The sequence below is a fragment of the Equus asinus genome, chromosome 2, assembly GCF_041296235.1.
Source record: "Equus asinus isolate D_3611 breed Donkey chromosome 2, EquAss-T2T_v2, whole genome shotgun sequence".
In the NCBI taxonomy this organism is placed as follows: domain Eukaryota; kingdom Metazoa; phylum Chordata; class Mammalia; order Perissodactyla; family Equidae; genus Equus; species Equus asinus.
The window spans coordinates 189,247,188-190,400,620 of record NC_091791.1 but is presented as its reverse complement, the minus strand read 5'-3'; the positions used below and the strand labels follow the sequence as shown (position 1 = coordinate 190,400,620).

General features: G+C 37.6%; 1 protein-coding gene and 2 long non-coding RNA genes across 4 annotated transcripts; 1 reads left to right on the top strand and 2 right to left on the bottom strand.

Moving 5' to 3' along the window:
* Positions 1-192,645: 192,645 nt before the first annotated feature.
* On the bottom strand, positions 192,646-237,277 carry LOC139044559 (uncharacterized). Of its 2 annotated transcripts, none has more exons than XR_011501583.1 (3): positions 220,232-237,277; positions 194,680-194,796; positions 192,646-194,423 (listed from the first exon to the last, which is right to left on the bottom strand). It is a non-coding gene; the product is annotated as an uncharacterized lncRNA (long non-coding RNA). The 2 variants fall into 2 exon arrangements; XR_011501582.1 differs by lacking the exons at positions 194,680-194,796; positions 220,232-237,277 and adding exons at positions 201,335-201,486; positions 205,085-205,306 and having other exon boundaries at positions 192,688-194,423.
* Positions 237,278-285,766: 48,489 nt separating this feature from the next.
* On the top strand, positions 285,767-1,066,537 carry MDGA2 (MAM domain containing glycosylphosphatidylinositol anchor 2). The gene is given in 18 exon segments (XM_044765576.2): positions 285,767-286,072; positions 286,074-286,182; positions 617,744-617,883; positions 695,965-696,139; positions 769,563-769,759; positions 784,948-785,080; positions 808,920-809,189; positions 856,937-857,266; positions 881,351-881,644; positions 951,182-951,451; positions 977,472-977,620; positions 1,016,285-1,016,462; positions 1,019,936-1,019,956; positions 1,030,042-1,030,197; positions 1,030,676-1,030,834; positions 1,046,301-1,046,431; positions 1,058,189-1,058,294; positions 1,060,948-1,066,537. Coding segments are annotated over 18 exon segments (3,078 nt in total). The 5' UTR covers positions 285,767-285,901; the 3' UTR covers positions 1,061,037-1,066,537.
* On the bottom strand, positions 916,666-922,639 carry LOC123283121 (uncharacterized). Its single transcript, XR_006523641.2, has 3 exons — positions 922,342-922,639; positions 921,703-921,779; positions 916,666-920,492 (listed from the first exon to the last, which is right to left on the bottom strand). It is a non-coding gene; the product is annotated as an uncharacterized lncRNA (long non-coding RNA).
* Positions 1,066,538-1,153,433: the final 86,896 nt, after the last annotated feature.

Below are 1,153,433 nucleotides of genomic sequence, written 5' to 3'. Positions count from 1 at the left end.
ACTTCACAAGCTCGTTAACGATGCTCTGTGTTAGGCTGGTCAGGAATCGTTTGCTCACACTCCTCAATCTTCAACAGTCACTTTAGCCCTTTTGCATAAATATTAGAGGTACATGTGGTGCAATAAATATTTACCTTATTATAATTTAGACGTTTACACTTTATATCTAGGAACTGAGTCCTAAGAGCATGTATGATAATGTATAGCAACATACCTGTGCAGAAATTAAGAAAAAAAAAGCTTTACTAAGTTGAATTCCATCCGTAATATGTGATGTTCAACTTCTTTGATCCTCTCTTGGAAATAGAATCTTTAATGTAATGATAAGTTAATATCCTCACACCTCAGGTATGTGTAACATGTAATAATACTTGGAGGGTTTTTTTAAGTAGGATTTTATGGGAAAAAAATCCATTTCATTTATGAATTTCCAATTTATCCCCATTAAAGAAATTGTATAAATCCATAGTCAGTGCTTCCATCTTTAAGCTTCTACTTATAAATTTTTTTGGTTCATTCCATCTGATCCATGACGTCTGATCTGAGACTGTCATCCATACTGTCTTCGGAATGATGTTTCTGAAATAGAAATCTTTTCCCAATCTTTCACCACCTTTTCGCAAAATTTCCCAATGATTTCCTTTTGCCATCAGAACAAAATTAATATTTCTTAGCATGCAAACGTGCTAAGATCATGAAGTTTGATAATTAAGTCCTTACCTATCTTTATTGGATTTAATGGTACAACTTTGATACACGAACCCCCATCTCTAGTAACACCACTGCAGTGCTATTCCTTAAACTTGACTTTGTGCTATCTTGCTTCAGTGGCTCAAACTTGCGAATTCCACTGATTATAATGTCTCTCTTTCCTCCTTATTTGTACTTCAGAACTGAAGTTCAAGTAGACTGACAAAAAGTTCTAAAGTAACTAAATCACAAAGTGAATACTCAGCTTGTTGGAAATGTTTGATTTGTTATCCCAGATTGCAGAGTACTCCTCAAAGCTTCTGTTTGAGAATATAACCCACAAAAGATGAGATGGGTCTAGCTTTATTTTACAATGTCTTCAATCACTTCCTTCGTAAGTTAGGAATATTAAACAGAAATATTTCATACAAACTATTTATGCCTTTGGTGTATAGTCATCTTTAAAATTTGAAAAGATTCAGAAAGTTTGAGGACATTTTTCAAATATGAAATCATATTCACACTATTTCAATAGTTGAGACATATTTCAAAGTCATGCAAGAGATTAAAAAACAACAAAAAGAAGAAGAAGAAAACACAATGAGTCCTAAGCTGTAGAAATCTGAAAAGGTCACTGGAAAGCCCCAGGATTTAGAGAAACAAGGCGTTAATGCCGGTAAATCCATTTAATTAAATCAGTGTGCACATACACTCTCTTTTCCATTTGTGGAATTGAATACATCTTCTTAATTTTAAAAGACAAACGAACAAAACATTTTCACTTGACTTCGTTCTCTCTCTGGCTAGCACCATATTTCCATCATTCCTTTTATATTCAAGGTTGTATAAGCGTGTCTCCAATTCTTCAAGCTCTATTCATTTATTAAGCAGCTCCATTCTCAAATGGGCATCCCTGTCTATTGAGTTGCCTCCCCGCCCTGCCACCCCAGGAGTCACCTGTATTCTATTTGCTAAAGCTAAGGCACTTTGTGCACTTTTTATCCTCCTTGACCACTCTCCATCCTTTGACACTATTGTCTCTTCCATCTGTCTGGAAATTCTCTTCTACCTAATCTTCTAGGAGCATGGATTGTTGTGATTCCCATTCTTTCTAACCATTCTTCAATAACTAGTATTATCACTGACATTTTTTTCTACTCCCTGTCTTATTCTTCCCAGGTCTTACACTGAATTCTCTTCTGCATTCTTCTTTTTCATGTGCATATTCTCTTTGAACAATTTTATCCACTCCCATGCTTTCAGCTGTGCTCTTTAAACATAGGCTTTGAAAGCTCTATTTACAATACATGGTCCCTGTAACAAACTAGTTACGTTTTCCAGTTAACTACTGATCACTCAGTTCCCCATCATATCTTTCTATCCAACAAAACCTTAACCTCCCTTCAAGGCCCAACAGAAGTTTAACCTCCTCTATGAAGGCATCCTTAATCAATCCATTTATAATTTGAAAAATCTCTAGAGCTTGAGTTACCGTTAGAAGTTTTATTTCCAATTTTATCCTTACTACTGGAGAAGGTCATCACGTGTCATGCAAGAAACTTTACAATTTTACATTCAAGATTTGTTTAACTCCTCACAGACACCTCCTCAAGGAAAGGTCCTTCTATTTTAAGATTTAGAAATTTAAGCTCACAGTCATTAAGTAATTTCCTTAGAAGACAATCCATCAGTATTATAGATAATTTAAATTAAAGTTCACTTTAGGAAATTTTCAAAACAGTACAAACTGAGAGGTGGCTTGAAATATGAGAACAAGTTAGCCAATAAAATAATGAAGGAAAAAGAAAACAGTTCCAGTAAGAGGATTAATTCGATGTACAGTCATGAAGGCCAAGTTAACGTTCCAATCATAAGATGGCGTATGCGAACAGGCACAAGGAGTGACCCAGAGAAACGTGGACAGGAATTTTATCATAAAGAACGTTTTACGCCACTATACAAATTTTAGATTGTAAAAGAGGGTGCTTTATTGTAGGATTTTAAAATTTGGAGTTACAAGACTGGATTTTAATTTAAATACGCCCGCACACAAACACACCGGTGTCTGAACAGAGGATGAATTTACATGGCTCTGCAAGGTGAAGAAATGAAGCAATGTTAATGTTTTGGTGACAATTACAGTAAATATGTGAAACTCTGAAGGCCTAATCTAGGAGAATAGACACAATGAAGATGAGAAGATAAACTAAGGAAATATGAAAGAATAAATTAAAATTAGGGAAGGAGGAAGGTAGAGATTGGGAGAAGTCTAGAAATACTCTCATGTTTCCGTTTTGTGCCATTCTACTTTCAGCAGTGGGAAAATAGAAAGGAAAGAAGTTGGGGGTGAGGGAGATTGTCCATAGATTTATAGATAGTGACTCTGAGATACTTGAGACAAATGTTGAATATGGAGTGATAAATGTTTAACTCTGGAGTTGAGAAGCAAAATCTAAGGTGGAGATATGAAAATCCTCTACGTGTAAGTAGAGTCGAGTTGAAGACTCCTTCCTCCCCACCATTACGCTGCCTTACCACAAAACTTCTGTTCTCCAACTGTCCCGTGAGCTCTTAGGAGCCCTGTAACTGCATATGCTGTGGTGTGCGGCTTCCAGCTTAGTTCTTCTGCATTAAAATTGCTTTCACTTTTCTATTTCTTTTACTTTCCACACAAAGTTTTTTTTAAGAGCTTGGCAACTCCTAAAACAAAAAAAACCGTACTAGGATTTTGATTGGGATTGCATTCAGTCTGTGGATCAATTTGTGAATACTTGGCCTCTAAGCAATATTGAGTGTTCCAACCTGTTAACACTGCATGTCTCTCTGTTCTTTTTCCTGTTTTTATTACATTGGACAGGACCTCTACCATGATGATATATAGAAGTAATTAGAATGAATATCATTGTCTTGTTTCTGATTTGGGGAAAAGCAGCCTGTCTTTCACCATTAGATGTGTTATATGCAACAGGTTTCTCTCTTCTTCTCCCAGCTGTCACCCTCTCCCCTCTCTCACCGCCCCCCATCTCTATCTCCTCCTCCTCCTCCTCCTCCTTCTCTCCCTCCTTCACCTCTTTCTTCTTTTTGGGAGTTTCTTTTTACCTGGTTAAACATAGCTCATATACTCAAGATTAAATGTACTTAGTCACAATGTATTATCCTTTTTATACATTGCTGGATTTGATTTGCTAATATTTTGTTGAGGATTTTTTGTGCCCACGTCGATGAAGGATATTGGCATGTAGTTTCCTTTTGCTTTAATCACTTTGTAATTTTGATATCAGAATAATATTTTCCAGAGGAGTTTGTGTAGAATTTACATAGTTTCTTCCTTAAATGTTTGGTACAATTCACCAATTAAGTAATCTAGATCAGAAGTTTCCTTTGTTGGAAAGTTTTTAACCACAAATTTAATTTTACTGAAAGAAAGAGGGCTATTTAGATAATCTATTGATTCTTCAGAGAGCTTTGGTATCTGTATCTTTCAAGGAATTCATGGAACACATGGGCATAATGATGTTGGTAACTTTCTCTCATTATATTGATGCCTAGAGCATTAATATTGATGTCTCTGTTCATTATTTACATTGACGATTGTCTTTCTCACTAGAGCTTTATCCATTTTATTGATCTTTTCAAAGAATCAGGGTTTAGTTTCATTGACATTCTTTATTGTTTTGCTTTTATCAAATTCATTAATTTCTTCTCTTATGGTTAAAATGTCCTTCCTTCTGCCTTCTTTGGTTTTAATTTGCTCTTTTTTTTTTTTAAAGATTTTTAAAATGGAATCTTAGATCTTTGATTTGAGAGCTTTATTGTTTTCTATTATAAGCATTAAATATATAAATTTCCCTCTGAGTACTGATTAAGCAGCATACCACAACTTTTAAAATGTTGTATTTCAATTTCTTTAAAATCAAAATATTTTGTAATATTCTCTGAAGTATGCTCATTCCCCAAGGGATTAGAAGTGTTTTGGTTTTTGTAATTTAATTTAGTCTTCAAAACAACCTTAGGGGTTAGATACTATTGTTATTCACATCTTACATAAAGGAGAATTGAAACACAAAGACGTTATATTATTTGCCCAAAGTCACAGAGTTAGTAAGAGGCAGAGTCACATTAAACTCTTGGTATGATCTATAGTCAGTCTCTTAACCATATGCTTAATGGAGAAAATGGAACTTTAATTCTTGACTCTAAGATATTGTGAATAAAAAATAGGATTCCTATGTAGGTATTCACATGTTTTTAAAATGTTATATCTTATTTCTTAAGGAAATTTAATACTGAGAGAGAATGTGTTTGGAGCTCAACACTATAGAAATTATTAGCTATATTTTCTAAAGCCATCTGTAACAATTTCACAGGTAATAGGAAGGACTCACAAAATTTCTCAGAGTGTACTAATGGTTGACTTTAATCAAGGTAGTAAATATGGGGTAGCAGGAAAAAGAAAGCACAGACAAGCATCGGGGGCACAAGAGACTACCAGATACAGCTTCAGAGGCTGCTCCCTTGTTGCACAGAACACATTCTGTCTCTGGAGTATGAACCATGAAGATACGCGGGAGAAATCTTGGTTTCAGGAGAGCTTGAGCAGGGTCTTTTATGTCGCATTGGTTATACAGCTTTGTAACTGGTTAAACTAGGTCTAAGGCATCAATGTACATATCCTTAGCTTTCAAACAGCTGGCCCTGGGGACTGTCTTGGAGGTTCAAACTTTAAGCAGCATTTCATAAATTATTAGATAGTCCATCCCATCTTTATCTTGGGCGAAATTCCACACCATGGCATTCTTGACATAAGCATGGAATGGATCCTGTCTAGCTGTAAGGTAACTTTATCTTACACACCATCAAAATTTACATTCCATTATACATGTTTTTGTTTAAATTGAAGCAGATGTATTCAATAGCTGAATATCATATTTGTCTAAGACGTTGATAAAGTGCTGTTTGAGAGATACTAATAAGGAAAATATGCCATTCAAGTCAGAAATCTGAGACCTCAAATGGCATCTGGAACACAATGAAAAAAAAATCATGTGAAGTATTTAGCTAAAAGATCTTCAGGACTCAATGAAGTAAATAGTCACATCAGAGGAAATGAGACCTGATATTATGGGTGGTTGGAATGTATCCCTGCGTTAGCTTCTGTGGCTTCCCTAACATCGTGTGCAAACAAGCATAATGTCATAAAAGTGCACCGGTCATAGAGTAGAAAGAAAAAAAATAAAGGAATTAGATAAACATATGTATTTAAAGCAGCTCAAGTCCTGGATTATTTTGTTGGAGTCTGAATAGTGATGTTTGTTGAAAAGCAACCATTTTTGCAGTTTTAATTTAATAATGGAATCCAGCACACGCACATTGACGCATTTGCAAAGCAAATAATTGGAAGAAAGTGAATAAGAGTTCCAAAAGTACAGCTAATATTCCTTTCTTCATATCCAAGACAGAATAGAACAGTTCTAAATACTGCTTATCCCAATTAGTCTTTTAAATAGGTAGAAGAATGGATTTTTTAGGCAATTACTATTTTGTTTAGATCATGACCCTTGACAACCCCTCCATCTGTTTCACTATGAGCCTTTTTATGAATAGCCCATTTATTTGGGGGGTGTTTTATATAAAATGACTTAAAATATTAACTATGACTTGTGTATTTAAATCTTACTTTATCATAGGATTATGTTTATTGATTGATTTTTGAAAATAGACTTTTTTTTTAGAGCAGTTTTAGTTTCAGAGCAAAATTGAGTGGAATATAGAGTTCGCATATATCCCCTTTTCCCACACACACACAACCTCCCCCACTGTCAACATCCCCCACCAGGGTGGTACATTTCCTACAGTTGATGAGCCTGTACTGACACATCATTATCACTCAAAGTGCATAGTTTATATTAGGGTTCACTCTTAGCGTTGCACATTCTATGGGTTTGGGAAAATGTATAATGACATGTATCCACCATTATAGTGTCATACACAGTAGTTTCCCTGCCCTAAAAAATCGTCTGTGCTCTGCCTATTCCTCCCTCCGTTCTCTCAACCCCTGGCAACTACTGTCTTCAGAGTTTTGCCTTTTCTAGAATGCCATGTAGTCAGAATCCTACAGTATGTAGCCTTTGCAAATTGGCTTCTTTCCCTTAGTAATATGCATTTAAGTTTCCTCCAGGTCTTTTTATGTGTTGATAGCTCATTTCTTATTAGTGCTGAATAATATCCCATTGTCTAATGTACCACAGTTCATTTATCCATTTCACCTACCGAAGGACATTTTGGTTGCTTCCAAATTTTGATGATTATTAATAAAGCTCCTATAAACATCCATGTACAAGATTTTGTGTTGACATTAATTTTCAGATCTTTTTGGTAAATACCAAGGAGCCCAACTGCTGGATTTCATGGTAAGAGTATGCTTAGTTTTGTAGGAAACTGCCAAGCTATCTTCCAAAGTGTTTGTACTATTTTGCATTCCAACCAGCAATGAATGTGAGTTCTTGTTGCTCCCCATCCTGGCCAGAATGTAGTGTTGTTAGTGTTCTGAATTTTAGCCGTTATAATAGATGCGTAGCGGCATCTCATTGTTTTAATTTGCCATTCCCTAATGACATGATGTTGAGCATCTTTTCATATGCTCATATGCCATCTGTATTTTTTCTTCGGTGAGGCCTCTGTTAAATTCTTTGGCCCATTTTTTAATCAGGTGCTTTGCTTCCTTACTGTTGAGTTTTGAGTTCTTTGTGTATTTTGGATAATAGTTCTTTACCAGATACGTCTTTTGCAAATATTTTCTCTGGCACTTCACTTTGTTTCATGAAGTTTATATTCCCATGCCTATTTTATTTATGACTATCATGATTTCTTTTTATCTACTCTTTTCAAAGAGGTCTTTTTTATGTGAAAAAATACATAAAAATATACTTTTGGGGGATGTATTATATATTAACTGTTCGACTGTGTTTGCTTTAGTTTCCATGACATTCTTATATGAAATGCATTTTTACAATTACACATGTTCTAAAGTAGTATTCTAACACATGATTTATCAAAGAATAGTACTGTAGGCATCATTTGACATTCATGACAGATTTGACATACACACCTACTGAAGATCATTTTGGCAAATTTAGTTAAGTTTTTGAGGATAAAACAAAAATTGCACTACTTCACTACTTCTTAAGAGCTGTATTTAAATATGGCAATATAAAGGATAAAAGTGGCTCTTTTAGTGACAAAGTTAGGGATTAAATATGATCAAAAGTGTAAACCTAATGTGCCATGCAAAATGTACTCAATGTTAAAATTCAACGACACGACACCATAGTATCCTGAACATTTTTCTACTTGACTTTGTCTTAAGACTTTTGTGCATTCCTCCTAGAGTCCTCAACCTCTTAAAACTGAAGTGCCCTGGGGTTTAGTCCTTGGTTCTAATCTATTCTCAAGCTCCACTCACCTTTTTGATGAACTAATTCATTACCATAATGCGAAATGCCATCTATAGGCCAACGATTACACCCATTTTTTTCCAGCTCATACTTCATTCCCAAACTCTGGCCTCATAAATCCAGCTGCTTTCAAGATAGCTCCAATTGGATTTTTAGTAGATAATTCAAATCATCACATAACGAATTGTACTCCTGATCTTTCTGGCCAAACCTGTTCCTCTAGCAACATTCGTCATTTTATTTGACGGTATCTTCATTCTTTCAGTTTAGAGGCCAAAAAGTTTGGAGTTCTCCTTCATTCTTCTTTTCTTTTCATGTTTCATATCCAGTGCATTAGGAAATTCTGCTGCCTTAGTCTTACAAGTGTTAGATGTAGGATGTAACAATTCCTCACCACCCCTACTGCTACCTATCCTTCTCTGAGCCATTATCCTCACTTGCCTGGATTATGAAATAGCCTTCCTACAGCTTCTCCTGGTTTTGCCCTTCCCTTCACACTTTCTGCGAAACACAGCAGCTAGAGTGATCATCTTTAAATGGAAGGCAATTTATCTCACTCCTCTCCTCTTAAGATAGTGCAACATTTTCACTCAGTATAAAAGTCAGATTTCTAATAATGCGCTGCAATGACCCAGTTGCTCTCTCACTTCGTATTTCTCTACTCTCCCTCTTGATCCTTCTGCTTCGTACAAAATGGCACCATTGCTGTCCCTTCCTTCAACACACCAGGAATACCCCAGCCTCAGAGGACTCTGCACTGATTCTTCCTTTCACTGGATCCTTCTTCTCTCAGCCACTTTCGTGTCTACTCTCTTCCTTTAAGTCTTAGTTCAAACGCTGTATTTCTGTTAAGGCTTATCCTGACCGCCCTGTTGAAAATTGCACTCTGCTCCCTCTTTGGCGTTCCAAATGCCCTCTACCCACCTCTACTCTTTCCTTGTTCCACAGCATTTATTGAGAACTCCTGTTTTGTACTGTTCTTATTTTTTGATGTCTGTCTCCTTCCACTGGAATGTAAACTCCACAAGGACAGGGATCTTTGCATTCTGTTCAGTGCTCTGTCCTAAAGAAGACCTAGTTGAGCATCTGGATATATTAGTTTGCTAAAGAAATATTTGCTAAATGAACAAAATATAGAAAGTTTAACAGTAATTGTATCCTCAGCCTGGATCAGAATTGCAGATACAAATAGAATTTTCTTAAATTGTGTTTTATTAATGCACCTTCATATGAAAGCACTGAAATTACTTTGAGTGTGTAATGAACTAACTCCCCACCTGTAAGGAGCCACTCAAGAGCCACTCAAACCACTCAAAGTTGAGTCAAAACTGGTCCTGTATGTAGCAGAGTCTGTGCTGGTTGAATAAAGTAGCAAATGTGCTTGACATAAAGAGATCGTCAAATGGAACCAAGTTAGCTGATAGCTATGGCATCTGTATAGGTGCAAATTGTTGCAAATAAAATATGACACAGGCAAGGCAATATAATTTCATTGCAGAAATACAAAAGCACTCTTTCATTCAAACATATATATTAATACATTTCTTAAACAGCCTTCCCAAAGGATTGTGGAGATAAAGACAGAAAGAAATATACAAGGAGGGTGCTATTCTATAGAAAGAGAATTGCAAAGGGTGAGCACTCATAAGTCATACCATCTTTCCAAGATTATTTTATGATCTTTTTCTCCAGAGCAAAGCTAAAAGTGTCTTATTATAAAATTGTACATGAGAGGTCAAAGAATTAAAAAAAAATTGCTGTTGTCAAAACTCATACCAGTAATTTTTCCTTGTTAACAGAACCTTATCTATCTACTTATGTATCACCTAGCCACATTCCCCATGGCATGCATTTTGATTAGCTCAAGCTAATCTGGTGAATCCATTCCCTTGACAGGGCTAATGATGTTCATGAGAAACTATTCTGGCCAATTATAGAGGAAAGTAATTCCATTGGAATCTTCTGATCCATTTATCTCACTCACTAGATTTTTTACAGTAATAATTTAGTTTAGTTTAAATAAAAATGGAATTGAAGCATACATACAAAATATTCATACTTCGTTGGAGAATAGTAAATTGAATTTTCATAAAGAGAACAAACCCAGGTATCACCAACCATCTCAAAAATCGGAACATTACAAGTATCCTGGAAGTCAGTGGTCTGCCTCCACAGTTGCCAACACATAGAAACTAGACTTCTAACACTATACATTTGTCTTGATGGTGCTTGAACTTATATAAGTAGACTATACATTATTTGTTATTTTGTATCTGTTTTCTTTTGATTAACATTGTGTTTGTGTAATTCATCCATGTTGTTGAACATAAAAATACCTTTGGAAATTTTTTTATTCTCATAGTTGTATTTTATTCTATTATGTTAAAATACCATAATTTACTTATCCAATCTGCCGTTGATGGGTTTTTGGCTATCATGAGTAACATTGCTAACAATAATATTTAAACATGTCTTCTACAAAATATGCATGAATAAGTTCCCCACTGCCTCATTTCCTCATCTTTCTCTATGATCTCACCAAAACTTGGTATATTCAATTTCAGCCATTTTGGTAGTTTTCAAAGAGTTTAATTTGATTTGTTTTCCAAAAAACTTAGTAATATTGAACATTCTTTCTTTTTTTTTCTTTTTTTTGCCATTGGGATATCATCCCATTTTGTATGTTGCCTAATAATTCTTTATATATTCTGGTTGGAACTTATTTATTGTATACATATATAAATATAAATTATATTTAATTTAAATTTATTGTAATGTACATCAAAAATACTTTTCTGACACTGTGACTTGGCTTTTCATTCACATTAAGAATTTTAAACATCGTGAAGTTGGCCTGTAATGCCTTTTTCTATCTTCTTTCATTGTTATTGTATTGTCTTTCCATTTGGATGCACAAGCTATGTCAAATTGATTTTTGCTTATGGTTTGAAGTAGTGGCCCAAGTAAATATTCAAGTCATTCAGCAAAATTATTGAAAAATTATACATTTTCTACTGTACTATAGTGTTTCTTTGCTATAAGCGACTATATCTGTGGATGTTTGTTTCTGGATTCATTATTCTATATGGTTTGTTCATTTATCTACCGTTCCGTTGATACTACACAATCTTAATTATTTTAGCATCATAGTATATTTTATTCTCCAGTTTCGGTTTTTGTATTCAAAGTTATCTTGGATATTCTAGACCAATTTGAATTTCTGTATACATTTTTAGTTGGTTTTTTAATTTCACCAAAAAAAGCCTGGATTTTTTAAAAAGAATCGCATAAATGTAGATCAACATAAATGGGTGAATAATTGGTATCTTGACAATATTGATTGTTCCAATATGGACATATGATATATCACTCTAATACTCTCCAGGCGAAAATTTACAATAGTTTTTTAAGTGTGATGTTTACTATGGATATTTGTAGGTATTCTTAACTAAGTTAAAAGAATTTCTGTTCACAATTTGCTGAGTTTTTTATCATGAATGAGTACTGTGCATTTACTGTGGTTATTATTCTATTTTTCTTACATTGTACTAATGTTATGAATACAAATCTTATATTTCCAAAATAATTGTAATATATTATCATTTTTATATATCAGTGACTTTAATCTGCTAATATTTTGCTTAGATTTTTTAGCATCTAGTTTTATCAGAGAGACCTGCATACATTTTATTTACATGTAAAGTCTTTTTCAGATTTGGTATCAGGTTTATTTAAACCACACAAAATCAGTTGCAAGGATTTTTTCTTTTTCTCTTTCTGGAAAAATTTGTTTGACTTTGGTGTTATGTTTTCTTTACATTTTTGGGATCTATAAGTGAAGATGTGAGGACTTGGGGCAATTTATGGGGAAGATTTTTAGCATGGCTTCAATTCATATAAGAGATAGAAGAGTTTTTCAATGAACTTATCATTCTTGGTTAAATTTTAAAGTTTACTGGCCTGAGGTTGTCGTGATATTATCTATGGGATCCACAATGCTTTTTTTGTCTAACCTTCTTTAAAACTGGGGGCTTTGTTAGCTTGAGTCCTCCGACAGACACTAAGATTAATAAATTCTATGTTGAAATAGAATGAATTGTTTATTATATTGATAATATTTAGTATATAGACTTTTAACAGTAATGTACTGACAATAATTGCATTTGAATTTATTTTGAAATCTAAAGCTAGCATTCTTAGAGACAATTCCTTTCCTCCAGTGACCAACAAAACACTCATTTTCCCAGCCATTCATAGTTACTGTACCCTTGCAGATGCCACTTCCTGCAGAAGAAAATGACGTCTCACTCCATAAAAGTCAGTATGACTTCCTTCTCAGAATGTGGAAAATTTATCATAAACAAACACTAACACAAATCCTCCAAGACATCATCAAGAAGAAATCTACGAGGACTCTAATGCTTCTATCATGGGCCAGTGACTAATGCAGTAACACTTCCTCCTGTTAGATATAGTCTGTTCTACTGTAATCCTTAGAATGATTCCAATTTCTGTATCCACTCCATCTCAGCTAAATCTTTCTTGGCGTCTTTCAGAATTTTTGCTGCAAAAAATTGAAAATTCCCTTTCTTCTCCACTTCTGAATTTTATTTCCATCTCTGAGGCTCAGATGACAATTGGCTTCCACTAACACCATTTACTTTATGCTCCTTCAAGGGTAAGCATTACATTCTTTCCCATCTCATACACATCAAGGTTTTGATTCCAATGTCATTCCGATTATACTAAAGTCCCTCCCCTTGCTCCAATGAGGTTCATGGTTACACAATTACCTTCTCCTTCTTATTTCTGTCATTTACTTAGTTCCTTGTCACTTTTTCTCATTACTTAAAGACTTCCATTCGGGACTCCTATTCTCTTCCTCCCCCCACACAATTTTTCTGCCATCATCCTGGATGTGCTCACATTTCACGCTGATGGTCTATCCAATTCAGACCTTTCATTTCCTTGACCACCTTATTGTCAATGAAGTTATCCTTTCTTTCAGCTTGGCCCCTATCAATATTCAAAACTTGTCACCCACAAAATCACTAGTTAAAATATCACACTCCCCAGAAATGCTCTTTTATTCTTCAAGCTTCCAAAGCATTGCGTACCTTCAAGCCCTTTTTCTCACTCAAGAAGGAATCTGAAGTCCTGAAGAAATCTAGCTCTCTGAGGAATCACACTTGGACAGCTTTCACTGTAGGCCCTGCTCTGCCGCAGAGGTCTTTTCTCCGCGCCTTGGTTCTCACAAGTGGAAATCCTGGTTTAGCTTCAGGCTTAATTGGTTCAAGGACTCAGTGATGTTATCAAGGACTCAGGTTCTTTCCATCTCTTTGCTCTCCCTTGATGTGGCTTCAACCTCGAGCTGGTTGCAGGATGGCTGCAGCTGTTTCGGGTTTCACATCTTGACACAACAGGGGAAATTGAAAGACCATCTTTACCTGCACTTTGTTTAAGGAAAATCCATCATTGCGTTTTTGTAGAGTATTGCAACAACCTGCTAACTAGTTTCTACATTTATAATGTTGTCTTCTCCGTGCCAATAATTGTCCATATAACAACTAGATCCAATTAGTAACATGTGGACATTTCCATCTCACTCACTTGCCTATAGTCTTTAAAGGTCTTCTCGTCACACCTTCCAAATTCTTCAAAGGTCTAAAGATACCTTTAAAACACGCCTCCTGCCAGACAGCCCAGTCTCATCACCAAACAATCTTCCTCTTGCTTTCTATCCTCATGAGCTTTTTTGTTTGTTTACTTATTTGCAGACAAACTCCCTTCTATTTTGTTGTCTTCTTACCTGCTAGACTTTATTGCTGAAATGTTCTTTTCTCCTGTCCCATGGTATTATTTTTACAGCTGGTAATTTTTTCTCACCAGTTTTCAGGAAATTACTCCAGGATTGGTGAAGTACCTGTATTTTATGCTCTCACTATACCCTCAGCCTTTCCTTTGAGATGCTTATCACAACTATAAATGAATAATCATTTGTGTAATTCCTATGCTTAGAAATGTCTATCTCTTCCCATAAATTCTATGCTTCTTGAGAGCAAACACCATCTGTCTGTGTCATTCTTCTGTGTTCTCAGAAATAGTAGTATGTGATACATAGTAAAACATACAGACAAACATACACATATGTTGAAAATAGAGGTGAAAATAGTCAAAGATGATTTGTAGTTTCTACGGTACTAAAAAGATAATTTCTATTTGGTATTTCTAGCATATCTGCTTTCTGTTTACCACACTTCTCACACTGTTTCTACTTTTGCAACAGATAATTTGGCTCCCGTTTCCCACAGAAATGAATGGGCAACTGAAAACACTAATGTGGTTTCCTGTTTCCACAGGCGAGATTATTTGTTTTTAAATCTCTTCTTTATTATTCTCCCCTTTGGGGTTATAAATCTTACTTTTTATAACACCAAGTAAAGATATTGTATAATTTTCTCTGGCTGTATTTAGCATTCGTGTATAAAAGTAGAAATGATGAAACTTAAGTCCATCAGGGATAAAGTTTACCTTGGTGAAATAATGGAAGACCAGAGAGATAAGGAGAATAGGCTATTAGCAAAACAGCCATTGGATTGATGGTACACTGGGGCTTGTGTAGATAAGGAAGAAAAACAGTCCATTAGGAGAGTGTAGGGGATAGTGTACAAGCGTAATTGGAATGAGGGAGAGACTGATAGATACAATGAAACGACCAGAGAGAAGAATAATTTTAGAAATGGATTTTAGTGATAAAATAATTCTGGATGATGACAGGATCTATTATTCTACCATGATGTGTAATGTAGGCTAGAGAGGAGTGGAGTGAAGTGACTAAATGGCTAAACTAGATATAAAATTTATTTATAATATACATAAATTATATTACATATAACACATAATATATTATATATATAATTGAAAGTGTATATGTGTGTGTGTGTATACAATATGGGATGGATTTAGAACATGAAAAAATCACCAAGTCCTTAACATAATATTGAGAATTGACCAATTTGACTATTTGGGGGCATTGGAACTTTATTCTTTAGTTAAGGCAATATTTTCTTCTATAATTAACAAAGTTTTCATTGCACATGGACAGAAAAACTCTCTAGAAACTTCTCTTTTGCCATTATAAAACAAGAAAAAATGTCTTTTTTGGGTTTTGAGGATTTGCAATTGAGAATCCTGCCTTTATGTTGTGATACTCTTTCTGTGCAACAACGTATTTCTCTAGAACTCACCAGGAGAGGGAGTTGGCATGTGTGTAGTGAATAGTGCTACCCTATACCTAATTGTCATTGTATTGACCCAGTTGTGTTATGATGTGAGCTGTCACCATAGAAGAAGAGGAAATTGGAAGAATACTTTGTGTATAAAGACATCAGTATGAAAACATATGAGCTACCTTCTATGGCTAAATTAATACTGTATGGTTGGAAGTATTTGCCTCATAACAAACAGATTCCATTTAATTATCATGTAGTCACATACATCAAATGTCTGAAATCCTCTTTTATGGAAGCACTTCTCAACTACAGTGCCAAAATAACGGATGATTTGTAAATAGTGATGGGGTAAATGGAGGGAAGATTTTCCGCTGCAAGGTCCTAAGGTGAATGGGATGTGGGAAAGCGCATCCTCCTCTTCAGAGGGCTACAGTGGCAGGAGAGACTCAGCCTACAGCCAGGGTTCAGTTAGATCACAAGTGAAGGAAACCTGGGAAAGGAAATTGAGGACAGCTGGTGCCCTTAGTGATGCCAGACCATGCACTGCCCAGGTCAGAGTGAGAAGACGTGGGCTAACAGGAAATGCAGTTTAATAGGACCAGATTAGATAATACATAAAACAGTATAGTGGTAAGCGTCTTTGTGATAATGAATGATCTGGGAAACTTGGACTTCTGATTATAACAAAAGTAAACAGAAATGTAAAGAACCAGCCTTTTAGATCTCTAAGGTAAACATTGTTAATCAGTAAAAATGAGAGAAGGTCCTAGTTTTCACAAACACTTCCGGTTCCAGAGCACCTCTTGAGAAGGACTACTGTCCTTAAATCCTATTCAGCATCGGATACAACCAATGAGCTCTAATTAAATACCTTCCCCACTTTGAAACTGATACTTGGTATAATTTGACAAATAGACTCAAATTTTAAGAGTAATCATGGATCTCTCCCTCTCTGCCTCACACACACACACACACAATATTTAACTTTACTTTTGCTCATGCACACTCACATATGCTTCCTTAAGTGGAATAGAAAGGAATGGGGTACCCTAATACTCTCTTGTGCTCATGGACAGCGGTTTAATTGTGGTGAGAAAACCCATTGGATCTAGAGAACTAGACCGCCTGGGTTCAAATCTGTCTCTGCTACTTAGTAGCTTCATAAATCGGTAACCACACATAACCTTTCAACACCTGATTGAGTTTTCTCTTTTGTAAAATGGTGATGGTATTTCCAACACATTAGCATTGTTGCTACGCTAAACGAGGTAACACACAAAAAACAACTCGAGCAGTGTGGTGCACGTGTCGATGTTCAATGAATATTAGCTCTTTTGTCTTGTTCTTGCATGCTGGGAGAGATTGCGATCTGCTCTCGTTGATACTTTCAGCGACACGGAGGGAGGCTGACAATGACAGAGGCTACCGAGTCAAGGAAGTTATTCTGCCTATTTTCAGCGTGATTTCGTCAGCAGTATAAGGAGCTGAAATAGATGGTTACTTTCAGTTCTAAGATTCTATTATTCCGTCACTAAGTTTTCATCTACAAGTAAAAGAAAAGAGTGATATTAGACAAATTACTGATTTATTATTCAGAATTTGAATATACACATTCAAAGAGAAAAAAATACTAAAGCAAAATACACACAGACACACCTATCTTTTCCAGAATCATGTAGATAACTATCTCAGCTATCATGTTTTTTCACAGGAATAATAAATATCATAGCATTACAGTAAATGATAAAACTTTGGAGAAAATATAGAGTGTATTAATGTACACGTCAGACATAAGAACACCTTTCCATAACTTGCATGTTAGCACGTCCTGAGGCATACCTTATGCTGTCTCAAACCTTTCCTCATCAATTGAGGTGATGTAGGGTGACGTTTTCCTACTATTATTTCAGATTCCTTCTCTCCAAGCTATGTACTAGAAACCATTAATAGACAAGTTTTCATTCCGTTTTTATATACAATAGTTAAGCATTCATATTCAATTTTTCTGTAAGATGAATGTTATTGCCCTTAAGCCATGCCTTGGGCTAGATCTTTTAATATTTTTTAAAATATAATCTTGACAATATTTTTACTTCCCTGGGAAGTATCTTAGGTATTCTGTTATTTAACAGTAATGAATAAATATATATATATATTCACACACACACACACACACACATATATATAATTTAAATGTGTACCAATGCTAAATCTTATCTAATAAACAGATATGAAGGGACTTTTGATAATTATCTTTTAAAAATAAATTACTGCTGTATAGCACAAGGAAACAAATTCATTGTGTATAAATTTATACTGTCTTTTATATGGTAGAACAGTTTTCCAGCTCCCCTACAGCAGTGCTTCCTGAACTCCTGTACATTAGGGCACACGGAGAAAATGATGAAGATTGCTTAACCCTGGATTGAACTGCTAGAGTTGGCTACTTGTGGTTTGTCATTAAAAATCAATTCGTTTTGTGTATATTAAATAACTTTAAGAAGATAAAATATAAAACACATTATTGGGATAGTTGAATATGTGCCATGAACATAGACATAAACCTTTCACATCTGGTTTTATGCTGAAATGGCTATATTCAATGCTTACCCAGATTTTTAAGTGATTATATCTTCAGATTCTTCTTGGCAACTATCTTCAAGAAGCTCTGCATAAGCAGATGATGAAAAAATTATAAACCAATTTTTGCCACCATCCAAAAAATGAGGAAAATTATATTTAAAGAACCCATCATTTCTCTGTATTCTTCAGTTAGAAAAGAAATTTTAAATATTGATAGTATGATTAGACTTTGAATATAATGAAAGTATTTCATATCATTCATTCATTATGTTTACAGTGTTATTATAAAGGATGCAAATCAGGACCAGCCAACTGAAGAGACCTAAAGAGCAGGTCTAGCAGAGTCCTGAACACAGCATCCATGCTGTTTCCCTTTGCAATCAGGGCATATGACCCTCTTGGCACATTGTATGTTTACCCTCAGGAAGATCCCCCAAACTTCAGTGTCCAGAGTCTTTACTGAGGGCTCATTACCCAGGTATGATTGACTAAATCATTGACCATGTGTTTGAACTCAATTTCTAGCCCACACTCTCCCTCCCCAGAGATGGGGAGGCTAGACTGATAGCACATGGCTCAAAGGCCCAAACTTCTGATTATATGGTTGGTCTTTGGGGCATAACCTGCCCCCACTTGGAGTCACCTCTTTGGGATAAATATCAAAAGACCCACCAAGAGTCCCCTCATAGCATAAACTGTCAGAGCCCATGAATAATGAAGCCACTCCTATCACTCAGGAAAGGCCAGGGGTTTGAGGTTCTCCCCCAGGAACCCCAGGCAAAGACCAGACAAATTATTTATTATAACATGCTGACTTTAGGAGTATGGAAGCCAGACAAAACTGCTTCCCTCCAATCACAACTCCAATGTCAACATATCCACCCATCCTGTGTAATAGAGATTTGGGGCCTATAAAGCGGCATGTGCCACTGGATACAGGTAGAGACATTACAATATGCTTCCTCCTGTGGACCAGACAAGAGCCCAGGGGATGTTTTAAAGGGATTGGGGGTGTGTGTCAAGGGGGTTATGATTAGGAGCAGAACATGGCGGATTGTAAGAAGAGCTCAGCCCTGGGAAATTCCTAGGGAAATTAAAGACTGTCTTCAGTGAGCAAGTCCACTTTGTTCTTGCTGCAGTTAGCTGAGGAAGAGCCAAATGAATTAGTTGTCTCCACTTCAGCCCAGAGGAGACTAGGGAAGTAGGGAGCCTCTTTCGGGGGCCTGGGTAGGAAGCTGACAACCTGATTGTGTTGGTTTGCTCCAATAAGGATAACATACCTGGGACACAGCTGAAATTGGAATCGTCACATGATTAAGTTTTCAGTAGTCAATATTATTCTCCAAGACACATCTGTCTCCTCTAAGTATAAATACAGTACTTAAGGTGGATATAAGAATCATTACACCTGCATGTTTCAGTGCTTCAATGCTGATCTCGGTTTCTCTGATTCTCCAACAGAACATGATATATCTTCTGAATGATCATTACAATAGGAGGGGAATGATCCAGGGATTTCCACTTGAGTCTCCCTGTCCTGAAGACCCTCACTCCGTGATTGAGGGAGACAGGGTGAGTACTCTGCCATTTATTGTAAATCTATATGCACTATGCTAACTACTGAGGAAATAACTCAGTAACAGGATGAACAGGACGGGTTCATACTCTCATCTCTGACACTGGAACCAATGTGAGACAAGCTTGGAGCTGCGTCACCATGGCATTCAGAATCTCTCTAATTGTCCCTTAAATTTTGCTTAGTTCTCTTACATCAGTGCATTTACTCTGATAAAGATCACAGCTCTCTTTGAATATGAGTAAGAGGAACATTTACAGAATGCAGCTATGTTATTAAGGCCATATCTCAAGTGTAATTGGTGTCCCCTTCACTCAAAGGAATCTTGATATCTTAAAGATCTGATGGTTTCCTACATACACTGCATCCTTTGTCCAAGTTGAAATCAGTAAATTGATTGCAATGACAACATCTCCCATCTTTATTCCAACTATAGAGAATTAATAGTCTTTTCCATGTCATTGAAGATCCTTTCAAGGATGCTTGTTCTGCCTTCTCTAATGTATTTCACAAGGGTTTAGTAAAGAAAATTTTCTCTGAGTTCCAGAGAACAGAGCAAAGTGGTGGATGAGAAAGTACTTACGATAAATCCAGTGTAACATTTCCATTTATGTACTTCTGCAAATCCATTCTTTAATTGGCACTTCATAACCCTTGTCACATCACAGCAGCACAAATAGAAATGTTAGTATTGTTTGTCACACGGGGCTGCCAGCCACCCCAAGTCTTACATTTACTCCCATTCCATGGTCTGAGAGCACCATTATCCTTGTATACCTGGATACTAATAGGAGCACCCATGTATTCTATGCTAAAACAAAACTCAAATAATTCTATAATCCCAAATTCATTCATCACAGACCATCATGAGGCTAGATTTGACCAATCAACAAAGCAAATGAGACCCATTCTTACCATCTAGGTTAATCCAGAGTCTTGGCTAAGTGCACCCATATTAATAAATTCAGTCTCAAGTAGGACTTCGTTCCATCCTCTTTTGTCTAGCAAATTCAAAATCCATTTTTTGTACATATTCTTCAGGTTCAGAGTGATTTAAGTTAGCAAAATCTCAGTTTTCCTATCCTTAGTGAGAATACCTTGTAGTTTGTGCCTGGGGTATGCGAGCATCTGACCACAGTTATAGATCTAGATGTAATGTAGATGGTAGTCATGGGCCGTGAAGGAAGTTGGTATCTTCTTGCACGGTTACTGACTTAGGTGTGGTTGTTACATGGTCTTCCAGCAAGACAGGACTAGCATCTTCAGATTGCTGAGGAAGGGCCACTTTTGTCACTCATGGGGGCTCAGGGGAGTCTGGGATTGTTGGGTGCCTGGAGTTGTCTCAATTCTTTCAACTGTCATGATTTCAGTTCTATGGATTCCCATATTTCTTATTTATTTCCCATTTTTTTCACATAAGGAAACAGAAGAAGTTGAAAATTAAACTTCATGCACAGAAGATGCAAACTCTCTTTCGGAATTTTGTTCCAATACCTCTGAAACAAGTGATGAGTTTCATTCATTCAGAACTCCATTGTTCTGTGATGACAGTAAGCTAAGTAACTAAAACCCTAAGCCTAGTAATTTCCTCACATAACTTATCCAAGGCAGGTAGCAGTATAAACACTCTGCGGTGGCCAATTTCAATCCATCAACATGACAAAGTAGAGAAGAAATATGCACAATAAGCCCTGGTCGGCTGATGTGAGATGTCTCCAGCATACCACTGAGTGATTCTCAAAACTCCTATTCACCTGGCAAGACCAGAGAGCCATGACCAAGAACTTGAGGAGTCAGGGAGGTGCTGCCAAAGCTGCAAACTCCAGAGCTGACACATGCCTCTGCCCTGCCACACACCAGAAAATGGCTCCTTTACACTCAACTCTTCTGTCTAGAACACAAGCCACAGAGGAGTCAGGAAAACGTAGTGTTGGCTCTTTAGCCTCTTCATTATAAGACATTACACTTGAAATGTGTTAGAATTATTGTGAAACTAACCAGTGTAATTTACCTGTCGCACCCATTATTAGGGGCTTAGACTGTTTTACATAAGGTGTTGTACAGTGAAAAAAAGAAATATGTGTGTTTGTATCCCTGCGTGTAGATATATGAGTGTGTTAAAAAGTACCAAAGAGGGGCTGGCCCCGTGGCCGAGTGATTAAGTTCACGCGCTCCGCTGCAGGCGGCCCAGTGTTTCGTTGGTTCGAATTCTGGGCGCGGACATGGCACTGCTCATCAAACCACGCTGAGGCAGCGTCCCACATGCCACAACTAGAAGGACCCACAACGAAGACTACACAACTATGTACTAGGGGGCTTTGGGGAGAAAAAGGAAAAAAATAAAATCTTTAAAAAAAAAAACGTACCAAAGAATATACATTGAATTAACTCAGGTTAATTGGCTTGAAGGAGGATCAAGACGGATAGAAACAGGAGCCATTTTAAAAAGTAAAGAAAAAAAACAAAACCTGAATTCATTCCCATATGCAATACCTTATATACCTATTTATGTACATAAGGAATTAGAAAATATTGAGCTACATCTATATCTACCGATTTATAAGGATATCCATGAAAAATGTTATAAGATAAAAAATATGTAGTAGTCAGGTGACATTCGTAGTATGATTGAATTTTTGAGGAAACCCACAAACAGAACTCTCCTATAAGTGTATGTGGCTTGAGTATGTTTGTATGAGTAAAGAATGATATAGACTAAAAGTCCTTATCATTAGTTGAATTGTGTTTTATTTTTACTACAACAATATGTTAATTTTATAATTTTAAACATTTTAAGCATAGATAATTTAAATTCAAAAGTCTCTTATGGGATTCGGTCTCCATGATTGGTTGAACCACATAAACGAAATGAATGTTTCCAAGAATTAATATTGCTTGACTATTTCGCAAGCCGAGGTTCAATAGCATATGCATTTTTAGAAGAATGTCTTATTTGAGGCACCAGAGACTAAGAACAGATTGTCAATAGGAAGAAGCAAACAGCATAAATTGCATCGAGAGTTTTGATTAGGTATTGAATGAACATTCTTAGGGTAAGAGAGGTCAACAGCTTCTATTTATGCATAAGAAATATATTCAGCAAATGACACAACTGGAAAAGAACCAAAATTGTTTTTTAGGAAGGACAGTGACATGGGCAATCTTTTCTTTAACTTACTATTTATTGGATTACGTTACATCTTCACTCTATTCAGTGTGACAAGTAGTCATGGGAATGTTTTATTCCGGACTATATGATTCTGCTGAGATTTTTGAATAAAGAAATAAGTAAAATGCTTATAACTAAGGTATACCAGATCCTCTTTTCCATTATTTAGAGAAGGTACAGTTGTAAAAACGTGCCATGGTGTTCTATCTACCTTTCTCAGCATGGTATGGGCAAGGTGTCAGCTTCTCCCCATCTCCTTCTCCCCTCTTTATTATGGCTATGTGAAGTTTAAAGTCTCAGATATGCTGAGGAAAGAATATATCATACTGAACATACCATCTCAACAGGAACACTGGTGTGCCCTTTGGATAGAGGAGCTGTCCTCACCTCTATGACATTCACTTAATGATTCCTATAATATCAGAATCCCACAGGTAAAAAGTCATCCCATTGCATAGGATATATTTGGGATTCTTTAACTTTTAGACTAGCAGGCTATGCGGCATTCTCTGATTCGATTTAAAACCATTAACAAAACATATATCCTTCATTTTATTTTTTCTTCTCTCTTCATACTTTCAATCTGATGCTGGCTTATTAAGAATGTTATGTCTGTGATGCCTCAAAATTTTTGAGGTAAATATATAATAATAACAAAAGGAATTGACAGCCATAATAATGATAAACATAAACACTGTAACAGATTGTGTTTGGGAATCATAAAGGCAGGCATATGTCTGACGTTGTGGCGAAAATACATGTAAACTCCATAGTTTATTATTTTTCAGCAAATAAGGGAAATAGCACAATCTTAATAGAAAGAACTCCAAATATTTCCAGGCAGAACCCAAATGTCATTCATTACAGCTCAGGATACCTGGAAGCCCAAATAAGGGAGCTTCTACAGAATTAAAAAGACGGAAGGCCCCCCGTTGCTAGTCATGTTTTTCATGGGGAAAGAGCTGTTTAGGTACGTTAGATTCAGGCTGTGAGGAAAAGTAGAGTATGAGGCTTTTTATTTAAATGTGATCAAATTTTGAATTCCTTCCTCCTCTTCCAGTGTTCTTGGAGTCTCATCTGCTTAGAGTGTACATTTTAAATATATATATGGGTTTGCAGTCTTCTGTGTTTCTCACCTAATTTGAATGCACTGATTGTGGTTTGTTTAGTGAAACAGATAACTCCCCCTCTGGTTCTTTTACTGTGGCTTTTGATTGGAGAAAATACCCCCATCTGACCCAAGTGAAAAAAATCCATCCAATAGCCCAGAGACCGTTTTAAATCCTCATAGTGAAGAGTGGGGGTCTCATCCATCTAGAACGTTAGTGAAAGCAAAAGGAAAGTTTCCCCACCTCACATGTTTTGGCTAGATGAAACCAACTTTTGATTCCCCCCAAGATGGAAGACTGACGGAACACATATATTCAAGCGCCTATCTGGTTCAATGCCAAGATTCTATAGATAGTTTGAATTCTAAATGAATAAATGAAAAAATAAGTAATATCAAAAATACAAATTAAAGTTTTGAAAAGAGATATGACATTGTAAATACGTCAAGAAAAACAACACTGGCAACTACTGTTGTTGGAGAAGCAGCAGCCTGCTTTTCTGCATCTATTAACATCTCACGCTATAATCAAAGCCAGCAGAGCCCAAAGGAAGTTGGAACACACAGTCTAAATCAGGAAATTTGTCTCCACGTTGAACACGGAGCCTTCTGTCAACCGACAACCATCATACATTCAACAGTGAAGCACCTCACACGGGCTAAGAAAGGTAGTGTTATGCATGAAGGATTCCCAAACCGTGTGAACTGTCATTTTTCATGTAACCTTGTTAGTAAGGAAGTCCCTTTATGTTATCTGTTTGACTAAATTAGGCCAGACGCTTGGAGAGTACTTTTGGTACATATCCAGAATCACAAGATAATCTTCTGAGCCCCAAACAAAAGCTAGCAACTGCTTGCCAAAACATAACATCTGGGGTGTCTCATAGCAGAATCCCCCAAACAGTGAAAATGGGTGCAACGTCCAATTTTCATCTGTTATATATGCTAATTCCGCAAATACATGTGGCCTCATTTGTTACTTCAAATAAAAGTACCAGAGCATCTGTTCAGGTAAATCCCATGTCCAGGGAACTTAACTGTGCCCCTTGGAGCCAGATTTTGTGTTCTTTAAATAAAAGTGATTTCTGCTGGAGAGAGCCTTTTTAACAACAGGATTTGAAGATTTTGCTTTACTAAAATTCTTCATAAGATTTATGTTCTGTAGAATCAGTATTGACAACATAATCTCTGTCTAGAGTGATATTCTGATTACCTATAAATAAATAATTGTGGTTTTGTAACGTTTTTCCATGTGAACAAAGACAATTTGGATGACTTCAACTCCCTTCCATATTTCTAATGGCTTATTCTTTCCTTAGGCTTTACTAACTCTCAGGTTCCTCCTCTCACCATAACCGTGCTTACTCTTGATCCTCCTTTCCCACGAGACAACATCAGAAACTAAACCTCAAGACTAACAAAATATATCGAAGCTATTCAATTGATAGTTACACATATTTTTACATTTGCTTATTTTTGTCATCATAAATCATGTTACAGTACTGTGATTAAAACCATCCTTCCAGTCACTCAGGCTCTCCATTACTGGACCTCCTCACTACCAACTATCTTGTCTCTCTCCATCTTAACTACCATTCACTAGGTCGTATTGTAACTCAATCACCTCAATCTCAATTAATGTGCTTCCTAGGATTCTTCACAAATAATTTTAATTATAGCTCATCTCATAGTCTACAATTTCTTCAGCCCAAACTCCCAAATACCCTTCAAGTTTGGGCAGTTTTTATAAACATTTTTGTGAAATACATGTTCAACAAAGCACAAATAGAGATAATAAGTGACCATTTATTTGGTACTTAATTTAAGCCAAGCATTACATGTTAAGTGCGGAAAAATACAACTGGAGTTCAGTGTTTGTATTCAGTATTTTTAATTTGATTTTTGTTTTTATCTTTATCCTCACAGTATGCAGTCAAAACACTGTTTCCTAGAGTTACTCGGGTTACCTACTTTCTTCTGCATTCACTTCAGTGTGGGTACACAGTTCATTCGTAATGCAGCAACAGCCTGCGTTCCATCTTTGGTCCTGTGTCCTGGTTTATTTTTATTGTTGTTTCTGTTGTTGTTTGCATACACTAAAAGTTGCTCTGTGGTGTACAGGTCCATGGGTTTTGACAAATGACCAGAATCCTGTACCGCCACTGTAGTTACTTTGACAACAGTCCTAACATCAAGGCTGTGTCCTTATAAACAACTCTAACCCTCATTCTCAACCTTTTGTCAGTATTTTAAAGACATTTTATCACTGTTTTCCTACTTGTATTCTTTCTCATGAGAAATATTCCCTCATCTGCATCTTAATTTCTCTGTATACGTCATCTTTCTTTTTGTTCTGGCTGCTTAAAGAGTTTCTTTTCATCGCTGGTTTTGAGCAATTTGATTATGATATGCCTTGGTATAGTTTTCTTTATATTTCTTGTGCTTGGGGCTTGTTGAGGTTCTTGGGTTTGTGGGTTTATAATTTTCATCATGTTTTGAAATTTCCTGGCCGTTATTTATGAACATGTTTTCTGTGCTAGCCCTCCGCACTGAAAGTCTGCGATTACATATAGACCAGTCTGCCTGAAGCTGACCTTCAAGTTACTGAAGCTCATTTCATTTCTTTAAACGTCTTTCTCTCTTTATTTCATTTTGAATAGTTTCTGTTGGTATGTCCTCACAATCATTAATATCTTTATCTGTAACATCTGATATGGCGTTTATCTTATTCAGAATTTTTTCATCTCAGATATAGTTTCCACCTTCGGAAGTTTGATTTTGATCTTTTAAAATTATCTCCCACATCTCTACATTTTTGTTAAAATTTTGATAACTGTTTTTAATGATTTTTTCTGATAGATCAGACCTCTGCATCCGTTCTGGGCCTAGGTTGACTTTTCTCCTCATTGTGGCTTGTCTTTCCCTGCCTCTTTGGATGCCTGCTAATCTTTGAAGGATTCCTCACGTCGTGAATTTTACTTTGTTCCATGCTGGATAATTTTTTCTTCCTAAAATTCTTCTGGAGCTTTGTTCTGAGGTGCAGGTAAGTAACTTGGAAGTGGTTTGTTCTCTAGGGTCTTGCCGTTATGATTTCTTATGTGTGTCTGGTGTGGCACTCACTCCAAGGCTTCTTATTCCCTATTCTGAGTCAAGACCTCCCTGGATACTTTGCCCAATGTTCCATGAATTTTTCCAGTTTGGTAGGAAAAGACACTATTCACAGCTTTGTCTGAACATCAGGTACTATTCCCCTATTGTTTTTATGTTAGATCCTTACTTCCCAGACATCAGGGCCTTTCTTCACAGGCATCTGCTGACCAATCCTTTGATGGAAACTGTAGGAGGGCCTCTGCAAGTCTCCTGGATTCTCTCCGTGATGCTCTCTCCTCTCTGTTACTCTGTCCTGTGAACTCTGGGTTCCTTGGTCTCCCCAGACCCTCAGCTCTGTCCCTTCAACTTCAGGATTGTGCTGGGCTCCACCTCAGTTCCCACTCCCTGCATTGCAGCGTGAAAACGCTTTCAGTGTAGTAAGTCGGGCAATTGTAGGGCTCACCTTGTTTGTTTCCCATCTCCTTTTTCTTCGTTGCTTGATGTCGCCTTTTGAAAATCATTGTTTTGTTATTTTCTGTACTCTTTTGCTGTTTTGTTGTTGTTTTGGTTGTTTCATGTAGGGCAAATCCAGTCTCTGTTACTCCATCTTGGCCGAAAGAGAAATTTTCTGATCATACTTTGATATAGAAAACAAAAGGAAAGGAATCCATTTTTGGCCACGGGCAGAGTATTCTTGATTTGAATTGAATTGAGTTTCTTACTATTTGGGTCATTAAGTATCTCCTGAGGTAAAATTCTAAGCTATCCCCTATTTTTTCCTTGCATAGTACCTACAAGAGGCTGTGGTCGTTGCAGGAGGTTGGCCTCTTGAAGGAAAGAAGATCTTGTGAGGCATTAGCCATATCCCCAGTAATCATAGGAGGCTAAGCCCTAAAGGGTTAAGAATGGAAAAACTGGGGAATATTATTGCTACTTTCATCATATTTTTCATGTGGAGGGCCCTCCCTCAGGATAGCACTCCTTGCCATTCTTCCCAGTTCTGTCTCCTCCTCAAGGCAGGAGGGGTCATTTATTTGATTGATGAGTTTAGATGCTGGAACTCAAACTTCTTTTCTCCTATTCTTTTCCCATTAGCTTGTCTTTGGAGCATACCCATACTCTTGGATCCTCCATGATGTAAGCTTTATAAGGGCAGTCTCTCTGCTCTTATCTTTTCCTGAGTTTTCACTACATGTCTTATTATGCAACTCCCAGAAACATATTTCCTTAAAGGAAAACAACCAGCCGACCTAATTCTCTACCTATATATTGCCTTATTTCATTGATCTTTTCCTCAATGCACTTTAAAAATTCGTATAAATGGAGAAACTGTGTTCTGGGCAAGAAGGTCTGTGAACCAGAAAGTTAGGTGAAGGAGCAGGGGCAGGAGCACTGAACTTAGCCCTCTGCTAGCCCTTGGCTTCTCCCGGGTCTGTTGCTAGAGGGTTTCAAAATCTTCTGAGCCCGTGGGGCATAGAGGCAAGAGGCATAGTTAGTAATAGGTTGACCAAATTTTAGAATAGAATTACATTTTAAAAATTGATTTTAGTGCCTGTTATGAGATTTTTCCTTATTTCAGAGAGCCTAGGGAGCCTCAATGAGTATACTCATTTTTTACAACAGGCAATAAGAAATTCCCACAACCATTCATAGTTATCAAGAGAGCACTCCAAAATTTGAGACAGAGAACACAAATGCAGACGAGGTTTGGAAATCCAAACAGGGATGGAGAGGGATGAGAAAGCAGTTTCTAAGACACTGTGCTTCTATCGAGAGAGAGAAATTCCCTTGCTGGCTGGAATTAGGAAAGACGCTGTCACAGTGGTGTTCCCCAATCCTCCCATTTCCTCCCTTACCTCTCTCCTAGCCTCCCTGGAAGTTAGATTAATCTCCTGTGGCTAGATCTGGCCGATGACATATGAGTAGAAGTGATTTGACCCTTCCTGGCTAAGGCATTGAAAAGCCTGTGCGTGATTCTCCAGGTTTATCTTTCCACACCTACGTGATAGAGAAAGCCACTTGTTCTATAATCACCTCCTACAAGGTTGTGCTGCTGCTGACGCCCTGGGGGTCTGGATGCTCTGTGGACCAGAGCACTGCCTGACCCATGAGAAGCCTGTACTGTGCGGTAGGGCCAACTTTTGCCGTACTGAACCGCTGTTATTTTGGGTTTGTTTCTTGCCATGGCGTCTAATTTGTGCTGACCAATACAGACCTCAAACCTAGAGAGACAGAGGGTACCAAACATATGACTAGCAAGAAAAAAGACAAGGATAAAGCTAACAACACTTGTGCATAAAATCAGAGTTGAATTTAATATTGCATCCCAGAATTCTAGATGCAAGCTCTGTGTATGTTTCCTGTCTACACGTGATATCACTTTAATCGAAATGTGAAACTGAGGTTCAAGGGATCTAAACTGTGAGGGTAGGAACATTACATAAGTTACCAGCAAAACTGGTTAAGAAGAATGCTGCACTACAATAACAATAATAATCAGAACATACATTTTTAGAATGTGTGATTTAGGACAAAAGGAAGTTTCATTTTTATGGGGAATTTTGGAATAAACTTGTTTTGCTGAAGCTTTAATGTGCATACCTCTCTTGAAAATTAAGAAGACTAAATATTGTTTCAGTTGTAACTCATTTAAGTGACCCTTCTAAACAATTCATGAGCATTTTCTTCTTGCAGAATGACCTGCAATGCTTCCAGCCCCACCTGTCCTAGAAAACCAGGGGTACAACACTATTTTTATTTGCTTGTTTAATCTGTAGTACCATAGAATGCTAACCTTGTCAGTTTTCATTTCTCTTTGAGGAAAAACAGGGGCTGAATACTAGAATCTTAATGAGCTCACTTTAATTAAAAGTAGCTTAGAACAGCTACATTTCTATAACCTTTAAGCAATACTTAAAGTTCTCTTTCAGATTTATTAATTGTAAAATTAAACACTAATCAGTAGAGAAAATGTGGTGTGGGTAAGTAGAACTCTTTGGAATAATGAATCTGACGAAGTAGCCAGTGCTGAGGCATTAATTCACAGCTCTTAAGTGCCTTAAAGAGTGGAGTAGTTATGACATAGGAGGGGAAATTACCCCGGGATTAGAATAGCTGAAGAGACACAAAGCTTTCTGAGGATGTGTTTCCTATCACTGTAAACATTCTAAAGAGAAAATAAGGACTCTAATCTTCTCCATCCTCATCTTCACCTAGGTATTCTCATCCCTTCCTAACTTCTTAAGTAGTTATCTAAAAGAAGCTTATCTGAGTTCAGGGAACTATTACACACCTTAGCGTCTTTCACTTCCTTCGCTCCCACTCTGAAATCTTCCCACGACGTGAAATCTATTGTTTCTGTTAATACGAAGGCAGCATTATGTGTGCTTCAGCTGCTGGAGACATATGGGCCGAGGAGGTCGATCTCCAGGGCCAGAGACACAGGCCAAGGGCACCAGTGTCCAATGCCTAGGTCTTGAAGGGCAGTGGTAATGGCACCCTGCCTGCCACCAACTTCCCGCTGACATTGTAACCAACACTACTAAACACACTGGATACTGACTGGTTTTTTTAACACCCCGTGCAACTGTAGATAGTACTCTAGTTCATCTCGTGAGCGTTTTCGTTTGTCCGTGCATTACTATTGTGCAATCCGTGCTACAGCACAGTTAGGGGCTTATCGAATAAAGTGAGCACAGAATCTGAATGATAGGCAGTAATAACGTTGTATCCAGATTACTTTTCCCTGCTGACCCCTCTGATCACAGTTATACACCTCAACTCTTTCTGTCCTTTTAATCAGTTCTTTCCCAGAAAGTGACTAGTTCATTCCTACACATTGAACCGCATAAGCCTACCCTCCTAGCCTGCCAAAGGTACACCAGGCTTCCCTCTGACTTTAGTGACCACAATCTAGGCACGAATTTGTGCACCTGCTATCTCACATATTAAAAATGAATATACACATAAGCAGATTGTAGTATAGAGATAAAAATCATCAATATCTGATTCAAAAATTATCTCTACTAAAATCTCCTTGTCAACATTCGTGTTTACCTAACACAGTTTACCCTTTTATCAGTGGCATTCCTAGCATAGTTGACACCTGAAGAGATCATTTTTTGAATCACCGCCTCTCTATAACAAAGTAATTTTAGTAATAATCACGTAATATTCACTAATAGTGAGTAATTTTTCTCTTGATTCATTTTTTAGTTTCAAAAAAGCAATTTAAAGAGAAGACATTTTACTTTTTGAAGATTATATTCTAATTCAGTAAAAGTTTCCTTAGAATCTAAAGTTTGTGCATATCAAACAAAAATATTGCATCTTACAGTTTGTACTCTATTTCACTGTTTTAAATTTTAAATACTAATAAAATCTCTGAGTGATTGTATTGAGTGACAGAATTGGAGTAAGTTCAGTTTCTTTGTCTTGAAAGTCACTGTGCTATCATTTTTCCTTTAAATTCTAAAACTACTAATTAAACTCAGTAAAATGTAGTACCACAGGAGTTGGAGATACAAACTGTCTCAGACTCAAGCTGAAATGATTCCAGATCATCACCAACGTGTTCTGGAAATGAACACGGGGATCAGAGTCCACCCCAGTTGGGGATTGTCTATATATAGGGGAGAATTCTACATAGTAACTTTCACATAGGATACAAGGTTTCTTAATGGGTAAGACATGAAAGTAAGTATAAAATGTAAAATAAATAAAATATACAGCAATAATAAATTTATACCAAAATTAAGTTTTAAGAATTTAAAAAGCTAATTTGATGTTGCATATTTGCCACTGAAATTCAACAGTAACTGCAGCAACTGTCTTTATAATTTGAATTAAAAATGATCTTTTTCAGGGAGAGTATTTCCTCCTGATGTGTCAGAATCTCTGGTGAACAGTCATAACAAAAAGCAGAGTGACTTATAGTTGATTAGACTATTTTCAAATTCTCCACAGACACGGGAGCACCTTTTTGACTACGCCAAGATACACTACTTTGACTGCCTTGTCTTTGGCACAAAACTGACTTTCATCACATTGCAAAAAAAAAAAAAAATGCAACATTGCTATTGTCAATACAACAATGAAACTTTTGAAAACGGCAGAAATGCCAACAGAATTATAACAGCTTTTATGCTGAAACTCAACAACAGCAACTATACACCAACAGTTTGAATTCTGAAGCTCCATGTATTGCATTTTTCAGCCAATTTGCAGTAATATAACTGGGAATAATGGACAATTGCATTATCCACGCAGCAATGTTCCATATGGTTTAGCTGGTTGTAGACTTCAGGAGGGTGTTTAGCTGATGGCCCATGGGGGATGAAATCCAGCCCACACTCAGTTTGCCAAGCTCGGAGCTCAGGCCCATGTCTATATCCATCCAGAGGATAGCACATTTTTCTAATTAGCATAAAGACGTGTATTTTCTTAAGGTGCATGCCATGGGGTTGCATATACCCTGGAGGAGTACCATTTTCAGCTTTAAACAAACATTCTCTTTAGATTATTGAAATATTTATAACTAGGAGAGTTTATTTCAACCTCCACTTTTCTCCAAGTCAATTTCTTAGGCAAAAATTTACCTAGTATGTTATTAAATATTCCTTCAACTTTTTGTTTCCTATCTAAATCATATATACAGATAAAAAATTAAATAATGCCCTATCCCTCCAATTCTGGAGAGATTTTTAAATCATGATCATGTTTGGTTGACACTTCTAATGAATAACTTCATATCAATAATATTTTCTTCATTTTTGCCATTACTCATTGTATAATAGATGACAACGTGCTTTCTAACATATTAATATTTTGATAGTTATTTTTATACGTTTCTTTGTTTTGCCTCTTGAGTATCTGACCTCTTCCCTATTAAATGAAAGGCATCTATCCAGCTTAGAGAAGATGAGGATTTGTTGCAGAAAAAACAGTAAAGAGAAAGAATAAGGTAACAAACAGTTTCTTATCTGCTTAATACGATTGTCCAAAAAGACTATCATCTTGAGATCCGTGCAATTATCTTAAAAAAATTCTAAATTTATTTAACCTCTTTCTTGTCCTACCTTTGCATTCTTTAGCATGTCAATACAGAGTTCTCCAAATGTATAGAGAAAATACACCTGCTCATCATAACAGCTCAACAGTATAGACGAAGGCAGGAAAAAGGAGAAAATGACTTATGGGAAATCTCCTATTTGGATTCTCGGAGTTAGAAGGCGGGGAACAGTGAGAGGGTGGCAGGAAAGCCAGCTGTCAGACAACCCTGCTTGCTGGGAAGGAGTTACGTTAGAAATGTGGTGCAGAGACTGTCATCCTTGGCTCCCGTAGCAGGGAGAACAGCCTCCCAAAGCTGTCCATGCCTCAATCTCTGGAATCTGTGAGGATGTTAGCTCCCATGGCAAAAAGGACTTTGTACATGTGACTAAATTAAGGATTTTGAGATAGGGGGATTATCCAAAAGTCCTTAGAAGTGGAGGCAGAAAGAAGAGAGCAAATGTGAAAATGTTATGCTGTTGGTTTTGGACATAGAGGAAGGAGCCAAGAGCTGAACAATGCAGATGGCCTCGAAAATGTTGAAAAGGTAACAAAACTTGAGCCTCCAGAACAAATGCAAATCTGCTGACCCCCTGATTTTAATAAAGTGAAACCCGTATTTCAGACATCTGATCTCTAGAATTGTAAGATAACAACTCTGTGTTGTTTTAAAACACTGAGCACGTGGTAATTTGTTACAGCAGCTTTAGAGTACCAATACAGTTCCCTTTAGAACGCTGGCAAGTGATTGCAGCCCCCCACTCACCACATCACCTCCACATGGACCATCTTGTTCAGGCAGATGGAGTGTGAAGTTGGGCTTTCTGAGCCCCCTGCATTTCACTTATGGTACAGATGCTGCATAGAGAGGTAATGGACCCGCCATGAGGACTCCCAGCTGAGGTAATCCACATCAGAGCCTGGGCGTGGTGTGCCCAGTTAGCGGGAAGGACGTGCAGGGTGGCTGTGTCTCAGGGCATTCAGCCAGAGGGACCCAAAGTGAGGCCATTTCAACCAAGAAGAGGTACCAGCCTCTAAACAAGCTGAGAGGGGAAAAGCAGACTTGACATTTAATCAGCCATCTAATCGTGCCAAAAGTAGAATGATAATCAGAAGCTGGGTGGAGGCTCAGGAGTAAAAACAATATTTAAGAAGAGATAAAGATGTCTATTTTTCCCGTATGTGTAAGCTGTGATGCAGATGTGGTTATGACAAAAGTAGAGCTACTCAAATCAACTCCACCTCTTTTGACTCCTACCTCCCCTGCTAGTTATAGTGGCATCCATAGCTCCTCTTCGAATTACCTCTGCTACTTCAAATAGCTTCAGACATTTCTTGTTCTGTTAACCACACACAATATCTTTTGACTCTTTACGTTGTTAGATGAGAACATTAGCATCTTACTCATTCCCTTTGCTTCTCCTCATATCCTTTCATCTTCTAAATTCTTTACTTTCATATCTTCTTCTAGTAAACATAGAGATTTGGTGAGATTGATTCCAGAAACTTAAAATAATAACATTACAGATAACTTTGACCACATAAGATTTTTTAATGTAGCGCCAACCTAAAATATAATCATATTGCATTTTAGTGTGACCCTAGTTCCGAACTCTCATGTTATCCCACAGAGAATGTACATAGCATCAATTTTAGGTGAATTTCCATTTTCACCATCTTTCAGTTGCCTTCATCCTAAATTCAGACTCTTCTAAATTCTCGTCCTGCTAATTCCTTTTCAAGGGCTGCTTTTCTGTATGGTTTTAGAACTTCTCTTTATTTTCTTCTGGGTTTGATCCAAAGTTTGTTTCCATATCTTCTTTCTTGGTTTAATGTCTTGTTTTGTTGGGAATAAATTCTCTGGTCAATTCCTAAGGAAAAGTGAACTCAAGGTAAACAGTGAATATTAGACGGCTGAAAATGCCTTATTTTTCCTTTACAAGTAATTTTTTATTTGGGACAGAATTCTAGGTATAAAATAATTTTCTTACTGTGGGTTAAAATCGTCAGTCCCTTGTCCTGTGACGTCCAGTGGTGTTAGGAGATGTCTGACGCTCTTCTCCTTCCAGTTCACTTGTATTTAAATTTTTCATTTGGTCTGTTAGTGCTCTAGTTTACTTACTTTTAGTACTTTTAATTTCCTTATAAAAGTTTTTAGGTGTTCTCAACATTTTTGTTGTTTTAATTTCACAAAATGCACGTTCATTGCACAAGGCTCTGAGTTGACTCTTTCAATTTGAAATTTCATTTTCTTCAGATTTGGAGATTTCTTTTTTTTCAAATTCTTTGACAATTTTACCTCCTCAAGTTTTTCTGCCTTCTGTCTAGAATTTCAATTAATCTCATTTTTTATTTCCTGACTGATTCCTTGTGTCTCTTTCCTCTCTTATTTATTTTCCCCCTTCTTCTCTCCAAAGCCCCCCAGTACATAGCTGTATATTCTAGCTGCAGGTCCTCCTAGCTGTGCTGTGTGGGACGCAGCCTCAGCATGGCTGGATGAGCAGGGCTAGGTCTGCTCCCAGGATCCGAACCAGCGAAATCCTGGGCTGCTGAAGAGGAGCACATGAACTTAACCACTCGGCCATGGGGCGAGCCCCTTCCTTACTTCGTTTCTGTTTCACCCGTTTTCCCTACTTATCATAGGTTTCCTCAATTTCATGTTCCAATATTTCTATTGGTTAATTAACTTTTTTGTAAAATATATTGCATTTGAGAAATAATTCCTAAGTAGTAAGTGCATAGCTTAATGAATTTTCACAAAATAAATACACCTGTGCAACTATCTTAATAGTCAATAAATAGAATATATGTCCCAACACAGAAGTCCTGATTGTGTCCCTTCCAATCACTAACTACGCTTCTGTAAATGGTCTTACGGTTTCTAGCAGGAAATATTACTTAGATCTGGTTCAGAAATTAACAAATTTGAGTCTTATAACATGTGTTCTCTTCTGTATAGTTTATTTCACTCAATATAATGTGTGTGAAATTAATCCACTTTACCATGTATAGCTGTAGTTTATTACTTTTCTGTTAATAAACTACTTTGGTGAATACTGTGATCAGCATGTGCATGTGAAGGAAGTACCTGAGGGTGGGGAAAGAGCCATCCAAAAAGGCCTGCGGGAGTATCTGCAAACAGGGCTGGGAGCAGTGCCTGTCCCTCTGCACGCTGCCAACACATGATGGGCACTTCACACACACCTGCTGGGAAAGTAGCGAATTTTATATCAGCAACATGGGAAAGATAAAACAAGCTATTTTTGGAAAATCTTAAGTTAGAGCAAATACAACTCAAAAGAAATAGGTCACTATGAGGATAAGTAACCATCAAAGAAATGACATTTGTAGACAAAAGTCAAAATTCTCTTAAAACAAAACGTCTACTAGAATATGGATCAGAAGAACTTTCTTAATCAACTTGGGGAAGGTAAATCAGAATCTCCACTTTGAAAAATAATTTGACATCATCTAATAGACTTGAAATGTGTGCAGCCACGAACTGAGTGACACTGCTCTTAGGTATAAATCTTACAGGAGCCCTGGGTCCTCAAAGATGTGTCACCATCAGGACACAAAGACAGTCTACGTCAATCCAGAATTGTTTCTAATAGGTTGGCATTAGGAAATTAGGTTAATAGATTATGATTTAGTCGAATAGTAAAATGGTGTATAAAAGTAGATTTATTATGCAAACTTGGATAGATCTTAAAAATATTCTGTAAAATGTCAAGTATAAAAGAAGGAAATTTTAGGGGCCTGCCTGGTGGCACAGTGGTTAAGTTCGCACGTTCTGCTTTGCCAGTTTGGATCCCAGGTGTGGACATGGCACCGCTTGGCACATCCTGCTGTGGCAGGCGTCCCACATATAAAGTAGAGGAAGATGGGCACGGATGTTAGCTCAGGGCCAGTCTTCCTCAGCAAAAAGAGGAGGATTGGCAGCAGATGTTAGCTCAGGGCTAATCTTCCTCAAAAAAATAAAAAGAAGGAAAGTTTACACAATTCACATTGCAATGACATTTAAGTAAATTAAATACACACAATGATATATACGTTTCATGGACTCATTTATGTGAAGTGAAATTTATAAAAAGGACTGAAAAAATATGCAGCAAATAGATGACAGTGGTTTATTCTACACAAAAAGGGAAGTGACTGCCTTGGGGAGGAGGGCAGGTAAAAATTAGGGCTTCAACTTTATCTGCAATGTTTTATTTCTATCACATAAAAATTCAAACAATTATAAGGAAAACTGGCAAACTTTTATTGTTTGTTAACTATATTTGAGTACATAGATATTTACTTCATATTTATCTATTTTTATCAATTTTCTCTATTATCCTGTTTTATAACTTAAAATTAAAAACATTTAAAAATAGTGTTCAAAATTGTCCTTTATATTTTTATTATTTGTTTTATTATTTATATTTTTAATAATCTTCACTATATAGAACCAACCTTAACATGTAAGGATAATACAGTTTTTGAATTTCAGTGCAGTCATGCAAGGGTAAACAGCATTTAAATGATGTTGCAAGGAGTCACTCGATATTGAGAGATTTCCACAGTATGTCGTATGGCTGGTCACCCCTCCGAAACTTAGCAAGAAGAGCACTGAGAATTCTGAGTTACTCTTGTGACATTGTTGGCAGATAATATGTGGGAGGTGGGCAGTGGAAGGTGGGTGTAGGACGATGGAACCAAAAGGAAGTTATAGTTATTTCCACGTATTTTCAGGGATGGAAAATCCGTCCTTCAATTTGCGATGCTGTGTCCTTCTCACTGCCTGGATAGATTATACTTTCGCGTTTTCTAAAGCTCTTAATGGACTTTCCAGGTCTATGTGAAAGATTCTTAGAGGAATGGGGTTAAAGGAGGAGGTGGGTACCCTGAAGTGAGACAGGACAAAGGGGAGTCCAGTTTAGGGTTGTTCAAACACATGGCTTCATCACAGAGAGAGAAGAAAAGCTTGTCTGTGGCCAAGGAAATGTCAAGATTAGTGGGGGGGTATCATAAGAGTTGCCACCCAAGACTCCAGGTCCTCTGCCTGGAGCACCAGGCCCTAAAATGATGTCCCAGGGCAGGTGGTGCACACATAAATGTGGTTTGATCCTGGCAGTGATTTCGGACCCAGGCGCCGAGTCCTTGGTCATCTCAGCAGTTGCTTCAACTTCCAGCCTGTTATTTGAGGCTCCGCATGTCGCTCATCCTGCTGCATAGGAAAGATCTACTCGTTAAACCTCAGGATCCTTGTGAGTTCTGGGAAACCACTGTGTACCTCTCCGTAAATTTATTTTTGGGGGAGAGAAACTGCCTACTGCAACACAAGTCCCTTCTTTGGAGAGTCATCTTTCTACTCACTGGGAAAAATTTTGAACTAAATAAAATTAGGACTTTTTTAGTCCTGTATTTCCCATGTTGAAAACTTGCAACAATTATGCATTTTGTATTTTAAGAATTCTCTTCTTTCCTGTTCGTCTGATGATGAATTCAAATTCAATATCTTAAGAGAATTGTGCTTCAGCTACTGGAAATGTGATATGATTCAAAGCAGAAAATTCACAATAGAATATTGTATTAACTCCTATGGATGCAGGTTTATTGACCATACAGAGGAAAGCTTATACTAACTGAACATGACTTGGGGTGCATGACAGGCTTTCAGTAAATGAAATTTCCATGAAAAAGACAGGAATTTGAACTGAATCAGAAACGACGTTGGAAGATATCAGGCATAGACAATACTTGAACAAAAGCGAGACAGAAGGACGCATGTTTGTGAGACCAACAGCTCCAGTTTTCCCGAAGGCAAACAAAAAGAAGTTCCCATTTCTTTTGTATAATCATAGGATTTTAAAGTCTTTCTAATAGTTCTAAAATCTTTAAAAGACGTTTACTGGACCCATCTTAAGCATGTAGCCTTTCTAAATATGTATCGATCTAATTGGCAAATACATCACTTCTCCTTTGTCTAATCAAGCGCTCTATGATTTTTAAAAGACTTATGAACGATTGTTTTTGGGCAATATTATTATTCATGTTATGCATGAGGAAACTGGCATTAAAATATAGTTAGAGATTTATGCCTGTTATTCTACATATCTCTAGTTTGATTATTCTTATTCTTGTGTAGAATTCCATGGCGGAATTCCACGTCAATACCTCCATCCATTCTACTGCTGATTGGCATTGGAATAGTGTCCAGTTTGGGTCAATTACAAATAGCCCTGATACCAAAGCTCTTGTACTAGTGTCCTGGTGTATAGTATTACCAAAGAACGGAATCAGGGAGCCTTCGGGTATTCATATTTTTAACTTTATGCAAAAATGCCACAATTAAAAATGCTTAAAAGGAAAATAATAATTTCAAAACTAAGCCAGGAATTTATGTCAGGGTGTCCCTGAGTTGAAAATTTTAATAATGACTTAGAACGCAACTTTCCTAAGTCACACGACTAACAATTGTCAAAGACTCAGGACTTTTTATTTCAAGTCCAGTAGTAAAATTGGGTCCAATTCTTGTTTAATCAATATGTTATTCAAATGCATGAAAACAGTATCAGGACACAAAGAAAATTGAAATTTACCAATAAATTCAGAGTGGTGGTTGAGCTGTTACAATTCATTTCAATTAATTTTTTAACCTACATATGGATGTACACTGTTTTGGAAGAATAGCACTTAAATGTCAAATTAGTTCCTTTGTCTTATCTAATCATGTTACCTAGGCTGGTAGCATATTTAGAATAAAAAATAGTGAATTGTTCCATTATATAAAGTAATTCCCATCGCTATTGACCCTGGAGAATAAAATCTACTTCGTTTTTGACAATTTTTATTTAAAGTCATAAAGTCACAGGGGTAAAAGAAGGCTATTTTACTTGTGACTGAATTACCAAATAATAAAACACCACAGAGGAATGAAGCCACATTTTAGGTAGGTGAGTCAATGAAACGCAGATTTTTTAATCAGAGTACATTATTTCACTAATTCAAATTTTGATTTTTCAAGCAAGAATGAATTTAAGAACCTGGGAAAAACATGTCACTAGCTTTTACATTTAAAAGGAATATTTGAGGGCTGACCTGGTGGCGTAGTAAAGTTCATGCAATTCTGCTTCAGTGGCCTGGGGTTCATGGGTTTGGATCCCTGGCATGGACCTACACACTGCTCATCAGCTATGCTGTGGCAGCATCCCACATACACAATAGAGGAAGATGGGTGCAGATGTTAGCTCAGGGTTAATCTTCCTCAGCAAAAAGAGGAAGATTGACAATAGATGTTAGCTCAGGGACAATCTTCTTCACCAATAAATAAATAAATAAAAGGCGTAGTTTAGTCTTCAGTCCTTGTCTCATTTTATCTTCATGGAAGAGAGGCTTTCTGGGGACTGGAAAGCCAACATCAGACACGTTGCTCAGGAAGGACTAAGGGCTGACGATGCTTTCTCCTCTCAGATGGCCTTGCTGGTGCCATTTGCTCAAGATTAAGAGAGCCTGATGTTTGTAAACATTTCTATAAAAGGAAGAGAAAGGGATTTGAATTCTTTGTATAGCCTTGGATAAATATACCGAGAACGTAATCTAATTTTACCAAGGATGGATGTCTACAGTGTCTTGTCACCAAACTCTTGCTCATTCAAAATGCTATTTTCTGCTGTAAATTTTCAAGTGTTTATTTTTAAGTTTCTTAACATTCTCCATAAAAAAAAATGCATATTATAAATGCTTGTGAAATATTCACAAAGCTTATAATTAAGGGAGAGAGCTACAAGTGAATTTTAGTAGGCATAGGCATTTGACTCAAATTCTGTTTTCTCAGCAATATTCTGAATGTTTCCAAACTCTCATTAATAGTTTTTCTTCGGTTCCTGCTCCCAATTAACCTTCATAGTTTCTTTAATACAAAAACATTGCACTTTCTACCATTTGCATTTTTATCTTACTAATAGCATTTTTCATCTCCATCTTTTGATTTCAAATCTAATTATTTTGAGATTACTATCACCTAAGTGTTGTAAAACCACTACATTATCAATAAACTTCTTTTCATTAAAAAATAAAAGTTTACCTTATCATTGTTCATTGCTCGACATCCTGTAATATGCTGTGACCCTGACTGGCTTTGTAAACACGTCTGTTATTTTGGAAGCCTTAGCCCATAATTCTCTAAATATATCTTGATGGCACGGAGTCTTTCATTTAATCAAGCTCAAGAGTTTTACACCAAGCAGTATGCACCCAGAATTTAAATCTTTTCCATTTAAATATGTCTATAAATATATATGCCAAAACAAAGCAATAGCATTTGCATGTTTATAAATACACACACACACACACACACACACCACGATAAACATTTAAAGAATAATATTAGTAATACTTAGTAATTTGCCAGGAATTATGCCAAGCTCTTTGAGGTAAAGAGGATTACCTTATTTAATCTTTACAAAACTCCATGCCATAGGCACTAAGATTTGTCCATTTTACGAACAAATGAGCTCTTTACATTATCTGTGCTCACCAGCCCTGCTCAGTTACTTCTCCAAATTGGTCTCCTACTCTCCTTCTCTTTCTCCCCACAACCCATACCCGCCCACTGCCTCTCCATCCCTTCCCAAGGACCCCATCACCAGCACACTGTTCCTCTGACTGTCTAGTCAGGCTCCCACCTCAAGGTCTTGGCACACTTATTCCATTAGTTCAAAATTTAAGCATCTGGAACAAAGTTCACCCCACAAATGTCTCTCATTGAGTTAATATACTTATCATTCCACAGTTTGAAAAAGATATGCCACTGTCAACATATTGCTTTCAAAATGCTATAATGGAGACCTCAAGGTTATCTCCCTCCAACACGAAAGTGGGTTGTTTACTATCAAAAAGTCGTGACAAAGGGGAAACTCAAGTTGAATGGTGAATAGGATCTTATTCTCTGACAATTGCTATGAGTTGACTGATAAAGCTAACTTTAATTTTCCTGTCTAGGGAAAGGGCTTCTCAGTACTTTTTAAAATAAAATTGACAAAATCAATTATTGATCTACATACGATTTAGCTCTTGATAAAAAATAGAATAATTTTATAAATGCACCAACAATGATTAATCAGAAAATCCATTATGTGTAATTTATTTAACATATTACTGTATCTATATTTTTAGAAATAGTTACATTTACATAATTCCTACATCATTTTTACAGCACAACTAGAAAGTGAAGAAACTCCTTTGTCAAAATCACGGCAAGTTTTCTTTGTGCAGTGTTAGCTTGTTAACTGCTCTCTTCAAAGAAATTTGAAAAAACGAGGTGGGTTAACAGGGGGCTACTTTAGAAATGGTTCCACGGCTTTCTGTTGATTTCTTTTTTCATTTTGCAAACTTCTCATATGATTGCACAGGCGATAGAGTTTAATTTACCGATTATGGTAACGACTGGCACAGAATAGAACATATTTTTCCTTCTTGAAACACTCACTTGTAATGGTACAGAATAACAATTTTACATCTGCCGTTAAATGGCATGAACGAATCTTTAATTCCCCTAAAGGTCTCTTCATTTGATCCCGTGTAGAATTATTTTACTGTCAAAACATCTCATATTTGTTTTTAATGCTGGCTAAATGATTTAAAATTATAAATTGCTATTTTGACTCAAAATCAACTGAAACAGATCTTGCAGCCTCAATCAGAGGTACACTTAAAATACATTAAGAATATCCAAATGCTGACATTTTTTAATAAAATAACCCATTCATTTCAATGACACTATTTTTTTCTTTGTAATAAGTGAGAATTTTAAATATTGAATTGGAGTTTCTTTTTAAATAATAACATCAAAATGTATCCATCCAATTGAGAACTGTCCTTTACAGAATTACTCAGAAAAGTGGAAATTCTATTCAAACAATATTGCCGAATCTTAAAACATTTCAGAAGAGCTCTTTTGGAATTTTCACCAGAGCCATAAAATTAACTAATTTTAATTAATTAACAAGAAACAAAACCAGTCCTTTACTTTAAAGGAAGAATACAACTTTCAGTGGTTTTGTTATTTTCTCCTTCCTTCCTGCCAGTAGTTAGTTCAGCTCGATTCTATGCATCCCATTTTCTTCCAGCCTAGGCCCCAAAAGAGGTATGTTGTGAAGTTGTAGGAACTACCTCCTGAAGAAAGTTGATAAACAAACGGTAATTATGTGACAAATGTGGTTAGTTGATAACATGGTGTTAAATAATAAGTAATATAATTAAATTTCCAGACGTAAAAGGCTGCTTCTATGGTCTATAGAAGAGACAACGTAATGTAGTGAATGAGTCACCACATGTATCTGAAATTGTTTAAATAACTTCCGAATGTTTCAGGGTTAAAATTAGAAAACACAAATTAATGTATTTTGCAAACTATAAAAGACAACAATTATCAAAGATAACAGCAATGAAAAGCCAGCACTTACACCTAGAACCACACCTCAGAAGCCATGATTTCACTGCACGAAATGTTTTAGAGGACGTCCCCAAACCTGCTTGAAGTGGAGCAGACTTTGAGGAAAACAAATGCAAAATAACATTTAAAGGAACAGTACTGTAGCCCAGTGAGACTGAGCTCAAAAGATAGAAATAACAAAACAGACTCTTCTGGATCACGTGTGCGGCAGAGTTAGGAGAGCAGGGAAACAAGGTTAGCGGGCACTGTTTATAACCTGTGAACCATTTTTGCATCAGTTTAGATTTTTATTTCTTGAACCAGTGGAATTTGTTCTGGTTTTTGTTTTTTTGCTGAGATTTGCCCTGAGCTAACATCTGTTGCCAATCTTCCTCTTTTTTGTATGTGGGTTGTTGCTACAGCACAGCTGATGAGCGGTGTAAGTCGACGCCCAGCATCCAAATCTGTGAACCTGGGCCACTGAAGCAGATGCATGGACCTTTAACTACTACACACCACTGGGCCGGCCCCATCCAGTGGAATTTTTAAAATTATTTCATTTATATTTATTAGCCTCATCTTGTTCAGCCCTGTCTTCATTACAGGAATTCTTCCCTCCTCAAAAGAAATGTTCTTCCACTCTAAAAATGTTTTTGCAATAGTCTGTTTTCCTCACCTTGAATTTGTAGCTTTCACGTCCTTTCTTGCTCAATTTCTGGCTGACTACAACACTTTACACATATTTATTAATTTGTCTGTCTGACTTGTTATCTAAATATCAGACAAATTTGAAAATGAGGGAGTAATTCTGCTCCTGAGTTCTTGGATAAAATGAAAACCTATCGTCCCATTCCATGTCCCTAGTCTAATTGTGACAAGATTTCACCAGCACACAATGCCTTGCTTTTCCTGCAGAAGAGCCATGCGGTTTCAAACTCATTTTAGTTTAATAAGTGAATCAAAACTATGAAGAAAAATAGACATATTTAAGTTTCAGCTTAGGTTTTATCACAATTGGGAAAGCTTTCCTGACTCACTCAGGATTTGCCCCAAGACCTCTCTGTGTTTCCATAAGGTTTTCTGCATGTCGACGAAAATAATCCATAACCAATCTGTAAATGAAAATTTGGGTGAGTTTTTTCTGAGCTGAAATCTGAGGGTTATAACCCGGGAGAGTCTTTCCACAAAGGAACAGAGCACTCCAAAGAAGTGGGGGTACATAGGGTGGTTATATACCCTCAAAGAGGGTGTTTCACATATGATTGAAATGTCCCTCTCACAATAGTCACAAGATTGCTCTATCAGCACAGCACTTGATGGACACAGCAGGTAGCTGGTCTGCTATCTTGGTGGGCGTAGCAGGAGGCAAGTCTATTGTCTCAAGCTGGGCGGTCACAGGTGAGCACAGCAGTCACCTGTGACCGCCCACCTGTCCTTTCTAGCCTAAGGAAAGATGCTTAATCCTTAAGGAGACTCCAACGTTGGGAGGGGCAGGGAAGTTGCACCTTTATCTCAAGGGCCTTTGTTCTTGCTATAGGGAAAATCTAAAGCAGATATACAATGCATGCTCAACGGCCAGGGTCAGGCCCTTTTGGAAAGACAAGGTCAGGCCGAATTAGGTTTATACCAAATGGCTTCCTCATATTCTCCAATATATCCTATTGCTTGCTATTTTTATTTGTCATGCATAACTAGAGCTTTGTAATGACTCTAGTGTGTTATATTATGTCATTATTTTTGTTTGCATTCATAGATTTGAGTTCCTTTAATATGGAGACTCTTTTATTTATCTTTGTATTTCTGTGCTTGGCGTGGTGCCTGGCTCATCGCAGATGTTAGGCTGATGCTTAGTAAGTGTTGGGTAAATTATAGACATCTCTGAAAATTTTCTAGAGTTCACATAGTTCTTTTATAAATTAGGTTGACACTAAGAATTGACCTGAAGAGAATGCGAGGTGATATTTAACTTATTTTACTACAATAAAATTAAGAACGATGATTTGAGATTCTGGAAAAAATAAATGGATATTTCTTCACAAATGCAATTTTAGTGGAGTATGTGTATTACTAAAAATCAGTTTAACATCACATGGATGTTAAAAAATCGTATTTTTTGTTTTCAACATGAGAAAATGTTTCCAATCCCGAAGAAAACACAAGCCCTGTGTTAAGGCGTTTATATGAACAATGTAGAATTCCTTCCGCTACCCCATAAACACCACATGTTTTAGAAATGTGGAAACATCATATTTCCAGTGGTGCAAGGCGTTTGAAAGTAATAGAGCACATTAAGGCAAGTTTCATGGAATGAAAGATAATGTATATGCCTATCATTACCACAGAAACGAATAAGGTCCCATTGAAAAAAATACATTTGTATATTTAGAAAAACAGTGGTCCTTTTCCATAACCTAAGGGAATTTTCACTAACTGCAAAACCAATGGTAGTGGAAGGAAAAATGCAATTGTAGGACTACATGTGCTATAAAACAGGAAATAACCTCTTGAGAATAAACAGAAAAAGCCTTTCACCCTGCCTCAGTGTCTGTTAGTTCGACTAGATATCGAAGGCCCGTATCATCCAGAAGATGAGTGAGTGGCCATCCATCCTGGTCACTGAGTGAGCCAGAATCTGGAAACAGAATAAGACTTGTTAACAGTTTGTTGTAACTATGATATCAATCTACCCAGAAAGTGAACTGCAATGCTTGCCTAGCAGCACTGTTTTAGATGAGACAGGCAGACAATTGGCAGAAACATGGAAAATGTATTTATTAAAAAATAAATATTGATTTCTGATAAAAACAAAATAATAAGGGACCGGCCAGGTGGCCAGTGGTTAAATTTGTGTACTCCACTTCAGTGGCCTGGGATTTTCAGGCCCAGATCCATGGCGTGGACATAGCATTGCTCATCAACCCACGCTGGGGCAGACATCTCACATAAAGTAGAGGAAGATGGCACAGATGTTAGCTCAGCAACAATCTTCCTCAAGCAAAAAGAAGAAGATTGGCAACAGAGGTTAGCTCACAGCCAATCTTCCTCACACACAAAAATAATAATAATAAAATACTTAATGATATGAGTAGATGTTTTTTGAAAACAATGTATCTCAAGTAATATCAACAATATTAACAGGGAATAAGAAATATTTCATTCAAGTTATGAGCATAAAATCACATTTCCACAAGAAACCCTACCCATTGTATATGACAAGACACAATAGTAAAGTGATTATCTACTGGAAATTATGGCACAGAATCATATTAATATAATATGATATAATTGTCTTCTGGTAATTCTAAAGAGATTCAGTTAGAAATAAGACAAAAGTTCAATTACTTTGCCAATTACTAAATGTACTTAGAAAGATTGATTGCTTTCAAATACACCAGTAAACACAGAAAATATAATAGAACAGTTATTTATTATAACAATAAATTATACATTCTATATAAACAAACTTAAGTAATATCAAGAACCAAACGAACAAAGGAAAACTTCACAAAAAGATAGTATAGAAGATTTGAATAAGTGCAAAGATGCTTCTGGATGGTAAGATTGAAATTACAAAGATCTAAATCATTGTTAATATAAATTATATTTCAAATTTATTTACACACATGCTCAGTGTTTGATTTTTTAAATTTAATGATTAAAGAAGTTTATAAATATTCATAACAAAAGCAACAATTTAGAAATACTTACACAAGTATTGTTGATAAAAATTGTCTCATTATAACATAAGGTTCACACCAGATGAGGCCCAAATGTGTTGGCAAGGTGTTAGTTCTTATGTTGAGTGATGGTTAGTTGGTTACTAATTATATTATGCATCATGCCTGTTATTTTTACTGCACCACACAGTATTTTGTATATATGTATTTAAAGACTGGAACAAAACTTCTCTCTCAGCAAATGGACAAGTGGCATGGCTAGATAAAACTTGAGAGAAGACAGACATCTGGTAAACCTATGCAAAGAGGATCAATCTTGCTAATAATTAAACATATGTAAATGAAAACATCAAGACAATCCACTTTTAACTCATTAAATCATCAAAAGAATAATAATGAAATGTTGGAGGCTAGGATTTAGTAAGAGGTGCACTTTCAAGTGACAAACAGAAATGGCAAGCAATAGGATATACTGGAGTATATGAGGAAGCCCTTTGGTGTAAACCTAATTTCGCCTGACCTTGAGCATGCATTGTATATCTGCTTTAGACATTCCCTATGGCAAGAACAAAGGCCCTTGAGATAAAGGTGCAACTTCCCTCCCCCTCCCAATGTTGGCATTTCCTTAAAGATTAAGCATCTTTCCTTAGGCTAGAAACTGATGGCTGCGCTCACCTGTGACCACCCAGCTCAAGACAATAGACTTGCTTCCTGCTGCGCCTGCTGAGACAGCAGACCCACTACCTGCTGTGTCCATCAAGTTCTGTGCCGACAGGGCAGTCTCGTGACTATTGTAAAAGGGAAATTTCAATCATATGTAAAGCATCTTCTTTGGGGGTATATAACCACACTGTATACCTCACTTTTCTGGTGCTCTTTCTTCCTTTGGAAGAAAGGCCCCAGGCCATGGTCCTCGCATTTTAGCTCAGAATAAACTCACCCAAATTTTCATTTATAGATTGGTTATGGATTATTTTCGTCGACACAAGCATGGCTAGTAGATTATAAATTGGTTCAACATTTCTGAAAAATTACCTTCCAGTATATCTTATGAGTTTTAAAAATATCCATTGTCTTCTAGGGCAGTGACACTTTTTATGAGTCCACTCTCAAGAGGAGAAATAAAACAAATGCAACAGCAACAGGAACAAGTTAGAGGTGCAGTCAAATATTTATGCAGCAGGATGTCAAAAGTGGATGCTTTCTCTGGCAGTTCCTGCTGGGGCATTAGCATAATAAATGCCTGGTTTCAAAAAGGAACCTTAGATTCCTATACATATTTGAAAAGAAGCTGGTGGGAAAAAAAGGTTGTTAATCTTTAGTTGACCTCCTACCTCCCCCCAAAATTGGTTTAGAGAGGCTGAAAAAAGAGTGCTTGGTGATCGGAAGACAAGAGATGGCACCTTAAATGTCATCCTTAAGCATCTGCTAAGACCTGAGGGCATTCATGCCAGCTCACCTGGACATACTCGTCAGGAAAGAACCCTCCTTCTCCCACAGGCTTCCATCCTCAAGTCGTCACAGGTCTGAACACCGGAAACTTTTGAACGTCAACCACACCCTGCTCCCAGCTGGCCCACAGCAGCTCTACCCTGAGGGCTGAGAGAGCCACCATCGAAAATCAAGAGGGAATTTAGAGAATACGTGTGAGTAGACATTTGAATTATTGAACTGAATATTTGTTTTCTGATTCAAAATGAAGTGCAACTTTTTATTATTGAAGAGCAATTATCAAGTCATCACGGACTTGGGGTAGGAAAAGAGCTATTTACTCGAAACAAATATAAAAGGAAAATCACAGACAAAAATTAAGTTACTGCATTACTTTATCTTGCAGGTGATTTAAATGGGAGAAGATACTAAATATTGGACAGTAGAAAAATTTTAAATAAATCATACTTCATCATATGAATATATCAATTTAGCTGTCTATAGAGGCTTTGGAATTCTGATCATTTCTTAAGTTTTAAAGACATCATTTTTTATATACTACTACTATTTGATAACAGACAGTAAAGTTGCAAGACTACAATAGTAAATTCTGATAGAGAATAACAGGATTTTCTATTTCAGCACACTCAAAAGATACTCAAAATTAAAATAAAATTGATGGTAAATGCATTAATCAAATTTACTTTAAACATTTTTGAATATTTATGATTTCTAAAGGGTAGGAACGAGCAGGAAAAGTAAACTAAAGCAAAATAATACAGAAAAGAAATAGAAGACATTGAGCCCAACATCATATCACAGAAAATCATTCTCTATAAAAATTAGGATTGGGGTCCAGTCCCAGTGGCGCAGCAAAGTTCGCTTGTTCTACTTTGACAGCCAGGGGTTCGCTGATTCGGATCCCAGATTTGGACCTAGCACTACTTGTCAAGCCATGCTGTAGCTGGCGTCCCATATATGAAGTAGAGGAAGTTGGGCATGGATGTTAGCTCAGGAGCAGTCTTCCTCAGCAAAATAAGAGAAAGATCAGCAGCAGATGTTATCTCAGGGCTAATCTTACTGAAAAAAACAAAAATTAGGATTGGCATTTTACTAAAGCACGTTTAATAGGAAAAAACAAACTGATCCATTCTCTATGGGAATCAACCATAAATCTGCTCATCAAGAAAAATCATCATTCAGATGCCCCCCAATGCCGAAGAAACGTAAGTTGAAGGGGAAAGGAGAAATGATGCTGGCCAGTGATATGGAACAATTCTCTGGGGTGCTTATCTCTAAAAACATGAACAGGAGAGCAAGATTAAATAAGATATATTAGCAGTAACTCAATTAGAGAGAAACATATTTAAATTATATTTCCACATTTTAGTTCACAATTTACTTGACAAAAAGTTATCGAAGCATTAGGAATAAATATAGAAACTATTAAGTAATTTAAGTCAAACCTGAATTTATTCAGAAACACATAAACAAAGGAAAAAATACATTGAACCCTCCAATTATTCCAACACTCAACCTTTACATTCAATGTCTATTCATAAAAACAGCAGGGTTTTAATCTTCTGTGAATTTTTGCTTACTTTGAAACGTCGCTGGTTGAAACACCTGTAGTATTTCAGGCCTGGTGGGAAAGCAATGTGCTGAGCACAGGGGCGTTTGTCATGCTGCAGACTGTCACAGAGTTACCTGGGCAGGTGGGACATTAGGTCCACCCGTCAGAAAGCCATCAATGTCATGATTAAGGGAAGATCAGCATTTTCAGCTTTATACCACAAAGCCAAATTCAGCTCTATAACTGAGGTACATAAACTTTAATGAGAATGCTTCAGTCTTATCCAATTTGTGGCATTTTACAGACTCAGTCATTTATGCTAGTACACACCATAAAAACAAGCCTCCAAAAGTGAGTAAAAGAGAGGTAGGGACGTGATTGTTTTGTATTAGAATATTGTAGGAGAGAAAATTCAGTGTTGGAATTTTTAGAATTTCTTGGTTGGCATAGAATTTCGCTCTTGGTTGGCATGATTTTTTACTTCTGAACTGACTCTTTCGTTACATATTATAAATAAATGGAATAACATAATTATTTACAAGTGTTGGTGATAGAACTCTCTTTGTGTGCAAATTCTATTTGTTAAAGCAATAACGTAGAGAGTCATCTATTTTAAGGATGGCAGTGAGCAGAATCAAATTTCTGCACATAATGACAATGTCAGTGTAGCTTATGAAACTGTAACAATGTAAGAAGGGACATCTGGTAGGCACCACACACGTAATGGATGGTTAGCTTCAGTGAGCTCTCTTCTCGCTATAACAGACGTGTGGCAGGGTGCCACTCAAAGTGCGCAGAACCATTCAACTGTCTTGAATATGGAGTAAAGAATACAATGCTTGGCTAGGCAGGCTAGCTGCAGATGAATTTTGATGCAGATGCCCAGTAAAAATGTTTCTGATAACTTGCAGTAGAAAACATCCAAAACAATCAATAAAGAAAGGTTTACTTCTAGAGAACATAAAACTGTGTTTATGGTGCAATAATTTCAAACACGAGCACAGGTTGCTACATTGCATCAGTATACTGGGACTGACGGCTACAAGAGGCTTGGGAACCAATACAACCAAAATAAGATGTGGAGTGTTGTATATATATATATGTATATATACATACAAAATCATAAATATGAATTATGTCTGTGTGTACACTTATTTGCATGCATGCTTAGAAATAACACCCCCTTATTTATACAGTCCCCAAAGAGGAAAAAGGCACATGTTTAGACTTTGAGTAAAATGCTATTATTTTTAAGTTATTACTTGATTATAACATGTAGTTTTTCCAATCTCGTATTTTTTCTTCCTAATTAGTGGACTCATGGGTGAGAATCTTTGAGACATGATGAACTTAAATTTTTCTCACTCCCTTCCTTCCCTAATCTGCACTCCTCTCCAGAGCAAAGAAGCTACTGGGCCTGCCTGCTGACTATTGGTTGAAAATAAAGTAGGTCTCTAGGGGAATCCCAAGAGGAAAAGACACTATAGCACTTTCTTCCCTCTTGTTGTTAGTGCCGTGGAGTGGATCCACACTCCTAGCGACCCTCTGGACAGCAGAGGGGAGCCCTGCCCATCTTTCTGCGCCATCCTCTCACCTTCTGGTGCTCTATCAGACACTGCTCTGCTGCTCTCCGTAAGGTTTTCATGGCCAATTTTTTGGGAAGTGAGTGGCAAGGTCCTTCTTCCTAGTCTATTTAGTCTGGAAACTCCACTGAAACCTGCCCACCATGGGTGACCCTGCTGGTATTTGAAGTCCTAGAGGCATAGCTTTCAGCATCACAGCAACATGCAGCTGCCCCAGTGTGACAACCCACGGAAGTGTGGTGTGGTTCCCTGATCAGGAAACAAGCCTGACGGCAGCAATGAGAGCACCGGATCTTAACCACCAGACCACCAGCTCTTCCCTCTAGGTCATCAGATAATTGATTAGAGAACATTTCATTACTAATGAAATCTGAGGTAAAGGTTAGAATGCTGGGGATTCTAGGAAGAGCTTGGCCTATGAAACCATCATCCTTTGTGGGTAAAGTTCCCACTGCCCAACATGAACGGCTCTAGTCTCACAGGCCACCAATAACCCCAGGAAGAACTGAGAGATGGGGCTAGGTCCTTGCTGCTCTTGGGGCTGGGAAAGTCCTAGAAGACTGGGGAGCAGTATGGCATCCTCCTGGTGCCTTCATGAAGGAATAGCAGCCTGTGCATGCATTCCCTTCACTTCCAGTCATCAACCAGACCTGAGTCAATAAACAGTGTTGGCATGATTAACTACTCATCTCAGGGAGAAATTGGGGTTTGTCTCTCACACAATGTACAAAAATAGCTTCACCATTAAACAATCATTGGAAGACAGTAGGAGACTACATGAAAAATAATTGAGTTATACAAACACTTACCCCTAAATCCACAATGTTTATAAAAGTCTTAAGAGGATTATGTGGGCTAGTAGAAAAATACATAAGGATACAGACTAGGTAATTGACATGGTTACTTGGTGTGAGTGGAGGGAAAACAGAGGGAAAGGGGAGAGGAAGGAAAAAGAAAAAGTTTTAACAAAATTCCCTCATATCTGTTAGACTTTCTTAGAATATATTTAAAATTTAAAATTGTGTGTATATATTGATATTAAAGCAAATTAAAGAAAATGGCAATCCTGAATGAAGTATTACAGTGCATTGGTGATTTTTTTAATTACTAAAATAAAATAACATGTTTAAGATTTACTAAGGAAAATATTAATCGAATCACATCCTTGAAAAAAATGGGACCTCAATAGGTATTTGTGATATTGATGAATATACAAGATAATATCTAAAACCTTAATATGGGTATTAATTTCAGAGCAGAAAGTCTTCAAATAGTAACTCCAACATAAGCATTAAGAAGAAAATATTGCAAGGATAAAAGAGCTATAAAGATAAAAGCATGAAAGCAGTCAGAGAGATCTTAAAGACACACTTTACTGCCACAGTTATACCTCTTAATGTGGGTAGTATATTCCAGTTCTTTGAAAGTCCGCTGCACCTTCTCTGGCTCCCTTAGAGGTGCCAACACTGGTAGATATGAAAAAGAAATTTGCCTCCCCACCCTTAATTCTACCTCCACAATTCAAAATAATTCTTTTGGAAATGCTCAGTCGGGAATCCTGCGCTGATTCCTCTCTGGGCAATCACCAAGATGGCTGATGACTTTCAATGTAACTAAAATGAACTTTCAGGAATGCGTTTGTTGGGTTTTCCCTACAAAAATGCTAAGTTCTCTGTGCCATTTAAATTACTAAAACAACAGAATAATTTCCAGTATTGATTTTGAAAGAAAGTTTAACCTCTTTTCTCTTTTTCAGCAGTTTGAAACAATTTTAAACAAAGGTCAGCATGATTCTAATAGTCTCTAAGTCAGAACACAAAAGAGTATGTGTGTTGTTCAGATGTCAACTAAACTCTAGGGTAGAAGAGCAAATTAGATAAACATGCTTTTGGCCTCAGAGAGCTTAGTGGGTTATTCACAGTTAAAAATAAACGTGCACAGTGGTTAAGTTCGCACCTTCTGCTTTGGCAGCCTGGCGTTTGCCAGTTCGGATCCCAGGTGCCGACCTAGACACCACTTGTCAAGCCATGCTGTGGCAGGCATCCCACATATAAAGTAGAGGAAGATGGGCATGCCTGTTAGCTCAGGGTTAATCTTCCTTAAAATAAAGAAAAAATAAATAAAGTTATGGTTACAATAAGGATAATTCTTATTAAAGATTAAAAACAAACAAATGCTGTGATGAGATACAACGGAATGAATGTCAGTGGACTTTGTTTAACTGGGGTGTTCAGAAGTGATGAGCGCCCCAAGGGGTGGGGGATATCCAAAGTAACAGCTGTGCTTAGTAATATCAAGAAGATAAAAGCACTGCACCGAGATCACACAGCAGAGCAGGCACCAGCCTGCAGTTCAATCTTAACAAGTCCCTTAATCTCTAGTCTCAGAAAATTAAAAAATTTGAAGTTAGGAATATGAAATATAATATTACTAATTTCCATAGTAAATGACATATTTTCTAGAATCTCAAGTTAACGTAGTATCACAAACAACATAATTAATAACACTGTTAAATTAAATTTAATATCTAAAAGCTCATTTTTTTAGTTATTTGTATAAATTCAAACTCTAATAAAATCCTAATAAGGAAAAATACTTTAAAATTTTGACACATTTCTAAGTTTACCCCATCTTATAATAATATTCATAGAAAACCCATTATTTTTTCTTAAATTAAATGAAAATTATTATTTGATTTGGCCTAATTCAAATGCTGAAAAAATAGGAAGCATTTTCAATTCTCGTACTTAAGATGTATTTCTTTATTTTAACCATTATTTAGTAAAATCTAATTTATTCACATAGGGAAACCAATAATTCTTAAATTCATAAAGTTAAAATGAAAATTAATCATTTGCCAAAGAAAAAATCAAAGAAATAGTTCATAAATTCATGACAGAAAATGAAACATACTCATGAATCAAATACATGCAAAACACTTCAGAGGGAACAACATATGCCAGAGGGATGGCAACACATTTCTGCTATCTATGACTAATAATTTATTGCCTTTCAATATAAAGATATTTTATTTATTAAGGAAATTTTCCATTCAAATAGGTAATTGTGCAATAGTAACAATAAAGAAATCTATCTATCCATCTATTTACCTATAATTCTTAAAGTCTCAATTTCAAGAAAAAAAGCTCAGTGTAGACAGGAGTACAGAGTATAGAGCTCTCTTAAACTGATTTTGGGTATTGTTTAGTCCAACTTCAGCAAATTGTTTTAAAAATCTTTAAAAGTATCAATTTCCTTTGCTCCAGTAACACCATTTCCGAAAAAGAACACCAAGAAAATAATGTAGGATGGTAACAGTAATTATGTAATGAATAAAAAACAATACAAATGACGAAATGAAATAAATCGTCACACTGTGGGATACTCTTTACCTATTAAAAGTTATTTTGGCCAATAATATCCTTTGACATGGAAAGACCTTCTGCTTCTCCATACACATATGAGATGATCTGTAGTTATACACACCAGCTGTGGCTATCTCTGCACTGAGAATTAAAAGGCTTCTTTCACTGTTTTCAAATTATCTACATCATCTAATTTTTGATAAAATGAACATGTATGGTTTCTAGACTGAGGAAGTTGCTCTTAACTGCACCAAAAGTAATGGGTGATTTCTGATGGTCGTCAAGACCACTGCCCCCTCTTAGATGGGCATATGGTCAATCGTTTCATTGCTTTGTTTATGCCAATGACGATATTTGTCAGTAAATGGTACTGTAATGCATAGGCGATTATTTACAAGCCTGGAAATCAGCTTCGCAGAGAAGAAGTTTCTACACACCTTTTCCTTTGACCAGGAGGAGTGGTGTTCGTTCTTCTTTCCAAAATTTTAAACAAAGGAGGTTGTTACCTTCTGTTTATTTTTGGCCAATTGTTTTTCCTGTCTAATTTCCAAAGAAAGGTTTTCCTACATTATCACGTGTGTTTTATTTGCCACTCCAATTTCCTTTTCAAGTTTTTAAACAATTGTTCAAAATGCTGACATATTTCCTCAAAAAACTTTGCTAAAGGGCCACAGTCTTTAATGGTTCTCTCTGAGAATAATCTTATTTCTCTCTCTCTTTTTCTCTTGAGCCTTAGACACATAGTTCAATTTGCAGTAATTTATCAGTTTGGGTCAGGTACCATTCCCGTTTTGCTATTTTTTTCAGTTAAATTTTTTCGTTGTTAACTTCTACTCCTTCCATTCACAGCTACTATATTTGTTAATTGAAATCCTTGACTATGTATGTACTTTTTGAAACTACATAAGATTGAATCATCTGAATTTTTTCTTTTTTCTTGAATTTATTATAAATTATATCATACACAGAAAATAATTTAAAAGCACAGTTCATTAGGCCAATATAAGAACTACAAAATTGCATTCATGAAATAAATAGTCTAAATATGTATTGCAAAAACTTATAGAAGTATAGTGACTAATCAAGAAATCTCTCATTGTTTTGAGTGTTTTTGACAAAATTATTTCAATTATTGTTCCTTTAAGCATAAAGAAGTAAATATATGGAGGATTTGAACCATGCAATTAAGCAATCCAATTTAATGGGAATTTATAAAACCCTGCATTCAAATATTAGATAATATAACTTTGTCCAAAAGCACATGGAACAGTTAAAGACATTCATATATAAGAAGTAACGGCTTCTGATCTTGAAATATAGGCACCCGAGGGACTTAAAGCAATTCCCTTAAATGGGAACGGATTTAAGACCCAGTACCCACATTAAGAAGATGACAAAATTTTTTTTTTGATGACAAAAATTTTTGCCATAATTAGCATACATTTACTAGTCATCTTTAAAAACCTGGGCCCATTAATCCAATTAGTTTCCCCCAAAGAAGTCATAAAGAAAATCTCAACCAAATTTAAAGAATATGTATCATACACACTGTTTCTCTGACTACAGTGACATCAAATTTAATATTAATAATTAAAAGCCAAAAACAGATAATCATAGTTTTGGAAATTTAAGCACTTATGTTTAAATAGCTCATGTGTTAAACATTTTGAGCTGAACAAAAATAAAATATTATTTATCAAAAGTACAAATTCTGAGTAAGTGACATTTTGAGGAGAAATTATGTCCTTACTTTCTTATGTTAGAAACCAAAAAGCCTGATAACCAATTAGCTGAGCATATAAATAGAGAAATAAGGGGAAAATTGAACCATTATATTCTTAAAGAAAAGTTGAATATGACTTTGAATAGAAAAAATTAAAGAATGGAGCAGTAATTAATGGATAAAAAAATGTGACAATAGAAATGATCAAAATATTCATAGGTTGTTTTCTTGCAGAATAGCAATAATGTCCAATATCTGGTGTTATTGATGAATGATTGAAGGCACAAATAAACCAAGCTGGAAACAGAAAGTTACCAAAGCCGAAATATATATTAGGGACGATATTAGGAGAATCTCTGTGCTAATAAATTTTAAAACATATAAAAATAAATTTCTAGAAAAATATAACTTTTAAAATCTTACAAAGAATTAGAAATTGTAAGTAATTACAGAGACATCAATGAATTGGAGAAATCAGTTAAGAATATCAACTCAGGTGGGTTTGAAGGTGAATTCTAGTAAAATATCAAAGAGGAGACAATTCTAGTCTTATACAAACACTTCCAGATAAGAAAGAAAAAGTAGAAACTCCATTTCAACTCTTTCTAGACTAAAATAGTCTTGATTGCAAAAGAAAAGAAAATTATATGCTAACCTTACTAATGAAGATAGATGGAAAACATTTACCGAATATTAGTCCACTCAATCTAAGATTGCGTAAAAAAACAATAAAACCATTAAAAAATTTGCAATGGATTATATGATAAGCTTAAAGGGAAAAAATCAGTTTGATAGATTTAGAAAAGGCATTTGGTAAATTTCACCATTCATTCTTGAAAATTATCAAACAAATGAAAATTTTAAAAAATAGAGAAGGTAACATTCTTAATCTGATAAAGAGTGGCTACCAAAACCTACAGCAATTACTACCTTAACGAAGAACAATAGAAGCATTCCTTTAAAATCAATAAAAAGTCATTATTTGACATAGTTTCTATTCAACATGTATTGGCAGACTTAGCCAAGTAATAATTTAAGAAAATTAAATGAAAGGTATAAAGGTTGGAAAGGAAGTAACAGAAGTGTCGCTATTCACAGATTATGTCATTTTCTAAATAGAAAACCTCAGAAGAACTATGAATTTTATTTGAAATTATAATAATTTTACAAGTAACTGAATATAAGATGAATATATCTATTTGACGTGTCTAAACACCAACAAATACATTTTAAAAACATAATTAAGAATATATTTTAAATATCAATGAATGTTTTGTGGTATTCTTGGACATGTTTCTCAATTAACAGTCCTCTTAAATCCCTCTAGAAATTATTGTTTCCAATATTTACTTCTTCCAAACCAAAATCCACATAGATGATGCTATTAAGATTTTGAGCAAAGTCCTGTGTGATATGTCTCCTCCCAACAGGATATTATGTCACTCTCTCCCCATGATTAAGGCTGCCTGTGAAAGTGCCCTCATAAATTTCAACTCACCTCTACAGAAATTATAATCCTGGCAATCATTGACTTTTTCCTAAAATGTTGAATAGGATGATAAAAACTTCTGACGGTCGGTAACTCTAGGCTTAGAAAACTCTAAAAGTCCCTTTCTAGTGGGCCAAGCTTACTACCGGAACTTTTCATGAAACAACCAACCATTTGCTGAGGAGCCCATTCCAGTATGGACCATGTCACTTTGGTCCATTCTAAGTATCCTATATTGACAGTCCCAATTTCAGAACTCCTATCACCCTCAAGTATATTCAGTCTGTATTTCACTGTTCTCTTCTGAATCCAGATTTTATGATTCCCTGTTTTGACAACCTTGCTTAACAGTCAGGATTAAAAATAAAAAAGAACTAGAGTGCTCCAGACGGGTTGTTCTTGCCTCATGTTACCACAGATGTCAGTTCAACTCTAGCATCAAGGAAAGCTCACAGTTAATTCTTGAAGGATTTTTAAATGTGCTACAGGCTTCCATGGAGCACATTTAGAAGACTCTTATTAAAAAGAGTCTTAGTGGGGACTGGCCCCGTGGCCGAGTGGTTAGGTTCGCGCGCTCCGCTGCAGGCGGCCCAGTGTTTCGTTAGTTCGAATCCTGGGCGCGGACATGGCACTGCTCATCAGACCACGCTGAGGCAGCGTCCCACATGCCACAACTAGAAGAACCCACAACGAAGAATACACAACTATGTACTAGGGGGCTTTGGGGAGAAAAAGGAAAAAATAAAATCTTTAAAAAAAAAAAAAAAAGGAGTCTTAGTGAATTCAACCTCACTCCCACTCAATGGTTAAATAATTATACTAACCTGTCCATACCGAAGTTCAATGTGTGGGCACCATATTAAAAGCCAGCCTGTGATATATCTCTGCTGGATGAATGACTCAAACTGCTCAGTCGGATTCCTTCCTTGCCCTTGTTCCCACGTTCTTAGATTTCTAGTGCGCTACCTCACTGCTCATTCTGCTATTTGCCTTCTCTCCAGACCTCTTATGTAACTGTCTTTTGATTCCGAATACAGCTCTTCTCTTGAATGAAGCCTTGTGTCTTTGTTTCAGAAATACACTTTTGATTTTCTTTTGGACTGCTACTCCATATCTGACTTTACCCCTGTGAACCTCCAAATCACAAGCAATTCTGAGGCCCATTCAATTGATCTCTTTGTCTCAGTGACAAATCCTAAATAAGGAAGAACATTGCAGCCAGAGGGAAGAAATGTAATAACCAATTGGGAAGAGGAGTGGCGGGAAAGGAAATCAACATTTGATGTCCATTTCTTGCCTTGAGAAGTAACTTGGAGTTTAACCCTGACAGCAACGAGAATAAGGAGGGTTTTGAAAGATGGGGAGTTATTTAGTGAAACGTTTCATAAACTAAGTCACTGTAGAGGAGATGTGGAAAATGACTTAGAAGAGAGAGTTGGAGGAAAATGGAATCAGAAAGACGAATACTTACCAAAGAAATACTTCTGCTTATGAAGGAAGTGTTAGACTTAACAACTCATTGAATTACAAAGAATTAGAGAAATTAAAACTTTCCCAAATCATATTTTAGAGACATGCTACAGTCAATAATGTGTTCTGTGGACTACACATGCCATTGCTTTGAAAAATACCCGCACGTTGTGCCTGATATTTCCACTAGTTAAAAATATGTGGAAATAAAATGGAAATCCATCTTAAGGTTGTGATAATTTTGAGAATTTAAAAATAATAGTGTGTTATTTCGTGTATGATCTCCCGCTGTACCATGTAATTTTTCATTGTCAAGACAATGATTACATGAACGTTAACCAACTCACCCTTGGTATCAAAAAGAAGGTAAACAGAGCTGCATCATTAGAGGGAAAATGAGACATGAATCCTGCCATGCCAGCTAATGACAGAGAGATTCCTGTCACAGAGAAGGTGGCAAGTCGGCAATTACTGCAGTCACTCACTCAGCAAAGTGCACACAGGTTCTAGGATTATGTTCTAGCTCAGAGTTTTTCCTTTCACCAAAGAAACAAGAGTAAGAGAATCTATTGCAAAAAATAGACAGTATCATTCAGTTTTTTGATCACTGCAACAATGTATAAAATCTCTCTCAACAAATATGTTTTCATCTCTATGTATACATACATATAGGCATGCATGTGCATGAATATATGTGCAGGTGTGTCCATTTTTATATGTGTAATTCTGAGAAGTCTTCTAATTGTCTCAGCCTCAACACATTTGTATGAGGACATGATCAACAAATATGTCTTAAAAAGTCAATGATTTGGGGCTAGCCTGGTGGAGTAGTGGTTAAGTTTGTATGCTGTGCCTCCGTGGCCCAGGGTTTGCAGGTTCAGATCCTGGGCACAGACCTACACACTGTTCATCAAGCCATGCTATGGCAGCATCCCACATACAAAATAGAGGAAGATGGGCACCGATGTTAGCTCAGGGCCAATCTTCCTCACCAAAAAGAAAAAAAGAAGAAAGAAAAAGTCAATGTTTAGAACACCAAGAGTGAACCATAGTGTGAACTGTGGACTTCAGGGGATTATAATGCATCAATAGAGGTTTATCGATTGTAACAAATGTACCACTCTGGTAGGGGATGTTAATAACAAGGGAGGCTATGCATGTGTGGGGGCAGAGGGTATATAGGAAATCTCTGTACCCTCTCACTTTTGCTGTGAAGATTAAACTGCTCTAAAAATATAAAGTCTTGATTAAAAAAATTAAATAGAAAAAAAAAGTCAGTGTTCCCGGGACATCACCATATATATCAACTACTCAGCAACCAACAGATCACTCATTTATTCATTAAGTCATTTAAGCATGTCGAATGTCTACGTGCTCTAAGCACAAAGTTAGATGTCTGAATTACAGAGATGGACAAGCATGGTCCCTTTACTTGATGACCTTACAGTCTGTCGATAAAGCCGTTCACTGTGGTACTAAAGTTCAGTGAACAGGCTGATGTCCTGGCTTTGAGTGAATGTATGCAAAGAGAAAACATAGCAGATGGCTTAAAATTATGGATTTTGGAGTCAGACCGCCTGGGCCTACAACCCACCAGCATGGTGGGCTAACTTCAGGAGCACTTTGGGGGTAGTCACTCATCTCCTCACGCTTATATTTCTCTGTCAGTAAAATATGGATGTAACATTAGTATTTCTTCAGCGTGTTTTAAGTACTTAATTACAGCATCTAGGTAAAACTCTTGGAATAATAACCTGATGCATTCTAGTAAAGAACGTTTGCTGTAACTATTAGTAAGAACCGTGTTCCATTTTAGATACTTTTTCTGTCGAAATATCTGACTAGTAATGAAAAAGTAAATGGATATCCTTCTATTGATGAATATCCATATTTCGATTAGAATTCTTTTTAAGAATTCTGATACAGCATACCTCTGATGAATATCCCAAGTGGTCATCAGATATGCTCAAACTCATGACTCCATAACCCATCTGCTTTGGTGTTTATTACTTAATACCAAGTAAACTGTGCTCAAGATCAGAGACAGACTATTGCAATCTGCATCTGCTTGTTCACACACACAAACATAAAATATGTTCTATTGGCGCCATATGTTAGAGCGAGCACCAATCTGTTATGGTAATAATCCCATTGCTGGCTGTATTGCAGAGGCCTGGTCTATAATGTATTTTATTAAGATGAATAGGCTTTAGTTTGTTCAACCAGTCATAGTGAAATAGGTAGCTAATGTTTTTACTGCATGCCATCTGTGTGGGCAGTAAGGTTGTCCAATAACACATGAAATGCCACTGTTTTGAATAGACATCTAATTGAGATTTAATCAGACGGATATTTTACATTAATTAAATGCCAGCTGATTAATGAAAACATATTTTTGATATTTAATAAAGATGTGAAAAAGGAACATGATTAGCTCAAAATTCCATACGTTATGCACAAAATGCAGACTTTCTTGTGAATACACGCATGCAGAATGGAGTGGGTGAATCTAGACGCATGTAAACAGCATCGAAATAAATGTCACCCTGCTAGGTAAGAAATAGCAGCCACTATGCATTTGGAAAGGATTCTCCCTAGTATCTGGAGTTCTTTGACCCCTCTTTGTACTGTCATCAAGCAGCACATTGTTTTTCTCCACAGCCAGGAAGAAATTGAAGTGTACCCACTCCCACTGCGACAAACAATCAGTTCCATATATGCAAACCCCAAGGGAGTGCTAACTATCAAAACGATTATAATAATCACAGGAGAACAAAATCGGGCAGATATTTTGAAAACAAAACAACTTGCTGACATTTAGCTTCTCTCAAGAAAATTTGGAAAAATGGTTCCGCATCACTCTCCATCTGTCCTTCCTAATCATTTTCCATCTTATCTCCTGGAGAAGCCGTTTTTTTTCAGTCTCGCTACGTTTCACCGTAGGTATGCATCTCAAGTTTATCCAAAAATAATGGTGTATGTGCGTGCTCCCTTTTCCCTGAGACGTTTCCTGCCTTGCAATGGTCAGAAAATTCTGTCCAGAAAAGAACACAACCCTTATATGCCATTCTCTTATCACTTATATCAACAAAATTCATTTCTCCCCTCTGCTCGTGTTCGCCCTTGAGACTAAAGAGAGGTCAAGGGATAGGATCAAGAACTGGATGTGTCTCAGACAGAATTAGGCCCAGAGCTTTCCCTGGAGTGGAGCCAGATTGCCAGTGCCTCTGAGCACTCTTCCCTTCCAGGAGACACTCAGTGAAAGGCAATTCTGGGCTCTCACATTTAGTATCTGTAGGCCCTGGTCATGGCAGAAGCCACGGATAAAGGGAGAGATGCGACATACACCTGAACATGTGCCCCATTTAATGTCTGCGTGACTCTTGAGAACCAGAGCAGTTTCTGACTTGTTTTATCTTCAGTGACTAACATACCGAATAATGATTATTTTAAAACTATTGTTTAAATACCCAATATTATCCCAAACCTTTAAGATTGATCTCCCTATCCATATATTTGTGATGAGATGGTAAAATTAGCTATTAGTCCGTATAAATAAATTAGTTAATGGTATCCTGTTTCTAATCAATAATCCATCTAGCCTAGGAAATTTACAAGGTTTTAAGGATTTTCAAACATGGCCAGCTTCGTGTAAAAACTTGCTAACTCATGAATTAATTTCATTGTTTTTGAGTCTCTATTTTTAGCCTTCAGTAGTACTTTGGATAATAACAGTGTTAAGTTTGCCACCTGCTACTATCTTATTTCACTAAAAACTACTTATCTCAGTGTGAAATTTAGTTTTGCTATTGTGCAGTGTGTGTGTGTGTGTGTGTGTGTGTGGGTAAACGCATCTGACAATGACTTCGATGACCTTAAATGTGTCATCTAACCTCCAATACTTTTGAAATTATTTTATACCTGGGATTTTACTATTTGTATTCTATTTTCCTATTAGTGCTTAAAAATAGAGATAAGGCAAGGGAACAGGGTTTACAGGGAAGCATCTCTATTGACACTCTGACATCTGGATGTACGAACTCTTTTCTAATTCCTGTCTCCTAGGAGTACAGAGGATAAAAGTAATCCCCCCTACAGAGAAGTATTTCATAATCTTTGGCAGAAGATAACGCCAAAAAGATTTTTTGAAATTCTGGATAAATTAATTTAAAATAAAATGTTTAGTAAGGTTTATTTTTGCTTATATAATTCAAGTTGCTTTTTTAAAATATTAAAAAGACCTATGACCCACTCTTTTTATATATTCCACCAGCTTGGACACCAAAGAACCGAACCTCAGCATTGTGTTTGCAGAGTGTCTCCTAGACATCAATCACATTGACAGGCTTTTGCACTCTGAGGCTGCAGTTTCTGCTCCAACAGGTAATGCACTTGGGCTAAAGATTTCACAATTTCACCCTTGAATTCTGTCAAAACTCTTGGGGAAATTCCATCGGGTCTTGGGGACTTATTTACATCCAGTTTCTAGATTTTCTTGTGATTTTAATATCTTTTAACTGATTTTCTCCTGTTATTCTTTCTTTCTTTAATACCTATTTATTGGAGAGAAATACTGAAAAACAGACGATGATGGTATCAAAATAATAATTTTCAAAAACATCATTTATCCTAGCAGCATGAAACACTTCGAACTTTAAGGTATATTACTAGTATGTTTTCAAATTTTGGAATTTTTCGAGTGGAAATGGAAAATGCATAAGTATTTTCAGGGAAAAAGAGAATCCCTTCCCCCCATATAGACAGGAGCACACACAGACAGATAGACACAAATTCTAGACAGCTTTCTATAGCAGGTGGAGAGTGGAGATGGTATGATATTTGCAGAGATTAGTAAAAGAAATGTGAATTTAATTAGTGTAATAGCTCTCCAACTTTTAAGTAATTTTCCACTACTTAGTCAATACTTTTAAACAAAGTATATATCAAAGCTCACTTATTAAACCTAGATAATTAATCTTAAAATTAAAATTAAAAGTAATTTTAATTGTTGGACATGTTGGATCTAGAGTGATTTGGACCGTAAATAATTTTTATTGACACTTCCTTTAACAATTTCCCTTTAAGTTTTTAAATCTAATTATCCAAATATGGCACTTAAAGTAAGATTCTGAACTAATAAAGTTACGTTTTACATAAAAAGGTGTGATTTAAGTAAAAACACTCACTGGTATTAACATTGTGCCAAACAATAAAGTTCTCAAAATATTGAGTTAGCATTTGTGTTAGATCAATCATTTTATAAATGTCTCAATTAGCTTATATTTCTTTTTAATATCATTAAATTTAAGATATGTATTTAATTTCACCCACTCACTAACTTTAAAAATTATTTAATATGAGTTCCATTTTATATATTAGGATTATGTATAAAATTAATGCATGACCATCAGCCGCAAAGATCCAGAGTCTAGATGTGAACCCAGATATGTCTGATGCCAAGTTTCACACTCTTTCCATGATGATGCGTTGCCTCCCTCTCTTAATCTCACCCTCCTTGGAGCCATTTACTGCATTAGAGGCCCCTCATCTCCAGGGATGCACAGAACATGTGGAAGAGGAGGCAGCCAGAAAGTTAGAAAGTAGGTAAGATGGAACAGAGTTAGAACAACCAAAGTTGCTTTTGACTTGGGTGGGTGTGAGCACGGATTAAGGTGGACAGTATAACTGTATAACTATGTTGGAAGAAAATGGAAGAAACGTTAAAAGGTCTCTGTCAGAATGTGGTTCTCTACGAAGGGAGACAACTCACTACCCAAGAAGCACATCCAATCTCATCATCCCTTTCGCTTTCCGATAGATTTTGAAACTTTTATTTCATGCATCGTTTTCAATCCTGTGTTTTTGCGGATCAGGTTCCCTCCACGGATTAGAGCCAAGCAAAATTGAAAGATTGATGGTTTGCCTCTAGAAAATGTATTTTGGTTATAGGATCCCCTTGAAATGCTGTACAAGACACTGTCATTCAGAACTTGGTTAGATTATTCAAGTCATCAGCTGTGAAATTAGTGTATTTAGTGCAAACCACTCATTTTCCTGAGAGGCTCCCTCCTTTGATCTTGGAGATTTCTGTAAAGCATGAATACATCACAAGTCCCTTGCAGATCTAAAGTGATTGTCTCTACTGGACCAGTACAACAAACATCAGCACATCACTTCAGAGAAAAGTGTAAGATAGACATCAATTACTAGTTTAAGGAATTAAGAAAAATGTTCTACGTTTCTGAGTCATTGTTGTTTCTCCTCTTGTATTTTTCATCTCAGTGAGTCGCAGAGCCATTCAACCCACAAAAATCAACAACCCGTTGATCTGATCCCATTTCTCCCCTGCCTTGTCTTCCTACATTTAACCGTCAAGTCCAGCAGTTTAAATATTAATTCCTCAAACCCTCACCATCACCCACTCTGTTTCAACTATGGCTGCCTTAGTCTATTTCTTGCTTGGCGTTCTGCCATAGCATGCAGAGTATTTTGTCTTCAAGCACAATCTAAACTGTCTTCGACAGTCTGGTCAGTGAACTTTTAAATTACGTTACTGATAATGTCAAATTTAAAATATTTCCACTGCTTCTTACGAGTTTTTGGATAAATTGCAAGTTTCTAAACATTTCTCACAAAGTGTGGCCTGATCTGGTGCCATTATCTGATATTGTCCAGGTCATGAGTTTTTGTTGAGATATCCCACTGTATTTTTCATGTAAGATACCCACTCTAAACACAGTAAGCACAAAACATCATTTTAGAGAAAAACAGCACATTTATTTTAAAAATAAATATATCTATGTAATTACATATATATATGTAATTTCTTATGAGTTGGTAACACAGCTGTGTTCACCTTGTGATAATTAAATTAAACTGTATCTTTCTGATTTTGGCACTCTTCTGTGTTTGTAGTAAACTTGAATACGTCTTACGTGTATTATTAATTTATTAAAGCATGGTAAAATTCTATTTTATCAATCCCAGTCAATATAAGGACTTTTTAAATTTTTAATTCATTCATATCCTTCTACTTTTTATGCAATTTTATCACATAGTAAGTCTCTCTCCATGTTATACAAAAAATATATCACTGTACCTGTAGAGTGTCATAAATAATTATTTTTATTTATTGCATTTACCCTTTTCATTCTTATTTCATTCCATCCTTCATATTCATGCTGATATCTGATTGCAGAACTGCTTGATATTTTCCTAGTACTTTTATGTTTGTTGATTATCTCATTTTTATATGAAAATTTCCTGACTTCACACTCATTTTTATAGAACTTTGCCAGCTATAGAATTTCTTTCAGAACTTTGAAGATGGTCATTTCATTTCCTTTGGTCTTTTGTTGTCTGTTGAGAAGGCCAAAGTCAGTTTTACTGTTCCTCTTTAAACATAATGCTTTTTCCCTATTTCTGCCCTTTTTTTGTTTTATTGTTGAGGAAGATGATCCTTGAGCTAACATCTGTGCCAGTCTTTCTCTATTTTATATGTGGGATGTGCCACAGCATGGTTTGACGAGCTATATGTGTGTCCGTGCCCAGGATCCGAACCCCCAAACCCTTAGCTGCCGAAGCAGAGCATGTGAACCCAGCCACTACACCACCAGGCCAGCGCTGCTTCTGTCTGCCTTCAATATTTTTATCGTCTTTTGTTTTCAAAAGTTATATTTTCATATGTTTGATGTCATTTTATTGCATTTATCCTGAAGCTATGGCTTAGTATCCCAATTTTGAAATATTTTCAACAATTATCTCTTCAAATATTGCATCTGTCAAATTCTCTGTCTTCTCTTCTCTTTGGATTTCCAATGTATATATGTTAGAAACTTTCACTGTATCTTATATATTTCGTACCCTCTATCTGTACTTTTCACTCTTTTCTCTCAGTGTTATGACTGGGATTTTCTTCTTCTAGCCTATGTTCTAGTTAATTTATTCCCTTTAGATTTTTCTACACTGTTATGAAATGAGGTTTCAATTCTTAATTTTATTCATCATATGTTTCAGTTCTAAAATTTCCATTGGATACCTTTTGTATATTTTCCAACTGAAATTGTCGGTGTTGTTATCCAATTTCTTGAATTCATTAATCACAGTCATGTGTAAGTTGTTGTTTGATAAATTCAAACCTGTTTCTCCTGAGTCTCTTTTATTATTCATTTTTATTATGGCTTATGTCATGAAATTTTGTCTTTTGGCAGTTCTGGAAATTTTGATTGATTGCTGTGCATATAGTATAAAAAGTTATGGAGATAATTGTGCCTCCAATTGATTTTATGTTCCTCCAGAAGAGATTTTTTTTTACTTCTGGCCACAAAACAAAATTTAAAAAATCCCTTAATTTATTCAAAGAGCCAGAAGCCAGCTCAGTTTGAGTCCTTTAGAAGGCTTGTCCATCCTCTGCTCATCTTCCTCCTAGGATGTAGGCCCGCACCTTTGTTGGAGATCCCTAATACAAGCCGGGGTGTCAACCACAGATCCTACTCTTTGGGCGGTCCCCAGTTCCATGTTATTGTCCCTGGTCCTACAAATCTGCCAGCAGATCTACTCTGCTGGTTAGCCTCCGATTCTTCTCAGCCTCTCACTGCAGTTCTCAAATTGACTAATGTCTCAACAGGAGAGAAACTCTAAGTATTTAGTTCACTTCTCTTAAGGTAAGTATTTATCTTCCCTTCTCTAAAAGATCATGGCCTTACAAGAGCTCATTGCCCTAGAAACATTCTGGTGTCTTAAAACTATTTTTTGGTTGAGATTTTTCATGACAGTCATGGTAGGAAGATTTTTTTGTACAAAGTTTACCTGTCACTGCTGGAAGAAGAAGAAAAATGAAATATATATGTATGCGTATATGTATAAAGCTGTAATTTTCCATAGAAATTCCATTAATTTTCACTGAAATGACATTTACTTGTAATAAATCACAAAAGTATTCTTTAGCATGAGAATTTCCCTTGAAGGTATGTCCACTTGCATTTTATTTTCTTTAGTTGGTATTTGTAAGCAGGGAAAGGATATTGTTCTGTCCCCACAACTATGTCATTGCAGAGATGATTTCTAAAAGCTAAAGTAAACATGTACTGCTTAAATATGCCAAACATTTTCTTTAATCCAAGTCTTAATCAATCCTCATTCCTACTTCTGACGTCACCTGTGGTACAAAAAGAACAACTATTCTCATAATTTTTCTGAGGTCTGGAATGTAGCCAAAGTGTCATTTCCTCTCTAATTGTTCGTTGAAATGACCAATGAATAAGTGACAAGGGCCATTTTGAAAGGTAAATTTTTGAGTCTGATTCAAAAAAGAAAGGATAGAAAGTCACAGGCTACAGACTTGCATGGCAACCCACTAACCAAACACCAATTTCTAAATTCCATTTCCTTCCTGAACTCAAGGGCCAGGATATAGAACCCTTGTCAGGGAAGCTACCAAGGGAGAGGAGTACTTGAGACTCTTTCAAGTCTGCAGAAATAGAGGCTTGCTTTCATTTTGATTTGTTGTCATACATAGCATTCATTTTCCAGCAAATGACTTGTTGGAGTTGCAAGTAATTGGGATTATTTTTGTGCTTTTTGACAAATTGAAAAAACTTGAGTCCACATGGTCAGGTGGTGAGTGACGGAGTATAAATCTAATCTTAAAACTGAGGCCTGTTTTCTATGATCTCAGCAGGAATTAGAAGAGAGCATCATTGTTTTTTGTTTGTTTGTTGAGTGAAGACTCATCTAGTAGTTGTAATTAAATGTAACCGATCATAATGGATCATACATTCTAGAGCATGGAAGGCAGTCTCTGTGTCCTCATGGAATAGTCAGCCCCCTTCACAACCTTTGTGAAATGTGATAGAAACCAGTAGGTAGAAGACTCAGTGGACAATGGAGGGATTAGGAGGTGTGAGTGTAATGGAAACAGTAGCTCTAGCTTCAGTGGCAACAGCACCTGGTACTATTTATGGTGTGACTACTATATATGTACAAATACATAACTATACATACACATACATAAATATATACATGGATCTCAAACATTTTTCTCTAAGCATGTAGTTTCCACACAAAGATGAGAAAGCTACAGGTCAGAGAGGTTAACTAATTTCCCCAGGCTAATAGCCACCCATAAAACAGCTAAATATCAAAAGTGTAAGGATTTAAATCCATATTTTCTGCCCCAAAGTCACCACTACTCTCACCATTCAATATTTTACCTAACATTTTACTTCTTACAATATTTCATAAAAGTTGCTCTTTCCCACGTATTATATTTTTCTCATTCTAGCTTCCCCTGAATTATTAATTCCCCCAGACTTTTCCTGGAATAAGTCCAATCCCTTTCTTTCACCACCTGGCTTTATTTTAGGCACCGTTGGGCTCTGATGGCCCGGTGATCCTCATACAAGAGGAAAGCTGCCATTTCTCATCAGCCCCTGCTGTTTATCACAAAAGCAGCTCCGAGGTTAAGCAGTGTCCATGCTGATGGCTGAGGTTTGTCCTTGCTTTTTGCATTTGATGGAACATTTATGAACATGCACCAAAGCTAGGCAGTCACTGTTATCCTACTGTTGTAAACTACAGGAGGATTATCATTTAATAACCAATAAACTAATATGTTTCAGGAATACATGCCATGATAATCTCAATCACACTTCATAAGTTCCTTCAAATCAGAAAGTAAAGGACACTCCTGCATCTTCACAAAGAAAATCAGATTTGTTACAACCACAACCCTGACACAATGAGCGTGTTGCAGTTAAGCAGCCTATTTAACCAGCTGTGGCAGAATTTGGTAAGCCTCAGGGAATCGAGATGATTGCCCACAGGAAGGATGTTGATGGTGAAAGACAGGGAAGAGTAACAAACCTTGGATTACCACTTTACGTGCACATGGAGGCCAAGTGGTCATCAGACACAGAAGACCAAAGCAGGCTGGTCTAGGTCTGCAATAGGGAGTAGTAGAGACTGGAGTAAACTGAGGAGCTCATGCCTCATTAATTTGGCAGTCACAGCTCATGATCAATGTGGTCAGTATGGGGAGAACTCTAAATTTTATGGGAGAAACCAGAAATCCATATTTCTGTTAAGTCTCCCAATTTTTGAATGTTGGAATTGGATTCAATTTTTTTTAGAAAAATGGAGACCAAGTCTGACATTTGTGATCTTTCTACCAGAGTAGTGTGTTGAAGGCATCAAAAAGTGTAGAATATGGCCAATTTTCTTCCAAAACCCACAGATATCTATAGCACATTAGCCAAGGCTTGTGTCTCATATATAAGCTTGAAGTAAATCATAATGCAGAGTCACCTCTGATTTTCTTTGTCATAAAAATTTGTGCAACAGGAGGTATAAACTAAAATATTGATTGTATGCATGGTAGACATACTGGGCTATATCTTTAAAAATAGAAGAAATATTAGACATTTCTTTAAGAGAATTTAAACATCCAATAGTTAGAATTTAAACACTTATATTAAAAGCAGCCACAGCAACGTAACCAGTAGAAAACTCAGGACAAATCAAAGAGAAAAGATTTCAGTATAAGAAGCTAGTTATCTATATGACATATGAAAATTATATTATATATGAAACTTTTATATTAGCAAACTAATGTCTTTAAAATAATATTGTATATTACATGAAAAATAATCTGAAATGACGTGCATGAATTACAATCTCTGTATATAGTATTTGGTGTGTGCATTTTAATTATTTTTCTTGTCTGTATTTACCATTTCTTCTAACCTCATTGCAAAGATTCGTAAATTTTTAAATTGTTTATTTTGTCTATTTTTATTCTGATTGTATATATTTTAAAATAGAGAAAGAAATAAATGAATGAAATTATGCTAAGTGTTTCCAAACTCTGAAAATAAATACTTAGGAAGAGAGTAAAAGCAAACCATTTGAGAATTTGGGAGAATTTTTTTATTTTAAATAGAGTGAATTATACAAACTGAAAGTTATATCATATCATGAAAGACACTTCATAAATACTAAGGCAGAATTTTACATTCAGCATAAAAGGGAACCAGACTAAATTCACGTATGTGCAAGACCATTCATCAGTGCTTCCTCTCAGGTAACCAGAGAACACAGTGAAAATGGAAAGAAGAATTGAATAGAAATTGTCTGGAGAGCCAGACCCCCAGCCAGAGCTCAGCTATGGGAAGTTTCACAATTAAAGGCCAGGAGGAAAATATCATTAGACTGATTATGAAATAATAGGCCAGGTGTTCCTCTATTTCTTCATGGGGCAAGAGAAGAAGCCTGGATTCTGCTCTTAGCCATATTTTGAGAGTTCTTTCATACTTATGGGCCTGTGGTCAAAGGGTGAAGTGAAAATTCCTCCATTAGTTGTGGAATTCTAGTGAGCCCATTGATTATGGAAATCTTCTGGAAAAGCAGAGCTGTCCCACTTTTCTCGGATTCTAAATATGCTTTTGTAAGGAGAGAAGACATTGAGTATAGCTTCCTCAATATCCATGGCCTTTGTACATCAGAAGAATTTCAAAACAGAGCTACCCATAAAGATTCTGCTTGGTATATGATGCCCAGACACAACACTGCAGCCATTCAAGTGGACAATCTGCTGAGGGCATCACAAATCTTTGGAAAAGGTCTTGACGTAGCTAGATTTTCTGTGTAAACCAGGGAAATATTAATTTGTTTTGCTTGCTTGCTTTCTTGCATGAGAGATTTATTGAAGAGCCCTAGATACAGAGCCTAAGGGATTGGATGGGATGGGGGAGAAATGGGTCTTTAAAATTAACCATCCCTAAACCTTTGCTCTTAAATCTCTGCTGACAAGATTTGTGTGCATTTAACAAGAAACATTATTAAGTTCAAAAGTATAGTGAAAAGTAAATACTTCGAACTAAAATACAAAAATCAATGGAAAAAACCAGAAGCTGAAATAATTTTTTAAAAAATAGAACAGTACCAAAAAAGGAAAAATTGTTTTAATGCACAATAGTGAATGAAGATTTTTTAAAGGAAATAAGAGAAATGTTAATGTTACAGAAGAAATAGAATAAAAAATAAAGAAAATGGACTAAAATATTGAGAAAAAACTAAAACAAGACAAAAACATTAAAAATACTTTTTAAAATAATGAAGAAGAAAAAGTAATTTATAAACTTAAAACAGGTGCTAGAGAAAGTTATTGCAAAGTTAAGACCATATGGCCTCTTATGAAATAAGAAGAAGGGATTTTGAAAACGTTATAGAACAGCTCATATTGGCTAACATTTATTGTGTGCTCATTTTGTATTAGGTGTTCTAAGCATTTTACATATTTTACATAGCTTTGGCTAACAAAATCTTAATGATATTGGAACTTTTTACCCATATATTTTAGATTTATCCGTAGACTCATAGATTGTAGCCCAAGGTCACAAAGTGAGTACACTACACGGCACAGCCAATAGTTAGAGTCTGGTCTCTCTTCCTCTATAACATCGACCCTTTCAGAACAGTAAAATAAAGACAGGTGTGGGGGGCGGGGCGGGTGAGGCTTGGCTATGAAGGAAACATTGACAATTCATATCAACCATACATATGGAGACCAGGATGGCATTGGTGACTAGCTATTTATATGTGCTTAAGTTTATTGTTAAGAAGTTTCATGTAAGTCAACTTTCTTTAATTTGCAGCACTTATAAATTTCAGTGTAACACGCACAACGACATTGGCATTGCGGACACTATTCTGGTGCCCTACTGTCTTCATGATGATCTTGACTTGCCCTTCAGAGTCATAGTCCACTCTTAGCACACCTCCTCCTTCCAACTGCATACTTTCAAAATTTTCAATAATTTTGTTTTTATTCATATTTTCCTCTCATTTGGCAGTTATCTTGAGGCTTCTTCCACCCTAACTCTTAGCTGACTCCGACAAAATTTCGTCTTCCCTTCACGTGTGTGTATATGTGTACATACACATTATTTATGTATTTGTAAACCCTCAGGAGGTCCCTGTTCAGACATATGCAATTTCATAAGGTCATCATTGAATCCACCTGCTCCCTTATTTCTAAAACCCTTTCAAATGATTTGGTAAGGATATACAACTCTTCCTGTTCTGCGGAAGAAAAATGCAGCATCAGAGTACTATTCTCGTACTCAGCTTCACAATAAGAGATATTTGGATGGAATTCCATTAAGCAAATTTTTACTGAATACTCAACTTTTAAAGAGACTTTTTATATTAATTATAACAGTGACAATACATTAGAAATAATACAGCATCTTTTACTAGAGATGGATTGGTTTGGGATCCCACATGAAGAAGTTTTATCTACTAGTCTACAATAGAAATAGAAAAAAATATGATTGTTTAGTAAGAGTTCTGTAGGTTTGTTTGTGTCCAAGGAAACCACAGGAAAAGTTTGTGAAAGAGAGTACCTAGCAGTTTTCACGTCTCGTAGTTCCTAGAAGAAAAGAGGTCCAGCAGTTGAGGGGAGACATCTTCCCCAGGGAAGAGCAGTTAGGCCTCATATAGAGTCTAGAGTTGGCCTGAATGCAAATTTGAATTTTTCAAGTGTGATCAAGTCCGTAGATTGGTCTTTTCTGTTTACCATAGAGCAACAATATTGGCTTTCACATTAATGACTACATGCTCTTGAGCTATTTATTTTCACTTTTATTGAATTAAAACTATTGTGCAGATTTCTTTTTCTTTTGACATATGTTTACTAGATCAGTGTTAAGATCTAAAAGGCGACAATTTGTCTTTACAGACCTGGCCTCTTTGATATGAAGATTGTCACATTCTGTTTTGTTTTGTCTTCTCACTATTTCAGTTATGTGAGAGAAGGAGGCAAGGTATGGGGACAAGAGCATCTCTTTCTCCATTCCACAGGAGCTTTTTCTTGCTATTTTCTCTCCTACCCATCTCTCTGCTGCACACAAATATCTTTTTCTCTCTTCCTGAAGCGCAAATCTCTTTGCTTCTCTGTTCATTAATTCATTATCTACTGAATAACACCACAGGGAGTAACACATTGCTCCCCACAGCACTTTTCAATAAGTAATGAAAGTAACCAGAGAACGGGCTCACCAACACCCTGGAGGAGTGAGGAGCTGAGAATTCATGGAAGCCACAGGATTATTTTTTGAAAGGATTTTATCTTTCACCTGTGCAGTGCAGCAGCCTTGAGCTTCCTTATTTCCACTCATGGGGTCCCATCAGCTTTTAGCTCTAGAGTTTCATTGAGAAATGCAGGGATCCACACTGATCTTTTCAGCTGCCTTGCTGGTGAAATTGGTGAGGGAGGAGGGACAGGAGGGCTGTCACCAGCCACGGTGTCAGCTGAAAACAAAGTGACCAGATGCCAGACATGTGAATCAAAGAAGTCATGTTTGTGACTAATATGAACCTTAGACTGATTTTCTAATGTCTTATTCATGGCGCTAAAACAAGGAATAGGTGTTATATTGTCTGGGCTCCACTGGCAATCCATTGAGTGAGCATTTCAACACCAGCTCACATTCTCTAATCGCATCATTCTACTGATAAAAAAAGAGATCAGAACTTGTACAGCCTTAAGCAGAATATATTCTAATATGCTAAATTTGATATATAAAAGACATAGTCACCACATTTTATATCTCTAAAATTTCATCAGAAATTAAGTTAGAATGAAGTAAATAACCTGAAAGGAAATTAAAGGAGCTTCTATATTTGCAAATCCCGATCGCTATGCACAACGTATACTCACCTCTCTGTGTTTTATTTATCATGTTTTATTCATCAAGAGCTGAAAGGAAAAATACAGTAGGAAATTTTGAGAATAAGGCTAACGGAGTTGCTAATATAAACCTTTGTTTTGAGATAAGACTGCACTCAAAACTTACTATGGGAAAAGAGAGCCACCCACTTTTGTTCTGAGAAGCAAGCAGCAATTTAAGGCACTCCCATAATTTCCTGTTGCTACTTAACTTAGCATCTTGCAGCCCTTAAAATCGTGATTTGCTTTTTAAAACTAACAAATAATCTGATGAGTTAAATGAAAGATCTACTTTTCTTGTCTTCTTTTTGGTTGAATTAAAAGAGCCCTGATACCTAGGGTCCCACAAAAGACTATGCCGTGTAGGTCCAGGTGGGTCCTCATCACCCACACCACTGTCACCCGCTCCTCACCTCTTGCCCCTTTAATTTCTCCAGAAAGAGATCTTAGCAAGGATGGAAGTCGCACATCAGTGTAACCTAGGGAGTTTAGAACACCTTCTGGACAGACAATGTTTTGAAATGTTGCCTTGAAAACTCTACCCTTGTTTCTGACTAAAACCCAAAGTGCTCATGTTAGAAAAGATTTGATCCTCTCAGTCTCAGCCATCATTCTCCTAAGTTGCTGGGGATGGGGAGAATATGGGAGGAAGGAAGATAAAGGAGTGAGCATTCTGTTTAATTAAGTTTTAAGGTCATCTGAGATTATGCAATGGTAAAAACATGGGCCTTTAAGAATGTTGACTTGAGTTTGAATTCAGCTTTGCTGTGTCACTTGGGTAAATTACTTAAATTCCGAGTTTCAATTCCCACTATTTAAATGGTGCTAAATCCATCAATCTTAGAGCATGATTCCCGTTGGTACCAGGAATGATTCCTATCAAGCATCTAGCACAGACCTTGGCATTAGTGCATGTTCAATAAATTGTAGCTGACATTATTGTTATTTTTTGTCACCCTTTCAGGATGTTATGAATTCATCTAATTTCAGCTAACAATCTAAAATAGACACTTTTCTTAAATATAAGCTTTAAAATTCTTTATTAATGTATATGTATCTACGTATTTTAGAAATAACAGAAACAGTGATTTCTTTATTCTTAAGATGCCTGCCTCCATTATTGATATTCTGTCAAAGAGCAACTTCCAAGAACAGAGTAAGATGCTTCTGCCTTTGCTCCAAGTGTTTATTATATTTGTCCTTTCAACATTTAGCCATATAAGTGATTTCTGTGAGTGAAAGTTAAAAGCAATAGCTTAATTTCTCAGAATTAAAAAATCACTCAAATCTATGCAAATTAAAATGTCCAAACGTGATGGGAGATGTAAAATGCTACCTGCAAGTGACATTAAAGAGGCTACTAACTGAAGAAACTAAAGACTGATGCTATCAGCACTGTTAACACAGACATCTGAGGACAGATTTTCCACTCTGGGTTCATCTAATCCTGGATGAGGAGTGGCGGGGCCGTGCCCAGCTTCAGCTCGCACCATGTTGCTCCAAAGGGCAGTCACCAGTATCTGAAAAGAGACCCTATAAAAAAGTAACAAATGCTGCAATCATCTGTATATTCCTGTCCTTTTCAATAAGGTTTTAAAATGTACTCCCTCTGGTTCTCATCTGTCCATTTCACGTAGATAACGTAAAGATTTTATGTGACAGCACCATAACAACACTGGGTGAGGGGCAGTTTTATTCATTTCAGTAGCTTATACTGACACCCCTTTTAGGAAAACAGACATTTTAAGGGCTAATGTAAAAAAACCACATCTTGAATATGAACATATGAGCAGCTCAGAGCGAGCTCTTTGTCATGTTTGTCGGGAACCGAGCGCTGCAGTGGGAGTTCTTGGCACTCGGGCAGGTGGAAATTTGCAGTTCCTCAATGAGGAGGTCATTAATAGTCACACCTGTCATGGGTCTTAAGCAACTACAGTCTGAGATTTAGACCATTTGTATCAGAATTAATTTAGATTTTTAAATATTGTCATCAACGGAACGTAGAATATTTTTCTTTTTAGAATCCTGAAGAAATGCATGGGAAGAGAATACCAGAAAAATAAGTTTGAGTTATGCATGTTAAACTTGATCTCCTTTTTGAAGGAAATTTTGTAGCAATTAATCAGTAGATTTTTCAGAGTTGCCAACAGCCTGAGAGAGAGGAACTGAGGAATGTGAACACCTCCCCTACATTTGAGAGGAAGTGTCGCACTCTGATTTCTAGGGGCTTAACTTATAACCAGAAGGTGCTAGTTTGTTGAGTTACTGGAATACAAGTTTTCATAGCCTGGCCTAATGCAGAAGTCAGCCATGCTGGGAAATGGATCATATTTGAGAATACGCACACACGCATTTTGTAGTAATTTAGGACCACTGTTTTAGTGTGTTTCTTCTTAGCTCCTATCATCCACCGCAGTGAGTGCATTCAGGTAGAATCCAGGAATTTTCCATCCTACTGTAGGTTATGCCTAAGAGCAGCGGTGTCAAAGCTTTTCAGTGTACATGCCTAAGAAAAGCCACTGATGTTCATGTGACATCACCAAAGTGATCACAAGAGCAAATGGTAGAATTCTTCATTTGTTTTAAAAAGTAGATTTAAAAAAATGGCCAAGATAATTGCAACAAAAATTAAAATGAAACTTGTATAGGTCAAGTGCTACAGAAAAAAAGATCAAAATATATATGTCATCATTTCCACAACCATCATTCCAAATGTAACCATTATTGAAAGAATAATTGCCTGAAAGACACAGGCATAAGAGAGGTTTTCCAGCCTGTTGACAAAATAATGTAATATTCCCATACATTCTCATAAAAAAGAAACAACACACCGCAGGAAGACATGAGTCGAAGGAGCAAAGTTATAACTAATTATTTTGCACAGTTAAGATAGATTTTTAAAAATTTTTTTGTGTCCAAGTTTTAAAATAATTAAGATCTCGTAGTCAACTTCTGCTCGTACTTAATTGAAACTGCATTCCAGTTTACAGAACCATAGCATAAAGTGTTTTCTGTTATTTGAGGAGAGAATTTGGTGGAAGGGGAGGGGAAGGAAGGAAGGAAAAAAGAAAGAAAAAAATGGAAGTTACCTCCTCACTAAGTACATACGAATAAGAAAGAAAAACCTGTATGTGGGAAAGAAAATGTTAGCTTCAGGCTTTACAAGATTAAATTAAAGGAGAGGTTACACCTTGAATCTTGAAAAATTACTCAACAAGATCTTCCTTTTAGCCCTTTTCTGTATATTATAAAAAATAGGTACAAAATAAATCTTATTTTATAACATTCTTAAAAATAAATGTGATATTTAAAAATATTTGTATCCTACTTTCTCAACCTAACCTGATTGACAATAATTAATATTACAAGCATGTAGTTCCCTCCTATTTCCTCATAATTATCTCTCCTTTCCGTGACATAAAACTATGGACACACACAGACCAGCTGTGCTCTCTTTGTTAATGGCCCATAGATTATACAACTTGGAATTGATCTTGACAGGTTATTTACTGCTGGCTTTACTCCAAGGATGGAAAATATTATAACAGTGTGAAAAAATAATATGCTGAGAAAAAAACAATAAAGCAAAGAAAAAAATAATTATAATTGTATTACCTTTTTAAATGTGCCAGGAACATGCTTTGCAAAAGTAAGTACAACTCATGATAAAAGAATTTTGTTGGAATTTATATTTTAAGCTATTTTCTAAAAATTTAAAGTTGGTTATGAGGTAAATTATATTCATAGTTAATTATTTGGATTAAGTCGAAGGACTATTAATATCTATACTTCAGTAAATAGAATGATTTCCCACAGATTTAAATAAACAATTTTATTTGTTTTTCTCTAATTGAAATTTTAAAATAAAAACCTTGCCTATTTATTCTGACCACTGAGTGAATGATAAATAGCACAAATTATTTTTATTAACTCTGACTTTGTTTCTGTAATTCATTTTTTGGTTCGTTTATTTTTTGAAATTATTTTATTGCGGCCATAATGGTTTATAACCTTGTGTAATTTCAGGTGTACATTATTATTTATCAGTTTCTGTATAGACTGCATTGTGCTCACCACCAGTAGTCTAATTTTTATCCATCAACACGTATATGTGCCCTTTACCCCTTTCACCCACCCCATCCTCCCCAGTAACCACTCATCTGTTCTCTTTGTCCATGTGTTTGTTTATCTTCCAGATACGAGTGAAATCATGCAGTGTTTGGCTTTCTCTGTCTGACTTATTTCACTTAACATAATACGCTCAAGGTCCATGCATGTTGTTGCAAACAGGAAGATTTTGTCTTTTTTTTAAGGCTGAGTGGTATTCCACTGTATATATGTATGTATACCACATTTTCTTTTTCCATTTTTTGGTTTTAACAGGACGACAAGGCTAAGTGTTTTCTGTAGCATGGTCTCCTAAGCTTTTGATAAACTTGGTTTCCTGTCCGTTCGAGTAGTTAAAGTGAAGAGAGATTGCTATCATAATAGAAAATCAAAAAGTATATCAGATTACACACATTGTTTTTATCGTCTACAGTTATTCTTCTCTAGTTGTACTTTTAGATGAATGTAATCATATGAATTCTTGTGTGCCTTTTTATCTGAGAAATGTGAAGTTTCTGAAATTCAACTATAGTTTAGCCTACATTGCTTATTAGTTTTTTTGCTTACTTTTGCATTAAAACAGTATACCATATTGTATTTATCCATTTTACTGATCTATTTCCTAATTCAAATATTATAAAGAAATATACAAAGTAAATTCTTCTTCATGTATCTTGAAGGACACGTACAGAAGATTTGCATAAATGCTTAGGAGGAAAGTTGCCAGATCACAGAGCTCATGTGTCCTCAAAGGTGTTTAAATAATGCCAAACTGTGTTCTAAGATGGTTGAAGCAATTTCCATTCTTAGTGACAGAATATGAAGAGACCAGGTGCCTACGACCTTGCCAGTGGTTATCATCACACTTTTCTAATCAGTGAGTAATGGTAACACATCGTCTTTTTAACTTGCATTTTCCTGATTATCAGGTACTAAAAATTTTTTCACGTGTTCATTAGCCATTTGCATTTCTTCACATGTGAAGTACTTATTCTAGTCCTGCCCACCTTTTTTTCTCATTGATATAGTCATTCCTGATCCATTCTAAGAACTACCTCACTGTCTACTGTCTACTATCTATGTAACAACTCTCTTTTCCCATCTGGAATCTTGCCTTTTCTTTTCGTAAAGTCTCCTTTGGCATTTCCCATTTTTATTAAATTTTTATTCATATTTATTGCTTTTTACCTCTTCTTTCAGAAGTCATTCTTTACCATAAATTATTGGAGATGGCTTTCTATAGCATGTTTTAGACTATGTATAGTTTTGCATTTCTCATTCCAGTCTCCTGGCTAGAAGTGACTTCTTTTGTGTGAGGTAGGGGTCCAATTTCATTTTTTTTTTCTCTATGTGGCTATCCACCTAGATCAGTTCATCTGGTTAAAATGCTATCAGTGTCCCATTGCTTTGCGGTATCACCTCATCCTATTTCAACTGTCCATGAATGTGTGGCTCTATTTCTCAGTTCTCTATTGTATCTGTCGGCCTGTGTGTCTGTCCTCAAACAAAACCCATGCTGTCTTCCTCACTGTCGCTATATCTTTAGTGTCTACATCTGACGCCAAAGTGTAAGTACTCTCTGATCTTCTTCACGACAGGCTTGGCTTCTTTGTCCATTGCATTTCCATGTGAATTTTAGAATCAGCTTTTCAATTCCACAAAAACATGTTGGGGTTTTGAATAGTGCTCTGTTAAATCTAGAATTAAATTATGGAAAATTGGAATTTTTGGAAACTAAAAATCCCAATATATAAACATGCTATATTCTCCATTTATTTTGGTCTTCCTTATGTCTTTCAATAATTTATTTTTTTGTCTTACACATTTTCTTTAAATTAAGTCCTAGATACTTTACATATATGATACTATTAAAAGTGATATTTTTTAATCTTACACTAAAAAAATGGATATATAAAATATAAAATATCTAAAAATAAAGGTCATATAAGGGGCAAGATTTTTCTAGGACCAATAACAGTCTTTCTCTGTCTGAATTTGAACTAATCTCCATGATAGAAAAAGAAATTACTGTGTTATTCCAATTCTCGGGCAACTCTGTTTCTCAGTGCCTAATTTCTCTGGAAATTTCAGCTTAGTTTGAACAATGGAGCTGCAGTGACATATGTAAGAAATGATATAATCTAAAAGTGGAAATGGGTAATTTTGATTATAATGAGGTTGATGGGCAAATTTTAATCATCTCTGGGGTTGACAATTTACAACGATAAATGCGATCATCTTATATTACTAACCTATAAAGTTTCTCATATTGCATATTTGTCTAAATGTATGTATATCAGGCATAGATTTGCTATAGTTTTTTGGTTAATTCTAGCATCTAATTGCTAAAAATCAATTTATAATCTCAATATGTTGTTCTTAATATGGGGTCCTATTAAAGTCAATTATCTTTTATTTAATAAAAATGTATTATATTCTCTTATTGAAGAGGTAGAAATTTCAGGCACACACCTGAGACAAAAAGAAATAAAACAAAATATGTGAAATAAAACAAAATATATGAAACAATGGTTTTCAAGACATTGGACATCAGGTAGCAAAGGACAGTGATTGCTAAGAGATGAGAAACAAATCAGGTCGGGAATGCCCAGCTTCCTGACTTGAATAGTTTACAGGTCCAGGCACTAGGAAGAGGACTCAAGGTGGAGATCAGCTCACTCCTTGAGTTGCGGACATAGAGGTTAGACTTCTCGTAGACCAAGGCAGCCAGAATTTACAAGACAGAGTACTAGAGAGGCGAGAACTTCACAGAGAACCTGGTATCTGCAGAGGACACCCCTTGAGTATTTGGCAGAGTGTTGATCAATACCTGAATGTGAAGAAATTGTTCAAGGCCAGGAAGAGAATCATCCAAAAGGATTAGAGAGAACAGTACTCAGAGATCAAACAGGGACAAGAGTAGTATCTATTCCTCCCAAACCAGAGTAGAAAATCTAACAATTCAGAGTGTTGGTGGAGCATTTAGAAGGGTCTTGCCTTAGCAGTGATGAATATTTAACCTTATACTAAATGCTCCTTTGGTAGCACCTAACAAATTTTAAGAACACCATACTGTTTACAAAAACATAAACAAAAGGATCATCGTTTCCAAATACTAAAATATGTCCCAGAATAAAGCTCAATAATATTTATAGGAATACAAAATATGCAGCACACCACAATGTAAAATTCACAATGTCTAGATCAAACCAAACATTACCAGGAATGCAAAAGAGCAGAAAAACATCTCCCAAAGTGAGGAGAAAAGCAATTGATTGACATTGATGAGAATTGACACAACTATTAAATTTAGTAAGTGAGGACATTTAAAAAGTTATTAGAATTAAATTCCATATGCTCAAAAAGTTAGGTAAAGACATATACAAAAGACCCAATCAAACTACGAGAGTAGAAAATTACAATATCTGAAATAAAACTGTACTACAGGATGGGAGTAATTACAATTAGACATCGCTAGGTAAAAAATTAGTAACTTTAAAAACTAGCAAAAATTAAATACCAAGAGAACTAAAAAACTGAAATAAGCATTAGTGAGTCATGGAGCAATTTTAAGCATCCTCATATATGAAGGGGAGCAAAAATATTTAAAGAAATAAAGACTGAAAGGTGTCCAAATTTGATGAAAACTGTAAACCCAGGAAGCTCAAAAAATCAATCATGAGACACATGAAAAGAGAGACATCATAGTCAAATTGCTCAAAATTGGTGACAGGTAGAAAAATCTGTAAAGCAGCGAGAGACAGACATTATTTACTAAGGAATAAAGATAGCGATGACAGCAGATTTCTCATTGGAAACAATGTAAGTGAGAAGACAGCAGAGCCCCATCTTTAAAGTATTGCAAAGAAGTTCGATTTAGGATTCCATATCCAGAGAAAACATCTTTCAAAAATTTGAGGTAAAATAGACTTTTTTCAGATATACAAAAGTTGAAAGAGTTCATTGCTGGCCGACCAGCGTTACAAAAAAACATTAAACTAAGTCTTTCAGGCAGAATTATATGAGAACAGATTGAAATACAGATCTCCACAATGAAATAAAACACAAAAAAGGATAACTATAGGAGCAGATTTATAGGATATTTTCATTATCATCTAAATCTTTTAAAAATATAATTGATTAAACAAAAATACTGACAACGTCCAGTGGGGTTTATAAATATGTATAAGTAGAATATAAGACAACAGCAATGCCAAAAATCCCCATGAAATATTACTGTAAGTACTCTTCTTGTCCTGCATACTTCCTGTATTTAATAAAGATGAGGAGTCATTATTTCCTGAAATAATTCAGTGTAAATATACTTACGTATAATAAATTTATAATAAATAAATGTTAATGTTAATAAACCAATATTACCAAATGCTTAACGTAAAATTTAACCTATAAAGACGTTTGAAATTGAAGCCGAAATGAAAACTCATTATTGAGAAGTGAATATTAAACCATGTTACTTACTCTAAATGTTTCTCAGACAAAAGTATAAAGAAGTTAGAAGCTGACATGGGAAAAATGATAAACATTGAAAATGATGTATCTATTGTGTTTTCTTTGCATGCTGGGGCAATTATTCTACCTTTGTTAAATCACATAAGAATAAGGTCCTAGTGAAGACGGTCATGAGGGTGTTGTAAGTGCGGGTGATAAAACTATTGTTGGCGATACAGTGAAAATGTGTTTTCTGTTAATTGCTCTCCTAGAACAGCCTGCACTTATCAGGGGGCCAGAGATTCATGGCCATTTGCTCAACTAAAGAGGGGTTACTTAGGCAGGAAACCATGTCAGTGGGCCAGAGAACGATGGAAAAGTCCTTTAAAAAGCTTTTAAATGACTATTGTAGTGTTATTTTATCCCTAAGAAACCTGGTCCATTATTATCGTGAGATGTCCAACTCCAGTTTGATGATAATGGCAATAAACGCTTCAACTCCGATATCTTCAATTATAATAAATGCATACTGAAGGTGTATATACATACAGGTATAATATAATTTGGATCTACATGTTAGAAGTTTTGCTGAACATATTTCTTAAAATAAGAGTTCTAGTAAAGTTTATATTTATCCCACTATTTAATTTATCAATTTAGTAAAATATAATATATGAATAAATGGTAACACAAATAATAGATTTTATCAACTTAGTGTAAATAGTCATACATTTTGTTGGGGAAATATTAACGTTTATTCATAATAGATGTCTGCACTAGACATCAAGAATATTGCATAATATGCAAATATATACTCACTTCTACTCTAAAAATAAAGCAAATGGTAAATCCTAAAACATATCTGGCCTGAAAGCTTTCAGATATGACATTCTAGACTATAATTTCCCTCACAGCTTGAATTCGATGATCCATTGTAGACTTTCATTTTTTCTTCTAGCGTCTGGAAGAATATCTATACAGAAGAGGGTTTTTTATTCTCTGAGGGTTTTGGTAATCTTTATCTGCAAGCATTTAGGGGATTTTTTTTTATTAATGATTCCATTTTTTTCCTTATTATACATTATAAATTTCCCTTGTTCTTCTGGAAACATTTATGCTAATTTATAAACACTAGTAGAAAAATACTTATTTCATCTATCTTCTTTTATCTTAAACACATAGTGACGTTCACAGTTTCCTCCCCTCTCCCCCTCCCTGTCTCTAATGTCTACTCTATCTGCAGAGGAAACTCAGTCAGGCCCTTCCAGGCAGACCTAGTTTTCCCTTCTCATTGTGTCTTCCATATCTCAGTCTTTCTTGAATATATTTCATCTCTTCAGCTGTTTCAGTTATTCTGAATAACTAATTTTCTCTTCAACAATGTCTAGGATTCTGCACACTTATTTTAATCTCCATATTTTCTAGAAATTCTAATTTTTTAGAAATTAGAGATTAAATTAGAAAATAGAATTTAGAAATTAACTTAAAAAATTGCCATTTTTCTCAAATTTGCCTGTTTTTTCTTAATATACTGTTCTTTCTAAAAGCATATAACTATAAATTGTTTATGAACTGATTATAAACTATTATTATTCATAACAGATATTACTATTATAAAAAACAGAAATGACAGATTTCTTTCTCTCCCATGACACACTGCGATATTTTAACTCTTTCTGTTACCTAATCCAATAACCCTTCTCTGACTGCCTGCAGCCTTAAACACATCCTTCTTTCCAGTGGTAAGACTGCAGCAGCCAAGTGTCAAATTCTCTTTGACTGACAGCTCTGCCTGTACCAAGCCTGCATTACACCGATTCTTGGTGTTAGTCCAATGTGATGACATGAAACTAAATATTCTGTCAATAAAAGTGTTTGAGTGTAGGGCAATTAGGACTTTACTTACTAGCAACAAGTTTTTAGACTCGTAGAAATTAGTTTACAGCTCTTCAAAATGTCCGCTCACTTCGTATCTACCAGTTTGTTTGGGGGACGAGTGGTTTGCCAATCAGGTCCTTTGCATGTGTAAAGTCATCGCGTGGACTATCCACGTCTAAAATGTCTAGCATTGGAAACTCTTTGGAAGCACATTAGACGTCATCATAAGTTTCATCTTTCTTTCTCAGAGGAATTGGTTTTAAAGCACAGAGCTACATAGTCATTAATCCCAACTCACACTTCACAATGTTGGTTCTGACAGTATGTGGTGCATTAAATGTCTTATATGTCAACTAGAGCCAACCATTAGGGGTCAACAACATAGCAGGACCAGAATCATCATCTTGATTTGTTTTTAAAGTGACTCCTCTTGGCCTAACTACTATTTCTGGGGAATAAATTTAGTGAACCTATGGTATAATCTCAATGTCATGTTTAAAAATTGTATGATCTTTGTACCAAGAATCGTCTCCTCAATTTTCTATGCCAGTCTTAAAATTATAAGCAGCCCAAATCTAAAACTGGTGTTCTTTTTTTTTTAAGATTGGCACCTGGGCTAACAGCTGTTGCCAATCTTGTTTGTTTTATTTTCCTGCTTTATCTCCCCAAACCCCCCCTGTACACAGTTGTATATCTTAGTTGCCGGTCCATCTAGTCCCATGTGGGACACCGCCTCAACATGGCCTGATGAGCAGGGCCATGTCTGTGCCCAGGATCTGAACCCTGGGCCGCCACAGTGGAGCTCGCGAACTTAACCACTCGGCCACAGAGCCGGCCTCTAAAGGGGTGTTCTTAATCTTAGGTCTTCACTAGCTCTTGGTCCCTGACATTCATTGGCATGCACAGTCTCCTGTTCCCCCTCCTCTACTTCTTTCCTAACCCATCCAGAATGACTCCTTGACCGCTCTCTCTAAGCAAAATATCTTTAAGGGGTTTCTTTCATCAGTATGTCAGTCAAGGTTCCACCAATCTGCACACTCCCAGATGGCTCAGAGATAGTTTCAGATCATTTTAATCACCTGCTTTTCATATCCCCAATGACTTTGAGTTTATAAGAAGATTATCTTTCATGAATAGATTGGGTTAGATAAGAAGAAGCTATTAAAATTACATTATTTCTTTCAACTGTTGTTATAACTATGGCTACCTTTAGAATAAAATGATTTTTTAATCGTTTATGCATGAAACCAGGTTAGGGAAGAGCAGGAGGACAGTAATAATTTACTTTGAAAAATGGAATGATGTTTTATGGTGGAAATGTGATCAATTTTGTGAGGCATTCGTTTGGTTCTCCTGAATCCATCAGCAAGGGCGGGGGTGGGTGCGGCCAGCAGTATTAACCTTGAGGTTAGACTCACAGTAAAGGTTCCAATCTCAGACTTTATATTCTCAGATTTAAATATGCAAATAGAATGGGTTTAGCTCACAGTTTACGTGATAAAATGGCTAAGTCAAGTATATGGCATCATATAGCAGATCAAAAGTGAAGAACACTCTTAGTTTACATATTAACCAAATTTCTAAGATCATAGAGATCCTCATGATGCAGCACATGTTAAGTTTTGGTAGTGAGAGGATAGAAAGAAAAAAAATCATTTAAAATAATAGATACAAGACTACTCAATTGACTGCAGTACTAGTAAATAAGGCAACCAGGAAAAAATTGGAACATAAATTAGTATAATACCAATAAATACATTTTATGTAAACCAACGTTCAATAGAGATCATTTAACAAGAAATTTGTATTACAATTTGACAACCAAAGCTTTTAAAGTTGTTAACTCTCTAAGTAGCTGATTGTCCTGTTAAAATTTAAATGTTCTAAGCATTTTTCTGTAAAGTTTTACAAAATAAAACTATAAGCCAAATCTGAAAAGAAATAGCAGAGGATATTTAAAAATCTAGTTCCCATCTGGTATCTTACAGCTTGGCATTTGTTTCAAGGTGATTTTTTTAAAGTTTATGTTACATGGAGATGTCAGTGAGCAATGATACTTAACCACGCGTGGATTAATTTATGCTATAAACACTCATTTAAGGAGGCAAGAGAGAAACCAATGATGTTATGTTCACTTGTTACAGAATCAACTATTATGTTGACACAGCATCATGTCACACAGTCAAAACAAAAAACATATTCTTTTAAATATTTAATGGAGATAGAGAGAGTCACAGAAATCATATTAGAAATGTTTATTTTAGAAACCTTTAGAAACTTATTATAACATGACAAATTGGAAAAACATTGCTAAATCAGCTATAAAGATCTAGAAATATAATCTTTCTCGTCATCTTTTTAATCATCTCTCATGCCCTATATATTTAACTTGCACACGTATTTACATATATACATATATGTCTAAGTTTGTATACGATATATCCATTGCATCATTTTATTATCCCTGCTTTCATAAAGAATGAAACTTAACATAGAAATCATCACAAAATAAAAATAGAGAAGACTTGATCTGCTAATCCTACAAGTTAGCATATTCTAATTTAGAAGACATATCTGACAGTATTTAAAACTACAGATGACCACACAGTTTCTAAGTAGACAATCTAAAAATTCCAACATTTTATATTCATTCTCCTTAATGGGAAACAAGGATAAATATAGTTTTAACATTTAATAAAATAAAATGACTTATTTACTTGAATAAAGCAATCAACCACTAACACAACCTTTTCATAAACTTCAAAATTGTAGCATATTTGCTTAACATAATGTATTTTTCTCTCCTGTTAAAAACCAAGAAAAAAGTTAACAGTAAAATGTCCAACACTCCCAATAAAATCAGGAAAATAATTAGGGATAGTTCATAATTTAAACAAACAAACAAAATAGGGAGCAATAAATATACATTCAAAGGCTTACCAATAACAAATTGTTAAAAATTTAATATGGGTAATAGGGCACATGTATATAGTGATGGATGGTAAGTAGTCTTTGGTTAGTGAACATGATGTAGTCCACACAGAAATCACAACATAATGATGTACATTTGAAATTTATATAATGTTATAAACCAATGCTACGTCAACAAAATAAAGAAACAATACCCAGAAGATGAAATTAAATTAGTTTAAAAACTAGTGTATATAGAAAATTTGTCAATCTTACTTTTAAGCAAATAATATAAAAATAATATTCAGAAATGACAGATTTTGACACTTTAATGGTGAAAGATAGATAAGCTGTGTTTAAATGTGTGTAATATACGGTTTATGATGGTAAAACCTGAACAATTTTGGGGGAAACTATTTGGCACTATGAATGAAGAGCCTTAAAATCATTTGTTCCTTTTACCCAGTAATTCTAATTCTGAGAACCTAGCCTAAGAAAATAAATATAACCACCTCCTCAAAGTTTAATGCAGAGAGAAAGCCTCAATTCATAAAAATAAATAATTAGAAAGCATAAAGCTCTAATTGTCAAACAATTGGAGAATTGCTAAAGAAATTAAAGTGTTTTCTTCTTTCATTTGACAATACAAGAATCACAAAGTTTATATCAACCAAGAACAAGGGAGAGATTCTAATTCTTAATTCTTAGTGAAGCTGTTGTTGCTCCTTCTCTATACCTACGTGATCCCGAAGCATGGGCATCTCTACCGGTGGCCCCTTTCCCTCTTTATAAAGCTTGATTCTCAGGGCCTTGAGTAAAGTTCCCAAGAGGAATGACAATCTGTACTAACTAAGAATGGAACCCACAATCTTCGTCTCACCCTCATCCCCATCTACCACCTCTATCTCAAGGCCTCCTGGAATTCAAGGAATCTGTGAGGAAAGAGGACACTCTCCGCCCTTCCAAATCTCAAAGTAGCTGGCCTGTGCCCATTCTCCCTAGGAAAAAATCAATTTAATCTGCTCAGTGAATTTAGACACCCAAAAGAAGTCTCCTTAATGCCCAACGATACTAACGGAATTTACGGTTTATTCTTAAATGGCAACTGTCCATATAGTGGTCTCAGATCTGTGAACCTGAAGGAGGAAAGGAAGATTATAATTCATTCAATACATTTCTTCTTGTAGGTTGATAGGTGTCAAGCACTGTTTTGAACATTGTAAATACAATGTTGAACCAAAAAGTATTTACTCACGGAGTTTATCCTAGAGCAGGAAGACACATAATTAACAAGTAAATAAATGCATAACATGGAGGGGTATTTTTCTTTCCCTTGTGATGAGCAGAGAGCTGGAAAAAATAAGATATTTAATTTCCCAAATGATTATTCTGCTATATAAAATTCTGAAATAGGCTTTCTAAGAGTAACACATTAAAAATAAAAACGTGTACACGATTTTCATAATTCTATTAAAGTTGTAGAAATATCATCTTATTTAAAATGATATCTAGTCTTTCTTGCGTAAAGTTCCAATCAAAATATTTTTAAAGACATAGAAGAGATTAAAAAATATTTTGATAGTCACCTTACAGCTGGAAGAAACCATGACAACAGCAAGATCAATAGAACATAATTAAAAATTGCAATCCAATTGCTGACATATGCTTCAATCTAAATTGCAATCTGCCAGATAAAAGAAATGCAAGAGATTTTTCTTCCTTTCTCTGTTGCTTGCAGCTTTGTTCATAGAACCAGTTATACAACAATCAGAAAGCTAGACAGTAAACCTAAGAATGTTGCATTTTGTATATGAATGGCTTTTGAGGAGGTCCATCAAAATTATCCTTTCTATACACATTTATAGAATGAAATTCCTGGAAAACAACTAAACACCAAAATGGGGTGGGGGGGTGGCTGATGGGGCAGTGGTTGGACAGAAGGGAAATTACTATTACTAGCACATTTATCTAGCATTTTTAGTTCACATAAATTAAGACTCAATATAGGACAAAAACAGGACAAGCCTTGGCAGCATTCATGCTAATACTGTCATTTTTGCATGTCCTTCCAGTTTAGTGGCCTAGAATTGAGAATGAAGGTTAAGGAATAGCTCAATTCAACTCAGTCAAGCTATGCAAGCTGAATGCCTGCTAGGTGCAGGACATTGGATAGGATTTTGAAATACCACTCTACAATCTAATTCTAGCCATGATAAACATTTTTATATAACTTAGAAATAAGCAGGGCAAATTACCTGTCTATTGGCAAACTCCTGGTCTGGATAAATCTCTTCTCATTATAGAATAATTAAGTTAAAGAAAACAAAAACAATGAAGATTTTGTTGTTGAAAACTTACTGAAGGACACGGGAAATGGAATGGCTTCCTAATCTTCAAAGGAAGATCTTAACCAAGAAAGAACAGTTAGCTAAGGAACAACTTTTCCAAAACTCAGAAACTCTTAACATGGAGACAACGTGGGGATCACGAAAGACAATCAAAGTCACAGCAAAAGGTGAGCTGAGATTTAAATGTGAAGATATATGGCAACTAACATATTTCAAATTAAAAAAAATGGTTTAAGAAAATTAAATCCTAACAGCAGAATTCACCTTTTAGTGAAGTATCTTCCTGGCATAGAAGAAAAGTTGAGAAATTCTTCTCAAAATTCAAAGTGAGGGAGCAGAGAAATGAAAGTGATAAAACCAATGTAGAAGATAGACATAGGGGACACATAAGAGAAATTCAAAATGAAACAATTTTGGCTAAAAAAATAAGAGACCAGAAACAAAAATGATAAAGTAGCAAAAGTAAAAGCTTCTAAAGTACCCAAAGCTAGAGACTTGAATCTGAGTATTGAGAGGGTATTAGTGATGGCTAGGAAAAAACTGATAAGGAAAGAGAACCTAAAAACTTGTGAACTACAAAGATGAAAACAAAATCTTCAAGCATCCAACTAGAAAATAAAGCAGGATGAACTTATTTTTATCTGTAAGACTACTCTGTAAGTCATAGGGGAATAATCGGGGGGCATAGGAGCTGCTAATCTAAAAACAATCTCCTTAAGATTTAATCAACCAACAACAACTATTTCATTTGTTTTCAAATAATAAGCAGAACTTTGGCTTCCAGGTAAGGTGGAGTAGTTTGCGGCATACCAAGGCTCCTTTTGAGAGGCACTAAAATGGGAAGATACACAAATGCATTTCTTTATAAGCATTGGAGAGCTGAGTCGGCCCAGAGTAGAGGAGACAAGAGTCCCCACAGGAAAGACCTGTGAAGAGATGAACTGACCTTCTGCAGTCTTTTTCCCTTTGGGGTATTTTCTGATTCTGGCCACTATACAATAGTTCAAGAATACAGATTTTGGGGCCAGCCCGGTGGTGCAGCAGTTAAGTTGGCACATTCCACTTTGGCAGCCTGGGGTTCACTGGTTCAGATTCTGGATGCAGACATATGCACTGCTTGGCAAGCCATGCTGTGGCAGGTGTCACACGTATAAAGTTGAGGAAGATGGGCATGGATGTTAGGTCAGGGCCAGTCTTCCTCAGCAAAAAGAGGAGCATTGGTGGCAGGTGTTAGCTCAGGGCTAAACTTCCTCAAAAAAAAAAAAAAAAAAAAAAACAGATTTTGCCGGGCCAGTGCTCACTGCTGGACAGCCAAGACAAAGTAGAGTTTTCACATCACACTGAGGGCTAAAAAGACTTGAGAGGTGACAAAGAGACAAAGAGAGGAATAAGAATGTAGCCTAACGAAATGGAGGAAGGAGAGCTGAGCCATCGCTACATCTGTTTTCCCCTCGACATTTGCTGGAAAGTAGAGATGTGCCGCGGGGTGGGAAGCCAAAAACTAAATCGCCTCTGGAAAGCAAAGCAGAGTTTAGCAGCTTCATTGGGCTAAGACAGGGAGTAGAGTGGGCAACCTTCCCTGTGGAGATGCCCTGGATAAATTACAGGGAAGTCCTGCAAGGGTCGGCCCATACGTGAAGGTGAAGACAAATCAGACAAGACGGTTGTGGGCACGGTTGTGAGCAGCAGAGTCAGGGCAGAATTCCCAATGGTTGATGTCCCTAGGGTTGAGATAGAGGTGCAGTCTACTAATGTTTCACTTGAGTTGTAAATGACAAAAAATCTGTTACATAGTCATTTGTTTAGTTTGGTTTTTCCAAACTGAGGACTTGAATCACCCCCAGAGGGAGTCAAGCGGGGTAACTGTGCATTAGAAAAAGGGACATTCCCAGACTTTTCAGCAATTACTGGATTAGGCTCTGAACTGACATTAATTTCTTAGAACTCAAAGTGCTACTTCGGGTTGCCACAGGTAGGGGCTAGTGGGTTCAATTTATCAATAAAGTTTTGACTTAGCTCAATCTCATGGTAGGCTCGGTGAGGTCCAAACGCATCTGCGGTTATTTTCTCATTTCTAGAATGCACAGGTGCAATAGACATATTCAATAACTAGAAGAGTCCCCTTGCTAGTTCCCTGACGAATAGAGTGAGAGCTATTATGTAGGATCTGCCCAGAGAAAACCACTGGCACTGCTTTCCCTGCAAATACTGTGAACTCAAACCAAAACAACACCCCTAGAAAGACAGCAGAGCTGTGTGCCACCATTAAGACTTAAAGGAGAAAGGTGTGGTGACTCCTACCGCAGCCCCGCTTCACTTGCCCATTTGTGAAGGAGACAGGTGGATATTGCAGAACGACAAGGGACTATGTAAACTTAATCATGGTTTGACTGCATTTGCAGCTCGTTTTGCAGATATAATTTCTTTCCTGGAACAAATCAACACAGCCCTGATACCTGGTATGCAGCTATTATCAAGCAAACACACACGCACACGCATACACACCACCTGTTACTAAAGATAACCAGAATAAGTTTACTTTCACATGACAAAGATAATATACATCAATATGCATTTATTATCATACCTCAGAGCTAAATAAATTCATGTCTAGCCTTGTCATAATTTACTCTGAAGGAATAGATTTTGCACATCATTCTGATCTACTCCATTGATATCATTATTCTGACTGTACAAGGCAAGCACGAAGTAGTGAACACTGGTACACCTTACATGGCACATGCCAGGGACCAGGGCAGGGACCAAGGTGAGGGACTCCCCTCAGGAGCAAAAATTAAGAAGCCACCAAAAACTCATATTTGAAATATTGAAATAAATATTTTAAAGCAACATTTAAAGAAATAAAATTGTTAAAAATTCATGATGAAAAAAACTAAAATTTTTAATAAAAGAATGATCAGTGGTAGAATTTTTTCCTTTTAACTAATGCTCCACTATCATGTGGCATGGCACTGTTATTGATCCTGAAGAGTCAGAGCCAAGCGAAGTCACTACAAAGAGCTTTATCCTAGGAATTTGAGTTGGCACACATAAGGGAGAGACTGGAAGAATAACGATTTGGAAGGCTGCAACCAGAGGATTAGAAAAATAGTCATCTACATCAGGCTTAAGCACTGCAGCAGGATGAAAAGCTACTGCAGATATCCTAGGACTTCTGGTTTCCAGCTCCACAAGCAAGGAACTTAGAAGTTGACGCTCCATCCTAACAACAAGCAAAAAAAAGCTCAACAAACTGAAAAATCAACTCTTCTTAGATTCCTAAGAGATGTGAAGTCACAGGGCAAACCACTGCCCCCAAAATTGGAGAGACAGACAGGCAGATGGAGAGAACAACTTCCCAAAGCAGAAACCTCCACAGGAACCAGGGCTGGCGTAGAGAAACCTGAACTGTAGTTGCCCAATTGCTAGAGATAGCTGTGGACAAGTCTGAGAGTGAGGAACCCCGGAGACCCAGTCATAGACGGGCCTCCATGCATTTTTGAGTTTTACCTCCGGGGGAACTGGACCAGCTTCCCACAGTAACCACAGGAGAAAAAAACCCCTCCTCCTTCTCACAGCGGGAGGGGAAAGGGAACCCTTTTGAAATAATCCCAAGCAGTCTGCTCTCCCTAACAAGGCCTGCCTTCAGGGGAAACTAGTTAACCAGAGCCTGGGGGAGGAGAATTACTCACCTGCAGCCCACACTCGCCTTCCTGTGAGAGAAGGGAAATACCCAGCTCCAGACTACTCCAGCCATCCTGCCCCACCTAAGGGAGGAGAGAAAAGCTGAGAAAGACTGTGAAGTTCACCATCCAGAGGCACAGGCTGGCTAAAAGACTGAGATCTCCTCACAGGACTATAGAATGCTTCTACCCCACACACCTCACCACCGTATTACTAAAGACGTACTTACAGCTTTTACTTGGCACATCGTGTCCAGGTCTCAAGAAAAAATTCCAAAACATACCCCAAAGTGAAAGACGCAATTTGAAGAGACACAGCAAGCATCAGAACCAGACATGGCTGGGATGTTGGAATCATCAAATAAGGAATTTACCACAACTGTAACTAATACGCTAAGGGTTCTAATGGATAAATTAGAAGAGTAGAGATGGGTGTAGTAAGCAGAGAGATGGAAATACTAAGAAAGAATCAAAGACAAATGCTAAAGATAAAAAAAATCTGCAATAGAAATAAAGAAAGCCTTTGATGGGCCTATTATTTGAATGACGTGGCTGAAGAAAGAATCTCTGAGCTTGAAGATAGATCAATAGAAACCTTCAAAACTCAAAAGCAAAAAAAAAAAAAGACTGGAAAAAATAGAAGAGAATATAGAATATCCAGGGACTGTGGGAAAGCCACAAAAGGTGTAAGATACGTGTAATGAGAATATCAGAAGGAAAAGCAAGAGAGAAAGGGACAGAAGAAACGTTTGAAATAATAATGACTGAGACTTTCCCCAAATTAGCATCAGACACCAAACCACAGATCTAGAGATCTCAGAAAATATCAAGAAGGATTAATTCCCAAAGAACTACTCATAGACACATCATTTTCAAATTACCGAGAATCAAAGATGAAGAAAAAGTTCTGAAAGAAGGCACAGGAGGAAAACACCTTACTTACAGAGGAGCAAAGATAAGAATTATATCTGACTTACCCTCAGAAACCACGCAAGCAAAATAAAGTGAAATATTTAGTGTTCACAGAAAAAAATCACCAGCCTAGAATTCTGCACCCTGGGAATTATCCTTCAAAACTGAAGGAGGAGTAAAGACTTTCTCACAGTAACGAAAACTGAGGGCCTTTCTGGCCAGCAGACCTGCTGTGCAAGAAATGTTGAAAGAAGTTCTTTAGTGAGAAGGAAAATAATATCGGTCAGAAACTCAGACCTACACAAAGAAAAGAAGAGAATCGAAGAAAGAATAAGAGAAGGTAAAATGAAAACTTTTATTTTTCTTATTCTTAATTGACCTAACAGATAACAGTTTGTTCAAAATTATAATACCAACAATGTATTCTACTATGCACGCTTGTGTGTGTGTCCACTTATCTATGCTTATACATAACTGAAATGAATGACAGCAATGATACAAGAGTTAGGTGGGAGGAATTAAGATTATTTTCTTATTATAAAGTACCCACACTGCTTGTAAAGTGGTGTAGCTTTATTTGAAGTGGACTTAGATTAGCTGTAAGTGTATATTGCATACTCTAGGGCAACCACTAAAAAAAATAATAAAAAAAAGAAGTGTAACTAATATGGTAAGAAAGGAGAGAAACGGAATCACATAAGATCCTCAATTAAAGCTGGAAAAAAAGTAGAAAACCAATATAGGAACAAAGAACAAAGATAACAAAAGCAGTAACAAATACGGTGAATATTAAACCAACTATATCAATAATCACTTTGAACATCAATGGTCTAAATGCACAAGTTAAAAGACAGAGATTATCAGAGTGAATCAAAAAAATAAGACCCAACTATATGTTATCTACAAGAAAATCACTTCAAGTATGAAGATACATATAGATTAAAAGTAAATGGATGAAGAAAAACATACCCTGCTAACACTAATCAAAAGAAAGCAGGAGTAGCTTTATTAATTTCAGACAGAGCAGACTTCAAAGCAAGGAAAGTTATCAAAGATAATGAGGGACATTACATAATGATGGAGTCAACTTTCTGCTTGAAAAAAAGAAATAATAAAAATTAGAGCAAAAATCAATAAAATTAAAAACTGGAAAGCCATAGAAAAAATCAAGGAAACCAAAAGCTGGTTCTTTGAAAAGCTCAGTCAAATTGATAAGACCAACTAAGCTAAGAAAAAAAGAGAGGGCACAAATTACTAATATTAGAAATGAAAGAGACATCACAGATTCTATGGACTTGAAAGGATAATAAAGTAACAGTATGTACAACTCTGTGTCCCAAATTTGATATCCAGAATAAAGGGACCAATTCCTTGAAAAGCACAATTTACCAACACTCACACAAAAAGAAATAGACAAAATCTGAATAGACCGATCTATTAAAGAAATTTAATGAATAATTAATAAGCTTCCAAAACAGAAAGCACGAGGTCCAGCTGAGTTACTGGCGAATTCTACCAATCATTTAAGAAGAAATTATACCAATTCTTTACAATATTTTTTGAAGATAAAAACACAGGAAATATTTCCTAACTCATTCTTTGAGACCAGCATCACCTTAATACCAAAATCAGACAAAGACGTTACAAGAAAAAAAATCTGCATGGCTTAAAAATCTGTGTCTTGGGAATGTTTTCCAGTTGACTTGCTCTCCATTTTGACATACGGTTTTGAATTAACTCCTCCAACCTCCACACGGTCTTTCTAAGTACCTAACAGAATGGACCAACGGATTTGCTCTATGGTTGGAGTTAACAATACTCATCCATTTTCCTAGATGTATGTTCTCCCAAATCCTAGGTGACTTCCCAGGTCCCTGGAGTCTTTGCTTCTTTCCCATAAATTCCAGCTTTCTGCTGCCCTCTCCTGGCCTATGTGGCATATAAACATTTATAAATTCTGAGGTTGTCACTAAAGGGAAGTAAAACAGTGATTCTAAAAATTTAATGTGCACCAAAATCTGTTGAGAGGCTTGTGAATAAAACGAAGTTACAAAGCCTCCCACTCAGAGATTGTGATTCTGTGTATCTGAGGCAGGGGTTATAGGGCTTCACTTTTCATGGTCACTTAGAGTTATTCTAATTCATGTGAACCGTAAACCACAGTTTAAGAAACTCCAGAATAGGCAAATCTGACTCAAGGTCTTGGGTACAACCCTTTTTTTTTTTTTTTTTTTGAAGATTAGCCCTGAGCTAACATCTGCTGCCAATCCTCCTCTTTTTGCTGAGGAAGACTGGCCCTGAGCTAACATCCATGCCCATCTTCCTCTTCTTTATATGTGGGATGCCTGCCACAGCATGAACTGACAAGCAGTGCGTAAGTCCACACCTGGGATCCAAACTGGCGAACCCAGGGCCAGAATGAACGAACTTAACTGCTGCACCACTGGGCTGGCCCGGCCCCTTGGTTATAACATTTTGATTGCAAGAACAAGACTTGAGCAGATTATGTTAATTTAGAAAAAAAGTTATATGCATGTTTTTTAATTCAATTATTTAAATTTTTTAAATAGCTAAGCAAAAACAATTATTTTAGAATTATGTATTTGATACTCAAAATTAGAGCAAAATTTAAAGGAATATAAACACCTGGGTACAAGAGGAGACAATGGACTCTAACTTTTATGTATTGACTAACTCTGCTTATTTTGAAAGTTATCTACTCTGGCTCAATTTTGAATTTGGTTAGTCTTATGACATATCAACTCTTTTTTGCTAAAATCAAATAATTCTAATAAATTTCACTGATCTTATCTGCTGGCAGTGGATCGATATTCTTTAAGGATTGACTCTATCTAAAAAAATGAGACACATAAAAACCACTCAAATGAGCAAATAATGGGCACAATCTCAAATCCCTTTCTCACTGGTGCATATCAACATTTCTTTGCCTCAGTCTCTAAATGTGCGATTCATAACCTGAGTCCCACATTGGAATTTTCTAGGGACTTTAAGAATATATCCATACTTGGGTCCCACTCCCAGAGATTCTGATTTAATTGATCTGGGTGCAGTGTGGGCATGAGGAGCCTTGAAAGCTCCCCAGGTGAGTTTAATGTGTTCTAAAACTCCGTTGACTTAGACTTCTGGTCAGAACACTGGCTGCTGTTATTCTGTTCTCCCAGGATCTTGGACACCCCTGTGCCTCACCTTCATTTACTGTCATCCTCGTCCCGGAACTACTGATGGAATATATAATCTCTCAACATACAGTAAAACTGACTGGAGGATATTCTCGGTTTTGATACAGCTGGTTGGCTCAGTATTAAGGGGAAAAAAAGATCATCAAAGTAGTCATCTATTCTTTTATCTTTAATCATGGAAGCCCGACATTTTCCCAAAATATTGCCAAGGGATCCTTGAGTCCTTGATTTTCTTTTTCTCAAAAGCAGTTCAGAAAATAAAAAGGTTACTACAATTTTTTTCTGTATCCATGGCTTTTACTAATAAATATGGTTATGTTACATCGGTAATTCTGATTCTGGCATTGAAGTCTATTTCTATGTTAGTCCTAATTCGCATAGCATAACCAATTTGTAGCCATGCTATACAAAAGATCGGAGACAAATGTAGTATCATCTTCTGGAAGAAAATGGAATTCCAAAAAACAATTATAATACAATTAAAGTTTGAATGAATTATCAACAGAATGTAAAATGGCCTTAGATCACAAATGAGCAAAGAGGCTTTTTGAGTTTGGGCTCATCACTATGAATTTGTCTAAATATGGATTTAATATTTGAAAAGAAGTTAGGACTCAGGCATCAGTCTCTAATAAACTGCAATGGAGATAGTGTGAAGGATAATGCTTACCCAAATCTACAACTTGGAAGTTTGGGAGGAACTTTAAAAGGCTGCTCTCGCTTTTTAAATGTTTAGACTGTAAAAGAGAGAAGAAAATTCAGTCAGGCTCGTAGATTTGCACTTAAGTATTTAATGTATATTTGTAATTGAAAGACATACATTTAAGTAGAAATTGGGACTGCCTTTTAAATAAGGTTGAAATCTGGCTGCAAGAAAGACCCTTATCATAAATCCTGTGCCCAATCCTTTCTAGAGAAGAGTGTACACAAACGTAACAAGATACAGAAATTGTTACCCTCTCTCTTAGGGAAAACAAACCCACACTTTTGGGAAAAGTTCTCCAAAAGCACTCTTGTCATGAGGCCATTGGAGAAGTGGGCTTGTTACCCCCAGAGAGTCAGGGAGTCTGTGAAGAGTTAAGGGGAGTAGATTAAGGCTGAATAAAGGAAGGTAGTGGAAAGTCATTATTTCCAGAAAACTGTTACAATCATAAAATTAGTGGCACAAGGACTCTTCTGTGGAAAACAACAAAGCAGCTGCTTACTTTCTGCAGGTGAGTAGAGAGCAAGATGGCAACAGAGAACAACACTGTCCTGTTAGCTACTGGCAATTTTCCAGAAATTACAGGGAGACCTCAAGATTCTTGAAGTTTACAAACCAAGTTTAACTAGATTTCTGAATCACAAAGGGTGCCAGCTTACAACTGGTTTATTAAAAAATTAACAAAAAACTTTTAGAGTTAGTAAAATTCAATTACTTCTGCTGTTTTCTTGTAGGGCACTGTCACTAGTAGAGTAGACAGTCACTGAAAGAAATACTTCCCCACACACGCAGGTCCTAAAGAAGTGTACTCCTAAAAGGGCCGTAGCTCCCTGATGATGGAGTGCTGGGGAAAGAGCTTTGCTGAAACCTGACGTTGTAAGCTGCAGACACAAGACCACCAAGTGCCAAAGCCTGTGGCCTAAGGCCACGAGCACAAGACGAAGCCAGGGGCTTGAAGCAGGAGGGCAAACATGTGACTGCAGACAATCTGGATGGTCCCTTTTACATCCACTTCACATCCACTTTCAGAAAACTCTTCCCTTTCCAGTACATTTCATTTCTGTCCTCCTCTGCACATCTAATTTTCAGGAAAGAGTTATCTGTATTTATAGTGTCCATTGCTCCCCTTTCCACTCTTTCTCCAACCCATTGCAATCTTTCACTCCCCACTGTACCTTTAAAATAGATTTTGACGAGGTGATCAGTGACTACCATGGGGCTAAATCCAATGGAATGTTTTTAATTAAAAAAAAATGTTTTTTTAGAAATCTCTCTTCCATCTGCTTTTCTGATACAACTTTCAATTGGCTTTTTTTTTTTCCCTCCCTCCTCCCGCCACTTCTTTTTCTACTATACCAATTCATTTTCACTTACCTGATATTTAGATTAGGGATCCCAGTTCATGGGCCAGCAAACTATGGCCATGAGTCAAAACCAGCTTACTTCTGATTTTGTAAATAAAGATATATTGGAACACAGTCATTCTCATTCATTTATGTATCACCTATGGCCAAATTTACATAACAATGACAGAGCATAGTTGTGATAGAGAACACATAGCCTGCAAAGCCTAGAATGTTTACTATATATATGACCCGTCACAGAAAAAAATCATTGACCACAGTCCGAAGTATTGGGTTGTAGGTCATTTTCTGTTATTTTTCTAATCTTTTTTATAAGAGATCACATTGACTCCTGTGTTTCCAATCTGTACCTATGAACAGGATGACTTTTAAATTTATACCTTCAGTCTAGAGAACACCTCAGAATTTCACATCTTTATATCCAGCTGCATATTCACTAGTTCTAACAGAATGTCTCACAAATATCTCAAACTTAGATTCAAAACTGAATTTATAGTCTTACACCCACACTTGCACACACACACACACAAACCTGCCCTCGTCAGCTCCCTTTCTTAGTGAACAACGCGGCCACTGATTCAATTACTTAAATCAGAAGTCTTCCATCCACAGCACCGCCCTCTCTCTACTCTACGCCTAAGGTGCCCAGGACGAAGACTAATCAGGTCTACATTTCAATAGCTTCCAAAGCTATCTAACTGTGCCCGTATCTATTGACTCCATCTTCCTATAAGCACCCCTTATCTCTCACCCAGACACCTGCAATACCCTCCTAATTGGTCTCGCTGCATCCACTTGTATTTCTGCTACTCTGTGTTCTCCACATAGAACAAAGGGATGTTTTTTTCAAAAGGTAAGCGTAAGTATTAACTGCCCTCTCTAAGATGTGATTACGGTTGACATAGCTATAGTATGCTGACCCACATGCATTCCGATTTGATCCTTTTTGTGTGTGTGCTTCTGCTATAGGGGAATATATATGGCTTATTGGACTCAGGTATTTAGGCAATCTCTAAAATAATTACACACTGATAATAAACCTTTTAAGCCATTACCTAAGTGGTTAGAGATAGAGAGCTACATAGCAAGTTGTAAGTTCTCTGCAGAGCTTACATCCTAGTCACTGTAAAATGCTTTATTTATAAAGCTGAAATACCACGGCAAACTATTCTAACAAGCATTATAAATTCCCCGAAATTAAACCTTTCTGGATTAACCTTAGTATCCCTTTCAGACCTGTATTTTTGTAATAAGCTACTGTATATCAAATGTGAACGTCAAGGACTTAAAGACCCCAGGCCCAGCATTCTGTCCACAGTAGCGGGCCAGAGTTTCAAATGGCCTAAATCTTGACAACCTGGCCACCCCCTCATTTCCTCTGGATCCTGGCATATAACTTATCTGTGTCAGCCTGTTCCTAAACTCCCACATCATTTTCAGAAAAGGGCAGGTTCTAAATCACATGCTGAGATCTGGGTAAGCCTCTCCAACAATGCCACAAAATAACATTCCATTCCGTGTCTACAATGCAAAGTAAGCAATTGTCAGCTATAAAATGAGTTCAACATTCATCCTTTGGAACCTACTATGCAGCACCTCCCAACACCATCTCCCTTCTCTCTTCGGCTCCAAATTTATCTAGTTCTCACCAGTCCCCTAGGGACTGCGCGATTCAAATGGCAGCAGCTTCTTCCTAGGCCTCCAACGATCAAACCACCTGCCTCTCCAATTGCCTGACTTCAAAAACACAGGACTGATGTTTGGAAAATCCATAGCAGCTACAGGAAATGGGCTGAAGCCAATGAAGCCAGCCACATCAACAGTGGATCAAAGCCTCTATATTGGTTTAATTAGTTAATTATTTGTTCATTCACTCATTCAGTAAGGTTGTCGAGTTCTACTATGTGCCAAACCCTTTTCTAAATTTGAGGAATAGAGCAATGAAGAGGAAAACCAAGAGAAGGAGGAAAAATCCCTTACTTCCACATTGGCAAGGAACAGACAATAAGTACATACAGCATACAAACATGTAGAACGCAAATTGTACGAAATAAAGAGGAATCAAAGATGTTGCTGGCATGAGCAAACCGGAAGGATGGATTGGACAATACCTGAGAAAAGAAAGATTGTGGGAGGGACAGATTTGGGCAGAAGGTAAAGAGTTTTGTTTCGAACTTGAATTTTGAGACAACTGTGAAGTCTCCTTTAGAGATGTTGTGCGTGCCTTCGGATACGAGAGTCTGAAGTTCAGGTGAGAATGTCTATCTGGAGATATATGTTGAAGAGTCACTGGAGTTCAGATAGTATTAGAAGCCATGTGACCAAATGAAATTGCTGAAGGAATTCGTATAAACAGAGGTGATAAGAGGTCCAAGGACTGAGTGCTGGGTCCCTCAGATATTAAGAGTTTGGGGAATAATGAGGAACCAGCCAAGGAAACTAAGAAGGGGCAGCCTACGAGGTAAGAGGAAAACCAGGAAAATGTGGAGCCTCCAGATACAAGAGAGGAACGTGTTTCAAAGAGGAAAGAGTGATCACCTCGTTTAAACTCTCCGATAGGTCCAGTGAGGTAAAGATTAGGCTCACCATCAGATTTAACAATACGGAAGTCATTGGTGATTTTCAGAGGAGCGTTTTCCATAGAATGGTGGATTAAAAGGCCTGATTTAAATAGTTTGTGAGATAGAACTTATAGGCAATACTTTGGAGGAGTTTTTGCTATAAGACAGTAGATAATAAAGGGTCAATAGCTGAAGGGAAATGTGGAGTGTTAAAGAGATTTTTCCTTAAAAAATTGAACCATATTTAATTGCTATTAAAAATGATTTTGTAGAGAGGGAAAATCTATGATGTCAAAGTTAGAGCAAAGAATTGCCTTCAGTAGGTGAGAAGAAGCTAGTGAACTGGTGGGAGTATTGCCCCTAGAGAGGAGCGTGGACACGTCTCGAGCACAGGAGGCACGGCGGCAGTGTGCCAGCTTAAGAACAGGCGCACGTCTCCCATGGGTTAATATATGGGGAACTCTGCAAGCTCCTTTCTCAGTGAAACAGGAACAAAAATCATCAGCTGAAGGCAACAATGGGGGAGAACGTGTTAAAGATCTGAAAATAGGGGATATAATATAAAACAGTTTTCTAAAAGAATGAAGGAATAAGATAGTAATATTGTCTGGCAGCATTAAAAGCCCACTGGTAATTAGTATGTGGTATTCTCTAAGGTTGAGATTTTGCCACATACATACAAAACAGGAAGAACAGGGCAAGGGATTTCAATGACTGCACAGGGAAGTGATTATGATGATGAACCGTGGAAACTAAGTTGTGGGTGATGTTGGGGACGATTCTATTTTTGCTGACCTTTTATAGCAAAGGTTACGCTTAACAATTTTATCAGGTAGTGTCATGGCGCTTGTACTCTAGCAAGTTTCTAACAGGGGAAGCGGAAATTAACAAAATAAACAAAAAATGTACAATTACGATGGCAATAACTACCACAAAGGAAAAAGGCATGTTCCTATGAAATCATATACTAGAGGAATTGGAACCTTTGGAAGACCAGGGAACTCTTAAATCGGGAATTTGGCAATCAAGTTGTGATCTGAAGAAGAAGTGGAAATTAAGTAGGCAAAACAAGGAGGGGTGAGGCAAATGGAGTCCCAGACACGGAAAACACATCTGCAAATACATTGTGGTAGGAGAAAGTGTGGCATGTACAGAGGAATGAAAACACACTGGGGCTGTGAGAGTGAGGAGAAGCAAGTTTCAGGATAAGGCTGAAGACATAGAGAGAGACCAGATAAGAAAGAGCCCTGCTGTTAGGGCAGCATATAATTTATTGTGCAAACCATGTACCCCTGTGAGTTGAAAGGGATGCTACTAACAATTACACTGCCAGGACAACAGATATAAAAGGGGACTGCATCAGGCAATGTAGAGTGTATGGTCACCTTACTCCTGCAGCATGTACAGGACCTATCATTTCACACTAAGAGTAATTGGAAAACATTGAGTTTTTTATGCATGGAGGTTTGGCAACAGATGTTAGCTCAGGTGTCAATCTTTGGGAAAAAAAAGTTCACTGGAAAGTAATCTTCTTAAAAAAATAATAATGAAATGGGTAAAATGTAGATTGGCTTTTTAAAAAGTGGCTTAAGCAGACTATACAATTTTTGGCAATTATTAATAAAGCTTCTACAAACATTAATGTGTAGGTTTTTGTGTGAACATACATTTTCTAATCAGTTGGGTGAACTCCTAGGAGCATGATGGCTGGATGGCACAATAAGACTATGTTTAGCTTTATAAGAAACTGCCATTGTCTTCCAAAGTGTCTGTACCCTTTGCATTCCTATCAGCAATGAATGAGAGCACCTGTTGCCTCATATCCTCACCAAGAATGATTTTGTCAGTTGGGGGAGTTCACCGTTTCTCATAAGTGGTTAGTGGTATCTCATTGATGTTTTAATTTGCATTTCCCTAATTTCAAATGACTTTAAGCATCTTTTCATATGTATGTATACGCTATATGTATATCTTCTTTTATGAGGCACATGTTCAGATATTTACCAATTTTTAATGGGATTATTTGCTGTCTTGTTGAATTTTAAGAGTTCTTTATATATTTTGGATATAGGTCTTTTATCAGATATGTTTTTAGCAAGCATTTTCTCCGTCTGTGTTTTGTCTTTTCATTCTCTTCACAGTGTCTTTCAGAGCACAGACATTTGTAATTTTCATAAAGTCCAACTTATCAGCGTTTCTTCCATTGAACCATGTTTTTGGTGTTGCATCTAAAACTTCATCATCAATCTCCAGATCTCCTTCTGGAAGTCTCAGAGTTTTGCATTTTATACTTAGGTCTTATAATCTATTTTGATTTAATTTGTATGAAAGGTGTAAGATCTGTGTTTAGGTTCAACTTTTGCAAATGAATGTCCATTTGTTTCAACACCATCTGTTGAAAACACTTTCCTGTCTCCACTTTTCAAGGAAATTTCAATTTCCTTGAATTGACTCTACAGTTTTTTGAAGATCAGTTGAATATGTTTGTGTAAGTCTGTTTCTGAGCGCTCTATTCTAGTGCATTGATTATTGCATTAATTCTATTCACACTGTCTTGAATGCTATAGCTTTAAAGGAAGTCTTGAAATCAGGTGTGTGACTCCTCCAACTTGTTTGGGGGTTTTTTTGGGTACGGTGTTTGCTATTCTATGTCTTTTGCTTTCCATATAAACTTTATAATCAGTTTGCTATTAACTACAAACTAGCTTGCTGGGATTTTGGTTAGAATGGTATTGAATCTGTAGATGAAATTAGGAAGAACTGATATTAACAATATGGAGTCTGCCAACTCATTGGAATTATTTATTTGAATCTTATTTGATTTTTTTCTTCAGCATTTTCTAGTTTCCATGTTCTGGTTCTGTACACATTTTGCTACCTTTACACCCTAGAATTTCATTTTTTTGTTGTTATTATGAGTGGTATTATTTTTTAAATTTAAAATCAAATTATAATCATCAATGCTGGTATACAGGGAAGCAATTGACTTTTGTATATTATCTTTGTATCCTTCAAACTTGCTATACTTATTAGTTCCAGGACTTTTTTGTATATACTGTGATATTTCTAGATAGACAATGAATAAAGAAAGTTTTATATCTCCTTTTTCAATCTGCATACCTTTTATTTATTTTTCTATCTTTGTTTACTAGCTAGGATCTCAACAAGGTGTTTAATAGGAGTAGTCAGAGGACACAATGGCCTTGTTCTTGATCTTCACGGGAAGGCATCCAGCTGCTCACCATTAAATACGATATTAACTGTAGTTTTTTGTGGGGGTGTTTTACATGTTCTTTATCAAGATGAGGAAGATTCTCTTTTCCTAGCTGCTAAGAGTTGTCTTTTTAAGTCACATTTATTTATATTGTTGTTAATGCCATCTATATCCTTACTAATTTCCTTCCTGCTCAATCTATCAATTTCTGACAGGAGTACTGGAGTCTCCAACTATAATAGTAGATTTGTCTATTTCTCCTTTCAGTTCTATCAATTTTGCTTCATATGTTTTGATGTGTGGTTATTACGTTCATGCACATTAAAGGTTGTTATTTTTTCTTTGAGAGTTGACTCCTTTATGTACCGCCCCTCTTTATCCCTGAATAATATCCATAGGTCTACTTTTTCTAACATTAATATAGCCACTGCAACTTTCTTTTGCTTTGGGCTGGCATGGCATATCTTTTCTCATCCCTTTACTTTTAACTTGTCCTTGTCTTTACATTTAAATTGAGTTTCTCAAAAACAACATATAATTGTCTTGTCTTTTTTGTCTACTCTGACAATCTCTGTCTTTCAATTGTGTATTTATACCACCCACATTTAAAGTGATTATTAATATATATTTTGATTAATATCTACCATATTTGTAATTGTTTTCTACTTATTCCATTTGTTCTTTGTTTATTTCTCCCTCTCTTTTTCTGCATTCTAGTTTTAATAGATTATTTTATATGATTCTATTTTATCTCCTCTTTGATCATATCAATTATACTTCCTTTTGAAAACAATTAGTGGTTTCCCTAGAGTTTACAATGCACATTTTAATCTAATCTAAGTTCACCTTCAATTAATATTATACCACTTCAAGCATTGTACATTTGCCTTATAACAGAGTTTTTACAATTTCTCCCACCCACCCATAACTTGTAACATTGTTTACATTCATTTCACTTATTTATATGCTGTAATCACCCAGTAAATTATTATCATCATTAAACAGTTACTTTGTAGAATAAGGAAAATTAAAGATTTTATTTTACTTTCATTTATTCTTTGTCCCATATATTTACTCTCTTTATAGATCCAGATTTCTGATCTGTATCATTTTCCTTCTGCCTAAATAACTTCTTTTAACTTTCCTTTCAGGGAAGGTCTGCTGGCCGTGAATCCCCTCAGTTTTTGTTTATCTCAGAAAATATATATTTCTCTTTCACATTTGAAGATAATTTCACTAGATATAGAATTCTAGATTGGTGATTTAAAAAAAAAAAAACGTTTTAAATGTGTTACTCCATACTCTTCTTGCTTGCATTGTTTCTCATGAGAAGTCTGCTATAAGTCATTTTCTTGTTCTTGTATTGGTAACATTCCCTCCCACTCTCCTTTCTGGCTTCTTCCAAGATTTTTCTGTTTGAATAAAATATGCCTAGGTATGAGTTTTTTGGTATCTATCCTGGTTGGTCTTTTATGAGCTTCCTGGATCTGTGGTTTTACATTTTTCATTAATTTTGGAAAGTTTTGTGGCATTATTACTTTGAATATTTCTTCTGCTCCATTCTCTATTGTCTTTCTGGTATTCTGATTATATGCCTGTTACTATGTTGAAGTTGTCCTACAATTCTTGGGTGTTCTCTTTTTTCATTCTTTTTCTCTTTCCATTGCAGTATGAAGAGCTTCCATTGACCTATCTTCCAGCTCACAATTTCTTTTCTCATCTGTGTCAAGTCTACAGTTGAGCCTATTGAAGGCATCCTTCATTTCTCCTTCGATGTTTTTGCTTTCTAACATTTTATTTTGATTATTTCTTAGAGTTCCTATCTCTCTGCTCACATTACCCATTTCTTCTTGTATATTGTGTAGTCTTTCCATCAGAGGCCATTTGTTGACATTCACAAATATTTCTCAGTGATGTGCCCTTCTCTCCTCTGTCCCCTACTCCCTTCCCTGGCTGCAGAATTGCCAATCTATTTCTTTGCAGCCCTGATATCTCTTGACAATATCCCCATGTCACCTGTTAGGTAAGGCAAAAAAGCTAGAGAGGCTGAAGTGGGAAGAATTCCCTTCCTCCAGCTGAGATAAGGTTCTAGCAAAGTCTTTTCTGCTGGACAGTAGTCTTTTGTTAAGCAGAAGGCTCTAGGAAATTTAACAATGATTTCTCTTTCCCTCCTTGAGGGGATCTTTCTTGAATCTTCAGCATGAGAAACTGGTGAGGTTCTTTTGAGAGAAAACCTACAAAAATGTAGGAGCCACCCCAAAACTGAAGTTTATAAGAGCTTCTTGCTCTCATTCTAGTCCACATTCAGTTTCCAGCAAGTCATTAAAATTACCATGTAAGTGCTTATACAAGTTTATGGCACCAGTGGCTTCTGTTACAGGTAAGCAGATCTCGAATATAATTCTTTGGATGTGCCTGTCTTTTGAGAATCTGGGGAGGTAGTTTTATCTGCAAACTAAGTTCTTTTATGGGTCCACAAAAATACTCCTTTTCAGTTGTTCAGCTTTTTCTTGTTATAAGGATGGGAATGATGACTTCCAAGCTTTTTACATGTCAGGACTGAAACTTGAATTTGTAATATTTTTTAATTAACTAAGATGTGTCAAAGTATTGAGTAGCTTTTGGGGCTGGCCCAGTGGTGTAGTGGTTAAGTTTGAGTGCTCTGATTTGGTGGCCCAGGGGTTGTGGGTTCAGATCCCGGGCACAGACCTACACACTGCTCATCAAGCCATCCTGTGGCAGCATCCCATACACAAAATACAGGAAGATTGGCACAGCAACAATCTTCCTCAAGCAAAAAGAAGACTGGCAGCAAATGTTAGCTTAGGGTCAATCTTTCTCACAAAAAAAAAGAAAAAGAAAAAGAAATTATCTCTTTAGTGGTAGATTTTATGGATGTTTTCTACTTGGTTATCTGCATGTTTTAATGCTTTCTCAATTTTCTTCACTGAGCATCTAAAAGCCTTAACCATAGTGGGACAAATAGGACAAATTTATCAAAATAACATAACATGTAAATATCTCTGAGAAAGTGTATTTGAAGCAAATTAACACATAAAAAAGTAATAGGTTGCATTTTAAAGGCAGGATGTTTTAACTTTTTATTATCTCATATAAAAATAAAGGATTTTACACCTTAATTTCTCTCTAGTTTTTCATAAAAAGAGTCTAATATTAATGTATCCTTAGAGGTTGTTTCTACCATTTACCACATCATTGCCCAATTAAAATGTTAGCCAGTTTTATCCATATATTTTATTTTTTTCTTTGTAAACTATTTTTTTTTCCAGAAAGTAAAACTGAGGTCAAAGTTGTTGCACGTACTTGACCAACACACAAGGGAAGACACAGAATACTGAGGAGAAAGCAGAAATCTTATAAACTAATCCATATACTTTATGAAGTCTGACCGCACATGTTGGCTTCTGATTATCACTCTCTTCCTTAACCATCACCTTTGAAGATTGTTCTTATATAATCATGGCCTCTCCATATGAATATCTGACTCCAGCCAGACCTCATTAGCTGTTTGAGACTCTCTACAAGATTAATGATAGTATGTACTGTCCACTGGTGATAATCTGACCATCAACACTCTCGAATTACCAACTCATTATGGGGCTTCTTTTGAAGCAGAGTGGAAATTACAAACAACCAACCAGTTGTTTTGTCATTAGGCACCGCGAGCAGAGTAACCTTCTATGTATGCATTCTATCTTCTCGTGTGGACCATAACCCAGATTAAAAGGTTGCTCAAAGGAGAGTTAGATTTCAGATTGTGGAGTAGATCATTTCCATGTCTCCAACACATGTCTACAATTCATAAAATGCAGCAGTGACCTTAGATAAATCCAATAAAACACTTTATTCTAAATCTTAGTGAGGAAATTGAGAGACCACTGAATCAGGCCCAACTGGTCCATTTCTCATTGCCTCAGCTAATCAGCCACATGAGATTTCCTGAAAATGAAGGTTGTTCACAGATTTAAACATTAACAGCAGTTTAACAGGGATGATATTAAAGGTATATGTGTAACAATAGACTTTACTGGTTTTATATTTGTTCCAATAATTGCCTTAAGGTAAAAATCTTACCATTTGTTCTTTCATTAAATAAATATTGATCATCTAGTAAGTACTAGGTAACATACATTGAGGACATAAGACTTGTCAAAATCAATATAATCTTTTCCCTAAAATTTTACAATCTAGGTTGAAACTAAAAAGGAAATAAGCAGTTAAAATACAGTCTAAGTGCTTTTAAAGGAGAGACAAGAGCTCACCTACAAATGACTTTCATTTTATAAAATATTTCTAATGATGAAGACTGCATAAAAAATCACACAAAATCATATGGAAAAATCTCCTTTTTATTTGCAAAAGTGAAGATATATGTATTATATTATATTGCACTGAAATAGAAAATATATATTAGCAAGCCAGTATAGATTAAAATGATATGTTATCATCCCACTAGATCTTATCTAATTACATAGAAATACTTTAACATAGCAAGATAAAATAATTACATAAATACATAATCAAGATACATGAACAGAGTTGCTGTTCTGAATTTTGTTAGCTAATGGGAAATAGAAGCCAAAGCCAGTTATATATTTTTCAATGTTAGAAAGGAAAAACTGATCAATTTTACAGAAAAAAATGTTATTTTTTTAGGGTTACAGACAATGCATCAAATATTTTTAAAGGACCAAGTGTTTTTTGGTGTAGACATTGCATGAATTTTATGTTTAATCTTTGAATTATATTTAACGCACATTGGTAAAAGTGAGAATAACCTTTAAAAATAGAAAAGTATGGGGCCAGCCCTGTGGCCAAGTGGTGAAGTTTGCAGGTCCCACTTCGGTGGCTTGGGGTTTGTAGGTTCAGATCCCGTGTGCAGACCGACGACCGACACACCACTCATCAAACCATGCTGTGGTTGCATCCCACATAGAGTAACTAGAATGACCTACAACTAGGATATACAACTATGTGCTGGGGCTTTGGGGAGAAAAAAGAAAAAATAGGAAGATCTGTTAGCTCAGGGCCAATATTCTTAAAAAAAATAGAGAAAAATATTTGAGATATTTTGTGTGTCATAGATATTAAAAAATACATATAACAGATATATACAATGTAATATAATGATACAGATTGTGATGAGCTGATGGAAAGAAGTAAATATCGGGCTATAACTGAGAATACAGGAATATGTGCTTGTTTGAGGCTTCTCCACGAAAGTGAATTTTAAACAGAATTTGAAGAATGAGAAGAAACCTGTCTTTGAGACAAATGGTGTAATGTACTAAAGAGTTTAATAGACTTCTGGGAACTAAAAAAACTCAAGCACGTGGGAGAGTGTAGGAGATGCGGTCAGAGAAGTAGAGGAACTTTCGATTATGCAAGGCTGCGTAGGCAAGGAGTTTAGAATCTACTGTGAGTAATACAGAAGTGAATGAGTTTAAGCACAAGTATGACATAATCTTATCCACATACTGTGACAAATGAATAGAAAATAATGGTCATGGGGATGTGGGGAGGAGAAGAATGGATGGTGAAAGATGGTGGTTGCTTGAAGTTGAGTGGTGTCAATGGGGACTGCAAAACTTGTAAGGATTTTTAAATGTATGTGAGGAAACTCCATTATTTCTGACTTTAATAACTGGATAGGAGATGGTTCCATTAATTGAGCTGTGGACTCTTGAGGAAATTCTAGGATTGGAGGTGAGGGAAAGGAGCCTCAAGAGCTTCTCTCTGGGTATAAGTTTAAAATGCTTATGAGAGATTTGATAGTTCAAGCAGGCGAATGTACATAAAGTCTGCAGTTCAAGGGAGACATCAAGGCTGAAGACAGTAAGGTGAACTAATTAGCATATAATTACCACTTAAAGACATGGGAATGGATGATTCCATCCAGAGAAAGAGAGTTAAAGTAGAGAAGAGGGCTCGCAAAGAAGACTTGACAAACTCCAATCAGAGGCCACAAGGGCTTGGAAAAAGAAGAGATTGAGAAGCAGCAGCTGGTGAGCTAGAAGAAAACTAGAGGGAAGGGTGTTCCAGAAACGCAGAAAGGAAAGTATTTCACGAACAAAGGAGTGAATGAATAGGTCAAATGTTCCTTAGTCATTGAGTAGGACAGGACCAAAAGCAGCCACTGGCTTTAGTAACGTGAGGAGTTTTTCCACTTTGCATTCGTCAGTGAAAGAGGAAAAAAGCTTTGAGAGAGAACGGAATGAGTGGAAGTGGTCATGGAGATAGCGGTTCTGAAGAAGGCATTTGTGCATAACTCTCTAAAACGTCTTTTTCTCTAAAGGGAAGGGGAGGTGACATTAGATGGATGAGGATAAAGGATCCAGAAAGTTTTTGTTTTAAGGATTAAAAAAAAAAAGACATTTCTACTTCTTGCAATAAGGGTTCTATGTAGCTACATACAAATGTCATCTTCAATATTATTTTTAGGGATAGATTGAGTAAACCGAGATTGTAATTGAAGTTCTTATATGATAAAATTTGTGAAATGTTAAGCTGCAGTATCTGAAAGTGAAGTATTTCCATTCCTAGAAATTGACTAAAACTATTGTAAAATGAGGCTTCAAGAGCGTCTATCACTTCTGTTTATAAGGAGATTAATTCATTCACTCAACAAATATTTATTGAGCATCTACTGTGGGCACTGTTCTGGATATAGGAAAATATACCATCAAACAACCAAATAAATAAGATAGATATGCTTATCACCCTCAAAAAGTTATACATTTTAATGTGTTTATCAGCCTGAACACACATTAAAATGTGTGTTATGTGCTTATCCTCAATCAGTACAGTTTCCTAGATCACTGATACTCATAAATCCTTCATTAGTATAAAAATGTCATAAATCTGCAATAACAAAGAGGCTATGATTGTTGTGCAATAACTGATAGATCAATGGAACAGAATATTTAGGCAATAAACAATAAAAAATGACCAGTGGAATAGTATATGAAGGCAACATATAGTAAGCAAATAAAATATATAAAAATATGGCAAATGTTAAGAAGCAAATAAAGAACATGAAAAATGAAGAGAGAGAATAACGTATGGATGAGTATTATCATGAAGGAAGCTATTTAACTATGTGTTTAAAAATCTCTCTCTTTTACTTTTTTTTTTTTTTTTTGATGAGGAAGATTGGCCCTGGGGTAACATCCGTGCCCATATTCTTCCATTTTGTATGTGGGACACCACCACAGCATGGCTTGACGAGTAGAGGGTAGGTCCACATGCAGGATCCAAACTTGTGAGCCCTGGGCCACCAAAGTGGAACACACAAACTTAACCACTACGCCACCCGGCCAGCTCCTAAAAGTCTATTTTTAAAATGTTATTTTTATTTACCTAATTAGGATATTATAATTTTATTTCCTATTGATCAAACTGGAACTTCACAAGTAGTTGAAAGAGAGCATTTGCTATATATTCAATGGCAATGGGAAACATCCATCACTCCTCAGCCATGTGTGTGAAAAGAATGAGGCAGAAGTTAAGCCCAATTCACTGTGTATCAGCATTGAGCCATGGTGACCCTACTGATCAAATGTAACAGAAGATGTTCTGATGAGTGTTTACTGAGTAGACGGGAGTGCCATAGATAGGTTGGTGGCAATTTTGCAACTCAGAACTCAAATTTGGAAACAAGTTTTCAAAAATTATATTTGAAAGATCTGGGCATGGTTTCTGTAATAATCCTTTCCATTACTCAATGAATATAAACATCCCTGAATTGATATAATCACAGGATATGTTGCTGTATACACACGGGGTTTAATTTTCTACAGTGTATCATAGACATTTTTGGATCAGGAATTAAAATAGGTATTACATTCTAATAAAAAGCTTAAAAATATTTTACATGGACAAGATAAAATGACCTAAAGTAAGCAACCAATGTAACAAAATACTAATAATAGCTTAAAAAATGAAAGCAAGCAAGAAAGCCATAAAAATTAAAAATCCTTGAGTGACTACTATATATGAGACACTGTGATGAGAGATCTTACTTAAACTAGTACAGCCATACGTTTGGTGTGCCACTCTTGGCTTTTGTGTGTGGCTCCAGCATAAGAAAATAGTACTCCATACACTGCCGAATTTGTCATAGCTTAGATGACAAACTCTTAGCAATCTACATTTAATCCTTATTAGATAGGTACTCTTATAATCATTGTCTTTTATTCATGAGAAATAATTGAGGCGTAGAGAGAACCGATCCAGCGTCCACACAACTGGTAGAGTTGTGAAGAAATAAGTCTGCCCTGGGTTTCCCAGTGCTCCTGTGAAAGCCTGAGCCCAGAGACACTGGACCATCTGTGACATAAAGACAGAGAATGTTTGTCCCCGCTTCACCCAGAAAGATTTTATTTTTTACCTACTAAGAGGATTAGATCTGTAGCCATTTGTTTAGTTAATTATGTTGAACCAAAAGGATAGTAAAATTTCTTTTATCTCCCCAAGAAGGCCAGATGGAAACAGCTTAGAACGGCCCCTTAAATGAGGCTCTCAAGGCACCAGGAACACGGGAGCACCATCTCCTTAGGTATTTGCATTTCAGGGAGGAATGGGGCCCAGGACCTTGCAGACATCTCCAGGTCATAAAACCCAGAGACAGAGATGCGAGAACTTACCTGGACTTTGGAAGGATGTATTTACTTTCCAGAAGGGCAGTGAAAACCCAGGACCCTTTCCATCCTCTCTCCAGGGAGGAAAGGGGAGGACGAGGCAGCTACCTCTCTCCCGTATTTATAAGTGGAGGAAATCCACTGTTCTTCACCCTTTGCCTGTGGAGTGACTTCCACTCAAGTAGGGAATTGTTCCATGTGTCGTCATGTCACCGGAGACGTAAGGACTGGAGCAGGGGACGAGCACAGTTACTGTTATTTACATAATTATAACAACTAATAAGTCTCTTACCCAGAACACTTCATGTGCACAATCAGGATAAAATTAACAAAGATCAATATTAAAAGCTCAACAAATGCAAGCAGTGCAATTCTAGAATTTTTCAAACCACATTCTCTTACAAAACTCTGAAAATGTCGTAAAGCTGCAACATAGAATTAGTGTGGTAATTTAACAGAAAGTGAGAGAGATTAATTAAAACACATGAACAAAAAATAGACATCAGGATAAGAGAGTTTTTAAATGAATGATCTATTTTAAATTGGCTATTTTTTTCATTAATATCTTTGCATTAACTGTTTAACATGTTTGAAAATATCAGTTCTACACTCACTTCATATTTTAGATTATTTTATAATATTTTCTATGAATTAAGCCACAGAAAAAAATTGAGGGCAACTGGGTTGAATACGAATTAAATAAGAAGGAATATGTTTTAAGTTTAGGAGTGATAAAATAAATTGTAAAGATAAAAAATGGTAAATTTGGGGGCCAGCCAGGTGGCACAGCCGTCAAGCGAACACATTCTGCTTCAGCGGCCTGGGGTTCACCGGTTTGGATCCCGGGTGCGGACATGACACTGCTTGGCACGCCATGCTGTGGTAGGCATCCCATGTATAAAGTAGAGGAAGATGTGCACCGATGTTAGCTCAGGGCCAGTCTCCCTCAGCAAAAAGAGGAGGATTGGCGGCAGATGTTAGCTCAGGGCTAATCTTCCTCAAAAAACAAAACAAAGCACAACAAAACAAACACACAAAAATGACAAATTTGGCAGCAGAAAATAATATATAGGAAAATAAAGATATATTAAATATTTTATAACAAGTAAATGTGATAGTAATATTAAATATCTATGCAAATAATATAAAACCATTTTAAGAAAGACAAACAATCCACAAAACAAGTAATAAACAAACTTAGAAAATGGTAAATTTAACTATCGATGTAAATGCAAATTAAAATGTCAATGGAATGATACTGAGTATGGTATAACACACACAAAAATGATAGACCCAAATTTTTCAAAAGTTACAATAGTTACATTAATTGGTACTTACAGAAATATGATCAAAATATTCTTTTGTAAACAAAAAATATAACATTTAAAGATAACTAAAATGTTCATAAAATTTAATCCAGCAATTTAATTTTTCTTACTCCAATAGAATAATAGATCTAAAATATTAAAACTTGAATTCTAAAATTATATGTCATATGTTACTCAAACTTGTTTAGTATATATTGATGTTAACTTTGTGATCTAATACATGGCCACTTTTTATAAATATTTCATGTTCCTTTGAGAAGGACGTGCATTGTCTACTTTGGGGAACAGAATTCCATATCTGTTGTCAGATAGATTTTAATAATGTGTTACTCATTTCCTCCATATATTAGCTTTTTGTCATTTTGAGCTCTCAATTTCTGAGGGAGATAGATTAAAATCTTCTACTATGATGTTTATTTGAGAAAATTCATCTTATAGGAGAATTCTTTTTCTATTTCTTTCTTATTCTTTGCAGAATTCTTATTTTCTCAATGGGAAATCTATATTTCATATGACATATATATAAAACAATGTATTCCTATTTGGAAGCATTTTAGATGTTCTCATTACTCCTTGGTGTTCTGATATTTCAACAGAGAATGTGTTAGTTTTTTAACATGCTTATAACTTAGGAGGCTCCTTTTAATTCGAGGATGTGTCTTACTCAGTTTTAGGCACTTTCCTTCTATTGCTTCCTTGAGTTTTAACCTCATCTTTATTTCCTTTTCTGTCTTTCTGAAAATTCTTTTTACTAGGTGTCATTTCTGGACCCATCTTCCATGGTTGAATCGGGACACCTCTTTCTCCAAAAAATTATGTAAAAGTCTTAACCTCCAGTCCCTCAGAATGTGACCTTATTTGGAAAGAGAGTTGTTGCAGACGTAATTAGTGAAAGTGAGGTCATACTGAGGTAGGATGAGCTCTTAATCCAATATGATGGGTGCCGTTATAAGAAGAAGAGTAACTGGGGCTGGCCCCATGGTCTAGGAGTTAAGTTCGGTGCATTCTGCTTTGGCAGCCCAAGTTTGGCTCCTGGGCACAGACCTACACTACTCCTTGTCAGCCATGCTGAGGCAGCAACCCACGTACAAAATAGAGGAAGACTGGCATAGATGTTAACTCAGGGCAGAGCTTCCTCAACAAAAAAAAAGAGTAGAGACACAGGGACAAATGACAGGGGGCTGGGAGCTGGGAAGAGGCAAGGAAGAAGATTCTCCCCCACAAGTTTCAGAGGGAACTTGGCCCTGTGGACTCCTCGACTTTGGACTTCTAGCCTCCAGGCTGTGAGACAATAAGTTTCTGTTATTTTAAGCCACTCCATTTCTGATAATTTGTTATGGTGGCCCCAGGAAACCAATACATCCATCAATTCCATAACTAGAATAGATCAGATAGAAAAATTATACTAAGAAGCTATTGGAAGTTGTGTCAAAAGTTAACAGTGGGTACAAAGAAAATTGAATAAATCATAAAATAAGGCAATTATTAGCTAAATCAAAAAGAAAGTAATAAAGAATCATAATCATAGCACACTAAAATGTTTAGCTGTGTATAATATTTGAATAAGCATAATAAGATAAGCCTTCAATATTGATTTAACAAAAACTTTATAAAATCACAGTGGGGTGATGGGAAAATAAAAGCAAGAGAACAGCGCTGGGGCCGGCCCCGTGGCTGAGTTGTTAAGTTCAGGCACTCCGCTTCTGTTGCCCAGGGTTTCTCCGGTTGGGATCCTGGGAGTGGACATGTCACAGCTCATCAGGCCATGCTGAGGTAGCGTCCCACATAGCACAACCAGAGCACTCACAAGTAGAATATACAGCTATGCAACGGGGGGCTTTGGGAGAAGAAGAAAAGAAAAGAAAAAAAAATTGACAACAGATGTTAGCTCAGATGCCAATCTCTGAAAAAAAAGAACAGCACTGAGGAAGATCTGAATCCTCATCTACTATAACAGGAAACCAACATTTTCTCCTAAATGGGTGAATCAAAAGATAACAGTGTATGCATATTATTCACATATGGAAATAGGAAAATAGCAAACACTGAGCGAGTCCATGCTCCCGATGAGGCGGGGACAGGGAACCACCTGGGATAGCTGTTTTGTGTCTTTTGTTTCTATTGATTTAAAAACCTACCTTCGTATGTGACTTTGATTGATAAAAGTAAAACAAAGATATAAAAATTTGCAGCATATTTAATGAAAAACAAACCTATAGAGAATAAAAAAGAACTCTTGGAAATTAAAAATATGATAACATCTGTAACAGGATAGAAGATAAGAGAAAAAACTTTGAAAATCTCCCAAAAGATAGAATAGATATTTGAAGACTTTAAGATAAATAATAAGAAACATATATGATTATTTCCGGAAGTTCATCATATAAATTCCAGAAGAAACATAAAATAGATAAGAGGTAGGTGAAAGAGAAGTTGAAGATATCACAGATGAACAGTTTTCCTTTTCGGACCCGTCTCCCCACAGCCTCCCCTCCCACACACAGTCCTATGATCCAACCTCTTTGTTGGCTTGTTTAGTTTTTTAGTTGGTGAAGCTCTCCAGGCTTTCTGCTGTGCATCTTCTCCCACAGCCTCTGCCATGCCTGGCAATGTAACTCTGATCTAGCTCAGGTCTCCATTTTGATGCTGCTTCTCTCTTGAAACTCACTGGTACCTTCCTACTTCCCTGCTTCTGGGTAGGCTTCCTCCTGGCTCTCTCATACCCCTCTCTAAAACCCCTATTTCAGCACTTAGTAAGCTGTCCTATTCATTCTACGTCTTTATGTCTCTCTGACTGTAATCTTCACAAAGGCAAGTGATGTGTCCATACACTATGTCATGATGGTTTCTACTTGTTTTGTTTTCGTTAAACAAATAAATATTCCAGCTGTAACTATGGTGCAGACTTCTATTAGACACTGAGATGATAGATATAAAGCAAACAAATAAAACAGTACTTATACACTGGTGCTTTAATGTACTCATGCTTTGGTTCCAATACCAGATGTGAGAAGTTTATGGATATTTTGCATGTCTGCAAAGCTTTATCAGGTGGCCTGACACCTTTCTTGAAATTTAATATCCAATGATATGTTTAATTTTTGCAAGATTAGTCCTGGTAGCCTAATGTTCTAAATTTCTTACATAGACATTATCATAATCATATAGTATTCCTTGCACCTACAGACTTATTTTTTCCATAATATGAAATAATGTGTTTAGAGCTAAATTATTTTTTAAATCTTTTCAGTAATTTTTCACTTTCATGTTTGCCCAAAGCAGTAGGTTCTCTGTGCTATATAAATAAAAAATAGACTACAATATTTAGGAAAGTTGATTATATATGTGATTTCTGTCTAGTGTTTATTGCTGTAGAAGTGTTTATAGATGCCTTTTACAGAACTGCTACAGGGTATATTTTCTGTATCATTCCTTAATGTTCAAATCAGTAGTTCATGACCATTTGTATACATTTGAAAATAATGCACACATTTTATTTTCTGTTTTTAAAACTATAACACCCATGCACTACTACTGGGAAAAAATATCAGAAGTGACAATATCACATATAGGTGAATCACATTGATTCTTATTCTTCAGTACATAGCACAAAATAATTTTTTTAATTTCTCTTGTAATCTGCACCTAACTCATTTTTGTAAATTATTCAAAGGCTGCACCAAATACCTTAAAAAATATGTTATAGGAAATGTCATTATTATTTTCCTTTTAGGTGATAATATTTTTGTACATGTTAATTTCTTTGAACAAAAAGATATGTAACAAGAATAATATATTTTTGCACTTCTGTCAAAGCTCTTTTAGCCTAGTAGATCAGATTTAAATTCAGCTCAGGTTTTTAGAATGTCTGTTTGCCACCTGGGAATGGCATCCTGGGGATTCTGCAGACCCACTGAGGGAGTGATATACTGAAAAAGTGCTCTGAGGATCTCAGAAAACACTCTTGAATGGAAATAGAAAAAGATAAATATCATTTTGAAAAAAAAGGTATTGAGAATATATTTATATACAAACAGGTAAAATATACTCCAATTATCTAGCATTCTTATGAATCACTATTTGAACAGCTGAAAAATAGCTCAAAGTGAAGATAGTCTAAAATTTCAGATTCCTTCTTCATCAATTTTTTTTTAATAATTACTATCTTCATTTACTTTAAAATTCTGAAAATTCGTTGCTCACAGTTTAAATGGATCCCTAACATGGACATATGAACTTAGCATTTTAAGGAAAGAATAGTTTAGAAATTGGATATATTTTAATGATTTCATTTTAAGATCATTTCTATCAGAAGAAATGAAAGTTTATTCAGTTTAGTCATAAAATTAGTTCTTTATAGATTTATAGATAATGTTGATGCACTGGATGTCCACATTTAGCAGTATTGCCTTCGAACTATTTTAGTTTATGTTTTGAATATACTCGGGTGACACATTTGTTTCCAGGATAAGACATACACGTTCAATACTTAAGACATATTTTTATCAATTATTACTAATTTTTACTAAAAATAACTCTACACTACTTTTTTATCTATGCCTAATAAATACTTTGGGCCACAATTACTACTGTTATATTTTCTCAGTTTAAATAGAACTATACCAATTAATTTTGTACGCTCTCTCTCTTCAGGAAATTCTGGCTGAAACAAGCCATTTTAAAGTTTATACAGTTTTAGATTACCAGGGCGCATCACAGCTCTCTCTTACTTCCGTATTTCATCTTACGGAATATAAAAAGCATCATGAAAAAATACAGATTCTTAAATGTGTGCGTAGCCCTTGTATATTTATCTGAAAGGCAGAGCCAAGTACAAATTAACTCTTAAATGAACCAAGAACCCTGTTTCTTGGGAAAGAAATAGGGACTAACTTCCAATAATAAGAGGTCAAGTTCTCTCAAGGAAATGTGTTTGCTATTCTATATTCTTAAAACTCCCCTTTTAGAAAAGCCTGTTAGATTGAGGAGCAAGTTAAGTGACACGTCAAGTGCAAAATGTGAGAGCTTCTGCTGGAGGCACAGCTAAGAACCGTGACTTCCACGAAATCCACTCAGGGAAGGGAGCCGACATTGCAACCTGCATCGTCGCTCTGACAGGATGCTACATTGTGAAAATGCTGGAAATGCCCAGGGTAAGGTTTACATCAGTGAGAAACAGCGAATCGTTGGAAAACTCTGTATTCTTATTACTGGGAATTTAGTTTAACGCCCAATAATTCTCAAGATTTTGTTTATTAGATTATTTCTGAGTTAAAAAAAAAACCCTCAGACTTAAACGTCATGTCCATTCATATTACCTGGTTAATTAATCTACATTTAGGATAGCATTTCTCATTTTTCAAAGTCATAGTTTGTTTGTTTCCGTGCATTTTGCTTTCCTAAAGATTTAGATGCTACAATGTTTCAAAAAGGGCTTTGCATTTGTGTATGTGACAGTGATAGAATTTGAGGGCCTGCATCCAAACAGCTGCCGGTTCTGGCATTTTCTCCTCTTTTTGGACATTCACATATGCAACACGTCAGTGGGCTATATCTCGGATCACCTTCGCTATCAGATAGATTTTCCATATTATTTTGCTCTTTAGCCAATTGTTTTGCTGATACTGATATTAACCAAGTTCTCATCCAAATATTAACGCCCTTAGCAAACGGCAATTGGGAAATAACTGAGCCGTAATCATTTGTGTTTGCAGTCTCAAGGATAACCCCTTATTTAATAGAGGTTATCTATTGAACACACACATCAAGATCGTGAATGGCTGGTTGATCCTAGTTCCTTTCCTACTGTGGGATGCAAATCACGTGTAGCCCAAATGTTCAAGCCTCGCCAACCTGTGAAGAAATATAAAGTCAGGTTTCCCATGTTATAAAAGCTTGTGTTTCCCCCTCATTAGTGCAGCTTCTCTCCCTTCCCAGCACAAGAGAAGGCCCTCTTGCTATTCCTGGGCCTCTGCAAAAGAGAGGCTCTTCTCACCGCGTCGTGTTTCCCGTCTGGCTGCCACTCAGGCTCTTTCCTTTGCTGCTGCCCGAGCTCCCGCTGCCCGAGTTCCCGCTGCCCATTGCACACTGCCCCTTCAGCCATCTGAAGGGGATGGCCTATTTCCACTTGCCAATGTAATTTCTTAAGAGGTAAGTAATTTCCTTGCCAAGGATGTTTTTCGGGTACCCCAAAATGCCCCACTCTCTGTAATAAGAGAATATTTCGGGGTCTGAGTGGAGCCAGAGAAAATGACTGTCTTCTCAACTCCCAGCTAAAATTGTTTATATGTGCCTCAACCCACAATATTTGGGCCAAAAGTTCAAGACATTTCTCATAAAAGTTTTCCTGATTCTTCTCTCAGCTGCTCATCTCCTGCAAGTAACTCCCAAAAGTAAAAATCACAACAACAAAAATCACCCATGAATAAAAATCAAGAGCAAAAAACCACTCATGACCTCACTATGGAAATAAACGCTCTCCATTTAAGCGCAAACGAAAACGTATTTCTCCCACGTTGTCACTCCACCTCATATACAAATAAGGCAAACTTCCTCAGACACGTAACTCCAGCATACCTACACCTACCAACCTGTATTACACTTGGCATACAAAGTAACTTCTGGTTAACTCTTTCCCTAACCCCTGTTTAAATCCAAAACCCATCAGGGTGATTTGCCTAAAATGAGGAAGCACCTGCCCCAAATACAAATTGAGGTATCTTCCTCTAGAAACAAAAAGAAATACTTTTCTTTTAAATGCTTATTTTACCTACACTGTGTATTGAAAATAATAGGCTACAGTCCGATTCAGAGTGTCCCGCTGCGTGTGGGATTCAGACGCCCTTGTGGAGTTTCAAACAGTTTCATTGGCTGTGACCCCACTTGGTTTAACTCAAGGAGAAGCCTGCCAAACGTGTGTTTACCCTTCAACTAATAAAACACCGGCTCAAATAGTTTATTATAAATTGTTGCATTGGAATACAATATATCTAAAAATTTGATATTTTCAGGAGAACTATACTAAAGAAGGAAAATGGCATTCATCAAATATTTAAGCACGTGTCAAATCCTGTGCTAGTGGCTTCGCAATATTATGAAAAATATATAAAAATTCTGAGCCGAATGGAAATGAGGATTTGCAGGCCCTGAAATTCAGAGGGTATGAGAAATTGGAAGTTGACAGCATTCGAGAAGCAGGAAAAACACACATAGGGTGGCCACAGAAACCAACGGGAAAACAGCATGAATGTCAACGTGTGATTCTTGCCTCTGCCTCAACTGCGCCATCAGCAAATGTACCAAGCCTGATATAGGCTACGGACTTTTCATGATTATTTTTTACTAAATAAATTCCAAACCAGTTCCCTTCCTTGAAGCACCATCTCACACAGCCTAACCTTAAAATACTGGTTTCAATTCGTCCCACAGCTCACTGACACACTGTTCTTTTTTTAAGTCCTGTTTCTCTGTTTCATTTTAGATAGTTTCTATTGCTGTTTTCAATTTCACCAGCCCTTTCTTCTACAATGTCTAATTTGCCTCTAATTGCATCCAGTGCATGTTTTATCTCACCCACTGAAGTTTTCCTCATTAAAAGTTCAATTTGAACCACATTTAAATCTTGCATTTCTCTACTTAACATGTTCAATCATTCCTGAACCTTCTTGAACATATAAAATACAGGAATGCTGTTTTAAAGACCTTTTCTACTAATGCTATCATTGTTATCAGTTTGGGTGGAGTTCTCTCCATGTGAGACTTATGATTTTTTTGCTTAGTTTTTTCATGCCTGTAACTTCATTGGATGCCAGACATTGTAAATTTTGCTTTGTTAAGGTGCTGGAGATTTTTGCATTCCTATAAATATTTTTGAGCTTTATTCTGGGAAATAAGTTACTTGGAAACAGTACAATCTTTTGGGGCCTTATTTTTAAACATTTTTGAATGGGACCATAGCAGCATTTATTTGTGATTTCATTTTTCCCCACTACTGGATATTTCACAGTACATCCTATTTCTGGGCATGTGTGAGCTCTGGGGATTATTCCCTCTAATTCTTTCTGGCAATTCTTTCGCAGCTTTGGGTAGTTTCCCCACATATGAGTCCTCATCAGTGCTAAACTGAATACTCATGGGGTGTTGGCATCTCTGGAGTTCTCTCTCTGAGGGACTCTCTCCTTTCTGGCACTCTACCCTGCAAACTCTGGCCATCTTGGCCTTCCCAGACCCCCAGGGCTATCTCTTATCCTCAAGGAGACTAGCAGCCCCATCTTGCTTACTTTGTGCAATTTGTTTTTACAATTGTAGGGCTCATCTCATTTGTTTTCCATCTCTGAGAGATCGCGGTTCTTCGTTGCCCATTTTCAATGTCTTGAGAACCATTGTTTCACATATTTTTATTGTTTTTTTCAACTGTTTTAGGCAGTGTTGTAGACTGAGTGCCTGCCCCCCAAATTCATATGGTGAAGTCCTAATACTTAACATGGCTGTATTTAGACATAAGACCTCTAAGGAAATATTTAAGGTTAGATGAGGTCCTAAGGATGGGGCTCTGATCCAATAGGATTAGTGTTCTTATAAGAAGAAACACCAGAATGCTCTCTCTTTCTTCCTCTCTTTCTCTCTCCCTCTCTCTCTCTCTTTCTCTCTCCTCTCTCTTCACAGGTGCACAGAGGAGAGGCCATAAGAGGACACAGTGAAAAGGGAGCCCTATGCAAGCCAGAAAGAGAGACCTCACCAGAAACGAAATTTGCTGGCACCTCGATCTTGGACTTCTCTTTTCAAGTGAGAAAATAAATTTCTGTTGTTTAAACCACTCAGTTTGTGGTATTTTGTTACAGCAGCACAAGCAGACTAACACAGGCAGGTAGATAAATCCTGTCTCTGTTACTCTATCTTGGCTGAAAGCAGAAGTCATGGTTAAATAATTCTAATCATGTACCTAGGGTACAAACTTCAGAGGCTTTAGTGATGTAGAGAGCATAGAAGTGAGAGCATGGAGCTTGTATCAGCATGATCCAGTAACAGTAACACAAGAACATTCATCAAGTGTTTAATCACGTGCTTAGTGCTTTCCTTTCATTATGCCATTTGTTTCTCTTCAAAAATCTATAGAGAAATCCAGAACTTCTTCTACTCAGAATAACAGCAATTCTCCTTACACCTCTGCCCACCAAAGGCAGTGGTGAGGAGGAGTCTTGGGAGTTTTCTGTGCCCCAGTAACCTGACAAGATCCTTATGTTTGTTCTTATCTCTCATTCTTAACAACAAAATTCCACCTGGAGACATACAGACTAGTCTCATTAGGCATCCAATTTCACCAAAGAATTGCAATTTATTAAAAAAGAGTCAAGTGAATATGTTAGAACCAAAAACAATATATTTAGAATTAGGAACTCAGCAGACAGAACAACAACAAATTGATTACAGTAAAGGAGAGTGTTAGTAAACTAGAAGTCAGATCAACAGAAAATATTGAAATATCAGTAAAGAGAAAAAGGAACGAAAAATATAGAAAAAGTCATAAGAGACTTGTAGGACACAGTAAAAGTTCTCTATATGTACACAGAAAGAGAGTGAGAGTGGATCAGAAGAAATATATGAAGAGAAAATGTCTGAAAATGTTCCAAAAATCATGAAAGACACCAAGCCACAGATTCAAGAAGGTCTAAAAGTCCTGAGGAGGATAAATACAAAGAAAACCACTCTAAGATGCACCATAGTAAAACTGCTGGAAAGCAAAGACAAAAAGAAAGCATTAAAGCACCAAGAAAAATGGATATATTATCTTCAAAGGAGCAAGAATAATACAGCAACCTTAATTATAGAAATCATGACAGCCAAAGATAATGGAATGTCACTTTATAATGCAGAAAGAAAATAATCACCAATATAAAAAGTCCATGATCAATAAAGTAATCTTCAAATCTGCAGGTGAAAAAAAATACATTTTCAGACAAATGGTGAAAGAATTTTTTGACAGAATACTTGCACTTTAAAGCAAAACAAACAGAAACCCACCATAGTGAATTCTGCGGAAAGAAAGAAAATGGTCCAGAACAAAACAAGGGAATGATGAAGGAAAGAAGAGCATAAGTAATGATAAGTGACTAAATATAGAGAAATGTCCATGGGCAGGTATTGGTCATATTTGTTTATACATAGACCCTCTCCTCCAAAATGAGCACCCATATATCAGACTTTTCTGTCAACATCTCCCATTTTAAATCGAATATACATCTCAAACTTACTATGTACGCAATTGAAATCATGGTTTTCCATCCAAAACTTTTGCTTCTCCCATAGTCGTCAATCTTGGTAAATGGCAACTCCATCTTTCCAATTAATCAGGTAAAATATTTTGGAGTCAACTTTTACTCCCGTAATTTTTCTTACACATGTATATCCAAACTTCCAATAAATTCTATCTTCACACTATTGCCAGAATCAGATGACCCCACCTCCATTGCTCCCATTCTGGTCCTTCTTTTACAATAGCACCCTAAGAGGTATCCCTTCTTTCTACACACAGTCTATTCTCAAAACAATAGCTAGCGACATGCTTTTCCAAACCTAAATCAGATCTTGTCACTACTTAACACCCTCCAGTAAGTTTCCATTGCATTCAGAGCAGAAGTAAAATTCTTTTAATGGTATACAAGGTTCTCATGAAACGCTTACTATCCCGTGACCTATCTGGCCCTCTCTTACGAGTAGCTCTCTTGTGCTAATTCTGCTCCAGGCACAGTGTTCTCCAGCCACAGTGGTCTCTCTGCCTTTTCCTCAAAAATCCAAGACTGTGCCTGACTCAAAGCCTTAGCAACTGCTCTTCCCTCTGCCTAGAACGCTCTTCCCTCAGACGTACACGGAGCTGCCTGCTTCACCTGCTTCGTCTCCTTCAGATCTAGTCTTGAGTATCTTCCTATAGGTCAGGCCTCCTGACCACATCATTTTTAACAGCAGCCACACCCAGCACTCCATATCTTTCCTCTCTGTCCTATTTACACCACAGCACTTATCACCATCTGAGTATCTATGTATTTGACTTGTTTTGTTCTTTTTTGTTTTTCCCAAATTAAACCTAAATTCCATGTAGGCAGGTATTCGATATGTATCTTATCACAACTTGTGTCTCCACGTCGTGAAAATAGAGCCAAGGACATTTTGGCACCCAATCATATTTGTTCAATGAAAAGAAACCCTTAGCAATACTCGAAAGTAAGTATTATTTTTATAATGCACATTTTACAGATGTAGAAAACAAAGTAAATAGTTTTGTCGGGTTTGCCAACAAATAAGTGCTGAAATCAGGAATGACACCCAAAACAGTACAGCTAACAGTCTATTCTTTAACCATTGGACTGTACTCTCTCTCCAAACCTCACTTCAGACTCGTGCTGGGGAGGCCTGAATCAGGCCTTGTTTTCCAGCTGAGAAGACTAGGCTAATGCACACAGGGGGTCTTTGGGACAGCAATGCAGTGCCCATGTATTTCTTTTAATACACTTTATCCCAGAGAGCTGTTCTCTTAGGATATCTCTGCTGAAGTCAATGTCTACACACTGGGGCCTTTTAAGGAGAGAAGCAATAAAAAGTATTTGAGGGACTTGCCAGCCTCTAGCTGATGAATCAGAAATCTTTCCTGGGATTTTTGAGCTTGAGACCTAGTTAATGAAGTCTAAATTTTAAGTGCTGTGTCTTGGGATATATAGTAGCCATGTTCGCCACAAGAGAAGCAAAGAGAGACGGCCTTCAGAAAGAAAGCTGAGATGAGGCTGAATCGGGGCAACAGAGAGAGAGAGAAGAGGGAGAGAGACAAAGTCCTTTGACCATGTTTCTAGTGCACCTTTTTTCCTATCGATTTTCAGCCGAAATTCATAAAAATTTTCTCCCACAATATAGCCTAAATGTTTTCAAGGCTCTCTATTTTTTAAGTTTCTCTTAATTTGAAATCTATTTATTTCCATGGTGTAAATAAAAATGTAACTTTGTATATATATATATATATATATATATATAAACAATTTAATGAATGATATTTTGGCAATTGACTTTCATATATATATATGAAATATCATATATATATATAAATATCATTCATTAAATTGTTTATATTTTCACAGTGATTTGAGATGACACCTTAATCAAAACAATCTATGTAATAAGGTAAGTTTTACCCATTTTAGTGTGATATGCATTCTAGATGAGAGCTGAGCTGTTGGTCAGGAAGCAGCATACTAAAGTTTCCCTTATCGCCGAGCATTCCTATGGCTGTGTGTTGCCCTGAAAACTTCCAAAGATATGTATGTCAGGGCAAAATAGATTTAGAAATTACTGGACAATAATTTACATATTATAACGGTCAATTCATTCTTATGTTTGACCTGTTTAATGACTACATTGTATGATTAAACTTTTCCATCAATATGAATAGGTAGATAGTAAAACAAACATTTTATTTTAAATGTTGCATAGTAACACTTATGCTATATTCTCACAATAAACAGGTAAAACTTAATACTTATTAAAAATGTAAATTATCCAATAATTATATAGAAGTGACAGGCTTGTTTCCTTGTGTGGTATTTCTCATAAAATCCATGTTTTCTTCTGCTGAAAAAAAATTATCTAATTTCTCATTAACCCAGATATGAAATTTGAAAAGTGATCATCATAGAAGGAAATACTAGAGCTGCTTATTTCCACATTTTTAGTATGTATCTGACATAATTTTTTAATAAAATAGAATATAGTTGAATTTCATATCAATATTTCCTTATTTGATAATTACTCTCTATTTTGAACAGCGTTTCTTAGTGTTTAAAAAGAATACCACATTACTAAGAAGGAATTGTCTTTCTAGAGATAATATTACTTCCTACACATCACTCTGGGAAGTATTATTTGACTATATACCCAGTAGTTAGATAATAGTCAACCTGTGGTACCAAACGGAATATGACACATCTCATCTGTGCTTTAGCTCCATCTCTCCTTACTTTATACCACTGCTTACCTATGTTTTATTTTAAACATTGTAGAAGTGTATTTCAATCTTCTCAGTATGAATAACAACTGATATTCCATTCTTATATAATTCGTCTTTCTTTTCTTTCTTTCCTTCTCCTTTTTTTACTTCTCAAAGATTTATGTTTTTCCCTGCTTTTTATACTATTAAATAAATCACTTATTAGCTGAAGATTTGATTAAGTTCCGCTTTCATCACTCCAGATCATTAATACAGGAATGTTAAGATTGATCTTTGTATCAGCTCCTGTCAACCTGTCTGCTACGTTTCATGATTCTTTGTTTACTGTCTTTCAGAATATTGTCAGTCTTGCTGGCGATTCTCATAGGGAAAGTACTGTGAGTTAATTTTTCAAGCAAGTTAATATGAAAAATATGAAACAACTTTAGGTGTCTTATGATAATGGATTCTCTAAGGCAAAATTCTTCCATTGCTTACAAAAGTTATTTATGGAATTATTTATCATTAATGTGAGAAGATGTTATAATAATATTAATCCAATGTATTTTTAGCATTTTCTCCTTTAATATATATGTAGTAAAATAAGTTGGAATATGATTGTAAATTGCATCAAGGCATTTAAACCATTTTACGAAAAGGCTTTACTCTTACTCATTTGTACTTATTCCTGAATACAAAGCTGGCACTCTTTTTGAGTCCAGTTATGAACTAGCCCCAACTAGTTCAATATGATTGTTCAATTGATCCAAAATACTTGCCAATTTGCTAATTGTGTATAAAATTTGCACATCTCACTCCCAGAATTGAGAACCTAAATGAAACACTGTAAACACAGGAGAACGCTCTCATCTAGTTTAGAGGAGGGAATATATTTAATGATTAATGCATTGTCAGCTTCCTCTGGAAATTTCCTATAACCTTCAATCAGTATTCATTAGGCTTATCGGTCAAACAACTTTGTTTAATTTATACAATTTTTCCTAATATTCCCTTAACCATCTGTCTCCTCAAAGATATTTTTTGTTAACTATAAAAGTAGGTCGTTCTTTTCCTTTTTTAGTGATATAAGATTTGTATGAATTTCTGTTTTTTTTTACAGGTAGATGTTTCTACTTTAAATAACCAAAGAGAAGAAACCTGGCTGTATTTAAGTTAACTGTATTTGAATAACAATGCATACAACCTTATGATAATATTGACTCACAGTTACACAGAAATTCCTGAAATCTAAATTACTAATATTAGCCCAGGCATTGCCAAATATTCTTAAGACATAGCACACGTTTTTCAGATAAAGTCATGGGAACCTAAAGACATAACACATGTCCCCATGAAACAGATTCAGGGGAAGGGGTCTGGGGTCCTCCTCCATCCTCATCTCCAGCCCTCCATGCTTCACCTCACACACCCTAAGCTGCCTCCGGAGAACTCTAAAATGGTGAGAAAATCAACTTTGTTCCTTAGAAAAGTGGGCATGGCAGTTTATGGGTTAAGAGATTCACATTCAGAGGCAGGTGAATGGCCTATGACAAGTGTTACTGGAACAGTGCTTCATCACGCACACACACACACACAGTGGTTCTGAAAATCTGGAAGTATTCTATAGACACAGAGCTGATCCCAAGGAAGATTCTGCTCCATTAGCTCTGATGTGCCAAATGTGCTTTTCTAATGGATCTGAAAATCTTCTTTCAGAGAGCCTATTTGTAATTAATTCTATATTGTGGTTTACATATGACATATGAATAATTTTTGTGCTGCATTTATTTTCCAGTTGAATTTAATGTGCTTGACATGATAATAGGTTTCATGTATCATTGGAATAAATTGTTACCCAAAGATGCTTTTTGAACAAAATTTATCTTCCTCATTTTTCAAGTAGCTGTACTACAAAATCTTAAGCCAATACTTGTGCTAATCCAAATAAAGTACACAAAGAAAGGGCATTTTTGAGAGCACTTCTCTAGTATCTTTTGAACTAGAAATATGGAAAATAAATCAATTTTTCATCAAAGTAAAATTAAATCAGAAAATGTATTTATACAATGGCATTGTATAAAAATTTAGTTCATTCTCATATAAAAGTAAAATTGCACTGTTAATAAATAGTGGTATATTCAATGCCTGTTTAGAAATATGCTGTTGATTTCTGGAAAATGTATCTTCGCAAAATTAGGTTGTTAAAAGTATATTTCAATTTTTATTGAAAGTTAAGCACAGCATACCCAGCAACCTAAAAGTGTTCTATTACAATTCACATCATTTTGTATGTTTCTTTCCTGGATACTTGCTTATCATATTTGGCAAAGCTTTGAAATTAGGTGTATTGTCTGCGTACATGCACATATTTAGCTAACGATTTTAATTCTTCAGAATGAAAGGTGAAAATTGTTCTTTCCTTTTAACTGTGGTTGTAATTTGGAAGCGGAACAAATATAACCACTTCATTGAGGGTGACTTGACAGTATTGTTAAGTCTAAGATTTTCAGGTTTGTTACACTCTGCACCTCCTTTGACCCAGGGAAGACAGGCTCCTGGTTGTCCGGGTGCCAGGGCTTTAGAGGGCTCAGATCTGGCTCTCCTTCACCCAAGACTCTTAATGTGTCCCTCTCCACAATGCAAAAAATTTCAAGTGTCGAGGAAATGATGTCCACACCTGAGGCCAAGGCCCCCTTTGTAACGCACTCTGTGGATATCCAGAAATCTGGAATTTCCTGTCCCAAAGGACTGTTGCCAGGGAACTCTGGCTACTGCAAAGGTTTGCACATCTCTAAACCTGAGGATAGTTAGGAGGCAACTGTTGGGGGGGGGGGTAAAGCCCTGGGGGGGTAGAAAAGTGGTGGCGCCACAGCAGAAGGTCAGAGGAATCTGGAAGCAGTTCCCCTCTTAACATCACATTTTGGCACAGAACACTGAGGAGTCCAGGAAGAATAAATTCAAATCTGAACTCCCAGGTTTTTATGAAGATATTTATCAAAGTAGAAGGATAAAGCATATTTTATATTATAAATTGTTGCTTTAATTTGCAACTTTCAAACATTTATAAATAAAGTATGTGAACCTGTATCTGTACTCTGACCCTAGGCACCACAATCTTGAACATGAACCTGATTATGATGACAGTCTACACAGCAAGTAAAGGCAGAAAAATACCATCTTAACTGACAACCAATTTGAATAATTTAGTTTCCAAATATTTGTTTTAGCTTGTTTTCCCCTTTCTGGGTGAGCTGAATTGGCAGTCTACTTGGTCTAATAAAATGACAAAAATAGATACACTAACCAATCTCTCATTTTATTTAAGAATGGATGACAATTAAATGAAAAATACAAAATTATTCTTTATTCCTTTTATCTTTTATAATCACATATCATAGCATATATACTATATATAAACATATGTGAATGCCATAATAGTTAATATATTTGAGACACTAGTATATGTTAAGATGAATTTTTCATAAAGTTTTTAAAGTTCTGAATAAAATTATCTTGATTCAAATGGTAAATGACCCTGAGGAAAAAAAAATCACACTTTACATGAAGTCTTATATACAAAAAGAGAAGATATAAAATAAGGTATTACTCATATGTGCCCCAGCAGATAATGAATTATTCTTCAGAAAATAGAAATTTTTAAAATATTTCCTTAGAAATTATTCATGAGGTAAAAATATTTTATTAACAGAAGAGTGGGACTGCCCCTGTGGCTGAGTGGTTAAGTTCATGCGCTCCGCTGCCTTGACCCAGGGTTTCATCAGTTCGAATCCTGGGCGTGGACATGGCACTGCTCATCAAGCCATGCTGAGGTGGCATCCCACATGCCACAACTAGAAGGACCCACAACTAAAAATATACAACTATGAACTGGGGGCTTTGGGAGAAAAAGGAAAAATAAAGTTAAAAAAAAATAAGAGCTCTGAATGACAGTATAAATACTTCTAGTCTCTTAGTGTATACAAAAATAGAATTTTAATGATCATAATTATATATGATTATATTTTCATGGATATTGTCTGAGCACCAATTTCATGTATGATTGATTTTCAAAATGTGTTGAATGGAATAAATTTTCAAGGTCCATTTATTCAAGACGAGGTCCAAGTCACACGAAATTTAATATCTTATGAATTATAAAGACAAACATAGTCCCATAAAACACTAGAATTCACATGGATTCCTACAGTAGGGTTCTTTTATTAAATGATACAGTATTTTTTAATCAGTTCTTTTTGCAGAGGCTAATACACATCTTTTTAAAAAAGTGTATTCTATAATCCAATTATTCAACTTAATCTCCTCAACCAGCATCCAAGGGGAGACATTTTTCCCATGAACTTTTCTGCACTGAATGGGTGTCCCAACCCACTCCATCTCATTCATTCATTCATTCAAGTATACTTTCATTTCTTCAACAAATTATTAATCAAGACCCTGCCACATACTAGACACTATGTTATACAAACACACTATGGGATATAAACACATATATACCATGTCCACACACACACACAGAAGATTATTACATAAGGAAGTTAACAGTACAGAGAGAAAGATAGGTAAGTACTTGGACTTAATGTACATTGCTAAGCCTTATGATAGAAGAAGGTGCCTCCTTGAATATCTCTATTGGCTAAAAGTAACCAAAGCAGCCTCATCTTCTCTTCAACACGGACAATATAATGTCCTTCAGTATTTCAAAGTTCTTCATGGTTGTGCATATTCTAGACTTAGATTCTGCACTTACATTCACACACCCCAACCCCAAAACAGATGAATCAATTGCAATTAACTGACTCAAAACTGACACGTGTCAAACATGAACAGACAAGGACATTAAAACAGTCATAACTCTATTATTTTCAGAAGTTTCGTAGAAACATGGAAGATATAAAAATAACTTTAAAAGATAAAAATTTCAATGTGTGTTATGAAAAACAAAGTCCTAAATGGGATTAATAGTAGATTAGACATTGCAGAAGAAAGGAAGAATGAACTTGAAGACACAGCACTCCAAAATGAAACATAGATAGAAAAAATACTGAAAGAAAATAAACACAACATTTGTGAGTTGTGGGACAAATTTAAGTGGACTAAAATCTGTGTGATTTGGGATCCTAAGGGTGGAGGGGGGAGGGGGTCAGAGAGAAATACATGAACATTCTTTTAATATGAAGAAAATTATAAATTTAGAGATAGAAACAATCCAACAAACCCCAAGCACAGCAACTAGGAAAAAAACTATACTGAGGCACATCACAATTAAATTACTCAAAACTGGTAATCTGGGAAAATCTTAAGGCAGGAAGAGAAAAAAAAACATACACGAAGTGCATATGTAGAGAAAGACAAAGACAAGGATGACAGCAGCTTTCTTGTGGGAAATGTTACAAGTGAGAAAACAAGAAAGTGGCACTTGTAAAGCAGTGAAATAATCCCCATAAACCTGGACTTCCATACCCCATGAAAACACCTTTCAAAAACAAGGGCGAACCAAAGACATTTTTAGATATTCAAAAGTTGGAGGAATTAATCTCCAGCACGTCTGCACTACAGGAAATATTAACGAGAGTCCTTCGTGCAGAAAGAAAGTTACACCAGTTGGAAAGATAGATCAACACAAAGGAATGCAGAGCACTGAAAATAGTGAGTACGTAGGTAAGTACGTAAGTTTTTTTCCTACTATTTAAAAATCTTTAAAAGATGATTGATTATTACACAAAAATAATAACAATATATTGTGGGACTTAAATATACATAGAATTAAAACGGGTGGCCACAAGAGCGAAAAGGCTGGGAGAAGCGGCCTGGGATCCCACTGGTGTGAGGCTTTGTAACCTGTGCGAAGTGGTACAGCATTATTTGAAGGGAGACTGCAGTAAGCTTAAGATACGTAGGGTAAATCTTAAAGCGACCAGAAAATAACAACACCGAGTTATAGCTAATGGGCCAAGAAAGTTGGTGAAGGGATTAATAACATGTATTCAATCGATCCAGGAAAAACAGAGGGGCAGAGAAAGAGGGAAAAGGAAACAACGAATAGATAGGACAAGTAGAAATCGAATAGCAAGATTATCGATTTAAGCAGAAGCAAATTGATAGTTACTTTAAAGGAAAAAATATCAAACCATCACATTGAAAAGGCAGAAATGATCAAATTGGATAAAAAAGTAAGACCCATCTATATGCTCTCCAGGAAAAAGGAAACACCTTAAGGACACAATTAGACAAAGAGTAGAAGCAATATATATTGCTGGCTCTTCTGAAACTCAATGGTTAGTAAAACTTGCCCTGTTTTCCAACAGCAAAGACGGAATCTGTACTTTACCCTGAAACACATTCCCAGGAGTGAGTGTCAAGCACGTAACTAGCAAGTAGATCAATAGGCCCTTCACTGATTATTACAGGTGGACTTAAGTGGGTTTATGCATGTTCAGGGTTTGGCTCTGCATACCTAGTGATGAAGCCAATGGTGTATGTACTCTGAAGGACTGGAACCAAAAATATTATACAGTTTGGAACTCTTGGGTGCATTTCATCAGATAAAGGAATTCACTTCACTGCTTACTCAGTGCAAAAATGGGAGAAGAAATAGTATACTTGCCAAGGTCCCTTGGAATGCTTGTTCCATGCTTGTGAGAAGCCTGAATCTCAGGAAGAGGCCACACTTGGGATCTCCAGTTGACAGCCCCAACTAGCCTAGCTTCAGCTCATCACAGCCCAGGCACCAGACATTCGAGTACAGTCCCTAGATGATTTCAGCCCCCAGCAATTCAAATCAATTCTGCTACTCAAGTGGGAAGCCACTGAGGGCTCGGACGTCATGGAACAGAGAGAAGCCCCCATCCGTGCCCTGTCTGAATTCTTGACCCGGAGAGTTCCTGAGCATAATATGGTGATGATTTCATATCATTAAGTATGGAGTAGTTTTGAAGGTTCAAGAATTAAAATTAACACATGAAGATACCTACTTTATTAAATAGCCCAATTGTCAGCCTCATTCAGGGTTAGTATCCTTCTATTTCTCCTTAGCTCAAGAGCTCAGATAGCCAAATCAGAGCTGGTGATACACCAAAAACTGTGAAAAGTCCACAGTAGGAACGATAAGATGGCAAAATATACACCTTCGGATGAAGCAATGAACAGTTTTTAAAAATTACTGTCTTAATAGCTGATAAGCCTGTTATTTTGAAGTACGTAGAGTGAATGAAATAAAAATTCAATTTCATATATACTCAACTTTTCTATGTAGTTTTGTTCTTTTTTTTAAGGGAAAGACTTTGCTTTCTTTGGAACGTTGGCCCCCATGGACAAGGACGAGCGTATCAGCTGTGCAGGGAGGAGAGCGAGCCTCAATTCCTGGAAACAGTCGCAGCCTCGCCGAGAGGCTGGCTGCAAGCTTCCCAGCGGGATCCTCGTGTAGTGAACTCTTCAGGACGACATGCAATTTCATTATCTAAGTCATCCTCTTCTAACTAGCTTAATGACTGCTTCCCCACGTGCTTTCCCTAAAAACTCAATCACTCTGCTACTTTCTATTGTATATACTTCTAAATACATAATGTTTTAAGCTTTCCTAAAAAGGCAGATTGGGGGCACCAGTTTTGTTGAGGATAGAGCACTAGTTCTAGGACAAACACGACTGTTCTTTCTGCAAACAGGACTTGACAGCCTGCTCTTCACGCCACTTATATTCTGGAGCCGCGATTAAGTGTGCACTCTCTAGGAGAATGTTACAGCAGATCTGAAAGTATTAACGTTTATTACACTTAAGATTAACATTTATGCATGTTGGAAAGGTTTTAATTTCCTAAATATGGGTAAAATGAAATGGTGAAAAGATTAAAACTTACATAGAAATCTATAATGATTGTTAATAAATATTCACATCAATTTCCCTGGCCCATACCATCTTGGGGATAAAAATGAGACCACGATTAAAAAAATGTATCTTGAACAACTGTGGGAACATTAGCCACCTTAAAATCCTTCCAAATGATTCAGAATGATGCCAAGGCTTCCCGCCTATGATGTGATGTCTCACTTTCCTCCTTAGTCATGTAAGCTGTTATTGTGACATTCAACGATGCTTTTTTCCTAGATTTTGCATCAAGATATTTTTCAACAGATCTAAAAAGAGTCTTTATTGGGAGTATATCACACTCCTCTATTGGACAGAAGGAAAAAGTTGATTTTTCAAAAACCTGAAATAGATTCTTTATTTAGCTCTAGTGTACGCACACCTAGGAGCTCATTTTAAAGTAGTTTAGGTATCAATGAGATGTTTTATCAGGCTAAAGCTCCCTTGAAGAATTTGCCTCTGATTCCTTAGAGAGGCATCCTTCTAGTCTTTTCACACGTCCAGTGACCTTGGTAGATTTGCTTTCCCTGTGTACATGTAACATCTGGAAGGAGTAAAATAGTTTCTGTCCAAATTGTATTGGTTTACACTCAAACTTTTAGGTCACAGTAAGTGGGAAAGGAGACAGACCTCATTTGCTATAATTTCTTTTGCCAGCTAAGAGCTTCAGCTGTCTGTGCATAATAGGACTTGCTTGCAGTTGGAGGTTTCTTTAGCAGGCGGGCCCCCGATGACACAGGTGGCCCTATATTGCTTGTCTGCTTGCTTGTTTGTTTTTCTGTGGGCTCACAGTACGCGAGGCCTGGGCTCCTTTCTGTACTTGGCACTATTGACCGTGTTAGGAGTCACTTCCTCAGCCCTCCCCACGCCTGCCGCCTCACTCCCACATACATATATAATAAATACAGTTAACTTATCCTGCAACCTACACCCTGTCGGAAATTGAGACTGATTCCTTCCACCACTTGTAGTGTTCTTGTTGTTCTGAGTTTCAAGATATCAGTGAGTTTCTGCTGGTAAAATTACAGCTTCAATGCTCAACTTAGAAGAGAAGAAATATCTAAAATCAAAGATCTAAACTTCCACTTTGTCTGAGTCAGTTTGGGCTGCTATATGAAATTACCAACATTTATTTCTCACAGTCCTGGGGCTGGCAAGTCCAAGGTCAAGGCACCAGTAGATTCAGCTGAGGGTGAGTTCAGTCCAGCTGAGGGCTCCACTCTCATGACCTATGTACCTCCCAAAGGCCACATCTTCTAACACCCTTAGCATGGGGGTTAGGATTTCAACAAATGAATTTGGGGGGACACAAGCATTCAGTCCATATTACACCTTAAGTAATTATTAAAAAGAGCAAAATAAGTAAGTGGAAATTGAAGGAAAAAAAAAGAAGAAGAATAGGGCCCAGCCCCATGGCCTAGTGGTTAAGTTCAGCATGCTCTGCTTTGCTGGCCTGGATTCAGTTCCTGAGTGTGGACCCACACCACCTGTCAGCAGCCATGCTGTGGTGGTGACCCAGATAAAAAATAGAGGAAGATTGGCACAGATGTTAGCTCAAGGCAAATATTCCTCAAGCAAAAAGAAGAACACTGGCAACAGATTTTGGCTCAGGGCCAATCTTCCTTAGCCAAAAAAAAAAAAAATTAAATAAATAAATAAAAAAGTGTAAATCAAAAAAACAGAAAACAAAAATGAATAGAGAAAAGCAATGAAACAAAAACTATTTCTTTGAAAGGATTAATAAAATTGATAACTCATTAATAGTACTAATACAGAAAAACAGAAAAAAAGCCTTTTCTTACTAATATCAAGATTGAGAGTTACTACACTTTCTCTAGACATCAAGCAATAATTTATTAATATTATGAACATCTTTATGCCAATAAATTCAGAATCTTTGGTGACTCAGACAAATTTCTTGAAAGACACGAAATAACACAAATTAATGATGATGGTTGGAAGAAGAAACAGAAAATCTAAAAAACTTTACGTATATCAATTAAAAACATTGAATTCATAATTAAAAACTTTCCCACAAACAAGGTATGTCACACAACTTCTATTCTGCATTGTACTAGAGATGCTAGCCAGTGTGATAAAGCACGCAAAGGAAATAGAAGGCATGCAGAAAGGGAAAAAAATAGATAAACTGTCTTATTCACAGATCGCATGACTGACTATGAAATCCCAAGGAATCTACAAAAAAAGCTGCTACCACTGGCATGAATTTAGGAAGGTCACAGTATGCATGATCACTGTGTATGTTTCTGTACTAGAAGAAAAAGTGAAACATAATATTTAGAGGGAAAAATCAGCACTTACAGTAACATAGGAAAGATACATTGGAATGAATTTAACAGGAGACACATGAGTCCCCAAACTGAAAATACAAACAATTTTGCTCTGAGAAATTAAATAACATTTAAATGAATGGATGGTTATACAATGTTCATGGATTAGAAGAATCAATCGTTAATATGTAAATTCTATGCAGATGGTTCTATAGTTTCAATAAAATCTCGATTAAAATATCAACAGACATATCTACAGATCAGGTGATTCTGAAATTTAGATGGCCTTGAAAAGGACTTAGAATAGCTCAAAGAATCTTACAAAATAAAAATGTTGGAAAATATTGGTTGAAAAATATCCTATTTCAAAATTTAAAACTATCTCATTCAAGAGAGTCTAACATTGGCATAAGGATAAATAGATCAATTTATCAGAACAAAGAGTCCCTTAAATGGACCTACATATAAAAAGTAAGTGGATTTCTGACAAAGACTCCAAAGCAACTCAGTGGGGAAAGAAAGTCTCTCAACAAATGTTGCTGGGCCACTTGCATAAATGCAAGGTCATAAACTTCTACTTATAAGGAAATAAAGGGAAATTATTAATTATTAATAACAAAAGGAAATAAATTCAGTAAGAAAATTAAAAATGTCACAGATTGAGAGAAATATTTTCAATGCATATATATAACAAAATGCTTTCATCCAACATATATAAAGAACTCTAACAAATCATTTTTAAAAAATCAAGAAAATTGGGCAAAAATAATTGAAGGGTATTTCATAAAAAAAGATATTTAAATGGGAAATACGTATACGAAAATGTGCTCTAGATCTTTAGTCATCAGTGAAATGACATTAAAAATGCAAACACATACCACTTTACACCTATTAGAATAGTAAAAATTAAATGTCAACACCCATATTGGCAGGGCAGTGGAGCAGCTGCAGCACTCATACATGGCTGGAGCACTATAAAACTGTATTGCAAAGTCATTTTGGAAAACTGGTGGTTTTTTAATCAAACCAAACATATGTCTACATTATGACCCAGCAATTCCACTTGTTGGGTTACCCACCCCCAAGATAAAACATATAAGTAAAATAACTACTTATAAACTATTCTAGTATTTTTATTGATTGCTTAAAAAATATCAATCAACAAGAGAATGGATAAACAACTTCTGATATGTTTATGGAGTGGGATAGTACTTAGAAAAAAATTGATCTGCTGATTCATGCAACAAAGGCATGATTCTCAACATTATGTTAACATTCTGTTAAGCAGGAGAAGCCTGACACAATAAAATGCGTGCAGTATGACTACATTTATATGAATTTTTAGAATTGACTAAATTAATATATTTTAATACTCTCAGAAGGGTGATTGTTTATAGAGGTAGAGATTAATTTGTAGAGACAAAAAGAAAACTTTCTAGGTTGAAAGAATTATTCTATATTGTGACATTTATCAAATCACATCAAATTGTACAATTAAAATATGAGTCATCACTGTAGGTAAATTTTATGTCAAAAAGAAAAGCATCCCAAAAGTGCAAGTGTTGGTGAGGACGTGGAATGGCTGTACTTCTATATGTTAATGGTGGGAGTGTAAAATGGAACAACCACCCTGACCTACTCTTTGCTAGTATGTAATAAAGTTGATCACATATATGGCCTAACATTTCCACACCAAATTATTTATCCAAGAAGTATGAGGGCATACATCCCAAAAAGAGATATAAAAGATGTTCAAACTACTTTTTTTATAATTGACATAAACATGACACAAGCCAAACATCCTCCAAAAGAGAAAGAGAATGGCAATATTTACATGTTCGGCAAAACAATTATTCTTTGTGGGAAATAGCTTGTGCGTTATAGGATGTTCAGCAGCATCCTTTGCCTCTACCCAATAGGTGTCACTAGTAACCCCACAGTTATGACAATCAAAAATATCTCCAGACGTTGCCAAACATACACTGAGGGGGAAAATTACCCCCAGTTGAGAACCACTGGAATAAACAAATATAATATATCTGTTCACTGGAATATTACTCATCAATGAAAAGGAACAAACTATTAACCAACACAACAACATGCATGAATCCGAAACAAAATAGTATGTTGGCAATATTTAGTAACTGTTCTCTGGGGTGGGGTGATGAGAGGCTGATAAATAGCATTTGCCGATTTCCATGGTTTCTACAACTACTTCAAAAGCTACCTTTTGGGTGGTATTAGATTGATATTTTTAGGGAGAAATTCTAATAATCAAGTTGTCCCAAAACATGTGGGAAGATGATATATGTTCATCAGTGAGTTTACAGATACTGTTTGAAAATTTATTGAGGATATTGTTTAAAAACTTGTGAATCATAAACTCGGGGTCTTCTGATTTTCAGATTTTATAATACTAACATTTGTCCTCAATATCTATGGCTCATTTCTTGTTTATGAAAGTAAATGGACCTAAACTTTTAGTGATTTATGTTTTTAAACAAGTTCCCTTTATATTATATTTGTAAATTCTAAATATATCTTTTGCTCTAAGAAGAAATTGCTTTATATTGTTATAAAAGAAATTTATTTGCATACCTATATTTGTATAAAAGAGACCTTTTGTCCTTACAACCAAGTAAAGGTCATAGGAAGAAAGTCTCATTTAGAAGTAAAGGATAACATTGGATCACTGTAATTGTTTTTCTTGATGCTATGGTGCTGGATTGCTGAAAATCAAGATATGAAATGTGACTCTGGATTCATCAATTTGTCAATCAAGCTGAAGGACCAACAAGCCACGCTCCTGCAAATTCTGTAACATGGCTATAATATTTAGATTTTTCTATTTTTGACATTTGACTTTCCCTTTTTCATCTCCATTTCACTATTTCACTACACAAACTCTGCCAAATCTGTAAAGAATTATTTAGCATTCTTTTGGATTTGAAAGGTTCCTGGATTGAGTCTTTAAGTCATTGAAGCTTGTTGTCAGTGCCATGAATTCTGACTCCAAGTGACCCTGTGTACAGCAGAGCGGAACCCTGCCCCCGTTTTTTTGCACCTTTTCTGGCACTCTATCAGAAAATGCTCTGCTGCTATTGGTAGGGTTTTCATGGCCAATTTTTTCAGAAGTGGGTGGCCAGGTCCTTCTTCCTAGTCTGTCCTATTCTGGAAGATCTGCTGAAACCTATCCACCATGGGGGACCCTGCTGGTATTTGGAATCCTGGTGGCCTAGCTTCCAGCATCACAGTAACACACAACCACCACAGTATGACAATCAACAGACAGGTGGTGTGGTTCTCTGACCAGGAAACGAACTCGGCCCTTGCTGTTGAGAGCATCAAATCTTAAGCCCTAGACCACCAGGGCTGGCTGATAGTCATTGAAGCTACCAACATTAACTTGCAAAGTGAGGGGTACTTAGTTATATCACTCCCAATCAATGTCATTCAGTAATTAGGCGAAAAACGTTCTCTGTAGACTGCATTTACTACATCACACCAGGTACAATTTCTTACAAAGGGAGGAAAGTAAATATTGGGCTCCACTCATTTCCTCATGTTAGTTGGAGCATGTAATTAGATTAATATTAGTAAAATACACTTGTGAATGACACTTGAACATCTCTGTTACATCCTTCAGTAGAGTTCACAAATATTTAATTTTAAAAGCATTTCACAAGGCAGCCCAGATAGCCTAGCAGTTAGAGTTCGGTGCGCTTAACTTTGGTGGTCCAGGTTCAGTTCCCCAGCGTGGAACCACATCACTTGTCTGTTAGTAGCCATGTGGTAGTGGCAGCTCACACAGAAGGACTAGAAGGACTTACAACCAGAATATACAAGATAGAGGAAGATTAGCAACAAGACATTAGCTCAGGGCAAATCTTTCCCAGCCAAAAAAAAAAAAAATCATTTCACACCAGTTATTTACACTTTCAATAATAGTTTAGGCAGTGGCTGTATCTATTCTCATATACCTTAATCTTTAAATTCCACTAACTCCTCATTAGCCTTCTGGATTACAATCAGCCTCTTGGGCACTAAATACGATCCAAAATGTTTTGAGAAGGAAGAAACTGACATTGGTCTGAAAGTAACAATCAATATATATGACGTATGGATATTTAAAGATCTCAGTTACAGAAAAGCTAAGTTTGCTGTGAAAGCAGCTCCTTTCAAATAAGGGAACATGAATTATTATACTTGGATATAGATGAAAATATGTGTTCATACCATACTATAACTGTGTTGAGTAGATTGATTTCTTTGAAACACTTAGTGCCAGGTGAAAAGAAATCTTATTTCATGTAACTTATTATGAATTGTAAATATTAATTTACACTTTTGCCTTTGCATACCCAACAATCATTTGGCATTTCTTAAAAGTTTATAATACTCACAATATTAAAACTGTTTCAAAACATTCCCAAAGATATGAAATGTACTGAACTTTCTTATAATTCAGACCTAAATGCAATTTGCTTTTTCAGGGTCTTTCTAACTCAGTTCTTCAGAATACGGCCATAATCTCCTATAATTATGAAGTACTTCATACATTGAGGAGGTTTTACAGCCCACTAAAAAGCTAATTAATGCTAAGTTCAAATTGGTTCTCTCACACTGACGTTGCTGTGAGTAGCTGGCTTGGCTCAAACATCAAGTGCATTTTCCTTTGACCTTATATAAGTGAATGCAAAGTTAGCTCATTAAGAGACTTTCAGCATTTCTCTTGTATGGATGTGTTACCACTGCTTGGCTTTCAGAAGCAAAAAATAAGTGTGGGCAGGGGTGCAACCTTGTGAAAGTTCAGGCAGGGTCAAATACCGCCTGAAGTTTAATGCCTCTCTTACTTTGCTCTTGACAATGGGCAGGAAGCAAGTCTCTAGAAGTCAGGTGTCATAAAAAAAGTACTTATGCCTTCTTACCTGTATTAATCTTTCTAATTTTGGTTTCAGAGGATTCAGCTCAAGGTTTTTGAATCTCACTGAGAATTTACACAAAGTAATATTCTTGCTGTGTCTTCCAAAGAAACGTATTTAATATGTGTACAAGACGCATCTTATAGCCACTTCAATCCTCCTGGCCCCTGTCTTCCTCCAGTCGATGTTCTGGTCATCACTTCCTTGCAGGCTTTGACCAGCTTTGTGAAGATGCCCTTGACACTGCCTTGCCTCATTCCACTGCCCTGCATTTCTTCTCTCCTACTCTAGGATGTGAGGCGTGGGTCACCGAGAAGTGTGAGGTGTTAACATGCATGAAACCACTCTGCCTAATGAAGATAAATTATTTTCCCTTTCTTCCAACTGTAGGGAGTTCTGAGCTAATTTCATAAGACTCTTCAGCTGGTCTACCTGGATGGAGCACAGGTGGCCAGTACCCACTTCCAACTTACTACTGCATCCTTGGATGGTTTTCTCATTCCCCTGTTGTATTCCTTAACTCTTGCTCCCTGGAATCAGTTTCCAAATAAACTACCTGCATATCAAACTTTCTCTCAGCCATGGCTTTCAGGAACTTCAGATAAGACGCAGAGCAGTGGACATAGAGAGTTTTCGTTAAGTAAAATTTTCTCATGCTTTATGATATGATAAATATTCTGGGAGTAGTTGCCAACTACTATTTTAACAGATACATAGATTTAAAAACAAAATAAACATCTTCTAACATCCCAGATTCTAAAATTTTGCCTGCATCTGAATCTGTGCTGCTTGCTAGGGGTGCGACTTTGGCAAGTTGTTAATGTCTCTGAGCCTCAGTTTCCTCATCTGTCAAAAAGGAATAATCATAGCATAGTATAAAGTTATAATAGCAGCATCATAGATAAGGAAGTGTACTAGATATCTCTTCTGCGTAAGAAACCAACCTCAAACTAAGTGGCTTGAAATATTAACCATTTAATTTGCTCACGGTTCTGGAAATCTGGGCTGGGATCACCAGAACGTTTCTTCTGCTGCTCTCTGTTCTGGGATCAGTCACGAACTTGCCATTATGGAAGTTCCACTAGAGTCAGGTAGTTCAAGATGGCCACACTCACACAACAGGTGGTTAGCTGGGGCGTCTTCATCTCCTCCCGTGCCCCTGGGGAGGATGGCTTGAGTCTCTTACATTGAGGTAAGCAGCAGGGGAGAATGGAAACTATAAAACCACCTCGAGGCAAAGGCTGAAGAACGACAAAAATCTTACTTCTGCCACTTTCTATCGGTCATAGCAAAGCACAGGGATTGGAAGGAAAAGCAATAAACTCCACATCTTAATGAGAGATGCAGCAAATACTCTGTGGCCATTTTTTAAGGTACCCACCTCAGGAGTAGTACTTGTAAATAGCTAAGAACAGTGCCTGGCACATAGTCTCTACTAACTAAAAAATATAGCTATTTTCACATAGATTATTACTGTTTTGCTATTATTTTATAGAAGAGCAATTTATTTTTCTTAAAAATGTTGGAAATTCATTATCTGAAAATAAAGAATAATTCTTTATATTTAATACATTTAGTTTATAAAAACTTAGCATAGTTCCTTATTACCTCATTTCACATTTCACACAAAATATTAAGTGCCCGTTCATATGTCTGTGTATATACGTGTACATGCACATAGGTATGTATATATCCCCACACACACAAAACTAACACTAGTCCCAGCTCCACCAGCACCAGTGTTTTGTAATTACTGGTCAAAAGAATCGTTTTTTCTTTTAAAATCCAGTCAGATGGAGTCCAGCTTGCTTAGTTTTTGAACAAAAGTTCTTATCACAACACAGCCATCCCAGGATTTCCATATGATTTTCTGCCCCATCAGACCTATGGCAGACAAGGAGCGCACATCTCTTCTGCCTGCAAGCTGAAACAAATTACAGGGTTGGACGTGCATGGTTTCCTGTTCCACAAGCGTCCCTCAGCTTCATGTGTGAGCTCAGGCATTAACTTAACCGTAGTGATGAGCACAAGACAAGGATGAAGCTTTCACCTCGGAACACTGCCAAGTGTCAAGTTCCACTCTCGTTCTGACTTCTTGTTCCTCTCCTCAATGTAAGAATAACATTTTCCTTGGATAGTTTTAAATATCATATAAAGTAATCAAAATGTGTGATGTCTTCGAAGACATTTGATTATATATAAAGTGATATGTATATAAATGTAAGCTATTTTTACCATACAATAATGATAATACATTCCATGCCTAGCCATAATTGCTAAGTGCTCAGACTCTGATGTGATCTCGTGCCTGAACAAGGCATGCTGGCTCTCCAGTGCCTCCGGTGGGTGTTGATTTCGGCATCACTTGGTTTGCTGAATTCTACACTTCATCTCTGCCTGAGCGCCTGACCACTCCCTCATGTCATGTAGACCCTACCTCTAGCCAAGATCTCCTATTTTACTTGCTAGCTTCCCTTTGGCTAAGTTACACACACCTTCCTGCCCTTTCCATTCCACCAGACGACCTGTCCGTCATGGTGGACCTACGGTGGAAGGATTAGAGTGACTGTGACCGTCAGGGTGGTTGACATTGCAGCTCTACTACTTACCTGTTATACCTTTTCTAGGTGAATAGAATCAACTACACAAAGATTGTCTCTAAACAGCTGTCAACTTCCACCAGACACTCTAATTGCTATCTTAGCATCATGCAGGTTGTGATCTTGGTAGCATTCAGCTAAAATCTTCTCTAACCTGAGAAGCCACCTTTCGATTATATACGATTCGCAATTTTTCCAGGGCATCTGCATCTGCCTTCCAGAATTAATAGAAAACTGGTAATGAATAAACTCCGAATACAGATCTCCATTGACTTACAATGGTGTCACCTCCCAATAAACCCATCATAAATTGAAAATACCGTAAGTTGAAAATGCATTTAACCCACCTAACCTGCTGAACATCGCAGCTTAGCCTAACCCGCCTTAAACGTGCTCAGAACACTTACATTCGCCTGAAGTTGGGCAAAACCATCTAACACAATGCCTATTTTATAATAAGGTGTTGACTCTCTCATGTAATTTATTGAATACTGCACTGGAAGTGAAAACCAGAATGGTTGGCTGGGTACAGAATGGCTGTAAGTGTATCGTTTGTTCACCCTCGTGATGGCGGGCTGACCGGGAGCTGCCCTCGCTGCCCACTGCCCAGCATCACGAGAGAGGATCGCACCGCATATCACCAGCTCACGAAAAGATGAAAATTCAAAATTCCAAGTGCAATTTCTACTGAATGTGTGGTGCTTTTGCACCATTGTAAAGACAAAAATTGTAAGTCAAACCATTGTAAGTCAGAGACCGTCTGTCATGTGTGCCTAATGCACCTGGGTCTTGCAAAAGAAACTGAAAGAGCCAGAGGACTCTGACTCCAGATCAGCCATGCCATTTCCTAAGGTACTCTACACTGTTTACTTTGAGCAGTTACTTAGCAGGATTTGCTTTTACTCAAAAAAAGCAGACTTTGTGAGAAGTCTTTAGAATTCCTACAGTTTTCAATGACATTTTTTCATCTGGTATATATTTTTAAAACTCAAACAAATTATATGGGTCAGATTTTTCTAAGTATAATTTGTATTGATGAGGGAATTTTTTTTTAATATTTAGGCAATATTTATCAAATAACACCTGTTCTAGTGTCTTTACAGAGAACAAATGATGAGCTAAGAATTCAAACCATTTAAACACTCAGTTAAGAAATCTAGCTATTTACAAATTATTCTTAGTAATTAACAGTAAGGTCTTACGTGGGTTTTAGTTATTAAAAACAAATTTATTGAACAGTTGTGTATTATTTTCCAAACATCATTACCAAGGTACAACAAACAGTTTCCACCATGAATAGTCACATAGCCTTACGTAAAGAAGGTGAAGGGTTGCAAATGCAGGTGGATAGCAGAGGAATGAAGAGCAAATTCACCAATTCACCACATTGCCAGTTCCGTTTAACAAACTTTGAACGATGTTCGTAAATGTTCCTGGAGCAGACAGTGGTTTAAATTTGAGGAAGAAAAAAACCCACTTGAGGACATTTGCACTGTCTTTGAGAGAATTTGTTTTCCTCACAGGGCTCACTCGGGAATAAAATGTCTCCTTCTAAACAACAAGGTTTTTAAAGGAAAAGAAAGGATCTTCTACAGGATAACTGGAAACAGAAAATAAAATACTACTACAGGAAGCAAGGGGACAGTGGGAGCAGGTGACTGTCAATGGAAATGCAAGGAATGAGCATGAGTCATAAGTTGTAGAGGAGACAAAGAAAGCAACATGAAAGAGAGATTATGCAGAAGAAAGAAATCAGGAAAAGATAAATCTGGAGGACTGGGGTGCAAGTGTAAGAAAACCTTAGAAATAGTGGCGCTACAAGGACAGTGAGGTATTTGCGGAAGCAGCATGAAGCCCTCTGAAACAGCCGAGAGGAAAGACAAAGATAAATCTGGCCAGTTCTGGAGGGACCGTTACCTCTTCCCCAGGGAGCAGCATTTGGAGGCCAAAATGTGACTCACCCCAAGGTACTTCTGTAATTGGATCTGGAATATTTGTAGTGATAAATAGTCTAGTAAAAATATTGATGGAAGAATGGTACAAAATGGAAAGATCTAGGAATGTACAATATAACCAAAAAAACTAGGGCGTACATTCCAGCTCCAGCTCTTAATAGCAATGTGACCCTGAGCAAATTATTTCAATTTATGCACCTCAATTTTCTTATCTGCGAAATGACATTTTAACTGTCTCATTCTGTTGCGAGGGAAATTATTAAGTCCAATAAACTGTAATAATTAGAAATGCCCTATCCGGGCACTGCTTGGAGGAGAAATACTTATTCTTGAGGAACCATAAATTTCCTTTAAATCACTACTGTGGTGTCCATCACTGTAGTTTTTGTCTTCCCTCTTGTTTCTCAAAAGTAGAAAAGTTTAAATAAAAATGATCAAAGTGACTGAATCTAATATCATTAGCATCATTAGAGTATGGAAATTTATAGAATGATAATGTTATTAAAGAATTCAAAAGAAATTTTAGAAATGTTAGGCAAGAAACTACTTGTCTTTATTCCTTTTATAGTTTAGCCTATAGTATAGCAATTTGCTATTTTATTTTCTCTTTGTTTTATGCAGTATTCTTACAAGACAAGCGAACATACAAAATCCTGTTAAGTAATTGCATAATTAATTTTTGAAGGTTACTGACCTTCTACTGTAAAACTTTTAGAACCATGGCACCTTAACATAATTAGAAAAAGGCATGTTTTTCCAAATTCATAAAGAGATGTTAATCTTATGAAGAGTTTCTTTTTTTTGCTTTTTCTCCCCAAATCCCCCCAGTAGATAGTTGTATACTTTTAGCTGTGGGTCCTTCTAGTCGTGGCAAGTGGGATGCCACCTCAGCGTGGCCTGATGTGTGGTACCATGTCCGCCCCCAGGATCCAAACCAGCGAAACCCTGGGCCGCCGGAGCAGAGCACGAGAACTTAACCACTCGGCCACGGGGCTGGCCCCAAAGAGTTTCTGAGAGCTTCTTTTTCCTTTTGACCCATTTCTATAGGACAATCAAACACCCCAGAGATTTTCCTCCAAGAGAAGTTACTTTCCTTTTTCTGTATTCACTGCCTACTCCTCAGCACTTCCAGTTGAGAAAATAAGAAACATATTAACTTTAGAACAACTCCCAGACTGGTATTCATCGATTTTGGTAATTCAGGAAAGGCACATGTGAAGATTATTACGATGTGACATAATCAGATGTGTATTTTTGGACTGTAACTGGTGGCAATTTTCAGGATAAATTAAACTGGTATGAAAATGGACAAAAGGAGGCCAGAAAGAGATGACTATAGATCATTCGTAGCATAAGCAGCATATTACTCAGCCTTACATTTCCCTGTACACACTTAATATAACAGTTCCTGCATTAATGTAATATTAGAGACAAATAGAATTACTTGAGTGCAATTGCAAAGAATCTAGGAGTCTTAAGAAATGGTAGAATACTTGCCAGCAGCATGTGATAAATGGTTGGCTACAGAGACTCATCAAATGGGAAAGAGCTGATTATGAAGGTTCAGGACAATATGACGAGGAAGACCATGCGAATTAAGAAAGCGAGGTTAAAAAAAAATGGAGATATAGGAGCAAGTTTGGGGATGGAGCGTGAACTATTTTGAAAGGTTGAATTTGAGGGACCGTCAAGACATTGAGCAAAAGTGTCCAGCACAGAGTTGGAAAAGTTTAAGACGGTGGCAATGTCCTTACAAAGTTACTTTATCTGCGGCTAGTGGTTGGGCTCCTTTGCTTTGACTCAGAGCTCTTGGACAATCTCTTCCACTGTCCTGGGGTTAATTTCCCCATTATCGTGATCAGTTTCTGCTACTAGTTCCTAACAGAGAAGTTGAAAGGAAAATGGGAACTCATTCCCAAACAATACAAGGTGGATGGCCTCAAGCCACATAACTTTCCCTTCTGTTTTCATATTGTACCACGTTCAAAGTATAAATGTGACTTTGTTTTCCTATTTAGTACTTTTAAATGTCTCATGCAACTATAAAGTACCTTATAAATGAGCCAAAGTGAACATTTTCTTAACATTTTGTATATATAATATTATATCTATGCCAATAAATTCTACTCCCATTATCCCTCTTCCTAATTATTTTTTTCAGCTTTATTGAGGAATAATTAACAAATAAAATTGCAAGATATTTAAAGTGTAAATCGTGGTGAATTCATATACATACATATTGTGACACAGTTCCCACTACATGGCTAATTAACATACCACCTCACATGTTTATCCTTTTTTGTTGGTGAGAACATTTAATTCTATTCTAGCAAATTTCAGGTATATAATACGGTGCTAACAACTATCATCTCCAGGTTATACATCAGATCCTCAGATCTTATTCATCTTATAGCTGACAGTCTATACCCTTTTACCAACCTCTCCACATATCCTTCACTCCCCAGGCCCTGGCAACCACCATTCTACTCCGTTTCTAAGATTTTGGATTTTATTTTCCATAAAATTTCACATATAAATGATACCATGCAATATTTGTCTTTTTCTGCCTGGCTTATTTCACTTAGCATAATGTCCTCCAGGTTCATCTATGTTGTCACAAACGGCAGGATTTCCTTCTTTATCATGACTGAATAGTATTCCACTGTGTATATACCACACTTTCTTATCCATTCATCCACAGATGGACATTTAGGCTGTTTCCATATCTTTGTTACTGTAAATCAGGCTGCAATGAACATGGGGGTGCAGATATCTCTTTGATATGCTGTTTCCATTTCTTTTGATATATACCCAGAAGTAGGGTTGCTGGATCACATGGTAGTTCTATTTTTAATTTTTTTGAGGAACCTCCATACTGTTTTCCATAGTGGCTGCACCAATTTACATTCCCACCAAGAGAGCACAAGGATTCCCTTTTCCTCACATCCTTGCCAATGCTTGTTATCTTTTGTCTTTTGGATCACAGCCATTCTAACTGATGTGAGGGGATATCTCATTGTGGTTTTGATTTGCATTTCCCTGATAATGCTGATCACCTTCTCATAGACCTGTTAGCCATTTGTATGCCTTTGGAAAAATGTCTATTCGGTCCTCTGCCCATTTTTTAATCAGATTGTTTGAGTTTTTTTGCTAGTAAGTTGTATGAGTTATTTTTATACTTTGGATATTAATCCTTATCAGACATATGATTTGCAAATATCTTCTCCCATTCAGTAGACTGCCTTTTCATTCTGTTGATGGTTTCCTTTGCTGTGCGGAAGCTTTTTAGTTTGATGTAGCCCCATTTGTTTGTTTTTGCTTTTGGTGTGAAATCTAAAAAATCACCTCCAAGATCTATGTCAAGGAGGCTACCACCTTGTTTTTTTCTAGGAGCTGTATGGTTTCAAGCCTTATGTTCAAGTCTTATTCCATTTTGAGTTGACTTTTGTGTGTGGTATAAGATAGGGGTCCAGTTTCATTCTTTTACATGTGGCTGTTTCATTTTCCTACTACCATTTATTGAAGAGATTATCTTTTCCCCATTGTATATTCTTGGCCCATTTGTTGTAAATTAATTGACCATATAGGCGCAGGTTTATTTCCGTGTTCACTATTCTGTTCTATTTATCATTGTCTTTTTTTGTGCCAGTACCATACTGTTTTACTTAATATAGCTTTGTAATAATGTTTGAAATCAGGAAGTGTGATGCTTCCAGCTTTGTTGTTTGTGCTCAAGACTGCTTTGGCTGTTTGGAGTCCTTTGTGGTTCCATACAAGTTTTAGGATTGTTTGTTCGATTTCTGTGAAAAACGTCACTGGAGTTTTAATAGGGATTTTATTGAATCTGTAAACTGCTTTGGGTAGTATGGACATTTTAACACCTTATTTCTTCCAATCCATGAGAATGGAACATCTTTCCATTTATTTATGTCTTCTTCAATTTCTTTCATCAATGTCTTCTAGTTTTCAGTGTTCAGGTCTTATATCTCCTTGGTTAAATTTATTCCTAAGTATTTTATTCTTTTTGAAGCAGTTGTAAATGGGAATCTTTTCTTAATTTCCCTTTTTGATGCTTCGTTGTTAGTGTATAGAAATGCAACTGATTTCTGCATGTTGATTTGGTGTCCTGCAACTTTACTGAATTTGTTTATCAGTACTAGTAGTCTTTTGGTGGAGTCTTCAGGGTTTTCTATATATAATATCATGTTCTCTGAAAATACAGACAATTCTACTTCTTCCTTTCCAATTTAGGGGCCTTTTATTTCCACTTTTTGCCTATTGTTCTGGCTAGGACTTCCACTACTATTTTGAGTGGAAGTGGGACAGTAGGCACTCTTGTCTAGTTCCTGACCTTAGAAGAAGAGCCTTCAGCTTTTCACCATTAAGTCTAATAACTTTTAACTGTAAATTTACAATTTAATTGTTTAATGCCTTCTATTCCTAGTGCAATTTTTTTACCACTTGGATCTTACAATCACTTCTGCTCTGTGGGCCACGTAATGATTTCTATGAGCTCCAAAGCTCTACTTTTCTCAAGTTTCTAACACTTCTACTTCCTCAATCAATTGCCCTTGACTAGTTAAGATAAATTATAGCAGCGACATCTTTCTTGTGACCTCCCTTATTTTCTAAGATAACTCTTCCCAGAAAGAAGAGTGTGGCTTCATCTGATTTCCGCTTTTGCTGAGGGCAAACCCAGTAACACACACTGTGTAGTCTGGCATGTTGTATAAGACCACTGCCTTGGGAGGCAGATTGCCTGGGTTCAAACTTTGATTTCACCGTTTGCTTAGTAGTTGTGGTCCTAGAAAGTATGTAACCTTTCGGGATCTCAGTTTTTTCATCTATACCTGAGTATAACAATAGCGCCTATCCCGTAAGGTTTTGTGCTGTACATCTTACGTTTACCTGCCAGAATCCCTCTCCACTTATCCCTAGCCTGCTCTGTACTCAGAGAGGCCTACATAAATGAATCAAGTCATTGAGTGCTCCTGCCTCCACCTTCACAATGGAGCAAATATGGAGAAGGTGGGATGTGAGATAGGGGTATTCGTTCTCCTCTTCTCTTGCGGGGTTACTGTAGATTGGCTACACCCACTTCTCAAAGACCACAGCTTCTAGCTAGCAACACTCCTCATAAACTCACATGCACTAGGTCCCAGTAGCTCCATTCACTCCTTAAAGCCTAGGGCTGGTAAAGGACCCTCCGCTTTCTCCCCCCATGCTAGCCCTGTGCTATCAATATCCTGTCTTGAGGTAGATTCGATTCTCCTTACATGAGTTGTTTTGAACATGCCATTACTTCCTGTGGGCATCCAGAGAGTCACTGAACGGATTAAATGAGACAACATATGCCAAGTGCCTGGCACAGCATGAGTTCCACAAAAAATGTTAGCTATTATTAAGATTCTTGGATATTTGAAGTGCTTCTCTGACATAATTACACCTGTTATCAATATAGAACTGATCAGTTCTAAGTGTTTAATATAAAATAACTAATTTAATACCATAACCTTATGAGGTAGTTTCTATTATTACCCTTTATCAAAGAAGAAACTGAGCAACAGAGATTCTAAGTAACTTGCCAAAGAGCATACCTCCAGTAAGTGGAGAACCAGAATTTAACCTGGCAGTTCTGCTCCAAAGGACTTGCTCTTAACACTGCCTATATGGTTTCATCTATGTCCTTAAGCAAGCCAGTCACTCGGCCAACATCCTGAGCTGGTTGTTGCAAGCCCCTCTCCACTTCTCCTCACCATTCCTTCCGCAGTGGTCCAGCCCCCAGATTCCCTGCCATCCCTGAGTGGCGAGATCGTGGTAGTGGCACCAAAGGAGTGACTCACAACATTGGGGAAACCAGATGTCAACTCTGGGCTTTCTTGTCTGCCTGGAGGAACCCAGGCTCAGGGGAGACCCTCCACATGGGGCTGCCCGGGCCGGGGGGAAGGGTGATGTGGTCAGCTTGGAGCGCCCCTGTTACCTTCCACTGCCCTCTGGCTACATCTCTGTGGTGCAGGGGGTGCTTCAGCCTCCCCACTGTGTCCCAGGATTCTCTCCGTGGTGTCTTGTCCATGAGCAGCTGCCCTGTGTTCTCCTCGTGAGGGGAGCCAAGTCAGGAGGGACCTGTGTCTCCTGCCCTCTTGGTGACGTCACTCCCCTCGGAACCCGTCATCCTGAAGTCTGTTTCCACACTCAAGAGTCTTTACTTTAATATCACTGTTTTTCCCTTCATTTTTCTACATACAAAACCAAAGCAAAAACACACAAAAAAACTATCTTGTTTCCACCCTCATAGTTAATTTTTGTGCTGATATAAAATTTCTTGACCAAATACCAGATTATCTTGCCTGTTAAAAAATCAGATGACATTAATGTACACTTGTGTGCAGAGTGCACCAAAGCATAGAAGCAAAATGAAGAACTTAAACGCTCATGTTTCAGTGATGGAGCCTGAAAATGAATAAAACAAAAATCACGGGACTTTAAACGATCCTCGGAGAGAGAAAAAGGGATAGTTATGGGGTTAAATCAAGCATCTTAGAGCAAAGTATTGAGGAAAAAACTCCAAATACAAAGCACTTCTTGTCATTTCAAAACGTTAAACACAATAAATGATTTCAGACATAATTCCAAAACTCAATTCTAACACCTTTCTGTTTTGAAATAAAGAATATCATTTAATTTTTATTAGATTTAGTTTAAATAAGGTACAACCATCAAGTAATAACTTACATTTATAGTACTGATTCGGCATGCTATTATTTCAAAGGTATCATTCTTTTATCTCCTACGTTGATTTATACTAAAATTGTATTTTCTAACTATGGTGCTTTTTATGTTTTTCTCAGAAGGAAACAACTCGACATTTTAGATATGAAGGAATAGTTGCTCTTATGAAATAACACTTCACTCAAAATATAATTAATTGTATTTACTTTTAATTTAATGTTTAATACATATAAAAATAAATGTATATTTTAATGAAAATATTTTTAATTTTCACAATTTTCATTTCAATGAAAATATTTTCATATTTTAATGAAAATAAATGTAGTTTAATGAAAATAAATGTGTATTAAAGGCCTATTATATGGAAGATATTTTGCTGGTTACTGTGATAAGAAACAAAAATAAAATTCAGGAACTGCTTCACAAAGCTTACCATCCAGCAGGAGAGATTAGATATAAGAATAAAACATTTCAACAAAGAAAGAATGAAATACCCTGTGGGAAGCCCCACCCTGAGAGACACAAATAGTGATTGGAAATTGTCCTGGAAAGTGTAAAGAATTAATCATTTGAGCTGTGTTTTAAAGTTGAAAATACTTCAAACAGGAGTGAGCATGAGGATGAGGAGAGAAGGTTTCCAGGGAAGAGACCCCCTGAAGAACAATGACAGTGGCGGGGAAGGGAGAGCCTGTTGAGCTTTCCAGCGCCCCTTCCTCCAGGGCACACTGTGTCCAAGTCTAACAGCGAGAGTAAGCCATGAACAGCAGGGTGGTGACAAACCTGTAGATTCTGGAATGCTAGCAAAGGAGTCCAGATGTCCTTGCTGATGCGCCGAGTGTTTCTGTCCTGGAAAATTTATAACGTCATCACTGTGGGAATAAATTGAAGGTAGGAGAAAATGATGGCAGAGAGTCCTGTAAGAAAGCCATTGCAATCACCAAGGTAGGGGGCGACAAGGGGGTGCATTCTTATAAAGTCTGAGAATTTAAAGTAGGGGAAACGCGAGAACCATTTTATGTCCTGTTCAAAATCCTCCGTAGAGACTACACAGTGCAGACCAGCAAATTTCCTCTCAGGAATGAAGCCTATTGTTTGGCCAGAGGACACTCTGCTTTTCATTTGAACACCCTTATGAGTAATAGTTTGTATTTACTAAGGCAAGAGTAAAGAAAAACAGGAGAAGTAGTAGAGAGCAAAGTTTTGGGAACAAGGAATAGGCATAAGTAAAGGGGCAGGTATTACAGGGAAGAATTCTAATGGGCTTTGCTGAGAACTGAGGAGCTCCCCAAAGGAGGCAAAGATGATGCTTTGAGGGAGGCCGAGCGTTTACAAACACTGACTCGCCCTCGGGCACAGAGAGCTCACAGCTTCGCAGATGCTGCTCAGACTCCCACACTTCGGTAGCACCAGCCACTCACCGCTTGACAGCCTAGTGACGCTGGGCCCACACGCCCTGCCGGAGCCCCACCGGCTCGCTACAGTGCCATGTAGCTGCTCAACACCCCCCCCAAAGTTATTTTTTGGGACATCCACTAGCTTGCAGTGTTTCAGGAGTTGGGGTTTTCATGACCCCAGTGGATAGCGTGGGGAATGCCTTGCTCTAGGCAAGTCTTGTTAAGATAACTGGAGCAGGTTGACCCACTCCTTTAAAGCACAGAGGGCAGATAAAAATAGTGTTAGTGTGATTAATGAGCAGATACACTCTTCGCATCCAGGCAAGTCTGTATATCTTAGGAGGGCAGTGTGCTGTGGGAGTTTGAAACCTACTTTAGGAAAAACACCCGCCAAGCCTCCATGCTGTTGTCTCTTTTCCCATGCACATTTGTTAAATCACCCAGCATTTTAATGTTTATGGAAAATTTGTTCTCATTTCTTTATATTCATAGTAATATGATATATGCAGCTGTTTATTCATTAGAGACAGTTGGTTTATGATCAGTTTGGAAAGAAACGTGAAAAACTGTAGCACTGTTTAAGAGCAATAACAGCAAAAGGGTACAACACATAAACGAAATTTATGATAAACGCACACTATGGTTTCTTTATTAAATAACATATTTTAATTAGTCATTTATAATGCAAGAGAATTTAACTTCCCTTTGTTATGGAAATGGACACTCAGAAGATTTCTCATAATTTTGTAAATACTTAACTTCTTTTTCTTAAATGAAAGTCTAACTATCCCCAACTGAGCTATGGTTCTCATAAAGTTCAGAATTCAAACAGCACTCTAAAGAGGAGCTTATTCCCTAAAAAGTAGTTGCAATAATATTTTATTATTACCACCATTATCAAAATTTAATTGCATATATTAAGACAGATGAAAATAACACATCCCGAAAGATCACTCATTTTGAGTCAAAGAGTAGCTCCTCATTTGAAACGAAAGAACAAAGCAAAAGTTCCTAGCCACCAAAAGAAGTATTTGCTAAAATGATAGAAGTAAAAGAACAATAATTTTTACATTGGTTTTAGTCATCATTCTCAAATTTACAGGAATTTGAGACTGGAAAATGGAAGACAGAAATTGTACATATACAATATAGACGTAAGAAAAAAGAATAAAACAATATGTTTCTTAAAAGAGACTAATATACCTTACAGCAGAACCTACTATTTTCTTCAGAATCTCACACACGTAATACAAACATCCATAGTCAATGTAGAAACATAAAAATAAAGTGATTTTTCAAGATCAGAGCAAAACCAAAACATTTTTTATTTCATATTTCTAATTCTCCAGTGATATATTCCAAGACACTGGGCTGTATATAACAGAACTTTATGAATATAATATAGTTTACTAAAATTCTTTGAAAATTAAAAGGAATCATGTTGTTACATAGAGGAGAGATTTTCAGTATGGCACTTTCAGATGAAAGAGTTTACTTTATCTCCCACCTATACTGCACAGTATCAATATTCTGATTCTATTAATTCCATTTTTCTAATGTGGGGGATCAGAATTGGCCACCTCAAAATGTGTCTCTTTGCCTTGATTATTTTTCAGAACAAAAGACTCGAAAAGAAACTTTGAACCTCCCCCTAACTGCCTGAAAGAGATTTAAGATAAAAGGTCTGTCCCCTGGGTGGGCCATCACCATAGGTAACTCTGGGTAGCCATAGACCTGAGGGTCCTTGCTAAGCCCATTCTTATCTACTAAACATTTGCTTTTCCATCTCCATGTGAATTGCCTTCTTCCCCTCTGAAGCCCCAAACCACTACCCCAACATCCTCCTTTGTCTTTAGCTGAAAATGGTATTTAAACCGGCAGCCTCGGCCATTTTGGTGAGTTATTCCGCTCTCCTGGGTTTCTCCCATGTATACACGTAACAAAGCTTTGCTTGATTTTCTCCTGTTATTCTGTCTCTTGTCAATTTAATCTGTAGGCTAGAAGGACCTGGACTGGGAGAGGAATTGTCTTCCACCCCTACAGTAAATGTCCTTGTATGAGTTTGTCTATTGTATGAGATTTACATAATTTTACTCTCTAGAAATAAGCTAGGAAGGAAAAAGTAATACATGATTTTATTTTTTAAAGTGAAAAAATAATAAGGAAAATAGTTTAAATAATGATGTTTAAAAATAGCATAATGCAGTCAGTAAAAGAATATCTTACAAATCATTAGAGGGTAAAATAGAAAAGAAAGTTAATACTTATAGTCAAAGAGAGGAAAAGCGAGAAAATTAAAAAGTCAAATACACGAAACAAAATGACAGAAGACCAACATTAGTTAGAGCAATGAATGTGAATATATGAACTCCCTTACTTAACGGGAAAGGCTCTCAGTTTGATCTAAATACTAATGCTGTACACATTATATAAGAGGTAAACCTGAACAATACAGGAGTACATCACTATGAAACAAGAGGAAATGAAATATCTAATAAAAAGGAGTCAGTTGAATTCATTATGATACGTCCTCAATATATACTTATGAAAATCATGTCCTTGAAGGAGATATAAGTTTATAGAAAAATGCTCAAAATATGAGGAGTAAAAAAGATATTCTAAAATCGTATGTCACATTACATAGAGAGATATTCTAGTTATATACCAATTTGCATCTAGATATTATAGATAGCTCAATATGTAGAGACAGAAACAGATGTAGACATTATCTGCTTACATAACAAGGAGAGCAACAAAGATGCACAGGAAAATATTAATGGTCATCGTATCTGAAAAATGTGTTTGGTGGTAGTCTTCTTCAAATTTTTGGCAATTTCCAAATTATGTTTCCCATCAAATGTTGTTTCTATAAAAGACTAAAGGGGAAGGAAGATACAACACGTTTGTTTTATTTCTTCTTTTTTTTACAAAAAACAAAATGGCTAATCATTTAAAGAAAGAATTATAGAGTTATCTCTTGGACTCAAAATGTATTGACACTATTTTGCTTTGTAGAAAAACATTAGCTAATTAAAACAATTAGAAAGAAACAAATTACATGTTATTTTGCCCCAAATTTTCATTTGTTAATATTCGGGAATGTGAGGTTCCATAATATAAACTGAATTTTCTTTTGGTGAACTTAGACATGCCATAACATATTTCCATCATTATTGGCCCCTATCTATACAGATATCTGATAGATTCTTTGTTTCAAATTTACTATTTACAGCATTTTAGATTTTTCTTGTGGAAGAACATAGTATTTCAGTCTAAGAAGATTGAATTTAATTACAACAGTTTGCTAAAATACCATATGCTTATTAAAGGATAATTTTGTAATGTATTATAGCTTAGATTGCACCTTTAGTTTTAAAATAAGTAGGGTTATTTCCATTTATAAATATCCCTTTAAATCAGAGTTTCTCAATACTGACACTATTGACATTTTGGGCTGGATAGTTCCTTGCTGTGGCTGCTGATTTAAGAGTAGAGTGATAGAGGTGGAAAGGGTTTCTTATACATGAGAGACTGTGGAAGAAGGATTCAAGTGGCTAGGGAATCACGTCATTTACTGAAACATGCAACTGTTTCAAGATCCCAAGAAACCTCATAACCATGCTAGGGTCCTAATCTTGATTTAGGGAACTGAAATCGCCTTGAACATTCCTTCTGACTCCAGACGGGACCCCCATCTGGAAGATCCCAAAGAAAACATGGTAGTGATGGAGGGTCACGTCTGGGAGTGTATTTTAACGTAGACCGTCTTCTTCAGAATCGCCTAGAGAGCAAATAACAGTCTTCCGCACATGGTCGGTCTTCAACATACAATTGATCCGGAATTTTTAACGATGGAAAGATACCCCAAAATTAAAAGTTCTGTATGCCCACTTACATCTACACAAGCGAAGAATCAGTGCAAATGAAGAAATTCCTATGACAAAATATGGTAGCAAGAGAACTTCCTAATAGTTCACCATCTCTTTATTCTCTGCCTGAAGTCAAGTCTCCTTGAGACGAGCGCCGTTACAGGAAGATATGGAGCGTGGCTGCCCACTCTGGATAAGTTGGGAGGAAACACAATGTATCTTTTGCATCTAAATTTCTAAGTCTGTTTTCAGAGAATTTGGATGACTGATGTAAAACTATGAGGCACTTTTGGCAAGGAAAGTAGTTGGTTCTCAGCGTGGGTAAAAATGTGTAGCACAGAAAAGTTGGCTAAATATCCCAGATGGAGAATACTTGGATGGATGTTTTAGTTGTCTTTTCTCTTCCTTATATTTGCTAGGTAGGTCACTGCCTTCTTTTAAAATGGAAAACGTCTGTGATGGTTAACTTTATGTGTCAACTTGGCAAGGCTATAACACCCAGTTGTTGAATCAAACACTCATGTTAAGTGTTGCTTTGAAGGCATTTTGTAGATCTGGTTCACATCGCAACCACTTGACTTTAAGTAAAAGAGATCATCCTCAAACACGTGGCCGTGCCTCATCCAATCAGTTGAAAGACCTTAAGAGGGAAAACTGAGGTTTCCTAAAGAAGAAGACATTCAGCCTCAAGACTGTTGCATCAGCTCCTGCCTGAGTTTCCAGCTGGCTGGCTTGCCCTACAGAGTTTGGACTTGCCAGCCCCGGCAACCTACCGCCCCACAATCATGTGAGCTAATTCTCTCTCTCCCTCTGTGTGTCTGTGTGTGTGTGGGAGTGTATGTCTTACTGATTCTATTTCTCTGGAGAAGACTGACTCATCCAGAATTTGGCATCAAGAGTAGTGGTTCTAGAGGAACAGAATCTTAAGAAGATTTTCTTAATTGGTTCTGTGATTTCTGCAATAAGTTCTCTAATCTGATTAGATTTAAAGGCACTAATGACCATATTTCCAGGGGTAAAGAGGGCACTGATTAGATACAGAGACAGAGATATATAGATATATCCTGTTTGTTCTGTGTCTCTGGAGAACTCTGACTGATACAGTGGCCTGATATCAAGATTGAAGTCAAGCTTTGTTTGGGTTAAAAGTGGATAAAATGGTGCAGGCAGACCCGGTTTAATATCCCCCCACCGCCCACCTCCATACTCTAGATCCGAGTGATTAAAACCCTGGGAAATAACCCTTAGAGAAAAGGAGTTTCCAAGAAGATCAATGAGGAAATTCCATTAGAGACAGGGTCACCTGGATTGTCCGTTTCTATTCCAGAGTCTCACCACTCTGATACAGCTTCACCACCTCCAACTGCAAACTCAGGCAGAAGTGCACCAGCCAGAGATCACACTTCAATCCCTCTTTGCTCTTTTCCTTAAAGGTATATACTCTAACCAGAAAACCTCCTGGGACCTCTGAAGGACCTAACCTCCAGAGAAGAAAGACGACAAACTGAGTAAAAATAAAGGATAAAAAAAAATCAATAAACCAGAGAGAATAAGAATTTAAATAAGAAAAGTAAATATCCTCAAAGAGATCAGGAAAATTATTGTACCATGAAGCAAGGTCAGATCTTTATAAAAAGACACAAATTGTTATGTGTAAAAAACATAATAGCTCAAATGAAAATATCAAATTAGAGCTTAACAGCAGAAAAAGCAAGTTAGTAATTTAAAAGATCAGGTGAAAAAATTCTAGAAAGTATCAGAAACAAGTAAAGATAAATAATGTAAAAAATTAAGGCTATAAATGGTAGAAGTATGACAGAGAAAAAAAAGGGAGGAAATCTTTCAAATAATAAAACTGATAATTTCTAAGAATTAAAGAAAAATAAAGATTTCACACACAAATAGCCAAGTTTCTAGAGAGAGGGTGGACCTACCTTAAAGCCAGCATCTGATTTACATGAGGAGTCACTGACACTGTGAGCAAGAAAATGTTACATCATTTTCAAATTAAAAAATAACTCAAGTAAATTAGTGCCATAATTTTATACTAGCAAATTCTCATTTAAAAAACAGAGAAAATTAAAATATTTTCAACCACACAAAGTCTCAAAATTTATAAAACAAAAGAGGCTACCTAAAATTATACATGGATGAAATGGCCAAATAAGGACAGAAATAAATCCAAAAGCATGCTAATATATAAATAGTATATAAGCCTGAGTAAATAACTGACTGAATTGACTGCTATGTAAATACACAACAAACAAAAAATATATTCAAAAGAATGCACAATGAATCTGAAAGAACCACCAAAATTATGGTTTGGGGAGTTGGGATAGAGAATGAGCAATCAGGAATTAAATGCATACCAGGCATATTAAGAAGGAAGAAAATTTTATGATGTCAAGAAGGTAATAAAGAAAAAGGTTTTAAATGACCTTAATAAGTTAGATACCAAGTGAAGCACAAAAAAGTAGAATTTATAAATTCTGCATACCTGAAGAAAATTATATCTATTCATTTATTAAAATAAATGTAAAATTAATTAAAGTAACTTGCCAACACAGAAATTCTCAGAGTGGATTTATAAAACCAAGATCCAGGGTCTGGCGTGGCGGCATAGTGGTTAAGTTTGCACACTCTACTTCAGGGGCCCAGAGTTTAAGGGTTTGGATCCTGGGGGGCACCTACAGACTGCTCATCAAGCCATGCTTTGGTAGCATCCCACATACAAAGTAGAGGAAGAGTGGCACAGATGTTATCTCAGTGCCACTCTTCCTCACCCAAAAAAAAAAAAAAACCCCAGATCTAGCATTATGTAGTAAACAAAAACACACTTTGAAAGAGGAAGCAGACTTAAAAGCTTGATAGCAAAAGAATGGAAGAAGATACATAAGGAGAAATGAACCAAAGGAAGGCAAGAGCACAAGTTTTATCTCTAAATCACCATAAAAGAACAAAAATATAAGTAGCCCTTAAATACAAAGCTTCTATAAATAAACATCGAGAAAATATTTGTCACAGTTTTCTTCTATAGGCCATAAAAATCACTAATCATTAAATTAAAAATCCAGAGTAGATAAAGAACTCCTGAATTCACCAATAAAATGACAAATTCAATTAAAACAAAATCTTAAATGGAAACTTCAGAAACAAATATGTAGAAATGGCCAGTAAGCATTTGAAATATGCTCAATATCATTATTAATCAGGGAAATCAGTTAAAAGCACAAGGAGATGCTACTTTGGATCAATTAGAATCGCTAAATTTAAAAAGACTGACAAAACCAATTGCTGGCAAGGATTTGGGGCCACAGACTCTTCAATTGTTATCAACCGTACAAGCACTTTGTAACACTCTTTGGCAGTTAAGCACTTATTATTTGCCCAAGCAATTTCATGCCTAGATATTTATGCAAGAGAATGAAAGTATATGTCAAAAGAAGACTCCAAAAGGATATTCATAGCAGCTTTATTCATATTTCCCCAAACTGAAAATAGCCCAAATATCTATCAACAGGAGAATGGATAAGGAATTGTGGTCTATTCATTTAATGGAATATTATTCAGCAATAAATGGGACGAAATACTAACATATGCACCAATATAGACGATTCTCAAAAATATCATATTGAATAAAAAGACAAATAAAATAAAGAACTTATTGTGTAACATCCCTTTGTGTGTCAACTGCCCCAAGTGACAACAGCTTCAGACAGGGCAGGAGCAACTTCTGCAGACAGGGAAGGGCTGCTTTCACCGGCAAGAAAGACTCAGTGGGGTTGAGATTTCAGGTCCTAAGAAATATCTGAATCTACCAAAGAACTCCATTTCAATTCTGAGTCCCACTCTTTTCCAAAAGACACCCAAAATTTAAATAAAATATTTAGAAAGGCTATGAATTCAGCTGACGTTGTAATTCAGCAACCCAGAGGATCAGCCTGTTTCTGGTGTTTGTTGACATGCCTTCAAGGGTCAGGTTCTATTAGCGGGCACAGTGGATGATCGCTTATCTTCTGGTAACTCAATAAGCAGGGATTTTAAATCTCTAAGTTTATCATTTCATTTTTTATATAAGTCCTCTACGGAAGCTAAAAGTATCCAGCCCAACACACAGTCTTTATATTACTTAATAAGCTCTTCATTCTAGGTGATTCCAGGCAATGATATAATTAGATAATTCACAACTATGTAGCACAAACCTCCATTGAATCGTTCCCTGATCTTAAATTCTAGAATCTCGAAGGATATTTACTGTTTTTGAACTCTACCAGAGCAGTTTAGCAATGTCAACCTTCTATTTTCTTGAGGGTCTCTGACCTTCAACATCTCCAGTTAATATTTATGCTGTTAGACTGTCTTCAGTACAAGAAAAAACAAAATTCATTCTAGCCAATTGAACAGAAGGGATTTATCGCAGGGCATTAAGTGGCTTAGAGAATTCGTGGAAGGGCTGATGAGACAGGATGGAGCCCGAACTGGTAGGGTAGACCAAAAAAGCCAGCCTAAAGCATGAGCCCTCCACCTGCAGTTCCAGCCGAGAGCAGGAGGCTGCCAGTCAAACTGGGAAGCCGCCACGACCATATCCTCTGATACAGTGTGTATTTCCATTACGTGAATTAGCTTATATAGTGCGTTAAATAAGGTAATAAGAAGAGTATAGGGTAAAAATTACATTGGTTTATAAGAATTTATCCCAGTTTGTTAACCCTTGATACCAAGTAACATCTGAAGGCAAGCGCTGATACAGTGCAGTGCAGCCAGCACCGATAGGTGGCGCTCTCTCCGTGAGCATATACCACTCACTCCGCCTGCTTTCTCCTCGGTTCAGTTTGCCAGGTATTCCTGGAAGGGCTGCTGTGTAGTTTTCTCCCATCTTTGTGTATGTTGCCCTTACCTCAATAACATAGCATAACACAAGGATTTTGAGGAACACATGCATCACCTTATATCAGAAAATCCTGTCGAACAGCCTCGGTTAGAAAATGCATTATTAAAATGGATGTCACTAGACCCCCCATTCCATTCATTTTTGGTGTGATATGCTTCTGATTGCCGGAACCTAAATCACATCCAGAGCATGAGAAGCAAGACAGCTGGGCTAAGGTAGTTTTAGCTTTTCTTAGTTCTTGCACAGATTGTATCAATCAATCTAAAATATCTCTCAAAGAGGGGGCTGCTGGCAGCTGGAACCAAAGAACTATAGGGAAAGTCACAAGCAGAGAACTCGCAAAAAAACCGACTGAAAGCTTCGCAATAAAAAGAGCAAGAAATTCTGCATTTGCCTCACAAAAGAATCTGATGCCATATTACTACCGTATGGGTCGTTTAAGATGTTTTCTGGCCTCTTCTCCTCTGCGACTTCTTTCAATCCTGAAAGAGCCCGTCACCCACCAAAAACAAAAAAAAACAGCTGTCAATCAAGAGAGAAAATGGGGCAAGAAAGAGAGCAGATGTCAAACATCAACTCTTCCTTCTACTGCAGACTTCTAAGGCCACGGTAGAGTTTCCCCGCTAAGCAGGGGGAAAGATCTGAATTGTGTAGGGTCCAAGTGTCCCATTTACCATCTCAGGTTGACCATAAACTGCATGGGATATGTCTGCTATTTCACCCAGAGCCAGGAAAAAGGTTTCTACATATCGAAATCATAAGACCTGAAGTGAGAAAAAAATTAGTTTTTTGCTTGACTCCTACTGTGTACGTCTCATTCGACAAACCTCTCACCTTACCTTAGATGATACTTACCTTAGATGATAGTCTGTTTCCAGTTCTTCACTTTGCTGTGACATAATTATGCAGCTATGGCCACGGGATAGCTTCATTATGGGCAAAGTGTACTTATTCTCATCTTGACACTGGACTTGAGAATGGAATTTCTTTGGCCAATGGGATGTCAGTGGAAGTTATTGAAGTACAGGCTTGAAATGAGGTTGTGGAGTTTGGCTTGCTTTCCCTAACTCTGGTGATTCACCATAAGAAGAAAATGCCCTCAGCAGGCCACTGTCTTTCAAGCTAGATTGCAGAACAAGACACATGGAGGTGGCCACCTGCACTGCATAATGGCAGGACCCACAAGATTGAGCACCATAAGGAGCAGACCTGAAGCCAATCTGTAGTCTAGAGTTGGGAGCCTGAAGCCTAGTTCCTGGAGTAAAAGTAGACCAGCCACAATGCAGTCATTCCATGACTCATGAGTATGAAAATTAATTTTTGTAAATCACTGAATTTGCAAGTAGTTTCTTATATAGCAACACTGTAGCAATAGCTGGCTGATACACATCAATATTTCAATCAAATAATTTTATTCCTGACTATAATATATTGTTATAACATATTACGCTTAGTAAAATTAACGTAATATATTTTGAGTGAGGAATGTTAAAAGATGTTAAAAGTACTGTGAGAGAAATAATTAGAAAATGACAATTTTCCATAATTAATATAAAACATAGAGTAAGATTTTAGCACACCTGATGATACATTTTCTAACCCTGCACAAATCCTTGTTGCTTTTTGCAGAGAATTTCTCTTTTTGGTTAGCTTGAAGGCTAGGTGAAAATCTCTTCATGGATGGAAAAATCTAAACGAAGAGTAGTAAGTTTATAGGGGGATTCATTGTTTGCTGGGATGAATTTTATCAAAAATAGTCTTTAAATAGAACTCAAATTAATTTTACCAATTATCAAAAATATTTGTGAAATAAAAATATAAGCAAATTTCATGTATAAACTAAATCTCATGTATTATTTCTTTTGATCCTTATTACAATGCTGAGACACTCCTATTTTCATAATTATTCCTCTTTTGCAGGTAAGAAGACTGAGTTTTTTAGCTAAAAATGTTAATAAAATTTATCTGTCTACTACTTAAAGAAAATACGCTTTGAATATGTTTACTAGATGTAATTGAAAACATTTAAAAGTTTTAGAACTGGTAATATTATTTTCCCTCACCATTTAAAACCAGCTATTTCAGCTGCTTTCCTAAACATCAGCACGCTACATGTGTCAAGGTCATGACGGGTAGAATGTGGCCTAGAGTTTCCATCAAAGAATTCTGTAGAAAAATCCTTCAAAGTGAGAATATGATGCCTCACCTGTAAAATGAAGACCCAAAAAAAGCAGCCCATTAAAATTGGTCCCCTCAGAAACATGAGTGTCCCTTAATATGCAGAAAACATTCTAAGGAAACAAATGCTGCTAACATCTTTACTTCCCTCAATGCAGTGTGAGCCAAGTGATCTAAAAAAAAAAAACTAAACGTAGAAATTTATGAGCAAGTTGTCAAACCTAAGAGGCAAATGACTGTGCATGCAAAGAGGAGAGTAACAGCAGAGGGAACAAGAACGGGGAGGTGTGTAGGACCAGTGCAAGCGCTGTGTGTGGCGTCTGAGAAAAGCCGGGCCCTTTGCCTGTGAAATGTAACTGAGCCCCGCCATGCTCCGATGCCCCGCGAGGCAGCAGAATGATGGGAGCCAGTATTAAGTCGGACAGTTCTGGGGAGTCTCAATTTAGCAACAGCTGTGTGACCAGCACAAACCTAATATTGAGGAACGAGATAGATAGTGAAACAACACCTAATCTTGTGGTCACGGGGCCCTGTTACACAAATGTGACGGTGTTGTTCATTTGAGTGCTGCATCCATTGGTTTATTAGATTAAAACAAAGGGCTACAAACTGCACAACGTGCGATTGTCGTAATCTTCTTTACACTCTACACAGGCGTGTGAGTGAGGAGTGTCCATCCGGCTGTTAAAAGCCCGTCTCTGTTTCCTTGTGGGGCAGCATATCATGGTGCTTAGGATCAAAGATGTGGGAAATGGAAGATCTGAGTGCAATTCTCAACTCAGTTGCTTACTACTGAGCTGACCTAAGGCGAGTATCAACGTCCTCAACTGTAAAGGGAGAGGAACAATTGTACATTCTTCAAAGAGTGCTTTGAGATACGTCAACGAATATACGTTAAGCCCTTAACACAGTAACTAAGACTTGGTAAGTACTTGAATATATTTTGCCTCATCGTTTTATTATCAATATTATCATTAATCCATTTTCATATGCGTTTTCTCAGTGTTTGAAGTTTTTCTCGCTTCGTGTTTTGGACCGCTTAATTAGAAGACACATATCTAAGGTATTTAGGAAAAATGTGAGGTGGACAGACACAACGACGAGAGGAGAGAGATACAGAAGAATAGGATAATAAAGGTCGGTGTAACGGCTGGTAAGGTTTTGCTGTGTTCAGAGAGTTGAGCTGGTAGAGTAGCTCAACAAGTCTAGAAATCAATCAGCACAATTCTCTCATTTAAACCCAAGAAAACATGGTTTTTTCTTCCTGCCACAGACAGGAGAAAATCACCATTACTATGTTCATGTAGATCAGTGGTTCTAAACCCTATAACAAATATTTCCTAGAATTCCCTTTACTTCCTAAATACAGCTATAGAAAATCTAAGCTAAAACCACACATTAGAATAATTCAGTCACACGTTATCGATGCAAAATCAATAATGCATTATTGATGCAAAATTGGTTCAAGAGAATCAATATAATAACCTAACCCTAAAGGAAAGACTATGTGGCATATAGTAAAATAATTGGCTACAATAAAAGACCTAAAGATTAGATTCCTGTACCTCCTTATGGTAAGTTTGGATTTAAGAGAAGGAGCTTAATGTAACGAGTGTGGGGGAATGGAATAACAGAGATGTGTGTGGATACTAAAATAAAAACTGGTGTTAAGCTAACAAATAGCTGTTAATTGTTGGTAAGACAACTGGTAACAGTAATAACTGAGCCTATAGACCAGTGATGTCCAGTATGGTAACCACTAGCCCCTAGTGGCTATGGAACACTTGAAATATGGTCAGTTGAAATATGAAGCACTTGAAATATGACGAGTCAGATTTTAAATGTTATTTTAATTAAATTAGGTTTATATTAAAAACTAAATCAGTGTAGAACATCTCAATAATGTTTACATTGATTAATTACAGGTTGAAATAATTGGAAGATGTAGTATATTAAATACAATATATAATTGAAATTAATGTCCCCTGCTTCTGTTTGCTTTTAGTAATATGGCTACTAAAAATTTTAAAATTATATATGTGGCTCAAATTTGTGGCTTCCACTGTATTTCCACAGCACAGTGTTGCTATAGACAAAGTGAGTGGCAAATCTCTGAGGACAGTAGAAGAATAAAATCGTCTAAAAATAAGGAATCTCCCCAATTTGTTTCCATATGTAATTTCTATAACCATGATACATCATTTCAATATGGAATTTCTACAACCTAGATTTATTTCCACATTACAAAAATTAAATTACGTACGTATATAATTTTGAAACCATCTTTAATAATGAAATTCGGTGAGAACCTGAATTTTATACATGCTGTTAAAGTTGTTCAGAGTATTTCAAAGGAATCGCCTGTTTCCTCTGCTACACATACTTATTGGTGGTGGTACTTTTGCCAGAATTGCACTACAGCCCCGACAGCTATTTCAGCTAAATATGTTGCTGGAAATCTAGAATAATTTGCTTCTTTCCAAAAAAGGGTGTATAAGTTTTAACAGCATCCAAAACCTTTCATAATTAGATTCATTAAAGTACACTCTGGCCCCAACATTGGTTTTCAACTCAATTTAATGTTTCTAAAAATTTTGGCTAAAATGTTCTTCATCTGTTGCAGATGGATTAATTACCCAAGCCTGTTTTGTAAATTAAGCCAAATTTTTTAAAAATATAATCATTCCTTCTTTTTAGTAGCCATTAAAATAAAAGCAATCTATTTGCACTTATTTAACTTCCACAAAGATGAAAGCTGTAAAAATATTTGATGCAAAAACTGATTTTAAATAATACATGCTTGTCGACAAGTCCTATGATAATTCTGCTCACTATGAGATCGATCTTCATTTCTAGCATTATAAGGATCCCATTTAATTTAGCAAACATATAATTATATCTGCAAGATATGTCATATCATTTTTGTGTTACATGAATTGTGATGCTTAATTTTTCCTCAAGTGAATCAAAAATTCTTCAGTTATTTTTAAATAAAAATATTTTTAAACTGTACATTGAAAAGTCGCCTTGCTTCCAATTTCAAACTCTTTATTACCATTGCATAGTTTACTCTTAATTTTATTAGTAACACCGACTTCACTTTTCACTGATTTTGAAGTATTTCTTTAACATCCCTGATGTTGGTAAATAATACAATGAATTCCTAAAGCACCTAGAGCTATCAACGCCAGCTCGGAACCCACTCTGTGGACCCATCACAGCTGCTGTTGAAGCAGCGGTGTTTGGAAAGCAACTATGTTTCTGCATGAGGTATTTCTAAGGGCTGTTTGAATTGACAATCTCTGTGTATCCATTCTGAGTCATTTTGAAAGTAACATTTCCTTCATGATTTTTTTAGTCTTTATGAAGCTTACATGTGAGTGATCAGTAATGATGAGTTCTCACATAGGATGCTTTCATCCGTTGTATAAAAATTTGCTTCACTGCGGTTCATTACACAGCTGATCTTCAACATTCTTCACAAACTCATCAAGCCTTCCTGATACAATATCATTGCTCAATGAAACATAAGAATTTTTCTCATTTGAACTTCCTTCCATAAATAAATATAATAACCTTTCAAACACCTGGAAGGATTAATTTTGTTTAATATTTCTGGTTTTACATATCTTGCAATACACTGTGCATTCTGTAAGAAATAATGACACCTTTATCTCTGATTAGGATATATTTAAAACAGTCTGGTGACAGTAATATAGTTTTCAAGTTTTCCTATAAATTTCAAGAAATATGTCCTTGTTAATTTAATCAGTGTGTTTCCTTGTGAAATTTGCCTTAACTTTTGCCACTTTTATTGTTTCATTTAAAAACGTGTTGGAAGATTAGGAATATAAGAAATTGTTCAACTATTGGACAAACTAGAAAATCCAATGTCAAATAATCAGCTGAATACCAGTGATATGTTTTATTTATGTTTGACATTTTTAAATAAGGATTTTAAAAAGTATATATAGACTTATACAAAGAATTTCCATAAATGTAATGGTTATAAATACAAACCGACACAATTCTGTTATGTTAGTGACTCAAATATGACAAGCCCTATTGTCATTGTGACCTAATTGTCCAAAATGAAGAGAGACTTTTGGCAAAATTCAAACAAAACAATGGACAATGTTGGGGCCAGCCCGGTGGCACAGCAGTTAAGTTCACACGTTCCACTTCAGTGGCCCGGGGCTCACCAGTTCGAATACCAGGTACAGACCTACACATTACTTGTCAAGCCTTGCTGTGGCAGGTGTCCCACATATAAAGTAGAGAAAGATGGGCATGGATGTTAGCTCAGGGCCAGTCTTCTTCAGCAAAAAGAGGAGGATTGGTGGCAGATATCAGCTCAGGGCTAATCTTCCTCAAATAAAAAAAAAGAAGAAAAAGAAATGAAAACGATGGACAATGTCACTTTGATTTATAGATGAATTCCAGGAAAATTTGGTGTAAATTACAACCATGGGAAACATTTTGCATATGCATGTAATGGAGTTAATTTCTAGACTCAGATTTTTATTTATTTATTTATTTTTTTTTTGGTGAGGAAGATTGGCCCTGAGCTAACATCTGTTGCCAACGTTCCTCTTTTTGCTGAGGAAGATTGTCACTGAGCTAACATCTGTGCCAATCTTCCTCTATGTTTTATGTGGGATGCCACCACAGCATGGCTTAATGGGTGGTATGTAGGTCCATGCCCAGGATCCAAACTTGCAAACCCTAGGCCGCCAAAGCAGAGCACACAAACTCAACCACTATGCCACAGGGTTTTAAGTTCAGATAACTGTAAATGGCAATGAGACAAGGTTCAAAATTTGTCTCTAGATTGGGAGAATTATTTTTTTTAGTATGCGGAACTTCTCCATGTTTCACAGGATGTCTAGCATTCTTGGTCTCTACCTAGTCATGCAGCAGCAGCACCTCCTAATAATTCAACAAAGACATGCCTCCAATAAATTTCCAAAATGGTCAAAGTGCGTGTGCACCTGCCCCAAAGAGCACTGACTAAGATATACAGAGCAGTGACCTCTGCTGCCCAGGCGAGCATCATCGCCTCCCAGCCAGTCTACCTCCTCTGCTGTTCAATGAGTCATGTCTGCTTTATCTCAATCCCTTTCATAAAAGCAGGTGTTACTAAAAATTTAGCCCTTGAAACTGTTGGGTTTGTCACAGAAAGATGATATCGGGGAACTTCTTAGCAAGTTCCTGAGAATGAATTGTTTTTATTATGAAATCTCTGTAATGTCAGCTACATGTTTTTATACTGTAGCACATAATATATGAGTTCATCTTTACATCTCTATTATCCAAATGTAATAACTTCTAGCAAGTGTTACTGTGATCACTATATATTTTAGCACGAAAAAAATCAACATAGCCTTCCTCCATGACACACATATAAAAAGGAATCATTGACTTGCTTCTGCAGCCGATATAACTAACGTTTATTGCATACCTAATATTGGCAAAATATTAAAATATGTATTTAATCCTTACAACAATTCGAGAAAGCTATTTAAAAAGGAAGAAATAAATCTCAGGAGGTTTAATGAGTTTGACCAAGGCGTGGTGAAAGTCAAGGTTAGTTCGGCCTTCCAGCTCTGCCATCCTATCTTCCCTCTTAGCTTGTATGTGCCGGAGGGCTTCGAATTTTTCCTTTTAAAAGGTCACTTTATTACTTACAATAAACCAGAATTGTTTTCCCCAGAATATCAAAATGATTTTGGAAGTTGTATTTTAGTGCATCAATGATTATTATTTTTATTATTATTATCATTATTCTAATGCCCTGCCCCTTTACTCATCGTCCCTCTTCTCAACTTGTTCCCTGTTGAAGTGTTGTGCTGTCCTTAACTGTGTGCTCTTCAATACCATGAGCATCGAGGTTATGGGGTAAGTGATATATGCATTCTCTCCCCAAAATATAGCTGCTGTAGTCTATGGATTAACAACATGGATTGTGAAAACAAACAAGTCAAGGTTACTGTGTTTTACACTTCCATGGAAATACTGATTCTCCCTTAAACAGGTAAATTTAGAAGTTGTGCTATGATGGAAGGATTTTAAGGATCTTGATGGTTTCATAATCAAAACTGTGGGAAAATCCCATTTCTGAAAGTTCATCAGTGTGGACTAAATCCTTTTACTTCTTCTTAGAACCTTGCTCTTCACTACTGTATTCTCCTGAGATTCTGTCTATCGTCCTAATTTCTTTGGCATAACTGTAAATCGTCTGTTCTGTTCGCATTAGTCTCACTGAGAAGAAGTATTTATGATGAGATAATTTGGAAAGTTATTTATCTTCTTCCTGTGGGCACTCAGGATTTTCTCTCTCTCTCACTTGCATCCACATTTCTTCTCACCTTTAAAGAGACAGTTTCAGTCCGACCAGGTTCTTCATTAGTCCTTGACCTAAACTTAGGTTTTTAAGTGCTTGCTTCTGTGAAGATTTATACAATTTCTCTTGCAGTTTCACTTTGCTAGTTTGTCCAATCAGTGTTTCTTCCCACAGCTTCTTTTCCAACCATCTTCCCTTAACCGTCCCACCACAGAGTAATTTTCCCAGGTTGAAAATAGGCAAATCCTCCCCTGCTTCTGAGTTGGTTTCCTAGTGCCTGAAATGCTCTACGTTACATTCCTGGGCAAAATTCCGTCCTGTAAAAAAGCAGACCTAGATCCATTTGTGGAGAAATTAAAGAGGGTGAAATACTCCCGGCCCGGGCGTGTGGGTGAGAATCAGCTACCTGGAAGAGTTGACGATCGTCTTCGAGACAACTGATGATCTTTATTGTCGTGCTCTCTAGTGGCTCATTTTCCTCTCTTCCACGAACTCGGCGTCACTCCACTGTCTCAAACCCACCTTAGAAATAAAGGTTCCTAATGTCAAGGGGAGGAAAGCTGCATGAAACTGTCCCTGATCCTCACTCTCAGTATTGATACAGCCTCAGTCTCTGTTCATGTGAAATCATGAGGCCAGACGATTGCTTTCTGTCGAATCTTTCTGTCCATCAATTTCTGTCACTCAATGGATGCTCCATAAATGTTTGACTTTTATTAAAAAATTAGTCTGTAGAACAAATACTGGTAAAACTTGAAAACAGCTGCTTTTATTTTCCACCTTAAAAATAAATACTTATAAATTGGATGCTGCATGTGCATTTTGGTTTATGTGACACTAGTTGTGATTAAAGAAGGTGATAGGTGGAAATTGTAAGAAAAAAGGCAACATGTGTAAATTCTAGAGGTAAGAGGAGAAACTAATTGGAAAGGGAGTTGATACTGCCTATTTTGACCATAATTGAAAGCACTTAGCTTGGTTAAAAGAGAGAGAGCAAGAAGAAGAAAATCAAGTTACTGACCTTATAAATGAAGCGTAATATCAAAATCTTTAATAGGAACAAGGAGTTATGCATTTAAGATGTATAGCAGAAAGCAGGTAGAAAATTCTGAAAATTTAACTCACATTTACAATTAAAATCTAATGTAAGGAAACTGAAAGCAGGAATCCAGAAAATTACAAGTTATATCCACTGTACAGAGTAAAGCTCCCCCACCAGAGTACCTTCAATATCAATTCACTTTACATTTGCAAATATGTACATTGGGATACTTGCTTTTGTATAGTTAGAAATAATGACAGGGGCCAGCCCCATGGCTGAGTGGTTAAGTTCGCACGCCCCACTTTGGTGGGCCAGGGTTTTGCCGGTTCGAATCCTGGGCAGGGACATGGCACCGCTCATCAAGCCATGCTGAGGCGGCACCCCACATGCTACAACTAGAAGGACCCACAAATAAAAATACACAACTATGTACGGGGCGGGGGCTTTGGGAGAAAAAGGAAAAGTAAAATCTTAAAAAAAAAAAAATAATAATAATAATAATGGCAGAGGGGCCAGCCTGGTGGTGGAATGGTTAAATTTGCGCACTCCACTTTGGCAGTCCAGAGTTCATAGGTTGGGGTCCCCAGTGTGGACCTACACACGCCCCGTCAAGCCATGCTGTGGCAGCATCCCACATACAAAATAGAGGAAGATGGGTACAGATGTTAGCTCAGGGACAATCTTCCTCACCAAAATAATAACAATAATAATGACTGAAAGGAATTTTAAAACATTTCATACTGCAAACAAAGGGCTTTCCATAAAAAAAGGATCCAAGGAAAACCACCATGCCAGGACAGATCCTCCACAAACACATGTTCTGCTCAATCCTTCCCAGTTCTTGCCTTTACTCCCTGCAGTTTTCATTGATTTTATGGGACAGAGAAACCACACTGCTGCCTGTTAAGGTACATCTTGTTACGGTGACTTCTGGAGAGTAATGTGCTTGAACAACCAAACATAGACAATATACTCAAAATGTGTAATCCCACTAAAAAAAATAGACTAATGTCATTATCACCAAAAATAATAGTAAAGATCTAAGTGTTTAATATGACAAATAAATACATGCACATTAAAACGACGGGATAACATTGTACCCTGTAAAATTAACAAAATTTAAGATAAAAATTATTTAGATTATTTGAATGATTTATTTTATATATGACCCTAAACAATATATGATTTTAAAGTATTATAACACAATATTGCCATTAAAATAAAAATGTAAACTGTTTATATTATCAGAGCAAAAAAAACTTTTGTGTAAACCTACAATAGTGATGCCAATGAAAATAAATAAGCCTGTGCCCAAGGAGGCCACGTGTTCTGGACCGTCTCTGAGTGGCTGGGGACAAGAGCACGCCGATGATCCATTTTGAACATATCCCCTCAGAGGAAATTAAATGTTATGTTGAGACACTGAAATTCTGAAATTTGGGGCTGGCCTGGTATCATAGCAGTTAAGTTTTCGCGTTCTGCTTGGGCAGCCCGGGGTTTGCGGGTTCACTTCCCTGGTGTGGACCTAGCACTGCTTGTCAAGCCACGCTGAGGTGGCATAAAGTAGAGGATTGGCAACAGATGTTAGCTCAGGGTCAATCTTCCTCACAAAAAAAGAAAGAAAGAAATTCTGAGGCTACTACTTATTATAACTCAGACTCCTGAACTGAGGCTAGTTTGAATGCATATGTGGACATGCACTACTTCACGCGCCTCTCCAACAGCAAGCTCCTGGACTCTTCTCTCAAAATACATCCCTTTCATGAACAAGCAGGGCTAAGTGAGACACTGATACTCCGAAAGGGACAGGGTTAGGCTCAGACATGAGATTAGGGTTTAGACTAAGTCTTACTTTAAGGTTCTCACTGCTTAATATGCCCTCAAGGAGCGACAGCCCAGGATGACTTGTAACAATGAAGAAAAGCATAGCTGAGTAGACAGAAGAATAAATTTTGGAGTCAAGGAAATCTGAACTCAATCTCGTCTCATCATTTATTGGCTGTGTGAACATGAACCAGCCATGAAACCTCTTCAACCTGGCTTTGCTTGTCTGGAAAACAGGGACAGCAAACCCGTGCCCCTAGAGCTCTTCTTCGGATTGAATGAAACACAATATCAAAGCTCTGAGCACAGTATCTGGTGTAAACCAGAACTAGCTCTTTCTGTGTGCTGACTCAGTGCTCGATAAATACACTTCCTTATTAACCAGCCCTGATTCTCCACGATGATGTTGTTCTAGAACACATAGTTTATATGTTGTCACCAATCATTGTCTTACTCCTGCCTCTATTTTCTTTTCCTCAAAAGTCCGAGATAATGGTCATATTAATTTTTTTCCTGTAATTCTAATCTATGCCTCTACCTAGATTTTAATATATTTGTGACCAAATATTTAATTTGATAAAGGCTTTTACAAAAATTAACCATTATTTTGGTTATGATCTTAATATAGTGCCTGGCCCACAGGAGGCTTCAAAAAGGATTTCTTTATGATTATTGTAAGCAATCCCTCGATAATTTACGTGGCATGCCATTTTAACACATTGACTGGATGAATGGACACATTTATCCTTCATCATTCTGTCTTTCATCACCCAGCATGACTTCAAAACCTCCACACAGCGAAACACTCACCCTCTGGATTTCAGGGGTTTACGAGCCGAGCCAAGCAGCAGCACTTTTCAAGAAACGAGAAGTAGCTGAAAATATCCCGATTACTGCATTTATGATATCAAATCATTGTCCTGTTTCTCCAACAAACTTCTCCCCCGGCTTGCCCTCGAGCTAGCGACAGCCCCGCTCCACTCAACCCCGCTTTACAAGGAGCGGAGCCGACCCCCGTCTGCCTGCCTCCCACGCAGTTCCCGTTTGTTTCTGAAATTGTCAGTGATCCGTGCCATGTGCTCTCTATGTGACAAACTAGCGCTCTTCTTTCTTACAAAGCTATTTGAATTCTCACATTGTTCTAAACAGTCTTATTTCACTTCCACAAAATGCTTTTCTCATATTTCAAAGGAGGTCCTTGAGAGGGAGAACCACAAAAGTCGTATCCGCCCCCACCCCAACCCCAGCCTTTTTTCCACTATAACAGAGTGCAGGTCCTAGATGGCAGTGCATCATTTCTTGAAAACCCACTCTGTGTTGGAGGAGTTTAACGTCAAATGGTTTGTGGGCAGAATCCGGCACCCGCTGGGCTCTGTGGGTGTCGGTAGGGAGCTGGAGTTCGGAACCGTCGCGGGAAGGCGGGCCCTCTGCGTCCTCTGGCCTGAGGACACCCTCCGCTTCTTCCTCTGCTCCTTGTTCTCACCTGCTGGCTGTCATTTTAAGAAGGGCCTTGATTGCAAGTGGCCTTAGCTGCAGGATAGCTCTGGAGATGTATACTTCTCTGTTTTCAGTCTATTGTTTCCTATCTTCCAGTTTTTCTATATGCTTTTGACTCCTGGGAACAAAAAAATTAGACATTTACGTTATGTTTCATCAGGAATTTAAATTATCATATTTATACATGTTTATATGATCACCGAGATACATTTTACTGGATTTTTTTCCTAATTTTGTAAAACTAATGTTTTATTTTGATTGACCCTCTTCAACCTGAGTTAGCTCACTTCTCTTTTAATGTGTTTAGGAATCACAAAACTTTCCAAATCTCCTTTAACACTTTTTTCAAGAATCGTGTGTAGAAAACACACTCAACAATGTACATTGCAACTAAGTCAGATGGAAACTCTCTGGAGGATGTAGGAAACATATCTATCATTTTCATTTGCTTACTACCAGGGGCTCATCTGAAATCTTATTAGTGCCGAGTGTGGGGATTTTTTATTTCCTCTTCCCTTTGGTAAATGACTTATTTACATATTGACATTCCATTGGGGTTTAGGGGAAAAAAAACAATAAATGGGCACTCAACTGGAGAATAAAACAGCATTCAAAAATGTATTCTTATGAAAATCCTTCCCTTGTTGCATGAACAACTTTGAAATGATCATTGTGAGATGAAATAATCCCAAAATGACATATGGCTCCTTGATCAGCATTGTTCACTGCTGACAGGATCATAGTGTCATTGGACTTGCAAATGCAGGTTTGACTTATGATGGCTTAGTGTAATGTATGAAAATCGGAAATGGGGCGTTTCAAACCAAGAAAATTCAACTCTGATGTTACATGCATGGATAGTACTGGCCTGAATGGCAAAATGAAATCTATTACCTATTTTTTCATGTTTTCTATTTTCGTGACGTGTGCTTTAGATTTTTGTGTGAGATTTTAAATGGAGTGAAAGATACATGTTAAACCTTAGTTTAAATTCTGTAATTTGAAGATAAGGCTGCTAATGATGTGGCTAACACTATTGTGGTGTTGATTCTAAACTATGTTTGTCATATGATTTATAGAAAGGCATCTTGCTCCAGAAAATATTGGTCTGCCATAATGACTAAGGTTATCACAAATAGAAACACTGTTTTTGATTGAAGGCATTATCTCCATAAAATTAAATTTTTACCTGGGTACAATACATATTAGAATAAATTGAAATATAATCCTTCCATAATAACTTGGTGCCAAATACAAGAGTAATGGCAACTATATTACCAATATCAATAGCTTTTACAAATAGATATCATTGTCATACAAGATATATTGAAGATGATTTCAATAAAACGGCATTGCAAATATATTTATTGCAGGTGAATAGAAACTGCCAAACACAACACATATTACCACACAAAATTGGGGTTCTTTTGCCCAATGTGCATAAACGGCCGATTAATTACGGCATCAGACTTTGGGAAAAAGAGATCAGCTTTACTCTGTGAGATCGACCTGCAGGGAGAACAGGGGACATGTGCCTTCAGATCTGTCTCCTCAATTCAGGATTTGGGGCAAAATTTAAGAGGTTTGGGAGAACAGGCTGGAAATGCTAACCGAATGGGTTTTGATTGGTGAGCTTCAAGCATTTATGGTAAGGTTTTAGACATTTATGACAGGGTTCTAAACATTTATGATGCGGTTCTAAACTTTTATGATGGGTTTCTAAACATTTGATGAGGTGGGGAAGCAATGCTAACACCAGACCTTCCTGATTGAGAGACCCCCTCGCTTCTGATAAGAGTACGACTCCAGTTCTGCTCGTGTCCCAGTCATTTAGTTCCTTGCAGGGGGAAGGATTTTTGGTTCCACGGTCATTGCAGGTCCAGATTTCCTCTTCTGCACATGCTCTGGCTACATGACTTTGCACATTTTCTGGAAGGGAATTTGTAATCACTCTGTTGATAAGAGACGGGGTAAGTTGAACTGGTCCTGGAGGGCTTGTGGTTACACACACATAAATTTTGTTTGCTTTACAGATTCAACAAACAAGATGATAATGTAATCTCGAGGTAACCTCAAAGTTGCCTAAATTAAATTGCAGTCAAGAAACATTTTTGAGATAAACTGGGCATTCTGAACATATGCTTGCTTTCACATTATTTAATTTAAATTTTAGTTATAACACTCTAAGATAGTTATCTTCTATTTTTTAGAAAAATAAACTAATGAAAAAAGAGGTTAAGTGACTTTTGGAAGTTCGGACCACTAGTCAATGAAAGAGTGAACATCATAGTTCAGTTCTCCTGTCTTTTATTCTAGTGGATTTTCCCTAAGTCTATTGCAAACTGAAGAGAGTAAAATCAATCCATAGTAAGAATATATCAGCTATGTCTATGATAAACAAAGCCTGTATTTCCGTTGTAATCGCTAAGAAAAATATGTTTGTGTGATAAGACCAATGTTGGCTTGCTGGCTGCCTGATTCCTGGATTACTTTGGGGGAATGGATCTCAAGAACTCAGTCCCTTGCCATGGTTGAGAGTAAATATGTGGAAACGTGTGCTGCTGCCTGGATTTGTTCCAGGGCTACGGTTTGGCAGTCTCAGGCCGCCCTGGGATTGAGAACAAATCAAGAAGGCTATTACGGTAAGCTGTGCTCCCAAGCCTAGGGAAGGGGAAGAAATAAGTTCTGTGAGCTCCGATCCTTGTATTATTATTCTATTTGTTTCTAACTAAGGTTCTTCCAGACACCATAGCTCAAAAAAACTTATCTTATCCCCTGCAGCACTTGTGCACACAAATCATGGAATATTAATCACATGCAACTTACAAAATCTTTCTTTCTGTGTCTTTCATCTCCTCAGTTAGAATATAAGATTTTGATACCAGATATATTTTATTCCCTTTGCTATTGGAAGTACACCAAGGCAATTCCTTTACACAGGAGATTTTGGAATATTTCCTGATATAATTTTAGATTATTTGATTTATGGCGTTTGACAACTCACTTAATTGAAAATGTTACCAACTTTAGAAACGTTGTTATTTTCTTTTTATCATTTATGTCCAGATAAAATTGTTTAAATCATATCACCTATTCTCTCCATCTGAACTAATTTCGATAATTTTCTTTCTTCCTAGTTTTCTTAATTTTAATAATAAAACCTCAATTTATCATTCTTTTGCTTCAGTAGGACTTTATTCATGTAACAATTCATCAAATCCTATCAGAAATGCTTTCTATTAATTTACTGAAACTTTTGTATGTAGTTTTAGGAATCCAATTTCAAATCAATATTTCTATTTTCTTTAAATAGCTCCATGTTTATTTACAAACCATTTCTTACAATTGTATTTTAGGCATAGCTTTGAGCAAATGACGTCTTTTGAATACATTGCCCTGGAAAGAGCTCTGTTCCACTCCAGTGCTTCTATTTCACAAAACGATGAGAGATTCAATTTAGGGAGGCAAAATATCCTGGAATAGTTTTGAGCCTCTACAAATAAAGTCATGAAGATATTCTTCCATTTTTTCCCCCCGAAGCCTTTTCCTTTAGCTCCTATGTTAGGTCTATTGCTCAAATTCTGTTAATTTGTGAGTGTGGTGTGAGATAGAGGTCAAGGTTCTTTTAAAAAACGTTTGGAGACACAGTTGTTCTGGCACGACTTGTTGAAAAGAGTTGTTGTTCCCCTGCTGACTTGCTTTGGCAACTATCTCATTTAAACATATAAGTAGCCTTTTTGTTGTGTTTTATTTTTCACTTTTTCTTCTGTTTCATTTATTTATCATCTATTCTTTCAAAAACACCACATTATCTTGATAGCTATGGTTTTGTAGTTAATCTTGAAGTCAACTAGAGTCTTTAAATCTGTCCTTTCTCAAAATTATTTTGCCTCCTTTCTATATAAATTTTAGAAACCGCAAGTCAGTTTCTTCAAAAATGCTTACTGGGATACTGATTGAAATTATGTTAATTCTATATATCAATTTGGGGGAAATTGAAATACTAATAACATGATGTCCTCTCATCCGTGTACTTGGTATATCTTTCCACTTTACTAAGGCTTCTTGCATTTCTCTTCCATCCCTAAAATATTTTTATTAGAGTCTAAACAATGAGTTTTCAGGGAAGAAGTCTTGTCTACCTTCTAGTAAATATACTATGAAGTATTTTGTGTTTTTGAATGATGCTGTAAATGGTACTTTTTAAAATTTTGTTTTCTAATTGATCATTACTATTATATAGAAATTCAATGAATTTATGAGTATTGACTTAGTGACCTGATTCGTTACTGAATTCATTTACTACTTGTAGTAGATATTTTGTGGACTTCGTTATTTATTTTCCAATTAACGGATAGCATTGAGATCAAACTAACTTTTGTGTATTTATATTGTGCCCTGAAACATTGGTAAATTCACTTCTAATTCTTATAGGTATTTTTTCTTAGATTTCTCAAGATTTCCTACATACACAATAGGTCATGTAAGAAAGACAGTTTGTTCTTTCCTTCTAATCTCTAAGTCCCTTATTTCTTTTCCTTCTATCAAAGATCTCCTTGCAATGTTGAATTCAAAAAGTGAGAGAAACCCTTTGTTGCGTTCCTAATTTCAGGAGGAAAGCATTCACTGTTTCACACTGAGTATGATATTAGCTGCAGAACTTTTTAATTGCTTCATCCATTTAAGAATATTTCTATATCTAGAGATTGATGAAAAGTTTTCCCATGAGCAAATACTGAATTTTGTCGTATCTTTTTAATCAATTGAAGTGACCACATGATATTTTTTCTTTTTCTCTACTAATGTGGTGATTACATTAAATTATTTTGTAGTGCTTTTCTCTATGAGATGCATCTTACAGTTTTGAAGCAAATTACATTTTCTAGTAATGTATTTTATGTATTGCATTCAATTTGCTAATTTTTTAAAAAGAATGTTCACATTGTATTCAAGAGGCATATTTGTCTGTAATTTTCTTCTCTTGTCTATCTTTGTCTGGTTTTGGAATCAAAGATATACTTGCCTAATAAAATAATTTCAAAGTACTCTTCCTCCTCTATTGTCTAAAATAATTTGCATTTTATTGTTATTATTATCACTTCCTTAAATGTTTGGAATTCACAAATGAAGCCCAATGGGTCTGGAGTTATCTTTGTGGGAAGCTTTGATAATTAAAAATTCAATTTCTTTAATATATGTAATGCCATTCAGATTTTGAGTTATTTGTTGTGCCAATTATGTCTTCCAAAGAATGATTCCACTTCACCCAAGTTGTTGAATTTATTCACACAAAGTCGTTTATTATATTCTCTTATTATCCTGTTAGTGTGTATAGAATCTGTGTTGATATCTGTAGTTTCATTCCTTATCTTGGTAATTTATGGCTTCTCACTTCCCGGAGGATTATAAATTGCATTACCTTTTTCAAGAGTCCGCTTTCTCTTTGTTGATATTCTCTACTGCTTTTGTTCATTTTCAATTTCAATGACTTCTACTCTTACCTATTTTTTTCAGCTCATAAATTAGAAGCATAGTTCAAAAATTTTACAAATTTTTAATTTTTAAACATATTTATTTAAAACTTGAAATTACTCTGTAATGAATACTTTAGCAGCACTCTATGAATTTTGATATTTTGTTCTTTTACCACTATTCCTATCTAAATACTTTCTAATTTCCCTTGTAATTTTTCTTTTATTTAATGCGTGGGTCATTTAGAGTGTTTTGTCGAATTCCCATAAAGTTTTTTTCAAAATATCTTTCTGTTAATTGATTTCTATTTTAATTCCCATGGGATCAGAGAACATACTGTATTTATTTTTATCGTTCAAAACTTATATTAACATATTTTGTTAGATTTGTACCTGAGTGCTTCATTTTCGGTACTATTGCAGATGGCATTTCTTTTTCATTTCAAAATACATTTGTTCCTTTCTGGTATACAGCAATGGAGGGAAGAATTGGAATATTCAATAAAGTCTAAGATGACAATTTTTCTCAATTTGCTCTATAGATTCAACAGAATCCTAATTGAAATCCCAGCAAGCTTTCTTGTAGATACCCTGTTAATAAAATGATTCAATATTGATATGGGAACGCAGACATACTAAAATAGCCAGAAGAAAAAAAAGCCAATTCTTCAAAAGAAAACCAGCCTCAGGACTCACATTCCCTGGTTTCAAGACTTACTGTTAAGCTTCAGTAATCAAAACTGTTATTGATGAAGGATAGACACACTGATCAATGGAACAGAATACAGAGCACAGAACTAGACTCATACTAATAGAGTCAACTAATTTTTGCCCAGGTCAATTAGATGTCTATATGCAAAGCAAATGACACACTGCTCACATTTTATACGAAAATTACCCGTAGACCTAAATGCAAAATGGAAAACTATAAAGCTTCTAGGAGAAAACATAGGACAAAATATGCATTACCTTGGGCTTGACGGTGAGCTTTTAGGCATAACCTAAGAGCACGATCCATGAAAGATAAAACTGATAAGTTGGATTTTATAAAAATTTTTTAGAACCTTTGCTCTGTGAAGGACATACTTCCAAGAATGAAAAGAAAAGTGCGAGAAAATATTTTCAAATTACCTGTCTGGTAAAGAACTTGTATCCAGAATATTTAAAAATAAAAGAAACTTAAAACTCAAAAATCTAATTAACAAATGGGCAAAAGATCCAAACAGACACTTCACTGACAATACCAAAGGCTGACAAGGATTCCTAGCAACCGAGACTCTCATTGCTGGCGGGAATACAAAATGGCACACCAATTTTGCAAGGCACTTTGGCAGTTTCTTATAAAATTTCACTTAGACTTTTCATCCAATCTAGCAATCATGCTTCTAGACATTTACCCAACAGATGTGAACACTTATGTCTATGAAAAGAAAAACCTTGCACAGAATGCTTTTAGAAACTTTATTCATAATAACCAAACATTTGAAGCACCTAAGATACCCTTCAACAGTTGAATGGATAAACAAACTGCTGTATATCCACACAATGGAATACTATTCAGTGATAAAGATGAGCAAGTTATTCATTCATGCAACAAGATGGATGACCTTTAAGTGCCAGTTTTTATTTAAAAGAAGCCAGGCTTAAAGGCTGCATGTTAAAGGATTCCATTCATATGACAATTTGGAGCAGTTAAAACTATAGGGATGGAAGACAGGTCAGTGGATGCTAAGGATTTGGGGAAGAGAGAGCGTGTGACCAGGGGAATGGCTGGGGATGTTTTAGCATGATGGAACTAAGCTGTATAATATTATAGTAGTGAATACATGATGATATGCATTTGTCAAAACCCGTAGAACGTCACAGCACAAAAGTAAACTTTAAGATATGCAAATTTTTTTAAACATTAGCCGGAAGAATATATTAAATACTATGAAGACTGACAGAAGGTTTTAGCCATCTTACAAATTCATAGCATGACCTCACTGAAAGGGGTAGGCAGAAAAGGAGCTGATCAAAACTTTGGAAAATGATGTTTGATTGAAAACTGTAAGATAAAAGGAACTATTCCTAAACACCGTACTCCAGTTGTTTCTCTCAGGGGTGTGGGTTACCAATTCTGAAAAAGCTCTATATGTATAGTAGGATTGAACAAATAAGTAAATACATGGTGGATGCAGTAAGCTAGGTGTATCACTGTTGGAGAGGGAAGTTACACGTAATCAAGGGGAATGAACCATGTGGGTCAGAGTCAGAGACAGCTGTATGAACCCATGTTTAGCTTATTACATACAGTTAAGGATGTATAGGTAAGAAATAATTATCAGGACTTGTGTATACAGGAGTTAGTATACATACGTATATTCCCTAGTTCTGTCAGTCGAGAGGGTCTGCAAGCAACAACACTGCAGTAAAGCTGAATCTAGCCAGCTCCAGATTTTTGTTTCTAAAGCCATTCTTCAATAAGAGGTATTAGGGCTCCTTGGAGATATAGCTTCATCTAGGGATGCGGCAGGGAGTATACAGAACGAACCTGGAGCATCTCATAGTGATAGAAAGTAAGGAAATCATCAAAAAACAGAAGGATTGGGGCATGCCCAAGGGACACCAGGGGTCAACCTGAAAGAGCTGCCAGTCGCCAAAGCTGGAACAATTTGAGCAACAAAATAAAGAATGTGGTATTGAATTATAACTCAAAGTATAGAATAAATAGCCATAAGCCCATAATGATGTCAATAAGTAATTGAATGAATAAATAAACGAAGGAGAAGAGACAAATGTACTTTACTTAAAAATTGCAAATAATTTAGGTAGATATTTGTCCCTCAAGGAGGTGGAGCTTAATTCCCCCAGACCCTTTGAATGTGAGTTTTACCAAATAGGATTTGCTTTCCAAAGAACAGAATATGGAAGAGGAAGGGAGAGCCCTTATAGTGGAAAAGCCTGTCAACACGACTCTGGCCAGGTGTTGGAGGTCAACATCATCAATGATAAGTCATGTTGCATGTGCCCCAGTTATGATGTGAAGAAAATAATACTTCAACATCTGAAGCTCTTTCCGTTTTCCTTTTATCTCTAGTTTCCTGGTGTTAAACCTACATTGACAGCATGAAGGTTTTTCTTACTTATTCCTAATGACTCCCCCTTTTATTATTCACGGGGGTTACCGTGAGTAAATATTTTGACCTTCTAACTCTGTCTTGGGTAAATTTTCTGGAGGAACCAAATGACATTTACTTTTAATGAAATAATTGACATGTTTGTGTTTAAGTCACTCAAATGGCATTTGTTTTCTATTTGCTGTCTGCTCTTTCTTACTCTGTTCATCTTTTCCTGCCATCTCTAGAGTGAATTGATATTTTTAGTATTCTATTTTATCTCTTCTGTTGACTTTTTAGTCGTGCCCTTTTGAGTTATTTTGTAGTTCCTTTTATGCATTTTTAATTTATCAAATCCACCTCCAAAAATAATCCATGTTATAAACAAAACAAGAATCTTACAAAAGTCCACTTCAGCTTACACCCTCCTGTCCTTTGCGCCCTCATCATATGTTTACTTCCACATATGCTACAGATCTCACCATCCATTGTCGTCATTAGATTTTAAATACTCTAGAGTATCTTAAACTCAGCTCTCCCGTGCTGCTCACACTCTTTCTCATAAACGCTCAGTGAAGCTTATGGAAGAGAGTTGGCTGGTAGTTGCAGATTTTCCTTGTCTCTGCCTCCCTAGGATTCTAAACTGTCACCCCAGCCCATTATCATTCTTTAACACCTTATTCAAAGTCTAACTGTTTTCTCCTTAGTCACAGCTTGTTGTCTTCTTCGTCCTCCTGCTGCTGTTTCATGAGATATAAACGCAGCCGTGGATCCCTCCTCTTCAAGGTCAGGCTAATCACTTTCTGGGTTAAAATTCTTTGCATGCTCATGAGCTTAAGAAACTGTGACTTTCGGGTTCTTATTGCTGGGGTGGAGGGACATCCTCTTGCAACTCTCTCCATACACCCCAAGTGGAAGCAGAAGTCCTCATCTTTTATTTATTTTATTTTATTTTATTTTATTTTATTTTATTTTATTTGCTGAGGAAGATTTGCCCTGAGCTAACATCTGTGCCAGTCTTCCTCTATTTTGTATGTTGGTCACTGCCACAGCGTGGCTAATGAGTGGTGTAGGTCCACACCCAGGATCTGAACCCACAAACTCGGGCCGCCAAAGTGCAGCACACTAAACTTTTACTTTTTATGGAAGAGTTCCTTCAGTAACATCTTTGAACAATGATTAATAAAAGATGCTTTGAATTTTTTAAATATTTGCAATCAACTTATCTTATTCCTAGAAGTGAATTACTTTTAATTTCTCTAAAAATATTGAGGTGCCCACCGCTGGGATTCTCAAAAGGACATACAATTTCTAGGCCCTAGGTTTGTTAAGGGTCAAGTCATGAATCCAATGGGCAGTAGCTGAAGCAGCTTACATGGCTAACTGCTAGGGGAATATTCTGGTTTCCCACAAGATATAGGAGGGATATTCCCCTATATGTAAAACTAGAACAATGTTGCTATGGAACTGAGAGAAGACTGTGAATTCTGAAGTATAAGTACAAAAGTCCAGGTGAGATTAAGGTAATTGTGGGGACATAAAAAGTCTTGTTGAATACAAAATTTGTCACTTAATCCAAATCCTCAGGATAATAGAAAATTGTGCAATTCACTCCAAATAATAAAGGGCCCATTTCTCCAACCTCATGTAAAACAAAGTTTAAAACTTAAGGGAAGCAAAAAATATGCTTGGCGTAACTTGAATATAAAATGTTATCTGCATTCTGAGATACACTCACCTTGAATACAAGCTTGACAACTTCAGATTGATAAAAATTAATAGTAAATGACTTCATCATCAAAATGGATATTCAATAAATTGCAAAATGCATGTAATCATCCCAATGGAATAACAAATTGATATTATTAAATTTCAACAATGTATTTCCAGTTTAAAAAATGCATAATTGTCCAATTAATCAGGAAAATTCTGAGTTACAAATTAACAACCAGGTAAGTCAGAAACAAAGGGAAGAGAAACAAATACTTGATTAAATATGAGTATAAATGTTGACTGAAAACTACATTTCTTTTGAAAAACCCCTGATGAATGAGTCCTTTAGTACAAAAGGACTACTGATAACTGCACCATGGGGAAAGAGAAGTAGAGAAACTGAGCCTTCAGTGTTTGCAATGTGCCTGGCACAGTTGCATCACCTTATTTACTTATCCCCGTGTATTTTACGGAACTTGTGGCTCAGAGGTCAGTATCATGGCCTAAGTTAAATAATAGTAGGACTTAGTTTCAAAATCAGGTGTGATTGCCTTTCAATTCCATGTTCTGAGGAAAAAAAAAAAAAAGTTCAGGTGAGAGAAGAATCAGTGGAGGAGGCCTGATTTCAAAGATAATCAGTTTTCTGTGAAACTACAGAAAGCAGACACGGGAGTGGGGAGAGCCATCAAACAATCAAATTCTCTCAGGAACCATTAAATCAGTCCCTGGCCACAGAGCAAGGAATACACATATTCTGGCAGCTCTACACACTGGGTATCTAACAGCGAAACAACTTAGCAGGGATTGAAATATTACTAAATCACTGAGAGCTGTGCCTGGAAGCATCAATCAGAGGACGCATAAAATGCCTCAGAGTTGAGCCCAGGGACTCTTTATGAAATAAAGTTTGGTTAAAACATAGCTAGAGATCAGCAAATAGCTTGACTACCCTCCAGCATGCTCAAGGCAGTGAAAGAGCAGACTGTTTATACACACAGCTCTGAGACGTTCAAGAAGAGGTAAGAATGGCCTGTTAAGGATGTAGAATGACCCCGAAATACAAATTCGCTGGAAAAGAAAACGGTCTCCTGCTTTTCTGAACAAATGTCTTCCTTGGGCTACTTATTACCCCTTGAACATTCTTTATGAAATTAATTAAGAATTAACTTTATGCATGTTAACTTTGTAAATTCGGTTCTCTAGTCATAATCCTCGTGATCTGTAGTGGCTCAAAAGAATGTTCTACATTGGATCACACCTTTTATTTATGCCATTTAAATCCAGCTGTTTGAATGAGAAAAATTAAGAGCTTTTTATCTGGGCTCTATCATAAGACAAAGGGCATAATGGGCTAGAAATAGACTTTTGAATACTAGAATTCAAACACAGATAAATACAAAGTCAAGTACCAAATTAAATGGAAATTATCCCATGATGCTGAAAAATTCGTAACATAGCTATGAAATATGTAAGTTTAAATATCATCCTGTAAAGAGGCTAATCCTCTTTAAAAGCTTGGCCTATGAAAATCAGCAATACAGTTCAGTAAGTGCATTTTCAAGCACAATGTTGCTTCAGACTGCATCCCCGCAGAATCAAACCTAATAAGTTATTGGCACTGTTCTTTTTGTTGTGTAGGAAACTTGTTAAGACTGATGACGTCAAGTATCAAAGTCTATGGGTATTTCTGTGAAGCTTTTATTTTTTAACCATGGTGAATGATTTGCCTGCAAGTAACAAAAAAGCCAAGCAAGATGCAAGAAAACATGTGTCATTTCACTAAATGAGAACCAGAAATTAAGCAGTCACTCTTTCCATTATGTGACTCAAAAAATCAGGAATCGGAATGAGCATTGGTATTAGTTTAGTTTTAGATTTAAGGGAGAGGAAACTCAAAATTAAAATGAAGATCAAAATATGGAAATTTAATTCTTTATTACGTAAAAGCTTAGGTACCAGTTCATGGCCAGAAAGGCGCTCCAAAGATCTAGCCTGCTTCTATCTTACTGCACCATTGTTTTGTGGCTTCCATGCCCAATTCACCCTGTAGAATAGATGGATTGTTTTAGCTAGAGCCATATTTTCTGCACTCTGGACAAGAATAGGAGAAAAGGGAGAGAAAGAAACAATCAGAAGTTGCATATCTTTGGTCAGAACTTAATGACCTGATAGCAACTGGCATCAAGAAAAGTTGGCATATATTGGCCTTATTCCAAGCAGCTAAAATTCAGAAAGGCTGCTATGAAGAAAAGGGTGAAATACCTGTTCCTGCTACAATATTTCTGTAATTTTCTGGTTGTTCTGTGAAATATCAAATAAATGCCACAGCTGCAGCAGTCATAACATCAAATTTCTTTCAATGGCTGGAGGCAGGAGAGGCGAGAGCTATCTTCACAGGCCCAGCCCCCATTATCTAAGAGGAAATCCCTTCCTGGTGCTCCCTCAGGAGAGCACCAGTTACAGCTCAGGACAGAACGAGGTCACGTGCCCACCTCCAGCTACAAGGACAGCTGTGAAAGCGAGGATCTGTCCAGGAGAATGAGATGGGCTTGAACCATCAAGACTAATGATCATTAATCTTCTTACACTAGGGACATTGGAGTCAAAACAAAGTTAGAGTTTTGTTAGGAAGCAGAATGGGAGAACAGCGATCTGCTAAGTAAGCCAGTGTTTGCCGTTATAACAACGTTAGGAATATGCTGTTGAAAATGCAATGACATCATAAAGCTGAAAATAAAAATACTTCTACGTACTTTCTGTTTTGGACAGTGGTATTAGTGGAATTAGTGGAATAGAAAAGAAACAAAGAAACAAAGAAAACCAAAGTTTTTTTTGTTTCTAAATATTGCTTGGGTTAAATAGAAAATCAAACATATCATAAAGTATTAGAATTGAATGAAAATGGAAATAAAACATATACAAATAATAAATGATGCAGCTAAAATTTTTCAAAAGAAAATTGCCTTAAATGTTCTAGGAGAAAATAAGAATGATTGAAAAGTAAATAAATATTCGATTTTGGAAGTAACAATAACAATATATCAAATCAAAATAAAAAGATGAAAGTGAAAATGAATTATTTGGAGGTAAAATTCAAGAATCTTTCAAAACTAGACATCTATCAACCTAATTTAATATGTTAGTAGCTTAAAAGATAAAAATATATAAAGATATCCTTAGATACTACAAAAGAATTCGAAATCATCAGTATGCATTCTTGATTTTTAAAAAAACAATCAAGTGACAAACTAAGAATAGGAGAAAATATCTTTAATCTATTAAAATAGTATCAGGAATCAACAGGAAATCCATTATAAAGAGAGAATAAAGTAATGCCAAGTCATCAAATATTATTCACATTATTCTTCTGATAAATACAGTAAGAAGATTAGAGAATTTAGTCATCTAAATAATGGAAAATTAATACAGATGATAATAATAACTGTTATTATCATAATAATAAATAGAAAATATAGGTGCACCAACTAGCATAGTAGCCAAACTTCAGAGAGAACTCAGCAAGATGCAAGACAGATTATACCATGTGCTTGCTCTATCCCACAGGGTTATAATATTATCAGAAATAACTGGCTTTTTAAAATGGTAATGTAAAAGTATTTTGCTCACAATAGAAATAAAATAAAAAGAAAATAAAACAAACTCAACAGTAATCAATAAGACTTTTGTGAAGAAATAATCTTTACTTAAAAAACTTAAAAACTTTTCAGAAACACAAATGAAACAGGTAAATTTTTAGAAGGTTTGACAAACTTCCCGTGGAAGCTTTTCCAGGCATAGATGATCAGAGACAACAGAGGGAATGCAGTTAACGGATGGATGTTACCAGACCTCAGTGCTTTGTCGGAAAGCTCAGGATCAATCCTGGCAGAAGAGAGTTATCATTCCTTTTTTTGTTTTTCCTGAGCATAATAATTTGAAATCCTCATCAAAACCATTTAAAATACATATGAATAAGTTCTTCTTTAAAATTCAGAAATCATTTATTTTTATTTTTTCATCTTGAACTCACATTTCCATTTCACTTTCACACCTAAATTACATGCTGATACAATATCGTTCTATGCTTAAAGCTCTTATATTGAACACCCCATCTTAATTCTATCACTGAATGTGTATAGACACTACAATTTTATATTTTGTTGTATAGGACTTTATTAAATTGTTTTTCTTCTGGATTGAGTCGCATTATAATTGTTATTAGTACACAATTTGTCTCAGCATAAACATATTACAAATTTAATAAGTAATTTTAACACAAAATTCACTTTCTAGAATGCATATCTTAATGAAATTAATAAAGCTATTTTTTGATTACTGAACTTATCCATGGGTAAATATGAATTATTGCTAGACTATGACAGTTTCCAATCCATCCTACTGATATTTTTCATTTTATTACTTGAAGTAGAATGGAAATGCGTTTATATGATTAAATTCATAGGAATGAAAGGGATTTTACTTGAACAATGTCACACAATTCTTTGAACTCCTTCAGAATTACATGCTGAAGTAACATAATAGTCTATGATCAAAAATTATTAATTATAAATCCGTTGGCAAGTTGATTAGGTTATGCTTCAGATTTGTGGAAAGCAAAGAACATGAAATAACCTGAATTACAAATCCCATTTTACCCAGTTATAAACATCATCCATTGTCTTGATTTTGGGGAGGTGTGATGCTTAGTTTTATGTATGAATTTGACTGAGGTAAGGAATGACCAGATAGCTGGTAAAACATTATTTCTGGGTGTGTCTGTGAGGGTGTTTCTGGAAGAGATTAGCATTTGAATCAGTAGACTGAGTAAAGAAGATGGCGCTCCCCAATGCAGGTGGGCTTCATCCAATCCACTGAGCGCTGGAACGGAACCAATGGCAGAGGAAAGGTGACTGTGCTCTCTGCTTGAGCTGGAACGTCCATCTTTGCCCTCTGCCATAGAGTGCTCCTGGTTCTCAGGCCTTCGGGTTTGGGTTTGGACTGGAATACACCATCAGCTCTCCTGGGCCTGCACCTTGCAGACAATAGATCATAAGACTTCTCAGCCTCATTAATCACAATCATAAAAAATCTCTTTCTATGTCTCCATATATATCCTATAGTTGTTTCTCTGGAGAACCCTCACTGCAAAGCAATACTCAAAAACATTTTATCGTTACTGTCAAATGACAATTTATTGTACCTGTTGTTCTTTCTCTTAGATGCGTCTTACTTAGCACACTAAGAAAGGGCTGGTATTGGGTAACTTCTGTGGGCCCCGCTGAACTTACTCTCCTTCTTTTCCCGCTCTCTCCTCTGGTGTGCTGACTTGTATCGTGTAGTCAATGGGCTTCCATGCCTTCTCTCTTCTCTCTGGCTTCAGCTAATAGGAAGCCCTAGCAAAAGATCTGAAGGAGAGAAGTGAGTGAAGTCAGCGTATTCATTCTTCTGGGTCCTTCCACTTCAAGGCTGCCTCCGACTGATTGCGTCCCTAACCAAAGGTCAGTGCTCATTTACAGGCAGCCTTGTCTGTCAGATTCACTCTCTTTCCAGGTTTCAATATGTTCTCCCTTCCCTTGTCCCCTTGGCTAAGTGGCGGTGACAGCTTCACTGCTCTTGGCCCTAGTTACCCTTTTACTTCTTGTGGTTCCTCTATAACCACTACTCTCCTTTAATTAGTCCCTTTGTAAATAAACCATGCTCAAAAATTCTAACTGTAGCATGTCGTCTGTTGAATCTTGACTGATACAGAGCTGCAGTAATGAAGATACTGTAATCCTGTTACAATCTTATAAATTTAATATTCTTAAATGTTCTTATCTTGAACTTTAAAGATATTTTTGCCAGATATTTTGGAGCCGCAGATTAGGCTCATTCAATTTGTAAAGAATGCCCACAAAACAACCCAATTAGCAGAGCCAATTCTCATTTTCAAGCCAAACATCCAATTCTTTCTCTTTGTCACGTAAAGTCCGATTTCATCTATCAATTTGCATTAATGGGTTATACGTTTCGAGGAATATTATTAAAAATTTTGAGAAACACATCGTGGTGCACATCTTGAAAGGTAGGTTAGTAAATGCTGTGCACTCAAGACTAAAATATTGTATATCTGATATAATGAGTTTTTTCATTTTATTGTAAGTTACAAAAATTAGATAATATATCAATATGCTATTTCTCATTATGTAATTGTAATAAGACTATGTAATGTGTGTCACTAAAATCTGTCATTTATAAAGCAAGGTACCTGATAAAATACATAATATTCCTTTGATAAACTTTTAAGAGTGCATATACTTTTGTCTTTCAGCATTATTAAATAAGAATCAAAAATAAAAATGAAAAATAAATTTATTTAGTTTGTTATACAACATGATTCTGTTTTCTCATATATTCAGTGAAAGAAATGATTATCTATTGCTAAAACTAGTAGGTCTGATAGCCAGAATACAATTTGCAAGTTAGAGATAAAAGAAATGAAATCTTTTATAAGTGAAAATAAAATGAGTTGACTGCTTTTGGAGATATATCTTTTGACATGATTTAATAAAATAGGTTTTAACTTCCTTATTAAATAAGGTACAACAACAAATCAAAAAGAACATCTCCCTCTTTCTCTCTCTCACATACACACACAAATACACACACAAGTTTTACATCGAGTTCTTTTTCCTTTAGAAATTCTCTGTAGGCCATAAGGTGTCCACTCGGCCTCCAATGAGCTGAAGACTAAAGGTCAGCCGTGTGCAAAGTCTAACGTGGTGCCGCATTAAAAGCTCTGGACACTAAAGCTCAGATGAGCTTCCCTGGTTGGCAGTATTCTGCCCGTATGGTCACCTGTTGATGCCAGGAGGGTAATACAATCCATTCTAAAGAAAATGAAAGCTTCACATTAGGAACCCTCCCTGACTCGGCCCTATGGATCTCTTTCCTGGGCTGAATTTATTCTGTATTCTTTCCCTGTGATGAACCATACTGTGAGTATAACAGCTTTCAATAAGTTCGTAGATCCTTCTAGTGATTTGTCAAACCTGAGGGTGGTCTTCGGAAACCTCACACTTGCAATCGGTGTTAGAAATAAGGATAGTCTTGAGGACTATGCTTCCTAACTTCACAGAAAGTCTTTCTTATATCTTCCCTTATGGGTATTAATGACATTGGACAAGAGGATGTTGATTGCATGTAAAATCATGCCTACCGTGGATCCTTAACAGGAAGTGAAGAGAGTATTAATGAGCTTTCTGGCTACTGAGAAATCATAGGCCACAAGGAGATTTTCTCAGAGCTTTTACTCCCAAAGGTAGCAGTTAGTGGAGGAAAGAGGACACACTGTGTCAAACAGGGCACCACTGGCGACTGTTGCTTTAACCCGTGCTCCCGGTGGTTATGGGCTGGAGCATCCACTGGGAGGATGTCAAGCTGGAGAGACGTGTGGACTAGAAGAGCCTGGTGGTCTCCACCATCTCAAGGTGTGAAACTGTGAACATCTGGGGAAAAGGGTAAAGATGCTTAGGCTATAAAATATTGCTTTACAGAGGAAAACCTGATCCTCCAGTAAGCCTTGGGATTCTAGAAAATCATAGAAACGAGGTTGTAGCCTAGCATTTGGGTCTCCAGGAGAAGATGTGGAGTGCTGAGAGAGCCCTGCAGTGCTATTTTCCAATTGGATTTTATGTAAAATTAGAAATGCGTTCATCTGGAAAATAATTTCCTCCCAAGAATTGCAAAGTCCTTAACACCTTATAATTAAGCTGGAGTTTAAAATTTATATATACACTTACATGAATACACAAATGTTTGAAAATAATTCTAATAAGTTAGTAATAATATTTAAGTTGCAATGCGAATTGTAATTTACATTTGGCAGAGTGGCTTAAAAGTCTAGGTAAATGGATATAAGCTCAACCAAAAGAAGAAACAAAACGAAGTTCCCTTTAGATTCTTTCACTTGCGTGACACAATGTGCACACGTGGGGCAGTCTCTGGAGGCTGTGTTTAACTTTTTCTACAACGATGGGTTTTCAGTAAGAAACAGGTTACTTTGGACTTTACAGGGGAATCAAAATGCTGTATCAAAAATAAAAGATAGGACTCTACTGTTGTAAGAGAAGTTGAGGAAATCATGGGAGAAACATTTATTAGAATATCTGGGTTATAAATATGTAGTATTAACTCAGGCACTGCATATTGAATCAGTTCACCATTTAAAAATCCCGTGACGGTGAATTTCTGATCATTGTTTCTGTATAGTAAGGTACATTTGTGCCCACTGTTCCCCAAAACATTCAGTGTGGAGACGTACCGATAAAAGTCGTCTCAACTTACTGTTCAAGAATTCCCGGAGTCCCTAGGCTGAGGGGAGAAATTAGCCACTGAACATGGTACATACGCAAGGACATGCCAGGAGCAAAGGAACTGAAAATACATTGGTAGCGCACAGCAATAATTGATCCCTCATTGTAAGCTAAGCGCATCCCATGTGCTGCTTCACAGGAAAAAAAAAAAAAAGCTGTTGTCAGTAATGATATTTGGTCAAACTGGTGAATCATGTGAAATACCATAGAGTGGCACAATCTGATTCTGCCACTCTCCAGTGGCAGGAAGCAGGTGAGGAGCTTGTATTTGCATATTTAGGAGATTTCTGGGAAAATCATCTTTGCCTTTTGATAAAATTAAGAACTGTATAAATTCCTATGATGCTAGGGTTTGCAGCTATCTTTCTTTGGCTTCTAGAAGTTGGCTTATTTTCATTGCAAGGTCATAACCGGGCATAATACATGTTTCTGAATGGGCATAGTAGAGTTTTGTGATGTTCTCACACTTAGAGATATGCTGCCCTGAGTGACAGCAGAATGACAAAGGTGGCTAAAGAATAGCTCACCAGAAGCATTCAAGGCAACCAACTGGTGGAGAAATGTGACCGAGCATTTCCACTGGGTTCTTAAATCATTGCATTTTGGCAGTAGATTGGAGAGGGGCAGGGAGAGGAGAAAGGAAAAAAAAAGGAAAGAGATAATGCAAAGACCAGAAATAATGATGCTCTAGGCATTTCAAGTGAGTTAAATAACTCCCTTTTATCAAATTTCACCTGCATATGCAAGGGAGTGTTGGTTAACATAACAGTCGAGAGGTAACTCTTTATTATTGATGGCTGTTCAGGCTCTTTTGGAGGCAGCCAAAGCTGAGCACTTCTCCAGCGCAGCCTTATCTCTGTGAAGCAGCAGCCCTGAGAACATAGGTGCTCCATCTGTGTTAGAGTCTCTGATCTTAGCAGCTGAGGAACAGCAGGTGATAGACCCCTATCCTCAGGGGAGCTGGAGCAATCAGACAGCAAAGAAATAAATACTTGGCACAAGTAGCTCATTGCATCACCACTGTTTGCCTACCTAGAGGTCTTTGGAAATTATGCATTATCAATTTCAAATCATACACCTTAAGTTGCCTGATGTTTGAAGCTGTTGTAGTATTTGGCTGGAAGCCTGAATTTTAGTGGGTTATAGATTCCAAGTGTTTTATGAATATTGTGCCTTTGATACTTGTTTCATTTCATTATAATGGACAACGCTTGTGTTATCTAATGTATTGCATTTTGCACGATTTTCCCTGTGTGAGTAAGCATGATGTGTGGGTGAACATTTTTGTTAAAGTAGAAGAAAGGACTTTCAAAGAATTCTGTTTTTAAATTGCATATTATTATTTGTTCAGTTGTTATTGTTGCTTTAATGAGCTGTTTTGTTTTTGCTTTTTTGCCTATTTCTGCTTGATGGAAAAGAGGAACAGGTGTTTTTTCTTCACACTTAAGAAGACTGATTAAAGCATCCAAGCAGGAACAGGGAGAAAACACAGAATCCCTTGGGATTGATCAAGGGTCTGTGTAATTACCTTAGGGACTCATGTGACTGATGTTTATGTGGCATATATATATATATATTCGAGACTTTTTAAAGGGATGCAGACTGCTACTTGCGATATAAAAGTCATGAAAAATTGTTGAGTTAATGAGAGAGAGATAAATTGTAAACCATGAGATGGTGATGGTGAGTAAAGAATTTAGAAGGCTACTAAGAATGTGACATGTCAAGGATCTCCCCAAGCTGAGCACACATATCTCACTGGCTTCCCTCTATGTACTAGCTGTGTGAACTTGGACAACTTCCATGATCCTTATATAGCTCCCAGTTTCCTCAGGTGAAAAATATGCAAAAGGAGATTAAATAGGACTGTCGTGAGAAGTAAATGAGTTAACCCATATTAACAACCTAGGCTCACGCCTGGCACATGGTAAGTGCTTAGAAAATGCTACCTATTATCTCCACCCAAATTCCCTTCCCCAGAGTCACCAAATAAAAAACAAGTGATCTAAATTATAAATCCAGTCATTCTATTCTAGGGATTTAGTCACTGGAAAATGTCCATTTTGTTCAGTAAAGTTTGTGTGTTGTGCTGTTCAGAAAATTTGCATAGAATACATAGCACTCTATGTTCCTTCTGGTTTTCAACCACAGTCTTTCAGGTTTCAGGAAATACAGCATGGCATTGATGAGAGAAATAAAATCCGTGTTCAAATTGGGAAACATTTGGCAGATGAAGAGACTTTTGAAGTCTTTTGTAGTGTCAGCACGCATTACCTATTTTGGATTTAATTCAGACTTCAACAATTTAATGTTCTTAGAAGCGGTCTTCTTAATGTCCACATTCAGAGATGTTATTTCATAAACAAAACTCTCAGCCTTGTAGAGTATCAGAATACGCCACCCCAAACTATGCTACTTTGATGTAAGGATTATTTTGAGCTGAAGGAAATTGAAGAGAAGCAGAGGCAAGAAGACCTCTCTGCCTTCCCTCTATTTGCCTAAAAGCAAGACAGAAATTTGCAAATTTGTCCCCCTCTCGTCTCTACCAGGAAGGACAGAAGTTAATTACTGGAGACAATTTCAGACCTTTATGAACCTGGAGACAGCACCAGAGGAATCTCCATGGCAAACCTTGATAAAGGCAGCCCTCATCTACCATTAGTTTTCCTTTTCCGTATATTTGCCTTCCTACAATTTGCCACCCTAGAAACTTGAAGTCCTTTTCCTGTGTCTTCTCACTTCTCTAAGAATTTATTGTTCTTTTGTCAAGATGTTATTCAGCCCAAGTTCTAACCATCCCTTGGAGTTACTCCGTGTCTGGGTATTCTCGTGTGTGTGCACAACACACCTGCTAATAAACTGCTGTCTGCTTTTCTCCTGTTAATCTGTCTTTGGTCAGTTCAATTACAGCTGGAGAACCTGGGAAGATAGAAGGAAAAAGCCTTTTTTCCTCCTCTACAGCCTTTTGGGAAAAGTCATTATGTATTTTCAGTATATTATGTCCTAAAACTGGCTTTATGCACATTTCAAGAAGAGGTAACAGTTACAAAATTTTAAAGTGCTATAGGAAGGCTTCATTCACTCACCCACTGGTTGATACTTGAATTTAATATTTAGTGTTTTATTTTAGCTCGCAAAACTTTTATTTTTGTGAAACAGAAACTCTTTCTGTGCAGAAAATGTAGAGCCCACTCAACTATCTCAGCCTTTTGTACCTCAGAGTGACTGAGTTTACTCCACACGTTCCTTGAGTGTTTAGAGATGATAAAAAGGCAACATACCATTAAAAATGAGTGTCAGGGAGTGGGAAAGGGGCATAATTAGGACTAAAGTGATATAAAAAGGGAATCTGAAGTACTACATCTGTGCCTACTTGGTACTGCCCCAGAGTCTGCCCGTCTATACTCAGAGCCCAGCCAGGACTTACACGCCTGCTCACAGTTGTGGGAGGAAGTGTGCTTCAGGAAAGAGGAATGACTTGGTGTGAGGTATCCTACAGGTGGCGGTACTCCACGGTTCACAGAACAAGAATTAGTTTAGTAAATGGGTGGTGAACCACAACGCCCACTTTAGAATTTAGAACACTCACTTTTAGAATTCATTCTCCTCCAATCCTTCCATGTATATCGGGAACAGCACTTCTCCATGATTCTTGTGTGCTTTTCTGGCTTTTGTTTTTTTCTGTTGGAAATTCATGAAAGAAAGGATCCACAGCCACGGACTCTGCAGCAGGGCTAGAGGCTGCAATGGAAGTTCGGCATCACCCTCTTTGTTGTGGACTGAATGTTTGTGTCCCCCCCAAATTCATATGATGGAGCCCTAACCCCCAATGTGATGGTATTTGGATATGGGGCCTTTGGGAAATAATTAGGTTTAGATGAAGTCATGAGGGCGGGGCCCCATCATGGGGTTAGTATCCTAAGAAGACAAAAAGAGACCAGAGTGCCTGTATGCTTGCTCTCACTCTCTCTCTCTCTCCAGTATATCCAACCTCCATCATATGGGGACTTAGCAAGAAGGCAGATGTCTGCAAACCAGGAAGAGAGCCCTCACTGGGAAACAAACCTGCCAGCCCCTTGCCCGGGACTTCCTAGATTCCAGAACTGTGAGAAGCAACCATTTGTCATTTAAGCCACTCAGTCTATGGTATTTGGTTATTGCAGCCAAGCTGACGAAGACACCCCTCGACTACCCATTTGCATTCTCTTCAGTCTTAATAACACCTCTGGTGATCTGGGCGGCCTGACTTTGGATGACTCAGACCTTCACCCATGAGGATGCTGTAGCCTGGTCACGATGCCCCATGATGCCCCAAACCACTGAACCCCTAAATTTTACTTACTGGCAGCACTCATTCTTTGTAACGTAAGAGAGATTAATTTTTTTCTATGTTGATGTCCAGTTGTTCGGAAAATTTATTTAAAAAACCCAACTCACTGCATGTCCATGCATACATTTCTGGATTATATTCTGTTCTATTAATCTAAATATGTGTCCTTACGCCAGTAGTCTATTCCCTTCATCACTGCTGCCTATGACAAGTCTTAAAATGAAGCACTGTGCATTCTTCAACATTGCTCTTCATTTTTAAAGTCACTTGGACTATTCTGAGTTGTTTGCATTACATAGAAATTTTAGAATTAGCTGATTAATTTCTACAAAAGTTGTGCTGAGATTTTAACGCATTAAAATTAATATTTATTTGTTATATTTGCCCACTTAAATATAAAAAATACAGTTTCATTGTTTCCTGGATTATTATGTTTCAGATGAGAAATGCGCTAATATTCTTATTCTGATTCCTCGGTAAGTCATATGCCATTTTTCCCTAGCTGCCTTTTTTCCCTGGGTTAGGATTAGGGTTAGGGTTAGGGTCAGCTGGATCCTATAAAGGCTGGCTTTTAAGCTTTTTAGGCTGGGCTTAGAGGATTCTTTACCTAAGGATTACTGCAGCCCTCATACTAAGGCGCGAGCCCCTGATGTCTCCCCCGAATGTTCTGGCTATTAGGAAGCCAACGTTTCTCAGCCGTGCTTGAGCTCTGGGAATTGTCCCCCTTAAAGCTCCCAGCTTATTGAGTTTCTCCCATGCAAGAACAACTTCCTCAAGGGGACCCCTGTGCATGTCCCTGGACTCCTCCTCAGATCCCTTCCTTCTCTCCGGTGATGTACTGCACACGTCCTACTTTCTGGATACCTCGGCCCTCCCTTGCTCTGCTCACTGTGTCTGCAGCTCAGGGCGGTCAGGCGCTGGATTATCGCCCGCCCCACAGTTGGAAAATGCTATCAGGCAGACCACGGTGCTCCCCTTGCTTATCTCCTTTTCCCGTGGGCTACAATTCTGTGTTGCCTATTGTCCTATACCTCAAAGCATTTGACTCAGACATTTTCCAAGTTTTCCAGATGTTTAAGATGTTGGGAAAACTCTAGTCCCTGTTATGCATCATGGCCAGAGTGGGATGCTCATTCCAGATCTGCTCATTCTTGACAACATTTTGTTATTTACTGATTTTGTGATTTCACCTATTATTTTTGCTTAAACATTTTACGCACGATCATTTTACATTCCATTTGTGATCATTCCAATATCTGAAGCCCTCAGGAATCTAAATCAGATGTTCTTTATTTCTGCTGTCTCACTCACAGTGGCTGGATTTATTCAATCTCAATTTTCAGTTATTCTAGGATCACCTTTGCCTCCAGGAAGCATTAGAAATGATTTCTGCCTGGAGAACTGGGACCAAGCTCCCTCGAGTGATGCCCGGTTCCCAGGAGGGGCTCCTTCAGGCTCAGTCTCTTGAACACACTGTCGATCTCAACATTCAGCTCAGGGTACCTCTAACTCTCCCTCTGTGTCTTAAAGGCAGTTCACTGTACCTCAATTCTTTCTCAGCATTCAGGTCATTTTTTGCATGTTTATTAGGTTATTTATTCAAGGAGTGCTTAGAGAATTACTTTTTTCCCTGTAAGCACAGCAGTGCATTGAAATGTAGATTTTATGGAGAACCCAGCAGTTTTCCTCATGGGTTATTTATGTTAATTTTAAAGACCTTTATGTCTTGGGTGTTCTGGTTTTCCACAATACATCTATGTGTAATTTTATTTATTTTATTTCACTCTAGATTCAGTGTGCTTCTCAAACCTTAGGATTTATACTATTTATCAATTTTGATAAATTCATAATCTTCATCCTTTCCCCTCTTGCATCTATCCTACTTTAGTTTATGCCTTTTTTTGGTTTTTTTTGGTATCTTTTTTCTCTCTCAAACTTGCTTTGATCTCTATAAAATCGTCAGCCCCTTCTCTCTATCTGTTAATGGTCTCTTGGGAAGCATCTTACCTGCTTTTTAACCATTCTATCAGAGACTGAAATTTGTTCTCTCTATATCCATATTCACCTTTGTACTGATACAGTTTTTAGATGGGTAATTGTCCACCCACCTAAAGATGACATTTCCCAGCCTCCATTGCAACTGCTTATGGCCAGATCAATGGGATATAGGCAAAATTGTTGTGTTCAACTTCTGGATCACTTTCTTAAAAGGAAAGGATCAGGCCCTCCTATTCTTCTTTACCACTGGGTGCAGTGGGGTACAGATGTGATGGCAGGATGTGGTGCAGCCATGGTAGACACAGATGTAAAAGCTTGTTGAGGGTGTTACAAAAAGAAATCTGGCTTTCTGACAATATGGAAATGCCTTATCAGCCACATGAGCCCTGAATTGCTTGCATTTATGAAAGAGAAATAAACATCTATCTTATCTGAACAACTGTTTATTTAGAATTTTATTACAGCCTCCTATATCCTGTTCAGAGTGTATTCCTAACTTATAAACCCATATATTAGAAGCTTTTTCTTTGTTTAATATTTTTCATTTTTACAACTTCTTCTTGGCCTCTTTTCAAATATATCTGCTTTTTCATGCCATCTGATCTCTTATAGTTATTGATTTCTTCTTTCCTGTTTCATTCAATTTAATGCTACTTATTTTATAGTCTCTGTGTCAGTCAGAGTTTGATCTGAGAAGCAGAACCACCAGATTTGTGCATAATAAGGGATTTCTCCTAGGGATTTGCCCTTATGTATCTGTGAGAGCTGGTGAAACAGTCTTTGGGAGGCTACTGTTTCTGTGTCTGGTGCTGAGCCTGAAGTTATCAAGACAAACAGTGAGGAAGAAAAGATGGCATGAAATGGGGGCAGCAGGGACAAATGAGTCCCTGTGAGAATAAGCCGGCGTCCATCAGGACAGCCTGGAGCCCAGGTCGGCCTTGACTGCTTCCCAGTCTCCAACCGCAAAGCTGGGGTGACCTGCAGGAGGAGCTGATCTCAGCTAAAACTCACCTCATTCAGAAGTCAGAGGCTGAAAGGGGAGTCCTGGCAGCTGTGGCATTACTGTGGGCACAGCTACCGTCCCGCTTCAACAAGATGAGATAGCAGTTAGACGACAACAGTGCCTGTGCCCAGCACTGACCTTCTGAGAATGAAAAGAATAGAGCTCTGAATCTCTTCACCCTTCCAAACCCCACAGAAAGCATGTCTTGTGGCCCTCGCTAACACAAGACTGTGCCGGGATGGGAATTCTGGGAAACACGATTGGAGCTTAGCTAATTTGGCACAATGCAAATCTACCACAGTATCTGTGGGAGCCAACCTCCAAGATTTCCCCAACATTCTTTGCCTCCTGGTATCCACGCCCCTGTGTAATCCGTCCCACATTTAACAGGACTGACCTGTGTGACGAATAGGATATTGCAGAAGTAAGAGTGTGTCACTTATGGAGTTAGGTCATTATAGACACTATGGCCTCCTCCTTAGTCCCTTGGGCTGCTCTTTCTGGGGACAGCTGGCCACCACGTTGTGCAGACACACAGCAGCCCCGTAGAGGAGACCGCATAGAGAAGAGCTGAAGCTTCCTGGCCGCCGGAGCAGCAGTTGGCCAGCTGTGTGAGTTTGCCACCTTGGAAGCAGCTCCTGGAGCCCCAGTCAAGGTGCTGTGGTCTTACTGTGTCCTCCCAAAATTCATGTGCTAAAAGCCTAAAGCCCAAGGTGATGATATCAGCAGGTGGGGCATTTGGGAGGGGATTGGGTCATCACGGTGGAACCCTCATGAATGGGATTATTGCCTTATGAAGAGGCTCACAGAGACCCCTTGCCTCTTCCACCATGTGGGGATATGGGGAGAAGGCACAGTCTAGAAAGTGGGCCCTCACCAAATGCCAAATGTGCCGGCACTGTGGTCTCGGACTCGCTAGCCTCCAGAATGGTGAAAAATAAATTCTTAGTGTTTATAAGCCACCCAGTCTATGGTATTTTGTTGCAGCATCCCGAATGGACTAAGACACAAGCATCGGATAGTTTCAGCTAGTCAGCCCTCAAGTCTTGTAGCTGATAGCGCAAATGACAGAGAATCAGAGACAGCCAGCCCCTCCGTGCACTGAGCTCCTGACCAGAGAGACTGAGATGACACAATCAGTGTTGTTTAAGCTGCTACGCAACAGTTAACGAATACAGTCTTCAGCTCTTCTTGCTGCTTTGAATGGATTATTTCTTCTCATGGTTTGAAATGCTGTATTTTAGACTCGTTTTAGAGGGGCTTTGTCTGAAACGATATGAGGCAGTTTGGCTTCAGAGTGTTTACCGCCAGAGCATTTTGCATTTGTTTCTGCCAGGCGAATGATAGATTCACTGATCTAAGTATAGTTTCACATTGATACTTTTAGCCCAAGGAGTCCCAGAGCGTGTGGGTTATATAAATTTGAACCCCAAATTTACATGAGGTGAAAATACATTGTGTTAATTTGTATTTCTCTGAAAGCCTTACTTGATACAACGCCTTGTGTACAGGTGTCATATTTGGGAGGTGATCCCAAGGAAGCAGAATGAGGGAGTAAAGACAGTAAGGCAGGGAAGGTTGTAACACCAACAAGGGGCATGCGTCGAGCTAGTCCACCCTAGAGACGAACGGAGCCCAGCCTTCCTGCGAGTCTTCTGCGAAACACTGTAGGATGTTCCTTCGAGTCTTGCCTTTGAAGGGACAGAGTCAAGAGATGTCTTCCTGGCTCCCACCCTCCATTGACTGAGGATTGTCCAACAGGCATCATGGGCTTCAGAGAAAAGCTGGGGGTGGGAGAGGAATTTGAATTTGGAAGTCTGCTAAATGCTTGGGAACTGTGCACCACAGCTGGAGCTGAAATGGGAGATGGTTCCAGAGCATGTGAGACACAGCCTCAAAAGCATCTACTTTGCATGTGGTTCCAGATTCTAAGGGGGATATATTTTACTCTCCACCCAGAGACCAAGTCACAATAAAAACATTTTTGGATTATCTTACTGAGCGAGTGGGAAGGTTGTTTTTCAATTCCATCATTTCATTGAAGATTTAGCACTTTGTGGATCCCAATTTTACATGGAAGACTCAGTAACAACTCCCTCCCACCATCCCTGCTTCATCTTCTCTTCTGATGCGGACCCTGGAAGCAAGCTGCTAAATTAACTTCCCTTCTTCCCTGAGAGTAAAGCTGCAGCATCAGCTCATAAATTACCACTCTAATGTCATCAACCTGAACTACAGAGATTTTCTTTAATTTACTGAAAGTTCAGCTATATGTTTATGATATTTGTTTTTCAGTATTTTTAGCCAGTATTTTAGGCATTTTACAATAAGAAGGTATCCAGCATATCTAGTCAAACACATGAAAAATGGGAACACCTGGTTCCATTGTTTGATTGCAGTATGGAAATTGTCTGAGGAAAGAGACACTGGCCTGCCCGTCATTAAATCCTAGTCATTCTCCACTGATGAAGAAGGCGCTTTGGATACAAAGATCCTAACGGTATCCCTAAAACATAATTTTGGGAGTAATGAATCTGGGAGGGAGGAGTGGAGGGGGATAGGAGTGACATGCAGGACAAAGCTGTTTGTTTTAGCTGCAAAAGTAATTCCCAAATGTTTAACCTAAGATCGGAGCCATGCCTCATTTCAAAGTAGACGAAGTAGAGCGTTGCAGTGATCACCTAAATAATTCATGCCAAAATAAGACATAAGTATGTTTTGCATATATTATGTAGATACTTTAGGATACTATTTATTTTTAGGGTGTAATGGCACAGGGGTGAAATTGTCTCATCACCCTAAATTTCTACCGTTACGGTCAAAATGTATTGTTATATTTTTTATTCTTCTATCAGGATATAAGCTAAAGAAACTTTCACTCTTCTCCACTTCATTTCATACTTGCCCGAGCGTCTTAGCAGCTGCCCACCTTCCCCTTTTCCTTCTGTAGCTAAGGAAACTGGGGTCTCTTTACTATCTTTGAGATCTTGTTATTACGTGCCATCAAGTCGGCTCCAACTCCTGGTGACCCTATGAGTGAGTGATGTCCACAATGTCTTGTCCTCAACAGCCCTACTCAGCTCCTGTAGACTTGTGCCTCTGGCTTCCTCTATGGAATCAATCCATCTCATATTTCTCATCTCTTCCTACTACCTTCTACTTTTCCCAGCATAATTGTCTTTTCCAAAGAATCCTGCGTTCTCCACGATGGGCCCAAAGTAGGACAGCCTCAGTTTCGTCATTTTTGCCTCCAGCGATAATTCAGCCTTGATGGCTCTAGGACCCACTTGTTCATCTTTCTGGCATTCTCGGGCGTCTGGAGGACTCTCCTCCAACACCATGTTTCTAATGAATCACGTTTCTTCCTGTTCACCTCCTTCACTGTCCAGCTTTTGCACCATACATGGTAACTGGAAATAGGAGGGTGTGGATAATCTTGGCCTTGGTCTCTAATGACACTTCCTTACACTTGATGATCTTTCCTAATTCACTGCTGTCCTTCCAAGACTCAGTCTTCTCTTGTTTTCCGGGCAGCAGTCTCCATTTAAATTGATGACTGAACCAAGGCAAACAAAATCTTTAACAATTTCAGTGATCTCATCATCTACCTTAAAGTGGTGTGGTTCTTCTGTAGTCATGATTTTTGTCTTCTTGAGGTTCAAATGCAGTCCTGCGTGACTCTTTCTTCTTTCGCTTTTGTCAGCAGTTGTTTCCAGTCATTGCTGCTCTCTGCTAGTAAGATGGTGTCATCTGTGTGTCTTAGATTGTTGATATTTCTTCCACCAATATTTGCTCCTTCTTTGTCTGAGTCGAGCCCAGTTTTTCGTATGACACGTTCTGCATACAGATTAAACAAATTGGAAGATAAAATGCCCCCTATCTGACACCTTTGCCTATAGGAAACCATCCTGTCTCTCCATGTTCTGTCCTGACAGTGGCTTCTTGTCCACAATACAGGTTACACATCAGGTCAATCAAGTGCTGAGGCCCGCCCATTTCATTCAGAGCAGCCCACAGCTTTTCGTGATCCACGCAGTCAAAGCCTTTACCTTAGTGTGTAAGACACAGATTAACCTTCTTCTGAAGTTCTTTGGAGCTCCCCGGCAGCCAATGCCTAATCACAATTAGGTCTCACATGCCTCTCCCTTTTCAAAATCCAGATTGGACATCAGGCATTTCTTGCTCCATATAAGGTCAAAGCCTTTTATTGCACAGCCCCTTGAGCATCACTTTACTTACCCGGGGAAATTAGAGCCCCAGTCCTGTTGTTACTGCACTCCTTGGCATCTTCCTGCTTGGGGATTGGGATAGACATCCAGTGATTCCAGTCTGTAGGCCATTGCTTTGTTTTTCATATTTGTTGACATACTCTCGTTATTCTTTGAGAGGTTATCTTATCTAAATTATTAATCACAATTGAGGCTCTCCTTTGAAGAAATGCATCTCCTTGATCCTATAAATTGATGCAAATCCACTTACCAAGATTTTTGTAGTTCTTACTCATTGCTTCTAAAGTCCTGCTGCCTGTGGTTCCCAAGACTGGCCATGCATTATGCATCAGTGCAGAAAGGCTTTTAAAGAATGAAAATTCCCCACCCCTGACCAGAATTAGCATTTACAAGGATGTGGGTCAAGTGCTGATAACTGTAACAAAACTTTCCAGGTGATGCACGTAATTTCTGCTTAGTCCTGATCCTCAGTTTAGCAGTGCGAATCACTGAATTAGAACGGGTAACCTATTGTCCTCGAGAATTCAGACAAAATCAAGTAGCTGTTCTAAAATTAGAGATCTTCTACAGACTTAATGTATCCTGGTATAATGTATTCTTGAATGCACAGGGGAACTATGGCTTAGTGGAAAGGAAGCAAAATTACTACTGTCAGAAAAGGATTCAATCCCTAGAAAAAGTAGATTGTTTAGAACAAAGGCATTTTTAGACAGAATAGTTAATTTGCTGTTTATTTATCTCTACAGTGGTGAGACTTTAAGAAAATTACTTTAAATTAGAGAAAAACATAAGGCAAAAATACTTCCCCAGAGTAAAAGATTGGGATTAGTGTCCATCCATTTTGATATGATCAAGCTGGTTGCATACGTGAGCAAAACATGCGTTTTACTTTAGAATCAAAAGGTTCTATTTTTTTCTTTGTTATTATTTTGAGGAAGATTAGCCCTGAGCTAACATCTGCCGCCAATCCTCCTCTTTTTGCTGAGGAAGACTGGCCCTGAGCTAACATCATGCCCATCTTCCTCTACTTTACATGTGGGACACCTGCCACAGCATGCCTTGGTAAGCGGTCCATACGTCTGCACCAGGGATCCGAACTGGCAAACCCCAGGCCACCAAAGCAGAATGTGCAAACTGAACCACTGTGCCACCAGGCTGGCCCCTTTTTTCTTTGTTTTCAATTGAGGTATAATCAATATACATCAACTGTACATATTTAAAGTTAAAATTTGATGTCCTTTTTTAATTGACATCTGTTTGACATAAGACACTGTCAGTCTAAGGTGTACGACATATTGACTTGATACATTTCTATCACATTCTCTAGAGGAAGCTCCAGTAAGTGCAGATTTGACCACCAGAAACAAGGAAATCTCGCTCAAAAGTGTGCCTGAATAAGTCTGGAAGACGGGCAGTAGAGGAGAGGCTGAGAGCATTAGCACTATCAATACCTTAGTAGGTATTAATTTAATAACTGGACAGAAATTTAGGAGGTTGCATGTTGGATTAAGCTATGAGAAACCTCGGGAAAGAAAAGCAGGGAAACAAGGAAGGGCTGACAGAAATGGATTCTAGAAGATTTGGGTGAACATTATAGTATTTTTAAAGGATCCGTAAGATTTTTGGTACTGTCCTTTCCTAGTAAAGGATGAAGGGAAAAATTGGGTAATTCTTAGAAGTTCCTCATAGTTCAGATATCTGATCTATCTTATTTACAAATTTGCACAAACATGTTCAACAGCATGCGTACTTTACAAAGTATTGTAGCATTTCTTCACTTCCTGTTTGGCATCACAAGATTATTTTGAGCTAGGAATATTCAACACTGTGAGTATGGAGTTTATAGATACATAACCATCTGATATTATGTTTCAATCTTACATGGACACACTTTAGAGATAGAATGTTATTTTTCATTTAAACAATTTTTGAGTTGATCAGTTCACAGGGAATAAAATCTCTTCATCTGCTTAATTATTTGACAACCACTGCAATTGTTTCCTATTAAATTAAAAGGAGATTTTGTCATGTGATTCATCTGTTCTAACTAAACTTTTTATGTAGCAAATATTCAACATATTTCACAACATTAATTTCATTCATTGTCTTCTATTTTTCTTTATCTTTATATTCCACATAACCAATTCAACTATAATAATTTTTCCCCAGCTTATTTTTCCTCATTGAAATAAATAGTCATATAGAGATCCAAAAAACACAGAAAAATGTAAAGAAGAATGTTAAATGTATAAACATAAGACATAATGTTAAAGCCATTCATAAGATCAAAGTAAAGCTTTGAACAATTTTTCTTTGAACAATTTAGTATGTAAACTCTCTCCAGAGTGTTAAGTCTGGCTGAAAACATAGATGTCTTCCTTTACAGTAGTTTTATCGTAGGGACCTCTTGAATTTCCCTGCAATCAAGCACATGTCATTACAACTCTAAATATCAAGTATAATTTGATATATTTGAACCTCTATTGATCTGCAAAGGCGTGGCCATTCCTTAGTCCAGAAGTCTTTTGACTTTCACGGATGCATGGAGACAAATGAGAAGACGAGTGACTCCACGTTGCTTGGCAGGACCGAAGTCACATAATGCCACCTATGCAGAGCGTGTCTGAACCAGGCCTGGGCAGTCCTGGGGAAAGGGCTTTGGGGCGGGGCCGGCACTGGAATCACTGTCCCCTCCTCCACTGCCCATCTCCCTCCACTGCTGACAATCTCTGCACTGAAGTCTCTTGGAGCACCTTCAATGACTTTGAGAGCAAACACATTTGTAAGTTGCAAATTTGAATCTGACATTTAACTGGCATTTTCCTGAAAGGCACCACAGTGGGGCAATCTTCATTTTCTCTGACTGTCTTTAAACAATAATCTTGAACATCGAAAAAACAAGCTCTCTGTTTTGTTCTTAAATTATAACCTGAAAGTTTGGCCAACCTTCCCTAAGGATATTGATTTTCCTAGGAAAATAAAATGAAGGGGTCTTTCTGTTTAGCTATACACATACAATCTGTTATTTAATTTATGTTGAATTTAATGAAGAATTAGCCAATGTGTTATAATACAGTCTGCTGTTAATGGGGAGTGGTGATTCTGTTTAATGATTATTAAATAGCTTTATTGCCAAAATGCATCATTAATACACATTATTATATTGGCTTGGAATCTGAAACACAAGCTGCATCAATCACCTCTTTTCATCTTCCTCATAGTTTCCCTTTGCACCATTGCACACAGACGACACCTACAGAGAGCTGGTTGCCAAATCGCTACCTTCCTCCAAGCAGATGTCCATACAGCTTGGTGGGCACAGTTTCACTCGGGTTCCCCCACAAACCACATTCCAGAAATTAATCAGAGCATGAGAAAGCAGATTATGCGTGTTTTTCCTCCCTGGAAAATTTAAGTTCATAAAGAGAGCCGATACTAACCCTTTGCCCGGTCCTCTCATATGACGAGGGAAGGCTCATAACTCCACACAACTGAGAGCCACGTGAGTCTGCCCTGCAGCATACCTACTGCCAACTCGCAGGGAACGATTTCCAAACTAGAGTCAGAACAAAGTGGAACTGAAATGCTAATTTCTTTCTTTTTCCTGTTGCGTTATTGGTACTCTGTTAGAATTCTTGGTATTTTTTCCCTAGGACTGTCATGCTTATGTACAATGAAAGCAAATATGATTCAATCATAGCAGAACAAGCACAACCACAGAGGGTAACTAAAATGACACGTCAGGAGCGACACGTGATGTGACTTAGAAAAGAACATACTTGCTTTTAAACAGTCATTGCAAAACGTATTAGCAAAGGATGACAGCTCTCCAGTCCCTTCCATGACTCCCATTATGACCTTTATCCGAGCTCTCCAACACTCTAGTAGCACTTCCCAGTTCCTCTTAGAGAATTTCTTTATAATGGGGCAGAGGTTTGAATGCAGACCGTTCTTTATTTTTTCCTAAGATGTAAAAATGCAATGATAAAGTTATAATTCTTTTAAAGAAAATAATATATATAAAGTTGGGAAATGTTTCCTTTGAGAATCTGAACCTGAAGTCTTAGGTCAAAAAAAGCAGTCTAAAATTGATTGCTGGATGATGGTGAATTATAAGATATTTCTCAGGGTGTGTGTGTATGATCTATAAAATTGTTTATAACTTTGTGTTTTTTTTCATTTCCGTATTTCCTTAAAAATAACATAGTATTTTCCCAGAAGACTGTATAGTTTGCTAAATCTCATAAAGTTAGTGACTAGAAGAACTGGAAATGAAATGCGGAGAATCACATTTAGCTCCTCTTTATTGCCTGTAACAGTACCGCCCTCATTTTGATCACTTCAAGTCCTATATGTGCACTGTATCTCAGCTTTGGCAATCATCGTTGTGTTTGCTGAGGATTCATTATGTTCTTCTGAGTAATAAATACTATAATTTCACCTAAAATGTTATTTTGCTCTTATCCAATTCTTATTGTCTTCAGCGATATTTTAAAACCAAAATGGGAAGCTTAACCCTGGGTCACCTGATGCCCAAATGATAGTTTAAAAAATATTAGGCACGCTTGGCCATCAGCTATAGCTCAGTGATTATTATTGAGTTTCAGACTGCAGCACACCTTGTTATACACAAAGCCACTCATAACTTGTAAATGTGAACATTTTGTATCTTGACAGCTTGAATCATTGCCATTTTACACCACAGATACACATTTCTATCTAAAAAACTAAAATTTGTCTCCTTAATAATAGCAACTTACTACCACAAAGTAGTAGAGAAAAACTAAAATGTCCCTTAAGATTAATGATATAGATAAATAAGTTGGATCATATATATACATATACACATATATATTTGGGTTTCTAATTCAGTCTCTCAACCTGGTCACTCTACGTTGCTCTGTCATTTTCTACCTGGGTTTAGGTAACTGACAAATATATTGAGATGAATTGCCGTCCAGTGATCAGAGACCTCTTTTTGCCTATGTCTGCCTTGTTTCTGAGTGGTATCCATTGAGTGAGATCTTCCCTCAGCCCCAGGAAATAAACGCCATCCTGAAAGCACAGTTTTCACAATTGAGGGCCCCAGCACCTGCTACAAAGTCTCTCTTGGTCTAACACATGCACTTCTCTTGTCAGGTCCTGCCATGCTTTTCTCTGCCCATTTTAGGAACATGCTTGTTGCTTACTGATTGATTAGGCCAACCCTAACAGCGGAGATTCCACCTAGAGCTTGGGACTCTCTTCCCCGAGACATGCTCTAGACTTCTGTGTGACATCCATATTACCTTCCATAATTAACTGCCCTGGAGGAGGGGAGAGTTCTCTCTAGACTGTTTTATAGTGATTTCTACTCTGTGTCCTTTACCAGTGTAGCCAATTGGCAAATTGTCTGTTGAGCCTCAATTCTGAAAGAATGTTAGTTTTTTGGTTGAGTTGTGACTACGCTGGTCACTATAGCCTCTTATCTTACAAAGATGTTTGTGGTAACCCTTCTGTTTTAAATTATAATTTATTTTGGAAAAAGAGCTTTTTCGAAGGTATAATCCTATTGCAGGAACGCTTCCTATGTTGTTATGCTTTGTCTCCGTGTTGTACTTCCCCAGTTTAAATATAAACACCTTTAGAGAAGAGACCATAGCAGAAGAACATGAAAATGTACATAGGTTTTGAGTTGGGTCAGATGGAAAGGCAGATTTCAGCTCACATAAGAAGACACTTTTCAACAGCTACAGCTACTTCAGGTGGAATGAGAGGACTCAAGACCAAGTGAGGGAGCTTGAAGGTATTAAAATACAGAGAGCCAATCACTGACTGGTGAGGCTACGTGTGAGTTTTAAAACATCAGAGCTAGAACGGTTCAGGAAGCGATCTCTAAGATAATTCCCAGCTCCATGATTTCATAATATTGTATGATGGTAAAAATGTAACCAAGGCTTCAAACCCAGCTCTTTGCACTGTCATGGACCCTTACCCAATCGGTTAAACTCTTCTGAGCCTCAATAGTTTCACGTGTAAAACTAATAATGTTTTCTCTCAGGGCTGTGGTGAGAATTAAAGAGAGAGTTTGTAAACTTCTTGGACACTTTATTTGTAGGCAATATTATAATTTCATTAAAATTGCTATTAAAAGCGTGTTTCACTAGACTTTGAAGGCCAACTAATTGAACACTCCTTCAAGGGCTTAAATTTTCTTTACAGCACCACTACCAAATGGTTTTATAATTCAGTGGTTGTAAAATTTTAAAACATTTTTTTCTTTTAATATTACAAAAGCTGGATACATAAAATATATAAATGTGGAGCTGTTTTTACTGAGTCAGGGGTGGAGGTCCCTTGTCCTCCCAATTTGCCTCCTGAGCTCTGCAACGTCCTCTGAGCTGGAAAATCACTGACAGTTCACATATTTTCACAGCCCATAACCCTCACTACTTTTTCAGGTAACCCTTTCCTTGTTTGAATAGCTCTTCCTCATAGTGAAAAGGAAAAGAATCTGCCTCTCTTGCACGTCCTCTCCATGATCCAGCTCAATGATTTGGGGCGAGACGAGCAATCTGCATGTTCCTCCAATGGGCATTCTCAACCATTTGCAAACAAAACCGCTTTCCCCCAAGTCTATTTTCCAACAGTAAAATACCCCAGTCTTAAGGAGCATACTTAATATACATTTTCAAATGTTCAAATCTATCAACACTTTTATTTTGTTTTATTTATCTTAACGTTGGGACAAAGTATAACAAGATATGTCCTCCCTCATTCTCAGAATATAACCTAAATGTGTATTTTTCAGCAACCATACACCACTATTGGCTAATTTTGAGATTTCTTCCAACTGAAAGTCCTAAAACCTTTTCACCTCACTCTGCTGCTGAAACCCAGCTGTCTCATCCTGAATAGGCGGGTTATTTTTCACTTCTGACCCAAATCTATGTGATTTTCTCTGGTTAAATCTGTAACTAGTATAATAAGTATGATAAATTATTAATCCAAATTATTGATTAACATTGTTGAACAAGATAGATGCAAGTACAAAGCTCCTGGTGCCAACCTCTCTCCAAGGTGACAAAGAATGATTCATTTGATGTCTTTGAACAGTGTTATTTCAGCCAATCCAAAGCTGCTATGAGCATTCAGCTTCTGTTCCTTCACGTTATGCATGAAGGACATGGGAGGACATGTTTAAAATTTGATAAAAAATTTCATATATTAAACTTGCTGTGCCTTCGTTTACTGGTACTGTGATTGCTGATGACACAAAAGCAAAAGGTCAGCCCCAGTAAAATCTACTACCCATTGTTAAATATTCATATCTTGGACTAGCACCGCATCAGCACATTTAGTATGTGAGTAAAAAATAAGGATGCTGCACTTTGGACATCTGTAGACTCTGCGGCATGATCACTGGATGAGGTAGAAATGCATACCTCACGTTGCAGCAGCGTTCAGCTTCAACCACTTACTCTCGCATTGATAGCTATGATGAGAAAGGGATGCTGTTTATCATATAAGGCAACAATTTTGCGGTTTGTATAACTGTAACAAAAGCTTCATGTAAGACAATTGGACTTGTTATAAAGATGTCTATAAAGTAAAGTCAGGAATAAAAGTTGTTACCAGCACAAAAGGATGAAAAATGCTAGAGAAGATGGTCAACATGCTATAGAAAACAGCATTCAAGTTACCCCTAAGACTGATGAAAATATTGGAAACGTCAGATCTCAGTTTTTGAGGAAGACAGCAGGCTGTGAGAACAATGGCCCATCACTTCAATTTAGATAAATACACTAGTTCAAAACGCTTCACATTTTGAGTGATAAACATTCATTCTCTTCTCAGGGAAGTAAAGCAAAGCATTTCTAAAGAAAACAGTTGTTAGAATGGAAACATAGGTGTCTAGGCTTACGCAAAAGTGTATGTCAAAAGCCAGGGAGAGAAATTGAAGATGTCTGATGCCCAAAAGAATAAATGCTTTAAAATCACAAGTGAAGCCAATGGAGTTTATTTCCCCTGCATTAATGATGATCTTTATGCATAATTCATTTCCAAGATCAAAACGTCAACCAAGCTTAGTATGTAGAAACTCTACATTATTTCTAAAGTTCAGAATGATAAATCTTTCTCATTTTGAATCCCGTTTTTGAAAAGAATAAGTCACAAGTTCTGAATATAATTTCAAAGAAAATACTTAAAACGGTTAGATCAACATCATTTCATAAATGCACTTATGCACAAACACACACATTTAATTTATTCTTGTTTCCTTTTTCAAAAGTCTTCAAATGCAGGAGCAGCATATTTTGAAGAAGTGAATTGTCTCTCAGAGTGACTGATATCTTGAAAAACATTATTTTTTAATTGTACTAACTTCTGGAAAGTTTATTTTTAAAAATCATTGGCTTTATTTGATGAAAACATATGAATTACTTTAAATACAATTTAAAAATAGCAAACACCACAAAGAGAGACAATTTTTTATGGTTGAATTAATATGTATCCATTCTTCTGTCTTACTATAAGCATCAATTTATATTGTCAGTAATTTACTCATATTATTATGAAATTTAAAAAAGAGTTTATGCCATTTAACAATTATGGGGCTTCAATAGCATTTATCTCCCTTTATTTAAATAATTCCTAAAACGGAATTAATTATTTTAACAGACTTCTGTAAAATTAACTTTTAATAATCTTTTTTTTTTTTTTTTGGAGGAAGATTAGCCTTGAGCTAACATCTGCTGCCAATCCTCCTCTTTTTGCTGAGGAAGACTGGCCCTGAGCTAACATCCGTGCCCATCTTCCTCTACTTTATATGTGGGATGCCTACCACAGCATGGCTTGCCAAGCTGTGCCATGTCTGCATCCGGGATCCGAACGGGTGAACCTGGACCGCCAAAGGGGAACACATGCACTTAACTGCTGTGCCACTAGGCCAGCTCCCTTAATAACCTATTTTTTAACTATAACTAAAAAGGTTTTAGTTTTTCGTTTGTTTGTTTTTTTAAAGTCTAAGTTTAATCCCCAATCTCCTCCCTTTTTCTTTTTTAAAGATTGGCACCTGGGCTAACGACTGTTGCCAATCTTCCTATTTTTTTTTTTTAAGGATTGGCACCTGGGCTAACGACTGTTGCCAATCTTTTTTTTTTCTGCTTTATCTCCCCAAACCCCCCTGTACACAGTTGTATATCTTAGATGCATGTCCTTCTAGTTGTGGGATATGGGACGCCATCTCAACGTGGCCTGATGAGCTGTGCCATGTCCGCACCCAGGATCCGAGCCCTGGGCCGCCGCAGCGGAGCGCGCAAACTTAACCACTCGGGCACGGAGCCAGCCCCAAGAGGTTTTAGTTTTTAATAACCCACAAAACAGACTAAAGTTTCAACACAGTAATTATTCATCTCGCATTTCATTATAATTTCCATTTTATAAGAACTGACATTTTATTCTGATGTGCTATTACCATTAGGACAGATAAACTAAGAGTTATTAATAAATGTGTGTATCTCTATGAAAATAGGGGAGATTAAGGAAAAAAAATGTTACAACGTGAACATTTGATACTTTTATGCAATAGGTCCAAGTAAACTATTTTATAACCCAAGTGTTTTAAACTGCTCTCCTTTGTGGTATATCTTTCTTAACCCTATAAGTTACAATATAGTATAATGGAATCTAGAATCATATTTGAATATCAGAGTTCACTTTCTTGAAATCATATAGGATTTGCTAATTGTTTCATTTTAATGATCAACAAGATTATATTTTTAATTCATTCAACAAATCTTATCACTATCCACTCTGTGCCAGGCAATGTTTATGATCTGGAGATTCTCCAGTGAAGAAAACATCTAAAAATATTCTTGCCCTCAATCTTACATTCTAGTGTGTATGTTTGAATAAACAGGCAGGAAGTGGATGTCACTGTCCTTGTCCATGATGAAGGCTTTGATGCTCTTGCCAACTGCACCTTCTTGACAGAGTCTCTCTGGGCGTCCCTTCTCTGCCAAACCCTATTCTGCTTCTCCTCTGCTTGCTTGATGTGAGTCTCCCTTGCTAGTCCTTTAAAAATTGGTTTCTAAAATAATGTACCTTGATTCCTTTGTCCCCTTCTATTCTTCCCCTATTTCCACTCACTCTCAAAGCTTCACCTCCCATTTTCATGTGTATGACGTCCACTTCTAATCTCTGCTGCAGCCCCTGTCCCTGAATTCCAGATCGTTACTTTAACTGCTTGCTGAACTCCTTGCCCTCCACGCCCCAAAGTAAAGGTCAAGGCATGAGTATCGTATGAGGCAAATAGGGTACATAAATAGTAAATTTAAGGAAGCTTAGGTACCTGACAACATAGTTTCAAATGTAAAATGCAAGAATTGTTAGAAATATATACATTTATTAACAAACACAAGGCTGTAAAGATAGCCTTTAATACATCACTTAATTTGTGATAGACTACACTGACAAATGATAAAACAATTACAAAACATCGGAACACATTAATTATTAGAAAGATACATATTTGTCAAACATTGTAATAAAGAGTCCAGATTTTTTCAAGAATTTCCAGTGCTTTTATGAAATTTCAAATGTAGAAAGTGTGCTCAGGCAAAAGTCTGTATCTCCAGCACAACAAAACCAGAAATTAAAAGTGAAAATTAATAACAAAACTCTGTTACTTAGAAAGTTTTAAATATTCTCCTAAACAACACCAGAATCATGATTAGGAAACCAAAACCATTAATATACAGTTGCAAATTGAGCACTACCAAATTTAACTCAACAACAACTTAAAATATTAAGATAACATTACTAGAGTTCATTACTGAAGTCAAAAAAATATATTAATGTTATTCACCATCTCTATTGTGCAAGTAGAATAATTATACAATTTTTTAAATTCTGAAAATGTTTGATTAAATTTATCACCTTTACCTGATAAAACTCTTGACCAACTTGAAATGGAAGGGCACTGCCATAAAATGTTAAAGGATAACATTTAAGACAAATTATTAACATCATACTTAATGCCAAACTTGTTAAGAAATTTTCATTAATATTAAGAGAAAGCAGAGCTCCTAAAGTTCCACAAGAAAACAAAATAAAGCCTACAACTAGAAACAAATGAAGCTGGCTTTTTTTGTCTTTTCTCTATTTTCTTTTGCCTTTTTGTCTTTGTCTTTTTTTCCCTCTTAGTAGAACTGTCTATATGAATCATACAAAATAATCAATTTTAAACTATTAAAGTAATTATAGAATTCTATAATGTATCACCAAAAGCAAATTATAAACATAAACACTGCTTATTATCAGTGACAATTCAACAGAGGATTAAGATTAAATATGCCTTTATAAAAGCAAACAATATTTTTAAATACTTGAGAATAAACTTCAAAAACATTTTGTAAGATCTTTATGAAGAGAAATTTAAACTTAACACGAAAAATACTAAACGAAGATGGCGCAACAGGTTTACCAGGCAGAGATTTTGCCTTCTCATAGGGCGGGTCCCTTTCCCACTCTGGAGACATCTCTAGCTCATGCGCCATGGGGCCTCTGCTCCTGTCTCTGCCTGGGTCACTTCATCCTGACCACATTCGCAGCTGCATCTTGGAAACCAAGTCTGGCCTCAATGTTATCTCCCCAAAGAGGCTTTTCCTGACCATCCAATGTAACCTAGAAACTCCAAATCTCACCCCTACCTCAAATTGCCACCAGTCATTCTCTAGTTTTCCTAGTAATTACCAACATCTACAAGTATCCCGAGTCTAAAGCTATTTTCTGGTCTACTACTTGTTTCATGAACATTATTTTTGTGTTTCCCCAAATTAGAACATGAGTTCTAAGAAAGCAGGCACACGGTCTTGTCTTCTGCTGCATCCTCAAACCTAGAGTAGTGCCCAACCCAAGTAAATCTGGAATAAAAATCTACTGCTGTAGTTGTTGATCAGTATGTCTACACACATCTCATCTCATGACTGGTCGGCGCTGATTTATAGGTTCACTAGTTGAAAGAATATTTGGAATATGCAAGCCTGGGAAGAAAAAGCAGAGACTGGAGAAGAGCAGGACCTGTGTGGGAGACTGTCCCCCAGCCAGCCCTCACTTCTGCAGGAACCTTACGGAGAACTAAGCCGAAACCTAACCTGAGACCTCTATTGCTTTGAGGGACTTGAAACACGGGCGCAGCCCTCCGTGCTTCTATCTGGTGGTGAAAATGTGTGGGTGTGAGAGAGAGGAGCTGTCCGTGTGTATGAAAAAAGAAAAATGCATGTCTTTGGCAGACTGAGAAGTCCCAGTATTTGAAAATTGTCTTAGTATCTTAAGATTTTAAATTTTTCAAGAAATAGTAGACAACATTCCTGGCTTGGAAGTCAATGCTATCAAAGCAAACTTTAGTTGAAATGGGAGTGAACACAGGGAGCAGTTTAACAGCCAACAACAGCTTCCAGGGAGGTAGCGTTAGGGAGAAGAATCTAAGAAAGCTGAAAAACACTGTGCCAAAACATTTAAGTTGGATGAAATTAACCAATTCCTAGAAAAAGCCAAGTTCACAAACCACTTAGAAAAGAAATAATTTGGATAGTCTATAACTACTAAGAAAATTAATTCAGCAAGTTAAACTTTTCCCGCAAAAGTACACCAGGCCTACCTGGTTTTATTGGTGGGTGATACCAAATACTAAATAATAGATGATAAACTTTTCTCTAGAATAGAAGAGGCGAAATATCTCACAACTCACTTACAGGATGACTATAACATTGATACCAAATCAGATTAGGACAGCATGAAAGAGACAATTTTGGGGTCAATTTCATTTTTGAATACAGGTGCAAATATCCAAAAGAAAAATCAGCAAACAATATATAGGGTAATGAAGAATTTGAGTTTAATCCAGAATTTCGGGGTTGGTTTAATACAAAAGTCTATTACTATAATTCACCACATTAAGAAATTAAAGGAGAAAATATAAATAATTATTTTGATAAATGCAGAGAGAAAAATATAAAATAAAAATCCATATTCTTTCAGGTTAAGTCCCTTAACATAAGGAAGCAAAGGAAATTTTCAAAGTATGATAAAGTATATTTACCCAAAACTTACACATGAAATATATTAAAATAATTTCTTCCTTTTAAAATCCAGATTAAGACATTATAAATCTAGACCATGTGTGCCCATTGTGAACAATTTTATTCCATCTTTTACAGAAGGGTCTAGTCAGCGTAAGAGGAGAAGATAAGGATAATACGCAAGAATTTGAAAAGAAGAAACAAATATTTCATAATGGGCACATTATGATTCTCTAAATAGTAAACCTCAAAATCTACAGATAAATAATTATAATTAATACACAACTCAAGGTACAGTCAGGAAAGCAGAAACGACAGAGAGAGATTTCATACCAGTAATCAGGTTACTAAACTGCACGACGACTAGAGAAGTGAAGGGAAGCATCGTGGAGGGACCAGAAAGAGACTATAGGAAGCTGTCACCACTCCAGAAGGAGATCAGATGACCCAACTCAGTGGCAGGCACTACTGCAGGAGACTCCAGTCCTTTGGGGGTCACGAGCTCTGCCAAAACCTACATTCTTCTGAGCCCACGTGCCTCTGCCCTCAGGCCACCACCTAGTCACCACAGAATCAGCATCTGCTTCCAGTTACCACCACCACCACCGCTAGAATGCTCAGTTCCCTAAAGCCACTGCTCCTGCGGCTGCTGCCACCATCAAAGCCCATTGTTGCCTGTGGAAGCCACAGGCCGCACGGCTTCTCCCTTACTCCTCTCACCCCCTCTCTCATCTCCTGAGAGCATTGCCTTTGCCAGAACCTAAACCACCCAGTTCGCAAGGCATTCTGGGAAATGTAGTTTTCAAGCATCTAGCTCCAGCCGCGGAAGGCTACTGTAGAAAGATGTGTGGGCCTCAGAACCAACGAAAAATAACAGGTGAAATTAGTGAGAGATGAGGAAGTTTGCTACATACAAGAGTTAGGTTTAAAATCACTATATAAAAATAAATTGAATTTTCATACTTATCAGAAATTAAATATTAAAGTAGCATTTATAAGATTAATAAAAACAGTATAACTATGAATGATTCTAAAACATTTAAAAGAATAGGACTGAAACTAAAATTACAAAACTTTATTATAAGACATTAAAGAATATCTAGATTAACTTCAAATTCTGGCAAGATTAGAAAGATTCAGTATTGCCAGTACGTCAGATTTCCCGAAACTGATATATAGAATCAGTGCAATTCCAATCATCAGTATACCAACTGCTTTGCTCATTTTGTTTTAGGTTTTTGTAACTCTGAAATTTATATGGAAGATCCAGGTCCAAGCCACACCTGAAAAAGACTGTGTGAAATTGCTCTGTCATACGTTGAGACTTGATATACGCATATGGTAACTAAGACCAAGCAATAAATGGATAAGTGGAACAGACTAAAGTACCCAGACTTACACATATATACCAAATTGATATATTATAGACCTACCATTGCCATTCAATAAGAAAATTACGGACTGTTAAAAAAATCATGCTATCAAAAGTAGTTGACATTATTTTTAAAAATTAAATGGGATTCCTATCTCACATCCTATGCAAAATCATTTCCAGGAAGACCAAATATATAAATAGGAAAAGCAAAATTTAAAACTTTTATAAGGAAACGGGAGGTCAGGAATAATGATGTCTGTCACTCTCAGGACAATGGACACATTGAAGAAATAACAGTTCAACAACAAGAGCTGACAAATATGTGCACCCGGAGACTATAGAGAATTTTTACATTAAATACAGTTAATGTGATAGAAAACGTACAAAAAAACACCAGTATTTCATGGAAGAAAAAATACATCTGTTCCAATAAACACATAAAAAGATGCTCAACCTAATTAATTTTAAATGCCTCACAACCACTGTAGTATACGATTTTACACTCACCAGATGAAAAATATTGAAAAGTCTGACAATACCCAGTGTTTGTGAGGTTGTGGAACAAATGTTGGTGGAATGTAATTTGACAAAATAACTTTGGAAAATGATCTGACCATATCCGGGAGAAGTCATGACACCAAAATCCAATTCCAGGGATAAAACCATCAGAAACTCTTGCCCATAATCACAGAGACATTATGCAGATGTTTACAGAGGTCTGATTTGTTTTAGGAGAACCTGGAAACAACCGAAATGTTTACTGAAAGGAGAATGATGAAGTAAATGATTACACAGTTAATGTATTGAATTACCATAAAGCACAGAAAATTAATAATTAAGAAATATTTCAGAAACCTAAGACACTCAAATGCACGTTTAAAGAAAATATATTTTTCACGCACTGATAGATTTTGGAGAAGCTCCCGTGGTTAAAGAATGAACATGAGATAATTTATCCTGTGGTCTATCCATACCAGATAATTTACCCCAGTTCCATCCCCCAACATACTCCTGTCCTGCTCCCACTCCAAAATGGATTTTTTCACTTGTGCCAGAAACAAATTCCGCCTCAGTTTGCAGAGGAAACCACATTTCCCAGTCTCTCTTGCGGAAGGCTTAGTGGCCGAGTGCATACATTTTTGTCAAAGTCTTCATAATCATTTTCAGGACCACACACAGCCTAACCATTATCTCTCTCTCTTTTCTGATTTCAGCTCTGACTATTTCCTATTTCGCTTTTTCTGTTCTTCATTATTCCTCAAACTCACCAGGCGAGCTGCCAGCTCAGGGCCTTGGAACTGACTGTTTCCCGTGGCTGAAAGCTGTCCACGTGCTCACTCTCTCACTTCATTCAAGTCTTGTCTTCACCACCACAATAATGCTTCCCTGATTACCTGATATAAACCTGCAACCCATCCTCCACTTTCAGCAGTATCTACCCCTCCATCTACACTTTATTTTCTAGAATGCTGACCAACTTCTAACCAACAATTCTGTTTGCTTTTTCTACTTATTTATTTGTTGGCTCTCTCCCCTGGATACAATATACTCTCCATCAAGTCAGGGAGCCCTTTTTTCTTTATGTGTGCTGATGTATCCTCGATCTATTCAAAAAAATGTTTTCATATTGAATGAATGAATGATCCAATAAATGTGAATTTACTCTTATGAATTCTGCTTGTTATTGCCAAGAAATACCCTATTGTCCCTACTCCTGAGCAAATATGAATATTTTATAGGTATATTTAATATCAACCTGTAAACCCAGGGAATATGCTCTTAAAATATAAACCTGGCACAGCTATTTTGGAATCAAAATATCTGTTTGTTTCAGTCCTGCCATGAATCAGACTCTTCATCTGTAAACCTGGGCCACGACTTCCCATCACTACGTGAACTTATTTGCATATTTGTTGAAACAGACACTACTGGGCTACCATACATTCTGTTCACGCAAAGCATTTATTCCAATACCAGAAATAACTACTCTGCTTAAACATTTTAAGATAATAGCTGAATCATCATATGATGTCTATTTTTCATCTATTGGAAAATTCTCACAAAAAGAAAAATTCAGTACAGCTTGCCCATAACAGTGAAAAATATCCTGAGGTTTGTTTATTTTTTATAGATAAGAGAAATGAGACCTATCTAAGTTACCAAAACAGAGATGCTGGAATGACAGGTTGGGAACAAAACGGTAATAAATCTGTGGAAGAGGGTGGCCTTGAGAGTTCTGAAAGTTCTAAAGTACAAACCTCCCACAGAAAATACTTAATATTAAAACTATCCTTTTCCAGAAGCACTGGAAGTTGTCTAACCTTGTCCTGAACTTTAGAGATGTTTGAGTCTCTCCAGGGAATTATGGACCAGGAGAACTTACATTAGAACCCGTCCTCCCCCAAAAAGAATTACAGAGTAACCGAAAGAAAATATCTAGTCATAAAATATATAAACAAGTTTAATTACCCAAGAATAAACCGTTCTTTTTCTACAATAAACTTTGGTCACACTAGGTGAAAATTAGCATGTTAGCTGTCTGAAACTATAAGATATATTTGAAAGAGAGCAAAACAATAATGGGTCAAGGGAGGAAAGTTAGCCTTTTAAAACTTAAAAAAAAATTATAATTCCTTAATGAGAAGATGAGGAAATCATTGACAGTGGCATTATAGAAAAGTCATAGATTGAATACCAAGTGAGAGCTAAAACACCAAACTAAATAATCATCACTCAAACTGAAAAAAAATGGTAACATTGGCGCCATAGTCTCCGTCCTAGGGCTGCAGTTCCTAAATATGATTTTAACAGTTGTACATCTCTCTAAAATGTATATTAGATTTTTTAAACATATATGGTAATATTTGTTTAAAGAGTTAGAGAACATCATATAAAATCATGTAATTTCTCTTTTACGCATCAAAATTACTATACAAAATAGGAAAAATAACGGTTAAATATTTTTTAAGTGCTGATTAGATATACGTGTCATAGCAGACTTTTAAGATGACTCCCAAGGATCCCTGCCTCCTGGTAGTCACATGCTGCTATAATCCCTCTCTGTGAGTGTGGTTGGACCCAGTGACTTGATTTCAAACAATGGAATGCAACAAAGGCAGTGGGATGTCACTTCCATGATTAGGTTACAACATGTGACTTCCAGCTTGCTAGCAGCCTCTCTCTCTGTAGTGCCTCCTTGGTTTGCACACTTTGATGAAGCAGGATGCTGTATTCGAGAGGCCCATGTGGCAAGGAACCAAGGGCAGCCTCAGTCCAACAACCCATGAGGAGCTGACTCCTGTCAACAACCACACAAGTGACATTGGAAGTGGCTCCTTTCCTAGTCATGCCCTTACATGAGACCTCAGCCTTAGCTGACATTGCAGCCTTGTGAGAGAGGCAGATGACCAAGCTAAGAAGTGCTGGGAAGCCTGACCCACAGAAACTGTGAGATATAAATGGGTGTTGATTTAAGGGACTAAGTTTTGGGGTCAGTTGGTATGCTCAATAGATAAGTAATACAATAAAGAATATCTGTTTAGCACTTACACTGTGCCAGGATTTTTCTAAGTGCTTAGCATCTATTAAATTAATTTAATCTTTTAAACAGCCTTATGAGATAGATGCAATTATTATCCCTAACACATGCTGACACAAAGACACATAGATGAAACATCCTCAAAGTTAAGGCATCTTCAGTTAGCAAGCAGAAGATACAGGATGCAAGTTCATGGTCTTAACTGTTCTACACTGCCTTTCACTTAACTCTGACGACGTCTCTCATTTGTATAATGTTTTATGAAAGAGAAAATTATTTAGCTTATCTCATTCAATCCTTGAAATAACTGAGTTTAAAAAAAAAATCCAGTTCAAAACAAGATGGATGGGGGCTGGCTCTGTGGTGTAGTGGGTAAGTTTGCAAGTCTGCATGCTCTGCTTCAGTGGCCGAGGGCTCACCAGTTCAGATCCTGGGTGCGGACCTATGCACTGCTCATCAAGCCATTCTGTGGCAGCATCCCACATACAAAAAACAGAGAAATATTGGCACAGATGTTAGTTCGGGGCAATCTTCCTCACCTAAATGAACAAGTAAAAGAATGGGCTGGCCTGGTGGCACAGCAGTTATGTTCGCACATCCTGCTTCAGTGGCCCAGGGTTCACTGGTTCAGATCCTGGGTGCGGACATGGCACAGCTCGGCAAGCCATGCTGTGGTAGGCATCCCACATATAAAGTAGAGGAAGATGGGCATGGATGTTAGCTCAGGGCCAGTCTTCCTCAGCCAAAAAAAAAAAAAAAAAGGAAAAAAAAGAGGAGGATTGGCAGCAGATGTTAGCTCAGGGATAATCTTTCTCAAAAAGAAAAAAGTAAAAGAGAAGGAAAAAAAGATAGAGGACCTATGCTACCAGATTTCAAAGTTTATTTTAAGCTATAGTAATCAAGACAATGTGGTAATGCTATAAGGATAAATGGGTCAATCAGAAAGAGAGAGCACAGAAATGAGTCCACAGGTATATGTTCAATTGATTTTTCACAAAGGCACCAAAGGAAGTCAATAGGGAGAGGAAAGTCTTTTCCACAAACACATAAAAAAATAGTTGAATAGCTGGATAACACTATAGAAAAAATTTTTCAATTACTATCTCACACCGAACCTAAATATTAATTTAAAATGGATCACTGACCTAACATAAAAGTTAAAAAACCTAGAAATCTTCTAAGAAAAAAAATAGTGAAGAATGTCTTTACAACTTGGGTAGGTAATGATTTCTTAGGACACAAAAGTGGTTACCACATAAATAAAAAGTGGTAAATTGGACCTATCCAAGATGAAACCTTCTACTCATCAAAAGATACAATTAAGAATAAGTAGGGGAGCCACAGACCGAGAGGAACACATTCACAATACATGTGGGTGACAGACGACCCGTCCAGAATATGGAAGAAATCCCTATAACCAAAAATAGAAAGATAAACAATCCCATTTAAAAGCGGGCAAAAGATTTTACGAGAAACATCGCAAGATGTATGAATGACTAACAAGTACATGAAGATGTGTTCAGCATCATTAATAATCAAGAAAATGTAAATTAAAAACAATTAGATACCATTTCATATCTACTAGGTTGGCTACATTTTTAAGCTATTGAAAATACAAAATGTTTCTGGAATGTAGGTCACCTTGAATTCTCATCCATTGTTGGTGGGATCCTACAACGTACAACCACTTTTACAAAGTGTTTGACAGTTCCTTAGAGATTTGGACCTCCACCTACCCCATGACCCAGCAATTCCACTCCTAGATATATATCCAAGAGAAATGAGTGTGTGTGCTTCCCAAATAAAGAAACTGAGCAAGAATGTTTGCGTCAGTTTTATTCATAATATACCCAACTGGAAACAAACCAAACATCTCTTATTTCAGGAGAATGAATTAACAAATTATGGCGTATTTATGAAGCACTACTCAGTAAAGAAAAGGAACAAACTACTGATCACACAACATATATGAATATCAAACACCTTAAGCTGAGTTTAAGAAGCCATATGTAAACTAGTAAATATTGTTTGATTTCATTTGTATGATTTTATCTTTTTAAAGCAAGCTAGTCTATGGGGATAGAAATCAAGCTAGAGGTTGCAGGTGGGTGGAACTCACAGAAAAAGGCCATGAGGAAAGTTTCTGGGATGATGAAAATATTCTCTCTCTCAAATGATGTGGCAGTTACATGGTCAATGCACTTGTCAAAACTTAGTGAAGATTATAGTTAAGGTCCATGAATTTTTCTGTATGTTAATAACATAAAAAAGAAAAAAATCCTTTATGTAGGAAAAAATGAAACTCTGACAGTTTAAGTAACTTGCTGAAGATGGTACTGCTAACACAGGGAAATGTCTGCCCGGGCCCCAGTCTGCTGTTTCTAATTTATTGACTTTTTTTATTGGGCCAGTTGTATTCCATGTTTTAGAATAAATGCTCTTTTTTCAAATGAAATTTTTCTTTTCTTTCTTTCTTTTTTTTTTGTGTTGAGGAAGATTCACCCTGAGCTAACATCTGTTGCCAGTCTTCCTCTTTTTGCTTGAGGAAGGTTGGCCCTGAGCTAACATCTGTGCCAATCTTACTCTATTTTGTATGTGGGTTGCTGCCACAGCATGGCTGCTGATGAGTGTTGTAGGTCTGTGTCCAGGAACCAGACCTGGGCTGCTGAAGCAGAGTGCACTGAACTTAACCACTAGGCCACTGGGCTGGGCCCTCAAATGGAATCTTATTTTAACAGTTTGGTCATTTACAATGTTGGAGAGGAAAAACACGCATTCATATGTGCGTGTATTTCTGTGTGTGAGATGTGTAAGTTAGTGTGACTTTTTGGAGGGCATAGCCACTATACCTATTGACACTAAACCTGCTCAAACATATTAGCTAGAAATTCCACTGTTAGAACTTTATTCCTCAGAGAACAATAAAAAAGACAGTTATCGATTGCGCATTGCAAATAACAGGTGAAGAGCAGAAACAAGCTAAATGTTTGCCAGTGGGGAATTAGTAAATAAATTACATAACAGCAGTACAATAGAAACTAAGAAGTTCCTTGAAACAATGTTATATGTCTATATATGTGATGTAGAAAGATCTCTGAGATGCAATAGGTGTAAAAGCAGGTTCCTAAGGATTTGCATGTTAGTCTGTTCACTGAAAAGATGAGCATACACTTACATGTGTTTATAAGTGCACAGGGCACTTCTGAAAAGATACAAAGTTATTAAGGGAAAAGGACTGTAAGTGAGGCATGGAAAGAAGACTCATTTTTCATTGGATGATTTTTGACCTGTTAAATATTTTTTAGCAGACTGCATACATTTTTTCTTTTGCAACAACAAAAAGAGCACACAAAGTTTATGCCAACTCACAAATAATGGTTTCTTCTGTGTGAGTGAGCCTGTGCTGGGGCGAGCAGAGGGCATGATAGCAAAGGGGTTTCTGACTTTATTCATAAGGACTTACTGTTTTTGAAAACAAATGTGAAATAACGTAAAAGATCGACTATTGTAAATGGCAAGAATAGGAGCGATTGGTATTTAATATTTTATTATTTTACTTTCCTTTTCCGAATTCAGAAAAAGAAGAGAAGGAAGAAATCAGAGAAGAAAAGGAGAGCAAGGACAAGAGGAAAGAGAGCGAACAGAAGAAATTAAAGAAGAAAGGGAGGGAGGGAGGGAGAAATGGAAGGAGAGACACAGGGAGGCACGGAAAGAGCGACTGAGAAAGGAAGGCAGGGAGCAAGAGAGGTGGGGCAAGGATCTTACTGGAGCTCCATTCCAAACAGGAGGAGGAGAGCTGCTTCAGGTGGAGCTGGGGGGGATCTGGGTCCCCAGATGCTTTGCCTTTTGTTCTCTTGCAGCACCTGAGGCAACTTTAAGAATTTTAACACTCTTGAGAAGACAGGAAATAACCCTTGTTCAGAGCTACAGCAGCCTTCCAGCTTTGCAAGTGTTATTACTCACTCACTGGGTGTGCAAACAGGGAGAGCACTGGGCAATACCCCGTGATACTGAGACCTGTTTGCAGGAGTGTTCTACTCTCTGAGCCACACTTGGAATCACTTACCTGCTGCATTTGTTAGGTTTCCTATTTTAAAATTAATAAAAACACAAGGATATACACTCACCTCATGATACTAGGGCTGGGCTGGAGAAGAAATAGAATTAGACGTGATAAAAATTATAAATTCTGTAATATAGCATCTACGGGAAAATCCCATACTGGAAAAAATGGTTGTCTTTTGTGGTGAGGAATACGTAAGTGAGTATTTTTAATCATGCTCAGTTGAGGGGAGAAACCCCAATCAACCGAATTCCTAAACACTGGATAATTGTAGAAAAGTAAAGAGAAACAGAAATAAATCTCAAATAACTGAATTAACTGCTGACTTAGCTGAATCATCACCTGAATAATCCTAGGATGCTGCCATTTTTAGAAAATGTGTAAGAAAGTTTTCCTGGAGTCCAGTTACCTAAGGGTCTGAGAAGTTCCCTGGAAAGAAGTCATTCCAGGAACGTGAATTCAGTTTATACAACACCCTGCAAGGTGAGTAGCTGGCCAGTCAGGGGTGTGGGGGCGATAATTCTGTAATTCCAAATAAAGCACCACTGGTGGCCAGCCAGACCTCATCTGGCCCAACTCCTTATGTTCTCACTTGAGTCTCAGGGCAAAAAGGCTGCAGTAAGAGCACAAGCAAAACTTCTTTACTTTGATATTGAGAAAGCAAAGTATGCAACAACCCCAGATGCAAGCAGCTTCTGTGGCAAGAAGTGATGGCCCTGGCAGAATCTGCTTTGAAAGACATGCGTCCCAAATGGCCCCCAGCACCTGGGCCTCAGTGAAGGACAAGCAGCAGGAGGGTGGGACCAGAGATGGCAGCACCTCTGATGGAATTTGGCAAGAGGAGTTGCCTTCTTGTATCCATGGAAACAGAAAGCATTGCTGCAGGATGTTGGCATAAGAGAGGAATAAAAAGCTAGGTGCTAAAAGGAAATTAAAAGTTCATATTTGGAAGATTTAAAAAAGCCTTAAGCACCATTCCATGGAGGAGAATTAAAGATACATAGATATAGGTATACTCCCTTACTTCACATAAATAAATAACTATCAAGAGAAGAATGGTATACAATAGACAACAAACAATGTTAGAAAATAAAAGTTTGGGTAATAATATAAAAGAAATATTAGTTTCGAGTGCATAGGAAAGAATTTGTTAAGGACTTGTAAGCCATAAAGCATCCGTGAAGGGTGGCATTTCATGTTACCTGCTCTATGTCCTCAAAACAGACAGGGTTTACAGTTAACGTTAGAATTCCTGAGGCTCTGGCCTCCTCATTCTGCACTCTTCACTCTTTCCCCACAGAAATACATCTTTGTCCTGCTTCACTTTCTATCTGGGCTGTGACTTCATTCCAGACCTCTCCTCTGGGCTCTAGACCCATATGTCCAAATATCTATGTTTTGGGTATCTAAAAAGTATCTTAAGATGATGTGTTGAACAACTCACTTAAGATCTCTCCCACACCTTGAACATAGCTATCTTCCAATGTTGCTTCCTGTAGTTACTGATATCACCATATGTCCGATTGTTTATGTCATAAAGCTACAAGTCACTTCTGGCCCCACGATCATTTTCATCCATTATTGACTCCCTCAGTACCTTTCAGTCTGTCTTCATGATGGCATCTTTAGGCTAAGCTATCATCATCTCTCACCAAGAATCTTTCTCCAGCCTCCCTGTTCATCTCCCTCCATCCTTTCTGGCCTCTCTCACCAATTTGTTTTCCATAAATTGTAAGATACAGAATGATATTTTCAAAATGGAGATTTGATGGTGTCATCCTGGTGTTTAAAACCCACCACAGCTTCACACCACTTTTTGGATAAAAACCAAAGTCCTTAACCTGGCATGCAAGGTCTTGATCGCCTGGCCGTGACAAGTGTTCAGGACTCACCACCACTTCCTCTTTACCTGCTTGCTCTGGATGCTCTGACTTTCTTCCAGAACCTCAGAGTCAATACTTTTCTCTACTGTGAGAACTTGCCCAGGCCTTCTCTTCTGCTTGGAACACTCCCCCCTTCCCCAGCGCCGCTCTTGTCCCCTCCATGCCCCTATTCCCAACTAACTCTACGCCTCTTTCAGGTCTTGGCATAAGGGAAACTATTCCCTGAGCCTCCCATTCTAAGCGACCTCTCTAATATACTCTTTCCGAGGACAACAGAACTTTCTTCTTGAGCACTCACAAGCGTGTGAACTGTATGTTTATCAGAGTGACTATTGGTTCAGTGTGGGCCTTCCGCACAAGGATGGAAGATCCACAGAGGGAGACACCTTCCCCGGTGTTTATCTAAGCAACGAATCCTCAACATAGCCTAACATTTTTTATGTAAATTATGGGCAGGTAGCATAGAAACTACTTTGTATTAGTCTTCAAAGCAAGTGGAAGAGTGGACTCATCCAAAAGAGATTCTCTTTCTCTTTCTCTCTCTTTGAACAAGGGCTACACACACAGCCGATCTTTCAGCACAATTCATTCCCACAGACCCTGGTGGCTTTCCTTTACTCCTCTCTCTAAACCAAACACAACATTTTCTGTTTTGTAGATTTATATATTTCTTGAGCCATTCAAAATGAGATGTCCATATAGGGTGATTTGAATGCTGCCCAGCAATTCTTAAAATTCAGACAGACACTTCTGATGAACAATTCATAAGCAACAACGTGCAGTTGGCTGTTAATGATGGCTGTCACTAGACTCAAGCAGAACAGCTATCATGGCTCTGCAGAACAGGCATGACGCAGTGCTAGCTGCCATGACATTGGACGGTCTACAGATGTCTCCAGTTCCCGACACTGAGAAAAACAGTGTAGAGAAACCTCGGTGCCGACTTTGTCTATCTGCGGAGTCACTCAGTTCAGCCCCTTTACTGCCCACCCTACTGACCCCATGATTCTTCTTGCTCCCTCCCAGGCTGATGCTCGCCTACTCTCCCTGCGGTCAGTGTGATCTTGGTCTTATTCTATGCTTAATTCCAATCTATCAGAGAACTTGACTTTTTTATCTTCAAGGATATTTTTTTTCCTCTAATCAAATACTATTTTAGAAAATCAAAAGCCTTGACTTTCAAAATGATTGTACTGATGTGGCTTTCAAAACCTATTTTGGAATTCTGAAACAAAATATTGACTGGCTCTTTCTCTTCCCATTCCTGCCATAACAACTTTATTCTCCTACAAATGTGTGTCTCTGATTGCACAGGGAAAGAAAAGTGCATCCGGAGTATTATAGTATGTCATCTCGCTACACCTGTTAACTAAGCACCCACTCTGTGCCCAGCAGATGGCACATGCATCTCAGGAATTTCCTCTCAATGAGTTCGTCCTCCTTCACCCACATGGTCAACAAAGGAAATAGTTGCATGAGTCACGGGGGAAGTAAGAGCAGCCAGCCTGTGTGTGCCACACTTGCCATACTTACAGTATGAACAAATGGAATCTATCAAGAGAATACCCCTCCAAAGAGAACTCTAAAGACCGTTTAAGCTGCCATAAACAGAAATGACTATAATCACCAAGAATATTTCACTTAGGTTACGAGGTGGTTTGCTTTATGACTTTTTGTATTAGCTTCATTGTAGGTTTCATTTTATGTTCCTGCCTTTGTTGTTTCACATTTTTTCCCATCATGCCTATTTCCAATTTATGTTATTGAGTTATTTTCTCTTTTACTGTAAAATTTTAAATTTCTTTTATATATTTTTGGGACAAGATAGTATATAAATAACTAAGGCTTTGATACGTAAGTGGGTGAGTTCAGAAAAAGGTACGGACATAAGCAGGGGAGTAGCAGATGAGCGGCAAGTCTAATCCAACAAATCTTTGGCATATCTTAGCCGAGTAATGATTGTCCCTGGAGGGGCTATTTACCCTTTCCTAAGGTGTATTCTCAACCAAAAGCTTGCAGTTTGAGTTAAAAGCAGATGTCAACAGATTCACGTGGGCTGAAATGCATGAAATGGGTTGAGGAAGAATGTCTCCATGTTGGGAACCTGGCAGTACGAATATTTGGATGGGAACTTAGGTTGTGGAGAAAGTGAAAGGAATGTTGATATGAGATAATTAACAAGAGGACATCATGTGGGGAATATGCATGGAAAATAAAATAAGATTCCCACACTGCTGGCCAGGAGGATGCACAGAATGTAGTCAGTACTTAAAAGACCAGAATAAGCAGAGAAAAAGCAAGTACAGAGAAGACTAAAATCTCTAGTTCTATATTTTGAATTAAATGGCACAGGGTTAATAAAATGAAAATTAATAACAATTGAAAATATCATAGAGGTGATCTTAGATCAGGCTGCTATAGCAAATAGCATAGACTGGGTGATGTGAATGACAGACATTTATTTCTCACAGTTCTGGAGGTTGAGAAGTCCGAAATTAAGGTGCTGACAGATCCGGATCTGGGTGAGGGTCCTTGTCCTGACTTGCAGAAGCCATCTTCTCACTGTACCCTCACAGGGCCGAGAAAGGAGGCTCTGGTGGCTCTTCCCTTTCTTAAAAGGGCGCTAACCCCATGACAGGGGCTCCACCTACAGGATCTCATCTAATCCTAATAAGTACCTTCCAAAGGCCCTACTTCCTAATACCATCACACTGGAGCTGGGGTTCAACATATGAATTTGGGGGGTGGGGAGACGCAAGCATTCAGTCCATAACAGAGCGTGTCGCAAGAAAATGGGGGAAAGAGAGTGCAGCCAAGGAGAGAAGCCTGTGAGACACTCACAGAAAAGGGCTGGGAGAAGTGCCCAAACCAGGTAAGAGGCCAGAGGATACAGACAGGGCATGTTTTTGTGGCATCAAAGGCCTGACAACACATTGAAGTCTTCCAGTTGGCAAAGAATTCAAGAATGAGAACAATATTTTTGAATTCACACTTTCAGAGGGCATCAAAAGCTTGCTTTAGCAACAATAATTTCCCTGGAGTGACACAGCAAGTAGCCAAGCTGAACAAAATTTAGAAATGAGAAGGAAATGTAGCAGCATGCAGAAGGAAGCTGGGAATGGAGAGGACGACTATTTACTGAGTAACATTGTGTATGAAGTTCTGTGCTGGATGCTCTGCTCAGCTCTCTCATTCAGGGCTACAAAAATTGTGGCAATAACAAGGGAGTGGAATAAAACGAAGCCTTTTACAAGCCATGAGACCTCAGGAATGTTGCCCATCAGGAGGTGTTTTAATCATTTAAAAGAAATTGTCAGACGAGCAAGGTTGAGGGTTTACAAAACAATTGGCCTGGACTTTTCAAAAATGATGAGGCTGGAAAGACAAAGATAGACTGAGGAAGGGTTCTAGATTCAAGGAGACTAAAGAGACGTGATAATTAATAGGATCAAAGTGTTAAATGGAAGTTAAATAACAATTCTGGTATTTTTCTAGATTATGTGATACTCATGGTATTTTTCAACATTTTAAAATTCATAGTTTGCTATAATTTTGTTTTATTTCTAAGCAAATGTTCATTCATGCTTTTTATTTTGTAATGCTGTATTCACTTTCTTCTATGGAGCTCCTGAAAATGTATGTGCTTCAAGCCACACCAAGCCTTAATCTTCTCCTAGAAAAGAAATTTTAAAAAAATAAAAGGGGAAAAAAGTTTTTATAGAGTAGGCATGTGCTGGAGTAAAGAAAAGTGGAGGTGTTCATCTAAAATATGCACTCATCTTCTGGCTGAAGTGATTCCAGACCTTTCCATAGATACATTTAAACTGTAATCTTGAAGATCAACATACAATAATTAAATGATCAGTTAATGTGTACAGCAAACTTATACATGCAATGCTTAGCTTCCCATATATTATAATCAGAGAATAGTTTCACAGAATGACTGGCATTTTCACTGAAGCAGAATGAATCTTTAGGACTCTACTGGAATGTTTAATCTGTGACAGAGAAGAACTGATGTAAGGCATGCAGAAGTTACAAATGAATGACTTTAAAGATGGATTACCCTGGACATTTCTATTTAATCCTCTAGGCTCTTTCTTCATCCTGTTCATCTGGTATTGGCCAACTCTGGGATGACGATGTGAGCATCTACACAAACAGGCCCAAAGCAAAGGATTAGAGACCTAATGTTTAAAAAACTAAAAGTTCCCATCAGAGGGTGCAACTATTTGCTTTCCTCTTTTATATAAGTAATCAAATGAAGGACCTGGCTTTCTTCAAATGTCAGCTATTTTTTTAATATCAGCATATGTCGTCTTTATTTTGGTTCTAAGATTGCTCAGTAACTTTTTATCCATTTGGACTCTCAAGCTGTATCTTGGTGCTATTGTCCTCAAAACTGGGCACAATTTATTATCCATTGACAGAAGCACATATTGTACAATCTATGAAAGTAGGTATGTAATAGATCTTATTCAGTTGTATATTTGTACACAGACCTCTATGTTCCATCCAAGTAAATAAATATTTTGAGTTTCAATGGCCACTTCAGTGCTCCAGAATCACGTCAGCTCCCAAAATAAATTTTTACATGACCTTGTGTCTTAGCCATCTGCAGGAGAGTTCAAAGGATTTGAGTACAGTTTCTTAGTAGCAGTTACTCATTATCTTACATATGTGGTGCTAAACTTTAAAGTCATCAGCCACTCCATGAATGTAGTCTTATTTCAAGAATGTCTTGTTCCTGGCTTTTTCCATGAAGTAAATAAGATACCAACAGGGTGTTAGTTACACTTATCTGTGATATCAGCCATCAAATTCACCAACAAACTGTGACTATGAGGCAAGAGATGAGCCTTTAGAAAAGAGCATTAAAAGCCTGTCAAAGTTCCATTAACCGCTGATTCCTCTGGGAGGGCTGCCTTCTTAGCATCCTCTCCCTGACATTGATGGGAAGCATGAGATCTCAGGGCAGCTCACCGTTACTTAGCCCCAAATTGCACTCTGGAAAGAGACACACAGCACCTGGCTGAATTCTGTCAGAAATTCTTGATAGCAGGGCCAGAAAGAGAGATTCTGTATCTTATTTCTGTGGCCAAGACACTGTTAATTTCTAATCTGGTACAAAGATCGGATTAGTCGATGAACATATTTTGTTGATAAAAGTTTCAGAAAACAATTAAAATGCAAACTACTTTGTTTTGGAAACTATGGATGCTGCCTAAAACACTTGCATCTGGCACTCTAAACACTTCAGCTTTCATCAAACCCTGCATGTCCCAGTTTTTGGCCATTCCAGTTCATGATTATTCTCAAATTTTTTTGGAAATAACCATAGGACTAATTAGGTCACTTGTAGCTCGGCTTCAGTGCCAGGTCCCGGATCCCAGCTGGAAGTGAAGGCACTTAGGAGAGCAATCACCATTCCTAACGCTGCTGCCTGGCTTTGGGGATGATTGACATTTCAAGAGCTGAGCAAGCTTAGCATTGAATGAAATGCATTGAGGCAGAGCTGACACTAGGAAATGAACACATTTGTTCTACAAATATTTGCCAGGCACTTGTGATGTGCTGTCCATTGTGCGAGGCACTGGAGAGAGAAATGTTAAAATTAAATAGCCCATGCCCAAAGAAGCCACAGCCTATGGATCGGACAAGTAGGCAATTGCCAATACAGTACGATAAATGCCACAACTGAGACAAAAAAAAGGGGGGTTACTAGAATACAAAGTCCAAGCATAAATTTAGTTTTAAAGGAAAAAGAAGGAATGCTTTGAGGAGGAAGAAATTAGGGGTCATTAGGGGTAAGAGGTGGCTAGGAAAGAATAGCATAGATAAAGAAGCTTGGTGGTGGAAAACATGGCCCCTTCTGGGAAATCAAACCATGTAGGGCAAGGAGGACAAGCACCTTGCCATGGTCCTTAGTTCTCTGCATTGTCTACCTTCTCACATTTTTAGCATCCTTTACCGTTCATTGTTCTTCAGTAGTTCAGGCCTCTGTTCAGATCCCCCAAAACTCCATGCCCTTTCCTGGCTCGGAGTCTTTGCCCACATGGTTAGGCCATGATTGGGTCAATCTTATCCTTCATCTCAGCCTAAACATCACCTCCTCAGAGACATGATCAAGTGATAACATCTCTTATGTAATTCTCCATCATGGCAACCTGCAGAATCCCCATATTAACACATATCTCATTTTGTAAACACTTCTCTTTGCATTTACTTGTTGATTGCCTGTGTATTGAAAGTCTCTATCTGAACCTCGGCCACTCTGCCTTCTTTCATGTGTCTAACTCAGCGGTACTTAGATGAATTTTGGAATCTGATTTAATGGTCCCAGATGAAAGCGATCTAATGTTTTATTAAGTCTGATACAGATGACATTCTGATATATATTAAGTTTACTTAATATTATGTGTACTTCATCATTATGATAAAGAAGTGATACATTCCCTGAAAACTTATCAATCTTTTAATATCTAGATAAGCATGAAGAGAAAATTATAAGACTCTCAGTCATTTATAATTTCTCTTTAGGAGACCATGTATATATCACTTAAGTGTAGTTTATGACTGGAATTTCATGGCAACTCAGGAGTAGAGCTCAGATTTGAAAACACAATGCTCATACACAGACTTTGGTTTAGTCTGAAACCAGGCTTGGTTTCTCTTTATCTCTCTTTGCTCAATATCCCCCAGATTCATCAGATGAAGGAAAAATAAATGTGTCTTTCAAAGCCATCCTTATTCAAAGAAGTTCTTTTTGCATTGCAGATCTGAAGTTCCTTGTATGAGCATCTTGTATGGGCTGGTGCCTGATTAAGCTGCATAGAACTAGGTATTTATAAATCTCACTGTCTTATAAAAATCCACAAGTCCTTAAACGTGATTCAAAAACAACGGGTAACCAAAGAAAGAAACTTTTAAGTAAAGACTAAGAAAAAGTGACATAGGAAGTGACCAACAAAAAAAAGAGAAATTTGACACTACGAAAGTAAAATAAGATAAAATTAAAAACATCTTTAAGAAGATAATATTATAATAGCTTTTAATGGTTAGAAATCTTCTAGTAACAAAGAATATTTTCTCATTTATTTATCTGTGGTCGTATGATCCATAAAATTGGAATCTGCTTTCCTTAAGCTGAAAAGAAGACCTCAGAGCAAGAAAACGTTACTATTGTGCACTTTTGATGTCCTATGATCTTACTAGAATATCCTAATTCTGAAAAGTAATTTATTTTCATTTATGTCTATTATTTATACATCATTGATTTCACTTGTCAAGATCAAATTCATTGGTAGAGATCTTTGCAGGATGGCAGAACACTCCCCAAGGAACCCGACCCGAAGTTGATCCTGCATTTCTAACACAGCGCGTACACAGCAAAGACTAGACCTGAACGTCGAAATGTCTTTTGCTAGGAAGAAAATATCATAAGGCAGTTTTTCTTGGAGACGAGAACATGATCTATGGAAGCAGTCAGCCAGCCACATCACCCTTTTTACAGACGGTCCGCATTTTATTGTCTGTCAAATATCTCTGGGAACAAGAACCTGGATTGGGATTTATGATGTCTTCCTGTTGCACTTACTATCTGGTTTTTTAATCATCAAATATAAACTTTTAATTCCACTTAATGAATAAGAACCTTCTAACTATTTTCAAGAAAAACATAATTGGTCAAAATATACTAAGCAAGAATGTGGTTTTCATCAGATAATTGTTTTTATATGTTTCCTATAATCCTCAGTTGTTATTACCTCATTGATTATTACATTTAAAAGACATTAGGCAAGGGCCGGCCTGGTGGCATAGAGGTTAAGTTCAGTGCACTCCACTTTGGCAGCCTGGGTTCAGGGGGTCAGATCCCAGGTGTGGACCTGCACCACTCATGAAGCCATGCTGTGGCAGTGTCCCACATACAAAAATAGAGGAAGATGGGAACAGACGTCAGCTTGCTTACAATCTTCCTCAAGCAAAAAGAGCAGGACTGGCAACAGGTGTTACTTCAGGGTCAGTCTTCCTCACCAAATAAATAAATAAATAGATGAAAGACCTTAGGCAAATCAATTGATAATATGGTTTATTTGGGGGGAAAAACATCTCAGTGTTCCTGAAGCCTGTATCATGATGTGCCAGAAGAAAATGTCATGACTGACGCAATTTTTACAACTGTCAGCGGTGGGTTCTACAGTGCCAGAGGGCAACAAATGGCCCAAGGTCTCCATGTGAGGTGTCGGCTCTGTCCTCTTCCTGGGGAGGGCAGAGCCGCCGGCCTCGTGCTTCCTTCCTCAAACACTGGGGCAACTTCAGTCCCAGCTGCTCACCAGCAGAGTGCAGTCAGACACATCTGTGCTGACAAAGTTCTCTGAAAAAACAGCTGATACACCTCTAGCTCTTTCACAACTGCTGGGTTTAGACGCTGGCGTGTTTAGATGGGGTACTGGTGGGATACAAAGGGTTTTATTTTTAACCAAAGGGAGCATTTAACACTATTATTTATATATTGCTTAATATAAACGTATTCCTTTCTTCCCTCCCTACCACCACCAATACCCCTCACCTCCCGACACACACACATACTGTTATTTCGTCACCCATCTCAGATCCCATGAAGCAAAAATTTTAATGGGTTGGGCTGAAATTTTATTGAGGAAATAAAAGTCTGAAGATCACTGCTCCAAACTCTTAATAGACAATAGGTATCTGCTCATATCATTTTAAGAATCTTAATGATCCTTAAAGGGATATTTACTAACAGACATAGCAAACATCGTCATGCTTCCCTACTTAAGCTCTGAGAATATTCTAAAATGTACATAATTAATGAATGACTACAGCAATTTAAGCCATGACAGAACCAAATTTATTATATAATCTTAATAGAAGCACTACATATATTGACTTTATGAAAGTTTTCCCAACATAATAAGATTTAATCACATGTTCTTTTAAGTTATTAGAAATGTGAATGTTTATGTCTGTCCTAAGTACTGACATCTATCAACTAAGTGTATGCAATTTTTTATTTTGCACGTTTAAATGTGATCCCATCCATTTGTCTATTCACTACCCACCATCAGTGCAATACTCTTAAATGAGCAACCTTCAAATATCCTTTTAAATATTTTAACATCACAAAGTTCCTTCTATTTGTAACTAGGTATGTTTTGGGTGGGTATAGAAATAGCTGCTAGCAGAGATTCAGGGTTTCATAAAACACAGAGCAAATGAGAGAAAATGCTTTTAAATTTATTTGATTTAACTTGATTTAGGTAAACAGGATAGATTAAAAAAAAAAAGATGACTTTTATGTTTATGTGCATTGGCAGGAGAGGTGAAAGGTAACTGACCGATTCAACCTCCTCTCTGAAATGGATGGATAAGATGTTGTAGCTGGAATCAATACTTGGCATTCACAAGAGTCTCATAAACCTATAGTGACTCGAGCTGTTCACCTAAAAAAAGTAATGATACTGTAAAAATGATTCTTTTCAGCTTTTAATTTAGACTATATAAAAGATTAAAAAACAAAAAACACTCGTATAGAAAGCAAGCAAGCAATTGCATTCAGAAACAATCTGCCTAAAACCTAAATGGGTAACCCTCCCCAAAAAGAGCCAGATAAGAATTCTCATAAATTCTGTTGGATCAAATAATAACATCGTGTGTTTTATATTTGTATAATGCTACTCGATTATGTACATTTCCTAGCAGTGAACTTGATCTATAAAAGAATTGTCATCTGACTATATTCACCATTATTCCTCGCTTGTTTAGATTTTTGTTTGTACAACTGGGGAAAACGATTGAGAAAATTAAGTCATTCAGATATTCAGTGAAGGAACTAAGAATATCATAGTCTTTACTCTTAGTTTTGTTTTTTGTTTTTTTACTAATCCTTAAAAGGAGTTAAAATTTGGAAATTATATAAGTATAAAAACTGAATTTTTTCTTATGAATTACAAAATCTTAGGCATAACAAAAATTAGCTGTGATGCTAATCACAAAGTCATGTACTAACCAATTTTTGAGAAACTAAATTATAGCAAATAAATGCCCAGCATGAGAATTGCATTTTGGCTTCAAGCCCCACAAATTATGAAGATTCCCAATAAAGATTCGCATTAGCCAATTTGGTCAGCTCATCCTAGGTTTGGGGGATAAGTTTCAGCACCATGAACTTTGATCCCCAGACCTCATCTTCCTGTGAACACAGACTAAATCAGGTTAGCCATTGGTCCCACATTTTGTACCTTCATAATGCACAACTTCAGTCCTATTCCAGAAGGCTCTCTTCTAGCAGAATCTGCAGGGCATTGATTATATACCCGATGAGCCATAGAATCATCAAGACCCAGGCCAGCTCCACTCGGAGTTGCTCCATACTCTGCATGGTCCACTCTTCTATCTCCTTCTGTTTCCCACTTAGGTATTCGGAGCACCATTCAGGCTGATGCTCATGCTGCTACTGAACTGCCCCAGACACTGGTGTCATCTCCATTACCTGAAGAGGACAATGAAATGTCTCCTTTATCTTTATCCTGCTTCTGTGTAGCAGAGTCTCAAATGAATACAGACTTCAGGGTCGTGGCTCTTTGAGAATGTCACACAGCACTTTATGCCCACAGCATACAATGCTTCCAGAAAGTCTAGGTCAAGGCAGCCGGACAGTACCAGGAGCCTCAGGCCCTGTCGCTGAAGCTGCCCCATCGTGCCACACTTCACAACTTCCAAGGTAGAGTTCTCTCTGAAAACTCACAATCTTGCCATCTGTCTCCATTCTCATATCTCAATCTATTCAGCTTATCAGTCTCCATGTGCCACTTTCCCATGAGGCATTTCAACATCCATGTAAATCAGAAGTGATGCATAAACTAGGTGTCAGGAGCATAGGGGAGCACAAGGCATTATCTATTTCTGTGAGCCATGCTTAACATACAGCTACTCAGTACCAAAGAACTCAGTCGCTACAATATAGAGATAATTACAAACAAATGAGTGACATCAACGAGATCTAAGTTGTCATAAATACAATTTCATATTTTTTTATGAATGAAAAAATATTTATCTTTTTTCAAAAATTCACTTGGAAATTATTTTCATGATATAGTACCATGATCATGATTTTATCATACTCTCCAACAACATCAATAAGAAAAACCAGCTCAGGGCAGGCCCTGTGGCATAGTGGTTAAGTCCAGCACACTCTGCTTTGGCAGCCCAGGTTCACAATTTTGGATCCTGGGCATGGACCTACACCACTCGTCAAGCCACACTTTGGTGGTGATCCACATACAAAATAGATGAAGATTAGCAAGGTGTTAGCTCAGAGTAAATTTTCCTCAACGAAAAAAAGAAAAGAAGGCTCTCAAGCTCTGAAGCTTTTCCTATACTCTGCTCTTCTCCCCCAAGGCCCTAACATTCCACACACATTCCATGGTTGCCAGGATGCTCTGCTTTATTCAGCATTACATCACCAGATGCTAGGAACATATCTGGAGTAGAGTGGACTTTTGTGGTAAATATTTGTTGAGTAAATAAATAAATAAGCTCTTTTAGTTTGCTGGGTATGCCACAACAAAATACCATAGACTGGAATGCTGAAGGAACAGAAATTCATTTTCTCACAGGTTTGGTTTCTCCTGGGGCCTCTCTCCTTGGCTTGGCAGCTGCCTTCTCCCTATGTCCTCACGGTCTTTTCTCTGGTGTTCCTTTGTGTGTCCAAATTTCCTCTTCTTACATCACCACCAGTCAGCTCAGATTAGGGCCCATCTTAACAGCCTCATTCTAACTTAATCACCTCTTTAGAGGCCCTATTTCCAAATACAGTCACATTCTGAGGCACTGAGGGTTGGGGTTTCAACATATGAGTTTTAGTTTTAGGATGTGATGGAGCCCATAACTTGAATTAAGAATATTTACACCATCCACTCAAAATTCAAGATTGCAGTAGGAGGGGCAGAGGCTACCTTACTTCTGTGAAAAATTTCATATCTATCTGTTCAGCTAGTAAATATGCATAGGCTACAAGAAATCTAAATTATTTTATTAACAGAGAAGAAATTCAGTAAACACAATGCATTTTAATTGGGAAAAAAATCAAGAAATTACTTCAAATGCCAGTATTTGTACAAGAAAACTTGTTAAGAGTCTGCAGCAGTTCTCCTGAGCGCCCTTTACAAGCATATTGAGCAAGCCATCCTTAGAGAAAGTGTGAAGAATGAAGGGTAGCAGAGAAGAGGGGAAAATGGGAACAAACCTCTGGAGCATCTACACCCAAGGGCAGCCTTCAGACTTTAAAACCTAATTATATAGACAGGCTTAGTAAAAAATTTTCATAAAGTATCATAAAAGAGAAGCAGAATCCTGCAGTGGAGGAAAGCAGATGCCAGAAGAAAGTGGCCCTGTGCCAGAGTACCTGCCCGCCACACCCACCTGTGATCTGGACAAGTTATGTAACCTTTCAGAACCTATTTCTTCTTCTGTAGACAAATAGTAATTGGAGATTAAAAGAAATAAGGTAAGAAGAGAGCTTTGCACAGTGGCTAGAGAACAATAAATATTCAGTACATGGCAGTGAAAAAGAAGGAAATGAATGAAACATGCTAAATATGTGATTGTCTCATGTTAATTTATGATTACAGATCTATGGTTCATTGTCACATAGTTAACTACTGGTTCAGAGCAGGAGATATAACATGGAATCATCATCATCTTCTTGTTCATTATCATTAGCAACCTTGTGTAATTTATATTCATTGAAGATTTATACTGAGAGATGATATACTTGAAGTTTTATACACATGATCTCATTTAATGCCCCCACTACGCACATACACACACACACACATACACTTTATGAGGTAGGTATTACCATTACCCACATTTTACAAATGAGGGAAAGAGATTCTCCCAGTGTCCATATACTTACCTGTAACTTAGGTCTTTATGATTCCAGACTCTGAAGTTTGGCCCAGTGTAGTCACAGTCGATTGCTAGCAATATTCAGATTGAATCCAGAGAAGTCAACTGCAGAGGTATGTTAATGAGATTATTCAAAATATTCTGGGTTAAAATTATCTATTTATTGGAAATCTGACCAAACACAAGTCAAATGTTTTCTCTTGTGTCCTATTTTATAAAGAAGAGATAACTGCCAAGTAGACAAGTTGACTTGGTACACACACTTAAGCAGGTAACTAATCTGTAGGCTCTTTCACTTAATTGATGTGGACCGTGGGCTGATCCTCCCGGAGGAACAGCCTTGGCTCTTCACCCTGAAGAGAACCTCTGCACTGACACAGAACTCACTGCGGGGAAGCCATGCCCTTCTTCTTGCCGGCCCGGGTCACTGATGTGCAAAGACAGGATGCTCGGACCAGCATGGACAATCTTGTCACCATCACAGGAAAGCCCAGAGCCTCTCAGAGGGGTTGAATTCAATAACTCTGGAACAGCAGATAATAGGGCTTCTTGTTATAATTCTTGATTTAATTGTCCTTATTGTTGGTCATGTTTAATTGAGCTTTCTCTTACGGAGAGCTGAAAGGCCCCCTGAATGACCCGGTTTGTTTCCCCACGCAGAAATCTTGAACAATCAAATGTGAATTGACTGCAATAACTTCTATATTCACTGATTTTCTTTCCAGTTCAAATACAAGCTTACTATACTCCTTCCTGGGGAAAAATAGATTATAATTTTAGAATAGAGAATATGGAAAGTTGTTCTTACAGAAAAACTATTTTTATGTATGACTAAATTAACAAAAAAGCCTTGGGCAAAAAAATGAAAAGTTTCAGCAAAAACAATTTCACTGATGATGTGAAAATTTTCCATGCAGCTCTAATTACTAGTATGTTTCCCGTAAAACAATGGTCATTGACCATATTCAGATCAATACCATGCCAAAAAGTAAAAAATAAAGAATGCCTCTTGCCATAATTTTAAATGATAGTTTTGCTAAAAAGAAATTCATTTACATTTTGCACATATTGTTTCATCATCAATAACATAAGAATTCACTCTATCTTTCTGCAAAAATTGTCACACAGCATATTCTCAGTGCACACAATTCAAAATGTGGAGACCTGGGGGCCGGCCCGGTGGCGCAGCGGTTAAGTTCACACACTCCGCTTCTCAGCGGCCTGGGGTTTGCCGGTTCAGATCCTGGCTGTGGACATGGCACCGCTTGGCAGGCCATGCTGTGGTAGGCATCCCACATATAAAGTAGAGGAAGATGGGCACGGATGTTAGCTCAGGGCCAGTCTTCCTCAGCAAAAAGAGGAGGACTGGCAGTTGTTAGCTCAGGGCTAATCTTCCTCAAAAAAAAAAAAAAAAAAGTGGAGACTTGGTTGCCTGTGGACCGTATGTAGAGCTGTTGCTGAGGTCTCCCTGGTCCCTATTACCCCTGACACACTTCCCTAACTTTTCTAACTACCGTCACACAACCACTCACCACTGTGGCCTCCAGTCATCCGGACCATCACTGAAATTTCTTTTAAGGGCAACAGAAACATCAAGAGGAAGCATTCAGAAACCAAAAGACATTTCTCTTCCCCTATAGTTCAATCGCGCAATTGTGATGATACAAACGTAGCCTCCTTTATGTTAAGGATGGCGATAGTAGATGGTCGTCTGAGGCGATTGAGGCCTGCTCATCACACTTGAGTGAGCTCGAAAGCTGACCCTTCAGTCCTGGTCAAGCCAGATGAGATGACTGCAGAGCTGGGAGACAGCTTGACTGCCGAGACCCTGGGCCAGAATCACTCAGCTAGGTGGCTCTAGGATACGGGAACTTCAGAACCTGCACGAGATAAGAAGTATATTAACCTGCTAAATTTTGATGAATTTGTTCACAGCAATAAATAACATACAGCTAGAGACTGAACGAGAACTATTTTCTTGGCCATACTAGTTAAGAATAAGTAAAAAAGAACTTGAAGACTGATGGTAGAATTCACTTTGTGGCATTTGAAATTCATGGTGTATGGGTATTGGTAACAAGTGCTTATTTCAGACTTTAGGTTTGATCATTGTCAATGTGTTGTTTTGCCTTTTATGCAACAAAGTCTCAAGTTAACATGGCCTTATCTGTCTGCTTTCCATCAAATTATAGTTGCCTATCTATCTATCCATCTGCCCATCTATCCACTCATCTACCCATCCAGCCATTCTCTCGTTGATCTATTTTTCTCTCTACAGATTTGGACCAAGCAAACCCCATCTGAACATTAACAGTCAAGATTATTGGGTCTAGAGAGGGCAAAATCTTCTTTCCTGACTTATTCTATCTTCAAGAGCTAAATTTATTTTTTAATGTGCTATTAATTATATAATGATACTTCATGGTGTTAAGAGGTAAAATCATAATATAAAATCTCAGGCAAATAAAATGAAAAAAAATAGTTGAAGGCAGAAAAAAACTAAGTAAATAATAAAAACATGCCTAATACAGTTTAGTCAATCTCTATTGAGACAGGTATACTGTGTGACATTTTGCTAAACAGCTGGATTTACTTTAACCAAATCATATTTTATTAGAACTTCCCCTGTTTGGACAATGTAAAACGAAAGTTTTAGATTTACTGTTAAAAGTGCAGACAACCAAATCCTAAAATTAAAAAATTCTTTTTACTACTAACATAGTAACTCTTTCAGTTATGTATTGCTGCACAGCAAACCAACCCAAAACTTAATTCCTTAAAACAACAACAATGTGGGGGCCGGCCCGGTGGCCCTGCGGTTAGATTCACACATTCTGCTTTGGAGGCCCGGGGTTCTCCAGTTCGGATCCCGGGTGCAGACATGGCACCGCTTGGCAAGCCAATGCTGTGGTAGGCGTCCCACATAGAAAGTAGAGGAAGATGGGCACGGATGTTAGCTCAGGGCCAGTCTTCCTCAGCAAAAAGAGGAGGATTGGTAGCAGATGTTAGCTCAGGGATAATCTTCCTAAAAAAAATTTTTTTTTTAAAACAACAATGTATATATTATTTCTTGTGATTCTGCAACTAAGCCTGGATGTATCTGGATTTTGTGTTTTGTTAGTTAGTTGGTGGTCCATGTAGTCAACATCCAAGATAGTTTTATCATTTAGGATGGGTAGAACAGCTGGGAATTTACAGGACTTCTTGCTTAAAAAGAAAAAAGAGGCTATCATACAGCCTCTCGCTGTGCCTAACCTCACACAACAATGGTCTTCACATGAGACTTTTTACATGATGGCCGACTTCCAACAGAAAGGAAACAGAACCTGTCACTCCTCTTAAAGGCTAGGTCTGAAACTGATAGCTTCATTTTCACTGAATTCTCTTGGTCAAAGAAAGCTACAAAGCCAGACCAGATTCGAGGAGAAGGGTAATAAACTCTACCTCGTGATGTCAGGAGCAGCCTGTACATGCAGGGCAGGAAGGAATGGATGGTAACTGTCTTCAGAGGATACCCACCCCAGTCCTCACCCTCCGGCCACGCAATTCACAACTCTCCTACGTGCAAAATGCATTCTTTCTATGTACACGTAGAGTCTGTTCTAAGACCTCCGAAGCCTCAGCCCATGGGGGCATCAGCCTCAGACACGAAATCCAGTATCTCATTTTCAATGTCAGATCCAGAGACACAGGTGTGCAATTAATTCCTCAAGATCAGAGACCTGGGAAATAAGACAAGTTATCTTTCCTCCACGTACCCAGTGCACAGTAGTAAGACAGCATATTAATGTCCAATTTCTGCTGTAACAAATTACCATAAATTTAGCAGTTTAAAACAATGCAAATATATTTTCTTACCATTCTGGAGATCAGAAGTCCAAAATCAGTTTCCCTGGGCTAAAATCAAGGTATTGGCAGACCTGCATTCCTTACGGGGATGGTAGAAGAGAATCTATTCCCTTGCCTTTTCTGGCCTTGAGAGGCAACTTGCATTTTGTTGACGTTTTCCTCCATCTTCAAGCCAGCAGTGTAAAGTGTGACACGTTCAGATCTTTCTCTCTCTCCTCTCTCTCTCTCCTGTATTCCTCTCATCAAAACCCTTGCTGCTGTTGTCTCATTTCCTTCCCTCTAACTCTGACCTTCTTGCCTCCCTCTTAGAAGGACCCTTGTGGTTACATTGGACTCACCTGGATAATCGAGGCTAGTCTCCTCATCACAGGTGCAAAGCTCCTATTGCCATGTGAAGGAATATGAGGCGCCATGTGGTGGACAGGATAACGCCCATTCAAAAAGGGGAAAACACACGACTTATTTCAGTCATTAGTCCATAGCAATTCTGAAATCCAGCAAGGAGTATTTCTCAAGTCTTCCCTGCCCCAGAGGCAAGGTACAGGTATGTTCCTTGGCTTGGATATATATGTGCTCTCGGAATGGTTTTACATGGTTCATGAGTTCTTCCTACAGGCTCTTAGCCCCACCCTGTGAGTTATCCTTTTTTTTTCCCATAAGAATGGTTAGTGTTTTCAGTTGAGTAGCTTTCTCAGTCTGCTTCCTGCCCACAGAAGTTTGCACACTCAAAGGCCTCTTTTCCTTCTTTTCTGTCTCTGTCTCTTTTTAGTCACATTTGTGGTAATTTTGCTGATAAAATTCTCTTGAAAACATTGTGGGTTTTCTATGAATCTCATTAGGTTGTATTTCATTAGATCAAAGCCACACTCACAAATCTTTTTGAGGCAGGACCCCCTTATACTTCATTTTGTGAGACAGGGTGCTGTGGGGCCATGATCTTAAGATTCATGACCTGAAGATGGTTAGAAATACTTTCATCTAGAGAAGAGGCTCTAATTATAGGCACTGCCTTAAATTTTTTTGAGGTCTTAACTCTCAATTTGGAACAGCAACCCTGGGTCCATGTTTTATTAGCAGTACCGTGGATCTGGTCTTTGCCCTGAGGTCATTTTTACTCTGAAAATCTTTTGCTTTCTGGAAGAGCTGGGAATGTAACCCAGAAAAATTCTTGTTTAGTCTCCTTGAATACCAAAGTATTCCTTCTTTATTTCATCTTTCTCTTGCAATACACTGTCATAGACAGCTTAAGGAAGCCAAATTTAGTTGCCAAAGTCTGCCTGGAAATATATGTATTCACATCCACAACTTCGTTAGGTCCAATTTTTATTTTCCATGTCACGGAAGGTGACCGTCTGACTAATTGTTTTAAGAATACATAGCACAGCTTCACTCTCTAGAATTTCTTCCCTTCCAAGGTCCACAAATTGTCTCTTTGCTTCCCGTCAGGCCTCAGTCTGGTCCCCAAACTAATACCATATGTTTCAGGTTTTTGTCATGGCAGTGTCCCACTTCTAGGTACTAATTTGTATTCCAGTTATCTATCACTAGAGAAACAAACCCAAAATGTGAGGTTTACATGTGAGAAACAAACCCAAAACTGTAGTTCATTTTTTTTATAAGCACAATTTATTATTTCTCATGATTCTGCAATCTGAGGCAGGCCCAGCTGTGCAGCTGGTCTGTTCTACATGGTACCTCCTGGGGCTGGATCATTCAAGAGGCCTTTTTCATTCCCAAGTCTGGTGCCTCAGCTGGAAAGGATGATACAGTTTGTAGTGGACCCGTCATCTTTCTCTCTCCACCTGGATTCTTCACACGGCTAGCTTAGGATCCCTTACGGCACAGTGCTATCAGACTTCTCACATGCAGCTTGACTTCCAAGATTGCAGAAATTGAAACAGCCAACATTCTTAAGGGCTAGGCCCAGGACCAGCACAGCGTTGCTTCCATCTCATACGATTCCTCAAACAAGTCAAAGATCTACTTAGATTCAAGAAGAATAGGAGTAGACTCAACATTTTGGGATGAGGTGCAGCATACACATTGGGGACAGGGAAGGAACTGATAATTGTCCTCTTTGGAAACTAGCATATTCATTTATATTTTGCCCACTTGCGTTATAATTTTCTAATGGAAAATACTTAAAATCACCGCAACTTCAAATCGTGGTAGTAATTTTTTTAATAGCCTTTATTTTTTAGAGCAGGTTTAGGTTCACATCAGTAGTGAGCAGAAGGTACAGAGATTTCCCATCTACCCTGCCGGGAAGGAAAAATTTCCCTTCTCCTCTTCTAGGTTCTTTGGCTAGCCTAATAATTAAATTGACATAGGAGAGTTTAACAGGAGAAAAACAAATAAAAGTTTAATAACATGTTGTGTGAGAGAGACCCAGGAAAACCGAATAACTCTCCAAAATGGCAGAAACCACCACCTTAAATATCCTCTTCAGCTAAAATCAAAAGAAGATGTTGAGGGTGGGGAGTCAGTTACGGGCACTTACCAAGAAGTTGTAATAAACAGGAGTAAGGCTCTTATTCAGATTTAAGTCCTTGCTTTCTTCATTGATAAGAACTAGAGATTTGGTCAACCTCCTCTTTCTGGTATTGAGAGGGAGATACTCTTAGAGATGGAGATTTCCCTTATAAATGTAAATATCTCTTATAAAAGAGTAACTTTTACTCAATTTTCAGAGCTTCTCTTGTGTCTGCAGTTTCTTAAAAACAACAAGCATGAAATAATCCTTATGTCAAAAAGGCATATTTGGGGTGGCAAATTCTCCTCCACCCCTCTATCCCCTGCTCCAACACGTGCAGAGCCTCCCTCACTGTCAACATCCCCTACCAGAGTGGTACATGTGTTACAACCGATGAACTTACATTGACACATCATTATCACCCAAAGCCCATAGTTCACATTAGGGTTCACAGATGCTGTACATTCTATGGATTTGGACAAACTCATGATGATGCATATCCACCATTATAGTATCGCACAGGGTAGTTGCACTACCCTAAAAATCCTCTGTGTTCCACAGTAGCAAATCTTTTCATTTAACATCGTGTGGTTATAATTTACATCTAAAAAATGTTAACTCTAAAAAGCTCCTATGGGCTAGCCATTAGATTCCAAAATCATAATAAATCATATAAAATCAAATGATATGAAAGTAGGATATTTTTCAATATTTTAAATTCTTATTTTAGTAAGTAACTTTTATTATAGTGGGACCTGGAATATATGACCCCCTAATTTCCACAGCTTCTAATTGTCTTAGACTTTATTTAAGAGAAATATATGTGGTGTATGAACAAAACGAAAACCCAATGCACTGATGGCGGAGGTGTTTTTAAGGAACGTCCTGTACGTCATCACATTAGTGCTGCAGCAACGTCCTAACCAAATTATTTCTGTGACAAGGCCTTAAGCACGACCTCTGCTACTGGTCTCCATTGGTCTTGACCTAATTTCTGAATTTAACTCTCAAGTTTTTTTCAGTTTTGCTGAACAACCCAATAATCTTCCAATGAAATGAATTTCTACTTGGGTTACGAGGGATCAGATTTTTTTTAGCTTGCAACCGAGAAGTCTGACTAATACACATGCTTAATCACAGTTTAACCCAATTTTATGTATTAATACATAACCAGAGTACACCCAAGATGTTTCTTTTAATAGCTACACATTGTTCTCCAAATACTGTTAATATGTTCTCCTGCAGGTACTCTATTGTGTCAGCAGAGCTGTTGCTAAATGTGGTGAAGATTCTTTTTTTACAAATTTCAATGATTTTACTTATTTTACAGTGTTCTTAGCTGAAAAACCTCAATTGTTCCTGTAGACTAGTGTTCAACAACCGGAGGTAAAGGAGAGGCTATCTTTTGGCAAGTCACACAAACCCAAACCAATAGCAAAATATCCGTGTTCATCTAGATATTTGAGAAGTTAATCATTTGAATTAGTGGAAATTTCTAGAAAGCTGAGTATTCATCCTTTCAAAAGCCAGCAATAATATGATTTTTATTATTATTACTACTTATCACTTGTTTTCAAGTTTTTATCGAAAAGTACACCAATTAAAAACACTTAGGTCCGTGAAATTTTACAAAATGATCACATCTGTGTAACCAGCATCCAAATAAAAAACAGAGTATTACACCCACATAGTACCCTTCACTTAACCCTTTGTTATTTCCATGTGTGTGGTTTTATTTCTATCGTTGTTTATTTAATTTTGTTCTTTTTTTAAAGATTTTATTTTTTTCCTTTTTCTCTCCAAAGCCCCCCAGTACATAGTTGTATATTCTTAGTTGTGGGTCCTTCTAGTTGTGGCATGTGGGACACCGCCTCAGCATGGTTTGATGAGCAGTGCCACGTCCGCATCCAGGATTCGAACTGAGGAAACACTGGGCCTCCTGCAGCGGAGTGCGTGAACTCAACCACTCGGCCACAGGGCCAGCCCCTAATTTTGTTTTTTTTCTTCTCAGCTTGACTATAATATATTTGAGAAAAATGACATTTTGCCTCAGCAATGTTTTCTTCATTGTCTTTCAAATAGGAAGTGTGCAATAAATTATTAGTAAACGAGTGAAATAGATAAATTAAATGGATAAATTGATGAACGGATGGAAAGTGAATGAATGCTACCAATTCCCTACTACTGTTCAAAGAATGTTTGACTCCCACTTCTCACCTGAGTCCCTAACAACCAAGTGCGATTTCAGCATTTTAAGTGTGGGTGCCCCTGCTTCTCTAGCCATCATAGAGTGTCAGTTGTTCTTTGAAGACAGGATTATGCGGTGTATGAACCTGCTGCTTCTTGGTCGGCAGCAACAACTTCCCCTCCGGCCAGCCCTTGAAAGCCATGCACGGTGGGTGCATTCTAGTTAGTGCTTTTAACCTTCCCCCAGAAAGTTAATATTTTCTTCAGATTTCAACAAGTAGCTGTTTTCTCCAAGGTCTTTTTTTCTTAATCCCTAGATCTTAAGTTACATTGAGAAGAATAGGATGTACGTTAGAAAGCACGCTTCACAGGAAGCACTCTCACTGTAATAAGTAAATAGCAAAATCTGTTACCACTACTGTGACGTTCTTTCCTCTGATACCATTGTACCTTACCTGATTATTTCCAACACTTACGTATTTCATTTCGGTAACAGCATTAAATAGGTATGTTTGTCAAAAGTAAGAGGAGGATAATCCAGGATTTTACACTGTCCACAAAAAAAATTACATAGATTTGCATTGATATCCCTAAAAACAAAACATACTAACATATATCACCCTAAATTATTCAGGATTATATTACTCAATTAATTGTTTACCTAATTAACCTCTTTGGTAGTCAGAACAGGTATACTGGAACCATATAATGCAGTGATTAAGCTACACTTGTGTTAATAAGTGTGGCTAAAGATTTGTTCATACTTTGTTATTTGACTAATAAGCCCATACCTTAGAGATTTGAATAGAATATGTTCTATATTTCTGTAAAACTGTTCCAAAATAAGCATATTATGTGCATAGCAGACATTTTACTATTTGGGGAGCCGCCTTGTCTTGAGCCCGCCTCCTGTGTTTGGAGAATTCTCCACTTGATGAGTCTTGACTGGAGGTAAATTCCTACTCCAATTATGGAAGCTGAAGGCACCAGGTTCTAACTTGCTCGTCTCTTCTGACAGCTTGGATTCAGGACTATGATCTAGATTTGGCTGAGTATACGAAGCCCCAGGTGTGTGAGTGTTGACAACGCAAGGACATGGGCCTGGCAGGGAATCCTCTACGCCAGAGGCAGCAAGTCTAGACTTCTAAGGGCGACCACGTTCAGCGCCCAGTGTTTCCATCGTTGGCAACAAGAATTGCGGAATGATGGTTTCAGCAGTGAAAATAGTAATTGTTAGGAAAGAAGTTAGTCTAATGGGTGTTGATTCTCTTCTTATCAATTTTAGGAGAATAGGCTGCCCCTTTCCTGGTATTTCTGTGAGCAACTATATATTCTCTTAATAAAGTTATTTTGTTGTTTAAATTGTCAAAATAAGATTACGATGGTTGCACATAAGGAACCTAACTGATAAATTAGTACCTAAGGTGTCAAGAGAACTCCAGGAAAATGAGAGCGTCTGGGAATAGGTATTTGGCTGAACATAAGTGAAGTATGGCGGAAGTAACGCTGTTTCAGGCAGAGCCCTTAACTGGCTTGATAGCTTTCATTTCCTTCCCTTTGGAAAGTTTGTTTTTAGGATCATACCTTTAGGAACCCACCTTCCATGCTGGGGGAAACCCAAGACCCACAGGGAGGCCACATGTAGACATTGCAGTTGAGAGCCGTAGGTGAGCTCCCAGCATCAACTACCAGCACATGAGTGAGCCATCTTGGACATCCAGAACAACAAAGCCTCACATAACTACAGCCCCACCTGACATATTGCTACAACTACAGGAGATATTCCAGGAGAGAACCATCCAGCTGACCCAGGTTGAACCACTAAACCATGACAGATAGTAGTAAATCGTTACTGTAAGCTTTAAGTTTGGGGTGTATTGTTACATAGCAATAGATGCCTAGAAGAAATTATGTATTAATCAGGGTCCAGCAGGAGATAGAAACCACAACAGCAAGTTGAACAGGAAAGGGGTAATATAAAAATCTGTTAACTAGTAAGAAGTGGTTAACTGCCAAAAAGTAAACATAGACTCAGGGGGATATCGAAGTGGCAACTACACACAGAAAGCTGTTCCTATGCTAGGACTGAGGGAAGGTGAGCGAAACAATTACATTTCCCACCTAACAAGATGCCGTCATACTTCACGCAAGTAAAGAAGTTCTCCCTCTCCAAGATGAGGTGACACACAGTGCCACAGCCACCGTATGTATGGTTGGTTATATTAATTCATTCATTCTCAAACTCACAGTCCCATTGGAATTACCTTAAGGATTTGTGAAGATGTCTGTATATATTTTATACTTTCTTTCTCCTTATCATTCTATACATGTTTGTTGGAGGTAGACGTCACAAATCTTTAAGACATACATATTTTATATTAGTATTTCTGTAAGTGGTTATTAAGAGGTGTCTGTGACTTCCTTCTCCCTATACCATTTTATATTTAAAATTTCCTTTTAACCTTGGGTGGTTGTAGTGCTTTTTCTAGTAGGGTAAATCACACCATATTTTCTGAACGGTCTGAGTCCTTAATGGTTTTGACTTGTTTCTGTCATTGTCATTTCTGTCATTTTCCAGCGGTCATGGAATTTTATAAAGGCACCTTAGAGAATTTCCTGGGTTCCAGACATGATCCTCTTTGCCCTGCTATGTAGCAGCAAACCAATTCCCCCTTAATAATCAGGATGAATTCAATCACTCCACTCAGTGACGCTAGAAATCCCCAAACGTGCAGGCAACAGTCTTCTCTTCAAAGTGAATGGAAGCATTATTTTGTTCCCTGGCAGAAACCTTCTCTCCTCAGGAACGAAGATCTTTAGACTGGGAGATCTCAAGGTTTTCAGGATGGGAAGCAAACATTCTGTGACTGCGTTACTACAGAAAATAGCGAGAGGAGCCCCTTCCTTCTCTTGATTCCCAGACCCAGTATTCTGGCTCTGGGAGAGATACAACCATATGATGTTGTCTCTAATTCAAAGTATATGCTACATCCCTGAAAAGATATGGTCTCACAGCTGCCATCATGAAATGACTCTTCGCTAAGCCATTCCACCTTTGTATTAGGCCAACTGCTTCTGGGTGAAAGAGTAAGCAGTAAGACCAATTAACTCCATGAGACCATTGCAGCTCATGCTGAGAAATTAGTTTCGTGATCAGAATTCATGGTGTGTAAAATCTCACGACAGTGATTAAAGTACTCTGTGAGTCTGTAGATGGTGGTGCTAGGAGAAGCCTCAGGGGCATGGAAGGCAAATCCATATTCAGAATAAATTTCTACTCCAGTGAAGATAAATCTCTACCTGCTTCCTCATGGCAAAGATCTAATGTGATCAACTTGCTTCCAAGTGGCAGGCTTCCCATGAGGAACGGTGCCATACAGAAAACTCAGTGATAGCCTACGTTACTGGCAGATTGGGCTCCCAAACATAGTGTTAGCAATGTTAACCTTGGTGAAAGGATGTCCATAGTGTTGAAGTCCATATTTCATCCCTACTGCCTTGCCCTCTTTGTTCCTGGGCACACTGAGTAAGCACTGGCAGAGCTTGGGAAGAGGCTACTGACATCCGTAGAGGGAGTCATTTGTCTACCTTATTATTTTGAGTCTCCTCCAAAGTGTACGCCTTTGAGTAGGTACTCACAAGGAAAAAACTCTCTTCACAGTCTGTGCTCATTCAGAGAGGTCCATTCACATACTTCTTCCCAAGAGCTCCTTCTCACCAATCTTCCATTCTTATTTCTTCCAAGTCCCTGTCTATCCAACGAAACCATTAACAACTATTACATCAATCGATGTAATCCAGACCTCTTGTTAACTCTCAGTCCATCCAAAGTAAATAGTAAAATATACTGTTTGAAATTCTGCCTAGTGAGAGGTCACAATTCACTGCTATCTTCCAGGGTCATCTCTGCAGGGACTGTAAATCTGAAGTGTTCGCTTTCAAGCGATATGAGCATATTGTCTCGAACCATCTACAAAACAGTATAAAGTTTTCTTTTTTTACCCTTATTCCATGGATCATAACGAATTCCTCATGAGGCCAGAAGTGTGGATTGAGAAAGAGGAAGCAGTGCAGTAGGAGCTGGTTTCAAACAAGTCTGAGCCCCCTGCTCATGCAACTTCACTGTACTTTGGGATCTGCCCGAGCCCAGTCTCTTGTATCTTATTTCCACTTGATGAACTATTGCTGTTGCTCATGCCCAACCTTTAGTTTGATAGATCAGAAAACAACCCGATGGAAAGCTCCGACTTCGTGGTCACCTGATAACCCACGGTTAGCATTGTTTTTACCAATGCCAAGTAGCAAATCAGAAGCTGTTTCTCAAAAGGAGAATAGTTACCTGCCAAAAAAGGTATGGGTTTTCTCCAAAATCCTTGAAGTTTGCACTGCGATTCTCCTGCAGGTTCTGGCCAGGTGCCCCATACAGCATTCTTATTTCCCACAGATAATTTGAGTATCATTGGATCTCCTGCATCATAAGGTGAAAAGCAGGTGTCCTGAAGCCTGGACTTAATTCACAGCCTTCCATGGGGAGAGCAAACGTACAGGTAATTTGGTGGATAGATTAAAGTAGAACATACAAATGCAATATACATTACTTTCAAATTCCAAAAATAAAGCCTCTTTTTTTTGCGGTAAGTTATATGAAGTACAGTAACCTGTGTTTCACTTTAAAGGATATATCTGTGCTCCAGACCATTGGACCTCCAGAAACTTTATCGAGGTGATAAGCTGTTAAAAATTAGTGGGGTTTCTTTGTGACTCTCTGGCTCAAAGATGAATTGCCAAGGCATCTAAATTATCTACTACTTCCAGCTCATCCTATCCAATCAGAATAGTATCATCAATTTATGGAATCAGTGTGATGTTCCACAGAAGGTCAAGATGATAAGATCTCTGCAGACTATGTTGTGGCAGAGAACCAGAGGGTAGACATGACCCTGAGATATGACTCTGAGGATATACTGTTGATCCTGCCAGAAAAGACAAACTTCCTGGTGATCCTTGCAATTTTTTTTTTATGGAGAAAAATTGATCGGCCAGGTTAATATTTGCAAACCAAGTCCCAAGGGCTGTGTTGATTTGCTCCAGTAAAAATAAGACACTTATATTATTGGCTGCAAACAAAGCCACCAAAGTCATTCTTCAAGATCCATTCAACTTTGGCACAGGCTAAATAGTCAAGTTAAGTGAAGATATGATAATTATCACCACTCTGTATCTTTACAAACTTTGATGACAGTATAAATCTTTGCAATTCCTTCAAGGATATAGTATTATTTCTGGTTTAATACCTGAACAGGAAGGGAGAGGACCAGGGACTTTCTCTTGGATCTTGCTACCATTGTGGCCATTACCTATGGATCACAAAGCTAATATAGAGATTCTGCCAAGTGCCAAGTGTATCTATTCCAGTTACACATTTAAGAACTAGAGAAATAGCTATTGAATCCATCTGTTGACCAACTGGGTGCCTGCTGTGAGTTAAACTTGGGCTAAGATTCTGACTTACTCCTAACTACCAACAGTTTCTGCTTTGACTAGCAAACCACAGTGGCATTTTTGGTGGAGAAGAAATTTCTTGGAGAGTGTAAGGCTTCAAGAGACCCATGAGGGCTGCTGCAATAGAACGGAGAAACTTTCCAGAAGGCATGAACTTCTAATCCCTGAGAGCTGATGCTGTGGTGAATAGTACCAGGCCCCCTGCATAACAATTCACTGGCTGTCATGTTGAACACAGCACATAGGTAAGGGAGAGAAACCCCTTCCTCCTACTCTGATCTTGCAATGGCCTTCCAGTGCCCTCTATTGGCAAAGTCTAACATCAAGCCACCCAGCAAAGGAAAATGTCCAGAAGGTCCAGCTCCAGGATGACAAAGCCAGGCAAGGCAAGGCAAGGTGGATCTGGAGATGAGAAGTAATAAATAAACAACTGACATGGGTGACAAGGTTGACTGAATGAGAGGTATGTGGGTAGGTCTCTCACAATAGATTTTAGAAGGCAAGAACATTTATATCCTTTCTAAGAAATAACCAAAAGGCTCCTGTTGCAGTAATTATCAAGTACACAAAGTAAACTTCTCTGTCTTTTGACCATTCTCCTCTGCCAACATGACATTTTATTAAATTTTAAGTTCTTTGTCTATAATACACAGAAATGGAATTTCTTTTTCAATCCTTTAACTTTCAACCTATTTGCATCTTTGCATGTAAAGTGAGTATCTTATAGACAGCATATAGTTGGATGATGCTTTTTTAATCCATTTTTGCATTTAACTTGGAGAGTTTAATTCACAGACATTTAATACTATTATTGATAAAGGAAAATTTACTGTTACTGCTTTCTTGTGATTGAATAGATATCTTCTAGTGTACTATTTTAATTCCCTTGTCATCCTCCTACTATTTAAGAAACTAGAAAAAAAGAGCAAATTAAACCCAAAACAAGCAGAAGGAAGGCAGCAGTAAAGATGAAAGAATTAAAACCAATCTTTCTCAAACTCTTTCAAAAAAACAGAAGAGAAGGAATGCTTCCTAACTCCTTCTATGAGGACAGTATTACCCTGATATCAAAGTCAGAAAATGACAACAAAAGAAAAAAAACCAGATCAATAATCCTCTTGATGATAATGCAAAAATCATCAATAAAATACTAGGAAACCAAATATAGCAATATATTAAAAGGAGTATACACCATGATCAAGTAGGATTTATTCCAAGTATGCTAGGGTGGTTCAACATATGAAAATCAATGTAACAAACCATGTTAACAGAATGAAGGAAAAATCCACATGATTATCTCAATAGACGCAGAAAATGCATTTTACAAAATATAACATTCTTTCTTGATAAAAACGTCCCACAAATTAGGAATAGCACGGAACTTCTTCAGTTGGACAAAGGGCCTCTAGGAAAATGTTACTAGCGACATACTTACTAGGGGAAAATTGAAAGCTTTCCTTTTAAGACAGGGAACAAGACAGGGATGTCTACTCTCATCACCTCTAGTCAGCATTGTACTAAAAGTTCTAGCTGGGCAATTAGGCAAGTAAAAGATATAAAAGACACCCAGATGGAAAAGGAAGAAAAAAAAAAATCCCTGTTTGCACTGACATGATCTTATTATAGAAAACCCTAAAGAATTCACAAATAAAAATTAAAGTTAATAAATGAGTTTAACAAATTCTTGGGACAAAAGTTCAATATACAAAAGTCAGTCATATTTCTACACAGTTTCAATTAACACTGAAAATGAAATTAAGAAAACAATTCTATTTTCAGTAGCATCAAAAAGAATAAAATACTTGGGAAAAGATTTAACCAAGGAAGTGCAAAACTTGTACATCAAAAACTATAAAACATTGTTGGAAAAAATTAAAGAAAGTTTAAATAAATGGAAAGACATCCCATGTTTTGAAAAAGAACAGGGACTCACACTTCTGATTTCAAAATTTACCGCAAAGCTATAGTAACAAAAACACTGTGACTCTGGTACAAGGATAGATGTATAGGTCACGTGAATAGAAATGAGAGCCTAGAAATAAACCTATATCTCTAAGGTTAATTAATTTTGAAGAAGAATGCTAAGATCATTCAATGAGAAAAGAATATTCTTTTCAGCAAATGGTTAATGGACAACTAGTTATCTACATGCAAAAGAATGAATGTGGATCCCTACTGACACCATATACAAAAATTAACTCATTATGGATCAAAGACCTGAATATAAGAGGTAAAACCATAAAGCTCTTAGTTGGAAACATAGGTGTAAATCTTCACAACTTTGGATTAGGCAATAGTTTCGTTTTTTCTTTCTTTCTTTCTTTTTTTTTTTTTTTTTGAGGAAGACTGGCCCTGAGCTAACATCTGTGCACATCTTCCTCTACTTTATATATGGGATGCCTACCACAGCATGGCTTGCCAAGTGGTGCCATGTCCGCACCTGGGATCCAAACCGGCGAACCTCAGGCCTCCGAAGTGTAATGTGTGCACTTAACTGCTGCGCCACTGGTCCAGCCCCTAGCCAATAGTTTCTTAAATATGAGACCAACGCACCAGCAATGAGAGAAAAAAATAAATAAATTAGACTTCATCAAAATTTAAAACTTTTGTGCATCAAAGCACAAGAAAATGAAAAGAAAATCTTCAGAATGAGAGAAAATATTTGTGAATCATCTATCTTATAAGTGTTTAGTATCCAGCATATATAAAGAACTCTTGCAACTCAACAAAAGACGAACAACCTAATGAAAAAGTGGGCAAATGATCTAAATAGACATTTCTCCAAGGAAGATATACAAATGGTCAATGAGCCCATGAAAAGATGCTCAACATCATTTGACATCAGTGAAATTCAAATCAAGACCATAATGAGATACCATTTATACCCAGTAGGATAGCTATAATTTTTTTTACAGGAAAATAAAAAGTGTTGGTCAGGATTTGGAGAAATTGGAACCCTCATACATTGCTTATTGAATGTAAAATTGTTGAACTTCAGTGGAAAACAGATACTACTCTGGTAGTTCTTCAAAGAGTTAAACACAGAGTTACCAGAGGGCATGGGAATTCTGCACCTACTTATAGCTAGGAGAACTAGAAACATACATGTACACAAAAACATGTTCATAAAGCATCATTCATAACAGTCCCAAAGAGGAAACAACCCAAATGTCCATCAATTGATAAATTTATATTAAAAATGTGGTGTGTCCACAATGGAATATTATTCATCCACAAAAAGGAATGAAGTACTGATGCATGCTGCAATATGGATGAGCCTTGAAAACATTACGCTAACTGAAAGTGAGACACAAACGGCCTCATACTGTATGATGCAATTGATGTGAAATGTCTAGAACAGGCAAATGCGTAGAGACAAAAACTATTAGTGATTTCCAGGGACTGGGGAGAAGGAAGGAATGGGCAGTGACTGCTTAATGTGCATGCGATTTCTTTTGGGGGTGATGAAAACATTCTGGAATTAGATGATGATGGTTGAATAACATTGTGAATATACTAAAAATCATTTAAATGCACACTTTAATATGGTGAACTTTGTTACGTAAATTTTACCTCAATTAAAAAGTGGAAAAAAAACTGATGGAGACAGTTTTTGCTATCTACACAATTATGTTAATAAAGATAGTGTCATTTCTTCTTTACATATTCTTCTATATTTTTAAGTAGACTTTATTTTTTAAAAGTTTTACATTTACAGAAAAACTAAAATATTTTAGAGTGTTCCCATATACCCCACACCTAGTTTCTACTACTATTAACATCTTACATTAGCATAGTACGTTTGTCAGAATTAATAAATGAGATTGATACGTTCTTATTGACTTAAGTGCATATTTTACTCAGGTTTCTTTAGTTTTTACCTAATGTCCTTTTTCTATTCCAGGATCCCATTCAGGACACCATGTGACATTCAGTTGTCATACTTCCTTAGGCTTCTCTTGGCCATACATTTCACAGATTTTCTCTGTTTTTGATTACCTTGACAGCTTTGAGGAATCCTAGTCAGGTATTTTGTAGGATGCCCCACTACTAGAGTTTGCTGATGTTTTTCTCACGATTAGACAGGCAGTGTTTCTGCTGGTATAAAAATTTCAAGAGCTTTCTGTCTCTTGTGTATGTCACAGAATTTCACTCCATTAGATAAGAGGCCGATAGAGAGATTTTTCTTTCAGCTTTATGGAGGTACAAATAAAATTGTAAGCTATTTAAAGGGTACAACGTGATGATTTGATATACATACGCATTGTGAAAGGATTCCCCCAGAGATCTTACTTAAGTGATCCCTTCTCAATTTTTTCCTTCTGCTGACATGGCTGAGGAACATTGCCCATGCCCTTAATCTCTCCAAGAGTCATTTTGTGTGACTAAATACTCTGATCTTTTGATGTTCTGAGATCCAGGGAAGGATTTCTGGGTCACACCCTCAGCATTTTCTCTAGAGCACTTTCCTAATACTGAACTTCCTAATTTTAGCATCTCTCACTATCTGGGTAGACTGAGAATTTCCAAAATCATCAGTTCAGGTCATCTTCTGTTTAAGAGTTTTCCTTCAATTTATCGCTTTCCTTTCAAGTTTTACTCTAAGCAGCAAGAATAAACCAGGCTCCATCTTCAACACTTAGCTGGGAAATCTCCTCAACTAAATATCATGCCATAGTTTCTTTAATCAGTCCCTATTCATGGATATTTGGGTTGTTTCTATTCTTCTGCTAGCACAAATTGTACTGCAATAGACTTCCTTGTACATTTGTCTTTTCACATATTTTGTGACTATATATTTGAGACAGATTCCTAGATGAAGAATTGCTGGACAAAAAGGAAAATGCGTTTGTATTTTGCCAAATTACCTAATTTCTCTCCATAGTTAAGAGTGAATTTGTGCTATCTGAGAGGGCCTGCTCTCCTACTCTTGATAACAGAGCATTTCCAAACTTCAATGTTTACCACTCTGAGAGATGAGAAATGGCATTTCAGTGTGGTTTTATTTTGCATTTTTGTTATTGAGACTAAGAGTGAGCATTTTTTCTGTTTTCAAGCCCTCTTCATTTGTTTTTGGAGAATATTTTCTCTGGGTATAGAATGTTTAACTTCTTTTAATACTTTGAAGATATTAGTCCATTGTCATATGGCTTCAATTCTGTTTTTTTGTTTGACGAGTCTGGCTTCATCCTATTGTAACTTCTTTGTTGGTAATTCATCTTTCTTTCCTGGATAATTTTGTCATTTCTCCCTGTCTTTTTTGTTATTGTTATTTTTAGCACATTTACCTTGTATGTGTAGGTGCATTTTCTTCATTTGCATCTTAATCTGAGGCTTTACATCATTATCAGATTTTTTAAATCTCAGCTTTTAAATCTTTAATATTTGTCTCTTTCCTCCTTGGAATCCAATTATATTTGCATAGAACTTTCTTTCCTTAATCTCTTGTCTCACATTCTCTGTTCTGTATTTTTCATCTTCTTAAATTTTCACAATTTATTCTGGATATTTTCTTCTGACTTTTCATCCAGTTCAACGTTCTTTCTTTATCTGTATCAAATGTGTTATTAAACTCATATTTGACTTCTTGATTTCAGTTTCTGAATTTTTCAGTTGAAGAAATTCCATTTAGTTTATTATAATAGTTTCTATTTCTGTGTCAATCACATCTTTTATTTCCTTGAATATATTAAGCAGAAGCTTGTTTTTTTTTTTTTTAAGTCAATGGTTGATAGCTCTCCTCTCTGGACTCCCTGTAGATATTACTATTTCTTGTTGTTTCTCTTGGACCTCGATCACTGTATTAGTGTGATAGGGCTGCCATAACAAAGTGTCACAGACTAGATGGCTTAAAGAACAGAAATTGATCACTTCATAGTCATAGAGGTTAGAAGTCCAAGATCAAGGTGTTGGCAGGGTTGGTTTCTTTTAAAGGCTCTCTCCTTGGCTTGTAAATGGATGTCTTCCTCTGGCGTCTTCATGTGTTCTTCCTTTTGTATGTGTCTATGTCCTTATCTCCTCTTCTCACAAGGATATAAATCGTTTTGGATTAGGACCCATCCACATGACCTCATTTTAACTTAATTACCTCTTTACAAGTCCTATCTCCAAACTTAGTTACATTCTGAGATACTTGGTGTTAGGACTTTAACATATGAATTTGCAAGGAACACAGTTCAGCCCATAACAATCACTTTGTCTTATTTTCTCATATCTTTGGTTATTTTGGATAAAGTGATCAGTATTATTTATAAAAAACTGTAGGGCTTATTTGAGACCTAAGATGACATGACCATTTTTCAGAGAAGATTTACAGTTCCTTCTTGTGTCAGCCAGTGCATAAGTAATTCTAGATCTCCTTAGTTTAATACGCGCTGGAGTTGATTCAAAGCTGTAATTCAGACCCAGTGAGAGCTGGTCTATTTCAGCTCCACCCTTACTCCTAACTTTCATTCCTCGGGGTTCCAACTCCAACTTGATATTTTACTAGACTCTATTTTTTTTGGTGGGCCCTAAATCACAAATTCTTCCACTCTAGGTCCTCGAATATGTTGAAAGTTTTGCCTTGCTTTTCAGATTCTCAGCCACTTCTTCAGGAATACGCTCATTCTTCTTGGGGGAGAATGGCTGCAAAAGCTGGGCTGGCTGCACTGAGTTTTCATCTTCTCTCAGATCTTGGCTCTGTAATCCTCACTGCACTTTTAGTTCTTTGTTGTCTACATAGACAGACAGACAGATAGATGTAGATAAAGGTGTAGATACACAAAAATTTGTATTTGAGTGTCCTGATTGTGCTTTCAGTGGAAGTGTTGGTCAAAATTAGCTAGACTACCACACTGAGGTTTCTTAACAAGCTCAAACTAACCATGATAGCAATGACATTTGAAAAAGAACAAATAAAGTTAAAAATTAGTTTTATTTTTCATTGATATATAATTCATGTGTTTGGAATTATTATTTGAGAGCTAGAAGATTAATGCTGACCATTTTTACTATATTGCCCTTTCTTTTTGCAACATCCCTGGAAATTCACGCTCTTAAATATTTCTTCAAAGATTGATTTAGACAGATAGATTAGACTTCTTTGAGTAAGTGAATTTGGTAAAGAAATGCACACATTTTAAATGCTTGATAAATTAGAAAAATAAATGGCAAGTGTACGTTATCTGTAGAATAAACAAGGCAGATGAGAGATTTCTTTTTTCCTGCTTTATCTCCCCAATTCCCCCCCGGTACATAGTTGTATATTTTAGTTGCAGGTCCTTCTAGTTGTGGCATGTGTGACACTGCCTCAACATGGCCTGACAAGAGGTGCCATGTCCGCGCCCAGGATCCGAATGGCGAAACCCTGGGCCGCCACAGTGGGGTGCGCAAACTTAACCGCTCGGCCACGGGGCCGGCCCCCGAGAGAATTTTCAATTCTGCATGCTGGAAGTCAGTGTTTCTGAGAATGATGTCTTTAGGTAATTTGAAAAATAAGGTCAAAATAATAGACACTGTAAATTATTTTCAATAATATATCACAACTTTAATATTCTTTTATGTAATTTTATTTTGTACTTATTAATTTTTTAATAATTGGTAAGAAATCAGCATTTTGTGCTTACTTGAGTGTTTTCTTAACTGAATATGATTATGTTATTATTTGAGTAGTCAGAATACATATTTGCTCCAAACTAGTAAAGGGGGAAAAACATGAAAATTTTATTATGAGACTAGAATTTCTCAGACAGATGATTAGCCAGATATGTTTGATCAATTTCCTATTTATAATTTAATTTTTCTTTTAAAAAAATTGTTAATTTAAGATGGAAAATGAACATAAAAGTCATGCATTACTTTGAAATGCAAATAAGAAGCTTGATGAAGTTCACTATTAGCTCTTTATTTCTGTGCTAACAAGAAGAGGGCTACATTTTAGCCGAAAAGATAGTACACTGAGTCAGACACTGCAATAATTGTCTCCTTCAGGCATTTGTCTGTCAAATAAGGAAGTATCTAATGAATATGGAATTCTCTGGTATTGTAGGGAAAGACTGTTCCAAAAGTACATTGCATTGTGTCACTGTTAAAATTAATTACTTTGAGCACTTTATAAATTCAAAACTAGTTTTTTAATCAACAGATGTATCCTGATAAAAAGAAAATTATTCTTAATTGCCTCTAGGCATCCTAAAATAAAATTTTCAACATAGATTATGACTTTAAATCCAAATAAAACAATTACTTGCAAACCTGGATTAAAGTTAGAATGTAACATTTCACTATAAGGATATTATTAATGGAAATGCAGGGTTTCTCAGCAAATTAATCCAGGTCAAGGAGGGGAGGGGTAGGCACTCTCAAAGTCAGTAGGTTTCTTACATGATCTTGGAACCTGGGACACCACTTTCCTACTTAGTCCAAACCCACAGAGTGGAGATATGCCTGCTATTCTCTTATTCTCCGTTTCTCTTTAATTCACTAAATCCAGGTTTTAGTGCATTTCAATTTGAGGAAAGCATTTTATAATGAAATTTTTGGAAAAATTTTGTGTGTGTTTTTAGGTAAACTGTGGTGGAGTTAGGGAGCAGTTTTGTCTTTAGATCAGATTTAATAATATGCAATAAAGCAGGGTACACGTAGGGGTGAAATGATAGGATGTGTGTTATTTGCTTAAAAGGCTCATGCGAGTTAGAATAGTGTTTACTTTTGTTAGTGTGAATAGTAACCTTTGTTAGTGTGAGTAATAACTGAAAAGAAGTGTGCACGTGTGTGTGAGGGGGGCATTTGGGAGTGCTGGTAGCATTCTATTTGTTTTATCTGGAGATGGTTACATGAGTGTGTTCAGTTTGAGAAAATTCATTTTGCTATACACTTACAACATGTGCATTTTTCTGCATGTATATTACAATTCCATGAAGATTTAAAAAAATAAATAGGATAGGATATGTAAAACAAGTATAGTAAAAAGCAATATTTATTGAAATTGGACAGCAGTTCAGCACTATTCACAACAGATATGGAAACAGTCTAAGTGTCCATCAACAGGTGAATGGATAAAAAATTATGGCATTTATATATAATGGAATATTATTCAGTCCTAAAAAAGGAGATCCAGCCATTTACAGCAACATGGATGAACCTAAAGGACACTATGCTATGTGAAATAAGCCAGACACAGAAGGGAAAAAACTGCAAGACCTCACTTGTATGTGGACTCTAAAAGAGTTGACTCTGTAGAAGCAGCGAGTGGAACAGCGGTTAGAGAGGCTAAGGGGTGGGGAGCAGAAATGGGGAGATGTTGGTCAAAGGGCACAAAGTTGCTGTTCTGTAGGACGAATAAGTCTAGAGGTCTAATACACAGCATGATGAACATAGCGGATAATGTTGTATTGACAAATGAAAGTTTGCCATTAGAGTAGATTTCAGGCACTCTCATCACAAGAAAAGAGGGTGCTATGTGAGGAGATAATATGTTAATTAGTTTAACTGTAGCAATCATTTAATTATGTATATGTATATTGAATCATTTGGTACATCTTAACTATATGCAATTATTATTAAAAATAAGATAAAAGAAAATAAGGAGTAAAAAAAGAAATTGGATGACAAGATATGTGGATTTTTATACTCTACATTTAGAATTCTGAAGTATTCTTAAATTTTCAAAATACAAAGACTTTTTAAATGAAGTAAAATGACATGAGGCAGACAGCAGATTCAGCAGCTATCGCTGACTTCCTGACATGAAGCTTTTATTTGGAAAACTAACACTTATAATTATGTAAAACAAAGGGTTAGAACAAGCATTTTGATGAAACATTTAATTGGATAGAATCAATTTCTAATTAAATACTGTCATTTGTCCTTTATGCATTGATTGATTCCTCTCCTTAATTTTTATCTGCCATCCTATAGACTTCTGGGACTTTCCTCCTTTCTTAGATGGGGTTCCCCTAAAAGCAGAACCAGGTCCTAGGAAGCACTATTAAGAAAGGGAGATCAGAAAGGGAGGAAGGCCAATAAAAGATGTGTTAATGCTGGGCTGTGCTGTGGGCAGCTGGGACTCTGACTCGCTGACTATCCACTAAGAGAATTCTCCCCCAAGGGGCGAGGAAGCTGACTTATTTATCTACCAACAAGTGTTCTTCTTGTTTCAGGGTTGCTTCTGGGGGCATTAACTCCTCCCCATCTCTGACCTGCTGCTTGAGCAGACTCCTAATGTGTTTCTAGAGCCAGAGAAAGCCCTCAGACTGAGGCATTTGAGGTAGGAAGCCATTCATTCATCCATTCGTGAATTCTTCACAGAAACAGCAGGTGACCTCCAAGGTGGACCAGGAAAGTAAGGCCAGAGCCTTCTACGAATCCTACACTTGCCTATGTGTGGATTTAACAAATGTTTGAAATGAAGTAATATAACTACCCATATATAACTTTTAATTCATACTTTATGGTATTTATTCCTTTTCTTTCATAGGAAGTTGATTTAAAAAATGAAATAAGAATGCACAATATATTGGGTACAAGGATTTTGTATCCCTCGTGGTTCTGAGCATTTTCTCCAAGATTGTGAAACAAGAATTCTCCTACTTTCAAATCTGATGACATGTGTTGAATCCATCTCAGTTTCATTTTGTTGCTCTAGAGTGCGATTCGTGTTATAAAAGATTTTATTTGTGATTCCATCACTCTCTTTACAGGTCTCTCATAAACAAGGAGGACAGTTTAACAGAATTCAAAATAACCTAAAGAGTACAAACCAAGGAAAATTCTTTATGACTACCAAGTAACAATATGAAGAATGAAACCACTCATGCTGGGTTGCCTACAGATGGAAGTAGAGAGAATAACTTAAACTAAGTACAGAAAGTTAAATAAGATAATCCCCCTTTAAATGACACGTGGCTGATAGACCGCTAATGCAGCCTTCTCCCTATGGACAAAAAAACACAGAAAAAGACAAAAACTAACAGGTAAGTAAAACAGACTCAACCTTGGGCTAGAATCTGGGAGTAACTGACATACTTAAAATATAAACAGAAGTAGTCTGAGAGGGGGAAAAAAAGAAAGGAAGAAATTTACCTGGATTCAGTCCTTGACCAAAGTCAAGAAATTGAAAAAAAAATTCAGGAAGATGCTGTGTATATTCCCCAACTGAACAGCACATTTCAGGCGCCACAATACATACATTCTGGAAAGTACAGCTACTCCAAATGAGCACTAAAAGGGGACAGACATGAAAATCCCGCTGGAGCACCCTGGTAATTATCGTCTTTACCTACCATCTTGGTTTAGAACTAGAAAATCAGATTATGCCAGCAGTAGAAAAATACCTCAAAGTAACAGAGAATTGCACATCCTGCTCCTTGTCAGAGCTCCATCAGTCTATCTTCTACCACGACTCTCAGAAGAGAATGTCACCTTTGCTCAAGGAGAAAGAAAGCAGGACCTAAGACAATCCATACGTTTGGTTAACAAAAATTAAATCCTGATAGAGCCAGCCCTGATGGCCTAGTGGTTAAGTTCGGCAGACTCCACTTTGGCGGCCGGGGTTTGGTTCCCGGGTGCAGAACCACACCACTTGTCTGTCGGCTGCCATGCTCACATAGAAGAACTAAAAGGAGTTACAGCTAGAACACGCAACTATGTACTGGGGCTGGGAGGAAGAAAAAAAATTTAAAAAGTGGGAGATTGGCAACAGATATTAGCTCAGGGCGAAGCTTTCCCAGCAAAATAATAATAATACAAATCTTAAAAAAATAAAAGCAATTAAATCCTGATAGATCTAAACTCTCTTTAAAAAGAAAACTACTCTGCTTTGGGCTAATAAACAAGAACTTCAGCAAAAGAGAATGGGAATGGCATGGAGAAGAGCACACCTCTGAAAATAATTTATTGCAAGAGCTGGAAGAAAATCATAACTACTTACTTGACAAGGCTTATGGCCTTGGGAGCCTTGGGGGAGGACGTTAGAAGAAAATAGAGTAAAGAAAGTAATAAATGAGTTATCAAAGGGCTCCAAGGACAATTACCAATTAGCGATCAAGTTAACATTCCCATTTGACTCTGGTGTGGATATCTACCGCTGTGAAAGTCCAAGCAGTGATATTGGAAGTGAGCATAGTGAGGCCCCAGACCCTCCTCTGTGTGACTACTCGCTGCTCTGCACGTACTCTAAAAAATTCACATGCTCTCCCGATTATTGGCCTCCACTTATGTATGTAATCCCTGAAAGCTTGATAAATTAAAACTTTGTTCTATGAGTTTCTCGCCAGGAACAGGCTGACCACAGGAGTGAAGCACACTTACAAGGTGTCTATCATAGCGGACAGAAGAATGAAAAATGTGATGCCTGGAGCCTGTCAGGCCTGGAGACCAACATCCTTGGACCCCTCCTTACTGCCCATTTTCCCTATATAACTGCCTCAAGATTCTGTAATCCTGGAAGATGGGTTTTGGAGACGTTAGTCACCTGTCTTCTGATCAGCTGGCTAATCTAGTTAAACTTCCTTTCTCCATCTCCAACTCATTGTGTTTAATCGGCTCAGATCCCCGTGAGCAGAGCAAGCCCATTGCTTGGTATCAATTCAGGCCAGAAGCCTGGGAAACTTCCTGAGAACGCAGAGGAAAATGACAGAGTTGAAGTGATAATAGAGAATGAATACACACACAAGTTATACATATCTTGGAACTCATTTCATATGTGTATATGAAATAACTATATAGAGAAAGAGGGGGAGCAAAGAATAAAGATGGAGCAAAGCGTAGTTGTTCCCAAAAGAGTATAGAGAAGAAACAAATACGAGAAAACATTCCAGAGGAGAGAAAGGGCTGACTACATTTAAGGTATAATTACTGGGAAAATCCTTATCTAGAGAAGACCTGATAAAACATGGGAATTACAAACAGGAAGTGAAACACTGAAAGCACATAGGGAGAACAAGCAAATATCTACAGTGAATGAGAAGCCAAGCTGCCTCGGACTGCTCCTCTGCAAGACGGGATGACAAACCACAGCCGTGCAGCAGGTACCAAGATGTTGCCAGGCTGGAGGGCGTGCGAACAATCGAATCAAGAAGGTTGGTTTACATATTTACATATAAAATTTTGTATCTTACATTTAAGACTACACAGTATTTTCAGAGTCCACAAAATATTAACCTGGAAAAAAATGTTCTAAAAGGCCACAAGGAAAATTTCACCAAACATAAAAAAGCAGAAATTGTAGTCTATATATTCTCATTATGTTATAATTAACATGTCAGAAAACTAATCACAAGCAAATAATTTAAAAACTGTCCTTGGCAGCTGCTTAGTTAACAAATAATTCAAAACTACAATTATTTTAGACTATGTTGAAATTAACAAAAAAGACAACATGATATGTCAAAAATATAATGAAACAGCAAATTCTACACTCAGGATAAGAGGCATAAATCTAACTATTTTCATCAACGAATAGGTAGGAATAAAAATAAACTAATTATTCAATCTAAGAGGCTATAGCTAGAATGCCAAAATTATCCCAAGTAAACTGAGAGGAATAATTAGAGATGAAAATTAAAACAAGACTCAATTAGTTAGAAAACATGAAATGGTATAATTGACAAATAAATTTGAAATCTGGTGGATTGAAGACACAAAACAACGATGACACTTGAAAACTCATGGAACATATATACTGATGTACACACACATTAAGACAATAAAAAGACTAAGCTTTGAGAATGAGAAAGTGACATAAACATGGATTTAGAGGAGATGTTTATTAAATTCTAAGACTACTCAATTCATAATACTGGATTTTAGTAAATGTTAAGAAATACATGACTTACTATGATGCCATAAATTGAACAGACCAGCGGGGGAAGCCCTTCAAAACACGCAGGCCCTGATGACGGGTGGGTGAGCTCTTTGGAACCTTTGTGTGACCATATCCATAATATTCTGGAGCTCATAAAAACTACAAGCTTCCCAGTTAACCTAATGAAATGGCACAAAAAAGAAACTTCAGACTAGTTTCAAATAAGAATATAAATATAAGAAAAATATAAATAAAATTATTCGTAATCTAGTACTTTATTAAAACCATAATACCTTATTACAAGTGTGAGTTTTTTCCTGAAACACAAAGATATTTCAACATAATAAGCCCTCTGTGCCTCAGTTTCCTCATCTATAAACTAAATAATGATAGGTTCTACCTCATATGGTGATTTTGAAGGTCAAATTATTAATGTTTAAATGGCTTAGATATTTTGTTACATAATTTCTCAACATCACCTATCCATACTAATATGAATAGGAATTAAAATTGATTAAATACATCAAAATCCGTCAAAGTAGTTTTTGACCGGATAGATTTGGATTTAGAAGTCATTCTCGGCCAAGGAATTTAAGCTCTCTAAATATCAGCATTCTCCAGATGCAAATGGTTAATGATACGTTTCTCCTAGCTTTATTGCGATAATAATTGATATAATACTTAGCATGTTGCCTAATACATCATAAATTTTCACGGTAGTTGTCGTCATTTGTGATGGTTAATTTTATGTGTCAATTTGACTGGGCTAGGATACCGGGATAAATCTGATATTTACCCAGATAGCTGGTAAAGCATTATTTCTGGGTGTGTCTGTGAGGGTGTTTCTGGAATAAATCAGCATTTGAATCAGCACACTGAGTAAAGAAGATGGCGCTCCCCAATGCAGATGGGCGTCATCCAATTCACTGAGTGCTGGAATAGAACCAATGGCAGAGGAAGGGTGAATGCGCTCTTTGCTTGAGCTGGGACATCCACCTCCTGCCCTTGGACACTGGAGCTCCTGGTTCTAGGGCCTTAGGTGTTGGACTGGGAGGCACACCATCGCCCCCCCCCCCCCACCTCAGTTCTCAGGCCTTCAGACTGGAACTGGGACTTACACCATTGGCCCCCCGGTCTCAAGTCTTCAGACTTGGACTGAATTACACCACTGGCTTTCCTGGGTCTCCAGCTTGTAGAGAGCACATATTGGGACTTCTTGGCCTCCATATTCACATGAGCCAATTCCTATAATAAATCTCTTCTTATGTATATCCGTATATATCCTATTGGTTCACTTTCTCTGGATAACCCCAATACATCATTACAATGAACCGAGGTTTAAAATTATCGTAAAATAATTATATTATATGCCAAAAAGGTTATATTTGGTTAAATTTATCATCCATGCAGATTGGGTGAGTTAGATGGGAGAATAACCAGGAAAAGCAACATCAACAACTAGAAGCACCAACACAAACAAACCTTTTATTAAACTAGGAATTGTATATCCATCTGAAACCAACACTCAATGGCATTGTGAACTGTGAAACACCAGAAACATTCCAATTAAAATCTGAACATGTTATCACTAACACTTTTCAGTGTTATAATGGAAGTTCTTGCCAATAGAATCTCACAAAAAGGGAGAAGTGGAGACGCGTTACTACTGGAAAGCAATCAAAATCATCATTACTAGTAGATTATATGATTGTCTCACTAACAGACAAACTCAAGACAATCAAAGAAAAAGAAAAATAGACCTAATAGGCAATTTCAGCTGGTTATCAAATGAGTATACAAAAATTAAATAACTCTCTTACACACCAATAACCAATGAGAAAATATAGTTTTAAAAATTTCTCATTCATAGTAATAAGGTAGAATTTTACCAAAGTGTACAAGACATACACAAACAAAACCACAAAACAGTATTACAAACACGAAAAAACATAATTGAATTCAAAAACAATCCATGTTCCTGGGGGAATATAAATTGTTTGTTTTCTGACCTCTGACATTTAATTTAAGTTTCATATGATCAGTGCCCAGATTCATTCACAGCCGTACCCCATCTATGTGCTGACTATCGGCTCCCTTCTCTTTGGGGATAGTCTGTCTTTCTGTCTGTCTCTCTCTCCCCATCCCTTGCCCCCTGTCTCTCTGAGTTGTCTAGGGCTTACACCAGCACTGAGACTAAAACCTTCTCTTCACATGGCGTCTAGGTTCTCCACAGGCTGCACCCTAACGACTTCTCAGAAAGCCCTCTTCCTGCTCCTTCAACTTTCAAGAACTCGTTTGTCCTTTTGTTTGTAGACCTCTCCCCACCTCTTTGTAGGGTGGGCCTTTTATCCTTCTCAGGTCCATCTCAGAAGTCACTTTCCTGATGATGTTATCTGATCAAATCCCCAACCCTTTCAGATTCCATTGCATCACTGTTTTTTTTAAAGTTCTTATTGCAGTCTGAAGTTATCCTTGTTTGCTTGCTTATTTGTTTATTGTTCATTATTTGTCTCCTCCCCTTAGAATGCAAGCTTTTGAAACAAACCAAATGCCCAGCAAAAGGAGCTTGGTTAAATGAGGACATTGTGTCCACACATTGGGTTGCTGCTCAGTCATTTAAAATGTGGCTGAATGATCACTTATGCCATGGAAAAACGTCATTCTATATCAAATGAAAAAAATGGTATGCAAAGTAGGTAAAGAAGTATGTCATTCCAAATACGTCTTCAACAGTTATCCCTCCTCCAAGGCCTAACCAAGAGATTTATTGTCTCAGGGCAAGAGAGTTCAGGGAAATGCTCTTTTCAGCCTTTTCAGATAGAGAATTTGCTTAAATTTTTTTAAGCAAAATTCAGCACATCAAAAACCAGGCATTTGCACTTGATATGATGCTTGACACATTAAGGAGTTAAGGAACAAATTTAATATCGTCAGACTCTACTTTGTAAAAACAAAATAAGATGGAAGAGAATGGAATGGAACACATCAAAATGCTTTACATGTGGTAAAGATGATTGTGTTATGAGAAAAAACGTGTTTTGTGTGTGTGTATGTTGAGTCATAATATAAAATATATTTATTATTGTGGGTTGAGGTTAAAAAAATGGCAAGAAAGGAAAATTTGAAAACTGCTGCTGTAAGTGAATTTTATTTAAAGGGGATAGATGAGAAGAAGGGGTAAATGCCCATCTTCTGGTTACAAGAGTATAAGAAAAAGAGAGAGAGAAGAAGGGAGAGGCTTCCTCTTTCTAGGCTTCTGCTAACTGCCTGGGCGTTCGTCAGATTCGTGCAGGAGGACACCAAGCACAGAGAACTTCTGCTTTGACCCCTCTCTAGGACACCCACATCCCTGCCTCTTGGGAGCAGCTGCAGCAAAGGGACCTTGGGCATAGGAGTCCTTCAAATCTGCTCTTCTTGGTTCTCTCTGGTTCCCTGAGAGAGGACACCATCACCTATGTTTTAACAGACATTACTCCACCTGACTCTCAATATTCTCCTGAGTAAGTAGTATATCTTACAGATGTGGAAATTCATGCGCCACTAAGGTTATTTGATTTGCCCAACCTAGAGAAGTGTGATTACATAACGATTTAGAAGAAAACTTCCCGATGGCCAGGACCTGGGATGGCGGCTACAGAAGTTTCAGCCAAACGACCTTTGCATAGACTTGTGCCCCAGGGACAGGTGTGAGCTGGTCGCTTCGTTTCCGAGGGCAGCCGTGACAATGTACCACAAACTGGGCAGCTTACGACACCAGGAATTCATTCTCTTCACACTTCTGGAGGCTGGGAATCCTAAATCAAGGTGGCAGCATACCACACTCTCTCTGAAGGGCCTCGGGGAGCCCTCTGATCCTTGCCTTGCTCTCAGCCTTTGGCGCTGTCTCGGCAATCCTTGGCATTCCTTAACTTGTAGGTGCACCACTGCTCTCCCTGCCTTTGTGGCCTCATGGGGTTCTCCCCCACGTGTGTGTATCTCTGTGCCTTCTCCTCCCCTTCTAAGGACATCAGTCACATTGAATTAAGGGCCCACCCTTCTCCAGTATGAACTCATTTTAACCAATAGTATCTGCCATGGCCCTATTTCCAAATAAGGTCATGTTCTGAGATACTGACAACATGACTTTGGGGGGACAATATCCAACCCAGGACAACTCCCTGAGCCCCTTCTCCTCTTCCCTCCACTAGCTTGTATGTTTGCTTATTAACCCACACTGGACAACTCAGCCACAAACATGTGCTTGGCTAGTCTTTTTCCTTTGCCTTTCCAGTTTGGTTGCATGCTGGGAGATTTACTCTCCAATCTCCTAATAATCAGTTTTCTGCCTACAGGATTATTTCTCTTTCCTTCAAGGGACTTCTTCTCATTTTTTTCCCCGGGGAACCTGCCCTCCTTTGGATCTGCTCCTGAACTTTGAACTTCTATATAACGTTTTGCCTTCCTGGGCCACCCCAAATAGGCAGGACCTGGTCCTACCCACTTACTAACTCACTTACAGAGAGTTGGGCTGTGCAGCTGTAACTAATATTTTATAACTAATATTTTGAAATATGATCCTATATTCAATTTGTTTCTGATTCCCTATAATTCTTGTTGCTTTACGGTTCTACACATATAGAAGTTGAACATCCCTTCAGGGAAAGGGCAGAAGCCAGGGAAAAAAGAAGAGTCAGGCATCTGAGAGAAGAAAGGTTTTGTGGGAAGTCCCAGGACCGGGTTTTCAATTATTAAGCTCCAGCTTGGAGAATTCAGACCATAGCAGTTTTTCTATAAACCAGAGAGTGGGGAGAATGCAAGATTGAAATGAGGCTCACTTTCCTTTTAGAAGGAAGGAAAACACCCATCTGGCCTGGTGGGAGGCTTGTGGTCGGCAAAGTGGAGGAACCTAGAGAGAGAGAGGAAGGAGAAAGAGACAGTGGAGTTGGAAAACAGGGATATGCGTGTCCCCGAGTGGGACTTCCCTGCCCCCTCTCATGGTTGCATAGGGAATAGCGATCTTCTTATATTTTCAGAATTCCATGGTATAGAAAGTTTGTTTCTGAATCTCGCTTTACTCAGACGAAATGCCTCACAGGGTGCAAATCAGGGAATCTACAAAGGGGTAGAAAAGTCAACATGATCTATTTATTCAGGTAAAGAGAGAATGAAAAACAGCGCCACTTGGTTTCCCAATGTGAGTGGTGCGTTGAGATCCACACTTTCCTGGTGGCCCCAGAAGAGAATAGGAAAGTGCTTCAATGGCTACAGGTCTGGGAGAAGTCTGAGGTTGGAATGAGGCAGGAGCTGAGTCCTTATGACTCGAAGGCAGTGGGTGCAGATGTGAGCAATGGGCACAGCAGGTAAGTGGCAGACACCCAGAGATCAAGTGGAGGGCAGCAGTGCCGAATGGAAGAAGACATCGCTCTCTATTAGGAGGATGAAACATGAACCAACCACTCGTGGGGTGAGAAGCGCATGTGAGAGAACCCCTGAAAAACTAGGTATTACAGAAAAGAGACTAAATTTTAAACCAGGAAGAGACTGTCCTTCCTTAAATTTTTCCAACCAGTAGCTGACATAAGTAGCTTGTTAGCAGGTTTAGTTACAGAGAATGTTAAAAGTTGCATTTGTATTATATTGTTAAGTTACATTATGTTATATTATATAATGTTAGCGTGTGATGACAAATTTTGAACCCGCCACCTGATTATGACCCAAATTTCTTTTCCTTTATTTCTTATTACATCATATCTGTAAATTGCTCCAAGTAGAAAATCTTGGGGAAAATTTTTGTTCAATTCTCTTCTAGTCCTTTATATCTTATCTGTGGCTTAATCAAATCACTTCTTTGTAAGAAACAGTGGATTTCTTTATATTTCCACCAGGAAATTTCTAATTCAACTTTGATGCTGATCTTTCATCTGGTCTACTGGTGACCTAGCAGTGTAAGCGTCACTCCATACTAATCTGTTTTTAAAAGATAGTAAGCCAAGCATAGTGATAAGCAGAAACCTCTCTGTGTTAATATTTAAGCTGTGGAGCTCTCCCAGGGTACATCCAGGGATGTAGCATTTTCAAAAAAAATCTTGAAGCAGAATTGTACTCTCAAAGTTTCAAAATTTCAAAAGATATTAAGCTATTCCTAAGCACTGAAATGCCAAACTATTACAGACAAACGGTGGCAAGACTTCAGAATTCAATGTGACTGGACAGAAATGGGACAGATGAACTTTGAATTCAAGTGAAGCAACATTTTTAGAGAAAAACACTTCATCATCTTTATAAAACTAAAGGTTCTGAGCTGCCAGATACCCTCCAAATGGAAATCATTCAAGCTATTAGCCCCAATATTAATGCTCTCTAGCGACTAACAAATATTATCAAGAAAAATACTGAGTAATAATAACAATATATTACTTGAGCACTAAGTGCCAGGGGCTGCACTGTGTATCTTACTTGCATCACTTAAAACCCTTAGCAACCTTCTGCTCTTTTCATTTTATGGGATAAGGGAAATGTCAAGGTCACACTGACGTCAGCGATTCAAGCCCAAGGCAGTGTGATGTCAAACCTCAGATGTTTGCCTGCTGTTTTACACTGCCCTGCCCCAAACATCTACTCTGGAACAAATCTGCATTGTGTCTGTTCCTGAAATAGTGTCAGAATTATAATGAGTTCAAGGAGCCACGCCAGAATAAGAGTACACCTAGGGCAGGGCTAATCAAATAAGCGAGGAGATGGTACATGAGGGTAGGTTTCTAAAAAATAATTATGGTTCAGGATACAAACTGTATAGGAAATGTGAGTGGTCCACCATATTCTGGAAGTCTAGAACTAGCCACTAGCACGTCTGTCCTAAAAGAAGGAAGGACTCTGAGACGGAACGCTCTTTACCACAAGAGTCAAAACTCTCAGAAATTCACCGCTTTGAAGCTGGCAATAGAACACCAAGAACACCAGGCCCTTAGCTCATGCTTTCTGCCTTGACCTCTACTTTCTTCCATTTGTCAGACACTCCTCACTGGCAGCCACTCTATATCTGAGAACTTAGCCCCATCATCTGGTAGCAAATTACCTTGGCATCCTCTCAAAGCAGCATCCCTCACTCAGCCTCTCCCGGGCACCTCCTTGTTCACGTGGACCCCGGATCTGCTACTTGCAGGGGTTATTCTTTGAGTCTTTTCTTGCTCCTCAAGCCATGTATCTCTCCTTGACTTCCTCAGGCTGTACGCGGGGATTTGACGTGCTTCCTTGTTCCTAATATTAGCAGCATTGCTCTTCTTCTCACTAAAGCCATGTTGAGGGATAATCCTGTTTCCCAAAACGAAATCCTTGTCTCATACTTAACACCTGTGTCTGGCTTCTGCCGCTTAGGAACAACTGGCCACTGCCTGCCTCTGGGAAATGACCAGCACCTGGGGTCCCCGAGGCTCGGCTCTGTCTGTCGGATGGGAAACGCCATCTCACTGTTGTCCCAAACGGTCAATTCTAAGTGGTGCTGCCTGGACTCTAAGCTTGCAGGATGGAAGCTATTACTAAGTAGGAGGAAATAAAACTAGGCATTTGGCTAGAGAAAATTTACCAGCACAGAAGATTTTGTGCCCTGCAGGAATGCTCCCAATTTAGGGTTTAAGTAAACTTTATTGTAATCTGGGTTAAATTTAAAGAGATCTGGTCCATCCGGCAGAGGTGGAGGGAGTAGGGGTCTCAGGGGCACATCTGGGCCATACAACAATGGAGCTTGCCTTAACAGATTTTGGAAATATCAGAAGTAGATTTAACCTCAGGATAAAAGGACTAGGCCAGGGGTCCAGACACGCAGCCAACCCAGGTATGAATCAGGGTAGGTGACAGTCCCCTGCAAACTGCGATGTGACCAAGAACAAAGTGAGCACAAAGGAGTGAGGAGCAACAGGTCAGACACACAATTCCTCAGTGATGACCTCTGGACCACTGAGGACTTCCACATTCCTGTCGGTTTTCTGAACTGGAAAGGGAATAGCCCATATGGGAGTGAGTTTGAGTTAAACGGCCAGCAGGGGAACAGGGAGTGGCCATAAACAACACACAAGACTTGCTATTTGCTTTGTGGGAAGAGGCTAGATTGGAAAGAAAGGTCACTGATGCCCTGATTTTGCCTTCTCAGCTGCCCTCCAGAGATACCAGTTTTTCTCATTTCTGTCCCATGACCTTGGGTGGCTCTTGTGCCAAGTCGTGACTCCCTTCATGATGTGGTCTCTCTTATGCTGCTGAGGTTGGAACATCATACTCATACTGGAGGATAGAGATAGACATTCAAAATGAAACCATAATCAATAAAACTGTAACAGGTTATTAAGGTAATTAGGGCTGTCAGAAGAGAACCCCTACATTTCCACGGCCCTGTCACCAAAGATGATAAAGTGTCCCTCGCTGCTCCTATTAGAGACAAAAGAACACTCTTGAGTGGGCCCTGCAATGCAGTATGAGATTCCTTTGGGTTCTATGCATCATCCCTATACACTATGCAAAACCCAAGCAGTTGGTGACCCTGAAAGTTACTCACACCGTTCCTGTAGGAAACTGCTCTCATTGGGCATGCAGAGTGCCAAGTCTGATTTCATGACAGCTTCTGGCCCCATCTTCTGGAGGTCCTCCCTTCTCTCTGACAAACCATCCCCCCGCCTGTGCGTGCGGCTCCCCACCTGGAGGCCTGCCATAGGTAGTGCCAAGGTGTGGCTGCATACATCATGTCTGTTTGCTCAGGGCAGCCCCAAAATGTTGAATTCCGAGAAGAAGAAGAAGAAAAAAAAACAACCATGGTTGATTGAACTGGCCAATTGTTTCTGCAAGTAATCTATTCAGCATTTTCACAGAAAGAAAAAAACACTAAACCAGTGCAATTTTTAATCTTACTGTCATATAACCCATTAATGGCTGCATGTAAAACTTGTCACCCTGTGCCTGAGGCTAGTTTATTTACACAGCGAGAGTGTCAATAGATGTAGTGGTGCAGATGTTGACCAACACACGCTGTCCAGCAGACGATGTGTTTCTTAAAGGAAGGAACCGTGTCTTATACATCTTTGACTGTCTGAGGTCTAGGATAAGGCCTGGCCCAGAGTACATACACCTGGCTGTTCTCTCAGTTGAAATAAATTCTAAAATGATGGGTTCTCTAAGTTCTCTACCAGCTCCCCCTAGTTCCCTCAAGAACGGCCGAGGGCTCCCCAGGTGTGTGGTCCTTCCCCAGGCAGAGACATACATTACATGGAAAAGAGGGGCCCTGAGATCCTGGAGCTTATGTCCTAATGTGGAAGGTTGAGAAAAGCAGCCCCTATTGGGGATGTTCACTTCGTCTGGGTTCCTTTGTTAAAGTGATCCACTGACTTTTTGGGATAATGCAATATTTCAATCTAGAGTCATGCAATCATCCAAAGAGCCTATGATCCCATAAACAAGAGTCAAAAAAGGACAGGACACACATGCAGGTGAAGCAGTATTTCAGAACAGGAGCAGCTAAAAGCTGGAAGTGCCTCAGGGACAAGACATCTTCTGAGCTGCCATCTGAGAGAGGAGTTGCAGTCGACCGCCCCCTGAAGCCACTGTGCTGCAGCGAGCAGGAGTGATCTACTGTAAGACGGCTCTCCAGAAATCTAAGACAACCCCTGGCTTCCCCCGCCCCCCACACACAGGTGCCCAGTGACTGAGCCTCATTCATTCCCCTTCAGAAATGCCGCACGTGAGTTTTGCTTCTAGAAGGATAATTAATTCCATCGAAGTGAAAGTGGCGTTTCATAACGCCTCAAGACTATGTGAGGCAGCCTTGGGGAGCCTCTCAACATTCTTGGTTCTTCTTCTCTCCTAAACTCAGAGGGTAAACAGTAGATCACACCCTATAAAAATAATCTGCCTAATTCACTTAAACTAGGAAAGGGACCTCGGTGGAAACAATGGGGACTATTCATTTTCTGCTGCTTGGACTGCCTTCCCCTCAGCGCGAGAACAGCAGGGGGAGAGGGACCCGCAGGGAGTTATACCCATCTATAACGGAGCAGATACATGAATCCTGTGCTCCAGATTTTCCATAGCAAGTACTTTTGTAACACATGTATAGACGCACGTTTTTAGCTATTTTAATCACTATCCGTTGGCTGTTTGAATAGTGAAGAATATATTCAACAAAGTGGATTGCGTGCAGGAAGCACTAATTATTATGGTTACAGAAACAAGTCACAAATCACAACTAGATTCCTAGTTTTCCCCTATTAATTTTCGGTGAAGTATCTCTACACTTGTTTCAACGTAAATTAAAGATGCCTTGCATTTCTCAATCCTTTTGTAACCATGAATTATTTTAGGCTCCTCCAACATGAGACCTAGCTCTGCCCCAACGAGACAGAGAGAGACCCGTCTTTCACAAAAGAGAAAAGATTTTCAAAGCAGTCAACTTTAGCAGGAGACCTTGCACAGAAAATACACTGAACTCTGAATGCCTCCTGTTTCTCCCCAAGAGCCTTCATTGCTGCGATCACCATATTTCCATTTAAAAGGACACAACTGGGGAAGAAACGCTGCGGCTTCCACGGGCTGTGGCCTGTTCTGCTCTCTAGTCAAGCAGAACGGATCCTAGAGACCTTGGGCGGCGGGGAGGGGACCGCGTGTTCTGTAATTACCCGGGTCGGAGGTGGCGCCGGCCCTCTGGCGGGCACTCGCTGCCAGCGGCCGCAGAAACGCTGCGGGGGCCGCCCCGGGGCTCCGGGGGAGAGACCGGACCCCCAGCCGCGCGGGGCCCGGCGCGCTGTCACCCGTGGGGCTGGCCGGGCGGCCGGGCCGGGGCGGCGCGGAGGAGGCGCGGCGGCCGGCGGCTTTGACGTCGCCGGCTGCGGGAGCCGCTCGCGCTCTCGGCACGTAGCGCACAACGTGACCGCCCAGCCTTCCTCCGGGCCGCCGGCCGCCGCTGCCGGCTGCGCCCCACTTCTCCTGCTACTGCTCCTGCTCCTCGCCGCCGCCGCGCTCCCCGCGCCCCCCGCGCACGCCCCGCAGCCCGGCCGGCGTCGAGCCTCTCGGCCGCTGCCCACCGGGGCCCGAGCGGCCGCCGCGCCCGCGTTCGCCTCCGGAGGCCGGCGCCACGTTCGCCCGGGCGGGGAAGCCCTTCTGCGGCGCCCTCCCCCGAACCCCCGCCGGCCGAGCGCCCCCACCCTCCACCTGGCGGGGGCGGCGCGGAGCCGGAGGACGCGCGCGGTGCGGGGCGCGCGGGGACGCGTGCGGACCCCGGCTCTGCCGGGCCGGCTCCTCGTCTGGCACGCGGCGCTGCTGGCCTCGGCTGCGGCCCCGGGATCGCCGCGGCGGCCGGGCCCCTCGCGCTGGCAGCGCGCTGAGGCTCCTTTGGAGAACGGCGGCGGCGGCGGCGGCTGGAGCCCGGGAGCTGCCGACGCGCACTCCGCTCCCTGGCGGTCCTCTGCTCCTCCTTCCCTCCTCCCTTGCCTCTCCCCACCCCCGTCCCCCGGGCCGCTCCTCTTCCTCCTCCTCCTCTGCCTCCTCTCCCCGCTCGGCGCTGCGAGCCTGTGTCGTGTAACGGGATTGGCGTTGCAATGGCAACTGATGGAATGGGGGACGGCAAGACCGCCGGGCCGGGGGCTCCGGACTGCGGGCGCGCGGGCCGCCGCCGCCGCCTGACGCTGCTGCGCGGACCCTCGCGACTTACTTTGTAAAGGCGAAGCCCGGCCAGGCAGCCCTGCTCGCGCCCGCGTCGAGGCCACTTCCTGCCCCCGGCCGCCCGCGCCAGGCTCGCAGCGCCCGGCCCCCGGCCCCTCGCCGCGCCCGCCGCCAGCCGCCCGCCCAGCGCGCCGCCGCTGCGGAGCCGCGAGCCCGCCGCCCTCCGCTCCCTTCCCGCACGCCCCCTGCCCCTCCCCGGTGTCTGCGATTTCCCCAGGCGCCCGGGGTGAGTGCGGCGTGCGTGTGAGTGTGTGTGCGTGTGTGTGCATGAGTGTGGGGTGTGCGGGGCTCCTGCGCTCCGCTCCCGGCCGCCGCCGGACAGGCACGGACGGACCGCGCTGCCTTCCTGGGCGAGCGGCGCCCGGGCACCTGCGCTCGGCCCGGGCGCGAGTGGAGCGCGCGCCGCCGGCCGCCGGCCTCGGGAAGGTCCCGCTGCGTCCCCCCCCGGGCTGGATATGTTCATGTTCACGTGAAGATGGATTTAGTGTACGGGCTCGTGTGGCTGCTGACAGTCCTCCTGGAGGGGATCTCCGGCCAAGGAGTGTACGGTGAGTGGAATCGCGACGCTATCGTGACCTTGTGGTTCTTAGGCGAGAGGGGCGGTGAGCGGAAAGGCACGACTCACGCCGTCCCGGGCCCCTCCCGGCGTGGCATTTGATTTACACTTGATCACGTTATTGGGAGCGATAAGGAGGCGGCGAGCGCGCTGCGGATTGGGCTGCGAGCCGCTCTCCCGGCGCCTCGGCTCGGGCTCGGAGTTGGGGCGAGCCGGCAGCATCGCACTCGCGCGAACCGGTGGCTTTGCGCTTGGTTCATCCCCGCCAGGGACCGAGCTCCAGCAGGCTGTGATTGAATAATGATTTGGTTCCTGGCACGCCGCGTTGTCGGTGCCGCGGTTTCCCCCGAAGGGAAGCTTCGAATGTGACCCCAGTGAGCTCCCCATCGTTCTCCGCCCCCCGCCTCCTCCTCCTCTCCACCTTTTCCTTTTTTTTGTCAATGCCTACATGACTTGATTTTCCGGCTCAGGAAGTGGGGTGACAGTTGAGTTGCGTTCTGCACCAGCCGTTGCCATGAGCACTGACTTGGGGAGGGGAAAATAGCAGGCGAGATTCTCCGTGCCAGACACAATTAAGGGACGTGTTTATGTGAATGGATGAGCAAATGCATGAATGAACGGACGGCCAAGTCCGCGCGTCCCGGCTCCGGGGCAGGACACCAGCTCGCTGCAACAGGAACACGATCTCGGTTCTCCGGAGAACCCAGGTCTGGGCGGGTTAGGGCCAGAGAAGGACGAGCTCGCTAATTGGGAGGTTTTTGAGTCCTCAAGAGCGAATCCAGGTTCCTTTGACTGTCAGCAGTTGGCACCCTTGGCTTTCGGGACTGAAAGATGCACTCACGCGCACCCAGGCTCTGGCTGAATGTGCGTCTTCTCCTGGGACAAGCAGGCGGTGCTGCAAGGGAAAAATAACTTTTGTGTTCTCGAGGTATGGTGGGGAGGTTAGGAGAACAGCCCTTGAGGGGACAGCAGGCCCAGACTGGCCCCCAGCGCCCCGAGGGCCGACATCCAGGGACCGTGTGCTGGAGATGCAGCCACTGCCTTTTGGTCTCGCTCGGAGGGACGGACCCCGATGCTGCAATGCTGGGTCCACGGCTGCCCCGCGCGAAGGGCGTCAGTGTTTGTGGAAGTGTCGGAGCTTTCTCTGCAAACCCGAGAACTGACTGCGGGGCAGGCGCGGGTGCAAGGGGACCTTGAGTCCTCAAACTCTCTGGCACCGTGGGGCGCGCAGGGGGAGGGTGTTGGGGAACCTAGCGAGGAGATCCGACTCAGCCTTTACTCTCTCCACGGTGTTCTGTCCAGGGCTGAGCAGTGCTGGGGGTGGCGGGGAGGGAGGGGGTCCAGAGCACCGAGCTCTGGCCTCTCCTGCGATCCATCTGCTGTCCCCTTTCCTGTCTTCTTAGTTGCCTACTGAGTTCCTCCAGGAAGTCTTCACTCCCTCCCACCTCTAAGCATCTTAATTTCCCTCTCCACTCCCCGTTTCCCAGATGAAAGAGAGCTTGCTTGGTGATGGTGGTGGCAGTGGTGGTGGTGGTGGTGGTGGGTGTATGAGGGAGATGCTGAGACCAGGCAGATCTTACTGCTTGGCTGATAGCAGAAGGGGGGCCTTGAGGAGAGCAGAAATTCATTTGGTGCTCTTTTGGCTTCTGCTGGACTCTGGTGTCCTTGAGCAGCTGACAGTGGCCTGGTGCTAGGGATGGAGGAATGCTGGAGATGAGCCTTTCCAAGGAGCTGTTCCCTGCCTAGTGCGGGAGAGTCTTAATTCCTCTTATCCCGGGTCCACGTCTTTATTTCACTTCTATTGGTTCAGATCATCCTAGCTAAAGGAAGTGTGTGTTTTTTTTTTCATTGTGTGTGTGTGTGTGTGTGTGTGTGTGTGTGTGTGGAGGGGGATAATGAGAAGTGAGAAAGATGGGGGGGAGGAGATGTTGCTCAAACTGTCTGAAGTCCATTTCCCTGTCACTTTTGTCATTCAGATTATTTGTCCCTGTAAGTCTCTTGTTGGGCGGTGGAAAAGGGTAAGATCTGTGCGTGGAGACAGGTAGGAAAGCATTGCATTACACTAATCTTGTGTCCTTGTTGCTTACGCCTGAAGGAGGAGTCAGTTCTGCTCCTGAGCTGATGAAGGTGGTGGTCTTAGGTTGTTTTGTTTTAATATTGATGTGGTTATTAGTCACTTAGCTAGGAATAGAATCAGCTTTGAAAATTAATCAGCATCCCTGCTCGTTATGAATGTCACAGCTCTGAGGTGGGTGTAAAAAATATATTTATATATTACTTTTCAGATATGTCTTATGTATCCCAGAAGTTAGATTCTCAAAGGGAACCCCTCACCTTCCGCGTCAGCATCTCCTGGGAACTTGTTAGAAATGCAGAATCTTGGGCCCCTCCCAGAATTTCTGAATGAGAAATTCATCGTGTGGGACCCACCATCTGCGTTCCTCACCGCAGGTGACGATTCTGCTGCACACTGAGGTCGGAGAGGCAGTGATAGAGACTTTGTGATTCATTGCCCTGACTGCGTAAATCGTGACCCTTCTTCACCTAAAGTAGTTTTATTTTTATTTGTGGAAGCATTCATGAAGAAGACAACAGTTCATTTCTATTTAGTTATAAAAGGTCAATCAATTGTAAAGGACGTAGACATATGAGTTAGTGTGATGTTATAAAGTGTGTTTTGAACATTTTACATGAAGAAACTTGAAAATGATTAATTTTAAAAAGCAGGGCAATTATAAACAGAGACTTCAGAGGCCTAGATAGGAACTTTACTGTGTACCTTTACTTGTCTATATTCGCCAGATGTAAAACCATTCATACTGCACAGAGTATTAGTTCTTAATACTATGTTGTAGTAACTAGGTCCAAGATGAGATAAAAATTATTTTATAGGCAACTCAGGCGAAATCACTTCATTGTAGCCTAAAATTATTTACGAGGTTTAGAAATATATCGTAGTAACCTTTTTTCTTTGAAATGGCTAGTCAGTCCCTTCAGTCTTCCACTTCATGGCTGGAAAACCCCGACCTTGAATCAGATCTTCTCTCTAGTGAATTGGTAACATTTGTTTACTGCATGGATTGTGTTCTTGAGTTACTATTGTGCTCAGTCAGCTTGGCCCCCAGGCTCCGTACTTAAGTGTAAAAGTTTCTGCTATAGACCTGGAACTTATTCTCATGTATGTGGAATATGCTTGGCAGACTGACTGCCCAGGAGCTGAGATTCGTGTGTGGGGGGCTGTTGGGTAAGAGAGATTATCTTTTAATTTGTGCCTGCCTGTTTACTCTCTGCCAGTAATTCTGATGACATTCAAAAAAGTCTTTTAAAAACATGGCATTTTTCCTGTATGTTCCTTATATATGTCGTATCAGAGATAGCAGTACAGTAATATAAATTATCTGAAAACACTTCTGAAAGAAATGTTGCAAAACAAATTCTTTATAATAGAGCAGCATCAAAAAAAGATCATGTGGACTTTCTAAGACATCCATTTTAACTATTTTGATGGATAGTGTCCATTTGGTGTGTTTTTTAAAATCCATTTTCTTAACTTATGGATTCTCCCTTCTCGATTTTTTTTTTTTTTTAAAGATTTTATTTTTTCCTTTTTCTCCCCAAAGCCCCCCGGTACATAGTTGTGTAGCCCCCCGGTACATAGTTGTGTATTCTTCGTTGTGGGTTCCTCTAGTTGTGGCATGTGGGACGCTGCCTCAGCGTGGTCCGACAAGCAGTGCCATGTCCGCGCCCAGGATTCGAACCGACGAAACACTGGGCCGCCTGCAGCGGAGCGCGCGAACTTAACCACTCGGCCACGGGGCCAGCCCCTCTCCCTTCTCGATTTTAAGAAGTTATTTGTACTCAATCTTTTTCCTCGAAATACTCTCAGAATTTCAAAGTTTTAATTTTCTTCCTACTTAATTAAACATCACTGAAAAACCAAAGGGTCATTAAATGAACAAGGAACTGGTATCCATTTGGGCGTTATTCACGTCCTTGAACTCCCGTTGCATTAGGTTTATCTTAACCGGTTACACATAGCATCAGAGGTTGTTGTGTGAAGCCCACCTCCGTGTATACTTTCTGGACTTCCTGGAGCTGAGTGATCCAAAGCATGGTGCTACTTCTGAAGATTTTCTCTATAAGTCCTTCTGTGGCAGTAAACTATTTGGGCTGTTAAACTGTGTTTTTAGAGATCCTGTTGATAATGACATAAAATTGAGATGCACATCTCCTGTAAACTTCTCAGTTGTCTTGCTAAAAAAGGAAAAACTGCTCCATTGCTGCACACTATATTTTTACTTCTGGCTCGTCACACCCTTAGTTTCCAGGGAGGCTAATAAAAGATTGTAACTTCATTAGCACAGGACGAATCGCCACCACAAATGAAGAGCAAAATGTCTGTCCATGTCTGAACAGTTTTTAGTGGGAGCCAAATCAAATAATAACTTGGTCTCGTGACGTAGTGCACTGTCCGTAAATAGCTTCCAGGATGCGCTGGAAACAATAAATAGAGTAAGTTTATCAAACACATGTGTATGACAAATTAGCAAGCTCTATTCACTCAGTTCAAGTAATATCAATTAATCTCATCCAATTTAAGAATGACACCCCAGGGAGTAGTTGGATAGAAAAGACTTGGTGGAATTGAGAACCTTGAGATAAGCTGGACAGGAAGGATCTGGAAGATATTTCAGACTCTCAGTGGGTTGAATCCAGATGGACGGATTGACCCAAATGGATAAGGATGCTATGGAAGGTGAGCATTAAAGCCAGTTCTAGGATGTGGTTATTTTCATGGCAAAGTTATCCCAAGGTATGTTGAATTGTGGTTTTTGTCCAGTTTGAGTTTGGAGAGACCCTGTGGTCACATACTGCTTTTGACTGATTAAATGCTTAGGGTTTCAGCCTGTGGAGGAGAGGAGGAGATGACTTTAATAAATGTTGCTGGGAAAAAATCTGTCTGAAGCTCTCTCACATACAACCAGCTGTAACCTCTTTTCCCCTGCCTCACCCCACTGACCCTACATGCACGTACGGACTCATATCATCACCACACTGGCCACCGTCACAAGGAAAAGTGGGCTGCCCTTATATCTTGGGGTTATTTTTATCCATTCAAGTTTGTCCTTGCTGGTCATATTACTGAGAATTTGCATGCAAAATGGGCAGATTCTTCTATGCAGTTTACTTGCTCATGTCCTGTATGTCCTTGGGGAAGCCCCTAGGCCGACTATTCATTAGTTTAGATTGAGCAGGTTGTACATCAAGTCTAAGAACTCATTTTCTAGAGAGTAAGTCGGCGAGGGTGCCAGGGTTCAGACAATTAAGAGTTAGAAGTAGAAGTTTAAAGAGCAGGCAGTGCTGGTGAATAGATGTCACGAAAGAAATACGAGGAAGGCATTTTTTCATGATCTTGATTTCTTGACTTAATTTTACTGTCTCTGGTTCTGATTCTCCTTATTGATATTGGTAAAATTATTTTAGTTTTTATTTTATAAGGGGAACCACCGTAAACCTTTTTTGAGAAGCAGGGTACGAGCAAACTTTTCTGCAAAAGTATGCTCTGTATTCTTTTAAAACTTACTGTTTTGATGTGATTGGTGTAGGGCACTTGTTGATGTGACTACAGCATGAGCCTTATGGGTCCAGTTCTTGTCATATTAAGACAGTATTGGGAACCCTGGTCTTGGTCACTTTCCACCTACAGAGGTGATTCATCACTCACGTTCTCTGTCCTCATGCTTTGGGAAGAGTCTTGTAAGAGCTAGGCTCAAGGCTTGCAGCCCACAAAGGCAAAGATAAAGAGCCAGATAGACCCTGTCCTCCTGGAGCTGAGCTCCAGGGCTGGTGCTCTTCGGCAGCTGTAGTTAACCTGGAGTGTGTGCTGTCAGCTCGCAGTTAGATTGGGGACGATCTTACTCTCCTTTTTGGCTCTTTTGGAAGGACAAGCAAAATATTATGTGAATGCACGTCAAGTATGAATAGGGTGAACGTTTTAAGCTTCACTATAATTGCCATTAACTGAATAGTCCCGCAACATGAAATTTCATTTCTTTGCTTCACTGACTGTCAATGTAGATATATTACTTAGAGCGGACTGAATAAGTGATTGCATTCATAGAAAACTGTATCCTATTTTTATTTTCAAGTCAAATTAATAAATTTTTCACCATATCGAATCATAAAGTTGTAGGTGAGAAGAGACTCTAAGACGTCATTAAATCATCCCACTAATTTAAGGCAAAGGCTTTCCATTGTGCTGGTGAGATGGTGGTCCTACACTGACTGTGGGGTTTCTTTACAGAAAGAAATGTCACAGCTCTTTTTTCCAGAGTCCAGGCACGTTCGTTGGGTGGATATTTTTTGTCAAGTTACTAAAGTCCCTCATGCTCCATTATTGGGGCATGCACGTTGTTTTCCATTTTGTATCAGTACAATTCTGTTTTCTTTCTTAACTATACTGCTTTGCGCTGTTCCCAGGTAAGCTCTTTTTATATTGGTTTCTTACTAATCTTCCCAGATAACTGTGTCATTCCTAATCTTGTGTTTTAAAACATGTTATTTCATTTCCTGTTGATGTCATTGATTGAATTCAGTGAGAAGGATGATTTCCATTTCATAATCCAAATCATACATTCCCCAGGAGTTTACAATCACAGAAGAGGATTGCAAATCTTAGGAAGATATCTTTTTGGCTATTACACATTTGCAATAAATTTATTGGTTAGAGACAGATGATGGTAGGGTCAAAGGTATTAGAAATTATGAGGTAACTTATTCTTTCTGTCTTGTAGTATGCTGCCTCCACAACTTTGCATAAGAATAGGAGACATCATTTTCTTGCTCTTCCCAGTCGAAGCTACCCTAAGGCCTCTGTGTGGTTGACAGATGGGGTCAAGGATGTGACATGTTACCGTATCTGCAAGCAGCCTATTTCTTGTCTTCTTTTGTTGTAAGGAGAATGGATGGGATAAAAAAATGGAGTGACTTTGTGGAAAGGGAAACTTGTCTGTCTGGAGGAGGAAGGGTGGGTTCGTAGCGAGGCCTCCCAGAGTCCTACAGGACAGCACAGAAGGCAACTGAGATCTCAAAGAGGTGTGCAGGAAATAAGATGCTAGCCTGCAGAGGCTTTTAGGAAAATGTAACTGCCCTTTCAGTAATGGCATAACAGCAAAATAATTTTTTTTGGAAGTAATTAGAACTTTGTTCATGTGTGTCAAAAGAAAGGAAAGTGTCTGCTGTTTGACAGAAGGACATCTTCAGGGAGATTTCTCTGGCCTCCTGACAGGGAAAGATGTGGGGACATAGGAACTCTTAAATAGAGCCTGTGGTCCCCCTGGGCCGGGCGATCCTTCCTGCTAATTAGTTGTGGGACTCGGGTACCTAAGCGAGGCGGGCACAGGCTCAGCATCAGGGCATTCTCTCTGCTACTTCCAGGGACTCTGTGCATTGGGTCCTTGCCTTGCCTCAGGTGGACTTCCTGCAAAGAGGCCGAGGCTCTCATGAGTATCCTGAGAAGGATAGAAAAATCTGAGGGAAATATGTGGTGTCTCAGAAATTGTGACTAGGTGGGAGTTCTGCACAGATTCCGGGCAGGTTTAGTGTAAGTTCTGGTTACTCTAGTCAACAAGTTAATGTACAGTTGATGTGCATAACACATGTAGCTATGGAGTTGGGGCTGTGAATTCAAAGAGTTTACAGGTTAATCGAGGAGATAAAGCCAAATAGAAAGACAAACAAAATGAGGCTATGAGAAACAAGCAAATGTTTGTGCCTAGAGAAGAGAGAGCGATTGCAGTTGGTGTCATGGTTGGAGGAAACTTGAGGAAGCTGGTTCATCATGGAGCCCTGAAAGTGGGTTGGCATGACATAGGCAGAGAGGGCGGAAAGATGTCGTTACAGCATAGATCCCAGTTGTAGGAGTAGTGGTGCAGAGAGAAAAATAGCCCTGGTATGTGTGACCAGCAAAGCCTAAGCAATTTCTCCAAAAGGTACCCTGACTGGAAAGATGTATCTGTCTTTTAGCCTGTGCCATCCCCCACAAGTGTAGGTCTGTGGAGTATAAATGTTACTGTATGATGCTCTCAAGCTTGCTCAGACATCTGTGTCCACCAAGATTCTGGTTTTGTGTGTGTTCAGTTTGAAGCCCCCTGACCTGCTCATCAGAAGATGAGAGAGTTATCTCTAAAGTTCCTGTGGGATGCTGAGCCCTCCGCAATTTTAGGCAAACTTGAGAAGCTTTGAAGCTACGTAGCAGCTCCTTTTGGAGTTAAAGTCAAAGACTTTTCAAAGCATTTTTAGAGTGCCTACTACCTGGAAGCAGCGGACTGTGGGTCCACAATGACTTAAAGCGTCATGTTGTTCTTTACACATGGACAGCTGCTGAGATGAGTGCCCTGCCCTTATCAAGAGAGAGCTATGTGCTTTCCCTCTTGTTTTTTATTTTTGTGCAAGGCAGCAGGATGCAGTTGAAAACTGTTGGGAAACTTGGTCTTTTTTCTTGTTCAGCGGCTGCTTTGCTGTCTGAGCACAGGCAAAAATCATCATCCCTCTCTTCCTCAGTTTCTGCATCTAATAAACCCTAAATAAAACCCTAAATAAAATAGAGGAAATGCAAATAACAGCAAGAATGAAAAGTATGGTTGCATTTTTATATCCGGGATAGGGGGAGAGTGCATGCAGAGTTTCCTCTGTCTTCTTAACAAGGCTCCCTCAAATGCTCTAGCAGTTGGACCTCATATTAGGACTGCCATCGGGGTCTTGGAACAGAGTAAGGGGTGAGGAAGTAACAGAGAGTGAGTAATTTTTTTCTTGAAAAAAAATATTCCAGTGCATATATCTAGCTGAAAACAACTTGTGGCATATTTTAAACAATATATGTGATATTAATACGTGCATGAAAATGTCATCTGATATTACATCTTGTATGCACATATGGTCAGTCTTGCTCCTCAGGCAGCCTCCTTTTCTCAATCCACATAACCCTGGAGTTTCTCCTTCTGCTGCTTAATGGTGGGGGTGGCGGTGGGAGCTGGTAGCCCCCTCATTTAAGAGCTCCAAAGAATATTAGTGTAGCCTACAGCTAATGGTCATGAGTATATTTATATATGTGTGTGGTCAAGTATATCTGTAAGACTTGTTTTTATATCAAGGAGCAAGTATATTCTTTATATCTTGCCATTTCAAGACTAACTGAAAAATAGAAATAAATAAAAATAATCCATCCAAATGGAAAAAATTAGGCATATATTTACAAGAATACAAATATTTGATAATTTAAAAATAAAAACAGAGATAATGAGGGTAAGTCATTAAATGGGGCTGTACAAATTTATCGTGTAACATCTGATTTTGACCCAAAACTGACCAAAATTGCTGTTTCCCACCTACTCCTCCTATCATTTAAAAAAATCTTTAGAATTAACTGAAAAGGCTTGGACTATATTCAGTATTAAACTGCAACAGCTACGTATGTAAGAAAGCATTTTTATACATAATGCATTTTAATTATTCTTGTCAAACACTTACTTTCTACTTTTGAGGGCGAAAAGTAGTTCACATCAATAATCCCTATTCATATAATTAGCTCGATGGAAGAAGTGAATGAGGCTGGTCTTCTGAGTCTCAGAATATTAGCTAGATGTTGGTTGGGAATATTGGTCAGGTAACCAAACCAAAAGGTCATCTTTACCGAGGCTTTAAACAGACAACAAAATTATTAGTTGAGAGTAGGTTTCCCCCTTATGTGGAAGGAACAATAGTGACTTCGCTCGGCAGGTCACCGTAAGCATATACACACAGCGGACTCTGTACCATGCCCACATCTCCCTGCCCTGTAGTTTTGCAGTTGTCAGTCTTCCCTCAGTGTCTCAGAATTGGTGAAGTTATTCTCAAGAAGTGGTGTAGTTAATATTTTTGTCCTGGTCTTGCACTTGTTCCTTGCTTTTCGTGGCTTACTCTGCACCATTATTATGCTTCTTCCCTCGTTCTTGTATTCACTCACATTTTTCATTTGGTTCGTGTTCCACACTGGACTGCCCACCTGGACCCTTGCCTTGTGCAGACCTGCTACATTAATTTTAAAGTTTCCAGTCCTAGACCACAATTAATGAAAGGTCCATCTTTGGCTAATTTTGTTCTTACTTTGTCGCGTGTAGATTCGTTGAGGTATAGTGGTCTAAGGAGGCGCAGCTGTCTTCCGTTAGGACCCTTCCCTGCAATGTTGTAAGCTGCGTGATGACATCATCACTGTGAAGATCGGGGTTTAGAAGCTTCCCGTTCTTTACCCAAGACGAGAATAACTCTCCGGGGGCTGCAGCCTTTTCACTCAGAGGCTATCTCGTATTCTCTGATTATTCCCTGGGCCTCAGAACAACCCTCCTCCAGTGGCAGCAGCCGGGGTTCAAGGTGGCCTTCTTCCTGCTCACTGTGATTCTGGGATTTTACTGTCGGACTGTATGATATTTACTGTATGATTTTGGTTAATATTTCAAAAAGCATTTAAGTTTTTAGTTTTCTATCATCATTGAAAACTCCCTGGTTAACGCCTTAACTCTCCAGGTTTACTTATGCAAAGCAGTCGTCCCTTTGACACCTTGTGCTTAACCACCTCTCTGATTTCAGAGAAAAGCTGAAGAAAATATCTGGAGGTATCTCTCTCTCTCTATATATATATATACACACACACACTACAAATATATATTTGTGTATAGAGTCTGTATGTATATACTCTAGAGCTACATGTTCACATATTGACCCTGTCTTTGAGTGTGTGTGTGTGTGTGTGTGTCTGTGTGTCTGTGTCTGTCTGTGTGTGCTCACAGACGGGGTCTGATGGAGTACCAGCTGAACTTCGGAGTCAGCTGAGGAGTTGCTGGCCTGCCTGCTTCCCTTGCAGAGCTGACTCTGATTCCATGTTGACAGCAGGGCGTGCAGTCTCTCACCTGACATTCGTTTTGTTTTACCATATCTTTTGCAATACCTTCATGTTCGTATCGTTCACTAGTTTACAGCATTATCTTCAGAAACTCACATTACTTCTCTTTTCTTCTATGTTTTGCAATTGACGGAAGAGAGATGTCCCTTAGATGCATGACAGCAGTGCACATGCAGTTCATTTTCCCTGCCTGACAGTGATGGGTGCGCTTGAAGCCCAGCGTTGCGTGTATGCTCAGAAGACCACCCCTCCTGCCCTGTTAGCCGAGTCTTTATGGTGGTCTTTTCTCTTTTGTGGGTGAGCTTTTAGAGCATCTGACATGTCTGTATTCAAGTGTGGGTACTAAAATACATCCTTAAGCCAAATTCAAGTAACTTGGATTATCCGCCTTCTTTTTTCCATCTGTTACTAAGAAATAATCAGACATAGGATATAGTAATTTTTGTATAAATCAGTGCCATTTATCAAGTGCCTACTATATGCCACACCTCGTACTTAGAGTTCTATACACATTATGCCATACTCTAATCTTTGAACGCGATAGGTGAGAAATCTTGAACTCATAACGTTTTAGATAACTACCGTGCTGTTAGTGATGGCTGAATTTGGAATCAGATGTGAAGTGTATGTAAAAATAAATATTTGTATATATTCTTATAGGTATTATTAAATTATATTCATGTATGTGTGTGTTTACTGATTGATTAAAACATGGAAGTTAGCTAGCTCATGTGTGCATATATGAAAGTTACCTCAAACAGTATATATTTGAACTGTAAATTGGGTGGTAAGTTCTAGCTTTTTGCCTGAGAAATATATATAGGTAGCTAATGTCAGCACTTTATATCACACCGTTTTCTTTCTTGGAAGAGAAAGATATGATTTATAATTTTTTTTCTTGTTAGAATTGAAATGTCCGTACTGACGGCTCTCTCTGGTATAATTTATTTTTGGAATGATAGGATATTTTAAGCTTATTCATAATTAGTGACCTGTAAAACTGAAGACCTGGCTCTCCTAAATATTCTGCAGGAGTCGTTCTCTCCCTCCATGTAAAACAGTAGGCACGTGCTTATAAAAAATACCCACTGTCAAGTGTACTACTGTATTTTCCCCTGGGCTGATTAGCAATCACTGGCCTTGGTAAGATTGATAGTTAAATGTCATATTTGGCCTGATTTTTGCCTTGCATTCCCTCTGGGTATTGCTTGAGCATTTTTTGCACAGAGTTAATTGAGGAGACTCTGTCAGTGGGTTTCTTTTCTCTAAAATCTTGTTGTTCTCCACAGGACAGTGGATCGCAAGTTCTGCCCTCTCTCAGCTGCCCGTGAGTTCCTCAAACCTGCAAGCTTACAAATTAGGGCAGTTTAGTGATTTGTTGTAGGCTTTTAGTACAGCATTTGCTGCCATCAGAGTCATTTTTTCCTCTGCGTTTTGAATGCACTTATTGTGTCGTATAGTGTAACGCTGTACCATTCTGGCTATTGTGTGATTGATGCAGAAACGGCTTCGATAGGAAACCATTTCACGAGAGAACAGAAAAGGTATTATGTCCGGCTGCAGTGCTGTGCATTGCTAAGCAGCTGATGTTTTCTTTAACCGGTGACCACCCCCCAAATTTTCAAAGGCAATTGAGCTTTTAGAACTTTAACTCTTAATTCAGTCTGGCTGCAGGAGAGATTCCCTGAGATCGTTATATCTTCACACTTCACACCCGGGAATTCACTAATTCTACGGTATAACTGTGTTGTTATATTTTAGAGTCAGACCTCTTTATTTTAAGAACATGGAGGAACATCGGTTTTGTGGAGTTTTCTCTAAACAGTGACTTCTTCATACCTGAGCCAGATACTTGAAACTTGTGGAATATAACTTTCCACACACTGAAAATTGTGATCATATCGTTGAATGGAGTGGGCCATCATGTATTTTGTCATCTAAGAATCTCAAATTAAACTGCAAGCCTTTGTAAAGGAATACAGTAAAAGATGAGTCAAGTCAAAGTTCAAAAGAGTTTAATCATAGATTTTTTTGTTTTTGCTACCTCACACATTTAATGCTATATTTGGAGTACTTACAGAAAATAGTACGCCCTGTTTTTATTTTTTTTAAAGACTGGCACCTGAGCTAACGTCTGCTGCCAATCTTCTTCCTTTTTTCTTCTTCTTCTTCCCCCCAAAGCCCCCCAGTATATAGTTGTATATTCTAGTTGTGAGTGCCTCTGGTTGTGCTATGTGGGATGCCACCTCAGCATGGCCTGACGAGCAGTGCCATGTCCGCACCCAGGATCTGAACGGGTGAAACCCTGGGCTGCCGAAGCGGAGCGTGAGGAATTAACCACTCAGCCATGGGGCCAGCCCCACGCCCTGTTTTTATTCCTTTCCCTACTTCCAGTTTTTGTGTAATACCGTAGATGCATACTCTGTTTTGCATGAAGGTGGACAGTGTCTTAATGATCGAGGCATAAAATTATATACCTAAGATTTAAGTGGATCTGGATCTATATGTGATGGCTTATCTTTTAATTGACTATTATATTAATACTTCAGTTGCATGTCTAAAAAAGCTAGAATAGAGAATCTTAAACAAAATAAAGGATGAAATATCTTATGAACATGAAAATGCCATTCAAATATCTTTAGTTGTGACAAAAATTAAAAGTCTAGATATTTTTAGTTTATTCTAAAATTAAGAATATTTTCTGGTGGCTTGACTATTGACTGCTTCTCATTCGTTGTACATAGCTGTCATCCTCCCAGCAATCATTGTGACATTGTAGAGGTTTTCTCATTATTACTGAAAGACTCAGCGTTTCTACAGATGGAAAGTTATTGATAAAGTGAATAAATGAAGATTAGCGTAGCAAACTTCCAACATACCGTTGTCCTCTTCTTGGGATTGGAGTTGGGGTTGTGTGGGGAGGAGTAGGTGAGTTAGCCTGGTCATAGTATTGGCCTAGAAATAGCCAGAATCAGCTGGAATCGATTTATTGTATTGCAGAGAAATAGTTGGGCCCAGGTCTCAGGAAGCAGGATGGATCAAGGCAGGATGAGGTGTCCACATGTTAGAGGTTGGCTTCCCAGGAAACGGGCACTGAGAGGAAGATCCGCATGCGATGGTTTATAACCTGGTGGTTATAGCAATACCTGGGGGGAGGCCGCATTGAGCAGAGGGAGAAGTTGGACTGTGGTTCAGTTGCAGCAAAGTCCTAAGCTCAGAGATGGAGTACTGTGATGCTGGGGTGGGCCTTCAGAGATGTCCCAGATAGAGGGAAGGTCCTTCTTACCCACTTTCCTACCAGTCATGGGGTGTGGGCTGCCCCTGGGGAGTGGGCAGTATGTCTCTGGGAGCCGTGGCTCCCTTTGGTGGAAGGCAGGTCCTGGGAGGAACTCACCTGTGAGCAGTCAGCGGGTGACACTCCTAGAGGAGGGGGGAATGCATGTCTCCATGCAGAAGGGTGCTGGACGATGCCTGCCACCTTTAGAGTCACCCGTTATGGTGTTCATATTTACTTATGAGAGTTCCTCCCGTCTGGGAACAGTCCTCAGGGAGCAGCCCTCTTTTCTTAGGAAGCATACAAGAAGGAAGTGCTTGGATGGACTTCAGCCCCTGCAGCTGCGTCTGATCTCAGAACCAGCCTCACGCTCCTCCTCCTCCTCTCCTACCACCCCTTCTCGATCCCCCTTACCCTCAGCTGGCAACTCTGCTGGGCTAGATGGCGAACCTGGTGGGGTGACCCTGTCACCGTGCCCTTATCAGGCTGCCTCCACAGCTGCGGCTGCTGTCAGTTTGCTGTCAGGTTGGTAGGGGAGCACAGGCAATGTTTAGGTGGGTCACCTGGTGCCAGAAGTGTGCTGCCCCCCTCACCCTGCCTTACGGTGGTCTCGCCTTCTCTTAACAGTCAGGTGGAGTATCCCAGCCTGAGGAGCAAGTCCTTTCCTGGCCTGCTTGTCTTTTGGACAAGGAGCTTACAGTGGCTAGGTGGGACTGTCAAAGGAGTTTGAGACTCTTGCTCTTGTCCCTGGGGGCAGTGTTCCTCTCTGGGACCCGGGCCATCTTAGCCACACAGAGTCTAGAATTATGGGGACTGGAAGCACAGATTCCTCATGAGGGTCACTAGGTGTGAAGGTAAATGGAGCTCTGGGACTTGTATATTCTACTTACAAGGGACATGACTCCACATAATGGACATGAAATAAAGGTTATACCATGTCCTGGGGGTGTGGTGCCTCATCCAGTCTGGCATTGTCTCTAAGCTGTTGTATCAGCTACTCCTTCAAAAGACCCGTCTGTCACTCTGTCAGGCCAGCAGCTGTTGAGTGTGCATGATGTGGTAAACCAGTGGATTTTATGATCATATACTCATTGCTATACCTTTTTAGCTCTTCAGCAAATCCTTTTGTCCAGTGCCGTGTTATGAGGGACCCTGTTCGGTTGGATCATGTATTCTGAAATTCCTTGGATTGAGGTGCATGCTGAGGTCCTGTAGGCAGGAAAGATAAACCCGTACCCGGAATATGTGTCAATTCTAATCAAGATGGCTCTCTGCACCTTCGTTTGTGAACAGAATCCAGTGTCGTCAGTCACCTCCAAATGGCTGGTTAGTCTCCGTGAGGAATGGTGGATGTGAGGGTCCGCTCTCTGGTAGGTTGGACATTTAGCGGCAGCAGTAGCTGGAGAAGCCTTGGTAAATGGGAGCCTGTGCTGCTCAGCACTGGGGCTGCTTCCTTCTTGTACCTGTTGAACCAACATTGAGGTGGCTCATGGCAAGCTGACTGCTGTCAGCTAGTCAAGTCGCTCTGTTTGGCTGTTTATTGCTTTACTCTAATTACCATTGGTCTGTAACAAGCCATCCTAACTTAGTGGTATAAAACAGCCATTTTATCATGTTCCTGGATTCCGTGGGCCAGGAATCCATACAAGGGACAGTCAGGATGGCTTATCTTTGCCCTATAATTTCTGGGACCTTACCTGGGATGATTGAAGGCAGAGGCTGACTTGACATCTGGAGACTGGAATCATCTGGAGGCATCTTTGCTCACATGTGTGGTAGTTGATTCCAGCTGTCAGCTGGGACCTCAGCTGGTTGGCAGGTGAAATGCCTACATGTGACCTCTCCATATGGGCTCTCTCACCGCAAGGAGCCTGGATTCTAAGAGCAAGTGTCCTTGGATGGGAGAAGGGCTTTCATGGATTCTTGCCTTGGAAGTCACATGCATCAATTCTACCATACTCTGTTGTTTGAGGGACAAAGGTCCACTCAGGGTGAAAGGAAGCGACTGTAGATCCTACTACTTGATGGGAATAGTGTCAGTTCACATTGAAAGAAGGACTTGTGGGACTGGAGAAGTTGTTGTGGCCTTCTTAGACAATATAGTCGGCCACATGCCTCTTTCACGGTGGATGCTTTCTTGGGGGCAGTAACGTGATAGACAAAGATGTGTCTGCTTCGTGCCCACTCCCGTAGGCATATTTGCATGCCTCTTCCCTTGAGTTATTGCTGCTAAACTTCTGTTAGTTCTCTTTCCAGGCCTCCTACCAACCAGCCAGCTAAGCTATTCACTGCTGCCAATGAGTCTCTTTCTGTCTATATTCTTACCTCAGCCACTTCTCTTTCCACACAAAGTGCATGAAGCTCTGCCCATTGGGTGGATTTCCCCTTATTGCTTTCCTTGAAGTCACTCCTTAGCAGGGCTGCAGGGCAGGGACAGTACCTTTTTAGCTTGTTACCTGTGGAGCCAACCCATGTGTGGGCCATTCTTGGACCTGGTGATTATAAGGGACTTCCCATGCAGTCTGAGTTGAAGATAACGAGTCAGCACAATGGGGTAGATGTAGGGGTCTGGACCACCTTTGTGTGTAGTTTACTTGTGTGTTCTCTGTCTGCTTGTGTTCAGTCCCAGATGTCCCGTTACTACAGGACCTGCTTGATCTTATATGCCTTGGCTGACAGAATCTAGCTTATAATGGATATTTTTGGCTACATGGTCTCTTAATACCTTATGGTTCTGCCTAAACAAGGCCCAGTAGTACATCATAGATTATTTTTTGTATTATTTATAATTCTCCATTGTAAATGGCATGGGCCTGCTCAAAAGCCTTAGGTGCCTACATTGTGATTGTCTTACTGGGACTTGCCATATTCCACCTGGTATCTTCTCCCACCAAAGATACTTCTTATATCATGGAGCGTGTAGGGTTATTTGGCCCAAGCTGCAGGATTTCTTCAGTGCAGTCTGTATGTTCTGTAGAGACTTCGACTGCCCCAGGCCCCAGTCCAGCCCAACATCCTTCTGTCGCACATGGTAAATGTCAGAGTAGTATTCCCAGCATGGGATATGTTCCCTGCTGAATCCAAAGAGGCCTCTTAGGGATTGGGCTTCATTCTTATTCCTGAGCAATATGAGACAGTGATAATTTGTGCTTTGCTTCAGAAGAATTGTCCTCATATTACTGACTCAGGCCTTAGACCCCTAAAATTTTCACTGATATGGCATTTATTTTCCATTCTCTGAGCCACGTGTCTTACCAAGACTTCTGAAGTACATGCTACTTTTTGCTTATTTGGTCCACTTAATAGTATGCTATTGATATAATGGACCAATGTAATATTCTACATCATGTCCAGTAAGTTCAGATCCTTTCAGACTATGTTATGGCTGAGGATGAAAAAAATATTTTAGTCTTGGGTCAGGATGGTAGATGTATACTGTTGTTTGCCCCATGTGGTTAACTGCTTCTGGTGCTCCTTCTTGATAGAGATGCACAAGAAAGCATTTGCTAGATCAATTGCCAGGTACCGTGACCTGAAGTTGGATCAGTCTGCTTTAGCAAAGATGCCACAACCAGCCAAGCATCCACATGGGGCTTCTACTTGGTTGAATTTGCGGTAGTCCACTCTCATCTGCCAGCATCCATCCGGTTGTTGATTGAGTGGACTAGTGAGTAAAATTAGGACATCATGGGGACAACAGCACTGCTGTCTTTGGAGTTTTAAGGGTGGTACTAATATCTCCCATTCTTACCCAAAGGCTGTGCTGTTTGTGACTCACTCTCTCGGTTTAGGGTTGGGGTGAGAGACATTTTAGGAACGCCCTCCCCCTGGCTGCCGCTCCCGCCGTGCTGCTTCTTGTGATTGTGCCAGCATTGCTTCTGATGCTTAAGTACCTCAACATGGCCTCTGTTATTTAGGGATCCTGTCATTCCCTGGATTTCAGAGAATCCAGTTCTGCAGTGACATCTTCTGACTGTCCCTGCCTCCGCGGTGGGGAGGCCCCTCACCAGGACAGACACAGTTGGTTGGTGAGTTTCCTGGCTTTAAGTTCTATATGTACTCAAGCTTTCCTATTTTTTTTAATCTTTTAAAAATATTTTTTGTTAGTCACTCTGTGATAACAATGTATTTGTTCCGGTTAGTCCCATTTTCTAGCGAGCCCAGAGATCATGAAACAGTATTCACACTTGTCTCCTCCTTCCCTGGATGGCCAGTGGTCTTGGTAGAATTTTGAAATGCTCCGTTGTCATACACTGTATTTCTCCATCTGGCCAGTCCAATGTTTGTCTTTCAAGGGAGTTGCTATGGACTGAATTGTGTCCACCAAATTCGTATGTTGAAGCCCTCACCCTTGTGTGACTGTATTTGGAGATGAGGCCTTTAAGGAGGTGATTAGAATTAATGATGTCATAAGGGTGGGACCCTAATCCAATAGGACTGGTGTCCTTATAAGAACAAGAAGAGGCACCAGGAAAGCATGCAGAAAGGGAAGAACACGGCCAGAAGGTGGACCTCTGCGGCCCAAGGTGAGAGGCCCCTGGAGAAACCAACCCTGCCGGCACCTTGGTCTTGGACTTCCAGCCTCCAGAATTGGGAAAAGATAAGTTTTGGTTGTTTAAGCCAGCCAGTGTGTGGTATTTGTTATGGCAGCCCCTGCCCAGTAATATAGGGGTCAAAAAGAGAAGGTGACTACAATAGCACAAATCCATCCCCCTTACCTGGGATAAAACAGAGTCTGTCTTTTAATCCTCTTTCTCCTATGCGCTGCATCATCTCTATGTCCCCTGATAAGGGGGTGTCACTTGCAAGCCGTTTGCAAGGCTGTCCTACCAGTATTATTGCATCATTTTCTGGGGTCCTCACCAGGGTTTTAATACATCCTTTATCATGGGAGAGTGCTCCCATATAAAAAACTCTCCCTTATTCAACTTTCTATCCTTCCCCATTTTATTCCAGCACCCTCTGAATCCATTTCCCCACGTACTCCTCTAGCTTCTGCTTGTACTTATGGCTAAATCCACTTCCTTCAGAGAGTAGTGTCTTTTCTTCCTTGGTGGTTTGAACACCTCTGTGGCTGGGTTATGTTATAACTTAATCCTGGTTATTGGGTTGGCTACCAGTAGGGGGTTTAGGAATAGATTCTAAGGGAGAGCAGTGTTGTCTTGCTCAGCAGATGTCTCTGCATCAGTGAACTCTCAGTTATCTAACTTCATGTTCCATTTCCCGTTGACCCAGCATCCTTGGACTCAGTCCCAGAGTTACTTTACTGACTCTGCTGGCAGAGCTGGCTGGGTCCTGGGGCGTATTGTTTCTTTCCTCTCTTTGAAGCCTCAGCACTTCCCCAGACAGTTGTACCTTACCTCTCATTATGGGCCTGTTAGGACATGGTGGAAAATCCTGAGTGGGGCTCGTGTCCTCTTACAGAGAGTTATCATCTGGATTGTCTTCAAGCTAGGGGGAAGCAACCAGCACCAGTCTCTGACAGAGGAATGTGCCACTTCTGTAGGCGTCCAGGGTCCAGGGGAACCTGATAATCAACATTCTTGAGGGCATCAAACCAGATGTTCATTTCCCAAATCTCCAGGGCTCCATACCTTCCCTTTTGGTCTCCTTACTTTGATGTAGCCAGCTTTTCAAGTCAATTCAACCTCATCCAGAGCTCCTAACCTTATAATTAAATTCCATCTGTAGGAGATGAGATTGTTTTCATTTACTGACAAGGAGGCTCCCTGGCTTTCACACATCACCTTAAATTGGTGATTGTATTGGTTTTCTATTGTTCTTATAACAAATTACCACAAACTTCATGGTTTAAAGCAATAAAAATTCTCTTACAGATCCGTGGGTCAGAAGCTTGACATGGGTCTCACTGGGCTGAAATCAAGGGGTCAGCAGGGCTGTGCTAATTTCTGGAGGCTGTAAGGAAGAATCCATTTCCTTGTCCTTCTGCTTCTAGAGGCTGCCCATATATCTTGCCTCTTGGCCCATTTTCCACCTCCAAGGCTTGCAACATTGCATCTCTCTGTACCTTTCTTCCAGAGTCACATCATCCTCTGACTTTCCTCTTCTGCTGCCCTCTTCCATGTTGAAGGACCTCAGGATTATCTTGGGCCCACCCTGATATCCCAGGATATTCTATTTTAAGCTGGTTAGCAAGCTTAATCACATCTGCAAACTTAATTCCTCTTTGCCATGCAACCTAATATATTCATACTTTCCGGGGAATGGGACATGAGCATCTTTTGGAGGAGGGCAGCAATATTCTGCCAACCATAGTAATAAATCACTGTCAGCCTTCCATTGTCTTTCTCAGGTGCATGGGTCATCCCCAGCAATAACCATCTAATTCTATACTACTTGTAAATACTACTTACCTCAGTCTCTCAAACACCTGAGACATTGCATACACCTGTCTCTATTGTGTCATTCTAGTTCACCTTGGGAAGGCATAGACAAAACTCCATAACTCAAGCAATATCAATCATAGATCTCAGCAAATCTCAGCGAAGAACTGTTGCCTCCACCGTATTCCCTTGATAAATGAAGTCTGTTCTCCTCGGAAATTTGTTGGTACTGTCTTGTTTGTGTTTATTGTATTCTATGGAAAATGAACTTTCTATTCTAAAGAACCTTAGCTATGGCTATTTCAGATCTTCTTAAGGTGAGAATTTTTATTTCTTTTCTTTTTTTTGGTCCATCTGAGATGCTTACTGGATATGAAGGATCTGCCAGGATGGTGTTTATACTCACCAATGGCTCCGTGAATTGGTTGTTGGATGGTAGGAGGATGAAAATGGGGAGAAGATTGTCTGTCAGAAAGTACCTCCTTCTCTTCAGCCCAAGTCTGGCTCAGACTTCTAGCTATTCCGTGTGGCGTGGTAAAAATCTGGGCCACACTTGCCAACTCTGGGGATTTAGGCTTTTGATTTCTGAGCCTGAGTTACAGTCCTTATTCATTTTTACTTTTTGAAAAAATTAAGGGTGATGTATTTTCTTTCGACTATCAATTATCACTTACTGGACAAATGTGTGTATGTATGTGTATGGTATTGGAAAGGTCTTTGCAATTTTAAACGTTGTTGAAGAATTATAAGGTACTGTTTTTTTACCCAACCTCCATCGCCTGGGTTGCTGATGTTTTACGGAACTTGCTTTCCCTCAAAGAATCATTATATAAACCTGAAACAGGTTTAATGTCATCTTTATAAGTTTGTTACACATGAACCAGTCCAATTCTATTTAAAAACATAGTATAAAAGTTATATATTATATATATGTTATATTATAAATGTTGAATAAATTAATATTTGCATATAAAGGAAATTACGTTGTGAGTTTTCCACCTTTGGAGTTAATTTTGTTTATTTAAAATTTAAGAACATTTATGTGTCATCTGATACTTTTATTGGTTGTTATGTGTATATAATGAAAGTTCAGGTTTCTCTGTGAATAATTTATGATGTCTATATAGAACTTTGTTCTCAGGAATGCTAGAAGAGAGAAATATTGGCCATATTTAAATTTTCTGTAAATAACCTTTCTTATTCCAAAAGAATTTGAGATGTTCCAATATTACTTTATGGAAAATTTAAAAAATAATACTTTCTAACAAAGAAATCTGTTTCACAGATAATGCTTCTTTGTCTCCTTTGCTAGTTCTTCCATTTCCCCTTAATTACCGGATATTAGAGATTCTTAGAATTCTGTCCTCCTCCCTCTTTTTTCCCTCGCTCTGCACCCTCTTGCCTTAGGAAGTTTAAATACCATCTCTGTCTGATCTGATGACTTTCAAACTTACACTCCATGTCGGATCTTTGTTCTGAGCTCCAGACCAATATAGGTAACTCTGTCACGTTTCCACTTAGATTGCTCCAAGGCATCAAAATTAATATGTCAAAAACTGAACTCTTGCTCTTTGCCTAAATATTCCTCCTCAGCCTTCCCCTTCTCATGAAAGGTCACCCACGTCTATGCATTGTTCATGTCATCCACCTGGAAGTCATGCTTGACCCTACTCTCTCCTTTGTGCCCATATAAGCTGTCTATCACCTTTATCATGGGTCAGGCCAGCAGAACAGATCTGAGATGGACTGCTGCCCCGACCCTGGTCCACGCCACCTCTCTATTTTGTCTCGATAGATGCAGTAGCTTCTAAACTCGTCTCCCCCCATCTCTGTAGAACAACCCCTCCACCTCCTTCGTACCCTCCATCCACCAAGCCTGCGTGGTTTTTGAAAACATAAGTTGATCATATCACTCTTGTACTTTAAAGACCATTCAGTAGTCTCCCATTCTCTGAAGACAAATTTGAGACTCTCCTGCCATCCCTACACATTTAAGGTGTGGTCCCTGCCCACCACTGTGGCTTCCTCTTGAGTTACTTCTTTCTGTAAGCATTGTTGGGGAGACTCAGTTGTTTTCATTTCACCCCATAAAAGCCCTAAGCTCTTTCTTGCTTCAGCGTTATTGTAGATGCTCATCCCTCGCTCTGAAATTTTCTCTTCTATATTGGTCAGGGTTCTCCAGAGAAACAGAACCAATAGGACATGTGTATATATATATATATATATATATATATATATATATAGTAAGAGGTTTATTATAAGAAATTGGCTCACGTGATATGGAGGCTGACAAGTCCCAAGATCTGCAGTCAGCTTGCTCACCTGGGAGAGCAGATGTTGTAGTTCTAGTCCAAAGCCCAGCAGGCGGGAGACCCAGGAACAGCCAGCGTTTCAGTTCAAGTCCAAAGCCAGGAAGAAACGGATGTCCCAGCTCAATGGCAGTCAAGCAGGCGGCGTTCCCTTTTATTTGGAGGAGGGTCAGCCTTCGTTTTATTTAGGCCTTTACCTGATTGTATTAGGCCCACCAACATCAGGGAGGGCCATCTACTTTATGCAGTGTATTGATTTAAATGTTAAACTCATCTGAAAACACCTTCTTGGAAACACTCAGAATAATGTTTGACCAAATATCTTGGCACCTTGTGACCTGCTCAAGTTTAAACATAAAATTAACCGTCACATTCCCCTTCCCTCTTCCCAGTCCTTTTATGCCTCATTCATCCTGATTTTTCAATTCTCAGATTAAAAATAGAGCAGCCCTCCATGATCACTCCCGTGATGTAAATTTAAGTCCACCGTTAGGCCTCTCATAGCTTGGTGTATTTTATTTCTGAGTGCTTATCATGATTTATTACTCCGTGTTTATCTGTGAGCTAATTTGTTTGATGTGCATCTTCCCCACTAAATTGGGTGACCCAGAAGGACAGGGCCTGCTGTGAGCTGTTCACCATTTATTTATATAGATCACTTTGCAGTTTGCCTGACGCAACAGTTATTTTATTGGGGTTGGGGAATGAATGGATCGATCTGTGAATGGACCCTTTAAGTTTGTCGTGGAAGCAGCCATTAAACTCTCAGGGTAGCAGGCAGGAGGAGGGTGTTCCAGGGCTAGATTACTGTTTTCTCCCTCATCCTTTAAGAAGAACAGATCACCTCATAGGTCTTTTGGTGAAAATTCAAACTTGCTCTGAATCACTATGACTATGGAAATGATGAAACCATTCGATGAATGTATGAACACTTTGTGTAATTAACTTTAGGAATTTTCTAATGTATTGACATTTCTAAATAAGTGAGTGCTCCAGGTACAAGACGTGAGGGCAAAGTACACGGATGAACCATAACCCTTGTTAACGTGATAGCTTCAGGTACATTGTTATTGATATAATTTTAGATAGAAATACATTATCTGTCCTCCATTTCTGTTTGCATTCTAAAGAAGAGGTGTCTAAAGATGGTTTAATAAAGAAGTGTTGAACACACATGAAGAAATCAGAGAATTATGTAGCTGTCTTATATAATCTTCATTTAGGTCAAAACATACTTCTGACATGTATTCTGCTGAGAACATTATGGGATTTTCTGTATCCAGTTTTGTTCTATTTGGAAATGCTTTTGTTTACCAGTTCTGGTACTCTCTCTGCTGTTGGTCTTCCCCTGACGACACCAGCCCCCTCAGATCCCATTCTTCGAAGCTGAGCTTTTCTCCCACTTGTATTTCAATGCGTTATGGTTTCGTACTTCATTGCTCTCTATTTATTTTTGGTTACATTTGTGCACTGAGCAAATTATTATTAGATGGTATGTACAGAGCAAGATACATTCTAGACATTGAGGAAAACATTCAAAGAATTATGAGAATGGTTTTTGTCCTCCAATAACATATGCTCTCATTGAAGAGACAAAGGAATTCCTGGTCAATGCCCATAATAATACCATTTATTAAGAATGAATTATGTGGTAGGAACTTTATTTCATAAATTCTCAAAATACTCCTTTAATAGTATCCCAGAATTCAGAGGAAGAAGCTGAGTCTCAGACAGATTGTGTAATTTGTGAAAAGTTAAGTAGCTAATAAGTGCCAAAACCCAGATTAGAAGCCAGACGTGACTAACTCCACAGTCTGTATTCCTGTGTCTTTAACAACATGAAATAGCACTTCATGATGTGGGTGGAGAATCCGAGGATTCGCATGAAATGTGGCTTCAAGTTGTGTATTTGTGAGTGGATTTTTTTTTTTTGAGGAAGATGAGCACTGAGCTAATATCTGCCAATCCTCCTCTTTTTGCTGAGGAAGATTGGCCCTGCGCTAACATCAATGCCCATCTTCCTCTACTGTATATGTGGGATGCCTGCCACAGCATGGCTTGATGAGCGATGCCATGTCCACATCTGGGATCCGAACCTGCGAAGCCCTGGCCACTGAAGCGGAACGTGCGCACTTAACCGCTGCACCATCAGGCCGTCCCCTGTGAGTGGATATTTGAGGACACAATTTGAAGTGGTTGTCATAGTTCATTGCTGTTTTGCAGCCTTTAAAAAAAGTGTGTGTTTTAATCATAATTACTTTATAGAGTTGAAAAGAAAATAAAATGATTAGAAACATGTCACAATGTGTATAGCTGTTTCATTATATTTCATTTTTATTGTCCTAGAACTTTTCAAACAGCTGTAAAACATGTCTATTTGGGACATCTGGATATTAAATTTCTATGTTATTTTGTGGTATGAGGAAAGAGGCAAGCCACCCTAATAAAATACTCTACTGCATAGGATGGTATAAATTGGCAAAATGGATAATATGATTACTTTTCCACAAAAGGGGATCGTATTGTCTGTAGTGTTTAGAAAAGGTTAAGGTTTGTTTCTCCACTTAGGTTCTGCTCATCCAGGATGAGAAGTCTTATGATAGCCAATCCTAAGCCAAATGGTGAAGTAGAATGTAAAGAAATTGTGAATTTTTTTTACCTTATTAGCTTGTATCTGATGCTATTACATACTCTTATAGAGAAAAGTCATCCCAAAGACATTACAAGGTTGCATGCAGTGCAGTAAAACGAATAATTCAATTGGAACAGGCCTTGTATGTTGCTGCTGATCATCTGCTGTAACGCACTGAAATTAATAAGAAAACTTTGAACCAGATTTCATCAAGTGAGGCTTCAAAGTGTATGTGCACACTCAAAATGCCCTTGAACAATTAAAATTTTAGAGTGTTTTTAATCTTCCCAACTTACGATTAGGGAAAAAAAGAACGCTTTTTGGCAAATGGATAAAACATGAATATATTCATTGAGATATTAGAACATCATATATGATAATAGAGCTAGAGATATGCTATGCGCATCCAGACTTCCTGTGATGGGGCCGTGTGTTTCGCTAGTAAACCATCTCTTAAATGCTCATCTAAATCGCGGTGTGCTAGAGTGCTCCTAAGTAGTTAAGTTAAACTGTCTGATGGAAGCAGAGAATTCAAACATTATTCATCAGCTGTATAAACACTAGAGAAAGTGGACTTAAGGACCTAGTAAATATAAGTTTCAAATTTCAGATTCATGAACAATTGTATTTTACATAAAACTTCTCTCTGATGCAAATTCACCCCTAAAATCAAACTATCAAATACTTGTTGAGCATGAGCCAGCCTTTGTGCTAAGAGTTTTGAGGAATGAAATGGTGTATAATAACTTAAGACATTGAAATTGTACTTGTGGTAGAGCAAGTACGTTATATGTATTGTCAGCTGCACACCATGAGGAAGAGCGTGTATTGTCATCCCCTTTGAGTGTGGTACGGTGGGGGAGGAAGAACTATTCCTGCCCCCTCTAGATCCTTCGGGCTGGCCTAAGAATTAGATTGACATGAGACAGAATAAGAGGAGAAAACCAAACAAAGTTTAATAATATCTATACATGGGAGAAACCCAGGAAAACTGAGTAACTCGCCAAAATGGCAGAAGCCACCACCTTGAGTACCATCTTCAGCTAAAGAGAGAGGAGGATGTTGGGGGTGGTGGGTTGGGACTTCAAAGGGGATGAAGGCAATTCACATGGAGATGGAAAAGCAAATGTTTGATAAACAGATGTTTGCTGGGCCATCTATAGACACTGTGACCAGTGAGAGAGAACTTTGATAAGAGGGGGCTTAGCAAGGATCCCCCTAGTCTACCATACCCACAGTTATCTATGGTGATGGCCTCTCCTGGGACAGATCTTTTTTTTATCTTCAGTTCTTTTCGGCACTTAGGGTAAAGGTCAAAGTTTCAGAGGCTTTTGTCCTTAAAAATAATCAAGCCAAAGAGACACATGTTTGGGTGGCCAAGTCTGATACCCCACAATACCAAGCTTAGGGAGGAAAAATAACATGTCCCATTTTACTCAACTAGTAGAGGGCAGACCAGGGATTCAAACCCAAGTAGAACAACTCTGAAGCAAGCTTTGTCAACTGCTGTGCTATTCCTTTCAGCCTCGGAGTGAAAATTTAAACTGAAAATCTGGAAAGAAGATTTTACATATATAAAGCTTAAAGCTTGTTTTATATTTACAAAAAGCTTAGAGAAGAGAATGTATAGTTTCCTGATGTATGTTTTAAGAAAACTAGTTTGGTAATCTATCCTAGACACATCTTGAGCAAGTAAAAAAATAATAATAAACAAGCTATTGGTATATTGTGTGTATTTATATCTTGATATTTGACATTGAGTGTATTTCAGAAAAGAAAGATTCTGTCTTGAAGGTGATAAAACTGAGAAAATTTTTCTTCTTTTATGTTGTAGGTTAATCTGTTTTGAACCAATTGACGGTTACGTTTTGATTAGATCTTCTTTTGATCAGTTACAGACTCTTTTGTTAGTGTTGATACTTGATTTATGAGAACTTAAAAAAATCGTCTACTTTGAATTAAGTCTTTGAAAGCAATTTTTGTTGTTGTTTAGAATTGTCACTTGCAAGGGAAAATTGAAGATGATCATTCAGAAACTCTGCAGATAGAAAAGAGGCAAAAGATAGTCCCGTTCAAGGTTCAAGAGTGATATGCAGTAGTCTAAGAGAAATATGGCTGTGAGAATTGTTACATTATTTTTAAAAAACAGTACATTAGTTTCCTATTACTGCTCTAACAAATTAGTATAAGTTCAGAGGCTTAAAGCAGCTGGAATTTGTTAGCTCGCATTCCGGAGGCCAGCAGTGTGAATGGGTCCTAGGTGCTGAAATCCGTGTATCTGCAGGGCTGTGTTCTTCCGGAGGCTCTAGGACAGGATCTGTTGGCTTCCTTTTTTCTGGTTTCTAGAGGCTGCCCACATTCTTTGGCTCATGGTCCCTTCCTCCATCTTCAAAATGAGCATCATAGCATCTTCAAATCTTTCTCCTACTCTGACACTCCTGCCTAACTCTTACAAGAACCCTTGTGATTCCATGGGCCCCTTCCATTGGAAGATAATCCACAATAAACTTTACATCTCAGAACTTTTAAATTAATCCCAGCTGCAAAGTCCCTTTTGCTGTGTAAGGTAACATATTCACAGGATTCTGGGATGAGGCTGTGGGCATCTCCGGGGGGCCGTTATTCTGCTTACCACAGCCAGATTCTACAATATAGACTAAAGTGATTCTTTTCATAGGAAAACATGTCTTTATAATTCTTACTGCCTGTGTATAGATGCTCTAATAAAGTAATTTAAAATTAGCCGTGAGAAAACTCACCTGCTCTCCACTCTGATCCACTGAATGACCTTTTAATGGCTCATTTCCTCCTTTTCACTATGTAAATTATACCCAACAAGGAGAGCACTTGGTAATGAGCGTTCAGCAATTACCGCATTGGAAAAAAAAGACTCATTTAATCAGTTTCCCTCACAAAAAGTTTTTTTCCACTTGAATGAAGAAGAGTTGGAGAAGCAAAACCATTTCGTTTTTTAACACTGGTTGTCCCCAAGTTTATCTTTGTGGGTAAAATGAAAAAGTAAAAACATTTTTGTTATTCCACTAAAAAAGATTATTATTACATAAAGGAACTGCCAGTCAAATTATGACTTCTTGATGTTTTTATGTGCACAGCAGAGCTTTTAAGTAGAGATTAAGAGCTTCCATCCTGTAGGTTAACAGTTGGTACTTGCTTTTTTTCTTATGTTTTGAATGGCTGGTGATAAAAAGATGTGGGGTTTTATTTCAGTAACTAAGATGCTATTCCCTTGCTTATTAAACTACTTTTAAGAGATAAGTATTGAGGAATTATTGGGAAGAAATTGCATTTTGCACTGACATCATTAGCCTCCCTGCAGCAAACCTGACAGGCTTAGAGAAATGAGGGATTTGCATGTGCCTGTCCCAAAATGGTGACTGGTAGTTATTTCTGCATCATTTTTATAGTGATTGACAAGAAGTACCAGAGATGCTCAAACAGTCTGCTCCTTAAATATTTTTCCAACTTTTAATAGGCATCTTATTAACATGGTATAATATAGTGCTTTAAGATATTTTCCTTTTCGTCTTTTGTTCATGAACAGAATTTAAAACACATGAACATGCATAGAATCCATGATCAATTTGCCTGTTCCTTTAGGAGCAGAATGTGATTTATCAGCAGCAGAGGGAAGGAGTGTAGTCATTGTGCTTTATCCAGAATAACAATAACAATGATAACAGCAGAAGCTCACCTAGCATTTACTGTTTGCCAGGAATATGCCAAGTGCTTCACACACATGTGTAGGGACCTGCACTGTTGTTATCCTGTTTTCTCTATGAGGAAAAGGAGGCAGAGACAGGTGAAGTTCCAGGGCCATAACCAGTAAACAACAGCTGGGGTTTGAACCCCGTCAATCAATCTCGGGTCTGAACTCATAACAAACTAAATCGTTTTTCTATTTTTAAAAATATTATTAAGTAGTAATCCTGAGGAATATGCAAATAATTCACCCCACATGGAAATCTTCTGGATGTGAAATTTGCGGAGTCAACCTTTTATAGTTAACAGAGGTTGGAGTATAGAATTTACAATGTTTATGATATACTGTAGATGTGTAGGCGTTGTGGCCTTGAGGCCTTTAGGACTTCTGTATGATATCGGTTTAGGGACACAGTTTATATGGAAAGAAGGGTATGAAGCTGTTTGCCCAGCAATGTGTATGAGGTGGAGAAAAGGTGGATTTTCGATTCAGTTATATGTGATGGAGAATGAAAGGGAGCTGAAGCTCTCTCTGAGCCCTCCTTTGAAATGGCTTCTGGATGGAGGTTCTTGTCTGTTTTTCCTCTGTTGGAAAGTCGTGTTTTTGAGCTCATTTTGTTATCTTAAAATGCATACATGGTGGGTCTAGTTTTAGTTTTTTGAGGAATCTCCATACTGTTTTCCATAGTGGTTGCTCCAGTTTGCATTCCCCCCAGCAGTGTGTGAGGGTTCCCTTCTCTCCATATCTTCTCCAACATTTGTTATTTTTAATCTTATGTGGTGACAGTCAAGACATAATGTAGAACTGAAATCTCACATTGATGTAAACTATTATGAACTCAATAAAAAAATTTTAAAAATGCATACATGTTTATTTAACACACATAGTTCTGTAGAGCTTATTATGTACCAGCTCCTGTTCTAAGTGCCTTGAGAGTATTGATTTATTTAACTCTCTTAACCATCCAATGAGATAAGTACCACCACAATCCCCATTTTACTGGTGAGGGGACCGAGTAGGGAGAAAGTAACAAACTGCCCAAGGTCACCAAGATAAGTGGCAGACCCAGGATTCAAATCTAGGCAGCGTGTCTCCAGCGTGCATTGTCTGTTCAGAAATAAAGTAGTCCAAATCTGTGAGAACAGTTCCTCCTAGGAGAGGAGCTCCTCCCTTCCTGATTTTAGCCCAATTCGCACTTTTTCCTGCTTTCCTGTCACAGTTGGGAATAAGGTAATTAAACACTATGGCACCCTACCTCACTTTTCACTCCTTGCGTTCTCGATTGTTCTCATCCACAAATTCTTTTCTCTATCTTCTCTCCTGTCTTCACCTCTCCTTCTCTCCTTCAAATAAGTTAGATAGACTAATGGACTGGTAAATGAATCTATGTACTTCTAAAATGGCATTTTGTGTAAAGTACCTGAGAACCTTAGCTAAAGTTGTTACTTGGGAATGAAGTATTACAGTAAAACTTTCTGATTATTTCATCTCAGTTTGTAGGGTTATCACAATGTTCAACCCAATTGTTTTGAAGAAGGATTAAATCCTTATGATGACAAATAACTTGCTGGAGGATAGCCACTGCCTATCAATCTTTCTCTTGAGCTGTTGTTGACAGTGGTCTGGACTTTTGAACTCTGAGTCATCATTCAACTCTATTGGAATGCTCCTTCCATTCAGTATCACTTTCCTCCTCTGGAGTTTCTCTCCCACTTCCCTTTTTTCTCTTATACTTGGACTCTCAAGATAGTAGTTTCATTAGTCTACCTTTTATAGTCACATTTGCACTTAGAATCAAGTAAGTAGAAATGGTGAAACATCTCTAGAAGCATTCATTGAATCAGGGATTACAACTCCCCACAGGGGGCGGAGTTGATAATATAAGTGAGGAAATGGTTGATCATGCTGTGGCATAGACTTGGCTGAGGGACCTGTTTTATTCTTTAGACTAGGCATGGTGATATAGGCAGCAGGTAGTGGTTGGTATCCCAGATTAGACTGTGGACTTGTTGGCTTGATTCCAAGTATGTCAAGATTAGATGTATTTAATTTGCATTGGATGCATGCATATGTATACATATTTGTGATTTCTTAGTTGAATGAATAAAACAAAAAAATTGAATGCCTGTAGTGTTTCATTCATTGGGAATAATGAGATGAATATTTCTTCTTGCCATTGAGGAGTTACTCGAGTAGGAGAGACAGAAAAGTAAAGAAATAATTGCAAACTTGTTTACTCAAGAAGTATTTGATATTTTCTTTCTAGATGTAAGTTCTCCTAAGCTCTGTCTATTTGGTTGTAAAGCAGAGATGTGGTTCTCCTGCCTCGATTGGGCATATGCTGTGACCTTAGTGATATGTGCAATGAGAGAAATGCACAGAGGGTATGGTGATAGCACGAGACAGGAAACCTTCTTAGGAGAAATGGTGTTTGAGTGAGTCTTCATAAGAGCATCAGTAGGATTGAGGGGGAGAGTGTATTTCAGGCAGGAGGACCAGCATGTGCAATGAGTCAGCCTTTGGAGGACGTAAGTGGGAAAAACTACTGGAAAGTAGATGGATGTGATGGGTGAGAGAGCAGGAAAGAGGTGCAGGAGATAGCTGAAGAAGAGGTGGGCCCTTATGATGTGGGGTTCTCTGTGATATGCTAAAAATAGATTTATATACATTCTAGAGGGATATAGGAAGGCTTTGCAGATTTTTAACAATTAATATGACATAGTCAGTTTTACCTTAAAAAACTGTAGCAACCATAACAACATAAAAGGCAGCCATGTGGAAGACTATTAGGGTCTAACTGAAGGCAAGGAGGACACTTATTATTTCTTACCAGCTTTACTGCAATGACTAAGGATGTGAATTGACATATTCGTGTTGGTGTTAAATGAGGGAGGACTCACTGAAGATACAATGGAAAGAAAGAACCTATGGAAGCTGAAAACTGGATCTGCCTGGTTAGAGAGGAGAAGTGATTCTCAAATGCTTGGCTTGTGTGGATTTCATTTCTCCTGATGTAGAATGTAGAACAAGAGGGCCATTTGGGGTTAAATTTAAGGGTGAGGGAAGAAGAAATGGGGAAATATATGACTTGTTTTGAACATGTTGTGTCTTAAATGTTCAAGGACACTCAGAGTCAAGTGAGCATACTCAGCAGGTGGAGAGAGCCGTGGCTCTAGAAATCTAGGGAGAGGTCTGTTTTAGAGTTACACGTTGACTTGGGAGTCATCATTCATTCAGCAAATATTCACTTACCATCCATTCTGTCTAAGTACTATGCTTAAAGCTAGTGAGTCCATAATAAGTAGGATATGGCCCCTTTTCTCAAGGAGCTCAGAATGAAGGGTCAGTAAAAGGGTGTTTGGGAGTCGAAGCTGTGCAGATAGCTGAGATTTTCCAGGAAGAGTGTTTCAACTGAGAAAATAGTCAAACTAGAGTCTTAGGGGATATTAGCATTTCAATGGATTGGTGATGCTGGAGCAGTCCTTGAATGAGACTGAGAAGCAGCACTCAGAATGGTAGACATTGAACCGGGAAAGGCCTAGAAATATAGAACAGTATACAAATACCATAGAAGTTTTAAACAGAAGAAGGATGAAAGTGACATTTTTATTCAAAATCGAAGAGATTATATATGATCATAATGAGTGGAGTCACAATATAGTTGAGTAGAACTCAGCTTTGCAGTGGTTTGAGGTAAAAATACGAAGCCGACTGGCCACCATGGGTGATTGTGAAAGGAAAGAGGGTTAATCACTTAGACAAAATTTTGGAGAAATGTATTGCTCTCTTAGTTGTATTCAAAAGGGAAGGAGTTGAGGGACAGAGAACGGATTTATGCATGTCCAGGCCTGGGAGATCAGAGGGTGAAGTACTTTGAGGGGGATGATGCACGGTGGTGGCAGCAGTAGTGCTTAATAATGTTTGTTCGTCAAATTTTTAACTGAGTGACATCCTCAAAAGACAAGGGTAGCTGGTCTCATGGAGTCTTCTTTCTGGTGGGGTGAAATGGATCATAAATTTATGTCTATGTCTATCTGTACACAAAATTTACACATATATATATTATTCAGGTGGTAGTAGTGCTACAAAGAATATAAATTAAGATGAGAAGACAGAGGACAATGGCAGGAGTTTCCTATTTAAAGACAGTGACCAGGGAAGACTTCCTGTTGTGACTTTCCCTCAGAAACCTAAAATGCGGGAGGAAGTGAGAACAGAGCATCCCAGGCTGAGCGAACTCTGAGGACCGAGAGCCTGGTGTAGGAGCGTGCCTGGTATGTTCAAGGAATACCGAGGGATTCCACGCAACTGGAGAAAGTAATAGAAGGTGAGACTAGAGGGGTTACCACGGTCAGTCATGTGAGCCTTGAAGATCATTAAATGCATTAAGTATGTAATGAAGACCCTTAAATACGTTAGAATATATTTTAACTGAATGCAGTTGGGACCATAGGGTCTGAATAGAGATATGAGATCATCTATCATAGGTTTAGGAGGATCACAGGTTGCTGGGTGTAGAATAGACTGAAAAGGATTGAATTTGGCTGAGAGAGGCCCATTAGAAGGCATTTGCCTTCTAGTTAAAGAGAAAGAGGACATGGTTTGGACTAGGATAAGAGCTGGTGTGAAGATTCTACTTCCTATTTTGAAAGTGGGGTCTAACAGGATTGGTTATTGGACTGGCTGTGGGCGTGAGAGAAAGAGTGGTGACCAGGACCACCTTGGGAATGTAGCCTGAGTAACTGCAAAATCAGGCTGAATACAGCCGAGGGTGAAATAGTTTGGGAGATTTGGGATTCCTGCTCTACCTAGCATTGGGGATTGCCTCGCACATGGTGGTCTTCTGATGAATATTTGCCGTAGGTAGACCCAGTTCCCTCTTCAAGGAAGCACTGAGAGAAAGTCTTGTTTCAGGTGCTGGAATCACTGTAGCTACCGTTTGTCGCTAAGTTCTCTCATAGCTGAACTCGAATTCTAATTTATCATCTTCCTTTGAATCCTCTCTGCCCCTCACTCCTATTGCTCAAATTAAATGTATTTGGAATGATTTCAACTGTAAAATGGATTTTATGTTGATATCTGGAAATGATGTGTCTGCACACACATCCATAAGCACAGACCTCTTTTGTGGATGCGTACAGATGTATTGGCACGGATTTCTTCCCTGAGCGTTTCTGCCTCAGGATGTCAGGAACTTCATCTAAATGTTTTGTGTTAGGCATCATTAGGCCGGCTTCTTTGACTCAGTTGTAGCTTTGAAGACCATAATCACACGTTCAAAGCCTGGCAGGATTTGATTGAGAGTGATGATGACAAAGGAGGCAGTAGGCAAAAGAATCAGATTGTGTCATTTCATCTCCTTGGGTACCCGCACAGACATTTCATCTGAGCGATGCTGTTTGCCTCGCCAAAGGCCCTGTGGGAACAGAGCTATGCAATTAGCATGATAGTTCATTCAGGAAGAACAATGCAATGAGACCAGCCAGCATTTAGGATTATGTAGACCACATGTGGAATCTGACATTTTGCCCTTTCTGAAACTGTCTTGCAGTCAAAATTTGGATAACGTTTTCTGTGGTGACTTCACACTGGTTTATGTTTCATGTAATATTACTACTTGAGGGCATTTTTGTGCAGAGCTACACTCCTTTAAAATATACTGAATTTTGATTTCTTGGAGGTAGAGTGGAGTGACCTTGCTCTGGAATTTTTTAACCTTCAAAAATGTTTTCCTTAAAGTCTTCACAGGGATGTTATTCTTAGAAAATTACTTAAAATTATACTTTATACTAGTTATTTTAAGTGACCATTTGCCTATGCTATTCCTGAGGGAACTAAACCGTAAAAGAGAAGTAATTTTGTCTCAAAATGTTTAGATATTTCTCTCAAATTAGTTTTCTTTTATTGACATTTATCCCAATTATGGTAAATAATTTACTGCCCAAAGTTAGTTTATCCATAAAATTAACGTTTTTTTATACCAAATTTTTCACTATGGGCATCTTAACCACCATCCTAGTGGCTAGAGTTAGAAGTTCTGGAGTTGTTCCACTTGGATTTGAATGCTGTTCAGACGCTCATCCAGCTCAGTGATCTTGGGCAAGTCATCCAAGTGGACAGGTATGTTTTATGAGACCTTGTTTCCTTACATATGAAATGTGGATATAATACTAGATTTCATAAACTTGTTTTGTAGATTGAAATGAGACAAGACATGTACAATGCATATCATGAAACTTAGTACATTGTAAATACTTCCATTTTTTTAGTTGCTGGAAGTCGTTGAGTTTACCCATGTACACGTTCATTTTTTAATGCTGGTTTCTGGACACAAGATATCTTCAATGATATCTTCAATTGATGTAGCTATCTCTAGCCTCACAACAGTGTTAGTAGATTTTACTCTGATGATTGATTCAAACCTAGAAACCAACAAAAGCCGTCTCCTTCATTTGTATTCAGTGAAGGCAGGTTAGACTGCATTGTGGTTTCATATATTTTCTTAACAATTATACTTAGAAGTTGTTGCTTTTAATGGTAAGTTTAATATTTTATGTTATATTTTTAGGTTCAAGTTATACCTTTAGGAAGATGTCTTTGTTTTAGGAGTTTTTGAGTCTAGGGGGAACAAAATGCTTGAAAGTACTATATTACTATGAAAAGATCAGATGTAGTAATAAGATATTCATGTTGTAAGAAATTATTGTTGTTACTGGCAAGCCTTATTCCCTCAGCAGCGTTTTGAAAAATGTTCTCACTTATCATGCTTCCTCTTACTTGCTCATTGAGAATTTTAAAGAGGATAACTTTTTGAATGAAGATTTGCTGGTGCCTGCAATATTTTGTCAATAGGCTGAGCGTCTGACCTTTATTCCCGTAGATTAGGTCTTGCATCAGGTGTGTCTATTTTTATCTTTTCTAAATTCATACCTTTCCACGGTATGGTGTTCTTGAATATCTCACGTACTGCTCTGTCTGAAACCTACCCTGTCTAGAAGGTGACAACAAGGCATGGATGTTTTTCTTGACACAAAATCCACACTTAAGGGCGTTATTGCTCCTGAAAGTTTGAGTTGCAAGATTACAAAAATTTACACTTCTCATTTCAAGGATCATTGGATTTGGGGCGTTAATTGTTTTCTGTGAAGATAGGTTTAAGTCAAATAATGACCAGAGAACTCTACAGGATATTATTTATATTCTTGTAGAAAGGTGTTTGCATGCTGGCATCAGAATAGATTTAATATGTAAGGGATAATGACAACTCATGACATTTGGTCTGTTGAAGTTATTTTGTATAAATTAACTTCATGTCCCCTTGAGAACTATTTTATTAATAAAATTAATACGAATTATTATTATTTGTAAGCCTTTGATTCTGTTTGATACTACACCAGGCCATAAAAATTTAGGAGAGGATGAATTGATGATATTGCATTGAATTCTGTTATATGTCTCACTTAATCCTGTCTAAAACTTATAATTTGGGTATTTGTCTCATTTTATTAGTGAGGAATCTGATGCTCAGAAAAATAAGTGACCCGCCTAAGGTCAACTTCAAGATAAGCTGATGAAAGTTGAGTGATAATTATGCTAATAATATTTATGTGTTACTGTGTGCCTGTTACTGTTCTAAGTATTTTCGATCTATAAACACATTTAATGCCCACAGCCACTCTATTAGGTAGGCATTATTATTACCCATAAAAATAATCCAGAGAAGGAATTTGAAGCACAGAGATGTTAAGTAACTTGCCTAAGGTCACATGGTTTAGTAAGTGAGGACCTGTGATATGGTTTCAGAATCCGTCCTTAAATTCAATTTTCCTTCACCTTAATCGTGTCTTTTGAAAATGATTAAGTGAAAGGATCCGAACATAATAATGATTCAGATGGAAGAAACTGAGAACAGTGTGCCTTTTACCTACCATCCTACATATTCTTCTTTTGTCACAAAATCAAAAAACAAAAATAGTTTTCATGCTGTCTAAACTGTGGCTGAACAACTCACAAAGTCACATTAATTGCTGTTGACGTCAGTCTTTCCAACTGAAATCTTTGGTTTAAACATGAGATACAGAGGTGACCAATTCATTTAACAAAATATAGTACAAAATATGGTTTATAAAAGGTGAAAAAACCCTTTTGTCTCCTGGAGACCAGGCTCACAAGCAACAGGTTTTGCAGAACAGATAATATTAATAAACTTTTAGGACTAGTTTTTACATTTGGGGAACTTAAAAAATGGACAGAGATTATAACAAATATGCATATTTCATAGAATTTATTAAAAAGTATTCACAATTATACAACTAATAAATTATCACTTATTCATATTCTTATCTTAATATAAATGTCACTTCTACATAATTGAAATCAGTATATATAAAATGTGCTTTTTACTTGGTATTAAATAATATCATAAAAATGCCTATGATATGGGCATAAATATAATTTTAGGGACTACATATCTGTCATAATACACTGAACTAGCTCTTTGCTTTGAATATAGTTTCTAGTTTTTCCCTTCTTTTTTGAGAAATAATACAATAAACATCTTGATGCATTTGGCTTCTTTCTTTCAGAATATTTCTTAAAATGAATTCTCAGGGGAGGAATACTGTGTCAAACTATACTCACGTTTTCCAAATTACATTCCAAGAGACATGTACCTTATTTTCTTTTTAAGAGATCCATTGACTGGTTAGGTGCACATTGTTCCTGAATGGTTTAATTTGCACACATGCACACATTATGGTTATCATTCCTTCAGGAAGCAGCGTGGTGCTTTGAAAAGTACACAGCCCATGCAGTTAGAGTTTTTTTTTCATTCTAAAGCCCCTGTTCTTTATTGAACTAATCTTTAACTGGTGCTATTATAGGCTTGTCTCTGTGCCAGATGTCAGCAATTCAACAATAAATAAAATGGAAATAGTCCTGACCCTCAAACAGCTTTCGTAGAGTAGGAGATACAGAAATGAAAGACCTAGTCATTCCATGTAATGGGGACGGTGATAGGAGCAGGAGAGGGCATGATGAGAGCACTTAGGATGCTGACCCAAAATGTTTCTAGGGTCAGTGGAGGCTTCCCAGCAGCATAATATTTTCAATTAATATGTGCCAAGCAGCGTGCCAGCCACTTTACAAGCATTATTTCATTTCATGTTTACATGGATCTATGAGACGAATATTTCCATTATCCTCATTTTAAAGATGAGGTGAGTGTGAATTGGAGGTTGAACAGCTGTCTTAGGGTTACACAGTGAGAAATGATAGAGTCCTGATTCAAACATGGGCTGAGTCCAAAGTCTGAGCACCTGATGTTGAACTAACACCTGGAAGATGAGTGACGTTGTCCAGATGGGGGTAAAGTTTGGGGAAGGGAGGAAAGAAAAGAGTGTTCTAGACAGAGAAGAGAACCAATGTCAAGCTGAAGAAGCCAGAAAACGCAGGACAAATTCAGGGAACGTTAAGAAGTTCATTGTGGATGTTTCTTTGAATGTGAAAGAGAAAATCAACATGAGATGAAGCTGGAAAGGAAAGTAGTCATCAGTCTACAAAGGACCTTTTAAGCTATACCAGTAAGTTCGCACTTTATTCTTGTTACTGCACAAAATTGGGGTTCTCCTACCCGATGCACATTAAAAAAGCCAATTATTATGGCATCAGCCTTTGGGAAAAGAAAGATAGCTTTATTTGTGAGGTTGACCTACAAGGAGACAGGAGAGAGATGCTCTCAGATCTGTCTCCCTGGTCCAGGACTTGGGGCAAAGTTTATGGGGTGAAGGGCAGGGTGGTCTGAAGTGTGGAGATAGATGATTGGAGGTGAGGATGAGTGGGGTAATTGATGATCTGAGTAAGCATTGTCAAACTTCATGGCTCTTCATAGGAATCATGTTCACAAAACGGTGGTGTTAATATGATGTGAGAGTGGAGTTTTCAGCTCTTTGATGTCAAAAAGGTCACTTATCAGGCATTTGTGCAGACCCAGTTGATGGGTTGGTGGTCTCAACTCACCTGAACTGGACAAGGGATCTCTGTTCCTGAAAAACCACTCTTAATTACTCTTTGGATAAGATGGGGTCAGTTAAACTGGTCCTGGAGGGCCCAGGCTTGCATTCTGAGGGAAATGTGGGGCCATTGGAGGATTTCGTAAAGGAGAGTGACATGATGCGTTTTGCCTTTTGCAGTGATTCCCATGACTGGCATGTGTAGATTGGAGCAGAGGGAACAAAATTAGAAAGAGAGGGATCAGTTAGGAGTAGTAATCTGGGTACTAGACAATGGTAGCCAGGCTATGGGAGTGGCAGTGAGGGTGATGTCAGGAGGATATATTTGAGAATTAAGAGGAGTTATGGTTAGTTTAATGTTCCTATGGGGGAGAGGCTTCAGGCATGTAATTATGTTTCTGGGATGGAATGAATCGCGGCACCCTTCATTGCTGTAGGGAAGAATGGATGATAAGAAAGTTTGTGGGGAAGATTATGACTTCATTTTTGGGCATATTAAGTTTCATAGCTTGGAGATGTCTAATATATAATAGGATATACAAATCCACAGTACAGGAGAGATTAAAACAGGGCATTTTCTGGGAGGAAGGTAATTTTCCTTCTACCCTTGTAGGTTCTCGGCTGAGCATCCCCTGTAATAAAAAGACAGATTAACAAGAGAAAAACAAGCAGAAGTTTAATAATATGTATACCTTCTGTGTATATAGGAGATACTCAGGAAAACTGAGTAATTCTCTGAAATGGCCACAGCCATCACCTTAAATACCATCTTCAGCTAAAGACAAAAGAAGATGTTGGAGGTGGGGAGTCAGCTATGGGAGGTTACCAGGCAAAGCACAGTAAACAAGGGTAGGGTTGTTGAGCAGATTTAAGTCCTTGCCTTCACCACTGATAAGAGTTTCTAGAGATTTAGAGTCATCTTCTTTTCTTGGTACTGCTGGGGAGACACACTTACAAGTGGAGATTTCCCTTATAAATGTGAATGTCTCTTTCAAAAGGGTAATTTCTACTTGGTTCTCAGAGCTTTTGTTGTGTCTTCAGTTTCTTAAAAATAACCAGCTCAAGATAATCCTTATGCCAAAGAGACATATTTCGGGGTGGCAAAATTCTGCTCCCCTTCACTCAAATAAGAAGTTTCACAATCCAGAAGCTGAGTTGATATGTTGTTCCATATCTCATTGAATCACTCTCAGTTTTGAAAGTAGGTTAGTTTAGCACAATAGTTGTTTCTCATTTCAGGAGATGTCTTACAGGTGGGGCCCCGAAGTTAGGCCTGCATTGTGTGAGAAATCAGGTAGTTAATAAGAGCAATTCTGTGGAAACAAAAACAAAAGTTAATGATTAGAGACTATACACCAGTTTCTGAGCCCGGGGGGCAGCCAGTCAAGAAGATTTCTAGATGTCAGGGTGGCAACATGTTTTGCAGTTTGAAACATCTCTGATAATGTCAACAGATGTTCAGGTAAACTTCTGAGTGGCTACACAGCAACAGGCACAGAGGTTGTCCATTTATGAGCTGTTGTGTTAATTTCTCTGAAGTTTATTTCAAAGTTATTCAGCTTCACTTTGCAGAGATGTGAGGAAAGGGCAGTTTTGGTTCTCAGTGATTCTAAGTCAGAAAGATGGGAGAAAATTGGAAACATTAGTTTGGAGAGTTGTAGCCAAATATTGGAGGAAACTAGAAGAATTCAAGAATCCAGTTCAGTTTATAGGTAGAAAACAAAATCTCAGAGACAATTAACAGGACTAGAGTTAATAGGACTAGAATCTGATATCCACACAAGGTAAAACATAATTTTTCTCTACAAAATTACCCCCACTTCTACTAAAGATATTCAAAGTAAGACTAATTTGTTTGTAAAAGAAGTCTAGTTTCAATAAACTTAGCGTGGTTATTTACATAAAGGCAACAAGGATAGTGATTGACTTTTTTAATCTGCTTTGCTGGAACTTTTTTTTTTTGAGGAAGATTAGCTCTGAGCTAACATCTGCTGCCAATCCTCCTCTTTTTGCTGAGGAAGGCTGGCCCTGAGCTAACATCCACGCCCATCTTCCTCTGTTTTATATGTGGGATACCTGCCACAGCATGGCTTGATAAGTGGTGCATGGGTCCACACCTGGGATCTGAACCAGCGAACCCTGGGCTGCTGAAGCAGAACGTATGAACTTAACCGCTATGCCACTGGGCTCGCCCCTGCTGGAACTTTTAATAAGGAATCTGGACTTTAAAATACCTCTTAAGGATAGGAAGCGAAGCCAGAGACTCACCATCCGATTTTGCCTGCAATCCCTGTGGATCTGATTTAATTCCTCTTTTCTTGAGGTCCTCAGAATGTCCTGACGTTCCTGAGCCTGCCAGCAATTGACCTTTCTTACTCACTTGGTAAGGCTACTGGGAACCCCATAAGTCAGGTCCAGGCTGTGTTCTCCAAGGATGATCTGGTGTTTTTTGGCTCCACAAAGTCAACCTTAGTTCCTTAAAGCTGTCTGGCATATCAGATTTTATGCACATCATTCTCAAATATGACATCCAGTCAAAGCCTTGGTAATATAACCAATATTTCCAATTGTGTTCTGTTACAAGGAGAACAGTTTTTTATCAAGCTTATGCAAATGACTATATTGTCATAAAGAATATTCACTAAGTTTCCAAATTCTGTAGGTATCAGGTATGGAGAAAAAGTAATTGTTTCATCCTCATTCACAAAGGTACACTCTACCAAATTGCTCTAAGTTATACGTATCTCAAGAGAAAAAGTTTCCTTAAATCTGAAAAAACAAAACATTAAAGAACTAGCAATATTCCACACAAAAAGTCAAAAATTATAATCATTCTCATCAGGTCATTCAGTCCCATGTTGTTAATTCTTGTTCTTCTTGAATCCAGTTTTTACATTAGTTTTGGAAATTCTTAGTTCCGTTTTATGATCTTAAAGTTATCAGAAACGTGTATTCTATTGTGCTATTCATAAGCCTCCTTGAAGATGAAGCAGTTTTGCAAACATTTTTGCAAAAACATCAAAGTAAAACAATAATTCTCTGTAAATGACAAAGACTTAAAAATGGCCATAGCGTATGATCCTTTTAATGTATTCTTTAATTCAGTTTGTTAATATTTTCCTGAGGATTTTTGCATCTATGATCATCAGTGATATTTGCCAGCTATTTTCTTTTTTTTGTATTGTCCTTGTCTGGTTTAGGTATTAGAATGATGTTGGCCTCAAAATGAGTCATGAAGAATCCCTTTATCCCAAGAATTCAAGGATAGTTCAACATCCACAAATGAATCAACATGATACACCACGTTAGCACAGTGAAGAATAAAAATCATTTGATCATCTCAATAGATGCAGAGAAAACATTTGACAAGATTCAACAGACATTTATGATAAAAACTATCAATGAAATGGTTATAGAAGGAAAGTACCTCAACATAATAAAGGCCATATATGACAGAATCCCAGGTAACGTCACACTTAATGGTAAAAAACTGAAAACTATCCCTATAAGAGTAGAAACAAGACAAGGATGCCCACTCTTGCCACTCTTAGCATTAGAAGTCCTACCCAGAGCAATTAGGCAAGAAAAAGAATTAAAAGGCATCCAGATTGGAAAGGAAGAAGTGAAACTGTCACTATTTGTGGATGTCATGATTTTGTATATAGAAAACCCTAAGGAATCTACCAAAAAACTACTAGAAATAATAAATGGATACAGTAAGGTTGCAGAGTACAAAATCAACATACAAAAATCAGAAACTGCATTTCTGTACACTAATAACAAGCCAGCAGAAAGAGAAATCAAGAAAATAATCTCATTTGTAATTGCAACGAAAAGAATACTTAGGAATAAATTTAACCAAGGAGGTGAAAAGCCTTTACACTGAAAACTATAAAACATTGTTGAAAGAAATTGAAGAAGATTGAAAGAAATGGAAAGATATTCCATGCTCACAAATTGGAATAATTAGCATAGTCAAAATGTCTGTGTTACCTAAGTCAATTTACAGATGCAGTGCAATCCCTGTCAAAATACCAATGACAATTTTTATGGAAATAGAACAAAGAATCCTAAAATTTACGTGGAATGACAAAAGACCCTGAAAAGCCAAACCAATCTTGAGAAAAAAGAACAAAGCTGGAACTATCACACTCCCTGATTTCAAAATATACTACTAAGTTATAGTAATCAAAACAGTGTGGTACTGGCAGAAAAACGGATACACAGATCAGTGGAACAAAATTGAGAGTCCAGAAAAAGACCCACCCATCTATGGACAGCTAATTTTTGACAAAGAGTCAAGAAAATAGAATGGAGAAAGGAAGGTCTCTTAAATAAATTCTGTGGGAATACTGGGCAGCCACATGCAAAAGAAAGCAGGTAGAGCATTATCTCACACTGTATACAAAAATTAACTCAAGATAAATCAAAGACTTGAATATAAGACCTGAAACCACAAAACTTATGGAGGAAAACATAGTGCATTCTTTGATATCAGTCTTAGCAGTGTATTTTTGAATATCATGTCTCCTCACACAAGGGAAAGAAAAGAAAAGGTGAACAAATGGCACTACATCAAACTAAAAAGCTTCTGCATACCAAAAAAAATCATCAACAAAATGAAAACATAACCTAATAATTGGGAGAAGATAGTTGCTATCATTGCTAGGGGTTAGTATGCAAAATATATAAGGGGTTAGTATGCAAAATATATAAACAACTCATATGACTCAACAACAGTAAAACAAACAACCCAATTAAAAAATAGAGGATATGAACAGACATTTTTCCAAAGAAGATGGCTAACAGGCAAATGAAAAGATGTTCAACATCACTAATTTTTAGGGAAATGCAAATCAAGACCACGATGAAATACCAACTCACACCTGTTAGAAAGGCTATTATTGAAAAGACAAGAAATAACAAATGTTGGAGAGGATGTGGAGAAAAGGGAACACTCATACATTGCTGGTGGGAATGCAAACTGGTGCAGCCACTATGGAAAACAGTATGAAGGGTTCTCAAAAAATTAAGACTAGAACTACCACGTTATCCAGCTATTTCACTTCTGGGTATATATCCGAAGAATACAAAAGTATAGTAGAAGAAGATATATACACACACACACACACAATGGAATACTACTCAGCCATAAAAAGATGAAATATTACCATTTGCAACAATGTAGATGGACCTTGAGGGTATTAGGCTAAGTGAAATAAGTCAGATGAAGAAAGACAAATACGGTATGATTCCACTCGTATGTGGAAGATAAATAAACAACCATGTAGATAAAGAGAACAGAATGGTGGTTACCAAAGGAGAAGGGGGGTGGGAGGAGTGTTAAAGGGGTAAAGAGGGTCATTTGTGTGATGACTGATGGAAACTTGACTTTTGGTGGTGAGCACAATGTAATGTGTATGGAAGTCAAATTATAATGATGTACACCTGAAATCTACATAGTGTTATAAACCAGTATTACCTCAATAAAAAAAAAAATGCCCATAGTTAAACATCTGATGAGAGTTCATTATTGACAAGGAAGTTCGGTTGTTTCTGTGGCATATAACATTTTAAGATTATGCTAGGACATATCAAATTTCTAGGAATTTCACACAATTTCTGCAACATTCATATACCTATATAAATACAGCATAAAGAAGGCTTAGTATTAACTTCTTATTTGACAATCCTCCCTATGACAAATAAGCCCAATTAATTTAATATCTCTTCCATAAGGAGAGAGAACAAATCTTTTGAGATGTTCCAGGGGTCCCTGTCTTAAAAACTGTCTTATAAATGGGTGGGAGGAATGACTCTTGGAGGAAGTGTTGTGTGAGGTGAGACCTAGAGACGAGTGAAGACATAAGAGGTGGGAAGGGCGCTTGAGACAAGAGAAGAGAAGGTGCTCAAGCTGGGTAAGAGCCCAGGGTTTCTTCCCCCACCCTTAACTGTGGTGGGTGGTATCGTGGGTGGGAACAAGAATGGCGCCAGGGAGATAAGGCTACAGGCGTGGGCTGGACAAGCTCAGTTAGCACCCATGGGAGCTGTCGTCCAGAATTCAGGAAGCAAATTTGGACTGTTTTTAGTAATATGATTAGGTTTACATTTTAAAAACAACACCCTAAATCGCCGTGTAGAACATGGATTGAAGCCTAGATTACTGACTGAGAGACTGTGACTCTTCAGAGGATATGCTGAGAACACACAGGAGACATCTGATTGACTGAGGGGTAAAGAAATGCCTGAGCAAAGCTGCTGGTACCGGTGAGCTGGGCTGTACCAGTGAGGGGCAGGACAGGGTCCTAGGTGAGGGAATTCACAGAGACGCGGAACTGTCTCGGTCCTGGGTGCTTATAATTAGCTTTATAAGGATAGCAGAGGAGCCTGGAGTGAAAGAAAGGGCAGAAGCTAAGTCTTAGGACCTCGAGGTTGAGGTAAGGGATTTTTCCTTTACTCTGAAAACTGAAGCGCTGGTGAAGGCTATAGAGCAGAAAAATGACAGTCCAGGGAGCATATTAGAAGGATCACTCTGATAGTCTTGTGGAGTAAAGACTGGAGAGTGGGAAGATCAGAGATTACAGTGACGTTTCAGTGATCCGGATGATAAGTGAAGAAGGCTTAGTTTAAGGCACTGAAACTGAAGAGGAAGGAGCAGAACCTAGAAATGTTACTGTGAATGTGTCTATGTGTCTCTTTTCAATGACCAGTTTTATTTCATAGCTAAAAGTCATTGAGCAACTTTGATATTTGGAAACCACAGTTACCCTATTTAAGATGTGAAAATTTAATGTAAATTTTGTGTAGCCTTGCTCTTAGGGGACTATTGTGAGTGTCAGCATTGGTATGTGATTAGGAGGTACAGTCTGAGTTTTAATAGGAGACTAAGTAAAACATTGTTATACAAATCTTTTAGTGCTGCAAAGAATCTTGCACTCTGAAATGAAATGGTTTGGTTTTTTCTTCTTTTTTTTTTTCGCTGATACATTATTTAGGATCATCTGTGTTCTTTGTCTCTACTCTCACTGCAGATATAGGAAGTTTGACCACATTTTAAGAGAGGCTACTGTAGTACTCTGAAATGTATCGTTCGAAGATGAATACAAACCGATTGCAGAAACAACTGTGCTGTAACCTGTTGTTGAAAGAGGAGGCATCGATTTCAGGAGACATGGCTTAAAAGTTTTCAGCTCTTACTAGCAACAAAATCTTGAGCAAATCATTTAATTTTTAGGACCTATGAGTTGGTCAAGGCAAATAAATTACACTTACTCTACAGACAAGGAAACCTAAAAAATGGGAGCTTGAGTGATTTGTTTAATTTCACATCAAGGTGGTGGTCCAACCAGCTCTAAATGAGGGTTCCATTTAATTATGACTTTAATAGAAGTGTCTATATGGGCAAGGGTAAAATCAATCTGTACAAAATCAGCTTATCCAGCATTTCGAAACATGTGGTGCCTCCATACTCTCCCCTTATTTCTGTGTGGTGCAGCCTTTGCTTTATCTGAAAAGCATTTATTTGCTACAAAGAAGATAAGGAGAAGTGTATATTTCCCAGTTTGAGATCAAAGGAACTAAATTGGTTTTGACTTCCACCAGTTTAATGTGACCTCAATTTTAATTTAAAATTAGAAGCACATGGGAAAATTATTTACCATCTATTTCGTAGCCTGGAGCTTTTTTCAACTGACTGGATATAAGAATATTAATTTATTTTCAGGTCCTGGAACCAACCCCTTGGTTCTATTTATATGTTTATAACTTGATAAAATGTATAGATTTTTATTCTCAAGGGTGAATAAAAAGTTCTCCCAAACAAAAGGAACAAGGACTTTCAATCTTGCTAGCTTATAGACGCATCCTTTAAAGTTTGCAGCGATTAAATTAAAACAATATTTGTAACATAAGTGTAGACATTAAAACAGAATCAGTGCCTCAAAGAAGGTGATGTTATGGCTGACATGGATTAATCGCTTCTGAAGATACAATGTGGTGCAACACATTCTCCCTGGAATGAGCAGAAGCAGCCAGCCATTGGCCTATGGCTTGGGAATCACACAAAATAACTTGTTTGAGATGATGGGTAATTTTAGTATATTCTAGGGTTTTGCCATATGGATAATCTGCTTCTGCTTCTGACTTTTCTGTATAGATTGCTTAAGAGAAACATATCAAAGGAGTAGTAAGCTGGGTTCTATTATAATCCATCACAAACTCACCTTGGGACTTTAAGCAAGTTTAAAAACTTGCCCAAACCTCAATTTTTTCCAATTATAAAATGAAGATATTAATACTGGTTTTGCATTCTTCACAACATCGTAATGGCAATCAAATGTGTTGTTTTCAATGAACGTGAAAGCATTTGAAATTAAGGGAAGTGCTCGCAAATAAGGTACTAATAGACTCTTAGATTACTTAAGTCATGCCTGGGTTTGGTGGTTTTCAAAAAGAAGTATTTAATATATCCTGATGGTGCCAGTAGACAGCAACTCCATCAGATATTGTATGGAAACTAAATTAAAAAAAAAAAAATCTCTACTTTAGCTACATTAAGACCTCCAGTCCGTTCAAACCTATGCTTTCACCACATCTATCAGTAGAAGCACCCACCACCATCATTTTATCTTTCTAACTTAGATATCATAGTCCACAGCAGCAGCTGCATCCTTGCCAGTATCCACAATTCGGATTCCTCGTTGGCTACAGTACAACCATCTGGCATCAGAAGCTACTCTGGCACAAGCCACCTGCCTGCTTCCTGCATCTGTAACCAGCGTGAGTGCCGCTGGAGGAAATCTCCCAGTTTGGAAGATCACTGCCGCTCTGCGGCTGTGCTTTCCAGTAAGCCAGCAACAGTGCCGAGGAAACTTTCTTGGTCCCCAGTCAGCTCCCTCACGTGCTGTCTGTAATGGGGACATCAGACCTTGGCCAACTCCCTAAAGATCAGCTTTACTCCTCCACCCGTTTTGGTGACGACAGATGGCTTTATCTATCTTTCCTGGGAAATAACCATCAGCTCTTTGCTCTGCCTGAAACATTCTTTCCATATCCACTTTTTCTCTCCTTCTACCTCCCTCCCGTCCATTCTTGAGGCCACAACCTGAAGCAGACTTCCTTGGCCCCTCCTTGTGTTTCTGAGCCGCTGTACTTTTCCACAGGGAGGGCACATAAATGCTTCTCGCTCTTCATTAGTCCCCAGCTCAGTGAAGGTGGGATTGCCTCATTCGCAGTGTCCCCTTATGCTTATCCCTGCATCTGACTCACAGGTAAGTGTTCAGTAAATATTGCCTGAGTAAAAAGGAGTGACGTCATTGTTCTTCTTTCCTTCCTCCCTCCAAATCTTCTTCTTCTCTCTACTATGGCTCCCTTTAGGTTACCTTTTTGTTATCTTTTCCTTTGACTTTATTTAATACATGTTTATTAAGTATCTGTCGCTCTTCTAGGCATATCAGGAATTGCTATTTGGAAAACACATAGTTCTGTTCTTTGAAGAACGTGAGAAAAAGAAACGGATCCCTGTGGAATGATGCCAACTTGACCCGAGCTCACATGTAATGAATGTTTCCTGTGTCACTAGCACAGTGCCAGTCACAATTCACTTGTTCATGTTTAGTTATCACTACAAACCTACGTGAGAATGTACTAGTTTTCTCTAGGTTATGCTGTGGTAACAGTTAATCCGAGAACTTCAGTGGCTTACAGTAATGCAAGCTTATTTCTCACGATACGTGTTGACTGTGGTTCAGCTGTGACTCTGCCCTTTGACCTCCATGCTTTGGGAACTGGGCAGAGGGAGCAGCCCCCGTCTTTCTTGTGCTCACATTTTATTAGTCAAGGCAGGTCCCATAACCAAGCCTGATGTCCTTGTTTTCATATGTTCTACGTATCAATAAATGCTGTTTGCTAAGGGTACATGGTCAAGAAAATTACATGAAAAGAGGCAAAGATTTGTGATTAATAAGGGGTGGGCAGAAGCTCTTCTGGGTGTCTGAGTATCGAGAAGAGTAAGATGGAAGGAAGAAGGGAGAAGAATAATTCCTAAGAACAAGATCTTAGGTATTTAATAAAGAGTTTAGAAATTTGCAAAGGGATTAGAGACTGTGAACAAAAGGAAAATAAAGTTCTAATAATGGGAGGGTTATGGGTGTTAGGAAAGGAGTTTGGCAGGTAATGAGAGTGGTCAGTAAGGCCAAAAGTATGTGTTCAGACATAAAGATCATTGCATGGTCAAGAGTAGGAGGGGCACCACAATTTCAAAGGATTTGCTCCCTTCGAGTAATCTGCAAATATTTGTTAGATAAAACATGATAGAGGTGAGTGACAGAACCTAATTTTCCGCATTGGGGATGCTCAGTGATTAGAGTCATGATTAGGCTTCAGGTGACAAAGTGGGCAGTTTGGAAGACCTATGGTTTCCATCGTCTCGGTTAGGATGAGGATGCGCCTCGGCCAGCCTGACGCAGTTGGAGTGGACACAGCTGGCCAGTCAGGTGCTCCCGGAGAGTTAGCGTTCGCCGTCCCAGAGACTGAAAGCCGCTGCCTTTAGTTGTTCGTTCTCCCCTCAGAGCTTTGTGTGCAAACCATGACACGGCAACCAGATTCGTATTTCCTTATAGGATATTTTCTTCTTTTGACAGTTTGAAGAGTCAAGTGTGTCTGCTAACCTTATAATTTAGAAACAAGAACATGCAAAATTTTGGAGACCAAGTTTATGGCACAAACAGGCAGGAATCGATGGGCTCTTGTGCCCTCTCGCCGTTATTCGAGGAAGGAGGAAACGCGTTTGTAAGCACATAAAATATACTGACGATGACATGAAATGTACTTACATGTAGTCGGATCTTTATGATTTAAGAATTTAGAAGTCAGATCTTTAAAATTTTTAAAATTTTTCTTACTCATATAGAATTAGTAATGTTTTCCATGTCTTATGGGAAAGAAGTGTACACTGTGTTGATTTCATATGAAATATTGGGAAAATAAGAACTAAATGTGTTATCTTTAAAATTTGGAGACTTTATAGAATAGTTTAATTTGCATTTTCCAAAGATGTCCCTGAAATAAGCAGTTTTCTTGTGGTAACTTTATATATATTGATGGCTTCACTGTGTGTCCCCCATGTACCATTTTGTCCACATGTCTTTGGACAGGCCACAGTATCTTGACTGCTAGTTATTCTAGTTCAAAAACTCCAAGTTGTTCCTATTTATCGTTTGAATCAGAAGCATGATTAGTAGCTTGATGACCCATTAATTGATATTTGCTTATTGATGATTTGTTTCTAAAAGTTGGCATCTATTTGGTGCCTTGGTTCTCTTGATATATATGCACCGTTAGATCTAACTTCCTTCCATTCTTCAGTATCTAGCTCCAGGTCTCAAGTGTCAGCTTTAAGCTGAGGATTGCATGTTTATGTTGTCTGGGGCTTCCTGTGCACCTTTCATCAGAGTAACTTTCTTAGCCAACATGTAAAGGAAGGTTGGGGCCAGCAGAACCAAGTAGAGGTGGCTGTGTGCTGTGAGAGTGATGGTGACAGATCAATCTGTGGGTCAACGTTGCTCCACTGTGGGAGTGGAAGGGCTCTGGCTAACAAAGTAATAAGTTAAATTGCAATCACATTTAGGATCAGTGTTGAGAACCTGTTCAGATGTTGACAGTGTGGAGAAAAGTGTCCAATCAGATGATTGAATTTGTCAAAAGAAACAAAATGTAAAATCGACAGCCTTTGTAAATGTCAGAACCAGGCTTGCAAACGGCAGTGTGGCTCATTAAGGTCAGCTCTCCAGTGCAGGGCGGTACCTGCTCATCGGGGCGCTGGGTTGCCTGGTCTCTTGAGAGCCTTGAGAGCCTCGCCGGCTGTGTCATTGTGAGATTCCATCTCTGCCCACCGAACCCTAGAGTGGTGTCATCCACCTCCTCGTAAGTGTTCTGTTGGAGCACTCAGTCCTGAGGCCTGGCAGCTTCCACCCCTCCCTCGATGTGTGGTTTTAGAGAAGCCTTTGATTTACCTAGGAAATTGTTACTATTAGCTTTAATGTACCTGAAGTTCTTGGCTTACTCATTCAAAAAATCAATCGGCTAGTCCTCTATTAGCACCGTGCTTCATAGTAATGACAATGCACCTAGTCACTCTTCAAAGAAAAGTACAATTCTTATTCATGTGACTTATACTTTGAATATTATTATTAGGCACTAAAGTTATTAGCTCCTATTTATGAGTGTTTATTAGTGTCTAACACAATGCCAGGGGTTTTGCTTACTTTGTTTCCAACCATTTGACCAGGTTAGCAGAGAGAGTACTGGGGTATATATTTAAAATTAAGAAATTGAGGCTCAGAGATGCTATTATGTCAATGTATCAAAAGCAGCATACCCCACAGATTTCCACTCCAGGACTCTGAGCCAAGATCTTGATTCTTCGAGCCTTTGAACCTGCAAAGAGGGACCTAGGAAAGCTGGAGCCCCAGGATGGGTCTCGCCTGACCCCCATGAAAGAATTTGTTATCCCTTCCAGTGTGCCTTACAGATGTGCTCTTTTTTATGAGTGCCATCAGTAGAAAGTGTGCTACGAAGTCATGGAGCTGAAATTTCGACTCAAGCCTGCCTGAATTCAGGGCTGTATTATTGTGCCTCATCATGGCTGACTTTGCTATTTCTTTTGTTTTCAAGCTCAAGCTAACTTTGTTCATGCTCTGAGTTTAAGGCTTTTTGTGGCTGGTTAAAAGTACTGGAATAACAGTTGTGACAAAGCAAATGAAAAGAAGAAACTCAAGTAGATAAAATGGAATATTGTTTGAGGCATTCAGAGGGGCTGTGAAGATGAACAAGCTGGGGTGCTTACTTGCCACAGACTTAGTGCCTTCGATAGAGTGTCTCTTGCAGCAAGAAAGACACAAATGGAGAGCTGTAGAATCTTGAGAAAGGAAGCATTGCTATCAGGGAGGGAGTGGTTGGTGGGAACAACCTGATGGGTATCCACACATGCCTGGATGGATGGGTAGGCTTTTGATAGAGGGGGGGATGCTGATGAACATCTGGAGAAAGGAGCTGAGCAGCACAAATGGAGGGTACAGAGCTGGGAGTGCCTGCTACTTTTGTGGAATTCACTTCTCTTGCATTTTGAATTTTGCATCTGCAAAAGGACACGGAAATGGATCCCCGCTGCTTTACAGGCATCAGAATAGTATTTAAAAATTACCGTGATAATATTTAGGAGTGGAGTATTTTCATTGATTGGAAGAAACGTCTCAACTAGTGTGCTTATGTGTGTGTTTGTTCTTATCTTCTTTTTGGATGTAATAATAATTATTAGTTTGTGTTTTATCAAAAATTGCTGTGGGTTCTGCCATTTTCACCCCTATTGAAGACTGACTGCATTTAGCTAAGAAATTAGAAACTTCTGAATTCTTAGTTGAATTCAAATCTAAGATTCAGCTTATATTAGAAACTTTTTACATTTAATGTTCTTTGGGTTCTTTCCAAATGCTGGCATTGTTTTGATATAAATCTTGTACTAATCCACTCAGTTGTGTACAATGAATATGAAATTACCCACCGTGCCCCAATTATATTGTTTTTCTTCAAGCTGTCACTGTCTCCATTTTTGTCTGTGTATAGTGTTTGGTGTACACATAATACGTTGTATGCAAATATATAAATAATATGCATCTGACCTAAGAAACACACAATAATTACAAGTTACTTTGCACCAAGCAACCCAGCCACATTTACGTGTTTATAAGTTACCCAGAAAGAAACCGTCTTAGGAGAGAGTCAGCAAAGAAGCTGAATATATATCTATGTGTAGTGTTGATTTTTTGTAAGGTCTAGGAACTGTAGTGGCCTGGTAGATCCAGTGCAGAAATAGTTTTTTAAGACTGTAGTGACTTGGTAGCAGCATGCAAGTTGAGCGTTTCCTCATTTAAAAAGGACTGATAAAATTAAATAATCTTAGAAATGCTTTGTAATTTACCAAACTTAGCAGATTATATCCACTCTTGATGATATATAAAACGTTAGCTCGTTTGCAGGCACGTGAGTTGCACTTCTTCCACTCTGGAGCTTGTTCCGCAGTGGTGCTTTGAAATCAGTGCCGTCCAGCAGAACTGACTAGGACGATGAGTAGAGTCTACGTCTGTGCTGTCTAGGGGGGTAGTTTCTGACCACATTTGGCTTTTGAGCGCTTGAAATGAGGCTAGTGCCACTGAGGAGATGACTTTTTAATTTTGTTTAATTTTAATTAATTTAAATTTGAATAATCACGTGATTAGTGACCATTGAGTGGACATTGCAGCTTTAAATGATGGATCAGGTCCTATTTCTAATGTTTTTGGACAAATGTGTTTTGTGAACATTCCATACAGGAGCTCATACAAATATGGAAAAAACCCTTACATTGGTGGTCCATTCTCTTAAAAATTGTTGTGTTTTCATGTTATGGTTACTTAAGTGCAGATTTTAGACATCAGTGGGGTTTCCGTGATCCCATTTGGGTGACAGCCTTGAAGTAACACGAGTCACTGCTGGGCCCATTGCATTGTGCTCAAGCAGATGCAGTAATTAATTAGGAGAGGTGGAGAAATGGGTGTTTGGGCACTGAAACCTGCCTCAAGTGAAAGGTTTCTGGGCTGAAGAACTGCTTGCCTCAAAACCACACTGGCAGGTGGAGAAAGAGGAAGCAAGGATTTAACAGCGTTGCAAAATTTAGATGTTTTTGCCATGTTCAGCCAATATCTAGAACAATAATAAATCACCTGTTATCTCACAAATTATATAAGAGTAGCATAAAGGTGTAAGCAGACACCGTTAAAATAATCCCTCTAACCAGCTAATGCAGAGTCTGCTGCCAGGAACAGCATGATCTGGGAATTTTAGCTGTAGATCAAAGGAGGATCAGACGAGGCACAGACATTCACTTTGATTCTTCTGTCAGATTTGACACTAATGCCCCGTCATATTTTACCGGCTGATTCCAAAGTCAGAGTCAAGTGTGGTTTAGTGATAACATTTCAACTCACTGCTTGTTGATCTTATGCTGAGTTTCAGTCGTCCTGAAGTCGTCACTCCTCTCACTCCCCTCACTCCCTCTCACTCCTCCCTGGGGAGGCAGAGTGACTTTTCTGTTCAGTGTGATGGAAGGAGAATGAGGTCTGCTCTGGTGGTTTCAGCCCTGCTCATGGTGGAGCTGCCAGCCCTGCTGGCGTGCGGGGCTCATGCTGCTCTGGGGCCCTCGCTGTGGACCGGGTCAGCCGTTCCTTCTGGTTTTGGAGTCAGGGAGCTCGTTTACTCACAGGTGTTAGCCACAGTTTACGGTTTTAGTTGTATCAATTGTAAAGATGAGAATTTGTTCTTATTTTCCAGTTCAGAACTCATGTCGGGGAGAGGGGTGCTATTTATTAGGCTCCTTGGAAATTTAATAGTTATCACCCACACTGGGGAGGATGCGGTTGAGGGTTTGAGATTGTCCATTGGAATCACAGGAGTAGCTTTTTCAAAGTACGTTTATCCTCTTCCTTCTCCCTCCAGCTGACCTCACTCCACCTCGCCTCCTGTAAATATCACCCACTGAGAACTGGCCTAGATACTGGAAAGACCCAGTTACAATTTAGCCTAGTGTAGACTCACATAGCCCACATTTCATACTCTGCCTACACGAGGCTACTATACCACGCAATGATGTCCCGACTGTTGGCTCAGGCTAGAGTCACACACTCTAGGATTCTTTTGGGAAGTCTGTCAGTGCTTCATGTAGCCATTGATCTGGATAACTGGAATTATCCTTGATGAATTTCAGATACTGTATTAATTTGTAATAAATATTCATTATTACAAAATGATTGAAGTAGTTATTTTGGTAGGGATTAAAAGCATCGCTAAACCAAATGTTATGTTTTATATTCTCGATAGTATCATTTTATATTAACTCAGCATCTATTCCTGAGAAAATCAAAACAAATAAAATGAATGTGCTGATCTTTTTAATGGCCGTACGTCTATGAAAGAGAGTCTAAAAAAGAGAACAACACACCCAACAATGCGCCAGGAAGATAGATCAACCTTGCTATAGGGCATTTTTTTTTAAATTTCAATGTCATTTTCCCAAAAGCAAGTAAGTTTTTAATCAGCCCACCAGTTGGGAATCTACTTGATGACTGCCAAATAACAACAATAATAGTAATACTAAACTTATGAAATACCTGCTATGTACCAGATGCAGACCTAAAACCCTTAATGGGTATAATCTTTTAAAATCCAAACCCCACTGGAAGTGGGTACTATTACTGGCACCATTGTACAGAAGAGAGACACAGATGAAATATATCATTTCTAAGCCCTAGAGACGCGGGTCTTAACATCTTCCGAATGTTTTGAATGCATTAGTTGATATTTGAGATACATTAAAAAAATTACTATCGTTTCTATTTACCCTTTTCATCTGATTTTATCCAGTTAAGACTATGAGTGAGTAGAGGTTTGGTCTGACTGGGTAGCATTTTAGACCCTTGCTCTACTGGAGAGTTCTAAATCAGGATGTTTGACATGCTTTCACCTATAGCCATTTCAGAGGATCACGTAATGGTGAACCCTTCCAGTTAATATGGATTCATGAAGGAAGATTATATTAGAATTAATCTGTAAATTAATTGGAATTAATCCATTGGTTAGCAAAGTGAGTATGAACATAAATAACATGAATCAGTATGACAAGCTTGATACTGGCCTAAGATGAGTAGGCTTTCTGCCATATAAAACTGAGTGGGATGCATCTGAGGGAAAACATTGATTTAAAAAGTGAATAACGTTTTTCTGGACAAATTTAATGAGAGTTTTTTTTACGGGGAAAAAGTTTTTTGTGGGTCAGAGTTTATCAAAACTTCTAAATAATGTATATAAATTTCCTTGAGAATGGCACAAATTCTGTTCTCAATTCCTCCAATAGATTTATAGAAGGCATATTTAACACAACTCCAAATATAGCAAAGATGTTTTAAATGTGTTCATATCTGATGAAAGAAATTAAAAATATTTCATATAAAAGTGCAAGTGAAATACCCTAATAAGTGCATGAAGGTTTATTTTTAGTGTGGCAAGGGAAATTAACCACATGAGATTGAGATCTTTTGCTAGTAAAGAAAATTATGTTGTCATCTTGTATGATGAATGTTGACATGACAGATGTGTATTCTTCACAGACTCAGTCAGGAGAACTATATATAGACATATATGCAGAAGGCATTCTAGTGCATAGCCTGGAATGTGTGGGTGTTATTAGCCCTCACAGTGCAGAAGGCATTCTAGTGCATAGCCTGGAATGTGTGGGTGTTATTAGCCCTCACAGTTTGAAATGAATCCCTCTTTCATGACAAGTAATATTGAAGCAAGTTCAGGATTTGGTTTTTTGGAGGGGAGGATGAACATATGTGTAATAAATAAAGCTACCTTCGAAGTATGAATTTAGAACCTCTCCCTCAAAATACACATTTCCGTCTCCAGGTGAATGTCTGAAATTCCACCATGCAGCTTTATTGCTTGGGTTTAAGACTTTGCTAATCAGTGAACATGAAAAAATTATTTGGTTAAGAGATGCTTCAAGCAGTTTACCATCTAATGAAAAATAGAGTCTTGGGGTCAGACAGAGCTGAGACTGACCCTTGCCAGTGGCTGGCTGAGTGGCCTTAGGCTAGTTATTTATAGTCTAAGGTCCTCAGTTTTCTCTTCCAGGACAATAAGGTAACAGTAGTTACTTCAGAATTGGTGTGAAAAAGACACGAGAAAACTACAGCAGTTTATTCCAGTTGCAGGTGTATGGAAGGTCCTGGAAACTCTGTGTGAATGGCTGTCGGAAGTTCTTCCCTGACTTCAGTTTTCAAAACTAGGTAACAAAGGAAAGAAAAATGGTGTCAGTAGGTCTCCAGAGGATCCTGGGCATGGGGTGTCCACGTGGCCCAGGAAGGGGACATCCTCCAGACAAACTTGGTCCACTTTTACGTATAATCAGACCTACATTTCAGGAGCACACTTGCCTGACCAGTCATGAACCAGCCCCCTGTTTTAAGCTAGATGTGAATTTTACTTTGTATTTTTTTACCTGTGGAAATAGAATATGTTTAAAGTACACTTCACTTTCTGTATATAACATATTTTCTGAGCTAGAAATTTTATTTTCATTGCTTTGTTTAGAAGAAAACAATAGGGATTGTGCTTAAAGAGTAACAGTTGCCAATTACTTGGAGAAGATATAACGCTTTTCAAATAGAAGCATACCCAAATAGTTTTGTGTAGCCAATAGTGAAAAAAATAGATCATAAATGCTGTTTAAGAAGCTTAAAGACGATTCACTATGAAATGCCAATAAATTTAAAATTCACATGCCAGAAGGTGTAACACTGGGCATCTAGAACTTTAAGTAGCTTAATAAAGTTATAGAATCTAATTTGTTATTTTTGTTGTTAAAGTTTATGTTTGATAAACATTTCCATTTTAAAGTATTAGTGATTTAACAAATAGGTACTTTAAATCTGTGGTCTCTCTATTAGAATGTGTAACCTCCTACATTACTTACCTGGGTTCTATTCAGTGAGTCTTTATTCTCACCTGCTGGGTGTCACACTTCAGGGCAGACACAGGCAATGAGCAGAACACAGAAAGCAGGTCCATAAATATATATTTAAACCCTACAATGAACATGGTGAGTGCAGTGGCAGAGGAATGTTTAGGTACAGATTAGGTGAACCGTAGTTCTTGGACTAAGTAATTATTTGGAAACTTGGGAAGAATTTCCAAATAAGATAGCCACGTTTCTTAAGTCTAAATGCTACCCTCAAGATCCCCAAGTAATTTTTTATAGTGATGGTTCTGTGCTATCTGTGTCTTGCTACACACGTCCTTGCACCTTTGGGAAGTAGTCAGCTGTGGTGCTTCTCTCCTTCCTGAGCAAGGACTGCTCCACCGGGGGGGTCGCTGCTCGCTCCCCGTGGTTGCTGAGGGCCAGACTTTGCTCTGGGCTGTGTTGGGCTGTTGGCCAATAATATGCTTGATCCTTATGCACGGCATCCCCAATATCTCAGTGTTTCTCCTGGCTCTACTGTGCTTTGTTGGGTCAGCTCATAGCTTTCCAAGCACCTGAGATTTGGAACATCTTAAAACTAACATCAGAACTGAATGCCTGATTTCTTCCTCACCGAACCTCTTCTTCTCGAGTTCTTTTCCTTCTTGGTAAATGGCAACTTCCTTCTTCCAGTGGCTCAGGGAAGAAATCTTGATTCCCCTTGTTCTCCCCAAACTGATTTCCAGACTATCAGCATAGCTCTACTTCAACATAGATCCAGAATCTCGTCACTTTCCCTGCTGCCACCCTTATCTGAGCTGAATATCATCCCATCACTTGGATCACAGACCAGCTCCTAGTGAGTCCCCTGTTTCTACCCTTGTGCCCCACAGCCTATTTTCAATACAGCTGGCATGCTGATAAAAATTGTTTGATGTCTTTCTCCTGCTTCAAACTTTCCTGTGACTTCCCATCTCACTGAGGGGAGAAGCGAAATCCTTGCCGTGGCATACCGGGTTTCACCTGTGAGCTTCTCTCTCACAGCCCAGATCCCCTGCTGCACTAGCCACGAGGACCTCCTGTCCGTTGTTCTTCCTATAGGGATGTTCTTTCACCCACTTCTCAGCCATCCTATTGGCTCTTCCCTCTGTTTGGAATGCTCTTCCTCACTTGCACACTGCTCACTCGCTCATCTCTCAAGTCTGCATGTCAAGGTAGGTCTTTCCTAACCACTCATCAAGTGCAGGCTCCTCCATCCCCACCAGTGTAACTGACAGTCCCTGTACCTCATACCTTGTGTTGTTTATCAATATCTGATATACTATATTTTAGCCTGTTGATTTGCTTCTCTCTCCATCACCCACTCATCCAGGCTCCATGAGAGCAGACATTTTCGTATGTTCTGTTCACTGTCTACAGTGCCTGTAATTTTCTCTGGAAAATTATATGCTCTCAGTTAATATTTTTTGCAAGCGTGTATAGATTTGGTGGGATCTAAACAAACACTGGCGTATAAGTTGTCTTGCAGCTATGTGAGGATCATGCTATATCATTAAGATGATTAATTTCTCACAGTTCTGTTCAGCAGAAGGTGGAAAATTCTTAATGAGTGAACTATACTCGGACTCGTTAGGAATTGCTAGCACCTGGCAGCTCCTCCTGGGGCAGCGTCCACGAGCAGTGATTCATTCTATGCTTCCTTCAGTGATGACTTCCCCACCATGGGGTGCAAATATTATTAAATGGCCATTGAAATGTTTATTTTGGGGGCTTACCTTGAGTCTCTCAAACCATTACCAATGTCATTGTGGTCATGGGATCGTAAAAGAAAATCATGTTCATTTTTGGCAAGTCTTTTAGATTTTTGCATTTTTCCCCCGTTGGCGAAAAGCAATCAATGCAGTAGGTGTATCAGAGAAAACATGGCGGTGTTATAATCCAAAGTCTTTCTTCAATACTTGATTGTATCACATTGTAAACACAGTTTTCTCTTGGGGCCGGATTAGGCCATTTCCTGTATACACAAGGCCATTAACCAGTTTTAAGTAATTGAATAACTATTGACTACTTATTTGAACATCATAAGTTTGCTTATTAACTGATTTTCTAAAATAGAAATCCCGAATCCTTTCTGGCCTACACAATGAAGTAAAAAACACTTAGTCAGAGGGCAAGGCCCTTCTTTCTGTGTCCATGGGTCCTGATGACCTCACCAGCCTGTCACTTGCAAGGCCGTCCACCCTCCATGCCCTCTCCATTTGGCTCTTTGAGTTATGTGTTATTGACCAACACTGCTGCCACTGACCTTTGCTTCCCCCCATACAACAGTTTGAACCATTTCCTAGTTAAAAGTGTTTGTCTTAAAATTAAGAGCATAGCAGATTATATTTAAAATTTTATTTTGCTTGAGCACTACTTCTGTTCATAAATAGCAACTCAAATAACTTTATGGTCTTCCCTCTTAGCTGCAGTAAATCTCGAGAAAGGTGAAACCTAAGTGGTGAACGAGGTTCATAAATTATTAATTGTGGTGTCACCTTAGTCCATAGCCACTGAATGCCTATTTTCATACAGGTCCAGATGAAGATAAAATACCTATCTTCATGTGCTTTATTTTCTCCTTTTTCCCACTCTGATCACTATCATGGGAGAGTACAGAAGCTACACAAATTCAGATGCAACACGTATCTGGAGACAAAGGTCAAGCAATTTGTTTTCTACTGAAATATGTGTTATAACAGGGAAGTACATGTTTGTTTTCTTGGGCATGTGCTTCTTATAGGAAATTGTAACTAAAAATAATTTTACTCTTGTGAGGCATTACCCAAGTAATCCTTAGCAAACAATAACAACAAAATATCTTGAAATTAAATTGTTCTACTGCCCCTGTGCCAATTAAAATTTAACACAATTTGGTTACACTAGTGCATGCATTCTTTTCTTTATTCAAGCTTCCTAATGTTATAACCTTTCTCAAAAAACGACATTCTTGCTTATTAGTCATTAAATTGCTAATAAAACTCTGAAGTTTCAGCAGTAGGGAAAACTGGTGAATTATTTACAAAAATAAAAACAAAAACCAATTCGCTGTGGTTCACGGAGTGAGGCATTTCAGTTTTGCACAAGATGCATGCCTTCTGACTCACTCGCAGGGGCTCTGTCTGTGCTACAAACCATTTCTTCCCAGTGGGAAACAAATCGTGTCATCCATCTTTATAAGTGTGCTGTGTGTTGTCGGGGAGGTGGTGTGGGTGGACCTCCTGACACAAGGCGAACAGTTCCTTTACTGTTTGGCCTCAGATGGAAGGTCTGAGCTGGAGGCCGTGATTCTGGTGTGGCCACACAGTCAGGCCTTAATTACCTCAACCAATGGAGAGGGCAGGTGTCTCATGCCCCAACACAGTGGTTACAAAAATACATTTTAAATTTGTAGAATATATATTTAGCTTTTGGATTAAATTATGTTCCTTTCAGTAGATACTATTTAAAAATAGTTTCATGGCCGTATCAAAATTTGGCTTTCGTTTCTGAATGCTGATTTTGTATGGAAAAGGGAAGTGATTCCAAATTGTGTTATGTGGCAGGAATGAACTACATGAGCTTAGGTTTAGCCTGGCTAGGCTGCCAACCCTGTACTTCTTTTCTGGTTCGTTTGTCCATTCACTTGATAAATTCTCCTATTCTAGGTGCTAAGGACGTAGTCCTCAGCCAGAAAAGGAAGGCCCTCATCTCACAGACCGCATACTTCAGTTGGAGAAAATAAATAATAAATAAAAATATAAAATAATTGCAGTTAGTGATTGTGATCTGTAAAAATTTTATAATCAGATTAAACTGGCTGGGGGAGGAGCACCCTAAGAGATAGTGACTGGAACAGGCTTTCGAGATGGCAGCTGAAGGAAGAGACGGCAGCTGAAGGAGGAGGCTTGGATGATGGTCAGGAGACAGTCCCGTGAGTGCCTGGGCATATGTGAGAAAAACCAAGGCCCCATGAGAAGGGGAGAGTTTAAGGGGATGGGAGATATGGGGACGGTGCTGGATTACTTAGGGCCTTACATTTCAAAATTCGTATATACTATATAATCAAACAGCAGTCGAGATGGTGGGAACCTACTGTCAAATCTGTTCTTCTTTTTGTGGGGGATACTTAATCTTCAATTTGTGAGAAGGAGTTTCACAAACGTCCCTCAGAACTCGTGTTAAAGTTATTTTGGGGACATTCGGAGATTCATTTCTTTCATTATAACCGTTGTAAAGCTGACCTATGGGACTATGGGAACAGTGGGTATTAAATTAATTTTGTTCTCTTGAATATTGGCCCCGCTGATTTGATGTGATTTTCCCCATTCTTGTAAATGGTGGTGTTCTATCTGTAATGTCTTATAGAAAACTATGAAGGACACAGAAGTTTCTAGTTTCCTCTCAGTCTCCCAGCTCACTCTTCTGTCCCTGTGGGTCCATGTGCCCCTCCCGTCATTCGGACTTCTTATGTTTTAGTATGTATAATCCTTTTCACTGTAATCAAGAGTGTATGTGCTCTTGCGTGCACATTCAGTCACAAACACACGTGTCTTGCCACTTAACTATTTTGCCTCTTATCTGTAAATGGAAAAGTAATAGTCGACTTCATTCCGTCTCATTGAACTTAAATGACTTGATGGGCTTATGGTTAAATGCTATGTTACTTATTTAAAAAAATGATTACCAAATACAAAGAAATAAACCCAAGGAAACTCTTGTTACTAGACAAATGCCAATAGCACTGATAGCACAAGACATTTTAAATTGTAGAGGAAAAATAGGAAGAGTGAAAGAAAATGAGAGACTGAAATCCGAGGGTGTCACTGAGTATTCCTCCATAACAAACCACGACAACTGAGGGGCGTAAAAACAACGTGTTGTTACTGTGCTTTTGTGAATGGTGTGCTGGTCCTGCCGGTCTTGCCTGGGCTCTCTCCTGCAGAGGCATCAGCAAGTGGCTCGGCTGGGGTGGCTGGGCCTCTCTGCATGTGCTCTTTCAGCTCAAGGAAGCCGGACTGGCTTCTTGAGAGCATGAAGCTCGCAGGGTTGTAAGAGGGTGAGAAGCAGGCCTTGTGGAACTTGTAAAATATCCATGAAAATTATAAGGCTGGCCAGGTTCAAGGGGTGGGGAAATAGATTCTCCTTCTTTATGGGAGGAGTGACAAAGAACGTGTGGCCATTTTTAATCTGAGAGAACTAGGATGAGATCAAGATTGAAAAAGAAGAAGTGGGGGGGGGGGATGAGAATGGCAGAGAAGAGAGGGAAGAAGATGGGAAGGAAGTGAGAAAAATGACATTTAAATACAGAAGGGAAAGTTACATGTGTTCCTTCCACGTTTTATCCCAACTTGGCTCAGGGACTGTCAATCAGTTACATGTACATTCAGCAAAGTCTGAGACAGTGGGCATGGAGCAGAGAAAGGAAATGAGAAAGGGAGGGCGGACAGAGAGAGAGAGAAACAAAAAAGAGACAGAGAGTGACTGAGAGATGAGTGGGGGAACTGCAAATAAACCTACATCTAATTCTAGCTCAGTCATTGGAAAACATCAAAGTATTTGCTAATCGGCATATTTCAGAATATAGGTATTTTGTCATTTCAGAGCAGCAGCCTGGCCCAGGAGCACTTTTCAGTGTGACGTCAGATAGTCCTGCCTGTGGAAGCAGCTCTTTGAGCAGTGTTGAGTTTATAGCTACTGTACATCATTTGAGGATGTACTCTGATGCTTTGGACCAATCCATCGCTGTGCGAAACTAGTACAGACTGATGTATTAGTTTAATAAACATTCAAATGAAATCTTGTAGTTTCATTAATGGCTGGGAAAGGATTGTAAAAGCAAAATCAATTAGTAGTGAGACAGAGGAAAAATTAGGATCCATTAATTTAAATCATTGAAGGTGGAAAGAGCGAAAATATTGCATGTCTGCATCTCGGCAGATGGACTGTGTTGTTGCTTAGAGAGCCGTGGTCTTAATTCTTGTGGGGGCAGATTATATATAGACTCATTAATCTAAACCTCTATGTTGACCAGATGAACTTGTAAGAACAAGCAGGCTCCCCTGGCTTTGTGTGGGCAAATAATTGGATGGAAGTCTTATATAGGTTCTGTTTAATGTGTGACTTAAGGCCCATGTTTTTTTCTTTCTCATTGATAACTTTGAGCTTTCAGACTTCCTAAGTACCCCATTGGACTCCAATGACATACTAACTGAGAACAAAGTTCAGAAGTGTTATGCAGTGTTCAAGCTGACCTTATGCTCTCTGGGGCCGCTTCTGCCCATACCACGTATTTCACATCCCTGGGCCCTGCACAAGGGAAGCGTGGGTATGGGACCAGCTTTTTCCCCCAGACTCTATCTTTCATCAAGTTTTCATACTACAGACAAACTAGTGGTGAGTTTTCCTGCCACTGGAGGCCTCAAGCAAAAAGTCCAAGAGCTTCCTCTGTCACTGTTATTCCCCAAGGGGGCCAAAAGAAATTCCTGGTTAGAGTCTTCTTTACTGGAAATAGTAGAGACGTGGTGGGAAACTAAACTGATGCAAATTTCAGCCTGGTCAGAGAAGACACGTGCGTGGTCTCTTTTTCCTGCTGCTTTTAGAGAATTGTAATTGTTTGTGTTTTATAGTGCTTGGGAGCTCTGTAAACATTCTCAGAAAATAAAGTGGAATTATTCTGCTGTTTTAATGAGTGATTGATCTGCTCAAAGTTACCGTTACTCATCCCTCTTGGCACCGTCTGCTCTAAAGTCAGGCCCTAATTAGCGGTCTGACTGCACTCGTGCTGGGCTGGGCCTCTCGGGCTCCACTGTCCCTTTGGATTTGGAGTAAGTGGTGCTCATGGGACATCTTTTGAGTGGGCCTGTCATTCAGTTGGTTTGTTGTTTAACATGGTCCTTTCATAAAAACATGAAGTTGGTGGTACAAGATGGAAGTGAGGCATGTGCCACTTACTTAAAAGATACTTTCTATTTAGATTTAAAATAGTCATAGGTTTCCACAGTCCTGAGAGGAGCTTTCTTAGATTAAATACTTAGCATACAGTGTGGCATTTCTATTCTTTCTAAGTGAGTGGATTTCCTATGGTGGTCGTACCTAGAACAACGTAGGAGTGACTCCAGGAAAATAAGCCTAAACCCAAACTCCAGAGCTCGGGGAGAGAATCTAGTTTTTGTACTTGCATAGATTCAAGAGATTTCCTCACAATTAAAGCAAGTTCAAGTTTTATTAAAGAATATCTGCTAGTATGGGCCCAGACATACACAGCGTGCTTTCATTCCCAGAGCTACAGATGCACTGGGCTAACACATCCAAGCGCTATTCACTGATGTAGCTGGATCATGACCCTTGACCTTGTCTCGGAGGCCCCTGAAACTGGAACAAAAAATCTTTTACCCACATTTTTTAAGAACAAATTTTGAGTTTCATCTCAACTGTGCATGTAATTCTGACACAGTACTTATTTAAAAGAAAGAATTTTTTATAAAACCATTTAGTTTTCAGTGTTAGATAATGGAAAAGGAAATGAATAGACCTGTTTTATCCTAGACTAGTAGACTAGCAATAGAAGATAGGTTTATATGTGTAAGCATCCTTTATAGTGTAAGGGCCGTACCTTAAACTCTTGCTCCCTAACCTTTTATAGTCTTCCAGAAAAATAACTGCCCTGGATCAATACATTTTTTTAGTTGTTTGTTTCTATATCCAGGATGCAGAGGACTGTTGAAGAAAGTCACAAGTGTTGATTTCTGGTACAGTAGACACGTGGCCTGTCACCTCAAATGGGTCCTTGATCTTGCTGTCTAACTAAGGCTGTCCCACACAGCCTCTCCTGGTTACCTCTGCAGCTGTTGGGGACCTTCGCTGCTTTCTTCATGCCTTCTCTCTGACTCCTCCCATCTAGCTCATGGCATTGACTAGAGTTTATTCTGTAGAGTAAAGGAGGTCATCAATTTACAACATAGTTGGTGCTCAAAAATATTTGCTAAATTAAATGCTTAGTATTCTTGCTTGACTTGATATCAAATATCCTGTCAGCCTGTATTCTCCAAAAGTCTTGTACAGTGAAGACAGAGTTGTGCTGTAATTCTGTGTAGCTACACAGTCTTGTAGCTGGTAGATAGTTTGCGGTGCATATCTCTGCATGGTGTAAGAGGTGCTAGTAGTAACAGCGTATAATTTTGGTATCACTAAATTGAAACATCTTGTTGAAGTTGCCCATTAAATCATGGAGAATTTACTGGCTCACGTGACTTTCTCCAGTGTTTGAAATGGCTTTTATGCAGCTATCAGAAAGACCTGTAATTTAAAGCTGCCTTTAGCAGCGGTGGTAGATTTACTCCAATTGAAGTGTGCTCTCTTCTGCTCTTTTTTGTGATCTGACACACAGAGGCACATCTCTGTTGCAGTTACAATGACGAGGATGGCTGAAGCTGTGGCTGTGGACCCTAAGCATCCCCACCTGTGGGTTTTGATGCATTTCTTTTGTGCCAACGGCTTGAGACTCCAATGAATCAAGACTACTGAGAGCCCTGGAGAAGGTGTGGACACAGTTCCTGTTACATCTAAGGGCAGCCATGTAGTCATTAATTCAATAAGAGTTAGGAAAAGTGTTAAATTATCCTCCTGGGACACTATGTACAGTGTAGAAGAGGAGAAAACCCACCGTAGCCACATAGCCTATACGGCCACAAATCAAACACGTCTCATTTCCTTGCACATTTGAGTTACAGTTCTTTATTCTGTATGGTGGAAGCTAAAAACGAAATCAGTTCTTATTTTCCCCCTGTGGTAGTGATATTACTGAGGATATACAGAACACACAATAGGTTATCCACCTAAACCTATATTAAATCTTTACTTTCATTTGTTTATATTTTATACATTTCAAACAGATTTCTTCTTCATTTCAAAGCAGAGTGAGGTGAGGTTATAATGACATAGAGTAGCTCTTCAATAGACTTGCTGCCTAGCCTGGCTCTATCCTTATTCAGCTAGGTGATTTTGAGAATGAAATTAACCCTCTTCTGGCCTGCTTTATCTGTGAAAGGAGAAGGTGGGAGCAAGCTTATTTTTAAAAATCCATTCCAAATATAATTAGTATAATTTTAGAATACAAATTTGCAAAGTGTATGAAGGAGGTATTGTATTTTCCAGGTGGGGAAATTGAGGCAAACAAAATCAGTTACTTATTTAAAGCCTGTTCTTTTGTATGGGGTTAAACTCATTGATGGAATGAAATGAAAAGCTCGTGACTTCTTATTCCAAGCACATGCCGCTTTCTCCTGCTTCTTGGAAGAAATAGTGAATGCAGTGAAATAGTCAGCTGTGTGTAAGTGCTCTGAGTTCCGTGTATTGCTTTTCTTTTGGTGCTTAAGTGTGTATACATCAGTAATTATCTTAATTTGATTTGCTGCCATTTGAATGAAATGGAAAAAAACCAGCACTTGTCTTAGTTTCCAACTGACTTCATTCTTTCCTGCTACAGATTTTCTGTCTAGTTACGTTTCAGATGGAATGACTTGACAGATTGCTTTTAACTTAAAATCATTGACTCAATTATGGAATATCCTCCTTGTGCTTGATGATATTGTGAAGCATACCAGAGGAGGGCAGGCATGATGTCTTCCCAAAATGGTCTTATTGTCTAGTTTAGGAGATGAAATAAACAGATGGGAAACAGATAGAGAATGACACACGATTGCTGTAGCACCCCAGTTTTGTGATTTGAGTGCAGATTCCTTCTACTAGCCTGTATTCTGCCTAGATATTAAAAATAACCCTTTCTTATCATGTATCTAACAACAGCTGATTCTCATAGTTAATTGTTTCTGTGGAGAGAGGCCTTGAACCACACTTGGGTGAGGAAGAGTCTAGAAATGATTGCAGCTTTCTTTTTTGTATTTATTATTGTGGTAAAATATACATAACATACTATTTATTATTTTAACTATTCGTAAATGTAAAGATTCAATGGCATTAAGTACATTCACAATGTTGTGTAACCATCACCACTACATATACTCCAAACTTTTTATCATCCCCAACACAAAACCTGTACCCATTAAACAATAACTCCTCCTTCTCCTTTCTCCCCAGCCTCCGGTAACCTCTGTTCTGCTTTCTGTCTCTTTAAATTTGTCTATTCTAGGTATTTCATATAAGTGGAATCATACAATATTTGTCCTTTTCTCTCTGTCTCATTTCACTTGTAGCATTGTAGCAGCATGTTTTCAAGGTTCCTCCACGCTATAGCATGGATTAAAATTTCATTCCCCTTTGTGACTGAAAAGTATTCCACTCTATGTATATAGCACATTTTGTTTATCTATTCATCTGTTGACTGACACTTGAGTTGCTTCCATTTTTTGGCTATTATAAATAATACTGCTGTGAACATTGGTATACAAATATCTGTTCAAGTTCATTCTTTCAGTTATTTGGATATATACCTAGGAGTGAAATTTCTGGGTCGTATAGTAGTTCTATGTTCAGCCTTTTGAGAAACCACCAAACTGTTTTCCATAGGGTCTGCACCATTTTGCATTCCTGCCAGCAATGCATGAGGATTGCAGTTTCTAACATCCTCGCCAACACCTATTTTCTGTTTGTTTTTTTACAGCCTTCCTAGTAGATGTGAAGTGGTCTGTCATTGTGGTTTCGCTTTGCATCTTCCTAATGACTAATGATGTTGAGTACCTTTCCATGTGCTTAATAAAGCTCCCTCTTGCAGCATATATACTAAAGCCTACTTCGTGCCTATATTTATAGCTACGTTACTTGGTAAGCTTTATACATACCCTTGATGTCCTAATCAATCACCGTCTGTCCTTTCCCAGGGCTTAGACAATTATATCTGGAGATGGCAAGCCAGGCTCTCTGTTTTTTTCTTGTAAAGGAATTTTTCATATAATTAACTTTCTCTTGACTCTAATCTACTACATTTTTTTTTACAGGAAGCCATTGTAGCAGCTATTGGAGCCAGCCAACCATATGTGAGAGTGTTTTAAAGTTGTTATAGTAATAATGGTTAGGAAGAAGTGTGTTAAGCAAAGCTCATTTTGATTCAAATGACTATTAATTTGTCACATTTATGTTTATATAAGTCTCTCTTTGAAAGGGAAACATTACAAAGTTATTTTTTCAAAGATTTCAGTTTCTGAGATATAAAAATACAAGGTGAAGGGACATAATGAATTCCAAGACATCTCGAAGGCTAGCCATATTATAGTTGGAATAGTTTACAACATGATTATTTTTAGTCCATCAATGAAAAGGAGGTTGGTGCATTTGCTAGAAAAAAGAAAAGAATGTGGGAAAATTTCACCAAGGCTATTTTTCCCTATGGATTTGGGTTTTACTGAGGGAAAAAATATTATATTTAATTAAAATACTCATTTTGCGTAACAAATGGACAGACTACTACATAGATGTTATTTCTTGATTGTGGAAACAGAAAATCTTGGTAAGTTTGTAAGAAATAGCCTTAATGAATTTGTTTATTTTGATGATTCCTTTAGATTTTTCTTAACTGACTACCTAGAAAATTTAACCTTCAAGGGAAGATTTTCATGACCTCAGCTTTATAATGAAAGGGTCTTTTGATTACTTGAGCATGCCCATCTCTCACAGAACATTTCTGTCTTCTGTAAGAAAAGACCTTGAGGAGATTTTAAGCGTGTGGCCTCAGTGTAGGGGCACAGCGAGTCACCGACACATGAGGATGATGCTTTGTTGGAGTAGCTGCCTCCTAATGCAGGGCAGGGCTCTTAGAGGACGGGCTTAGGCACCAGAGCGTGCTGGTTGTAGATCTAGGCTCTTGATCTGGACGTGAATCAAGACTTCATAACTTACTAATTTTGAGAAGTTAGGAAAGTTGCCTAATCTCTATGGGACTAGTTTCTTCATCTGTAAAAGTGGATATAATAAAATTCCGACTTCAGAGGGATATTTTAAAGACTAGATAAATGAACAAAGTAGCAGAATGCCTGGGAAAGATTATGTGTTCAGGACGTATTAGCTGTTGATGATATTGGTGGTAATTTTTGGTAAGGGTATGAGGAGAAGAGAAAAGAGAACAGTGCAGTTTCTAGGCACCTGCTGCTCCTTCAATACACATGGAGCCCTGAGGTCAGCCTGAGGACAGAATGAGTTTCCTGGAGGAGACAGAATGAGGAAAGTGGAGCTGGAATGTCTCAGAAGCAGACTTCACCTGCTTAATAATTTTACCATGGACCTGAACATAGGAAACATCAAAGAGAAACACAAATAAGGAAAGAAGCCAGAGGAAATGACTTTCCAGAATGACTCAGAAGTGCTTTCTGAAGATGATGAAGAGCTGAGTCCATATGTTTTTAGGTTTCAGTTAGAGTGAATCAACTGCATAAATTTCTTTAATTATCAGTAAGTCCTACTTCTTGACTCTAGAATTACTAGCACAAAACTGGAGGCCTTTGGCCTCTCTTTTTTGTCTTTAAACAAATTTTATTGAGGTATATTAAAATACAATAAAATGCACCCATCATAAGTATGTAGGTCAATGAATATTGACAGACATATGCACACGTTAACCTCTCCTACAATCAAGGTATAGGATACCTCCCTAACCCCCCAAATTATCCAGTTTTCCTTTGCAGACAATCGTACTACTATAGCTTCAGGCAACAACTGACTTTTTGGCTTTATAGATTAGGTGGTCTTTGTTCTAGAATTTTAAATAAATGGAATCCTATAGAATATATTCTTTTATATTTGGCTTATTTCATTCAGCATGGGGGTCCTATTAAAGTCAGATTTACTTCTATAAAAAGGGCATCATACCTTATGCAGACTGTCAATTTCTTTAGTTAGGGCTTTGAAAACTACCATATCTTGTAGGCAAGTTGAGTTAAGGGATAGAGATCACGCTATGCCTATGTGCTTCTGCCTGGCGTGGGCCCTGTCTCGGTGACTCACTGCAAGTGATGAGCGTTTAAGGTACATGGCTGAGGGTGGCTTCTTCATGGAGTATAATTAATGCCTCTCTCTCCATTATGCTGTCATGTCCTTGAGGGAATTTTTCACGTGGATTCAACTCAAAACATTGTAGGATGAGTTTCTGTGGGTTGCTTCTCTTTTTATTTCTTAGAGTATATCAGTTTTTATATTTTCCTTTAGTGCTGGGGATCAGCAGGGAAACATGGTTGAAACTCTCTAATGGATCTTTTGAACTTCCCGGTTATTGTGTCAGGTTATGTCTGAAATCATCTGGGCCCTACAGTATGCATGATTTTTTTGTCAGGTGCTTCAGGGGAGTGAGAGAAACTTAAGTTACGGGCCTCACTTGAGGAAAGCATGTATATGTTGGAGTGGGGTTTGTGAAAGAAGTTAGAGATTTAGCTAGACCTTGAAAATGGGTAAGATTTTCATTGTGAGGAGTGAGGAAGCATTCTCAGATGAGGGGGAAGAGTACCAATAAAGGCCAAAAGGTTGGAGGGATATGAGGAAATTGGCCAGATGGGTAATATGTGATGTACACTATATATAATCTGTCTTATCCATTGCACTAGAAGTGACTTGAGAACAGAGATACTGCCTTGCTCCACTCTACTCTCAGCATCTAGCACAGTGCTAGGTACACAGTAGGTACTCAATAAATATTGGTTGAAAAAGCGAAGGGGTGCTTGTAACTTCATGGCAAACCCTCTGCCTGTTGTGGAATGGCTCTGTCTCTACTGTGCCTGCAGAGCTGGGAACCAAGAGCGAGTCCTTGTTGCAGTCATGAGCACAGTTGTGTCTGACTCTTGAGAATACGGAGACCTCTGAGGAAGCAGTGTTTCCCCTCTGGCTCTGAGGAACACTGATCCTAAAATGTCCATTTCAAAAAAGTGACAGAGACCCACTTTTGCTCAACCTGAAACTTAATCTTACTATTAATTTATACTTTTTAATTGAAACAACTTTATAGGTCCTTCAGAGGAATCTGTAGAAGAATCTATATTTTATGGGTGAGATGAATTTATTTACAAGCTCTCAAGACATTTTACTTTCCAACACTTTAAAAGTTAGAAGAGATCAGTTGTCAAAAGCAGTAAGCTACAGTAGAGATATGGGGGAGAATAAGGTAAAGTAGAGAAAGATATCCACATCCATGTCCTCACCATGTCCCCAAAACTGGCTTTTTAAAAGTATGATCACTTTTAATCTAATGTTTATCCTAGACAAAACAACGAATTTCTGGAAAGGGAGCAAGCTTTAATTTAGGAGTTAATTGTCCTTTGTACAAGGGCGGTTGTTCGTGGTCCTCACTGAATCTGAATTCCTTACTGAGGGGACGAAGGGCACTGATTAATTTATTTTGAAAAATTTGTAAGTTTCATTCTAAAAATCCTGGCACTTCTATAATTTCACTAGTGTTTCTAGTCTAATTATATTTTAAATATCATTTAAATGTGCATGACACTGATAAAAATCTCTCCACAACAAACTATTTGGAGTAACTACCCACAAGTGGTGAAGCAGGGTCTTAACTAAACTGCTGCCTGTTCATGGCTCTGAGCTTTTTGGATTGTTTGAATTGGTGCCAAACTTTAGCAAATAAGTGTGAGAGCATGAATGGCAGAAGTCCAATCCCAGCAGTCAAACCTGGGAATTTCCACATCAGAGATTAGCAGTCTCCCATTGCCATAAGGAGAGACAGAAATTTTCTTTTGTAAGACTGGTACTAAAATTTAGTAAGATTCTGTAGAAGAGAGTCCTTTTCTTATGACATATCAGAGTTCTGTTCATTGCCAGTATAAAGATGAAATGTCCTGTTCCAAAATTAGGCAGTAATTGGGTTAAATTGACATTTTATTCCAGCAGTTCATCATTTTTTGTTGATTAATCATGAAATTTCAAAAATATTACTTTGTGAAGGCAATGGAAAAATTTCCTTGTCCTAACTGTGGGTGGTCAGCGAGTATATTACAAAATATCACTCAGTGCAGTATTACTGTAATTGTCTAAGATACTGCTTATGAAAATTTCTTGGTTTAACTGATCTGTATTACCTTCTTGGTATTTTAATAACTAAACCCACAATACCTTCATTTTCTCTGTTCTGTAAAAAAAAAAAAAAAAAAAGTTCAGTTACATCTAGTGTTCATAACGATGCCCCAGGCCTTTCTCCCTAAATGTCTTTGCTTAGACTTTCCCTCTGCCTAGAATGTATCTTATCTTGTCAAGATCCAACTCATCTTTCAAGATCCAGTCCTTTTTCTTTTATTCCTACTAACAACTGGTAACTACGTCTCCTGAAACCTCAGTTATATGCGTTTTTCTTTTGACATTTTTCACATTCTGCTTTTCATTTAAAATATTTTTATTAAACATCAGCTGTTTATTGTACAATGAACTAGGCCACTGCTGAGCTTATATTGTAATGAGGAAGATGGATAATTTAACATACTATTAAAATAAAGGATGATATCTGCTCTTAACACTTCTCTTCAACTGTGAGGTCTAGCCAGAGCAATTAAGCAAGAAAAAGAAATAAAAAGCATCCAGATTGGAAATGAAGAAGTAAAAACTATCTCAATTTGTAAACCACATGATCTTGCTTGTAGAAAACCCTAAGGAATTCGTACATAAAAACTATTAGAACTAATAAACGAATTCAGCAAGGTTGAAAGACACAATGCCAGTAGAGAAAAATCAATTGCATTTCTATATGCTGGCAACGAACAATCTGAAAATGAAATTAAGAAAGCAATTCCATTTATAATACCATCAAAAAAGTATAAAATACTTAGGAATAAATCTAATAAAAGAAGTACAAGACGTGTAGAGTTAAAACTACAAAACAGTATTGAAATAAGTTAAAGAAGACCTAAATAGATGGGAAAATGTCCCATGTTCACATATGAGAAGATATACTGTTGTTAATATGATGTAATCCCTAAATTGATCTGCAGATTCAACACGATTTATATCAAAACCCACATGGCCTTCTTGCAGAAATTGACAAGCTGATTCAAAAGCTTGTATGGGAATTCAAAGGACCCAGAATAGCCAGAACAATCTTGAAAAGGAAGAATGAAGTTGGAGGACTCAACTTACCTAGTACCAAAACTCACTGCCAAGCTACAGTAATCAAGACAATATAGTATGATCTATTGGCATAGATCAATGGAGTAGAGCCTGGCAATAAACCCTTATACTTTTGGTAAATTGATTTTCGAAAAAAGCACTGAGACGATTCTTTGGAGAAAGAATAGTCTTTTGAACTAATGGTGCTAGAACAACTGGATATCCACATGCAAAAGAATGATGTTGAGCCTTTCTCTCATACGATATACAAAAATTAATGCCAAATGAATTATTGACTGAAATGAAAGAGCTAAAACTATAAAACTCTTAGAAGAAAACGTAGTCCTAAATCTTTGCGATATTGGGTTAGGTGATGATTTCTTACAAATGACGCCAAAAGCACAAGTGACAAAAGAAAAATATAAATTGTGGTAGCAGGATAACATCTCCACAAAGATGCTCACCTTCAAATCGCTGTGGTTACCTTCCATGGCAGAAGGGATTCTGCAGATGTGATTAAGTTAAGATGTCAACATGGGACGATTGTCCTGGATTATTTGGGTGGGCCCACTGTCATCGCAAGAGTCCTTTTAAAGGAAAAAAGGGTGTGGGAGAGTCAGAGTCAGAGGAGGAAATGTGAAGACAGAAGCAGGATTCAGAGTGATGAGGGACTGTGAGCCAGGGAACTCACGCAGTCAGTCTCTAGAAGCTGGAATAGGTCAGGAGACAGGTTCTCCCCTAAAACCTCCAGAAGGAATGCAGCCCTACCAGCACCTTGAGTTTTGCCTGCTGAGACCTATTGTGGACTTTTGATGTCTTGAACTGTAATATAATAATTTTGTGTTGGTTTGAGCCATCAAGTTTGTGGTAACTTGTTACAATGCCAGTAGAAACCTAATACATAGATAAATTGGGCTTCATTAAAGGACATCAAATAAGTGAAAAAACAACTTCCAAAATAGGAGAAAATATTTGCAGACCGTGTATCCAATGAGCTGTATCCAGAAAATCTGAAGAAAATTTATATTCAACAAAAAAAAGACAACCCAATTACAAAAAGAATAAATGATTTGAATGCACATTTTTCCAAGGAAGATGTAAAAATTGTCAATAAGCACATGGAAAGATTCTCAACATCATTAGTCATTAAGGAAATTCAAAGGAAAATCACAGTGACATACCACTTCACAAGCACTAGGATGTCTATTTAAAAAAGATGGAGGGGCCGACCCTGTGGCCGAGTATTTAAATTCACGCGCTCAGCTTCGGTGGGCCAGGGTTTCTCTGGTTTGGATCCTGGGCGCGGACATGGTGCCGCTCGTCAGGCCACGGTGAGGTGGCGTCCCACATGCCACAACTAGAAGGACCCACAACTATAAAATATACATGTATGTACTGGGGGGATTTGGGGTAGAAAAAGCAGGAAAAAAAAAAAAGATTGGCAACGGTTGTTAGCTCAGGTGCCAATCTTTAGGAAAAAAAAAAAAGATGGACAATGACAAGTGTTGCAAGGATCCAAGAAATTGGAACCCGTATTCATTGTTGGTGGAAATGTTAAATGAGTTAGCAATTTTGGAGAATAGTTGTTGGTTCCTCAATTAAAAAGAGAGTTACCTTATGGTCCACCAATTCCTTTCTTTGGTATATACCCAAGAGAATTTAAAATAAAATTTTACACAAAAACTTGTGCATGAATGTTTGCAATAGCATTATTAATAATACTCCCCAAATGGAAACAACCCAAATGTCTATCAACTTGTGAATGGATAGATAAAATATGGCATATCCATACGATGGAATATAAAAAGCATAAAAAGTATAAAAAGCAATGGAGTAATGATACCTGCTACTCCATGGATGAACCTTGCAACATGCTAAGTGAAAGAAGCCAGGAACAAAGGGCCACGTATTTAATGATTCCATTTATAAGAAATGTCCAGAATAGACAAATCCTTAGAAAGAGAAAGTAGCTTAGTGGTGCCAGGGGTGGGGAGTGTGCAGGGGAAATAAGGAGTGACTGTTACTGAGTCTAGGGTTTCTTTTGGAAATGATGAAAATGTTCTAGAATTAGTGGTGATAGATGCAGAACTCCGTGAATATATTGAAAACTACTGAGTTGTACACAGTAAAAGGTGAAGTTTATGGTGTGTGAATTCTTTCGATGAAACTGTCATTAAAAATATGAAAAATGAAATAAAATTAAGGGTAATAGGTGCTCTGAGAGGAAAAGTGCAAGGTGCTGCCAGAACCTAGGAGTGCCATCCCAACGTGACATGAGGGTCATGGAAGGCTTCTTTATAAAAGAGATACCTAAGTTGGAACTTAAAGTACTTTGCTTAATCATCTTATTTTCCTTGTAGTCTGTGAACTCCCTGGCAAGGACTACACTTTTGTGAGATGCAGTATCAGCTAGGGTAGGCAGTTGGAGGGAACAGGAATGACACACAGGCAGGCCAGTAGGACTAGCTAGGTGTCATTACTACTGTAGGGGCATACAGCCTAGATTCAGCTGTGTGGCCAAAGTGAGGAATCCACAAAAGATAGCTATCTATAGTTAGAATTAAGGTACTGAGCTCTGAGAGAAGACAATGTGGTGTAGACAGTGACTGTCAGGGAGTTTGAACATGACTGGGGATCAAGGACAGGATGTTCGTTAAGAAAGGGTTATTGAACAGAGCAAAGCAGGTGTCAGTCCTAAGAAGCACCTGGAAGGCCACTTACAGAAGATGCTGTGTGATGCCCAGCGCAGGTCCCCATGGCACTCACCATCCTCATGTTGATGTCTTCCTGCAAGCTCTCTGACTTTTGGCTTGAAGAACTGTCTTTCAGCCCTCATGGGGGGGTGTCAGGAAATGCTTGAGAATGGACAGATCCTCCAGCTGCCCCTACCCACAAATGTCCAAATGGACATTGGAGGATAAATATTCCAAATTCCTCATTTCTTGGGAGAGACAACTCTGAGAACTGTCTCAGACCATCTCTCCCAGAGGTGCCTGGTGGAGTTGCGTCCTGATGCCTGCAGAAATAACCTGTTCTCAGGCTGGCCTCTTGGCCTAGAGGTTAAGTTCAGTGCATTCCACTTCAGCGATCCGGGTTCAGTTACTGGGCACAGAGGTGTACCACTCGTTGGCGGCCAGGCTGTGATGTGACGTACATACAAAATACAGGAATATCAGCTCAGCTGTTAGCTCAGGGTGAATCTTCCTCAGAAAAAAAAAAAAAGAAGGATGTGGCAAAAAAAAAAGAAAGAACCTGTTCTTTGATGCACACTGTGCTGGTCTGCTTCCATTCCATGGCCTGTTTCCCCAGTCCATACTGATGCTTCCTAGAATCATCTTCAAAAAACTCAGTCATACTCATATTTTTATATTTGGGGTGGCATCTGGAAAAAACATCTCAGACACCACTGAAGCAGGGACTATGAGTTAAGACATGAGGGAGCAATGAGAATGATAAACTAAATCTCACTGAGTAGGCGGCTAGAGCATGAAGACGTCGTGTTCTTGGTTAACGTTGTGGCAGAAGTAGTTCTGAGTACAATCTGATGCCAGTGGTTAATGCTGGACACCACTTCTTTACGGAGTAGTCAGTTAAAAGGAAAAATTAAAGCAAGCTTAATTTAGCTAAGATTAGGTGGAAGATGGAAGACAGAAATGTTATCAAGAAGGTGGATGTGATAGCTGTGGTTTTCACCTGCCCAATCTGTCTCCTTCTCTTTTCTGGTGACAGACCTCACCCTCCAAGACTCAGGAGTGAACATGCAGCCTAGGCTGGACCAGTTCTAGTAGCTTCCCCGTCCAGCCACAACTATTGGTTCCAAGCTGACTGTCTTAGTCTGTTCCAGCTGCTATAACAAAATACCATAAACTGGGGTGGCTTATAAACAACAGCAGTTTATTTCTCACAGTTCTGGTTACTGAGAAGTCCAAGGTGATGGTGCTGGCAGATTTTGTGTCTGATGAGAGCCTGGTTCACACATGACCATCTTTTTTGCTGTGTCCTCACATGGTGAAAGGGCAAAGGAGCTTTCTGGATTTTCTTAGTAAGGATGTTCATCTCATACATGAGGTCCCTGCTTTCGTGACCTAGTTACCTCCCAAAGGCTCTGTCTCCAGACACCATCATATTGGGGATTAGGATTCAGTATATGAATTTCGGAGGGACACAGTCAGTCTATAGCAGTGACTAATCAGAGCCTCCCAGAGATGGTGTAAACTGAGGCTAAGAAAACTCATGTCTCTTGTTTTGCTAAGTGGTTTGTGAAAGTTGAATGATGTGAGCCTGGAGCTGTGGGACTGACAAAGGCTGTGTACAGTGGAGGAGAATAGGAGCAATGTACATAGGGATATAATGAAGAGGGAAGGATGAGAGAGGAGAAGGGAGAGAGAAATTGATTCTGAAAGTAAAAGGAAATTAACAAGTAAATTCTGGCCACCTTTTAGACACTCTTTAGTTCCTAGTTATGGGAGCCAATCAGTTGCTCTTTTTTGGGTTCAGTTGGCTTACATTGAGTCCATCAGTTGCAGCTGAGAGTCCTAACTATCAAATAGACATCTTTCCTGAGCACTTACTGTGTGCCAGACTCTGTTCTAAGCACTGTGTATATCTTCTCATTGAATCCTTACAGCATCCTTGTGAGATATGTGTTGTTAGCATCTCCATTTTATTGATAAAAGGACTGAGGTTTAGAGATAAGTAATTTTTTTACTCAAGTTCAGACAGTTGTTGGTGGTGGATGCAGGATCTTAACCATGAACTGTAAGTTCTCTCATAGCCTAGCATTGTTCTGGAAGCTGAGTGTTGCTAATGCTTCAGAGAGGATGTTGGCAGACCTGCATCCGGAGAGTTGGAGAAAAGGCAGCCATCATATTTCATACATAGTTTTGTTCCCTACAGTACCTATATGCTGTCTTCATAGTCATTTATTCTTCAACATATTTTCATTGAATGCCAAAATACCCATTTGGAAAAAGGATTCTGAACTTCAAACAGATTATATTCAACCAGGAAGAGACACACCCATATACAAATGCATTTCTAAAGGTATGTTTGAGTCTGGGCATTATGATTTAAGTCTATATTAACTGTTCTTAGGGGCATTAAGGAGGAAATACGTTTTTACTAGAGTAGGGAAATAGGATTCAGAAAAAGCTTTATAGAATGGAGTCTTGATCTGAATAAATGTGTGCTGTTCAGGGTGAAGAGGAAGGCATTCCATGGAGAGGCAGCCAGTGGCAAAGGCATTAAACCACAGAACAGAATGCGCAGTGTGGGAGCTGTAAGGAGTCAGCTCGGCTGAGTTGCGAGGTATTGATGGGATGTAGGCAATGATTAATTCATAGGAGAACTTCTGTGGGATTCTAAGAAGTTTGAACTCCATCCAGTAGAAAAGAAGGAACCTTTAAAGATTCGTATTCACAAAGGTGGCATAAGAAGATAGATGTTTAAAAATGGAAGATGATTTTGACTTAGGCAAGATGAGAGATGAAGAAGCCATTTAGAAGTCATTTAGGAGACTTTGTGATAATCAGGAGGCTCTTAAGTTTCTGGACCAAGGTTGTAGCAGAGGGAGTGGAGAGGAGGGGATGAATAATAAGAGAGATGTTAAGGCATTTAAATGCATGCACTTATTTCTGAATTGTGGAATTAGTTGTCTGTACTACAGGAATAGAACAATGCTTTCTTCTATATAATACTTGTAAGCAAAGCTATATGTTAGTTATGGTTCTGATACTAAGATTATGTTTACACAGCAAAATATTATTAGTAAGCAAGTACTGATTGAACTGCCATCATGTGCCCGGATTAAAGGTTAATCTGTAACAATTAGATGGTTATGCACAGGTGTGATCATGTTTTACATTTTGTAACATTACATTAAAAATAACAGTGGAGGCCAGCCCGGTGACGTAGTAGTTGGGTTTGCATGCTCCACTTTGGCAGCCCAAGGTGCACAGGTTTGGATCATGGGCGCAGACCTAGCACTGCTCATCAAGCAATGCTGTGGTGGCATCCCACACATAAAACAGGGGAAGATGGGCACAGATGTTAGCTCAGTGACAATCTTCCTCAAGCTAAAAGAGGAAGATTGGCAACAGACGTTAGCTCAGGGCCAATCTTCTTCACACAAATACAAAGGAACAATGATTGCCGGAAGAGAACACATATGATTCACAGTGGTGTCCTCAGGGCTTAGCACCATCTCTAGACAACAGAAAGTGCACAATAAATGCTTGTTCAGTGAGTGAAAGATGAACAAATTTCATGGAATCTCTGGATTAAAAAAATAAAAAGTTTTATAAAAAAATGGGTGATTTTATTATTTAAATAAGATCTGTATGTTTCTCAAATATCCAACCTCTTGGCATCAGGAAGGTAACTAGCTAAGATGGTTACTCTTTATCCAGACACTTTGAGACCCATGAAAATACAGACTACAAGATAATCAAGAATAAATGACTTAATTGCCAAGTGCCTCAGTTTACTCATTAGTATAGTAGGGATAAGACTGTCTTCTCTCTACATCACTAAGATGCCTCGAGGATCATGTGTGTTTAAAGTAATTAAAAATAAAAGTCTAAATGGAAGATAAGCTCTTCAGAGACAATACTGTTTACACACAAGGTAATCATTTTGACTTCCAAAGATGGCTAGTAATGAATTTGTCTTAGAAAGTAATCACATACTATCTGGGGATCGTATTTTGCCTTGAAGACTGATGCAGTTTTATATTATTTTAGTCCCGGATCCAAATACAAGGATTTAAATAAGGAACAGATAGTGATAAAGAAACAGACATACTTAAAATCTACCGTTTTCTCCATCCCCCTGAGAGTTAAAGGCAGATGATTTTGTTGCTGGGACCTAAAATTTTCATCAATTTTTCAAGGTAGAGAGGACTCAACATACACATTTGCAATATAAATGTATTTCAATAAAATCTTGATTATTCCACACCCCAAAGTCTGGTACTCTAAAGTCTCTGAAAATAAGTGAGAAATCAGCTATATCGTTTGAAAGAGAATCGTCAAGATGAGTCAAAGGCTCTAACTCACATTTAAGCCCCCAGTTGCCAAGCTCTGTGTTGAACTCGTTATTCAGAGTTCAGCAGACTCTCACCTCCCAACAGGGGTGTTTTCCCCAGCCGGCCAGTCTAATCCAGTCGCTCTCTCTCACCATTCTGTCTCAAGTCTCTGCATCACACTACATTTATTCATTTGTTTGCTGGCACACGATCTGTTTCCCCTCAAGCTCTGTGTGACTGGAGACCTTGTCGGTCTTGCTTTCCTCTCTCTCTCCAGTGCCCAAAACAATACATTATGGGTTCTCAGTAAAGGTTTATTGAATTAATGAATTAGGAGTAAAAACCACAATTTGGATAGATTGACTTTAGAATAAGTATCTTAAATTTTCACAAGATGGTGTTATTTACCTATCAAAGAGAGAGCTGTGGTGGGCACAGTAAGTACATCTTTGCTCACTTGCCATAGTTAGAAGTTTATGAAAGTGAGGGACTGAGTTGGACATAATGAAGCCGTTGAAGTGGTGACTAATTCTGAATTAAGAGAAAATATTGTGAATAATGCTATAATATCAAAGGGCACTGATAAACAAAATATGATTTTATTAAGAATATAAAAGAACTTCAAAGAAAACCAGTTCATCCTTTGATTTACTAATTTGTTTGGGTAGAATAATGGTCATGGAGCACAAGCCGAGCTACTACCCATCTGCACTCTACTTTTATTTAAACTAAACAAAGGAAAAGATGCTGAGTACACCATATTTAGGAATGCAAATTGTAGTGTTTATCCCATAATCAGTACTGATATCTCAAGTTTCTATTAAAACTACTAAGTATTAAAATTACTAAAAATAAATAAGAAACCAAACATAGAGTCATAGAAAATGTTAAAAAGTTGAAATCCATAGACAGTGGATGGGAAGTTTAACATGTAATTTAGAAACATTTCCATCAAAAGGATTTAAAGTAATTTCAGTGTGAAAGAATTCCTATTTGGTCACATGTAAACGTCATTTATCCTCAACATCACATTTTTAAACTGTGAATTTATTATAATTCACCTTTGCTGTTGCATTTTTTATGGAGAATCTTGAAGGAAGTGTTGAGGTCCATTGTCACTACACTAACATGGGAGGCTGGCCATTGGAGGATGTCCCGTCCCTTCCTTCCTCCTCCTCCTTTCACTTCCTATTTCCTACCCAGCCGTTTAATAGCAGCCTGTGGCATGATGCTGTGTCAATAATGAAGACAGGAGTAATGAAAAACTAATAATACAGTAGCTAACATTTAGTGGATGCTGACTGCATATCAAGCACAGTACAAGGGCTTTCAGTCTTTGATCTTGTTTACTCTTCACAATAACAACATGAGATAGGTACTCTTGTTATGCCAATTTTACAGTTGAACCCCTAGGTGTGCAGAAGTTAGCTTACTGAAGGTCCATCTTATTTCAGAGTTTGTGTGCTTAACTGCCATTGTTCTGCCTATAGTATGAATGTAGCTGTAGGCAAAATGAGGGGAATGAATATGGAAATTAATTTTTGAAATATTATGTGTTCGTCAAGTTTATATAATAATGGGCCTTGCAGAACAATTTCAAAATTTCAGAGACTTGTAATAGCAAAAATGTATTCTCCTTCTTAGGTTCAAGTCACTCCACGAGTTTTCTATTTGGGACCAGTGGCTGCTGGGGCACACTTTTCCCGTGGAGGAGCAAAAGGCAGCAGAATTTGAGGCCAGCTATAGCCTGTGCGATGAGTAGGCAAAATGTCTCTTCTGCTCAGATTCCAATAAGCAACATAAGTCATGTGACCAAGCCCCAAATCAATGAGCAAGAAAGTGTTCTCCCACCACAGGGTGAGGCTGGGGAGTGGGGCTATGCCCTGGGTGTATTTCACGTGGTGGAAGCTTCTATGTTCTTCCCATGTTTCTCAGCTCAATGGATCCCCTAGACTTTCTAATTATTTTTAAAAAAACTCTATTTGAACATATTACCATAAAAACTTGATTGCTCACAATCCCCAATTCTCATGTCCTTAAATAATCAAAATAGTGGCCCTCACCCAGGGACTGGGTTATGGGAAACTTGAGGATTGAGGGAAGTTAGCGGGCAGAGGTCGTGTGGAAGTGCCACCTCCACTTCCTATGCCTACCCCAAATCCTGCTGAGAACTACTTTGCTAAAAACCGGCTTTTCTCTAGTCAGGAAGTAGGCCCCAGTGAAGAAAGTAACACAGGATAGGTTGGAGAGAGAGTTTTCTTTCCTATATGTCCATGACATGTTTAGGGCTTCCATTAGCCTGAAAGCTGAATTAAGGGATAAAGACTTTTAAAAGCGAATTGCTGAAGAGATGTAAGGCATTGTGATGACTTGTAAGTGCTTCCTGATTTCACATGATTAAAATCTTTCTTCACCCGGTGATTGAGCCATCGTGGCTTTAAATTCGTTGGCAATCATTTTCGTTTTCTAAAACCACCTGAATTGGAGAAGGCGGCTCAGCCAGGCAACACCATTGACATGCCCCTTTGACATGCAGCCCATGCAGAGGGCCATTGTCACCAAGTTGGCTGAGAGGCGTCAGGCAGCATGGTCTGTGGCAGAAGCATTATTTCTTATAATTGCAAACCACGGGATAAGAAAACTAGTGCCTTGTTCTGACTTAAAACCTCAGGAAAATATAAAGCCATATTGTTTCAAAGAAAAAAAACAGACTTCCAAGGGCCATGCTGCCATTTCTTTCTTTGTGCTTTTAAATATGTAGAAACCCCATATATTCTACTCTTTCAGAGAAGACTGGCACCTGACTATTTCCTCTCTCCATTCCTTCCCACAATCTCGTCTTGCCTCCCAATAAGGTTTATAACAGTGGGGTGAGAGGGATCCTATCTATGGGGTTACATTTTGCGAAAAGTAACTCACATATGAAAGCTTAAGCTTTGGAGAGTAAAATAAAATGAATAGAAAATAAAATGAATGTAAATAAAAATAAAATAGGCTAAAATAAATGTAAATAAAAATAAAATAGACCTGGGTTCAAATACTTGATCTACCATTTAATTGTGATGTGCATTTAACAGAGAAAAGCAATCTCTTTGGGTCTGCTTCCTCATCTGTAATATGGGAATTATAGGTATAATCGCTCCCTTTTTAACTTACATTGTAAATTAAAAGCATAATGCCTTGTATTTAGTCATGGGTGTGCATAGATTATAGTGATTTCTGTCTTTTTTTAAGAAAAGAAACTGTTTTAAGTAGAAAGTGAACCTGTAGAAATAATTATCTACCTTCTGTATACCATCAGGGTCCATGGGATCCAATTTTAGATTTTAGTGTCTTTTAAGAGTAATTCTAACTCTTTGTAGTGACTGATATATCATGACTTTTATTGTCTCTTAGAGGTCTTCCAAAGGACAAAGAGAACATTTACTTTTTTTTTAATTAGAATAAAACTCATCCTATCTTGAAATTATCACGTGAGTCTATTGAGCCCTTTTATAAATCTAAGTTATTTTATAGGATGTTAGTGATATTATTTTTCCCATATCTTGAAACATTTCCTATTTCATCATCCTAGGAATTATTTCATTTTTTATTCACAACTATTCTAAAAAAAGACTTCCAAAAGAAATAAAATTGAAAGAGAAGATGTTTCACAATTATTAAATGAATCAGAAGATGAGTGACAAGAGCAGTGCTCTCGACTTTAATGATGTTGCGAAATGTGTTATGTAAGTGGAATTTCACACTGTACGTCTTCAGATTATTGTATTCTAGATGAGTTTTTCCAAAATCAAGGATAAGTGATGAATAATACATTTTTAAAGACAAAACTAAGTATGGCATTCTCACCTCATTGATCATTCAACTGTAAGGAATTAACCATGTAATGATTTACTACAAAAACCTGATCCATCCCATTTTGATAAAAGTTTATCTTTTATAATAATTATATCCAAAAATTCACTTTAAAAAGAGGTTGATATGTTTAAATTCTTATTACAAATTATAATAAAATTTATCACTATCTCTTTACACTTCTGTAAGTTATTCATAAAAGTTAAAAATATACATTAAAAATATTTATGTTTTAAAAATTGGATGCAGATGGTGAATGCTGACGATTACTTTTTCTGGCATGATAAGGGTAAAATATTCATACATTTTGACCTGATCCTGCATTCCCAGAAATTTGTCCTAAGAAAATATTTCAACCCAAGCAAGAAGGAATTCACCATAGCACAAAATGGAAGCAAGCTAAATGTCTAACATGTAAACTCCTTTAATAAATTATGATGGATCAACAGGACAGCACCTTATGTAGACTTTGATAATGATGATTTCATGAAGACCATGGAAATTTAGAAAAATGTTTATGATGCTGAATGAAAACAACAGCATATTAATGGATACATAATGATTATGGATGGTTTAAAAAGTGAATCATTAACCATACTTTCCTTCAATTATAAAAAAGAAAGCAAATTATCAAAATTAGCTAAGGTTGGTTCTGCCCTACCCTGGTCAGGTTGTACTATCATTGTTTGGTTGGAGAGCTGAACTCAGATTTTGATAATTTCCACAGAGTAAGGTGGAAATTCACCAGGCTTTTGGGACTTTATGAAGTCATTTTGCATCAACATGTTATTTCTACTCTCTACTTCTTTCTCCTGTCTCATTTAACTTCCTCCTTCCCAGAAGTATACACAGGAGCATGAGTAACTTTACAGCCTTTCTTTGGGAATACTCTGGCTACTGAGGAAAGCGGATTTCCAAGAAGGCCAAGAACATTTATTCTATATATGAGGACCCCCAAAATTTTATTTGATGTTCAATTATATATTCTGGCCTGTTTTTCCCCTTCAGAATTAGGTTGTAATCTTTCTGAAGGCAGAGATGATTTCCCGGTTCATATATGACCTATGATAAAAAACACAAAAACTATTTCTTAGATTGAATGAATTTAAATGCTTCTCTGATAAACCTGATGCAATGAGAACAATACATCCCAAGATAAGGGTAAGTGATTGAAGAAAACAGATTTCTTGAGTAACTGAAATGTGCCAGTCATGTAGATGAAAATCTACATCTATTCTTATAATAATTTTTACTAAAATTTGAAAAATACATATTATCCATATTTTTAATAGATGATACAATTTAGCCTCAAAAGTGTTATATGTTCGGGGCTGGATCCACGGCCTGGTGGTTAAGTTCGTGGCACTCTGCTTTTGTGGCCTGGGTTCAGTTCCTGGGTGCAGACCTACAACACTCCTTGGTGGCCATGTGCTGTGGCAGCGACCCACGAACAAAACAGAGGAAGATTGACACAGATGTTAGCTAGGGGCCAGTATTCCTCAAGCAAAAAGAGGAAGACTGGCAACAGACGTTAGCTCAGGGTGAATCTTTCTCAGCAAAACAAAACAAAACAAAACAAAAGTGTTGTATGTTCAAGATCACAGCGCTGGGAAGTTTCTGAACCAAAATTCCTGTACTGGTCTACAAGCTCTAAACATAGTGTGTGTACTGTATACGACTGCATACCGTTAAAAAGTAGAGTATTGCTCACTGCATAGGTCGTTCTCTAAGACTGGGAACACTTATGCAGTTATCTTTCAGTTGGCTGCCATCTTTTCCTAATGATGAAATTTAGAAAATATGTAATTAATAATTTGACTAGTCTAAGGTTGTACCACAGTCCAGTGGGTAAAGAGGAATGAGTTTTGAGCAGGTTTTGATCTCAGTTTTGTGTCCTATAAAGTAATCTGTTTGGCCTTATTAAACACACTCACACACACATACACAAAACACATGCTACTGTGGTGTCTTCGCAATGAACCACCTTGTTACTACTTGAAGCCGTTTGGCTGGATGTGGAGTTCTGTGGGCATATGTCGCTCTGCAATAAAGTTCAGATAAGTGGGAATGAAAATAGAGCTATAAATAGGTTGCTATGACAAATGTTTCAGGGCTTTTTTTTCCTTCTGTTTTTATTTGGAAAAGGTATAGCAGGTCATGGGTTTGTGTTAGCATTTCTACAGTCTGCACTCCAGAGAAACCAATCGCGAGTTTACAAAAACACTGACCTTGCAGTGGGGTTGGGAAGTACTTTTGTAGAATTTCATTTATAAGGAAAGGAAAGACATTTATGAGTTGAAACAACAGAAGATTGGGAAATAATCATCCTCAGGTTAAGTTAGTGAGCTGGAATTTCTTCCTACTTTGTTAAATCCTGTCTTCCTTTCCCACTGAATTTCATAATGCTTCCCTGCCTCCTCTTTCCATAGATGGAGCTTGCGAGGGGCAGAATCTCTGCACCTTGAGTGCTCTTGTTTTAAGACCACAAGGCTGAAGGTCTGAAAGATGAAGCATACTGATGGAGGGACCAGAGCCAGCAAACGTCTCTTGGATTTTTTGAAGTGGGCTATAAGAGGTTATTTATCAGTTAAATGAGTATTTGGTCCATAGTAAGCTATTAACACTATTCTGATTATTATCAATACTGACGTTTTATTTTTTGCTCTGCAATATCCCGTTAGTATGTTCATGCAAGGCTCTGTTCTCAAGTTAGCTCCTCACTGGCTCTTTTTGGTTTGTAGTCGTTCACTATTGCCAGGTTCACTTTGGGGTTTGACACATGGGAAAAATGCCTCTTTGATTTTTATACAGATTGAAATGATATTTGTGCCATCAAGCATCAGCTGATTTTGTGATAAGACGTAAATATGGAGATGAAGAGCCAAAGTCGCAAAGAAGGAATCCCTCTATTTTTAGTTGTTCTTAAGATCATACCAATGATCCACATTAAGGGTACATCGTAACAGCAGTTTTTAAAATAGTGATCTGTCGTCTAGAAAGATAAATTATTTTTAGGGTTAGCAGTTTTTGCATTTTTTTAATGTTTAAAGCGTACCTGTTTCATGAAAGCTTTGAGACTGATTTAAAAAAATAGGAATCTGTAATGAAATAGTAAAAGAGAAGTTGAATTAGAAAATCTGTTTCAAATATGAAGATACCAAATTATAAGCATACAGATAAACTTCTGTGTTTGACACTAAAATTTGGCCCTCAGCTTCTAGAAAGCTGGAGTTGAGGTTCAGGAAAAAGCAAGCATGACAATTATGTAGTTTATAACACTGAACAGGAATATATATACCAGTTCTTCTGAGGAAATACAGATTTCTTTAGCACTGAGTTTCAGAATGTATCACGTGGGTTTTTATGTGCTGGGTATGAATTTCTATAATAGAAAGAGTCCTAAATTATATTTTTACATAATATTGAATACAATCATGCATCGCTTACCAACTAGGCTATGTTCTGAGAAATGTGTCGTAAGGCAGTGTCATAGTCGCGCTAACATCACAGAGTGTACTTACACAAACCTAGGTGATACAGCCCACTACACACCTGTGCTATATGGTCCTAATCTTATGGGACCACCGTCGTCCATGTGGTCCCTCACTGACTGAGATGTCATTATGCAGCTCATGGCTGCGTTAGATTTCATATATATTCTATATGACCCTCAAAAAAACTAATTAGGGGCACAATATTAAAATGTCTTTTAGTAAAGTTGATTCTGTGAGGGGCAAAACTAAATGTAATTCCGATACATATCCTCATAGTAGCTGATCTTGATCTCTAATAAAATGTACAGAACTGAGGGAAGGATGACTTACACATCTTTTCCCTGAGCATCACTTCTTATCCTTGACAGGTAATGGATGGCGGAACAGCCAAGGTTTTATTTTCTGATGATGACCTGTGATGTTGGCACGACGGAAGTAATTTTTGCCTGAGAGTATTTTAAAGTCTGTATTAATAGTTACGACATTCAGCCAGTTGATCAGTGGTCCCAAGTGGCCTCGTGCACTTTCTGTGTGAGTCTGTGTAGCATTTAAAATAGAGCCAATGATTTTAGTTATTTGCCAAAAATACTGCTTTTGCTTTTGATGGAATTAATGTTGAGCTCTTATTTCTTTGACTATTTAGATATCAGGACCAGGCGGTTGTTGTTTTTTGCTGTTTTATTTGAAAGCTCTCCATTATGATGGTAAAAATTGCATCATTGTTATTTAAAAGGGTATTACTCTTCACTGTGGCCATGGAGTTTGATTTTCACTATTTATTTCATAAAGTGTTCTTTCAATCCTTTCATATACTACAGAGGTGTCTTCTGCGAAGTTAATATATTAATATATTGATTACATGTTGTAAACTGGACATGATGATTGGAAATTATCTTAATCTCCTTACTCAGAAAAATAACTTGGAGTAGTAAACTCAGAAGCACTCTTACTGAAATAACTTGCTTGGGGCGTTCTAACAATAGGAGGGCTGTTAGCCTTGCACACAGACACGTGGACACTCACTCATCTCTGTCAGTAGTGACATGGCGTATCCCCAGTCCCAGCTGCAGTGCCCCAGTACCCCCGGTCCAAGCTGCAGTAACTCCAGTCCCAACTGCAGGACCAGGAAAGAGGGTGTGGGTGCCCAGGGCCACATAGCTGCTGGAATGGAAAGGAGAAAGCACGGACTCTGGCGCCACAATTGCTGGGTTCAAATTCAGCTCTGCTTACATGGCTGCCTGACTTTGGGCAGATTATTTACTCTTCAGTGCCTCAGTTTCCTGATCTGTATGAGGAGACATCAATAGCAACTACCTTAGAGAATTGGTGTCCAGATTAAATATTTAGTATGTGTAAAGTATTTTAAAGTGTTTGATCTGTAGTGAGCACTCAATAAATGTTAGCAATTATTTACGTTAATGGTGATAGGAATGGTGGTGGTACTACAGAGGAATGCAAAGAACATTCTTTATATTATAAGGGAAGAATTTAAATATTACAGTTGCGTTGTCATGGCTAGATTACCTAGAATTGGGGTACAATTCATGGTTAACAGGATCGAAGTAAATTGTTTAATAAAAAGAGTAATAGTAACTTGTAATCAGCTCATCAAACTGGAATCAGAAATACCGAGCTGGGCTTTGGGGTGGGTGAAGTGGGCTGAGAGGTCAAGGACAAAGGAGATGTAAGTCCCGTTGCTGAGCCAAGGTCAAGAAACCAGAGGAGCAGAGAGGCGCTTACAAAGCTGGCCTTTGTATAGGATTTGGGCATGAGGATCTTACCAAGAACCTGGAAAGCGAGACTATGAAGGAGTAGAGAAGCATCTTATCATAGACTCCTGACACGGCCAGGGCAGCAGGCGCCAGTCTTCAGCGGGAACACAGTCCCTGAGTCCCTCATACCTGCTTGTGTTTCAACCACTCTCCTCCTTGGGCACGTCTCCTCTGTAAGAACTTCCACTGACAAGCTAGTGTCTCTCCTTGTACCTGTATATACATCATCTGAGTTTTATCATCAGCAGAACAAAGAGAAAGGAGAACAGTGCAGAAAGGCACGCAGTGTTAATTTGGGTTCAAAAGCACTTTTCATGAAGTCTGTGGAATTCAAAATATTTTCTTCCTATCAGTTTTAAAACTTTACCCTCTACAGTTTCACCTTTCTGGGATTTTTAAAGACAGTGACATCCTACAATGAAATTACTTCTTAATTTTTAAAACAATCTTAGCAAATTCGTGGGTTGTAAAACTCTCCTTCCGTGTCATCCCTCCAGTCAGCTCTTTACATGCTTTTAGCTGATTTTCTACTGCTTATTAAGAGCAGCTGTGTTTAAGCAGCTGGAGCACAAGTTGGCCAGTAAATGCATGCTGTATAGATATTTATTACCACTTAGTGCTTTATAGGGCTGTACAACCTCTAATTAGTTAAACCACAGAACACCCGAGCACATTAGGTAATTATTACTTTTCCCCCATTTCACAGATAAGGAAACTGAGCATGAGCAAGATTCATTATCTACCAGATTCTAATGATTAAATGAAGACAAATATAAGCTGAACATTGAGTTTGTGACAAGACCGGCTGTCTAGTGAGATGGAAAGTCCTTGGGACTCTGGCAATGAGAAGTATCATAACATATTTGCCTGTATCATCCAGGGATTATAATGTGGTTAATAATCTGCTACTTTTCCAGGGCTAGAAATTGTCTGTGTCCGTTATGCTGGATTCTTTACCCAACAGTTCACGCTCAACTGCTTGGAAAACAGTAGCCCAAAGAATAATACTCATTTCTTCAGTGCTGTTATCTTAATCAAGTCTCATAGTATTTCATATTTTCATTGATAATTTGATAGAATTGATGTCTATTAATGTTTCCAGAGATATAAAATAGGCAAAGAAGCAAATGCCTTAATGAATGTGTTTGATTACAGAATTATGTATTAAATTAGAGAAATAATCATTTGCAGGGGGATTGGTCATTGGTCATTGTTTCAAGGGACCTGTTCAAGGAAACACAAGACCATGGTAAATGAGTTAAATTGTTTGAGTCTTAGCATAATTTATGCCTTTAGTTATTGCTTTGCACTGAAGAAACTGTGAAAATAATCAGAAGATCAAGAGCATCTCTATCAAAGTGCTCATCCACGTTGAGTAAATTTGTTTCTTATATGAGATATAAATGAGTCTGCTGGTCTAGTTTGTTGATGCTGTTGAATGGTGCTGCTGAGGCCAGAGTTTCTGGTTCCATTTATCTATGAGCTGGTTGATTTCCGTTGAGAAGAAAGACTTCTCTGCTTCTGTAGTTGTATCCCCAGTTCCTACTAGTCGTCTTTCCTGGAGTTAGACTGGCTGTCTTGAGGATGGAGGTGCTGAGATCTCCCTACCAAGAGACTTAAAGAGATGATATGCTGTCTCTCATAGGTTCTGGTGGAATTCCACCCTAAAATGTTTGTTATTTGGTCCTTTCTGAGCAACTCAGCAAAAAGATGAGTATTAACTGAGGAGTACTGCCAGTGCATCGGGTGAACACGTTAGTGATTGAGTCTAATGTTTCATCAGGTCAGAATTTTGAAAAGTTGCCCCACCAAAGCTTGAATCATAGTCAAGTGATTGTTATAATGAATAACATGATCACAAATATTTCTAATTCAGGTAGGATATTGTATGTCTAGGAATTGTGAGGATTGTGAGGATTTCAGTGCATAAAATATGGCTCATGATATATATAGCTTAAAGTTTACATGAAGATGTTAGAAATATGTGAGTGATTTTTTGTAAAGTAACGAGAGTGGCATATAGAGGTCAAAATTATTGTTCATGGTCACTGTACATATGCATATCTTGTATTTTGTAGAGAAGAAAATTAGCAAAGCAATGAATCATAAATATCAGAGACAGTGTGAGAATTTAGAGGAGCAAGGGATGGGATTGGCTGGCTTAGGATTCTTTTTGACACTTCTTTGTAAAGTAGGAAGAAAATGAAAGATGTGCTATGTAGAGGGGATAACAAGAAGAAATGGTGGAGGCCAACAACCAGATCCTATATTGTTGCTCCATTTACTTTTTAAATTAAACATGAGAAAAGTGTATATGTGTGTGTGTAAGAATATGCTCTGCAGGTGTGTGTGCACTGATGTATGCTGTACATTTTTAGGAGAATATCTGCCTTCAGTGGAAAGTTTGAAATGGAAATGCAGAAAAATACATTTTGTTCCTTACAGTGTGATGTATCATTTACTCTTCTAACAACTCCACAAAAGGGAGTTGTTTTGTGTTATTCTCGTTTTGCACATGAGTATGCTGAGTTTGAGAGGGTAAAGAACTTTCCTAAGGTGAACATATATGTTTAACTCCCAAATCTGTACTACTTGACTTTCACGTGAGTAGCGTATGTTTAGATAAAGCACACACGGAGATAAAATATTTAGCAGAATAAGTATGTGCTAGTATCTATTGTTTCCTTAACATAGGAAAGCACTCTTACTTTGAATTTTAATTTTTCTATTAATTCTGGGGCATATTTAAGAAAGAAGACAACATTTTTAAGGTTAACATTTTAAAGCAATTTAACAAATGAATGCTTTGTAATATATGTGGATAAAACAAACTTTTCCTTTTTTCAGTAAATTTCATCTGTCTATAGAGTTAAACTTAATTTCATTTTAAGCGTTTTTCCATCTTCATAAATAATGTGATTTGTTTTGCCTGAACGTTTTATTCCACACTTCATTAAACTTCTTGCTTTGTGAATATAACCATAAATCTTTAAAAGCACCTTTAGTTTCCCATGCTTAAGGTGAATCTTTTCTTAAAACTGATCTTTTTAAAATTCAGACTTTAGGAGTTATTCCTTGTGCTTCCGTGGACTACTCAACCACAAGAGAGAGACCAGTATCTGAAAGATGCTCAAGTGTGGATTCTCAACTGGATTATTCTTAAAGTATCTTGAATCAGTTAGGATGCTGTGAACTCTAAGTGATGGAAGTTCTGACAGAAATGGCCTAGGCAAGAAGGGTCTTTCTCATCCCCAGAATTTGTTGGTGCTCAAAAGATGGTGTTGACTGAACCACATCACTGGAGCCTTTCTCCCCCTTTGTTCTGCTATCTTTAGGGTCGTAGCTCTTTCCTTAGGCTGGTTTCCATCGTCGTTGCGTGATGGCTGAGTGTGACCTAGGACTGTCTGTTTTTCTGTTTGTATTTGGTGGGAGACAGAGAACCAATACCCCAACTATGAAGTGTAAATCTTCTCTTTTATCTGCCTGGCCCAGATAAATAGCAGTTTTCCTGTTAATGCCGTACACTGGATAGCTCCAGTACTCAAGATCCATCCCCCAGAGGCAGTGACGGCAAGGATGGCTGAACAAAATTGTGGATTGAAAAGAGAAAAACCGCTCTTAGACTTCAGCTCTAAACACCACTATATGCATTTTTTAAAAATTTAGTGTCAGTGTTACTCTGATATCAGCTCTGGTTCTTCCATAGATCTTTGATTACATGAGAGAGTTATTTTGAAAAGCAAATAAAGGCATTAACAACAAAAGCAACACAGGTTACATTTGATTATTTATTTCAGCAATCAGCCAAGTTTATATCAAGACTGACAGTAGTTTTATGCTGTAGTTAAATGTGAGACAAGAGACGTGCGAACCACAAGGAAGTGGTAATCTCTAAAGAGTGGCCGAGTTCATGAACTGCAGTGCTGACGTGAAAAAGTGAAAGCATGTAATTTATTACCAGCAAAGTAAATGCCATCGAAAACTGATCACGTGAAAATTCTGTGTTTTAAAAAATTATTTTGATTTCAGCTACTATTTCAAATATGCTGGACTTCTCTTATTATGTACTGTACTCATTGGTAGAAAGATAATTTTACAAGGTTACAAAGATTTCTCAACAGCAGTTATCTAAACCTTCTTCATCTTTATTCTCCCCAGAGAAATAATAGTTTTGGGAGCAATTTCCATGATTTTGGACATTGGAATAAGTGACCATGTATGTAGACTTTCAGTGTTCTAAATCATCTATGCTACCTTCTCCAAAGACATATTTTGAAGTTTTTCTTTACCATAAAGAGAATATTTTTTTTCTGGTGGTGACTTATTTTTACTAAAAATTGGTGATTAATCCATATCCCATACTATCATATTCAGTATTTAGATGTGGTTGTCGCAAAAAATAATTGGTAAAACAATAATTGGTAAAACAATAAAACAAATAATTGCATTTTGTTAAAGTGAAATGACTCATTCAGTTTTATATTTTATTTTAAAATACAGAGTGGCTGCTGGTGAATGCTATAAGTGGACGGCAGTGAGGGAAGCTGAACAGCCTCAGCGCGGCCTTGGAGCTCGGGAGCAGAGTTCCCCGAGCAGCGATTGGCTGATGACTTAGTCTATATAGACAGCATGAGGTCCAGAAAATCCACATGTGGTTTTCAAACTTTCCTCTTTAATGACCCTCCTTGTGTCATAACTCAGGCAGGCTGGAACACAATCCATGTTGTTAGGGCCCCAGCAGTCCTGACAAACGAGGAAAACAAGGGAACCAGGACACTGTGGAAATGTGGGAGTCAGCCAGGAAGACAGGAGTGCTGGCCTCTTATGGGGGAGGGAGGATGGGAGGACCAGGGAGGCCCACAGATAGTAACCAAGCGTTTGGAGCGTCCCAGCAAGCGGAGAGACAGGAGGGTTTAGAGAGTCCGACAATTTGTAGCAGAATTCCAGCCAGGCCTGGGAGTGCAGCAAATAAAATAGACCTCACCAACAAGAGGGACAAGATTTTGTCTGTTCATATATATAAAATATGTATTGTATATAATATATATAATATGGGTTTATAGTCTATGTGCATTTGCATATAATATATACGAAAACAAAACCGAAAAAGCAGGCACAGTGTAAAGTTCAGCGGGCTACCCTTGGATCGGGCCTCGTGGCCCAGCTGGAAGCAGGGTTGACGGGGAAGAGGAACCAGAAGCCCTGGCTTCTCTGGGTCGAGCAAATGAGGATGGAGCAGCTGCCTCCCAGGCGTGTGACCCTCAGCCCTCCTGCCGATGCTCATGCCTTGAGCACTGGCTCTCATAAACCACAACTCTGGATTTCCCCAGACCCACTGGGGTTTTGCCCAGAGAGGCACTCCCTGTAGTGGTTGGAATGGGCTCCGAAGGTGGATGAGATTTTGCTTCGATTTACTCTCCGTGGAGAGTACTGTTGCTTGGTCTAGCAGATGTTGAGTGGTTGCTCGAGTTTCTGTTGCCCCATTTGGCATCTCCGTGATAATGTGTGACAAGTGTTTGTCTAAGTTGATGGGACCTCATTTCAGCTAGTCATAGGTAAGCTTACCATCTCATTCCATTACAGACACTTGCTTGGGACAGGTCCTGTAATAAGAATACATTGCAAATGCTTGTATATGATGGATGTCTGAATTATCGTTTTAATATTTTAGAATAATGCTTTATTTTAACCTTTTAGTTATCTTATTCATTAGCATTTTAAAGTGCTTAATTATTTGAGACATCTGCATAAAAACTTGAACAATTTCATGCAAAGCTCTTTTGCAAAACCGTATATATACTTATATATGTATATATAATTTTTAAGAAAATAAAATAAAATTTACAGACAATAGCTGATTATTTTACTCCCGTAAAAAGGATAATATCTCCAAGCAGGAAATTCTCGAATCAGAGTTCTGTGAGAAGTTCTCTTATGAAAAATAATCATTTATCTGCATAAGTTCACCCCGGTTTTATTAGAACTGTCATTATATAATGCGTATTCTTGATCTGCCCTAAGGGAAAGAAGTAGTTTATGTGCACTTATGAAAGTACGAGCATGTTTTCATTGACTGGCAGGCAGCACTTATTGTAATAGAGGCGGAAGACTCCTTAAAATGGGCAAGGAAGATGCACATATATATGTTCTCCTTGAGGACTGAGGCTGATTATAAAATTCACAGCTTAAGGGCCTGCTTGCCTTTGTCAGTCCACATCACTTACTCCTGAAATCCAGAGATGTTTACTCATTATTTTTGGAAGCTTGACAGTGTCTTCACTTTGTTTAGGTACAAATAATGCACTCCCCCAGAAAACTGCACAATGAGTCAGTCATTTTCAGTAAACACTTCTTTCCTATTGAAAATATAACCTCCTCCAGCTGCCGGGTTAAAATCAAAGCTGGCGTTGTACCAGCCTAAACCTAAAAATTGAGGAACTCCAAGTGGACTCGTTTTTTCTTACCCTGCTCACTCCCACCACAGATCTTTTTAAACTAGAGTTGGAAGTTCTTTGAGGAATTATGTTGTTTTAAGAACGCGTTACACCTTTATCCACCTGCATGGATGGAATGGTTGGAGACTTCACCAACTGTAAATCTCATTTTCTAGGGCGCTGGAATCTCGGGCTCCTATGCTATCAGTCATGCCTTCTGCCTCACACTGCTCCCCACCTGCCTTCATCTGCCCTGTCAACTATCCTACAGGATTCTATTTAAAAAAAAAATTCAGGGTGACTATTTTTAGAAATTAGAGACTGTTCAGCTTGGTATCTCAGTTATATGAGATAAGTGAAAGAATTTTAATGAAAAATGTGGATAACCCAAAAATCAGTTTACTTTGGCTTATAGATTTGTATGTAACTCTTTTATGTGACAGTGTAGAGAGGTAAGTTTTGCATGTACAAGCTCACAAAGAGAAGCCAAGTCAAAACGTATCAAAACTCACTCATAAATCACACACATACACACACACACACACACACACACACACACACACGCAGAGCCCAGTTATAGACCCAGGGGTAGGCACACTGCTTCCTAACAGACAGATCTTTTGTTCACTGTTACCGCCGTATTGCTTGACATAGAACATGGCACATAATAGGTTCATAGTACTAAGTTTGTTGAGTGACTGAATGAACTAGTCAATAGATTTAGCTGGACACAATGTAACACTTGTGAAGAATTGTCTCTGATTTGAAATTTTGAAGGATAGCTCAAGCTTCCTAGTGTTGTCTCTGCCCTCCCTCCCTCCTCCTCACCGCAGCCTGCCCAGGTGCCGCAAATGCCATCTCTCATTCTCTGGCTCATATGCCAGTTGTGCCAGGGGTCTTTTCTCACAGTTGTTTTGTGAGCCTGGACTATCAGGAAGTTTTACAGACTAAGACTACGAATGAGAGACACTGAAACCAAACCTATTGACTTTGTCTTACAAATGATGCACTTCATGTGAATTTTCCCAGAGATAAGGTGACAAACCATTATCTGAAATGTCACTGATCTTAATTAGGATGTTTCTGATCAGTTAAATACTACAATGTGTCCATCCTCAAAGTTTTGTGAATTTTACTTCCATTCAATTTGTCCCTCTTACTCCATCATGATGCCTTTTTTGTTTCTGTATTGCTGCTGAATCATGTTTCATGAAACGTGTATTATGCAGTTACTTTGGGCAAAACAGTGAGTGAGGTGCTCTGAGGAATGGAAAGATTCAGAAAACATGGTCTCCCCTCCCGCGGAGGCTGTACCGTGTGCAGAGCTCGCTGAGGCTGCTCCGGAGCCTGTGGCGTTTGCTGGGCGTTTGTATCTTTGGAGCAGCCACTTGCCCTCTCAGAGTCTTAATTTTCCTTTATTGGTGGAATTGGGATAATTCACAGTACACAGAGTTATTGTGTGGATAAAACTTTTTCTAAATGTGGAAATTTTAGCGTACTATGAAACATCACATAAAGATATTAAATGTCCCAGAAAAGCTTAGAACAGGAGAGAAGTATTGCATACACATAAAGTGTTTTACTTTCTATTGTAAAAATATCTTAGAGATGTAATATTAACAATAGCAAGTATTTATTGGGCATGCTATTATATACCAGGAACTTTCATTTTCGACTTAAATACTCATCCCCCAAACCCTATGAAACTGGAACTATAATTATCTTTACTCTGTGGATTAGGAAACAGGCTGAAAAAAACTTACATAACTTGATCAGGGTTTTCCAGCTGGAGCTCCAGCGGAGAAGCAGGGATTCAAACCGAGGTTGTCTAGTTTCACTGCTGGTTCTGCTCAAGGCAAAGAAATTTTGGAAAATGAGAGTTTCCTTCAGGCTGTACTCTGGAAAAGTGACCCTTGGCAATCCAGCCTTGGAAAATGTGTAGGATCCCAGCAGTGGAGATGGAGTTCTGACAAGGCCTTTCCTGACTCAGGGACTTGTGTGAGGCCAGCTTCGGAGCGGGGAGCATTGGGCAGGGTTTGGAGTGACTAGTGCATTTGTCATGTGAGAAGTGGAGAGGGAGTGAATTGTAGGTCCTGATAGTTGGGTTAGGTCAGATTGCAGCGTCTTAAATGTCAGTGGATGGAGTTTGTGTTTGATTTAGTGAGCAACAGGGTCCCATAACCTGTGCTGTGTGGCACTTGCAATGACAGAACCAACTTCAAAGCCAGGGATAGGGTGCAACCTAAGGACCGACCCTGGGAAACAGGAGTGAGCCTGCTCACCTGAATGCGGCGGAGTGAAAGCTGACGACCCGAAGTCGGGAAGGAGGTGTCTGGAAGGAAGCCACTCAGCAAGAGGGACTGCAAGATGGGAGGCCCAGAGAGGCTCGGAATTCAGAAATGTCACGATGCGAAGCCAGGAAACCTTGGAGCCCAGACCGCAGTTCTGTTAGGTGCAGCCTGTTTGCAGAGGCAGCGTATGCTCAACGATGGGTCGGGCATGGAGGGGTTTACAACTGGGGCTGACATGCACAGGAGGGTAAAGGGGAGAGCGGTGTTTGTGGAAAAATTAATTGACCCTAGGCTATGAGATGGATGGAAGACACTGGAATGAGAAGGAGCAGTTTGGAAAGAAATCTAGCAAGGTTTTGGGCAACTGAGTTATTTCGCTGTGGGCGGTGGAGAAGAGAGAGTGACTCTCATTTTCACTGGCTCGCTGTTGCTCTGTTTTCTTTAAAAAAACATCTCCTGCAATGTAGAAATAAAAAATTTAAAAATACTTCTCAGAACACGATCTGCTGGATTATTCCTTACACTCCTACTTCCAGTCTTCCTGTGACGATGTAGCGTCAAGTGCCCCAGCGCACGTGTTGGGCAGAATACAAGTGCTGTGTCCTTCCCAGACTTAGGAGTGCGTATTCTTGCCTCCATTTCATGCGTAATTTCATCAGTCTCTTCTACACACAAGTCACAGTCTCTCCACAACTCCACACCCCCATTTTCACAAGCAGAGACCCTAATACCTGAGAATGTGGCAGCGCTGATGATGGAAAGCCAAGGTTTCTGGCTTCTAATTCGGGCGCCAGTGCTGGCTAGCTTCATGACCTTGGTGAAAAATATTAGAGGGATACTTGGCTTCAATTTGCTAATTTAAGGCAGAGAAGGCGTTGGAATCCTTTTTGTTTCAGGCAGTGAGAGTATGCACAATATTAAGCCTCTCATCGCCAGCCTGAGCTCTGACGAAGGCAACAATCTTATTCAAGCAATCTCCTTCCCGTAACACTCGCAGGGCATAAATCAGCACTCAGAATGTTGGTGTTGGCTGAGTTGAACTTATTTATTTGTGTAGATTGGCCTTATTCTGTAATTCTCCTGGGGAAAGTTAGACATGAGACCTCTGGAAACAAGGAAAAGAGAAGTGACAGAGAGAGTGAAATAGTGCCATAGCCGCTGGTGGCTGGTAACTTTCAGCCTCAGTTTCGACATCAATAAAAGAGAGGAACAGAGGGAAGTGATTACTCAGGCCACTTCCAGATGGAAGCTTCTAAGATCCTGTATTTGAATATAACCAAAGTGTCCTGAGGTAGCAGATCAGGATACAAAGAGTCCACTTTCCATCACTGACTCTCAGATAAAGTGGAAAACTAATTTCTTTATCTTTAAAATTAGAAGATTGGGTCAGCTCATTATTAACACACCTGACATTAAAATTTGTTTTTTTTTTTTTATCATGAATAGAGTTAGGGAAACAAAGACTTATTTAAAAAGTACTAGTAATAAAATTAGTCTGCTCCTTGGAAACTTTCCCCAAGAATCCTGAACTCCTCAGCCATCCCACAAACCTGCACGTGCACATCTCCATCCGTCTGGGGGAGTTTCAGTCTAATGCTGCAGGGGTGGTCTATGAAGGCAAGGTGAGTTTTCAAGCTGTTTTTTTCATTCCTTTGAGCTTATGTTTCTCGTCTTTATACACAAACATAGTCAAAAACAAGCAGACATACATTTCAAAAAATAGTGTTCAAAGTTATTTTTTCCTAGCAGCAAACTTTCCCTGCATATCTCCGTTTTCCTGTGAAATAAAATACGGATGCAGTACTAGGTGTGCGATATACTCATCATCGGATGGTCAGATGGCAAATGTCCAGTGCAGCGTGAGGAAAGAATCAATAGCACCTGTAATGGGACGCCCACACGGAGACCTGCGACGCCGGCATCCAGATCAAACGCTCTCCCGTCGTGGAGAATGATTTCAGCAACTGGACACTCGCTGAAAGTAAAACAATTTAAGTGATAACAGAAAATAGGTGGAGGGGTTAAAATAGCAAGACCCAAACTGAAGTATATAGAGCTGCCATATCCCCACCCGAAAGTAAGCAGAACACTGGACGTCATCTGGGACTCTGCTATCAGGAAAGTATAGGGTATTTGCATAGTATCTTCATTATTAATAAAGAGTTATTGAACACGTGATATGTAGGAAACATTGGACAATTCTAGAGATGCAACAAAGTGTGAGAAAACATAGGTCCTCATCTGCCTTGAGCAGGTAAATTACAATTCCAGGAGGGCTTTGATGAATGGTTCTGGGTGAGTGCCATCACTGTGGAATGAATGGGACAGTTAGCAAAATTATGTGGGAGATGCTGGACTTGAACTGGTCCTTCAGATAACTTAAATTTCAATAATTTGGGGTGTCCTAAATAAACTACGTGCATTCAATGGACTATAATAACGCTATGAAAATGTTTTTGACAAATAGTTAATGAGTGGATAAACTGTTTGAAATTCCGTATGTTTTCTTCTTATGTTATAAGTTATATCCTACAGCATTGCTATATGTGTATATATCTCTACTTGTATGTGTATGTGTACACATGGGAAAAATACCAGTAATATTTCAGAATATCAATAACATTGAGATAGAGGTGACATTATCTTTTTACCTTTTGATATTTTTCAAAAACTTTCTAATGATCACATAATTGTTTGAAAAAAGGAGCTACTCAAAAGTTAAACAAATACTAAAGGTATCATTCGTTTCACATATTACTTAATTATTTCTTTTTTTTTTTTTTTCTGAGGAAGATTAGCCCTGAGCTAACTGCTGCCAATCCTCCTCTTTTTGCTGAGGAAGACTGGCCCTGAGCTAACATCCATGCCCATCTTCCTCTACTCTATGTGTGGGATGCCTGCCATGCCAAGCGGTGCCATGTCCGTACCTGGGATCCAAGCCAGCGAACCCCAGGCTGCCAAAGTGGAATGCACACACTTAACCGCTGCACCACTGGGCAGGCCCCAGTTAATTATTTCTATCAAATAATGATATGATTTTTGAATACCCAGCAGGGATTTCAACCGGCTGACCATAATATTCTAGTTAACTTATACTAGGATATTGTGCTATCTAATGTATACTATTACATATAATATTAATGTAACTATTAATATAATAAAACTATTAATATGATATTATTATACCAGTTGACTTCCAGACATCCCATGCCTCTTCCCCACAGTTTAACAGTATCTATGAGGCATCTGCTCTGTCAACCACTTTTCTTGTTACTAGGAACCGGTGAACCAGATCGACAAAGTCCTTTGCCATCGTGGAGTTCACAGTCTAGTGGGGAGAGGGTAGTAATGATGATAAAAACACTCACACACGTAGACCATCAGGAGATAAGTGCATGGATGAGAAAAAGCAATGAGGTGACAAAAAGAGTGCCAGAGAAGAGGTCAGGGCTGCATTTTAGAATGAGGTGGCAAGGGAAGCTCCCACCGCGAGGGTACCATTGGAACAGAGATCTGAATTGTTTGAGGGAGCAGCCCACAGATGCCCGAGGGAGAGTAATCCATGTGGAAGGAGAGTAAGTGCAAAGATCCTGAGGCAGGAGCTTTTGGTGTGTGTGTGGTACAGAAAGGAGTCGAAAGCAGAGGGAAGAAGGCAAGGTGGGGAGTGGTAAGAAATTGGAGAGTGTTTTGTCAGCCAGTGTAAAGAACTGGACTGTTGTTCTGAATAAAAAAATAAGCCATTCCTGGATTTTGACCAAAGGAATGCCATTAGCTGACTTTTTTTTCTTTCTTTCTCTTGTTTTTTTAAATGATAGAAAGATAAAGACCAGTTAGGAGGCTATTGCAGTGACATGGTGGGGAGAGGGGGATGGCGTCTTGGACCAGTGTGGAAGGAGTGGAAATTATGAGATGCGATCAGACTCTGAAATATTTTGACATAACATATAGGATTTGCTGAAAGATTGGATACTATGGTATGAAGGAAAGAAAGGAATTAGTGATTAATATGTTTGGTCTGAACAGCAGAAGGGGTATAGTTCCACTTACTGAGGCAGGTGATGCTGGGGGGAGGTTTTTTTCCCTTGGTTGGGCTATGTCATGCCTGCAGTTTTAGACATACCCATTTGGAAATGCCCCTTTGATATCCAGCTGGAATGAGGAGTAGACAGTTGGAAAGTCAAGTCTGGAATTCAGAGGAGAGGTCCAGGCTGGAGAAATACATTTGGCAATAGTCAGTCAGCGGTGGTATTTAAGGCTTAGATCTAGATAAGACCTCTGTTAGAGTGAGTGCTTATCCGGTGGGAAAGAAGGTCAAAGGCTGACGGTGGAGACACTCTAATATATAGTTCTATACATTAATTTATATATCAATATATAGTCACTGAAATGACACAAAAGCAAAGGAGACTGAGATGGAATGGCCAGGGAGGAGGAAGAAGACTGGGAGAGTTCAAGTCATGAAATACTATTTTTAGTTTAATTTTAACATAAACTCAAAATGACCATAAATCTTTCAAAAATGAGGTATACTTTTCTTACTGGAAAACAGAAAAACAACTTGGGTCCTTTTGTAATTATGTTGCTGATGTTATCTCTACTGCTGCTCTTCCTTTCCTCTTGCACATACAGTAAGTTCTTCCTACTGCTCCATTCATACTCGAGAGAGAATATATTTGGAAAGGACAAATGGGAGCTGACTTTTTATCGCATAAACATTCCTTAAAATGGTAGAAATTTTTAGAAGTATGCTTTCAACTTCTTTTGAGCTTGTTTGTTTTGTTTTCCAGTAAATCAAGGAAGAGATGTGAATGTGTTGTACTATTAAGGTCTTGGGAGATGTGGGTTTGAGTCTATTTCTATTACTTTCTATTTTCCATCTTAATTCTTGGGAGATGCTGGATTGTAAAATATAAAAATGTCTAATGATGCAGAAACCTCTTCCCTGGAGATTAATGAGGTAGGGTTGGAATTGTTACGGTAGGATGCCAAGGATACCCTTTATTTAAATGAAATGCTATCAAGGTGTTCTGTGGCAACTCAGAGGAACAGTCTGCATGTGTTTAGGTTGGGTGTGAAGAACTTAGAACATCACGATATTTAACCTGAACGGCAGCTGCATGTGGTAGAGATGTTTTGATAGAACAGAAAAGCATGGAAAGCAAAAATGTTTATCCCCAGGCAAAGAGCAGGCTCAGTGATTTCCGAGCTGGTAGTCAGAAATCACTCTTGTCGGTTAAAGTCTGGTCTGCGATAAAAGACAAGAGGAAAACTACCTACCTCAGCTGTCTGGAGGCAGAATTTAGAGGTAGGTATGTCTTGCAATATTTTTTGAGTCAAAAAGAACATTCTCCTCTAAATTCTAGTAAATAATAATTATAGTTTTGTTTAGTTTGGAAGATATATTGTTTTGAATTTCTTTATAAACTTGCTTTGATTTATATCTTTACTTAAAATTTAAAATATATATTTTAATAAATTAATATTAAAAATGCATGTTTCTCATTTCAACCAATACTTTAGAGTCTGAAAACACTCCAAAAGCAAAAATGAATGAGACTCTGTCTGTGCTTTAAAAAGGCTGGGTTGCTTTGCCTCCACGATGCTCCATAGGGACCCATTCAGTGGGGTGGCCAAGACTCGGTTTGGAAAGGGTGAGGATTCCGAGAGAGACTCTCCTACCCTCCCAGAGTGCACCTTGGGCCACCCTGTGGGTTTTAAATTCAGGGAGGGAGTGTTTTCTTGGTATGTTGTCTGGTTATCAAAAATGAGATCACAGCTAGAAGAACCCACAACTAAAACGTATACAGCTATGTAATTGGGGGATTTGGGGAGAAAAAGCCAAAAAAAAAAAAAAAAAACAAAGAAGAAGAACATTGGCAACAGTTGTTGGCTCAGGTGCCAAGCTTTAAAAAAAAAAGTGATCATCCTAGGCAGAATTAGATGTAACTTGTAATGGAGGAAAGCCATTGTCCCTTCTGGCAATGCTCACAGAATTCCAGAAATCCTTCTTTGATGTTAAAGGCAGGGACAGAGTCTGTTTACAAAGGCACAGTCTCACGAAGAATATAGTGAAGCAAGAATTCAGTCATATAATTTATTTTTAGAATAGTGAATTAAAAAGTGAAAAAGAGAATCAGTGAGTGAATCATGTGTTGACTCATGTAACATCTAAGAACTGCTGTGGTTTTCCAGTTTTTTTTCACCAAATCGTCATTTTTTACTTGTGGATTGTTTGGAGGTGCTACAGACACAGCTTTAATGTCAAGTCGGCACTCCCTGCAATGTCAGTGGCAGTGGTAGCAGTTTTCTATTTATAGAGCATGGCCTTTATATACTTGATGCTAATGATTCTGAAGAAGGTGGTGGAAGGGTTACCATATCGAGGTGGCTTGCCAAACACGCTGTACTGTATCTCATAGCCAGGGCCACCAACATGGGGGGAGTATAATCAGTTTCTTTACTAAAAAGTCACAAGAAAAGAAATTGCTATGTAGCCTTTAATCTCTTGTTTATAAATAGTCACTAAATAGCTTTGAAAAACATTTTATAAAGTCAGCTCTACTGGAGTATGACTCTGGGTAGCTGGAATTGGGAATCATTAGTCAGATTAGGAAAGGCAGGAAGCGTTGCTGATTTACAATTGTGAGTTCTGCTTGGAACGTGTGAGATTGTGAGGACATCGAGGAAGTGATACACAGCCAGAAGTGAAAAACACATGCTGATAATTTACAAGTGTGTTTAGGAGTTGAGGAATAGACTTGGGAGGTGACAGTTTTGTTCCTCAGGTTGGACTGCCGTAACAAAATACCAGAGCCTGGGTGGCTTATATTCTCACACATCTTCCTCTGAGATCCGGTGCCAGCACAGTCAGTTTCTGGGGAGAGCTCTCTTCCTGGTGTAGGTGGCTACCTTCTCACTTTGTGCTCACATGGCCTTTCCCTCATGCTTATGTGTGGAGAGAGAGATCTCTCTGGTGCCCCTTCTTTTAAGGACACTTCTATCTTATTGGATCAGAGCCCCACCCTTACATTCTCATTTAACCTAATTACGTCCTTATAGACTCTATCTCCTAATACAGTCACATTTGGAGTTAGGGCTTCAACATATGAATTTTAGGGGGACACAATTTAGTCCATAATAGTAGCCAAAGCTAAGAAGTAGGTGGAATCACTGATGCTTTAAGTATATGGAACGAAGACCCAAAGGAAAAGTCTGGTAGCCATGAATGAAGACTAAAGAAGTCCATTGACTTTAGATACTAAAATGTCTTCATGAGAGAAGCACCTCTGGAATGGAGAATAAGGACTTCCAAAAAATCTGCTATCCCATTTAAAAAGAATACTGGCAAAAACTGTCAATATGAACTTTTTCAGAACTCTGGAAATCGATCAAAGAGTCGCAACAATCCAAGGAGTATTTATTTGAGAAAGATCTTTGAATCTCCATAAGAACAGAGAGCTTTGTGGCACATTTTTTACCTTCTCTATATTCATCTTCGTCTCCCTAGCTCCACAGTAGCTGTGAGAGCAAGTAGCCTATCAGCACTGGAGAGGAAGATGGGTTTGAAGTCCCTCAATAAGCTCCATCCCTTAAAACGATAATGAGATACACTACACACATATTAGAATGGCCAAAATCCAGAGCACTGACAAGACCAGATACTACTGAGAATGTGGAGCAACAGGAACTCTCATTCATTGCTGGTAGGAAAGCAAAATGGTGCAACCACTTTGGAAGACAGTTTGGTAGTTTCCTACAAAACTAAACATACTCTTACCATATGATCCAGCAATCTTGCTCTTGGTATTTACCCAAAACACTTGAAAACTTATGTCCACACAAAAACCTGCACATGGATCTTTATAGCAGCTTTATTCATAACTGTGAAAACTTGGAAATACCCAAGATGCCCTTCAGTAGGTGATTGCATAAATAAACTCTGGTACATCCAGATAATGGAATATTATTCAGTGCTAAAAAAAATGTGCTAGCAAACCATGAAAAGATGTGGAGGAATCTTAAATGCATATTAGTAAGTGGGATAAGTCATTCTGAGAAGGCTACATACTGTATGATTCCAATTATATCACATTCTGGGAAAGGCAAAACTATGGAGACAGTAAAGAGATCAGTGGTTGCCAAGGGGCTGTGAAGGAGGGCAGAGAGGGATGAACAGATGGAGCACAGAGGATTTTTAGGGCAGTGAAAATATTCTGTATGATACTATAATGATGGAAATGTCAATATACATTTGTGCAAACCTGTAGAATATACAACACCAAGGGTGAGTCCTAAGGTAAACTATGGATTGGAGGTAATTATGTTGTGTCAATATAGGATCATCCATTGTAACAAATATACCACTTTTGTGAGGGATGTTAATAATAGGGGAGGAAAGCTTCAACTTCACGGAATAGTCACTATGTGACCTGCCTGGCAGATCCCTGGAAGAACCCATTCCTAGGGTCTCTTTATTTGACCTGACTCAGAGCTCACTGACTCAGCACTAACTCAGTGAGGGAAGCTCTGTCACCAAGGAGTTTATTGAAAGGATTCAGTTGCAATTGTTAGCAATTGAAATGGCGATACCAGTTGGGCAAAACAAGAAGTTGACCAAAATCTTAAAAAGAAAATCTGAGGAATGAGAAGTCCTGTCGTGAGTGTGAAAATCTCTGCCATGTTCTTGGGGATCTAGAAGGCAACAGCCATTTGTAGGGCAGTGTGCATATCCGGGAAGTAATTGAGGAGGCCTTAATTTCTTACGTCTAGCTGACCTTGAGGCTTTGCAGAAACAAGAAGTGAAGGCTAAGAGTTTAAAAATCCTGGAGTTTTGAAGGCATGTCACCAACACACACACACACAATTCCCCTTCAAAGGTTTAGAAACTTATTGGTTCACCGCATTTAGGGAAAACTCTGTCCAATTGTTGACTGCTCACTAAGCTACCTATGTAGAAACTTCAGTGGCTGCATATAGCAAAGAATATAGACCTTGCAGAGCTAGTCCACTAGATTCATTTCACAAATAGCAGTAACACAAACTGTGAGGATAGGGGATCTGATTTCTTAAATTGTACAGTTTCAATAAAAAAAAATATGACATATAGAAGGAAACACAAAAGCATGGCCCATACAAAACACAAAACAGAGTCAAATGAAACTGCCCCTGAGGGAACTCAGATGATGGCTTCACTAGAGAAAGACTTGAAACCAGCAATTATAAATATGTTCAAAACTCAAGGAAATCATGTCTAATAAACTGAAAGAAGATTTGAAATGATGTGGCACTGAATAGGGAATATCAACAAAGAGATAAAACCTTAAAAAAAAATAACCAAGTAGAAATTCTTAAGTTGAAAGTATAATAACTAAAGTGAAAAATTCATTAGGGGCTCAACAACAGATTTAAGCTGGTGGAAGAAATAATGTGCAAACTTAAAGATGGAATTGAGTTTATCCAGTCTGAGGAACAGAAAGAAGAAAGAAAGATGAACAGGGCCTTAGGAATCTGTGGGACACCATGGAGTGCTCCAAGATATACAAAATGGGAGTCCTGTGAGGAGAGGAGAAAGGGCAGAAAGAATATTTGAAGAAATGATGGCCTCAAATTCCTCATATTTGATGAAAAACTTTAATCTACACACCAGCTCCAAGTAGGAGCAACTCAGAGAAATCCATACCTAGACATATCGTAGTCAAAGTATCAGAAGCCGAAGACAAGGAGGGAATCTTAATGGCACCAAGAGAAAGCACTCATATCACATATGAGGGAGTCTCTGTGAATTAACAGATGACTTCACAGAAGCCAGAAGAGAGTGGAATGACATGTTCACAGTGCTGAAAGTAAAACGTTGTCAACCAGCAATTCTATATCCAGACAAACGCCCTTTAAAAATAAGGAGAAATTAAGAAATTCCCAGATAGAAAAATTGAGAGACTTTGTCAATAGCAGATGTGTCCTACGAGAACTACAAAATAGAATGCTTTAGGCTGCACTGAAAGGACACTGGACCGTAACCCCAATCCGCGGGAAGATGTGAGAGCACAGAGTACAGGAGACTAGAGCCGTGCGTATGAGAGAGAGTGTGAATGTATTTTTGTTTGTAACTCTTTCCTTCTATCTGATTTAAAACACAAATGCATAAAGCAATAGTTTCAAAACTCTGTTGATGGGTTTATGGTATAGTATAAAGATGTATTCGTATTGCAATAATAGCAGAAGGCCTCGGAGGGGCAAGCAGCCCTGTACTGAAGCAAGTTTTTACATACTGTGAAATGAAGTTGGAGTTAATCCAAACTAGACAAGTTAAGATGTCAATTGCAAACCTCAAGGCAACCGCTGAGAAAATTATTCAAAGAACAGAGTTAAAGAACACCAAGGGAATCAAAATGGTAGACTAGATAATACCTATTTAACACAAAAGAAAGGCATAATGAAAGAATTGAGGAAGAAAAAAGACGTAGATATATAAAAATAAATAGCAGAACGACAGATGTAAGTTTAATCTTACAGGCAATTACATTAAATGTAAGTTGATTAAGACCACATCCAGTCAATAATAAATTTCACAAAGGAAGTTAGAAAATACTGTGAGATGAATGAAATGAAGACAAAGTCTATCAAAATGTAGTGGATGCTGCTAAAGCAGTACTTACAGGAAAACTTACAGCTATATTAAAAAATAAAATATTCTGAAATCAATAACCTAACTTTACCTTAAGTAACTAGAAAAAGAAGTGCAGACCAAACCCAAAGCCACCAGAAGGAGGGAAAAATAAAGATTAGAATGGACGTGAATGAAATAGAGAAGAAAAATAATAGGGAGCATCAACAAAACCAAAAGTTGTTTTGAAAAGATCAACAAAATTGGTAAACTATTAACTAGACCAAGAAAAAAAAAGACTCAAGTTACTGAAGCAAGGAATGAAAAAAGGGATATCACCATCAATTTATCGAAATTAAAGGGATTATAAATGGGTGAATTTTATGGTATATAAATTATACCTGATAAAGCCATTGTTAGACATTTTGCTAAAGGGATAACAGAAAAGGAAAATTACAAAGAGGTTGAGATTGAGGTTGAGATGATAAATGTACTGTTATCCTTTCAAGAACTTTCTCCGTAAACAAACAGAGAGAGAGGACATTAAAATTCAAAGGAGTAAAGGAATCATTGCTAAATCCTATGAGGACTGAAATGTTTGTAGGTAGGTTGGAAGAAACTAAGAAATGGAAAATTTAAGTGAAGGGGAATAATTTGATCATTTTATGTGAAAAAAATGCCACTTTCTTTTAATACAGACACATTGCTTCTAATTGTGATTGATTGCTGATATTATCAAATTAAAACTAATTATCCAATTTATGTACATCACTGCTTTTTCCTTCTCTAAAGTTTACATGACATTCTAACCTGAGCTAGGTCTGCGAGTTAGGTCTATGCCGGTGCTGTGATTAGAAAATATCAGAGTTGAATCTTTTCAACCTTGACCCTTTCAGTCATGAGAGGTGGCTGTGCCTGGCGGAAGCGCTCATGGTTTTCTCATTTGTCAGCCCATTTCAGCCTTTGTTGAAGTGAAAATATTGAAAATGTGTGGATATGTGAACTTGATTCACCTGCTTCAACAATTTGATGTTGGTGCTCAAGCTCATACCCAAGGTGGTGATTATTTTTTTTCATTCTAGTCAAAATACTAAATTTGTATTATCTTATTAGAGAATTTGACTTTCCGATGTTCTGTTTCCTGGTATCTAGAAACCTTAAACTCCTTGAAATCCAAGAAAATATTATTGGGAAGTTCTTAGCCCTATTTTCAGTATATCAAAAAGACTCGTAGAAGCCTACCTTTACCTATCATAAGACTACAGGGAATACCTAAGGAATCAGGATCCTGTGTTTAAATGGAAGATATATCCATGCAATGTGGAAATGCAGTGCTATGGTTAGATCTTGCAGAATGGAAGCCTTGATTGTATGTCTGTCTGTCTGTCTATCTATGGAGACATTAAAAATGGGAAGTTAATATATTATTTCAAAATTAAATAAGTTGCTAAAAAAAGCTCTCTTCAAGACTCTCTCTCTTTTAAGAAGGCAATATAGAAGTCATCAATAAAGACTTCAGATATTACAGTGCCCCCCTTCGGTAGGGTGGATAAAATGTGGACAAATGTATCAATATGTAAATCATATTTCATTTTTAAAGGAATGCTTGGTGTCTACTTTAAAAATTAACAAATGTTCAGCATAATAAGTTCATTAAATGTTTCTAGAGTGTCATGGCAAATTTATAAACAGTACATCTCAGTTAATAGCTTTGGTTTGCATGGGAAGATTTCCAGTTATGGTGTACTTTTTGTTTTGCCTATGTCTAATGATAATGAATAATTATCAAAAAATTGTCCTCCCAAAATCTAAGGAGGTGATAAAAGTTTAAAATAAAAGCCTAAGAGGCAATGGGAGTTAATATACGCATGCCAAACAATAGTTGAAGTGTTTTTCTTTCCTTGTTAACTCAGAAAGTCCTTTCTGCTACCCCATTATCCAGTGAGACACGGGAGAGCAGCGAAGTAGAGGGACGTGCAAAGACACACAGCTAGTGAGTGGCCCAGCTGAGATTCATGTCCAGACAGCCAGACTCCAGTGCCTTCATTCATAATCACTATGGTGCCCTGCAGGGTTTTTTCCTTGTCTTTATTGAGATAAAACACTTTTCTCCATCCCCTGTCTTCGCCCCTTTCCCAGCATCCCCAAAGTAAATGCATTAAAAACAGCTTAAATTGTGGTTATGTATTCTTTTTATTTTTTTAGAAAAAGTGTATCTAGATTTTGTGGCATAAAATTGTTGACAGTTATTCACGTGCTTCCATTTTTTTTCCTTTTTAGTAAAACAGACATTTATTTAATGCTTAAATTACTCAGATGAGCAAGTTCAGACATTTTCTAGAAATATTGTAATGAAAGTGGGACTCAAATATAACAAGAATGATTTCTCATTCTGCACATGAAGATCGACCTCATTATTAGCGTGGCTGTGGCAGTAGTTGACTTGAGAGGGCACCGCTGATTATAGCAGCATCTTTACATTTAGCTTCTGCAAAGAATTACATTTGACACAATTTTAGAGTGTAAAATAATCTTGTTCAAAACTTGTTTAAAAATTACCTTGATCCTTTGAAATCGAAGACATTGTTAGTCAAGGAGATGAGGGCATATTGTTGGCTCTATATTATTATCCTATTTTAAGGACTGTGAATGTGTGTCCTTAATTTATTTAGCAATTAATTTATTTGGCAATTAAAAAAATTAAATAAATTAAATAAACTAATTGCGAAATAAATAATTTAGAAATGAAATATTATGGTTCAAGTTAGGATATGAATTCTTCTTGTATTACTACTAAGATTATTAGTATGAAATTCAGTTTTAGAAAATATATGCAACTATTAACAGTTTGTATTCTATGTATCCAGAATGGGGATTAAACAGAATTTTCTAAAAAGCATAACCATTCTTTAGACCTTTCAAGCTATGATTTCATCTGTAGATGTACCAAAAATTAAGTGAATTGAGGTTCATTTTGTTTGCTTGTTTGTTTATGACCCCTGTTCATTTGCCCTGGTGGCATTCACTTGATGACAGACAAAAACTTCTGAATGTGGAACTAGGGATATGATTGTAACCAATAACTGAACAAAGATTACTGATCCCTCTAATTATGTAATTAGTTTTCACATCAAAACATTTTTTAATGGATATATAAATATATATTTTTTAATTAATTTTTTGGTGAGAAAGATTGGCCCTGAACTAACATCTGTTGCTGGTCTTCCTCCTTTTGCTCAAGGAAGATTGTTGCTGAACTAACAGCTCTTCCAGTCTTCCTCTATATGGATTGATGAGTGATGTGTAGGTCTGTGCTGGGGATCCAAACCTGTGAACCTCGGGCCTCTGAAGCAGAGAGTGAACTTAACCACTACACCACCAGGCTGGCCCCTATAAATATGTTTTTATTAAGAATCTGCCTTATATAAGATAGTATAATATATAAGCTAAACTTTCATTGTCAGATGTGAATCTTCATTTAAAAAGCACTAAGTGCATGTGTTTTCTCATTTTAAACCACAGAATGATTGTATATTTGTGTCAATGGGCAATAATAGCAACAATGTGTGACACTCAGGGGTTAGCGTATTCTCTCTTCAGTGCTCAGTGTTTCAGATTAGTCATATTTATTTATAGCAACCACATGTAAAATCAAGGATATAATTTATATCCATTTACAAGTACTCAACTGACGCTTACAGAACTTAAGGAGCCTGCTCATGGTCATGCCAGGAGTAAGCCCAGCTCCCAATCTTAAATTGAGGAGCTCCACTCCCAATCTTAAATTTCATGTTTTACTCTAGAACCTTTGCATTTAACCTATTTTAAACTTTGAAAGAATTCCATAAAGTAGTAACCAGCTTTCATGCTTTTACCTACATAGACCTGGGAATGTCAAGTAGCTATGAAGATACTGTTTCTCCATCAGCTACAGCCAGTGTATCTCCTACTGTCGTCCTTACTTGGTGTTGCTGATTCCCAACTGCTACTCTCCCCTCTTCATCTTCCCTTCAGGCCACATCCTGGCTGGAAACTCACGATAGCACCCGGGCAAAGAGAAGAAGAACATGAGGCAGGTGAGGAGGGCAAATTCCTTGAGTCTCTCCTTCCGTTGGTGATTGTTTTGAGCACCAACAAAGTGGAGATACAAGGATGAAGAGAAGGGGCCGGTGCGCAAAGGTTCCCAGTCTGTAATCAAGGCAGGCAGCACTGTGGGCTGCAGTTCTGTCCTTGTCACCTCTGCCTTTGTCACAGTCCCACCCCTCTTCTGTGCTGAAATGCCTAGGATACACTGAACCCAATTTTTCTCTAAAAGACAGCTGAATCTTAATTTGTTCTCTAATGTATTAAAGCCAACTACAAGAATTTATATATTATTTGGTTTTCACTATCTACCAATAAAGAGAAGAAGTTAAGTTAGGACTAAAATAGAGCGATTTTATTCTAGATTTCTTTTAATTTTCGTGAGACACCCTCATTAAAAACTTAAGGACCTAGGTGCATACTTCAGGAAAATACACCTTGAGGGGCATTTGTGAAAACAACCGGTACAGTTCCTTCGTGAGTCAGAGATAAATAATTATGTTTCAAGTAAAGGTGAGAACTTCAACTCGTTCAGTTTGCTGTGTACCTGAAAGGAATCAGGTACTGTTGTAGGGGCCAGGCCTTGAGGTGAAGGAGGTTAAAGGCCCTGCCTTTACAGAGGTTCCCTCAAGAAAAGAAAGGCGCTGACCCAGGAACTGGAGGGCCAAGAAACATCCTTGAGGTTCTAAAGAAATATGAAGCCCCAGACACTCAGCCCCTGTCCTGGAGCTCTCCTCCTGCCACTCTGGGACCAGATCCCATGTCAAAACCAAGTGATGTGCTTGCTTTTCCATTTCTAATGGCCTCTAGGTGGACTTGGAGGCAGAGGAGTTCTTCATTTCTCTGGAGTAAATTCTTGATGATCCAAATAGGGGCCTTGAATTTGTTTTCCCATAGAACTATGATGGTTCTCTTCCTATTCAATATTCAATGATGTAAACAGATATGTGCATGTGTGTGCATGTGTGTGTGTGTGTGTCTAAACCTATATGTACATATAGGATATATATATCCTCACAAACTCGTATACACACATTGTGTTTCTATTCTTGGGACCCTATATTCAAATATTACGTAACATTGGTCCACATGATTGATGAATGAATAATCGCGTCTTCTAAGCCCTCCCTGTTGTGACCGCCTGACACCCTGTAGTGCTTTCTGCAGGGACCCGGTTATGTGTACTGTGCTCTGTTAGTTTCCATTTCTTGACTTTGCTAGGTTGTCTTACCTGTTAAGCTCTATCATCTTGCATGAACCGTGTTTTCCAAGTTCACGTTGAAAGGAACATTCTGTATGTTTTCTCTAACAATCTGTAACCTCTCTTCTTTTGAGTAATCATGAAATTCTGTGAATTTATTCAGAGTGCCCATATGCCATTTGGAGTGAGTTTTGTTGTTCCCCTAAACCCAGTACCTTCTCCATTTCACCATCATAGCAGTCATTTCAAAGGCAGGAGTTGTGTTTTAAACACCTAAATATTTCCTCAAAGTGCCTCGCATAGCATTGCATACAGGGGAGCACTTGAAAAACAGTCTATTCATAAGCCGGGCTGCGTTGATCTCAGTAAACTCACACAGTTTTTCAGTCGTTCTCAGTGCCCTTGATGGACGTGGCTTTCAAGCCCCCGCCACTATCCTCTTCTTTACCTCTGTTTGTAGCGTGCTGCTGTACCTGAGGCTGCTGCTGGTTTTCGTTATCATCATTAGTAAATACTCAGGGTAAGGATCCAAGCAGATTTTCTTGTTCCCTTTGACCATGAAAGCGTTGTTAAATGTCACTGATTGACACCGCGGATTTGAAGTGTATTTTAGGGAAGAAGGCCATGTTGGCAGAATGTCACATGTGTGAATAACACCTGAGGAGCACCCTGCATGGTTTGCATCGACTTCTGGTACCTGCGGACCTTTAATCTACGGCTTCCATGCTTGTTTACACTTTAGACCAAATCATGAACATACTCCTTTTTGAAAAATAAAGTGTATTCAGCACGTGATCCCTGCCCCTCTCTCTAATCTTTTCTAATCTCTACAAACACGAGCTGTTTTCAAACCAAATATTGAGTCTATCTGACCACAAAATGGAGATATCCTCTTTAAATGATAATGGGTGCTGATGAATCCTTATCGCGTGCAGTTTAAATTGCTTCCTAATCATTAAATATGGACCCTTACATACATTTAGAGCTTGGCCATCCGCTAATTTTAGTGGCATCAGACATTCTATTTTCTTCTTTTATTTGCACAAATATTTCTAAACACAGCTAACAGTGTCAGAATTAATTCATGGATATGAAACTCATTTGTCACAGAATTTGACAGATTTTTATACCAATACAAGGCCAGAATTTTTCATTTAAATATTGCACTTGTTGTGTAGTTGAATAATTAAACTGATTCTCTTCTGAGAAAAACTACCAATTTTAGATGGCACAGATCATAGAGATGATTATTTTATACACACCCCTCTTAGTACCATTCTGTTGGTGAATTAGATTAAACTTAGAAAAGGTTGGTTTAGCTTTAAACATGAACCCAGCCTGACCCTGCATATCCCTGGTGACCTAAAGTGGTGACAGGGAGCAATTGTTTCATCCTGGCCCTGTGATGTCACTCTCGTGCTATCTTTATTTCTCTCTACAATTTTGATCCATTAGATAGTCGTCTTTGTATTCTCCAGGACGGAGTGGCTGGGAGGACTGGGCTGACTGGCTTTGCTAATTAGTATCACCTCTGGTGGGAAGAGAGAGTCCTAGCAGCCTAATAACCTAGAAGTTATTAACCTGCTGGTTTGGGATTGCATGCACACCAGTAGATCTCTCAGTGACCATCCCTCTGTACAACAAACCAACCAACCTGTGTCATTAGCAACAGAACAACTGCAAAGACACCAACAGCTTAGCTGGAGGAAGGTGTCAGGCTTGCACTTCCAGTGTCCTGATTCACTCAGGCTTGGATTTGAAGTGGCAGTGATTATTTCACGTTGATCTTTTGGGCAATTAAAAAAACACGTACAATTTAGGAAGCATATTTTTTATTATAGTGGTTAGCGTGTGCCTGCATGTTTGAAATATGCAAATCGTACATTTTGCATCCTGAAAGCAACTTAATAAAGGCCACTCTCACCTGCTGATGGTTTTATAAAAGTCACAGGGGATTAAACGCTTGGTCTTAGAATTTGTTAAGCCTGGACGCAGTTAGAATTTTGATAACTGTTATTTTCTCGCTGGTGATATTAACCCCAGAATTTTATCCGTGACATACTTTCTATAATCTTTAAACTTCAAATGTGTGGACATTATCTTTAGTTCTTTTGAATGTATTTGTTATTAGAACTTTATGTGAATCAGTCTCAAACCTTCAAGATATTCATGAGGAGTAGTGAGGAAGTTTGGCTAAATGTTTATGGTAAATATAATGGAAAGATACTGGATTAAACAAAAGTACTCAGGTTTATGTACCACAAGTTTTCTTAGAGCCTGTATGTGTTACTATGCTTTGAGACTCTCGCAGAGATGGTTAATAAGCTGCCCTCCCTCATTTTTCCTGGACTAGGGCTCTGCAGTATTCATTTTGCCAAATGATACTTTAGTGCTTAATATCTTACATAGCATCTTCCAAACCCATCTCCCTTGATGATTTATAGATTTTTATGGAGTCTGGTGGCTAGATTAGATGATTTATGACTGTAACTGTAGCAGAGTACATGAGCGAACTCAAGATATTTTTGAATTATCTGAGTAAATTTACTTGAGGTAGCAAGAATAAGGGTCATTAACTTATTAACCAGGGGGAAAAACTGAAAAATTGATGGTTTCACCTGCTCAGAAGTTATATTCCATTCGCTATTTTGGACCATGCCTATGTCCTTAACTCTCTTAAATTGGAGTGTTAACACCTTGACTAGCCGCTGCCTTGTTTCAGGGTTTGTGCTCACTCTCTGCTTGGCCATCTTAAGGCATTAAGGGTTAATTATAATCACTCAAGACGCAGTGAGCTTTGCGGTGAGGTGATTTGTTACACTTCCATAATTGCAATCATTAATTATGTTATTTTCTGCATATTTTTATGTTTTTCATTTCCCATGCTTTTTAAAAGTGTGCATGCATTACTTTTTATAACCTCAAAAAATACTTTTATAGATCATTTTCTAATTCAGCACAAAGCATGCTACATCTTTGTGTTAGCCGGTTGTCAATATCCAGAAATTAGTTGATAATACAAAATATAAGAAAAACAAAGTAGCACTTTTTATGACAACATTTTAGAAGTTTTGTCTCAAAAATTTTTTTAATCTAATTGATTTATTTTTATTTCAGTTGACTTGTGCATAGATAACAATTTTTCTTAAACTTTTTTTTATCAACACAAATTTACTGCTTTAAAACCTAAATGATGTTATCATGTTTCCAGCCTAGGAATGATTTTTAAATGCTGTCCCTCTTTAAACTACACTATGGTCTAAAGGCTAAAGGAAGTGTTGACTCTGAATTTACCAGTAAGAACATGAAATATCGCCAAAGTTAAAGGAAAGCTGGATAAGCAACAACTACTCCAGTTGTAATCCACCTCTGACTTCCCTTGTGTGCTAGCTTCCCAGAGGTTTTTACGGAACCCACGGAAAGTTTGCTACCTACACATGTTTTCAGAAATAAAGCTGAGTTTTTAAATGTCTGTTAAAGGCATAATTTTTTATGTGAGATTGAGAGTAGATAATCCCTTTCATGAACTCTTAAGGAGAAAGAACTACTTTGTTGAAAATAAATATTTTGGCTCTATAAAATACTCTTTGCTCTCAATTGTTTGTTATGTCCATGTCGTCACAGAACCATGGAACACAAGTAGTGCTTTAAGACTGTCGAATCCATTCCTTTACCTCCAACAAGGGATATTTTTAACAAAATAATGGCTTGTTTCTCAGTTCTCCGCCTCCTTGTCTTCCTTCTCTTTCTTCTCTTCCTTTTCCTTCGCCCTCGTCCTCTCCCCCTCTGCCTCCAACTCCCTCTGCCTCCTTCTCTTCCTCCTCCTCCTCTTTCTCCTTCTTCTCTCTCTCTCTCTCATTAGGCTGAGGAGAGTAGATAAGAATGAATTGAAGGAATAGCTCAGAATATTATGTGATCAACTGAGGTTATAGTACTTGACTTTTTTAATGAGACATGCCTTGTGTGATTCTCCCTGTTAAGCAGAGATGAAGTCAGGACTCTCAAGAGAAGAGCAGCTGGAGGCCTGGGGGAACAGCTCAACGATGGTATTGGGAAGCCATAGAGAGGATTGAGAACAAAATGGTGTGGTTTCAACAGGATTCAAATACTATGAGGAAATCAGAGGTTGGAGATGTAGAAATTTGTCCAAGTTGTTGTAGCAATCAAGAAGTAGAGCTATAATTCAATTTTTTAAGAAATTCCAAAGGATATGTTCCTTCTGACGATTTCCTGTGTAGGCTGTTGGCAGAAAAGAATGAAAGAATAAAAGATATAAAGAGGATGGGGGAGAAACAGTTATGTCTTTTGGGGGGCAAAGTTCATTTGATGAGAGAGGGTTGAAACATTAAGAATTTGACCGTAAGTTCGGCAAGCATGAATTGAGAAATCCAGCATGGAGTTTCCATAACATGCCAGGGAGGGCGTCCTGTGGCCTCTTTGCTGCTGGGGTGGCATTCTGCCTCCAGATATATTTTGTCTGTTTTGGTTTTATTTTTGGTTTGTTTTTGTTCTTAAATTGAATCAGTACACACATTTACAAACTAGGAGATTTACCCCAAAGTCTCTATTTCCTGCCTCTTTTGAAAAGCCTGAAAATGGCGAGGCTTGGTTCTTAGTCCTGTGTGGCCACAGTTTTCAGTAGAGATGATGAATAGCTGCTCCCTCCAGACAGGACGTGCATTTTTCACTTCACCCGGGGACTCACCTCCGTCTGCTTCTGTCATTTGTATTCCTGCTTGGCATATGTAGGCGTTTGAGTTTTTTAACTTGTAAATTAAAGAATGAACAGTAATCTGATCTTAGATGGTAGAATAAAAGTCATTCCGCATATATTTATTGATCACCAAGCGTGTTTCAGGTACTGATCTAGGACCTAAAAGATAGTGCAGTGAAGAGACCAGAAGAGTTCCCCCATGGAGACTGTAGTCCGCTGTGCATGTCAGGCAATAACCAGTATAATCAACTAAAATACATTGTGTGTTGGTGATAAACGCTAAGGAGAAAAATAAAGCAGGAAAGGGGGCAGGGGGTATCTTCAATAGGCTAGTTAGGGAAAGTCTTACTGTGAAGGTGACATTTGCATAAGAGCCTGAAGAAAGCAGGTGAACAATCCTTGTGTCTCTTCGCAGGGAGAGTGTTCCAGGCAGTGGGAAAAACCAAGGGCAGATGCTCTGAATGGATTTGCTAGTGTGTTAAATGAACCTTAAAGAGGCCTGTGGGGGGGGGGGGGGGCGGGGTGGGCATGGGGAACACATGGAGTGAACCAGGTGGAGGGATAACAAGGTTTGGATCTGAAATGCATTATAGATTGTTAGCACCCCAACTTTCACTCTGCATATTAACTGTATGACCATAAATATAAGCCCCTAAAGGAACTGAGGTTTTGCCAGACCTGCTCTAGGCTACACCATGAAGCTGGATATGATTTACCTTATCTAAATATCCCCCAATTCTCTGAAATACAAGTAAGAGTAACCTGTACCCCTTAAAGTGCCTAGAAACTCCATTACAATAGATTCGTTGGAAGAAAGGGTGCAGGTAGGGAGGAAATATGAAAATCAGAATGATCAGATGCTAATATGTGGTCCTTGTTGAGGATAAATTCCTCTTTTGATTGTTGAGTGGTGTTCCGGTTATTGCCTGTTGCCTCTCGGCTCCAAAGCACCCTTCATTACCTGCTCTGCTATAGTGGAGTTAGACCCTTTAGGCATTTTTCCTTTGCAGTAAGCTCAAAATTAAGCATTGTCAGTAGAGGGTGCTAAAGTAACGTGGGAGGAAGCAGAGTGCTTCCTTTATGGGTTCTGGTGTGAATCTGTGTTGCTTCTTGCTTTTCTTGCAAGAATGCAGGGGTGGGAACATCCAGTGGTACCGTGCTCCAACCACACAGCCAGAGCGGGCAGTCTGATGCCCTGCCTGCTGTGCCTCTCCCAGTGGACACCACATGCAGCAGCTTTCCTGCTCAGTGGCTCCAGTGTCCTGATCCATCTGTGTTTCCACCTGCCAGCTTGAAAGCCTGCACCCCAAAGAGTATTTCCTGCTTGCCTAGCAACTGTAGACCAGCTCTGGTCTGGACAACACAGTGGACTTCAGCAAGATCTGAGGCCCAGAATTGGAGAGGTCTTCTCACCATCCAGGTTGTAGCTACCTTGGGTATTCTCCCTTAGCTCTAGAACTTTCTCTGGAGTTCTCATTACACTGTTATAGTTAATTTATGTTTAATAATCTTTGTCATTTAATCATTTAAATATTATTTAATTTTTCTTTGCTGTATATAGTAATTCTTGGTATTGAACTTTGCCTGTTCGAATCATGGTGTGGTTTCTGACTCCTGATTGGACTTTGAGTGATACAGGTGGTAAGAGCAAAAACTGAATTCTGAAACTCACACACATATGTTTATTTTTTTAGTCTTCTCAGGGCTGCATCACATTGAAAAACTTGACAGTTATCAGAGAATTCAAGAGTAAGGCTAGCATGACAGGTGGAGTAAGAGAGGTAACTGACATAAGTGCAAAGCTCTCTTGACCAGCAAAGCGGACTTAATAATGAATAGAATGGTGTGGTTCAACTCAGAGCCATGCACATTTATTGAGCGATTTTTACATGCAAAGTGACTGGGTCACTTGCTCTTAAACTTATTCAATATATATATTTATGGAGCACCAATTAAGTGCAAGCACCAGATAAATGCTCAGTAGTTGAGATGATAATCACATGGAGTAGACAGGAAATTGTTGCCTTCGGGTAACTTAGAGTTTTGTGAGACAGAGAGAGAGTAGAGGGTGGGGGAGAGAGAGTGGGAGAGACAGAAGGAGAGGGGAGAGAGAGAGAGGAGGAGGAGGGAAGAGAGGAGGGAGAGGAGAGGGAGAGAACACGCAATCACATCATGGTGTGGTAAGACCTGTGATGGAGGGGACAGAGTAGACATGTAATTGAAAGATCAAGTGTGTCTGTCATGGAGAGTAGGAGATGTCTTGAGTGTGAGTAACCCTTCTATTAAAGCCTCTAGTCTAGAGATCCTGCATTGTTGTCTTTATGTATAACACTAAACCTCAGGAAGAAGGTAATTTCTAAGACCACTTGGTCTTGTTACAAGACTTAGACGCTTTGACTTACCATTCACTGTTCTTGAACAATAGTTAACTCAATCCTCTGGTAGTTGAATAATGAAGGCAACTTCTTAGATGCTACTCAACACACATGGAATAATTTACTGGCCGGATTCTGCTAATTGGAGTAAAAAATTAGTTCACAAATTTGAAATACTATGCCAACCAATCAGTCAAATTTTAATAAAGCATTAGTGCAGGAAAAGCTCCCAATAATTTTATTTCATCAATAAGCCATGTATATCCAGTACATACATTTGCATATGGTTAAAAGGTGCTAGCACTGATTCAAAACATCATACCTTTGTTTAACTCCTGCTTCTTTTAAATAATTAGGACTCAAAGCAGTCTAACATTGCAATTTACGTTGCAAATAGAAAAACACAGAGGATCTATTTGTCTGAATTTGTATTGTCTTAAACATCAGTGCTGGTAACAGTGCTTTTCACTTAACAGTATTTTTTCCTATCGTATAAATAATACCTTAGGATATAAAACTGCCTACCTGTGCTGTTCATGGTTATTATTCATTATGTTGTCCTTGGGAAGTCTGGTTCCTAAATATTTACTGGTATGAACTCGTCGAGTTGTTTTGGTCCTTGAGGAACATGTTGAAATCTTAATCCTGTTCTTTTGAGACTCAGTGAACCCTGGAATTATTGTGGTAGCTGAAATAGGGGGAAGTTTAAACCACAATTCTTTGGCACAAGATCAATGGATCTGTTCCATTGTAAACAAAGGTTGGTTTAGTCAAATTAGCCATCTGTCTCTGATGAATTTAAACAGTAATGTGACACATTTTAGTACTGTAACAAGCTTTTGCTTATTTTCAAGTTTTTTTTTTTTTTACAGAGGAAAGGTATCAGTGGATAATAGCAGGTTCCAGGTTTCCTCTTTAGATTAATTCGAATAGCATAGTAACATCCCTCTTCCATGTCAACAGCTGGTGCATTTTGTTACAGTTACACATTTGAAGGAACTTCCATTTCTAGATTCTGCGGTCCCTAAATTCTTCCACATTCACTTGACTTCCTTTCAAAGTCTTCTTTCTTTGTGGATTAACCGATAAGTCTGCCATTCTTCTGTGGAGCCGTCTGTGAGCTTTAATTACAAGCTGAAAGTTAGTGCCATACTTAACTTTTTAATACACAGCAAAAGGTGCCTACTTCTTTTACTATGTGACTAACTTTGGGGTGAGATCATATATTTAGGGAAGTTAAACCACTGAAATGTCTTGATGGCCCACCTCTGTGGAGTATTCCTACTGAGCTGTCAATGTTGGTGATTTAAAGCCTTTTAATTCTTAAGTAAAGTTAAGTTAGTTAAGAAGTTATTATTAAGTTAGTATTAAGAAATTAGAAGTCATTGGTAGCTCTGAATTGTCTTGCTGGAACATTTACGCTTTATTCCAGACTCCCAACTATGTCTCACAATGGTATGAATATATTCTGGTATTTATTGTTCTGCAGTGTTTCAGCTGGTAAGATTATTGCCTAGTGTGATTGACTGGTCGGTGGAGTGCTTGTGAACTCACTCTGAATAATAGACACTTAGAAACTTCCATCTGCTCAGCAACATAAGACTCCCAAGAACCTTCAGACTTCACAGTAGACAGAATGTAAGATGATCATTACTTTTTTGCATGTGCTAATGTTTACTTCACATTTATCCACACAGTGCCCAAGGTTACAGATGTCCTCTATGGATATCCAGCCACCAGGTAGAGGGGAAACACATGTCTTAGTCCATTTGGGCTGCTATAACAAAAAACTATAGACTGGGTGAATTGTAAACAACAGAAATTTATTTCTCACAGTTCTGGAGGCTGAGAAGTGCAAGATTTGGTGTCTGGTGAGGAGGGCCCACTTCCCAATTCATAGACAGTTGTCTTGTCACTGTGTCCTTGAATGGTGGAAGGGGCAAGGGAGCTCTCTGGGCCTCTTTTATAAGGGCAAGAATTCCATTCATGTGGGCTCCAGCCTCATGACCTAATCACCTCCCAAAGGGCCCACCTCCAAATGCCATCACATTAGATTGGGTTTCACATTGGATTAGATTCGATTAGATTAGGTTAGATTGGGGGGACACAAGCATTCAGTCTATAGCAACATTAAGTTTTTTTTTAATAATGCATTTGCCCATATTTCATTTGGTAATTATCATTCATTCAACGGTATCTTTGTAGAAGATTGAATTAGCCCCAGTTCTTCACTATGCCTATGTCCAAACCTTTTACCTCCTGTCTTTATAGTTCTTCCAACTAGACAGAGCAATCCATTTGTTGATTTGGGTTTAGCCACATCATTTGCTTGGATCAATGGGATGTTAATAGAGTTTGGGAGTGGTTTGTTTTGCATTATTTTTGTGGCTAAAATGTTAACTGATATAGTAGCTCTTATTATTTATATGCAACAACTTTAGAACTATTGTACCGGAAGTTAAAGATGAAAAATTTCACTCTACATCTATTTCATGCTTACTCTGTCCTCTTTTTTGTCTGTAAGTTGTTTATATATGACATCACCATCCCTAAGACCCATGATCTGTCTCTGTTGTTCAGCCTGTCACTGTTTCACTGAAATCCGCTCCTCCCCAACTCATCACCCCTTCTTCCACTTCCTTGCTAACACGGGGCTGACCAGACCCTGCCCGATAGTCTCATAGTCCCGGGATAACTGCAAACTCTTCACAGTGACCGCGGACTCCTTCGCAAAGTCCCTCAGAAGAGCAGCGTTCCCCTGCCCACTGGGAAGACAGGACTGCTTCCATTCCAGTCAAACTGTGTGCACTTGGCTTCCAAAGTTAGGAGTTCACCTGGAGAAGCTAGTGAGTGCCTGACTTACATCTGCACCCTAGAGAGAGAGAGAAAGACAACGTGGCTCCTTCCAGAACAATGCATCCACGCTAAAAGGGAATTCTGTTTCCATTATTAGAACCACTAAAAGCAAATGTCTGTCAGTTCTAGATAGAGAATGTTGATTTCTGGTTATGGTGTGTTCTTGTATGAGTTCGTCAGTCAGCTGTGGCCACAAGAGGAAACGGAGCAGAGGCTCAGCAAAAAGCACAGTTTGTTCTAGTCACAGGCTCTAGAGACAGGAGGAAAGGTACATCAGTGCTCATGGAGAAACGCTGGGTGGTTGGGAGTCTGGAGACAGGAGTCGGGGCTCCCACAGCCTTTGTTGGGGTTTTTGGAGGAAAGGCAGGGCAGGGTAGGGCAAACAGTTTAGGATTGGCTAGTTTGAATCATTCAATGGGCTTTGGGCCATAAGACTGATCCCTAGTTGTCTGGCACCCCACCCTGGGATGATTAAGGCAGAGAAATATTGCTCCCTGGGTGCATGGGCCAGATAGAGGAGATGCGCTCTGGATGGTTAGTTTGCATACAAAGGCATGCTCCTGGTTGGACTCTTTGCTCTAAGAATCTGTCAGTCCAGGGAGGAGCAGCCAGAAAGATTTTTATAGGTGTCAAAATATCATAATATACAGAAAATTTTAAAAAATGTGCACACACAAAATATGCTAGTTGTCAAGTCTTCAGGAATAAGAAGGTCCCGTTTTAGCACATCCTATTACGTGAAACAAATTGTTTAAGTGATATAAATGGAATTTGTATGACTGCTTTTTAATTTTTTCATTTTGCTAGACAGGAACTAGAGCACAGCCTGAATCAGTGTTTCACACCTGGCAGTGCTAATGATGACAGATAGATTCTGAAGAAACACAAAGAAGAAGCATGTTGTCATGTCATATCAGTTTGGTTATCTGGCACATAAGTTTTCAAAACTCAATTTCTACTTTCGAGACCAACCCTGTTTCCAAGGCTTTCCCTGCGTGACGTTCACACGGTTGTGGCCAGAGCAGCAGTGTTCCGCTGCTTGGGCTCGGTCCACAGTGGCCTGCACACTCAGGTCTGGTTTCTCTGCAGGCAGTTGGGAGTTCCTGGGAGGTTCTGCATTATATGCTTCAGTGTGGTCCTCTAACCCATCACCTGTTGTCCTGCTATTGGTGCCAAGTACATTCTCCAAAAGTTCCCAGCCTGGTTCAGGGAGCCAGGTTCTCGGCAAGACAACCTGTACCCATGAAGCTGCTGTATTTGTTGGTACCAAAGCTGCTGAGCCCAAAGCCAGCCCTTTTCATTGTTACTTGCTATTTTATTGAAGCTACCAGCTGCCCACTCATGCACACCTCCACTCTGGGGTTTATGTACAGGATGTGAAGACTGGACTGTCATGGCTCTGTCACGGTGACAGATGTGCCCCCGGTTTAGAGCAGTCCTAGCTCTTCAGCACTAGCTCACTTCCCTCGAACCTCTGTTGGACCTCACATCTCACCAATAGGTATTTGTTCCCAGTTTTCTCTGTTACAGGAAGCTCCCTAGCATATCCAGACCCGTGTGAATACTATAGGGAAGAGGTTTAGGTTGCTTGAGCCAGGACTTCCTGTGAAATATAAAAACTGTATCCCAGTGATGAATTTGACCACTTCAGCCATATTTACCATGATTAAAGATATGTCAAATTGCACTTTTTGCTGTCTTTACTAAATCAAAGAATAGAATAATAATTAATGCTATTTAACAAATAGATATTTTGGACCATGTCTCTTGCTGAAGTGTGGAGCTAATAAAAAGATCACTAAAAAGGTGTACTCATCTAAACAAGCATACAGTTTCCTAAGGACACATATTCGTTAGAATGTATGGAAGTGTTAGGGGGATATCAGGGCATGAGCCATGTAGTGAGGTCATAATTCTCAAGGTTAGAACATAGGCATGGTCATATATGCTGTTTTCAGCCTATTTTAGATATGTGATCATGTTTTGTGCGTCCTCCCCATGTTTGTGGAGGTGGGAAACTTGAGTAGATGGACACACCCTCTTCTATCTCCTTGTTCTTCCAGGCGTCTCACCTGGTCCTCAGTGGATTTATATAAACCACTTGAGCAGGCCATAAATCCAGCACAGGTGTTAAGAATCAGCTGATGGATCTTCTGTGGTGCTGCATATGGTGGGAATGGAGGAGACGAGGACAGGAGCGAGGATTGGAATATAGGCAACATGACCTGTGCTCCGAGTTCGTGATCTGATTGGCAGCCATCTCAGACGTTTGTTGCTTTCCTTCCCAGCACCTGTTGTCCCTTCTCTCAATGTTGTACCTGATTTTCCTCTGAAGGATTTGTCTGCCTGCATTCTAAGCCTTGTTGTGGGATGGAAGCTATCTCTGACTCAGTAGACCCATCTCTGATCTCAGTGATTGATTTAGAGGTGTACATGTAACCTAAATCAGGCCAAGAGAGAAATAATCCCAGGATTTGTGTGGCAGCTGTCAAAAAAGATGCTAATGCCTGCCATGGAGAATGCAATGTGAGGATTGGAGGACTGGAGCTGATGCAGCCACATTACTACCATGAGGGAAGGGCATGATGTTGTTTTAATGGACACAGTATGAAGGCTAAGATGTAACTCATTCTGTGGAAGATAGAATAGGGAAGTACAGTGAACTCAGATCCTTGATTACATTGCTGAAGATGCTAGATAAAACTTCAAATCACAAATCAAATCAAATCAAAACTAAGTCTGGATTTTAATTTGTCTGAGCCAATGAATTCCCTTAATAAAATGAATTTAGATTGCTTTACTGTTACTTGCAATATAGGAAGTCTTAGCTGACACAAAGAAAACATCTCCAGAGGCATAAATAGTGGGAAAGATGTCAGCAGCAGGAAAGTAGAAGAAAGAAGTACCACTGGCAAGCACAAATTAATTGCAGTGGGTAGGTGCACAGAGATGGGTGTGATGTGGGGAGGTACATGGAGATGAGTGTGATGTAATGGACAGGCTCTAAAGTCAATTTGTTCTGTCAGTCCCTGGAAATAGAGACTGCAGTGGGGTGATGGCAGGGCCAGAGATGAAGATTTGTGGGTAACAATTAGGATGATACTTAATTCATTAGAGATGAGCTCACAGACAATCAACATAGTGCAATTCAGTGGACTTAGGAAACCCCACTGCTGAGGCAAAATTGGAGTGTGAGAAGACCTTGAGGCAAGAAGACAGAAGGCAAAAAGACAAGGTCAAGTCCTGCCAAGGTTGTCAAATCTGAGGAGGGAGGTTTTCATTTCCTGGTAAAATCAAACATTAATGATGCCAATAAAGAGGGATAGAGCTAATCCATGTCTTTAATACAAACAACTCTAATAGTAATTAACTTGTATGATAAAGCTGGAGAGTTTTGTCTGCCTTTAAATGCATGCAGAGGGCTTAGTGATCACCGGTAAGCATTAGAGGTCAGAGGCTGCTGTTTGATGCACAGTTGCATGCTTCTCCAGGTCTCTTCATCACGATGCCTGCAGCCTCACATAGCCTGGAAGGCTCACAGCCTTGGAGCCTCCGCCCCTCCCCATGTGCTAGAGACTCTGGAAGTGGGTTTGTATTCAATAACCCTTGAGCTGGTCCATTTTCTACACCACTTATTTTGATCATAGTAATATGTTGTTGGCCTTTTGTTCATTAAATCTTTCTCAGGATCTATCTCCCTTGATTTTGCAGACTCCTGAATATACATGTACACAGTTCCCTGAACCAACCAGGGGGTTAAATTTCAAACTCAGATGACTTTTACCCACATGGAGAAAAGTACCACCTGTAGGAGACCAGTATTTCCTTAATTTCAAAGTGTAGATACGTTCAGTATTGCCACCAACACTTGACAAGTCTTTACCAACATGGTGAATGTTTGAGGCAGAGCTCCCCATGAAAAAGATGAGGGGGTGCTGCTTAGTTTAATGCTTTAGAAGAACGAACAACACGGGGCATACTGTGGCCCCAGCACTGCTGTAAAGGCCTTCTCTGAATGCGTTCATGCTGTCCTCACAACAGTTCTCTGAGGGGGAGCGATTATTATCCACATTTTATGAGCAAAGGACTGAGGCTCAGATAACCAAGTCCCACACCTAGTAACACTGTATTAGTCTGACAGCTCCTAAAATCCTTCAAATGCTTGCCTCTCCCTCCTGCTGTGGCCTCTGTTAGTACTGGCTTTTGAAGGACAATGTAACATGATATTTTGTGCTCATACGTCTTGGTTCCTCATTCAGAGAGTGATCATATTTGACCTTTTGCTGAATGAGAACTATGGAGCTCCTAAGCTCTGCGTCTTCTCCTCTGGATTGCAATGTTAATTTCCTGGGCATTTTTTAACCTCCTTTGGAAAATTGATTTTACCCTGAAAACTTAATGGAATGTGGATTGCATGGGCTTAATTAACTTATAGTGAACGCTAGAAAAAAATAATTCTTTGTTTTATTTTACCTAACATTTGGACTGCTGCTCCCTCATGTTTCCAACTAGCAAAAGTTGAAACTCAGGAAAATATAAATCCTGTCACATCAATGGGAAATGCTTGGAAATGTGGAAATGTTCACAGTCATACATACCCCACAACCTCTTCTGTGCAACTCTACAACTGATTTGAATGATGATTCCAAAATAGCAAATTCTCCAGCACAACAACATTTGGTGGAACCTGTAGACTTAATCCTACCCAGCAAAAGAAAACACCCTTCCAAGTGTAGTTCTAGTTGAGCATCCTCAGTGTTTTTCGTGAAAGAATTCAGAAATTCAGACCAAGAGTTCAGAAGGCTGGAATAGAGTTCTTTGTTAAAGGTCACTAGGAGTGTGGAAGTAATGAAAAAAGGGAGAAGAATTTTCCATTTCACCTTTACAAAAATACTTCCTTTTTTTATTACTTCATGAAATCTTCGCTACAAAAATGCAAATAAATGTTCATGGTAGATTTTGTAAGAAAGGATGGAGTTAGTAAGTGTCTCTGCTTTGTAGAAGTTTTTCCATGATGGCTATTTGAAAACAGGTTCACTAAGGCCATCCAGGAATGAGCTGCATAGCAGGTGTAGGTTTTTATGAAAAACTCTTTAAAATCTTTCTCATTGATACTGTAGGAGGTGATGATATCTGCCCTTTGTCCAGAAAACTTCCTGAAACGGTTTCATGGAATACATATAGTTTGTACCCAACAGATGATGTTTAGATAAATTATTTTCTCTCTGTGTGTAGTAGATGGATTGTTTTACAAAATAAAATTTATTGACAGTCTTATTCATGAGCTTCCCAATTAGATGTAAAAAGAACGTTTATTTTAGGGTGGGTAAAATTATAAGAGGATTTTTTGGTCAATTCATTCTAAAAGCTTTTTGAAACTCTGTTGTCTTGCTCATGGAGAGTCTTCACATCTCCTCTTGTCTAACTATCCCAGCCTCACTTCTCTCAAGCTTTGTACCTGAGCTTTCTCCAAGCTCTTCCCTCAGGTTTCAGTCCTCTGTGTTCCTCCACACATACTTCATAGATAGTCTTTTCCTCTGATAGTATTTTTCACACAACCTATGTGCTGATGGCTGCCTTTTCCTTTTTTCATACCTCATACCCTCCTTCTTTCATTCTTTCCATGCATCATCCATCAAGGTCTTGATGGATAGACCATGAGACAGTGACTATCTCCTGGTGGGAATCAAGAGGTAGTTTCTAGTCTCTTCTTCATAGCTTTATTCATTTTCTGATTTTTTAAAATGGATATGAATTACTATTTTAATCATAAGTTAAAAAAATTATTTCTGATTAGAAACAAACAAAAACAGTGAATCTGGTCAAGAGTAAATGCTTTCTGTAACTCCCCCACATCACCTTCCTGTTGGCCTTACTCTTGGTGTTGAGTGGAGTGAAGGGTGGGCACCATATCCTGATCATCTTTGTAGGTATAAGGTAGCGCTTAAGAATTAGTAAATACTCAATGAACATCTTTGAACTATGGTAACCTCAACGTACCCTGCACAATTAACATCACACGTTAGAACCTTGAAGACATGAGTGAAAACCCAAAGCAGACAGGACTTGGGCTAACATCCTGGAGGAAACAGACCATCATGGTGATCCTAACAAGTGTTCTACTTTTCCCTCACAGGACCTGTCAGTTTTCAGCCAAGGGAAGAGAGACTGGTGAGAAAATTTCAGCCACAGGCTTGTAACAGACCTGCCAGGCTGGAGAGAGAATTTGGTCTTCAGGATGGCCATTTAGATCAGGACTGGAGGGTGAGGAAGAAGATCTCCAACAGTTGAACCAGAAATGATCTATGTGATTTTCTCTGAAAGCATTTGCCAACTCTGAAGCGACACGTATGCAGGGTGAAACGCCTAGAAATCAGGTAGAAACTTTGTTCCCAGAGACCAAAGAGCTTAGCAAAGACATTAACATGTCAATAGTCTGGTGGTCCTGGAGAGAGAAGTGAGAGTTTAGATCCATGAAAGTGGAGTTGCCCTTGTAAATTCCATGGAATTTTAGTGTTGATTCCAGAAGTACTATTAGCTGGGAACAAAGGCAAACTGGAAAAATGACCAGTGCTAACAAAACCCGAAACCCACACTTAACTGAATATGCCAGGAATCTGCTGGCTTTCCAGAATAAAATAAAATTCAATTTGGAAATGACATCAACCAGAGCTTCTGCAATATTTTATATATGATGTTTAGTAGTCATGTAAGATCACCAAGCATGCACAAAAACAAGTCTAGACAAATAAAAATGAAAACAAAATAATTCTATTGACAGAGACCCAAGAGATGGTTTAGATTAGGGAGTTGTTAGATGGGAACCTCTAAATAACTGTAAGTAATATTTCTGAGAAAAGACAGGAAAAATTGGGTAATTTCCTCAGAGAACTGGAAACTGAAAGATGCAGTGACTGGAAATTAAAGAGTCAATGGATAGGTTCCTAACAGATTAGACATGTCAGAAGAGAGGATTAGTGAACTGGAAGATAAATGATTAGAAATATCTAGATTAAAGCTCAGAAAGGGAAGTGGCTGGAAGACGAAGACGGGTATAAACAAAAAGTGTGACATGCATCTAAAATGCATATAATGCAGAGTTCTAAACGTGAGGAGCGAGAGAATGGGACAGAATCCATGAAAAATTTCAAAAACTGGTGATTAAGCCACAGATCCAAAAATCTTCACACTCCAAGGAGGTAAATACAATGGAAAACCACACCTGGGTACATCTTCCTAAAACTCCTGCAAACAAAAAAGGAAGAGAAAATCTTAAAAGCAGTGAAACTACATTTTAATTTTGTTCATGTTTGAGTTTCACATTTCTAGAAGGTGATTGAAAAACTAGAGCATAGCCAGTGACAAGTACCCAGAGATCATAAAAGACCTAGAGACCGAAAAATAATAAAAAGTTGGGAGAAGTGGGAATGTCAAGCCAGAAAAGAGTAAGTGAGACCATTATGGTAGGTCTTAAAAAATTTGAAGTGTTGTCAGGATGAAAAGGCAGTTTACTTGTTCTGTGCTGTGTGGAGGACAGGGCTGAGATACAAGTGGAAAGGAAGCAATTTGTGACTCAAAGTAGGAAAGTTTAATAAATGGACCTGAACGAAAATGGAACAGTGAGCTCCCAGTTGTTGAGATGTTTAAACCGGGATTTAGATGAGCCAGCTTCAGAGACGTGGAAGGTGTTCTTAAATTGAATGTGAATTTAATGAGCTCTCCTGTAAGACTCCTTGTAACTGCAAGGTTAAGTAATTCTGTATTGTGCATTCCAGTGGATGACTGTTGTGTTTTCAAGACCACAACTGATTTAAGAAGCTGTTCATTTAATCATTAACTCAGCAAATGTTATTGAGTACCCACTTCATGTGAGGCCCCCTCACAGGCAGTGGAGCTACCGAGAGATGATAAGACACAGTCCTGGCATCATCGTGATCATGCACGTGAGAATAGCCTGTTCTGGAGAGTTTATAACTTATTCAGGTCACTATAATATAACTGAGTACAAGGGAAGACAGGACATATATTATTAAAATGGAGCTGAATAGTGTAAAAGAATAATTCATTTCCACTAAATGGCTATTTTATTCCTTTTTACAGAGGAAATTAGACACTGTTTGTCAAATTGAACACAACTGCTGTAAATATAACCTTTTTCATGACATCCAGATGATCTTAGCATCCTATAGCTTCAGTGCTCTTGAAGGCGTGCTTGGAGCCTCAGTGTTGTCAGCTTAAACAAGCCTGAATTCTTCAACAATCCCTAGTTTCTATATTGGTTGTTAATGTAATGATTCCAGTTCTCTGTCAGGAAGTAATCAGATAAGTCTTTATGTAATGGCAGAAGAAAGGTGATAGTCATTTTTAAATGCGTTTTCTGTGCCATTAAATTAAAATCCTCTGGAATTATTTTTCTGCCCCAAACATTTTCTCCTCCTGAGTCTAATGGATTGAGACTCTTTGATCCCATCATTTTAATAACCTAGGCTGTGGGGCCAGCTTACACTGCAGCCTAAAATGACAACAGCATACAGCTTCAAAAACACACTTTTCATACCATACGCTATTTTTAAAAACTATCTTCACAGTAGAAAACATGTTTTACATTTTAAAAGCACCTTTTGACTGCGGGGGAAAAAAAAGAAGGAAATACCACAGATCTCAGGGCTTTTTTATCTGTCCTTGATTTGCCCTCAAGCAATTACTGAAAAATACTGTCAGTTCCACTGCTTGAAGATTGTTTCAGGAGAAAATAAATGCGTCAGCTGTGACACTGTGTTCCCATTTGATATACCTTTCAACTTGTAAGCTACTAAGGCAGACATAGGGACATTTAGTTTCAGTCGGAAACTAAGGCAAAAGCAACTTCTAATATGATGGGCAGCAAAATGAGAATGGAGATGGCCCTTTGTTGGGATCACATGCTGAGGGCTCGATGAACCTATGCAGGGTGGAGCTGTCAGACCATGCAATGACTGCCATGCAGGCCTGGAGTCACTGTGGGACAAAGCCCCATGGACAGAGCTCACGGACAGAACCCCACAGACAGAGCCCCAGGGACAGAGCCCCATGGACAGAGCCCGTGGACAGAGTCCCATGGACAGAGCCCATGGACAGAACCCCATGGACAGAAACCTACAGACAGAGCCCCACAGACAGAGCCTGTGGACAGAGTCCTATGGACAGAGCCCCACGGACAGAGCCCTGCGGACAGAGCCCCACAGACAGAGCCTGTGGACAGAGCCCATGGACAGAGCCCTATGGACAGAGCCCTACAGACAGAGCCCATGGACAGAACCCCATGGACAGAGACCTACAGACAGAGCCCATGGACAGAGCCCTATGGACAGAGCCCACGGACAGAGCCCCATGGACACAGCCCCATGGGCAGAGCCCGTGGACAGGACGTCTGGAGACCAGAGTAGGGCCCAGGCACCCTTGCCTTTTTTGCCTCTCTGAGTGGTCCTGCTCTCTAGTCTTCCCTCCACGTTTCTTGTGAATTTGGGACCAGAGAATCTGAAGATTCGATGGACCTATTACAGATATAACCTCCGTGTGTTTACATTTCAGTCTCTGTCATCTTTTTTTTTTGAGATTTTTTTTATTAAGGTTATGAAAGTTAACATCCTTGTGAAATTACAGTTGTACATCATTATTAGTCATGTTGTAGGTACACCACTTCACCCCTAGTGCCCTCCCCCCACCCCCCTTTCCCCTGGCAACCACTGATCAGTTCTCTTTGTCCATATGTTAACTACCACCTATGAGTGGAGTCATACAGAGTTCGTCTTTCTCTGTCTGGCTTATTTCACTCTACATAATACCCTCAAGGTCTATCCATGTTGTTGTGAATGGGACGACTTTGTCCTTTTTTATGGCTGAGTAGTATTCCATTGTATATATATACCACATCTTCTTTATCCAATCATCAGTTGCTGGGCACTTAGGTTGGTTCCACGACTTGGCTATTGTGAATAATGCTGTGATGAACATAGGGGTGCGTGGAACTTTGGGAATTGCTGATTTCAGGTTCTTAGGATAGATACCCAGTAGTGGGATGGCTGGGTCATGAGGTATTTCTATTCTTAACTTTTTGAGGAATCTCCATATTGTTTTCCATAGTGGCTGCACCAGTTTGCATTCCCACCAACAGTGTATGAGGGTTCCCTTTTCTCCACAGCCTCTCCAACATTTGTCACTCTTGGTTTTGGATATTTTTGCCATTCTAACAGGTGTAAGGTGATATCTTAGTGTAGTTTTGATTTGCATTTCCCTGATGATTAGTGATGATGAGCATCTTTTCATGTGTCTATTGACCATCCATATATCTTCTTTGGAGAAATGTCTGTTCATGTCCCCTGCCCATTTTGTAATTGGGTTGTTTGATTTTTTATTGTTGACTTGTGTGAGTTCTTTGTATATTATGGAGATTAACCCTTTGTCAGATAAATAACTTGTGAATATTTTTTCCCAATTAGTGGGCTGTTTTTCTGTTTCAATCCTGTTTTCCCTTGCCTTGAACAAGCTCTTTAGTCTGATGAAGTCCCATTTGTTTATTCTTTCTATTTTTTCCCTCATGTGAGTGGTTACGGTGTCCGAAAAGATTCTTTTGAAGCTGATGTCAAAGAGCGTACTGCCGATATTCTCTTCTAGAAGACTTCTTGTTTCAGGCCTAATCTTTAGGTCTTTGATCCATTTTGAGTTTATTTTAGTAAATGGTGAAAAAGAATGGTTGATTTTCATTCTTTTACATGGGGCTGTCCAGTTTTCCCAGCACCATTTGTTGAAGAGACTTTCTTTCCTCCATTGTAGGCCCTCAGCTCCTTTGTCAAAGATTAGCTGTCCATAGATGTGTGGTTTTATTTCTGGGCTTTCAGTTCTGTTCCATTGATCTGTGTGTCTGTTTTTGTACCAGTATCATGCTGTTTTGATTACTGTGGCTTTGTGGCATGTTTTGAAGTCAGGGATTGTGATGCCTCCAGCTTTGTTCTTCTTTCTCAGGATTGCTTTAGCAATTCGAGGTCTTTTGTTGCCCCATATGAATTTTAGGATTCTTTGGTCAATTTCTGTAAAGAATGACATTGGAATTCTGATTGGGATAGTGTTGAATCTGTAGATTGCTTTAGGTAGTATGGACATTTTAACTATGTTTATTCTTCCAATCCGTGTGCATGGAATGTCTTTCCATCTCTTTATGTCATCGTCGATTTCTTTCAAGAAGGTCTTGTAGTTTTCATTGTATAGATCTTTTACTTCCTTGGTTAAATTTATCCCAAGGTATTTTATTCTTTTTGTTGTGATCGTGAATGGGATTGAGTTCTTGAGATCTTTTTCTGTTAGTTCATTGTTAGCATATAGAAATGCTACTGATTTATGTATGTTGATTTCATACCCTGCAACTTTGCTGTAGTTGTTGATTGTTTCTAATAGTTTTCCTGTGGATTCTTTGGGGTTTTCTATATATAAGATCATGTCGTCTGCAAACAGTGAGAGTTTTACTTCTTCATTGCCTATTTGGATTCCTTTTATTTCTTTTACCTGCCGAATTGCTCTGGCCAAAACCTCCAGTACTATGTTGAATAAGAGTGGTGAAAGTGGGCACCATTGTCTTGTTCCTGTTCTGAGAGGGATGGGTTTCAGTTTTTCTCCATTGAGTATGATGTTGGCTGTGGGTCTCTCATATATGGCCTTTATTATGTTGAGGCACTTTCCTTCTATACCTATTTTATTGAGGGTTTTTATCATAAATGGATGTTGGATCTTGTGGAATGCTTTCTCTGCATCTATTGAGATGATCATGTGGTTTTTGTTTCTCATTTTGTTAAGGTAGTGAATCACATTGATTGACTTGCGCATGTTGAACCATCCCTCTGTCCCTGATATAAATCCCACTTGATCATGGTGTATAATCTTTTTGATATATTGCTGTATTCGGTTTGCCAAAATTTTGTTGAGGATTTTTGCATCTAAGTTCATCAGTGATATTGGCCTGTAGTTTTCCTTCTTTGTGTTGTCCTTGTCAGGTTTGGGGATGGGGGTGATGTTGGCTTCATAGAATGTATTAGGGAGTGCTCCATCGTCCTCTATTTTCTGGAATAGTTTGAGAAGGATAGGTATTAAATCTTCTTTGAATGTTTGGTAGAATTCACCAGAGAAACCGTCTGGTCCTGGACTCTTATTTTTGGAGAGGTTTTTGATTACTGTTTCTATTTCTTTACATGTGATTGGTCTATTCAGATTCTCTATGTCTTCCTGATTCAGTTTGGGGAGGTTGTAGGAGTCTAGGAATTTATCCATTTCTTCTAGGTTGTTCAATTTGTTGGCATATAGTTTTTCATAGTATTCTCTTATGATCCTTTGTATTTCTTCGGTATCTGTTCTGATTTCTCCTCTCTCGTTTCTAATTTTATTTATTTGAGACTTCTCTCTTTTTTTTTTTTTAGTGAGTCTGGCTAAGGGTTTGTCGATTTTGTTAATTTTTTTGAAGAACTAACTCTTTGTTTCATTGATCCTTTCTACTGTCTTTTTTGTTTCAATATCATTTATTTCTGCTCTAATTTTTATTATTTCTCTCCTTCAACTGACTTTGGGCTTTGTTTGTTCTTCTTTTTCTAATTCCATTAGGTGTCATTTGAGGTTGTTTATGTAAGATTTTTCTTGCTTATTGAGGTGAGCCTGTATTGAAATGAATTTCCCTCTTAGGACTGCCTTTGCTGCGTCCCAAATCATTTGGTACAATGTGTTTTCATTTTCATTTGTCTCCAGATAATGTTTGCAATCTTCTTTAATTTCTTCAATAATCCATTGTTTGTTCAGTAGCATGTTGTTTAGTCTCCACATTTTTGGCCCTTTCCCAGCTTTATTCTTGTAGTTGATTTCTAGTTTCATAGCATTATGATCAGAAAAGATGCTGGATATTGTTTCAACCCTGTTGAACTTATTGATGCTTGCTTTGTTTCCCAAGATATGGTCTATCCTTGAGAATGTTCCATGCACGCTTGAGAAGAATGTGTAACCTGCTGTTTTTGGATGAAGTGTCCTATATATATCTATTAGGTCCATCTGATCTAATTTTTCATTTAATTCTATAATTTCCTTGTTGATTTTCTGTCTGGATGATCTGTCCGTAGGTGTTAATGGGGTGTTGAGGTCCCCTACTATTATTGTATTGCTGTTGATGTCCCCTTTTACTTTTGTTAATAGTTTCTTTACGAATTTTGGTGCTCCTGTTTTAGGGGCGTATATATTTATAAGTGTTATGTCATCTTGGTGGAGCATCCCTTTTATCATTATATACTGCCCCTCTTTGTCTTTCTTTATCTGTTTTGCTTTGACGTCTACTTTGTCTGATATTAGTATAGCGACAACTGCTTTCTTTTGTTCATTATTAGCTTGGAGTACTGTCTTCCATCCCTTCACTTTGAGTCTGTGTTTGTCTTTGGGGCTGAGGTGTGTTTCCTGGAGGCAGCATATTGTTGGATCTTGTTCTTTGATCCATCCTGCCACTCTGTGGCTTTTGATTGGAGAGTTCAATCCATTCACGTTTAGAGTGATTATTGAAACATGGGGGCCTACTGTTGCCATTTTATCACTTGTTTTCCAGTTCTTTTGCATTTTGTCCTGATGGAGAGCTGTTACTTTGTGTTATTGTCCTTCTGCTTATCTCTTTTGTTCTGGATTTTGTAACCCCTTTCCTTTTTTTGATTTTTCAGGAATGAGGTTCTTCCTGAGCATTTCTTGAAGAGGAGGTTTTGTGGCGATGAACTCCCTTAACTTTTGTTTATCTGGGAAAGTTTTTATTTCTCCATCGTATTTGAAGGATATTTTCGCTGGGTAGAGTATTCTTGGCTGCAGGTTTTTGTCCTTCAGAGTTTTGAATATTTCATTCCAATCTCTTCTAGCCTGAAAGGTCTCTCCTGAGAAATCTGCTGATAGCCTTATGGGGTTTCCTTTGTAAGTTATTTTCTTCTGCCTGGCTGCCCTTAGTATTTTCTCTTTGTTGTTGACTTTTGCTAGTTTCACTACTATATGCCTTGGGGTTGGTCTTCATGCATTAATAAAGTTTGGAGATCTATTGGCTTCTGTCACATGAAGTTCCATCTCTCTTCCCAAGTTTGGAAAGTTCTCAGCTATTATGTCTTGGAACAGGCCTTCCGCCCCCTTCTCCTTCTCTTCTCCCTCTGCTATACCTATAATCCTTATGTTGCATCTCCTAATTGAGTCGGATAATTTCTTTTTAGTCTTAGTTCTCTCTCCTCCTCTGTCTGCAGCATTTCTGTGTTCCTATCCTCCAAATTGCTAATTCTCTCCTCCATATTATCGACCCTACTGTTCAGAGAGTCCAGATTTTTCTTAATCTCCTCCATTGTGTTCTTCATCTCCAGTATTTCTAATTGGTTCTTCTTTATAGTGTCAAGCTCTTTTGTGACATAGCTCCTGAACTCATTGAGTTGTCTATCTGAATTCTCTTTTAGCTCATTGAGTTTTTTTAATAATGGCAGTTTTGAAATCATTGTCATTTAGGTTATAGATTTCATTGTCTTTGGGATTGTTTTCTGGGTGCTTATCATTTTCCTTCTGTTCTGGAGATTTAATATACTTTTTCATACTGCTTGATGGCGTGGATTTGTGCCCCCGCATAGAGAGAGAGTTTAGTCACTGCTTCCACTTGTTGTGACTGGTGTTGGGGAGGGGATCAGCTGTTTAGACTGCACCAACCAGGAACCCTGTCAGCTGTTACTGACTGGACCTGGACCCCTCCTCATAGTCACAGTGGTCTTGTGGGGCCCCTCATCGGTTGTGGGGGCAATCGCAAGGGGGCCTCAGGCTGCTGGTGCCTACTGTTGCAGCCCGCTTAGACGTGCTCCCTCCTTGTGGTCTGCAGTGATGTTGTGGGCTTTCCCAGCAGCCAGGAGCAGGATCACCTATAATCGCTGCTTTGTCCCTAACACAGCCCACAAGATCACACTTGTCCACTATAGGTCCCAGCAGAGCTATGGGTATCTTCTGCAGTCTGTCGTTAGCTCACCTAGCTGTGCTACTTTTACCCCAGGGCCTTCCTGCCTTGCCATTGTCAGTCGGGACCTCTCCACTAGTACTGTGCAGAGGCTTTTGCTGAGGCTGCTGTAGGAACCTGGAGTTCCCCTCTGGGCTACATAGCCATTTCACCAGAGCTCCACTCTGCCCCACTCCACTCTCACAGGATCTCTGGGAGCCTCTTGCCTCGTCTGGGACACGGCCAGAGTCCATGGGCCTGGCAGTGGCTTGTAAGCTGCTGCCTTGTGGGGAATTCTGCTCTAGGGAGCTTCCTGGTGTTCCGAATGCTGGGAGGGGCCTCCCTGCCAATGGCAAGCAGAGGCCCTCCCTGCTGGGGGGTTGCGGGACCCTGGAGCATCCCCCCGGGCCACAGAGCCAGGCGTTGGAGCGCCACCCAGTCCTTAAGCACGTCCATGGGAAGTCTGGGCAACCCCTTCACCGACCTGTGTGCTGGAGACCGTGGGCCCAGCAGCAGCTGGCGGTCTGGGGCAGTGCCAGGGAATCCGCCCACCGGGAGCTTCCCTTTGTTCTGGATTCTGCACGAGACCTCCCTGCTAATGGAGAGCGGAGGTCTTCCCTGCCGGTGGGTGCAGGACCCTGGCGATTTCCCCTGGGCTTAGGTATAATCACGAGGGGCTTGAGTAGGGCTGTTGTCACCTGTTTCCACCGTCACTCCACTGGTGAGTGCACACTCCCGCCCTTGGTGTGTGGCGATGCTATCGGGGAGTCCTCTGGAAGAGAGCCTCCTGCAGGAAGTAGGCTGTCCAGGTCGGGGGGTCGGGGGTCGGAGAGTTTTCACCTATTTCCACCTCCTCCTGGGGGGAAGTCCGTCTGCCTTCCGATGTATCGTAGCACGAGACTCTTAGGTGTCTTGAGATGCTATCTGGATATGCAAAAAATGCCGATCCCGATAATGATCCACAGATCGTCAGCGGAACGGGCTGAAGATCTAACAACCTCAAAGGCGTTCTTCCAAGGATTCCCAGCAGGATTTCTCGATCTTTCCCAAAATGTTGGGATGTCCTTTAAGTTAAAGCAAAACAAACAAAACCTCCAAGCGAGGAAGGGGTGCCCACCTGTTCTAGGCTGCCTGGCTTATCTTCCCATGGCTCGGGGTGGGCAGGCGGGGACCACGCTCGGTGCCTACCTCCCTGCTCCTTCTCCAGCCGGGCTCATGGCAGCGGAAGGCTTCACTCTCTGTCATCTTTTATTTCCATTTCAAATAGGAGATTTATGCTAAAAGTGTACTGATCTAAGAGCCTTCTCTAAATTGCTTTAAATTTAAAAAAGTTAAAATTAAAATAATACCCAACAATTTAGGGCCAGTATCAGTTAAATTATATTCAGCCCCTACCGTTTGTGTTAAACCCCTACTGTGTATACAAAACCATCCTGTTCGTTCTGATTAACATAGGCTTTATGTTAATAAAATTGTGTACTTAGGGAGTGCTTTGTCATTTCAAAAGTGAATGAGCAAGATAAATGGACTTGTTGATTGTATTTTCATTATTATTATTTTTTTGCCCTCCCTGTCCCTCGCTTACTTGGCTTTCCAGACCAGGACAATGGGCTGCTTCCTCTTTCACAAGCTGTTCTGAGTGTTTGATAACCAGATAAATGTACACAACAATACTGAGGGGCCAAAGGAATAAGCTGTTTAAAGGGCAGCTTTAATTTGTTGATTTGGAACTTGAGAGTGCGAGTTATTTTGTGACTGAATGACATTCTTGAATGTTTAATGCATGGCTCCATTTACCTTGATTAACTCAGCAATTCGCTGCACATTATTTCCAAAGATGCTGATCAATTTTAAATCGAAATAGATTGAATTGCCTCTGAAATTGTGAAGATTGCCCAAATGTGTCAATCTGTTTGGGAAATTGAAATTCTGGCATCTTGATGAATACAGCCTAATTATGGAAGTACTGTATAAGAATAATGGGTTTTGGAAATACCATAAGCTGGGGATAAATTTCTGAACATAATAGTTACTTTTAAATTAATTTAGCACTAAATTATTATCAATTTCACTCCATTCGTAGGAAATACATATGGTGTTTTTACAGATCTTATTCCTTCTAATGGATAAAAATTGAAACTTAGAAATACCATCTTGCTAGTTATTTGTCACTTTATTCACTTCTTCTGGACTGTTCAAACCATACAATTTTAAATATTCTCCCTGATAAAATGGCAATGACACTGCTCAAAACTGCAGGTATAAAATTATGTAAATCAGAAAGAGAAGACAGTTTCTTTAGTAAACATATCCAACTGAATACATATATATGAACATATTTTGGATATTCAAATATGGGAAGACAACTTACCCTGTTTTTATTAACCTATTTCACACATTAAAGGCAAACCTTTATACTGTGAGACAAAATCATTGGCTTGCCTATAGAAAGAAACTGAGATGCAAAGGCTTCAGGTCATGGATTTATATTGTTCGTTTGTTTATTTTGGTTCAGTGGATTATTTAAAATAAGAGGGGAATAGGAATGGAAAGCGTGTTCCCACTGAAGAGTCGTTGAGAAGCTAAGATGTGAAAAAGTGGAGGAGAGGTTTATTCATCGAAAAAGGGAGTATAAACATATCATATCTCTAGGGAGATAAAGTCCAGATTGTTTAAAACGTGGAGTATCCGGAAGAGGGGTTATAGTGTTTTGGAGGTCAAAGGTCCTGTTTCAGACTTGAGGCTCCCCTTATTACTGCTGTCTTTGTTGCTTTAGTCCCAGTATTAAACTCTGAGCCTCATGTTTTTCACCTATATATTGAGCCTAATTACAGCTGCTGTGTAGTTTTTTGCTTTGTTTTGTCTATGTGGTTTTTCTTTCTTTCTTTTTTTTAAGAATGATGAGTCAGGAACTTTGCAGGGAATGTGAATGAGACTGGAAACAGGACATGAGAGAGCATCCAAGAAATAATTCTCCAAATCCAGCTTCTATTGCCTTATTCAATAATGGAATGTCAAGAATGGCAGTCATGGAACCAGTGATTCAGATGCCCTGGAATGAGGAAGCAAGTCTTTTCATGAGAAGATTGAGACAGGATTGGAGGGAGGTGGGAAATCAATTTTAGGCTCTGTGTATGTGTGTGCCTGCGAAGTGAAAGTTATTTTTGTTAATTATTATATCCATGACAGCTTTTGCTAGTCTTGAATTTAAATCAGTGACAAAGTATCAATGCTTTTCAATAAGCATTATAAAAGAAATAAAATTCTGATGTGACTTGAAATTCGTTCCATATTAATATTGCTTTACAGATTATTTTCCCTTAATTCTGTATGACACCATTCCTATACTTTAGGGATGGTCAATATTAGTTTTAATTTGCATTCATCATTAACTGGAGAGAAATTTGTTTGAGCCTTTCATGTAAAGAATCCAATAGCTTGGAATCATATTTCGAGGAATGCTCACTGATTCCTTCAGTGTTCTGAAGTGCACATTCATTTCCAGCGTGTCAAGTGCTTAATTTAAAACACTTATTGATTCTTGATTTTTGCTTGGCTGTGAACTCATTTATTTTAGTGGAGTTGTTAATAAAATGTCAACTTTCCCCTGTTCTGTGTTCTGTATCTATTTTCTGACCATGCTTACTTGTGATCTGTCATAGAAAAAGATGACTAATATAATTTCTTGGGGCTTGCAAACTACTTACACTTTAATGTCCCTCTTATAGATTTTTATATTAGAAAGTTCACATGGGTTCCTAATATGCAGCTTTACTTATCGTTGACGTCATCCTCTTCTGGGAAATTCATCCCATGAGTTGCTTCTAGTGTGCTAATAGCAGCAACCATGTCGTTGGACATTTTCGGTGTTTTAAGATTTTAGACAGCATTTTGTTGGCAGATACCCTTGAGTGTATTGTGTTTAGCTAGTTTCTGAAAGAGAAAACTCATTGAGTTTGAAACATATGGTGACTTCAGAAAAGAAAGGGTAACACTATTAAAGAGAGAGTAGTCCACGGTGACTGCAGCTCCTCCGGGATTCTTAGTCACACTGAGAAGTGAAGCGCGGTGGCTAAGTGGAGTGGTGCCTCCCAGGGAGCACAGCTGGACGTCTGCACTTCCCAGGATCTGAGACCTGGAATTAGCATATCTATCAAGCCAAGTGCATAACCGTGGAGACAGCCTTTGCCAAATCGGAAATAAATGTTTAAAAAAATGTGGGTGAGTTTCAGGATAGTTCTCCTTGTTCCCAAGCAGGGAGGGCTCCTGATTTCGGATCTAACTTTATGGAGAGGAGAGGATTATTGTCAAGAAGAGTAGTGACCTTCCAACCTAGTGCACTGATTTACCTGAAAGAAATGCTAGAGAGATATGGTTGGAATCTTGTTTCTCCTTTAATTCCAAAAAAGAGTTCTTACTGAGTTGGAAATCATTGTCTCACAAACTGTAGCTGCATGGATACCTGATGGTGAGAAGGCTTGTCTATGATGTAAACTCACAAATTCTTTCCAGCCGACAGGATGACCCAAGGAGATTGTGATGAAGGGACTCGGAAAGTTATCCGGACACATCATGGGGGTGGAATTCTCCCATTGCTCTTCCAGCAGAAGACTCAAATAAACACTTGGGAGAACTTAACCTTTGCCATCTCTAGACTTTCTTTTTACCCCTCATTTTTCAAAGAAAATAGTCAACTATTTCAACTAAATGGAGTTGCAATTTAATTGCCCAAATGAGGAGTATATTTTAAGCTATATGCTGTACATAAAGTTGAAATTTAAAGAAATGCATGAGAAAAACAAAACAAAAAACAGACGGCCTCAAGCATGTCACTCTTCCATCCCATGGACACCTGTGGAGAAGAGTGGATCAGAAAACGAACTCAGCTCCTGAAATTGGAACGGAGCCATGCAGGAAATACAAAATAGGTTAAGAATGAAAGACAAAATTGAAAAAAATATTTTTTTAACTGATAGAGATCTTAAAACTACTATATTAGTTCTTATTTATTTGCTATGTTTTTGAATGTTCTATGTAAAATAAAAATTAATATTCTGTAAAGGTATCAGTACTTGCTAAAATATGAAGCAAACTCACACTAAAACGTTTGGGTTTAACAGCTTGTTTTTCAGTAAAAATGGACATGTGGCCACCAAAATAGGTGACAGTAAGAAAATGAAAATAGTAAAAATGATGGCCTAGCGCTTACCTGGTTCCATGCATCTCCTGAATGTGTGTTTGACAGCTCCCAGTGTCATCAGCCCTTCTGTATAACAGACTGCGGCTGGAGATGGCTTACCGTCTTACTTAAATAGCTATTTGTCAGGTGTTACACAATATCAGATAGAATAACAGAACCACAAAGGCAGGTGTAAAATAACAATGTTTTCTTGGCAAGTGCACTATTGTAAGTGATGGGCACATTCCTGGCCATTTACTGTGTGATGTGTAGATCAATAATAGAAAGCCTAAGTAGTGTTTTGTTTTGTGCTAAACAATTAATTAGTGTCTTCTAACAGCTTATACCAATTTTTATACATATATAAACACACATCTATACATTTATGTAATTTTAGCATATGTTTCCTCCAGAAATTATGTGCGTGTAGATATGCTGAAAATTGTATTATTGTTTTCTTCTTGTTCAAAGGAAATTTAGCAAATCTCTTCTACCTCAGTATCTGTGAAGCCTGTTGACCTTACCACCACCTCCCCATTCTCCACCCTCACAAATTTAGTACATTTTTGTGGGTAGAATTTTCTGCTTCTAGAATTTTGGAGTACCATTTAGTCAGTTGCTGGGGAAGAATTATTTCTTTGCCCACTTTGATGATATACGTATATGTGCTCATTTATATCAGCATACCAGTATCTGCTCCCTCTTTACTGGTCCAGCCACCTGCAAAATACTATCTCCTTAGTTCAACTACATAATCCACCCCTCCACACCACACATACACACATAGGCATGCTTACACACATTTGCTGTCCTCATCATGGGCATTCATCACCTTAATTTTGTACACTGTCGTGTGTTAAAAAAGAATAGCTGAAAAGAAAGAAAAGGAATAAAGTGAGGAAATTCAAGATGCACAATATCTTGAGGCCATCATCTCTTTATAACCAAAATTTTCCAGTTTTCTGGTTGAGAAAACATAGGTTAGTAAATAGGGATCAATGAACTCATATAGTTAAGTTATTAGACATTTTTGTAATTTTTATGTATTCAGGTATGTTATTCTTTGTGATGTGTGCGTGACGTTGTGTCACTTAATAGCCTTCTGTACAAATGTGTGAGGTTTGCAGGTGAGAGGGTGTCTGTGTACTGCTCAAGTTCACCGAGCTGACTGCCTGGCGGGATCTAAATTCGAGTTCATTACCACTGTCTTGCTGGAATGGGCTACTTTTGTTCTGAGTCATCCAATAGAATGTTTTGCGTATAATATAAATTTAACTTATATGTGATTTTTTGGTTCTATGATTTGCATATTTTTTAAATGAAGAGTTAAGAAAAGTTAATATTTTTGAAATTTGTAACCTACTTTCTAAATATTTTGCTCTAACTCTCGTGTTTTCTTCTCCCTTTTTGTGCTCTTGGGATGAATGTGCCCGTGATGATAGACTAACGTCTCTGCGTGAACTTTTGCTGAAGGATATATTTTGACATCATAATTCGCCTTCAGAGCTCTGGGCTGTTTTAAGTGCAACTTCACTCAATTTTAGCCATTGAAAGACTCCTGCTTGCAGTCGGAGTTAAACTGTAAAAGTCAGGCATAAGCATTTTTGGCAGGCTTGATGTTTTCCCCCATGTACTTGTGGAAAAAGCTTCATTCTAAGATTTCTCCTATCTGACTGACATTTTCAGTCTAAAAGGAGGATAAATAGTCATATGTGAAAACATTTGATGTTTGTACGCTATTTGTTAGTATCGCAGCTACGCTGCGTCTCAATCTGGGACTCCTTCTGATTCAACTTCTGACTGTTTCTCTGATGAATAGATTGCCCGAGGCAATTTTTTTTGGTAAATAAAATATCCATTATTTTTGTTCTTATGTATAAGAATATATTTTCTAATTAGTTTCTAGTTTCCTCCTGAATTAGGAATCTTTTGGCTGCCATGTCGTAGAAAACCTAACCCGAATTGGCTTAAAAAAATAATTTGACTTATGTACCTACAAAATAAGAGGTTTTGCTGACTTGAGGCACAGTTTGATGTAAATGTTCGTGGTGCCGTCCAGACTTGGCTTTGTATCTCTGAAGTTCTGTGGCCGTGCACCCTCTGGGGAGGCAGGACATACAGGTCGGCTTCCGACATAGTGGCCACAGAGGGGTCAGACCTCATAACTGCACACCGTGAAGGGCAGAGAAAGAGAAGGCATCTCTTCTGGTAGCTCCCTATAAAAAAGAGGGGGAACTGCTCTCCCGGAACCCCAGCAAGTGCCTCCTTATGGTTCACTGGCTTGGTTTTGGCTGTGTCCTCATCCTGGCACCAAAGTCTACAGCTCAGAGCACGGAATTTACTACCTAGTTCAAGCATTGTGGCTTCCTGAACCTGAGGTTCAAAAGGCTGGGAATGAGGTCAAGAGGATGAACCAGAGGAAAGTCTGGGTGCTGTTGGTGAGAGAAGTGGGGATTAGATTTTGGGGAGGTAACCAACAAGTGTCTGCCATAGGTCTATGCATAGAAGACCTTTTTACAGCACTGCTTATGCAAAGCAATCACTGATTTGTTTTTCATTTCCTATGCACTAATGGTTTTACTCGGGAAAGTGTAATGCAGAGGTAGGATACAGTACCAGTATATGCATCGTGAAGAACTGATGGAAATGCAAATAGGAGTTCCCACACACACAACCATCACCTACAAGACAGTCTGATTTCCAGAAAATTGTGCAAAGATGCAGTCAGTGCATAAGAAAACATCCTGAGTCTTTTGAGTAGAGGGGCTCATGATTGAGCTGTGCTTGTTTTCCATTGACTCTAGGAATGAAGGGTCTCTATCTGCATTTCAGAGAATTCTCTTTAAGTTCCTGACATTGGAATTCAGGCAGTCTTCAACATGGTAACGGGTTGTGATTCCAATATTTATTTGGAATGAACATGTAGATATTGATTCCATACTATTTTTAGATGGGAAGACTGCAGTTCAGATAACTCAGTGAATTTGTCCAGGGTCACACAGCTGGAAAGTGGCAGAAACAGCATTTCCACCACTGCGGTCTGTGCTCCTGTTCACAGCATACACTGTCCTTCAAGCCTGGTGCACTACCTTCTGAAAATTAGTGTGGTGCTTGATGATTCATGTTTCCAGACTTTCCCACTGTGGCTTATATATCTCCTCATGTTGCTGAAGTATAATAGTCTAAGACTTGAAAGTAACCCTCAAACACGAGATTCCTGTCTCTGTCTTGTTGATATTTGGCAGCCAACCACTGAGTATTCTTTCTATTTTTGGTGTGTAGGGGGGATTCCAAGAGTCAGGACACAATGCCCCACTGAACTCTGTGCAAAGAAAGACAGCAGATACTTCATCTATGTCTGCAGAAGTGTTGTTGTGTGTCACAGGCTTGGCGCATCAAATGTGATCTTTACATTTCGATAAGTGCAGGGTATTCACAGGTTATTCACATGGTGGTAACCAAATGGAGGGTCCAGCAGCACTGCTGAAAATGACTGTGATGATGCCAGGGGCACCATCCTAAGTATGCATTCCTGTGGCATCACCTGTCTGTATAATCAGCTACCTCGCCCCTCACCTAATTCTCTCATCTTCCATGCACGTCTGTGAGCCACATTTGTTTTGTGCTCAAGCTCTTCACCATTACTTTCTAACTTGAACTGGCAGAGCCACTTTTTCTACTTCCTGTTCCTAAATTTACATTCTGTTTATTCAATAAACTTTATAAGAAAATGCAAAGTGAGCACAGGTGCAGAGGTGGAACTTTGCGTCCATGAGGAGATAAAGTATAGTTAATCTATATTTCTTGATCACTGTGCTTAGGTTATCCAGTGCATTTCATCACAGGAGACAGAATGGGGCCTCTGGTCTCTTGCTGGCATCAAATCAGAATAAGTACAGGTGTGGGAAAAAAGAAAGAACCTGGGGACAATTTTTAGCATTGTTGTGACTCCTTGTAAACAATAGTTTTGGATGATAAGGGATATCTGAGAGTAACAGAGAAAAAATGGAGAGGAGAGATGAAATCGGGGAGGGAGAGGAAGGTGTCTTAGTTGAGACTGTTATCAGAGGAGGTCATGCAATTATAAGGGAGAATTCACCTTATATGTACTAGTACAAATTAAGTACTGGCTGTGAGGCAGGGGGTCTAATGGGAAAATACTGATGATAGAGTTAGAAGCTATTGTTCAAGACCCAGGATGGTGTGAAGAGGCTTGTGATCTCATGGAAACTTCTTGAGTTTCCAGTTTTCACATTTGTAAAAGAAAGGTTAGAGGGACTCATACATTCTTCCTCCACCAATCATCCTGGAAGACTCAGGAGAAAGATAGAATTCCAGGAGTTGGTTTTAGTCTGGAGGGCTCTTTGATCTAATTTTTCTTGCTTCCTAAGCCCACTGGCAGCTCTCAAATGAAGGACGGCTTGTATGGGTCACGTTTATCAGGAATTTCGGGACGTTACCCATTTCTCTTTTAGACTTTAAACAAGGAGGTGCATTGTTTAGAGGGGAAAAAATGTGTCAGGTGATGTTTTCTCTTAACCTGGGGCTAGTGTGGTAACAGGTATGCCTCTGCCTTTCTGAAGAACAAAACAAAATGACTTAGTAAAGTCGGTTAAGGTGCCATAGCTACAGCCGGCACTCCTGGGTAAGCGTGCTGTTAGTTACTTTGTTGTGACCTCTGAGATGCACCTCCCACTTCAGTGTCGCTGCATTCCACATGGTGCTTTAGCCTGGGAGACTATTCCTAGAAATGAACCAGATTTGTTGAGCATTTACTGTATTTCATATATTACACCTTATCTCAGTGTATCCCAGTAGCATCTGAGTGCTTTAAAAGAAAAGAGAGAAGGTGCATAATAAATGCATGTTGAATTGACTTATGAGTTACTGATTGTTTTAACTTGGACAAGCCATTGAATATTAATTTTTACAGCATTGGAGATAGAGATGAATAAATTTCTAACTCAGGATATAGGGAATGCTAACTTAATATGCTTTTGAGCTCTTTGAGTTTCTAACATTCTGCGGCTATGACTTTAATGTATGGTTATCAGCCTTAGGGACAATATGTATCAGAACTTACATGCTAGGAAATATTGACATTGTAGTTGACTCTGCTCTCTCTTACTGATGAAATGCTCATTTACCCATTCATATTTTAGACCTCCAAATTGTCACTCTATCTCTCTGTGTGGGTAGGAAAAGGATCACCAAAAATTCTAAGTAGGAGAGGGTTCAATGATCCAGCATTTTTTAATATCAGGAGCCATAGCACAAAAGTATTAAATTATCTCATGAGTTTACTATAGTAATTTTTTAGCGTATTTTCTTCATTATAAACCACGCTAGAACATAAACTATACTGTTACTGCTTTGTTCCCTGTTGTATTGGGCATATAGAACATTCTCAATAAATATTTGAAGAATTTGAGTGAATGCTTCTCTTACATAATTTTTTAAAATTTCCTATTTTCAATTAGCTTCACATTCTTTCATCACAAGCCTGACTTTGGTTAACATGACTATCTAAGAAATACCGTTTTTGTAAAATTATTGCAGTATATTAGATTTGTTTGCAAGAAATACATATGCTGTAAACATTGAATGACTGGATGCAATAGGACAAGATAACACAATTCTTATCAAAATGTACATGAAATAAATTATAATAATTAACTTTGGGAACACACAATATTATTAAAATTTTCTTTGGGTGCCATTTAGTCAAATTTTCCATGGCGTTGTGTAGAAACATAGCAGAGTTTCCAAGTTCAGCTCTGAATTGTGGTTGATATTTAGAAAAGAGGATTTGTTAAGTGAGCATAGCTTGGATCATATTTTCTTCCCATTCTTTCATCCAACCCCAAGATGGCTGAAACCCTCACAGTAAGAGAGAGCTGTGGATTTTGAGTGACTCTACAGGGAATCTGCTGTATGAGAGACTGACATCAATAATTTCAACATTATGCTGTCGTCTCTTAAGAAAATCATTGAACTGTGGATTTAAATTAGCATTTCACAGTTGAAGTACTGTTAAGTATGGACCTTGGCATGGACTGCGATAGATTTACGATGTCGATAGAACATGGCATCTCTTCATAACTCATTCGAATCTTTGGCACATGAAAGGTTGATACCATTTCAGTAGGTAAAGTGGAGAATTTGATTTATGGTTTTATAGTCCCCTAATTTGGGAATCTCTCTGAATCTTTATGAGGAATTTTGAACTGTAGTTGGATTGAGATCATATTAAATGTTTATATCTAGTGAATTACTATATATACCAAAATTTTTCGTGACTTTTCTAATGTAGAAAAAGCAGAAGAAAAATTTACAAGGATGCTTTCAAGTCTACCTTTTTTTTTCATCTGACATTTATTTAATTTTGATTCATTGTTGGAAGTCAAAGTCAGATATAAACAAAATATTTTACACTGTAATATTTTTATATGTCCAACCTGAACTTAGAAAGAAAATAAAATATTAAATCAAGATGTGCCTGGTGTTCACTGGGCAGTTTTCAGTAGCTCTCGTGATGTCTCCTGAAACAGTAGCACCTACCTGCTCTGTGACCCTTGGCAAGGACTTCACTTTCTAGCCAAAGTTTTATTATCTGTGAGTTGTTGTGCTTGTGAATTCAAGATGGCCAGAACCATTTGAGGCATGTATGCCTGCAAGTGCTTATCATAGAAAAGAAATGCTTCTTTGAGAAGTAGACCGATGATGTGTAGCCGTAACTTGTTTAGCTACAGACTTGGCCATCATTCTTTTCACTGTCTTCATGCTCTTCCTGCATCCTCGCTGCAGTGGAGATAGACTTCCTCTCTTGAACCAGCCGTTTCATCAGTTCGTTGATGTTTCTACTTTCCAAGTGTGTTTGTGTGTCTGTGGTCTGTGTTTATTTCCTGCCTTTCCTCTCTGTCTCCTATGTGTGCAACACCCAACAATTTTAAAAAATAACTTGATGGCAACGTTTTTATTCTCAGAAAACTATAAGTCACGTTTAGGTTCATTAGAATGGAAACAATCAACAGAAGGACAAAAAAACCACACTCTTGCACGTTAACTGCGCATAAAAGAAAATTTTAAAATATTTAATTATTTGATTAATAGATAATTCTGTATTGAAAATGGTTATTTTTTTTTTCTGTAAATATATTTGATGCTCACTTTGTGGCACAGTGTTTCAAAATTCAATTTCCTTTCCACCAGTATTATGGTCTCCTTTGGTCCACAGAAGAAGTTGTCTTCATTCATTCATTCATGCCTTTTCCTGAGGTTTGTTTACTGAGGACCTTCTTCCTGCTCGGTGTTGCTCCAGGTTCTGAAGATACGCTAATTAATGAAACCTAGTCCCTGCCTTCATGGAGTAACATATGTAGGTGGATTGGCAGACACAGAACAAACCAATAAAAATACAAAAACTGTAAATAATGGTATCTGCCGTAAAGAAATTAAGACTGGGCAGTCGATGGAGAATGACAACTTGTAGAGGGTAGTCTACTTTAGCTAAGAGAGTTAGGGAATTCTGTGCCAGGAAAATAGCATTGGCACTGAGATCCAAACTATGGGAACCAAGCACTCACATTCCAGACTGAGGACACACCACATGCAGAGTCCCTCAGGCGAGAATCAGTTGCAGCACCCCGGAGACTGAAGGAGGGCATATTTGGTGGAAAGGAAAATGTGATGAGGTCAGAGAGGCAGCAGCCGGCTCCTGTAAGGACTTATGGACAACCACAAGGAGTTTGCATTTTATTGGAATAGCAAAGGGAAGTCATTGGAGGCCCTCCCATTTGTCCTTATGTCACTTAGGTGACATCAGTCTTTCATGCCAAAAAGAGGAGGAACGGCTAAAGGAGACATGACTGTCTGAGCCTGTGCGGATTATCTCAGATTTTTTAGAGACATTGACTTAGAAAATAAAAATAAATATGTTTGCACAAAACTCAAGCTAATATCAGAAAGGCTAAAGACCAGAATAAGGTGAAGTTTGCAAAATTGCTAACTAAAAGGGCTTTTTTGGGGTCTTATTTAGAGCAACCAGTTAAACAGGGAGAACTCTGCCTGTCTGTCCTTCTCCCTGTGTACCTCTCACCGTTTCGTCGCCTCCTCCACTCTTGAGGTGCGGCGGCCCCCTGAACTTCCCTCTGCTGTACTTTCACACTGCTTTCCCTGAACTGACCCACTCTCACGGATCACCACTGTGCTTATAACCCCAAACTGATGTCTCTGACTCACTCTCCTTAGTTCCAGAATAAATATTCCAGGATGTTGCTGAATATATGCACACCCAACCCCATCCCACCCCAGCAAAGCCTCTTGTAGCATTCTTTCTTTTCTGTAGGACGATCTACCCAGTTATTCAATGTAGAAGAAAATTCTCTCTCTCCTAGACATTTCTATGTTTCTCAGCCCTCTTGGACAAATGACAACTTCTTTCTTACTTTCTCATTGTTTCTGTCTTGCCCTCAGGGGCTCAACTTTTCTCATAGAAATGTACCTGTATCTGCAGCCATCTTAACTCCTCTGTGTAGTCTTGTGGGAGGTCATGTCCCTTTTTGCCCAAGACCATTATTTGTATATGTGTGTGTCTATCTTCTTTCTCCCTATAGTGTGTAAATTGTAATTCCTAAGCTATCCACCAGATCTCAAATGGATATAAAAATAACCACCCAAGACAAACAAACAATGAAACAACAACAAAATAACCTTCCTTGCCTCGCTCATATTTAGAGATTTTGCTTTTGTACCAACAATTAATGGAAATAAAAAGAAGACCAATGTCATTCTTTTTTTCTTCTAGCTCCCATTCATACTTAAAAAACAGAAAAATCACTGGCAGGAAAGAGAATTGAGGCAGTTGGCAAATTAAGAAATACTTGGCTGGCACTAGTTAATTCTTACATTTCTCAGATATTTTCAGGGGAATTACTGAACCACTGGAGATGCATAAAGTTTATATTTGTATTAAAGAACAAAAAGTATAGCCCAACGATAATGATATTCATTTCATGTTAGATTCTGGCATTGATTATTGCGGCTTATTAATGGATGATTAATAGTTATTGAAGAGATTCATCAGCTGGAGCAGCATCTATGCACTAAAAATGTCATATAACAATAACTCAATTTCTTATTGTTCTTTTTGCTTTTGTTTCTTTGTATTTTCGTTTTAACAAGACTAGAAAAAGTGAAGATGTTTTTTCAGCACTGGTATATTTCTATTTAACAAATTATATAACAACAGCTTTTGAAATAATTTTCACTAATGGAGAAATAATGTCTAAATGACAAAATATATTAAGTTAATCTCATAAATGGATTAAATGGCTGTATATGAATTCTTGTTAATGAAAGTGCATCACTTGAGAGAGAGGTGTCTAGTGGCATTCTACTGGGTTCAATTTTCAATTTGGTCATTTTAAAAATTCTTGTGTATTGTTTTTAAAGGGAGTTTTTTTTAGCCTAATGATAAAATCTTCAGATAAAGCAGTGATGAATAATCTGGGTACAGGATTGGAGTGCACTTATTTTCTGAATAGGTTGGAATAATAGAATGAATCAATCAAGGCGAAACTGAATATGAATATAAAATCTTTTGCTTAGATAAAAACTTAACTGCACATGTGCAAATAGCAGCATATTTTTTAAAAGGCCTGATAATTTTAAATAACAAATTTTCTTGTGGTATTGTTATTTGTTGTTATACAGGAAGGGCCTTTGGTAAGTTTTGAGGATAGCAAAATCTTGAACTGATATTACCATAATGTTTGATCATAATAGATCCATATTGAATCCATAGTGAATGACAACTATGGTCAAAGTAGGGCAAACAGCTACACAAGAGATGGCTTCGTGATGGAAATGTTTAGTCTGGGAAGAAGACTTATAGGAGACGTAACTGTCTTTGAATATTTGAATTGTAGTCATTTGAAAAGGAATTGTCTTTATATTGGGAGCTATCTATAGAGGATTGACATGATTGCACTACTGTATCAGGAAGATTTCTTAACAAATAGAGCCTTTCAAAAATAGGATTCTCTTTGAGTGATGTCCGGAAGGACGTGGTGATGTTTAGACAGAGGCAAGGCTTGTCAAGAGGGGTAGGGGGATTCAAGCCTGAGGAAGAGCTGGGCCACAGCAGACTTACAATCACTGTTTCAATCACTGCTTCAGTTCTCAGATTCTGTGTTGGAATGGAGTAAAGAGCAGCCTGGGCAATAAACTTAGAGATGTTGAGCCAAAATTTAATTTTCTTCAGTTACTGACATCTCAGCAGTGGCAAAATTTTTGTATGAATTATTAAGGCAGTTCTGACAATGAAGATAAGACCCGTGTGAGTAGTCTCTGGAAAGAATCCTTTAGGTACGAAGAAAAACATTAAGAGAATAATGCATTACCTTCATCACTAGGGACAAGTTGAAATCACTGTTCAAAACCTTTCTTCCTCTCATGTCTGATCATCTACAGCTGCCATGTTCTAGCTGCTCGGAGGGACTTAAAGTGAGAGGTTTATCAGTTCTTCTTTATTTGGGATCAAACATGGATGTATGAAGTCCTGTGCTTCCCTTTTCATATCTGGCCTGGCTGTACACTCTTTACAGCTGAGCTTATTTTCTTTTTTTGTGTGTAAATGGCTTTCTAAACTGAAGTTTCAATCCTGCTCTCTTGCTGGTTCCTCTTCTAAATTTTTAACTCACCACTGAATTCTTTTTTCGTAAACTGTATTCATAATTCCCTCTTCTAAATCATTTTTCTTATTCTGTGTTACCTAATTAGAAGGGAGCTCAGTCTCCATTGTCTCCTGGGCTAATATGGCAGCTAGATCCTCTCCTGTTCTAACCACAGTTCTGCATTCTCTGGAATTTACCTCTGTGTTCCCTCTGTGTATTTTCATTTATGGTATTAACTGATTTGATCTTATCATTCCTTCAATCCATTAAATGCACCACTGCCAACAAATGCTTCTCGTCAAATATAATGAAATAACTTGGACAAGCACAGGGATGGCATGTGGCAAGTATGCAAAAAAAGCTAACTACTTTCTTATTTCTTCTTCCTTCCCCTATTGAAGACTGTAAAAACAGGAAAAAAAGTCTAAAGTCAGTGTGGTATCCAAGGCCGTAACATAAAGTCTGGATGTTAGACGTCTAGGCTGGCTCTGCTCCCAGAATCATCCCGGGACCTCAGTACATCTCTCATGGCTCCACACTCTAGAGCATTATTCTCACATGTATTTTGAATCCTCGTCAAATGTCAGAAACTTCCAGCCCATGAGAAAAGGGAAGTGAGAGAAACAAAGAAAATCCAGGGCAAAAATTTCATTTAAAGCAGCAAAACTGGATTTTGCACACGGCACCTGCGTTGGTGGGCCATGACAAGGACTTGGTCACATGGCTACATCTAGCTGCAAGTGAGGCTGGAAAATATAGTTTCTAGATGGGTGGCCGAGGGGAAAATAGATTTCTGATGGGACAGTTAGCTGTGTCCTTCATCAATTCTACTTTCCATATTTTTTTAATTCTATCTCTTATGTGTCAGACCCAGTTCTGTGCCTTTGCTCGTCCTGGTCTATCTATTTGGATGTGTTCTCTGACATCCAAATGCCATTTCCCCAAATACTTCATGCTGAAATGCTGCTTCCTCCACAGAGAATTTGCTGATCCTTCCAGCCAATAGTCATCTACTGAACTCCTGGAGTTCTTTTGCTATCCTCTCTCATCACTAAAGCCTTCTACATTTTATTATTTATGTGCATGTCTTGTCTCTCTTATAAGCTATTTTTTCTACCAGAACCTTTGTCTTATTAATAATTTTCTTCCACTTCACTGAGAAGAGTGTGCTTTGTATATCATTTCTGCTCAGTATTCATTCAATGAATAGATGAATGAAGTAATTATTATTTTTCTAAACTTGGATTCAACAGAATGAAAAATCAGTAAACAAGACGTATAATGGAAATATACAGAAGTGAGGGCTTTGCCAGAGATTAGGAATTATTCTATATATAAATGACTCTGGATTTGAATTCAAATTACATTCCTCCATTAATTTTGTAATAGTGTCACAAGAGACTGCAATGTAAGTTGAAATTTGAAGTTTAATTGAAAATAAGGGCAGGATTAGTCTGCACTTTGCAGATAATGGCATAAAAAGTTTCTAGTGCTTTTTTTTTTTTACTAAAATGGATCATAACCTAGATAACTCACTTACACATTACTTAATGCATTCATTCAACAATGCAACAGGCATTATTCTAGGTCTGCAGATACTGCATGAACAAGACAGATGCCACTGCTGCCCTCCATCTTATCGTATTATAATATAATGTGATGTATGATATGATATGATATGATAGAGGATGGAGATGATGGGCGTTGGAGATACATAGACACAGCCCCACTTTCTGCTGTGAATGTTATCAGAACCAGTGAGCAGTAGCAGTTTCTCAGTTCATAATTCAGTACTCAAAAGTGATTTCCATGCCCAAAGAATAATTTAAGGACTACCTATTAAAAAAAGAATTTTCAGAATGAAAATGTGAAACAATGAATCACTGACCAGTTAAAATAGCAAAGTCTTGAAAGAGTTCCTTTAGACTTTTTTGGAGTAATTTGGTCCTTGGCCTTCCTTAATTTTTAACCTCAGATATATTAGTTTTATCATAGAATAATCATTACATATTGTGTCACTCAGCTGTGTGAAATAGCATCATAAAGTTGCCATGTACAAGAAGTTATCAAAGAGATCTTACACTTACACATTTTTTGCATATCTTTCTAGTGCTAGGCTCTATAAAAGATGAGAACCCATGTTTGCATGCAAAACCTGAGAACTAAGTATTCACAAACTGGATACAGGCTAACCACGTTCTTGAAGAGAGACACAGGTAAGTAATGAAAAAGTAGAGGTGAAGAGTGCATTAAATGTCAGTGCCGCTCAGCCACATTCCAGAGAAAATGCATCAGTGTTGGTGGCCAGAGAGGGACAAAGTGACGGGATGAGAACCTGGGAGACGGTTGAGATAGTGGAGGCTAATGTAGTGGGAAAGTAATGGTCAATTAGTTTTCCTGCTCATATTCCTTATGTAGGACTGTTTTTACTAAGCTACTTAAATGTAGCTTTATAAAAAATGGTATCTAATGCATATTTTTCTCTGACCCATTGGTTTTTCCTGAAACTAATTTTGGACATGGAACCCACCTATCCACTATGTTGATCATCAGTAAATTTTAAAACAGCTTCATATTTAATATATTAAAAAAGAGGTAACAGTCTACTTCTCACTGTAGCCCATTCCACAATCTGGAGAAATGTCAGGTAGCTGAGTGTTACTTTGGAGGTTGAATTTGAATCTTTATACTTTAAAAGGGGCTTATGTTCCCCCCACCACTTGGAGCACCCAGGAATGTTCTTAATAAAATTATATATATATATAGAAAAGTCTCTTTGATATTTCATATTTTATACTATATTCATAAAATATTTAGTTTTTTGCATAGTATTTTTAAAAACCTTTTCAGAGAGGGCCAGCTTGGTGGCGCAGTGGTTAAGTTCGCACGTTCTTCTTCTCGGCACCCGGGGTTTGCCGGTTCGGATCCCGGGTGGGGACATGGCACCGCTTGGCATGCCATGCTGTGGTAGCTGTCTCACATAGAAAGTAGAGGAAGATGGGCACGATGTTACCTCAGGGCCAGGCTTCCTCAGCAAAAAGAGGAGGACTGGCAGTAGTTAGCTCAGGGCTAATCTTCCTCAAAAAAAAAAAAAAAAAAACTTTTTCAGAAAGTTAGAGTGAGCTCATCAACATTGTAAGAGACCTGGATTTGGATATAATCATCATAAAACGAGCAAATGGCATTTCTCTGGCCCCATCCTTTGGTTTTGTGCTTTGGTGCCATACACATGAGTCCCAGTGTGGATCTGGGAGGCAGCCTCAATTCCATCTGTATCTTCATGTTTAATCCCAGACTTTGGTGTTATGCTCTTATTTTCTCTTAAATATTTCTCATGGACCTTTTTAATCACACCAAATTAAGCAGTGTGGTATAATTAACCCTATGTACCCATAACTCAGCTTTAATAATTAGGAAACGTTTTCTAGTTTTATTGCATTTCTTCTCTCAATACGCACTTTTGCTAGATAATTTTAATGGAAATCTCACACATCATGCCATTTCATGTGTAACCACTTCATAATGTATTTCCAACCAATAAGGAAATTGATATTGTGTATTAGTTTGCTAGGACTGGTGTAACAAAGTAACACAGACTGGGTGACATAGAAAACAGAAATTCATTGTCTCACAGTCAGGAGGCTGGAAGTCAGATCTCTCCTGGCTTATAGATGGCCATCTTCTCCGTGTCTTTTTCCGTCATATATTCTCCATGTGTGTCAGTTTCTGTGTCTAAATTTTCCCCTTCATGACATCCGTCATATTGGATTAGGACCCACCCTAAGGACTAATTTTAACTTGATTACCTCTGAAAGGACTCTCTCTAAATAAGGTCACATTCTGAAGTATTGGGGATTAGGACACCAACGTATCATTTTGGGGTACACAGTTCAACCATAATAAGCAGTAATCCATTTAATACCATTATTACACTAACAGAATCCTTAAAAGTGTCTAATCCTCAGTTCCTAATCAGGGTTCCCTGGTTAACTCTAAAATGTCTTTGTAGAGTTTATTTGTTCAAATCAAGAGCCAGACAATGTCCAAACATTACACTTATTTGTGATGGCTTTTTCCTGTAATGGACCCTATCCGTCCTTTTTTTAAGTGCTGTTGATTTCTCAAGAAAGTGAATCATTTGTCCTGCAGCATGTTCCACATTTTAGATTTGATTGAGTCATTTCTCATGGTGTCATGTAACTTATTCTGCCATCACCTGTTACCTATAAACTGGCAATTATATTCAGAGGCTCGATCGTATTCGAGTTCCGATTTTTGATATTGCATCATATCACAAAGGCCACTTTTAGTGACGCTAAAATTCATCAGTGATTTCAGGGGTTGACAAACCCTTATTTCTGCATTATAAATTCCACATCAATATTTAGTCTAGTAAAATTCACTCATGACCACTACTTAGATCTATTATTTTATTAGGGTTGCAAAACAGCAATTTTCTAATTCTGTTGCTCCTTTTGTATTTGTTAGCTGCAATCTCTAAGAAAGAACTCTCCCTCATTATCCAGAAAATCATGATAAATGCTTAATATTTCTCTTTTATTTACCAACTTTCAATGGTTCTAGCTAACTTGAGTTATGATGAGTTGGTTCTGATAACTTCTGTTAGTGTTTTTGTGAATATATGGATTTTTAAATATTTGATGTGTTTTGATCAATTGTAGTCATGATTTCTTTAGATGCGAAAATTATCCCATCTTGCACCATTTGCACCCCTTTTTGCTTGGTTCTGACGACTTCTGTGCTTGCCAGCAAATGTCCCAGGTTCATCATTTATATCCTCCCCTAGTCCAGAAATTGGCTATTTCTCCAAGAAGCTCTGGTTCCTTTCATGGGAATCAGTGTTCAGATAGCGCCACCTTGATACCAGGTGTCGAATTTTGGTTTTACATCAAGTCTCATTTCAGACTTTCTAGCTCAGTTATCTGAATCAGTATATGTTCTCAGCTACCAGTTTCCATCTTCTCTTGTAGTCTTAACTTTCTTATCTCAACAAATAGAGAAGACTTCTGGTTACAATTGTAATATCCAAAATAACCTATATTGAGAAAAAATTTCTGTCACTGGTTTAGGCCTTTAAATGGTCCTTCACTCACAGGATTAACTTAAGTTTTGAAAGAACTTTTAGCATAACCAAGGAGTTCAGTCACTAGAAGGAAATGAGGAAATTTCTGCAACATAGTTTTTGCCCTAAATTCAAAGTGATATGAGCCTCAGACTCATGTGTGGTGACGGTACACGTTTTCATGTATATTTTATCTTGTTGTCTTGTGAACCTCTGCAAATGATTGTTCAGTGGAAGTAGACTTGCAGAGTAAAAACAAAAGCAGACTTTAAACACTTTTAGTGTTGGCATATATTCCAATGTCTGCCACTAAATTTCACATTTTTCTTCACTTCAAATTAAACATAGACACATATATCCCTGTGGTTATCTGGATGAAGGTAAATGCCAGGACACAAAACCAGAGAATGCACAGTTAGTAGACTAAATTAGATCTGATTGAAAAAGAAGATCTATTTGTTAATTCTCAAACATGGGATTGCCGTGCCTGCGGACTGTCCTTCCTCAGGACGCGGAGCCTGGCTGCTCTGACGTAGGAAGTAAAATACTCATCAAAAGATAAGTGGAGGCTCTGCTCCCGTTTTACCTTTTATTCTTCTCATTATCTTTGGAATAGCCAATCTATGCTCATGTCTGTTGCTGGAAGCTATAGGTATATAGGCTGATAGTGGTAGGGAGCTGTAGTACAACACTGTTCAGATCCTAGCCATGCACATTGAAATGGGTAAGTTACCTGCTTACAATTTGTAGAACACTTTCTTGGTCTAGAAGGATAGGAAAAAATAATATTTATGTATATTGTGGCTATAGGCAGAAGGGCATTAATCTGATTGAATGGTTATAATTCTGCATAAATAGAAGGCAGCAAAACTATATTTGCATACTGGACCAGAAATATAAAATAATTTCCCAACAAATGAACTAGATATGCAAAATCTACAGGTAAAGGACAAAGCTTACCTTGATATCCCCAATACTCTAGGATTGGCTGTGGACCTAAGATGTCTCAATCTAGCAAAAACCAGTAAGTGGGAAGAGAGCCAGGTACATTTTATGCAACTTTGTTTCATTACATTATGGACCAGCTCCAGCTGGAATGATTAGGAGGAAATATGCCTCAATAATGAACACACCTTTGGTTTTAAAAATGGACTAGGATTAGCTACCTGGAGAAATATGAACATATCAGCACATGAAACAATGCAAAGAAATTCTGCAGAAAAGAAAAAGTGTCAAATAGTTCAGTGTTAAAATCCTGATGACTGCTTCCCTGCTACGTGACGTGTAAACTGTGGTTTTATAAACTATGAATGGTGATGTCATGACACTGAATAAAGAAACTTTTTCTTTTATTTAAAGTTTTCAGATTCAAATATATAATGATACACAGGATATTTATATGTAGAAAACTATGCTGAAATCCTTCCTGTTACAACTACATTTTTCTGTCTTTCAATGCAAATCTTGACTTGTTTGTTTCTTAATATTTTTATTTTGCTAAGCACTGGGCACCTTTATTTCATATGCTTTGCTACTGTGGGAAAACTAGTCCAGTGCATTTAATAATAATTTAAATAATGCCATTATTTTTTCCTGACTTGAGTGTGTCTTAAACAGATCCGCTGTTGGTGAATTCCAGAAGGGAAGTTTTCTTATGTTCCCTTTCTGAAGCACCGTTTCTCTTGTACCTACCATGATGGGGAAGGCATTGTTAGCGCATGTGTTTGCTAACGCCAGATCATAAGGATGAGGATTCCTTCATAATCGCACTCGTGTGCCTTCAGAAGTAAGGTCTCCTGTGTCTATGTTGTTCCAGTAACAGTTTTATGATAAAAAGAACTTGTTTGCCCTTCGCTCAACATTTTATTGTAGGAATATTAGCTCAGTTAACAAGTGAGCAGCATAAAAAATTAGGGTTGATTAGATGGGGCAACAGCCTCAGGATACCCCATGGAAATTAAGAGAATTACATACAGCACGGGAGAGTACATGCGGGAGATGCCGGCCTCTGGATGTTGGTTGAAAAGTCAGAGGATGACAATTACTCTGTCAGGTTTCCTGCTCTATTGGTCCTGTTTTCATATGTAGTCCTTCTGCCATAGAGCTTGCTGGATAATTACGTAAGCACCCAAAATAGAATGTTGTATCTGATCCTTCGAGAAAAGAATATTTACCAGAAAAGTAATACACAAAACAAATTACTATGAATTACATTGTATTTTTCTATTGATTTGCACTAATAGTTCAGACATATTGGTCAGTATTTGTGACTTCTTTTCAGTTTCAGAAGCCTCTGACCTGTATGTTTTATAGCTTCCCCAGATTTGTATACATCAGAAATTCTGGATCTGCTAATAGATACTTCTTAGATGATAGATAATCACAATATAAAGAGAATGTTCAGATAAAGTAATTATAAAAGGAAAAATACTCCAATAGCACCAGTAATTTTACACTAATATCTTTATTTTTAAATTTCAACTCTAATATCCTATTGTTTTAATTGGAGCATATCCTAGTCATAGAAAATGAAGTCAGTTTTTAAATCCTCTCTTAAATTGAAGCAGAAGCAGATTTCAATGAATTATCCAAAATCCCTCACCAAGCCAATGAGTGGTAATGAGTGACTTGTTTTCTAACTGAATCTGTGTATTGAGAAACTTGATATTGAAAATCTCAAGGTTAGTCAAATCTCGTTCTCAATGAACAACTTTTTAGAGTTGCTAGATTTATGAAAGAAAAATGACTTGTGGAAAAAATACTTGATGCAAACTTCATGCCTTTCATGTTACTGAGATTATTATAATTAATTAAAGGGGATATGTCATTGTATTTAATTTCTAATTAAAATTCAATTCGAATGTCTTTTTTTTAAAATGCCTACACTACATTAATTTTCTATCTTCATTTTTCCAAAACTAAAAGTTAAAATTTTGTAAAAAATAAATAGGTGCTAAGGAAAGTATTTGTTCCACCTGCTGAGGATGCTAAAAATTCCTCACAGGCATTCATTTATTTGTTTGGTTCAAAAATTTTGGGCCAGGTTATTAAAAAAAGTGACAAATTATTGTATATTTAGCATAGAAATATAAGAAATATATTCCAGTTAGCAAATATATTAAGTATATGAAGCGACAATTTACCTAAAATTGCAAATGTCAAATAAACTTTTGAAAAATATGCAGTCCTGCTAATTTTCAAAGAAAGTAAAATTAGGCTGAAATAATTTTTCAGCTAACAAATTAACAGATGTTTAAGACATGAAGTAACCTAATGATTTTGAAAGAACAATGAAGTGAACATTTATCTACAGTGCCACTGAGAATGCAAATCTGCCTACCCTGTTTGAAAAGCCACCTGGAAATATGGCTCTGAAGCAATGATAATGTCCTTGTCCTTCTACTGAATGATCACCATCCTCCTCGTGTGTACTGTAAGGCTACTCCAATAGTTACTCCACTACATTACACATAAAATTATGTTTAATCCTCACTGATGCCAGTATAGTAGGGATAGTAGTTCTGTTCCGTCTTGGAGACAGACAACTGAGGCTAGGAGGAGTAAATACAATTGCACAGAACCATAAGGTGGTAAATAGGGGATATGTGATTTGAAATAGAGTTGTCTGACTCCGAACTTGGTGGATTTGATTTACTAGGCCGTTATCTGTGGAGGACTCAGATAAAGTCAAATCAGCGTGCCACCTAATTTAGCATGGCAATGTTGCCAAAGGTCTTTCTAAAGGTTTTGTTCTGGATCCTCTGAAGGAATGTAGTTTTGCCCATCAGCTACAGGTTAAAAGTAGGAGGATAGTCACAAGATTCTAGTGATTATGGAATGAGTTTCAGGAAAACTGACTTTATGTAGCACCACTTACACAGATTTCTATAAAACTTAGTTACACGCTACACAGTGATCTGTATCTGTATCTTTCTCTTGAATAGCTGCTTGATGCTTCCTTTCCAGAGCTTTGCAGATTATATCTGAAAATTTTAAAACATAAGTACCATTGAATTTATCATGTGCAGTGGTAATGGCAAAAAAGAACCAATAATTTAAGTGTTTTCATTAATTATCTATGGGATAGGAAAATACTCCAAGGTAGAATTTTTAAAATATTTGAGAGTACCTTTTTGAGATATAATATTAAGCAGATACTTAAAATCTGTTTTAGGAGATTTTGATATATCAAAGTTCCAGACACACTTTAATGTAAATTATTATACATGTCTATTAAAGTCTTTCTGAGATGGAGAAATAATTGGATAAATCTTAAGCGCTCTAAATTTGGCTTCTCACTGGAAGTCTTACCTAAAAATATTGAGATAATTATATTAAATATTTCATATTTTAAAATGTAGAATTAACAAATGTTAGTCACATTTATGAAAGCTATCACTGTATTATCTTGATTCTGGTGATAAACTATTATTAGATGAGATATAGTGTTTTCAAAATTTGCTTCAAGAGTATAAAAAATAATTACAAGGTAAAATGCCGGCAGTTTTGGAGAAAATGAAACAGTTTCTCTAGATTCACAGAGTGAGTATTCTTCAAGTTTTGGGTTTAATTCTTTTAAGATATAGTTGATTCACCTTGAATTATGAACTAAAAGACTATTGTGTAAGTCTCGTATCATGGAAATAATAATTTTATTATTGCTCATATAAATCAGTAGGGTTTTGGAGGGGTTCAGAACTTTTTAAAGCAATTTGCCGTATATTTTCGATAATGTTACATATAAAAAGAGTTATATTCAATGCTTATTAGTAGTAAGCTCAGATAATGTGGTCTGAAGTTGATCACATTTTAACTTACCTACAGTGATGACAGATCACCCATAAGCTAACCTTTATTGAAACCAATGAATGAACCCACCCAGCCATAAAAGATCTTTCCCTTCCACTGAAGTACCAAACATATTCTCTGAATCTCTTTTGTCATTTTTCCATTTTCTGTCCTGAGTCATAATTTTGGACATACGTATTGTGACCACTCATATTGTGAACTCGTTGAGAGCATGATCTCTGTCTGATTAATGTATATATTGTCTGAAGGACCAAGTTTGAACACAGTGCTTAAATGGGATTAAGGGGTTTCTAGTACCCGATTCCAACATGTAGAAGGGGATGGGGCTTCCCATACCATCAAGCAAGCAATTCTCCAACACCAGCTGGGTGTCCTACACTTTAACTCAATTCTGACACTATCTAACCAGAGATGAGGGTCAAGGCGTCACTCCCACAGTAAACCCCCACTTCAGATGCCAATTGCAAGCCCAGGTTACCTGTGATTCTGACCGACTGGCTATAAATCAGAGATTCTCACAACCCCATCCTTGAGTTTGATTATTATGCTAGAGTGGCTCACAGAACTCAGAGAAACATTTTACTTACTAGATGGCCAGTTTGTTATAAAAGGATACAACACAGGAACAGCCGGATGGAAGAGATGCATAGGGCAAGGTCTGGGGAAAGGACATAGAGCTTCCGTGCTCTCTAAGAGCACTCCTTTCTCCCCCATCTCCACATGTTCACTAACACAGAAGCTCTCCAAACCCCATCCTTTTGGGTTTTTATGGAGACTTCATTACATAAGCAAAATTGATTAAATTGTGAGCCATGGGTCATTGATTCAACCTCAGCCCTTCTCCCCTTCCTGGAAATCAGAGGATGGGACCAAAGTTTCCAGCCCTCTATCCGTGGTTGCTTCCTCTGCCACCCAGCCCCTGCCATCCTTAGGTGCTTTTCTAAAGTCATCTCATTAACATAAACCCAGTTGTGGTGGAAAGAGTCTTGTTACAAATAATAAGACACCCATTTCACCTTTATAGCTCTGAAGTGATTTCAGGAACTAAGGACAAGAGACCAAATAGTCTAACAAAAGATGTTGCCATTGCTCTTACTGCTCAGGAAATTCCAAGTGTTCTGGGAGCTTTGAGCCAGGAGCACTGGGTGAAGACCGATATGTATGAGAAATATATTTTGGTCATGTCAGTGACCAAATATATATTTCTTATGAATCACAATATTGCAGAGATAGAGACTTAATAAAAGATTTTAAAATAGATAAGTGAAAGATTAAACAATCTTCACCTTCTCTGTTGTGCTAGCTTGGAGACCAGAAACCATAGCAAATTTGATTGGTATCTTGGGTTCATTAAAATAAAATCAACATTATTAATATATTAATACTGGAAAATTAAAGATTAAATGAAAGTTGGAGACAAGTGTGCAATTATTCAGACTCATTTGGGGGTTCTTGGCATAAGGAAGCATTGGAAGGAGAGAGGAATTTATATTTGTAGTTTCTGGTTCAAAGAGGACAAATGTTCTTTTTTTGGTGAGGAAATTTGGCCTTGATCTACCATCTGTGCCAGTCTTCCTCTATTTTGTATGTGGGTCACCATAATAGCATGGCTTGATGAGTGGCATAGGTCCAAGTCTGGGATATGAACCCATGAACCCAGGCCGCTGAAGCGGAGCATGCAGAACTCGGCCATTATGCCAGTGGGCTGGCCCCAGGACACATGTTCTTGAGTGGTCACAGATTGCTGAAGACTCTGTAGACAAACATACTTGCTGGTCTAACTCAGCTTCTAAACAATGTCATTACCATAAACAGAAGAACTATATATCTATTGAATGAAAAATGGATATTATTAAGAATGTTCGAAAGTAGTATAATCATTCTGTGGTCAAATGTGGTAACATTTTGTTAGAGAATTTTTAAAGAGAGATTACTGTGTACTTTGAAAATTAATAGCTTTAAGATGTTTCTCTTGTTACATAGCAACTGTGCTATACACTTAAGATAATAATTGTACAAAGTTAGTATTTGTTGACAAGAGATATTTATCATCCTGGTTTGTATTCCTGGGGAGAAAATAGATCATTGTCTCTTAACCATGGCTATACATCTAGGTCACCAGTTCAACTTAAAAAACCAAGCCAAGAGCAGCTCCTCCTCCCCTGGCCCCCATTTTGACCTCCATGTCGTCATCATGTCTGCTTGTGGAGGCTGATCAGCAAGTCTCTTGCTTAGGCAGAGTTTCTGGGAGATGTGCTAGTCTCTCCTTCCTGTGAGCACCTTTAATCTTCATGATTGATCTGAGTGCCCTTTCTCACTTAGCTTCACGCAGGGAAAAGTTCCTTTCTCCCTTTCTTCCCAGAGAGAAAAGGAAATCTTTCGCACTGTGAAATCTGCATTCCTCTCAAGACCTTCAGAGAAACTCTGGGAGCGGTCTGGGCATTGGTGTTTGGTGGTGGTGGGGCTGCTGTCCCCTACTTAGCAAACTCTGTCTGGCATTTAGTCCTGACTCTTTGAGTTCTTGCACATCTCTTTAGAATGCAGGCTAATTAATGAATTTCATTTTCAGCTATGGATCTTAATCAGAATTCTAGGATGATAGAAAAAATTCTGCTCAACATCCTGTTATAATTATTTCCTTAAAATCAATTTGTGTCTAGAAGGTGATTAGATTTGTTTATCTGACTATCATCTATCTATACATCTACCTCCTGTCAGAATATCAAGGGTCACTTCTCCCACTTCTTTAACAGACAAATAAAAAACAGGTAATGAGTAGTTTCTAAACAAAAAGGACTTTTACAGGGAATCTTGTCACAGGTCCTGTGAAAGGTTCTTCTCCCGTGTTGCATACATGCAGCTTATCTCTGGAAGTGGCACCAGCTCTAGACCTAACCACATGAGTGCTAGAAGAAGGGGGGCATTCTATCAGAGCAGCAGTGGATCCCAGGACCTCAGAGAGGGTTCTGCAGGATCTCCCATAACAAGGTTACATTTTGTTTATTACATCTGTGGGGGCCTGGAATTGGCCACCCCAAGATATGTCTCTTTGGCATGATGATTATTTGGGGCTGGTTACTTTGCAGACAGGAAAGCAACTGGAAAGAAGAATTTACTTACCCTTTGTAAGAGAGATTTACATTGTGAAGGAAATCTCCATCTGTAAAGATGTCTCCCTCTCTGTACCAGGAAGAAGGGGAGATGCCTTATCTCTAGAAACCCTTAATCAATGGGGAAGGCAAGGACTTAAATATGCATTTGTTTATTGTGCTTGTCTGGTAACCTCCTGTAACTGACTTCCCCCACCCCCAACATCCTCCTTTGTCTTTAGCCGGATATGATATTTAAGGTGGTGGTTTCAGCCATTTTGGCGAGTTACTCAGCTTGCCTGAGCCTCTCTCGTGTACACATTGACAAATAGAAATGGCAAGCAATAGGATATTTTGGAGTACATGAGGAAGCCATTTGGTGTAAACCTAATTTGGCCTGACTTTGCTTTGTTTTTCCAAAAGGGCCTGACTGTGGCCATTGAGCACGCATTGTATATCTGCTTTAAAACATTTACTATGGCAAGAACAAAGGCCCTTGAGATAAAGGTGCAACTCCCCCCCCCCCCCGCCCCCCCGCCATTGGCATTTCCTTAAGGATAAGCATCTTTCCTTAGGCTAGGAACTGATTGCTGCACTCACCTTTGACCACCCAGACCACCTGTGACCACCCAGCTCGAGACAACAGACCTGCCATCCTACTGTGTTCACCAAGACAGCAGACCTACCTGCTGTGTCCATCAATCGCTGTGCCGACAGAGCAGTCTCGTGACTATTGTAAAAGGGACATTTCAATCCTATGTGAAACATCCTGTTTGGGGGTATATAACCACTCTGTGCACCCCACTTCTTCGGTGCCCTTTCTTCCTTGAGGAAGAAAGGCCCCGGGCCATTGTCCTCAGATTTTACATAAAGCGTTGTTTAATTTTCTCCTGCTATTCTGTCTCATGTGAATTTAATTTGTTCTCCAGCCAGAAGAACCCAGAGAGGGTAGAGGAAATGTCTTCCTCCCCTACACATCTAATCTAATATTCATCATTACCACTGAACTCATGTTTTTAGATTTTCAAAGTTTCTTCTTTTGTAAATTCTTGTTCCATATTTCCTTTCGCTTAAAATTCTCCAACTTCAATGTTGCTTCTATTGTAGCTTCTTAGCACCTTTTTTTTATTCCCACACACACACAGAACACTGTGAGTTAGATTTGGCAATGATTGAGTTAATGCGGTCTGCAGAGAGGAGGCTGACTGCACCATCTGATTTGGTTTCAAATGAATCTTCATTTAGTCCTCAAAGAGGCATTAGAAGATGCTGTCAGTCACCAGTTATTGAACAGCGGCTTATTTTCTTGAAATGCATTCAGAATAAGATGCTTTTTCGCAATTCTTTCATTTCTTTAGCTTCCCTGATAATATTTGCTTTAAATAAACTGTTTTCAAATTACCGAAGACGATTGCTCTCTACGTGCACAGTATTGTTAGGGTAGTCAGTAGAGTTCAACTTTTCTGCAAGCAGGAAAGTGATTTTGTGTAAATGGCAATAATGACAGAAAACTAAAATTCAAAAACATTTCATATTAGCTAACCCCAAGAGTTGCAATTTTTACACAATTTATGAGCAGAAAGATTCACTAGTCTCATTGTTGTAGACATTCGTTTGGGGAATAGATTTTATCTTGCTGTTGACAGTACTGTGTCTCATCAAAGCAGCCATCACTGTCTCGTTTTCATTTTCCAAATTACAAGTAGGTGCCATATAGTCATTCTTTGTTAGAATCCCTATGGAAAACAACTTTCCACACAAATGTATAGGAGTGTGAGGACCGCTGAGTAATTTCTGATCTTGAAAGTTATGTAGTTTTCAGGAAATAACCCACTAAATTGTACAGAAATGCCGATGATTGACTTGAGCTATATAATCCAGAAGAACCTACTTCAAGTAGAAAAAGAGTGCTGAAGACATAGTGAAGCTTGAGAAGATGTGGAGAGAAGCAAGTGCTCCCCAGCTCTCTTTGAGCGCTTGTATGACTTTGGCAGGATTCCATTTGCTGCCTCAGTTTCCCTTTTCATGATGGAGATGCTAACTGTTCTGAATGCTTACAGAATTTTTATTGGATAAATTGCATAAAAAATTTGAACAATGTAACATTATATTATGCAAATGTTATATATGAAAAATACTGTTTGGATTATCAGGGTCGTTTGTCTCTCTTCTGCTGATGATGTAGGTATTTCGTGGGCCACTGTGACCCCTACCAAAGAGAGGGGGAGCAGAAGTAAAAATGATAACCCCATTAAGGAAACATCTCATCTATTCTTGTCAACTAATTTAGTTATCGGTCAATTCTTTGTGCAAGATGTTCAAGGATGAAGCAAAAACTAAGAAGTTTGTTCAAGTAAGTAGGTACGTGGACCCTTAAAGATATACCAAGAAAAATTATCATGAATTCAATATAAAATCATAACTTAGTGAACTCCATTTATAAATTTGGAGAGAAAAACATTTAAAATGTGTTTCAGTTTTCTAAATGCTACTTCTAGTTAAGGTTATAGTCTTAATTTTTTTCAGTGTCACGTAAGTGCTAGTTTCTCTTCAACCATTTATGTTGTTAAATTCCATCAGTCCTTCAAATCGTCATAACATAACAAGGAGCTTCAATTGTCCACATCTTTAGACATAATTTTAGTTAAACTTACGTCAGAATAAGACCAGGACTAGAAAGCATAACTGAGAGAGTATTCAGATGGTGCACAAGAAGAACCCCACTTCCTAGTTACATTGTTTGGTCAGTGACCAAATCATGGCTTTGTCTTATCCTTTGTATGAGGGACACTTCTTATTAGCTAAGAGGGAATACTCCAGTTATTTGTCTCTTTCAGCTGATTATGATATGTGTTTCTTAAGTTACATTTCTTCTTTATTTTTCGTGTTGAACCTATGCTGTGCAGAAGTAGATTAATTATCATCCTTGGCTCATTACATGCTTTCACTATTGTTTCATGCATAGCTTGCATTTACTTATTGTTTACTAACTGTCTTATTTACTTATGAATCTCTAATAAGCACTCACTAACCATACTTCATGAAAACTGGGACCTTGTACATGACCTACTTGTAATTATGTGGTCCTCTCTCGTCCCATTCCTTCCCTATGTTCATTTTTCTCTTGTTCTTTTTCATATAGTTTTAATTCATTACTATATATGCCTTAAAAGTCTATTTATGTTGTTTTTAACTTTATAAAATGAGTAGCTTGTGTTTTCATGATGCATTGTTAAGAAATTTTTAAACCCATCACAAAGCACACAGGTAAAGTAGTAGAATGATAGGAGGCAGGATGTTAAGAGCCTAATGATTTCCTTGAATTTGATCTATGAACAAAATGCACCAGCCAGTTGCTTCACTGGGAGAAGAAACTCGTCATCTTATGTCTCTTGCTTTGCAAAAGTTGGCTCTGTAAAGAGGTTTTACTTACTGTATGTGTTTTGAAATTTAAGGGGTTCAATTCCTTCTCTGGCTTAAGTACACTCTGTGAAATCTTACATGTCAGTTCACACATTTGACTGACAAGACAGCTCATAAGGTGACCTACTGGATTCACTAAAATACGCATTTATACTTAGAATATGCAAGGATCTAACCAGGGTAGAGGATGAGTGTCCTGGACCACGAAGACAGCCCAGAGTGCCCCCAGGGCTCTGGAGCATTAAAGAATTCCTACAAGGTGATACAGACAGTCTGTATTCAAACAGACATTCCCAACCCCCAATAATTTTATTTTCCTACTGTAGCAATGCTCTGTGGATAAGAAAATCCTTGTATGATATATGAAAATAAATGGTAATTTAAAATCTAATTCATTTTCCAAAAGGCAGTGCAAATTAGACATTTATAATGGACATCTTTGAAGTATTACCAAAACTAAGTTTAAGAAGAGTTGTTAGAAAAAAACTAGGAGGAAAAGTTAATTCTCAGTCAATCCAGATTTATTGAAACAGCAAGTGAAAGGTTGTGCATTTTCTATTTATGGTACTGCTTCTCAATTTAGAAATAAGCAACCAATAAATTTAAAGAGTAACATTAAGCAGTATCAGGCTCATATAATTATCTGATATTCTTTTCCATTCTTCTATTCATTTAGATGACATAATAATGGAGCCAAAGTGCTAGGATTTGTGAATATTAACAGCTGTGGTTATTCAATGAAGAGTGATAATAAAATTCTTCACTTTCTGAGTCTTCCCTGTGCCACAGTTTTTACTTACCTTATTTCATTCGGCCCATACAACTCTGTTGATTATGTTTTATAATTTTTGGTTCATAGATGCAGAAACCAAAGCTCTGAAATATTTAGTAACATACCCAAGGTGTAGGTTTTGATAACGTATTGCCCATAGGCCTTGTTGTAGAAAAATTCTCAGTCTCCTAAAAGTCAGACCCAGATGGTCTAGCCTTGTATCTGCTGTGTCTTTCTTGGGATTGCCCACAGTCGTGTGGCTGTACCTGCACATCTGTTGGGAAGATTTGAATAAAGCAGTGTTGCGTAAGGACTTATGTCCCTTATTTTGAACAGAGTCTGTGATATGGTTTGTTGAGATTTGCTTTAGGAAGCAGTGATTGAGATGACATTAGCAGTCATTCAAACTGAGCAGTCATTTCTCACAGCATATTGTAAACAGAGATTTTTGTGTTCCTAATGTGGTGAATTGATGACGAATGCATAAACCTTCTCAAACACATTTATACGTAAGAGTGATAAAGAGAAAAGACCTTCAGCGTTAATTTGGTATCCCCTTGTAAAATCTGAAGAGCTGTTTTGGACTGCAGAAATCTCCGTGCATTTAACACAAAGCAGGAGAGCAAAATTAACAGAGAGGATTACATCCATTGGCAGTTTGAAGAAAACGTTATCAGACTCTCTTTAAAATGAATAAACATCTCAGCAAGTTGATGATGATCCCCTGCTCAGAAACCATTGGACTCAGAGTCATTCATTTTGATAACCCGTTGCCGTCAAAGGCTGCTCCATTTGATGGATTTGAATGTGGTACTTTATTTTGCAACCATACAAAATATCCCCTATAATTGTGTGAAAACCAAAAACCAACGTGCATTGTTTCACATCTAATTGTGTTCCTGAAAGAAAACTATTTGAAATATATAAATACATTTTTATTTTTGATTCCTGGCCCATAATTTTTTATCACATTTATGATATGGCTTGATATGATAAAGCTGAAACTTTGTTGAAAACAATAGCTAACTCAAAAAACTGTAAAGTGATAAATCTATGTAGCCATATACTTACTCTTCATTTTGATGTTTCTGCCACTCATTTACCCTTGAATTTATCTCATTAAAATAATTAGACAAAATTTGTTTTTAAAATTATGAACACATGATGATGCAGCTGCTGGTTAGAGAAAATTTGTGTCCAAGGGTTTTGACACTAATAGACGTGTACACTTGTCACCAATACTGAGCAGTTAAACTGGAAATTGCTGAGGAGTGGGAACACTCAAATGCTTCTTGGGGGCTGGAATATGTCCTTGGCGCTTTCTTTCTAAAATCACGCTGTTTCGAAAATGGAGATTCAAGAGCTACTACAAGATGGAAATAGATGCCAACTGCTCAGTGCCTGCTGAGATTTGCCAGTGCGAGTGGAGAGTAAAGAGGAGTACTTGTGGGAAAATGAGGTAAATATGAATTGAATATGTGAACAGATGGGAAGCCACTGTTTGCGTGACTCCGTGATGTACTCACGAGCTTTCAGCTTTGTCTGTCACCATCTGTACTTCGCTCTGCACGCATGGGGGACCTCCATGATCTGTGAGACACGATTTAGAGCAGTTCTCTGTTGTGAATGTTTAAAATGTGGGATCTTGGATAATTAGAATGATTCTTAAAAGTGAAGCCTCTCAAAATTGAAGGTCGGCTTTGGATGTGAGAATGGTGGGGCAGGAAGAGGGAAAAGACGTGAAAAAAGCAGCTGCGTTGATCCTGATTATGGTGATTGTGTGTGTCTGTCTGAGGCAGGCGCGTGCTCATCAATATTTCTGATGGAGAGCTTGACAGGGGCGGGACAAGTGGCCCAAAGGGAGGAGGGAGGGCAACATGGACTATCTAGAATATATGGTCACTGGAAGTAAAAGTAATGTGAATAGCAGTAATACAAGTTAGAGGGGTTTAAAAAAAAACACTTGAGAGGTGTTTTAGAATTGAGGAGAGGGAAAGATTGGATCAATAAGGGCACTCAAGACAATGTTCTCATAGTTACAATTGCCATGAGCTGAAAAAATATAAGTGAAAAACTTTTTAAAATGTTACTTTTTTATTTTTCAATATGTAAAAGTATGCCATGAAGCATCATTTCAATATTGCAAGAAAATACTATCATTGTATTTTAAACTTGAAAAGGAAAAATAGGCATGTCTTTAAAGGGGAAGGGCTGGGATTATAGAAAGGGAAATTGCACGTGGTCAATATTATTGAATGGATGAATGGAGAATGAAGAGAAAGATATCATGATATCTAGAAACTTAGATTCAAATTAAATTTTATAAGACAAATCAGAATTACTTTGCATTTAAAAATTAGAGGTATCTAGATTTTTAAGTGTTGGAGTGAACTCTAGTCTGATGCTGTGAGCCTAAGGAGGAAGCTGAGGCCCAGGGAAAGATATAGGTAATATGTTCTAATGTCAAGGTTTTATTAACACCTGGAACTAATTTCCAATCCAGTGTTGTTTCCAATAAACTGTCCACTCCCAATTTGAAAATGAAAACTGTTGGTAAGAAATTGATTGGTGTCCTGTGTCATGCGAACACTGTTTTGTAAATGGTCCTATGGGAGAAACTTTGTAATTCTTCATAGCCTTTTTTATCTTGGGGAAACTTCCTTCTACTCCCCTCTTCCTAAACCTCTGTCATTCCTGAAACCATGTAATTTTCTTCCATACCTGGGAGTCAAAGCTTCTGGAGCTAAAGGCTCTTTTTTGCGTTTCACCTAGAAATTATAGTGCCTTTGAGGACCACCTGTAGAGCTACACTTCACTCACTATTGTAAACCCATGATGAATTCTAGCTGGAAAATCTGGGTTCCATCTACAGACTGTTAATTAATTACAATGGAGGACTAAAACTGTGTCACAGAAGGCCTGCTTCTATATTTCAGTCTCTGTATATCTTTAGCATTGTGAAAATGTGTGGTAACAATCCATTGTAAAACATTATTTATTTTTTTCTGATAATGGGACTTGAGCCATTTGGCCTCTGGTAAGTGATTGTGTGACTTTCTGAGAGTTTGATGACTTTTGACTGTAGGCAAAGACTGGGTATTTTTGGAGCACAGCTATTTTACACTCTGTATGAGGCACAGAGGAATCATTCTGCTGGCAGTTCAGGATGTTAGTGTCTGTTAGAACTCGTTCCTCTTGGCTCTTGATATGTTGGACGAGATACCTTGCATCTATAAACCTCTTTTTGCATTATGGGCAGCCATATTGTTTGCAAATTTCATTTCCTGTGAGCTGATGCGTCAGGTAAATGTGGTCAGACAACACTCTGATGGTCTACTCAGGTAGATGTTGATTTTAAAGTTTCTAAGTTGAAGCTGTTTTCTGCATGCTGGAAATCATACTGCTTCTTTGCTAACTCAGATTTCCTCCTATGCACATCCCTTTGTATGAGGCACAGGAGGAAAAGAGTAGAAAGAAGAAGGTTAGGATCTTGTCTTAGCATCACATTAATGTAGGCATGGAATGGGACCTCCTTAACTCACATTTGCAAAGGCAATGTCGTTACTTATGTGCCTTTTAAGGATATTAGTAGCTCTCTAGAGTTAGGATATTCTAAAATAAAGACTTCTAATGTCTCAGGCATTTTTTTCCCTTCTTTATCCATTTCTCCTCTCATACAATAAGAGATTACCATTATAATAGGGCGATTATTACTATTGGAACAATTCCCTAGGGTGCTTCTCCCTATCAGTGCAAAAATGAATCATATAATCATCCTATAGTTTGAGAGTTTTTACAATAACACATTGTCCTAATTACTACAAGAGAATTTACAATACCTCATTCTTCTTAAAGTTTCCCATTTGGACAAAAAAAATCTTCCCTTTCCTACTTCGTCTTTAATACTAGGTTTCAGAAGCCACAGGGAGTGTTCAGGGACCAGTTTTGGTGGACTAAGTTTCTCTCTTCCTTCCCGTTCTGTGAACAAGAGTTAAAAAATGAACTGTGTCTTCATCGCTTTTGGGAAAAAGGTGATAAAACCGTATTTTTTCTTTTTTATAATATAAATGTCACAGTAAACAATCCAGATTATATTTTTTGATCAAAAAATATTGGATTGTTACTTGCTGCTTGAAATGTTAATTCTTATAATCACTTTTACTGAGTGAAAAAAGAAAATGGGGAGTAAATTTTACTGCTGTTGGCAAAAATCATTTTATTGCAGATAAATGATAAATATTACTTATTAACTTGATATGTTAAAATAGTTACCCAATACTTAAGTTAAATACCACTAGAAACTGTTTTAGGTGAATTCATGCAGTTCTTAGCTCAATTATAAATGCTAATATGTTAGGTTCTTCTCTCTGGAAATGTTTGGTTTTGTGTGTATGTTTATGAATTAATTTTACATGTGCTAAAGTTTGGCTAATTTTTAAAGAGCTGTCCATCAGAAGTTTTTAAATAAATAGAAAGGAGGGAAATGCATTAGGTGTGAAGTAATCTCTAAATAATTTAAAATGTGTAAGCGTTTTTCCTGTAGCGGGACCACATTATTTACAACTGTTTATGCCTAGTTCAGCATACGCAGTTTGAAGACGATGAACCTAGAGGGAGGGGGAGCAGAGAGGATGTTATTGAGTGACCTTTGGAAGAGAAGATGTGGCGTGAACGTTGGCCAGGGCAGCAGAAATGGAGCAGATGTGACTTGATGGGGAGAGACTCTCAGCACTGGAAGGTCTACACTGGCAGTGGGTTAGCTGAGGGCGGGGTACCGTCACTCGGGGAAGGAATATAGGATGTGTTATGAAGAATTGCTATCCGGGACGACGTGTTTTTTATACCATATGAAATCTTTTCCTTACTTGTGAGAGAGTGAATTTACTAGTGGTTATTTGGAAAAACATTTCACCAAAGGTAATGTTTACATCGTTAAATTTTTATGTCCTCTGTAGAGGACAATAATTGCTTCTAGGAAATATGCCTGTAATTAAAATTAGATGCCAAGAGGAGGCAGGAGAGCCTTCATTAGATTGCACAGTTTGCAGCTTTGGGTTTATAGACTAGAGTATTTAAAGTGTTGTCAAAGTGTTCCTTACTGTAAGACCTAGCTTTTGAATTGATTCAAGCCCCATTTGAAAATTAAAGAATCATGTTTAGCATTGTAGGTTATCATTTAAATCATCGTTGTGCTTTGTATCTCAAAAGGGAAGATGTTTTCAGTTTCAAGCTATTTCTGAGTGTATTTGAAGATCTAGCATTCACCTATTTGACTTATAATTAAGGTACAGAATTATGACTGTGTGCAGAGCACCTTGCAAATTCAGTTTAATTGGTAAAACATTATCGTGTTTATAGGATTGCTACCATAAAGGGGCTGCGACTGTTATTCTGAGAAATAATAGTTTTAAGGTGAGCATTGTGGATGTTTTCTTTTGATGGAGCAGAGAACAGGGAACTGGTGCGGAGTCTGACTTGCCTATAAAGAGCTAAAGGTGAAGCTCTCTAGAAATTAGCTGCCATTTCAAAGGCTTCAAGATGTCGAAAGATCTCCAACACTTCAAAGCCATGCCTTTTCCTCGATTTAGCATGATCTGTCATCCACAGGTGAAGCAGTCTTCCCTCAATTCTGAACTCGTGAGGGATTTTTCTCAGTGTATTCTCCTTTATCAGGAAGGGTCATTGGAGTTCATTATTGCTCTTAGATAGGAAAACATGTATAAAATAATATTTATAAATGCAACTGGATTTCAGTAAAATATCACTGAATGCAGTATTCGATATTGCATAACTATCTTTGTTTTGGCCATCCATGTGTCCGTCTAGAATGCAGGCAATATATCTGCATTTTGAAAGATATGCTTCCCACACGAAAGTTCAGCACAGAAATTTGGTCGGTTTAGCATATGGAAAACAAAATTTCTACCAAGTCAACTGCAACTTTTTAAAGCTGAATGAAGTTCTATTTTCTTCAGAAAAAATGTGTAGGGTTTTGCCTTAGGGGCTGTGAACTAAAATACCAGAAGTGCTGTCCATTTTAGAAACAGAAGCACTGTGTCACAGCAGCACTGGGTCTATTTTTAAGTACCTTAAAGCAGCAAGATGTGGTGGGAGGACAATGGCCCTGGAATAGGAAGGCCTGAACTCTCTTCTCTTCCCAATAAGCGGTTTCACCGTGGACAGGTGCCTGACCCTTGGGGGCAGTTTCCCACTCTGTAAGGGACAGGTTGTGCTGAATGGTCCATCAGGGTTCTTGGACTCACATATTTGTGTGAATACCTGTGGTTTTTGTCTTGATTAGACTGAGGCGAGATCCCTCTAACACACAGAGTGTGTTAGGATTTCTCTCTTTTTACTTATGAATGAATGGATATCATTCTCATATCTCAGACAGAAGATTTGCACAGAAAAACAGAAGTTCCTATGATGGAGGAACACTAGTCAACTATCACATACAATTCGGCATGCAGAAATAAAGCCCGAGATGGAAATCCAAGTTGAGAGCCAGTGGTTACTTAAATCAGGTAAAGACGAAAGCCCCGTGGGGCAAAAAATCAGAGTCACAGTCATAAATGGAAACTTGAGTGAGGGCCTGCAAAATCCAAAGGATCGGGATATGGACTCTGGGTAAGACGTTAAAAGTAGCGGGAGTGTACTTTCCACATCATGCATTCTCTCTGCCTTCCATTTCACACTGAATTACTTCATACTTGATACTGCTTTCGGTTCCTAAGATACTCAAATTATAACATCCAGAAGCTTAAAGCTCTTGCACGTCAAATGTCTGAAAACTGAACAATCAAGTATTCATCGAATACTCACCACTGCTGATCATTGTCTCAAGTATGTTACCCATATTACTCATTTACTACGTATGACTTGATAATGTGGATGCTGTTATTAGATTGAAAAAAACAATATTAAAGGGATTAAGAAGGTTATTGTTAGAACTGGCTTCCAGTGCCTGTTTCAACTGTGTCCAAAGGTCATCTTATTACATCTTCAATTATATTTTCCCCATTACAAAACTATGTACCTATGTCTGCATTTGTCGTTGAAAATTTACAAAACATGAATTAGAGAAAAGAAGGTTAATTTAAAACTATATAATCTCATGCTAAACGATAAACTCCATGTCCTTCAGATCTTCTAGGCTCACATTCTTGTAGAATTTACCTGTAAAAAAGTCCTGCTGTGTATGTTTTCTAGTTCCTTTTCTTCACTCAAGGTTATCTTTATATCTTTGTAGACAATAAGTATTTATAAGAGCAAATTCAGTGAACATATGTGCTATTTTATTAATTAATCTCTTATCAGTAAGCATTTATAAAATCCTTAAATTTTTCTAGTGCAAAAAGTTCTAAATATATTTATTACCTTTGTCTTTAAACCTTCGTGAACATCCTTATTTCATTGTTTAGGATATTCTAGAGTAAGGCTTATAGATAATTTTAAGACCTTTGTTCCATTTTGCTAAATTGAGCTCCAGAATATGTTTAACATTTTGTGCTCCTAGCAAGTGGGATGGCCCCCTCTGTACGCCCAACACTAGATTTTATATACATGTGCATATTTTTATACTTTTGACAATTTGCTAGTTTTTATATTCATGGATCTTTGTTACTCAGCTTGAACGTTTTTGTCTATGATTTTTAGCCACTCAAATTTTTTTACGTTAGTTTTGTCCTTGAAGCTTGTCCATTTCTCTTGGAGTTTTGTTTTAGAAATGCACCTGTCCGTCTTTTTACATTTAATGAAGTGCCCCTTTGACCCTTTACCTTGCAGCTCCCATCCCCAGTTTCTTCTTTGCCTTTTAATTTTCTTCGTGATGTTTTTTCACATTTAAATGAGGTTAGTATCAATGTAGTCAGGTCAGTTGGTGCTTTTCATCTTGATTTCTGTTTTTGGTTCCAAAGAGTTTTGTTTTAAAAGATGAAAGGACTCAGTCTCTCGAAAATTGTTCTAGAGTACATGTATATTTTCTTTAGGCACTGGTAAGGCTATTATAAATTCAACTTTTAAAAAAACAAACTATTATTTACAAAACAGGAGAGTTGTTCCGTTGGTGGCTTCTTTTTAAGCTGTCCTGCTCATGACCTGGAGGGAGACCTCTGGAGCTGTCACTCAAAATGAGCAGACTTGGAAGCACAGGGCGGGGCTGCTGACTGGCAGGGCCCATTGGGCCTTTGCCCCGTGTGCCCTGTTCCTTGCCCTCATCGGTGACTCTCCTGGTTTGTAACTGCTTCATCCTATCTTTCCATTTATTCTGTGCTGACGGCCCACCTCGCTTCCCCGTGTCCTCTGTCAGGAGTGGCCTCTCCCCCTTGGGGCGTGCATCTGCATCTCCTCACCCTTCCCAAAATGAACCTCCTGCCTTGTGACGCTCAGGTGTGCAGGCCTAGACTTGGCTCTTGAGTACGCTCAAGAATACTATCAACAACAGTGAGCATTTTTGAGGTTTTTTGTTTTAGAGACTCCAATAAGCACCCTTCATGAATAAACTCATTGGACCTTACAACCTCAATGAAGTAGGTGTTTTAACAATTATTTCCATTCAACAGCTGAGGCAATGGAGGCTCAGGCATTTAAAGTTGCCCAGCTGGTGAGAGAGGGAGCCCCCTCCCCAGCTTCTTGGCCTGAACGTCCTCACCCCTCCTCTCTCCACTCTTCCATGAGGATTAAGTTCCCCAAAACTTGCCTGACCCTTTGCTGCCACCGTTTCTAGGCCATGACTGGCTAATGGTCTGAATCCACCCTAACCGTCCCATCCTTGACCACCACTGGCATGAACGGAACCTAGCCTACTGCGTCAGGGCTGCAGAACTAATGGTCCACTCCCTTACTTTTGTGGGATAAATTACTGATGTGTATTGAGAAGAATTTTGTCTTACAAATTATTACGTCATCCAGTGAATAGCACAGTAAGTCTCACAAAGTAAGCGCTTCATGCCTGTAGGACAGAAATGACACATATACAATGATAAGAATTAAGCCTTCTGTGTTCTAAAATTTAGCTCCACCTTTTATTTAGCCTCTGTGATTTTAGTACGTATCCCTGAAGCTAAGCAGGCTTAGTATATGCATCAGGAGAAAAGGACTGACGGCCGGACAAATGTGAGTGATGCCACATCGTGATTCATAGTTACAAATTATCACGGAACTGCCATTTCCTATATAATGCTCTAAATCGTCATTCCACTTTAAAAAAATCTTGGATATTTTAGTTAAAAAGTTATAGACTAGTTGTCTGATAGAATAGTATGCAGTCATTACTAATGGCATTAAAACATGGAAAAGCATAGAGGTAAATGTTGTCAAAAAAATGAGAAACTCTAAAATTGTAAATATAATATTACTGTGGCTACACATTTGAGAGCTAAAATATACAAACAGGCATTGCCCAAAACTGAATATGCAACAATAAAATCATTGTGTTGAGATAATAGGATTATATATATATTTTTTCCCTTTTCTGGATTATCATTAGTTTTGATGTGTTTCTTTTACAATTCAAAGGAAAAAAGAACCACATTACTTTTTATTTTCTGTTCCCCATTATAGCTTACTTCATTACGTTGAATAAAAAGTATTTTGTTTAATATTCACTGAAAATATAGTAACGCCATAAACATTTTATTTGTGGAAGCCTGGTCTTGGGAAAGTCTAAAAGTTATTTGGAGAGAGATAGAAATGATTTTCAGCTATCATCTTCCAATTTAGTACATTATTATTATAATACAAAATTGGAACTCTTACAGAATGCAAGAATTATTGTACTTGCCAAGCCTTCAATGTTTTCTGCACTCATAGAGTTTATTTCTAAGTTAATTCCCAAAGAGTAAATATGCCACTAAAAAGATTGAGGCAACTTTAAAATTTGGAATTATGAGAACATTAACTGAGCAAAATTATGTAATATTAGTTATTTTATTTGATTGAATAAATAATTTTAACGAAGATTAGGTGTTTCTAAACAGAAAGCAGAAAGCATTTTGCCAGAAAAGATTAGTGCTAAAAATGAGAAAAAAGGCTGCCAATGATAAATAATTGATTTTTGAATAAATAAGCATTTTGCTAAATTATATTTCTTAGACTTGTTCATACAATAACTTTTCCTCCTAGTTTTGCTTTAGTTGATTTTAAAATATGTTCAGTTTAATCCAAAGTAGAAATAAGGTGATACATTTTTAAATAAGACAATTTTACAACTTTCTCACTACCAAGTGGCTTAGCACGGAATGTGTTACAGTCGTAATATGACAATATCCAGAGTCTGTCACTAAAAACACAAAAACAAAACAAACACCCTCTCCATTAATGCCATTAGGCACAGGAAATAGAAGTTTCAGGAATTTCTCCCCTTCACCTCTAGTTCCTATTCTCAGAGCCATCTGACTTCTACCTCGCAAGATAAAAAAGAAAAACACTCACTTGTTTCTTGCACTATCAACCCGTAATATCTGGGATGCTAATACAGTGGTGAGATGGTTTAGAAGGGGCCCCCCCCCCCAAGTGGAGGTGGACGATAACCTTCCCTCACCACCCCTACCCACACCAACCGTGAGAGGAGACTTACTGTGAACAAATTCACTGTTGCTGCTGAAGCGTAACATGAATTCATTCCCTGAAAATGTCTATTGGAAACTTCAGGAAAAATTGCTGTCTTCTTGGCTGAGTATAAAATCCACCTCATTTCCATGCTTTCATTAATTGAAGACAATTTGGCCATTAGACAAGCTACTCCTGGGAGAGTCTTTCATTCTTAATCTTGACAGACATGGTGGATAATCCTTTAGCGGAAGTCCTATTACGCTGGAGGAACTGGTCCCATGGGAAGCCTCATAGAATCCGCGGGCCGACACTGTGGTGGAGCTTAGCCTTCCCAGGGAGCCTGGCTGCGGTGTCGCTGGCTGTTCCAATGTCTTCCACACAGAGGACAGACAGGGGAGTGGGAGGGGGACCCATTTTATCTACCTCTGTAGACATTAGCGTTCAGGTTGCCCATCTAATCTAACAGGAAGGTGCTAATTTCTTCCCAAATCTAATCCAAATTTGTGTTCATACTCCTGTTGAGATAGCGCTTTTTGAGTATTTATGTCCTGCTGTCATGTAGGTCATTGTATGTGATTTTCATATTTCTCTGGGGTATTTTACGTATATAGCAATCAAATACAATAGAGTCATATTTCTTTCCAGAGCCTTCCTATGTAGAAGGTAAAACATGAAGAAAATTCTTTTTTCGAATTTCCAGTCCTCAGTGTGAAGCAGATTTGACATTTCAAAGGCAATTTTAAGTGATTATTATTTGCATAGTAAATTCTCAAAGTCCCTATATGCTCAGACACTTTGCAATGAGCTGAAGTCATTTGAAAAGCAATGCACCTGGCATTTATAACCAAAAGAGGTGCCAAGTTTAACTAAAATACACTCTAAAAAATTTCCCCATTGGTTTAAGCTAGATTTTAATGCTATTTTAACTCCTTGGTTAAAGGAAAAACTAACTGTGAGAAGTTCACTTTATGAGGTCAGGAGCAGCTCTGCGGGGTATGGCGAAGGGCTCCAGTCTACCTTTGTTTTAGCTTATTTATTAAGTATCATTTAGAATTGGATTAATTTTGGCCTCAGCTGCCAACTCTCATCACAATCAGTGTTGCTATCCACATAAGTCTTTCCCTGAAGAGGTTTCAGAAAGAAAAACTATTTATTCCACTCAGCTGTAAGAGTTTTCCCGCATATAGGGACAAATAATTGGTGTCAAGCTTATCAACTTAGCTATAAGATAAAGGGCAACAAGCTCAACGTGAGTGTCTGTGTGTTTTCAAGCTACCCTAATTATATTCACTTTGCAGTTCCCTTAAAGAAGAAAGCTACTCATCTCTTCTCTCTTCCTCCTTTGAGAGATCCTTTGAAGAACATGGATAGGCAGGACCTTCAAAATTTAACCAGGTCTCATGAAGTTGGTTTGAGGCCATCTCAAGACTACCTTTGTCTCTGTCACTCACCTAGAAATGCTTGCATTATTGGGCTTTTTTGCACCCCTCTCCTGATTGCCCCCACTCCTCAGCTCTTCTGTTGTGTGCCTACCTGATAGCAATGAAAACCCACATTGTTTTCACTACGCCACTGCTGCCAGCTTCTGCCCTCCTTGGCCACCCGTTCTTATATCGGGCCAGGTTCCTTAGCCTGTCCTCCAGTTCCCCACACGCTGCTCCATCTTTCTACGAACATTCCATTATATGAGAGATGCTGTGTTAATAAATGAGTTTTTTCTTTAATCATGTTTTAAGTATAGCATTGAAGTTTATTTTATATGGATTGTTATGTATAATATCACTTAAGATTAAAATATTAAATACTGTTAAATGATATACATGGTATTAAACATGCATTAGGCTCTGTTCTAAATACACACTCATTTAGTCAACCTCATTTATCCCTCATTTTACACATAAGAGAACTGAGGCACAGATTGCTGAATGCCTTGCCAAGGTCACAGAGCTGGCATGTAGTGGAGGGAGGATTCATAGCCAAGCAGTGTGGCTCCGAGAGACCATCCATTTACCCGCAACGTTATGCTGCCTCTTCAGCTGCTTCTGAATATTAAAAATTATGCCAAGCTATCAAAACCTGTAAACGATGCCCTCATTCATGCCATTGTAGGACGTGTTAATGGAGGGAGGAGTATGAAAGGTGGCAGTCTCCTTTCCCAGAGCCCGTATCCAGAACCTTTACTGCGGGTCATGCTGCAAGATTTACGTCTCTCCATTCCCAGGTTTCATGTTGCTTGAAACTTTATTGTGTTTTGTTTGCATTCCTGCAACACAAAATAATGCCATTATTTTGATCCCTTAGCTGCCCATAGTCAGCCACTGATACATACAGATGCTTGGTCTTGAGGAGGCTGAAGGAAACCTTTCCCACATACTAAGAAGCTCCGTTTTTGTCCCCTTTCTAACTGCCAGCCTTATTTTGGCTTCAACTCTTTACTGTTTTGGCAGGCATTTGTCATAAATCTTTGTGGCTTTTTGTTGAGAAAGTAGTAATTTGTGATCTTGGTGCCATGTTAAAGAATGGAGTTACTTCCTCAGTGGCACCTTCCCTGCCCCCCTTTGGTTCTAGTTGATCCAGTTCACAGCCTGTGAATTGATGGTAAGGCCCAAACCCTTGGCCTTCGTCCTTCCGGGAATGATTCAATTGCGCCGCCTCCTTCTCTGTAGTTCCCTCACTTATGTCATGCACAGTGAAGCCCAAGCTTCTGACAGTGGAACGGAAGAGAGCTATAGACTGAAGGAATGTGTTTGTGTGTGTGTATATATATAATTTTATATTATAATATTATATTATGAATATATGATATAAATGTATGATAACTAATAAATCATGCTTATGTGTATGTATACACACAGCTGCACACACACATATTTCAAAGGAGGCATTTGAAGACTTTACTTTGAAATAACAGCCCTCTTGGGAGATATCCTTGTTATTCAAAGAACAGAAACCCACTCCTTCTAACATAAGTTGAATGGTGACAGCAAGTTATCTCACGGACGTCCACATCCTGTCAATGAGGCACAGCCTTGTCGCAGAGAAACTGAAACTGAAACTGGAAAATCAGAAGAGCAGCCTCCTCTCTCTCTCTCAAGGATAACACCAGCGCGTGGTCTCTCTCTCCCTCCCTCTCTCTCACCTGCTGGTCTGTGTCTACCTCTCGTCCATCTGTGGTCCCATCAGCTATGGTTCCCGTCTCTGGCCCTGGCAATGCAACAGAGGCTGTGTGTGTGTGTGTGCGTGCGCGTGCGCATAGTAAATTAGAAATGAGTTTTAAAACTAAGCTACCCAGTTTGTTTTGCAGTAATTGTTCTAGGGAGAGCTTGTGAGTATTGGCTATAAAATTCTTAGGCTATGCGCATTGGCGAGCTGTCCTAAGCAGTCCTCTCAACAAGCATTTGGCCATTAAATTGAACTATCAGGTACAATACTGTACTCTAAGTTATACCCTTTACAGACTAAAGGAGTGTCATTAAATAAGGAGCAATCAGAAGAATCCTAGAGTTCCCATGCTATTACGGGAAAGGAGTCAAAAACAGTAATATGAGAATTAAATGAGATGAAAAGTACTTAGCATAATCCATGGCATATGACTGGTGATCAAAAGAGTATAGTTATTGTCCTAACAATACTATTTGTATGTTCCCGTCCCCGGAAGTTTGCTTGGAAATTAAGAACTTGTACTTCCAGAGTACTCCCTGTTCATCTCTTTGTGCATATGAATGTCTCCATTTTTCCAAGTTCACCTCAATCAGTACTTCCTATGTGAACACTTAGCTGATCGATTAGGCTCACATCCATGAAACGTTATTCACTCCATATTTCATTAAGTGCCACATTTGGATGATAGACGATATTTATGTATTGGGTTACACACAATGATTTGGACTCTTGTATATTATTGATTGTTACTGTTGCTTTCATTTTTGGATGTCTGTGCCCCCTCTTTCTCCACCTAAATTATGAACATCCTGAAAACGAGAGCTAAGGCTGATGTCCACACAATACCACCCATGACACCACACGCTTGGGGCAAGCATTCTTGTGATTTCTTTCAGGAATTTGTACATAAATAATTCTCAAAGGAATGTTTTTTCAGTGAAATGGAACAAGGAATTATGAAAGTAATTTTAATAGAAATTCAGTTTGAGCTTTAAATTTGCTGAAAACTGTTGTCTATGACATAATATTTACTTTCCCAAGTTCTGTATTTAGCTTTTCAGGAATTGTAGGACTGCTGAATATTCTTTTCTTTTCCATGTCTTACTTAGAGTTTAATTTATTTCTTCAACATACGCACACATGCACACAGAGTAGAGATTCCTTTTTTTAAAATTATCATTAACTTCTCCAGAATTTTTTATAGCAAACTATAGCTATACATGTTTCAATTTTGCTAGTAAAGTCCAAGGTTTTGTTGTTTGTTTTGTTTTCTTTTAGTTTGATGAAGATTTGCCCTGAACTAACATCTAGTGCCAGTCTTGCTGTATTTTGTATGTGGGATGCCTCCGCAGCATGGCTGACAAGTGGAGTAGGTCCATGCCCCACATCCGAACCTGTGAAACTGGGTCGCTGAGGTGCAGCGTCTAGAAGTTTGAGCACTTGGCCACAGCCTGGCCCCAGTAAAGTCCAGTTTTAAGACTTTGCTCTGTGTGCTCTGAGCATGTGATGTTGATGTGTTGCTAATATGTTCAGTCGTTTTAGTATGAGAGGTCAGAAGAGGAGAAGCCAAAATAATTGTTTAGTGTTGAAATCTCCTAGGCAAAATTGTAACTTACTTTAGTCCATTATTTCCTTTTTTCTGAGGAAGATCAGCCCTGAGCTAACATCTGCTGCCAATCCTCCTCTTTTTGCTGAGGAAGACTGGCCCTGAGCTAACATCTGTGCCCATTTTCCTCTACTTTATATGTTGGACGTCTGCCACAGCATGGCTTGATGATCAGTACCATATCCTCACCTGGGATCCAAACTGGTGGACCCCGGGCCGCCAGAGTGGAACCTGCACATTTAACTGCTGCACCACTGGGCACGCCCCAATTATTTACGTTTTAAAAAGTTCCGTTATTGGCATCACATAAATATTTCCAAACTTCCACGTTGATCATAATCACTCCAGGCACTCAGCATACAGCTTCCTGTCCCTTCCTGGCGATTCTGAGTCAGTGGCTCATAGGTGGAAGTTGTAATTTTAACAAGAATTTGTATTTTGAACCATAATTTCTATTCTGGCAGAATTTTATATTTTTAAAGATTACCACAGGCAATTCTTAACATGCAGGACGTTTGGAAAACATCTGTATGAAACGGCCATGCTTCTTGGCTGCTCCCTTCATTCCTGGTTACAGATCTTTGTGGACGTCACCGACCACTATCACTGATTTGTTGGAATATCTCTTGTGAGCTGGATTTAAAGTGGGCAAAGCAATTCGGATTTACTAAGCTTCTTTTAGTGGCAAAGCAGGTCACTCCCCTTGGAGTGCTGTTAGCTGGTGAGCTGTCTTCATCACTTATAAGATATTTCTAATTAGAACAATTTACTATCCTCAGCCAATTATGTGGGGATCCCCCAAATTTGAATTTAGGGACCATTACTGACAACACATTCCTCACCTTTGAATTTCTCCTGTTATTGTTGTTGTTTCAGTCCTTTCAAACTTGAAATTGGGTTTCCAGGAAAAGCGAATAGGTTTGAACTTCTGTTGTATCCTTCACTTCACATGAAAATAAGAAAACCGAGATGCTCTGTTGTTCAGATACTTTTCATTAAGTATCTACCTTTGGTCTTTATTGTTTTTTCTTTTTTGATGCCTTCCTGTGGTTCAGCCTGTGGTCTGCAATCATTACCAGTATTCGTGGGGCTTGAATGTATTTAAGCCGCTGAGCACGGAGTCTGAGAAGGAGCGATGCTCCCGGTGGGAGGCCACTTTCCTGAGAAATAAACGTACCACAGAAAAATGTAAATTGCTTCCATTTTTTTACGGTGCTATTCTGTTTATAAAAGCAAGACCTGCTCTCTGTTGTTATTTCCAGGTTCGAAGTTGCTCTGTTCTGAGATTTTTACAGTTCTCTTTCCTGCATTTTGAGTAAGAAGTTTGACCCAATGTTGTTCCTGGCACCACTGCCTGGACCCTGCTGGTTTTGTGCTTCCATCCCACAGGGTGTAGATTTCTTAACTTGAGCTGCAAGGGACTATGAAAGTACTTCAATTTGCCTGTATCATGAAATAATTAAGAAATTCAGGGGTTGTGCAGGTGAGACTGCATACTGAGCCTCGGGCGCCATCCTCGGAGCTGGGAGGCGGGACGGCATCGCCACCTGTGTGCGAGTCCCGAGAACACGAGTGTGACTGAGAAGCAGTTGTCCCCTTGCATGACCGAAGTGTCTTCCTTCAGATTCGGAAAGTAAGGTTCAAAGATTTTCTTTCTTTCTTCTTTTAAATCAACTGCCTCAAATTAGAGGCAGTCACTTTGTAGAATATGAAGCGATGGGAAAAGAATTACATTGTCTATCTTTCCTATTTAAATGTTTATAATTAGTGTTTAGACAGCTATGCATATAATGAACATATGCTCTCAATCATGTAATGGAGTAATAATCACTTTCTTGGGCATGTGCATTTCCACTGATGAGACTTGTGGACGTCTGTAGTTAGCCTGGGAGTTGTTCCAAGATGAGCAGATAAAGGTCAGGAATACTCATGTTATCCTTTGTCCAAGTCTATTTGATGGTCCCCATCTAGAACCAGGGGCCTCCTGGGTTCTGTTTTTGGTTTGGTTCAGGCACCCACCTATACCACTTGGTGGGTAGTGACCCACATACAAAGTAGAGGAAGATTGGCATAGATATTAGCTCAGGGTGAATCTTCCTCAGCAAAAGAAAAAAAAAAAAGATGAGATTACATAATAGTGTTTGAGACTTAAGAAACTATGAAATAGTGTACATTTACATTTCGTAGAATTTTCCTTTAATTGGAGTGTATTCACCATTTCACTTTAAGGGTTTGATATACCCTTTCTAACAACTTTCTACTATTGAAACACACACATATACACACGCACAAGAAAGAAGAGAAGAAAGAAAGCAGGAAAGAAAAAAGTAGGAAGGAAGGTGATAGGTCTATATCATAATTCTGGCAAAAAAAAAAAAGAAACCATTAAACAGTGTCACAATCTTGGAGGAAGATTTGCCCTTCACAATGCACAGCCTAGCCACACTTATTCTTGGGGACGCAGGACCTGTTCTGCGGAGGAAACCAGGCCACAGTGCTGCGTCCCAGCTCCCAAGCTCTGCCAGCTTTCTGCAGGTAATTCTTCTTGGGGGGGTCAGAGTCCTTTCCCTTTCGCCCCTCGCCCCTAAGTCAATGATTCCAAGACATCAAGGAGAGTCCTAGAGGGGGGTCCATGGTCAGTTTCCCTTCTGGAGGTCAGTCTCCGCACATAAGGTTCTGTGGAACAGTAGAAATAGGCTAAGCCGTGATGATTTAGAGATTTTTCTGGTCAAAGAATGCAGACTGCCTCAAATTTACTAGGACACAAATATGTCTCCTCCTAGTTGAAGAACCATTGGAGGGCAGAAGAAAATATACCTTCATCCCACAGGACCATAGTAGTTAAATTTCTGGCCGTTACTGGAAATTGAACTGGAAGCTGTGTGTATCAGCCTCGCCAAAAGGTGGGATATTCTTTCCGTCCCAGGGGACAATGGCACGCAAGGATTAATTCGCACATCCTGTCTTTCTGTTAGAAGACTTTCTGAATGTATCTTTCACCCAGGATATCAGAGCAGGATAACAAAAGTTGAGGGATAGAGTCTTATGGAAAAAGGAAATTTAACTGCATAATTAACTGCATCAAAATGAGTAATATCTTTTTAACCACTTGGAAGAAGACTGATCTCAAGAAGGTAATTTACTGTAATAACAGTCGATTATTTTAGGAAATGTCTGCTAACTATTGTCATTTAAAAAATAAAATTCAAATAAAAAGCAAAATAAAACAACAAAAAATGATTGTATGACTGGAGAATATGTAGCCACGATAAAAGATCAAAATTATATTTAAAAAATGTAGACTGAATCACGCTAAGATTTAAAAAAAGGAAATAAGCTAATTTTTTTTATATAGCAGAAAAATTAAGAGTAAAGTAGCATAACTAACTCCAAATACGAGGCAATCAACAGCAGAGTTAACAGGGCAGAAAATCAGGTAACTAGCATAGAGGAATACTATTAGAAGCTGTCTGTCTTCTTCAGAGAAAATATGTTGTCTCCTCTGTCTCCAAATTTTTTTTCTAAATTATTGTTTACACCGTTCCCACACCACTTGACACGTGGCCCCATGAATTGGGATTGCTTATTTTCGTGTATTAGTTTTCAATTGTCTTGTCCTTTGTGGAGGGTAACGAGTTAGCATTAGTGTAGTTCTCACCACATTTATCAAATATTTGCAGAGAGCATGGCTTCTAAAACGCATGTTGATCACTAATATATGATTAATATTTCCTCCTTTGGGAATCCACATACCAACACGAAATACCAAATCTTTTCACTCCAAACTGGTAATGTATGTGTTAAAACACTTAGAGTTAGTACAATGTCTTTACTCCCATAAGTAGTCCATCTTTTTGCCTGCACAGCCCCTTGTCAATGCACACGTGCTTTATCGGAATATTCCTTGCTTCGTCCCCCAACAATCAGATTCAGCCCATTGTTGCAGTGTGACAGCTTTGGTTCTAAATATACTGACCAATCTGGAACATCTGCAGTGCTGACATAGCTTTCTCCAGAGTCTAGGTACAGCATGATGTTTTTTAGTATGTTTTAAGTGCTTCTCTTAAGTACATTTATTCGGTAAGGCTTAGTGCTGTGTTTAACCAGAACACATTCGCAAACTGAGAGGCATCCTATTTCTGTTGCTCCCCTCTAAAACGTGAGCCAAAGAACGCCCTTGAAGTTTTCCGACATCATATGTCTTTCCTAAAAGAGCTTACTCCATTTAATCATTTGCATTTATTTATGTCTGACATAGGGACATTCTAACTTGCATTTGTCTTCTGACTCGTCCCTCACCCGATGGCTTCACATCTAACTCCTTAAAATGTATACAACTTCCTTGCTAAAACTGACTCAGTTGTCCCTTTTAGTATAAGCAATATAATCTGTTCTCAAAAACTTTTCCATGCTCTCTTAATAGTCTAAAATGTCTTTCCTTCCAGAACCTCGTAAAAGGCATTACACTTGAAGGCTTCTCCTCAACTTCCTTTCAATTACAACCTTTGGTACAAACTCATTCCAGCAATTTCACATTTTATTTTCAACAAGCCTGTTCTGACTCATGTTCAAACATTTAACCTGCAATTCACTTTCATCCATAAATGTTAAAAACAAAACGAAAACTACTGTGTTTCTGCGGCTCACATTCAAGATCCTAACTTTGTGCATCAAAGTTCTTCAATAAGTCATTTTATATCATTTCTATTACATTTGTATTATGTAATTATATTATTTTCTCACACTTTCTTAGGTTAATCTGTGTAATGGACCCTTCTTTAACATAGTTAATACTTCTCTGCATTCTCAAAAGCTAGAGAATATATATTCATAAAAACCTTCGTATTCATTTCTGATTTGTTATTTTATACAACAGAAATGTTACAATTTGCTTTATATTCCTGTTTTTGCATAATGTTCATACTTTACATAGTCTAATTTGCATAGTTTTAAAGGTGTTATGTGATACTGTTTCCTCATCTCTTTAAACCATTGACTAAAGCTGAATGAAATGACCTGTGTATGCTCTTCAGTCACGTGATTCCATCCACTTCTCTACTGTCATTATTAGTGCTCATGGGTTGGTGCTGTCTTCCCAGCATTCCCCACTTCTGAGCATTAATGTGTCCTGATTCTTCACATTTGATATTTCCTTGAAATCCTATTTGTTTGGAGCAGTGTGAAATTATCTTACTCAGAAGAGTGAGTTCCAGATCTGAGAGGATCCTGAAAGATAGCATTTTTTATCATTCGTTACTTTAGGTAGTCGTTCAACACACCTTCAGGTCCTCTGATTCCAGGCATCGTAATAGGTGCTCACCAGCTAGCCTCTCAGTTGAAATCTTTCTATCTCGACACCACTACTGAAACTGAGAAATGATTATATAGTTCAGACAATCAGGTTCCTGTGGAGAAGCTTATTCTTACTGAGTGTGGAAACTCTATAATAAAGTTAAAATAAAAACACAATGGGAGAGTGAATAATAATTTTTACTGATCCCTGAAGGACATTACATATTATAGAGTTAGCTTTTAGGTAGTTTTGGTCCTACATTTTATGTATTTAAATTATTAAAGAAATATTGAGCTTATAACTGTACCACTGACCAGTCATTCCTCTTTCTAAAAAGTGGAATGTAAAACTTCATGATTTATGGTAAACAGCACTGCTTTTTTTCACCCAACTTCCCCTTCATCATAAATAAATGTTGGTGCAGTTTGGAGGGAAAAAGAAAGTCTGTCACAGGAATTTCATTTGCTCTGTCAGAAATAAAAAGTTATGGCGTGTGCTGCCTGCGACACTCTTTCCACCTCCCTGGATGAAATAGAAGCTTCCGTCAGTCTTCGGGTCAGTGATCTAAGGAACAAAGCAGCTACATTTATTAGGCTAAAGCTCCCCATTGGGGCCGATTTCACAATTCTAGTAGCAAAGGGAGGACATAGCCTGTAATATGACAAATCAAAGATTTTCAAGTACTGTATGCTATAATTTTAGCATGACATTTAGCATCTGTTACCTCATCTTTTTAAATGTTCACCTGTGTGGCTTGAATTTTCCACGAGATTAAAAGATTTGCAGAAGCAGAGAGAGCCTTTACTCCACACAGCAAAGACGCCAGTTGCTGGAACTCACTGCGCCTGCTGGGCGTCGGCTCTCTCCAACGTCAGGGCTTGTCAGACATTTCCAACTCTTTCCAGCTCTTGAGCTCCTGTCATAAATTGGCTAGGGATTAGCCATTTATTAGTGGTGACCAAAGGACTTCAAATATACTATAATTTTATGACTAAAACAACTCTTATCAGAATGACTGTTCTAAAATTTAGTTAACTAATATTCTGAAGATCTTTACTCTTTTGCTTGAAATGATGTAGAGTGGCAAACCTTGTGCTTTTCAATTTGGCCCGTAGATGAGGATGATAGTTAAATGGAGGAAGGAGAGTAGGAAGCATAGTGAGAGTAGAAGCATAGTGTAAAAACACTTCTAGACAATTGAAGATTGACTCAGTATTCACTACGTGAGGGAGACGATTGTGAAACTTGTTTTAGTTATCTTTTACTGAGTAACAGACCACCCCCAAATATAGTGCCTTAAAAGAACACAAATTTATTATTTTTCAGAATTCCGCAATGCAAGTCTTCAATTTGTCAGAGACAGAAGACTTTAATATGCGTTGAAACTCTACAGCATCCCTTTGAAAGGAAAATTTTTAGATTTAAAAATGAGGAGGCAGAGACAAGAGAATTTAAGTTGTATGAGAAAGCTGGAATAATCCAAAGCTAAACCCCGCCCTGGCCAGCAGCTGATCACACCTGAAGAGAAAAGGTAGCTTTTACTTAAAAGTACTCTTTTGACCTTTCTTCCATTGCCATAAATGTACGTAGTAATAGAGCACCCAATAAATTGTAATAATATTATTACAGAGCAAGACTGTGTGAAATAGTTTAAACTTTATTAGAGAAAGGGAAATTATCATAATTTTTATTACTCAAGGTAGACTAACTGTTATAACAAATTAACCCCAAAATGTTAGTGACATAACATAATAGAACTATATTTCTCACTAATGTAACAGTTGCTATAATGTGCTTGGAAAGGTGGTGGCTTTCCACACTGTGATTCATGGACTTCAATGCCTTCAGTCTTTTGTCTCTCCCATCCCCCATGACATTGGAGTCTTTGCGTCTAGCCAGAGGACAGGAAATGAGAGCATGGTGAAGACACACCAGTTTCCTAGCTATTTCATCTTAGAACTAACATATGTCACTTCTGTTAACATTCCAACAGAGAATTAGTTATATGACCCCTTGTAGGTACAGCGGGCTGGGAAATACACCTTGGGCTGGTGCTTCATAGCAACCATTCTGTTTTTTGGAGGGAGAGCACAGATCTTTAGCAGACCACTGCCCGTCTCTGTTGCAGCGTGATAAAATCTGTTTTAGAAGGGATCCTAAAGGTCATCTAATATAACTATACTTCTGAAACTTGAGTCCTTTCTATGAAACTAAATAGAGCGGTCACCTAGCCCAGAAGTTTTCAGTGTGTCAGAACATACCGGTGTACATCTACCACTTAGGAGATCAGTTGAAATCAATATTGTGAGTAAAAATAGTAAAGTACTGAAGTTTTCGTAGAATTTACTTTTGTTGTAGAATAAGTGGTTGGATTCATGGTTACCTTCGCTCACGTTTGTTTGTGTTCTTTCTTGCTTCAAGTAATGTGGTGGTCATTCTCCATAATAAGCAGGCTGTCGAATCTATACATTGGTTCCCTTCATCAAAATCTGGGGAAGCTTGGGAGAATATTGCAAACATCATCCATCTATGTGTGCGTGGGGGAGAAATACTGAGGAACATTTGCCTACCAATGCATGAACACTGCACATGACAGCATACTTATTACCACCCGAGACTGCTTCTTCCATCTTTAAAGTATCCTGTTGGGAAGTTTTCTCTTTAGGGACTGAAAGCTATGTCTTCTTGAAGCCCCTGGTCCCTAAACGCACACCGTGTTGAGCAAATCTAATACTTCTCCATATAGGCATTCTTCAAACATTCTTCAAACTCAAAGAAATTCTATCTCCATGTTCCTTCAAACTTAGACATGATGTAGCCGCTGAGTGTTCTCATTATTCTCCTCTGAACATTGGCAAGTCTTTCCAAGGTCTTCTGTTATCTCTGAATTCTCCATTTGTTTGGTTTTGCGTCAGTGTGAAAATGGCAAACGTTTTATTATAATATATGTTACTGAGCTTTCATTCGCCTAGGGGAGGATAAATAAAAGCAATAGGCCGGGACCAAAATCTCATTACATTGAAAAAGTAGCTGCCTAATGCATCCACTGTCACTCTATGTAGTTAAAGGATGGCTGTCCAGAGAAATCTGTGACTAACACTGTCTTTATTACTCTAGGTTCTTGGCCCATTTTCTGCATCCATTTCCCCATGCTGGTAGGCTGGTTGACATATATATTAGCCTCAAAAGTTCCTTTAGTCTAGGTTAAAATTAGGAGGAGGTTTCAACAGGAAATTCAGCATTCCCTTTTCCCGAAATCGTGCCTTGCTATCTCTATGGCCTTCCAAAGAGGGAAATCATTCTCAGGCTTCATTTTAACACCAGGTACATAGAGTGGAAATTAGCAGAGTGATTAGAAAAAAGACCAAACACCGAAAATAATATTTGCCCCAATTCAGAGTTATATGATCATGTTATTCTTCCTACAAAACCACTAAAATTTCTTCCTTTATCACAATGGCCCCCCCTTTGAGTATTCTTAAAAAATTCTTGATGGACTTGGTCCCAATCAGAGATCTTCTTTCCTGGGTGGGAGAGTTTGATCTTAAGATTATAAAGTGTGCCGTTTTAGCAAGTCTCTAGAATCCACAGATGGTAAGCCTAACTGCAGTAATTGCTGGAAGGGTGGAACAGTGGCAAGAGATGGTGAAGCATACTTCAGGTGCTTTTCTGGAATGGCTGCCACTTCACCATCCCTTTGTGGTAAGCCACAGATGCTGGTGGATGTGCGTCTCTCTCACATCCCTCTGATGGTAAGAGAGTAAAAGATGTTGGGAGCACCTGCCCTATACAAATGTTAATTCAATAGTGCCCCAGCTAACTAAGAATTTTGAATTTGAATTCTTAAGGTTATTTGAAATGGAAGTCTTTCAGTTCTCTATTCCATTAACCTTTATTATCAATTCCAATAGCAATCGCTGAAAAAGAATTATGCTATTCAGTTTTGTGCAACAGTTGTGCTTCCCTTCAGCTTGAAAATGAGCAGTCCTTATTCATATTCACCAACGCAACATTCCTTCCATCATCATAAGGGCTATACGTAACTGCTCTGAATATTCTTTTTTTTTTTTTTTTTGAGGAAGATTAGCCCTGAGCTAACTGCTACCAATCCTCCTCTTTTCGCTGAGGAAGCCTGGCCCTGAGCTAACATCCATGCCCATCTTCCTCTACTTTATATGTGAGATGCCTACCACAGCATGGCTTTTGCCAAGCTGCGCCATGTCCGAACTTGGGATCCGAACCGGCGAACCCCGGGCTGCCAAGAAGCAGCATGTGTGAACTTAACAGCTGCACCACCGGGCCAGCCCCAGCTCTGAATATTCTAATGCATCACTTCATAGTCTGTTCTTAAAAACATCTTAGTAAATACTGGTAGGTGAAATAAGACTAATCCAAAATGACAGGTGATAAAAAAAGAGCATTAAATTGACACTGGTATTTTTTAATTTTACCCTTATGTTTGTTCTGGAGATTCTCCTCAATTGCTTTAATGGTGATAAGTAATGTCAGTGAAAAATAGCATTGCTTGGAAGTTATTTCCAATTTCTGACCTAGCAGCTCCCCTCTGAAACTTACCTGAGGCTGGAAGTAGTTGGTGGTCCCTTAAGTCTGATCTGTGAGTGAAACCTTTCCTCCAACAGCCTTCGCTTGAGGGAAGTCAGAGTGTCTCGAAGGCCTTTGCCCAGATAAAGTAAAGAGAGAAAAGTGACAGGTCCACAAAGCTGGGTTTAAACATGTTGGGAATCTGATATTTGCTACCAAATGTTAAGAAGCTCATATTTAAGTAAGGTGGGAGTAAACCTCAAAAAAACCCCACAAAGAGCTGTTTCTTCTCAGAAGATCTTCACTGGAAGTTACGAATTAAGATCATATAGGTTGTCTGTCTCTTAGTTAGGACTGCAAAAAACTATGAAACAATTTGAATTTATGAAGTCCCGTTTAGACTAAGTAAATAGTTTTTCAGATTTTTAGGTAGTAATTTTCTTTTAATTTTATTGAGTTCATGTTGACTTATAACTTTGTGTAAATTTCAGGTGTATATTATTGTATTTCAGTTTTTGTGTAGACTGCATTGTGTTCACCACCTGTAGTCTAGTTTTTATCTGTAACCTTACGTATGTGCCTCTTTCACCCTCCTCTGACCCCCTGAGCCCCTGGTAACCACTTATTTTTTCTCCTTATCCACTTGTTTATTTATCTTCCACATATAAGTAAAATCATATGGCATTTGCCTTCCTCTCTCTGGCCATCTGTATATCTTCTTTGGAAAAATGTCTGTTCGTATCGTCTGCCCATTTTTGATCGGGTTGTTCAATTTTTTATTGTTAAGTTGTATGAGTTCTTTATATATTTTGGAAATTAACCCCTTATTGCATATATGATTTGCAAATATTTTCTCTGTGTTGGTTGGCTTTTTGTTTTGTTGATGGTTTTCTTTTGCTATGCAGAAGCTTTTTTAGTCTGATCTGGTGCCACTTATTTATTTTTTCTTTGGTTTCCTTTGTCTAAGTAGACATGGTATTCGAAAATATGCTGCTAAGACTGATGTCAAAGAGTGTACTGCCTATATTTTTTTCTGAGAGTTTTATGGTTTCAGGTCTTACATTTAAGTCTTTAATCCTTTTTGAGTTAATTTTAGTGTATTGTGAAAGATAATGGTCTACCTTCATTCTTTCACATGTGGCTGTCCAGTTTTCCCAACACCATTTATTGCAGAGACTTTTCTTTCTCCATTGTGTGTTCTGGGATCCTTTGTTGAAGATTAGCTCTCTTTATCTTATTTTATAAAAAATAATTTTTGTGATTTTATTTCTAGGCTCTCCATTCTGTTCCACTGACCTGTGTGCCTGTTTTTCTTCCAGTACCGTGCTGTTTTGATTACCAAAGCTTTGTGGTATATTGTGAATTCAGGGCATGTGATCCCTCCATCTTTGTTCTTTTTTCTCAGGATTGTTTTGGCTGTTTTTTCATCTTTCTTGTTATTTTTTGGCTCTGTGATCGTTAATTACAAAATAATGTTAGTGACCTTTCAAGTGTGTTTAACTTCCTCAGCTAAATCTGAATTATTAAAGAAGGTAAACTAGATAATTTCTAAGTTCACTTCAATTTTTTAACAAAAAGTTATGCCCCTTTATAATAATACATCCACTGGAGCTCCCTACTCATTTGTCCCTAGTATATGAAAAGACTATGCTAGGCACAAAAATTAGTTAAAAGCCTGCCACACATACATTTATAATAGGGCTGAGTCTATGATAGGAGGTGTTTCTATAGCAAAGACCTCATTTATTGTTGTTTAAGTCCATATACCACCTGAATTTAAAATATGAAATATTCTTTTGTGGGTATAATAGAATGTTTAGATGGAAATAGACTCTTTTGGATACATATAGGGCTGAGGTTCCAAATGAAAATGTAGGAGAGGAAGAAGCATTCCTCTACCCTCTAGGTCCTTCTGGCTGTTCTAAGAATTAAATTGACGTGAGACAGGATACCAGGAGAAAATCGAACAAAGTTTAATAACAGGTATACATAGGAGAAACCCAGGAAAACAGAATAACTTGCCAAAATCGCCAAAGCCACCATCTTAAATACCATCTTCAGCTAAAGACAAAGGAGCATGTTGGGGGTAGTGGTTTGGGACTTCAGAGAGGAGAAAGGCAATTCACATGGAGATGGAAAAGCAAATGTTTGATTAATAAATGTTGACCATACCTTGCAAAGACAATGAGACATGGAGAGAACCTTGATTAAATGGCCTGCGCTGGGTTCCTCCTGTCTGTCACACCTAGTTTATATTGTACTATAGCTGTCTTAGGGTATTCACGCCTTCCTGGAACAGGCCTGGAATCAAAGAGAGTTAAAATTCCTCCAGAAGGAATTGGAGAGATGCTTCCTTCTCTCCAAGTCAAATGAGAGGAGTTTTAAGCTGTCATTCACAGATCTTGTCATGGGTCACCTGGAGTTTAGAGTAGGCTGACACTCTGGTGTTGTTTCTGTCTGAGCAATTTAGAGGAAATAGACTTTGACCAGAGCTCCTGGCTTGACTGTCTACCAAAGAGGGTCCTTCCTGCTTTGGGGATGAAATTACTTCTACTATGGTGGGAGCAAAACTCCTCATTTCCCATGAACCATGGTGGAATATGGGGGAGGAAGCCAGCCCAGGGTGGATTTAAAGGGGATTTTTCTAGGAGTTCGGTCTGGAGGTACAGACTCTCTGGAGTGGACTGCTCTATGCCTGACAGAGTGCTAAGGATTTACATCAGAAGGCCAACTGGAGACGTGCATTGCCGTATCTCCAGTCACTGTGGGGAATTTCCACGTAACCCACATAAGCATCCAGCAAGATAAAGTCTTAGTACTGAGAAACTGCCATAGACAGGAGCCCCAGAGCCAGATGGAGTCTGAAGCGTTCAAAGCAGTTCTCTTCCTTCCCTTCCCTTGCGTCCTTCTTTCCCCTACTCTAACTTTCTCAATGGATTCAGAAACTGTGACCAGGGAGCAGAGGGAGGCAGTAGGGGTAGGCAAGAGATAAGATTCTGACCTTTCCTTTGTCCTCAACAAAAAACTTCCCAGGCTCAACAGTACCAAGCTGAGCTAGGTGGGTTCTGGGGAAAGCATTAAATTCCATGAGGTGAGGAGTTCCCTGGACTGGATTTTTTAACCCCAAAATGGTAATATTTAGCATGTGAGAGCTACATGAAAATACTTTATTATCTGGGAGTAATAGGAAAATATTTTGTCCAGGGGTTAGGGACGCATGCGTCAGTCCATGGGTCAGGTTTAAGAGAACAGTGTGGGAAGAAAATAAATTGTTTTCTGATTACGTGCCGTGGAGTTCAGCCTGTTCAATATCAGGATTAAAGTCGCTACGAAGATGCATGAAATTCATTTGCAGTATGTGGTGGAATTCTGGTCCACCACACCTAGGCTACAATGGAGGGAGTAAAGTCAATGTGATGGACGTTAACATTGCGTTTTTAAATGTGACTTTGGAGGATGGCTGCCCTCCAATCTGAACCCACTTCATTTACTTTTCTCTTTTGTCCACCCACATACCCTGGCTCAGACTTCATGTAACTTCATACTGGGACAAACTTCACTTCAGTCTTTCAAGTCTCCCTGAAGCGAGAATATTCTCTTTCTCTTTTTCTCCCAGCTCCCAACCACACTCCCTACCTTTCTTTTTACAAAGAATTATCATTTAGAAGAAAGACCAATCAAAGTGTTTCTATTTCTGGTTCTTTCACCATGAGCCACACCCCAAAGGGAGGGCAAACCAGTGATATGTCTGCTTAAGGAGCAGCTTTCTTTTCATGCTTCCAGCCTTAGGGGACCAGGGTGAATTCTGGATCACAAGCACGTTATCATTTTTGCTAATAGCCACCGACTGCATAACCTTTCACTCAGATTTCGTGTATAATCTGCTCACACATGGTCACCAAGGTGTTTTTGCTTTGTTACGGCAAACCAAGCACTCATACACATCTTTGTGTAAAATTTCTCTGTTGGTAAACTCTTTCTCTCAAAAAACCCACACTGGGCTGACAATGTGGTTCAAATTTGTTTTTTTTTTAAGGCAATAAGTATAAAATTATGGACAGTTATTTTTATATTACTACTAACAAAGTTTTTAAAAAAGTCTTAAACAATTACTTCTTCTTCTCTTGACACAGAGACAGAAGCTCTAAGGAGGGCAGGCTTATGAGAGATTTTGGAAAAAATAGCTAAATGATTTTTCAGGTTAAAACTACTAAGCTGTGCACCTGTCGTGTGAACAGAGGATTGACCCAGATCGCTTTCTGTATCCTTCAGGAGCCATGGAAATGAATGATATTTCGTTCCATTGTGCTCCTTTCTTTTCCATTTGTCACCATCATTGCCTTTACTCTTGTGGAATCAAGAAACTGAATTCCGTTTCTGACTCTTTGCTTTGCTTTTCCTATTTGTGCTTATCATTGTCCCAGACCCTGCAGAGGGAGCCACATGGCGTCCATTGAAGATACCATGCTGCTCTCCCCCACCCCATGTCTTCCCATCCCCAGTATCTTCATTTTCTCATTGTCTCTTTTCTTATTGCCATCTCCCTCTGGATTTTTTTTTAAATTTCGTCTTATTATGTTTTGTGATCACAAAGGTTAAGAAAGAATGGGTTAGATTGGCAAACTATGGGGGCCGGCCCGGTGGTGCAGCAGTTAAGTTCACACATTCCGCTTCTCGGCAGCCTGGCGTTCGCCTGTTCAGATCCTGGGTGAGGACATGGCACTGTTTGGCAAAAGTCATGCTGTGGTAGGTGTCCCACATATAAAGTAGAGGAAGATGGGCATGGATGTTAGCTCAGGGCCAGTCTTCCTGAGCAAAGGGAGGAGGGTTGGCAGTAGTTAGCTCAGGGCTATTCTTCTTCAAAAAAAAAAAAAATGATTGGCAAACTAAGGCATTAAAGTTCTTTTTTTTGGTGAAGAAGATTGGCCTTGAGTTGCCATCTGTTGCTAATCTTCCTCTTTTTACTTGAGGAAGATTGTCACTGAGCTGACATCTGTGCCAATCTTCCTCTGTTTTATGTGGGATGCCACCACAGCATGGCTTGATGAGCGGTGCTAGGTCCTCCCCTGGCATCCAAACCTGCGACCCCGGGCCACTGAAGCGGAGCGCATGAACTTAACCACTATGCCACCAAACCGGCTCCAAAAGTTGTTTTTTTAATAATATTTTTCCATGAAGTCTTTCCTTACTATCTAATGATTTAAAAAAAATTTAAGTTGGTGAAAATGAACTCAAGTAATTAAAAAGAAAAAACTCTCTTTTTACAATTTAAATATGATTAGAATATACTAGGTGGGATTTGCGACTTTAAGAGTTGCCCTTGTTCTTTCATATTTAAGGGATATGAGGGAAAACCCTTTCCCTTCAGAACACACAGGTGCTTACTCCCTAACGACGCATGTGAACAGCAGGGCAGCTGCGGTCGAGTGATGGAGGCACCAAAGGCAGATACTCTCTCCAAACTTCCTCTGTTTCAGGTGATCTCTTCCTTCATCTTGGGTGTGGGTGCCAAATGCCCCAACCCTGAACTTCGCTTATCCTCAGAAAGGGAGAAAGCCTAGCAGTAGAGTGAAGAGGCCGCCAGATCTGTGCTTCCTCCCCACCTTTCCCATCTGTCCCCAGACTCAGTGCTCACCATCTTTCCCACCTTCTTCCTCCATGCCTCCCCTGTGGGGGCCTCACTGCAGAACAGATGCTCTGATGAAGGCTGTTTTTATTCTTCAAAGTATTCATCTTCTAGTAGGGAAGTTAGGTATTATTGCAATATTCAATGAAATTATGGTATATAATGATTTCCGTGTATGACTCCTACTGTACATCTGAGAAAACAGCTCTAGCCAATAGATGCAGTCTTGCCGAGCCCTCATCCAGGGCATGATTGACCATATTTTGGTTCACAGCTGGCTTTGACAGAGGGACGATCAGATGAAGTTACAGCTTCTTCAGGGCAGGGAGAGGCAGTAAACTAAGAGTAAGGAGAACCTAAAGCACTCTTTGCCCACTTGAAACTTTGCAAGTTTCATCCGGGCATTTGCAATAGCTCAAAATATAACCAAATAACAAGATATATGGATAAAACATTCTCCTCACAGTAAAGAAGAATAGTAAACATCAGCAATTTATATTACAATTTTTTTCAGACTGCAAAACTCTTCGATATAACAGAATAATTATCAGTTATAAATCATGACAATTTTAGGCAATTAAAACTTGATGAGAAATTATAATCAGAAACAATACCACAGTAGTTTCGTAGCTAATCCAGACTTGAGGAAACTCAAGTTGCATAAACCTCATAAAATCATAGTAATGTAAATTTCTTAAAAAGTTAAATAAATGACTGAAGCAAGGCATTTTTTTGCCCATATGAAGGACTTGTTAGGAAAATTAAGATAAAATCTAATTTTAACTACCAAAATAAGTTTATAAATAAATATTTTGTCAACAAACATATATTAAACACCTATAATATGAGTATTGGAGTTGCCTTGTTGAACCAGACAGACTCCCTTTCCTTTGGACTCTACAGTTTTGTGAAAATCAACCCAATGATGAGTACAACATATGACACCTGGCAGAGTAGCAAAATAGATAATTGGTAGATAAACTATATAAGAGCACATAGGTTATTATGCCAATAGGTAGAATAGTGTTAATAGAAATATAAACCAGCTTGTGAGTTTAAAGGAAACCTGTCAATTAGACACAATACCCTGGGTGCAAAGCTGGGGATGATCAGAGAACAGCTGCCACAGTTTATCCTGGGAGACAATCACAGGGTCACACGCACACGCTCTGTGCCACAGAACGAATGTTTTCCTATCTGATGGCAGAAAATAGGTAAGCCAGTCAAATATATCGATTCAAGGTTCCACTTAGAAAAAAATGAGTACAGTGCAGAAAAGATAAACAGGACTGTGGTGTAGAAATTGTGGAGAATCAAATATGCATTATTCAACCTGTGATTTATCATAGGTAGGCATTGATTTGTAATAATCATATTGATGATAAAGGTAATGGATCACATAGTTGAGTTCTTACTTTATGACAAGCAATCTGTTAAGGGATTCATAAACGTTGACTCCTTTATTCCTTTATTCACTGAAATTATGCTTATTGAGTGTCTTTGAGTGCCAGGCACTGTCCCAGGTGGTGCAGACATGGCGGTGGATAAACGCAAACGTTTCTGTCTCTCTGGGGCTTCCGTTCGAGTGGTGGAGAGACCGCAGGAAATACAGACCGAGGATGGAGGGACTCCGATTCCAGAGAAAAGCGCCCTGAAAGTAAAATTAAGCAGGGGGAAGAGGATGGTGAGTCAGTCGTTAGCTAAGCAGACAAGAAAGGCCTCTGGGGGTATGCGGAGAGACCTAAGAGAGAGCTTAAGGGAGGCGGCTGCCTGGAGGCTCGGCGTCCTTGGCACAGGGAAGAGGTAGGGGACCGCCAGGAGTTAGGGACACTCTTGGCCTCGTCAGACACGCTTTGGTGGCCAGTGCACAGGGATGGGGTGAGCAAGAAGAGTGGCCTGGGAAGTCGGTGGGGAAGGCAGGAGCTGAGCATTAGCGTCTTGATCCTCACGATGATTCTACGCTGATACTACACGGGAAGTGTAACTGTATCCCTGGTTTTCCACTGGGGCAAACAAGCTTAGAGACGTGAAGTAAGTGGGGCACGGTGAATGGCATCAGAGCACACACCCTGATGCCCACCCTCACCACCTCCTCAGACACCGCATCTGCGTATGAGGCACGGGGAGATCTCCAGCCTCAAGATCGAGTTGGAAATGATGATCGTGTTCATGGGCTCACAAAATTCAAAGAACTGCATTTCTATATATCTGTCTCTCTCTCTGTCTCTATGTATACAACGTAAATATGCATTATTCTGAATTTCACTATTTCATAGTTTGGCAATTCTATAGAAACAGTCAACTTTGTACAACGATGTTTAAACGCAGAACAAATCAAGGGTCAAAACTGAGATGCCACTAAGCTACCCCCAGCCGGGGAAGACACTTTCACCTGCAGCTGTCTGGGGGTGCCCTAAAGAGGGCTTTCCCGGGCAGGAGGGAGACCATGAGTGTGGAAGTTGGGCATCCACATGGTAAGAGAGAGGCTCCAAGACCTTGTGCTGTAGGGACTCTGAAGACACTCTGCTGTCCCCGGCAGGCTCACTCTCTCTCCTACATGGGTTCAAAGGTTACCCTTTTTGCTCCATTTCCGTTACATATCCACTGGATGACACCCTCACCGAGGGCAGGTTTTTGTTTTTTGTTTTTTATTTTTCCATAATAGAGGATCCAGCACCTAAGAGACACTGTAGAAGTTCCAGTTTAAATGAGAGGCTGTCTTGCTTCTGATGGTGGTGTCCATTCTGCAGACTCCATGCTACTGAAGATTGAAACTTCTCCTTGGTTTACTGCCCACAAGGCATGCATGTAAGACTTCTGGGGTTTCTAAAGATCATCTTGATTGGAGCCTTGGATATTTACCAGACTTGTTAGAGAAAAGGAAGGGCGAATTTGGTGACAGCAGGTGTTCAGACACACCAGGCACTTAGACTCATGGTCTTCGCTTGTAACAGTACTGTTTCAGAAATCACTCACTCCGACATCAAAATGGTGGCTACACTAAAATTACACTTCTTTCCAAATTTGCATTTCTAGTGACCTAAGGTCAGTGGAATTTCAATCACAATGAAATTCAGCCACTGGGCTTCAGTGCAGTGCTGAGAGTTTACTGCACGCCCCACCCCTACTCCAGTCTTGCTGAAACGCTTTACGCTGCTGCTCCTTGCATCGTGTGCCCTTTCTGTCTCTGTTTTCCACATTTGCCTTCCCCGGCCTGCTGCCCTGTCTCTGTGCATCACAGCCTGTCATGTTGTTCTCAGCTTGGGAGGCCTCCTCCTTGACTGCCCTGGACCAGACCTCTCAGATTAAAGCATCTCATCAGGACCCACCTTGACCATCAGCTTTGTCTGCCTGCCCAGGTCAGAGGTCATCCACCTCACCCTGCAGCTCCCATAAGCCTCTATTTGTAGTTCTCTTTGAGGCGTGTGCTTTCTTCCTTGCTTCGTAGTTGCTGTGCACAGAAGTGTCTTTCCTATTACAGTCATGCTGAGGGGAGGGGATGTTCCAGAATGTGAATGTGCAGTCCCCGCACAGAATCGGGGCTTGCCATATATTCACTTATGAACTGTGACCTTGAATTTACTTCTACCTTTGGAAGGGCTAAGGGGCTGAGATAGGAGAAGTGAAAAACTTCTATAAAGTAACGCTTTGGATTCCAGGGGAAACCATCATGTCTTTCCCTCACCCTCACGATGCTGCGGAGGCAAAGGGCACCCTGAGAGGGAGAGGGAGATCTTTTTATTTTTGATTTTTTTGACATTCTTCCTCCCAGGCGATCTCTGGAAGCCTGCAGAAAGGATGGAATCATGCTGAGCAAAGCCATGGGGTTTATATTAGCTTTTCTTTTATGAACTTGGAGCTACCAAGATACGAACCAGAACAGGTGTTTTTTTCGCTCTTCTCTAGAAGAGAGGGGGCACAAAATTGTCCAGCGATGCTCAGTTCTGCCAGTTCCGGGCTCAACAACCCCTGTGTCTGAGGGGCCCTCGCTCTCCCCAGAGCAGACCCAAGACAAGGTTTCAGGAGGAAGCGGCTTGTTAGAATGTATTCCCAGGGGTGAGGCAGTGGCACAGGGAAGGGAAGGACAACAATTAGGATGTGAGATCCACCAAGAACCAGGGATCTTGGGCTCAGCCCTCCATGGGGTCTGGAGAGAGTGACCGTCACACTTCCTGGTCATCAGGTCAGGGTGTGGTGTTCACATTTGCTCAGTCAGGTCTGCCCCCAAAGGTGTATCTCCTCCTGTGTGCAGGCAAAGCCAAGGCGGCAGCTGCGGGCAGCCCTCCTCCAGGCTGGAGCCAGAGCAGCTGGAGCAGGGCACACCGCGTGAAGGGGACTGAGCAGGTGGCCGGGCAGTGGCCTTGCCTGCAACGCCCAGCCTGCACTCCCACCAGGGGCTTCTGCTGAGAGTCCTGGCCCACGAGGGCCAGCCGATGGGAGCTGTGCCCTCCAACCGCAGGAATAAGGGGGCGTATTGTCTGTTGAGAATTTGCAAACAAAAATAAAATAAAACTGGCTAAAAGTCAGTCTGTTTTTTATCACCACCATGCACCAGCAGTTCTGAATAAATACGTCCGACTCCTTCTCCCCCGTCCCTCACACGTGCTGTGGATGTGCTGCTGTCCCGGTCCACTCTTAGGTGCTCAAGTATATACAATTTTAACCTCGGCCATGCTTAAAAAAATATTATTTGGACAAGATAGATCTTTTTTTAAATGTCGATCTTTATTCCTATAGTTAAAAATTATTTGGTGTTCTTTTTAAACCACACGAAAACCAAAAAACCCATATTTTTCTGTCTCTGTGTGGTGTAGATGTGTCTTTCCACTACTGAGTCATCACGGGCATGGAGGGGGTGGGAGCAGCAGAGGGGGCCGTTTGAATGCGGGAATGTTCCCCTAGTATTTGAATTCATCCATTCCACAAATGTTTCTTGAACAACTGCTGGGTGCTGGGTACTGATTGCTATGCATGTTTTGTGGTAAATGGTTCTGTAAGTATAAATGTGTATAGGATACGCACACACTTGAAGAGTATATACACACCAACGATGTACATATCTCTCTGAACTGTGGTTCATTTCCTTATTTGACTTAGTTGCTGGTGTGTCTCTCAATATGGCCTGCTATATTTATCTCCATTGCGCCCAACTCTTCTAAAGAAAGACTCTTCTTGCCTATGGAATAACTTTTCTTCCTTTTTTATTAACCAGAGCACTACTGCCATTTGTTTCAGCAGCCTGAACAGGACAAAAGGACCTAGTTCACTACAGAAGCCGAATGCAGAGTTAAATTCTGCAGATTATTTGCTAATGAGTCAGCCTATTTACCAAGATAATTCAACTTGCAAATTAGTCATGTAGAAAGATTTAGTTGGCAAAGGTAGAGTAGGCACATTTGCCCTAAAAATAGACACACTATACTTGTTCCTAAAGCAGTACAGTAGCACCACACATCCGAGACAGCGAGGCAGCGAGAGACGTTTTCTTTACTTACCCAAATGATCAATTCCTCCCCCTGATAGAGCTCGGAGCACATTGCCAAGTATCCGTGCCAGATTTTTTCTACCCTGGAAAATAAACCCTGGCCCATGCTAATGAATCAGGCACCAGCAGGCCCAATTGGTCTGGTTCATCTTTTGCTTTTTTGCGTTGCTGACATTTCCTCCTTCCAGCTTGGGCGTCGCAGCTGCACGGAGAGATCTGCAGCATATTTTTGGCTCCTGTCTCTTGAAAATGGCATCATGGAGCTGGGGGAGGGAAGGGGCCACCCCGGCTTAAATATATGAGGAGGGGAAGCTGTTTCAAGCCTGATTAGGAATATTTGAAATCCTTGGTGAAAATGTAATGCCCTGGCTATAAGGTCTGGACACAGTGTCCCCTTATGGGGTATACCCTGTGATCTTTCTTTCAGGGTTGTGGGGTGAATCTGAAACTTGATGCACAGATGTGCCCACCGTTCTTTCTGGAGAGAGACATTTGCTCTTAGTATGCGCTTGGCTATCCATCCTCCCATTGCATCGCTGCAAACTCTTACCTTCCTCTCATCTTGGAGATGAGCTAGAATGTGTAGATTATTCTATTTTTAAGCTTTAACAAAGTTAACAAATGTGGTAGGAAGTTAATACACAACAGCTAATAACAGAGTGCAATTAGTAAATGGATAGATTGTATCCAGTCCGTCCACTGGTATTTCTAGTGTAGATTGAATGTAGCATTCACTCTAGAGGTGCTTCCAATAGATGTTGAGAAATACAGGGCCCCGTGTGTGTTTGTCAAGCTGTCTATAATAGGAGAAGGTTCTTGAAGAAAACGACTGGTATTTTCTGGGGAAAGTCACTGTCCCTAAGACATGACCTCCTGTAGTACTCAGGACAGTGTTGCCTTCGGGAGTGTGTAGCATGACTGCTCAGAATAGACCGGTGGGAGAGCTCATTAATGAGGCTTCTTCAGCAAATTACTCCTACTGTGGATATGCTTGCGTCTTGCTGGACTGAAATACCAAAATTTGCATGTGTTTTTCCAGCTGCGCTTGTTTGTTTAATTTAAAAGATCAGCTGCAAAAGAAATTCTGATCATTTTCTTAAATTATGAGAGTGGCCCGAGTTCCCCGATCGCATTTCAAGCCTGCCTTGTTTCGCACGGTAACTTCCTGTCATTCATTGCCTCCCCTTTGCCCTGTGCTCCATTCGATATCTGTGAACCCATTCTGTCTACAAATGGTGAGTGGATTGAGTGCAAGGCAGGAGGAAATACTCTAGCCACTAAAGAAATGGAGGCATAGTCATTGTCTTCTAGCAACTTGCAGTCTTTCTAAAGTGGCAACATATAAATAATATGGTTGGAACAATTGGAAGCGTATCAAAGATATGAAATAGAACACAAATAATAGGTAATGTTTCCTGAGGTTTACCGTATGCTCTGGAATAGTCTAAGGCTTGGTGCATTATCACATTTAGCTAAGAAAGCTGAAGCACAAAGGGCTTAAATTACGTGCTTTAAATTCCAATGCTGGTAGGCCCATAGAGTCATCCAGTATTCAATATGGTCATGTCCCTAGTCCACTACTATGGAATGGAGAGCTGTTAATCTGCAGTTGTTTCTCATAGAGGAATTGGGAAAAGGCTCAATTCTAGGCGTTAAAGATAGAAAAATGATTAAATAACGTGCCCACTCTGTGTGCAGCTTCCTATGTGGTGGTAAAGATATCCAAGTCAACAGTGCGCTCTGTCATCAACAGGGCAGAGTGAGAAGTGCCGTGGTCGGGTCTGTGCTTGCGACTATGATGTGGACACACAGAGGAGCTCGCAAAACCCAGAGCAGGTTCGGCCCCCCTGCCAGCAGGTGTGGATGGATGCAGGGAGCTTGAATCAGAACTGGGATCCTGAGCCAGGGCTTCCTCAAGAAATGAACTTGCTAGAAGATACTTGCTGTGATTTCCCTGGAAACCTGGGGTATTATAGGGAACTATGTTGGGTTGACCCAGAAGGTATGGAACACTGTAGTTGGGGAATGTGCCCGTTTTCCTGCCTTTCTGCTTCCGACTCCACCCACAGACTCCACTTGGGGCCCCCTCTTTATAGATAGGATATATAAATTTATATAGAGAATTAGATACATAAATACATATTTATATATATGGATGATATATACTATTATATATACCATGTATATTCCATGTATAGTAATATATAGTATATTATAAATAGTATTAAATAAACAAAAAGAAAGTATCTGCTTTCCTTGTCTGCTCTGCTTGTTTAGACTATTAGAAATGTAACGTTTGAAATTCGGTTTATACACAAGCATGAAACAATATAACTTAATGTTAAACATATTTCTGACCCTCATTGCACTAGAAAGCCTAACGTATTCATCCAAAAACTGTAGCCATTTTTAAGAACCTGAAAGTCTTAGCAGCTTCCATTTGTCTCTCTGAGAAGAGCAACCTCTTAAGTAGAGAGAGAGAAGGCTCGGGTCACAGAGATGTGTTTGCGGACGAGCTTCCTGTGAGGTGGCCCAGTCTGAAGACAAGATAAGCTGTGGACTTAACTCCTGAAGTCCTGGGTGCACAGAGTGCAGAGTCGACCTTGAGGAGGGCTTTGCCCCCAAGGATGGACTCTGGCAAGAAGTCACTGGCTTTAAGGAAAGAGAGAGCTGAAAGAAAAGAGCCCTAGAAAAAGGCTGAGGGTTTTGTATAGGTCAGGTAGGAACACTGGATTTTCTAGAAGAAACTGAGTGATGTGATACTGTTTGGTGGGCCATGGTCTGCCAAATTGATGAGGACCGCATTTGAGGGGGCGAGTCCAAAAGCGGGGAGTCCAGGAGGCTTTCTCAGAAACCAGAGGCATAAAGCCGTGTGCGCCTCAGTACAAGAAAGTCTTGGCAGGACAAGTATGTTTCAATAAGCCTTGAATATTTGCCAGTTGGTACCATGAATGCAAATGGCAATTTATGATGACCCTAGAAAGTTTTACGAAACAAATTCAACATTATTGTGAAGGCACGGTACTCGTACTTCATGGGTCGTAGAAAGTGCTAAGGCAGGTTGTTAAGCTGTGAGCAAAGGGGTTTGTGAGTGAAACTACTGGTGCTCCAGAATGCTGATTTCCAGGTTGTGTTGACATGCTGCTCTGGTCCACACTTCTGAGCCCAAACTCTCCCTAATGTGTGGGTCTAGTGAGTGAAAATATGCATAATTCCCCACCCCAGAAATGATGGCAAATCTGGGGAAAAATACACAGCAGCCAAGAAGCACTTGCATTGCAGAAATGCATTCAAGAAATGTCTGGCAGAGCACAAAGAAAATCTTGGCTTAGCTAAAATTTAAGAGAATCTGATCTTTTTAGGAAGGGACAGCCACTCTTCCTCATGGGGGACACTCCCACTAGGGCTAAGTGTGGTAACTGATGACATTGTCCACATAAAGCACCATTTTATATTGGATTGCTTTCAAGTGAGGCATTGGTTTCAGTTTTCTCCCTCACTGAGTCTTGGAGTATCAGGGCCCAGAGTAACCATACCAAAATTTATATACCCTACACTCAGATGTTAATCTTCAAATACTCATCTCTGTGTATGTCATAGATGAGAGAAAGATAGATAGATTGATTGATTGGTTGATTTTCCCTGTAATTGGGGATTACTTTATCTTATTACCGCCCATGAATAGCCAGTTGTTCTCTCTTTTATATATGGGGAGGATATTTTTATGATGAACCTATTTCTTCTCCAGTTTTTAGATATATAGATCCTTATTTTCTCTACTTTTTTTCTTTCGAATGACTCCTACATACATAACACATGCATTAGTCTATATTTATACATTAAATTAATTTTATCCCCATCGATAGAACTGTGAACTAAATTTGAAATTAAACATTTTCTACGTATTATTGAGTAGAAAAATAAGGAAAAAGTAATAAGCATTAGCAAATTGCTTTAAATCCCTAAGTATTTCATCTCTGTGAGTTATTTCCCCCCCCTTCTCCACACTGACCTAAGAATACCCACACCTATCAGTAATGCCTGGGAAACTCACATTTATTAATGCTGGAATCCCTGTCCAGGTATTCTGCTAGGTCCTTTGCGTGCATTGTTCCTCTCATTTGATCATCAGAGTAACTCATTTGACAGGTAAGGAAAGTGAAGCTCAGAATTCCTAAGGGATTTGCACGAGATCACACAGCGACTAACAAATCATTAGAGCCGTGATTTGAACTCACTCTCTCTTGAGGTGGAGGATGTGAGATTCCACAGTGCTCCGCTCTCATTCACAGCGACTAACAAATCATTAGAGCCGTGATTTGAACTCACTCTCTCTTGCTCTTGCTCTCCATAGACGTGGATTTCTGTCTGTGCTGTCCAACGTCAATATGGTGATTATTTGCAAACTGAAAGTTAAGGATGTGTTCTTCATGCATTATGATGCTTTATTTTCCTTCCTGTGTAGTTTTTAAAGAATCATGTCTTAGAACTCAATGTACTGTTTCCTACAGAATTTTTCCAATGACTAAAATTGTTAAAGCCAAAAGATATGCGTATGTATATGTGTGTATGTGTGTGTCTGTGTACGTATGCACGCGCACACAGACACACTCACACAGTGTTCTGAGAACTAACACAATTTATCTCCTTTAATCAATTTAATTCTTATTCCACTTTTAAGAGTGAATATAATTGAAGTCCAGAGAGATTATCCACTTTCCCAAAGATCACCAAGTAAGTGAAGGACACAGGCGGGCAGTTGAACCAGAGCCTCTTGACTTCAGTGCTCTTTCTCATACCCCACATCTTCCCATGTGTGTCAGGACTTCATCATCACTTCAACAATCTAATGATGTACGTGAGAAGTACATCACCCCTAAGCATGTATAATTACGATGGTGGTGATTCTGATTAGTGCTTAAGCACATGGTGAAAGTCAGAGTTTCTTTCATAGGAGCAACACGTATCTTTGTGACTTTACTCGTCTCTGTATTTCTGTTTTCATAGATTAATTTCATGATCTTGTAGACTAACATGGAATCTCACATCCTCCACCTGTCCTCCCATCACCCACTTGTCAATAATCCAAAGCAGACAACACCCAATAATCTCATGGTTTTAGTTTTTGTCACTTTAAAGGAGACAGATGGTGAAGAGGCTTCTTGTGTTGGTGAGTTGCAGGAGTAGGCAAGCTGGAGTGTGGAGCGAGGGGAGGGGTCCAGAATACAGGGAGTCAGGAGGGTCCAGCAGAGAAGTAGCCCAAGTGTGATGGGAACCGCAGCGGCTCCCAAGGTACAAACAAAGATTCTCGTTTAAAGTTACCAGGCAATTTAAATTTAGCTTATCTGATAAGACTCTTAATCCCTTGTGTATGTCTGTAAATTTGTAAAATCCTTGTCCTTGGAAAATATGGTTCAATGTTAAAATATGGTTCAATGTTAAAATATGGCTTAGTATTATTGGGAGACGCTGCCCCCACATTGACATTCGCATTACAAACTTCCGATTTGGGGATATCAATTTTTGGTACCACCTGGCAAAACTGGTTTTAAATAATAGTGCTCTCATCCATCTAGAAAATAAAATAAAACCAGATAAATGAACCTCACTTGATATCAGTAGGAAATAAATGTAGAAAAAGTCACTTAAAGGTACAAAATAATACTATCCGTTACTGTCACATCCTGAGAACACTTTCTAATAGAAACCACTGAGAACCAGTCAATATCATGTCCTAAAATGTTTAGCAGTATGGGAAATGCTGACACAGACACACACACACAGAGACAGAGAAGAGCCATAGAGGCTAGAAACTTCCAGGAACAGGAAGTAAAACTGTTTGCTGTTACAGAAATGTTGACAGCTATTAAGATATTTCTCACTGAAGTGTAATTTAAAAACCTACTTTCTTCATAGAGTTTAAGAAAAAAATGCTATTCATTTAAATGCAATTTTGATATACTATTTTGAATCATTTCATATATATATATATATGTTTATGTGTGAGAGTATGTGTGTGTGTGTGTGTGTGTGTGTGTGTGTGTGTGTGTATGTATATAAATTTTGGCATGATCTTAGACTTACAGAAGACTTGCCAAATAGTATAGAGTTCCTATATGTCCTCCACCCAGTTTTCCCTTATGCGAATATCTTGCATAGCCACACTACATTTATCAAACATAAGAAATTAATTATAGTACAGTACTAAATTAACAAAAGTATAGAATTTTTTAAAATTCTGCCATTTTTTATTAATGCCCCTTCTGTATTTCAGGATCCAGTCTAGGCTCCCACATTGAATTTAGCTGTCATGTCTCCCTTTGCTTCCAATCTGTGATGGTCCCTTGTCTTTCACAGACTTGCTACTTTCAAGGAGTGCTGGTCATTTATTTTGTAGAATCCTTCTCACTGTGGGTTTGTGCGATGGTTTCTCATGATTAGATTTAAGGTGATCCATTACTGGGAGAATACCACAGAGATGATATTTCCTGCTCATCGCCTCCTAACAGCGGTAATGGCAATATTAACCTTGGTCTATTAGCTAAAATGTTATTTGCCAGGATTCTCCACTGTAAACTTACTGTTTTTTAATTTTTGTAATCATTAAATGTATCAGTTTTCTATTGCTGCCATAAGAATTACCACAAGCAGTTTAAACATCCTACGCTTATTATCCCACAGTTCTGTGTTATTAGACACAGATCTCGCTGGAATAGAATCAGGGTGTCAGTAGGGCTGTGTTCTTTCTGCACACTTTACAGGACAATCTGTTCCCTTACCTTTTCCAGCTTCTAGAAGTCACCCACATTTCTGGGTTCGTGGCTCCTTCCTCCATCTTCCAAGCCAGAAATGGAAGATCAAGTCCTTTTCACATTGTGTTACTCTGATCTCCTCTTAAATATTTAAGGACCCTTGTGATTACATTGCCCCCACCCCCAGATAATCCAGGATAATCTCCCTATTTTAAAGTCAGCTGATTAGCAACTTTGATTTCATCTGTAACCTTAATTCCTCTTTGCCATGTGAAAAAGCATATTCACAGGTTTTGTAGATTAAGACATGGGCATCTTTAGGAGGATATTATTCTGCTTACTGCACAAACTTGTTTTTTTTTTTCTTTTTTTGGTGAGGAGGATTGTTCCTGAGCTAACATCTGTGCCAATCTTCCTCTGTTTTGTGTGTGGGATAACACCACAGCGTGGCTTGATGAGCGGTGTGTAAGTCTGCACCCAGGATCCAAACCTGCGAACCCCAAGCCAGCAAAGCAGTGTGTGAACTTAACTAATATGCCACAAGGCTGGCCCCACAAAGTGTTTTTTGAGATATCTTATTTCTGCCTACTAATTCTACCCACTAAATTTTTGCTCATCAATTTAATTTCCATCCAAGAAATCTGGCCTATGGCAATTATTACAGTGGTGATTTTTAAATTCTCTCATTCCTTCTACATTTTACAAATTGAAATTTTTATTTAAGAAATAGTTGTCATTTCTTCCCCATTTATTTATTTATTCAGCTATTTATTTATATATGTATAGAACTGTGGGTGTTTATTTTGTTCTTTGGGTTATAATCTGCTACCATTGTTACTTATTTTGTGGATTGTGTTGTTGAAAATTTGGTCATTGGGATTCCAATTGACCCCTACACCCTTTTGACATGCCCCAACTTTTTCTTTTGAGCACTTTTATTTTTCCTTTGACCACTTTCTTACGTTCTTATACCACAGAACGATCTAGGTATAAAGTCCTTCTAACAGAATTATAGTGATCCTTTGAACTGTGAAATATGCTAAAATTGTTACAGTTAGAAACATAGAACCTAAAATTATTTTCCATAAAGGCAGTAAATTAATATTTTGGGGAAAAAACATAATTCTTTGGAAAAGTATTCAATAATAGTAGACTATGGCTGGTGAATTTCAGTTGATCTTAAAGCTATGAGGTAATTTAAAAAAAAATGTTATTGAATTTGATTGTTTCTAGATTTGCAGTATTTAATAAATCTGCTCAGTCTTAATAGACATAAACTTCCCATAAGCCACATTCATGCCACTGTGGTGAATATAATACAATGGTAAAATGCCATTACTTTATTTACATGTTTAAAAATGGCTTGAATGAGTTCTCTGAAGACAAAAAGAAAATAATACCTAATACTCTTCCAAAAGCCTGACACTGATGGGAATATCCAGAAGAATTTAAGGAAAATGATGTGATTTTTGCCTGTGGAATAGCAAGAGAGAACAGCGAGATGGGAGGTGAAGGGAGATGCGGGATTACCATGATTTTCAGATTTTAGAGTTTGCAGATACCATGTTTTCAACGCTATCTAAATTTTTCTAGCACTCCACAATTTGATCAAGGTAATATGGAAAAAGAAGTCTTTGAACCAGGTTCTCCATGTCACTTTGTTATTATTTATCCAAATATTAACAGAAACACACCATCTCCTCATTCTCTCAAGTCCCTTCCTTTTTCTGCAACAGTCTCGCTGGAAGCAAGACTTAATTGCAACTGAGTAATTATCGCCAGGCAAGGTGGAGGGAGCCAAGAGACAGTCAGAAAAGCAGAACCATTTTTCTCTTTCCTGGGACTTCGTGTGATGCCAGATACTTCCTCAAATGGTGAATTTGTTTCAATTGTCTGGCAATTCTTTCTTTCTTAGAAAGTGCCGATGAGCAGTGAGTTAGGGGCGCTTGGCGCGGGTCTGTGAACAGTTTGATTGAGTGCAGACTGTGTGAGAGATGCTCTTCTCATTATGAAGAGATCTGTTGCCGGAGCGTGCCAAGATGAAAATTTATCGTGTGGTTAGTCTAGATCTATGGATTAGCTGCACCTACGAAAGAAGAAACCGGGGCTAATCTCCTAAGAAAGATAGATTATTCCTTGATTTCACTGACGTGCATTTATTGATTTTACCAGATTTTTCTTTCCTTTCTTTGAACTATTATTTTAATTTGATGGTCAGTTCACAGAGAAACTGTTCTAGGGACACATTGCATTGGAAATATATCATTCAATTTTGTGTGCCACTTTAAACTCAACACATAATTGGAAACTGAGGAGAAAAACTTAAAGAACATTTTTTTTCTTATTTATGAGTAAGGATGACTAATCCAGAGAATACAATATCAGTATCATTCAGTCATTCTCCTAATGAAAAGATTCATGTGCAATTCTAAAGATTGTGTGCCCCTGAAATTGTTGTTATAGATTGTTTCCAGGTTTCAATGAGCCATTTTCTCCTTGCAGAGAGAAGGACAGACGTTTTCATGTTGCCTTGCCATTCAGTCTCATCCCAAACCAGGAAATCCTGGTTGGCCTACATAAGGACTAATTCTCAGAATCAAGTTTACGTTTGATTCTTAATATTTGGAATGTGCTTCTATTTTGAAATGACCAATGTCACCTCAAAAAGAGTATAGTTTTTAAGAATCTGAGTCCAAAACTCTCATACATACATATTTTGTATTCTGACATCTAATTATCATCAGTCAAACTATAAAAAATAGACCCTGCTGGGGCAGCCTCTCTAAGTGGAGCTTTTCTTCTTAGTGTTCTCCCTGTACATATATATACAAAAATATATACATATTAACACATTATTCATGCATATACATATATATACTTTTGACCTTAATAATAACATTTTTGTAAAGTGCTACATGGAATAATGAATTATATACAATATCATAAGCTTTGTTGAGCATAATTCAAATCACAAACTGAGAATAGGATCATCTATGTGTTACTGTACAATAAAATTGAAAACATCATGTAACCATAAAATATAAGGATTCATATATACATCCATATGTATGTTTGCATATATACTATGCATCTACACACATACACACACATATATATGTAACAGATAATATAGAAGGTTTTGATAATCAGTTCCAGTTCTTTCTCACTAGGGAAATCATAGTCATTCTTTGAAAACATGTCAGGTAATTATCTTGCTTCTTCTGGATTTCTCCTTTATTTTATTCATATTCTGCAGAGTCTTTTCTGTGGCATTCTTATCTCACAGCTTTCTGTTTTGGGATGATCCTACTCTTGTTATAAGGCATGCATAATCATTTGCGTCTCTGCATTGTGAATTATCAAACGCTAGAAATTCACTTTAGGTACAATCTTAATAAATTAGTTTATGCAGACTTGCTTTTCCATGCAGAATGATTAATGCTAGTTTCATTTATTACCTACAATATGATGTATTTATTCATTCATTGTAAGAATTTGTATTGGGTTTCTCTATGTCCTGGACACCATTCTTGGTACTGAGGATAAATCAGTGAACAACAGAAACATTATTTATATCTGGTGCGAAAGATGGAGCATTAATGAGAAATTTCACATAGTGATGAATCATAGGAAGAAGATAAGATGAGGTGATAGAATGACTAGCTAAGGGGGAAATGAAGGGAGGGAGGACCCCACCTTAGATGGTCTGAGGCCTGAAGATTGACTGAAAAGGAGGGCTGGATGTTAATGACAAAAAAGAGCATTGTAGAGGGAAAAGCAGTGCAAAGTCCCTGAGGTAGGAAGTGAGAAGGTCTGTGTATCTGAAATGCAGTGAAGAAGTGGGAGAATGGATTTCAAGGCAGAGCAGCAGGCAGAGTACAGACACTGTAGTGCCTTGTCGACTCTACTAAAGAGTGTGAACTTGATTCTAAAAATACTGAGACTAGTTTTAAGCAAGGCAGTGACGTGATCTGTGATGTGTTTGTAAAGACCTTTGTACAATGAGAAGCAGTTTGGGGACTGCTGCAGTGGTCTAGGAGATAATTCGGAGATACACAATTGATCAGCAATCATACACTAAGAACAGAATTGAAGATAATTTCTTTGTTTTTTTTTTTTTTTTTTTGCTTGAGCAAATGAGTAGATGGCACTGCCACTTAGTGAGATGGTGAAGACAGAATATCTCAAGCTTACATCCCTGTCCTTAGCCAGGGACGCTGTCCTTCTGTGACCAGATTTGTCTTCATCTTGCATACGATCTCTTTGCCATGATCTGTGTTCCTTAAGCTAGATTGAGGAAAGTGCGCATCTAATTAATTTGAGTGGGAAGAAAGATTTTTCGGGAGTTAGCAATTTTAAATATCTAAGTAAATAAAATTTCTTTTCCATGGGGAAGAAAAAAAGAGTAATATCATAATTTGATAGAATCACAATTAAAACTCCTGCTCCAATCTACCCATAATAGAGCAACTTGAAAGTGGTTTTGGCTTAAACATATAAGATCCTCTATCAAATAAACACTGTGGATGAGATTCTTCATTGATGTTTAAAATCATCCGTATTCAAGTGACGGCATGCCTTCTATGCAAATGATGACAGCACACGAAACGATCATGTGTGAGATTATCTAAGTTCGAATCCTGGTGCTACCATTTTGGCTGTTTGACACCAGACACGTTAATGAATTCTGTTTCACTTTCATCAGCTGTAAAGTGTTATCTGTCCATAGGGTTGTTTTGAAGACTGAACGAGTGCACACATGTGAAGGGCTTATAATTATTCGTAGAGTAGGAACTAATCAGGTCTTTGCTGCTATCTTAAGTTATTATCTGTTTGATTTGGAACTGCCTCTCTCTCTCTCTTTATGTATAGTATATATGAGAAATGTCTAGTGGGAATAGATAACTCATTAAACAGTGAATGCAAGATTACAAACACCACCGCGGGCAATGGCAACTTACTCAGCCTTGGGTACCCATCTGCAGCATAAGGGGTTGTTGTTTTTAATACACTTAATTTTTTTAGAGCAATTTTAGGTTCGCAGCAAATGAGCAGAAGGTACACAATGTACATTTTAATCATCTTGTTTAAAGAGGGGAAAGAATAACATGTAAAATTTTTTAAATTTCGTCACAAAAGTTGCTTAGAAGCCATTCATATTTATCTCCTCAGTCAAAGGTCTGAGAGGTAGAGTAAACGCGGAGTTGTGGTTCCCATATCGTACGAGTATCGTGAGAATTTTCTGTGCTGATGTATATGATCTGTTAGTCCTGGTGCCGAGCACGTAGAAAGAATTTATTAAATATTACGTTTTTGTTGTTGTTACAGTGGAAAAGCCATACACTAGAGTCAGTTCAAGTCTTGGCTTTACTACAAATTTTCTCTTGAAGAAATTTGATCGTGTTGCAGATGTTGCCTGGGGTGCTGTTTTATCTCTGCACAATTGAGGATTTAGGGACTAATAATTTCATATTATTACAAAAATAAGTTATAATTTACTATGTAAATATTTGAAACTTCATATTGAAAAATAAACTAAGAAAATTGAAAATGAACAGAGAATTAGTAACTGAAAATTGGGATTTGTCTACATTTCATTTTTTTAAAGGGCAGTGTATGATTCAGATCAATAAACTAAGGGCTCTGAAAAGTCCTGTAGTAAAGAAGCCTCTTTAAATTTGCCTCATGCAGCTTTTCACAACATATTTGAATAAGCTCCTCTATTTTAAATACCCTTGTTAACCTCCTTAGACATTACTACTTCAAGAAACAAAGTGAGGGAGATAGGAATGTAGGTTGTACATTATTTATATCAACCTTTCTATCCGATGAAGATTAACATAAATGATCAGCTCTCAGAAGAGAATGTCCATTAAGTCTAAATAAGTAATTTTGCCAATCTGTGGGTGTTTGTGCACATGTCTATCTCTGACTTTTAAAAAAAATTTTAAAAAGATTTTGTGGGATAATTTGGTTTCATGTGGGTGTTTTGACCTTATGATTTTGTGGTTAAAAAAATTATTACATATCTATGATACGAGATAAAAATCTATTTAATCTTCAGAGTTAAACAGATCCTCCTGCGTTACCTTCCATTTGTGGTGGTTGAGGAAATCTCACACCCACATGCGAGGTCACAGCTCAGCTCCAATTTTGTCTGGCAGTCACAATGTTTCCTATTATGTTGGCTCGTATTTATCTGCCAAATTAGACTCCTAACTCCTTGGAATAAGAATCTGTGTGTTCAAGATATTTTCTATGTACTCTCTGGTTCCTGTACTATCTCCATCACAGGTAGAAGCGATTTCTCCATGGTACACTTAGCTGAAAATTCATGCTAAACAAATGATAGGATCTCAGTCAGCCAATATGTTTCTATTTTCACTTATATGAACAGAGGCTTTATGAACTACCGGATACTCTGTGTCCCTTTGAAAAAAAGGAAGGCTGTCTCAAATAAGAATGGAAGAGAAAGACATTTCTAAATGTGAATACCTTGACAATTGCTCTCTCAGCTTCAATATCACTAATACCTTCAATGAAGCGTATACTAAATGACGGATTTTTGAAGGAAGACATTTTGGAAGCTCTAGTTTAAAGCTATTACCCTCATAGCAACAGAGATTGGATTGGTGGTTACCAGACGGGAATGGGGGAGGGAGGAGGGCAAAAGGAGTGGTTAGGCGCACGTGTGGTGATGGATTATAACTATTCTTTGGGTGGTGAACATGAGGTACTCTACATAGAATTCAAAATATATTATCATGTACACACAAAATAAAGTAAAATATATATATATATATATAAATCAAACTATTACCCTTATTTTATTTTGTGGGATGTCTTAGGTAAATGCAGATAGAATTTTTTAAAATTAAAGATTATCGTGGAGGTCATTTGCAGATCAGGACCCAGGTATTAATATAATTTCATTCATTTGTTTCATGTTTATTGAGTACCTACCCTGTGTCAGGAGCCATGCCAGCTCCTGGGACACAGAGATGAAGAGGAATGGCCTATTTTCCATGTGCCCAGGGGGCTGCCCTCATGGTCACATGAGGAAGGCATGTTCTAACCAGTAATGATAGGTATAGCTGCCTTTTCCAAAGAGAAAGGACGGGTTGTTAACAGAGCATAGGAACTTATGGAGCCGAAGTGTTTGAGGAGAAACACTAATTTGGGTAATTATAAATTGATTGTCATAGCCACAATAAAAAAAAATTCATTAAAAGCAGTTTGATAATATTAGACTTAGAAACCTTAGAACCAGCAGAATTACCCTTCTGGGGCACAAAGGCACCTGTTCATGCCACCTGGTTTCTTGGCCTGGACTATCTTCTGGAAACGCTAAGTACTGATGAGGAAATCAAGTGACATTCCACCTGATTGAAGTTTCTAGAGAGACTACTCTTTGATTCTCCAAACTAAATGCATAGAAAAATGGAGAAGACAAGAGAACTAAAATAATTTAGGATCACTCTGAAAAATATTTATACCCTATAAAATAACCAACATGACTATTGCCAGTTTTTAAGGAAGTAGCCTGATATCTTAATGGAGATGTTCTCTAAAGCTTTATAAAACCTAACTCAGGACTGAAGAGACATTTGGAAAGCTATTCACTAAGGGAAATTAGAAACTCTGGATTCTGGACATTCAGGGAATCAGTGTTGTGGGCTGATGCTGCCATTTTCATTGTTATTCCACAAAAATGGAATAAAGCTGTAGACTTGAATTGTTAAGCACACTGAGAAAAACGAAATCATCCTTTTGTTATTCAAAGCAGACAGAACATTCTCTGCTATTTAAGGATCTCGTCTAGTTGTTCAGGAAACAAATGCACGTGCTAATTCAGGACTTGTTGAAGCTTCACAGGGCATAGCCTGGGACATGGTCAATGAAACGATTGTCAGGTATTGCTGAAGTTCTGCCTGTGTTCGAGAACCATGGTGGTCATATCTGAAGTTAGCATACATATCCTTGATTATTATTCCCAAATTAATTTTGTACCATTGCTAAAGAGAGACGAGGTAAGGTAAACACGTTTCTTAACAGATAAATAAGAGGCCTTTGTTATCTGAAGAGGAGTCATGACATATAAAGCCACTTTGCTGGCAAAAACCGAGACCTTTAGCTAGGAGATTACTGTTAAGATTCTCTATTTTAGGAAATAATCATTTAAAAACAACCTATCAATTATTGAATAGATGACCTTTGTTATTCCTGCCAAACAACTCCATTTTTCCGTGATATTTTCAATTTTGACGAAAGTACAACTGTCACAATAGTACTCAGATACAGACAGTCTTGAAAGTGTTACTTAAACACTGTCCAATGATTTGCCAGTTGTAAACGTTTTATGCTACTGGGACTATCAGTATTACCCTTTAGTTTGTTTCAAAACAGACTGCAAATAGCGTGTCTTACAGAACTGGGATTATTTGTAGCTTTATGAAACTTTGTCTTCTGAGTTCATACCTTATCAATTGACTTTTCAGTTTGAAATGTCGCATATGGTTTAACATATTTGATCAAATGATTTTTACTAATTCTAAAACATTTCTGTGAGGCCAAAGAAGGTAGCATATATTATCCGTGTGCCAGTCTGAATTTTTGTATTTGTTACCTAAAACAACGTATTTCACAGGTAATGATAAGGTCCCCTAAGGATGGCAGGGACGTTCAGCGCACCACCAAGATATATGGGGATAAGAAATATGGCCACTTGTGTGGAATAGGCTGATACTGTTTCTACATTCTTGTTTCTTTCTTCATGTTGGTTCTAACTCAGTCCTTGTAAATGTACTGAGGAGACACACACTGTGGCTTTCATGTTGGTGGCATGGGAAAAAAAAAGGTCAAACACTTTTCATGCAAAACTTTAGCCAAATGTGTATTTTTTTTTTAAAAAAAAACACCTGTGTATTTTAGCCAGAGCCAGAGAAGGATGACAAAAAATATACCTCATTGAAGTTACGATGTAAAATGTTAGAAAACTTCAAACCTAGTATTTGAATGAGGGAAACAAGACTCCACTTGAGGTGAATATGCCATTAATTGAAATCACTTTTCCACTTGAACCCTGCTTATCAAATCCTTAAAATGAACTTCAAAGGTATTCTGTTCGTTCTTTCATTCTTTGGGAGACATTTCACTTTTGTTAACCTGGCATCTGGAGGAGGGAGGTGGGGTGGCTGGGGGACAGGAGAGCTCTGCCATGTCTGCCTGGCTCATCAAAACCATAAGAAAACCAGGGCTTCACAAGGAGGAGAGGAAACTGGAAGGTCGACATCAGCTCTCATCTTTCCTTCTCATTATAGAGGTCTGCCTCACGGATAAACTCGAATGTTTAATTTGATGTGCTTACAAAGTGCTGGGAATGCTTTACTGAGAGAGAGAGCAGAAACTCTGTGAGTTTAAAGAGAAAAGTCAGAGAACGCAGGTCTGGCAATTTAGTAAACAAGCGAGAGGGTGAATGCCTGCCACGGCACGTGAAGGGCAACTTCCAGGTTTGATAAAGCGATGGATATTCTGTTTCCCGACACTCCAGCTTCAAAGGATGACACAGAAGTTGTAAAATACTTTATTACAGTCACCACACCTCCCAAATTGTCAAGTACATGATTTCTTTTAACTGGGAAAAATGAACTTAAAAGTCAACACAGTTAGCAGACAATTTAACACCAAAGCGAACACAAACAAGACAAAACAAAATGCACACTCTTAAATATTTGAAAAAATTAAAGACATTTAGGAAATATAATCTGGCTTTCGTCATGGAAGAATTCTCTAATTCTACTCGGATTTGTCTGTTATAATGATAAGTAAACATTTTAGCCATCATGAGAGAGAGATTTCTCTTAAAATTTGGTGTTTTTCTTCACAAACATCAATTAATATGGATGGAATTCAAGAGACGTCTCCCCAGAATGTGCCACTTCAGCATATTCGTTAATTTGAGCTGAAGACAATCAAGGACCAAAAGATTCAGGAAAAGCTTTTCACTCCCCCCTTAACTGCCTAAAGAGTGTCTGGTCCATCGAGGGAGCTATCACAGAGGTAGCTACAAAGAGTGTGGGCTGGTGTGGTGACCTGGGGGGAGCCGGACAAGATCTGGTTGTTCCAAGTCCTCTCTGTGTCCCACTATCTCAGCATGGCATGACAAACATTTGTTTACCAAACATTTGCTCTTCCCATCTTCCTGTGAATTGTGTTCCTTCCCTTTGACACCCTAGACTTCTACCCCCTTCACATAAGCCTCTCTTACCTATCTTTGAACCTCACATGTCTGCGTGAGGCCCCTGTACTTCTCAAATTAAATTTATTTTTCTCCTGTTAATCTGTTTTACGTCAATTTAACTAATAGTTCAGCCAAAAGAACCTCAGAAGGTAGAGGAGACATTTTTTCTCCTTTACAATATATATTTGATACTCACTAGTTCAATGATGTATCAGGCATACCTACAACTCTGCTTATCCACCATTATATGAAACAAGTGTTTTCGTGGATGTTAACACAATATGATTGTACTCCTTCTGTCCCGAAAAAAAAAGAAACCCAAAGAATTTGCTGCCCAGTTGTGCTTTTGTTTTCTTAGCTTTTCAGCTTGGCCACATATTAAGGGATAGAAGTTAAGAAATGTGTGCTGCTGTCCATCTTTTTTGAAAACATGAATCATAGTGTTCAAAGTTGTTTGTTTTGTTTGACTATCCATGAAGTCAACCAGAGAAGGCAGAATTTTTCCCCCACAGTTTGCAGTTTTTTGTTTCGTTTCTATCTTTTTAACCTAATTTAAAATGCCTCAGAACACACAGCTTTTGATCCCTTCGTACTCTTTGAATAACAGAATTTGAAAATGTAGATGTTGCTGAAAGACGAGAATAGAGATGCCGGAATGAAGTTCTCCAGGTCTATTGCATCAAAGTGATGTGGAAGACAGGTGCTCAGGCCACATTGTTGGAAGTCCAGGTAAAGGATGACAGTCTGGTGTAATGTGAGTTCTCCCGGCGAAGAACCGAGGAACGCTTCCTGTCTTGCTCTCAGCTCTGTGGTTGGTTTGCTCCACTGCATTTATCAATCCGGTTTTATTCTTTTAGTTGAAATGTTTGCCTGGCACATAGTGAATGTAAAGCAACAGTAATGAAAGTGGTCTCCAGAAAGGACGTGCCATGTGTATTTCTTCTTCCTGATAGAAGACAGAGTCTGTGCTGTTGTGGCTTATAAACCATGTTGATTTATTTATTTACAGACATTGCTTTTACATCTAAGGAAAATGGAAGACCTTGTAAAATTAGTGCCTGATAGTAAATGTAAGGGCCTTTTTCACCTCTCAAAGCCTGTAATATCTATGGCTTCATGAGGAAAGAATAACAGTGAAAAAAGGATTATGATGATGTTCAGAGTCTTGCATGCAATTGAGCCCATCTGGCCAAATGTTTACCTTTTCATCTGCTTTAAATTTTCATGTCTGCATCTTACAACGCCAAGAAGAAAATGCAAATGTACATTTGCATGATTCCTCTCCCCTCCCATCCCGTCTCCTCCCATCCCCTCTCCTCTCCTCCTTTTCTCTTCTTTCTACTATCCTTAAGGTCAATTAAAAGACCTAAGGCACCCTGTATACTAATTCATATACAATTTTTTCCCCAGTGTAGAATTTCTTGGAATCACGGGAGGAACTGTCATGCTTAGAGTAACATAGAAAGTAGGGGCTATCTTAGACAGGGTCTGTTTCTTTCCTTTTACATTTGAACTCTGTCGTTCATCTTTATCTTGTTACTTGAGCATATTACTTTAACAAGATGATTTCTGAAAAGATCCACGTGAATCCATGTCAGTTTTCAAACTTGAATTGTTTGTGTGACTTTCAATTTCAAATAATTATTCCAAAAATAATTTTTAAAAAAATTGCTTATAAATTTTGTTACCTTGTATGTTGTATGCAAGTGTGAATGCATATATATGGGCAACTTCTGGATTATCTGATCACATATTGATACCTGCTTTGTTCTTATTCCTTCCATCCCAAATCCCACACCCATATAATTTGCCCAGTGATCTTTCTTATCATCAGAGCCCGTCATCCTTTTAACACTGGGATCATTCCTTATCACTAGCTTTTATTCACACCAGAAGGCTTATGTCTTATTATGTTTGTGTAAGTTTTGGATTATCCTTCTTCATATTTTAATGTTCCATGTATTCCCTTAAAGAGATCTCAGCCCCTGGTGAAGATGCCTAACCCCACAGAAAGGCCCCCCCACCCCACATCCCAAAGAAATGGTCCTTATAGAAAAATATTTTTTATTCCTTATTTAATTATCAAACTAATTCTGCAAATATCAATTTAAAATTTAAATGTGAGTATTCAGCACATTTTACTAAATAATAGACTTGGTATTTCTTGTACATGTTGAGAGAGATGGTATGTTTTCTGTACATGATTTAAAAAAATATTATCTAATTAAAGAAATTCACTTGATGCTAGCGTTACAGTAAGCATCTGTACATGAACAGTGAATTTGTGTAAGGAATGTGTGAGGAAACCAGTGACTGGTGCATTCAGGAATCCAAGAGTTCTAAATCCTGCTAATCAAATTCATTCTTCTGTGCTCAGTTGTGCTATTTAGAAGAAAGCTACTTTAAAGAAATATTTTATACATTTCTCCTAAGATTACTGGAAACAATTTTAAGGATCTTGACCATCTTACTTTCTTTGGGTCATGGCCTTTGACTTCTTATTTGGTATTTCAATATCTAGATCCTAGATAGGACCAAGAGAAAGCCCCCTTTTGCTAAATTCCTCTTCCAAGTGAGCATTATTGATAACATGGGGGCAGTGTATTTGTGGCCCTGTGCCTTTGCATTTAATGCCACTTCAGCCTGGAATCTTCTTTCCCTTACTGATGTCCCTTCCAACCCCAATGGTCTTGCATAATATATGAGTATCAACATAGAAACCTAATCCAACTCTGGCAGATGGATAACTGATATACCTCTATAAAGGGAATGACTTGCTCAAAGTTGCGCTTCTTAAAAATAACTTGGAATTATTTAGCTATGTGCCTGAATCCCTATTTAATTTAATTTCCTTTTAAATATCTCTTTAATTCTTTTTTAATCTACTATCTCTTTATAGGGCAGGAACTGAATATTATTCTACTTTTTGTCACCAGAATTCATAGAATGCTTAGAGCATAGTAGCATGATGTTTATTGGACAAATAGACCCTCCCCAATGAGCTGATTTCCTTGACAGCATCTCAGACCTAATGTTCTTCCTGTTCTCCCAGACGTAGGTTCTATTCCTCTCATACCAGATAGATACAATGCTTGAAAAGTGAGGTAAGAAAGTAAATTGCAGTAAGATGTCAATAAGTGATGTCTGAATATATTTTTCTTATTAAAACCATATTTGTTTGTTTTAATGAGTCAGATTGAAGGTGGGTTGTATAATAACAAGGGGGTAAATCTCCAGTGGTGAAATTTTAGATAGTCTGATAAACTGGCCAGGAAGATATTTTGATTACGAGTCTTTCAACCTTGAAATCCTCTCGTCTTCCCTCAAATTCGACCATGGTGGTGACTGCTTACTTCATTTGTGCACAACAATTTTGGGACTTTGCAGTGTATGAAGGAAGTTCATTTTGTACAATGCCTTGAATGTATTCTGTTAAGATTTGTATAGTAATTCTTATGGGGTTAGCAGATTAGCACAGCTGCGATGAAAGAAGAGTCTCACTATCTTAGAATAAAAGTTGAAAGTAAATCCTGAAGAATAAAATATTTTAATTTACTCTACTATGTTGAGTATGAATATACGTATATATGTAGATATCTAAATTATAGAAAGTATATATGTAAAACACATTTTAAACAAGGTAGAATGGCTAAAACTGGTTAAATTACAGAATATGTGAAGGTGCTTACTGTCTGTGACTATGAGGCAAAGATAGATCATTGAATTTGTCACTCAGAAAACAACTTATTGATTAGTCCAGGTTTCTTTATATATTAACAACCAAAATCATATATACTCTAAAGGTGTTATTGGTGTGGAGATTGCACTATACTTGGATCTACTTGGGTTTAACCAATTAAGATTTTCCAGAATAGGTTTGCTCATGTCAGAACAGTGACGTTAGTTCATTAGTTTTAAAGGAAATGGGTGAACTAAACAAGTCATCCTAATGAAAACACCCAAATTGGTATGTAAATATATACAAACATTTACATTTTAATCAAAGATTCGTTGAACAAAAATTAATTCTTCTTTTATTTGCCATAGAATTAAATCTGAATCCTGACAATGGTAGTAAAAATGACGATTGCATTAATCTTAATGATTATTCTGTTGACTCACTTTTGTCTCTTTTTTCAATGTCTGTTTTGTTGCAAATTTTTGTTGGGTTCTTGGTTACATGGTGTGAATTTAAATCAGGACAGAACTTCATACATCTTAATAATGGTCAAATGTTCAACATTGTACTGATGTACACAATGAAATATGAGTCAAAGAAAGTAATTGTGAAAACCCCAGCTCAGCAGGTTTTGTATCCATGAGGACAGTGTTCATTAGCATTTTTGTGGAGTTCTAGCATCTCAATGCTATCTTTTAGCTTTTACTTGAGTTAATGAATCAGCAAGTGTTTAATCCGGATCTGTCTATTTATTTCCATTTTTTTGAGTCTGTGTATAGTATATATATCAAGAAATTTATTTCCAGGCACGGGTTTGTGATTTAGCAAAGAATATTGTTCTTGCCATTAGTAGCTAACATTTATTAAACACATTGCTGTATACAAAAGATTATTTAATGAACTATATAATTCAATCCTAAAAACTAACCTATGAAGTGTGCGTTTAATTGTTCTCATACCATGTTCAGGATACTTAGTCTTAGAAAGGTTAAGTTATGTGACCAAGGACACATAACTTGTATGGATGGATCTTGGCTTATAACAAGGTGCTGTTTGTTTCTAATCAGTGGTCTTGACTACCATGTTCATGGAGCTTATGGAGATGAAGAAAATTTGATTCAGGAGGGCAGCTGAATAGCACCCTGGGACTGTGACTGCATTCCTCAGTAGTCTTCCCACACTACCTTAGTCCACTGGGATTGCACTCTGCTCCCAGTTCCTCTGGGACAGTTTATCGTTTTCCACTCCTTTGGCCTGTAAGAAATGCTACTCATCGTTTTATAAATGCCATCTTCTGAGTAGACTTTCAAGGCCTAGAGAGCGTGCATCTTTCCCCTTCTCTCCTTGGAACTTAAAAGAGTTGGTTCATAGGCACTGCGTACTGTTTGTGACACTGATGACAGAATTGAAACTAACTTCTCTCTGTCGCCAGATTCTAGCACGTGTGTAAACTAGCTGTTCCCGCAACTGGTTCACTTCCCCTCTATTCCCTTGTTTGCTTGATGTCCTTTTGCAATTTACATTTCTTTGCATGTGCAATAGATCATTTTGGTTTTAGTCCAATCCCAATTAATTGATAAGATTCTTTGCTTTCTCAATTTTAATTTTTTTTTTTTTGACTGTTACTTGTAATGAAGAGAGCATCAAGCAGGCTGGCCAATCTGTGTTACCTTCTAAGTGTTTGTGTTTTCCTTGAAAGTGTTTGACTCCCTCCAATTACTTTGTAGACATTTTGCCGTCTTTCTCTCATAGAATCATTGAGGAAGGACATAGGCAATGCCTTTACTTATTTTTTTCATTCCCCCTTTTCATGTAACTTCTCTTGTTCATGTAACTACCCTTCCTCTGAAAAGCAGAGATGAAGTCTTTCCGTCTTTAGACATTCAAACACCTAATGCAATGCATAAAACACAATAGGGGTGTAATAATAACTTTCTGGGCTTAATTTTGTTAAAGGATGTGCCACACCTCAGAGCTGAGGCAGGCCCAGGGTCTCGCCTGTGTTCCAGGAATCTGCGACTGCACTGTCCTTCATGTCTAATGTTTATTTCCACTCAGATATTGTGCTGTCTAGTGAAACCTTCTGTCATTTGATAGATCTTTAATATTGATAGGCTGGGTTTAATATCAGCTTAAAACACTGAAATATAGTTCAAATGTTTAATCAGCTTGATAGGATGACATTATTCACATGGAATAAAAAGGTTTTGACACTATATAATTTTCTGGACTAATGCAAAAGTGGTTCTGAAGAAAATCAAATGAAATTTTGATGAGATGTTGATAGTTTTCAAAAGCACAGTAATGAATCAGAGAGACATCAGTTTCCTTTCTTTGTAATATATTCAGCTTTCAAAGAACACATGGATTAAAATCTTCGATTTGTGATTAAGGATGAATGCAAAATTATTTAGCTCAAAAGGCCTTTCCCCCAAATCTGCCCTTGGAATTGTAGGAGCAGCACGTTCTTTGGTTCATGTGTGCACATCAGTAGCATCTGGAAACCTCGGGGCCTCTTTCCCATGGAAATTCCGGAATTGGACGTTGGTGACAGCCTGGAGCGCTACTTCCATTCCAGCCTGTCTCTCCCTCAGCACATCTGTTGCCAAAATAGTTTATTTTACTGCATAATTTATACATTATCAGAAATCTACAATATTTCAAAAGTATTTTTGCCCCTTGAAATATTTTCTTTTCTGTTTTGTTTTTCTTCTATGTCATTGTCGGTAGAGCTTCTGGTCTCATGCTCTCCGCTGCCCCCCATTGCCTCCCCTGCCTCCTGTCCCATGAAGATGGGCAGAAACTTTATGCCAGACAAACTGAAGACAGTTGTGAGCACTTTGATGGTTGCATTGTCCTTCTGCCTTCCAGAAAATATTATCAAACAAAATGGTTGCAAGACACATTGGATTATTGGCTGTGCAACTTTAGATACACTTCTTAATTTAGCTTTGTGCTTCAGTTTCCCAATCTTTGAAATGGTGATACCTTTAATAAGAGGTCCTACCTAGTGTCCTTGTGAGGAAGAATAAATACCTGCAAGAGTGCCTGGCATGTAGCACTCCATAGCAACCTGCCAGGTCTTCGGGGTTTTATCAAACGCCGTAACATGGTCAGGGCTCTGGTTCAAAGGTAAGAACCTACGCTTGGTGCTCCATCGTCGAGTATGCATTAATAAGCAGAATGCGTGAATTTGACGACCAATAGATGGCTGGGATCTTCCTACTTTCCACACAGATTACTGCTGACATTTTTCTTATCTGCTCCTTCATAAACCTACTGCCAGTAAGCATTTTTCATTTCCACAGGCTCTATTTGCTTATCTTCTGGTCTTATATGAGTTTTTCAGTTGATAGTTGTTGTTTCTTATTTCCCAAGACCAACTCTTATGGTCTCAGACATGTAATGAAATTCAAATGATTGAAACCAGAAGTTTGGGTAAACTTGTGCTTAACCATTTTAGCGGCATGCAAGGTTTTGCCAAAGTCTCCCTATCCAGACTTGGAAGTAAATGGCCTTAATTCTATCTGTGATGATTTTGTCCAGAGTTCCAGGACTTTCTAGAATGTTCCAACCCAACCACACTAGCCACTTTTATACATGCTTTGGTTTCTTTTTTCCCAATGGCATTGTATTCTGTAATGTACTTTCAAGGCTTGGGAGTATTTTTTTTTTTTTTTGGAAGATTAGCCTTGAGCTTACATCTGCTGCCAATCTTCCTATTTTTGCTGAGAAAGATTGGCCCTGAGCTAATATCTGTGCCCATCTTTCTCTACTTTATATGTGGGACACCTGCCACAGCATGGCTTGCCAAGTAGTGCCATGTCTGCACCCGGGATCTGAACTGGCAAATCCCGGGCCACTGAAGGCTTGGGAGCATTTTTTAATTGTCTTTGTCAAACCACTAGCTCCTCCCGCATGGAAAAGAAAAAGAAACTTCTACAGTATTCTTATTATAATTACATGGAGATCAATTCATATTATCGTATCTTTTTTTTTCCAGCTCACAAATGTCTCTTTTATGGTTAGTCTTATTCTTGGAAGAAATTTGCTTTTCCTCCCTCATACACTGTGATATAGCTGTGTCTACAGGGAACAGATTGTTCCCCACACATGAAGGGGAGCCCTACCCTGACTTAACCACTGGCCTGCCCAATACCTTGCAGTGAATCGGCAAGCCCCCAAAAGACACGAATTTCACCCATGGCTGAAAACCTATTCAGACTAAAGTTGAATTAGAAAAGTCTTTGAGATCCTCCAAGGCCAGGCCTGTGTCTTAAACCTCTTTTATTTATAATGACTCGCACAGTGCTTGGTGAGTGGTAGCCACTGAATAAATACTTGTTTGTTCAATGAAAAAAATAAGTAAAATTCAGTATTAGAACAATTTTGTCCAGCATAAAATACTACGAGTTTTACTTTAGAGAGAACTTCTAGTAAAAGCAACAGACTTATGTAGATAGAAAAATTAGGAATGGGGACACTCTGCAATTATTTTTAGAATAATATGCTTTTGAAAGTTCTTGCTCCCTGAAATGGAAAACTTTCTGTCTCTCTTCATCCATGCATACATTTGTTCACATGTTCTAAAATTCATATGCATATCAAATATCTCTCTTTGTGCAAATGATTAAGAAAGGTATGTCATTTGTTGTCTGAGATCACTTCTTATAAGTTTGTGGCAAAGATAAACTTTAAGAAGAGTAAGGAGGGGCCCACCCAGTGGCGTAGTGGTGAGGTTCACGTGCTCCACTTCGGTGGCCTGGAGTTTACGGGTTTGGATCCCAGGCGTGGACCTATCACTTCTAATCAAGCTGTGCTGTGGTGGCATCCCACATACAAAATAGAGGAAGATGGGCACAGATGTCAGCTCAGTGACAATCTTCCTTGTGTGAAAGAGGATAATTGGCAACAGATGTTAGTTCAGGGCCAATCTTCCTCACCAAAAATAAAACAAGAGTAAGGCAATAAACCAGAAATATGTAAAAACAAAAGGAAAACTGATAAATTCCAGTATCAAATTAGTACAGCAAAGAAAGGAAAGGACTTAAATGATCTCTCGGTTTCTTTGAATGAACTTTAACATTCTTGCTCATAAAATTTTCAAAGACTGGAAAGTAGTGATAACTTTCTCACCACTTTTCTTTCTTTCTTTTTTTCATATTTCATCTTCCTCTTAAGTAAACTGTAAAAAATAAAGGCTCACTCCAGATTAATTGTGCTTCTCTGGGTACTAAAAGGTTAATGCTGTTAGAGTGGGAGATTAATTTATAGGTGTGTTTTCTAACCAGTAAGTAGAATGCAAAATGGTCCTTGCTCACATCCTGACAAGCTTCCTGTCTGAAGACAACAAATATTAGTTGGCTTTTGCTGTTGTTAAAATGGGGGTAGAAGAAAAAATATTTCTTAAATAGAATGAAGCTCACAGCCTATAATGACCATGGTGCTTATTACCAAGCAGAAATCAGTTTCCCCGTTCTTCCCAGGCTTGGGGAGTTTTTTGCTCCTTGCTCCTTAGTGACATGTAAACATTGTGCCCCTGTCTGCTTTTTTTATTGGCTCGTTCTCGGCTTTTTCTTTAGAATGCTCCGATCCAAGGACGACATAATAGTGACTTAAGATCCAGGGAGCACATTCCATTTGGACTTTCTGCTGATGATTATGACTATTTCTGAGGTTTTATTTCTACTGAAAAACAAAATAATATTAACGTGATTTTCACATCTAGCTGTCATTTGAGTTGTTGGAAATGAGGGAAGTGGCCTGGAGAAGCTCTCGTGTGTCATGGAGGATAACTCTGGTGCGGAGAGTGGGCTGTGCCCCCAGGAGAGATGAGCGCTGGGGATGGCAGCACGTAGCTTCTTATTAGGCTCAGCTGAGAATACGCCACCCGTGTCTAAGGGTCTAACCTGAAGTTAGAAGGAGAGAGAGAGGAAGCAGGTGATGTTAGACCCATGTGAGAAGTGCTGTGATCACAGTGTGCTGTGTTTTGATAATTAAGTAAAGCTATCTAGGGGCGTCGTGGATGCTTCTTGGACAAGAAGCCCTTAAATGTTATAAGTAAATTTAAAACATTATTTCCAGAATGGGATCCCTTCTCATTGTCTCCATTTTTACTACCTTAGTTTAAGCCATTATTGTGTTTTATGTGGATTAGTGAAGTAACCGCTGAAATAGCCTCTTCTCAATACAGCAGCCAGATTGGTCTGGAAACATTTAAGTCAGATTATATCACTCATTCACTCAAAACCTTTCAGTGGCTTCCTGTTTCTCTCAGAGTAAAAACAAGTTTACAAGGGCTGAGCTGGCATGTGGTCCAGGTCCCCATGCCACTCTGGCCTGGTCTCCATCTACCCTGTCCAGCCCTAACTCACTCCAGCCACTCCAGCCACACAAGGCCCCTTGCTGTTCCTCAGAGACGCCAGGCCTGCCTTAGAGTCTTTCTTCTGGCAGGTTCCTCTGCCTAGAAGGGCTTCTCTCATAAAGCCACTGGGCCCACATCCTTACCCCCTTTTCTTGGTTCTTACCTTCTTGATGAGGCCCAACCTGGCCACCTATTTTGTGCTCCATCTGCCCCATCTCTTCACTCAGGCATTCCTGATCCCTCTGACCTTGCATTCATTTCAATTTTTGCTAGAGAATTTAATGCCTTCTAATATATTACTCTGATTTACTTACTCATTGTGCATTTTGTATTTGTTTTCTATTGCTGTCAGGACATATCACCACAGATGTAGCAGTGGCTTCAAACAGTGCAAATTCCTTTCACCATTGTGTGGGTCAGAACTCCAGGGTGCCATGCTGGTGTCTCTGCTTGGAGTTTCCCAAGGCTGAAATCAAAGTGTTCATTACAAGAGTTTTCTCAGGAAGCTCCTGGAAGAACAGACGTCCAGTCTTACTCAGGCTCTAGACAGGATCCAGTTCCCTGTGCTGATGGAACTGAGCTTGCTGGCTGTCACCTGGGGGCCACCGTTAGCTCCTAGAATCCCTTTTCCAGTTCTTGCACGTGGCTCCCTATATCTCAGAGCCAGCCGTTGCCGATCAGATACTCCCAGGCCTGGAGTATCTCTGACTTCCCCTCTGTCTCATCTCTCTTCCACTTCCAGGCAGAAACAGTTCTTTTTTAAGGGCTCATTGATTAGATGGATCCACCAGATAAGTCAAGGTAAACTCCCTATTTTAAACTCTACACCCTTAATTATATCTGCAAAGTCCCTTTTGCCATGTAAAGTAACATATTTCCAGGCTCTGGTGTGGCCATGTCTGAGGAGCCATTATTCTGCCTACCACACCTGTTTGTTGTCTCTCTCTCTCTCTACTACAACTCAGCAGAAACTCATGCAGACAAGAATCTCCCTCTCTTTTGTTTACTGATGTATTCAACATGCAGCTCATAGCTGCTCAGTAAATATTATTGAATGCATGCATGAATGAACAACAATGCTCATTTTCACTATAATACTAAATTATTGTGCAGCTGATTAATGGTGAATCCGATTTTGGTGAAAAGGAAATTTCAGTTAACACACAGAAAATCTGACCTTACTTTGAATATATGTCCTGAGTTAGAATCTCATCACGTAAATGCCTTCTCATACCCCTCTAAGAATATACAATATAGGAAAATCTACTTAAAGGTAAAAGACCAGCTAGAAACCATATTTTCTGGGGTAAAAACTGCTATTTTTTGGTAACATTTGAAGATACCGTGGTAATCTATAAGGAACTCACAAGAATTCCAGTGGGAAAAAAGGCAACATATATGAATAAACAATCACAAAATAAAAAGTAAGGTATCTAATAAAAAAATAAATGACTAACTGAATTGTTAATCAAATGATTGAAAATAAAAGAGTCCATTTTAATCACCAAAAGTGGTAAGCAATTGTAAATGATTATACAAATTTTGATTAGGGTGCAATGAAATAGACATATATGAGTAGGAGTATAAATCACTACATTCTTGAAAGCAAATTAAAAAAAGAATAAAACATGAACCTTAAAAATATAGCTCCTAAGTTGTAGCCTGTAATGCACAATAGAGAAATCATGCCTAATGGAAGAGAAACCTGGACCAAAATTAATATGCAGACCTATTCTTTACAATGTTATAAGAAATTGGAAACAACCTGCACAGTGTCCTGGTAAGTGAATGCACAGGATGATACAATACTTTTGAGTGATTTGAGAAAATGTTCACAATATAATGTTAGATGAAAAAATAGAATTAAAAGTGTATATATAGAATAGTATGTGTTTCTATATTTGCACATCATATAAAACAAAGGAAAAACATCAGAATGTCAAGGAGCGTGTGGTTGTCCCTAGGGAGAGAGGTTGTGAATGGTTTTCATGTTCTTTGTACCTTTGTGAAACTTTATAATTCTCTTCAGTCAGGATGTATTGCCTTAGTATTCAGGGGGAAACTATTTAAAATATTACAGGAGAATACATATTATGTTCAACGTGGGGTGAAAGGTTCATTCATTCAACCACACGTGTTTCATCAGCGTCCACTAAGTGCAAAGAATAGACAGAAACAAAGAGCAGATGAGCCAATTACGACCTGAAATATTTCATAGCTCCTTCCAGCTATTCTCTTTGACTAATGCATGGAAGAAAAGAAAATTAAAAAGTAACAAGATATGGAAGACTAGAATATGTCATGTTTTCTCTTTGTTCCAACCTTTCCCAGGTAAATTCTGTTCCTTAGACTTTTAATTTTCTATGTTTCTATACTTACTACTATTTTAATAATCACTTAATAAGCCATCCTAAATTTGTACTGCAATTAATTAAACTGTTACTGTATTGTCAATTATTTGCACCATATATAATAAACACTTCTAATAATTTCAGAAACATGTATTATTTTAATAATTTTTAAAGGACCCTTTTTAAAGGATGCAACAATGAACTACTTAATTTGTATGTGAGTTTCTTATTATTTCCCTAGGACAGATTTCTGACTTAATAGGCTAAAAATTACCAGGTTTACTGAAAGTTATTTCCAAATTTCTCCAAAACGAAATACTAATTTGTACTCCTCCCAGCCATGTGAGAATCTAACTTAATTCTCACACCTAGATCAACTCCTGTCTTGCTCTTGGCCTTGTCTTGTATTAAACCACTTGCATAGAATTTCCCCATCAGGAGATCAATGAATTTCAGTTTCTATGGGCCATTACACAGGCTTGAAAATTTATACTTTATAGGAAAATGTTATTTGTACTGAAAACTATTGAAATGCTTATACCCAAGTTTAAAGTTCTTAATCGTTTCTCTTTTATTCAAATATTGACTGTACAGATGCTGTTCATAATGTTGAGTCATGCATGAACATGGATAACGTTTTAGAAAGATTCTTTGTGGAGGTGAATCTGTTGATTGAATTTATGTGATTGCTTCATGTGTGATTTATATTCTAGCAACTCAAGCTCTTTATATCTCCCTCTTATTGTCTTCATGCTCCAGTGCTTGGAAGATTATGCAAAATTATGTGACAAAAGGCACCGATTCTAAAAATAGAATCTGTAACTGTCAAAGTGATTTTGCAATTCATAGTTCACGAAAGGTATTTGAAAAAAACTCTGAAACTGGACAAACTATTGCACCTTCAAAGTCAAGTGTGCAGCATTGTTTGAGAATTGATAGTTTCATTTCTCCCACTGGTGAGGGTAGTAACATTGCTTAACATTACTACTCCCGTTATATTTGAAAAACATGCAAAGCATAAAAGACATGTCAGGAAAGGGAAATAAATGATTAATTCTCAGACATTTTTAAAAGACAGCATGTAACCATCTTTTTCATGGCTTAAGGCTTTGTGGAACTTATAGATATAACAGAATATTATACTCTAGTGTAATGCATCAGAGTTCATGGCCATCGGGAGAGAGCCAAGTGGAAAACACAAGATGAAGATGGACTTAAATTTTATTTAGAAATTCAGTTAAGACCTGTAGGATGAAAGACATATTATAGTTCCTTGATTTAAAAGGCAGTGTAATTAATTACCTTGTACTCCTGATAAATCGAAGCACACTTGTTATTAATCATTTTTACATAAACATAATACATGTATACATCAGAGAAGAAATATGTAAAAGAAAATGTTTTTGAGATGTTGTTAGAAAGCACTCATTCATTAATGATTGCTATAAACATCATTCATTGCTTCAGATTCCGAAACTTAGGAATTATTTTTAATGTGTACAGAAACTGAGCTGCAGGTTTTTTCATTATTGCTGGCTTTGGTAAAGTTTTTTATTACACTAACAGATAACCTAAGATTCATTTTGGGGTAAGATAAAAAGTTTGCTTAAAATTCTTAAAAGGTATAAAAGTCATAATTGCTTTCATCAAAATTTATGGGAAAGTTCAAAAAACCAACAATCCCTTAACAGCTTAAAAATGATGGGTATAGAAAGCTAAAGGACCCAAATTCAAACTCAGTTTAGGAAGTCTTGGGAAGGCTTTGATAAGGAGATGACAGCTAAGCATAGGCCTTCAAAGACGGGCAGCAGAGAGAACATTTCTAGGTAGAAAAATGGTACCTCCATAGGATTGAAGGCATGAGAGGGCAGCATGACCTCACAGAAGAACAGGACATTTCTCTGAGCTGGAAAGAATCCATGTAGAAGATTAAAAATGGATGAAACTAAACAAGGAGGAAGGAATAAGGCCTTCGAAAATGTGCTTGCTGTTTTGAAGAGTTGCATCTTGATTGCCAAGTGTAATTTTATTTAGATTCGCATAGAGAATTAATGAGTAGTTGTTGGTGGTGGTGGTGATGTTCCTGATAATAGAGATGGCGGAGAAAAAGAGGGAAGAACTGTTAGCAAGCTGTGCTGTGGTCCAAGTGATAGAGGGTAAGGAGCTGAGTAAGGCAATGGCAGTGGGCATGGAGAGGGAAAATTGGAATTTCAAGTGACTAGTTGGTCACATGGATAGTCTCTGGTGATCAGTTGATTGCAGTGGGGAAAGGGAGAGGGAAGATTCCAGGAAGACTACAACATTGACCATGAACCTGATCACCTAACGTTCATCTGGAGAGCAGAGAAAAGGGAGTTTGCAAGAAAGACTGATCAGGAATGTCCAGAGGGGAACGGTGAAGAGAGTGGTTTCCAGATTCCACAGTGGCAAATGAAAAAGAGTTTTCGGCAGGAGGAAGACGGTGTTCACTGAAGCAGAGATATCAACTGGTTAAGAAAATGAAAGTGCCCAAATGAATTAGCAGTTAGGGGATCTTTGGGACTCGGCAAAAGTGCTGCCGTAGGATTGGGAAGGATGGAACCAAGTTGCCAGTGAAGGTGTTGGAGATGGAGGATGGTGACTGGAGATGAATCTCAAAAAGTTATGAGGGGTAACAGGGAGCATAGTGTGGGAGCTGGAGACAGACCGTGTTGAGAGAATGGCTGTTGTCTGTTAACGTGAGAGAAAGCTTGAGAATAATTTTATGTTGAGGGAGAAAGAGCAAGTCAAGAGGGAAAATAAGGAAGAGAGTTAAATGATGGTGCCAGATACTTAAAGAGGTGAAACGTGAAGAATATTCACCCACAGGATTAGAACCTCTTTGTTAATGGAGTAAAAGAGATTTATTTTTAAAATTAACTATTATTCTTAATGGACACATTTTTAACGTTGTCTGTGTTCCCATCCCCTCATTTGTAATTTCCCTATTACATACCGTTTTTAAGGCAAAATGAAACACGTGTAGATAATATTTTGTAAACTACATAATGCTGTACAAATGCAAACTACTATTTTTAAAGGAAAACAATTCATTCTCCTCCTTCTGTTGTTCTCCTTTCTTTTTTACATTCTCCTCTGCTGCTGCTTTTTCCCATATCGTTCCAGCAACATCACAGAATAGGAATGCTCTGTAGGCTAGAACGAGAGCTTCTGTATCATTTATAGCATCGCAGTGGAGGGGTAATGTACTCCTTGGTGAGATGGAAATGTGGCGCCTGAGGACAAGTTTACACCTCTGCCTGCAGCGAATAAAAAGAGTCTGCTAGGGCAGCGTGCCTTTTTCTTTCTTTTTCTTGTTGGCTGTAGCGTTTTTGTCCTAGCATAAACCAGTCATTTATTTTGGGGTGTGTGGAAACCTAAATCAGATTTGTGGAAACATAGTGAACATAGTGGCAACAATACCACTTAGTTTGTGATGTCACTCCCTCCTATCCTTCCAAACCTCCTGGAAGCTCCTCGAGGTCTGGAACTCTGTCTTTAATGCCTTTTAAAGATGCGCTGATGCTACTTGTGGTGGATCTATGAACTTGGACATAGAAACAAAATTGGTTGGATGAGAAACACACCATGAAAACACTTGCGTCCTTCTCCTAACCCATATAAGAGAGACATTGGTAAACCACGTGTTTGTGATAACGTTTGAACACGAAATGGAGTTTGACGGCCACTGACTTTCATACCTTTAGGTTATGTCCTCAAGCCAAAGCTTGGCTTGCTATGAGGCATTCGAATATTGCTTTTGCTGTCCCTCAGCTGTCGCTCCTCGGAGATCCATTGCATTAAGTCCACTTCACAGTAAAGGAAACTTACCTCTCAGCAGACATCATAATTTATCACTTAATTAAATCAGCGAAAGAGATGCAATCAGTGGCCCAGCCAGACCTGACATTGGCTGTCATGAGTTTCCAGAAAAAGCTCTCAGGTGATGGTGGTGAGGACATGCTCAGGAAGATGGACCTGACTTCTGAGTGAGTTGATCTGATTGTGTGCATACAGGGGGCCACACAACAACTGTGGGTTGTGGCCTGGCCGGTCATTTGCTGCCAGGTAGCCTGGTACCAAACGTAATCATGACCCAAACTCACAGTGTCATTTCATTTAATCATTTAATGTTGACATGTAAACACAGCCAAACTGTAGAGAGGACTTTATTGGTAAAATTCAAGGATTTTAGCGAGTACCTCCTGCTGAGGTTAATCGTGCTGCTTGTACATAATGAGGCTGCATTAGTGCCTTTCAAGCAGAACAAAACTTGGTGTGCTCTCTCCCTCTTCTCAACGCCCCTGCAACTCACAGCTCTGAATCTCATGGCACCCGAAGCTTTCAATGTGCGTTTCAGCCATACATGTTCCTGTCATTTTCCCTGATAGACATTTACTGCTTCAAAGACTAGAGTTCTGCTCTATCCTTTTATCCCAGTAGTGCCTGTTGGATAAATGGAGATAGGAATGAATGATGAACTGAATAGATGAAAAAAAAAATGAGCAAGTGTTTTGTTACTGTATTCAGTAGTTTATTCATTTATCTGGAATGTTTTTATTGAGGCTCTACTATTAATTAGGCAAGGAAGCACCTACAACAGTCCTAGAAACATGGAGGGAGAAACGTTGAGCTTGCCATCAAGGATTTTAAAACTGATGTGTTGTTTTCTTGCCATTGTTTTACTCATTGTTCGTGTCACCAATATAAACTCTACAAAGTGCATTTTATTACTGGCTAAACAGATATCGCTGGTAGAGTTCCAGTCAGAGCCAGGTATAAATGTGCAGACACGGGGTAGAGAAGGCCATCTAAAAGTCTCTTCTACCTAAATGGCGCATGGGCAGAGATGTTGCCGAAAATAATAAAAAAATTATAGTCATGAAAAGAAGAGCATTAAACATTAAGCATAAAGTTGAGTGAGTTTTAGGGAGAATTCAGATTAAATGGTGCTTCAGGTAGCTTGAGATCAGGAGTATATATGTTGGAAAATAAGAATTTTAACATTAAATTGTGAAGGAAACAGGAAATAAAGCTTGGTATAGAATATGAGTGTTTCAGTAGATTTTCTTCATGATAAATATGCTTTTTTAAATGATCTGGATTCTGACTTTTTTCTCTGTGTGTGATTGTTCTGTCAACAAGATTATTTTTACCACAATGTTGTGCATTCAATCTGGCAGAAGACAGAAAAAAGGGAAGTAACCTGGAGATGCATGCTATTCTTTGGCCTTTTAGGTGTCCCTGCTTAATTACATGTTCTCGGTGCCATGCTAAGAGGCTTGGATGATGACCAGACCCACCTCCTCAGGGAGCCTTCTTTGACCACATCAGCTGACCCGTGGTGATTTTCCTTTCCTCTGAAATCCTAGAGGTTGCTATTTTTACATCTCAAATTTGATAGTTACCATATATTGTATAGCATTGTTTTTCTTTGAAATCAGACCTAATCTGTTTCTTGAACTTTTTATAAACTCTCCGTGGAAGGAAAGAAGCAGACTGAACATCCAGTCTTGGCTGGCACCCCTCTCTCAGTGACATGCTTCATCAGTCTGCTCTGGCACCCATGGATGTGCTGTGTACCCTGTGGGAGACAAAGGCATTTTCCTTAGCGCTGGTCATCGTCATCTGCCAGGCTATTCCAAGGGTTTTAGAATCTGATTCATCGTGTTCAGAGTTTTCTAAGGTTTCAAAGCATATGGAAATAAATCTATTTTCAAGATAATGGAGAAGTGGCTACTTATGTTGAGCACAAAGAAACAGGTATTGGACTATGTATTATTCCCCATTGTCCCTCTTCCTACTATATGCAAATAGACATTCCCTATCCCAACTTTTTACCTGATTTTCCCATTTTTCAATCTCTGTTGGTCCTTTATCTTCTTATCCCTGCATGGTTATACACAATGAAACTCTACGTCAGACCCATCCCTCCTCCTCCTTTCTTTGTGGTCCTTCTTTATGCCCCTCTTTAAGATGGATGCTTCCTTCTTTCCTCTGTCTTATCTTTGACCTTTTTCTTCTGCAAATTTCCCTTATGTGTTCTCCATAACGTGTGAAACTATTTTCAACAAAATTTCTGACATAACCTGGTATTCTTTCTTGGCTGGAGAGGAGGGAATTCATGGAGAGGCAGAGGGCCCATTGAATGAATTCCAGTGGACCCTAACTATTTGTTGAAAGAGTAAACTTCATTCTACAGTAAAATGTAGCTAAGTTCCCTTTCGAGCACCCAGGGGCAGGTGGTGTACTTTTGTATAGATGTCAGTTTTTGTTCCCTCAGGAAATTTGCAGTTTTCTTACAGAAGCAACAACATAGGAAGCTAGAAATAGCTCAATACGAAATTGTATCTTACAAACTACTTACTACATAAAGATTCAAAATCAGAAAAAAGCGACATGGAAGCTGGTCCGGTGGTGTAATGGTTAAGTTTGGCATGCTCTACTTTGGCTGCTTGGGTTTGTGAGTTTGGATCCCAGGCATGGACCTACGCCACTTGTCAGCCATGCTGTGGAGGCAACCAACATATAAATTGAAGGAAGATTGGCACAGATGTTAGCTCAGGGCTAATCTTCCTCAGCAAATAAAAAAAAAAAGGAGAAGTGATGTGGAGTTAAATAACTGATGGAAAAGATGAAGTTTGTGCTGTGCACTGAGAATTTTTGAAGCAATGTGGGGCCCTACAAATTCCATGGAATGTAGCGTCAGAGAAACTGAGTTCAAGACATACTGCTACTACTTAAGACCTGTGTGCTCTTAGGGGAATCCCTTCTACTCCCTGATCTCCAATTTTCTCATCTGCAAATGGGAATAAGAATGATAATTTAATAATAGCTATCATTTATAAAGTACTTGTTATGGGCTGGAAAATGTATATATAGTTTCTATAGTCTCCGTATCAACCCTTCAAAGATTGCCTTTTGTCCACATAGTATAAAGTAGGAAAGTGAGGTTGAAGAAGGTTAAGATGCCCACCGATGCTCTCATCGGCAAGAGTTAGTAGAGACGCAAGTCTGCCTGGCTCGATGTTGTTCTTACAAGACTGCCCAGGGAGTTAACGCGGATGAAACTGCACCTCTCGAAATCACCTCGATTTCTTACTTCAGTAGTTTCTGAGTTAGAAGTCAACCGGGTAGACTATATGTAAGCTCAAGGTGTATATCCTGAAAAGTCAGAGCCTAGACAGTTGATTGAGGGGTCATATAGCATAATGGTGGAGAGCCTGGATTCTAGAGCCAAACCACTCATGGTTTTGATTCCTGGATCTGACACTTACCAATGACTTCAATCATATCATTTAAATTTACGTAAAATTTATATCCTCTTCTGTAAAATGAGGATAATAATGGCATTGTTTTCCAAGAGATGCCTTAAGATAGAAGGAGAATATATAAAAGTGCTTAGAGCAGTGCCTGGTACATAGGAAGTGCATATAAGTGTCAGTTGCTAGGGATCGCTAATTGCTGTAGCATCTAAGTACTTGAGACAAATATGTGTAACTGATGCTGGGAACGCTCCATTCTCTGTATTACAGCTCTTAATCTGGATCCCGCCAGCCACTCCCCAATGCTACCTTGTTGCATCTAGGACAAAATTATACAATATTAAAAATATGCTTGTGTGTTTGTTTGCATGTATTTATATAAAATTATCTCTGTGAATATTTCCATGTACGTATATAATACATATTTACATAGAGAGAGTATCTATTTATAGCAAGAGTTATCTATCTGTTGAGCTACAGAGAAAAGAAACTCTTGATTTGCCTACAGTATTTTATTTTGGCTTTTGAAAACTATCCAGGTACTATTCCTATCATAACTCAATGTTAGGTCTTAGTTTTGTCACAGAGTACATGTAAAAGTCTATGGGTACAAATTAGACGATAATAATAAAGGCTTCCTGCAATATGTAAAATACTAACAGGAAAAAAAAACCTTTAAAAGTTTCTTAACTTTGAAAATATGCTTCTTAGGAAAATTTTGTTTATTCACTTGAGGTTTTAGGCTGTGATTGTTATTGGAAATTGATTTGTTACTCCCCTTATGAATATCAACACACAGTTTACTGTCACTACAATATTATCCAGCCCAACACTTATGAAATATGTAAATTACCTTCTTAGTCAGAAAATATTCAGACTTTGGGTTTAGTTTTTTTCTCCCTGCTTACTACACACAAAAGTAAATATAGCAACTGGTGGCAGAAACGGCTACTTAGCTCTCAGTTAAAAGAAACATTCTTCTGTTTATATTTCTGATTTAACATACATTTAAATGTTGCGATTATTGTAATGAACTTAAAACCAAAACTTAAAACCATTTAGTAGATTTATTGAGAAAAATCTACTAAATGAGCATTGCTCACCCCGTAATGTTTAATAAATGAATTATTAATATGTACGTTGTTCATAATTTAGTTGTGTTTATTGTGCTGTGATCGTCATGTACTTTTTTTATTCTCTAGCAGTTTTCATTGTAGCTCTCAAGAACGATGTTCATATGGAATAATATCATTTTCCAATAACTTGGTATTTACTTTAGGCTAAGACATTAAAAATTATTGCTTACCAATAAATTTAATGTTTTGTTTGGTACTTGCCATAAAAGCAGAAATTTAAATGTATTACAGACAAAATGCTATATGTAGATACACATTGGTATGTGACATAACATTTTTAATTCTGTGCAGAACACTGTGGATAAATAGATATACAACTACACTTTGGGATATAACTACATTTTAGGAACTTATTTTCAAAACTGGTATAAATAATTAAAAACCTTTTTATTCAGTACCAAGCTTATTTCATTAGAGACCTTACTTGTTTAAGTCTGCGATTTATGTTGCAATATGTTAAAATCTAGACATATCAGAAATATTTATTTTTTTAAGTCTTTAATACATAACTTTACACTTGTAGTCGGTAATGGTTCATTTTAAACTTTTTATCAATTGTGATTTTGAACATAATTCATGATCATGATACATTTTTCTTCTAATTGGCCACTTTACATTATAATCATGTGAATAAATCCACACATTTTAATTGCTATGTGGTTCTTAAATTCTCAAATTAAACTGTTATAGTTTTAAAAAGAACCACTAACTACAGATAGGAAAGCATGCATATTACAATATATGAAGGGACATCTTAAGTGTTCTTTCCATTTTATACCAGATGAGTCCACTCGAATGGCACTCTAGTAGCTTCTCTGTTTTCAGATTAAGACTTTTCACTTATGATCAAATAACCAGTTCTATAGGATATGCTTTCTGATTTGGTTAAATTGCTAGCACAGTTGAGATTAGCCTCAGGATAGTTTCTGATAGGTAAATATTTGGAGTCTGGGGCATTTTCCAGGAGGTTTCAGATGCCTCCCTGCTGGTCTGTTGTGTTCAAGAAGCTTTGATTTGGTCCACGCTCTGATGGACTGTTGTCCTGCAGCTGATCATTCAAAACCTCAGAAGCTTAGTTGCCTTAATTTTAAAAACAGTAAAACATATTGTTCCTACCTTGACGGATTGTTTCAAAGCTCAAATGAATGAACAGATGCAAAAGCAATTAGAAAAATAATGTCAAATGTCAACAAATATATAGCATGTTTATTACGTATAAAGTTTTTTTTCTTGTATGTTAATTATCTTTATGATGGAAGAAGTTGTGAGTTTGCGTTTTCATTTTCATGGAGGGAAAATAGAGGGCCAGAGAAAGGCAGGTTAACAGCGGTTTCGGTCTTTGGAGAATGTGACTCAACAGGCTTCGTTTTCCTCCTTCTTCCTCAACCACTGTCCACCCCAAAGTTCTACTGACCAACGGACCTGGTTTAGCCCCGAAGGGCTCATTTCCTGAGAAAACCCCCGGTCCTTGGTGCACCCAGTGTGACTGGGCAGGTTACGGACACATTTCCTCACTTCCTGTCCAGGTGTACATCGGAGGATATTCTCACTGTTGAGAGATGGACCATATGAGTAGAATGTGAATTAATTATCAGCACCACATTCAGATTTTTTTAATACCTGAAGCTTGTCCAAATTGGCGGTGGAGAGGGGAAAACTCCTACCGAAACAGCATATCAAGTCACGAATCAAAAGCTAGAGGCGGGGCGTTGGAGAGAGCCTGTACAAAGGAGGGGCCTCACGCTTCAGCTTCCTGGGAAATTTGCTTCTGCTGATTATAAATCCACCTTTTTCTTGCCCCCAGACACCCACAATTTTAAGCTACATTGCTGCAACACGTCTGCTCTTCAGGATGTAGAAGGAAGGAATGCTTTAGATTTTGCAATTAAAGCAACTCTGAAGTTGCTTTTCCCTCAAGCCTGTCAATCTTAGAGAACAGAGATTTTTGACCCCGCTAGCTGTTTGCATGTCTTGTTGCAGTTCTTTTTTATCATCTGCTCTATTTAGCTGGCAGCAATTAGGGGTTCATCTAACAAACACTTTAGCTTTTAAGACTTTGGAAGAGTAACTTCTCTTTTACCTACAAAGGCTTCTCAGAAAACACTGAGCTGGTCTAATATTCCCCCCCAGAATTTCCTTGGCTGATGAAGAAAGAGGAGTAATGAGACCCCCAAACTCACATTATTCCCAAGCTCCTGAGCCTTTTCCTTTCTCTAAATGTGATCTTTATTTCTTTCAGGCAGTAACAGACTTGTGTGCTTTTTGTTTAAATTAAGAAATCTCACTTTTTTGCTTACGTATTTTTTTCGTTTTTCAAGAAATATGTCTATCTCTGGACAGCAAGTGTAGGTAGAAACAGAGGCTGAGCCAGCTCGGCAGGCACGGAGGCTCTTCCTCTGTGCCCAGGAGATGCTCTCAGATCTCCGCCCCGCCCTTCTTCTTGCCGGTGGCGAGCCACTGCGTGGGGTGTGCAGCCCGGTGAGGCCTCTCTGGACATTTTGCCCGAAAGTCCATCTGCTTCTTGAAGGCAGGGTCTGGATTTACATTGTTCGTCGTTATATCTTCCACTCAAAGATATTTGTTGAATGAGCACAGCTTTTGCTGAAATTTGGCCAGAACTCAAAGGCCTAGTTGGTTGGATCTGTATTCTAGTAAACTTTCTGATGTGGGTCAGCACGAGAGCTCAGCAAAAACTAGGTCTTGCATTCTAATGTCCTATGACTATAACTTTCCATTACTTTGATATTGGATCACATGCTTCCTGAAATGATAAGATTTAATCATTTCCAAGCTTTACTTTTTCTTCACCTTTGAGTTTAATAATTAACTATCTTTTTCCTCTGCTCAACTTTACCCTAAACTCATTATGTATGTATATATTTACTTATTTATTTACTTATCCATTCATTCATTCACTCACTCATTTACAGGCACATTCTATTTGATGCCCTCCTCAGGAGGTCTCAGTGATAAAGGACTGACATTCTTAAGGTTCTGGAGACTGCAAGAACTTAGTTTAAGGGCACCTTCTCACAGATTGATCTGCACAGCTCTGCCTCACAAACATGCCACAAGCAGTCTCATTAAAGTTTCTAGCCTTTTGGGTGATGCATATGAAAATAAGTTCCAAAAAGAGAAGGGATCTTAATAGAAAGTAAGGAAATAAATAAACTTTAGTTTTTTTAATGATGGAAATAGATCCAGAAACTTTGATTGGAAAAAAATTAAATGAAAAAGTAACTTTTATTTAATGCTCCTCAGTTGCTCATTTCAGATCTTTGAGACACCTGTGTCAAAGGGGTGTATAGCCACAGCAGCCCCCCAGGGAGAAAGCTGAAGGTCTGACCCTATCGTATGTGCTAGAGGGCTCCTAGCATTTGCTGCTGTTGACAATGCAAATTAGGAAAACATTTTCAGATTCATGTACTTACCATGGGAATGACTTTTAGAGAGAATAAAGGTTAAATCTGACATTTTATAATTGACAAAACCAAGATCAGAGAAATGACTTGTCTTGCTTAGTATGTTATATTTGCATGCATATCTGTGACTAGAACAAGTACAATTTAAATGGATGCTCAGGGCGAGGTGAGGTTGGCATATAACCAGAGAAACCCAACTAGATGGTGTCCACAGAGTCCCAAAGGCTGCCATCACCATTGGGCTGACCTCACAGCCTCAACATCTCAGAAATACTCTGAATAGATCATCCCTCATCTTAGAAGCAGTTTAACACTCACCACCTCTCAGAGACTGATTCATAAAACCTATGGCCGAACAGTGCCAGCCAATTGTATAATGAGAAGTCACTGTCACGTGAACAGAAATTCTGGGGCAGACTGCTGCCATCTCTCCCTGCGGCAAGTCCACAGGATATGCAGGTACGATCGGTAAACCAGAATATGACATGCATCACAGGCAATCCGCTCAGAGATTGCAGAGACGGAAAGAAATGTCATCCTTTCATATAGCTGTTACATACACATTCTCAGGATAAACAATAACTAGTCCTTAAGAGGACCTGGCAACACTATTTGTCAGACACAGTTCATCCTAACTTCACTTGGTAATTGGGGTGACCATTTGTGTTAGGCAGCTGGCTTTATCCAAAGGAAAAGTAAGTTTATCTTCATGACAGAAGATAGTTTTGGTGCTAGGCGTTTGCCAAAGTTAGGCTGCTGTCCACCCACAGCAGCTAGGAGACAGGTGCTATTTCCTTGAGGATTACATTTCATTCCCCAGTCCTTGAGGAAGATGCTGCTGGATTGTAAAGCTGACAAAAGGCTTATCTAGCTTTTAAAAAGAATCTATACCATAGTCCCCCCTTATGTTTGGTTTTGCTCTCTGTGGTTTCAGTTACCCACGGTCAACTGAGGTCTGAAAATATTAAATAGAAAATTCCAGAAATAAACAATTCATAAGTTTTAAGTTGTGTGCCATTTTAAGTAGTGTGATAGAATCTCTGGCTCTGTCCCACCGGGGACGTGAATCATCATTTGTCCAGCAGATCCAGGCTGTACACACCACCCGCCCGTTAGTCGCTTAGTAGGCAGCTCGGTTATCAGATTGACTGTCAGGTATAGCAGTGCTTATGTTCATGTCACCCTTATGTTACTTAGTAATGGGCCCCAAAGTGCAAGAGTAATGCTGCTGGCAACTTCGATATGCTGAAGACCCTGTAAAGTGCTTCCTTTAAGTGAAAAGGCGAAAGTTCTCAACTTCAGGAAAGAAAAAAGATCGTATGCTGAGCCTGGTAAGATCTATGTTAACTTTTAGTATAGTATATTATTATAATTGTTGTATTTTCTTATTGCTGTTAATCTCTTACCGTGCCTCATTTATAAATTAAACTTTATCATAGGTATGTATGTATAGGAAAACACATGTTTTATAGGGTTTGGTACCATCCACGGTTTCAGGCATCCATTGGGGTTCTTGGAATGTGTGCCAGTTGGGTAAGGGGGAGGCTACTGTATATTTCAAAGAGATGGAAAGAATTTAAAATACAAGTTTTCTAAAGAAACTGCTCTAAGAAAAAAGAGTATTTTCAATAGGGAGAAGTAAGCATCTTATGTTAACTTGCATTTGCCCTGAGGGACAATTTTCAGTTGAGAGTATTTAGTTGGTCAACCACATCAAAGTTTAGGTTCAAGGATTAACAAAAGGGGGCTGGGCATTGAGAGGGCCAGGAGAATGTCCTATTCCAGCTGGCGGACGCCAGTCCTCCCCTCCTGTGAGTATCCTCTCTATCGTGAGAGGGTCTTGAAGGGGCCAGCCTCTGTTGTTTGCTCTGTAAGAGTCAGAACATTTACTACTGAAGACTTAAAGGGCCTCTTTCTCATTGTCTTTTTAAAGTCATTTGGCTTAATTCTTAAAATCTTGTTTGTGTTTGATGGAATTATGTTAGACTCCTCCATGGTAGGCATTTCTAAGTGCCTGACTATAGCAACAGTTTTTATTCACAGTTCTCTGGGAAATTCCTCCCTTTTCACCCTGAGGCCGGAGGATTGCAAAATAGGGCCAAGAGCTTTGCCTCCTGTCTCCACAGCTGCAGGGGTGAGAGGCTGCTATGCTCTCCAAGGCTTTTTTTTCTTTTCCCAAAGGGAAATTGTCAGGTCCTTTGTAATTGTTCACACAGCATTTTTTCATTTATTCCATTGTCTGAAGACATTCCTAGACAGAAGTTTTTTAAAGGCCGCATTATAGTATGACAAAAGAAGAATCTCTATTGGTTGAAATAAGGATTTCTGTATGTCATTTAAAATCACAGAATTTAGTAATGTCAGCCTAAGAAACATAAACAATATATGATTAGATACTTTTCTAATCAATATGTGTTAATTTGGGGACTTTTAAGAATTTGTTTACCTATTACCTCCTCTAATTTAGGGGTCAACATGTTTGTGTGTTTGCACACGTTCTCACTCTGCAAAATTTATATAACATTGATGTGTCCATTTCATAGATCAAAATGTACACGGTGCTAATTAAAAACTATTATGAAACACCAACTCTTTGCTAGTACCATGCTGTGTATATTGGGAAGTAAAGAAAAAGTAAAGACTTGATGCCAGTCACAAGAGCTACAATCTTGGCGGTGAATTTGGCTAACAGATTTAGACAATGCCTAACCCTAGATCATTAGTACAGACTTTTGTGACTAAAACCTCTTTTGCAAGGGGATTTCCAAGACTCCAAATCAATAAGGAGTAATCCGGGAAGACTTCACACAGAAGATAAAATGCGACCTTTAGTCTGAATGATAGTCAGTGTCTTGGTTGGGACCTGTGGTTGTGATTAACAGAAATCCACTCAACCAACTCAGGCAGAAAGCAGCCTGTCCTGAGAGGAGGCAGACCGGTCATGGTATGACGAGCGAGGAGTTACACTTTGGCAGCAAGAGCCAAGAACTACAATGGCCTTGCTCTGTCCTTCTCTTTGTCTCTGGGGCCACCTGTTCCCGAATCTGGACCTTTCTATGTGCACATGCATCACTCTCTCCTTTTTCCTGGGATCAGCTTTGTTTGCTTTTCTGCACATGGTAGAAGATTAAAATTCACACCTCAAACTCCCAAGTTTTTATATCCTCGTTTGAATGCCTAGCAAATGCTAACTAGCATCTCAGACTCCTGATTCCAATATCCTAAGAAAAGAGAGTCTGACTTGGTCAAGCAAGGTCGAACGGGCAGCCAGGTTGCAAGGATGCACTCAAGCATCTCCTGGAAAAGGAGGAAGGCAGGCAGGAGACAAAGCGCTCAGTTGGATGGAACTTGTGGAAATGCACACATGCAGGAGGGAGCACTGGTGTGTGAGAGGGAAAAGAGCACTGTAAAACTGAGCATACCTCTCTGTGAAGGGTAAGTTTCTTTCACAGAAGAATAGTTGATCGAAAGGCTGTGGAATCTGACAATTTTCCAAGTTGGAAAGACAAATACCAAAGGTCATTAAGGAACAAGGTGGTACAAATCCTTGCCTTTGTCTCCTCTCTCTTGAGGGCCTCTGAACATTGCCCCTACATCCTGTCCAAGAGCAGAAGATGCTGGATTGTGTTGAGCCTGAGTCTAGAGACCAGATGTTTGGGAATAGGACTCTCCTGAGTATCAGAACAAAACAGGGTCTAAGTGCGGGTTCCCAGCATACAAAAACGGCTAGAAAGATAGAATTGGACTCAATGAATTAGGTCAGTCGGTGTGTGAAAACAGTGGACTTTAGGCTCTAGGATCAGTAACCTATATGAGGAGCTTTGTCCATAAGGGGGGAATCCAGGTCAGGATTAAGCAGCTTCTTCAGTGGCCTCTGTCAGGAGCGGGAGCCAAGCTTTCTAGCATGAGTGAGTCATTGGGCTCATGGTTTCCTTGGCTGGAGAAGGAAGAGTGGAGGAGTGAAGAAGCAAGAGACTTCCTGCCAGTTGATGAAGCCTGGCCGTTCAGTGGATGTGGATGTGGAAGTCACCGGCAGAGAGAAGAGGCTTGAAATCCTGAAGAGAAATAAAACATGCAAATGAGTGAAGGCCTGCAGAGCAAGAGGAAGAAAGGATCCTGGATTGGCCTTGAGGAACTGGCATAGTGACGGGGAAAGAGGACCCAAATCTTACAACAGAAAAGAAGATTTATCAAAAAGTCAGTGGAGAGTCAGGATTTTGTAATGCCACAAAAAAAAAGGAGGGGGCAGGGAAAGTAATTCAAGGAAGGGGAGAATGTGTGTCAAATGCAGCAGAAAGATGAAGAAAAATGAGACTGGAGAAAAGGCCGTTGCATTTGGCAATAAGGAGGCTGTCAGTGACCTTTGAGAGAGTAGAACCAGGAGATTGATTTGGTCAGAAACCAGGTTTCAGAGGGTTAAACTATTGAACGGATGTGAAAAATGAAGGCAGCGAGTATAGAACAATGGTTTCAGATGCTTGTCAGTGAAAGGGAAGACTAAGGAGTGACGGTTTTTGTTTTTTAAAGGTAGAGGAGACGAATATTTTCAAGTTGTGTCTACCTTCCTCCACCGTCCACAGTCTTCGTTGTCACGTATCCTAGATTCTCTAATCAACTGTTAGTCCGTGGGATTCCCCACCCCCTCTGTTATGCTTATTTGCTGGTTTGTGTGACCTCCACTTTTCCATTACTGATAGAGCTTCAAGGAGAGGAGTCAAGTCACAAACCCAGACACTTTTAGGAGGATTTGGAACAGGGTTTGAAACAGTTGATTTATGCCACTAAGGAATTATCCGAGGATTCAATTTACTTTAATTTGCTACCCTTAGCATGGAAAATGGTGGACGGTACTTAATTTCAGACTAGATTCGGCGAAGACATTCTAACTAAGGAATCATTTGTACCACTACTTCTTCTTACTTGCGTCTCCATATCCAATATAATTTCAGCCAGCAGTCTGGGAGTACCTAACAAAGACAGGTAACAAAAAACAGAAAACAGACAACAACAAAAACAGACTCCTCAAAGCATCTGGCGTTGAGTTATCAGGAGGTGAGAGAAGGGAACATATGGGAAGAGAGCTTCTCTCACTAGTTTGTGGTCTCTCACTCGCCAGCTGTCTTGAATAGAGGAAACAAGCTGAGTGGATTTGGTTAACGTTCAAAAGTGTGACATACTGACCAGAAGGCATTTCCCATCCACATACTGTCATTTCCCCTGATATTGGAGGCTGTGCCGTGTCTGAGCCAGCTCTAGATAATGACTGGTTTGGAAATAGACAAGGGTCTGCTCACATATAAACATACTCTCAGTCCAGAAGGATGGTGAGATCGATGACTTGTAGTGCCATCCCTTCTAGAAAGGGCCTGGAGGATGCCAGATAAGAGTACGGGATGTGGTTACCCCAACACAAGAATATTTAACAAACAAATATGTTAATCAAAATTATGCCCACATGATGACATTTGAACAAAGAAGTGTTTTTTGTTACAAAAGTTTTTAAAACAACTTTTGAAAAAAAGTGTTTTGAACACTTTGACTGCTTTACTAAACACAAAGGAGGGCAACTTCTAATATTTTCTCCTTTTGATTTTATCTGGCTGAAGTTATTTACATCAGAAGAGTATGAGAGTAATAGAGAGAGGGGTTGGGTGAGCCTCAGAGGTACCTGGTAGACAGTGATGAGAGGCAGAGAAGCAGTGAGCTGTTCTGGTGTATTGGCCACAGAAATCCAAATGCACAACACAGTCAAAACATCCTTGGCTTCCACCTGCAACCTCCCACCTTTCCCTCCAGATGGTGGCATGGGTTGGGGAAAATGACGGTGGGACGAAAGCAACTCACTTCACAGTGTTTGTCTTGGTCTCAAAGTATCTGCGTATGAATTGAAGAAAGGAATCTGATTCCCTTTCCCAGAATCAATTTGGCCTACAAAATCTTGAAGTATCTGTTAGAAAAACCCTTAATATTTCCTGAAGTTGTCCAGTAACCAGCTACTACAAAGGTATTCTCAAAATAGTATCAGAAATGACAGAGTCATGCTATCTGAAGATGACTTTGAAGAGTAGCACCCATGGGGAGGTAGAGTCTGGTCATTGTTTGTTGTTGTTATTTTGAATTCGTTATATATTGAGATGACATTTCCTGGGTGCTTACCATGTGCCATGGGTATTAGCTTTCATTTAATCCTCACTAAAGACCAGTGAAGTAGGTATGGAAGCCCCCATTTTGCAGATGAGGAAAGTAAGATGTTTCCTAAGATCACACGGCCGGTCAAGGGTGGAGCAGGATCTGAAGCCAGGCGGTCGTCCTGTGAGTTCACAACCTTGTGCTCACATCCGCTCCTTTGCCCTGAGCCACTCCATGGCTCATATATAATCCCCGAATGATACATGGCCAGAGTTGTGGAAGGGGCTTGTTTTCTTTTTGGCTTTGGCAAATTGTCAGAGGCTCTCCTCAACAGGTAGGGAGAGTGCTGGTCCTTGTCTCTGCATTTTTCTCTTTTCTCTTTACATCTTTTCACTCTGCTTCTGTAGCTAAAGAGTAACTTTCAGCGAGGCTCACACTTTATATTGTCTTCTCCTAAGGACGCTTTTTACCTTGTAATTGTCACTTTTGTTACTGTTTTTTTCTGAAATGATTACCATGTTCACATCTTGGAGGAATGGTGGCCGTTTTATTGCGAAACCAATGACGATGATTATCTCTTCCTTCGTTAGCTACACTTTATCAATCAGTGGTTGCATTTTTTCCTTTGATAGAATCCACCATTATCAGTTCCTGTGACATCAGAATCACTGAAAAGATTTTAAATGAAATCTATACTTTTTTAAATTTAAACAAATGCCTCTGATGGATCTGATATGAGTACCCGTATTTCATGATACTGTAGTGAATGATGATCTGCATTCGTTCTTTTTTTCTCTGTCATGCTTGTTAAGGGTTACAGCCTTGGGATGTCCTGACATTATAAAGACGAGTAAGCAGCTGCCTCAGTTGCTATCATCACTGACTTTCTTTAGAACATCTTAGCAATAATTTGTGCACTGTGGTCGAACAAAACTATCATTCCTTCCTTCTTCAACAGAGAGTGCATGTATGACTTCTCTGCTCCTGGAGTTTAGAGAGAGACAGTGAGGGTGTTGCTAGTGGGTGGTGAGGAGGGAGGTGGAAGGAGGTGTCACTGATGGTCACCTGCATTTCTTGTGGACTATCTAAAACACTGGAAGGAAAAATTAGCCTTTTAATTATCATTATCCTTCTCTTAAATAACAATATTATGATTCCATCTTTAAAACGGTGGTCTATAAGCCATTCTTGAAAATATCTCTGATTATGTTTGAATTTGTAATCTGATAAATACTTTCATATGTAAAATGTATACTGGCTAACATCACTTGTAATCAATTACACTTATCACTTATATAGAAATTCCTTTTCAATTTTTACTAAAAGCATTTTACTGTATCTAAGGGAGTGAATATTAATTCCTAATCTTGGTAAATGTGACCATTCTCAATTAATTTTGTTTGGATCCAGAAACTACCAGGGACACCATAGATATGCACATCTATATAGCTAAAATCTTTAGGTTTCAACATACAGTTTATTAAAAATGTATAAAAACTCTTAGACATAAAAGTGTAATTTTATACTTCTAATTGGTTTACATATATTATTCCGTGCACATTACATATGTGAGTGGGTCAGCGTTGTCTCCCACTGGGGCTCTGTAGACTGTTCGGTTGCCTTGCCCCAGATTACACAGCAGCCAATAACACAGCTAGGACTTTGAATGATGTCTGCTCACATCAAGAACAGCGTTTGCTCCCTTTTAGGAAACCCCAGCAAGACAGGTTGGAAGTAGCTGGCTGCATGGGAAGGCTTTGTTGTGTGCTTCATCTGCTGTCGCAGGCTTGGCCCCCTTTGTGCCCCGGGTTGCGTGGTTTCCTGATTAGCTTTGTGGCGCTCTGTTCATCTGGTCCACCCCACTGGGCTGAACGCCCCCATTTGTTCGGTGACTTTCAATTTGTTTGCAATATTTTCTTCCCCACTGGAGAGTCTCTAAGTGGGGCTGTTGGGTGGGATGGAGCTGCTGGGAGCTGTGTGGAAGTGTGGAGGCGCCCACCCCAGCAGTAAGGGGCAATGATTCGGATGGCAGTGTGGGGTAAAGTTGCTCTCTTGGCGACACTGCAGAACATAAAAATAGGAAGTATTCTGGATGGGAGAGGAGGGGTTGCAAGTAATGGTAAGCCTGAGTAGTAGTTCCAGGTACAGTCAGTGTAATGCCAGGGAGGAAACAGAGGAACAGAGAAGGCAAGGAAGAGTAACACAGTGTAAGAATTCTATGAGAAATGATTCTATCAAATTAATGTTGAAGAAAAATAATCTGTACATTCGATTTTTTCCAAACTTTAAGATAATTTGGAGGTTTAAGATCATTATGAGCTTGAGTTAGACTAATTAAGAAAGTGCAGGGAACTTGCTCACCCGTGGTACAGCCTGGCCCCAGCAGAGCGCTGGATGCGGCCACCTCTCTCATGGCTCAGGAGCTGCTGTCGCCGTGTTCCATCCTCCTGACTCAGTGCCCCTCCTCTGTCAGTGCCGTGGCTCTGGAATCTCTGCTTTCTTCCCTGCCTCCGGGACTTTTCTCTTATGTCTGTATGATTATCAGCTTCTATTTTACAATACTTTGTAAGGCTCTGCGTGTTTCCCATATTAAAATATCTGAGAGACCATTTGATGGGATTAATTAGTCGCTAAGCAATATAGAACACCATTATGTTGGATCTTTCTGTGGAATACCATGCATATGGGCTTTATGCCAGGCTGCCGCTGAGCGCTGGACAGTCCAGAGATGGCAGCCTTTGTCTCAGGCATGCTCACAATCAGCTGATCACATATTCCCAATTAGAGTCACTTGTCTATAAGAAATTCTTATAAATCTGTGTTCAGAAGAAGGATGTGATATGTGTCAATCACTTAGCCAGAGATTTTATTAATTGTTTCCTAAGTAATCACAAGTGGATACTGTGGTGAGTTAGAACATGGACCTCATTAGACAAGCATTCAGTATGCACGCCCAATTAATCCAGTATCTTTTTCTTCAACTTTATTATCTTTGCTCTTCTGAACCCTCTGTTTCAGCTAAATCAATGTGTTATGCCCCAAATTTCAGTTTCCATATTCCTCCTCTCTGCCTTTTTATAGATCATCTCTGTCTGATAGCATCTCTCTCTTCCCTCCACAGAAAACCACACCTTTTTATCATGTTAATTCCTTTTGTCACTTCCAAGGCTCACTACTCTAAAATTTGCCTCTTTAACCCCTAACAAATTAACCCTGTCTTTATTTTGTCCCTTTCTTTATTTCATATTCCACCAAAATTCTTTTTTTTTTTTTTTTTTTGGTGAGGAAGATTGGCCCTGAGCTAACATCTGTTGCCAATCTTCCTCTTTTCTTGTATGTTGGATGCCACCACAGGGTAGCTTGATGAGTGGCATGTAGGTCGGCACCCAGGATCCGAACCCACGAACCCCGCACCACCAAAGTGGAGCATGCCAACCTAACCACTATGCCACCGGGGCCAGCCCCTAAAGTATTTTTTAATTAAGGTATGTACATTGTTTTTTTAGACGTATGCTAGTGCATACTTAATAGAGCACGTGTCATGTAAATGTAACTTATATGCACTGGGAAACCAAAAAACTGGTGTAGCTTGCTTTATTGCGATATTTGCTTCATTGCTGTGGTTTGGAACCAAGCCCACAATATCTCCGAGGTGTGCCTGTGGATGATAATTATATTTACCAGGAAAACGAGTGTGGAATGAGTGTGTGTAGAGGGTTTGGCCCATTTACAGGAGGTGAGCTCCAATAGCAGTTGCACATTTTTTGCGATACTTCTTGGCAGTATGCAAATAGATTTTTAAAAATAAATGACCAAAAACCCAGAACAAAGTAAAACTCAATTAACATAAAATAAAATTGATGAAGTTGCTTTGAGATTGAAGCATTGGGATAAATTAGATTTTCTGTTTAAGCGAAAAACTGCAAAATGCTTGTTCATTATTTTGACGATGTTTGACAGAAATCTTCTCTATCTTACAAAGTGAATACAACGGAATTTTCTTTTCTTGGTAATTCAGAAACATGCTTTACCTTGAACAGTCCTGTAAATATAGAAAAAACTCAGTGGCTGATTGAACTAAAAGAAAACTGATTAAGGAGAGCAAATCCAGTTTTCCAAATGGTTACAGACCACCCACTGAGCACAAGGTACTTTCTGTGTGTGTGTTGTGCTTTTTTGTGAAAAGTACACATAAGCCACACAAAAATGAAGAGAAATCTTGGGAAATAACTTCAGACAGTTAATAAAAATACAAAAGTAATTACTTTATCAACTCTGAAAACTATTGTTTTAGAGGTTAAACAAAGGGAGACAATTTCTTCTAATTAAAATAATTAGGAAAAGTTTTCCAAAGTAAGTAAAAATTGAGATCTGGGTAATTGTGAAGAATGGGACAAGTGAAATGTCATTATATTGTTTAATGGAAAATAAAACTGTAAAATGTATATAATCATGAAATCAGAGAAAAACAAATTAAAAGTTAATATTCCTGTTTTTTTAAGAAAAGACTGATATTAGGAAAATGGCAAATTTAGGGAGAACAAGTTATTTGAAATATACATCAGTTTTACTGCAAAAGAAGGAAGATGAAGCCAGATTAAGAAGTATCTTAAAGGTCAAGGGAAAGCATTTCGAGTTTATTTGGCAAGTTAATCCCATGACCTGGCGTTGACAATTGTTGAGCAGTGAAGACGTGAAGTGTATTTTAGAGGATGAAGCTGGCAGTCGTATGTGGTATAGAGAAAAAAGCCAAGCAAAGTGGTAAGGGCTTTGATTAAGATGGAAATTGTGGGCTAAGAAGTTAAGAAAAAGAGAAATTATTATTAAGTAATTTTTTTTTTGGTTAAGACGCACTGTATTAGACTTTTTTAATTTATGATGACTAATTTAACACCCTTGCAGAACTACCAAGTAGATACTATCTTCCCCACTTTTTGAGTGAAGAAGTAGATTTGGAAAGGTTAGGTGAGTGATGAGAGAATGCTTAGAAACGGTCCAGCCAGAATTCCAGATAAGCTCTATTCAACTTCAAAATTCAACTTCTCGCCACTGTAACACCCTGAAAAAAAGCATCTGTGAAATGTTGATAAATGATTTGTTATGGGGTGAGGTCAGGTTAAGAGAAAATTGAGTTGAAGATGACTGCCGGGGAGGGGGCACACGCGGACAAGTAATAGGTTATATATTTAATCCATCTAACATCTAATAATATATAAGTATGGGTATAAATTTTGGAGGACATACCATTACAAATACAAGATTGGAACAGAAAGCATCATATATTTCTAATTCTAAATAGTAACTTTCATTGGTTTGAGGAAGAAATGTGCAAAAAACCATAGAAGCAAATCTAGTCTGTTTTTTCCAGCACCTGTAAGTTTTTCTTGCTCTTATATAACACCCCTAAATTGATCTGTCACAGATTTTGAAACAATTTTGATGTTTAGTTTGAAAATGTTGGTGACTGATTTCATTGCCAAAAACCATGCTGGGAAAACTGTAGTCTGAAAATAGATATTCATGCAGTAATTTTAAATCCCCATTGAATAAAAATAGATACGAAAATCTTAATAATTTGAATACCAGGAGCCCAGCCCAGATTGAAAATTGGGATTTTATATCATATTTGCCTTATTGTCTGACAGCCTTACTTATACACAACAGAGAGAAGAACCAAATATTGAGGAGAAAGACATCTGAATAGTCAAAACTAATCTCACAACATGTAAGCATTTAAAGTCAGGTAAATTATTCATGAGAACTCAGACTTTCTCTTAAATGTGATTTATTCTTTTACTCTTTTTAGATGTATATTTAATGAACTTTACTATCCAAGCAAATTAGTGAGAAATCTTCAAGAACTTCTGTTGTAACCCTTATTTATGTTAATATTATATTTAAACTATATTATATCGTAATATTAAAGATGGTGTTCATATTATTGACTGCTGCTTTCAAGAAAAGTATAAAATCTCTTTATTAGACCTTGCTTAAAAAGTCAAGGGGCTTTATAACAAAGTTTAGAAATTTCCCAACCAAAGTATCTAAAGTTGAAGAGAAAGTATTGACATTTTAAGTGGAAATTTTCAACCAACAGCAAATTTTACTTATGTGGCATTTTATTCTTATTTAATGTCAGATTATAAGGGATTTAGTTTAATGAGCATAGCATTCAAAAATTATGTTGTTAGGAGACACGTTACATGTTCCAAAAAAAATAGTCATAGGTTTTTTTCAGATTTATTGATCTATCATTGGTACACCATACAATTCACCCATTTAAAGTGTACATTTGAAGGTTTGTAGTATATTCACGAGGTTGTGCAAGCGGCACCACAATCTGATTTTAGAACATTTTCATCCGCCTCAAAAGAAGCCCATTAACAGATACTCCCCATCCATCCCTTGCCAGCCCCTCAGCCTAGCCAACCACTAATCTGCTTCCTATCTCTGTAGACACTTGTCTTTTCTGGACAAGTCACATAAATGGGATGATACACTCTGTGTCTCCTTGTGACTGGCTTCTCTCACTTAGCATGTTGTTTTCAAGGTTCATCCGTGTTGGAGAACGTATCAGTACTGCACTCCTTTTGATTACCAAATAACATTCCATTGTACTGATATGCCACATTTTATTTCTCCATTCATCCAGTTGATGGATGTTTGGTTATTTCACCTTCCAGCTATTATAAATAATGACGCTGTGAATGTTAGTTTGCAGATTTTTATGTGGCTGGATGCTTTCCTTCCTCTTGGATGTATACCTAAGATCATATGGATTTTTGAGTGGACATGCTGGGATTTACATACTTCATCTCTTACCAGTCTTAATTTTTAAAATGTCACAATTTTTTCCCAAAAGTAATTAAGTGAATCAGTGTTGATATATATAAAGAAAAAATAATGAATAATCTCCCCATCCTTTCTTTTCATCAGACCCTCCAAATAACCAAAGGTAATAGCCTAGTGTATGTCTTTCCATATCCCGTGCCGTTCTCACATGCTTACAGCCCTGTAAAACATGTTACGGACTTACATATGCACACATATGAGGGTTTGTTATATGGGCTAATAGTGATGTTTGCATTATGGTGCACTGCAAATTGTTTTTTTTCATTTAAAAACGTACAATGAGTATTCCTCTAGGGCAAAAGATATGCCTCTAACTCTTTCTTCTTAATGACACAATGTTCCATAAAACTGGTATAACAAATTGGTATAAAATCTGCCTCCCACTGGATATTCAAATCTAGTTATTTTACCTCTTAATTTTCCACAACTATAAACAAAGCTACAATAATCATCCTTTTAATATGTTCTTTATTGATTTGTTTAGGCTAGATTCCCTATAGTAGGGTGGCTGAGTCAATAGTCATCCTTAATTTTAACAAATATTGTTAAATTTTCAAAAAAGTACCTAGAAATTTGTATTCCCAACCAATGTGCATGGGAGTAACTGTTTGACAGCCTCTCCACCAACACTGGGTATGGGAAATCTTTTTAAATTTGCCAATTTTTTTGTGTTTCATTGTTGATTTAATTTGCATTTCTCCTACTCCAAATAAGAGGGAACATCTTTTCATATGTTGATTAGCAATTTAAATGTCCCCTTCTGTGAATTCTTAGTTCTTTTCCTTTGCTCTTCTTTCTCTCAAGTTTGTTTTCTTTCTTCTTACAACTTATTGGAGGTCTTTATATTTTAGGGATATTAACGTTTGTTTATCTTTTCTGTTGCAAATATTTTATCATTTGTTTTTGGACTTTGTTTTCGTTGTATTTTGTGTCATAAATCTTTATGATGCGCTCAAATATATCTGTTCGTTTTTCCTTTCAGATGTTGTAGTTTGCTGAAGGTTTCCTCTATCCACTAGTGAGAGAAATATTTTCATCCTTTTCTTTCTTAAATGCATTTCAACCAATACTATGTTTAAGCAAAAGAACATAATGTTTCTAAGGTATTCAGTAGTTAACTACAGTTAATGTAATATCCAGCATTTTATTCACAGTTCTTTTTCTAAATATTGAGTGCTTTATAAAATCTCAGAATTTTTTTTTTTTTTTGAGGAAGATTGGCCCTGAGCTAACATCCGTGCCCATCTTTCTCTACTTTATACGTGGGACACCTACCACAGCATAGGGTTTGCCAAGCGGTGCCGTGTCCGCACCCGGGATTCAAACCGGTGAACCCGGGGCCACCAAGAAGTGGAACGTGCAAACTTAACTGCTGTACCACCGGGCCGGCCCCAATCAGAATGTTTTATAAAATGAAATTATATATATTTTGTCTCTATTATGTTTCCAAATGAGTAATGAAAATTTGCAGAAATATTATAAATATTTAATTTAAAAACCACAGGCTACTTAAAATGTTATCAGATATAAAATGAAAAATAATACTAATTGATATTTTTATCCAAAAAGGAGAAATACTGATTCAGATGATGCTGTAATATAAAATATCAAGTTATAGACCTGGAGATTATCTTAGAGTATGGTATTTTCTGGTATCTTTTCAGTGAAAATGAAAATCCATTATTCTTACAGTTGGAAAACCATTAAGTTTCTGGAAAATTTAAAATTCATATAAGACCTGTTGAATAGTACATTTTTGGGATGAGGGAATTGCAGGACTATTACCATCTAGGAAACCACTTTTGCATTATTATCCTGAAGCTATTATCTGGTTCTGTGCCTCTCCTGGTTCTATTCAGAATATAAAAATATGCCTGGAGTTAAATGATTAATCACTATAATGTTAATATTTTATGAGGAAATATATTAAATCCTGTTTTGAATACACTTCATGGCTGGAGAGAGTCAGTACACTAATTTAGATGACTAAGAGAGATTGATACTTCCAAATAAGTTACTTTGGTATGAATTCGAGAGTTTATGTAGTGAATTTAAGTTTTATAATTTTATACTGAAATTTAGTAATTTTTTCTTGCGTTGAATTAGATCAGTGTTTGAAAATGGCTCGTGCATAACTTTTAAGAGTTTATAATTTGTTAGTCTAATAACAAAATCTTTTAAACTAAACTTCCTATAAAAAATCCCATGTCAGGCCACTGAATTTTGGCTCACGATTTTGTTTAAGAGAAGAATAAAAGTATCTCCTACTTTCCAAGTTTCAAATGGCAACGTTATGATTATTATTTTATGTGACTCCTTTTTCACCTGTTGTTTTATTCTGGTATCTTTTTAAGAACTTTTTCAAGTCAAGAGATATTTTAAAATTCCTTTTGTGCTCTCCACTAGATATAGGATATATCCCCAACTCTCAGTGAATTTGTTATAAGGTTGGAGATGAAGAGGTACACTCAGGAGGTGTTAACTAGACAAACAGGAGACAAGACGTTATAAATGGTTAAAGAGTGTCAAATCAACTTAGGAAAACAGAAATGCAGAAAAGGATGTACTATTTGAAGTTTTGAAGGTCAATGGAAACCTTAAGCAAGTGTATGACTTGCGTTGTTATTTAAAGAAGAGGCGTTTACGCAGCGGGTATTGCCAGAGCAAAAGAAAAAATGCAGACATGAGGAGCTGCTGTGCTTGCAAGGAGTTGGGATAGGGTATTTGAGACGCACAGTTTGCAAAATTGTCGACAGGCTTTTATGAATTTGGCAACATAGTCAATATTTCCATGACTTTAATCAGTTCAAATAATACATAATATAAACAAAACTATTTAGATGAACGGCACATTCTGTTAATTGATTTGAGAATTTTTAACATAGAATATTGTAACTTATACATAAATTTCTTTCTAAATGTCCAAACTAAAAATCTCACACACACAATCAGTAGACCTATAAAATATGTACACAGCTCACTGATCAATTCTCTTTTCCTAAGAGAGGCGTTGTCACTCATCCTATGTATCACCCCTCCGTGCACACATGATCGGCCTTCTCCATCCTCTTACTCTGCTTTTGTTTGTTGTTTTTCAAAGCGTTTCTCAACACATGCCTTTATATTATATGATTATTTGTTATTTTCTCTTCCCCAGGAATGTAAATAACATGAAAGCAAGGGCTTTATTTCACCACTGGAGACCGTCACCTACAATACTAAGCTCGTGCAGTATCAGTCAGTAACTGTTGAGTGCATTATCGAATGACTGAATTCATTATTCATTGAGTGGTGCTGACAAAATAAGCTTACAACTTGGAAAAAAACAACAAAAAAGGGCTAAACCTCTTATGTTACTTCATGTTTCAAAATAAATGTCAAAATGATTACAGAGTTATTTTTAAAAAATTATGATCACAAAATGGAATGAAGAATAATCTTTTAAGCATTAAAATAATAAGAAACTCTATAAAGGAAAAATTTTGCTTGGATCATTACCTAAATGTTTAGAAGTCTGTACAACACAAAAATGTTGTAAGCCAATTAAAAACCAAGTGGCTGGTTGGTTGAAATATTTCCTACAAATATGTAAATAAGCTAATATTCCTAATATAAAATGAATTTCTACAAATTATGATGAAAAATATTCAGCCTATCTAAATGATTCATCTTAAAGCTTGGCAAAATCATTAAAATTCCTAAAAGAAATACAAATAACCACTGTATTTATGAAAAAAGGGCTATATCTTGTTTGTAGTCAGGTGAAATGCAAACTGAAACCCCAGGAAGTACCGTTTTTCACCTCTCCTATGACAACTTGTTTTTCTTCAGGAGTGAGGGAGAGGAGTGAAAACCCTGAGCCCCCAAACGTTATTGTGAGAGGAGGTGTTGGAAGTGGTTGCCACGTTTTTAGAAAGCAGTTCAGAAATGGAGTCAGTCTTACAAGCATTCTTACCTTTTGATCATGTCCTTCCACCTCTAGAATCTGTTTAAGAGAATTTTCAGAGAAGTGGACGAAAACTTATGTACAAAGATCTTCATTACAGCACTGTTTTTTGTTTATAAGTTGACAGAATATGCACAAAATTAGGAGAGGAATTAAGTAATTGATATCATCAGTAAATACAGTTGCTTAAAATGAAGTCATCAGGAAACTTCTGCTGTCATTGGAAATATTTCACAATATAATGTTACTTAAGAGAAAAACTGTAATGCAAAACTGTACACCCAGCATGTTATCTCTCCATGTATCTATCTGTCTGTGTATCTTTCTGAGTATCTGTGTCTCTATGTATGTATGTATCTATTTATCTATCTATTATATATCTCGATATAAAACACTAAACTGCATAGCAGTCATTATCTCTGGATGATGTTATTATGAGTTTATTTTTATTTTTATTTTATAATGTTTGAAATATCAAAATTGTTCTACATTGCATATATGCTATGTAAATAATCTAGAAAGGAAGTAATAAACGTCACATAAAATTCACATAATATATTTGATTGTGTTTGTGGCATGAAAATGGTGGGAGTCACTTGCCAACTTTTTGAGGTATAAATTTAGCCTGAATTTATTAGATTCAGAAGGCAAGAAAATGACTTCTTTCAAGGCTATATTATTATTATGTGACCTCTCTATGCATTTTCTATTAAAACTGTTTAATTCATTTAGGTCTGAACTTAATTTTTTACATTAAGGACAATGTAAAACCTGAGTAAATATGAATGTAATGGTATTTATTCTTTAGCATAGATGGTGTCATTATAGATACCATTTATGAAAATTAGATAAAATACCTGGAATTACACATCTTGAATCTTTCATAGAAAGTGACATGGATTTGCCATTGGTCAGCAGTATTCCATGTTTCTTTCCACAAGTCTGACATTGAGGGCACCGAAATCTTTAACTCTTTCTCTGTATTTCAACTATGCAGTTACTAAAAATACCTAATTTTATGAAACTGTATAATTATTTAATTCTGTTTTCCTTTGTATCATTAGACAACTTACATGGAAGAAATATTTAATTTGTGAAAGGATCTTGTTAAAGTTAGTGCTTATTTGGTCTGTAGCATCACTTAGTGGTTTCCATTCCAGATAAATGGCATATCTTCCTTTTTTTAAAGGAGTGTGGCTCACATAAGATAATTTATTTTGGTACTTTTAGGGGAAAAATAATAAATTTTATATTTCAAGAACACTTTGCCTTTGCAAGGATATATTTTTACTTTCCCAGATAATAAGAACATTGCCTTAGTAATTGACAGCCTTATTTAGAGTCACCTGAAGTCAAGTTTGGAGAAATGCCAAAAGGAACATTGGCCAAGAAAGAGAATGAACTGAACAGAGAAACTGAATTTCAGTGGGCATTAGGAGCTCAACATGCACGTGCTCGTGTTTGTTGCTGTTGTTTAAATTAGATTTGTTTTGGTTTTCACAGACTGCGGAAGAAAAAGAGTAATATAATTTTTCAAATAGTTCTCCCATAGTAGTCTGGTAGTTAATGGCCTATCATTCTGTAGTTTTACTTTGGGAAGATGTTACAACTAGAAAACTGACACTTGGTTACCTAGGAAAGAGTATTTTTGATAGTACTGGAGTCAAATTAGTTCCATATGACAATAGAAACTGATTATAACTTTAATTTAAAGGTATTTCCTTACACTAGTCCTTTAGGAGCATTTTGCTTACATGAACTCTTCATTGATTTTTTACTCTTTTATGGTACAAAGAGAAGTATCAAATGCAATCAACCTTATCAGCACTTAGTTGAAATTATCAGATCAGAAATCATATTAACATATTTAGTATCTCTTCTATTATTTACTGGAAAATGGTGGATTTCATGACGGTTTTTGTTTGGTTTGGTTTCATCTCTTAAACTTAATTCAAACGCCAAGTCTGTTTCTCCAAAATAGAAACAGAAAACACTTGTATGTTCTTTCTGGAATGTTAAGATTGAAGATATTTTAGGACTATATGTTGGGTAGAGACTCTTACTTTTCAAAAAAAGTAGAATAAAAATAATTGTTTTGGTAATTGACAGCTGTGTACCTAAATTAAATGGGAGTCAAAAGCAAGTGATTTATGATTCAGATTAAGTGGGTTGCAAATTGAGTAATAGTGAATATAATATTACTGGCTTGAAGACATACATTTTTAGAGATATACATTTCTAGGAGAGATTCAAATGATTTTGAAAACTCTAAGGCTTTGTCAAAATCTGAAACAAGGATGGATGATGTTATTGCAAAGACTCAAAATACAAGTTTCTGTGAAATTACTCCTAAGAGTTAATGGTTAAATTAATCCCTCTGTGTTTTAACTGTGTGCTATAGAGTAAAGAACAATTAAGATAGCTGGGTTGTATTTGTACTCCTCTGTGCGTGTTAACAGTAATTAGCTAATAAACTCCAACTGAGTTCTTATTCACAACTGTCAGTCTTTCCTTGATGACAGATGACTAGACTATGGAAAACATTTATTTGTAACAGTTCTAACCATATAGATTAAAGTTTCTGTTCATTAGTTCTTACTTTTACACACAAATCTGATTGCTTTTCTTTTTTTTTCTTCTGTTAGAAGCAAAACTAGTGGATGAAAGTCAAATTGAAATTGATTGCATTATGTCTAACTGGTAAAAACAGTATCTCACATAATCTTTAAGTTCATATCTCCTTGGATATAAGTACTGCTGTGTGGATTGAAGTAAATATAATATTTTTAAAAGCTTCTGGTGGAGTAATATAGTCACTTGAGCAAAGGCAAATAGTAATAATAATAATGATGATGATAATACAACTGAAGAACTTGATCTGTATTGGTTAATAATAAAAGAACTGGAAGGAAAAGTTTAAGTAATATATACTTAAAAATATATTACAGATTACTTGTAACAGCTGAACATGTTATACTGACCACTTTATTGGCTGTTAATAAAACACTGACTACATATGACTTCCTGGTGAAAGTTAGCAAGTGAAGGATGAAGAATTAGGAATCCCTTTTTCATGTTACTCGAGCCTTCACGAAGAGAGAGACCATGGGGAACAGGTTCCTCCTGGCTAATTTCAGAAGGATTGGAAGGAATCACTCTCTCTTTAGGGAAACTCTAGAGTAGACCCCTTTTTTCTTGGATTTTTTGCAGACTAATAAATCAGACCCAGATATCGTTGGGACATTCATAGTTTAAAATTTTCTCTATCCTTTTTGCAGAAAAGACATTCTTATGTAAAAGGAATTGGTGCTTCAGACCCTCCAACCCAGCACTCTTCTGGTAGTTTTCCTCACCTCCCACCAACACCAAAAACCCCAAAGCCTTCAACAGGGAAAGTGTGAGTTATGTGAAAGGACCCTTGAATGCTCTTTGTGCTGGAGGAAGAATAAGGTCCTGTTGTGAGAACTGTGATTGCTGGAAGTTTGACTTAGAAGAGTGGTTTGGAGCTGGGAGTTTTTTCCTCTCCTTTTCTTTTCCCCTTCATGCATGGTTATTGAGATTGCCTTTGTGATTGAGTTCTTGGCATCCCAGCTCTAAGAAAGATTTAGATAAATTACAAGAGCTTCCGAGAAAAGCCACAAAAATGATGAAAGAGTTGGAAGTATTGATTTATGGGGAAAGATTAAAAGAATGAATATGCTTTGACTTGGCATCAAATTAGGATGGGGTGGCATAGTATAGCTATAAATATTTGTAAACAGAGGAGGAGGAAAAATTCTTTACAATGGTCCAATGAAGCAATATGTTATGCATGAAAGAGAAGATTAAGAGTACGTTTAATGTCCTTCCTTCTCCACCTTCTCTCTATGTCTTCTGGCTGTATCTCTACTTGGAAACAGGATAACTTACCATTCACTGTCTAGAACAACTGCCTTATACCACTTCATGTGGGAGGCAAAGGAGAATAAACATGAGGACATCATTATTTGAGTAGAAATGCTGTGCAGTGTCTCTGAGCTTTCTTGGTCTTTCCAAAGTTTCTGTCTACCAGCACTGGTCATGGCATCAAGCAGCTTTGGAACGGCAAGGGGATGTGCTGTTAGCCAAATAGATGTGATTCTGCTGCCCATCCCAGCACGATCAGCTCTTTATGTTCCATGTGGTAGAGAGCTTCACTCATGGATTATGGGCAAAGTTATCTCCGCCTCAGCAGCTGTGCATCCCGCTCTCTGTAGCTTGCATGGGTACACCTGAGCAGACAGAAAAGGCACGGGAGAGACACCAAGAGGCACATTTTCCAGCTGTGCTCAGAAAGGCATGTCTTCCTTCTAATCCAGAAGGGGGAAAACATGAACTCCATCTTAAATCTTTCAGAAATAATATACTACTGAGAAATGGATGGAGGTGGTAGAATCAATTTTATTTGATTTCTATGATAATATGCTTGAAGACCTGTTTAGTGGAGATTCCATAGAATAGCGTAAAAGACATACTACAAATTTCCCCAAAGGAAACTTATTGTGTTGACAGATTTTTTTTTTCAGATTTTCTTAGTTGTTTCTTAGAATTAATGCACTTTATGTCATGAAAGCAAGGCTATACTTGGTGATTCAATTTTAGATGACACTGTGAAATCATATTTTACCTATAAACTATTAATTCCATTTGACTCTACTAGGCAACTGTTATCTCACTGTTTATATAAGAAAATGAACCCCTAAGATCCATCTTAGAATTTCAGGAGGACATTTCTCTGGAGGGCCAGTTCCCTCGGTGAAGATGTGTGCAACACAGATTGGTATCAATCAAATTTTCTTTAAGGAGGGACTTCATTTGCTTGTCACTCAAGAGGAGAACTGTACTCTATCGTCTAATATAATTCAAGATTAGCAGATTAGTGGGTTCAATATTGAAGAATTACATACATACCTACTCTTTAGAGATGACTCATATGTGTTGTTGAAGGAGAATTGATAAAACTCAGAGAAAATCACCACAATGTTTATCTGATATGAAGATGTTAAAGTCAAACCCTTGGGAATGCCCAGATTCTGTCTGAGCTTCATCTGTAATCATGCGATTTGGTATAGATGATCTTTCACTTTTTTCTTTAACTCAGAATTTCCAAGAAATCTATTTTTATTCCGGCAGCTACTGTTTTGAAATGCATGAACGCTTTTGGGTATATAGTCTAAGTTTAAAAGAGATGCAAATCAAATAAAATATACATGTTAAACATGCATTGAATATTAAAATACATGCTTGCATACCAAATTGGATTAGTTGCTATCCAGAAATACTCCTTTTGGCTCATCTATTTTGGCTTCAGCTCTCTCCCTCTCTTTCCCTCTCCTCTCTCTCTCTCTCTCTCTCTCTCTCTCTCTCTCTCTCTCTCTGTCTCTCTCCTCCCTCCTTGCCTTTCTTTCCTTCCTTTTTTCCTTCATTCCTTCCTGCCTCACTCCCTCCCATCTTTCCTTCCCTTCTTGGTCCTCCTTCTAGTTTTTTATCTCTTTCTTCTTCTAGCCCTTGCTTATAAAATGATTTAAATGTTTACCAATTCATTTACCATGCCGTGTAACTTTCTACTATAATTTAATGAGCAGGAGCTGTTTGAAACATCGATCTGTAGTCAGTATTTGATGAGCATACAAATTCTATGTAACCCAATTATTCAAGCATTTTTTTTATTGAGGTCATAATAGTTTACAACATTGTGAAATTTCAGTTGTACATTGTTGCTTGTCTGTCGCCATATAAATGTTCCCCTTCACCCTTTGTGCCCACCCTTCAGCCCCCTTTCCCCTGGTAATCAGTGAACTGTTCTCTTTGTCCGTGTGTTTGTTTATCCGCCACGTATGAGTGAAATCATATGGTGTTTGGCTTTCTCTGCCTGGCTTATTTCACTTAACATAATACCCTCAAGGTCCATCTGTGTTGTTGCAAATGGGATGATTTTGTCTTTTTTAGGACTAAGTAGTATTCCTTTGTATATATATACCACATCTTTATCCAATCATCAGTTGATGGGCACTCAGGTTGCTTCCCATCTTGACTGTTATGTCACAATGAACATAGGGATGCATAAGTCTCTTTGAATTGTTGATTTCAGGTTCTTTGGATAAATACCCAGTAGTGGGATAGCTGAGTCATATGGAATTTCTATTTTTAGTTTTTTGAGAAATCTCCGTACTGTTTTCCGTAGTGGCTGCATGAGTTTGCATTCCCACCAGCAGTGGAGGAGTCTTCCCTTTTCTCCACAACCTCTCCACCATTTGTTATTTTTTGTCTTGGTGATTATAGTCATTTTAATGGGTGAAAGGTGATATCTTAGTGTAGTTTTGATTTGCATTTCTCTGATGATTAGTGACGTTGAATATCTTTTTATGTGCCTATTGGCCATCTGTATATCTTCTTTGGAGAAGTGTCTGTTCATATCCTCTTCTCATGTTTTGAATGGGTTGTTTGGATTTTTTTGTTCAGTTGTGTGAGTTCTTTATATATTATGGAGATTAACAACTTGTTGCATAGATGATTTGCAAATATTTTCCCCCAGTTTGTGGGTTGTCCATTTCTTTTGATCCTAGTTTCTTTTGCCATGCAGAAGCTGTTTAGTTTAATGAAGTGTCAGTTGTTTATTGTTTCTTTTGTTTCCCTTGTCTGAGAAGACAAAGTATTCAAAAAGATTCTTTTAAGACTGATGTCAAAGAGTGTACTACCTATATTTTCTTCTAGAAGTTTGATGATTTCAGGTTTTACCTTCAAGTCTTTGATCCATTTTGAGTTAATTTTTGTGTATGGTGAAAGATAATAGTCTACTTTCATTCTTTTTCATGTGAGTGTCCAGTTTTCCCAACACCATTTATTGAAGAGAGTTTCCTTTCTCCATTGTGTGTTCTTAGCACCTTTGTCAAAGATTAGTTGTCCATAGATGTGTGGTTTTATTTCTGGGCTTTAAATTCTGTTCCATTCATCTATGTGCCTGTTTTTGTACCAGTACCATGCTGTTTTGATTACTGTAGCTTTGTAGTACATTTTGAAGTCAGGGATTGTGATGCCTCCAGCTTTCTTCTTTTTTCTTGGTATTGCTTTACCTATTCAGGGTCTTTTGTTGCCCCATATGAATTTTAGGATTCTTTGTTCTATTTCTGTGAAGAACGTCATTGAGATTCTGATTGGGATTGCATTGAATCTTAGATTTCTTTGGGTAGTATGGACATTTTAACTATGTTTATTCTTCTGATCCATGGGCATGGAATATCTTTTCATTTCATTATGTCATCATTGATTTCTTTCAATAATGTCTTTTAGTTTTCAGTGTACAGGTCTTTCACCTCCTTGGCTAAGTTTATTCCTAGATATTTTATTCTTCTTGTTGCCATTGTAAAGGGGATTGAATTCTTGAGTTCTCTGTATTAGTTTGTTATTAGAGTATAGAGATGTAACTGATTTTTGTAAGTTGATTTTACCCTGTAAATTTACAGTAGTTCTTGATTATTGCTAATAGTTTTCTGATGGATTCTTTCGAGTTTTCTATATATAAAATCGTGTTGTCTGCAAACACTGAGAGTTTCACTTCTTCATTTCCTATTTGAATTCCTTTTTCTTGCCTAATTAGTCTGGCCAAAACCATTAGTACTATGTTGAATAAAAGTGGTGATAGTGGGCATCCTTGTCTTGTTCCTGTTCTGAGAGGGATGGCGCTCAGTTTTTGCCCACTGAGTATGATGTTGGCTGTCGCTTTGTCATTTATGGCCTTTATTATGTTGAGGTACTTTCCTTCTATCCACATTTTCTTAAGAATTTTCATTATAAATGGATGTTGGATGTTGTCAAATGCTTTCTCTGCATCTATTGAAATGATCATGTTGTTTTTATTCCTCATTTTGTTAATGTGATGTATCCCATTGATTGATTTGTGAATGTTGAACCATCTCTGTGTCCCTGGAATAAATCCCACTTGATCACGATGTGTGATCTTTTTGATGTATTACTGTATTCAAGTTGCCAATATTTTGTTGAGGATTTTTGTGTCTATGTTCATCAGTGATGTTGGGCTGTAGTTTTCCTTTTTTGTGTTGTCCTTGTTAGGCTTTGGTATCAGGGTGATGCTGGCCTTGTAGAATATGTTAGGAAGTGTTCCATCTTCTCCAATTTTTTGGAATAGGTTGATAAGGATAGGTCTTATGTCTTCTTTGAATGTTTGGTAGAATTCTCCAGGGAAGCCATCTGGTCCAGGACTTTCATTTTTTTGGAGGTTTTTCATTACTGTTTCAATCTCTTTACTTGTGATTGGTCTATTCACATTATCCATTTCTCCTTGATTCAGCTTTGGAGGGTTGTAAGAGTCTAAGAATTTATCCATTTCTTCTAGATTGTCCAATTTGTTGGCATATAGTTTTTCATAGTATTGTCTTATTATCTTTTGTATGTCTGTGGTATCTCTTGTAATTTCTCCTCTTTCATTTCTAATTTTATTTATTTGAACTTTCTTTTTTTCCCTGTGAGTCTGGCTAAGGGGTTGTCAATTTTGTTTATTTTCTCAAAGAATCAGCTCTTTGTTTCATTGGTCCTTTCTACTGTCTTTTTTGTTTCAATTTCGTTAATTCTGCTTGATTTTTATTATTTCCCTCCTTCTGCTGACTTTGGGCATTGTTTGCTCTTCCTTTTCTAATTCTGTTAGGTGTAGTTTGAGATTGCTTATTTGGGATTTTTCTTTTCTTTTTTCTTTGAAGAAGATTAGCCCTAAGCTAACATTTGTTGCCAATCCTCTTGTTTTTTTGCTGAGGAAGACCAGCCCAGAGCTAACATCTGTGCCCATCTTCCTCTACTTTATATGTGGGATGCCTGAAACAGCATGATTTGTTAAGAGGTGCATAGGTCTGCACCTGGGATCCAAACTGGTGAACCTGGAGCCACCAAAGGAGAACATGTGGACTTAACTGCTGCACCACCAGGCTGGCCCCTGGGATTTTTCTTGTTTGTTAAAGTGAGCCTGTGTTGAGATGAATTTCTCTCTTAGGACCACTTTTGCTGTGTCCCATTTGAGTTGGTATAGTATGTGTTCATTTTTATTTGTCTCCAGGTATTTTTTGATTTCTCCTTTAATTTCTTCAATAATCCATTGGTTGTTCAGTAGCATGTTGTTTCATATCCACATCTTTGTCCTCTTCTCAGCTTTTTTTTTTGTAGTTAATTTCTAGTTTCATAGCATTATGGTCGGAAAAGATGCTTGTTATTATTTCACCTCCTTAAATTTATTGAGGCTTGCCTTGTTTCCCAACATGTGGTCTCTCCTTGAGAGTCTTCCATATACACTTGAGAAGAATGAGTATTCTGCTGTTTTTGGATGGAGTGGTCTCTATATATTTCTATTAAGTCCATCTGACCTAGATTTTCATTTAATTCCGATGTTTCCTTGTTGACTTTCTGTCTGGATAATCTATCCATTGATGTGAGTGGAGTGTTGAGGTCTTCTACTATTATTGTGTTATTGTTAATATCTCCTTTTAGGTTTGTTAATAGTTGTTTTTTGTACTTTGGTGCTCCTGTGTTGGGTGCATAGATATTTATAAGTGTTATGTCTTCTTGGTGAAGTGTCCCTTTGATCATTATATGCTGCCCCTCTTTGTCTCTCTTTACCTGTCTTATCTCGAAGTCTACTTTGTCTGACAGAAGTGTGGCAACACCTGTTTTCTTTTGTTTGCCATTAGCTTGGAGTAGCATCTTCCATCCCTTCACTCTGAGCATGTGTTTGTTGTTGGAGCTGAGATGTGTTTCCTGGAAGCAGCATATTGTTCGGTCTTGTTTTTTAATCCGTCCTGCCACTCTGTGTATTTTGATTGGAAAACTGAATCCATTTACATTTAGAGTGATTATTGAAATATGGGGGCCTAATGCTGCCATTTTATCACTTGTTTTCCTGTTCTCTTTCATTTCCTTTGTTTCTCGTCCCATGTACTTCAGACAACCAATTTGGTTAGGTAGTTTTGTATGCTGGTTTTCTTAGTTTTCTCCTTATTTATAATTTGTCTCTCTGTTCTACTTATTTGTTTAGTAGTTGCCATAATGTTTATATGAAAAATCTCATAGATGAGAAGTCCATTTTCTGATAACCCCTTATTTTCTTAGACTAAGCTGATTCCATCCTTTTGCTCTTGCCCTCATAAGTTGTTTTTATCACATCTTATTCCATCTTCTATTGTGAGTTTGTGGTTAAAATGACAAGATTATATTTATCTTTCATGTATTCCTTCCATTTATCTTTAATGGTATGCTTGACTGTTTGTTAACCTGTTCTGATGGATAGCTACAATTTTCTGATTTTGTTTACCTATTTATCTCCTTACTCAGTACTTTGTAACCCCTTTCTTCTCTTTGTTTTTTTTCAGCTATCATGGCCTTCTTGAGGATTTCTTGTAGAGGGTGTCTTGTAGTGATGAAATCCCTTAGCTTTTGTTTATCTTGGAAAGTTTTTATTTCTCCATCATGTCTAAAAGATATGTTAGCTGGATAGAATATTCTTGGGTGAAAGTTTTTGTCTTTCAAAGATTTGAATATATCATTCCACTCTCTCCTAGCCTATAAGGTTTCTGCTGAGAAATCTGCTCAAAGCCTCATGGGGTTCCTTTGTAAGTTATTTTCTTCTGCCTTGCTGCTCTTAGTATTTTTTCTTTCTCATTGACTTTTGCCAGCTTCACTACCATATGCCTCGCGTAGGTTTTTTAACTTTGATATAGTTAGGAGATCTGTTGGTTTCTTCACCAGGTTTGGGCATTTTTCTGCTGTTATTTCTTTGAACAAGCTTTCTGCTCCATTCTCCTTCTCTTCCCCTATGGAATACCTGTGATCCTTATCTTGAATTTCCTAAGTGATTCGGCTATTTCTCAGAGAATTTCTTCATTTCTTTTTAGTCTTCTCTCTCTCTCTTCCTCCATCTGAAGCATTTCTACATTTCTGTCCTCAATATTGCTGATTCATTCCTCCATAATATCAACTCTGTTGTTCAGGGAATCTATCTTCTACTTCATTTCAACCATTGTGTTTATCATCTCAAATATTTCTGATAGGTTCTTCTTTATAGTTTCAATCTATTTTGTGAAGTAGCTCCTGAATTCATTCAACTGTCTATTTGCATATTTTGTAACTCAAGTTTTGTTATCATAGCTATTTTGACTTCTCTGTCATGTAGATTATAGATTTCTGTGCCTTCAGGATTGATTTCTGGGTACTCATCATTTTACTTCTGATCTAGAGACTTAATATATTTTTTCATACTTCTATGCTGTGTGGATTTGTATGTCTGCATTGTTGTAGTATTTGATTTCTGCTTCCATCTACCATCACTGGGTGGGGGGTCAAGAGCTGAGTATTCTGAGCCCACCATGATCCATGGCACACCTCCCAGCTGCTGAACTGAGCCCCTGGGCAAGGGGATGGGTACTTTTTTTATCCTGCATGATCTTGGGGGCTTCTTGCTCTGCCCTTGCTATCTGCTCTCCTGGGATGTTAGACTGATAAAGATACCCCCTGATGGCTAGTCACCTCTGTGTGGTGCTTTACCCTGGCCTGTGAGGGAACTCGGAGAGCGATGGTGTTCCCATGGAGGGCCCTCCTCGTCCCTCCTTTCCTTTTGGAACTGCACCAAGTCCCTGGGTTGCTGCCCTTTGGGAGGAAGAGAAGATTCCTCTTACCTCTTTCCACTTCCTTGGGGAGGGGGTCTCCAGCACCTCGAATGTCAGACGTATATCTCTGTGGATCTCTCAGACATCTTTTGTTTTGTGTGGATCTCCTCTGTTGGAACATCAATGTCCTTCTCATTGTATCTTAGAGTGGAGAGTTTACAGGGAGAGCTCACTCTGCCATGATGCTCTATTCAAGCATTTTTAATAAACTTGAAATCTGACAGATTATGTAAAAGATATGAAGATTAGGTATACACAAGTGGAAGAAGACATTCTAATATAGCTTGTCATATTACCAAGATTATTAACAAACACTCTAATATCTTTAGCTCCTACATAAGGTTTCCTAAGGGAGAAAAAGGTGTCTGTTTTTGTGAGCATATAAAATTGTGCTAGTAGGACCAGATTATTAACTATTTTCAAAAGCTTTACTAATTGCTTTTGCATCAGGAATGCATGTATTCAATTCAAAATAAAAAGTATCAAGCAATTTTAGTTCTTAAAACTCCTATGGAATGAAATTTTATTGGCAGTGTTCAATCTGTCAGTACTACAGTCTTTGATGCACTTATCTTGAAGTAATTTGGGATAAGTGAAATAAAATAATACCTATTGTCAAAACTGTTGAGAAAGCTTCCATCTTGACTATCATAATACAAAAATGTCAGACTGATAGGACATAGCAAAATATGAAAAATAGTTTTATTGCATATGATGAAATAGTCCTTCAAAATTATTGGGAATACCTAGCAGCTGATGACTTTTAGTCTTACCTAATAATTTTAGAACCTTATACATTCAGAGAAATCTTTTGAGAAAAAAAATACAGTGGAGGGAAAATCTGTGTAAGACAGAACAAGAAACAGAAGCAAAAATTAAATCAACCAGTAGCTAGAATATATTAAACATATTCAGGATATCAGCACTCAAATTTTCACTTTTTATAGTGTACTTAGTTTAGGTGATCCATTGTAAAGACAATAAGCACCATATAATCGGTAATTGGATTAACTGAAAGTGGAACAAATTAATATGTTACTGTATATGTACACACTCAACATCTTCAAAATTATTTGATTTTTATTATTTTAAAAGTCTGGTTATTTATAACTTCACTATAATGTATATATGGAAAGGAGTCCCACATGAAGGAAAGGGAAACAATCTAAGGATACTTCAGAATCCACAGAGATGTCAGTATTCCCTTTGTGAGATTCAGTTAGTCATGCAAATGTATCTGAAGGAGAATGCATCAAATCTCAGGCCGCTTGGGCTAGAAGGCCAAGGTAGGCTTCTGATTCAAATTTAAGGACTATTGAATTTAAGGGTAGAATGATATATATGCAGATATATATATATATATATATTCTGTCTGATTCTGAGGTTGCAGACTTTTTATTTTGCTACATATGATGTTACAACAAGAACCCACTGCCATCTCTTTTCAAAGAAAGGTCACATTTTATCAACGAAATAGTTTTAAAAACAAAAGGAAGTCTAGTATCTCAGAATAAAGAGTGCTTCAAATTGTGTAACTAGCTTTTGCAAAAACACATTCCATTATCTTTATTTTTGTCTAGTTTTCATCTATTCTGGTAAAAACCATCTCATAGATTAACCAGATATGCAGATCAGTGATTCAGGCAAACTCTTGATTCTCTGGTTCAGAATCAAAGGATTCAAGAATGGAGGCAAGTGTAAACAGTCTAAGAGATGCAGCTGGTTCAATCTCTTGTTTTGAAGAGTGAGTGAACCCATTTCTTGAGCTCGGTAGAAGGCACTGGATTATAGTCATACTTTAAATCTGAGTGTGACAAATTGGAGGTGTGGGAGGGCAACAGAATTAGTTACCTTTGAGTAAAATCAAGGTACCATTTCTCGCCTGAAATCAGTGGTAGCACTAAGAATTCTAAATGGCCCTAACCTTTCTCTGCGTTCGGGCATGGTGTGTTAGTGTGTTAGGACCACCATTACAAATGCCACAGACTGGAGGACTTATCAACAGAAATGTGTTTTCTTACAGTTTGGAGGCTGGAAACCCAAGATCAAGGTGCTGGCAGAGTTACTTTCTTTTGAGGCCTCTCTCCTTGGCTTGCAGACAGCTGTGCTCTTGCTGGCGCTGCACATGGTTGTCTGTCTGTGTGTAGGAGTCCCTGGTGTTTCTCCATGTGTCCTAATCTCCTCTTTCTATAAAGACACCCATCAGATTGGATTAGGACCTATCATAATGGCCCGGTTTTAACTTAATCACCTCTTTAAAGACCTTAGCTCCAAATAGGGTTACATTCTAAGGTACTTGGGGCTAGGACTTCAATATATGAATTTTAGGGAGAAACAGTTCTGCCTATAACATGGTTTATATGACTATTTGCTAAAGCATTAAGCATTGTAAAATAGAGCATTTCCCAACACGGTCTTTGAATTATTCACCACAAAGTGTTAATAATACCTTGTTTTATATATTATATTTGTATTTATATACATAAGTATTTATAATAAAAAAGTATATATATGTGTATTTATAATACTTTGTTTAATAACAAAATGTGTGATATTAAAATGTAAGGGATAATATAGTTACTTTACCAAAAAAATTCACTAATATCTGTTTAGTAATTTATAATTTACAAAGAGCTTTTACATATATTATCTCATCTATTTCTCATAATAATCCTGTGGGATAGGTAAGCTAAATTACAATAAATCTAAGAACATGTAATATTTATTATTTGAAATCACCATGTGTCAGGCATTGTGCTGGGCATTTTATAAATGTTATCTCAATTAAGCCATATAACTCCTTATCGCCACTTCACATAAGAAGAAGCCGAGACTCAAAGAAGATAGAAAACAAATTTCTTTCCTAAAATGTTGTCCTTTGAATTATCTATGGAATTACATATTCAATTTAAGGGCATATAATCTCAATAAATCGTAGAATAAGGTGCTTAGTGCAGACATGGTGAGGCTTTAATTATTCTCATCATTTGTAGTTTTGGGTATTTTGTGTACTTCTTCTAGTTTCCCTAAAATCAACTCTGAAGCTATTCCCTTTGTAATTCTGTTGACAATTCATAATAATTAAAAGATTGCTCAACTTATTTTCTGAGATGTTAGCGTGAGACCTATCCTGAAATGGCATAATCAATGCACATCTTTTTAGTACATAAGATAGGAGTGATGGTTATACAATAAACACCAATTTAAAGATTGTCTAAGAGTCTCAGAAGATGATTTTCAAACCCCTCTATCTCATTTAACAAATGCTTTTGAGCATTGACCAAGCAAGGTTATAATCGTAAAGATATTGAATTCCTGTCCTTGAGAAGTTTAGAGTTAACTAAGGGAAAAAGAATAAAAATACGGTTTTAATGATAGACTATTCTTTGGCACTTGTCAGCTTGGTGCAGATTTGAAATTCAAGAACACCTGATCATCTAATAGAATTCCACATGCACAGGAAACCGCCATTCTTTCTCTGACTCTCCTTTTCCCACTGCACTCTGAGAATTCCCTCATCTATTGAAATCTCTTTCTGCTCCCTGGACCCAGTGACTGAAACCGCTTGGGTACTTGAGAGCTGCTGAAATGGAAGTTCATTAAAATGATAGGGTATGTGACTCTGCCTTAAAGATGCGTTCTCCCAGTGGGATTTCAGAATTCAGAAATTCTTTCAAAAGTGTTCTGAATGAAAGTTTTATGTACCTAACTACTTTATGCACAAGATTGTCCCTTACAAAAATGACCAATGCATTTTGAAAACGTCATGCATTTTGTATATTTAGAATTTAATATATGACATATATGTTTAAATATGTCACTTAGCATAGTCCAAATATTCATCAGTGTTCTGGCTCCCACTTAGAGTCCTAATCTTTTCACCTGTTATTTCCAAATTCTTACCTGCACTTCAGCCTAACTGGACAGTTCTAATTCCTTGAAAATGCCCTGTTTTCTCTGACAGTAATATTACTCCTATCAGAAAAGGAGGGCCAACAGATAGAAATCTTACTTCTCATGGGCCAGAAAATGCACAGATGTCCTCAGGTGGACTTACATACAGACAGGGTTGCGAATCGCAGGTTAGAGGGGCAATGACAAGTGGCTGTTTAAAAGAAGGCACATGCTGTTTTAGGGAAGTAATAATGTTAACAAAAAATTTCCAGCATCTTATCAGAAATGGCGAGTCTGAATTTAAGCAAATATGCAGAGATCTGAGTGGACACACTTTCAGCTCTGTGCTGACTTTAAGATTTTAAGGCCCAAGTCCTCACTTCCTAAAAGGAAATATAAATCGGGGTAGGTCCTGTCTTTGAGAAATTGATCTATCTAACACCCTATCAAACCTATAAACAAACCAGAGGACACTGCGACACGGACCCAGTTATTGTAAGATGAGTCTTAAGGTGGTATTTCTTACTGGATTAAGTTGTGATTAAACAAGAATGGCGAAACAAAGTAACAGTGGTCTCAATAAGATAGAAGTTTCTCTCATGTTGAAGAAGCTAGAAGCCCATTGAGGGTTGACACTGGTTCTCTATGATTTCAGAGACCAAGAATTAATTCTTCCATTCTCAAAGCTGTGCACGGTCCAAGGTGGCTGTGGGAACTCTCACCATTACAGCCTATTTTTCAGTCAGCAAGCAGGAGAAACTCATTAAGAAGGACCTGTCCCCTCCCTAAACAGACATTTTTGGATGTTATATATATATTACTGTTACTTATATCCCATTGGATAAAACTTAGTTATATGATGACAGCTGCAAGGGAGCCAGGGAGATGTCGTCTTTCATGATCTTCATTCCAGCATCTCTTGGGTAAGTTAAAAAAATAAAAACAAAAACTGAGAAAGAAAGGATAGCAAATATTGAGGTCCATTGGCAGTTGGTCACATAAATGAGATAGAAATCAGCTTTCTAGAATTGAGACGAGGCTAACCTAAGGTTGAGTCATTTGGCTTACTGATCTAGATTGCTAAAATTTCCAGAGTAGGTAAGGAGTAGCCCTTGAGGTTGAAAAATGCTGAATTTGTAATCAGAGGTCAAATATCTACAACTGGAGAATAGAGTTGTGTGGAAGTAAGAAGTCAAATAACCCACTTTCAAGATCTTCCTTTGGGTCTGGGACGACCAGAAATAGAAAAAGTTCTTGGAAGAAAGATACTTAAGAACTCTATGAAAGGCCATCTTTGGTAAATTAATCTTAATGAATTGTGTACTCTGGCCACATCTGTTGAACAGAATTTCTCATTAAATTCTACTTTTTATTCACCAAAATAACAAGGATAGGCAATCTGCAAGAAAATGATTACCCTGTAATAAATTCTGGTTAAAAGGTCAATGTATTTCAAGTAGTTTGAGATGTGACCTAATGAGGTCCCTAACTCTGAATGGATAAAGCCATCCTTCTGCAATATAGGGTCACAGCAAGGTCTTCTCTCTAATGCCTGTCCCCTCTTCCAGTGCTTTCACAATGTTCTGACAGCATAGACTTCCCAGATCATAGCTAACAACTCAGTTATCCCATAGTAAATTAATTAGCTACATTACCTTTTCCATTGATTGTATCCTACCTCTAAAGAACACAGAAGGAGAATGTTTTGATAAGAGTCCCAACAAGAAACAGATGGAACACTCAAACAGGACCATTAAAAACTTTTAAGAAAGAGACTCAAAATATAGGAAGGTGGAAGAGGTTGCCACCATCATTGGCCCCGAATGGGCAAGAGAAAGGAATGGTTCTTGCAGCTCTATGAGTACCATAGCAGAAGGGAGTGCTGCCCAAGAGGAGCTCTGGATGAGAGTAGAGAAATGCAGCCACTCCCAAACCTCAGCCTGGCAGAGAGGAAGCCAGGGGAATCCATACCTGGGCTGTCCCTTCTCCTCCCCTCCTCTCCTGCCAGCACCTCTCATTGAGCCCAAGTGGAAGGAGAGGAGAAGGGTGATGCCTGCCCTTCACGGTCTGCCTTCCGGGAATATAACACAGCAGGAGAAGGGGAGAGACTGGGCATGGGAGGGCAATAATGAGTTTGTAGCTCAGGGAAAATCACAAAGAACTGACTCTATTCGTGGTTGTTTTTCATCTCTAGTCACTTCAGAATTTATATTTAGAAGGCATCTTTTTTTGCCAAAATACCATTTGTTGCCTAAAATTTAATAACTTCTTAAAATCATCAAAGTTAGTGACGGGAGGTCCTTGCTTGTCTCATCTTTTGTATTTGGTTTGTTAGAATCAGGACGCAAACAAAGCCTTCATGTTGTATGTGGTTGATACGTCACTGAAGTCCCTTATGGTCTCTAGAAGTCCCTTCTCTCGCTTTTTAAAAATTTATTTGTTGAAGAACCTGAGTAATCTGTCCTTTAACTTTCAGTTATTCTAGTTTTTGTTGATTGTGTGAAATTTAGCATGCTCCTCTATCCTTTGTATTTTTCTTGGTGAGGAAGACTGGCCCGGAGCTGACATCTGTTGCCAATCCTTGTCTTTTTGCTTGAGGAAAATTGTCTCTGAGCTTACATCTGTGCTGATCCTCCTCTATTTTGTATGTAGGATGCTGCCATAGCATGGCTTGATGAACGCTGCCTGGGTTTGCCCCAGGGATATGAACCTGCAAACCTCAGGCCACCACCAAAGCAGAGCGTGCAAACTTAACCATTATGCAACTGGGCCAGCCCCCCTTGTATTTATTATAAACTGATGGCTAGATAGCCATGAACAGATTGGGGTTCAAAATTTGCTGAAAATACTTCACAAGGAGTGTTGTGAAGCAGTGATTCCATCATATCACATCCACAGAGAGATGACGTCTGATTAGGGCTGAGCCTTTAATAGTAAGATTTCACTACACCCTCCCTATTGGAAGAGGCAAATTTCTGGAGATGGTCACATGCTCAGATCTCTCCAAATTATGCCACATGGGTTCCTTGCACAGTTTTGCATGAGTCCTGCCCAAGAACTGGACTATTAAAAAGTGTTGTTTGTTAAAAATTACTTCTTTCTAGGTGGATAACATGTCAAAGGCCAAACTTGTGCTTTGTCCTGAGTTTATCATTTATATACACAAATTTCTCTTGCCAAAATGCTCTCCTAGAGATCATTTGTTCTTCACAATTATCAGGTAGAGTGGCAGGGAAGGTGATGGCCATGTTTATGTTTAAACTACATAATGCTGATGTGTAAGCTACACATCTCCTCACTTGCTTGAGTCCATTTAAAAACCATGTACCAGATATGACATTTGTATTTTTATATGTTTTCTTAAAGAGGCCTCCTAAGTTTTGCAAGCCTTTGGCACCACAAAACCTGGACTGGCCATTGTTGATCCCATCAAAGCTCAGCACGTGTGGTTACTTTCTGTGATTCACTGACAGTAAAAGACTTCTTTAGCTCAAGGATCCCTAGGTCTGGAAAGCCTGCCTTTGCAACTATTAGAAGATGGTTGTTGAGTGAACTCTACTTATGTTCTAGGGCTCCTCTCCAACGTTTACAACATTCTGGCCTCCAACCCATGCACTGTGGTCCCAGCTAATGGACTTTGCCTTCTGTAGCTGCATTTCCACAATGCACTGAAAAATGCCAACTGTCTTTTTCCCAAAAATGGGATTGCTTTTGTAATGATCAGGATTACCATTCCGTCTGTAAGAAGATGCTCAAGCTGAAATTCTTCCCTCGCTTCGTCCCGTCTGGCATGGCCAATGATGAGAAGGTGGCCTTACTCCTTTTTCCTTTCTCTCAGATTTAAGACGTTGCAGTTTTAGAGTTTCACCAGTCTTAGGCTCTCACACCCCCAAATGACTAAATTCAATATAACTTATTTTGCAATTCATGTTATTTTAAAAAGTAAATCTTAAAAAACCCAATGACAACAAAGTCATAACATTCTTCTAAAATAATGTTTGAGCCAAAGCAAGGAAAGGTTATTATTTTGAGGAGATAGCATAATTGCTTTGAAAGATTACGTGTATTTCTGTAAGGAGGGAACTTTATTTTCCTTTAAACTAGTTAGCATATAAAGATATTTATTAAGTGGTTTCTATTAAACACATTGGCTTAACGACAAAATTTGTAATAGTATTGACTTTGTCAGTAGCTGTAATGCTGGTTCTCATTTGTTGGGCATTTATCACATGACAAGCACATAATTTTTGCCCAGCCCCTGGGTTGCAAAACTCTAGGGGCACTGTTCCCATAGATTACATATGGTGTCTCATTTAATCTCACAGCAACCATATTAGATAGGAATTATTAGCTCTATTTTTCAAATCAGAGATTTTAAGGAGGTGAAGTTACTCCGCCCAGTCGAACCCTTGATGACTGCAGATGAGGCTTTAGAAGTCCTCCTGTCTCGGTCAACCCAGTGCCGGTGGACCTTGCTGTGCTCTTCAAGCCTCTCCTCTCACCACTTCTCTCCCTGTTATGTTTAGATTCCTTGGTCCATCACTTCAAGTAGGCCCTTGGGAATACTTTCAACTCCATTTCTCTATGGAAACATTTAAACATGTGAACGATTCCACTGTCACAGCTGCTTATCAATACTTGAAGCTTGTAACAATTCAAGTGCTTGCTTCCTTCACTCCTACACCAGAAATTCTGTACTCTACCAGAGAAGGTCGAACAAACAAAAAATGGATTTCACTATGAGTTTATTTTCTCCACCCTTTCAATCTCAACTAGATTCTCGGTACTTAGGACTCCTTCTATGTTTCAGTAATTTTCTTTCTTCCTGTGAGATATTTTAAACTTCCTCAACTTTTCTCTACTTGCAAAAGGGCTCCCTCTTCTACCAATAAATTCAGCAGATAACTTTGGCTCCTACTTTCTTATATTAGAAGTCATCAAATTAGAATTTCCTTAAGTTCGTGCCACCATATCTATAAGGATTTTTGCTTCTACACTCATTTTTCCTGTCTCTGGTTACAGTTGAGATGGTGTTCTATTACTTTCTCAATCAAATCTCTCTACTGTGCTAGGAATTTTAATCCTTTCTTGTCTTCTCCAGGGAACTTTCTTGAGGAATTATCTTTGACTTCTCATTCTCCTTACTTTCCAGATCATCATTTAAATATATTAAGGATATTCCCATTTTAACCACACACACACACACACACACACACACACAGAGCAATACAATGACTTCTTTCAATCTGAAATATTTCTACAGCTTCTGCCACTGTACTTTTCTCTCCCTTCACAGCCAGGCTTCTGAGTCCCTACTCAACCCTTATCAGTCTGCCTTCTCTGCCTCAAACTCCACTCTTGTCTTCTTCCTGGTGACCTTTCTCAACTCTGACTTTACTTGACCTTTTCCTAGCATGTGATGCTGTTGAACGTTTCCTTATATCTTGGATTCCATAATATTGCACTTTCCCCATTCCGTACCTGTATGTCAGACCGTCCTTTTTCAGTCATTTTTGTGGGCACTTCACTCTGTCCACTCTTTCAACGTTGACGTTACTCCTAATGACGTCCTTCATGTTTTTTCCTCTGCTTCATATGCTTTCAATGAACTATCATGAAACTCCCAGATGAATTCCCACTGGATGCTGGTGATTCCAAAATCTTTATCTCCAGTCCAGGTCTGTGTCCTGTGCTTCATGTTGAGGTGCTATAAGCATGTTGAATGCAAGATGTTGAAATCTGAACACACAATCTTCCCCAAACCCATACATCCACTTGTACCTCAGTAAATGACACCACCAACCGGCTGGAAGTCTAAGTCAGACGCCTGGGGATCATTTGTCCATTGGACTCATTCTTCCTTTTCCTTCATGTCCATCCCACTCCAAAGCCAATAAAATGCCAACTTCTTTAATTCTACCTTCTAAACATCTGTTACATTTATCACTTTTATCCATTCTCACTGCCACTTTTTCTGCATTTTTCTCTAGTACATACCACCCTCATTTTTTACTGGAATTATTGCCACAATCCCAAAACAGTGTCCTAATCTATACTCTTACCTGCTTCATTCATTCCATAGTTTCTCTTGGAATAACTTTTTAAAAATGAAAATCTTACCACGTCATTTATAGACTTAAAATTCGTTGCTCTTAAAGCAAAGTCCAAACTCCTTAATGTCACTACCGAGCTCTAAGTGGTTCCCTAGTTGTGTCTGATCATTCACTCTTCCCTTCTCTATACACCACCGAACCTGCTGGCCCAGGTTCGGTTCTGCAGGTGTGCCCCTTGTTCTGACCGTGCTGCACGTGGCCAGCGCTCTCCTTCCACCAGACGCATCTAGCTGTTATCTGATTAGCCACCAAGTTTTTTCTGCCTTCCTGGAATCCCAAGACATATCAAAGTGCTTCTGCTGTGCATACTTCACCATCTAAACTTACTGCTTTATGAGTGACCGTTTGTGTTTCTTTATCTTATATGAATTATATTCTTTGTGAATTATAAGCTTTGTGAGGGTAGAAAGTAAGCCAATTTGTTCATTAAATCTCCAGCACTTAAAACAGTGCCAGGCAAAATAAATACTTAATAAATATTTCTTGAGTGAATTAATAAAAATAAGCTATGGAAAATGACAATTGAAAGGAATATTTACTCCAGTTGGATGGGGTATTAATACCTAATATGTAAAGTGTTTCATATCTATTATGACATGTGTAGGGGAGGAAGACTTTTCCTCTGCCTAATGTGGGTTCGTCTGGCCGGAGAACGAATTAAATTCGCATGAGACAGAATAGCAGGAGAAAATGAAACAAAGCTTTATGAGGACCGTGGCCCAGGGCCTTTCTTCCCGAAGGAAGAAAGGGCACTGAAGAAGTGGGGTGCACAGAGTGGTTATATACCCCCAAACAGGGTGTTTCACATGTGATTGAAATGTCCCTCCCACAATAGTCACAAGATTGCCCTGCCCTGTCGGCACAGTGCTTGATGGACACAGCAGGTAGTGGGTCTGCTATCTTGGAGGGCATAGCAGGAGGCAAGTCTATTGTCTTGAGCTGGGTGGTCACAGGTGAGTGCAGCAATCAGTTCCCAGCCTAAGGAAAGATGCTTAATCCTTAAAGAAATGCCAATGTTGGGAGGGGGAGGGAAGTCAGTTACAGGAGGTTACCAGACAAGCACAATAAAATGCAGATTTAAGTCCTTGCCTTCCCCATTGATTAAGAGTTTCTAGAGATAAGGTCATCTCCCCTTTTTCCTGGGAGAGAGGGGGATATCTTTACAGATGGAGATTTCCTTTACAATGTAAATGTCTCCTAACAAAGGGCAAACAAGTTCCACCCCTCAGAGCCTCCTTCCCTGTCCCAGTTTATCAAAAGCAATCAGCCTCAAATAATCCTGATGCCAAAGAGACATATCTTGGGGTGGCCATTTCCAGGTCCCCACACATGTAATCCTAAGAACAGCTGAGAGTAGGGGGGACTGCTGTTTTACACATGAGAGGGTAGAGACTTACAAAAAGTTCAGTGGCTTGCCCAAAGTCAGAAGGAAAGGGATTTGAGAAAACGATAAAATTAGAACCCCTGACTTCTGGTACAGTGTTGCTTTCACTGTACCACACTGGCTGAAATTCGGAAGAACTAAAAGTACAAAATTTGCATACATTATTTAATTAGACAAGTTTATATGAGAAAAAAAAAAAACCTACTATAGCCACCTACTGCTACTACTAATGAAACAAGAATAATAGTTACTCTTTATTGAATGTTTGCTATGTTGCTTACTAGCTGTCCTCTCATTGATGTTAGATTAACTATTTGAATAGAACTACTCTTGACTCAACTCACTATGATACCACACACGAATGTACTTGTGTTTATAATGAAAAGAAAACAGACAATACACACTTCTTCTCTACCGAATATAAAATATCCAGTATTTGGGTTAGCTAATTTATGACTATTCTTTGAGCCTCATTGTAATTCATCTGTAGTCTTACAGGGAAAGAATCCTCATGCTGTGGAAATTGCCAGATCTCTATGGTTTTATTGTTTAACTAAATAACTTCACTTGAGATTTGCGGGGGAGGGTGGATTGCAAAGGCACTATATGGTTGAGAGATGCCACCCAGAAATTACTAGAAGGAGGAATTCAAAAACATCTTTGAGATTTTTTAAAATCTTTTATTCTCTTGATACTTCACTTGCAACATGCATATATAAACTGTTGTTTGGGGAGATATTTATTTGCATAATGAATATTGTTACAGTTCTTAAACTCATTGTTTTATAACAAGCTTGTAATTCTTACCTTCCTATTCATAGCACATGTGTGTGGGAAGTACATTTTAATAGAAAAGGGGCAGTCTGAAGACTATCTTTTTTTCCTGTTGGGGCATTTCCAGATTGGATGAAATCTAAGGAGAGCCATCTGTTGAATATTTAGTATTCGGAACAGTAGAAGTACTCCTGGCATCGGATTTTGCCAAGTCCTAGCTAAAAATAAATATTAAATAGAATTTGCTTCCTTTTTTCATTGGTTCTGAGCTCTCCTAGAAGAGGTTGTAAATTCCAAAGGGAAAGAAATATAGGAAAGAGAAATGTAGGCATTTCATTTTCATTTTCATTAACAAAACATTAGGTTGAATTTTAAGATCAAATATACCAAGACATTTCTACTTTCATTTCTCTGTCTCTCCTGTGAGTTTTTTTATAAGCTCTTAAGCAATACTGATTACCAATTCATTGATGTTGTGTATATCACACCTCTCCCCAAACACATATACACGCATCTTTTCCAGGCTTGTGTATTAAATTGCAATTCTACAATAATGTAATAAATATTTCAAATTAGACTAACTATTTTGCTGGCTCTTGGGAAAGTATTTTTCATATTTAACTCATGGTCATTTTTGGAGAAAGTGTAGTGTCTTAGCTGCTATCTAGCTTGGACAGACTCCCTCAGACATTAAATAGTGCTATATTAATAAAAGTATCCTTCCGGATTTGAATTTACATAAAAAATGAGACAAACTGAATTAAGACATTTTCATATAGGTTAATAAATGTTAATTAAATTCCTTCTCTACAGGGTATAATTTTATATCGCGGAGAAAATATTAAGAAGTTCCACAGAAATTATCTGCTCTCAAGGAGCGAAGCCGCCAATTTTCTTTAGAAAAATGGCAAAGAACCATAAAATATTTATATTTTTCTTTTTTAGAATCTACCCAAATACCAGACTCTATGTATAGCTTATAGTTATTAACCATCATGCACCTTGTCAAAGATTCTCTGATGTTGACTAGGGCTTTGAAGACACAAAGTTGAAACAAAGAGAGTGGCTCGGCTCGCTTTCTTCAATCATCTTTTTGGGACAGCAATCTAGTGTTTATGGGAAGAATAAACTAGTTTCATAACTGGCTCTGGTTTTGCTAGCAAAACATTGCATGGAGACTTTGTTCTTGTATTATTGAGGGGACGTACTTGACACAAAAGAATGTCAACAGGCCCCACCCTGGCCAATCTTTAATAATAGGATGAGAGGCAAAACATTTGTGCTGACAACACGGCATTGTGAAAAATACTTGGCTTATGCACATGCCAGAACTAAAGATGCTTTCGTCTTTATGAAGAAATCTCTTATCCCTCAGCGGAAATGTTTCTGATAAATGCCAAGGATAAAGAAGGCGGAAGCAAATTGGAGAGAAGGTGAGGGGAACAGTTGTGGTTGAGGGTGATTGCGTGGTAAACAAGGATCAGCTGTTCGCACTCAGGAGGGGCCGCAGTGAGGGCTCAGCTAATTCTCGGTGTGGAGAGGTGTGCGCTCTTCTGACTTCTCTGAAAAGGTAAACCAATATGCTGTAACAGTGGTGATTCCCCTTGTTAAGTTGAATACCGAATAACTTTAACGAGTTTTTAGATACATAGGGCTATTTTTTCCTGAATTACTGCATATTAACTGTTTTTTTTTTTAAACACATTTTAGAATGCGTATAAGCCGTAGAATTGTGCTTGAACATGTCGGAAAACAAAGACGTAAAGCATGAGGGAAAGCTTGGACTCATCAATTACAGCGCAATATGCAATTATCATAACTTAAACGCAAAACTTTTTTTAGGAGAAAATTTTCCTGTTGTAATGTCTGCATGTCATTAGAATTAGATAATGAGTGAAAATGGCGTCTTTGTTCCTTGGGGTCTGCCTTCTTTGTTAGAGAAAACATTTTCACTCTGTGGCAGTTAATTATGCTCTATCGGTTTAAGATAAAGCTAAAAAGAAGCCATCATGAACAAATTAGTGGAGAAAATGACAGAAAGAAAGAAAAAAGGGAATGGCCGTTTCTAGATGAAGTGGTAAGTGAAAGGCAGTGATGTTGACAGGAAGGATGTACTTTGCTTTTTCACTCCAGGTGGTGCCTTCCTTTGAGCTGGTTCCCCACATCTTCTGATTGCTTAGATCTTACATGACATTGCCTTCTTGATGTAATGCCATGCCCAGGATTCAAGAATGTATCCCTTAAAAATTAAACCATGTTTCTTTTAGATGGCTTGAGACCTTACCAGAGGGATTATTGGAAATTAGTCCTCCTCAAAGTAACCTCAGCTATTTCACTAATCCGTCCATAGTGTCCTGAGCAGTTGTCCCTTAAGGTGTCGCCTCCCTGTTCAGGGACGAATCCCTTAGGATCCGTGCCCTGCTTCCTTGTCTGCTGCCTGCTTTTCCCACTCTGGCTGGCTCCCTGGAGGAAGTGTTCTGCCCAGCAAAGCCGCCCTTCCTTGGTTCTCGCTAATCTATCCCACGTCTGAAAAAGCCCCTCTCTTTTTTCTTCACAGCAGAACCTAGGCTTAAATCTTTAATGAAGCTTTTTATGGATAATAGCAGAGAAGTACAATGTGGAGAAGAACTTGCTACCACTGTTTGAGTGGCTTCTCTCGGGCCACCCCAATCCAGACCCCTAGTCACGAAGTCTCTTCCAGGCGTCTTTGTCCTGCGCTCCTGGGCCACTTCATGCCCCATCTAGGATGCTTTACTCCTCTAAGGAGAATACCCTCAGTCAAGGATCTGTTCGCCGAACAGCAGGTGCACCTAAGAAACATTGCTCCCCTTCCCAGGTCAACACTCTCACAAGACCCACATTTTCTGTCCCATGATGAGTTCTTCCGGTAAAATATGTAACTGCATGCTCTGTTCCCTTCACAGGAAACCCACCACCAACTTCACCCATAGATGTAAGAAAACAGTACTCCGACAGGAGTTCATTTCTCTAGTTCTGCATTATGCAATGTGAAGCAGAGAGAATAAGGATTTAGGTTATGAAGTAAAAGATGCTGAGGTTCGAATCTCAGCTCCACCACTCCCTACCTAGGAGCCTCTGTTTCCTCGTCTGTAGAATGGGAATAATTATTTCCCTTCCATACAAGAATTGAACAAGATTATATATGTGTGTGTGGAGATATATATGTATATATTTACATATATTATATATAAATCGTTCTCTCTGAGCTGGGCATAAGTTTTCATTTCTATTAGCTAAATTAAATAAATAAAATCTCTATGTAGGAGCTCCCAGACTGGTCTATGAACCTCTAACTAGACCAGGTCCAGGTCCTCGCTGCAGCCTCTCCCTCAGGGTCTCGCGGCAGCTGTCTCTGCCCCAGCTCTCCATCCTCTGCAAACAGCTGCCTCGTAAATGATGTGGGTAACTACCTACGAACGGTCACTTACGTCTAGGCAAAGGGAAGCAAGTGATACTTCTCCCCAAAGAAACATCAAAGAAATGACAAAATTTTAAAACTCTCATTATAAGGCTGATTTGTCAGATGTATCTTTAGATAATGAAATATGTCTTATTGTTACTAACCTTATTCGCATTGAGGTAATTTCTCTGTTTTCAGACTTTTCGAGAACTGAGTGTATTCATTTTATGTTTGCATTACAAAAAAAGAGAAAAGATAGTCTGACTTAGAATATACCCAAAAGTAAGAAATTGCCTACTAAGGAACAAATATTTCTCATACCTTTTATATGTTTCATTTTCCATTTTATAATCATCAGTGTTGAAAAAAACAATCCAGGCTCCGTCGCTTCACTCTATGGTATCTGTCAGAGAGCGTTATTTCCCCATATTCCATTGTATCAAAAGCCCAGAATCTTTGCATTTTATTATGATAATACTCTTCATTTCACTTGTATTTCCTAAAAATAGTTCCCTAGTCCAGACTATTATGTAGAATTCAACTGTTCCTTTGCGTGTCATTAAACTGCAATATTCCTTTAAAAGGAAAATGTAGAATAAGATCAACATGGGGGAAGTGCAACATTATGGGATGGCAGATGGAAGTAAGTACAGTTAGTCCATAGAGAGCAGCAGTGAGCTGCCCCAACGTGTGAAGATCAGGCATTCACTGAAAAAGAAGTTGTGGAGCATTAAACAGAGCAAATGAGATCTACCGTCTGTATAAGCAACCCACCTGAGTCAACCTCCTCAAAATGATGGGTCTGAAATCACAGAAACAACATGTCACAGGCATGGAAAATTCCGTGGCATCGGATCTTGAATGTTTGAAGATGTAACGTGTCTTAAACTTAATTCTAACTCTGGGATGGCAAATAAATTTCATTTAACATGAGAGTTATTATACTCAGCTGATGGTGACTGCCTGGCTGCTTGCTGCTCTGAGAAAGAGTGTAAGACTTGGTCCAGATTTATTAGAAAAGAGGGCTGTAATTGACATCTGCCATGCTACAGCATCAAAGGATGGCAGCAAACCATTTGCTCATCCTTTTGTGCTCCGTCTTGTGAAAGGCTGTGTTCACAAACTGTAGGAGGTCAGCCAGATTTTTTAAGGCAATTTTGAAGTAAATTCTTGGTTTGGTTCTGGCATTAAAAAGTGAGCGTGCCATCACTGCCAGAAGCCCCTCCGAAAGGTGTGTCCCGTGATCGAGAAGGATTCCACAGGATGGTGTAACCATGTGGTACTAGTCATCGATGTGATCTAATTTCCTGGGGTCCTGAAATTGTGATTAAAATCAGTTATCTGGATATTTTTTATTTCCTGTGTTGGTTTACTCAATGGGAAAGACCACACTGATCAAGCATCTGTAAGTATTTAGTTTGGCACTCCTATTTCTCATTATAAATTAAGAGGTAGGAAATCTCTTTATAAATTGGTTTATGTATTGGTGTCTTGACAGTTTGATTAGCCGGAATCCTTCCAGTTGAGTACCCTGTTGCGATCTCCGGTTGTGCTGACAAAATTAAATGAATGCCTGTGAAACCGAAGATCCTAAACTATAAGTCTCTAGTCAAAATTGTCTCTGGAAGGCCTTCCCAAGTGGACAGCCAGCATGACTGCAATGATACCTTTCTTTTCTCCTTCCAACAAAATTCTAAAATCAAAGCAATTCATTACCTGTATATCCATTTTTAGAAGGCGCATATTTCAGAAATTCTATTATTATTTTTCAAGACCATATATGTCCTGGTATTTCTTGAGAATTTAGAACACTGGCATTAGTAGAGGAAATATCTACGTGTATACAGATTCATTATTACATATGGATATGTACATACATGCTTTCGTAAATGCAGATTAGTCTCAGAAATCTTGGTTTTTGGTTATAAAAGTTTTAAGCTGTACTATGAAGTATACTATTTTCAAACACTTATTGCTTATCTTCCTTCCTCGAGAAACATGAAATATCCATTAATAATACTAACTTATTTAATATCTAATAAAAATATTACTATAGTCAAATAAAACTATCCAAAAATAGTGTTTCATGCCAGTTCCCTCATCCTGTTACAACCCCTAAAGATAACATACATACCCATGAATTTTGAAAACTGGAGGATGACAAATAAAGACTTATAGCCCATTTTAAATGGACTGTTCCTGTAACAGATACAAGCTTATTACCAGGGATTAATTTCAACCAGAATAAATTAGGCACAATTTTTTTTCTCCCTAAATGCTTAATAGGCTTATGGAAATTCTCAAAATGTGCAACTCCTAGGCAAGGTAATGGCTAATTGCCCTCTTTTAATTAAATTAGAATTTTGTGAGCCAGTTAGAAAGGACTGTACATCATATGAGCAACAATACATGCCCTTAGTGTTGCTGAGCACCAAGCTTATACTTACTCTTGGGCTTCATATTTTGTGAATGTTTCCGAGTTGAGGAAATAAATCATAGTATCTTGTAGATCAAAAAAACCTGTGTCTTTTGAATTGTAATGCTTCTGTGAAATATCCTTATTTGAGTCAACAGATACCTTTTATTTCTGAACAAAGAAACTGTCTTGTTGTGGGTAGAATTTTGAGGTATCCATGAGCCTACAACTCACCTCCACAGGGCTCTCTTCTTTGAGCAATGAGTCAATAGACTTTTAAATAATAGCTAACATAGTTATCAGAGCCTCTAGATTTGCATAAACCATTTGGGATGTAATGAAGACTTCTACTTTTGTCTTTTAAACCCAAAGTCTAAGAAATATGTCAAATCCATCTCTCTTGCAGTGCTTGAAAGCTTTGTAATGAAGCACTTAACAAATTTTATTATTATTTAATTGCACTGTAAATTTGCATAAGTCGTGATCTTTTTTTTTGTGCTTAGGATTGAATTTCAGGAACACATGCACACACGCGCGTGAAAACATTACAGTCCATTTACATATATGCTACTAGGGAGACATATAATCTATTCAGATACACCTTTCATCCTTTGAGCAACATATTTGTTCCTCTGATGCCATCTGGTTCTTAATAGAGTTCTTCAGAAGCTACGTATTTAATATATCCTATCTAGACAGTAAAATGATTTCCATAAACTTACCCAAACTGTCTGTTTAAAGCAGACCATATCAAACACAATGAAATCTCATTCACGCTAATCCTCATGATCTAGTTTGATGACATGCTAATTAAAAAGAACAAATACACAATTAGGCTATAACAGCTATTGAAAACCAGGCTTGTCTCTCCTGGATTATTTGAAAGAGTAAAGTAAACATACAGACTATTTTAAGATACTTTCAGAACAAAATTGTTTTGAGGCACCATACAATTATTTAACCAACTCTCAAAAGAAAAATATCAGGCTGTGTAATAGAAACTACAGTGTAGTGTTCTGGTGTGTGTGTAATTAAAAAAATCTTATGGGGACTGAGACATTTTAAAAATGAGTGTTTATCGACTAGCTTATTCCAAACAAAGTGGGAATGTAGTGACATGTAGTTTTTTCTTGATATCTCCTATAATACAATCATATGGTAATGTACATAATTTCATCCTGTGCTATTGAATACTGTGTAATCCTAAATCTAGAGTAGTTAATATCTAGGTTATAGAACTAAGGGAAGAAGTTATTGATGGCGCCTAGACAATGGCCACCATCTGAGCAACTTATTTCACCCTCTTTTCTTTTTATCATGTTTTTCTCGTATTTCAGCAAAGCTCTTTCCAACTTCTCTCAACTGTATTTTTGCAGCTCCTTTCCCAAGAAACAGTGCTGTGCTATCTGTTGCTAGTGTTCATATCTTGAGAAATTTAAAAGTGCCTCTCCTCTTTCCCATCCTTTACCTTATATCTTTTTCTATCTTTTTTCTTTTTTAATTTAAATGGCACAAGAGCTTGCTGTTCTTGCCAAATTAGTCGGATAGATGGGAGCTCTAATTTATAAGCAGATTTGTGTCGACGTTGATCGGAAAGAAGAATGGCCAATGAGGCAAGCCGACTCTTCTCCATTGTCTTCTGAAATGAGCCTGAGTTCTTTGATCTGTCAGTGGCACCCAACCACTTCTCAGCTGCTGTGTTGTAACGGGAGGCTCTCCAGGTTGCAGACACTGTGGGTAATGTGGGGGAGAGAATGCAAATGCATAGTCTGGAACTAATAGGATTCTTCAAGCAGACGCTTCAAGAAAAATACCTGCGAATAATACTTTTTGTGGCTTTATCTGTTATATCTTTAAAGTGTTATCTTTACTGAAGTTCTAGAAAAATGAACTAATTTGAACATCTAGAATTCCTAATTTAGCCTACTCTCTATTGACATATCACACATTTTATGTTTCTTTATTTTTTTTCCTTTATTTCACTGGTTATTTTTTATGAGAAGCAGAATGAATAATATAATTTATGTAAAAACATTATCACCATAGTTTAAGTAATGTCACCTTCATAACTAGTATTCGGGTTTGAAATGGAAATGGAATCAGATTTTAGAAGAGAACTAACGAACTTTTGTAGTTTTGCTTCTTGTAAAAAGGAAGAATATCCAATATCCCCATTTCTTTCCTCTATATTGGAATGACTGTGAAAGGGGTGAATGAAGGAAAGGTAGCCATGCACTCAAGAAATATTTATTGAGCATATACTAGTGTGAGCACCGTGCTGGCTACTATGGAAAAAATAGCAAATCTGAAAAGATTCCTGAATTCATTTACGCTTTGGAAACAGAAAAAAACTAAATAAGCAAAAAACAGAGAAATAAACGCACTAAGTACATGTTTTGTTGAGTACTATTAAAAAAGCGCACTGTGTGATGTGGTGATCTGAGGGTAACTACTCTTCTTGGAGGAGGTGACATTTAAGCTGAGACCTTAAGCACCTGCCATTTTTAAGTCATTGCATTAAAATAAAATCTCTCTCCTTAAACCCTACGATGCCAAGACCTTAAATAATGGATCTAAGGCAGTGATTCAAAGTGGTATTTTAATTTAAATAAAATAATTTGTGGTTACATACTATTGCAACTTTCTGATTTTGTGATCTAGGGTAAGTTACTTAAATTTTGTAAAATAGGAAAAATAATGCCAACTTCAAAGGACTATTCTGAGGATGCAGTGATTCCTTCATCTCAAAGATATCTCTTTTTACCATATTCTCCTTACGACCACTCTCCATTCTCTATTTCCCTTCTCAGCTTAATTCTTGAGGTGGATGTATACTTGCTTGTGCTGATTTCTCTCATTCCATTCTTTCTCAAAACCACTACAGTCAGGCTCCATCACTCCATCTCTCCATCACTCTCTCCACCAAAATTGTCCTTTTGAGGTCAGTGATGGTATCTGTGTTCTTAAATGTAAGGGTAAATTCTTAGTCATCATTTTATTAACCTGTGAGAATTGCTTCCCGTCCTCAAGAGGATCATTCTCTTCTTCTGGCTTCTGTCCACTTGACCTCCAGACCCCGTGAGACTCTCCTCGTGTCCTCGTTTCTTCATTGCGAGTCTTTCTCAGCCTCTTTAGTAGACATTCATTCTCCCAGGACTCAGTCCTTTGACTTCTTCCTTCTTCTGTCTGCAGTCACTCTGGGCCTAAAGAGATGAATAACACCTAAATTTATATCTTCAGCCTAGACTTCTTCCTGAATCCCAAACCACAGATCTGGCTTCTTACTTGGCATCTCTTTGTGAAGTCTAAAAGACATCTCATGAATGTTGATATGGACAATTCTCGACCTTTTCCCCGGCCCCAAACCTTTCTCTCCTACACTTTTTCTTATCTATATTAATGGAAGCTCCATCACTTAATTGCTCAGGTAAAACCCTTGGAGTCATCCTTGAGTTCTCTCCAGGGCCAGCTTCATGAGTATATGACCCGTGCAGTCACACAGGGCCCTACACTCAGAGTGTCTCCGCGCCGGGTTTAGTCTTCTGCCACCACTGTATAAAAATTCTTAAAAATTTTTAAACAAAGTGCCCACATCTTCATTTTTCACTGGGCCCCATAAATGTTGTAGCTGCCCTGTTCCTCTCTCTCTCACACTCTGTATTCAACCCATACATCCACTATCATCTCTTGCCTGAGTTAAACTGACAGCATCCTAACTGGGCTTTCTGCCTCAAGTTTTGTCCCCGTTTAGTCTATTCTCAACTCACCAGCCAGAGTGATCCTGTGTGTGTGTGTGTGTGTATGTATGTATGTGTGTATGTTTGTTATATGTCAGAGTAGATTGTTCCACTGTTTAGAATCATCTACTGACTCTGATGGCTTCCCACTTTATTTGGAGTAAATGCAGTTTTCAAAAAGTCCCACACAATCTGATCTCCCATAACTGTTGACCTCATTTGCCACTACTGTCCCCTGTCCCCTCAGTTGGTCCCATTCCATGAACACTCTTCACCTCATGGTCTTTGTGTTGCTGTTTCCGCAGCCTGGAAGGCTCTTCCTCTACATACCTCAATGGCTCACTCTCTCTCTCATCTGCATCAAAACTTGGCTCAAATATCTTCTCTTCAGGAAAGTCTTTCATGACCACTCTTTAAAATTCAACCCCTCAACCCCCTGGAATCCTTTTTTACTGTATACCTTTTTCCCTCCATAGTATTGATCACCAAATAACATGAGTTCATAGAAGATGTTCAGTAGTAGCTTTGAATTAATGAGATTAAATGAGGCAATACACATAAAGAGTATACTGTTTTGTTTATAGTAAGTCCCAATAAATAATAATTTTACTCTTTGCTTAAAAAAACTCCAATTTTAAAGTTAGATGAGATCTATCTTAGCAATCATGCAGTCCAGCTCCGTAGTGTTTTAGGTGGGAAAACCAAGTCTCAAAGATTTTAAGTGCTTATTCAGCAGATTTCGCTGGCTCAATATAAAGACAGATCTGGTCTTGACCTCCACCCCAGGGATCCTTCCACCACATCAGGCTGATTTCTGAGCATTCGCAGGCCCTTGCGTTTGATTCTGCTTGAATGATTATCAATCATGCCACAGCCTGAGTCCTTCTGACCCTCAAAACGTGGCCAGAGAGACACCAGTAAGATGCTTACTTTGCTTGCAGAATTGTCAGCACAATATGAACAATTCAGATAACCTAATTTTCATTTGTCTTTAACTTTAAAATAATGAAAAATATTGAGTAGTGTATTTGAATAAAAATGTAAATGTAGCCACCATTTATCCTTTGTAGTTTGAAGGGATTGTCTCATTAATATTCTTAATCCTGGAAGGTATCATTACCCCCTACCACAGGAAACTGATACTTAGGGAGGGGCAGTGACTTTCCTGTGATTACACAAGTGGTAAATAAAATTTGAACTTAAAACCATGTTACCTTCCTCCAGAACCTTGCATTTTAAAAATGACACTAAACAAAATACATTTGATCCACTTAATATGAAAATTAGCTACTGAAAGGATTTTTAAACGCATGTATGTATAATTTGCATTTCATTATGAAGATGAATCAAATCTATGTGACCTAAGGTTTGAAAACAGGTCTAGTATATCTCAAATCTGGACAAATTTTCTTTTTTAAGTTTTACTTTTTCTCCAGTGAGTCTGTGCTATAGAGCTCTCTCTCCAAAGACCAGGAAGCCTTTTGCTTTGTTTTTGTATGTTATTTGAAGATTTCGAACAGTTCTGGGTATTGCTTTTCTAGTGCTAGAAGTCATAATTCCATGGTGGACTTATTTTGTTTGTCGTTATCATCTCGGTTGAGAGCTGTGAATCCCCCGAATTCTGCACACCAGCATTTTGATAGAGGGAATATCTTAAGCATAACTTAAAATACACAGGCATCCAGAAAATGACTTGTTTGTCACCTGGAACTGAGAAGTCATTTCAAATACAAACTACTACAACTAACAGTATAATGTGTATTTTAAAATGTGGGCTCAGGAGGCTTGTTTCTCATTCATTTGCCAAGTCAAAATGGAATTTAATGTTAACACGTATTGCTTTTAAAAATAAATTTAGAATCATTTTATTTGTGACGTCATTTTCTCATTTTGTTAAATACTGCCATTAAATTTGTGCATGTGTGAGCATCAAGTTGAGGGTGGAGATTAGGAGGAATGAGGGTGGAAGACATATTTGTTGTTTGACCTGTCATTGATAGAAGAACTACAATTAAATTCAGCAACGTTAAAAAATTAATTCCATAAGTATTATATTATTAAAACAAAAATTCGTATTGTTGAAAGAAATAAAAATTATTAGGTCCTTGGATGCTAGTGATCAAGACATCACAGCCAAAATGAAGATTTGTGATATTTGCGGTAACTTGAGGAGAAAGCCTACATCTTACTTTGTCCAAGTTATCCACTATGACTGAATGTTAAAAAGGTAATCGAATTCAAAATAATTGGAAAAAATGAATTCTTTACTATTGTGATACTTTGTGAAATTTTACCTACTTAAATTGGTTATTCATTTAATTTTGATTTTTCAATCTAAGACTAGCAATATTTTTTGAAAGATATTTTACAATAATATTGAACTAGCTTTGTGCTCAGTCTTGAATTCTTTTAAAGGACTTTACAATTTATTTTTTAATAGAACTTGGTGATGACCAGACTCTCCTCTAGGCTGCATGGGAAGACACGCTGGTCTGTTTCCTGACAGGGTTATAGTTTTCTGTATTAACTCAAATTGGCTATTGAAATTCTTTTTGTTGTCATTGTTTTTATGTTGTTTGGATTGAACAGCACGTCTGAGTTTTGCTAGCGTAGTGCTGACATGCTGTCGCCAGACCTGACTGGAGTAAGGCCAATGTGGTCACTTGGCCAATTTCTGAATGCAAACCAATTGCTGATTAATAGAATTTGAGAGCTTAAGGGAGACTTCAAAATTGCCTATGCTTCAGTTTCCAGATGAGAAAACTGAGGCTTAATGAAAATGACCAGCTTGTCCAGGATCACATGGTGAGTGAACGGAGAGGTTTGACTTGACTCCAGGATTTATGGGATGAGCAAAACGCTGGTTAGTCAAACTTAATATTGTTATTTTATGTGTGTAGACATGATCCAAATTATTTTGAAGGTTTTTGTTATGACCAGACATGAGAATAACTGGATTTTATTTTCTCTTATTCCACTATTCATGTCTCCTTAGTTAAATTGTTTGGTTTCTTTGTGCCGAAATATCCCTGTGCACTAAATGAGAGTTGGTTTATTTGAGTCCCTTTTAGAAACAAATGTCTGTGGTCAGTTGTTGTAAAGAAGAAAGGACTGCTTTTGAAATGTTTGAGATTTAGAAAAGAAAGTTCACTAGTAGACAAATTTAATCATTAATGGCAAAGGTGTCACTGATCTGGTTAAATTACTAAACGTTTACAAAATGAGGCAAGTGGTCTTTATGAATCCTATTATCCAATAATCTAATAAACCTCAACCTCCTATGGTCCCAGTAGGCTAATTTGTTAACAAGAATCAGGCAGTGTTGAGTAGCCTTCCAGACAAGCATTAAAGTAACCTAGAACAATATCAAGAATTTGAGAAGAGAGGCAATGTGTCTGTACGAGGTATGGTATGAGAGAGTGGGAGAGTCTGGAAGGCATTTTTTTATCAAAAGGGACATTTTTGTGAATGAGAACATTTTTCAGATGTCTGTGTTTATAAATGAAACTATATGGGTAGATTAAAATAGTAGTTTCTACAGTATAAATTTTATTTTAGCACTTTTTTATTGCTTGGCGTAATGACATGTAGAGTAAATTTTTTGTTGATTTTTCTTTCATGCTTCACACCAAACTGCTCAGGGCTAAATACAGAAAATTACATTTTTTTTCTAATCTGAGCATTTGATTGAAGAATTATGTCATCTTATAAGAAGAGTATTTTTTCATAAAAATATGTTTTCCTCTAATGTTGAGTTGTTACTTTTTAAGTTTTTTTAGAATTTATATATGTTTATACAGCTATATATATTCATTTTTAATATTAACGTAACATTTTTATTGATTTTTAATGAAATTCTTCATGGACTGGTACTGCAGTTTACAAGACTTTCTTCATAAAAAAACTTTCTGATTAGTAAACTTATCTTGTAGTAAGAATTGGGTTTTTAAACACTGATAAAAACAACATTGGCACATTTCCCCCACCCCCCAGGCCCTGGCAACCACTATTGTATTTTCTGTTTCTGCGAATTTGACTGTTTTAGACACCTCAAGTAAATGGAATCATACAGTATTTGTCCTTCTGTGATTGGCTTATTTCACTCAGCCTAAGGTCCTCCAGGTTTATCCATGTTGTCACAAATGGCATGGAGCACCTTCTTTTTTAAGGCTGAATAATATTCCATTGTATGTATATACCACATTTTCTTTATCTGATTATCCACTGATGGACACTTGGGTTATTTCCACAGCTTGGCTATTGTGAATAACGGTGCAGTGAACATGGGAGTGCAGATATCTCTTTGAGATCTTGATTTCAATTTTTTTAGATGTAACTCCAGAAGTGGCAATGCAGAATCATTTAGTATTGCGAGGGAAATGGAGAGTTGTTATTCAGAGTATAAATATTTAGTGTGTAAAGTGTCAGTTATGCTCTCTAAGTTCGAGTTCTGCGATACAACATAGTGACTATAGTTAACACTACGATGTCGCACACTTCATAATTACTAGGAGAGATCATATGTGAAGTGATGATGCCACATGCATAAAATCACAAAGGAACACGAGGAAACTCTGGGAAGTTTTGGGTCTGTCTACCCCCTGGATTCTGGCGATCGTATCACAGATGTTTGCATATGTCCAAACTCATCGAATTGTACACTTTAAATATGTGCGGTTCTTTGTATATCAGTTATACTTCCATAAAGCTGTTAAAAATAAGCAAATATTTTTTTAAAAACCCTAAAGTCAGCTCAATATGAAGGTCGTTAACAGTGGATAAGTTCTACAGCTCTAAACCTCACGAAAACAGGCAGAGTTTACATAGTCCAGAAATACGTAATTCTTTCATCGAAACTACCTTCCTTCCTTGCTTTACTTTTTGAAGGTATGTGAATTTAGATAGGCAGGAATCTGAGAAATGTCCAATAGAACTGTTTAAATGTCAGAAAGGAAATATATGCTATGTGGTTCTTTGAGAAATCGTTTACACAGGTTTTTGGGTCTAAGTATCCCATATCTCTGATTTCTTTTACTAGTGGCTGCAGGGAAGTGTGACTCATTATGATATAACAATACTTATTGCGGTCTATTACCTAATGTCATAATTGACATTAGGTCAATCACCTCTTTTTTCAAAGACGTAACTTCATTTCACTACCAGAGTTTTGCTTTTCCAACTTGAAATTTACCGCATGTTTATAGATTATTCCCTTTGATGTTGTGTTGAATTATGAGACATGTCATGTAAGTACTGTTTGAAAGAGATGTCCTTTTTGAGGAAGATTAGCCCTGAGCTAACATCTGCTGCCAATCCTCCTCTTTTTGCTGAGGAAGATGGGCCCTGAGCTAACATCCATGCCCATCTTCCTTTATTTTATCTGTGGGACGTCTGCGACTGCATAGCTGGATAAGTGGTGCATAGGTCCGTCCCTGGCATCCAGACGGCAAACCCCAGGCCACCGATGAGGAGCGTGTGAACTTAACCACTATGCCACCGGGCCAGCCCCTTATGGGCGCAGTGGTTAAGTTCGCACGTTCCGCTTCTGCAGCCCAGGGTTCCCCAGTTCGGATTCTGGGTGCGGACCTATGTACCACTCATCGAGCCATGCTGTAGCAGGCATCCCACAGATAAAATAGAGGAAGACGGCACGGATGTTAGCTCTGGGCCCATCTTCCTCAGAAAAAAGAGGACGATTGGCAGCAGATGTTAGCTCAGGGCTAATCTTCCTCAAAAAAAAAAAATATTACGTAACCTGTAACTCATAAAAATGAGAGAAATGGAAGCCATTTGAAATTACTGTTTATTAAATAAACATACAGATGTGGATACATTGATTTTATTATTCTTCCTTTTAAATTGCTATGGCTTAATATTTCTAGCCCAGGTAGTTTACTGGCAGCTCTTTCAAGAAAATAAAATAGAAAAATGTCAGTTTGAATATTATTGAAACATTTGATTTGTGCATTAAAATTATTTGCTTTCTTCTTCGCTTGGTAAATATAGAGAAATTTTTTCACTTCCTATTTAGCGTTTTGGACTAAATTTGAAAGTCACACCTTGAAGTCCAAGGAGTCAGTCTGGGCAAATGGCTCGGCTTTCCCTGGCTTCAGTTCTCTCATTATGAGATGATGGCTAGTTACCTAGAGTTCCGTGATTCTTGATTTTACGTTTGTTTTTGACTATCCTTGATATGAGATTTTACATCTTCTCTAGCAACAATTAGTTCATAATAGTCAACACTTGGCATTTTTACTATGAGAATTTTAGACTTTACAACAGAGTATTTATGATCTGCGTAGTTTTCAAAATTTCTTAGATGTCGTAAGATAAAGGAACCAAGAACTTATTAAGTGGTCATAAATACCTCTACTTTTGTATCTGGAAGAAAAGAAACCACACTTGAATGGAACAGAAAAGTGCTGTGTCCATTAGCGAGAGGTGAGAAACATTTGAAGACTGTCGGCCTTGACAAGCTCAGGCAGGTGTGCCTGGAGGAGCTACCGGAGGTTCACGTGAGCGTCCCCCAGCCCATGGGCCCTTCCTCCTCCTTCTCTCCCTCCCTCCCTCCCTCCCTTTCTTCTTTTAAAGTAAGCCATATTTAAGAAAATAAACCCCTGTGGCATACAAGTGCTGTTCTAACAAACTAAGCTAGACAGTTTGGCTTTAGGTAGTTCTTAAACAGAATTGAGGATATAAGGAATAATGATAACCAAGTCTACTTGAATCCCAATAACAACAACAACGAAATCTTGCCTTGCTTAGGCTATAAATATATGTGAAAAATGAGTTTATCTAGTTAAATAATTTGTCAATTCACAGTGAAAAAAAAGCCAAAAGAGATTATGGGAGTTTGTTGCTGGATGATTATCTGAAACCTAGAAAGTTACCTTAAAAATCAGCAAAGCAAACAGAATCGAGTCAGAACAACTGATGATTGAGAAAACAGTTGCGCCCAGAAGCATGATGTCCTTTATCTATAAGTGAGGGCACAATTGGTGGCCTGTAGGCCATTGCCCACCTGCAGATGTGAGTGGCTTGGAGTACAAAATGCCCGTATGCACAGCGTCCCAAACATCTTTGCGTCAGTTGCCAACACTGACATGGGGAGCATTCATAAAAAATATGTGTGCATTTTCCTCTTTTCTTAAAAATAAAAGTTACAAAAAAGGAGCTGTATTAACAGTGAAACCACATTCTCACCTGGTAGCTCTGAGCTGGAATGAATAAGGGCCTGCTCCGCTCCCCCCACCTTCTTCACTGGGCCTGTCCTTTCGGGTTCTCAGCAGAACCCACAGCTCTTTCCCTATTGTCTCTAACTCCTGGTCTGTTCCAGATGCAGCCTGACGTGTCCCCTTAGGAATGAATTGTTCCCCTAGTTTATAACATAGACACCAATTAAAAATATGGATTAGTTTAATGGGCTGTCACATATATGGTGTTTATCAAGTAAGCTATAGAGATCAAAACCAGAAATCAACTAAGAATTTTGTAACACCTGCTCTGTTCAGTTGATCCCGAATGTGAGAGTTACCAGTTGTTACCGTGAGCCTCCTCTCCTTTCTTTGGGGATGCAGTGCCCTTCAGAACAGTGGCCACAATCCTCCTGGCTCGTTGGGCAGCAGATCCTAAAAAGGATCCACAGCTTGTATATTTTAAAAACACTGGGGTTGTTTGATTGTATTTTTTCCTCATATTTATAACATGAACTTACTTCAGTAAAATATTTTGTGCAAAGCTTTTTCTTTCTCGATTGTTTGTTATCTGTCACATCCGACACCTGGGAGAATAAAAACAAAAGTAAATAGATAAAATCAAAACTGTCTGGATATACGCACCTCAGGGACATGGTTCTTTCAGAGGCACCTATGAGTTCGCATTTGCCAGTTTGTTCCAGGAGGGTTGGCCGTGGGAATGTACCCGGTGAATGAGGGCCCTTCCAATAGTGCAGGAAAGTAGACATTGTAGAACTAGGCGTGTATTCCTTAAAATCTTTAAAATGCAGCGTGATATTCGTGTAAATTTTGCTTGTGTGCTCTCAAACAAGAACAACGGTTGCTCTAATATATACTTTTCTTCTCTGCACGCTTCTTTTCTGTGGTGTCCCCAACTGATGACTAAAGTTTCCCGGGTTGGTAGAAATATAGGATTTCACAGCGGGTGATGAACACTGTGTGGAGAAAATCTTTCCTTCATATTTTTCAGGAATTTGTTGTCTAAATCCACGTTGTCTTCCAGATGGTGATTTGGTTCATCCCCCTCTGCTATCGTGGGGTGCTCGGACCAAAAAATCACACACATATACAGTGATGCTTAAAGAATCACCTCAATCCTTTGATCACGAAAGAGCGTCACGAAAAGACTGGACGTGTTAATATTTTCATTAATGTAGGATAAGCAGTATTTTTCTTTGTTCGTTTTCCAGAAACAGATGTATAATAGGATATTCCTCTGATTCCACCATTGAAGGTGGCGAACATTTGTGATCAGAGTGTGACTTAGCCTGTGATTCCTGTGGGTTGAATGCTAGCATCCACCTTTTCTTTAGTATGTGAACTTTTGTTGTTCACATACTGTCTTCAAGCTTCAGGATTCTTCTGTGCTAAGTAAAGATGATACACATTATCCAGGGTTATGTGAACATTGAGTAATTTTATGTGAAATATATAACACAGAGCCAGGTATATTGAAAAGCATTAAAATATTCATACACACCCATATATATATATGTATGTGTATGTATGTGTGTTATATGTATGTTTTGTGTAGTAATTTACATTATACATTGTAAATAAATTATGATGGTAAGCAATTCTAGGAGCCACGAGGAGTAAAGAAAATGTTATTTCTGGAGGATGCGTCTACTAAACTGGTCTTGCTCTGCATTAGGCTTTATTCCTTGGCAATAAGCATTTGTACATGTCTCTGCCTGCCAAAATCCTTGATTTTGTGGTAGGCGAGAGGCAAGACCATCTCAGCAATAAGGCAGTGGAAATGGAAGCCCAGCAAGCCTTCTGTTGACAAATGTCAGATGACGTGCTTGCTTCTTACATTCAGATAGGCCTTACTTTAAATAATTTCATGTCAAGAATAAGACTGTCATATATAAAGGAAACAGGTGTACTGCATATTCCCCATTTGTGCTTCCATATTTACTCTCTGCCCTTGTCTAGCTTGTTCTGTTCCTTGACAGGCTGACGTATGTGGGCTGACTCCACTGGGCTCCTCGTCTTCTTGCTTCAGATTCGATTCCACCAGTGGGACCATGGGGGAAGAGATTGGTTTGTATGAGAAGAGCTCGAGGGGTCTATTCCCCTATCTTCCTCTTTAGGGGGCCACAGTTTGTCAGTGGCTGTGTCCCTCTGCCTAAGCAGTTGCTCCTGTCTAGTGACCCTCTTTGACCATAGGTCTGGCAAGATCCAGACTTCTTGTCCTTTCAGGCCCAGGTAGGGAGGGGCTCCCAGCTCTTGTCAGTCCCAGGGTCTTTCACAGTCCTTGCTGTTTTCCTTATCCCCGCCCTGCCCTGTCTTTGGTAAACTGTCCTTCCTTAATATCTCTTCAAATACGCTTTTTGAGAGTGGCCTCTGATTCCTGACAGGACCTTGACTGATTAAAAAAAATCTCTTCAATGAAACAAAATGAATTATTTCTCTGTAGAGGAGAAGGGATAATAGATTATTCTACACCAGGGATCAATAGCATTTAATATCTCTATTTCTAGAGCCAAGACAAGCTGTAATTGATTTGCCTGAATCCCTCTCTCTCTGTGATTAAGAGTTTATAAAAAATGGTACAGCCATGTGCATGTGTGTACTATCTTATTCGCCTAAGAGTGAGGAATGCCATGGCTTGCATTTTAGAATGTTTGGTGTGACAGCACAGGGGGAGAGGCTTGAGAAGGGGTAAAACTGAAGGCAGAAACATCCATCTGGAGATTGCTGGGTAGTTTAGCTAAGAGATGAGAGTAACTGACTAGATCAGTGGGAGGAAAGTGTACTGGAGAAGAATAATTTGAAAGGCATTTAGGGGGCTTTAGAGTACAATGGTTAGCTTCCTGTTGGCTCTGTGATGCTGGGCAAATTCGTTTAGCTTTCTGAATCTCAATTTCTTCCTCATCTGCAGAATGAGGAGAATCGTACCTATCTCAGAGAGTTGTCGTAAGGATTAAATTGATATGTATGAGTGCCTAGAGTGGTTCCTGGCACACAGTAAGCATTGTGTAATACACAGTTTAAACATTATTAGTGGTATCTTTATGGATGTGGAAGGATGTGAGTGGGAAGAACATTTGTGGGATGACGTGCAGATATACTATTTGATAGAATAGGTTATTTTTAGTGCCATTCACTGAAGTAGGTAATTTAGTAGAAAGTTCAGACCGTCAAGTTCTTCTATTAATACCAATAGATTTTTTTTTTCAGATTTACATTGCCGCCATCTTATATTAATGTCTGGTACTGTCATCATCATGCTCAAAATAAAACTAAATAAAACCCAAATTCTTTTGCCTGGAATTGCAAGTGTATTCTAGGTGTCTTCCACTGTGAGTGGGTCTTAAATCAATCCATTTATCCCCAGTAAAGTCCTCCATAGTGGCCCAGGGCATCTTTCTTTCATTTCCTCTCACTTATATTGGCCTCTCTCTAACTTTATCTGATTTGGTCTTAGGTATCCTCAGAAACCTTCTGTGGCTCCCTGTTATGTCTGGAGTACACGGTCTTAACTTCTTAATCTAGAATTCAGAGCCCTTACTAGTTTGGCCCACCTGTTACTTTGCTTTGTTTTCCCACTGTACTCTATTACCAGATATTTAAATAGCCTTGAGTTTTGACTTGTCTCACCTCTGAGCCTTTGTTAACAGCTATTCCGTATATCTGACATACATATATTCTTCTTTCCTATGTGTGCCCAAGAAACTTCTAATCATCTTGCAAAGCTCAGCCCAGGCTCAGTTTCTTAAAAAGACAACCTTCAGATTCCCTCCTTTCCCCCTAGTTGTGTTTCCTCCTTCCCTCGTTTCCCCATGTCATGCTAAGTGAAGACCTGTTATAGTACTTTTCAAAGTATTCTTGTATTAGAAAAGAAGTTCTCAGATTTTACTGTGAATGTTGTTAATACAGCTTCTTGGGTCACCTGATCAAAAAGATTCAGATTCATTAGGTCTGCAGCTGTTGATGCAGAAGCTTATTTTTTGATAGTAAATGGTCAAAGAGAAAAGGATTGACACTGCCTGTCACCTGGGCCCACAGCTTCTCCACTTGATATGAAGCCATGATTCTCATGACATGATTGAGATATCCGCCCCTGGGATGAGAGGCAGATACAGTCACCCCACTTACTCCTGATTCATGACTTGAGCATTTCTGAATTCTTGATTTTAGATTCTTAGTTGAGAAATCAAGTTAGATCCTGAATGTCTAACCAAAAAGTTCAGAATATGTAACCTCTTAATCCCATGTCCTCCATGCTATTTCCTGGTTTCATTCTTAGCAAATTCTCGATCTAGTTCTTTCTTAGTCTCTCTCCTGTTTTGTTCAGATTCATGTGCCCATATCTCCTTGATCCATCTTCCCCTGTCTTTTTCATTTAACTACTCCTAAGGCTGCCTAATTTCTCTCTCTCGTACAATACTGAACAACAACATTGATGACAATTATCATCCTTTCCTCTTTTACCAAGGAAAAAACTTCACATCTGAAACTTTCAAACAATTTGTAAAACATGACAATTTAAACAATATATCTTAGAATCTGAAATATGGAGACAAAGGTTCATGGTCAAAAAGAAGCTATGAATGAATTTGTTTCCTTTGCATTTTCACCATAATTTTTAAGCAAAGTAAAAAGAAAAAGAAACATGGAAAATTCTTTTATGCTAATTTTCATATAACAGTGGTTTGGCTCAATGGTTCTGGGTTAGAAAGGTCCACAGAGAATTCCAGGATCTGGACTAATTTTCACCGAAGAAAGAAAATATTCAGACTTTCTCTAGATGAAGGTAATTTTGACGTTTTTTGAGTGATTAATGGAATGTGCGTTTTTAACATGCATTCCCAGTGATTCTGGCGCAGCTAGTCCATGGGCAACACTAATATATCTGACTTTTCTAATTATACTTTGTGCTTCTCGAAGAAAGAATCTTTTATACACTTTTGTGTCACTCACAGATCTTAACACGGCATTTTGTGTAGAGCATCTCCTCAGTTAGCCAGCCCTAGTGGTCTGGTGGTTAAGATCCGGTGCTCTCACCTCTGAGGCCAGGGTCCATTTCCAGGTCAGGGAACCACTCTACCCGCCTGTCAATTGTCACACTATGGTGGCTGCACGTTGCTGTGATGCTGAAAGCTATGCCACTGGGATTTCAAATACCAGCGGGACCACCCATGGTAGACAAGTTTCAGCAGAGTTCCAGACTAAGACAGACAAGGAACAAAGACTTGGCCACCTATTTCCAAAAAAATTGGCCATGAAAACCCTGTGAGTAGCATCGGAGCATTGTTTGATAGAGCGCTGGGAGGTGGTGGCCCAGAGACCAGGCAGGGTTCCCCTCTGCTGTCCACAGGGTCTCTAGGAGTCAGAATCCATTTCACGGCACTAAGAACATATCTACTCAATTAAATATTTGATAGATTGAATTGAATGGAATTGCTCGAGATTTGTTTTTTCTCATACCCATTTCTTCCGTGTTCTTCTATGCTATCACTCTTATCACATTCGTTTATAGTTTAAGTTCTTCTTCCCTCTCTTTTGCCAGCCTCCATTTTGGAAGTTTTGCTGCAAACTAATTCTAATTGAGAATGTCGCTCCACTTGAGAATGTTTAGTAACTCTTTTATCGTTCAAGACAGCTTTATTTTCTCTTTTTCCTTTGTCTCCTATGTAGGAAATGAACCATGTATTTTATCGTATCTATTAAACAAGTCATTTAAAGAATAACTGTGGGTTAGCCCTTTATTTTGACTCCTTACATATAGTCACTCAAAAGTGTCACCTGGAACTATACACTGGGTGTTTGCAGCCATTTTTCCTCTGGGGATAGTGTTACCTAAGGTATAACAAAGTTCGTCATGGGACTGGGGATGAAATCAGTGTTTAAAGGGGAGGGATCTTCATTCATCTGAGAATATCCCCCTCTGCTTCTATACACAGACTTAGGAGCCCTCTCCTCTTTGTTATTTGTGGCAGCTGCAAGCTCTCTATTAATACTAAGCAACGTCCATGGGGAGGGAGATGTGTGTGTCTGTGAGAGGGGTTGGCAATGGTGGTGGAGATTAAGGCGGGGGTGGAAGCTTATGCCTAGCTGATGTAATCCAATGCGGATAACATATTTCCCTCTATTTGCATCATGGCTCATGGTTCTGAAAAAATATTCAGACTTTAGGTAAATAAACAGACTTTTAAAAATAGTAACATTCCACTCTTCATAGAACCTATAAGTTTTGTGCTTTCTCATTCCAAATAAGGAATCTGAGTACCCACAGACAACAAATCCACTCAGAGATGTGGATATGGATAGAAGTTACTTTCTTTATATGCAGGTCATGTTTTCTGGGTAGTGTCATTAAATGTCCTGCCTCCTCTATTCCTGAAGGATAAAATCAGATTGAATTCTGTTTCTCTAGGATCTGTATCTCTTTGTCAAGTTGCTTGACTTCATTACATTTTATCAGCAAGCTTCATTTTTCAGTCTGTTATTTTCTTGCTAGAGAGCACTAATATTAAAATAATAATAATAATGCACTAAACAAATTACGTCACAGGCTTACTTCCTGACTGCTGTCAGACACTTCAAACTTGGCAGCAGAACACCTGTGAAGGAAGAGGAAGCATTATTTCACATGTAGGAACCCTTAGCTGCCCTTCCTTACAACTAGTTACTCTGCTGTTTATGGCAATTCCTGCCATGTCAGTTTTAGAAACATATGCCCTGTGACATATGGCTTCTCTGGTCAGTCTGTGCCTCCAGTGGGGAACCAGTCTAGATAGAGCCTTGCGAATGGAAGATGCTTTCCTTTATGGAGAAGATCTTGGAATCTCTCTCTCTCTCCCTCTCTTCACTCAGTTTACTATTACATTCAAAGTTCAGTATTTCAAAAAAAAAAAAGGTTTTAACATTTTAATAACAAATACCCTGACTGTTGCTGTCCTACTGGAATGCTGCGTGCAGCTGTAAAATCAGCTTCAGGAGCTGAAAGGACCTTGTTAAAATAAATCATTGGAGAATGAATTATTAAATTATCCTATTGTCTTTCTGAATATATGTGATCAATAGTTATTAATAGGAGAGAAGGTGAAAATAAAGGCATATCAATTTTGCAGACGAAAAGACTGTGGAAGTTGATTTTGGTAATGCAATGTGAGTCCACCCTTGGAAAGATCATTGGATCCCATTTGTAAGCATCTTTAACTTGGATAGTGGCTAAACTTTCATTATGAGCAGTGTTGTAATTTTTCTTTTTTCTCTGACTCCGACAAAACCATAGTAAGTTCAGTACTACAGGGTATTGATGACTTAATTAGCTTTAAGAGTTCTTACTGGATCTGGTTGTCATACAGAAGAAACCACAGAGTAGGAAAAGTTCATACTCCCAGGTCGAGGCAGCTGGCATTGAGCACTGACAAGCCCAGCGGCTAGAGGTTGGGTTTCCGTTGCCAGTCTTTAGAGTAACCAATATGTGACAGCTAGCGGTGGCATACCTCTTTGGGTCAAAACATTGCTTTTGATAAATAAAATTTGAAGGAAACTTATTATATGTGATGTTTATAATCCTCTATTGAATACCAGCTGTGTCAAAAAGCGATTAATTGAAAGACAGGTAAAAATACCAAAAGGGTCTTCCCTTCCTGCAGTGACCTTGGTTAGGCATGCCACACCAGAGGGACCCACAAAAGCAGATGTATAGGATTGCCCAGAACTGATTGGAATGTCACTTGAGCGCGGGGAGTGTGCATGTGTGTATTTCCTCTCTCAAGCTAAGAAAGCAGCCAGCTAATCACGTAGCAACCAAAATCTATTCTGTCTGCCTTCTTTCACCTTCAAATAAATCATTTCTAGTCACGTGTTTGTTTTATGTGTTTCCTGGGGAGGTCCCATCCTTCCTGAATATTCCACAGGGTGTCATTGAAACTCAACAGCCAATGAAGTTCTTGCTTGAGTCTCCTTTGACCATTATCTCTTATAAGGTTTTGTTCAGCTTTGTATGACTTACAGTGTTTCCTGGGTAAATGGCAGAGAGAGATAGCTTTCTCCCAACTTTAGCACAATCACGGATACTCAAGGCAGTCTTAAATCTCTTTAGTCCAGGCTATTCTCCTCCCGGAAAAGTAGTGGGGAGTTTATGTTTTTGATAAAGCTTTTAGATTTTATAACCATCTCTCCTTTTCTCTCACTGTATTTAAGTACAAAATAATGGACTTATTTGCTCAGAAAACTCATTTCTTTTTGATAGTGTTCTTGGAGGTTGGGACCATGACTTAGTCCTCATGCTATCCAAAGGAAGAGGGGAAAGGAGAGAGGAAGGAGAAAAAAATAACAGGAAGAGAGAACAGGAGAGAGAGAGGAAAATAGAAGGGGGCAGGAAGGAAAGATAGGCAGATATGTGACTCCCATTCCTACTCCCATATCAGTTTGGTGACTATATCATCATATCATCAAGAGGAAATGCCACTCTAAACATCCCATCATTTTTACTCATTGTTCAATAGTTTCCTGGGGCTGCTGTAACAAAGTGCCACAGACTGGGGGACTTAAACAACGGACATTTATTGTCTCACAGTTCTGAAGGCTAGAAGTTTGAGATCAAGGTGTTGGCAGGATTGGTTCCATCTAAGGGCCATGAGGGAGATTCTGTTCCATGTTTCTTCCCTGGCTTCTGGTAGTTTGGTGGCCATACTTGGTGTTTCTCGGCTTGACTGGATGCTTCACCCCAATCTCTGCCTGCATGTTCACATGGTGTTCTCCTCCTGTTCATGTCTGTGTCCGAATTCCCCCTTCTTCACAAGGACATCAGTCATATGAATTAGAGTCCACTCTAATGACATCATGTCAGCTTGACTACCTCTGTAAACACCCACTCTCTAAATAAGGTCCCATTCTGAGGTATTGAGAGTTAGGAATCCAACATCTGATTTCTTGAGATGCACGTTTAACCTGTAGCGAATAGTAGGTCCTTTTTTGTTATAATACAAAAATGTTCAAGCATTTGAAGTATGCTTCTCTTACTGCTGTCATAAACCAAAGTAATTCAAGGTGTCAGAGTATGATGTTGCCCTTTTTTTCCCAGAAAAATTAGTAGGTAAGACATCTTTCTATCAGTGGGTGTCTCTATCATTGAAAATAAACCTGTGCTAATCTTTAGCAAATCTATAGAAAATGTGGAGATGAGCCTGAAGAGATGAAAATCCTTGACACCTTCTTTCTGGAGGCTGGAGTTTAGCAGCACATATTTGCTGAAAATGGACGGTCCTTTTAATCTTGTAGTTTGTAAGCTATCGGTGTAGTAGGAGGAGGAAAATGAGTTCAATGGACCAAGGTGAATAAAGGTCTAAACATGGGTAGAAACAATTTTGTTATTTGAAAGACAAGCAGAATTTTGCAGATTATAATAGATGTTTTGAAGTTTGTCTGCAAGTCAGAAACTGCAATTAGAAAAACTGGTTGCAAAGAGATGGTTTGTTTGAATTTTGTTGGATCAATGGATATAATTTACAAGTGTCAGTATCTGTGATTTGCCTACATAAAGCAGATAGTCTGTTATTCCAGTACTGAATAACAGGAGGTGACTGAAGATCCGCCAACTAGTAAGAGAAGTATTGTAATATAACTCTTAGGGAAAATATTGTAACATAAATCACAATATGCATCATAAGCAGCACTTTCTCAGACATTTTATATGTAGAAATTGCCACATAATAAACAGACTCTGAGAAAGACCAGCTGAAGGCTGCCTCCTCAGGCTAAAGAAAATTGTGATGTAAATTATCTTACCATGAGAGATATGGAACTGGATTAGTCCCATTTGATGGAATGACAATCAATTAGGAAAAGTAGAACTTTTGGAAATAGACAAGAATAATTTGTAGAGTTATAATTCTATCATATGTACAGAGTCAAAATTATGTTTAGCCTCTTTTTTCTATGTCCTTTCCCCTTCCCTCCCTCCCTTCCTTCTTTCCTTCCTTCATCAGTCCCTCTCTCCCTCTTTTCCTTCCTTCATTCATTCCTTTCTTCTCTCCTTCCTTGCTTTCTGCTATATATCTACATAGGCCATTGTTTTCTACTGCGTTCATGAACTCATTCACTAAACATATTATGAAAAACATAATGTACTGATGCTGTGCTGGGTGCTTGGGTTATCATGCTGAATGAAGTCAGGCACAGTTCCTGCCCTTATGAAGTTTACTTCTAATCACAGAAGTGCGTGTAAAATGGTATCTGTGGTAAGTGGTATGAAGAAGAGGCCCATGGTGCTCTAAGCATCCGTAAATGACTTGATTTATTTAGGAGGGCCAGGGAATGTGTCCCTACCAGGGAGATATTGGACTTGAATTTTGAGTAAGTAACAACTAGGCTAAGAGGAGAGGAAAGAACTTTGGAACCAGAGAGAACAACATGTGCAAAGGCCTTGGGCCAGGATGGAACCCAGAAAGTTAGAGGGGCAGGAAGAGAAAATGATGGAAGTTTGAATGACATGTGGAAGCAGGGGAAGAACTTTCAGGGGTTTCAAAATCCTGATAATGGCAATTTTATTTTAAAAGCATTAGGGAGCCTCTGAAAGTTCTTAAGTGAAGAGTTTATATGGTCATTTCAAAATCTCACTAGTGTGCTGTCTGGAGACGCAATTGGAGAGGCATCCTCAGGTAGGATGGTTTTGTGGTAGTTTGAGTGAGAGATGATAGTGACTTAGGAGGGAATGATTGTGGTGAAAAGATGGAGGGAATGGACCAATTAACAGGGTAATATTAACAACCCTTGTTAATGACGTCAAGGATGAGATCTAAGTGTCTGGTATAGGCAGCTTTTCTAATGGTATTGCCATTTGATGCCATAGAAAAGGCTGAAAAAATGCATCTTTTGTGGGGAGAGAGAGGTATTGAGTCCTGAATTCAACTTTGGATAGATTGGGATATAGTCAGACATTCAAGAGAGACTGTCATATAGACAGATGAATATAGGGGCCTGGAGGGCAGGGCCAAGGTCTGTGTTGGCAATCTGAATTTGTGAGTCATCATGGAGATGGCACCTGGGCCATTCTCCACCTTGATGGATGCGTCCTCGAGAAGGAGAATGGATGAGAAGAGTCTGGAGTGGCACAGGGACAGCCTTGCAGTGTTTGACTCGTTTTCCTAGATAACCAAACTGGGATGAGCCAGAGCCACTCCTCATTTACATGACCTACGGGAAAATGCAGTCCTTCTGGGGGAGGACCTCTTCAGGGTTTATGGGCACTACAGGATGCTGCCCTTGAAGAAATACAATTGGGAGCTTCAGGCAAACTCTTCCAAAAAGTATAAAAGCCCCCAGTGCACAGCACACTGTTAGCAGGCTCCACCGTGACAGCGATAGAAAATCACATATTTTAACCTGTTGCCTTATATGAAGAAAAAGTTAGGGACAAATATCATGTCAACATGAGTTAAATGTTTTTGATTTGAAGTTTTCATTAACATGTGTGTACATATACCATGTTAAAGACTTTGTCCTTAGGTTTCTCAAAATTAGTTATTTCTTGCCCTACTTATTTAAACAGAAAGTGTACTTCCACAATTGAATTATGTAACTTCTGTATTAAATCCTAGGTCAAAAAGATTTTGAGAACCTGTAAAGCTGTTTATCATTGTGTTCAGTTTTTGCTTAGTGCCTTTTATCAAATAAATAAACTAGAAACACAGATATTCATGTTTCATTGCTATTGAGGTCTCATAAATATTTGGCTGGAGACAGTAATCTGAATTATTGTGTGCAGCCATTCATTTGCTGTCATAATTTGATACACTAATGTAATGTAATGTCCACCACTTGAAGGCACTGGTAGCTAATAGGAACATATCAACATGAGAACTGGTCAAAAAGGCCTTTCATTGGAAATAAGGAACATTTGATATGTGTCAAAATGTCTCCGGAATCAGACCCTCAGGTCTTTCCTTCTCAGCCCTTAGTTAAAATGGAAGCTTTGTGTGCATAGTAACATTTTTGGCATATGTCATTCCTTGAGTATTCATTTTGAGTATTGAAACTTCAGGATTGAAAACATCATTTTATAATTGTTTCGCTACATCTTTGAAATTTCTACTAACGTTTGGCTCTTTTGAGATTATACATGCAAATACTTGCTTTGCAGTCTGGGTATTACAGTGCTTTTTCTAAGAACGCTGAGTGTACTGATCAATTAGGCAGAAGCCTATCTGAATTGCTTCTCTATTGATAAACCTATTTGTTATTCATTAGGTGTTTCCTTATTTTTATTTATTTAAAAATGGTTTGTGACATTATTTAAGTAAATGAAATAGTATGTATCTTGTTAAAAAGTTTTTATTTTCCATGTAAGTTTTGAAAAGCATCATTTTCAGTTGAAATTTTCAGCAATAAGTTTTATTCATTTACTTGATCAACTGGTTTCAAAGAGAGAAATTGAGATTTGTTGACAAATTTGATCATTTCATTAGGTGGACAATTTACATAAAGGTAGCGTCATTTTTACAATTGTCCTTCATTTCTAGTTTTTTTGTTTCATGTAAATTATTGGGAAGAGAATGTAATGATGTTATTAATCAACAATAATATTATTCCTCCAATGTTTGTTTGCTCCATTCATGGGGATTTCAGATGGCCAACCAAAAGTAGAATCTTGAATGCTTAGCTCTAGAGCCAGGCACTGTGGTAAACCCTGAGTATGCATGATCCCATATGATTGCCTCAACAGTAGGAAGTAGAAAGTCGGATCATCCCCATTTTATACATGAGAAAAGTGAGATTAGCCCAGATTATATTGCAGTATTTCCAACCCAGGAAATCTAACTTCAAACCCAATACTTAAAATTAGAAACTTTAGAAATATTCACCTTTTTATCATTAGACACTTTTTAATTAAGGAAGATATATATATATAGTTATTGTTGTTCATTATTTACTTTATAACATTAAGCAGGCATGGGAGAAAATTGCTTGTGGCAGAAAATTACTGTTGGAAGAATAAATTCCGTTTTTCTTTGCTTGAAATTTTGACTGTTATTGCTTTAATTTTGTTGATAGTCTAAAATTGTAATGTTGGCATTTGTGAGATAGATCCCTGGGAGAGCGGGCCAGTAAAAGTGGGGGTGGGTTAGATGATCCAGGAGTGATGGATGATTCATTGCAGGGGGCCTGGGAGAGTGGACAGAGCCGGTGACCTGAATCGTTATGAGCTGGTCATTCATTGCATTTTTATGAGTTGTCTTATTTGCTATCCAAATGAGTTCAAAAAAAGTTAAAATGAAGTTGGGAGAATGCAAGGAGCTATTGAGTTTCATTAAGGAACTTGGCAGCAGGAAGAGAAGAAATCTGCATTAGCATCTTGGAAGATGAAAAGAAGTACTTATTAAGCTCCACTTATGATACTTGATTTCAATACTACGTGATGCTTTCTGAGACTTTGCTAAAATAGTCAGAGTCACACAGTTAGTGGAAAAGTCAAGCTTCTTCAAAGTTACAAACAGAGGTGGTGGTTATGCTCCAGACAAATTTGGTAGGGTAAAGTAATTTAAGTAATTTAATAAAAGTATTTTTTGCATATTAGAACATAAATGATTGGTAATTCTCTTTCTGTATTCTGTTCTGTCCCCCTAAATTCTAAATTCCAAAGATATAAAGGAATGTCTGGCCTTTGAAAGATGAAGATGCAACATAGCAAGGGGAAAAGAAAAATATATATATATATATATATATTTATATATACAACAAAATTTGTTTCTAGTATAAGGCAGAACTGCAGTTAAAACTAAACTTTGAAAATTCACTAACCTTCACTGGGGGTGTCTTGTTTTTTTCAAATGAAAATTCAAAATATTCTTTTTAGGGTTTTATAGAAAACTAGAGATTGTCAAAATAACGTGCATTGCACAAGTGCCTGGCATTTGTTAACTTCTCAGTCCGTGAAAGTATTGCCCTGGTGGACTCTGAATCATCCTTGGTTTGTGATACTAGCTCTTCTGCCTGCTTCAGATGGGGGCTTAGGGTTTGTGTCTGATTCCTCTATGCTGGGGTCCGACAGGCATTTTTGTGACATGCTAAGAAGCTTATCTTTCTTGGTACTCTTCCCAGGCAGTGGCCATGATTTCTCAATGGAGAGAAACAAGGGGGCGATGGGGAGGCCAGATCCTCAAAATTCTCCGCCTGCCAGTGCTAATCTTGGAGAAGCAAATTGAAGTCTTCATTTTTGGCATATTTTGTAGTAAATCTCATTTGTTTTCTGATGAGCTAGACTGGAAGAAATAATAGCTCTCTCTAAATACTCAATCTGTGATTAAGGTTAGAGCACAATGATGAGACTAATTTTATTTTAGTTAGTATTTGCTGGGCTTTGTAGCTCTTTCCAGAAACCTGAAAAGCTCTAAATTTTTGAGAAAGATGAGTATCTTTAGGTATACATTTGAGGGGTGAAAAAAAATGATGTAATTAGCACCTATGGCTTCATGAGTCCTGATCTCCCAAGATGCTGTCATAATTCATAAGATACAAGGAAGATTTGGTTCAAAGAACCCCATAAGGTTCATGACAACCTGATGTATGGCTTCTGACATTGTTAAGAGGAAGTCATGTCACAAGTTTGATTTTAGATGGAGAAGGCTAATCAAAGGTTTTAAGGATTCCATGGTGCTCCCTCTTGGCAGTGTTCTAATAGTTTCCCCGTCTCCTTAACTCTGCCCCCAGGCTGACTCAAAGCCCATAAAGAATGGTACCACAGAAGCAAGAGTGTGTCAACCTCAGCTTTTTGTTGTTGTTGTTTATAGTCTATGGCCTAGCCTTCAAAATTTCTGGAGTAGTTTTTTTGTTTTTCTCTAAAATTTATTGATTGAGTAGAAACATGGTTCAACTTTTAATTGGAGACAATTCTGAATGTGACATAGGATCCAATAGACAACCAGGAACTTGAGCGTAGAATGTCACATTCCTACCCCAGAAGGGCAAAGCGCTGTTCCCCACAATATTCACCTTCAAATTGGGGTACCCAGATTAGTTCGTGTAAGTCCTATGTGAGCAAGATATGAGATTAGTGAAATATTTGATGGGCTTTCAAAGATTCCCCAGGTGTGGTTCAAATATTTCTTCTGGAAAATACTGGGAAGGACATAATGAAGGGCTTGGGATGGGAACATCCATGTAGAGACAGAGGGACAGAGATGACTAGTGGCCATGGAAGACTATGTCAGACTTGGTGGCCCAGGGGTCCTGTCTGGCACACCTGTCAGAGGTTGTCAATTGCTGTATTTGTAAAGAATGTTAAGAACTTCAGATCCAGTGAAACTTGCATTTTTTTCATCTATAAAACATACAAGAGTCTTTGAAGTTTTAGCTCTCTATATTAATAGGTTACACTTCTAGATGAAAACAGAGAAAGGTATTCTGATGAAATCTGAAGTTGCAAATCTGAAAACCTTTATGTAATAGAATTTTTAAATTGTTTAGTGTTTCTCTTCAGAAAAATAGGACACGTATATGTCATTTTGTGGGAGAAAATTCAGATTAATATTTTGCAATTATGTATTCAATTTTCTGTGCGGTTGGTACCTTGATTTGAGAATGTTCAAAGATGACATTAAAAGGTAGCTCTTTTACAAAAAAAAATATTGCTTTTATCATTGTTTTAACAGAATTTAAATTGCATTGTTGCTTTTTTTGCTTAACTTTAAAATTTCATGTACATAATTACATTGTTAGCGAATGTCATTTTCTTTTGATGACAAACTTTCTTCCATCTTCTTAAATAGTATCTATTGCATATAAACGGATAACTTTAATTTAAACTCTTTGCCTTACATTCTTGGTTAACACTAACCTAAAAAATCATGCCAACCTCTGTTATTTAGGAAACATCAACAGCTGCTTTCTAAACCAGAGGCTTCAGGGTGAAATTTTCTTCCCTTACTTGGGGCCTTGGCGAGCGTCTCAGGGTGGCTCGTTCACTCATATCACTGTTGCTCAATGTGTGCGGAGGAAGTAATACAAAATATTCACAACCTTTCATGTTCACCAATGTCATAGGAGGCATATATCATCTTCTTTTGATTAAATCCACAATAATCAATAGGATCTTAGAACTTTCATTGTACAGCTCATCAAATTAAATATTAAAAAGTTTTTCCCTTCAGTGAACAGGAGTGCAGTGTTAACCAAATATGGGGACTGGAGGGAGAAAGGGTGCAGAAATAAGTTTACCCTGATACTCAAATAGTAGTTAATTCAAAATAACTAATGGAAGCAAACAACACAAATGAGCTAAAAGCTGATGTAAAATAATCTGTATGTTTTGTGTGTATCAGGATATTGTCCTATTTTGGATTACTTAAAATGACAAAGACGGAAGGATTTTAACTATTTTTTTGAAGAAATTATTGGAATAGACGTACAAACTGAATACATTCGTCCCTTGATAAATGGGAGATTGGTTCCAGGACACCTGCGACACCTGCACCTACAGATATACATATTCAGTACAGATGGAACTATCGTAGGCCTTTCCATCGTGGTTGGTTGAATCCACAGATGGGAGCCTGCAGATATGGAGGGCAGGCTGTATTTTGCTTACGTGTGTGTTTGGGTATGTGTTTATATTCATGTAGAATTGTAGAATCATAGTATCATAGTGGAAGGTAGTAAGACTCTATATTATTTTGAATTATAGAGCAAGTGTGTAGTTTCAAAACATCCTTGTAGTTGCATGGAAGTGAAGGCAGATATACTAAGACTCAAGGAGAAGTAAGAGATCAAAATAATGTCAAAAAAATTAGCAGCTTACCGAAATGCTCTTCTATTTTCCTGCCTTATTCTTTTATGAGTACAAATGATTGAGCAGAAGCCAGCTGCGGTGGACTGAGGGCTACAAAGCGGGTGTGGAAGTGTGGATTGGAGGGTGTGTGTTAGTTCCAATAGCTGGACCATGCAGGAGAGACAAGGGGAGGCCTGTTGACGGGGGATGATTGTGGTTATTTTGTCTCCATTTTTTATCACGGGAGAGATTAAGCATATTTATATGCTGTGGGGATTAACCTTGATTGATTTTTGTTTACAGAAGAGATTAGATGGTTTAGAGAGATTTTTGTATATGTGGTACAGAAGTTGGCAAAGTTAAACTTGTAAAAGAGTAAACTAACAGAAAGAACAGGAAAGAGAAGAAAGAAAGTGAGATTTTAGGGAAGTTCATTTTAAAAGAATGATGAAGGATACTATAAAAATAGAACAGTATTGGCAAAAAAATACAGTTAGGTTGAAAATAGAAACATTATGGTTTGTCTTTTGTAATGTAAATAATTATTCTTTATCCGGTTTTATCCATAGCATTCCTCTTTACATTCCTCAGTGGCAGTTTTACTGTTTGTCCTAATCTCAGTTTGAGCTGCTGAGTTTTCTCCCTTTCCGTCAAACCTCACATCATTTATCTTTTGACCCGACTGCTCTACAGCCGCATCTCACTCCAGATTCACCAATGCCATCCTGACTGTTAAAGGCAGAGACCTTTTGCCTGTGCCTCTCCTAATTGACAACTCTGTTGTGAGTGATGTTTTGGGGCAGGTCACCATGCTTGAGCATCTCTTTATGCACCTCTTCAAGTACCACATTTTCATGGGTTCCTTCTGTCTCTCTGATGTTATGATCCTGCTAAGTATCTTTCCTTGGTTCTCTATATTAAGAATTCATATTCCTCTAGATTCTATCTTTTTCTTCTTAGTTTCTCACTCTGTGCTCTAAATGCCCTTTTTTAAAGATTTCATCTGTTCTATTGCTGTCAACCGTCAACCACCATTTAAATGCTCTAAATCTTTACGTCCAGGAATAATTTGCCAGTTGTTGATCAGCCCAATATCAGCATCTAAAACTGACTTCTTCACCTTCTCTCTCAAATCTCCATATTCTCCTCTTTCCTCTCCGAGTTTGTGATATTAGAATATGGAAGATAATGAGCCTAAGGAGAAAGATATTAGGCAAAAGAGTTGTCAATGACAAGAGGAATAATTATGGACTAGGTCTTTAGACACAATACTTGATTTAAAAGTCAGACTGGGAGATTACTGTGAAAAAAGGAGGGAGGAGGAGACTCACATAGTATCTTAAAATAGTAACAGGTAGGAAAGAGAGAAAGTAAGAAGAATGGAAGGCACCATCTTTTAGAACTACTATACACATGTGCTGTCTTGGGAATTGTGAAATAAGCAGAAGAGACCAATTGGCAATGCCCATTAGCTAAATGTAAGATATTGTGGAAAACTGAGAGGTATTTATGAGAGCATATAATGACTTAAATCAATAGAAAAATGGGAGGACATTTGATTATTGTTATGTTTGCCTTACAAGCCAAACTGCATGACTGCTAAGTCAATGGTGTAAGTAACAGTGCCAAGTCTACTATCTCTGTCTGACCGTGGGAGAGCAGTAAGGAGTGAGATGCTCTCTCTCCATCTCTGTGTCTCTGTCTCTGTCTCTTTCTCCACAGAATCTAGAGTGTGTGAGGGATGCCGATGCAGGCTGGTTTCCTGATCTCTTCACTGGGGCTTCTAAGAGGGGCCAGTGAGCATCCCTCTGTCCAAGGACCCATCCCAGGAGGTCTGTGACCTACACCAAGAACCTAAGTTACCTTGACCTAGTGTAGAAGAGTGGCAAGGCTTTACTGGCAACTTGAGTTGCAAGAGAATAGTTAGATCAGGGGTTTGAGGGATTTACCAAAGTACAAAACTTTTACTTGGGGTTCTTGGAGGAGAGAAAACCCCTAACACCAAACCTATTACTGGAAAATGACAGCGTGTCCTTCAGGAATAGTGCCTGTGAGTGGAAAAAGCTTCTCCTTCAAAAACATTTTGCATCTAAGTCCTCACTTTTACTAACTTACTAACAAAGCCTTCCATAATTTCGGCTCAGAGACCCTCATTTCAGACTTTCCCAGCTGTGAGTAATGTGCAGTCCATGGTGATCAAAAGAGTCCTTTCTGTTGAACAATCATCATCTTTCACCTAGTTAACCAAAGTATAAACTTCACTGTCATCTAACTCCTTCTCCTTCACCCCACATTCAGTTAATCTCCAAGTCTTGTGTAACAAGACCTCTAAAGTAGGTCTCTCCCCTCCTTTCCATTCCCAGGACTATACATACAGTGTCTGTCTATGTCTGGAAACATAATGTTGAATTGAGAGGGTGGTACCAGTGTCACAGTTTGGAGTAAATTACAAAGTACGCGGACCACATTTTAATGTAGTTACTTCCTAACCACTGCAGGTAGCCTCTTACAGACATGCCCTTGAACACACTCTTTCTTCTCTCTGGAATGTTCTTCCATTTGTTCCCACTACATGCATCATTCTAAACCTAGGTTAATTATCATTGACTTTGTGAAACCTGTTGGAATTCCCCAGGCAGGTTTAGTCATGTTCTGCTTTGTCCTCTTATAGTTTTTCCTGTTAGAGTACCTCTCGTGTTCAACTGTAATTTGTTTAGTATGTATAAATTGGACAGACTGAGTAGTTGGTAAGTGCCTAGAGGGCACAGCTCATAGCATTGATCTTCATATCCCCAGGACACAGCCTTATGCCTGATCTATAACAATTGCTCAGTAAATATATGCTTGGAAGCCTATATATGAGATGAAAGGCTGAAAATGCGCCTAGTTGTTGCCATTGGAGAATGATTTATTTGTATTCTTTCTCTAACAGAATACAGAGAGAATTTGGTTTAACTTTCCAAAGTATACTCTAACAAAATAAAAGAATGTCTTTCTTTTGCCCTTTTAGGCTGACCTCTGGAACCCAAAGCCAGTTTACTTATATTAAGGAAGTGATCTGATTAGCATTAGGAAAGATTTTATGTAATGGGATTTGGTTTACTGCACGCACATTTGGATGAATATGAGTCTCATGCAATATTTTAACATTTTAATTCATTGCTGACTCTACAGGGCAAAGGGAGATCATAACCCTTAGTCCAATTTCAAGATGATGAATTGAGGCTTTTTCTAGCAAGGCAGAGGATAAAAGATGTCTTGCTTCAGATATAGTACTTCAAATTGCATTTGTATTTGAAGTAAGTTGATTCAGTGCCGTAATAGTTGATATTTGCTAAAATAGGAGGTTGGTGGCATTATAGTGATATTTGCTAAAACAACTTATGAATTAATTGTTAAATGCCTATTCTGTGCTCTGAATTATGTTTTTTGGGACAGATGCCAAAAATGATGCTCATCCTGGCAATGAGGGACTTAATATCAAGTTAGAACGTTAAGAAAACGGAGAGGAGCCGGCCCTATGGCTGAGTGGTTAAGTTCATGCACTCCACTTCCACGGCCCAGAGTTTTGCTAGCTTGGATCCTTGGTGCAGACCTGGCACCACTCATCAATCCATGCTGAGTCGGCGTCCCACATAGCAGAGCCAGAAGGACCTACAACTAGAATATACAACTATGTACTGGGGAGCTTGGGGGAGAAGAAGAAGAAGAAAAAAAGGATTGACAACAGATGTTAGCTCAGGGCCAGTCTTTAAAAAAAAACAAATAAAATGCAATACATTTCAAAAAAATGAAAAGAAAAAAGAAGAATCACTGGGCAATACATATCTCCTGGAAAAAAAAGAGAAGAGAATCACTGCTACATAATTCAAGCAGATTTCAGGAACATTGGTCCGTATATCACCCTGGGAATTCTAGATGGGGGAACCTCAGGAGCAAAGACATTTAAAACCTCAGTGCTCTTCACCTTTCACAGATGGTGGGCAATGTCACAGAGAAGCGGGATTTTGGGTCAGATAGTCAGTATGAGGACCCTTCATAGAGCATCTAAATGCCATTTGGAGGGATCAGGACTCTGAAATGTCATGGAGAGACATTATAGATTCCAAGGCAGGAAAACGACATGATGAAAATAGAAATTTCAAAGTATTATTTTGGCAGCTGTCAGATTTCATGGATTTGGCAGGGACTGCAGTCAGAATGGTCGATGGGCACCATGTTACCTTGGTTAACTCGGGAACAGTTCTGCTAGTTATATCGTTGGTCTCGTTATGGTGCTCTAACTACTTCATGAGCAGTTTCTCAATCCTTTTTTATCCCCATAGTCTAGTCTAGGTCTAGTTTGGGAGTTATTTAGAACCCTAGTTTAACTATGTCAGACGTGGCTTTAATACCGTGAAGCAGTGAAAAGAACAAAGGACTCTGATTCTGGTCTCATTTAGGCCACAACTAGCTGCAGGCCTATGGCCAGGTCACTAGATGTCCTCAGACTTTACTTCCTTAATTTGGGCTTAAGAGCATAGTCCTGGATGAGCCCTGAGACCTTATAAGTTGAGCTTTGTGAGAAAAAACGTGAATGGAAGCTTCCGAAATGTTCACCTTGTCATTGAGCAGCTAAAGTATTGAGCATGTATTTTAATGCATACTGGGAAAATTACATCTTCAACACTTACAATTTGGTAGAATGTTCCACCCTCCTCTAAGGTAGGTGTTAGGTTCACGATGGTTACAGTATATAGCACTTACCTTTTCCAGGAATCTGTTAAAATATAGAAGAAAATAGTAGAAAATTAACCTTTGAAAATGAACACAGTGTGCTTACTGTATAGTTTAAATGTTTTAAATAAAGCTACTTATTTGCATAATGATGCTTCAGAAAGATATATCTTAAAAATAACAATACTGTTCATTGATTTGAAATTAAAACAAAAATAACAAGTGTAAATTAATTCAGAAAAGCTGTCACGTTACCATATAATTAGATGTATTAATAAACATGTAGGCTATCACTTATTAAGCTAAATTTGGCATAGAAATATATTTCAAGGTAATGAATCTGTATTTTCTATTTATATTTTGCAAGCGTTTATTGATTGTCATCAGTTTGTTAACCTCTATAATATGTATACAGTTGTATAAGACAGATGTTTAATAAATAGCTCTCTCGTATTACTTATCTAAATTGAAGTTTAAAGTTGATCACTGTAGGAAATGATATGTAGGAGACATTGTGTGAAATATATCAGAACACCCAGAGAAACACTACAGATAAGGGTTTCTAATGTCATAAAACTAAACAAATTATTACAATGTCTAGACAGAGTCCAAAGACATGGTTGAAAATTTTTGATAAAGTGGTTTTATAGACCAAACAAAAAATCTGATTTGTTTAAGCATCATTTAATTTTTCTAACCAGTGAAATGATGCATAGCATGAAGTTAACTTACTTGAAAAAAATAAAAGAAAAAGGACATTTTATCCCTGTGAGTATTTTCCTCTAGTCAACAAATATTTATAATACTCAGAAAGTTATTTCTGCTAATCTGGTCCAAGTAGTACTGCCACTGTCACGCGTGGGGGTGGGGGGGTAGTTTGGTAAAAATTCAGATTCCTAGGGTTTTCTGCACACCTCAGATTTCTACATATAGCTCTGAAATCTTATTTTTAAAAAGTTCCAGGGAAGTTTCTTGTGCATGCTGAATGTAAGAGCTACTTTTCTAAAACTACTCTTCATTCTTATCCTTCTGTTGGAAATTTTCACGTCGTTCGATGCTGGGTGTTGAGGAGTGGGATCCAGAATTTGAAAGTGGAAGAACAGGACTCTGCTTGGGTATCTAGAAAGAAACTGAGATAACCAGTTGTTTTACTATCCATAAGTAGGCTTTTCTAGCTTTCATTTTCTGTTTGAATTAAGAAGGATAATTAAATATGTCCCTCAATGATTCAATTCTTTGAGTGTTCTATACATTTGTGTCATATAAAACAAAGTATTAGACATTAGAAATTTTTCTTTTTTTTACTTTCAGAACACAGATTTTCCCAGAAGAAATTTTCCCATAAGTTGGACTTATAATCATTTTATTTCCTCCATAGAATCACCAAGTTTATCTTCAAATTCTATAGGTTTCATGATTCTTTTAATATTAAATAAAAAATTCCAAATATACCTGCATTAATTTATAAGCAACTATAGCCTCTGTTGATAATACTGCTGTTTAGGTTGAGATTGTTACCAGGAAGTTCTTGAGATGACTGTCCTTTACATGTGGATATAGGCTTTAATAAAATAGCTATTTCTTCTCCACTCCCAAATGTAATACAAACAAAAATGCAAAATTCACAAATGGGGGCCATCTCCAATTTGAAGCTAGTAACTAGCAGTAATCTCCTTGATGACAGGAAGCATATCTTATTATCCAAATAATTCTCATGACCCAAAATGGTTTTGCATGTAGTGGGCTTCCAGTGATATCTGAGTCAATGAGTGCTAGTCAAGTTTTATTGGCCCGTGTGGCACTGAAATAGGCGAAAATTATATTTAGGAATTTGGACAGCTTCATGAGAACTAAGTCTCTCTTTAGTGAGAATTTTATACTTAGGTAGCCATGATTTATTGCCTTCTTCAGTGGCTTAATTCAATGATCATCTTTTGCTCAGATCAATGCAAGAGTCTATAAATACTGTAAACTAAATTGGTCTTCAATTCCTAATAACCAAATCTTCTCATTCCTTAGCTCCTATTTGCACCACAGGGCTTATAAAATTAATAGAAAAATGCCAATGTCTTCAATTCACATTCCTTTTTCCTTTCCAATGGTCTTCTTTCTTTTGCACTACCTAGTTTTTGGACAACCTCCTTGACTGTATTAGATTTTGGATTTCAGAAAGGAATCAGATTTTATCATGTGGTCTTATAGTGATGGTGATTTCCGAATCACCAGTTTTCTCATGGCACCCTGTTCCCCTTTGCCATTTTCAAAATGTATTGGTGCCTGTGAGATGTATTTGAAGCTTTCTGTCCATCAAGCTCTTTAATCCCTTGGGGATGCTCAAAGTGTTAAGACTGATGGATCTGACTATGGTAAAGTTTAATAAGAATTGTTCTTACAACCAGGATGATTCCTGGGAAGACAGTTGACTCATCTTTTTATGTATCTTGTCTCTCTTCTTCCTGACTCAACAGCTCCCCCCACGGTTCGTATTGTGCACTCAGGCCTGGCCTGTAACATTGAGGAGGAGCGCTACTCCGAGAGGGTCTACACTATACGGGAAGGAGAAACCCTAGAACTGACCTGTCTGGTCACAGGACATCCACGTCCACAGGTGAGTCCCGAACCGTGACATTGGGGAAAACTCTCTATGACTTCTTTGGGGATTGACAAAGCATATATTGTAGAAGATTTACCTAAAAATGTGTGTGTGTGTGTGTGTGTGTGTGTGTGAAATTCAATACATGTGTGTGCAATGCAGGATAAGGGTGGTGATTGCTGAACATTCTAGCTTGAAGTATTCATATGGATAAGATGAAAAAAGAAATTTTTGTTTGGGTATTGTGAGAAATTTGGAAAACACTTCTAGGAAGCTGTTAAAAAGACAACTACAAAAATATCTCAGTAAGATAACAATTCATATGGCAATGAGTTTATTTTAGAATGTGAAACATGAGTTCATGATGACATAATTGCAGCCGAGCAAGCATTTGTTCTGAAGAATGTGATGTGCGAGGTCACATGCACTTTCCTTACTCCTAGTCATTATATTTCATAGGAAACTTTGAAAAACAAATTTTGCAGATGCTGTATGCGTTCAGGCTCACGGAGTCATCAGCTACAGCTTTCATAAACTAATTTAATAGCAGGAACCGAATTTGAGACTTTCAAAGGGCACTAGAATTATAAACGATGATCCAAGAAGAAGCTTCCAGGAGTGAAAGACAAAGTTAGCTATATAGGGTATAAGTACAGGGTATCGTGCTTTATAGGCTGTAAGGTAATGTAGGTAGACTATGTATCTATGATGTAAAAATTTCATTTGGATACAGAATATTCGGGATGTTTTAATCAATTGCCAATTCTTAGTGTCATATATTTAACCTGACTAGTTCAAAATATGCGTTGGTATTCAAGACAAACACTGTGATGGAAAAGAAGTCTCATTTGGTAGACAAAGTTACATATTTTAAGTATTTGTGTTACAGAAAAAAAAAATCCAGCTAACACAACTACAAAGGTGAAAGTAAAGAGCAATGTGGAGATTTTGTGAATCTTGTCTTTTGCTTCTGCCATTTTTAACCCTTATACCAAGGACTCTTTGACCCTACCATTTTGACCCTGAAGAACAAATAAAAATAAGCATATGAACTGTCAGAGTGAAGCAATAGATTGATACATAAGACCGTGACTAAAACTGAACTGATAAATATATTTTATAAAACTTATGGTGTTGGTAAAATACAAAACAGTAAAAGTAATCTAGAAAAAATAATTATTAAAATTATTGAAAAATATTAAAATTCACTGTGGGTAAAATTGCAAATTATAACATTTGCTGTTAACTGAAAATTGATTTAAGAATAGATTGTCCTAATAAAATTGAGTTCTACAAAATTTGACCCAATATAAATTAGACTTGGCAGTAAAAATGATTGCAGAACTGAACGTACACGGACACAAGCAAAAATTGTTAAAACTTGATATCGGCAAAGAAGCTGATATGTAAAGCATTTTTATTTTAAAATTTATACAGAAAACAATGCAGTCCAGTGAAAATAATTTTACTAAAGTTAAAAAATAACATTAATTTGAGAATATTATCTCAGAGAAAATTTAATGTTGTTATAATTTGATTATAATTTTTGTATTTACATGCATAGAATAAAAATTCCAGAATCAAAAAGTTGGGATCAAAACAGAAGGGTCCAAACAAACCTAAAAAAAGCCACAAGTTGCTTTAAGAGAGGCTGTTTATGGCAAGAGAAGACTCATAGATATCCATTATTCCCACATTGAATGTGCCAAATTCTGCATCTTCTGAACTCCCAATTTTAGTTAAAAATGTAACTTCTTATGTCTGCTTTTACGTCATCCCAGCTCTTCTGCTCCCTCTATCTCCATCCTTATGTTCCTTAATATTAGAAATTTATTTTCTCCATCCGTCTTCCCTTTCGTGATTCACATCTGGAGTGCAGTCTTTCATCTCTGGCTAATCCAAAATAAGTTCTGAAACAAAGGATTAGATTATTTATTTTTCCTAAGCAATTCCATTTATGGAGTCATTTCAATGTGTGCTGATCCCAAGAAAAATTTCTTGTTTCAGTATCGCTATTTCTTCGTTTCTAGGTGCAGACACCGAGAAGTAATTCAGGTGTTTGCAGGTGAATCTGTTTCAGCTTGTATTGCTGTTTGGAAAAATTAACTGGGCCTCTTCTTTGTCAACAAACTGTATAAGGAAGGCTGGCACAACAGCTGGGCCTTGGCACCCTGGCCGAATACTGAAGGGCGTGCTGTGGCCCGCTGGTCCTGGTGATGATTTTCTTGGCTGGTTCCATGAAGCTGGAATGACTTTCTTCCTGCTTTGTTTAATCTGAATATGATGATGGTTGGAAATGCAGTGGAAGAGAGATGTTCCTCATTTATCCCTCAGGAGATTTCTTAATCTGTTGTCTATTCCTGTGGCAATGAGAGTCAGAAAGGTTTCCATTTCCAGAAGAATTCTAAGGCAGCGTGTTTTTTTTTTTTCCTCTATATTCTTTAACATTTTCTTTCAAAATATATCATTTGGCAATATGTAGTGGCCTGAGGGTATTGATGTATCCAAAGAAAATAAAATAACTGAAGGGAGGTGTGTACAATGCAGTAGTGAGAGCATGACACTGGAATGGGCTGCCTGGGGATAACTCTGGGTCCACAATGGCTGCCAGTGTGGCCCTGGGGAAGGTCTTAACTTCCCTGCTCTGTGTGCCTCAGTTTTCTTATCTATATCATAGGTTCCTTTTGAGTATTAAATGTTTATTATAAATGTATACATACATATTTTATGTACGTATCACACATATACACGTATAGATCCTTGGCACATAATAAGCCTTATATTGACACATAATGTCAATTACAATTACAAATGTAAATGATTTAAACGATAGGGAATTTAGCATGAATGTTCCCCTTCAGTCTCCCACACATTTCCCAGAGATAAATATTAAATACTTTAGTGTATTACCTTGCAGTTCTTGTTCAATGCATTTCTGTAGATATAATTATATATGTTCATTTCATTTTAATTAAAGAAAAATTAGATAATGAAAAGTAGTAGTCTATGACTAGAATTTTTCACTTGGCCATGTGTCCAAATCAGCAAGGGTGGATCCAGCCTATTGGTTCTCAGTGTGTGATCCCTGGAGAGAACTTGTTAGAAATGAAAATTCTCAGGCCCATCACATCAGAAGCTCCTGCTTTAGGGCCACCCATCTGTGGGTTAACAAGCTCTCCAGGGAATTCTGATGTACACTGAAGTGTGAGGGCCACTGACTTAGATCATTGTCTTCACAGAGGCTGCACTGTACTTCTGTGTGCACTAAATGTATATAATTGCTGCCATTTTGTTGAACCTTGAATTACTTACAGATTTTCACTATTACAAACAATAATTCAAGGAACACTTTTGGTGTGTGTATGTGTCTGTGTACATCTTTGTTACAGGTATGCTAGCATTGCTGTGTGATAGTTTCCTTCCTCAAAATGGAATCATTGAACCAAAGTTGAAAGTGACTTTTACTTGCTTCCTTAGCACAAATGAATCATTTTTAAATTTTTGCTAATTTTGTGGGAGAAAGTAAATTACACTCTAGTGTAGCTTAAGTTTACATTCTCTTAATCACTAGTCGGTTTGAACATTTTCCCACAGAAGTACAAATGTATCAATCATTTGTACATCTTCTCTATTGATTGTCCTTATCTACTTGTATTTTCTTACTGGTTTGCTGCTTGTCTTCCTGTAGGTCTGTGAGGACTTTATATATATTTTATATACTACATAAATAAATTCAATATCTGATAAGTGTGCTGCAAATTTTACCTTCTAGGGTGTTGTCTTAATATTGCATTTATTTTTATTCAGAAGTTTTTGTTTTTAGAAGATGAATTATTTTAATCTTTTCATTCTTGGCTTCTAAACTTTGTACATACTTCAGCAAGGTCTCCTTCATATCCATATATCTTGCATTGTATGCGTCTTTGCTAACAGCTTATAGTTATTTCTGTATTTGATGATTTAATCATCAGAAAATGGTTTTGTCCATAGGATGAAATACTAGTCTAGTGTTCTCTCTCTTCTCGTTCTCTCCCTCTGCCATAATCCAACAGGATAGTCAACATTCCACCCTACCACTGTAAAAATGCTATTTTTTCTCTCTTTTTTTAAAATTGAGATATAATTGAGGTATAATATTTGTATGTATTTTGAAATAATCGTGACAGTAAGTCTGATTAACATCTGTCACCATACATAGTTGCAAACTTTTTTTCTTGTGATGAGAACATTTAAAACATTTTAGCATTATATAATTTTTAACATTAAACATTAAAAACGTGGGGCCAGCCCCATGGCTGAGTGGTTAAGTTTGCACACTCTGCTTCGGCGACCCAGGGTTTCACCGGTTCGGATCCTGGGCGTGGACATGGCACCACTCATCAGGCCATGCTGAGGTGGCATCCCACATGCCACAACTAGAAGGACTCACAGCTAAAGATATACAACTATGTACTGGGGCCCTTTGGGGAGAAGAAGGAAAAAATATTTTAAAAAAACCCCAAACATTAAAAATGCTGTTTTTATCATGAATGAAACTGCATTATTCTCTTCTCTCATTCTAGTTAGCCCTTTTTGTCCCAGGCCACGCTATTTTAATTCCAATAGCTTTATAATATATTTTGATATACCACGAAGCAAGTCACTCCTTTGTGGTTGTTTTTCAATATTTCCTTGGTTGGCCTCTTCTCTATAAATTTGAAAATGACCTTGTCATATCTGCCCCCCTCCCACCCAAATGAATGCTGGCCTTTTAATGACATTGCATCGTTCTTGTTCTTGCAATGAAATGGTGTGGAAGAAAGTGAGGCCGACTTTCACGGAGAGCTTTGTGGTGGGGCGCTCTGCCAGTTTCAGACTTCTCCGACAGGAAAGCGGTTCTGTTGTAACCAGTATAATGTGAGGCTCTTTGAATATGTTTTCATGACAAACTTGGGTATGCATATTTAGAAAGCTGGAAAATACTGACCTTTTCTCCTTTTTTCAATAACAAAAAAAGAAAAGATAAAAATGTACATCAACTAAACATCTCTACTTTCGTGTATTTTATATGTTGGCTTTCTGGGTAAGATTTCTCTTGAATAATACCTTTCATTGCTAAGATTTTTTGAAAGCCACTCTTAAAAGTAATTATGCATATCCAAAACACAAATCTAAGAAGCATTAAAATTGTCCACTGGTTTATTACAGCTCATTTCTAGGGAGTATTCACTTTTTGGATTAAAAAAATAAGGCAAGACCATTTTTCAATTTTATAATGGGATCATATTCAGTCATTTGATTGCTGTAAAAATGTATTCTTGACTGTCAAGACTGTTGAAGAGTTATTGATGTTTTTATCTTCGTCAGTCTTCTCTGCAGATTCTAAAGTGATAATCTTACCGTAATGAGAATCTTAGCAAACCTTGGTAACAGGTTCTGCAGTTTGAAACAATTTGTGCCAGCTTTGTGTTGACCTTTGCAAGTATTTCATCTATCTTGCTTCGTATTTCCATCTATTTTTCCTTGTTCAGTCTATTAAATTTCTTACAATGATATTAATGCATACACATGAAAAACAGACATTAGATTTTTGGATTTATGTCCAATTAAATGGGCAGAATTAGAATCTGCTATCAAATCAGAGATCATCAAATATTACATTTATTCCTTCTCATGGTTTATAGAATTCAATATAATTTCCTTTTTATCTGTGATAAATCTATCTAGACTGGATCTGTCTGCTACATCAGGTGAGAGACTCTCACACTAAAACAACTAATATTTTTCAATGAATCTTTGGATAGGAAGTGGGAAAGGGTCTAGGACAAGCATCCAAAAATTTATTAGTCACAAATTTCCTATCAATAGCTACCTTCACAGTCTCTCCCCGCACACACATACACCCCCCCCCCACACACACACACATAAAATCTCATCTCTTGGGGATACACATCTTTATCAAGTTCATGGTTACATGGGTTAGTGTACTTACCATAGCTTGGTTAGGAGGAAGCACTTATAGTTTTTCTGGTGGTTGATGTCATACCTTCAAATATTTTTTTTCCGTTGATTTTTATATAGAATATGGAAAGCCATTTTTAGTTCAACACTTTAATAGACTCTAAAACTGCTGATACTTTTTAATCCCAGTAGATCAGCATTAACCAAAGAATTTTTTAAAAATTTAATGAAAATCCTCATGAATGTAGAGAGTCGTTTTTGTTCCTTAGGAAATCTGACTCTATTTACAGTTGTTGCAGAGTTCATCTTTTGTTTAATTCCATGGAAAATCTTTACACTTAGGAGAAACATTCATCATTCATTCCAGACACTTGCTCAAAAGGTGTTAGTCAATGTACTTCGTGAGGTAATACACGTAGGTCATTTAGTAGCGTGCCTTGCAAAAAGTAAATACTTAGTAAATCATGTCATATTTGTGGTTGAGTTGATACAAAATGATGATTTCTTCTATAAACTTAATCATTCTAAACTAGTACTGTCGTCACTACATGATTGCAGGTAACCTGTTAGAGTAGGTGGGGCATTCCTGCCTTTCCCACTGGAGTTGATCTTTGCCGTGTGCCTGGCTGGAGTTAATGGATTTTGAGCTAGCTGTAATATGGGACTGGATTTTGATGGTGTTGGGCCGGGGAGATTTAAGGTGGAAGCACACTTCCATGACGTGTGTCTAATTATCTGTAAGAATACCTAGACCCAGTCCTAGTATGCTGTTGTGTGACATTTAGACACCAGGATGACTTACTGGTGACTAAGTGAAGCAGAGATACAGGACCGGCTTTTGCAGAATATTGAAGAAGGGCTCAGAAGGCTCAGGGAGGGGAAATGTTAGCACAGATTTATTATGTGAGACTTGTTTTTAGAGAGTTCCCAAAGGACTCTTCTGTCACTATAAGAAATATACTGGTCAGATGGGCACTGGCATCTTTGAGAAGTTCAGAGGTAACAGATTTCTGCAGACCAGGGTTGTAGTGGGAGAAGCTGCCATGGAACTAAGATCTCTAAAGTGAATGGGATGACGGGATTCTGAAATGGCAGAAGTTGGGTGGTAACATTTCACCGACAGACTCAATGTGGATATAAATAATGTAATGAGTGGCAAGATCAGAGCAGCCGCCAGACTGCCTTTATCTATGGGATTCTGTGGTGATGGATAATAGATTGTGGTGTATCTAGGGGTAAAACAAGGGTAGCTGACTAGAGTGGTACTTGACTCATATAAACAGACAAAAATGACACCTAGTGAAGAGGAGGTTGATATTTTCCACTATAATAGAAAATCACAATCACTCATCCAGTTTCCAGACCTAACTAGTTCACAGAGCCAGAATTTACTGTTTGAAGGTTTCCTTGAGATAGAATCTAGCAATATCATTGCAAACTTACATAAAAAATGCTATCAGAATGATTCCCCAGAGGGATTTATGGTCGTTTGTCATAGCAATTGGCACTGTAGAAAGGAATACTGAGGCTTTTTGAGGGCTCTTGAAGGTACAGAGCCTGAGCAGCCCTGGAATCAGTGGCCTTGTAATGCTCACATAGTTAGACTGGGGGCCTGCGGGAACCACATGATGAAAAGACTCCTGGCCCAGATAAGTGAGTGTGTCTGCAGGTATTCTCCAGACTCGCAAGTGCGTAATTGAGACAGACATACTTTGCAGCTGACAGATCCTTATATTGGTTACCTGACATGTGGAGTAAATCACGTTGTTATGGTTGGATGGACTCAGCAGAATCCTATAAAACTGTCCCTCCCAAAATATTAAATCAGAAGTAACACTGCATCCCGCGAGAAATTTCAGAGATGAGGTATTACCATCAAAATCTTGACAATGAAGGCGTGGTAGTCTCCATCTGTCCAATTTATTTCATAATAAGGTTCCTAAAACGCCAGGTAGGTTATGGCAGATGATGGACTGTGGTGAACAATCAAACCAACACTGTTGCTGGGCCAGATGTGGTGTCTTCACTGAAACAAGTCAACACACTTCAGACACTTGCTGGTATGCAGCTAGGCATCTGACAAACGAATGCTTTTCGGTTCTCATCAGGGAGGAGAATTGCAAGTTTGCTTTTATGTGGAATGCACAGCAGTCCACATGTGCTGCTCTGCCCTGGATCAATCAGGGTTAACTCTCTTGCTCTCTGTAACACTATAGAGCACAGGATACTCAATTGTCTCAGTGATGTACAGAACATTATATTAGTCCATTATGCGGATCCCATCATGTCATTTTGGCCTTTTGAACAGGAAGTAGTAGGTAGTCTGGATGCCATAGTAAGACAGATGTATATCAGAGAGTGAGAAATAACTAAAAATTTTAGTGGTCTGTCAAATTGGTGAGGATTTTTGGAGTCCAGTTGTCTGGGGCTTGCCAGGACAGTTCCATCTAAAGTCATGAAAAAGTCATTGCTCCTCACGAGCCCTACCACTAGGAAAGAGGCCGAGCGTATGGTAGGCTTTTTTTGGATTTTAGGGGTGCATATACCACGTTTGGAAATATTACTCCAAGACACTTGATCGGGTAACTTTAAAGGCTGTCAGTTTCAAGTAAATGTCAGAATAAAAGAGGGCTCTGCAGCAAGTCTCGGTTTTGGTGCAAACTTGCTTGCTGCTCAGGCAGTCCGACATCTAGCAGATTTGGTGTTGGCGAAGGGTGATGTGTGGATTCTTTCTTAACCCCTAAAGGAATCGTCACTGCACAGAACTTTAGATTCTGGAGCAGGATTAAAGTCTCTACAAAGGAGTACGAACTGCTCTCTAGAAATTAGCTGTGTGGTCAATAGGAGAAGGATCCTGTTGATATACACCCCCTTGGTCAGACAGTTCTGTGGCACATTCTACATGGCTCTTTGGAGGGTCCCAATGGAAGGGAGCCCCAGTCACTCTCAGCAATGACTAGTACAATAACATTTTGTTGTATTGGTTTTTCCTTCTTCTCTGTCTCTCTGTTCCCAATCCTTTACTCTGTTTCTCTGGGATTAATTCTGAAAATAAACTGTCTACTTGTAATTCCTGTCTCTGACTTTGTTTCCTGGGGCACTCGCAGGATAAGACGGTACCCGTCTCTTAGACTCAAACCTAATGAAGAGTACATTTATATGCCTAACTCTACTTTCTTCTTCCCTGCTGCTGACCTTACGTTGCTTAATTGTGATACAGAATTTCTGTACTTCACTTTTCCTGAAGACTCATAAAGGAAAGCCACAAGTCATTAGCCAAGGAATGATGTTCAATCAAATTTTGCTTTGACTTCTTAAGACTTTTGTGTAACATAATTAGCCTAGGTTTAGACTATATTTTCCTAATTTATTCTCCTCATCTCTTAAAGAACACTCCTTTTACTTGAATTAAATCTAAGCATTGAAAGTGTGCAAGTTCATGCACAAAGAATTTCATGTGATGGAGATTTGCAATATAGATATAGAGTGAGGATTTATGTGGTTATGACAACTTTGCCTCCTATGGTCAAAACTGGATCTTCACAGAGATCAGAAAATGGATCTCAAAACAGAGTCAAATAATTGATATACAAATCACATGAAATTTTGAAATTAGATGTCTCCTTTTGAAATCTACATATTTTAATAAAAAATGTTATAGATAGAAGTGATAAGATCATAGCCATTATTTTATTACAGCAGTTGACGTGAAATAAGCATTTTAAAATTATCAGGACATTTCCAGAAGATAGAAGGAAATCAGTACTGCCTATCACCATATAATTGAGAACCTAGTGGATGTGTTGTTCATAGTTAAAATGTATCATTTTTAGGTAATCAGTTGCACTTCTTTTTTTTTTTTCTGCTTTTTCTTCCCAAATCCCCCCAGTACATAGTTGTATATTTTTAGTTGTGGGTCTTTCTAGTTGTGGCATGTGGGAAGCCGCCTCAACATGGCCTGATAAGCGGTGCCATGTCAGTGCCCAGGATCCGAACTGGTGAAACCCTGGGCCCCTGAAGCAGAGTGAGAGAACTCAACCACTCGGCCACAGGCTGTACCCGCAATTCTTTTGATACAGAAGTTCTGGGTAGTTACATAGACATTAATGAATTGGATTTTGCATTTTTGTTGTTAGAAGAATGCTACTCTTGACAAATTTTCAGATATGAATTATTTAATTGGGGAGATCTCTAAATGGTAGATATCCCACAATATAGTTTTTTCTTCAGTTTTTTAATATAGTTTTTAATCTTTTTGTTGAGTCATTATTGAGCTGTCAACAAAATCTAAAGGCAATACCTTAATGTAGTCTGAAGTGAATTTTTTCATGATGGAATGATAATCTAATTAATTGATTTCTTTGAGTTTCTATTCTATATATGCTGTGTGTAGACATATGCATATATGTGTTTACATATATGTACAGATAAAGATAAATCCAGAATGTATAGTCAATCTGTTGTAAATGATCATTTATGGTCGTACGACCGACCGTTTGCAAAATATAGCAGGAAGGCTATTATGGCAGTATCTTACCGACCCTCTTCACTTCCGGCCAGGACGTTAAAGATGCCAATTAAGAGAACTCGATTTACTGTGAGTTTTCCAACTCCAGTCTAATGGAGCACTCCTTAGATTGACTTTAAAATATTGAAACTTGAAGTTTAAGTTAATAATTTCAATTACAATTGTAGAAAATAGCGCCTATCCACTTCTATGCTAAAGGATATCCTGTTAGTGGTAATTAATAGTCGATACCAGTGCCGGTTGTAAACATGGCACGTCTATTCCAAATTCAGCTCAACAGAGCCTTACGCTGAAATGCTCAGAGAGGCTTCAAACAAAATCAATCCAGAATAAAAACCTTTCTATGATCTGAAAAAGTTAACTTATGCTACACAAGAAAAGTGCTTATAAAATGTGATTTCCAGGACTGAAAAATGAGGCAACAGTTATTACAAATGACTCAATCAACCCCTTTTTCTAAGGAATTGTTAATCTTTTACTTTGATTTTCTCTTGTTGCCAAAGTTTTTTAAAAAATCCTAAAAACAGCATTTATTCTCTTGACAGTTTTATCTTTTTCCATCAGCAAACATTGATTTCTTCCTTTTTCTGTCTCCCAAGGTACATGAGGAAACATTATCTGTACACCCTGGCCCCTCCTTGTTTACTTACTTGCCTTTGGCAGAAATCATTAAATGATGTTGGATCAGCTTGAGCAGAACAAAATCCGTAGTTAATTAGTGCCTTCTCTGTGGGTGCCATAGAAATTCTGTATTTATTGAGATGAACTTTTAGGCATCCAGGTCTGCAGTATGGTCCCAAATCTAAGGGATCTTTTGCATTGGTACCATGTAATCAGAACAACTGACATTTTGAATAGCTCTTCATAGTACCATCAAGACGATGGGCTACAGCTGACCAAACTTACAGATCATTTTGCAAAGAGTTTTCTGAAATAGCACAGAAGCATTACATACGTTACTATATAAAATGCACGTGAACACATTTCATGAGATATGTAAATTCTATATCAGCAAATGTCTAATATTAGCCTAAACAGTTCCCTATTTCCAAAATTGTACAGGAAGCTGAATTGCATGATTGTATGTTATGTGAGTTTCCCAGGGCTGCGGTAACAAAGTACCATGAACTGGGTGCTTAAAACAACAGAAATCTCTTCTCTCACAGTTGTGAAGGTTGGGACTCTGAAGTCACCTGTCAGCATGGCCAAACTGTCTCTGAGGTTCTGGGAAGAATCCTTCAGTGCCTCTTCCTAGCTTCTGATGGTAGCCCTCAGTCCTTGGTGTTCTTGGCTTTCAGCTGCATCACTCCAGTCTTGCCTCTCTCGTCACACGTCTGTGTGTCTGTCTTCATGTGGTATTTTCCTCCTTTTTCACGGACACTAGTCATTAGATTACAGGTCCACCCACTCCAGTATGACTTCATCTTAACTGATGACATCCGCGGTGGCCCTATTTGCAAATAAGTTCACGTTCTGAGGTGAGTTAGGACTTAACCATCTCTTTTTGGGGCACACAATTCAACTCAAAATGTATATTATCTGTTCTTTTAAATTAGATAGTCCCTGCCTTCACTGGGTGTGTTCTGCGCCACCTTTAAAGGGAACTGTATATATAATGACTATGATGCACCATTAATCTTGAAGACAGTTACTGGACTTTACCTACTGATTTTCTATTTCTTCTCCCATCCACTTGTTCACATCCCTTCCCCTTGGCTATCTGAGTAATTGGCTTCTTCGTCACCTCTTCCTGAAAGCCTTACTTGGTCAGAGGCTTGCTTAAGTGCCCTTTCTAGGTGGTCCCAGAATATCCAGCCACTTCTTATCATAATACATCATAGAATGCTGCTCTGGGGAGTAAGCGAGATTTTATGCTTTGGAGTTCAACTGCGCAGTTTCAAATCCCACCTTCTCCACTTTCTAGCCCTGTGAATGCAGATCATTACTTATCCTCGCTCTCCCTTGTTTTCCTTATGCAGAAGACGGCAATCTTCGTAGTGGTTGTATAGTAAGGTTCTTTAAGGATGAAATAAAATGATACAAGGGAAGCCTGAAAACAAATCTTGAATAATAATAATGGTAATGATGATAGAAATAAGAAAATAGAGTAGTCATATTGTTTTTTTTTCTTTCCTGTCTCTCTCAGTAGACTGTAAACTTCTATAAAATGAGGCATGGGTCTTGCATTCCCATTACCACCACATTAGAGTGACATCATCATGACTTGTCTGGGACAGTCCTGGTTTATGACTGTTGCCCCTCTCGCAATCCTCAAAAGTGTCCTGCTTTGGAGAATAAAATATAGGGGACCCTAAACATGAGAGTTTCACACACAGAAAGTCTCAGTTATTTATTGACTGAGTGAACGTGGCAGGCGTTATCGCTTTAGGCTAGTTGTTCAATATTTTAATTAATTCTGTTCCTTTTTATAAATACTAGATGGTGTTTGCCTGTGCACGTGTCATTTTCCTCTTAGAATTAAGCATTTAAGGGAGCTCCAGATTCCTGTGTGTGGGCACTGTTGGAAGCCGTACACCTCAACACGTGCAGCCGTACGTTCAATGCTCCCTTTGGTGGTCTTAGTGACTTAACGTGGCTTCTCATTTTACTACCCAGCAAGGATTTAAAGACACTTGGGAAATGGGACTCAATAATATGAAGCTGTTAAAGCCCTCAGTCAGAGGAGATTCTAACTTTGAACCCTCTTTGCCACTTTTGACAGCAGTACCTAGTTTTAGGTACAGATGTAACAGTGAAACACTGGCATCGCAAGTGACTGGAGCACATTCACAAAGTATCAGACAAAAATCTGGTAATTCATTGCTTGAAATTTGTTGCTTAAAATCAAAATACAAAGTCATAATCCTCTGTCTAAATAATATAGACATGATGGAAGTCTGGTTTTCATCAGAAAAGGGAAAAAAAATCAGTATCGATACAAAGTAGATCAGAGTTTGAAAAAGTGTATGCTAAGACACATTCAATTTCATATTGTGAGCCAGCCCTGGTTTATTTTACTAGAATCCTTTGAGGGAACATAGCTTCTGTTGTTCATATGGTGCAAAACAGAAAGCCCAACGGTAGACTTAGTTCCTTCCCAAGCAGAGGGAATTTGCATGCATGAAATAGGATGGGCGAGTCATCGGTACTTTTGCTCACATCTTTGGATCTCCTGCCTGGAAACCAGCTACTGCCTTGGCCAGTGTGTTAGTGAGCAAAATTGGCAAATGCTCCAATACTGCGATGATGTCTTGTAACATTATGTTTATCAGTGTGAGTATTGCTCATCATTCTAGACCAGCTTTCTAGTGATTTGCTATGTTCACAGATTAAATTGAAAACCACATTTAGTTTGTTACTAGGCATAGACATCATCTAAGTCTACAACTGCCCTCACAACCATTTATCTGCTTGGGACTTTGATTTCCTCTGACTGATCCTTACAATCACAGTAAATCACACCCTTGGCTTATCCCTACTTAACATGGATGCCTAGTATAATCTACGAAAAAAAGCACAAACCGAAATTTTCATTGGTTTATAGGATTTGACTATGAATCTGGGTGTGTGTGTGTGACTATGGACATACACTTAACACTTCTTGAACAGATGGTTGCAGTTACTAGTGAGTTCTTATGTCACATGGTATTCAAGTTGGGCTTGGACAAGGAAAATAGGAACCCTTCTGATTATTTAAAGCCCTTGAGTTTAAAACTGAGGAAATTTAATGTAGGAAAGGAGCTACACTGGGGCCAGAAAAGGCTGAGGAGAGGGAGAAGTACTTGGCTTTTCTTCCTCTGTCATTCAGTCTCGCGCCAGTTCCAATCCGTGGAATGAGACCAGTGAGAGTCTGGGAAACATAATCTGCAAGTGTTTAGCCCCTGCCAACAATACAGAGCAGAGCAGAGGAACACTTGAAAAATGGATTTGTGGGCACACTGGCCACAGCCAGCCCTCACAACAGTGGAGAGATGTACCACCTGGGGAACGCTGGCTCGCTTTCTAGGCAGTTATCCTCAAAGGGGCATTTACCTTGGTAAATAAGGGCACTCCAGGTTCTAATACTCATTTTTCAGGTTCATAAGCCTGGTTTTGTTAACACAATAGAAGCAGATTAGGGATGAGTTTGCATTTTTCCAAACTCAAAAAGATCGATTCACATACAAACAGTACAAAAATCAGGTGAGGCGTTTATGATGAGAGATGCAATTGCAGATTATAGCAGACTATTCCACCTGTAGATCAGTGTCGGTAAGCTACAGATAAAGCTAAATTATGATCAAAATGCTAATTTTTTTAACTTGCACTGGCAAATCGATTGGACCTTGCTTTTCCCTAAAAGGGTCACTCTCCCAGTAGGCAAGCCAATCGAGAAGCCAACAGAAATCACATTGGTGAGCAAGGACTTTCAGCCGAGACAGCTGAAAGCCATCTCATCTATTATGGGACAGGAAACCAAAAGGCTTGAGTGCAGTATTGGAGATTTCCTCTCTCAGACAGTTCCCAAATGGGTACTACTTGTCAGCTTGTCCTCCCGAAAGCTTGTTTTCCTGTTCCCAAGACTGACCAATTCCTGTTTTGATTGGCACATTCTTTCTTTAGATATATTAATATTAATACATTCCATCACATTATAGTCAGGTCCTGGAGGTATGCTAACAATCTGCCTTCATCATGCTGACTCTGCAGATCTCTATTCTGAAATGTTGTGCTTAATTAATTATAACTGCCCTCTCCAAGGACAATCTTATTTCCTATACATCTAATTTCTTTAGGATGGGTCACCTTATTATTTTTTATTTAAATCTTACAACTCTGATGAAACTTTGAATACATCTTATCTTTTCCCCTGCAATTCATTCAGTGCAGACTGAGGCTGGACAAGTTAAGTGACTAAGCCAAGGCCACCCAGATTGCTGGGGACAGAGACCAGATTACTAGGTAGCTGACCCCTCACTCCTTTCACTCTACCACCCTGTATTTTCAAACATTTGTACCCATTCTCTTCCCTTTTTAGGATATGCACACGTACAGACCATCCAACTTAAATTATAGTCCATGAAATAATAGCATCAACATCACCTGGTAACTTCTAAGAAACAGAAATTTTTGGACCCCAACCCAGACTTACTGAATCAGAAATTGTCTGGGTAGGGAACAGCAGTATATGTTCTATTGTCTTCCTGATGATTCTGATGCATTTTAAAGTTTGAGGGCCATTCATTTAATAGATTTGTGTAGTGATGCATTCTGGGAAATCCCCATAGATGCTCGTGTGTGTTACCAGAATATCCCTTAGACTCCAGGCATATGTGACTCCTAGATATTAACTTACCTTACAGAAGTCATGGGACGGTCAGGCCGGCACCGCTGTTCCTCTGCACAGAGGCACTGTTCTCCAGCACACAAGGACGATCCTTCTGCTCCTGGAGACCAGCCTTCACAGAGGTCCTTCTACTGAGTACAGTCACTGGTCCTTGGAGGCACTTCTCTTCCAGAGCACAGTTAACACAGAGTCATACTTAATAGAGACATCATTTTAGATTTGCTTCCTTGGACAGAGCGGAGCATAGCGGTTCAATAGTGGCTTTAGGGAAAGATGGATTTAGGTTCTGGTCTTGACTTTCCCCCTTAAAAGGTCTTTATGAGGATTAAATTAAATAAGATATGTAAGGAATTTGAGCACAGTGCCTGACAAATGCTAGGCACTAATGTAGGTGCTAACATCATTACTACCCAAATTGCTAGTGCTACATAGAGCGTGTGCTGCTCCTTGAAGCTACCACTGTCTTTGACACCTATGCCCGATCTTCTGTCTGAATCCCAGAGCTCATTTGTTTTTTTCTCATGGGCCCTTGAGGATGCTCTCTCAAGAGCCTATTCTCATGTACATTTATTATGATCTCAATAAAAACATCAACAGTATTTCTTTTAATTAGGCAGGATTATTCTAAAATTTATATGGAAATAAGAAAGCAAAAGTAGTTTAACATTTCTAAAAAAGAAAATTAACTTGGGAGGAATTGCCCTACCATATTTAAAACATATTATAACAAATAACAATTAAAATAGCATGGTATTATTGCATGAATAGACAGACCAATGAAGCAGATTTTAAAGCCCTGGAAAAGAACCATATATGTAAATGAACAGTGTAAGATAAAGGAAGTATTTAAAAATCATTAGATAAAACATATATTATTTAATGAGTAGTTTTCGCACAAAGTTTGTCTTTCTAAAAGAAAATGCATTTGAATCTTTACCTCAGATTTCACACTACTGGAGAATAGGATGTGGTACATCCATTCACTGGAACTCTAGGCATCTGTGAAAGAAATGAGGAAGATCTCCATGGACCACACTGGATGATGCTGTGGTTGAGATCTCTATGTCTATCTGCCTATCTATTTATCTATCTACCTACCTACCTATCATCTGTCTATCTCTATATCTATTTACCTCTATCCAAACTTTTGATATTTCTAGAAATAAACAATAGAAAAACAAAAACTAATGAGAGCAGTTACCTTTAGGAAATGGAAGGGAATAGGGATAAAGGGACAGAGATTAAGCTAGATATCTTTGACTGTATCTTATTTTATATTTTTGATGTTGAAACCGTGTATTTTATATAACTCCAAAACAAGCTAAATCATTTTTTAATTCCTAAAAATTGAAGATAAATGGAAGCAAATTAAACCAAGTCAGTATCAAGCTGATGGAATCAGCACACAAAGAAGAATTCTCTCAAGTGATTTCAAAACACAGTCTTCAGATTATGTTCTAGGAGGTGTGTCAACCACGGGGGCAGGCAGGGCGAACTGCAAAGAGAGACTAAATTGCATCCAATAGTTGTTTTTTTAGTTATAATGCTGCTGTTATTATTTTTGTTCTTGCTTTGAAGGTATTTATATTTTTAATAGTTGTGGTAGGCTGAATAATGGCCTCCAAAGATGCCCATGCCCTAACCCCTGGGACCTGAGAATGTTAACTTATATGGCAAAGGGAATTTTGCAGGTGTGATTAAGTTAAGAATCTTGAGTTGGGAGATTACCCTGGGTTATCTGGATGGGTTCCATCTAGCCACAAGTGTCCTTATCAGCGGGAAGCAGGAGGTCAGAGAAGAGAGAAGATGGTATGCTGCTGGCTTTGAAGGTGGAGGAAGGTAGCCATGATCCAAAGGATGTAGGCAGTTGCAGGAAGATGGAAAAAGCAAAAAAAAAAAAAGCAGATTGTCTCCTGGAAACTCCAAAAGAATGCATCTTTGGGAACCATTTTAGACTTGACCATCAGAGCGTAAGAGAATACATTCGTGTAGTTTTTAGCCTCTAAGCTTAGCTTATGCCAATTTGTTATAGCAGCAATAGGAAACTAATACAATAGATTAACGGATATAATAGAAAAGATGTGTAAATATATACTCAGACAATTAAATGAAAACGTTGTAATTTTAATTTTAGTTGGAAATATCAATATAAACTCATGGTTTATTTTTCACTTTCTAAATATAGGCATTTCCTAGCTCAATCTAATGAAAAGTTCTAGCACAGTGAGTAAAGAACACTCGTAGCACCTGCATTTTGATTTCTAAATTCAGTTTCCCAGTGAATGGAACTAGATCTCCTTGGAAGAATGGCTGATTCCTGGCCTGGGGCAGGAAATATATAAGGTGAGCCTAGATTTTATTCTGGGCATTAAACAAGGAAATGATCAAAGATGACTTAGGGTCATTTTCAAAGGATACAAAAACCAGCTGGAAAAGTCTTCCACTGGTCAAAGAAGTAATAACCTGAAACCCAAAATGACTGTATTAATGTCAAGGCTATCAAAATCTATGAATATAGAATGATAGCACACCAAAAAAAAAAAACAATAACAAAATGAAATAAGTAAACCAATGAAAACATAATTGTCACCTTTAGAATTTGCTAAGACACTCATTTTCTGCAATTTTTTTCTGAAATTTTTTTCTGAAAATCATAGTTGAGCATTTTCCTTGCTTTTCCATATATACTGTGTTTCAAGGTAAGCAAGTACTCCTTGAAGACAATGTCTTCTTTAAAGATGAATTTCAGCTAACACATGTTGAAATTATTAGAGCATTCAACACTCATCATTTTGCAACCACCCAAAGATAATAGATCTGAGCAGGGATCATAGATGACTGCTAAAATTGTGAGGTGATATATGTTGAGGAAATTTAAAGTGAATGGATCGGTATGACAACACCTGGACCGTCTGCTCAGTCTTAACCTGACTAAGAATGGGACAACCAGATATTCCAAACCTCTTCATGAGAAGCACTAGGAAGTACACAGTGCCCGCCGTGAATGACTCTTGCTCTGTTCCCAAGTAGATTAAGAAATGAACCCAAATTTAATGAAGCCTCTAGAACTAACAATTGAAGTTCAACTAAGAATGAAGTTCAACTAACAATGAAGACTTTAGCAATTTCCAGAAAATACGGAGTTAGAAAACAATGTTAAATGGCACCAGGATGCAATCACCTAAATACAGAATGCAGGAAAATGTACAGGAAAGATTATCTAGTAGATGATATGGGGTGGAGGGAGAGGGAGAATGTTCCAGATTAAGCTGCCTAACAGTCATATCATCCTTGTGCAATGGATGGACTTTTTCCAGATTCTGACTGAAGAAATGTCTATTTAAAAGGACATTTTGGGACAATTGAGGGATATTGAACATAACCTGGTTATTTGTATTATATTAAGGAATTTTCATTAATGTTACAAGGTGTAATAAATGGTATTATGGTTATGTGTTCTTAATGTGCTATCTGATAGAGATAAAATGAAGTGTTTACAGAAGGTGGAGAAATAGTGTCTGGAATTTGCTTAAGGCACTTCAAGGAAACAAAAATAAATGATTTTTTTTAAAGAGTAAGAGGAAGGATGGGGAGCTATGAATGGCAAACTGTTTGTTGAAGCTGTGTGATGGGTATATATGGGCTCATTAAACCATTCTCTTTACTTTCCAGGATGTTATGACAAACATTGACAGTGGTATTGGATTAGTTTTAGCTCACAGATGACACGTGATTGAGCCTGCAGAATCCTGTAGCTCAGAGCTTGCAATCAGGCAGTCAGAGTTTTAGCCTGGAAAACATTTTAAAGCAGATAAAGCTAAACATCTAGAAAATGTTTTTTTTTTTTTTATTTGAGATATAAGTGAAATATAACTGTGTAAGTTTCAGGTGTACAACGTGTCGATTCGACACATTTATATATTGCGGTATCGTTATGACCATAGCATTAGCTGACACCTCTATCACCTCACATCATTGGCACTTCTTTTTAGTGGTGAGAACATTTAAGATCTGGTCTCTCAGCAACTTTAAAGTATATAATACAGTATTGTGGACTGTCGTCACTATGCTGTGCATTAGATCTCCAGAATCTGTTCATCTTCTAGTTGCAAGTTTGTACCCTTTGACCAACATCTCCCCAGTTTCCCCACCCCCTGACCCCTGGTAACCACCATTCTACTCTGTGTTTCTATGGGTTTCACTTTTTTAGGTTCGCATATTAGTGATATCATACAGTATTTGTCTTTCTCTGCCTGGCTTATCTCACTTGGCAAAACACCCTCAAGGTCCACCCATGATGTCACAAGTGGTAGGTTTTTCTTCTTTTTCATGGCTGAATAATATCACATTGTGTGTGTGTGTATATATATATATATATATATACTGTATGTATGTATATTCACACATTTTCTTTATGCATTCAGTGGACACTTAGGTTGTTTCCATATCTTGGCTCTAGTAAATAATGCTACACTAAACATGAGAGTGCAGATATCTTTTTGATATCCTGTTTAGAAAATGTTATTTTTAATCTCAGTAAAACACTCATAAAATTTTTAAAATTATACAATATTTAATGAATTATACACAAGAATTAACTTATTTTTCTCTTTTGGGAATTAGATAGATGAATGCCTGAAAATATCTATAAGAATAAGTAAGCCTTTGGATTTGGAATAATTATTCCCCAGTCCTCTTTATGATGAGTAATTAAATACTAGGAGCAGTTATCTGGTGAAGCCATATCTAGGGTGCAATATAAACTTTGTCATCTGAAGTTTTAAAAAAAGAAGAAAAAAATTGTGAATGTGTGCATGTGCATGTGTGAATTCTGGAGGGATCTAAGAGTTAAACATAAAAAAACCCCAAAAATACTAGAGAAAAATATGATTTTTTTATTTAATCTCAGAGTAAAGAAGCCTTTTTAAGGATGACATGAAACCGTGAAGCCATAAATAATAGACTAGTATGCTTGAGCACATTAAATAACAACAATACAAAATAAGTTTGGGGAAAGATGCTAAATTAAAGGCAAATGTCAAACTGGAAAAGAATATTCAAATATTTACAATTTAGGTCCAAAACAAAGCTAATGTTTTCAACAAAAGAAAAGCACAGTGTTTGTAAGAAAAAGCGCTACCACTCCAGAGAAGCAAAGACAGTGAAGAGGCAGAAAAAGAAACACAAATGTATCCTCAACAGACCAAAATTAGCTCAGTTGGACACTAATATAATAAGCTTGATGAAAGTGGAAAATGGAGACCTTTCTGTTAATGTCTTAAATTGACAAAGATAAAAAGCAATTGATAATACCCTATCGGCAAGTGTATGAGGGAATGAACGATCTCGTATATTGCTGGTGGGAGCATAAATTGTTAAATTTGTTGTCAGTTTGGAAGTGTAATTACAAATGAGGCACCTAGATTTTGACAGCAGTTTCATTTTAATGTATTCATCCTGCAGACATATTCACATATGTCTCTAATAGTATATATTATATGTTTCATTGCAACATATTTATACTAGCAAAAATATAGGAACAACTTCAGTGGAACAGTAGGGACCTAGATTAAAAGATCCACTAAAAAAGAAAAACTCGACAACCATGCAATGAAATACTATGCAGCTATTAAAAAAATAAGGTCTTCATATGTGTTCTGACCACAAACTGCCCCCAAAATATCTGGGGAGGGAGAGAGGGTGACAAGACAAGTGGGACAGCAGAGTGCTAGCATTTGTCTGAGAAATTCGTGGAATAGCCCTGAAAGAATATACAAAAAACTAATAATAATGTGTACCACCTTAAGCAGGAAAGCTGGGGCACAGAGGACAGGGGTGGAAAGTTACTTATTTTTTTACTGGATATATTTCTTGTTTCTTTTGAATTATGTACATATATTAAATATTCCATAACTTAAATTTAAAAAACAGATAGTATTCCCAAGGGGTTGGTGAGGATTAGAAAAAGAAGAAAAAATCTTATCCTAATATATACTTCCTTCAGTAAACTCATTCCTTCGTGCAGGTCTTTAGATGACTGGACCCGAGTTTTGGGCCCAGTTGAGATTTCGCTGGGGGTCCTTGATGTCTGGCAAGTCGGAGTTTGTCTCTAGGCTCCAGTAGTGTTGTGATGGAAGCTGGACTCTCAGTAACAGAGGACCTCTAGGGGGCGTGTTTCCCAATGCCACTGCCAGCCTTACAGTACCCCTTCTGGCCTTATAAAAACATCCTCCAAGAGTCACATTTTCATTATTGCTTCTATCATTTTACGTGTAAAATTCACTCGCTATTGTTGCAGCTACTTCTCTCGTCTTCCGTGTTCATTCTTCCAGCCACATAGCCTCTAAATCTGAGAGGTTGTCCTTTCCCTGTTCCAGCCTTTACCCACCTCTGTGGCTTCCTGAGCGTTCCCTCCCTCCCTTTCTCCTTTCCCCCTCTGCTGGCTGCTGCCTGTGACTCCCCTGCCTGTCCTTTTCTTCCTCTTCACTTCATCTGTGGGCCAGTCCTGTGCAGCTTCCACTCACTTTATCACACAGCAGCACAAATACAAGGAGAAATTACTTACTTAGGGTGAGGTTCATAGTTATCAGCATTTCCAGCAAACTGGGGGGACAGGATTGTCAGCACGTGCAAGGCCATCTAAGCCCTGTTGCCAAAACATTCAAGAAGGGAGCACGAAGAATTTAGCCTTCCCGAGCTAATTCATCTCAGTCCAGTTCCCACTGTCTTTCTTGCTCCTCTCATTTCTGTTGGAGAAACTTTCCATAGTTCTGCCAGATTAGGTCCAAGTGACCTATATACTTTTCCCCAATTGATACACTCAATTTCCACTAATCGATATCTGCAACGAAATAGATTTCTTCTCTGAAATCCCTCTCTGGTCAGTATTGCCCCACCAAAGGCATAGCAATTAGTCAATAGCTATATGGGTTCTACATTTGTTGGTTAATTTAATTATTCATACTTTTTCACCCAACGCATATTTATGGAGCATCTACTAGTGCCGTGCAAGTCAAAGCAAGGTGATAAAGATTGTATAATGTGCCGTTAGTTGTTGAAGTCTGGCTCCCTGGGAGGATGGAAAGCCCTCCTGTTCCGTGTTTATCCTAATCGCAAATCACTTTCCTTGTTTATCCCCTATCAGAGTGTCTTAGATCAAGTTAGCTGCAAGCATTCCTGAGGTGAGGAGTGGTGTGCAAGAGATTCCTTAAGGAAGTGCTCATGGGGGAGACTGGTGGAGGAGTGGAGGAGGCAGGGCAGAGCAGAGAAGGAAGCAACACCAGGAAGGGGACGAGGACAAGGACTTGCTATCAGAGAGGCCGTGAGGGGGCCTTAGCCTGATCCCGGAGGGGCACTCTGAGTGTGTTATGACTCAGAGGTTTCCTGGCCCTTGTGTCTTTCAGTCCAACCTCGTACCCTACACACAGTGACCTAGACCTGATAAATACATATTTGTTGGATAAATGAATGGAGAATGCACGTGGTGGGGAATGTCAATGAGCTCAGATGCTAATCATAGTTGGGATGAGGAGGAATGTCATCAACACTATAGGAGCAGTAAAGATAAACTGCTGTTGGGCTCAGAGAAAGAGCAGATTTCTTTTCTACCATTTTTTCATAGAATTATATTAGATAAAGCTCTTGAAGCCCCTAGATTTAGAATCCAGAACAATAACTAGGATATACAAAGTGGACTTTGCCTCAAGGCCTCCAAATTAGAGCACACGATTCTTTTTAAATTATTTAAAGGAATATAGATATTTTTAAAATGTTCATATTACATGGGCCATCTTTTAGCACAAACAGTCCTTTAACTGAGCTTAATCTTCAGCTGGCACTAGGATAGTGTTAATGATACCCTTCTGGGAGCTGCATTGCACATTATGAGAGTGGCATGATGATGTGCAGAGTTACTAGGTGTGGCTCTGTGGGAATCTGCCCTGTTCTAAGCGAACAGAAGAGGATTTCACAGTGTATCGTTGTCCCATGCCATTGCTTGTTCTGTTATTCTGCCTGGATTGAGATTCCACTGTTCTTAATTTGGTTGTGACTCATCATTCAAGGCCTAAGCTCAGATGTTTTCTTAGATATGACACCCAAAACACAAATAATAGCAACAACAACAAAATAGGTAAATTGGGTTACGTCAAAATTAAAAACATTCGTGCTGCAAATAAGACCAAGAAAATGAAATGAAAACCCACAGAATGGGAGAAAATATTTGTAAATCATATATCTGATAAGGAAGCTGTATACAGAATATATAGGTAATTCTTACAACTCAATAATGAAAAGACAAATCACCCGATTTAAAAATGGGCAAAGGATCTGAATAGACATTTCTCCAAAGAAGATATACAAATGACCAGTAAGCACATGAAATAGATGCTCAACATCTTTAGTCATTGGGGAAATGCAAATCAAAACTATAGCAATATACCACTTCACAACCACTAAGATGACTATAAACGAAAAGAAGGACAATAAAAAGTGCTGTTGAGGGTGTGCAGAAATTGGAACCCTCTTACACTGACAGTGGAAATGTGAAATGGTGCATTCACCATGGAAAACAGTTAAATTAAACATAGAGTTACCATATGACCCAGCAATTTCACTCTTAGGTGTAGACCTACGAAATAAAAACACATGTTCACACAAAAACTTATACGAAAGTTTTTGTTCATACAGCATTCCTTATAGTAGCTCAAAAGTGGAAACATGCCAAATACCTATCAACTGATGAATGGATAAATAAAATATAGCATGTCTGTATAATGGAAGGTTATTCAGCAATAAAAAGGAGGGAAGTAACAGTACATACTGCAACAAGAATGAATCTTGAAACACTCTGCTAAGTAAAGAAGCCAGTCACAAAAGACCAAGCACGTAATGCCTTCTTGCGGTTAGGTGGAATGTCCAGAATAGGCAAATCCATAGAGACAGAAGTAGATTAGTTGTTGCTTAGGGCTGGTGAGGTGGGAGAAGAGGTGGAGGGGAGGTGATGGATGACAGCTAACGGCTACAAGATTTCTTTCAGAGGGGACCAGAATATTCTAGAATTTGATTTTGGTGATGATTGCACAACCGTGTGAATATATTAAACATGGATTGTAAATTAAAAATAGATTATAAACTTTACACTTGATCTTAGCCAAAAGGCCAAGAAGTAATGATGAAATGTAAACTTTAAATGAGTGGATTGTATGGTATGTGAATTATACCTCAATAATATCTTAATAAAGCTGTTTAAAAAACAAACAGATGAAAAAAAAACAAGACCTAATCTTAAATGTGGCCCCTAGAAAAATTTTCTTGAGACTTCAATTTTGCACATTACCTTTTCTTCATATTGCTGGTGCGTATATTTATGGTAACAGCCATATTGCATTAAAATTTCTCATATGTCTCTTTACCACTAAACTAAAAGTTCCTTAAGATCGGAGATGAGTTCTTTATTATTATTATTATCATCGTTATTATTTTGCCAGAGTCTAGCATAGCTCCTCATGTACAGGAAGCAAACAACTGAACTGAACTATATTACTCCTCACATTCATACAGCCTTTTGAGATTATTTCAAACTACATGATGTTAAAGCCAATTTTGAAATACCTATGGACAGGAAAATTCTCTCCCTACATGTTGGAAAATGCCAAGTGCAATACTCTATTTTTTTGGTGAGGAGGACTCACTCTGAGCTAACATCTGTTGACAATCTTCGTCTATTTTTGCTTGAGAAAGATTAGCCCTGAGCTAACATCTGTGGCTATCTTCCTCTGTTTTGCATGTGGGTTGCCACCACAGCATGGGTTGATGAGTGATGTAGGTCCGTGCCCAGGATCCAAACCGTCAACCCAGGCTGCTGAAGCAGAGCACTCTAGACTTAATCACTGCATCGTGGGGCTGGCCCCCTCTCTTTCTTTTTAATGGGGGAAAGTTCTTGCCTTGAAACTGTGGATGATAAAGACAAGTTACAAGAGCAGATAATCAATGTTAGCATCAATAAGCAACAAAATGAACTGGGCCATTAATATTATTATTTTAAGAAGGAAAAGTCAGATCAGACTCATTTTACTTTCTTCTCATAATATAGAACTCATGCATAATAAACCCTTGTGATTATTTTATATTTTGTTAAAGCACCATTAAGCTTTTCAAACCTTGTTAATTTGCTCTGACTTTCCCTGCCTCCGTGTAGGTGAGTGAAGGAGGTGGACTGGACGCTGAAACCTTGTTCCTCAATATCATTAGTCTATGATTTTACTAAAAGTTTTCACTGTCACCCTAGTTTCATTAATGACACCAGAATATAATTTGATATGAGTTTTGAAGATAGCTTTAAGTAGCAATTATAAATTGATTTTATATTCAAATATATGCTTGAAGAAAATAGAAATCTCCTTACCTCAGTGATTGTCAACATTTTTTTGAAATGAACTCTCTTTCTCAATTAAAATATTATTCAAAATCCAGTATATAAATCTTGTAACAAAGCTGCTCTGCTTGTTAGGGATTGAAAAAGAGGGTCAAGAGACCCCACCCCTAGCCACAGTAGTCTCTTGAGGCACCTCCAGAGATTGCTTCTGGCTCCTTAGAGTAAAACTCGCTACCTTATTTAGGTGGAAAGTAGGTCTATGTATCTCCCTGCACCTGGGGAATTGTATCTTTTATAGTAACCAATTACCTGGAACTAAACTAAGTTAATGGCATTTTTGCTAACTGATTAGCAAACACTGGAACCTCTCTCACATGCATATTGCTTTACAGAGACTGTTTTTTATAGAAAGGCCTTAATAGGTTAACTCAGTGATAACACACTGGGGGGATGAAAACAGCTATGAAATGGGTTGCATGTAATTTGTTACTAGTACTCTTTCAAGTGGCAATTTTTGCAAATGGTTCACTTGAAAAAAACGGGAAATTTAAGGTTATTCCTATAGTAAAATGAGTAAAGAAGATATGGTATTTATACATGATGGACTACTACTCAGCCATAAGAAATGACGAAATCCAGCCATTTGTGACAACATGGATGGACCTTGAGGGTATTATACTGAGTAAAATAAGTCAGAGGGAGAAAGTCAAATTCCATATGATCATAAGTAGAAGATAAAAACGACAAACAAAAAAAAAGCACACACATAGCATTGGAGATTGGACTGGTGCTTACCATTGGGGGAGGGGGGAGGGCAAAAGGGGTGATTAGGGTCATATGTGAGGGGATGCACTATAATTAGTGTTCGGGTGGTGAACATGATGTAATGTATCCAGAATTCGAAATAGGATGTACATCCAAAAAAATAAAAATTGAAAAAAACTGAGTTTTATTCCCTTTGTTTTTGTTCATTAAAAGTCCTAATTGGAGAACAGAGAGAGGAGTGGAGTAACAGCTGGCATGGGGATTGCTTCTAACCCTGGGTATGACCTTGGGAGTGGGTGGAGGGAGTCAGAAGGGTCCATCCCAGAAGGGGAAGGGAAGGGGGGATTAGGAATTTTTGGCCCTTTCTCCTTTGACTCCTCCCCCCTCCTCCTTTTCCTTATTCTTATCTTCGTCCCCATCTCAATCTCCATCTGGCTCTCTGGCGTTTTTCTTCTGGAGTCACCTACCTGCGTATCAGTAGTAGCTTTCATCTACAGTGGAGTCTTCAACCAGACCTTCAGCTGTCACATCTAAGCAGCAAAGTACACAGGAAGGAATACAGCCAAATAAAGCAAAAGTGGGGACAAACTTCCTCTTCACACTGGGAAAGCTTCTAGAGACAGCTTTAGTCCTGCCTAATGCAGATTTTCTCCACAAGATCCTGGGAGAGGAAATCGCGAGGAAACCAATCTCTGTGGTTTTAACCATCAAATCGAAGAACAGATCTTCCCTACATATTTCTATTATTATGGGTGTGTATTCGCACACAGACACACACACACACACACACACGTGCAGTCTGTCCCAAGCAGAATTAAAAATGTGTTTGTAGTTCTCCGGCAGGAGTGATCATCCCTCTGTAAAATATTGTAGTAGTCTAGTGTTTTTCTATCACTGGATTTTTGTCCTAAAAGCGCTGTGAAAGAACTTCATCCTATCTCACTTCTCATCCCAGGCCACCTTGTCCTTTGAGTGACACATAAATCAAGCATAGATGTAAAATGGTATCATAATTCCTTTACCCCATCAACATGGACTGATCTGCTTTGAATATATTTGACTCTTTTTATTTTGTGTTTTCTGGGCCTATTAAATTATAGCAACTAAAGCCCTTTCTCTCTGATTTCCTAAATGGCATATGCCCATATTAAAACATGAATATTAATGCTTTTCTTCTTGGTTATGACACTTCAACATGACTGGCATTCTCCACTTTATGTAACCACTTTGTCTGTCCTATTAGGCAAAGTCAGATTGCATATACATGTGATAGAAAATTCTGGTACTCTGGAAAGAGAGTAGAAAAAATTACATTGCCTTTCTTTAGAGCAAGCATAACCTCTGTATCGTGTTTAAGTGTCTAATATTGCTTAATGGAAAAATCCATGTACAGTTCAAACTAAATGAAATAATGATGCAAGTTAGGGTGCGCTTTCAAACAGCATCTTAAGTAGGTACTTATGCACTTCTGAGTTCAGCCCCACAGCAGCCACGCAGCCTCACAGCTTGTTATGGAATTTCATATTCCTTTAATGGAAATGGCCCCATGTGGTGCTTTCACTTTTCCAACTGTGGCACTAATAGTTAGTAATCAAGTCATAATGTAATAATCACAACTACAGGGAAGTGCTGGCTGATGTAATAGGTTGCAAGGGGAAAACATATTGGTGTTTTTCTAGACTTCACTCCGCCAGTGTCTTTTTCTTGTGTGTTGAGAGAATCTAGGCTTAGAGGTGAAAACAGCCCCTCAAAAGTACCTACACAGGGGGCTGGCCCAGTGGCATGGTGGTTAAGTTCATGTACTCTGCTTTGTTGGCCCGGGGTTCACAGGTTCAGATCCCAGGCTTGGACCTAGCACCACTCATCAAGCCACACTGTAGTGGCATCCCACATAAAATAGGGGAAGATTGGCACAGATTTTAGCTCTGTGACAATCTTCCTCAAGCAAAAAGAGGAGGAGTGGCAACAGATGTTAGCTCAGGGCCAATCTTCCTCACAAAAAAAATATATATATATTTATAAAAGTGCCTACACAGATGAGACTATATCATTGCTTAATTCTACTGAATTTTTCTCACCTGGGTGCTCACCAAGAGTCACAACGTTGGAATTTTATGTTGAAATCTGAAAAAGCAGTATGCTGTGAGCAAAAGCCCAGAGCTTTCCTAAGTCTAGGGTCCCTCACATATTTAACTGATGTTTTAATGAAGCAGGCATCAATAAACCATTTTTGTTATGTATCTTGTAATTATCTGACTTCTTTCAAAAACTGATTATTTATAATGTTTCTGGAATTTTCATAAAAATTCTACTTGCTGCTTAGAAAGAGTTATTACTACTGCTTCCTATATTATGGTTCCCTAAATTGTCTCAATGAAGGTACAAGCTCCACTAATCTAGAAGTGTAAATTATACACTCATTCTGTAAAAACTATCTGGTGCATTCTTTTCTTTTTGGGGGGTAAGGAAACATCCCTGGGAGGTTAACTAACTTTCTCTGTGCTGTTTACGTGGAGAGCGGTACAGATGAATATGGCTAATGATCATAATGGATCACGTCAAATAGACTGCACCTTCTCTCTTACAAGATCAAATATATGATGTAGCCTGGCTGAAGACAGTGTTTGTGCAAGGGCGCGTGCAATCCTGCCGTACACAGTGTCAGGCAGTGGTCTTAAGGGTTAGAGCACAGTTTCCTTAATTAAATCATTCAGCCAACTCCAACTACTTAATTGCAAGTTGTCCTCCCCTTGGATGTCTTCTTGGTCTATAAGGACTTTTCTCTTCCTCAGTTTTACCCAGGTAGTGACAGAGGTCTTTGCTCACAGTGGTGAGCCTTGCTTCAAAGTTCTCTGTGAAAACCATATCCCAACAGAGTGAAGGACATTTTTAAAAAAATGTTAAAACTTATTAATTTAAATCAGATTTTGCTATTATTCCTACCGCCTGCTCAGCTTATTTTTTTTTAAGATTTTATTTTTTCCTTTTTCTCCCCAAAGCCCCCCAGTACATAGTTGTATATTCTTCGTTGTGGGTCCTTCTAGTTGTGGCATGTGGGACGCTGCCTCAGCGTGGTTTGATGAGCAGTGCCATGTCCGCGCCCAGGATTAGAACTAATGAAACACTGGGCCGCCTGCAGCAGAGCGCGCGAACTTAACCACTCGGCCACGGGGCCAGCCCCTGCTTGTTCAGCTTTTATCCAGAAACACTGATGCCACTAACCCTGCGCATAGCGTCTCTGCTCCGAGAGTGTTTGCTTCCTGAGTGCTGAGAATGTTTTGGATACAGTTTGAGGTAGAGTTACAGTAGTGTTCTCAGATCATCACAGGGGACAGACAACTGTGTACCCCAAATTGCATCCCTGTTGCTTTCTAAAGAATAAAGTTTTGTCACCAAGGAGCTCAAGATTGTGTCTAGACTTTTGACAACAAAGCAGTTCGTGTTTTAAGAGATGGAGGATCCTGAAGCGTTTGCCATCTCGCCTTCTCGTTGGTAGCCAACGAGATGAAATGACTGAATTCTGCTCCTGGCTGTTGTTGCCATCCTGACTCACTGTTCTGCAAATATCTAAGATATTCCAGTCATTGTTCTTTTAGTATTGTTCTTTTTTAATTAAATTCTTCAAAATTCCTCTCATGATGAAGTTGCCTATGTAGAAGAAGGAAATTAAATGTCTTGAGGACACATGAATAGGTAGAGCCTTCATCATACATGACTGGGTTTGGAATAGCAGAGCAGAAACATTATTCATTGATCAATGAATGGAGGAGGCAGAGGTCTCGCTCTAAAACACCTCAAGGAAGGGCAGGTGAGCAGGGTTCTCATGGATGTGAAGGGGGAGGGGTCTTGGCATCATCACTTAGGGCGGGGGCATTTAGGTCATGCTCAGATCTTTCTTTCTTGCACATGGCACCTTTTCACACGTTTCCTTTTGCGCATGACACGCCGTAGCCATCTTGGACCTTTCTGGTTTGGACTCGTTCTGCCGTTTGGCCATCTGGCAATATTCTGCCTTGGTTCCTATGAGCAAGCACAACTTCAAAACAAAGCATTAGACTTGGAAAATGTTTTAGGGACTTCCCTGGGTGACAGTCTGACAAAATTTCTATTTGCCAAATTTGGCCTGAGAAATTTGGAATCAATAGTCACAATAACCACAAAAGGAAACAAGTGGCAGAAATCACAAAGTTTGGTATAGACAAACTCAAATGGGTGAATCAAATCCTTTTTATATAATTAACATTAGAAGTGATGGATCCAAATGAAAATATCCAACCAAATGAACATTAGTGGAATTTAAAATCATTTAATTTCCTTCCGAAGAATTAAATTGTCTTTGTGATTTTAATTTTAAGGAATATTTTGTCACTTAAAATATATCTACATTGGTATCATTATGATTAAAAGATTTGCAATAATCAAAAAGGATCATCTTTGAGGCTCAAAGTGAGGGGGTCAAAATAGCCTCCACTCTTTGTCATTTTCCCTCCACCTGTGTGTTTATACTGGTATGTTTAGGTTCTTGAAAAGGACTGTGAAGCCAAATACTTAGATCATTATCCCATTTTAATCCTCAGAACAAACTCGTCAATTCATTCAACAAATGATTATTGATTGTCTTTACTGTTTAAGTCACGGTACTTTGGGTTGGGTATATAGAGATAAATAAGACAAACATGGTTTCTGACTTCACAGAATTAACAGGACAATTACGACCCAGTGTGGTAGGTGTTTGGACTGGGGAAGTTGTGGACAGCATAGAGGCAGGACACCTCTCACAGACTTTGAGAGCACCAAAGGTTTCCAGAGAAAGTGACTTTTTAAAGTTGAGAGTTGAATAATTAATCAGAGCAAAACAGAAGAGTTGGAGAAGGGTAAGAGAGGAAGATTAGCACCTCAGGCAGAGGAAAGTGCTTGCTCTAAAGCCAGCTGGTGAGAGCTTGGTGCCTTCAAAGAACCAGAAGCTGGTCAGTATAAAAGCGGCAGTTTCAATGCACAGCCTGAAGTGATTACAAGGAGCAAATCACGAAGGGCTGGGGAAATCCTTTTGACTTTGGACTTAACTTGAGCCCGCACTGAAATGCCTTAATTAACATACTGACAGAATCAGGCTTTAATTTTAGAAAGATTATTCATGCTAAAGCATGATTAAGCACGAAGCAGGAATAGAGGCGAGATGGGAGGAAAGGGGGCCAAGTAGGAGGTTCTTATAGTTACTTAGGACGGAGACCGTGGCGACCTGGCCCAGGGTAGTGGCAGGGGAGATGAACAAGGTTGAGACCTATTTCGGAAGTTAACCTATAGGATTTCGTGATTAAGTGTAAGGGGTGAAGGACCACACAACCTTAAATAAGTCAGCGTTTCAGGTGTGAACACTGGCTGGACACTGGAGTGAATGCTGGAGTCCAAGGGAGACCGGGATCGCAGGTGCAGTGGAGATGGTGGAGTAATGAAAGGCCTTGGGAGTTAGGCACACCTGGGTTTGGGCTCCAGCTTTATCCCTGGTATTATGGGGGCTGGTTATTTAGTCTGTTTAAACCTCACCTGTTTGCTCACTATAAAGTGGAGATGGCAGAAGTCCCTCCCCCGCGTGGCTGTGAAGATTCAGTGAGGTGGTATGTGTAACAGCAAGACCAGTGCCTGGCAGTAGTGTTTGCTGTTACTAGCATCGGCTGTAATAATAGTAGAAAAGATGTTCGGAGGGTGGGGACTATGATTTCTATACCCCTTATGTGGAAGGCACTGCGATTTGTGATTTTTTTTTAAAGGCCTGGAAAGGGCTTGGTTAGAAAATATTGAACGTCTGTGCATTTAGGACCTGGGTCTCACCGGTCTGGTCAGCGTTAACACGGAGGGCCTCTGAGGCGAGAGAAGATTCTACTAACGCCACTGGTCCTCACGGCAGCCCTGTGATTTCTTTAGCAGTTTTCAGAGATTTGCTCAGCCAGTTTTTAAAAAAATAATTTTATCATGTCATAAAGCAGCCAGTTTAAAAAGAATGTGGTTCCCCAAACAGAATGAATCACTGGCTTCCACTGTGAAATGAAATTTATGCCACTACATTTAGTCTTTCCTCATGAACTTAAAAGCAATGCTCCAAGTACCATGAGTAGAAAATATAGCACCCAATCAGAAAACCTGCAGACTGTATTTATGTGGATATTTAAAATATGGATTTTACTATCATAAAGATAGATGTAAGTTTAAACCTTGATTAACTATTATATTACAGGCAGTGGTGTGCAGCCAGCTCTTAATGGCTTGTGAGAGATGATTGTTAAACATGGTGGTTATTAAAAATTAAATTAATCTTGCAATTAAATAAATTATATTAAAACCAAAGACAATAAATCATCAAAACTAATCACTTCCTAATTATTTTACTACCTCTTCCTATTATCAAAGCTCTTGAAATTATTTATGTCTATCGTATCTATGTGGTGGACCTGTCACATAACTGTGCGTTGTGCATCTCTTCTTCACTCTGCGTTCAATGTCATTATATTGGTATTTGAAATTAGCCCTGTTGGAAGTATTTACACCACAGAAATAGGCAAATGTTACAAATCAAGGCTTTTTGTTTTATCTCGTTTGTCTTTGTTTGGAGAGCTGGTTGTTAAATATTGACTAGCACACCACTGCACAAAGGGAACCTCTTGCAGAAACGTTCAAAAGAAAACAATCATAAAATTTGGGGGAAAAATCGCAAGGATTTTTTTAAAGTTCACCTGAAAGATATTGACTAGGGGCAAGACAAGGAAAAGCACTAATCACTAAGAAATATACTTAAAGTTCTTTGGAGCTTCCTTAGAAGGTAAACTTCGGCCTGTAGCAAACTTAGCTAAGCCCTGTTCTATTGATAAGGCGGAGAATGTATTGGGCATCAAAACATTTTGAAAAGATACCCTCTTTCAGAAATGCCGCAGAAGGCAAAGTTTATTGTGTTCAAACTCACGCTTTAGAAAACGCTGAAAACTTCAGTTAGCCTAACTTTTTTTCTTTTTACCAACTTGGAGGAAAGAATTATGAGTTTTAACAAAGGCTGTTTTACTGTTTTTGGTTCAGTACCTTTTAATGATGAGGTCTCTAAAGGCATGTTAATTTGCCATAGATTTGGGAGCAGAAAAACTGGTGAAGAAATTTTCAGCAAGACATGAGTGTTTAGTGAACACAATAGAGATGAGGCTCCGAAGTACGAAGACAGGGGAGGTATTCAGAAATAAGCCCTCTTTGCTCCTTGAAAACAACTGCACTTATTAAATTATCCCCAAGGACATCTTGACTTCAAGAGTTTGCTTCTTGATTTTCTTCATGGGTTCAAGGAATGGTGATACTAGTAAATTTTGTGAATATCATCCCTTTAGATAAATTTGTTAGCAAATGGAATGTGAGTTGGCGAGCTTACTCGACTCCACGGAGGGAGGCTGGGTTATCGTCTCTCAGGGTTTTTGAACTCAGGGTTGAAGTGTTATTTTTCTTTATGAAGGAGACAAAGAGACATCATGACAATGACAAATCATAAAAATTAGGATAAGGTGAATGCATTCGTCGTCGGTCTTAGTGAAAGGAATGGCTCACAATATTGGTTTTTAAGTGGATATTTCTCCAGGCAGCTCACCTCCAAACAATTGCGGGTGAGTGTGCCGATTTCTGCTGTGCAGACGTGGTCACTGCACTGACATGAAGTCTGGGAGCTGGCCTCAGAGAGTCTAGCATCATCCTGGGAATCTGTGCGAACTTTCTAGCTCCTTTGCCTGTGGTGACAATACAGTGATAGTCCAAACTACAGAGCATCCTCAGCCCTCCTATTCTGTAGACTTCTTTACTGAGGATCTCATGGAAGCACTAAAAGCCAGGAGTGGATCAGAGATCTTTCCAATACAAATGATGGCTTCTCAGCAAGGAATATACATCAATTTTTGTTTGTTTGCTTGTTTAGGAAGATTAGCCCTGAGCTGACATCTGCTGCCAATCCTCCTCTTTTTTGCTGAGGAAGACTGGCCCTGAGCTAACATCTGTGCCCATCTTCCTCTACTTTTTATGTGGGACGCCTGCTGCAGCATGGCTTACCAAGCGGTGCTTAGGTCTGCACCTGGGATCCAAACCGGCAAAGCCCAGGCCACCAAACCAGAGCATGCAAACTTAACCACTGTGCCACCAGGCTGATGCCTACATCAATTATTTTTTGAGAGAGACTTGAAAAATATTGCTCTAAAGCACTATTTAGTGGTGCCTGAGTTCTTTTCTTTAGCAATTACCCAATGAAATCCTAAGACTGTAGGGGGACAAAAAACAAACACCTTGTAATTTGAATCCACATACCTAAATAAATCTAGGTTCTTTAGATTGAGTCGAAAGATTTAAGCCTATGTGGTGCCAGTTCTCCATGTTCCAACATAGAGAAACGTAAAGCAAGTGCATCTGAGTTGCTGGGATGCCACTGGGAGGACGCAACCCAGCAGGCAGGCAGGCAAAGGCCACACAGGTGGAATTATCCCGACGAATGTGCCTTCATCCAGGGTCTGTCCCACACCCCAAAAGGCCCTAAAACTCAAACTTTGCAGTGAACTTGGGAGGCTGACTCATGCTGACAAAACCTACAATAATTTAAAGTTTACAAGCAGATTGATCATTTCTTCCTTTCTTTTTCTTTTTTTGTTTTTTTTGAGGAAGATTAGCCCTGAGCTAACTACTGCCAATCCTCCTCTTTTTGCTGAGGAAGACTGGCCCTGAGCTAACATCCATGCCCATCTTCCTCTACTTTATACGTGGGACGCCTGCCACAGCATGGCTTTTGCCAAGCGGTGCCATGTTAGCACCTGGGATCCGAACTGGCGAACTCGGGCTGCCAAGAGGCGGAACGTGCACACTTAACCTCTGCGCCACCTGGCTAGCCCCTCTTTCTTTCTTTATTATGAGAAATTTAACTGCTAAGGAGGTAGTTTCATTCTTTGACTGGAATATTCTCTCCTTGTTAGAAGGCTGTAAGGAAAGCCACATTTTAATCAAGAGAGTTAGGCTTGTGATTAGACATAAAATGGTGTTAGGTTTAGAAAGTCCGTTCTGTTCGTCTCCCTGAGAGTGACGTCTGCGATGCCAGGTCCTATCAGGGTGAATAAGAGGACCCTTTAGTCTTCTTCTCACAGTCAGTGTTTGAACACCTACTGCCATAGTTGTCTGTTGACCCTATTTTGTTCAAAACTTTCCCTTTTGAGCCTCTGGCCTTCAGATTGCTGGTCTCATTGGTGTCGTGCAAAGAAATTCACGGGGAAAGAGAGGAAAATATTAGAATTTCCATTCGTGCTGGTTTTCATCATTTTTCTATTTTATGTTTATTGTATAATGTACATAAATTATATAATGATTATATCAAACAGGATATAGTGCAGATTTTGTGTTGGTCACCGTTCTAAGAGCTTTGAACTCATTAGCTCATTTGATGTTTAGAATACGAGAAAAATACAGGTGAAGCCTGGATCAGTCATTGTTTGCCAGAGTAGAGAAGCTGGGATTCACTCCCAGTTCCTCTGGCTCCGGATTCCATGCTCTTAACCACAGCCTCATACTATTTTCCCCAGGTAGTCCCTAAGTATAAGTTAGAGATGAATGAATCCACATACATTAGTGAACAGCATCCATTGATGGGGCCGTACAAGTGAATCCATTTATGAATGTCAGCCTGTTCTTTCTGATTTCGGATAGTTTTCCATGTCCTTAAATACACGTGCTCTGATCTGCTCATCATGTGCTGGTTTCGTCACTGAAATGTCTGTGGGTAATCTCAGTTCACCGCTCACACCTGCCACCACATGTGGCCACGTCTGGAAGTGATTTCCTAGCATCACTGTTAATAATCTCAAGGTCACTCCAGCAGCATTCACTGTCACCAGAGTTAATGAGTGTTCCTTTCTTCATAACTAAAGACCAGGGAATTCTCTGCTCTATTTGTTTAATGTGCAAAAAAATGATCTGCAAGGGTGCAGAGTATAGCACTGTTCTCCTAAGTTGCTCGTTTACTTTACTCTCATTCATCTTCATCACCCAGGTCGGCTCATAAGACACCTGGGCCTCATTCAAGGAGGGAGGTTAGTTTCTTTCATCTGAGTGCGGCAGCACCTAGATTCTTACACATGAGCAACAGACCAAGAGTAATTCAGCAAATAGCATCAAATGTAAAGGAGGAAAAACCTTTTTTTGAAGTGAGATTCTTCCTAAAGGTATTTTTGCTGCTAGACATGGCATCTTGTTAACAAAAATATTACTTGGGCTATTTTCGTTCTAGTCTCCATACTGATGTGATGTGGCACTGTGACTTAGGCCATCTGTTGTAACAGCTAATGATGTATCCTTCTTTGCTGCTTTTAGCAGATGAATATTTCAAACAGGAGTTCGTGAAACTTAATTCTTTCTTCCTCATTGCATTACCTTTCTCCTTGTTAAAATCTTCTGGATGTCCCACAGCTCACTTTACATTCTGCCCTTCGCCATGTAGTTGAAATGGAACAGGGGATAGTTAGTAAGAAGCAGACCATGTAGTTGTCAGAGACTTTGCCTAAATATCAATTTGTCCATCCCAGTTTGACATTTTGCTTTGTTTTGCTTAAATCCTGAACTTAGAATTTAAACAAGCTGGAAGAATATGATAGAGAGGTGGTGTCAATAATGTGCTGCAAGTTGTAAGAGTTGCTGATTGGTTCGCCCTTTTAACTATGTTTCTTCAAACCCTCTGCACCCTCTTAAGCCTACACAGCTTCCACTGTCGTGGCTGTGTGATATGACATTGAAGTAATTTGCTTTTGCTCAACTTTCATGTCACTTTTGTCCATATTATTAACTCAGTGGGCTAGAATGCTAATAACTTTAAGTAGCCCCATTGGTTGTCATAGTAACTGATATGGAAGCTAAATATAAGTCTGTCTCCAGGATTTCACGTTTAAATCATTGCTGGTATTTGAATTCTTTAGGGACTCTGTGGACTGACCATGGGGCTCTGGACAACAGGGGCCTTGAAAGTTTAGATTGAAGGAGGCATTGATTCAGTGGCATCGATTTCCAACCCTCAGTTTGTCATTTGTTCAGACTCAGTGCAGTTCCATCAAATGTTTGTTCAGAGAACCCCAAGAAGGATGCTGCTCTGAATATCACAGGGCTCTATAGACAGTTTTATTTTTTAAAATTGTATTCATTCACTGTATTTTCTATGCTGTTTTTCTCTTTTACTTATCTTTGCAATGATTCCTATGATGTTTCTAAACTGAGTACTGAGAAGAGAGAAGGTGCGTTCAAGGAAGCCATGTAAGAGAAGCCTCTTGGATGCGTCCTGTCTGCTCTGTGTCTTGAGTGACTTCCGTTCCTCCGATCCAGGGGCTCAGTAAAGATGTCACCTCCCTTAAGCCTGACTGTCCTCTTTCATTTCTCTTGTGTCACTCTTTCCCAAAATATGTGCACTGCATTGAGCACACAAAATTTAATTATTGTTCTGGGCAATCTCTGAGAGAAAGCTGACTATCTCTATATATTATCTAAATTCCTCCTCGTCTCCGATATTAATTCATGTTGCCGTAATTTAAGGAACTGATTGCTCTCATCTGGACATTTTAATCTTTCTCTCCAGGTAGTTTAGCTTTCCACAGAGCATTATATTTTGGGCCATGCCATCCTTTTTTTTTCCCCTTGAATCACTGTTTTTCTACCTAGCACCAGTTCGAAGCTGAATTAGTTTTCTCCCCTGATCTCTGGAAATGCAGAGTTATTTTTCTGTCCAGACTCCCACCCCTAACTTTAGGAAGAAGGAACAGTCTATTATCAGCAGTAGCTTATCTGTTGAATATGTATGAAGTATCCTGGAAGTTGGACAGACTTGTCAGTCTCTTATATTATAATTTGGTGATGACTTTGAGTCCTCTCCCTTCCCCCATATCTCGTGCTCTAGCCCCTTTTCTGTTCTGAATATGCAATATCTGCTCAGCTCCTGGGTCCCTCTCTACTTGCTCAGAATCCTTGGTTGTCAGAATTCACTTTCCTGTGACAACAAGCCCTTATTTTCTAAAGCCAGTTTGCTTCTCATAGCTACTACTCTATCTATCTATCTGTCTATCTATCTATCTGTCTATCTATCTATCTCCATTCCTTTCAGTAGCAATGTCTAGCAGTGTTAAACAGATACCAGTGGAATATCAGTTCTGTGGGTTGTCAAATAATTTTATAGGGCACAAGGGTTCTGTGTTCTAAAAGGGTTTAGAAAGCCTGAGTTAGACAAGCCAGACAGGTTTTCTCACTAGAGAACAATGAATATTGTGAATTTCTTAGGCGGGGAACAGCAGAGCAGCACCTCCGAAATGTGTCTACTTTGTAAACATTCTAGGACCCTCCTTTAGCACACTTTTTTTTTAAAGCAGCAATCTTCAAACAAGAGTCTGAGTTGAGAGAGAGTTTTTAGGGAAGCAATTTGTAATCTGCAACCTCCATGTCTATGCTTGCCTAAAATTAATATGCTGGAGAAAGGGTTGGTGGCATTTAAGTTCCTTTTCCTCACCCATGATAATCACTCTTATCCCTGTATACAATTTTTTTAAAAAACACAATATAGTTAACAACCTTAATTTTATTATTGGTGGTTATCTCAGGGTGGAAAACCTCCAGGGCATCAAACAAATGGAAATTAGTCTTGGTGTAGAAAAAGTGAGTGACTTATATTTGGGTAACAGATTCTTCTGCAACTAGGGTGTCTTTCAATTCTTTTTGCTTTTAACAAAATTGAAGATGGACCTAATGGAGTTGTCAGCTGACGGGTTACTGGAAATACGTTTTGATGATGTAGTATGGCACAGCATGATATTCTTCCCAAAGCTTGGAATAATTTCAAAGAGTTAAAATTCCCATCCTCTTATTTATGTGAGCAAGTTTCTCAATTTTTAATTAGGAAAATGAAAAATGGAAGTAAGAGTGATGCTGAACTCTCAGTGTTGTTCTAGCGATGTGATCATTCAGTATACACGAATTAATTGGGAAAAAAAAAGCCCCAGTCATCTGATTAAGAGATGCATTTCCAATAATTACTTTTCAAAAAATGTAATGCACTTATATTATTTAGATCAATTATGTACTAATATAATTTTAATGATGACTCAAAGAACTTCAGTCTCAACCTCAAAGAATATACTCACATTTCCCCTGCAGGTAATATGAAAAAATGATCAGTAAATGACTTTCAAGCATATAAACATATTACCTCATGATAAAATTCTATGGGGAAAAGTGGAATGAAACATGATTCAAGGAAAAACAGAAATGATGTAAAATTTCTAAGTATTAAAGAAGATCATGTTTTCATATTTTTAATAAATGATATTGAGAATCACATCGCTGTATATTCCATGGATCCTTTTTTTTTCAGTAAGTCACAGCCTTTAAATAAGCAAAATGATGTTACGAAACTTTTTCCATCCCATCTAGAAGAATAGGTTTTGCTAAATATGCAATATCAAAAGTATTATTCTTAAAAAGAAAAGAGAAAATAATACAAACATAAATGTCCACTTTTAGTTATGGGTCAATTTATTTAATCTCAAAGTCAGAGCTAGCTTTATGTTGGCAGATTTTTAACTTTGGAGGAAGGCCCAATGCATGCTTGCTTTCTTTTCTTTTCTTTCTTTTTTTATTTTAAAAATTTTGAAATTAAGATATAATTCATATACCATAAAATTCACCCTTTTAACATGTAGAATTCACTGGTTTTAGTATCTTCATAAGCCATTGATCTATTTACAAGAATGATATAACCATTTTATTTTCAAATGTCAATAGTTAGCAATGCATCTTTGCAACTACATGAACTTATGAGAATAATGTTACAAGTTAACCCAAAAATATGTGAGGGATACCTGGTTTTTCAAGTCTTTTAGGAAGTATGTGGACAAAAATTGTTTGAAGGTCACGATTCTACTCACCACTCTTTGGGAAGCTTTGGTCTAAGACCTCAGGTTCTTGTTCTGGCCCCCAGGTTCCCACATCCTTCCCTTCTTCTCAGGCTAAATGGCTATTTCTTGGTAGAGCTCTTGAAGAACAGTAAAGGGGTTGGTTATGCAGTTAGGTTAGATAACTGATAATAGCTTTGGGTTCAACCATTAAAAAATTTCATTGAGCGACTCTGTGCCAGGCACAGTTCTAGGTACTGGACAAACCAGCAGTGAATGAAAGGACACAAATCCCTATCCTCAGGGACATTCTAACAAGGGGATGCAGATAATGGACACATATGTAAGTCAAATTACAAGAGTAGCAAATGGGGAGAGTTGGAAGAGGTACTCAGGGGCAATTTCAAGTTTCAATAAAACATTTAGGGAAAACCTCAATGGGAAACTGATATTTGAGCACATGTGAGTGGAGGTGTGTAGGAGTGAAGCAAAACCTTTCCAGAAGAGGAAACAGCAAGGAAAAGGTCTGTAAGTAAGATCGCATCAATTATTAGTGAGGTCAAAGTCAGTGTTGCTGGGCTGGTGCGGCTATGAGAGCAGGAGATGAGATCTGGGAGACGGAGGGCGGAAGCTCAGGGCCGTGTTGGCAGTTGAAAGGACAGTGCTTTTTATTCTAAGCTGGGAAGTTATTTGGAGGGTTTTGAACAGAGGGGTGCACATGCTGCAAGCCACAGCTGAGTGGCGTCACTTACAAGTAAATGTATTTCAAATCCGGGCTTTCTTATCCTAACTGTCCCTACAGAGACCCTTTCGTCTCCCTGTCCGTACATTTCTGTCTCCTCCTACCTCCCTCTGTTTTCTGTTTGTCCTCCACCCTTTCTTTCTCCTTTTTTTCTTTCTTTTTTCTGGTAGCTCTGTCTCTGTGTAACTAAATAACAATTTTTTATTTTATTGCATTTAATAAAAATTTTCTGCCATTTTCTCCCAAATTAAAAAGCCAGTGAGTTTCAACCCAATCAAATATAATAGGGAAAGAAAATACTCTATTTAAAATCACAACTAAGTAGAGTCACTTCTTTTTTGTTAGAATTTCCTTCCAGAGAAATGACCCTCTGTTTAGCATAGTATCTTCTTTAAGTGTGTACACTTGAGTGAGTGGTTTGGTTGGAAAGAAGGAAACAAATAGATGAACTGTTCTCGGAGAGAAATACACTGAAGTTGGCTAGTAGGAGAGAGAAGAGAAAGGTCGCAGGGGAGTCAGGTGGTGAGAAAGGAGGAGAGAGAAGACAGAGAGGATGGATCATTGATTATCACGGTGGGGGTTGGGGGCTCTGAGTGTCAGCTCCTGACAGGAATGGAGGGAAAGCAGCTAAAGACTTTTAGGGGCATGAGGATTTCATATTTTATTTTACAACTACTTGCTTGGTAATTGTACAAGATAGTCACAGCCCCTCCTCCCAGTTGCCCCAAAATTCAGTAGTCTCCCACACGTGCCCTATGTGAATCATTGTAACATCAAGTTACAGGGAATGTATTATAGGTTGGTGTGGGGCCTAGAGAAGAAAATGGCCATGGGAGGGGGTGTAAGTGAGACCCGGGCTTCAGAAAAACATGGAAATCTGAATTAATAACAACAAGAAAAGAAACTAAAATAACCCAAACCTTGAGGAATTTGTAGGAATCTGGAGGTGGCCTCAAGCTTCCCACTAAACAGAGAAGGGAGGAGAGAGGCATGGAAAAGTTCCATTTAATTTTATGTAAAAATCTCAAAGGACAGGATGGCCTCAGGTGGCATCTGGGCTGTACAAACATGTACAATACTTGCTTCCAGTAAAACTCTCCCATCTCATTTAGCAGACAGGCAGGATTAACATGCATATAGTGCTCAGACACGAGAATAGTGCCCTGGAAGCTTGATTTGTGTTGGAACTGCATTGGATGGAACCAAGGAATGTGAGAAGGGTGCTATAACTAGCAGATGCCAAAATAAAAGCCACACAACCAGGAAACCAAATTGCCATTTTCTGGTAAAAAGGAAAAGATGGAAAATCCATTTTCAGTGAAATCTCATCTTGTGAAAATTAGAGAAGTCAAAAAGAAGTGAGGGTTAAAAAGAGGAAGAAGGTGGTAGGAAAAGTTCCCTGAGGAGAAGGTACTGCAAATATGCTTGGAAAACTTCCTGTAGATGCAGACGTAGGCCAGATGGACAAAGCTAAGTGTTAATAGCCTGGACCTAGACGCGAGTATACACTCAACAAGCACAGCAATCTGCCCATGTTATCCACCTGCCTAAAAGCCCCTGTTGGATCCCACTACTGTAGGAACGTGACCCGGCCCTTGCCCACCACTTCTCCTTCGTCTCCCATGACTCCCTGGCAGGTCCTCTCTGCCCCAGTCAAACCCATGTCAGCCTGTGGACTCTGACATGCGGTTCTCCTTCCTTCACGCTACCGTTCTTTGTGTAGGATTTGGAATATATGCTTCTTTTTCAATCTATAATCTCTTTAATACTTTCGGTATTTCAACGTTTTGGAATCTTTGGATATTTTAATGCTTTGGAAACTTCAATAGCTTCAATAACTCAATAATTTGGACGGATCACAATACTTGAGTTAGACTTTCTCTCCACTGCTTACCAGCTGAAGACCTACAGCAAGTTGCTCAACGTCTAGCAATCCCTGTTTGTCTAACTGCCCCCTTGCAAATTCTGAGATAATTAAATGAGATAATAGATTTGAGAACCAGCTAGCACTGTGCTGAGAAAATAGTGCCTGCCAAATAAATTAATGTTACTTTTTTTTAAGCTCATTTAAACCTGAATAGACATTTTCCAGAGACGATATACTAATGGCCAACAGGCGTATGAAGAGATGCTTCACGTCGCTAATCATCAGAGAAAGACAAATCAAAACCACAAGGAGATATCACCTCACCTCCATTAGGATGACTACTATTTAAAAAACAGAAAATAGCAAGCATTAGCATGGATGTGGAGAACCTGAAGCACTGTGCACTGTTGAGAGGAACGTAAGACGATGCACCCGCTACAGAAAACAGTATGGAGATTCTTCCAAAAACTAAAGATAGAATCACTATCTAATCTGGCAATCACACTTCTGGGTATATATCTGAAAAAATTGAAAGCAGGATCTCAAAGAGATATTCTCACACCCATGTTCATAGCAGCATTATTTACAATAGCCAGGAAGTGAAGGAACCCAAGTGTCCGTTGGTAAATGAGTGGATAAACAAAATGTAGTATGTACATACAATGGAATATTATTCAGCCTTTAAAAATAAAAGAAAGCTTGCCACATGCTACAACATGGATGAAACTTGAAGACATTACTCTAAGTGAAATAAGTCAGTCACAAACAGATGGATACAGGATGATTCCACTTATAGGTATCTAAAGTAGTCAAATCACAGAAACAGAAAATAGAATGGTGGTTGCCGGGGGCTGGGGGCTGGGGAAGTTGGGAGTTGTGGTTTAACTGGCATGGAGTTTCAGTTTCGCAAGGTGAAGTTCTGGAGGGCTGCTGTACAGCAATGTGAATATGCTTAACACTCCTGACCTGTACAATTAAAGACGGTGAAGATGATAAAAAAAAGGTCACAGAAAAACAATTGTTAGTTTTCTTCTTTTCTTGAGACTTCACTATCACCTTGTCCTTCCCATCACCCCTCTGCTAATTCCTTCCAAGCTCCATTAGCAGTTGTCCCATTGTGCAATAACTATAATGGCCTCTTCAACCTGTCTGTTTCTCCTACGAGAATGCATGCTCCTGGAAGGCAGAATCCGAGTCCTAGTCCCCTTGCATCTCCATAGCTTGTAACAAGTGACTTGTAATGTGTGCTTCACACATCCTACTGACCAAATGATGAGGAAAGAATAAAAACATGGCCACTTGCCACATCACCCATCAATTGCAACGCAGCTTAAAAAAAAAGAACTGACATGCAATCGAACCACCTCAAGGTGCTCAGACATTGTATCCCTTGGACAGCACGGCCCTGCTGTGCCAATATGAGTTTTCTATGCGTTAATTATTTTGTAAATAGGAGAGACTTTAATTTTCACGAACATTACTCCTAGGCGACCAAGCTTGAAGAACAAGTTATTTTCTCAATTTTGGAAAGAAAAGCTGCCAAGAAGTATTGACTGAGATATTGACCATATGTTGGATTTTCCTATTCAGGCATTGCTGTTTTTCGTAAGCTATTCCTGTTAGAAAAGTGTTTTTTTGTTTTCTGAAAAAGTTGGCATATGTAACATGTCACACAGAAATGTCATTTTCTTCCTTTATGGAGACGTCGCTCTCTCCCGCCTTGCCCTGGCCCATTTGCCCGTTCTCTCTGTGTTCTATCATAGATGTCCAGCAGTTTGAGATGTTCAGAATTCTGAGATGCATTGAGCTCTGGATTCAGGTTGTCTCTCCCATTCTGTGCTCCTGCCAAAAGGGAATAATGGTGTTATGTCTCAATTTGCAGGAGAAACAGAGTCTGCTAAAAGATTTGATTTTCTTAATTCTACATATTTCTTCCATACATAATTTGAAACCTTTAGTGCTATCACTAGCTTACTAGGTTATGAAGGAATAAGTGTCTAGCCCATATTGACAGAAATGTGCAAAACTATGATTAAATATCTTTCTCTTTATTTTTTGAGATGGGACCTATGTAGACATATGATCATTGTATTTTTGATGTCTTCCACAGTTAGGTATATCACAAACTGATTCTGTTCTGAAAGTGATCTGCCTGAATAAGTTTGAAAATTTGCTATTTATTGGAAGAATATCATATTTTTAACAATGTTTTTATACTTCATGAGATTCTTATATTTAGGAATCTAAATTTTCGAATCTTTGTCTTTCCTTTTCATCAAAGTATACCCACTGTCCTCTTTCTCTTTATATGTAAAAGGACCTGATCAAGTCCGGAATGACCCCATTTACCGTCTTGCAAATCTGGATTGAGAATGAGGCCATGTGCGTCATGGAGGTGGAGGCAGAAGGAAGAGTAGTGGGGGGAGGGAAGGGCAGAGACAGAGATGAGGGGTGGCTCTGGGGGGCTGTAGCCCCTTCCCTCCAATCACCACGAATTAAAATAGTAATAATAATAATTACTATTTATTATGATGATGATTATTAGGAGGGAAACCACACTGCTCCCTGAGTCAGGTACTGTTATTTTCGCTATTTTTTAGGTGAGCTAATTCAAAGAAAGGTTAGAGTCCTCGTTCAAGGCACCCTTCTAATAAAGGGAGATATTAAAATTAAACCTGGGTAGTCTTTTCTTTATGTTGATTGTGTTTTTTAGCCTGAAGTATTTTTTTCTTTTTGAGCTAACTGCTGCCAATCCTCCTCTTTTTGCTGAGGAAGACTGGCCCTGAGCTAACATCCATGCCCACCTTCCTCTACTTTATATGTGTGACGCCTACCACGTATATGGCTTGCCAAGGGGTACTATGTCTGCACCCGGGATCGGAACCGGCAAACCCCGGGCCGCCAAGAAGTGGAACGTGCGCATTTAACCGCTGTGCCACCAAGGGAGAACTTAGCCTGAAGTTTTTTTTTTTTCAAAATAATAAGTAGACGTTTTTATGTCTTGAGTGATATTGTTTTCCTTCCAAACATCTTCAAACTGGTTTCTATGCAAGTGTGAAAATCTTCACGGTTCATGAGGAACCAAAACATTTTGGTGCACTTTTTGTGGAAATAATGAACAAGTGATGTTTACTTGTGGTAGCCATCTTTTTACTGACAGAAAATAACAATGTAAGACTTGTGTGAGGTGTATTCATCTTCAGCATAACAATGCCCGAGGCACGGCACAGGAGCCTCAGGGCTGTGAGTCAGAACAGACAAAGCCCCATGTTCCTGTCGTTCTCGTGATGGATACTGTTGGGTACCTGCAATGTAAGGGGACTGTTACAACCTCCGGGAATACAATAGCACACAAGACAGAGCTTCCATTTTAGTGGAGGAGACAATGAACAATGAAAAAATGAAATAATTGACAGAACTTCTAATGGCAGCAAGTGCAGTGGAATAAAAAACACAGGGCATTGAGGTAGAGAGATGAGGTAGGGGACAGCAGGATGATTCTAGAAGGGATAGTCAAGGAAGCCTTCTGAAATGTGGTATCTTGCTGAGATCTAAATGATGAGAAAGAGCTGGGCATGTAAAGATCTTGGTGGGGCATATGAGGCAAGAAGTTGAAGGCAAACCTTCCAGGTGGATGAAATAGTAGGTGGAAAGGCCCTGAGGCAGACGCCAGCATGAAGAATTCTAAGAACTGAGAAGCAAATATAAATGAAACAAAAAGTGCTGTAGACACTTTAACACTCAATACTAAGAGGGCGGTAGGAGTAATGGGAAGACTCTTAAGCAAGAGTATAGTTAGTGTATTTTGATTTATCTTTAAACGTTATTTTTCTTTGTTGTTATAAGAAGAATGGATACTGGGGGAGAAAGAATTAAAGCAAATCAACCTGTTAAGAGGCCCTTGATATATTTCAGGTGGGATGATGATAATGGCCTACATGGTGGTGACATCAGTTGAGATGTTGGAAAATGGTGAGATTGGGAAATGTTTAGCGGTTGAATGAACAGGACTGCTGAGAGATTCAAGAGAAGGATAAAAAAGGACTGATGATTTAGTAACTTACCAGATGTTTAGGCTATTAAATAAAATAGCAAGCAAGACTGGGCACTTTTTGGAAGAGCTTAGTTTTCACCCCAGCTCTTACCACTTACTTTATTAGTGACCTTGAAAAAGTCATTTAACTTCCTTTATATCAGTTTCCCCAAGTGCAAAGTGAGGGAACTAAGTGCTCAGAATTGTAATGAGGATGAAATGAGCTAACATACATGAAAATACTCAGCAAACAAAGTTTGTGACACATATTTGGTGCTGAACAAATATTTAACGTACCTGAAACTTTGTGTCCTTGACACAGTGAAGCCTCCACATCCACCACACATTAAATGTTAAGAATTTCATTGTCGTTAATACTAGCCTTATCCTTGCTGTTATTATCTTGTGTCACACAACAACGCAGTGATACACTGCACAGCAGGCAGTCAATAAACGTCTCAATAAACATCATTAATCCACAAATAAATCGAAGGAAAATAATAAAAATATTTGAGGCTTATACCATGAGAGAACTAATTTATTTTTCCTAAATTCTTTTGAGTCCAGACCCCAATCAGAAAATTTAGAATTATATCCAACTCAGGCCAGTCAGACAACTCTTGTTGAAGATATCAATTCTTTTGATCCAGGTGGTCGTGTATGAATATCTTACAGGTGAGTCTCCAGATAATTTATAGTCTTCTCATTGTGGTAGAACTTGGCAGTTTTAATCATTCATTCATCTGGGTATTAAAGCAAATTCAGGATTTTTCTAAGGTGAGTCTGGCGCTGCCCATAGACACTTTCTCTGTTCACTATCTGCCAGTGGTGGTTTGCTCTCTCTTGAGGCATGGACCTTGCTAAACTCCGTAACTCCAGACTACTGTTTCAAAGGTGTTTATATGGCAAACAGCCTTGAAGGACAGAAATAGTGGCTCCATCTGGAATAGCAGCAGGCATGCTTACTGCCCAGTGTCAAAGATTGGGGTTCCTATGCTTGGGTTTCCCTCATGCAGGTGTCACCTGGACCTCCATGTGTTACCCCTTATGAATAGAGGCTCAGGGAACTGGAGCAAATACTGACCCTCTGGCAAGTGCTGTATACCATAACTGCAACATCATGGAATAAATCCCCTTGTCTCTCACCCATGAGGCCCTTGTCTTCTGCTAGCATTCTTTGAACGGTGGCAGGATGGTTTAGCTTGATAGGTTGCCAGAGGGAGGAAATTGCAGCACCTTCTCAGATCAGGACAGCCATTGATAATGTTGAAGAGTTTTCGAGGGAAACCTGGGTTCAAGAAGGGTAATCCAAGAGCCAGTGTTAAAGCTGAGGCATAAAGGATGAGGAACAGAAGAACGATTTTGCCAAAAGGGTCTTGGTGGCAGTAATGGTTCCAGACGGAAGAAAGGGCTATGGGACAACTTGGAGTACAGGGCAAGGGCTTGGCATAAAGGAGGCCCTGAAGAAGTTCATATGCCATATCCTGTACCATTTGTTTTTCCTTTCTGTCTTACTTCTAGTTTATATTATTTTATCTTACAATATTTTATGTATCCATATTTAATGTTTCTTTTGTGTTCCCATGGTTTATCATGGTATAACAAACTATCCCGAAACTTAGTGGCTTAAAATAATCACTTTATCATAGCTCATGATTTTGTGAGTCAGGAATTTTGTTAGGGCTAAGCTGGGTGATTCTTCTGGTTTTTTTTGTGATTTTTGACCAAAGTCACTTGGTGGTATTGGTTAGCAATTAGGCTGTTCTAGATTGTCCAGTAAGGCTTCATTCACACACATGCGAGTGTGTGGCTGGGCCAGTGTGTGAGTGAGGCCAGAAATGGCTGAAAGGCTGATCACAGCTGGGATGGATACCACAGTCTCGACATACGGACTCTTTTGTGTGGTGGCCACAGCGTAGTTGTACATCCTACAAGGTGGCTCAGGCTTCCAAGAATGTGTGTTTCAAAGGACAAGGCAGAAACTGAAAGACCTTTTATGACCTAGCCATGGAAGTCACATGGCATCATTTTTGTCCTTTGCTATTATTCAAAGCAATCACAAGTCTGTTCACGTTCAAATGGTAAGGGCATAGATACCAGCTTTCAAGGGGAGGAGGGCTAATGAATTTATGACTATGTTTTAAATTTGCCACAATGTCTTAAATCCTGTTTTTTTACATATGCATATATGTGTGTGGAGGGGCATATTAATGTATTAACTGATAAGTAAGTAGGCAAATAAAGAAATAATAAAACTTAAAAATATAGTGTCGTCTAGACTTCACCAATAGAAGTCCTGCTCCCTGAATCCAATATGGCCTGCCTCATGTTATCTGTTGCAAAATTTGAGTATTCTGCTCCCTAAAAGTGCAGAGAGTTATTCTGGCTTCAGCCATAAAGCATTTCCATGAGAGGGTCCGTGCTAACGTTGTTTTCTTTGCTACAGTCTAAGGGTAGGGATCCATTGACTCGATGTCTAGTCTGATGTAAAGCCTGGTGACGCTACAGATGGAGCAGTGACTGGGATGCTCCATTCTGCCCCAGAATTTCCCTTCATAGCCCTGTATCTCTGACACATATTCCTGAGACTTTTCAAGGCATATCTTAGGCCCTGTGCATCTGACCATAATAGACTGTGCTTGTTCTGTAGCTTTTCCAGAGCATAAAGCTCTGTTTCCTGGCCACGGAAGTGTCGGGTTACAGGTACATTGTCTCCCATGACCTTCCTAGCTATCGATTCTTCAGGAATTGGATCAGCTACACAAAGGAAATAGAAAGAATGGGCTTTCAAAAGTTTTTTTTCAATAAGTGAATGTCTTACTTCTCAGCTCTTGAGCTCATTTCTGTCCTACTTTTTACAGGAATACCTAAATGTGTTTCTCTGAAAAGACTAAGGTAGCCTAGGATGAATCCCTCTTCTCTGGCCACAAACTCAGGAGAAGGTAGAGTAGCCATAAGAATTTTGGTAGAAAGATGAATTGAAACATAAATTTAACCTGTGTATTTTAGACAATGGTATTAACATCAAACATACTAATTTTTTCTAAGGTCTTTTAGCAGTGTTAATTGAAATTACCAGTGTTAATTGAAATTACTTACTAGCTATTAGAGAAATAAAAACAAGATTTTTTTTGTTACTTTGATAAGCCTAATACTGTGTTGCTCTGAAGCAAATTATTTTGTTTTCCAGCCACTAATAAGATTTATGATTATTCAGATGCTCAGGAATTGTATTTTTTTAAAAAAAGGAAAGCAAACAAAAATAAACAAAACTGAGACACCATAGTTTGCCTGACGCCGAGTGTCTGCCCATTTGAAGACTCATTTTATTACTCTAAAACCGTATAACTTCAACAAGACATGAGGGATTTGTCTTATAGCTCTCTAAATATAATTTTATTTTGGGGCCCAAATTCTATCCTGTCTGAATCATTTCCTTATGACTACTATCTAGTTGTGATTTTCTGAAAATTCAGACAGAAAATTACCTTCTTTGTTTATTTTCCTAAACTTTCTAACATGACATTTTCTCTGTCTCTTCTGTGAAACTTACATGAGAGGAGAAAGGGTATGCTTTGTACATTATGTTTATTATTGCTATTTTCCATCTTATAATTCTTATGTTTTTTAAGATGAATTCATCAGTTTGTTCTCTGCTACTCCTTGAATAATATATACTGTATTTATTCTTTCATGTATTTATTTATACTTTCACCTATTTAACAGATCTGTAGGGATGCTATCGATCTGATAGGGTACCAGGTACCCTGGAAAATACACTTGGTTAGATCTGTTCCGCGCACCCTCCCCGGAGGAACTCATCATCTGGCACATTTGCTTAAATGCTACCCTTCTCCTTCTTGTCTAAGGTTTATAGACTTGGAGCCTCTTGCCCTGCAAGGCTTTCATTTTCCTTGTGTCCAAGATAGTCCTGGCACCTACAAGCCAGGTAAGATAGAGCCTGAAGAATAGTCTCAATGTTAAAAATGGAAAGTAATTTCAATTAACAGAAAATATGTCAACAACAAAAAATCTGCACTGTGTGTTTGTTAACTAAGGATCCTACAACGTAGCAATCATCTCTACTAGCCTGGCCCATGGGCATTGGATACAAGGTGAGGAATCTTTCTGTCCCTGAAACCCAGGACTGGGGCCCCACCCTCTGCCAGGAAGTGCCCTCTCAGGGATCGTCTGGCGTGTCATTGATATAGTCAACAGGGATGTTTTTTCCTTCATCTTCTGCCCCAAGAATTCATGATTTTCTGATTCTTTCTTTTTGCCTTTCTTTTTCTTTCTCTTGGAAGTCCTACTAAACCTTGAAATTGAAAAAGTAAAATAAAAGGGAGATGTTGTCCTGCTCATGCATTTTGCTTACCGTGTCACTAGCTCTCATTCCTGGGCAGAGTACTATTCTTTTCAGAGCCAGACATCTTAAGTGCCCGGCTCATTCCACAATGATGTGGATGAACCTTTGGAGTCATCAAGCTCTAACTCCCGTACTGTCAGCTAATACTTCTAACAATTCACTGGAGACAAGTAACAGTATCTGTTCTGGTACATGAGAGTTTTGTGTCGCATCAAGTGAGTTTGGAAAATTGTGGCCTCCTGGAATGTATAGAGATAGGTTTCCCTATCTCTCAGAGGATCTTTGAGTGCCTCTGTGTTTCTAGTGATGATAATGATGTTGTAACTAGGTGTGAAGTGACTGCATCAGGACCTTGAGGATGACACTGGTAAGTTTGGGGCCAGCTGTTAAGGGGAGCAGACTGAAAACTTAGATTCATCAATTCCTGGAAGCCAAGACTATCAAGCAATGCTTTGCACATAATTGGTGCTGAATGTATATTTGTAAAATAAATGGGCAGAAGGAAAATAGAAAATCAAACTGCCAATCAACGTGAGCATCAAGTTCAAGTTTGAACGACTCTAGATTAAAGAATATAATGCAGCCCAGAGTAGTGGGTGAGCTTGGGGAGACCTGGCCTCTGAGCCGAGGGACCTGGGGGTAAAGTCCAGCTCCACTAAATGACCTCGAACAGGGCTCCTGGTCTCTCCTTACCTCACTGCCTCATCTGCAAAATGGAGGTAGTAGTGATGACAATGTCACGGTGTTATGAGTATCAAATGAGTCAATGTGTATAAAGCTCTTTAGAAAACACTCTTGGGTGGACTTAGAGCTATGTAGGTGATTACTATTATTATTCTCTTTAAGCAAATGGCTGGAAATAAGCATAGGCTGTTAAAATATTTGATGGAGCTGTTAACTAGGTAGTGCGCTATTTTCACATTTTGTAGAAGTACTATCTTCTATATTGGAAATAAGAATAAATTTAAAATCCTATATATCTACGAAAAAATACGACCGCTCTGTACCTACAGTTTTACAACTTGCTTTTGTCGCTTAACATATATCTTGGACATTTTTCCACGTCAGGACATATAAAGTTTTCTCTACTTTCATAGTTTAGAGTTAGGAAGGAACTTTGCAGTCATTTATTCTGTGCTTGTCCCTCCATGTCATGGATTGATTGTACTTCTTGGAAGAACACAGATTTTCAGATTCCTTCTGGCAATGTGCAGTTTGCAATCCTGTACAACGTGCCCTAATTGTTATCTGGTTCTTTTGGTGTTGTTGCTTAGAGTGACTTCCACCCCCCCCCCCGAAAAAAAAGAAAATAGCTCTTGTGATGAATGACACCTGAGTGCTTTGTCATGGATGAAGCCTGCATGTGTGTAATCCCCTGACAGATGCACACAGAGCAGCAGCATAGGTAAACGCGGAGGATGTAATCTCTTAGAACTCAGTTAAAAATAATAGATTGAACACATGCTCTAAGACTGCTTTGTTATAGAGTTGTGAAAATGACAGTCAGAATGGGGAAGGAGACTTCAGCAAACAATTTGTTGGAATATAAACAGCAGCTGGTCAGCAGAAAGAGGAAAATAAAGCTGAATTCTGAGCCAGCATTGTTAAAACAGAGGAGAAATGTGATTTACATCGTACACTTCTTCCTTCCCACCAACAAAGCCTTAGCAACTTGCAGCACCGGGTGCCTGTGGCAGTGGAGGAGAGGGCAAGACTAAAAAGCTCGGAAGCCTGGCTGAAAATCTGTTTGAAAAGCACTTAGAAGCTGCTCCTCTCTCCTCGACTTTGCAGCGTTGAGTGGGTGCTCCTTTCACACTCGAACAGAAGATGAAGGCTTTATATTCTGGAAAGTGTCTGTGAGAGGCTCTCTGCCCAGGTAAATGAGAGGGGGCGCTAAGTTATAACAGGGCAAGTCAGTGACCATTGACATGACGAGGCTGAGAGGCCTGGTTCCCTGCCCTAGCCTCCTGCCACCTTACACCCAGAATGCTGGAAACGTGGTTTACATCCTCCAGGCATGAAAATGGACATACTTTTCCAGGAAATCTGGGGTGTGTGGGGAGAGAATCCTAAAACTACTGACTGACATCAGAGGTCCCCAGGCAAATGGCCCAGGAGATCATCATATGATGAAGACCACAGTTAACAAACCCCACCCACAGGCATGGGATTTCCAATCAACTTTCAGCATCCCTCTCTTAATATGAGCAGACAGCTATGGATCACTACATGTTTATGGAAGACATCTGAGATGAAAGATGGAGGCGAAAGAAACAAAACACCAACAAACGGAAAACCATATGGAAAGAAGATGCTGAACAGGAAGTGAAGATACCTTCAGAACTGTTCATTCGTCATTTTAGAGTGATAAAACAGACTGTTGCATCCATGAAACAAGAATAGTTTGCTATTAAAAATAGTTAGCAAACATAAGTGAGTTCTTGGCAATTCAAGATCAGATAAGTTGTGAGGGAAATCTCAATAGGAGGTTAGGAAATTAAAGAAATCTCTTAGAAAGTGGAGCAAACAGGTAACAAAATGGAAATTAGGAGGCAAAAAATTAGGGAATTATTCCAAGAGGTCCATCATTTGAATAACATAAGTCCCAGAAAAAAATGAAGAGTAAAAATGGAGAAAAAGTAATTATCAAAGAAAGAAGGCAAGAAGCTTTCCCAGAACATAAGGAGAGAACACAGGAGGGAAGCAAGCTGAAGGTGATAACGGTGAGCAGAAACTCTGAGATCACAGCTGCTGAGCAGACACAGAAAGCACCCCGTCTGCACTGGAAAGGTGGAAGCTCTCGGCAGGGATTTCTTCCATAAGAGGAAGTGAAGGAAGACCTAGTGTATTTGCATATCCTGAGACAGATAAGTGCTCTGATGAGAGTTGAAAGTGAGTTAATGATGGCTTTATAAAAAGGGGATCAGACAAAGAAAATCACTCTTTTTTACTTAAAGGAAAACCAAAAGTGGTGCCAGAAAGGACAAATTACATAGTATACTATGTGGCTCAGCAGTGAATAGCATTCCCACAGTCATAGTACTATAAACACAGTAGTGATTAGACTGAAACTATGATAGAACTATATTGGGGAATATAGGGGATGAGAAGTGTGTTGTGTGTCTGTGCCCCTGTGCATCTCTGTGGTGGAGGTGAGGGAGGCCAGGCAGTGTAGGAGGGGTAAGTCCTCAGGTTCCACGACGGGAAGTCGATACAGAATGCCCCAAACAGAACGGCACAGAAGAAGCGATATAAATATGTTATTTAGATTTATGGAAGTAAATATCATAAAAACATGATAAAAGAGTTGAAAGTATTCCCTCTGGTGAGCAGCAGATGAGTTCACAAGGCTTTGGGTAGCATTTGTATTTTAAAAACTCACCTCTTAAAATCATTTGATGCTAAATTAAACATATAATTTTGATAAAACAAAATTATAGGGGAAAAGTGGATGATTTCCTACAACTATATAATACTTGCAGATTCCTCATAACTGAATTTTTAGAACAAAATCATGGGGGAGAAATGCTTTGAAAATCCCTTTTACTTCTTAAAAAAAGGGCCTTCGTTTGCTGCTGTCTCATTCAAGAATTTGAAGAAATGCCACAAGAAAAGGTAACAAGAATTATATATCATCACCTCTACTACTGTTTGTCCTGGAACTAATTTCTTTAGGAAGTGAGGGTGAGAAACTCAAATATCTTTCTGTAATGGGTGAGAGAAGGCTTGGCATCTGTGGGTAGTAGTTTACCTGGTTACGCAGCTTCACATCTGAGACTGCCAAGAGCCAATGTCTGCAACAGCTGCAAAATGTCCATTCATACCTCCCAGCCATTGTTCCTCTGCTCCCTATCCGCACCTTAATGACGAGGAGACCATTTGTACTTACTCTGTTTCTATTATTACGCAACTTTATTTTTAAGACACCAAGGGAACCAAAGACTGTTTTGGGAAGGGTGTCGAAAAGTATACAGACACAGAGCCCACATTTTCAGTTGCCTTTTCACAAGATAGCATCTTCTACACCTTTAATCAAGATGTCAGATCACTGAAAAGTGTCAGCTGGTCTATGTACTACCAACTAGACAACACATTTGCCATGAAGGCTTGACTCTCTTATATAGAAGCTTTGAAAATCAGTATTGACATAGATATGAGAATCAAATTGAAAGGATAGAAGAAAAATGATTTTAATGATTTAAGACAATTATATTTTTAAAAATGTAAATAAGATTCTTTTAATGAACATTTATTTAGTATTATAATATACGTGGCCAAAAAATACGTTAGTCACTGGAGGCCAGAGACAGGCCTTCAAAGAGCTAAGAAATTCTGGTAGAAAAGATTGATATATAAATAAAAAATTGCAAGAGTATAAAATTGCATAGGGTTTTATTTGTTTAATTCCAGAGGGTGCATAACTTCTATTGAAAATACATTGTTTTGGGGCAAATAGAGAACTATCATATTAAAATTAATAGACGTGTATCATCTTCTCTACTTCAATATGTCGCGCATTTGTTCATTCATTAAACTAATTCATTACAATTCCACAGGCAGTTTTTAAAAGCCTACTATGTGTCGGGCATCTGCTAGCTGTGGAGGATAAAATCATTAAGGAGAGAGAGATGTTTCTGCCCTCAAAGTGGGGAGAGACAGATAAATGAGGAAGCAGTTGTCATAGTGTGGTAAATGCTGTCAAGGGAAAGTCATCAGGACAGGAATGGATTCTTTATAGACCTTCAATTTTAGAATTACAGAACTATAAATGCAGACGGGACTAAAGTGAATTAAAACATTCCCTCTCTTCGTTTTCCATACCCTGTCTCATTGTTTTCTTCACAGTAGCTCTATCAGTTGGGTCTAATTGTCTCCATTTTACTGGTGTGGGATGTGAATTTCTAGAAAAAAAGAGAAACTCCCCCAGGATCACAAAACAATTTTGTAGTAGAAAAGGGATTTTAATCTAGTATGTTCTATTAGGAATGTTTTACTTGTTCTCCTGCCTAAAAAGTTCTTGGTAGGCAAACATCACTTTGTTAATTTGGATGTTAAACGTTATTGTTACTCCAGTGAAAAATCTTAGACTGTATGCTAGGGTTTTATGATACAATGAAATATTCTGGAAAGCAGAACAATTAGAGAAAAAGAGATTGGAGGATGCAAGAGTTTTGGGAAACTCTTATCGCCCTTCCCCATAGGAATTCATACAAATGCTTTGGGCCACAAATAATTCACAGGAGACCTAATCCTCTGGTTCAAGGACTGATCTTTAATTAAAGGAAGAACGCTTGTTAAGACAAGAAACTAAGACCTTATAAATATAAATACTTAAAAAAATTGAGTTTTTTTCTTTTGGCTCTAGAAGAAATTGATATTTTAATGGGGAAGATAAGATTTTTCTGAAGCTAGGGGGGCGTGTCCCTGTGAAGATAGCCTGAGGTGGAATGAGCATGTTTGGGTGTGTATCAAAAAAGAGATAGGAGCCTGAAGGGCAGCAATGGTTTCACCATTTTGCCTCTTGTAAGTGTGACTTTAAAGCACACTTGGCTTTAGTTATAATTGCTTAACGCACTACCCTTCCTGCAAGCCACAGTGAGGATGTTAACAGTTGAGTTACACCTGTTCTAAGGAAGCATTAGAGTAGCATTTTAAATGCACAACCTTGAAACATCCGGCGACTCTGAAAGCCCATCTCCTGGATGGGACCTCCAGTCAAAGGGGTTAGGTGAGTAGAAGTGGAAAGTTCTCAATAATTTCAGTTAATGTGTCTAGCCCAGGCTTTTTCCAAATAACCTATTTTCCAAAATTACACACATGCACCTCTTCATACCCTCTCTACGGATAAAATTTCCTAAATTCAGCTGGTTCAGCTGAATGTTGTGAAGAAAGCATCTGATTGCAGCAATTGTCAATAAAGTATGAATAATTAACTGACCCAACCTCATTGGAGGCATGCGCCTGCAAGATCCGCTAAGCGCTCACCGATGGTGGATCAGGAGAGAACACGGCCATTTAGCTCGCTGTCCGCCTTCTACACTTTCCCTTGTGGGTAATATATTTTTATCTAAAAACCTCTCAGTTGTGTATATTCTCAAACATGTACCACCTCCATAGAAATGATTGTTAGTTCATTTCTGTCCATGATTTCTTTTCCAATATTTCTTTTGCTCTCCACTACCACATGCTGCTTTTCATTTTCAGTTCGTACCTTCGCGCAGAGTATCCACAGAGACAGGCACATTGGATGTCCCTTTCTTGACACCGACAATGCACTATGCTTCTTAAATCCTTCTAATTATCTCGTTCCTGTTTATGATGACGAGGGTTATATTATTGACTGTTCCCTAACTTAATACCGTCCTACAATCCCACTCAAGAAATGGAACATTGCCAGCATGAAATTTTCCTCTTGGAAACTGTGTCTATCCTCCCATTATTTTTGTTGAAATAACTTTGTGTTTTATCAGTTATTTGAGTGACAAGGTTAGAACAACCGAATGTCCCCGAGATGTTTCAAGGGCTAACATCTTTAGAGAAAACCATTGCTGCTATAGTTCAGAGAAAAATATGTACCGTAAAAAAGGTGGTGTGAAATTTTGATATAAAGTCCGTTGTTTCAAAAAGTGAGGATGCAATGGCATTTGTGTATGTGGAGGAAAAAAAAAAGCTCTATTCAATAAAATGTTTGTTAAAATAGTAACTTTTTAGGCAGATCATTTAATTTAGGGTGATCTGATTTGTCAAGAATTGAAGACATTTTTTTCTGAGGAAACTACACTACCATTTTGTTGCAAAGCTAATAATAAAATAGCCATTTGACTTACAGCTCCTTTTGGTGCGTGTTCCCATGAAATGTTAAAAATTAACAGAAACCCTCCTCGATTAAAACTGTGTGCCTGGAATCTGTTTTATATATAAAAAGTCTTTTATGTTTCACATCAAATTGATCAAAGCACATTACTTGCCTTTTTCTATGCAAACGTATCTTTTTTGAGAAGGCTGGTTTTCTCATGTGTAAGAAAGTTTATAAATCATTTCCCGTGATGTATAGTAGTTTACATTAAACGTGTTAAGGTACAAGCCTATACTGAAACATTTATGATTAAAATAATGATATTTTTCCTCGACTCAGTAATACTAGTCCATGAAACTAATGCTGTGTGACAGAACTTGTCCATAACTGAGCTGAGCAGTCATCAGAGCCATTTTCCTATAAATCTGGGCTTCCTTAGAGACGCTGGTACTCAGGATCACAAGGAATGCTTCGCTTTTCAAGCCAGTGTGGGGCTCCTTTTAGGCCTCAGTAAAACTTGGGGTAATGGCACTAGTGAATAGCACTCCAATTTGTGGCAGACAATTCTTTAACGGTATTCCAAGAACAGCCCAACTTGCTCCATAAATGCTGATAATGGCATCTCTGGTAGAGAATAAACAGATACTTATAGAGCTGATCACAATTTATTTAAGTTCAAAAATTTAGAATTTCTTTCCTGTTTTGGACTTTCTACCTCTTAGCTCATCTTTACTTTCCATTAATTTAAAAACATTCTTCTAAATTATTCTGTATTATTTGGGGCCTCCAGAGTGTTCATATTTTACTTTAAAAAAAAAGCAGGTCGTTTTGGTTTGTTTCTGTTATATTTTACTTTGTATTTGCATCCTTAGGTGAGAAGTTGCTGGAATGCATTTTCTTTTTGTTGCTGAGCTTTCCCTTTATTCTCTTCCTACAACTGCTGAGCTTTAAAGTCTGTTCATAAAACTTCTTCTGTGAATAAAACGCCCTTTTGGGAACACAGTGTTTCCACATTTATTTGGAGAAGTCTAGAGGGTATCTTAAACCACACACATCCTAATTAATAATTTTGATGTTTTCATTATTGCTGGATGCTAACCTGTTCTTTGTGAGCATACAGAGCTGAGTTTCTTCAATAGAGTGCAGGCTCCCCTCAGAACGGAGTGGGGCCTTAATGAAGTCCTTTATACTTTCTAATGCTTCCCCAGGGAGTTGTAAAGAAAGGCGCTGGGTGCCCCATGTGAGAAGGTGCGCACTGAGCAAGCAGGTGGGGGCGCTGTTTTGGTTCTGGGATACAACAGTGAGCAAGAACCACCAAATCCAAGCCCGCGTGGAGGTTAGATTAGTTTAGGGAAAAACAAGCAATAAACAAATAAATGTATATTCTGATTTCTGGTCTTGATTAAGTGTCCTGAAGAAAACCAAGGTGATAGGTGATTGAGAATGATGGAAACCACTGTTTTGTATGGGATGATCAGAGGAGGCTACTTGGATGAAATGGCATTTAGGCAGAGGCTTGAGAGGAGTTAAGAGGGAAGAGAAGAGCGAAGACAAAGGCCCTGAGGCAGGAGGAATGTTGGTGTGTCTGAGGAGGGAAGGCAATGCAGCTGAAGTCCAGTGACTGAGGGGTGATGGATGGGAGATAAAAAAGGACAGAGGGCCTGGTGAAAAGAGCTGTGTCCCATACCATTTGTAGTGGGGGGGTTTAAGAAAGTTTAACCCAAAGGAGTTTAAGCTGAAGGTGATGCAACATAACTTGTTTTTTAATGGGATCACTGTGGCTGCAACTTGGGGAATAGATTAGAGGGATGGAGAGTGGAGGCTGAGCAGGGAAAGATGATGGCCCATGTCTGCGGGCGGTGAAGAGAGCAGAGCAAATGTATTTTGAGTGAAAGTTTTATTGAACAATTGGATATGAGAGTGAGAGCAGAGTAGTCAAGGATGATTCAAAAATTATGGTCCATGGAACTGGGTGAATGGTAAGTACCGTATACACATATAAGGAGTTTTGATTTACTAATTTTTGGACAGTAAACTTCAAGCACATCTACACCCAGATGTATTTGCATAACAAATCTTTGGTTTCTAATATTTTTTGTGCTACAAAGTCACAATCTGTGACTCATTCCAGAAAGATTATTTTGATTCTTCTTTCTATTTCACCCGAAGTTTTAATGACCAAGGAGAAACACCTCATTTTTCTCTGCAAAATCGTGTTTGGAAGCCCTACTCTTCATTCAGAGTTATTGGTACTACACTGACTCGGGTGAGTTTGGAGGTGTAGGGAAAAGCTTGCAGGACAGGTCAGGCCCGAGACACCGGGGGTGAGTAATGTAGATAGTCAGTGTTGCAGATCAGTTGATTACAGCAGGCTCCCCTCATCCACGGTTTCGCTTTCTGTGGTTTCAGTTAGCTGCAAAAGATATTAAATAGAAAATTCCAGAAATAAACAATTCGTAAGTTTTATATTGTGCACCCTTCTGCATAGCGTAGTGAAATCTCGTGCATCCCTCTCCATCCTGCCCAGGATGTGGATCATCCCTTTGTTCAGTGTCTCCAGGCTGTGTATGCTCCCCGCCTGTTAGTCTCTTAGATGCCGATGGACTGTCGTGGTACCCTGGTGCTTGTGTTCAAGTCTCCCTTATTTTACTTAACAATGGCCCCAAAGTGCAAGAGTAGTGACACTGGGAGCTTGGATATGCCAAAGAGAAGCCATAAAGTGCTTTCCTGTAGGTGAAAGGTGAAAGTGCTCTACTTAATAAGGAAAGGAAAAAAACTGAATGCTGAGTTTTCTAAGATCTGCGGTAAGAATGAAACTTTTATGCATGAGATTGTAAAGAAGGATAAAGAAATTTGTGCCAGTTTTGTGGTGGCACCTCACATACGTATATACAGGAAAAAACATAGTAAATATAGGGTTTGGTGCCATCCGCAGTTTCAGGCATCCACTGGGGGTCTTGGACCGCGTCCCCCTGCGGGTAAAGGGGGACTCCTGTATGTCAGCAATTAGACTTCTTCAATTTGCTTAATCTGACTTTAACTTTTTATGAGGAACTAGGGTGTTTTTGATATCAGGACTTTACTTTCTTGGATCAGGCCCAAGAAATAAGTGACTTTTTTCTTTGCCAGCCTCTCCTTTTTATGCACCAGATTCTCTGGCACTCTGAATTAATAATAAGTCTGTCTAAATTAGATTTAGGTTGTAGGAAAAGGGAAACTTGCCTTACTCTAGGGGAGGCAATAGCTATTTTCGTAGGAACCTGAATATTGTAAGTACTGCATATTCGGGGTGTTTGCACTAGTGAGTGATATTAATAGATAACTTGATAACAAATTTCTGAGAACTGGGTCAGAGAGAAATATTAAATGGATGCCTTATGAGTTTTTTAACAGCTTGGCTTAACTTTGCAAACTTAAGAAGTGCATTTTCATGGAGGCTCTCCTTTATATTTTATGGCCTGGCTCAGGAAAAGTTCCTTAAAATATTAGTTGTTTTTTTTTTACAGCTGATGTTGCCTGTTAACTTGATTTAAATATTTTCAAACAAGTTGATTATTGGGCACGTTAACACTTCGCTAATGTGGAAAAAGTCATCGTATCCTTTTACTCCCTCCCTGGAGGCACGGGAAAGGCTATTCATTCCTTTAACCATCACTGAAGAGGTGCAATGAGGTGCCAGCAATCACTGCATCATCAGTTGTTACCCAGCAAGTAGGGAGGCATTTGGGAAGGCATCATTACCCTCGTCAGGGTTCAGGTGTTTTTACAAACTTATGGGAAATAGCCTCCTGCCTACCCAGCATTCCTTTATCCCAGAAACAGCATGTGACTATCAATCTCCTCTATCCATATTATCCACCTATTACTTTCCTCCAACAACGACTGCCCCTAAACATTTCCTGCTAAAGTTAGTTGTAGCTCTCAGCTTTGTTCTTTGGAACACTTACCTTGTAGAAAAACCATTGTCTCCCCTCAGTGGCTTCTTCTCTGACTGCACCGCTGATTCTCTGCTCTCTTTTCTCTTGCCTCTTGGACCAGGCATTGGCATAGGGGAAGTCTTTGAATCCCAGGGCTATTTCTGAGCCTTCAGATCTGGCTTCCTGGGTAGGCCCTGGGATCGGGTGATGAAACTCCAACCTGTTAGTTCTTCTTCTCATGAATCTAGACCAATAAGAAACAGGAGACAGGAGGGGATAAGACTGAGAAATTTCTCTTTATTTCTCCCTCAGAGAACTGCACTGAAAGTATATTTCCTCTCTGCAAATCTTCCAGATAATCCTGCATGCAGGAAAAGAGGCACATCACAAGCAACAGATCCTTTCAGGGCCTCACTTCTTTCCTTGTCTCAATCCGCCCTTCATTCATCTTCATTTCCCTGGGCTTGCATCTCCCAAAGAAACTGTCAACACTTTAATCCTTGCCTCAGGCTCTGCTCTTTGTAAAAGATCCTGTCTAAGATGGATGGTATTATTAATCTACTTATTTAGCAAAAATGTGGGAACTAGACAGGTTTATAAGGTCCCCATTTTCCTACACTCTTCGAGTTGCTACCAGTTATTCCCATTATTCTTTCTATGACTTGTTCTGAAAAACAAAAGACAACAAAAACTCTTCTTTCAGAAGCCATGGAAACTTTTTTTAATGATCATTCCAAGAATTTTTAGAAACATTTTTCCCTACTCAAGACTTACAAGTAATGAGTGCCTCATAAATGAATGAATCAAGGAATGGAGAGATTTCACTAGTAGGCATCTTGGCATGTCATAGCATGTAATAAAGCAAAAATTATTTTGGGGCCTGATATGGATACGTAAGATCTATGTAATTATCTTCTCTTTATTTCCCTCTCAAAGCTTAAGTTAACTTTGGAAAGTAAGTAGTTTGAAAGACAGTATTGTAAGTGATACTTGAAGCTTTTCTCTTTTATGAACTTAAGAAATATGTACTCTTTTAAAATCAATAAGATGATGAAGATTTTGATCATTTCAATACACCCTATCATTATATAATTAGATATCATAATTATATGTTCGAATGATTACACATATGAACACTAATTTCTTAATTAGAGATAATTATGCTAACTCTGTAAATATACAGTACTTGACTAAAGTGACAAAATCAAGTAAATATATTCATCAAAAGAATGTTATGGAAAAATAAAAATACATATCTATTGAAAAATCCCTTTCAATAGACTCTAGCATTTTCTATTTATTAGAAGTTTGATGTGAATTGTCTTCATTTTGCTGTCAGAATTATAACAAGATTGGATCTTCACTGAAATAGTGACTGTATAAATTTGTTAGAGGAGGCAAAAATCCTTTTCATGCAGTATCATGCTAGCATCGTGGAAGGTATGTCATTTCCTGTTACCTGATAAGTTCAACATACATTTATCTACTTTTGGTTTTGTATCCTCAACATGTGCTGTTGCCAGAAAGTATTGAGTATTTGAATATATTTGATATCTTGGCACTTCTTGGCATCAGGCAAGTGGCATTGGTAGATGTACACTTGGCATAATAAGATCCTAGGTCTTTATAATTTTCTTTACTTAGGAATACAATATATGAAAACCACTGATGAGCAAACTAAACTTTCCGACATGTCCAAATGTTAATTGAGAGTTGAGAAGTAGTGTCTATAATTTAGCTCATGTGATTTTATATGTTTTCACTATCATACTACACTCAATGTGACTGAATTAAAAGTCACGTATGCTGTTAGGTCAATATTCTGCTTGTTAGATAAGCAACATTGCATGGTTTCATTAATGAACTTTAAAGAAATGTGGTTTTCCTGTGCTCTGGTATAACAACTTTCGAGAGCAGCATCTCATTTATATTTTATGACTGGCAATCCCTCATTTGTTTTCTCCATCTTTTGTTTTTGCCATCTTTTTTTTTTTTTTTTTTTTTAAGATTTTATTTTTTCCTTTTTCTCCCCAAAGCCCCCCCGGTACATAGTTGTGTATTCTTCGTTGTGGGTTCTTCTAGTTGTGGCATGTGGGACGCTGCCTCAGCGTGGTCTGATGAGCAGTGCCATGTCCGCGCCCAGGATTCGAACCAACGAAACACTGGGCCGCCTGCAGCAGAGCGCGCGAACTTAACCACTCGGCCACGGGGCCAGCCCCGTTGCCGTCTTTTTTTTTTTTTTTTTTTTTTAATGCCTCATCTCACATTCGCATATCACAGATCACTTGAAAACTATCAGAAAGATTTAACAAAGTGGTGTTGAGGCCTAAAGGTGCAAAGTCTGACCTTTTTTTCTTTAAAATTAAGGACATTACATTGATGCAAATTAAGTATATTTTCCCACATTTGCTGGCTTGAAAACTAAGTTTGTGGGGGAGGATGAACAATTCTTTATTGTAAGCATTGTATTTTTGACATACATTGTGATATATTAACTTTGTAATAAGTATTTCATTTATATTTTACCTGAAATATAGTTTAGTTTTTTATATGGAGTTCACTCTAAATATTGTGAAATAAATCTTCATTTATGTCAGGATGAAACTGAGTATTCATGAGTTTTCGTGTAGATACTGGTGTTAACATAGATAGATGAACTTGTGACATAATTTAGTGCCACACAGCAAAGATTTATCTTTAAACTTCGCAAAATAATTTGTTGAAATGTAAATACACAAATACTTTAAGTACTGAAGATGCAGCTTTTTGATAACAGTCCTTACCTTCAGTTGAAGATGCAGTAAAGTCTTTATGAATCATGCAAAGTAGCTTCTGCATATTTCATTGAGCTCCTAATAATGTTTCTATGTAGCAGAATATGACTTCTGATTGTTTACACTCTGTTGGAGGCACCACTTCTGTCTTCAGTTATCAGTGCCAACCTGTTCTCCATCATTCCTCTTCCTCTCATTAAAATTACAGGATTGAATAACATCATTTAAACTTGTGGGTTGATAATACTTAGGCAGCCAGGAGTTTTCTGTCAATATATTAATTCCGCTGGGCAGTTAAATTTGATGGTGCTCATTTATTTATGAACTAAATAGTGTAGTCTCCAGCGTATATGAACCCAGGTAATTCCAAGGAGAGGAGCATGCATTGAAGGACGGAGGCCCCCAGGTGACATGATAGTGCTGACATTACATTTACTCTGCCAGGCCCAGCTTTCAGGGTGAACCTGATCGAGGACAGGTGAGAGTTGGGAGAAAAGGGGTGTATTGGTCAGGGTTCAGTTGCAGATAACATCTAGCTTAAGCATATGTGGATTAATCTAGGTAATTAATTCCTTACAAAACTACTTGGAAGAGTTGCAGAAGGCCCTAAGACTGAGCTTTCAAGGATGACTCGAAAATAACACCAAAGCCTTTGCCACCCAAGGAGCTGCTTCCTGTTAGAAGCACAAAGTAGCTCTCCCAGGCAGTAGCTTCGAGAAAATTGTACCTTCGTACGTTGGTTGGGTCTGTTGGTTCTGTTGCATAATCGTGCCTACTGTGATTCATACCTGCAAAAATTGATTCCTCACAAAATACCCCTTTTCCCACCTAATTTGTTTCTGAATTCTTATTGGTAAAACCCAAATTCTGTCTGCAACCTTGGTGCAAGGGAGTTTGGTAAATGCAGTTTGTAGCTTTCTGGCCTCTGAATTACAAGAAGGCATCCTAGTCAAAAGTTGGAAGAGATGGTAAGCAACCAATGAACCATATCCTGTGGTCATATGGGACAGTCGCATGGGACAGTTTCCCAGCCACCTATCCCCATATCCATTTGCTCTTTACCATATTTGGACAAAAGTCAAAATCTCTAACTTGCTGTTGAAGATTTATATCTTGAAGCTACCAAAGTGTTTAAGATTCATTACCTCCTATCAATTTCCTATTATTTGTGGAAACCCCTCTGCCTTAGGGCAGGCTTCTCTGTAGAGCTTTCTCTTTTAACTTTAAAATTCCTCATCTTCTGCCTTCTTTGCCCAGCATACAGATTCAAGTTCCTTTTCTAATTTCTTCTTCTGTCCCAAGAAGCCCAGGTAATACTATATAGGATAATTTTGTGCTTTACTCTTCATCTCCATTTCAATCAGGAAAAATATTCTGGTAGAAATAGAAATACATGCAGGCAATGTTACAATGGGCCAGTAAGTTGAATGATGTGTGCTGTCTTTACTAAGAGGTCAAGCAGCCATCCATTTTCACTTGTTCTTGGAGAAAGGTTCTTCGATCTACTTGAATTAAAGCCACCAGAGTCAGTCTCTGCTAATAACACCCCAGTGAGACTAAAATCAGACTCTGACTTCAGAAAGGGTGGGACCCACGTCCCAGCTCTCCCATATACTAGTGGTGGACTCTTGGGCAAATCATTTTAGTATCTTCACTGTCAGTTTTCTCATCTGTAAAATGGGGAGATGGTACCTAATTGATAAGATTGTTGTGAGGATTTAATGAGTTATCTTAATATAGCATTTTCTTTAAAAATATTATTTTTAGTAGAAATGCAGAGTCATACAGATGCTTGTTAAAATCCTGCAACGACTAATTTACTAATTGTATGGTCTTGGGAAAGTTAGTGAACCTTTCTGAATCTCATTCTAGTCATCTGCAAATTGAGGATAACAATATTTACTTGTAGGGTTGTTATGAAGGAAATTATACAAAAGAGACCAGTGCAGAATCCAGCACAATGTTACTTCCCATGTCTTCCCTTTCTAAGCTTTATGTAAAACTGAAACAAGTTAAATATAAATTCTTGTGATATTTACCCCTGACACTAATCTAGTGGGCTGAAATGTTTCAGATGTGTGCAAGATTAGCATACTGTTAATGCTCTCTGATTCATGGGTCCTGAAATTGGGTCACTTGCATGAACATTACAATGGTCCTCTTTTGTGTACCTTCTTTTTTTTTTCTTTTTTTTGAGGAAGATTAGCCCTGAGCGAACTACTGCCAGTCCTCCTCTTTTTAGTGAGGAAGCCTGGCCCTGAGCTAACATCGTGCCCATCTTCCTTTACTTTATATGTGGGACGCCTACCACAATGGCGTGCAAGTGGTGCCATGTCTGCACCCAGGATCCAAACCAGCGAATCCCGGGCTGCCAAGAAGCGGAATGTGCAAACTTAACCGCTGTGCCACTGGCCGGCCCCTTCGTGTACCTTCTTGTTGATGCCTCAGTTTAGTGTGGCATGTCTTCTAGTTGATGGCCTTCCATCACCTGGGTGTCGAGTGGAGTTTAAGTTCCAAGTCAATAGCTATGAATAAAGGTCATTTGCACCTCTGGAAGATGTAAGATGTCCGTAAAATGTGTCATTGTTCTTGTTTTTCTAAAAGTTGCTCAAATATTTTAGGGGAAAAATGTGACGGAAAAATTTTTTCATAAGATTAAAAATGTACCCATAGGAATTAAGATGTTAATTTTTCCTTCCAGTTCCAAGTGCCCAGAAAAATGCAGAAGGACAAATAAGTCACTCCGAAATATGTTCTTAGGCCAAGTTTAATGGAACTTTTGTCTTTGTCTTTTAGATGAATTGTTAGAAAACATGAAATAGAATTGCACTGAATTATTTACTGGGCACAATCTGGCTAAATTTATTTGTTAGGAGAATAATAAAATACCATAATTACAGGCATCTCTGTGAAGCCTGTAAGCAAAAAGACATTGTCATTTTTCTGTAAGTGTGCTTTTTTTTTTTTTTTTAATACTTTAAATGGCAAAAGTTCATTTGGTTATCTTATGAATAAATTTAAATATGGCTTCAGTGGAATGCTGTCTTGGAGCGAAAGGAACGGAGCAATTTATTTTTATTACATTTATAATACTCTGCAGTGTCTGCAATGCTGTTAATTTAGATTCCATTCTATTATAAAAATCATTAAAGACATTACTGCTTCACCTTCTGCAAGACTGAGAATGAGAGTGAAAACATTCCCACAAGAAACCTATGAGGAAGAAGATAGAAAGCTGTTCAGCAGCAACGGGTGAAAAAAATCCTTAATTTGTAAAATTTTTGGTAAAATAAATATTGGTTATTAAGTATAAAGGAGCTACATTTAAATCAGGGAAAACTTTTAAAGTTCTGGAAGAAACATTATAGTGAAACTTGACTACCCTCCTTTATTTATTTACTCAAATTACAAAACAAAAATATGCTTGGAATATACTATAGGTTATTAAGCACCTTCCCCTTCATACAAATGACATATTGATGATTACGTTGTGAAAGTCCAGTTTAATGATTTATTTATTTTTTTACCAATAGTTTATTTTTTCTCTCGTGAGCTGGCATCAAGTATTTTGGATGCTTTAAATATAGCATTTCCAATGTGTGCAATTTATTTCTTTGTATTCTTCTAGTTGTTTCTTCAAGGCTGTTACTTTCATTATTTCAGATTTGAAAAACAGAACAGATCTTTTATTATAGAGTCTGCATGAGTTAAAGATGGATTTCTTATATTTTGCTTAATTTAATTTTTTCATGATAAATTGAGTTTGGCTGCTAGTTACTGAATGCAGAAATAATAGTTGCTCAAAGAAGATAAGCATGCATTCTGTGTTGGAAATAAATCTAGATGATGAGAATACTGAGATGGCATGATGGCTTCATGGTCACGAGGGACCCATCCTTAGCACCTGACTTCTGCCTTGGAGTTGGCCCACACCTCAGGTGGATCCTGGAGCCCCAGCTGTCACGGCTGAATATCCGACAGCAAGGAGGAAAAGGGAAAGAGAGAAATGGACCTGTGCCCTTCTCTTGGAAGGCGCTTCTTCAAAAGGCCCACACCATGCTTCTGCTACGAGAGATGTGTGTGGAAAGAGTTGACCTAGCAGGCTGGAGAATCCTTTCCTTAGAAAGGCCTGCTTGCAAGCTTGGCCCTTTTGTTAGGATCATGGAATCTGGATTTCAGGAAGCGTCCCCCCATTCTCTATCTGATTAGAGTGGCTCCCTGTGCCTAAATTGTTTATGCAAATGAGATGATTTACACTGAAAATTTGCTTTATTTTTGGGAGTCTGAGTTTTGGTATATGCTAGGCAGAAGGCGCCTCTGTGACCGCCCCTAATGACACCTTGGACCCTGAGTTTCCAATGAGCTTCCCTGGTGAACGATATTACATTTCACCCAGTTGTTATAATTTAACACTAGGGAAATTAAGTGCCTCTTGTGTGACTCCGTGAGATGGAGATTCTTGGATGTATGTGCCTGTTTTCCTCCAAACTCCACACACTTTTCCCTTTTGTTAATTTTGCTTTGTATCATTTCACTGCAATATATCACAGCCATGAGTATGACCATATATGATGAGTCCCATAATTCCTCTTTGAGTCATCAAAGCTAGGTGTGGTCTTGGGGACCCCTGATGTGCAAATTCAGTAAATGACTATGGTAGGACTTCTCAAGTTATAATACAAATTTTAAAGTCTATCACAGATCTGGTATGGCTTTTGTGGAACTAAGATTATTAATATGATTTTGTGCTTTTACTGACATTCTCTTTTCATCAAGATGACTGCAATGTTTTGGATCTGAATGGCTAGAAGGATGGAGTTGCCATTAACTAAAATGGGAAAGACCACAAGAGCTGGTTTGGAGGGAGACCAAGAGTTCCTTTTGGATATGTTACACTGGAGTTGGAGGGCAGATGGTGTTGCCAGAAGACTGGGATTCACGGGAGAGGCCTGAATTACAAATACTATCTTAAGAGTTACCATCACGTTAATGGGGTTTAAAGTACTGGAGGGATGACCCAGGAAGAGAGTGTAGATGGAAATGGAGCTTTAAGGCACTCAAACAATCAGAGGTCAGGGAGGTGAGCGAGAACCGCCAAGGGGGACTAAGAAGGAATGGCCGGTGAGGAAGCCGCTAAACAAATCTCAGCCCATTTCCTTGTGGAGAAAACTTGGAGAATGTCTTGCATTTTTTCCTATTTTTCTATGGCTTATGTGAAATGTTGTAATCCTTAGGTTATGATAAAAAGCGAAGTCAAATGTTTACGTTTTGATCATGTCTGAATATATTTAGCACAGTGCAGGGTATTTTTAGACCAGCTGCATTGCACTGCTGATTCATTTAGTCTAAGTCTGTTCTGAAGCTCGGGGGGTTTGATGATAAACAAATTCATAGCTCATATCACCTATCCATTTGCTTCATTTTTGTATTATTTTTTCTCCAATATTACTGGTTTTCTTGAATGAATTTATCTTTATAAATTCACTTTTTTCCCCATTTATCAAAGTTTATTTTTGTCCTGTCTACTACTGCTAATTGCTAATTCAATACTATTTAAAATTTGACACTAGAAAGGTATCGTTTGATATTTTCCTCTAACTTCAACCACCCGTGTTGAAAATAGAATCCTATATTTATAAAGAGGAATGAGAAAAATATTTAGATGGATTAATATAAATTCATCAAAAAATTACTACAATTTAATGAGTCCCTCTGTGCATATTTCCAAATGAAAGTGGATGAGTAGACTCAACTTTGATACGAAGAAATATGTATAAAAATGCCAACATCTCAATTATCTAAAACCCATTACCTTGAGGGTGCCTGGTGGAGTGGGGTTTTGTCTAATTTATGTTTGTGTTGTCAGCAGAAATATAGTGCTAGGAATCCACTCAAGCAACAACGATTTTGTTAATGAGTATGTCCCAGGCTCGGTACTTTGGGCTGGAGACGCCAAGAACAAGAACAGTCCTTGCTGTAATGGCTGACGGTTTGTTAAAGGCCAAAGAGTTACTTTAAGAAGTTCTGGTTCTTTAGAAATAGAGCTTGAGATGAGGATTCATGTGCAAGTGATTTACTGAGGAAGCGCTCTTAGGAGAAACTGCTCATGGAGCGAGAAGGCAGGAGAGGAAAGGGAAGGAGCCAGGCCAGGCTGTGATCTTTGGAGGTTAGCTTCAACCCCTTCCTGCAAAGGAACTCTGGAGGGTAAATTATGCTTCAGAACCTGTCCCACCTGGAGGCAAGGGGCGAGGGCTGTTCTGTCTGCTCCGTGGGATAGGACTTCGGGTAAGGGCCGCAGGGTGGGGGGTAACCCCTAAACATTCCCGCGACTGTCTCTGAGAGCAAAGCGCTCCGCAGCCCGAAGACCTGCCTCCGAGAGAAGCGGGGATCGCAGGGGTCACATTTAGGAAGGACGAAGGAGATCTGAGGGAGTCAGGCGACTCCAAACAAATAGCTAACTTATATAATGTGCGCTGAGTACCCTCGTGGAGGGAACTGCAGGGTGCTATGGCAACAAAAGGACAGATGCAATCCAGCTTCATTGGAGAGGGCGGGCTTTCTGCTGAGATGACTTCTGGAGGATCAGAGGGAGTGAGCTAGACAGCAAGTGAAGGAAAAACGGAGAACGTTTAGGCTGGAAGGAGCCCGGTATGCAGAGGCACAGAGTCACGCCATCGTGGAAGAACTGGAGCTGTAAATGGGGAGAGAAAATGTTCCAGCCTTTTAAGCCTGCCGTGAGATTAAAATCAGATGCTGAAATATAAAAGCCATTTTGTAAACTTTGAAGGAAGTATAATTTTGTTATTGGTTATTGGAGTACATGGTCAATGTCTGGATTATGCTGCAAAATAAAACCTTTCCATGTGGCAACCCACGTTAAGCCACAACACTGTGTATTTATAAGCATGTGCGCCAAGATGTGCCCTCTGTGTTACCTTTGGTTTGAAATGATGCTGGCAGGCCCTATTGGAGTATCCGTCAGAAGCCTGGCATTGTTAATGATAAACACGAAATTTATTTAGTTTCTCTCACAGTTTATTCGCACAGGAGATGAGCAAATTCTTCAAAGTTTAAATCCGAAGAAAAGCCACAGCCAAAAAAAATCAGACAACCTGAAGTTTCCTCTGCTTTAAAGCAGTGTTCAGTATCTAGTGTTCAGAAAGACCCACATGCTCCGCCTGTAATTTCCTTTTGTTTCCAACACATCTACCATGACGGTCCCTATCCTTCCCAGCCCTGTTCTCTGGCTGGTGAGACGACCCCTTGTTGATACACAGACCCTTTTTTTTATTGCTTCCCTAAGCTGCTCATCTGCAGTCCAGACACTGAGAAATTCTTCCTTATCACACTGGGAGCATGTCAGATAGCACTCTAACTTGTACAAATCTTCTAAAGCCATAAATTATATTGTTGTTAGTAATAGTATTAGTGATGTCAGTAGTAGTAGAGATCTCTAGTACTCTGGGTACACTAGAATAATATGGTGTTTTATGCATACAGTAGAGAAATTTTCAGGTTAGAATTTTGTTGCTTTGTCGGACAATTGTGGTTCTTTTCTTTTTTTTTCTTTAAAGATTGGCACCTGAGCTAACAACTGTTGCCAATCTTCTTTTCTTTTTTTCCTGCTTTTTCTCCCCAAATCCCTCCAGTACATAGTTGTGTATTTTTAGTTGTGGGTCCTTCTAGTTGTGGTATGTGGGATGCCACCTCAGCATGGCTTGATGATTGGTGCCATGTCCACGCCCAGGATCCGAACCAGTGAAACCCTGGGCCACTGAAGCAGAGCATGCAAACTTAACCACTCGGCCACGGGGCCAGCCTCCCTGTGGTTCTTTTTATAAAAGTAGGTTTAGAAGCGACTGTGACATTTTGCTATAATTTATGGTGGACTGATACAATTTATTAAACCTGTATGATCTGGAGTCCTGTATTGAGTAACTTGAAGAGGACATCTTTCAGGGCCAACCCTGTGGCCTAGTGGTTAAGTTTGGTGTGCTCCACTTCGGCAGCCCGGGTTTGGTTCCTGGGCATGAACCCACACCACTTCTCAGCGGCCATGCAATGGTGGTGACCCACATACGAAATGGAGGAAGATTGGCACAGATGTTATCTCAGGGCAAATCTTCCTCAAGCAAAAAGAGGAAGATTAGCACAGATGTTAGCTCAGGGTGAATCTTCCTTAAGCAAAATGAGGAAGATTGATGATGGATGTTAGCTCAGGGCCAATCTTCCTCAGCAAAAAAGAAGAAGAAGAAGAATATTTCCTCTGTAATTTTCCCTGATATTAGTGTAGGATAAGAGGATAACCTTTATTTTCAAAACTGTAATGAACACTGCCTACTTATAATCACCCATAGATGGTATAATAATAATAATAATAATATAATAATAATAATCAAAGATATTCCTTTATACTCTTTCAGGCTGACACTGTAACTGGCTTTGTTGAGCTCCCAAAGGCTCTGGTGGCAAATTGCTCAGATAATGATAGCAGCTCAGACGATGCATAGCCTACCTTTTCTCTGGCTTTCTTTTCCTTATGAGGGATCTTCTTTCAGAGTACAAACAAGGCAGGATGAACCTCAGATCTGTCTACAGATTGACTGAGCATAGGTGGCCTAACTCCTTGGCCACTGGTAGAAAGTAGCTTCAATTCACAAGTCCTCATTCACTGGACATTAGTTAAAGGGGTTCTGAAGTCGAGCACTGTCAAGGTCTCAGTCCTCATGAGTCTGGAGCATCCATGCAGCATCCTTTTTTGGATTCGGCCAGGTCTAGCTTTGCTCTGTGCTTCAGATTTTTAACAGTTTCTTAAGTTATCTCAGTCGACACTGATTTTATAAAAGCAGTTATGTTTCAGAAATATCATTACATCAAAAAACAAAGTAGAAAATTTTCTCTTGGGAGTTGGACAGCCCTAAGGTAAGTGTCATGTTCTGCAACCTGAGAGGATTGCTGGGTTGTTTCTTCAGATTAAGCAGAGAGTTACAATAAAAGCAGATTTCCCAAATTGTAGTATCTTTCTTTTTCTGTTCATGTTTTTTTAATGAAAATGATTGTTTAATGTCATTGTAACAGAATCTAAACACTATCATATTTAATAATGCAGTGTATCTGAACATGGGATATATTTTATTCCCAGTGTGGGCACTAGCAGTTGTCCCAAATGTGCCCTCTCCTCTTCTTCCAGAGTCATTGAACCATGAGATTTTAGCAGGGGGCTGGGCGGGAGCTGCCATGCATGGGAAAGAGTGCATTTCCCACCTTTCTTGGAGCTCCGATGTAAGCAGAAGTGTCCTGCAGCAGCATCCTAGAACTCCCTGTCAGAGACAACTAGGAGGCCCTGTGTGTCTTCTCTTTCCTGCCTCTAGGAACAGGAGGTGAAGACTAGGTCTGTAGCTGCTGGTTTGGACCGTGAGCTTAAGCAACACACGTAAGGAAGGCACCGCTGAAGAGCCTGAGTCCCTGAGCAGGGCCATTTGTCCTCGCTGGCCTGCCGCACTCCAGGCTCTTTTTATAGGACAGAATCTAACTTTTGTCTTCTAGAAATCACTGTTAATTTGTCTATCTTACTTACAGCTGCATACATCCTCACCATTCTATCCACCACCTCCTCAAGTTTCAACTCAAGTCATGTGTTGTCATTGAGCAGATACGTGTAGATCATCTACTGAGCTAATTGCTGTGCTCTGGAGTTGAATTAGCCATAGTTTTTCCCATGGTACTTCTTGTCTGTTCTCTTGTTTCTCCAATCACATTCTGCTCACCTATGCCGGGCTGGTTCAGAAGAATCTCCAGGGGAAGAAATTAAAAATAAAAATGAATTGGTTCTACTTGTATTGATTATCAAACAGTAGTTTAGGGCAGAGCCCAGCAACCTACATTAAATTAAAATAAGTTAGATGAGTACTTTTATTTATTTACTTATTTATTCATTCATTAATATAAAAGGTACTTAAGGTTTATATTTTCCTCTATGAACTTCTTTCACTGTATTCCTAGATTTTAGTATGAAATGGTTTTCTGTTCATTGACTTCCAGATAGTTAGCAGTTTTCCTTTTAATTTTGTCTTTGAACAATGACTAGATTTCCATGTTTTTGTCATCTGTTGATTATTTATAATTGTATTGAATTAAGTCCAGCTAACATAGCCTGCACTCCCTCTGCTTTTATAATTAATTAAGAGTTTTGGGCTTTTCTCCTTCCAACTACATGATAAATTTTTGTAATGTTTAATAGACATAAGAAAAAAAAATCCGTTATTCTACGGATGGAAGATTTTCCATATTTTTTATTAGTTATATATGTTGATTATATTTTTCAATTTCTCCTTGTCTGACTTACTGTTTAGCTTAACAGAAAAAATTGTATTGCCTGGAACTGCCGAGTTCTCAGAGATGTCTCGCATTTCCACTGCAACTGCAGGTTTCTCTAATTCTGCTTCTAACTGTGTTTTGTAAATTTAGTTACTCTGTGCTTTACTGCGTACCAATTAATGACAATATATTTTTGCTCTCAGTTGTGACTTTTAACGTTACACAAAGTAATGACCTTCTTTTCCTGTTAATATTTTAAATTGCAAATGTCTTCTTTTTAATTTAATCTTGTATATACACATCGTCACTCCTAATTAATTGATTTTAGTTTACATAGTCCCGTTACCGCTTTGTCCGTGCCTTCTTTTCCAGTCTTGGCTTCCAATCTTTTATTGTCACCTTGTTCTAATATATATATATTAAATTATATATACATATTTGGTAAACAGCATATAAACTTGTTACTTTTAAATCCAGTCTAATAGACTCTTGTAATGGGAGAATTCAATCTATTCACATTTAGTCTATGATGGATGCAACTGTTTCCATCTTACCCCATGGTTATTATTTATTTAAAATTATATATTCCTCTTTTCAGTATGCTCTATTTTTTTCTCATTATGTCAAATTTCTGTTCTTTCCACTCTTCCCCCTTTATCTCGTTTTCCTTGCTGTTACTGAAATTGTACCTTTTTCTATTATTTTAATCAGACATTTATGATTCTATTGTTATTTGTAAGCCAAATGTCTCCCATAGAGACACACTCTTTCCACTTCCAACTCTCCTGAAGTTGAAGATTTTAGAGCACTTCCTTCTCTCCTTGCCTTCCTTCCGCTCCCCCGAGGCAGGAAGAGTTTCTCCCCCCCTTGTGTCCTGCTCCCGCTCCAAATTCCTAGGTTTTGCTAGGATGCTACAAATCCCCTTAGTCTATGTCCTTTTGGTTTTAAGAAACTTTATTTAGTCCTTAAACTGTATGTTACCCAGGTGAACCATCCTTATTCATTAAATGCACATACTTAAGATTGACTGCTCCCCGATTTATGCATTTCTGTATCTTCTCCAAATCCAAGGCCTTGGATCCAGTTTCTCCCTTGGGTGGTTAGAATATTATGTCAAGTACTTTTGTCCAGCAGGGTTATTTGAACCCTGAGGTTACTGGATGTTTGCATATCACTGGAGGTTTTTCTTTCTCATTAAGATGAATGAGATCTTGGCTGTCACATATTGGGATAGAGACTGTCCTTTCTCAGTCAATCCAGGTGCTCGTCCACTGTTTGCGAGCTTTTAGTGTTGGAGATGAGAATCCTGAAGACAAGCTGACCTCCCGTACCACTCCAGGCTTAGCAATTAGAATGAAATTTGGCCGTTAGTCACAGAAAACCTCCGAAAAGTATGACATGAAGTAGAATTTTATTTCTCTCCCATGTCGAAGCCCAGGGCTATAAATAGTTCAGGTCAAGTAGGTACAACCCTGTGATGTTAGGGATTCAGATTTCTGCTGTTTTGTCGCTTCTGTGTGCTTGACTTTCATTCCAGTCAGCTCGTGGTCCAAGATGGGAGCCAGCAGAAATGTGCCGAAATGAGCAAAATGTGAAGCGCTGCTTCCCTATAAGGACATTTCTACTTGAAACACACTGGCCAGACCACAGCTGACTGGATAGCTGGGAGGTGCTGTCTTTGTCCTGGGCAGCCATGTGCCTACTGGATAATTTGGGGTTCAGTTACTATGAAAGCAGGGGAGAGTCAGCGTGAGAGAATGAGCAGGCTCGGGCACACTATTCAGAGTTTGTTCCTTCTGCCTGGAAGCCTGTACAATTTTCTTTGTATGTCTGGAGTTTCTTTCCTCATCAATTATACATATAACTTGGTAACATAGAAAAAAACAAAACACTTTTAACAACCAGGTGTATAAAATTATACATAATCTCAACAAGCCATTATAGTAATATGCTCAAATTATCCAAATCAAATAGGAAATTTAGAATAAACCGTGAAGCACATCCAAAAAGAAATTGACAGCCTATCTATAGTATCTGTACTAAATAAATAAAATGTATGTCGCAGGGTCTGGAAAATATGAAAGAAAATTTTAAAAGGTCCACAAAAACAGAAACTAATTGATGTATCCAATGTACCACTTACATTTACCTCCCTTTATATTGTATTTATATTGCCCTCCACACTGATTAAGCTACCATTAAGTTGAGTTCTATGCCATTGCATTAGAATTACATCCACTATACAATGATGACGTCGCATATCAAGTTTTATGATTCAGTTGTGTGTATAAACTTTTCTCTTTCATTTTCAATAACTTGCCAGGAACAGCATTGTAGCAATTCTGAAAGCATACTGTTGAAATGAGTAATTGCTATTTGATTTTTCTGTGAGAAAACCAACCTAAAGTAACAATCTTTGTTGATGCTTGCTCAGATCAGGTGGACCAAAACAGCAGGAAGTGCCTCTGACAGATTCCAAGACTCAAGTGTCTTCAATGAGACTTTGAGGATTACAAACATTCAGCGACACCAAGGAGGCCGGTATTACTGTAAAGCAGAGAATGGCTTGGGGTCCCCAGCGATAAAGTCAATCAGAGTGGACGTGTACTGTAAGTAAATTTCTCAGAAAACTATGAGCAAGTCTATCATGGATTTCTTCTGTCCTGCAACTTGAGATCTATTTTTTATTGTTTACCTCTATTGAGAAAATCTTTGGTTTATTCCAAAAAATAAATTCTGCTTAGTTGAGAAAGAAAAGTGTATAAAGTAATGATAGCTCATTTAGCGTATTTCCTGAAGAAAGAATCACCATTAGAAACTTTCATAATTTTTATGATAAAATAATGCATATTCATTTTAGAATATCTAAGAACTGGATTAATAAGATAGTACACATTACTAAAATTCCACCAATAACTGCTAGTCTTGAATGTAATACTTACCTTTATATAAGTTTATAAGGGCATGTTCATCTTTGCATAAAAGATCATACTGTACGTACTGTAACTTGTTTCACTAACTACCCACGTGAGATTTCAGCTATTCTTATTTTTTAAATGCACATCATATAAGTGAAGCTATTTGAATTGGCTTGTGAAAGACCAAACTCTCTGTGGAGAGTCTGTTTTTGGTCCAACTCTGTTGAACGTAATCAGTACCTTGGGCAATGCTGTGCACCCCGGAAGGAAAGTGTTTGTTGATTTATTTTTGTCCTTAGTCTCATTTTCCCACGTGTTGCTGTTAGCACATACATTTAAAATCCTCTTAGTCCCCTTACTTTCTTCTCCACCAAGACAAATTAAGGGCCTGCATTCCATTTGGTCTTTTGAACAGGCTTATCTATCACCCCCGTTGTCTTTTCTGGGAACTTGCATTTATATGTTAACTCTCTAGTGTTAGGATAAAAGGATTTTTTTTTCTGTTCTTAAAGTTTTTCAGACATAAGGAACAGGTGAAGAGTTCCTGTTTTTCTATCTATTTTTCTTTCTCCCCTCTTTCCTTCTCTTTCAGTGTAGGAGGAGCGTCGCATAGATAGGAAGGTGATTGGAATTATATGTGATCTATTTATCAGATCTGCGCTGAATCTCATGTAATTATGCAGGTGACTGAGAACTGGGTCACACGGCTACATTTGCGAGTCACCTTCCACATTCAGGCGCTTGCTCCCTTCCTGGAAAGGATGAGAGAGAAGTCCATGTCCATTCCCTCTAGCATTTTCTAGCCCGTAGGCATCCCTTGGCATAACTCAGGCCCCTGCATCCCACAGGCTGTTCTCTCCCTGTCTGTGTTGTTGCACAGATCGGCCTTACCCCTACACTTCCCAGGCACAGGGTACCCTCTGACCTGCCTTGTCCTGATCAAATATTTCCAATTACATATACTTTTTTCCCAAAAAAACTCCTATTTTTGGTATTTTTGTTCATACATAATTTTAAATTAAACTTAATTTAAATGAATTAAACACTTCTATAATATAACTTTCTAGAGTACATCCCTGTGCTTTTTTGGTTATTATAGTTTTGGTGATGAAATTTTAAAATTTTCAACTTCAATACCTTAAACACAATTCTAAAATCTAAAAAGTTCTGAAAATAGAATGGGTGTGTTTTGCTTTGTTTTGTTGGGTTTTATTGGTAACTTTTTTCAGCAAAACCTGATGTGAACTAGTTTGGTGGCATCATCTGACGTGAAAAGACTTGAATAGATAAATAGAAAAATATTTACCCTATTTTGTATGAAGAATCCTGTGTTTTCCTCAGGATATAACATGTTTGAGTACTCAGCATTGCCACCGAGCCTGCTGGGTGTGTTATGTAATACATGGTATATGGACTCTGTTATCTTTCTGAAACCTGAAACATTCTGAAAAACAGTCCCCAAGGGTTTTAAATAAGAGATGGTGACTTGCATTGCCACCGCGATAGGTTTGATGGTAATCGTTTAAAAATAAAAAATGTATTGCTGACTTAAAAATCAAACACAAAGGGGGAAATGACATTTTTAAGGACTTTAAAAAATCTTCTCTCCTCCTCTTGCTCCCCAGCCTTTTCAGTGCTCTGTTGCATTAGAGCCATGCTTTTCTATCTGTTCGTATCTCTTGCTGTCCACGCTCACGCGTGCCCCAGCATTGTAGTTCTGCACACTTTGATGGAAATGACAGCTCTGCTCCCTCCAGCTTCCCCAAGCCCTGTTAGTCTCCTAAGGCTTGTGTCGCCTTCACACAGCCGTGCGTGAAGTCGTGAGCTCTGCTCCCTTCTTCTTCTGTGACTTCCTGTGGGATTCTTCCCACACAACTTGGACTTGACAAGTACCTCGTTCTGTGCTGTTTAAGTGAACGGTCACTGTGATGCATACCACAGTGAAGTACTCTTTTCAGTACTTTTTTGGTGGTCAGGACTTATTAGAAGGCTGTCCAAAATTATAACACTTGAGAAAATAACATGGTAGATTATAGACTCTATGAATAAATGTGACATTTCTCTAATATACATTTTCCAGGGAATGCCTTACCTTCAGCTCCAGAGAAGATCTTTCTTATGAGGATCTAGACACACATTTTAAGTAGTTGTGCCTATCCTTAAAGGTTTGGATAAATAAATTTCATCAGATAGTATATTTTCGAACATGTTTTAACTGATAGGAATATTTCACAGTGGAGACAAGCGGGCCTACTTGAGCAATCCATGTGTTCCAGACGTAGCCTGATTGAAGATGACAGTTCTTAGATTCAAGTATGTTTTCTCTATGTGAATCTTTGTCATTTAAAACTGGTTCTCTCATTGTTGATAAGAACATGACTCGCACATTAACACTGTGTTTAAGTTCGGCAACCTTGGTGTCTAACTTTGGATTGCGGTCTTAAGCTTCATCTGTGCTTGCCTTCTTATTTGTTATTGGACTGCTTGAATGAATAGATATTCATTTTTATAGACCACAAATAAGTGAGCAACTGTATTTCAGGTATTTTTGCTTTAACTATTTTAGAAAATGTTAAAAAACGATAGGAGCAATTTTTCTGTTTGGAGCAAAATCCACACCAAAGCACTTGGAATGGAGATTTCCATTTCCTTTTGAAACTGGTTCCACAGGTGGAACTTTCATCCACATCAGTAGAACTTGAAACACAGGATGGGCAGAGAATACAAAATACAAAACAATATGCAGGTCAGGATTATATTTGCAACAGCAAACCGAGGCACACTGTGGCTTGGATTTAACAAAAATCCTAATAAATAGCATTAGAATGTAGTCTTGAATCCCTTGTGATAGGTCATCTCTAAAAAGTGTCCCATAAAGTGTTAATTTTATGGCCATCAGTAGTCTTGGAGAGTTTTCATAATAGTGAGATGTCTCTCTCATTAAACTCCAGGTTCTCATCGTAAGTTTCTAGGCTTTCCAGCTGATACCTGCCTAAAATAAAATGGACTGCTAACTCCTTAGTATTTAGATGACAAAATTTAGTTTCAGAAGAGGAACCTGCTAAAATGCTGATTGATATAAAATGAGGGGATTTTTATTAGATAGATATTTTGAAACATTTGTGACACTATATTAATATTTTGATCTATTTAGTAAAATTTATTAATCTGAACTAGCAGTTTCTTCCCACATAATTTTCTAAAATTTCTTGTAGTAGAAAAATTGGACTATGTAGGTTTTATAAAACAACTACCACTTTGGGTTTTTGTACTATTTCAATCAAGAATGCAATTTTCTCTGTGATACTATTTTGAGAAAATATAACTATGTTCTTCAATTTATATAATCTATCATTTTATTTGTTAAGAATTATAAAAGCATTCCAAGAGTTCTGGGAAGTATAATTCCTTAATAAAAGTGTATTTATAAACAAGCAGATTTCATAACCACATAATGGTTTTTTCCTAAAATCTGACCTAGTCACTATGCAAATATTTCTGATCAAAAGCTAATTAACTACAATTCTTCTTTTGCTGAGAAATAGCTTCTGAGAGTCTGAAAGCTAGCAGCTATGTGTTTAAGAGAAACAAGTCGAATTAGTTCTACTTAAACCTGATGTTTTAAACATGTGCGTTCTTCATGTCTTCTCCCTGAAACCGTGCTCAAACAGTAGTAAAGAAAACGATAGTAACAACACCACCAACAAAAACACCTATCAAGAAGCTTAGAGAAAATGGGACAGGAGATGACAGAAAAACAATTTTGAAGGAAAAGATTCAGATCAGGCAATGACTACTGCTCAGCCTACTAAGAAAAGGTTAAATCAAAGCTGTCAGTGTGGAAGACAGAACTAGGCTTACGCACGCTCTAGAATCCTTCAAAAGCTCAGGAATCGGAGACACTACTTGGCTTTTAGAGTGAGAGTGTAATTTAGTCTAAAAACAGAAGAGCTGGTTGAAAGTGTTCTAGATAAGAAGAGTTACACACCCAGATCTCTTGCCACATTCACACAATTCAGTGCCTAACCACTTCCCTTCCCCCACCAGTCCATCCCTATAGACGACTAGAAATTTATTTTTGTGACATGGTGAACCAAAGAAACTTTCAGCTAAGAAACCTGGAATCATCAAAAACAAGAGGCAACATACTGTTGTTAAATCAGGGCTATTAAGTGGAAGTTTACATACTCATCACAGTCCCTTCTCGCCTTTGGTTTTGGAATGCCTTCCTGGCAGAATATTGGAGAATTCCTGTCTGTGAAAACTGATGAACTCTGGTAAAAGGGCTACAGATCCTGACAAGTGGGGGCCTTGGTGAAAGAGCCCAGCTAATGCACTCACAATGAAGCCTACTATTGATCAGCAGAGCTACCAATACGCTCTTTTCCAGCTGATTCCTAGCTGTGCGTATACTACCAGATATCCGGACGTTGAGACAGTCTTCTAACAAAACGAGAGAAACCAAGACAAAGAAATGGGAGAAAGAATTCAGGAAACAAGGATAATTCAGGGGGCCAAAATATAAAATAAAACACAATGACTGATATTTATAATTAGTATTCTCAGACAAAACATTCTCAGAGAAAATATCGCATTTATGTGACAAGGACAAGAAAATGAAAACAAGGACTTTTCAGAGAAGTCTTAGAATATTAAAAATGATAACATAAAAATGAATATAAGGGGGGCTGGCCCCGTGGCCGAGTGGTTAAGTTCGCGCGCTCCGCTGCAGGCGGCCCAGTGTTTCGTTAGTTCGAATCCTGGGCGCGGACATGGCACTGCTCATCAGACCATGCTGAGGCAGCGTCCCACATGCCACAACTAGAAGAACCCACAACGAAGAATACACAACTATGTACCGGGGGGCTTTGGGGAGAAAAAGGAAAAAATAAAATCTTTAAAAAAAAAAAATGAATATAAGGGATAAAAGATAAATTTGAAGAGAACTTAGAGAGAGTAAAACAAAATTTAACAAGCAAAGTGACGGAGTAAGAAAGATAAGAGAAGAAAATTAGAGAACTAGTCCAGCTGATCTAACATTTGAATGAGAATTCCAAACAGAGAAAACAGAGGTGAAGGAATTATTTTTCTTAAACTTAAGAAAATTCCCCATCATAGCTGGGCATATGTTTTCGATTAGAAAGGTCCCACTGGGTGTCTAGCACAATGGAGTAAACAAAATCCACACCAAAACACATCAACATGCAATTCAAAACAATATGAGCAAAATGAAGATCTTACGTTTCCAGTTTTTCTCTTTTGCTAAAATAGTCACACATAAAGAACTAGGATCAGAATGGCACAGGTCTTCTCCCTAGAATTAGGGTGCTGGAAGACAATTGAGTAAAGCTTTTGAACTTCTGAAGGAAAATTATTTCCAAACCAGAATTTTCTACATAGCCAGACGTTTTTTTTCAAACATCAAAGAAGGAAGACATTTTTAGACCTATAAGATTTCCAAATCTTTTCTGCTATGTTCTCTTTATCAGGACACTACTTTTACAAATATTCCACCAAGACTAGAAATTAATAAAGAGGAAGAGGTATAATAATAATAATAATGGTAAAAAAGGGAGATTGTGTGTAGGAGAATATAGAAGGGAACTCCAGGATGAGAATGCAGCAAGATGGCATGCTGGCAGCTGCTCATTGGGCCTCAAGAGCAACCAAGACAGACAGAAGCTGTGAGGAAGGGGCTTCACGAAGGATGCTTTCAAGTAAGAGATGCAACTTGTGGGCCACCTGTTGTTTTAGAGAGGAATTTTACACCTCCTTTGGAAAGCTTAATTATAATGTATTAATAATAGATGCATACAAAATTCAGGAAACAAAATGTGGATGTTATGAACAGAAGGCAAAGAAAAAGTTGTATGAAATGAAAAGTAATTGAAATACATTGCAAGATTCAGCTGTGAAAGATACTTGCATAGTCAATAATAGCAGCAGCATTTGACTTAACCAAAAGTATGATATGGATGTAAGGAGAATGGGACAGGGTTAATATAATAGAGCTAATGACCTCCCTTCAACAGGAAGACATAAGTAAGACAAGTGAAAATGTAGGGGGAAAAAATCTATAAATAGCAGTCAAACATTTAGAAATATGGAGGCAAAACCAAGCGTGGTTAAGAGATGCATTAGAGAACATTACCTCTGGCTATTAGAAATACGTGAGGTTGTGCTTTGTATAATTATTTGGCTTTCTAAACTATGTGTATATATAATTTGATATGTTAATTCATAAAATATAGATTTGAAAATTTTGCCTTGGAGCTCCTATTATTAAGCTCCTAAAAATCAAAACTAACTTCATTCCAAATTTTATCGGAAGATTATTGTCAATTCTAAATCTTAAGATAGATTTATATTCACACCTTTCTTTAATTCTTCATAAGAATTGACATTCCTTGATATTAGATACCAGATAAAGTTGACTGAAACTTATAAGGATAGGCAATAGCGTAGGGAACATTGGTGCCGTGTTCTAATTTTTTTCCCCCAAACTTGATAGAATAAAACTCTCAGGTTAATCTTCACTGCCATTTGTTTACATGTTGTTTAGGATGAAACATTTAAAAAATAAGTTTTCACTCTTCTTCATTCATTCAGCAAATTTTTGGGTGGCTATTCAAAATATAGTTGCATTAAATTTTGTGAGGCTGAAAAGGAATTTATTATACAATTTGCACCTTCATTGAGTTTAAACTAGTTAAAGAGACATGAAATATTTAATTCATTGAAATGGAATATACGTGTTAAGCAATAAGGTAAATGACCTAAGTGATGCAACATAAGAGGAATGATGTGTCAAATGGCACAGAAAATGTAGTGCATGAGAGGTAACTGTGGCCTTTTGTCATTAAAGAAGCAGAGTTTACCTTGTAGTCTGAAGGGTGCGATTTAAGTGACATTGGCGTTTCCACATGTCTTTTGGCAGTTTTTGTCCTGAACTCTCTTTTTCAAGGATGTTTGTGTAGCAAACAGACTTGAATATTAGAGACAGTGTCTGCCTCCAGGGCAGAAGGCGGATTTGTTTCTGACCAGGTAATAAAGGTAATGTCTCCCTCAAGACAAGGGCAAAGATTGGACAAGTTTGCTAGCACTTTAAGATTGGAAGTTTCCTAAGCTCAAGATTCCTTAGGTGTGTCACAAATGACTGTGTGTATAGCATTCACGTGGGTTGCTGCTACATCAGCTCCGTGGAACTTGAGGGAGAAGGAGAACTTACAAAAACGTGAGGTGCACACCTCCATCTGAGACGTAAGTAATAAAGTCTTTTGTCTCTGACCCAGGAGTCTCATGTCTTCTCTGCATACGTGGAACTGTGGAAAGCCAACGTGTTAGCCAACAAATAGGGGAAATATCAGACCCTTCAGAGTTCCTGACACAGTAGGGTTTAAATAAGTATGGGGGAAGGCCAAAGGTTTTCCATAATGAGTGAGCACTTTGGTTTAAGGCACAGAAGAGAGATGAAGTGAATGTAATTTGGAGGATTAGTGACTAAGGTGGTGGGTTTAGAGGAGAAATGAGAGCTTAATTTGAAAGATGGGCTGTCAGATTGGGTTGAAATTTTACTGCCAGTGTTTTCAAACCGGGGAATGATTATCTGTCATTTATGTAAGATATAATATAAAGAAATTATAATTTTAGGACATCAGAATTACTGATGAAAGTTGTCATTCTCTTAATGCTAATACTGCTTCATTTGCTTTCTCCAAGAAGCAATGGCCCCTCACCAGCAGCCCCTAGATCATCTTTGGAGGAAAAGAGTGTGTCCTACATAAAAACATGTTGGTTCACAGAATTTAAAGTTCTCATACTCGAATATATTTGTTACCTTGAGATTCTTGAGAGCGTTTAAACAATATTCTGAGGATCTGTTTCCCTGCTTCTTCCACTTATTCTCAGCCGTGAGTGTATTGCTCACAGGGTAATAGAGGTCATACAACTTTAAAGGTTAGGGTTTGATTAAAACTTATTTTTAATTCAAAAAGAAATTAGATTCAGAAGCATTAGCTTAATAAGTTCTCATGTGTGCAGCATTGTTCACACATGAGACAAATCTTTTCCAATATCCATTAAACATTTTGTAAGCCTTCTTCTTTCTGAAACATATTCCCCACTTTAATTTCACTTAGGTAGATGGCTGCATTTCGTTGTATTCAGAACCCGGCCATGACTTTTTTTTTGTCCTGTCTGTTAGATTTATTTATTACATTTTCACCTGAGATATTAGAGGGAGATTAGGGTGACATGTTATCAATTTATTCCCCAAATACAATTTACCTGTGTTAGAAAGAAGAATTATAAACTGCACAGTTAAAAATGATTGACAGTGAGTTGTTTGAGTTCATTTTTGCTAGACCCATCAACGTGCCTTCCGGATAACAGAGTTTAGGAAAAGGACTAGGATGACTAGTGGAATTCTGGTAGCGAGGCGAGCCCTGGAAGAAAACTAAGTCTCATCAGGCATCATTTTCTCACCCGCCTCTACTCCTCCCAAAACATCAGCCTTGAGTTTGGTAGGTCTTAATAATGTTTGATGGGGTCATTACAATGCTTATTAAAAATGGGTGGCTGTCATGGTAATTACACTATTAATAAATGTCAAGGCAGAATTTTGCAGTGTTGTGTATGCTGCAGACGGAGGGTGCTTGCTTATCAGACTTATTTACTCATGGGGCACATGACCAATCTAATTCCCAAATAGTGTTAGAATTACTAAAGGAAGACCTTAGTAAAAACAAAGAAATCCTTCAACAAAAATTATAGTGAGCATATAGAGACTCCTCCCAGGTCACAGACCCTGTCCGTATCCTGTTGAGAAAGCTGGAATTCCTGTAATCTTAGATATGAACAAGCAGATTAAGATATTTATTACATTCCTTTAAGCTCACCTAGTATCTTCTGCTCAGAGTCTTAGGTAAAGTTACTTAGTTCTGCTAATGTGTTTTCACTAACAAGCCTCTTGCTATTTTTTAAGTGCTTGTCCAATTTTTTGTGCAACATTTGTAGATTTTTTTAAAAATTTCATTGGCTTTGCTATAACTTTTTGATATAAGCATATATCTACTCTTTCTCCCATGTCTTCCGTGTGGCCATTGTGAATATTCATACAGAGGCCTTTTGATTCCTTCCACCTTTTTCACAGATTCATTATTTCCACTTAATTTATTGTGCTTTATATGAGGTACTTTCCAAACATTTTACCTTCCAGTGGACTATTTGAACATGCTTAATTTTGTCAGTATTTCCCCAAAAGCTTTAGTAAAGCTAATCTACAGCTTTCCTGTAGATACGAGCTGATCTGCACAGTCTAAATTGGAAGGTTTTTTTTATGTTTTTTTTAATTGAGTTCATAATAGTTTACATTGATGTGAGATTTCAGTTGTACATTATTTCTTGTCTTTCAGCACATAGGTGCTCCCCTTCACCCCCTGTGCCCACCCCCCAACCCCCTTTGCCTGTTAACCACTGAACTGTTTTCTTTGTCCATGTGAAATCATCTGGTGTTTGTCTTTTTCAGTCTGGCTTATTTTACTAAGCGTAATTCCCTCCAGGACCATCCATGTTATTGCAAATGGGATGAATTTGTCTTTTTTATGGCTGAGTAGTATTCCATTGTGTATATATATATATATATATATATATATGTATGTATATACACACACACACACCACATCTTCTTTATCTAATCATTAGTTCATGGGCACTTGGATAGTTTCCATGTCTTGGCTATTGTGAATAGTGCTTCAATGAACATAGGCGTGCATATGTTACTTTGGATTGCTGATTTCAAGTTGTTTGTGTAGATACCCCATAGTGGGATAGCTGGGTTGTATCATAGTTCTATTTTTAATTTTTGAGGAATCTCCATACTGTTTTCCAAAGTGGCTGTACCAGTTTGCATTCACCAGCAGTGTATGAGGGTTCCCTTTTCTCCACACCCTCTCCAACATTTGTTATTTTTAGTCTTAGTGATTATAGCCATTTTAACAGGCATGAGGTTGTATCTTAGTGTAGTTTTGATTTGCATTTCCCTGATGATTAGTGATGTTGAACATCTTTTCATGTGTTTATTGGCCATCTGTATATCTTCTTTAGAAAACTGTTCATATCCACTGCCCATTTTTTGATCAGGTTGTTTGTTTTTTTATTGTTCAGTTGTGTGACTTCCTTATATATTATGGAGATTAACCCCCTGTCAGATATACGATTTGCAGATATTTTCTCCCAATTTTGGGGTTGTCTCTTTGGTTTGATTCTGGTTTCCTTTGCCTTGCAGAAGCTCTTTAGTCTGATGAACTCCCACTTGTTTATTTTTTCTTTTGTTTCCCTTGTCTGAGAAGACATGGTATTCAAAAAGATCCTTTTTAGTTCGATGTCAAAGAGTGCATTATCTATATTATCTTCCAAGAGTTTTATTGGTTTCAGGACTTATCTTCAAGTCTTTGATCCATTTGGAGTGTATTTTTGTGTATGGCGTGAGATAATGGTATACCATCATTCTTTTGCATGTGGCTGTCCAGTTTTCCCAGCATCACTTATTGAAGAGACTATCTTTGCCCCATTGTATGTTCTTACCACCTTTGTCAAAGATTAGCTGTCTGTAGATGTGTGGTTTTATTTCTGGGCTTTAGTTCTATTCTGTTGATCTGTGTGCCTGTTTTGTACCAGTACCATGCCATTTTGATCACTGTGGCTTTGTAGTACATTTTGAAGTCAGGGATTGTGATAACCTCCAGCTTTGTTCTTGTTTCTCAGGATTGCCTTAGCAATTTTGGGTCTTTGGTTGCCCCATATGAGTTTTATTTATTCTATTTCCGTGAAGAACATCATTGGGATTCTGATTGGGATTGCATTGAATCTGTAGATTGCTTTGGGTAGTATGGACATTTTAACTATGTTTATTCTTCTGATCCATGTGCATGGAATCTCTTTCCATCTCTTTATTTCATTATCAATTTCTCTATGTAATGTGTTATAGTTTTCGTTGTATAAGTCTTTCACCTCCTTAGTTAAATTTATTCCTAGGTACTTTATTCTTTAGTTGCAATTGAAAATGGAATTGTATTCTTGATTTCTCTTTCTGTAAGTTCCTTATTGGAGTATAGAAAAGTAACTGATTTCTGTAAGTTGATTTTGTACCTTGCAACTTTACCGTAGTTGTTAATAATTTCTATTAGTTTGCCAATTGAGTGTGATGTTGGCTGTGGGTTTGTCATATATGGCCTTTATTATTTTGAGGTAGTTTCCTTCTATTCCAATTTTGTTAAGAGTTTTTATCATAAGTGGCTGCTGGATCTTGTCAAATGCTTTATTTGCATCTATTGAGATGATCATAATGGTTTTTATTCCTCAATTTGTTGATGTTGTGTATCATGCTGATTGATTTGAAAATGTTGAACCATCCCTGTGTCCCTGGCATAAATCCCACTTGATCATGATGTATGATCCTTTTGTTGTATGGCTGAATTCAGGTTGCCAAAATTTTGTTGAGGAATTTTGCATCTAAGTTCATCAACCATATTAGCCTATAGTTTTCCTTCTTTGTGTTGTCCTTGTCAGGCTTTGGTATCAGAGTGATGTTGGCCTTGTAGAATGTGTTAGGAAGTGCTCCGTCTTCCCTAATTTTTTGGAATAGCTTGAGAAAGATAGGTTTTAAATACTTTCTGAAAGTTTGGTAGAATTCCCTAGGGAAGCCATCTGGTCCTGGGGTTTTATTCTTTGGGATGCTTTTGATGCTGCTTCAATCTCCTTCCTTGTGATTGGTCTATTCAGATTGCCTTTTTCTTCTTGATTCAGTTTTTGGAAGTTGTAAGAGTCTGAGAATTTATCCATTTCCTCTAGATTATCCATTTTGTTGGCATATAATTTTTTGTAGTTCTCTTATAATCTGTTGTATTTCTGTGGCATATATTTTTATTTCATTTCTGATTTTATTTATCTGAGACTTCTCTCTCTTTTTCTTTCAAAGTCTGGCTAGGGGTCTGTCACTTTTATGTATCTTCTCAAACAACCAGCTCTTTGTTTCATTGATCCTTTCTACTGCCTTTTTTGTTTCAATAGCATTTATTTCTGCTCTGATTTTTATTATTTCTCTCCTGCTGACTTTGGGCTTTGGGTTTTCTTCTTATTCTACTTCTCTTAAATGTGGTTTGAGACTGCTTATTTAGGGTTTTTTTAGTTTGTTAAGGTGAGCCTGTATTGTGATGAATTTCCCTCTTAATATGGCTTTTGCTACATCCCATATGAGTTGGTATGGTAAGTTATCACTTTCATTTGTCTCTAGATATTTTTTGATTTCTCCTTTAATTTCATCAATGATCCATTGCTTGTTCAATAGCATATTGTTTAGGCTCCACATCTTTGTCCTGTTCTCACCATTTTTCTTTTAATTAATTTCTAGCTTTATAGCATTATGATTGGAAAAGATGCTAGTTATTATTTCAATTTTCTTAAATTTATTGAGGCTTGCTTTGTTTCCCAACATATGGTCTATCCTTGAGGATGTTCTGTGAGCGCTTGAGAAGAATGTGTATTCTGCTGTTTTTGGATGGGGTGTTCTATATATGTCTATTAAGTCCAACTGGTTTAGCTTTTCATTTAATTCCACTGTTTTCTTGTTTCTGTCTGGGTGATCTGTTCATTAACGTGAGTGGAGTGTTCAGGTCCCATACTATTATTGTGTTATTATTAATACATTCCTTTAGGTTTGTTAATAGTTACTTTATGAACTTTGGTGCTCCTGTGTTGGGTGCGTAGATATTTATAATCATTATTTCTTCTCGATGAAGTGTCCCTTTGATCATTATATACTGCCCCTCTTTGTCTCTCTTCACTTGTCTTATCTTGAAATCTACTTTGTCTGATATAAGTATTGCAATACTAGCTTTTTTTTGTTTGCCATTAGCTTGGAGTATCGTCTTCCACCCCTTCACTCTGAGCCTGTGTTTGTCATTGGAGCTGATACGTGTTTCTGGAGGCAGCGTATTGCTGGATCTTGTTCTTTAATCCATCTCACCACTCTGTGTCTTTTTATTGGAGAGTTCAATCCATTTACATTTAGGGTGATTATTGATGTATGAGGGCTTATTGCTGTCATTCTATCACTGGTTTTCCAGTTTTCTTGCATTTCCTTTGTTTCTCGTCCTGTGTGTTTTGGTCCACCCATTGAAATATGTAGTTTTTTAATGATGTGTTTCTTTGTTTTCTCCTTTTTTATTCTTTGTGTCTTTGTTTTGCTTTTTTGTTTAGAGGTTACCCTGAAGTTTGTATTCAGAATCTCGTGTATAACATAGTCCATTTTCTGAGGACCTCTTATTTCCTTAGTCTAAACCGGTTCAGTCCCTTTCCTCCTCCCCTCCTAAGTTGTTTTTCTCATGTCTTATTCCATCTTGTGTTGTGAATTTGTGGTTAAAATGGCAGAATTATCTTTGGTTTTGGTGTTTTCCTTCCCTCTAGCTTAACGCTATAGTTGAATATTTGTTATCTTATTCTGGTTCTGTCTACCTATTTATCTCTTTACTCTGTGCTTTGTGTCCCTTTTCTCCCTTTTTGTTTTTTTCAGGGACCTTCTTGAGGATTTCTTGTAGGGAAAATCTCATGGCTGCCAAGTCCCTTAGCTTTTGTTTGTCTGGGAAAGTTTTAATTTCTCCCTCATATCTGAAGGATATTTTTGCTGGATAAAGTATTCTTGACTGAAGATTTTTGTCTTTTAAAGTTTTGAGTATGTCATTCCAGTCTCTCCTAGCTTGTAAGGTTTCTGCAGAGAAATCCGCTGAAAGCCTGATAGAGGTTCCTTTGCAAGTTATTTTCTTCTGCCTTGCTGCCCTTAGTATTCTTTCTTTGTCATTCATTTTTGCCAGTTTTACTACTATATGCCTCCCAGTAGATCTTTTTACATTGACAAATCTAGGCTATCTGTAAGCCTCTTCCGCACAGATTTCCCTCTCTTTCCCTAGGTTTGGGAAGTTCTTTGCTATTCTTTCTTTGAACACACTTTCTGCTCTATTCTCCTTCTCTTCACCTTGTTGAATACCTATAATTCTTATGTTGCATTTCCTCATTGAGTTGGATATTTCTTGGAGACTTTCTTCATTTCTTTTTAGTCTTAGTTCTCTCTCCTCCTTTGTCTGGAGCATTTCAACATGTCTATATTTGATTACACAGATATGCTCCTCTCTGATTTCCACTCGTGCATTCAAGGAACATGTATTTTGTATTACCTCTACCATTGTGTCTTTCATCTCTAGTATTTCTGATTGATTTTCTTTATAGTTTCAATCTCTTTTGTGAAGTAGTTCCTGAACTGGTTAAATTGTTTCTCTACATTTTCTTTTACCTCATTGAGTTTTTTGATGATAGCTATTTTGAATTGATTGTCATTTAGCTTACATAATTCTGTGTCCTCGGGACTCAGGTCTGGGTTCTTGTCATTTTCTGTCTGGTCTGGTGATCTGATGTAATGCCTGATGTTGGAAGATAGGGTCTTACCCATTCTGATATTATTCAGTTGCAGTTATTGCCTATCGCCACTGGGTGGGGGTCAGGAACCATGTGTTCTGAGCCCTCTGCCTTCAGCTGGTATCCCAGGCAGTTGAGGGGTGCAGCACAGCCGGGTCGGGTTGGGGGAAGGGTGCTTTCTCTGGCATCCAGTCCCTGGTTTTCTGATCAGCTCTTGCTATCAGGTCTCCTGGGGTGTTGGCTTGATGATGTCATGCCCGGCAAAAACTTTCACCCCATTAGAGGGCTTCCCTCTAGGCTGCAAGGGCTGGTGGGAGTCCTGGGTGATACCATGAGGGAGGGACCCCTCCTCTGCTCCTTCCCACGGTCTCGATCCCAGTCTTTAGGGGAGGGGAGTGAAGTTCTTGCTTCCCTGGTTCCAGCTCCTCTGAGGTGTGCTCCAGCCTCTCCGTGCTCCATCATGTGGCTGCTTGGGTCTCTGAATTTTTTGTGTTGTAGGATGTTCTCTGTTGGAGCATGGTTGCCCCTTTTTGTTGTATGTTGGAGGGGAGAGAGTCTTGGGCAAGTTCCCTCCACCATGATGCTGACTTCACTCTCTAAATTGGAAGTTTTATCCTTATAATCAAGAAATTTGAATTCTCACTAATGAAATAGTTTTCTTTGGCTTCTTAAAAAAATTGATAATGTTTACTTTGTTGACATATTTACCATGTGGTGAAACTCTTTTTAAACAGATACTTGACAACTGACGTCTTGTTAACATTTTTTGTGCAGTTGATCATATTGTTAATCTAAAGGCAGAATCTTATATTTATTACTTTGTAATTTCATTTTATTTTCATCTGTGCATAAACATTTTAAGATTTTAAAATATATTTGTTGTAGAATTTCATTTCTTATTTATTCATTTCAGTTTTTGTATTTTTCTTTCTGTCTTCTTCTTCTTCTTCTTCTTCTTTTTTACTTGCTGAGGAAGATTCGCCCTGAGCAAACATCTGTTTCTAGTCTTCCTCTTTATTTCGTATGTGACCTGCCACCACAGCATGGCCACTGACAGATGAGTACTGTAGGTGCATGCCCAGGAACCGAACCCAGACTGCTGAAGCAGAGGACACTGAACTTAACCAGTAGGCCAGTGGGCTGACCCTCCATTTTTGTATTTTTCTATTTTGTTTAAAATTATTATTGCTTCCTATATTTCATCTAATTCATTGCTAAAAGTATTCCTTGGGGACAAGATCAAGATAAAACCACTTTAATATGCTGTGCTAGAAACACAACCCCAATTTCAGGCTCTTTATCAGGACCTGTAGTAGACTCTTTCTAGATATTTACTAAGCCAATGTTTCTTCCCTTAATACACAGCTGAACCCTGCTTCCCAATCTCTGTTCATCTAGGTGGGCTCGTGAGACTAGCCTTGACCAATGGAATGTGGGAGGAAGTGATCTGTGCCACAGTCAGGCTGGGTGCCTGGACCATCTCATTTAATTCTTCACAGATTTTCTTGACCTATCTCTGTGCACAGAAGCTCCAGCAAAGTGCCCAGTGACCCAGTGGGTTTTGGAGCCAAGTGACGGAAGGACTTTGAATCAGAGAGTCATCATTTAGAGGAGAGCTACCCAGGAGACCCTTTAAAGGAGGAACAATTGAATTGGAATTTTTAGGAGATGAATTTTTTTTCTTGTTGTCTTTGTTAATCCACTGAGGTTTTAGGGCTATTTGGCATACTTATTCTAATTTCTGTCTTCTTGGTTACTGTTTCCATCGATTCTCCATTTCTATGATGTATGCATGAAGTTATAGAGTGTCTTCCAAAATGTGTGGGCCATTTTGTTCTCTTTAGCACGTTTGAATGATTTAGAAGTGAGTATGCTTTAACAACGACAAACTTAGGAAAGAAAAGAAATTTGTTTACTGATTCTATGCACAAATGGATAAATGCACATTGGCTATGCACAAGGGATAAAGTGGAAAAATACTAATTTCTAAGATTCCAATTTTAAGATCCCTGCCCCCTGTGTGGAGACACTCCTGGTCTGGGACTTCTCCCCCATGTAACTTTATGTTAATGTCTCCTGAAGCTGGACCATTTTCTGGTTTCTCATTTTTCCCATTCTTCTGTGATACTAGAGTGGTTGGACTTTGTCTGAATGGAAGAATATCACACAAATATGCCAACTTAATTCTGTGACTAATTCTCAGTTTGTATAACATTTCACTCAAATTTATCCATCAGAAAAGAATCCAATTTCTATTTGTCTCAAGTTGCTGCAACTGAATGATGAAGAAGTAGTTGTTATTAAGGAGGCCAGTTTAGTAAATGGGGTCAGTCCAGTTTTACGTTTGACTTACAATATGTTTTAGACAAACAAAATTTAATTCTTAAAGTTAAATATTAGTGCAGCCTTGTTTTAGAAAAAGAAAACATGAGAAAATAATCATCTGTGAAGTATGATTCCTACAGAGAGACTGAAATCTGATTTCCTTTTCTATTCTAACCCCAAGATTAGATAATCACAGAGATAATATTTAAAAAGAGTTCTTTCATATGTAAAGATGGAGAATGTAAAAGGTCTCACTGAGTCCAGATTACCAAAACTATAGAATTTCCTTGATCAACTGTCTCAGTGGCTGATGTTGGTGCCCTTCTGATACCTTCTTTTCACTCTTTATTTCTGTGTGTGCTGGAGTGACTTCTAAGCTCATGTACCTGGAATTCATTTCCTGGAGTTATCCTTTGGTTGCCATAGTCTACTCTGCCTATATTCTCAGCAGGCAGAAGTTGTGAGAAATTAGTGCTCACTTCCACAGCCTTCAAAAAATTATTGGTGACAGTTGGTGTACAAATACCCCAGCTCCCAGGCTCCTTGGATGGGTCGACGCAGAGAGACTGTTTCACTATCTCCCAAAGTTCCTCAGGAAAATTAAGTTCTAAGTCCTCACAGTTGTTACCGTCTTAGTAATGCACCCTCTATATTTTTTCCCCTCACTTCCCCAATATCCTACTGGTGTTTCTGGGAACACTTTTCAATGCGCTGCCTGCATTTGAGTCCTTGTCTCAGGGTTTGCTTCCAGGAAGACTCAAAAAGGCACATGTCGATAAAGAGAAGTGTGTTTGACTTGGTATGATGATACGTTATTCTAAAATGTTAACAGGTAGATTTTAGCTTTAAGAACAAGCAATACATCTGACTTATCTGTATTTTCATAACCTTTATCAAAAGTGATTTTATGCATAATATGTATTAAAACATTAACACATATTTTGACTTATCTAATTTGCAGTATAATCACAAGGTATCTTTTTAATAACAAGTTCAGATTTTATCCAACATCGATTTCAAGGTATAATTTTTTATTTCATCTCTAGAGAAGAGGAAGTCTTGAATTCATTCTTTATTCTCTCCTACTGGTGAGATTCATTTATAGTTGTCAAATTTAGTGGAACAGATCCTGCAGCATGTCCCTAGGCCTATAGAGGACTTAGTTCTTCTTAACTTCCCGTAAACACTGCGTATTTCATACCCGTTCACTGCTTCTTAATCAGAGAACATAATGGAAGAGTTGCTTTTAAGTCTGTGTAGCCCTATCTTTATCAAGCTGATCACAATCCATTCCCTACTGGTCAACCCCTCCTCTTAAGAGGGTATCCTGGAGCACCTGCTGGGAACCCTTTCCTCATTCCACAGGCACACAGTCAGAATAGCTACTGGAAGCTTTCCCTCACTTGCTCTGCACCTGTTCCTACTGCCTTTAGGTCATTGTGCTCATTCAACATGATTCTGAAAATCCCAGACAGACGTTGTGTGAGCCTTCTGGAATGGAGGTCCAGGAAGGCCACTTCCAATTAGAGTCTGTCAGTTTGCAATGTTAATTGAGGACCTGCTATATGCAAAACATTCTACTAGAAGCTATGGTGAGAGATAAAACAAAAATACAAGGCCTTTGCCCTAAAGAAGTTTGTAATTAGTTGGATATTTGAAAAATAGACATAAAAAAGAACTTTGTTAAAAAATAAACTGGTGAGTAAAATTAGCATGCATATGAAAAGTACTAAAGGAATATTGATACAAAATATGATATGAATTAGAAAGCCTTTCCACTAAATATGTTAAAGAATTCAAGAAAATAGATATAATTAGTATCACATCAACATACATTAAATTTCTAGGTTGTTAGTTGTATAAAAACTACCAGCTCTTGAGCCAACTTATTAACTGAAAAGTAGCAAGGTGTTCCACAAAAGTTGGTCACTGTTCTAATGTGCAACTGTGTCGATATTTTTGTGCTTATTTTTATCAACAAATTTAAAAGCATGTTTGCATCTAAATTCAATAATGTTTCTCCCTCATATATAAAAATTATGTATAAATTTTAACTGAAATTTTAAAGTGTTAAAGCCATTGGTTAAACCAAGTAAAAAACTCTTGAAAAAGCAGCCATCAGCTGTGTGAGCTTCCTTTAAAAAGTTAAATGCTCCTTCCGAGGCAGCGAGAGACTCGAGACTGGCATTCTGTGTTCTGACTTCCAGTCAGTTCTTGAACTCTGTGAATCTTGTTTTCTCCCTGAGGGCAAAGTCTGCTACTCTCAATTCTGTATGGCATACATATTTCATTAAAAAAAGAAGAAAAAAGTTAGGAGAGGCAACATAATTTGTACAAATACAGTGAGCTAATAAAATGGTTTGAATCTGAAAAATATGTCGGAGGATGTTTAATTAGATTTATTTCACGTGGTTTTAAATCTGGCAAACTCTGAGTCTCACTGAGAATATAAAGTAAGAGTTTGAATAGTAAATTATTGCTTGCTTAAATACTTAGCGTCTGAGGCCATTACATGGTTAATACTTTCCCTGAATTTATTCAGAATGTATTATACTACCTAATTTAAGTTTATGATAGTCCCAAGAAAACCTAGTAAACTTTATTCTGTGGTTCTGTCTATACCATGAGTCAGATGAAATAATTTGAAATATTGATTCTTGACTAGCTTTATAGGACGAGGTGTAAAGATTCTCAGAGAGTAAAAAAAGCCATTTGATTTATGCAAGATAAGAAGCTCTTTAAAATTAAAATGATTTCTACCTCCAACTTTAAGGCAAGAGTTTATTTTATTATTTTCTTCCTTTGACAGTTGAAGGAAATGGTTCTTGTCAGCCTGGCTAAGGATATCAGAGAAGACATCTGACCTCGTCTTGATGCTTCATGTTTTCAAAAAACAGCTCTGTTCTCTTGATAGAGGGAGAAATTTAATTAACCATTTTTAGTGTCGGAACTATCCCTGTAAGACCAAATATTTAAGTATCTGAAAAGTAACCTACTTTCAAGCTCTTAAGTTGAAAGGGAAATGAAGGCTTCTAAACCCTGCTAGAGAACGATGCACTGTTTTGTTTTGTTTTATTTGTGGTCACTTGAGTTGTCACCAGGCTTAGAATATAAAAATCCATGTGTCGTGAGGTAACTATGAGACAGACACACATTGAAGACATCCAGATGGCTGTGAATGAAGTAAATGAGGGGTTTGTTCAATTTCAAACATTTTCAGGTGTCCGTCCCTACGAATTAGGTTCAAAATGTGGAGCTAACATGTGACAAAAGGCTTTTAGAAGGCTTTTCTAATTTTCAGAATGAGCTAAATTAGAGAAAGAGTAGCAGATGCCATTTTGTAATCCCACCTCCACTCTCCTGTTCGAGTCCCTCACCACCTCACACCGGCTCCTGCAGAGAGCCTCTCAGCGGACCTCGCCTGCGGTAACACAGTGCTCCTTGAATTTACTCTGCGTATCATTGCCAGAACAATCTCTCTTAAATTCAGGGCTCATCATAGTACTTGTCACTAAAAATTCTGCATTCATTCTGTACTTTTTCACTAATAAAAATTCAATTACCTGTGCTTGTTTTTTCTCATAGTTTGTTGAAATTTAACCCCTTCTTCTCCCAAACCAATGTCCTCGTCGCCTCTCCTCTCCTCTCCCTCTGGCCCCATATTCCAGCTGGCCTGGCCCTCTCCTATGGCCTCAGGTGCCCAGCTTGCTTCTGCCTCCGCACGATGCACCTGCATCCTCATCTCCTCTGTCCAGCTTCCCAGGCTTGCCTGCCCTTCAAGGCTCCTTGCTGACTACCTGAGCTCTTCCTTTGTCTCCTCTCCTGTGGCTTATAACTTTGTTTTTTGAATTTTATGCCTCAGAAATTAATGTGATTACTGGCCTCTTTATGTTACATGTCCACAATATCTTTTGTGAAACCTCAAGGCTATTTCAAGATTCAGAGATTTTCAGATTTTAGAAAAGTTGTGGTGAACGGGCAATTATTTTTTTAGGATCTTCATTGAGATCCGGCCACTACCCCAGGATGAAAAATGTTAACATTCTGTAGTCTTGTCTATACCCCAAGTCATGTCAAACATGAAATTGTACAAATAAACTTTATAAATAGCCTCAAATCATTTGAAGACAGTGTCTGTCGTCAAAAGGCAGGGTTTGTCACGTCAGATTTTGCTTTCAAATGGGTTATTGGAAAACGCTTTTTGAGAGCTTTTTGTACTTCAGAATGTTGTAGAAGCTGTTGAAATGTATATAAGGCACTGTAGACATGGATTAGTAGTTACTGTGTATGTTGATAGTTGTTGTATAATGGTTCCTACCAATGAATTTTGTTTTTCTCAAGGTCTTGTAAACTCCTAAAGAACAGGGTGCCCCCTATGTCATTATTTCATATACTCCTGTCCAGAGGAGCAGTGCAGTGCCGGACAACAGTAGGTGTCAGGCACGTGTGTTTGTGGCAAGACAGGTCAGCTACTGAAGGGCACATGGAGGTAAAATCAAACTACTTGATCGTATCTCTTCCGGACTGTGCATCTCAGCGTTTATCTTCATCCTTCCTTAGACTCATGGCCCCTCTTTGAGGACCTCCAGATTCTTAGAAGTAGCCATACATCTTAAATTAAAGTCTGTAACTCCCCATTTCCAATCATAACAATGTCAAGTAATAATAATAATATTTAAACTCTTTATGGTTTTCTACTGCTTAAAAATTGTGTTCTGATAAATTTCCTCAAAGCAAAGATTCTGGCAAAGAAATGATGGCATCTGTCCATAGGTCCATTGGGAAAAAGAGGGCAAGTGACTTGTGATCTTAATGGCAGTTCACTGACAGAGGGCGGTATGCTGTAGCTGAAAAACTCTGAGTTAGAAAATCTATTTCTTTCATATTTTTTCTCTCTAAGAGTATGGAGCAATGTTTTCAATGAGAGGCTGACATCTGGAAAACAGTGCCTTTGAATAGTGCCCTTTGTGGGAGGGAAATTCTACTTCATATGGCATTATATATAGTGACCCATTCAATATTCATTCAACAAATAATTCTCAAATGACCCCTGTGTGGCAGATTCTATGTGATTCAGTGTTGGGAACAGAGCATTAAACAAAACCAACACAATTCGTCTCATCAGAGAGAGTAGGATCCAGCATAGCAGAGCTACGATACTTGCTGTAGTAGCTGAAATGCTGAGCTGAGACTGAGAAATCGTGGTTCGATTTCTTCCTGTGCTGGCCCTGAGACTTGGTACATTGTGAATTCAATAAAGAGACAACTATTCTGGGGCTCAGTTTTCTTTTCTTCTTTCTAAGTGAATAATTGGACTAAAATATCCTTAATTACCATCCTTTTTCAGTTCTTCCATTCTGAGGGGTTTTTTTTTATTGAAAAGATGCTTCAAATTAAACAAATCATCTAGAGTGAAGATTTTGAGTGTGTCCTGTGGCATGGAGCAGAAAAAAAGCTCTAATATATAAATATTTAGTTTCCTTTATTAAGAAAAGTTCTGAATAATTATAATAATATATCAGGAAACATTTTCCAAGCACCTATTAGGCTTGGGATATTAAAATGTATAAAGCATATTATCTGCCCACTGATAAGGTACAGCCTCTTTTGGAAGTAAGAATGGATGTAAGATCATAAACACAACGGTGTACTACAGAAATTCAGGGGAAGAAATAATCCCTAAAGATAGGCATGATTTGAAGGAAAGCCTGGAAGCATTCATGAAGGAGAGAGTATTCCTGACTGGGAGAATGAGACTGGCCAAAGTAGTGGACATGGAATTATGTATGGCATTCCTAGGGGAGGCTGGCTCTGTTTCATTGATGGAAGAGACTAATTTGGGTAAGGGTTACAGGGCAAATGCTTTCTCAATATTTAAGCAGTGGCCTGGAATGCCAGGTTAAAATTTGTATATCCTCATGTGGGCAATTAGGAGCCATGGTAGAATGGTTAAGCAAGAATGCTCATTACGCAGCTGTATTGTGAACAGCATTGCTGGTAGAAGTGTGGAGGGTGAAGAGAGAAAGCAATGAAACAGAAGGCTCTTTATCTACACACGTGACTTGAGCCACTCCTATTTTAAACAGCTCGTTCAAGTCCTCACAGTATATTGGTGGCACAGTAGGAATTAGAAATTATGTCTTTTAATTATGTGCCCATGATTGTTATCATGATGAAGTTGTCTTAGAATCAAATAATGTTGATAATAAAGAAACCCTGGAAAGCTTTCCTCTTTAGCATGTAACTGTTCACCAACTCAGAAACGCTTTGAGCTGGGGCTATGTTAAACTACTGTCAACAAGCTAATTTATTTAGTGAGCACACATTTTGACATTTGACATCTGCTCTTTATAGAACAATACAAATGTGGAGATGGTGTTGCAACTAATAGGAATTAGAAAAAAATAGTGAAAGTATGTTTATATATACATATACATATAAACATATATGTAGTCTGTGCTCTAGTTTGGAAGAGAATGCAAAATCTACCTGAAATATTATGTGGTTTGTCAATAAGTACATTAGAAGATTTAGATTTTCTCTTCTGTTTCCTGATTTCCTTTCCCACTGAATTTGTGTTTTATTTTATTTGAAGGACATATAGACACAGACCAAGTATCCTCTGCATAACTTTATAATAAAGGTTATTTTTAATGAATTGTTGCTGCTGAATTTTCTCTCTCACCATAGTAAGTCCCTAAGCATTTAGTTGCGTCTTCTATATCCTTTCTTCTCGCAAGGTAAGCATATGGTGTTATGCTAGAATGAATAAATCACCATAACTGATCATTTTGACTACAACTGATAGAAAAAATGAGTTGGAATGACCCCACTCAATATGCATAACAATTATTAATTAATAAGCTTTTCAGTAAAGATTGTATGTTCACTACGTATGTGCTCCTTTCTAATTCTTTCTGAATTTTTACATCTCCATACTTTTCTTCTCCAGATCTTATACTGTGCCAACTCTAAAATTCCTGCTGACACCTCTCAGAACTCACCATTGCTCTAATCTTGCCTAAAGGTGCCAAATATAGTTATCTGCTCCTTTCAACCAGAGTTCTCCTCAGGAAGTGTTGTTGGAGAACCTTCTTTCTTTCTCACAGCCCTGAAGCCACATTGTGGTTCTTGTCTCTAATTCTCTCTCTCTCTCGTGGACCTTCCGTTTTCATACTCTGTCAAAGTCCACAGCTCTCCATGGTTTATAAAGCCTTCTGCCTCCTGGGCTTCCACTTCTCTGTCCCTGTCACTGTGCAGTCCTGATTTGCCCCATCAGGAAGCATTGTCCACTTGACTTCACACAAGACTCCACCACGGCCAAGCCTCCAGCAGCACAGTAGACTTGAATGAAACCCATCCAGTTACGATGGAGGCAGATGTGCCTCCCTGCAATGCAGCTGTACCTGGACCTGGTGGAATCACTGAGCTCAGTTCCTGTGCCCCTCAGTGCATCCAAACATTCTATATCTTCTGCTGCTTTTCTGCTCTGCATTCTCCTCTCTCCTCCTGCCTTTCAGGACAGTAGAAACAGATCTTTCCCCCATCGCCACCAACCCCCTCATGGAAAACAGCATCACCTTCCTCAGAAGCCTGCTAGGCTCTCCCTCCAGACCTCCCAGTTTCACCGTCACCAGGAACACTTAGAAATGCATTTTTAAAGAAACGATCTCCTGACTGTCAGATAAAATGCCTCTACGTCATGACAGTCACATCAGAAATACCTGGATCTCTAGCTACACAGTGCCTAGGCATATCCATGATGGACTCTATTTTCTCACCCTTTTTTTGGAAAAGAGGTGTATGTGTATGTTAAGACCATAAAGGCAGACCATTAGCTACAAATAAAACATGACAATTGAGAACTCTTTTTAGGTGTTTAAAAAACCAGAAGTGGAGAGAAAAGAGTTTTTCCCCCAATATTTCAAAGATTTCCCTTAAATTGTATTTAGTCAATTATTGTTATAATAATTTTGTAGCAAGCATTTATTTAAAGCATATATTAGGCGTCACTTAAATGCCACTAACCTGCACAAGGTCAGCTAAGTGTCATCCTCTTGAGTATAGACGCTGAGCCGTGCTGCTGGGTTCTGATTCTGAATCTGCCCTTTGTCAATTCTGTCAGTTGTGTAACCCTATCATCCATATATTTTTCACTCTCTGAACTTCACACAACTAATTTTGCTCATTTTTAAAATGGAGAGAATAATACCTGACTTATACCACTGCTGTAGGGCTAACATTGGTTAGGGCTGTAAGGTTCCTACCTCAATGGCTGACAAAAAGTGAGCACTCAGGCAGCTCATCTCTTCATTGCCATTGACAGGTGGCATGCTCGGGCTACAGGAGACTAGGCAGAAGTTGCAAGAAGGATGGTCATCATTGTCACCATATAAACTCTGCATGGATTGAGGCCTGAAAAGAGGCACTTTAAAATAAATCAGGAGGTCAGTGGAAAGCTTCCAAGAGTGGGGATTGCTAAATGAAATAGTGTCAATGAGTTAATCTAGTCGCGAGAGTTCATCTCCACCTCTTCCTAGCTTTATGACCTTGTGCAAATTGCTTAACTCCTTATTACAGAGCAATAAGGATATCTAATCTGTACAGTTCTTGTCATTATTATCTAATTATCACAACTACATTTACCAACATTAATCAAATGCCTGCTATTTGTCCGGTAAAGTATCAAGCCCATTATAAGGATTTTGTATTTAATTCTTACAACTATAAAGACTTAGAATGGAGATTGACGTTCTAAGAACTCCATAAAGGATGTCTGATGAGAAAGTGCAGGAATGAAAGGGAGGGGCAGTGGAATGTATCATACTGATTTTGTTTATTCATAGGTGCAAGAGACTTCATCAGGCATATAAAAATAATCATCACCATTAATACTATTACTACTCTAGCAACAATGAAAAAGATAAAAATTTTACAGCATTTACTGTGTACTTTCCACTGTGTCAAGTCCTTCACAATTATTAGTTCATTAAACATGCACACATTCCATTTTACCTTCCAGATAATGAACCTGAGTAGAAGGAAAGATAAATGAGATAAGACAGAGGGGATGTTTGATGGGCTTGAGATTCTGGAGGAAATAGAGTCAAAAACTCAGATAACTTGAGGGAAAACTAACTTTCTTGCTTCCTAATACAAGGCAGGCAAGAAGGCGATAGAAAAAATACAGATAAGGTAGGCTGGCAGGGGCTGGACAGTTGAAGGAGTTCATACCTGTTGGCCGTTTTGGTCTGCTAAAATAGAAGGTAAGTCATTTTGTGAGAATGTGGGCAAAGGCTGAATTAGAGGCATGTGTCTGGAGCAGGTGTGAGGTGTGGGGAACGCCATTTGCTTGGAGGAGAGAGGCTTGTGGAACAGCACCGAAGGCTCAGTCAGTTTGACCAGTAGGTCCACCAGGCAAGAGGGAGAGAAAAGAGTAGGAGGCTCACATAGGAAAAGGAGCCCTGTTGTTGTACAATGACAGAGACAGAATGCCTTCGTGTGATCTCAGTGTCCAGGTAATAATCTTGTTAGAGGGTTGCTGAGGTGGAGTGGGAGGTACCATCTTGTCAGAGGAGGGTCATTAGGGAATGTAGAGCCAGCGAGGATGGATGCCACAGTGATGTAGGTATTGGAATCACCCAGTTTGATGGCAGGAATCACAGTGGAGGGAGAGGTTGTAAACTGGGTGTAAAAAAGTTCCTCAAGAAGTTGATGGAGTGGACAGGTTATCACATGATGCAGTAAGGATAGGAAGAGTGCAGAGGCTGCCCATAGGAGTAATTAAAAACCAATGCAATGGTCTAGAGGTTAAAATCGGGAGCTCTCACTGCCGTGGCCTGGGTTTGTGTCCTGGTCAGGAAACCACACCACCGTCTGTCAGTTCTCACATTGTGGTAGCTGCATGTTGCTGTGATGCTGAAAGCTATGCCACTGGGATTTCAAATACCAGCAGGATCCCCCATGGGGGACAGGTTTCAGCAGAGCTTCCAGACTAAGACTGACTAAGAAGAAGGAACTGGCCACCCACTTCTGAGAAAAGTGGCCATAAAGACCCTGTGAATAGCAGGGAGCATTGCCTGATAGAGCGCCCGAAGGGGAGAGGATTACGCAGAAAGACCCAGCAGGGCTCCCTCTGCTGACCACGGAGTTGCTAGGAGTCAGAATCCACTCTATGGCACTAACAGCAATAAACATGAATTGTGGTATTAAATTATTACTTTGGTACTTTCAATAAACCAAATACATTATTTGGAAGAATAGTTTTAGAAATACAATATCTGGAGGCCGGCCCGGTGGCCAAGTGGTTAAGTTCGCGTGCTCCACTTCAGCGTCCCAGGGTTTCGCCAGTGCAGGGTTTCACCGGTTCAGACCCTGGCGCAGCCATGGCACTGCTCATCAGGCCACGTTGAGGTGGCGTCCCACATGGGACAACTAGAAGGACCCACAACTAAAATATACAACTATGTACTGGGGGGATTTGGAGAGAAAAAGCAGAAAAAAAAAAAGAAAGAAAAAGAAGATTGGCAACAGTTGTTAGCTCAGGTGCCAATCTTTAAAAAAAAAAAGAAATACAATAGCTGTACTTGTTCTTTTCTCTGTGCTCTTATATCATTAACAAGTATTTCTAATTATGTTTTGCTCCATTAATTTTTGCAATTGATTATTTTTTGTTAGTTTAGAGAAAAATAATTTCAAAACACTGTGTGTCTGGGCCAGCCCTGTGGCCAAGTGGTTAAGTTCGCACGCTCTGCTGCAGTGCCCAGGGTTTTGCTGGTTCGGATCTTGGATGCAGACACGGCACCACTCATCAGGCCACGTTGAGGTGGCATCCCACATGCCACAACTAGAAGGACCTGCAACTAAGATATACAACTATGTACCAGGGAGGATTTGGGGAGATAAAGCAGGAAAAAAAAAATACTGTGTGTGGTGACAATCGGTGATTTTCTGTGCTAAGGTACTCTCCACCTATCATATTCCTTCAACTTCCATTTTATTCCTTGGCCATACATATGCTATACTCTATTATACTGTTCTATATTGTGTATAGAAATATGTGTGTGTGTGTATATACACATATATGACATATAAATACATATATCCAGAATAATTATTTTATATTATTATAATTATAAGTAAATATATTAATAATACAATATATTTGTAGATATATATTAAACATCTCTTCTTTGTTTTCCTTATTTTTACATGTTTTGTAGTATCAGCTCTCTCTCTCTGTTTTCTTTTTTTTTTAGCAATTTCCTAATTTCCCCTCTCTTTTACCCTTCACTTTACTTGGTCTACGTATTAGTGCTAGTTCTGATATTATACATAGTATTTGCATTTTTATACTACTAAGATCCACACTATGGTTTTATATTTTTAAATTTATTTAAGGATACTCTTTATTATCAATAAGCCAGATCTTGCAATGAAGCATAAATTTGTTATGTTCTAGTCTTCTGAAACTTCTGAGTACCAACTGTCTATTCTTAGGAAATGGATCTGAATTATTATCAGCAAGTTAAGAATACAGTAAAGGAAGAAACAGTCCTTACTTATCCTCTTCTTCAATTATTCAACAAATACCTGTGTGCTTTTTATGTATTTGGCATAATATATGATTGTTCTCCTTTATCTGTATGATATCAACATAGCACCTTATTGAGAATCAGGAAGCTGGGCTTCATCCGACTGTGTCATTATTCGTGTGACCTTAGATCAGCAGTCACCGCGAAATGAGAGTTGGAAAAAATATTTTTCTAAGCTCTAATCTAGCACTGGCATTCTAGCGCAGCCAGTCATTTCTGATGAAAATGTATAGTTTTAAAGCAACAAATTAGTGAAACCAAAAAATTAGTAGAAAGTGAATATTTTCAATATTTCTTATTGTTTGTCTGCCAGAGATGTTTACTTTAACTTTGTCATAATGTTTTGTCAAATTAAAAGAACAGCCCTATGTCATAGCAGTCTTAGGATAAATAGCCAAGATTATTGGAAGGTTAAATTAGGAAATGAGAAATTACTTAGACCAATTTTTTTCTTTATTCTACACTTAGATGTGTAAATTCTATTTTAGAGAGAGAAAGAGAGCGATTTATTACAAGGAACTGTATCCCACAAATGTAGGAGCTGGCAAGTCTGAAATTTGTAGGGCAGGAAATTCATGTAAAAATTGATGTTTCAGCCTTGAGTCCAAATTCCACAGGGTAGCAGGCTGGAGACTCAAACAGAGTTTCTATGTGGCAGTCCTCAGGAGAATTCCTTCTTCTTTGCAACCCCAGTCTTTGCTCATCAGGCCTTCAACTGATTGTATGAGACCCACCCATATTATGGAGGGTAATCTGCTTTACCGCAACTCTACTGATTTAAATATTAGTCATATCTAAAGAACACTGGCCAAGAAATATCTAGACTGATGCTTGACCGAAAATCTGGGCATCAGAGCCTAGTCAAGTCTGACACATAAAATTAGCCATCACAGCTCTTTCAATCATTCTGAGATTTTATTTATTCTTTATTCAGATGTCTCATCAATTCTTTTTAAATATAAAAGACATAAAATAAAAGTTTAAAACCATTACTAAATAAATTAAGTAAATCAAACTGGCTGAATGCTGCAACTTATATTAACTTAGCGTTCTTATAAACTTTCCATCCTTATGGTCTAATATGAGGCTTGTAATGATCCCGTCAGTTTACCCTTTCTCTTTTTGTTAAGGTAAAGTAAAAATAACTAATTGAAGTATAAAAAGTGAAAACTAACCATTTGACCTATTTTAAATAAGTTACTCTTTCAACCATTTTTTGTTTTGGATTGAGTCACAACCCGATTGAGTGTATAACGTAAAGTATATCGTAAATTTATACCGTCACTGAAGACAATCTACGTGACACTCATGCACATAGCTGTGGCTAGAGGGATAACCATTAGCTATGGATGGATTTTTTAAAAAACAGAATTGCAAAGTGCAGTATCTGTTCTTATCAGTTTAACAACAGAATTGCAGCGTAAGTGCATACCTGTCGATTCCATGACTAATAATATCATTTTACAGGGAAATTAAGGACTGACTGTGTTATCATAATTGCACAATACTGAAATCATATCATCTTTGCTGGCCATCGTGGTGCTTTTATCTCATTTTGTTATTTCAGATTCATCAACAAGATCATTTCTGACAGATGTGTCCGGATTTTTAAAAAAAATTATTCTTGTTGCTTTAAATCATATCGTGGAAAACACATTAATACGTGATTATTTTCATCTTAGCCTGAAAAAAAAAATCTCAACTGATAGTATGATGTTGCTATCTGATATCAACGCTGCAGTCTGATAGTTATGTGTTTGTTTTGTTTTCACTGTGAGCCTGGGATGGTCATCACGGTAGAAAGCATTCTAACCACCAATGGCTATTACTGGCACTTTTCACTGTTATCCTTTCTCCTGGAAACAGCTTTTCCCTGTTTACAAGTGCAGTTGTAATGGTTTCTAAGCCTTTCTTATTTTCCCATCACTGCCGTTCTTTGACATTGCTTGGCTGATTCCACTATGTCTCAGCATAGCCCTTGGAGAGAATTCCTTGGAATCATTCACTGTTAGGCCTTGGCAGTTGTCGTGGTGGAAGATTACTTAGGTATGCAAATACTAAAAAGTAATTAAATTAAAAATACTTGTGTTTACTATAAAAATCAAGATCCTGGGGCTGGCCCCATGGCCTAGCGGTTGAAGTTCTGCATGTTCCACTTCGGCAGCCCAGATTTGCAGGTTCAGATCCTGGGTGTGGACCTATACCACTCCTCAGCCACAGTGAGGTGGCAACTCACATGCAAAATAGAAGAAATTTGGAAATTTGGCACAGATGTTAGCACAGGGCTAATCTTCCTCAAGCAAAAAAGGAGGTAGATTGGCAACAGATGTCCGCTCAGGGAGAATCTTCCTCACCAAAAAAAAAAAAAAAAAATCAAGATCCTGATAATAATGTTCCTTACCCTATAACTTGTAGCATCGAGTATATGATAATTTTTGAAGGACCGTTGTCTTAGTCAGTTGGGGCTGCTATAAGAGAATACCATAGGCTGGATGCCTTAAACAACACTGATTGATTTCTCACAGTTCCAAAGACTGGGAAGCCCAAGAACTCGGCGAGGGCAGATCTGGTGTGCAGTGAGAGCCTGCTTCCGTGTTTGCAGGTGGCCATGTTCTCTGTGTATCGTCACATGGCAGAGATCAGAAAGCGAGAACAAGTTCCAGTATCTTTTCCTATGTTAAAAGACAAAATTCAACTGAGTAAATTTGATCTAATTGGCTTTATTAAACCATTCATGAGTCAGGCAGCATCTCATCTGGCAAGCACAGAGATGCTTGGAGGAGTCACACACGGAAGGCTTTAATAGTAAGGAGAGCAGGACAAGGAAAGGAAGTCATCAGCAAGGAAAAATAAAGATCACTGAAGGAAGGTAAACGTTAAGGTGGCAACGGCTTCTCATTGGCTGAGCTGTGACATTTTCTATTGACTGGACTTTTTGCTGGGCAAGAAGGAAGTCTTCCCACCTCCTGCTGGAACAGTAAAGAAGATGCACTTCCTATTTGGTGGTGCAAGGTATGTCTCTTCCTGTGGGGTCAGTAACTGACACTGTAATTGACTTCTTCCTGGTTGGAGTTATTAACATCTTCCTGTTTGGGTTGATTGACAACAGAGTGGTAGGGTGTGAGAGCTCCCTCTACAGGCCTTCCCAGCTTCTACACTTATAGAGACTCATCCGATTCGTGAGGGCTCTACCCTCGTCACCTAATTATGCTCCAAAGGCTCCACCTCCTAATACCATCATGTTGGGGGTTTGGATTTCAACATAAGACTTTGGGGGTGGGGGCACAAACGTTTGGTCCATAGTAGTAGTGAACCCTTTTAAATGTATATTATGAAATTGCCCAAGTTGTAGATTACTGATAAATGAATCCAAAGTTGAGAGGATACTTTTAAGTAATGAAAATAACTTTTAATTTTTTTCATATGTGAAACTCTTATAAACTCTACTATATTTAGCTTCTGTAGCTTTTTAAGTTTATGCCACTACTTCTCTGCTTACATCATAATGTATCTTATAGGACGTGTTATCTAAAGTTATTGCACAAAGTCGTTGCAAAAAATCCAACCTTAGGAAGCAGATAGTATGTTTTGAAATTCTGGCTCCAACACTTAGAAGCTGTTTGATTTTAAATAAAGTATTTAAAACCTCTGCGCATCAGATCTCATATAATAACTGGAAATAATGATTTCTATATCTCAGGGTTCTTGTGAGGATCAAATAAGAAAATGCAAATCAAGTCTTGACTGATGTGCCAGATATGGTAAGTGATCAGTTAATGCTAAGCAGTTAGGGTTATCTCTCTGGGTTGAATAGATTAAGGAAAAGCCAGGTACCACTATTATTGCTGTTTCTGTTCCACTACTGTTATGCTCTTACTACTACAACCGCTTGCTCCTTCTCTTGTAATCTATTTAATGAGTAGTGACTGTTTCACATGATGCGCTTCCTGCTTTACACAAATTTCTCAACTCAAGGGAAAATCATTTAGCTTATAAGTCATTCTAGTTCAGTCTTTCTTGAAAAAGGATGAAGAAAAATCAGAAAACATATTTTCTTTTTGTGATAATAATATTCTTAGAAATTAAATAGCTCACAAATCATTAAAGATCTCCTTATTATGAAAACTCATAAGCGTAATATGTAACATGTCATATATATAATTATGTAACTATATTTAAAACTGTATAAATAAATATATATAACTAGGTATTTATAAAGTCTAAATATCTTGAATGTCCCCAAATAGGATATGTAAGAAACCATCATTAAACTAAAATTAGTCTTGATATTAGAATGCTCAAAAAATCATAATTGTGAATTTTTTTATTTGTGTGGATTTTATCTATATTTTAAACGCAGGTTTTAATTCATTATTTTTCTTTACTAGACATAGTGTCTGGGTGGCTGTCAATAGTTATTTGCTATAGGTCTCAGGCACTTAAGATGTCTTCCACAGATTGAAGAGAATATACAGTTTACTTATAAGTTCCTTAGCTGTCTTCCTGACTTGGGATTGTCAGTTACAAACGGAAGCAAATTTTGAATTCGTATTGCAATTGCATTTTAAATTCCTACCCAAGATATCTAACAGTCAGTCAACTGTTTGAACTTATCTATCCCTACATGCTTTTAATTTTTTAATCAACATTTTATTTCCTCATCTGATTATCAAATGAAACCTTAATAGGAGGATGGTTAAACTTTGTAGATGTAAGCCCGTATTAATCATTTTCATGTGCCCAATAAAACCAGTTCATCAAACACACACTGCAGTGAGATACGTACAGATTCTGGGCCTTAATGTCTTCACATTTTGATATTAGATGTTTTCAGGGACTGAAATGTTAAATCAGTTTAAGGATTTAAAAGTGTTCCTAGGAGACATAAGGATATTTCTGCTATTCCCTAGTTATATTGCAATATTATTATTTTTGCACTGTTAAGCCATGATTTCATTGAAAAGAGGATGCTTTTCATGATAGTTCAATAAATGCAAGAACTATTGCCAACATTGATGGAAATTTGAGGAATTAAATACAATCATTGAAATTCAAAATATAAGTAATATATGCATGAAGAGAATACAATTTGAAGTTGAAAGAATGAAAAGTTTTGACTCCACTGGTTTTAAATAGAATATGTACTATCTCTGTTTAACCAGTTAACTGAAGTTTGTGCTGGAATACAGGGATTGTTCTTTAATGCTCAGGAGAGAAAAAGTGAGAGCTTATGTCTTATATCAAATATTCGTATCGCAATCATTCCAGAATACATAAAATAAGTAAGAAAGGGATGTGTTGTAATAGAAAACACAGGCAATGCATTTGATCCTGTCTCAATGTTTAATAGCTAAATGGCTGTGGGAAAGTCATGAAGTGTCTTTAATCTCAGGTTTCCTATTGCTAAAAAAAGAAGGGTAGTAATAACCTTGCAAAGTTGTTGTGAAGAGAGAGATCCATCTAATTACCTCCTTGCAGTCCTAGGGTAACGTAAACCATCTTTATCTGTGTGCTGTCCCTTTATCTGAATCTTCAGCTCAATACTATAGTTTCATTGTGGTTTGCTGGTTTATTGTGAGCTGATGGCTTTACTTCAGCAGACCCAGTGCTTGTCTTGAAACGGTGCTTCCTAGAGAGACCCAAGGGGCCAGTTAACCAAGTTGAACAGGAACTCTTTAGTACTGTCTCTTAGACAAAAGAATGATCCCAAGATAAGGATTTTTAAAAGGCATAAAAACTTTCATGCCTGAATACTGTAAAAAAGGCAAAAAATATATCAAATTGGTGAATTAACTAAAATTCCTCATCAAAAACCAACTGATGAGTAAGTTTTATCTGTGCAGTATATACATATAAAGTAAAGCTACTTTGAAAGCACTTTTTGTAAAAGCCTTTATTATCCGTTATTCAGCCCAAGGGAAATGGAAAATTAATGATCCACATTCTTCTGAATGAACTTAAGCCTGGACCTTCTGAATATGTTATTATTTTATTAAATTAGCCTTGCACCTCAAAATATTTAAAAGCATTCTTTCTGTGTCTGGAAATTCTCTTTCAGTTAAATTTCAGCTCTATTAGCAGAATATAATTTTGCTGTCCAGGATACAGTGCATTCCTTTGAGGTACAGTGTGCTGGGCAAGGGATTATTGAGTTTCTTATTCTGAAGAGACTTAAAAAAATTATTCTGCCCTCTATGGTAGTGGCTAATGAGCAAGATATTGCATCTAAGTTAGTCTAATTAAAATGACCATTTGATAAATGTACCCTAAGACTAAATTCATGGAAGTCTACTATTTAGAAACCTGTCTTCTTACTATTGTCTCCTATTTTCATAGTATGTTTAGAGTGATTTTATAAAAAATGAAAAGTGACAAGGTATTAAAATGCCATTTTCAGGGACTATCTGAAAGAGCCACCAGGATGCACCCAAAGAAAGGCATGCAGTTTTACCATTCTCTGAGCTCCAGATATGCTGTGAATAGAGATTTGGGCACGTTAAATCACTCTGTCATTCATGCTTCATCAGCACTTGTTAGTAGCTTTCTGTAGGCTTATGGGAAAGCCAATGTGCTAAGCCCTTTATGTTCATTGTCTCATTAACACTCACAATTCCCTTTGAAGGAGGTACCACAATGACCACTGCTTTCCCATTTACCCTGCACATTGAGAGATCAAAGATGAACAGGAAGACATATTGTACATCCTCATAAATCTGATAGGACACTGAAAAAAGTCAGAATAATGAGGAAGTATATGTAGTCACATGGTTAAGATCTCTGACTCTAGGACAGATCAGTCTAAGTCTTAATTTCACCCTAACTAGCTTTAGGGCAATAGGTAAGATTCCACATATTAACATAGTTGTTAGCGATATGGTACTTATCATACTGTGTGTTTACAAGTATTAAATAAGTCAATATGATAATATGATACAAAGTTATATTAAGCGACCAATAATATTAGTTGTTTCTGCTGTTGCTGTTATTACTATGATAGCTACTGCCACCACTCAGTTATTACAGGGTGAACAAGGTTACGTTAGAGTGCTGAGATCTTAACTCTGTCAAAGATGACTGGGGGAGGTTTCCAAGAAAGGTTATACTCAAGCAAAGTCTTGAGGTATGATTGGGCATGTCACCAAGAATTTAAGAATCACAAGGTTCCCTGGACTTGGGGTTTTATAAACAATGTGATGACAGGCTTCAGATAGCCCTAACAGAAGGTCTATATGAAAACTATATTGATGGCATGTACCTTTGAACCCATGGGACTGCTGCTGAGTCCAGGGGAAAGTGTTTTTCTGCAGCGGTGGTTATCAATCCACTGCTTGCATGTGGCTGGTTGGAAGACACCACTGCTAAAGTCAATAATACATGGTTGGCTTCTTTAACTGAAACTCTTAGTAACTACTGAGAATGATTGACCACATCCAATGAAGTAATAATATTGGTATACAATTGGTTGTTACAGCCAAACTAAACATAGTTTTATATAATGAACTCTGAACAATATGTACTGGAGTTCTACTATTATTAATTTCTGTGCCCTTTTTCCAAAGAATGAGCAAAGTGTTTCTTTTCTGGTCTGGCACAAATTTCTCTCAGTCCATCTCACACTTATCTGCACTGATATTGTCCTTTCCTTGCCTTATTCTTAACTGCTAATTGCAAAAAGTTCCCAATGTCTGCATTTGTGCACAGTTCAGATTTTAAATGAAGAGACCTCATTATTGCATTGCTAAAGTGGTTGGTTGCTTTCTGCAATATGCTCAGTAGGATGTGGGAAGTCAGTTACTCATTATCTGGGGTGGCTTTTTCCATTTACATCAACCACCAGCTGTAGGATTCTGCTCCTTTGATTAGCTTCTGGGTCTCTCTGCCATCCTTCTCACTCACTGTGTGCTCCACAGGTAGGATCCTTTCCCTGTGTGCTAACTTTGAGAAGGAAAGCTAGAATGGATGTGTGATATTACTAAGTATTTTCTGACTGCAGTGTATCCGATTTACCATTTAACCATGGCATGTTCATTAATTCCAAACGTTGATCAGCCGATGAAAGAACAAGTAGACAAGTAGCAACCCATTATTAGTGGGAAAATTCAGAGAGTATTATTATTCTTAGCTTGGTAGCCTGTTGTTTTCATGGACATAGAGTCATTTTCTAGTAAAGAGTTTTGAATGAAATAGAAGCAGATAATGGACACATTAATCAAATGAAGATGCTAAACTGTAGATGTGACAACCAAAACTTTTGAAAAGGTAAAGATGGCCCTAAGATAGCCTTTTCTAATAATGGATACCATAATTAAGAGTTGGTGATAAAGTTTCCAGCATTATCTCAATTTTTTTCAATTATTTTATTGAGATCATAATGGTTTATAACATTGGATAATTTCAGGTATACATTATTATTTATCAATTTCTGTACAGACTTCATTATGCTCACCACCAGTAGTCTAATTTTTATCCATCACCATATATGTGTGCCCCTTTACCCCTTTCGCTCACCCCCAGCCCCCTTCCTCTCTGGCAATTGCTAATCTGTTCTCTTTTTCCAAGTCAAATTTCTTTTTAGGATTCAGAAATTAATGATTTTATATAGAAAGCAATTTTTGTTCTCTTGAATTGAAATAAGTGGTACTAGTTTATTTTTTGGGAGCTCTGTAAAGAATACTTTTAAATACTTTCATGAAAGAAACATAAGAAAGAACAGTATGGTAGGTTTCTAGGGTTTTTATATTTTTTTCAAATTTGTGAAGTGCTGATGTACATAGAATTCTAGTCCTGGGAACACACATACACGTATACACACAGACACACACGTGTCTGTGTGTATATATATGTATATATTCTGTATGTATGTATATGTATAAATATATAACATTAGCTAAAATCAGATACTGTAAATATTTTTTAAACGTTTAAAAAATGCTTTTTTAACATTTCAATTGAAAAACTATCCACTTTCTCTAAATCTAATGTAACAGCTTGTAAGACAAATCCCAACCTGATGCATTTTGCACCAGGTGTATGAATGAGTGCCTCCTGAAAATCTGAGCTTATGAAGGTGAAAAAGCCCCACTAACTGACCCTAACCATATTATTTCAAACAAGGTAGTGTAATAAGATTGAGACTCCAGGGCACATACCATTCTCCTACATTGGATTTTCCACTAAATTACTCCAGCAAGTCATCGCTGCGTTCTACTGTGGATGTGGAGAGAAAATTGATTTAGATGGTTCTGTCCTGAGCCATTTTTTTTTCCCCACTGGAAAGATTTCTGTGGATTAAGTGCATTTCATTAAGGGGGATAAAGGAAAGAAAAATACTCCCTAGTTTATACTCCATCACTATCTTCTGGACATTATGAGACTAAACATTACATAGTGTTATACAGATATGGCAATCTCGTAGAGATGCATTTAGTTATTTTTACATAGCCAAAGATAATATCTTAAGGATTGTGTCATTTCTGAGATCTCTGACCTTACATTCAAGTTGATCTGTGAAGCAATTTATTGAATTTGCTGATGTTTATGTATCTCCACCAGAGATTATGAGAACAACTCTGAAGGACACACGCCTTGAAAGCAGATGTGTTGATATAGCACAACATGTCTTGACTGCCTAATGTTTCAGCCCGATGGCAGGCAGGACATCCTACGCACGTAATTGACTTCGACCTGGCTTGCTGTCCTGGGAGACTGTGTATATTGCTGTCAGTGAGACTGGTTACACATTCATGCGATTCTACCACAGTGGCGTAGCACAGGGTCATTAGCTTCTGACTCCGAGATCAGCAAAGTGGCCATTTCCAGACTCTACATGGAAACAAAAAGAAGATGCTGTGCATTTCAATTTGTGCGGGATCAACTCCAGCCTCATTTTGGATGTTGTGACAGGTCACACTGATTTGAATTTGTCGTGGCCTGTTTGTTTAGTAAACACGGAAGCCAGAAACCTGAGCACTTCTGTAAGATGTTGCCACTACCCTACGGTGAAAGTGACAGATGAATGAGAGAAACAATGGGACTTGGCAGACAAGTGAAATTCTGGAGAAGTAATTGAAAGAGTGACATTTTACTAGGATGTTAGAGCACAGCCTCATTACTTCTTTTTATTGCTACACTGAGGTGCTTTTCAGGTGTTAATTATCACCATGTCAGTGAGAAAGACCACAAAAAGTGATTTCAGACGTAGTAAGTCCATCTTCTCCCTGATATAGTGATTGAATGCTTAAGGCCATTCTCCCCGAAAACCATCTGAGATCTGCCTCGCAGATTGAGGCTTTAAACATGTATTGAAATCCAGTAGCTACTTTTATGATTTAGGAAATAATTCTCAGCTTAAAATTGAATGATGCTTGTTTGCCGAATGACTCAGGCATGTTTTCAGTCATCATTAAACCTGGAAATCAGGGATGGCGTTTTTGTCTAAGAAGTGATTGGAGGAGAGAAACTGGAGGATTCAGACTATCTCCATGTTATTCTAGGAAAAATAAAAATGACAGCTGACTCAATATCAGCAGCTGTGGTTGCCAGAAATAATATTTTTGGCCTGTCTCTCATGATTCTGCTGAGTCTTAAGGAGAAGTAGTGAGCCAACTGTATTCCGTGGCTCCGGGTCAGTAATCCCCATGCTTTCTTGTCAATCACTCTGGGAGGAACATTTTCAAAGGAAGAGCAATATGATGGCTTCAGACTGGCCCTTTACCTTCAAGAGTTGCAGTAGCAGCAACTGATAATCAATTGTTGATGAACTTTGGTGTGTATTTGTGAGTGTGTGAGAGAGAAGAGTGTGTGCCACAGGCAGATAGAGCGCGAGAAGGGTTGCAGAGTCAGGAAGCCAGCCCATTGGTTCTCCCATTTGCTAGCCTTTGACTGAAAACACCTCCATCAAATGAGGCTGTCTCTAGCCCCAGCAGCAAAACTTCTCGTTTTTAAGGCTTGCTTAGACTCCAGTGAAGACAGAGCCTGGTTGGGGTGGGGCAGTAGCTGCAGACATAGATGCCACCGATTTGTGCTGTTCTTACCTGAAGTTCAGTAAAGTTCGTAAATAAATGTTTCTCAGTTTGTGGCATGTCCTAGGCCAATTTTCCAAGTGTTGGAATGTTTGTTGCCTTCTGAGGAAAGGATTGGAGGATTTGTTGGTCTCCTTGCTCTGTCACGCTAAAAATTAATCCCCTCTAATCATCTTTTTGAATATATCAAGGATATTTCATTTTTATTCTTTTTGACTTTACTGCTAGAAATACTTTTACATTCCCATAGTCCAGGTTATGTTCTTTTTCCAAGAATAGAGCATTATTTATTACTGCACCATAAATTACCCCAACTTTGTGCCTTAAAATAGCAAACACTTATTGTCTTATGGTTTGTGTATGGCAGGAATCCCGTCATGGCCTAGCTCAGTCTCGAGCTCCCAGCCTCTCACAGGCTGAGTGAGTGCCAGGAAGGACTGCAGCCATTTCCAAGTGTGCCTGGGGCCAGAGTCACTTCCACGCCTGCTCATGTGATTGTTTTCGGGCTTCCTGTCCTATCTGGCTGTCCCCCAGAGACAGGAGCTCCTTGCCATGTTGCAGCTCACAACATGATAAGCAGTTTCCCTTAGAGCAAGCAAGCAAGAGACCAAGAGTGAGCACCCAAGAAGAAAGCCACAGTATCTTTGGACTGTAATCTTTGAGGTGAAATCCCATTCCTTTTGCCATATTCTGATCGTTAGAAGTGAGTCACTTGGTCCAGCCCACACTCAAAGGGAGAAGCTTACCTGAGGATGTACATACCAGAAGAAGAGAATCATTGGGGCCATTTTAGAAGCTGCCTAGCACCGATGGTGACAAGTCACCTGTGGCTTCAGTGAAAAAAAGGACAATTTACTAAGTCGTTTTTACAAAATCTCAAATGGTATTTTACCTTCATGTTTTCAGCTAAAGGGATTAAATTTTTGTAATTTTATGGAATATTTGGGAAGATAAAAAATGTAGGAAGCACCTACATATCCATTAGTAGTAGAATGGGTATATAAATTGTGTTATATTGATAAAATTGAATAGTCTACACAGTGAAAATGAAAAACTAGCATCACATATTAACATGGATTCCTCTCACAAGCCTTAAATTGAAGATAGAATATTTTTAATAATATATATTTTCACTCAACTAATTTTTAAGTGATTCAATGTAGTTTTAAGTTACTTGTTTAAAATATATATATATAAAGAACTTTTTTATTAGATAACTAAAGAAATTATGTTGTCTAATACTTTGTTGTTTTTCAGTTTACCAACTGGTTGTGCGAGGGTAATTAAACAAAACACTGCTGAGAAATCCCATGCAAGTGTAAATTTTTAAATGACTAATTCCAAGCCTGTCTTACAACCAAGCTCATTGTATATGTAGGATGTGGATAGGAATGATATAGGTCCGTTTAAATTGAAGTTTGGCGTCCTGGAAGCAAATAATTCTTTCCTGGTCTTTTTTCATATTTTATTCTGAATGCCTAGAGAGTTGATAGATGTATTTGTGCCCTTATCTCCCCACTTTATTTTTCTGTCTTACAATTGGGAAAATTGCAACAGCTGTGGCTAACTGTTTACGTGGAAAATAATAACGTGCGTAAATAGGATCTTTCTAACTTTTCGTTATTGGCAGCAGAAATAAGTGGGAATATTGGCCCAGCCTCATTATAGAAACAGAGCCACATCCAGAATGAGACAAAACAAATGATTATAAACTTATAGCAAAACAAGAGAACAAATTAACAAAAGAGAGTGGTAATAATGATAATCCACAATGTATAGTAATTCCAGAAAATCGAAGTGATCCAGTAGATGTATTTCTTTAGAGAGGGTTGGTCTGGATCTGTTGATTTATAAATTATGAGTAATTTGAGAAGGATTGAGTGGTTAGAGGTCCCAATGACAATTAAAAGTTAACTTGTGTCTAAGGCACATTGAGATTCAGTAGAGTAGATGGTTAATAGCATGAGCTGGTCTGTTTGAACTTGGAAATCAGCTAAGTCACTTAAATTATGCAACCTTGAGAAGTTTCTTAAATGCTCTGGATCCATTCCCTCACTGGTAATCCTCATATGTCCTGTAGGATTTCTCTTAGTATTAAGTGAGTTAATATTTATAAAGCTTGTAAAAAATTGACTAGTCTGTGGGGCTGGCCTGGTGGCGTAGTGGTTAAGCTTGCACACTCCACTTTGGCGGCCTGGGGTTCTCAGGTTCGAATCCCAGGCGCAGACCTACACACTACTCATCAAGACATGCTGTGGTGGCATCCCAAATGAAATAGAGGAAGATGGCACAGATGTTAGCTCAGTGACAATCTTCCTCAAGCAAAAGGAGGAAGATTGGCAACAGATGTTAGCTCAGGGCCAATCTTCCTCACACACACACACAAATTAACTAGTCTCTAATAAGCATCCTATAAGTGTTAGCTTTTATTAGAAGTCTAGAATGTGTGATTTTCCAATTGTTTGAAAATAGTTAATATATTGCTTTTAATGAAAATACTTATGTTCCTGTAACCCTCCATGCTCCATCCGTATTGAATATATATCTCTATGTATCTACACTATCTAGTAATATTAGAATTAAATTTCTAATTAATAAAATAGTAATATTAGAATTAAATTTCTAATTATAATTACACTAAACAATTTCATCAAAATTTACTGCATTCTACAACATGGCATTTGATAGAATATCAATGAGGCAAAAATGTTGTCTCTCTTACTCATATTCTGATACATTTGTTACATGTTTTTGTATACACGAATCATATATTCTTTTTGTATTTCAGTAGTTACAGAAATATTATGAAACAATATGTATTCTTTGCATCTTTTTTTTTATTCCACATAAATCTTTTTGGAGTTATCTAAGTTAATACATGAAAATTTAGCTCATTCATTAAACTGCATTATAATATTCTATTGATTGAATAGTGATACTAAAATTTTTCTCTGATTTTCTATTAAGAGACAATTGAGCATGTATGTACATGACTGTGTGCACATATGTAATATTTTCTCACTGTATATATCTAGAAGTGGAGCTGCTTGGTCTTGGAGAATGTTTTCAACTGTACTCAGTGTTGCCAAAATGCTCTTCAAAGTGGTTGTGTCAAATTTCACTCTAAGAAATGTATTAGAGTTTTTTTTTCCCATATCTTTGTCAAAAGTTATTATTTATGTCAATCAAATTTTTGCCAATCAAAAGAATCTGGATTTTTTTGGTCAATTTTCTAATTTTCGCCAATCAAAAGGATCTAAAATTATGGTATCTCGTACTTTTTTTTTGATATTTTTAGTTACTAGAAAGAACACACACTTTTTTCATATTTATTAGCATTTCAGGCCTCCTTTTGTTGTAAATTGGCCTTTCATACAATTTCACAATTATTTTTTTAGGCTGTTTATTTATTTTTTGTTCATTTTAAGAAACACCTAATATTCTCTTATCACTAATCGTGTTATCTATGTTACAAGAATCTTTCCTCATGCTGTCGCCTTTGTTTTTTTCTCTTTAGATTTACAGATTTAAAAAAAAATTGTATAGTTAATTTGAGCAATCTTCTTTCATAGTTTGTGACATTTGTGCTCAGTTAAGAGATATTTTCCTCCACCTTGAGTTCATAAAATATTATTCTATATATTTCTTTAAAATTTATATTTTTGTTTGTAGGGCTTTAATATTGAGCATCTGTATTTTTTGCGATGTCCGGAAAGGTTTAGCAGTGGTTATCCAGGGTCATAATTGAAAGGACTCACAAGATTCCACAGTGTACTTTCATGTAAACTTTAATAAGAGGAAAATCTAGAATGCAGTAGGATAAAGAAAGCACAGGCAACCATAGAGATGGACAGACATCCACGTGCAGCCCCCACGGTCCTTTTTTGTTTGCACAGAATGGTGTTTTCTTCACATTATGAACCAACCAAGATCTGTGCATGGTGTCTTAGTCAAGTTGGGTGATCAGTTAAACCACATGGAAACCATCACTGTACCTAACCCTAAACGATGTAGACAAGCCCATATATAATGCTTCAAGGGGAGTTTTGAACCTTACTTTTATTTTTAATTTTATTTTATTGTAGCAAGAGCACTTAACATGTCTCTTAATTTTTAAGTGTACAATACAGTATTGTAGCTATAAGGCAGTGTTGTCCAGCAGAGCCCTATAAACTTATTCATCTTGCACAACTGAGACTTCATGCCCCTTGACTAGCATCTCCCCATTTTCCCCTGCCCCAGTCCCTCGCAACCACCAGTCTATTCTCTGATTCTATGATTTGACTATTTTGGGTGCCTAATATAAGTGGAATCATGCAGTATTTGTCCTTCTGTGACTGACTTGTTTCACTTAGCATAACATCCTCAAGGTTCATCCATGTTGTCGCATATGGCAGGATTTCCTTCTTTTTTAAGGCTAAATAGTATTCCATTGTATGTACATACCACATTTTCTTTATCCATTCATTTCTTGATGGAACTTTAAGTTTTATCTACATCTTAGCTGTGTTGAGCAGCTGTTCATGTACCTGTTGGCCATTCGTATGTCTTCTTTGAAGAAATACTTATTCAAGTGCTTAGGCCATTTTTTACTTGAGTTGTTAGTTTTTTTGCTATTGAGTTGTATGAATCACTTATATATTTTGGAAATTGACCCCTTATCTGATGTATGGTTTTCAGATATTTTCTGCCAATCTGTAGGTTGCTTTTCACTCTGTCATCTGTTTCCTTTGCTGTGCAGAAAATTTTTCATTTGATGAGTTCCACTTGTTTATTTTTGCTTTTGTTTCCTGTGCTTTTGAGTCATATCAATGAAATCATTGCCAAGACCAATGTCCTTAAACATTTTCCCTATGTTTTCTTCCAGGAGGTTTACAGTTTCAGGTCTTATGTTTAAGCTTTTAATTCATTTTGAGTTGATTTTTCTGTATGATGTAAGATAAGGGTCCAATTTCATTCTTTTGTATGTGGGTATCCAGTTTTCTCAGCACTATTTGTTTAAGAGACTGTGCTTTCCCCCGTGTGTATTCTTGGCTCCCTTGTAGATCAGTTGACCCTATATTCACGGATTGATTTCTGGGCTCTGTCCTCTCTAAATGTCCTTTGCATCCATTTAGTCTACAGTTTTGTTCAAGTCTGCTGTTTCTTTGTTGAGTTTCTGTCTGGTTGTTCTGTCCATTACCGGGAATGGGGTATGGAGTCTCCTGCTATTGTTATATTGCCGTCTATTTCTTTCTTCAGTTCTGCCAGTGTATAGTATTTATTTGTTTATAGTATTTATAGTATTTATAGTATGTATTTGGTCTATATATCTCTCTTTGTGGCAGGACCATACTGTTTTAATTACCATAGTTTTGGAATATATTTTGAAATGAGGAAGTCTGATTCTGCTAGCCTTGTTTTACTTTCTCAAGATTGTTTTGGCTGTTTGTGGTCTTTTGTGGTTCCATGTGAGTTTTAGAATTGTTTTTTCCATTTCTATAAAAAATGCCATTGGAATTTTAATGGTGATTTCATTGAATCTGTGTATCATTTTGGGTCATATGGACATTTAACAATATTAATTCTTCCAATCCACGAACATTGGATGTCTTTCCATTTGTTTGTATCTTTAATTTTCTTTCATTAGTGTTTTGTAGTTTTCAGCATGCAAGTCTTTTATATACTTGTTCCTAAGTATTTTATTCTTTTTGGTACTATTGTAAATGAGATTGTTTCCCTAATTTCCTTTTCAGATAGTTCATTGTTGGGGTATGGAAATGCAACTGGTTGTTGTATGTTGATTTTGTATCCTATAGCTTTACTGAATTCCTTTATTTTTTCTCAAAGTTTTTAAATAGAGTTTTTAGGGTTTTCTATATATAAGATCATGTTGTCTGCAAAGAGGGACAGTGTTCTTTTTCCTTCTGCGTTGGACGTCTTTTATTGCTCTTTCTTGCCTAATTGCTCTGGCTAGGACTTCCAGTGCTATGGTGAATAAAAGTGGTGAGAGTGAGCATGCTTACCTTCTTCATGATCTTAGAGGAAAAGCTTTCAGTTTTCCACTATTATATATATATATATTAGCTGTTGGTTTTTCATATATAGCCCTTATTATGTTGAGGTAATTTCCTTCTATTCCTAGTTTGTTGAGAGTTTTTTGGTTTTTTATTTTTTGTCTTTTCTTTTGGTGAGGAAGATTCACCCTGAGCCAGCCTCCATTGCCAATCCTCTTCCGTGTTTTTTTTTTTTTTCCTAAGGAAGATTAGCCCTGAGCTAATATCCATATCAGTCCTCCTCTATTTTGCAGGTGGGATGCCTCCACAGCATGGCTGATGAGTGGAGTAGGTCTGTGCCCAGGATCTGAACCCATGAACCTGGGCTACCAAAGCACAGCATGCAGAACTTTAACCACTCGGCCACAGGCCCAGTCCTGAGAGTTTTTATTATGAAAGAACATTGAATTGTCAAATGCTTTTTCTTCATCTATTGAAATGATCGTGTGATTTTTATTGTTCATTCTGTTAATGTGGTATATCACATTACTTCATTTTCGTATGTTGGACCATCCTTCCATCGCAGGCATAAATCCCACTTGGTCATGGTTTATGATCCTTTTAATGTGAATTTATCGCTATAAACTTCCCTCTTAGTTCTGCTTTTCTTGCATTCCATAGTCTTTTTTTTTTTTTTTGAGGAAGATTAGCCCTGAGTTAACATCTGCCATCAATCCTCCTCTTTTTGCTTGAGGAAGATTAGCCCTGAGCTAACATCCATGCCAATCTTCCTCTATTTTATATGTGGGGTGCCACCACAGCATGGCTGGATAAGCGGTGCATAGATCCGCACCCAGGATCCGAACCAGCAAACCCCAGGCCGATGAAGCGGAACATGTGAACTTAACTGCTACACTACCTAGACAGCCCCCATTCCATAGTCTTTTTTGAATGCTGTATTTTTGCTTTTATTTGTCTCAAGATATTTTCTAATTTCCCTTTTGATTTCTTCTCTGATCCATTGGGTGTTCAAAAGTGACATTTAATTTCCACATATTTGTGACATTTCCAGTTTTCCTTTTGTTATTTGTTTTTGGTTTCATTTCATTGTGGTCAGAAAAGATACTTGGTATGGTATCAACATCCTAAATTTGTTAAGACTTGTTTTATGACCTAATGTGATTGATTCTGGAGAATGTTCTGTGTGGACTTGAGAAGAATGAATATTCTGCTGCAGTTTGGCGGTATGTTCTGTATGTGTCCATTGGATCCAGTTAGTCTATAGTGTTGTTCAGCTCTGCTATTTCTTGTTGATTTTCTGTCTGGTTGTTCTGTCCATTATTGGGCCTGGGATTTTGAAGTCCCCTGCTGTTATTATATTGCTGCCTATTTCTTTCTTCAATTCTGCCAGTGTTTGCTTTATACGTCCATGTGCTCTGATGTTGGTAGCATATATATTTATAATTGTAATATCTTCCTGGTAAATTGACCCTTTTGTCATTATATAATGTCCTTCAATGCCTCTTGTGACAGTTTCTGAATAAAAGTCTACTTTGTCTGATGTAGGTATAGCCCCTTCTGCTGTCATTTGTTTGTCATTGGCATAGAATATCTTTGTCTGTTTCTTCACTTTTAGCCTGCATATGCTATAAATCTAAAGTGAATTTCTTATAGACAGCGTTTAGTTGAATCTTGTTTCTCTTTTTTTATTTATTCTGCTGCTGTGTATCTTTTGATCGGGGAGTTTAATCCATTTACGTTTAAAGTAATTACTGATAGGGAAGAATTTACTATTGCCATTTGGTTCATTGTTTTCTGTTTGTCTTGGAATCTTTTTGTCTCTTTATCTCTTTCTGTCTTCCTTTGCCTTTCATTGATTTTTTGTATTGATAGACTTCAATTCCTTTCTCTTTTGTGTGTGTGTTGCTTCTATAGGTATTTTCTTTGTGGTTACCATGGAGCTTACAAAAACATCCCATAGTTATGATAGTCTATTTTCAGCTGATAAGAATTTAATTTTAAAAGGCTAAAAAACTCTCCACTTTTGCTACTACCCCCTACTTTATGTTATTAATGTCACAGTTTATATCCATTTATACTGTGCATCCATTATTATTTTAGTTATAGTCATTTTTAATACTTTAGTTGTTTGACTTTTATACTAGAATTAAAAGTGATTTACCTACCTCCATTATAATAATACAGTATTCTGTATTTTTTTGTACATTTACCTTTTCAACAAGTTTTTACATTTCTCATGTTGCTGTTTAGCGTGTTTTTGTTTCAATTTGAAGAACAGTGAGTTTCAAACTTTAGATGGCATATTATAAATCACTAGTTATCTCCATCATGGGCAAGGGTCAGTACCAGACCTCTAGGCATTCCTGGAGATGAGCACAGAGCTACAAGTTAATCCAATCCTTACATAGGCTCTAATATTATTTATTTCACTTGAATAGAAAATTGTTCCAGCAACATTTATTGAATGGTCAACTATTTCTCACTGATTTGAAAAATGCCACCTCTCTCATAAACCAATTTCTGTGTATGTGTGGTCTAATTTTGGCTCCCTATTATGATTCATGTCTATCCATGTCAGGTTTCCTGGATTACAATCATGGAATCATAAAATCATCTACTAGCTATATGACATGGACAATTTATGAAATATTTCTTTGCTTTAGCAAACTTATTGATATAATAAAAATAATACCAACATTATATATTGTTTTGAGGATAAAATAAAATAATACATATAAAGTGCTTTTAGTGCAGAATTTAGCAGCTATTAGACATTCAATAATGATAATAGTATTAATTATTATTATAGCTTTGTAAGAAATTTTATATTTAGTAGGGCAACTCCTTCTTCTCCTTCCAGATTATCTTATTATTTCTGGCCCTTTAATCTTTCATATGAATTTCAGGATTAATGGGCCAAATTCCATGAAATAATCTTTTAGGCATTGCATTACATTTATAAGTTGATATGGAGGAAGTTTACTTTTTACAATGTTGGGTGTTTCTGTCCATGGCCATAGACTTTGTTTTCAATTATTTAGGTTTTTCAAGAATTTCAATAAAATATTCTAATTTTCTCCTTAAAAGTTTTGAATTTATTTTGTTTAATTAGTCCCTGGATTTCTTATGAATTCTGCTGATATTATGAATGATATTTTTTTTCTTGTTTTTTTTCTAAATGAGTATTGCTGGTAGGATGTGTGCTACTGATTTTTATATATTGAGCTTGCATACAGTAACTTTGATAAACATTATTATTTCTAAGATGATAATTCTATAAATAATCTTTACTTTCTGACCAGATAATCTTCAAATAACAGATTACATTAGTTTCTTTTTTCCAGTGGCTATATCGGATATATATTTTTCCTGTGGTATTTACATGTCTAAGTGTAGCAAAATTTTATCTGAAAGCTTTTAAGATTTGTCCATTGAATATGATGCTGGCTGCATGTTTTTGACAATAGTTAGCTGTAATCATTGTAAGAAAGTTATTTTCAATTCCTCTTTTGGAAAGTTTTTCTTTTTTCCTAATCATAAATAGATATTGAATTTTATCAATTTCTCTTTTCTATTTGCATCAATCTGTGATCTATTTATTTTTTTAAATATTTTTCTTAAAACTGTTTATAGTACTCAATTTCTAAACATCAAATCTTATTTATATTTCTGTGATAAGTACAAATAAGAATTATGCTTTGGAAATATATTATTGGCCACCTCACACTCATTAGGATGTATATATATATATATATATATAAGAGAGAGAGAGAAATGGGACTATTAATAATATTAATCAATTAAATAGTCTATAATTAAATATTAAAAAAATACCTAAACCATAGAATGTTTTGTGGATTAATTAGGAAAATATATGTAAAGTGCTTAAGAAGACTACTTGGCAAATAAATCTTCATCTTCATTGTTTTCCTGAAAAATTATTCTGCATTATAAAGTAATAACACACTTTATTACTATTAATGATTTTGCCTTATTTTACTGATATTAATAATGCTGTCATCATATTTTTCTAGTTAATATTTGCCTTTTCTCATTCACTCTTTTTTATTCAAATCCTTAGTGACATTATGTTAACGTGTTTATATATCTGTGAAGAGTATATCAGTAGGTTTTTTCAAAAGCAAATTCTTGTCTTTTATTGTCAAGATACATTAGTGTGATTAACATATATTAAACATATTTCTAGCATGTTATTTGTTATTTTCTATTATAAATAGTTTCTTTGCTTCATTTTATTTCTTTCAAATGTTTTATTTGATTGTTCTAATTTTACTTATTCTTTTAAGGTATTTTAAAATCACACATTCTGTTTTTTTATATTTTAATGGCTAAGCCTAACTTTTGACTTGCATGTTCAACTTTCTAAGTTAAACATTCATTGGTATCTCTGTTCTTTTCATAATATGTGTTTTCTGCTATGTTTAACTCTGCAGTTCCTTCTTCTACGTGCTACAGGCCCACTGATATAATTTAAAATTTTTATATGGTGTTGTTAGTACTGGCAATTTTTTAAGAAAGAGGAGGATACTGTCGTAGAATAATATTTATTCTACAAAACTTGTATTGATAGTGATTAGCTAAACTTCCTTTACAAATGAAAATTTTGCTAATCTTCTACGTTAGAAAAGGTTGCAGCAACTTTGGGGGGGCGCAGGAGAAAGAAGAGAGAGAGAGAATGAATACAGAGCTGCAGCTGGACCACATGGCTATTTAATACAGTAACCCAAATTTTGTACCAGCATCAATTTGTAAAATTTCTCATTATATGGGTTGATTTCTAATTAACTACATGGACAAAAAATGTTCTAAAATATCCCAATAGAAGTCCAATTTGCAGCTGTTCGATTGTTTTTCCCTATTATATGCAAAGTGATTATGCATGAATAAAGACTTCTTGACTAGCTTTCAAGGAAATATTGACCACTAATACATTTTAATTAAGGAATATTGAAGCACAAGGATTTAAATCAACAAAATAAACAATGTTAAAGCAGGGTGAACTTTCAATAGTAAGCAATTCTGAAACCTATGAATAAATGTTTCTGTTCCACATTTATATCTATCTGTCTATATATATATACACATACACACACATACACACATAATGCATATATATACATATAATTTAGAATTCATTTATATAAGGTAAGTATAATGAATGTATAATAAATACATTTTCATTACCCTAAGTCATATAGGGAGATTTAAGTCAGTGTTCATTTGTTGGGAAGAGGCATGATCCTGTAGATTTGTTCATGGAATTGATGTCTGAGACATTAAAAACCAAATAAAAATTTGGGATGCAAAAAGGGGATGGAGATTTCCAGATAGAGGGAACTGTATAAGGCACACGCCAAGAGAACCAATGAGTGTCTGCTTAGCCTAAAACATTTTGGTGTCTGGAAGAACTGTATTTGAATTCTGATGCTGAACTATTTTGTAGAGGTCTTTTAATTTCTAAGACTCTAGTAAGTTCTAATTATAATATTATCTATATCAAAATTATATTTTGGAGATTTGGTATACTTATGTATATATGTATATAATATATTTTGTGCAGTTACTAGCCCAAAGTAATGATCAATAAATATACTATCAGTTACATTATTATTACTGTTATAATTTTTCTGTAATTATTACTGTTGCCCATTTAAGACACTAGAATGATTTCAGCATAACTTGAACACACCTAAAAAGAGAAAACTGTAAGAATTAGAGTAGGAGTCAGAGGTAACCTAGAGCAGATTGTGACCCACCTTATAAACCTCATCAAAACACATGAATATTATTTTGTGGCAATAAGGAGCTATTGAAGCAAGCGTTCAATTGGGAATATAGAAAGTTCTCTCTTGCATATTGTGAAAAATGGTTGTAAGAGCTTGAGGGATGAAACTGGAGGGAGAAACACTTGGAACATAAGCTAGAGATGACGTGAGCCTAAATTGTGGGAGATGCCGTAGAGGTTGATAGGATAAGACTTGAGATATACTCAGAGGACAGAGCTTACTGGGCTTAGAAAATTATGAATTCAGCAGTTGGAGAGACATGAATCAAAGATGATGAAGATATCTTGAACGTGGTAAATGAGATATATGATGATAATGTTCCCTGGAGGATAAACACAGAAGGATGAGCTCCTGTGAAGGGAAGATAATGAGTCCAATTTTGCACATGTAAGGGTACAGATGCTCAGAGAACAACAAAATGTATGTGTCTAGCAGTGTTTTGCTAAACTAGATTTCAGTCCTGGAGATATATCAGCAATAGCCTATTAGAATGTATGACAAAAAACACATTTGATTTTGTAAAGAAAACTGCAAACCTTTAATGGTATATAAATGGAACTTGCATGAATGTAGGTATGCATTATGAATGTGGTTTAAGAGTCTGAATTGTATGGAGATGTCAGTTCTTCACAAATAGACAATAGTTTATTTGGAATAATAAACAGTTGGAAAAAAAACAAAGAAAATGTTATGAAAATAAAATGAGGATATTTGGCCTGAAATATTATTAAGCTACATAAAGAATTATGTAGTGCAGATGTAAATAAAGGAAAATAGTAAAAATTTCAAGTGATGGTAAACCATAAAATGAAAATGTTGATGTTTTAAATTAGATATTAAAACTTTATGGCTCCTGTTGATTTGGCTCCCCCGTATACCGTTGTACACTTGCAATTATTAATACTTACTTCTAATTATTTGTTTTGTGTTCATCTTCTTCACAAGGACCGTCACTGTGCTTTGGTCACAATTGTTTCTCGGTGGTCTAGCAAAAGGCCACACACAGGAGGTTCTAATTAAAATTGCTTATCTGATCAAGCAAGTTAGCATTCCAATAGGTAGACTTGCTGTCATTATCTACCAAAAGTCCCTGGTGGATCTTCATTGCTTATCAGACCGTGATTCCTGTGTGTTGCTCTAACGACTTTGAACTCCTTGCAGTTTCTTGAACAGACCCTGTTCATTTACATCTGCATGTGCTTGCTCTTCTGTCTGCCTGGACCTGGTTAGCTGCTATTCACTTTCCTAACCTCAGCTCAAGCATCCATCTGAATGTTCTTTCTTCAGGCAGAATTTGCTGTCACCTCTGCCTGGGTTCCTGCATAAATTTGGATAGGTTGTGTAATCACGTATCTGCAATACAGCTGTCTCTCATAGTTCCCATAGCACCCGCCACAGGAGAATGTTTGTTTTTCTGTCTTGATGAATTGTGAGCTCTTCCGAGGTAGATATCTTCTTAGTTATTTATATGTTGCTGTACCTATCTCAGTGCCTGGGACACACATGGTAATAACAAAATGCAATTGTAGAGTAAATAAATTAACTAAACAATGCATTTTGTAAAATTTCTTAAAGAATAGACTGGGAAAAATATTTTAGAATTTCCAAGATCTCAAAGTTAGAATCAAATAAAAGACAATATAGTCAAAGTTTGCTGGTATAGTCCCAGGTTTAATTATCCGTCGTGAACAGTGAAAAAAGCTTGATGTCCTGTCTGGTGGCTCTCGAGCAAGTGGAGATGATTTTGATGCTTTTTATTTATGAAAGGGAATAATAGCTCTAGAGAAGCCCTGGGAATTCAGGGGGGTTACCAAATATGCATTTCCTGGGTGAAAGCAGAAAAATGATAACGTCGTGTCAGTGACTTTAAAATGCCATAGTGGTTGTGTAACGAATTTTAATACTGTTTATTGTCGTTTTTAAGTTTCTTTCAATCAAAATGGAGCTAACCTGGGCTGTGTTTTTGGAATACAGTGTCAACAACATCCACTTCTCTCAAAGTGTGTTTCTTAAGCAATATATCTCAGGGATGCTTTCCAAGGGGAATCTTCTTTGTGACACTATTAGTCATGGAGCAGAATTGGTTGTGACAAAATTTTAGTATACGTATTTGTAGTTAATCCGCTAAACATTTCTATTAACCTTTGTTCTTAAACAATTCACAAATAGAAAATTAGTAAAGCAAATCTAAAAGATATATACATGTATATCATAAACTGACATAAAATTTCTCAAGTATAGTAGATTCTGAATTGATTATAGCACTTTCTGAAATGGATATTGTCACTGAAGAAATTATACCCCTTTGAACAATAAGAAAGCATCTATTTTGCTCTGTATCATTTGTCAATAATGAACAAAGGAGCAGAATTCTAGAAAAGTAGTAACACATTCCATGTAAACTGACCTTTGCCTCAGGCCAAGAACATGTGAATAACTGCTTAATTTTTCTTCCAGTTAAACCCAAGGATTTCCTAAATTATCTCAATGGGAGCAATGTGATGCTATTTTGTATATTTTATTATTTTCACTTTGTTTTTCTAGTGTATGAAATGAAAAGGATTTATGGAATATTCATTATGCTTTGGAGTATAGTATTATTAAAGTAAAAAATATATATTTCTGTGCACTTAGAGTTATTTTATTGTACATTCTATATTTAAAACCTCTAGTCTTTCCCCTATCATCTCTTCAGAGATTATGACTTTCAAGATTATGAAAACTGTAATATTTTTTATAAAAATGAGAAATTCTCAAATAAGTTATTGTTTTTAGAAATTACCTTAATTAAATATGCCAGTGGCTTAGAGAAAGTATATGACTTTAGATTTTCATATATAGATTTAAATTAAGCTACATATTTTAAGCCAATGTGTAATGTGTCAGACATCACATCTTTTGATATTTCAATTTAGATATATGAAGAATCTTATTGAACCATAAAGCAAAGCATTTTTCGGGTCATGGCAGTTAAAAAATCACATCCTTTTGTTCATATTAGCTTTTCAAACTACTCTCTCTTTGGTTAGTCACCTTTCATCTAGAAGGATAAAAGTCAACAGAACAAAAATTTACTTTGAAACTAGTCTATAGAAGTGTGCATCTTATATAGACTTGTCAGAATTTTTTATAGGAAACTTTCTAGAATGTTTTATCCATCTGCCATTTTAATCAAGGTGATAACTCTGTATCCAGCTACATTGTGAAAATTCACAATAATTCGTTGAAGTCCTGATGAATACGTAGGGTTATTTCTCCCTAAACATTGTGTCCGTAGTGTTCAGTTTTGAATTCTTGCAGAAAGAGCTTTGAAGTTCAATAGACATGTTCTTGAATCATTGCTCTGTCGTCTTGATCGAGTCACTCAGCGTCTCTGAGACACCGTGAGTAGTTTCTCCCTTGTAAAATGGTGCCTACCTCAAAGCACTTTTGGAAAAATTGGATGAAATGTCAAATGCCTATACAGCATCTGGCAGAGAGTAGGTTCTGATAAATGACAGCAAATAATTTAGTATTATTTGTTATTTTTTATGGTTTCTTTCCTCACTGTGAGTCTTTTCAAATACCATTTCTTATTGTTGTTGCTGTCGTTTTTCCTCCTCCACTTTGCTTCTGGTTAACTTAGGATCTCATTATTAAACCAAGTAGCAATTTATTGTCGTATCTAAAAGCTTGGAGTTGGCTTGGAGGCCAGAGGAAAGGTGCTGGCCCCTGTGCGGAAGGGCATGACTTCTTCCGTTTGGTCAGAAACCTTTATGTTTATATATACATGCTAGAATTTGTTTTGGTGGTTGACGGTACAGACAGATTAACTCAGAGTAATTGAAATATTATTCTATTTATCTACCATTTGGTGTTTATTTAATAATACACTGTATTGCCAGCCTGCTAGAACATTTTGATTGTGGAAAAGTGGGGAAGGGTGGTTCTGTAACAATATACATAAAATTTTTTTTCAAATTCTGGATGAGTTTTCTCATTTAATAAATGTGATTTATAATTATTAATATTTTATAGAAAATCATTATTCAAAAGTCCTTTAATCAAGATAGATTCTACTAAAGGTGAGGAGCAAAACTATAGAAATTTTTGGTTTTAATAAACTATAGAAAAGCTTATCTATTATAATTATTGTCATTTCATCATAACTGTCAGGTCAAAGATTCATTATGTTTTATTAGTAAATAAAAAATGTCAGTTCTTAAAATAATATTGCTAACTATTTTCCTAATTATATCCATAGGTTCACATCTTAGCCATAACTTTTTCATGTATTTAAATAATAGTTTATTTCCATGTTAATAATCTTTCGAAATCCTTAGCAAAAATTGTTGGTTACCAATAAATATGAATCTTTTAACTACTATTTATAGATAAAGGAAAGCAACAGAATAAATTTTAAAACTTTTAGGTGCACTTTGGTTATAACTATATAAATATCTGTGGGTGTTTTAACAGAAAAGAATGGAAGAAAATATTCGGAAAGGGAACTAGTTGTTAAGGTTGTGTGTTATTTTTGAACATATTTTTGAACTCATAAGCTGGGTTTCAATATCCTGAGCATACCTATTTTGAAATATGTAAAAAAAAGCAAAGTAGCTTTTAAGTTGTTTCCTTTCACCCTTCTGTGCCCACTTGGAAGGGGAATTTTAATGCTCAGGAAGGACCAACTAAATAAACACATACAATTAATTATTTAACTTTCCTTTGATATGCCTCTGAATGAGCCAAAAATCAGACCAGATGATTTTATAAGTAATGAGACAGTGAAAGATTGGTGTTTAAGTCTCATCTTATTTTGCTTATATCCATAACCATCAGTCAGGTCTAAATACTGCTGAGGTTTAACAGATTCAAATACTTGAGGGGAATCAGTTCTCAAAGGGAAACTGTTCTGAGATATCTATAACGTTGACTGAATTAGTGTCTTGAAGGCAGAATTTCTTCCATTAGGTTTATTAGCATTTTATTACTTTGCTGTGAAATTCTACCTTCTTAAATTTAATCTATAAATATAATTTATGGTGAATTAATTTGTTTGAGGCAGTTCCTTAAAGTTGATCTTGATTGATAACTTAAAATTTAGTGCACACATTTATTCAATTTACCTCCTTTTCTAGGACTCAGTACATGTTACTTAGCTACATTATATTCTGAGCTACGTAATATAATGCTAGCTTAAAAACATTTTTATGCATAATTTTAATTAGTAATTTTTCATCAATTACCTAATGAAAAGACATGTAGTTTGAAGAAAAGAAGTCAGGCAAAAGATAAACAATAGCTTATACCAGCTGAGGGGAATACCCACCTTAAAAACATCAAAATAGTCATGTATTAATTTGATGGCATTTTATTCAAATTATGGTAGAGAAAGGATGGAAACTTATGTGGAGTAAAGAAATTATTGAAAGTGAAATAGAAAATTATAGGCAAGATGTTAAGCTTTTATGATGGGATTTTTCCCAAACATAATGTAATGGGTGGACTTCAAGACCCCCTCACATACCTGGAACATCCCACATGCACACAGATGTGTGAACAAGCTGGACAGTTTCATTCTCAGAACCCAGGACAGCATGCCCATCCTGCCTTTGTAAGCAGGATCATGGCCCTGATTTCTAGTGGAGAGCAATAGTGTGAAATGTTCTTGAAAAGCAAAAAAAGAGATATGTTTTTCTTTTATTTAGATAAAACAGAAAAAACAGATGAAAAAGAAAACCCTCTGCTTTTTGGTAACTTAAGGCCTTACCTTCTATATCTGATGATGTCACTCAATGTTGAAAATGAAAGTTTTACATTTCAGATTTTCAACTGTTGCCCGAGGTCCTGCCAATAGCTGACTTTATTATTGTTTTCTTGCTATAAATTTACTTATAAACTAGGAAGGAGAGATCCCAGCCTGTTTTGACTAATGTATAAATAAGTGGCCATTGATCATTTTGATTGACAGCCTCTAGTTCTGCAGAAACAATAAATCTGACCAAAATCAACTATTTGAATCCTCATGATCATAAACCTTAGATCCTTTCATCGTTCTCTACAGCAGAACACCAATCCCTGACTCCCTTTTCTTGTGTGTTTCGGGAAATTTGAATGCTGGATCCATAGACAACCACGCAGTAGATAAAAGAGGGAAATGGCATGAGGCAGGATCTTGACATTGTGAAGTCACCTCCAGGCTGGTCACATCTCTGTGATGTTTATCGTATTCTTGCTGAAGTTCCACTATTTTGACAGAGATTATTATGTCTTTCTTATTTAAGAGGCAAAGGGTTGCCATTAGGCTTTTTAAAAAAGATTCTTAGAAATCCCATAAAAGAGCAAACAAATGGCAGAGAAGGGAAGCCATTTGTCAATCAAAGAGGTGTAGACCTAATCCGGTAGCATCCAGGAAAGTTACAGATGCACAGGTCTTACCAGAGGTCTAATATACTGAGAATGGTCAGTAGAGAATGGAGAAATAGAGTTATTTATTTGTAACCAATGCACGTGGCTAAATGCAGTGGAGTTGTACATTTTGTCTAATTGAAAAATACAGTAAAAATAGATACAATTGTGGTGGAAACGCAATTAAGTTATTCACTTGGGACATTACAGAGGCAGCAGTCACCCATCATTTCAAGGCTGTTCTACCAAGGTTCTCAGGTTTTACCAGATTTTGAGTATAAATAAAACTATTGCATTTAGAGTAAAATCCCATTTTGTTAAATAGAAAATCTAAATCTTTTTCTAGGATCGACCTTCCCGCGTATTTCCAATGACTCCCCGAGATGCTTATACATATGGCTGGAACATGTTCTAGCCCCTCTAGTCTGGTGTCCCAGAGAGGAATGACTTCATCAGAGCACTGCCTGTAACTTGGAAATCCCTCAGTTCTGCCATTCTTGCCTCCTTTCTGCTCCTTTGGCCTCTGCTGCTTTGTCCCTTGTGTGAAGAAGCCTTGTTGCAGCTGATTTTCTCCTCCCGGTCAGCTCCAGTGCTCCTCGCCCTCTCTGTTCAGACAGACAGCCCTTTCAGATTTTTCTTGACCAGCTGGCTCAGAGGTGCTCCCCCAGCAGGGCCTATATGAGGACGAGACATGGGTGCAGAGCAAGCTTAAGTAGCTTGCCTTAAATGGCAATATTAGTAAAGACCAGAGCAAAGATCTTGGTAATTACTCAGTTCTTGTAACCAGCAAGTTAAATTGATTCTTATTCAATTTTAATTAGAATTGGTTTCATCCAGTTACTTTTTAAATAGGTATCAACTTCAGAAATAGTAGTGGGTGGATTCTCAGAAGTGGAGCATGCTGGTGGCTGGCCAGGGTCTGCATGTGAGAGTAAAGCTAGTTTCCCCCGGTTTTCAGAGAGCTCAGTCCAGACCATTAGGAGATGGCAACTGAAAGCAGAATCCTGTATGCAGGGTACTTGGCGAGATTGCCTGACAGATTCTAGCTGACACAAATTACCTTGCCTGCCTGTGTGGAGCCCCTGTTGATTAGTTTTTAAATTAATAATTAGGACGTGGAGCATTTGGTAGTCAGTGGGAGGTAGAAAGCAGGGTATTTCTTCCATACCATCAGGCCAGCACTGCAGTCATGTGTAAAACACTCTCTTTACCTCAGGTGAAGTTTTGCTGAGCTGCTTCATATTTTTGTTTTTGCTTTTTTAAAAATTTTAATAATCATGTGTTTCAAGTTTTGTTCCTTCAGGCTGTGTAGTCTAGACCGGGAGGTGCCTCTTCCTATCGGTTGTGTCTCGTTTTGCGGTATCCTTATTCTATCCTCAGGACCACTTCTTACGCAATGTGCTACTAAGGTTATTTTGCCCAATACTGGAAGATGCTGATGCTGATGATGTGGGTGCGATAACCAGTGTTAAAAGAAGAAAAATACAACTTGAATTTCCTTTGAGAAGATTAAAAAAATAAGTAATTAGATATCTAGAAGTATATATTTTTGGACTGATGAAATAAGTACTATACATGTGTGAGCTACTGTTGCTGCTAAATCTTTTAAAGGATTCTAAGGATGAATTAAAGATCGAAGTAGTCAACAGGACCGCTTAAAAAATTGAAGAAATCAAAACTTAGAGCAGAAGGTGTATATTGACCCACAAAAATGGAATATCTTGATATTTAGCCAACAATGCTATTCTTAGGTATGAAATCAAGTAGGGAAAAATGTGTGTTTTTATTCTGCCTGTCAATAAACAGGGGTTCAGTTTAGGACAAAGGTGTATTAGCATCTGGCCAGGAAGCTTTTTGTGTCAGGCTCATAGACATGAGAGTAACAGAACGCTGGTTTGCATTGAGCTTCTTTCTATATCCGCTTTGTTGGAGCCCCAAAAGCTGAGATCAGTTTAGAAGTTGCCAAGTACCTCTGGCAAAGTGAGCTGCTAGACCCTCCAGGCTAGCACTGGAGATGCCCCACTTCTGTTGATAAGCAATTGACACTGGGCCCTGGAGGTGAAGACAAGGAATTCTTTGTCAAGAGCTCTTCACTGTTCCCACAGGTGGATAAGCAGGCCATGCTTCATCCCCTCCTCTGGCCAAGTGAGGGCACTTCCAGAGTCCTGCCCTCAGACCTGCAGACTTTCTCATCTGCCAAGGACAGGGCTCCATTTTCCTCCCTTCTCCTCCTTCAGGCATCACCTCCACAGTCCTGGAGGAACCAGGCCCCTATGGCTAGTGAGCATGGACAGAGGAGTCAAAGAACAAAGTAGGCGAAAGGAGAGCAAGAGGCTAAGTACCCCCCACCCTCCATCCGTTACCCTCGGACCTTCAGGATGTCAAGCCTGAGCTAGTCCTCAGCTGGAGGAAATGGAGAAAGTTGGAGTTAGAGAGTCACAAGTTATTTTGTTTGTTTTTTTAATTATTGAACTTGAAATTTTAATTACAGAAATGGGACTGTTCTTGTGTCTGACCACAGAGGACTGGAAAAGCGGTGAAATGTGCCCAAAATTGCATTCAATAGGAGGAAAAGAAATAGCCTATCACATGGGCTTTCAGAGCCACTGGGAGAAGGAATCAAGTTGATTTATAGCTACTCCCTGTTAAATACTGCTAATTTAAGAAACCACTTCATACAAGCAGGGGGCATCAACTCTGGCTGATTTAGACTAACTAAATGAATGAATGAATGAACAATTAAAGTTGAATTTTGGAGACTTGCCTTCAGGCTGCAAAATGAAGTTTAGAAAACAATTAGGGATGAATGACTCTAACCAAGATGGAGGAGCACACCTCCAATCCGTCCATAAACCGGTGGGTCAGGACAAGACGGCCACCTCTGCTGCCATGGCACCCTGAGCTTCCCAACGTGCCTGCTGTTGCTGAGCTCAGCCCTGGGTGCTGTCCCTCCGCAGGTGCCCCTGCTCTCCAAGACAGTCAATGTTGCTGCTGCCACCTCCACCACATGCCCCTGCCGTGGCCCCTCCGTGTCCCTACTTGTTTCTATCAGGAGCTCCCAATTCAAAGTTTATGGTGGATGAATCCAACTGGATGAGCCTGTGACATGTGTCCATACTCTGCCTACAAAGGAAGCTGGGAGAGAAAGTGTCGAGCATTTTCATCTTTTTGGTAGGAGGTGGGAACTACCCAAAATATAGGGATGGAGTACAAATGTTAGTCTCCGCATCTGATTTGATGAAAGCTAACCATTTATCTATTTTTTCAAATCTTTTTAGATCCCAAATCTGAGAAACATAATATAAGAAGTCCAGTTTCTAAGGCCTTCTTTGACTCCTCCAAATTGTGCCCCCTTCTTTCCTAGTTAGCCCCATCTCAGCCCTCCTGGCTGGCAGGATGTGCACATTTGTCATTTACAGAGCCTCTGTTTTTGTCTTGGGCACTACAGAGAATAAAGTCAAACTATATTAGGCCGTATAGTTAAAACAACAAATGTCTGTTGATTTGATGATTTATAGTATATAAATATAGTATAGTACAATATTATTTGTACATGATGAACTCAATATAATTTCTTTTGTAAACTTTGTGATTTGGTTTACAATTTCATTGTATCTACAATAATATCAGAGTTATTATATAGCCATTTAAACAAAATTACTTCTCTCTGTTTCTATTGGCACCACTTGAGCCAGCTGGACACCAATAATAGTCATTTAACTGATCTCCTCACATTTACTGTTGCTATTTTTTCAATATACTCTCCATACTGCAGTTGGAGCAATTTTTATAAAAGTCAAATGTGCGGGCCACCAGCGCTGGCAGTTAAGTTCAACACACTCAGCTTCGGCAGCTGGAGTTCGGTTCCCAGGTGCAAACCTACACTGCTCTGTTAGCAGCGTGCTGTGCTAATGGCCCACATACTAAAACGTAGAGGATGATTGGCATGGATGTTAGTTCAGGGTGAATCTTTCTCAGTAAAGAATAAATAAATAAGTCAAATTTGCTTAAAACCATTCAAAGGCACCACACTGCCTAACAAGACCTAATAAGACCCTGCTTCCACCAAGCCATATTTATTATCTTGGATTTCTAGCAAATGTTCTAAGAAAGGAAGATAAAGCTATTGATGTAAACATAAAAAGTTTCTAATTTTCCTGATAAAATTATAAAATATAAAATATTTTAAAATATAAATAAATTTATGCAAATATAATGTCAATATAAAATACTTATGTTTTTATATGTAAAAAACCCAAAAGACTCTTGGGAAAAAAATTCTAGAATGTTTGGAAGAATATAAAAGTGAATGCATGTAACTGACGTATACAAAAATTAATAGCTCTATTTTAGTAATAAACAATGGCAAAGGAAAAATATTTCACTCATAACTTCAAAAAATTATGAAATGTTTAGGAAAAAATTTTCAAAAGTGGTGTAGAATCTAAATGAAGAAAGTAGGAATTCATATTTTAAAATGTAATATATATTTTGAATTAATGGAAAGATATGTTTTCGAGAAAATACATCTAACAAAGCATAAAATATCCCAAATTAATAAATGAATTTAATGAATTTACAAATCATCTCTAGAGTTTTGTGTTTAGATGATATTTTAATTTGAGTAAATAAAATAACCTAGACATTAGCTGGAAGACAGAAACCTGAGAATAATCTAGAAGGTGTGAAATAGAACAGCAGTGAGGGGCTGGGACAAAGTGAAGTTGTCTTACTAGAATTTAGAAGGTAAAAATCTACTCTAGAGGCTGGTACAGTGTCACAGCGGTTAAGTTCGAACGTTCCACTTCAGCGCCCTGGGGTTTACTGGTTCGGATCCTGGGTGCAGACCTACGCACCACTTGTCAAGCCATACTGTGGTGGGCATCCCACATATAAAGCAGAGGAAGATGGGCACAAATGTTAGCTCAGGACCAGTCTTCCTCAGCTAAAAAAGAGGAAGATTGGCGGCAGCTGTTAGCTCAGGGCTACTCTTCCTCAAAAAATAAATAAATAAATAAAAGTCTACTCTATCACATTAATATGGTTTTGCATAGGGATAGACAAATAAATTCATACAACAGAGAAGATAAATCAGAAACAGATCTAATATATATGAGAATTTAACATATGATAAAGTTGGTTTTCAATTCATTGTAAGAGGATGAAATATTAAATGGTGCTGCTGTTACTGATTCTCCATTGGAAAGAAAATAAAAGTAGACCTCTAAATGACAGGATACTCAAAATTCAACTCTTGATGGAGTAAAGACCTCGTGTGCAATCTAGGGGAAAACTAGGCATATTTTACTGTACTTTACAATCCAAAGTTATACAGAAAAGATAATATTTTGTTACATAAAAATTATTTTGTCTAGGAAAAAATATCTCAAGCAAAATTAATAGACAAATAATCATCAAAAGGTTATAATCTGTCATATACAAAGAGATTTTTAAAATTTTTAGAGAAAAAGGCAACCAACCTAAGAGAAAAAGAGACCAACAATGTGAGTTGGCAGTTCAAGGAAGAAAAGTCTAGGTGGCCATTTAACAAATGAAAAGACACTCAAATTCACTAGTAGTTGTGGAAAGGCAGTCCACAGTGACAGCTACTGCCTCACACAATCAGAATGCACAAAAATTTAGAACAGCAAAGAAATCCATCATGCTGAGACATAGTAAAAACGACGCTCATAGGCTTATGGTGAAATGTATATTTATTTTGGAAAGAAAACAGGCAAAAAGTTTCAACTACTTAGAAGCCATTTTCCCACTTATAAGAATTTCTCCCATCCAAATAAAGCCACCAGTTTGAAAGTATATGTTCAGAGGCCATTAATATGGCGTTATTCGCGGAGTGAAAAAACTGGAAATAAGGTTAATGCCCATAATAGTGGAATAGTTGAATCAATTATGTACATTCATGTCCAGGGATGTGGTACAAATATAAAAAAAAAAGGATTAAAGCTCTACTTTGGAGTGATTTCCATGAGATATTTTATGTGCAAAAAGCAAGATTTTTTTTTAAAAGTGTTATAAGATTAATTTTATAGAAAGACAAACAAAACCCTTAGGCATGTGCACACACAAATGTGTGCATGTATATGAGCCTGAAGAAAAACATAGAAGAATATCAGGATGTTAACATGGGTTCCATAGGGAGGTCAGGGTATGAAAGAAGAGAGTGGAATGGGAAACAAGTTTTAAGAAGAAGAAAACAAACATATATATATACACATATAATATATATACATCTTATATGTATATATATGTATGATATGTGTATATATATTATATATGTATTATATACATATAATATATATACAGGTTATAACATAAATTTATACATATTTTAAAGTAATGTTATATAGAATATATAATGCAATACGTTATATATAATGTATACACATAAATTACCACTGTGTGTGTGTCTATATATATAAAGAAATTTTAAAAATTCAGATCCCTTGTTATCTTCATTTTTCAAGAGTTTCATAGGAAAAGGGTAAGAGGAGGTCAAGGGAAAATCCTGAAACAGTATTTCTAGGCAAGCTGAAAGTTCAAAAACTTATTCCTCCAGAATCAAAGGCAGAATCATCAAGATAATACTGGCTTAAGAGCTATAAAATGTGATTACATGTATTTTTAAAAATTTTAGAAGGTGCAATGTATTCTAATTTGCGTGAATAGATGAGTAAGAATCAAATTTTGAATAAGCATGAGTCTAAATCTTATAGATAGCTTCACTCCTATAAATATCCCATTTGGAGAATTTGGCTGTAAGTACTCATTTTGTCTGTTTTCCTTTATGGGTTATCAGATAAAGTTAGTCATTGTTCAAAAATCACTATACAAGAAAAGACATGAAATGTTTCTTGTCGTCAATACTTGCTCAAAATTTCTCATTGATTTGTCTAAGAAAGCAGTGCTGTTTTGTATCGGTATCTGCAGAAAGTGCTACAAATTATTGACATCGAGTAAAGTGCCTTGTTCTTGACAGTTGCTATGTCTAACAATGATTTGATTAGTTTCTCTTTTGTATAACTTCAAAGCAACGTAATTTTATTCAGGTTAGTTAGTTAGCATTATCTGTTGTTAGGTACATTCATCCCACAGTTATAATAGTAACAAATTCTTACCCATAAAGTGGAGAACTAATATATTTGAGAAACTTTAATGCCTCCAAGTGTATTGAGTGGTTATTTTCCTTAAGAAAATATGTTTGGATTTCTTTTGCCTTAAAAATAAGATTTTTAAGATTTCTGGAACTTCTCGGAGGGAAAGATGACATCCAATACAGTAGCCAGTGTGTCTTTGCCATCTGGGTTTTCAGATTCATTTGGTTTAATTCAAAGATTAAAGACAGAAAAATTGGACCAAATGGTGGCATAAACCCCTGTGGAAAATATGCTTCTGCTGTGATTATTTTTGAGATTAATTGATTCTTTAACTTGTAACTACACCCCGTGACTTCAGTTTCAGTTAATAACTGGTTCACATAAGCACATAGATTAACCTGTGCCAGTGCATGCTGGGAGACGAGTTAACTCTTTCATGTGACTCGAGTACCCCAGTTTAACTAGATAATGGACTAGATAATGCTGCCATGATTTAGTAGACCTTATCTCAAACAGGGCTAGCTAGTATATAAGGACTAATTTTGGATTCTTTTCATGTAAAAATTCTATTGATGAAAAGATAGGGAGGAGTCAAAAATAATTCTAGGTTTTCTAGCCTAAAAGACTGGAGGCTTGAGTGAAAACCTCCAAAAAACAGGGACACACTGCTGATAAAAGAAATCTTAAATAATGTTGAGATGTAAAATCCTAATATTTATATCATAATTATACCATTAAATGATAATTCTTTATTGAAATATATAATAATATATATAATATTATGTAAAAATATATAATAAATGGTATTCAAACATTGACCATTTTCCTAAAGCTTCCTATTGTTTTATTTTTTCCTTATATACTCCTGGATCTTCCCTATTTGAATTTAAATATATCTTTCCCAGCTTATAGGAAAACATATCTGTGAAAACAAAGCAACACCCCTTGATCACGTGTCGTCCTCCAGCTATGCCCCTAACTCTTTCTTGTCAGAGTCAAGTTTCCTGGAAGGATTAGAGCCATTAATCTCTCCATGTTTTCAGCTGTCTTCACTCTTTAAGGCATAGAAACGTGACTGTTGGTCCCATTAATCCACTGACACACCTCTGGTGAAGGTCACCAATGAGCTATTCCTCACCAAATTTAAAGTCACTTTCCAGTTCTATTCTTACATTGGTTTCTTTTCAGCATTTTTTCTCCTTGTCAACCTCTCCATGGCAGTGAAAGTATTTTTAACATTTATTTTGTTTCCCATTAATTTGTTTTGTCTCCACTTCTTTCATCATTTTTCCCCAGTCTTTTTCAAATGTGTCCCTTCTTCTTGGCTCCATTTGGTGCTGCCCAGGGCTCTCTCACTGGATCTTTCCTCTTCTCGTTCTGCACACTCCTGCGTCGTCTCATTTCCTCACACAGCATACTGATGACTCCCAAATCCCTCTCTGTAGCCCAGACTTCTCGTTCTGGCTCCGTTTATGCTCTCTGGGATGAGGGGAGCTATAGGTGGTTGTCCTTCAGCATGATCTAAACATAAATCAGCAAATCCACCTTTCCCAGCCTCCCTCCTCTGTCCTTCCCAGGCCAGGTACAAGTCTCACTTTACATTTCATGTTTCAGTTAACGCACTGTCTACCCAACTGCCTAAGCCAGGTCCTTGGAGAGCTGCCTTAACTCCTACCTTTCTCTCAGCCCTATAGCTAATGAGTCACACAGTTCAGTTTATGTAAGTTTCTAGGGCTAAGAAAGGTAGCTTACATCATCATATTTTTTTTTAATTTTCTTAAAATGATTTTAATTTGTCAGTTCCTAGCATATTTAATCAGCCAAAGAAAGAGTTTCCAGAAAATTACTTCAGTTAGAAAGGAGTAGCTGTTGTATTTATGGGAATTTTTCTTAACATCATTATATTATGTATGGGGAGCCTTGCCATACATATGGAATGTGTGGGTAGCCTATGGTATGTAGGGCTATGTGTGGATAACCATATCATATCATATGATCAACCTCAATGAAAATTGATTCATTTCCTTTACATTGATACATTAGACTATTGTTGAGTACTTATGTCCATTATGTCCAGTTTTAGGGACACAAACATGACTAAGTTATGCATCTTATGCACATAGGGGTACATAATATAGAAAAGCATATTAGTTATGATATTAATATGTATTTTAAGCAAATATTTGTATATCAAACAATGTATTCAATGATTTACTTTATAAATGTGAAGAATTTTGTCCTCTGTTAAATAACAAAAATTGTTATGTCCTTTACTTCAAAGAACATTTTGTATTTGTCAATGATTATCGTATCTAGGTGTTTGAATTTCACATACTTAGCCCATAAAATTTAAAGAAATTTATTTTAAAGAGAAGATATAAGTGCAAGTAAAACATCGGTGATAACAGAAAATAGTCCATGTGGTTCTGTAGTATTATCAAAGCCATTTAGTATGAAAATTGACTACTAAATAAATATGTAGAAAAGGCCCATGCTCCCTGCCACATATATAAAAACTGAAGAAAATTAGATATGGTAACCTCAAAGTCCTTGGATAAAACTGTATAGCAGGCACTCTGTCTGAATCCCGGGAGTGTTGGAAGCTGTGCGCTCTCAGGTGAATCCCTCTCATGAAATTGTCCTCAGCTGGAAGAGCCACATGACCTAAGGTCAAGCCTCCTCACCAGGGAAGCCCTAATCCAGTGATGGATCAGTGTCCTCTGCAGAACAACTCTGCAAGACCATCTCACTCTGCAGTTCCTTCTGGATCATCTGGTCACTTTGTAGTGATGCATCACATTTAACTCTTCTCATTGCTTAATCCTACTTCTTTTTTTGCACACCACCACAAGAACTGAGCCTGAAGATACTCCCCAATACATTTCCTAAAGGCATGTCTTCATTGAAGAATCATATTTCCAAGGAATCAATCTAGATGGTTTGAGGAAGCAGACTTTAAAATAAAATGTTAAAGATGGATCACCTGTTAGTCCACTAACTGACTGGCAATGAGGACCCCATTGCTGGTGGTAGGTGGACCACTGATAGCCCTTGAATGCTATAGTGGTGAAATTGTTAAAATCTTCACCAGTGGTGACGGAGGATAGATACCACTGGAAGGTAATGCACTGTGAATTCAATATCTCAGGCTTTTGAGGAATTCAAGAGAAAGTAATTATAAGGACAATGGAATCAGTTTCTGCTGAGTTCTATTCATGCAGTGGAGAAAAAAATAAAAGGCCGAGTGCGATTAATCATGGACTGAAGGTGATGGGTGAGAATAAGAAGGCCTCTTTAGCAGTATATAAAGAGATTCTGATCTTCTTTAGCCAGGGGTCATTAAAGCTGATAATAAGGCTTAGGAATTATTTAAAAGTATAGCAGCGCTTCAGAGAAGCTTGAATCCTCAGCAGGAAATTTTCAGACCTTGAACTCTTTGACTAGAGGGGAGACAGTCACCAGAAAGAACCCTGCAAGACCACAGCAAATGTATATGGTAATAATTCTCCCAATTCTTTCTCAAAAGAACCTATATTCATATACTTGAATAACTATACTAGGAAAAGGGGACTTCTGAAACATTTTGAGGACGGTGATACATCCCATCCAAGTTGACCATGACACCTAAGATTCTACAGAATATTCAAGTCCTTGTACTATTAGAGTTGGTCATTTGGGTGCCAGGTAATAAACGGAGTCGTGGCCCACAGCTGGCTCACATTGGGTCTCCTAGTCCACAGATCCCCACCCTGTTGTCATTTACCCAGTCTCTAACTGTGTGATTGGAATGAACATAGTACTTGTCAGAACCTCCGTATTGATTCCTTGGCCCTTGGAGTCAGAGCTTATAGGCTCTGAATAAGCTTGAAATGTGGGATATCATCTGTAAAGGCTGATGACTCTACTGCCGCTACTGTGTATCTAACCTGGCAGCAACAGAGAACAACACTTGGCTCTTGATAAAGCACTATCCTTTAAGAATTCTGGTTAATCCCTTGGTAGAAAATTGAATACATTACACCTTTTTAACCCTAAAAGTGACAGTTCATCATTTTGGCTGAATTTGACATATATTCTGAGTATGGATTTTTCTGCTGACATCAGCCAGCAGCAGCCCTATCCAAAGGTTTTTAGAGGGTTTTATTCTTAACACATGATCCTAGCTAGCCACTCATGGGACCAGAAGCACATTTTACAGCAGTGAAGATGTAGCAGTAGGCACATTGCCATGGGCTTCTCTGATCATATTGTATTCTACACTGCCTAAAAATGCCAACTTACTAGCATGATAGAATGGTCTTTGGAAGAGACAGCTGTGTCTTAGAGAGAGAATATCTGGTAAGGAGGGAGTGCTGTCCTCCAAGATGCAATATACGTTCAAAATCAATGACCATTATTATGTGACCCTTTTTTTTCTTCTGTAGAATGCATAGGTTCAAGAACCAAGGAGTGACCCTACTTACTACCACCACACTCAGTGACCCAGTTGGGGACTCTATGCTTCCCTTCCCGCAACTCTGGGTTCTGCCAGCTTAGAATTCCTAGTTCTCAGAAGGGGCAAAAGCTTCTCTTAAATGGCACAGCAAGAGTCCCATTAATCCTTAAGCCGTGGCTGCTACTCAGTTACATTAGGCTTCCTTTGTTGGGAAACAGCAGCTAAGAGGTGTCACCATCTTGGCAGAAGGAACTGGCCTGTGTGATCAGCCAGGGGTAGGGCTGTTGTTACACAGTGAGGCAGTGAAGAACATGTTTGATACCCAGTTGATCCACTGAGTCATTTCTTCATATTCTTTTGTCTAATTTTGGAGGCAAACAGTCAAGTACATCAGCAATGGCTTGAGAAGGGCACAGTGACCCAGGGTTGAAAATACTCAGTAACAAAGGTCTGGTAACCTTACTAGGTAAGCTACTTATACCAAAAGATGTACTAGACCAGAATAAGAACAGTCTAGAATGGTAATAGTAGAAGGAGATGGTGAATATCACCCCACTAGAGTTCCTTTTGAAAGTTTCCCCAGAAAAGGCGACTAACCAAAATCCTCGAGTAGCTTTTCTCAGGCAGAGTGAATTATCGTAGCTAGCGAGTAGATCTGAATGGATGCTATAATGCGCCGGCCAGATCCCTTCCTCAGGACTGAAGCGCTCATTCCTCCAGCTGCTGAGAGTTTTAGCAGCTGAAGGCTATCAGCTGAATCCTTCTCTTGAAATTGCCCAAAACTAAGCATTGCCCTAAACCCAAGGTCATACCCCCTAGTGGCGAAGAGCACACACGCAAGTACTGGTTGATGGGAGAGGGGTGATGTGTAAAAGCTTAGCTCCCTTGCCTGAGGGCAGGACAGCTCTGAGGGGACATCAGGGCTCCAAAACTTCTCTAGAGCTTCTGCGACCTTTGTGGCAACTATACTGTAGTTCAACTCTCTTCCTCAACAGTCTTGCGTCCTTCACTCCCTCACATGTGTTGATCTAGAAGGTCCTTCCCAGTGTGCTTCCTTCACACATATCTCTGTCCTGGAGTCTCTTTTCCAAGAAACCTCACCTAAGCCAAATACACACATTCAGTTCCACTCAGAAATATATAGAATGTGTATTAAACATATATTTTCAGTGATATATACATGACATATGTGATATATGTTACTTAAATATATTAAATCTGTTCTTTAGTCATGCCATTATTTGACTTGTTTAAAAGAAATCTTGTTTTTGGCATGTTTATTTTTAAATCTAAAAAATTATCATGTAAGAGTTTTATGAAGTAGAGATTCCCAAAATGGGAGAATCCAACAGATAATTCTGCCAATACCATGTTCAGTAAGCCATTGGCCCAGGGTTAGGTTCTCAGAAGGCTGGTGACCCGAAACTCATCTAGATCAGGGAAGAGCATGTTTAAATGATTGTTAGGTTTGATCTGTTCCTGACTGAGCCTGTCAACACCACTGCCTGACAACAGAGCTAGGGACACGTCAATAAATGGTTGTTGCGAAGTACAATATGATTAACAATTTGGAACCCAAGGAGAGTCACCATTGTCACAGTGTGTTCCATCCAATTCTCTTCTCTTCCTGTGTTTTTCACAGCATAACACAGCTCCTGTCTTCCAATAATGAGACTATAACTAAAAGAATTATGTTTTGTACAAGAAAAAATTAATTGATCACAACTGGCTCACAGTACCTTTTTTTCAAGTCACTAAGGCTGCTTTCAGCTAATCAGTCTCTGTAGAAACTGACTTCTGTGTGAAGGCCTAATCACCAAATAAGCAAATATTTGATGGATTTCAAAGCCCTTTAAACATTTCATGATGATGATGTCGGTACCTCTGAGTTCTCCAACTTATTAAGCCAGACTGCACATGCCCCTGCACAGCTAATGGAGTGAACTGGAACTGCCTGAAACGGCCCCAAAAGGCACCAGTTGTTCTGCAAATTTACACTACTAAAATTAGAGCCCTTTGAGGTAGCTGTGAAAAGATTCTAATGTTGGAAAAGAAAACCTCAGTGTTGCAAAACTAGAAATCTAAGTAGAGCTGTCAAGCAAGTCACATTTGGAAAAAACAACTTTTCGAACTGGAGAGATTTGAGATTCTGTGCTTTGATTCCTTAGGGCAACTGTTACTTCACTACGTTTGCTGGCTTTTTATTATTTTAACACATCGAAAAGAATCTTTTGTAAGGAACAATGTCTTTTAAATATTCAGAGTAGCATATGCTCACACACCTTACTATTTCTATATTTATGAATTTGGTAGCTTCTTTTCGAGCTTCACATAAAAATATTTGTCATGTAGAAACATTTCAGAGCCTAAACAAGTGGGAAAGGGGCATTTTTACCTGTTTAAAATGAGAGTTGAGTGCATTATGGATTGGTGAGATAAAGGTAGGAAAACAACATACAATTATTGGGAGTCTAAATAAAACCCCAGTCATGATAATAATAATGGTAAAATAATATTACGAACTTTTATAGGGTATTTACTATGTGCCCCAAGGCTTTATGGACAATCTCATCTAATCCTACAATAGCCGTAATAAGATGCTACAATTGTTATTCCCATTTTATTGGTAAAGAAATTCAAGACCACAAAAGTGAAGTTACCTTTCAGAGTTATAAAGATAAATGGGGTAAATTAATATTTAAATACAGCAAATGTTTGTACCACTTTTAATAAGTACATACTAAATTTATACTAGCACATGGAACCAAGAGCCTGCTCTTTTATTTTTCCCATTTTTAACTGATATATAATTGACATATTACATTAGTTTCAGTGCACAACATAATGATTCAATATTTATATGTATTGCAAAACAATCACGACCACAGTCTAGTTAACATCCATCACCATGCGTAGTTACAAGGTTTTTTTTCTTCTGATGAGAGCCTTTAACGTCTACTCTCTTAGCAACTTTCAAATGTACGATACAGTTGTTTTAAAGCAAGTACGTTTCTTAATTTCTTTTTCTCTTGAAAAAAGAACCTGGGATATGATATATCAGGGGATGACGGTCCATGGCAGATTGTGGCCCAGGAGCCAAATCTGGGTGGGGCCCCTACATCTATAAATAAAGTTCTTTGAAACTCAGCCACATTCCTTGTTCACTCACTTACCTGTGGTCTTTGGCTGATTTCACACGACAGTGGTAGAGTTGAGTAGTTGAGACAAATCTGTATGACCCACAAACCCCAAGATATTTATGAATTGTTTTTTTTTTTCCAGAAAATATTCATTAAACCCTTGGTATATATCTGTTCTTTAGAATCCATGTAAAATGGCAAAAATTTATTTCTAGTATTCAGTAACAGAAATATTAATGCCTTTTAATAGTACCTTCTCTTAGCACAGTTCAAAGTATCAAATATGATCTAGGATATAAAATCTAAGATGAAAGAAAAATTTAACCCAGTAGAAGATCGTAGTTTCTTACTGTAAATATTAGAATAATCTGTAATCACAATTTTTTGATTGTTTTTAATGTGTCAGTAATAAATAGTTTGAAAAACAAGTATGTTAAGGGAAAGAGTTAATTGAGCTGCTTGACATTTATTTCTCTGTCATTATGGTTCATTGTTTTGGCTAATCTCTTGAATTTGAGGGTTTTGAACTCTAATCTCTCTCATGGAGCTGTTTTATGTGGCTGTTGGGAAAATGTAGGAAATATGCAAATTCCTTTGTACCATCTCAACAAATAGAGATCTTAAGAAATAGCTATTACTTGTCTTTACCTCCTATCATTGGAAGTTTCTCTGCAAATGAGTTCAATAAACTCAGTGAAAAAAATGAGTCTAGTGATAAGCAATATAATCAATTAGGAAAACGCATCTTTGGTTAGTTTTATGTGCAATACTTTACAAGCCATGTTAACTCATAACATTGTCACTTGGTTGTTTTTATTTTTCTAGATTTGGATGATCCGGTAGTAACTGTGCATCAAAGTATAGGCGAAGCGAAAGAACAATTTTACTATGAGAGAACGGTGTTCCTCCGCTGCGTTGCCAATTCCAACCCACCTGTCCGGTACAGCTGGAGACGCGGCCAGGAGGTGTTACTACAAGGATCTGACAAAGGCGTTGAGATTTATGAACCCTTCTTTACCCAGGTAGGAAAGAAGGTATAGTATTTCCACCCTGCTCGGGTAGAATACTTTCCTAATTCAGGCAGCATGCAATATTACATCTATTTGAAAAGATAGTTTCTCCAAACCTGGCTTTTAAAAAAACAATGTGTTCTTGACTGAGAGATCAGAGGACTCAAAAAATGCAGGACAGCTGGTTTATTTTTTGTGTGGTAGGTAAATTTAAAATGTTAACTCTTGAAAAAAGTTTTAAATTAGTGTATCCTATTTCTTTATCCAGAGTTTACCTAGGTTTGACTATGAAGTATGTAATTATACATTTGCTGACTGCTTTGTTTTTTGTGAAAAACATTTCTTAAAAGAAGAGATTTTGATTTCCCCATTTGCAGTGATAAATAGGTTTTAAAAGAATGAAGAAATCTACTTGAAATTTATTTGGCTTTTGTTTTAGGAAAAAAGCTATCTAATTTCCTTTGTTCAGTTTTGGTTTTGACTTAAAGAATAGAGCCTTAATTATGTAAAAGCTGCACTATCTAATGAGTCATTAAAAACTTATTTAATAAAAATAAAAATTGAATTAATTTTACATAGAGTGAATGTAAAATGAAATATTCTTCTGTAATGTATTGAAAGTGGCAAATTAATAATTCTTGATGAAGACATTCAAATTTGTAGGAATATTCAAATGCTGTTATTATAAAGCTTTTTTGATAACTGGAAAGGAGCAAAAACCAATTTAACAAAGAAAAAGTTTTAAATTAAGAAAATGCATTTCGAAAAATATTCAAAATAGTTGTGACAATGAATAATAAAAAAACCCATGAGCTAGGCAACAAGATAGACAGGGATTTGACTATATTATATGTAGTTTTGAGGCATCTATATGTCCATAACTAGGGAAATATACAACCAAATTTAAAATATTGTGAATATTCTACTTCAAAATTTTCAAGATCATTACAAGTTTCACATCTCAACTCTCTAATGCCATAAGATTATCCTGAGTTTGTAAATTTCCCAGGATCCCGTTTTTCACCATTAAATTTATTTTCTTAAATATAGTGAAACATTTAGTTGTAATGTCTAAGGCCTGACCACTTTCAAATTAATTTAATTGTCAATGTTTAGATATGAACTGTGAACGAATGCAGTGATTATGCAAAAGCATCTATACATACCATATATATATATTTCTATGTGTTGTTACTTAAAGATATAGAACAGCTGTGACTTGCCAAAATATAAATGTCTGAAAATTATCTTAGCACATACATTACTATTGAATCCACCGTGACACAGTGTTGTAGACCTTTTTGATCTGACCCTCTCTTGACTCAGGCCAGTAGGGCCTCAGCTCTTCTCTGCCATTCGGCAGGATCACGATTTCCTCATTTATTCTGCACTATGGTATTTCCTTCTTAATTTTGTACTAAAATCATTTTTTTTTAATTTGGAGAAGTTAACAGTATGTGCATGCTTGGATGCCTCTAGAGTTTAGAAATTTAGATAAATGATCACCTACCACGTATTTGATTCTTCTGTGGTCAATTTCTTTCTAAAGTGTGGACATCGTGAAAATTTAGAAAACGTATCTTCTTGCCTAACATCATAATGTTTACAGATGCTGAGGTAATTCTAACCACCTATTCACGATATGGTTATTTCCAACTTGCGCATGGCTCTGATCACTTGCACGTGAACACATGGGCCTTGTTCAAATTTGGAGAAAATATTTATACTTTCAAAATAATCAGGAATTTGCTTTGACATGATCAAACAAGTGCAATCAAACTTTTCATTTGTTCTTTTGAGTTTGTTGCTATTTCTATGCTAGCAACTCTAAAACATCATCTTATAAGAGCTCTCAAACTAGTAGCTATTGATTTTGCCTTTTAAAAGTAACTTTTATTGTCTCTTCCTTCTTTTTCTTCCCCCATTCTTTTAGGAGAAAACAAATGTTTTTAATTTAAACATTTCAGTACTGGTCCTTCCTTCTAAATGAGTACCAGCCTTTCCAATGCCGTATGTCACAGGCTTTCTCCACCTTTGGCTGTGCTAGTAACTCTGCTGTTGGACTGTCTGGATTAATTCTCTTAAAAAGTAGCTAAGAAACAAGGAAGCTTTTCTTGCAATTTTGTGTTCTGGATTCACCTGCTGTAGTTGATAATTGCCAATAACATGCAGAAATAGCTCCCATTTAAAAGTGTCTTTCCTGCCTTTGGTTACTTGATGATGTTGCTTCTCTCTCCTTGTGAAATGGCTATATATTTGTATCTGTCCTAACAATCATGTAGGAGCAAGAAACACTTCGATACTTTTGTGTTGTATATTTACGTAATTTGTTAATATTAAGCATACTTTGTAGGCCAAACTGATAGAAACTCTCCAACAGCAGCACATGAAAAATTTAATTCTTAAGGCCACAGAGAATATTGGCTTTTGCATACATGAGAAAACAGTGGAGTTTCTTCATACCGCGCATGTTGATATACTGCACGTGAGCTTGACGTACATGAGCCCAGCCATACCACATGACTTCCATTCTCTCTCCGTGGAATACAGCAGTAGGTTCCTAACTGGCTGTCATGCTTTATTTCAGAAAACTCCAAACATTTGAGTGATCATTTAAAAACATAAATCATTTTTCCTGCTGTAATCTCTCCAGTGGTGTAACCTACAGGACCATGTTTGACCTTGCTCTGATTTGTTCTCTCTTATCTAGGCTTCTGTACCCCATCTACTGTTCTGGTCACACCATCCTTGGACGTGCCTTGGTTGAGCACTCCACAGAGAATGGTGTTTCCTTGGAAACATGGCAGGGTCTTCCTAAGGCTGAGGACTCATCACCTCAGGAAGGCATGCCCTGGCAGATCTAGCTGAAGTCATGTCCCTTCTGTGCCAGTTACTCTTTCCCAGCACCAGGTTTTATTGTACTTTTTTCTTCAAGGCACTGTAACTGTCAAACTATCTTATTTGTGCATTTGAATATGAACTCACTAACTGTAGAGGCTTGGCTTTTCAACAGGTCAAACAGTGCCTGACACGTGGAAGATTCTCAGTACATATGTGTTCAATGTTGAGTCAATACTCCCAGGGAGATGTCTGCATTACTAGCTGTGGGATTAGCTCAAATTGACTCCAAGCTGCTAGTGACTCCCGACTTCCTCTCTGTAACTCTGTCCCTCTTCACCCACTAAAGAAAGCTTAGTGAAATGTCAATGAGAATGATGTTGTAATTGAATCCATTTAAATGCATTTAATTTCCAAACTGTTGATGCTTTCCTAGTTATAATTTTTAATTGATTTCTAGTCTAATTCCACAGTGTTAGAAAGCATGCTCTAAATAATTTCAATTTTAGAAATTGAGACTTGCATTATGCTAAGCCTGTGGTCCACTTTCCTAAATGATCCATGTGCACCACGAAATGTGCATTCCAAAATGGTTGAGTGCCTGTTCTGGCACATTTGTTGATTCTAAAAGCTATTGAGAGAGATTAGTTAATATCTGTAGCCGTGGCTGTGAATTTGTCTATTTCTTCTTTATTTCTAGCAATTTTTGCTTTATATATTTTGAAGATATATTATTAGTACATGCAGAATTAGAATTATTATATCTGCCTGGCAGATTATCAGAAAAACATGTCCTGCTTTGCCTCGAACACTACTTCTTGCCTTAAAGTCTGTCCATCTGTCATTAATTTAACTACATAAGCTTCCTTTTGGTTAGTGTTTTTTTTGGAGAGGAAAACTGTTAAATATTCATTTCTTCTTTCACTTTCAAACTTTCTGTGTCTTTATATTTACAACATGTCACTTGTAACCAGTTGGTAGGTTTTCGTTATTGTTTTAATCCAGTGGGACAACCTTAGTTTTTAGTACGTTTAATCCAACTGATATCTATGTGACTATTTTTGTCTATATATCCACCTGTTTTGTTTTACTTCTCCCTTTTTTGCCTTCTTTTGGATTTGCCAAATATTTTTTTTATTTATTGCATTTTCTCCTCTATTTTACTAAGAGTTTTGAATTATCTTAGTTTAATTTTTGGTTATATCCTGGCACAACGAGAAGGACCTACAACTAGAATATACAACTATGTCCTGGGAGCCTTTGGGGAGAAGAAGAAGAAAATTATACCCTGTATCTTTGATTATTACTTTACCATTTCATCAATAATGATAAAAACTTTGAGTATTTTAACAATATTTATTACCCTGTCTAGTATTTTAATTCTACATATTTTTAAAAATCAGCAAGACATTATTATTTCATTCTTTGAAACAATCATCATCCACTTATATTTGCCAGCATATTTCCCTTTTCCATTTTGAGTTAATTTTCATTTATGATGTGAGGGAATGTTTGAGATCTAATTTCTTTGCAGATAGATATACATGTGTTCTAGCACCATTTATTGAAAAGATCATTCATTTACCACTGAATTTTGTGGGCACTTAAGTTGAAAATCAATTGGTCCTGTATATTAGGGACTCTTTCTGGACTATTCATTCTGTCCTATTGATTTATATGTCTGTGTTTATGCCAATACCACACTATCTTAATTACTGTGGCTTTATAATAAGTCTTGAAATCAGGAAGAATAAGTCCTCCAACTGGGCTCATCTTTTTCAAAATTGTTTTGGATGTTTTATGCCCTTTGTATTTCCACTTAAATTTTGGGATCGTCTTGTCAGTTTCTACAAAAAGGCTGATAAGATTCTGAGTGAGTTTTGTTGAATCTGCAGATCAATTTGAGGAGACTGATATGAAGGTTATTGAACTGAGGATGATTGATATTGGTCAGGTATTATAATTGAGCAAAGAAAAACCTCATCCCCTCCATTCCGATTTTCCTTGCTTGTCATGTGTAGTAATGCCCCATGAACAATTAGAGAGCATATGTAAGATTTTCCAATACCAGTTGTGTTTAGATTTGATAACCTTTGAGATACTGCTTTGAGTCTCTTTGTGTATATGTGTATTTGTCATAAATGCACAGGAAGCTGGTCATTTACTTAAGAAATTCTGGAGAACTTCTTATAAAGGAATTATATCTCGGGGGCTAGGAGCTAGGTGAACATAGCCACTTGGAAATCCAAGGGGTTCTCTTTCAATGGACCATAGCAGATTTACTTTTGTGCGGAAATCACAAATGCAAATGCCTACTGAGAATGATCTGGTAACCAAATCTGTGAATCTTTCTGGTAGCATGAAAATAAGAACTGGTGGGGCTTGCCGTATATGTCTGCTTTTTAGAAAATAGTGCACCACCTGTCACTGCTGGAGTTCAATGTTTGGCCCCCTGGGCTGCTGTTTTTAAACTCTGCTTGAGTCCACAGCTTTTCAGGAGGGATACAGTGGTACATCTGATACCATCACTAGTTTTGTATGACTTCAAATATAGAGAGTTACAGAATAAGCAGGGTTTCTCCAAAAGTTCTGTTGAATCAAAAAACAATTAGAATTAATAGACTGAGAATTCCAGGACTTATTCCAGCCTCCAGGGCACATTTTTATAATATAGATGAATATGATGTAGAGAACATTTTTACCCATGAGTCTGCTTGATAGCAAACAATGTCCTCATTTGTAGCTTCTGACTTCCTTGGAAATTTGGAAGAACTGTGGATTATAGTTGTAATTTTTATGTAGGTTCTAATTTACAAACATCATATCTAGTTGTTTTCCCCCACATTAGAACATAAACCAGGCCTGTAGCCCCATGGCACGGCAGTTAAGTTTGCATGTTCCACGTTGGTGGCCTGGGGTTTGCCGGTTCAAATCCCAGGTGCGGACCTAGCACCACTTATCAAGCCATGCTGTGGCAGGCCTCCCACATATAAAATAGAGGAAGATGGGCACTAATGTTAGCTCAGGGCCAGTCTTCCTCAGCAAGAAGAGGAGGATTGGCACCAGATGTTAGCTCTGGGCTAATCTTCCTCACAAACAAAAGTAAAAAAGAAGATAAACCGCTACACTCCTAAGTAACTATTCAGAGTTGTGTTATTGAGTTAAATGTGTCAATTATTTCTTTGTGTATCAAATTTACTTTAGATTTAAAATTAATTTGGTGTTGTATTCTTGAAATATTTCCCCAAGGTTGACTTTTTCTCACCTTCGTATAATGGCTTTGATATTTGTAATGAGATAGGAATAGTGTTTAATTTTCCTTTTGCTTATTTGTGCTAGTGTCTTTATGTTTATGTGTATATATGGATACGTATTTTGAATTCTTAGGTGTTATTGATTTTTTGGACTCTTCTTTCCCATCAATTGCCTTGTGTACTTTATGAAGAAAAAACTTTCCATGCTAACATTCTTTGTACTTCAATAACATTTTAATTTATTTCCACAGATTCTATGGCCTTTGTGGCTTCATAGTATAAATAAATCCAGTGAAAATAACTGAGATCTAGGGGCCAACCCCATGATGTAGTGGTTGGATTTGCATGCTCTGCTTTGGCAGCTGGGGTTTCGCGGGTTCAGATCCCTTGCGTGGACCTACACTCTGCTCGTCTAGCCATGCTGTGGTGGTGTCCCACGTACAAATTAGAGGAAGACTGGCACAGATGTTAGCTCAGGGACAATATTCCTCGGCAAAAAACAAAAAGACTGAGATCTACTATGTGCAAGATATTGCCAACTCTCTGCCAGAAATACAGAGGTTGCTAGGCAAGGCTCCTCCTCTAACTTGGTTGATATGTATAGAGAGAAGTTAAGAAAAATAGCGATTATGATACAAAGTAAAAATCTTTGTTAAAATAGAGGCGCACAATACTGCTATGGAGAGAGCACTCAGGCTGGAAAGCAGCAGCACCTGCAATATACAGAAGGAAAGCAACATCTCCAAAGACTGGCCATGCCTCTGGTTGGCTGGAGCAATCGGTACTATACATGAGGAACAGTGGATTGTGGAAAGCTGGAAGGGTATCCTGGGAATATATTGCGGAAGGATTCAAATGACAGATCATAAGTCTGCTTATTTTTTAATGTCAGAAAATCAGATTTCTTTTAAAGATATTATTATGCTTTGCAATCAATAACAATATCTTGTTTTTAATAAAATAGAATTTCTAAGATAATGAGATCTATCTATCTCACATGCCCATTCATACTGTTAATAACTATATGAATTTGAATTGAATATTCATTTCACCATCCTGTTGAATGACACAATCTTGTTTATACCTTTTTGTAGATAATGCTTCTGGAATTGAATTGGTCTGTGTTCCTCAGGCTGATATGAATTGATAAGCATATGATGTAATAAGTCTAAGAGGAATAATTCTGCTTTTCATACTTTCAGTCACTTGATAGAGAAGATGTAGGCTAGCATATATTGTTATTTAACTTCATAATAAATTATTCATGACAGCTACAAAAAAAAAGTGGAATTGAAAGTGTTTGTTTTACTGATATCTGAAAGTAAATATTAAAAGAAAGTTCCAATTTATTTTATAAGTAAAATGGAAATACTGCTTGAGGCTATGGGTATTATTTCACTAGACAATGTCAACACTGGTGAGGGCCACTGCCTAATATATAGAATACCTTCCCTTTATTTCTTTTATTTAAAAAAAAAGTAGCTTTGCAAGCTTAAATATAGGTGTTGCAGATAGTTTTGTGAATGTCGTGGAAACATGTACTCAAATTTTACAAACTACACTTACTTTTGCTGTTTTTCTAAAACTTTAGTAAGGATGTTCATGACATCATCTTGTGTATTGTAATTACACCGTCTAATTACAAGACTGAACATATTTACATCCATTACATAATTAGTTATAATTAGGCTAATTAGACTAATTATACAATTAGACAATAATCAACTGAAAATTTCTTTTTAGAAATCAGGGAAATTCACATGCAAAAAGCTTTCCAATATCACAGAATATTAAATTTATATGAGTAAGAAAATAAAGTTAATGTTATGTGATAAAAGTTATAAGTAGTAAAGTCTAAATCATTATAAATATATATACATATATATTTAAATGTACACATAAATGCCATTTGTTAGCATATATATGTGCACACATATATTGATATTCTGTTTTGTTATGCATTATGCTATATTTTTTGAAAGTATTCTGGGCTTTGGGAGCTGTTTATTGAGAGGAAGTGGGTCAGCCTGGATGCCCTCACCGTTGCCTGAATGTAGTGAATTAGTTAAGTGGGCAAGGTTCAAATTCTCCCACCCTCTGCCTGTTACTGTCTGCGTTCCTTCGGTAGACTGTCTGTGGTATCCCCCTCCCTCTCTGACGTGCTGCGTAGAGTAATCTTATGTGTTAGCTTAGGTGACTGTCCTGTAGGGTCACACATCTTGGTACCTTGTTTTCTAACTACAAGAAAAATCATCTTAGCTCACCCACTGTAGCTCTCCATTCCCATGATAGCTGAACCCTTGGGAAATTGCGGATGTAGAGTTCACAGTAAAAGTTATTTTTCTATTTATCTGTCCTTCTCATGTACCTGTTTGGCTACACTGTTCTGCATAGAATTAACTAGGATACGCTGTGTGCAAACCTTTATATTTATTAGGCCATACTTGGTCTTTAAAGTGTGAGAATCATCTCAAAGGGTAGTGTGAATTCTCTTTTTAAGCCTTAAAATTTCAATATTACTCTCCAATTTATATTCTATACTTTTGGACATAAACACTGGCAGCTTTCCTGAGCACCAAAACTTAGATACACAAGACATTTCAAGAACACATCCATTAGAAAAGTGACCTCTGCAATTTTGTGACCGGAGCTTCATGCCTGGTGTTTCAGATATACCTGGTTGTCTTCAGTATTTCCCTTGGGGTTTGCTTTTCATTTACATTCTCTTGTTCATAACTGACTGTTCAGTTCTTCTATGGATGGCCCCTAACTCTGCCTCATAAATCTATCTTTCAGCCTACCCTAATGTTAAGATTTTTTTTGTTCCTGTTACTACTAATAGAGTAAATATGGTTGAACAATATTTAGTGAAAACTCATTATGTATAAGACAACAAGTTGGCCCTTGTCTCTTCTAGTCGCCAGTCTCTGCTGAGCTGGCAGCATGCACTGCACAAATGGCAGAGATGGAATTTGAAGTGAAGTTATCTCATATAATGGAAAAGGAAGGGCCAATACAAATATATAATGTAAATGGCAGGAAACATGTGTAAACATATAAAGAAATATTACTGATATAAATAGACAAAAGATATTAACTCAGAAAATAAAGGAGAAAGCATGTAGGAAGAACACAGTTTTAGAGATTGTCTCAGAGGTAAGAGCTTTTAGTTTGAAAACTCTTTCTTGAAATAATGGCTGTCTAGTAATATTCAAAGTAAATGAGGGGTTGTGTGTTGTTTGGTGGAGTAGACAGTTATGGTAGATAAAAATCATGTTTAAGATATTTCCCAAAAAGAGAAGGCAAGCCTTGGTGGAAAAAAAACGGATAGATGAGGCACGTGGCATTAAACACAGAATAAGTAGTGTTGGAATAAATCGAAACCTCCTCTAATAGCCCATCTAATATGATCTCTTCCAAATGCCACAATTTTATGTCATTCCATGCTTCTCATTGCTCTACACTCCAGTCATATTGATTTTCTATCTACCCGTTCAACAGGTCAGCCTTACTACCATATCAAGGTCTCCTCAGTCATGGTTCCCTCTATGTGTACCACACTGTGTCACTCCCTTCCAAATAGCCTTCCAGTTATTCAAGTGTCAGCTCAGATGTGACCTCCTTAGAGATGCCTCCCAGCCCCCCAGCGTGTCCTATGTCAAGCACCTTACCACATCCCCATTTCTTTCTATCACGTTGTCTTGTTTGATTTACTTGGCAGCACTTAGTACTTTTATAGATCATTCTCTGTCTTGTTTAGATATTTATGGTTCCAAACACATAAAGCTCCATGTCTTTCTCTCTGTGTTCCCAGCATTTGGAAAGTACTTGTGTGGAGTCTGCACTGTATGATTATCTGTTCACTGAAATAAGGCTATAGTTAATTTTGTATAAATGTGTTTTGTTGAAGTGTGATATACGTAGAGAAAAGTACCTGAAACCTAAGGGTACAGCTTGATGAGCTTTTGCAGAAGAGATCGTTCCCCTCTTAGTAGCATGAAGATGGAAAAACAGAACTTTGAGCAGGTCATCCACTCTATGGTTGTAGTTAATTTTAAAGCTATTTCTTAAAATGTGATAGACAGGAAGTGCCATGGCCAGGATAAAGTTGAAAGGAATTGACTTTCTATGGTATAATTTTTATTTTTTACAAAGAGCAGGGAGAAGCACAAGAGTTGACCATGGACCTGGTCTAGTAGTCCAACTGCAAATATTTAAAGGTAGAAAAATTACAAAGAAAAAATCAGTTTCTGAGTGATTATTAATGTGACACGTTGTGTAGAAAAGACTGAAAAATGAGGATGATACAAGAAATAATGATATAAGCCAAGGACAGAGTGCTTAGTGAGGAAAAACCAAGTCTAATTTTTATAGATTTTATATTTTTGTATCTTTTATTTTTAAAAGTCATTATGATTATATATTATGACTGCATTTCTCTTTGGAGAATATGATGGGTGGAAAGACCACATTTTAGGTATATCCTGTCAGTACAACAAATATTTATTGAGCAATGGATCTGAAACGCTCCCTACGAGGTGTGGTGAGAGGTACAGGATGCTCTGCTCCTGGGGCCTCATGACTCAGTTATGGAACCTAAGTGAACACATTGAATGATAACTCATAACCAAACACTAAGTAGTGAGCTATAAATAGATGTTATGGTATAAAAATGCAATAGAACTTCCAAAGGAGTAGAATTCCCTTCTAATTTAGGAGGTCAGAAAAGACTTTCCAGAGTATGTACAGATTCTTTTGAACTGCGCTTACGTTCAGATGGGAACAGAAAAAGATTCATATCAAGAAATAAGGAGTGTTTTCTTAAAAAATAGCAGAGTTGGAAATTGTAAAGAGATACCTCAAAATAGTGATGAAACTAATTTGATGAGACTAAAGAGTTTGTGTGAGGAATAAGGAAAAAGTAATTTTCCTTAGACTACGCAGAGTTTCAAATGACATGCTAAATGGGCTTTCAGAGAAGGAGAGCTGCCTAGGGTTTTCTAGGGTGGAAATGACACGACGAAGCCATGCCTGTTGGCAGCACACAGAACAATTAGGATGAAGGAGAGCTGCCGTCCTCCACAGCAGGCAGTATACCACCTTAGCCAAAAGAGGTACTCAAGCAATATTTGTTAACTCAATGGAGGATGAGGATCTAAAGCAAACATGATGCCTATGGGATTGGAAGCAAAGGCCATTTGTGGAAGGAAAATCCAAGACTAATAATCTAAAGCACTCGATGTCATTGACTGTAGGCTGATGAGAAACGGTGAAGAGGGATGAGGACATGAGTTCTCAGTCTGGATTATGGGGAGAATGATGGGGGCTATCCTGAAAAACTAACAATATCAGAAGAGAAAATTTGTCTGCAGTGGTGCTCTGTGTGAGTGAGTGGAACAGTGCACTCATCGAGCGTGATATGCCATTGTCGGCCCCACTGATGAAAGTCTCCATCAGGACATTATCAGAGAACATGAGACGGGGCTAGAGGTTCAAGGTGCAGATAGAGACTTGGGAAAGGACACACACACAGAGATTAAGGGGAGAACCAAGAGACAGAAAACTATGACCTAGAAACAGAAGAGACAGGTCTAACGTTGCCACTGGCAAAGTATGAAGTGGACCTTCTTGTGGGGTTGGGTAATGCGGGAATAAGAGAAGTCAACAAATGAACAACAGCAAGAGAAAGAACGGTCAAAGAGAATTAGGAAACCAGGGTAGATTATCTCAAGAGATCCAGAGGAAGAAAAATGCAAGTGCAAGAGTGTAATTGCTAGCAAACATTGTAACTAAAACTACAGGAAAAATTTGGAAAAGCAGGATTTTACTGATTACCATACTATTGGTGGTTTTTTTCAAGTGTGATTCTTGTTGTTGTTGTTTAGAGATTTGTCAGATGTCTATACATAGATGCTAATTGAAACTAGGATAATGATCAGATTCCACTAGGAGTATATTAGTAGAAGATTACAGACTAAAATTTGTACAATAGATAGAAAATGAAATGGAAATCAACCAAGAAGTGATGAAATTATTATATTTATAATTAATTACCTACACACAAGGGGCTGTCAAAGTTGCATTGGTAATCTAAAGTATTAGAAATAAGCAGAGAATTAGAAAACCATAAAAAAGAAATATTTATTGAATTCAAACACAAAAGCATCATTAATGACATCAGAAGGTACAATTTCAGTGGGGTGTTGAAATAGTATCCAGAAAATATGGATTACAGAATAATTTGTCAGTGGAAACAGAAACAAGAATTGCTGGCAGAATATAATTAACTCTAGGAGAATAAAGGGACTTTATCATTAACTATGTATCAAAATGACGCTGTTCATCCTTTGTATATATTCGAGAATTGTAATCAGTGTATGATTGCTTTTAGAATATTGACTACATATATTCATATCTACTGAGTTCATATCAAGTGCCTAGCAGATTCCGGAAAAATAAATATGTATAAAGCAAAGCCCTGAGTGGTGAAGGACAGGTAATTATAGCACTTTCAACTGAACAGTGTTCATTTAAAGTGTCCTCCTATGCTAAGTCCTGTGCTACGTGCTTGGAACATCATGCTCAGAGCAAGACAGGTACTTACTGGCAAGGGGAGGAGTCTGGCAGAAAATAAATCCATTACCAAAAGAAATGGGAAAGTGAGACTGTGCCATAAAAGGATATAAGCAGATTTCATGAAAAGAGATTCCTCCTTCTCCAGACAGGGAGGAAAGGCTTACCTGTGGAAGTGAGGAGTGTTGGGATTTAAAACTGAAATGAAATTGATTAGAAATACAGAAACGAAGAGCCAGGCATGTGCAAAGGGTCTGTAGCGGAAGGAAGCTGGATGTGCACAAGGTGCTAAGAGAATGAGATAAGACTGGGCAGGCGAGGAGAATGCAGATCGTGTAGAATGGAGATCATACGCTAATAGCTGTTGTGTTTATTTTTTAGAACAAAAGCAAGTCATTCATGTGATTTAAGCAGAGAAATGGTGTGATCAGATTTGCATATTAAGAAAAATCCTGGTTCTGGATTAGATCATGTGATTGCTTGCATTCTTAAACTGTGCTAAGCACAATCAGGAATTTCTCAGCTGAACACAGGATTTAGAGCGTTCAGTTTAAAAATAAATAAAAAGAGTGGTCAAGGTTGACCCTGTTTAAAGTTCAATAAAAGGATCTCACTGAGAAGGAGATGCTGAAAATGTGAATGAGAAGTAATCCTTGAAAGTCTAGGATTCCTTTCATTAAAGAAGGAAGAGTAGATGTAGAGGAATAGACAGGTTCAATTTAAGGTGTGTCGAGTTTTAGGTGTCTGTGAGACTTCAAAATGGATATACTGATGTAACAATTTGGCATGTGCATCTGAAACTTGAGGGAGAATTCTGGATTCAGGAAACAGACTTGAGGAGGAGGGCAGGAAATTAGGGTTTGTAGTAGAAATTCATCAGTGAGGATAGAACACCAAGGGGAGTTTTATAAAGTGAGGTTGACTGTGGAACAAATAGAATTACATGGAATATCAACAGTTAAGTATTGAGAGGCGGGAAAAAAGTGAAGAAATGTAGCGATAACAGTCACAGAGGTAGGAGGGTAAGATGTATCATCTCTTTCAAAAATTGTCTGAGTCAGCTGGTTCTGGTGTAACATTTTCTTTAAACCATGCTTTTTAACTAAGCACACTTTTCTAGGCTGCCCATATAGTCAGTATAAATGAGAGCTCTGTGATACACTGAGAACATGCTTCGAATATAAATTCTAGAAACACACACGCTGACTCTGTGTACATTTGTGTGAGGTGTATTTGCATTTGTTTGTATAGAAGAAATACAATGTGTTTCCTAAAGAAAAATTAAAAGATAAGAGATTGTTGTTTACCCCACTGAGGAAAATGCTAGAGGTGTGACTGTTTTAAGACTAAATTTTTCTAGCGAATGAGGGGAATCATGGCCGCAGAGCCGGTGCACACTGAAGGAGAGATCCACTTGACACGTGTGGAAAACTCTGCCTGCCTGAGTGTGGACAAGCTTTGTTTTTTGCCAATGAACAGGCAGCATCTTTACATAAAGTCACTAAGTATTCCATCCTCCTGAAGAGAGTATGGAAGTATTGCAATTTTTAGGATGCGAGTGATGCTACTTAAGTAAGATATAAGAAACACATTGTTCCATATAGATATTATCTGGAAAAAATTAACAATTTGAAAATAGCTGCACCAAATATGAGACCTTTGGGATGCTGTTGTACCTTCTCGATGAGTAAGTTACGTATGAGGAAGTATTTTGAGAAGGTGCATTAATGACTTTAGAAGGTAAAGAAATCCCAGGAGACCTAATTTGAATTGGGCAGGAGGTTCTTCTTTTCAATGTTGTTCTTTTTACCTTTGAACAATTTCACTGTTTTACATGGTCTTTCCTGGCTCATCAAGAGCTTGTAAGATATTTCTGGCCACTTGCTTGCTTTAAGTGTATTTGCAAATTTGCAGACTTACCTGGGAGACCAGGACCTTTAACTCCTGAACGTGAAGTAACAAGAACAATAATAATGTAGAAATGTTCATGCATGCTTCTTTAATGCGGTTTTAGATGTGTCATGTGTGGTTGAGCCATACACCAAAATACCTATGTATATACATTTAGTTATCTATCGTTAGGTTGACTTCATTAACTTTGTTCTGCCAACAGTGCTTTGTTTATTGGCTCTTCCTCAGAATCCTTTTCTTTCATAACATTTCACGTTGAAGTCTGCATAGATTGCAGTGTTTGTTGAATAAACTCCATTATTAAGTACACTGTTCTGATCTTTGCATAATAATTTGCATAACTACCACTAGAAATAGATTTTTTCCCCCTAGGAAGCTAGTTTGCAAAGAAAACGCTATGAATTTTCATTGTAGTCTATTAGTTTTTATCTCCAGGCACGTTACAATAGTATTTTTAAATGCAGTGTGTGTGTTTTTTTTTTTAATTTAGGTCATTTCCTTAAAAGAATAAGACAGTCCATTATATTCTGATAATGATAAAATTTAATACAATATAATGCCATGATTAATTCATTCACTTTGGTTACCATTGGCTTTTTCTAATGACCTTTTCTACATTTTCAGGGTGAAACAAAGATCTTAAAACTCAAGAATCTTCGCCCTCAGGACTATGCTAATTACAGCTGCACTGCCTCAGTGAGGAATGTCTGTAATATTCCTGATAAGATGGTGTCATTTAGACTTTCCAACAAAACGGGTATGGACCTCTCTCTGAATCTTTTATGTCTCTTATCCACAACTAATGTTAAAAAAGTCTTTTTAACCTTCTTATAGACCACATGATTGCTATCATATATGTGGGAACAAGGCACCTTTTGTTCCCCAGAAAATTCTGTGATGTCTGAAAAGCTTTTGGTAAAATATAATTGCAACATACTCCCATGTAATATGTTTGTTTATATAGCATACAAAATTATAGTTCCTTAAAATATTGTATTCATAAGTGTCACAAGCAAGCTTGTATCCTATTCAAAGAAATCAAAATTTATGATCTAAATTGCTACCAGTGTTTTGTGATTCCAAAGCCAAGTGAAAGAACCTTTCTTTTACTCTGTTTCAAGTCAAGAAAGCTAATTGGTAATTTCAGGTAGGTGTTTTTAGGAAAGTATTTTTGTAGAAAATGTCAAAACATTAGCAAGACTCTAATTTAAGTTAGCCCATGATTGGTGATATAGACAGAATCACTGTGAACAGAGTGAGAAGAAATTGCCAGTGAGAGAGCAAAGAGAGAGCACGTGAATGAACTATCTTTTGTATGATTGTGAATGAAGCATCACCTTAATAAATCAGAATCTGAACTGGTTTGGGGAAACTTTCAGTGGCAATTAATATACATTTTTACTATTAAATATATTAAAATAAAGAGTTGTAAAAGCCCTTCTCCCATTGACAAAAGCTGGAAAAGCGTGGGCTTTTGCGGGCTTCGCTTTAGGTCCTGAATCTGCCACTTCCTAGTTCTTGGATCTGGCTGAGCAAATCCCTTCCCTCTTCTTTTCCTCAGTTTTTCATGAACTCGTAAAGCGTGTGGAATACACTTTGTTGGTTCTTCCAACAAAGAGCTAGTCAGCAACTCTATCCGGCTCATCTGGTGAGAAGATTAATCCTAGGACTTTACTGGAAGATGAAAAAAAAATGTGTGCTTATACGTTGATTCATCAACACGTTTCATCATGTTGTTGAAATTTTGAAAGGCTCATTCTTTTATTTTTTCATTCAGTCATTCATCAGAAACTTATTGAGTTCCTATTATGGGTCAGCAATAATAGGCGTAGAGATATTGGCTAAAATGTAAATTGCCTTAAACTCTACTGTGTACCAGATGAAAGTCATTAGAGGAAAGTAAAAGAAGAATGTAGGGGGAGAAAAATAAATTTTACCAATAAGGATGAGAAAGACTTGATGGAAACTATGCTGCAGAAAAAAGTAAAAATATAAAAGCCTAGTGGGCTTAAGACATAAAAATTAATAATCTCACCACTTAAAAAAGAATAAATAGAATATTGAGAAATAAAAATGAGAGATTCACGTATAAGAACTGGGTATGATTATGTTTTTCTTTTTAGCATGAAATACTTTGTGAATTACCATAGCTAATTTTCTTTTTCTTAGCTTCTTTAATGTATTTTTAAAAGACACATTATCCTGAGAGAAAAAGTAAAAATAAAATGGACGTAGGTCCTATGGGATGGGTAAAGGCCTTGCAGTGGGATAAGGAAGAACAAAATAGTGGATATATTAGTACTTATGTTACCACCTTGCACTTGAGTAGTGCATTATTAATTTTAAAAGTATTTCATGTTTATTATCTCCGTTTATCTTTATAACCCCTGGGATGTAAGTAGGTGGATGTTTTTTATCATGTCTTTTTCTATCATCTGAAGCATAACAAACTTGGCCTGAAGCCATCAAAATATCCTCATTGGGTTGTTTTGAGAATGAACGATATCAACATAAACAAAACTTCTTTAGAGACTAAGAGCTACAGTAAAATTATATTTAATATTTTCATGCTGCAGAAATGTATGGTTTTATTTCCCAATGTCCCACAGCTAATAAAGGATGGGGACAAGGTTGATCCCAATGTTTGTAGAGTTATTTTAAATAGGAGACTGACTAGCTATTCAAAAGTGTTGTGGAGCTGAGGAAAATGAACTTAATTCTCAGCCAGAGCATTTTATTAGGAATGCATAAGGACTTCTTATCTCATGGCTGAAAGGAGATTACCAAGAGAGGTGATAGACTTCCAAGTTCCTGAGGTCCCCTAAAGCAGCTGAGTGACTATTTCTGAGGTGATTTTTAACAGTTGCCAGCCCAGAAAACAGAGGCTTGACTCTGTCCTATGGGGAGCACAGGAGCACTGCCAGGTGGTTGTTTTATTTAACCCTTCAGTTTTCTCTTTCATTCTTTATTTTTCACGCTAACATACCGTATATCTAGACCGAGCAAGCAAAATAACCTATTATCGCCTTTTATAAATTATCGCCCACAAATTTTAAATTGATGTTCAGTACAAAATGAGCATTAGAGTTATTGTAAATAATTGGGTTTAAAAATATGAGCGAGCACCATGTGGCACTCTTCAGTGACTATAATCAGGCACGTCCTGGGCCTGGGGCTTTACTTATTCCAACCAGGTTTGCTTCAGCACTTCTCCCATCTGGTGGGGCTCAAAGCTGGAAGAGTTTGTGCACTTCAAACAGGTGAAATCGTTGAGGTTGCTCTCCAAGTGCACCGGGAATAAATTAGGCCTTCAGCATCTTCATGCAAACAGGTCTATAAACTGACGAATAAGTGCATATGGGCTAGTTCATTGCTTTCCTGGCACTGAAGAAGATCGTAAGTCAGCATTAACATCATCACTGTGAGACTCAGGTGCTCTTTTGGTTTTCACTCTTGTGAATCTCTAAATGACATAAAGTGCTCAGATTCTTAACTCTTGGTTTGCAAAACTTCAAGGAAGATGTGTAATTTATTGAGGGAGAGAATATTCTGTTATAAATATTATAATTTGGTTAATCTCATCTGTAAATCAATCAGTTCACGAAAGTGAAACTTTGGAAATATTTTTTGTGAGGGAGATCAAATAATTGACTAATTAATGTATTTTTGGTACAAATAAATTTTGAAAGTGCCATCAGTCTGTTGACCTGATTTACACAATGCCAAAGTGACACAGCATTTGAAGACGAACACAATGTCTGCTGTGGCAAAAATTTCTAAAAGTTTTTCCGGCAGAACAACTGCATCATAGACTATGATTTCCTGGGCCCATCCCTTACCTGCTGAATTAAACCTTTTGGGGAATGACTGGGCAATGTACACACTTTAAACAAGCATAAGTAATCAGTTTGGAAAACAAACACTGTCTTTGTTGTCAGATTTTTCCGTGAACCCTTCCATTTTGTGAACAGGAACTTTTGTTAATAAAAATCAATTTTCTAGAACCACATAGAAAAGCAGTACCTAGGTGTCATTTTAAAAGTCAGTGTCATCTATGGATTTACCAATGATGTGTTTTCTTAACTTTCCTACTCTGAGCTGGCATTAGAGTAGAGCTCATAATTGTGTGTCTGCCACGGAGTGTCCAGTCACTTGTTGACCCTGTTGATTACTTGGCATGCTACGAAAAATCTCCTGTCACAGAAGTCTCATTATTTATCGTACCTAATCTAGCTGTCGTAGACTGCATCATGGCGATCCATGGAATTGTACAAAACATAAAGTGTTATATTTATTTATTTTGTGGCATGCACACTCCCTGACCAATTGACATAAGGCTATAGTAGAGTTTCAACGTTGTTTCTGCTGTTCTCCTACCCCCATTCAACAGAGAAAGTACATTTGCTCTTCATTGGTAAATTTTTAATGTAGCCGTATTTTTCATAGTTTGTTAAAATGAACCTGTTAAGATTTGTAAATTTAGAATGTTAATAAATATAGATGTGTTTTTAAATTATCATAATTATGGTAATTTTAAATATAAACCATTTTAAATTTCTCAGATTATGTGTATTTCTAACATGAGGGCACATAGGAATTATGATAAAACAAATTTAATTTATTTTAATATATTTTATGCACTTACACTTTGATGTCTCATGATTTCAAAAGCAAATAGGAATTAAGTAGGTTACTTATATTAGGATGAAAAACATATTTTTTACCTGCTTGTGAGACTATGATGAATTCTATAAAGAAATGGGATAGGTGGGGCTAATTTTACTTAATTATATAGATTCTTTGATTCAGTCTGCTCAAACTTAGCATTTACAAAAATTATCTAATTAAATGTCTTCCTTAAATGTGTATTACATCTTGGAACCAAGTGGTTGCAAAGTATGACTGACTATAGAAATAGGAGAAAGCCTTTGTCTCTCTTCTTTCTCCCTCTCTCCCTTATTTCTCTCTTTCTTCTTTTCTCCTCCAATCTGTCTCAATAAATTATCATGGAAGAAAATAAAGGTTAGGAAACACCTCTGTTGTCTAGGTTAGATAACCATTAGCTGTTCCTAGTATTTTATATAACTCGTAGGGAAGTTGTAATATGAACACCAACCAATTACTATGACCCTCCATAGAAAACTTTTTGTATGCTGAGATCTATTCACACGGTAGTTCTCTCCTCTGTTTAGAGGAATTTAACTTATCGAAGTGTTATGAGAAATAAAATCATATTTCAGTTATAGGAGTTTTATAAGAATAGCTGTGGATATGAAACAAAAATACATAAACACTTCCTTTTGCAAAATGGAATGCCCATTATAGATAGCCAGTTTAAGTGCAAAAAGAAGGGGCAGTAGAAATTTTGCTGTGATCTGCACCTGAGTACTAAGCTCATGCAGTTTTCTTTTAGCCATGTGGATATTTGAGTATCTTGCCTTTAGGTGACCTCCACAGCACCTAGGCAATCAGTAGCACCATTTATTAGAACTTACATATGTTATTTCACCAATAATCACAGCTTTGAAAAAAGATTGTCTAGGTTTGTAAGAAATGCATGGTGCAAATACAATGACTTCATGGGTGAGTCTGCTTGGGCTGCCATGACAGAATACCCAGACTGGTGGCTTAAACAACAGAAAGTGATGTTTTCACAGTCTAGAGGCTACAAGTCTCAGGCTGAGGTACTGCCATGGTTGATTTCTGGGGAGGCCTCTCTTTCCTGGCTTGTAGACAGCTGCCTCCTCTTTGTGGCCTTTCCTCTGTGGTTCACGGAGGGAGAGAGTGACTGAGCTCCCCACTCCAGTGCCTCTTCCTTCTCGTATAAAGACACCAGCCCTATCAGATTAGAGAGTTCCAATCTTTTGACTTCACTGAACCTTAATTACCTCCCAAAAAACCCCATCTCCAAATACAGTCACATTGAGAGTTAGGGCTGCAACAAATGAATTCTGGAGGAACAGAGTTCGGTCCATAACACTTTCAAATGACTGAAAAGTGGCCTTTGCATTTAGGATTCTTTTTCCTTTTAAATTTCAGCTATAAGTTTATATGTTAAATCAAAGCAGGAAAATGAGTCAGCCATTTTAAAAAAAGAGCCTATTCTTCAGTAGAATCTGAAGTTAAAGAGGGAACTGCATTGTGAGCATTTGTGGCCCTATATTCTTGGCTCTGGGGAAATAGGAAAGAAGCAGCTGTAAAGGAAGGGGGCAAAATGAAACTTCAGTGAGAACCAAACATCACTTTTGTAATAGTATCATTATGAATTTCTAAAGCATGGTCAAAATATTGAAAAAGGATCACAAATGATGTATCAGCGAACCTGTGCATTTTTTTTCTGATTTTCTTTTTTTACGATGGAGAAGTTGGTATGTTAAACAGAAGAAAAAACAGCAGAAAGAAAAAAAAACAAGAAATCATCTTCTCTTGCACAAAAGTATTGGGAATATGAATGCCTTAATAGATTTACCATAGATAATTAAGGTTTTCTAAGCAACAGTGTTTACTACCAGAGACACCAACAGAACACAAAAAAAATGTTATTAGAATATTGTTGATATGCCATCGTTATAGAATGAGATGTTTCCTGTAACTGTTTTGCATGAATTTTGAAATTCACAAGTCTAAGCGTCCAATCTTGGTTTTATGACCTTGGAGATGCTGCTTAGTTTCTCTAAGCTTCTTTTTCCCCTCCCTACAGTGGGGATGACACAAAGACCCATGGTATTTGGTTTTGCAGGCTGTAAATGGTATTGAATCAAAAACTTTTTTAAATGTATCTGGTGCATAGTATATACAATAAATAGTAGTTATAATTGGGTTGTTAATCTAGATAATAGAAAGAAGGGATAAAATTGATATCATCAGCAGTCATGCTGAGATAATGACAAGAACCTGAGGGTTTTTGCTAGGATAGCATCTATAGCTTCAACCATTGATGACTAATCTTGAAATAAATTCATAATCATTTTATGACTTACTATTATCTGTGGGTAAATTAAATATTAATACTTCTCAGAAAAATCTATAGAAATGAGTACATGTTCTGACATATTTCCATCTAAACTATTATTGGCAGAAACGTTTAACAGAAATAGAAAATATTAGTTTGTGAAATTAATAGTGGCGTGTAAGGAAAATTGAAGAAACTTGCAATTTTGTTGTTATTCAACAGATTCTTCAGCTGAGAGCTCAGTCATTTACTAAGGACATTGAACTTGTATATGCCCTATGCTCATTAACGTAGCTTCAAAAATGTGAAAATATAGGCGATGAGTGTGCCAGGAATCTGGAGACAGAAGCAATGGTCATTATGGGGCTTCAACTTTGGTCTTTCTGAGGCTGTTTCCAGAGCAATAAGGTGACCCAGATTTTCCAAAATTCCATTACCATAGTAACAGGAAGTTTGCATGTTACTGGGATCTCCCTACACCTGTGCATTTTGTTGTCCTAGCCATGAGTTTTTCAGGGTCATTATTTCCAAGGTTATTCTTAGACTATGAGTTCTTATATAAAATATTCTTCATAGACTATTAATTCTCCCAGAAGACATCATAACCCAGACACAGTGGACAACTAAACACAGAAGAAGATAAAAAACTCTGTTAATCAAATGAAAGACGGTGTTATCATATTTACTGAAAGGGATGTAAATTGTTGAAATGTCTCACAACTTAACACAAATATTTGGAGCATATCAAATAGTCTGTGTTTTAGTCAATAATTCAGTGATCAGATTTTTCGAACTTTGGTTGTTATTCTTCATACGCTACTAGACTATGATTATAAATGAACAATCTAAAAGTTATTGATAAGAGTACAAAAGTTCAAACCATGTATTTTATAGTATTTCTTTCAGAAGGTTGACAGAGGATATGCTAAATTAAAGAATTAGAATTTTTTATATCCCTGAAAAGAGTTAAGTTTTAATTTTACACTGCTTCTAGGTTATGAGTTTGTAGGCCATGACTTAGTACTTTTCAAGCTTCTATTATTCTAGCGAAACTTCTAAGAATTGTGTTATTATAGATAATAATTCAGTCGCTAGAAATACATTTTAGGCTTCCTTCGTGGTTGTTGAGATTGGCACTCATAACTTGTGGTATAGAATATCTCCATGGTCATTCACTGACAAATTTGACTTTACAGATTACTAGCTCTCGTGATGAAGAAACAGTAATTTCCATAAATGCGTGTAGCTAATCCCATTACTTATTCACTCCAAATCCTAGGATATATTCTATCAAGGGTCATCTCTGAGGTCACCAACCATCACAGTTTGTCCTAGACTCAATGAAAGTTCCACATCCTGGAAACCCTTTAATCCCAGGCAAACCAGTATGATTGATCACCCAATGATCTAAATCTACGATCCAGCCTTCCTCCATATAAAATACTAGTCTTAATGCCAATTATTAATGTTGCTGAAATTACAGCCTTAAGCAACTCTCCATAAAGAAACATCTGTGAGAAAGACCTGGGTGTGGATCTTGGCCCTCCCCACTATACAGTGATGTGGCCAATTCCTTCAACTCTTTAAAATTGCTTTTCTGCTAAGTCTTGTTGATAATGTGCTCTGAGGCAGGCTTCAGATTTATGGGAAGAGAACATTCATTCTAAGATTTCATTTTATTTGCAAGATAACATCAATAACAACAAAAACCTAAATGAGGTGGCTGCAAAGAAGTAGATGCAACCGTTATGTACACAGCTCCTCTTGAGCCCCAAGGTCCAAGCAAGCAAGGTTCAGGATTACAGAATTTGAGGAGATTAACACCTCGTTGTGCTGTTGTCTTTTTATACATGGAGCTGATGTTACTATTCAAGAAAAACTGTAGCCAATAAATAATCTCTGGACCTAACGCACCTATTCAAGGGAATCTTTGCAAACATCATTCTCTCAATATTTCCTATACAAAAGTCACGGCAAGAGGCCTTTAGTCTCACTCAAGAGAAGATGCGTCCCTGGCCCTGTTCTCCTTCAAGCTCTAAGGCACTTCAGAGTGTCAGTTTTCCTGAAGAACCTTGCCTCATTCTGCGCGTTGGAAAGATTAAATGAGATGATATTTCAAGGTGATATTTAAAGACGATATTCCCTGGCAAAGGGAAGGCTCTTAGTTTTATGGTACTGGTAATTGTTAGATTAAAAACATAACCTTTGTGAAGAAAGCAATGAGGATGTCCAAGATCTCCTTTAGCCTTTTGATTTTCTTTTTTCTTTTTATTTAGTTGAAAGCATCGGTGATAGACTCTACTAGTCTATACTTTCCAGCAGAAATAGTAAATCACAGCTAAATTCCAGATTTTTCTCCATAGTGGGAAAAATAAGTGAAAATCAAATATTGTGTACTCATTGAATGCAAATTATCATATTACTAATATACACGTTAGTAGTGAGTATGTATATCGCTCTAGTTTAGCTGGACTTTATAAAGCCTTTTTGTATTATGTTTACTTCTATAATGAGGAAATCTAAACAATTTATGTTCTTACCCTTTCTTAAAATCAAGCGTACTAATTAGTAGCAGGCAAATATACATTTTTTTAAAAAAATTTTGTTAGGAATGAAATAGAGGAAGATGGGCATGGGTGTTAGCTCAGGGCCAATCTTCCTCAGCAAAAAGAGCAGGATTGGTGGCAGATGTTAGCTCAGGGCTAATCTTCCTCAAAAAAAAAAAAAAACGTTATTAGGAAAATAGCAGTTGATTATTATCTTATCAAAAAACAGTTGTAGACTATATTTTCCAACTTAAAGAACAGGTAAAATGTAAACAACTCTCCTTTGGGTGAGCCGTAAATGTATGCTTTTCCCCCTGACATTCAGATATGATGAAATACACAGATTGTTATTAAAGCTTCATGCTAACATATTTATAAGCCAGCCCTGATGGCCCAGTGGTTAAAGTTCTGCACTCGCCAGTTCAGCAGCCCAGGTTCGTCTCCTGGTCATGGAACCACACTATCCGTCTTTCAGTAGCCATGCTGTGGTGGCAGCTCACATAAAAAGAACTACAACGACTCACAACTAGGCTATACAACCATGCACTGGGGCTTTGGAAAGGAAAAAAAGTAAGATTGGCCATAGATGTTAGCTCAGTGTGAATCTTTCTCTACAAAAACAAAAACAAAAAAAGACTATATATTCATGTTTTTAAAGCATCCTCTGACTTTAGCCACTCTGCTCCTAGGATTTAATGCTCTGTGGTGTGTCTAAGACGTAGCCTTTTGGTCCCTGTTAGTATCTTAGAGTCCTGTGAGCCACAACCAGCCATAGTTTTAAAAATCCACATTGGTTCATGAGGGCTTTTAATTAAGTCTGAAAAGAAGAAGGTCCGTGTAGTCACCTAGACAGCAGTAGGCTATCTAGAGTATTGTCACGGGGCCTGGAAGGAGAGAGGAGGTCGGCAGGCTGGCAAGTAGTGGACAGCAGAGTATCAGAGATGCAGCATGTACTTTTGGTTTGCTGTTGTGGCAATTATTTCCAAAGCATCACAAGGATTTCAGCTGTTCCTTCTGGTTCCATTTTCCACAAAGTCTGTTCTAAGAGCCACTTTTTTCTCTTTTCTGATAAAAACATACTCTTGATTTAGTCTCAACTGTTCTATTGCTGTGGAAAATAGGTATGCCCACTTGCTTAGTCATCTGCTTCAGTTTATGTTTTGAACAGCATTTCTGTCTGCTCCTTTCGATCACTCTGCTTCAGTTGCTAAATTGTACCCTTTGAGCACTTTATTGACCGCATCCTTCAATCGCATACTGTCCAGTGAATGTGCAGGAAAGTCAGCACTATTGATTTCTGATAGACACATTGTGTAATAGGAATTTATTGATGGTAGCCTTGCCTTCTTGTTCTATTAATGGTACCTATTACCCTGATTAGATAAGAATGGAAATTATCAAGAAACCAGGTATGAAATTTGGGGCATACATAGATATGACAGTTGTGTGAAGCTACTCTTTCAGTTTTCACTGTGGCTTGGAGTTGTAACATTGTGTTCAACCAGACAAGAGGCAGGATTTTCAGTCAGCCTAGTAAAGCAGCACCCGGTGGTGTTCTGTGTCTTCAGAAAAACCCAGAAACATCAGTTTGCTTTGTTTTAATAAAAAGAGTATGGTTCTAAAATGGTGAGATACAGGCAATTTCATATAGTTTGACTTAACAGGTAACAACAGATAAGAGATTTTTTTCAAAATGATTGTCACATATTAAGTGCAAATTAAAATATATGTTTCCAAAGTGACAAGAGAAAAAATTATACACAACAGGGAATAAATGAACAAAACTACTGGAAAAACAAGCAGTGTACTACGGGTTCTCGTTAAACTTTTCAGGGGTTGAATCCACTAAGACAATTGCTGGGGAGAATCAAGAAATAGGAAAGGAGGCCAGTCTCCTTCTATTCTTATTCTATCTGTCTCATTCTCTTGATCTTGATCAGGAATACTTAATCACTAAAGTATTGCCTCATTTGTGTATCGTCTTCCATTTTCAAGTTAGCTCAGTCTGATGAAAATTGTCATGGTCATGTCATTTTCATTTTGGAACCGTAAGTAAAAAGCAATCTCCTGTGATATCCATATAGAATTATGACACGATGGGCTGTATCCATATAGAACTATGGCATTATACACTGTGTCCATATAGAATTGTGACATGATGGACTGTATCCATATACAATTATGGCAATATGGACCATACATATAGAATTATGGCACAATGGGCTGTATCCATATACAATTATGACATTATACACTGTGTCCATATAGAATTATGACACGATGGGCTGTATCCATATAGAATTACAACACTATGGACCATACATACAGAATTATGACACGATGGGCTGTATCCATATAGAATTCTACATGACGGACCATAGCCACATAGAATTATGACACTATGGGCTGTATCTATATAGAATTATGACACTATGTGCTGTGTCCATATAGAATTATGACATGATGGACTGTATCCATATAGAATTACAACACTATGGCCTATATCCGTATAGAATTATGATACTATGGGCCATATCCATATAGAAGTGTGACACTGTGGACCACATCTATATAGAATTATGAAATGATGGGCCGTATCCATATAGAATTATGACACTATGGCCTGTATCCATATAGACTTATGACACTATGGACTCTACTGTTGTATTCTTACAATAGTAAAAATAGTGTATGGATTTTACACTATGACTGTGATACTTCATTTCAAGGAACCTGAGAATTCAGTTAATGTGCAGTGGCCTGCATGCTAAACATTGTTTTGGGTGTCTAAGTAAAATGGTAAACATGAATACAGCTTTAGAAAAGCATTGTTATATGTGTACAGATCCACAACAATATGTAATATGGATATAATTCTCAAGTAGCTGGAGAGTTACATAAGCAAGTCAATATGTATTAATATTAAAAACTTGAAGAAAAACAAAGTAATGCAACATTGAAAACAAATGGCCAGTATTTGTTTCCTCGGTGAAGTTATCTCAACAGGTCATATTAATCATGTAAAATGGGGAAATATGGATTTACCAAAATCTGTATTGAAAATAGCAGAACTAGAATGTGAACACTATATTTTCAGTAGCTTTGAGAAATAAATATTGGCGGGACATTCTGTACACGCATTTCTTACGTGTAGATAGGAATTGAATTCAGAAGTGAGTCAGTCAATGTTTTATCTTTCGTATTAAAGTGGTATTAAAAGGGTTTTATTGGCTTCTCATCTTTCCTTATGCAACATTCCATTTTGTGCAGCTTATTTAGTTCCATTACATATGTTACATTGTGGTATTATCCTACTCGAAAATGAATACCTCCCCTATCATGTACAGTTGTTGTCCTAGAGCATGGCAACAAAATATTTAAATGTTCTTTGAATGTCTGAAATCCCAAGATAAGAAATGTAGCTAGTGTAATAGTTAAACCTGAATTGACTCTTATTGGAATTAGATCTGTAATAACAGTGTTAGCAGCAGTCCGTATTTACAGTATGTCAACATGATGCTGTAATGACACCTACTACAAGGTCTGTGGTTTAAAATTGTCATTTTCTCCAGTGTAAACCACAGTTTTATGGCTTTGTAATTCAATCCAGTAAATTGGCTCCTAACCACGCACACAACTTGGAATCAAATTCCACTGCTGTGGTACATTTATTTGTAACAAATTATGCTCTCTTTTTCTGCCTTTCTTTTCTTTTTTTAAATTTAATTAACCATTGGGAAGGAATATCAATATAAACATAATAGTAAAAAATACCTAATATAGCTTTAAGTAAAAGGAAAACATCTCCCAAAGACATATTTAGCCCTTCTTAAAACAAAATCTACACATTTCTTGGGTTTCCGAGGATGGGCCTTAATTTAGTCAGACACCTCACTTCCTAGAATTAGACTCCTCTTTCTAGCATCTTCAGATGCACACATCTCCGTTGGAGGCTAGAGCAGAAAGTCCAGCCGTGAGGTTGGTACCAGATGCTTGGTAAGGGCTGGAGAGCTCATGACTGAACTTGTCCGGGTTGTGACCCAATTCAGACAATCAAGACAGGATGTTGTTCTATTCTGTGACACTGCTTCTAGAATCCAAAGAAAATAACCCTTATAATGCTCATGTGTGTTAAGTATGAATGTATGTAGGATTTGTATGCTTTGATTTATTTTATTTGACTTTTGGTCTAGTACAGTATTCAGCAAAATGTGACCACTTTTGTCATTCACAAAGTAGCATGTATAGCAAACTTTAGGAGCATTAGCAAAAATGTCTCTCTCTTTTTCTTTCTCTTTTAATCTTATAAATAACATCTAAATATATGGATGTATTACTTCTCTTCCTTTTTAAAATTGCACCTGCCTTGTCTGACATTTTAGGAGTGATTGTTGAATAGATGGAGGCATGGTTAATAGGTTATCTTTGCGACCACACTTACTAGTCCATATGATAATATTCTTGTGTCTCTTGCTCTTTTCTTACTGGAAGATTGTCAGCTGCCACTGTTGTTCTCCATTTTCCTGCCTCAGGAAGCCTTCTCATGTTTAAATTCCTCCTCCTTATGTCCTGAAATCTGAGAACTTAAATACCTGAGTCCATGATAGTTGTATTTAAGTTGCAGTAAGCACACCTGAGCAATGGCCTCAGAGCTTCTCCCAAACATGCTTTAGAATTTAGGGTTTGAAATTATGACTTCGGTGGTTCACAAGTCCTTTTTGCCTTCTGTACTAAATAATACAGATTTCTGGAAGTCTAACTAGCAAACCATGTTTATTTTTGCCTTCCCAGGTTTTTATAATATAATAATAGATGGTATTAATGTCATCCCTTCTTTCTGTTAAGAGAGGCAGCATCAATTCTTCCTCTGGCATAAATATCATCAGACATTTAATTAAAGCTTGGAAAGTATCAACTTTATTTCACTCTGGAGTTTATCTGCAATGCTTTGTATCCATCTCATGCCAGACTGTCTAGATTAGGATCCCAGCTCCACTATCCATTGCCTATGTGACCATGGGCAAGTTAGCTACACTGTTTTTCAGACTGGCAATAAGAACAATAGGTGGTACCACACCTATCTCATATGCTGAAATGAGTCAATATATGTTAAGCTTTTTGAAGAGTGCCTGGCACGTGTTAAGGGCTCTCATTGTCTCCATCTAATTGCAAACACCTCAAGGGCAGGATTTTTGTCTGTTTTCTTCTCTTACCTCCGATGCCTGGAACAGAGCCTGGTACACAGTTGGAACTTAATAAATATGTGTTGAATTAATAATACTTCCTAAAATAAAACATAGGTCTATCCCTCTGTTTGCAGAAGTTTATTTTGTTGCTATCAATGCCCTGGCTAATTAAGCTCCTGATATGATTTCTAATTGTTGTATCTTGGAACCACTTTAGGCATTTGAGTAACCTGAGTAAGATGGGTCTTAAGATTAGGAGACTATATACCTAGATGTTTTCCTAATCGTGGTAGAAATTTGGTCTAGGCAATCGTTTAGAAATTATCTAACAGAATCCCCTTGATGTTTAGAGGACCAAACAGAGGCCAGCAGAATTAAATCTGTTTCACATTATTCTTCAAGGTTAGCTATGAACCAACCTTAGCCAAAATTACTATAAAATGAAGTTATAGAATCCTAAAAGGATTCAGAATATAACACTATAATACAGTGTCCCCAGGATGGGTAATAAAAATACAGAAACTAATCTTTACCAGGCCAATAAGAGAATACCTTTTGCATGGGTCCTCTATGTCATCATACTGGTTGTAGAAATACCATCTGCCTCCCTCTCAGCAGCTGTGGCGACCAGAGCAGAATTCTCATTTTGTTTGCTTTGCCTTTCTGGTGAGGCTTCGGTAGGTGTCAATGTGAGGTAACACCACGTGTTCTTAGAGGCGATGGCTTTATCTGCTCTGCTGCTGCTCTTCATCCTTTACAGAAGAGCCTTAAACCCCGACTGATTTTTTAAGTCCGTATTAAATTATCTGCATACGGGTCCTCTTATCACAAAGACCATGTGCCCTTTATTTTGGCTTCAGGGACATCATTTGGTTTAACCACATGGTTTATTAATAGTAATGTATATGTTATAACTGAGCAAAAAATTAAGTACAAAGAGGCATAAGTAAAATGCAACGTTTATTGTACAGGAGTGGTGTACTAAATTTTGATAGAGAAATTCTTTGTCATCACCTTGTTATAATATAAAGCATGGTTAAGGTCAGGGGGTTGAACAATGAAAGAACTGACGGGTCTTCATAACTAGCATTTTTCAATGAATGTCTCATGAAATCCTGGGTCATATGTCATAGTCTTTCATGTTGATTTTTTCTTTTTTGGTTAAGTTTCTGATTAATAGTCAGGGCTTAAGTGAAGTTCCTGTTCTCTAATCTTTAAATTCAACATTCTTTTATTCAATAGGACTTTATTGATCACCTTGTTCTTTGCCAGATCCTTTTCTGGGTGCTATTGGTAACATGATGTGAAATGATATCATGTGAAAATATGAAAAAAATCAGCTTTCACCCTGATAGCCTATTTCTTAATATCTCACAGTGAAAGTGTAGGGCTAAGTGCTCTAATGATGGTGGGAGGGTATTATAAGCAGCTATGCTTATTCAAAGGAGGAAGCAACTCAATTGGCTTCGGAAAAAACTAGGAATTCAGGGAAGAGTTGGTATTGACAGTTGAGCATGGTAAAGTCCTTGACCACTCTTTACCAGGCGGATAAGCACTGCAAGAGAATTCCAGGCAGCGGGAATAGCAGGTTCGTGCTCTGCTGATCTTGTGAAGAAGACATCTTTGCAATTAGGCACTATTCCTAAACCTTGTATCTTCTACGAAGAGCAGGAAAATCTCAGGGACAGCAAGTTCCTTAGTTGGAAGTGCTTAGCTTGAATTTTCTGCCCATGAGAGATGACCCCCTGGGATCCTGTTGCAGTAGATGTATGCTCAGGTTCCCGTAAACTTAAATGAGACCAAATTTTCCAAGATTTTACCTGTTGGCAAGAAGAGTATGAGATTGTTGACCAAGGGAGGGAGAAATTTGTGGTGCTAAAGTTCTTCTTTGTCTTATTTTTCCAGTGTTCATGGAGACTTTTCAGGCCAGTAAGTATCAGGACCCCAACTATGGGCATAGCTTATTGACTGAAACAAGCTTTTGGCTTTACTATCTTTGTCACCTTAGAACAAGTTCCAATTCTAGTTTTTCCACTTATGTTCAATGACTAGGTTCAAATGTAAATAACACTTGTTATGTTTTGTAAACTCTCATTTCATTGAAGAATATCTTTTGGCAGATTTCTGTACTCATTGTGCTCTGATGGCATAAACATCCTGGTCAGGGATCATAAATGCACATGGCTTCAGAGAACAGGCAGATGATTTAACTATGAGAAGTCACCGAAGACGACAGGAATCATGGGGAGACGGTGGTTCTCTTCCTACCAGGATATTAGCTTCAGAGAGCAAGGATCCTTTGACTGTTTTGTTCACCAATGTATCTTAAGTGTCTGTCACAGGTGCTTGATAAATACTTATTGAATGAATGAATGAGTATGTTGACATGTGTTGCACTAGGGAGAACAAGCAACACCTAGCACATTCATTCATAATAAGAATAATGATAATAACAACAACGATGAGAGATATTGTGCCAACCAAACAAAACCCATCCGGGGAATCCCTTGTTTGGACCCCACGGTATTATGAACTAGGTCTCTTCTAAGAGACTTTTATGTAATTTTCCATAAAGGAACATACTTACTGTGCTGTCTCAATCATTTCCAGAAATATCTGTCCTGTGAATATTAAAATAATGAAAAATACATGTTGGCTTCAATATCTGTAGCAAGGGCTCCCTCTTGCATTAGAGACTATTTATGAATGCTAATATTACCATATCCTGGAGCATTGTTTTAAATAGAATTCTCCAATATAATATCATTCCTGGGCTTTATGAGAATCAATCTATGTGTCAATAATGATAATATTTGAATAATAACCCCAACTAAATGGGTAGACTATTTTGAGATTTCAAATCAACTTCTAATATATACCCTCATTTTTATTATGTGAAATGTTCACTGCTACCTGTATTTCAATGAAATGTGTGTTGAAATGAATTTCAATGAAATGCATGAAAATATGATTCCTGTGTCTCAGTGAAATGACTAGTTCTTCTGAGAGAAACTTTTTTCGATTCCTTGAATCTGTAAGCAGAGCTTCAGCAGGTCTTTCCATATAGAAGCTGGTTTGTCTATCATCTGTATATTTTCTAGTTTAAAAGATGGGAGGCCATGTAACAGAAGCAGAAAATTCACCGTATGTTTTTACCCCCTCTTCCTTTAATTCATACCATGATTTTTTCATTTCACTTTATGCTTATATCCTAATGGATAAAAGGTACCCCTGCTCACCACCAATTCCTTCCTTATTCTTTCTTTCTTCACCCTTTTCAGATTATCTCCACGTAGCCAACTATTGATCACTGAATTCATAAGGAAAGGATGTCCTAGCAGACACTGTGAATGCCCTGCCTTCTCCTCTTAGCTTATTCTGGAGGTTGGCAGATTCCACATTCAGTGTCCTTCTGTCTAAGGACTTTCTCTGGACTCAAGCAATGTGTTCAGCCAAAGCATGAGGCTGAGTTTATACCCACAGAATAATCCTCAACTAATGAGGGACAGGGTTGGTAGATGAACTCCCAGCCTCCTTGTTCTTCAGCGGGAGGGTTCTGAGGTGTGTCCCATGTCATCTCTCAGAGGGCTCTCAGAAGCAGGGTGCTGGGGTCCCCACAGTGACACCCCCTCACTAGTGCCCCTTGATTGGCTTTCCTCCCTCTCCTATCTCCCTTCTCTGTTCCTTCACTATGCTTTCTGGGATTGCCACCCAAATGATCTACTTGCATCACAACCTGCTTTGGGGGGATTCAAAGTAAGACAAATACCCTCCTAGTTGAAGTTTTTTACTGGAGTACATTCTGGAATTTACGTTTTTGCTTCCTGGTGATTTTCCCTATGACTCAAGTTGCTTTCTAATACTCGTATTACTTCCATTCAAGGAAACACATGTCTTAGAATATCTCTAACTCAAGGCAACAGTCAGCTTTCTACAGTAGTCATCTGCTTCATATTCAAGTTAATTGAAGAGTATGGGGAACAACTAAGCTCCTTTTTAAAAATTAAAAGCCCCAGATGCATGAAAGGCCAAAGGCTCTAAGAATATAAAGATGACTCCCACTGCGTTGTTTTTAATTTTTTAAAATCATGTTTATCTTCAACAAGCTATAATGTTAGGTAACAGTAAAAACAAAGCAAAATAAAACACCCAAGAAGCCACTGACCTCAGCTAGAATAGCATTTTCTTGGTACAAAATGTATTCTTAATTAATCCCAAGCTAAGTTTTTGCATCACACATCCAGAGGACCTTATGAGGCACTGACTCACTCAAATTTGCACTGGGCATGGATCCCAGTCTATAAACTCATGTTTGGAATGAATGTATCTTTATTGTTTTATAATTCAACTTCATTTTTATTTCAATGACCTATCCTGCTGTATTTTCAGAAATTTTATCTCAGTATCGAGTTCTTGTTTTCACCAGATTTTGTTTAAATTCTAGGAAGTGCTCTGTGGTACTAGGGCCTGGGGCCTGAGGTCTGCATCTTTTGATAGGCAGGGATCGCCTGAGAGCTCCCTCTTTCCTGTTATCTTGGCACATTTGGTTCTGGCTGGTCTCTCTGCTCCTTCCAGTCCACCACTGTGTGGTCGGCGCTGTTCCTCTGGGGCATGGAGCATTTTCCAGGAGACTCATTATGTTTTTCTCTGTCTAACCAGTCACACTCAGTGACTTAAAACCAGGGAGATACACACCAATCCCCCAGTGCTCTTGAATATCCAGACGTTTGAGATTTAGTCGGAGCCCAGAGGCCAGTCCTCTCTCTGTCTCGCACCCATTGAAGTCTCTGTTGCTCAGTGCAAGGAAACTTTTCTTTTGCTTTAGGGGGTGGGAGATGATGAACAGACAGGCACGGGACATGATGACTGAAGGAACAAACATGGGAAGAATTCTCTTTCTTAGAGATATTTCCTAAACTATGTTTTCCATATTGCAGTCATTGAAGTTCTGTTAGAGGTTTAGGATTTTGGAAAATAGAAACCACTAGCTGTGTGGCCTCTCCTCTCATTCTTCATCCTTTCCTTTCTCTTCCCTTTTCCTCTTTCTCTCTCTCTTTTTACATCCTATGTCACCACATCTCTCCCAGAACCAATAATTTCTCTCTCTTTCCCACTCTCTCTCTCTCTCTCTCTCTGTAGCTATAGAGCATCCTCGAATGTTGGCATACTGATCCTCCAGAGAGTCAAGTCTCTGTGACAACTGCTGTGGTCACCGTGCCTTCCATCACTAAGTGCTGGCCAGATTGTCAGTCTGAAAGTCTGCCTGGCATCACAGTTGTTTATAAGCGCTGCATACACAAAGAATGTTTATAGCTGGGGATGTGTGTGCTATGTTAAAAGCAGACTTAGTTGAAGTTATTTTTGTAATTTGAGCCATTAGGCAATAACTATTAAACATGTTTAAAATAATCCATGATTTTTTTTAGATATAACTGCTTCACTTAATTTGAAAGTTTTCCTTTGTTTACTTTATGTATTTCATGTTTTACTATCCTTTTGCTTTGGTTTGATGAACATCCCAAATAAAAATTACATAGTGTCCATTCAGTGTTTCTCTTGTCCACTTTCCACCTTCATGTTTAATTTCTTTACTACTTAAAAATGAGCTTAAAATAGTACTCTGCCCCTCACATGTCGCTCTGAAGAATGAACGGGTGTCTAGAGCCTGTGATCTGTCTTAGAAAAATGAACGTTTCTCGTGGTGATGAGGGAGCTGATGACCTCTATAACCTTACATGTTTGTATTTGTACAGCAATGGGGTAATTCAATTAACACATGGAATAGACATTTGCTGAACACTCAGATATGTCCATGATTTGGTAAAATGAACTTCATCTTTCTTCACTTCCTGTATACCTTTGTAAATGCAGCACATGAAGCTTATAATGCATGGACCCGGGGCGGTTGGACAATTTAACGACACTGTGAAAAATGAGCATTCGCTTGCAGGGCAGGGGATGAAATAGATATAACACCATTTACCTATGAGCTTTTAAAGGCCCTATGAAAATGTTGAATCAGTAGTTTCAACTTAGAAACAAGAAATAACGTAGAAAAAAATGTTTAATTAAGTTTCTTCAAAATGTTTGGATGTCTTGAAATACATTTCCTATGATATGGTACAGAACCTCTAAAAGTCAAAATGGTCTTAGAGTGTCTCTGCCATATGCATCAGAATAAAATGGAATAATCGCATTTTATAGTGACTACAGTTTTTAGACTAGTCACTCACGTATCCATTTGCCCACTTATTAATTTGCTTTACTAATATTTATTAAGCACTACTATGTGCTGAGTACTGAACCAAGCTATGAGGGTGGTAATAAAAATGACAAAAGCAACACCTTTGCAAGAGCATATTTTGTACCAGGCACTATTTTAAGCTTTAAACTTGACACACATTCAATGCTCTCAGTGCTACAAGAGAGTTGATTATTTTCCTCTATTTCAACAATAGAAAACTGAGGTGCTCAGGAGTGAAAGACTCACCAAAGTTTACAGAGTTATTAAATAACAGCAGAGTCAAGATTGGAACCCAGGTGTCTTTCTCCAGAATTTGTGCTCTGACCACTCAACCATCACACCATACATCTGGGAATGCCATCGCGCCACTTTGCTTCTGGCTGAAGAAGAGCAGTGGTAGCCTGGCTAATCTTGTACAATGTGATAGGAGAGGGAACTTCGGGGGCTCTGGAGGCTGGGGAGAAGGGAGTAACTAGCCCAGGATGTTTGCATTACTTTTTATTGACCCCCAAATTAGCAAAGGATCTACACAATATTAAATCTCTTCTTAAAAATAATTTTAATTTTAGATGAAAATTTTTTCTGTTTTTTCCAACTTTAACTTTTTTCTCTAGGGTGTGATTTACATTTAAACTTGGTGAATCTTAATGTCTCTGTAGTTTTTAAGCAAAGCATCATAGTTCAAGAAAGCTGATATTTATAGAATCAGAAGTAAGACATGAGAACAAAATGACAATAATTTCCCCTTTATCTTTTCAAGATTTAAAGCCAGACATTTTTGGTATTAAAATTATATGAATATTCTTAAGTTCTTGAAATCATCAGTCATTTTTGTGGTCTCCTTGGACTATTTTCAATATCAGGGATAACAAAGCAAATGAATGCCATCTTCAATAAAACTAGGTTGGACAACACTCTGTTTTCAATTCAGATTTTAAAAAGGGAGGATTTTTAAATAAAATTGTGAATAGTTTCACAATGCATTATAGATAAAACAGTGATATTCTTGTTATATATGTATTATTTTATGAGCTTTGAAATTTTCTTGACATTTCTCTTTAAGTATTGTCTATCTAATAGAAAAGCAACACATCCTTATGCAAGTCAATTTCAAGGCCAGTATTTCTTGACTTAATGTCACCATTGTGTGTTTCCATAGTCCAAACTTATGCTGTTAATGGCCTATAGGTCTTGGGACTTTTAATTTTCTAAAATATGATATAAAACTAATGAGTTTTGTTAATATGATACAAACGTTGGACGCTCTACAATTATATTTTAACTAATACCTGTATAGGATTATACTATTTACCTCAAATTGGGCTGTAGGGATTTCTTTTACTTTTTCACAATGACATATCAATAATTAAGTATAATATCTATTTTCAAAATATTTAATTAGTAATATCTTCCATCAGTTTAACAACATTAAGTAATTCGAGATGCTTTCTTTTCTGCCAAACCGCAATGCCTTTTGCATATGATTTTCACTATGTGCATTGCCCAACAGGTTTTTGACCATAAATCTTTATTATCGAAAGTTAACACCTCACAAGGGTTATAGAGGCACTTTGAAAATTACTTACTACTGGGGGCCAGCCCGGTGGCGCAGCGGTTAAGTTCGCACGTTCCGCTTCTCGGTGGCCCGGGGTTTGCTGGCCCGGATCCTGGGTGCGGACATGGCACCGCTTGGCATGCCATGCTGTGGTAGGCGTTCCACATATAAAGTAGAGGAAGATGGACACAATATTAGCTCAGGGCCAGGATTGCTCAGCAAAAAAAGGAGGACTGGCAGTAGTTAGCTCAGGGCTAATCTTCCTCAAAAAGAAAAAAAAAAGAAAGAAAATTACTTACTACTTAAAGTGACGTTAGAAGGACCAGCATGCAATGATGTTTAAAGGGGTCATCCAGGCATTCGATGCCTTTCCCATGGTTATTGTAAACAGAACCATTATATGGAATTGTTTCCTGCTCTCCTCTGCCCTTCTCTCTCTCTCTTTTTCTTGACAAGGTAGATAATATTGAACCAAACAAGGAATTTACCTTTTATTCTGAAAAAAAAAAAACCACTCTCCAACTCTAAGCAGAAGTGAATATCTAAAACAATCACAGTAAAGTTGAATACTTTGTGTTTCTACTATGGGTTAACTTCATACAATACAGTTTTAACTTTGACACAAAATATCTCTGAATGGATGAACTCAAACACCAGAATAAAGCATTCCCCGTTGTTTTTAGGGATGCATCATGTCCTCCAGCACTGCGGTGTAAGCAGGAGAAATGTGCTGTTTGTGAATGTGGCTTTTGTGCAGTTTCTATTTTGAGTGTTTGATGAAAAGTCTCTAACAGAGCATTTTTCATTGAATGGAAATTTATCTTTGTATTTTTTAACCTAAAGATCACAAATGACTTATTTTCACTGAGGAGATTATTATAACCCAAGCATGGCAGTGGTGGCAGGCATAGTTTAGTACTATGTTCGAGCTCTTTTTTATTTCTAAGTGTTGAAGCAGTGGTTATGAGGACTCACTGCCTAGACCTTTGTGAACAGAGAGGGTGGAGGTGCCTCTCTTTGGTAAAAGACTGGGATGATGTATGCCTTAATCTCGTACGTGGTTGTGTTCAAGTTGCAAAAATTATCATTTCACCTTAGAATAATCCAAAAATTAAATAATTGACCATTTTCGCTGTGAAAATACAAGGACTAAACAGCTACAAAATTTATACCTGGAATGTCAAAATAAATGACGATTGTCAGCATGAAAACAGAAAGGGATTTTTGTTTAAAACTTTAATCCCTCTTGTTGTCCACAGCTGCAAAGGGCAAGGTACCACCAAGCCTACTTGGATGTTTAAGCAATCAAAGTTTGTTGATAAAGGGAAACAGAACGAGGAGCAGGGAGAAAGGGGAACAGCAAATCGGTGCTTACAACATCCACACCACAATCAGCCGGGGAAGTCCCAATAGTGTGTATGGCGATGGGAGTGCCGATTGTCTGGGTCTGAGGCAAAGCGTCCTTTCCTCAGTGAGACTCCCAATTGTTTTATGCCTGTGACTCCCTTTTATCCTAAGGTTTCTCTGGGTTCTGACTCAGGGTTTCAGACATTTGCATATTTTGAGTTATTTCTTCTTGTTCCCATGGATGGGGTGCTTCTATCATTTTTGTTCCCATGGATGGGATGTTTCTGAAGTCCAGTCAGGTGTCCGTGGGGGTGGCCAGCCCAGACAAGGAATGTGACGCACAACATATTCTTTGTAACTCGTGCCTTAGAGTCAGAGCTGAAGTGGCCATCTTTGGCCCCAAACTCAGACACATTCCTTTACCTAGGGCCAAGGCCCAGTGTCCTTGGAAGGTGGGGAGGTCAATGAACTCTGTACATTATGGGCCCTGACACCTCTTGTCATTCTGATTTTGGAATAATAATCCAGAAACCCATAAATTTTAATTCTCCTCTGCATGTGTAAAATTCTTAATACAGTTCTACAGGTTTTTACCACATCATTAAAATATGTAACCATTACATCTGGTTTAAATTTGACCCATTCAATATAATTTTGGCAGAAAGGGGACAGTCTTTTAATTGTTTGAATGAACGTGAAGCATGCTGTTGAATTCTAGTAGTAGTGTATCTAAATAGGCGCATGTCCTTTTGTTTGTGTCTTTTAGCATCTCCGTCAATTAAACTCTTGGTGGATGACCCTATAGTTGTAAACCCTGGAGAGGCCATAACCTTAGTGTGTGTTACGACAGGAGGAGAGCCCGTACCCTCTCTCACCTGGGTCAGGTCCTTTGGGACTCTGCCTGAAAAGACTGTTTTAAATGGAGGAACTTTGACCATACCTGCTATCACCTCAGAAGATGCTGGTACTTACAGCTGCATCGCCAATAATAATGTGGGAAACCCTGCAAAAAAGTCCACCAACATCATTGTGAGAGGTAAGTTTGCCTAGGGAATGTGACAACATAGATTTCTGGAACAGTCAGGCTATCACAAAGCAAATAATGTTTGGTATAGAAATATTTCTTCAATGTTCCTCAAATATTGCCTACATATGTAACATTCATAGAAAATTATTTATAAATGATCAATGATGTCTAATTATAAATGGAACTTAAAATTCCTAAATCCTAATAACAATGTTTGATATTTACATTGAATAGTTTTCATAACATATTCTTAGTGATACCACTGAATAGTTTTTATAACACATTCTTAGCAAAAAAAAAATATTAAAATACAAATGTGGCATAGAGCATTAAGTATCGCTATACAGATTGTGTATTAGTTTAGGGATTTAACAGATGTATCAGTTTAATGTTTAGTAAACATTTATTGAATCCCAATTACAAGCAGAGCTTTAAATTGTGCGATTATTTAGGGATCTATAAAACATTACCTTGTACTCATGGATTCTACTGTCAGATAGTGAAAATATAGTATATCAATTAATAGCCATATGATACAGTGTTTGGCAAGTATAAGCAAAAGCAATAGAAATATAAAAAAAAATTATAGTAGCTTCTGGCTGAGGTCATTAGGAATATCTAATGACGTTTGCTCTGGGTTTTATAGGCTGGAAACAGCCTATAAACAGGCAAAGATAAGGAAGAGTCAGAGATAGTGAAGGTCAAAGTTTATCTAAGGAACTGATGTAAAAGGTCGGTCTCTGAGTCGGTCGTAGCACTGACGTTCCAGTGCGGCTGCTACCAGCTGGTGCACTGGTGCTACGTGTAGAGGAGACCTATCTCTCCGCTTCAGAGGACATAAAGTCACTGTGCAAGGACAGCACATGCTTCTTCATGTCTCACTTCACCTGGCACAGTCTGGGGTTGGGGATGGAGGATGGACACGGATGCCCCTAAAGTTAAAATAGATATCCATATGGCCAAGAAGGCCCTTCTGGGAGACAAATGAAAATTTCTCACGATGAAGGATTGATGGAAGCAAAACATGTCGAGGTTAGCATTTATGATTTTGTGAACATAGATTGTGGTGCTGTTAGGGCCCATAGTTATCTGTTATCATCCAAACTATCAGAATATGCTACTTGGCCAAAGATATACTCTATTCAAAGTATTGCAAGGTCTGAGAGTGTAAATCAAGACACTGTGAATAGCACACTATCTCTACAAAATTGTAAGCCAAACAACATTAAGTAATTGCAGGATGTACCTTTATTTTATGTATCAAAATACATAAGACCAATTAAGCTACCACAATGTTTTCTTATGAGGTGGAATATTATTGAAAGACGTCTTTCAGATTGGTTTATACTTAGGTTTTCTTCTAAAGCATATATACCCATTAGCATACATAAAAAGGAAAATAAAAATAGATTGGTTAAATTATTCTTAAAACTTCAGACTCAGAACCAACTCAGCTTCTAAACCCATTTTCATCCCAGTGTTTGATGCCTGTGGTTTTCTACACAGCTGCTTTCTTTCTCATTAAGAACATTTATCACCCGGAATTCTAGAGACATGTCTCTGTGGTTTCCTTCAAGCCAGGTCACCACTGCTGTGCTTTGCTGATAGCAACTGCAAGAGGGTTTTGAATGTAAGATGCATCCTGATTTTAGAAATATGAAAATAAATAAGGATTTTAAAATCAGTGAAATGTGATCTTTATGTCAGTTGTTTAAGAGACTTTCACTGGACAAAGACCATATGCTCAGGACTCAGCAGTTGTGTAAGGGATGCCTGGGGGTGACCACAAAGACCAGTGACCACATCCCTACCCTCAGAGGGGTTTACAATTATGTAAGGAAGGGGCAAATACAAAGGATAATATATGCAAATAAATCAAAAGACAGGGTGCGCAAATGGAAGTATTCGACGTTCCTATTTTGGATGTCAAAGCCTTGTCTCAGTGAGTAACCAGGTTCTGTTTTCCCTCCACCCAAAACTTAAAAAAAGGGAAAAAACTGTACAAATCACCAATGTTTATTATTTCTTCTTTTCATTTGCTTTTAAATACTTCCTTCTCCAAGTAGCCATGAAATGATGCTACGAAATCTTGCTATAATAATTGTGAGATTGATTAAAGCATTGCAAAAATGTCCTTAAGAGTTATGAATGCAATGTAGAATCTTTTATTCCATTATTTTATCAAGGGCAGGAACACACTAGAAAAAAAATGATGCATTAAATTTAGTTTGACCATAGGATCATCTGTAGGTATATAGAATTCATGTACCACTGGCAATATGTCCAGCATAAAATATCTGTGTTGCTGAGGCCCCTTGAGTCAGGAAAGGACTGGCTCAGGCCACAGCAAGGATCTGCTCCCAAGGGCTTGCTCCTCCCCATCCCGTCTAGCAGTTTTCATCAGTGTTCTTACAAAGGACAGTTTCCAACTTTGACTCAAATGACCTAAAATAAATAATGCCCATAAAATGTATTTCTCCAATTTATAATTTCTTTCTTATGCCTTTGATTCATCTGCAGTGTACAATTGCATAGTCCTATTATATTACCAGTGCAACCTCTCAGCAGTGGCATTCACATAATTCATAAAATTGAGTTTGTATGTCATCTCACTGAATATAGAAATAGCCTTGGTTAACGGGTCCTAGATTAAACTGTGGGGAGAAAAACCGCTAGAGTAAAAGGAGGCATCATACTCTTGCCACAAAGGCCAAGAAATTCAGTTAAAGAAAAATGGTTTTCTTTTTATTATATCAAAGAAATTCTTTTCAGGTCTTCTGATTTGTAGGCCTCTGCAGTGTCTCAGATGAACTGTGCCGTGGATACAGTGGAAATAGAGCTCTGGGTTTATTTTCTTCCCGTTCTTTTCTGAAATTAAATCAAGATCTTTAGACCAGATTTTTGGAGCAAGCACCAGGATATTCTGTGCATAGAATTCCCGTTACTATTTGAGAATATCCGTGGACAAAATAAGAGTGTAGGTTGCAGAAAGGAATAAACCTCTAGAAACATTTCTGAACCCGTCATTTGATTTTTTTTAAGACAGAGAACATTATTAAGTAAATACTGTAGACAACACTCTGTGTAGATAACAAGCTGAAAATGAAGAGGAATCTCGTCTGTTTTAATATCTCATTAGAACATTTATAAATATAGCTGCACTATCTTTGCGTGTGATCCTTTAAGAACTGGCAGTGACCAAGCCACATTTCTCCCAAGTCACGGGAGAAGCAGTTGCTTAATATCTTTGATAAGAAAATTATGTTGATTTTCTGGTCCCATGCTGGGTGGCCTGAGCTCTGTGCTTTCCAAACTCCTGTGAGATGACGTGTCAGTCCCACCTGAAGTCCTCTCATTGTGACTCACTGCGCTTAGAAATGCCCGCATTCCTCTGCTGTCCTGAGTTGAACCACTGTGTCAAACAAGGGTGGTTCATAACATGACCAAGACGTTACTGTATTTTACTGTCCTGTGGTCTCTTTAAATCTCACTCAGTGGCTTAATCTTCCCTTGCTTTAGGAAAAAAAAGTCAGGCAGACCCCATAACCGTTCTGCTCATTGTTAGAAATACCGAGCCCTACAGTACATTCACATCACAAGCACACTGCTAGTTCAGTGTTTTGGATGCGTGATCCAAAATAGGAATAAAACCCTAAACCTGATTTATTGCAAAATTTTCTCCCCACCCCACTTGGGTCCACTTTGGGCTGGAGACCTGTGTGGGGAAAGTGGCGGGGGGCGGGGGGCGGCTTCTATGGTTGACCTCTTCCTCTTGGTCTGTCTCTTTGCCCCTCTCCTCTTCACCTACCCCATCCCTGACCAGGTAGCTACATTCTGACGTCCCAGGCTTGGGGGAAGTCTCTATATAAAGCAGTTTTTTCTTATGTGGCACATTCATGAACTCTTGGGAGACTCCTCTACTAGAAGAGACGTACATCTGTGTGGATCGAGAAGAGATGTCTATTGGTGGGATCTCCCAAGAGTCCATGAATGTGCCACATACCTTGAGCATCTTCTGCTGTATCTTTCTACCGAGGGCTTCTCTCTTTCCTCCAGTCAGCCCACAAAACAGAGCCCAAGACAAGCCCACACTACCTTTCCTCCTGTGTAACTCACATCTGTGTATCAGAAATGCTTACCAGCAAACTGTGAGAGCACACGAATCCCAGTGAGGCCACCTCCACCTTACTGCCATGCAGGTTTGGGTTTCCTGAGATATGTCAGGCACCATTTCAGGGAAAATATTCAGAGCTCTGACTGGTCCCATGAAAAGTCCCTCAGTAGGATTGAGATGAAATAGTTTCTCCTTCCACCACCTCAAGCCTGGAAAAGCTGCATTTCACAATTTTCTTCAAAGGTATCTTTCGTATCAAATTTGGTCTCTGACCCTTTTTCTATGCTTAATTATCTTTAAAGTCCAAGAATCATGGAATGGAGTTTCTTTCATTTCCTTTCAAAATCCTGCATAAGAAGGAGATCTGTTATATACTCACTATGGAATTCTGTGGATTCTGTTCTCAGTCAAAAGTGAGTCAGGAGAAGTCTATTCTGTTATCTAGTTTCACAAGAATATAGAAGAATTATAAGAATTTTCAAAATTTTTAGCTGACATTCTTAAATGTGATGATCCATCAGTGAGACCTCTTGGCTCTTTCTTCAAACTGTACTCTGGATCTGACCATATCTGGCCGAGTTCACTGTTACCCACCTTGTGTAAACTCTCAATGCATGTCCTCTAGTTAATTAAAATCACCTTTTCATTAATCTTCTCTCCACTCCAGCCCCTCTTTAGAAAGCGCTGTTTATCCACCATATTAGATAAGGTACACTAGGCTGAGTTAACAAATAGACCCATCCATATAATTACTCAAAACAAAAACACCTTAGATTTTTCCATGAGAGAGTTTGGGATATTTCTTAGTTGATAATGCTGCTAGTGGTGTCTGTGTGTTTGGTGTGGGGGGCGGTAGGCATAGAGAGTCTGCTCCAGGCAGCCATTGAGGCACCTAGGTTGGTGGTGTCTCTGCTATCTTTAGTCTGTGGCTACTGAGGTGTCTCTAAGTGTTACCCCCATCCCTGTCAGCCGTAATTAGGAAGGAGCGTGAATGAGCTCACATGGAGATTTTGATGCCTTAGTTCCAGGCACATTCTGTTGCTAGACCTCAGGCACATAGTCACACCCAACGACATGAAGGCTGGAAATGCATTCTTCCTGTGTGCCCAGGAATAGGAGGGCATGGATTTTTGTCAACAGCTAGCTGTCTCTCTTACATTCATGCAAGAGCCAGACTTGTTGAGTTTGTCTCATTCTCCTGATCAGCTCCCTCCCATGGCTTCCCATCTCACCTAAAGTGGAATTCACATTCCTCATTGTCTCTTCATGTCCCTCTCCTCTTTACCTACTCTGCTTTAGACATACCATCCTTCAGGACTGAAGCATTTGCTGTCCTTTCAGCCTGGAACGTTAGCAGTCAAGTGCCGGCTTCCAGGAGCTGTCCTCTGTGGCTACTCTGCCTTCAGTAGCCCATGCTTAAATCCCTGCAGGATGTATTGTGTCTCTGTATCACGCGATTACCTGGAGTTATTTTATATGTATTTCTTCCTTTACTGTCTGTGTCTCTCGTGGGACTATAGAGACAAAGAATTTATCTGTTTGTTGTCTCATTCAGTGATGTACTCCTAGAGCCTAGAAGACTACTCAGCAGATAGTTGATGCCCAATAAATACATGTAGAGGGAATGAATCTTTTTTATAAGCTCACTGGTTTATATTGTATATTTCTTATTGACCTCTATCTCCCTTTGACAGCCTAAGTACATATTAAATGATATTAATCAAAATTAGTAAATTCTACATACATATTAAATAATGTTAAATATCCGTGTGATTTGACTAGCTCATTGAGAAGGCCCCATTGTTCTGATTGTTTGTTGCTTTGTCACAAGCCACCCAACACAATACCTTAACACGGTAGCAATCATTTGTTTTGCTCACAAATCTGGGGGTTGAGAGGCTCAGCTAAGAAATTCAGAGTTTCATATAATTGCACACAGAAGGTGGCGTCAGCTGGAATTACCTTCAAGACTTTTTCATTTAAATATCTGGGGCCTGCACTAAGACGTTCCGATAGTGAGCTCCTCGGTCGGTCTCTCTTTGTCTCCGTCTCTCTGGTTCTGTCTCTCATTCCCTCTCGGTGGTGTCTTATGGGGTTTGTCCGCATGACAGCCTCGAGGAAGCCAGCCTTCTGCAGCCAGCCTTCACCAGGGTCCCAAGAGCTGCGCGGGTTCCTTCCCTGGCCTCTGCCATCATGCAGTGTCGATAATGCTTCTCTTCATCAAGGCTGTGACGAAGCTGGCCTGGTTCCGGGAGGGGATCCAATATCTCCACCTTTTGAAGGAGGAGTGTCAAATAATGTGCAGACATGTTTCAAAGCCACCGCAATATGTAGTTGACTCCACCAACCGTGCTCGTCACGTCATCCCCCCGTGCTGCCTCGGTGCTCATTTATGCCTCTAGTATTTTCTTCTTTCTCCTTAATATCATCAGCCCCCATCTTGAACCCATGGCATCTGCAAAGTGACATCATAAGCAGCTTTTTCTTTTAATTTTAGAATTACTCCAGTCAATTTTTGTTGGCTGTGATCTCAGGTTCCTAACATGGAGAAAGAAAACAACAAAAAAAAGATGTCAATATTGAAATAGATTTAACCTTTATGGAAGAAGTCAATATGTATTCAGTGAGGCATGAATTTACACTCTTCTACCTGCACGGAAATATATTGTAACCTCCAGGAACGTCATAACCCTCTCCTCTGAAAAATGTTGATTTACCAAACTCTAGTTTATCCACATGAAAGGGCTGAGTTCCTTAAAAACCTGAATTTTGATATTAAACATATTTGTTCAGAATTCATTTAATGGAAATATGTCAAATATTAGCACTGCTAACATTTCAAAAGGATCTTTAGGCTTATTGCAAAAATCCTTATAATTATAAAATTCTATGAGAAAAACTTAGAACCTTTGAGTGTGCCGGTCTGTCTAGATAACAGTGATAGTTGATACTGATTGAGCACTTACTGTGTGCAGCAACCAGGCACACTACGTACATTAACTATTCAATCAGTCCAAAATATTGACAAGGTAAAAAATATTCTTATTCTCATTTTAAATAAAAGTAAAACTGAGGACGGAGCACTAACTTCTGCAAAACAAGCCTCATTTAAGCAGCAGAGCTGGTTTTCAAAACCCTCACAATATGAGTCCAGGGCCACTGTCTTAACCAAGGGACCATAGTACCTCTCACAATTTTGCCAGGTTTTAAAAATAGATAGTCACCCTGTCCCAAAATTGCACTAACGTCTTTTTTATTTCCTTTCTCCTTGCCTTGCTGGAGCCTTACTAAGGGTTCTTCTGGATGTGAATTGAATACATTTTTAATCTTATATAGAAACAAATTCCTAACACTATAGAATTCTTTTTTTTTTTTTTGAGGAAGATTAGCCCTGAGCTAACATCTGCTGCCAATCTTCCTCTTTTTGCTGAGGAAGACTGGCCCTGAGCTAATATCTGTGCCCATCTTCCTCTACTTTATATGTGGGACACCAATCACAGCATGGTTTGCCAAGCAGTGCCATGTCCGCACCTGGGATCCAAACTGGCTAACCCTGGGCCACCGAAGCAGAACATGCAAACTTGACCGCTGCACCACCAGGCGGGCCCCCACAATTGCTTTTGATTGGAGGATATTCTGTGTTTTTGTTAATCAACAATTTTTTCCTCCAGCAATAGTGAACATACTTCAATTTGAAGTTCTAACGAACATAGCGCTTATCGTGTATAATTTTCTAATAATATTTCATTTTGAAAAGCTTAACATGACCTTTTAGTGCCTATTTTACAAATAATTGTGCAAAAATTGTAAAGAATTTCTATTAATTAGAAGTGACCCATTCAATCACAAAAGACAAAGATACAAAATAACTGCACCATTAAAATATGCAGCATAAACAAGACAAGTGACCTATAGTTAGAAGTATGCTCACTGTTTATGCTGAAAGGTATATATCTTCAAGCTATTGATCAGAAAGTCAGTCAGAGTTAATTGGCAGTTTTCCAGAAAAGATTGAACAAATTTAGCTTCTAAAGCATTTCTAAATGTAAATTACTTATGAGTATCCATAAGGGAGCAGTGGAGGCAGTGCCCAGGATCCTGGACTGAGCTAGCTGTGCCCAGCCCTGGAGAACCAGTGGGCATCAGCAGAGGTGGGCATGTAACTCTGACTAGCCAGCTGCGGTGACACCTGCAGCCACAGGGAGCAGAGCAGTGGCGGAGGCAGGGCCCGTGATCCTGGGCTCCCAGCCATGGCTCAGAGCCTGGCAGCAGCAGTGAAGGTGTACACAGGATTCCAAAATCCCAACTGCAGCAGCACCTGCAGCCACAAGGTAATGGGCAAAAAAAGTGGCAGTGCCCCTTGAACCTGGCTCCCTCCCCAGCCTCCCCTTCACCCCACCATGGCAATGGAGCTTCTGACCCAGGTGATCCCAAAAAAGGTGGAGGTGTCACCCATCCCTGTACTCCTGGAGGCAAAGCCAGTGACCTCAGCAATACCAGCAACAACAGGGTTTCAGTGACTCCCAGAGGCTCAGCCAGCAACAATGATGAGAGTACTAGCAACACTGTGAATAGAAGTAGTGAAGGGTGGAATGTGCAGATCCTCAAATATAGACAGGTAGCTCAGGTAAGAGGAACCCAAAACTAGGACTATAGCACCACCTAATGAAAAACAAAAGAAAGGCCTCTTAACCTCCAGCCTCTTGAAAAGTTTGAATCAAAACAAAGCTCTATATAAATAAGAAAATTATTTGCTGCTACAAATGCATTGGAAGAGGAGTAACTCAGCAAGCAGCACAAAAAGCTGCAGTGACATGGTATCACAAAAATAAAATAACAATTCTCCAGAAACCAAACGTAAGGTCATGGAAGATTGATCTGATAAAGAATTCAAAATGGCTGTCATGAAGAAACTCAATCAGCTGCAAGAAAACTGGAAAGACAGTTCAAGGTGCTCAGGAATAAAATCAATGAACAGAAGGAATACTTTACCAAAGAGATTGAAACGCTGAAAAAAGAACAAAACAAAAATTCTGCAGCTGAAGAACTCAATAAATAAGATGAAGAATACATTAGAAAGCAGTGGAAATAAAGTAGACCATATGGAAGAGAGAGTTAGGGAAATCGAAAAAGGAAACCTGCAAATAATGCAGATAGAAAAGGAGAGAGAACTAAGAATTATTAAAAGCGTAGAAATTCTATGAGAATTATCCAAGTCCATTAGAAAGGGCAACATAAGGATAATGGGTATCCCAGAAGGAGAAGAGAGAGAGAAGGGACTAGAGAGCTTATATAAAGAAATAATGGCTGAGATCTTCCCAAATCTTGGGAAGGAACTGGATATAAAATCCATGAAGTTAATAGAACACCCACTTATCCTCAATGCAAAAAGACCTTCCCCAAGACACGTGATAATAGAACTGTCAAAGGTAATGTCAAAGAAAGAATATGAAAGGAAGTCAGAGGGAAAAAAACCAGTACCAGAGAACCCCCATTAGAGTATCAGCAGATTTTTCAGGAGAAGGCCAGGAAAAAGTGGAAAGATATATTCAAAATATTGAAAGATAAAAATTTTCAGCCAAGAATGCTCTATCTGGCAAAGTTATTTTTCAGATACAAAGAAGAAATAAAGGCTTTCCCAGACAGAAGCTTAGTGGATTCATCACCACTAGACGCGCCTTACAAGAAATGTTGACAGGAGCTCTCCTGCCTGAAATGAAAAGACAAAGATGTACAGAGCTTTAAGCAAGATAATAAATAGACAGACAGAATCAGAAAATTGCTACTGTATATCAGAATAGGTTAGTAAACACTCAATTGTAATACAAAGGTCAAAGGGAGAGGAAGCATTGAAAATAACTGAAACCACTGCTGTCTGGTAATGGACTCACAAGACAAAATGGAAATAAAATGCTATCAGCAGAAAAAAGACCATCTCATCTATGAGATCTTTTATAGAGACCTCATGGTAACAAGATAAAAAAAATTCAGAGCAGAGTCATAAAACATAAGAAAAGAGGAAACTGAGAAATACATCAGAGAGAACCACCAAATTGAAATGGAAGACAGAAACACAAGAAAAAAGAAACAATGAAAATATAAAGCAACCAGAAAAAGAAGACAAAATGGCAGTATTAAGTCATTTATTGATAACCACTCTAAATATAAATGGATTGAATTCACCAATCAAAAGATACAGAGCATCTTGGATGGATTAGAAAACAAGACCCAACAATATGGTGTCTCCAAGAGACACATCCAAAGAAAAACAGAGGCTCAGGGTGAAGGGATAAAAGATGATACTCTAAGCAAATGGCAACCAAAAGAAAGTGGGGACAGCCATACTCTATAAAGAACATTCCATCGAAAAGCTACAGAATACACATTCTTTTCAAGCGCACATATAACATTCTCAAAAATGGACCATACATTGAGAAACAAAACTAGTCTCAATAAATTTAAGAAGATTAAAATCATATCAAGCATTTTTTCCAAACACAATGCTAGGAAATAGAAATCATCTAGAAGAATAAAGATTCCATGCTCGTGGATTGGAAGAATTTACATAGTTAAAATATCCACGTTACCTAAGGCAATTTACAGATCCAATGCAATCCCTATCAAAATCCAAATAACATTTTTCATTAAAATAGAACAAAGAATCCTAAAATTTATAAGGAACAACAAAATACGCAAATATCAAAGCAATCCTGAGAACAAGGAACAAAGCTAGAGGTGTTGCACTCTGATTTCAAAGTATACTACAAAGATATAGTAATCTAGACATCATGGTATTGACAGAAAAACAGGCACACAGACAAATGGAACAGAACTGAAAGCCCAGAAATAAACCCACACATTTTTAGAGAGCTAATTTTTTAAAAAGGAGCCAAGAACATGCAATGAAGAAAGGAAAGTCTTTTCAATAAATGGTATTGGAAAACTTGGAGAGCCACATGCAAAAGAATGAAAGTAGACCATTATCTCACACATCTCACACCATACACAAAAATTAACTTAAAATGGATTAAAGACTTGAATGTAAGAGCTGAAACCATAAAATTCCTAGAAGAAAACAAAGACAGTACACTCTTTGACATCAGTCTTGGCAGTAGCTTTTTGGATATGTCTCCCCAGGCAAGGGAAACAAAAGGAAAAGTAAACAAATGGGACGACATCAAACTAAAAAGCTGCACAGCAAAGGAAACCATCAACAGAACGAAAAGACACCCTTCCAACTGGGAGAAGATGTTTGCAAATCATGTATCTGGAAAGGGGTTAATATCAAAATATATAAAGAACTCATACATCTCAACAGCAAGAAAAGAAACAATCAAATTAAAAAATGGGCAGAGAATCTGAACAGACATTTTTGCAAAGAAGATATACAGATGTCCAACAAGCAGATGAAAAGATGTTTAATATCACTAATTTTTTGGGAAATGCAAATCAAAACCACAGTGAGATAATTACTTCATGACCATCAGAATGGCTGTTAAAAAGACAAGAAATAACAAGTGCTGGAGAGTATATGAAGAAAAGGGAACCCTTGTACATTGCTGGGAGGAATATAAGTTGGTGTAGCCACTATGGAAAATAATATGGATCAAAAAATTTCATTTAATCAAAGCTTATAAAAGCAGAACTACCATAGGATTCAGCTGTTCTACTTCTGGATAGAAATAGATGTTCCAAAAACATTAAAACACTAATTCAAAGAGATATATGCAACCCTATGTTGACTGCAGCATTATTTGTAATAGCCAAGACTTGCAAGCAACCTAAGCGCACATTAACAGACAAATGGATAAAGAAGTGGTATATATGTACAATGGACTACTACTCAGCCATAAAAAAGATGAAATCTTGCCATTTGCCACAACATAGATGGACTTATTTCATTCATGCTAAACAAAATATGTTAGAGAGGGGAAGACAAATACCATATGATTTCACTTATATGTGGAAGATAAACAAATGAGCACAGAGAACAGGTTGGTGGTTACCAGAGAGGAAGGGAGTAGAGAAAGGGTGAAAGGAGTGAAGGGGTGCATATGTATGGTGATAGATGGAAACTAGATGTAGTCTATGCAGAAGTCGAAATATAATGATGTACACCTGAAATTTATATAATGTTATAAACCAGTGTTACCTTAGTTAAAACTCCAATGATTATAGCTGATATTGTAGAAAACCAATCTTTTAACATTCTCCAGGAGATAACTGTCTGCTGTGTGCAGGTGTCCCAATTATTCATGTAGATTAAGTGCTATATTTCTATTTTCCCAATTTAATATTCTGTAGTAATTACATCTCCCCAAAAACACCAGAGAGAATTTTATTATATTATGTTTTGTAGCTCTGCAATGGTTTCATTATTATCTTTTTAAAAATTAATCAAGGCTACACAAAACTTAAAAATTATCAAATTCAGTAGTTCTCATCTGAATATAGATAGCACAGTTTCCTTTTATAAATGGGATAAATGTAATTTATCTTTGTTCATTGAAATAACATATGAAAAATCATCATAAAATACAATTTCAAGTGAAAAAGTTTGTCTGGATATTGCATAATCCTATAATTATGTTTATGTAATGACATAGAGATGACGGAGTGATACACGTTTGTTTTATTGAAACCTAGGTTGTCCTGCTTGGCAGATGGAGTCTCTGTCCTATTTACTCTAGCCAAAAGGAGGGTGCTAATTGCTAGTAGTGCTTGAAAAGTCCATACCTGCTAATATCCAGAAAAGAAAAATCTTATTCAACTAACATTATTTTTAAAATTCTTTAGTGAGTTTCTTTGAAGGAATTCTGTCATTTTGGGAGTATTTTGGTCATTGTTTTTGGATACCCTACAGTTGTAAAATGGGGACAAAACAATGATACTGATTTGAAAACTCCTAATTCAAGTTTTTTATCCTATTGTTGCAGTGAGTGATCATTTCCCAGGCTTGCGGCTCACCACACTCAGTCAGTTGGATTACATGGTCCGTCTGCGTTCAGGGATGGGGACAGAGACCTGTGATGTGGTCTGACTTCCCTTGAATTAGCTCTCAGATCGTGAGCATGCAAATTGGCCTCTGCTTACTTCTCTTTTCACCTAAGAAATTGCAGCACATGAACTCTAGACACTTGCGGTCTAACCATCCATGATTCTGTACAATCACGATGTCACTGAGCTATGCCCGTTTCTGGACTTAGTCACTCTTTACTTCTGTTTCAAATGTACCATACACATGCATGAGTACAAGTGCACGGTTCTACAGATTTACACATATTAACATATAATTATTAAAAAACACTGAACTTTAAAGCAAAGTTCTGTTTTTAAAAATTATTAATGACTTAACCTCAGGATATTAAACCAGGAAGATAAATGTAAGTGGTGATTTCAATAAGTGTTTAGAAAATGTCCATCCGCACTAGATCTGCATCAGTTGCTATAAGGGACAGAAGAGGACTCAGTGCGGATCTGGAGCCCATGGAGTTCTTACACTTACAGGGAGAAAAACATCTGGGCTCCTCCGCCACCGACCATTAGGAAGATCCTAAGTTCACAGCAGAAGCACAGTGTGTTGGAGCAAGCTCTCATGAAGAAATGATTCATCCTGATTGGCGAGAGAGAAGAAAAATTCACAGAGGAAGGTGGCATTTGAGCTGGTCTTTGAAAAGTGAGAATACCTACATATTTAGAAATAAAGTATCTCTTTCCTTTGCTGCCCAGAGTGGTGACATTGACTAGCTTTTTGAGCTTACTCTTATTGATGAAATGTTAGAAACTGTGGTAGCCATTTAAAGAAAAATATATGTTTACCCTCCATCTTTTATAATGGAATATTTTCAGAAATCAAGTAGTTTATACATTTTATTCTGTGATTTCAAAAGAATGCTAAAAATTAATATTTTGGGAGCTGGCCCGTTGGCATAGCAGTTAACTTAGCCCGCTCTGCTTAGGTGGCCCAGGGTTCCCCAGTTTGGATCCCAGGCACAGACCTACGTCCTGCTTATTGAGACATGCTGTGGTAGGTGTCCCACATCTAAAATAGAGGAAGGTGGGTGCAGATATTATCTCAGGGCTAATCTTCATAAAAAAAAAATTAATACTTTGCAATCTTGAGTGGCACAAGATTTTATATGTGATTTTTAATGGGATGAATCAACCTGCCAAATTCTCTGTTTGCTATGCTTTTCTGTATCCCTTTGAATTCTGTCCAATATTCTTTCAACACCAGTGCTCTTTCTAAATGCTTCGGGAAATTTCTAAATAGACTCAATCAAACCTAATTTTTAAATTATTCCTCTTCTAGACTCCATAAGATCATTTCTTAATGTTAGCTTTCAAAGAATCTTTTCTTTTTTTTTTCTTACCTTTTGCCTCAACAGCTATATTTATCTGAAAATTGCATCTTTATAGAAATCATCAACCTAGGAATTCAAATCCATCTTAACCAAAATTTATCTAAGATCAATCAAGTATTAGTTACCGGTAAGAGAAAATTTATCCATGGAAAGTCCATAAATTTGTTACAAAGCTAATTAATTAATTTCCCAAATCCAAAAGATGGGAAAATACTTTTAAAACTTTATGATAAAATTAGTTACTTTTTGTTTAGTTATAGAAGAGCGTTTTAGTCGTACAAACGTCAGGATTAGTCTTCCCGTGCTTCTTTCTAGGACTTATGCCCCACGCACCCTTATTTAGTTAATATGCACAATGTGACACAGTTCACATTCAAGTTTCAGCCATCGTTTAGTGGTTGATGAGAGCCCATTGCAAAAAAACAAAGACCAAAGAGAGAGATGGCATTGATTTAGTTTATTTATCTGCTTACATCAGTGCTTCTCAATTGGGGCAGTTTTTCCTTTCAGGGGGCACTTGGCAGTGTATTGAGACATTTTTGATTGTCATGACTGGGAGTGGTGGTGTGCTCCTGGCATCTGAAGCATAGAGGCCAGGGATGCTGCTAAACATCCTACCGTACACTGGACAGCTTCCCAAAAAAGAATCATGTCGTCCAAAATGTTGAGAGCCGCTGTTGAGAAACCCTGGCGTAGGTAAAGGTTTCCCTCATAACCAATTTAAAAGGTGCATGAAACGATATACACTCAATGCACACACAACAAAACAAAAATAAAAGCAACCCAGAGTTAATTCCAGAAAACACTGCACACTTTGATACAATACCAACGTCAGATTGTAACCATTCTTGAGGTATTTCTTACAGTTTCAGGTGTCAGTAGTTCTTAACCTGACATTTGTCTTTCTAGTCTTCTGGGAAAAGGCTGCCATCTGGCCCTGCATAGGAAGAGCTTACTGGGGACTTAGAGCAATGACCCTTCTCTGTGGCCGTGTTTATAAGCGATCTCCCAGGTTATGATGGTCTCTCTCCGTGAGTCTCAATCATTCACCTGGTCAATGTCTTAGACTCTCTCCTCCAAACCTCTGTGCTTCATTTGCTAACATCTCTCGCCTCATTTGTCAAAGTTGTTCAATGTGCTTCCTAATTTTGAAACCTAATTTTTACTCTAATAGTAAGAGCTCTTTTTTAGCCTTCTAAGATGTGCTCCAGCCCCCATGTCATCCACTGAGCCCCATGGGGGCTGTGTGGATGAGCACAGTGCTGTCATTTATGGCCCTTCTGATTCCTATAAAATCTCCACGTTTCCAGTAGCACTAGAAGGTATCTTGTCAGGTTATCCAAGACATGGAAACCAAGATGATGGAAAAGGAAAAAGTGGATATTTGTGTTGCTCCCATCAATCCGCTTCCTAACTTTTCCCCTAAGTGTCCTGCCTTTTGGGGGGTGTGTGGTCTAAAGGGGGCATAAAATGTCATTTTATGGCTCCTTCTTTTGGTATGAGTTAAATGCTAACTTTCTTTACAGAAATTTATTTTGAAGGATTGTTTCTAGCGTGGCACATTTCACTTCATTTCACTTCGACTATTAATTTCCTCTGACAGATGTAGAAAAACTCAAGAAGGAAAGGGATTAACAAACTGCGCTTGGTATGTTAATTTAGAAGTTTATTTGATGTGAGTGTTCAGAGAAATAAATGATGTTTGCTTGGATAGAAAAGCTCTGGTTTGGTAACTTTTCCTCTCACAGTAGTAGAAGTCTAGGTTCAGTGTCCCTGTGCTTTTGTTATGAGTTTTAATATAATTATTGTCATACGATGCCCTCCTGTGTGCTGATTATAGAATCTGAGTATATTAAAGCACTATCTTAAAGACACAGTGTAAGATACTACTTTAATTTAACATCTTATTAAAATGTAACAGAAATTATAGAAGTTATAAGTATTTATCTCAATGAACTGTCACAGAGTGAGCACATCTGTGTCACCAGCACCCCTATTGAGAACTAGAAAATGAATGGCCCTCTTGCCCCTCTCTCATAATGTCACTGAAATGTGACCTTTATTCTGACTTTGAACATCTTAGATTAGTTTTACTGTTTTATACTTTGTATAAATGGAACTATACAATGCAATTTGTTCTAGATTTCTGTCCCAACATTATGTGTATGAGATTCATATGCTACTGTATGTAGGAAGGATTTTTTATTTTCATTGTAATGTAATATTAAATTGTATGCATATAAGAGAATTAATTTATTTGACTATGTGTGCCCTTTTGCCTTATTTTCAGTTTGAGACCATGTGTGAATAATCGTACTATAAATATGTTTGTGCCAGTCTTTTGGTGAACGTATGAATGAATTTCTGTTGGGTACATACCTCAAAGTCATAGTGTAGGGTAAGAGAATGTTAGTACCTAATGCCAAACAGTTTTTCACTTTACACTTACACGAGCATTCCTTCTGCTCCACGTCCTTGTCAACACCTGATATCGTCTGTAGTTTTCATTTTAATCATGCTAGTTGGTGTCATGGGATCATACTGTGGTTTTAAATTGCATTTATCTTATGATGGATGAGTTGAGCAATTTTTGAAATGTTTTTGACCATTTGATTATCTTTTTTGTGACAATCACCTTTTCTATTCTTTGGCCCATTGTCCCCCTTCTGGGTTGTATTTTTCTTTCCTTATTTGTAGAGTTCTTTGTATATTTGGATAGAAGTCATTTATTGAATATATTTATTGAAAAATATTTCCACCTACTGTGTGGCTTACCTTCTCATAATCTTAATGTTGCCATATAATGAATAAAGTGCTTCATTTTGATGAAGTTTAAATTATTGAAAAAGTTCCTAAGGTCAGTGCGTTTTTGTGTCCTATTTAAGAAATCTTTTCCTAATCCCAGATAATAAAAGTATACTCTTACGTTTTCTGCCAAAAGTTTCATTGAGTTACCTACAACATTTGATCTGTAATCCATTTCAAATTGATTTTCTTATATGGTTTGAGGTAGGAATAAAGCTAATTTTTTCGACTTGAATATATAGTGAACTCATCACCACCTATATGATTGAGCCTTCCTGCCCATTGTACTGCAGCGATAGCTTTGTCATAAATCAGAGGAGCAGACACCTATGAGTCTGTGTTTCTGGACCCATTTCTTTTCTATTGGTCTTTGTTTATTTCTGTGCTGATGCTACTGTGTCTCAATTACTGTAACATTTTTAAACTTTGAAATCTGTTAGTGAAACTATTCTGGCTTTTTTCTTTTTAAAGATTACCTTGGATATTCTTGACCCCATGTGTTTGCATATATATTTTATGAGCCGTTTACCAATTTCTACTTTACCCCTCCCCCCCAAAAAACCCTCAAATTTTATATGGATTGAACTGACTCTGTAAATCTTCCAATCTATCAACATCGTCTATCTCTTCATTTATTTGTCTTCTTTAACTCATTCAATACAGTTTGCAGTTTTCAGAGGAGTGGCCTTAAATATCTTTTGTTAGATTTATTGCTAGTATTTGAGAGTTTTGTTATTGTTGGTCTTCATATTACAAATAGTAGCATTTTAAAAATTTCACTTCCTATTTATTTTGTGTTGGTACGGAGAAATACAAATGATTTTGTATATTGATATTGTATTACTCAACTTTGCTAAATTCACTTATTGATTATGATAATTTGACTTAGATTCTTTTGAATTTATGTACACAATCATGCTGGCTTCAAATAATGAAAGATTTATCACTTTTTAACTTTTACATATTTTATATATGTTTCTTGACTTGTTTTATTGTCGAAGATGTCCAAATTACATTTCATAGCAGTAGCATTTCATGTATCCTTCTCTTTTTTCCAATCCTAAGGGGAAAGTTTTAAGTATTACACCATTAAGTACTATGCTTACTACTGTCATTTTGATGATACTCTTCTATTCATAATTAGCTAATTTTTAATGAGTGCTAAATATCATCAAATAATTGAATCATGCTGAAAAATGAAAGAAAGGAAGAATAGTGGGACAAAGAATCTGTGGGACATATAGAAATCAAACCCAAAGCAGGAGAAAGAATATAATAAAAAAAGAGAACACATATCAATGACATGTAGAAAAACAACAGAGAGAATAAAAAAGCCAAAAATGTGTTCTTTGATAATGTTAACACATTTGATAAATTCCTATAAGGATTGATCAAGAAAACAACAGAATAAAATATAAATCACCAGCATTAGGAATGAAAGAGGTAGCATTACGACAGAATTTACAAACTTAAAAGGATAATGAGGAAGTTTTATGAAAAACTTTATGCCAGTGGACAAATGTATTGCAAAGCACAGCTCATCAAAGCTAACATAAGAAGGAATTTCAAAAGCTAGGTACCTTAATATCCATTAAAGAGAGAATTTATGATTTCAGAATTTCCAAAAGAGAAAATGTAGCCAGAGTTCTAGTGAACTCTACCAAATGTATAGGAATAAATAATCCCAGTGCTACATACGCATAAACAAAACATGTAACGTCAAAAGAGGAGAAAACACTCCCCAACTCAGATTACAAGGCCACCATCACCCTGGTAGCAAAATCAGACAATAATATATTATAAAAAATGAAAAATAACAATACCCTCCATAAATGTAGACAGAAAAATACTAACAAAATATTATCAACTCAATTCCACAAATATATAAAGAGGAAAATAGAGAATTTTCAAGTGGCTGGTATCCAAGAAATATATATTGGTTTGACATTCAAATAGCAATTAATGTAATTACTGCATTAAAAGATTAAAAGAAAAAGAATATTAATATTTCAATTAATAGAAATAAACATTTATTAAAATTTAACATCAAATTTACAAATAGAAGGGAATAGTCAACCTGATAAAGCATGACTACAAAAAACCATACAGCTGAGATAATGCTCAATAGTCAAATACTGAATACTTCCCTTCCTAAAACTGGCAACAAGACATTGATGTCCATTCTTACCCCATCCGTTTAACATTACACCTCCTGCAGTTTCCACCAGTGAAATAAGACAAGAAAAAGAAATAAAACCCTATGGATTATAAAGGAAGAAGTAAAACTGTCATCATTCTCTGATGACATATTCTTAGTGAACCTATGAAAAACAAAGCTTAATCACCATCAAAAATGGATAAATTAAATTTTATGGAAATTAAAAACTTCTGTTTACCAAGGTCTGCTTGGTGTTCTGGTCAACCAGTTTTCTACAAAAAGTAATTTTTTTCTAGAAAAAAGAGTTTTTGCCAATTTCCGTGGTGTGTATAATCAGACCACGGCCAATCTCCAGTTGTGTGGTTGGGTGGACATAGGCATGTTTTGCTGTCAAGGGCAGGTCTGAGGTAGTTCTAACGTGCCACTGTTAAAATGTGTAATGGGACCGTGATATTGGTAATTTATGTCTTCTCCATTTAGCTTTTCTTGATTAGTTTTGCTGGAGGTCATTCAATGTCATTAGTTCTTCTAAAGAATCACCTTTGACACCTTTTTTAAAAGTTTTCTCTGTTGTACAGCTGTTTTTTATTATAATAATTTCTACCCTTCATTATTTCCTTCCTTCTATATCTTTAGATTTAAAATGCTAGTTATTTTTGCAGATTCTTATAGCATTATTGGTTCACTGGTTTTAACCTTTTCTATTTTTTCTGATATAGGCTTTATGGCTATTCAGGTAGAAATACTTTCTAATTTCCACAGTGACCTTTTTTCTTTGACCCAAGGGTTACTTAGAATTATATTGCTCATGTTCCAAACACATAGGATTTTTAAATTATATTTTTGTTGTAGATTCTAGCTTAATTTTGCTAAGATCAGAATTCATCAATTTTAGAAATAGAAGGGAATAGTCAACCTGATAAAGCATAACAACAAAAAAGCCTACAGCTAAGATAATACTTAATAGTAAAATACTGAATACTTCTCTTCTGAAAACTGGCAACAAGAGAATGGTATATGGAATCATATTCTAATTATTTTTATTTCATGACTCAGTGTCTTGGGTTAATTTTACTCTTCTTTTGAGTTCTTGAGGTGGGAGCTTAGATAATTTACTTGAGATGTTTCATCTTTTCTTTTGTATGAATTCAGTGGTATAAATTTCCCTCTTAGCACTTCTTTAGTTGTGTCCCACAAATTTTATGTTCTATTTTCATTTTCATTCAGTTCAATGTGTTCTTTTATTCCCCTTGGCACTTTTTCCTTGACCCATGGATTATTTAGAATTACGTTCTTCAATTTCTAGGAGTTTGGTGATTTTCAAGTTATCTTTTTGGTATTGATTTCTAGCTTGATTCTGTGATGGTTGGAGACCTCACTCTGGATGGCTTTCAGTTCATTTAAGTATATTGAGGTTTGTTTCATAAGCAGGATATGTCTATTTCGGTATGTTCCATGGGCACTTGAGAAGAATGTGCTTTCTGCTATTTATAACATTCTGTAAATGTCACCTTGATCCTCTTGGTTGACGGAGTTCTTCAATATCCTTGCTGTTTCGATGTTTAGTAGTTCCATCAATTTTAAGGAAGGGGTGTCAAAGTCTCTAATTACAATGCGAATTTGTCTATTTCCCCTTTCAGTTCTCAGTTTTTGGTTCACATATTTTGCTGCTCAGTTTTCTTGGTGCATACACGTTTAGAATTGCTGTGGCTTTTTTGGTGGTTTGACCCAACATCAATATATAGTATCCCTCTCTGAATCTAGCAGTTTTCTTTGCTGGGAAGTCTACTTTATCTGATATTACAATATCCTTCTGCTTACTTTGACTGAAGTTTGCATAATAAATATTTTCCAATATTTTACTTTTAATTTACCTATATCGTTATATTTGAAGTGTGTTTCTTTTAGACAGTATATATTTGAGTCATGTTTTTTTTTTAAATTCACTCTGCCAATCTGTGTTTTAATTGATGTGTTTACACCACTTACATAGAATGGAGTTATTGAAATTCTGTTAGAGCTGAAGCCTGCCACTTATCTTTTGTTTTCTGTTTGTTCCCTGTTTTCCATTTCTCTGTTTTTTGGCTTTTTCTGCCTTTATTTGGGTTATCTGAACATGAGGAACATCTGCTTCGTGGAATATAGAGTAGATACACTTTTTTCTATTCCCTCCACTAAATATAATTGCAATTTTAAAGTTACCATTTTAATTTAATTTATTTAAATTTATTTGTAATGTTTTTGAGTGTATCTTTTTGTGTAGTTTATTTTGTTTTGTTTTGTTTTGTTTCCTGTCTGCTTTTCTAAGAGTTTCTCTTTACCTTTAAATGTTTTAATAGTTTTCCCAATATGTGCTTAGGTGTGACTTTCACTTTCTTTGTGTTTACTTTGTTTGGATTTTTCCCAGCTTTTTGAATCTGTGGGTTTTAGTCTGTTTTCTTTATCCCATTCCTTTTCTCTTCTCCTTCATTGCTTCCATGTACAATTACATTAGACTTTTCACTATTTCATCTATCTTTTATGCTCTCTCCTCTCTTTTCCTGTTTTTTCTCCTCCATCTATGCTTCAATATTTCTTACTGCCCTATCTTCTATTTCACCAATCTTGTATTCTATTGCTTCTAATCTATTATTAAATATATTTACTGAGTTCTTAATTTCATTTATTCTATTTTTCCATTGTAAAATTTACATTTGATTTAGCTTTAGAGATTCTAATTCTCTGGTGAAACTTTCCATCTTTTCATTTAGCTTTCCCCAGTGTTTTCTCTTATTTTGTTGAACATTACAGTCATAGCTATTTTAGTATTTTTATTTGAGAATTCCAGTGTCCTGATTATCTGTGATCTGCTGTTATTCCTTTGTCCTGTCTCTTGACAAACCTTATTTTCTTATTGAATGCCACTTATTCTATATGAAAAATTAGCTCAGAATTCTGTTATCTTTCTTCAGAAATATTCTTTCTTTTCTTTTCTTTTTTGCTTGGCAGGTAGTGTGCCATTTTATGGCTTCAGTTCAGCCAGAGGCTGAGCAGATTCCAGGCTGGGTTGCTAATGCTCTGTCTCCTGTCTGCCCTGCTCCTGGGCCCTGGTCCACGGAGCTTCCAGCTGAGCACTCGGAGCTGTTCGCTGGAGCTTTGTGCTTGGATCTTCCACCTCATGATGCAGGCAAATGACTTGAAAAAAAGTGATTGTAGTATGTTAGCTCACCTTTTGTTTCTTCTCTGGGATTGGGACCCCTCAAGTTCAGGTTACCTGAGCTGATATCTGATGCTTCCAAAATGGACTTCTAAGAAATTTCGTAGCTTTTCAAATTTTTCTCCGTGGGAGTGATAGTCAGCTGCAAGTGACCTCAGTAAAGTCAGAAACAGAAATCTGATTCAATATACACGCATATCTCATTTTATTGTGCTTTACAGATATGGTGTTTTCTACACATTGAAGGTTTGCAGTAACCCTGCATCAAGCAAGTCTGTTGACTATTTTTCCAACAGCGTTTGCTCACTTCATGTCTCTGTTTCACATTTTAGTAATTCTCACAATATTTCAAACTTTTTCATTATTATTATATTTATGTTGGTGATCTCTGATCAGTGATCTTTGATGTTACTGTTAGAATTGTTTTGGGGCGCCACCGACTGCACTCGTATAAGTCAGTGAACCTAATTGGTAAATGTTGTGTGTGTTCTGACTCCTCCACCGACTGGCTGTTTCCCCTGCTCTCTCCTTCTCCTTGGGCTTCTCTATTTCTTGAGACACAATGATACTGAAATTAGGCCAATGAATAATCCTACAATGGCCTCTAAGTTCAAGTGAAAGGAAAAGTCACACGTCCCTCACTTTAAATCAAAAGCTAGAAATGTTGAAGCTTTAGCAAGGAAGGCAAGTTGAAAGCTTAGACAGGCTGAAAACTAGGCCTCCTGAAAGAAACAGGAACAGTAAATGCAAAGGAAAAGTTCTTGATGTAAATTAAAAGTGCTACTCCAGTGAATACATGAATGATAAGGAAATAAAACAAGTTTATTGCTGATATGGAGAAAATTTTAGTGGTCTGGATAGAGGATCAAGCCAGCCACAACATTCCCTTAAGCCAAAGCCTAATCCAGAGCACAGGTCTACTGCTTTAAATTCTGTGAAGGCTGAGAGAGGTGAGAAACTGCAGAAGAAAAGTTTGAAGCTAGCAAAGGTTGGTTCATGAGGTTTAAGGAAAGACATCATCTCCATAACATAAAAATGCAAGGTGAAGCGGTAAGTGTTGATGGAGAAGCTGTAGCAAGTTATCCAGAAGATCTAGCTAAGATCATTAATGAGGGAGCCTACACTAAAGAACAGATTTTCAATGTAGATGAAACAGCGTTCTACTGGAAGAAGATGCCATCTAGGACTTTCATAGCTAGAGAGGAGAAGTCAGAGCCTGGCTTCAAAGCTTCAAAGGACAGATGGCTTTCATATTAGGGGCTAACGCAGCTAGTGACTCTAAGTTGAAGCCAAAGCTCATTTTAGCATTCTGAAAATCCTAGGGCCCTTAAGAATTATGCTAAACCTACTCTGCCTGTGCTCTATAAATGGAACAATAAAGCCTGGATGGCGCCAAATTTGTTTACAACATGGTTTACTATTTCAAACCCACTGTTGAGACCTACTGCTCAGAAAAAAAGATTCCTTTCAAAATATTACTGCTCATTGACAATGCAGTTGGTCACCCAAAAGCTCTGATGGAGATCTACAATGAGATTTAATATTGTTTTCATACCTGCTAACACAACATTCATTCTGCAGCCCAGAGATCAAAAAGTAATTTTGGCTTTTAAGTCTTATTATTTAAGAAATACATTTTGTAAGCTTGTCACCACAGATAACGATTTCTCTGATGGATCTGGGCAAAGTAAATTGAAAACCTCTGGAAAGATTCACCGTGTTAGATGCTACTGAGACTATTTGTGATTCACGGGAAAAGATAAAAATGTCAACAATAAAGGGTTTGGAAGAAGTTAATTCCAACCCTTATGAATGATTTTGAGAGATTCAAGACTTCAATGGAGGAAGTAACTACAGATGTGGTGGAAATAGCATGAGAATTAGAAATGGAGCCTGAAGATATGACTGAATTGCTACCATCTCATGATAAAACTTTAATGGATAAGGAGTAGCTTCTTATGGATGAGAAAGAAAGTGGTTTCTTGAAATGGAATCTACTCCTGATAACGATGCTATGAAGATTGTTGAAATGACTGCAGAAGATTTAGAATATTACATAAACGTAGTCGATGAAGCGGCAGCAGCGTTTGAAGATATTGAATCCAATTTTGAAAGTTCTACTGTAAGTAAAATGCTATCAAATAGCATCACATGCTACAGAGACATTGTTTGTGAAAGGAAGAGTCAATTGATGTGGCAAGCTGCATTGTTGTCTTATTTTAAGAAATTGCCTCAGCCACGCCAACCTTCAGCAACCACCGCTGTGATCTGTCAGCAGCCGTCAACATTGAGGCAGACCCTTGAGAAAGATTACAAGTCACCAAAGGCTCAGATGATGGTCAGCAGTTTTTAGCAATAAAATGTTTTTAAATTTAGGTATGTACATTGTTTTTTTGGACATAATGCTATTGCACACTTAATACCATACAGTATAATGTAAACGTAACTGTTATATGCACTGGGAAACCAAATATTTCGTGTGACTTGCTTGATTATGATATTTGCTTTATTGTGGTGGTCTGGAACCAAACCCACAATGTCTCTGAGGTATGCTTTTACTTTTAACAGTAATGTCTTTGTAGCAATATAGACTAACTTTGATGATAGAACACAGAAAACTCAAACATCATGAGCAAGTAAAATAGAGAATAATTGAGTAGCTTAGGTTCATTCGTTTTTCCACCATAAATTGGATCTCCGCTAAACTCCTACAGTTAAAGGAAGCTTTTGTTGCTTCTTCATTTTTGAGGAGCAAAATACGTAATAGAATATGATAGGATTCGCAATCTGATGTATTTACATGGTAAAGGTACTAACAGTAGCATAATTTCACAGTATAATGATCAACAGCACAGAAACAATAATTGGCAAATGTCTCAATCAGCAAATAATGAAAAATTTAAATGGAGCAATAAATTCACAGTTCTTTCTTCCCTAATTGGATATATCCTAATTGCAGGCACTCTGCACTGAAAATAATGTGTTAATGGATATGTATCTTCCAGTGGTAATTTAGGAGCTGTTCATAGCTACCAGTTAATGTGATACTGCACTGTGTGTAATTCAACCATTTTATTTAAGGAATACATCATTTCCAAAGATAAGCTCACAATGATAGTCCCTTGCCAAATAAACTCTAGTAGTTTTTTTTTTTCTAAAAGCACTTTTGTGCCCAATTTCTATGCCTGATTTTTCTGACTCTGCAGAAATAAACCTAAATGCACAAATGACATGTGAACTGAGATTGCATTAATGCATGAGTAATATATTCTTTTATAAAAGATTTTGTGAAATAATATTTAAAATATTGTTTGACTTGAAAATATTTTTATGAGTTTGCTATCTACAGACACCTCTTCAGCAAGTTGTTCTGTTCCTCTGCTTCATCGCCTATAGATTAAAGGCAGTATTTATACAAGACCTGGAAGCGAAACTTTGGAACTCTATAGATTTAAGGGATATTGCCATTTCTAAAAATTGAGAAGGAGTTGTTTATGAGGTAAAAATGAGAACCAGAAACTAATACTGTTCCAGAGGCAGAAAAAAAGAGAGAGATTTCCCAAATGAAGGTGCGGTCAGCAGTGTCAGTGTAAGATGCCAGAAGGAGTTGAGGAAGATGAGGACTGAACCTTAAAAGTGAAGCCACTGGTGAAAGCGATGCTGGAGAGGTGGATCGGAAGCCAGATTTCAGCAAATTATGGGAGTAACTGGGATTTTAGAAATGAAGACTTTGAAGATAGACTATTTGAAGAAGTTGGCAATGAATAAGAGAAGTAGGAATGAGGGAAAGATTGTTTTTAAGATGACAGAGGTGAGCGTTAGTGAGAGCTTGACTTAGGGAATCAATGGCAAAGTAGAGACTGAAAATCCAAGAGGACGGAGGGAGTACCAGAGCAAGCCCCATCCAGGCCCAGGTCCGACAGTGATCCACTGCAGAAGGGATCAGTCTGAGGCAGAAGGGAGGAGAGTAAGAAGAGGGGCAGCCAGAGATGAGCTCTGCCTTGGTCTGGAAAGCATTTCGGGCATCTATACGTATGGCCGTTTCTTTTTCTCATTGAAGTAAAAGGCCACAGCTTTTGCTGGAACTGTGAACAAAAGCTTGGCTCACGTGAAAGTTTGAGGTTGATAATAACAGATTCTGGGGGCAGGGGTAGGGGCATGAAAAAAGGAGGATGCATAAAACATTGCTGAGCAACAGAGACTGCTGCATTTTAAGCAGCCATGTTCTTAATTAATATTCATTAATAACAAACACAATAGCTCATAAAACTAACCCTTAATTATCATTATTTCAGGGCATTGCTTCTTGATTCCACCTCTTGTTTCTTGAATAATTGTTTTTAACCGAGGTATTGATTATTGTAATTGTGTCAGTATAATGTTAGCATGTGGTTGGTGACAGCCTATTCAAACTGGAATAATCTCTCTACTTTTAACTAATGTATTTGTATCCTAGTTCCTGCAAAAATAAAAAAGAAAAGAAAATCAGAGCAAATTGAAATAATATATATTCAATAAGACTGGGAAAAACAAATAAAAGTAATATAAAAATATCCCATATATCTCTCAAGATTTCTTTTATAGAAAAATATTTTTAATATTCAAAAATCGTTTCCTCACTGATGTAATATGCTTCCAAAGTGTCTGTGGAAGAAAATTCATCTGATCCTGTGTCCCATATAAACTGGTGGCTACATAAATAGAAGAGACAAATCTTCAACCAGAAATCATTGAAATATGCATAAGTGCAATGTAAGTTATTTTTACTACTCTGAGTCTCTAGCATATTTGGCTGTTTCAGAATCCTGTTTTCTTCCCTGTATGTGAACACAGGCACCAGGTCCACTAATGCCTGAGTTATGTAATTGGTACTCAGTGAATATCTGTTTGATAGAACGAGACAGTGTTAACTTTCATCCTCCCACAGTTCCTTCATTCTATTTTATTGAATTTCTGGTGGACTGCAAATAGAAATTAGGAGAAAAATAGCAGCTGACCCAAATAACATAGTACATTTAACAGCAGTTGCTTTGTGCCTGCACAGCCTAAAACTACTTATTATCACCAATATTATGACATCTGGATTCATAAAATGTTTTATATAGTAAAACTGAGTGCAAAGGGAGAGATAGTTTGGCTATCATTGTCACTAAACTTTATTATCAAATTTAAAGTAATGCTATCAGAAATTATCTTTATTTTTCATATTTGATTTGCCTGCATTCCAATATTATTTTGTACCAGCTTCTACATCAAGTAGTGAGCAGAATGAGGGTATACGTAATAAAACATAATTCCATGCTGATCTACTCTTATATCTTAAAGGTTGAAATAATGAAATTTCATCAATGCTTGAATTCTGCTCAGTTTAACAAACTGGACATTAGAATCAAGGTCAGAATTAAATCCGTGGCTTAGTTCTTTGGAGCAGTTAGTAGTTTGTGCGTGTCTCAGTCTATTAATGACACATTATCAACATAATTTTTCAATCATTTATCATCCTAATTTCAGCCTTCTTTAAATGGCTAAAAGAAGTCACCCAGACAACCTAAAAATTATGGAGGGTCCTTCATTAAGGAAGATTTATGTCCGTGAAGATTAGGTAATTTTGTTGCAGTTCAGAAAGTTCTTTTCATGCATGCCAAATGCTGATCGAGTGTTAGTGACCGCCTACAGTACTCTGTCGTAAGTGATTTTGAGGTGTTTTCCTGCCTGGGCAGGAGGGTCTGCTGAGATGAATGCACCGTAATGGCCACAGATTTATGAAGAAGTAAGAACACAAATGTCACACATTCACCATGCTGAGTAGTCAACATCATTTTTTTACAGTTTACTTTTGAAAGATTATCTTATTTCCCTCAGGAAAAATATGTGAGTGAAGTTATCTAAGGTTTTATCTCTATTTCCACCCAAATTTGAGAAGGAATAAACAGGTACATAGGTTGTGGGCTGTGCTGTCCTGAAATCTGAATTGGATTTATATTTTAAATATTCAACGTGGAAGTTTTCTTTTATATGTCGCCATTCTAAGGACTTTGTGTCATCAGTCCTCTGAGCTCATTTAGGGTGAGCTCTATTTCTGCTTCTATCACTAGTGAGTTTTAAGACCCACAGCTCTTATGGGGTGGCGTCTGGGCTTGCGGACTGTTGAAGCGTCCAGCTCTGTAGTTAACTGCCCCTATGGCTTAGTTGCCCTGTGGTTACTTGTCAGGGATTATGATCTCAAAGTTATGCTGCTCAATATGGTTCAGAATCTTAATTCAGGATATCAAAAAATGGAGACGTTCACTCAGGATACTGTTTCAACTCTCCCTTTAGGTCAGTAGTTCTCATCCTGAGGCATGAGTCAGAATCTTTGGTGTAGCCTAGAAATGCGGATCCCCAAACGCTCCCCGAAAGTAACTCCCTCGGAGTCCCTGGGGGATGTGGCTCAGACGGTGCAATTCTGATCCTTACTTTTAGTTAAGAGCTGCTGGCCTCAATGCTCTAAAATCTGTCCCTAAATTGATGTATCATGTCCTCTTATCTCATCCCTCACATATTAGCCTCCTCTGTGCTGAATTTCCCTTGGCATAATGTCTTAAGCCTACACTGACCAGGTTTTTTTTCCCAATAAATAATCTTGCAAAATTGTTCTCTGTTTGTTGTAAGAAAACGTTCAAAGATATTGTTATTGCTCTACACTATACCCGTTTCCTGAGGACCAAAGGATGGTAGTACTTCCCTTGTACAGCTGTTGTGTTTTTACTCTACAGATAGTTTTATAACTGGCCGTGTTTTCCTCATTATTTTGGCTGCTAGAATGTTTAGTATATAATTGCTTGTTTGCTTCTATCAAATAACTTTGTAGACATTTATTGTTCTTATTTTTTGCATCAACTTTACTTCTGGCTCCGTCTTATTTTCCTAACTTGATTTTATCATTGCTTCCTCGGCTTTTTACTGCAAGATGCAGTATTAACAATAAATGTTGAAAGTCCCTTAAAACCTTCTTAGAATATGGCAAGGTATAAAGAAAAGAGTGGCAGCTTTTGACTTCTGTGAAGTCTCATTATATAGAGAGTGTAAAGTAACATCACACGTGTACAGTAACCATACGGAGCCCCCCGAAACATTACTAAGAACTGCAAAACAACAAAAGAAAATCAAAAAATAACAAAAGTATCACTGTGGAAGGAGAGACCTCAACTGCATGTGGTGAAGCTCGTGTCCACCTTTCACTAAAGAGGCAGAAGAGCCAATTTGGAGAGGAATAAAGTTGTGCGCTAAGTCTGCGACTATAGTGAGAAGCAAGAGCTGACAGTTGTCAAGGAACAAAGTAGCAAAAACCAAAATGAAAGTGACACAAACTAAAAATATATGTCTGTCTGTAGTCAATTAGCGCGGGAAGGAGGTAGTTTGTCATAAACAGAAACCACCTATTGCCCTAGCTATGCAGTTCAGGAAAGTAAATCGAGGATGATGGGTCCTCACATTTTCAAGAAAATGCAAAACTATGTTCCAATTCCTTTTCTAAAAGAAGCAGGGACGTATGTAATACATTTTAGAGTAAACACTTTTAAAAACTTAATCTTTTAAAGTTGTGGCTGTAAAATGGTGTATTTTTAGTTATACAAAGATACCTTTTTATAAATACGAAATGGTTTCTCTGAATTTCCAACTGAATGAGTTTTAACTTTGCTGTAAGCAAAAATGTCTGTTAAAAAATACACACACACACACACACACACAAATGAGTAGAATTGTGCAGGATGTTCAGGTCAGGAAATGTTCTCCAGATCAGCTAAATTTCAATTGATACTCTATTTTGCTACTATGTATCGAAACAAAATGTGTGAGGTTAATGTATTGCTCCCTGATCCAGGGCGAAGGAGTGGATTTAGGAGAATTAACTTTGAGACACTCTTTGGAATAATAGCTTCATAAAAGTCTCATTGATTTGTTCCCAATTTTCATGTGGACCTCCAAATAAAGATGCACGGTCTGTACAGTATGCTCTCAAATGTGTGCCTCTCTTATTAGATATATTTACAGATAAAATAAGGAGAAGAAAGAGGAGTCAGAGTAATTAAAGATGTTTGAAAAATAGAGCTCACTGGGTAGCATTTATGTAATATATACACACACGTATCCGTGCATGCACACGTGTGTTCAAACATGTCCTACTTTGATAAAACAGGGCACTCTACTTCCAGCAGCCCATTTATACATCTTCATCTGGCCTGAGATTTCAGAGTTATATGTGACCACGTATATGTGCACAATGTAAGAGAAATGTGTCGTTTTTATTTCAAATCACAAAGAATTGTGGATAGCAATGAAAAATATTACATCTAATATGTATTTGATGGTTCCACATTTTAGATTATTGTTTAATTTTTCCAAAATATCTACAGAATTACTAAAACAGAGTATTAATAGTTTTTATTTTTTTCCTCTGAGTGTTTTTCAGAATGACAGATCCTTTTTATAATTAAAAAAAATATTCTGCAAGATTTTGAAGAGTAGTTCACAAAAGGCATGGGGCATTTATCAGGAACCATCACTAACTGGCACCTACTTATGTAAGGAGGATTAATCTGTTTGCTTGACAAATATTTTATTGAGCAAAAATCAGTTCCCCTACCCAGTTTTATTTGCTAATTAATTTTTTGTATTTTATATTGGTATTAATTTTTTCTATCACTAATGATTTTCAAAGTGTCATAAAAGTTCAATTGAGTTTAATATAAGGAGAATAATCTAGAGATATAAAACATAAACTCCATTTTCATCATTGGAGCTACAGATTTTAAATCTGTGAGTGTAAATAGCAACAATAACTTGGGTATTTTTTCATTTATTCATCAAACAACTTCTTAAAATAAGAAAAAAATATTTGACAAAATTGACTATATTTGTTCAGGTTAATGATTAAGTGACAACAATCAATATGATAACTGCTTGGAAATAGCTGTGTCCCCAATGGATGAACAATGTTCCACCTTTGTTCATCCTATTCCTTCTTCCGTATCACACCCTAAGACATGTAGAAGACAGCGTGCTCAGGAAGGCAGCAATATGATGTACCTCTGTGTTCAGGAAGCTTGTGAGTCCAGAAAATGCAAAGTATTTTGAAAAACAACTATGTGGAAGAGAGTTTTCTGACAGATAGAGAAGACTGGCAATTCTGTCTAAGTGCACGATTTAGGGAAAGTATTATGAAAGAGATGACGCTGGATCTGGACTTCATGATCTGGGCTGGACTTGGACACACAGCATGGAGAAGATGCCCACACCAGGTGAATGCAGTGGTGATGGTGGATTCTGGGAGCCTGGGAACAGTAAAGGACAAGGGGAAAACAATAGCTTATACAGAAGAAGGTGTCAGTAATGAGAGACAGAGGAAAAAAAATCCAGATCTTCGTTAAAGTGGTGACAGCGAGTAGTTTTAATTGAGGCACGTGGGCTCTGAGGTGCTGCATCACAGAGAAAACACCCTGGAAATCAGCAGCTGTAACTGAGCAGTGGGGCCAAGGGGGTTACTAAGTGGGCGTCAGTGCTGAGACAGAAACTGGATGAAAAGCAAGTTGTCAATGATAGTGGAGACAGAGGAAAGAGGAGCCCAGATTCAGGACAAAGGAGGCGGGAATAGAGTTGGTCTGGGAGCTAGAAACAGAAGATCAGAACAAGTTCCACGTAGCAAGTGCTGCAGGGACGGTGGGCTGGCCTGCAGCTCGCTGCAACAAGTCCTCACTGGTGACTGTTAAAAGTCCTGTTCCCGGTGGGAATCAAAACTAATCTGAAAGAGGTTAAAGGTAAGTGGTTTATTTACAGTATTAATGTTTTGACAGTGAGAAAGGAACAGAGAGTACATAAGAGGGCGCTCCAGGAGATAGAGAAGTGGAGGAAAGGCTTTCTGTGTTGTTTAGTTGTTGCTTTCTTTTGTTTTAATTGATGAGGAGATTCTGATTGTGTTTATAGGAACATGAAGAAGACCTTTTTGTGAGGGAGAATTTAAGAGAAAAGGAGAGGAGAACATTGAAGGGATGTGATGCTCCATGCTGAGCTGGGGCTGAGATCAGGAGCACAAGTTAAGAGGTCAGCCCTGAAAGGAGGGCCAACCTTGCATCCTCAGAGGTGGGAGGGGAGGAAAAGGATGGCTGAAATCACAGGGAAACGCATTTTGTGGCATTGTGAGGGGATTTGCTAGAGTTAGTGAAAGCTGAACGAGACCCACTTGTTGGTACGTATAAATCTGGTCCACACAACCCATGATGCTGCCACTCTCTGGAATGACCTTTCAGCATCGCTGCCCTCTGTCTTCCCTTTTCCTCTGATACTCAGGCCATCCCTGCCTCCTCCATGGTAACTCGTTTTTTTTGAAGTATTCCCTTCCGTAATCCCTAGTACTCTCGATCCTTGTCTTTATTGCACTGTAAATAAAACAATTTATTTCTGTGCCTGTCTCCATCACCGGGCTCTTTGTCTTTGTGCTTTGGCAGCAACTGCAGTGACAGACACATTGTGAGTACTCCAGAAACACTGACCAGAAAGCAGCTGACATCCACTGTTCGATGACTCTATGTTGGTATCGACATACTCAGAGCTTCATGGATCAATTTTATTATCATCTCCATTTTACAGATTTGAGAGACTAATATCTTTGCACAAGGTCACACCACTAATAAGTGATGAAATCATATTAGAACCCAGACAATCTGACCCCAGAATACTTACTATTCTCTGTTACCCATATTGACTCTCAAAGAAGTCATTGGCACTCAGAAGAAAGTTGATGGGCTATGTCTTTCTTGATTCCAAATTATGAACATATTAATTTTTTAGAGTTTTTCCAAAATGAAGGTTTGTTGCATTCTTAATACTTTGAGAATTAGAATTTCTTAGGTAAAGAAGAGCGACGTTAAGTTACTTAATCTTGACCGCACTTAACATCTTTATCATTTTGTGAAGAAATCTAGAAATAATAAGTGTTTTTGTGGAACTCTCCTCAGGGTTTGGCTGTGTTGAAAGGAAACAGCTGCATGTTAAGCTGTGTGAGGTCAATCTAGACCCTTTTGTTATTGATTCTTACATGAGTTGCTTCTTAATAATATTTCAAGTGTTGTAATGAGGTTAAACAGTCTCTTGAGGACCTTGTAAAGTAAAAAGATATGCTGTGGCCCCTTTTTAGCATGTTCTTTAATAACTTGATAATCCTACTGGAGGAGATGAAGACACGCCTCATTCTCTTCTGGCTGCACATTTCTAGAGGATAACTGTTTTCTAAGACAGCGGTTCTCAAACTTGAGAGGACATCATAATCACCATTTAGTATTGAACTTACTAAAATGCACATGGCTGGGTTCTGCCCCAAGAAGTGCAGATTTAGTGTGAGGTGGTACCCAAGAACTTGCAATTCTAACAGGTTCCCAGGTTCTTTTGTTGCTGTTGGTCCAGAGTCTACACTTAGAAAACTACTGCTCTACAACATAGAAGTAATCGTTTTAATTTCAAAGAGTAGGAATTACTTAAGTGGATTACTGGCCTTATCATCTAATCATTTCCTTTAAGAATGAGTTCAGATCAACTCTTCCAGCACAGGAGTCATTGTTTCTGGTAAATGTGTCCTAACACCAAACTGGCTTATATCCAGCAACTCTCCAAGTAGTGTAAACAGTTGATTCAACATGGGGATATATTGTAAAACCATTTTTTTTCTTAAGTTGCTCAGCATTTTTCACTTCTTAACGTATTTTCACTGGATGTCAGTACCATGTAGACCCCCCTATCTGGCCCCATCCACAGCTATTCCTTTAGCCACCTCTTTACGAGCCTAGGTCCTAGTTTGGCTTCTCTCCTTTCTAAGAGTATGTGGATCTTACTTCTATGTCAGTTAATACTTAATGTATATATTTCCATATAACCCTGAGCATATGACATCTGCAACACACCCTACACACTAGGACCACCAGTAACAACCTCCCTGGGTCATTCTCATAGAATACAAACATGTTTTCACTCCTGCTTAATACTTGCAAGACTTCCTTTGGCTTGGTCTTTGAATTGAGCCTGAAGACCTGTGCACCTGGACTGTATTCCTTTGGTTCCTACATGAAATTCCTGTAATTAACTCACCTTGAGGGACAGACCAACTAGTCCTGTGAATTACATCGTTATGATCACCACAACGATGTGGTGAAAAATGCTGCTCATTGTGTGTTTCATTTATGCAAGTTCAGAAGACAAGTTTCACTCAGATCTCTGAACCAGTAATAGTTTTTTTATTTGTTGTTTGTTGAGGAGTTTGAATATCTTGAACTTACAGACACTGTGAAATACAAAATTAGTATTTCCCTCTCTATCTTTGTTGCTGTAAACATCAGGGCCAATTTATGGCCCAACTACCAATTGTACAGGATGTAAAAACATTTCTGTACCACTGTCATGTTGACTTTATGTTATTTGCTTATTGCCACAATTTTCTCATTAAAAGGAGAGAAAAAACTATGACATGTATTCCTAAAATCCGCTTTAGAGAGTCCTGGAGCAAGGTAGGATGTACTTTTTAAAAAGGAAATGTTACGTATTTCTCTTTGTAACATATGTATTAAAATTATTTAGTTTTAGAGTCAGTCTCTTCACAGGTCATTTTAGCAGTCCTGTCATCTGTTGATTAACCCACAAATCCAGATCCTTGTCCTGTGGTCTATCATCAGAAACTCTAGACCAACAGGGCATTAAAGATTAAGTAGGACTTACCACTTTGGAGGAAGCATAGCTTTATAAAGGGATTAAATTAACCTCTTTAACTCTCAAATACACTTGTACTCATGTAACATTTCATCTTTGAGCAACATACTATAGTGTGTGGGTGTGTGTTGTACCGTAAGTGTCATTTTCTTTGGTGTTTGAAACTTTGTAGCAGCGGATTTTCTAGATTGATTCTACTTTCATTTACTTCAATGATGCACAATACTAAATTTAATGATGTGGAAGAAAAATTGCACCGGACATGTTATAAAACAGCAGGGAAGACTGTGTTCGGCAGTATTGCAATAGGGGTCAAGGCTGTTTCCATAGAGGAGGAAGAATAAACACAACTCTGCTGCAACAAAAGGTAGGAGGATTATTAAGTGCTGCGGTGAGCTGATGGAAAAGTCACGGAGGATGCCGGGCGGGGGTTGGTCAATGTGATCAAACCATCTGTGCTTGTTAAGTGGTCTTTTCACTTTTCAAAATCAGGCTCCCACCCTCCCATAAAGACTGGGAGATAGACACACTATCTCCTTCAATGATTATTTTTTAGGGAGATGGCTCCCAGATCCTTGAGAAAGATGTTTCTCAAGACATTCTGGCTGGGAGAAGATTTACATCTCAAAGGGGCAGAGAAAGAATTTACAAATGCAAGTTTTCTAAAAGTAAGTGCTCTAAGAAAAGGGAAGTCAGGGGCCTGGAGTCAGGAAGAAACCTATGCAACGCTCAGTAAGATGGAGGGGTCTCTAGGTCTATCCATGTTGTCACCAATGGCAAGATTTCATCCTTTTTATGGCTGAGTAATATTCCATTGTATATATACACCACGTCTTCTTGGTCCATTTGTCTATCGATGGACAGTTAGGTTGCTTCCATGTCTTGGCTAATGTAAATAATGCTGCAGTGAACCTAGGTGTACAAATATCTCTTTGAATTAGTATTTTGGTTTTGTGCAGAAAAATACTCAGATAAATACCCAGAAGTGGAATTGCTGGATTATATAGTAGTTCTATTTTTAACTTTTTGAGGAACCTCCATACTGTTTTGCATAGTGACTGCACCAATTTGCATTCCCACCAACAGTGTGCAAAGGTTCTCTTTTCTCTACATCCTTGCTAACATTTGTTATTTTTTGTCTTTTTGATAATAGCTGTTCTGACAAGTGTGAGGTGGTATCTCACTGTGGTTTGGCTTTGCATTTTCCTGATATTTAGTGAGGTTGATCATCTTTTCATGTCCCTATTGGCCATCTGTATTCTTTGGAAAAATATCTATTCAAGTCCTCTGCCCGTTTTTTAATTGGGTTGTTTGTTTTTTTGATACTAAGTTGTGTAAGTTCTCTATATATTTTGGATATTATTCTCTTATTAGATGTACGATTTACAAATATCTTCTAATGATGAGCTATTAGAAAGAGAAATTAAGAAAACAATTCTATTTACAATTGCATCCGTAAGAATAAAATACCGAAGAATAAATTTAAGCAAGGACATGAAAGACTTGTACTCTGAAAACTATGAGGCATTATTGAAAGAAGTCGAAGACACAAATAAATGGAAAGATACACTGTGCTCATGGATTGGAAGAATGAATATTGGTAAAGTGTCCATATTACCAAAAGCAATCTACAGATTTGGTGCAACCCCCATCCAAATACCAATGGCATTTTTCACAGAACTGCAACAAAGAATCCTAAAACTAAAACGTGTATGGAACCACAAACGATCCCAAATAGCCAAAGCAATCTTAAGAAAGAAGAACAAAGCTGGAGGTACCACACTTACTGATTTCCAGCTATGTTACAAAGCTATAGTCATCGAAACTACATGGTACTGGCACAAAAACAGACACAGAGATCAATGGAATAGCATGGAGAGCCCAGAAATAAACCCACATGTATATGGTCAATTAATTTATGACAAAGGAGGCAGGAGTATACAAGGGGGAAAAAACAGATTCTTCAATAAATGGTGTTGGGAAAACTGGACAGCTACATGCAAAAGAGTAAAACTGGAGCACATTTTTACACCATATACAAAAGTAAATTCAAAATGAATTGAAGACTTGAATGTAAGACCTGAAACCATAAAATTCCTAGAAGAAAACATAGGCAGTCAACCCTTTGACATTGGTCTTAGCAATATTTTTTGGACCAGTCTCTTATGGTCCAAAAAAAAGTCAAGGGTAACAAAATCAAAAATAAATAAATGGAATTGCAGCAAACATCAAAAGCTTTTGCACAGTGAAGGAGACCATCAGCAAAACAAAAAGGCAAGCTAATGAATGGGAGAAGATATTTGCAAATCATACATCCGATAAGGAATTTAACCATTATTTTAATGTAAATTGAAATGTGTATGATCTAGTCACAATATTTTGTGTCTCAGGAAACAACAAGGGGCTGACCTAGTGGCACAGCTGTAAAGTTTACACATTCTGCTTCCACAGCCTGGGGTTCACTGGTTCAGATCCCAGGTACAGACCTGTGCACCGCTTGTGAAGCCATGCTGTGGCAGGCGTCCCACATATAAAGTAGAAGAGGATGGGCATGGATGTTAGCTCAGGGCCAGTCTTCCTCAGCAAAAAGAGGAGGCTTGGTGACAGATGTTAGCTCAGGGCTAATCTTCCTCAAAAAATAAAGAAGAAGAAAAGAAAAGAAACAACAAAAACAAACAATTCTCATGTCCCCAAACATGGGCAGCACATGAAAGGTAGAAGATTCAGGAAAAACTCTGTGGTCTGCAATTATGGTAAAATGACTTACAAAACTTCTTTCTCGACCAAGACTGAATTTACAATTACTGTTTGAATGATAGAATCCAAATGAACTAGGGAACTAGGGAACGTGTCATGACAGTTGTGATCAAGATGAGCAAAACCATCTGATTTATTTATTTTCTTAAATATTATCTCATATTTTACCAGTAATAGAAACCAGTAGAAAGGAGATTTTCAAGAAGGAAGAGGGAATCAACAATGTAAAGTGAAATCAAGTGCAAAATGTAAGTGATAGAAAAATAGAGAAGAACTGGAGGAAAACATTGTGTTGACTGGTCAGGAGGTTTTTGCTAACCTTGGAGTCCTTGGTGCCAGGACAGCCCCAGTGACAACCAGTGTGGGAAATGTCCAAGTGAATGAGTGCACAATGGAACAGGGGAGGCGACTAGTGTTTCACTGCTTTTTTAAGACATGTGCTGCAAATAGCTTGAAGGATTATTAAGGTTAAGAAAAGTGTTCTAATTTTAGATGTGACCTAAACAATTTTCTACACTGAAAGTAAAAAGCACATGGAAGAGAAAATATTGAAATCTCAAAAGGAAGTGGGAACCAGAAGAAGGCAGAGCATCTGGGTCCAGTGAGAGAGGCTGGCAGGTGGACAGAAAGAGTTCACAAAGGAGGAAGGCCACAGCTTTTGAGTCAGAAAATAAGAAAAGCAAGACAAGTAGAGAAAGGCTTTTAGTCTCAGTTAGTCTCATTATATTCATCCAGCTTTCACTGCGACATGATCAATTCCATAATTATTAAGGCGGTACTGTTTTCAAAGGACTTCAAAAGAACTATATTTAGCACAGGCCTTCTAAGCTGCAGTTACGTTGCAGCTGTTTGTAGTCCCAGGTCTTTAAAAACTAATAAAAGTATAATTTACCCTGGACATACGCTCATTTTTCATAGTGAAAGGGTATTATTAAATTTGATAGCAAAGGTGAGCTCAAAATACCTACTAATATTTAACGTCATAGGACCAGTAAGTTGTGCTGATTAATATTTGCCTGTTCAAGTAACTCGCACTAAGACATCACGCATACTATGTCAAATAATATTTATATGGTAGTCACATTATGAAAATGTTTTTTATTTACATTATATAGAATTTTGATAATTTATCGGCAATATATATTTTCTCCTTAAGATAGGACTGAAATGCTAAGAATGCAAAATAATGAGGATAATAAATAATATTATTAATTTAGTCCACTTCTTTTCCCCTGCTCAAGGAAAGGCTTACACCAAAAGGCAGAATTTGTGTCCATCTAAAAAATTCTTTCTTTCTTTAATTCCCACTCAAAATACTTACCTGCAGTTATTCTATTGAGCAAGGACGTTTAAAAGACAATTAAAATTCAACCATACTTTGCTTGAATGATTAACTGTAGTAATTAGCCTTGGGTAAATTCACAAAATAAGTAGAGCCTTGATACTACATAATTAAATACAACCCCCCTTTCCTTTCAACATCTAATTCTGCATTCAAATTATCAGGGGTGTTGTTTTAAACCACTTTTAGGAAATGGGTGTGATGAGTTTTTTTGTTCTTGCATTATTAATGAACTTTTATTCAGAGTATAGATTGGCAATTGGAGATGCTGGATAAACGGAAGCGAGTGTAAGAATGCCTAATAACATGTAAGAAAAAAAGACCTCTTGACACTTCTCCCTTCTCTAGAAGCTTTAATACTTCTAATAATAGCACTTTAAGCGCTTTTTTACGACAACATAAAGTGTAAATAAGTAAATACTATTATTATTTCCTCAAGCCACTGAGCTAGATTGTCTTACTAACTTATATCAATAATTGCAAATTGTAATACATCAGACAGAGAAAGACAAATACCACGTGATTTCACTCATATCTGGAACATAAGCAAACACATAAATATGAGGAATAGGTTGGTGGTTGCCAGAGAGGAAGGGGACGCATGCGTACCGTGACGGATGGCAACTAGACTGCCGGTGGTGAGCACGATGTGGTGTACACAGAAGTCGAATTAGAATGACGTACGCCTGGATTCTATATACTGTTATAAACCACTGTTACTTCAATTAAAAAAAAGAAAAAGAAGGAGGGGGAGTGAAGCCCATCCTGGCCCCAAAAAGAGGCTGCAGGAGAGCCAGACTGCTGAGTGAGGCCCCGCTGTGCCGCCTGCTGCCTGGGTCAGCTGTGCCCCAGTGTCCTCAACTGTCAAACGAGCTTGTGGGGTTGTCGTGTGGATTAAATGAGTTAACATCTGTAAAAAATAATTGCAAATTGTACAGAAGATAATGCATTTAGTTCCCTTTTTAATGCTATCTGCATATTTCAAAATGTGCGTTTCCAAGCTAGGAGCAAACTGATAACTTAAATTTTTAAAATGCTGGTTGGTTGGGGAAGAGAAGAAACGCAGTGCTGTTGGTGCAGACTGGTTTATTAGATGGCTCTGAAATATGTGTTATAACTTCATTGGGACAGTAGATCCATCTTAACTTTAACAATCAAAATGTTTCCCGTCTTTCAGTATTTTCAATCATAAATTTATTTTCACCAGAAAGTTGTATCCTTGTTGTATCGATTATTTTGCAATGCTCATAATGGGAATGCCTAAAACATCAAGAATGCAATCAAATTTTAGAGTCTTTTCAATGATTCTCATCGACTGATGGATTCTTTTACTCTGTTCTGTGGGATACTAGTCCTCAAAGATGTTCCACAAGTAGTTTTTCTTAAATGCCATCAGCCCCTCTAGGAGTATTGCAGTCTGCACGTTAGCATGTTCAAAGCTCTGAAAAGTTCTGCAGAAAAGCAAACTTTTTTTCTTGATTACTTATACATTCTTTAAGGAGCTTCTTTTTTCTTCTTTTTTAAACATCACTGTATAGCATTATATAAATTTCAGGTGTACCTCATTGTGTTTTGACTTCTGTACACACTACATTGTATTCACCAGCGTAAGTCTAGTTGCCATCGTCACTGTATGTGTGTTCCCCTTGCCCCATTTCACCCTCCCCCTGCCCCCTCCCCCTTTGGTAACCACCAATCTGTTCTCTGTATCTATTTGTTTATACTCCACATATGAGTGAAATCATTCAGTATTTATCTTTCTTTCTCTGTGTCATTTCACTTAATATAATATCCTCAAGGCCCATCCATGTTGTTGCAAATGGCATGGTTTCATGCTTTTTCATGACTCAGTCATATTCCATTGTATATATATACCACATCTTCCCTATCCATTTGTCTGTTAATGGGCAACTAGGTTGCTTCCAAATCTTGGCTATTGTGAATAATGCTGCAATGAACATAGGGATGCATATATCTTTTCAAATTAGTGTTTTCACATTCTTTGGATAAATATCCAGAAGGGGTATAGCTGGATCAAATGATAGGTCTATTCTTAATTATTTGAGGAATCTCCATAGTGCTTTCCACAGAGGCTATGCCAATTTATGTTCCCACCAGCAGTGTACGAGGGTTCCCTCTTCTCCACATACTTGTCAACGCTTGTTATTTATTGTCTTTTTAATTGTGGCCATTTTGATGGGCATGAGGTGATCTTTCGTTATGGTTTTGATTTGCATTTCCAGAATAACTAGTGATGTTGAACATCTTTTCATGTGCCTGTTGGCCATATATATGTCTTCTTTGGAGAAATGTCTGTTCAGGTCCTCTACCCATTTTTTGATTTGGTTGTTCATTTGTTGTTGTTGTTGAGTTGTATGAGCTCTTTATATATTTTGGATATTCATGTCTTATTGGATATATGGTTTGCAAATATCTTCTCCCAACTGGTAGGCTGTCTTTTCATTTTGTTGATGGTTTCCATCACCATTCAGAAGCTTTCTAGTTTGATGTAGTCCTATTTGTTTATTTTTTTCTTTTGTCTCCCTTTTCATATTCAAAAAGATACCACTAAGACTGGGGTTAAAGAGCATACTACCTATGTCTTCTTCTAGATATTTTATGGTTTCAGGTCTTACATTCAGGTTTTTAATCCATTTGAGTAATTTTTGTATATAGTGTAAGATAATACTCTACTTTCACTCTTTTGCATGTGGCTGTCCAGTTTTCCCAACACAGTTTATTGAAGAGATCTTCCTTTCTCCATTGTATGCTCTTAGCTCCTTTGTCGAAGATGAGCTGTCCATAGGTGTGTAGGCTTATTTCTGGGCTCTCAATTCTGCTCCATTGATCTGTGTGTCTGTTTTTCTGCCATTACCTTGCTGTCTCGTTTACTATAGCTTTGTAGCATATTTTGAAATCAGGGAGTGTGGTACCTCCAGCACTGTTCTTTTTTCTTAGGATGGCAGAAAAGCGAATCTTCACTCATATAATCAATCCCAAAAACTTATTTGTTCTATTTTCTTTTAACATGATTCCTATTAACCTTTTTCTGAAACAGATTTTGGCGGATACCATTTCAGATGCTGTAACTGTGCTTACATGTCAATTTTCTTCCTTTTTCCATCTTTCCTGAAAAATGATTATCAACCGAGCTCTGGGGCATGTAAACAAGACCTTTGCAGGAAATCCAGTCTCCTTTACAAAGCAGGGATGAATAACACATCACGTTTGGTAGCTGATGTCCCTGACACATTCTAGGACCCATGACTAGCTTGTCAGTGGCCGTGATAGAATGAGCTCTCCTGAGTTTTTCTGTACAGAAAGTCTTTCATATATACATTCCTATAGTATAAATACTGTTTGTTCATCAAGTATTATTCTGTTCCCACAACAAAACCCCTGAGTCCTTGAGGACATCATATCTCTGCTCTTCTCTCTATCCTGTTCTCTCCCATGCATCTCGGAACATAAGACTACCAAACAAAAATAGAGTTACTGGACGTAATAGACTGAATGGAAACAACTGGAATCCATAAAGTTAGTGCTTTGAAATGTCACTTTAAATTAAATTCGATGAAAACTATTGAATACCAACTATAATGAGGAACACAGTTCAGGATTTGGGAACAATAAAGAAGAATAAGGCGTGGCCCCTCCCCAGGTGCTCACAGTCTCCCTGAGGTACCTGATGCTAATAAGACACATGATATACACCATCATTTACTAAGTTGCTTTGCTGCTGTAATGTATTTCCAACTGTTTATTCAATTGGTATCCAGCGGGACTGGCAAATGCTTATTTTTTCACTCAAATATTTTTATTGTCTTTAACAGAGAATAAATGAATAGAAAATCAATTTTTATTTATCTGATTACACCCTTAATGATTTCTAGATCCATTCCTCTGAGCAGCATTTTGAGAGTTTTTCATATTGACCAGAATCTTACTGGGATTATAAGAAGTGGTATATTTGGAGATTTTTAACTAATTTGTCTTCTTAGAATGGTCGTCAGTGGTTGCTGTGTGTCTCATCATCCTTCTGAAATAGATTCTTAGGAGAGGTTCAAAAGCTGACACCAGATATTTCTTATCTCCAAAGAGAGGCTTTCTGATTAAAACTTAAAACTGTCATTTTTTGTTCTGTCTACAATTTTTTTTTTCTTTTATGGAACCACTATGTGTTTAATACCTTATGGAACATTTGATAAACAAATCAGTGCATCTCATAATTTTAAATCTATAGCTACAGGCAAGATACAGCCTCACAGCCTCCTCTTTGTCTGCATCTGCATTGAGCTTGTACCCCAGAAAGCCAAACGCCTAGACCTCTCCAAAGCCAATGGTCTCTTGCTCAGGGATGAGCTCAGGAAGTAATCTGATTTTAAATCATGGAAGTCCTCTTCATAACTGCAGACATGCACAGGCAAAAATCCACTTTGATCTTTAGGGAAGGGCGCAACAAGCCCGCCGTGACTCCGCAGCCGCGTTGCCTTCGTGCCCCACTTCCACCTCTGTGCAGCGCACCTTTGCAAATCTCCAAGGAGAGGCACCTCCGCGAGTGGTCTTGGAATGTCCTCGCGGGAACCTGTCAGAAGCGAATGTGGGCCAAGTGTGCACCCAGTTCTCACGATATTCAAAAAGGGGCTCTGGGTTATATTGCAATGTTTCTAAACTGATTATCCAGAACAGAGGCTCAGCTTGATGCCGATTCTTTACACGCATTGCCAGACTAAACAAGTACCTTTTGAGGTTCATCCATCACAATTTATGATACATTAAGCTAAATCTAATGTTCTCTCAGGCTGGTGTTAGGGGATTTTCAATATTCAGACTAAGAAATTGCATTTGGGGAAAGGGATTTCTCCTCTCTTTTTCCATAGAATTTCTTTAGTTCTGGAGTGTCTTGTTGTGTCTATTAGATCCCTGTTATTCTCAGGTTCTAACGGCAGATTGATTTTAAGCATTTGAAATCTTAACTGGTAGCAGGAAATGACTTTAAATTAGCATTGCATGAACTACTATAAATTGCTCGTTGAGAAAGAGTATTTAATTATAAACGAAGGAAGCTGCTTCCCAGTTGATTAACTATATTAAACACTATTTTCAAAACTCTACGCTATTGCCAATAAGCTATTTCTCACAATAGGTCCCAGAGGGAGCCTAATACTATCACCTCCTATTTTTATAAATGATGCACTTGACCCGTAAAAATTAGATTGTCCATATTGGACCACATAGAAATGAAAAACTAGAATTAGGTTTCAAGTTCTTAATGTACCTGTGCCTAGTTTCCAGATCTATGCTCTTAGTTCTCTGAGCAGCCACAGTAAGTTAGAAAATCAAATAAATGTAACTGTCTTCTGTTACTACAGATTGCTAAACACACACACACACACACACACTTTTTGTTTTCCCCTTAAAACATTTCTGTTCTGTATGCAAAACCAGATATTTTGTTACGGAGTAACATAAAATGAATTCAAAGAGATGGCTCTCCAGTCAAATGATCCATGCTACTTATTCTGGTATTCCTTAACTTTAGCTCACTTGCCACACTGACTTGTCCCTCTTTTCCTTTTGAGAATCTGTCGTTTGGAAGACTAATATGATTGACTTTGGCCAAATCATAGAACTGTCTGATGCTGAGATCAACAAATATTTGTGGCAATGAGTTCTTGCTTAAAAGTTCACTTGATTATATTGTTTTCTATCAAAAAATATAATTACATAACATATTTAATCTTATTCATTAATTGATTTCCAGATTTATAATCTTTAATAATTTTTACTTTGGATTTTAAAAGTTATTTTTCATGAATAAAACAGTCCATAACAGATAGTAAAGATATCAATTTCATTTTTTTTTGTGAGTGGCTTTTGAATTGTTTAGTAATTTAAATCTAATTTTTCAGATGAGTTTGAAGTTCTCTCAATGTCCGTATCACCTTCATACGTCACTGTGCAGACCACAGGGCTAGAAAACAATAACTGTCTAGGAAGTAAACATTAATCATGGAAATATCCGAGTTTTTTCTTGTGTTTGTATATGGCAACCAACATGTAACTCTGGAATGAAATTTATTCTAAATGTATCCCCATATGAAGCTATTAATAAATTAATATGTATTTTTTAAACTTTCAAAATTGTGAATTGTCCGTTTAAAATTTTTGTTTAGATTTATAAGTTCACTATAGAAACAGGATAAGGAAAATTCTTACCAAATGAAAGGAAGCTCATTTAAATGTTATGGTGCTACCAAAAGTAAATGCTTCTTCAGATACTATTTTTTTAGATCTATTAAAAAAAAAAAAGGCCGTCTATGATCTTATGATTCACTTGGTGCTATGGAACTTCAATTACATGTGACATATACATGCACAGTGTTATATACCAAATACAGTTGCCAGATGTGGACGTTTTTAGCTCCTTTTGCTTTCTAGATATAAAGTCATGATTCAATGCCTATTAAAATATAAATTCATGACTCTAGGTAATAGAATGCTCCTGTGTTCATCCTAGAGTCATGTGCTGATAAAGATGTGATTTAGAATAAATAGGCTTCTTAGTTGCATTTTACTGTGGAAAAATGTATCAAACAGCAAGACGAGAAAGTGATTTACATGTTTGTCTTTTGGTGTTTTCATTAAGAGTGAAGCTTTGTGCATTTTCTAAACTATATTTTGAAGAATTCTCCTCTAAGATTCGGGATTCAGACTTCTTGAAACTTATCGATCATTTCATATCAATGCAGTGTGTGGCTTTTCTAGACATAAGTATCGTAAGTGTTGGGGGCATGAGTTGGACTATAATCCATGAGTACATGATTTGCCGTACGTGAGGGTCAGGGTTACGTCTACTGTGTTCATTCCATGTATAAGGGCCTCTCTTAGTGCCTAGTCCTGACCAGGAACCCTGGAAATATTTCTTCAATAAAAAGAAAGATATAGACATCGTTTCTGATATTCATTTATCTCTCCTCACTAAGATACAAACAAGAAAGCAGAGGAAAATATTTGAGACTTAAGAGTAAAGAAAATTAAAAGCAAAATTTCTTAAGATTTAAAAATGTATTAACTTCCAGTGCAATCTTCCATAGTTCTACAGATGTCCGTGGTACGTCCTGGCCCTTACTGGGCTAACTGAGGAAAATCACATTGAATTCAGGAATGGTACCCAGACTGCAGTTGGAAGGCCTCCAGTGTCTGCAGGTCCTCTAAATTCACGTCATCTCTGCCAGTGTCATCATATATTTAGATTTAATGGAAAAAGTGAATGAACACTATTTTATTCTGATAATTATGTTTCACTGCTTGTGCTACATTTCATTGCATAGGGATGGTGATGTTAAAGGAGAGGGAAATGGGGAAGGATGTTGGAAAGGAGAAAAATGTGTGTACGAGAGCATCACTGCCGTGAAAAGCAGACTCTAGTCCATATTGAATCCCATGGTATCATTCCAAGTCAGAACCAGAGCCCCCAGGAAGCCGATAGATGCTCCCCCACAGCCTCCGGGAGTCGTTGCCACTGACACAGGTTGTGAGAACAGCACTGACCTCAGACCCCAACAGCACAGTGTTAGGACACAAACACGGCATATTTCCAAGACATCTGCCAAGAGGTTCCTTTGACCATCTGCATGAGAGAACCAGCAGACAGTTCCCGCTGGAAACATCTATGGTGGAATAGAGCAGTCACAGCAAATGTTTTGAAAAAACTTTTTTTTCAATTCAGATTACTTAAGTATATGAAAATGCCTCATGAATTTGAACTGACTCAATTCTTACAAAACTAGTTTTGGTCAGCGTGTAGATAGAACTGTAGAAGTATTTTCTTTAATATGACATTTTTGCAATATTTGAGTCATTTGGGAAATTGTGCCATCATTAAGGGGTTGCATAGGTACAGAATTGGGCTTAATGATCCATATTATTATTTTTAACTCTAACACCTAATGAGTTTCTATAAAGAGGTTACATCATTTGTTCAAAATTCAGTGGCAACAATGTTTAAGTATCATATATAGACAAAGCATTTTTTATATCACTGGAAAATATCTAATTTATAAAAATCAGTGTTTAGAGTCTTCAAGTGACTTAGGTCTTTATATTATTTCTAGATTACCTAAATGAGATTTATTGATATGTACACTGCTTGGACATAACAAAGAAACATATATGCATTTTATTTTATTTTGCTTTATTTCAGCCCAGAGATAATTACCTAGAGTGAATGAATCCCTAACGTTATGAAAGTAACACTAACTGCTTGTGGAATTTTTATGTTTTAGCATTAAAAAAAGGACGATTTTGGATCACACCAGATCCTTATCACAAAGATGACAACATCCAGATTGGGCGTGAGGTGAAAATATCTTGCCAAGTAGAAGCTGTCCCTTCTGAGGAGTTAACATTTAGTTGGTTTAAAAACGGTCGTCCATTAAGAAGTTCTGAGCGGATGGTTATTACGCAGACTGATCCGGATGTCTCCCCGGGAACGACCAACTTGGACATCATTGACTTAAAATTCACGGATTTTGGGACATACACGTGTGTAGCATCTCTGAAGGGAGGAGGCATATCTGACATCAGTATTGATGTCAACATATCCAGCAGCACAGGTAAGAAGCATAGTGATGATGCAAAAGGTGTTCACATTAAGAATAATTTATTTGCATTTAGCAGAAAAAATAGTCTTCAGTCAAGCTAAGAGCATTCTTATCTTTCAAGTTTCCTAAAACCGAAATCCTAACATTCTGAATGCCCAATAGATATCACGTTAAGAGACATCATTACTTCTATTTTGATTTAGATTTACATGAGCTCTTACAGAAATACTGCAAATAAAATCAATAGCATTGGCTGTGATTGGTATAGGCTCCTACGTTAAATAGTACCAGTTTTGGGGTTTTTTTTGGATAATTAATTAGGAGCCTTCTGTAGAGCCTTAAATTATATTAATTAATAAAGTTAAACAGTAAATGTCTAAAGGGTTGAGATAATTCTCAGAAATTTTAAACAAACAGAAACTATACAGTCCTAAGAAAATACCGAGAGATAATTGGAATATTTAATATAAGATATATCAGAAATGCATTTTCCACCAACAAAAGCCAATGGTAAAAGTGTTAAAGTTGTCATCACATGTGACCTTTGGAAGAACCTTATGATAGAATCTCTTCACAGTGAGAATGGTTAAATATAAAAATATATTGGAGTGAAATTCCTTCTAAGGTTAAAAACAAAGCTATGTCCTCACTTTTCCCTCAATTCCCTGTGCATCTGTAGATGAGGACACGTGCACGGCTTCGGGGGGGGGGGGGGGCGGAGGGGGGGGCACGCTAGCCAGACTCCCAGGATGGCAGAAAGCCTGTGAGTCTGTGAACTGCTGTCAGCATGCATTTGGAGAATTCCAAAGTAGCTTTCTTTGTTTTGCCAGGTTGTTACCAGATTGAATTTTAATTTAAGATTCTTATATAATCCAAGGGTGAATAGTGTGTGTTGAAAACATGGAGCACAAATGTAGCTAGCAGACACACTCTGTTTTGAGGCAATTTAAACTGTTGGCTTTTGCTTTCTAGTCAGACAGCATTTTGACTTTTGTACATTAACAGATTGACCTGTGACTGTGCGTTTTCTCATGATTCCAAATTGCAGCGCACACGGGGTTGATTTCACCCCCAAGGGATACAGGTCCACACTTCAGGCTGACAAGTGAGCTTGCTTCTCACCACTCTCCATTATTTCTAAGGAATATTCCATTTTTATCAGCTACAATTAACATAAAAGGAAGTTACAGTGTTGAGAATTATTGTGTTTGGACGGATGTCCTTTTCTAGGTAAAGCAACAACAATCACTATTTTTTATCTAACCTGTATTTCAAATGGTGCTAGCACGAGGGGATGGACTTATTTTAGGATGTCTAATGGAAAGCTGTTGGTATGCTCAGTCAGTCATCATTGGTTTATGTATTCAATCAACAAATATCCATTGATTGCCTACATCCGTGTGCTAGGTGACATCCACTGTGATATTTCCTATAAGCGTAAGAACAAGTTTGTAAAGGTCCAAGATCATTTGTCCTTATTTAGGAGGGACCGTCTTCCAGAAGTGGTCTCCACTTAATTATAAGCTTTGCTTTGGTTGGTTGTTGGCCTGGTTTTGTTTTCTTGGTTCTTTTTCAGAACCAGTGTAACTAACCCAGATCCAAGGAATCAATGCTCCTATCTAAAGGGACTTGTCGGATGGGAGCACACTGCATAATCCACTAAACAGACAAAAAAAAGAGCACAGGATGGAGAGAAGAAAGGAGCATTATATAATTACTCACAAATTAGTCCTAACGTTCATTTTTCTTTGAGGAAGATTAGCTCTGAGCTAACTACTGCTAATCCTCCTCTTTTTGCTGAGGAAGCCTGGCCCTGAGCTAACATCTGTGCCCATCTTCCTCTACTTTATATGTGGGACACCTACCACAGCATGGCTTTTGCCAAGTGGTGCCGTGTCTGCACCCGGGATCCGAACCGGCGAACCCCAGGCTTCTGAGAAGCGGAACATGGGAACTTAACCGCTGCACCACCAGGCCGCCCCCGAACGTTCATTTTTAAGCAGACTAGTTATGTTGCCTATTTGAAACTACACTTTGTAAATGACAAAGTAGAAAAAATAACCTGCAGTGATTCATGAAATTTTCAAAAATCCTAAAAGGAAAATACCAAAAGATGATCAGAAAAGCAGAAAATAATAAATGCCTCTTAGTAATAAAAGTTGAGTTATAGTAAAGTTTCTTAAGTATTATCATTTGGTCTGGTTACCAAAGGTAACCGTACTAGAGATAAAGGAGGTATGTTACGTCCTCTTCCAGAACATTCCCCTTTGCTGTCCCGCTCCCCCCAACCACAGGCAGACCTGGTCAGGGTCCGTCTCCTCCCTAGAGTGGAAGCTTGTGGAGTCTGGGACTTTGTCCTGTTCATTGTTGTAATCTCAGCATCGGGAACAATACATGACGCTTAGTAGGTACTCAGTAAGTAGTTATTAAAAAAAGAAATGAGCTAATTTGCGCACATCGCTGTCCTTTCAAGTTTCCTGTCGTCCTTCTGTTACCTCCGCAAGATAGATATTTGGCGTCTCTCTTCCTGTTCTTATTTTAATTCCCTACTGACTTTAAAAAAAGTTGTTCAACAGATCACTTTATACTGTGATGTAATATGTTATACCTCTCAGATGCAGGACCGGCTGCACAACTCGTGGTGTGCAGTGAAAATAAAAAAGTGGGTCCCTTGTTCAGAACTTGCTAAGAATTCCACGATGGCAACATCAGAGCCTTAATCCAAGTGTGGGGCCCCCTCAGCGTGACTGTGCAGGTGGCATGCTCGTGGGGCTGGCCTGTGCAGGGGATTGTGTTTTGATAGGGAGGCCTGGAGAAGACGACCTTTAACCTAAAGGATGAGTCACTGAAGGCGATTACACGCTCTGTCTTCATGCTGAAACGGGTTCTGATGCTCCCATTTTGCTTACAGCAGAGCGGAAAACCAGAGTACAGTATAAAGATCTCTAAACCTGAGATTGCGTGATTCAAATGATAGCAATAAAAACTATTTTTATCCCCACACGGTAGAAGATGACACTTAAAGCAGTGCTTTACTGTGAAATGTAGAGATATTCCTGCGACAGAGTCTGAACAGTGAGAATGAACAGGCTGGAGAATGGAGGAAGATGCTGTCCTATATTAATTCCTTCCTATAACGAACCATATAGCATTCAGAGGAAATCCCCACAAACTGGGTGAGTGAAGTCAGAGGAGGAAACTCCTGTTACGACAGAGTGAATCTGTGCGGACTGCTCAGACTCTGGGTTTTGCTACTTAAATTATTACTATCTTACCGAAGTTGGATGGATCACGTAGTCAGTGGTTTTCTTATGTGTTAACATTTTCTTTATGTTAAATATCAGCTATTTTACGGAAACATTTTAAACCTTGAATAAATTTCTGAACTTTTTGTTTTTCGTGCAAAATCTTACCTTAAATCCTCGTGTTACTGTGTCTTAAGAGACATATATGAAAGTTATTACGATGAGGAGGACGTACCATCCGGCTCTTCTGCGTGATACAGTTGGAAACCGTTTGGTTTCATGACAGGCCCACATCTCCACATATGCTTTGAGGACTTTTAAAATTGAAATGTAAAATGTGTCAGGAAGGTAAATCCTAGTTTACAGAATTATTAATATTTTTAAAGACAATGATTTGAAGTTTGCCTCATGCATTTGATTGAATAACAAAAACTGTGATATATGTCGTGAGAGATTGTCTTATTTTCACATTACTTCAACATTAGAAACTTTTTTTTCCTCCTGATTCTGTAAACTTTCAAATCGTTTTGTTGTGAGCATTTGTTGTTTTGTCAATTTAAAATTCATGTTTCTCGTAGATTCTTTTACTGTTGTTGCTCTGGATCTGGGTCTTTGTCACATGGTGATGGAAAAGCGGGCCTTGCCCGTGAGGACGTTAAGATCTAAGGTGTCAAATTACTTAGTTTTCAGATGACTTAGAAATTAGGCACCATATGTAGTGGGATGAAGGCTATACTTAAAGTTTGATCAGACTTCTCTAGGAATTGTGAATGCTTTTCTCAGTGTAGGCACTGGAAAGTGTCATAGAAAAATGACATTTGAGTTACATCTTGATGAAGTAGCATTGTGATACTGACAGTGGATGGAGGGTACATTTGACAAAATATACGAGATGAAGAAAGTCCCAGGGATATTATGTGATTCTTCATTTCTTGCTATTCTTTTTGCATTTCTTGCTATGTAGAATTAATATTAATTGATGTTAATATAAGCAAGTTATATTGATATATTTCAATTTTGTTATTATCACTGCTGAAGCTATAATTTATCTGGCTAGACTGCAAATAACTTAACAAATACATTATAGGGGCTGGCCTGGTGGCATAGTGATTAAGTTCGTGCACTCTGCTTTGGCAGCATGGGGTTCACAGGTTCAGATCCCAGGTGCGGACATACACACTGCTCATCAAGCCATGTTGTGGTGGCATCCCACATACAAAATGGAGGAAGATCAGCAGAGATGTCAGCTCAGCAACAATCTTCCTCAAGCAAAAAGGGAAAGGTTGGCAACAGATCTTAGCTCAGGGCCAATCATCCTCACCAAAAAGAAAAAACAAAGACAAAAAACTTGAAGTTGTATAGGATGAGTCTAGTGAAGGTAGGCAGTGTTATGTTAGAGGAGGTCATTAGTAAGACTGTCACATGTGAGACCTGATAATGCTTTGATCTGAGGAAGCTTCTATGTAGTCAAGAGTTATGTAATTGGACACAGAAAAATTTACCTTCTTCCTTGACTCCAAAATTGTGAGGTTCAGTCCATGACCTCCAGATTAATGATGGAGAACAGAGGTCAGGAATCTTTTTCTGTAAAGGGCTAGATAGTAAGTGCTTTAGGCTTTGCAGGCTATGTACTTTCTGTCATGACTATTCTACTCTGCTGTTATAGTACAGAAGCTGCCACAGACAATAAAATGAATGGGCACACTTGTGTTCCAATAAAACTTTATTTACAAAAACAGATGGTGGGCCATATTATGCTGATCCCTAACCTCACTTTTTTGTGTGTACGTGAGGAAGATTGGCCCTGAGCTAATATCTGTTGCCAATCTTCCTCTTTTTGCTTGAGGAAGATGGTCCTTGAGCCAACATCCATGCCAGTCTTCCTCTACTTTGTATATGGGATGACACCAAGGCATGGCTTGATGAGCCGTGTGTAGGTCCGCATCCAGGATCCAAACCTGGAGCACACGAACTTAACACTATGCCACTAGGCCAACCCCTGTAACCTAGACTTTTGAAACCCTATTAAGACATAAAATAGTAACAAAGCTGAGCTCTATGGACTTACTAGGAAATTAATCTAAACCCACATATAAGTAACTGTTATTTGTCTATACACACATTTTAATATATTTTCTATACATTGAGACAAAGTGTCAGTTTTCCTTATTCCTCACTTATGTGTATATATATATACTTTTTCTTGTTTAAGGAAGATCAGCCCTGAGCTAACAGCCGCTGCCAATCTTCCTCTTTTTTCTGAGGAAGACTGGACCTGAGCTAACATCTGTGCCCATCTTCCTCTACTTTACACGTGGGACGCCTCCACAGCATGGCTTGATAAGCAGTGCCATGTCCACACCCCCGGGATCTGAACCAGTGAATCCCAGGCCGCTGAAGAGGAATGTGCATGCTTAACAGCTGTGCCACCAGGCTGGCCCCATTTATGTGTATATTTTATTGGGTCTCTTATTAAGCTGATCATTCTCAAGCTGATCACGTTAGGGTGGTCCAAGTTCTAGAATTATGCTGCAAGGATTTCTGAGATTACTTTGCAATTGCTCAAGTCTCCTTTCTAACATACAAGATTTTCTGGTGCTATCCCTAATTCTGTTTGTAAACTTTCATCTATCTTTTAACTCTATTTCTACATTAAAAGGAAAAAAAAATGAATGGCTGAGGAGACAATGAAAAAAACGCAACTTTAAAAAAATGAGATGCATTCTGAACTTCAGTCTCCTGGTTATGGAGCCAGTTTCCTCTTTTCGGAAGGGTTGACTGGCTCCTTTTCCCACTGGCCTTGGGCAGGACCGGCTCAGACAGGCAGAATTTCAGTGCTGAAGCTTCCTCTCTCTCGGTTGACTCTGGTGCTTATTGGAAGGGGTATTGTATCTGTTCCTGATACGGGCCAGGAAGGAGGAAGGTGTCTTCAGCAGTGTGTCAGTAGGGAGATTGTCACCCTAAAAAACAGGGAGTTGTCTCTTCTGTAGCCTTTCCCATTTTCTGTTCATAGGCTTTCCTCTTCAGCCATAGCATTGGGACTGGAACTAAATGTGGTTAACAGATATCTGTACCGTGGTACTTAGAGCCTTAAATTGCTATTGTGCTCAGTGGATTTCCCAGAGAGACACTGAACTACAAAATACTGTTTTTACTGACCATGTACACAGAACACTCCTTGGGAAATATTGGGCTCTGCACGCTCATGGAGATGCCTAACTCCTTTCACCTGTGCTTTCAGTAAAGGATGGTACTAACATTAGCCTATATGTTAGCCATGGCTATATAAATGCATATTTAGGTATGCAAAATTCACCAAGAGGAATATTCTTAATATTACCTGTTTGAAAATAGGTTTATCTACTTAAATTGTTTTATTTAAAAATTATTTAATAGTTTGGCATTATTTCTTGTGCTCCCTTATGTTAGTCTTTATTGTTCAGTGGATGATACAGATTTTCTACAAAGGAGACGTGTAAATGCAACAGTCTGGAGATGTTGGGACCAGCTCGGGGACTTGTCTGGAATCTTTGTTTGAATAGGTATTATGGTTTTTATTCAGATTGTATGTTTAAAATAAGAAAAATTGCAGAAATAGCAAAATTCCCTAAAGATGTTTATGCTCACACTTAAGTCAGTTTGAGGAAATGTCAGTTGTCCACATCAAATATTATTGACTGATCGTATTATTACTACTCTTATCACTTAGCTTCAAGTAGCATTGGTGGACCCAGTGGTGTTTGGAGCTTATGTCCAGTTCCCTGTTGTCTTTGATATCAACCATGCAAATAGTCAAAAGTCCGTGCCTGAATGTTTTTAGGGTAAAAATGCCTTCAGAAGGCTTGACAAGTGCCATAGCAGAATGTGCTAAATGACCTAAGAGAAAAATTGCTAAAATTGCACAAAATAAAGGTGTGACAGATCAGATGGGAGCAGTTTACAAAGAGCTCCTGAAACTTCTGATGTTTTCTTACTGAAGATAGGAAACCCACAGCTCACGTCTTTTACAGCTCATGTCATTGGTGGTCTTTCCTTCCATTTGGTCTATCTGACCTTTATTTCACAAGCTCTCAGCCCTAAAGAAACTGCCCTTAGAGAAGGAAGACTGAGGCTTGGAAATTTAAATTTGAGAGGCAAAGTTAACTGACAACGCAGGTCAGAATAATGCCACGTATTATAACATAGTAAAGAGAAATTAAGTATAGTTGTCACCCACAATTCTGGGATTAATTCACAAAATATAGTGCATATTCAATCCAAAAAATATTTATTCAACAACCACTATAGGAAAGGGGATATAGGAAGAGATAAAAATGTGTAGGACCTAATTCATAATGGATTTGTATCCCAATGGGAATACCCTTGAAAAACTTTAACAACAGGTACAGTATTTGCCTTATGAACTATCAGAGTGATATAGAAGCACACAGGATGAAGTTGTTGAATCTGGTCAGCAGGAGTTCCTTCCGTAGAGCAGGTGGCTCTGAGCTGGATTAAGAATGAGGATTATCTGGCACTAGATCTTAGAAGAAATTGAATGTCATCAGATCTTATTCATACAATCAAGAACGAACACAGAATTTTATCAAGGGAGCACTATGATCAGATTGGTGTTTTGGGGACCTATTTCTTGGATGAATCTGCAGAGTTCCAAAAGGAGCCAATTAGAGCGAGAATGGTGGAGAAATAAAAGAGAGTTCAGGAGACATTCCATAGGCTTCAGAGTTGATCAATCCCTTGGGCAAAGAAAACTATTCCTCTGTGTCCTCAGCAGTGTGGACTACCTTTGCATTCTGAGGAGGTGTTCGGTGAGTCATTTGGAGAGAATGGGAGAGAGGAGGCGGAAGATTATTCTTAGGAAGTCATAAGGTAATGGGGACAAGCAGTGCTTTATGGGTGTGTCAGGTGCGAGGGGGAAAGATACAGAAGGCTTAGCTAATAGAGACAACATGAGGCTCGCTTGGGAACTTCATCTGGGAAGTCAGTTAATCTCTTTGCATCTTAGATTCCTTATCTCTGGACTACAGTTTTGGAATTTTTTAAGGAGGAGTTTGAGGAAATAGAATGGAAAATAAAGGAACATAAGAAAAAAAAGAGTCTGCAGATTGGAGTGTGTGAGGGGAGGGCCAGTGATGGGGGAGCTATTTATTCAGCTGAAGAGATTGGTAGGAAACAGATGAGATGCTGAGGAACACTCACAACCTCTCCCATTAAGGGACAGTTAAGGCAGTGACCAATTTTCTTGAGTCACTTTAAGAGAGTGACTGACTGACATGAGGCAGCTTCATGTGGCAGGGAACCCTGGACTTGGGGCCAGGCCCAAATTTACCACTTAATAGCTTTAGGACCTTGGGTCTGGCTGGAGCTCAAAACTTTGCATCTGTAGAATAAAGGGACTGGGTTCCAATGACAACTAGAGATTTTGGGGGGATACTCTTGAGAGTTTCTGAACTGCAGGGGGAAGGTAAATAGCCAGCTGAGAATTTGATCCCCTTTTTCCCCTTCTAACGTCAATCAGAGCTAAACATATATCTCTTTTGTATATAGAACTTCTACATAAGGCTATATTTGGGCAAAGGATTCTGGGTCAAATTCACACACATATACATGTGCACAAAGTATTAAACAGACGTAGTTCAAACCATTTGCTTAGATGAGTTCTTCAGTCCCTTCCAAGGTACGTTGTATAGCTATGATTGCAGAATGTCATACTCAGTTGTTTAGAATACAGTAATACCACATTCTGAGTGAGAGGTTTTAGGTTGTAGGAGAGGCTTGAGAGAACACATTGATTTGGGATTAATCTAGCTGAGAGGTTGGCAAGATATCCTTGTGTTTCTGGTAACCAATTAGAAAGTTGGATTTGACAACCAGGAGAAAGGTCGGAAGTAAAACATGCGTTTCATAAGCAATTGCATTAAATAAAAGTGGATGAGCTTATCCAAGAAGACAATATGAAGCAAAGATTAAAAAAAAAAATACCCAAGGAAATGTTGGAAAAAAAGCAGAAACCATGAAGAAGATGAAAAAAGAGTCGTCATAAAAATCAAGGAAAAAGAGCTCCTCTGTTTGTGTGGAATAGGGGAACCTCCAGTGGAAACTTTCCTGTATTTACAGTGCCGCTACGGCCTTCAGTACCTCTTCCTCAGCATGGGGACGCGTGTGAGGGATTATATTCGGCCCAGATACTTTACTACTGATGCATGGATTTTGATAATGGAAGTGAGCTCTTATTTTCCTTCAGGTGAAAGGATTGAGAATTGAAGGAGGAAGGAAGGGTGGAAAGAAGAGAGAGAATAAGAAAGAGAGGTTTACAGAAAGTAACAATTACACTTAATTCTCTTTTTAATGAGATCATTTAAGGGAGTGAGGGAACATTTGAAACCTTTTTAGTTGGCCCCGTCTTAAGTTGTAAGTTATTTTGAGAAGCATAAATTTTATCAATATTTCTACTACTTTTTGGGAGGTCATAAACGCAAAAAGGTTGGCTGCATTAGATTAATTCTCTATTTTTTACAATAGTTCAGTAAACATTAATTATGTTTATATATTAGAATTTTCTCCCATAAAATTGAATCTATGTAATTATGGAAATAGCATTGGATTTACAATTTTTCTCCAATTATCATCTTAAAATACCCAACACTTTTTTCCCCAAATATCGGCACAAGGGTTCTACCCTACAAGTTATAGTGTAACAGGGCTAATTAGCTGTTGTCTAATTACTGAGTCCTGTGCGCAAGATTTCCTTCCCTGGAAGCGTTAAACGCTTTTTGAAACTTCCAGATTACATTCAGATAAGAACAAGTCAGTAAGAAATAGGAAAGAATAACCAATTTATGCTTCCTATACTCTTTATTTTTATAAAGAGTAAAATATATATTTATTTTATAAATATAAAAATATTTATTTATATTTATAAATGCGATCAATGGGGACATGGAAACTATTTGAATTTTAAATGACTAAATATAGATTAATCTAATGAGGACTGAACACCATTAGTTGGTTCCATAATTTACATTTAAAATTATAGTAACTAGCAATAATTTACTAGAATTAAAGAAAGACTTATGACACATATATACATTAACTGACAGAGAATAAATGTCTCCATCAAATTTATAGTTTGGAATGGAATATAATTTAGGGTGTATTATTTAAAGCTCTGTTACCAGCACTCACCCTGGACGTTTTGACTAGAGAAGATAGAGCTGTGGGAAGTGGTGTTACATTTACTACTTATGTAATCAGGGTAACACTTTAGATTTTTGTGTTCATAGGTGACACTACCAATCTACCATTATCAGTTGAGGAACAGAGAAATAAATAGACGTTGCCAGGAGACTAACAGTTGGATCACCATTTTGCTCTATGTGGTAGCAAAAGGTGTAGAATTCTAGATCATCCAGCATCGGATGGAACAACTGTTACATTTGTAGTATCTAGGTTTCATTTTACATTTTGGAATGTCTTAAGTCAAAGCAATTTCTTTCAAAAGCTCCAAAATGGAAATTAGAGCTACCAGTAGTGCCAAGAACTTTTCCCCTAAAAGCTGCTTACAAATGAATACATTTTAATATTAAAAGGGCTTCATTAATTTCTGTAGTCTTAATTTTTCATCCTTCACGGTGGGATATTAGTGAGCTTAGGAAAGAAATTAAATACATTTTTTTAAAAAATCATTACAATTGGCATTTTAGTGGTGTAATTTTGGGATGCTTCTGAATTCTGAATATCTATTTTTAAATTAAAAAAAATAAAAGCTTGGAGGCCGGCTCTGTGACCAAGTGGTTAAGTTCGCGCGCTCCGCTGCGATGGCCCAGGGTTCGGATCCTGGGCGCTGACATGGCACCACTCGTCAGGCCACGTTGAGGCAGCATCCCACATCCCACAACTAGAAGGACATGCAACTAAGATATACAACTGTGTACAGGGGGGTTGGGGGAGATAAAGCAGGAAAAAAAAAAAAAAGAAGATTGGCAACAGTTGTTAGCCCAGGTGCCAATCTAAAAGATAAATAAATAAATAAAATAATAAAAGATTGTTAGGACAGCTCCCAGATACCTAGTTTGTAAAACATTTTTAAAAGATTTCTAAATGTCTCAATTATTGGCATAGCTTTGAAATATTGAGGACACTTATAGATTACCTGAGAGAGAGGGGGAAATAGTGCCAAAGCTCACGCACTAGCTCACGTCCTGTAGACACATCCTGATTTCAGTTTACAATCTTAGATTCCAAATGCAATCTAGGAGCTGGCAGCATGCTGTAAAATGTTATATCATCTTACATTAAAAGGATATTTTCTTTTACTGTCTCAGATGATTCTGATATTCAGTTTCACCCTTTGACCAGGGCCTTGCACAAAAGGATCACTATAGGCAGGTGTTAAATATTCTGCAGGAGATTCGGGCGACCTTCTAGTTGTGTCCTGTGACCACGTCCTCTGTTCGTGGCAGGCACAACACTCTCCCCTTCTCTGAGAACCTCGCTCCAAAGTGTGTTAGGGTGTGAGGTCCCATTGTCCAAACTCATATCCCGCTAACGAAAGTGGGAGAGGCCTTACCCTATTCTAACCAAGGCACATAGCTTGAATAGTATTCATTTCACCAAAGAAGACTGCTTTCAACATGATGCTGGGCTAAAAGTCCTCCAGTGCAGCTCAACATAACGATGCTCATCTTGTCCCAGCTTTTCGAGAAGAGTGGACCCAAGATGTGGGTCTGTAAGGTGCTACCTAACCACATCTGGGGTGTGTATTCCTGAGTGGCATAATTTAAATATTAATAGTAACCCTAGAATATACATTAAAACTTACAGCACACAGGGACCAGCCCAGTGTCGCAGCGGTTAAGTGCGCATGTTCGGCTTCAGCTGCCCGGGGTTTGCCGGTTGGGATCCTGGGTGCAGACATGGCACCACTTGGCAAAGCCATGCTGTAGTAGGCGTCCCACATGTAAATTGGAGGAAGATGGGCATGGATGTTAGCTCAGGGCCAGTCTTCCTCAGCAAAAAGAGGAGGATTGGCAGCAGATGTTAGCTCAGGGCTAATCTTCCTCAAAAGAAAAAATTAGGCCATATTTTTATTGTAGCATTGTATACTTCTACAGACTGGCAGAGTGGATCATAAAACGCAATCATGCATTGGTAGAATATTTGTTAATAAAGTCTTTATGTCTGATAAGAAAACCCTCCTCCTATTTTTTAATTGACCAGTTAGCTACTAATGGATCTGTTAATTAAACCTTATTTGCTCTAAAGAACATGTGTCCCTGATCTGTTGATCGAACATTGTGTTCACTGGTCATTTCATTTTGCTCTTGACAAAGCATGAAAAGAGCTAGCTTCATTTTATGTCAAAGTGTTTATTAAAAATGGCAATAGTGTCTATTTCCACAGGATAAGGCATATCCAGTGGTCCATGATCAGTGGTGTAATTAGGGAATTTGTAAACCACAGGCATTGTCCAGAGTGATCATTTATAAAGAGGCCTAACAATGTCACATGGATTCTACAGGAAACAAATAGCCTTTTTATTATAGAAGTAAATTGGTTTTTCTAGCCATTCTGCGTTGACGAGTTTACCACTGTGAACAACAGTTGCTCTAGAAAGCAAAATAAATTGTGGATTGCTTTAAAGCATCTTTCTTTTGCCATGCTTTCATAAAAACACATTTGATATATAATTTGTAGCTTATCCTCCCTTTGATTTAGAATTCCTTCATCCACAGGAAAGCAAGCACATAACTGAAATAATCAGGCAGGTCATTTTTACTTACTGGTCTCTTGTTTTCACGGCAACACCCTGACCTTTGTGAAAATGGACAGCACTGACATTTTGTCATCCTCATAAGGGAGAACTAGATGTACTTAGGAATGTCCAAACCTGATTACTTCATGGCAATAGAATGAGAGCTGGGATATCTGTACAATGTGTCATTTGATGATGCTGTCCATACACATGGATCAAATTATTATGTCTAATGGCAGACAAACGCGAGCTTCTTTCCTTGGATGGCAGTGTGGGATGCCTCTGACTATAAGGATTAGAAAAGTTCATTCCCATCCTTTCCAAATGTTATCTCCTTCAGGTAGTGTCCTCGTCCGAAATGCATACGTATCTCCAAGACAACTGACAATGGCAATGAGACTGATTTATATATGTGTAAATATATATATAAATTATAAAAGATCTCATTGACGCTATGTGTACCCATGCTCAGGACTTGGGATATCATAGGGATGAATGAGACAGAATCTTTGCCCTCAATATAGAAATATGTGTGTAACAATAAAGTGCAGTCATCGATACCACAGTAATAAAAGACATTGGTAAGAAAACATAATAACTGACAAATGTTGAGTATTTACTATATGCTAGACCTTGTGCTTAAGATTTTTTATATATTATACTGTTCAATTCTAAAAAGACGTGAAGTGGGTACTGGTACGCTCACTTTACTTAGAGTAAACTGAGAGATACAGGTTAGCTAACTGTCCCAGGGTCACACACCTGGCGGAGGGGTGGGTAGAGCTCCGTAAGTCCCCCTTTCCATCAGCCTCATTTGCAGATGAGAAAACAGATAGAGGCGACCTAAGATTGCACCGCTGGTGAGTGGGTTGGGCCCTGAGCCCAAGTCAAATTTCTAATCTTGTACACTTATAACTCTTCCAAACTCTCCACGTCTATTAAGAAAGGTCTTCTGATTGAAAATAATTATGAGCAATTACCTGTTGCCAACAATCTTCCCTATTTACCAGTTTCCATGATGCATAGTGTAATTTTTGAAGATAGTGAGTGGCCTAATTTATCTCAAGCATATTTGCCTATTGAAGGGGCTCAAACATGTGTGTTAAAATGAATTGGTATTAGCTCTAGCACAGGGCAAGTTTTCATATATGCACTCCTGCTTTTACTACTCCCGGAATATTTGCTACTAATATAAGGGATAGTGCATTTATATACACATATAAATGTATTTGGATAAATCATGGCATTATTTTTAAGAGCCAGTAGGCAAGGACACAAATACGTTATGCAATATAAGAACTGCAGAAATTTGAGAATCTCTGAGCTACCTTTGAGCTATAGGAACTCTCTCCTGCTTCTTATTTTTGGTTTGTATAATAAATGTTTAGAACGCAATATTCAACCTTTAAAGTTGAAATTCTTAATCATTGCTTATACTCAAATAACTATAGTTTTTCAGTTGTACTCTGCATCATTTAAAAAATATCACATACCAAGCATGAAATGGAATTTGATTAAAGGTAGAGAGTTAATAGAGGAAGCGGTTCCCTATTTCCCAGAAATGGTTATAGAGTCTGTCTTCATCAAATAACCGAGACGTATCTTACTAATTAAAGATCTTAGGTCTTTATTTGATTTTTTGACTCTTATTATGCTTGCCTTCTCATTACAGAAAAAAACAAGTGCTTCTTTTGCATCCGTATTCCTTCCAACATTCTCAGTCTAGTCCTTGCTAAAATTTTAACATAATTTGCTAAAAGTAATTGGGTTAAAATTTTAACATAATTTGAGTCACTGTCAAGCAGAACTGTCTTGTTCTTGGTGTTTTTTACAGTTGTTTAAAAAAAAAAACTTTTCCACATGTGAAACTTTATATACTTAATCAGTGACCATCACTCACTCCTTTATTTTGGTGCATGACAAACAGACAGTAAGTCAAGGTAGGGAGGCTAAAAACAGAAAAAAGAATGCTTTCATATGTTTTCCCAAACAGATTAGAAGAAAATTCTCTGTTAATGAAGGTTTATTTTAAAGATTCTAGAAAATATTTTATTATAAATTCCAGTCAGAAAACCAAATTATGCGATGATTGGAACAATTCAACATACTCGAAAACTAAACTTAATCAAATGCCACATAAGCAGCCTCAACCTAAGGTCCCATTCGCATATCTGTTTATGAAGCAGCAAGAATAGAACCTGCGCTTATTTGCAACTGACCTTGTAGCTTGTGCAGCAGGAAAAATATGAATGCCACTCAGAGAGTGATTTTCCATTTTGTTCTTTCCTCGCATACTTTGTGTTCTGTTGAATCCCTCAGAAACTATGCTTGTGCCATAGCAACACCTGCTGGGAGAGGGCAGTCGGAGCAGCCACAGCTGTCGCCTGCCAACCCTGTTTTCCTGATTGAATGGCACTGCATGGTCCTCCATCTTCCAGTAGCAAACCCTCCCAGGTTCCTGCTTCTCCCCATATGTTTCCAACAACTAACAAAACCGTTGTAATAAGATTTTCTCGGACTCTTTCGAAAATAAGTACCGTGTGTGTGTGTGTGTGTGTGTGTGTGTATGCATGCACATTTCCTCTCAGAATCTCCAGATGCAAATGATGTGGTATTTTAACCTCCCGTTTGTTTTCAATCCATGCTTTCTTCCTGCTCTATTGCTAGATTTGTAAAACACGGTCAATCCTGTTTTATTACTATCTCCTGGTTTATTATAGGTGAGTCAGTAAAAGAAAAAAAGGGGAGATGTCAGTGCAAAAAAAAAGGCAATTTTTATTTACAGAGAGTGATAGAAGGTGTGTTTTTTTACTTGTTCATATCATAGACAAAAACAGAAGGTGTGAGGACATGTTTTAAAGTAAGAGCCTGTTTCATGTATGATTTACCCACAGGACTGTAGGTAATACAAATCTTTGAGTATGGGTGCTTGTGGACATCTGTCATAGAGCCAACTAGCGTTTTCTTTACTGCTAATAGAGGGGAGCCTTAGCATGAACAAGTTGCTCAATACAACCAAATGCTTCCAATATTTTACCTTCCTGTGTCATTGCTGTGACTAAATTAAAATCTAGTAGAAATGCTAACCCTATAGAAACATTGGGTTTTTTTGTATTTTTTTTAAATTAGAAATAAAGTTCATGTGTGAAAAATGATCTTGAAATTCAGATACTTGACAATTAAGCCTTGGATAATCAAGAGGTGATTATTCATCAATAGAGTTCTTACTTTGGTTACTTATAACCTTGCTTGGTGCTCCATCAATCAATCAGGAATTTATTAAGCACCTCTAAAATACCTTAAAAGGTTACATGGTGTGGCAGCTCCTGAGGAAGTAGAGAAAACCAGGTGCTGACCTTGGGACATTTTAGCCACACATGTGAGGGAGGGCACATTTTGTCATGGTCTATGTAGAGTGAATTGGGCATACTGTAGTTCAGAGACGTGGAGGATCAATGAAAGATACAGAAATCAGGGAAGACTTAAGACAACAGAAGTCTTCAATTGGGGCTTCAAAGAGTGGAGAGTCATTGAGTGGGTGTTGTGAAGGCAAAGTCATTCCTGGAGAGAAGGAAGGAAGGTGAGGACTGGGAATGAAAGTTGTTAAGCAGACAAAAACCCTGCCTAAATTGAACAGAGAGCTTTTCATAGAAACACTACGGCTTAATAAGATTTGGCAAGTAAGATGGAAAACAAGCGATAGAATTTAGACCTATTCTAGAAAATAAGACCTCCTGAAGATATTTGAATGGTAGAATGACAAGATTTTTAAGAAAGATTAATTCAGAAATGATAAGAGCTTTTTAGGAAGAGAAAAGACAGTCAATTAGATTTTAGTAATTCATTTATAAGGAGGATGATAATCCAGAGGGAAATGCAGCACTGCGATATAATATTATATTAACCTACAGCTCAGGGAAATTTTGCATATTTTAAAACAACAACTACGAAAAAATTCTTTATGCTGTATATCATATAATCCACTATATTATCTCTCTGAGATTTTCTAAAATGGGAATTGTTTCTAATAATTATCTTTTGGCGGTCTTTATTCCTTTCATGAGAAATGAGCTGCAGGGTGTTGCTGTCTTTCATCAAACGTTATACATTCCCAGTGATGGTCTCTCAAAGGAAAGAAATATCAGCAAGTCCATAAGCCCGGAGTCTTTAGCACGTTGGATTTCTTTTGTCACCTTCAATGTCTTTCAGGCACACCTTACTATGTATTTTAATTGAATCATAATTGTTAAGAAAATGAGTTAAACTTATTAGCTTAAAAAGTATTTTTGGGACTTGGACTGGAATTATTTTTAAGATGAAGGAAATTCTCAAATATGCCTCACATTGTCACACGAATATTTCCCAATGGTCACAGAGCATCGCATTTTTATGTTTCATGTATTAAGGCAATTATTTCCAATCTTAGTGATGTGTTCAAATCAGCTGTGAGGTCCATGATGATTAGAATATTTCCAATATTCACGTATGGAGATTTTAAAATATAGATTACAGTAGTCATCTTATTCTCACTTACACTGAATATACTTTCTTGAGTGGGAAAGAAATGAGTGCAGTTACAGAAAGCATGCTGACAATTTCACTTAGCCAATGGTTTATTTTGTTCACCCCATAGTCCATTATAAGTCATTACTGATCTGTCATTAATAATTGTTACAATTGCAAACTATTTAGTTTTTTACTTCCTTGTAAAGTTATTTTTTGATTTCTCAAATTTTAAAATCTGAATATATCCATGTGCATGTCTCATGCTTGCAAAGCTTATCTGTAATGATCAGCAAAAAAGAGACTGAGAAGTGCTGATGCAGACACTGAGAGCACTCAAGTGCAATAGGCTGTCTTTCCTTTAAAACTATGTGGTCTGAAATAAGGATGTTGCTAACCTTGGACTCTGAGTCAGTAGATCACCAAGGATTAAACTGACATCAAGTCTATGGTAAATTTTTTTAACTCACCTATTGTTTCTGGAGGTTTCAAAACTGCAGTCTATTTGGTTTATTTGGATTAGTTATATTTGCAAATTCAGTATTTCTGTGAGTTTTACTTTTTTAAATTTGTTTATATAGATCTGGTCAGCATTAGAATTCTCAATTTCTGACTTTTTGGAGGCACTTCCATAAACACACAATTTTTTTGAATCTTATTTATTTATTTATGTTTTAAATATAGATTGTACATTCTTCTTTAAAACATATGTATGTGTCATAAACTGTTTCTCCCTAAAACTAAGGTATAATGAAATTAGTGCTATACTTATTTTAGGATTCTTGAAGATATGAGTCTGATTGTTCTTCTGGAGACAATTCTACTTATTATTTTACTTATTATGATTTTTATACTAAATGGAATATGTCTTTTGTTTCAATATCTACTATTAAAGTGCACTGTAATTATTTATATATTTTAAACCAACAGGTCCACAATAAGCATATTCTGATGTCTTTGTTTCACACAGCATGATATTGTCTCACATAGTTCAGATGAAGTATCCTTCTCCCGCATTCTTTTGAGTTAGAAAAATTAGCCATTTTCTGAGTAAAGACTAAAGATGAAACCTCCTCAGCTTCCTTCCCTATGAAGAAAGGAAAACATTTTCATTTTCTGTACCTGTTTTATTTTATGATCTGTAATACAATGGAAGAGTTGACAGAAAACCAGTTTGTTCAAATCACTTGTCTATTTCTTTATCTTTAGAAGGGGAAATGTTGATGCAGTATCATGTTTTTCAAGTTTCTCTGATGATAGCATCTCCTACGTAGTGTTTCAGATAAGAAAAATCAAAGTAAGGGCAGTCTACACACTATAAGGCAGAGAAGGTGTCTTTATGTTTTTATTTGGAGGGACTTTTTTCTAGCAAGTACATTATGAATAAATGTGGATCTCATAAGGTGCAGACATTTCACATTTTTCTACTTAATCTAATCTCTCCATTGTGAGACTTAATTTTTTGTAAATTTAAAGCTTTTAAATTTATTTTTTAATAAAAGAAGTTCACTTCTTTTGGGGACAATATTTTAAGAAAAAATAATTTCATTGATTAGAGAAGGACATAAAAATATCATGACAAAATTAAATGGCATATCCTCAAATGGACCCTTTCCTCTGTTGTTGTTGTCATTGTTTTTCATTTATAGCTTGTCTGAATCTTTAAATGAAAAGAGAAAGAAAAGGAAAATTGGAAGCATCTTTTTTTCTTAACTCACATAACCCACACATCTCAAGATCCACTGCATCTGAAATCCTTACTAACAATATATTTTCCAGAAGATTCTGCAACTTGTATGGGCAACTAATTGTAGGATTACATTTCATTGTTATTTATCATTTCTGTTCTAAAATGTTCAGGATTTATATCTTTTATGTTACATCTCTTATGTTCATAGTTTCTGTCCTTTTACTTTCTTACCCTTCTCGCCCTCTCCCTCCCTTCCTTCCTCAATTGTTTCGTGACTTCCTGTCTGTGCCAAGCGGGAAAACAGGGCAGCAGGTTTCAGCGACAGAGAAAGAAGTCTGTGCCTTCAAGGAGCTGTCTGGTCAGGGATACAGACATAGAGAAAATATCGGGCAAAGCCAGGAGTGCAGGTTGAATGGGTGTACAGCGTAACACATGGTCGGGAAGAGAGCACAACCAACTCGGCCTAGCGATGGGCGAAATAATCATAAAAGTGGTCACATTTGAACTCAATCTCAGCACACAGGGCAGCAGGGGTTCTGGAAGACAGCGAGGCCCACACATGTAGAGTCTGAGAAAGAGCTGCTGGCTCAAGGGCCCTGAGGGGCTCTTGTCGGTGAGATTGCACCTGAATGAGGGTTATAGGAGTGAGCAATTCTAGAGGAGCACTTCTCAGGCTATGTTGTCCAGAACACCATGCCCAGAGTGATACATTTGTGTTATTAAAAAGTGGACTTTTCATCAAATGAGCTTTGGAAAATAGGTTGCTTTTTATTTTAAGTTTCTCTGGGCTTCTTAGAGCAGGCAATATGCTCATGTGCATTGCACATATTGTAGAAGAGTAAAAATGAAGGAAAATATACAGAGAAAATAAAGTTTGCCAATAACCCCACACCCAGAGAGAACCACTGCTAGTGTTTTGGTCTAGTTCCTTTTGGGCTTTGTGTTCCTCTGGAGTTTTCCCCGTGTGAGTCTCCCTCTCTTCCCTGAATCAGGGCACAGGTGCCTCACAGTCTTAATTTGTACATTCAATGTAAAAGTTTTTACTGAGTTCCCATCACGTGTGAAATGGAGTGGTGGATGCTGACAATATGACCATGAATCATACATGTTCTCCCCTTGAAGGAGCTCCTTCTTGACATCCATTGGCATATTCAGTTTTTATGTAAAAATTCGATACTGCTGTTCGTACTGCTCAGTGACATGTTTTACTCACTTATTAACAGTGTATAGCTAATCACACTATTCACTTGCATCCTTTTCTTGCTTAACAATATAAATATCTTTATCAATAAATGTAGATCTAGTACCTTACCATTGAAAAAGACTGCATCATATTCTATTGTGCGACTGTACCAGGGTTCATTTAATAAATCTGTCAGCCTGTTTTCAAATTTTTTTTTTATTAAAGCAATATTATGATGAGCACTCTCAATGAGGGCTGTAGTTTTCCTAGTGATGTGAACAGAATTGTGTTTATGGTGATAAAGCTTGTGACAGGGGCCTGGAAGAATTAGACTAAGGACGAGAGTCCACTTAGGACACTGTCACAAGAGGAGAGAGTGACAACATCTACCAGGAAATCAACCGATAGCCATGAAAAGACAGACAGATATGAGAGACCTTTGATAGAGGAACAAAGCAGCTGATTGGAAGTGGTGAGGAAGAAGAAATGGTAAAACAAAGAAAACTGTGGTTTTTAATCAACAGATGAGCTGTGTTGATAATTAACTCACGACTAAGTCAAGAAATAAATAGTGCTTAGATGTGGGGATTTGAAAGACTTTGGGAAGCTAGAAATAGGCTGCAATCTTAGCCTTGGGATAAAGTTAGAATTCGTATTATCAACATATAAAACAGAGAGAAATTTGTGAGAACAAAGGGGATCTCTTAACAGAAAAATTTGTATAATAATTAAGAGAGTTGAGTATAGAATTCTAGAGAAAGGAAAATTTAATGTGGACGGAGAGAGAGGAGCCTATGAAAACCTTGAGAAGTTGTAAGCTCTTCTTGACCAAGAGATTTGCAACCAAAGGATTAACTCTGATTTCAAGATTTAAAAGGCCTCATGGAAGAGATGGAAAATAAACTATACTTTAATTAGGCTCTGCTATTTAGCAAAAACGGATCTAATTTATTAAAAAAATCTATTTGGAATTTACCTAGATTAAAACTGAGTTTTATGTTTCTGTAATTTTTATTAGATAGGGAAGAAAGTTTATCTAAATAAATGAATAACATAAACAAATTTACAGAGAATTTTTGAACTATTTGTCATCATAAAACTTTAAAAAATGCAGCTAGTCAAGGATGTGTTTTTATTAGAATGGCCTAATAAGATCTTTGAATATTTATCTTAAGTCAGGAAATAAATACTTTCATTTAGCACCATTTCTATCTTTGACGTTTTACTATTTGTTCCTATAGTCAGGACATTAATAACGATGGGGCTTATGAAGTACAAATGCATAGTTTCAAAAATGAAGAAATTAATATCCAGAGTGGTTAAGCTTGGCTAAGGTCATGTGGCTTGTTCCTGGAAGAGAAGAGGATAGGAGATTTCACATAATAGCACTCTACTAAATAATCTTTTAATTCATAATTTCTTTTCATTTATTGCACATACATTTATCAAAATTTGGAAATTTATTTTAATTGGTGTATTTTATAAGCAGTTTTGACTTATATATGAGAAATATTCTAACATAGATCAATACAGATATTTAAGACATAGATATATAAGGCATGCTATATTATATGTGCAAAATATGTATTTACCCCCTCACATTTCTACTTTGACTCTTTCTTATTGTCCCTGAGACAGTGACCAAGAGATGGGCAGGGGAACTGGTCCGATTTTCCCCTAGGAACAGAGTGGTCATGAGCAGGAGGAGAGGAGCCGACTGCTAACTCCAGTTATTCCCTCCAGCTGCAGAAGTTTACTGAAGCCCGCTTCAGGGGTCAGGTCTCTACGTTGGCCACCCGCTATAAATTGGCCTCAATTTGAATTGTTTTCAAATCAAAAAATTCATTCTCTCTTATTCTCAATGTTTTCTTCTGTTAAACTTCAATATTAAGTAATTGATCTTTAGGATTATCAAAGAAATGAAAGGCAAATGTAAAATCCCCCACTGTGCCTGGCACACAGTAGGGGCATAATTAATGTTAACTGCTGAGGTTACTGCTGTTACTCTGTGTCCTTTCTCCTGGAGGGGCAATAAAAATCGCAGCTTCTTTTCCATCCTCTTGTTACAAAATGCTGCTTAGAATTGCGTTATTCCCTTGTGTTTCACTTCAAAAAACCCCAAGTTATTTAACTAAATCATTTAATTGTTTAGATTGACAAGAATGAATTATGTAACCATGTAGGATTTTAAAATGCAGCCATTTTTAAACATGTATTTTGTTAATGCCAGTTCTTAGAATGTGTATATGTACTTCAAGAAGGTGGTGGTTCACGTTTCACATTTTCTAATTTCCAAGACGCTATGTGTTATTTAACTAGTTTTTTAAAATAAGAAGTAAACGGAAGAATTAAGTGAAAAACTAGACATGAAGATACTTAAGTAGCAAAATAACTTGAATTCTCGTATCACTTTGGAAGTGAATTTATTTTTCTGTGTGTGAAATAAGAGAAACAGCATTTCAACATTAGTTGAAAGATAATTGAAAAATTAATTATGTTTGTTTTGGTTCCTGGGCGCTGGAGCACAGTAATGCTAGGAGAGAGACTAAATCCTTTGCCTTTTCATCCATCTGCAGCACTGCCTCCAAAGGGAGCATATGACTTTTATTGGAAGGATAGAATTATTCATATATTTCTAGTTATTCTTATTCTGGTATTCTAATGTAGCCCATGCTTTTTTGATATATGTTCTATTGCATAAATACATTTGAATTCGTATACATTTGTATAAGAAAAGTCTTCCAATGGAACAGGTTATATTGTTCGTAAGAAAACTGATTGGGTAGTACTTACCTCATATTGGTTCATGTTTTTCACTAAACCCTAACATAAATATATTCCAGCACAGTCAAGTAAATTCCGGTAAAATCAATCTAATTTTCTCAGAAATATCTTCATTAAAATCAGAAATTATCTTCACTTGAGAAAATTATAATTCTTATATCATTGAAATATATTTCTGAAAATTCACCTAAACTTAATTTTACAGAAATAGTGGCGACACCATGACAAACTATTTACAATGATCTCGAAATGTCTTAACGTGAAATTCTATGAAATTTAAATGTCAAAAAATATTAAAAGTCCAAAAGAGAAGAATACAGTGGATTGTCAGTGTGGCATTGCAGTCAATTCCTCCATTCCATTTCCACTAGGGAGAAAGCAAACCCTAAACATTAGCAATTTGGCAAGTTTCTAAACCAGAGTCAAAACTTCTGATTTGTATCAAAGGTTGTCCTTTCTCCTTTCCTGCTACTCGTGTTTAGTGTGTCTGCTACGTCTACAATGCCTCTTACCCCCTCTTACGGCGTCCTTGGGTAAGCGGCAACAACAGAGGACGCGGAAGACTGAAAGGGGAATCCTACCCTCAGCAAGCACGACCTCTCTTCCATGAAAGGCAGATATTAAAGACCCAGTTAATGGCTGAGAATGGCAAGTCAATGAGTAGATTGTTCTTATGTTGGCCATTCAGGTCCAATTTAATGCTTTATTTATTTTGCTAATGTTTGAAGACCTGATTAGAGGGAGTTCTGTGAAAACAATTCAGAATATTCCAAGGGAGAATATGTGCCATTTATTCCCAAGGTCTCTATAATTTTATTCATCTGAATTGTCCACATTTCTTCAACCAGCAGAAATTGTTTCCTTATGATTTTCTGTGTTTGAATATGCTTTACCAGTTTATACTAACCTTGAAAAATTTTCTTTTTCCCATTTCAAGTTCCACCCAATCTGACTGTTCCACAGGAAAAATCACCTTTGGTCACCAGAGAAGGAGATACAATAGAACTGCAATGTCAAGTAACTGGAAAACCTAAACCCATCATCCTTTGGTCTAGAGCGGATAAGGAAGTCGCAATGCCTGATGGGTCAATGCAAATGGAGAGTTATGACGGAACACTGAGGATCGTGAATGTGTCTAGGGAGATGTCAGGAATGTACAGATGTCAGACCAGCCAGTACAATGGATTCAATGTGAAACCAAGAGAAGCCTTGGTGCAGCTCATCGTGCAGTGTAAGTACATTTTTTTCTTTGTGTTTCTTGTGGGGGACCAGGGAAGAAATGATGCCACTATTCTACCAGTAAAATGAGGTGACTTTTGGAATTGGATTAGGATAAAATATTTCTACATTATTGCTACCCAATTTAAACTATAATTTTCCCTAAATCTGCTTATTACTTGAACTAATGCCCAGCAGTAGAAAAGAATTCTATTAGTGTGTGTGTGATTATTATGATGGTGTTGGGTGGTTAGTTAATGCCAAAGAATCAACAAACCTAATGGTTAAAAACTGGCCGTGTGCAATGAAGCAGAGTGGAAACTGGAAGTAACTGCTCATTCAGATTATAATACTCTTTTGTTTTCACAGTTCCTGTTTCTACTTCAGGCAATTGTGTGCCCTTTGTCCAAATTATCCACCTATTTTAAGGCATCCCTTTGCTTAAATTGTGAAGACTTGATCATTGAAATCTATGTTTGCGTATCTGAGGTTGCAATAGTAGATTGCTTAATTATCTACTAATATTGAGATAATTCAGGCAGGTATTAGGTGCTGAATTTTCACTTGACTTTCTCAAGAGATAACTGTTTCACTGTGAGGATTGAATGTGAAAGATTTTTAAGTATTTTTATTGAAATCAGTTAGAATTCTAACAAAAAGAATTATAGACATCATGTGCTTTGTATTTGCGTTCAGTATTAAGACTACCTAAATTCATAAATCTGAGAAGAAGTTTGATGATGTCGCTGGTGTTGGGTTATTAGAGGATGCCTTGGTAATTCGGATGGCAGGTGGTGCGAACATTGCTGAAAGAGGAGAAGCAAACTAAACAAGATCTGCTCAAACTCTAGTAGTGCTGGTGTGAATGTTAATTGATATACTCTCTGTTAAATACAAGGTGGCAAAGTCTTGAAGAAAATGAATGAGTTAGATGAAACTATACACTTCAATAAGCAATGATGTTGTTTTCTTTCTGTGGTTCTTCTGTAACTCAGAAAATGGAAAATAGAATTTATTCCATAAATGTCTATTTTTACATTAGACTTAAGGATGTTGGCAGATAGAATTATCTGACTTTAAGTTTGAAAGAATAATTGAGATATGGAAGGATTACGTTTGTGACTGATAACAACAAATGCATTTCTGTGTAAGGTGTGTTGGGAAGGGGGACAAGAGCAAGGTTCTGGATGCTACTCAACCTTTCTCCGTCCCTCTTCTAAGGAAACTCAATTCCAGTATGCTATTTGTCCTATAAATGTACAAACTGATATTTGTCAAATACCTTGCCTGATTTCCAATTGATTACTAGTTTTTTCTCCAAATAATGCAACTTTTAGATAGCAAGTTCAATTCAGACCTTCAGTATTGCTTTTTTCCTTGCTGGCCTTTATACACATGACAGAAAGTTCATAGGTGGGAGGTTCATGTGAAAACAGGTTTCAGAAAGAAAAAAGAATAAGAGAAACCTCTCCTTATTTCTCCAAAAAAAAGAAACACCTTCAAGTGACCACAGAGGAAGTTGAAAGGATTATGAGCACTCCTTGTTGGTGATCACAGGATTCTGCGCTTCCTCCGGAGTCTGCCCAAGCTTCAGTGTCCCCAAGGCTCTTAGGGCAATTAGTTTTCACTCTGCTCACACCTCTCCAGGAAGCTGCGATACAAAGGAAAGCTGTGGAACCCAGCGGCGCTAGGGAATTTTCAAGAACCAGGATTTCCAATCTCCATAGAATATACTAACCTCCAGAATTCTATTGAGGAGTTGTTTTTTTTTGTTTTTTTTTTTTGCTCCTTAATAAGTCCCATAGGAAGTGTTAAATTCAGCACAAGATTTTAAGATTCAAAAATAGTGGATGAAAATAACTACTGGCACAATTGTCTCTAGTGTCACAGGATGTAATTGACTAAAAAGACACCATAGATATAAGCAAAGTCTAGTTCATTTAATGTATGTAAAAAAGATCTGCGTCCCAAGATGACGTCACAGAGCGTGGTGGGGTTGGGGGATGTAATCTAACAGCACTTGCTCTCAGAGGCTGGCTTCCCAGGCCTGTCAGGAAGGCAGCTGGATGCCAGCAGTCTTGTCAGCCAGGTGAGGATGCCATCAAGTCTTTCAAGAAGCTCCCTTTCATGTATTCCCAACTCTTCTGAAGAATCTCGTTATGTATCTGAGCATTTGCCAGGTACAAATCACTGGCAACAACTACGGAATATTTCTGAGAAATCAAACGTTGATTTTTCAGGCACATAATTCCTGCTAGCAGGTCCAGCCTGCATGCGTACCTAAGGCTTATTCCTGCAAAACTAATAATGCTGGAATTCTGATACTATTTTTAATATTATTTTAATGTTATAAATAGTAATATTTAATATTTTCAGCTGTCTCCAAATGAGGGAAACATTCTGTTATATTGATTTCTTAAAAGTATGGTATTTGTACTTAACTTGGACAGCCATGCTACATGGAAAAAGTATTCATATGGAATATAAAATATTAAGTTATTTCAAACATATGCACACATGTACGTGCCTGTGTTTATATCATCTTCAGCAATTCGTTACATAGTTTCAGCTGACAAGCTATGCTTTATATATTTTGTATTGCAGGCATAATATATTTTACATTATAGCTATTCAGTAAATGTATTGAGTAAATGTAAGTTACGCTAACAAATGGAATAAGAATATATACTTTGCATACTTCTTGCATGACTGGTTTTTCTTATTCAGGTTGCAAAAGTACTTGAAAACTTGTTGCATATAGATTGATATCTGAAAGTGTTCAAGTGGATGAAGGAAGAAGATGTCAAGTTGTTCTAACTCTTATGAAATACCTTTTACAGGACTTGATCCCTGCACTTTAGTTTATTAAGATCTCCTTTCTTAAAATGTTTATTCCCTTGACAGATTCTGAGACGGTCTGTTTTCCACACATGCACATGCAATGTGTATGTGTAGTCACACACACATTTATTTATATATAATTTTATCTGTTTTGAAATGTAAAATAATAAAAAAGTGATGATCATAATAAATAAGAAACAAAAAAAAAAAATCTGGTATCTCCTAGGCACATTTTTTTCCTTGTTTAGTTTTCCTTGTGTCCAAATAAACAATAACCAATCATCAGGAGCACAGGAGTGGTTGAATGTAGGACTGTGATGAGTGTAGACTATAAAGGCCTAAAAAGAAATAGTATATATATATTTCCATCTTATATAAATAATGGAACAGTCCACTTAGTTTAATGTTCTAAATCTACAAATTAGATTTATGCTTGGCTAATGTCAAGTTAAAATTTTAAAGCAATCATTTTATTAAAACTTTTTGAATTATTTACTATCTCCAATTGATTTGCCTCTTAAAATGTGTAGATAGTGAGCGATTTAGCTAGTGACAGAAGCCTAGAGGTATTTTACGCCGTTCTATATCCTGTTAAGAGTAGCTTAATCTCCATAATGAAATAGTGTAAATTATTAAATTCTTGTGCACATTGCTCATTCCTGGAAAGCCAAATTTATTCTACAATATTTTTGACTTCTACAATTGCCAATTACCACAAATGATATGCACCAGAATAGGAAGTTGCGAATATAAACGTAAGATTTTGAAAAGTATTGGTTTCAAATTAATCTAAATTTTAAAAAATTGCTAGATGAAACTGCAAAGTACAAGGTAAAGTTTTAATAACAGTCCTTCAAGTGTTCAGCCATTGCTTAATTTCATTCACATGTTTTTGGAACTATATAACAATTCTTTTGTCAACTTTCTCGTTCATTTTTATTTGAAGCGGCATTAGAATAGAATCATTGAAAATAAATATCTGTTCATTGATTCATATCATTTGAAAACTGTGGTTTGTATAGAGCTTATTGAACAAAAATAGAACAATTTCTTGAAGAAAGTAACAATATAAAGGCAATTTTTTATTCATTAGGCTACTGATCATTTGAATATTGATTAAATAAAAATGCCACTGGATGAATATATTCAAATATGTATATCAAATGAAGAGACTAAGATATACCTATTGTCCTCCTAAAAGAAATTATTGTTTTACTTATCCTTATATTTGTATTATATAAGTATACTTAAGCTTATAATATTGTATGCTATCAATTTAATTTCATAAACCATAATATTTTCTTTTTAATAAAAGCTTATCCTTTAAACGGTTTCATCTCAAAACACTGGCAAAATCTCTTAGTACAGTGAGTATATTTTGAAAAAGTGAATATATTTTGATTTCCTTGAAAATCAGCTGGAGAAGACACACTGCAGTGAATGTCACTTTTGTCGTTCAAGCTTCATTGTATATGTATGCACATTTGCTGCCCTGACATTAAAGATAAGGTATTTCTGTTGTGAGGTATAAAATATACACTAAAAACCAAAGACTGATGGTAGTGTTAAATTGTATTAAGTAAGGGTCTTTCAGCTATCTTTAAATGAGATTTCATACACTACTTACAAGTTCTATCTTCCAAATGAAGGAAAGTTATAAAAGAAAATACTCGAGGCTGTTGAGAAACCCATGTGCTTTGTTTGTTTCCAAAGCAAGACCAAATTGAGTGAAGAGGACTGAGCCACAGATCAGGACTTTATTGCTCACTCTTTTCCTCAAGAAATTTAGTGAAGAGTGTGTATTAAGGACTTTCAATCAAAATGTGTATTCTACCAAAGTAGAATATCATGGATATTCTAAAGAAAAAGGAAATTAACAACAGACTGGAATGTACTGTAACATATATGCTCATTATTGTTAAATTACTGAGTAATTTTCTGTAGTGTTGAGATGTATAGAATGACTGTTTTGAATGAATATAACTACTTTTTGGATTTTAAAAACGCAAAATTCCTCTGAAAATAACAGTGTGACTAGAGATTAATCTAAAGCTATATGAGAGACAATTGATAAGAGAGGAAACAAGGGAGCCATTTGCCATATTCACACAGGGAGATTTTAAAGGTTGTCCAAAGGAATTTATAAGTGAATGGACAAGAATGTTAACTTACTAGCAGAGCAATAAAGTGACTTCCAGCTCAGTAGCCTGGAAAGCCCTGCTTCTCCAGATTTGTTTCCTATTTTCCAAAAGAATTCAGCCCATCCCATCTTACACTCATCAACTTGGTAATTCTCTTTAGCTAAGCTCCTCGTCCTCCTTTCTCTAGTTCCCACCAATTCTTCAGCTGCTTTTTCCCATTTTAGTCCTGGCTAAGTCCCACCCCATTAGAAAGCCTCTTGGTGACTGAGAAGGGCCCTCTTTGATAGTCCTATGGACACTGGTGTTGAGTGTGCACAAGACAACTTAGACCTTCAAAGGAGAACTTCCTTATGAACATATGCATTAGATGATATACTTCTTTCAAAATCATTGCTTATTATTTGACCATTGCCTTCCTCAAAACTGTCTTGTGAAATTACCTTTAGAGTTAGTTTGAGCAACACAAAGAAATACTTGTAATGATTGTTATTGTTTTCATACCAAATTTTTATTATCTAATTGGATTCACTCCTTTCACTAAAATGACTTGGTTCCAGTAGACTTTGGATTACTCTCATTTAATAAATTCACCCTCACAATTTGAAAACTTACCTTTGGGGTTATGCAAAAGACTGTCAGAAACATAAATGATAAGTTCAAGGTTATTTTCAATATTTTTTAGGTAATAACAACATCAAGATCATATAACCACTGCCTCTGTGAGGATGATAACTTTGAAGAGAGCGTTCGCTTGAAGAATTTTCTTTGACCTAGAAAATCCTAGCTTTTATCACTTATTACTATTGTTAAAAGATAATCTGAGGCCCAGTAAAAATTTTAAGAGTTTATTTGAGCAAAAATTGATTCTCTTCAGGCAGTGCCAAACAGACATGATTAGGAACACTCTACCCACCGACAGGAACTCGCGAAGGAAGAGCCAGAAGCAACGTGAGGAAATTATTGATCGTTTCTAGCTTAAAGCGGAGTTGGCTGTTTGCGATTGGTTGCCCTTCTGTTTCAATTTCGGAGCCTTGAGTCATTTATCGGCTTAGGTTTTGGGTTGCTTCTGTAGCCACCAAGGTGTTAGAGCCACCTCAATCCCATAGCCTCCTTGTTTAATTTAAAACTGTATGTATGGCCCTTAGCACATATCTTAATTTATCTGAGTTTTGCTTTTCTTACTTCCAAAAAGAAAAAAATGCTTCCCAATTGTAAGTTAGTATTTATTTAAAACAATTTTGCAGACTAACTAGAACATTGCTTACCCTGTAGCACAAAATGGAAATTATTCTGATTAGCACTTTAATATGTAAGTTCTGGTATATTTTCATGTAAAGGATCCATTGTTTTGCTTTCAAAAGTCATTCCTCCTGTGCTCTATTTTACTGTTTTTTAATAACGGTTGTTGCCCCGTGCCTTCTAGAATTTAAGCTCTTTGAAAGCCAAGGCAAGTCTTACATTTCTAGCACCACAACACTTGTCAAATTTGTAGATTCTTGATTCCCTGACACTTTTTTGGGATCTCTGTACCTGGGCAAGGTTTAAAGTGAAAACTCTGCTTGGTAGGAAATTCTTAATTTCATCTTCCCACTGCGAAACTGTGTAATATACTCAACTAGAATGTAGCTTAGGGAAAAGTTTTTAAGTTGACTTAGAAAATAATATTTTAAGCATTCATTTTTCATATTTTAGTGTTAATGATTATTAAATAGAATTCCGCATTTATTACACAGCATTCCTTTATTTGAATCAAATGGCCATATTCATTCTTTTGTTGTTTGCAGCAGTTATTAGAAATACTGACAACTAAACCCTGAGGCAATGTTAATATTTTGAAAACGTTAATATTTATGCTGTTTTCTCCCATCCTACCTTTCCACTCTCCCACATAGTTAAGATCTTTTCTTTAAAAAGAAGAGATAATATTCTTGTAAGATGGTGTACAATTTAAACTGTATGAAATAAACTCCAGAATTTTAATTTAAAGTCAACATATAAATATATCTTACCTCATTCCCCAGTGGATTTAATGAGGAATTATAATGGAGGTGCCTTGGAAACAGATTTGTTTAAACGTTTTATTTTTGTATTACTCCTGAGTATTTGAACATTGAACTTCCCAAGTGCATGTGCTATTTTGCAGAAAGTCTTCAGGATGAATTCACTTTAGCTGAACTGTTCCTGCCATGCTGGGCAATCTCTTTGCTCCTGCTTCTCTCCCTCTTCCAGAGAAGATAGCAGGGTAGACAACCAGCTAAGCAGACTGTCAAAGAAAATAGCATCTCTCCCCTTCTAAAGACTATCTCAGTGTAGAGCACAGATATGGGCAATCGAGCACAGATCACCTGGAAAGAGGATCAGTTCATCCACCATATGGATCACATAAAGAAAATAAATGCATATATTTGTTTTTCTTGTTCCATCTCTGGTGCTGTCTCAATGTAGATACAACCATAGTTTAATGTTTAGAAAAACTTATCCATTAAACGTTTTATTATCAGCACCTATGCAAAAAGTGACATAGGAACCAGCCAGTTTTAACAGAATGGTGGAAAGAACTGACAATTTAACCCAACCACATCTTATGTTCATTGATGCTGTCAGCCAAGTGTTTCTGCCCGCCCCTGTAGTGCAGGAATAAATTTAGGTGGATGATTATAGCACTTCCATAATATGAAAAGGATACTTTTTCCTGGAAAACCTTCAGATACGTAATTAAATTCAATGTATTTGGAATGAAGGAAGTTCATGCTGCCTGTCTTCCTCTCCGCCTCCCTTTCTCACTTGATGGAAATACATTCTCTCAGAGCGGTGAACACAAACACGCATATAAATATACAGTGGAACTACAACAATTCTGGGCCTTTTTAATATTTCTTAGTCAAAAAGAGATTTACCTCTCATGGGAAAATAAATGTGTTCTTCCCAAATATAGAATTTAGGCATTTCCTAAATACTGTGCTCTTCTCCCATGACAATAAAAAGGTGATAATAATAAACCATTAAAATAAATCACACCGAGAAGTTTACAATAATATATCCCATGAACATACCTGTGACTTTATCAATTCATTGTAAGTATATCATTGGTAAAAGACTTAGTACAGAGGGAAATATAAATTATGCAGAAGACATGGGTCTCTGGTTAGGAAAAAAAATGCATCAGCACTTCAGAAGTTACCTAGCAGAGTAAGAGATTCATTGTCCGGAAGGCACTTCAGTTGGTGCTCGTCAAACTAATGAAAAGGGAGAAATCAGAGGCCAGTACTGTGAGAGAAAGATGGGCTTGCTGCCCCTCCAGCAGAAGAGACTGGTTTCCCAGAGTGTCTGACTCACTTGCAAGCATTGTTCATATAGAATGTTAGCTTACATGTTATTGTTACCAATTTTATCTTTATTGATTATCAACTGTTCGAATAGTGTAATTTAATTCCAGCCACAGCTTTTTGGTTTTTGCATATATGATATTATTTGGGGTTATGTTATATTGTGTTACTAACTTTTAACCTAGTAGTAAACTATTGTATAACCTACCAGAAAGTCTTCTTAAGTTCAGCTACACTCAAACTTACAAGACTCTCATGGGTACATATGGCATCAAATTCACTCACAGGTGTGAGGCAGAAACCACAGCTTGCCAACATGCCTTCCCACTCCCCACTCGTGGGGACGCTTGAAAATTCTGACAACATTTTTGATTATCATGATTGGAGGAAGAGGGAAACTACTGGCATCTGGTGTGTAGAGGCCAGAGATGCTGCTAAATGTCCCGAATGCATAGGACAACCTCTCACAGAGAATTATTCTGCCCAAACTGTAGTTATTTGTTATGTGGAGGGGCTAGTTAATTTTAGGGTGTTTAGAGGCATCCCTAGCCTCTAATCTTGAGACGCCGGTAGCACCTCTCCTACTGTGTCATTATAATTAAAGATGTCTCCAGAGATTACCAAATGTCCTTGCTGGGCAAAATTACCCCATGTGAAGAACCACTGCCTGAATGGCTCATATATAAAGAGACAGGAATCTACATAACTTTGGGATGAGAACTCTGGCAGAATCCTCTGGCCCACAGGAGGCAATGCCTCTTATAACAAACCTGTAGGTCTAACCTCCAGAGTCCTGAAGTTACAAGAGTCACTACACGAAGCTCAAAGCTGTGGCTTCCTATCAGGTATTCACATTCTTCTCAATCCAGAGCAATTTAATACAGAAATGTTGCCTAAATCATAGTTGACATTCTTCCCTTGTCAGGTTACCGGGGGAATGGAGCTAGAACTTTAAAAGAAGGTCAAGTTCTCCTGCAGCAAGGAAAAGGTTTACCATCCCTTAAATGCATCTGCTCTGATCATCATGTTAAACTGTCTTAGTCATTGTTTTGCTCTAGGACTTTTCTTCATTTGATCATAGTAATTACAGCAAGTATTTTTCAACATAGCATTTTTTTTTAGCTTGCTTTTTGACTCATCCTCGTGAACCTCTGTGCCTGTAAGCTTTCTTTGTAGGTCTGGCTTTGTGTCTGGCTTGGGAGGGAGTAGCTGCATTTCATGCTGTGCCATCAGGTCATTTTGACCCGTGTAATGAATTCTTTTCTTCTGGCAAATGAATATTTCCTTAAAACCTTGAAGATTCTAGTAGGCAAAAGCAAAGGTTCTTCAAAAGGAAATTTTCAGACTTAAGCTGACCATGCCTTGTGAAATTGTAAGAAATTCTCCCTTGATTTCACACTTATTAGACTTACTTTAAATGTGGAAATTACTCTTTCTCCTTAATCTCAAACTATTTTCAAAGAGAAAGAAGTCAAATGCTGTTCTTAAAAATTACTGAATATGTGGATTTTGTTCTTTAATAAAGTCTCCCAATGAATGAAATAAAATTTTTTCCTTGAGAAAGATTATTATGTAACTTGAGTAGCTTTTTTTTTTTTAATTGAAGGGGTTTAATTTACAAAAATTAAGCAAGGGAGGAAAATATTAAAAATTAAGCAGGAATTGAAAAATAAGAAAAATGAGATGCAGTTTCTTAGCATTTTCATTATTTGCATTGAAATCTTAGGTTCAAATGGCAGAAGTAATCTGACGTTCATTGAGTTATTCTTAGTTTCAGTGTGTCTGTCAGTGTCAACATTTTCTCGAGTGATTCTAGTGTTCTAAGATGTATGTTATTAAACAGAAACTAACTGCTTTGTGTACAACATAAAATGATAAATATAGTATTTTATTGCTGAGTTAAAAGATATAAGTAATCTAAGTGTGTGAAATTTTCACTTTAAGTGCTGGCTTGAAACCCTAAGTTACAAATGAATGTCAATCAATCACACAGGCATAGATGAAGATGATATGAATGTTAGAGAGATATAAATGTGTCTGATGCGTATCTATCTTTCTATCGATATCCATCTTTCTCTCTTTCTCTAACATTATCTATCTCTCTATCTATCTATCCGTCTTAATGTTGGCTCCATGAAAAGGACATGTTTATTGAGTGAATGTTCATTCTTGTTATTACATTTTTCTTCTTTGTCTTTTATGATGCCACACATGCTAGCTCTGTTTTTACTTTCCAATCATGTCTTGATTGCTATTTATTCTTCCTTTCTCCAGATCAGGTTTTGGTGCTATTGTTCTCTTATTCTATACTCTCCTGCTTGGCATTAGTGACTTGAACTCTCACTGCCATGAAGATCTTCCCACGTTTGTATCTGAGACATTCAGCCAGCTTCTGTGAAATTTCAACTTAGCTTCCTGTTGAATTCTAAAATCTAATAGGACTAAAATTAAACTTATGGTGATTCCCCTGTGGTTATTTTTTCTCCTCTTGAGTTCCCTTTTCACTTAAGGGACTTCCCTCCTCTCTGTTAACAAGATTTCTGTCTTCCCTTTTTCCCAACATGCATTTGGAAATTAGGATACTGGATTCTGAAATTAGACACCTGGTTTAAATGCGAGCTTTGTTACTTTAACTGTAATTTCTCTGAATATTCATTTTGTTTGTGTCTGTCATGATGGAGATTTATTTTCATCCGTTATATGCTAGATTTCTCTGAGAATTAAATTCGGTGACGCAGGACAAGTGTTTAGCCCCGTGTGTGACACACAGATAGTACTCCCTAATTGTCAGCTCTTAGTTCTCAAAACCTTCTCGGAATCCATTCCTGCCTCTCCAGTCCCACTGTCATTTTCAAAAGTAGGTCCTTTTATCTCCTGCAAGAAATTCGTACTATTTTCCTCATATCTGATCTTCCCCTCAGAACACCGCTGTCAGATGAGTCTTCCTTTATGAGCAGGAACACTTCCAGTTGCAAGTGACAGAAAATTCTTGTCTAACTGTGAAGGGCGAGAAAGTGTCGTAGGTTCCGAGAGCTTTAACATTGTCATCTTCTCAACTATCAGCTCAAGTTCCTCTTTGTTTGCTCTATATTAGTGGTTCTCGTTATTTCCAGGTCCACCTGAAAAAAAGAATGCCCTCTTTTGCCTCTCATCCAAAGATTCACCCAGTGGCCACAATTTGCCTGGTTAACTCTTCTCTGTAGCAAAGGCATACATGTAAGCATTGATTGTTCCCTCTCTGTATGGTTTCTCATTACCTGTGATTCAAAGTTCAGACTCCTGAATTGGCAAACAGGATTCTCCACCCTTCTCTGAGATCACAGACTATACTCCAATCAAGGTGAACAGTTCATTATCCTGTGCACTTTTGAATGCCGTGCTTTTTGTAATTTCATTTCCTTTGTCATAAATATACTTAAAGTCACCTCACTGAACCCACTCTCTACCATCTTTAAGGCAACAAAGGCCATTTCCCTCATGAAATTTCTCTTTGAAACCTCCAGCTATGTCTAATCTTTTTATCTTCTAAATCTGCACCTTTTTTCTGGACTCAGCAATTTCAACCTTCTGCTCATAAATAGGATATTTGTTTGTCTCTCTTTTCTCTCTGTCTCCCTCTCATAAGAGAATATATTCTCTTCGTTTCATGAGTCATAATTGCATCTTACAAAAAAGCCTAGATCAGTAAATGCATAAATTAATGAATTTTGAAATATGTACTTCTGGCCTTGGTCACATTTGTCAGCTGTAGATTTGTTAGTGAAGATATAACACCACACACACAGTTTTTACTGTAACTTTGAATATGGGTACGCTCTGCAATAGGGGAGAAATAGGAGACTATGTATTGTCGGATAGATTCTAATTCTGGCCCTGGGTCTACTTCTAACATTTCTTACCACCAATTTCCTTATGCAGATGAGAAATTTAGTAAGATGATCTCTAAGTCATCTTCACATTTGAAATCGTTACCAACAAAAGTCTGATTTATGTTTAATGAATACATCAGAAAACACATATTCTGCTTACCACTGTAGGAATTTCCTAGAAACTGCATACTTTAATTAAAGAAGGGGTGCATAGATGACAACATTTCATCACATGTTCCCAGTGTTAAAATAACTCAGACGTCTGTTCTAAGTGAAAGATAGGAGTAAAAAGTACAAGAACAGGTAACTTGAAGACGTATACTTGGCTGTTCTGCACCCATTGCATCGAGAGAAAAAGCAGTGCACTTGAAGCCTTATGGAAAAAGCGTTCTTAGTATAGATAATGACAAGATTTCAGTGCCTGATGAGTTAAAATTGTAAAATTTTATTAAAGATTTTGCCTTGTGAATTTTTCCTGAATCTTTCCCTTTGTCTGGTTTATCATTAACTTCACTTTAGAATGGCAAAGTTCACTAGTTACAACACTGGATTCATGGACTGGTCAAAATATCATGCATACAAATATGTGTTACTTTGCAATTACTTGTTTTCAGAAACTGTGGATCTGCAATTTTATTAAGGACACTGTTCTCTGGGTTCTTTGAAAAAACATCAGAATACTTGATAAATCAACTTAAATTACTGTATTTTTGTTTGTATGTCTGTTTCTATGTAGATATCCTTTGCAGCTTATCTGTAAAGAAGATAAATTTTACAAAACAATGAAAAGATATGGTAGCTTGGAAATTAATATTCTCTCTCCAAAGCCATTTTGTCTCAAATGCCTAGTTTAAAAAGTAGAATGCCCATTTGCTTTAGCAAGAGTCTTTTTTGAAAAGTTTCTGAGTCTTTTTCTCCCTCAGAGCAATCTGTTAAAAAGAAGTTCTGCTTCCAGGGTTTTAAATATATTATATCAGTTAAGTTAGGCAAGAAAATCTAATTTGTTCAGCATACACATTAGTATTTGTTGGTAACTGAAAAAGATTTGAATTGAAACAGCCATTATGACCTTGGGCAACACCCAAAGAAACATTTAATAAACCATGTGATAATCCTACAATAGGTGTTTTTGTTCCCTCCAATAATTTTGGGAAAACATGATTATTTTCTAAGGGAGCTTGTGAAGAATGTTACCTTCAGGAAGTCAGTCTCTCCTCCCTCTCTCTCTACACACGTACACACGTATGCATACATACATTCTTTTAGGCGATGATAACTTCAGTCTATTGCTCCTTGATTGAAGATGGCACATACCTTGTCACTTGTCTGCTTTAAACAATCAAACCGATTTTCTCTAGAATTCTACCTGAGAAATTTTTGATATTTTCCCTTCTTCATACTCCTGAAGATGAGCATCAGACTGTCCCATGCTATGAGGCACATTTGGTCCCAAATTGTAGCTCAACCATAATTTTTGGGTTTTGACATTGATGACTAAATAAACCGGTGTTTCTTAAGAATCATATCTGACCTTAAAACTTGCAACTCTAGGCTCCAATAATTCAATATTTTCATATTTTAATTAGTTCTTCTACAGAATGACTTAAAACTGATGTATTTGTTCATGTGATTGTTAGATAGAGAGGTTCACATAAATGAAAAAAACAAGATGTAGTAATCTGCCTGTGCATATTCCATTGACACTTGATCGCAAAAACACTAGTTGCCTTGAGTTTTCAGCTTTAATGTTGAGTGGGGGCCTGAAAAGTTGGGGTCTATCTATCCATAACAGTCAGATAAGTTTTTGCCTCACTTGCATATACTAAAACTAACAGGAATAGACAAGCACACTGGCTCCCTTTCAGCGGTAGTAACGCTACATAGATTCAGGTTACATATGATGCTGGTTTTCTAAGGTGTTTGATTTCTTTTACCAGGGAAATGATAATTTGACTTCATTTCTCCATATAAAATTTTGATTGTTCTAAATCCCTCTTAACATTGTTAAAACAACTGTAACAGCATAACAACCAGAAACAATGAACTGGCTTAAAAAATAAAGCCAAATTACAAAAGAACATCTACCTCTAGTGTATCTCTTATGCCTCACCACAACCGTTTTGTAGACTTCCTTATTTCCTCTAATTTGGTCAAAATAATGACTATTCTTCCTACATTATAAGCTCAAAACATTGGCGTTATTTTGATTCTAGGCTTATTTAGGTTTAATTTATTGCTAAATGCTTCATTCTTTTCCAAGGTAGTGAAACCATTTCTCTTTGTTTGTTTTCACTTTAATTAGTATTCAAATAGAAAGCTTTAATTAATTCAGTCAATAAATATTTACTAATAGTCTACTAATTTTTGTGCTAGAAAAAGGGAAACTCAAATAAGAAAGAAAGGTAGGTGTGTCAGATAAGATTATAATATAACGTGGAAGCAGAAAACACTTTTAACATCAGTAACGTAACAGGTACCATGTGAACACAGAAGAGACGGTGATGGTAGCTAATTATGCTCTGTCTTGACAGCGTCATGTGATTGGTATATATTTTTAGGTTTGAGTTCACCAATATCGATAGCCATAGATATGAATGTGTAAAAAGATTACTCCCAATCCTCTCACTTCTTTTCCTTCTCTCAATTTAAGCTTCTTTATAAAGTTGCTTGAGCCCTACAATTAACTGTGGTAAGATTTCTAACCTGCCTCCCTAATATTTCTGAGAATTTAGAGGGTGTCAGTTCCCCTGTGAATCTCTCACTCTGAATTCCTCCTGTCTTCTCAATATCCACTTCACCATCATCCCTCCCATAGCATATTATAATTTCCCTCTGACATAATTTCTTTTATTAGACACAATCTGTTTTAATAATTTCCCAAAGCAGTATTAATCTAAGGTCGAGAGGCAGAGCAGATTACTGAAGGTTTCCATGTACTGAGGAAGGGGCAGACGAGGAAGGAGGTAGTTAGAATGAATTTTCAGTGTCCCCAGGTGGCCATGATTAGCGTTTGTCTCCTAAGCAATCTCTCTCTGTAGGTCTTTCCTTAATTCTCATCTAGGTGAGGTCTTCATTTCCTAATCCTGATCCACTAACGGAGGCATAACTCTTATAATCTTACTTATGTATAGTAATTTAGTTCTGTTCTTGGTAATGATCTCCTATTTAGACTGCCCTGTCATAATCAAAAGGACTGATAAAGGCGTTTCTTTAAAAAAGTAAAGCCAATTACCCCATGAAACTTATGACATTTCCACAGAAGATAGTCAACCTGAACTTCAAAACATTTTTCTCTTTCCTTCTCTGTGTGGTGTGTGACTCTGTGCTTCTGTGTGTACCAGTGTGTGTTTCATATATTTGTTGCATGTGTTTGTGACTGTGTCTGCAGGAGCCCCTATCAGAGATGAAGCAGGCAGAGGGCTCGGGGCAGAGAACAGAGTGATAAATACCACAGATATTTAGTCTAAAATTCAACATAGTGACAAAAAAAGGATAATACCAAAGCAAAGTCGACATTTTCCCTGAGGGGTCCCACAGCTTGACATCCTGTAGGTCCTATCTCACAGACAGTGTTTTAAAGGTCATTAGAAGGAATATTCAAATCTAAAGGAACACAAGATGGTAGGGTTAATCCATTTCTGGAGAATCTTTCCCTTAAAATTTGAGAGCCCATATTCCTCACATCCCAGAACGGGAAGGCAGGGCTTGTCTCTCTAATAAATGGGACAAAAGGAAGATTTTTTAAAAGTTTTATTTTTCAGCTTTGTGTGGGATTTTAAAACCATTTTCTTAAGAAGTCCTGTGAAAGTTTCCTGTCTTTTCTCTTTTTCCCTTGGTGTGAAGGTTGCATGCATGTATATAAAGGTTTGGGCTCTGAGTTTTGGGTGTGAGAGACTGCCATGTTTCTTTCTCTGGTCTCTTCAATTCTCTCTATTTGAGTTTGTGTTTCCTTCATAGCGGGACATGATATAGAATTAGACCGTATTTTACCTCTTACTATATATTTTTTTCTATTTGATTAGTGGAATGTTGTACATTTCTCACTCAGAAGCAATACAAAAAATAACAACTAGATTTAAATTTTATTCCTATTCTTTATGAGAGCCTAGACTAGTTCTTTTTGGTGCTTTGGTCTGAGGCCCTGAATGGAACTAGGTTTCCCTAACTGGGTCTAAAAGAAAACCTGTCTCCACGGGCGGCAAGGGAGCGTGAAGTCAGGAAACTGTTTTCCTTTGAAAGGCTTGAAAAGCCAATTTCAAGGATAAAGTACCTTGATAAAAGGGAATCAGACTAGATAAACACAAATGGAAACCACGAGAAATAGAGACACAAACTGATATGTGATATCTTCTGCTTTTCCTAAATAAGAAAGGCAGGTATACGTAAAATGCAGGTACTTTGCAAGATGCAAACATTAAAAAAAAAAAGACAGAAAGAAGGATAGGATGTAGCAGAAAATAAGAAAAACTGCCATGAATGAGAAATATGAAAATATTTTAAGCAAATATTTTAGAGACATCTGCCTGTGAGTTATGTAAAATTTCAATAATTTCCAATTGATTTTGGCATATGCTAGGTGCATTAACAAAGATATCAGAAGTTTAGATTCTTACTTTTATCTCTTTAGTTTTTGAGTTAGAAGCATATATTTACAAAAATTTAATTATAGTAGAGCCTCTTTTAAAAAGTACTCATGTTAGTGCCGGCCCGGTGGCAAAGCGGTTAAGTCCCCATTTTGGGCTTCAGCGGCCTGGGCTCTGCTGGTTGGGATCCCGGGTGCGGACATGGCACCGCTTGTCAAGCCATGCTGTGGCAGGCATCCCACATATAAAGTAGAGGAAGATGGGCACGGATGTTAGCTCAGGGCTAATCTTCCTCAAAAAAAAAAAAAAAAGTGCTCATGTTAGCTATATTCACTATGAATTTGTGGCAAGATATTTTTCACAGCTCTAAAAGCCTGGTCCAAATTGCATCACTGCAAACTCCAAATTAATAGAGTAATAATGAGAGTTTCAGGCTCTCTTTCTTTCCCCAATGGAAATTTAAAGATATTTAGGGTGAATCATTAAAGGCATTTAATTACAGCTTCTCCAGTGCATTTATTTTCTAACTTCATTTCCTATTTTCACTTTCTTATTTCCAATTTCATATTTGGAAATTTTTTTGCATAAAATGATAAACCTATCTTGGCTATACAAAGTGAAATGTAAAGAATAGATTTTGAATAATGGAGAAACTCACCTAATGTGCTGTGTAAACCTTGAAAATCTAACAAATTTAAGGATGTTATACAATGATGGGTTCTACATTATTTGAGAAAATAATATTTTAGCAAATAGTATTTATATTATATATTAATAATATAATATAATTTGGACTATGGTTTATAAAGGATTTTGTATTACTCTTCAGGGTAATCCTGTGAAGAACATACACCCCACTCATTTTCTTTCTTTAATGAGTAAGGAATTGAGAACAAGAGAAAAGGAATGTTTTCACTGAGTTGGCGAATGTACAATGAGATGGAGTTCAAAGGACTATTTTCAGACTGTTTCCACTATATCCCTTGCTGACTAGATTCTTTAAAAATGTATAATTAAAGTAATAAAGTTAAAAATTTCTAAATACATTTCTGCAACATCTTACTAGCAACGTTATATCTCCGCTAAATAAAGAAGCAAGCAGGGCCATTTCATGCTTTACTGGTGCCCCCTGAGTGGTTGGTCTGCAGGATTCCTCCCAAGTTGCTGACCGTTGTCTCCTTGGTCATCTTACTTCTCCACACTACTTAATTTTATTTTAAATCCTGCCTCCTTAGATTTCTATAATTCTGAATGTGGGGAGTTCATTTTTTTCCCTCTCTAATTTTGTCGGTATCTTCCCAGACTCCTCACCTCTGAAACATATGTTACATTCTTGTTTCCACTTCCAAAGTCTAGTTCAGCTCCTTCTTGCCTCTTACCTACTCTTTCTTAGGCGTGCCTTCAATTCCCAGCATTCCCATCTCTCGGAGCTCTGTGATCTCACTGCCTCTTGAATTAACTCCAGACCCTCTACCTGGGGTTTCTGCCCCACCTCGTTCGCCTCAATCCTTCTCAGCTCTTACCTTCCTACATCTCCTCCTCATTGCAGCCACAGTGGACTACTCAGTATTCATGTCTTCGGGTTGTCATGCTTCCACCTGTTTCTCTTGTTAGTCCTTCTTTGATTGGTGTCTCTCCCTTGCTCTTTTACCTAAAAGATACATGCCAACTCCTTCAAGATATCTGTACCGAACCTCCCCACTGAAATATGATCTCCTGCCTCTAAACCCAAATTAGCAATGACAACATCAGTAACCATAAAAACCAGCCCTTGTGGGACATTCACTTTATGCTAAACAGTGTAGTCCATGCTTTGTTTGCATTATTTAACTTAATCCCTGAGTCACTCTCCAACAGTGCACCTCGTGTTTGTATTTGGTTGTGTGCTTGTTTGAGCCCACTAGGTTCCTTTTCTAAGTTGGAAACTGTAAGCTGAGAAAAGCTTGTTAGAGGTAAAGCTGTGACTGATTTCTCTTTGTGCTCTCTGCTACAGACAGTTCAGTCCTAGGCACTAAATTGGTATTTTAAAAAAATGTAAAATAATTAAATGATATAATAAATCAGTGGACAATATCCACCCTGAGAATTCAGGCTCTTCAGAGTGTGTTTGAACTGATTTCCCATTTGCATCATGAATGTTGATTCAGTTGGCCACTTTAATAACAAGTCAGTTCACTTTATGTAGTTCCCTTTGCTCACGAACAGCTCTGTTCAGCTTATAGAGAAGAGATTGTCAGTAGATATTTGAATGACTCTCCATCCTTTACACCAATCTTTGACTTTTCAACGCTTCATTTTTGTATATTTTCTTTGATCTTATCATTAGACACTATTAATTTAACACAGTTATGTATACATGGAGATTGAAGACAACATCAATATCTTAGTGTAAAAGCAAACAAATGTGAAATGACTAAAGAGCTAATGATAACAGCCTCAGTCAGAAAGTACTGACGAAAACAGCTTACAGTCAACTGGGCACCCTGATGTTATAGTCTTCTTTGCTGGTGAAGACTGAAATTGAGAGAAATGGCAAGGCAGAAACTGAGAAAATTGCGTTTCCACTTTTTCCATTGTTTCCACGTTTCCACTTTTAAATGATCTGCAAAATATATCCCATTGATAAAAGCAGCAAATTATAGTGAGTTGCAATTTATCCCAGGATTCAATTGTCATCATTAAAGCTAGTAAGTGTTGTTATTATCTATATTTGGGTTGACTTTTTCTTATTTTCCTTAACAGAAATCAAAACAGGATAATGTTGATATTCTTTACTCCTCTTTGGAGCTCGTAATGTAGATTGTTATAATTATTGTACTTATTAGAAATACACAGATAAAACACTACTTGCTTATATCAGAGACAACTTATTTTAAATATTACGCATTTTCAAACTGATGATTTTTATCAACATGACGTTAAACAAATTTTTTTAAATGTGCCAGTGTGAAACTAATGGATTCTACATATGTGGCTAGTGGATATTGCGGAAATTTCATCTCTAGAACTCCCAGTCCACTGCTTTGAAATGTGTTTTGATGGAATATTCTATGGGGCAGAAATAATCTGTAGGTTGAACAGAATTACTCCCTTCTCAACATGGAAGCAGAAAACGGATTCATTAAATTATCTTCTAAAAGTTTATTCAGTTATTTAAATTTAACTTAAGAAATAATGAGGTGATGAATGGTATGTACATTCTTAAGGCAGACCACAAGTATGCGTAATGTTCATGAACCATAGCAAGAGCAATGTTATTTCAAGGTCACAGTTCTAACTTTATGTTGTGTGGAAAGTAAATGCTCTTTTGTTCCCCTGAGCACAAATTGTGCCATATGATAAAGATTATTTTGCATTTGTCCGTCTCTTTTCTGATTACCTTTGTCTACCTGCAAGTTCTTTTTTTCCTTATAATGCTAAAAAATTATTCACTACCCTTATCGTCCAAAGTACTCTGCTAGTCACCAACTTCGAATACACTTTGGAAGTAAGCAAAATGTGGATTATAAATTCATAACATAAAACTCCATTTTTTAGTGTAAATGGATATTACTAAGAAATAAATCTCCTACTGATTCATATATCCATAACTTATATTCATGTAATTGTAATGAGGCAATTTCCTTTCAAAGCACCAAGCTTAATTAACACAATATTTAATTAGTGAACAAAAGGAAGTTAGACTTTCTAAGCATTGAGTGAGTTAAGTGAAGACATTTTTATGCAATTCTTTATCTTCAATGACTAGAAATGTTTAAATTTTGCATTATATTCATGGCATAAGGGGTACTCCCATAGTCATCCCCACCTAATATTCAAAGTACTGTAGGAGGCAAAACTGGGTTATTAAGATGTAGTTAGGAATTGAGGTAATTGGTTCCATAATATGCAGATTTAAAGAAAAAAATTGATTTGTTTATTGGCATATGTCAGAAAGGTGAATTCTACCCTTATTAATGAGGTAGGTGTCTCAATATTCTACCTTAGACTGTATAAATTCAGCTTTAATGTGCTAGAAATTTATATTATTGTTTCATACCTAACTTAAATTCCTTTCTAAGGAGATCTCAGAAGCTTATCTGATTACCTCTAAGCTATTTCTTCAAATCAGTTAAAAAATCCTATGTTGAGGATCTCCATGACTAAGTGCTGAGGATACCAAGGTTATTGAGGTCTAATTCCTGTCCTTAAGAATTTCTAGTCTGGCTGGGTAGTCAGACAGTCATGGATCGTTTCTATGCTAGTCAGTAAGGACAAAGATTCTACAGGGACTTGCTCGTTAATGGAGAACGTTAATGAAGGGAGATTCAGTCTTGCCTAGTAGAAGGAGGGAATCAGAAATCTTTCTTAAGGTGATGTCTAAGCTGAGTTTTGTAGGATGTCCAGGACTTAGTTGGTTGGGAAAGGTATAAGGGGCAGTAAAACCACCATGAGCAAAGGCTTAGAGGGCTAGAGATGGCGTGCTGTATATAGGTATTTGAGAGACAAGAGTTAGATTCAGTATTGCTAGAGTGAAGACTGAAGGCAGAAAAAGCACAGCTGTAGTAGAGAGACACACTGAGATCAGGTCATGGTATGCTCCCTCTTGTGGCTTAGCTAAAGAATTAACTGTCTCTCACTACTGTGATCCTCTTTTTGTGAGAGGCTGAGTTCAAAATTCTTACCGACACCTAATCGGATTCAGTAAGCCAGTCCAATAGGGGAAATTAAATGCATTGTCTTATCAGGAAAAGATGGAATCCCAATTTAACGTTTTCCAAATAGTACTCATTCATTGTATCCCATTGATCATAGCTAAGCTATTCTGAATTGCTAGTCAACATAGGTCTGACTTTTTTTCTTTAGCTTTGTATTGCTGATAAAACTTAAAATGTTTGCTCATTTGTGCTTAGCTAGAGAAAAGTGTATATTGAGCAGATTTTAAATATTGGCAAGCAGAGGGCCAGAGAGGCCAGTTAACAAGTCAGAAGATTCCATAATTACCAAAGGAGGTGGGAAAAGTCCAGGTAATCTGATTCAAAGGGCACGTGTGTAGAGAGGAGTCAAATTGAAATCAACTGTATTAATGTTTTTTCTCACAATAGTGACCTTAAGAAAAAAATAGCATATTAAAATAGCCAACTTTGATAGATGACCAGAGGCACCCACAACTAGAATATACAACTATGTACTTCAGGGCTTTGGGGAGAAGAAGCAAAGAAAAAAAAAGATTGGTAACAGACATTAGCTCAGGTGCCAATCTTTAATAAAAAAAAGTAATATAAAATAACAAACTTTATTAAGGCATTTAATCATTTTATTCAAACATTTCCATAGTATGTTATTGCTCCAATGCTTATTCCAGAGAAGAGAATAATCTTATATATAAGCAAAAAAAAAATGCAGTCTCAAGTCAAATTATATGGGTAATATAAACTGATCTATAGGACTATTTGAGTGCTGTACCATACTATTTTATTTATCTATTAAATGAATGTTGCATTAAATTGTATTGCCTGGTTAAACAAAGTTAACCTGGTGATATTTGCTAGGAAATTTTATTTACGAGTTGGATAATGGAAATATTTTCCTGTATTTCCATGTTATTAGGTTAAAAATAAAACAAAACAGATATTAACTTAATTTTCTGAATAAGATTTAATGATCAAACAGCTAAGATATGGTCAGGGAGAAATAAACATTTGAATGAGTTCTTAATAAGGAACTTAGATAGTTTTAAGTAACAAATATTTTTGTAAAAACGAATAAAGATGCTTTATTGAGGGGACTGTGCAATCTGGTAGAATGATCTACAATTCTAGTTATGGAGTATTTTAATTTTTAAAAACTCCTTCAAGTACATTATCTTATTTTATCCCTACTTCCAGAGAAGATATTTTATAGATAATGACATTGTAGCTTGAGAGGTTAAATGACCTGACTAAATCACACACCTGATTAGTGGCAGAAATGGGGCCAGAATTCCTAGCCCAGCGTCATTTTTCACTTTGTGCTGCCAAAATTCGTAAAAGATTTAGATATTTGAGTCTGTACAGAGCAGAAATGTAAAATATGCCATGCTTTTTAACTGCGGAGCTCAAAGGATCTGATGGAAAGAGGGCACTCCGGTCAGTCCTAGGAAGTGGAGGCTGATTGGCAAGGTGGCCCAGGGAATATTTGGTGTTGAAGACTCAGTTCCACATGCCAGATACAGAAGAGAGTTAGCATTGCTTAGCTGCTTGCATGAGCCAACTACAGGAACAATAACAATCAGACATGGGCTGATTTCTCCAACACTACTTAGTAGGAATCTTTTGATCCACTTTTGCCTTTGAAGTTTTTATTTACACTTTTTTGTTTTTCTCATAGTCTGTCTGTCCTTCTTCACATTTATCCAGAGGACCTCTTGTTTTTGTTCCTCTAATACACATATGTCTAAAACACAGTTCCCCTGCCCTCATAATGTAGGTTTAGAATGAAACCTTGATCCATTTACCCATCATGGAATACGCAAAGTGATGATTATACAGTGGCTGCCATTTTATGCTAAGTAAAGTTGAAATTAAACAAACACATTTGGAAATTGAATGCTTTCCAGAATAATTTTCATCACATTACAATTTACCATGTACTTATTTTATTTCCTTAGATTATAATTGTGAATGAATATAATCGAATATTTTTAGAATTTGATTCACCTAAACTTAATGTAATTCTAGTGGAGAAAACAACCCACAGTGTTAAAATCACTGTCATTTACACAATAGACAAAACAATCTGGTACATGTTTAGATCAGTAAAAGTTCATACCCAATCAACATGATAAGTGAGAAGCAAGAGGAAGGATCTGGTCATGGGTAAGTATCAGTGCATTTACACTGTATTCCACTTCCTCGCCTGTCTTCTTTCATTTCCTCATCTTAGAGCTGAAACAAACAGACTTTCTACAGTCATGATGGTAACATTCTAAACAGTCTGTGTCAAGTTTTATTCCTCAGTCTCAGAGCAGCAAGGTGGCGGCGTTTACTGTATCTTCAGTAAGTGATTCATGTTGCTCTCACAACTAGCAGGATACCGTGCAGTGTTAATGCTGACATGGTAGCCTTTATGTTTACATGTAGGTGTATGGTGAGCTCTTTCCAGCTACTAGACTCATTCCTGTCACTCTCACTTACCAGACTCGCCAAATTCTACAGCAAATACATCGTAATATGGTACAAACAAATCATAAACTCTCACCCTTCAACTAATTAGTAGAATTGATTTAAAAAATTGTAAAGCAGCAATAATTTTTGACTGGAAATTTGGCCTTTTTCTCAAAGCATTTGTTTTAAATGATTTTAATTCTACTTGATCAACACAAGTGTTTTCCATCATCAGGCACCTCTGTGCGTTAGTGCATCCTAACCATAAAAATCCTGAAGCAGGAGTCATGTTTAATTCACAAGACCAGAATTCCCAGTCCCATATGATCCAAACCCCATAGGAACTCCTCAGTGGTCTTTTGACCTGTTTTCTTAATGGATGTTACCTGAGTCCATCAGTTAGCCACGATGCTGAACTTTTTAGAGGAAATACTCCTTCCTGACTCCCTCAGTGTCTGTATAAATTTACGGAGGCAAATATGCAGTTGCATTGAGAAAGAACATGGCTGACATTACCCTCCTGGGAAGCTTATCTAAGTCTTCAGTCCGCTCCAGGCCAAATAGCAGTCTGGTATACTACTCTCCCAGCAGGATGCATTGTTTTCTCCCTTATGTGTGCATAGTGAAAATTAGCCACCCAGGTGATTATTTTCAGACATAGGAACTCTGCTTAAAGACAAGTTTCTATCTTCTTTTTTAACAAAAGAAAAAAAATCAGCAAATTTTCAATGGCAGTCTTCTAGCTTAAAAAATAACAGAAAATAGAAATTTCTATTTCCAGCTCCTCATTAGGTGATACTCCAAGCAAGTCATTTCAGGAAAAGAGCTAAATATTAGGCATCACCAGCTTCCCTGACAATGGAGTAATGAAAACATTTTCCTTTTCCTTTTCTATACTTGATTCATATTATTTAAATTCTCTGATATGCTAGAACATATGACTGAGTACTCACAAATTCACATTTTATATTCGAGTGGAGTCTTTCACTCTTCATGTTATTAATGATCCTATATTTTTGAGCATTTACATCATTATTTTATCTTTTTAATATGTTATAATGAACCACTTTTGCACCATGAATCTGTTTTTTGTGATGTGGAGATTGGAGACCATTTCAAGTTTAGCTACTGTAAACATTAATGCTTAACCATCCTGAAAATAACTTGAGATGAAATGAATTGCATCCTGATAGGTGGAATCGAAAACCTGAGATTTTCTGACCAGATAGTCCTTATAATGCATGCTCAACCATTAAGAATAGAATTATTATTAATAAAATAATATTTTTTGAAAATAAGTATACTAGTTTTACGTTTCAAATTGGTGAACATAAGTGAAAAATACAGACTTGCTGTTATTTCCCAGAAACAATCAGGCTGACTGACGGGACTTTGTGGGATTCTGGATAATCCAGTGATTCTCAGAGAACTTATGGAAATGCACTGTCCTCTAGCAGTCAACGCAAAGTGCGGACAACATCCATTTCTTTAGTTACAGATTATAATTTTATAGTTTTTAAAAACACCACATACTGTCTATAAAACATAGAATCAATGTATAAATGTATATTGGAAAATGTAAACAAATCAACCTAATTATTCACACCCAGCAGTTAGTATCAGTATCATTAGATTGATATCAATGTATATACAGAAAGATAAAAAAGATAAATATATGTGCACAAAATTTTTCATCAAAATTGGATCATATTATACACAAGTTGTTTCAGAAAACTTAAGAGTAGAGAACAATTCCCAACTCATTTTACAATGCTAACGTTACTCTGATACAAAAACTAGACTCGAACAGTAAAAGAAAAAACCCCGACAGACTGACCCCTTCATGTTCATCCCTCATGAACATGAACACAAAAATTCTAAACAAAATTTTAGTAATCAAATCCAGCAATATATAAAAATGATAATACGTTATGATGATATGAGGTTTATCCTGAGAATGGAAAGTTGATTTAACACTGAAAAATCAGTCAATGTAGGGGCTGGCCCAGTGGCGCAGTGATTAAGTTTGCACGTTGCACTTCAGAGGCCTGGGGTTCACCGGTTCAGATCCCGGGTGCAGACATGGCACTGCTTGGCAAGCCATGCTGCAGTAGGCATCCCATATATAAAGCAGAGGAAGATGGGCATGGATGTTAGCTCAGGGCCAGTCTTCCTCAGCAAAAAGAGGAGGATTGGCAGCAGATGTTAGCTCAGGGATAATCTTCCTCAAAAAACAAAAATCAGTGAATATAATTCACCATCTTAACAAGCTAAAGAAGAAAAAGCATTCTTTCAATAAATGCAGAAAAAGCATTGTTTGAAATCCAACAGCTTTTCCTGAAAATCAAATTCTTAGAAAACTAGCAACATAAGGGAATTTCCTAAACCTGGTAATACCAAGAAACCTAGAGTTAACATGATACTTAAAGATAAAAAATTGAATGAATTCTAAGACAGCAAAAAAGACAAGGCTGTCTTCCCTTACCAGGTCTGTTCATCATCATACTGGGGATTCTAGCTAGTACGACAAGGCAGGGAAAAGAAGTACATGGCATGTGAGTTGGAAAGAAAGGAATCAAACTGTCTGTATTCACAGACGATGTGATCATCTATGTAAAGAATCTGATGGAATTGGCGAAAGATACTCAAACTAGTGAGTGAGTTCAGCAAGGTTGCAGGATTAAATATCAATATACAAAATTAATTGTAATTCTATATGTGATCAACAAATAAACAGAAGGTGGAATTAGAAAAGAATCTCATTGACAATAACATTGAAAAGTGTGACGCTATATGATTATATAGAGGAAAATTTGACAAAAGATATGAAAGATCTGCACATCAAAAACTATAAAATATTGCAGAGAGAAATTAAAGACCTAAATAAATAGAAAGACAAATGGCATTCGTGGATTATGAGACTCAATATTATTAAGATTTCAGTCATCCCAAGTTTGGTCTATAGATTCAAATAAATTCATTTAAAATTCCAGATTTTTTTTTCTTGGTACAAATCAACCAGCTGATTTATATGGAAATCTAAAATTTATATGGAAATAGAAAGGAATTATAATAGCCAGAACAAATTTGAAAAGGAAGAACAAAGTTAGATGTAACACTAGTGGATCTTAAGGCTTATCACCAAGACAGAGGGTGGTGCTCACGGAAAACTAGACTAACAGATAGTGGGAGAAAATACGGATAAATCCACCTGTATATGGGACAGCGTGGTACTGGCAAATGTGTAAAGGCGATTTAGTGGAGAAAAGATAATCTTTTCAACACACTGTAACAACTGGATTTCCATATGCCAGAAAGTGAACTCCAGTCCACCCTTTGTTCCACACACAAAAATTAACAAAAAATGTATCATTGATTTGCATTTTCCTTATGAGTAATAATGTTGAGTCTCTTTTCATGTGACTATTTGCCATCCATCTAGCTTGGTTGGTGAAGGGTCTATTCGAATCTTGTCCAGTTTTTATTAAGTTGTTTTCTCATTATTGAGTTTTGAAAATTCTTTACATGTTCTGGATACACATATTTTATCAAATATATGATTTACTAATATTTTGTCCCAGCCTGTGGCCTGTCTTTTCGTTCTTTTAAGCATCTTTTGACAAAAGTTTTTTTTTTTTTAATTTTGATAACGTCTAATTTATCATTTCTATCTTTTATAGATTGCGTTTTTAAGAAATCTTTGCCTAATCCAAGGTCACAAAGAGTTTCTTCTGTGTTTTCTTTTACAACTTTTATAGTTTTATGATTTCTTAGATGCAGCAACAAAAACACAATTCATCAGAGGCCGGCCCAGGAGCACAGCAGTTAAGTTCTCACACTCTGCTTTGGCAGCCCGGGGTTCGCCAGTTCAGATCCCAGGTGCAGACCTACACACTGCTTATCAAGCCATGCTGTGGCAGGCGTCCCACATATAAAGTAGAGGAAGATGCGCACGGATGTTAGCTCAGGGCCAGTCTTCCTCAAAAGAATAAAAAACAAAACACCATTCACTAAAGAAAGAGAAATGATAAATTGAACATTATATGTGTAAAAAAAAAAAACCTGTTCTTTGAAAGACACTGATAATGAATGGACAGATAAGCCGCAAACTGAAGAAAGTATTTGCAAACCCAGAATAGGTGAAGAATTCTCAACTCAATAATGAGAAAATAACCTAGAAAAATATGGGAAGATTTGGATAGAATTTCACCGAGAAGACATATGGATGGCAAATAATCACATGAATGTTTGCTCAACATTATCGCTCCTCAGGGAAGTACGAATTAAAACCACAACAAAATACCACTACACACTCATTGTTAATGGCTAATACTAAAATGACTGACCGTCCCAAGTGCTGGCAAATGTGGATAAGTGATGGGGCTCACACTCCCTGCTGTTGGGGATGTTGAATGACTGTGGCAAACAGCTTGGTAGATTTTTTTAAACACTAACCATTGTCCTGTCATTATGATCCAGTCATTCCACTCCTAGGTGTGTGCCAATGAGAAATAAGTCGTAAGTCTACTCAAAGACTTCTGTGCAAACATCCCCAGCATCTTTGGTTATAACAGCCCAAAACTGGAAAGAAATCAAATATCCCCAAACAGGTGAATGGACAAATACACCGTGGTATGTCCATACGAGGAATGACACACACAATAACATGTATGAATGTCATAATAGTTATTCTTAGTGAAAGAAGCCAGACAAAAAGTACATAATGCTTGATTCCATTTACCTTGACTTCTAGAAAATGCAAATTAATCTATCATGACAGAGCACATCATTTCTTGTCTGGGGATGTGGTGGGAAATGAGGATTTGGAAAAGGAATTACCAAGGAGCATAGAGTAATGCGCTTGTAATGACGGTTTCATAGATTTGTCAAAATATGTGTCCGTACATATTAAATTATACACTTTAAATATATACTGTTTATTTTTTGTCAGTTGTACCTCAATAAAGCTGGTAAGACAGGTTGACACAAATAGCACACATATTCATCTTAAAAAAGACAACATATTAAATATGCTACATCAAATATATTAAATTAAAATTTAAGCAAATTAAATTTTTCTTTTGAGGAAGATTAGCCCTGAGCTAACTGCTGCCCATCCTCCTCTTTTTGCTGAGGAAGGCTGGCCCTGAGCTAACATCTATGCCTATCTTCCTCTACTTTATATGTGGGACACCTACCACAGCATGGCGTGCCAAGCGGTGCCATGTCCACGCCCGGGATCTGAACCTGTGAACCCCTGGCCGCCGAAGCGGAACGTGGGCACTTAACTGCTGTGCAACTGGGCCAGCCCCAAATTAAAATATTTTTAATGTAAAAATAAAAATTATTAAATTGCTTAGTTTCTGGGAATTATTTCTTCACCACAGCAGATTTTATCTCCTAAAAGATTTCTCTAGGTTTGAAAAAAGAAATTAATATAATTAAAAAAGAAATTAACACAATTAATTATGAGAAAAATTAAAAGGCTGAAAACATGCATTTTTTAACAATATATAAAAACTTCAGACCATATTCATGAATTTAAGCTTTCTTAATCTTAATTCACTCTCCTTTCACTAACCTCCTTATTTTTATGAGCTTTATCATCATCTTTATAATGTGAAAGATTATGTAATTTACATTCTGATTTATAATTATCTTTTTAAATGTAGTATTAGTCTAATATTTGTATTACATCAATTCAGTGTTCACCACCAATCCTTTCTACTTAACTTCTCCATTCCCAATGTTGTCATTTTGATCCATCCCTCCGTTGACTGGATTTTGTCGTCAATTGCCACCACTCCACAATATGGAAATAGTTATTATTTTTCTTGATTTTAAATATATATGTATTTGAGAATCTTTTACTCTTGCTTTTATAGTTTAATGACATTTTGGCTAGAGGTGTTTTTCCATACATAGTTACTACTCCGTGGATTGTTACAGTTGAATGTCTAGAATATATTTTCCAGCACTGTCGCTGCCAACACTTCCCCCAGGAAGTTTATTTTGTCCTGGTTTGCTGAAGAACTGCATCTTTATCCTTGAAGTTCATAAGCTAACCAGGATGTGTACCAGTGTTGGAGCATTCTACATCTCTTTTTTTGGAATATGATGTGTTCTTTATTTTAATAAAAAATTCTTGTATTTTGGGTAATTTTCAGTTTCGTTTGTTCAGATCACTATGTCAGGATTGCTTTATTTTTAAATTAGAGAGTGTTTGACCTTCCTTTTTATTAGTTCCTTTCTAATTTGTGAAGTCTCTTTCTTCTTCTATATACAGGTACCCCAGTTACATTCAGGCTTTCCACTGTGTTAGTAACTCAACTTTCAGCCACAGGTATTTTGTTCCCTCTTGTTCCTAATCTGTTTATTTATTTTATTATTGGTTATTTTGGTCTTCATGTTGTTTCTGTAGGGTTCAATTTTGCCTTTCATCCTGTTTCATTGTTTTAACTGCTCATCTATAAACACCTCTTTTGCAGAATTCAATTTGTAACTCATCTTATTTCCTAGAGCACTTACATAAATTTTTTCTTCACTTCCTGGGATTATGCTTTTTTACTCAGCTGAGTTTCTTGTCTATATTTGCATATCACATTTCTTTCCAGTTTTAATTTTTGCTTATGTTTTATACTCCTCATATGCTTGCATAACTGGCTTGAATGTTTTTTCCTTCTTGTTCCTGATTTGGCAGCTCAAACTAGGCTATTTATTTGTTCTGATATAGAGTGATTGGCCCCCAGACCATGTATCCACTGTCTCCTCCCTCAGGCTTGTGTTTGAAACCTGAGTAACGTTCTGTCCACATTGTGAACAGCTGCGTTGGTCAGATGATGCTTTGTTCTCACTTAAACTACTTTCAAAAATTAACGAATTTTCCTTAGATATCACATTGAACTCCTGTGTAGTGTGCTTGGTTTTAGAATCAAACTATGTTTAGTTTCATAATCAAAGGCTTTCTTAGGACTTAAATGTTATTTTTTTCTTCCACCTGTTGGTACTTCCACCTGTTGGAACAAAGATTATCCATGAAAAGTCAGATATTCAAGGTGCAGCTCCCTTAGGGATGCTAAAATAGCATGGCGTTCGGAGTCTCAGAAACCCAGTTCTCTTCCCAGGTCTTCTGCTTCCTACTGCATGATGTGAGGCAGTTCACCTGACTACGTTGTGTCTTACTTTTGAACTTGCGGAATGCAGAGGCCTAGATGATCTCGAAGTCTTCTGTGTTATTTCTGATTTAAAACTCGAGTGTGGTTCTCTCCTATTTCTTCATGAAGCTAGGGATTCGGACAGCTCCTCTTCCTTTGAAAAAGCTTCTGGTTAAATTCCATATGATAATAGCAACACCTCATAGTTAGCAATTTAATTTGCAAAGATCCTGCACACATTTTTAAATTATGTATTCACAACTGTCTGGAACCTAGACAAAAAGGCTATTATTATCCTTAATAGCAGTTATGTGCTTCAGAGTCAGGGTTTCTGCCCTTCTGCTTCTTTGTGTATTATGTAGATATCATCACGTCTAACTCAGTGTTGCTGTGAGAATTAAGTATGCCTGACATACAGTAAGTATCACACAAATGGCAGCCAGTAATATTAGTATAACTTTTTAGCTATAATATTTTTGCTGTTCTTATACATATAATTGCACTTACTTTTAGGCAAGAATACTAGAAGTTGTAAAGGATAAATGACTTGTACAATTTGTGCGTCTCACAAAAGGCAGTGCTAGGATTCCAACTCAGGGGTTTCACATTAAACTTCACCACAATTAAATCCTATTCCTTATGTCTAATGAGCACATATCATTCTTTTTTTTTATTTTTAAAGATTTTTTATTTTTTCCTTTTTCTCCCCAAAGCCCCCCGGTACATAGTTGTGTATTCTTCGTTGTGGGTTCTTCTAGTTGTGGCATGTGGGACGCTGCCTCAGCGTGGTCTGATGAGCAGTGCCATGTCCGCGCCCAGGATTCGAACCAACGAAACACTGGGCCGCCTGCAGCGGAGCGCGCGAACTTAACCACTCGGCCACGGGGCCAGCCCCGAGCACATATCATTCTTATGGAACCCAGCTACCTAGAAATGTGTGCCCGTAGATGGAGCAGATGATCTGGCATGTCCTAATTTGTTAGGTATTTGTGCTCTTCTACGTTATCTCTTTATCAGTTTAAATATTTGTCATGGTGATTCAAAATTTCAGAAGAGAGATTTGAAACCCACCAAAACCCCAAAGAGAGAGAGAGAGAGAGAGGAAGGGAGAGGGCAAGAGAGAGAGAGGCAGAGGAAGATTGCCATCTTTTGTGGTTTCCAAGCTGCCAGAAAGAGGCAAGCTATGGCTTCTCTTATTTCCTTCACATCCCTCTCCCTTCTTCTACAGCCAATACTTTAAATATTTAAATAATTTTGGATTTATTATTATTCAATAATTTCTTATCAGAATAAGTTAACCTCATTGTAAATATGTCTATAATAGATTACAAAGAGGAATAGCAAAAAAAAAAAAGTTTTTCTAGATTCCAATTATACTGCAAAAAAAGGTAGTTTTTTGAGATGTTGCACCAGTTTTAGAATATTGTAATATTCTAAGTAATATTCAAGTAATATTGTGCCTGTAATTTTGAAAAAACATTTCTAAGCACTTGACCTTAATGAAAAAATCAAACAGCCTGTTATGTAACTACCTAAAAACACTGGTGTTCCACTAATGCTTATGATTTCAATCATCAAAAGAAATTTTTTTTGTCCTGGAGAGATCAGCTACTACCTTTATTAGTACTAACAGTGCGAAACAGGTGGACTGTGTTGCAGGGTTTTTTTACTTGCTGTGATAATAATAGAATTTTGGCCCTCCGATTCTGCAATTATACTTAAATTATATTTATTTTCAAGTTGCCATTTTTAAAATTTGACCAGAAAAATTCAAGGGTTTTAGGGGCCAGCCCCCATGGTGTGGTAGTTGAGTTTGTTACTCTCAGCTTCATCTGCCCGGGTTCAGAGGTTCAGATCCCAGGCACGGACCTACGCCATCCATCTGCCATGCCGTGGTGGCATCCCACGTACACAACAGAGGAAGACTGGTGCAGATGTTAGCACAGGGTGAATCTTCCTCAACATTAAAAAAAAAAAATTCAAGAGTTTTATTGGAGCTGGGGAGTAAAAAGAGTAAGGATAAGTGGATTATACCTGAGATAGTATTTTTCATTCACTACATTCCACTCTGCATTTCCATTCCACTTTTTAATTTTATTGACAGATGATTTAATAAACAGTAGACTGTTTCCTACTGGGAGTGTTAGGTAATGAAATCTCCTATAGTTGAACAATTTATAGATGAACAACTTAAAATTGTAAGAGAAAGACAGGAAAGGGAGATCAAAGTTGTGAATGAAGGTATTAAACCCTTTGTCCATTTTATAAGCCTTGAAATAATATAAAGTCATGCACTAGTTAAAATCATATAAATGATATCATACACATATTTAATTAGTAAAGGTGTAGTGGATAATTAGTACCCATTTATTATTCACAATTGATAAAACAAATTTCAAACTCTCTTCTGGGAAGTGTGAAAAACTATTTTAATTATTTTCATATTGCAGAGAATATCTATACTAAAAGGAATTTTGTGTATCTGATCTCCCAGGAGCCTCTCTCAATTTGTGACTGAATGCTATCAGTTTCCACCTCTGATTCTTTTATTGGATTCAGAAATGCAGAAGATCTTGATCTTGCATTTTCAGATTGAACGAAGTTTGTGTAACCTTTATTTAACGTACTCGGCTTTATTAAGCTTGTCGAGGAATATATTCTTAAACCTTTGTCCAACAGATGTATTTGTATAACCCCAGGTCTCCCAAGATCGCTTCATGAGTTCCACCCTTCTTACAAGTGGCTTGATTTCTTCACTCCTCATAGACACAGAAATTTTTTTTTTGAGGTGTAATTGATATGTAACATTATATTAGTTTCAGGCATACAACATAATGATTCATTATTTGTATATATTGCAAAATGATCATCACAATAAGTCTAGTTACCATCCATCACTATACCAAGTTACAACATTTTTTTCTTATGATGACAACCTTTAAGATTTACTTTCTTAGGAACTTTCAAATATGCAATACAATATTATTGACTATATTCACCATGCTGTACATTACATTCTATGGCATTTATTTTATAACTGGAAGTTTGTGCCTGTTGACCCCTTCACCCATTTTGCCCACCCTCCTAAATCCCTTCCCTTTGGGCAACCACCAATCTGTCCTAGAAATTATTTTCTAAGTTTCATGATATTTCACTTCATTTCCATTTTTTTCCTGAGGACTGTTTTAAAATACCTTTTTTGCCTTTTCTGCCATCCATTTCTTTCTCTAAACTTCTCACTCTTGGTTCTTATTTTTTCACATGATATTCAATAGGGATTATTGATAATCTTCAAATAATAGAATCATCATTTTCCTGACAAAGAAGAGATATACACTAAGTATTTGCATTCATAAATCTTTAAATGCGGAGTGGCCACAGCAGGATTTTTTTTTATGATATTGACATTTGTGACATCTAGAACTTAGTCATCCTGCTTCCTTCTGATTATAGTGTAATTTCACAAGTAATATCTGTAAATACAATGGATATTTTAAATTCCCTTTGCGTTTTCAATATGAATTATGTTGAGCCCACAGAAATTAAAACAATAATCCAAAAATGTCATAACTTAATTTTCTATCAGAAGAAATTTAGTGTTCTTTAAAAGGAATGGCAGAACTTACAGAATAGAAAGCTTTTCCTAAAACCTGTGAAAATAATGCTACTGTCTCATCGCTCTCGGGATATCACTTGAGGAATTTATAAAATTATTCACACATTCTTGCTGTTTTCCTACCCCAATGACCAGCTACATATGTCATTACGACACTGCCCGCTGGCTTAGAAGTCAGTGGGTACTGGCCATAGACCAGCATTTTTTTTTTAATGTGAAAAAATGAAATGACCTTCTCATTTTTTTCCAAACAACTGAAGTAAACATTTCACTTCTAGGAAGCTGTTAGAATTCGAGGAATTTGCCCTTCAACTTGCTCTAACCCCAAATTCTTATTTCAAATTCTTACCGTATTTTCATATGAATAATCTAAGGGACAGTTATATTAATGAAGCAAATATAAACTTTCATTGTTACATGAAAAATGTTTTAAAACATTTCTCTTATACTTATTCCTTCCTCATTTTAAAATATATGAAGAACTAAATTTTCACATTCATAAAATTGTATTGAAGACATAAATTTTTTCTACTGAAAAAAACCTCTGATTTAAGTATTGTCGAATGAAATATTAAGACATTCAGAACAACTTGCCAGAGTTCGTTTCTGATAATGAATTCAGCTAAAGATACTGTCAAACAAAGTAATTGTCATGGAAATAATAAAAACACATATATTACCTGATAAAAATCACTAAAATTAAACAATTACAGTTAATTAAATGGTACAATGTTGAAAAATTTAATTCCTAGAAAGCAATCAATTTAAAATCAACATTTACTTAGTGCAAAGCAGTTTGTTAGATCCAGTTCTCAAGAAACTTTTAACTTAGTTGATCGGTAGTTCTTAAGCTTTGACATGCACCAGAATCACTTAGGGAGCTTATTAAAATGTAGAAACCTATAGTCCTACCCAGTCTGCCAATCCAGATTGTCTTGACTTAGGATTTAAACACCAAAAACTCTCTAATTAATTCTAATGAACACTGATTTGATCCAAATCACTGTAGTAGATGATGATACAGTAAAATATAAGTGGAAGCAGAGTATACACAATCTTTTAGTTTTATTTTACTTTAAAATTTCAATTCTAACTCATCTGTTTTAATGCTGCCTCAAATTCTTTTCATAAAATGATATTCGTCACCACATAATGGTCTACCGTCTCTGTTTGATCAAAGAAACATCATTCAACTCGGATCAGATTTCAGAAATATCGTTTTGCTCTGCACCACACAAATTCCTACACATTAGGAATTCCAGATACTTTGTTTTAATATTGATGTTGACAAATGTGGATGCATCCACAAGAATAATCCTGTGATGAGACAGGGTCCAAAAATAATGTCTTAAGAGAACTGATTAAAGGAACTATTCTTTGTGTTTAAACAAAAAAAATTGAAAAGATTACAGGGAGTTATATTAAATTGCATTTGTCCACTACACCATATGGCTATTTCCTTTGCATCAAGAAATGAAATTAATGCCTTAATACTTTCAGTTCTAGAGGCTTTATATTTAAGGCTGTTTGCCTTATATTGAAGTTTGTTTTGCACCAACACTTGAATTAACTCTTAAAATCCACTTATAGTGCAAGAGGCATGAGAGGAAGCACACAGGGCACTGACAGTAAGTTACTGAAATGTGTTTGTTGATCTATAGTTTGGTCTGTTGATGTTAATTTTCATCTTTGCACTGAGTTTCTGCGGTACGTATTTGAGTGTTTTGTGTGTGTGTGCCTTTTAGTTAATGTGTCGTCTAAGCACTTCTGCCTGGGAGCTAGCCATGCCACAAAATTTGAGGACACAGTTCTCTGCAGATTGCCCTCACTTCTGACACCAACTGCAAGGGTTGGCTCCAGGGGTCTCCAAAAGCATCCTTAGATTCAGTAATTTTCTAGAAGGACTCAAAGAACTCACTGAAAGCTACTGTATTTTCAGTCACAGTGTGTTAAAGGGAAAAGAGACATTAAAATCAGCCAGAGGAAAAGACACAGAGGGTTCCAACTGGGAAGCTTCCACTGTCTTCCCCAAGGAACCAGTGTGCATTACCCTGCCAGCACTGATATGTGACAATGTGCAGGGAGTACTGCCAACCAGGGAAACTTATCCTGACTTCAGCGTTTAGGGGTTTTATTGTGGCTCCACAATCAAATGATTGATTGATTGATTGATCGCCCACATGGTTGAACTCAGTCTCCATCAGCTAACAGTGTGTGACCCAAAGCCCCCACCTAAATCCCATGGTTGGTCTTTCTGGTGTGACCACCCAAGACTGTCTGGCATGGCCAACTCCACCCTGAACAAAAACATTTCTATCAGGTATGACATAGATTACCCACTAGGGGCTGAGGGTGAAGGCCAGACCTCTCTCGGGGCAAGGCTAAATTCTTTACTTTTACTACATAGCTTCTTAAAGCAGAAAGATAAAAAGCTTGAATGAATTAAATAGAAATAGTCAACATGGATCATAGTATATAAGGACAACCTAGGAAAAAGTGATAGTTGTGTAAAATTCATTATAAATACTGTCTATTAACAGTAATTTAAATTCACAGGATTTGGAATTGATTATTCAGTATCAACTACTTTAGGATGAGAAACTAACTAGGTAGCGAAGGAAATTTCTGGAAATAAAATGTTGATAGAGAGCATAAATAGTTTTCAGGTGTTTTTTGAATAATTCATATCCGTTTATGGATAACTGGGATAAAATTTGAAAAATATGCTCAATAAACAATGCTATTTTATTAAGAGAATGCATCACCTTATCACACCACTAGGGAAATAAAAAATCTTTATCTTTTCCTAATAAGCTGTTAACATCTTTTTCATCAGAAGTGATGAAATAGTTTCCTACTGTATGAGAAAAAATTATTTATATGTATGTAAGTATCCACAATACATAACCAAAGAGGGAAGTAAAGCTCAATATTGGGTAATTCAGTTACTGGGCAAAGACGTGTACAATTTCAGGACATTTGGTTAAAAATATTTTCATATCACTCATTTCCCCTTGTCAGTATTAAATGTGTAAGTGATTAGGTTAGTCAGGGCATATTGCTCTGTCATTAATCAACTTCGCGCGTGGCTCGGGAATCATCAGGACAATTCTGAAGCTATTTTTGTCTCACAATTCAATTCTTAGAGCTGAGCTCAAAATTTAATTTCTCTGACATATCAAAAGTGACACGATTTACATAGCTATGCTCATTACGTAGCAGCTTTTGGCAAAGTGCAAATAAGTCTATGATTGCTGGAGAATTCAGGTCTCTATCTAGCTGCTGTGAGAAATGTACCAATAAATGGTCAGAATGATATGACAGAATATTCTCTTCAAGAGTGAAAACCATTGTGCAAATAAAAATCACTCCACTACATTACTGTAATGTGTAATAAAAATGTAAACTATAATAAAATTAAGGCTAGATTATTGCCACCAGCTGCTATAGTGTATAAATTATTAGTAAATTATTCCGTAGCACTCCCTTTAGCAAACATGGAGCTGTAAGTAACTATCCTCTCAGAGGAAGAAAACAACTGTGGGATTTTTAAAATTTAGTTTAAAACCCGTAGCTAGTTACCTAATAAGAAAATTGCCATGAATTTCTTCTGGTAATTTTGGTAGAATTTATCCTCTATCTACGTCTTTTGAATAAAAAGGCGTTTAATTTCACGGTGGACATTTTAATCACTTCAGTCACCTCCAAACATGAAATTCCAAGTTAGATCTGCCGTGGAGCACTCTTCCCCTGTCCTTTCTTTGCTTGTGCTCCGCAGAGACTTGAGCCGTGAGAGAATTCTCTGGTCACTGGCACCATGAGCAGGTTCCTCATCGCGGGGCCCACCTCAACTGCAGATGGCAACTGTTAGTTTTACTCTTTCAACAGAAAGGTTATATTTAGGACTAGCTTTCCTCACCAGGTCATGGAATGATGAGTTCAAAGCAATTATTCTCCTTCTATTTAAATCACACAGTTCTGCATTTTTCTGAGTCCATGACGAAAAGCCGACATGTAACAAGGCTCTTCTTGTATTTCAGCCATTGCATGGGATCCAAGAAAGGCTTAAACTGAACTCTATGGGATGACGGATAGTGGTCTGGCAAAGTTCCAGTGTATTGAATGAGCTAAGATATTTGGAAGTTTACTTTTAATTTTAAGAGTTTATTATAAATCAGAGTTCCATTAACTTTATTGTTCTTGAGTCCTAAGGAAAAATAATTGCCTTTTAGTTTGATTGGATAAGAAAATTTCACATTTTTTTCTTTAGAAACATTCAAGCCTAGAGGAAAACAATTGATTAACTATTGATGTAAGTTACATACCTGGAAATGTTCTCATAGACATAATTAACTTTTTTCATGAAAAAATATTATTATTTTTGTTTGTACCATTTAGTGGATATAAAATTGTCAAATGACTTAGACATTAAAGTTATAGATGACTAAACTTTGCTGCTTTGAATCTTAGGATATTGATGAAAAGACAAAGGAGGTGTTAGGGACTATTAAGGTAAATTATTGAGTGATGGCTTGTGTTGATATTTGACAAGTGTTTTGTTTGATAAATAGTTGAGACAAGTCAATACTTACTAAAAAAATAATTGTTTTCTAGGTACCAAATGAGAATACTGTTTCTTTTCTTTCTGAAAACTATGAGAGCTTCTTTACATTTCATGAAGGATTTAAATAATCCTCAAGAGGTGACCTTTCTAAAGAAGAGGGTGTCCTCCCCGTGATTATTTTCTATCCTGAAGTTTCTGTTGAAGTATGTGACATTTCCACAGAACTTTAAATAGAAATATCAAAGGACAGAACAGGAAGTACATTCATTATAATAAAAAAGTCTGTCTATATGACCCCAATAAGATAAGTTCAATGTATTAACACTACTTATTTCATTTTGGAGGACCAAAATGGTAGCCAGAAAAAAACCACTGAGCATAAAGCCTAATTCAGAATGGGTACTCTGATACTTGTCGTCATAATCCCATAGTCCTTTATGGAAATGATCAACAATCTCTTGCTCCTGTATTTTCTAGCCCTGTGATATATGTGTGTGCATGTGTGTGTGTTTGATTCCATATATGAAGACAAATCAATAACTAGAAGCTTGATTGTTGTATTGTTATCTCTTCTCTGGCACTTAATTAAATTACTAAGCATATTATTATTTATAACAAAGTAAAATGTGATGTATTTAACAGTAAGATTTATATTTTACTATCAATCTGCATTTAGTATCCCTACTAGAAATTATTTGAAATCTTTGATCTTACTTTTTTTATGTATAACATTTCAAAGACACCATTCTCCAATGTGCATTGCATGCAGCTCTAGACATTAGCAGAAACTCAAAAATAAAAGAGTGGTTAACATTTTTAGAAAACGCTTAACAAATGTCAACAGGTTTCTTACCTGTACCTGTTTGTAGTAAATCTCAGCACGTTTTATTTGTCAAAGCATGTCATGGATTCCCAAGAGGAGACTAGGACCTGCAGAGTTTTCCAAACAAATTTTACTATGAACATTTTAATATCTTTTAATTTGTTCAAGAGATATTTGATGAGTACTTGCATTACCACAGTAAACAGACCTGAGCAAGTGCCTGCTCTCCTGGAGTGGATGTTCTAGTCAATGAGTCTCTCAGGACTAGCGCTCTACAGAACCTCCACAAGAGCTAGCAAACAGGGCACAAGGACTATGTTAAGTGCTTCATATATGTTATTTAATTTTCAAAACAAATCTATGAGTTAAGTACTTGCATCACCTTCATTTTACAGAGGTAAAAAGTGAAGCCTAAGAGAAATTAAGTTCGTGTATTTCAAGGTCATATGTCTAGCCAGTGATAAAGTCTGGATTTGAATCTGAGAGCTCTAACTACACCATATTATATAAGGACTGACCCTTTATAATAGCCTGCCTTACATAAGATGTGACCGGGCGAATATTTTGTCCTATATATGAAGTTTGGAGCTGGAATTTTAGTTTCATAAACTGAATAGTAGGACATAATAGCAGGAATTCTGGCACTAAGCAGACTGTTAAACCACTGACCTTTATTATTTCATCCAACTCTGAGAATTCAGTGATTTTATGAAATATTCACGATCCACTTGACAAGTCGCTCTTTATGGTCTCTGCCACCTTTCTCCTCTGTCCCTGGTGCTGTCCCAGGCAACTCATCTTAGAGAGCATGTATTAGTGCCTGTGTGTAGTTCTTGCCCTCAAAAAACGCAATCTAAATGGAGCTGTTTTAGAAGAAGAAGCAATCATTTTTCATATTATCTGCATCTTGCCCTCTCCCGTCGGCACAGTCACCCGGGAGTTAACTGGATGTGTTTTGAGTAGCTAGCGCCATCAGACTATTTAAGCTGATGTTATATTTAGTCTCTCTCATCATAGCACTAACATTATGTAATTCTAGCCGTGTTGAAAAAGTTAGTCACGTATTGTCACTTGCCAAGATTAAAAAATATAAGCTTTCCTCCTTGTAGTCCCTTGGTTCTTTCTCCTGTAAGAAATCACTTTCCCCAGGCCTGTCTACTTTATTGTCCTCACAGTGTGCTTTGATTTCACAGCTACTATCCTGTCCTGATACTTCAGGCAAGTTCCATCTTCCCCTCGCTTTCCTGGAAGTATTCCTAACCCATATATAGATGTAACAAGCCACTAAGAGCAGCTAGTGAAATTAGGGCAAACTATGTGGACACAGACATAGAAGTTTGTAATGACATTGGAATTCAAGGAGCTGTGTGGACAGATACAGAGAAAAGTGAGAACCAGGCAGAGAATTACAGATGCATGTGATGAGTAATTTCCCATTAGTATAATGTACTAAAATTTGTGACTTAGGTTTGCTTTTTAAATATGAATTAAAAGAAATTAGAGCAAATTTGAGGTTATGCCTTGGATGTGCTCTCTTTAAAATGAGGAGGGGAGATACCACCAGCAGTCCAGGAACTGTATATAGCTCAGAGTGTTTCATAGTGCTTGCCCCTAATCTGAGAGTACGGGTTTGTGTTGTATGTGAGAGTATTATCCAAGTGTCATGGTGAGAAACAGTTGAAAGTCACTCTTCTAAAGAGAACTGTTCTGAAATGGGTCTCATTCCTATTGACAAAATCATTATAGAACATGAATTTCAAGTCTCCCTGAGAAGAGACAGGTAGATCAGATCTCCCTGAGATTTCTTAAAGCTCTGCTCCCTCCATCCCTCTTTCCAGCTTATATATGGCATCCTTGCTGGCATATATATGAAGGCAGTACTTGCTCATTCTCTTCATTAGTATTTGGTTTTCTACGAGTCCTCTTGCCACTCTTTAGCTTCTTCTTGTCCATAATATGCATACCGTGGTGTCACACTGCTACACTGGGTCTTTTGAGAATGGAAATGTTGCTGTCACCACACACAGCATCAGCAGTCTATGGTTTTGCTAACTAGTACCATCGTAAAAGGCCGTCTTTGCTGTGACAATAGTGGGAATATGTCATAACAATTGGAAATGTACCCTTCCTTGTAAAGAGTTAGTAAATACCATTTAGGAGCAAAGTTCATTGGAGCTACCGTAAGCCAATATACGTGCTTTATAGTGGAATAATAACTTGCTTGGCACTTTCAAGATTTATATTACCCTTTTTAAGCTGACTTGAACCTGTGCTTCCACATTTTCTTCTTCCTCTTATGCTACTATTGTCTTCATGCTGAAATTGTAAATTGCACTGAGAGATTGGGAAGTGAGGGTTGTGAGCAAAAGAACACGAATAAAGGAGAGGAAAAGTCATAGAACAATAGGAAATAAGAGTAGGATGAGCGGGCATGAGGAAATTTAATGTGCCGGACAGACAGCAGGGTTACGTTAATGGGGAGGGTGTGGTGGCCACATGAGAGAGCAAAATGCCTTCCTGGGAGCGAGAGCTTTGGTTTGTCCTCCCTCGCTGTCTTCCTATTCTCACGATTGTGGTCAGAGGAAGGGAGATGAAAGAGAACACGTGCTTAGAATAAGAGATGACAGACAAGAGACTGGGAGTGTTCAAACGAGTGCGCGTATTGATTCAAGGTGTTGGGATTCTCAACTTGCATCCTTTGAGTGCTTGATAGCCCTTTGATGCCAAATAATGTTATAATTCTTGTTCTAAACCTTTAAATATTCTGTTTTTCCTTTCAAAATTAGTTTTGGACAAATATGCTTTGTCTTTATTTCTGCTTATCATAACCTCTTTGCTTCTGTGTTTTGTACTCAATAATTATCTCTTTGTTGGCTATAATGCTGTGTTGACAGTATTTTCCATTTCTCTGAAGGGCTATGAAGTGTATTTGTAGATTTTTCCAGAGAGTTGATTGGAATGTTATGAGAGTCTTCAAGAAATCCAGTAGGTGGTTTATTGAACAGATTCTGTCTGATTTCTGCTTTCAAAGTGGAGACCTTCATCTCAGGCTTCTTCTCTTATGCATCTGCATCTCCATGACTTACCCTCAGCCCCTACATAATATCAGGATCAAAAATTTCCAGATTCTGTCTACTCTGGTTTCTACTTTGTTCCTTCTCAATGATGTTCTCCACTCTCTATTGCTATTTCATTATAATATATAACATAACATTATGTTAATGATATTAATTTCAGTATTATTATTCATCTTTCCTTTCACCATTTCATACTATAATCTCTGCCCTAAATAACTGTAGCATCCTTCTAGAGTAAATTATAACACACACACACACACCATTCTTTCCCAGCATCCTTTCCCGTACATATTTCCCTGACCTTACAAGACATGAAGATTTATCAGTAAGGAGTCTATCCTTTGTGAGGCCTTAACGGTGTTATATTACTGTATTTTGACTTCACTCGATCCAGGTTAAATACCTAGTGTGTACTAGGAATTTAGCTAATGTCGCTAGCATCCATTTCCCTTGATTGTCAAAGAGGTATTGTTCTAACATTTCTATGAGTCTTATGCATACTTAGGAGATTAGTTAAACAAAACGTTCACATACGCTAGTGCTGTTCCTTAAAATGATTTTCTGTTTTCAGATCATCAAGGGAATTCCTTCTCCATTTATCAATATGGCAAGTGTCATGCCGCTGCACCTGTGCTCTAGAACTCTCAGAACGGAGGCCTTATGACCATCTGCATAGAGGAGAGAGTTTCTTAACCACCCCCCCATAGTTCCTGACAAAGCATAAGCCTCGTGGATATCATAGATACATAGTGGATAATGACATTTTTTACCTTAGACATTTTTATGTCAAATTCTCAGCTACTTCTTGGCAGGGCGGATGACACTTTTGTGACGTGGCCCCAGTAGTAATAAAGGGACTGACTCATCACATGGGCTAGTGGATTAGCAATGAGAAATCCATCACTGCTTGTTTGGCCAGACTTTTCATAAAACTGACCTTGAGCATGTTAGTACTTTAACCATTTACTTGAGAGAATGGTCATTTGAGAATGATAGTTCAGATAAGCTTTCTGTGGATAAATATCTTAAAATAAATTGAGGTAAACACAGATTCTGTGTCAGCTATCTGAGTATTTCACGATCATGAACTACTGCAGGTAAGTAGGTAGGTAGATAGACAGATAAACGGGGACAGCGTTGTGAGCATCACTCTAATGGCTTGAAATCAAACTAGGGCCGCTTTGAGTAAACATGAGAAGTTGCCTTTAAAAGTCATAAAGTCCTTCTTCCAGAATGGTCCTGAAAATCAATAAGCATTCTTAACCAAGCCTTCTGAGTAGTTTCTGATAGGAAATCAGACGCTCTTGACAAGTTATGCTAAGGAGTGTACAATAAGTTACTAGGTTCTACTGACTCCAATAATTACGTCAGTCCTCAGCAATCAGACGGAGCTTCCTACTGATGCTTTGGGACAAACAATTTGCCACTGTGATGGTAAGAAAACTAAAACAGCGTGCTAAACACCTAGTCGTGTCTCTGGGCTAGGTGATTTCTGTTGAACCTTTACTTAAGAAGTTTCTGTTTTGGAAATTTCCTCAATAGCCTATTTAAGACTATCTAGTATCCAGCAATGTTAACTATAAATGTAATCAGCCCATAGATGAGAATCAGAAGGAAAATCTTACATCAGTATTTTCAGGGAAGGTGGTTGGGATATCCCGTGATCGGTGTTGGCAGGTGCTCAGGTTGTCAGCCTTCAACATTGTTCTTCCATTTTTTGTGGTCGTGAGTGTTGAGCAAAGCACTCCAGTCTTTATCATTAAAGGGAGTAGCTTAACCTCAGAAAGAATCCCTGAAGAGGCTTTGTTGGTACCACTAATAAAAGCACAGATGGAGAGGTAGTTGGTAAAACTTCTTGTACAAAAGGCTTCTGTATCCATTTATGCATAATTGAGTTTTGTATACAACACTGTTCCTGAATGGAAAACCACTGATATCTCTGTGCCATCTGTTATTTTGTGTCTGTGCCAAGTACCAACACCATAAGATAAAAACAGTGGTTTGAGAGCACTGCAGTGTGTTAATACTTGGAACCTGATATTCCAGCAAGCTTCTTCGGGCCGTCAAAGCTGACCAAATAGAGTGATGCTTTTTAGTAGAAAAAGATAATGCTCAGAATGATTATCCCTTGATGAATCATATCTCTGGAGCAACCTGTGAAACTCAATAAGGCTTGAGGTCATTTTTGCCCCTAGAAATGTATCCCAGTTGCAGATGGCTGATGGTGACTGTGTGAAGAGGATGACAGCAGTGGTCATGTGCTGGGATAAGTTGATAAGATCTGTGGTTCTCACGTATCTCTGCCTTTTCACTTGAATATATGATTATCGGTATTATATGAGGTTTGGGAAGATGCACCCCGACTTCACCCTGTGTTGTTTCATGACCCATATGTGGTAACAGCCCTTGACAAATTGAAAGCAGATTCACGGGTGCCCAACTGTGTATGAGCTCCAGGGTAAACCCTTCATGTTTGCTCAGTTTTGCTGAGATCTGTTCAGTCGGCAGGAGAGATGCCATGTTCCATTGCTCAACGTTGAGAGTGGAATTTCTCACTACGGTCTGGTTTCCTTTATAAGTGCATAGTATCCTTGTTGCCAGCACATCATATTTTGGGTAGCAGTAAGTCAGGGAAAGGATGAGTACACCCTCCAGAAAACTGACTTTGCTCCAAAAAATTGTCTGGCCTAACCATACTATAAATCACTGCAACATACATTTACCAGAATTAATAAAGAAATGAAACATTAGCAGGAACTTCAGCAGGATAAAGCAAGGTACTGATTTATTAATTTAGCATCCTATGGCATCTAAAAATGTCAATGTATCATTACATATAAATGCTTGCTCCTCTAGGGTCAGTTTAATTCTTTTCAAAAAATTTCTAGGAGAAAAACTTGTATTCAAGGAACTGTCCTGGATTTCTTGAACAAATTAAATAAATCAGTAGAAAATAATATTAATAAATAAACTGTTCCTTGCCACAGTATTATCTTATGTTTTTTATTACTTCTTTTCAACTTCTGTCACATCTTATTCAGTTTAATTTTCCTGAGAACTCATTGATAAAGACAGGAAAAGTCTACAGCTAAAATTCACAAAAGAAAGACTAGGAAACTGAATCTAATGGAAGGTCATGGTCTTGGTCCCAGTCAGTTAACCCATCAGTGACAGCAACAGGAAAAGACTTTGGGATGTTTGTCTGTAGCTCTTTCTACTCAATTCTTCCCTTACTCCTTTGTAGTTATCCTCAGAAGGCCTCAAAGGAGAAAAAGAATCAGGAAAAAAAAAAAAAAAACACTACTGACTATTAAAGAACAGTTCTTATTTAAAATAAAATTTGAAGAGAAATTCTGCAAATACCTACTGAGAGATTTCAGTATTAGCTGTAATTTAGATGGCTGTTATTAAGTCTGTGTTAAGATTATGCCCATGACTTGGATATTAGAGATGAAAGAGCAAAGTAGAAACTTCAGTTATGTATAAATGTGTTTTTTTTTTTTTCGAGGAAGATTTGTCCCTGAGCTAACATCCGTTGCCAATCCTCCTCTTGTTTTGCTTGAAGAAGATTAGCCCTGAGCTAACATCTGTGCCAATCTTCCTTTACTTTGCATGAGCGTGGGATGCCTCCACAGCATGGCTGACGAGTGGAGGAGGTCCCCACCCGGGAGCCAAACTCGTAAACCGAGGGCCACCGAAGAGGAGTGCACAGAACTTTAATGACTCGGCCACAGGACTGGCCCTTTAATGTTGCATTTTTGTTAAAAGAAAGTTGGAACATGAAAATAATTTCTAGTCCTTGTGTAAGTTGGCAATGGCAACCATTTATCACAGTGTTTTGATATGGTTGCCAGAACAGATCCAGTTCAATAGTTAAGGAGAAACTGCAGTGTCATAAATCAGCTGTGAAAGATTTTAACTGGTGAACTGACAGACAATGTAAATATTCTTGAGAAATATGATGGTGATCACTGGATACAAGCAGCCACTGGAAACCACTGTCCTGATTTGGATGCGATGGCATTGAATTGCTGGTCACGGATGTGTGGGCAGAAATCATACATTCTCTGTGTGGAAATATTATGAGTGCTCTGGTATATTTTGTATGTTTGCATAATAAATAGGATCACTTTTACTCAACATTCTTTTTTTTTTTTTTTAAAGATTTTATTATTTCCTTTTTCTCCCCAAAGCCCCCTGGTACATAGTTGTATATTCTTCGTTGTGGGTTCTTCTAGTTGTGGCATGTGGGACACTGCCTCAGCGTGGTCTGATGAGCAGTGCCATGTCCGCGCCCAGGATTCGAACCAACGAAACACTGGGCTGCCTGCAGTGGAGCGCGTGAACTTAACCACTCGGCCACGGGGCCAGCCCCTACTCAACATTCTTAAAGAAGAGAACACGTGGAAAAGGGAGCAAAATCAGCAGAAGATACATCCCAGAGTGCATCTCCCAGCCTTCAGTGAGGCCTTTCCTTATAGGATAACCCAAGACCTAGGCCAAAGTCATTTTTGGAAGGTCGTTGTTAGATAAAGCGAAGAATCCTGAGGAAACCATGTAAAGTGATTTCTAAAAATTCATTAAAAAAATGGAAAATATAAGTTAAATATGGAAATAGGACCATTAACGCTTCCCTAGAGACTATGATTCCTGATTCATTTCCCTACTGCAGTTTGAGGAATTGGAAATGTGTGTCCGATATTCATTTGAAACACCAGGAAAATTCAGCTCCGGGTAGCGTTTGTTGTTTCGGATAACAAGTGACCAAGCCGGGCTGAAGATGTGGAGGCACGTAGGCTTCCCAGGAGTCGGACGTCAGGGGTTTAATTTAGGTGGAATCAAGCAAAATATCTGGTTGTATTTTTATTAGAACAATATATCCACGTTGTTACTAATATACTTATAGCCTTATATTTACACTTAACTATTATTAGTGATACTGTTGATCCTATATTAATAATAAATTAATATTCAAACTAATTTTATTGAGCACCCCAGTGAATATTGTGAGGGTAACGTTTTGTTTAATGAAGAAGAGAATTAATCAAAACTCTGGTCATTTCTTCTCTGTTTGAAGTGGCATAGATAAATATAATGTTAGTGAGAAGTTACCCACACAGCCAAAACTCATTTCTTTCAATGTGTGGAGGGCCAAGAACTTCAGCTTTGAATATGTCAACACATTGATATTACTGAAAACAAGGCCTGCCAGCAGGCAGATTTTGAAATTCACCCCTATGAGCAAAAGGAGACTGAACAAATTAAACAACGAGGACTCAAACGTGTGACATTTAATTTGTAAATCTGCATTGGCACTCTGGGATAGCTCAACTTTTAGTAGGAATCTTTGATGGTGCTTCTCCAGAAACATATTTAAAGACATTATTTTCTTGGTGGAAATTCTGATTGATGGAGAAAAGTCAATTGAAGTTTCCGTTAATTCAAATGTATTAATCAGAAAATGCAACTGTAAAGAAAATTATAGGAAATTTTATGAAAAATTCAATATAGTATGACCATATTGGCAAAGTATATTTATTAGATAAATATTAATGACATAGTATTAGAGAAATATTCAGTTAAGAAATTGAATAAGATGCATGATTATGTACCTAAAACAATTATTCTGTTTATTTTACTTGTAATATTCCTTTAATGTAATTTTTAAAATATTTCTGCCTGAATTTTTATGGATATATGCCATACTTTTAAAAAATATTTTTCAATTAGGTTTCTTAAAAAAACTAATTTTTGATTCCATCAATATATTAAAACTAATTTGTCAGTCAATAAATAAATATCTCAAAAGTCACATAATTTTAATAATTTAGCTACCTCTTTTAAGGATTTGGAAGACAAATTATATGGTTATCCCACTTGTCTTTTCATGTTAGCATCTACTGCCCATGGTGTCTTGTATTATAGTCACTAAGGCATGCATCTTATCTGCTGAGGAAAATTGTAAAGTTCTTGAAAGCAGGACTTGTGTCTGACATAATTCTGAAATACAATATCCAGAAGAAGATTTAACATTTAGGTGATTTCAAATACTTTTGAATGAATTAGACTAGCTGGGTGGATCTGGTTCTGTGCAGATCATGTATTATTCAACTTCAGAAATGCTGCCCTGAAAATCATGTCTTCCTTCCGTCACTGTTGCCAACATGCTTTTTGGTTTACCACCTCTCTAATTTTGTCTATAGAATCACTCACTCCTGCAGTCAGTCCAAATCTTTCAGTTAACTGAGGCCCAGATATTTTAAGTGAAAATGCAAACTCAAGAAGAGTAGAGTGCCCAGGTTTTCATCAGGAAAGTAACATCACAGTAAATGTGACTTTCCTGCAATTTTCCCTGCTCCTTCCTCTTGTATACTCAAAGATGTTTAAAAACTAGCTCATGGGGGCCAGCCCCGTGGCTGAGTGGTTAGGTTCGTGTGTTCTGCTTCGTCAGCCCGAGGTTCACTGGTTCGGATCCTGGGTGTGGACCTATGCAGCACTCATCAGGCCGTGCTGTGGTGACATCCCACGTAAAGAATTAGAATGGCTTGTAACTAGGATATACAACTACGTACTGGGGCTTTGGGGAGAAGAAAAAAAAAAGGAAAGATTGGCAACAGATGTTAGCTCAAGACCAATCTTCCTCACACGTGCACAAGAAAAACTATCTCATGAAAACTTAAATGACTCCATCCCACCGTCATGCTCTCCTCCTGTGAAAACTTACAGCATTAATACTCTATACCATTCATTTCACACCTACCACTTGACCTTTCTTAAACCCTACTAAACTTATCCATTATATTATTTAAGTGCTCATTTATTTACACCTTGTCTTCCCCAACTAGGCCGTAAGCTCTGTGAGGATGGGGACTTTGTATTATTTCTCAAGGTGCCTGACACACTGATTTGCATATAGTAGTATTAAAAAGCGTGTATAACTTATATTTTTTCTTTCTTATCTTCTATTCAGACTCAAAGTTTTTGAAGGGTAAAAAAAATTATGCCTCACATAATTCCTCATCTCAATAGATAGTTATTTATTGACATAAAAATGTGTGCTGTTGTCCAGAAAAAATAATAAAGGTTCTTTAAAATCAGAGATGGTCAGAACTTTTCAGAATTCCAAATAGAGACATTTTGACAAAGTGGAACACTAACCCAACGGTGTTCACATTTTGGTCCATGAATCTATATACAGAAAGTCTAGGAAAGGACCTATTTTGCAAACTCAGTATTTAATATACATGTACAGTTACCAAAATATTTCCCGAAATGTGTGAGTGGAGATATAAATATTATCTTGCATTTCTGAATCATTCTTCAGGAAAGATTTAGCCCTTTTTTAATAGGGCTTCTGTAATATTTTCTCAATGTTTGCAAATGCAGCAACTGTGAGTTGGCAGAAGAAATGAAAACATTTCTTCCTCTATTACCAACAATAATCCCCAGAAGCCAAAACTTTATATTTGCAATTCCTTGATATACAAGAATTTACAGCCAATTAAAAAGTGCTTTGCTGCTTCTGTCATTACCACTGTGTGAAATGTAGTGAAAGAATTTTTTTTTTGATATGAGTGTTTTTAGGTAGTTACTGGCTATTGAAGTATTTCCTGCAACCATCTACTATAGGACCCTGTAATTAGTGTCTGTAGCATCACGCATGGCTGTCTAAGTGACTACCTGCATCTCCCATTTCTACACAAACATGTGTAATGTACTTCTTGACTAGTAGCATGTATGCTAAATGTTTTTGTTAAACTATATTAAATGAAGAAGCCATTTTCAATGCCTGAATTAGAATGGTGTATTAATTTAAATATTTTCTGTGTATGTGTGCTTCCTAAGAATCTTTTTCATCAGAGTATTTATCTTTGTTATGATAAGGCAAACAAGTAAATTAAAACAATGTGATCACTATATTCAATGGTACAATTTTGCAGTCCATAGAATTATAGTCATTTTTGTTTTATTTTCTTTGTTTTTTTGTTGAAAATATTTTATGTATAAATACATAGTAGATGAAGAATGCCTTCAATCTTGAAAGAAAATAAGATAGCTAAAGTATCTACTAAATATAAAAACACTCCTTTAAGAAAATCGTAAGCTAAGGGCAAAATCTGAAAACCACACAATTTCTACTCTTTAATATGTTTGATACTGGAAACCTTTTTTTTGTTTTTTGAGGAAAATTAACCCTGAGCTAACTATTGCCAATCCTCCTCTTTTTGCTGAAGAAGACTGGCCCTGAGCTAACATCCGTGCCCATCTTTCTCTACTTTCTATGTGGTACGCGTACCACAGCATGGCCTGCCAAGCGGTGCCATGTCTGCACCCGGGATCCGAACCAGTAAACCCCGGGCCGCCGAAGCAGAACGTACGAACTTCACCACTGCACCACTGGGCCAACCCCAGGAGACCATTTTTTATAGTTCCTTCACTACCAAGACGAAAGCAACACACATTCCACTTTTTGGCCTCAGATTAGGCCTCACAATTTCACAGCAAGATTTTCCAGGATAGTTCTTTTTCTGAGTTAGCCTCTTTATTTTTGAAAATTTCTGCATCTACTAAGTTTGCTGTCATGTCCATGATCTATATTATCTACATATCTGATTTGTAAAGGATGAGGGAATTCATATTTCATTTGTCAAAGTAGCATCTTTTTTTTTAAGTAAAATCTTGTGATGTAATTAGAGCAACCAACATATAAAATGGCTCTGTCTAATGGACTTCCAGATATAAAATGCAAAATCTTAGATATACTTTTGGTAGACCAATGTGGTTTCATGTTTGACCTGTTCAGATTATTATCAAATAATCATTTTTCCTTTTTAAAAATGCAGGAATTCTACTCTGCTGAATACTTTAACTTTTCCTCTGGTTACTTTATCTTTGCCAAAATACGTTTGCGTAAAACTTGTTCTCTTACCTTGCCTTCTGCTTGCTTCACTTTCGTAGTCCCAATGCCTCATCTTTTTTTCTAAACATCTCAATAGGAATTGCATTTTCTAGAGGAATCCCCCAGTCACTTCTATAAATCCACATTTCTTAGTCCTGTATCTTATTTGCATATGGGAACCACAACAATACTCAACAATCTTTAATTTATCCAAAAATTAATTTTCTGTGTCAGAACCGCTCTTTTATAGATCTCTTTAATTCCATCAGAAACTGTATATCTCTTGGGAAATTAAGTTATCACCTCATGAACAAAGAACTAAATAAAATGGAAGCTCTTGTCCCAAATTTTCGAGAATTGGTTCTAGATCATAGGTAAGCTACTGCGTCTTCTGAAGGCAGATTCTTCTTCTGTGCCATAGATTTTTCTTCTGTTATATGAAAGATTGCTCTAGGTGGTTTCCCCAGTTTGTTCAGTCCTAAGACCCATTCTAAGGTGACACTTGAAGGAATCATTCTATTTATTTTTTGTTTTATTTTAAATTGAACTAAATTGAACTACTTTCAGTTCTGAAATTTTATAAAACTGAAATTTTATAGCATGTATCAGTTTCCAAAACACAAGGTCAGTTGCATGACATCATAGTCTATAGACCAAATTCGAAGCTTATTGTAAACTTTAGTCTGTTGTTTTACATTTGCTGTGCAGTGTAAATCAAACGTTGAGGACAAATTTTGGATATTGCAATTTCATTTTCTGAGAAGGTTGCTCCGCTGAATTTGACTTTCTGGTTGACATAGAATTAATTAAAAGACTGGTTTTATTGAAATGATCCTTACTGCTTACGTTTCTGAAATATTCCTTGCATTGATAAATACAAATGACACAAAAAGTTGAGCTTTGGAAGGTTTAGTTTCTTCCAGTTCCCATGCTTCTTCATTAAGAACTCCACCTCAAATATTGTTTGAGTTTGCTGCTACAAGTCAATTTGCTAGCTTCCGTGTAAGTCTTTGTTTTAGCTTTGAAACCAGGTTGTTGAGTTACGTGGACAGATACACAATTCAGTTCTAAAAGGCTTGACAGGAAAATAAGACTAGATTTTAGGGCCAATTTCATCAATAAAAACAAACTTCCTAATTTTCCTTACCACATTCTTGGATTTCCCATTCAAATCATCAGCTCAATTTAATAGTGTTCTATGATGTAATTGTTTCCATTTTGGCGCCACCTCCTTATCTTGTCACAGGCCTGGAGCGTTTTTTGAAGCAGTGCTGGATCTGAAACTTAAATTAAATAACTCAACTTTAGTTGAATGACCTGAAGAATATTTTCTGAATAATTATTCTGTGAATATATTTTCTTTCTTTCTTTTTGTTCTGCCCTTTTTTCTCATAAAACAAATGAAGGGAGGACCTAGTTAATGGAAGATTTCAAATAGGTTCATGTTAAATGCACTTTTCCCCCAAAATAACAAAGAACTAAGGCTTAACAAGTCACCCAGAGTGAATAGGTATTATATTACTTTTATTAAAAATTCCTTTTTACATTGAAATTATTGCTAAATCTATGTTGTCAGGAGTTCTTTGGCATTAAACTTTTAGAATGTAGCACACTAAGAACATTTCAAAGTAATCATCTACAATTTTGAATGTAGACACATATGTAAATTACTTTGAATTAGAAATAGCTATTATAAATGTACAATCCTATGTTTCATTGTCTAATATCAAAAAAAAAGCACAAAGAATCTTTCTTTGGACACACTATTTTAGTCTAATTAGATATATGCCCACTTTCAAAGAGTGATGTTATATAGAATTTACTTTTTTCCGTCTGCTTTTTTAACTAAAAGAGTTATATATTTAATTTAAAAATCAGCAAACAATCTATGTAGTGATTGTTTCTCATTCAACATTTTTTATGCCAACCTCCAGTTTATCATATATATTTATACAAGCAAGAGAATTTTGTTAACTAAAGCGTGGGGTAGGGTTGGGGGCAGAGTAGCAATTGGGCTGATTCTCCTGAGCAGAGCAATGGAAAAGGTGAAGCATGACCTTTCCCAGGGGAGCTATACATACTGAACATGGTACATATTAGAGTTGTTCAGTCACAAGAAGAAGAATGTATAGCATACAGTACCAGGAGCTAATGAGTACAATATAAATGGAAGAGAGAGAGAGAGATGCAAGAACTTCTGGAAATCAACAATTCAAAGAGATTTGTGCACCCCTATATTCATCACAGCACTATTCACAATAGCCAAGAAGTAGAAGCAACCCAAGTGCCCATCAGTGAATGAATGGATAAAGAAGATGTGATATATATATGTACACAATGGAATACTACTCAGCCATAAAAAAGACAAAAATTGTGCCATTTGTGGCAACATGGATGGACCTTGAGGGTATTATGCTAAGTGAAATAAGCCTGAGAAAGACAAACACCATATGATTTCATTCATATGTGGAAGATAAACAAACACATGGATAAGGAATACAGATCAATGGTTATCAGAGGGGAAGGGGATGGAGAAAGAGTGAAAGGGGTAAAGGGGCACATATGTATGGTGATAGATAAAAAACAGACTATTGATATTGAACACAATGCGGTCCATACAGACATGGAAATATGATAATGTACACTTGAAGTGTACATAATATTATAAGCCTATATGATCTCAATTTTTAAAAAGAGATGCAAGAATTTCTCAATTTTTTGTTTATTTGTTCCTGTAAGTCAATTTCTTAGTAAGATTTAGAGAAGTCTTCAGACAAATGATTGAATATATAACCTTGATGCTACTGATCCTATGGGTGATCAAATTATATATGAATTATATTTGTTCATATTGTCTTACCCTCATTAGACTTTTAAACAAAAGATCAAGTCTGAAACTCCCCAAAATTTTGAACAGATCTAAATTTTGGTCATTTATGAATCTTTAGAAGAAAGCCTTAGAGATTTGCTATGTCAAATGCTCAGAACAGAACGCTCAGAAGAATTCCATTCAAATCAGTGATTTTAATCATAACTCTTGAGCACGATTCTAACAAGTGAATATCGTTTGTGATTTTGTGGTACTGCTTCACTGAAATCTCTCTTACACACACCCAAGTGCACGTATGTAAATTAGATCATTATTGGAGACTCTTTATCTTTGGAATGTTTCATTTTTTTTTTTGTTAGAAAGACATATTGCTCATACATTTAGGGATATTGTCTAACTATTAACCAGATTTTTTCCAAGCACACATATAGCATCAACCACTGCACCACTTCGCACAAAGTAAGTTATTACAACCATTTAAACAACAACAAAAATGCCAACAAGACAACGAGGAGGGAACAGGAACAAAGAAGAGGAAATTCTTTTCAGCTTTATTGAAGTAATTGACAAATAAAATTATGATATTTAAAGTGTAACATGATGATTTGCTATGCGTATCCAGTTGTGAAATGATTCTCCCCTCCAAGTTGATTAACACATCCACCACTTCATATATTTACCTTCTTTTTTTTTGTGAGATCATTTAATTTCTTCTCTCTTAAGAACTTTTAATCATACAATACAGTGTCTACTATAATCACCAGGTTATACATCAGATCCTGAGACCTTATTCCTCTTACAGAGGAAAGTTTATACTCTTTTACCAGCTTCTCCCTATTTCCCCTATCTTCCAGCCCCTGGCAACCACTTTTCTATGCCTTGTCTCTATAAGTTTGACTTTTTCTTTCTTTAATTCCACATGTGAGTGATGCCATGTAGTATTTGTCTTTCTCTGTCTGGTTTATTTCACTTAGAATAATGTTCTCAAGGTCCATCTGTGTTGTCATAAATGGCAGGATGTCCTTTTTTCTCATGGTTGAATAATATCCTTTGTATATTTTGAATATTAACCCCTTATTGGATATATGGTTTGTAAATATTTTCTCCTATTTCTTAGATTCACTTTTCATTTTGTTGGTGGTTTCCTTTGCTATAGAAGGTTTTAGTTTGATGTAGTCCCACTTGCCTACTTTTGCTATTGTTGCCTTTGCTTTGGTTGTCAAATCCAAAAAATTATTGCCAAGACCAATGTCTAGGAGCTTACCCCTTATGTTCTCTCCTAGGATTTTTATCGTTTCAGGTCTTATGTTCAAGTCTTTAATTCATTTTGAGTTGATTTTTTTGTATTGAGTGAAGTTGAAGGACACAAAATTAAAATATAAGAATAATTGTTTCTATACACTAACAATGAACTATCAGGAAGAGAAATTAAGAAAACAATCCCATTTACAATAGCATCAAAAAGAATAAAATACTTGGGAATAAATTTAACCAAGGAGTTCAGTGATCTATTCACTGAAAACTATGTTATTGGTGAAAGAAAGTGAAGATGACGCAAGTAGATGGAAAAATATCCCATGCTCATAGATTAGAAGAATTAATGTTGTTAATCTACCCATGCTACCCAAGGCAATCTACAGATTCAATGCAATTCTGATCAAAATTCCAATGGCGTTTTTCACAGAAATAGGGAAACAATCCTAAAATTTGTATGAAATCACAAAAGACTCCAAATAGCAGAGCAATCTCAAGAAAGAAGAACAAAGCTGGAGACATCACACTTCCTGATTTCAAACCATATTACAAAGTTATAGTAATCAAAACAGTATGGTGTTGGCATAAAAACAGACACGTAGTCCAATGGAACAGAATAGAGAGCCCAGAAATATATCCAAGCTTATATGGTCAACTAATCTTCGACAAAGGCCCCAAGAATATAGAATGGGGAATGGATAGTCTTTTCAATAAATGGTGTTGAGAAAACTGGACAGCCACATGCAAAGAATGAAACTGGGGGCTGGCCCAGTGGTGCAGCAGTTGAGTGTGCACGTTCCACTTCGGCAGCCCGGGGCTCACCAGTTCAGATCCTGGGGGTGGACATGGCACTGCTTGGCAAAAGCCATAATGTGCTAGGCGTCCACTTATAAAATGGTAGAGGAAGATGGGCATGGATGTTAGCTCATGGCCAGTCTTCCTCAAAAGAAAAAAAAAGATTCTCTTTGATGGATCCTGCCTATGATGGATAAGTGCTAATTGAAGCAATTTTATTCATAATTAATATCTTTGAAAAAATATACCATTATATCAATTGGATTATTATAAACTTCCTTGGATTATTCTGAGTTTATTTATTCTTTGCTTTTTTTAGACATAGAAATAGTATAGCTAAATAATAAATAGTATCTAGTAATCATACAAAGTAATACTTCCATAAAAATATGAAGAGTACTGAGCTTACAATCATTTTTGTTATGAGGAAGGAATTACAATGGTTCTATACGTTATCCATCATGTGCCTAGCATCAATAATACAAATTACAAATATTTTCAGTCACATAATGATTTAATAATACTGCACTGTAGCTCCAAAATTTTATCCTGCTGAGAAAGCTAGTAGAAATATGCAGTAACAATTACCAACAATCTCAAAATGTTTATGGAGAAAGGTGAACACTAATTTTGTAAAGTGTATCACCGAATCTTTGGGGTTGCTTTCCTGATAATTATTTACAAATGCTATAGACCATTTCACTTTTAAACTACATTTTCTTATATTACCTCTTCCAAGGTAGACCAACATTGTGTTAAAGACTCATTTATAGTTTAATTTTGATACTGCTTCCTCAAACTGCTGTGTTGGAGAGAACATGGACTTTGAAGTCTATCACCTGGAATGTGTGGGATGCTTGAGAAGGTGACTTCTCAGATTTAGTTTCCTTATGTGTAAAATGGAGATAATGATCTATACTTTACAAGGTTGTCATAAGGGTTAAATGAGGTGGTGAGTATGTGAAATGTGCTAGCAGAGTCATACAGAGTAGATTAATCCTAAAAATGGTAGCTGTTTCAATCCCTATTTCTTCTATATACATTTAGCCAGACCCTACAAGTGTCTTAATATCTTTGTCCAAGTCCATCCTTTTTCATATCTTTCTCTACTGAATAAATTTGGCTTATTTTAAGACTTGATTAGCAATTCTCTTGTTCTTTCCGACACCAAATAAGTGGTGTGTTTTCCAACACCAGTTCTCTCATTCTCCAACACCATCTGGATGTCCAAAATTCAATTCAATTCTGACACTAACAGCCTGGAGTTAGTGCAGATTCCACAAGTTAAAAGGCTCACTCCCAGGAGACTGCCTCCATCTCAGACACCAGGGACAATTCCCCGTTGCTGACCATACATCTAACCAACCAGCTATAAATTCAGGAATTCCTACGACCTCCTCCCATATCAAGTTTGATAATTTGCTAAAACAACTCATAGAACTCAGGAAAGCACGTTCCTTAAGTTTACGGTTTATTGTAAAAGAGACAACGCGGAAACAGCCAAATGAAAGACATGCATAGGGCAAGGTATGGGGTGGGGATGGGAGGCAGCACGGAGGTTCCATGCCCTCTCCAAGTGCACCATCCTCCCAGAACTTCAATGTATTCACCAACTTGGAAGCTCCCAAATCCATCATTGAGGTGTTTTTACCAAGGTTTCATTACATTTGTGTAATTGATTAAATCATTGGCCCTTGGTGCTTCAACTGAATCTCTAATCTCCAGCCTCTCTTCCCTCCCTGGAGGTCAGGGGGTGGGACTGAAAGTTCCAATCTTCTAATTATGGTTTGGTCTGTGTGGACATCAGCTCACATCCTGAAGCGATCTAGGGGCCAGCCAAGATTCACCTCATTAGTGTAAATTCAAGTGTGGTGGAAAGGGGCTTGTTATACATAATAAAAGCTGCTCCTATCGTTCAGGAAATTCCAAGAGTTTTAGGAGATCTGTGCCAGGAATCAAGAACAAAGATCAAATATAAATTTCCCATTATACTACAGTAATTAATCAGTCATTGCCTTATAAAAACACATATATTTACTTGTTCATATTAAATTGCGCTTACTTACGCTTATTAAGATATTATCTTTATACTGAATTGTAAACTGTATGTTAACAGGAGTCACTTTTAATTCATTTTTGTTTAGTCTCCTAGTATATCATCTTGTGCCAGCATTATCTAAGAATTCTCTCTGTATTTATGTGATTGAGTGATGCGAATAAAATAGGGATCTTTTGAGCCTCCAGCCATATGGTAGTAATATAACGCTTAGAGAAATCACGTGGTAAAGTGTAAACGGCTAACGTTTTGAAGATAAGTTAGCCTGAGTTTGAAAACGTTTAGTGTTTTTCAGTGGCCATGAACAGGTTACTCACATTCATCTCCTTGAACTTCAGTTTCCTTACCACTAAGACGGATGTGATTACAAGACCATGAAAAGACTTGAGAGAAAGATACGCACACACAGAAAGAGATTGCTATACACTAAATGTAGCAATTTTACTATTTTTGTTGAACCATGGAAGAATTTAATTCATTGATTTCACACTTCAGCTCTTGGGTTTTCGCATCTAAGTATTGGATTTTTTTTATTATTAAGAGCACAATTTCCCTAGATCTCTTTAAACAAAGAGTAGACAGGTGTTTTATTGGGCAGGTGTTAAATGGCTTGAGAAGAAATGGCACTAATGTGTACCTGTTTAACAGTCTCCCCTCTAAGGATAAATAATTAGAATCTTACTTACACTGACGTTCTCCAAACAGGTGTGCATTCTCCTCTTTTAACTATAAGTAAACTGAAGATAGCTCTAGGCGTATTTAATGTCCATAGTCACATTCCCTTAAAGACCTAAAAATGGGCTATATTAATGTTCTTTAATATTAGTTTGAAGGGTTTTTCTTATTTAAACATTTTTTATTATTTTTTAAATCAAAAGTATTGCTTTTCTTACAGTTCTTGTGCTCATCAGAATCTGGCAATTGTTTTTAAGAAATAGAAGCAAAATTTTATTCATACACAATGTTAAAAGAACTCACGAAGTTATCTCTGACCCCTTATTAAGAAAAAAAACTAATACACATTTCTCTGTAATCTAGTGTTTTCGTGCACTACTCTTTCCAAATAAGCTAGACATTTGTATATAGATTTAAACATTAGAACCATCCCACATTCAGAACACTTGCCAGACATCTGGAACCAGTAAGTACAAGAGCAGAAAGTGCTAAAATCCTAATTAATTTTGAGCACTTGTTGCTTAATAACTTAATTCCAATCAAAATTACTAATACCTTTAAAAGGTTACGTCTTTACCTGCAGACAGCTAAGCTTCTGCATGTGCTCATCTTATATATTTATATATGAGTAATATAGAAATTCATTTACATCAACTACATTGCAATGTACACTGCAATTTGAAGCTGGTTTGAAATCCATCATTAACAACATCTTGTTTGAACCTAGCAGTTTGCTGCGATACTTTTATACTTTCCACAAAAGATGACTTCCATTTTTGATCTAAGCAACGTCGTGAATTCTAAATAATGATATGAATAGGCCAACATCTATTTTAATTGATAAGCTTAAGTAACCAATAGGGCAAGATTTTCAAAATCCTCTTTGAAAGAGCAGGCTAGATCCTGAAACATTGGCAGTATTTGTAATTGGAAAGAGTGAAGCATAGGCTGTTCTTAAGAGCCTGACTTCTGGAATCAGACTGCATTGTTTGAATCTTTATTCTGCTACTCTTGGGCTGGGTGACCTAGCTTCACTTCTCTGTGCCTCAGTCTCTCCTTCCGTAAAATGAGTTACTGGTATAAAAGCATAAACTATGTGAATATCTTCACGTAATACCTAGCACGTAGTTAATGTCCAAAATCAACAACTATAATTATTTTTGTTACCAGTATCCTTCGGTGTATATGTAGGGAGATAGTTTGACACATCACGTTTTGGACCAGACATTTTTAATCTAAGTGAATACATTCAGTATAGTATAATGGGACATTTTTAGAATCATGTTGTATAGTTGAACAAAACACAGATATATATTTATTTCCCCTAAGCAATCCTACTTTTAATAAACATTTCATTTCTAAGTGGACTTTTTTCTCACAATATATTTATTTATTTCAGTTTCTTAAAATTAAGTATTTCAAACCAAGTGTACTGAATAACTACACTGTGAAAAACTGATTCTAGAACAGTGAACTCTGTTTTGACACCTGAAGTTGTCTTTCACTGTATTCGAAGTCTTCACACTGCACCATGTGATCACAACTGCAGAGGGGCATCCTTCTCACTGGGTCTCCCAGAGAATGAAATGCTGAGCCCATTAATGCCAGTGCGTTTAGAGTGACCCTCACATCACAGAAGTGTTCCATCAGCAGAGTTGACCGGATTGCAGAGACTGTGTTCAGTTCCTTTTTCTCCAGCTTGTTTAAGGTTAAAGGACCAGCCTGTCAGCCCAGTCCTTCGGGCAGTCTTTCAAATAGCAGTAATGATTACTTTTGTGTGGGGGTGCCTTCCAACTCAGACTCTATGAAACTTCATGAAAACACTGTGTTTGAAGAGATTTAACCAACACTATCAGATATCTTCACGGGCCATTAATAACTGAGTGGGCTGGCTCTTCTAGGTTTGGATGGATGCCATTTCCGTATACAGTGAGGATCTAAAAATTCCTTATTTGAAATAGTCTAATAGACCAGATATATTCAAAGAATTCTCACAGAAAATCATTCATAGAAAACATAAATATGTATTTTAGGATATTCTTCTGTTAGGTGCAATTAATTACATTTATAACCTTTGCCATTTAAAAAGAAATTCATAAGAAGAAAGATAAGCAGTTGCAGACACTTGTAATTTTGTTAGACACCTACAACTTGAGAGTAAATGTGTATTCACTCAGCTTACTTGCACTAGACTCTGTTGCCATTCATCTCCACTCCAGCATTTCATTCCAGTGGCCATATCTCTGATCTTGCAATCGCTCCACATTTTTCTACCTCTGAAATATTAAATTCCAACAAAATTCTATTTATTCAGTGCAAGTTTCTGGCTTCCTGCCTTGGTTGTTCTTAGTGCACTTGCTTTTCAAGTTTTCAAGTTGTCCTAGTAATTCAGTCCCTTGATTGTCTTCCCCCATTAGTTTCTTTCTGAATTCATTTTCTTCCAGAACCAATTTGGATCCTATGGTCTGTCACTTAAACTGTGTCTCTTCAATTGCCTTTTCCCCTTGTTCTTTTGCCTCACTCTACCAAGTTTCCACTCATAGCATCAAAATGCCGAATCTTGAAGGCTAAGAGGCGTCTGTATCAGTGATCTGTGGCTGTGTAACAAACTATTCCAATGCCTAGGAACTTGAAAGAATCACATTTTGTTATCTCACATCATCTAATCTCTAGTGAGTCAAGAATTTGAGTAGAGCTTGCCTGGGCTGTTCTGCTTGATGTGGATTGTGGTGCTATCTGGATCACTTGGTATTTTGCAGGCAGTGTCTTGCAGACGGTGTGGAAGATCCAAGATGGCTTTGCGTGCCTGGAATCTTGGTGGGGACAGCTGGAAGGCTGGGCGTTACTCTGCCCTCTCCTTCTCTACGTAATCTCAGGGCCTCTTCACATGGTTTCTTCACCAGGGTGGTTGGTCTTATTACATGGGTCAGGGCTCCCAGAGTAAGTATTTCAAGAGATAGGAAGTGGAACTCCCAGTTTTCTGTGGCCCGGGCCCAGAAATTGGCACAGCATCATTTCTGCTATAGTCTGTTGGTCAAAGTGATCACAAAGCCCATCCAGATTTAACAGAGTGGACACAGAACCCAGATCTTGGTGGGAGGAATATTGAAAGCATTGTGGATGCCTTTACTTTTTTATAGCATTTATTCATTCATTCGTTTGTTCCATTGATAATGATTTGACACTGACTATAATGCTAAGTACCAGCCTTAGTGGCCTAGTGGAAGATTCAGCACTCTCAACTCCACAGCCTGGATTCATTTCCCGGTCAGGGAACCACCCTCCCACCCCCTACCCCTGTCTGTCGGTTGTCACACTGTGGCAGCTGCTTGTTGCTGTGATACTGAAAGCTATGCCACAGGGATTTCAAATACCAGCAGAGTCACCCCTAGTGGTTAGATTTCAGCGGAGCTTCCAGACTAAGGGATATTAGGAAGAAGGACCTGGCCAGCCACTTCCAAAAAAGTTGGCCTTGAAAATCCCATCAATAGCAGCAGAACGTTGTCTGATAGAGCTCCGTAAGGGGAGAGGATGGAGCAAGAAGATCGGGCAGGGTTCTGCTGTCCATAGGGTCACTAGGAGTTGGAATTCACTCAAGGGCACTAACAACAAAAATGATGCTAGGTACTTGATGGATTCACAAGATGAAGCAGTGACTGGGGAGTTTTGAGTCCCTTCATAATGAAGCTTATATAAACAGCATATGAACAAATGGTGGTGCTCTGAAAATAAGAACTACAATAACTAAAAATTAACAATAGGAGAGAGACTTTACTAACGGGTTGTCAAGGCGGGTTTTCTAAAGAGGTAAATTCTAAAAGATGAGTCTCAGCCAGTCATGGAAAGAGTAAAGGAAAGAACATCTTAGGAAGAAAGAACAGTCAAAGTTCCAGATGCAGAAAGAGGTTGTTATTCGGGAACAGGAAGAAAACCTATGTTTCTGAAACATAATGATCGAGAAGAGAATGGTGGAGAATACGGGCAGAGTCAGAATGGGACCACCTTGTAGGCCTGGTTAACAAGCAGGGCTGAGGCAGGAAAGTCTAGGCAGGAGAACAACAAGGGCTGGTTTCTCTTGTAAAACAACATCTGACCAATCTCTGAAGAACGGGAGACGGTCACAGAGGGGCCCACGGCCTGTTTGGAGGCTGTTGCAGGCCATTTCTAGCAGTTGATGTGAGAGGTAATAACAGCCGTCATGGATGTTGAGAGAAACTCCGAATGTATTTTGAAGCTAGAATCAGTAGGAATAATTATCTTTTCTAATCATGGACAGTATTCTTGAACAAGTACTTGTCATTCCTGAGCTTTACTACTTAACCATCCCTTCACTTGCCAAAACCTGTAACCCATATTATATATACTCCATTGGAAACGCTTTCAGTATAATCATTAATGGTGTTAAAATTGGCAAAAACAATAGATAAATTTTCAGTCTTAACTAGTCTCTTGCTAACATTTTGCACCTTTGATTACTTCATATTCTTGGAAGCATGCAACTCCCTTAATTTTTGTAACACAACTCTCGAGATCCACATATCTCTGTGCTTATTTATATTTACTCTCCTTTAGGAGCTTTCATTTTCCTCTAACACTGTAAGTGATTATATTCAAGAGTAAATCTAAATTTGGCATTTTTTTTGTCTTTGTTGGTACTTACTCTGAGCTATCCCAACAGAACTGTAGCTGCCGTCCGCCCTCTGTTCTAAGCTTCAGATCCATATTCCACTGGCTATCAGAGACATGTGCTTCTGGGCATATAATAGACAAGCTATTTCTTAAAACCCTTCCAATGCAAACCACTGAAAGTGCTGGTAAATATTCTAAAATATTATTAAAAGCATTAAAATGTTTATTAAAAAAATGCCATGTGGGGCCAGCCCTGTGGCTGAGTGGTTAAGTTTGCATGCTCTGCTTTGGCAGCCTGGGGTTCACCGGTTCGGATCCTGGGCATGGACCTACACACTACTCATCAAGCCATGCTGTGACAGCATCCCACATAGAAGAGCTAGAATGACCTACAACTAGGATATACAACTATGTACTGGGGCCTTGGGGAGAAAAAAAAATGAGGAAGATTGGCAACAGATGTTAGCTCAGGGCCAATATTCCTCACCAAAAATGCATCTTTAAAAAAATATATATACCATCCCAAACTTATACAAAAGCAGCACAAAGAAGCTACTTTTGCCCTGAGAGCATTTGCTGACAGGGGCAAGTTTGAGCTTCAGCCTTGATGGCATCTCTGGGCAGGGGCTGCCTAGCTCCAAGCCCAGAGTGTTCCCCGCCAGGACAGTCTAGGGCAAAACTTTCTCCCCGAAGTTGGATTTCAGAGGACTCACTCCACAGGGTAAGAGTAAAGCAGAATTAAACCTAATCTATACATTCCTACTCCCAAGCAAGTGCTAAGAAACTTGCCTTTGATGTGAGCAGGGCGGGGGCGCTATGGGAACCCATATTTGAAGTTATAATCACAAGCTATCTCTTATGTGGATTTTTAACTCAAATTCACATCACCTGGATGATTAAAATAAAACCTCAAGCCATGAACTTAGATTAATGTGATCCTAGACACTGATTCCAATAGTTGCCTGTGGACACAAATCTCTCAAGAGGAAGAAACCATCATCTTAGGCATCAAAATATTTCCACAAATATTTTTAAAGGACAAGGAATATCACAGAGTCAAAATTAACCAAGAATGCACAGAAACAAGGTACCTTAAGAGAAAGCCAGCAGAAAAATACCTTCAAAATCATAATTGGAAATATCAGACAGTCTAATGCAATTACTCTGTTTAAAGAACTGAAAGACAATCTTTACTATATTTGCAGGTAATGAGAAAGTATAAAAATAGTGGTGTAACAGGTATACAAAAGAACTACACAGAGCATTTACTAATTTACAAATATTTATAAATAAAACATTACTTTAATTAAAAACACAATGGATGAGTTCAGGAGATTAAGCGGAGCTGAAGAAAGAGTTAATGAACTGAATTAGCTCAGAAGCATTTATTCATAATGCAATGCATAAAAACAAAGAAATAGAAAACTTGAAAGAGAGTAAGAGACGTGGAAGACAGAATCCTCAAGTGAGGATAGAAAGAAAAGAACACAGGTGTTGTTTGAAAAGCTAATGATGAGAATTTTCCAAAAATTTCCTAGATGAAAGACACCAAACTTAAGTCAACATATTTAGGAAGCCCAGCAAATTCCAAACTATAAGTAAAAAGAAACCCGTACGTAAAATCATTACCCCGAAGATGTAGAACATCAAAGACAAAGAGATTTTGAAAGTCACTGGAGGAAGCAAACACATTTCCTTCAAAGTGGGAGGCTTTGAGCTGACTTCTCTAGAGCAGTAATGGGCATATAGACACAGCAGAATTATATCCTGATGTGCTGAAAGAAAATAACTGCCAACCTATAGTCCTACATACAAGGAAAATATCTTTTCAGAATGAGATTAAAATATATTTTTAGAAAGCCAAGATCAGAAAGTTCACTAAAGATAATTCTAAATGCTGTGCTTTAGGCAAAAAGAAAGTGATCACAGTTTCAGAAAGTCTGTAATGAAAAAAGAAATTAAGGGCAAATAAGCTAGCCTATATCTGGAAAACTCTAAAACATAGTTCAGATATAAAATTCTAATAGTGTCCAATAGGCTTTAAAAAAGAAGGGCGAATTAAAATTCATGACTCAGTAACATGTTGGAATGGGAATAAAAGTAGCAAAGTGTTCGAAGATTCTTGTTTTGTCCAGGAGGACAGTAAAGATGTTAACTGATGTTTTTGGATAACTTAAGCGTGCGCTTTGCATGCCTTAGGATAATCAATGAAATAATAGAAACAGAGTAGTTAAATTCTCAACTAGCATAGAAAGGGGTTGGAATAATGATGTACTCCATCAATCTAAAAGAAGATAATCAAAGAAAAAAGAGCACAAAATAAATAGTAAAAAATAAAAAGGTGCATTTGTACCTAAATATATCAGTAGTTGTAATAAATGTAAATGAATAAAGTCCTCTGGGTAAAATGAAAAGATTGTCAGACTTCCTTGAAAAAATAGACTATAACTGCATGCTCTTTAAAAGATGCTTCTAAAATATGAGGATAGTGAAAGTATAAAAGGATGGAAAGATATAACACACAAATACTAACTAAATGCATCTAAGGTAACTGTACTAATATGGGACAAAATAGAGTTTAAATAATAAAATATTAATAGAGATAAAGGAGATTTTTTCATAATGATAAAAGCTTCAATTTATCAAAAACATAAAGCAATTTTAAATTTGTGCATACTTCATAGCATAGCCTCAAAATATGTAAAGCAAAAAGGAGACAGAACTACAAGAAGAAATTTTTTTTTAAGATTCCCACCTGAGCTAACAACTGTTGCCAATCTTCCCTTTTTTTTTTCTTTTCTGCTTTTTCTCTCCAAATCCCCCCAGTACATAGTTGTATATTTTTAGTTGTGGGTCCTTCCAGTTGTGGCATGTGGGATGCCACCTCAGCATGGCCTGACAAGTGGTCCCTTGTCGGTGCCCAGGATCCGAACCGGCGAAACCCTGGGCCGCCAAAGCAGAGTGGGAACTCAACCACTGGGCCATGGGGCCAGCCCCACAAGAAGAAATTTTTTAAAAACAACTACCCTTTTGGAAGAGTTTAACACACTCTTCTCAATTAATTCAAGTAGAATAAGTAGGTTAACCCCCCCCAACAGCTATATAGATAAATTAGACAACTCAGTTATCAGACTTGACCCAACAGATCCACATACTTCCACAAACTGAAGACTATTCCTTCTTTGCAAGCACATACAGGACAAAAATTGATTGTGTATGGGGTCATAAAACAAGTTTCAACAAATTTCAGAGGACTGAAAACATATGGACTGTTTTCTCTGACCATGATTTAGTCAAGCAAAAAAATCAAAACAGAGATAATAAAACATAACTCATATGTCCGAAAATGAAGAAACACTCGCTTACTGGATATCCCTGTTTGTGACTAACAAGTGCACAAATTCAGCATGTCCACAACACCCCCAACTCCCTCATTTTCTGCCCCATCTTCCTCACTGACACATTATCCACCTCATTGTCTAAGGCATCATTTGTGGTCCCACTGACATGGCCTTAGTTCAGGCCTTCACCGGTGATAGTGATGTCATTTTCTCTGTAACTGGACTCCTCTCTTTGAGGTTCATGGGTCTCCTACCTGCCACAATATTCTTTCTAAAAGATTGGTTTAATCATATAAAGCCTTCATTGAAAAACTTTTAAAAGGCCTCAATACCAGCAGGATAAAATCCAAACTCCAAAACATGACTTTCAAAGATCCTTGCATAGTCTCTGCCTTTGTTTCCATCTTTATTCCCTCTCAAGCCCTCATGTACTTTTGCTCACCAGCTCTGCTCTCTGAACATCCCTCCTGTCTGTCACCTTCTTACCTTTGCGCATACTAATCCCTCTACCTGAAATGTCCTTTCTTATTGCTCACCCACTTGACCACTTCCTATATATTCTGGAAGACACAGCTCAAGGATCACCTTCCTTGAGATGCTTTGCCTGGTCAATCTTCATAGGGTTATTCACTTCTTTGCTTTCTACCCTAGAATTTTTTTTTTTACCTCAGTTTTGTAAATTAGCTATTTAAATGTCTACCTATTGTGTTAGACCATAAGCTACACAAACACAGGATTTTTTTTTTCATTCATTTTTTTGCATTCTTGGTATTTATTTAGGAAGGGCTCAAAAAATGACCTTCATGAATAAAATGAGAATTAGTAGGATAGTTTAAACACATTTATTGAAAGAAGGAAGAAAGTTGGTCAACAGGTTGGCAGTGAGAAGGGAGAGCAACTGTATAAAAAGGAGATGGGATAATATGTAAAGAGTATCAGACAGCACATTTGGTGTGATAGGCTTAAAACCTTTTAGCCTCTTGAAGGAAGGGATGCCAGGTAGACTTGTGCAGTTTTTATACTGCACAACTCAAGAGGGTGCCGTACACATCTAGTCAAGGATGCGATTGTGTTGTGCAGTGCAATCCTGAGTGGTCACCTACAGTTTCCTTGATCAAATAAATGAATCACATCCTTAGGACCCAGGAAATAATTGTTATTTATTTATTACAGCCATTAGGAGTCATTAAGAAAAGGACTACATTTTGCCTACTCTAAATAGTGAGAGAAGTGTGTAATACCTTTCAGAAATCTTCCCATCAAAAACAAAAAGTTTAGGTACCTAATGTAGCATGTTTTAATTACGTGGGGTGAAAAAACTCACAATTAATCCAGATAAATGAGCCATTGCAGTTGGGTGAAAACCACATCCACCTGTGGCATAATTTACAAAGTTTGCTTAAGGTTTGCATGTGAATATTATGACTTGCAGTCAAATAAATTCAGACAAATAATTTAGAAAGTAAATTTATATACTTGTCTTACCTAGTTTATTAAATAATGGGTACCTGGAAGCCCCAGGACTGAGCCTCCCATGGGGATAATTAGAATTCACTAACTTGAACCAATGGCTTTGTCTGCTTCAAAGTCTCATGCTGGTTTGGAGACTCTGCATTTCATAACCAGAACACCGTTTGGTTGCTGAAAGTATAAACCAAACACTGTCATGGCAATTTTTTCTGAGAAGCAGAAGAAACAAAAATAATAATCTCTGCAGGTTTCACCTGCAAATGCTGTTTTAAAGCAACGAGTCTTGTTCACTCCCCACATCAAGAAATCATGTTTCCCTGTGCAAGCTGAAATTCCTGGGCCTAAATATGTTCTCCACATCCACCTCTTACACACCTTCCATGTCGCTGGATGTGTTCTTCAAAGTAGTTTCTCAGAATAAGAATAGCCATTGGCTTATTGCAAACCACATATTTTATCTGTTTTGATATCTCTTTTCTACAGATCCTCCTGCCGTGGAGCCAGCATTCCTGGAAATCCGGCAAGGACAAGACCGAAGTGTCACTATGAGCTGCCGGGTACTGAGGGCCTATCCCATACGGGTGCTGACCTATGAGTGGCGTTTGGGCAACAAGTTATTACGGACGGGTCAGTTCGACTCTCAAGAGTACACAGAATACCCGGTGAAGAGTCTTTCCAATGAGAACTATGGGGTTTATAACTGTAGCATCATCAATGAAGCTGGAGCCGGCAGATGCAGCTTTCTTGTTACAGGTAAGAGTCCAAGTATTTTGCATTATATATATTGCATTATATATATTTTTAGAGCAACGGACTATAGGCTTACATCAACATAAGAATGAAAGCATTTTGCAAGTCCGTGGAGCATCCTATGAGTAGCTTGACTGTCTAGTTAGAGCTTGTACTCATTTATTTTCAAGGCAAGTCTCTTTTACTACTTAAGATAGTTTATGTGCCTATAAAATTAGACAGCAGTTTATGTGAATTCAAGCAGATTTGGTGATGAGGTTGCTTATTTTGAGGGTTTCAGTAATAAAGTGGCAACTCTTAACTAGCTTTCTTTAGATCAAATTGCAAATATTCATACATATTTTCATCTGCAAGGCTACAGTCCCTTGTGAACTGATGCCAGCTTTGGTTTTCTTAATAGCAGAAACAGTGCTTTCTTTTTTTGTCCTCTTTATTTATTTATTACCTCTTAATGTGTGGTGAATCTCCATTTTGTCCTTGGCTTACCATAGGTTCACAAATATTCAAATAGTAAGCAATAAAGTTGTATCTGGCATATAATGAATTGTAGAGAAGTGTCAATACTTTTTGATATTATATTTTAATGTATTAAAAAATATTAAATCTGTATTAAATCTTAGGTATTTATTTAAATTACTTTTGTAATCTATATACTGAAGTAAATCTGTGTTATTTTTGAGCTGGGGTTTAGGCATACATTAAAAGGATATACTCTTTTTCATTATTATTTTGTTCAAGGTAAAGTTAGTTGTAACAGAGTGTTTATACTAGTAAAAAAAGAAATTGGACATTGTATATCATCTGAAAAGCAATCATATAAATTATGATTACAGTGTTTCAGACTTAATTAAAACTTGTGCATTGGTAATATAATTCTTATTAATAAGTTCTTATTTATCAGAGAACTCTTGAAATATGAATTGCCTTGAGACATTTTTGCTTCCTGAAATACAATATTAGGCAGATGAAATGTAATTCACTAACCAAAATGTCCTTCCTGCTGGAGCTTGCCACCTCTTGGTTTCACATGCTTCTTATTAACGTTCAGTTGAACTGAAAGCTGTTCTACTTTGATTCTTGAAATGCACTATTAAAACAAAAGCAAAAGTCCACAGGACAATACTACTTACATGGCAATCTAACTGCTAATTTTTATCACTAGGAATATTTACAAGAGAAAGAGAATGTAGTCTATTACTCTATGGGGTAGTTTAAAAGGTACCAAGTACTTTCATCCCTTATTTATAAGTTATTTTCCCAAGGCAAAAAGAATCCTTCAAAGACAATTGTTTTTCACATATTTGTACAAATAGAGTGCTGTACTTTCCTTCATGAATCCCCCAAAACAAAAATACTCCATAAAATTACATCTCTTCCTTCAATCTTTTTGGTCTTATAAACATAGTAATTTTCTTGGGTGATACTGTTTTCTGACTTCAAGCTAGTTTAGACTGTGCTGCCTCTGCAAGATTTTCATTTGCTCTGTTATGTGATCCAAATCTTGTTTTTTGAACTAGAAGAAAAGCTGAGACCAGAAGAAACACTAGCTCCATTTTCCCACTCCAGATCCCTGGGTGCAGTAAGTAGATTTTCACAGCTGCAGAAAGGAATAAACCCATTATGGATTGCCCATTGAGGGAGAGGAAATGGTCCCATGCATTAGTTTGTTTCTAGTGTGAACTTTCCAATCTTCAGGTCAACCTAGTTGATTCAAGATCTCTACATACAATCGAATACGGTTTGGAAGAAGAGGAAAGGAAATGACTGAATTCCAAATATCGTATAATTCATCAAAATATATAAAGAAATGAGTAAAACTCCAAGTAACCGTGATTTAAGCAGGATACAAAATTATTTCATGCAGGTTAAGGGCTTGAAGTGTCATTTTAGAAACCAACATAATGGCTCTGTTCCACAAAGTCCTCAGGGATTCAGGCTTCTTCCATCTTATTGCTCGACCATCATCAATAGATGGCACATCTCATAGCCCTAGTGACTACTTAAGTTCCAGGCGTTACTTCTGCATTTCAGCATATTCTCTCTTTTTAAGGATACTTCTCAATACTTTTAGATACCCTTTCTACTTGCATCTCATTGGAGATACCTTAATCATATTGCTGTACCTGCAATAAAGACTGGCTATATATTTTATCCTAGGAAGATTAAATCACACTTTCTCACATATATTTTAAATTGTCTTTATTGAAAATATTGCAATGAAATTAAATTGGGATTTTCAAGGAAAATCTAGGATCTATGGTTTTATCTCTGTGATACTTAATACCATTACTGATAGTCAGAAGCACTTTTCAGGATCTTAGAATAATTAAAAAAGACAAGGGGCCGGCCCGGTGGCACAGCAATTAATTTTGCACGTTCCACTTCGGCGGCCCGGGGTTCACCAGATTGGATCCTGGCTGCAGACATGGCACCACTTGGCAAAAGCCATGCTGTGGCAGGCGTCCCACGTATAAAGTAGAGGAAGATGGGCACGGATGTTAGCTCAGGGCCAGTCTTCTTCAGAAAAAAGAGGAGGATTGGCAGTAGTTAGCTCAGGGCTAATCTTCCTCAAAAAAATAAAAATTAAAAAATAAAAAAGACAAGAATAGGTTTAATCATGACTCAAGAGATTTTATTGATAAATAGTGGAATTCAGGGTACCATATTAGTTACTTATTGCTGCATAATCAATTGCTACAAACTTAGCATCTTGAAGACCTCTTACATGTCCTGGAAGATGTCTGCAGGTCCTAGAGACCACCTGTAGTTCTTTGTCATGTGGGCCTATTCCAACATGGCTGCTTACTTCATCAAGCCAACACGAAGAATCTCTAGGCCTAGTCTGCTAAGATGGAATCGTATATAACAAAACATAATTGTGGAGGTGACATTCCATCACAGTTTCCTCCCACCCTCAATGGAAGAGAATTTCTTGCAAAGACACAAAAAACAGAGGTAGGAATCACTGGGGGTCACCTTAGCATCTGTCTGCCACAGGTATCAGCATATCCTGCCACTAAGAATACTTTTAAAATATAGCCTACATATGAAGGAGACTGCTTTATCTACAGCACTAATTAAAGAAATCCTTCGTAGTTTAACCCCTTTCAATAAACATGGCAACTAGGGTTTTACCAAGCAAAAATTTGCCTGTGACTGTTACTCTCACCTCTAGTTTGAAAACATTTGTGCTAAGATTGTGCATCCTGTATTTTCCTTCTGGTGTGTTACAATATTCAGATTGACACATTGGAACTCCTGTTTTCTCCATGTTCAACATCATTAGATCAGACACATAAGCAAAATTAGACAGATCCTAGAAAACAAATAAGGCAAGAGTGAGGCATTTTTATGAAAGGGAGCACATGTTATCACCCAGTGAATGTAAAGAAATTTGGAATGCCTGAGAGCTGTAATATTGCCTAAGACAAGATGTTGGAAGACTCTAGAATTGCTTAGCTCTGAAGAATAAAAAGGAAGAAATAGCAACCAAATCAGGTTTGACTCCAAACCAAAACATTTTGGTCTTGTTTTCTAATGTCAGATTGAATTATATCGTGTCCAGATAGAAACTATATTTTATTCTCTGGCAATGCATATGTTTGTGCTCTTCAGCTAGGTGTTTCTTATGAGTGTCTAAGAATGAACAACATAAGATTGTGGAAAAATCATTAACTATCGGAAGTAAGAGCAAATGAACTGATGCAAAAATAGTATCTAGTAAAATTCCCTTTGATAACTCTAAAAGATGAGAAACTTCAATGTCAAATTAAATATTTTTCAGGGCTAGAATTCAGTTAAATTTATTAGAATTTTATTTATGATGATACCAGATAGACAAGTGGATCCTAGTGTTTCAGCCAGCTTGTGAATTGCAGTTATATTAAAAAATGTAGAGCAGAAAGTGCATAATATGTCCTAACAACTCTTAATGTATAGCATTCTATAGTGTACAAAGTGATTCCACTCATTTACTTTTCATCTCAAACAATCTCACTATGTGTGTAGAAGAGGTGGTATCATCCTCCTTTGACAGATAAGCTAACAAAGGCTCAGGAAGCCAAAAATAAAAGATGTGTCTTCTGATTGTAGATTCAAGCTCTTTCCAATACACCTCAGTGATGCTGTAATTTATTAGTGGTGCTAAAGGAATTTTTATACTTAAGCTAGACAAAATGTGAGTGAGTCCATGCTGACTCTGAAAAAGTAGAAATAGTAAGGTAAATATTAATTAAGGAAAGTAATGCTATCACACAAATTTTGCCAAAGTATTTCCTTTAATCTTGGATCTAATTTGTACAATATTTTAGATAAATTTTATTTTTCTCTAGTAAACATTTCATGAGTAATCTGTATTTTAGATCATACTTAAAGCAAAAGTTAAATTAAAATTTTTGTTGTAGTCACAGAAGTATGATGGCTCCTTAAATTCTCTACATTACTCATTTTCTTCTTTACAAAATCATCTAATTCCTCCAGTGAAATATTTGGAGCAGTGTGGCTATCAAAAGTCTATCGTTGGGCTTTTTAAAAAATAAAGCATTGCAGCGTTAAAGATCAGTTTAAAGTAGATTTCAGTCACTTATATTTTGTTAACTACAGACAGTTCAAAATGTAGACAAACTAAGAAAATCATGGTTTTCATCTGATATACTAATTTCTGAGTAACGCACCTGTGGGCTCTAGTAGACCAGAACACAAGAAAATTCAAGTGTAAATGCTTTTTTTTACAGTCTAAAGAATGTGGTGAGCATGAAAATTAATTGAATTTAGTAAAATTAAAGTAGATTTGAAAAGTTAAACATCAAATTCAAAAAATTTGTCCCTGGGCAGAGGGAGGGAACCATAACGGAGAGTTGGACCCAGTGAGTGGAGTTGAGCTAAGGCTGACCACATCTTGGAACCAGGAAAGCAGAGTTAGAAATCTGGATGCAGCCAGAGGCAGGATTCAAGACTTAACACTTGGGATGGCTTGTGCTCTGATCTGAATTGTGTTCCTCAAAAATTCACATGGTGAAGACCTGCCCCCCACCATCTGACAGTATTTGGGGATGGGCCTTTGGGAGATAATTAGGCTTCGATGAGGTCATGAAGGTGCAGTCCTCAGGATGGGATTAGTGACCTTGTGAGAAGAGACCGCAGAGACCTTGCTCTCTTGCTCTTTCATGCCACATGAAAACACATTGAAAATGTGTCCGTCTGCAAGTCCAGAAGAGAGCTCTCACCAGACACTGGCTATGCTGGCACCCTGATCTTGGACTTCCAGCCTCCGGAACTGGGAGAAAATAAATTGCTGGTGTTTAAGGCACCCAGGTTATGGTATTTTGTGATGGCAGCCCAAGCAGTCTAATACAGCCAGTCACAATAGTAAGTGCAACCATGTCAAAAATCACAGTATCAAAATATGGTCAGGAGCGAAAAATGCAAACTCTCCTGGTCCAGATAGGACTCTTCTGGTTAATTTGTTGTGGGTGTGGCTGTCTCATTCTCAGTAACTACATAAAGAAGGTTCTTCAATGCCTGAACAATGTTAACATCGTCTAACCGTTCAGCCTTGTGTAAGCCATTTAACTCCCTGTGACTGTAGCTGCTTTATCTGTAGAATGGGAGATAATAAATCTGCTTCCTAGGAAAGGTAATTTTGAGAGTGTCAAATAAGCTAATGGATTTGATAGTATTTTAAAAGCAAAACAGTATGATCATATAGACGTAAGATGGGTGGATTTCCAGATTTGGCCACAGGTAAGCTAACACTTTTTGCTCTCTATCTTGGAAACACAACAGTGAAAATGTCACAAAAAAAAAAAAGAAGAGGGCGGATGGCTGATCATAGAGATGTTGTCAGTAATCAGTACACACTTCAGCTCTGGTCGGGAGACAGAAGTGTGGTGAGATTATTAGGCTGGCACAGAAGAAGCCAGTAACCACATTCTGGGGCAGGTCTGAGAGAGGACTTTGTGTTGTAGGTGAGTTTTTCTTCCCCTTCTGTTATATATTCTGGGTGGGTTATTACCTGACATTACCATGGGGCAGGAAAGAAGCAACTCTAACTGGAAACAGCAGGGGCAAAATTGAGAGAGAACCAGAGTCTGGCTGGGTAGACAGTGTGCAGCAATGAGAGCAGCCGGTGGGGCTGGCTCCTGGCAGTCCTTCTGTTCTTTCCCTCTGCCCCCATACACCCCTTCAAGCAGACAACTCCCAAGAGACAGGCTACCCTAGGACAAGAGCAGTTGAGGTATTGGAAGCTGAGGGTACTGGAGGGAGACAATCCCTGAAGAGGAGAGGCATGAGAAGATAGAGAATAATGGAACTAATGCTGAAATCAGAATCTCTGTCGTGAAGCCCCTTTCTCTTTCCCTAGAGGAGCAGCTGCAGGACTCAGGCTGTCTCACTCCTATGGGCCACAGCAGACAAGGCGCTTCAGGGCTCACAGGAGTAAAATTTGCAGAACTATTGCGAAAGAATGAAAACAAGTAAGTTAATGTATTCCTCATTAGATAGGAGTAGTCAGGACAGAAGAAGATTTTAAATAATACAAAATAACATCCTCAAAGAAAGCAGAGATGATATAAGAAATATGAAGAAGAAAAAACAGCAATGAAGAAAAGCAACTTGGTGATAATGGATATAAAAAATGTAATTGTTGAAACAAAAAAGTAAATGACTAGACTAGATATTCAGAATAGACACTGCCAAGGAATGAGTAGGTTGGCTGGACTATCCAGTTTAGGAACCCTCTCAGAAAACAGCAATAGGAGACACCAATACGAGGTGAAGTTTTAAGACATGCGGAGAACAGAAGCAAAAGTGTAAAGGGTCCAATTTCATTCTTTTGCATGTGAATATCCAGTTTGCTCAACACCGTTTATTGAAGAGACAATTCTTTCCCCGTTATATATTCTTGGCACCCTCAACAAAGATCAGTTGACCATATATGAATGAGTTTATTTCTGGGCTCTTAACACACACACTCACACAGGGAAATTTTTGGAGGTGATGGACATGTTTATTACCTAGATTGTGGTGATGGTAAGACAAGGTATCCATATGTCCAAACGTAGCAAATTGTATACATGACTTATGTGCAGGTTTTTGTATATCAATTATATCTCAATAAAGCTGGGGAAAAAAATGAAAGGAAGAGGATAAGATCCAATAAATAAATGAGGAAAAATAAAAGATGATGTTTCTTTTTTTCTTGTAATTTCCCTAATAAACAGCTGTACAAACAGTGGTCAGCAAATTACAGCTTGGGGACCAGGCAAGTATTTTTGTAAATAAAGGTTAATTAGAACATAGCCTTCCCCATTTGCTTATGTGTTGTCTCTGGCTGCTTTCATGCTACAACAGGAGAGGTGACTGGTTGTAACAGCAACCATATGGCTCATAAGCGTGAAACATTTGCTATCTAGCCCTTTAAGGAAAAGTCTGCCAATTCTTGGTTTAAAGCAAAATAATAGTATTACAAGTTAGGATTTATAACATATTTAGAATTAAAATATCGCTTCTCGCCCTTTTGGCTAAGATCAAGTGTAGAATTAAAACATCACAATAATAGCGCAAGTGATGGCATTAATTTGAATTATGCTGTTGTAAATGTATAAAATTTGTGAAGTGGGAAGTGGGAAGTGAATATCGACCTCAGGGAAGCCTGGGGTGAAGTGTGATATATTATGTGATACAATATTGACTCTAAATAGAATCCAAAAGTTAAAATTGCATAGTTTTACCATACAGAAACTTCTAAAAAGTTTTTTTAAAAGTGGTGCATTAAAGGGACTAAAATGTATTTGAATTTACTCGAAATATCACAGGAAAAGAGCAACAAATGATCCAAAAAACCACTGAAGGGACAAATAAAATAAACAGCAAGATGGTAAACTTTAACCCAATTATATCAATAACTACGTTAAATGTAAATGAGCTTAAGGCTCCAATTAGTTGTCAAAAATCATAGGACTGGATTTTTTTAAAAAGCAGGCTATCTACACGTATACACTGCTGTCTGCAAGAAACATATGTTAAATGCAGAAACATGAGACTAAACTGAAAATAATGGAGGAATATATAACACGCAAACAGCAAATGTAAGAAAGCTGACATGGCTGCATTATTATCAGCCAAACTAGACTTCAACATAGAAAAATTATGAGTTAAAGAGGGACAGTTAATTATAATAAAATAATTTATATGGAAGACATAAGGGTTTTAAATATGTGTCTCTCTAATAATAGTGCTTCAAAACTCACAAATAAAAAGTGCCAGGAGAAATAGACTATTCAAATATAGGTGAAGGTTTTAACATGTATCTGTGAATAATTGGTAGAATATGTATCCAGAAAATGACTAATGTTTTAGAAGATCTGAACTATGTTATCAAGAAAATTAAACTAATTAATATATAGATCATTATACCCAAAGTTCTAAACTATACATTATTTCATGTGTCCATAGAATGCTAAACCAAGGTAGATAATGTGCTGATCAAGGATTTTCCTTATAAAATTGGGAGCAAGACAAAAATACTCATTCTCACCAGTCAGAAATGTCATACTACAGGTCCTTACCACTGTAATAACACAAGAAAAGTAAATAAAATGCATAAAAATTGGAAAGGAAGAAGTAAAACTACTTCTATTTATAGATCATATGGTTGTTTTTGTAGACAGTCCTAAAAAATCTTAAGGTTAATCTACTTGAATTAATATGGTAATTTAGCAATAGCCTAGGATACAAAATCAGTATGTAAAATCAATTATATTTCTGTACAATAGCCACAAAAATTTGAAATTGAAACATAAAACATGCCATTTCCAATGACATCAAAATGTGAATAAATTTAATAAAATATGCACAAGACATACACTGAAAAATACAAAAAATTGCTGAGGAAAATGAAATGAGACCTAAATAAATGGAGAAATATACCATGCTCATGGAATGGAAGAGTCAGTATTGTTTTGATGCTCATTTTCTCCACATTGATCTACAGATTCATTGCAATCCTAACAAAACTCCCAGTATGATTTTTTTGTTTGTTTGTTTTTCATAAAAATTGAAAAGCTTACTTTAGATTTTATTTGGAAAGCTGAGGTCCAACAATAGTTAGATCTGTTTGGGTGCGTATAAAGAACAGAGTTGGAGGACTTACACTGCCTGATTTCAAGGCTTCCTGTAAAGCCATAGTAATCAAGGTAGTGTGGTTTTTCTATAAAGATAAACACATGATCAATGTCACCAGCATAATCCATTGGGAAAATGATAGTCTTCTGAATAAATTGTGAATTGAATATCCATATTTAAAAAATAAACCTTAAACAATACCACTCACTACTCCCAAGATTAATTTAAAGTTGATTGTAAGTGTAAATATAAGAAGCTGAAGCTATAAAATTCTAGAAGAAAACATAGGAGAAAATCTGTGCAAATTTGGAATGGCAAAGATATTTTAAAAAGTAAACAAATAAAATCACCACTCATTGAAAAAAAAATACATCAGATGTCATTAAAACTACAACCCTTCTTCTCTTCAGAAGACATCATTAAGACATCTATGAAAAGGCAAGTCACAGAAGGGAAGAAAATATTTGAAATATGTGAATGTGATAAAGGGCTCATATCCAAAGTATATGGATAACTTAAAACTCAATAGTAAGACAAACTGTGCAAATAAAAATTGGCAAAAGGCTTGAATAGACTTGTGCAAAAGAGCATACAATTGACCAATAATTGTATAAAAACTTGTCTCCCGCATTAGTTATTAGAGAAATGGAATTTAAACCACAATGAGACAATACTATGCACACATTATAATGGCTAAAGGTGAAAAGACTGACAATACCAAGTGTTGGGGAGGACAGAGAGTAACTGAAACTATGACACACTGCTTCTGGGAATGTAACATGGGATTACTGTTTTGAAAATAGCTGATCAGTCTCTCATAAACTTAAACATCTACTTATCAGGTGAATATGCCTATACAAACACAGGCACAAAGTTTAATAGTAGCTTTACTTGTTACAACCTCTGGATAGAAACAACCCAAATATGCATCAACAGGTAAATAGATAAAAACCTTTGATCTACTCATAAAACAGAGTTTTACTCAGTCATAAAAATGGAAAGAACTACTGGTACACACAATGCTATTGATGGTTGGATGGATTTCAGCAACACTGTGTTGAGTGAATAGAACTAGACAAAGAAAGTGCATACTTTATGATTCCATTTATATGAATTTCCTGAACAGGCAAAACTAATCTTTACTAAAGAAATTGGATTCTTGTTTGCCTGGGGCTGAGGGTGGAGCTGATTGGTTACAAAGGAGCAGGAGGTAACTTTCTGCGGTGAGGGAAATCTCCTGTGTCTTGATTGGGGTGGTGATTACATAGTAAAATGTGTATATTTCTAAACTCATCAAAATTATCACTTAAAATGTGTTCATTTTATTGTGTGTAAATTATACCTCAATAAAGTGTTACTGAATAAGTGGATGATATTTGCCAATTAAGGTAGGGTTGAGAATAGAAGGTGTTTCATAGGATGAATGTCATTTGTTCTATTTAATGTTATCATATATATAATTTTTCCAACCCATATTGTATTAACATATTCAAGGTAATTTTTTAAAATTAATTTCTCCTCAAGAATCCCTTCTTCCTCTTTCTTCTGCTAACGTCTGAATTATTTTCCTTTAAAGGGAGACACTAGATTGGTTGTCTTCACAGTATTTCTCCTCCCCGTGATAGCCACTGTCATCTTCTCTCACTTATATCCCTTACCTTAAGAGAGGGTGACTGTTACATTAAAAATACAGAATGACTAATATGTTGGTAACAAAGGTCACATATACATGTTAAATCAGAACTATGTGAACCAGGTTTTGGAAGATTATCATTTTGTAAGTGGGACTGTCTCTGCTGGGTAATAGAGGGAAGAAAAAAAGATCAGCACAATGAGGTTGGCCAAAGGATTCCAAAACTAGTTCCCACTGCTGCCTCATGCTGTTTCCAGGAGGCATTAGTTCCAGTTTGTAGAGGATAAGAAGCAGTCTGAAGGCAAATAGTTTCTCCTGAGAGAAAAGAACCTTCATAATATTCACTGACACCAGAGAAGAATAAAACAAAGAAACTCAAATGTAGAAACACACACATATGCCTTTGAGTATTATATGTTTAGTATTTCTATTCTTTTCTTAAGGGCCTGTTTCGCACTGATTACCATTGGATTTTTCAGTAGACATTGGGTAGTGGTAAAACCAATTGATGAAAGAATCAAAGGACGTTTAGTTCAGTGGAATCAAAGCCATCTGCCAAACCTCTTCAGTGTCTATTTTAGCACTTGGCCTCTGTCCATTGCCCTGAAGGGATATGATTAAGGGATGAGAACCGTGCAAAACTTGTTCCAAAGGCATGCCAGAAACCAGACTTAAAGTAGTCAAGAGAGAGATTCCACAGACGAGGCCCACAACCTGATCCACAGTCTTTTCTCAGGGGAGATTTTGTGACGGAGCCGTAAGTTGAGAAAGTCACTAGAGGTTTTCTTTTTGTAAATTATTCTTCGGTTTTAGACGAGAGGATATCACCAAAGTCTAATAATTTGACATTGCTTAAGTGAGCATCACTTAAGAAGTCACCTTCTTTCATCATTCTAATGAATTTTGTCTATTTCTAAAGCACTCATCAAGATGACAGTTACTAGAAGCCTCCGGATTGAACTGCAGGCCGATTCCTGCTTTGAGTCAGATCCAGACCAGTGCTTCTTAGCAATGTGATAAGAACAGTTGTTCTTGCCCTCATCTTTCTTTCGTGCTAGGAGTCATATTCACCGCTCCTTTGGCTATTCTTAGAGAGTCACAGGGATTCAGTTTCAATAACTGGTTTCCTTTATTCACATCTAAATCCACTTTATTAATTCGAGTTATATGTTTTGGAGAAAATAAATGTTCCTAGAAGATAAACAGCATACCTTCTGGGCTCCTCTCCAACTCACTGGAACACTCTTGCTCCCTGCCTAAATGATGTTCAGCACGTTCATATTCCACAATGGACCACCCACATGCACAGCAACGGCGCTTGCCAAGAAGTTAATGCGGTCTATAAGTACACCACTGAACATCCAGTTCCCTCAGCCTGAGAGCCACTGGGTCAGCACCTCCATCTGTTCCCCCTCCATGCACACGTCCCAACCAATGGGCCTTTAAATGAACACAAGTCTTTTAGACATTTTGGAACTGTTTTTAGGGAATGTATAGCTTTAGGGAAGACTGAATACATTTATTTGCAGCTTATTGTATATTCATTATTCCTGAGTTAAATGTTTAATGAAATACATGTACTTCGACTTCCAGAGATTTAGCCAATCCTGATCTTTATAAATTCCTGAGTAGATAATACTTTCAGGTAACAATATAATATGGCAAATCTGCTTGAGTCCCAGGGGTAAATTTAAGTTGAATTAAATTGTAGTTTAAGTTTCTGTACTCACAGTGGTCAGCATAGGGAAGCAGGGCATCCTTTTTAGATTAATGGAAGAAGCATCTTATCAGGAAATCCACTAGCCTGTACTGTATTTGCACGTGAATTAGGAAAAAAGTACCCCTTTCTTGAAGCAGATGTAGCTCCTACACCAGGGCACAGGTGGTTGCAAGAGGAATAGAGCCTACATTTCAGCCCCTCACCCCTTCAGCCTGGCTCCTGCGACAGAAAGCAACCATGTGAAAGAGGTCGGATTCAGAGAGCAGAGGACTTTGGCCAGCGTGGGTTCAGAAGATGGCTTTGTTACTTGATAATTGTAGGGTAAGTTGAAGATTTCTAATCTTCACTTTCATCTTTCATAAAAGGAAATTGATAAGAATATTCTCATCCTGCAGAGGACCGGGAATGTTAAAAAACATAATGTATGCGAGTTGATTAGCTGGTGCTTGACAGATAGCAAAAACTAGCAACAAAAAGTGCCTTAAAAAGTTTTATTTTTGTCTGAGAGAGGTCAAGCATCAATTCTTCCTGAAGCCTGGAAGGAACTGTTTTATTTCCTAGATTAAGATTTCTCCTAATGCTTTAGAAGCCGCAATTAGAATATTTTCTGTGAGCAGGTAGAACCCTGGAAGCAAGCTTACAAAGTCAGGAACAGGAAGACCACAGTGGAAAATGTTTCACGAGAATTTATCCATCTACACAGATGTATTTGTGGTATATGAAGAGAAAAGAAAACTCCTTCAGTATCTGATATTGTAAGACCGAACAAAAATAAATTGAATCTCTACTACTACATTGTCTGTGTGATTTTCCCCCTGTTTCTATATACTCTATTTCAGATCTTGTCATTGGTATTTTTTTCACAGACTGTTCCAGTATGTAATTCAGATTCATATAAAATTTCCCCACCCTGTACACAACCTCAAGGGAAAGGTGTGTTGCCTGGTCTCTGACTGTCTCTTTGATCGAAGCTGAAGTAAGAAAGAAAGGACAGGAAAGCCTGAAGTCACTGGCTTTTGGATTCCATGTGGAAAGTCCTTTGAGAAATCCCATAAAAAGTGAGGGAAAAGTTTTGGAGGCTTATAAAAATACAGACCCTAGTAAAGAAGCAGGGGTTTTGGTTATTCCTTATATCGGCTCATAAATACTCGCTTGTATATTTAAAGGGAATGCAGATAGTATTTCTGCATCCTTTCTGGACCACACAAGAATTAGCAATTGAGCTTTTAAATAAATGGTTGCTAGATACTCCAGTGATTTGATCCTCTAGCAGTATTTCTTAGGGTGTGTAGGGTGTGTAGGGAGCCAGGGGAAATGGAACTGGTCAGAGAGCAAGGATGGACTCACTGTGACTGCAGGACGGGAGCTTTGTGAACAAGGATGCACTCACTACAAAAGAGGAGATGCGTGCTTAGCCCAGGATTGGACACCATGTATGTTCAATCCTTTTCTGTTTCTATCTGCTTCTGTGTTGTGAAATTTAATGACATCTATGGAATTTCCTCTGCAATCCCAATTATGTTTCGGGCTTCCCATGCCACCACACGCAGACGTATTCTAGAGTTGGCTCGTTCACAAACGTGGTTGCCATATGTGAAAGAAGTGGCCTAACTCTGGAAGGGCAGCCTATGGATCTCTACAAACAAGCAAAAGACACCACAAAGTCAAGCTGGAGCCATCATCGTGATGTAGGCAATGTTGCCCTGCAGATAGCTCCCTTGAACTTGTACTCCCCTACCGGACTGAGGATTGACAGGTACCATATAGTAATGAATTTTTCAATATAAAATGAGTAAAGAGAGTTTGTATTCTCTCTGCCTTGGGAGTATTTGCTGCAATATTTCCAAAAAGACAGACTTCTAATAATTTCAGTTTATCCTAACGTTCCTGAATACTCTACAGCCAGGAAGGTAGAGATCGGACCCTCTCAGGTTGAAAGCCAGCGTCCTCTGTATACTTGGGTGAATAGTGTAACGTCTCTTCCTTCCCTCAAAATCTTCCTGTGGATCTTTTGGCGGGATGATCTGCAGACCAGACAAGGACAGTCGTCTGCGTTAGTTCAGTTACTATGATGTCCTTATTAACTTTCAAGATTTGCAATTCAAGCCAAGGAATATCCCTCTACATATTTGCCCTTCTCAACCTCTGTGACAACTAAAATAAGTTAATGTTTGAGAAAATATTTCATAAACTGTAAAGTCACGTATTAGTTTGAGACATAGTTTTCATCCCTCAAGATTTGTCTTGCTCCACGAGTCCATGGTTGTAGTGGTAAATTATAATGGAATAACTTTTAAATCCCAACCATATAATTGTGGTATGTGTCTCACACACTTGATATGGTAGTGGGGAGCGAAGGCCCTTGGGCAAGCTCTGTGATGTACAGAGGGATACTGAAGTGCCGAATTAAAAAGCTGTCTTTCCTTCTTTTTCTTCATACAAGTTTTGCTTCCGCCAGTAGTCAACCATCTTTATTCCTAGTGGAGCTCTCCAGATTACTTTTCTATAGAACATGTCATTTTTATCCACATAACACTTAGTTAGATACTTCCAAGTAAAATATCAATGGATTTATAGTTTTTATTTCCAAACATTCTCTAAACCCTTATTAATTTCCTATTTATAAGCCAAATGTGAAAGCTAATTGTTTCCTCAAATCCAAATCATCTTTTAAAAATTTAGGACCAGATCCTAATCTAAGGATATTTTGAAAAAAAAGAAATCTCATATTATTCATATTTTGTGTCATTTTTGGCAAAATACATTCAGGGTTTCAGAGTGAAAGAGTTACTCATTTACGTTGAAATGTTACCCGGTAAATGCATACATTTATTTTATATTACCCAAGACAACTATATATATTTGGTGCATAAACCAATAACTATTTCGTGTAAATATTTTCTTTCCTAGTCTGATGCCAAAAGAGGTCAGAAGTGACTTGGCTGTGTTGAAATATTGCTTCATTAAAGTTTAAAGAAAATAAGTGGAAATCACATAAATTTGTCTAGTTTAGTTTTAAAATTGCTTCAAGTTCCTGTGCTTCTAAAGAATAACAGTGAAACCAACTGTGGAACTCTTCCTACAGAGTCTTATTCTACTTTCTCTGCTTTCCTTATTTTTTTGTGGGCGAGGTACAGTGGGAGATTAATGTTTGTAGAATGCTCACTCTTTCCCCAGTGCTATGATAGGTATTTGATATAGACTCTATGAAATAATTTAGAGAGAGTAAATTATATATTTGATCCATCTGGATCTCCAGAGATATCTTTTAATCCAGCTAACTTCATAAAATAATTGTTGTTTTTGAGAACCAGAAAACCTAATTGAAAGACTACTTACAAAATGATTCTATTATTATTATTATTATTTGCTGATACACTATATTCATTAATTCTTTATTATATTAATAAAGAATCTTGACGTATAAAGCAGATCCCTGCTCTAATGAAATCATGAATTCTTCTGAGAAGTGTCTTCAATCGGGGGAGAATCGTTTCAACGGGAGACAAATCACGGTAGCTTCCAGGTGCTGTGAATCTGTGCGGCTTGAGCATTTAGTGGTTTGGTAAAACAGACCCTTTTTTTACAAGAAGTAATTACTCAGCCATATTGTTTCTGAAAACCTGACTTGGTTGCCTGCCTATTTCAGTCTGAGTGATATGTTTCCTAATAGCCAATAGCAGGATTCTTGGTAAATTACAGTTTTTGCATCTGATCATCATTTTCGTAGTTTCTGCCTCTTTGCAAACAGGCCTGGAGACCATCTTCCTAAGCTTTATTTGAATGGCCTCTGCCTTCCTAGAGATTAGGAAAGGAAATAAATTATTAATACACGAAGATGGTCTTAGGGGAATTTATAAAATTGGGCCTGGTGTTCATTCCACATTTCAAATATTGAAGAAATATGTTTTAATTTGGACACTTTGAACTCATTATGGTGAAATGGTTTCCCAAGTAGATATTTCTATAAACATATTTCCTCTAAATAGCCAATCATTTAAGTATATGTAAAGGAAAATTGAATTATATGATAGCATGTTATATTCAAGTGAAGTTAAATTATTGAGCAAACTGTAAAAAGAAAAAAAAAATTAACCTTTCTTCCCTAGAGTAGAAATATTTGTGTTAACATGACCTTATCAAAGCTCTCTAAATAAGGTTTTTAAACTACAATCAGAAACAAAAACATGTAATATGATATTAACTTTACAGTAATGATCCCATTTTATTTTCTCTTTGCAAAAGTCATCCTAAATATTTCATCGGTGGGCTAACATGAAAACCATAGGAAGGCCCAAGGAAGGCTATTCTTGGCTGGTAGCATTAAATTTATTTCATGGCTACAATTAAATTAAAATGGTTTTATTTGAAGATACTATTTATAATACCACAATGCTGATTTTTTAAAAATGTTTATGCAGGTGAGAAGGGAAACCTTAGGATTATTCTAAAACAAAGAAGCTGTGGTTGCTTTACATTGCTCAGTCTCTTCTCCTGGCCCCAATTATATGATGTCCAAGTCTGGGACAGGACCTCTGACCAGAGAAAGAAAAATGATCCTACAGAAAATGTTTTCAGGAATTCTTATACGTTGGTACAGCATTACAATGTGTTTTCCTAATTAAATGCAAAGTATTATACTATAAATGATTATGAGCGAAGCAGGAGTAATTAATGAAAGGAAAGATAGTCATGATTTGAGTACCAGATGATGGATACAAATTGAGAAGCAGATAGAAATTACATGAGGAAAGCATTTCGGTGTAAGAGGTCAAGATGTGTGAGGATAAAACTAGAGTTTTAGAAACTTTCAGCCATTGACCCACTGAGTCACTAGAGCGTAGGCAGGAGAAATGCAGTCAGAAGAAACATTCACTGATTCATTCATGCAACAAACACTGAGTTAGAAGTCTCCTGTTGCTGTGAAGTGAGGGGTGAAATGAGACATTATTGGAATAAACTGTAAGTGTTACAAACAGTAGACGGTCTAGACAATGACTCTGCAAGTGCAAAAGAGAAAAGAGGCAAAGATGAGCGCACAAGGTTTCCTGATATAAAGGAACTTAGCTGTAAATGCTATAAGGCTTGTTCCCACGTTCTACTGTATCTCCTTCAAAAGATGCTTTATAAATATTATTAGGACTTTATCAATTCATAAAGTAAACTCATGACCATATATTTGTTGAAAATATTGTTCTAATGACTGGATTTTTTTTTTTTTTGAGGAAGATTAGCCCTAAGCTAACATCTGCCAATCCTCCTCTTTTTGCTGAGGAAGACTGGCCCTGAGCTAACATCCGTGCCCATCTTCCACCACTTTCTATGTGGGACGCCTACCACAGCATGGTGTGCCAAGCGTTGCCGTGTCCGCACCCGGGATCTGAACTGGCGAACCCCAGGTTGCCAAAGGCGAACTTAACCATGAACTTAACCACTGCGCCACCGGGGTGGCCCCTGGATTTTTTTAAATGATGCTAAAATTTATTTTTTTTAGTTTTTCCAGGTAGAAAATAGGAGCACTAACTATAGTACAGACTGTTTTCTATAAACCATTTTTGAAGAGTGAGAAACCTATTTCTTTAGCAGTTTTATTTTGAAAAGGCATAACCGATGAAAGAAATCATAATGTAACCAAAGCAACTATACCTTATGCTTGGACAAATTTTAAAGCTTTCTATGGAGATCTCAGAGATTTTTAAAGACTGACAATGTTGTCAATAATTTTATTAGTTAGCCAGTCAATAAACCTACTCTCCTCTCCAGGGCTGTAAATTCCTAGGAAGGTCTTGAGTACTCAAGTGCGGTCACTGGGCAGTCTGCCTCAGTGTGATATTCACAGCTCTGTCTCCAGCAGATGAAACTGAATCCACATCAGGAGTGAACAAAACCAATTATGTGGCAATTTAAAAATAGTGTCATGACAATGACTGGTCATTTGAAAACATATTGTTTGTCTTTAAATGAGAATGCAAAGTATGAATAAACACTTAGCTGTCTCAAGTACAAAGGCATTTCACCTAAATGATTTAGTTGGGTTATCAATTGTAACACGTCTTGTAACTTTTTGTTTACAAACTCTAAATAATCATTAACTGTAAGATGTTGTCATTGACTTGGAAGCTGTATAATTTAGTTGTTAGGTTTCTGTTTCCTGCACACTTATTGACAACTTATCTCTGTTGAATAAACTCTTAATGACATTCAGTTTGATTGCTGCTGCAAAATCAACCTTATTTCTAAGATAAATTGTTCTTCATCAGATACAATAGTTTTTTTGTTAAGTATTACTGATATCTTTTCCATTTCTTCTTCATATTAATTTACCACCTCTCTAGTCAAATGAGAATAGGTCGACTCCATGAGTTCAGTGATAATTCCTTTATTACGTACTTTTATTGAGATAAGGCCTGATACTAAAAACAGAAAACTAAATACCAAGTGTAGGCAACACAGATGAGTACATTCATTCCTTTTAAAACATTTTCCTTTGACTTAACAGAATTAAACCTTTTTTGTCCTCAAAGTACTCCTTATGCCCCTACTTTCATGACATGGCTTTGAATCAGAACAGTAAGCTTTCAGAAGAATAGGACCCCGAGAGGTCATGTCATGCTTCACTCCTCTTCAGGATGAGATGTATAAAGTCGTTTCCACCTCAGTTAGAGACTCTTGTGTCCGGTCCGTCTCTGAACATGGAAGATGTAGGCGTCCACCCACAGGACCCAGCAGAGGACAAGTGCTGATTGGTTGTTTATCTGTCATGATTTTTGAACTAATCAACCTTTGTTCACTTCCCAAATCACATCTTTTTTTGGAGACAGTATCCTCTTACTGGTCTCCTGGCAAAGGTTTCTCATTTATCCAATCCATTCTCTTCTTTCCCACTAGTTATAGTTGTAAAATATAAAGGGAATTTATACCATATTCCTGATTAAAAACTTTAAAAAAAATCCCCATTTCTGTAGAAGCATTTCTTTTCTTTTCTTTTTAATATGACTCAAAATTCATTAGTTTGAAGAGAAAGTAATTACGGTTCTAGCAATGGCATGTTCTTTCTTCTGCCCTGTAGAGGAATGACAGAGAGCTGTATAGATTTTTATTGTGTATTATATCTAGTAGATAGTAATGAGCCACCTGCTGCCTCAGCCAGTCTGTGTGTCTAAATGCAAGATGACCCTGACCCCAAAAGTGCTTGACAGTGTCGGTTAGCTGCACTAAAAGTGCGCACAGCCAGAGCTGTGATTCCTGTGAGTTTTAGAAGTCTTTTTTTTTTAATCAGTGCATCCCTAGTGTTTAAGTTTGTCATAGATATCTGTAGCTATTCTTCTCCTACTAGTAAATTCGCATTTGAAAAGTTTTGAATTCTTTTGTTTTTTGTACTTTGCAAATGTATTTTTGTGAAATCCCTTTATTATTACCACTTTGATTGTTAATTTAGTTATCATTCAGTTCTTTGATATCACTGAGTTCCTTTCCCACTGGGAAATGAAAACCAGTAGACTCACTATAAAATCTTTTCTCCCACTTAAGTCTGTATGCGTTAAAATAGTTAGAGGATAAGCGGACTACAGGGTAAATATCAAACATCTTATCACATCAAACAAGGCAGTTCAGAACTTCACACTGACCTATTCTTCCCGCCTTATCCAAGCACGTGTGTTGTGTCGGCCAGTGTAGCAAAAGCTGATGAGACTATCCCTGTTCTTCAAAGGGGCCCAGTTTGGTTGGAAAGATTTGCACAGCATGTTACAGCCATAGTAGGTCCTTTGGTAGTTCTAGAATATTATCTATAATATATTCACTTTTCTCCACCTAAGGCCATGCTTTATTTCTTCTCTTCCTTATCCCTCCGTGAGCCACCATTGTCTGTCTGAGGAATTTCCTTTCCTTTAAGATCGATAAAGATGTCAGATGTGTCCCCCATGAAGCCTACCCCTGGTCCCGATTGAGAGTGTCAATTATTCTTTCAGAGAATGTCCCATAGTGTTTGTTTACTGTTCTCTATTGGATTTCCTCAGTTGGTTTAAGCATACTTACTTATAAATTCCATTTCATGTTTCTATGACCTGTAGCCTAACCTGCTATGTATTGGCCTTCTTAGTCACTCACAGTGGAACGTTTTCTTGTGTGATAGTAATGTATTTTGAATTTGTATTCATTGAGATTTGATTTGGAGAAATTCTCTGCAGTCTGGTTGCGAACATGTCCTTCAAGAACAACTTGATATGGGATCTACTCAAGCACTCCAGTGGTTTGACAAGCCAAGGATGACTTTTTGTTAATGTAAATATTTTTTCATCTCCCTATGCTGGAGTGGGGCATTTTTTTTCTAGTCTACCCTATGTCTGAGATTGCTGTTTTTACTGATCTTGATCATATGTGGTGGCTTCATTTCCAGCTTCCCATCTTGTGCTGGCCCATTAAACTCATCTCCTATGGGCCTAAAATTCTAGCTCCCAAGGGTACAAAGACCAACAATACTCCTTTTCTCCCTAAACTCTTATTTGATGTCTGATTTTCAGTTCTTTTTTTTTTTTTTTTTTGACCCATGAAGAATAATTCCCTTTCTTGCTTGCAAGCTTAGGTATGCATCTAAAAAGGATTTTTATTATACTTTAATCTAACATTTTTAGATTAGGAAAGAGACATGTCATAGCTTCTTATTGTCTCTTTTACTTTGAGCTTTATGCGTAAAATCTTGTTTTGAAACCTGAATTTAATCACTTTTCAAAAGTTATTTGCAAAATAGAGTAAATGTACTTTTATATAGATTCTGCTTAAAATTTTGAACCATTAAATTTCTTCTCTATATATAACTTAAAAATATTTCAAAATCAAAGATCTGTATATAATCATACATAATGTATCTAAAACTTATCTGTCAGTTTAGATAAACATAGTTCTAGGTGAGTTAGTCTAATGAGATTCAAACTGGAACAATTTTGGCATAGAAATAAAGCAAGAATATGAAAGAGAAAGAAAATTTTCTTGGCATGCTTGGTGGAAGGAGAAAAAAATGGCCTAGAGGATGAAAAAGAAAAAAATATTATGAATTCTTTCCCTGTTCAACCAGCAGATGTCATGTTTGATTGTCAGAGGCTAAGATTATTATAAGGATATTTCCTTGATATGACTGCGTGCATCTTAGAAAATGAATGTATAAACATTAAATATGATTTCCTCTGAAATCAGAGGAGAAATTTTGGGTTTTTTTTTTTACTTTTAAGATACATTTCTCAAATGAAATCAGAAAGTAAAGTTTATCCAAAAGAAGTTTAGTACAAAGTATGCTCTGAGACATAAGCGAGCATATCTATATTTAACTATAACTACTCAAAATTATTTTTATCAGTAGTTATTTATAACTAATCAATATTATTTATGCACCATCTAAAACATTTTTTGCACTTTTACTTCTAAGGTGGTGCAATTATTCAACTAAAATAAACTTTCTCTATTTTTCTTTAATTTCATGAATCAAAGTCAAAATTTGTAGTGTCCTGTTGTATTTGATTATTTACCTATATCAACTTCCACTTATCATCTCTATTGTTTTTCTGTCTCTAAATTTCTTTATCTGTCATATAAGACATTAGAATAGATCATCTCTCAATTATTTTCTAATCTAAGATTCCATAAAAATTATCGCATGTAGTCACATATGTAATGGAGATATATCAATGCGGACAAAATAAAGTATTTAAAAAATCATTCGAAAGCCTTTGAATAGTCTGCAATTAAATATAAAATTGATGATAGAATTTTACATCAAAACAATCTGTTTGGAATATTTAAAGGATTGTTAGATTGAAACTTAATTTTTTCCAACACTGAAAATAGATCTCATTAAACAAATTCATACTATTTACAAGATCATGAGGATTTTTTTTTTTAACTTCAGGGTCAAACTACTTCAATAACCTTAAAAGTTTTATTTAATAAACAATTAGTCCTAGAATTATAGCAGTTTGCATTTATGACATGTAGCCAGTTGCTCTCTTGGCAGTCAACAAAAAGCAAGATTAGACTACAAATAATAGAAGCATGAAATGGAATTTATAAATAAGTATGCTTAGAACAATTGAAGTGATACGATAAACAGCAGGCAAATGTTTCATAGCACTCTGTAGATTCGAGACTGAGTGGCACCTTAATGGCCACCTTGTGGACAGTCGCCCATCTCAGCCCTGCTAAATGGTTATTCGGTATTGACTAATTACCTCCAGTGAAGGGAAAATCATAGTCAGTTGGGGTCTGCCCCTCCATATTCAGAGAGGATTGGTAGAACAGTTCTAAGTCAAAATATGTATCCTTTTAAAAGCCACTCGCTGGTATTCACCTTATTTCATAGGTCTGCTAAAATGTAGCCTGATTTTCTTTCTCTGTCAATAGTCTCAACTCTTAGTAAACTCCCTTTGCTGACTTTTGAGAGTCTTTTTTTTCTTTTCCATGCCAAATGTCTTCTGGTTGTGGTTCTATTTTCTCCTTGTTTCTATTTGAATGCATCTTTCTTCTTATGAAAAAAAAGTGATGCTTAGAACTAAATCTAATATCCCTTGTATTTCACCTTTGGTTAACGAAGGACCCCCACCCCCCAAAAAAACCCATTGAGAGTCTTACCTCCTCAATTCAATCTAGACCCTACTCTCTAAGGAAAACACTCTAGGTTTACGTTACTCACTTAAGCAGCTCATTCGTTCATTTATAGGTTTTGGAAGCTTATTTTTCACCAAAAACCCTAGCTATTTATCTAGGCGATCTCTAAATTCACCTCCTCAATAACATCTTGGGAAATTTAGTCTCCAATACCAGTTGTCAATGATGTGTCAGGTGTTGATTTCTTCATTCAGTATACTGTTTTGCTCTCATCTAGATTTTGCTCTTAAGTGTTGTGAGTATGAATGTGTACCATCATTTAGTGATGAGCAAAATATCACACAAGATAAAAAGTAATAAAATGAGCACGATGGCTCATTTCTGGAGACCTCCTTCTAGGCAAAATTCTTTGTATAGAGTTGATAATGTATTTTCAGTTCAACTGAGTGATTATTCACACAGAATTTTCCTTTAGTGCACACATGTTAATGCCGGAGACTTTTCCAAGTGTTACTGAAATTCAGATATTTAATTCAACGTACAGTAGCACCCCCCCATATTGGCAGCTTTACTTTTCACAGTTTCAGTTACCCGGAGTCAACCAGTCAACCACGTCTGAAAATATTAAATGGAAAATTCCAGAAATAAACAGTTTATAAGTTTTAAATTGCAAGCCATTCTGAGCTGCTGTAATGAAATCTCTCCCCGTCGTGGAAGTGAGTCATCCCTTTGCCCAGCGGATCCACACTGTACATGCTCTCCACTCTTTGGTCACTTAGTAGCCCTCTGGGTTATCAGATTGACTGTCCGGTATGGCAGTGCTTGTGTTCAAGTAATGCTTATTTTACTTAATAATGGCCCCAAAGTGCAAGGGTAGTGATGCTGGCAATTTGGATATGCCAAAGAGAAGCCATAAAGTGCTTCCTTTAAGTGAAAAGGTGAAAGTTCTCAACTGAATAAGGAAAGAAAAAAATCGCATGCTGAGGTTGCTAGGATCTACAGTAAATTTTGTTACAGTTTATTGTTATAATTATTCTATTTTCTTATTAGCCGTTAATCTCATACTATGACTAATTTATAAACTAAACTTTATCATAGGTATGAATGTACAGGAAAAAACCTAGTGACTATAGGGTTCAGTACTGTCCACGGTTTCAGGCACCCCCTGGGGGTCTTACAACATATCCCTCACAAATAAGGGGGGACTATTGTATTTGATTTTATTGGTAAACTTGTCAAAAATTAAGTTCAGTTCATCTGACATTATTTTTTTCTGATGAACCTCTCCAGGGGAATAGAGACCATCACTTTCATTCTTAGTGTTCAAAATCCACCCTTTAACTATCTAAAAATTATTATAGGTTGTTGTGAATCAACTCTTCTGCAACCTCATAGATAACTAATGATTAAGAATATGCAAAACCAGGGGTCAGCCCCATGGCGGAGTGGTTAAGTTCGCGCCCTCTGCTTCTGCGGCCCAGGATTTTGCTGGTTCGAATCCTGGGCATGGACATGGCACAGCTCATCAGGCCATGTGAGGCAGCACCCCACATGCCACAACTAGAAGGACCCACAACTAAAATATACAACTATGTACTCAGGGGACTTGGGGATAAAAAGCAGAGGACAAAAAAAAAAATATGCAAAACCAGGTAAGAGAAGTTCCTGCATACAGGAACCCCGGAAAAAAACCCCAGCAGGACATTTAATATTTAATCTAATTTTTAGAAAAAGAGAAAACAGAAAACAGATGTTGAATGAGGACTGATGAATGTGCAACTTATTAACTCATTACCCAGTAAGAATTTCAAAGCTATTCAAAAAGTTGAGAAAGAAAATATAAGCAATTTCTGTGAGGACAGAAGCATAGCTCCTCATTCACTGTATCCCCAATGCCTACCTCGTAGGCTACTTGGCATTTAATAGGCTCTCTCTAAATACTGTCATTTCAATAAATAAATATATTTATTTATTTTTGAAAAATAAATGAAAGGTCTGAAAAAATCTATATTTCAGAATATCAGGAACTTGGATCCATAATTCCAAGTGGTCTGTGCACCTTTCAATTTGGCAATTAAAAACAAATACTGAGATGGTTTATATATGTTGTATATGCTATATGCACTTCACATGCCCTTAAAATCTAAATAAAAGCTTTTTTGTTATTGACCAAAGTTCTTGCGTTATTGTTAAGGTTTTTTTTGGTTAATTTCAAATTTATTGACCAAAGACACAGATAACATAGACACAGATATTTATTTTTACTGATTTTTCTTTTTGACAGATTGATCATACACTTGTTGATATACTTCTTTTGACTTCTAGGATGTTCCAGGCTTGATTTTCCTCCTGATTGTTCATCTCAGGCCTTTGTGGAGGTTCCTGTCTCCTCCCATCTCTCTGAACCTTGGATTCCCCAGGAGTCAGGCTTTAGTCTTCTTCTCTATCTACTCACACTCCCTTAGTGAGCTCATCAGTTTCATGGCTTTAAATTTAAAATTGGTCTATATGCCTCGGATTAGCAAAATTCTATCTCCCACCCTGGCCTCTTCTGAGTTCTAGACTAGTCCATCCCACTTGATGTCTCCATTTAGATCATTCAAAGTCTTCAAAAATAACTTCCTGGTCTCCCCCACTCCCACATTTCATCCTCCCATAGCTTTCATCTTAGTGGATGGAAGCTCCGTTCTTCCAACTGCTTAGGCCAAAAAACTTGTGTCATCGTCGGTTCTTCTCTTCCTCTCACACTGCTCATCCAGTCAACCAGGAAGTCCTCTTGCATCTATTCTCAAAGTTCTCAAGAAAATTCTTTAGATTTTTATCAAGTGACTTTTCAAATACAAGAGTTACTTATGGAACACATAGTAGAAAGTGGTAAAAGGTCCAAAAAGAATAAATATGTTAACTGTAATATGGCATCATTCAAATTTAAGTACTCTTTCTGTTTTTAGGAAAGGCCTATGCTCCGGAATTCTATTACGATACCTACAACCCTGTGTGGCAGAACAGACACCGAGTTTATTCCTACAGTCTGCAGTGGACACAAATGAATCCCGAGGCAGTTGACCGGATTGTTGCATACCGGTTGGGTATTAGGCAGGTGAGAAAATTAATCGGCGTCTTTTTTTTTGTGATCCTCTGTGCAGACCTTGTTCCTATGATTTGTTGGTATAACTTTGTAATCATTTACATGAATTCCAGAATATTCTTTCCTATATCAAAGATAATATCACTCTACACAGAACTGTTCCAAATTATTTACAAATCTTTGAAATTAACTTATGTATTTTCCACTAGGACAGCAGATATATTGAAGTGACATCCTTTGAGCCTTCTGAAATCCTTTATCACTATATATGCTGTAGAAATTGCATGGTATATAATTACTGTGAAAGAAACTTATTTAAGATGTGCTCACACTTACCTATACTGCGTAATTCTTTGTCTTATTTCCTAAGGAGCTAGAAGTCTTGCATATTTCTACTCTAAGGGGTTCCAACTTACACAGGATGTTTTAAAAGTTAATTTAATGTATCTGAAGAATAGAAATATTTTAGTAAAACGAGAAGAAGCAATCAAGTACGCTATTTTCCTAAGGTGGCTGAAGATCATGGATTATGTGAACACACTGTATCTTCTTCAGATGAACTGCTGTTAAACTCAGTTATCCTTTGTTGATATAAGTGATATTTTTGAAATTTATATGTTGGTCTTTACATTTTTTCCTGTTAGGTAGTTTGTTTTCTGTGGTGACTGTTTGAGCCAAACAAAACATTTTTGAAGATTTATTTGATTACTACATAATCTATTAGCACTCCCTCACAACTTTGTATTATCCACAGATTTGTCAAGTGTGCTTTTCACTTCCTTAACTAAATCACAGAATAGCATTTTGAATTTGGACAGTAAAAAGGACAGAATTTTCTTGGAGAACAACTGATCAATCATCCGCAATCTGTTCAGTTGTACTATCGTAAAACCAGTGTTTTCCTATCTTGTTCACAGAGTTCTAGTAAAAGACTGTATAAGATATATCATTCAAATTAAGATCCATTGTGAGTTGAATATTCTTATCCTACAGGTCTAATAACCTATAAAAAAATCTTTTCCTAGCAAATACTTCCTGCATTTGATGTCCCTGCTTCCTTGTCTGAGTGTTCACAGGTCACTGGTAGAGCAGACAGCAGGGGATCACTCAGAAAATTTCTCTCTTATTCTCCCTCATTTACTTTGGTCCCTACGTAAGTCTGAGTAAATTCCAAATTCATATCAAAATTGTTTGTTCTGCTTGTTCTAATTTGATGACAGTTTTCCTTGATAGAGAAGACATAAACAAAGGGAGCGGAGCAGCTCTTTCTCCCTCAGCTGGTGGGATTACCTTTCCTTTGCTTTTGTTAACACAGCTAAGTTTTTAGACCTTTCATGTTTGGAACATCGTAGAGCATTGTTGACTTCAGACACCCCACACTCATTTTCCAAGTCCTTACACCTGATTTTGTCATTCACATTCATCTTTTATTATCTGTGTTTTTTTTAAAAAAAGATAAGAACCTAATCCCAATTGCTATCTGTAAAATTAAATTATTTTCTTTAGCTGTCTTTTCCTTTTTTCTGGATATAATTTATTTGCGATGGTAGAGTCAGATTGTCATCTTTAGTTTCTCACTTTCTTCCTCTGTTGTATTTTCTTCAACTGTCTGGGTGACTGCCCGTTGCTCCCTGTGTGCCGAAGGGCTGTCTATTTCAAGTCTGCGGAGTTTACCCCACTCCGCTCATCATTCCCCTCCTTTCCTCCAGGGTTCCTCAAAACCTTTGTTCCCAGTGTCTCCATTGTGTATGCAGGTCACCTTCTCCATAAGTCAAATTGAACAAAAAGTGGTTACCATTGGAGGGCTCCCCCGAACTCGGCAGATTCCAGGAGAATTAGTCTTCCCCCTGAGAGGGATCCAACTGATTAAAGCCCTTCCTTCTTGTCCATATCTGGGACCCACTATTAATAAACTACCTTCTGTAATATTTTTTGCTAGGATTCCTATGCTATTTTCCACCAACAGTGTCTCTTTTTTGATTTTCCTTTCCTAACATGAGCATCTTCTCCAAATTCCTGTCTTTACATTTCTTGATCATAAAATGAGTCTAGAACTCCCTGATAGGTGTTGACACGGGTTCCCAGATGCTGTGTTGTTCCTCGTCAACAAATTAGTGAGATAATTTCCCCCTACTCTGCTACTTTAGAATAAATTAGATATCTGTGTATCCATCTCCCCTTACTATGTTTTGCAAAATTATGAAGTCCAGACTCATCTGCCTTCCCATTCTAGCCAATCTAACCTTATAATTTTTTAGCTATAGAACCCTGAGCAGGTTTCTGAAGGTCGCTAAGCTGAGGTTCCAACCCTATAAATTGAAGATGGTGATCCCTATTGGGCACGTGAAGCGTGGAGGGAAAGATGCCCCCTCCTTGTCTCACAGGTCATGTTCGCTCGTGCAGGGCACTCCTGGCACAAACAGCTGTGGCAGTCCTTACACTCCTCTGCCAGGATTGTGTTTCAAAAGAGGGCACGTTAGGAACTTAAAATGTCTACTATTTTTATTTTAGCTTTATTTAGTACACTGTGTATCCTAGGCTTAACTATTATTCCAAGCCATGAGTTTCACAAAATAATTCCTAGACTTTTTTTCACTATGGCTTACTTTTGCTTCAAACCTATTATCCTCCATAATATCCATTTCACTGATTCGCATTTTTCTCTTCCACTCTGAGTCTTAGTTAAAAGCCTTGTTGATCGGATCAGTGAGTCTGCAGCTAATACTGTTGTTCGCAAGTTTGTGAGATTCATGCTGTCCACTGGAGGAAAGCCTATTTCTGGTGTTCTCAAGCGTGGTCCAGAAGACAAGCCCTTTCTCTTAGACAATTTTTGAAGTTAACTCTTTACTTGCCATGGCGTTCTTTACTGGGCTTCTTTGTTCTTAGGATTTTCCTTTATATTTAGAAATAAGTGTTATTTTTTCCTAGGATGTTTTTTATAATTCTCATAATTTCACTCAGATACTGTGTGTTGCCACAGGACAGAAATTTTGATATATCTTTTGGGGATGTCTCAATAAAGATTAATGGCCTGTGCGGTTCTGCCAGTGTGAACAGGAAGGCAGTGCTTGCAGATACAGTGTAAGAACAGAAGGGGCGTGTATGCACACTTCTCTGTATCCACCATCATCTTCTCTACACTTAACCGTTACAAGAAAAATCTTCACATGCAAAACGGCCTCTGAGACAGCATTTCTTTTGAAGATCTCCCTTATACACCATGGTTTAGGATGACAGGGCAAAAGCGCTCTTGATGCAGTGAAATTGCTATCGCTCTTTAAGAATGTCTCCCTGTTTAATAATAGGAAACAAAGGTATTAATATAAAATAAGGCTATTTTTCAATTTTTTCTTAGAAAATTTAGATTCCTTCTTCCTCAGGTATGTACATTTAGGTGTCAACATTATTTTTAAGACACAATCAGATACCAGTATTTTTAAAAATCACTCTTGAATTCTGATCTGATGATCATTGTAATGATGACTTTATATTCCAGGCAAATAGCCTTTTTCATCTCCCAAGCTGTCTCAGAATCTCGACTCAGTGAGCTTTTGAATGTAAACAATACAACTTGAATGATAAATAAACAATGTTAGGAATGTAACCTAAGCAATATAAGTTTAACAAACGGATTTTCTTCCCTAATTATTAGTATTTATGTCTTTGACTATGAGAACAAGTTTTCTTCAATAGATCAATAATTTATGTTACATATTTTATGATTTTAAAGTCATTATGTTTTTTAAAGTCATATGTTTTTATTTTGAGTCTATATATCTAACAAATTTCTTCTATTTATAAAATATCTGGGTTATCTAGGGCAAAATAGCTCCCATTTCAATATCAAACATGGCCTTAATTATGCAATACATTTTTGTGTTAGATGAATTCTGAAAGACAAATTTGGTCCTTTAAGACTAATGGCGAATTCAGTTCTAAAGAACCCTACTTGGTTTTTAATCCAAAAATTAGAGGTCTTATTAGAAATCTTACTACTTTTTGTTAAATTAGGTAAGATTGTAAAATCGCTGATGGATGGGGCTGGTAAGCTGAACTCAGCATTCCTCTAGCTTTCTGGTAAAATTAGCTGACTCTTTTGGTTAAATTATGTGGTCTCTATTTAAATATGATGAGGAAAATTGTCTCAGAATTTGAGAAATGGCTTATACACTTTTCTTAAAAGTTGCTGCAGAGTATCTAGAAAAAGGCACTGGAATTCTGGAAACACTGCTTAAAGAAATTCACAAAGAGGACACATGTCATATGAAGTTAAAAAATTAATGTATGGAAAAAAGTTTTCCTGAAATCTTAATGTCTTTAAGTTAGACTTTTTAGGCTCAGTTAAGCAATTGCTTAATCTCCTCAGACAGCTACTAGCCTCCCAATTATTTGCTTCATTTGTTGCTTAACCGGAAAGAGACAAAGGTTATTTGAATGTCTGCTTTCCTTGGTATCTAAGGAATTAAGAAACAAGCAAAACTGTTTCTAATTTATCGGAATATACCAAACAGCATAAACACCATTGACTCCATCTGAAACATACACAACTATAGTTTCTAATAATAAAGGATTTTAGAGTTTTATACAGTTTCCTTTTGTATGTTCAGCCACAGAGACACAATGAATGTGACTTTTTACTGTCATCTTTGGAAAGCAGGAAGTTTTATTGAATAAAATACCTCAATTGCCCTGGTTCTGTCTTCTTAAGTCATGATATATTAAATGCCTACAATTATCATATTAATTTGCTCACTTAGTCAATAAAACTTTGAGTGAATTAATCGTATAATAATTGCCAGCATTTAAAAGAAGAAGTATGGTCCTCAAGGTCTTACTAAAATACATGCTATAATAGAGATGTGTACAAAATGCCATAGAAACATACATGGGAGCAGTTAGTCCTGCAAAGTAGTGGGGTTCAGAGACATGATCACTGGGGCGGCCCAGTGGCGCAGCGGTTAAGTTTGCATGTTCTGCTTCGGCAGTGGGGTGGGGCGGGGGCATTCGCTGGTTCGAATGCCCAGTGCAGACATGGCACCACTGGGCAAGCCATGCTGTGGTCGGCATCCCACGTATAAAGTAGAGGAAGATGGGCACAGATGTTAGCTCAGGGCCAGTCTTCCTCAGCAAAAAGAAGAGGATTGGCAGCAGATTTAGCTCAGGGCTAAAAACAAAACAAAACAAAGATGTGATCACCAAGAGGGAGACTTGTTTGTTAGTTTGTATAGGTTTATGTTAAAATTTTCTTCATAAAGAATAATCTTCAATAATGACTAATCAAGAAATCACTAATCACAGAGTCGCCAATTGTTGGCCCATCATCTCACGGCAGACCGTGGAAAGGCAGTTGAAATTCCCCCGTATCATTACTCACCAATAATGTCGCCGATCTTGGATCAGGTCAGGGTCACCATATGTTGGTGTCGCAATCCAATGTACACATCAGGATAGATGTGAAGAGGGCTGATGGCCACTCTGAGTTTATTGTAACCAGCGTTTCAATATATACATAGCTTAGATCTGTTAAACATACACAGGTGTTCTGGATGAAGTAATTAGCAAATGCCAAGAATTCTTAGTGATTTCTCGAGGAGCCCTCCCTTGGCCTCTGTTTTGATATTATCATGTTTTTGCTGTGCTCGTATATTTTTATCTCGGAGCAGGCAAGGCCTCCTAGGCAACGGCCCCTCCTGCTCCCGATATCAATATCGTTTCTCCATCTGTGCCCCCGGGCGGCCAATGCCTGTCTTAGGTTGCCTCCCCGGGAGGTCTTACCCATCATTGGCTAACCGGCCTTCTCACCTCCAGGTCACAGTTTGTCGGCAAGCCTTTTCCAGTGATTATTAACCCTTCCTGCGTCAGGGGCGGCTACAGAAATCACTAATCACAAATACACTTTTTTGGTGTAATTGATTATTGGATGAATTTTATTGCAGCTTTCATTTTGGTTTTCATACATATGACTATAATGACTGAGCTATAGTTTATTTTTCCTTCCATTTAAAACACTTTTTGTTATTTTATTAAATAAGTCATCTCGTTGTTTATTACAGCCCTAATATTATAGTAGATCATAGTAATTAAAATGTATAAATTCATTGTATACATAAATAACCATATGCATGATAATTGTGCTTATTAGTACTGCTAAGTACCTAGTTTAACGTGTTGAAAGAAGCAGCAGGAAAATTGGAGGAGCATGCAGTATAATTGGTTGGTCATGGAGGATGACTTTTTATGCTTTAGCAACTTGTACAAAGTTCTAGTTTCTGCAGCACAGTCCACAGGTGCTGAAGGAAAATGGGAGGATAATATGGAGTGAAATTGTAATAATGTACAGGATTGATTTAAGCCAGCTGGAAAGATTTTGTCAAGAGAGATGTTTGAAGGGACCATTTGACAGAGGACATTTAATTCCAGTCCAGGGAAATCTGTAGAGAATTGAGAGATAACCTGGATTCACTGTACAGTCTTAAATCATGAATAAAATGACATCTTCTATAGATTAATCTCATCACATCATACATATTATATTGAGTGATACTACAATAGAGGCAGAGACCACAGTTAGGCACGTCTGAAGTAAGTTTGAGTAAGATTTATATTAGAGGAGTGAAGGGGAAGAGGAAGAAAAATTGAATTAAAAAAATGTTGAGGGGGCCAGCTGGTGGTGCAGCAGTTAAGTTTGCACGTTCCACTCTGGTGCCCAGGGTTCCCCAGTTTGGATCCCGGGTGCGGATGTGGCACTGCTCATCAGCCATGCTGTGGCAGGCGTCCCACATATAAAGTAGAGGAAGATGGGCATGGATGTTAGCTCAGGGCCAGTCTTCCTCAGCAAAAAAGAGGAGGATTGGCAACGGATGTTAGCTCAGGGCTAATCTTCCTCCAAAAAAGAAGAAAGAAAATGTTGAAACAGGCAGAACTTGAATATTGAATTAATTTTGAGAAGCAGTTTTAAAAAATACAGTGAGCTTATGTTCTCTGCCATTTACTTCAATCTCTTTAGTGAATGTCTGGAAATCATCAAACATATAGATGAAGAAGAGAGCAAGGGATACAGAGAAATGTAGAGAAGCCACTTTGTAAATGGCCTCTGGCTCTGGAAGAGAAATAAACTGCAAGCCAGTTAGCAAACAGTGGAGTGATCTCGATCTTCCGAGTGAAGGACAGTCGCACACACTCTTCCTTCCTATCAATGCCAACTTCACGATGTGTCTCTTAGCAGGAATAAACATGGGACATTTGAAAGATCTGTGTGAGCTGTGGACCTTTGATGTGGAAAGCTTTGTGAAATAAGGGTGCTTTGTCTTGGAAAATTCCAAGTACTTCCTGAGGAGTTTTTCTGAGTCTGTGGTTCTCTCTACAGATTCCATTTTGTTTTGTAATAGTGCTTGAGAAAATTAGAATTTTCCTTTTTCTTGACCCTGAACGTGGTGGAAAACGAGCAACCTCGCTGAGACTTTTGGAGTGGAAGAGTATTAAATTATTGACAGAAATAAGATATTGAATCAATGTGTGCAAGTATGCTCATATTTTCAAGTTGGACTTGTTAAATTTGAGTGTTAGAGGAAGATAAAACAAACAAAGGTACACTAGTTAGGAACACGCTACTAGATTTTGAGTCAACACTTCCCCTTGAATATGTAAATTTATCGGCCAGAAGCATTAGACATGAGAACTGAAACTAGCAAAAATGTAGAGACATAAGTTTACCGTATGAAGACAGTAATGGTAGAAGTTGCAGTGAGAAAAGAAAGAACCGAGAGGTGGAAAACTCTGCCAAGGTCATGGAAAATAAGGAAAGAGTGTGTGAGTGTGTGTGTGGGGGGGGTGTGGATTTACACTTTTAAACAATATTTTAAAAGGTTAAAAAGCCATAAATTTTTAATGCGAGATACTGACAAATCAGTGTTGCTTTCTTATTTAAGATAATTAAGTTAAGAGAGGAATAGGGAGAAAAAAAGATTATAGATAGGTTTAATATTATTGCAAGGTCAACTGATTACAAATCTAATTAAATCGATCTGAGCTTAGTCCAACTGTCCACTTGAATCAGTATTTCATTAAGAGAAGACTAACTGATGTATTTCCTTGGATGAAACAACTCTTCTTAAATGTCTAAATTGTTTCTTTTACAGTCTGTAAATTCATGGTTATTATAGATTCCAAGACTTTGATCTAAATCAAAGAATCTATCCAATAGGCCAATGTATATATACACGCAGTGTCTTTAATGACTAGGAGTGTAGAGTTCAATGGAAAACAGTCATTCGGTCAACTATTTTTAAGAAAAAAAATAAAGATAAAACTTGAAATTCATAATGGAGTTTGGATTAACAGTCATTTTCTTTTTTTCCTGCTTTAACTTGTTTGTTGGAATGTAGGTTTATAGACGGATGTATGGTCTATATTTGTATTTTATGTACTGTATCTGTTAATGAACTGAATGCACTGTCTTCTCTGTGTTATATCAGTGGTTCTCAAATTTGAGTGTGCACCAGAATCTTCCACAGAGCTTGTTAAAACACTTGCTGGACCCACCCCCAGAGTTTCTGGGTTAGTGGGTCTGGAGTGTGGCCCCAGAGTTAGCATTTCTAGCAACTTCCTGTGTGAGGCTGACACAGCGGTTTTGGGCTGCACTTTGAGAACCCCTGTTTATGTTGTCCCACTATAAAGAAGAGACCAAGAAGAGATTCCTTTTTTACCTTTTGGTTTTTCTCATGCTAACGTTCTTCTATGATCTCAGTAGGAAAAACTGTACTATAAGTACGGTTTCAAGCACAGTGCTTGGCATGTGGCGCTCAATACTGTCTGTGGAATAAATGGATTTGAAACTTGCATGTTATAGTGCGTAACTGTTGATTTCCAACCAGAGATGCATCCTCTGGTTATGGCTCAAATGATATATCTCCAAGGCCAGTGATTATTGAAATATTGTTCTCAGTCCACTGTTCAGTTTCAAGATTCACCCGGTGGACTGAGAACTAACTCAAATGCAAATATTTTCTTTAGTTCTTCTGGGCAGGACACACACAGTTCCTTAGGCTCCTATTTGGTTATATTTCTAAGGGTTTTTTACAAGAAACCCAGTAATGAAGTATTACAAGTTACTTAATTGTGGTCTGTGTAAATGAAAATTTGTATTTGGTAGTTTGCTGAGGACTAATTCAGTACTTCACAAAGGAGTGGGAGTAACTCAAAGCGCTGTTCTAGCGCCTAAGTGATCATCCCCTCAAGTTTCAAGAATGAATGATTGTCCAAGTTGTCTTGAATTGATAACCATTTTCTATTGCTTCTTTTCATTTTTAATTATAAATTGTATTAGTTTAGCTTTATCATTTTCAGTTGTGTTCTTAAGTTGCCTTAAAATGTGGAGTCGTATGCATAGTTTTAAACTATTTTAATATCAAAAACCTGACTCCTTTTCAGAAGTTAAAATATTTTCCCTAAAATGACTGGAGCAGTAGTTCCCCTTGAATAACAAATACTTACATGACAGAGGTCGAGAAAGTGATGTAAAAGCTGCTGCTGTGCAAATGCTTGATAATGGTTTGCTAGGTTTTCCAAGTTTCTGTTCTCTGTTTTAAAAAGTTCAAACAAGAAATGCAAAATATCATAAAGTGTTCAAGTTGCTTTAGTGTACTTCAGTTACAGAAACTGTTTCTGAAAAGATAGAAACAAGAAGTTGAGTAGAAATTTGAAGGTAATAGTTTAAATCTCATAGGCATTACCTATTCTTAATCGCTGTGCTTGAAGTGTTCATATCACACAGTCTGACGAGATTCTAGATGCTTTACATATATCACCATATTTAATTCTTAAAACAGCACAGTGAGGTGGATACTACTGTTATTTCTGTCTTAAGGATGAAGAACCCATGGGGTTAAGTAACCCACTCAAGGTCACAGAGTTAAATCAAAGATGAAGCTGGAATTTGAACCCAAGCCATTTGGCTTTGAGTCTGACAAGTATAATTCGGCTGAATACCCTCTGAGCCTTGTGCCTTTTTCTTTACTTTTTTCTTCTCTTTCTTCCTTCTCTGCCTCCTTTCCCTCCTTCTCCCACCCACCTCCTCCTCCTTGTTCTTCTCTATTTTCTAGTGGTAGACATTACTTTGTTTTCTAATTCCTCTTGTAGTAATTTCCTGTTGAAATCCTTTTGTATTAACTTTAGTTGCTATTCATATTTTAATTTAAATTATATACTTCTATATTTATAAATCTATGCCTGTGTAGTCGAGTACTGTATTTTCATTCCTTTCATCTCTTCTATATTTGAGGATATATCTGCTTTTTCACTCACAATATATATATTTGATACAAGTCTTTCTGTTTCTGGAAATCTTTTCCTCCACTTGTTATTTTATTTTATAAAGTATTCGGCTATGGTGTGATAATATCTGTTTTGCTTTTTGAAGGGTAAATGAGGGAAAAATAAAACAATTGTTTGGTTTCAGAGGAAATAAAAATATAAATTAGGAAAACATTTCAGTATAATACTAAACACCAAGACATCCTGTGAAATTTATATTATCGCTCTTGTTTAGGTGCAGAAATAATCTGACAGAAGTTAAGCTATGTACCCATGTTCTACAGAGAGAGAGATCACTGGGAGACTGAAATATTAACCTTGTTTGTCTAATTCTAAAAGCTCTTTTTGTAACCTTTATACTTCACTGCTACAAAACTCTATGTGATTCTATGAATTATTAGAATGTGAAGTGATGGGGTTTGGTTGGAGATGAGATTGGACAGACGGCCCAGAGCTCTATCAGGAAGAGATGTATGTGTCTGCTCACCTTTTCCTGCTCCCTATACAGAAAAATAAAATGAGTTTATAAATTAAAGATGCCAATACCAGAATAGGAGATTTACTTTACCTTAAATAAATAAGACTAGACAAAATGAGATTAGGTTTTATTTTAAATGAATGTTTAAATCTGTTCTATATTTTGTCAATTTATAAAGAAGTCACTAATAAGAAGGAAGATTTCCTTCATGTCATCAACAAAATATGTACTAAACTCAAATTATATATGAAGAACTCTGCCAAGCATTTGGGTTCCCAAAGGAGTGGGGATGAGTGGGTGGGAGGATAGTTCTTGTCCTCAGGAAGGTTAAAACAGATGAGGAGATAGATAACCAAGCAGGCAATTACAGTATAGTTTGACAGGTATGATAATAAGCGTGGATATAAGGCATTGTGGGAGAATATTGGAGGGGAACCTAAGATAACCTCAGAAGGTGAGGAATGCTGACAGAAGAAGTAATAGCACACTGATAGTGGAGGGGTGAACAGAAGTTACCCAGATCCAGAGCTCGATGGAATTAATGTGTGCCTGGATACAAAGCCAGCCTGGTAAGTTTGGTGATCTGAAAATAATGCAGTATATCCAGACCATAGTTCAGGAGAGAAGGAAAGAGATCAGGCTGGCGATAGGAGGGACCAAGATCCTGAAGGGCTGTATGAACATTCCAAAGAATGACCCTGAGAGGAGTGGAGAAACACAGAAAGATCCAAAACAGAAGAGAAATCATCACCATTGTAGTAGAAAATTAATAAGGGACGGCACTGAGTAAAAGCTGCTGTTTTCTCTCAAATGAAATATAACAACCTGAATCAGTGCTGCTGCATTGGTGATTGGAGAGAGATCCGTGTGGCAAAATCAGGAGCATTTGATGATTGAATGCAGGTTGGGGGAAAGAAGGGAGCAGGAAGGCAGAGATAAAGGTGTTCACTACTTACATGCTTGTTGTCTTTAGAAAATCTTGTGTCAAAACATGTCATTGTTTGTTTTCTTATTTTTATATGTTAAGAAAATATTCTCGAATGTGCTTGTTTATATTAGGAATAAAATGAACTGCTATAGACATGACTGTTAGGCACATATTTAATGGAATATTTTCAAGGAAATGTACAGTGGTCAAACTTAAAAACAGTGCCACAACTGGAAGGACCCACAGCTAAAATATACAACTATTTGAAAAAAAAACACTTAAAAACATAAAATCTGAAGGAAGCTTCATGTTATAATGTAAAATAACTTTAATGTTTTAATGTATCCGTACGAAACTTTTTTAAAAAATTTCATCTTAAATTGAAATTTATTCTCAGAGTGCCATGTCTTAGCAAAAAGATTCAATTAAAAATTCATAGGAAGTTTTCTAATATTTAACTAGCAGCTTCTCTGCTTAAAGAAAGTAGTTTTGAATTGTGTTTATGCTTATTGTATAAGGTACTGCAAGAATAGGTCCCCAATTTAACAAATACAACAAAAAACTAGAAGAATTTTTGAGAATAGTTTTACTTAAAACATAATTTTTGGTTCTTTTTCCTTTATATTGTCTCCTCTGTAATTTTTATATGATCCTTTCCTTAGGAGGTGTCTTACTGCCCCACAAATATTGGTCTACTAGGCTAAGTGTTTCTGTATATTGACTCAAAACGATCTTTACAATATCTATTGTTTTCTGGAGGGAACGTGTTGAAGCACACACCCACCAGCTCTTAAATCTTCCTCTTGGAAGAGGTACACGTCACTTCTGTTCCTGTTTCCTTGACCAAAGCAAGCCCTATGCCTTCCTCTGAGGTCAGTGGGGCACACAAGTGCTGTCCTCCTGTGCCTGCAAGGAGGAGAAGAGCCAAATACTGTTGAAGCACTCAAACTACTCCCCAGATCTGCCTTTCTGGTCAACAGTATCCATTGAATATATTAATAATCCTACTTGATTTTCTACTAAAAATACAACCTCAGAAAGATCTACTTCTTAAGGTTACTTCTAAAATACTAAAAGAATAAGAGTAAAGATTTGATTATGAAGTTGTACCATTTATTTCAAATAATGAAAGCGTAAAGAGCTCAAAGAGTCTCACTAAGTGTCTTTTGAGTGACTGAGTCAATAAACAAAAGATGAAATAAATGCCCCCATATACATGTGATCTATGTTAAAGAATAATAATGTCTGACACATTCTCCTCTGAGCAATTCATCAAAGCCTTCATGTTCTTAGATTCTTCTTTTGTAATTAGATGTTACATACTGTTATGTGTACATGGGGTCAGAAGTGAACCAGACAGAAAAAGTCCGTGATCTCATGGAGCTTATATTCTGGTAGAGAGCAGACAAAAGAATCAATGAATAATTTCAGAAAGTGATTAATACTAAGCAACAAATAAAGCAGAGAGAGAGGAAAAACTGGTATCTTAAAATTCATTCTGTATTCAGAGAATCTCATGAAAATTTGAGAAAGTAGCAGAAGTCTTGTCTTTACTTTTCCCACATGTTCCTCATTTTGAGAAATTTTCAAACCATGTTCATAGGAAGTGGACTTATAGTTCAGTCTAGAGGAAAGAAAGAATCTGATTTTGAATAATCAAATATTGAAAATATTTGAAAAATTAAATACTCAAGTACATTAGCTAAAATGAAACAATAACTTCTCTCACATTCATTTGTCATTTTAGTTATTCTTAAAAACTAAAAGAGGTAGGGAAAATGACCCAAAAATTCAGTGACTACATTCATAACCCTTAATTATGTTCAAGAATAAGGAAACAAATCTGATTTGGAATACAGTTTAAACCTATATATTTTGAGGACATCTTATGACTGGTCAGTATGTAAAAACCTATTGACAATGTGCAAGACAGGTCACTTGCATGAGAGCAAATTGCCAGCTCAGAGGAACATATGAGGTTCTAAGAGGCATTACTGTAGGGACAAGAAGTCCTGCTTCCAAAGGGATTGAGACTTCTCATGCTTCAATCATAACTGCATTTTCTTGCTTATTTAAATACTTAGTTTGAATTTTGTATTCCAATAATCACAGTTTTTTAAATTGAGATAGGATGATCCTAAATAGCTCCAGAAAACTGACCAGGGTTTTGTATGTCAAGATGCTGCAAGACAGGTGACACAAGATGAGATTGAGAAGGGAAGAGCTGCCCAAGGCAGCATGCAAAATCCTAAGAAATCAAGAACTAAAGCCTTAGCTATTCCCTGCTTCCAGACTGCTCTATCCAGTGCAAATGGCGTTTTTTTTTTTTTTTTAACCTTTGGTTTCTGAAACTCTGGATGAGGTTTATAGTGCTTTGAATTTTCAGCTTATAATTTTTAATAAGCGCCAGGAATCATAACATTAAGGATCATTTTGGATTTTTTGCTGATAAATGGTTAGGTAAAATGGGTGATTTTATTTTCTATTTCTTTTTAGTGCTAAGAGGAGTATGATGATAATGGGGTGGGGGTTGTTGAGTGACTTTATATCAGTGTAACATGATGGTGCCTAGAACTCTTCTTGTTGCCTTTAAATTGGTACCTAATCCCCTACAGCTGAGGACGAAGATGTGCCTCCCACTCTGAGCTGCTGAGAAGACAGCAACATCCCTAACAATACACTCAGGAAAAGTTCCTTACCTTGTGAAACTTTCCTTTTTATTTAGGAAGAAACTCTGTTCACAAATAAACAGCTATCATGATTTCAGATAGTAAAAAATGTTTTTTAGGGGAAAATGGGGTGAGACAGTGGCATAAGGAATGAAATTGGTGCCATGTGAACTACTGTGGTCAGGGAACCCCTTTCTTAGGAGTTGACATTTGAGTAAAGACATGAATGAGGTCAAGAAATATGAGCCACAAAATAATTGAGCTAACAGATGAAAGCAACACATAGGCATATCACATGAAAACGAAAACGTGTAAATGATATATATTTTTTACATTTAGTTTTGTAGGCACTACGTCTTCAAATGTCTATTGGACAGACGGTGTAGTCTGTTACAAAAAACAATGGAGGTCCAAATTTAAAATTTTTCATGTGAATCTGATCATTGTAATAACACAGAGGCCAACCAAAGAGAACTGGTGATTTTGCTGATGAGAAGTGAGATTAGCAGATGTTCTCATATTGTTAGGATGAGAGGACTGGCAGCACACTGGTTGTGTGGGAGATGAAAATGCACAGTCCACAGCCAATTTGTTAGAAATTAAGACAGGCAAAGCATGAAACTTCTTTTGTAATTGGGATCACTCAATGAGAGACACTCGGTAATTAATCTGGACATTGGGCCTGAGTTTTTATTAGTTATATGTCAGTAAATCTAAGGAATAGCACAACATTTTGTCAGGATGGGAAAAATGCCTCCCTTCTGACACAGAGAGTAAGACATATCTTTCTACGGAGTTAACCAACTCAATAATTCTTATCCATCAATTCAGTGAATACTAGTCTAAGCCGTAGGAACAGCACAGTGACTTAAACAAAGAAAATTCCTTCCTTCGTGGAGTTCATTGTAGAGGACAAATTAACCCATTGTCAGACAGTTACAAAGAGCATTGAGTTCTAGCTAATAGACAGAAGTAAACATACAAGTAACTCACATCAGACCTAGAATAGTGAAACCTTACTGGATCCTACACAGAACATGTACCCACAAAGTAGTATTCTGTCATTAACAGTTTTACTAAAAAGTAAAACATGGAAATAGCAAGGCCTGACTTTTCTCTCAATATCTAGATTCATCCAGCATTTATTAAGCACCTGCTTTATCTCTCACAAAATAAAGTAACTTTGGCCCCAATTATTACTTCGTTTTTGAGATATCCAGAGGATTATAAATTTAGGGACAAATACAACACACTCAGTAAATAGTAGCTATTATTGTTTTAAAGAAAGACTTGTTTCATTTTAAGACAAGTCAATTTAAGCCACCATTTTGAGGGAACAAATTGTCCTGCAGATCAATGAATGAGATCTTCTCAAAGGCAAGAAAAACATCGTTCCTCTCTGAACTGCATCTCCCCTTCCTCCTGCTTCTTCTACAGGGCAGCATCTCGCTCAGAGTGGCATACTAAATGTACAATATTAGTCAATTACCAATGCCCCCTTTATAGGATGATCTGAATGCGTCATATTTTAAATTAAGAAAAGTTTTATGAATTCTATTATCAGATAGGTAAATAGGTATTTATCAAAATAAAATTTACTGTTTTGAGGTAGTAAAAAGTCAAAGCATATAGCCAACTGTGAATTTGATCTGTAAAAGCTACACACTAGGCTAATTCAGCCCTCAACTAAAATGAAAAGAATGTATTTCTTGATGTAAAAAAACTCATAATTTTGATTTTTGACTGAAATCTATTTAAAAAAGGAGATTAGGAGCCAGCCCTGATGGCTGGTTAAAGTGGTTGGAGCTCGGCACGCTCCACTTCGGTGGCCTGGGTTGAGATCGCGGGCTCAGAACACACCACTCATCTGTCAGTAGCCGTGCTGTGGTGGCAGCTTGCGTAGAAGATATAGAAGGACTTACAACTAGAGTGTGCAGCTATGTACTGGGGCCTTGGGGAGAAAAAAAAAGAGAGAGGAAGATGGGCAACAGGTGCTAGCTCAGAGCAAATCTTTCAAGCAAAAAAAATAATAAAAAAGGAAATTAGGTTGTACAACCAAAAAGAGAAACACTGACTAATCTGTGTATTTAACTGGGTCTGTGGATTCTCAGTGCCTTAGAGATTGCAGCAAATGAGGTGTTGCCATACCAAGCAGTATAAATTTTGAGAAAATGCATATTTCCTCTACTGTAAAATGTTAGATAGCATTACCTTGAACGTAAAGCAGATTCTTAGTCATTATTAGTTGATAGCATGAGGATATTATGGCCATATATGAAGCAGTAAAGATATACGATAGTAGGAAGATACTCTTGTGTTATATACACTGTCCATCAATGCAACACCGTGCCCACTTTGCTGTAGGTACTTTGAAAAATAACCCCAAAACTCCTTTTAGCATATCAAAAGAGCTAATATTCTGGAAGAAGAAGATAGTTTCTCTTTCCAACCAGTATAATTCTATATAATCAAACATATGTTGGAAAAGTGTAAAACCATATTTGGGAAAAGATAAAAAAGTACATCCTGTGTGTAGCTTCTCCATATAGTGAGGGAGGAAGGAAGTGTATCTGGAAAGAGGCAGAATGTGGGGTTCCATAAATCTGTAAAGTGTTCTCTCTTTTCAAAAGAGATCTGAGCAAAATATGATAAAATATTGAGTTCATTCTACTGACTAATACACAGATAATTGTTTATATATTCTCCATACATTTCTGCAATTTAACATTTTTCATAGCTTTAAAACTTTTTAAATTAAAATGCTTCCGTTATTCAGAGTTTGAATTTGTGTTACATTGTTCACTTAATGACCTTCATGCACTTGTGGCAAATATTCAGCCAGCTCAGTTATTAATAGAAAGGAAAAGCTAATAGTGGGTTATGAGTGTTATTAATAGAAAGGAAAAGCTCATGGTGGATAGTGGACCTCATCCACAGGGTTAGCTATTCCTCAGTGTTGTAATACTCATCAATTTCAGTGGATTTTGAAGACCATCCGCATATTACTGCTGCGGAAACTGCAGCCCTCGGCTTTCCTGATGTGCCCAGATACAAACAGCTATTAGATATAAGAAGAGAAATAGAAACCACGTAACCAGACTCAGGTATTCAGTCCTCAACCATCCTGGAGCCTTTTGCTTTTAAGACATTTCAGCTCAGTTATGTGCCTTTTCTCTCCTAAATCTCTGTTTAACGAACCTTGTTAGGTACTGTCCTTAGGTTTTTCTGATAAAATCCTAGTAATATGTGAGCCACATTATAGCTTCACAAACTATCATTTTTTAATAAAGATAATAAGGACAAATATCACAAAAGTTCCCACTTGAAATAGAAGAAAAACCATAAGAAAGCACTCATGTCCCCACAAGTCTAGGAAGCTTCGTGTGGGCCGTGATCATACTCTGGAGCTGGGAAATCCAGCTTAGGTGCTAACGAATTATGTTGCCAACAATGTGGAATTTTTGTTTTCACCATAATTTCCATGAGATCCTTTGTTCATTATCTAACTTTCCTGATTTATTTGACTCATCACACTTAGTAACCCTCTGTCATTTCATGTGTTTAATTGTTATTATTATGTAGAGTTGTTTCCCGCAATGAAAATGTTAGTTTTGTGAAAGCTGGGCATTTTTATTTTCATTATTATTATTTTTATTGTTGTTCATATTTTTTACTGTGCATTCCTAGTATCTTGATCGGGGATACTGTACATCTCTTAGCCTAGTTCAGTGCCTGACATGTAGGCACTCAGTAAATTTTTTCAGTAAATTAATGATGGCATGTGACAAAAAATCCACTAGTTATCACTTATGTGGATATTGAGAAGTGAGAAACATAGTAGTGACAATTCAAATGTTAAAACTTTTTCAAAGTTGAGGTCTTGGTAACACTGCTGAAGAAATGAACTGAAAGTAATTTAAAGATAGAAACATTTATTCATATGATGGCATTGTACTATTTCTACAGTTTATATAAAACTCTTGTAAAGCCAGGGGAAAATGAGAGCAAATAATAAGTTGTGCTTCTGTATCCTGTGAAGAGGGGTAATGGAAGGAATGCGGTTCATGGGTGCCTCTGGATTTGGACCACAGTAGCATCTGTATGTGCCTTATGAAGTTATGCTGGAAACTCCATAAGCCCAAGAAACATTGCCTTTGGTAATGAATGATTACGATCCCTGTAGAAGCCGCTCCAAGGCCTGACCATAAGTCTTCAATTTAGATTGCCATGCCAAGATGATCCAGAGAAATGTCCAGTCTTGGCCACAGGCTCAGCTCACCACTTTTAAGTCCTGGCAGTGAGTCTGGGTCATTAAGGGAAGGGAAAGGTGTGAACATGGTTTTGCGAAGTGCTTAGGAAAGCTAGAGACAACTGCAGATTGACGAGAAAGCATTTACAAAGGCATGGAGGCATGGACTAAGAGATTTTGGCCTATTTTGTTCATTCTGTTATCCCCCATGCCTGGAACTATGTTCGGCACATAGTTGCAGTGCAGTAAACATTTGCTGCGAAAGAATACGAGTGGGGTAATTTGCCCAAATATTAATTCTAGGTTTGATTTTCTTGTCCTTTACAGTTTGAAACTGTTGTTCCATTGTGTTTTGTATGCTCTGGTGCAATTGAGAAGCATGATGGCAATCTGATTTTCCATTTTTTCTTGTTGAATAACACTTGCTGACTAGAAGCGTCTATTATTTTCTTTTTCTTCGATATTCTTAAATTTTACTGTGACAAGTTAAAAGGTTTGTGTGTGTCTTTTTCCAACCCTTATGTATACCTTTTAGTTCTTTAAAAGATTTTTCAATATGAAGTCATTTTAAGTTTTTTAAAAACCTTTATTTTGAAATATTATAGATTTGTGAGAGGTTACAAAGAAATGTACAGGGAAGTTCCATGAACACTCCTCCAGCCCACTCCCAAGCAGAGTGTCTTATCCCACACAGAGAATATTATCAAAACCAAGAAACTGACGTTGGTACAATCCACAGTGTTTAATGAGGCTGCACCAGTTCTGTAGGCATTCGTTTGCCTCTCGGAGAAACTGTTTTCATTCTCTCTCTGGAAATAGTCCTTCACGTGTAATCATTTTCTTGGGGAAAGAAGAGTAGGGAGAGAAGAAAATACTCAGATTACCAATCTGCCTGCAACTACTGTTGTCCATTCTGACCTGTACCTGGTATAATTAATATTTGGCTTCTCAGCAGGAAAAGCCTGAGTAATGATCAACCCATAACAATGATGGGGGCCAGGAGAGGAAAAAAAATTATGTGCTAACCTATGTCCTTTTTGTGACATTACCCTTTTTCCATTAGAGTCTGCAATTTTTCCCGCAGGTCCATTAGTCTCCCTCTTGCTTTAATGGTGTCTCCAGGGTTGAGTTCAGAGATCTTGTTAGATTCCCTTTTTATTGAGAACTGCACTATTCACTGTTAAATACTACCTTTGCTTAATCTGAGCTAAATTTTTGTGTCGTGTCCCAACATTTTCACTGATGCTATCTGTCTAATTAAAATGATTGACATTTCTGTCTTAATTACTGGGCTGACCTTGACATGATATTTCATTTTCTTGCCAAAGTCCCATTCTCCATCCAGTCTTGCTATCTTGCCCTAGAGTATTTGCTTTTAATCTCTTTCTCAACTTCCACTTTCTTTCTTTCAAGGAGCCACTATACAATGTGTGACTGCCATTCCCTTTCATTATTTGTCGAGTACCAAAGAACATGTACGTGAATAATGTTCTCAACCTTTCAGTGTTACCTCCTAGTACTACCACTTGTCAAATCTGTCCGGGTGCCTCAGTTGACTCTCAAACCTTGCATGTCCTAACCTATTCTGTCTCAAGCCTGGTCTTCCTCCAGTGTCCCCACTACACTGAATAGTCCCATCATCCATCCCATTGCTCAAGCTGGAAAGAAACTGGGAATAGTCCTTGAGACTTACCTCTGTTTCATTCTGCATATCCAGTTCATCACCAATTTCTGCCAATATTATCTCTTGACTGTCCCTCAAATGCTTTCGCCTTATCCATCTTTACCACCGTCACCAAGTCCAAGTTCTTGCCAGAGAAATTACCAGAGCCTCCTGCTGAAGAAACTCATGCCTCCTCCAAATTTTCTTCCATAATTAACCACTATATTTTTAATTGCTAATATTTTTATTTTTGATTATACAAACTCTTCTGTATATGTTAAGAATTCTGTCATGTATTTTGGAAATATTCTTCCATGCATTTATCATCTCATTTATATGCTATTTTTAGTGTGCATGTTTTTAAAATGTATACAATTGCATTTTTCCATTTGATGGTTTCTGAATTTTGTCTTAGAAAAGCCTAGCACACTAAGAGATCTAACCAAAATCTCAAAGGTTGACTTCTAATACTTTTATGGTTTCATTTTTTACTTTAAAATTAGAATCTAGCTGTAATTTATTTAGGTAAATTTTCCAGTTAAGGAAAATGGTTAAAGATGATTACAATCCCAAACTAGGTCAGATTCGCATGTTGATCATGCTATGCATTCCCAGCTTCTAATTATATATTTTTGAGTGATAATTAAATTAATCTCTCTTGCACTGCACCCTTTCCACATACATCCCAACCGCATCTCAGTAATAGTAATACTAGCAGTAGAAAAAAAAAAAGTAATTAAGTAGAAAAAAAAAGTGTAATTATTGCTCTAGGACCTAACTTTACGTAATGCTTACTTTGTGTAAAACATTGAGTTGAGTGCTTTACGTGTATTAGCTCTTTTCGTCCTCATAATATCTCAATGAGACAGTTACTAGGTTAGATTTTAAGCTTTATGAAGAGCAAAAGTTTTGTCTAATTTGTTTAAATAATAGGCTCTCCATGGATGGTTTTGAATGAATTAATCAACCAATGATATTATGCAATGTTTTCCATTAAAATAAAATGTAATAGACATTTGTTATTGAAAATGCAGTTTCAAAATGTCAAATGACCTTAATATATACCCTTGTATATCATATTGCTTGTTTCTCTGACTGTTCATTTTCAAAAGCAATATTTTAAGAACACTTTGATGATTAAGATATTTTTCTGGAGATTGACAAGAATACAGTGTAGAGATATGAGGACAATATTAGGTTCAAATAATAATGAAGTGTAGGCATACTTTAGTAGAGAGTGATATTAAGTTATATGCTTAATAAATACAGATAAAATATGTGAACTGTAATAACCTCAATATGGATTTCATATATGAATGAATATAGACATCACATTATGAGTTTTCTGAAAAACATTAAATATGTTTATACTGTGATAAGGCATTGGTTGCTTCAATTATTATTTTGTGCCATTTTTGGGAGCACATATATAGCATTTCTTTAAACAAAAGACTGTTGACATAGTACTGATTCAACATTTCCTAATGAAAAGTTATAGAATAATTTCGGTAATTGTCTCTTTCCTAAAGTTGAAATTAGTTTCATGCATTAGAAAACACATATATCTACCTCACCACCTATAGATGATGGCATTTTTTTAGAGTAAGGTAGATGTTGGCTTCTAAAAATGTTGCTTTTAATTGTGATATGTGAAAAACAGTATAAAAGTGTGATTATATGACAATATAAGACATATTTAGTTTAAGCTCCAAGAACTTATAGATTTTGAAACTTTACCTTTAATAAGAAAACTTTGCTGTTGGAAATGTGTGATACACTCAAAGCTTTAATACAACATTATAGTAAACTAGATTATTGTTCATCTAAAGTTTGTTTCTCCCCAGTCCTGGCCTTCATGGGAAGAGTATATCCTGTACCCATAGATGTTGAACTTGGTCACATGACTCATTGTCTCAAGACATTAAGGTTTTCTGGTTATTCGTTACACAACACTGTTGTGCAATAGTTAAATGAAACAAACATATTATTTTTCCCTTGTTATATCTTATTCACAATTTTGCAAAGTGAATCTTTGATAGAAGACAAGATTAACAAAACCACAATCTGATTTATTAAAAATGTCTAGAAATTTTTATTTTAAAATTTTATAATGAGGGGCCACTCCCTGGCCAAGTGGTTAAAGTTCCATGTACTCTGCTTGAGAGGCCCGGGTTCATGGGTTCAGATCCCGAGCGTGGACCTACTCCACTCATTGGCCATGCTGTGGAGGCGACCCACATAGAAAGTAGAGGAAGATTGGCACAGATGTTAGCTCAGGGCTAGTCTTCCTCAAGCAAAAAAAGAGAAAGATTGGCAACGAATGTTAGTTAGCTCAGGGCAAATCTTCCTCACAAAAAAATAAAATAAAATTTACATTGAGTAAAATCAAGAGTCTGTGTTTTTCCTAAGATATGTGAAAAAAGAAACAAATTGTTAGTAATAATTAAGATTATGTATAGCTGCGTATAACTGAAAAGAGCAAAATAATAGGAGCCTAAATGAGATAGATGCTTATTCCTCTCTCACATGGCATCAATTCAGACACCAGCAGTGCAGCACTGATCCATGCTCCACAGTGTCATCAGAGACCTAAGGCTACAGCTTTCTTTTTTATTGTCAGACATCAGGACTTTCATGCTTTACGTTACCTGATGACCTAAGATAGTTGCCAGAACTTGAGCCATCACAAATGATTCACAGGCCAGAATCAAGCGTAAAGGGGAAGCATAAAAAATATAAAATCCTTAAAAAATAAAAAAATGAATGAAAACCCCTCCTCACTGGTTAAGCTGTCTTCACTAACCTTACCAGATACACCACCCAGCAACTCTACTGACTTCTCATTGACCAGAAGTAGATCACATGACCACATCTTGTTTAAAGAGAGGTTCAGAAATGTAGCACAGCTAAAACCTAGATTCTCTTGCTAATGAGCAAGAGGACTGGGAATGGGTTGTGAAGTGGCACTCCAGTGGCATTGCTCTGTTTTTTTTTTCCCAAGGAAGACTCACCCTGAGCTAACATCTGTGCCAGTCTTCTATTTTTTAGTATGTGGGCCACCAGCACAGCCTGGCCCTTAACAGAGTACTGTAGGTCCATGCCGGGGAACCATACCCAGGCCGCCAAAGCAGAGTGTACTGAACTTAACCACTAGGTCATCAGGGCTGTCCCACCTGGCTCTGTTTATGCACTAAGACATATTACTGTATCCATTGACCATAAAATCACTAAAAAAAGAGATTTTGCATCTCAGTAAATTTCAAAATCTAAATTTTCTAAGACAGAAAAAATGTATGCAGAGTTTGAAATTGTGTTTAGACTGTATTTGAATATGTTTTACGTAACTTTTCCACTGGTAGAAGAGCTTACTCTGCTGGGTTCCTCATTATTTTTGTTTCTTCATGCCAACCTAATTAGGTGATTTTGAGTGAATGAATAAATGTATCAGTCAATGTTGTTGTGCAATATTTTCCATGAAAAGAGAATATTATCTACTTTTTTAATCCAAAATAGAGCCAGATTCTAATCTCTATGTATGCATTTGTGTAAGCATTGCTTGTTTTTCTCCCTGTTTTTTCTGAAGCCTATCATTTGAGAACACTTGGGTAATTAAAACTTTTTATCATTGTCAATAATTGAATTAAAGCTACAGTATATCAATACATTTAAATTTTTCTATTATGTAAAGCTCATGAAAATGTATTAACCTGAGGCTTCTCCCTATCAGTATCAAACTGATTGCTCAAATGGATATCTACTTAAGTAGTGTCAAGCTAAAGTAGTATAACAAAACTTAGAAAATATTCATTGTGACATTATAGATTTCAGCTAAGTTAAATTGAATAAGTCACCAAAGTACATAATGTTCAATAATTTTAGCTATTATAATAAATACTACAAAAGAGGAACAGATAATTTGAGCAGGAGAATAAGATTAAGTAACTTTGGTGGCAATATGTAGGATGGAGAAGAATCAGAATTCACTAGAAGCAAGAAGTTCAGTTAAAAAGCTATTAAAGGAAGTTATTGATGAGACATGAAAGGGTCAGGTGGCATTTGGGATCAAAATATAAAACTGTTAGTAATAAATCCAGAATATAGCAGCAGTAAAATATTTTATAGCTGTAAAGAGGTACAACAGGTTATTCATAAAAATAATTGAAGGAAGTTATTTTGATCCCCCTTAAAATCAGAGAAATACCAAGAGGAAATGCCAAAATCAAAACCCTAAATACTGGTCTATTTGTACATCCTTGAAAAAATAACTCATGAAGAAAGATGCTGACTGAGCTGCGTAATTCCAGTGCATCAGGGTTGAAATCTATAATGAATTAATCTTTAGGTTGAGGTGTCCTTTCACCAGCTGATTCAAGCGTGGCAAGAAAATAATTAGACTGTGTTCTTTCCAAACTTGATAGGAAACCAGTTTCTCTTCCAGAGTAATTTATCATTTCCTGCTAAAGAATGATTACTTTTACTGTTATACATGGTCTCTTGGGTGGTTTTCAATGTTGTTGTTTTAGCAGATGAAAGTAATAAATGCATGGTTGAGGGGGTATGCCAGTAATACACGCAAATTCTTTCCTGAGGCAATATGAAATACCCTGTCACTTAATGATTTATGTAACAGCCATGAGCACAGAACTCAGCACAACCAGAGCACGCATTCACTGGAGTCCAAAAATGAAATTCAGGAGCAGAAGCTGAATTCTCTTAAACTGTCAGGACTCACAAAAGCAAAAGCTTTTCGTACGACTAACCCTTCTCCTAAAGATAGATTCGTTGTCTTAGTCCATCACCCGTTGCTGTGTAATCCAGTTCAACGTAATTAGGGCTTCCCAAGTGTAAAAATCCTGTATCACTTGTCTGAGAGACTGTGAATAAAATGCACATTGGTCAGAGAAATTATGAAAGTCACACATTTACTATAGTAATTGGAAATGGAGACTAATGATTAAGAGGGTAGCCTTGAAATTACACGATATTAGGTTCTCTATCGTCTCTTGCTTCTTACCAGCTGTGTGACCTGGGAAATTTTATTAAGTCTTTAAGTTTCAGCTGCCTTGACTGAGGAAAGAAGGATAATAATACTAAACTTACTGGATTTTTTTTATAAGGATTAAATGGAAAATGATATGTAAAATCTTTAGTACAATGCTTGGCAATCATGAATCCTCAAAAAGTGGGTAGCTGTTATGTTTTACTTATCTTAGTAGACAAAAATACTCCAGTTCAGTATTCCCAGCCATCATCTCAAATTGCAATTCCGTAAACTGTGGAAGATGAATCAGCTGCACTTTCAAAGGGTCAGCCTTTCTGATGTCTGGTGGTTGACTTAAGGGAGATGCTATACAGAAGTCATCATTTAGGCACCCTGCTGGCTAGGGTCACGATGAATTGGAGAGAGCCAGAGTTAGTACTATTTGTTCTAAAAACACAGAAGAGAATCTTTAAATGAGCTCAATCTTTCTGATTAATTTCTTAATTTCTATGTAAAGAACACTGTAGTTGTCAAATTTGTTCCTAGAAGTTTAATTATGGTATTCAAATATGAATGTTCTGAAACTATGTTTTTATGTTTAAAAATGAATAACACATCATGTTCCTTAAAAGAAGCTTATACTCCATTTTTAAAAGAGTTGTCCCTTCTATCTTGAGAATTCTTGTTTCCCATAATGGGACCATTTTTCCACAGGTAGAGCTGTGTTAGCCTTACCCTGACCATAGAGGTGATTTTTCTGAGCCAGAAACATCCATATTCAGTTCTGTTACACAATAACACATTTCTTTGTTTAAGTTTAGATAGAAACTTTTTCAAACACTCAATTTTTTTCCATTTTTAAATCTTAAAATGTTTTATTATAATTATAGTATAAAAAGAATTGTCCCATTGTCAAAAAATGTCCAATAATCAGAGAATGGTCTGGGTGATGAAATTGTAGTTATTGGAATTTTATATATGTTCTGTCTCTTAAGCAAAAAGAAATTTTTCTCTATAAACTGGAAAAAGATCATTTAATTATTGCATCAAGATTTATCTCATCTATACCTCCATATGTCCTCTTGCACATCATATCTTTCAAACGCTAGTAAATAGAATCTAAACTATGTTATTCAATACAGTTTATAAAATCATGATTACAATTCATCATTAAAGTTATTGCTAAGTAACTCCATAAAACAAAACAATTTTATCTTGTGTTCATATAACTTAAGATAAATGTGTTCTGTAAAATTTAAAAAAAAAAAAAAAAGGAAACTATTTCCTGGAGCATTCCCTAAGCTAAGTGTTAGCAGTTTCCTTTCAAATGCCATGTATGTTACAGAGGATCTAAAAGGTTCACTCATGGGTCAGGAAAAGAAGACTAGCAAGATTCATTTGAGCATTCAGTTTGTTCGGTGTGCCTTGCAAGATACCATATTTACTCTTTTTCTCTTCACTTTTATTTTACTTTTTTCAGACATTTTGGTTTTTAGAGACAATAATTCTACATATTTAAATAGAATAGTTGAAAATATGGTAATTTGGCTACAATTTAAAGTTAATTATTTAGTTACTTCATTGAATTGTTTGGGATTAAATTAAGTAATAGCTGAAATGCTTAGAACAGATTCCAGTACATAGTAGTCACTCAAAAAATAATATTAGCTATATTTAAAGTATTCTCCTGTAACTCTGCTAATATATTTTTAAACAGTCACATTGGTAATGTAAAGTTAAGTTACATAAAATAATATACACAAAAGAGTTAAGACTCTGAAAAATGCTAATCTGTTTTCAACCTCTTCACTTTATGTTTACATACGACAGAAACTTTACCTTTTCAGGGCACTAAAGGACTGCTTTTTATGCAAAGTTCTGTTCTAATATTTGTCTTAATTTCTCTGGAACTACATGTTTAACTTTTAAAGTGATGGCACCCTTAATATATTTAGGAAATTTTAGCCTCCATTTTTCTTCTACTTCTTCTATTTCTCCCGTTTCTTTGATCACTGAGCAAGACTACTTCACTTGGTTGTCACTGAAGACTTTCTTCTATGTGGCTAATGTTTAGTCCTCATTTTTTTAAACCATCCTTGAGATATATTTGCAAGGGCTTTCGTTTATGTAACAGTGATGCTTCCCAGGGACTCTGCCTGCATATCCAGGTCACTGATTCCAGACAGCAGTGGCTCCCCAAGACAGGCAGGGAAAGAAAACTCACAAACCGCATGAAGGGCTGAGATTCCTGGAAGCTGTGGACTCACTCAGTGCTGTCTTTACCTGGGCATTGTTGTGTTCTGTTCTGCTTTGTAATCAGGTGATTATTACAATAAATATAAATTAGAAAAACTGCAGGGAATAACTTTCAAGACATTCTAAGCTAAATGCACATTGACAGTTTACTAGGAAAGTTAAAAACTTGATTGCAAAGGGCAATTGGGAATTTGGAATATTAACAAATGCTTGTATTTTATTTTATTTTATTTTTTCTTTCTGCTTTTCCCCCCCAAATACCCTCAGTACATAGTTGTATATTCTAGTTGTGGATCCTTCTATTTGTGACTTGCATTTTATTTTAATTCTCATAATTCTCTTTTGTCAGCTGCTCCATCATTATTTAAAATTACAACAGAGGAGGCTGAGGTTTATGGTCCAAGAATGTGAAGACAAACACACAAACACACACTAACACAAAACAAAAGATGGCAAATGAGCTTTGGATAGATATTACAAAATCTAAGCAAGACCAGTAGTCTTGAAAGCCTAGTTTTAAATCAAATGGGAGTTCATGGTAGTAGAAGCGGGCAGGAGTTTGAGGGAGAAAAAGTGTTGAGTTCCAAAAGCCTTCATTTCATGAATAAAAACACTGGGAGAAATTCCAATGTAAATACACAGAGACCCCAGGCATGACAAATGTTTTGGTAAAAGTGAGAGAAGAGCAATAGAGCAAGTCCTAGAAATCCCCTGAGAAAGGCGCCTACAACCCCCCCTTAGTCGGAAAGATGTGCGCTCACTTCCCAGCGCGCGTAGCTCAGGAAGATTGCCAGACCTGCCTAGAAGCTCTGGGTCCCACCTTGCCGAGCCCTCAGGAAGCACAGTAGCACAGACTGAGTCAGATTTTCAGTGATGGGGCCTAGCTAGCTCTGGCTTCACTGTGGTGCAGGTGAAGCAGTCAGGATTCACCAAACTCCTGAAAAGGGAAGAGATGGTGCTGTCAGACCCAAAGAACCTGTGATTTGCCTAAGAAAGATGCCAACTGAGTAGAAATATTGACCAAGGGCTGAGGCAGTTCCAAAGACTTAAGCAAAAGCTGCTGGAACAGGACAAGAAAGACCAGGTGAATTGACTAAATCTGAGAGAATATCAGTAGGAAACAGAATAATGCAAGCAATAGGCATCTATCCACCACCGCACCAGGAGCGCTCAGACTCGGGGAAGGGCTTCCTCTGCCCCGCCCCAGCTTAAGTACTTCCTCAGGTAGCACCCAGAGCTCAAAGTATTGGGTTTAAAACCTGAGTGTATCAAGTTCAAATCTGAAACATATTGAGTTTAACTTGAATTGTCAAGCATTAGTTTTCCATTATCAGAAATGAGGTAAGTAAAATTCAATTTTAGAAAAATAAAGAATATTCGATCTTTAGGAGAAGCAAATTATGAAACCCATACTGTCTCTAATTGCTACTGAATGTAGCTTTCTAATACTCCTCAGTTTCACGCTGCAACATGATTCTGAGCTTCAGCCTCTGAAATCAGAACTTCCCCATAGTGTGTACCTTTCAGGTTACAGATCTCCGTGTTCAGAAACATTGTGCTTCATTCCTTCTTCAAACAGGGGAGAAGTCTTCAAATAGTTCCTTCTTCAAATGATAATTAATTGATTAGATTTACAAAGAGTGAGTTTTGCTGACTAGGTGGTACTTTGTAACACTTTCTTTCGTTGCTGTTATCACAGTTGTACTTAGTGTCCCTGCTACTATTTCATACAATAGCAAAGGCGTTTTAATCCTGTGTAAGCTCCTCACCTAACACAGCTGTTCTTATTTTGCAGATCCTCTCAACAGGTTTATATATTTTACATAGCTACAATAGCATTGTTTACATTTGCACTCTGCTATATTAACTTTACACTATATCCTAGACATTTTCCATGCTTCTACATAGTTTTCAAAATTATAATACCATATCATTCATCAATATAATTACTTAAATATATTTATATATTTATATAATTATAATTACATAATTACTTAAATCACTTTTTAAAAGTACCCCAATATTAACTCAGATCCCTCTTAGGTAGCATTTAATATTTTGTATATGGATAAATCTGAAATTAAAGAATACATAAATGCATACATCCCCTTACTCATATTAAATTCTGAGGATATATTTTCAAGTCAAAAGTTTCAGTGTCACTATGGCTTTTACTGAATTTTACCAAATAAGATGACAACAAAATGCAGGGTCCTTTGTGCTGAAAGGCAGCACTGCTATAGTGCCCCAGTTCTAACACATCTTCCCACTATGCCTTTTTAATGTTCCATATTTGGAATCCCTTATATGCCAGTCATTAAAACTAACTTGCCAGCTTTTAGGCAATAGAGTAAGTTATTGAGCAGATGCTGTTGTCTGTCTCTATACAAACTTTGCCCGGTATAGATTTCTGTCAATCTAATTGTCAACACATTTGCATTATTTGCCTTCTTTGAATTCTGATTCAAACATGGATCCATAAATGATTTCTAAAAGAAACCTTTAATACTGCAATATAATATACATTTGCGACAAAAGATATTATGTACTTGACAATGACCTATCATGTTTGTGACAATGGAAAGTCAAGAAAAAGCAGTGGATGTTGCCCACCTACTTCGGGAGACAGCATAACGTTTTCATAGTAGATGTTGATGCAATTGGCTGAAGGACTAGTCATAAATCAATCTGTCCAAAGCTTCAGGCTAGCTTTCAGGAAAAGCTGTTTAACTTTCACATAGACATAATTCAATTAAGAAAAATAATACAACTTTCCAAAGAGGAATGGCAGACAAAAACTATTAAACATCTGTATATCTAAAAGATATGCTGTCACTTGTAAAGGCGTTAATATCATGAGCAAAGTATGAAAAACAAAATATTTCCATGGTGTTGAAAAAGTGACTTTAATTCGAAAGAATTCATACTGAGTGTGAAGAGAATAAGACTCAAATTTGTAGTAATGAAGGAAGAAAGGATATTGTGATATTGTGATTTATAATAAGAAATATATTTGGTCTTCCTCCTCATTCTGGCACAAAGCACCTAAAACTCTTGGAATTTCCTAGGGGAAGAGAGTGATAAAGGTCTGTTTTGTTATGTTAATGAGGTGACTTTTGGACCCAACCTGAGGGTGGAGGCTGGTTGCCAGGAGACCCAACAGTGTGGTTAGAGGGTTGGAACTTTTAGTCCACCCCTGACCTCCAGGCAGAGGAGAGGTCCTGGAGGTCAAATCAATCCCCAATGGCCAATGATTTAATCAATGATGACTACGTAATGCAGCCTCAGTACAAACCCAAAAGGACGGAGTTTGGAGAGATTCTGGACTGATGAACACGTGGAGATTCCAGGAGAGTGGCGCCCTGGAGAGGGTACGGAAGCTCCACACCCCTTTCCAAGTACTTCACCCCATGCGTCTCTTTTGTCTGGCTGTTCCTGAATTATATCCTTTTGTAATGAATCGGTGGTCTAGTATCTAAAACGTTTCCTGAGTTCTGTGAGCCACTCCAGCAAATTAATTGAACCCAAGGAGGAGGTCTTGGGAACCTCTGATTTATAGCCACTTGGTCAGAAGTACAGGTAACAACCTGGCCTTGTGACTGCCACCTGATGTGGGGGGTTGGGAGGGCAGTCATGTAGGAGTGAGCCCCCTAGGTGGAATCTGATGCTATCTCTGGGTAGACAGTGTCAGAACAGAGTTGACTTGTAGGACACCCAGCTAGTGTCCCGAGAATTACTTGTTGGTGTGGGGAACCCCAAACAAACACTGGAATCAGGTCCAGGAACCTAACTTAGGCGCGTAATTAAGTGGATAAAAGTATGCTAATATTACTTAGTGGAAAATAGAAATAATTTACATTTGATGTAAATACATTTACATTCCATGTACATTTAATGCCATGTTATTTGTTTTCTCTTTATCCCCTAAAATGTTATTGGCAATTGGATTTTAACCTATCAAAATCTTAGCTAGTTTGTACTCTGTGTTATAATCATAAGAGTTTCTGATTTAGATCTGTGATCCCTGGGTTTTTAAGGTCAGCTGTTACTTTTACTAGCATGTGGCTGGTAAACCCGAAAGGAAGTCCCCCATCAAGTGGGTGTATCAGCCTTTCTGAGGGGGTCACATCGCAATGAATGCAATACACCTGCGGACACGGCTTGTGTTCCCCTGGGGGAGCCCTCTGCTCCTTTAGGTTCTGGCTTATCTGGGATCTTTGAGTGGAGTTCCTTAACAGAGCTGAAAAAGATTTTCAGTCCAGAGGGAAACAGAAAAGATGGCAGCTTTCTTTTTCTTTCACATTTAGGAATCTGTTGCAGCCTTCTGCTTAAAGGAGCTAATTTTGTTCCTTTGTAAATTAAGAAAAATAATTAAATATGGTTTTTGTTCCTGAGGCCTTTCAACAACAGCCTTTTAATTTTCCTCTGTGGTAAAAATAGTAAACTGCAGCTTTTAATGAAATGCCTCATTGTAGGGGATTTTTAAGTTTTGAGGCTATCTGCCCCCCGCCCCCCCCATCTTATATGAAAGGAACACATCTCTTCAGAAAAGAAAATGTGACATGAAAACTTTTTAAAAATTGAAATGATAAAGCCTATTTTACACGTTGTTTTCACGGCAGCGTGTTTCTGGTGTGTGTGCTCTGGGGCTGTCTGCCGTAGGTATGGTTTGCGTCCCCGTTCTCTGAGCGTTTGTGGTATTCCCTTCGAACAGTGTACTAAGTGCATTTTCTTTTGTGTATATGCAAAAATTGCATTTAGTTTTCCATTTCTGCATTTTGCACAGCTCACTGAGAAACAATATGAAGTATTTAATTGCTTATTAAATTGCTTATTCCTCAACTGCCGAAGTACATACTTTCATTACAGCTTTAAATTAAAGACTTGGCATCAAAGTTATTCCTTTTTTAGTACACGTATGACGTTATGTACTTTGGAGGTCGTGACGAGGGACAACATCAATGTATCTGACAATAAAATTACTTGAGTAAAGCATCTCTTCATCACAACAGAAGCCCTGCAGTGTCCCCTTGGGATGTTCCACGAATACTGAGTGGTATTAAACTTCTATTAACATCCAGAAAAGTGCACCTTCATTAAACTTGTGTGTCTTTAGATGAGAGTAAAACGTCAAATCATTCTGTATATATTTTGGTGGATTTAAACTACTTTTCTCTATCTCCTGGAATAATACGTTGCCCTTACTTTATACATGTAATTTAAAAATCTAAAATCTGGAGACAGTGAAAGAAATCACCATTTACATTATAATATTTTACAGAATTTTTAGCCTCCAGAACTGACAGAAACTTTGTGGGATCTAGTACCAATTTTGCATAAGTAAAGTACTTTCTGTGGAATTCGGTTTCTATCCATTTTTACCAGTGTATGGAAATTCAGTGACTGCGTCCCCAGCTGCGCTGGGTTTCCTGCTGGGCTCTTTGGAGAAGATAAATATACACTGTACACCAGAGTTTAATCGCATCACACTAATGACCAGACACTGTAGGTATAAAAATTAATGAGATGTTTTTTCTGGCTTATAATCTGTATGGAAAAAAATCTCCTATACTATGTGTATTATAATTAAATATATAAAGCCTCTGTTAAAAACAATTAAAGGAGCCACAAATTCTGGGCAAGCAAAGGAGAAAGTGATGCCAAAGTCGTTTTGGGTGAAAGCAAATTTTGCAGCTGCCACCTTCTAGAAAGCTCAGGAGATTTACATTAACTTGGCTTCCCCCCGGCTCAGTTTCCTGATTTGTAGACTGGGGCGGGTGTTAATTCCTACCTACCAGAGGTGTTGGTAGATCAAATATAGCAATAGCTACAGCACAGTTAACATGGCGCCTGGCACGTAGGAAAGACTAGTACATGTAGTGGGACTTTCTGTTTTGTTTTTAATTAGCTGGCCTGAATGTAGACGGTAAGGAGTCCACAATGCGGAGGTGCTGGAAGAAACCCCCAGCATCGGTGAGGTGCTCTACAGCACTGGGCTGTGCCTCACCTGGTGTAGCCCCTGCATCGTCTGCATCCAGATGACCTTTAGAGGAGGAGGGACTTCTTAAAAATTGTATTTCTAACCTCATTGAAAAATTACGTCTCTAGACTTCATTGAAGCAGAATTCCTGATGATTACGACTTGGAATTTTGGCGTTTACCAAGATTGTCCAGGGACTCGCATGCTTGCCGAACTGTGAGAGCCACTAATACAGGGTATCAGAAATACCAAACGGGCTGGCTCTGGGGCTGAGTGATTAAAGTTCCATGTGCTCTGCTTTGGCAGCCCCGGGTTCGCTGGTGTGGATCCCAGGCACAGACCTACTCCCATTTACCAGCCATGCTGTGGAGGCATCCCACATACAAAGTGGAGGAAGATTGTCACACACGTTAGCGCAGGGCTAATCTTCCTCACCAAACACACACACGCACACACACACACACACACACACACAAATGCCAAATAAAAAACCCTGGAGACCAATCAACATTTAGAACTCAGGAAAAGAAAAAGCGCTGAGCAAGAGAATGAGAAGAAGGCACAGCTGCAGGCGCGGATGCAGCCAGCAACACAAGGGAGCACTGTCTGGAATTCAAGGGAGAAAGAGTTTAAGAAAATTCACAATGGCCTGTCTCTAACTCTTATTCTGCAAGTCTCTCTGAAATATTTCAGGCTGACACAAGAGTCCTGTCATCCTAATTTGTCTCTCTACTCTCAATCTAAGGAAACAAAACTCACCAAATGGAGTGAAGTCCTTTGTGCCCCCTCACAGTTCATCTTCTCTTGAGGCCCCCCTCACCCCACGTGACCAGTATCTTGAACTTAGTAGTTACTATTTTCAGCATTTCTTTTACTCTGATACATATCTATGTATCACTCTTCAAAACGTATGCTTTGAACTTAAATTTTCTAATATGTCTGCTTGAAAATTAGGTTTAGCTCAATATTACTTTTATGAAATTCACCCATGATGTCTGTAGCTTTGGTTTATTTCTCATGCTTGATTTGTCTTAGATTTTGTGAAGACTTTATCATTTGATCATTCTATTGCTTATTGATGTTTAGATCATTTTCTGTGTTTTCTATGCCATGAATATTTTTCCTTGTGTACAAGAGTTTATCTGTTCTCATTGCAGTATTGTTGTCAAACTGCTCTCCATGCTTGTATGGATTTTCATCCTCCTCAAGACTATACTTTTAGAAGACAGTTTTCCGTGGATCTCTTGCTTTTTTGCATATCATGTGTGCAGAGGCACTAACTGTCTTTTTATTCCAGCCTATCTCTTCAAGGTCATTTGCATAGCAAACAGTCTTAGAATAGAGAGAGTGTCTCCCTCTGGAGTAGACAGAAGGACTGCTCAATGTCCAACATAACAAACGTAATGTCTCCCTCTTGGGTAGTGGTTGAGTAAGTTTGGTTGCTGTCAGTTATTAAATACGAAGGTTTCTTATCCTCAGCGTCCCTCAGATGTGATATAAACCAAAGGCATGTGCAAAATCCACGTGGGCAGTTCTGGGTCACCCCTGTGGGACTTGGGAGACAAGGGGAACCAATGTGAATGTGACGTTTATGGTGTCTGCTGTATCGTGACCCTGTAATCTGAGTCGGCTAGCATCCATGATACTGTTGCAAGCTGACTTCTTAGCTTGTGAGTAAAATCTTACCCATCCACCCCTTCCTCCTGCCCTTTCCGGTTCTTGACGTGTATAAATATTCTCACTGTTTCATATCTACATCAAAACTTAATATTGTTATTTTTATAATGTTTTCTTTATCTGATGTTGGGAAATAGTACTGTGGTTTTAATTTCTATTTCCTTGACTCGTGGTGAAACTGAGCCTTTTCTCTAATCAGTTATTTGGGTTTCCCCTTCTATGAAATATCTATTCTTATTAGGCTCATTTTGCTACTGAATACTTTTTCTTATTTACTTACAGGAGTCTTAATATAGTCTAGTTAACTACATGTTCTAAATATCTTCTTCAAACATCTACCTTTATTTTCCCTGTTTAATGGGGAGCACTGATAAGAAGAAATTTTTATACCAAAGTTTTAAATTTCAAATTTCAAATTTAAGATTGGCTAATTTATCAATCTTTTTCCTTACCAATTGTACTTTTCTATTTTGTATAAGCAAGCAATGTCTTACTTGAGGTCATGGTGACATTGTTCTATATTTTTACTAAATGGTTTTTAACTTTTGCCTTTTAAATATAGGTATATGATCATCCTGAGACTGCCTTTTCTGTATAAGATGTGAAGTAGGAATCAAATTCATGTTTTCTCCATATACATAACTAATTAAATGGTATATCATTTTCTGTCTTCTATATAAACATCCCCACAAATATATATATGGGCTTTCTGTTCCACTCCTTTATTTTATTTGTCATTTTTCTAATCCTGTGCTAATGGCACATATTCGAGATTTTCATTTCCAGAAATCTAGCAGGTTAGGCTACATAAGTGGAACTAATACACCTTCAGACAAAATCAAATGCATAAATATATGAAAAAATATATATATGCACATTTCCACATTTGGTGTGTGTCTGTATATGAGTGTGTGTATATATGTAAAATTATTCTGTAAAAACATAAGGGATTAGGGGGCCCGCCCCGTGACCAAGTGGTTACATTTCTGTGTCCTCCACTTCAGTGACCCAGATTTGCAGGTTTGGATCCCAGGCATGGACCTACTCCACTCATCAGCCATGCTGTGGAGGCATCCTACATTCAAAATAGAGGAATATTGGCACAGACGTTAGCTCAGGGTGAATCTTCCTCACCAAAATATATATATATTTTTATATATATTTATATATATTAATATATAAATATATATATACACAGATAAGGGAAAATGGAAGCTCAAAGTAATAAATGGAATATTCCACCCAAATTGCTTTTGCCTTCAGCTATTCACCAGCCCAGACAAAGTTGCACTTTGATTCTTACAGCATGGCGTTGGTGAGGCAAACAGGAATGAAAACCGAAGGCCTGCCCAAAGCAATGGATCATCTCCACTTTAATTTGTGACACCAAAGGATTTCACAGTCAAAGTGAATTTTACTGTCTATGCTCTTAGGAGCATGTCAGAAACAAAGGTACATCTCTAAAGGAACGTGTCTCAAAGACACAAAGAACCCCCAGTTCTTCGTGAGAAGAGGAGAAAAGCACCACTAACAAGGACTGTATAGACTTCAGATATAAAACGTGTTAGATACATATTATAAGGCAACTATGCTTAGCAATACATATATGAATAAAAGAAAACTGAAAATGCATGCAAAGAACAGGAAATTATCAAGATGGCACAACAGATTTTCTTTTTCAAAGACTTTACTCTTTTAGAGTAGTTTTGGGTTCATGGCAATATTGAGCAGAAGGTACAGTAATTTCCCATATATCCCCTGCCCCCACACCTGAACAGCCTCCCTTAATATCAACATCCCCCACCAGGGAGGTACATTTGTTACAATCAATGAACCTACACGGGCACATCATTATCAGCCAAAGTCCACTGTTTACATTGGGGTTCTCTCTTGATGTTGTATATTCTATGGATTGGACAAACTTTTAGTTACAGGTATCCACCATTATATCATCATACAGAGCAGTTTCACTGCCCTAAAAATCCTCTGTGCTCCACCTCTTCATCTCTCCCTTCTCCCTAACCCCCAGAAGCCACTGATCTCTTTATTGTCCCATAGTTTTTCTTTTCCAGAATGTCATATAGTTGGAATCACACAGTATGTAGCCTTTTCAGATTGACTTCTTTCACTTAGTAATGTGCATTTAAGGCTCCTCCATGTGTTTTCATGGCTTGATAGCTCATTTTTTTTTAGCACTGAGTAGGATTCAGTTGTCTGGTTGTAGCACAGTTTATTTATTCATTCACCTACTGAAGGACATTTTGGTTGCTTCTAAGTTTTAGCAATTATGAATAAAACTATAAACATTCATGTGCAGATTTTTGTGTGGACATAAGTTTTCAGCTCCTATGGGTAAATACTAGGAGCAGAATTGCTGGAGTCATATGGTAAGAGTATGTTTACTTTTGTAAAACACCACCAAACTATCCTTCAGAGTGGCTGGACCATTTTGCACTGCCAACAGTGATGAATGAGCGTGTCTGTTGCTCCACATCCTTGTTAGCATTTGTGTTGTTAGTATTCTGGATTTTGACCATTTTAATAGGTGTGTAGTGATATCTCATTGTTGTTTTAATTTGTGTTTCTCTCATGACATATGATGTGGAGCATTCTTTCTGTTAAGATCTGTAGCCCGTTTTTAAATTGGATTCCTTGTTTTCTTATTGTTGAGTTTTAAGAGATCTTTATATATTTTGGATAATAATCCTTTATCAGATGTATCTTTTGCAAATATTTGCTCCCAATCTGTGGCTTGTCTTTCATTCTCTTGATAATGTCTTTTGTAGAGTAGAGATTTTTAATTTAAAGAAGTCCAGCCTAACAATTATTTCTTTCATGGATTGTGCTTTTGGTATTGTATCTAAAAAGTCATTGACAAAATCAAGGCCATCTAGATTTTCTCCTACGTTATCTTCTAGGAGTTTTGTAATTTTGCATTTTACATTTAGGTCTGCGATTCATTTTGAGCTGAATGTTGTGAAGGGTGTGAAGTCTGTACCTAGATTCAGTATTTCACATGTGGATGCCCGGTGTTCCGGCACAATTTGCTCCAGCACAATTTGCTGAAAAGACTGTCTTTGCGCCATTGCATTATCTTTGTTCCTTTGTCAAAGATGAGTTGACTATAAATTTGTTCAGCAAGAAGTCGTTAAACTTATATCTCTCTAAACCTCCAGATTGAGACTCCCATAGAGACTGTTGTTTTCTCTCTCTGACTCTTAATGTTAGATGGCATATTAAATATGTTTAATCAGCCAAACTATCCTGTGACAATTTGGTAATTATCTGCAAACATCTGCATGGAAACGTCTGCAAAATTTGGTGGTTATTATAGAAACTTGAGCTTTAATAAAGTGTGTTCATATAATATAATCTATTTTCTTATGTAATAAAATGTCAACTTTTTTTCTCATTCTACTAGAGCACGATAAGTACCTCTGAAGAAAATACTGAGAACATTATTGCATAATTCTTTTGATTTCAGGCTGGACAGCAGCGTTGGTGGGAACAGGAGATTAAAATAAATGGAAATATTCAAAAGGGAGAATTAATTACATATAATTTGACTGAGCTAATTAAACCAGAGGCTTACGAAGTCCGACTGACTCCTCTCACCAAATTTGGGGAAGGAGATTCAACAATTCGTGTCATCAAATACAGTGGTAAGCAGCCTTTTCTTTAAAAGTGTTTATTTACATATCTGGAATATGTAGATTGCAACTATACCAAATTTAGACACAAACTAAAATTTAGCATGTTGACTTTCTGGGTCATCAGCCAAGTGACCAAAGAAAAAACAAATCGAAGAAACATAATCATCATATAGTATTTGATGATAAATGCAGAGATATGGAATAATGTTTTTGTTAGCATTGAATCTCTGTGATAATGTCAGGAATGTTCCTTTATTTTCTATCCCATAATTTATGATGTAATATTTCTGCATTTTATTTTTTCAAATTCTTAATGGCTTGAAAATCTATATTAGGAAGTTAGCAAATGTGATCAAAATGTTTTCTTATTTTTTTAATTAATGGACTTAGTTTTTGAGCAGAAAGTATAGCGAGCTCCCGTATGTGCCCTCTTCCCCTCCCCCTCCACCCGGGTTCCCCTATTATTCACATCTCCTGTTAGCGTGGTCCTTTTGTTGCAATTGATTAACCAATATCGACACATTCTTATTAAAGTAAATAGTTTACGTTGGGGTTTGTTATTTGTGTTGTACACAATAATGTGTTGTACAGTTATGTGGATTTTGACAAATGCGTAACGACATGTATCCACCATTACAGTGTCACACAGACCAGTTTCCCGGCCCTAAAATCCGTGTGCTCTGCCCACTCGCCCCTCCCTCCCTTCTGCTCCAACCCTCACAACCGCTGACCTTCGCACTGTCTGGAATTTGCCTTTTCCAGAATGTTGTAGAGCTGGAATCCTACAGCATGCAGCCTTTTCAAGCTGGCTAATTCGCTTAGCAATACACATTTAAGGATTTTCTAAGGATTTTTTGTGGCTTGATAGTTCCTTTCTTTTCATAGTTGAATAATACCCCTTGTATGGATGCATCACAGTTTGTTTATCCACTCACCTATTGAAGAACATCTCAGCCAATTTTTTTAGTCATTTTTTTATTTTAGATTTCTAATGTTAAAAACACCTAAATGTGCTTGTGCATCTGTGTGTATGTTTGTGATAGTTTGCCTTTATAAGCTACATGCTTTTAATTTTTTTCACTATTTAAATGTCCTACTTGAGCAAAAATAGAAATTAATATAAACCTGTGAAAAAATTAAAAGTTGATCAAAAACTTTATCTAAAAAATAGAAACAACAGTAATTAGATATGATATTATTTTAAGGTGTATAAACAGATTAATATTTATCAGTTGAAATTTACGTGCATTTTTATAATTTGTAATATTCAATGGCTGGCTCCAGAATTGTCAATGCATTTTTCAAGGTTGAGTGAATCACTGGCAATATATTTCATACTTATTTCATAAATAAAATGAAATTATTAAAAACTCATTAGAGTTGCTGTTTCATATGAAATCACTTTTCTTTACCCTCTTTTCATCAGCCAGAATATATTGGGGATGATATATTGAATTTTCATTAAAAAATTAAGATATATAGTGTAGAGTGGAATATTTATAGAAGATCAAGGAATGCGAAAAGCGTTAGAATCACAGCACATCTTTTCTTGACTGTGGTCCTTTAAAAATACACTTTTTTTATATTAGTGATATAAATATGCAGAATAATGATTATTACTCTGTGATCACCTCCATGATTCCATTGGGCAGACAACTAGATAGTGTCCCAGTATATTTTTCTCAAGTTTTAGTTTCATATGTTTTATAAAATATTAATTCTCTCCTCTTACCTAATGTTTATGCTTCCTGCTCCTAAGTTATAAAATTATAGACTTTTTAATATGGAAGCACATTAGAAACTGCACATCAAGAGCCATTCCTTTCAAAGATGATGATATTAGGACCAGAAAATTTCAGGATCCTGTAGAGTTCAACAACTATAAAATGACAAACTTTTGAGGAAGATGTTAGCTCAGGACAAATCTTCCTCACCAAAAAAATGAATAAATAAAAGAAATTAGACATAGAAGTTTGATTGAAAGAAGAAAAATAGACTCACCACAATATTTGGAATTTAGAATGGCAAATTTTCACAAGGTTAATTGTGCTATTTATACTGAATTTGGTACTAAAAATATTGTACGAAAAGACAATTAAAATTCAGTCTGGTCAAAGGTTACTTGTAGATGTGACATGTTTCTTAGAACTAAATTATAATTCCAAGATGCTTACTGCTTTAAGAGATAACACAAAGAGAATTTTATAATTTCATCTTACTTTAACTATAAAATAATTTTAATTTCTACTAATTAATTTTCAGGTTAACATATATTGATACCTTGCAAGAAAAAGAGTTGTTATTTTTTCTCCACATCAGTGGAATGAGTAAATGAATACTCCCTTCTCTGCGTTATTCATTTCATAATTTGCAGTGGGGATTGCAGAATCAGAAAAACAACTGAAGTAATCAGAATACTCTGTCTTCTCTATGGGGAAATACCAAAAATAATTGGTTGAGAGACTAACTCACTTTGTTAAAATTGATCCCAATGTACTAATTATAGTAAAAATTATATATGAAACTGCTTTGTGCATGTGTGTGTATTTTTGGCTATCTGTCATTCTTTACTACTAATGTCCAAGTTTAACAGGAGTGGTTAACGGCAAACACTAGGAATTAGTGACAAGGCAGAGAAACTTCTGCAGGTTCGATGAACTGCCTGCTGTCATCTTGGGAGGCTACAATATTGCTTTCCTTCTTCCAGAATGGAATTTTCCTCAGAGTGATAAATGCCTAATCCATATATACAGATAGTATGTTGTCTCTTAGGTTGGGTATATTTTTGTTGTTGTTTCAGGAAAATGTAAAGTATTCATTCCTCTTCATGTGGAAATCAATTGGCACTTGTATTGTGAACACGATTAGTCTTTTGAGATAAATATTTCTTCTGGTGCACAAAAATGCAGCTGTGTTGTTTATCATTTGAAAGCTGTGTTTTTGTGTATGTGTGTGGTGTGTGTGTGTGTGTTAATGTAATTAAACAAAGCAGCATTCAAGTAGCTATTTGTTTCAGGACACGTCATGACGTGATAGAAGGATTGCTCTGTTTTCATATATACCATCTTATTTTCAACAGAAAGAGATAAGAGCCAAAAAATTGAAGTGTACCATCCTCTGGAAGATTGTTTTCCTTGTCAGAACATGGGGTGGCAGGTTGGCCTACTGTCAGTTGCAGTTTTGACTCTGGGTTTGGTTGAGCCCTGGTTAAGATAGAAAAGATCAGTGCCTCCCTTCCAGGGAAATGAGCAAACCCAACATGCTCTGTAACATTGATCTTGTGTGTACTCAGGAGGTTACTGCTGAGCTCCAGGAGGATTCTATTCAATCCTCTAGAACAAATGGATTACAGATAGAATTCTCCACAGCCACAGTGGAGAAGATCGTTAAGTTTTGGTAAAGAACTATGGTACACTAATTGGACTTTTACTTATGAAAGACATTCAAACCATGCTAACATTATTTTTTTTGCTTTTTTTTAGCTCCTGTTAATCCTCATTTGAGTAAGTATATTTTCACTTTAAAATGGCACTGTATTTCATAATTAAGAAAAACAGAAAATGCATAAACATACAAAGATTATGTGGCAATTGTTTATATTTGGTTTAAAATGGAATGGCTTAAAAAACTGGCGTTAATGTGAATTTTAAATTTCAAAGGACATGGGTATAAAGACAAATTATTTAATATTGATAATTGTTTTTTATAAGTTTTGCTAAATATGAAGCCATTTTCCCCAACGTGCTTAACATTTGTCTTTCATGTAACTATGGGATTATTTTTTCTTTTGTGGCATTGCATACATTTTTATTGCTATTACTTGTTTCTTTAATTTTCTTTCTTTGCTTTCTACATTTCACTCATAAAGACTATAGTTACTTAGAAACTTGGTATTTGAATGGTTTAATCAAGATTTTTTTCATGGATCACTATTCTATATCCCAATCATTTATGATGAAGAAGATAATCTGATCACCATCCTCTTGATAATACTTCACATTTAAATTAAGGATTGATTTTTGTCTCCTATTTTGTGCCTGGGAAAATATTGTTCTTGGCTAACAAAAGAATGGGCGGCCACCTTCACACTTTTCCTCCCATCCATCCAGCATTCTCTATTCCCTGTATGTAGTGAAGAAACATCCAAGTCTTTTTTCTCATTTTACTTTATGTCCTTTTCTACAACAGCCTTTCACTGATTATATAACAAAGACCAAACTACAGAACCTCTGTTCTTGCTGTATTTTCTACCAAAGATCCTCTTTTGCTCCACTTCTGCATATCCAAATTATAATACTGAATTTTTTTTACAGATTTTTATTGTTTACATATTGCTTTCACACACAAAAATTCGATTAGTCATCACAAGGACTCTTTAATGTTATCAACCCTTTGAGGTTCATGTTTCTTATAAAGTTTAGCACAATTGCTTCTCCACCAAATATTACCTCTTTTTGATTTCCCACAGCAATTTATCTTCTTCCATGTGGTAAGCTATTTGTGATATTCTCATATCCTCCAGTAGATTATAAGATAGTTAAGAGCTGAATCTGTTTGTAATTTCTCCCTATATCTCACTATCTTTGTGTCTATCACAGCATCTCATACTTAGCAGGTGTTCAATGATCATTTGTTAAAAGAACAAATACATGACAATTTCAAGATGAATTAATTACATAAATCAGATTCTCCCTGGCTTCTACCCAGGATATTGTTTGTGTTTAGTAATTACTATATTGATTATAACTCCTTTGGAGTTAAGTTCTCTGACTGCACCTTCAGTAGAAATATTTAAAACGAGTGTCACAGAAAGATAAAACTAGATACAGGAAAAAATTGTCAAATATTTCAATTCAAGGAAAGATTTTTGAACAGCTTCTCTCTACTGAAAAAGATTGCATATATAAATATATAGTTGAGGGAGTGTTTGCCAACAGATTATTTCAATACAATTATAATAAGTACCATGAATTTTATGGCAAATCAGAAAGTACTCCAGAAGAGGTGATATTTGAGTGGGTCCTGAGTTGAATGGAGGTCCCATAGGGGAAGAAGTTGGGAAAGGTGTGCCTATCAGTGACATAAAGGTCATGTTCAGATGAAAACTGAGCAAAGCTCAGTGCGTCTAGAGTACTATGTGCAAAAGTTACAGAAGCCGCAAGTGTGCCCTGAAGATGGACAACGTTAGTTAGAATTTGAACGCTTCTAAAAGCTTGAATCCTTTAGGTCACAGTTAGCGACTCTTCTTCCTCAGCAAGCATTTTACAAAATGTCCTCAAACAATGGCTTGGATTTTCTATTTTTAAATAATTTCCAGCTTAACTCTCTCTACCGGAGATTTCCACTGGCTGTATACTTTTTGATGTCTTAATGAATATTCACTATGGTAGAAGATGAGAGTTGTTTAGAATAAAGCCTTTTAGTAACCATCAGGCGGCAATTTCTCTAGGTTATCAGGAGTAACTATTTTTACGTTATTGACAGTTACATACATTTTCCCCTTATTAATTGATTTCTTTAACCTTGTTATTGCCTCCAGGTCCCAAACATGTATAAGAACAATGCTTTATCGAACAAAGCTATCGTTATAGATTCAAGTTTTTAATAAACTAGCCAGATATTACTCAGTAAGTGAGGAAAATAGGCCAACATGTGAAAGTAAGTCATGTTTTGTTTAGATTTTTGCTATGGAAAGTTCCCTTTCTTTCCCTCAGATAGACTGCTTATATGTGAGATCTTCTTCTTAAATGCTATATTTTTAATTTTTGTCATTTATTTTCAAGGTATAATTTACATATGTTAAAATTCACCCCGTCTGTCTGTAAGAAGCGTTGACCAATTCATCCAGTCGTGTGGTCATCACCCCAAGGTTCCATCAGCCCTGAATGTCCTGTGCTGCTCTGTGGTTAATCCTCAGCCCCTGCACCCAGCCCCTGGCAGACTTGTTTTCTCTTACTATAATTTTGCTATAAGATTTCAATTAGTTGCCATATACCTACTGTGTATTCTCCACATTTCATTAAAACATACCTTCCCACTAATTATACTGTTGATGAAGTTGAGGAGAAAGCAAAAGTTAAGCAGGTCAGGAAAAAAAATCTAAATGAAGAAAAAATGTAATTAAAAAGATGAATTGCTTCTGCTATGATTCTGAATTATTTCTTAAAATGAAGAAAATACGGCCAAGTCTTACTTCTAACACGTTATTTGTAATTATGTATAATGAATTCTTATAATACCATGTAGCAATATTTCTTCCAGAAAAAGATTATTGGCTTGATAATAAAGTTTAAAAATCTTTTAAATATATGTTGACTTAATTATAAATTATAGTTTATCTGAAACATCTAAATAGAAAAAAATGTAGAAACATGTTAGGATATATATTTAATAGGATAATAAATGTGATATGAGACTTCCTACATTGGCTGCAAATCAAACTAATCTTAAATGCTCTTTTGTGCTTTATCAACTTGTGTAGTCCTTAAGTTAGTTGATCCTAAATATCCACCTCCAAAATATCTAAAGAGTAAGTCCCTGAAACGTTTTCATAGTCTGGTTCTTCATTAGACTCAAAAAATTTACTTCTTAAATTTAAAAGAGGAAAGCTTTCTATTTATAGTTGATTAAAAAATCTTATGATTGAAATTTTTAACTGAGAGGGAAGATGCTTCGTTGTGGAGAGAACCGTGCTGTGCAGGCTCCATGAGCACGCTGGTCCTACCTCATGCTTCTCCGACTCTGCCTGGTTCCTCACGAAGGGTGCCTGTGATTGGATGGTATTAATTGAAAAGAAAAAAAAAAGTGAAATGGGTTGAAATGAGTTCTGGGGTCTCAAGGATCTCAGCAATGGAGTTGGAATTTTCAGCTGTAAAGAGATTTCAAATTTTTTGGAAAGTGTATTTGGTCTGATTTAGGTTTTGAAGTCTGTAAAATTGTTAAAATTTAGAACTTTGGAAAATTACTTTTTGGACTCCTTTTGCTTTATATTAGATATTATGAGTGCAAGATGGCATATATATATGAGATATATATCTGTAATATAATAATACAAATGTATATATACATGAAAACCTTCATATCTCCAAGAAACCATTTGAAACTAAAAAAAAAATTGCCGTAATAACCTACTCCAAAATATCAGTCCAAAGTTAGAACTAATAGATTCATTAAAGTGGTGTGATACAAAATCAACATACAAAAAACAGTGGTGTTTCTATACACTAAGAATGAACTATCTGAAAAGGAAATTAAGAAAACAATCCTATTCATGATAGCAACAACAAAAAAATAAAATACTTAGGAATAAACTTAACCAAAGAAGCAAAAGACTGGCACACTAAAAATTATAACACACTGTTGAAGGAAATTGGAGAAGATGCAGATAAATGGAAAGACGTTCTATGTTCGTGGATTGGAAGAATTAGTATTCTTAAAATGTCCATACTACCGAAAGTGATCTACAGATTTAATGCAGTCTCTGTCAAAATGCCAATGGCATTCTTTACAGAAATAGAAAAAACAATGCTAAAGTCCATATGGAACCACAAAAGATCTCAAATAGCCACACAGTCTTGAGGAAGAACAAAGCTGGAGGCATCACACTTTCTGATTTAAAATATATTACAAAGCTACAGTAATCAAAGGGATATGATAATTGCATAAAAACCAATGTTTAGATCAATGGAGCAGAATAGATAGTCAGAAATAAATCCACGAATTTACAGTCAACTGATTTTCAAAAAGGGTGCCAAGAATACAGAATAGGGTAAAGATGGTCTCTTCATCTTTCCCCATTAACCCATCTTTTCCCATTCCCCAGTAAACACTGCACACTCTTAATGGGAATCTAAATTGGTACAGGCATTATAGAAAACAGTATAGAGGTTTCTTAAAAGGTTAAAAATAGAACTACCTCATGATCCAGCAAATCCCACTTCTGGGTATATCTCCAAAGGAAATGAAATCTTAATCTTGAAGAGATATCTGCAATGCCAAGTTCACCGCAGCCTGAGTCACAATAGCCAAGACATGGAAATAATCTAAAAGTCCATTGATGGATGAGTGGATAAAGAAATGTGGTATATACATACAATGCAACATTATTCAGTTTTAAAAAAGGTTATCCTGCCATTTGAGATAACATGAATGAACCTGGTTCATTATGATAAGTGAAATAAGTCAGACACAGAAGAACAAAACTGCATGATCTCAGTTATATGTGTAATCTAAACAGTCAAACTCAGAAGCAGAGAGTAGAGTGGTGGCTGCCAGGAGCTGAGAGGGAGGAGGAAATGGGGAGATGCTGGTCAAAGGGTATAAACTTTAAGCCATACAAGATGAGTCAGTTCTACAGAGCTAATGTACAGCATGGTGACTATACCTAACAATACTGTATCGTATACTTGACATTTGCCAAGAGGAGAGACGTTAAGCATTCTCACCACAAAAAAAAAAGATAATAGTAACTATGCGATCTGTGAAGTGATGCATATATGAATTCACTTGATTGTGTGATCATTTCAAAATGTACATATATCAAAACATCAAGTTGTACACCTTAAATATATACAATTTTTATTTGTCAATTATATCTCAGTAAAGCTAAAAAAATAAAACATGCATAAAGAGAGAACGTGAGTGCGAGAGGGCCATTGGGCTGGAGGACCGGTGAGCATCAGGTTGCTTATCCTTGAGTTTTTGTTCTTCCTTTACCGTATTGGGAAGGATTCAGGGAAATAAAGTAAACTTTTGGAGATATTTTAATGCAGAATATTTCAAATATATTTATTTATTTCTGCGTAGCCCCTGAAACTCTGCCAAAATTGTGTTGTTATTAGAAAACTAGTGAAAAATTCAAGACCAAGTCAATATTCAGTTCTTTGTCTTTGTGAAAATCCTGGACCTCATTATCTCTTATTTTATGAGATCTTTTAATATTTAATATTATTACATTGACTTTTGATAAGTTTTTACAGATCAGTGCATTTTCATTATCTATCAAGATATTCTTTATTTTAATAAACTTTTTTATGAGTACACTTCTTTGTGTATATTTATAATTACCTCATATAAAGTGACAGGATAATCATAAAGTTATTATGCTCTTAAATAGTATTTTCTTTTCCACTTTGTGTGCTAACTTTTAATAAAATCTCTCCAGTGATAGGTTTCTTCACTGTAAAGATGTATGTCGCAGAGGTGATGAAGGACTGCTGAGATTACTTAGACGTCTTTGTCCAACGCGAATTACTGTCATCTTATACCTTTTTCAAATGTATTGTAAACAACTTAATATAATATATAAATTAACCCAAATTATGAAAAATTTTAGGCGTATCCAAAATTTTCCCTTACATTCAAAGGGAAAAGCCTCTATTTTATTTTTATTTGTAAATGCCAATGGTTTTTTCCCTCCCTCCTTCCTTCCTTCTTTTCTTCTTCTCTCTTTCTATTATTTATCTTGATAAGAACACTTAACATGAGATCTACTTTCTTAACAACTTTTTAAGCATACAATACACTATTGTTAACTACAGGCATGATGTTGTACAGCAGGTCTCCAGAACTGACTCATCTTGCATAATTGGAAGTTTATATCCTTTGATCAGCATCTCCCTATTTCCGTCTCCCCACAGCGCCTAACAAACATCATTCTACTCTCTGCTTCTCTGTGTTTGGATATTTTAGATGCCTCAAATATGGGTAATCATGCCATATTTGTCCTTGTATAACTGGCTTATTTTACTTAGTATAACATCCTCCAGATTCATAAATATTGTCATATATGGAAGGATTTCCTTTGTTAAGGCTGAGTAATATTTCATTATATGTGTATACCACATTTTATTTATCCGTTTATCTATTAATGGATATTTAGAGTTTATATATCTAAACTATTGTGAATAATGCTGCAATGAACATGGGAGTGCTAATATCTCTTTGGGATAATGCTTTCAATTCTTTTGGATAAATACCTGGAAGTAGAATTACTGGATCATATGGTAGTTCTATTTTTAATTTTTGAGGACCCTCTGTACTGTTTTCCTTAGTGGCTGTGCCATCTTACATTCCCACCAACAGTGTACAAGGATTCCAATTTGTCCACATCCTCAGCAAAACTCGTTATTTTTTGTTTTTTTGATAATAGCCATCCTAACAGATGTGAAGTAATATCTCATAGTGATTTTGATTTGCATTTCCCCAATAATTAGTGATGTTGAGCACATTTTCACATATCCGTATGTATTTTTCAGGAAATGTCTATTTAAATCCTTTGCCCTTTTTATTTTGTGGTGTGGAAGATTGACCCTGAGCTAACGTCTGTTCCAGTCTTCCTCTATTTTGTATGGAGGATGCCACCACAGCATGGCTAATGACTGGCATAGGTCTGCGCTTGGGATCTGAACCCGTGAAGTGGAGCACACAAACTTAACCATTACACCACTGGGCTGGCCCCTTTGCCTATTTTTAATCAGATTATTTATTTTTCTGCTTTGAGTTGCAGGAATTCCTTATATATTTTGGATATTAACCTTTTATCATATTATGTTTTGCAAATATTTTTTCCCATTCTGTAGTTTGCCTTTTCACTCTGTCACTTGTTTGCTGTGCGGAAGCTTTTTAGTACAATATACTCCCACTTGTCTGTTTTTGCTTTTGCTGCTTGTGCTTTTGGTGTCATATGCAAAAAATCATTGCCAAGACCAATGTCATGAAGCTTTTCCCTATGTTTTCTTCTGAGAGTTTTATAGTTTCAGGTCTTACGTTTAAGTCTTTAAGCTATTTTGAGTTGATTTTTATATATTGTGTAAGATAAGGGTCCACATTGATTCTCTTGCATGTAGATATCCTGTTTTCCCAACAACGTTTGTTGAAGAGACTTATCTTTCCCCATTGTGTGTTTTTGGCTGCTTTATTAAAGATCACTTAACTGTATGTGCATGGCATTATTTCTAGGGTCTCTATTCTGTCCCATTTGTCTATATGTTTTTATGCCAGTACCATCCTCTTTTCCTTTTTTAAAATGAAAATTGAATATTTTTAAGGTATACAACATGATTATTTGATATATGTATGTATATACACATAGTGAAATGATTACTACAATCAAGGTAATTATCATTTGAACTCTATACGTAGTTACCATATATGTGTGTGATGAGAGGACCTGAAATATACTGTCAGCAAATTTTTAGTATTTGATACAGTATTATTAACTATAGTCATCATCTCTAGACTTATTCATCCTCCATAGCTGCAACTTTGTACCCTGTGACCAGCAGCTTCTCGTTCCCCCACCTGCCTGCCCTAATAGAATAACCCTATTCTACTCTCTGCTTCTACGTATTTGACTATTTTTTAAATTCCACATGTAAGTGATAGCATGCGTTTTTATTTTCTTTCTGGGTCTGCCTTATTTCACTTAGTATAAGTTCTTCCAGGTTTATCCATGTTGCTGCAAATGGCAGGATAATCGTTTTTAAGGCTTAATATCCCCTTATATATCTGCCACAATTTATTTATCCATTCATCCGTCAGTCAGCACTTACATTGTTTCCATGTCTTGGTTATTGTAAATAATGCTTCAGTAGATATGAGCATGCACATATCTTTTTGAAGTACTGATTTTATTTCTTTTGGGTCTACATTCATAAGAGGGGTGCCTGGGTCATGTGGTAGTTCTATATTTAGATTTTTAGGAACTTCCATACCATTTTCCACAATAGCTGTACCAGTTTACATTTCCACCAACAATGTATAAGTACCATACCCTTTTGATTACTGTAGCTTTGTAATATATTTTAAAATCAGTAAGTGGGATGCCTCCACTTTTGTTCTCCTTGCCCATAATTGTATTGGCCATTCGAGGTCTTTTGTAGTTCCATATAAATTTTAGGGATTTTTTTTCTACTTCTGTAAAAAAATACCATTGGTGGGGCCAGCCCGGTGGCGCAGTGGTTAAGTGTGCATGTTCCGCTTCTCGGTAGCCCAGGGTTCGCTGGTTCTGATCCCGGGTGCGGGCATGGCACCACTTGGCAAAAACCATGCTGTGGTAGGCATCCCATGCATAAAGTAGAGGAAGATGGGCATGGATGTTAGCTCAGGGCCAGTCTTCCTCAGCAAAAAGAGGAGGATTGGCAGTAGTTAGCTCAGGGCTAATCTTCCTCAAAAAAAACCAAAAAATACCATTGGTATTCTCATAGGGATTCCATTGAATCTATAGATCACTTTGGGTAGTATGGACATTTTACCAATATTAATTCCTTCAGTCCACGAACATATGATGCCTTTCCATTTATTTGTGTCTTCTTTAATTTCTTTCATTAATGTTTTGTAGTTTTCAATGTACAAGTCTTTCATCTCTTTGGTTAAGTTTATTCCTATTTTATTCTTTTCGGTGCTATTTTAAATGGGATAGTTTTCTTAATTCCCTTTTTGGGGAGTTCATTGTTCATGTAAAGAAGCACACAGATTAATTCAAGGGCATGAGCTCAACTTCTAGGCCTCTACTCCCAAGAATATCTGATAAGTCTGACCCACTGCAAGGGGAAAGGAGACAACTGAGAGTCTCTGTTCTTTAGATGATTTCATCTCTGTGAATTGCACGGAATCTATACTCAGTGTGGACTTTATTATTTACTAGCTGAGCTTAGCCCAAGTTTTCTCCTCTGTGAGCTTCATGAGTCAGTATTACTGTAATTTAAAAGAGTTGTTCTGGGTTTGAATGAAATAATAGAAACTATGTTTAATTTTTGTCAATTAAGGATAATTTTAATCTTTTGTCCAATGGACATTATCATCCCCTTTATTTACTCCTATATTTCAAGCAGGGTGCATTTCAGCAAGAAAACCCTTTGATGCCTAGAAACATTACTCCCTCCCTCATCCCAGGGACAGTTGAAGACAGCTCTCTCTGGGCTGGTTGTTGGATCTGAACTCAGCGTATGTCAGGCATCCCTGAAATCCCAGTCCTTTCACAGGGTCTTCATGACTTCTCTCCGTTACTTCACTTCTAGTAAAGTTCAAGCATTTGACAAATTCACATTCAAATAAAGTATACTAGATGACTACTTTTTACAGTACTTTGCCATCATCTTCCCCTAAGTAATTTCATTTGTGCAAATGTGTGTATGCGGAAGCGTCTCCAGACATGGTGTGAGCATTTATGACCTCACGGTGACAGCTTTAAGGTGCTCTCAGGTAAAGTAAAAGATCGTCTTCTGATTGGCAGTGTTGCTTGGATTTTCCCTGTACTTGAAAAATGAAAGTTGGGAAACTTGGGCCATAATTCAAGCGTGAATTATATTCTTTAATTTCAGTTATCCAGATATTTCAGAGGAAAATGGTTTGGGTTTAAATTCTCAAATAAGAGACTGATTTCTATATCAAGAGTATTTCTCTTTTTCATTAAAGTTGAAATCATTTTACGTTTGGTCGCAATCATGCACCATCATGGCTCTGGTGCCATTATTGCAATCTCGCATTATTATTGCTGTGCTACATTTTAAGTTTTTCTTATAAGAATATTGTGATGTTTGTATTCATTTAATTAATATTAATCACATTCATTAAAATTTGTTAACAGGAGAATTTCACTGTGGATTTGAAGATGGTAACATTTGTTTGTTCACCCAAGATGATACAGATAATTTTGACTGGACAAAGCAAAGTACTGCAACAAGAAATACAAAATACACTCCAAACACCGGACCTAACGCTGATCGTAGCGGCTCCAAAGAAGGTAGGAGGGTCTGACACGGTGTGTTCATAACAATCGTACTCCAGCCTTGGCCTTTGAGAAACGCCCTTAGTATGAAATGCAAGAGTGTACTTAGCTACAGATTTGAAGTTGGTGGAATAAAACATTAAATTTTCTATGTACAGTATCAATAATTCAGATTTTTCAAAGTTTGTAGACATTAATTTTCCCTCAGAACTCGTTGAAATACATAGTTGAGAGATTAGGAATTTTTTTTGATATTTCAAGTCTAAAATTCCAATTTTGTCTGAAGCTTTTATATATTTTAAACAATTTATCTTTAATTATATAGATCATTTACTTTTTATATTATTATCCATATACAGATTTTATAGATGAGGTGCAAACCCTCCTGTCAATTTTTACATCATATGAAAATTCCAAAACTTCTGAGTAATTTCAAATTTCATGTCATCCCTAATAATAATGTGTTTAAACATTGTATTTTGTCTTTTTAAAGGTTTTTATATGTACATTGAGACGTCTCGGCCCAGATTAGAAGGTGAAAAGGCTCGACTTCTCAGCCCTGTTTTCAGCATAGCTCCCAAAAACCCATATGGACCCACGAACACTGCATATTGTTTCAGCTTCTTTTATCACATGTATGGACAACATATAGGTGAGATAGCAAGATTTACTCTGTTTCTTCTAAAGTAAATCATAACTAAAGAGAAAAGGTTCCAAACAACACCGTGAAATCTGTTTTAGTCAAAGGATACCATCATTGACTTTTAAATTACTTGCCTGAAAATTGCAAAATAAGATGCTAAGAATGTTCCCCCATGGTATCCTAATTTCCCAAATTAAGATTAGAATTTGAAATTTTGGAGCATTACCTGCCTCCTCTGGAATTCTAATCACGTAGACCGCCAATGGGTTTAGTTATTTTGAGATCTTGTGGAATTAATATCAGAATAATTTAGGCTGCTTCTTTCCAAAGAAATCTGAATAATGACTCAGTGTGTATCAATGATCATGAAAAGGAGTATTGTCGTATTTGGCAGATGAGTGCTTTTAGCACCATCTACACATTTGGAACACTGGTGTGATATTTTCTTGTTTATGAAATATGCCTAACACGCCTAGCAGGATTTAAGAACATCCTTGGTCCTGAAGAAGATGCAAAGGTAAAGACACACTCCTGCCCTTAGAGCCCTTGCACAGTGATGGAGGCTGAGATGAGTAAAGACGCCAGCTCGCAGAATACCACATAATCTAGAGAAAGAACGTAGCAAAACTGATCATATGGGTCTATAATTCTTTATGTGAAAATCTAAAATCAAAAAAACCAAACACAAATTTTTTTAATTTAATTATTTGGCAGCACGTGCTGACTCATCTACGTGTGTTAGACTATAAGACTTGAACTGATATGAGCCTATTTATAGTCTGTATGTAACCAAATGAGTGTGAATATTTTTGTACTATTTGCAGCAGAAATATTACTACATTTAATTATGGGATCCTGTACCAGATCCTTTCGGGGATGTCACATAATATACAAGATATAGGCTATTTTGACTTTCTAAAATAAGACAAAGTTGTGAATGGTGAAGCATATCTAGCCCCAGAAAGCTTGCATGAGAGGTTATGGATCTGTACCCCAATGAAGAATAGGGCAGTGCTTTAGAACAAAGGAAAACATTTCTCTACGAAGGGAGGTACATTTTCAATAGACAGAGGTGAACACAGGGAGGATTAAGGCCCTGGTCATGAGGAAGCAAAACGCAGGAAGTTAAGATGACATTGTGTCTTGACATAAATTAATAAAACTAAAAATATAAATACATTGACATAAACTAATAAAATTGTGCACGAGATATATGCCAGCTACTGTACTATTTAAATGAAGTAATCCTCATAACAAGTTGATAAAAATGAGTATCCACTATTTGTCTTTACGGTGGAGAAAGCTGAACCACAGAGAGTTTGTATGAATTGCAAGAAAGTGGTGATGCTGGTATTCATACTTAACAGCCACACTGTTAAGTGTTCTTCAAAGTGGGGCAACAGGTGACGAGCCTGGAAGGATAGCTCTTGTGCGTTACAAATGCCCTCAATGTGAAGTCAGGAAACCTGGGCGGGAGCTTAACGTAGCAGTCAGTCACTGGAAGAGTTTAGAGACGTCACTTAAAATGTCTACATCTTGGTCTCTTCATCTGTAAAATAGAAACAACTCCTATTTTGGAAATTTGTAGTTCAAGATAAACGAGATAACATTTATAAAATCTTCCGTCAGATGGTAGACATTCATAATCTTAAGTTACTTTGAATCTCAAATAGCAGCAGTAACAGCAATAATAAAGTAATAGCTAATGTTTCTGGAGTACTTATCTTGGACCAAGACACTGCTCCTAATGCATCACAGATTATTCCTCTTAATTTTCACAATAAAGATTTGTGCTAATTAAGATCCTTATCCTGTTTCATTGATAAGGAAATTGAAATACAGAGAACTTTAATTGTCACCATATCGTAGCTGATAAGTACTGAAGCCATGATACCACTCTGGGAAGCTGGATGCAGTGTCCGCCTGCTTCACCGCTCCACAGGGAGAATTATTGGAATGTCAGGAAAGCTTAGCTATTTAATAGTCGGGGGAAGTTATTACAGATTTTGTGCAGACAATGAGCATAAGATTTTTGATTTGGGAAGATAAATCCTATCAGGCTGGCTAAAGTCATTGAGAAACAGAAGAGAGACTGGAAAAGCAGTTGGAAAGTGAGCATAGTCACGTCCTCACTGAGGCCTACACTATGAAAGGAATTCAGTCTCCACGCGATTGCCAGCTGTCCTATTTGCACGAGATCACTATCTTCCTACAAAGGTGGGGTTAGCTCAACTCCAGTTCTTCCCTTAAGTGGATCGGGTGTATTTAACTTACTCTGCAGTTTGAATGTATTTCATGGACTTTCTTTCTCTTCTTCAAATTTACCTTGCAACAGGCACATTTTTAGTTGCTTTTTATATAAATAATTCTATCAATATTTTGAATTACTTTATCGAGGAAATTTGTATCTACCTTATTTATGAGTCTCCCTCTCAAAATTTCTTCGTGTTTGCGTTGAGTCCCGAGATAATTTTAACACACTTTTAACTTTGCACTTGTTTTTCATATCCTCTTTGTTGTCCATGGGTGTCCAGATGAACTCTGCTAGTTTTATTCTGATTATTTCAGAGAGAAGGCAGTTCTCCATTTCTTCCATGTTCTCATACATTTGCCACATTGATACCTGTGCCATTTTTCTGCTTCATCAGATGGTTGAAGGTTGTAGGCGTCAGGTCTGTCACTTGTGTCCCTCTCAGCAGGGTACGATCATGTTGCACTAAAATCTAGGCAAAATATCTGTTCCGGACATTGACTAATCAATTAGGACGAGATGAGCTGCCTCATTAGGGAGATGCTGCCTGTAGCTGAAATCTTCCATCTTTGCAAATATTATTCTAAGACACTCATTCATCTGTAAACCTGGGGGGCATCTATAGTCACTGGTTTTACAAATTACATTCTCAGTTTTATTCATTCTTTTGGAAACCCAGATTCAAAAATGATTTGTCCTGGATTTCTAATAGCTTAATTGCAGTTACTATTCTTGGGTAGCCATAAATAATCCTTGCTATTTTAGCTGTGACTAACAGGCAATGTATCACTGAGAAGCGTCATAATTTTTTAATAGTACAAAAATGGGTGATCAGTTATACATTACTTAGAAAGGAGATTCCTCTTTGAAACAAAGTCAAATATGTTACATTACTTATCTATTGCTGTGTAAGAAATTTCCCCCAAATTTTGTGACTTAATACAATGACCATTTGTTATGTCACCGTTTCTGTGGATCAGGAAGATGGGTATGGCTTAGCTGGGTGTCTGTAGCTCAAGCTCTCATGAGGTTGCAGACAGGCTGTCAGGCAGGACCGCAGTCTAATTTGAGAACTCCGTTGGGGAGGATATACTTCTAAGCCCACTCACTAAGTTTTTGCCAGGCCTCACTCCCTCACAGGGGTTGGGCAAAGATATTGATTTCCTAGTGGCTGTTAGCCGGAGACCTTTCTCAATTCCTCACATGTGGACATCTCTATAGGACTGTTTCATGGCATGGCAACACGCTTCCTCCAAAGCAAGCAGTTCCCCAGAGAGAGCAAACACATGCCCAAGGCTTTAGGTAACCTCATCTCCGAAGTGACATCCCAGAACTTCTGCCTTAGTCTCTTTATTATAATTGAGTTGATGATTCCAACCCACACTCAAGGCGAGGAAAACAGGAGGTTGAAATCATTGGGAGGCGTCTTAGGGGTTGTCTGCCACACTGGTACAATTTCTTGTAAGTTCAAGGTTTCATCAAAATTGATTGAAGAAAAAACTAAACGAAGGCTACAATGTGTTAACTTTAAACTCACCGTTGATGTTTATGTACATGATACAATATCTGGCTATTGGCAATAATATAAGATGATTTCAGCAATCCTTTAGCTACTGGTAGGCATTTTGACTTTTGACTAACCAACTGAATTTCTAATGTTCTTGCAAAGAAATCGAATCTCATATGAGGTCGCTGAATATGACAAAAGCTCAGTAAAATAGGTACTTCATTTATTGCTAGATCAGTAAAACAGGTACTTCATTTCTAGAAAGAAGAACGTGAGATATAAGCATCATATCATACTAGGAAATTAAAGATAACAATACAAAATCACTTAGGAATACGTTTATGGAACTTGGTAAGAATGGCTCACTGAAGTTGAGGCTCTAGAAAGCTAATTTCACTATGGAACACATGGGAGGCAAGGAGAAGGGGTTTGTTAACGAAGTCTATTCTCATGAATCTGGAGGGTGAGGAAGGAGTGATAAGTAGAGAGAAGTGGGGCTGGAGAAGGGCCTATTTTAAGAGGAAAAAGAGATAATAGAAAGGGTAAGTTTAGAGACACAAAAATAAAAGGGAAGGAAGTTTCCTGAAAAGATGGGAATTTGGAGCTGGGGTCATGAATTAGCCTTGAAGAGGAGAACCAATGTCACTTCCACTGAGGTGGGAAGAAAATAAGTAAAAGTGTGGCTTCCGATGCATTCCTAGATGCCAGATCAGCAAACAGACATGAAATTTGCCTTCCTGCCAGTCTCTATTTTCTCTGTAAGATAAATGAAAAGGTTGTGTTTTGAAAGAGGAAGCCGTTTTCAAAAAGTGTGGACGGCAGCAGATACTGCTCAACCAGATAGAGAGAGGTGGAGAGGCTGGTGATCAGGTCACAGTCCTGTGCGTTTTGAACTGCATTTTAGAATATGATGCTCAGTTTGCCTCCCTGCCATGTCTCGCGTACAGTACTGAATTAGCCTGGTAATTGATTTCCCTGGTATCTCTTTGGCCCATAGTTTCTGGGGGTAAAGATTATTCTCTACAACTAGTAACATAGCGACCTCAAGGATATAGGCCTTTCTGGCATCTCCTTGGGGCAGCTCCATAGTTTATTCCAGCCATACACGAGATTCCCCAGCTCGAGCTGTGTTGTATCTGGGGCCTCTTCGTAGGCTGTATCCTTGGTCCTGCTGACTGCATGCTTGAGATGAACAGACACAATGTTTCTCACCATCACATGGTACCCTGCAGAGGTAAATGTTTATTTGACCACTCCATAAATATTTATTAAGTGAATGAATAGTTTTTAAATCATATGATAGAGTCAATATTTCTCCTCTTTAATCATCTAGGTAACGCATACTCTTCCTTCAAAATCCAAGTCAAGGACATCGCTGAAATTCTTCCCCATCCGCTCTGCTCCTTCAGTTCCTATAGCAGCTACTGCACATCTCGGTCCTAATGTTTGTCACCCTCACCCCGGCTAGGCTGTGGGCACCTTGAGACAGTAATCATGATTTATTTATATTTTATCCTCTGGAAGAGCAAATGCTCAATAGATTTAAAGAAATAATCCAGACTAGATTCTTTAACTGCTGAATGTACTGGAAGAGTAACAAAACAAGGGGAAGTGAAAATATGCAGTTTAGGTGGGAAACAGAAGGTAGTTTCATCAAAGCCTTTTAGGATAGGATGGGGAAAAAAATAGAAGTTAAATCATTGACTTAGCTTGAATTTGAATCTAGGTGCCCTGGCAGCTAAATCGTAGAGGAAAGCAAAAGTGTTGCCTATTTCTTAATTAATTCAGAGGGAAATTGATCTTTAGAAAAGTACTCTTAGTAGTGTATAAAAGTTCTCTTTATATCTATAAGCAACATAGATACTGCTACACTCTTAGCAATATCTTCACTTAGTACTTTAGAAAGATATAAAACATAATCAAATAAAAATTTTATATATTGACAGACCATAACACATTAGAGAATAAAACTTATGTTTTGAGCTGAAATATTATGGTCCATGATGATCTAACAAAATGTTGAAATAGAATTTAATGAATCAAATTCACCTCTAATTAGGTTTCTCTAAATAAGATGTTTCAGGTTTTCCTTTAGCAAGAGTTGGATTAAAGGTTTCTCGGTGCTGGCATTCAAAGATTTTAAACTGGGGACTTCAATGTTTTTATATAAGACATGGAGAAGGCGAAGTTGATAATCTTCTGCATGGTTTTAGGAGTCTGATTTTTATTCTCATTTTGGTCAAAGATCATATTTCTTCTGATTAGAGTTTTCAAAAATCAAGATTCTTTCTTATATCTCAAATATGGTCCTTAAAATAGGAAATCCGCTGACATATCATTTCCTTGCAGTTAGACATCACATGAGAGACAGTTTGAGCCTGAAAAAATTCGTAAGATGAGGTGCCATTGTTTTAGGGCCTTGACTACACTGACTGCAGAAAGAGTCTCAGCAGAATAAATACGTAATTTTGAGATACTTGCGTTCTGATAAATTCTCAGAATTGCATTCCTTGCAAGAGACAGCTCCCAGGTGGCTGAGGGCATAGATGAGGTTGTTCAGTGTTCTGCATTTAGATATTAGAGAATAGCTACCGAACCGTGTGCTGTTTGACAGTAGTTGGTATTAAGCCACTCTCCTGTTAGGAATTAGTCAGTGCTCTCACTGAAGTTCTGTTTGCATTTAAGACTGATAACACCAGTGTCATCAATATGGAAATAATGCAGTAAGTGGAAGACATTCATTCAGTGAACTGCTTTGTTAAATTAAGAGGTTTTTTTTTTTTTTTTTAGTTTCAGGTGTATAACATAGTGATTCAACATTTATTTCCACAGATTGATTAACCTGATAAGACTAATAACTGTCTGTCATCATATAAAGTTATTACAATATTGTTGACTATATTCCCTGTGTTGTACGTTACGTCTCCATGACTTATTTATTTTATGACTGGGAGTTTGTACCTCTTATCTCCTTCACCTGTTTCACCCTTCCTGCCTCCCTCTCATGACCACCAATCTGTTCTCTGTATCTATGAGTCTGTTTCTATTTTGGTTTTTTGGTTCATTTGTTTGGTTTTTTAGATTTTACATGTAAGTGAAATCCTATGGTATTCTTTCTCTGTCTGGCTTATTTCACTTAGCATAATACCCTCTAGATCCATCCATGTTGTCACAAATGAGAGAATTTCATTCTTTTTTATGGCTGAGTAATATTTCATTGTATACATACATCACACCTTCTATTTTTCTACCCATTGACACTTAGGTTGCTTCCATATCTTGGCTATTGTAAATAACGCTGCAATGAACATAGGAGTGTGTGTATCTTTGATTGATTGATTTATTTTCTAAGTCTGTGTCAGTCCTCTACCTGTTGCCTGAAGATCCATTCCTCACCCTGCCCCTTCTCAGCTCAGTATTTTGCCTCTGCAGAATGTGTTTCTCAGGCTCCCCTGAGAATTGCCTTTCCATTGGATGCAGCTAAGTGATGAGAGATTGGAGGGTTAGGAGGGGAGGAGACAGGGCATTGCTCTCCTCCCGCACAGTCTTAGGTGGCATGTCTGGGAGCAGCTGCACCTCCCTGAGGCTCCAGCTCCTACCAGACAGACCTGAGACGGTTCTAGCTTCTGTCAGGTGGAGGGGGACTCAGGTCTCAGGTGGGGCTTCTTCTCTTTGTCCCCAGACTAAGGGCAGTAGTGGCTTCCTACTGTTGCTAATCTCTAGGTTTATATCTTTTTAAACTAGTGTTTTTGTTTTTAATTCAGAAGATTTTTTTGGCTGTGTCTCCTCAGGCAAAGGAAACAAAAGCAAAAATAAGATAATGGGACTACATCAACCAAAAAACTTTTGCACAGTAAAGGAAACCATCAACAAAACATAAAGGCAACCTACTGAATGAGAGAATATATCTTCAAATGATATCTCTAATAAGGGGTTAATATCCAAAATATGTAAAGAACTCATACAACTTAATGTCAAACAAACAAATAATCCAATTAAAAAATGAGCAGAGGATCTGAATAGACATTTTTCCGAAGAAGACATACAGATGGCAAACAGGTACATAAAAAGATGCTCAACATCACTAATCCTCAGGGAAATCCAAATCAAAGTCACCATGAGACATCCCCTTACACCTGACAGAATGACTATTATCAAAAAGAGAACAAATAACAAATGTTGGAGAGAATGTAGAGAAAAGGGAACCCTCATGCACTGTTGGTGGCAATGTACATTGATGCAGCCACTGTGGAAAACAGGATGGAGGTTCCTCCAATAATTAAAAGTAAGACACATTTTTAAATGGGGGGGTAGATAGAATCCAGCCATGATTTATTATCATTTATAATCAAAATATTGTTACAGATGCTTGTCACAGACCCTGCACTAAGACCATGTGTAATACCTGGTGCGTCGTGTTTACTTTGTAAGTCTCTGGTTGTGAACCGCCAACTACGCTTACATTTAGTTTCCCCCTATTCAATTGCTCATTGATGATGGTGCCTCAGACAATGGACAGTAGAAGCTAGGATGTTTGAAAAAAATTAACGTTATGACTGAGAAAGTCTACTGTTGCAAATACACATCTCATTTACAGTGTAATTAATAATGTAATTCCATTAATTGAATTAATGGTAAGCAAATAAGTGAACTGCTTTGTTTCTCGCCCAGGGTGCCAACTTTTTAAACTAACTTCATTGCAAGTATAGATTTCTTGTGATGAACATTTTTGCCTTTAGGTCTTGAGTTCACTCAGTTCCGTTCGATAGGATGAATGGCACACGCTTTGTGCCTCATGGTGATCAGGGCTCTATAGAGGACAGAAGAGAATTATGGTAAAAGATTCTTAGCCATCAAGTAATTTTTCATCTCTTTGGGGTAATAAATTACTGAATAAAATAAAAGTCAGAAAGTCATATACATCACAATGAGTGACAGGCCCATGCTCTGGGTGAACAAGGGAGAGAACACGGAGAACAGCAAAGTTAAAGTTTCCGTGGAAGAGAAGAAACAAAATCCATCTTCCAAAAGAGGTAAGCGGTAAGCAGAAGGCCAAGGTTAGAGCATGTGAGAGAGTGTGAGAAGGAGCCGCGGTGTGAGGGTGGAGAATGCTCTTCTTAGGGCTAGTGGGGAGGGTGGCAGCACCGACAGTGATGACATCTACGTAAGATCTACACATATCAGAGAAACAAAGCCTGATGAAAGCTGTGTTTCAGGAAAATTTATTGGCCACTGATGTAGAGATTCAGCTGGATACAAGAAGGCATGGTAATGACTGAAGAAAATGAATTGACATTTTTTAAGATACCATTCTAATTATATATTGAAACAATAATAACAATGGATGCATGCAGCCATTTCTATTCAAGCAGAAAATAATGATTTTATAATTTCCCATTTTGTCTGTGTGTATAATACAAATGATGCTAACAATTACCTATCAATAGACATAGCTCTTGCCTGGAGCTAGATGATTTTGGCACATCCTTATCTTTCTTGAAATGTGAAACTCAAATTAATGAGCCTGTATACTGATTAGGATAAAAATGTGATTTACATGCAAGTGACCCCCAGGCCTTGGAGTAAACCAAGTTACAAATTAATTTATATGAACTTGGTAATTTCAAGTATCTCTAGGAAATATGTATGCATATTTTAGGACATATATTTAAATTATTCACCTAAAATATATAAAATACATATTTATAATAAAATAGTTAGAAATAAAATTATGTTAAGGACTTCTTAAAAGAAAAACTAGGTAATAGTAATTATAAATGATATTTATGCAAATTATAATTTACACAGTAATTTATAGGATGTAAGATTACTATAAGAATCGTGCCGTTGCATAATGCCATGAATAACCCCAAAACTTGGTCACTGCTCATGAGCCAACGCAGCCCTTGGGTCATTTGGCGTTTCTGACTGAGATCCCTAAGCGTGAGATGAGCGAAGTCCTCTCTGCGCCAGCACCTGGCTCTCGAGGAGTGGTGATGGAAGATGAGAGTTAGGAAACCAAGGGGAAGCAAAAGACAGTGAGGTTTGCTCAGCAACTTCAGACTTCTGTCACGGGACCACATAGCATTTGAAAATCCTTGGGGATGGTTAAATTCATACCTGCTGATATCTGGTGTCTACTATTGCATAAACACAATGCCTCTGAGGATTTAAAATTACTTTTACGGAGCATTAACACAATCTATCATATTGACTTTGGAATTTTCTTGCTCTAACACTGGAATGCTGTGCTCAGTCAGCTTTGCTGAATAGAACTTGTCCTGAGTCACTTTATTCTGTTTCACAGGTTCTAGTTTTGTTGACCAAAATGACTTGAACATAAGTTTATATAACTTTGGCACTGAATTCTCTTTTGTAAACTTAAAAACTGGAAACCTGCTTGAAAAGAAAAGTTTCAAAATCATTTATTTATTAATATTACTTTTGTCATCATCTCTGAAATAGACCAGTGAATCAATAGTTTGTATTCATTGACTTGAATAATGGAATATAATTAATACTATGTACATAAGAATAAGACATTTAAATTATATTATAAAGAATTTATTTTGATCAGTTATTCTTCTAGTGTCTTTTTCTTATAAAATAAGTAATACCTACCTTTTAAAATAAAATATAGCCACAATTGAATATAGCTCATATAATCTATTCAAAAGTAAATTCAAAATCTGGAATAATTCAGACCTGGCTTCTTTAGACCCAGGACAAATATTTTTCACATGGTATACATTCAATAAATATAAATTGAAATAATTCAAATGTAAATTTATATTATGTATATAAAAAGAAAATGTTAATTTAAAAATGTAAACTTGATCACAGGCAAAGCATATTCCCCGAGAAAAAAATATATTCAATATTGGTATAATAACCTATCATTATTGATACAATAATGGTAAGTCATATGTATTAATATGTTTCATTAAAGCATGTATTTATTACTTTAAGTAAATTCTGGAAGGCATATAGTCCACATTATACCCTAAGTACAACTAATACGTCTAAAAAAAGTATTATTTTATTAATATTTAACAAAAATTTCCGTATATTGATTTGATGACAAGATTGGTTCCTGTCACTTCAATCAAAATAACAGGTCATGTGACCCAAGAGAAATAAGACTTCCATATAAAATGGCAATTCATTCACTGCCATCTGTTTACATTAGCATCTCACATTTATTGAAGCATCTACTGGTAATTTTAAAAACATGGAACAACTTGCATTGCATTGCAGCAAGAGACCAAGCCAAGGTCATACAGCTGGTAAGTGACAGCTGTGATGTGAAGAATGCAGTTTTTTGTAACTGAGTTTAAAATTTGAGTACTCATATTTAAGTATTTGTGTATAATATAAATACATGTGGTCTTCTGTATAAAGAAGAATTGAATAAAATTGCTCTAAAAATCTGGATAAACTACTTGATACCATACAACAGTAAATATGTAAATATACATCTTAAAAGAACAACTGAAGAACATACACCCAAATTTTAAGGAAGCTGCCTCTGAATGATCAATTTAATGATGTTTTTATGTGATGTTTTCTGCTTTCCACTATTTATGTGCTATACTCACATAAGCCAATATATATATATTATATGGAAGATATCCGTGAGAGAGATATATATATGTATAAACATCGCAATAATAACATACGATTACCTGTAAAAATATCAAAATGAGGGTGTCTTGAAGCCATAGAGTAATAACTATTTCCAGATAAATCCTATTGCCATAAACAACTATTAAAATTATCAAAATACATTAGGTAAGTGTTTTAAGAAAATGGACAAGAGGCAAGGAAAGACTGAGATCTATGAAAAAAAGTGAAACGAATGAGCTGATCTCCTTGGGAGTCCGGTTCTCTGCCTGAGGACCATTTCCTGGCCTTGGCACAGATCCCTGAAATTCAAGCAGAAAGTGGAGGTCCCACTGAACTCAGGAGGCAGAGATCAGAGTACTAGGCATCTGAAGTAGTTAGAATCTGTGAGTCAGAGTAATAGAAAGGGAGGTGTGCAATATTGACTCTCAAAGTTTGTATTGGGTTCCCCACGAGCCTTTGCCTGAGGCTGGGCTGTAGTTGCATAAGACTAGGAAAACTCAAGACTCAGATTATAGCAACATAGCAGCTTTTATGGAGTTGACAGCAGAACAAAGAGGTCAAAGAGTCCTGAAGAGGAGCCATAGGGCATATTGAAGTTTAAGCCGACTTAGTGAAGGGATGTCATAAAAACCCTTGGCTACATGAAGAAAACCAAAGAGCTCTCTGTTGGTAGTTAGAATTATGCTCTGGAGAACTGTGCTTTCTAGCCCTTTCTTTAAAAAGCCTTAATCTAAACCCCAACAAGATCCACAGTAGACACAGATTTGGAGATTGATTTCCACAAAATTAGAGTCTAAGGCAACAATTTGGGCGTTTCACAGATCTGCATCAATAGTGTAAAACCAAGCCTATATGAGTTCAGCATGATCAGTCATTATTACACAGTCCGCTAAAACAAAACTGCCTTCAGAGAAACATTACAGATCTGAAGTCTCTATAAGGTAATATCCACAAAGCCCGTTATTCAATGAAAATTACCAGATAGACGAAGAAACAGGAAATGTGATCCGTAGTCAATAAAAAAAGTAAAATCGATCAATCAATGAAAAAGTAAATACCAATCCATAGAAACTAAACTGAAGAGGACTGAAAATTGGACTTAGCAGGTAGGCTTTAAAGAAGGTAGCATAAATATGTTCAATGACATTAGAGAGAATGTGTTAAAAGAATCAAAGGAAATATGGTCTTAATGAGTAAACACATAGAGAAGTCTAGCAGGAAAAGTGAAACTATGCAAAAGAACCAAATAAGAATTATACTGGAAAGTACATGAAAGTAAATTTAAAAATCTACTGGATGTGCTTAAGTAATGGACTGGAGAAGGCAGAAAAAATAGGATGGACAGAATTTTCCAATCTGAGAAAAAGGAGGAAGATTGAAGAAGAGTGAACACAGCCTCAGTAACCCATGGAAGAATATCAAATTGCAGAACATGTGCATAATTGGAGTCTGAAAGTAGAGGAAAGAGATATTGAGGCAGAAAAATATTTGTAAAAGTAAAGGAAAAGCTAAAATAAGCTCAGCAAACTCCATATAAATATAAATATAGAGAGAATCATATTTAGGCACATTCTACTCAAATTACTGCAAACCAAAGCAAAAGAGGAATTCTCAAAAGCAGCCTGAGGGAGAAAGAAAAACATATTATACACAGAGGAACAAAGACAAAATGATGGCTGACTTCACGTTAGAAACAGTGGTGTACACAAGAAAATAAAACACCTTTAAAGTGCAGGGGGAAAACTCTGGTAGAATACTGAATCTCAAAAAACTATGAGTGAAATGAAGATATTTTTATATAAACAAATCTGAGGAATTTTGTCTCCAGCAGATCATTGCTACATAATGTACTAAAGGATGTCCTTCAGGTTACAGGGAAATGGTGCTAGATGCTAAGTCAGATCTGGAGGTAGAAATGAAGACCATCAGAAAAGGTAAATAAATGGAAAAGTTTAAAACTAGATTTTCTTTCTTATAATTTATATAAAATATTGATATAAAATAATTTATATAAAATTCTCATAATTTATAAAAACAAAACTATATAAAATAAAATGAATAAAAATTTATATTAAAAATATATAATATGTATAATTTATATAAAATGTATTTTATATAGAAATTTGTATATTTATTATACAAATATAATAGCGCTGTAAGATGAGGTTTATAATTTAAGCAAATGTAAAAGATATAATTACTATTGACTATACAAAGGGTGCAGGTAAGTGAATTATGCTGTCATAAGATTATCAAATTTTGTGAAGTGAGACGCAGAATGTGAAGTATCTGGTTTGAAACAGAAGGGGAGGGGTAATAGTCGAACATGTGAAGGAGCTATCATTTATCAATTGTGAGTATAAAGAATAAAATATTAGCTATAATTAGACTCTGAAAAGTTATGAATGCCTTTTGTTAGCCCTAGAATAACCACTAAAACATAATAAAAAGAGAGAGATTCAAGAATAGGTAGAGGAAATAAATTGAAATCTAAAAAGAAAAAAAGAAAATTTGGTCACATGAAAAGAAGGAAGAGGGGGAGCCACAGAGGAATAAAAAACAGTAAGGACAAGTGGGAAACAACAAGAAGGTATACTTAATTCCAAACGTATCAACAACTACAATGAATGTAAATGAACTAAATACCAAATTTAAAAAGACTAATACAATAACATAGTTGAATGTAACAAAAATTATGCTGAGGGAAAGAAGCCAGACACACAAAAACATATGAAATTCCAGAAGAAGCAAAAATCATCAGTCAGTAAAAGAAGTCAGATGAGTGGTTGCCGGGCATAGGAACAGGGGCCGTGAAGATTAACTGCAAAGGAAGATGAGTGAGCTTTCTGGGGAGATGGAAATGTTCTCTATTTTGATCGAGTGGTGCTTACACTGTGGTATATATCAATCAAAACTTATTGACCAATATACTTAAAGTGACAGAATTTAATTGCATGTAAATTATACCTCAATAAAGTTGATTTTTTAAATTTTACCTATTAAAATACTGATTGCCTCGTGATTAAGATATCAGACTTTGAAACTCTCTAGGCTCGAGTCCTGCCTCTGCTATTTTCTTACCGTATGATGTAGGGCAAATTACCTAACCACTCTAAGTTTTCTTATCTATAACATGGGGATAATAGCAGGTACTTCACAAGATTGTTGAGAGAATTAATTCCTTATCTGGAGTTAAGTGTTCAACATATATTGTATTAATATTATCACTATGCTATTATTACTATGAGCAGGGCATGAAACTGTTGAGAGAGATATATCAAATCATGAGACAAAGCTATGCTCATTTTACCTTCAAATAATTCTTTTAGAAGAGAAATGAGACAGGTGAAAAGTAAATTGCAAAAGAGATGTTAATTGATAATATAAGACAACACAGTAGAGTTGGACGAGCAGGTCAGTCAGTACATGATTACATGCTATCTTAGTTTCTTGTTGCCACTGTAGCAGGTAAGTTACTGCAACCTTTGTGGCTTAAACAACACAAATATATTGCTTTGCAGTTCCGGAGGACAGAAATCCAGAAGTAGTATTTGGGGCTAAAATGAAGTTGTCAGCAGCACTGGTTCCTTTTGAAGGCTCTAACGGAGAATCCATTTCCTTGCCTTTTCTAGCTTCTAGAGGCTGCCTATATGTGGCTTGTGGCTCCTTTCTCCATCTTCAAAACCATCGGTGCAGCATCTTCTCTTTCTTTCACATGACCATCTTCTCTTCTGTATCAAATCTCCTGCCTCCATCTTATAAAGATGTATGTGATTACATTTAGGACCCACCCAGAAAGTACAGAATGATCTCCCCATCTCAAGATCCTTAACTTAATCACCTGTGCAAAGCCTGCTTTGTCATATAAGATAACTTTCACAGGCTCTAAGGATTGGGACTCCATTATCTTTGGAGGCCTGCCGCACGTGCCGAATGTCAGAGCAAGATTGGAAATGAGAGCAGAGGCCAGGAGGGAACACTAGAGTGTTCTGCGAAATTTCATTTTTAAAAGTTTACAAGTGTGTGATCAAGGAGAAGCAAATTTGAAGCAAAAGCAAATATACAAAATAAACTTTCATTGTTATTTTCAGGTGTTTTAAATGTTTATCTACGATTGAAAGGGCAGACAACGATAGAGAATCCACTGTGGTCTTCAAGTGGGAATAAAGGACAACGATGGAATGAGGCTCATGTTAATATATATCCAATTACTTCATTTCAGGTAAGAAAAGCACAATCCTTTCTGCACATAGATTCCTGCACATGAGCGTGATGTAAAAGGCAGGCCTTGAACAAACATTAGAATATGAATATTCAGAAATTCTATGATATGAGCATCACAAAATCACATAATTTTCTCTTTAGTTCTAAAAGCTGTTTTAGAAAAGAGAAAATGCCCTTTTCCTTTATTAATTAACATCTATCAACTGATATGTTTGAATAATAATCTATCGAAATTCAAATGATTTGCCTGGAGAAAAGGCAATCCATTTCTATAAAATCACATGGTTCATTTTGTTCTCTGAAGACAAACAACATAGGTTCTTATAATAATGGAAGCAGGATAATCAATTCTCAATCTGTTTGAATTTTACTTGATGGAATTTTATAGACTTTAGCAAAATGTGTCTCTTCAAGGTAATGCTGTTTTAATAATTTATCACTTTGATTATCAAAGTCAGAGAACTTTAAACAAGTTATTTTTATTTGTTTTTATTTAAAAAAGAAGTAAGGCTTGTATTGAATTAAGAGAGGTAGCTGCAAGTATCTGATAGAAATTTTAATGATCATAACAGTGACCATCATGGCTAGAGACAATATTTCATGAAACTATTTCAGTGGAGAAAATAATGTAGTTTTAGTGATTTTAATAACTATCTGCAATACATGTATATTACATACTCAGGTTGAGAGGTTTCTTTTTTCCTGCTGGTGATTTCTTGGATGCATTTCATGGAAAATCAGACATCTCCAGTTATACTAGTTTTTAATTGGTGGAATGTCCTTTAATCATAATCCAATCTATAAAATTCTCTAATTCTATAAAATTCTAATAGCTTTGACATAGAAATTGCACTACTAACCAGGATGATAAAAATGCACACAGTTGTTCACAGTGGTAAAGAATAATGGAGTAAGACTAGCTGATTATCTACAAATACTTAAAAGCAACTCAGATAATCTCTGGGAATCATTTTGTTTCTATGAAGGAAAATACAATTGTGAAAATTGAATCTATGGCAACATGTCATTAAACCAAGTTAAACTGGGAGGGCACGACTGCAAAGCATTGCTGATAAAAGTAACCTTAATATTAAAGTGTACACACCTAATAGGCATGAGAGAGCCTTTCTTTCTAAAAAGTTCATGTTCTAGACATAGGCTTGCTTCCCACATGACTGCCTCACCAACACAGAATTATTAAATCAAATACACATATGATAGGTATTTAAGAGAATAGTTATATTAATGTTTCCTTCGGGATAATCTCTTATTGCCATAGACACCAATTAAATAAATATTTATTGAGCACCTTCAGGATAATCATTTATTATCATAGGCAACAGTTCAATAAATACTTTTGAGCTACTACTGTGCGCCATTGCTGAGTATGAATATTTGAAAATGATTGTTTACCTCAGATTGGTAAATATACACATCTAAACACATACATCGCATCCTGTGATAATTGCAGTAACAGATATGCACCAGGTTCCATGAGCACAGCTCACCAACGAGAAGAGTATGGGGGAGAGTGAAGAAGAGCTTACTGTGTGAGGTGAAACTTGAACTAAAGAGAGGGATTGCAAAGCAGAGAAAGGGCTACTATTGCTATTGCAGCAGAGCTCCGAGTGAACAGAGATTAGGGTCGTATACCGCAGGATGTGCCAGAAAAGCAGAAAGACATTTATCTGGAATTTGGTTCATAAAAAGATATCAAAGACTGGTGCGAGCTGAGGTTAAGGAACCTAAGAAGCTTAGGCAATGGGGAGTCACTGAAAGATTTTACTCAGAGGATGACGTGGTACATCACTCAGGTTGTTGTACAGAAGACTGGTTCAAAGTGGCAAAAGGGGCTGGCAAACCAGTTAGGACACTGTTGAGGAAAATAATCCATAACCAATCTATAAATGAAAATTTGTGTGAGTTTATTCTGAGCTTAAATCTGAGGGCCATGGCCCAGGGCCTTTCTTCCCAAAGGAAGAAAGGGCACCAAAGAAGTGAGGTATACATAGTGGTTATATACCCCCAAACAGGACGTTTCACATATGATTGAAATGTCCCTCCCACAATAGTCACAAGATTGCCCTGTCGGCACAGCGCTTGATGGACACAGCAGGTAGTGGGTCTGCTATCTCGGAGGGCGTAGCAGGAGGCAAGTCTATTGTTTTGAGCTGGGCAGTCACAGGTGAGCGCAGCCATCAGTTTCTAGCCTAAGGAAAGATGCTTAATCCTTAAGGAGATGCCAACGTTGGGAGGGGGAGGGAAGTTGCACCTTTATCTCAAGGGCCTTTGTTCTTGCCATAGGGAATATCTAAAGCAGATACACAATGCATGCTCAACGGCCAGGGTCAGGCCCTTTTGGAAAGACAAGGTCAGGCCGAATTAGGTTTATACCAAATGGCTTCCTCATATTCTCCAATATATCCTGTTGCCATTTTTATTTGTCAACACCATTGTGAAGTCCACATTAAAGATGTTGAAGGGACAAACTAGGGAAGTGGTATAAAGAAAAGTGGATGATTTCAAGATATATTTAAGTGTAAAAACTAGCAGAACGTTTTTATGTTGGGAATTTGGGTAGTAGCCATAAATGACTAAGAAATTTCTAACTAGAAAATCTTTGGTAATGCTTGTGCTACACATTAGCACAAATAACAAAAAGAAGCAAAGAAACAAGCGTCAGGGGTGAATATGGTTTTGGACGTGTTAATGTAATATGCCCGCGGAATATCCTTTTAAAGATGTGCAGAAGGTGGTTGTGTATGTTTAGCTGAAGCTTTGGGGACATACATATTTGTGAGTCATCAGACTGTTTGTGCTCCCTAACACTGAGAGTGGTTGATCCTCCCAGGGAACAGTGGACACATCGGAACAGTGATTAAAGGACGGACAATTAAAAGACTAACCAATCATTAGGATGATTCGTGGAAGAGGAGCATCATCCTCAGTAGTATTTTTTAGAGTTAAAAGGAATGAGATCCAGGAAAGTTCGGTGCCCACAGAATTTAGACAGTGAAACTCAAATTGGAAGCAGGTTGAATCCAGTGGGATGGTTATTACAGAGAGTGTCCACTCTTGAGACATTTGCACAAGGTGGTAAGGAAATTGGGAAAACCACTGTCTTAGCTAAAGTTATTTCACTGTTCAGAATTAATTGAATGATATACAGGAAGATATTAAATTATTATACAATTTATTCAAATGGTTCTTTTATTCTATCATTTTTCACTTTAGAAAGAGTATAGATTTTGTTTTGTTTTGTTTGTGCAAGTGAATGGGTTCTTTGTTCAGGATATTACAACAGAGAGAATCCTGAAGGGAATATCCACCTGGACATAAGTAATGAGAGGGGTTTCACAGGGGAAAGAAACAAGAGGCAGAGTGCCAGCTCCAGGTGTGATGTTGCAGTCTTAGAGAAAGAAGTTGCATTTCTGTGTGATTTGGCCCATCTTAGTCCCTTGCATCCTATTCCCACAATTGTTGATTAAAAGGAGGAATTTCAAGATGTGCGATAGTCTTTTGTTACTAGGAAGCTTGCGGTCACTATAGATTCAGAGCAGAACATTTTTACAATTCACCACAAATGACAGGTTTTCTGTAGCCTCGGGGATTTATGTGTTAAATTCACAAAAACTAGTGTACAAAAATGTTCAAATGAATAAAGCTTTATTTATAACGATCCAAATCTTGGAGAACTTCTCTCTTCACTATAATCAGCTCTTGTCCTCATTCCAACTGAGAAATCAGACTGGCTTATGTAGTTGGTGCCCAAAGTGATTCTCATGTCTGGAGCTTTTTGTTCCTTTTTGTAGATCAAATTTTATTTTGCCTGAAGGACTTCCTTTAATATTCATTACAGTGTGGGTCTCCTGAACATGAATTCTTTTCACCTCTTTTCTTTGGTTGCTTTTAAGATTTTCTCTTTATCACTGGTTTTGAGAAATTTGACTATGGTGTGCTTTTACGTAGTTTTCTTCATTTTTCATGTGCTTGGGGTTCATTGAACTTCTTGGGTCTGTGGGTTTACAGTTTTTATAAAATTCAAGAATTTTCTGGTTAATGTTTCTTCAAATATTTTTCCTCTCCCTTATCTCCTTTGAGGAATCCAGTTACACATATATAAGCCCCCTTGAAGGTGTGCACAGCTCACTGATGCTTTTTAATTTCTAAAATGTTTTCTATTTCTGTTTCATTTTGGATGGTTTCTATTCTGTCTTCACATTCACTAATCATTTCTTCTGCAATGTCTAATCTGCCTTCAATCCTATTCAATATATTTTTCATCTCAGCCATTGTACTTTTCATCTCTATAAGTTCAACTTGACTTTAAAAAAAATATTTCCCATATCTCTAGGTAATGTTTTGAACTTATTAAATCCAGTTATAATGATTGCCTTAATGTCATTGTCTGCTCATGCTAACATCTGCATGAGTTCTTGGTTGCTTTGGGTTGATGGATTTTTTCCTTCATTACAAGCCATTATGGATGTCAGACATTGTCAATTTCACCTTGATAGGTGCTGGATATTTTTGTGTTTCTGTACATATTCTTGAACTTTTATGGGGATGTAGTTAAGTTACTTGGAACCCATTTCATGTTTTTGGTCTTGCTGTTAAGATTTGTTAGGTGAGACCAGAGCATGTTTGGTGTAGGGCTAAGTATTTCTCACCACTAAGGCAAGAGTCTTCTGAGTACTGAGTACTCTACCCAATGCCCCTTGAATTAAGAGGTTTTCCAAGTCCTGTGTGAGCTGGGCACCGTCTCCTTATTTGCGTCCCTCTGGGTCTTTCCCAGGTCTTGGGTAGTTTCCTCACTTTCAAATCCTGATCAGTACTTGGCTGAAGACTTGAGGGGTGCCCTCTGCAGCTCTCTGTAACCCTTTCGTTGCTGTTATTCTGCCATGCTTCCTCCTGCTAGCATGGACGCCTTGGACTTTCAGTTCCATCTGCTCAACTCAGGTTTCCTATCAGACTTCACTTTGTTCTCCTTGCACCATGGTCTATAAATGGGACGCGGGGCAGTCAGAGGGCACAGCTTGTCTGATTCTCACCTCTCGGGATCCCTTTCTTCATTACCTGTCTAGTGCCCTGAACACCATTGTTCGTATATTTTGTTCAGTTATTTGGTGTTTCAGATGGGAGGATAGATCAGCTTCCTGTTCCTCTATCTTGGCTGAAAGCAAATTAAAAAGTAAGGATTTTGAATCAATGCATTTCTAAGCTACTTAAATTATCATTGAAAAGTAAAGATAAATAAAATCATATTTTTATTTTGGATCTCTATGTTCTTTCATTCTTTAACATACTTCTAGGTCCACTGGCTAGGGACATTCTTTTATTTCATAATCTTAACTGTTGAAGGAAACATGAAACAGAAACTACATCATCTTACCCCATTTTTTTCTTGTTATTGTGTTTTGTTTTTGAGTTTCTTGTTGTTTTGAACTCTTTTCAAACGAAGTATTTTTTACTCAAAAATCATTTATAACCTATCAAGCTTTTCAAAAGTACTTGCTTTGGTATGTAATGCCTACCAGGAAAGCAACTGTACGGAATATATTACCATATAAAGTAAGTTGTGCGAAGTGTTAATATTATTCAAATGTAGCTTTGCGGCATTCTGGGATGTCTTTAATTCAAGTGCAAAGGATATCTCTTACCTCTTGGAATTTAAATGAGATATAAGTGATTTTGAGCCTCTCTTAAACTGACACTTATGTTGCTTTACTTGTTTGGAATTACATGCCTTTAAATCAGTTTGATTCATAAACCCTTTAACAAACAACCACTTGCAAAATCTTTTGTTTGAGTGTGTCCGATTAGTTTGCTTAGCTGAAAATAAAACTACTGTGTAGTACTTTTCAGGGCAAATAGAAGTTTTATCCTACCGAAATTTCTTTTGGGGCTTTTTTTCTAGAATTAATTGAGCATGATCAGTGCTCATGATGAAGATATGTTTTGCTGGATTTGGAAGGGTTAGGGACAATTTTCCATAAAAGTAAAATTAATATGTTAGTCTTAGAATGTCACTTGTATTTTATCTCTTAACCAAAATAATATTTAGCTGTTCTTTTTAACACTTTACTTCTTTCATAGTATAGTCTAAATGTTTTCCATGGGAACAGTATAGCAACACTATGAGACATGAAATACTGTCTTTACATTTTTTTACTTATAGGTGAAAGGAATTGTGGAGCTCTTCTACTCTTCAATCCTCATTTAAACATTTGGAAATAGGTTTCAAGACAATTTATTTTAAATCGCACAAATCCTTAATATTAAACAGAGATTGGAAAAGAGATCGTAATGCTCTCATTCCGTCATCCTGCCTTTATCTTTACCTAATTACTACTGATAATAATCTGGAAAATATTGTCCTCCTTAGTAGACATCACCTGCTCCCATAGATACATATCTGGCATTCTAAGCCAAATTTCAGAGCAGTTATGAGGACTTGATGATGGTTCCTAAAGTAATGTTGAAAACATTTTCCAGTTGCCATTCACAATGTGAGCTACTTCTTTCTGTCTTTGCCAACAGTCAAAATCTAATTTTATTATTTCAGATTAGAAGCTCTGACAACCAAGTGACATCCAGCCAGTTGGATTGGCAGAGTCTTGTAAAGTTAAACTCACTGTTAATATTTGTATCGTTTCCCCAGGGAAAAACCTACGGCTACCCACCTGGTTTATTATGTTCCCTCTCTTCCAGTCTCTTCTGTAATGCTTAAGGATAGTTCAATTATTTGCTGAACCACTAATAAAATAAAGGTAAAATTATTAATGTTAATAGCTATTTTCAAATTTATTTCTATTATGAAGTTTTTCCAAGCAATATTGACGGTCAGTTTTCAAACTGCGTTCTAAGCTTTGGGTCTGCCTTGGCAATAATAATCAGTAGCGATTTATCTCTTCGGGAAGAAAATGTGATGTGAGGATTTGCAGAGGCACCGTTAACGTTGAAGTCAGATCATCAGAAGTGCCCTGTATTCTTTAACTCCTCCATCTACATTGCTTATAGTACTGCATGTAACTCTTCCTCCCTCACTGAGAAATTATATCTGAACACAAGCTCTCATAGCATCGTCTATATCTCTCTCTCTATACTGACATCAATATCTGTATGCTTTAAAGCATTATAATGGATGTAATTCGATGAACTGAAATAATTTTGTGTGGTGTAATTCTAATGCAGAAGTCCACATACATTTTTACAAATTTCCACTTGAATTTACCTACCAAGAGGTAATTTTATGATTATGCAGTATTTCTTGCATATTAAGTTTGCTGAATTGCACGCACACACTGTGAAAACGTTAAAATTTTAAACTTCAGTTAAGGGAAAGTATTTTAAATAATATCAACATGACTGTGTGTGAAGAACAGGTTTTGCATAATTTGAACCCTCTTTTAGGAGACCTAAACTTCAACATTTTCGCCCTGAGTATCCACATGCCAATATTCCTGCTTCATGACAATTAAATCAAATGCATTTCAGAAGTACTAATGAGGAAGGGAACATAGTTTTGTTTCTGTGGTGAAACAGTAGTCAGAATTATGATGGTACTTCATAAAAATATGACATAGTGAGCCCATTAAACTACAGAGCATTTCTTCTCCTAGTGAATATAGTTCAGATTTTTTCATTGCATACAGATCATGTCTTCCAAGTTGAGATACACCATAACAAATCGTTATAGTTTTTCCTTTTTATATTTGAGAGAAAGGTGTTTGTCACCGAGGATTTATTTTTATAAACACTTGAAAGTTTGGCCAAGGTACATTGTTTAAATTGATTACCTATGCATTTTATTTCTGTGCTCTACCTCACAGTCAAAAACAATACGAAGGATAAAGTAGCCCTCCAGGTCTTAGTCTAGAAGCCGTTTATGACTCTGTTAGAATCTACGAAATTTTGTTATAATAATTCAGAAATATAATTGTAGTTGGAGTTTGGAGCATAAATAGAACAATGCAATTTATATTTCTTTGTGAGAGTCAGTGTGAGTTAAAAAACAATCTCTATCTTAATAGCAAGAGTGCTATGGAAATTAACAGGAAGCGAACAAGCATACAGAACAGGACCTTTCTTCCTGTTCAAATAGGACCCTGAGGAAGACTGCGGTATTTCTCTCGTCTACTGGATTGGATTCCCTATCATCATAAGATTACAAATAAATATTAAAAACACTTATTGTAACTGTACCTAGAATTTGATTATCAGAAATTATTTTTATCATCCTAGGAATAACTACCTCTAATTCTCTGTCTTATTTCCACACTGCATCTAAAACATCTGCTATGCTTATGTGGAAAGTAATCAGCTTGCTTTATTCAGTGACAGATTGTATTATCTGTACTCGTATAAATAAATGGAAATAAGAGATTTACAAATCAGCCAACTTTTATTACTGTAACACTTAATTCATTCAGGATCACCAAGGGATGAAGTATTCATATGAGAGAATGTTCTAGATACAGGCAGCCCTCTGGACACATGACAGTTTGACTTATGTTGATTTATATTTTTGCTGTTCAGCCAACTACACGCTTACTGTCAACGTATTGCCAGCAAGCAGCAGCATACATATTGAATTGCATCAGTCAGTCTACACTCTGATGTCTGCCCCAAAATGCTCCCAACACTCCCTCTCAGTCTGACCACGAGAGAAGGATGGCAGCATCCTTCACAACCTCTCTGCTTTAGGACGTTTGTCTTTAGCACAAGACTAGGTCTGACCTTGTGTTTTGATCAAGCTGCACAGGGAGCAGAAGGAAGGGAAGGAAAAGAAAATTAATAGGAAAAGTAGGAGCATTTAATACTTTAAAGTCAGTGACAGGAGTTTTGAAATGCTTTGAGCAATGGCAGGATCATTCTGGGGAAAGCAGCTTTGAAAAGTTCAGGAATGATATTCGTGATTTACACATATTAGTTTTGATTTTTAAAATAACCCCATTATTTGATATTGACACCTACCTCCAGGGAACAAGAACTTACTAAGGAACAATAATTGTTTACTTTAAATAAGAAAAATTGTGGATAATTTTATGATCTACTCACCAGTACATAGCTAAGACGGAAAACCCATGTACTCCGCAGCCTGTTTCTCCAGCATCCAATGAAAGGATTATGACTTCAGCTTCATCTGTTTAAATTTCCAGTGTGAGCAGGTGCAGAATATTCTAACCTACCCTTACTAGCCTTCTCCCCAACCTCTCACTTCCCACACAAAGCATCTGGGAAGGCAATCCCTGTATCTTTGCCACGGCTACATTGCAAACCCTGCGTCTACTCCACAACAGTGTTTACTCCCTGCCCCTTCTCACGCCATCTTTTAAAATTAAAACTTTTGGTGACTGAGGAGGTTTCCTCTTTACCATACCAAATTCTCCTGACTCATACTCTCTTATTCCTGCTTCACTCCAGAATTAAACTTGACTGGGAGGCAGAAATCTGCACTTCATTCCATTCATTCTTTTAAAACTGCATAAAAGGAAAATTTGTGATGACAGCATTCCGCTTTGTTTTGATAGAGTATCAGTCTGGTGGGAAGAGTGGAAAATGTTGGATTTTGTAGAATCAGACTCATATATGCCTTAGTCTTTTGAGTTCTGACTTTCTCCAAGATAACATTCCATCGATGTTGTTATCTTCAGGAGAGAAGACTCAGCATCACGTGCCTGAAACCAAGGCGGGAGTAGCCATTGATTTATTCTAATATAGATTCTCTACCAGGCAAGCAGTGCATATCAAAAAAAGAAAAATACCTAAAGGACTTAAAAACCCATGGTTAGGAAAAAGGCAACGCCTTCTTACAGACAGAGTGCCGATGGAGGAAATTATCATGATCTGAAAGAACCATGTGTTCTGAATAAGTGTCTGTCATAATTACATGAAATGTGTTCATCTCAGCCTTGTTCACAATAGCTGAAAATAATTTTAATGTCTGACAATAACAATAGGGTAGTGGTTAAATAATCTTGTATGATAGCATGGAATATTAAAATGGCTTCTCCTTTTCCATATTCAGTGCACTTGAATGTTTATATCACTGATTTTTCTTTTTTTGAATCCTCACTCTTGTGACTTAAACAGTCTTCTGAGGGCTATTTAACCACTTTCCAAATACCTTCCAAACCACCACCGTGACTCAAGAGCAAGTCATTCCTTCCACGGAGCCAAGCTCTAAAGCTTCATCATGGGTTCCATCTGAGGGGACTGAGAATTCATATACTGCCAGCTTAATTCCAAATATTTTAACTCTGGCCTGCCATTTTATTTTGGCTTCAGTGATACAGGACATTTTGGATGCTTTTCAAAGGAATGGTTTTGGACACTCTTTATTAACATACTTATCTCAACATAGGTAGGCAGGAAACCCTCTCAACACAAATTAAATGTAGTAATAAAAACTTGTCAAAGCTTTTTCTCCTATCAAATCATGAAAATTATTGTTATTCTTATGGACTCTAAGTGAGGGACAGGGACTCAATATAAAAGTTGAAAATGAATGCCTCTGTTTACTACTTAGAGATGTCAATTGATAAAGTATGATAGCATGTCAGAGAATGATGGATCAACTTCTTGAAGGTGGCCTAAATTCTCTGAAAATAGCCACAAATGTCCCCTTAAGGAGCCATGTTAAGATATTTTCAAAGACAAAAACAAAAAGAAAAATCTTAGCATTGATAAAAATACAATTTCCCTCTCAATTGTGGCAATGAAATAAGGCTAGAAATTCTATAAAAATGCACACGTCAGCTTGATGTTGGAAACAGCTCTTCATTAAGCTAATTTTTCTTTGGAAGACCAAACTAGATATTTTATTTTGACATGAAGAAATTTTTTCTGGGAATATAATCACTAAATGCATAGGTTACCTTTTAGTATCAAAAAGATTGAAAGGTTTTGCTGGAAGCAAGTAATAATTGGGGGTTATGGAGAAAATTCTAAAAGAGTTTTGTTTCTGTAAAAATGAAATAATAAAAATTTGCTAAATGTCCTTATATTGTCCTTGTTTCCAGAATTTAGTAGTGAAGGGAGAATGACTTCATTCACTGTTCCTTCAGTGCTTATGTATCTAGCCTCAGTGCCAACCGTTGTTCTAGATACTGGAAATTCAAAGGTCAGCTACTAAACACTCAACATAAATAGACCCATAAATATCTTCAAATGTTTAAAAATAAGATGTCAAAGTGAAATCATAGAGGTAAATCATAACATCTGGGGAATATGAGGAACTTAGTCACTGTATTTGCAAGCGATCAAACAGTTTCAGAGATAGTAAACCCTTGTTCTGGGCTTCAGTAAACATACAACTGTTGTAAAGAACCCGGGGCTGATTGATTTCTTAAAATATTTCTGGAAAACCAGTGTTACGAGTATGTTTAGAGAAAATTGGAGGAAATCTATTTCAGAGAAAGACTGCTCAAATAAAAATTTTTCCTTACCCCTGAAAACCAAAAGTGATAAGATTTGTAGTTGTTGCTTTTATTGTATCATCCAATTAAGTTTAATTTTGTTTTAAAATCAACATGGAGCTTTGATGTGAAAAACTACCAATATGCAAAGAAGATGCCATTATTGGTTTTCTTAAGAAAGTTTATGTTTTTTGCAAGTAACACTCTTGAAGAACATCTAGAAGAAAACGTGCCAGGGTTGTTGACAATTTTAGCTATGGCTCCTCAATTTCTCAGTAGAGATTCATCTGCAAGTCAAAGCTCTACATTTAGGTTTGTTTCATTCATGTTTGTAGCTCATTTTTGAAGGTATTCGAGGTCCCGGCATAGAAGGTGACATTGCCATTGATGATGTGTCAATTGCAGAAGGAGAATGTGCAAAGCAAGACCTGACGACTAAGAGTAAGTGTCTCTTCTTGGATTGTTTTGATGTTAGAGTAACGTAATTACTATTAAATTAATGTATTCTAATTTAAAAAAACATTTATATTTAGTTTGTTTACAAATTTTTTATATATGGGATCCCAAAATTTTGAAGATATTTTAAAACCAAAGTATTAAATTCAACTGTAGGCATATTTGACCTAAGATAAAATAAAAGTAATTCTGATTGAGGTCTGTGCAAGGCAAGCACGCTTTGACTTTTAATTAAGATTTTAAAATGTTTTAAATTTATGTTATTAATTTCAGAGGATTTTTTTACTTTTATTAAAATATTTGGCTAATCTCTGTATACTCAGCACATGTTTATATAGCCATAGCTGTTTTTATTCCCCCAAATAGTTTATGAATATGTTTCCTAGCCAACCAAGAAACATATTCAACCCCTTTAACAACTATTTAGCTAACCATTTCAAAAAATTCAGTATTGTGAAGAGCCTTAGTATATATATTAAGTAATGGAGTAGCCTTATGTTTTTCTAGTATAATTAATCTTTGACCAGCACCACAATCTTGTTTAGTAATTTGGTTTCAGTTTTTACTCTGGTTTGAATATTATGGTTTAATGATATCTTCAAATTTTATATTTTCACCAAAATCCATTTTTTAATAAAAGAAATGTAAATAAAAAATGATAAATAATCCAAAAAGCATCATAAGTATGTGTTGGGCTGCTTCTTAAAAGGCTCATCTCCATATTATCCATTTGAAGTTGAGAAATCTAAAAGCATTTCTATTAAAAAATCGTGCGATTGAAGGATTTTAATCGGCCCGTCTGGAATCTTTAATTTTGTAGTCATATAAAGAGTTATCAGTCAAGCTAAATTTACATAAATAAATCATCAATTATTTAGCACATATAAAAGAAGCACGGAGATCCATTTTATGTAAGTCTAGAGCAAATCAGAGTCTTTGTTAATTGCGTATATTTAGTGAGAAATTATGTCAGTCTAGATGCTGAAAGTCAAATTTGTACAACCACCCAGTGATTGCTCACATGGACTGAATTGACTCCATTTTTAAGCATTGTAAAAAGACAAAAACTATGATTGAGTATAACAATGAGCCATTTTTCTCATAGTTTTCACCTTCTTGTCATTACACAGCATTGCAAGTAACACGTTTAGTAGAAATTTCTCCCTGTGTCTGGCTCATTTTCCTTTAGGAAACCAGTAGCTCTACCCAAATGAAGCAGGCTTGTCAAATGCACAGAAAAGCATGCATCTCCCCAGAGGAGAATAGGGTTTCTTTTGAATGTCACGACTCGAATCAGTGACAGTAACATTATAGTAACATCTTTTAAAGAATTTTTACTTGTTGATAATTTAATCACTGAAAACTATTATAAATTAAATTCAGTAAAGTGAATTAAACTTTACAAATGAGGAAACAAGAGGACATAATTTACTGCTGAGAGGAGAAAGCAGAAGTGGGGAGAGGAGCTGCAGTGAACTGACCATGAAAGCCCACTGGCATTATTATTACCCAACAGAGAATTGTCATCATCCACTTTCTTCTCTCAAACTACCAAATCCAGAGAAATGTGCGGCTCTTTTAAATAGGATATATCTATATGTATTGGAGGTATTTTTATTTAGCCTCTTCAAATCAGGGGAAACAATGCTAATTGAACAAAAATATTCTTTTCGGTATAGGAAAGTATTCTGTTACATTCGTGTCTATTTAACTCAGTAAGTTCATTGACGAACAGTGTTTGACGAATATTACATGAACGCTGATTTCTAAGTACAAACCAGCTTGGAAGCCAAAGCCTCTTCCTGAGGGCTCCCAGCCTCTCAGGCAGTAACTGGTGCTGTGGCCACACCAGCCAAAGCTGAGATTGTGTCTTATCTTCAAGACCCAGCTCTCTCTCAGGGGAGAGCCATTCTGTCACTGGAGCCAGGTTAATGAGCTGCTGGGTTTCCCTGTGCTAGCCCTCCTACGTGAGGTGTGCATTCCAAGAGGCTTTAATGAAATACCAGCTGCAGCAGGAATCTCAAGGCAGATCGGTGGAAGGGACTTTTTAGTTAGAATGGACTTCATAGAGCTTCTAAAAACTACACTGAAGAGACAATTATTTACCCAATTTATAGATATTGAACTGACCCAATAAGTATATAAACAGATATAATCCACTATTTGCAGTAGTTCATTTCTCTACCCATAACAATCCCTCCCTAGTTTTCATTGAGACAAGTTCTCTCAGTCTTTAAGCTTACACATTTCTGGAAGATTGGAAAAAAAGCTGACCTTTTAGGATTTCTGACAGTTTTGTCTGTGTGCGTGCTTTCATGGGGCCAGCAGAGCTTCGAGGTGGAACACAGCCACAATTCACACAAACATCTTCTGAACAAGTTTTCACAGCATATCGTATCGATTTAAAAGCTGCAAATAATTTTATTTTATCCAATGTCTAACTGTATATTCAAGTTATTATCCTTCACTTGTCTGTAAAGTGAAGCTGACAAATAAAACAAAGCAACAAAAATGTTCTCTACAAATGTTTTCCATATACTAAAATTGTTTTATTAATTCACCAAAGTTGTGTTGGTAGCTACGTGGAATACTTATGCTCCTGTTTCTGTTTCTTGGCATTTATTTTCCTTGTCTTTAGATTCCGTTGATGGTGCTGTTGGGATTTTAGTACATATATGGCTTTTTCCCATTATCGTCCTCATCTCTATCTTAAGTCCTCGAAGGTGACCTTATACTGGCAGAGGCTATAAAAGATTCACCAGGCACTGGCATGAAGAAAGAGTCTTTGTAAATGGACATTGAAAAAACAAACTACCAAAGATTCCTCTACTGACTACTGACTCAAAAATAAAATAATAAAAACAAATTTTTTTAAGCACTGGGGATAAAAAGACATCATGGAAGTATAACTTATTCCAAACAACATATAAAAGATAATCTTGACCTGAGTAGAGAAGAGACCTTCAGGTGCTTTTGTGGCTGAAAAGATTACAGCGTCATCTGGTCATCTGGTTGAACTCTGGAAAAAAAAAAAAGAGCTATAGAAATCCTTGTCAAAGCACAAAGTCATGGCTGGTTTTGTTTCAAATGAATAGTTTGCTTGTTACCATGGAAACCTAATGGCCTGCCAACAAAAACCTCACTGTAAACAGGGTACGTGAAGAGCTGGTATTTATTTTCCTTTCGAGAAGGTTTTACGTAGAGAATTAAATAAATGTAGGCCCTTTTACCTTTGGTTGTTACCCTTCCTTGAAAATAACCCGAACTCAGAATTATTTAAAGCATTCATGTTCCTCCACACCCCACCTTTATGATTATTCTGTTTCCCCCCATGGCTCAGCTAGATAATGTATGCTGTCTCCTTCTGCATGCACTCCTCTCCAGGGGCTCAACCTGGGCTTACATATTACACAGGCTTATCGGAGTTTGCTTGCGGCCACTTGAACACCCAAACTAAGTCATCTGTTCCAACGAAGAAACCAAACCACCATCTTTTATAAATTGCCATGGAAACCAAGTGCCTTCAATGAAACAAGCCTGAATAATTTTCAACTCAGAAGCTTGCACTGCTAAGAGTGGTTTGTGTAAAACTCTTTTTCTAAACAAACTACAGAGTCTCAATGTGCAAATTACAGGCAAGACAACAAAGCCGCTTCTGAAAAAGAAAGGACCGGAGCTGCTGCGTGAGCCCATGCAGACGAGCTGCTTGTTGCTGGACCTCCTGGACGGCCATGGCCTTCGGCTTCTTGTCCATTAGAAAATCACTTCCTTTGAGACCAGACGTGGGAGCAACGCTTTGTTCTTCCAGGTTATTAAGTGGGTCAACCAGAGTAAAAGGTGGTTAAGATAACACTTAGCGCAGAAGGTGATAAAACACACGAGTGATTTTTTTACTCTCGCCTCCATGTGAAATGAAATTGGCCCTAGCTTTAGAGGGAGCAAGAAAATGTGTATGATTGCAGTGCACACAAACTCTACAGCGGAACTGGGCCTGAACAATCTGGCTTTATTCTAAACACTGAGGGTCGTATGCCTCTGCCCTTTAGTCAGACTCTGTGCAAATTGTGAAATATTATTTTATTATTTTACCAAGATTAAAAACACTTTTACAAAAAAACGAAAACCTGTAAAAATGATTTTGAGCTACCTGAGGACAAATCATACCTTTAACCAGCCAGTTTTCCAACGCATTGTAAATTTCACTTAAACCTGTTGGTTATGAAAATTTGAAGATCTTTTTCCTTAAATTATCTCAGCTTTTAACTTCATTTAAAAAGACTTTTGTCTAAAGAAGAATATTATTATTATTATTATATGTTCTTTCAACACCCCAGGATTAAAAAAAAACTGATTATGCAAGTAATTGGGATATAAGCATTAAATTAGAACATTTGCAAATATTAATATAAAAAGCACAACAAAATGTAGTGGAAAAATGACAAAGCTTGATTTTTTAAAAAAATTCTGTAGAAATGTTTGTGCAAATTCAGTAATTCAACTTAAAAGATAATTTTACAGCTATGTTCAATAAAGCCTCTTTCCAGGTAAGGTATGAAAAGCTGTATGTGTGTTTGTTGAGCAATGTTCACTGATCACGAAAATGAGACTAGTTATACAATTTATCGGTTCCGTGGCCCTGGGATAAATCTTCAGTGCTTCATAAACCCTAATGTCTGCAGGAAGAAAGTTTAATAGGAACACCCTGGCGCACTCTTCTATATTTGTAATAGATGTAAAAAAAAAATGTCAAGCCTTTCAAAGTAAAATATGAAACAGATAAGAAGAACTTGGAATTTAATGTGTATCCTCACAGTTAAAGAGGGGACCAGTTGGAATGTCTAGGTAGTGATAGAATTGAGCTAAACCAAGTCTTTTAAATTAAAAAGAATAAACAAGTGAGTTTCCTAACTTTTTTGAACAAATCAGGCATATTGAAAAAATTTTCAAAATTACAGTCATTTTATCAAACCAAAGAGATTAAAGTAAAGAATATTGGGGCACTTAGCTTAATATTTGCTAAATTTTCCTTCACCTTGGCTTCTATTTTTTGTGGCAACTAACCGTTTATCTCCACTATCCTGTATGAGTGGATCATCCTTTCTAATTGAACTTCTGCACACTCATTGCTGATAATATCAATAAAAATGTTTTAGGTCTAAAGAGAGGCTTAACTCCTTGCTGCCTTCTCTCCTTGATCTTTGATTTGAGTGAGGCTTTTGCAAAAAACTAAGAAGTTTATATTCAGAATATTTGGATATACATGTGTCCTTTCCAGGAAAACAGTCAAGTCTCCTTTTTCCTAAGTAAGCCTGCACAAGAAATTCCTGAAGATGAATGTTTCAATCCTACTGCTAAGCATTCATGAGATACTATAGTCTTTCCCTAACCTTTCACACAGTAAGAATACACAATTCTTCAGAAGTTCATGAGAACTGGCTGGTACTTCAAAAATTAATTTTGATTAGATTTTTGAGAAATTGCAGGTGATTGCCAAGAACAAAGGGGCCATCAGAAGAACTGCGAAGCAATCAGATTTATTGATACAGTAATGAAATACGTATCTCAAGTAGGTTCTGGATCATTTAAACAAACCAACAAACTCAGAATTAGAATCAATTTTTTTCACTCCAGATCAAATGTTCAGTTGCTTTAATTGAAAGTAAGTGGATAAAAATGCAGGAAATTTGGGATAAGTGAAATGCTATTCGTGTTAAGTAGTCTCTTCTTTAATATTAGTAATAATAATGACAACTTTGAAGCACTTCCCTGTTTACCAATTGCCTTCCTTTTCCTCATATTTTTTGTATTTATTATGAGTTGAACTGACCCACATACTCCCCCTTTTTCCTTTTTGATAACATATTTTAAGTGTGATTGATGCCAATATTTTTCTGCTCTTTTATAGGAAAGCATCAGGCAATGGATCATTTAATTTTGGGGGAGAAAGATTATACCATGTAGTCACCATTAGTTAGGAACATTACTCTGTTTCATTAGTTCAAAGATGCTTGCTTCTCCACATTTTAACATCTCTGCAAGCGGGCCTATTTTAATTACAATTGGCAGCATCTGTGTAGTGATATACATAAAATAATGCAGCATCTTAAAACTCATGGCCTCTTAGACATGTTGAAATTCACTAATGTTTCCAGAAGTGCCAAATTATGGCCAATATTATTACTTTTCAACAAACTCAAAAGTGAGAAAAAGATACCCCATCAGCTTGTTAGGATTTATATGAAATACTCGTTGACTATGCATTATTTAAAAATAATGTAACTTTTACTTTGTGCTTTTTGAAAATCTGAGACTTCTCTTATATATGTTATATACATACCTAGCCTTGCTTTCTTTTTTCCTGCTACCTCCTTTTTAGTTCCATCGTGAATTACAAACTGCTACTACGTATCCCTGATCTAAAATATTTTCTGGTTTCATGTGATTCATAGTACTTAGTAGGTTAGAAGTTTGGCCTGTCATTAAATTTTCTTTAAGAGATTAGAACGATGCATGGAACACCACAATGTCATGCAATAGACTAAACTCATGGTACTTCATTTCACATATATCAAAACATGGACTTTGGCATGGCAATGAATTATGATCACTATAATAATCCGAATTACAAACCAACTGGTCAGTTACATCTTGTTGCAAATAGTAAAAATATTCCCATTCTTTACTTTATTTTCAAATACAACAAAATATGAATGACAACTGTACTAACTTTTCACCAAACATGCATTTTTATTTTAACGACTTTGTAATAAACTTATCTGTCAAAAAATGTAATTTGAAGAACAATTAATTTAATTCTAGATTTAAGACTGTGTGAAACTGGCTATGGTATTTTTCATGGTCTATTCTTGTTTGGTTGTTTTTGATTAGTGATTTGAAACACGGTGACAGACTCATCTGATTTTGATGGTGTGATTGAGTTAAAAGGATTCTCTTGAATGCATGTTCTTTATCAAAACCTTTTTTTTTTTTTTAACGTGCCTTTCAAAGATCAGGGCCTCTCAACAGACACTGAAACTGGAAAAATTTTACTCCAAATTCCTTTTCTTCTTGGTTGACAACTACTTCTTACTAATTGCTACGCCTGCGTCTCCACAAAGCAGAAGGGGTACTCTTCTTGCAACTGGCTAGTTGATGTCAATGAGGAGTTATTGCATTTTCTATGAAAACAATAAAATCATAGGGTTCTGTCCCAAGTTAGTTCCTTTCCTACAATATTCCCTTTGTGGCTAACCAATTTAATTAGTTTTCTTAGTGCTTATTTTTAAAAAGCAATGTCTCTGGCATTTTCTACTTCAACTTAGGAGAAAAGCTACCACAGAATGATCAGAACTTTTTTTCAAATCTGATATAAAAAGTTCGTTGCTGAGTATCCATAATATTTATAAGTATATATATATATATATATGTTATTGCATAGAAAAAGTAATTCTTAAAGACTTGAAGTTTTAATGTGAAATCTGTCAATTCAGAATCAATCCATCATATGTTCATGTTTGCTTGGAAACAGAAGTGAAAGTTAGGGAGAAATAAATATTCCATATGTTTGTATATGGACTGCTTTATTGACATATATTAATATAAAGGTTATTAAATTATGAGTGGTGATTTCACTACCCTGAACCCACATGAGTATATTGAAATTAAAGAATTGAAATTCAAAATTTTGAGTAGGGCAGAGGTTAAACTCTGGGTAGAAACTGAAATAGTTTTGTCAAGGGAATATTTACAACTGATTGAATTTCATTTCAATTGTACTAATTTTCCATGAGTTGACCTAAAATGTATTCTTATTTTTCAATAAAATGATGGGAAATTCTATGAAATAGGGATTAGCTTGTTAGTTTCAGTTTGTTTTTGTATTGCTCTTAATTGTTGTCCTGGATTTCCAGGATATCATTTTTATTTCTTGAGTCTCATCAGTATATTTCAATGTATACGTTTAATCAAATATACATTGTGTTCAATTTATATTGAATATTAGTTACATTTTAGGACTCAAAGTTTAGTTTTAACTTACTTTTCCTTTTGACATTTTCCTTCTGCTAAATAGTTTCAGATAGCTGTATGTTATTTTCCCTTGAATTTTCTTTCAATAAATGAAATTATGTTAAATACTCTATTAGTGTTTGGGGGAAATTTCTGCTGTCAATAAGCACTTAAGTTCAAAACAAAAAGATGTTTAGAATGGCGATTATGTTTGCAAATTAAGATGAAAACGCTATCATCTCTCTCACTATTAAGCTTTTACGGACTCAGCACTGCGGCGAAGCGCAATTAGTCCATTAAAGATGTGTGTGGATTTTTACATCCTTTGTGAGGGATCATTTACAAGATTGTGTTAAACAAGTAGGCACTAAAATTTTCCTGAATGAACTCTCATTTAAGAATTATGGCTCCATTTAGTAACTCTGGGCTTCTGCATGATATATGAAATAATTGACTGCAGATTAACAGCGCTAATGTTATCCCAGATGATAGTCTTAACCGCGTGTTTCATGGGGGCACTGCAGGCTAAATGTGGCTCTTCTGCGGGAAACATAACACTGCTCCACAACGATTTGAGTCAACCGAAGTGTAAATGCAGTCCGAAAAATTAACTTGCACTCATTGTTCTCCACTGCCGATTTAGTTTAGTTTTCTCTTTGTCTTTGGTATTATATCTCTGAATATAGCCATGAAATTTTGGAAATGCAGATACAATTAGCATTAGCAGACCCGCCAAGCGTGTTTACAACTCAACTCCCCTACTGCTCCCTAACTATATATTAACGTGCTATTTATTCTTCATAAGCTATTTAGTTTGGTAGTCAAAGTAAGGACTTTATCTATATTTGATTTCCTATAGCGTTTATATTCGTTTCAGTCTTCTTTAGTTGTCTGCATTATCTACCTCCCACTGAAACTGTCACCTCCTCCTTGGCAAGGACCGTGTCTCTTTACAAGTTTAGAAACCTCCAACTTACCTAGGTTCTATAGAGATTATTGCATTAATGATTACTCAATTAATCCATGATTTAGAGCAACACTTAAAACAGCACTTATTTAAGGAACCTAGGAAATAAGCAGTAATGTCACCTTTCAGTTGTAAAATCAATGCAATGTCATGGACAAAAGATGTTTCCTGTGTACATAGAAAAATGAGGGTCAACACACCCAAAACGTCAGTTCAAGCAGTTGCAACACAATTTTCTGGGACTTCTTAGTTCAAAAGAAAACAATTAGGTTTCTTAATAAAAGGGCAGATGGTAATGTATTTGCAAACAGAATCATTATAGGGTTAAAATAAGGAAAACGAGACTAATTCTGTATGTTTTGGATTAGATGCCATCATTATACATGAGAATAATACTACATAGATTTCCAACCAAAATGTATTAATTATAGAATATTCTACTTAATTTTACATTAGGGAGATCATATGAATGCTAGCTAAACTCAAAATCCTAACTCCTTTCTAGTTTAGAGTTTATTGTAGTATATATTTCTTGGGATCTAATCATCCACTAAACTTGAAATGAAGTATAGTTAAACATGCAAATATTTTTAAAAATAGTATAATAAGTTGAAGTATAAAAAAATTATAAGAATGAGAAGATATGTATTTAGTTCCGGGAAATATTTTAGATAGCAAGACCTAAATTCTTACACATGGAACAAAATAATGAGAAACCAATTAATTTTTAAAAATTGGAAACAATGTTGAACAGAGAGGATTATTAATTTTTTTATTTTGTTTGCTTTGAATTATATGTTTTAATTTCCAAAATTAGCACAATTCATTGAGCCCAAAATTAAAGATGGTATAACTCTAGTACATAGCAACCACCCAATAATTAATTGTTAAATAAATGAAAAAATGCGTAGGACAGTGTCTTATAATTTTTTAGTGAAGTAACAGGCATCTTTCCTTTTTCATTGATTTGGCTTTTGACGATATCCCCGACAGGACTGACCTTCTGCATGTATCCCAAAGGCCGTTCCAGGGCAAGAGTATCGGAGGGTGCTGCGAGGGGATCAATTCTGATCGACATCCCCCCCAGGGCCTGCAGTCCCTCACCCAGCCGGCTGTCCGTGCCTTCCCGCGCAGTGTTGCTTTCTCCATTTAGTCTTCTTTCAAACTATAAATACTCCCATAAGGAAAACATATCACTCCTTAATATTTGGGGGTAACATTTTATCAGCTCACAGTCTTCAAATATCTAGCAAAATAGACTGAGAAAACACTGGACCTACTGGAAGGGGCTAAGGGACAGGAAGGAGAAGCCTGAAGAGGAGAGGCACAGGATTTCAAAGACCACACCCACTTCACAATTTTCCTGAGGTCGAGACTACATGTCCAGTACATACAATAGAGACAGAAGAAGAATGTCAGGATGTCAGCTACACGCAAGGGCTCAAAGAACAGACTGATGGAGCTCCTAGGACAGACCATAAACAATGAGGTCCCGGAGAGGGGGGCAATATGAATAGGTGTCGATAATGCACTTAAAAATGGAGCTAATCAGACTAGAATGTTCACGTTAGCAGAAAGGAGAGAAAAAGAAAATTACATAACCACATGCATTTTGGTAGAGACCCATAATCTAAAAAATGAAAATAAAATATTTAGATCAAATACTTTTGAAAAGGAATTGCAAAAAATAGAGAGAGAAATATTTTATCACACGCCCTTCTTGCTTTCTCTTCTTTCCCCTACAGTGACTTTGGTTACCACCTGGCTTCTCTGTCCGCCTTCTCCTTCCTGGTTATGTGGATTCACAGCCTGTGGGTTAGTCTAGCATCAATTTTCCTTTGATATGTGCTTCAGCAGGCAAGTTCCTGTCTCCGACTGCCTCTGTTCGCACTCTTTCCCCACCACTTTCTCATTAGATAATTTTAGTCAACTTATTTACTGTCCCTAACAACTCAGTTTCCTCTTTTGTGAAATAGGAATAATAGCAACAGTAATAATATGGTATTTCATAGGATTGCTGGGAAACTCCAGTGACTAAACTACATAAAATACTTTAACAATTTCATAGAACACAGCAAGCATTAATGAGTGCTAACTTTTTATTGATATGCTTCCTATTCTTAGAGAAAGAAGAAGAGTAAAGTTTAGAATCATAATGTTGATGACATGGCACATGTGCCAAGTTTGGAAATGAGCATTTTCAAATTATTTCCTCTTTCTCTAATAATCTTACGTCAAGCCCATGCATATGCACGCATTCATACAGGCACGCCATTTATATGATTTATCGTTTTCAAACTTTCACACACATCCTGTTGTCTGTTCTAATCCATAATTAGTGACTGGGTGAATCTAGGCATGACGGATGGCTTCCAGGCCTCCTTCCATCACCATGGCTGTCTCTCAGAGCATGCGGACGGGCACCTTTTCACAGCGTGCATGACCCAAAACTGAAAAGAATAGTGTTTAATAAGCAATGTCTTATATTTTTATCTTCCGGTGAACCTCCATACTATATCAAATCTGAAACAACATTATTTCATGTACTGCTAAGAAGAAAAAAAACCTATTTTTACTTGATTGCGAGACACCATCAGTTATAGCAGGCAATCTTATTTCAGAGATGTTAAATTATGAAAAAAAGAATAGAATCTTAAGATTAGCAAAATATGATGTCATTTGTAATTATACTAGATACTTCATTTGACCCTCACAGGAAACCTGCTTTGTGTGTTATAAGGCAGTTGGACTCTAACTTTAACATGAATCAAACTCTCCTAGAATGTTTGTTGAAAATACGGTTTCTAGAGTTTTGGTGCCAAAGGTTTTGATTCAACAGAGCTGAGGGGAAGAAGGAGACAAAGGTTTTTAAAGAAGCCTCTTAAATAATTCTGATATTTGTGACCAAAACAACCACAATTTAATAAAGATTGGTGTAGTGAAAAGAATATAAATTCAAATCTTGATTTTCACCACTGGTAGCTGTGTGATCTTGAGCAGACGGTTTAAAATCTCTGTGCCTTCGTGCTCCTGGGGATGCCATGGAGAGGTCTGGAGTCAGAGAACCAGGGTCCTTCATTACATGATCTCCTTCCATCCCCTTATCTGTAAAAGCGCGTATTGTGTTATCTAATCAATCAGCTAAAATATGTAAAACACCTAGAATATGCAAGTACCACCTAAATCTTTGCTCACCTGTACAAATGGGATGGTAAAAATAGTACCCACCTCACAACGCCATGAGGATTAAATGAAGCAATTCGTGTCAAGGCTTTGTCCAAGAGAGAAGCAGGGTGTTGCTTTTTTGTTTTTTTTTTTTTTTTTTGAGGAAGATTAGCCCTGAGCTAACATCTATGTCCATCTGCCTCTACTTTATATGTGGGACATCGCCACAGCATGACTTGATAAGCGGTGTGTAGGTCCATGCCCGGGATCCAAACCTGCGAACCCTGGGCCACAGAAGTGGAGCGTGAGAACTTAACCACTGTGCCACCAGGCCAGCCTTCTGTTTTTTATCTTTTTTAAAATGTTTGCTTAATAAAGTAACATATCTTTCAAAATAAGTTATTTAAAAATTACTCTCATGGCTAAGGCTTTTCCTTATTTTATCTTGAAGATAAACAAGGAAGAATTTTCTACAATATTTTAATGTTCTTATTTATCTGACATGACATGTATTAGCCCCTAAATGAAGTAAGCTTTCTGTCATTACTTTATGCTGTAAATGATTTTTGAATAATCATGCTTATTTTAGGTTATAAAAAAATTAAGTTAGAAAAATTAGACAATTGTTAGTGAATAAGCACATATGGCATTCTTCAGAAGTTACCATTGGTTTTGACATACGTATTTATGTTCTAGACAGAAATGCTGCTCATTTTTTTTAATTAAACTTTTACTTTGAGATAGAGATCCATGTGCCATTGTAAGAGATAATATACACAGATCCTGTGCACACTTTACCCAATATCCTCCAGTGATAACATCTTTTACTTACGTGCCTCTGTGTGTGTTTAGTTCTATGCATTTTTGTCACATCTGTAGGTTCGTGTATTCACCACCACAGTCAAGATACGTGGTTCAATCACCACCAGAACCCCTTCAGTGTTGCCTTTTTGTAACCACGTCCACTTCCCACCTACCTGTCCTTCCCTCCCCTCCTCCAACCCACCCTATACTCCTGGAAACAACAAATCTGATCTCCATTTCTACAATTTTGTCATTTCAAGAATCGTCTATAAATGCTACATACACTATCTAAATATTTGGAATTGGCTTTTTGCACCCAGCATAGTTCCCTGGAGATTTATCCAAGTTGTGGCATGTATCAGTAGTTTGTACCTTTTTATTGCAGAGTAGTATAGTGTAGTGTGGCTATACTACATCTTCTGTAACCATGCACCTGTTGAAGGACATCTGGGTTGTTTCCACCGTAGAGCCATCACAAATAAGGCTGCTATAAACATTCATGGACACACTGTTGTGTGAACATTAGTTTCCATCTCCAAGATGGATGTTCAGGAGTGTGACTGCTGGGTGGTATGGTAATTGTAGGTTTTGTTTTATAAGAAACTGTCAAGTTGCTGTCCAGAGTGGGTGTACCATTTTACATTCCCACCGGCGATGATACAGTGAGTGATCCAATTTCTATGCATTGTCACTAACATTTGGTGCTGTCACTACTTGTCTTATTTCACTACTTTATTTATTTCATAACTATTCTGATGGATGTGTAGTGATGTCTCTTTGTGGTTTTGCATTTTCCTAATACTTCATGAACACCATTTCATTTGCCATCTGAACATCATCTTCTGTGAAATGTCTAGTCATGTCTTTTGGCTGTTTTCTAATTGGATTTTTTTTTTTTTTTTTTACTGTTGAGTTTTGAGAGTTCTTTTTGTAATCCACATGTAAGTCATTTGCTGGATATGTGGCTTTTAAGTGGTTTCTCCTAGTCTGTACTTGTCTTGTCATCCTCTTAAAATGGTATTTTACAGAGCAAAAGTTTTTAGTTTTGATGAGGTCCAATTTATCATTTTTTCTCTTTTGCATTATACTTGGGTATCAAGTCTAAGAACTCTTTGCCTAGCCCTGAATACTAAAGATTTTCCTTCATTGGGCTTTTCAAATCAATGTTATCCTTATCTCAATATGGAAATTTGGACAAGTTTTAAGTCTTGTTACAATGTTAGGTGCATTTATTTTAGTTCAAAAATACTGATATTTTCCCATAGCAGTGATGGAAGGTGTCAAATAAAGATATAAGTGAGGCTAACAATTTAGATATTTTAGATATTAAATCTAAATTTAGAATACTACATTAATGTTAGTTATATGATATGATATGACCATTCCATAAAAACTTTCATATAAAGAGAAGAACGTTGCCTCTCTTCATCCCAAAACACACCCAGAGAGTACTGCTTTTAATTTTCCAAATTCTGCTTTAATTCCACTTAGAGGAATTATGTCATGGAAATCAGACAGCCACGCAAATAATCATGTAAAAGGATATCGTGGCAGTTTCCAATGGTGAAACCATTGGAAACATTCTAAATGCCCCTCAGTTAGAAAGCATGGTTGTGCTCTTCTCATATCTGCTCTAGCTTTGACACCACAGGGCAGCCTGAAGACTGCCAACCGTGTGAGAGATTTCCAGGGGCCAGGCCCACCCATGCACTATAGTTCAAAAGTGCCAGAACTTAATACCACCACAACTAGCCTCCCATTGCCCTGCACGAGCAGCCCTCAACCAATGTCTAATGCCCAGCTTTCTAGCCCTGAAAGAGAATAACTCTGAGACTCCTATACAGACTGAGAATTCCCAGTGGGACCAAGTCCATTATCCACAGTGGTCCTTTGATTAAGAGCAACTCTTTACTGGGTGCCTTCCTTCCCTTTATCAATTCCTCACAGACCTACTAGAATTTCCTAGACTCATCTTCCAGATAAGATATTGCTCCGAAACATGGTCTCAAGACTGCTTCTGAGAGAGCCAAACTAAGACAATGGTTTATTTACAGAAGAGAGAACCAGGAATTTCTTTTTAAAAGTAGGCTTGAACTTTATGTAACATATAAATATGTCTGCTATATATTGTTAGGTTAACAACATACATAACATTAGATGTGGTTTGGTATATTTATAAAAGTATGTGTTTCCCAAACTGCTAATGTTCTTCCTGTCTGGTAGGTATGGTTTAGCAAATTTTCTGTTTCTATTTTATTCCTGGATTCTCAATTCTTTTGACATTAAACATATGTTAATTTTTTAGTCTGGAAAAAAAACCCGGGGAGAGAAAAGAAAGAAAATGGCTCAGTGTAGGAAGAGATTTTCTTTGGGTTTTTCCTTGTTCAAAGGTGGATCTTTTCTCGATTTGGATGGCCCAGAAAATACAGCGTTAGGCATTCTACTCGGAGGCAGAAGACAATGAGGAGAACAACCATGTCTGCTTGGTGAGGTCTTAGGGACATGCTGGGATCATGAAAACAGGATAATTATCAAAGGCAAAATGCCACTTAATGGTGTACCTTGGCAGAGGGAATCAGGGAAGCTTGCAGAGTCAAGATATGCTCTGCTTAACGAAGCATAATTAATTCAAAGTTCAATTGGAAATAGTAGTATAAAAGAAGTGAGAATCTTATTTATAAGTTAGTGAAAATTAAAATATGTACATTAATTATGAATAGCAATGAAGAGTTTACATGCCAGGAGAAATATGCAGAAAATAATGTACATGGTCCTCAAGAATGTTTTTCCACTTTTCTCTCTTCTCTCCCGTACACTAATTATTTGTTGATCTCATTTATGGCCTCTGGATTGTATTTACTTGTGCTGGGAAACAGTACACTGCACAGGAAAGGAATCTCTGACACAATGAGTGCATTTCTCATTCTCTTTCTGGCCTAGTTAGCATTGCTGGCTTGCGTCTGTGCTAATGAGGCCAGGCCTGTGGATTCAAACCCCATCCTGATTAGCTGTGCACAGAAAGATGCCCTCCATGGACACACACTGACAACCTCAGCCAAACAGCTGACCAATGCTTGTTGTTGGTCAGAAATGGGACTATCATTAAGTGGCTAAATTCACGGTTTTCATTATCACTCTTGAATAAAATTTTCAAAGCCTTGTTTTACATTGCTGTATTAATGGCCACTGCTTATCCAGTATTCTTTGTGTCTAGAATGGCACCAACAGTCATTATAACATAAGCCAGAAACCTGGGAATTAACCTTGATGCCTCTCCATTCTTCATCCTTTATATCCAATCCATTACCAAATCTTGTTGATTTTGGCCTCGAATATATTTTGATCCAATCTACTTTCTGCCATCTCTGATGTCACTACTCCAAAGTTACCATGAACTCTTGCTAGGAAACGGCATTAACTTCTCATCGTGGGCTTCCACATCCAATACTTCCACCTTTACTCCTTCTCCAACTTGTAGCTCATATGATTATCTTAAAATACAAATAAAAGTTACTCTCCTTAAAGTCTTTTAATGGTTTCCCATTGCTTGCCAAATAAAGACCAAATTCTTTAAAATAGCAGCAAAACCCTTCTTCTCACCCATCCGGACTCATCTTCCTTGTTGGTTGGGCACTGGTACTCCCCAGCACCTATCATATTACATAACCTCCAGTTGGCACTCATCCAATTAAGATGAAAGAAGGAATGCTCATCCTACCACTCTCCCTCTTGCTCATGTTGCTTCAGACACAGTGCTTTTCTTCAGTTTCTCCAGTGTTACCTCCACGTTCAGGGCCTTTGTGCCCGCTTTTGCTCCATCTCAAATACTCCAAGCTTCCCTTCCCCTTTGCCCAGTTCACCCCTTGTTTCAGTTTACACAAGTGTTCCTCTGGGAATCCTTCCTTCATCATTTAGACCAAACCAGTTCCTTCTATCATATGTTCCCTCTATTTTCCTTTAGAACATTTCTCAGATGTTTAATTGAATATTTGTGTATTTGATGATGAGTTCCCCTTACTATATTGTAAGCTCTATGAAGCCAGAGGAAACAAGCTTGCTTTACTTACCATTTTTTTAAAAATTCAGAGTAAGGTGTCAAATGTTTGTTAAGCAATAATGAATGAGTGTATTTCCCCCTTTGATCCCTTAGACGCCAAGTCCAAAGACATCCCCAAAGATTCATTCTCTTTCGTCACTTTATTCTTTTTGATACGGTTCATCATACTTTTTTGAAATCACCAACTTTTTGAAATTACCAACGTCGGTATATGTTATCGTATTTGGTGGCTTTTCCTGATTGTTTTGAATACTATCTGTTGCCTCACATGCCACCTATTTCTTCTTCTATCTTTAACTGTAAATATTTTCCAGTGGTCTAAATTTGTTTGTATTAGTCCCATGCCATCCCCTACAAGAACTACCCTTCAGTGGATGATGTTTGAGTTGACCTCATTCGTCAAGCCTGCACCTTTTATGTAGATTCAAGATGTATGTTGAATACTGCTTTTTATAGTCAAAATCAGTACCTGACTTCCTCTTACTCCCTAAAAATCAAATTCTCCTGAATTCTGAAATTCTTCTCCTGAATTCTCTGTCTCCTTAATTTGGCCACCATTATGCTACCATTTTTCTAGTGAACTATGTTCAACTATGTTCAAAACCTGTAGAATCATCTTTGACTCCATTTCCCTTGCATCCTAAATTTAATCAGTCTTACCTCCTCATTTTTGTCATCTTTAACCCTTTTTAAATTTGATTCTGCTTTCACAGAAATTGACTTAAATTTTGTTCTGTTTAGACAGTGTAATAGCATCCTAACTCATGTCGTTGTCCTTATGGTCACTGTTCCCAAATTTATCACAAGAACTCTGTCAAATCGGTCTTCCTAAATAGAGTCCCATCCCCTTATGAGAAGGTGGTCCCCTTCAAGGATTCTTGGTGTCTACCTTCTGCATACTCACCAAGGTACAAATGCCTAAGTGTATACCCACAGCTTTTCTTAACTGTTTCTAATGTACCTGGTCAGATTACTGTACATTGCAATTTTACTAGAAAACATACCTTTCATAGGACATATTCACCCTTTCTAAGTTTTTAAATTTCATCTTACTATTCCACTTGACTGAAGTGACTTCTACCTTATGGACTTGGGGGGGAAGAAGTTCTACTTTTTGAACATTCATGTCAAATGCTACCTTTTTACCTGAAATCCTTCTTGAAATCCATAACACCTTTGGCAGCTCTTTTATGGACTGGGTATTTTGCTTTATATTATAACCGTTGGGTCCTGGTCATGTTTCCTTCCTAGAGACTGTAAGCTCCTTAAGAGCAGGCATTATTTCTTATGGATTTTGTGTTCCCTGTCATGCCAATTTCAGAGACTGGCATAGACCAGGTGCTCTATTAATATTTGCTGAATTAAACTAAACAGGTAGGAAACCAAACTAATAAAAATATGTGTGTATATATATATATATAAATATTCAAGAAATCACTGAAATTTGTACATCAGAATGTATAGAATAAAGAATTTACTGTCCCTGCTGTGTCATCTGTTTTATTATGATTTAATAATATTATTTGTCTATAGGATTTAACTGTCTTCAAATTTCCTAATAAATATTAATGTGATGTTCCCAAATGCTCTGTGAGATGGTCAGAACAATAAGAGCAAACTCATCCTATAGATCAGGAAGCTGCAGCACAGACATTTTATATCTAACCTACTTAAGGTCACATGACTGAGAACAACGCCAGAACTAAAATCGGGGTCTTTGCCACCATAACATACCACCTCCTAATCCCAGTATTATTTGTTTGCAGAGGTAAAGTGAACCAATATATTAATGGAATTTAGTGATTTAAGCTCTGTTTTATCTAAAGTTATATAATATGTGTAGAATATATTCATCTGGATATTCTGAAAGAGATGGGAAGATTGGAAAAACCCTTTAAGACAAAAGAGAATGAATGCCAGTAATTAGAATATGTCAGTTATTTGCAATTATGTACACGCACAATTGGTTGTGTATGTATGTATGTATGTGTATATCAGCATACACAGTGTACAACATCTGACTGGAAAGGCTAGGCACATGCTTATCTCCCCCAACCTCACGATTTTACAGTAAGGATTCTAGTGACTGTCTCTCAGAGGACATACTCATCTTTTGATAAGGAATTATGAATCGCTATATCATATAGTAGCTGAAAGGAAACAAAATTGGGAAAAGATTTATATATTCATCAAAATTTCATCATGTTCATTTTCGTTTGAAATTATCTGCAACATATCAGCATAAAACAAGGTTCATGTAACTGCAACCAGTTTGATTATTTTCGTGTTGTTTGTACCCAGCTGTCTGCACGTGGATAAGCCAGATTCAGATCCTCTGTGACACTTTGCAATTTGGACCTAGAGTCACATTGGAAATTGTCCAAGGAAGAAAGACATAGTGTTTAAACTTCAATAGTCGTCTTCACTCATCCTTCGCATGGCATGTGAGCTCAGGAGAAGAATGGGAAACGCCATGGTGGTACCATGAAATGTTCTGATACCAAAAAATATATAAAAGATTTTTTTCTGACACATTCGCACCAAGAAGCTGGTGTGACTAAGAGTTTAAGTCATGCACGTGCGATGATGCTGCTGAAGAGACGGCATGACTCAGCTGGAAAGAAAATCTATTTTTATAATTTCTCCCCCAAAAAAAGACTGTTGAGAAGTACTATGGCTATTTCCACCTAGCAATAAATATCAACAGGGATTTCTAGAATATTAATTCTATGTTGAAATTGAGCAGAGATAGATTTCATAAAGGTGGAATTTGAATAAATCAAAGGAGTAAGGGAGACTAATGTTTACATTTATAATTAATAATCTAAGAAGGATGTCATGCCTCTTCATAAAAGCTTTCCTAGTATTGCTATTACTATTCTTTTAAACAAATTTATTTTCTATTTTTAAGAATAAGATTAGAAACATATTGATATTTGCAAGTCACTAGGTTAAGAACAGCTCCCTGCATGAAATGTAACCCCTTCTGGTAGAAATGAAAATTCTGTTCTAAGGAATGTGTGCTGACAAGGGGAACATTTCAGTTTCATAAAAGTAGTTTTAATAATACAATTTGATTTCTCACAATTCTTTTCTTTTGGATTTGGCTTCCTTTTCTTTTTCATTTTGAATTAGTTGGGTCTTTAGTGTTGAGAGGAAGGCAGATGAAGTGCTTTTATTAACTAAAGTGAAAGCTTTACTAAGGATTTTTTATTCTTTTCCTTTTTCTCCCCAAAGCCCCCCAGTACATAGTTGTATATTTTTAGTTGTGGGTCCTTCTAGTTGTGGCATGTGGGACGCTGCCTCAGCGTGGCTCAGTGAGCAGTGCCATGTCCACGCCCAGGATTCGAACCAACGAAACACTGGGCCGCCTACAGCGGAGCACGCCAACTTAACCACTCGGCCATGGGGCCGGCCCCTGATAACTGTTCTTAAGCTTCCTTTGCACTTGTGGACTCATTCCTTTGAGCACGCATTAGTTCATCAGATCCAGGTAACATGCTATTATGAGCCAGGCATGATGCTAAGAACTGGAAATGCAATTTCTGCATGTTGATTCCACTCCTGTTTTGCGCTGCAAAACTTATAGGGATCACACTGAAAACAGACTAACACTCTACTTCCACAGACCATTCTTAGGAAAACTCAAAGGACTTAGTTTAGTAACCCAGCATCCTGCTATGGTGTGAAGCTGCCATTGTGGCCAAAATGGGTGCAGGCAAATGGAAGGCAGGCAGCAGCTCTGAAGAAAAGATGTTGCAAGTCTCTGTGCAAGTCAGTTGCTCAAGGAGCCCTCTCTTCTTTCAGTCCTGATATTTTGCAAACTTACTAGTAAAAGTTATAAAGTAAATGTATTAAAAATTCTAAGATAGAAGATAAGCTAACTATCTTTTTGTGAAGTTAGCTCTGAACTGAAAGGTAAATTTAATTTAAAAGAAAAAGGGAATATACTTACCAGGAGCTTAATGAAATCTGCTATGCTCATCAATTGAGAAAGAAGCTATAATGAAAGAGTCTTTGGTTAAATATGCCCATTTCTAAAGAGCTATTACAAGCCTGACTTTCCTTATCCTTAAGTAAAGTAACAGTTATCTGATTAGCTATTGCAAGCGAACTTTCCAGAACTGAGCTGCAAGTATAAAGGAAGAATAACCTAGAAATAAAATCACTGGTTTTGAAGAACAACCTATATTTTGTTTCAACTATTTCTGTCCCCAAACTGTAGAAATTGCTGTCAGTTTCAATGACTTTGTGAAGGGACCGCTTTCATGGTGACACAAAGTTGTTTAATTTTTATTTAATCAACTTCTAAATTGGAATAAAATGTTTCTATTCACAAATGACGTGAGGAGCTTCTGTAACGTGATGGAGGCATTCACGCTTCTATCCATCTATCTATCCATTCATTTAACAATGACAACAACAAAAAAGGAGTGACTTCTACGAGCCGGGCATTGTTCTTGTAGCAGTAACACGATGATTGAGACAGACAAAAATATCTACTCTTACAGCTCTTATATTCTAGTGGAAGTAGAAATACAACCATCACCACCGCCACCACCAACAAAATCACCAAACTGTATTACACGTCAAGCAGTCACAAGCGCTACAGAGAAAAAACAAAACACAGCAGGGGAGAAGAAAGAGTTGACATTGTTGTGCTATCTTTTGCCTTTAATAGGTTAGAGAATGATTTAGGAAATAAATTGATAATAATCCATGATAAAGCATCCATTGTCTAACAAATTACCAAACAGTGAAAATTACCTGAAAATTCATCTTCTCTTTTTCCTGTAATAGGGAGGAGCATAAAAAATGAAAACGAAGAATTGCACGTCTAGAACTGATTAAAAACTAAACAGCTCTCGAACAATTAAAAGATGTTAGATTTTATTTTTAATAAACGGAAGCTTAAAATACAAACTGTTGATCTTAAAATTCATCCTTCAAATATAAACTCTTGATATTGAAAGTCAACGTCCACCAGGATTGTTGTGCACTTCCTTCTCCCTTCTGCTGTGTGTCACGTTTTGTTTCAGAAGATGGAAAAAAAGGACCATTTCAAATAAGCTCTCACTTTTTGGCCACGGAAATTCAGAGATACATTTAAGCCATATAAAATGATGTGTCAAATACATTTAGAAAGAAGAACATCAGCAAGAGAAAAATCAAATTGCTGCCTACTTATGATAAATAGTTTAAACATTTGACTTAAATCGCTAACTGACATTTAGAACATTTGGCTCTTGATAAACCTGTGTTGGTTACTTGCAAATATAGCTCAATTATTGCCTTAACTACGTATTACATACCAACTCAAAGCTGGTGTCTAATAACTTTAAACTGTCCTAGAATATGGAGGGCACATATCACAATTTCGTATATGGGTAGAAATGGAATATTCATTTAAGTATGTGATTATTTTTACAATATTATGCAAACATGTACATCTTTACTCATTTTAAATATAGTAATCATGTTTAAAAGTAGATTTCATTCAGAAGTGTTTTGCACAGAGGGTAATTTAACAAATATTTTTAATAAAAGATAAATATTTAAGAAACATCTTGCAGGTAATGAAAATTTTACATATTTTACCTTACTTGATACGCAGGTTAACATTATGAATTGAATATTACTGTGCCCAATTTAAAATAAACTTGTTATGTTAAGTAAGGTCAAAAAACCTAGGTATGAATCTCAGCTCCACTATTTACTAGTTGTCTGATCCTATCTATTTACTCTTCCTTATGCCTCAGTTTCTCCATCTGTAAAATACTGAGCTATCCTGGAATCCCAGCCGGTGCTCAGGAAGCCTGGCTTTGAGGTATCTCCGTATTCCCATCAGTTTTCTATTATCCTTATTCCAGCTCATAGCCTTACAATAAACCATCAATAACTGAGGCACCCTCAGAGAACTTCAACTTCTTCCAGCCAAAGGCCTGGCTGAGAAAAGTGCCCCTTTATTTAGTCATTTGACAAAGAGAGCCCCATATTGTGCAGATTCTATGAAGGTTGCTACAATGAGAATGACATATTTCTAATAAATACTTGTTAAGCCATAATTATGATTTTATTCTTCTTATTCAAAAAAATAGTATCTAGTGTTATATAGACTGATACTGTTATTTTCAAGTAAATAATGAGAGGTCCATTGATTTACTTTTTTAATATCCCTCTTTCACCAAATATGACTTCAAGCAACTAAATAAAATTAATTGAAAAACTGATTTGAAACATTTCTTAAATTAAAAAATAAAATGATTTAGTACAGATTCTTTTCACCTAATGTATTATAAACCAGAGGGCAGAAACCACGTTTTATTTATTGTGGATTTCCTCATTTAAGCATTTCTTAAAGTAGGATTCAAAGACTGCCTTCATCAGAATCACGTGGAGTGCTTGATAAAATATGTGTTTTGAGACTCCATACTGATTGAATTAGAAATTCAGGGAAATGGAACCAAGCAATCTGCATTTAACAGACTCCCCAAGTGAAAATTAGGCATATCACAGTTTGAGAGCATTTACCTGATGATATTGCCCACAAGACTTTAAGAAAAGACCAGCAGAGGAGCACTTGCCTGTAGGGCACCTCTAGGCTGGAGGGCTGAGGGACCATTTGATTGACTAACACTGCGAGACTGAGTGTGACCGAGGATGGCCGCCCCCGTTTAGGATCCTGAGAGATAGGGAGGAGAGATCTCTGCGGTTTCAAGTGTCCCAGATTTGGAACGTAAAAATCAGATGAGATTTCTAGAGCAGATTTGCCTCACTACCGCAACATGAGGAAAGAGGGTCCACACAGAGATGCAACGTTGAGTGCCCAAATGGGAGTCGGTTGAAAGATGTAGCCCGAACCCAAAGAGATCCCCAATGTCTAGGGAGACTATATAGAATTGAGCGTCTTCTCAATAAAGATAGATGAGAGACGACGACCGCCATAAAAAGGACCATAGCCTCACCACCTCAATGCATGGCCGCTCATGATATAATTCAAGAAATCAGCTAAATTGCCGTGGACACTCAAAATGTAACACCTCCTTTCCCTCTTCCTTCCCCTTGTCCCATCCCCTGGGAGTAATGACAGAGGAAAGAGAAAGTTAGGAAAAGTTGACTCAGTTCACCACCCCCCAGTGCAAACTGCTGGGGCCTCCCTGAGCCTGCAGTGGTGAAAGGAAATTGCATTAAGTCAACCAAAAATCTGTTTGAAAATGTGTAGGACAGACTCTCTAACAGAATTGAACTGTTTTAATAACCCAAGGAGAATAACAGCTTGTTGAACCAGACTGAGATATCAAAAAGTAATCTTGATGCCCAGCACAAATGGCGGTAACAGAACCAAGTGGGTAACAATTATAAATACAACCATTTTATGTTTATACCTCACTGAGATGAAACTCCTTCAGAGCATAGCAAGAAATTTACAGACGTATAGCAGAAATGAAGTGATTTCATTATCAGGCTTAAAAGCTGACTCATGATCCATAGAGACTACCCTCAATGACAGGAACATGATAGATGGATGCCATATCTGTAAGGATATCAGCAATTTCCAAGCGATTCTAAACCACCAATTAAACACAGCCCTTACATCAATTCCCCTCAGGATTATAGAGCCTGGTTTACCTCTCACTGACTAATTAAGAAGTGAATCCCAGGAAATTAGGCTGCCTGAACACTCATGCTGAATTCTGCTGAGCTTTTGGAATTGGGTCGTGAAGGGTGAATTGGATCTTGTGCAACATTTGCTTATGCTCGGGAAAATGTGTATCTTAAAAATGCTTCTTCTCTGATTGTTATATTGACAAAGGTGAGAGACAATGGGTGGCTTTAAATGAGCCACAAAGCCGGTCTATTGACTAAAACTGATTACTGGGCACCAGTAGATCCCTATGATACCAGGGTACTCATTCAGTACAACATAGGAAATTAGATTTATGTGGTTATGCCTTCAATTTAGGTAAAAAACTAACCATGTTTTTCTATTAAAAAATTTGAGATCTACTTTGACATTGTGGATTGAATAACAACTCATTAACCCCTGGCCAACCAAAATTGTTAAATACTTTACTGCACCAATGGTCCAGGAGACTACGTGAGGATTAAAAGTGGTACTTTGGTTAAATATGAGAAGAAAATGCAAATAAAGCAATGAAACTAGAGTGCATGTGTGTAGTTTCTCTTATTGCAAGAAGGAATAAACTGCATTTTGAGAAAAAGAAAAATCTTTGGCAACATCTTGTGAAATATCCATTATTTAATATTGGATGACAAAGGGGTTTATTGTACATTTAAAATAACCTGTATAATTCTAATGGCTAACCATGCAATTCTCTGGGCATAAATTCTTTCTTCACAATCATTACCATGAGAATCTGAAAGCAATGTGCTACCATCACTGGCTGTTGCCACTGCCAAATTATTAAGTGCATTAATGGTTTTAGGCTATTGGAGTTCCACTTAATGCCCTGGAGCAGCAATTTACTAAATGGACTCAAGTGGCCTGAAAGATCTAATACAGCCCATGAAGGTAAGCACTCAATCGCTTCATTTCCATTTGGAGCGTCTGTGTATACAAGAAGAGCAGTATTGTGGGAGTTAAAATTAGCATTGAGAAATGAAAAAGAGAACAATACACCTTAACATAAGCAATCAGCATTTTCTTGAGAAGTCACAGACTTTAAAAGGCCTCTTTCTAGAATATTAAGTTTATTGTTTGATGTGACAAATTATAGTCAACAAAGTCAGGCCTTTTTGAATAATAAAGATTCAAAGTAAGAACTATCTTGAAATCTTCGCTGCAAATGATAAACACTGGAATAGGAAGTCACTTACAGGAAAAAGGAAAAGCTACCACTCGTGAGCAGAGAGCTAAACATTCAAGGTCATTCCATGAACAAGCAAAGAATCTAATTGGCCTTATAAACCTGGCATTAACTTATGTAAGGACATGCAGAACACAAGAATATAAATATATTTTACTGAATATATTGAATGTTCAGGAATTTTTGATTAATTTGGTTTGTTGTCATTTCATATTTCGATTCAGGCTTCAGAGAGAATACCACATACCATATCCCCTGAAAATAAGTTAACTCTAAGAAGTATTGGTACAGAATCTTGCACCTAGCTATCTTTATGCAAATCTATTTTGAAATGCTGTTATAATGGATGAATATCAATGAATACATTTAATAATCAAGTCTCTTGAATGAATATTCCTTAGTTGTAGTTAAATAAATTCATCATATATTGAGACCCAAAATGATACTGAAGTAGATTTTATAGATGCTTTCTTTCACAGTCTGGGAAATTTTGTTGTGTTTTTGCTGTGCATCATTGATCATGGGAAATAAGGACTCACACAGACAATTTCAGGTAGTGAAGAGCACGATGAAGGTTGCACACAGGTATAAGAGAGCCTGAGTCTCACATACACCCAAGAAGAACTTGGATGTGGCTGGAGACCAGAATTCTTTCTGGATCCAGGGTTGGGTCGCAGCCGGGCAGCAGGGCTTCAGCAAGGGTCTTGGTAGTGCTCCCCATTTACTATGTCTCGATTGTTCTCTGTGTGTCTATTTTCATCTGGATCTCTTTCTGCTACCAATTGGCTCCCTTATTCGTGCACCCTGCCGTGTACCTACTACATGCCAGGATCTGTTCTTGGCATTTGGAAACATCAGTGTAAAAAGTATAAGAACGCACAATCAGAGGCACTCACAACAGGAATATACAACATGTCCTGGGGACTCTGGGGAGAAGGAAAAAGAAAAGAAGATTGGCAACAGTTGTTAGCTCAGGTGCCAATCTTTAAAAAAAAATGTATAATAACATTAGTGAACCCCACAGATAAATGTCCAGACTTCCTATAATGTTTATCATAGCTATGGAAAGACTGAAAATAAACAATAAATATAATGTTAAAAAGTAAATGAGACAGTATATTAGAAGATGATAGCTATTATGGGAAAAAAGTATAAATACTATACATCTGGGCAGATCCTAAAGGAAGGCTGGTGTTGCCCCTTCCTCTGGCACTGACAGGAAGTTCAAGCCACGTAATCCCTGGCCTTCATGAGGGAAGCTCACCTCAGCTCCACCCTCTCACCCCAACACACCATGAATGGTCACCCCTCCTTGCTATCTCAAGCCATTTTTAGACATGTTTGGGAGCCTCCCCTGCTTCTCGCAAAAGCCTCATTATGTTAGTAATCCAGCTCTTCATATCCTCGTGGTGTGTGTGATGTCACCAATCTTGACATCCTAACAATTTTGGGTGGAGGTCTATGTCTTCTCCAAAGGGTGAACACAACACCTATACTCAACCAGGGACATATTCAAATGTCTCACATTTATGAGTCACTTTCTTTTTCACTTCAGGCAAATTAAACATTCTAGGTCTTTTTGACTATCTGTGATGTTTTCTCCAGACCAGTAAACATGACCAAGACATTGATTATGTTTAACAATTGAACTACATCCTAGTAGAAGTTATCTTCTACTCTTTGAACCATCTCAGATTATATTTGCTAGTGTTATCAAGCCATGTTCTTTAGAGAGGAAAACAGAATGTGCTAACCAATAGAAAACTTTCAGTGTAAACTGCTCCCAAACACACACCCCTCTTTTAACAGCTGTTAGCATTTCAACACCTTGCTTCCAAAGAAATGTTAACATCACCAGACATGTGTAAAGTCATTTTCTTTCGTCTGTTTACTTCTCAGTCCCATGAAGTAGCAGACAAACCAGGGAGATTTCTCAGAACCTAAGCTTTATTTGTTTTGTTGTTGGTTTTCATTTCCTAGCATCTTTAGAATCAGACGACTTCCATGAAAACTTATGTTGTCCCGGCAACATCTCCCAAACTAGAAGACTCCGATCTTAAATTATCCCATGCATTTCTGCATTCCAGATTTCCAAGGAGAATACAGGACACATAAGAATGTTATATCAACCTAGCATTCATAGCTTTAGAATATCACAACCAAATATGCAACAGTCTATACCACTTATCACACTATTGATCGAAAGATTTTATAATACACAAGTATAAATTATTTCATTACTAATAGTAATTTAATTAATTAATTATTAATTATCTTGAAATTGGAGGGGACAAAAGCTGAAGTTTCTGTTCTTCCAAAAGACTGAAACTAGCAAAAATAAATTAAGCAAGTTAAAGTCACATATATCTTAAAACACCATTTTAGTAAAATTTTGAAAGTTTGCCTGTCCCACATATGTGAAAACTATAATTAACAGATATTTGAGGAATTGACCCAACTTTGTTTTAGGAAACACTGGATTTTTTTCTTGCATCCGAAAACAGATGAGTTTAATTTGTTGTTGTTGTTGTTGAGGAAGATTAGCCCTGAGCTAACATCTTTGCCAATCTTCCTCTATGTTATATGTGGGTCACCACCAAAGCACAGCTGACAAGTGGTGTAGGTCCACACAAGGGATCTGAACCCACAATTCTGGGCCACTGAACCTGAGTGAGCCAAACTTAACAACTAGGCCACAGGACCAGCCCCTGATGAGTTCAATGTTTAAAGACAAGTTCATTATTCAAACTTTTTCTCATTTATGACACTATGATATGATAAAAGCTGCTTTCCTAGTAATTATCATTTATGATAAATCACTCTAACCACAATTTTTATCCATGCACGTGGTAAAATAAAGCTAACAAGTCCAGCCTTATAGGTTGTGGTGGGATTGATCTCCTCTGAAGTAGGTCAACTGGTGGAGGAGAGATGGATACCTGAAAAAAGGCGGGAATTTAGTAGCAGAGAAGGATGTAATGGATACTGAATAACATACCAACACTACACACAAGAGCAGTTGATAATCACAACACCCTGAGCTGGCGTTTGCATCGCCATCATCGAGTTACATCGTGAGAATGCTTTATGTCTAGCATTTTCTTTAACAGTCTTACTAAAATATGACACTGAAAACTCTAGTGACATAAAATCGTATCTTTAGTATTAAATTGAATAATGAAAATTGGAATTTAGGAAATGAATTATCACCCAACTTCTTGGCAATTTTGTGTAACATAATAGACATGTTACCAATTAAAGGTATTTGTGATTTGGGCGAATGATATTCCCTGTTAAAGTTTAAATTTAAATCTAACATTAGAGTAGAGACATGAAATTCAAAAGTTCTTCAAAAGTGATAAAAACTTATTACAAGAAACCCAAAGAATCTACAAAAGTAATTTTAAAAATATTGAGTAAACTTAATGAGGTTAATATATACAAGGTAGTATGCAAAAATCAATTATATTTCTAGATAATAGGAACGAGAAACTGGAAATTAAAATTTAAGAAACAATAAGATTTACAATAGTACTAAAAAACATAAAATACTTGGCTATAAATCTCACAAAAAATGTACACATCTGTATGCTGAAAATTATAAAACACAGATGCAAGAAATCCAAAAGATTGAAATAAACAGAAAGATTTATAAGTTCAAGGATTGGAAGACTCAATATTCTTGAGATTTTTTAAAAGTCCTTAAGTTGATCTATAGATTTAATGCATGCCAATCACGATCCCAGTGGGATTTTTGTAAAAATGGGCAAGCTGATTCTATAATTTACATGAAAAACACAAAAGAACTATAATATTCAACATAATTTTGAAAGAGAAGAGCAAAGTTGGAGAGTACACAGTATTTATTTTCAAGACCATGTTAATCAGGAAAGTGTAGTATCGAGGAAAGCATAGATACATAGATCAATGTACCAGGATAGAGTATCGAGATGTACACACACACACGCTTGTAAGGTCAATCGATTTCTGACAAAAATGTCAAAGTAATTTAATGAAGAAAAGACAGATCTTTTCAACATATGGTGCTGGTGTATGGCCATAAATTATTTATATTCTTACCACATGCAAAATACATTCATCACCTTCCAAGTTTGCTGAAAGTCTCATCCCATTATAAAATCAGCAAAAAATCCCTAATCTTGCTTTTTATATCAGATTCAGATGGGTAGGCTTCTCCTCAATTTAGTCACTTAGGTACAGTTACTGAAGTATGACCTAAGAAATAGAGACATGCTGCCCGCCCACACTCAACATCCGATTGTAGGGCAGGAACAGGGTAACTACCAAAAACATTCCTGTTCAAAAAGGGGGAAATGAAAGTCACATAATCATTGATCCATGCTAATTCTGAAATCCACCCAAGTAAGTGCCGCAGGTTCCCTGATTATGACTCATCCTAGTCCTTCCGGGAGTAATTTTCCTTGACTCTTGTCTCTGCCCTCTGAGGCTCTTTATTATTCCTTTTGGGTTCTGGGTTTCTCCCTCTCAGTCATCCTTCCTTTCTGTGAAAGATAGCCCATGTTTGCAGATGCTTAATTCTCTTAGCCTGCTTCCTGCTAGTAGAATTTTGGAGGCCTAAAGGCCTCTTTTCATTTTCTACTGTCTTTACGTCTTTCACTCCAAGTTGACAATGTTGCATGAATATAATTATCTTAAAACTTCATAAGTCCCTTATGAATAATATTGGGATTCACTTCTTTCTCAAAAACCATACCCACAAATCATTTCAAGATAATTCCTCTCTACCTAGGATTTCTGATGTGACAGTGAGGACAACGACCTTCTACTTCTTAAAAGTCCTATCATTTGGTTGAGAGGACCCATGAGATGACCCATTAAATTCTTCAGTGGGCCTTTTGTCTGAGGTGCCATTAATGATATTTCTGAGGCATAAAAGTAAGGGCTTGCATTCATACCCTGGTTTCATATTTACACAATGATTTCTTTGCAGTTCCCTGTATTTGATCTTTTCTTGGAAGCCATTGCTTAATTTTTACATTGTTTGTTTCCTGGAAAGTCTAAGAATTTCCAATGCCATAAAACTCCTGACTGTTCATGTGGGACAGTCCCTCCACGGTTTACCTCTTGCCTCTCACGGTTTACTGTAAGCAGCAAGACACCACCCAGGTTGCATGTCCATCATTTAGACTGGAAATAACCTTTGCTACATCATTCAGTTCATGAGGTGTATTTTCCATCTTGCACATTATCAGAAGAGGTAGTGTTTCTCTCTCGCATTACATTGCAAGTTTCCACTTTCCTCTGATTTTCAATAAGATTTTCCTCACCCACAGCCCCCTCAGAAGCCATGCTTCTACAAACACTTTCTTCTAGGCTTTTCCAACTTTCACAAATACTCTCAAATTCTCCCAGCTTCTTTCCACTGCTCAGTTTTAAAGCCACTCCCTAGGATTCTTTTAAGGCAGCTACCCACTTTCAAAACCGAAACGTGTATTAATCATCTGTTACTGCATACCATATCACTACTAAAATCTAGCAGTTTAGAGCAATAAATATCGTGTTGTACTTTCTGTGCATCAGAAGTTCAGGAGAAACTTATTGGATGGTTTTGAATCAGGATGTTTTGTATGGTTACAGTTATTTGTCAGCCAAGGCTGCTGTCACCTGAAGGCTTAGTTGGGTTGAAGACTTTGCTTCAAAGATGACTCTTTCACATGGTGTCCACAGGAGGCCTCACTTCCTTGATTGTTGTAGGCAGAAGGCTTTAGTTTCTCTCCACATGGACCTCTTGTCACTATACAGCAGCTAATTTCCCCAAGAGAGAGTGACTGAGAAGGAAGCTACAATACCCTTTATGACCTTCTCTCCAAAGTCACACTCCATCACTGCCATTGTATTCTATTTATTAGAAGCAAGTCATGAAGTCCACTCCACATTCAAGGGGATGGGTTTTAGGCTACAGCTCTTATAGGAGGAGTGGCAATGAGTTTCATACAAAATTTAAAACCATTCTCCCTTTGGGGACTTCAGTTACTTTAACTACACATATATTAGGCTGCCTGAAGTTGTCCCATAGCTCAATGATAATCTGTTCATTTGTTTTTCTATTTTTTTCTATGTGTCATTTTTGATAGTTTCTGTTGTTATGTCTTTAAATTCACTACTCTTTTTTCCTGCAATATTTAATCTTCTATTAATCCCATCAAGTATATTTTTCATCTCAGATATTGTAGTTTCATCTCTGAAAGTTATTTTGTGTCTTCTTGCTTCTTCTGTGTCTGTACTTAACATGTTCAATCTTCCTCTGTATTCTTGGACATATGGAATATAGTGATGATTATTCTAATGTCTTTTTCTATTCGTTTAATCATCATTCTATTCATTAGTCATTTCTGGGTCAGTATATTTGATTGATTTTTCTCTTTGTTATGTGTGAGATTTTTGCTTCTTCTCATGCCCAGCAATATTTTATTGGATTCCAAATATTGGGAATTTTACCCTGTCATTTGCCCTGACCTAATTAAGATCCTTGGAAATATTCTAATACTTTTTATCTGTATTGTATGGGATCACATCAATGTAATTCTGGGGATAATTTGCACAACTCCTGAGACAAAATGCTTCTGAGCACTTTACCCAATACCCTTGACTGATGAGGTTTTTTACTTTATTCTATTTGGCTGGTGGGAACAGGCACTTAGACTAGTCCTGTGGGAGCATTAGGGATTGTTCCTTCTAATTCTTTCGGGTATTCCTTTCCTTGCCTCAAGTTCCCTCATGTATAAATATTGATTATTACTTAGCTGAATACTGGAAGGAGCCATCTGCAAATCACCAGAGCTCTCACAGTGAGCAGCCTTTATCTTTCCATTACTCTTCCCTAAGCACTGTACTTCCTTGACCTTCCTGAACACACAGCTCCAGCTCATTAACTCATTTAGTCTGTTCAGGCTCCTCTTGGCCCCATTCGTTGCTCTGTGGTCTGAAATATTCCTGCAGGCAATAACCTGCGGATACCCCAGTGTTCACCTCATTCGATTGCAATCTCCCAAGAATCACTCTTCTTTGTTGCCTGATGTGCAACGTCACGAGAAGCATTGTTTCATACATTCTGTCCATGTTTTAGCTGTTTGGAGAAAGAGGGTAAATTCTGCCACTGTTGGCCAGAAATAGACATTCTCAGAAAACTATTTTGTAAAAAGAGAATCTTAAATTCCAAAATCTTATCTAGTAAATATTTTAACATTTATATATGGGCCAAATAAGAGCCAAGAAAATCCTACGGCTAATAAAAAGTGGTTAAGATATGTTTGCCTATTAACACAATTTATTTTCACATAATAAGTAAATATACCTTTACTTATTATATATCATATTATATATATATATACTATATATATAATTTAATTTGGAATTTTTAGTGAAGAGTGTCAACTAAAGCTTCCTTAATTTTTAGTGAAAACATTAGTCAAGCAGTAATAAACTAACATACATTCTAAAGGGAAAATTAAATTTTGTATTTTGCATTTTTCTTTCATATTCTATAGATACATCAAATATCAGGCCCAACCCCACTTCAAAAAAAAAAAAAGGAAAAAAGTCATGCACCTGGCCCCACATTTATAAGATCAAGTCTCAAGTTTCTTTTATTAATTCAAAGTAGAAAATTTGATTTTATCTTTGTGCAATGAAATGCAGCTCAAAATATCTTTCCATCATGTAGTACTAACTGATCCCTGTGAATTGCTTTCTGGGACGTTGTTATAAATGATTTCATTTTGGAGCATATTGATTGCTGTGGAAATGAATTAAAGCTGTCAGCACTAGTTTATTTAGCTGACTTGTTCACACCTTTTAATAAACTGATGCCATAAACTTTGCTGCTATTAAAGTAAAAAAAATTAATTTTAATTCAAAAACGACAATGACGATAAAGAAACAGTAATTCCGCAGAAGATGAAATGGAAGGATTACTATTTTTTTCCATCCTGAGAGCAATTCCAAAAATAATAATGGTTTGTAAATTGATCCTCTCTGTATTGCTCACGTGAAAGAGCAGTGCAAAAAAGTGAGCACAATCCTGGTGTTCTCCACTTCACTAACATTCTATCCTGATTGTCATTAATGCAAAATAGGACAAATGGAACTCAGTACAAACCAAACCTTCTGATTCCATGACAGCATGTGTAAGCCAACCAGGAAGAAATAGTTTTTTCTTAGCAGTAAATTAGAACTAAAGAAAGAAAATCTTTAAAAGAAGATTCAGCCGGATGTAACTACAAATTAAAACTAAACTATACTTTAGAAATAAGGCTGCAATAGCCCTAGAAAATGCCTAGCATCTTTCTAAAAGCCTGAAGCAGAGTCTTGAGACAAACTATTCATCATTTTATTAATAGCCTTCCAGAAAAAAAGTTAACTCTTTAAAAGAAAAAAATAATAATTCCAACTTTCAGCAACATAGAATTAACAATGTCTAGGATATAATAAAAAGTTACTAGAAATGTGAATATATAGAAAAATGTGACTCATAACCACAAGACTCCTGACTCAAAAAGAAAGAAGAAAAAAAGGAAGGGAAAGAATAGAAACAAGAGACAGAGTTTCCGAGTTAGTACATAGTTTGAAATTAGCTGGCAAGGAATTTAAAATTGCAACTCTAAATGAGGTCAATGACATAAAGAAAAAGATGGTTATAATGAGTTAGGAGATGGGAAAAGAAAGAATTTTAAAAAAGAAGAAAATAGAAATCATAGAATGAAAAATACTATATATGACATGAAAAATTTATTGAATGTAGTAAATAACAGATAAGCCCCTGCAGAAGAAAGGATAAATAAACGCTATCCTAACTGAAACACAGAGAGAAGAAGTCTGTGTCAGAAACTTACTTAGTCAGGCTAAATTATACCAAACTTACTTAGATTTCATATTTAATTTCTTCTTTTTCATGATTTATTTTTTTGCATATATATACATATATAATCAAGCCTTAGAGAAATAAGAGATTATATCAAAGAGTCTAAGAAACCTTTAATGGAAGAGATTAGAGGAGTTAAAAATTGAGGTGGAAAAAATATTTGAAGAAATAATATCCCAATATAAATTTTTATGAAAAATATCAACTCATAACTCCCAGAATCTCAGCAAATTTTAAGCATGATTAACCTCCCCCAAATACACTTAGACACATAACAGTCAAATGTTGAAAATCAAAATAAAGAAAAAAATCTGTAAATTAGCCAAAGAATAGACATAATACATAAAAACGGACAAAAACTTAAAAATCTTCTTACTTATCATCACCAATGATACAATCCAGATAAATATGAAAAGATATCTTTAAATTGTTGGGAAAAAAAGATCTATAAATAAAATACATAAAATACATACATATACATAAAATTCTATATCCAGCAAAAATATCCATCAGTAGAGAAGATGATGGTTCCACTTTTGTTTAGGACATTGAAAGACCCAAGAAAATGTCATTGCTTCACTAACAATGAAAAAAATCGCTGAACAACATACAAAATCGTATTGTCTGTTTTAAGTTCATGAGAGAGAAAAGGTTGAAAAGCAATACACATTCTGAATTACAGAGTGCCAAATTTCCCTGAGGAGAGAGGAAACACAGGAACTGATTTACTTTTGGCAAAGCACTGGAAGAAAAAGTGAATGAAATAATAGAATAAAGTAAAATAAAACAGCTAAAATGTTAATACCTTCTTAAATAGTAAATGGAGGATAACATGACAGTGTGGAGAACTGTAAGGTCCCTGAAACCCTGTGATTTCACACACACTCTCAAGATCTTCTCCATCTGTCACGACCAGGTGCTTTCAAGAAAGACCGGGAGCAGCACAGGAGACAGAAGAGAGATTGGTACTCGAGGCACAGGTATGCAGTGGGTAATTCACTGCTGTTCAGCTCAGTCATGAAAACCCACATAGCTCCCCAGACCCTTCTCTCTTATGAAGCAAAATATCAACCCTGGAAGAGAGGCAGCACGCCCTCCTCATCCTGGGGCCAAGCAACACCCAGCACCTGGAGAAACTCCTTCAACATTTCTGTAGTGTAGGTCCACGTGTGATGAATTCTCTCAATGTTTGTTTACTGATAAAGACTATTCCTCAAAAGTCTTGTTTCAAAAAATTTCAAATATAGAAGAAAATTGAAAGAATTTTACAGTAACCACCTATATACCTATTATCTAGGTTCTATCAGTAACATTTTACCACATTTGCTTAGGCTCCTATTCATATATCCATCTCTCAAGAGTCTGGATATATTTTGAAGGTAGAGCCAATACAATTATTCTTTCTTCATAATTCTTACAAAACAATTGTTTAAAGCACAATATTAACAATATCTTATGCAATTTATGACAGGGAAATAAAATGTTACAATAATAGCATAAAGTATAAGAGGGGGTAAAAGGAAGTATATTATAGTAAAGTTCTTACAATACGTTTAAGGTGGTATAATATTAACTCAAGTTGGATTCTGAGACATTAGTGATGTATATCGTAGCTTCTGGAGCAATATTTTCAAAAAAGAATATAGATAATAAGCCAAACCTTAAAAATCTAGGGAAAAAAGAGAGAAAAATAAACTCAAAATAAGTAGAAAGAAGAGAATAATACAGGTATGTGCATAAATCAAACAAATAAAAAACAAACAATAGAGAAGTCACTGAGACAAAGTTGGATTTTTGAAGAGCTAAAAAAAATTGATAAATTCAGATCATGGAAAAAAGACGGAAAACTCATACTACCAGTATCAGAAATGAGAGGGCATCGTTACAAATTTTATGAACATTAGAAAATTAACAAGGGGATACAAGTGTATGCCAATAAATCTGACAAGTTATAAGGGACGTAAATATATCTAGAAAGGAAAAGTTAACAAAGCAGACAAAAGAAAAGGTAGAAAAATCTGAATAGCTTTTCATCTGTTAAATAAAAGGATTTTATACTTAAAAGCTTTCTCGCAAACTAAACCCCAGGCACAGAAGGCTTCATCGCTAAATCTTACCAAAGTCCATAAAGAAACAGCACCTAGCTTATGCACACTCTTCCACAGAATGAAAGAGCAGGAACCACTGTCCAACGCCAGACAAAGAAATTATACGACATAAAATTACTAACCAATGTCTTTCCCAAATATAGATACAAAAATCCTAAACAAAATATTAGCAAATTGAATCTAGTAACATAAAAAGAACGATCATGACTGTGAAGGTTTTGAAACATGTCCCCCAATTTTTTGGCTGGCCCCCAAGTTTAATTACTCGTCCCTTGACTATGGGCTGACTAGCTACTTGCTTTTAATGAATAGGAAGGAATACAGTTGATGCTGCATGGCTTCTTAGGCCAGATTTTAAAGAGCAATGCAGCTTCTGCCCGGCTCTCTCTCAGGACTACTGTCCTTGGAATCAAGTCACTAGTGTGGGGAGACCCAGACCCCATGGAGGAATTGCCAGAAGGTGTTCCAGTTGGCAGCCTCTGCTAAAGTCACACCCGATAGCCAGCATCAACTGCCTTACACGTGGATGAGGAAGACTTCCAGAAGACTCCAGTCCTGGCCAGCAACTGACTGCAACCTTCTGAGAAGCTGTGAGCAAAAATGGCCACCTCCACCATCATCCCCTAGAACCATAAGAAATAAAAACAAATGATTTTTCTTCTTACAGCAGCCTTAAATTTAGGATGATTTGTTATGCAGCAACAGATAACTGGAAAACTTATCTAATGTGGTTTATTGCAGGCATATATGTTGGTTTAACATTCAAAATCAATTAACCCTATAAAGCACATTAACATAATAAAGAAATAAACTCATATGATCATTGGAGTAAACAAAGTGGCCCAAAATACAAACATAACTAAAGCCAAAGAAAGAACCTTATTTCTACGGTTGCTATTCAATGGTATCTGGGAAAAAAGAGGAGGCCTTTTATCACTGATCACAAAGTTGTGGGTATGTGATCGTAGAGTCACAAGATTAAATGTGTCTAGTTTATTGGAGAAATACAGTTAAAGAGAATAAAGCCAGAATACAGAAGGATGTAGAAACCAGAGTTGGAGAGAGAGCCTTGAATATACTCTAATTGGAGCTTCTGATCACTGATGCCCTTCCCTTGATTTTGTTATGTACACCAACAACATTTCATCAGAGAGCTCAGGCTGAATCTTTGCACTCGCAAACAAACCTCATTCTTTCCCATGATCCTCTTCCGGTTTTAATCTTCTGCTTTAATAACAAATATATTAAAAATAAAGGCAGAGTAGGAGTCTGAAAAAAAATGACACTTGATCATGATAATGTAAATTAATCTTATTATAGAAGAAAAAATATTAGAGACTTAGATAAATTGTACACAGAACAAAAGAACACAAAACTTATAGCTATTTTCCTTCTTTTTTTTTTGCTTCTGACTTGAAGAAGACAAGCTAGAGGAAGTGCTGGGCCCTGAAAAGAAAAATGTTTAAGATTGCTCTTCTTGAAACTAAAAAAAAAAATCTTATGTAAGAATTTTAGATATATTAGGGCAAATTCATAAAATAGGCATAACTTTTACTTTTTTTCCCCTAAAGATCAGGAAATACAGATTAAGCAGTAATAATTTTGTGAAAGCAATAATGAAGGAAGAGGGGTGATGAAGAAAGCACGAGAAGCAGAGGAAGAAATGGTGCCCGGGCTTTAAGAGACCCACAGAAGTGCTGTAGGAAAAGTCCACAGAAGGTACAAGAACGGGTGCAGAAGCCGGAGACCTCCAATGGACACAACCCACAGGATTTGCACTCCAGAAGCAGGAAAACCTGAGGAAGTCCCTCAGAAGTCTGCGAGGACCCTAGAGGTTTAACCTAGAGAGTCAGTTGCTGTATACTGAAGCATGGATCTCATATTTGTTTTTGTTCCTTGCAGCTTTTCTGAAATTTCAGTTGTCTGATTTCAGCCTTCCCTACTTTCGTCACACGATGCTTACTGATGCTCTTTAAATAGACTCATCCTTTTCTTTTAACTTAAATTAATCTATTATAAAATAATGTTTTATTGTATCCAGCAATTTACTAAGCTTTCCGTAGCCTTCCCCATGCAAAGTTGGACAGCATCCTTATATTTACTCACATCTTTATCATTAATGTCATGTTGCCTTGTAACTCATTGTATCCATCGCTCTACTCTATGCCACGTGAGCTGCTGAGGGGCCAGAACTTTGTCTCCTTCTCTCTCTTTGTTTGATCTTTGCTACTTCAGTGCTTATTACTACTAGAACCTGATAGGTGCTTAATAACCATCAAAGAATAAACAGCTCAGCAACTATGAATTAATAAGGCTGAAGACTCAGTTTACTCTGTCAGAAGAGGGGCAAAGGCGAGAACCTATATCCTAACCTGGAATGTTGGGTGCTGTATTGAGATCTTTCTGGAGATTATCTGATCAAATAAGAATGTGCATCTTTCATTGTTTTTGACTAGGTTATCTTATATTGTGAGGGATAAAACAACTTACGTTGTAGAAAGTTGATGACAATGCAAACACTTCTTGTAAATAATAATGCAAACATGTTATGTCGAGTAGAGAATATATATTCATATATAGATGAATATATATGTCAAATTTTTATTTGAACCCATACTAGTTTCCTCAATAATTAAGGAGACAAAATCTTTAATATGCATTAACTTTATTTTTGTATTAGAGTCACGCTTTTATCATTTTGAAAATTATACTTTATCAACTCATATATAAAGGGAGAACATTCTCCATAAAGGCCATAACTCCAAACAAAAGCAGAGGTGTCCCCTATTAAGGGAAAGCTCAAAACATTTCACAAGAAAAAGTGATTGCTCTGTTTAGTCAAGCTTGTGGTCGACAGTTCGGATTGGTGGCTGCAGGGGAACGTTATGTTCGCTGATTGCTGACCTGCTCAGCGTCTTACGGGGTGATTTCTCCAAATATACTTTGTAGCAAAATCAAACCAGAACAGTGAACCAAATCAAGATGGAATAGAGTACTGTGGTCATATCACTCTCTCTTAACTCTTTCTAATATGAGTTCTCATAATGTAACTCTCCTGTCATCACGGAAAACTGCTGTGAGAACAAAGATCATAGTTAAAACAGATGAAATTTTGAAATTTCAGCATTAACAATACAGAAGGATGAATAATTAGGTATCAAACTTTTGGGGATGAAGGAAACCCTGAGGGATAGTTGCATCAGTAAAGCAATGGAAAGTAGCTAATTGTGTGGGGTATCACGCAGAGAAGAAAAGGAGAAGTTGGGGAGAGCAGCCTGGGTTCCTGTCTATAAAGATGGGAGTTAGAAAGCCTGGGTGGGTCCCTGTTGGAGCAGAGCAGACATGTTTTTTGGCGAAAAATCTGTGACGGCAGATAAAAGTAGAAAAACAAAATGAGCTGATGCATGGCAGAAGGGAACAGAAAACAGTTTGCCAGGAAAACAACAACCGTAGGGATGATCTGAGAACAAGAAGTTACTTTTTTCTTATTATTTGAAATGCAGAATGCACTTTGAGAATAAGAATAATATCTAGTTAACAGGCTTAGAGTTTTGAATCTCATAACATTTATTATTAAGACAGATGGCAATATCTGTGAATAATTGTTCAAATTTAAATTAAATGCAGTCAAGTTTCTTTTAAAAATTTTCAAAATGATTGTAAAGATGACATGCTACTTTTTAATTGAATTATGTTACTAATGTTGATGCAATTTTTTCTTTTAAATTCTTTATTTTTTGAAAGTGTTTGTATATGACCCTTTCATTCTCATTTAAAAAAATCAGAATAATATAGTTTATCTTTTTATGTTTTAGATATGTGTATGTGTATACGGAGTAATAGAATGTGTTTATCTGAAATCAAAGGGTCCAAGAAAGAGGAAGGAAAAGCAAAGATTTCTTAAATTACTCTCTGGGCTAGAAAATGCTGGCTTCAAAGCTTTCTTTGATGTCCAAATATTATATCTGCATCAATGAACACAAGCCAGCGCTTCCAGAAGCTGTTAGCTGACTCCGCCTGCCTGTGATTGCCTCCCTCAATTTCTCATTAAAATACCCATGAAAGTGTCAGAAAAGTCAAATGACAAACAGATAAACTGTGGAGGCCCTTTTCTCAAATAAAGACTCGTGTTAGGATAAACTTCTGCAAATGTGCACTGAAAGCCCTGCAGGCTGTTCTCTAGGTGAAATGGCTCTTCCTTCATGTGAGCAGATGAACAGTCACCGTCAGTATCTGGAGAAAAATGGCCTTACTTGTTAATCGAACGATAATGTGAATTGCACGAATGAATGGTTGAAGAATACAAGCCACCGGGTTAAACAGTCAGTATTTAAAACTAAGGTCTTTCATTGGCCAGCTAAAAGATCAGTATGGAAAATGTATTTAAAATAGCTAATCCTTAGTATCATCAATTGAAAGGTGGGTATATTGACACCAATATTACAGAGTTCTTTTAACATTGTAATAGAATAATGCATGTAGGTTACACAGCACTGGTACTCAATGTTTTACTACATCTAATTTCCAATGATTCACAAGATAATTGCAAACTAACATTAGCAAAATGAAAAAAAAAACTTATGGACCCCAATGAAAATACCTACAATATTGTAAAAAATAAGGAATGAAGAAAAATCTCAGCCCTTAAAGAGATCGCCCACAGGAAATGCATGAGTATCTAGAAAAAAGAACTTTTGTCTACTCTATGAAAATACAGGAAAAATATCAATCATGAGTTTTAATAAAGAATCTGTTCAATTTTGTTTCAAAACAATTAGAATAATCAATGGAACAAATAAATAAGAATTGAAGCTGCATAAAATTTGATTTATGAAAAAAAGCAGACTTTCAGAATGTGGAAGACATTAGCAAAGGGATGAAAAATCAGCTAGAATACGACACACTAAAAGCCTGCAAGACAAAGCATGGAGGTATCCATGGTGAACCATGCAAGGGCTTGCTTGAAAGGAGCATCTAAAGGAACAAAACAGGAGGCTGAGTCAGGGAGGAACCGCCAGGTGAACGGGCTGCAGAACTGAGACCACAACTGGAAAGGGCTGATGTCTTGGGTAAAATTAATTATGAGGAAACAATACTGAGACGTCATCTACATAAAATTCAGTTCATGTTGGCAAACATTTATTGAGCACCAACTAAATGGAAAATATTGTCAATCTTTCCTCTGCCCAAGACATCAGAAATGGGGACAATTCAAATGGGTCAGTTTCATGCTCCTGTCACACTTAGGGGAGCATTTTTTTTTTTGAGTTATAAGCAGTATTATTGCAAAAGGGCCCTATATACGTTTATAGCAATTCCAAGACGTTCATGGTCACCCCACATGTCACTTCCCTGCAGAAGCAGGCATCACGAAAAGAGACTTCACTCCTTGCTGCATATTAGCACCTTTATCAGTGCCAGAGAACATCACAGCTCTTAGGCGCCCCTTCAACTCCATCCTGAGTGAAAGATGGAGTTACTTAAACAAGAAAGCATTCCCTATAAAATAGTCGTGAGTTAAAAATCAAAATATTATATAGGATTGACTACAAAGCACCACGAGGACCATATCCTGTTATGAATGGCTTTGTTTCTATAAAGGGGTTTCTATTTAAAACCCTGCATGTTGAGTACCCCCTTTAATTGTCCTCATATTCTTTTGGTGAGTAAGTTAGAAGTCAGAATCAGCCCTAAAAAAACCAAACTAGGCTTTATGCATACTTTATGTATCTGTGGCCATTCTAGGAACAACTTTTAATAATATTCGCAAGATTTTTTTAAATCATGAGACATGTAACTATAAGATTTATCTCAAAATAATCCTAAAGCATAAAAGTCAACTGAACACTTCCTATTTGAAAAGTCAAAATATAAAATAGACAAAACCTTAAAATTAAGCATAAAAGAATGATACACCACATAACTGTAACAATCATAGATACTCAATATTAGTAATATAAAACATTTATTGTGTACTTACCATATGTGAGAAATTATATTCCTTTATTTCTGTCTATTTCTTTAATGTAAGGTCTGGTAGCAACTGTCTACAAACTTGAGGGTATGCGAAGACTTTGTTTAAAACTTTTCATTTTGAACTAATTTTAGACTTACAGCGAGCTGTGACAGTAGCAGAGAGATTTCCCTCACGGTCCTCCCTCTGCTGCTTCTAACGTTAACATCTTGCCAAACTGTCCCACGGTTATCGAGAAGGGGGTGCGTGAAAGTAAAAGAAAAAAAAAAGTCCCAGATGGGATAGAACAGAACCTTGTTTCACAATTTTCTACCGAGAAAAAATTAGCACTCCTGTTGAAATCCTTAATATTCTCTGAAAGTTTTTTTTATAGAATTAAGATGTGCTCCGCGAAGCTGGTCGCCCACTCACCCTGTCGCTCTCCCCTGCCAGCCAGTCTGAAGACGGGCAGCCCCATGTGCTTCTTTGGCGTCTAAAGTAACGATTAGGCTAGTCCCGGGTCCCTCCATCTCCGCCTGTGGAATGTCCCTATCAATAGTAGATTTTTGCATTGTCCTTGTAGGGCCTTATCCTACAGGATACATACAGGATGTGGAAAGTTTTTCTTAATGAGAGGAAGGGACTCAGTTTTCAAGTTCTCAGATTACATAAACACTATTTTCTGGATGTATATGAAGTAAGGACAAGGCAAAAGAGGAAACAGCCCATATCCTGACCCTCACTACGGTAAATTGCCTCCAAGTGTAGAACCCTCTGAGATGGCCAAATGACTGAGGAAGAATTTTTTCCGAGTGTGTTAGTTTCTCAGTCTTTGCTTTTAGCGATATTGAAGAATCACTGTCAGCAAGTCAGCCACTAACAATAATTTAATAATAAATAAAATGTATTACTTTTATGGCTATAATAATAGGTTAATATAATAGTAGATTACTATGCAATATTTGACGTATAACTGAAGGAGTTAAAAGACAGAGAGAAATTGCTATAGTAAATCTTTTTTCTACGTGAATGAGTTTTCTAAGGTCTTACATCTGTAAAAATAAATAGGAATAGAATTGATGGTGAATGTTGTTTCATTTGCTCAGTTATAATTTTTAAAACATAAAATCATGACTTTCAAATATAAAATGAACACCTGTCAAAGTTTCTTTTAACTCGTCAGTTAATGAGGGACCCAGTAACACTGCTCATGTGAGGATTTGAATTCTTTACCAGGTAAACTTCTTTTTCGTTGCTGTGGACGGGAATTGTTTGCACTGCAGTTTTCTGTAATGCTTACTTCTGCCTCTACAGAGTGATAAAGTAGGCTCGCTAATAGAAAGCTGTACAAGGCTGTACACCACTCTAGACTGAGATGACCCTGGATTTTCGCTGAATCCACACTTGGTAATTTCTTTTGCTCATTTCCAAGTCTTGAGAAAATTTTCATGATGCATGCCAGCAATAACTAATATTATATCAATAGATAAGGAACTATTTTGGAAAAAATAACACAGTCTCATTTATTTTACTAAAAGATGAATTTCAGGTAACATTTTGCTTTTTATGTTTAATAATTACTTATTAAACAATTTATCATGCTTATGTGTTTGGATCATTGTGTATTTATAACGGCAATGCTAAGATAATACAGAAAAACATTTGTAACTCCTAGAAACTTATGGTCATTAGAAATCATTTTTTTTTTCAAAATTTATGTCGGATAAATGTAATAAAATAATCAGTTAATGGTATTCAAGCATAAAAATGTATTATATTTAAATAAAATGCTATGGAGAAGTGAAATTGAAATGTAACTTCAAATAGTAAATAATAATGTAAAATTCCAATTATTAAAAATAGATAATAGATGCAGCATAAAATTGCTATTGTATTGAAATTGTATTGAGTACATTGAAAATCGATGTAACAGTTTGATTTTACAAGTTTAATGTTAACAATATGCTGTGTTCCAATAAAACTTCATTTACAACATGTGGTTGGTCCTAGGGTTCTAATTTGCAGATCCTCGTTTTAAGCCAAAATGTTTTGGGCTGGTTTCTTAGACAGCACTGGATCCCTGAAATACCCCTTTATGCGAGAAAAGAGCAGCTTCTCCAGAAACACCCAGACATGGATTTTTATTTTTTGTCCAGAACAGTTATATGGTCAAGCCTACTGCAAGGAGGCGAGTGTGTAGTTATCCAGCCTTGATAGTAAAAGAGCAAAGGGGAGAGTGGTTGGGATTAGGTATCACCCACATTTACCTCTACTGTACAACGCAACAAGCTAGCTGTGTAGTGGGTTTTGCCCTTCTCTATATTGGGGAATTTTGAAGGGGGAGAGAGTTACTCCACCACTCCTTTCCTCTAACAAGTACCACTTGATGCTGAGAAGTACTAAATTTCTCTTTGTGGGTAAAGAAAATAAAAAATGTCAACTTAGTTGAATTCAAATGCAAAACTAATTCGTCAAAGATGATTATAAGATATCGGTTGTCTGATCCTCTTCAAGAATATATTCCAGGTCTGTGTCACATGCCTCTATGACCTGTGCAGAAATTCATTTAAGAAAACAGACTTATCCTAATAAAATCCCACTTAAGAAAAACTGACACACTTTTATTCTAATTAATATAGAAAGCTAACCACCATCTAATTTACTCCTGGCAGTTGTAGATGACAACGTCAGTTTACATTATTATCCAAAGAACCATTCACTGATTAATAGCCCCAGAAATAAGTAATGTTAATGAAGGCCAAATTCATATCTGCTGTTAAATGTAAATTGCCCTTGAAGCAACATTGCAATCTTCTCCAAAGCTGACGAGCCACTTCTTCAGTGCCCTTGAAGACCGCAAATTCAGTCACTCTCTGCTGATAAAGAAGGATACATTTATTCAGAAATGAGATAACCCTCAAATTCTAAGCACATATTTATAAATAAATAATAAAATATATTTATATGCCTGAGGAAAACAAGCACCAAATCATTTAGACAAATAGAATCTCATTTGAAGCACAAGAAAAATGCTTTTTTACATGTATATAATTTTACGGAAATTAAATTTATGAGTTAACTGCTTTAACTCTTCCTCATATGGTATACCACCTAAAAATATTTTTTGTTAGCTAAAAAATAAAAAGCCAAAAGCATGATTCTAAACATCATACTCCTCTGCAATGGTCCCGTTTCCGGCACCACCCCAATACCGCCGTAAGACACTTCCCAAATCACAGGGGCTATTTACGTCTCTAATTCTGTCCCCACTGAGACACATTTAATTTGGGTCTAGAATTAGTGATCCACATTTCTCTTTTTATGAATTTACTGTATATTCATATCCAACATTATATTATGGTGACATTTTTCGAATATACGAGAATGAAATTATTTAAGAGATAATATGCACATACCCCACCTCTTTTCCTTCACTCACATTTTACTACATGAGCTTTTCCAAAAATCTGCCATGCGTGTATTCATCCTCCTGCTCATCAGTGTACTTTCTGCTAAATACTTCAGCGTGTGTATCAACTTGTATCCAATGTCTGTTTACACTGTTTTTCTTGAGACATTTACGTAAAGAAGCACAAATCATAAGTGTACATTTGCTGCATGTACTAATAAGAAATTCATACACCTGTGTAATGCAGAAACCCATCAAGATATGGAACTTTACCATAACCCCAGAAAATTCCCTCCTCATTCCCAGTAAAACCCTGTCTTACTTTCCATGAAACAACTACTGTTTTCACCACTGATTGCTTTCCTTTTGTTAGAAATCTTGATGTAAAAGATATCATACCAATATGTGTATGTATAACTTCTTTTGCTCAGCAGGTAAAAGACTGATAGAGAGACAGACAGACAGACAGATGAATAGATATGGAGATTTATCTGTGGTGTTGCAGGTATCACTAGTTCGTCCCTTTGTATCTTACTGTTGAGTAGTAACTTCATGGCACGGATGAAGTACACAGTATGTTTATTCCTTCTCTTATTGATGGGCAGCTGGTCTATTTCCAGTTTTTGTCTGTTCTGATTAAGGCTGCTATGAACATTGTTTTACAAGTTGTCTAGAATATTCGTTTCCATTTTGGGGGGTAAACACTATGAATGGAATTGCTGAGCTAAAGGACAAGTATGTGCTTAGGGTGTATAGAGGTAACCCATTGTTTCACTGTTCCTTTTTATATAATATATGCTAAAATAAAAAACTTCACAGAACACAGGCATAGAGAAAAAAATAAAATAGTGACAAGCAGTTAATATTTTGACATACGTCTTTCAGAATTTCTTCTCTAAATACGAATTAACATTTATACTTGAAGTATTTTTTAATTAAAAACCACCCAAAAATATTAAGAACTAATTACATGCAGGGATGCAGTAGAAAGCAAAACAGGATTTCCATGAGACTTAAAATGAAGAATAAAAACAATAGTCAATTCTTGTACATACGGATGCCAAATACCTCAGGTGCATTTGCTTGAAACAGTTCACTTAATCTCCATGTGAGCCCCAAAAGGTAAAAATGGCTTGCCTAAGTTTACGTAAGTCAGACATGGAGACAGTGGATAGGAAATAAATGAACCCCAGAAGCCCTGGCCCAGAGCCCTTATCCTTAACCCTGTCCTGTAGATACGAGCCAGGACGCCACCCTCTTTTTACATATGTGCAAGGTGCTTCTGGGATTGCGCAGAAGAGTAATCCTCAGTGCCTCTTGTACTAAGAAAACTGCATGTAAGTGCAATCTGGCTTCCCCCTAGTAATACAGAATAAATATAATTCTGTGTCACTTTTGATGATTTTAAAGTACTTGCTTTAATATAATTTATTTTTAAAGTAACTTCTTAATAAATAATTCCCTTTAAGAATCATGCTTACTATACATATTTGAACGTGCATCTTTGCATGCAGAGTTGCTTGGTGGAAGGATATTTACATTGAAAATTTTATACATATTTTTGGTTTCTCCTCCCCAAAAATGTCAGTACACATTAGTTAATAGAATATTAGAGTAGCTTTTTCCAAAACCCCTTATAACACTGGATATTATAAATCCATTTAATCTTTGTCAATCAAATATTTGAAATTTAATTTTACTTAATAAACATTTCTTAAATTTCATATTTTTACCAGAAAGTAAAGATCTTCTTTTGTAAAGAAAGTGTTTGTATGCTGGGCCCATTTTTAAATACAAGTGTATGTACACGATTGTCATTACTTAGTAAGTCACAAACACAAAACGATTTTAACATCTTATTCACACATTTCTATCAGAATTTTGAAGATTTTTTCATTGACAAAATGTACACGTCTTAAATATTTTTATTATCCTTTTAATGTCTATAGGATTTGTAGTAATGACTCCATTTACGTATTACTTCTAAACTGGCTGTTAACATGCAAACCATTCTAGTAACAGGAGCTTTCTGTCCCCCACTGGCATCAGTTACACCAAACCTGTCACCTACAGTCTGAGAATCAAGAAACAGAAAGTGAAAAATTGAGTTACTATGAAGTGTTCTGACTTTCGTTTATTGGACTCATCCATTCATTTGTATTTATTGAAAGCTCTTAAGAATCAGGCATTGTTTTGTTTTCAGTGCTGGGCATATATCAATTGAAAAGAAAAAAATGTGAAAGTTCCCCGATCACAGGAGCTTACACTTTAGTGGCAGAAGATGGAGACTAAAAATTGTTAAATAAGTAAATTATTTAGTAGTTTAAAAGGTGACAAGTGGTCCAGAAAAAAAAAAAAGAATAGAGCAAGAAGAACAAGGAATTCTCATGGGAGTGGGAATGGTGTAGGGTTGTAGCTTTAAGTAAGGAAGATCAGAGAAGGACTCACTAAGACACAACCTTCTGGCAAAAGTTGAAGGAAGTACGTTGTAGGATGTGTTTATCAAGTAGTGGTCTGGCTTATTAATTTACCAGGTCAGGTCTTTGTCATCTCCTTGGTGTTTATGTGGGAGACAGGTGAGTCTCTAAGTGACAACATTTATCAAGTTTGGTTTTTTTTAAACTCTGCATCTGGAGAACAGTACATTAGCTTTTCAATTCTCTAAGATTCATAGAGGGACAAAACAAAAGAAGTGTCTATTTGTGGGTAATATGCTAGAAAAATAGTGTAATTGTAATAAAAACTCCAAAATTTCCCATATAATTTAAGGTACAACATTTATAGAACGAGCATTGCTTTCCCTGTTTCAATGAAAACTTTTGTTTTCTGGGAAACTCTGTCATGCAATTCTCAGGAGAAATCTGTTTTTCATTTAAAACGTGTTCCAGCAGCCCTCTGAGGAAGCAATTTGTTATGAATTCCCCCTTTTCAATGGAACAATAGTGCATACTACTAGCAAATCCATCATGCTCCTTTGCATACATTAAGCCACTTAGCCAGCTAAAGTGGTAATTTCCAAGGAGATATATATTATTACAAACATTCCACCACTTGTTCAGTATTTCAGAAACTCTATAACAGTAGTGCATTTATTTCCTTCTGTGTTCTGGTTTTAGTCATTAAAGGTAATTATAAATAAACCTTCAAGAGGCATTCAAATTTTTGCATAAATTTTTACTGCCTTGGAGTTCTGTTAATGAAAATTGGCATTAAAAATCTAGTTTGCGTGAAACTCTAATCTCACTTGTGCCTCTCTGTGAAATTGTGTGGATTCGTCGATGGTACACTAACTGTTCTGAAATAAAATGCTTCATGATTTCTATACAAGTGAAAAGAGATCTCCTGACTGTAATTTTGCTTGAACCTACAAATTAAAATTAGTTTACATAAGTGCAACATATTGTTTGTTTTTTTCTTGCTGCTATGCTGAGAGGAGTGACAATTCCTCTGAAAAGGTAGAATTTGCAAGCTTTCTCAGACAATTAAACACATGAAAAATGACACATTCCCTCACTCCCAAAAGGTAGAAAGCTTTCAAGAAAATGAATATTAATTGAAGTTTTTCATTTTATTCATTGAAAAAATACAAATTAGATTCAACCAGACATCATGCGCTGCTTGATAGATGAACACAAACACTGCCTATACAATAATCTTGCCGAAGTACCAGTTTATAGAAAATATAGAGATAAGGAAATCTATTAAATAACATGATGAGGATGCAATCAACAGAATCTAGACCATGGAAAAATATACCGGACAAAAAAATGGGTTTCTTCATCAAATAATTTGCAAGAAAAAAAAAGACACGAAAGAAATGATAGATTAAAGAAAGACTTGCCCTGCATACTTTACATTGATCATGATCCGAAAGAACAAACTGTAAATGAGAGACATTTGTGAGATATTCGGAAATTTGAACTCTAGCAGTGTATTTGATGAAATTATTAATTTTGGTCGCTGTGAAAAAGATATTAAAATTATGTTTTTTTTTTAGGATTTAGAGCTACAAATTGAGATATTGACAGGTGGAGTTGTATGAAGTCTGCGGAAATAGGTCAGGATGTACAATAAACAAGATTGGCATGAGCTGAAAACTGTCGAAGCTAGGTGATCTCTTCATGGGGTTTATTAAGCTATATTTTTCTTTTTTCTTTCTCTTTTTTTTTAAAGATTGGCACTTGAGCTAACAACTGTTGCCAATCTTCTTTTTTTTGTTTCCTCTTCTTCTTCTCTCCAAAGCCCCCCAGTACATAGTTGTATATTCTAGTTCTGGGTCCTTCTAGTTGTGGCATGTGGGATGCCGCCTCAGCATGGCCTGGTGAGTGGTGCCATGTCCGCACCCAGGATCCGAACTGGGGAAATCCTGGGCCGCCAAAGAAGAGTGTGTGAACTTACCCGCTTGGCCAAGTGGCAGGTCCTTATGTTTTTCTTATACTTTTAACATTTTCTATAATAACTTTTTAACATGAATTAATTACTGGCTTTATACGAGCAAACAATGCCATGTGGTTAAAACTTGATAAATTCACACAAGAATTGTGACTCTGCTATGTTGTACATCCGGTTAACAAACAAAGAAGCAAAAAAAGCCATTCAAGAGTAAGTGCACATTTAATATAGATTTATTGAACATTATTGGCCAACTGGAGTTTCTCTTCAGGAAATTATCTGCAGGAAACTACATATTAGAAACCACTATTATTATATAATAAACTTCCTAACAAGTCATTTTTGAAAATAATTTTGGATTGACTAAAAGCAGTTGTTTACAACAAATATATTGCTGAGTGTTATAGAATAAAAACCATTTTTATTCATTCTGTATGTGGTTTGTATTCCATGTGTTTATTTTCTTGTTTAATTAGAATACAAAAGAATGTTCAGTTCTACAGGTGCAATATGGTTATAATTACATCAAAATAACTGGATTAATTATCTGTTGATGTGTAACAATATGACCATAAGCCTCCTGGTTTAAAGGAACGCATACCTGGTAGCTCACACTTCCTGTGCGTTAGGAGTCTGGGCACTGTTTAGTTGGTTCATCTGCAAGGCTGAAATCAACGGTGTCCGCCTGGGCTGCAGTATCCTCTGATGCTTGACCTTATTCTTGTGTTTATGTGCAGTGTTTTGTTAATTGTAGACCGTCAGACTGAGTGCTACCTACACTTAAAGGGAGAATTTAACCTTGGGTAGAAATACTGGGATGTGAGGATCATGGAGGTCACCCTAGATACGTCTACCATATTAACCAAATCAGTAATATTTATAAAATATACAACAAATCTATAATAATCAGAGTACAGAACAAACCAGATTTTTCTTTTTGTGTATTAGATTGAGTGACCCATTCTGTTTCACATGAAATTGATTTTTTAAATAATTTCACATCTTCTTATATCACAAATATTTTTTTGGTGCATTCTTCAGTCTTTTTTTCTCTTTGATTTTATTTAATGAAAGTGGAGATGATTATTATATAATTTGTTTACCAACAAAATTATTGTATTTTTTAAAGTAAATCATTTTCATTTAGATCTTTTATCCACCTGTGATCATGACCATGAATTTTCAGTTATCTTGAGAGGATACTACTCAATATTAATCCTAGACCTTTAAGGATGAACTTTAATATTCTTATTCATGGTATCTAAAAAACATTTAGTTGTAAAGCTCTAAGGAAAACAAACACAAATAGTATTTTAAAAATTGTAACTTCTCACTCTGGCTATGTCTCTACAAAGAAGAAAAGGTAAAGGAAGAGCTATCAGATATAGTTAAATTTCCTTGGAGGGCCTGAAATCATCTACTCAATGTTTCATTTTATTTCGTTTGTGAGATGACAAGTGTCACTCTATTATGCATTCCTATAAAGCCTCAAGTCATTTTCCTATGACAGCAATTTGTAAGTAAGTGTCTGTCCTAAAAAATCAAACAATTGGGTATAGGTATCAACATATAACAGGACTTCTGGAGTTCAGTTGCAATCAACAAATCCACTCTAGCTAGTTTTTACAAAAAAGAATGTAATATGGACAATTAGGTCCTCCATCACCCTTTAAATATGTGGAGGAGAAGGCTCTGAGCCCCCAGGAACGACTCCTTGCAATAAGAACCGCTTTGCCTCTGCCACTATGGGGAAGTGTCAAAGCTGATGAATGAGAAGCCAAGTGCTGAAAGGAAGGCATTGCTATGGCTTCTGGCTCCCGAACATCGCCACCTCACTCAGAAACTACTTTCCCTGTAATCCACCTCTTTCCCGTCTGACTCACTTCTACAGCACACTCTCCCGTAGATGCACCTAATTGACAAGCCTGGAGCATAATTGCAAAATGGCATTGTGGAAATGTAACTTTTTAGTTTTCCAGTTAACCAGGTCTCCCTGCTAGAATAGAGTATTGAGTAAGCCAATTTATATAGCAATATACAGCAATGTCTATATCTGTATATCTATGGACTAATTCAATTACACTACTTACATCTTGTATTCTAATTTCAAATAACCTCACTATCATCACTGACGAAACCTTGAAAGACTTAATTTATGAAGTTAGTCTTGTTGAAAACCTTTGGGGTTTCATACAAAATAATAATCATGATTCATGTCATAAAATCTTGTATGTTACCTTATCATTTTAAAGTGACTTTACCTCATTATAACCCGTGTTTATCACTACTGGCTTATAAAAGTTAAGTTGCAATAGTCACTATGAAATCTAGTCTGTGTATGGCATAGAGAGGCATCAAAACCCCCGACGTCACCTGCTGAATCTACTTGTAACCTCGTACCTCTAGGTTATATGACCACTAAACAGGAATCTTTGTTAAAATATTTTCTCTCTTTTATGGCCAAAAGCATCTTTATCCAATGAAATCCAGCTGTCCAAGCTGCCTTTTTTCAAACAGCATTTCAGGATATGAAGTTGGGTCTATATGGGCAAACTAATTTGAAAAGTAAAGACAGCAATAAATAAAAGGAAAGTAAATAATGCTCCTTTGAAAAATTTTATAAATGAAGCAAATATAAGAGTAATATGATTATAATTTTATCAACTCAGAGTGAGTATGAAATTTACAATCCAAATCTGAGGCGAGCTGGTGTAACTTTCTGAATTTGTCTGTGACCAAAATCCCTTGGCTCTTGAGGCCCTATTTCTGCCAGCTGAAAGAAAAGTGAATTTTGAAACTTAAGTAAACTCAACGACTCAAAGTTGAAAATTTAGTCAATTTTTGATAACTATTCAGTTAAAAGTTTCTTGTCCCTCCCCTCTCCTTACCCAAGCATGAGGGCAGGGACATTATTTTCCCCTATGTCCCTGTGGGCCAAACGTTGTTCCTTACCTGCTCACTGGCCTTGTCTCCGGGGTAGCTCTATTTTGGCTTATTGGTATCAACATAGGAGTTGTGAGGAAAGAGTTAATAAGAAAGCCTTTGTCCAAACTGAAGGGGCAGGGAATTCTCAATTCAGCTAACCATCGTTAGAAATTTGCCAGATCTTTCGATGTTTCAAGAGAGCAGAAAAATTCATTTCTTTGTAATCTTATTATTTTCAAATATTGGCTCACTATTTCCTTAAAAGAAGGATCCATGCAGAACATGTAAACCTACACGGAGACTGTTGTTGGTGCCCAGGATACCTGGTCATGGTATCTGGCATTTTATTGTGTTTTCAGATATTTGTATTTCATTTTGAAGTTAATAAAGGGCTGCAGTATTCTTTTTATTTAACACTGAAAAGATTAGCATCTTTGTGCTAGTACTAATACTGTAATTCTCCTTACAAGCTGTGGTTCGTGTTCCTTCAGTTTCATTCATTGGTCTCGCCAGCAGCCATTTGTTACAGTTATCTATTAATTAAGACTAAATTCCTCCCTTCTATAGCTACCATTTCCTGGCAAAATCTGTGGGTTTTTTTAATGAGAGGATTTTTTTTGAAATATCATTTAGATTTCCACTTAATCATGACAGATTTAAATCCATGAGCGTATCTCTGTTCCCTCTAAAAATCATTACAGAAAGAGCAAAGGAATAATTTTTAACATTATTAGTCTATAAACACAAATAGAACAGAAAAAGCAGACAAGAACAAGAGATGTCAACACATTTTTTTTGGAAGATAGAGAGCAGAGGGAGGACAAAATGATTGACAGAGTGGGCAAAGAATAGCAAAGGGCAAGTGTCTACAGAGGACAAGCCAACGAATAGCCAGCTGCATCACCCTATAAAAACTTGACTCAGAAATCATTGCAAAAGGAGCCAAAATAGGTGGGAGTGAGAGAGGACCCGAAAACTGGGATGATGGTTTAGGACATTACAAGGAGCAGTTAGACTTCCAGTTTCTCTGCAACTCGGTGCAGGTGGAAACCAGTAATCTCCCACTTCTGCAGGAGAAATTCGAGCCTAAGACTCAGCAGCACAAGATGTTGAAGAACTTTATTCCAAATAATGGCAGTAAATGCAAGGCAGTATATACTGAATGCTGATACCCTCCCTCCAGCCCTGTCTCTGGCCCAGTTCCCAGAAATCTGGCAGTCAGGTATATAACTCTTTGGGTAATAGACTACAGGATTCATCTCTGGAAAAACTGAAGGGTCCTGGGGAGAAAAAAGAGCTGCACATAATGAAATGTTGTGATTTCCCAATGAAATCCAAGCCAGCCACCATGAGTTCACACACACACACACACACACACACACACACTCATCTATTTCAATCATCTTTTTCAGCATCTCACTCTGAATGTGAAAGTCAAGTAACACCATACTACAAGAGAGCATCCAATACAGAAGACAGCTTAAAGGAAATGAGAGGAGACAAACAACGATGCAAGAAGCAGAGAAAAACCTTAAGACTATCATCAATGCTCTTAGGAAGATAAAATAAAGCATGCTATGAGGAAAGGAACAGTCAGAGAATAGGAAACAGCCTTTGAAAGTTAAATGTATAGAAGTCAGAAAATAAACAGACAGACCATAGAAAGAGGAGAGGAAGTTGATGAAATTTCCTGCAAAGTAGAAAAAAAGAAAAAGAGATTGAACATTGAAATGAACAAAAAGACCATTAGAGCTCCAATCTGGGAGGCCAGCTATCCCACGACGGGGTTTCCAGAAACAGGAAACCAAGGCAAGGAATGGAGATATATTCCAGAAGTAAAAATAGATGAATAGATGTTTTTCAGAATCCAAATCTAAAGAGCTATGATGCAGGAAACTGAGTTAAAATAGAGCTAAACCAAGAAGCCAACTGTGAGATTTTAGATAACCAGAAAAAAGAATGAAATAACATCCCATACACTCATTTCCAGCTTTAACAATTATCAGCTAATCACAAATCTGTTTCATCTTTACCCCCAACCGCTTCTTGCCATCTGTATTGTTTTATTTTTAGTTTTTTAACAACTTTATTGAGACATAAATTATACATCATAAAATTCACTTGCTGTAAATGTACATTTCAATAAATCTTAGTAAATTCATCAAGTTCTGCAACCATACCACATTCCAGTTTAAGAACATTTCCGATACCCTTGAAAAGATCCTTCCTGCCATTTGCAGTAATTCTAGACACACCTCCAACCCTAGCCAACCACTGATCTGCTTTCTCCGTACGTTTGCCTTTTCTGGATATTTCATGTACAAGAAAGAGTACAACAAGTACTTTTGTTTTTCATTTGGCTTCTTTCATTTAGCATAACATTTTTGAGGTTAATTCAGGTTGTAGCATGTATCTGGTTATTGCTGCCTAGTGTTCCATTTTATGGATACACCACATTCTCCTTATCCACTTACCAGTTGAGGACAGTTAGCTATTATGCATAATGCTCTTATGAACACCCACATACATGTCTCTAGCTGGAGTTGTATGCTATATTATGTTTAACTTTATGAGAATCTGACAATTTTTTTCAAGGTGGCTGTATCATTTTACACTCCTCCACAACGTATGAGGTCCAGTTTCTATATGTTCTTGACAACACTTGACATTGTCTACCTTTTTGATTATAACCATTCTATTGGATGCATAGTGGTATCTTATTGGTATTTTAATTTGCATTTCCTTAATGTTGAGTATCTTTATACACGCTTATTAGCCACTCACAGATCTTCTTTGCTGAAATGTCTATTCAAATATTATGTCTATATTTTAATGGCAGTTTGCCTTTATGTATTCTGGATATATAATTTGCAAAAACCTTCTCTCAGGTATTTTCTTAATGGTAGCTTTTGAAATGCAATTTTTAACAAATTTGGTAAAATCCAATTGTCACTTTTTTTCTTTTATGGGTTGTATGTTTTGTATTATATCCAAGAATTCTTCTCCTAACACAGTCATGGAGAGTTTCTCCTATATTTTCTTCAGGAAGTCATATTTTAGCTATTGTGTTTAGGCTTATTATCCATTTTTAGTTAATCTCTGTGAATGTTGTGAGATAAAAATGGATTTTTGTTTTGCACATATATGTCCAATATCCCAAGAATTGTTTGTTGAAAAGATGTTCCTGTCACCATTGAATTGTCTTTATGACTTTATAAAAAAATCATTTGTAGATAAAAGGTTATCTCTGGACTACCATTTCTGTTCCATTGACATATATGTCCATCCTTGTGCCACCTGGTCTTTATTATTCTGGCTTTATAGTTTTGAAGTTGGATAATCTAAGTCCTCAACTCTCTTCTTCTTTTTAAAACTGTGTTTGGCTATTCTAATATCTTTGCATTTTAACATAAGTGTTAGGAGCAGTTTTTCAATTTCTTCAAAATAGTTTTCTGGGATTTTGATAGGAATTTCACTGAATTTTTAGGTAAATTTGGGGAAACTTGCCATTTTGATAATATTGAATCTTTGATTCATTAACATGAAATGTCTTTTTACTTATTTAGATCTTTAATTTTTCTCAGCAATGTTACATAGTTTTCAATGTACAAATCTTACAATTAATTCTTTCATTGAATTTATTCCTATGTAGTTTATTATACTATTATGAATAGAATTGTTTTCTTAATTTCTTTTATAGATTATTTGTTGGTAATATATAAAAATACAACTGCTTTTTGTATACTGATCTTGTATCCAAAAATCTTGCTAAATTTGCTTATCGGTTGATTTTGAGGGATTTCTTGGGATTTTTCAACATACTGAATCATATTGTCTGGAAATAAAGACAATTTTACTTTTTTTCTAATGTGGACACATTAATTTTGTTTCTTTGTTTTGCCTTATTGAACTGACTAGAAACTTCAGCACATTGGTGAATAGAAGTGATGATGGTGTGAGCATTCAGCCTTTAACAATTAAGTATTATGTTAGCTCAGGAGTTTATTGTGGGTGTTCTTTTGCAGACTGAGGAAATTCCCTTCTATGCCTAGTTTACTGAAAGTTTTTATCATTAATAGGTGTGTGATTTTTGTCATGTTTTTTTCTGCATTGATTGAGCTAATACTCCCTAATTATTTGTGCTATTCATGTATGTGATAATTTTATCAGAATATAACATTTATATAATGTTATTTACTAATAATATGTTTTGGTTTACCTCTATATTATAAATTCTTGTGGGAAGGAATAATGTCTCGTCCTTTTATACCTTCCGTAGTTCTAATCAAAGTGTTATTAATGAAGTGATGAGCAGCTACAGGAAGAGAAATTTACAGGCCAACATCCCTGATGAACATAGATGCAGATTTCCTCTGCAAAATATTTACAAACTGATTCAACAGCACACATTAAAAGGTTCATACACCATGATCAAGTGGGATTTATTACTGGGATGCAAGGATGGTTCAACATACGCAAATCAAAAAATGTAGTATACCACATTAACATAAGGAAGCATAAAAATCACATAATCATCTCAATAGATGCAGAAAAAGCATTTGGCAAAATTTAACATCATTTCACTAGGAAAATTAGGTATAGAGAGACAGTACCTTAACATAACAAAGGGCATATATGATAGGCCTGCAGCTAACATACTCAATGGGGAAAAGCTGAAAGCCTTTCCTCTAAGATCAGAAGACAAAGATGACTCCTCTCACCACTCCTGTTTAATATAGCACTGGACGTTCCAGCCAGAGAAACTAGGCAAGAAAAAATAGATAAAAAGTATTCAAGTTGGAAAGGAAGATGAAATTGTCTCTATTTGCAGATGATATGATATTATATATAGAAAATCCTAAGGCTCCATCAAAAACTGTTAGAAGTAAACAACAAATTCAGCAAAGTTGCAAGATGCAAAATCAATGTACAAAAATCAGCTACATAGCTAAACACTTACAACAAACTAACAGAAAGAGAAATTATGAAAACAATCCCATTTACAATAACATTAAACAGAATAAAATACTTAGGAATAACTTTAACTAGGGAGGTGAAGATCTCTACAGTGAAAACAATAAGACATTAATAAAAGAAATTGAAGAAGACACAAATAAATGGAAAGATACTCCATGAGCATGGATTGCAAGAATTAATATTGTTAAAATGTCCACGGTGTCCAAAGATTCAACATAATCCCCGTAGAAATAACACTATGGGATCAATATTTTAGGGTTGAAAGAGAATTTAAAGATTACCTAGTTCAAGGCCACAGTTATCTTAATACAAAACTCAAGTCCAAGTTTTTTACAACTTTTTTATCTTAAAGTTATTATTAGAACTTGTATCTTATTTTTGAATATCCATTAATGATTCTACAACTAAGTCTCTGAAATGGGGAGATGGGGTTGCAGTACAGTAAGATACTCAGTGTACCTAATTCATAATATTTAGGCCCTAAAAGTCACTTAGCAAGTAGTGTAATACTGGTTAACTTGACAGTAGAATTAACTGGTATGTTTTCATTTCTATCTTCATGCATTTCAGCCTTTTTTGAGTTAGGTACAAAGAACGTGGAATATTTTGGGATTTTGAATAAATGCATTGATTTTACAGGAGGAGGAAAAAAAGATGAAGTACTATGTTTACTTAATTGCCTTTTGCTTTGAAAAGCTACTCCACTCTGATTCATAGAACTTCTCATTGATTTCAACTCTTAGGGAATTGGGAAGCCTGGAGCTGAGTATAAAAACTTGTCAAGAGCCAGCCCTGATGGTCTAGTGGTTAAAGTTTGGTGCTGTCCGCTTCAGTGGTCTGGGCACAGAACCACACCACTGCTCTGTCAGTAGCCATGCTGTGGTGGTGGCTCACATAGAAGAATCAGAAAAGCTTACAACTATATACAACCATGTACTGGGGCTTTAAGGTGAAAAAGAAGGGAAAAAAAGGAGGAAGATTGGCAACAGATGTTAGCATCGAGTGAATCTTCTCTTGCAAAAGAAAAAAATTCTGTCAAACCAATATAGAGGCTTTAATGCAGCATGATACTGGATCTTCAAATAACCAACTCAACCTTTTTTTCCCCCCAGTGTGTTTTGGAGTGAACATGTAGATTCAGCTTGGATAAGTAACACATATATAATATATTATAAAATCTCTCTCATTAATTTTTGTATGTGAGGAAAAAATGTTTCAAGAAACTGCTTATTAGTTATGTATTTACATGGGAAAATTGAAGGAAAAATTTCACAGGGATCTGAGATAGCATGATGCTTTCTGGAATTGTTGTTTCTGTTGTATGAAGGGGAATATTTGAGATAGCGGTCATATTTAAACATAATTACTACTGATTATCTAAAATGCAGGGAATGAGAAGGATAAAGCAGCTCCTTCATTGCAAAAGTCTACGCAGGCTCAGAAAAAGCAGGAACGCCGAGAGCAGGAGCTTCTAACAGGTCAACAGCTGCTATGTCTCTGAGCTGATTTTGTTTATTTGCACAAAATAAGGGGAACTATCTCTAGTTTAAAGGGGAAAATGTATACATTTAAATCAGCCTCAAGTTTCTATATATTCCCAAACAAACTGTTATTGTCCAGAATTATTTTGATAATTATTGAGCATCTTCATCCCCACACGACAATTGAAGTGATCAGGGCTTTCCAAAAGGATTACGAAAGCACCCACACTTTCACTCCCACCAGTGAGTCCAGACTGGTCGTTCTTTCACGGTATGTTTTGATAGTTTTAGATCAGCCTGAACAGCTTGAAATATTTAACATAATGGTTTTCATAAAAAGCAGTTATGAGGTAGTAGATGGACCATTGAATGAATCAATAATCCTATTTTATGTGAATGCTAACATTTGAAGTCTTTTTTCCCAAGAGATGTGACATGTTCAAAAGAGACATTGTAACATAACCATGGTTATAATTGTACGGTGCCTCTTAAAGTAGTTGAATGCATATAAATCTTTCTCAAAAAATCCATTAGTCTTTTCTATATTGCTTAGATAGATAGCAATACAATCCCACAGGACACAAATACCAACAGTATTTTTTGATAATTTTGGCTACTATCCTTGAAAAGAGTGGCATTTAAAAATGAAAGTGGTTTTATTTCCTAAAGGATTGAAAATGCAATTTCCATTCCTTATTCAATTCGATCTATGCTAAGTAGAAATCATTTAGTAGATACCATATAGGATGCTAGCTTCTAGACATAAGAGAAAAGCTGTGTAATCCCCATGGATAATTAAAAAGAAAAAGAAACTTCTCATATCATGCAAATATGGCACTTTTTAAATTTTGAAGTATTTATAAAACTAACACACATGTTTAGCAGAAATACAAGGAGATTTACAGAAGTAAAACATATATAAAATACATTTAAGTGTAAAATTGTCATTATGTACAAGATGGAAAAGTACACTTATGGATTAGATAAATGTACACTTTAGAAAACAACACTTAAATGTTTTTAAAAATATACCTTTAACATATACCTTCAGGATCTTGTCTTCAGTACAGCGTAACTTTAGGATTTAGTGCACATTTACCAAATAATTATAATAAAAATAAGCCAAGGAAATCTGTGCCCTCTTGTATCTGGCCATGATAATTTATTTTAAGAATCTAAAATTGTGTGTTGGGCAGTACACGCACTTCCTACTTGCCGCAGTCCCCACTGCTCCTTATTGCCTTACAGCCTTTTGTGTGTTCATTTGTTTTCCCCACTGGTCTTCCAAAGTAGAGTTCAAAAGTGTCTTGCATCTTGCAAACATGGCACCAGCTTCCAGAGAATAGCTAAGTCAGGTCACAAAATCAAGTATTTCAGCTATAAATTTTGAGTGGCAATCCATATACATGGTAGCAAAATAGAATTTTTAGGAAATGAATAGGATTCACTTATCTAATTTTCCTTGTCTTTGAATAAATCATACAAAAATTTAAAAATGCATGCATAATGGTAACATTTGATCATACAAGTTTTATTTCACTTGTTCTATTTGCCAAGAAAAGCTCCTAGGCAAACACAACCTGGGTTTATCACATTGGTAAGCTTTCTCTACTCACTAAACAGCATTACAAAAATGTAAGCTGCTCAACACTCCCCCGACCCCACACAAAAAAATCAAAGCACTTTTCTCATATCAAACCCTTTCAGTGAACAGCAGTGTAAACGGATCTGCACACCTACCTCCACACGTACAGATGCACAGACACCAGCAGTGTAAACGGATCTGCACACCTACCTCCACACGTACAGATGCACAGACACCAGCAGTGTAAACGGATCTGCACACCTACTTCTGTAGGTACAGACACAGCAATATACAACATTGTCATGGGCTGAACTTGTACCATTCAAATTCATATATTGACATCCCAACCCCCAGAACCTCAGAGTATAACTGTACTTGGAGATGATTAAGGTAAAATGAGGCTGTTAGAGTGGGTCTGATTCCCATCTGACTGGTGACCTTATAAGGAGAGGGAATTGGGACCCAGTGGGAGACAGCAGGGATGCATGCACAAAGGAGAGGGCTGTGCGGACACAGAGGAGGCAGCCACCTGCAAGTCAGGGAGGGAGGCCTCAGGAGAAGCCAAACCTGCTGAGACCTTGATCTTGGACTTTTAGCCTCCAGAACTGTGAGAAAATAGATTTCTGTTAATTTGAGCCACCCCCTCTGGTCATTTTTTTGGCAGTTCTATCAAATTAATACAAATATGTTACCACCAATTCCAATCAAACAGCACCACAGGGCTCATTCTACTTTTTTGTCCTCTCAATATTAGTAACTCCTCTCTCTGACAGTGAGAAGCTGGGCTTCCATTATCTTTCACGTATGTACATATTTGATACATCCCCCCATGAAGCCAGTCTCTTGTCTCTGCCCTCGCACCTTCCACGGCAGTGGCCTCCCCGCGCTGCCTGGACCCCTGCACAGCACCACTCTGTGAGCACGTTGTCCTTGTCCTGCTCAGGCTCCCACAGCTCACGCCAGGCCATCTCTGCTGGGCTCCTCTACTTACCCTGCACAGGCTCTGATCGGCCAGCTTGCGCCACCTCTGCTGGGCCGCCCTCTGCACACGGCCCTAGCTCTGGCACCACATGCTTGGCCCACAAATGCCCCAGTCACCCCACTGATTCTGTGCCACCCTGCTTGGGTCCCGCTGCTCTTCTCCCCACCTCCCCCTGGCCCATATGGACATGGATGCCTCCTACTCACCGTCTCACCCAATAGCTTTAGGACACAATTATAGAAAAAGGAAAGAAAGGAAGGGAGAGGAAGAGGAGAGCTAAAAGCCTGCTTTGGGGGAGTTTATAAACTTCAATTTAAGAAGTAGACATAGATGTCGAAGCAGAAGGTGTGTGCAGTGAGAACCATCAAATCAATGATTTCACTTTATTTTTTTCTAACAGATTCTGAGAAGATGACAATCCTAAAATACAGAGTGAATTTGTGCAATCAATACATTTGGTGAAGGGTAGGTAAAACTTTTAGCTGACTATCCCCCATTATGTTGTGTGGGGGGTCCGAGAGACTTGGGGGCTGATCAAGGAAGCAGATACAACCATGAGGGGGCAGTGACACACACCAGCTTTACTGGGTGCTCATGCTCTGACAGGTGTGTATGAGGGAGGAGTCAGGGGGAAATCCCTCATGGCAGGAGTCTGTCCAGAAGCTAGAGTACAGGGGTCCCCACTCAGAAGGGAAGGAGGGCCAGGAAGCTCCTGGGGACAGAGGGATAGCAGAGACAGCCTGCATATCTAGGTGATGTCACTCAGCGGTATGAGGTTGCAGCGTCTCTGCGTCAGCAGTTCCAAAGGGGTCCTACATCCGCAAGGCTCTCTCTAACCGATGGCCAGCAGAGGCTAGTTGATGTTTTCTAGAGCATTAAAGCAGGCAGACTCTAAATAGCTAAGAAAATATCTGCTTTGTTTGGGCTATTTTTAAAAATAATTGGATGTTTTGACATAGTAAGAAATACATATTTGGTCTCTGCCTCTGCTTCCTGACACGGAGTTCCTAAAACCCTTGTGGATTCCTGAGCGACAGGGGTGACAGGAGCATGTTACACAGAGTTCCTACAGCCTTTGGAATGTCCTGGGTGATGGGAGTGTCTTTCACTCTGATGAAGCAACTCTTGGTGGATGCTGGGATAGCTTCAGGATTGGGGCTGGTCACCAGAAACATCAAGGCATGACTAGAAGCTTGAAACTTTCAGCCCACCCCTCATTCTCCAGGGAAGGGAGAGAGGCTGCAGATTAAGTTAATAATTGATCCTGACTGTGATGAAGCCTCCATAAAAATCCCCAAAATATGGGGTTTGGAGAAAGCATTCACATGCCGGGAGGGTGGTGTACCCCCAACTCCATGGGGATAGAAGCGTCTGAGCTCACGACCCTTCCAGACCTTTCCCTATGTACCTCTTCATGTGGTTATTCACTTGTATCCTTTATAATATCTTATGTAATAAATCAGTAAGCATAAGTACAGTGTCCCCGTGAGTTCTGTGAGCTGTTATAGCAAATTATCGAACCTGAGGAGAGGGGTGCCAGAACTCAGTTTATAACTGTTTGGTCAGAAGCACAGGTGATAACCCGGGATTTGTGACTTGCATCTGAAGTGAGACCAATCTTGTGGGACAGAGCTCTTCAGCTATGGGGTATCAGTTGACTCCAGATAGTTACTGCCAGAATTGAATTAATTTGTAGAATACCCAGTTGGCATTTGGAGAATTGGAGAACTGGCTGTTAGTAAGAAAAAAATCACATACATTTGGTGTCAGAAGTATTCTGTGGATAAAGAAACAGTTTTCTTTTAATGTGTAAAAATTTGAGTTTGGAGCCAGTGGGCTTTTGAGCTAATGGGCCTCAGCCTTTAGTGAAGAATGAACAACCTAGGGGCCAATGCACAGTGGCCGTCTTTGGTTCTTTTATAGAATAGGTGTAAGACCTGTGAGGGCAGGTATCATTTCTGCTTTTGTTCACTGTGTTCTTCCATGTGTGATAGATGGAGGATACACATTAATAATTTATTGAATGGTTGAATGAGGTAAGATCACTCTCTCTCTCTTTTTTTATTTTTGGAGAGGAAGATTGGTCCTCAGCCAACATCTTGTGTCAGTCTTCCTCTATTTTGTATGTGGGTTGGCACACAGCATGGCTGCTGATGAGTGGTGTTGATCTGTGCCTGAGATGCTGAGCTATTCATCAAGACAATGGAAGAATGACCCGGAAGGCATTTCGGAGTGCCTCAGGGCTGCTCTTCCCATGAGGTCGAGAATGCAAGGGCTCGCAGGGCAGAAAGATTTCAGAGGAGGAGCTGCTGCTGCCAGGCCACTTCACATGGTGGTCTCCAATCTGCATTCTGGTGCCATGCTCCTCAACCATCACAGTGAGTCCTGGTGCAGCTTTGGCTGCACCCCACAAAGCACCAGCAGAGTGGCTGCCTCCATGGAGATTTTGAAGGATGGAGCAGCCTAGAGGATGTGCAACCCAGGCAGAGGGCCACTGCAGGAGCAGGGCTATGGCAGAAAGCCCTCCCTAGGGCCATGCTCAGCAGAGCCGAGGGGGAGGGGCCACCCCCACAACCCAGACAGGCAGAGCCTCATGCAAGCATCAGCATGCAGTGCCAGCTGGGGAGACTCACAGCTTGGGCTGTGCCCAGCAAAGCCATGCAGGGAGTGTGCCCAGAGCTTTGGGGGCCCATCTCCTACCACAGTGTATCCAGAAGGTGTGACTGCAGCCCCAGTGGGTCCAGAAGGTGGGACATCCAGCCAAGGAGGATTCTTTTCAAGCCTTGGGGTTTAGCGTTGTTTGCTGGTTAGGTTTTGGACCTACCTTGGACCTGTTGTTTTTTTTCTTTTCTATTTCTCCCTGTTGGAATGGGACTATCCATCCTGTGCCTGCTCCACTGCTGTGTTTTGGAAGCAGATAACGCATTGTATTTCACAGGTTCATAGCTAGAGTCTCACCCAGATCTGATTTAGATGAGATTTTGGACTTAGACTTTTGAGTTGATGACATGTGAGAAGGACACGGATTTTGGGGGGCTAGGGGTGGAATGCTATGGTTTGAATGTTTGTGACCCCCTAAAATTCATATGTTGAAAAATCTATTGTCCAAGGTGATGAGGCCTTACCTAGTACTGAGCAGCCAGCGGATCAGTGACTCCCGCTTGTCCTGTGAGGAGAAAAGGTCTTCCATTTCCCAAAGGCACTATCTTCAGGGAAAGAGATGCTGTCACTCCCACCAGGGCAGAAGAGGAGATGCTGCTGCTACTGGCTACCCCTCTGTGCCAGGAAGCATGTCACTCTGCAGTTAGCCTTGACATGACCTTCTCCTTTTGGGGTGTGCCATTTAATTTTCTTAATGATATTCCATGCACTGTTCTTTATTGCATCTGTGTTTTCTCCTAGACAATGAGCTCCTTGAGCTCAGGACATGTCTTAGTCATTTCTGCATACCTGGCATTTGGTTTCCTGATATGTTTCTGAATGAATGAATGAATAAATGAATGAAGTCTAACAGATGAGGCTTCAAGATTAACTGATCAATTTCTCTAGGATAAGACAAATGTTTGTAGAATGACGTAGTGAACCTTGACTACAGGATGACTAACAACAGGCTAATATTTCATCTATCTCAGTGGTATGGGATAAAGTTTCTAGCCTAAAAGCATTATGATGTAGTATGAGACTGGAAAAAACTGCAATCATCAACCACGTTTGAATTATGCCCTGGCCAGAATTCCCTCACTGATTCTGCTAAGCTTCAATGCCACAGCGGCAACCAATACATAGGAGTTTCTTCTAGAACAAGAATTTGTCACCCATAGTCATGTAAAGGTCACTAAACTTGAATGAGACTTGAACTTTAGATTGTCAAAACTCAGAGTTATTTCAAGCTAAGTAGCTTCATCAGTAAAAGAGAGTGGCTCAAATGAGCTGTGTATAAATTTACAGCTCAATAATGACCTGATTCTAGGTAGATCTCTTTCATTAAGAGAAAAGCCATTTACCTGACTGTGTTTCTAAAAGAATGAAACTTAGAAATATTCTTATCTGTAGTGCAAATACACAATATTATAAAGTGAGTAAAACTTTTCTTATAATAAAATGCTAAAAACATGGGCATGACACTTAAAAATTCACAAAATATACGATAGATTTTGGCACCTGACTTGAAAAAAAGTAGTATTTTTACTGCTTAATAAAATCATCTGCAGTTTAAAAAAGATATGAAATGATAAATTAACAGCATATTAGGGCATGGAAATTAGAGGGAAAGATAGTAGGTTTTTGGGTGAGGAGCTGCTATGTTTTTACCACTAGTTTAATTTTATTACACTTCTCATGAGACAGTGGAAACGTTTAGACATACATAATCAATGAACTACCACATTCTTAAGCAATTTATATTTCTGAGAAAGTTATAGCTGCAATAAAACTTGCAGCAGATGTTAAGTGAACTGCATGTCCCAAAAAACACTTTTTCCACTGAGGTATTTATTATTTAATTCAAATTTAAACACTTGAGTATTCAGATATCATTGAAACATCGTTGTCTTTTTTTAAAAAACCATATTTTATGGCTGTTAGGCACATACATTTCTGTGTCACCATGATGATAAGAATATGCATTGTAGCAAAATGAGTGTATAAATTTGAATTGGAAAATGAAAGAGTTCTTTATAACACCATAGTTCCAAAAATGTATGTCACTGAGTTTTGCAAAACCATTCCATTTAAAATGGATATTTTAAAATAGACAAAAAGAACCCCACTTTAAGTGAGAACACACACAGGTAAAACCTTGCCTAAAACATCTTAACTCCTAACTTTTCCCAAAGAATTTGATTTTCCTCATTTTACATTACCCCTTGACATCCAAACTAGTTTGACTCAGTAGCATAATTCCTCTATTTGTTTAAAATCTAACTGGATAATGTTTGAATTCCCAGTTTTTAGATTCCAATTATGAAGCTATCCTTGTTGGTTATTTCTTAGTTCTCATGCTCTGGGAAAATGATATCCACTAAAATGACCTCGATGAGCACAGAGCTTTTGAATATTTGTTTACTGCTCTGTAACTAGCACCAAGGACAGAGTCCAACATATAATATATATTCAACATATATTTCGAAAATACATTTTCTGAATGATCTCTTTTCGGATGCAACAGATTCAGGACCCTTTGTGTTTCAATAACACTTGTTAAATCAGCTTAAGCTAAGAAGACATAGGAACGTAAAAACATATATCTTTGGGAAGTCCAAAGGTGGAACTACTTTTCCAGCTGAATCCAACTGAAACAAAGTTATCGGGGCTTTATTTTGCTCTCTGTAGTTCTTTTTCCCTGGACGCACTAGCAGGGCCGACCACATGGCCCCACAGAATACACACTGCCCAATTCCAGGAGATATCGTTCGCATGGGCTATGATATGAAGCTGACCCCGAACAGCTTGTGCACAACCTGCACAAGCAGGCAAGATAGTCGAGGATCCTGAACTCGTTCTTTCCTTCATTTAGCAGAGAAAATGGCTGTTAACATTGGTGTTAAACAATATTAGTCAATATCAGTAGAAAGCGTGTGTGTGTGGGGGGGGGGGTGCATGCTTGCACGCCTACATGTGTGGTGCATCTTAAGGTGAGATTCTGATTATTCCATAACCACACTCAGTATTGTCTCCAGAGGAATGGAATAGCTGGAGTTATTTTTCTAGTCCTATGGAGGTGGATAGAGAGTACTTCCAAAATAAGAGGAATGGGAGAAAATTGATGGGCAATTCAAGTAATTGCTGAGTCCAGGGGACAAAAATACGGTATCCTCTTACAAAAGATAGCTCCTTCTGATTCTTAGCGATTGAAACAACCAGTAAAAACCATCCGGTGCAAATCCTTAGGAATGGAACTGCTAACTAAATAGACTGAGTGGCTAATACAACGTATCCCAGGCTGCTAGAAACATCGTGCTAAATATGGTAACTACAATTGACTGTCTACATAGGATTGCTGAATAACATATCTTCAGCATACATGTATATGTCTGTGTTGGTTTATTGAGCACAGTACTGATTATCAAAAAGATACATTGTTTGTAAGTATTATTACGAACAACTTAATTACAAATAATTGGTGAGGCAATAAAACAGATTATGGATCTGAAGAGAAAGACTGAAAGGACACATCTCTCTCCTATTTTTTACTATTTCTCCCAGTTTTTCCTTCTCTATCTTATGCTGCTTTGGTTCCTTGTCTTCTCTAACACAATAAATACCCTCAATTCTATCTCAATTCAATTTTGTTCTATTTCTATTCCTGTTCTCAATTCTCAAAGTCTACCCTATGTCCTTTACGTGCACTGCACACTCTTCTTGATACTATCAGCTTATGTTAATTTAACCACATCAGATATGATGAGGATCCCCAAATATATACCAAATTAACTCCAAATCCTATCTGATTCTACCTCCAATATGTTGCTAAGATCCTTCTCACTCAACTATTTGTATTCCAGATCCTCATCATTTCTTACCTTGAACAATTGAAATGGCTTTTAAACATTTATTGCTTTATTTTCTGTCTTCAGATTCACCTTTCTGCTATGTACTCATGCTGTTGCAAACTCACTTTGAAAACCATAGATTAGGCTATATTACTCCTTGCTCACTAGCCTGGTTCACTTAAGTCTGGAGAGTCAGTACTCAATTCTTAAATGTGGCATTTAAGAACTTTTGCAGTTTGGGTTCAACCTGCCTATCTATGTCTCCTCCCACTTTTCTCTCATTTGTCCTCTACTCTGGCACACTGGATTACTAGTCATTCCCTGAGTCCACCACGCCCCCTGGCTGGTCCTTGGATGGGACTTGAGATGACCTTGTGCTTGAAGGTGGTCCAACTTAGGTCCACAGGAAACACTCTGGAGATGTGGGCCATACTTGGTTTGTTCTGAAAGCAGCTATCTAGTCTGTCTAGCTCCCTTTAAGTTGGAATCAGACCCTAGATCTACGAGTCTGAAAAGCTCAAAGAAAGCTTAGCAGGCTCTTCAGTGGTCTCTTTAAAGCCCCCCTCTCCACAGAGGTGAAATGAGAAATGACACACTCCCCCGAATAGCTGGGAGAGTGGAAGGGTGGTTGCAACCAGGCAGATCTTCCTGGGTATTCTCTCCGCAAGTCCTTCATTACCAGATTTCATGGAATCTGAGAAGCCATTGACTGTAAGGTTGTCTCATAATTTACATTCTGCTAAGGAAGACAACATGCTGCCAAAAAGATATATGATGTGGTGTTGATTTTGAGATATTCCTTGATTTCAGAGGTATCAAAATAACCACCCACTCTTCTTCTTTGGGACATGGATGTTAAGAGGGAGACTCACAGTCCGCTTCTTTCTGAGGAGACTCACTTCCCTAACTTTCACTTAATCCTGATGTCTCATAACCTGGGTAGAGTTATAGGCTTAAGAGTCATTTAATGGCCTTTTCTGGTGACCCATTTTTGCTTCAGCCAAAATTTTAAGTATAACATTGTATTACCTGTGCCATTTTACACAGTAGTCCCTCTTGCATCTTTTAAGACTCCAATAAAATATAAATTTTTCTAGAAAGATTTCTCTGAGTCTTATCTATCAAACTCCTCCTTCTCACTGCCAGGAAGAATAAATCACTTTTAAAAAAAATTTTTTTCAATGTTTTAGTTAATAACTAGTATGTTTTTTTATTTTGACAAGGGAATCAAGAACACTCAATGGAGGGGCTGACCCCGTGGCTAAGCAGTTGGGTTCATGAGCTCTGTTTGGTGGCCCAGGGTTTTGCCGGTTCGAATCCTGGTCACAGACATGGCACCGTTCATCAAGCATCCCACATGCCACAACTAGAAGGATCCACAACTAAAACTACACAATTACGTACCCGGGGGCTTTGGGGAGAAAAAGGAAAAATAAAGTCTTTAAAAAAAAAAAGGAACACTCAATGGAGAAAGGATAATCTCTTCAATAAACGTGTGTGGCAGACTGGATAACCACATGTAGAAAAATGCAATTGGACTCCTATCCTGCACCACTCATAAAAATTGACTCAAAATGGACTAAAAACTTAAACATAAGAGTTGATACCATAAAACTCTTAGAAGAAAACATAAGAAGCTCCTTGACAGTGGTCTTGGCAATGAATTTTTTTTGGACCAGATATCAAAAGCAAGAGCAACAAAAGCAATAATCAACAAGAGGGACTACATCAAACTGAAAAGCTTCTGCACAGCAGAAGAAACCATCAACAAAATGGAAAGCCAACCTACGGAATGGGAGAAAATATTTGCAAACCATATATCTGATAAGAGGTTAATATCCAAAATATATAAAGAATTCATACAACTCAATAACATAAAAATAACCCAATTAAAAAATGGGCAGAGGAACTAAATATACATTTTTCCAAAGAACACATACAAACAGCCAATAGGCGCATGAAAAGATGCCCAACATTACTAATCATCAGGGAAAGACAAATCAAAACCCCAATGAGATATCACTTCACACGTCTTAGAACGGCTATCACCAAGAAGACAGGAAAGAACAAGTGTTAGCAAGGACGTGGAGAAAGGGAATACTTGTGCACTCTTGGTGGAATGTAAGCTGACATAGCCACTATGGAAAATAGCGTGGAGTTTCTTCCAAAAGTTAAAAACAGAACTATCATATAATCCAGCAACCCCACTTCTGGATATATATCTACGGGAAATGAAAGCAGGATATTGAAGAGATGTCTACGCTGCCATGTTTATTGCAGCATTATTCACGATAGTCAAGATCTGGAAACAAAATAAATGTCCGTCAACAGAAGAATAGATAAACAAGATGTGAAACATATATACAATGGCATATTATTCAGCCATGAGAAAGAAGGAAGTCCTGCCATTTGCATCAACATGGATGGACCCTGAGAGCATTATGCTAAGGGAGATAAGTCAGACAGAGAAAGACAAATAGTGTTTGATCTCAATTATATGTGGAATCTAAAAGACCGAACTTGTTGAAGCAGAGACTACAATGGTGGTTACCAGAGACCAGTGGGTAGAGTAATTAGGGAGATGTTTGAGGGTACAAACCTGCAATTAGTAGATAAATAATTCCTGGAGACCTCATGCACAGCATAATGATTGCAGTCAACAATACTGTACTATAAACTTCAAAGTTGCTAAGAGATTAGATCTTAATTGTTCTCACTACAAAAAAGAAATAATAATTATATGATGTGATAGAGGTGTCGGCTAATGCTATAAGTAAGCATCCACACGATGTACATCTTAAACTTATACAGTGTTATATGTCAATTAAAAAATACCTATTATGAAAAATTTTACTAACTGTGATTGTGTTCACGCCTGCCAGTTCAATTTTGTGTTTCTGGTGTCCAGACAACTGCCTGGAACACAGGCTCTGTAACTGCTGAAAGAGTGAATGCATCCAAAGCTATAAAATAGGAAGTCATCTTGCCATTTCAGACATGACCCAGGCAGGTTTTAGTGCGTTCCTGTGGCCCTTACACACCTGCTATCAGGTTTCTCAATGTTCTCATTCACAAAATTGATTCTACTAATTCACCTGGACCTACGTGGCCTTCGTGGCACCAGATACGGTAAACTAAACCCTAAGGTACTGATTTTCATTCTCAAAATGTACTAGTACACACAGCTAAGTATAACTGCCAAGCGGACAAAAATCTTCACCTAACGTTGTCTTTCTTCACTTGTAAGGATCTTTGCAAGAGAAATGAAATTACGACCAGAGGGTGTTCGCTAGGCATGGAGAATTATAACTTAGCTTGTAACGATAGGTCATCATACTGGGATCCTGATAAATTCTCCAGTTAAATTTGTCAAGAGGATAAGAATAATGACCTTAGTAAATTGGACCCTGTGTTGTCTACCCTGAATCTTCCTGGAGAAGCATTACCACCTCTGGCTAAGTAGACTTTTTCTATGCAGATTAGTGATCCCTCGCTTTGTCAAAATAACAATTACCTAATTTATGTAGCCAACAGATCTGTTGGTTACAGAGCTTTTAGAAACCTCAGATTCAATAGAGATGATAAAACATTGTTATAAAGAAGCAATTTAAAGATTGGCCCTTAGAATGTGATAATGTCACAAATCGTGAGTATATTTATGGGTTGATTTTTATAGTTTTCAGTTTTAGAGGCAAATCTGTACCTTGATATATTTTGACCCTTGTTGGAAGGATACGCGTGAATTGCAATGCATTGTAATTTAAAATTCTGCTCTACAAAGAAAAAAGAAAAGATTTACTCTGTAAGACAGGGTTGCAATATAATTGAGTATTATGGGGTAAAATGACTAAGTACATATTTAGACTAAGTAATAGGATACATTTCTTCGCTAAGAAATTTATTGGATCATAGAATAATTTCTCTTGGGAATTTCTGTAGAAAAAGTATGAGTATATTTGCAGTATTGATTTTCTTTCCACCTAAGCAAGTGACTTACTGAATTCTATATTAAGAAAGAAATAATCCAAGAAAAAGCTATGGTACATCTCAAATTTGATTGCATCTATTATGAGTAAAATGATACAGTAGAAAATAAGGTAGACTATGATAAAAACTCTTGGCCTAGTTTAGTCACATACATTCTAGTTTTATCCAACAACCAACCAGATAGCCATTTCTAAAGCAAGGAAGCTAATTTTGTATTTGTTTTCTTACGAATATATTCATTCTAATTTCAAAAAATGTGCCTCAAGTAAAAGTGTAAAGAAATTTTACCAACAGACTTCCTCCAATTTTGAGCTGAATAATTCTGTTGGTTTGTTTGATATTTTAGTACACGAGCCAAATCATCAAATTAAGTTGTGATATTCTCCCCAGAAGACAAGCATAGTGTAACATGTGACTTCTTTGCTCCTAGGTAAAAAAGAAACAATTTTATTTTAATTAGTTTTATAGTATATATATGTGTTGCTATACATTTCAGGTACACATTACTTGTGAAAACTAGTCAGAAAATGAAATGGGATTACTGCTGAGCTTTTAGAGAGGGGAGCTGTGTTATGTATGTTCTAAGTTACAACTAGCTATAGGCTTCCAGCTAGAAAACTCCTGCGGCCACAGCTAGACCCAATCCACTGGCTTATGTTCCCCACGTGGACAGTGAAATATCATTTAATTTCCTCTGCATGAATTCTCTCTACTCTTCTCACATAAGAGACTTTTTCCTAACTGACACTAAGTAAACAGAATTTTTTAAAAAGCAAGGGTCTTCCACTTTGCTTTGAATGAAATTTCAGGAGAAAAGATATCATTGCAAACCAGTGGACTGTACATGAATAAACTGCTATAACCTTAGCATCTCTTTCTCTTTTTTCCCCAAAGTTTTCATTTTAAACTACTACTGTTTTTACTCCACAGGGAAAAAGTAATTTCTTCCACTAACGTTGCTCTTGTGTTAGAAAAATGGGGTTATTCTTTAGACATTATTTTTAAAGATAAAAGGGATAAAAGATGAAAGACTCTCTCTCAGTAATCTTGTTTGTGGAAAAAAAATATATACGTTTCTCTCATATAGATTCCCTCATTGAGTTTGCTTCCATTTATTGTGATGTAAAGATTTTTAAACCATTTTTCTCTTGCTGTGCCTGAAGTCATCATTTATAAAGAAATCACCATTCGTCACTGTATTTTACTGACTTCATGGGCTGTGTCTTTCGTAAAGGTCACGTATTCGTGAAGGTCAACAACCGATCTGTCTCAACACAACACACCACTGACATCCTTGGGTCAGTTAAAAAGAAATATATCCATTCCTAAAATGTTATACTTTGTTAAAACAGATATCTTTTTAAGTATCTAAATATCTGTCTCTGTTCTATGAATAAAGCTATTTCACTGTCAGATCTGTAGTAGAGAAACATAACTGTAAGTCACCTTTTAGTTTTTTGAGATCACAATTAATTTAGTTCATTTTTCTATTTTTGTTCTCTTACTTTAAAAACTCTTTTTTCCATTTTGTTCTGACAAGAGATGGAAATCTCTTAATTATAGGCTTTTAAAATATGCGAGAATCTGTGGATTAAAAATCACTGGGCTTTCTCAGGTTTCTATTACGTTAAATGAATATTGTTGAGATTAAAACAAAATATAGACCTCAAAAACCTAAAATTGATACTTAAAATTATTTTCTCCATGTGTACGAGATTTCAAAATAAATTAAAGGGAAAAATAGTTAAGTAGGGCATTTGTCAATCATACACAGGAAAGAAAGTTATTTGAGTTCAATTTTTAAAACATGCCAGACAAGCATTCAGTCAAAAATCTTATGTTTGTGGACACATCAGAAAGATAAAGTTATCTTTCCAGTGTGTTAATCAGAAACCAGAGTGGGTTTAGATTCACATCACCAAAAAAGTTACCATAATTACTTTGATCCTAAGGCATGTATGCTGGTTTCCTAATATTTGTTTCAGTACTTAGAGAAATTTCAACATAAGATAAACGTCATGCTCTGATCCCAGGCTCAGTATCTTCCTGAGAAGTAATGCTATTGATAAGACACTACCTTATTCAAACATGTGAATTTCTTTTTACATTGTTTGCTTATTTGGGATAGCAATATAGGATAATGGTAATATAAAACAAGGAAATTTTATGTCTACTTGAAAATGACATTTAACTTCATTAAAATAGCTAAGCTACAGGTTTTGAAAATTGTTTAACTTTTAAAGGCATTTTCTAAACACACAGAGTGCCTATCTTACAGAAGGCACTCAAATTGTTTAAATGAATGAATGAATTAGTACAGTTCTGTCTTTGTTTTCTTTCTTTTTTTTTTTGGTGAGGAAGATTGGCCCTGAGCTAACATCTGTGTCAATATTCCTCTAGTTTGTATGTGGGACACCTGCCACAGCATGGCTTGATGAGAAGTGTGTAGGTCCACACCCAGGATCTGAACCCATGAACCCCAAACCTCCGAAGCAGAGCATGCAAACTCAACAACCTCGCCACAGGGCTGGCCCCCTGTCTTTGATTTTTTAACATCAGTGTACGGAGTTGTGCTGGGGTCCCCACGACCATCTGGGAGTTCTATGGTTTACTCAGAGGACTCCCAGGACTCAGCCTATAGTCATACTCCCGGCTACGACTGATTACCGTGAAAGGATTCAAAGCAGAGTCAGCAAAGGGAAGAGGTGCGTGGGTGAAGCCAAGGGGAAGCCAGGCACAGGATTCCAGAAGTCCTCTCTCAGTGGAGTTGCACAGAGGAGCTTAATTCTCATCAATCATTTGAGACAACACACGTGAAGTTGTCTACAAGGGAAGCTCCCTTGAGCCTAGCGGTCCACGGATTTATTGGTGGTTAGTCACATGATTGACTATGATTATGAAATTCCAGGCTCCCAGAAGGAAAGCAGATGCTCAGCATAAACCTCATTCTATAGGTTAGGAACAATGAGCCACTCTCATCATTTAGCAAAAGTTTATATCACTGAGAGAAACTGTTTCCCAGCCAAGTTTCCAGACGACAGCCAAGGGCCAATCCAACAAGCAGACCTTTCCAAGGACAGCAGTCGCAGGCCTGCTATGTTGTTTCCTGCGCTTTGATGAAAAAGGAAATGCAAGTGTCAGCATCTGTATTAAACATTTTATGATGAATATTATTGTTATCTTCTTATCAAGGAAGAAAACTGAAAGGCAAATACCATGTTTAGAGCTCAGACAGGAGGTGTGCTAGAAATCTCCCACTTTCCTCTCCAGAGTCATCCTCCACTGTGTGTCTCAGAGGCATTGCTGGACTGCATCCAGAAGGTCTCTACTCCTGCTTTCTATTGGGTTTGGCAAGTGGGAGGCACACCACATGACTGAACGGCAGGAGGGGAGTGAGTTCATGAAATCTGTTAATACTGCATCAAGTCACAGGACTTCTGCCAGGGCCCTCATGAGGCAGTGGTGGGAAGCAAGACAGCTCCAGTACAATCTCGCAGGAGGAGATTCCGAGTCTTCTTTGAGAAGAACGTCGACAGCCTCGTCTCTGAGAGGGAAGGGAATGTTTGTAAGCCATACCACACAGTGAAATCATTTCTTACTCAGATTATCACTGGTGGTGCATGAGATAGCATATAGATGGGGGGCAAAGTATTGGGAGGAAAAATAGCTATGGCAGTTAGTCACTATGGTGACAAAAATTACTATAAATATTATGACTTCCTCTGATGGCCCTAGAGAACATAGAGAGGAAGAAGGAGACATTAAAAGCTGCACATGTCCAACACAGAACACACATGGAAAATCAGAAAACTTTGAAAGTAGCTTTAAAGAAGTACCTCATCTCCTACTGCAACCGGGCATTTACGACTAAACATGGCGCCCGTGATTGACTGTGAGAGCTGCAGAGTCTTGCCAGGACTTTGAGCGCAGTGGAGGAACGAGAAGGAAAGGAGTGGGGCCTTATGATACATGTTTGATTGGGGACCTGACAGGAGCCATGAATGAGGCTGAAAACTTTGTACTCTCACAGCCCCAGAACCTCTCCAGCTAGTAGAAGCCGCTGCTGTCCACACCCCGTCTCCCACAGCACCAGCCTTCTCGGTGCCTTTGCATAAGTGCACCTGTGTAAAGAGCGGCACATAGAGGCGCACTCACCATGCACAGTGTCTTCCATCCCTCTCTTTCAGACATGACTAATCATCTTATGTGATCTCATTCCATCCTAGTGGCAGGGAATATTCAGACCTTTCATCAAACTCAAATTTCAGACTAAGATTTTTCTATAACCAGACGCAAAAAAAGAGCCTCTAGAGATTTTTTTCTTTTTTTGGCAGAGGGATGGGTATAAATACAAGATCTTTATCGGGTGCATTTCTTGAGCTTGAGTTATCTATGTTTTTAGCTTCATAGACCTCCTGCAGGTATCTTTTTCCTCCTGGGCAACCTGAGAATGGCTTCTCTCAGTGACTTATTTCCTGGAAATGCTGTCTGCTAGGATAGCAGTGTGGTGTTCCGTTCTCTTTCTGAGACGCCTTTGTGCCCCTGGCCAGCTTCTTGTGTGTTCTGATGGAAGTGCATTATATCTCAATTCCTTTTGACAGAAAGATTAAATTCCACCATGGGTCCAACCTCTCAAGAATCCTCCCATGGTACAGAAGCATGAACGCCAGGTTACTTTCTGTGCATCTCCGTGCAACACTCCCTCGGAATGCAGCCACCTGTGACTGACCCTTTAATCACTGTCTCATTGACTTGTTTTCCCTCGCATTGGGTGAAGCTTTCCTTTTTGGGCTCCACAACTCCGTGACAGTGTCAAGGGCACCCATTACTCTGGCATGGGTTGAATTTAGCTTATTCTAGGTACCATGTATGAAACCACCTGGGAGACTTGTGAAAACACAGGCTGCTGGGCCATAATCCCTGACTCAATAAGTGTCTGCTGGGGCCTGAGAATTTGAGCTTCTCACAAGTTCCCAGATGATGCTGATGCATCTGGCTGGGGATCCCACTCGGAGAATCACAGCTCTAGGATGATGCCTCCCGTCAGCTTGAATAACATTATCAGAATCCATTCTGCCTGGTAAAAGTGAGTTTCACCAGTAAAATAGGGCCCTGCCACTGTGACACAGAGGCATAGCTCAAATCGTGTTAAATCTTAGCCAAATCTGAACATTGGGCATGTGGGTGCTATCAGCTGTCAGCTCCCGTGATGAGCCCCAGTCAGGAGGACGAAATGTCCCTCCTTTGTTGGAGAATGTTTGTTCTCTGTAATCATTCAGGAACTCCTGTTTCTCAGGAAGGAAGCCAGGCTCACAGTGCTTAAAGTGCTTTTCCAATTCAATAGAAGCTTGTAGAAAGCATATTTGAGGTTAGATATAGTGGTGATTGTGACACAAGTTGTTGAGAGTTCAGCAATGTAATGCTTAGAGCAAGAAAGAAAAGAACATTTGCCTGTTGTTGATGTGGTTGTTTTGAGAGGAAAAAGAAATGAGAGCTTCAAATAATATATGAGACCAGAGGCTATAGATATATTCAGCATGTATAACCACGGGTATTTGGAAATGTCAGGATGAAAAGATCTCTTTTTTCCTCTGTCTCTCAAGAGGCTGAAAGAAATGGAATACTCAAAAAATATATAAATAGAACCAGACATTGCTAACATTAGGTTTAAAACAATCTTTACCTGGACCATTCTTGCCGTAAAACTGTATATCGATACCTTTTATTCGATGAAATCTGAAGCAAACAAAGCATCTTTGGTTTTCACCTGCAAGTGAGAGAACATAAGATGTACTGGGATTTTAATGGAATGTTAAGAATCATGGGCTAGAACGGTGATTCTCAAACTCGGTGGTATACTAAAATAAACTTGAACAGTTAGAAAAAGAAATCCCCGCGCCCAGGATGAGCCTCAGATCGATCAAATCTGAATCTCCGTGGAAGGACCCAGACATCGACTTTATTCTTAATCTCCCAGGTGATTCTGCTCCACAGCCAAAGTTAAGAATAACTGAAAGAGAAACTTCCCACAACCAACTAAATTTGCAAAAGCCTGTCCAGGCCGAAGCGAGGAACAGCACATGCGTGGTCTCCCGCCTCTCCAGGAATTCGCTTTCAACGACTTGGGAGACTTGTAGTAAAATAAAGGACTTCAGGAGGCAAAGATGTTTGCATAACAGTCCATTTGAGAGTAGGAAAGTTAAAGATAAAGCTGAAATGATTAGTTCTGGGACGTCCATTCAAATACCCCTTTCCGTGTCCTCCATGAAGTACTCACTCAGATCACCCTTTAATCTTTCAATCAAGGGATCCAGCTTTATCAGCCCAGAGCTGATACCTTTATGGAGGTTGTAAGCGGCTTTGTAAGAGAGTGAAAGCTGACACTTTTGGAAACACGTGACCAACCAGTACCAAATACCAGGTTCCTATACAACTTTTTTAAAAGCAATTTATAAAATCACATTTTATTTTTCCTTAACATGTTTTACAGTGAAAAATTACCGTTCAAGAACTGGAAAAATGTACAGGTTTTTCAGCAAATCATATCTGTATAATCCATAATTTTCAACCATTTGCAAATGTTACTTTGTTCTACAGATAATGATGAGAAAGTTACAAACAGGTTGATAAGTGCTTTTGGAAATAACCGAAGCTGAATCTCCAACCCTAAAATATTTTTTTGCTACTGCAAACCATGGATCATTTCTTTTATATATTATTGAATACGCATTTATTGAATATATACTCTGTGCAAGGAACCATGCCAAGCATTATAGAATATAAAAAAAAGAGTCAGACGTATTGTCTTCCGTTCAGTTAGAGAAAGATACACAGGAAAATGATTTTTAACTATAAAATTCTGTAGAATTGAAGGAAATTATTTTCTACCTGGGTCTGAGCAGAGTCACTCAACAGTGATATTACAGATTATTTTTGCTGCCCATTAATTGGGAATAAGACTGGATTCAGAAGGCATATTTAAAAGTAATTATAGCTTGAATATTCTCTTGTGCAAAAGATTGGTGCTTATCTACCTCAGGCAAAATTATCTCCAAATAACTAAGAGCATCCTTCGTGGCTCAGAAATTCTGAGTAGGTAATCCACTTTTATAAAGACTGAATTTAAGGGTCTCAACCTAAAATGCCTTTAAAGATAGGACTGATAAATTAAATGGGAATGGTACTGGGAGGATTGGGGACAGTGACCAACTAAAGCCACTTGTTGCTATGTGAGCATATATGTCCCATGTGTCTTCTAATTTTTGTACATAAGTAATAATATGGACATCCAACAGGAAATTTACTAATTTTAAAAACACTTTATAGACCAAACAACGTCCTTGAAGGACCACATTTAGCATCCCACTTTGTAATTTTTGGCTTAAAACAAATAAGAAAACTAGCAGGTTGTTACAGGCTTCCCAGATGACTGCAGTTTTATCAGAAATCTGTAACTAGCTAACATTTGCCAAGTCCTTGAACATCCTAGGCACTAAGTAGTGAGCATTGTTTACTTATTAATTGATTGATTGATTCAACAAATATGTGCTTTCCTCTAATGGAGAGAAAAATAAACTCCCCTTCGAAAGCTCTGTGTATCAGAGCATCAGCATGCTGGCCACGCACTGGTTGCTACCCTTGAAGAGACATTGATGCTGACCTTCTACTCTCCTTCCGCTTTGTCCTTCCTCCACCTTGGGAGGACAGAAAGACATTGTCACAGAATGGACTATGTCGACTTCCACAGTAGCGTCAAATACCTATCATGAGCAGTGAGTACACTGGTTCAAACTGTCAGTATTTGGAAAAAGCTCCGTGTAATCTAGAATACAATAAAACTGTCTTAGCATGATTAAAAAAAAAGTTATCTCAAGCAAAAAGCCAGTTTTAAACTTTATGTTAAAACTTTAGAGTTGTTTCCATATAAAAATTAGGACAAGAGAGATAACGCCTACTAATGATATTTAATATTGTTCTTGAAATATTAGCCCATACAACACAATAAAAAGAAATCAGAATAGTCAACATCAGGAAAATGATATAAATGTAAAAATTGTCTTTAGGGTATGACTACGTACCTGGAAACCCCATAAAAACAAAACACGCAACCGTTCAAATTAATAAGAAGTCAATATGCCAGTAATAACTCGTTGAGAAATTTAATAGAAAACTATTTAATTTATAAAATAATAAGTACCAAGTGATACACTTCACGAGAAATATGCAGGAATTATACGAAGAAGAATGCTAAATTTTCATGAGAAGCCTAAAAGAAGTCTCAAGTAAATATGCATTCCACCTTCCTGAATGGAAAGTCATAAATTCAATATTGAATTGATATGGAAAGTCATACATTCTTCTCAAACGAATCCATGCATTTAATATTATACCAGGCAAAACTGCAGTGAGTTCTTGGGAGGGGTGCTTAACAAAACAATTCTGAAATTTGAAGAAAAAATGAGCAAGGTATCTTAGAAAATTTTGAAAGGAGGACTTAAAGGGTCTCTCCCTCTCAGATATTAACCTTCAGTGAGTACATTTTTCTGACTGATGTGCTCCAGGCGCTGGCAGAGTACACACTGCAGAGGCAGAACCTGCCCGCATGGAGCTTGAAGTCTGAAGTGAAGATGAGAGAATAGAAAAATACAAAATTACAATGTAGCAGGTGTGAGTGGCAAGACAGGATGAGCACAGCGCTGTAGGAGAGCACAGAGGAGGAGCTGCGATAGGGAAAACAACAGCCGATGTGAGGCAGAAACAAACCAATGGGACAGAAAGTCCAGAATCAATAACTATGAACAATTTAGCTCAAGATAAATTGACCTTTTACATTCCTACCAACAGTGTGGAAAACAGTATGGAGGTTTCTCAAAAAATTAAAAATAGAGTTACCATATGATCCGGTAATCTCACTGCTGGGTGTGTATCTGAAGCAAACAAAATCAGTATCTCAAAGAGCTATCTGCATCCCCATATTCATTGCAGCATTACTCACATTAGCCAAGGTATGAATGCAGAAAGAAAATATTATATATGTATTTTATATATCAATATTATATATATTTTGCTTTTAAGACTTTTTCTCAGTACATCTCCATGAAAGAATAAATCATAAAAACAGATGAATATGCTAAATCATGAGACCAGCATCATCAATTACGAGGTAGATGATTTAAGAGATGAAAATGGAAAAGTGGCATTAGTGATGCTGTTTATAACCATAAATAATATGTAATTTATGTTTTCTAAGTGTTTGATGTTCATCTTCGAGGAACATTGGCATAGAGTTTGAATTTAATATTCAACGGGTCTCTTTTAGTGAGATTATAGCTTTTTCAGAGTGCCTAACCATTTATTTGAAAAGAATATAAACCAGGGAATGTTTTCTGTGCCATAGAAGCCCTTGAAAAATTAACTGTATTACCAATCAATATCTTGTATCTAATTTAAATAATTTGATTCTTATAAATATTTTCTTTCTATTTCTCTTGTTAATATGAACTAACTTAAACAGCTGATGGAATTTCGAGATCTGACACTTGGGAATTTATTAGTCCCTGTTTGTTATTCTCCTGTATTACTCAAGAATATACATAAATCATATGTTTGTTCTGAGTCATATCTCAGACCATAACAATGCATTAACAGTACAGTGTTTATGACTTTCAGGTCCAGGGGTCTGAATACATCAAATGAAGTCAGGAGTACTCTCCTAGGGTTTACACTGAATGTGTGATACATGGTTTTAGAAAAGAAAGACCAACCAAGGTATTCCTTTTTTCTTTTACTTTCTAAAGTATTACATAACACTTAGTGAGCTGTAACACACTTTTTGTGTGTGTATGTGTGAACTATAAATAATATTAGCAGCCATTCCAGGAAGTAGAAAATTGTCTGTCTTATCTTAGGCATCCAATTGGAGGAATCTAGACTATTCAGTGATTGGTTGTATGGTAATCGGAAGAATGAACATTTTGGCAGATGTTGTTTGAGACGTCGAGTTATTTTGCTTAGATTTCACTAGAGTTTGAATGAATTATTCTCCACAAAATTGCTAAAACTACTATTTATAAATGTGGAGGCCTGGAATTGGCCACCCCAAGATATGTCTCTTTGGCATGAGGATTATTTGGGGCTGGTTACTTTGCAGACAGGAAAACAGCTGAAAAGTAGAATTTACTTACCCTTTGTAAGAGACATTTACATTGTAAAGGAAATCTCCATCTGTAAAGATGTCTCCCTCTCTGTACCAGGAAGAAGGGGAGATGACCTTATCTCTAGAAACTCTTAATCAATGGGGAAGGCAAGGACTTAAATCTGCATTTGTTTATTGTGCTTGTCTGGTAACCTGCTGTAACTGACTCCCCCCACCCCCAACATCCTCCTTTGTCTTTAGCTGGATATGATATTTAAGGTGGTGGCTTCAGCCATTTTGGTGAGTTGCTCAGCTTGCCTGAGCCTCTCCCATGTATACACGTTATAAAGCTTTGTTTAATTTTCTCCTGCTATTCTGTCTCATGTGAATTTAATTCGTTCTCCGGCCAGACGAACCCAGAGAGGGTAGAGGAAATGTCTTCCTCCCCTGCATAAATAAAAGGCCAAATTTGATATTTCCAATGTTTTTTTTTAAAGATTGGCACCTGAGCTAACATCTGTTGCCAATCTTCTTTTATTTTATTTATTTAGTTTTCTTCTTCTTCTTCTCCTTAAAGCCCCTCTCCCCCAGTAAGTAGTTGTACATTCTAATTGTGCATGCCTCTGGCTCTTCTATGTGCAACGTCACCTCAGCATGGCTTGATGAGTGGTGCCATGTCTGCACACAGGATCCGAACAGGTGAAACTCTGGGCTGACAAAGTGGAGGCTGCAAACTTAATCATGCAGCCATGGGGCCAGCCCTCTTGATATTTCCAATTTTAATCTCAATTTCAGCCACTGCTATTCATAGAAGATAATTGACTATACTCACTCTAGAGCCAAATTAACCTGTTTTCACAAGATCATTTTGTTCATTTACGGCTTTTCTTTTGAGTTTCTTTAAAAAAATTTTTTTTTCCAATGCAGAAATTTAGTTTTACATTTGTGGCCATGCCCCGTGCAAGGTATACACAATATTTATCTAAACTTAGTAAAAAAAAAACACATACTTTTCAGTATGTTCAATATTATTTCAGTTATAATAAACTGTTTAACAAATAGCTATATTTAGTGTATACACATTTGGAATATAAAATCATGTTCTGCAAACAATTTAATAAAATATTAAAACTGCATCTCTGGGACACTAAAATTCCCTACATGTTATTTAGAATACTGTTATAGCTTCTTAGTGCTAAGAAAAATTTGATTTTTTAACAGTAATTGGATATCATTTTATAGATATTTTTATCTAGTTGATCTCATAATGATTTATACCTAGTTTTTATTAGTGCCATGGAGTGGGTTGTGACTCCTAGTGACCCTGTGGACAGCAGAGCGGAGCCCTGCCCCATCTTTGTGCACCATCCTCTCACCTACTGGTGCTCTGTCAGACAATGTTCCCTGCTATTCACAGAGTTTTCTTGACCAATTTTTTGGAAGTGGGTGGCTAGGTCCTTCTTCCTAGTCTGTCTCAGTCTGGAGGCTCTGCTGAAACCTGCCCACCATGGAGGACCTTTCTGGTGTTTGAAATCCCGAGGGCACAGCTTTCAGCATCACAGCCACACGCAGCTGCCAAAGTATGACAACTGACAGGTGGGTGGTGTGGTTCCCTGACCTGGAGGCGAACCCATGCCTCGGTTGGGACCGCACCGAATCTTAACCACTAGACCACCAGGGCTGACTATACCTCATGCAGTAACTATATTTTATATTACAAAATGATATATTTTTTAAAAAAATTTAAGTGCTTTAAATGTGACTATTTGAAATATCAGTTTCCATATCCACACAGAAATCTTGTGATAAATAAATGTGTAATATTGTGTTGTGCCATTAAATACTGTAAGTCTCCATAGTTGCTGTGGAAATATAAAAATTGGGCTGTATACCATAATTTTAATTTATAAAGTATCATACATCTCATTAGTTCTTTGCAAACTACTCTATTGGCCAAAAAGCATTTTAGCATGAAACAAGTGATCAAAGCAATGAATATTTGGAGAACCTAAAGAACGTCAAATAGTAATAGAATACATTCCTTTGAGTATTTAACTGGCTTTGATTGTATTTCCTTCTCTAGGCTTTTACAAATATTACAAACTTTTCTCCACTGTTCACATTTTTAAAGTCATGAAATTTTGTACCAAAAGAGTGGAAAACTTTCTATATTTAAAGTAAAAATATTAAGCACTTGGCGAAATGTTGCTGAGAATCACAAACTGTATGCAGAAGACGGGAGGAATGGATTGCCCTGGGGGCAGGGGTGGAAATCTAAATAACGATGCACAAGATTAAAATGTATTTCAGACCCACATTCTGTGATCTTTAAAGGCCCAAAGAAGAGTTCATACTTTATTTAGCCTATAAGGTTTGAGTTAAAAACAGTGTCGTGTGTGTGTGTGCATGTACGTGTGTGTACTAGGATGACAGCGGTTTGATCAAAAACTTATTATCGTGACAATGTTGAGACGATGCGGTCAGTGTGTGAGATGCAGTTAACGGTGGCTAAGAACATTACTGAAGGAGTTTAAATTGTGGTAAAAAGCGTCTGAGTTGAAACAGATATCAGTAGTAGTATTAAGAAGCAGTGACAGAGAAGTAACAAAACGGAGACTTTAAAGAATTCAGTGAAAAAACCCATGTGAGGAATTAAAAAGGAAGAATTGAAACATGTTTGAATATTCTTGAAATATTCCTGAAATACTTTACAGAGTAAAATTTAAAAAAATCATTGAATGATTGGATAAATTAATAGAGATCAAAAGTGAGGGAAGGAGAAACTAAAAAAATAAATTTTTATTTTGACCTAAAAGTTATTTTCATTCATTTTTTTGCTTTGTCAAAACTACTTAACTTTTTATTTTGAACACTTCTAGATTTACAGAAAAGCTACAAAGATAGTACAGAATTCTGTCTACCCTTCTCCTAGCTTCAATTAAATTAACATCTTACATGACCATGGTCTATTTATCAAATCTCAGAAAGAAATACAGTTCCAATACTATTAACTAAACTTCCATCTTTATTTAGAGTTCGTCTGGTTTTCCGCTCATGTGCCTTGTCTATTCCCAGATGCCACATTGCATTTAGCCGTTGGGTTTCCTTAGGCAACCCCAGTCTATTACTGCTTTTTCCTTGTCTTTTATGAACTTGTCCTTTTGAATAATACTGGTCAGGTAATTTGTAGAATATCCTTCAATTTTGGTTTTTCTCATATTTTTTTATGATCAGACTAAAATTATGGATTTGGAGGAAGAATTACCACAGAGATGGGGACCTTCTCAAAGCATCAGAGCAGGGGTAAATGATACAAATGTAACTAACCACTGAGGTGTTAGCCTGGATCCCTCGATAAGGTGATGTCTGCCAGGTTTCTCCACAGTCCAGTCACCATTTTTCCCTTGCCTTAGTCTTGGTTAGAACTTAGTCCAGCCCAAAATTAAGGGGAGGGGAATGAAGCTCTCCTTTCTTGTAGGGGTAGTATCTACATATATTATTTGTAATTCTTCTGTAAAACGACCTATTTTTTCTCAGTTATTTGTTGATTTGTCCAATCATTTATTTACATCATCATGGACTCATGGATATTTATTTTATATTAAAGGTTATAATTCAACACTACCATTATTTATTTTGTTCCTGATTTGACCTCTTAGGAGCTCTTATTTTTGATGCTTTAAAAAATTTTATTTTAAAATAAAATTGGAAAAACACCTAGCAAATGTTTGGCGTTATGAATTAACATAAAGTAAACATCCTCGTGAATACTACTGAGCATTGAAACTAGGATTTTGCTGACTACCTCAGAGCTCTCTCCATGATCTCTGCCCAGGTGCTGCCCTTCTTTCTCTCTGAAATAACCACCATCCTAACTCACACAGCAATCCCTTCCTTGCATTTCTTAATAGTTCTATTATTAAACTATGCATTTCTAGACACTAGAGTTTACTCTTTCCCATTTTTTTTAACTTGATATGACTTTCAAATTTCTTGTTGCAGGCCCCCATGAATTTTTCCTTTCATTTAATTTTCCCTGTTAAAGAACCGGGACATTTAACCTATAAAGTTTCTCAAAATCCGGACTTTGCTGACGGCACACTCATGATAAGCACACTCGTGGTGCAGCGCTGTGTGTTCATCAGCCCCCTGTATTTCCAGGAGGTTGGCAGCTGGATTCAGAGGCTTCATTAGGTTCATATTCATTCCCTTTGACAAGACTACAAGCTGTTGTGTTTTTCCTTCATCAGACACAGAATCTCTGATTTTTTTTCTTTTTCTAATGTTAGCACTCTTTAATGTGCATTGCGCAGATCCATTAATCCACTGGGGCTGGCGACATTTTGATAGTCTAATCCTGTCCTGTTGCTTACATTTACTGTCTGAAATAATTTTTTAAGAAAAGATAGGAAAAGGGATTGATTCCTTCATTCTATTTACACAGTTTTCAAGATAGTAAATTGGTTTTCTGTCATCCACAGAAGTTAACCTATTTGAGTTTTTTGAATATCAGTATGAACTGAATTTGTAAATATATTTGATGGGTGTCAATCCATTGTACTTCATATACCAAAGAATTTCTAATTGTCCCATCTTTGGACAGTAGGAGCTTCCTTAAGTTAGCTCCTGAGTCCTATTAACATGACCATAGTGATCTTCTGTAACTTCCCTGAGATCTTATTTGTCCAATCTAGTACAGTTCTTACTTCCTATTATACAATTCCTGCTCCAGACCAGATATTAGCATTGTTCCAAGAAGCCTTTGTTTCTTCTATAGGAAATGATATTTTAAGACTACAATCTGTGTGCTTAGAATATTGGGTTGATCATGCTTATAGATCTTTAAGTTATGTATACAAAATAAATGCATGGGGGGCCTGGTGCTGTGGAATAGTGGTCAAGTTCGGCGCACTCCACTTCAGCAGCCCAAGTTCACATGTTTGGATCCTGGGTGCTGACCTATACCACTCGTCAGTCATGCTGTGGCAGTGGCTCACATATAAAGTGGAGGAAGATTGGCACAGTTGTTAACTCAGGGCTAATCTTCCTCAAACGAAAAAAGAGAAAGATTGGCAACAGTTGTTAGCTCAGGGCTAATCTTCTTCAGGAAAAAAAAATATATATATATATATATATGCACATGAATAAAATATATATGTGTTAAGATAAAATACCTGTGAATTCATACTAATATTTCCAAATCGAATTCAAGACTACAGGTTTTCATCTAACCTCTCCAACATATTTGTACCTCCTTTACTCCACATCAAGAATTCTGAGTCTCAAGGACACAGGTTATGACAGAATTAAAATAGCCCATAATTAATCATTTGTTTTATCTTATTCTACACATAGAACAATTTTATTTAAAATGTTACTGCTGTCTAGATACTACGCTTTTTGTTTATTTTTAATGTGGAGACTTGAGAAGATTTAAAATCTGTATTGTAACTGCTGCTACTATCTTTCTAGAATCTTCCAATAAATTTTTTGTATCAATATAAATTTATGATGAGACAACATGAATGAGTGATTAAGAGCACAGAAACAGGAGTTATCTTAGTGTTGAAGAGATGCTCTTCACTCTCACAAGATGTGAAAGCTCTTCAGCCTCCATTATATCTCATTTTTCCCCATCTATAGAGTGGGGATTCTATTTGGTACCAACATCAGAGTGTGGTTGTGAAGATTTAATGAGTTAATAAAGGTGAAGCTCATAGAATACTAAATCAAAATGAGTGATGATGATGATGGGCCCTGCACGAGGTCCCAGAGAGGCTCCAGAGAAAAAGACTGAAAAGGACAGATATAGTTTCTGTTTTCACACACTTGTCTAGTGGAGTCAAAACACCATGCAATAGGAAATTGCAATTCAGTTGTATCCCAAATCCTATGTACTACAGAGAATGTGCATAATGTTAAAGATAAAATGCACCAGATAAATAAGGGGATGATTTTATGGAGGTTGTTGCAGTAGGGAGAGTGTTGATGAATGAGGAAGAACTCAAAGAAGAGGAAAGGGCCTGGAGTTTTACAGAAGAAAGTGAACAATGGAATCCTGGAGGAAGGATGGAGGTGGGTCTTATCTGGGAATATGCCAGAACATCATGGTCCTTTGCAGATAGCCATATCTCAGGACGGAAAGGGTGAGGCTTTCTCAACCATCGGTGCTTTCTGTGAATATAGACTTCAGATCAATTTCAGCAACATCCATAATGTAATGATACCAAATTCAGTGATTGATTTAATCTAGATTTAGGAGGACAAGGAAAGCCCCTCAGAAGACATGATGTCTTATGTGGAGAGAAAAAACATTTAAAATTCTGGAGGCTGAAGATCACGGAGAGTTCCACAAATCAAAGTTTAGTATAGCTGGAATTAACATGAGAGGGATGATGGTGGCAAGGATGAGGTAGATGATTCTGGAGAGGTAAGCAGGAGTGAGACTGTTCAGGGCTTTACTAGACATGTAAAGGAAGATAAAATTTGTTTGCAGGGCAATAAGTTGCTTCTCAAAAATTTAGCAAAATTAGATGATTAGATAGGTGGTTCAGAAAGATCATTCTCCCCACCACTCCCTCTGAAAGGTGGCCAATTTTTCTCTGTTCTTGGAGCCAGCTAAATTTCTCCAGAGAAGATCCAATTTTTAATTAGATTCTCAGGCATTACCAGGGTGTCTGGAGTTTACATTTTTGAATTGACAATTGGGACAGTTTTGTCTGATGTGACGGTGCCTGCTATGAGATAGTGACGCTGATTAAAAATGTCCTTGTGTACATTTCAGCTAGTCACCTTTGCAAGCCCTTACAGAATAATGCTGATGACTTTACATCCAGGTACCTCAACGTCGCTGACTTCACTGTGATGGAGGATCTAAAGACTTGCTACAAACATGTGTGGACCCTCTTCTGGTCCACCCAAGCTGGAGATTTGCCCAATTTCATCACGTTCTTGGATGAAAATCTAACTGGAGTGAACCCTGCTGCCACAACTCATGCAATACATGATGGTGGAGCTTTTCTTGAACCGATATTTGGAGACACGTTAGTTACTGCCAACCAGCACACTCAGGTGGTTGCGAGAGTAAATGACATACTGGCTCATTGCTCAGGTTCCTGTTCTCAAATAGCTTAAAGGGTCGACTCCTCGGGTCCATTCTGTATGGTATTCTCTTAATGGTGACATCAACCTACTGGTTTATATTACCAGAAGCAGTTTATCTGGTGACTCCCAGGTCTCACAGGTTACAGTGAGCAAAACGAGGTATAAACTTATTTTCTCAAACCAAACGAATGTGATCTATCAGACAGACTGCTACCCATTGGAGTGCATCAGATCTCACGGCTGGGGAGGCCCTCTGGTCTTGCCATCAATGTCTGTGGAGAAGGCCTCTTCCTAAGTGTGGAACCCAGACTGGATGCCGTGGAGCCTCCCTGAGCTATAGGAATTGGTAATCTGGGGGAGACCCCATATTGCATCTGACTCTCTGAATCCAGGATTCTTGTCAATATGCAGGATTAGTAATAAATCCTGCCATGGAATAAATTCCATATCCACTAGGAAAGAAAGAAAAAAGGAGGAAGAAAGGAACCAAAGGAAGGAAAGAAAGAAAGATCATTCTGGTGGCAAGATGGGGAATGAATTGAATGCCTAAAATTAGAGGCTTAGACTAGGGAGGAGGTGGTTGTACACCCACGTGAGAAATGATAGGAACACAAGAGAAGAGCAGGTGTCATGACCAATATTGATAAGTTTACCTTTGAATTTGTTGAGTTTGAGATGCCTCAGATATTCACATGGAGAAATTCAACAAGTAATTGAGTAACAGGCTTGAATCTAAGAAGAGAAATCTAGACTGGATATCAGATTTGGTCATCGTCACGTATAGAAGGCTGTGTCTTCCCTTGTTTTCACTCTAACACACATAGCTTACATCTACAGCCTTCTCCAGCACCTCTCACCTAATCAAGGCTCATTGCGAAAATCCTCCTAGAGCTTTTTTCTCATTTGGAGTCTAAATCCAAAAGATGTCATAAAAACTAGTATAACTTATCTTTTTGCCATAGAGACTCATTTAATGTCGATTATAATCCAAAATAGTATAACCCGATGCACATGCCATGTCGACATGTCCTTAAAACTATATGTAAAAAGAAAAAAAGTATTGTAGAATTTTATCATCATCTGTGCTTCCCCTAGCTATCCTCTAAGTACTGAGATTTTTGGTTTGTTTACCTCTTATGCAACAGAGAATTTGATTTTATTCTTATGTGCTCATAAATTCATTTTATCTTTTTCTCATAGTTAAACTGCATAAAATCCAAAATAAGCTATTTCCATTATAAAAATATAGATTTAGTTTTAAATGGTACTTCAGGACTACAGGAGGAAATTCCTGGAATAAATGAAACAGAGTTGAAAGACACACAGGATGACAGAAAGAAAAGGGTGGAAAAAAAGAGAGAGAAAAGTGGGGAAAGAAATAAACCCAAAAGCACTAAGTTATTTCTGTTCTAGCGATTCAAAGTACACTGCTCTCACAGAGGAATTAATGGGGTTTGTTGGTAAAAAGAGAAGAAACTGTGGATATGAACTTATCTTTCTCATAAAAGGAAGGAGGAAATTATAATTTCCAATAGGTATAGCTGATATAATTTAAGGAGGATAAAAGTTGAGTGAAGGAGAGAACAAAGAATAGATGGGTCTAGACTATGAGGCAAGAGCATCAAAAAAAGACATTCTTTCATGTAACTACCACCCAAGGTTAAGCAATCGAACGCTGTCAGAACCCCAGAGACCCACCATGTGCATCTCCTCAGTTGAAATATCCTCCTTTTCCCCTAGAACTGTTATTCATAATGTTATGATAACAATTTCCTTGGTTTTCTTTATAGTTTTAATATATATGTATACATCTCTAGAAAATATAGTTTAGTTCACATATTTTTTGTATATCTTTCTTATAAGTTGAAATACATTATATTTATTTTCAGTGTCTTGCTTCCTTATCTTAACATTACATTTGTGAGATTCATCGAGGTTATTTGAATTTCACTATGGTTTGTTCATTTCCACTCCTATTTATCCCTTCTGATGAAGACATTTGGGTTTGGATTAACTTTTGATAAAATATTCTGTATATATTTTTATGTGTAGGCTTTAAAGATATTTAAAAATCTCAGTAATTCCAAAACAACATCAAGAGAGGCACCAAGTATTATGCTTTTGTTTTCAGATAAGAACAAAATGAGAAAGATAATCTGAGCAACATCATTAACACTTTACAAGTTGGCCAAAGCATTAAACTAACAGTTATAAATCAACGTTTCTCTAAATTCATCACCATTGGTATTCGAAGGGACCTAATAAATAGCTCCTCTTTCCTTGCTCTTAAATTCTGAAGCAGTTCAGAAGATGAAAATAAGGCCAAAATGGAGCTCTAAATACATTTTTATTACTGATAAAGCTGATACTGAAGAAAGTAGTTTTTGGATATATGGAAACAAGAAGCTTCTTAATGCTAAATCCAAGAATTAGGAAGAACTACCCAGCCTGACACTGGCAGTGCCAGTAGACCATGGCCTCCTTATATGGGGACTTGTCTTTGTAAAACATTTGGTGTGGGGGAGCAGAGCTGAGTGTCTGAATTCTGAGGGGCATAAAGGAAGAGACTAGGCTTCCTTTCTTTGCTTAATTCCTCATCCCACTCACCAAGAGAATTCACTCTCCTCCCCGCTCCACCCGCAATCCCTAGGCAGAGTGAGGAGAGATGAGAGGAAGGCAAAAATGTCACATTTCCCTTGTGCAGAAACACAGAATGAGGAGAAAGAAAATTTCTCCTCCTCAAACCTCCACTCTATAGGAACACCAGAGCCCCACAGATTATTGGGAAACAAATGTAAGGAATAAATTCATATCTGTTTTTCTAATTGTCTTAGTTACTTCAGAGAATCCATCTTTTTATTCTCTCTCCAGGAGGTTTCCTGGTCTCTCAGGTGAATGAACAGTAGACACTTAGCCGACTGAGCCCGGTAATTCTTCAGACGCTCTCGGACATGCCTGAACACCACGGTGCACACAGCTTCAGCTCAAGCTGGGCGCTCTGACAGGGGCTTTATGCAGCAGACTCACCCTCCTGGCTCTGTTTTGGCTCACGCTTTTCATTCAATTTGATGTATCCTTTCCTAAGTTAAAAATGTCTAAATCCCACGTGTCCTTTCATATGAATCCCAGCTGCAACTTCCTCTAATATTTCCCTTAATCACATAACTGGAGATCTTCGAAAATAAAAACTTCGAAAAAAAAAATCTACTTCAAACGCTTCTGATGTCTGAAGTTTCTTTATGATAATACGACCAAATAGTTGTCCTGTTTCATTTCAAAATAATTTCCTTCTTCTTGAAGAAGTCCCTTCCTCTTTTGGATGGATTTGGAAAGTACGTTGTTTCTTATTTTGAGTTAAAGTATGTGGTGTGATCTGAATGTTTGTGTCCCCCAAAAGTCATATGTTGAAAGGCTAAGTGTTGGTATTAGGAGGTGGGCCTTTCACAGGTGTTTAGGTCATGAAGGCGGAGGCCTTGCGAACGGGATTAATATTCTTACAAAAGAAACCCCATAACGCTCCCTTCTCTTCCTCCATGTGAGGATCCAGTGAGACACAGTGAGAAGTCTGCAGCCTGGAAGAGGGCCCTCGCCCAGCCATGCTGGCACTCTGATCTTGGACTTCCAGCTTCCAGAACTGCAAGAAATAAATTTCTCTTTTTCACATGCTACCCCGTCTGTGATATTTTGTTACAGCAGCCCGGATGAACGAGGCAGGATGACTCCCTGTAATTTACATGCGTTCCTTCTCACTGCCTCTCCAGTTACAGAGAACAAGTTTACTGCGGCTTCCAAGTGACAACTCCTCAAATGTTCAAATACAGTTAACATAGCCTCTTTTATGAATTAAATATTCCTAGTTCTCCTAATTTTGCCTCACTTAATTTTTTTTTATTTCTATAACAATTCTAATTTCTTTTACCTGAATATACCTTAATGTGATTCCTAGAACTAAGCTGTAGACACTCTGGCTGTGAGTCGACAAGTACGAGGTAATTCTTTTGAACTTCCATAACATTTCTCCTATATCTGTAGTAATACCATTAATGTCTGAATCATCTCTCCTCTCTATTCTATAAACTTCTTAATATAAAATCCAGGTCCTTTTCAACTTTGTGTCACCTAAAACGTCAGTGCATTTAAAAAAATTGATGCTCAATCAATAGCAAAAAATAAACGTGTGGTAGGTTGTATAACATTCATCAAAGGTGTCTGTGTCTTGGTCCCTGGAACCTATGAAATATTAACTTCCATCGCAAAAGGGACTTTACAGCTGTGATCTAGTTAAGCATCTTGAGACTGTTCTGGATTATCTGGATGGGTGCAGTGTTAACAATGGAAGAGAGAAAACAGAAAAAGGAAACAGAGGCCAGAGTTATTCAGACCACAAACCAAGGAATGAGGCAGCCTCTGAAACTAGGAAAGGCAAAGAAGTGGTTTCTCCCCAGAAGAAACACAGCCCTGTGTCTCATTTTGGACTTTGGACCTCCAGAACTATAGAATAATAAATTCATGTTATTTTAAGCCCCTACGTTTATGGGAATTTGTTACAACAACAATAGAAAACTAATACAGAATGGAATAAAAATAATTGACATTAAATCTACCGAGTTGAATATTGTTCCAAAATAACACTTTTAGAAAACAGATATTCCTTTCGTGGGTTAGTAAAATACACATTAATCAAGATGACCTCTAGAGCATAAGCGTGTTATTAGTGTGTGTAATTTTGCTTATGTAACATTTAATTGGAAACTAAGATTTTGAAATCAGAGATTATTTAAGTGTCCCCTTAGGTGGCGTTTTCTTTTCTTTTTTAGAGGACTATTTTATTGGAATATTTTCATTTTGTGGTCAGAAATATAATG